Raw genomic sequence first — 914277 nt, forward strand, 5'->3', positions numbered from 1 at the left:
CTCTACTACGCTGCGTCGAATAGCCATAAAGATGCCACTGAGCTTCTCATAGCAAGGGGAGCAAATGTGGAAACACGCAACAACCGGGGACAAACTGTGCTCTACTAATAAGCAAGTGCTGGAGACGAGAATGCGGTTCTTTTGTTATTGAACCAGACCAAGAAGCCGGACATCGATGCCCAGGATTATAATTATAATAACCGTTATACGCTGCTGCCAAGCAGGGCCGCACCTCAATGGCTTGCTTACTCGTCAAACACGAAGCAAATCAGAATACAAGAGACAAAGCTGGACAGACCATGTTGCATAAGGCTGCAGGGGCCGGGGATGCCAAAGCCATCCAACCATTGCTCGCAGTCGGCCTGGACCCGTTGGCGACGACCCAAAAAGGCGATACCCCATTCAATATTGCAGCACGATCCAAGCAGAGGGAAGCTATGAAGGAATTGCTTGCAGTTGATGGCAGCTCTCAACTGCATGCATGCACAAAGGAAAGACACCAAGGGTTGGGTCCCCCTTCACTACGCGGCTGCTCAAGGATGCCTTGATACCATCGAAATCCTCGTATCAGTCGCCACGGAAGCCAAAATTGCGTTGAATATTAACCAACTCGACCACCAGGGCCGGCCTCCTTTGTATGTTGCGGCTGAGTCTGGGCAAGTGGAAACTGTCAAAGTTTTGAAGAAAACTTACAAGGCAGATATTGAGATGCGTGACTCCCAGACCAGACTCTACTCCGCCGTGCTATACATGAAGGCAACTCGGCTGCTACGGAAGCACTTGCAATAGGCGAGGCCCGTCCAAGCTTAAAAGACAATAACGGGAACACGCCTCTGCATATGTGAAACACCGTGGCGCCAGAACTCATTGAAGAGATATACCTGGTGAAACCTTTGGTTGTTGACATCCCATAAGGGAGTTGACCTTCGCTGCCAGTGTGCTCCGAGAACCCGACTATGGCCATGACATGATGATTCTGATTAGCGCTAGCCATTCCCTCTGGCACCATAAAAGGTAACAGGGGGTTTTCGCTGTCGTATCCATAAAAGGATACTTTTGAGAGAGGAGAGCTTCTTAGAACTGAACGGGAAAGAGAAGAAAAAGAAGAAAAGACTTCTCTGAGATCAAATAAGGATTCCCTCAACCGGATTTATGGATCAATTTCGATATATATTCAATTATTTTGACATTGAGTAAATCCGGGAAAAACGATTGGCAGTCTTCAGCAAAACAGAACGTATTGTTGCCTGCTAATCGTTGAGGTTTTAATATCCCAACATTTATGCACGTTGTGTTAATCGATCATATGTGGGTAATTAAACAACTATGTAACTCGGTCTCTATAATACAAAATGGGTATGGTCACCATTGTCGACCATGGGTTAATCCGGTGTAAGACCGGTATCTCAATGTTCGTCTGAAATATCGTTTGGCGTGTGCGGGGTCTACTGCATTGACATTTTTTTACAGATATGACAATTTCACAAATAGGTGAGATGGAAGGATAATTTTCATTCTATTTCATACATTGTAGCATGAATATCAGGACGGTGGGCATTCCAGTCTACAGTACCTTCGCTCGCGGTTCTCTGAGGCAAAGGGTTTGGAGATACTAGCGTATATTTGTAATAGATATCTAATAATCCTTACTAACCTAGTTGAAGAAAAGGAGTAATAAGTTTCGAGTTGAGGGTATGTAAGTACGTATACACAGGTTGTGGTTTGCTGGTAACCTTGTTCTTAAACCCAAGAGCCCACACTATTAACAGAGAGTGGGAGAGAGCGCATACTAAGGGGCCATATACAAGTTTGCAATTGAAATGAGATATCTATGATATCCTAGTCTATTAATTATTATAGCGCAAAAAAAAAAAAAACTGAGCAGGAGTAGTAAAATAGTTAGTGGTTAGCGTATATTTTCATAAATTTCAGTCAGAATACCACATTTACCTAACTCCCTCCACGATTCAAAGCACTTGGTCCTATCTTACATGAGCAAGTAAATGTATTGCACACAGTGGGGGAAAGAAAAACAAAAAGAAAAAGGAAGAAAAAGAAACAGAGCAGTGTAGTAAAGCAGAACGCCAATGAGCACCTCCAGACATGTTTTGAACAAAGTAGAAGAATGTGCAAAGATGCAGGAAAGCTGAACAAAAAAAATAAACGCAAAACAGGATGGTATACTTTGTATCCATCTGGTTTTACAAAATACGGTGATAAACAAGCATGCTTCTGGCTTAGCTATACTTCACATAGGGAAGAAATGGAGGGTAAGGGAAACGTCTCTAAATGCTTCGTTTTCGTAAATCGGGGTTGGAGATTGGGGACCAGAAGATCCAATGTAATAGTGTAAGTACGGCTACCGTGACTTTTTGGTCGCGGCGTCGTTCACCAATGTTTTCCAGTCGATTATTGCACACTAAAGGATTTGGAAATTAGCATCTACATGTTATCTAAGGTTTACGTTTTCTGCTCACCTTCTGATCCCTGACCGCAACGGCCAATCTACCCCCCTCCTTATCCCAGCTCAAATCTTCCATGGTGCTTTGTGCCGATAATACATCCTCCCCGGGTTTTGCATCATACATTCCAACTAATCGCCCGGTTTCCGTGAGCCAGACCATAACTATAAGATTTTGAGCTCCCGCGGCCAAGTATTTGCCATCGGCTGTGAAAGAAAGAACGTCGACCGGGGATTGCATGTTAAGAACATGCAAACATATTCTGCTCTCGATGTTCCAGATTCTAACGCTCCCATCTGCAGACGATGACGCAAGAAGCGAATCCGGGGAGCTGCTACCGTGGGACAGTTGAAGGAAACTTATTTCATCTTGGTGACCCTCGAGAACGCCTACTGGTTTGAATTGAGAAGGCTTCCATAGCTAAGCGAGGCATAAAAATTAGTTATCGGACAAGGATCTGGGAGTTGCCGTCCGGTGATACATACCATGATCTTCCCGTCTTCGCCTCCTGTAGCGAAGATATCATGGCCGCCGCTCCAAATGACTGAGCTGACATTCTTGTGCGCATCGTGTCCCTCATACCTCACAATCGAATCCAAATGTGGCCCATTTTCCAAGGGTCGGGATAAGTCGAACTTTTCGACTGCGCCGTTACCCCCAACAGCGACGATAGTATTGTCATTGACCCAATCTGCATCATGGGGCGTATTTTTTTCGTTTGCGCCGTTTTCAATTGAGAGTTCGCATTGCTTCTTCAGTTTTCCTGTTGTGACGTCCCATACATTCACTTTGCTATGTCCATCAACGCTGAGCAGTAGGGTGTGCTTTACCGGGTGGAATTTGAGGCACAGTATCGGTGCACGGTGCATTTTAAGCGATTGCCGCAGGCGACCCTTATCGTCCCAAATTTTAATCAAACCGTCCCAGGATGCCGTTGCTAAGTGTTCGCCATTATCACTCCATGCGATGGTCGACATTTCCTCCCCAAACTGTTGAAATAGTACGAGGTCTTGTATATTCCGATTAGGCGTGAATAGATCATCGCCGAGGTTGAACATATGACATGTATCTAGCGATACAGCTAGACTGTTCTTATTGGTTGGACTGAATTTGCAATTCCTCGCAGCGGAGTCCAAGGATGCGTCCAATGGCGAAAGATGATAGACACCCGTCGATTCGCGGTCTAACTGAATGTACTCGTCTGCCTGAACGCCTATACTACTCCCAATAGTTGCCCTAACCTCTTCGGATGTGGTGTCAGGTAGGCCGATTCCATCAATAATCATGGCGTCCTCACCAACAGCAGCAGCAGTCTTCGCCCTCTTGGTTCGTTGACTGTGTGTGCCATTCACCTCGGGAGGCATTGTCGTGACGAGGTCGTGGTGGCTACGTTTTATGGGGGTGATGGTTCCATTCGTTTGCGGTGGCTCGCGTAGCAGCTCTGCTTTTTGTGCTTCCACTTCGATGGATATGCCGTTTGATTCCTCACGCGGCTGTGCGGACGGGGGCGGCGGGTTCGACATTTCTACATCGCCGGCCGCATCCTCCATTGATACATCCGCCGGCGGTGGCGCGGCTGTCGGCTCCTCTTGAACATTTGGTGGTCCGAAGTAAGAAAAGACTTTTGTCGTCCCTATAGTACCATTCTAAATCAACGTCAGCAGGAAGTTCATCTCGGTATAAGGGGTGGGGTATGAAACTACTTCGTATATAGATGCCTCCAAAGCCAAATACTGGAGGCCTTTCTGAATTATGTTTATTAAAGCACCAGGCTTGACCCAATTTTTGAATTTTCCTTCGAGGTGATGTGCCCTGCAATCATCTTGGAAGGAGAATGTTGATTTTTCAAAACCTGTTCAAACAAAGAATGTCCAGTCAGCGCACAAATACGTCAACGCACAGATCGAATATACCATCAGATCTACGAGCCGCGAAATAATGTCCGATGTATCTAATCGGACATGGGCAAGTTGGATCTGCAGGTAATAATAGATCGGATCCATACCTGATTCCTGCAGATAGCTATGGAACACATGACATTAGCGTGGTTCTGGGTTGTGGTGTCGGGTAGCATGGCAAACGGGAACAAGGTTTCGCCTCAATAACAGAGACAGCGGAGCACGTCCAACCGATTCTTCAAACAAGGGCCAAGGAAATTTCATGCATGCGGACAAACAGAATAAATTTCAAGAAAAATAAGCAAATATACGCAAGGGTCTCGCCAGATTGAAAAATTGGCGCCAGTGCAGCAAGTCACAAAGGAAACCAAGTCGTTCTGTTTTGCCCGGGGTTTGGCAGCAAGAAGAGACCTGTCGTTCTGCAAATCGGGGAGTTGCGGGTTCTCGGTGCACTTTTTCAATGCTCAAAAGCCCCAAATGAGGCTCACCGATCATGCGGAAATTCGGGATTTGGCGATACGTTTGCCGTCAAAGCCTCCGGGCTCAATGTAGATTTGACTGCATGCGAGATCCCCAGTGTGGAGGGCTTTCTGTGCACCCGTTTCGCCTCCAACCGCCCGCATAAAACAGTCCCACAGGTTGATAGGATTGTTCGTGAAAGCAATAGGGCATTTGAAAGGAGTTGCGAAACATCGAGGTTGATGACTTACCGCCATACTAAGTAGTTGACCTGCTCAGAGGTCAGCGGAGCCGACATTTTGAAAGTCGTGAGAAAGGAATGATGAAGGGATATCTGAAACCGCCCCGTCCAGAGGCCGCTTCCGAGACACGCGATCTTGGTTAATTGTTGATATTCGTGTCGCAGTCCTTGTCGGTCGTACCAAAATTACACGAGATGCCGCAGCCGTTCGATATGTGGTGAGCGTTCGTGTTTAATTCTTGAGGCGTCGAGACGGGGAAATGCAAAAGGTGGATGTTAATTTGGTCGCAAGGAATATGCAAAGCAGAAAGGTTTGTCGGGCTGTCCGGATTTGTTAGGGTGCCACCAGGAACGCAATTTCTCCTAAAGGTCGCTTCGCACACCCCACCCTTTCCCTTAAAGCTGTCGAGTATTAGAAAATATGATCTTTAAACCGTTGTTTCCGTGAGGATTGTTCAGATATGGATCCCAGGAAAACAAAGTCGCGATCAGATGATGGGAATGCCCTTTCCAGAAGATTTCTCGCTTCGAGAACGGGGCCTGCTGTCACTATTCCCTGCACGGCGGTCGTAATTATGCAGGTATTGTCGGGTCGTATCTTTGTTAAGAATTGGATAGGATGAAGGCGAAGGGGAAAAAAGAAGGATTGGTGTTTCGATGCTGAAGATGGTTTAGGGAAGAAAGGAAAGGATGTGTGAAATGTGAGGTGGAAAGAGTGCTAAGTAAAGGTGCAGGGGATGGGCGGAAGGGAATTTGAAGAAACGACACAGATTACATGTATCTGTTGGTATACCCCGGCTTGAGACTGTTCGGTGGACCTTAGCGGAAACCGTTGGAGGGCCAGCTAAGGAAACAGGAAGTATCCGCCTAGACTGGAGGCCAGCATGAAACGCTATGTATAAACTGTGGTGAAGAGAAAGTACCCTCTTTTAGTGTGGGTTTTAGCTCACAAAGCAAACCCGTCGATTTCGAGATTTGGAAGGAAAAAGTAAACAAAAGTTACCCCGAGGGTTCTTCCAAGTTTTTTCTTCCTGCTCCTTGGAAGATTCGATTTTCCTTCGGCCGGCTTTATTCGACGACAGTTCTTTTGCTGGCTGTCAAGAACGGACCTGGCCTGGGGGTTTGAAGGACATGCACACAGCAAAAATGGCTGGCCACTTCTTGCGGTGCTGATGACCAGTCCTGACTAGCGCAAGGCACCCCTCCCGAATCTCAGAATCTCGAATCGATGAACGACACGCGAAAAAAGCAAAACCCTGGCCACACAGATAGAGGTGGTTGGCAGATTCGATATGCCCTTTCCCGTGAACCGAATGAGCGTGTTCGAGCGGTGAACAAGTCAAGTCGACACGAAAAGGTAGAGCCTCAAAGCTTCTCTATCGGTAACTTTTGATGATAACAATGACGAGCCGTCAGTCCTCGTCTATATATTGCGGCTCGTCCTCCTGAGGCTGAGAACGGAGGAATTTGATTGATGACAATTTAAATGCCTGGCTTGTGCTCAACACAGCAAACAGGGTTTGGTGGACCAACGGACATCAAAGCGTACAGCACAACTCGAAGGAAAATACTAGGATGGCCAAAAAGGGAAAGGCGAATTCGTCGATGCTACGATTAAGATAGGCCTTGCTTCGCGAAGAAAAGAAGGGGAGGGTAATGATGACTTGGGGGGAAGATTGGAGATGGAGCCGATGATGAATCGATGATGGTGCGTGCGTGCGTTGGAAATGGTTGATGAAAGGTGGAAGAAGGATGGATTTTGCGTGTTGACAATATTGAAATCGGATTAATATCTCTAATTGGTACTGGCACCAATACTACATAATACTAAAGGCCATCAGGACCAGCATTATTGCAATTAAGGCTTCGGCCCACCCGACGACGCTGTGCAGCCACAAAACAGTCCAAACCACTTCTGGCTGTCACGCTGATACGCCACAGACCCGAAAATGTGCGGCCGTGTTCGTGGGCAAGTTCTTACTAAGGCTTCATCATAACCATGGTCAAACGGCTGGTTACATGCATGTACATGTCCAACTTCTAATTCGATGTTATATTACGGACTAAATTATATCGGCAACCGACCTGTCAGCCGTCAGTTGAATCTCATTCTTATCACAATCGATCAACCAACTGGCTCCCGTTGCACCTATATATGCTGAATTAACTAGCATGTTGTGCGTCCGTTCCCGCGATTGCGTAAGGCAGGGTGCCTCATTTCGGTTTGCCGAAAACCCCGACTTTTATCTGCTTCATCTGGCCGCTTGGGGCCGACGAGGCCCCGGTTGTTTTTTCTTCAAAGCCTGCTCGTCTGGAGGTCTATCGAAAGATGATCTCTAAATTTTCAAAGTCAAGATGGAGGAACGACTTCTATGAAACCGAACATCCGGGTATCTTCGACTTGATATCATGATATGTCACATAGTGATGCACATAATATTTCGAAATCTGTATTAGAACAGAGCATTTTCGAATTCGTATTCTGGACAGATTTCAAGACCCAAAGGACTTGACCCAGAGACAAGGTGTCTCGACAGTTGCCAACATCATGCGAAGCGAGTTCGAAGCGACTAGATTTAGTCCAACAAACCGACAAAGGGTTTTCCGGATTCCTTGTCGGATGATTCATTGCGTTCAAAGGAGAAGAAAAAATATATCTGTGCTCGGGAGTTTCAAATGTCATGCTCCTCCAAGCCAGATTTTACAATTATCAGCTTTCTACCGAATGAAATAGCTTTGCCATGACGTTCGGTTCACAGAAAACTGCACGAACACCGATGCCGGCGACCACCCCGCCAAATCGTGAGACAGGCTTCAGAACTATCTGGCCTGTCAAGCGAGCTCCAGTTCGGCTGTGATTCTTAAAAACAAAATTTTTTTTGACCCGTTCATCACTTTCCCATCTGCATGTGAGAAATGCCCCCCGGCTACAGGTACCCAGCAGGCTAATAGCCTTCCGATTGTTAAGCAGGCTCTGGCTCGACTCTCCATGTGGGAACTCCTCGAGCAGCAAGCCCGGCGGGTAAGGTTCCACCGCATAGGGCCTCACCGCTGGACCTCCGGTACTGGAGCCCGAGGAAATATATTGAACTATGAGTCAAGCAGCCCATTTGAGTTGAACAGGCCCCTTCAATGGATTTCCCCAGATCTTCTTTAGCTAGTTGCATGCATACATGCAAAACCTGAGAGGCAAGAAAGAAAAAAAAAAAAATTTCAACGGTTTGGATTGGAGCATTTTGCTTGTCGGGTAGATTCTTAGGATACTTGTATAAATTGACCAACAAAGCCATAATTTTTCTCTCTCTGCTCCTGCGATTTGAAAAATATTTTCACCCTCAGCTCCAGAATTTGTGTATTCATATTCATTTCCTTTACCTCAAGATACCCATATTTTATTTGCAGTATAATTGGCGTTAAAGAACTGTTAGAGTATGCCTCTCCGATTGGGAACTTCTCTTTGTAATTGCTGTGCGCCACTAACAACTCTCAACCGGCAGAAAAACTTTTATCCCAACGTTAACTCCCATTGACATTTGCACCTTCTTTATTCGACATCACCAAATCACCACCCGCAGCAGATTCCCATACTAGAAAGACCCCAGTCGGACTTTTAATTCATAACTTCCAAAATGTCCAGCAGTAACGGTACTTATCTACGCTCTCCCATCCGATTCATCTTTTCCGCAACACATAGCTTCTTCTGTTACTATGGGGCAGCCCCGCTAACAAAGGCCCCTCCCCCTCCGATGCTCGGAACTTACTAGATATCAAGAAAGACTTCAAACCTCTGGGTGAACGCCCACCACTCCGAAGCCCATACGTCGGAGTTCCGGATTTCCTATCGAATGTTTCCAACTTCAAGATCATTGAAAGCACACTAAGAGAGGGAGAGCAATTCGCAAATGCTTTCTTCGATACGGCCAAGAAGATTGAGATTGCCAAGGCGCTGGATGACTTTGGTGTTGACTATGTAGGTTCTTACTATTCATTCCGGTCCAGGAAAACTGTCGTGTGACAATATTGATATGGTATGATAATAGATCGAACTCACCAGCCCGGCAGCTTCGGAACAGAGTCGCAAGGACTGCGAGGCGATATGCAAGCTCGGATTGAAGGCCAAGATCCTCACACACATCAGATGTCACATGGATGATGCCCGAATCGCCGTCGAGACAGGCGTTGACGGTGTAGACGTCGTCATTGGCACATCTTCTTTCCTCAGAGAACACTCTCACGGCAAGGACATGGACTACATCCACAAGTCCGCCATCGAAGTCATCGAATTCGTCAAGTCCAAGGGCATCGAAATCAGATTCTCCTCCGAAGACTCCTTCAGATCAGACCTCGTCGACCTCCTCAGCATCTACAGAGCTGTCGACAAGATCGGCGTTAACAGAGTCGGAATTGCTGACACCGTCGGCTGTGCCGGCCCAAGACAGGTCTATGACCTCGTCCGAACTCTTCGTGGTGTCGTCCACTGCGATATCGAAACTCACTTCCACAATGACACAGGTTGTGCCATCGCCAATGCCTACACCGCTCTTGAAGCCGGCGCAACCCATATCGACACCTCAGTCTTAGGTATCGGTGAGCGTAACGGCATCACCCCACTCGGTGGCCTCATGGCGCGCATGATCGTCGCCGATCGTGACTACGTCCGCAGCAAGTACAAGCTCGAGAAGCTCAGAGACCTCGAGAACCTCGTCGCCGAGGCCGTCGAAGTCAACATTCCATTCAACAACTACATCACTGGTTTCTGTGCCTTCACACACAAGGCCGGTATCCACGCCAAGGCTATTCTGGCGAACCCAAGCACATACGAGATCGTAAACCCAGCAGACTTCGGTCTTACAAGATATGTGCACTTCGCATCGAGATTGACGGGATGGAATGCGATTAAGAGCAGAGTAGACCAGTTGGATTTGAGCTTGACGGATGCTCAGGTTAAGGAGTGCACTGCTAAGATTAAGCAGTTGGCTGATGTCAGGAGTTTGAACGTTGATGATGTGTAAGTTTCCCCAGCAACCACAACGACGGAGGCAGAGACACTAATCATACCTTTTATGAAATATACAGTGACAGCATCATCCGTCAATACCACTTCAACGTCAAGACAGGGAGCAACACCCCTCTTCTGGACGCCGTAGGCAGATCCGATATCGATGCGGATACCTTGGCCAAGAAGGCCGTCCAGAACGGCACCAACCCAGACGCCGCTAAGTGCTGCTAAACTCGATTATGTGCCCCTAAAATAAAAAAGTAAAAGCGCAAAAAGAAGGAATTGGCTTGGGGGTATCTTGAGATACTCTCTATAGATTCGGCCAGAGTATCTGTCTTGGAAGCAACATTTCGTTAAATGTACATCTACTAAGCTGTTGAAACATATAAATCAAAAGTTTTTGATCAAATACTTCTAAGAATTATTTTCTGATGTTTCCGAGAAAGCGAAAGTGACTGTAGAGGTATCAACGTAGCTGGTTAGTGGCCGAGGCCTAGATGGACTCTCGAATAGAGATTGGCATATCAAAAATACAACAAACACAACATAAAAACAGGTAATTAAACAACGAAATCCAAAAACTATAGCAATCGTTAGGTTGGGATCGGAGGAACCTCCGTAGGTAATACGCCAGTAAAAGTTGTACGACTAGTGACAGTCGGTTGGTAACTAGACACCAGCTCTGCGAACCCAGTCAATCGATACGGATAGACGAAGGCACGTGGGATTGGTATCCGTGCAAAACCAAAACGTATCCCCACCCTCATATCCGTCAAGGCTCACAATCTATTTCATTGGATATAAGTATCCGCACCGGAATCCAGCAGTAACTCCTTGCCTTCGAAATAAAATCGTTCGGTGACCCCCAATGTGGCTGCAATTTCAGGAAGTGCGCCCAGCAATTCGTCCCAATCCATCACATCATCTTGCCTTCTAAACCTTTGGAATTTTTTAGCAGTCTCATTTTTATGATAAAGTAGAGTTAAAACTTGTCCGAATCCATCGATGGAAAATCCTGTGCCGCTCGCTGAATTTTCATTCGAGCTTCCAGAGTCCCCGGTGATCGTCGAATTGTTCTGAGATAGTGGGAGCCACCTGACATTCTCACGCATTGGCAGGCGGTTGGCACTGCAATAATCGGTAATTGTCGACGTGAGCCATGTAGTATGGTAAACAGTATATATAGATTGTGGATATGTCGGCCTGGCCCAAAATAGTCAGAAGGCCCGGGTTACCAGAAATAATTTCTGAGATAGAGACATCATCGTCAGACTTGGCTGGCACTTATGTCGAAAATGAATGTTTGTGCCTAATCCTGACGAGGATTCTGAGATTGGTTAATCGATTGTGTTCTACATAGTCAAGTTCTTCATTGGATCATCTGCTTCCGATAGCGAATTTCTAATATTGTAGTTGATGTTACATTACAGTGCGCGCAGAACGGATGAGGTAGAGGTTGCGACGTTGCAAAAGAAGCGATTCGGAGGAACAAGTTGAGCGTTTCTATCCACAATTAGGAACTAGATGGGAAGACCCTGCGAGTTATTGCCGTAAATATACCACTTGAGAGTAACGACAAAATAGTTTAGGCTATGAGGCAATAAAATATAAATGTGTTGCGAATTGTTGTATATTTTGCTAGAGCCAATTGTCTCGAGACCGGACTGGCGCGATAAAGCTTGAGCATATAATTAGCATGGTCAATCTATTATGCCAGTAGAGTAGCGTTTTGTCAAGTTTATCGAGGTTCCCGCTTCTAGAATTAAGTTCATCATTGGCTTCAAAATTTCTAGGTACCTTCGATCCCGCACTATCGCTGTGATATATGAGAGAATTAAAATCATCTGGTTGCGTATATTGTCAAAGTTCGTTCTCTGGCATGAAAGTAATGTTGAATATTCTAAACCGTATGTCTAGTGTCATACGATTGGGAGAAGAAGTAGGTTGCGAATCTCCAGCTGGTCTCCCAAAATATGGCAGTTCCCCATATATCAGATGGGCTTCGTCTATAATATATAACCACGGAAGGGAGAACTCTTTGCAATGATCAAATGCTCTCAAATATATAAGCTCGGACGTAACTGGTAATCCAAAAATATCATGCACTGCAGTTATAGAGTCTCTTCAAAGGGATATATAGTACCACACACTATAAAGATCTAGACTGCACATGAAACGCAGTGAAATAATACATTCCGTTAAAGCCAACCAGTCCGCTGATATGATCGGTGGAAACAAGACAACTTCACAAAAACGAGCACGGGTAGCTTCATACAATCCACGAATAAATTGTCATGTAAAAGTAAATATATCTTGTCGAATTCTGGTATAAAGAAAGCCATGGTCCATGATGGCGTTGAATGGGTCTGATAACTATCATATCATAAACTTTTGGTTGCATACGATGTATTGCTTTCAGATGTTATTGCAATGTCTGTAGATAAGTAGAGTGGTGACATTACCGATTTATAACCACAAAAATTATATATAATTAGTATATGGGTTAGTGAAAAACTGTAGTTATATATCTTTCTCTGGCGTAGTTGTCAAAAAGTATTCGTACTTTTTTCCATAATATATAGGGTCATCAGTCTAGGGCTAATCGTGATAAGTAATGTGAGGTAGTAATATGGCCTCTAGGAGACTACCAGCTATCTAGCTGGCCCATCAGCTGTACATAGGTAAAATAGACGGTATGGAGCGGTGGGCTGTAAGCCCGCCTATAAGCCGGGAGGAACGCAGGTGTTTATTGAATGAAAGGCCTAAATAACAAGAACTCGCGCTATGGGTATAACATAAGATGCTCGTATGTGTATGGATAAATCGTGAATATTAAAAATAGGATGTCCCTCTGGCAGAACCCAGCATAGCGGATTACAATTTATAGACAAAACGAATGGGTTCGCTGGACGCCGAGTTGCGTTGAACAATAAAAATGCAACAAATCAAGTTCCACCACTTCTATGAGTAGGTATAGCCTGTACTACTACCTACGTACCTACCACAGATAAACCGTAGATTACATATAGGGTAAGTAGTAAATTATATATAAAATATACTATAAGTTATATACAAGGTAAGCGGTAGGTTACATAAAGGGTAAGTCATAGGCCACATAGAGGGTAAGTCGTAAGTCACATACAGGGTAACTAAGTCACATACAGGGTAGGTCGTCACATACAGGGTAAATGAGAATAGTCCTTCAGCACATGCGCTTCGTTGATGCCATCTTTCGTTTTGAACTTTGTAGCTTTTGGGGACATGAGCCATGTGGGTCTTAGTTCTGGAGCGAGATTTTGATAGCTGGAGGGATGATAAGAAGGTAGTGATAGATCCATAGACCTAGGTGGGAGCTCGATATCCAAGACCGAGTAGGAGCTTCGTCAATATTATAATAGATTACGCTATCTTTGACACTTGGTGCATGAAGCTTTTGTGGCAAATTTGTCGACGTTGAGAATAAAAGTCGTATCAGTTCGCTGGTAATTGATGCACTTTTAGAATGCGAGAGTTGCTAGGTACGAGATTACGAGAGTTGTAAAGATCGTCTTTTGTAAATTGAAAAGAAGGAGGAAAGAACAAAAGAAAGAGAATTTTAGGAGCAAGAACATCCATCCTGTTCATGACATCAGCTCCCAACACCTCGACCTCATAGAAAGGATTATATCGGTAAACATCTTTTTTCCTCGCCCCTTTTTTTCCCCTACCAAAGACAAGTGGTATACATGTGCTACCCATTTTGCTTCGATTTAGACGCTGTAGGGGACGCCACATGCTAGGGTCTCGCATTCCCGTAAGAAGTATGTTTGGCCTATCTTGCGCTCTGAGAGCATCGTATGCATATTTCCTGGATAGGATGCTTATTATATAGAGGCAAATAATGTGTAGGTGATACGGGTTTATATATGGGATGTGAAGTTTGTTTGATTCCGACGAAGACTGTGGAGTGGAGGTTGTTATTGAGATGGTGAAAGGGAAGAAGGAAGGTTGTTGTAGACAAGTTGCTGGCCTTCTGTTAAGATTTTAATAGACGCCAGGGAAACATGCAGATAGATCTCATATCTTCTCTCCATTCATCAAATCATCCATTCCTCTCCACTATCATCTAGATCTTTCCAACCCATTCTCTCTAGGTCTTTCTACCACCTCCCCTCCGTTGGCGGGGTCACTACACTATTAACCACCATATGATTCCATAAAAAAGGTATAAAATCGTACAAAGAAAAGTAAAAAGGCTAAACCGCAAATGCAAGTCCATAAAAAAGCGAGAGAGAAAGGTATAAAGGGTTCCCAAAAGAAGATGAAAAAGTAAAACTCAAAACACCATAGAAGATGCTTCCTCCACTTTCCCCGTCAATCATAATAAACTACGACTGTCCAGCACCCCTCCCACCACCTTCCCCTTCTTCCGGCGTAAAGCTCGTACCTCCTAATACTTCCCCACCACTCCTACCCCCAACCGTAGTGGCAGCCTGTAACCTCTGATCCAAAACCTTCAAAGCCAATGCCCTCCTCCTCTCCGCTTCCTGTCTAGCGGCCGACAACCTTCCACCAGGGGGGCCCAAAATCCCCGCAAATCCCCCAACACCAGCAGTACTCTGCGCCACAACCCTATGATTCCCAGCTTGTACATCTTCATCCGAGAAGGGAGTACAAAGCTTCATTGCCACACAAGCCGTATAAACCGTGTTTGTAATGGGTGAAATAAACGGGTACATTCTATCCGGGAAGAAATGAGCGAATGCGAATGTTTCTGAGGCGTCACCGCGGAGGGAGGTTGGCTGGGAGGCCGAGAGGTCGACGTATTGTTTCTTGAAGAAGCGGAGGTAGATCCATGAGGCGAAGAAGCCGTTTATTGCGAGGATGGCGGCGACGTCGGTGCCGATTATTAGGCCGGAGATGAAGGTGAAGAGGAGGAAGAGGGCCGGGAAGTGCTGGAGCTAGTAGTTAGTAGGTGTGCTTTGGAGGGTATCTCGATGAGATAGCTTACCTTGACTCGCATCTTGATGAGACCTTTGAAGAGTGTGACGGTATGCTCTGGAACCAACTGCTTGAACGCTACCAAGAATCCAGCTTGGAAAGCGACACCACCACAGATAGATGTGAAGCTATAGACCCGTTAGCATTTGATTCCTTCCTTTCTTCACAACCAATTGATAATCCCATCGACTTACTTCCTTTCGATATTGCCTGTCACAGCATACCAGATCACATAGATCCCCAGCGCGACCACATTGCTAACGACACACACGACACCCAAGAACTTCGCAAATTCCCTTCCTCCCCACGCTCTCTCCAGGTACTTCCCTCCATAAAAGAAAGTAGCAAGGGTAATAACTAGGGTAAAGATATTCGCCTCCACAAACGATGCCGTCACAAGAGTCCACGGGTATATTATGCTGAGCGCCGGAACGACAGTGAGATACTGAATCCGCGTCGAAGCCAGGAATTCCGGCGGAGGGGAACCGAGCGGTGCAGCATTGTTGTTTGCAGCGGCACGGGAGACCCAAGCGCTGTAGCGGAGGGCGCCGGCGATGAGCGACAGGCAGAGCTCGACGACGATGATAGCCCGGGTTAGGGGCGGAAGGTTGATCCGGGTTGCCATTTACGGCGGGAAGTTCTGGTTCCCCTCGTTCAAGGTTTCCGAGGCGGATTTTGCGGGGACTTTTCTGGGGAACTTGACTTCTCAACGGCAGCCGTTGAGCCTGTGGCGTGGCTTTTCGGGAGAATTTTCTTCTTCCCCTTTCTTGGGATTTTCTTGGGTTGAAGCCACGGAATGGAAGAAAGGATTATGCGAGACGGGAGGCTGCGTGAATTAGCGCATTGGAGGACGAGGATTGTGATGATGGTGTAGGACGAAGACGCGGAGATGATTTGAATTGGACAGCAGTCGCACATGTATAGCGTGGGAACCAAAGAAGAAGTCTCGTCTGACCGTTTCAGCCACAATTCAGGGTGCCACATTTCCCCTGCTACCGACCTTCCCGATGGATTCTATAAGAAACATCACGAAGCTAAGAAAAAGAGAAATCGGGTATGTGAAGGCGTATATGCATTAGACGGTTATTACAGTGCATCCCAAGATGTCGAAAATATAGAACAGTTCGCCAAATTCAAACTGAGAAAAAACAAAAACAAGAAAAAACAGAGGACTCCAAACGTTATCAATATGTACCTGCTCCAAAAACCACTATTAGTAATATCATATGATATGGTATGATATGATATGATATGGTAAGCGTGAACTCATGTCACAGGCTTCCCTTTGTCCTTGCCGGCCTTTTTCTCCGGCCTTTTATATTTCTCCGTCATCTTCCAATACCGCTCAAATTCCTTCATACAAGCCTTATTCTTCTCCACATCTCCGCACTTCTCAAAGTGCACCACAAAGTCTCCAGATTCGAACCCTGTGCCGGCATATTTGGCTCTAACCTCTTCGCCCTCATTCTTTGGTTTCGCGTCCTTATCGCCTTTCTTCTTATTGGCGGGACTGTTTCCACCGGCGGCGACGGGGTAAGAAAGCATAACCCTTTGCGGAATGATAGCTAATTTAGCCAGAACCGTCGGATGCCATTGAATCAGATGTTCCTATCCATCTATTAGCCCAGCTCCCGACGTCAAATAGACTATTCTCAAAACGTAAACATAAGCCTACCAGAGCACTCGTCTCGCCTTCCTTGAAGTGGTAAAACCTATACAATGGATCAAACCACAAATCCAGCAAGTAATACCCAAACATAGTCGCCCCCTTCTTTCCACCTCTGTGCTTCTTCTTTCCCCATCCCATCTCATCCTTTCGTCGCCTGATAATAAAGCTATCGCTCTTAACACTCTTCGTGTCCTGCGTGATAATAAGCTGGATATCATCTGCATTTTGGCTTTTGAACGTCTTTATAATCGATTCCGGTGGGATAACAGCGTGGTCGCGCAGCATGAGGTTACCCAGGCGATTCTTGGATAGAATATGTGTCTCGAGATCCAGGCCCATGTTGATGATTAACGAGTCGGATGAGAGAAACCAGAAGGTCTTGGTGTAGGGGTAATTACTCATCGCCTCTCGGATGATTGGCAATTTATTATAACTCTACGATGCCATTATTGAACAATTAGCACATGCTACCATTATCGACAGATAGCCACTGTAAAGTCAGTGAATAGAGGAGAAGAAAATTACCTTAGAATAATGTCTTATCTTCCCAGCTCCATCTTTAAACTGATACTCATTCCCCGCCTCATAATCTCCCAAATCCCGTGCGAAAACCTCATATCCCCACTTCTCAGCATACCGTTTTCGATTCTCCAATATCCTTTTCGAGTACGCCGGCGACAGCGTATTCTTATCCAAAGCCACAACTAACACTACCGACGGTGTAGCACCCTTCGTCATAGCTGCCTGATGAGATGCGTAATCATTTTCGTTCCATCGGAGGTAGGCGAGTGTGAAGAACACACCTACGATGAGGAGGTATAGAACTCGCCTACGGCGTTTAAGTACGTGGGTGAAATATCCTGTCCGGGAGGAAGCCGGAGATGTAGATTTGGGGGCCCATTTTTCGGAGAGCTGGGGAGAGGACGATGTCGTTGAGACGGTGGATGGGAGTGAGAAGTGCATTGTTTGTCGGGAAACCCCCTCGTGGGGTGGTTACACTAGGTCAACTCGCTACGAAATGTCGGACGCCTCAGTGAGAGGAAGCTGAATAAGTATTGTTAATCGGGAGAAAGACTGTGGTAATTTTTGTAATTTGTATTAGAGATCTTTGAAGCCCAAGGAATGCTCCTTCGTGTTTAACCAGCCTGTTGTATTGCCGCCGTTCGCGGAATCCTCTCTTTCCTTCTGTTTTGTCGTGTCTTGTCTTATTCTGTTCTCAGCTTGAAACACCGCCAAACAACTACTATCGTCAATACCATAAACACGAGAGACTAAAAAAAATACAAATGTAACGAACGTTGAAATTCTAGAGAGAGAAAAAGAAGGAGAAGGGGGCAGGATGCTAATAATATATAACAGAATCGGCACACAATCAGGCAAGTAAAGGCGGCCGAAGCCAAAGAACTGAATGCTACTCTGCATGCGCCAAAAGCATCAGCACCCCCGGTCTGGACTGGTTTCAACCAGGCTACAGGTGCCCCCAGCAAGCCCTCGTCCTTGCCGAAGGAAGAAATTCCATTCGCAGCCGTTCCAGAATGAGATCCCGAATCCATGATCCAAAAAAGCTTGGTATTCTCAGATGGTGTCAGAACCGGTATGCGTTTTGATATTGCATATCTTTCAGGCTCGAGACTATTGGTATCAATCGGTAGAGATTAACCCTCCAAAAGAAACCGCCAACCATCTTCATTCTAATGATTTCGCAGTTGGTCGTAAAGATATAAATGCTCACGTAGGCAAAATCCTGGAGATATCCGATCTGACGTGAGAAATGGTAGCTACTTCGCTGGGTAATATTCGTATTTTGCTCGGTCGACTTCGCGGTGCCAAATATAGGCCTGGCGAAGGACGGAAATGGGTCCATGCAGGCTCGGATCCAAGCTTTTTTTGAGAGGTAGCGGGAGACTAGTTAATGAACCAGGTTAGGGATAATTATAAGGTGACATTCATATGGGTCAGCCGCATGCGACGGACGTCCACGGCGGGTAAACCATTAATATTTCGTGTTTCTCTTGCCCTCATTCTTCGCGCGCAGGATGTACTTCTAAACACTGTGTTGGAGATTGTTCCGGTGGTGATTTACAGAAGCTACCTAGGTCATTTTAGGGCTCGTGAAACCCCAATTTAAAATGTATTTTCTCCTTCTTAAAAATATTATTGACTTGTTGTAACAAAATATTAGATTTTTTTGCCTTGGTGGTTATATAATGCTATCTATTCTCCTATTCATAATGGTTCTATCTCTCATTTGCGTTGTGCAGTAGGTGCCTTATAATGTATGCACAAGCGCGTAGGTGCTGCACCTACAATCTTATCACAGGGTCTCAACCGTCTCAACCACGCTTATGCATTCGGAGATGCATGGAGATGTTTATAGTTTTTTTTATAGTACTATCTGAACACTATAAATATTTGATAGTGTAGTAACGTGATAAATATCATGCAACCGCACAACTCAGAACCTTCTAGGGCAAGATTATGCCACGAGATTATTTAAGACAATATCTATTTTATTCCCTCGGGGACTTCCTAAGCATGCTGGCACCTATGTAAGAAATAAGAAAATATGGGAGGGTCGTCATCAATTAATTATACAAGATATACAACAGAAGCCTCAATACGAGTCCAAGTTGCGACTTCGACGGAGGGTCCCAATAGTGATATAGTGTGACATAGTAACAATAGATAATGTTAGTGAAACACCCAAATCTGTCAACTGCAAATGATATAAGTAATAATATATTAATAATAATGTTATACCGCTAATATATTGTAGATTGGATCTAATCGGATGATCTGATCTGATCACATTAGGTCATACGCAGATCTCTTCAATCTTCGAGGCAGATATCCGCTGAGAACACTGAGAACCGTTTTGCGAAATGACTCTTTGCCCGACTGAAAGGAGGGATGTAACTCTTCTTCGCGAGCCTCGAGCCAGCTGAATTGGCGACATTCCCGTTTACAACACCGGTAGGTGTAGAGTTATTGGTCGCTAATATTAGATATGATATCAAAAATGCCCGAATATGCAAATGTGCATATGTGAACAAGTAAATAGATTGTAGAGACATCGTGATTTAGGCTCTAACCTGTCAGTTCCAAGTTCTTCGAATCAGATCCAACTTGATTGCAGTAGTAGCTGGTAGGAGCAACAGCTTGGCTAGTCTAATGTACATTAGTTCTTAATACCAATCCCACTCGCTGGTGCTAGCTTGTTAGTTAGTAGGTGTGCTGTAGACAGGCTTGTGGCCTTTGGTCATAGTTTTGAATACGAGCTATTTTGTTGGGCTGGTCTCCGAGACCAATGCGAGCTCCGTATCTCACACCACAACGGCAGTATTGATTGAAATTGATCCTTTTTTTCAATATCCAATTGAGTGTTCAGTCCTGCCATAGAGTCTATTCTTTTTTTCCTCCTCGAGGGTAGTGTCCACTGTCTGAAAGGACGAGGTCTCGCAATCAAATAATACGGCAGCTTAGGAAATAGCGTATATCTCTATACGGCACCCTCCAGGGCTCTCATTATTTCCCCATGATGGATTGAGGAAGACAACACGCCTGCTCAAGTCCTTGAGCCCCCTCTATAGCTCTGGAGACCATATCGATATCACCGCTATTCATCCAATGACTTCCATTCTTCGCCATCTGCATTGTTGACTTCGTGTTCAGGATGGAACAGCCAATACGCCCGAAGCATAAGAAGAACAGACGCCAGAGGCAAAATGCCAGATATGTCCAGCAATACGGTCAGCCTCCACCGAGGGAGGTATCAATAAGGGCTTGTCGAGGTACTAGAGCTCCCGCCCGACCTCCTACGCTCAATAACCCCCCTCTTTTTCCCACAGTCACAATCACAGACAACGAATTCGCCCAGCAGGTCAATATCCAACCCGAGCACTACAATGACGAAGTCGCTATGGAACCTGATTATTATCCCCACAAACATCTCCCAGCTATGATGGGCGCTATCGAACACCACCACCGCCACTACCATTACCTCATGCCATCTGAGGAAGAGAGAGAGGCGATGGAATACGTTATCGATACGATCGATAGCGAGCAGGTCGAGAGCGTTAAAAATCAACAAGATGATAACCCAGACGATGTTGGCGACCGTGCGGAGTTAGGAATCGAAACAGAAAACCAAGCGAAGGATATAGTTGGGAAACGATTGGACATACTCGAACAGCGACTTAACATAAGGCTGGAACATGAAAGGATGGTCAATCAGTTGATTGGCCTTCAGAATACTAGGATCGAACGCAACCAAAACGTACTGCTAGCGCGGCTAGCGGATCTAGAAGGCCGAAGAGATGGAAATATTTTGGAGGAAACTGGCGACGACGAGCCAGAAAAGAAGGAAGAAGCGCCAGACAAAAAGGAGGAGGCCGAGTCAGATCCTAACGACCGGGGAGGTGGGAAGCAGAAAGGTGGTATTAAAGAGAAGTTTAGGAAAATCTTCAAAGCATAAAGGGTGTTTCCCCCCAATCTGTGGCTGGCTTATGCAAATTTAGTTTATGCATAATTCTATACGGCTGGCTTTTGCCAGTTGACTCCTTCTATACGCTAGCTTTTGCTAGCTGACCCATACTATACGGCTGGCTTTTGCCAGTTGATTTCCCGGCTGAGTTTCCTAATTGCTTGCATACGTGTTAAGATATCCTGTAGTACTTTAATACTAGATATTTCAGGAAGGTGGATACTGCATCCCACGGCTGTATGAGTGGTGCTCGAAGATTTGAAAACAATTCCGGCGAGGGGATTTAGTGTTCCGCAATTAATGGTTGCGGTTGTCACAGTCGAGGGCCCAGAGACAATAGTTTCAGTGATTGGTCTAAATTGAACTGCGTGTACATACAACCAACCACCGAATCAACTGGCTTAAACCAGCCCTGAAAAAAAAATTCAACTGACAAAAATCAGCCGTATAAAACCAATCAACTGGTAAAAGGCCAGCCGTATAAAACCAATCAACTAATAAAAGGCCAGTTGTATAAAACTAGTCAACTGGCAAGAAGCCAGCCGTATAGAGCAACGTGAAAATCCAGCCAGTGAAAGTCATTAAAAGCAAGCATAATCGAGGCTAGCTTTGATTCATCCAATGGAGGTCTCTATGGCCTTGAGCAGGGAAATTCTGAGGTCTCGTCGCGAAAGCGGGAGTTCTTGTTTCTCGTCATATCCTGTTGGTACAGAACGTCCTCCCCAAAGGTCACCAAGAGTAATTACTGGATCCCCCTCATCTAGAAGCTCCGGGAACACGACCTACGCCAGTGTATTAGTAAGACCTTGATTCAATTGCATAGAACATGAAAAGGTTTAAAATACGTACTACTTTCTGGCAATCGGTTGTCCTCCAAACCTCGAGGGAGGCCTCGTATCCGTGGTCGGTATTCGGACGACGCATTATATTTATTAGAATGACCACTTTCGTGGCCCCACCGCTTCCCTGAATCCACAGATCTTTATCTCTGATCAAATTTTCACCTAATTCCGAAAACCCAGTCTCAAAAGCAATAGAGGGAAAAGGTGCTCCGAGTGGGGCTAAAAAGAAGTCAGGTTCTTTTGAGGATTCCGTGTATCTGCCCACAAAACCGCGGATCGCTAAACAATACTCCGTCAGCAATTGAGCCCCCCCTGATCTCGTAACCCGCCAATAGCTTATGCGAAGCCATGTAGCGGTGGGCGCTTAGTAAGGTACTTACTTGGACTGGGGTGCCGACAAAACAAGTCTGCTACATCTGGAGATAGAATTTGCGTATTTTCCCAGTTCCTCCAAAGATACATTACGAAATCGCCGGTGCATTCGTGTATGTGGTCAGGCATTTGGATGCTAAGTTGTCGGAGATAACTATTATATGATATTCTATAAGCTCAATTTCATTAGTTTCATTTTCAAATTGGAGCATGAGATGAGATTGATTCAGAGAAAATACCGTAGACGCCTCCTTTCCCACTTCCCGGTAGAAAAGAAGCTGATGAATTTGTTGGCTAATGACTTGTCTATCTCATCGAACTGGAGGAATAGAGGTTGCCCCGATGAGATAGTCTTCTGAACTGTCTTCTTCGAGGATACAAATGACGATGGCTTTGACATTGTGTCTAAGTTTGTGGGATTTCTGATGGCTTGGTTGGTGGTTGCGATTGTCTGTGGTTCTCGGTAAGATATATATAGAGATATATCTCAAAATGTCGCGTCAACCGGGCGATCAGGGACTGATCCGTTGTCATGTGACTAGAACAATGGATTACACTTCGTAGATCAGGCGGGTATAGTCTTGCACGCCCCCCTACTGGTCCTTTTCGCATGTTTACATACAAAATCGAGATTTGTGGCTTTCTTTGCGCAAGTCGATTGGGGAAGCCACACACGGGTAGCAGGGTGTGTGTGCAAGACTTTTCGAACTAACTGCATATATATATTCTCGTATCCGTATCCAAGCTCTTAACGTCAAGCACCAGCCTAAAAGACAAGCCTACATAATATATATAATACGATAACTACACAATCAGCCAGCCGCAGAAAAAAATGCCCCCGAAAGATCGACGAATAGGTCTTGCTGCGTGCAGTTAACCCAGTGAGACCTCTGAATAGTCACGCGGACTTAAGGAGAACAGTATCCAATATAGGACTTCTGGACTCACGAGCTCAGGGTAAAGACATGGTTGGCGATATTTCGCATTACCATAGCACCAGTCAAAAAAGGGTCAGATTTTTATTAAGTGTATTTTCTTTGTTGTGCGGCAATTTAAGCCCATCTATATTTTTGATCAATATGAATGATAAGTCGGTAATTATAGGTTGTTTGTACAGGATAGCCACTAATATAGGTCTGCTCTACAGAGCCCTAGGTATGACCCAGGTGGACTGTCTAAGATAGCCTATTGCAACCTATCTTGCCCTGCCTTGGCATTCTCGAGTACCAGATATACAGTTGATAGTAGGGCCAACTGTTATCCTATTACTTCTTTGCTATACTCTAACTGCCGATGCTAGATAGAAGGCCTTGAAAAGCTAGAAGTATAATTTAGTTAGGGAAGGAAACCTTTTTAAGTTGGAAGTTGAATTGGGACTGCAGTATAAAATACGCCGTTCATACGCTTCTATTATCTCACAGAAAGACGCACACATCAAATACAGCAACCCCCACTGTCACCACCGCATTGCTACACCTGTATTTCCACTCTTTTTCACGCCCATGCACCTATAAAATAATTGTGCAAACCATCCAACAAGCATACTTAGTAGATTTGGAGATATTAGAATGATAATAGGTGACAAACGGCTTGTCGGGAAAACTAGGATCTCCTGTGAACGGAAAAAGCGAAAGGACATACAATAGGAACCAACAAACAGGGCTCTTGCTCCGGAAGAATTTCCAGTCATGAATAAAGAAGAATATATGGCAGTAAAGGAATATCAAGCAAAGGGAGCAGCTAAACAGCCCACCAGCACTCGACTTCACACCGTTCGATTATACACTCCCACCCAGTATAAAAAGCCTTGATGAAAATTCTAATCTCATCGCCTCCCTTTAGTTCCCTCACAAATTGGCCATTCTTCTCGTGTCTCCCGACCTCATCAACATTGGCAGTATCATCCTGGGGTTTATCTTCATCCCACCTCCAAGAGATCTCATACTCCAACACATCTGTCACAGCCACTTTATTCCTCTGCAACAAACTCGCACACACTCTATACATCCCTCCTTTTCCATCATAATCATCATCTAGGCCTACCCCCTCATGCTTTCTCCAAACCTCAACATCAATCCGACTTCTACCCCATTGATAAGTCCCATCGATTTCCGGATGATTACTCCATCCTTGATCCCTACACCTCAATCTAAACACAATTTTCCTAACCCTCCCAGGTCTTCCACCTCCCAGACCACCTTTCCCAGCTGTATCTTTCCTCAATGCCATGAAATCCGGTATTTGGGCGACTAAGTGGAGCTTTATATCCTTGCATCCATGTCCTTCTTCTGATTCGGCACGAGCACTTGTCCATCGTGATCTAACGAATCCTCTTCGTTCGCTAATACCGATGACTTCATGTCCAAAGTACTCGGCGTAGTCTAGTATATCAGATACCAGCTCTGCGGGTAGCTTGTTAGCTAGCAATTCGGTGACGGTTTGTGCATCTTTTTCGGGAGTCGGGGTCATGATGACTGGGGAGCTTTTACGACCGAAAAGGCCTTGTCCCGGTTTGTAGTCTGGTATTTTTCTGGAAGGCTTTTTGAGGATTATATTAGAGCTTGGGAAGTCCTATAATCTGTTCCCGACTCGAAAACTAGGGGCGGGAGAGGGGGATTTTTGCTTAAGCATAGATGACCGAGGTCCTTTTTGTGATGTTTTTGGTATCGACTAGTGTCAGAACTATGGTCACATGACGTTGTTATTAGCGTTATTAGTGTTGTTGCAGTTATGGCTCCATCGCATGTAATCTAACAAGAGCAATCAACAGAACACACAAGATTCTGACAACATGGGGCAGTTTGGTTCGGTTAGATACCACCCGTATCTGGTGCAAGAATGTCTGAATAGTGTTAGGTTTCCCTTCGAACATGTCGGGTGCTCCACACAGGTACTACCTTATATAAAATACCAACTCGTAAATTATTATGCGTTGAGTATTCTCGAATCTATCTTCTGCCAGAGTTCTGAGAACTATGTTCAGACTTCGTTCTAATTCATCTATCCAGTCATTTACTTACTCAAAGCCCGTTGCGGCTCGTATCTTATCGACGTGGGTTCCGGCGGGATCGTTACGGGACTCTGCGGTTGAGGCTGCTGTATGGGGGTTGGGGCGTGGTAAGCCGAAAGTTCGTGAGAGGTATCAAGGTAGGAGAGGGCGCTGCAGGAAGGCTGGCGACGTGGTTGCGCAATTCTAAAGCCCATTCCTGTTTGGTTTCTGCATCTGCTGCTAGGAACCGTTCTCTTTTTGCTTGGTTTAAGTGCTGTACTTCGTTCTCTGTTAGAGGGTGGAAGTTAGGAGGGTCCATGTCGATAGATGTTGATAAGATACGAGCCGCTACGAGCTTTGAGCAAGTAAATAACTAAATAAAAGAATTAGAATGAAGTTTGAACACAGTTTTAAAATTTTGATAGAGGTTAGATTCGAGAACACTCAACGCACGGCAATTTACGAGTTGGTATTTTATGTGGGGTAGTAGACTGTAGCTCGACATTTTATCTAGTGCTGATCCAAGTCATCACTGGAGGGTAGCTATATAGAACACATCTAATATACATGAAGTCGGGCGGAGGACGTCCTACCGTGAAAACTCGGCAGTCGTGTTCTCAGGCCTTCCTTTCTAGGAAGTTTGTTGTCGTGTGGTATTTTGGATAACTCACTCCACGGGTCTAGGTGTCAGAAAGTGCAAAATACTAGTGGCCAACTAGGCCACGGTACCAAACTTGTACTTCATCAGTATTATAGCTTCATATACTTCTGATAGTAGGAGAGCGTCTCCTAACAAAGTTCTAAAAAATAAGTTTTCAAAAAGGAAACAACAACAATAATAATAATAATCCCATAAATGTGGTGTTTCAATATAAATTTATACATCCGATAGTCTTTACCAGTAATTAATTTAGGAAAAGAATGACAACGAATACAGATGCCGCGAGGGTTGGGTAGGGCTTGTGAGTCAACTGATAAATTTATAGGAAACAAAATTTTTTTTTTTCTCATCAATGTACTCACTCAAGAACCACGAAAAGAATTCGACCCGATTATGGCTTTAACCGTGATCTATCAAGCTGGATCCAATCTAGCATGTTGGGTTTTGAATTTTGTACCTAGCATACCTAGCAGGCGACGCTTCAGTCTCGAGACTGACGACGCCTGGCCTGGAGACTTAACTATAAGTCCAGTTACCTACTTAGGTAGCTGACAATTGCATTCATCGATGGCTCCGGTACAGGATATATAAAGTATAGTATTCGACCGACATTCTCACATCGTATTGTTCGCAGCATCAATAAGGCCTCTAATAATACAATCTTCAACAAAAGAAAGGAAAAGGAAATTAAATAGTACATGGCCATATACACGGCTTGTCATAGCCCCAAATCTACGTATATACAATTATAAAAAAGAAAAGATACCAAGGAAAGAAAAGAAAAGAAAAGAGAAAGTCAGCCATCCCAAGACAGCATCTCCAGGGTCGCGATATCAATATCTATACTATCTATACTGTCTAATACAGTACCTAATTCCTTACCCTTCCCGTCCCCTTCTCCTTCACACTCTCCTCTCCAACAACCCCTCCAAAACCCCATCTATTAACCTTCTTCTTCCTACCCTTCCGATCTCCATACTTCTCATCAAACTTCCTAATCATCCCAAGAGTTCCCATATCATCTGAGATACTGGCACTGATCTCGCCGAGTGCTTGTTCAAAGTGCTTAGCTTTCAGTATTCGTTTCTCGGGATATGCGCCGGTTTCTTTGAACACAATGTCCTCCTCTTTAACTGCTGCGAGGGCGGCGGCAACAGCGACGTTTTTAAGGTCTGAGCCGGAGTAGAGGTTTGTTCGTTCATCCGAGGCGATGGATTTCAAGTCGACATCAGCATCCAGGGTTTCTCCGTTCAAGTGAATGTTCAAAATCGCAAGACGGTCTTTCATGGTTGGCAAGTCAATCAAGATTCTCCGAGGTAGACGCTATAGAATCCATTAGCATATTGTATTGTAAGAAAACCAGTATAAATTGTTTGCAAACCTACCCTCAAAACCGCATCGTCGAGGTCAAACGGCCGATTCGTCGCCACCATGATAAATGCCGACATCTTGGCCATCCCGTCCCACTCTTTCAGAAACTGATTTATAAGCTCCCGGTGTGAGGTCCGCTGATGGTGTGCCGTTCGAGCTCCAAAGATTGCGTCTGCCTCATCGATAAATACCACGCATGGGCTCAACTTCTTTGCCAAACTGAAGATTGCCTGCGCCCGACCAGTTAGTCATATGCCTCTTCTATCTCAGTCAGGAAATAAAAATACCTTGACGTTCTTCTCGCCCTCGCCGACATACATATCGTAAACCTCACTACCACTGACCTCCAACACCGCCGCTCCGCTCTCTTTCGCTACCGCCTTCGCTAACAACGTTTTCCCTGTTCCCGGTGGCCCATAAAGAAGCACACCTGGAATCTTATCTTGCGCGAGAACGCCATACGAAAATGCCTCCGGTCTCAAAAGACTCAAGCTCGTCAGCGTCTTCAATGCATCCACCGTCTCTACTGCAGCGCGAACTTGATCAAATCCGGTCGAAATACTAGTCGGATCAATCACCCCGCCCAACAGCCTCTTCTCATGCTTATTGCACTTCCCCTTCAACTTCCTAAGCTTTGCAGCTCTTTCTTCCTCCGGTGACGGCTCTTCTTCCTCAGCGGCTTCCCTTTCTTCAGCATACTTCACCTCAGCGGTCGACCATGCAACTTTAGCTTTATCACTCCTCCTGATAACTTGAATTGCACTAGCCACATCCCCAGGTCCGATGACCCTCGGTCCAACCTCCTTCTCCCCGGGTCCGGGCACACTCCCCAAAATCGTCAGGGTCAACCGATGTACCGCGTCCAAATCCCATATCCAATCACTGGTGTTCTCTACTTTAGGTAGATTCTCAAAATGCCAATCCTTCGGAACCTCCAACATGACGGCCTGACCTTCGTCTCCACTTCTACGTGTGATCATAGCTTTAAGATGTCGCATATTGATCTCACGTATCCGTGCCTTTCGATCTCGTTCTAAGAGATATCGTGTGGCGTCCCACGGTTGCGGAGGAACCACAATCGTACGTTCTAGTATTCCTATCGAAGCGGCAGAATTGGGGGATCCCTGAAGTACCGTCAAATACGAAGAATTCAAGTCCAATCCGTGACTCACGGTCGCGCTGTTACCCAAAATCATGATCTCCCGGCCTTCTAGACGCCGTTCGTAGACTAATTTCCGTAGGATCTTGAGGAAGGTTTTCCCCTCGGGCACCGACTGCAATTCCTTGAAATCTCTAACCTGTACGATCGTCCGATTTGGCGGTGCCGTTTGAGTTTCTGAATCTGACGTAGTAGAAGTTTTCGGTGTCTTCTCTATCCCCTCCCGTTTCTTAATCCCCGAGTCGAGCATTAGCTCCAATACCGCCTGTAACCTCGGATGAACATCTATGGCTCCACCACTTGGCGGTGACCCAATCGGAAATCCAAAGGACTGCGCAGGCATCGCATCCTCTGGTTCCCTACTAGAAATGCCAGCTGTAAGACTGATAGTTCCGCCGGGAATTGTGATTTTGCGAAAGAACGATATCGGGATACCCATGAAGTTCGGGGTGTCGCTCCTGAACGACCGGGACGAGTCATCAAAGTCGGCAGGAGAGTTCTCGTCGCCTTCGGCCGCTTCAGTTTCCTCTACTTCCTCTACCTCTTCCTCTACCTCTTCCTCCTCCTCTGTTCGGGGACGATTGTTGGGATGGATGAATTGAGCATCATAACCAAGGGTGCGAAGTTCAGCCGATGGCAGAGGCGTGGGCACTGAAAATTATATTTATTAGTTTATCTATAGATTTCAATGGCGCCTTAGTGATGGAGTAAAAGTTACCAGTGATAGGAGCCTTTCCGATGGCCGAAGTCTCAACATAATCTCCAGCTATCTCGGCGACATCTTCAGCGTCAATCCGTATCAACGTAGCCCCTAACTGCCGTGCCAAATCTTCCGATATGGCATCCAGAAAGTATGTACCATTGGTCTCAGGTGTTTGGGGAAATAGCAAGATACAATCAACTGTTCTTGCGACCTTTGCTTGGTTGAAGACCGGCTTTGGAAGGGTAAGTGTAGCCTTAACAGTCGACCATATTTCAGACCACACGGCAGGCGAGAGACCGTATTTGGTGTCAAGGATAAGGGATGGCGTGAAGAAAGCAATTTCAGGTCTAGGGATGTCAGATGTTGGTGGAGTTTCGGAACTAGCGTTTGGAGGGGTAGTTGCGGGGTCTGAAGCGGGGTCAGATGGCGGGGTAGAGGACGAGGATGGCGATTCAGGTTCTGGAGTTTCAGGAGACTTCGATTCAGTATCTGCATTGTCGACTATTTTGTCTGCCTCTGCGGTTTCCTCTTCCGTCAGTAGAGGAGCTTCGTGACTTGCAGCAGCTTCAGCTTTTCGTCCTGCTTCCAACAGCTCTATCTCCACATCTGTTTCTTTACCCGGCCCACCACTAGATCCCTCTCCACTACCACCACTACTCTTTCCGTCTCTACTGGCACTACTCCCATCTTCATCCAAATGCACCTCGCTTCCATACCGATCTGCCACATCCAACTTCGACTCCCTAACCGCCAATTCCTCGGGTAGGAAAACCGCCCGTTCCAGAAACCACTCCGGCAAGTCGATTTTAGGTAACGGCTCCTCCTTCGGACGTGTAGATTTCCTCGTAGACTTTAACTTTGTGGTCGAAGACCGCGTCGAAGGTCGCTTATCGGGTTGTTCAGGATCTGACGGTTCGCCACCCGTAGTTGTTGTAGGTCTTATAGTTGATAGGACTTCAGAAGGGATCGAAACTTCAGCATCGGATACGGACTGTGTGTCGTCTGCAGCTGTAGACTCGTCATTCGCTCGCGACGGTGGTGTAGACGCTTGCGAGCCTGTTTCAACGTCCTTCGACGATGTTCTCGACTCAGCAGTCGCGGCGGTCTCCGAACCAGCCGAAGGCACCTGCGTCCGTAGCCTAGCAGATAAATGTAGATAACTGCATCGATAACAAACATATGCCGAACTATTCGGTACTCGAGAAGTTGCAGAGCGACGAAGTAAGCTTGTTGAAGTCCTTGAGTTTCGTAGCACCGTATTCAGCGCCCGTTTAGTTGCAACTTGCATCCGGGCGACTTTTTTTTTCTATTTGCGGCGAGAAGGGAATTCGATTTGCCTGAGACGTTGGCGCTTTCACCCCAGAAGCTGGTAAAGAAAAGAAGATGTTATCTGGGGTCTCGGCGCTAGAGGTCGGAGTCAACGATGGAAGAGCGATGAGGCATGTGTCCTTGCCTCAAGTATTCCGCGTGAGCTAAGATATTGGGAACTTTGTGAGGTTGCTGATTGCCGTCTATAAAATTTCTGATTCGCAAACTTTGGAGGTCCGTCGTCACACAACGCTTCAACCATGCGGCAGCTTAGTCAGCATCTTCTCACTGTGTGGCGCTAATATTGGTGACTTCGAGCAAGAAATACCCATAGGCCTAACAAAGAGCTCCGATAATATACACGTTATGGAAAGAAATATTCATAGAAGACTTAATGTTAAATTAAATTTCGCGAAGTCAGATATTTGAATTCAATTATTTTCCAGCGCAGAAAATACTACAAATTAGCATTGAAGGGTATACGTATGCATAAGTATGAGTATTGAATTCAGTGCCGGTAGCTAGATATCGCAGGTATTACCTGGAGGAATGCATTCTTCATTCTTTGACAGGAGTCCTTCAGAAGAACCCGAGAGTACCCTTGATTCCTGTAATTAGGATCAACACAGTGATCGAATGGATACAGGTAGTCTCTCCGTGTTCAACGTGATCTTCTACAGCTTGTGTAGCTTCCTTAACAACTTGCTTACGAGCGTGCGCTAGAAGACTATATTGTGGAAGTAGGCGCCTTTAATAGTTCACCTCCTCTTTCATCGGGCGATTTCACCAGCTAGTGTTGGTGGTAATATGTGTCAGGTCGAATCATGCCGGGAAGCCAGACGTATGTACGACGTGTCGTATGCTTGTTTCTATAGTTCGTATGTAGTCTCATATCACTTTGCTGTAGGATTGGACGTCATCACTCACCCGATTCGTGTACGACGTGTAATGTATATCTGAAAGTATTTCCAACATGGGAAAGTCGTAGCCTCGAATCCAAGAGATTCGTATAATTACCGGATTCATTGCAAAAACCTTTGAAACTTTGATGTGTAGGTGCTCGCTGTCATAGAGGCATCCTCGACCAGCTCCAGTCGTAAGTGGTGGTTTGATGTTTCTGATGGCAAGATATACGTAGCCGAAGGAGAATGATGATGTACGACACGCCGAGTATAGTGGGCGTAAGCTCTAAATGGATCTAGTCTCGGGGACCCTTCTTGTGCAAGGGGGGTCGAGACTAAGACGGATTCTGATTTTGGTTAAAGAGAGTTACGCGTCTTGAGACTCGGGATGAAGGTATGCCGATATGTATATTCTGTTGTATTCCCCGTCGCCGAAGGCGATATGACATCATAGGCTGCTGATACAGTCTTTTCATATAGCTGAAATGAGAATAGACGGTGGTAGAAGGAGATGAAAGAAGGAGATGAAGGAGATGAAATCAAGAAGGAGAAGGGACCTGGGGGTTCCAGGAGGCCTTGTGTAAATGCGGCCGAGCAGATTCTGGGATCAACCTTCAACTCACTATAATTTTCATTTCTGTCCACACCGATGAAGGTTACTCTGGGGCCAGAACCAAGCACAGCTCGTTATGTGTAATTGTAAGATAGCCTAGCTTAAAACACTAGACTGGCCTCGAGACTACCCATTAGATCGGTTCCCAGGCTCGAGACTCAAGCGTGCAGTGGACCTGTTGTATTTTGGATCTAGATGCGTTGTTCAAAGAAGACCAACCGTACAGAGCACCGGTCTCGAAAACGGGGGTACCTAGGTAGTCTTGTAATCAGACTATTTCCAAAGAGTCGACTTTGAAGACCAAAGACGTATGGAAGAAGAAGCCCAATCCCTCAGTCTCTACTCAGGAACCAATATCCCAATCCATATCAACCCACCCGTGCATCGTAGTGGCGATATTTGTTTCTCTCACACCCGAGCATCAAATGCATAACGTTTCATTCCACAAGCTCCAGACCCCACGCCAGTTGGGAAGCAAGCAAGCATAAAGACACAGCCACTCGGACCGTCTACCTAACACAAAAATTCCCTCTACGAAAAACTAATCCACGAGAAGACGAGATACCAAAGGAGGCAGGTCGATGCTTTCTTGGTCTCGGCTTGGACAGATTGTCGATTGAGCGCTTTCGGAGCTAGGCAGAAAGGGTTAAAAAAATTTTATGGCCCGGAGTTTGGAGCCGCTGTTGAGCTCTAGTAACATCTTTCTTGTCGGAACTTGGTGGCTGATACTATACCTCCGCAATCTATGGTCTATCCGATTTCACGCAAGGGTACTAGTTTAGATTGAAGTAGATTGATAGATCTCAACTTCTCATATAGTATTGTGGTCTCGAGGCCAGATGGTATTGTATATACAATCGGAAATATAATACAGCTTTTTATTTCGCATCGGAGTATAAAAGAAAGTCGAAACAAATCATCGGTAGCCAGCATAGAAAAAAATCTCAGCCAACCGAATCGGCTTGAAGAAGGATTATTGCCAAGCAAAGAAACAGAGTGTTAAACCAAAACACTAGAGCAATCTAGGAAATAATATTCGTCACCGCTGCAGCCCATTACACCAGCCGAATAATATAGAGCTTCAAGAGAAGTAAAAAAAAGACATGCCAGTAAAATCGAAAGAAAAAAAAAAACCGGATAGCCCACCATTTGACTCCTAAGGATAGTAAAACGCCGGTGAAACATAAAACAATCAGATATTCGCCATTATATCAGTGTGAAATATTTCCATTTTAAGCGTCGTGAATAGTTTCAATTGGTGGCCTGGCGGTATGTGTGACTCCAATTGAAGATTTATCGACTGGACTGGCAGCTCCTTCGTCGTCTGAGAAGTCGTCAATAGTAACACCGGGAACTGTCATTCCATCCTTATTGCTAGGCTCGAACAGGACCGTGGAGCTACCAGATCTCTGTCGGCGGATAGCTGGTTCTGTAGCAGAAGACCCATCTTGTCCATCAACTGGTGAAGCAGTGCCTTGAGCTGCAGTATTCCAGCTAAGTTTCGATAGCGCAGAAGCTAAATCTTCTGGCATAACGAGGGTATTTGGTGGCTCTTCATTTCGCAATTCCCAACCAACTGGTGGACTTGGAGGTGGGGAGATAAAGAACAACTTTTGTGATTCCGGAGCTTGGAGATGTTGGTCTGTTGGGGGTGTAACGGGTGTGTGGGTCCCGAAATATATTTTCATTCGGTGCCCCATCAGGAATTCGCCGTCCAGCTCGCCACGAACTTTGATAGCATCTTCTTCGGAGTAGAATGAGCAGACGATACGAGCAAAGGACTTTAGAGGAGCCCAGGAGGCGAGAGTAGCTGAGGAGGCGATAACATCTCGGAGGCCCTGGAGATGGTCCGCACGGAAGATATCGGCATCTTTAAGGTTTGTAATTAGGAGGGTGTTCGTGGGAGGAGATGGAGTCATGAGAGGTGGAATGGAGGAGAGATCGATCGAGAGGTTCGAGCGAGAAGACCGCTTGGAGGATGGTTTCGAGGATGGTTTCGAGGTGGCTGGATCGTATAATCTGAAGGTACCGGCCATACAAGTTGGCGATGTTGGGCTGGCGGGCTCTGGAACAGATGTGTTGGAAGCCATGGTGAAGATTGTATGTCACTACTCAAGTAAGTATGAGGATATCGAAGAGGAAGATATTATCTTTGAAGACTTTGAGGTTTAGTATCCGGTGATAATGATAGTAGTATTGATTGTTTGTTTCGAGGAAAGTTCTGGGAGGATGGATTTATTATATACATTACGGTCTCAAGGTGGATGTCTGCCCACAGCGGCTATGCAAAGGCAAATTCCCCATTACAAACCACACAAACCAACCCGGCACCTCCACCCATGGCCCCTCTGCTGCGGCCACTCCCAGGCAAGCTAGGTACCGTACTGTACACCAGCAATCGCTCGGTCTGAACTGGTCAATTTGAATCAGGACAAAAGCAGAATTTTCGCTTGCTGCGGCCTCGAGCTTCATCGTTAATTCCCTCGAGGAATCAAGCTGCTTGTTTTGAAAAGGTGTAGTGGCCACACAGCCTCCCCATTCGTTTCCGTTCAACAGCGCGGTCGCTTCCCGTGCGATCCAACCACCATTCTCAATTTCCCGTTCCAAACCCCAGCCAAGCTTGCTTTCGGTCAGCATGAGACCTCTCTCTCTCATTTTTTTTTTTTTTGTTTGTCTGCAGCAGCGTGCCACCAAAGAATCTTGCTCTGATGGAAGTTATCGGCGAGTCAGCGCCTGACTGTCTACCAAGTGCCTGACTTTTTAGCACGGTTAACACCTGAACATGACCTCGCGCTGGCACGAGACGTGGTTGCAGGCAGCCGGCGGCGATTGTCTTTCAAGGCTTTAGACGTTGTAGCTGTGCCTGCATCCAAACCGCTTGCTTGCTTCGGCTGGCACCGAACTTCACCCTCTTAACTCCCTTTGACCCGTCACTGACTTATTGCCGCACCGCCTCCTCTTCGGATCCCTCACCTCCCGGTGCTCCTTTTGATGTGGCGAGCTTAGCCGCTACCTTCGGAAATGAGGTTCAAACCAAAGCAGAGTCGACAACGAAACTGCGGACAGCCCAGCCTACGCAACATTAATTCCTGCGCCTGGCGATGCTCGCCCATCTTTACGCGTATAGAATCGTTACTGTGCCTGAAAACTACGTGGAGCCCGTGGCGCCCGGGCATGCCGGACAGGCGTATAGTAATACGAGCCCACTCTTTTGCATATAAGAGCGGAGATTTGACCATAGCTGTAACTAACAACTCAGCTTGCGTTATGTTAGGAGGCTTTCGACCAGGGAATGAAATATTGATGAAGAAATTGAAATTAAGAAGTTTGTGGTTAACCATATCCAGCTGAAAACCCCAACACATGATACTATAAGCCTCCCTCGAAGGCTTAGTAGAATATCATTCCACTACAGCGCAAACAGGACTTTGATGAATCACGGGGGTGTATTATTCAGACTAACTACTAAACTTCCTGGTACGAGATTGTTAACATATTATGCGATTTATGCAATTGGTCAACAAGGAAAAGTTTGAGTTTCGGTGGCCAAGAGGTTCAGCAACAATTGTTTTCTGCGGTGGAATGTGCACCTTACGAGTTCACGAGCTTGTATGTGGACTGTGCTGTCCTGTCGTCCGACAATCGATCGCTGATGCAATTTCAAGGAGGAATAATCCGCCCTGCCACGTTGGATTGGTGATTTTGAAAATAAATAAAAAAGATTACAAACGGTCGTGGGGCTCGCAAGCAGGGCACAAGCCGAGAACCATGATCCTTGAGAACAGGCCCAACATATCCCAGGATTTGAATTCAAATCCATTGCCCGAAACGTTCTGTATAACGTTAGTAATCTAATACCTGCCGCAGTCGACTCGATCGCGATAGCACTTGATTGCTTGTGATTGTCCCTAACGCAATTATGGCTCGTCATATTTTTGTCATCTAGAACTTTGTTGGATATTCGGAAGAAGGCGACCACGGGCTAGCAGTCGTTCTGGTTATGTTATCAGTCTTCCTAACAAACAAGACCCCCTTACTTTTGAAGAGAGGGAAACAAGACCGGTCCCTAAGCTTTAAAGCCAAGGTCATGTTGCCATATGCATGCTAACAACTGCCATTTCTATCCATGAAAAGGAAATCAGAAAGATAAGAACACGCGAATATCCAGAATTCCACCACAAGCCCACAAAACACTAGACCAGTTCCTATAGACAAAAAGATACGTATTGTATAGTGTTCGAGCGTCGAATTATAATCATTCCGATCCTCAGATAGATTTCGCTTTGCTCGAAACAAAATCAATTCAAAACGGTTGGCTCCCAAATCTCCTTCCTAGACCACTAGTTAACAGAAACATCCCTGGACGGGGTCCACAATAACAGAAAGACCTACTGAATAACCGCCTTCAAAATTTTAATAACGGTTTCGAGCTTCCACTCTTTATCCCACATGATCGCGGCGATAGTTTCCTTGAGTTCCCCTCGATTGATTCCTCGGACGACTCCCAAAGCTACAGCTTCATCGTAGTCCGGACCGAGGACTTTGAGGATATCTCTTGCGTTCGAGATGTATTTCGTCACCCCATTCCAACCACGGTCCTCGTTGGACCCTGCCTTTTTGGAATTATATGATAGCTCTGAGAGCTTTTTGATAGCGGCGAGCTTTTTATCGGCGTCTGGAAGTGGCATGGTTTCGTCTTCTGCCATAAGATAGAAACTGGATGTACTATCGTATTCGTTATATTTGTTGAGTTCTGGGAAAATTATCTTGGTCTCTTCGTAAATTGAATGTAGGTGGGTTGGAGATGATTCCATAATGCATTTCGGCTCTGCTTAGTCTCCTACCAACTTCGCTCGGGAATCGTAAATATTGCTATCTACTTAAATAATTTTGCTAAAGCGACACCTCAAGGTCCTAATTCGATGTCATGATTCACTAATTTTTGACCCCGCAAGATCCCGTCTTCTCAGACATTAATCCTACAGCGTTAACCGGTATACTGCATGTTGTTAGTATCGGAACTTGCCGAGTCCCAGACTACAATATATTGAGCAAAACATATATCTGTAAGTACCTAGTTCGATGCCTAGAGGCAGCTTCGTTCCTGCAGGCTTCCAATATCGAAGTCACTCCTCGATTGAGGCACATGGGATCCATTGGGTACATGAAGAAATAGTGACCGACAAATTATACATAGAAACCAAGAAGCTTAGGCCGATAGGCGGTATGTACTATGAATCTACCGTCCCTTCTGATGTCCGCCCTGGAAAGGAACATTTTTCAAGAGAGTGTACAGCAATATACTTAATTATCTTGTTCATTGTTCTCGTACGGTTCTTTCGAAGTTTCGAAATCAACGTTTTAGAGATGCATGGAATTATCCTGAGTCCAAAATTTCCTTTTTATTGATCAAACAGTTCAGACCGTTGTGCAATTATCCATCACATGCCCAGAGAATATATTCCTATATTCTCCTTCTGTAAAATATGGAAAAAGTGTCTGTATGGGTAAAGTCCTCCACAAAAAGAAGAATTAAGACTTTATAAGTCCTTCGCTCAGACTCAATAAAGAAACCCTCCAATCCTTCAGGTTAGACCTTATTGATCCGTCAAAATCAATGAGGCAAGACTCAAAGCTCCCATACCACTTTACTAGCCTCGCAACGATCGATAGTTAGCCAGTGTCAAGGCCCTCGGATAATCAAAGCCTGCAAAGAGGAGTCATAAACTAGGAATTCAAATTGCACATACTCAACACTAGCCCTCAAGATGGTCGCAACCTCATGGAGCCTCCACTCCTTATCCCACATCAGAGCCGCAACGGTCTCCTTCAGAGACTTACTTTCAATCCCTCTCATAACCTTCAACGCGATGACGGCTTCAAACTCAGGTCCCAGGACTTCAAAAACGTCCAAAGCTTCACCAAGGTACCGATTCATCGCCTTACGGGCTTTTTTCGTTTCAGGGATTTCGGCGTCCAAGGATAACTCAGCAAGTTTTTGAACGGCCCCGAGTTTTTTAGTAGCGGCCTTTTGAAGACATTCGCGTTTTTTGGCGGCTTCTGCAGCCTCGGCTTCAGTAGCTTTGGGGTGTTTCTCGAGACGTCCTCCTTGAGGAATCCCGGTACTGGTGCCGGATTTTGAGTCGGGAAGAGTTAGGGTAGTACACGTAGCACCCCTTTCTGGTCGGGGAGAGGTCGACATGTTGGAATGACTTGATGGATCAAAATGGGCGTCTTGGAGGTAGATTGGTAGGAAGTCTTAGATTAGAAAGTTGTTGATGAGATCAGTTCTATGGATCTAGAGGTTGCTAGATGTTTTGAGGTCGGGGCAATTGGGTCTGTAGCTATGGGGCTCGAGCTTTCTACAGATCTCGCCGTATACCAGGTAACGACACTTGCTTCTATAGAATAGGCTCCGTGCAACCTTTTGCTTATATACATGAACATTGGAAACTTTCAATTTACCATTACTAGACCGGTCTCGTTAGGATTACTTTTGTCCAAAAGAAACGGAGCCCTGGTCCTCCGAATCGTTCTTATATTCACTAGAACGGAATCCGTATGGGCCCCTGTGAGTTAACAATGGCTCCAAGTTGTCGATAACCCTATCTAAAAACAAAAGTAAGAAAAATGTGTGAGGCTCTACCTCTCCATTGTTTTGTATGTGACCTTAAGCCCCCAGATATTCCAAGGTAAGCAAGTGGTTTATTTGCGCACGAGTACATCTTCTAACACAGCCTCCAGGTTATCGACTCTGTCTGCCAAATAAATATAAGGAGCCAATTTTGTTGTAGACTGGAGTTCCATTGGCTCTTCCTGCATCGGTCGTATTTGATAATCCGTCTTATCAATTTTCGATGTTTCATAGCTGGACTTCCAATTCTCTTCCGCAGGTGACTTCATAGAGAAAGATCCGTATACCAGCAGCTTTGGTATCAACTGTTTAACATTATAGATAAGTTAGTATATATCTGGACATAGAGCTAAGATTTGTTATGATTTGAAAGGGATAACTTACCATCTACCACCTGTACAAGGGAAAGGGTTACAAGGACTGTTTCCTAATGTACCTTTTACTTCTAGTAATAAAGGGAAACAAAGTTAACTTGAAATGAAGGGACCGAATGTGAGGTCATTATAGGATACCTACCAACTCTTCGAACAATGAGGTATAATTAAACGTTGAACGTCTTTGGAGAGCTCGGTTAGGATGGAAGGCCAAGGGACGACCAGGAATTCGAGCTCGGGCTCGGGGGAGTAATGTTGTCCTAGATACCTTTGTATATTTTTTTAATCGTTAGGTGAATTGAACGCGGTGAGAAGGATTTGGAACACTTACTCGAAACATTTTTAGCATCGGCGTCACGTTTTCGTGAACAAGGTAATCACAAGCTGGGTTAAATGTTATCTTGGAGTTGGGTTGAAAAGGTGATTGAGACAAGTTGGCGAGAGTGTTCGGGGTAAAACTATAATGTTCCAGTTACAGTTAGGTCCATTTATCAATAATTTTGTATTTACGTTGTATTTTTGAGTAGTGCGCACCTATGTCGGCGTCGTCGTTCTAGATAATTTTGTCGTGCAATTTAAAGGCTCTAGAATTCTACGACGGCTACCTACCTAATACTTAGGTATATACCTAGGTATGCTAAGGGTTATATATGGTCCTGTCTCTTGGCTAGAAACCTAGTAATAGCTCAATTGTCCAACGACCTAAATGATATGGTCAATCCGAAAGTCTCTAATACTGTCGAGCTGTCAATGGCTGACCGTCAGGGGCTGTTCTTCTAACGCGGTATTATATACAGAATCTCTAAAATCAAGACTGCTTTATCATGCAGTCTATATATTATAATACACCATTAATTGATTCTGAAAGGACTCTCGCGGGGCGTCGCCAACGGCCCATCCTCAACTTTCGAGTTTAATACCTTTGACAGCGTCGCCGTTCACTTACCTAAATTCATATCAGAATTCGGGATGCGGCATTTCTTCACAGCATTCACTTCAAGAAACTGCCTGATATTTATGTTTTTCCCAACAAAGATCCGATTCCTGTACACTTAGCCCAATTATGCCTAGCACCAACGGGTCCAGCTCAGCCCAGAAATATCCAGCCATTGCAACACTATCGACTCAAGCCCTGATAACCTACGAGGATATCGGAATGGGTGATCACCCACTCGCAATCGACTGTTGGGAGATTCTGTTGAGTAGCACGGATAAATTCGACGATAGAATAGCGAAAAAATCTTGATCATTCAGTTCCATTTCTACCGGGTACCGAGCAGCGATGGCAGCATATCGTTCGCGGGAACATGTTTGACATCCTTCGGACGTTCGAAAATACTGGAGACTTCGAGGGAGCCATAAAACTCCCGGAAAGAATGAAGAAGTGGAAGAATACGCAATCCGGCTGGCCATAGAACAAGATGGATTCTAAATACATCTCACCCTTGGACGTATATATGGTAAAATGGGAAAGTATCAGATCTCGTTGCAGACTCTGTTCGATCTAGCTGAGAAAACAAATCGCCCCAGAAGGTCGAGATTGGACTTTGGATGCAGTTCGTGAAATTGTGATGGTGCAAATCAAAGAGGACCTGTCTTGTACAAATGTCTTCAATCGTTCTTACAACGGCTTCTTAGCAGCTGGAAGCGGTTAAGTAGGCATCGCAACTACTGTTATTCTATATTAGTAGAGATCCTTTCTCTCAACCGAAAATACTATCCGCCTGCCAGCCGCCAGCATGCCGGGTTGAAAATAGTATAGAGATGTACGTTTAAGCATGGAATATGGATTACAGATATCTGTGCATAGTATAGTCGTTTTTGAAAGTAACCTTTATCAGCTGTATGTCTAGTCATACAGATGGATGAATTAGCTCGACGGGGACCTCGAAAAACGAAACATTATTAATATATGCATGCTTTTATCTATATTAATGATCTAGATACATAGGGTTTATGATTTCTTTCTCAAGGCAGGTACTAGGCGCTATCTACGCATATACTCTAAAGCACCACGCAGACTTGGTTTCTTTTCTTTCTCCAACCTATTTCTTTCTCTCAGCCTCTATCCTCCACTTGGCTCCAAATCTCCATTGTACAACGAGACCTAGTAATCCCACTACTTGTACCGCAGCACAAACAGAAAACGTAGGTCCAACCCCAATACCATTAATCATAGGCATAACAAAACTCGTGCCCCCAGCAGCGAACAAGCACCTGGCAAGATTAAGGCTCGCACTGGCAGCCGCGCTACGGTCATGAAAGATATCAACCAGGTAGGTTGTAACAACGGATTGGGTAGAAATTGCAGTCCAACCGGTAATAAACGTAGATATAATAGGTACAGCGATGTGTAATTGGTGCGGGTAATGTATCGTCCAGCCGAAGAGAATGATAGATAAACCTTGTAATCCGGAAAATATCGGGACGAGACGAAGACGTGCTTTTTCCAGGGGGAAATCCGATTCTCGGGCAGTACGGGAACTGTCGCCTTGTTCAGAATCCGTGGTTGTCTGAGCCTCATATTGAGTTTTAACGCGGTGATAGTCGATATCGAGGATTTTACCAGTGACTAAAGTACCAACCATGGAGCCTACACCATTGGCGATAAAGGTAAGGCCAATTTCCATCTCATTGAGGCCGTATTTTTCTTCGAAAAGACTTGACATCGCTGTAATGCTCATCTGCCATACAGCGTAGTAAAGGGCGAGATAAACAATGATCGGTGCAGCCTGTTTGCTGACGAGAATACGGAAGGGACCTATGATATCAACTCGCTTTTTCGTGGTACCAATGTCAAAGTCTGTAGGCTCGAATTCCCGCTTAGTTTTGCTGGACCTTTGGTACAGATTTAGCGGGTACTTGGCCAACAGGCTCGACGGCTTCAGACTGCCATTCCCAACAATTGACCTCAGCGTCTCTGGCAACAGGAGAGTCAACCCTATTAGGAATATACCGCTATAAATGGCCAAAAACCAAAATATAGATCTCCATCCCAGAGATCCTGCCAATGCGCCTCCAATTACCGGTCCTATGGCAACGGGTACCAATAAACCCGCTTGGAAGATACCCATAAACCCACCGCGGTTGTCGCGTGTAGTAATGTCACCGATTACTCCGGAACCAATCGCAATGGTACTCGCGCTGCCTGTACTCTGTAGGCATCTAAGGACTATGAAGGTAGCATAATTCTTTGATTCGGCGAGACCAATGCAAGCGCCGAGAAAGACAAGGAATGTGAAGCAATATGCGACACGGCGTCCCTTTACATCAGATATCGGGCCCCAAAGACTGGGAGCAAGCCCCTGGAAAACGAGATATGAAGTAACAGTGAGATTGATGAGTTCTATCGAAATACTGAAGTCATGCGCGATTGTTGGTAGGGCTGGGAAATATATGTTTGATGCGAAGCCCGAAACTGTATGTGTATTATATTAGATTAGTGAAATGCGTTGATTGTACCAATTGTGCAACAATGTACATTGAAATCTAGGAGCCTCACATGTCGCGGCTATAGAAATTATTAAGACAATTAATGCCCTTTGTTGATGGTCAAATACACTGTAAGGAGGCTCTGCAGAGGTTGACTCTGTATTTGACATCGGTGTCGACCTCGAGTCATTTGGTGAAGTAGAATCTGTTGCATTTTTGCTCATACTTTATGTCGCGAGTAAATGGAGAAAAGTTAATTAATGTGATAAGAATTGTTTTGTATTAATCGGTATCTAGCAAATATTATAGAAGAGATTTGAGTATCTTAAGAAAGGTCTTCGGTTCATAATATAGATATTTAGATATTTCTTGTTTAATTCGGCCGGCGGCCGACATGACTCAAGATCGAGACTTTAGGGCGGGTCCGGACCTGACATTTGTCTGTTAAAGTTAGGCCCGGAGTTGAAGGAGCTGAGATTCTGAAGTCCGGGCCGCCTAGTCTCATACCCACTGCAGACGTCATAAAGGGAGGTGCGCCGCCTCCGGGAAGTTAAAACAAATTGAGCTTTGGTCGCATATGTTACTGTCCAATCCAATCCGTTACGAAAAAGATACCAAAGCATTGAGCTGAATATAAATATAGCAAAATTACCATTCGCCCTCTGCTATGGTGTCTTTCAAAATTTATGATCGGTTTGAATATTCACGTTCATTCAGAAATATTTGAAATGGCGCCCGCCGGTCCAACAAGCTTCAATAAAATTACACAGTCCTCAATTTGGACTGGATGACAATTCTTATAGATGCCGTCAAAGATACACCCGAAGAACAAGTTTTCATTGCTAATTGTTCTCGCTGGAACGATGCCCTGCACGCAAAGCCCCACGACTCAAGCATATTTATAACTCTTTTCTTTTTGAATAAATCCCAACCCGAACTCCACAGAAGCGACAGAGCACCCTTCACGAAACAAGTCAAAGGATACGGTTTATTCGAAGCTGAGTCTGTGGATGTGCAAATCGGCCCTCGTTTTGTGGTTGATGAGAATAATATCGTGCTTCAGAAGACGAGATGGTACGCTGGCGCGGGAAATGCATTGGAGCAAACTTTAAGAGCAAAAAATGTGGATACAGTGATTGTCGTACGTCTTCTTATCTGAGAGATCCTAGATATCATACACGCCAATATAACGGCATTCAAAAGTCTGAGTTAAGTCTCTCGAGCGTGTGATGAGTATTATCTATCACCTGGTCGATCTGGATTATGATCTATGTTATTTACGACAATGTCTTAGAGTTACCGGTAAAAGGAACGACAGGATACTCGAAGTTTTTGCTGAGAGGTCTATTGGGAAAGATGCATGTTGAGATTATTTCGCTTGAGGAAGCTCCGAGGGCATTAGATAAACCATAGTTTCAGTCATGCCATTGTTCCTGTAATATAAAGAATAGACAAATATTTAAAAAGTCAATCGCCATGCGTAGAACTTGTGACCGCATATATCATGGTTCCAAACTCATCGAGATTTTCCAACCAGCGGTCCGTTCTGTTACGCTTTTTAACAACCTCAGCATCATCAGAAGCCGCAAAAACGGGCCAGAGCATATCGATCCGAAATGTTTCCCCTCCCCAGTCCGCTAGATGTAGGTCGTAAATAGTCTCCCAATCGTGTCGAGCTTGTGCTTGCCATAGTGTTTTGCTCCCCGGTGCGGGAAGCCCCTTCAATTCAGTACCGAGATAGACTGGAAGGCCGTCTTGCGCCGAAAGCACACTGTCGAAAAGATACATCGTGTATAACGTTCGCCGTTTAGCCTCTGTAACAATCCAAGCCTCCCATTTAGGTCGAGCGGGAATCTGTTCAGCCAAGCATAGAAGCCCGTGCCGGGAACTCGAGCATGCAAGCTCTTGGAGAGCTATTACGGCTTGTCGTAAGAAGGAGTCAGTCGCTCTACCAAGTTGAAAGAACAAAACCATTGAGTAAATTAAATATGCTTGAAAGGCGCTGAGTAACGTCATATCGTCGTAGGTTGTACGTTGCATATAGATATACTGCATCTCCCGCATCAGCACCCCCGCAACAGCTTCATCGCTCCCGGGTAATAAGTTGTCGCAAATTCGAACTAGACTTAGACAGGTGGCGAGTGGTGAAGTTGATTTTACTGTCATTTGCAGCGGGTGGATAAATGGAGGTACCCCACGGCTGCGGACCGTAATAGCCGAGTATGATTTGAGAATCCTGCGGATGAAAGTCATGGTGGCGGGGGAGTAAACTTTGGGAATTTGTTCGGGCAAGGGAATATAAGTGCGCATCCAGCGCATGTTAATGTCGTCTGCATTTATAGGGCATATGAGTTCGAGATTTGAAAAGTCGAGAGTTGGAATGTTGGGGTTTGGATTGCCTGGAGGGAGTGAGGAAACACTAGCAGTGCCTGTCACAAATTAATTTAGAAAAAAAAAGTAATTTACTGTGCACTGTGAAGAAAACTGACTGCTCAAATCTAGGAATATATTGTCGATAGGAATAGTTTTAGAATCCGAGGTCTGAAGATTGATCTCTGCTTCGCTGGTGGCATTTGTTATATTTTGTGTTACCGCCGGAGTTGAGGATGGATAGACGCAGGAGAGGCCGCGTGTGGCACATCGGCTACATATTTCAGCTTTGCGGTCGCATTTTGCTTTAGCATTAGAACATGACTGGCAAGCCCTCTGTCGGGAAACTGAATATCGAGTTGTCTTCATTCTAAGACATATATAGCTATAGACCCCTTCAATAAAATGTGCTGGTCGTCATGTTAATAATGTTGTTGCGTTTACATAGTCGATTAGGTTGTTTAAAACGTGTTTACGATGAAGAAAGAAGTAGGTAATGGTTCTTACTTTATAGTTAGTGACGGCTTGGCTAAAGCTTAAATCCTTAACGGTCAGGGTATGAGGCAAGAACTCTCTCGATAATGAGGCTACGGAGCATCTCTATGAGTTTAAAGAATGTTTGGAAAACTAAATTGAACTGTATGAAGAAGTTTGGGATTGTTAAAGTCGTAGTATTAATAGCCAATCTCATAAATTCCATGAATTCAAAACCGAGCATTGAGCCCTCTCCCCCTTCTAGGATTCTAACGTCCAAAGCCCCACGCATATCGGACAACAGAAATCAAAAGCACTATGTACCTTACAATTCAATCTTAAGCCGGACTAACATCAAATAACCTAAGATATAGATTCTCTAGAATGAAAAATTCGTTCACCAAATCAATTCGCAACTCCATTGTAAAAGCCGTCGCTCTAAATGGAATAGAACCCACCCGAGTCCACGTAAAAGGTCCGTTATTAATATCGGTAACCCTCAATAAATGTGACCAGGTAGCTTCCAGGACCAGCTCTACCCTCAAATCTGTAGGAAAAGGAAAGAGTATAATCAACACCAGGGCAGGTCTTTACATCCTGCGCAATGTTGGCTTTGGAGTACTGGGAAATCAGTGTTTTTGAAAGCTGAAGTATTGAAAACTCGATATGGTCATGATTTGAAAGAGTTGGATCTTCCACTATGCTATAGCCTCCAACTTCGCTATCTACACCGACTAGAACAAGATACCAGGGGGGCGAGTTGGCCGGACTGGAAAGCTTCGTTGGCAACTGAATTCCCGGTTGGAGAACATGTCTCTGTGACTGTGAGGGCACCGGTTGCGGTGGCCGTACTAGCCACTATGCTGACGACATCGCCGATTGTGATATGAACGGTTGTTCTGGTTGGAGCAAGCGTAGATATATTAAAAACTCCGACACCGATCAAGCAATTACATGCGCCACTAAAGTCGGAGGGGTATCGCCGCACGCTGTTTCAATTTCTTCATTGCTACGCTTAGCCCGGCATAGCCGACCTCCCCCGTTCGATGAAAGAACTGTAAGGGTGATGGTCGCATCATATACCATCTCGATATCAGTCTGGGTTTGCTGCGAAATCGCATTGCGTTATGGCTACCGTTGGGGGTATTCTAGCGAGGATCTCAGAACAGGTACTGGTAGCGATGGCGGGATCATTTGTAAGCGCCTGATAGCAGTTGTTTGGAACGCAAAGTGCTTGACGTGGTATATATACATTATTGATAGGGGTAGCAAGAGTAGCCGGGATGACTAGAGGAACCAAGCCTTGAAGAACTTGTGATATCTTCATTTTCGCTTGGTGAATATATATATACGAAGATTCGCTTAGATATCGGTAGATATTAATATTTGTATCTAGCAAGATGCAAGATGCTTTTGGTTTTCGGACTGGTAGGTTGAGATTGAAGACTTAAGTAAGATCGAAGCGAGTTAGGTCGCTTTATAAACTTGTAAATCATTCCCCCCTATCAGTGCAGTTCACACAGCTCTCCCAAGCAACAGATTGAGATATCCATATTTACAGATGTAAGGGTTTCTCTTAAGCCGTGGTTACCAGTGTGAATTCAAAGCTCCCAATTGCATTGTCACATAATCGCGGGTTTTTTCGAGTGTGAGAGGTTTAGTTCAATTGATCAATTCGTTTATCCCCAAGACAGCCTGGTAGTATAGTGGGGGTTAGGACGGCCAGCTTACAAGCTTAACTCCGCACTCGCGCATACAAACCATACACCTCATCCATAGAATTTACCCTCTTTCGCTGCATTGAAAAGATACATATGTCTAAGCATATACCCAGGCATCAACTAATTATGCAGGGTCTAAATGCCTTTCGAAACTTTCTATGTACTTTTTTGTTGTTACACAAGGTTAAGCTTCACTCAATCCAGAAGGAAAAAGTTGAGAGACTAGGGTATTGGCCAGAGGATGAGCTATCTGGAAGAACGTACACTATCTGTTGGAAAGCTCAGGATCTCCTACGGTAAGTAATCTCATTCCTTATAAAATGGCCACTTAGCTTTTGACTTAAGTGCCAGATTCAATATCACAACATTTTAATTGAAAGAGTGGGTATACTCATCCATGGTCTTGGTCAATTGGTCCCAATCCCGGACGCTTCGGTGCCGGTAAACTCGTTAGTTTCTTGATCAATTGACCCCTAATGACCCTTAACGATCCCAATGACATATACTTCCCTACATAGGTTCTACACAAACAATGCTCTCGATCCCACTCAAGTTTGATCGACCTGACAGAATTCCCAAGTGGCAACAGGATATTATTCGAAGAATATATAGGTTAATCGTTTATGATATTATGCATGCGATAACAACATAGATTGTTCTGTACCTTGTGCTACGTTCTGGAACGATTCGGGATAATCAAATGTGGTGTTGTTGACGTTGTAAATTTGGGGCGCTTCTTAAGTATGGTCACATGATGTTGTATCACTCCATCGCAATGTAATCTAAGAACAATCAACAGAACACACAAGATTCTGACACGGGCGATCGTGATCAATCAAAGCTTTCGATTTCTAACTCTTAAGGAAATTTTCTTAGAATATTGATTTATCTTTGATATATTGTATAAAGGAAATCAACTACATGGGTACCATGTAGCGAATATAAAGTTGACTAAATAAAGAATGGTTCAAACAGATATAATAGCAAGAAACGACACTTCCAAAAGGACGCCGAAATGTCAAAACGCCAACATTGCAGAGAGAAAATCCAAACAAATTGAAAAGAAAAAATATATATATCCAAGAAGAATATACGATATAAACCATGTAAAACCATATTCAAATCCGACACATCACTTCTTCATATCTATAGCTACATCTAAACCATAGGTCTTGAACTCTGGGGTTGAAATTTCGACTGGTCATGCTCATCCACGCTTTCCCTATGTCCTAACAGCATCCCTTCTCCTGCACTAATTGGCCCTCTAGGTTCGCGGTCGTAATCTCCATCTGCCACGCCTCTTCGTCCCCTTCTGAAGTCTTCTCTGTAACCAGACCTAATTCGACCCTTTGCAACGCCACCTGCGGCGGGCATAGCATACCACCACGTTCCGCAAATCGCAGAGAAGAATCCCAAGAGCGAACCAGAGAAGATATCGATTCCGGCATGTTTGAAGTCGAGATATCGGGTAGCCGCGATCCACATTGCGAGGCAGAAGGCGGCAATTACGACTACGAAGGTGATTAATGGGAGCGATGGTGGGTGGAGTTTTGAAGCACGTTCGGAGCTGTGGGAGTCCTTTTCATTAGACTCATCGGACCGTTTGGCGTCGGCGTTGGTGTAAGGAAGTTTAGCAGTCGAAGTGCTACGGAGTGTTAGTACGAGAGTAGAATAGAGAAAGAGCGACAAGAATGTTAGGCCGGAGAAGGACACTAGTGGATATCGGGTTAGTTATCTCGGTACGGAGAAGACTCCGAATTGCGGAGCATAAGAACATGGGAACTCACTAGTTGAATGCCCAGAAGGAAAGCTTCGGAAGGCCTCGGAGAGTTTGTCATGATCGGTCGTGGTGCAAATCTCAGAGGTGACCAGTGGGTTCCAGGCAAGGATACCCTGAGGTCCAGTTCTAGTAGTCTTTATGATCTCTGCGACTTTGTCCCAGTCCGGTTTGCAGACAGAAATCATATGCGGTCTGGGCTTTCCGAAGACGTTCTTTAGACAGTTTGAAATGAAAAAAGCGAGGGCATCGGTAAGACCGAGGGCAAGCCATGCTCGATTCCAGTTGAGTAACTTGTGCTTCCAGACCAAAGACGATGGAGCGTTTGGATAGTTTGCGAGAGCGGGGAGAGCAGATCGAGGAGCGAGGAGACAGCAGAGCATTGTAATAACAGCCGGTCCTAATATGGCGACTATTCCGAGTACAATCACGGACACAGTATCTAAAGATTGCATTGCTAGTGTTAGAAAAATATATAGATCCAAGAAATATCAATCGTACAGAGGTACGATAGAATATGGTGTATCTTACCATCATGGTACGGGAAGCTAAACGCTGGATCATAAGGATTGAATGGTCTTCGTGCACCATCGATATTCCCCAGAAATCCGGCCGCCAGAGTGAAACCGATAACCAGCACCCAATCTAACGCATACCGCAGCGTTACCAGCACAAAATCTAGTGTACTGGGAGACACCATCTTGACTTGTCTAGTCCGACAACTTTGTCTATAACCAATACCCCTCTATGACTGTACTCGATATTTCGACAATGAAAGAATGAAACGTCGCTGATATTAATAGTGAGGGAAGAGCAAACGAGGGGGTTTGGAAGTAGAAGGTGGTCGCGTGCCCTCAAAATAGCAGCAGAAGCAGCGTGGTGGGCAACGCAGACACGCAAACGGTGTGGAAGAGAGAGAGGGAAAGGGATAAAAGATAAAGATAAAGGGATGAGGTTAGGGGAAATAAATTGTAAGATTCTTCAGGAAGGAAAGGGAAATATTCCTCTCTCAGAGACGAGTTCCAAAGTAGTAGGCAAAGGTCTCGGCTGAAACAAATGTCAGCATCGAAGCCAGGGCAGATAATTGTTCACAGTGGGAGCAGACGCCGGTCACTTTATAACCCTGAATAAACAGTCTGCACTACTACACTGGCTCAATATAAACTTATGCAGAGAAAAAATGTAAATCAGAAGAGGTAACCTAAGCTTTTCTTTGTCAGACTATCGTAGCTGGCTAACTTCAAATAGAACCAATCCTACGAAGCACTGCTGTCCCAAGCTGACACAGCCTTCGCCTTGAGTAAGGGGATTTTGAATCTCTTTCTGCTTCAAGCGCGCACGAGACTCGGTCCAATCTTCCCATTTCCCCTAGTCTTAGCTGTGAAGCTTCGTAGGCTTGGCTATCATATGTCACCCTATCAGGGCACTAGAATGTTCTGACCCAAGTTCGATGCAATCTCGAATACTCGCGATTACTTGCTGGGAAGGGCGGCGCCCAGGCCTTAGCAGCGTTTCCGACCGGACATACAATAGTCCGCATAAGAATGCTGCCATTTTTAATCGGTTTGCCAGCTTGGCTTACGACGATTTCGCTTCCTATCTTGACGAGTAGGCGCATTCGACACCTTTTTCTTTTCGGACGTGAGCCTCGTAGGGTCCAAGACAAGCCCTGGCTAGTTATGCGGAACCGTGATAGGTTTCTAGAACAAGGATAGTTTACTGTTCGATCGAAAAAAAAAAATTTCTTCGATGTGAGATGCGCTGGCTGGTCGTCGAGGCAAAGAATGGTAAGGGTTCAAAGGGGCAGCCGCTTACGTCTGGAGACTGCGCCCCCAGTGGCTTTAGTGCCCGCATCGTGAGACATTTTTGGACAATTGACGGCCAAGATCCACAAAAATCCTAAGATCCCTTCGCTGAAATTGAGTAATCATGCAACGAAGATGAGCAATTGATGGAATTCCAATAATCCGACCTCAAAATGCATCAAATTCGAGTGTTCGGGGTGGTCGCGTGGACATGTGGTACGGTTTGTATCTGGAGCCGCTCGGTTTGAGCTGTGCTCGTGTGCCTCGTGATATTCAGTTAAAACCGACTTTTTGCAATTTGAATAGACGGAGGCTCTCGGCCGCAAACACTGCATCATAAATTCTCGAGATATCGACCAAGCTCGATTCCCTTTAGGTAGGCCGTAGGTCATGCTTACACAATGCAAGCGTTCGACAGGTCGGCAATTGCATTCGAAGTATCCGAGCCGATTGGGTAAATTTTCCAACGTGGTCAACACAGACATGACATCCCTGCACCCGCATGAGTTAAATGCCGCCATACTTCGTCAGCCCTACCTTGGCGCTAAGTAGGCAGCATGATTCTGTTCCGAGATCCGAGGAGTTCATGCTATTTTATCTTGTATCAAACGGATAGACTATCTCAATTGCGTATATACGTATGTAAGTATGTTGGCTAGAGGCCGAACGAAATCGTCGCATATCAGGTTGTGCCAAACTCTTCTAGTCAGAAACCATTAATGCATTGTTCAGTTAAGTAATAGCGCGAAAGGTATAGCGATGCCCCACTGTATGAGAGGCATTCCGAAGGCAAGTTCTAATAATTTCACCTTTCGGAATCGATAATGCAGATGCCGCTAAGGTTTGGCTAATGTGGATCGAGCTCACGGGTTCGAGTCTTACCAGAAATAAGCGGACATGTGCGTCGGCGTTTTGAGCCAGGGTATCGTGAACTCAGACTTTAAATTTGTGCTTAAGCAGCCTGGTAGATGCAATGTAACATTGACCATGAACAGATCTCTACAGAACCATCTATCGTTGACGTATATGTGGAGGCGGTGTCAAAGATGACCAAGTCGGCGGGCTTAAAGTTTGTACCGTCGTTTTTCTCGGCCCCAAATCCAGTTTAATCATGGTTCATTAAGCTATTGGATGAGTTTGGAACCCTTCGACCGGTCTTGTTGTTACCAAATACACAGAAACACCTTGGCAAAATCGCGTCATAAGAAACCCTCAATTGATCAAACCGACCCCGCACCCGTTTCATCAATACTCCACTAAATATTATAAAAATTGAATAGTTGAAATCTCATCCTTAAGAGCTTTGACTTCACATCCTGCTCAGTAAGATTATTGATCGGAACGACAAGTACCTCCGGATCTTTTTTCTCCTTCTTCTTCCTTTGGTGTCTATGTATCAACCATATAGGAAAGCACGTTACTAGGCAAAAGGATACCGGTGCACCCACAAGGAAAATCGCCAACCATCGCCCTAAGCTAAGCCCTAGATAGCTTGGGGTATTTGTGAGAGCGGACGCGGGAGGAATCTTAATATGGATCTCGACCTTACTTTGAAGATGAGATATTCGAAATATAAGTAGGAAGGTTTTGCGTAATGAAACTGGTAATTGATGATAAGATTGCTTTAAGATTTCTAGATCCAGCAACGGAAGAATGGTCAAATTACAGTTCATGCATACCTAGGAATTTGTCCGCCTGAAATCGAGGCTATAAAGTTTCCTCAGAATTCTAAATTTACAAGATTGTATTAGTCTTGAGGCCAGCGTCAGCATGGATCGTATGTGTAAATTTAAGCAAATTTTTGGAGAGGATGTCGACTTTCAGAATGCTCGTGGGGTAGTCTCGAGGCCGGACGGTGTGCTTCACCAACAGTAGTTTTACGTTATGGGGTAACAGCATCGACGGAAGCCCACTACGGTAAAAACCATATTTAGATATCTACACGGATGATATTCACATCTACGGCATGCCAATATTTCACGGTCTTCATGGCTTCTTCAAGCTGTACCCCAATGCATGGTCGATTTGATAATTGAACATAAAAGCTGGGGATTTACATGGGCGAGAGGTATCCGTGATATATACGATGTTGTTTTTGCGCTGTGGAGGTAACACGTGCGATATATATATGTAGTGATACTTGAATTATAATTAACCTAAATTCTAGATATGGAGGTGCATTTCGAACCCACATTCAATCTAGCTCGTGGGTTAGCTAGCGTTATAGCCGTGCGGTAGCTTCGAAATTTTAGAATATCGCCCATTTCTAGCCAGTCATCCGAAGGCATTCTGTAGTTTCAATTGGATAAGTCAAGGAAACCTTAAATTCAATTCCTAAGGGTATAGTTCGGGGACATAAAATATGCCTAATTGCAGCCAATACCGCGGCTCCAATTCCAGGAGAAAACTCTACTCAAGGTTAACAAATCGATACTATCCGGAGCTCCTGCAACTGCTCGGAGCTCCTGTCGCTCGTGGGAAACCTATGATGGTACTCAGCACTTATAAACTTAAATCCCGAGCTAGTGAGGATCGGGTACTAGCTTACTTGGGTATATATACTTCAAGTCTCGAAACTCGATTCCGAACTTTCAGCCATCTTGATATCAACATCTTGATATATTATCGCCTCGACCTCGAGAGATAAGCATTCCAATTTTTCAGTCGGGTATCGTTGAATAAAAATTCTCTCAAGATCCAAAAGTAAAAGTGTAATGGTGAGGAGCAACCCATGACAGTTCCATTAACGCATTCCACAAAAGTGCATTCCAAGTCGAAGTTATTGGTATGTTGAGTGGCCATAGAATATCGGCTCAGAGCTATGTAGGTATACAGCTCGAGAGTTTCATGGATCGAATATAATAAATCTTTAACTATAGCTTAGCTATAAGGTGTAGCCCGCGAAGTTGAGGCCTGTCTTACCTTACCAATATACTCAAGTGAGTAGGCAAGAAGTTATCAGTTGATATATAATTTAAACACTAGTTTTACTTTGTTTTATATAGCTGCGGTCTAAACGTATAGAGTTATAGACGGTGAACGACTCGTCTGATCATGATCATGAGTTGCGCCACCTACTACCTAACCCCAGCGTGGTCACAACCACAACCCAAGTTCTAGTTCACACCTAGCCCAATATAATATCGAAGCTGAAATGCGGCTGTAACCTCACATGCATGCGCATCACATTAGAAACAGTGGAACCTAAGATATTCCTCTGCGGTCAGATATGGCATTTCCATGATCTATGTGGCTACAGGCCGGTAGTTACGGCGTCTTTTGTCGCTGTTCAATATTCCCAAGCTCCGTTCCTTCTAGAAGCCGTATAGCTGCTCCCTACCAAGCCCGCTAAGCTTGTACCCCAGCTACTCGGCTCCGGTTCTGGCTTGCAAGCCCTATGAAAATCATCGATGTATGTTCCAGGATCAAATTGCACAATCAGCGCGGAGCTAAGCTGGAGGGAATGAAGTAGGTCGAGCACGCCTTCCAGGTAAGCTACCAACCGAAAAGGCACCCATGATCGAAACCCGGTTTCCTGTTTACATGAAACAGACGGTTACACACCGGCCTAGTCAGGCGGGCAGCCTTCGGAGTACAGATCAGAATTCGGTTGCACCCGCTTGTCTTTTTGCGAATGCAAGCCACTGCCGAAACTCATTTTAAAAAAAAAAAAAATTTGCGAATCCCTGGCCGTTTTCTGGAGGAGATGTCTTTGTTGGCCAACATCTAACAATATACAGCAAAATGCGCATTTTTGAAAGTCAAATCAATAAGATTCGGATTCTATCGCAGTTTCTGCCTGATTAGCTCTTCTGGTCCTGAGATTGCACCATCAGCGAAGAAATCCGGTTTGGGGTCGCGCAAATGTGGTCATTTATGCATTGGAAGTGGTAATCAGTCCCCCACATGCGCAGTTCCTGTATGATACCCAAGCAAAAGAGGAAACTCCATATGTAATATAATCATCCTTTCGCAAAAGCGAGGCTAAGACAAGGTGGTTGCACATGGCATAGTTACCTTGTTGCAGGGGTTAACAAGGGCGATGGCGAGCTTCCCGTCCTTCTACCCATCACGTTCGCCGTTTATAACTTTAAAGAGATAAGAAGCAAGCAAAGTCTGGACGATTTTCCAGTCCAAGACTCTCTTTTTTTTCTTAATTTTTTTCTAATTGTTACGTGGAATTCGGAAGGTACGTTTGCATGGACTGTGAATTCTTGTCCGCCGCATTGCATTTCCATTACTAAGATAACCACAGCTGTCTGCTCTCTTTACAGCTCATATAGTACCCACCTCTTCGCTCCAACATCTCCACTTCCCCGGAAATACTTTCACCTTTAGTATTATCCACAGGAAAACCTACATCGCCAAGTCCACCACTACCGCCGACGTCATTCGCAGGGATCCTCCCAAGCCTGTCTCAAAATGGCAACCAACTCAACACAGAATAACCGTGAAGCCTCGCCAGACCCGGACGTCAAACTCGGTGCGGACGAAACTGCGCGATCAATCGTTGCGACGAACTTTGAAAATGTACAAGATGATGGAGTACTCGAGGAAGGATCGTTGGATCCGAGGTATCGAGCTAAGGCGACGATTTTGAATGCCGCAATGCAGGTACGGATTCATCCTTTTATGTAACTTTATTCTTTTTTCTTCCAAGTTCGCGGTACTGATGCTAGGACTTGTAGGATATGGGTTTCGGAGCTTACCAGAAGTATGTACTTGAGTAATTGGCGCCTTTGAGGCGGTGGGTTAGCTAACATCTGGGTTTCCAGATTTCTGTTTTGTGTTTGTGGTATGTTAATCTTGCATAAAGTCTTATATTAGGAAAGTCATGCGAGCTTATACTAATTGTGCCTAGGATTCGGATGGTTCATCGACAATGTAAGCGACCACGATTCGAGGTATTTTTATATATTATGGGTGAAGACTGACTTATATTTTTAGATGTGGCCACAAGTCACCGCGATGTGTGTTCTCCAGATCCCTTTATAATCCTACTGCCGACTAACTTTTTTTCTAGTATATTGTCATCCGTCCAAAGAGAATTCAAATTCAAACCGCCATCGCTTCTGGCTTTATCACAGAATATCGGGTTGCTAGTCGGGGCTGGTACGTTGGTGGACGCCGGCCTATCTTGAGGGTGTAGAAACTAAGGATTTATAGCTGTCTGGGGTCTTGCATCCGATATCATTGGTCGACGAGTAAGACTCCATCTATATTTGTTATTTCCCAAACTATGCTAATAATAGTAATATAGTGGGCGTTCAACTTGACATTACTAGTTGTTGGGGTCTTTGGTTTAATCGCCGGAGCCTCCCCTAGCTTTGAGGCTCTTGGTGTCTTTGCTGCTCTCTGGTCTTTTGGTGTTGGTGGTTCACTCCCAGTTGGTAAGTTTATAGGTTTGAATTTAACTAGCATCGTGTCGAGACTAATTAATAATACAGATTCCGCCATCTTCCTCGAGTTCATCAATGGCAAGTCGCAGTGGACATTGACACTCCTTAGCGTATGTCGGCCTCTTCTTCATACCCAAATGAGCAAGACTAAGTTCGAATGTTTAGATCTGGTGGGCCGGTGGTCAAATCGTTGCCAGCCTCATCGCTTGGCCTCGTAAGTCTTCGGACGTACATCGCGGAGAATATTAAACTTTTCTAACATCTATGCTGTAGTAATTGGAAACTACGGATGCCCCGACGCTGATACTTGCACCAAGGACAATAACTGGGGATGGCGATACTTCGTCTTCACGTAAGCGACATTTTCTGAAAATCAACTAGTGCTATCTAACTTGACTTGAAACAGCATGGGCGGCCTTACGCTGCTCCTCTTCGTCATCCGGTTTTTCATCTTTAATATGTATGAATCACCCAAGTACCTCATGGGCAAAGCCCGCGATGCCGATGCCGTCGAAGTGGTCCACAAAGTCGCCGAATACAACAAATTCGAATCATCCCTCTCACTCGACCACCTTGAAGCCGTTGACCGTCGTTACCGCTCATCAGAGTCCGACAGTAGTGAACGCCCGCAACTCGAAGACTATACCACTACATCTGCAGCTCTTCGACGAACCCTTGAGAAATTTAAATTTGATCATATTAAAGCATTGTTTAAAACTAGACAGCTGGCATATTCTACTAGTTTGATTATCTTGCTGTGGGGAATTATTGGACTGGCTTTCCCTCTTTATAACGCCTTCCTGCCGTTTTTGTTGACGAACCGGGGTGCAGAGCTGGGTGACGAGTCGTTGAGTACTACTTATCGAAACTATGTTATCATTGGGTGAGTGTTTATATTCTATTCACACAACTTGGTTGGATTGCGCTAATGGTGCTTAGTGTTTGTGGTATTCCTGGCTCTTTGCTTGCCACGGCGGCTGTTGAGCTTCCAAGACTTGGAAGAAAAGGCGCCATGTGCATCTCCACTGTTTTGACAGGTGTATTCTTGTTCTTGAGTACAACCGCAAAGACAAGTAGCGCCCTCCTTGGCTGGAACTGTGCCTACAGCGTTACTTCGAATGCGATGTACGGGATGTAAGTATCCCTCCGATTCAAACCATCATAAAAGAGCTATGCTGATGAATATCCTAGTCTATACGCCTATACACCTGAAATCTTCCCCACTTCTTCTCGTGGCACTGGAAACGCATTGGCTGCTTGCGCTAACCGTGTATTCGGAATTATGGCGCCTGTCATCGCTGGATACGCGGATCTAACAACGAGTGTGCCCGTGTATGTTTCCGGAGCACTATTTGTTGCAGCGGGAGGAGTGATGTTGCTTTTGCCTTATGAACCGAGGGGGAAAGCTAGTATGTAATTGTAATGGTTCTCGGGGACTCTTTTGGGGTGGTTTAGTAGAGTAGATTGGGGGGTGTAATTGTAGAGGATTTCTGAGGGCTTTAGACCCCTCGTAGTGCACTGTCGCTACCATTCTAGGTTTTTTTTACATCCTAAAATATTTAACAAGGGGCCTTGATTCATCAAAGTAGGGTGTTTAACCTCCGGGCCATTTTTTATTTTATTTTCTTGGGAGGATGTTTTCTTAATATTTGGTACTTATGTTCACGAATTCATGCCAGATTTTTTTAAGGTGCTGCAGCGCTGTTTGAGGAGGTGAAGAATTGTAATCGTGAAACGTCATTTTAGATCTATCTATCGTACAATATAATATCAAGTATCCGACTTGATTTATAACCCAGATGCTGCCAAAAGTCCAATTACATACTATCAAAAAAAAAAACGTATATCTACAACCGCACCTCCTACTCCTTCAAAGAAATTGTAGAACACCAGATATATGCGAGCCGAAAAGAAACCAAAGAGAGCGATAAATCACCGCTTCTTCGGGGGGCGCATCTCCGGTCCGAAATGCCCGGTCCTATTATCAGCAGACTTTCTACTCCCGTCCATACTTCTGACCCATCCGAATACCCTGCCGGCATAAGTAGTCGTTCCGAATCTATCTTCAGCACCGGCCAAGGCCGCTTCTTCCGCTTCCGCTCTTTCTCTTGCAAGCCTAGCGTTCTCTTTACGTCTTTTGTAGATATCTTGTAATGTCGGAAGATCATCCGTCTCGAGTGATAGATCCGGATCGGTAAGGTCTGAGAATGGGTAGTAGCCTAGTAATCTAGGTTTATAGAGTCTTTGACCTCTTTCGAGGGATGCTATTTTGTCGAGGTCTTCTTGTTCGAGGGTTAAAGAGTTGACGCGGAGGTTTTCGTAGGGGTGGATAGCGTCGTCGAGGTATGGGATTGAGATTATGGAGTTGGAGTTGTTCCAGGCCACTAGGAGTTGGCGGACGTTTATTTCGTATTTTTCGGCGATGGAGGTTAGGACTGGGTCTTGGAGGAGGGCGGAGTAGGCTTCGCTTTTTTCGGCGGAGCTGGTGCCGATGGGCATTGTGGCTGCTGGGGCTGTAGGTTGTGGGTTTGTTAGTTTTATTTTAAATTGGTGGGAGAGGGTATGGGAAAGACGGACTTATTCCTAAGCTTTTGTTATATTCTACGAATTCGGTTTGTTGGAGGTAAGGTGTGATTTCCATTTGGTGGACCACTGGCTTATGTTTTGCATGTTGAAGCAGAAGGTCTAATTCTGCTTTCGAGAAGCCTGATATACCCAAGGATTTTACCTTCCCAGCTTCCAATTGTTCTTCCATTCCCTTCCAGGCCTGGATAAAATCTATTTCCTTGCCGTTTTTATCTCTCGGTGGGACCGAACGGTCTGTTTTCGAGGCCCAAGAGACGGGCCACCGCATTATCCATAGATCAATGTATCCGGTTCTCAACCCTAATAAAGTATGATATAACGAAGCTTTCGGATTATGATGCCACCAACTATCCAACTTCGCGGAAACGAAAAGGTCCGAACGAGTAATATCATTCGCAAGCGACCAGAACGAGTTCTGTAGGTACATCTCCGGCCGATTGAACGCAGAGTTCATATCAATATGTCGATATCCCTTCCATATCAAATTCTTCCATGGTCTAGGCTTCTGATCACGATGTGTATATGCTTGGTAACCTAACGAAGGGACCGAAAGGCCGTTCGAAAGAGTAAAGGTGGGTATAGGCCGGCTGACGAGGTTTCGGATGCGTAATTGCCGTTTTGAGGCTACGGAGGGGCGTGGACGGACTGGGGCGACGGGAGTATAGGTTGGGTATTTGGCGTCGAGGGCGGCGCGGATGGCTTCGTAGTCGAGGGGGTCGTCTTCTTTGCCTACCGGTATGGGGAATGTGGTGCCGAGGTGTCTGAGGTGGGGGTGGAGGAGGAGGGGACGGGATGCGACCCGGGAGCGGGGGAGGGAGCGGAGCATGATGCGGGGCGACGGTTATTGAAGCATAGGGTTTTGGGTGGGATGAAGTGTGGTTATGGAGCTGATGGTGGTTTGGGGCGGGTGAAAATTTGGTGTTGTGTTGGATTGGCGGTTCGGGATGTTCCGAGAAGCGCACCACGCAAGGCAATTGATATTAGTACTTTAACGGACTGTCGACTGCGCTTTCAGTAAAAATATAAATTGGTAGATAGTTAACTAGTCCCAACGAGGGATTTATGATTCCAGATAAGAGGACACAGGTTTAGGAATCTCAGTGATAAACTTGCATGGTACGTATACTGATACCGGTTGTCTTGTAAAACCAGCCAGATATACCACTCTGATATGCTCGACGTTCCTTTATTTGACAGATTAAGTCGATATATATTGGCTCGGACTAGTACGGTTAAAGGCAAGAAATATACCAATCGATAGATCTGTTATTAGTCTGCAGGTTAGTCTTTTAATTAATGATTTGTTCTACAGCATTCATCTTAAATCCCAATGTTAGTGAAAGTCGAGGTTCAAGATCTTGAGAGAATTCGAACGTACAAATATTACATGTCAGCCACTCAACTATAGTCTGAAGGAGCTATAGTACTTGGTTAAATTATATTCCTTCCGGCTCATAAGTTAGAGTTATACGCTGAAGCCACCTAGTGGGCCAATGACCTTCGAATTCCAGAATTCTCTCCCAGGAGATGTATCCATAAGAACACGCGTGAACAGTCAATTTATGGCCATATTCATATGGCATAGTATGTAATTACAAGAAGTAGTATATATATATTGAGGATCATTCGATCCATCAAACCTCTAGATCTATAGATCAGCCGGGGAAAATTCGAATAGAATTACTTGGATTCAATGGGATCATTTGCATTTTGCCTGTAAATAAACGGAATCCGAGGATTAGCTGCTGTAGTAACAAAAATCTATCTCCAAACACATTGTGAGGAAGTGAGCATGTAGGCTCTGGGAGCCAAGCAGCAATCTAGCTGTCCCATCAGCTATACGCAGGAAGTATGCAGAGAATAGGCGTGTAGGCAGAGAAAGACCTGAGAGACTGAGAATAACAATAATATATATATGACAAGACAAAGATGCGATCTTGGAATAACAAAGGAAAATCGTTGGACAAAAGGAAAGCTATTTAGAAAGAACGTCGGTAACATAATTTATAGAACAAGAATGCCAAGATACGTTAAGAACAAAAATGCAACGGAACACTGCGACCACCTATTTCCACCACAAAATGTAAGCCTTATGACCGGCAAATATGATAAATCAGCCACTCAGGTGCATGTGTATCTCCTTCGACAGTGAAGAACGTTGGAGAATGTGCGTTGTGGGGGTTGTTCTTTCTCACTTACCCGATTCGGTTTAACGTGGTTGGCATCTCAAATCCGAACTTTTTTACTCGTGTCGACTGATTCAATGACCTAATCCTTGACTAACTCAGTTTACGGCTCGCAGTTAGCTGTAATGCCCGTGAAAATGTTCCAGAAAATTTAATTAATTCCGCGCCGTGCGTGCTGTGCAGGGCTCAATGGAGGCTTTTAGTTTTTTCCTTCGAGTCATTTTTGTGTATTTTATGGGAGCCGGGAAATTTGTAATCTCATGCCATTCAATTGATTTTATTTTTTTTATTTCTTCTTCTTACCCTTGATAGCTTCAAGGCTCTGGCTATTTCTGTCTTGTCCTCCAATTCTTTTCGTTCTTTCGTGCACTTTGCATTCCAAATTTTTTCGGCACCAAGACCTCATCAAGCGCTCCGCTATCATCGGTCCTTGATTGGCCTTCAGCCTTAACCGCTCCTTCCGGTCTTCTCTTTGGAAGATACACCTTTCCTTGGCATAAATGGAATAAAACCCGTCAAGATGGGGGAAAAGAAGCAACGAGGGATTAAATATCCCTTCTGGTAAGCTTTCTTCTTTCCTTCGATACTCGAGGCTGTTTGATGTCCAATTGCAATGGGTTAACGCCGACACCGGCCACGTTATAGGTTTGGAGGCGCTAGTTCTATGTGTAAGCCACACAACTCCTAATTCGATATTCGCGACAACTTATTGTCGATACGTAATTTATTTTTATTTGTTTGGCGGTTGTCTGGAGGTGGTTATGGCGATGCTGGTTTCTTGGAGCGTAACTAGCGAAAAAGTTGTCTGACAAGAAGTCTGGTTGGAACTTGGATGCAGGGGCTGCCGTATTCACACACCCACTTGACTTGAACAAAGTACGATTGCAGACGGCAAAGAAGGTTGGAAATGGACCCAAGCCGGGGATGATCGATACGTTCCGGACGATATTCAGAAATGAAGGTTAGACTGCTGGTATTCTTGGAGTGGAGAAGAGAAGAGAAATGCTGATGGAGATATTGGTTCTACTAGGATTCCTTGGACTGTACAGCGGGGTATGACTTCGGATGTCTCGGAATAGCTTGAGGAGTGAAGGCTGATGATAGAATTGCGGTTAGTTGACGGCTTCGCTGTTACGACAAGGTCCGTACCGTTACACGAGCATGGTTATTCGAGGGCTGCTAACAATTGGATAGCTACTTACTCGACGGCCCGATTTGGAATCTACGAGGAATTGAAGGGAAGGGTCAAGAAGCCGAACAAGGAGCTACCCCTGCCAACGTTGATAGCACTGTCGAGTACTAGTGGATTGTATGGCTCTCCTATCTATTTAGGTACTTGGGCATAACAAGATGAATGGCTAACACCGCCATAGCCTAGGCTCCATAGCTGGTAACCCCGCCGACATAATTAACGTCCGTATGCAACAAGACGGCGCCCTCGACCCCTCCAAACGTCGAAACTACAAAAATGCCATCGACGGACTCATTAAAATGGTCAAAAACGAGGGGTTCGCATCACTTTTTCGGGGTGTAGGACCAAACAGTGGGCGTGGCGCCTTGATGACTGCGAGTCAACTTGCCAGTTATGATGAATTTAAGATGTTATTGCTGGGTACTGGTGTGTTTGAGGATAATTTGACGACACATTTTGCTGCGAGTACGATGGCCGGAGGGGTTGCGACTTTGATATGCTCGCCGGTTGATGTGGTTAAGACGAAGATTATGAGTTCGCATGATCCCGATGTACGATCTTCCTTCATAACGGATTTCTAGGGGCTAGACTGATGGAGTAATAACAGGGTATTCTTCATCTGCTGAAAGAGACGACTAAGAGGGAAGGCATGGCATGGGCTTTTAAGGGGCTTTTGCCATCTTTTATTCGATTGGGTGGGTTCCCAAATCCAAATATGAGAGAAGAATTCTCAAAACCAAAGCTAATCGCACTGGTTAATAGGTCCTCACACAATTTTAACATTTGTTTTCTTGGAACAACATAAGAACCTTTGGAAGGCAATCTATACCCCTCAGGAAGAAAGGCTCTCTTAACTTTATATACCCGAGATTCGCAGAAGAGGGCACGAGTACATATGTGCATATTACATACTTACCATAGATATTTCGATCCTACGCGCATGCGGTGCTTTCGGTTTACATTCTTGCCCATCTTTTGTTTTACATCTCGGCAATTTTTGCATCAGATCACGAGATTGATTCCCCTGCTTGTTTTTGTTTTTATGTCCTTTTGGCGTTAATGAGGATAAAGATAAAGATAGAGATAGAAGGAGGAGATTTGAATGCGAATAGATTTGAGATTTAGGCCAGGCGAGCGAGATATCTAAATTCCGAATGCATGATATATCGATAGATGTATTGATAGTGAAGGAAGTTTAAAAGTGTACACCCATACGATTTACCCTTCGTAAGAACTTTGTCGTTGACCTTGCATGCTCCTAAATTTATTCATGAAAAGACTTAAATTAAAAAAAAAAAGGAATAAGGTAGGGAAATGACGCAGTTAGTGTATACCTAGATACAACTAGCATTGCAATTTACAGAGATATAGGTATAAACCAGAGACTATACATATAAAGTTTAACTCTACTATATTTTATACTCCGATAATAGTCGTTCGGTCATTTATGTCCCAACCACAAGTCCCAAACGTTGAATGCCATGATAACTTACAGGGTGAAAGGTTCACGACTGGGCTTATTGGCTTGGTGCAGGTGTTATTGTTGAACTGGGTGTCCGGGTACCACTCGGCCCTGTGGTTAACGTTTTGGTATCCTCGATAGAGCTAGAGGTCGACATGGCCGTACTACTAGTACCAACGGGGCCGGTCGTACTCTGACTTGAGGATACATCAACGGTCGATGGCGACACTTCATGGGAGGCTGGTGTACGTGACCAGGTTGATGTACTAAGTGTGGACTCTACGCTTACAGCCGTCGTCAAAGGAATAGTCGTACCAGTCCCCGCTGGTTTTGCAGAAGTATAAACCGTCTTCCAAACCACGAAAACCTCACCAGTCCTTCCAAATTTATCCGTCGTCATCATCGGGGCCACCGTTTCAGTCCGATCATATCTAACACCTGGCTTTGCACCCGCCGGCCCTGGGGGTTTTCCACTCCTTAACATGTCTTTGTACTTTTCATAGTCAGAGCTATATCGGGCGACTCCGACGCTCGTAGTGCTTGTGATTGTGACAGCGAAGGAAGGACGGTATATAGTTGGTTTTGGGATACGTGGGATCTTGTGGGTATACCCTGGACCGTCGGCGGCGTGGAAGTAGTTCATTTTGGGAAACTCGGTGACGGAGCCGTTGATCGAGGTTCTTACGGTAGTAACTTCGGCGCGGAAGGGGTTTAGGGCGCATTTTACGGGGGTGCCTTCGTTGTAGTCAAGCCTTGGGTCAGCGCGTTTGGCCTTTGGGGGTTTCTTCTCGTCGCCTTTGTCATTTTCACCGTCTTTGCTGTTTTTGGAGGTATCGAAGCCGCAGCTGGGGGTTCGGAGACCATTCCAGGCTACCGAGTATCCGAATTTAATGCGAGGGTAGGCGTTTGCTTCGAGACGGTTCTTTGCGGCTCGACCGTCTTCGCTGTATTTTGACATGAAGAAGGCTAGGAGGCCGGAGACGGAGCCGACACCTTTTATTTCCCGTTAGTGTCGATGAACAATCTTTTAGAGAGCATATTACAATTGGGGTAATACTTAGACGGATGGAATAAGGAATCGTGGTATAGGCGTTCAAGTTCGTATGATGCAAGATGGGGACACGGATATCTTGAGCTGGAGCATATACCAAGACGCTGCTCGGTGCTTGCATTATTTTTACGCCGTTGCTGTTCACGCCACCGACTACTACGAGGTTTGTGACATTGCCGGTGTTGGCGCGGCGGGCGGGCCAGCTGAGGAGTGGGTCTGGGCTTTTGTCCTGATATTATGTTAGTATCTATATTGCTTGGGTATGATCGCATGGGGCAGTTAAGAGGGGGGTCAATACAAGTAGCAATCCAGTAGCTCTTGTGACCATAACCACATTCTTCATTATTCCAAAGTCTTCTAAAATCCCATCAAGGATACCAGTAGCGGTATTCATAAACTCTTTCTTACTCTGCGTCATATTCTTATACTGCGGCCAACGAATAAACTCCTGAGATCTAGCGACATGAACAACCGGATGTGAAAAGCAGATTACAACTTTCTTGTTTGGATTTGCACCGCTGGTGGTTTTTATGTGATCGTGCATTTTTACGAGAGCGTCGAGGTAGGTTAGGATGTTTAGACCACCGTCGGCGTCGTAGAGGATTACCATGTATGTACTTGCCAGACGAGCGAGACCTGATACTGCACCGATTACTTTTGCGGCGACATGGCTGCCTCGGACGGAGGTGTCGGTGGGGTTGGGGGAGTGGTCTTCTTGTCGGTCCGAGGGTCTAGGACCGCCCCAGATCCAGCCGATATTCTTGGGGTCTTTTTGTTGTTTCCAAGCGAATGCCTGAGGGTGATATATTAATATTCGGATAGGAAGACTATAAGTGGATACGGTGGCTTACGCTGTGGTTCGCATTTATACCGCCATCAATAATGTAGACAGTTGAATTTCTTCCGTCGTTTTCGTCAAAGATATACTCATCTTCCAAGTCCAACCCTGGCGGCTCAGTTGAGAATACAGCGGTATCTTGGGTAAAGTCTACACTTCGTCGAAGTGATGATATTGAATCATCGGGCTTATTATTATCCTGGCGCTTAAAGAGGAAAGCATGATCACCATCCGGACTTCGCTTTGCGAAAATTTTAAAACCTTGGAACTTTGATACACTACGGGTTAGGAGGTCGCTTGTTCTCTGGCGGAGTGATCTCACGGGTGTTTCTCGGAGAGATAGGAGGGTCCGTTTATGACGACTTCGGAGGGTTTTTTGGTTGGAGTTCTTTCCGCCGGAGGGGTTGGGTGCTGGGTATTGGTCGTTATCCTGGGGTTTGGGGAATTTATGATTGTAGATTTTGGAGTAGTCGATGTAGGCTTGGATCTATATTCATATTCATTAACATTAATCTAGTCCGTATTGGACACCCACGATAATAAGACAGCACTTACACCATCCCCATGCGTCCGAATAAGGTCCAAAAAATTTCCGTAGTAAGCTTGAAAACAGACAAACACAAGACCTAAAGCTCTACTCTCCGATCTATAGCCGATTGGGGCCTTTGAGTCTTTGCTATATCGTAATCCATCGATCCGTTTCGTCAAGTTTTCTTGCCATTCGGAGTCTTTGCGGTATTTGGGGCTGAGGAATATACAGGCGAGAGCGAGGGTTTTGGCATCGTAGTTCCAACCCACTTTCTTGTCGACGATGTTGTCGAAGGGTACGCCGTCTTTGCTGGATTTTGGGGAGGTTTCGGGGGAGGGTTCTAGGAAAGAGGATGGTTTCGGTGACGGTTTGGGGGATGGGGAAGAAGGGGGAGAAGGGTCTTGGGATGGCTTTTGGGAGAAGGAGTCTTGAGCGGATGTAAGCCCGAGGGAGAGGAGAAGGTAGAAGGTTAAGAGGAGTAGGCGCTTCATCTTTTAGTATTTGCATATGACCCTAATTCAGACTTCTAGGTTTAAGGAGTATAAGGTATTTAGCATCGAAATCGTGATACAAATCAGTATTTTTGATATTTTTTCTTCTTGTGAAGAATCCTTAACCACGACAAGGGGGAAAGGGCGACAGAAGAGAGTGTGAGGATGAATTCGAACAATCGATACATATTTTGTGGGAGATACTCCCGTTAAGCCAGCTACCATGGGCGAAACTTCGAGGCGGTATTAATTTGTCCTCATGCGAAGATATTGGTATATAACTTTCACATATAATGCGGAACTTGGGCGGCTGTGTAAGTTATAAAAAATCTAGGGTATATTACATCAGAGGAATAAAATGGGTTACTAAGTTTGCATTGAAACCCAGTTTAGAGGCCTAAAAGCTGCGGGTGGTCGCAACAGTACTACGGTGAGCCTGACGTGCAAGATGGATACTTTATACTCGAGCTAAACAGCGTAGTTAGTGGCATGGTTGATAACATTTTAGAGCAGTAATGTTGCTGTTGTGTGGCGGACTTCATTCGTTTCAGAAATAGTTAAATTCGTGGCACGAGGAATTTATAGTTCTTCCACTGGTCTCAATGTATATAAAAGTCAAAAGGAGAGTGATTTGGAAGCCCAACATATCCAAATATAATTATAACGCCAACATTGATATCATGACGCAGCAATCTACAGCATAGCGGTGCTCATAACGCTTGGCTTGAGACCCTGTTGTATTTTAAGCAGCCATGTGTTGCATGGCGCTATTCCTAATTTAGCCGATTCCCCCAAATTTTTGGGTCGCACAGCTTTCAGAAATTTTTCAACCTTCGATTTGAAAACTACCCAAAACTTCCACCCCTCCATCGTCACCAGCACTGCGACAACGGCACAGCTATAAAGCTACCATTAGATCGCAATCATGGCCTCTCTAGAGGAGAAGTTGGATCGCATTCGAACTCCAAATCTACAAAATCAGGCACAGGTATATTCCAACCGTTTCTTTTTTTTTCGTTTCTTTTTTTTTTTTTTTTTCACTGCCTCAGTTGGTAGTTTCATGATGTTAGCTAACAGTTGTTTATAGACTGCAGTAGTGCTAAACGCCCTCGAAACATCGCTACGGGAAGAAAATCCCAATGAGCCCCTTACATCCACAGCCTACTTTTCTGCCTTACTCTCCGTATTGAACCAATACATCTCCGCCGACGGAATACTCAACCAATCCCTCGCCGCAGCTGTTGTATACCTCCTCGACATTGTCACACCGTTCACACCAGAAGCACTCCTCCGTGCCAAGTTTTCACAGATCCTGTCGTACCTTGCTCCGGCGATTACACATCCCGACGCTGAAGCTCCATTACTGAAGTCTAGCATTGGATGTCTTGAAACACTGTTAATCGCTCAGGATGCCAATGCTTGGGCTGTGCCGCAGATCCAAGTCGGGCCGAAGAGAGCGATTTCGGGCCTGTTGAATTTAGGACTAGATCCTAGGCCGAAAGTTCGGAAGCGCGCTTTGGATGCTATCAAGTTGGTTCTTCAGAATCCGCCACCTACGCCTTCACTGGATCATCCGGCTACGGAACTGTGCGCCGAAAAATCGTTGACTACACTTGTGGAGTTTGCGAAGCAGGCACCGCGACATGGGCAGCATGATCCAAAGACCATACATGCGCTACAGTTGGTACGAGCTGTTGCTACGGCTTCTGGATGGCCATCGAAGCGGATTGAACCTCTTGTTGAGGTTTTGCTTACAATTGCAAAGTCTACGAATGAGCTTATGACGATATCGTCGCTTGATGTGTTTGAAGTTATCTTTTCGAGTCTTAAGGACTCTATGGTTTCTGCGAAGCTTCCACAGTTGCTTACGGCGATATCTGAGCTACGGCCTTCGGCGAATGATAGTCAATTGTTGCCACCTTGGCTTACGGTTATTGCACAGGGTTATGGGGTTTCGGCTGAAGTCTCGCCATCGGAGACATTCGCACAGTTACCGGAGTTGTTTGTGACTATTTCTTCGTTTTTGGAGAGTTCGGCGTTGAATATTAGGTCTTCGGCTTCACAATGTTTGATTGCGTTGACGGCGACTTGTATTCCTTCGGATATCTTGAGGAAGATTGGGAAGAAGGAGGATAAGATATTAAGAGCGATCGCGGGTACTGTTACGGGCCTGCTGAGTTTGAGGTATCAGGGGGCTTGGAAGGAGGTTTTTGATGTTTACAAAGCACTATTTGAGAAGTTGAGGTGGAAGGCTTCGTTATACCTTACGGACGTTGTTAAGGCTATCGGGGAGCTACGAGCGAATGATGGTTTCAACGGGAAGAAAGAGGCAGATGAAGTGCTCGTTGCTGCGGTTAGGGCGATGGGACCGGAAGATGTTTTGGGGGCTCTGCCGCTAAACCTACTCAACTCTTCGCCCACCAACCCGGGTCGAGCGTGGATGCTCCCCATCCTTCGCGATGGAGTTCAGAATACGAATCTCTCACACTTCAAATCCGAGTTTATTCCACTTTTCAAGGCACTCTTTGAAAGGGCACAAAGCTTGTCTGCGTCGCAAAAGGAAAAAACCATGCAGACCAAGATTTTTGAAACGGTTATCTCACAGATCTGGGGTATCTGGCCTGGATATTGTGATTTGCCGTTAGATCTTGAGGAGAGCTTTGATATGGGACTTGCGGAGGTTCTTGCGAATGTGCTTTATTCGCACGTAGAGTTGAGAGTTAGTATTTGTCAGGGATTACAGGCGATTGTAGAGTCGAATTTGGCGATTTTGCATCTTGCTAAAGATCCTGAAGGAGATGATGACGACGAGGAAGATAGCGAGGAAGACGATGCGATTGAGGAGATACTCTTGCAATCGAGGGTTACGAAGGCTGATGCGAAGAGAAATTTGGAACACCTCGGAGGATTTGCGACAAATATGCTGTTGGTATTGTTCAACATCTACAATGAGACTTTGCCGCAGTATAGAGGGTATATACTGAATTGCGCGGACGCGTGGTTGAGTATTACGAAGGAGGAGGAGATCGCAGGGACTTTTGATAAGGTTACTGGGGCTTTGCATCAAGCTTTGGTGGAGGAAGGGGCGAAAGAGAAGGCGCAAGGAGCGAACCAGCCAAAGAAAACGGGGCAGGAGTTACCAGCTATGAGCCATAATCTTATGGATTTGATAGTGACTATTGCGCCGTATCTACAAGTTGGGAGCTTACCGGTGCTCTTCAGGGTGGTTAGCTCTTGCGTGGGGAGGAAAGAGGATGCGCAGATCCAGAAGAAGGCCTACAAAGTTATTCCAAGGATCTGCGAGAGTGAAGTTGGAAAGAAGGTTTTGGAACAGCAGATTGCAGAGTTACAGGAGTTGTTGAGGGGGTGTAAAGATTCCACGGGGAGTTCGGCGAGGAGGGATAGGTTGGTTGCTATTGGGAAGGTTGTGGAGATGTTACCAAGGGAGGATATGACTTTCATCTTTGAGAGTTTGGATGAAGTTATTCAGTGTGCGAAGGAGGTTAATGAGAAGGCTAGAGCGACGGCTTTTGAACTGTTGGTTGTGATGGGGGAGAAGATGAAGGGTGGCGGTGTTATCAAACGTGGGAAGTTGGGGGTTGAGGGTGAAGGGGATGTAGAGGCTAGTTTGGAGGATTTCGTGCTGATGGTTTGCGCTGGACTTGCGAGTCCTGAGGCGCATATGATTAGCGCGACGGTGACGGCGGTTACAAGGGTTTTGTACCAATTTAAAGGTAACGTATATATGAGAGATTATTTTCAATGGTTCGATGCTAACTCTGTAAACAGATGACTTGAAGCCAGAAACGGTTTCTGAGCTGGTTACGACTATGGACGCTTTCTTGACAAGTAACAATCGCGAGATCGTTAGATCTGTTCTTGGATTCGTTAAGGTGTCAGTTATTTCGCTACCAAAGGAGCTTATGCTCCCTCGACTGGCAACGTTGATACCCAATCTTATGACATGGTCACACGAGCATAAGGCGCATTTTAAGGCGAAGGTCAAGCATATCATCGAACGGATGATAAGGAGGTTTGGGTACGATACCGTGGAGAAATACGTCCCTGAAGAGGATAAGAAGTTGGTAATCAATATCAGGAAAACGAGGGATAGGAAGAAGAGGAGAAAGGCGGAGGCTGGGGAGGCTGGGGAGGAGGAGCAAGAGGAACGCAGGACGAAGAGGAAGGGGAAGTTTGAGAGCGAGTTTGAGGAAGCTATTTACGGAAGTGAGAGTGAAGATAGCGAAGGGGATGAGGAGGGGGATGTTGATATGGAGCGGGGAGCAGGAGGAAGAGGAGGGGAGGGGAGAAGAAAGAAGGGACATCAGCAATTCATTGTGGAGGATGAAGAAGAGCCTTTGGATTTGTTGAACAAGAATGCGCTGGCGAGTATCAGTTCGACAAGGCCGCAGGCGAAGGGGAAGAAGGTCATCAAGTCGGATATCAGGACGAATCGGTCTGGAAAGTTTGTCATTGGGAAGAAGGATGGCGACGATGGTGATGATGACTTGGAGGAACCGGAGTTAAATATTAATGATAAGACCATTGCGAGTGGGGAAGTGAGGGATGGAATCAGTGCCTACATCCAAGCATTGAAGGGGAAGGATGCGGTTCAAAGGGGACAGAAGGGACGACTGAAGTTCAGCAATCGACGAAGGAAGGATGAAGTTGATGATGATGACGATCTGGATATGGATGATGCGGACACAACAACATCAACATCGAGCAAAAAACAGAATCATAATAACGACCGCCATCACCAGAAGAAAGGAAATAAGCACGAGCGAAAGGCGTCATTTGGCAGGAAAGGTGATAACGGACGGGTGCAGAAGCCGCCCAAGAGCCCGTCATCATCGTCGTCAACTTTCAAGCAGCGAGGGGGCGGGACAGCAAGCATTGGCAGGAAGAAGTTCTAGTTAGTTAGTTCAAAGAAGAAGAGAGTGTTTTACCATCCCGTGATGATAAACCAAGTGAAGCCTCCTTTGCTTCATTTATCATGGGTCTGGGTTTACCCTGGACGGGCGGAAGCGAGATTAAAACGAAGAACTGGTGGGCCCTCTTGCTTGAACATCCGCTGGCAGTGATTGGATACAAATGTTTAAACATCCCATCCCCAAATCATAGAGAAAAAGTTATCTCCTTTTGTTTTTTTTTGTTTTTATTTTGCTATCGCGGTGTACAATATGTAGAACAAAAAGTTGAGGTTGAGGTTTTGTGTGTTTATGTTTCCTGTATGATAGATAGAGGCGAGACTAATGCGGAACATATGCAGCGAAGCCGTCGTGATCCTTCTCGCAGCTGTCGTTCTGGCACAGTCACAATTATAATCAAAACACCATCCAGAGTATGCATGCATCCCAATTTTGTATTCCATCACGACCAGAGATATCACCATCACCGTCACTATCATCACGAACCACGAACCACGCGCAATGCATGCATAGTCTAACCTCTTCAGTGACTACTTAGTAACTTATATATGCTACTTCTTCGGTAAGCATTTCCGACTCCGAACTCCGAATCTCGTAACATAATATCGGGCTAAGTAAGGTCTAGATAACGCCTGAAACGTTTAAACGTACCGCTAGCTCCCCTGAAAAGACCAAAAAAACAAAACCGGGGGTTCAAATCCAAGTTCATTCAAGTTCGAGCCGAGTCGAGTTCGAATTCAAGTTCGAAAGTGGGCCCATCTTAGCTGTTGTCCATTGCCTCCATCGCCAGGCGCACCCTTTCGAATTCCTTCCCGTTCCCTCCACTCATTTCCCATCATCATCATCATCATCACCACCATTACAGATCACCATTATCTCGATCTCGGCTTCGTCTCTCCGGTTTCTTCGACTGTTCATCTCATCGGGTGCATTCTATACCCCATAGCAGAGTAGCATTAGCAGCCAGTTCAGTTGGCATTGCATGCATTTGGTTGTCCGGTGGCGCCAAACCTGTTATACATAATTAAACCTGTTGGCTGGGGAAAACTGCCTGGCCATTCCAACCTCACCGCTACCATTGGCTGGTCGTCATTTCAGCCACCGTTTCCTGCTTCTCACACCGTTTTTTCGCCTTTAATTCCCTCTTCATGTCGTCGTCTCCGAAGGCTGTTCCTGCGACATAGAAAGAAAGACAGAAAGATCGAAAAGGACCGAAAGCGAAAGGACAGGGTGCAGCCGACCTCGAAACAGAAGGTGTCTTTTCAAGCTGGACCCTGGGACGACCAATATACTCTCCATTCGGACGACCAGATTAGATAATTATCTATATCTAAATCCACATCGACATCAGCCTCGCACTGTACCGGTACCTATACCCATATTCACTTCAATGGGTGGGCTTCTGCTGGCTTATTAGTTTCCGAACCTTGACAGTGAGCTAATATAGCTCTTTCATCCTCGTCACCTCGGAAAAACCGACCATCTATATCGATCCCAATCCACTTTATATCTTTCTCTCGGACGAGATCGAGGACACCCATCATCCGGATCAATTGGAGGAATAGACACATACAATGGCGACAACCTCCACGCCAAACTCCAAGGCTCCCCCCGCTCGTCTCAAACTTACACCTAACAACCCAATCAACGCCTCCACAACCTCCCTTGCTCGCTCCATCCATGTTCCCAAATCACCTCTCAGGCGGTCTCTCACCGACACTCGAGAAGCCTTGGGTCTCAACCTCAAGCGCATGATAGGAACCACAACTTCGTCTCCCTTTGGTCTTGCTTCTCACGCTCCTTCCGGCTCAATCGCCTTCTGCACTGGTGCCGCTGTATGTGTCGTAAAAGTCGACGAAAACCTCCATATCAAATCACGCCACTTCCTTCGCGCTCGCCCCTCCGCCAGCGCACACCCCTCCACGTCTGCCGGTCCCTCATCCTCGGTACCTAGCACACCCGAAGCCCCCTCCTCCAGCCGCATCCGCTCCTCCATTACCGCTCGCGACTCAGGGATCGGGTTCAGCCCCATTCGCGAATTCGATTCTCCAGGCAAAGGCGAAGAAGGAAAATGGTCAGTTCGCGATCGCGTAAAAGCTGCTTCAACCGTCAGCTTCTCTCCGGACGGACGGTACATTGCTGTCGGCGAAACGGGTCACAATCCTCGAGTTTTAATCTACAATATTTCGTCAGGGCTTGAAAATGCAGGGAACGATCTGGTGCCCTTCGCGATATTAACGGAACATACCTTTGGGGTTAAGAGTGTGGCGTTTAGTCCTTGCTCGCAGTTTCTAGCAAGTATTGGAACGATCAATGATGGATGCCTGCACATCTGGAGTATGCCAGGAGCCAAGGGAGGGCCGGTGAAGTTGCATTCGAGTAATCGATGTACCAATATAGTGCACGATATGGCTTGGATAGGGAAAGGGCTTATTACGTATGCTTCCTAGTTTGTTGTAAAAAGGAGGAAGGAGAAATGCTAACAGAGCGATTGGACGATAGAGTAGGACTTCGTCACGTCAAGATCTGGAAGATGGAGGAGGAACCCGCAGTACCGTCACCGCAGGCTAATTCGAAATCACTACACATGATATTTGAGAAGTTCTCACATGGGAAATCGAAACAACCAATACGATCACAGGGACCGAATGTACTCAATGGACGGAATGCACTTCTGGGCCCGTTATTGGACGAAACGTTTATTTCTGTTACAGCGATCTCGGACGGCCGTGCGATTATTGCGACCGAGAAGGGCGATATTTGTGTTATCGATGACGGATTACAACGAGTGTCAAAGGTCGCGAGCGCGGATTCTGGAGTTACTTGTCTAGCAGTGGATACGCAAAGGAAATTTGCGTGGGTAGCTTGCAAGCAGGGGACTATAAGGTGAATAGCCATCCTATTCTATGCGTGAAACTGATGCTTATGGAGGTCATACAGGACACTCAAGTTACAGGATATTGCGAACCCGTTAACACCGCCAGAATCACCATCGTCACGATCTGGATCTCCGATTCTACCTCTAGGGTGCAAACCTGCGAATGTGATCGCTATGGCTGCTATGGGGCAGAACTTGTTTCTCATCGATACCAACCGCTCGATCAAGGTTGTTAGTCTGAAATACCACGAGGGCCTACCGACACCGGACAGCGTGGCGTATGAATTTCCGGCACACAAAAGCGCAGTCAACGGTGTACGCTTAATGCCGCCATCAGCACACATTCAGGCGGATTTCTTCACATGGTCGGCTTGTGGGACTGTGCTATTTTGGGACAACCACGGCAACAGTCAAAACGAGCTTGTGGTTGAGCTGGAACAACCGAAAGATGCCGAAGAAGACGGGAAGAATGAGTTGAAGGTTGTGGAATTCTCGGGTACCGGGGAGCTGATTGTTACCGGTGATAAAGTTGGGGTTTTAAGGTATGGAATTCGCATATTATAAAAAGTATTATGAGGAATGTGAAGAAGATATATGATGGCTAACTTGGGCGACTTTCCACCGGAAACAGAGTAATCCACGCATCTGATCGAAGCTCCAATTATGTTGTCAAGGCGCACTCCGGGGAGATTATGTCAATATCGATTCACGAAGGCCAGAAATTCACAATCATCAGCAGTTGCGCGAGGGACCGAACGGTACAGCTGTTTACAAAGAAGAAGCGGCCGGGTTCGGTTTGGACGCTAACGCAGACATTGGACGAACACACGGCAAGCGTTACAGGTGTTATGTTTATGGACGATGGAACGAAGTTACTCTCCGCGAGCGCGGATCGGACAATTGTGGTGCGGGAGCTCGCGGTTAAGGAGAAGGATAATGGAGAAATCGACATGTTGGCATACCTTGCTGCGAGGACAATTACGTTAAAGGCTACGCCGTTGCATATGGCAATGTTTAATGAAAATTCACCGCTGTTGTTGACGAGTACGACTGGGAGACAAGTTTTCCGATTCGACATTACAACTGGCAGGGAGCTGCATTGCTTTAAGTGTACGGATGAGAATGGCGAGTCGGTTATTTTGGATACGGTTACTCCTGGGAGGGATGTGACATTCGGGAAGGGCAAGCTGATGGCCGGGATTTCGAGTACTGATAAAAGTGTCAGGATCTATGATATGGCTGGGAATCTGGTGGAGAGGGAATGGGGTCATACGGAAGGAGTTACAGATGTTGCAATGTTTGAGACTTCTAGAAGCGGGGAGGATGGGACGCGGTTGACGTTGATTAGCACGGGAACCGATGGGACGGTGATGATTTGGAGTTATAATTCGAAGCTTATTGGGGACGGGGATAGTGCCGATGGGATCTCAATCTCGGATACGACAGCATCAAAAGCGCCGATTCGGAAGGTTTTGTCGAAGGCGGAGATTATGGAGCTGACTACGGGCAAGGGATCTGATGCTGCGAGTATCGCTTCTGGGAAGACGAATTATAAGGAGAATAGGAAGGATTCGTTGCTCGGGGCGGATTGGGCCAGTTCGTCGGAAGTCGAGACGATAAGCCCTACGCCCACGCCATCAACACTGCGAAAAGTGGAGAATAGTCCCGTGGCAAGTAATCCTGAGCCAACCAATATACCGGCGACTGCTGTTCCGACCACCGCTACAACGAATAATACAGTTCCTGCGGCTAGGTCGAGGCTTACTGAACGGCCTAAGAGTGCGATAATATCGACAAGCCCGCCCAAGCCACCGCCAAAGGGATCGCATCGGAATTCGGTGGCGGGTATTCCGAAATCTGGGACCACCTCTACGACAAATCTTGCTACGCCGACGAAAGGAGATAATGCATCGAGAGCACCTTCGAGGGGTTCCAGAACGACGTCGCGGACCGATACGACAAGAAGTAGCCATACGGATACGGAAACTAGCAGTTCAACGGGGACGGTGAAGCGGAAATTGAGACTCCCGACGCGGCCGCGGGACCCTTCACCTTCAACAATGGCTTCAAGTAAGAATTCGAAGTCGGCGTCATCAGGTGCTGGGGGCTTGTTGGCTTCTAGACGAGGGTCGAATTCTAATTCCTCACGGACGTCTTCGATAAGGACTTCCGGGGCATCCGGGGCGGCTGCGCATAGCAACAGCAGCCGAGAGACTAGCAGCGAGATTGCGAATGCCAATGCCCTGTCCGAGCAGATGACAAGGAGTTTGGGTGTGTTCAGGCGGCGGGTGGAAAGTACTCAATACGCGATTAAGCCTGAGGTACGCAAGGAACTAGAGAAGGAGTTACTGGCTACGCTAAAGTGTATTGGATGCCCTGTGCCGTCAGCAGTAACGCCTATCGTAAGCATTAGTGGGGACGAAGGGGCCTTGAGCCCTAGGAGTTTGGCGAACGGGGGACCAGCATATACGTATGGCAGCGGCCCGGCTGATGGGCTGGGGCTTAGGATGGACGACCAAATGATGGCGCTTGTTACGACATACTCGGAGAGATTACTGAGTGTGGTTCAGAATAGTCTGCCAGAGTTGGCGAGTCCACGACCGAATTTGAGCGGTCCAAGGCCAGGGCGATGAAAGAAGTTTTGTTTTTTCTTTGGATGTTTTCGATTTCATATTCTTTGCTATCTCTTTTTCGCAAAGGTATAAAAGTCTTTTTTATTGCTGGCGGAATGCATGGCGCAGGAAGGAAGCTGCAATTCATTTGGGATTGCGAAGTTGCTTTGATTCCTTAAGCTCACCTTTTTTCCTTTCTCCTCTCTTTTTTTTTTGGATTATATCTTTTTATGGGTCTTTACTTACTCTTTTTTTATGGGAAGGCTTTATGGGACTTTTACTTCTTTTTTTTTCGTTGTTCTTTGGTTTCTTTCTGCTCATGGATTCCCTTATGTCTTTGCTTCTAAGCCTTTCTTTTGTGCATGGCGTTCTTTCTTTTTTCTTTTTACTGTTTTTCCTTCCCTGATCCTCATCTTTTTTTCTTTGCTCCACCTCCGTTCTTATATATATCCATCCATGGCCTGCGGCTTCTTCAGTTTCCTTTCCCCTTTCATTCCCCGTTTGTTAATACCAACCATTGCCCTCTCCATCCCACTCTCTTCGACTAAGATATTCGAGTCGAAGGAGAAGGTGGATCGGAAGGAGTTCAGATTTCTATATCTTTTGGATTCTATCATACATACTTTACAACTTATATGCACACGCTAGAGTCGGTGCGGGAGGGATCTTTGAACTTTGAATCTTGCTTTATATACTTTTTTTTAAAAAAACTGTTGTTTTGGACAGAGCGTCTAGACATCTTTCTGCGGCATATATATCAAGAGGGAGGAGGTTAGTTAAATTATCATTTAGCTATGTAGTTCATAGCGGGATTTGGAAACATTATTTTTACCTATCATATTATACGGGGCATATGCATTTCGAGTATACAAGATTTTGCGTGTTCATTAGGAGGACTTGTGTTCATGAGTTCGATTCCGAGGCTCGCAGTTGTCGTCTCGATGTTTGATTTGGTACCGTTGGTTATATTACTTTCAAGCAATTAAAACTCGGTATCCTGTTCTTTCTTTGTTTTTGCTTTTTTTTTTAAACAAGGAGCGATCTTCCGCTACTATACTCTAGCTACGGGACTGTACTATACTTACTCTTCTTTCGGGGTTTATGTCATCACTTCAAGACTACCACTATTTTCATTCAAGTGTCTGTTTATCGCAAGGATGTATGTGCATGCATGCCACCAAGGCTTTTTGCGCATTAATGAGTTATATTGATTTTTTTTTTATGTCATTAACATTCTTTAGGATTAAATCAAAGCTGGCTGTGGTTGAAAGTCAAAGGAAGAAAAGAAACCAAAGCAGATGGTGAAAAATCAAAAAATCCAAAACGTCGTATCTATTACTCCTGATATTCCAACTCTTAAAAGAAAAATGGCTCTTGCCGATAACCATTTCGATCCTGCGGAAAAACGAAGAAGAAATCTACCGACTTCCGGCCGGGAAATTCTTACTAAATAACCATTAGCACTCCTATTGCCCCATGAAAGAATATTAGAGGGGAAAAGAAACTTACATATTCAACAATACCCCCTTGACACTCCTAATCTCCGCCTTGACCTTTCCAAACTCATCTTCATCACCTTTCCCCTGCGCCCCAGCACCACCGGAAATACTAACGTAAGGCGGTAAATAACTATTCGCGCTGCTACTGCCGCCGTACGTCGCCTTATAAGTGATATTATTTAAATACTCCGTCAGATCTTTTACATTGCCACCTAATTCCCCGCCATCGGATTGAACTACATCGTCCGCTTCATCCTTCAGTGACTTCAAAAGTCGTTGGATGCGATCTAGCTTTTCATCCGGTGGTAAAGACGTTGGGTCGGAAGCCGAGGCGATTGAGTGGTGTGGAGAGGTCTGGGTTTGTGCGTCTACGTGAAAAGTACGGGTTGGTAAAGTCGATGAAGCGTAGGAGTAAACACTTTCCCTGTCGGCTTCATCATCCAGCAGATCCGCTTCAGAGAAAGTATCCGACGTTGTACGGGTGGTATACTTCGCCAGAGGGTATTTATGTTGTAAAACCCCAAATGGAGGGTTTGGATGCGTTTCCGATGGTAAAGGGCGATGTGCTAGGTCTGAGAGCTTTTGGTTCATTTCGTCGAGTTTGGAGAGGGTGTGGGAGGAGAATTCGAGGCGGGAGTCGGTTAAATTGTCGAGAAGGGGTTGGAAGTAGTATTTTGTGGCGGCGTAGATGGTGGCGGAGACGCCAGCGAAGAGGTATGCTCCTGCGGTTAGGGTTGCGGTGTTGAAGATTGGTGGAGGGGGTGGGGGTGGGGGGAGGTATTCGGGGAAAGTGACGATCGGAGCTGAGCCGTTTGGTCGAGGGGGTGGGGGGGTTTGGGGGTGCTTGGTTGTGTTAGCAGTTTGTGAAATGTAGAATCTTATGTAGATTATGGGAAATAACGGGGTATTCAACGTACTGTGGATGTACCGGTTGATACCGTAGACGAAACCTGAACGTTCCGCTGAGCTCTATTGCTACTCCCGGCGCTAACAGAGCTCTCACTCGGCATCGGCGGCATAGGAGGTTCAGCCTGTACCATCGACTTCTTCATCCCTGACTTTGCGAATTGCCAGCTCGGGACGCCCTTTTCGACGGGGAGGAGGCCATCGATTTCATCGCGGGTCAACCCCTTACTTTCTAGAAACGCGATTTTTTTTGTTCGCGTGGAGTTTTGGACTTCGGATTCTTGGAGGAAGCGGAGGGCTTGTTCGATTAATTGGGAGCGAGTGAGAGGTTTTGTTTCTTGTTCTTCCGGTTCGTCTTCCGGTTCCGGAGCGATACCTTCGACGGGGGTTGGAGTCGGTGCGGCGGGTGATTCCTTCTCGGGCGACGGGGAAGCTGTGGGTTCAGCTGGGGTGGATTGTGGCTCCGACGGCTGGTCTTTCGGGTCGGTATCGTTGGCCATGATGTATTATATCTGTAGATGGTAGAAGGCCCTTACGCGACGCGCTGACGGGGAAGTTGGAGATGCTCTGGTTCGCAGTCGGGGAGGTTGGAGATTGGAGGTTGCTGAAGTTGATGTTGATTTGATGTTGACATGCGACAACACGCGCTGGCATGGCATCCAATGCCTCGGCTCAAAATGCTGGGGCCGAAGCCTGATAAACTGCACAGCTACTATACGGAACCAACATGCTATTATAATATCTACTTGAAGTTAGTTCTAGAATATGAATAGCTTGTAATTGATAAATAGAACGGAATATAAAATTCAAAACGATCATAATTGGTCAATCCCAAAGGCTTCAGCATCGTCGTCGTCGAGGACAGTATATTTGCATTTGGCAATGTCCCGTTTGGGAATCCCGGCCCAATTTTCGGTGGTACAAACAGAATCCAACATCCTCAACACCAAATATTTTGTGTTGACAGCATCACGAGAATATCATCTTTTTGTCCTCGACGAGATAAGAGTTTACAGGCTACACAAATAATACGAAGTTATAGGGCATCTACGGTACTACGATGATTACCGCAGGGGCCAGTTACGAAGTGAACAGAACAGCAAAGCAAAACTACGGATTTGGACGTGGAAGTGTTAAAGTTAACGTGATCAAAACATTATCATATTGGTTTTTGGGGGTCCCACCCCCGACATTAAGAAGAAGAAGAAAAAGAAGAATACGACGGCACCGTTTAGGGGCCATTGGGGTCCCAGACCCATCGCCTTGGCGGCCACCCAAACCAAGGGAGCGCGCGTGGCCACATTGCCCAGACGGGCAAAGGGTCCACGCGCCGGGGCCCCCCTGGGATGAAGTACCCGCCAGGGGCGACGGGGTACCGGTATCGTATGGGGTTCCACATGGGAACCCCCAAAGCAAACGTTGCCCCACTGGGCTCCATCCCGACAGCACTGCCGGGCATTCGCGGCACAGCCGCTAGTCGTGAAGCTCGGGGGGCAGCAATTCGTTGCTGCCCCCCCGACAGAATCCTGGCGGCCTCCTCGGTCGCCACCACCTTGTACTTGGAGCCTTCGTGGACTCCCGAAGCCAACTCAATCTCACGGGGCCGTGGATCAACCGGGAGAGTGACAATGCCAGAGTCAACACCCTTAGGATCATTGACTGTGGCATCGTCGCCTCCTTCGGCGACCGCACGGCCCTCATGAATGATCGAAGGCTCGGGAGCCCCCGCGTCCGTGGGCGTGAGTATTGGGTCGCCTGGATGCGCAATGCCAGCACTTTGGGTGGTTGAAGCTGTCTTGCCAGCGGACATTGGAGATTTCTTGCTCTCCAATGAAGGCCGGAGCTCTGCTCGCTCCTTAATCGACAACTCCTGAGTCTTTTGTTCCTCTGCAGCCTTTCTGGCCAGTGCACATCTTTCTTTCTTAGCGAGGGCCCTTGTGGGGGTCACAGGAGCGGTGCCTTGGTGTGACGTTTCGGCCAAAGGTGAAATAGAACTTGGCAAGACTAGGGTTTCCTTGGATTCCTTGATGGACGCTTTAGCCTTGGTGTCCTGAACTTGGCTTTTAACAGCGAGAGGTTCAACAACGAACTCGATAGCGGCTTTTGAAGCTGCAGTGGTGTCCTTCTTTGGCTCGACAGCTTGAGCGACGACAGAAAGTTCGCCCTTCTGAGACTTGGTTGGGCCAACAGGGCGAGAAGGTGAGGCAGCGGAGACGCTTTGGGTCTTTTTCTTGACAGAACCCCCACCACTGGCTTTAGCTTCGTCGACGGTAGATGCAGTGGCTGTATGTGTGGGAGCGGCCAACTTAATCTCATCCGATGCGAGCTCAACAGTCATATCCATAAACCATTCCCCGGTAGATCGACCATCTTTCTGATGTGATAGAAGTATGGTACTAGTGGCCAATGTTGGGAATTCCTTCATAGAATCAATTACAGGAATACGGGCCTCGCGCTTCTGACGAGGGGGTTTACCAGATGGCTTTTGGTTCCTCTTGGGCAATGGCTTCTTGCTTGGTGTTGAAGTCTTTGCAACATCCGGTTTTGGGAGAACTTGGTTCCGAACAGCTTTCATTTGGCTCTGAGGCGGGGTAGTCTTCATTTGACTCTGAAGGGGGGCAACTTTCATTCGATCCTGAGGGGAAACAACCTTCATTCGACCCTGAGGGGGGGTAGCCTTTCCTTGGCTTTGAGCATGCCCGGACTTAGCTTGGCTCTGAACAGGAAGAGGCTTTCCTTGAACCGCCGGAGCCTTGGTGTTTGGCTTGCGATGTGGAGAGGGAGGTCGAGAAGGAACGTTTTTCGTCGGGAAGACGGCAATGTGACCATGGCCGGCGCTTCGCAGACCCCTCATTTCCATGAACTTGTGGGTTTGGGGGATGTCATGCCTCTTCGCTCCAACTTTAGTCCAAGATGAATCTTCTTCCTCGGAGGCCTTGATCGCAGCGGCAATGGCTTCAGGATCGTCATACAAGTCAGTGTCCGGTTCGGAGGGAGTCGAAGCCCGACTCTTCGAAGCGGTTGACTTGTCATCAGAGTTCTTTGCAGCGGCCGGCTTGTCCTGTTGAACAGCAGGTTCGGCAACAGCTGCGCCAGGGACCGTGCACGGGGCAACCTGGGCGATTGTCTTGCGACGACGCGGCATTTTTATCTCTGCAATGAAATGTTAGACGATTTTGACGAAACAGAAGCCTTCTGGAGTAATCTACCTCGTTTTTGAGGAACTGGTTTAGTGAGTTCTTCAACGGACTGTGACGGAAGGTCTATGTGTAAATGTTAGGTTTTACTCTGTTAGGAATGAAAGGCATCCGAGGCAAGAAGAAGATGAAAGAAAGGAGTCTTGTTCATCTCGAATCCTCATCGAAATCTGTACCCCAACGAGATGCATCTGAATGACGATCGAGAGAAGGAAAGGGTAGTCAAGGGATGAGAGCTTGTAGCGGGAAGAGGGAAAAGTTTAGATGAGGGGACGTTTAGAGGGAGAGGTGTAGATGGCTTGACAAACGGAGGTGTAATGGGAAGGACAGGTTTAAGGATGAGACTGAGAGGTGATAGGAGAAATAGGGCACCACGGCTGCAATGATGATTGATGCAGAGGGAGATAGAACCCTCGAACAGAAGCTTCAGATAATACATAATGGGGTAGGTTGAATGGTTGGAGGAAAGGGGGATAGAGGAAAGTTCGCGTTCCAGAAGAGGGGGACGTGTTGGTGAAGAGGAGGAGGGGGGAGGGAGAAAGAAAATTATATTTACCAAGGACGATATTTTTCCTTGGTGGAGGATTGACAACAGCGTCTTGCTCCACTACCGGGGAAGGTTGTTCGGTCTGTTGAAGTGCAGCGACGTTCACGGCTCTTGCTCTGCGTCTGTCTTTCTTGGCTGAAGTTATAAACAGCGTTAGGATGGGTTTCTAATGTTAGGAACGAGCTGACGAAAGTGATGGTGAAGAAGGGGGGGGTCAAGAACAGAAGGGGAAAGGGAGGAAAGATTTGGTTATGGGTGGAGAGAAGGGGGGGTCATAGTGGACGTTCTGCGTCGAGGGTTTCAGACCCAATACTGCACGACCACATCGTCTACGGTGCAATGGCAAAGAAGGAAACAAACAAAACATGAAGACATACCTCTGTTCTTGATGTGATTTTGACCTCCAACAGACACCTCAGGCAAGGGCAATTTCTCTGCTTCTTCAGAAACCTCCATCCCACTCTTGGATGCATCAATAATTGGCTCCAACTGATTCGATCTAACTTCTGCCCTCCCGATAATGAGGTCGTCAATAATAGACCGTGTCTGCCAATTCGCAACATCTTTAGGTGTTACGACTTCTGCTGATGGCGTCTCGTTCGCCATCTGGGACAGAGCCGAAGAGGCATCTATGACTTTATTATCAACTGGAGCTTTAGAGGGAATCTCGGGTCTCTCGATACGTGTGATTTGCGGTCCTTTTGCATTTGGAGTACCTTGGATTGGTTCTTCACACAAAGTTCGTATGTTTACACGGTGGGTATCGAAGCAAAGTCGGCTCCTGTGCTTACTCCGTTCGATGGTGATCAAAGTAGCTCTCCTGGTCTGCTTCCTCTTCTCTCGTCTCTTTCTCCTTTTGTCTTCTCGCTTGCTGACAACGGCGGCTTCGGTAGGACGTGATTTTTCCTGTTGGATAACAGTGTCTGAGGAATTATCGCTCAACGGACCGGCATCGACCATCTCGACATCCTCTGATACAGAGGCTTGAACGATCAAAATTCGGGAACCCCTCGAGTGAACGATGCGGGAGATACTTTCGTCCTCGCCTTGGGTTAATTTCTTCGTAGAATTTCTGAATCCGAGATGGCTTTCACGCGGGCAACTCCCATGTGCCATGCGGTCTCGGAGACGATCAATGATCTTCGGGTACACAGGAGCAAGGCCCCTCAAGCCCTGCAAGTGCCCATTGAGAATACATTCATCCCAGACAGTGATGAAAGATTGGAAAAAATAGGTAGTCAAAAGGGAACGACAGAAAACAGCACGGGTGTAAAGGGTTTCACCGCTTTGATAGGTATTGGTGAGCTTACGGAAGAACTTCTCACCGAGTTCGTCAAGTCGTTGCATTGGATGCTTGCGAGAGGTCATGAAGGGAGAGTTGATACGGAAGGAATCACCGGTGATAACATCGATGGGACACATCCAAGCGTCGAGCGATGTGAGTAATGTTTCACCGACTTTACCGTGAACGAAGTGGTCGATGCTGACATCGTAGACAACCATATGGTAATCGCGAAGGATAGGAGACTTCCTGACGGTTTCTACCATTGCAGTAATAACCAGGCACTCCCATTGAGCGGCAGTTATCATGTTGCTGCTCAAGAAGTGTTGGAGGAGAGCCCAGCCGCCGTAGATCTCTTTGATCATGTCCTGGAGGACTTGATGCTCCTCGAGTAGGAGCTCCTTAGCACGCTCTTCCCAGACGGGGGAGGCTCGTCCAAGATTCTGCAAGTAGGCAAGGACTCTCGATCTGTCGGTGGAAGTATCGGAGCTGACGTATTTGAGAAGACCGGTGATGATGACCTCATGAATACGGCTCATGACATGACGATACTGAGATGCCTGAGCTTCCTCTTCCTTATCGAGAAAATCGCCGATGTACTTAATATTTCCGGGATGTTCGTTATGAGGAGGGAGGGGCGTCTCTCGTCTCTTGGGAGGGATAGAATTGACCAGTGGAGACGCTGCACGGAGACGGACGAGCTCGATGAGCTCGGTGGCATGCCTGGGATCATCAATGTACAAGACACTGAGCTCACCAAAACCAGGAAGCAGGGAGCTATTGAGCTTGAGCTTATTGTTCATTTCGTAGCCAGGAGGGAGATGCATGAGTACCACGTTGTTGGCAATTCTTCTCGTCTTAGGGCGAGTGCCACCTTCGGCCCTAGCGATGATCAATTGTTGGAGACCGTTGGGCATCGTTGCAGGGATGATTTTATCGCGGGGTAAGAGACTCAGGTGAAAGAGCAGGGAGATTGCTGCAAGAGAACGATTAGTATTATCCGAGAAGGGATTCTACGACTTCAAACCGAGCCGAATCGCGAGAGGGACCACACCTTTTGAAGCTGGAAGGATATCGGGAGATGAGGATGGAGATGAAGTTGAAGCTGGAGGTTTTTCGTTGCCAGACTTTGCAAAAAGAATATTTGTGGGGGATGGAGAAGAATAGTTGCTTGGGGTAGCCGTGAGCGAAAAGATATAATAGAGTGAAGGGAAAGCAGCCATGAATGGCCTTGAAGAGCGTGCTCCGTAGGGCTCGAGAGGGCCGGCTATCTCAAGATCACTCCGCAAGGCTAGCCAAAGTCGCTCTGATACAAGATTTATGTCACGGATTGTTCACGAGGTTCAGAAAGAGCATCGACAAGGAAGGGGCGGTGGGGAATTCAAATTTACAAAGGGTACCGGAACGAGGACAAGGATCCGGGGGCACCAGGCAAGAGACTGGGAATGGTAGACTTCGGCAATGGTGCATCTCTTTCGATTTTATACGGGCGAGGTTAGTACGGACGGACGGTTGAATATGAAGATGATACGATCGAGAGGGTCCGAGACTTGTTAGCATTACAGTTGAGGTTGTAGAAACAACACGTTCTATAGAAGGCACCAGCAGATACTCGATAAAGCCACTATCGATACATCTCGCAATTGTATATTCACCGCCTAGTATACGATGTCTTTAGGGATCTGATATTGACAGTACAGATACTATACTAGTACCGGTAGATATTGGAACTCACAACTATCCGTCTGGTTGTGTATCTAACATTAACGTATTTGAATTCGAGGCCTAGGGTTCAAGCCTATCTCGATACTTCGCTAACTCTCTAGCGATTTTCACTACCAATGGGCTCCTATAGCCTTCCAGAAGATACTCTCAGAGCTCAATAGCATATATCATTCTGATTGATATTGTAGAATAGATCGTTATATGCGATTGTAGCATGTAGAACCCGAATCCCCCCAATATAATAGATATTCCATCGAGACAACCGAGTCTAGCTCCCATCCCCTCCTTTATTCTCCTTTAACCTCTTTTCTCATCAGTATCATCCAAACCTATTCTATTAACCTACTTCTTGCTCATCCTTATATCGGACGATATATACACGTCGTTGAGAGAGGAAGATGTGTTGCCGTGTTGGTGGTTTGTTGCAACGGTCCCAAAATAGACAAGCGTACGTGCAGTATTTCACGCAGGCTTCGTCTGAGGCAGCCAATCAACTGCCGCGCGCCGAGTTGCAGGTGGCAGCCAACCAGCCATCTCGGTCTCTCTTCCACTCAGAAGCACTGTTCCCCCTTCGATTCTTTCCCCGAATATCACCATCCTGTCATCATCCTACATACATTTACATATCATCAACCTTCGTCTGGCCATTCTACTTCCTCGGGGACGCGATTCTGAGAGTTTTCTTCGAATTCTCGTTCACCGTACCCTCTCCCCCTGATTCCACTCGTTCTTCCCGAATAGCCTGCGTAAGCGGTGCTAAGACGCCTGAACGATGGCTGACCCAAACAACGTTGCCGCTCTCCTCGCTGCCCTCAGTACGTTCTATCTATAACCTCACCAAGGCTTCCAATTTCTCGCCATCTGGCACTAACAAAGACCCTTCCTAAACTAAATAGCGAACCAGCAACAGCAGCAACGTGGAGCCGGTGTCCAGACTCCTCAAACCCTTCTTGCGAATCTACAACAGCAACAACAGCAACCATCTGCTCAACAGGCTGCGAATCCAAATGCCCTTGCTGCTCTGCAGTCCCTTCTAGCCAATGTTCAGCAGCCAGGTGCCCCTGGAGGGGTCGCTGTTCCTCCACAGGGCAATTTCCCTCTCCCTCAGCCGACCGGATCGGGTGCCTTGGACCTCTCCAACATTCGCCCGTCAAATACTGGGTCCGTATCACTCCAAGATGCAATCGCGAAAGCTAGAAACTTCGCGTCTGAACGTGGTATTCAACCTGGTTCCTACCAACGTATGTCCTGTTATCATGACATCCTTCCCGCTTACTAAGGAACCAACTAACCTCTTTTAGAACCTGGTGGCCCTCGGGATTTCGATCGAGGTAACGGTGGTGGTAACAACCGACCATACAACCAGGATGCAAGGTCTCGCTCAAGATCCCCCGGCCGTGGTAGTAATTACGGTGGAGGTGGTGGTGGTGGTGGTGGCGGTCCCCGTGACGGCAACTTTAACCCTAATCCATACCGGGACGAACGACGAGGTCGTAACCAATACAGCTCTCCCCGTCCTCGAGACCGGTCGTTTAGTCCTCCCAATCGCAACCGTCGAAACTCCCCACGGGGATACCGAGAGCGCTCTCCTCAAGGCGAAGGCAATATCACCGATCATATGATGATCGACGCGTCCCTAGTTGGTTTGATCATTGGCCGTCGTGGTGAAACTCTCAAGAGAGTAGAGGAGATGAGCGGTGCCAGGGTGCAATTCGTTGCCGACAGCAGGGGAGAACCGGAACGTGTCTGCAACATCACCGGTCCAAGAGCCGCTGTACAGTCCGCTCGGCAACAGATTCAAACGATAATATCTGAGAATAGTGCCAGCAGTATTCGCGACGATCACAGGCGGAACAACTATCATGGACATGGACACGGTCACGGTAAACACGGTGGTGGCCATGGCGGCGGCGGTGGAGGTGGCGGAGGTGGCAGCGGGGGCAGCCATAGCGGAGGAGGTGGTGGTGGACCTGGCGGTGGTGGCGGTGGTGGTGGTGGTGGCGGCGGCGGCGGCGGCTCTGGGAAACAGGACCCGGCACACCACCCCGTCCTGAAGGAGGGTGGTAAGTACACCAAATTCCCCAATTGGTGCTTCAAAATCTAATGATTTTATAGAGAACAGCATGCAAATAATGGTACCTGACAAGACTGTTGGTCTCATCATCGGCCGTCGCGGGGAGACCATCCAAGATCTTCAAGATAGGTCGGGATGCCACATCAACATTGTCGGTGAAAGCAAATCGGTAAACGGATTCAGGCCCGTCAATTTAATCGGAACGACGGAAGCAGCAATGCGTGCTAAAGCTTTGATTATGGAAATCGTTGAGTCTGACGTACGCCCCGGTCCCGGCGGCCCCGGGCCTCAAGGAGGTGGGAGTAGCGGAGGCGGAAGCGGAGGTGGAGGCGGAGGCGGAGGCGGAGGCGGCGGTCGCCAACAAGGAGGTGGGTACGGTAATCAAGGTGGGGATAAGAATGGTGAGACTATTCGTGTTCCGATCGATGCCGTTGGAATGATTATAGGAAAAGGTGAACGAATCTCAACCCTGTCGATTCGGCTCAAGCTAACTTGTTACCGTAGGCGGTGAAACGATCAAAGAGATGCAGAATACGACAGGCTGCCGTATCAATGTTCTGAGCCAACAGACCTCGGACGGTGAGCGTGAGATTTCGTTATCTGGTCCTCCAGATGCTATCGCTCGTGCCAAAGCAGCCATCGACGAAAAAGTTGAGACAGCAGTAAGTGTTTATCGTTCGTTACCTCCAAACGAAGGCAAAACTAATGTAACCCTTCTACAGCGTCGACAAGGCCAATTGAAAGGGTCTGATATGAATTCTTCCGGTGGGCAAGCCTCCCCTGCCGGCATTGACCCGCAAGCCTATCAGCAAGCGCTCAGCGCTTATGCTCAGGCGGCGGCAGCTGCCGGCGGTGGCGGTGGCGGACCACCACAATCCGGATCTACTGACCCTGCGAATGACCCCTACCAGGCTTACGGTGGGTACCAGGCGTATGCTCAAACATATGCACAAATGTACTATGCCGCCATCGCAGCCCAACAGCAGCAACAGAACCAGCAACCAGGTGGGCCCGGTGCCCCCGGCACATGACCTTCGCCCTTGTCGAGCCGTATGCTACAATGACCATGCTCGCCATGATGAACATCGCATGATAAGACGCGTGAATCGCCATAAATTGAGAAGACAGTAACCGACAGTCCTTGTATGCTGGATATTCGCCATTATGACGACGCCTTTGCCATTCTTACATGACCTGGTGCTGGATGACTATACGCAGCCTACTGCTACCTTTAACAATGACCGGTGCATTCAGAACATGCTTTTTGCTGGTGACTACTTTCTCTCTCTCTTCTTTTCGATAACGACAACATGCTACTGGTTTGAGACGATAAACCCGACCATGATCAATCATTAGTCGCTTGAGCACGAAACAGGCGACTAACAAGCATTCTCGCCCCTCCCCTTTTCGCTTTTTTACTTCGATATTCTTTTTCATCTTTTTTTCGGTATTACGGCGTGATCTAAAGTGGATTTGACGGCTTTCTTACTTTTTTTTATTCAATTATTTGGTTTCCCGACTAGCTTGGTTCTGAGTGCGGATTCGTATGCGAACCTTTCGTGATACGTCGTTCCTCTGAGCCAACTCTGGAGTGGTCAAGCACATATGATGCTCTGGAATCATGACTGGGCGACTAGATCTTGCGTGTGCAGACGCTCGGGCGAGGGTCATTCGGTGATATGTGGTGAAGAAAAGCATGAAAAAACAAACCTCTTAAAATCAACTGTGCCCCTCCTGACTAACCGGCATAACCATAACATAACATCACATCACACATGCATGTCCATCATCGTCATCGTTTATATATAGCTTATCGCCATCACACCGCATACACTTTTTAGCTGATTTTATTGCTTCTTCCGTATTGTTTACTCCCCACTCGCCCGTTTTATATCCTTCCGTCCTAGGTTCTTTTTGTTAGGGATCTTTTTTTTCCCTGCCTTGCAGCAGTATGCCTTTTCGCTTGTAACTGTATTATAGTGTGACATTGAGTATTCGTAAAAGTATTTGGGCTTGCTTGACTGTAGTTTTATACATAGACATGGATATATATGCCAATAGATTAGTAGGATTTAACCATTTTTATTTTCATTCGATCTCCGTTATCTGGTAGCGGGGCCCTGTACCTTTTTGTTATCGCCCCGCCCAACACGTCTTCCCGCGATATCGGTCAAGCCTTTTACAAATTCGATATAGAATCCGAAAAACTTCAATCGAACGTTCAAACGAACCGACACATCGTGATGCAGGCATCGCGCATCTTCACCCCCCTCACCCGTCGGCTTGTTGCCCGGCCGGCTTCAAAACCATCACGACTGGCACGTATCTACACCCCGCGCGGCTTCCACAGCAGTGCCACCTCCAGGTCCCCCCCTTCGCAACGTACGTGAGTACCTTCCCCATAACCACAGCCTGCACACCCCTCCCCCCGATTGCCATCTACCATCTCCGTGCTGATATATCATATAAACCAGCTCTACCTGACCTCCCAAACACCATCACCCTCGCCAACATTACCCACAACACCGACTCGCACACCAACATCCCCTCCACCCTCCTCCCCTACCTGACCCGTAACCTCCACCTCACCCCTCACCATCCGATCTCCAACACCCGTCAAATAATCGAATCCCTCTTCCCCCCTTCCACCTTCGCAAGGTACAACACCCTCCCCCCCGTCGTCACCGTGGCCCAAAACTTCGATTGCCTTGGTTTTCCCTCGGATCATGTGGGCCGTAGTAAATCCGATACGTACTATGTCAACAGATACACCGTATTGCGAACGCATACGTCCGCTCATCAAGCCGAGAAGTTTAGAACGCTCGAAGGGGAAGGGAAAAGCGGGTATTTGATCTCGGCGGACGTTTACAGAAGGGATGCGATCGATAGGTCGCACTATCCGGTTTTTCATCAGATGGAGGGGGCGAGGTTGTTCGACAGGGAAGGGAAGAGCGGTGGGGAATTGGTGGATGAGGTGTTGAGGGATTTGGAGGGGATGGAGGTGCCGAACGTGGAGGTCGCGGAGAGTTGTGCGCTTTTTGAGGAGGAGGGGAATCCCGTGCAAGTCAACAAGGGGCATTCGGTTGAAGAGGCCGAGGCGGTGGGCAGGCATTTGAGACGGCAGCTGGAGTTGGTGGTGTCGAAGGTATTCAGCGAAGCTGCGTTAGCGGCTGGCGATACCGCTGCTGCGAAGGAGAAGGTTAAAGTCCGATGGGTCTCCGCGTATTTCCCGTTCACATCCCCTTCCTACGAATTGGAAGTCCTGTGGAACGGCGAATGGTTGGAAATATTGGGGTGTGGGGTCATCCGTCAAGATCTGCTGGATTACGCGGGGAGGAAAGGGAGTATCGGATGGGCTTTCGGACTGGGGATCGAAAGGATCGCGATGTTGATGTATGGGATTCCGGATATCAGGTTGTTTTGGAGTCAGGATGAGAGGTTTAAGGGACAGTTCAGGGAAGGGGTTGTTAAGAGGTTCGAGGCTTTTAGCAAGTATCCGTTGTGTTTTAAGGATGTGGCGTTTTGGGTCGGGGAGGGGAGGGGGGCTGCGGCGGCGGGAGGTGCCGGTGGGGAGGAGTTTCACGAAAACGATTTTATGGAGTTGGTTAGAGGTGTGGGCGGGGATTTGGTGGAGGATGTCAAGTTGGTATGTATTCATTTTTGATATGGCAATGACGATGTTAATCGGGAGATATACAGATCGATGAGTTTACACATCCGAAGACGGGGAGGAAGTCACTGTGCTACCGCATAAACTACCGTTCTCTCGAACGAACTCTCACGAACGAAGAAGTCGATGGGTTGCAAGCTAAAGTCCGATCTCAGCTTGAAGAAAAGATGGATGTTCAGCTACGGTGAAAGCGAAATACCGAGAATCTCCGATAACTATCGAAAAGAGCAAAGCCGCTCTTTCTTGGGGGGGTTTGATAGCATTATATGGTACAAATAAGGTTGAGTGAGAAAAAAAAAGGACTTTTGGGGTGAAAACGCCATTTAGGAAACCTGTGGCCGCAGAGAGGAGGTGGTTGATGTGTAGGGTGAAGGTGGTCAAGGGAACTTCTTTGTGCCCTTCTCCTGTGGGATATATCTTTTTCTTCATACTCCGAAGAAGGGGGTTTGGTTAGAAGATAGGGGAATATGTAAATAATATGTACAGTATAAAGAGAATAAAAATTGTATATACGGAATATTGCTTATTCCAAGCAGCAAATGCCTTGTGCTAGGTGGTGCGAGGTTCCATCTACTCTGACCAAGAGGGAGAAAGGGGTTCCTTTGGAGCCCTCGTTATGAAGGTGGCAAGAGAGTTGTCCGGTCGTTTCATATATCGAACAATCTCGGTGGTTTCGATCGATGATACTCGTCCGGGAAGACGATATTTAAGCCTTGACGACACCGACTTGTGCTGCCTATAAAACGCAGTAACATTAGCATCTACTCGTGGTAGGTGGTAAAAATAAAGAAAAGGAACAACATACCCTCAAAACTCTCCCGTTCAACGAAAATCCCTTGCTCTGAACATGGAAAACAGTACCAGGTTCCTTCCCTTCCATGGGCGCCTCAAAAGTCGCCTCGTGCATATTAGGATTAAACTTCTCCCCAATAGGATCGAACCTCTCCAACCCATGTCTCTTAAGAGTCCCCATCAAGACGGTTTCGGTCATCTTTAACCCATCATGGAGGTTCTTAAAGTCCTTTGCTGGATCGGTAGAAGTATTCGTGGGTTGGGCGGTCAACGCTCGGTCCAGGTTATCGATCGATTCGAGTAAATCCTTGGCGAACTTTTGGATGGCGAAGTCTTTGGCGGATTTCACTTCGCGGGCGGTACGGTCTTGGAGGTTCCGGAAGTCGGCTACCGAGCGGAGATATTTATCCTGTTTGGGACAATTACTACGTTAGATTTCATTATACCGACAAGAGATATTAGCTAAACGGGAGAGAACGTACCTTCAAATCAGCAACCTCCTTGGTCTTAGCCTCCAACTCCTTACCAACATCCGCACCCACCGCCGACGCCTCAGCCTTCGCACCATCCGCAGCAGCAGTATCAGCCGACTTCTCGGCAGCAGGAGCCTCGGTCGACGACCACCGTGACAGGACAGTGGCGTTTCGCCACTGTAACGGAGTCGCCTGCGATCTTTGTAATAGTTTTGTGGAAGGTTGGACGAGTAACGACAGAGAAGGAGTACGAGTCGCTGCCGATGTTGTCAAGGAAGAGAACGGACGTATCCGGGCGGGAGAGAGGAGGGTTCGGCGGAGCATGGTGGCAGTGTTTTGGTTCTTGGGAGAAGCGGTGGAGGAGTTTGGATAGAGTGGTGAAAGAGAGAAGGTTTGGTCCTCGAAGAGAATGACAGTCAAGTAGTCCCTTGAGTATCCAGAATGGTGATGCTGGTAATGATGATCCGGATGGATGGATGAATGTCTGGGAGGTCTCTCTTTCTCTTCTCTTTTTTTTTTTTTTTTTCAAGGAAAAAATCGGCTATGAGCTCTTCTTAGCTTCTTGGAGACATCGCCGGCGCTTGGCGCGTTTACTGACCGGCGCGCTAGCAGATTACAACAGAAGCAACGCAATCATATCTTTATCAGTTCCTGTGAGAAAAGGATAAAAGTATCATGTATTCCGCGGTTTGCAGCTAAAATTCCACAGCGTTCAGATGGCTGAAATAGTCATGTAAGTACATGTAAGAAATATTAACAATACCAAGAGAGTTGCTGTTGTGAGTAAAGTAGAATCTTAGAAAATGCTAGAAAAAAGCACTATAACTCTCAGACAAAAAAGAAAGAAGAAGAAATATTCAATCGAGCTCAATTGCCCGATTCCAGCTTTGGCCATATGTATCATTGAACTCTGCCATGTCTAGAACCCATGACGTTCCATAGTACTCACACAATAGATCGTAGTAGCGCTTTTCATTAATACCCAGAGCCTCGCATGTTTCGATTGTAAGACGGAGGACGGGCTGTGAATACCGAACGAGTCCCCTCTTCGCCATGTACCGCGTGATCCTTTCTATGCTCCTAAGGTACCATATATCTTGCACCCCGTAATATTCCTTTCGGAAATCCAGATGGCTCTTTTCTTTCTCTATAGCGAGCTTGAAATCACCCATCAAAGAACTAATCCAGCCTAATTTAGAAAAGTACTCAACACTGGCATCCCTGTCCTCTCCGGTTATCCCGTCGATCTTTCGGTTTGCCGCATGTGCTGACTCAAAACATGACTTCGCCTCCGAAAGGCGGTTGAGTATCCCAACGGTGAGACCCATGCAATACCAGAGATGAGAGACCCCACGCCAGTCTCTAAAACCGGAAAGACTTTTCGATAGCATCAGTTGGTTTTTTACAAAATTGACAATGCCAATAGTCTTTTTCTTCTCTCCGTTGAGCGCATACGCATAGCCTAAGCTAACCAGGATCGTATATTGCTGGTAAACACAGCCGTCATTTTTAGACTGCGATATATGATACAGGAGCTCTGATACTTGGACGAGGTGCTTCAAATTCTGGTAATCTTTATTTCTGATTTGTTCGAGAACCAAGCTGTGGATGCAGCCTAAGATCCTGATGGTTTCAGAATGTTCATGCATCCCTAGATCTCGCAAAATTTGAAGAATTTTGTGCAGTATCCGTATAGAGGGGTGCATTGCCATGCGCATCGAAGCTATCTCTATGAAAGCTGTAAGTGCCGCTACGGAGAGATAATGGCCCGGTCCAAAACGGCTGGAGAGTGTGAAGAAATGGGCGGCTTGGTATCGAAAACTCAAGTAGAGTATATCGGCCCTAGCTGCAGAGTGACGGAGATAGCAGTTTGCAATCACATCCAAGTGCTCTGCATAAAAGATATTGATTTCTTTCCAAAAGGTATCCTCTGGTTGATTTATATCCTCCTTTCCTTTATTCGGGTCAAGTTGATGTAATTGCTGGTATACCGAGAGGGGTAACGGATCCTTGATATCACTCCGAAATAAAGAATTTAACTCCGCGTTCAACCCCCCGCGATCGTGACACCAACGCTCTCGAACAAGTGAATAACACTCTTCTACACCCAGGGTGCCTCCAGAGCGTACTCTCTCTTCTTCCATCTGTTGCAGGAAAAATGATGCTCTTCGCTTTTCATTCAGAATTCGCTCCTCGAGATCGGCAGCGAAACGGGCAGAGTAGTCCTTCGACTGCTTTTGCATTTCCGGGTGATCACCTTTGGATATTGCCATGTGAGCACTCTGGGCGGAATTTAATATTTCTTCACAGACAGCTTGAATGTTTTCGGAATGCTCTTCCATTCTTTCGTTCACTGGCTGGGTGATTTCAACTTGGCGTGGCATGTCGATATTTTCGGGAAGTTTTTCGTCTGATGATAGTGACTATGCAAATTAAGGCCAAAGAATTAAATGATTGGTCATTCTCTCGGAATCCATATAATCTCGGGTTTGAGGCTGGTGGGATCTAAGACTGAGATTATACATACGTGTTCACCGACCGAATCAATTCCATCTGCCCCTAATCTTTCTCGGACGGCGGAAGAAGTCGCATCATCAACGTTTTTACCCGACCAGGTCTGGGTACGAGACAAGTTTTTATCTCCATTCTCGTCTGTGTGAACATGATTTTCTGCCAACGGAAGGGTCCCCGAGACTAGGTTTTCCGCAGCCAAATCGATCGCGTCGTTGCTTATCGTCATCGGTGTGAAATACGTCAACCCAGGCGTCTGGTGGTCATTATTTTCATCGTCTATAAGATATGCCCTTGTCAGCTGTCATTCCGCTGCCTTCACGCTAACGTGATACCCTTCAAGGTGAACCTACGTAGAAGCAGTTCACTCTCACCGCCCTTGAGAGCTGCATTAACTTGCTTGTCCGGAATCACTCTTTTATCCTTTTTGAATTGAAAAGTGGTGCCAGGCTTTCCCTCATCCCTCCGCCGCCGATAAATGGTCCGGATATAGTTACGTTGTCGACGGTTGAGATTCCGTTTGCTGGTCCCCCACTTCGCCATTAATCTTTTCAATTGGGGCAATCTGTTCAGTATTGGATATGCATGAGTACTTGTATGTTTTCATCGCCAAATCATTAAGATTTTTTTGTGAGAAGCCTACTTGATGTCGACGCCTTTCTCACGCTTGAGTGCGTCGATGATGGCTTTTTGAGAACTTTTCTCTGCTGCTTTGCGTAGAATGAATTCCTTGTAGTCGTCCCATTGGATTGATGGGACATAGTCCCTCTTTTCCGTTGTAAACTCTTTAAATTTGAGTCCAGTTGACATTCTGGAGATCTCTCGAGGTAATATGGTATCGTTTACTTTAAGCTTTAGATAAACGATGGTAGAGTCTAGTCTGTCTATTGCCTGGACTTCGCTTCAGTATAGATCGGATTATAGGAGCGACTTTCTATATCGATGGCTCTGAAGAAAAAACCTCCTGAGCAGGACCGGAACCCACCCCGTTATATAACTGAAAAGTGGTAGCCTTCCGATCATGCATAGCGCCAAACAGGTCTCCAATTACCAGTGCACAAAGACCCATTACTTCCTTGCGCTGGGTTTGAAAAAGCTGGCAATCTTCCTTCAGCTTCGAAACCCCTCCCACCCGGGAAATGCAATCTGCAAGGACCATGCAGGTTTGCAAGTGCAAGTAACCCGTCTGTGGCGGCAGCTTCGAATCTGACACTGCTTGAACCAACGATATCGCACTTTAGAAAGTACAATTGCCTAATACGGTTAGTCCATGCGGTGGCCTGCAACTCTAGAAAGTACAAACACCGAATATGGTTAGTCCGAATCTGCATATCCATGTTGTCCTGCGGAGATGTTGTGTGACCGTGCTCATGCTACAGATTTATTTTCGATCACGAATATTTTCACCTTAATATTTCGTCATTTACATGATCATATGAAAGCGAAAGGGTCGAATGCCATTTTGCTTCTCAGCTCGCATCATCCAACGATATCCCCGGCCGCCACTGAGCTTCGATACCGAGAACGCGATAGCAAGGTCCTCACCTTTCCGTCTAGGTTCGATCGTCGAGGCTATACCAAAGCTCTCAATAAAATAGTAAAATTAGATTGTTCAACTCACGAGCGCATGCGTATTTCGGAGCGGTCAAGCCGGTGGTTGGCCCCGAGACTATCGATCCTTCTCCTCCGTATTTCCGCTAGGGTATTGTACGACTGTGTGCTATAATTCCATGATTTCCATCGGACGCGAGGCTAGGTTTCCATAATCATGCATTAGATGGTAAATGTATGTACAAATCAATGTTAACGTCCGACCGAAAACCCACCGTACCTAATACCGGAGGTCAACCAATGCCTCCTTCGCAATCTTTCCTTCCTGCTCCTCCGTCAACTGCGAATGCGACGAATCGAGCGTAATCCTCGGACCCGTAAACCACTTCCTCGCATCGATATAATAATACAACAATGCGCCACCCCACACTGCAAAATTGACCACGACCGCATAATTCATATTTTGAGGGGTGACATTCGGCCCATCGATGGGCATCCATGCCGTCAAGATGCTGAAAATCAAAAAAATACATGCGACGACGGCGATCGGTACGCTGAGCCCTCCGGTGTAAAAGGGTCCGGGGATGAATTTATCCCGTCCCCAGACGACTCTTGCGAATATCGGCATAAACCAGGCGAGATGGTTCCCGACTACTCCGATGGAGAAAAGGGCGGATGCGGCTGCCGGGGCGATAAGAGAAAAGAGACCCAAGATTCCGGAACAGGCCGAGCAACCCCATATCGTCCTAACGGGTACGTAACCGAATTCTTTCGAGATCTTGTTGAAAAATGATGCAAACGGTAGAGCACCGTCTCGTGAGAAGGCCCACGATTGTCGACTCGCCGCCACCAAAACGCTAGCTCCCATCAACCATTGATTGATAAATAACAATATCATCATGGCTATCGCCCCGTTCTTTCCCAGAGCGTCGAGATATATTTGCGCCACCGGTTGACCCAACGGGGAGTTTAGCAGGCTCTCGAGATCTGTCGTCATGCTCGAAGCAAAAACAATCATGATAACCGTTCCTAATATCCAACTTAATCCGCAAGATCCCATGATACCCCATGGCACCGCCGTTGTTGCATTCTGCGCTTCCTCGGAAAGGTGAATACACGCCTCAAACCCTCCGACACTCCAAATCGGACACATCCACGCCAGGAAAAAGGTCCATATGGCAGGCCAGCCACTTAAATTCTCCGAGTGAGTGAAAATCCACTCCGCGCTATTCGTATTTTTCTTCCCAACAGGAAGCACGATGAGTGTTACGGCAATTAACAGCACGTTTGCGACCATAAACATCACCTGTAACTTCGCCATAATCTTCGATGCGAAAGTAACAACAGTCGCGTGGGAGAGAACGCAGACGATAAAAACCAGATAAATCGTCCCACCTGTCGGAGCAAAGTCCTCGCCGTCACCGACCGCCAGGTGTACCACCGAAAGAAACATTAACGCAAACCCATAGTCTGTCGAACAAAGACCGCTGATAACTCCCAATGTATTCGAGTATCCAACCAGAAAAGCGAGTGGGTTTTTCCACCCCGGTGCGCTGAAATAATGTGTCCACCAGTAAAGTCCTCCCGCTGTCGGCATCGCAGAACCTAAGTCTGCCATCGCAACGCTGACAAGAAACGTGAACCCGCTGGCGATGAACCAACCCCATACCATACCGACAGGACCGGCCGGGATAGCGAATACTAATGACGAGGCTATCGAAGGGAGGAGACCGAGGATTGAGAATGCGACACTAAGGATTTCGAGTTTTGAGAAGTTGCGTTTGAGTTCTTGTTGGTATCCGAGCTTCGCGAGAGCGAAGGCATCGTCCGGCTTCGCCAGAATCTCGGGACTGGGTATCATTTTGAGGTCGTATCGGGAGAATCAAGCCTTTCCCAAGGTATTCTCGAAATTCTTTCTATATTGAATACACCATAGTTGAAGTTTATGTCGACGGTTTTAAGTCGAAGATCGAAGACCTTGTGGTGAGAGGGCAAGACTTTTGGAGGCGCAACTTGACGATGCATCATGATTTAGTGGGATTCCACGGTATTTAAAGGTGGAGAAGATATTTTGCTGGCCTATTCGGTTTTCTCTATGATAATATACCGTAAGGATGCCCAGAACGGATATCGCAAAAATATATCGATGGAAGAGGGTAGGAAATCGGCAAGTGTGGCTAAGAACAGGATCGGACTAACGGTTCGGTTATTCCTGCCGAAGTGAACAGGCGCTATAGCCCGCAACTCATAGAACAGCCGATGTCACATCACCGCTCTCGTACACTATGGCCTGAACGACTGTTGGCCATTTGAGTCCGATACCATGATGGTAGACCTTTTCTTTTTTGTTAATTTACGGTACTTGTCGAACCATAACTCTGCCGGCGTATGAACTACATTTGGGTTGCGTCGTGCTGTGTTGCAATTGTTGTAAAGCATATCCTCGGGTTACACAGAGCATGTGTTGAAAAACTAGGAGTTCTCTTATTGGGTTAAGAAATCTCCTCTAGAATCACCGAAGCCTGTAGACGGTGAAATAGGCCGGATGACTGCCAAGAGTAGACTAGTTACATAATCAGAAAACACATGATGTGCTAAAAGCATGACTTCCAACAGCATGCTGGTAGGCGTGGATGAGATTCCTTAGGAAGACTTTTGTATATCATGCCCTCTAAAATGTTCCGAGTGTTTGCAGCTGTCAAATTTGAAGCATTAAATAACTGCGTAAGTTCCGTGGCCGCCAAAATTGCAATTTGCTCTAGCTCTGTAACCTCCAAGTGATACTCTGCCATCGATTTTACCTGTAGCTGGAAAAATGGGGAAGAAAAAATAGGATTCTAGATAGGCTGATACCCGTTAGTCTCTAGGATCTCGAACCATTCGCTCCGAAAGCGCAATGGCCGCCTCCAAATCCTATCCAGCTACACAAACTCAACACTCCCAGGGACGTTACTCCCAAAATTTGAACATTTGTAAGCCATTTCAGAATATATCTTCTCGTGACGTCATTTGCATCCAGAAGGTCGAACTTAGGGTACGCCTCGGTCCGGCGGTAAGCCATTCCGGGAAATATACAAGATCGAGATCTAAAACGACCAGGGTCTCGTTTTTTAAAACGTGATAGGACCCAGGCACAAAATCCGATTAGGCTATACCCGGAGCATTTTCTCGGATTGAATCTCTGGGCACCTGACTATTAAAAAGCTTATATCGGCGGCGGCATGTCGGTTCATCCAAACATCTCAGAGCAACCCCAGATGGGTGTGTCGACAGCGTTTGAAATTGACAAGGATAATTACGCTCGGCTTAGTTGGGGCGTGGTTCCGGAAATGAAATTTCTAAGAACATATTTCCAGGATCCTTGGTTTACGATCTGATGGCTGTGGTTTTGAGGTAGTTACCACTGGGTTGAAAAGGTATAAATACCTGGTTCGAAATACCAAGAAAATGACAAGACTGGACAAGCTTTCGAGAGTTCTTGGTGAAGCTTGGTGCAGTCTATAGTACCACACACCACCGCAATCCTAACTTGTAGTTCGAGAAGACTTGGATATATCGATACCAATATACATACCTAGATATAAGGTATCACTTGGACAAAATGTACGTTAAATCTACTCTAGCAGGCGCATTGCTATTGAGAATTGCGGCCGCGCAGCAGTCGGTTTGGGGACAGGTAGGCATAACCGGTTTTGAATCGTTTCATGCATATGTAAACTGTTCACTAACAAGGATCTAGTGTGGAGGTATCGGTTATACAGGTCCCACGAACTGTGCTGCAGGCTCGTATTGCAGCGTGTACGAATATGATCCTCTTATCAGAAGTATCATGTGGAGCGGAGCTGATCATATACATCTAGTTTGAACCCTTACTATTCTCAATGTCTCCCCGGAGGGGCTTCTACGACGACAACATCTCTTACCACAACCCGCTCCACTACGCTCTCGACAACTGTGTCGAAAACAAGCGCTAGCACTGCAGGTACTACTGCGACGGCAATCAGCTGTGCCTCCAACACTCCACCTGCAAGCGCGGGGAGTGTCCAGTATGCTGGTATTAACATCGCAGGCTTTGACTTCGGATGCACCACCGATGTAACAATCCTCCCCCTTTCTTCAAATTTACCTCAATTGATATCTAACGAATAAAAATTGTAGGGAACCTGCAATGGAAGAGTTAGCGCTCCACCTACTCAACAATTCCAGCACTTTAAGAGCGATGGGTTCAATACCTTCCGTATTCCTATCGGCTGGCAAAGCCTTACACCACAACTCGGTGGCACACTTTCCGGCCTGATCAGTCAATATGATTCCACCCTTCAACAATGTTTGCAAACTGGTGCCTATTGTATTATCGATATCCATAACTAGTAAGCCTGGTAGCTTGTACTACGCCCCCTCGTATACTTGATCAAACGATAGCTTACAATTCAAATTTAGTGCCCGCTGGAACGGTGGCATTGTTGGACAAGGTGGCCCGACTGATGACCAGCTCGTCAGCCTGTGGACCCAGCTCGCCCAGAAGTATGCGAGCCAGCAAAAGGTCTGGTTCGGCATCATGAACGAACCGCACGATGTGAATATCCAAACTTGGGCCGCAACTGTCCAAAAGGTGGTCACTGCTATCCGTAATGCGGGTGCGAAGACTCAACCCATCCTTCTTCCTGGAAACAACTACGTATGTGATGTACCTCCTACAATATATCTGCCTATCCAAAACTAACCATTGTATTTAAACAGGCCTCAGCGGGAGCCTTTATTTCATCGGGCTCCGCGGACGCTCTTATCCAAGTCAAAAACCCAGACGGCAGCACCACCGGCCTAATTTTCGACGTCCACAAATATCTCGACTCTGACAACTCGGGTACACATGTCGAATGTGTTACTGATAACATCGACTCTGCGTTCCGTCCCCTCTCTTACTGGCTCAGATGCAAAGGCCGCCAAGCAATCCTGTCAGAAACCGGAGGTGGTAATGTACAGAGTTGCGTGACGTATATGAACCAACAATTGTCATTTTTGAACCAGAATAGTGATGTTTATTTGGGGTATATTGGCTGGGGTGCGGGAAGCTTCGGGCCGACTTATGAATTGACCGAGACACCAAATGGGGATGGGACCGATACTCTACTTGTGGAGCAAGCGTTGGTTCCGCAATTTCACCCGTAGATACATCAAGTTATACTAGAGTGAACACGATTTTTGTACATAGAGTGCGACAGTGTATATAAATTCCAAGTCAATGTCAAGGGAAACGTAACGACTTCGAGGCTTTTAAAAACTCCAACGTCCAATCCTGCGTTGTGACATCTCGAACACCTAAACGTAACCTCCGACTTCACAAACGTCTATAGGCGTTTCTCAAACCCCAAATCTCCAACCTTCGATTAACACTCATACCGACCAAAATGGCGCCACCAACTCCGTTCCCTCTCCCCGGAACAACAGCGACTACAACTGCAAATAATGGCACCGCCACGCAGAACCACCCTACTACGGCAGTCCAAACAGTTCTCTCATCTCTCGAGAACCTCATTGAAGCCGATAGTTCTGCAATATTGGGCGACCTTGATCTTCTATATAAGATCAACGAAGCTGCGCGAGAGCGCTATAAAGCTATGACCGAGGCTGCGGTGGGACTAGAGACTGATAGCGAGTATTTACGCGGGCGGTGTAAGTAGCAAAAATGGATCCAGTATTCTTTTGAGGATGCATGTTTTTTTGTATGAAATCGTCGAGAATTGAGCTGATTTAGCTGGGGCATATTTTCCCGAGACAAACAGATGCCGAACTGAAGAAATATACAAAGCAAGTCGACGATATCGATGAAAGGGTGGGTGATCTTGAGAAACTTGTCAAGGAACTAGATGAGTGGTGTTCAGAACTTGGTAAGTGTTCCACCAATTTACATATCGGACTTCGCTAGCTAACAAAGTTCAATTCAGAGGTTAAAATAAAGAGACTTGGGAATAAGAAAAGATGAGTGCACAGTAGAGGGGCTAATATCGTAACATCCCACTTTTGAAGCCCGGCTCCGGTAGCCGAGTCATTTCTTGTAGTTTAGCACAGCGTCTTTGAGGATATATCGCATAATACCCAATTTTTCATACATTAGTCGCCATTCTCAATAGCAATGTAATCCTTGGTTGAATGTATAGGTATAGTGTCGTTACGGTGAGAAATACTTTTGATTGCTTCGAGGGATTTAAGAAAGAAAAAGGAGAAATTAAAAGATGAAGGTAAAATTCCGCCAAAAAGAGCACTAATTGGTAATTAATAGACCACACTTCAGACTCTCTATTTCTTCGGCCTTCCCCTGCTCTTTGCCGGCGCTTTACCTTTTCCTTTACCGAAATCCTCATCTCCATCTTCATCGTTGTCGTCATCTGCCGCCTTCTTGGCCTTGCCTTTCCCTTTAGCAGGAGCCTTACCTTTCCCTTTTGCCTTTGCTTGCTTGACATACTTGTCTTTGCTCAAATCAGCATCTTCTTCTTCGACCGCATCTTCGGCATCCTCGACCATCTCCAGTTCATCTTCATCTTCCTCGATCGCTTCCTCAAAATCTGGCTGCTCTTTCTTAGCAGCTTTGCCCTTTGGCGCAATGACATTGCTTGCCTTCATGAAAGGCATTGGATGAGAAGCTGCGTTATAGCTATAATAAAAAGTTAGCATTGCACCGATTGCAAAGGTTCGAATTACTTACGCCTTCGTAAACGCCGCCTTCGCTGCTGATGGGACCTTCAAGGTTTCTTCATTTAGTGGCCCAACTCCAAGCTCAATAATGGCATCGTAATCCTCCTTTGTTAGGAAGTAATCATCCATGAGCTCGATCATTCCATCGACGGCGTCCTTTCCTTCGCGCTCCAGCTGTCGACAAAGCATTTGCCAGAACATGGGCACATAGAATTGCCGGACTTCATGTCGATCCGCAGAGCACCTCAATCTCATATGACTCTGAATCTCCTTCACGTATCGGTTAAGTTTCTGCTGTTTTGAATTTTGTCCGAACCATGCCGAGAACTGCATATGCCCGCCTCCGTAACTTCCAGACATAAAGCTCGACGGCGCAACAGTTGAAAATACTGCGTGGACTGGCATCATGCTCCAATGTTGCTGCGGTCCGTGGATCATCGCATCGACTAGATCTCCATCCGATATCGATTCAGCAGCTTTGTCAGCCAACTCTAGTAACTTCAAGCGCCTTTCGGCACCTTGGCAATTATTTGCCCGTTGCGGGTTCGGCTTGAGGTAATTGTCTTGAATCATCAAGTACGAAAACTCGTGATCGTTGAAGTACAACTCAATCTTGTCGTTCAAAGTCTTCTTGCTGGTTGGTGCAAACATATGGCCTTGAAGAAGCTGCTGTGCGATATCCCATGGCTTCAAGACGACATGTTTTTGCCAAGCCGATGCCATGTTTTTGCTTTCGTCGAAGCTCATTTCCTTGCCACTGACGCCGAAGGTCGAAAGCATATTGATGATTTGACGAATGTCGGAATGGGAACCTTCTGTTAACGAGTCGATAGCTTGAGGGGTGAGCTTGAGGCCCTCGCGGTAACAGATAGTCATCATTCGAGTTCTGATTTCAGTGGCAGTTGGACGTCGGAATTGAAGATCGTAGGTGACGTGGTCGAAAGGTTTCATCTTCGGCAGCCGGCGGTCGTTACAGATGCAAATAACGGGTATCTGTGTTTTCCGACAGATTGCGGCCATCTGCCCGACACCGCCTCGATCACCTCCAGACATACCGTCGACCTCATCCATAATTAATACAATCTTCTGTTTCGCCGCCTCAACCTTCTTATCTCCGGTATTAAAGTAGCCCATAAGACTCTTGTTGTCCAAAACACCCTTCAACGATGTATCCAACAGCTTTTTGCTTCGAGTATCACTGGCGTTCGACTCGAGAACATCATATCCTTCTAGTTTCGCGACTAGATGCGCCGCCGTCGTCTTGCCCACACCTGGCGGCCCATGAATCATCACGGCTCTATAAAGACCACTTCCGTCTGGCCCCGGCATTTTGAAATTCTTTTTTAGATTCTTCGGCCAGTTCTGTAGCCATTTCTGTAGCTTATCAACCTGCCCTTTATTGCCACAAATCTCCTTCATGGTTGACGGTGAGTATTTCACAGTCCATAGCTGTGAGTTTGCATCCTTTGCCTCTTTGCCAGGCGCAACGGTAGTATTTGGCTTCATCTCCTTAGCGATTTCCTGAATCTTCTTCTCCTCCTCCTTGGCCTTCTTTACAGCAGCCTGAGCAGCCGTGCTGTCGCCACCATGTGCGGGGAGTTTGGAGATGAGCGCAAACAGTCCATCCTCATCGATAGTTTTCAGTTTTAATTCTCGGATGGTTTCGAGTTTCTTCGGCCCAGCTTCGCTCCCCACCACAACATAACTGGTTTTTCGAGATGGACCACCAGTGACCTTTCCTCCGTAGCGTTTAACTAGCTCGATCGCATCTTCTCGACTGATGGATTGCTGGTTACCCGTAAACACGAATGTCAGGCCGGCAAGGCAGTTCTCCGCTCCAGTGGGTATATCTTTCGTCCCAGTTGGTGGCGGTGGGGCCGCCTTTTGTTTGTATGCATGGTAATTGAATCTATATTAATTGTTAGCGAGCTACTTGCGATCCTTTTTTGGAGGAAGAATTTCAACATACTTCTTGGTATCGTCTCGCGGGGGTGGGGTTGGCGGTCGAACAGTAGGGACAGAACTCAAGATCTCTTTGATCGACTCTGACTCCTCGACCTCCTCGACCTCCTTTCTCTTCACCGGCGTCTTCCTCTTAGCCGCAGCAGTTGCCTTCTTTTTTGGTTTCGGCTGTTCATCCTCTTCTTCGTCGTCATCTTCGGGTGTTATTGACTTCCTCTTCCTTCCTTTAGGCGCAGCGGCAGCAGCAGTTGTTTTCTTTGGGGTGACCTTCACGGCACTAGCCTTCGCCGGTTTGCCTCTTGCCTTAGGCTTAAAGTCTTCCTCTTCATCGTCTATGAAGTCATCCATGTCTTCGTCCTCATCGTCCTCGTCATCTTTATAATCATCCATATCCATATCATCATTCTTTTTCTTTTTCTTCACAGGTTCATCCTCCGCAACCTTCCCGTACTCGCTCTTAAATATATCGTCGCCGTATTCATCGTCATCGTCGTCAAGATACTTGGCATCGTCGTCATTCAAATGAAGTTTCTTCATGGTAATATTCTTTTTGACAGGTGGAGCTGTGCGAACGGGGCTAGTACGGGTGATTTTGTTCTTCCCAGATGAGGCGAAATAGGCGGACGCATCTTCGATAGGCTCTTCCTGTTTGCTATTCGATTATTTGTCAATACCACTATGGCTTTCCTCATCGTATATTCGGATATAGGGAATGTACGTTTTCGGTGCCTGCTTAGGGATCGGCTTCTTAGCCCTATCATGGTAAATTTCATTAGACATTATACCATACCAAAACATAGATAAAGGATAGCTTACGGGGCTGGCTTTACTTCCTCTTCTTCATCATCAGACTCGACTAATATTTCAGGTGATACCGTCAGTCCTATGATCTGAGCTTCGAGTTTCCAGAAAGTCCAAACTAACCAACTTTGCGTCCTCGTTTAACGGGCTTCTAAACAGCAGGACCCTCATCGTCAGCATAAGGAGCAACTAAATCGCGCGACTGTAACGTACGGCAGGCGGCGGTGCCGGCTTTTTTGGAGCTGGAGCGGCTCCGCCCTTTGGAGCGAAGAAGGACCGGATATCTGCCGGCATAGCTGGAAATTCGTTGAACCGATAGCTTGAGGTTGTGAATTGACTTGCCGAGTGAGGACGACTTGAATTGCGGGAGGATAGGGGACCGGAGATATCTCGACCCAAGGTGTGCTGAGTAATAAACCGGAATTTTAGAACTACGGCGCGTCACAAATGAGGTCGGAATTGGAGCTCAATGGTCGCGTCGCAGAATCCCTGTCGACGGCTGACCACGAGACTGCCGAAAACGGAAATGCAACTTTTGCAACACGTGCAACTTGCATCTATCCAAAACATGAACCTGTTTCTCTAGACCCCGACATTTGCATTGCCGTTATTCAATTCAATTCATAGAATATCTCTATAGCCTATATAAAAGGTTTCGTCACAATATAATATTTTTCTAGGCCATAACCTGCGACCAAACCGTCTAACAAATAGTCATCAACGGCTACTCAGACTCCCTAAATATTACTACCATCTCAGACTGCTCAACCGCATCTTGCAAAATAGTTTGACAACTTATGGGCCTCCGGTTATTGCGCCTTGTAGGCCTCCCATGGAAATATTTTGAGATTGCCGGTTACGCATCGTGGAGATGTTATTATGCAGCGGCAGAATATTACTTGCCAGCAGGATCCGGGCACGGGGTTGTATTGTGCCAGTGAAAGGGAAAGTTTTATAACTTCTAGATCGTCTTGCATTCGAAGCTAGCAGATAGAATTGTGTTCGAAGATCGTAGATTTTATCAATGAATACCTATACCGGACCAACGGATATCGATTATAGCGATTTACCAATGTCAGTTTTATGTATCTCATATCCCGAGGTGGAGGACACTTCAAGCGTCTTCAATATTAGGATATAATGGAGGCCAACGCGGGTTGCCTAGCGTCGAGACCGATAATAAAGAGAAACAAGTAGAAATCCAACAAAGCCAGCCTTCCCTTTTGTGATATACCTCTCAAAGTCGAAGTAAATCACACCCAAGCAAACCTCATTCGGTTTATGGTACTACGCACAACTAACTGAAGATTAGAGGAGCGATGGCAGTGTGACTACGAGAGCGACCTGCTGGAACAGGCTTATCGCGTATCAGGAGGATTCGTAGAAATTAGTACTATTGGCGGTACTACATCCTCTACTACATCTACCAGGCCCCCAGCCACTACATCGTCTATACCGACTACAACGTCCGTAAAGTCCTCAACAACCACAAAACCCCCAACTACGACCCCACCGACGACGACGACTCGTTCATTCATTAACAACTGCAAGCACGAGCCAGCGTCCTCCAGTCCAGCTTATAACCCCCCGCCGTCAAAATCCCACAGAAAATAAGCAAAGCACTGTAACCCTCGCGCGCTGCCGAATATGCCCCACTCCTTAAGCCCCTTTAAATTTGCAAATATACCTTTGTACCGTATGCATGCATGCAGGTTTCGGATGCGCGAGCATTCAACATGATCTCGTTTATTCCGTAAATATTAAGATAGAACCCTTCCCACATACCCGTCACGTTGGGGTAGATGTAGAAATTGTTGGGAAACGAAGGAAATTTTAATTAACTCCTTGGATTCCCAGCTTCAACCAGGGTTAGAACACCCATGCCTGTGTAACCTGTTGGATTTTACAGGGAAACAACACAAGATCTTGAGTTCATGAAGCGATAGGTCGGAGATCAAGGTTTACCGTAATCTCATGAATTAGGTATAATACCTCCTCCAACAACTGTAAGGCTTCAAAATATACACATCATTATTTCGGTCAAGAGATTGCATTCCAATCGTCCAAGCCGGCCGGGGGAACGAAAGTTAATGTTCAAATTCATCTTCGTGTTCATATTATTAATTAAGCTATGGCTACTCCCGGTCTGGCGGGCAACTACCCCCTACTCAGCTATACATACAAAGTAGACATGTAATAGCAGCTCAAGCCTCAATCCTAACGCCGTAACCCTAAAACCCTCCTTATCATACCCCCTAGACTATCTACCCAAGTAGTTCAGGGTGATTCCTACCAGCTGTGCCCACGCAAATCTCAATCCAAATATTAAGAACATTTTGGTAACCCTTCACAGAAGCATAAACATTTAAAAAAAAAAAAAGTATGTACCAGAAAGTGAAGTTCAAAGAGAGGGACAGCAGAAAAGAAATGGTATTTTAGCTATACAAAAAGCAAGTCCCATTTCAAACCTTCTATGTGCTAATTTCCCAAATCAAAAGGACAAAAATCTACCAAATAGCCATAATCCAACAGGTGGTCGAGTATACCTCTACACCACAAACCCCCCATGCACACCACCACCGCCGCCTCCTGGTCCTCCGACATCATTAGCATAAACCCTCACCGGAATGCTACAATCAAACCCATCACACCATACATCCCTCACCGCCGCAAACAGCTGTCCCCTCTCATCTTTCTGTGTCCTCTCCATCAAAACACCCTCTCTATACCCATAATACGGAAAATACCCATCTTGTTGCCCGGGCGTCGCCGGCACAACTTCTCCCATTTCATTAACGTGTGCTGCCGGTGAGGTCGCTCCGGCAGCGGTACTATGCTGCCTACTGTGCGTTGAATTACTAAAACTGTGCGCGGCGATGAATTCCACCCTCAAACTCCATTTGAGTGATACACCTGAAGTTGAGAATTCCGGTGTGCCTGATTGGGGGATTGTCGGGGAGAAGGTTATGCGTTTGGAGAAGAGACAGGTTTCGGTGTGTTGGGCGTGGACTTTGCGGGTTACGCGGTAGAGTGAAGAGCTGGATCTTAAGGCGAGAGATTGGGTAACAGTTTCATGAGTTTCGAGGGTGGCGTTGACCTAGTTTCGAAGAATGTTAGGGTGATGAAAGTAAAATTGGTGTAAATCAAGACATACATGATAGCAAGGGATCTGGGCGTTTGAGAAGTCGATCACTGCAATTATCGCTTCGCCAAGTTTATATGCTGGTCGCGCAAGCGATAGGTTTGCGACTTGCTTTCCATTTCTCGTGATTCCAAAAATCTGTGATGCTCCTTGCTGCCCCTGTAGCTTTGTAACTGCAAAATCTATCGCTTCTTTTGCCGTAGGTTGTTCGGGGATCGCAAACGAGTTTCGACGGGATATCGTAATTGAAGGAGATAGTATGCCGGTTTGGCCGCCCGGCGAATAAGCACCATTGGTTTGAGTCTCGGTATGCAACAACTTTTCGGCATATTGAAGAAAGTCATCGAGCGAAGATTCAGGCTTATTGGATTTCCTGAGTTTCTTGGGTGTCGCCGTGGCTGTGTTTGGTTTGTTCTCATCGATAGCCTTGACTTTCGCCTCGTCCTTGAGCAAGATGATTGGGTTGAGAAGGTCGTATGTGTGGAGGCCACCGCCGGCTAAAATATATTAGATCAGGCTCATCGATATCAACAAGAGGGAACTCACCATTAACATGTGGGAACACCCGGAAGGGCACCTCGATCACTTTTGGATGCTGGACACCCTTCCCAGGTCTCTGCGTCCCGATCACAATGTTGTAGACCACCTTAATAGCCTTACCCTTGTGCGTCGGCGGCAACTGCTTCGGTAATGTGAAAGTGTAAGTGTAAGACTTGCTTTCGCCGGGGGCAAGCTTCAAGTCCACGAATAGAATCGATTGTGGTGTGGAAAGTATCGGTATTGATCTCGAATCTACCCAATCATTAGCATCCTAATCCTCAACCATCCAGAAAAACCAGACATACTCGCAATATTCTTCATCTCGGCGATAGAGCTGACATTCCCTCCAGTAATTAAACTCCCCAGCCCGCTTGTAATTCCACTAGTGATGCCGTTTGTGATACCATTTTGAAACCCATTCGATAGATTCCCCCATCCGAGACCTCCAAACAATCCGCTTTGGTTTTTCCTAGTCTCGATTCCCACCACCCCACCGCCCATCTGCCCTCCCACTATTCCTTTCCGTTTGACTTCTTCGAACGACCCCGTCTGCACTAGCGATCCGTCCAACATGAAACTACCCTGCACTTGCGCATATCCCATCATCAGCACCTCAGGCGCCCGTGTCGTGGTATTCCCGGAGAGCAAACTAGATCTCCGACTATGGCTGCCCTGACGCATTAGTAACCGCTGGTTGAGCTGAGTATCAAAATCCGATAGTAGGGTATCCGTGGTGCTATTCGGTAACGAGTAGAAATCGATACTGGAGCGGGGTGTGTTATTGTCACTCATAATTTGAGAGTTGATAACCTTGCTGGGTGGAACGTGCTCGAATTCTGAGGTGGAATTGTTGGACTCCTCAGCCGGACTGACGAGTTCAATGTTGGCCACGCCAGGAAGGAGGAGGTCCGATGCGTAGGGCGAGTCCGATTTTGTCGCACCCGGTCTCGGAGGGTCATTCGCAGACAACGGAGGCGTCTTCGCGGCGTTCGCGCTGGGAGGAAACTTGAAGGACCGGTTTAAAGACCCGTTGGCGACGTGTCTGGGACTCGGATTTCGGCGGGGAGATGTAACGGAGAACGATGTGAGAGATTCTTCAATATGGTGGGTCGGTGTCTGGGTTCTATCGTGCCTCCTGGGCAGGGTAGCTACGCTCTATCAGTATTCACAGATCTACCGGCAGGCAAATGGCAATCAAAGCCTTTAAAGGACCTACCCGACTGCGGTGCAGCTCCAAAACCGCCAACCATTGGACTCCTTTTCGGATTGTAACTTAAACTCGTACTCCTCGAATGAGGTGTCGACCTTCTCCCGGGAGTCCTGGCTTGTACATCACCACCAGCATCCGACCCAATCGACACAATCGATATCGACCGTTTATGCTTATGCCCAGCACTCCCCAACGCTGACTCTATAGCACCACTACCCTGCGTCGTCGCTGTCATCGGACGAACCGTACTAGCCGCTGGCGATCCTAACGGTGTACCCTGCGCCACCCGTCGTGCACTCGCCGGGGTAGACAACGACAAGCTGGGCCGGTGCTTCCTCGCATTGGCAGTAGAAATACTCCCAGGCCTTTGTTTCCGCGAAGACGACCCGGAGGACTTCTCGGCAGCAGCGAGAGACAAGGGTGGTTGTTTACTACGTCGTTCATTGTACGGGTTTTTAGAGTCAGGATGCTCCGCTATGCTGCCGTTTACAGCACGAGAAGAGGTGGTACGGTGTGAACCCGGGGCGGGAGCGATGTTTCGGAAGGTGATGGTGCATTCGATGTCCTCGCCGGCAAAGACGGCGGCTTTGTCGCCGAACGAGACGAAGACTCGGATATTCGAGGACATCGGTGGCGGGGGGTATATAGCCGTATAGATGGCGGATTGAAGGCGTTCGAACGGGAGGATACTGTCGAAAGATGGACGGAATACGGCGATGGCACGGTTCGGACTGGAATCAGGCGTCCGGACGGAGGTTATGAGAAGTCCGAGAGCGGGAAGGGGTCCATTGTGGTGCAGATGTTATGTTCTGGTGAATGTCTGCGGGCTGAAACGGGCGGGCTGGTTTGGTGTTCGGTTTGGTCTGGTTTGGTTGCGTTGGGGAGCTCAAGCGGTGCAGTTCCTGGCGACCCATTCGAGACGAGATTCCGCTTCCATTCCGATCCTGACACGCCCCATGGCAATTACTAATTACTTCACAGACGGATGGGCATGTTGGGATATTGCCACCGAATGTTCTATCAGGTCCTTTTTCGAGGTAAGCAAAATGATAGTACCGCTGACGGACATGAGCTTGGAAATGTATGTAGAAATAGCCACGAATGGAGGAAATTGAGGAAATTTCACGATAGAGGATGCTTCCGGATCCGTACGCAGAGAATTATGAACAGTCAAATGCGATACAGGCATGCTCTATATAAATGATTTCAACATTCAGCCCTGTCTATCGAGCCATCGATATTCCAAAATCGAAGCAGATATAGAACCAGCCACAGCGCGTGACAGCGGCAACCAACGAATCAAAATCCAACAGTTCCCCGCGTTGGCCGTGCCATTCTATAATCCCGCGATTTATATCCACGACAGGGCTGCTGGATTTTCCACCGTCTGTGAGGCTGAACGGCGTTCTAACTTGCATGCATTCAGGAATAATTCAAGGATATGGAAGGAAAGCTTTTTTCTTCTATAAGAGCCTTGGTTTGTTTCGTATCGTTTCGAGATTCGTTTCTCTTTTTAAATTTTTGTCAGATTAATATTCAGCATTCTTTCATTTGAAATCCAGCTGGGTTTCTGTTCACTCCTTTTTTTATATCTACGCCAGCTTCGATAGCTAGATTGAAAGCAATATTAATATACTCTATTATAACAGTAGACTATGATATTTATGGTGTACTAGTCGGTATCGATATCCACAGTATATTAATAATGATACCACAAACCCTCCTATCCTCCTCCTCCTCTTCCTAAGCCCCCCTAACTAACCGACGCCCCCCCAAACAATCGGCCCTCCTGGTTAGCCCTCCGCTCCTGCGCCCAACTCTGCTTCTGGCAACCCTACTCAGGCAACTTCCGTTCCGACGCCATAGCCTCCTGCACCCAACCGAACATCTACTCAGGCGCCTTCGAATCCTGCTGGTGTCATAAACTACATCAGCAGCTGCGTTGGCTCAAAATTTAAAGATTCACCGGGAGATTATAGAGTCGGTGTTAGTAAAGCTACAGGTGCTTATGAAGGATATTGTGCTAGTGTTGTTTCTAGAGGGGAAGGGGGGGCGAAGGAGACAGGTGGGTTTTTTCTGTTAGTACTGTTGAGAGGACGGTTACTGTCACGGTTGTGCCTCAGACGGGTGTTTCGTCTGGATCAGGAAGAGGAGGGGGGAAGGGGTGGTTGTGACGGTGGTGGTACTTGCGGTGGCGGTTACGGTTTTGATGGTGCTTGGATTGTAATTAATATTGGCATCTACGTTAACGTTATTTATTATATTCGTTAAGTGCTCTATCTGTCTTTACGGAAGCTCGGAGTACGATCGATGGTGCTAAGATTTCATCGGTTGAGTCTGTGCCAGCAAATACCAGTCCACCCTCGCCACCGCCGCTGCAGCTTCAATAAGTACGGGGTCTACAAACACAAATCCGCCAGAAGCATCCACGGGAACACCAGGTCAAGGACTGCCGACGAAGGCAATCGCAGGGATAGTGGTTGGTGCTATAGCAGGGGTTGTTTTAGTTCTTCTGGGGGGTTGGAGCGAGTAGTAAACGAGTACGGAAACGACTTGGATGGACACGTGCACGCTCGACACAGGAACAGTCGCAGGGGCATAACACAACAGATGGACTACCAGTGAAAGATGGAGTGGTGTATGGAGATGGAAGGCAGAAACGGAATATTTACCCGCAACGAGAGAGGGGGTATAACGCTATGCTCTAGAGCTAGTATTCCGTAGATATTTGCGGAAGCTTGAACCTTTTGATGTTTTGTATAGACATGAATCATTGTAAATCGTACCTTAATGATCCAACCCCACACGGACGCACATGGGCACTCGATCTCGAAGACCAACCCGTTCGTCTTGTCGCATTTGTATATGAAGTCTTGGGAATGAATCAATCTCGGGACCTTAAGCTTCCCGTGTTCATTTGGTCTTCCAAAATCTATAGTCAATATACTGAAAAGAAAAAAGAATTATACTCCATCTAATTAAAAATACATCTACCCCCAAAATATTATACAATCGAATGTAACACCCCATCCAACCGCTCTCACGCAGCAGCAGCAGGCGCACCCACAGTATGAATCCGATTCCACTTCCCAAAAAGCGATACAATCAACCCAATACCCGCCGCTCCAATCGGAATAGCCAACGACACTTTAATCCCCGCCATATACGCCGCCACAATATCCGGAACATACTGTGCAGGAAAAGCATGTCGAATCTCAGTCGCACCCGTGGCAACCACAAGCATAGGATCGATATCAGGTGTCTGTGGCAGATTTGCCAGAAGCCTGTTGACGAAAGCGGATTGACCAGCTGCTACGAAGAAGCTGCCACCGACACATTGGAATACTGTGGTTGTATAAAATATTAGCATTTTTATACATAGATCCAAACGGGATATCAAAAACTTACGCAGCACCATAGCAGTCACCGATGATACATCCGTGGGATCAGAATATGCTTGACCAACGATAATTGGCAACTGGAAGGCGATGCCCCAGCCGACCCCACCGAGTATCTGATACCCGATCCATTTCCCAGCCGAAGTATCAATATCAAGGGTATATAGCAGACCGGATGCAACGATCGCAATCACAGCACCGACTGCCTTGATCGGATTCGCTATTCCAGTCTTACTAACGAAGATACCGGAAAGAATCATAGATACCGTGACCGCAATAATCAGGGGTAGGTTCCGCACACCTGACACGGTCGGACTCGCATCGTGAACACTCTGGAAATAAATCGGTAGGTAATAGATGACCAAATAGTAAGACCCGACGAAGGAGAATGTGAAAAGACAGCTGACTAGGATCGCACGCTGCTTGATCAACCGAGGGACAACCATCGCTCGTTCATCCTGATAGAACTCCCAGATGCCGAAAGCCACAAATATCAGGACGAATCCCACAAGCAGCCCGATAACGACACTACTGTTCCATGGTTTGGTTTGCCCTCCGTATTGTAGCGCCAGCATGTAAGCCGTAATCGCCCCCATGATCATGAAAGCCCCAACGAAGTCCATTTGCAAAATCTTCTCTTTCAGCGTAGCCGGAACTGGCTTCGCACCGCTAGGCGCACGGAAGAAAAAGAGAACCATCAAAGCAGACAGCCCACCAATCGGCAAGTTGATATAAAAGCACCACCTCCACGAGACATGATCCGTAAACGCACCACCTATTAAAGGACCGATAACCGACGCAAACCCGAAAGACATCCCCACAAACCCCGTATACATAGCCCTCTTCGCAGGTTCGGCGATAAAAGCAATGATAGTATATGCTCCGGTACCGATACCCGCGGCACCGAGTCCGGTAACCGCACGGCCTACAATGAGCGTTGTGGAATTCTGTGCAACAGCGCAAACGAGGCTTCCGATTTCGAAGACGATGATACAAGCGAGGAAAATGGTTTTGAGAGGGAAGTATTTGTAGGCTTTACCCCATGATGATTGGAATCCACCGTTTGTCATGAAGAAGGCAGAGCCGTACCAGGATACTTTGTCGAGACCGTGGAATTCGTCGGTGATTCTAGGGATGGCGGTGGCGACGATTGTCTAGTGGAAAGAGTGTCAGCTACAATTGCATATGAAATCGGCCCGAAAGGGATAATTTTATAAATACCATATCCAAAGACGCAAGAAAGATCGCAAGGATAAGAGCCAGAACGATAATGAACCGCTTCATCCCCTGGGGATATTCATCATCACCATCATGAATCGACAACTCTGCCGGCTTTTGATCCAGATTAACTTCATCGTTAACGTCTTCATCAGTTGTAATTTTATTTGTTTTAGGACCCTTTTCGTCCATTGGAAAGTTCGATTCCGGTCTGGAATTCGCAACGTCGGATTGTAATGAATCGGTCGTCATGTTCTTGGTATAACGAAAGAAAATCGATCCGACAAAAATAATTTTTGTTATTAAAGAAAGAGAGAAGAATACCAATCAGACAAAAGTGAAAAATCGTGCATGAGAACGTGCATAATATATCCATCTCTATCAGATCTGAAACATTTTGTAAATTTATGGGCAGGCTCTTTTGAAGCCGCGAACCAAGCCAGGCCAGGGCAGACATGTATGCCATTCTACAAAGAGTTAGTGCCAAGCTTATGAATCATACGAATTCATGATATCGACACAACTATAAATACTATTAGCATCGAAATTTGATGAAAGTTGGCCGGAAATTAGAATATTGGAGATCTATTTTGCTTAAATTCCAAGTGGTAAAAACGCCCGAAATCGTATTCGGTTTTGACAATAGATGAATTTAAAAATAAAATAAAATGAAGAAAAAATGATTAAATTAATTAATAAAATAAAAGAGCAGCCAGGCAGCATTGGAAATTTCGATATTTCGAATCCGAAAGCAACGTGTTGTTCCTGGAAGGGAACAAGTTGTCAAAGCGAAAGAGGCAAATTGGGAGGTCGATAGTTGAAGCTATCGTGAATCCCTTTTTGAAGTTGTGAAGTGTCGATGTCGATCATTGTCGATGCAGAATTATTTACATGAGGGCGGCTTGTTTAAATAGCAGGAAGCAGGATCACGGGATGTTATGAAGCCTGTTGGGGCGCAACACAACGAAGCCGAAATCCAACACGGTCAACTCAAACTTATAACTCCCAACTCAAACTTATAACTCCCAACTTCAAATATCCATATATCTTGGTATCGTAAATTTCGATAAATCTATCATAGTTACATGTATGTGTTTCTGGGTACGAGACTATATGCGTTTATAGAATACCAAGCTTGAAACGCTACAAGAGAAAATATGGTAACGCCGTAACCTCGTTGCGGTTGGGCGATTGGGCTTAGTTTTCCAATTCCTACTTACCCGTCCTCTTCGCACCAGCTTCCTTAACCAGGTAATCCATATCGGCCTGTTTAATATTATAGTTACCAGCCAAAAACCGAATAAACTTGTCAGAGTATGGAGACCCCGGCCAAAACCCATTCTTGCAAAAGTTCTGTTTCCCCAACGGTGGGAACTTCGCTCCAGGACCATCCACTTGCTGAAACGGTATGCAACCTCCAAAGGGACCATTTCTATAGGTACGCCAAATCAGTCTACTATAATGCGACGAGAATGAAGAAATGGATAACTTACGGGGCGTCATTCTTGCATCTTAATATACAAATTCTCCTCAATACATCTGTCTTCTTCTCTCCAATTGTTGTTCCCTTGCAGTCCAAATCTTTTGGTAATATGGCGCCAACGTACCAGTCTTGGTTCTTACAGAGATTGGCACCGTACCGTCCGGCACAATCCTGGCCGACTATTTCCAATGGTGTAAAACTTTCCCCGGTGCCAGATTCATCAAGTTCACACATGTACGGCCCGCCTCCGTCCGTGTTCTGTTGCGACATAGTCACGTTGAGCCAACCACCTGCCGTAGCTTTCGCAACGAGATTCCGATCAACCATCCACTCGATCCATGAAGTAGTGTTAAGCCTCGCGGTATTATAATTTGGAAAGCGTGAATCCGTGCCTTTCAACTCAGGACTATCCTTGATATAATACTTCGCCGAACCAACATAATACGTTCTCCCGCAACCGGGAAGATTTCTCTTCCTACATGCAGAGCAATTCGGATCGTATGCGAGGAAGCATTTTTTACAATCTGCTACGCCTTTACATTTTGCGCATTCTTGATCGTAAATTGGACATTTTTTGCAATACCATTTGTTGCCTGCTTTTTTGGCCTGGCCTGATCCGTTCGGTGCCATCGTTGGGTCGCTGAAGACGGTGACGTCTCGTTGGTTATTGATACGGGCACCATTTGCGCGGTTTGTGCCTTCGAGGAGACCGATGCCGTAGGTTTTGGCTGAGCGGTCAGCGTTTCCGAAAGCATTCGTGACGAGGACGTGGGACAGTGCTACTGGGATTTGGAAGGCCGCGAGGGCGTATGCGATTGGTAAACGCATTCTGATAGATGATTCAAAGGCTTCAACGAAATATAAAGGAGTGACTAAGTTGAAAAAGATAGCCTGAGGCAATGGGAGAAAATAGTGAGAGACTATTGCTTCCTAGAAGTGGCTTGAGTGCATAACTGAATCTATAAAATAAATGTGGGTTTTCTAGAGTTTATATAGACATTGCTCAAACGATAGAGTAGCAAATTTGCATACATTCATTGCTAATATCATATCCCAAGCAAAATTATACTGACTCCATTACAACAATATTGACCTTGAAGACTTCGATAATTACCTGTTCTGTCTCCCGCCGAGGAGGCCGATATCCGATCGATACACCCGCCTGCGCGAAGACTCTCCATTCTAGGCGGGATTAGGCGAACGACAACCTGAACAAAGCCGAAATATTGTTTTTTCGGTTATCGGTTGCGAGGGAGACTAGCAAATTTTAAACGAGAAAATACTCGGATACTCGGTGGCTAAATACTGATACGTTACAGTTGTAAACATATAAAATGGCATGTTTTGCGGGGTGGAGCCTGCAGGTACTTTGGTGTTCTTGGGAATGACTGATATTCCAGATTGGCGTAGAATACTGGTTTTTGCAGCATATATTACCCGACTGGATTTCGCTTGCCCTTGTGTCTATCGCATCGAAGGGCTCTTGAGGTTAATGTCTATGTGCCACCATGTGTATTGTGACAGTTTAAACTTGATGATATCATGGTCTAGCTATTTTATAACCGTAAGGCGGCGTCTGAAGTTACGTAAAGAACACCTTGTCTGTGGTTTGAAATTAACTTGGCTCCGGACCTGATTTGCAACCGGCCAACCTCGAATTCTCAGCGCACAACTTTAAATTCTAAACTCACATGGAGCTCGCCAATTGTGATCCCTGAAGTATTTAAACCAGTAGATCTCAGTATCAAACCAAGAATGGGTAGTTCGCCACAATACTGACCCCCACTCTGATATTAAATGCGGCTTCAAACACCAAGAAATATATCTTAAAAACGTTATCGGCACTCCGAAATGTAATCTTCCCCCGCCGGTGTCAGTATCACCGATGTTAAATACCATACTAAGTCAAATGTAAATTTACCAGTCACAAAAACGTGCGCCATGGCACACCCGCCGCAGACCTCGATCAGGTGCATGCATATGATCGGCGTTACACTCTCGATCAAACCCCCTTTCTAGAATAAAAGGACAGCTACTAGCTGGAGCTGTCTTACAGCTGCTGCATATCCAGATGCAACTGGTCGAAAGATATGAGTTTTTTTTTTCTCATTAAACACGAAATGCCCCTGCATGCCCACCTCATCCGCGAACTAATCGCGTCGCTGCAAGATATTAAAAGCAATTTGACTACCGTTTCGGGTAAAATTGCATGCAGACTTCCTGCACTCCTCCACCTGAACCCGAACTAAACCACCTTCTCTGTCGGCTGGAATCAGAAGAAACCAGGATGCGAAAAAAAAGGATCATGCGCCCACCTCGAGAAGACTGTTAATTTCGGCGCGTCGTTCCAGAAGAGCAAGCAAGAAACAAAGCAAGCAGCAGGCAAGCCATAGTTAAGCAGCAGGCAAGCGGGCGGACAAGCAACCATGGCTGCTATCTGGCGAGTGAATAACCACCAAGGCCTCCCGCAGAAGTACTCCCACTCCCGCTCCCTATCCTCTCCCGCTGCCGTCGCTGGTACAGGTACTTCTGCCCCCGCCTCTCCTCCTGCCTCTACTCCTACCTCTGCTCCTGCGGAAGGTCACGAGAATCCCGACCTCATCGACCTCATCCCGCCATCGACTCCTCCTCAGCAGTCGCTTGTGCTGTTGCATTCGCCATCAAAGCGTCGCATCCCTCATCGCCAGTCCCCCCTGCGTATCACCACAAATAACAACAACAATAATAACCCCAGTCCTGGCAATATTAACGCTAACACCACCACAACCACATCTAACAATCCGGACGAATCCCCAACATCGCAGCACACTACAACCTCTTACGCCACTCTTTCCCTTTTATCAGCTGTCGGATCGGGCTCAGGTCGTCGAAAACTCAAAGAATTCCCTGGCTTAATCCCTCTCTCGCGCTACTTTATCCCACCATCTAGCACCTCTACTACTCCTGTCGCAGGAAATACACCTACCACGCCGACTCGTCCTTCGTCGGCCTTGGACGGTGGCGCAAAAGTGGATACCTACAACGTAAAACCCATTGGGGGCGCTTTCACCACACCCAACATCTCGCCTACAAATACCACCTTCAAACAAAGAGACGAAGAACTTGGTGCGCAGTCCGAGGGAGTACAAACTGATGATACAAACATGGAGCAACAACCGCCGGTAGCGATAGTTGGCGATCCGGAGCCATTGATGACACAGGATTTGCTCAATTTTTACAAGGTATGGTACCGTGAGAAAATTTCTCTCGCTATCGCCACGCTAATATACGCTAATTGTCCTATAGAATCGTCTTCACGAGCTCGAAAAATCGTCCCAGCAAGAACTTCTAGAGCGAATCTCCGTCCTCCGTGGCTTCCTCCTCGAACATCATGACGCTACAAACCGTCTCGAGCGCCAGCTGCATGAGCTCCAGGAAGAGAATTTATCCCTCTCCCAGGAATTACAGGAAACCGTTAAACACAAGGTGGAGATAATTGCCCTGCAGAAAGAAAACGAGGTTCTCAAAGGTATTACGTTACGTATAACCGCAGGCTACGAAGTATTACAACTATCTAACATGATTTATAGAGAAAATCGACCAGCTTTCTAAAAACCAAGACCTATCACCATACCACCCCGCCCCAATCCCTAGCCCGGACCCCTCTGTGACCTCTTCAGCAAAAGAAGAACCCCACGAAATAGGCTACGAAAAAATACAAACACACTACGAAGACCTTATCTCCCAGCTACTCACCAAATTCACAGAACAATCCGCCGCCCGCGAATCCGAACGTTCCCTTGCTAACCAAAACATCGACCAACTCAACGACCGCTGCAGACGTCTCGAAACCGCCGTATCGGATTCTCTCAAGGACACCATTCTCGAAAGAGGAAAGCGAGTTGGGTTGGAAGAGAAATTGAAGGAAACGGAAGAAGAACTCAACGTCAGCGTCTGGGAGATGCAAAGCCAACTCGAGATTTTCGAAAGACAAATAAATGAAAGCAGGATGAGTCCCGAAGGGTTACAAACCGTTCTCGAGGAAGGGGCGTTTGGACTTGACGGGGTCGATGATGAGGAATTCGGAGATATGATTCCTCCGGAGATGTTCGACGATCTACCGGACGCCGGGGTACGCAGGGCTTCGACCGTCGGATCTATCTCGCCGAAAAGAATACCTGGACCCATGTCGCCGAGGAAGACTCCATCTCCGACGAAGCAGAGGCGAACTCCGAGTCCTACATCTAATATTCGAGATTCCGGGGTTCAGACGGAGGAGGAGTCGGCAGATGCGAGGGATATAGCTGAATTACGACAGGAATTATCGGATATGATCGCGGATAGGCGGGCGGAGGAAGAAGACCTCAAGACGAAACGAGCGGATCTTGAAGCCACCTACGAGAAGTTCATTGGTATCATCGAGCAGGCCAAGTCCCGTGAAGAGGAATACAATCATCTCAAGGCTGAGGCCGCAGAGTTGAGACACCAAGTTGAGGATCTACTTGAACAACATGAACTGGACCAGGAAGAGCTTTTGACGAGGCAGCATGATTTGGATGCGATGTTTGAGCAGTTGGAGGGGGCTTTGAAGCAAGGTGTTGCGGATAAGCAGGAAATAACGAGGATTAATAAGGGGATTGAAGATTTGAAGAAGCAGCTGGAAGAGGTTGACTCTGTCTCTATCATTAAAGATGATTCGGAGATAAAGGATCTGAAGGTCCAGCTGGAGGAATTGAAGAAGGAAAAGGAGGTGCTTCGGGAGAAGTTGGAGAAGGCAGATATGGAAGTACATGCATTGAAGCTCCTAATCGAAAACCCGGATAAGGAGAAGGACGAGGAGAAAGGAAGGGAGAAGGACAAGGAGGATGGGCAGAAGGAAGAGGAAGAACCGCAGATTCCGACCGAAGATGTGGATGAACTCCGAAAGAAACTCGAAACTGCAGACCAGGAAATCGCCACCCTTCGCACCCAAATATTAGACCTCGAACTCTCGAAACTTACCGTCGAAAAAGAGAAATCTAAAAAAGAAGGCGAATTAAAACTTCTTCGTGAACAGTTGCGCACCCTCCTCAAAACTGACAAAACTCCGGAGTTGACTCGGGCTCGAGAAGAAGCCGATATCCTTCGCAAACGGTACGAACAGTTAGTTTCCGATAAGAAGAAAGATGACGATTCCCGGCAGGAGAGGCGTCTTGAGCTCGAGAGCACGAAGCAGAGATTGGAGGATGTATTGAGGATAAAGGAGCAAGAAGCTTTATTGCATCAAAAGGAGGCGGACGCGTGGAAGAGGAAAGATGAGGAGAGCCAAGCGGAACTGAAGAAGGTTTCCGGACGGCTGGCAGAGATGGTGGTGGAGGTTGAGGGGCGTAACGAGGTTATGAAAGCATTAAATGAAACTATAGAAAAGATGAAGGAGGCTGATGAAGTTAGTGGGTTGGCCATCGAGGGGGCGAAGAAGAAGATCGGGGATTTGGAGAAGGAGTTAGAGAAGCTCACCGACCTGGAGTCTAAGAAAGAATCTGCAGAAAAGGAACTAGATACGCTGAAAGCTCTAACAAAAAATATGGAGGAGAAGATGAAGAACCACGAGGCGGCTGTCGCTGGAGAGGAAGAAGCGGAGAAGGTTGAGGAACTAGAACGCCAGCTCGCCGAAGTGAACGCACACTTGGAAAAAGTTATCGAAGAAGCGGACCTCGAAATTGAAGCCTTGTCAAAAGACCTCGAGGAAGCCAAAGTTCATACTGTGGACATCGCGACCGAAGCCGAAGACAGAATCTCCTCGCTTGAGCAAGAAATCGAGGAGCTGAATCGAATCCCAGAGGCACTGAAACAGGCAGCTGAGTCAAGGATAAACGAATTGACGAACGCGCTGGATGTCGTTAAGACCGCTGCCGAAGAGAAGATTGAACATCTCGAAGGCATGTTGGTCGAGACAAAGGACTATGCGGAGAAACAGGTTAACGCGGCGGAGAATGAGTTGAAGAAGTTGGAAATGCAGATGAAGGTCGAGGAGGCGCGGGCTGCTGCCACAGTTGCAGCCGCTAGCGAGAGGGTTGCTGTGTTAGAGAAGCAGCTCAAGGCTTTTGAGGCTTTGTATGTTCCCTCTCTCACCTTTCTCACTATTTTCAGGGATAACTTGCTAATTTGAATGATAGGAAACGACACAAGGCGCAGGATGAGTCCGATTTACAACTGCTCAAGTCACATGTGGTCAAGATTGAACGTATTGCGTTGCAATATCTCCCACTCGAGGATTCAGGCATGTTAATTGCGATTGACGAGCTGAAGAAGAGTCATTTGGAGACTCAGCAGAAGCACAAGAAACGCAGGAAGAAGGAGATGATTCTAGCGGAGAAGAGCGGAGTGCAGTTGTAATGATTGACCCCGATGAATGGGCTATGAGTGCAATGTCTGAGTTCTAATGCTGCCCCTTTGATTATTAACGAGGCTATGATGCATGAGTTTTGCACTTGTATAGAAACAAAAAGGTTAGATATGGCATGGCGTTTTTTTCCTTCATTATTTTTCCCTCGTTTTTTTTTTTCCACATATCATTTCATTGGAGGGTCAGGGTCATCATGATATTCTTTTGGACGCCACGCTAGCGGATTTTGTGACGCTGGAGTTTGAAATTCTTTTTCGGGATTTTAATTTCGGATGATAATTATCTATTTTCATGTATATACTACTTCATCTTGGCCATTTTCTCTTGGGGGATAGTTTTGTGGGTATTTCATATTCCTGTATACACAGCAGCTCTTGGATCGTTGCCTGTTCTCGAAATTTTCGAGATTAATATCCTTAATACGAAACCCTTTATTACGAAAACATGTCTAGGTATCTTGCCCGGTCATCTTCGTTCGACGGCTATATTAAGAAAATATCAATTAGCTACCACAAGGTAAACTTAAAGAAAACCAAAGGTTCCTTGTAAAAAGCAGCCATAAACTTACAGAGGTATCCCACCGATACGCCTTCATCTCTTCCCTCAATTTTTCAACATCCAAAACAAATGTCATATCCTCCTGAATCCCCGACTCCTCAAACCTAAAATCACAGGATCTACCGAATATTTCTTCCAATGAGAAGGTTATTTGTTCTTCGTGGAGGGTTGTAGTCGAGGGCGGTGGGAATAATACAATTTCGTCGGTTAGACGTCCAGTTTTCCAGTGTTTATCGTAGCGCCAGACGTCCATTCTTCCGTGGATTCGGATTCTGTTGTTATTATTATTGACCATATTTTGGTTGGGTTCTTCTTCGTTGTCGTCGGCGGCGGCAGGGTGGAATACGGCGAGGATTACGACTTGGGTTTTTGCTTTGCTGTGGGAGAACCAGAGGTCACGGGAACGGTAGAGGTCGTGCCAGTGACGGAAGAGTTCGGAAGATGAGTCTGTTGGTGAGAAAGTGTAGTCTATTATGATAGGTGGGAAGTCGATATCATAGGCTTCGTGGTCAGGGTGGACAGCAAGTACCGGGGTTAGAAAAGGTATTTTGGGGGGTACTGGGGACATGGTTGGGGAGGCTGCGGATGAAGTATTGAAGAGTATTAACGGAGATTGTTCATTTTAATTAAATATGTAGTCTTTATTTTAGACATCGACAATCAAGGAAAAGGGTGTGCCCTCTAAGGATGGTGCTCGAGAGCCTAGCCAATTCCATATGTACGGTAGATTTCCATTTTACCAAAGTGGGAAGAGATTAAGAGTGGAGACTTACGGCAGTAGGGTAATATTCGAAACTTCTTGCTGAGGAACCTGGAAATCTCGCCGATGTCCCTAAAGTAGTTCCAAAACCAGGACATGAGACCAGATGTGAAAGCTTTAGTTAGGGCTTCACCTGCTGGGTGAGATGCTTTGAATTGGATGACATAGTGTTTGGGATTGTATGTCAGTCTATATATATGTGCACAATGGGTCTCCGTAAGCATAGTTATATGGATTTAGTACATAATATGGAGGTGGAGTACCTCAAACGATATAGTTGAAAACAATAGAGTTTACGCTTATACCAGTTGACTACTTGCTGAGCTGTTTGTGGGGTAACGTGGAGGAAGTCGATGACCTGGCCGTCCGGGTATCTGGCACCGTGGAATAGGCGATTCAGTTGATCTCCAATGGAACTGTGGATTTTGTGGAAGCCAGGGTCTTTATGTTCTGCTTCAACCGGTTTATCGTCTATCTCCTCAAATGGGATATCGCCTAACGGTGGGGACGACATTAATTATATGATGGATTGGTCTAGAGATGCTGAGTGTATGGGGGTGGCGGGCGTGTGTTGAGCAAGTCGACAGAAGACGTTAAAGATTTCCTCTTTAGGATTGGAGAGTTCCGTGAAAAGGTAAAGCCCTCCCCTAACTAGCTCTTCTCATTCCCAACGCGGATACTTCGTATAATGTATTTATATCTCGGAAGTCATCCACAACTTCAATCCCCAAACCCCGCCTCCATAACGTGAAATTTCGCCCCCAAGACCCAGAACATCAAGGGTTCAGGATTCGTAAACCGTGTTGGGAACTGTGATATCTTGCTAGCTCCTGCAGCCAACGGTAGCCAAGCCCGGCTAAGACATCGGAACGGCATCTCCTTTCCACATCTCATTCGCGCGTTCCTTCCCACGCACACAGGACACTGCACTGCTTGGTATAGCTACACCGCTGTCGAAGAACTCTTCTCGTCATTATCGCCCATTCGCCTAGTTGGGTTTTTTGGCCAACCTTTTTTGCCCACGCCGGTTCTCGTCTGGGTCGGTATAATTGGCACACACGGCTGCACAGACCCTTGTGATACCCGCTCTGCTCTTTTCTTTTTTAATCTCTCTTCTCTTTTTTTCCTCTTCAATATGACAAGCTTGCTGGTCTTTCCCGTCGCCTCCACTCCTAGCTTCGTCGACGAGGGTATTCATCGCGATCGCGTGGGTCGGCGTGATAATTCGGAATACTTCCTACCCTTGGACAAGGATCAAGCGTATGATTGGGTCTTGAAGAGGTGCTTGGAGCGAGGTAAGCTATTTCTATTTCTATTTCTTTTTTTTCTTTTCTTTATTCATGTTAAATCCTCTATATTTGCCAATGGTCATGGCATAATACCCTTCGGATGTCATACCGGTTCTTGTCGTTAGGTTATAGGCCGCTAGCTCCATTCATGGTTGATGACACCAAGGAATTCATGCCTTGCATTGTGTGCCAGTTTGCCTTGGGGGACGTAACCTCTAACGTAGAGCAACTTTATTTTTTGCCCATTGCGACGGTGGTGGGTGCTTTATGAAACCATTCTTTTGCGGCTAACTGTTACATCACCATCTGCTTTCACGGATATTAGTCTCCGACACGCGCGCGTATAAACCTCAAGTTTACCCCTCGGTACCTCCCTCAGAACCCGTTGCTCGGCCTCGCGTACCATCAAAAAGGCACTTCGAAGAGTAAGCCCCCAACACCCTCTCCCTTTCATCAACCACCCTTGCCTGGGAACCTTCCAAATCTTACCGCTGCTAACTCCAAATTGAACAGCTTCAGCATCGATTACCCACTAGCTATGGCAGACCGTCGCTCCTCGCGTCGCATTGCAGCGGCTTCATCTCAACCTTCTGCTGCTCCGACCCTTCAAACCCAGCATTCGCGGGGTACGAGGTCCAGCGTCAGGAAGGAAGATAGAGACGATAGCGCCGTCTCTCAGCCTCCTACCCGTTCCCATACCAGGACCGCTTCAGTGGAGAATCTCAAACCAGGCTGTAAGTTCGCTTTACCACTCTCTCGAATTCCGCAGAGCCTATGCTGATCGCGAACTTTATCGAGATAGTGGCCAAAACTTCATCGAATGTTAGGAGCATCCCAGCCGGTCGAAGTACCCGTACATCTGCAGCAACGAATACAAGATCACAACCATCTCGCACATCTGGCCGTTCACAACCTACCCGAAATGCTGCGACGGCTTCTTCCACGAATACCAGGAGTAGGCGACGATTGCCATCTAGCGACAGCGAGGACGATGATTCGAATATCGATATAGCTGACGACGATGACGTAGAAGCTAGCCAAGAGTCCGAGGAAGAAGAAGAAGAAGAAGAGGAGGAGGAGGAGGAGGAGGAAGAATCCGAGCCTGCACCTAAGCGACCTTCTCGTGGGGCAGGAACACGACAGATGCCGGCTAGGCGAGCTGCTAAAGCGGTATTTTCGGATGAAGATGCACCTGGCGAGACAGATGATGGCATGGACATTGATGAAGAGGTGCCATTGGTTGTTCCTGGTACAGTTCGTGGGAAATTAGCAGTTGCTAGTGAAGACGAGGATGCAGAGGGAGAACTGGATGAAGACACCATTGTTGTTCGAGCCCCGACTGCGAAAGCCATCCCTAGATCTGTGCCAGTTCCAAAAATCGTAGAACCGGAGAGTGATGATGAAGAGGACGACGATGAAGATGAGGAGGATGAGGAGGATGAGGATGCGGAAGGGGATGCCATTGATGACGAAGAAGACGAAGAAATGGATGACTCGATGATGGCTACGCCAGATATTAGCCGACCTGATACACCTAATCTCAAAGGATTAACGAGAAGACAATTAGGGAAATTCGATTCGGTTTACGCAGCCGATTTGATGGAGCTTCCAGATGACTTTGGGACTACAAAGAAGGCGGCCCCTTTGACTGCTGCCGAGCAGGCTAGCCGCCGTGCTGAGATGGCGAGAAGGAGGAAGAATCAAAGCGAGCAGCGCAGGGAGGAAGAGAAGGTAAGAATATGATTTTGCTACTACCCAGGTACTTCCTACATATCATCTTCCCATGATTAACAATGCTTTTCGGATTTAGATGGAAACAATCAACAAACTTCTTAAACGTCAGGCTACAAAGGTTAACCGTCGCAGTCAGAAGCAGTTAGAAGATGAGAACGCGGCAGATGAGGTCGCCGAAGCAGGAACACCGGAGCCTACCGAGCCTCCAAAGATGATTAGATGGGTCAGCAATAAAAATGGAAGCTTCGTTGGCGTCCCACAGAGTTGGCTGGATGCACCAGTCGGGGACGTTTTCAAGAAGCAAGATGTAGCTTGGAGGAGAGGTATTAAGGTTGGACTTGTAGAGGAGCTTCCGGATGAGGCTATGACCGGGGTTTAGACGATCGATCGTGCTCTATGCTATTATTGTATCTTATGGTTGCGAAAGGCAAAGGAATCAACTAATAGAACTTAATATTCATGATGTCGACCTATCCGTAGTGTAGATATCTAGGATTGATGTACTGAGGGATTATGACGGATCAGAGAGATGACGGGGCCATCCTTGCTCATTAGCTTTATCGGCCAACAGGTCTTAGGAACCATGGTTCTGGATTAATGCAATGGCCCGCTTCCCTAGATACAGTCTACGCGCGTCATGAATCCTTCCACTGCATCGTGATTCCCTTTGTTTGCCAATCATTCTCGCTGCTCCCTGGCTTTATTCCCCAACCTAAACATCATCTATTCTATCCGGGTCCCGTGGGACCTCGGTGCTTTGACTTCCACCATTATCGAAGTAAGCCAAGCAGTCGACGGTTGTTCAAAATCCAACAATTCCCAACCACCTACAACGCATCGGTAGCCCGAACAACAGAATGGCCTTCGATTAACCAAATCTTGAATATACCACCGCCATCTAGCATCATATCTTGTTTGAACTAAAAGACCCATGCCAGTAAGAATGCCACCGGCAATAACCACCCTCCCCTCCGAACTAGTTTCCCTAATCCTCATCCAACTTTCCCTCCGTGACACCCTCTCCCTCCTCCAAACCTGCAAATCCCTCTACCCGCCTTCTCTCCACCATCTCTATTCAACCCTTCATCTCTGCGACCGAATACCCGGGAAATATCGCGGCCCGCCATGCCCGCCGTTCACCCACAACCCACTCCGAGCGGTTGGAAACGATGGGTGTAGGGCGTTAGCTCGTACTATTAATGAGTTCGAGAAGCGAGGGGAGGTGATGCCGGGGGTTGGGTTTATTAGAGGATTGGTTTTGGAGCCTGAAGTTTTTGCAAGAAGTACAGCTTGTATGAGGGATGGGCTGTTGAGGGTGCTTGGGGATAGGATTGAGGAGGGTGGGGTTGCGGTTCGGTGGGTTAAAGTTAGCGTTTGGGGGAGTTGTGAGTACTTCCTGGTTCCCTTTAATTTTCATCTTAAAAAAAGCCTTAGGGCTAATATATTCACGACTGGCAATAGATCTAGAAACCTTGGATGATCCACCTACCGGGATCGAAAGGTTCCTAGGCATTTTGAAAAGATATTCCGAGGGAAAGAAAGCGGATGAGTTTAGCATCATCCTAGACACGAACTTCATAAGTTCGATTTCGCAATGGTTTAAGCCAAAGTGTTCAATATTCGACTTAATAGACCTAGAAAAGGTTACAAGTCTGGATCTACAGATATTCCTTCATGATGACGAATATGAAGACGATTTTCGAATGTCCAGCAGTGAAGACGAAGGGGACATTAAAGAAGATGCAGATGATGAAGAAGTATACGAGGACAGGATACTCGAAACTATCGCTGGAAAGCAAGCAACAGATCTTACCGCACTTTTAACGAGGACGGTGAACCTACGATCACTAAAACTAGCTACAGACAACGAAGATCGACAATATAACCCCCCTCCGATAGAACGAATGGCTTCGGTTTTGAATAACCTCCAAACCGCATTTCTGGGCTTAAAACAACTAGAATGGCTATACCTCCGCGGCGAAATGTTTCACCCATCATGGTTCATCACTCCGCCACAAAACGTCAAAACCTTGAAGATAAAGTGCGTGGTAAGCGTCGCCTGGTGGAGGCGCTTTGCAAACGCGGAGTTGAAAGGGGTGAAGGATTTGATTATTTATAATTCCAAAGCGGAAATGGACAGCTGGATGAGTGAAACGGATAAGGACGATTATTATATGGAACCAGATGATGATGAATTTGGAATGGCGTATGCCACGACGCCTAAGGAGTTTGATTTGGGGAGCGTGAAGGTTGAAGGGCTGAGAGAGTTTTGGTTGCAAGGAGGGTTTAGGCCACAGGATTTAGGGGAGTGTATTGCAAAAGCGGCAAAGGGGGATATTACGATTTTAGGAGATCTTTTCGCGGTACCTGTGGGGGAGGTTTTGAGGGGTCAACAGGAGGGGTGACAGTAAGACTTTTCCTTTTCTTCTTTGGAATCTTCGACCCCGCCATTTGATCCTGCGCTCGTTTTGATTTATAAGTATTTTATCCCGCGGGGCAGGTTTATGCATTTCGATCGAATAGATGTCTAGACCTCGTTGTAGTTACGAGAGCAATGTTATATATGAGAATTGTCATTGTTGGTTTTGTGGTTGCACAAGCAAGTTTACATATAGAGCCAGTGGCTAAAAAGGGATATTAGATACCTAGCTCTAGATCTTTTCCCCACCAACCAGATAAACATCGTTGGCATCATTAAGTGTATTTGCACCTGCGAGTGAATATACTTCTACAGCGGTGTTTTATGCAAACTTAAAACAAGGGGCTACGTCAAGTGATCGGGTATCTCTATTCTATATGGTAAATAGCGTCTGGTAAATAACCCGAGTGTCCTTTTGTCAGTGTGTAACAGTCTATGGATCGTATACATCATACGTAAAATAATAACAGAGGTCAGACTGTGTTTGGCGTTTATATATACCATATTAAGTAGCCATGAGATGGCTTGGTTGGTAACAACTAGGATTTGATTCGATCTGGGCGAACAATTCGAACCCAAAAACGTTTCGTGGTCACCTTTTTTGCATTTTTTTGCAGTTTTTTTTATTTGAAGAGAACTTAACTCAAGGCGATTACCTACCAGTCGTTTCTCCTCCCTCCTTTGTCTACCTGTCGCCACTCATCTTACGATAGCCTACCTCGTCCCGTCTCCTACCTACCCCATGCCCTCTCCTTAGCACCGAAAGTTACGCTACCATCATCAAACATAAAAGACCAAGTATACATAACCTTTCACTACTGCGCTACCTAGTATGCAAGTGAGGACTATCAAGCAAGAAAGGCCACTTGTCTATTTCTTTCCATGTATTTAAAATCGGCCAAATAAACTACAACGAAGCTATTCACTTTGGCAAGCGCAATCACTGCCAGCTTCGCCTTACTCGTAAATATGCAACCCTCCTACTCTCTTAGTATTCCGGTCGCAGATCATGCGAAGCGATTTGTCACGATCGAGGTAAGATTTAAGTCTATATTATATATAGATATGCTAGCTCGTTAGCTATAACCTGAGCCCTCCAGCTATTGCGGGCTTAGGTTTGGTATCTCTTTTCGTAGATTAGTGCTTATATTGAGTCGATATACAATCTATTTGTCCTCACTCGAAGCTTAACTCTTGGAGGCCATGCGGATTAAATAACATGTTTGCTGATATATCATGTCTGTTTTATCTTACAAATTTGAGAGACATTCTTTCTCACGTTATCTTGGATCATATCGCCTCGTCGGGTTGATTTAGCCCTTTTCGATGCTACTGTTTTAAGCCTCGTTTATGGGTCAACAAATGGTACTTTAGAATACTACTGGCCTGGCAATGCATGAAGCACATACATACATACATACATACATACATACATACATACATACATACATACATACATACATACATACATACATACATATACAATTTTTTTTTTGGGCGGCCTCGACTTGCAGCTCGATCGTAATAGCTTGGTTCGATACATGCTGCATGTACCCGCTTGGAGATCTTTCGTATCCGATATCTGTTTTTGTTATTGCATGGTCCCGCCCTTATCTCAGGGCCAAGGGCTAAAACACTCAGCCCAACTTACAACGCCGGACAGGGTTGTAAGCACCAAAATATGATCGATCGTATTCGCAGGAGGCACCAACATTGACTCGTAGATGTTATAATTGTGATCCAGCCATCTAGCACAGGAGCGAATCAAAGGAATCTGTCTAACATTGACACCGAGAAGAGGCCTCCTGCCTGCCGCTGTTGCATGAAACGCAGGCCCCAGACCGGGTTCCTCCGAGGTATCTTCCCTGCTAATTTCCGAGTTGCGCGATCCCGCGACGTCGAAGCTTACAAACCAGAATGTCATGGACCCGGGTCAAAGATCTGACCGTCGGCCGTTACACCAGAATTTAAGGTTGACTGGACGTATACTACGCCTCAACCTCTTGTTATTAATTATTATTATTGCTTGCCCTAATCGCGAGTCATTCAGCCTCTAAGTGTACATCTATCGGGAACCCATTTCTGAATACCCAATGAACAAGGCCCGCAGTCGCTACTATTCGCACTCGAAGGACTGGTCGATAACATGTCAGCTAGGCGTGAGGTTTGTGGACGTTTCCCGGTACCAAGCAAACCCGAGCAGAGGCTCTCGTAAAACGACTACCCGAACAGGCAATCCAACATGTCAGCAGGATGCACCTGGGTTTGCAGGGGTACGGAAAGGTAACATTTTCGACATTTCAATGAGTTCAAAGCTTGACATGTCTCATATTTTACTGTTGCTTCAGTCAAGGACCAATCTCTCTTTGTGATCGAGGAAAATTCCTGTGTGATCAGGAGACGGATTCGCAAGCCATGTACGCACACCGATACATCGGGACTGCCTATAGGCTCCCAAAACAGCCTCGAGCAATTGATATCATGATATTCGGGTTATTTCCCATGCAAGAATAAGCTACAGTGTAGCAGCCCAAGGATAATCAACCGCCTAGGCCGGTCAGTGCCCACCATTTCGCTTCCTGCGGTGAATGTCTGTGTAATAAACATTGGCGTGCGCAGGTGTTCGGATCAGTCCAATTCCGTGAATACGAAAAAAAAAGCAAACTACGATGCCGCTGGTGGCTCCTTAAAGGCCACCGGGGACCGAGTTGTCATGGGGAATATTTTCTTCGTCAGCGGGTTGAAAATTTACTTCCCTTTTGACGTCTGTAGACGGTTTTTTATCCTCATCGAATATTTTTCGTCTGTATAGCAGACAAGCTCAGATTCAAGGTGAGTTGATTGGAAGGAACGGTCGGATATAGCCTTCAGGGTCCCGATTAACGTGCATTCTTCCGCAGAATGGGTTTAGAGGGCAGCGAGAAACCGGCAAGTTCCGTTCCGGAGACAACGGAAGTTAAGCATACCGATACCACGACCACCACTCCAAAGCAAGAGCCTCTTGATAGCAAGGATGAAAGTGGATTAAATGTACCTGCGGAACGAGCCGCTCCCGCAAGCAGGACGGATTCTGAAAAAACGGAGGCTATCGAGAAAAGAGGGGATGAAACACCAATTACGACTGATGAAAAAGCTGGAGATTCTACGGAGGAAGATGACGAGTCAAAATATCCCGGCGGGCTCACATTGGCTATATTGACTCTTGGTCTTTGTCTTTCTACCTTTGTCATTGCGCTAGGTACGTGTTTAAACGTCTGGGTTTGGATTTCAGCTTTGAACAAAGCATTCTGACAACCTGATGAATTTTAGATAACTCTATCATTGCTACTGCCATTCCTCGGATCACGACGCAATTCAACTCTATTGGCGATGTCGGTTGGTACGGATCGTCCTATCTTCTCACCCAAACTTCTCTCCAACCAAGTTTCGGCAAGATTTATACCTACTTCAGCGTAAAATGGACTTTCTTGCTTTCTCTCTTCATCTTCGAAGTCGGCTCTGTCGTCTGCGCCGCGGCTCCGAGCTCTACTTCTTTTATTGTTGGCCGTGCTGTTGCTGGTATTGGCGCTGCTGCCCTATTTTCCGGCGGTATGACGATTATCGGATTTACGGTGCCACTACGAAAGAGACCGATGTATATCGCAGCTCTCAGTTCTATGTTTGGTATCTCTAGTGTTATCGGACCACTTCTTGGTGGAGCTTTCACGGATGCTCCAAAGCTTACCTGGAGATGGTGCTTCTGGATCAACCTTCCAATCGGTGGCGTCGCCTTCGCAGTCGTCTTGTTCTTCTTCAAGCCGCCAGAGAGAAAGATCACGAACCTTACCGTCAGGGAAAGAATTGCCAAAATCGACATTCTCGGCGCCTTCTTCCTTATCTCTGCCATTGTGTGTCTTCTTCTCGCACTTCAATGGGGTGGTTTTACGTATCCCTGGAGCAACTCCAAGGTTTGGGGATGCATCATTGGATTCGGTCTTATCATTGCTATCTTCATCTACATTCAATACCGAGAACAGGATCTTGCGACCATCCCTCCGAGAATCTTCCTGCGAAACCGAACCGTCCTGTCGGCTTGCACTTTCAACTGCTTCCTTTCTATGGCTCTCTACGCGCATATTTACTTCCTGCCGTTCTATTTCCAGGCCGTTCGAGGCACCAGTGCCGTTCAATCCGGTATTAGGTGTATCCCATATTTGATATCTGTCACTGTCGCCTCTCTTATCGTCGGAGCGTCCGTAACCGTCCTTGGTTACTACACCCCGTTTATGTGGGCTAGCGCTGTTATTTTCACTATCGGTGCTGGTCTTTTGCATACCCTTGAGGTGGACGCCCCGTCGAGCAAATGGATTGGATACCAGGTCCTAGCGGGTTTCGGCGCAGGAATGGGTATTCAAATTCCCTTTGTCGCCGTCCAGGTTGTATTGAGCCCTGATGATATGCCTGTTGGAAGTGAGTATCCCATCGTCCTAATATTCTTACGGAGCCTTTACTGATCATATTCTTTTAATTCAGACGCCCTTGCCATTTTCTTCAACTCTCTTGGAGGCGCCATCTCGATCTCTATCGCTCAGAACATCTTCTCGAATACTTTGCTTCAACAGCTTCCAAAACTTGCACCGAGGGTCAACCCACAGCTTGTTATCCATGCAGGTGCCACTGCTATTCGGATGATTATCTCCGCCGAGAACCTCCCCGGTGTCATCCTTGCTTATAATAAGGCCATCACCACCTGCTTCATTCTTCCTATTGCCGTTGGTGGTATCGCTTGGCTCTGTTCGTTAGGAGTAAGTCTTCCAGTTTCTTTTGATTTTATCGAGTCGACGTTGAATAAAATGCTAATGGATATACTCGAACAGATGGAAATGAAGTCTGTTAAGGGCAAGAAGATCGAATTAGGCGGTGGTGCTTAGTATCGTCGCCCGCGCCCCTATCAATCAAAATTTCCTCCTTCAATCCCTACATTGTTTAATGTCTTTCTACTCAACCTTTTCAGTACATCTTTAACTTCAGCGAACAAAGTCCTTTTCAGAACTTCCTCTTTGTATCGCTTCTTAAAAAGACGGTTTTCTTTCTTTATTTCCTTTTTCTTTTTCTTTTCTTTTCTTTTTTTTTGAAAACTTTTTCGCGCATAGAAAAAAAGGACGCCATGCTTGGTCATGTCTATGGAGCATGGCAAATTACGAACCAGCAGATACCCAAACTGACGATAGATTCTAATATTCTTCGCTCATATCATCATCAACGCTCTTGAGCAATCATACTTCCTCTAACTTCCTTTCTTTGTCTCGTACCAGATCCGGGTCCTGCACTTGTTTCTTCCCGCGTGGCGGCAATTCTGCGCTTCCGAGACGTTTATGCATCATCGTGTACATTACCTTTTTTAATCCAAAAGTTGAAGGCGAGAAAGAGCTCGGATTTACGTGTTCCCGCGCGTAGTCCCGAAGCCGTGGGAAGATTTAAGCTCACGCCACGGACATGTCACGCGGTGGAGCATCTACGTATACATCATGAAAAGTCACGCCATGAGCTACCACCCAGGACAAGAGCACATCCGCCCCTAAGCCTCAGCGCCCCATCGCCATCTCCTGCGTAGCCTACATCGCACACGTAGCCAAGTACTATCTAAAAGGTATGTTCGCGTCATGGTTATTCCCCGCACTCATCAGACATAGTCCTGTGCGACGATTTTGGAATATGACCCGCCGACCACCTCCCCACCCAGGAATTCCATCAACGAACAGACGAATCCGTCCGGAGAAATAACTAAGCTCTACATTAAAGTAAGAGGCTGTGGCCGATTCTTCTCGTCTCCCAACCGACAGAGCTATACAAGTATGTAATGATTTGAAATAAAACATCGAACCATCGAAAGGGCAGTGTCGTCCGATCTCGTAGGGTGATGTCGTAAAGAGCGTTAACTATCGACTGGCTCCAAAGAGTCAGGACCGTTGACGTCTTGGATTGGGGACTTGGTGTTTGAAGAGAGAAGAGAAGAAGAGAAAGAATTTTTCTGTTGATCAGAAGATTTTATGTGTCGCGCGCCAAGACATTTTTTTTGTTTACCCAAACAAGAAAAGCAAATGTGCGATGGCAACGCAAAACCCGGGTAAAATCCAACAGCACCAACCCATTTTCGGTGTCACGAACAGCTCGCGAGCCTCGAACCCCACATCTGCAAGAAATGTTCCGTGACAAGACGCACAATCATTCAGCCAACGGGCTGCTGGCAATTTTGGGCGATGATCTAGCTTCCATTGCACCCCAACCTTCTATTAAAAAACAGCAGAATGAGATTTAGCTCCGCGGCGCAGAGGTAGTTCGACACCTTCAAGCCATCAAATCTTCGTGCAATTTTGCCCTGATTTGAACTTTCGAGATGCGCCGCTGCCCGCATATATTTAATTAATCGGTGGGTTACCCGCACTCAATGGCTCCGCCGCATGAAGCCATGGAAGCTTATATATGGAAGCCTATATATGGAAGCCCGTGGGACCAAAGGGGATTTATGTCAGGAACGGGGCACGTACTTCTTGAAAAAAAAAAATATCGGACATCTTCGACATCGAACCAAGGTATCTCTTAGGCAGAAGGAATAGATGGTAATAGAGAGTTGGTAGTCATAAATGACGACGAAAATGGCAGCTGACGCGCTTGTCGTCACAAATAGCAATACCGGCACCGTTGATAGTAAGCCCAAACTCCCGATCTGACGCGTGCCGCATCCCTGATATCTAATCTGTAACACATCGTGGACCCTAAAGATAGCCTAAACGATGAATTCCTCAGAACCGTATTTCCGATAACATCTCTTACCAATTCCGACGAAGGGGCCAATCTGTCAAGATGGTATCTCGCCTGGTTCAAACGACAAATCGATGCCCTCCCCAGCCTCGTCACCGACAGATGTCCCGATATAGGAGAACTACTCATACCCGTTGCGTTTTTCTTCAAAGCCGGCAAATCCCTCGATGATGTCGCCGAATTCGTCCTCGGCCACTTTACCGACGAACAGGACGATGCTTCCAGGGACCTGGCGAAAACAATTTCCTTCGCTATACTAGGCTGGCAAACAATGTTATACCTTCCATCGGTAAACACATGTCCGCTGGGAAATTTTGCGGTAGCGGATGTATTCGATGGCCACACGATTCCGGCATTCTGGGCAATACGACAGGATAGCAGTCTTACGCATCTACCGATACCGGACTTTCTGCTAGGATTTGGGTTAATGCTTCCGCAGGGCAATGTGTTTATTAGCGAGGACACCGAGGATTGTCAGAATTTTGATAGAATGACTATGGTACGGCCGGAGGAGTTCAATATCGCACTCATGGTTAAATATGGCGGCGTCCGAGTATCGTGGACGGATGTGCTACCGGCGCATATGGAGTTCGATCCGGATGCGAGAGTGTTATTTTTATACAAGTACCCGACGTTCTGTTACCTGAATCTCCCTGAGAGCAGCGATAGCATTGGGGTGATTCATAGGTAAATATCCCCTTTCCATGTGATATAACGGTACTAACCCCAATTCCAGTTGCTCATCGGTAACCCTCGAAAAGTGGGGATCAATAGAGGACGTTACGCAATACCTCCGAGAAATCCTCCTCAGCTATCGCCTGATATTTGGACAATCGCACGAATCTCGGAAACTATTCCGAACAGCCAACCCATTTGGAGAAAAGACTCCAAACGAACTCCGAGACCCTCTACTCGAAAAACTATGTACGACAGAACAGTACGAATCTCTCGACTTTCTGCAAAAAATGAATATCATACAAAGGGAATCATACCGACATAAACGGGACTTTCCAATATTGAGAGCGAGGATAGCGATAATGCAGAAGAACATAAGAGAGTGGAAGTCGAAAGGGTGGCCGAGTATCTGGAACTACGGAGTGGATCCGGCAGCTTCTTGGTATACATTCTGGGCGGTGCTGGTGATTGGCATGCTGTTATTGATCATGGTGGTTGGGCTGTTCGTCCTGCAAGTTCTGCAGTTCGTAGGGTTGGGGCAAGTGCGCTTGAGTTCATCGAGTACATAGGCTGGAGAATTCTCTTTCTAGCTATCCTCATAACGTAATTTCTTGGGTTAGTTTGTTTGATACTTTGTTTTGATGGTTTCGGCAATATGGCAATATGGATTTTGGGCAAGCTGGGTAGGGAGGGGGGAAAGTGGCAGGACTCCTAGCTTTTTGTTTTATTGGTCACTTCCTATATTTTGTACATCATAGCATTTGTAATTTTCTAATTAGTATACCCTTTCTGCTGGAAAGCGATTGCATTTTGATCTTTCACTAGATTTTTATAGACCTTATGTTAGCAATTAGCATAATTTTCGCCCATCAGCCGGCCTCGACACTCTCCAACCAAAAATCGCTGGCACAGAATGCAACAGTTACATTGTGTTATACATCGGCGAAAACTGTTATCTCCGACCGCTCCAATATTTTCACCAACCTCAACCTTACCGACTTCAGCGGCATACGTACATGATCGCGATCGCACCCTTCGCCAATTGACGTCCAAAAGAGGGTACCCGACCCCACGAACGCATCCCTAGGCCCCGGCGGCCCCCTCCGCAACCATAACCATCCGCAATGCCACCTCGAATACCCTCCTCTCTGGTCTCCAGACCCACCGCGACCGCCCCACCATCCGCCCTCCTCCTAGCCGCCTGCCGTGCCTTCACCACGACGACCCCCCTCGAAGGCAAACACTCCTCCAAACAAAAGCTCGACCAACTTCTCGCAAAGGCTCCTCTGTACCCATACCCCATCAAGACTACCTTCAAACAATCCTGGTTCGGTCTGTATGCTTCCAAACATGTTCAGTTCGGTAATAACATCCCGGATAAGAAGTACACCATAACCCGACGTCGATGGTACCCTAACATCAAGCACAAGAAGCTATGGAGCTTTGGACTCGGTCAGTGGGTTACTTGTAAACTCGCCACCAGCGTGCTGCGAACAATCGATAAAGTCGGTGGGTTGGACAACTATCTGTTATCGGAGAAGCCGGCAAGGTTAAAGGAACTGGGGCCGTGGGGGTGGGAATTGAGGTACAGACTACAGACTTCGAAGACCGTGCAGAGGAAGTATAACGAGGAGCGATTAAAGATGGGCTTGATCACGAAGGAGAAGATGATAGCGGAGAATGTGAAGTTAGGTGTCGCACAAGGTGTACAGGAAGCCCTGCCAACGTATAAACAAAGGCGATTGAAGAGGCAGGATATACCCAAGGGCTTCGCGGAACGATGGAAAAAGTCCGCACAGGTGAAGAAGGTGCTGTTCGGGGAGCCATGGAGGGCGAGGAGGTATGTGGGTAGAGAGACGGGGAGCGAACGGAGGGCGAAGACGGAGGCGGAAAATGCAAGGGTACGAAGAGCAGAGGCAGTGATGGCAAGACGAAAGCAAGAGAACCAAGAGAGGAAGAAGATCGAGAAGGAGGAAAAGAAGAGGGAGGAAGAAGAACGTCTATTGAAACTAGCGGAGGCTCAGGCGGCTCGACGAGGAGGCCCTTCAGCCCCTGCCACAACCGCCACCGAATCTTCCAATCCTACGGTATCCGCGTAAGCGGCTGCTTGGTCTCAGCTATTGAGCGCTGAATTTGATTGGTATCATTCTGTAAGATATCTCTGTACATACATATCAGCTATCATCTATTCCCAGTATCTTTCTCAATAGGAACACCAGGGATATGTAGCAGGCCTTTTTCGACGCAAGCCCATGAATTAACTCCTAAGAATCATACTTGGATGTTGCTATCTCATAGAGGTTGAACAGCCAGAAGAACAGTAGAGTATAGCAATCAGAGCACAGTCAGACCAACGACCAGAGTAACGGTCAGAGGTCTGCGAACGGCTCACAAACGGTTTGCAGACACGGTTTTGCGATGGTAGCCAAAAAGTGTCATGTGACCTTTGGTATACAATGTCCTGCCTAGAAGGTCTCACGTATCTACATGCCCTCCAAATCCTGTGCCGGGAATGGGGTGTACAAAGTTTGTCCCGTCGCCAGGCCCCTCGGCTTCTTTAAGTGCAGGACCGTGTGGGGCAGGCCTCCAGGTTAGTGTGGTTTATAGGTAGCAAATGGGGGTGACAGGTGGAATTTGTCATGAATTCATTAGTTAAAGATAGTCATGAAGAGAATGCACCATGATCCGTACGACCACATGTAGATACTGCATCTAAGCATATATATATACGAAACAGCTTGAGGTGTAAGAGCAAGCAAGTTATGAAACGATTCACCGCGACTAGACAGGTAGGTATTGGAGCCCTGAAACGTTGCAAAACATGAAGAGAAACGCTTCGCGGACATTGGAAGGCTTTTTGTTAAAAAAAATTAGTTCGATTTTTGGTATACCACAGGAAGGGTATGTTGGACAAAACGAAATTAAAATATTAGAATCACTCTCAGGACAGGTATAATCTTAATTCCTTGTTGAGGGGAGGGTTGTACACCACACAAGCTTTTAGATGTAGAAAAGGAGACTCGGATCGATCCGAACAAAGGAAATAGTACACAGTAGTCGGTTAAACTCGTGCATGCAGCAGAGCAACTTGGAATGAACCATCGCTTCTCAGGGTATTTTGTAAATGCAGAATTAAGAAACAAAGGAAACAAATAAAAAAAAACTCGAAACACGCCATGAGAATATGCTAATTAGAAACGAATATGTATGAAGTGAAAATGGCAAGATTCGCCATCTAGGCTACTCGGAGCCATGCTGCTCGAAGAAAGAAATACAACCTACTCTCGCATACCGCCTAGCCTTTGATATCACCATGCTGACTCCACACGGGTGGCCGCTCCTTGGTTACTATCCTCCGAGTTGGGCTCCCAATCGCGGCAGGGGCACCCCCGTCTTCGGAGCTACCTCTCATCCTCAAATCGGGATCCGATTTTTCCGAAAACTGTGGGAATATCGGTGCGATCCTATCCTCGTTCTGGTTGGTAAAGTTCTGGTGGTTACCCCCCATTGGCGCCTTGGAACCGCCCTCAGCCCTGGTCTTGTCACTCCCTGCCATCATGATAGCCACACGGATCGCACCAATGATACAGATGAGCAGCCAAATTCCGATCAAACCGGAAGAGATGTAAACTTCGATGAGTAGTGAGCTTTCATACTTCTCGGCGAGCTTCACAACGACGTTGGTGATCTTGTCAGCGGCCTGGGATCCCGTATCAGCCAGGAAGCTATCGGATCCTTCCTTCGCGTCCGGACCAACGCTGGTTTCCGCACCGAGGGAGAATGTATCGTTGGGGAAGTATGGGAACGAGACTTGAGAGTTTTCGTGAGCCCAAGTCAGACCCTTCTGGATACCCTTGACTTTGAGTTCGACCAAACAGAAGAAGATACCCTTGACGGGCTCCTCGAGAGGGGTGCCTCCAAAGATATCATCGATTCCGTCTTGCATCGTATCGACGAAGCCGGTGAGTGTGTTGTTAAGAGCGACGCTGCCATTGTGAACCCAGCCGAGGACGTTGCCATTGATATTGCTCGCGGTCTGGTCGATCACGCCGTTGGCATCATTAGCCCAGGCGAGGGAGGAATCGGTAAGTTGGTTGACAACGACATCAGCGAACTCCCCGACTTCGTTAGCTAGTGCGGGTGTAGCGTTGACGATCTGCTTGAGAACGATCCATTGCCCAAGGACGGAGACGAGGCCGGCGATACCAAGAGAGAGGACGAAAAGGGCGGCGGGTGAAGAGATGTAAGCGAACCACCATCTCATGGCGACTTGGCGTCGATTGGTCTTGAACCAAGCGGCAGCCTTCAACCCGAGAGTCGAGGAGTACGGATAAGTGGCAATATGGACGATGTCGACAGGGTCAAACTGCTGGTCATTGCCGCTGAGCATGTATGCGCGTTGACGCATGCTTCTGTAGCGCCACCATTCACGGTATGCCATCGGGATCATGACCAAAACGGCACAAGCGATCAGAACACCCAAGAAGATATTCTTGGCTTCCTTGATCTTATCGTGGATCATTTGGAAGAAATTTCTGATCGTAGGATTGTCAGAACAGAATGTCAATGTCGTTTTCTCGGGAATCGGGAGAACCTCGCGGTTGAATTGATAGACGGTGAGAGTGTTGTTCATCTCGTTTCTGATGAACTCAAATGGTATTTTAAGGGCCGAAGTGTACATGGTGTTAACCTGATCGAAGGTTGGGATGGTTCTGTTCAGGTCCTCGAGGCCCTGAGCGACGCTATCGGGAATCTTAATTTGGCCAAGTCGGTCGAGCGAGGGGAGGGAGAGCTTGGGGACCTCGGTACCGGAGCCGAAGAAGTTGCCGATGGAATTCAGGGAGTCCACAAAGCGGTTGAAGGCATTTTCGAAGTTCTCCGCGTCACCCTTAATGTCGTCGACGATTCCGGTAAGGGTCTTGTTTACGAACTGTGTAATCTCACTAGCGGCGTTGAGAACTGTTCCCAAGCTGCTCCTGATGGCAAAAGTGAGAAGGCAGATGTAAGTCTGCAGAAGGACGTTGATGGCGAAAATGACAATAGCTTCTATGGCCGTGATACCCAAGAAGAGAGTCTTCTGCAAGCCACGAACGGCGGCTTCGATGCCCTTCGCTGCCGCCTCATTGACACCGGAGGCCATGTAGTGTGGCATAGACGCCATAGCACTACCCATGCTTTCGACACCGGTACATGCGGACTGAGCTTGGACCTGAGCCGAATCAAGATCCTTGTTCATGCCGGCGACCAAGATGATCATCCGTACAACGATCAACAAGAGCAAGATTGTCCATCGGTTGAACCATACTTGCGATAGCCTAGCTCTCAAGCCAAGATACGGTGTATGGTATGTCTGTGCGACCGGTTGTGGGTGTTGTTGGTCGTTGGTGTGTCTGTGCGGTGTTAGCGATGGTGGAAGGTCAGGGTATGGATACGGCTCATCCCGTTGCTGGTATATGCTCCGATGCATCCTATCTCTCAGAGACATAGATGCCATTGTTTTAGGGAATGAAATGCACCCAGAACGGTAGTTTGAGGAGAGGGGTGTTTAATCTATATTCGTAGGAAATTGATCGTTAGCTCGCGTGCTTGCATGGGGCTCGAGCTCGAGTCTTCGAGTCAATTACCTTGCAACGGTGTACTTTGACACTGAGATGTTAGACTTTTGAGGGTATGTATTTCTTCTTCTCTATCCGAAGGCGCTGGAACAATAGAGAACCGGGGTATCCGATGATCCGAGAGTATCTGTTGAATGAAAGGAAGGCGAGCTTGTTTGGAGTGATGGTGAAGTTGATGGAAAGTGATGAAAAAAAAAATCGTTTTGTGCTGAGCAGAGCAGAGGACCGTATGAGATATCGAATAACGTTGAGAAAAAGCAAAAAGAAAGATATTCCAGCAGCGCAAAAACTCTTCCTGAGAGAAATCCACTACTAAACAAACAAAACGCTCTTCAAATGCTATGCAAATGCTTCAACTAAGGAAACTCGTTTTCGTGAACAGTCGCGGCGAAGAAGAAGAAGATGGTGATGCGCAATAGAGTGTCGAAGGTCCGTCAATTAGATATACTACGGGATGTGTTGATGTGTTGCAATTGTCGTCCCTCGAGGTTGATCTGCTTTGGGATACTTGCCGAAAAGGATATTAAAGAAAAGAACCCGCGAAAGTGAGTGAACGCTTCACGAATGCTTTTATCTGATACCTCTTCGAATAAAAATTGGAGATGCAGATGATCTCGTCGTTATATATGCGATGCGATTTGGTACGTGTTTGAAGAGGCGCTAACAATATATTGGTTCGAAGTCGGGTTCTGCAAGGTGAAACACAGTTTCACACAAGTAGCGAGTCGAAGAGAGGGGAAGACGAGGCAGAAGATCTAACTTGAAATAGAGGGGATACGATGTAGATATATAAAATAGTGAATTGACAGGAGGAAGCCTGAGCATAAAGCAACCTAAGGGGAAAAAAGAGCAGGAAAAAAAAAAAAGAGAGGGTGTGAAAACTGTGGGTGATTTCAACGTTTATCAACGGTGAACACGAGGCGTTCGCTACTTGATCGCTCTAGCTGCAAGGGTACTAAGCAGGAACATGACTTGAACGAAAGAAGGTACAGGAACCGACAGGCGACTCCACAAACCTGCATTTGCCAGTTCATGAGTCTATTGGCGTCGCCTTAACGCTTTGATGGGAAGAGATAAAAAAAAAAGGGATTTGGAAGGCGATTGGGTTTATTCAGAATTCACAAAACCGGATGCTGTGTTCGAGATGCTGGTGACCGCAATAGCATCATATCGCATAACAGGCTCTTTTGGCGAGGGTGGGAACAGGGATCACACAGCCAATTGCGTCGTGCCGATGCTAAATACAGGGAGTCAGCTCGCACAACCCTGGCGGGCGCTGGCAGATCGAGGACCAGTAGGGTGACTTGTGCGCTCACTTATTTTTGCCTTGAAGTCTGAGTAACCGCCTGCAACTGTCCACTGGCGAACATGGGATTACAGGCCCTGAATGACAGCACGACCATATATATGCAGTTCCGCAAGTGCAATCCGATATCCAAGGAACGTTTGAATGTTTTGCCACCGCTTCGACAATCTCGCTTTCTGCCATGATGACATCAGCCACACCAGAGGCTGTTTTCAAAGATATGATCACCACTTAAGAGCGACTTCTTTCCCTTCTTCAAGGTAACGTTGGACGGTTCTCCGTTGAATGACACCTTGTCCCAGATGTACCTGTACTTGCGACCATGACGAAGGCTAGTTTTGTCCCTGGCTAGCATCGATCGCCACATGGCTAGGCTCCTGCTAGCTAAATATTAGATTTGAGGCTCTCGAAACTGGAGCGATAATGCCAGCGCTGTTCAGCCCGAAAGCGTCGTCAGCACCGCGCATCGGACCGCATTATCTAGGCGCACATGTAATCTTGAATCCGATCTTTCATCCTTCGTCGCCAGAAAGCGTTGTCTTGGTCGATATTAAGCTTAAGCTGGTAGCCGCTGGGCCCTTGCTGTCTCCCACACAGAATCCCAGCACGCAGCGCTGTCAGCCAATCAACACCTACGCCCGATGCAACACCATTTTATTCGAGAAACACCAAAAATAACACTCCCTTTGCCCGGCATGATTCTCCAAACGCTCTCATATTACTCGGGCGGTCTGAAACTTGACAGCGAAAGACCTTCTGCAGCCCTACGCATAATTTACCTGCCCGTTCGGGGGCAATTCCGATGGAAATTCAATTTTCCGCACCGACGGCTTATAGTTGGAGGATCTGGTGCATCAATAAGCGCCCCTGATCCACGAGCTCTGCGGGTGTCATGACTTGGCTAGAAACCACGACTGGATAGTATTTATATGCACGATCTAGGGGATAATTTCGCTTGTAACGAAATAAAATGCTATTTTTAATGGAAATAATATCGATATCTGATCCCGCCTGGGGGTCGCGTGACTGGCTGATATCTTGAATTATACTAGGGCTGACCAGCAAAATTATGGTGTAGCTGGAACCAAGCCTAGACCATTGACGCGTAACAGGTTCAGGTTTGATATCCATACCTGCATAATTCTTGCATCTATTGTCTAGTATTAAGCGTTCCGACCGCGCGATTTATTGAAATCTTCAGCTTCGCCTTCTCCATACCCTTCCTTCTTGTCCAATTGCTTTCTTATTTGCTCTTCCTCTGTGAAAGGCGCTTTGTTCTTTTCTGCTTCGTGTGCACGATCTAATATCTTTTCATCGCTTGACTTCGGAGACCGTGCCGTTCGTTCTTTATCGCTCGGTAGCCCGGGCCGTTTCTGGTCGCCTGCAGGGAAATTGTTGTAGAGCAAGTTGCTTGTTGATAGTTGGCTCTGTTGGATGATTTGTGTAACCCCGAATTTTGAGAGTGAAGTTCGAGATTGTGCCTGGGTGAAATTAGGGTGTGAGACCCGAGACGAACGGCAGATTTGAGCAGCAAGACGGCTCATTTTGAATGAAGTATTAAAATTTTTATGGCGATTTCCGAATCGAGACCCGGAGAAGTTTGAAATCTGGGAGCGGACGAGAGGTGTGTTCAATCGATCTTTTGAATCGAATCCAAACCCTCGCTGTATGTCTTTGAACTCGAATTCGAACCTAATATTGAATTTTGAGTGTTCGATGGTACATGAAAGATTTATATTGTACCACGCAACTGTTAAAGTACAGCTTTCTCCCACATGGACGTCATTATTGTGATGTCATGGGGATATTACAATGGGACATGTTTGACAGCGTGGGTGTTTTGCCGAGACTAGGCTTTTTGCAACAATTTCAACACATAACACCTAAATGCATTACCTAAACCCACGCCGATAGGCTGGAGAGCGAGACGATAGAGCCACCGTCGCACAGGCTGCTTGAAACGGTCGTCCCGAATGGCTCGAGTTATCTAAAATGCAAATTATTTTAATTTTGAACTTCGATACTGTGCGTTCAATGTGATCGTTATCGATACAGGTGTGGATCCTGCTCGTACCGGTGAATGCACTCAAGGTAAGAGAGAGGCGTGATAGATATCAAAAATTACGAGTGGTACGAGGGAATAGCCGTTACCGACACCGTCGAAAGCTATATATACAGCGGCCTATAGCCATCCCAAACTTCCGGACCTCTGCCGTCCAAAATCCCAGCAAGAAACTTTGTTTACATGTGAAAATATAGCAAATTCCGTGTGAAAGATGGCCCACTTTTTAAATTTCGGCCAAAGTCAATACGGAGTATGTTGGTGGACCCCCGCACCGCTACTCCGAAATTTCAACAAAATCTCTTATCCGAATTTTTCTGCCGTCAGTCGGTAAGAGGCAGCTGACATGAGAGATTCTGGTTAGGCGATGACTGCATGCAGGGTAAGCGTGAGCCGTTCTTGCAGATCTGGTTATGCATATCCTTGATGTTACGGAGCCAGTGGTCTGTGCGAAAAGGAGTGTCGTGTTCCGAGTATCGTTGAAGTTTTCCAGGAGCAGTTCAAAATATTTATTCGACAAGCCAGGTGGACAAAAAAACGAAGGGAGTCTGAAATTTAAAATAAAACCCCAAAGTCTGCCCGTATGAACGAAAAGAAGAGTTTTTAAAACCTACCGGCCGCATTTAGGGACAGTGGGAAAATAAGCTCGAGCATTCTCCCATTGGCCCGGCATACCGAAAAGTGTGGGGACCAAAATGTCTAACCGCCAATTCGGTTGTGCCGGCCCAAGATTCTAGATGCATCCCGAAAATTTTCAGCCAATCGGGTAAAAGTTCGGCATGCCGAACCTGAGCTCTCATCGATGCCGGCCGAGCAAGCCGACTTTTAGTGCATGCCGACATATCCGTGTTCGAGGACATCACGTCAGGTACATGAAATCTTAGTGAGAAGAACGGAGTATAAAAAGCCATTGGGTATGCTGCCAATATTTTAAGAAAATGCCAATATCGTCGTCAATATTCGTTGCCTTTCTTTCGGGCTTCTTGTTTTCTTTCTTTATTGCATTCTAATATTTCCTTTTACAATGGTTGTTGCGAATAACCTTGATGCCAGGATGGAGGAATCTATTCCTGAGGAAAGCCATCACTTTGACAATGCAACACTCACACATGTCCCAACACATCGTGAACTTCCTGATCCCGTATACACTCCTTACAGAACCTTCAGCGAACAAGCCAACCTCGAAGAATTTACGGAAGAAACACCGGCCGGTGAAATCATCAAAACCGTAAAATCTAATGTTACCGGAAAACTTGAAGACCACATCCTCGTCACGTTCACCCTCAATGATCCGGAAAACCCTAAGAATTGGTCGAAGGGTTTCAAGTGGTACATCACCATGGTCGTGGCATTGACATGTTTCGTCGTTGCGTTTGCTTCTGCTGTCATCACTAGTGATATTATCGGTGTGGCCGAGGAGTTCGATGTTTCGGAGGAAGTTGCCCTTCTCACCATCACGGTCTTTGTTGTTGGTTTTGGTATCGGTCCTTTGGTATTTGCTCCTTGGAGTGAATTATCGGGAAGAAGAATTGTCTACGCGGTTACACTCGGAGTCGCTGTTGTCTTTATAATACCCGGAGCGGTAGCGAAAAATATCGAAACGTTGATTGTTACGAGAGCAATCGATGGTATCGCCTTCTCCGCCCCGATGTCTTTGGTCGGCGGAACTTTGGCAGATCTTTGGAGGAATGAAGAAAGAGGCGTTCCGATGGCCGCCTTCAGCGCTGCTCCGTTCATCGGTCCCGCTATCGGTCCTCTCGTCGGTGGATTTCTCTCGGATGCTAAGGGCTGGAGATGGTTATATTGGATTCAGCTCATCTTGGCTGGGTTCGTTTGGATCCTCATCACCTTCACCGTCCCGGAAACCCAAGCTTCCACCATCCTCGCCAGAAGGGCCAAAAAGTTACAAAAGGAAACCGGAGACAACCGATACACTACCGAACAATCTCTCGATAAACGTCCCCTCGGTGAAAGGATGAAGCTCTTCTTCCTCCGTCCTTTGCAACTCCTTTTCCTCGAACCCATCGTTCTTTTCATCTCCCTTTACATGTCCGTTCTTTACGGTCTCCTGTACATGTTCTTCGTCGCGTACCCGATCGTTTATCAAGAAGGAAAGGGCTATAGCGCCGGAATAACCGGGTTGATGTTTATCCCTATCGCCGTCGGTGTCGTAATCAGTGCTGTCTGTTCACCATGGGTCAACAATCATTACCTCACACTCGTCGAGAAGCACGGTGGCAAGCCTCCAGCGGAAGCCAGACTCATTCCCATGATGATCTCCTGTTGGGCCATTCCGATCGGATTGTTCATCTTTGCGTGGACTTCCTACCCTCGTCTGTCGTGGGTTGGTCCTTGCCTCGGCGGCTTCCCGGTCGGGTTCGGATTCATCTTCCTTTACAATTCTGCCAATAACTATCTTGTCGATACGTATCAACATCAAGCCGCATCGGCGCTTGCCGCGAAGACGTTCATCCGTTCGATTTGGGGTGCTTCTACCGTTTTGTTTACCACTCAGATGTGAGTTTTCCGTATTTGCAGTGAACAAAACTTCTGAAACATTTTTACTGATAATAATCCTAACCAGGTATCATCGTCTCGGGTACCAATGGGCGAGCACTTTGCTAGCTTTCATCGGCCTCGCATGTTGCGCAATTCCTTATGTGTTTTACTTTAAGGGTGAAGCCATTCGAAAACATTCCAAATACGCCTACGTGGAACCGGACGAACTTCCCAAAACCAATCCGGTAGAAAAGGCGTAAGGGGGCTCGCAGCCGGCCGATGGCAACCGGTTGAAGTTCAAAATTTAGAAAATAGATATATAAAAGAGCTTCCACCCGATAGAGGAGACAGGCTCTCTCGATTTTTGTAATTAAAACACCGGCATAGCGATACGGTTTGATTTCTTTATTAATGTAATAATACCCCCTCGAATGCAGTTTTGGATGGTTTTATTTTACATGCGCCAAAATGTAAATGCGATGCAATCAGAATATTGTTTTCCGATATACGTGAAATATTAAAAGGAATATGTGCTGAAGCAACCGAAGGCAGGCGATTGAGCAAAACGCCCGAGAAAGTGAACTCGCAAAGTTGCCACCTTTAGATCGGGGCAATGCTGATACTATCGATGCGGACAAGACCACCGCCGGTGCTTCCACCCTGGCAGATGATTCTGAAAGTCACAGTACTACGGCCGTTAGCACCGTCCGGAGCAACGATACTTTGCCAGAACATGGGTTCAGGGACAACGCCCTGGTCGGAAGTGAAGTCGACTACAATGTCAGTATACTCTTGTTTATCGATGTTCTGTTGGAGTGAGTGCATGTTAGCCAAGTGCTTTGAGATGATGGTAAAATGAGGGAGTGGTGGTTTAGCACTTACGATTGCCTGTACTACGAATGCTTGACCCGGTACGAGAACGGCAGCCTCGCAACCTCCTCTGTACGAATTGGGCCTCTCGACTCGGACGCTATATCTGATGCGGTACCTTTGATTGACGCAAATATCAATCGCCTGACCAATATCCGCGAATTGGTAATACTGGGCCGCGCTTGCCGGAAGGGTGATCTGCAAGCTGTTGGGAGAATCTGGAGGGGATCTCGGGTCTGTTATGATTGTGCCAGAGGTAATGCCTGTGCTGCTAGGTCCGGTCCACGGAGCCATGCCGGCATCGAAACCACCGTTGACGATGATTTCCTTGGGTTGGCAGGTAGGAGTGTCGACGGGAGGGTCCCAACAGGCTCCACCCATGCAGAATCCGCTTGCGCAAACGTTTCCACAGCTTCCGCAGTTGTTGGGGTTGTACTTGAGGTTCAGGCAAGTATTTCTACAGTCGCGGGTATTAGGAATTGACGTTCGTCAAGTGATATGCAACCGGAAGTGGCAACTTACCCGCATCGATCTTCGTTACAAACGCACTGGCCACCGTTGCAATGCGTTCCGGTTGGGCAGATGTTCCCGCAGGCACCGCAGTTATTCCTATCGGTCTGGGTATTGAAAGGGCAGATGCATTCGCCATTTGAACAGATAATGCCCTTCTCGGTTGCACATCGTCGACCGCAGACACTGCAGTATGTTAGCATAAGTATCAGGTAAACCTATGGAACGTTGTATGCATACCCGCAGTTATCTGGACTGTTCCTGCCGAGAGCGCCCCAATTGCAGTCGCACTGTCGAGAGCTATTGCAGACCAAATCGCCTTCACAGCGTCTGCCACATGCTCCGCAGTTATCCTTGCTGGCGAAGAAGTTTGAGTCGGCGCATTGGCCATTGCAAATACTTCCACCATTGTCGCAATTGCAAGTGCACCTAACGTTTCAATCAATAACTGAAGTTTTCCACGAAATGGATCTAACACACACCTTTCTGAATTGGTTCGGTTGAAATTATTCCGGCCCACACCGCCCTTTAGGCGTTCATACATATCTTGGACAACCTCTGCGAAATCGGATTAGTCTCCCGCTAATTTATTTTAGAGCTCGACTTTACTCACTGAAACATTTGCCCTGAGACCCGTTCTTCCAATTCAAGCTTCTGCATCGGAAATCGCCGGATACACCGTGTCCGCGGGTATTGAAGTCATCGTTACATTCTTCCCAGGTCCTGCTACAATCACCTGTTATAACATGTTAGCAAGGGAAGCACGAGGTAGGAAAAAGGTGAGGAGCGGCCTTACTGTAACATCTGTGAAGATCTTGGCAGGTGATTCTAACATAATAGAAGCCACCATCCTCGATCCCTTGAGTATAACCTTCACCACAGTTGTTGATATTATAGGCACCCGGTGCACCATTTCGTGTAGAGGCCCAGGAATTTGCCAAGTTGGGACAGCGAGGGTTTGCTCCCCAGTTGCCCTTACCACGACGTCGCAGTTCGGAACCCGTAGACTTGGGTGTGGCTTTGAGGGTCAAGTCTCCTCCAGCGGTACCGTAACCATATAGATTTAGGTTGCTAGTTCTATAGCCCCAACGGGATCGCACGCCCGAAACAATCACCTCTATTTCGCCATCACACCCGATAATGAATGCGGTTGTTCTGATCGGTGCCACATCGCCTATCGATGGGACCGTGGTTGCCGGTCCCGAACTTCGGTCCGCAAGGAGTATGTTCCCGTTTTCTGGGTCATAACCGAGATAACGGTCACCTTGGGTGGTTTCGATGATGATATCGTAAAAGCTAGAGCGACCGTGAGCGAATGTTGACCAACAACGTAGGCTCATGTCAACTTACTTCGAATTTTGTGGTTGAGAGAAGCGGAACAGAGGCGCCGTCCACGCGTTGGCTTCCTCTTCCGTTGCGAAATCCGGGTCCCCGAGTAGCGCAAACAGCACATCTTTGGCTACGACGAAGTCATTGCTAGCCTCGTCCGGGCCGTACATAAAGAGTTCCTGGAACATGATTGTTAATACTTGTTACCGAGGGGTCGGGTCGCTTCCGGCTGGACTTACATATTTGGTATCCGGAGCCGCAAGAGGATCGAAGATACAATCATTAACTGGCGTGTAGGCTGGAGGCAAAGCATCAACCTGTGTAGTCGATGGGAAAGGAGGTTGTGCAACTGGGGTGTCTTCGTAAGGTGGGAAAGATGTGAAGACCGGGAGGACGGCCTCGGTCCATGTGTAGGTTGACGTCCAGCCAGGATCCTCAGGAATCACAGGAACGTCGGGGGTAGATGTGGTCGTAGGAGTGGTAGAAGTGGTAAGAGGGGAAACACTCAAGCAGGTGCAGGCGCTGGAGATGCGCTCAGATGTCGTCGACCATGATGTGAGATACGAAGGATACACCTGTCCGGCCGTAGCGATGGCCATTGTGTAAGTGCTGCAGAACGAACTAGCAGCATCGCCCTTCCCGTATAATGCTCGAAGAACGTTATCGCGATTGCAAACGATAGGTTTGGCGCTTGTCGTCGGAACAATTGGGTTATCGCACGTTGTCGGAACGGTCCAACAGCCGCGATCCCACCAAGTTATTCCGGTGCTTCCCGCCGTGAACTGCTGCTCGGTCACCGTCTTGAGCATAAGACGACATTCTGTCTTCGATGCGTTCGAGTCGTATGAAAAACTCAAACATGTAGCATCCTTAAGACATTCTGTCAGACAATCGTCCCCCGATGGAGTCGACTTGCTCTTGAATGTGCGGATCGACTTTCGCTTCGCACCATTGACATCACCCGTCTTTGCGCAAACGAGAGCGGCGGCAGGGGACGTGGCGGCCACCGGTGGGCATGCCAGAGTAGCGGTTGAAGTCAATGCAACGGCATTGACTGCTGGCAGAACTGCTGCCGCAAGGCAAGCTAGCACGTTGAATCGATCGAGGACCTTCATAGCTATGGGGAGGCTATAAGGAAGAAATGCGGATGATGGCCGTTACATTTCGAAGAAAACGGGCCCTTCTTATACTTTTCGTCCCATCCGTCACGGCTTCGGCGTCTCCAGTTCATCGCGCTTTGACCGAGTCAACCATCGTGAACGAGAATTCCTTCCAGACCGCTGGTGGCGTTTGCGTATACAAGCTCAATCGGCAATTTTAGGTTAGTATGGGGAAATTCAGCTATCGGAACGTCACCTTGTTGGAAAGAAGGTTTTCAGGTGGAGACCGTGGCGGCCTCTTGCTGTCCCTTTTCGCACATGAAGAGATGCAGGGCGAATATATCTCATGACAAAGCATTATAGACTCCGGCTTTCTGCGAGGCAATAACTCTATAACCCCTTACATCTGCAGAGCTGCAGAGGCAAGGGCTCGACGTTCGACGAAGCTCATATCGTGAACGCCCTCGACTCCAATTGAAAATTTCAAGCCGCAAGCGAATCTTTGGATGAATCGATTTAAAAAAAAAAACTTATGCAACAGCTGAGAGCCATTTTGCCAACAGGCCAACCCCTAAACGATCGGGGAATTCGCCAAAGAGAACATACCATGTGGAAATGAAGGTACTCGCGCGAGGTTAGCGTGTTCCGAAGCGCGCACCAATCAGAGCCGCAGTCGGTCCGTGCTGGGACCCAGTTCAGGCATAGACCGACGCCAAGTCTCCGATTTCCGAAATGTTTCTTTGAAACGTAGAGTTCAGCCGCACGACATGTCTGTTGAATCAACTTTGTTGGCAGGAACGCTCCAGGGCTGAGGCAAACCGACTCTCACTAGGATAAGTCGAGTAGTCGGAAGCGGATATTCGATAGAGGCTGTCCAGCTGAGGGCTTTGGCCTCAAAAGTCCAGGCGCAGAAATAAAAAGATTTAGTAATGAAATTTATAAACTTATGCACGCAGCCCTCAGCTGCATCTCCACCGCTAGCCGCCACGGCCACATTGGAAATTTACATTCTTCGCAACGAACTTGTCTCCCGTAGCTTTCGAATGTTTTGTGCCCTCGAATTCATTCTCCTCTTCTCTGGCTATGTATACATCTATGTCTTCGGATCGGCACCATCATCGTGGATGGTTTCGAAGTATCTTTGATATTCGCTGTTCTGTTGGTGCGATTTCGGGCTTCTCTGGCATCTCATCGCATGCCAAGACTGGCAGTTTATCATCAGATGGTGGTATATAGTTTGGTACGAACGTACGCAGCAAGATATATATGATCGAGTGGATCGTTTTCGGCAATACCCTACTGTATCTTTCGGTGCGTATCCAAGGTAACCGAGTTTTGCGGGCCGGGATGGCTACTTGAGCAGTAAACGCACGTCGCATATTGGTCGTGGTATCGCGTGCGTTCTCGAGGAAATACTACGGAGACGGCGAAATTTTGATGGGAATACCTTCCCGTAGAGCGGTCAGGTCGAAGACGTAACCTGCGGAGTAGCGTCGAGGGGAAGAGGAAAGATCTCAATAAAGAGGTTTTGATTTTGTGGGTTTGGTCTAGAACATAAACTACGGTCCTCGGGAACCTTCAACACGAATCTACAAGATAATCGTATAGAACCTTCCATTAATGTCCTACTCGGTATCTACAAAAGAAAGCCGAAGGGAGAAAAGAAAGGAAAAGAGAAGAGAAGATGACTAAATCCTCCTCAAACTCCTCCCCATCTCCTCCCTCAAAACCTCCGCCCTCGTCAAATCGCCCTCCCCGATATCCCCCACCGCCTTCAACTCCCACTTCCCGCCGAAAACCCCCTGTAGAGCACCGCCATGACCACGCTCTTCTTCCCCCCACCTCGCCCCCCTGGTGCTCCCGAAATTATACGTGGCCATCTCGACCCTCGAAACTTTATCCACCAACGCCACCTCGGGACTCTTGAAATCCCTCAGGTGGGCACCTCTCCAAGCGCTCATACAAAACACCAAACTCTTCACTTCTTTCACCTTTCCGATCTTTTCGAGGTCGATTTCTATCGTGTGTTCTCCGCGGGAGATGGTGCGGTCTATCTGATCGCCCGAGTGGCGTAATGCCGCGGTTTTGTTCCTATTGCTCTCGTCGGTACAGAACGCCAGACGGGAGCAGTACGAGACTTCATCCAGCATTTGGTCGTTAAAGCCAAAGACGGTGCAGGTGGCGTCCAAATAGTTGGAACCGGAATTCGAATCCCAGCGCCAACTTTCCTTCATCTCCAACTTCTTCAAGTTGGGAGGGACGGAATAACTCTGTCCCTTCAACAGGATCCTAGACACCCCGCTAGCCTGGATTTTTGAAAAATCCATGCCGGCGCGGTGATACCGTTTCCTCAACGAGTTCCTGACGGACTGCTGCAACACCGCCGTCAGCTCCGCCCGGGTCGGTCGTTTCACGAACATCCCGTCGAAGAAATCCGGCCAGGTTTCCAGCGTCATGATCTTCTGTACCGTCTTTTGAAATTTCTCGACGACTCGCCGCGGAGGGCGTCCGTATAACAAATCGTTCGCCGTGGAAATCTCGTCCATCATGTAGTTTCCCCCGGACTTTTGTTGGATCATATAAAGAAGTCTTACGTGAAACACCAAAAGTCTCCTGGAAACCTGTCCGCACCCCAACCAAAGACTCAAGTACTTATCGTTAGCCTCCACCTTCCTCGGCGCAAACTTTGGTACGTTAACGACCTTCGGATGTTCCCTTGCGGTCCAGATCACCTGTCTGTCGAAGAATTCACCGATGATGGCACGGCTCAGGCCCGGTGTCGTCCACGTATACTTCTCGCTGACGGAAAGCAACGGTAAGAAGTTTCCAAAGTTCGGAAGAACGGACTTTGTACGGGATTCCTCGCTTTCTTTGACCCTTCGGATCCTTTCGTCGATTTCCTTCTGCAACTGTGGGAATTCGACGAGGAGGGCGCGGAAGAGCCGGTGGAGGAGGAAGTACCCCTCGATGGCTTTGCTGGAGATTTTCTCCCCGTTGTCCATGAGCAAGACGACAAGCGTATTCATCATCTTCGGAATGACGTCCAACACCATCCTGGGTTGAAACAATCGAGTCCCGTATTCGGGACACATCTCCACCATGAACTCCTCGATATCCGGTAACGCCCGTTGGAAATGTTCCTCGGTAAGAAACATGGGACACCAGGATTTGAACTCCTTATTCCACGTCGTCTTCCTGACCTTATCGTCGTGGAACGCACTCCTGCTCAAAAAATCCGAGGAGTCGACGATGTAGATATAATCCACACATTTGGTCTTGGGGTTTACCGTCCAATCCACCGGAACTCCGAGGACATCCTCATCCATGCCTACTTTTGAAGCAAAACACTTCATTTCGGAACCGGCAAAGTTGCTTTCTTGGGCGAAGGCGAGCAGCCAGTCGTCGAGGTTCGAGGCGACGAGGTCGGAGCGGGGGTAGACGCGGTGGAAGAAGGATTTCCAGAAGTAGCCGTCCGTGCAGAAGGATTTTATGTGTTTGCAGGTCATGCTGAGGGAGAGGATATCTTTTGCGGTCAGGCCGCCGGAGAGGAGGATTTGGAGCATCATCTCGTAGGGGAGGGTGGAGAACAGACCGGCGTTATCGCGTTCGATGCGTTTGAAGTGGAGTTCCCGGGGACCATCCGAGATGGCATCGAGGGGTGCGGGACGGGATTCGGATGGTTTTGCGATTTCGATGGATTCGAGGTCCTTCAGGGCTACGAGCTTCGGGGCCCGTTTGATCCGATGGCCCGGTTTTATGACGAGGACCTTTCCGGCGGCTTTTGAGAAGTCGGGACCGGTCGGTTTCTCCTTCGTCGCCGGGACTTCTTCAACGTGCGGTTTTTTAGAAACGGAAGTCCACCCGTCTTCACCATCTCCGCCGGCCCTCCTCTTCCCTTCGGAAGAAGTCTTCTCCTTCGAGCTCCTCACGATCTTCGGCCTCCTGACCTCCCTCGCAACCTTCCTCTTCACCTCCTCCTCGCTCGGAAACCCCGGCCACGGTTTCCCCCCACGGCTCCCACACTTCCCACACTTGAAAACCCCAGCGTCACGCCTCGCATCATCCAAGGTCCCGAGCCTGACGTTAACCAGCTCCTTCTCATCCGTCAAAAACGCCTCGAGCTGCATCAGAATGCTTCGTACGGAATAACTCTGCGACCATCCCTTGTACTCCCCGTCGATGCTTTCGTCCAACATGTCGAGGCAGACTTTGTAGCCTCCGACGGCGGTCAGGACGTTTTCATGGGGGAGACGGGTGAAGAGGAGGAGGGATGGCGGGTGGGTCGGGTAGCTCGAAGGGAAGAGCATGGAGAAGTGGAGGGTGAAGGCGTGGGAGGGGAGGGAGAGGTGGAGGTTGCCGTGCCATTGGTAGATGTCGGAGTCGAGGGGGTGGGCGGTGACGGTGGTCGAGACGGGGGAGGAGCGGAGTTCGGAGAGGTCGCGGAGGAGGCGACGGGTGGCGGTCGGGAGGGTTATTGCCATTTTATACCTTCAAGTAGGTAGATATCGGGATCGAAACCGGCGACTAGCGAAAGTGTGGTTTCGACCGTCCTCTGGAAATAAGCTCAGAGGGTTGTATATATAGATGTAGATGTATAGAATATCGGTGATGGATGCTGATGCCGAAAGAAAGTCCCCAAGCCGGGGAAACAATGCAATATTTATACCCAATCGATTTACATTTCTCCTCAGCTCGATTGACCGTAACACCTCGAAGGACACCTTCAGGACTCCTGAGCGCCGGAGTCACGGCTTGACACGAAAAAAAAGCACTCAGGCATGCCTGGGGAAAGGATCGTGAGCTTCAGGACTGTGGTGTTTTCGGTTCAGGTGTTGTTGAGTCACCTAATCGGAGGCCGCTAGTCCGCATTCGGTTTAGATGCCTGAACGGGAGTTCACCCTCGACTGACCAATCAGAGCCTGTCGCATCCGCATCGTACAAAAATGCAAATTCGATAGGGATGTCTATTCGAGATGGATATCTCGATGGATATATTATAAAGCTAAGTATTACGCGGTGTACCGTTTGCTCCTCCCCAACCCCTCTTTCCCATAAAAATCCATCGGATAACTCCCATCCCCCTCCCTCGTCCACTCCTCCCTCTTCCCCAACGCCACCCACGCCTCGTAAGGACTCAACAGCGGCCTGGGAAAAGCATACCCCCAGTCGATACTCAACCTGGGACAGGCGACCTGCACCCAAGCCTCCACGTCCCCAAACATCGCCAGCTTGCCCGGAAATATCTCCGACAGCAGTAACAAAACATATTCGATCCCGAGTTCCTTGAGCCTATCCTCCAGGTTCGATAGCGTATTGGGGTTTCCCTGTCTCCCCAGGGTTCCCAGTATCAACCCCCATTTCCTGGCAGATTTGGCTTGCGTTATGGCGGAGAGGCGGAGGGATTGCATTTCCTCGTGGTCGTATTCTTCGCGTGTGAATTTTCGGGAGTAGGGGTCGTATCTGTATGCCGGCAAACCGGGGTTTTGAATCATCACGCTCTCCAAATGAAATCTTCCATCTCCGAGGTAAACCACCGCATCGACTCCTTCGATCGTACTCCCGTCCCTGTTCTTCTGACTCGAAAGTTTCGGAGCGGTACAACCCAACACTTCCCCCTTCGACAGAGGTAATATCTGCGGTACGGATATTTTGATACCGGCCGTTTCCTCCAATTCGGCTTTCACGCCGTGAATGGTAGCGTTGAACTGTATCGTCCCCACGATCGCCACGTGCTTCCCAGCCGTAAAATTCCTCGCCATGGTGGCAACGAAATGCTTCGCATCGATATCAATGCTAACGAACACGTACAGCGTCTTGATCCTGTTGACATCCGAAGGGATGAGACAGCTGTGCGCGTAATGTACCAAAAAATCACAACCCAGCGCTCTGGCGGTATAATCGTCGATGCAGCAGGCACCGTAGGTTACATCTCCCATGATCAGGACTTCCGCAGAGGTGAATTGCGTGATGATGTCGGATAAGGTGCAGGCGAACATTTGGAGACCTTCGGGGAGTTGGAGGGCTACGCGGGTGGCAAGTGATTTTTGGATGTTGTGGATCGTTTTGGGGAGTTCAAAGTTGTAGTTCGAGGGGAGAAGGGATATGGCGGAGGTCAGGAGGGGGTCACGGAGGATGGAGTCCGGGATTTGGTTGCGGGTACCGGCAGCGGCGCGGCGGGGTTTTACTATTATCGTCAACACGACTTCTAATATATATAATGATATGAATATGGTGTTAGATACCTTGAACGGTAATGGAATCTTCGACTTGAACATCATCGGTTGACGATTTGGCCTTGTGCAGTTCGGCCGCAGCCCGTTTTCCGATGAAGCGGCGGCGGGGTTGCTTCTGGACCGGCGCACCTTCCGGCTGCAGTCCCGATGGCTCCCCGATATCCATTTTGTCCCTTAAATACCGTCCCTTCCGGACTTGCAGACGGCGATGGTGGTTGTATAAAACGGTTGGTTGTCGGAGAAGCGTTCGTGTAAAACTTTTTACCGGAAGCAGCGGTGCCCCTCCAGGAACTACCCCACGTTTCACCGACCAATCGGACTGTTAACTTCGGCCGGCTACCTTCGGACTGAACATTTAAAAGTCAGGTCGAGACAAAGGCTGAGTTAACTAGCTGGTTTCAGCTGCTGTGTCGTTTTCCGTGCTAATATGTCATTCTCATCGATTCGATTTCAGGATTCGGTTTGTGCGATTTAATCAGCCTCTGCCCTTCCTCTCTCCTCCTTCTCTCTCCCCCGTACGCTGCGCTCTAGACTACCACGGTACGTACGCTGTACCGTTAATCGCAAGACTTCCACTCCTTTTCGGTCTTATCCTCTGTACTTTGTTTTACTTTTTCCCTTTTTTTTATTTTTTTTTGTTGAAAGGAAAGGAAAGGAGAGCGAGAAGAATGTTCTGCGCCTCGAAACACATCTTCGGTCGGCTGGCCCCCCTGCGCGGCGCCACAACATCTCCGACGTATTCGACTTCCTTACGGCCCTCCTTCTTCCCCTCCAGATCCCTCGCCCAATCCCGTCTCTTCGCTTCGGTGAAAGACCTCTACTACTACAATACCCCCTCTCCTTCTTCCGAAACCTCATCGTCGGACGGCGATGGCAAAGACTTTGTCAAAATCGTCGAAGTGGGTCCCCGCGATGGCCTCCAGAACGAAAAGACCATCGTCCCGCTGGACACGAAAATCTCACTGATAGAGCGGCTCAGCGCCACCGGTTTGAGAGTCATCGAAGCCGGTAGCTTCGTGGCCCCGAAGTGGGTCCCTCAGGTATTCACTCCCTTGCCGTCTTCTTTTCATTATGATATATGATTGATATGAAACATAGATGGCAGACTCGACCTCGATCCTCACCCACCTGCTCCGATCCCCACCCCCAGCCCCGCAACCCGTGACCTACCCTTTCCTCGTCCCCAACCTCAAGGGCCTCGAATCCGCCCTCCCGCGCGCGACCCCACCGCCCCACCCGGGTGCCTCCGAAATCTCCATCTTCGCTTCGGCATCCGAAGGCTTCTCCCTCAAAAATTTAAACTGCAGCATCTCGACCTCCTTCGACCGTTTCGCCCCCGTCGTCGCCAAGGCCCTGGAAAACGGAATAAAAGTCCGTGGGTACGTATCCATGGTGATCTCCTGTCCCTACTCCGGTGACACCCCTCCCGAAAAAGTCGTGGAGGTTACGAAGAGACTGTTGGAGATGGGGTGTTATGAGGTTTCGTTGGGGGATACGACGGGAGTGGGGAATCCGTATAGCATCGATGTGCTCATGAAGGCGTTGATCGAGGGAGGGGTGCCGGTCGAGAAGCTGGCGTGTCATTTTCACGATACTTACGGTCAGGCTATCGTCAATTGCATGGTGGGGTTGGCGAACGGGGTCAGGGTTTTCGATAGTAGCGTTGCGGGGTTGGGGGGGTGTCCGTACGCCAAAGGGGCGACGGGGAACGTGGCGACGGAGGATTTGGTGTATTTGTGAGTTCCCTCTTTTTGCTCTCGTGTTATATGATTGCTGATTGTTTTGGCAGCCTGCACAGCGTGGGCATGAAGACCGGAGTGGACTTGGAAAAGGTCTCCGAGGTCGGAGCGTGGATTTCGGAGGCCATCGGGAGGAAGAATAATAGCAAAGTCGGACCGGCGTTGCTGGCGAAGAGGCCGGAGACCGCTGCTTCCGGCTAGTACATTTCACGACCGTCATGCATCGCATTGCATTTTTTTCTTTTAATCGCAAATTCGACCGGCGTTTCTTTTAGATTTATTTTACATGGCAAATGGCGTCTTTGTTTTTCAAGCCCTTAACTTACACTCTCGGTGACGTAGCTATAGCGATCATAAATCATCCCTTTAACCCCCCCCCCCGGACGCTCAACATGCGCTCGTGAAAAAACGTAAAAAAGATTAAAAATCCGTAACCCGCCCGTTGAAACTCCAATCCCCGTACTTCGTCGGCTCGGTCTTCGGCCCCCCCACCTCACCGGTAACCGGATTCCTATCCCCCTCGAACAACGGTTTTTCGCCGCCCGTCAACAGATCTTTGTGTTTCAATTCCGCGAGGAGGTCTTCGGCTTCCGTATCGACCCTGGGATCCGTCGATGGAGCGGGAGGTTGGACGTGAGAGGTGGAGAACGCACCCATCGAGGCTTTCGTGAGGGATTCGAAGGTTTCCTGGTCGGCTTTCGGGAGGCGCGGGGGGGAGGGGGAGGGTTTGAAGGTGGTATTCGGGGAGGGGGAGGTGGTGAGGTGGCGGATTTGGCGGAGGAAGGGGAGGCGGCGGCGGAGCATTTTTGTAGCTTTCGGTGTAGAGATTCGAGGTTGGAGAGGTTGAGGATGGAAGGTTTACATGGAGTTGTGGCGATTCGGAGAGGCTCTGCTTGTGATATTTGTTTCGGTTAAGAGCCTCAATATCAACCGCTTGTAAATAGATGGACGAAATGAATGATTTCTTTTATTACGAACTAACTACATGTATACCAGGAAACGAACGAAAAATCACCGAAGGACTTTGTAATGCAAATTCCGATCAAAGCCAAAGAAGGGATCAATTCTTCTTCTTCACCGCCTGCTGAGCCGTCGCCGCGGCCTGCTGTTCCCTCTTCGCGTACACCCGTCCCGTAAACCGTCCTCTGCATCCCACGTCAGCACGCACGATCTCGATCAAGCAGACACCCAAGGTATCTATATATATATATTGGGGGGGGGGAAGAGAAATACTCACGTAATAAACCTCGAAAACAACCCGATCCCGACCATCATGGCCATCGGCGGCACCTTCGCGAAAAGCCCCACGACCCACCACCACTGATAAAGCGGAATCTGCAAACTCCCATCGAACGGATGCGTCCACCCCGTCCACTCGTCGAACCCCCTCCACTTCTCATCGTTAATCACCTCCGCTATCCACCTTGCGTCCGGTGGGGGCGGTGGAGGTTTTGCGTCCTTGATGGGCTGGCCGTCCGAGTCGACCGGAGGTGGGGATTCGGTACCCGGACGGTGGAAGGGGACTGGGTGGAGGTGGGTATTGTGGCCGTTGAGGCCCGGGAAGGATTTGGAGGGGGGGTTGGTGTGGGTTATGTGGTAGACGCGGGAGCCCCAGGCGCCGAAGATGGAGCAGATTACTTTGTACGCTATATCAGTAGTTGCGGTCGAGGTTTACGAAGGGAGAGGACGTACCTGTTTCGGCATCGCAATCCACACGGCCGAAGTGTATCTTGTTGTTCTCTTGAAGCAGAGCGACGGTTTCCTATTCCCTCTCAACATCTTCACCACCCACGTGCCATATCTTGTATCGCAAACTTACATTAAACGTCTGTCCTTCCACGCAAACATCAGCACCCGTACGATAAAATCATCCGAAAGGATGGAAAGTACCAACCGTCTCGTAAAGCACACACCCCGGACAGCTATCGGGTCCGGTGGTAAACAACACCAACCAATCTAAATCATTGTGCTGCAACAAATCTCTATAATTCTCCCGGTCGATCGGGTATACCACGTTTGGTACCGGGTCGATCTTTTCTCCGGCGGATTTGGAACCGCTCCCGGGGTTCAGGAGCTGTTGGAGTTGGTCCCATTGCGCGTTCGCGGCGGTGGCGGCGAGGGAGAGCGTGAGGGGGAGGAGGGTGGAGAGCTTCATCGTGAATTAATTACGATAGGTAGCGTGGACGGCGGAGGAGGATGGAGGAGAAGGACAGTTCTCGAGAAAAAGATGGGAAAAGGAAGGGTTCGAGAAAAATCGTTCCAGCGTATTCTATTTCCTTTTTCCTTTTCTTCTGTTTCGCTGCGCGTTAACTTTACCGGTGACCATCGTAGCTCTCGGATCTTTTCTTGCGAGCAGCAGCTCCGGGTCTTTGGAGTCGACAGGGTTCTCGTCGTTGAATACGAACCGGGCCAATTGGCTGGGTTGGACAGTCGGCTAAATAAGGCGGTCTTCTGATTGGCTGTTTCGACTATCATATACAGTAGCTTTTACCAGTCTGCTGGAAGGCGGTGTGAATATAAAATACAGATTATTAAAACAAAATATATATAATTCAAGAATCAAATCCCGCTCATGACTTCGCTACCTTTGAAAGATTATAAAATCCTATTCTTCAGATTCAACCCCCTGCTGACCACGAACCCCTTCTGCTTCTTCTCTTCCTCCCTCTCCACCTCCCTCTTCTCCTCCCTCTCCTTCTTTCCCCCTTTCCTATGCACCAACCCTTCCTCCTCCCACTTCTGCCAGATGGATTTCCCCCTCCTCTTCCACCTCTCGTTCCTATCCGATTCCTGCTCCGGCGTCGGCATCCATTTACTCTTCAATATCCTCCTCAACGCATCCGGCGAAATCTTAAATATGGGCGCATACTCCTCCACCGTCATCCCCGGGTTTTCCTGCTTCAATTGCTTCAACGTCGCGACGGCGGCGGGGGAAAGCCTGCTGAACGGATTCCATCTCTCGTTTTTAAGTTTCGCTTTAACTTTTTCCATGTGGATTTTCCACAACGGCGTGTCTTTGTCGTAGATTTTTTTGGAGTGATTGATGGGCACTCCCGCCAGTTCTTTGTATTTATCCAAGGACGAAGAAGGATTCGAGGCGTTCCAGCTTAGTTGCCCGGTGCTTGTGGTCAATGCGGCGTGTTTGGTGATCCGGATGCCGTTGCTTAGCGTTCGGGGTTTGTAGAGTTCTTGCATGCGGGCGTGGGACCAGAGGGCGGGCGTGGACCATTCTTTCCAGGCGTTCGCGGTGGGGTTGTGGGGGGTTGATATCTTTTTGGAAATATTATCTGGGTTTTCCCAAGGGATTTCGTCGGGCGGTTGCGTAGCATCCGAGGGCTTTGGGGAGCGGGTCGGGAATTGGGATTTTAGGGAGTGGGGGATACGGTCGTCGTCGTCACGAGGTCTTCGACGGTTTGAAGCGAATGATAACGGTGGATTATCAGACGCAAAAGAATTCGAGGATGGTTTCGCATCTTTCGACCCCTTAGCGGGTAAGGACTTGAAATCATCGAGATAGCTGAACCCCTCCATCCCCTCCGTCTTCTCAACCCCTCCCCCCCCGCTACTTTCGGGCATCCGTATCTCATGATCCCTCATAGAACTCAAATCCGTTTCCGTCTTCCAAGAACTACCCCATCTCGCCAATGCTTCTTGATTTGCACTCTTCTTGGCGGAAGAGTACATTCCTAGAAAGTCGGTTGCCGATTCCGCGGCATTGGTGTCGAGGTTTACGCTGTTTAAGTCGACGCTTTGGTGACGGGGGGCTGAGGAGGAGGTGTGCCGGATTGTGGTTTTGGGGAGACGGGCGAGGCGCCCGGGGGCTTTGTAGGTGGTCGTGGAGGGGATGTCTGTGATGAGGGAGCGGAGGATGCGGGTTGTGCAGGATGTGCAGGTCATCGTGACCTATCTTTTTGTAATTTATTCGATTTGAAGTAGCTATAGGTGAATGAATGTGAATGTTTGAACCGAGAATTGTGATATCAGTTGGGATGGCGAATTGAAACGGTAAAGTTTTTTATAGACGGTTGAGGTGAAGTCTGCCGAAGCTTATCGGTTTCTCGGAAAAAAAATTTGTAAGTTTCGCAACGCAGGAAAAAAAAAAGTTTACCACGCACCTGATTCGACCCCGCCGATTGCAAAACGGTTTAGCTCCCCTGTCACGGCTAATTATACCACGGGTTTGGCATGCGACAGAGCTAGAAAAATAAGTCGTGACGATTTTTCATTAAAAAGACGATATATAAGTACTGAAGCGATTAGAAAAGCACGCAGGGGGGCAGAAGGAACACGGGTATTTCGACGGGGGGGAACGTATAGTACACATTAGAATGAAAAGGAAAAGAAGAATAACAATGCAATCGCATGAATAGACGCCGGCAGTAATGTCATGTGTTATTGGAAAGAAACCCGGGTTTCCATTCGAGTAATATTTGAGTCTCAATCTCGATCCTATATCAGGCTCATGGTCGAATCCGTATGAAAAACCTGCAGCAGAATGACCTTGCAATACCAAACCAGCTCCGACAAAGAGATCGAAATAAGAAAAATGTGGAGAACACATGTCCCGGAGCAGTCTAGAAACAAGTCCCATAGGATAAGTCGGGACAAACAGACCACGGTAAAGAGAATCAAACCCGATCCGAAGAAACGGGCATTATTGAGAGTATTTGAGCGCTAGGATGAAGCTGTCAAACGGTGAGTTTCAAGGTAGGGGGATAATAATAAGGGGTTTGAAGCGTTACGCACGTTGCTCATACTCCGAAAGGATGTACTTCTCATGATTCCGCGAGATAAACAGCATTATGTTATCCAGGTGCTCACGGAGGGAGTTGACAGCCTGAGTATCCATGTTGGTGTGGGCGATGAGCTCCGGCATGGTGACTGCGCTCCGGTTAGCCTCCCTTACCGCATATACCAATATACGTTGGAATCAAACATACCGAAGAGCCTGAGAAGGTGCTCGGTCCCGTACAAGTCGCACATATTCTTCTCCGGCCACTGCTTCTTGATCTCGTTGTACTGGTCGCGCTCGAAGCGGTAGAGCAACATGGTTCCGAGGCATTTGTCAAAGTACGCTCTAAGACCTTGGATGATCTCCTCGTACGATTGTCGTTGCTGACTCCCAACAGGGTAGTTGGATTCGGTGGCGTCGAAGTAATCGTTCAAGAACATGGTCACGGTGATATCCCGAGGAAGCTTGACGAGAGTACCGTTCTTGGTAACGTTCTCCCAGTCATCGACAAGGAGCGACTTGATGATCTCGGGGACGTTGAGTTTGATTTCGTGACGTTTGATAAAGTCCTCCTCCTGGTAGGCTGTCAGGTGTATTCCTTTATCGGAAGAAACAGGGTGACGTACCTTATCCATGTCCATTTCTCGAGCACGCTTCTGGCCTCGAACGGTCGGAACAACTGGTTCTTCAGCATGAGCTGGCCTCTTGTCCTTCTCGACCTTCTTCTTCGGGTTATGCTCCTCTCGTAGCTCCTTTTGCTTCTGGAGGTTCTCATCGTTCCACCCAAGAACACGGTCCTGAGGAACACATTCGTCCCAGGTGGCCTTCCATCCTTTGTAGTGAACTTTGTAGCTGTAGCTGGCACCCGGTTCGCCGGGATTCTTAATCTCGAGAACCTTGGCTTCGTAGAGAAGAGGACCGTGGAAGCAGAGGACCCGTTCGTTGACCTCGTAGAGAGGAGGAGCTTGTTTGGCAGCTTTTGGAGGCATTTTCGGATTTTTGTAGGGGTGGTCGATCAAGTATCGATACGACGGATGGTCGCAGGGGGAGGTGGTTGATTCGAGTATTGATGGTTTGGTCGCAGTTCGGTTGGAGGTGGAGTCGTGTCGATGGCTGAGGGCGGCTGGTTGTGTTGATGCGAGTTGGAGATGGGAAAACGAACGAACGCGTTTCGTGCGACCGATCGAGGATCTCGGTCTTGGCGCCACTTTTTGTGCAGAGGACGGGTCTCGAGCTGGCCACCCAATTACAACCCCGGATTGTCATCTGGACTTGCGTGCGTGCGGAATGTCCCGTCAAGTGTCCAAGCTTTGATATATCATTCTACGATGGCTTCAAAATCTCGTATCGATTAGGTACTTGGTATCTAGTATATATTTATCAGGCACCGCAGCACCGGGATTACGACATAGTGTGCCTAACCAAACTCCCGTCGAAGGGTCCTTGTGCTCCGTAGAATGGACTAATTATGCAGGTCCGGACTCGATAGCAGCCGTTCGCAAGCCGCTTGCAGACACTAAGGGCCGTATAGCACTAATACGTAATGTTGTTCCTGTTTGTGCGACATCGACAATGCCTCTCCGGATTTTCTAGGATCCTTCATGGCCAACTCGGAGACAAGATATAATATAGACCGAGATGCACAGACCAAATATTGATCGATTCTTTGACCCGACCGCTATCTTACACATTGCCTTTGCATCTGATATCGGTTGAAAATACTCGGCGTTTCGAAGGAACCCTGCGGCTAGCTATATCAAGCTGCAATGCCATGCCATGCTGAAATTTGACATCGCTTTATTACGGCATGCATATCCCGCTTCGCATCCTCACGATAACGGTAACGGGCACTACTACTAGGTAGGCAAAAGGCATGCATATAAGATCTCCGACCTAATAACCCATTTAGCCATCGACGGCGATTGGCTTCCATCATTCTGCCAGCCGATCAGTAAAAACATGTCAAGCACGTTGAAGGTACATGTACGCATGATCGTACCCGTCCGCCAGCCGTAGCCGTGGAGCTGTTGGAATAATTTCGGTTCGCCGCCGAAAATTTTAAATCCTATGAAGAATTCGTGCGAAACAGCTGTACGGCTCGCGACGGGGCCATGTGGAACGGACGGCGGTCAAGTGCGACGATGGCAATGATATCGTCCAAGTCCGCGGCTTCCCAACCGTTGAAATGGATCTATGCAACGGCACGAAGCATGGCGTCAGACCACGATGACGGCTTTCTACAGCAAAGAGGGTCTGATCGTTCCTGTATTCCTCCGGATAAGGTTACCGATGCCATGCCCGTTCCTTCTAACCTATCTATTGTCACATATCCCTGGCTGCTACGAAGCATAGCGTGCTCAACCTGGGGCATTTTCAATAACCTCGCGGGTCGGTTTCATCATGATATAAAATCCTACGGTATTTGCGTTCGGACAAACGGAGACGCCTTTCACCCGTGACATAGCACTGACCTTGGTTAAAACCTGACCCCAGATCCCCACAACCCGGCCACTGCCCCGAAATACGTTATTTCTTTATTTTATTTGGCTTTTGGCGGAGTCTGGCACATGCCTTTGGCGGAAAAAAAGAGACTTCCTCCTGGTGATCCAATTGCTTTGCCGGGGATATCAGCGCAATTCAAGCTATCAAATCAAAGTTCCAATTGCATTTGCAGACTGTGACAGCTTCCTGCCACACAACCCTACAGACCTCCCACCCTACACCCTAGCTGGAATCTGAACATGCATCTCATTAATTCTGCCAGAAATATATGCAAAATTGATTCGAGGGAAAGGAGGGGTAAGGTTAAGTTTTTTTTCTTGTAATCTATCTAGTGAAAACGATTAAAAATTGTGAACTGTGTGACGAGGTTCAGTAGGAAGAGCGGTATATAAGGACCGCCAGGCATCCCTCCAGCTTCGTGGGATCCTGAATCCGAATCCGAATCCCTCGAACCTCGAACATCCCCCACTGCATTCTCCAAATCGCCGGTTGGAACTGGGGATTCGAGAGACTTCGGACTTCGGATATATCAATCGACCAGAACGACGAAAACAGCGCGCCCGGCAGCAACTCTAATATCTCGAAGGACCCATTTTGCAGTGCCTTCAAAAAATAAAATACAAAGGACAGGGAATATATTATTGTGACACCGCAGAAGGGGAAAAACCGCTGGAAGCAAAGAGCCATTTAATTTGTTCTCATCCTGATACTTACCTGCGCATCAACGGTCCTCCACATCTCTTCCAGACTGCTGACCGCTTTTCTTGGCCCGTTTACACGGTTTACACGCACGTCGGTCATCCATACATCCGTCGTGCCCACCAAGTCGCTGCATCATTGCCGACAAGCTTCCTTTTTTCCTTGGGCAAGCAAGCGACAAGCCAAGGGATTTTAGCCTAGGGTCTTATACCTTTGCCCCCCTGCAACCACCCCGCACTTTTCCGTGCATTGCATTGCCCACCCTTTTTTCGGCCCCTCTGTGCGGTAACATACGCTCGGGGATATTTCGCCCTCTGCGCGCCCGTCCAACAGGTTTCGTTCGGTTGCAAATCGGCCCCAGAACAAGCAGCTGCCCAGCCCGAACCAGCTAGTGGCAAGGCAATCTTGAGCTCCGGATCCATTGTGGTTATACAGTCGGCAGGCCACAATTGATTCCATGTGGGTACATATAGCCCTCTCCTCCCCGTCCCTTCGATCCTTCTGTTCTTCCTCCTCGCCTTCCTTCCTTTCCTCTCCATCCTCATCCAATATCAAGTCGTGATAGTTGTCTGCAAGCTTGTGGTGTCAAGTACTCCCGTGTTGCTGCAGTTCTTACGTATTTGCATTGCCAATTCCAAACCACCCACTTCTTACCGTTCGCCCCACTAAGCCCGAATCGTTTGAATTCACTCGCGGTTGAACGCACAAAAACCTAAGCTTACTCCCCGCAATTTTCTCTTTGACTAGAAAAAATTCAAGAGCAAGGTCGGCAGCAAGTCGGCACGCAAGTCGCCAGTGAAGACACAGGCAAACGGTGTTTCGAAAACTACCAACGGTGTTACGAACGGCGCTACCAACGGTGTCTCTAAAGAGAAAGCTATAGCTACCGACGTTCCGACGGTTACCACTACTGAAAACATGGCTGCTACTACTAATGGAAATGGGGTGGCCCCGGTGGTCATCGAGGCCCACAATGTTCAGACCTACCAGGTCCCAGCTGCTTTCCACGAGTAAGTTTCCTATGATATCAAAATTCAGCGGCGAACTCGATACCAATTGAACTCGTTGCAATCTATAGGAAGCACAGAGGAACACCAAATCTGAAGAATATCGAGGAGTACCATGCTATGTACAAGGAGTCCATTGAAGACCCAGGAAAGTTCTGGGGCAAGCTCGCCAATGAGCTCCTCGATTGGGACCAGGAATTCAAGACCACTCTCCACGGCAGCCTCGAATTCGGCGATGTCAGCTGGTTCCCAGAAGGTCGTTTGAACGCCTCCGTCAACGCTGTTGACCGATGGGCCTTCAAGTACCCGAACAGGCCAGCTATCTACTATGAAGCTGACGAACCCAACCAAGGCCGTGTCATCACCTACGGCGAACTCCTCCGTGAAGTCTGCAAGTGCGCCTATGTGCTTAAGCAGATGGGTGTCCGCAAGGGCGACACCGTTGCCGTCTATCTTCCCATGATTCCAGAGGCTATCGTCGCTCTCCTCGCTATCGTCCGTATCGGTGCTGTCCACTCCGTCGTCTTCGCTGGTTTCTCCTCGGAATCCCTCCGAGACCGTATCTTGGACGCCGAGTCCAGGGTCGTCATCACAACTGATGAGGGAAAGCGTGGTGGCAAGGTCATTGGTACCAAGAAGATCGTTGACGATGCCCTCAAGTCCTGCCCGGATGTCAAGAACGTCCTTGTCTTCAAGCGAACTGGCAATGAGGACGTCCCATTCACCCCGGGCCGTGATTTCTGGTGGCACGAGGAAACCGCCAAATACCCATCATACTGCGCTCCGGAGTCCATGAACTCTGAAGATCCCCTCTTCCTCCTCTACACATCCGGCTCTACTGGAAAACCAAAGGGCGTCATGCACACCACTGCCGGATATCTCCTTGGTGCTGCTGCAACTGGTAAGTACGTCTTCGATCTCCAGGAAGGCGACATCATGGGTACCGCTGGTGACGTCGGCTGGATTACCGGTCACACATATGTCGTCTACGCCCCATTGTTGCTCGGTGTCAGTACGTTGGTGTTCGAGAGTACACCAGCTTATCCAAACTTCTCGAGATACTGGGATTGCGTTGAGAAGCACAAGGTTACACAGTTCTACGTTGCTCCAACTGCTTTGAGATTGTTGAAGAAGGCTGGTGATAAGTATATCAACCACGATCTGTCGAGTTTGAGAGTTCTTGGATCTGTCGGTGAACCGATCGCCGAGGAGGTCTGGAAGTGGTATAACGAGAAGGTCGGAAAGGGAAATTGCCACATTGTTGACGTGAGTATCTCCGATCCGAATCCGTAGCTCTTAACTATAAACCAATTCTGACAAAAAAAAAAAATGATATTAGACATACTGGCAAACCGAAACCGGATCCAACGTTATCACCCCTCTCGCCGGTATCACCCCAACCAAGCCCGGTTCCGCCACCCTCCCATTCTTCGGTATCAAGCCCGAGATCTTGGACCCCATCAACGGCAAAGTCTTGGAAGGAAACGACGTCGAAGGTGTTCTCGCCATCTCCCAACCATGGCCATCCATGGCTCGTACCGTCTGGGGTTCGCACACCCGATACATGGATACCTACCTAAACGTCTACAAGGGCTACTACTTCACCGGTGACGGTGCCGGCCGTGACCACGACGGTTACTACTGGATCCGAGGACGTGTCGACGACGTCGTCAACGTCTCCGGCCACAGATTGTCCACTGCTGAAATCGAAGCTGCCCTTCTTACCCACCGAGCTGTTGCCGAGGCTGCCGCCGTTGGTGTTGCCGAAGAACTTACCGGCCAGGCTGTTAACGCTTTCGTTTCCCTCAAGGATGGGTATGATAATACACTTGAATTAAGAAAGGAACTTGTCCTTCAGGTTAGAAAGTCTATTGGCCCATTCGCTGCTCCTAAGGCTATCTACATTGTTGTCGATCTGCCAAAGACACGGTCCGGAAAGATTATGAGACGTATCTTGAGAAAGATTGTAGCTGGTGAGGAAGATCAGTTGGGTGATATTAGCACCGTAAGTTTTTTTTATCTCCATCTCGTGATATTTGTAGTTCCGATAAAAGAGGATATAAGGCTAACAATATTAAACCTTTTCTAGCTCGCTGATCCTTCCGTTGTTGCTGGTATCATTGATACCGTCAAGGCAATTAAGGCTGGTAAATAAGTTTTCCGTTTTTTAGAGAAGAAAAGGGCGGTGTAATGTCTAGTTGGTTTGGTTGGTTGGCCGGTTGGGTGCGGTTTGGTTTCAGTATGTTATACGCTTGATCTCGAGATCTTCTTTTTCAACTTGATCTTAAGGTTTTTTTGCTTGGAGTAGTTTTAAATTCCTTTTTTTAAGCTCCTTGGCTATGTCTATAACTTCAATTGTTCCTTGCTGTTCAAGCGTTTTCAGATATCAATTCAGATGTTATATAACTTAAATGAATTCTTAGCCATTGCTACGACTTACTTCTTGAGTGTTAAGATTGCAGAAAGTTCTAAAGAGAAGTAGACTAGTTCCTCGACCACCGGGCGACAAAATATTCGGCTTATTGAATAGACAAATTTGTTTGGTACATCTGAATGCACAAACTAACCTGTGGTATTTTTCCCAGACAAAGGCGCGGTAGACGAAGCTTATATTCCAAACGTAGAGTTACAATACTAGGCAAAAAGAAGCCTTCACGACGACAGATATAGACTAGATCTGGCAACTACCACCGTAGCGTTAGTGTCATAGGTAAGGATGGAGTTTTAGAGGCGGAGGGTACTGGTTGTTAATAGGTTGACTTGACTTCATTGCAAATTATAGTTGGTCGCACACATCCAAGACAGAAAATCCAACACCCAACACCAAAATACCAGTCTTGAGGTCACGAGCAAACTACCGAATTGATCAATGGATAGGTAGCCTGGTTTAAAGCTCTCAGAAGGGTACCAAAAACATTTAAACTTTGCTCGTTGTTTAAAATATTTTCTTATATACCTATAATCGTGATAAATTTCCGCGGATCTGGAGCTCTCGAGGCTGCGCCGTTTATGACGTTTACCCCCCTGTTCTCAATCGACTGTGGTCAATGCATGTTTGAGAATTCGAGGGCTCAAGTTAGTAGCTTCGTTACCAGCTATATGCTAGTTGGCCACTGTGTTGGTGCTAGGTGTCCCGGAGCTTTACAGTCTTGTGAAATATCTTGTTGCACGCAGTATATTCGAGAAGGAGCACTAGGTAAGAGGCCAGGTTTGATTTCTTTCGCAGTTTCACGGGGCTGCTGGGTCCGAAACGAGGCCTTGCTCTGCGTAATTAGATAGCCAGCTCCGCTACGCCCACCTTAAGATATGAAATGGTCCCAGATATCCCTCAAATTCAAAAGTATATATGGTACGAGACCAAGTATATATATAACTGACCTCTGTCCAAAGCCCAAGTTGAGACTAAAATATACTGGTGATCCTAGATATTATATCCTCTACAATCACATGTATCCACCTAGACACCTCGATCTTTTTCTATCACAGGCCTCGAACCCCGTCAAGATCGATAGGATTCATAGCAAGCACCATGTCTCGGCTCCCTTGCCCCATCTTGTTATGCATTCTCCAATTATTGTTCTTGGCTACCGTCTTTAGCCTTCCTGAAAAGGGTTCCGGAAAACATCGAGGTAAGCCCATCTTGATGTACCATTTTTGGTTAGAGAATGGATACCAGGCTTCAAAAATAGAAAGAAGGAAAGAGACAGCCGTACAAGTTCAAAATTTCTAACACGAAAAGCATATATAGATTTTTCAAAACAAAAAGGCCCAGCTACATCCCTTGACCCTAGGCCGACCCTCCTTCCACACCATTCAAAAGTCTCGGGGCCCAGAGCCGATAAAGGAGACTTGGGGCAACAGCGGTATCGTAGGTTCGGCGTTTATTCAAACGCTCTGCGCCTCCATAAACGGACAAACACGAATAAGGATAAACGCCCAGTGAGCAGCGATGATGAAACGGAGAAACCTCCCTCGAAACAACCTAAAAATCAAGATGACCCTCCATCTAGGCTATATAAAGCTGCGATGCTCCAGGGGCAGTATTCTGCCCAAAATTTTTTGTCTTTTCGCATGCAGATACAGGGTGGCTGGCCTCTTGATAAAGAATCACTTCCCGAAGGTATCAAACGAGTTGCTCAAAAAGAAAGGAATCCTGAACAAGCCTTCGATTGCCCAGGGCAAGAGGTTCTTAGAGTTTTTGGAATGCTCCAAAAGGTCATCCGAGATCCTCAAAAGAAGTGTCGACCAGCCGATTACGTATTCTCGTCTGCGGGCCCCAACAGGCGCGCAATATTCGAAATGGATGTATCCCTGCATAATGGGTATATCGGCGTAAATTACGAGAAGATGGGGACGCGAGAATATAATCCTTGGAAGCATAACCAGCTTCAGGTCAGCGTGAATGCACCAATTATCTTATACGAAGGGTATAATTACTGGGCTTTGGCTACTAAACTCGACACGAAAACCAACCCCTTACGATACATCGCCCTGTACAACATCCACAACCCGGACACTATAAATATTGTATCAGAAGCCCATAGTCGAGCGAAACTAATCGGCGGCCAACGTTATCTACGTGTTACATCACCAATTAACGAAAATACCCTGGAAGCTGAGATATGGGACGCTGTCAGAGGCACTGATGAAATTGAAGTATGTGTCAAGTTGCTATATTCTCGTATGGAGGAGTTGAACTTTGCGGACGTAGAAGAGATCTATACGTACTTATCTCCCCCGTCAGATCAAGGCCAATATGTATTCATTCTTTTGGGAGTGAAAGGTCTCTCAGGATCACCAAAAAGCCTGGGACCCGGTGGCCTTGGAGATGTATCGCAGGTTATCCAGGAATTGGAAGGGAATGGGGAACACCCTAATCTATTGAGGCCCATATATGATAACGCGGTAAAAAAAGGCGCGAAGGCAAAACATGACCTTGAGGCCACCGAAATAAATGTTTTAAGCATGGTATTAACGGGCCACGATTTCCGCCCACTCGAGCATTCCTCGCCATTTCCCGAAAACTATGAGATAGATTATTCCTGGAGCGGATTGCAGACGTATCCCTTCGAAGACTTGTTACGAAGTCTTACAATGCAAGAAAGTTCATTGGGTGCTTTTGAATCAACATTTGGTAACGCTGAATCTCAACGTGGACCGATCGTATACAACAGACACAGCTATCGAAAGGTGAACCTGAACGAGATAATCCAATCTCACAAGCCTCCTGCAACGCTGAGGCTTATTACAAGCTCATCTGCCGAAAACCAGCACTTCTCGTTTCGTTGGCCATGGGAAAGAAGTGTATACCAAGAGGAGAAGCTAGAGGATCTTCTATATCACTGTTGGCGAATCGGTTCTAATGACCATGACGAACCTAGTCCTTTAGGATTATCCGAGAATATGAAATACTACCAAGCCATACCGGCAGTACCGTTAAAATATATAACGATATGGGGAATCGAAGAACCAAAGACCCTAATAGTCCTAAGGCTAATTTATATCTCATGGGCGAAGTCTCAAGGTTCTACGCCAGAGAAATTCTCTTTGACTTACTCTCAGCTAGAAGACGATCGCCAGAAAGAGCATTGGAACGCGATAATCGGAACCCCGGCCATTTTGCCGATAGCTGAGATGTGTCTATCCTACGTGACCGGTCTAAGATCATGCAACATAGCTGCTATTCACTTCTCATTCCACCAGCCCTTATCCATATCGGAGAAAGTTATTACATGGTCTTCGAATAGCGTTTCGGTAGTGGTGGAACTTACGACCAACATTAAGGAAGAGGATCTGCATCTTAATGTAGATAAAAATACTTTCCGTATACAGAAAGCATGGGACAGGGTGAAGAAGTTCGGTATTCTCCCGGGACCGGGAGATGATCTTGAGTTTGGTGGAGCTGGCCTTTCGGACGAAGATCAAAATATGCTAGATCTCTTTGCGGACTACGCCCCCAACGGACTACACGACTTCCCCATGCCTATTTCCGAGGCCCAGGTTGAGCTTGAACGCACCAAGCTTGACTTATCTTATTCAGCCGTCGGCTACCCGTCTCTATCTATCATTGAAAATCCTTTTCTACCAACACTCAGAGAACGTGTTCATTATATACCTTCTGGCGGTCCTTCTTATACTCGGATCAAGACTACCCAAAACCTTGTCGGGGCCGAGTCATACAGAGTATTGTACTACACTGCTATGTCGTCTCAAGAAAAGAATCTTCTCTTCATCGACTATCAGGTGCAGAAGAGGGAGGGTGAAAAGGGGAAAGGCAAAGCTAAGGCCGCAGAGGATGGTATTCCTGTAGATGAAGAGGACTTTGTTCCAAGTGTTCTCGACCCAGATACTGAAGGGCAATTCAAAATAAATTTTGGAACCGTTCTCTTCGCAACATGGTTTTCGCAAGAAGGGTGGTCTCAAATTTCCCGAATAACTTTCCAGACAATACATCCGGAGACCGTATCAGCCTTGGAGGTTTTCCTAGACGAGGCAAACCCGATTATAACCTGGAAAAGGGACACTCCTGCGATTTGGAATCAAAATGTGGAATTGTTTTACACAACGATGGAAGGTGGCGCGGTCAAGTATTTTCTTGAGGAAAAAGACGAATTTCTCACGAGTCCTACGATAAAGGCCATCCACATCGGTATTCATATTGATGATAGAGACAAACATTTCATCCATGTTGATTTTGGCGACGACAAATCTGACGCTAAATCAGAAGGTCAGCTGATGTTCAAGCCTACGTCGTTGCTTGAGAATTTATTCTTGAGAGGAGCCAAGGGCCAAGCTACTGAAAGAATTTTGGGTGCTCAGTTTGACGATCCAGAATGGAATGGGCGTAACTATGTATATGACGATAAAAAAGATCGCGATCATCTCTCGAAGTATGTTATCGTACGACAGGGTCCTTTTGATAACCGCAGATGGAATAAAATAACCTATTACCTCGAAGACAATGATTTGCTGAAGGGCCTATCATCTACTTTTGTTCAACGATTCGCTAAAGAAAAAGTCAGGACAGGGTATCAAACCTGGTCTCTGCACGAACGGAGTCAAGGGAATCTGGGATATGATTTTGCAACATCTCCATCCGTTGCTGGTAACTTAGTCCTTATAAACACGCCTTTCTCAGGGGAGGGAAACCGCGCTGACATTGGTACTATCGTAAACCATTTATCCGATGCTATGTATGCAGCATGGATTAATGCGGACTTTGTTGAGAAACATCAATACGCCCGAGATGCCGTCCGTCGAGGTATAGTAGGAATGCGTGTCTTCACTGCGCTGCAGGTATTGCCTGAATCAAGAATGGCTCTAGAACAAATTTATAGAAAATACAACGACTTAGTTAATGATGGACTACTCTCCCTTGAGCGTAATGCGAGATACCTACGGTTGCCGCAGTTAGCGTTGCACAGGACAGCAGCTAGGGCACAGAGCAGGAGAATGGAAAGACTTTGGGTATCTCTTTCGGGGTTAGCGGAAACATCGGCTCTCATTTCTATGCTCTCCAGCTTCCAGGAGCAAATGAACCAAGCAAGGTGGGGCCAAAAGCTGCTTATTTTTCGCATCGCAATACGACGAACGGAGGGCGATGACGAAAATATCCGTAATAATGCCGCAGATTTCCAAATGATCTTTATAATCGAGAAATCTAGGACCCCTCTCACGATGACCAGCCGTAATGCTGAGGCCCAGGGAAAGGATCCACAAGACAGGAAACTAGAACTTATGCTGGCTGATGGAGACGAGGCCTTAACGGTCGGATTACTTAGCGAGGTAGAGGACAAGATAGATGAAGAATTTAACAGAGAATCCTTTGATATTCAGGCGTCAGAATTACAAGTAACCAAAGATTCAGGGGTATTAGCTATTGATACTCAGGAATGGATTCAAGCTATCAGGCTCGAATTAGACAAAATCAGCGGATCAACCAATCGAAAGTCGCGCAACATGCGATGGCGCGACATGAAGGTCGCATTGCCACCTTTAGATGGTAAAACTTTCTATGAAATGCATGTCCGCCCTCAAGCTGAGGACACAGCCTGCCAGATTGTCGCGGGAACCGGTAGCTCACAATTAGAGGAGGTGGGGGTGCCGGTTGGTCGCATTGCGGGAACCATAATCTTGAGAGGGGTATCTGGTTTTGGCTCAGGATATGGGGATAGTGCTTTTTACCGGCAAACAGACATCTTATCGGGTGTGTTCCTTATAGCTTGGCAGAGAATCAAGCCTTTGTGCTGGAATTTGGAGTATATCCTACTTGATACTGTGTCAGAAAATACAGCCGAGGCAGTTAGAAGAGCAAGAAGAAACTTCCCCCTCTCATCCTCAGTCATCAGGACTAATGTGGGATCTGAATTCTTTATACTGGAAGAGAGACGACACCGTTTCCGGGAAAATACACATTTGAGTTGGGGTGTAAATAATCAAAAAATGTGGAGCATTCTACTGGCTTCATTGGAGATAATGGCAATTCAGAAAATGATCCTCAGATTCCCTCAGGAAACGGGACGACTACATATTAATAGCATCCTCGTGGATGATAATCCAACAACAAACCGGATGAGAATCAGTGTAATGCTGGAACATAATTACTATGTATCGGAACGTTACGGTGATAAAGAAGATCCAGAAGGACAAAACGAAGAGGGGGAGCCAGAGGGCGGAGGGGATGGAGAGGGCGGAGAGGACGGAGAAAGGGGGAATAAGAAGACGAATAAGAAGACGAATAAGAAGACCGAGAAGAAGACCGAGAAGAAGGGGTCGAAAAGAAGGAGTAGACAGGGAATGAGTGAGCCGAATGAAGTGGAATTAGTGTAGAAGGCGATATTAATATTATACTCCTTCAAATAATTAAAGCGGCCGGAATTCGAAGCCAAGCGTATAGGGCAATGAAACTTAGAAATCTTCTTGTATACACCTCTAGCTGTCAATATCACTACCGTTGAGAAATCTATATGTTAACATTGTATTTGCTAGAGATTCCTATTCTGCAATATAATAGTAGAGTGTTCATAAATTCTAAGCAGTATAAACCTCAGAATCAATCGGATTTAAGCCCACGGATTAAAGAAAAGCCCCTTGGCTTTGTTGCCGCCAGTTCTCTAGCTCTAGACACGATTGCGAAGCATGAAGATCATTGTGCTCGGCGGATTACCTAAGCAGTCAGAAGCTGTTTAACGTTAAAACGTCATAGAGCCGAGACGAGAGCCGAGAGGCAGTATACTAGCATCTGAATTTAGCTACTTTGATTTTAATTAGAACCAATGAACGCCACGGATGCACGGGACGGTTGGTGCCAATCTGACTTCGAACCTTATTACAGGAGGAGCCCGACGTGAGACCAGAGGAGCCTAGACTTTTTGCCTTATTTTCGGTAGGATTCAATCAATTAAAACTTTAAACGTGTATGCATAAACTAGCCGAATTGAAGCTCAATAAACTTGATATATATGAAGTGCATATCATCTGGCTTGCGAGACCGGAAATAAAAAGCCCTCGAGTTCTGGGCTAGGTCACTTTGTCTGCTTTATAAATTTATCCTCGGCCCAGTCTGGTAATAATATATAAGCAAGCTGGCAGTCCGCAGTTTCGTAGTCGACAGTCTAGTTTAAGTGCTGCGCGCATGCGTAGCCTCGAGCACTTCATATTCAGTGATTCTGGTCGAGATTGTTGCGTTGTGGAAGCCAGCCATTATTTGGATTCGGGATCGTGCACCGTGTTGCGTGGTATTTTGTCACGGACTTGACTCCAAAAACTCGCTGAACACAACATCGATGAAACCTCAAACCTTTCTTGGGATGTTTGTACCTGAATATTTCATTTATCCTGTGCTACATAGTTTAGGACACCTTTCCCTCGATCTTTTGCAATACCGCTGCCCAAATGTTTCGTCTTAATAACGTTACTGTTGGACTTACCGCTCCGTTATATCCTTGTTCCTTTAAATGATTGAATACCCTGATCCATCGGTATTTCGTAATCAAGCTGGTCCCTTCGTACTTTTCTTTCGGAATTCAGAAGCGGTTCGGTTGACTGAGAACAACTTTGCAGCTCGGTACTATGAGCGGCTTTTCTTCCAAGACGAAGGCATCACGCCGCAAGATGGACATATTCGATTAGGCGGACCAATGCAGAATGGAAGCTGCGCATACATGAATTACGCGTTCACTTCGACACGACTTCTTTAAGCCCCACTCTCGGAGTTATTAACACACCACAGGGAAGTTACCATGGGGGAGGTTCGGTCGTTGTGGGTTTCACAGCTTCCTTTGAGGAAGTTCGGTTGGCTCGGAGTCGCAATTCGCAAAGTGCCCAGCCTTTATTTTCGCTCATGCATCTCAAATACCTAACTGAAAACACGGAAAGGGCGCCTCGGCAAAAAGAATTCATGGGCGAGGGTGTGAATTCGGAAACGGCCGTGAAACAGCCAATAGGAATGAAGGCTAGTGGGTTCACTGTCGACACGAGGTGCGCCCAAATGTTGGCTTGGAGGCGTCTACAGGATTGCACAGCCCGCTTGGTCAACAGCGGTTTTAAAAGATCTTGAAGAGAGATCGGGGCGAGGCTACGGGATGATAGACTGTTGGCTTGCCACGATGAAGCATGTAGGACACCCTTAAGCATCGAGGCACACAGCAGGTCGCAAGTTGAATGGGATTTTCTGTTAATTTCGCCTCCTCTGCATGGGGTAGCACCTGGCTGGGCCTTTCTTGTCAAGTAGAATTTTGGATGGAAATTCAAATCATGGAACAGAGCTTGGAACTTACGTCGCCTTTCCATCTTAGCCCGGCTTGGCCATCCGCCATCGTCGAAAGGTCCTCTTTGATAACTACATACTTTCTTTTGAAAGACGGGTAGATATCCCTATGGATTGATAAGCAAGTACTTAGTAAGTAACATCATCAGGAAGTAAGTATCCACGAGACTCAACCGATCTTGATCTCGAGAGAAGAAAGGAAAGAGCTGTCGGGCGGTTGTCCCTGCTGTTTCGTGTCTAGCTGCATCTTGCCGTCAGCTCGCAACCAGGAATATTAATATCGCCAGGGACAGGTTCCTACATACGCAGTACAAACCTGCTAGCTCATGCTCAATACATACATACATAGCACAGGCTGCAGGTTTGTGCAGGGCCAAAGGACTTTCAAATAGCATCCTCTATTCTTAGTTTCCGTCTCCCTGCTGACCAAAGTGCCGTTGGTTCCTTGGATCTTGGCTCTTTCCCATTCCACCATTCCTCCCCTCAGCCTCTTTGCCAACCGATGACCACTACAAATACTTCCTGACTTTTCGACACCAACAACGGTCGCTATAACTTTTTTTTCCCTTATATAATAAAACCCGACCGTTACATATATTTTATTTTAACTGGCCAGGAGAGTATTCGTCAGCGAGGGTTTGGAGTAACTATATAACGGGAAAGGGATCAGTCGAAAGGGGTGACATATCCGGCGTTTAGCGTTTTGATGTTTGCCATCCTCCAGGTTTCCTGCCTCGCTGTGTTTCAACCACGTTTTTTTTCTGCCCTAGAGATTCAGCCCAGCTTAATTCATTCTATTATGGTCTTTTGTTTTAAGAGAGAAAGATAGAGAGATAGCGGGAACATACTTAGTTATATCCCTCTGGTCCTTCCACTTTTTTTAAAACGCTCTCACAGGATCATATTTTATAAAGCCGAAAAATTAACGACCTTGCTCGATCATCGCCCTCGTTCTTCCTCGTCATCGTTGAGCAAAGCAACTGAACAACTAAATGAACCGATCTTTTCGGTCATTCAAGTGGTAAATCTAGAGGGGTATTCCGGGCATTCCGGTCGGCATCAATATTTCGTTCATTTTGGTCGGAAATTAGTATAGACGGTAGAATCCATCTTGATCTCATCGGATTGGGATGGTGTTCCTTCACAGAATAAGTGCCCTGCTTACAGGACTATCTCTGCTTCTCACGTTCTCACATGGTATGATCGCCTCTCCACCAAAGATTGGGAAAGAAAAGCACATGCTGATTGACCCCCGTCGACGTTTTTAGCACACTCGGTAGCACGACGTTCTCCGATCCCATCCATCGGACTCATCAAAGATGTCAAGATCCACGCCGACGGAACATCGCAGCGTATCCACGCCTTCTCCGATTTCTCGATTACTTTCTCCATAGACAGACCGTATCAACAAGTCAAGCTTTCGCTGGAGCCGAATCATGATGTCGTCGATCATAATGTCAAAATTGAGTATATGGGCGCCGATGGCAAGATTGTGCAGTCTGAGAGTGTGGATAGGAGTCAGGAGAAGGTGTTCAAGGGAACCAGTTGGGTGATGGGTGAACACGGATGGGAATATGCCGGACACGCCAGGATATACGTTTACAAGGATGGAGAGTCCCCGCTATTCGGTGGTGCGTTTACAATTCACGGGAATGACCATCACGTTCAACTGAGGTCAGGCTATATGCAAACTAAGCATGACGAGGACCCTCATCTTGATGGTGAAGAGGAATTCATGGTTGTTGTGAGGGACTCGGATATCAACGAGGGCATCAGATCTCAGCACAAGAGAGGAATCGAAATCGAAAGGAGCTGCGGTTCCGATGATTTGGCTTTCAATACGGACCCGAATCACAAAATTAGGAGACAGATCGTGGAGAGCGCCGGGATGAAGAGAGATGTTAGCTGGAATCCTCTCGGTGCCAACAATATCTTCGGTCGGATGAAAAAAAGACAGGTTGACAACAGCTGTAAGGCTCCTCCTATTTAATCTGAGAAGCAATATGTGCGGGAAATCCTAATGTTTTATCTAGCTGGCGGTTTCGGTAGTGGCATCAACCTGAGGAGCGTTATTGGGAGCACCGTGGGATGTCCGTCAACTAGAAAGGTCGCTCTTATGGGTATCGTAGCGGACTGCGAGTACGTCGCTAGCTTCGGAAACAACGGAGAGCGAGTACGACAAAATATCATCAGCGTCGTCAACGAAGCATCGACTCTTTTCGAGTCAACTTTCAACATCACTCTCGGCCTTGCCAACCTAATTGTCAGCAATCCAAACGAAACCTGCCCGGTTACCCCGCCTCAGACTGCTCCGTGGAACTTACAGTGTACCAGCAATGCCACAATTGAGGACCGTTTGAATATCTTCTCTGAGTGGCGAGGAACGAAATCTGGCGACGGTTTGGCTTTTTGGACCCAACTCACCAACTGTCCTACTGGGGCATCCGTTGGACTTGCATGGCTAGGTCTTCTCTGCCAATCCGAAGCCAACCGCCAGAACACCAACTTTGTCAGCGGAGCCAACGTTGTTGCCCGAACCAACCAGGAGTATAAAGTCCTAGCGTAAGCCTAATCGGAAATAAAAAGTGGTAAAAGTATTGTTTGCTAATAACCTTTTAGTCACGAAGTCGGTCATACCTTTGGAGCAGTACACGATTGTACAGCAGCCGCTTGTCAGGATGAAGCATATGTTGCAACTTCGCAATGCTGTCCTTTGTCATCGAACAGCTGTGATGCTGGTGGTCGATTCATCATGAACCCTTCTACCGGAGATTCGATCACTCAGTTCAGCGCTTGCACTGTTGGCAATATCTGCACAGGTCTCAGTAGGGGCACTGTGAATATGAGCTGCCTGTCTGCCAATCGTAACATTCCTACCATTGTGGAGGGTGTCTGCGGTAACGGAATTGTCGAAGAAGGCGAGGAGTGCGACAGCGGCGGCGACTCTACTTGCTGCGACCCTCAGACCTGCCGCTTCCGTTCCGGAGCTGTTTGCGAGTAAGTATACACCAACAAATTATTCTACGACATGCAGCTAATAATCCGTCTTCAGCCCCACGAACGAAGAGTGCTGTACCGGTACTTGCCAATTCGCCCCGAACACTCAAGTCTGCCGTCCTAGCAACGGACCATGCGATCCCGCGGAAACATGCAGTGGCATCGGTTCTTCTTGCCCAGAAGACGTTACGAGTCCGGACGGTCAGTCGTGCGGTGACGCGAGCGCTGGAACTTATTGTGCTAGTGGACATTGTACCAGTCGTGACGCCCAGTGCCGCAGTCTTGTTGGCGTTCTCCAGGGTGTTAATAACGATACCAGGAGTTGCGATGATGTTAGCTGCCAGCTTACTTGTACATCCCCACAACTTGGCCAGGGTGTTTGTTACGGGATGCAACAGTGGTTCGTCGATGGCACGAAGTGCGGGTCTGGAGTCTGTAGATCTGGATCTTGTGTTGGTAATAGCGTGTTCAATGATGTCAGGAGTTGGGTCCAGAGGGTGAGTTTTTCGGGTCATATCGTAGATGATGAGAACAACAATTCTAACAAACCTTTTTACAGAATCTCCCACTAGTCATCGGTCTCTCCGCTGGTATCGGCGGTCTCATCGTCCTATCAATCCTTTGGTGCTGCATCCGCAGCTGTATCAACAGGTTCAAGCGCAGAAAGCTCCGCTCACAACCACCAATTTTCATTCCACCGCAAAATATGGGTTATGTTGCCCCCCCGTATGCCCCCAGTAATGCTGGAAGAAGGCTTAGTCGACGGGACGGCAGCCAGACTCGCAGTGCTGGAGGCAACATGCCACCTCCTCAGCAAATGCCGCCAAATCAATATGGATACGATCAACAGTATTATATGGAACAAGCAGCAGCACTGGATTATTATAATAATATGAGAAACATTGGCGGTAATCCACAGCAACCAGGCAGTGCCCCACCATACGCACCGCCTTACGGGCAGCAGGAACCGCAGAGGGGACAGAGTGTTCGGTATGCTTAATTAAGAGGCATTTTCTTTACTCTCCCTTCACCCTGTGAATAGCTAGTATTTTTATTCGCTCATTTTCTTTGTTCTTTCTTCGGAGGTGGAAGAAAATAGTTGATACCTCTTTTTTTTTTTTTTGCGCTTTTTATAGTTTCTTATTTGAAAAGCTAACGACAAAGGTTACGATCATCACCATCATCTGGGGCATTTTCCGGAATTTTCTTTATTCATCTTCTTCTCCAGTTTATCAAACCCTTTTGCATTCCGTTCGTTTGGTTCTCCGCGGTAGGGATTATTTGCATCTGGAACAGGCGTTTATAGGAGTTTCTTCTTCTCTGTCTTTTCCTTTGTTATACAACTTTTTTTTTTGTCATTTTTCTTTTATTTTGAGATATCCCATACTGTTTTGGATGATCTCGTTTGTGTGGTATGTACATATGATGCACCTCTGTGTTTTGGGGCAGAAGGTCTGAGAGAGGTCTTTTGTTTGAAATTAAAATTTAGGAGTGGAATCAGAAAAAATACCATTTTTCCATTTCATCGAGTTGCCTTAGGTACATTATCGTTGGCGGGGTGGTTGATTAGTAGAATCCAGAAGTAGAAATTATCCATATGTTCCTAAATTCTCATCCTTGTGAACAAGAAATTGAGAGGACTTTCGCCGTCCGTCCCCGACGGCCAACACAGTTTCAATCTGAACCAATCTCACTCAGCTTAGATCTCAAATCCCCATTTGACCAATACTTCTTGGTTAGTTATAAACCCAAGTTGGTATTTTTTTTTTTTTTTAAAAAAAAAAAGGAAGGAAACTGTCTCCAAGCCCTTATGCGAAGAGGTATCCGGGCAAGGCAGTTTCCCAGATGGCTGAAATGCATAAGCCTCCGGACGAGTCCTAGTTTTCCGTTAGGTTTTCCGTTTTCCGTTATGCAAGGATCTGTAATCTTGAAGCTAGGTGGTTTTTGGGGTTTCCGTGCACTACGGGTTGCTACATTGGGATAGATACTTCTTTGGGAACCGGAAGGATTTCTTTTTTTTGAGGAGTGGACATATGCATTTGCATATGTGTTAGCCACGGCTGAGAAAAGGTGGGATCTTTGTGGCGGACATAGCCTCGAAACTATTTGACATCACGATCATTCGAATTGGTTTCTCAGGCACGGACTTACTGTGGAGTTGGGTCTATGGCAGTTAATTACATCAAGTTCGTCGAGCGCGAAAAACGTCGGACGTGGCACAGGTCCAGCACTTATATATCACACCAGCACGATACCATCTAAGTCAAATTAATCCAAAAACCCCCGCGGGCCCACTTAAACCTCACGTGAGAAGAGCTACAGTTTTTTGGGGGAACGCCTTGGTAGTGGAGACGGTCCGATCCGAACATTGGCGTGCCTCGCAAGAGCCGTGGCATAAGCTAATATCCTCCCGTTCTAGCTCTTCGAACCGATGGCACACGGATTATATTATAAAACCGGCTTTTAGGAAATACAATCGTACAATATAAGTATATTATATAGACCACAATACCCTAGGTTTTTGAACCTAAATCTACCTATAATCGAAAAACCCTCGATTAAACCCACCATACTCGACCAAATAAAATATTCCATATTCATTTCTAATAACCGCCATCCGCACCAGCTCTCTGGAACAAGACCAATCCATCCTCTCGTCAAATAGCCACTCGCATCACCTTACTGCCGGAAAACAAAACCGGACTCCACTCCACTTTGCCGCATATTCCGAAAACCTTCCCATATTAAACCTCCTCTTTGCATCACCCCCTCTCAACTCGGATATCACGGCTACAGAAACCAAAGACGGGTTTACGCCGTTACATAAAGCTGTCGAAAAGGGTTGGATAGATAGTATAAAATTATTATTGGAACGCGGAGCCGAGATTGAAGCTAAGACGAAGAAATCGGGGTCTACGCCGTTGATTTTGGCGGTTAGGTTTGGACATTTGGATGCTGTGAGGGTGCTACTCGATTCTAAGGCGAAGCTAAAATGTCATAATTATAACGGAATGAGCCCGGTGCTCATGGCAGCCGAGAGGGGACATTTCGATATCCTAAAACTACCATGGGATCGACTAGGACCCAACGGAGTCGAAGAGATCAAAGACGACAGAAATAGCGTTGGAAAGACGGCATTATTCTTGGCACTAAAGGGCGGCCATACGGATATAGCAAAATTTCTGATCGAAAAAAAAAGTCGACGTCTGTATCACCGGTGACGACGGATGGAGGCCCATCCACGCCGCAGTACACTACGGAAACGGCGAGGAAGGACTAGAGGTTCTAAGATTATTACTCAAGGAAGGACCACACTTGGATACAAAGATCGTGAAAACGGGGTATACGCCGCTATATACGGCGGTAAGGTTTGGGAAAGAGGAGGAAGAAGTTGAGGAGATAGTTGAGCTATTGATGAGGGAGGGAGTGAGCGGATTTGGGGCTAGAGATTGTTTTGGGATGGGAATTAGAAGAAGCAGAGGGATGGAAGACTTTGGAGGCGCGAGCGGAGTTTTATCGATCAGTTGGCTTTTTTGCATTTAATATTTGTAACAGTAACGGTGTTTGGGGTTCTTTATTCTCGGGTGGTCTATGGTTAACTAGTGCGATTAGAATGTCCTTGGAAGATGGATAATTGGTGTCTTTGGTGGTTCGAGTTGAACTTATCATGAGTACAAGTAGTGCCCTATGATAGCTAGTTTATCGAGTAATTCGAATACTTTGATATCTCTGTTATACATTATGATACGGGAATGGACGTCAATATACCTACATGAAATCAATGTTACTGCCCGATCATGATCCCAATTTTAACAGGTATACAAAGTGTTAATGTGGAATGCCGTCATGTATCAAACTAGTTTATGCCTTCCAACCTCCGAATTTTATCTTGCAGGCCACTAACAGAAAACCCGAATTTGATAAACTATCGGGCGCTAGTCTAGACACGTTGTCTAATCAGGCGCGTGACCAACCTCTGGGAACGAGGCCGGCTAATCAGGCGCCCACAAATGCGAAACATGCAAAAGCGTTGCACGATGTTGGATTTTGGAAGCAATTAATTAAATCATCGTGAAACGGAATTTCAAATTGCCGTGAGCTTTATTTAGCTGGGTGACGTTGACATCCGAATCCGCTAGCGATATTTGACTTTTTTTTTTTTGCAGTTCCGCAATTTCGGGCTGTTAAAAGGTAAGCCGATACAGCAGGCGCCCAATCATCCGGTTTCTAATGCCTTTAAAGGGAATCTTGACAAGCCGCACCCGATTGGACCCGATGTTGGCGCGGACCAAGCCGTCTTCAGCCCCGCGATGGACATCACGGGAGATGAGGGGCAATCTTAAGTAAGGGTCACGAGCGCAGGACGGCAGGCCCGTACGAGCTGCGGCATTCGCATCGCAAGCTTGATCGCAAGTTTCCAAGCTTCTCGTACCTAAAGTGCAAGGGGGGTGGAGGGTGCGATTCCGATGCGACGGAAATGAGAAAGCTGAAAGAGCTGATTGGGCTGGTCATCAGCTTAATGATTTAAGGTTGCTGGCATCCCCAGGTCTTGATCTAGATGTCGCAGCTGTTCCCTTTTTTTTCTCTATCGCTCGATAAATATTTTTTCCTTTCATATCTTTGTTCCTTTTTTTTTTTTTTTTGTTAATTCTTCTTCCATCTCATTTCCTACAAGCTATCTTGTCGTTAAAGATAGAGACTGGTAGATAAATTGTGGTTTCGTTTCATTGTATTATATTTATATTCCCTCCTTTCTTTCCTTCTGCATTTGTTAATTGCCTATCTCGCTCCCTGTCCGACTGGCCCGTCTGCGACTCACCAAATCTGTTATCCTCCGAGGGATAGACACATAGTAACATACCCTCCGGAATTGCGACATTTGTTCCAGTCCGGATTGGGCGCCTTCTGACCGTACCGGCGCCGCGACGGTGGTATCGAGAGACCGTTGTTGTTGTACATATTTTTCCTTCTCTGGCTTCTGGCTTCTGCTTCTCGTAAATACTTTAAAATCTCCCCTTCGACACTCTCTCCTCTGTTTCTTTTTAGTTTTCTCTCTCTTTCCCTTTCTCTTCTTTTCCGCAATGCGGCCTTTCATTCCAATTTTCCCTCTGAACCCTATTTATCGTAGTGTGTTCTTACGTCAGTCGCCATCTCCAATCGTAGCAAACGCTGCCGCGGCAAACCTCGCTAGACAGTCCGCTGCATCTGCTGCAACAAACAATATCCCAACCTTTGGAAGAAACGTTGGAATCTCCGTCTTTCAGGCTGCTCAAATGGCTACTCAGATTCGACCTGCCAGGCGGGTTGCGAACCAGAATCAGGATGTATGTGGTTGTTTCATTTATTTCACTTCCCCCCCTCGAACTTCCAGGATCGAGTGTTTGTGAAACCTCAACTCCGAGTCCAGTCCATTGGCGGTGTTTGCGGGGTTCAGCCGGTCTCGAGTGTCTTGCTAATTTTTGAGTCTCGCGCAGGTCTGGACAATTGTCAACGAAGCTGCAAAGACCAGCAAGGTCTCTCCCGTCATCAATCTTGGGTAAATACATTCTTCGATAACATTCCCCGAAATCGCTCCATTAATTCCTCGCCTCAGACAAGGATTTTTCGGCTATAACCCACCAAAATTTGTGCTCGATGCTGCGAAAGAAGCTTTGAACCGCGTCGATTGCAACCAATACTCCCCCACTAAAGGCCGTCCTCGTCTGAAGAAAGCTCTCGCGGATGCCTACTCTCCGTATTTTGGTCGTGAACTCGATCCTGAGACTGAGATTACCATAACTACGGGTGCAAATGAGGGCATGTTGTCTGCTTTCATGGCCTTTGTGGAACATGGGGATGAGGTTATTGTTTTCGAGCCGTATTTCGATCAGTACATCTCAAATATCGAGATGGCTGGCGGGAGGGTCGTTTATGTGAACTTGATTCCACCGGCAAGAGGGCATATTGAGACTACGCCCAGTAGCGAATGGGCTGTAAACTTTGATATGCTCAAGGAAAAGATTTCTCCGAGGACTAGGATGTTGGTGAGTCTATATTCCGTTATACTGCGTGTAAGTTTTGGGGATTCTCAACTAATTGGTGAATCCCATAGGTTTTGAACACGCCGTACGTATGGCTATATAGCATGATTTGAAAGGGAAAACGACTAATTGAAACAAAACAGGCATAATCCCATCGGCAAGATCTTTTCCCGCGAAGAACTCCAGCAAATCGGTGACCTTTGCGTGGAAAACAATGTCATAATCCTCTCCGATGAAGTCTACGACCGGTTATACTACACTCCATTCACTAGAATCGCTACCCTAAGCCCAGAGATTGATAACCTGACTTTGACTGTTGGATCTGCTGGTAAATGCTTTTACGCAACTGGATGGCGCGTAGGCTGGCTGATCGGTCGTCCTCACCTTATCCAATACGTATCTGCTGCTCACACCCGAATCTGTTACTCCACTGTCTCACCTCTTCAGGAAGCCGTCGCTATTGGTCTCGAGCAAGCTGAAAAGCAAGGGTTTTGGGAAGAATCCAAACGCGAGATGAAGGCAAAACAAGTTCGGTTCAATGCTATCTGGGATGAACTAGGGCTTCCGTATACCGATCCGGAGGGCGGCTACTTCGTTCTGGTTAACATGGCTAAGGTTAAGATTCCCGAGGATTACCCATTCCCCGACTTTGTTCAATCCCGGCCTCGTGATTTCAAGTAAGCCCATTCATTCTCGTACCCCATGTAGAGCATATTTTGACCCAGATATCATTCATAGGCTCTCATGGTTCCTGATCAAAGAACTCGGTGTTGCTGCAATTCCACCGACAGAGTTCGTTCAGCCTGGATCAGTAATGGAGAAACTCACGGAGAACTACCTACGCTTCGCGGTTTGCAAAGACGACGATGTCCTAGATGCCGCAAAGGAGAGACTTAGAGGGCTGAAACAGTATATGTCCGAGTAAACCAACTCGGACATCGTTCTATCCCTACCCTCTCGAAAATCACTATTTGGAACGATCTCAGAAACCGATTGTGCAATCTCAAAATTTACTTCGCATATTTTTTACTATGCGAACCGGTCCTCTAGCAGGACCGGTTCTCAAGGTATCATCTTGATACCACCCTTCACCCTTTGGAACTCCTTTATTTTCCACTCCATAGGGTCTTTTAAACCTCTGTCGAGGTTTTCTATTCGCTTTTATACCATGTACAGCTTCCCTTCGTGCTCACGCACACCCCCCCAAAAAAAACCCCCCACATTGCCTCGCGGCACAACTCTCCTTATTGTATCCACCTCTACCCTCTTTCACCGTATTGTCATTTCTTTCCCTACTTTCACCCATCACCTCATCCACTACATACATTACACATCTCCCACTTTTTTATGACGCTACGAAAAAAAAACTACTTAGACATGATACCTGACTTCCCCTTCGGTGGGGAAGAGCTTCTTTTTATTAGGGAAAAAAAAAAGGAGCGAAGGAGAGAATATAAGATGTGGTGGTGAGATACCACTACTTTCTTCAACCGATATATATCGATACTCTTTATCCTTTTGTGGTTGTGACTTGGTCGTAGATTGTACGGGTTTCAAAGGCTGGCTGTCAATACCGCAAGTCAACGGCATTCAATCCTGAGAAATATATAATGTTCCGCTTGATGAAATAGTCTGATTACGAGGGAATAGTATTCGTGATCCAGTCTCGTAACCTTCTTGTGTTGTGAATTGAAACATCACACGGTCTCCGAAATCGAATCACAACCTGATCCTGATGCCTAGTAGCTAGCTGTGCCCACTAGTCCAAGATATATGTGTGTGAGGAGAACAACATGATCTCCAAATGGTGACCGACCATTATTCAGTCACAATCTTTGTGGATAGCTAGCTGGATGCCAAAGCAACAGCCAACCGAGTGGGATTTTAAATTTGATTTTCGTATACCCGTATACATGTATTGCAGCAGCTATAGTTTAATATATAATACTTCAGCATGGTTTTGGTGAAATTAAATGTGACAGAGCTACCAACTTGTCACGCTCAAATGTTAAATACGTTGAATTTATAGACGCCATCCAATCAATATTACAGATTGACATATCAGCAACATGCACAATAATATCCCTCTTTAACGTTATAACCTCGTGAATGAATTAATATAGAGGGAACAATGCATACCTCGTTGGTTAGGCGGATACGAAACAGTCAGTTCTTAGTAATGATTGATCGACTCACGTAAGCCGAGCGTTAGTTTGATTTTAATGAACTCAAAGACTTCAGTCCCACGATCTTCACCGTACAGACTGACATATAGGTATATAATAGAGCCCGAAAAGGAAGATCATAAGTTATGCGCGGGGCATTATGGAGTATTGATTGTAGAGGTTAGTCCGAAAACGGTCTTTAAATTCGTATCTATAGGTCTACGGGGCATCATCTATGCATATAGATTTCCCCTGTAGTACCGCTCCACACGCCGAATCACTCATTAATGCATTATAATATCTTACTGCCACAGAGAAATAAAATTTGGTATCCACTACTAATACTAACGACAATTTTCAGGTGGCAACTTTGCGGGGCGAACGAAAATTGTTATCTACCCGGCGCCTCGACCTGCTTGCTCTAAATACGAAATCCAACCATCTTCAATAACGAGATCTCTAAATCATTAATAGTAATATTCAGCGCCTAAACCGAAAAAAGAGCCCTCGTAAGCTTGTTCTCAAAAGAAGAATGGTTAGTTAAAGGGGAAAGGAAAACAAAAATTCTTTTAAGAGTGGAGAGTGATATAATATATATAACACAACATCACTATAACCATAAAACCCACGGCCGGTCAACTTAAGGGGCCCCGCCGCAGCCGGCTAGAAGCTCTTGGAACAACAAAAATTGCGTTGCTCACCGTTGGAAAATCGCGAAACGAAACACTCTAAGAAAACGGGACTGCGGCGCATTTTTTTTTCTTTCGTTGATTCAGGGACGATTATCTACCACGTTTTCTTAGGCTTTTTGTCTAATCTGGGGCATTGAAGCAGGGGAAACGTGATCGGAAAGCCGGGTAGTAGATATAGTTATCGTATTCCGAAACATATCCGGGCTGCTGCTATGGTGTGAATGCCGCACCCGTCAAATCTTATTGATGTGTGCGCCCACCCGCTGAGATGATGAAGTTTAGTGATTTGCTATATAATATTTGATACGGGGTACTTCATCCCGTTCTTCACGGTTACAATTGCATCTCTAGACGAACATTAAGAGTCTTCATGTTCACATGCGTAGCGCTGGTTCGTCTCCAGAAAAACACGGCCGGCCATATTAACCATACCAATGGAAAAGCAAGCGCCCGTTTTGCCCAGAATGGTACCTTCACCGAAGCCTCTTTCAGGGAAGTTCCTTGCTCCTTTTCCAAATACTTTCATAAGATCTTGTTAGATATTGCAATTGCAGGCTTAACAGGTATTGTTTTTCAGGTTTTGTAAGACGCTGACGTCTGCATGCATCTTTGGTAATACTACCTATAGGACTCCTCCACTTTTTGTTTTCGAATCCTTTGGATATCTATTTGGTAAAACTTGTGGATATTGAAGATTTCTGATCGACTCACTAATTCGTCCAGTTCAGCCACCTGTAGGATAGCGGTGGACCTAGTATCAAAATCCCAGATCGAGGCGTTCAACGTGGGGTATCCTCATTCCTCAAGACAGCTAGCGTTCGCCACTAGCACAAACCCACCAATATAAATCCAATCTACCTGGTTCACGCTATTCCAGCAACATCATTGAATTTGTGGAAGAGGACTAGCCAGTGGTCGCTCACCTGCGACTTAGCACTAGAAGAAACTTTGCTTCAAGCAGGCAAGAGAACATTCGAACTCGGGGGGAACGACTTAAATTCGAAAGGAGGAACCGAGACGGCAACCCGTAAACGGGGCAAAGGGAAGTTATCAGCTTTGAGGAACTCTGGAGGAAAGAAACCTGGAACTCTCGCGGGATGCTATTGTTCCGGGGTATAACATCCCCTGACTATAAGTTTTTCCTAGGTTTGCATTGGCTCGCTTGAAAGGCAAGCACTCAACTGAGCGACAAGAAATAGATTTCAAAGCTTTACAGATCGAATAATACGTAAGAACAAGTTCCGGAAGAAAAAAAAGAGGGGTTTCAAAGGAGAAAACACCTCCGATTTCCTCGAGGTGGCGTGCGCCCAACTGATAGGGAAGAGATCACAGGCTTCAAAGTTCGTCTTCTTGGCGTTGGAGTGGATGCTGTATCAGATCCGGCCGTTTTTGATGTTCAGGGCCAAAGCTCAGGCTAGTCAACGGTGAAAGTGGGTCCCCAACGTCGATTGACAGGCGGGAAACAACTGCACTTCATAGGATACCCGGCAGCGGTTAACGTAACACTGCAGGAATACCAGTCAGCAAAACCTAGAGAATTTGATAAAGCCGGGGTATCGATGCAAATACGTACCACCTCCAAAGACGGTTGATGATATCGATGGCCAACTTCTGGGGACAAGGCTGCAGGTAGAAAGACTATTCATTCCCAAGTTTGAAGCGCCCTGGGCCGTGTCAACGAGGCATATTATAGCTGTTATGGGCATATGAAATGCAGGACTTGTCACAATTGTTTCTGCGATTCCCGATCGCTGGTTTAAATAATTCCGCCGTCCGGTTTCGCTACAAGCGTTATTTACTGGGCCTTAAGCGTAGATAGTAGATATGGAGCTTGGGGTCTTTGCAGATGTAGTTATGCAAATTTATCGCGACATTTCGATATAAAATTACCAACACTTCGTTGATTAACGGATCGATATCTTTGAAAATCGTCCGTGAATAGAAGAGGTAGCCAACAGCAGGCACATGTACATGCGGAAGCTACATGTAAAGTCGCATCTGTAACCACCGCATGTGGCCTGGCTTGGGAGCTAGCAAATCGTCCAATCGAACTTACAGAAAAACCATTCTGAGAGGAAGATCTTTGTCATGAATCCGCGAAAAGGTTTCTAACAGTTGTACTCCTGAAAATGAGCTGCCCTTTCGATGCAAGTTGCTCCTGCTGAAGCCGGCGCCTTGCGAAGCTTGGAGTCCTAAATTTACGAATCGCTCGACAACCCTTGCCTCGTCGACCCATACACTTTGCAAACTCTGGCGCTCGCTCAAAGTGTCGGTCCCGAAAACCGGCAATTAGCTTTTTAGCTAGTATTTTCATGCTACCACGAGACCCTGAAATCCACAAGAATGGTCTTACGAGTTTCTAGGGCATCGATTGCCGAATATACGAGGCGCGAAGCTCCGTTGGAAAGCCAGAGCGATACTAGTGGAATTGAGGAAGGTGTCGTTTAGAGAAATATAACCAAGAACGACAATGGCAACACAAGACGTCGATTTCTCACGACTCGCAGGCCTGTCTCTTTTGCAGGGTCATGTCTGCTGGTTGGCTTTTCTACCATGTCTACCGTACTAGCAAACCCCTCGCAAAGCTGTGCAATATGCTCGGAAAATAACTCGTCCCGCGAGTCCAGGCCTGTCGTGAACCCCCCCCAAAAGCTTTACACCCATGCCGAAGTTAGAATCCCTCTCAGTAATCCGCGGAAGGAACCCGAACCTATATACTTGCCGGGGAATAATGATTAATTGAGCTTAGCAAAGTCTTATCTTAACAAACTTCAAGGCTCCGATATCATGGTGTAGCTACCAAAGCTGCAGGTACAAGGGCCTAACCTAGACAAAAAGATAGTCTCATGAACATGGAGCGGTATCGTTCAAACCGCAAGAGACGAAGTGAGCTCTAGCGCCTTATCCTCTTGATATTCCATTCTACTCATCGGTTCAATTGACCAAGGCAGACGCTTTTCATTTACATTAAATACTGGGCCGGCTAGTCGGACCCCATGTTGGAGGATCATATGTCCTAGCTAGGTTATGATGCATCTACAGTCAATCAAATTCCCCACGATTCGGGTCGACTCTGTCACAGTGGGGTTTTAAAACCATCTCACGGAACAAAATGGCCAATAGGTTGTCTCAACCGTCGAAAGATATGTAAAACCTTTTTTCCTGCTTATGTTGAACCCATTCGTACGGTTAAACCGGCAGAATAATTCCGCTTCCCCTTCAAGTATCCCCTTGTACGAATGACACAGTAGGCGGGGTAACAAAGGGCTAAAAAAAAAGACAAAGAGCTGACGATTGCGATGAGCAAAAAGCTGAGGACGGATTGTCCCCACTTCTCTGTCCCCCCCAATTTTTATCTTCGCTCTCTTTATTTTTTTCGCGCAAAACTCAGAGGGAGGGATATTGGTTTGGGAATATAGGGTTACGTACCAAGCGTTGTGATAGCGGGAATTTCTAGGAGGATGTACCCGATTGTATGGTGTTGGGCGTGCCGCTTTACTCAAAAGTATAACCTGATACAGTACCAATTTTCGCAATTGAAGGCCCAGTGATACTTATGACCAAGCCTAATATAGACGCCGGAGGCAAGGAGGCGAGGTGCATGAGCATTATATTAAACGTTGGAGTTATGCAGAAGCGACAAAGCGACGTGTTTCAAGATCTTACAAGAGAAGCCCGACTGAACGGTTGCGAGGTGTAAGGTACAAATCTGGAAGGCAATAACGTATTTTTATTTTTTTATTATTATTGTTTAATCTGAAGATTTTTTGTGATTGGGCTAGAGTACTTAGAAGTGATAGTGCTACAGTAATAATAACAAGGAAAGAGACACTTCGTGAGAAAAGTATGGCCAACTTATATGGCAATTTTAAATATACAGTAAGGAGGAGAAAAGTATAATCGGAAAAGGGGACTCAGACAAGAAGAGAAATATGGCAGAAGTCGCTGAGAGAGCAAATAAAACAAGAGCGGTCTAAAGGAGTGGACGTTTCCTCGTCGAGAAGACACAATTAATAAAACAAAAAAGACTCGAGACCATAAACGCCAAAGCTAGAGTCCTCGGAAAGGAACGGGAAAGAATAACAAAGCTAAGAAAAGGAGCGAAGGCGTTATATACTTGGCTTTACTCCCATGAAGCAGAAAGAGAAATCAATAGAAAAGAGAGAAAATGATCAGTTGCGCCGTTCGGTTTTCGGAAGAACACCTGGAGAGAATTATTAAATAGAAAGACAATAGTCGTCATCATAAGTCGCATGATGCGGGAAAAAAGTTATTGTAATACAAGTGTAAATATCGTGTAATAATAAGGGAAATGAATGTGAATATTTGGCGTGTAGAATCATTATGATCGGGCTTCAGTAAACATCCTGATGAAAATGTATGTTAGGGTCGTGTCCAAAAATAATGATAGAAGGATTGGTTGGTGGCACTCACTTTCCATACTCCTGCTCAACATCAGCAAGCAGAGCATACACTTTAATCGATTGTGTCCGTTCAAGTAGACTGTCTCGATTTTCAGGAGTGGAGGGAGGGGTGTCGGATCTCGCCGCCTCTGGGGCTGGGCCAACACTAAGAGCAGCCGCCACATGTTCCAATAGTTTCCTATGAACCTGGGCCCTTCGGGTTTCAGCTCTTTCCATTTTGGATTCCCAGTCATCGATAGAACTATCGAGGTCCGCCAAAGCCTCTTGCTGCTTGAGCAATGTCTCCCTGGAAAAGCTTCCGGATCGGTCAGAGCGCAAATGCTGAAGCATCTTCATGTGAAGAGCCTTCTTTCCGGATCGCAGAGACTGATGTGTTCTTCGGAGATATTCACATCGTTCCTCAAGCGATGCGAGTTCGGCTGTAAGAGTATCAACTTCTGCAGGTGAAAGAACTGCGAACTTCTCGCAAGTCTTACGAGCTGCGGTTTGAAGAGAAGCGATCACAGGAGGTTGAAGTGTCTTGACAACGTCAACAGGACGCATACCCCTTGGCATCGTCCGGTTCGCTGTGCTTCTCCGCTTGCTGGCAGTAGGGGTTGATGCAACAGGCTTTGCCTTTTGCTGTTCTCGTGGCTCCTGGGCAGAGGTCTGTCTCTTATGTGCTTGAGTATTTGTTCGAGAGGGTCTCTCAGCGGCAGATTCTGAGCCACCACGAACTCTTTGGGTCACGGTCCTAGCAATGCTAAGTGGAGCAGGATCCTTTGGCGGGACAGTAGGTGGTAAGTCATTTCTAGGTGACCGAATGGTCTGAAGAGTTGTGGTCGGTAAATTTGGTGAACGGGCAGGGATGGCAGCCGCAGGTGGAAACTTTGGTGTTTGCACAGATTTAGGGGTCTCAGCAAGTTTAAGAGTAGACTCTGAGCGCTTATGAAGTAGAACCTTTGGCTTATCAGTCTCCTTAGCTGTAGAAGCCGAGCGCTTATGCTCTCTCCTCTCGGAAGTTTTGAACATTGTGTCGCCAAAGGGAGGAGCCGAGAAGGCTGACGCTGGAAGACTGGCCTGTCTATCATGCGTTGGAGGACGTCCCGGTATTGTTGCTAGATAGATGTAAGCAGTAGCCCACGATATATGACTCCGAACAACTTACGAGAATCCATAGGTATATCTTGCTCAACTGCGAGTGGAGCACCCGTCTTGATCTCGGGCATACTACCCTTGCGACGCATAAATGTCTCCTTTGCCTTCATTCTAGCACCAGCTAGATAGGAGCCCTTGGAAATTGTGTGAGCTTTTGTAATATTTGGGCTGAGGGGACGGCCGTTTTTTGAGAGGATTGGTGCGTCGGCACCTGCTGGCAGAGGTGGCAAAGACATCGTTGGCGGCGGTGTCAAGTTTTGGGCAGCTCTTGTTGGTGAGTTTTGTCGGCTGTTGGAGTTCGACCGTTGCGGGCCTGGAGAAGCGGACCTAGACTCTATCCTTGCAAAAGTTGGCAGTGGAGGAACGATGCTCTATTCATATATTTGAAATATGGTAAGTCGCTGGGATCTTAAACGATATAAAACATCCAATACAAGCAAACAATGTAAAGCATGTGTATTCTTTATATCCGGGACTGAAGCATAATCCCAAGCGGCGTCATCCAACTGTAAATTCAGTTCAATCATGCATTTATTCCTACTTACTATTCTATTATTATCTGAGGGCTCTTCTTCGATCATGGGAGTCTTTGGAGTGGGAGGCGCAGGGCTAACTTTTTGCTCTTGTGCCTGTCTCTGTTTATCCTCCTGCGACGTATTGTTTGTAGTAGCATGTGATTCCGCTTGCCTCGAGGGTGCACGAGGAGGGAACAAGGTTAAAGCCATGGCGGCTGAAGTTGAATCTGGTGATGTTGATGTTGGTGTTGCAGCTGTTGCGAAACGTCAAATTGTGTTGAAATTGTGGTCCTTGTCGGTAGGCCTGCCTAAAAGTTTCGCCTCTTCGACTTGATTCCGGATATACCCCAGACTTATCTCCAATGTTGGAAAATAAAGAAACAAAAAGATGTAACGAAGAAACGGTAAGGATTCCAGTGCTCCTATATTCGTGTCCTAACGGCTATGCAAAAGACTCGTCGATTAACTGTATGGAACTAGCACAGTTGAGTCCTTCACGGAAGGATTGATTGTTTTTAGTCGTTAAACCGTCCACCGGTGCTATTCAAGCGTGTTTGCAAAGGCAAATGAGAAGTCGAAACAAACTGTCACCTCGCAATTCGTGGGGAGGGAGTAGTGGATATATGTCCGCTCAGATTATAGTACGATGGCTATGGGTGCTACTACTTTTCCCCTTCCCACGTTTTGATACTGGCCTGGCCCTCCTCAGCAAGCCGACCTTCTGCAGGCCATATCGAGTAAGGAACCAGAAAAATAAAAAGGGAACGAAAAAGCAATGTCTCCTATGGCTGGGGCTGTCAACATGCAGGACAGGCCAGAGGCGTTCTTCCTAGGGCCTCGTGTCAGGAGCAGCTTTTGTTCCGGGAGAGTCAAGGTCGTCTGGAGTTGAAGCTAAGCGGACAAACGGGACAATGCTCTTCTACCACTACTCATAGGTTGTGTATTTTTCCTTTTTGCTAGTTCCAAAAAAGCAAATTTCGGTGACCGTTTGGGTGGCTCCTCACTGCCTGCTGTTCTGGGAGAAGGGGTTTCAAGATGGGCAGACGCACGGTTGAGACGTGTGAAGGCCAGGTGTGGGAGCAGGGAGCTAGGGTCAATGGTTAATCTACGACACCATGAAGATTAAGGACAAGAACGATATCCAGGCCCAGAGCAGCGCAAGATGCTGCATTATTACTCCATCCAAACTCCCCTCAATATTACTGAGGGTCGAATTTATGAAAAATAAAAATAAATAAAAATATGGTTACTCCGGCTCTGGACCGAGTACCTTCTCTATGAAAAATTCTCGGGTTATGAGCATGGACCGAGAAGTTCCCGTTTCCTTCCGTGGTCTTACAAGAGACTTAACTTGAAGATCAATTGGGCAAAGGTGCATGCTCTGCCTCGTTTAGTAAGTTTGGCCGCCACTATGCAAACCTGCAGCTAACAGGCTTGAAACAATCCAGGAGGTGGTCTACCAGAAAAATTGGAGGTTTTGGCTCACTACACTTTGTATTATCTTTCCTTCAACCGATGCTTAGATTGGTGCGAGCTGCCTGCTACGTACGAGACTGAGCAGGCTCATACAGCATAACAGCAGGATGCTGAGACTGGTGATCTCTTATTTCTTTCGGAGCAACTGTAGACGAGATTTGAGACTCATCGTGGATAGCATGTCTGCTAGCTGTCCCGAATCCTTGAAACAATGTTTCCTCGCCTCAATGACAGACAGTCGATAGATTGATAACATTCGAAAGAATTGTTTGCAATAAAATCCTGGCTTTCACAGGCGCTTAAGCAGGAACCAACGGACAGATACGACCGTAAAAGCCACATCATATTGAGTCGACTGTCGCATACCTGAAGATGGTAATTAGCCTTCAACCTCAACTTGTTCGCCTTTCGCCTTTGCTTCTACCGAATTCGTTAATTTGGCGTTGTGCAGATAACCGTCAATGAAGGAGAGACAAGCACAAATACTCCACATCGATACTCCAAAAATAATCAGGTACAGTAAGTTCGAAACATTGAATGTATCGATCGGTATTTGGTTCAGTGGTTAATCGAACTTCATGCACTATCCAATTTATCGCTTTCTACAAATATGAACATGCCTTCTCGGATAGGTACCCACATAGCCGGTGAGAACCGTCAACCTTCTAATCTGTAAGAAGATGTGAATGACTTACATATGACGCATTTAATATTAGAACAAATGGTCATCATCGGGTGATACTAGTTAGACACTTGGTTGTATTATTACTAAAGATCTCTTCGAATAATATAATAATAAGGGCCAGTGTTGACTTAGAACTGAAATGCGACATGCTCAAGAGGACTAAAAGCCCTCCGATAAATCGAGGGCGTTTAAGAGCTAAATCTGGCAATGTTCCACATTCAGAATCGCTCCCGTGAGCTCTGAAAATCATTTCTGTTTTCACCTGACCAGACTTCCCCAGATAACTTTTAAAATTGCTGGACTGGACGAGGGGCCCTGTGATGACAGAGCTACCAATTGTTAACAAGTTGTTGATGGTGATCCAATTGTCCCGGACTATCAAAAATGGCTTTGTCATTAACTTTTTCAAAAGTTCGTATCTTGAGCGCGGAACACTCTGCTACTGCAGATATGGGAAGCAAATCCGATATTCCGGACCAGCTGAGCGGGCTGTGCTAAACCGCACCAAAAGTTGCAACAATTGGTTACGGTCGTAGAAAACTCTGGCTTGGGGCGAAGGCAGCACCTAGGAGTTTTTTTTTTTCGTTTCGTTTCGGTTTGAGCATCTGACTTCCTGCTTGATGCATGCTAAAGGCGGGCGCAATTAACGAGACCCCAGTTTGCAGACCCGGCCTTTGAGGTCACTGGGAATATCGTGGTAGAACCGGCCTCGCTTCCACTAGCCATCAACAACACCGATGAATTGGAAGGTAGATTAAAAACGTGAAGTTGATATTTAGGCCGAACGGCACAATAGAATCGACAAGGTTTAAAACTAGGGTAGCAGTAATTTATTTGAGGATGAAACACGAATAAAATTTTTGATGATGAATGTATGGGGGCATTTTTACTAAACGTATCTTCATGAATTCGTTAAGTGTAGAGTGGGGTTTAACGTTTATGATACATACCATGCATGTCGACACATGCAACTCAAATGACTAGTACTAGTGACACTCCCTCTTCCCCAGATCCAAGTTCACTACTTAAAGCTAGCTATATGCGCCATTTCAGGAGGTTCAAGATAGGCTGAACGGTGATATGAGTCCTATAGAAACTCTTCAAACCAATCGTGTCCTCAATGGAGAGCTCTCCGGCTAATTTTATAAAATGGTCGGCCAATTGGCCACCAGAATGTATAACATTTAGATAATTGTAGTGGCTTCACTTAGATTTAAAATCTTGGGAACTATGGTGTGGTATCATGATATTAAAGACTATTCCTATAGCGGAATAACATCCGAAAGACATAATGGAATGCAGGTACAGTATTACCCTAGCTTAGAGCTAAGGGGTGGGTTTTAAAGAGATATACATATATACCTCATCATCCACGTGCACGATAAACGCACTATCGATAGGAATCGTTGCGGTGGCGTAAATTAGAGACTCAGAGACGTCGACCCGAATTAAGATCCGTAGTTCGATCTCTCGGTGTTTTAGTGAATTAGCGTCTGGATAATATAAAACATTTCCGCACAGGTCTCATGCGCACCTGGTTTATAAGTGTTCGGAGATCCATTGTGTCAATTCTTCTTTGTAACTGATCACTTAAGCAATAGACCTAGTCTATCGTATATCTGCCACGAGTACATGCCGCCAACATGATATATATCACACAAGTATCGTGTAATATACGGTGTATACGTAATTGATCTGAGTCCAATAGTACAATTCAAACAGCTGAAGACAAAGATAGAAAATTTTGGGTGTGCCCTCCCGACACCCTATGGGTGGTCAGGCTGGATATACTTTGTCATAGCGTTGAGGGTCTGGGCGTGGGAACTGCAGGAAGACTCCTGTACTTTTCCCGCACTTAGGATGGACATTTTCCAATTCAGCCTTTATGCGACATCGACACCTATTTCATGCATAGTTTAGCAATACTGAAATTGTAACCATAGATAAATCTTAAAATTAAAAGGCGAACCAAAGTTGGGGTTAGTAGGCAGAATCATGGGTATCAAGCATAATCCTAGATACTCATGAGGGTATAATTACATGGTATTCACATGTAGCTACCGTGGGACGCTTGACAAACCATCACGGCTTCAGTTTTGTTTTCGAGGTAGTCAATTACTAGATTAGAATTTTATTTTAACTTCCATGCCGACGATCAAGCCTTCGCCTCTAAAATTAGCTCTGAGATCCGATAACGGGTTACCAACCGTCAAGATTTATAAAAGTGAATGGCAGCCTTCGCCAGACGTGGGGCACCAGTTTGTTGCAACTCAAGGTGTTTCGTTTCAGATTTTCAACTTGTAAATTTTACGAGTGCGGTATGCATATGCGTCCCGCAGTCACTGGGAGAAGGTATTTCTCCCGTTATGCATATCACATTGTGGATTTACTGCTGTGTTAAACCGTATTCGTCGCTGCATCTCGTGCCCTGAATCAACTGGGCTGGTCTTAGTACACCAAGCCTTAGTGCATGGTGTCTGTAAAAAACGTGGTCTCGCTTGTAGCTAGGCCCCTCAATTTCATGCTCCCGAGCTCGATGGTTTCAAGAAATTGACATTCCAGCGAAATAACAGCTCTTGACCGTCATAGGAAGTAACTTGTGTTTGATCAAAAAATATTCGCTGAAGCCTTCCCAGCGCTGCTGGCTCGGATCTATTCCGTGTGCGCCCTAATTTAACTCCCTTTGGGCTGGCGGGATGTGTCGATGCTATGACCTCTAGGTCTCCGTGCGCTCGCTAAACATGCGTTTTAACGGAGCCCATGCTTTTTCGTTTTGGTTCGAGACCTTGTAAGTGCCGACGACATGCAATTATGAAATTTAGAAGTCTCGTTTCCCCTCTTTTTCGATACAGATACTTTTCTATGCCCCGGGTAAAAGATTTAATGGTATCATACGATGAGACCGGATCATCCCGTCCGCCTTTTATGCTTGCAAAATAGCCCAGCCCGCTGACATTGCATTGTAAATTATAATCACAAGCTGGGGATCTCGAGTGGATTTGATCAGGTGAACCGTCTCAACTGCAACTTCTATTGGCTTCCGTCTCGCAATACTTGTAAATTCGTCTCCACAGATTTTTACTATGTATTATCTAGGCTTGAAATTATATATCAGCCAGTAATTTTTATGTGAGTGCACCCCACAGAAAGTCTGTTCGATATTTATGTAGGTGGTGGTCTACCCGCTTCGTTAATGTGAGAAACGCACCGCACGGACAATTGTGACAACCGCCAGTATTGTATGTATGCTGTATACGTGTACCTATGGAGCCACCACAAAACAATCCCTAAAACCTTACTGTTCCTCTGGCACGCTGGCGCAAAGTTTATCAAAAATCTGCGTCTTTTTCGTGAAATTCTCAAGAGCCGAGAAGAATTCATCGGAAATTTTGATGCCTGTGATATGATATAAACCTTATCTAATACTCGTATGCGGATAGAACTCCTGCACGACAAATTAGTTTTACATTTCGAATTAATATTCGTCTAGTGAAATAGAGCGGTCGGCATAAATTCCTCGCTAGACGTCTAAACCTATCTCAGCTCTGGGATTCGAGGCTGGGCCGACAGGCCTTGAGGTTGTCATTCGTATCACTTCCCGTTGTCTGAGAATTCACGAACCTGGGCCTCGTCGTAGCTGAGGGTAATTACACTTTACCTTGTTCAGAATTCAAAAGGAGCTCTAGGTAAGTCTTCAAATTATGAGACAACCGTGGCATACACTCCGGAGAAACCAATATACGATACGATTAACTTTACTTCAGACAATTCGGCTACGATCTGACCAAGTTCGGTGACACTGATAAATATTCATTGCACTTTATCGAAAAGTTTGTCAATAGTTTGTAAAAATTTGGTTGGTTGGTAAGTCCCCGATATACACGGACAGAAACAATTCTCAGACGTCACAATCCTCAAGAATGAAAAATGGAACTCCCATCGAAGCTTCTTTACGAATACCTACATTAGTTAGCCTCCGTTATTATTTTATTCGAGACCTTTATATAGATTCGCTGAATTCCGTATGGGGATGAAACTGACGGAGTGTTAGAATCCGAGTCATAGCGCTGTTGTCGAAGCAATTAGTTAAGGTCGTCTTAGCATAAAATTTGGTGGAAAAATCCTTTTCTAAGGCAAGGTTAATTAATAGCCGCTTATAAGTTTCGAGATATAAATGTTTCAAACTTTTTTGTTCTAGACCATTCTCATCTCCGTGGACAGACGGAACAGATGATGATGAAGCTAGAAGGATTTCAGGAGCCAGACAAAAATTCGAATATGTTGCGTATATGCGAAATTGAAATAGCCGTATTAGTCAGAAATACAATGGTAAAATACAACTCGATCTATGCGGAAACTACATCGATATCGAGGCAACCCCGATTTCAGTGGGCCTGGTCATCAATCATCATGATATGGACAAATACTTCGGTACTCTAGCTGTAAAATCCCACAAATATTTGTGTTGCAGGATCAAGTTCAGCTGCTGACAGGGGTCTAGGCTCACTAGCTCACCGCTGGCTCGACGCGACGACGTGGTCATGACTCTTCGATTCACGACATTTGATTGCCTTTGAAAGAACATAAAAGGTGAATGCTTCGATATCAACATCACTTGCTGATTAAACGCCCACCTCTCTACCTCAATCTGATTCCCTCAATATTTGGTAAAATCCAGGCATTTGGCAAGATGGCTGCATCATCATCAAGCACAAACAACGCACAAATTGACACAGACAATGGAATATACTTTTGGAAACCGGATCAAAGGTTCGGCTACCTTGGTCAGTGGTATGCGTCGCCTTTCACGGTCGACTCAGAAGACGGAACATGTATTCAATATGAGAATTGCGAGCAGTGAGTTTCTCCATTTACTGTCCGTTCTTTGCTCTTATCGGATCAGACTCGCGGAGTTAGTGCGGATTGCCCCCGCTTCTATCTTCTCATTTTATATCGCAAATCCGGAAATAATCTCGAACAATTTGTTGGAGTTGGCGAGATCGATAAGATTAAAGGTTACATATGGAAGCTAATCTGTCAAATGATCACTATTACCCGGACGATTTAATAGGTATATGATGCACCGGAAAGGTAATGATCCCTTTCTATATCGCCGATGGTCATTCTGATGACTTGTCGAACATGCTATGCATCTACAAGGAGGATCAGTAGTAGATTGTTTCGTTTGCCTCCCCACGCGCTTCTACCCTAGCTATTCTCTAGCTACAAAGAGAAGCCCCGGGATCGTCTTTCTCAATGATGTTTTATATGCAAGAAATCCGGGACAACCCTCGTTTCTGACGATTAAGCTTTTTCGGCATGCCCATAGGAGTTCTCTTCGCCCCCGATAGCGATGCTACCAGGGATATTCTCGCGAAAGGTCTCCACCCCGCCCAAATAAAGGCTCTGGGACGTGCGATTCCAAACTTTGACGAGGATACCTGGGAAAGCAATCGATACAATATTGTCAAGCAGGGGAACTATCACAAGTTCACACAAAACAAGAAGCTGAAGGAGATGTTGTTAGAAACTGGGAACAAAGAGCTGGTAGGTCCACGGCTTTTGTGACAATATTCGGTCTTCGACATGGTCCTTAAGTTTGAAGTAATACGAATTGAGGATTAACGATATCGGGCAGGTCGAAGCGTCTCCTCGAGATCGAATCTGGGGGGTTGGATATGGAGCAGTGAATGCACCAAAGAATCGACGAAAATGGGGCATGAATCTTCTTGGGAAGGCACTAATGGAAATTAGAGAAACAATTCGAGAAGAGGAGAAGGGAAAAGAAGAAAAGAAAGCGGAGGAAGTTCATTAATGGAGCATTACCCGAAGGCACTGTTTAGCCATTCGTCTTACCTCGATTCATAAACTCCCGTCCTTTATCTTGAAATTTGTGCTTCTGCCTGATTCATCCTTATGCTCAAGTGAGGATGTGATAGATTCCTGATATTGCTTATTATGAAGATAAATACAATGATCCGTTAGTATATTGGGATTGAATTGGCGGGAGGTTCATGAAGCCATTTCTTTTTTTCGAAACTTGCTAGTAGAAAATGTATATGCATCGCACAGATCGTGAACCTCCTGATATATGTATGTTTCGAGTACTGTTTACTGATGTGGTGAGGGAGCATGCGGGTGGATTCCTCTCGCTAAGCTAGGCACCCGTTCCTTACCTAAGGAGACTTCGTAGCGACACCACGCCTCAAGTTTCTGCGACGTATGGCAGCCTTGCAAGACGGCAGCTTTGTAAACGTTCACATGCTTTTGGCGGCTTGTTTGATAGGGAGGCTAGTATATCGATATATCTCGGTTCGAAAAGGACAAGGTGCATACCTAGGTCGAAATCGAGATCATGGCGCACGATAAATTCTCGTTTACCTCCAAGTTATACACAAGGCTTAAGGGGACCACCGGCTAACTTTAAGTTAGACATTGAAGAACCAGTATTGTCTAGTTTACAAATTTGCATGGACAATTGTAGCAAATTACCAGCCGTTAGCCGTCTGTTAATATGATTCGTTCAGGGGTCTGCCAATGGTACTAGATTTAGCTGCAGTAAACAATATAATTTTCTATTTGATGTTAATTAAACTTTAGTATAGTAGTACTATCTATATATGTGAATGTAACGGCTGTAAAGAAAACCTAGATACGTCTAAAGCCTTAGACATATACGGATATTGATGCGACATGTGGGATCCTGGAGCCAACCGAAGACGTAAATATTGGAGCTCCATGCATGCAGTTTAAGAGGACAAATCTCCGAACTTCGGAAACTTGTAATTTAGAGCTAGTTCAAAGAGAATTTAAGGTTGAATCTTGAGATATATAAATAAACATATATCGAGATCTAGTAGGAATTTGGTAGCTTGTAGGCTCGAGAAGCTCTGTTTGGAGCAGCCACGCGCGAGACTAAGTTGGTGTTGTGCCCAACCAATCACTCTCGCTATCAACCTCAACTTCGAGGATGCCTGCTCATCGCTCAGTTCTAGCGTGATCTAACTCCGTCTCCCACGCGATTCACTAAAATAGCGGGCGCACCCGACCTTTACGATGCCACCTGTGGCCCCTCATAGGAGGACCCATCAGCGGACTCCAGCTCTAACCCGTTCACCGTCCGCCGACTCCTCCTCCGACTCTTCAACATCAACCACAAATACTATCGTTTCAACCGCGCATGGGCTAGTTCGTCAAAGTCGGCATCATGATCAAGGTGCTGGGTATTTCGAACCGTCGTTGACTACAACATCTCAGGTAGCAGCAGCTGCTGCTGTTGCGAGAGAATCCGCAAGAAAGCATTCACAGTCAGACCCGTCTCCACCGACAACAGGGATGGCTACCTCGTCATCAATGCCTATGAGTGCTGCTGGGGCGGCGGCTCTAGCTGCCATGCCAAAGATGGATAAGAATCAGCCTACTGGCCATGAAAAAGAGAAGAAGGAGTCGAAAATGAAGATATTCTCAAAACCTTTGAGGGCGGCACAGTCAGCCCAGGCTATGAAAATAGCGGACGTGAAGCCACTTCCATCCCCTTCAAAGCTAGCTGCGCCGATGCCCAGGATACCGTCCGTATCAAGTGCTGACGGAAGCCGAAGGCCTTCCTTTACCTCTACAATTTCGGATACTCTTTATTCAAGCTCACCACCCACCTCATCACACAGTCACAAGCATCATCTACTTCTGAGAGGAAGGAAGGAACAACCTCTATCTAGTGCAAATTCTAATTCAAAACTCGTCTCGGAAGGTTCAAGCATCTATAATTTCAACCCGAATAGCCCATCTGCTGCCAGTTTTCCCGTTTCCGGGAGTGTAAACCCTAGCCAGAAAACACTCGTCACAAACGCCGATATCAAACATGTAGTAGGGGTGGTTTCGGGGAAGGACAAAGATGCTGTTGGTGAACAAGTACTCGAGGAAGTATGGCCGCTATTAAGATCCAGGGTCCTTCCTTTGTTTAATGGGGAAGGGCTGCGAACGCCGGTTGAAGATCTGAACAAGCTTGTTATGTAAGTTTGGGGATTGTGGTATTCTGGGAACTTATTATCTAACGAACTATGCAGTGTCCATATCAAACACCAGGTCGACAAGAAAGCAGCGATTCTCTTGATAGACGACGTTCAATCCTTGTTAGAGCATGGAATGGCGCTCCTTGATAATGCGTTATCTAAACTCACTGATGTTCGACTAATTCCTCGGCTGGTTGAGCTTTGGAACTTTGTTTTTAGCACTGTCCTTCCTTACTTTGAAGCCGTCTTTTTACCCCTTCAACAAGAGTTCAAGGGTAACGGAACTATCTTGAGTTCGAGAGAGGCTCGAGAAGTCTGGGGAACGCCGGACCAGAGGCTTGACCTGCGGCGCATGGCTCTTATAGCTTATAGGGATAGCATTATACTACCACTTTATACCCGACTCCATGGTGAGTGCTTCTGGAAAATCAATGTTCCCTGACACATTACCTAATCTTTTTCACAGCCATCTTTTCCAAACTCCAACTCGACTTTGACGCTTTGCCAAATGTTACGGAAACTGTTGGCCGAGTATTACAATGCGTTAGTGTTCTCGCATCGATTCTGTCGAACGATGATAAGCAAGCGAAGATGGACGAGCTAGCGAAAACAATGAAACACAACTGGCTCGGTCGCGGGCGAACCGGGCGTAATAGGCGTGGCTTCGTCGGAACAAAAACGCGTGCTCTTGGGAGTGCAAATTCACTCGGCTCGAACCATGGTTTTGGAGATTTGACAGTGACGGTGACTGATTAACACCATATTAAACGACACCTCAGTCCCCCAGCACTAGTCTCTCAATCGGATGACATGCACAGAGAATTCTTATTTCTAACCCACGGTTTAATCAGATCCTTGATGTTATCGGCCATCCAAGTCAATTTTTGGCTTTGGAGATGTGTCAAATCATGAACTCTTTGAAGTTGAGACGACATACTTTCCCAAAGACAAGACCACTCCTCCTACCAGCGTTGCGAAGAAACACTAACGCACCTCTATCCGGAGCAATTACTTGCGAAATGGGCCTTTACTACTGCTTACAAGGCTAGCTACTTATCGCTAATGACGTTGCACGCCATGGGTGCCTCACGATGGCCCAATTACCACTGCATGATTAGGCACAAGTCTATCAAGTGGTCAAAAATTACAAAATAGTCGAGAACTCCGGCCGAGTACTCAAGCATCCGAAATGTTGCATCACGATCGTTTGCCGGGTCTTGTGTTTGTGCTATGTTACAACTGTCGGCGAAGAGAGTTTCCATGCGTGGATCTATGCTGGGGCAGATGTTGCCCTCTTACTTCGTTTTATGGATAGGGAGGCCTCAGGGAAACGCCCTTGGCATCGGCGTACATTAATCGTGGATCCGTTTTTGTGCGATATCTTGTAATGAAAGAGGCGATGGTTGTTTCTCCAAGTTCTCGGTTTCTTAGGATCGAGATTACCCATTCTGTACTCCGCGAAATAATAGTATTGACTAACCATCGCATTCTATCGCCTTCACCGCCGTCCCACTAGAGTAACCACTCGGGTGACTACCACTGTCGCTACTAGCTGCCTGAATGTCCCCTGCTGCTGGAGTAACCCCTTGTACCCGTAGCCGCCATTCCTATCGGCACTGCCAAACACCTACCATTCGCTCACTTGCAGTTATACGTTAAACAACCAAACTACGAATGCCTACTTATTAAAAATAGGAAACCATGACCGAATTTTTTTTGCTTGTATGCACGGCAAGACGGAAAGGTCTCGGGAAACCCTCTTGTTTATCGACTGTGGTTGTATTTCTAGTCTAAAGCTCTAGGAGCTGATCCGTTAAAAAATAGAAATATGCCACGCGAGCTTTACCATGCATTCCCATTACCACTGAACTTGGTCTTAAATACTTCCAATCAACATCTATCAGCATCATGCGCGAGGTATTCACCTAGAGCCCACTGTTAATATAGCAAGGGGATCGATTAAGACGGCTTACGAGCATCTTCAGCAACTGGACCTTGTATCGTCATGGATTCCATTCTACTCCTTGGACATCCTGACATCACTACGATTACTCAGTTAGCCAACCCTAGGTCCTGCTCGCGAGAACCACTCTGCTTGAATATCCTCTACAATTCTCTTACTAGTCTGCCCGCCCTCACTCTCTAGATGTATTCCGGATTTCTTCTCCTCGAAACTACCCGCAGAACATCAGCAAAGGCTACCTAGGCACCCTTGATACCACAGTAACACCAATTTTATCGGCTGCTGTGGCAGTCATCTACCTCCCATGGGCCATCCCAGGACTTTGTGTATCAGAATCAGATCTACGTGGTACCTTGCTAAACGTGCTACGGATATGCGAGAGAAAACATAAACTTGCGAAACCCAGTTAAAATCAAATCTGAAGACCTCTCATCCCTAGATGAAGGTGGTGCTATTAATGTAAGCTTCTATTCTTTCTAGGGGTGATTGTGGCCAGAATTACTAATATATAAGGTATCTTGAATTCGAAAAGAATATAATGGAAAGGTTGGATGATGCGAATATAGATCTTTCTACTAGAATTTACTATTTTAATGGACCATCGTCAAATATAACGAAAATGTCCTCGGACTCGGCATGAAAAGAGTCGAATAACGATATGAAAGTAAATATGAATATGAACATGAAGATCATCTAATCTAAAGATCTCGGTGTATAGAGGGTTTATACGCGACTTGCGGATACATTTACCTTTAGTATTCCCGAACCCGGCTTGGATAAACCGATGGTTAATTTGAATCTCGGCTAGGAAAGGTTCCAAAATTGCATTTCCAATACTACTTTCCGGTGGGAGGGTACCTAGGCCTAGGTGTTAGCTTTATTCAAGACTACCGAGGAATAATACATGTATTTGTTTGAATACATGTATGCACTATGGAGTAATAGATCGCCATCGTAAATACGATGAATACCATTGCAAACCAAGTGTCAATATATGTAGACGAGTTCAGGAACTATTGGGAAGATCTAAACTCTCCTATTAGCGAGTATGAAAGCGAAGAAATTGCTAAAGCTTATAAGCTGGTATGGTCATTATCTATCTTCCGCTTCTGTTGCAGATGCCATAAGAAAGAGTTTGAAGAAATGGTAACTAACAGTATTAGTGCACGCAAATTCGCGATTAATTTAGTACTGCGAGAAACAGTGTCAATTCTTTGGTAAACTAGTATCTCTTCAAAAGTGTACCAGGCAAAGAAAATTGCAAATTAATTATAATTCAAACTTCTTTACAGGAGCTCCACGTGAGCATCGAGGATGCTATTACTGCAGACAATACACGAGACAATAAAATAATTTTATTAAACTTGAGCAGTGCGTACGATACATTCACAGCCTCGATTGCTCCGGCTATTTCTGCTTGGAGAGATAGACCAGAACCAGGTACCTGCAGTCGAGCTGTATGAATGGCGTCCATGCTATATCATGTGATACAAATTAAATGTAGCCTGAAGATATTTGCATATATAGACTGAATTCATTAACGACCGCTTCCGTGATACTGTGACCGATGCATTCAAACAGCCTTTGACCTGTTATTTAAATAGACCTGCCAGTCCCTGTGACAGGAAAATTCTCAGTCTCAGTCTGGCCTAGGTGCTAGCATTATAGAATTTAATTTTTAAACCATGCCAAAATATACCCAGAGCTACAGAGTGCCTAATATATTTTCCTGTCAGAGACACTTCACCGCGTTGTTTCCCATCAATCAACCCAAAATCCAACAGACCTCACAAAAAACCACCATTCCCTCTCTCCAAACAAAAGCACACCCATTCCACGAATGACACCCGGCGGCTGCGCATGATTCTAAAGGGCTCCAGCACCGCCTCCACACCCTTCTCTTTTCTTTTCTCCCTCCTTCTTCTCTAAATCCACTCTCTCGGCTTCCGAAAGGGCCTCGGGGAGTCCCGATTTCCGCCGGCAATGGACGTCCCCGGCGTCTTCCCGGAACCGCTGCCTCCACAGGTCTTCACGACTGGAGCGCAGCTGCTGGATCTTACTGATAGTACGTTACATCGGGCATATAGTTTGCGACGTGGCGTCGCCTGGAGCTATGCAAGCTAACCGACCACCTTTTTTCCCTTTCTTCCCGTATTAATAGAGAAGCTTGTCATCGTGCTTCGAGATGGACGGAAGCTTATTGGGACATTAAGAAGTTATGATCAATACGGTAAATAAAACCCCGCCCACCACTCCTACCCCTCTTTAGAAGCTTGACCCAAGCTCTATAAGGTCTCTTTGATATAGGTCTGACGCCTTATTTCTCCTTTTAGCGAACCTTGTGCTCCAGGATACTATCGAACGCCTATACTCCAAAAATCTCTATGCCGATGTCCCACGAGGATGCTATATAGTTCGTGGCGAGAACGTCTTATTATTAGGGGAGATTGTAAGCAATCCTATAAATCATATATAAACCCCCTCTAGCATTCGTTCAATGCATTAATCTCCCATTGTCCCCTCTAGGATCTCGATAAGGAAGACGATACTCCCTTAAAACAAGCAACCGTCGACGAAATATACGACGCTCAACGTGCGGAAAATGCCTATAAAAAGCAGAGAGAAAAGAAGAAGGCTAAAAAGCTCCACAGTCTCGGGTTTGAAGCGGAGAATGAGTTGATTCTATAGAATAGAACCGACTGCTTTGTGCCCTTAGTGGTTTATAAGAACCAAGTGAATCCGAGATTGTCGGTTAGGAAGGTAGAGTTTGAAACAGGAGAGGTTTATTATGAAATTGGAGGGGAAATATATGAGTACGTGCAGGAGAATGATGATGATTCAGAAAATTCAATAACGCCGATGCTCTCGACTGTATTGGAAGACCCTGGGGGTGAGGAGAGAGCTGGTGATGCTGGGGACAACGTCAATCAATATGGGAGTTCAACGATAGAGGAGGTATCCAGCTAGGGGGCAACTTTAACTGGTGGACGAAGCGCCGGAACTGATGGTTATTGTATAACCTCGAATATTAGAAGCAAACGGAACGGCATTGGATGGTTTTATCGATACCAACCTATCCTTGCCTCGGACGGATTTTAGCAACCTTAGAAAATACTAATAAAAGCATTGATATTGCTGGCATAATGGAAACCTGGCTATTGTAATTCTTCCTGCCAGGGATTGCAAGACCTAAATGCAATTCATTAGTTCATTCTAAGGTCTTCTAATCCACGTTCTCTACTGCTATATTACCCATCTAACCCTACGCCTCTGAAGTCTCCTTGCTGCCGAGTTTCATATGCTCTAGCGTTTCTACAGCCCATTCTAATGTCTGCATCAATGTCAAATCCGTCCCCGCAGGTGTCCTAAGCCCGCTACTCAATGCCTCCTCCGTCAGAAAACCCGTATTCATGTCGCCATTGTTAAATAGATAACTATGCTGTTTAACATAAGCCGGCCACACCAACAGTTCAAAATATCCTGGTGGGTCGTGCCAAAACCCTTCCACGGTTGTATATCCCGCTCGATCCTCTCTTCTTTGTTTTGCCTGTAGAATGAATAAGAAGAAGAGAGTATTAGCACGAGAAATTATAGCAAATTTGAGTAAAAACCTCCAACCTTTTCATAAGGCGTCCGTATCATAAGTTTAATATCAAACTCCTTCTTCAATTCCTCGGGCACACCTTTCCCAAAGATCAAAAACCCATCTACAATAACCACCCTCTCCACTTTCGTCCCCAAATCCCTTTCAACACCCCTCAGCCACTCAACCACCTTCCTCTCAAGTCCCAAAATCATCTCCTTCCCATTCCCACCAGCTTCATTCGCAAGCTTTAAAATACTTTCATCGACCCCAACCGCATGCGTAACCTCAAAGCTCTGGTGCGAATCCGGCAAGGCTCCGGTTCGCTTTGCATGTCGAAGCGAGGAGAGGAATAGTGGGAAGTTTAGTGCTTCGGGACAATCCCAGTCTTGTACTTGTTGACCTGTGCTGCCGAGTTCTACGATTGGTAGTTCGGAGTCTGTGATGTAAAAATCATCGGCGTGGATGATGGTGCATGTTGGTGGGGTTGTGGTTAGAGTCGTGGAAGTGAAGGCATCGCGGAGGAGTCGAGAAATGGAGGTTTTTCCTGAGGAGGAAGGGCCTGAGGGGAAAGACTGGATTAGTTTGAACAAATTACATGGTTTCGAATGAGATCATGGCAATATCTCGTGATTGTGGAATGCGGTCGCAAATTAACGTCGTATTATGGAAGGCTACGAAATTGAATCCAACAATATAACATATGCTTTGGCGATACCGGCATATTGCGGCTCAAGTAAGAAGCAAATTTAGATCACTACCACTATTTTGGGGTAACACAAACCTGAAATCGCGATGCAAATTGATGAAGATGACATTATGGGTGTAAAACAGGCTTTGTTCTCGGCTTCAGGTAGCTAGTGCGGTGGGTTGTTCACGGATGTGGAGGGTAAGGAATGCAATGACCCATTTTTGTTGGATTGTGACTTGCGATGCATATGCAGTCTTTGCCTCAACCCAAGGGCGGTGCTACCCTCGACTAACCACAAATATCAACCAGCACCAAATTCTGGGCACGAATTTTCTATGGTGGGAGTTTTGGTCTTGAGGCACTGGGATTCGAGGGCCTAGATTTTGTGTATGTTTCACGTGATAATCTAATCATCTATTCAAGCTAGTGCGATGACCGCGAGTGGAAAGAAGATACAGAAGAAAAAGCCAATATACCGGCTTGAGGTGTTCGATTCGTGAGAGAGTGTCGTTGACTGTCGCCCCAACGACAAGGCGCCGTAAAAAATATACAAGGGAATAAGAGATGCATGAAAACTCCCTGAGCATGAACATACCGAAGGAAAACGAGACTACAGACGATGATATATAAAGGGGGTAAACGTGAAGTAAGGCATTAAGAAGTGGTAGGCAAACAACAGGAGGAAGATTAAGCAGCAGCATCCTTCTTGAGGGTACCAAGGAACTTGGACTTTTCCTCGCTTGTCTGGAAGCCACCACGACCGAATTTAGAGGAGGTATCGATCCATTCTGAGGGTCTCTGTTAGTATTCTGTTTTTCATTTGGTATGAGAGTTTGATTGAAATAGAAAACTTACTGATGTCGACCTTCTCGAGAGCCTTCCTGCTGGTGTGGGTGACGAGAGATTTTCTTAGGGTGAGGACTCTCTTCTTGACACCAGGGCACGATCCCTTGATCAAGACGAAGTCGTTCTTGACTGGACCGTATCTGACGAAACCACCCATTGGGGTGATGGTCTTGTTGGAAACGTCGTACTCGGTGGAGGCGTTGTTGGGGTCCGAGCCCAAACCGACACGGTAAATCTTGTGGTTTACCGAAGTTCTGTGATGGTAACCATATTGACCAGCACGGGCAACAGTCCATTGAACTAAAATGGATATTAGTTTCCGATTCATTCTCCAGATCTTGAAAATATGCTAAACATACCGTGGGCAGGATGCCATGCACCAATACAAGCGACCTTTCGGAGACCCTTGTGAGTCTTTCTCGGCAGCTTCTTGGTTCCCCAACGGGAGGTAACACCGTTGAAACCGTGACCCTTGGTAACACCAATGATATCGATAACCTCGTCTTTCTCGAAGATGGATGGGATTTCAATTGGCTTCTCGAAGAGGTTCTTGGCGAAGTCAACCTTCTCAGCGATGCTGCCACCGTTGATCTGGATTTCCATCATGTGGGCCTTCTTCTGCTTGAGTGGGGTCTTGCGGATCTGAGTGTGGGCAATGAGACGGACAACAGTGCAGTACTTCTTGATGCGCTCGAGGTCACGTTCGATGGCAGAGCCGTTGTTCTCGGAGTGCTTCTTGGCGTACTTGGTGAAAGCCTTCTTCTTCGACTTGTACCAGTTCTTGTAGAATCTTCGTCGGATTTCGTCGCTCAAGTGGGCGGCCCAGACGGTGGTAAGGGATCGGAGACCACGGGGAGTCTCAATGTAGCCGACAACACCGACAGCGATCATCTATACGAGCAACAATGAGCTTCCAAACTCCTATATAAAACCACAGAAAAAAACTTCATGTCGGAAAAAAGTTACTGACTGGTGGAGTCTCAATGACGGTGACGGCCTCAACAATCTCCTTCTTGTGCATCTTGGCGCCAGGTCTGTCCAAATCTCTGACGATGGTGGTCATACCAGCCTTGTAACCAAGAGCAGCGGTGAGGTGGACTGGCTTCTTAGCATTGTCCTTGGGGAAAGCCTTGCATCGTCCCCTATGTCGGGCAGCACGCTTCCTTGGAAGGAAGCCAAGGGAACCGTGGCGAGGAGCTTCCTATATATCCAAAAATCATCGTTCAGCTTGTCGGTTCGGTGAAAGATCGAAGTTATCGTCGGTACGAATATTTGTGGGCACATACGTATTTTCTCTAAAAAAGACCATCACCATCAATGTTAGCTCTAGCTCTTTAAAACAAATCCAATCCCAACTCGACTATCCGTAGATGGTTTCGAAGGGAGGAATATTTAGACGTACGTGAGACATCTTGACTGCTGTCGGGCGTCGATTCCTGTGATGTTAGTATCGGTGGTTGATTTGATGAAGTTCTTGAAATCCAAGTCGACGCTATATCCACACACCCATACAAAAATTTCGTTGTTGTCGTCAAACCTAGGCTGTTTTTCGAGGGCTTGCTCGAAAGGCCATTTAAAGTGCACTATCCCTCTTTCAGAAAGACAGTCCCATAAATCAAACGAGATGGCCCTCACGTGCTGAGGCTGACCGGCAACACGGCAACACATGCTGGGTGTGGGGTAGGTCCGACTACCTAGATCCAGGGTCAGATTATCTCCCGTGATAAGATCGATTAGATAATTTTGAGACTCGGAGCCAATGTTGGAGTAGAGACTCTCCAAAGCTTAATATGACGCGGCACCTGAGTATATGACTTACGTACATACATTGCGGATTATATCGACATTACTTTTGCCAAGAGAGCGGGCATTCAGCTGATTTCGCCTCGATTGAAGACCATAAAAATCCGCTTCCATGCGAATCATGATGGAAGACGTAGGTGCGACTCGAGCCCAACCACGCGGTCCTAGGGAGAGCTCCGTGATCGGGTAGACGTTAGGTTGACAGCCAACAAAACAAAAAAGAAAAGGACCCAGCAGCAATTGTTTTCTGCATCTACCTCATCGGCCAGTATTTCATGCAGCTGGGGTTTATCATAACAAAAAACCAGTAGATCACTTGACAGGATCTCGATTACGTCTCGCAAGGTGGACTGGGGGAGGCAGCGAGAGATCAAAGAGACACACCACACCTACATACGCAAATAACCTAAACGCCAATGTTTCGACTTCCCAGCGCCCCCCAGCCGAATAGGAACGACAGGAAGGGAAATCATGGGGAAATGCCTTTCTATGGGGTGTGCTGTGTGTAATTTTAGCAGCGACACATGCTGCAAAGTGAGAGCATTGCTGCTCCACCAGCCAACCAGGAAGCCCAGACCCGGGTGGGTCCTTCTTTCCATGGGGCCCATAATTCCCATACCAAAAGCAAAAAGCCAAAAAAGAAGGTCACGCAGAAAGCAGCTCTTGGTTAGGAAAAAGAAAAGAAAGTGCACAAAAGCAAACAAACGCCTTGTTTCATGATTTGGCCTTCAAGCGAAGTTAGAGAAAAAGAGCTGGTGCATTTCCAACCTTTGCTTCTTTTTTACTTGGCGCAGATACGGGTAAGGGACTTGCTAGCCGGGGATGGCATGGGAGATCCACTGTCTCTCGACGGTTACATACGTAATACTGCAAAAGTGTCTTTTGCAGAGTAAGGCTTATCTTTCGGATTTACTGCCCTTCGGATAATAAATTGGTTTTATATAAAAGTGTCCAGAGTTGGTCGCGACATTAAGTCTTATTATATCGCAGGAGGCTACTGATACCGACGTTTTTACATTGGATTCACACACACATCGACTGCGATGATATGGCTCACGGATGCCATTTCTTTACAGCGTTGGAGGCGGCCCACCCACACTATAACATAGGATCTCGACTGCCTCTTATTTTCCTATCAGAATCGGATGGTGGCCCAAGTCAAAAATATAAAAGCTTATAACATAACTAACAATCCCGGAAGTTGTTCAGAAAACGCTGCTGGAGGCAAGGAGATTAGAGTTGGCTAACTAGTTGCTGTTCCGCTGCAGTACTGACACCCTATCCTTGATGTATAAAATAGAACCCGCCAACAAAAGTGAATAGACGCTTTGTAAATCTGTCGGCCTCAAACGCCAAGGTAGCCTGGAAAAGTCTACCGATATGGGATCCTCGCAAAAGAGAGAACAATGTGAGGAAGAGATCGAATCGTTCCCATTCGTCGTCCTAAGGTGGCTCGGAAGGCAGCGGAGGCATCTCACCGCCAGGAACGGTTATTCGCATGCAGCCTGCAACAGACGCTCGTCGGTGACCCCCTCGTCTTTTCCAACAAATGACTTTTCGAGAGTTCTTTTCCGAAAAGCAAATGAGAAAGGCTGACTCTGTATGCAACAATCGCCAAACGACAAAATGTTATATAACCAGAAAAACCTAGTATCTATTCCTTTCTGTTATTTTCTTTTTTTTTTTTTTTTTGCTTCTGTCTCTAGCCTTTTGTGCAACTGACATGACGACGTTATTTTTCCCGTTTCCTTTCTTACCCTGAAGTTCGTTACAAGTTGGAGATTCCATAAAACTTAAGATTTTGGCATACTTCTGTCAACTTGAGTCGATGGTGCCAGCCTACTGTTTTCCTCCGTATATGTTGCGGACCTTTTTTTTCGATCTCTCTTTCAGAGTGGAACAAACGGGAGCCTGGCTGACGCCGGCTGGCCCCAGCCTAAAACCTAATGCCATCCTAAAGACACTGGTAAAATGTAACTTCTCGATAGGACTGAAATCTGATCTTAAACTTTTTTTTGGCTGGCGTTTGGTCACGAGTTTTATGCAAGCCCTCCTTTCTGGCTTTTGCCTTCCTCCATCTCTAGTTAAGTTTCAACAAGCACCTCACGGTAGTTCGCTTGTGCACACAAACCTCAACTTAATTAAGAAGGGATGATGGATTGATGGGGTAAGTAAGGGCGCGCATGCCGCCCTTTTCCATTTTAACCTTTTCTTCTCCAAGCGAAAAACCGTACCGGAGATGCGAAAAACCAATTGATCAAAAGGCATTTCGGATGACAAGGGATGTCTTCCTTTTTTTTTTATTTCTATCATGTTTAGATTTTGTGTGATGAACAATAGTGGTTTGGAATGGAGAGGTGAGGCGGCGGCGGGTGAGGAAAAAAAGGAAGCTAAACATTCCGACAGCGGTTTCCCCTTACACATTTGACCAAGAATTAGGCCGCCCACACCAGCATCCACAGAAGCCGACATAATGTAGATTCCCCCTTCGAGTGTAGTATATTATATGTAAACGAGGGATAAGGCTTTCTGGCTTAATCTATATTATAGAGCGCTGCAACCCATAAATACAAACTTATATATGTACCGACAAGCGGAGTTAGAGGGAGAGGCGGAAAACGGACTAGAGACGAAGCGTTACAGAGTAAAGTGTGACTAAGGTTATGGCACCCTCATCCATTATCTGCGAGGCGCTCGTCGCCGGGATCGCGAGGGATGAAAAGAGGGTTCAAGGAAATTATTCTGAGATTTCACCTGCTAATTTTCGGATCTTGCCATCGATTATATCCATTGCTTTTCCATTTCACATACTTTGGGGCCAAAGATTACACCCGGAGCCGGGAAAGGATCCTTGGCAAGGATCTTGGAGATCTTGCTTCGCCAAATTATGGTCGTCCCCTTATTTCCCTTCCACCCCCAAGTTCACACTAAGGAAAGGATAAAAGGGAAGAAGGAATTTTGGAACGCAGAAGAATTGTGATATATTACCTAGGTGAGAAAACTCGGGAGATGACGTTTAAATACCTCGGCAGGGTGTGCGGAATCTGGGTGTGGTTGTCGATGCATGTCAAGTACGACGGAGTACAGCAGGACCTTTTATCGACTTTTTCGGATCTTGATAAAATCGTGTACCTAGCGGCGATGGTACATAGGTACCTCAATATCTCAGCAACAAAAGATGATCCATTTGTCATCGGTGCATGCGCATGCGGGAGGGTTGTAAAAACAAAAATAACCAGAAGAGAAGCTGCATAAGGATAAGAAACAAACGAAGGGGGCAAAAAAAGCATGACAGAGTTACCAGCGCTGGGTTTCGCGTATGCTCTTACTGCACTAACGTGATCTAGGATGCATAGGCTTTACCCACCCGGCAGCGGACACGAGAGGAAGAAGCAATGTGCTAGCTTCTTCTCCAAATGTTGGCACCGTATCCACATTTTGAACTTGCTTTTTGCTGTACTTAACCCTGAGACGTTTGAATGTTGCTTTTTTGAGGGGAGGATTGTGCGGTGGCCAAGGTAGGTAAGGTTGCGGGAGCAGTCCCCCTCGCCATCTGCTGGTGTGGAGGGCACACCAGGAGGCTTAAAAACTGGAGTCACGTAAATGAAAGAAAAAAGTTAAAGGGAAATATCCACCGTGCCAAGTCAGACTTCTGGTGGATTATCAGTTGACTTTGCTCCTAGTAAACCGATCCGAAGTAAGATCATTTCGGACTATGATCTGTTGAAAGTTTTCCAGCGGGCCGTCAGCATAAGGAACGATTGTACATACATACTTGTGTGGACATGGTTTGATAGTATTGTAGAATATAATGCACTGTTAAGACCGGATTTTCGGTTCTGAGATTGTGGAAAGATCGAGGCTTGAAGTGGAGGGTACCGGCGTGGTATTATGTACGAATTGTCCAGGTCGCCCCTCTCTTGAGACAATTGGGGAAGGAGGACCCCCAAGTCATGCGAAAGAAATAAAACGAACAAGAAGCAAAAACGGGGACGAGTGAAGGAAGAAGCAAGAAAGACAGAAACTGTGCCCCTTCTGTCAAGCAGTCAAACTGAACCAATTGGCTGGCGAAGAACCGAACGCAACAGAAAAAAGCAAGGAGAAAGGTCGGTCCATTTAATCTGGGTGGGCCATCCCTTCAGCCTGGGGACATTCCATCATGCCCACTTTTGGTCTGAAGGGCGAGGGAGCCGATGTTCGAACAAGGGCAGAGGAAGAAAAGAAACTCCACAAGAAAATGGTACAAAAAGAAAACAACAATTGTTAATTGTATGGTCTGCATGTGCGTAATAGCGAGGGTTATTCCACACCCTAAGCCATAACATGCAGGAAAGATCCTTGGCTGAACGTCGAAGATTATTCTTCCCTTTTTTTGCTTCTGTGACCTGACGAAGCACCCGGGAGTGGATTAGCCATCCCCATGTTCTGGGTATGGTTTCTTCGACTGGAACGGCCGTTTGCTTTTTACATATTTACATATATAGCGCAGGTTTTTGGGAATGGGATGTTTTGCTTTGGCTCATGTAATCCGCTCAGACAGACATCGCGGAGCCGACAGCCGGCCGACTGGACTCGAAGCTAGTACTTATATACTGACATACCTCTTACATACGTATACCCCAATTCCAATGTATGCCGACGTGACGTGCCTCGAGTCGGGCAAGTATCTAGAAGCGGGGGGACACTCGAAGTCAGATCAAGCATACTTCATACACAGAAGAAAAAGAAGAGAAAGGACCCCTTGCCTTTCTGCCAAGCGTAGGTTCAACCTTCTGAGCAGATGCACCCAGGCAATTGTTACACCCTTAACCTTTTCCTCCGGAACATCCTTCTCCACCTTCAGCCATGTTAGGATCTTTGCTTTTTCCGCACTGGACACCCGCGTGCGCCATATTGCTTCTTTTGCTCTTTTCCATACATACATAAATAAGAGCTTCCCGCCAGGAAGGAAAAAAGTTAAAAAAGAAAAGAAAAGTCAAAAAAGAATGGAAAGAAGAAAAAGAATATAAAATACCGAAGAAGCAAGCATGGTGTATCTTGGAAAAGAAAACAGTCTACTAAACTTCTGGGTCTGGGGTCAAATAAACTACTGCAGGCTCTCTCTGCCATCTTTTTTTTGCCCTTTGCCCTTTTTTTCTCTCCTCCCCAAGTTTAAACTGGAATCTGACTCGCTGATATCCAAGTCGAGGGCAACGGGCATGGCCGTGGGGTCCTTGATACCATAGTGTACATATTTCCTACTACAATATCGTCAATGTCTGTTTTAGTGCCTTGTGGACGTAACCAGTGTACTATGTAAATAAGTAATATGGAATAAGAAATATTAGTTATAGTTTCTCCCACAGCACTAAACGCTAGGCTGTGATTATTACCCGTTCATTCATGTGTGCTTTTTCCAAGTCTTCTTCTCTCGGGATCTAACTACTCTGCTACTGACTTACATCGTCCTGCTAGCTAACAAGTAACAAGCAGTAACTAACGGTCTTTTTCTTCTTTTTTCCCTCACTCCTCTTTCTTTCTCGCTTCCTTTCTTTCTCTTCCTCCTTTCCATCTCTCCACCATCATCACCACATCACCACCATCACGATCTTCCCCACTCCCTTCTCTTCACTCGAGGCCTAAGCTTCTGCATGCGAGCCATTTACCTCGCCAGAAGTTATCCGCACTCGTGTCTGTAGATCGTTCGCCTGTCTGCCCTGTGCACCGATTTAAAGTTAACTTGCTGCTTCATTGCTTGTCTACTTTACTTGACTTTACTTACATTACTTGTCTCGCCTTGCTTGCCTACTATACTTGCCTCCTGCTTGCTTCCAGCCACCCCCCGTTCCTCCCAAACCCATTCCTTCCTCTCTTCCTTATCTACTACTGCAGACTATCATCGCCATAGACTGTGTCCTTGTTCTTCTCATCGTCTAGTCGCGATATCATCTTGATACATACAACAGGAAATCATTGACACTTACAGCCAACTCAAACTCAAACTCAGCCCTACTGCACCTTCCCTCCTGACATAACACTCGACATCATCACCACATCTAAGAATATCTCTTCCGCCAACATCATCCTCAACTATAACTAACCCAACTTTTTATCTCCAACCTTTCCGACCATCCGAACACTTCTTCTTTTTTTTTTTTTTTGCTGTTTGAGATTTTCTTTTCTTTTCTCCCTCTGGTACCTACCAAATTTATTCCGTCATTATATTGCAGCGGGTCCTTGCGCTGGTGTTGTTTGAGCCGAGTCGGTTCCCTGTCCACTCAATTCCTTGCCGCCATCCAAAACCTCGCCTTTTCCCTCTCCTCCCTTGTTAGCTTTCTTCTTCTCTTCCTTCCCTCGCGAAGTCTTTTTCTTTGCGTCACCATCATCGCAATTCGACTCGTCACGTTTACCGTCTTATCGAGTAGGATACCCTTTTTTCTCTCCCTTTAGCCACAGCCGTACCACGATCTTGGATCTTCTGTCCGTATACTCGCTCCCAACCATCGATCCTCTAAACTGTTTCCACTTTTTCGTCGCGTTTTGAGAAGAAGTATTTTGTTCTCTGATCGTGATCTCGGTCGTCTTTGCACACGATCATCTTCTGGCGGACGGATCATTATTACGGAGAATACTTTATCATTCCCCTTTCTATATCCTTTGGACGTCTAAACCGTGCTAGCCTCTCCTCTTACCACGCGCGTGACTCGCGCCGCAGTCGCAATGTCGGGTCCTCCTCAAACTTCTCCTCATCACCCCCATAACGCACCTCCTGGGCCTATGCCCAACGGTCACGGACCTCCAATGGGTGGTCCTGGTGGAAAGCCTAGCGCTTCTCACCAACTTAGTGCCCTTAACGAGGCTGTTTGGCTGAAAATTGGTAAGTTTTTTTTCTCTCGCCTTTTACCGACCTTAACCATAAACATCTCAATTGGCGCGATGCCGTACTTGATGAATCTCGCCACATATCATTGAAAATCTGTCCACAGGGCTAACTATTTGTTCTCGACCTTTTCAGGCAGTATTGCGGAGATGATGGGAAATTTGGATGGTGCAATGGATGCATATGAAGCTGCTATCCGACAGAACAGTTATTCGATACCAGCCATGGAAAGCATTTCTCATATATTACGAACACGGGAACAGTTTCCCAAGGCCGTCGAGTACCTTCAGGCTATCTTGAATATTGACGCCAATAACGGTGAAGTTTGGGGTTCGCTTGGTATGCATATCGCCGTACACAGGATCCGCAAATGAATGATTACTAATATATTTCTTTCAAGGTCACTGCTATCTCATGATGGACGATCTACAGAAGGCTTATCAAGCCTACCAGCAAGCTTTATATCACCTCCGAGATCCTAAGGAGCCGAAGTTGTGGTACGGTATTGGTATCTTGTATGACCGATACGGGTCCCTCGAACATGCAGAGGAAGCCTTCTCCCAGGTCATGCGAATGGATGGGAACTTTGATAAAGCAAACGAAATATACTTCCGCCTTGGCATAATTTATAAGCAGCAGCAGAAGTTTTCCCAGAGCTTAGATTGCTTCAAGTACATCGTTCAGGACCCCCCGCGCCCCCTCACAGAGGAGGATATCTGGTTCCAGATTGGACATGTTCACGAACAACAGAAGGATGTAAGTTTGTCCTCGAGTTTTATATGCTTCAAAGGCAAAAATAATTAACCTCATCACGTGCAGTTTGAAAACGCTAAAAAGGCGTACCAAAGAGTTCTCGAACGTGATCCTAATCACGCCAAGGTCCTTCAGCAATTGGGCTGGCTCTATCATCAGCGAAGTGCCAGCTATGAGAGCCAGGAGATTGCTATTGAGCATCTAGAAAAGTCGGTTAGGGCTGGTGAGTTACTCGCATCATTTCCTCCACTGAGCAGTGTTACTGATATTATCTAGACAACACTGATGCCCAGAGCTGGTATCTTTTGGGACGCTGTTATATGTCACAGCAGAAATATCCCAAAGCATACGAAGCTTATCAGCAAGCTGTGTATAGAGATGGCAGGAACCCAACCTTTTGGTGTTCCATTGGTGTCTTGTACTACCAGATCAACCAATATAGAGATGCCTTAGATGCGTATAGCAGAGCTATTAGGCTCAATCCATACATTTCTGAGGTTTGGTATGATCTCGGTACCCTCGTAAGTCGATTTTTTTCTTTTTCTTCTCCTTCGGAAAGGTTGATGACTAATGAGACCAGTACGAATCGTGTAACAACCAAATCAATGATGCCCTAGACGCCTACCAGAGGGCGGCTGATCTTGACCCAACCAATGTTCATATCAAAGCCAGACTCAACTTGCTTAGAAGTGGACAAGCGTCTGGTGTGCCGCATACTAGCCAACCACCCCCAGCCCCCCTTCCGCAAGATGTCCAGCAGTATCAGCCCGCCGCCCCACCCAGTCATACATGGCCTCCTCAAGGTCCTCAACGTAGCCAACCACCATCACAACATCCCGGGCCACCACCACCCCCTGGGCCACCAGGTCCGGTCCTGGCTCAGCTGCCGCCTGGAGGTCCCGGACCAGCACCTTCGCCTTACCGGGGTCCCGATCCAATGGGACCTCGACCAAGTTTGCGTAGTCCTGACATTGGTGCTACAGATCAATCTCGCCCGCCTCCACCTCCGCCATTGCATCGGTACTCTCCTTCACCTAAGATCAACCATTCTTCGATGTATGGACCACCGCAGCCATCCGGGCCGAGCCAAGCGCCGCCGCCGCCGATGCACCACCCACAAATGCCACCCCAGTCGATGAACGGCCCGCAACCACCACCAAACCGCATTCTCAACCCTCAACATCACAACGGGCCGGTGCCGCCGCCACCATCTTCGCACAACCTGAACCCACCATCTAATGGGAATGGTGCAATGGGGATGACGTTTCATGGGACGCGCGGAAGTCCTATCCCTGAAATAATAAAACCAGTGGGCGACCGTATGCCATCTCCAAGCTCCTCCGGATTTCATTCACATAGTGTGCATGGTCAAGCTCATCTTCAACATCCACAGTCAGGAATCGTTAATGGCCAACCGGTCCCGTCTGCAGCGCATCAAGCCGCTGAAAATGCTGCGCGTGAGAGAGAACAGCGAGAACCGATCAAACGACCAAGAGAGTGGGAGGATGTCGACGACCCACACCCGAAGAAGCAAGCATCAGACCTTACACGCGAGAGACTGGAGAGCCACATGCAACACCGCTCTTCCCCACCTAGGAGAAATACAACGATTTCTCCGGACGTTCAGGGAAGACGAAGCTCCTCGGAGCGTCCTAGGGAAGACTTTAGAGGCCCACCACCTCCATCTCATCATAGCACCCCTGGCCCGAGACCGATGCACCAGTTTCCTCCTATGAGCGAATCTCCGGCTATGCAACAGCCGCCACAGCCGCAGCCACAACCGCCACAGCAACCCAAGGTGGAAGAGAGAAGGGAAATCATTGAGCCACCAGCTCGACAAATGGATGTTGACGAGGACTACGACAACGAGCCTGAGGGGGATGACAGGCGTCCATCTTCAGCTTCGGCTGCCGTCAAGCCTGACGCCCCCAAAGTAACCGTCAATGGCGACAAATGATTTCCCTTTCCTCTCTGCAAGGATGAATAATGGATAGGCTACTTTTTCTCTTTTCTATCTTCTTCAATAATGTCTGATGCTGACGATTTTTCTTCTTCTGGGTCATCATCCTCTTTATCCTGGTCGCGTGTTTCGGTCTTTACCGTTTTTTTCCTTTTATACCCGGCGATCCCGCCTTTTCCTTTCGACTCTATAGTACCTTCCCTCGCGTTTTTTTTGTCGCGCACGGTATTTACGGTAACAAAAGCCCGAACATTCGTTCTTGATACCAAATTTTATACTTTTTAAACTTCATTTATATTTTGACCTACTACTTTAACTTTATGGTGGTTGTATTCTCGCTATGCTTTTTTTTTTTTTTGATTTGACGTCCAATTGGATGGAATGTGTATTATCCTTTTTCCTCTTGATGCTTTCTCCCATTTGGATTGCTTTTGATACTCGTATTTGAGATCTTTTTTTACATTTACTTTCTGCACTTCGCTTCTTGTTCGATCAAGAAGTTCCAGCCTTGGCAAAACCCTCCCGCAGGGCTTAGTAAAGTCATTATACTACTGTCATCACCCATTTTTCGCCCTTAAGGCGTTTTAGTAGACCAACTGAATCACAATTACTCTTATCAATAAATACTGGCGTCCTTGGATTTTACTACTATAAAATGTTTAGAATCTCAGTAGCTTGGCGCTTCAAAGATTTAGTATTTACTAGAATCATGGTCATATTAGAAAGGAATGGCGAACAAGGAATAACATTACCAGCTGTTCAGAGATGTTCTGGATCGATCTCGAACTGTAAGTATCGTATTGTATTAGTCTCGTATCCAAGCCTACTATCTACCCGGCTCTCAACTTATATTGTCAGTGTTTCACGGGTTAGGACTTGTTAGGTACTTGATTGTGTTGACATGTTGGAAAAGTCACAAAGGCAGGACCGAACTTTGGTGTGATGCACGTGTGGGTAGTAGGTATAAAACGCAATAGTAACGTGTGGCACAGTGTTATAAGAATTTAAGGGCAGGATTTTTCCAAGACTAGGTTTCTAGAATTTAATTCTTTTTTTAAGACCATTCTGGGTTCTACTTTTGCCGTGCATTTCAGCTTAGTCGGTTGTTTTAAAATGCTTCGTAACGACGTTAACGTTGTAACTATTGTATTCTTCTCTGTTGGGAAACCGAAACTGATATTGAATCCATAGCCATGGATCATAGCGCTGCCAGCCTTCGGGGTGATGAGCTCTGTGGCGGGGTTATGGGTTTACGACTAACTGGCTTCTGAACTCGGTATGTTATTCGTATTCTAGAACTTCTTGTTTCCGGTGCCGAAAAGCTCGAGGATGGTATACAAAATAACAAAATGTGGCCAATTTTGACAGTTTTTTACGTGCGGGCTTGAGAATAGTGCTTAAGGCCTCTGAAGGGTGCAGTACTACGGTGTAACTCGTGGTTTTAGGAATAGTAAGTTATTTTGGTTTCTTGATGATCCTCGGAGACCAAATCAATGAATAGGTAGTATGTATACAAGATATAGATATCGATATCTCCCCTCTATAAAACAAAACAAAACCTTTGGTAGTAACAAAGTAGTAAAGGGGGGGGTTTTAGAGAAAAAAATGAAAAAGAAAAGCTGAAAATCGCTAATATAAAACTCCAAAATGATGCACCCTGAAATATACAATCCCACTACTACCCGAGCAGGGATAATTAACGACCTTGGCGTCATAGATGCATATGTACAATAAACACCAGTGGGGGGGGGATGTACAAGCATTAGTGAATAAAGTATTAAAGTGAGGTGAAAGGTACTATAACAAGGGACTAAGTCTTGCTTAAACCCCAGGCGTAGAAGATATATAAATAGGACACGCAAATGCCCTTTGATGCGAGAAATGCTGTTCTATCTGAAGTTGTAAATGCCGAATTTAGGAATTGAATGGAAGTAAGTATATACTGATACCTTGAGGCTATGAAAACTGTTGCTGCTGGTGGTAAAAACGGGTGGTCTATGTGGGAATCGAAAGGAGATCGCTGGCGATGATTGGGAAAAAAAAGAAAAGAAAAGAAAAGAAAAAAGAAAGAAACTCTGGAAGGAAGAAGAAAAATCGGTTAAATGTGTGAAAGGAGTTCGTAAATACTCGGGTATAGATGAGATCCAAGACAAAGGGAATACGTTAAAATGTGAAATCAATGGAAAGTATTCGTTAGGATATCTGTTTGGTTTAGGGCATCGGAAGGGTATTTAGCAGGTATTTTCGGAGCTATTCTTAGGCCGTGCATAATTTGCAGCCTCCCAAGTTGTAACATTCGGGTTCATGAAGGCTATCGGGTGGTCTTTGATGTATTGAGTAGTTTCGTAGCCCGGGGGATCGCAGGTTATTGATTCTTTGCCTAGGGGTTGGTAGATCCGGAGCCAGTCGACACGCATTTTAGCCGGTAGGAGTTCTAGTTTTAACTCAGTTAGTTATTTGGTCGGCGGTTGAAAGTAGGAGTATCTAGGTCACTTACTGGCTATTTCTAACCACTCCACGTACGCGAAACTTGTACCCATGCCAACGTTGAGAATGACGGTCGTAGGCTCCTTGGGGATTACACGTTGTCCAATATTTCCGTTAGGCCTTACAGGCGGCCCTTCCATTCTCCATGTAGGCTGGCGGCCAATTTCCCATTCGATATACCCGTCTGCGCCTCGTACACGTAGGTTTGGTGTTTCTTTCCATCGTACCGGTCATTATTCAAACTAGTAAGTCCGGAGATAGCTTGCTGGAAGATACCACCGCGGTATTCGTTCATACTCGTAATTGATGTATTGTATACGGCCATGTATTCGTAATCCGGCTAGTACCAGACATCGAATGGTGCGAACTGGGAAACTGAGCCGACTTGGTACCCTGCTGGTTGATGACGCTGACACTGGCTTCAAAGATATCGATTTCTGGGCTGAACGTGATTTTCCTGGAGTTGGATGATCCGCACCCTGTAGAAATACATTGACATTTTGAACTCGAGAAACTGTACTTCTTGACGTTTTGAATTAGTGCTTACCTTGCAGGTACAGGCAACCTCATCCCCGGCAATCCACTGATGCCATTGGTTGACGACTAATTCGCGGTAATTCCCGCATCGCAGACGTCATCATGGCCCTTCCGTAGACGCTAGATATCCATGTCTTCCTAGATTTCCCATGGTCCAAAAACCTAGCCAAAGGCCCGAAACGTCACCCCGCCCGGCAAAGATACGCTAACTTCGATTATTCCACCCGTGAAACATAGCTTGTTCCAGCTTTGCAGCATTCCAGAACGATAAGGAAGCCCATGAGTAGGGAAAGCGTCAAATGTGATTTCAAGAACGCCATCTTTCGTGGTTATCTGGTTTGGGTGGTACCACTATTGTTTGTTTTCATTCTTTGGTCAGTCTGGAACAAGCCCTTGTGCAAAGAGGGGAAAAAAAGCTTGTGTTCGGGATGACGTAAAAGAATTCTCCGAGAGGTATCGGAGTTTCTGGTTTCGGAATTTTCATGATATTTTAGCTTCAGAGTCCTGTGTTGCTCCGTACCAGATATCAACCGCTTCCCAGAACGGTCTTCACCAGGGTAGAATGTTCGACCGTCAACGTTGAATTCGTCGGAGAAAACAAGGTTCCATTCTTCCCCATCGGACGGGTCATGGCGCTTTTTGGTGTATCCAGATCGATTAGTCCAGTTCTTGTATTTTTCAATGGTGGTTGATTCTAGTTATTTGGCGGAGGACATTCCGAACCACGACAGAAAGCTGTCGAAGTAGGCCGATCTGATTCGAGGACGTAGTTTTGAACGAAGAATCTGGAATACGTAACCAGAGTTAACTCTTGTCTTACTCTCTTGAAATGGCTGTCTAGCCGGAAAACTTTTTGGCGTACATCACTGGATATCCAATAAACAGGAACAAAATACCACCAACCAGTAAAGCCAACCCACCAAGGTTCACAAGTCCTCTCTTGGTCCAAAAGTTGAAATCTCTGTCAATCTTTTTGCCATCCGGAGCATGTAATTCATCGTCTGCCTCGATATCCTTCGGGTATACTATCAAGTGGTCCGCATGTGCAAAAACATCGAACTTTTCTCCCATGGGATAAATGCTAACATCATCGTCGGAATCTTCCGTCTGCGGCCGTAAACCATCATGCATATCCCATGACATAGGGCTATGCAGAGGTGCAGAAAAGGGATCTCGGGGTGCGTGACGGTTATCGAAAGAATCGAAGTAATCACGGCTACTTTCATAGCGGATATAATATCCTGGAATGAAGTTTGAGTCTATCGAAGGATTTTGAAACCTATGACTAGAAAATCCTTTACTTGGAGGTAGAAGATTCTCCGGGGAGTATGCAGGGCTGCCAGAGGAGTAGAAAGGTCGTTCGTTTGCGGGAAGGATCGGAGAGCTTGGGGCAGTCGATGTGGGTGTTAAGTTTCGAATTGGTCCCGTGTATTGTGCTCGTTTGGATTGGAGTATATCCTCAGAACTACGGTTTAATGTAATACGAGGAGATGCTAGTGGTGATGTTTGATTTTGCTGTAAAGTAGGAAATGGTGGTGGGATGTTAAGAGTATTTGCGGCCGATAGTGACCGTCTCGCTGAAGGGAGAGGTGGTGGCACCCTTTTTTGCGACATTGTGGTGTCGTTATATCGATCTCATGCGGTTTAAATATATACTCGTGAGCTTCAACGATAGTAGACGAGAGACTCCCTGAGTAAATGTCTTTCTTGTGTAAATATTCTAATTTTTTACTCGATTTTTTGTGTGTACTTGGACAACTATGCTTCGAGAAAATGTTGGAATATAAACGAGAGTTGTGAATCGAAAAGTTTCCCAGGTCAGTTGTTTAAACGAAAGAATATGTAGGATACGATAGTAAAGAATGTGAGGATCCGACTAGAGTCTAGTATTTAGCATAGGAAAGAGAGTAAGGAAAACCGTTTGTGTCAAAAATAAAACTCCGACGATACGATTGCGAGCGAAGCGAGGGAAAGAAGATATTGCCAAGAGGGCGTTTTGGGTTGTACCAACATATATCAGAGCAAGAAAGGGCAAGAGGGTTCTTGCTGCATGGGTTCCAGACGTTTTAGGCTGGGAAGGGGCCTTTCGAGGGGCCTTTCGACCAGTAAACAGCTTGAAATTGACGTTCCGTTTTTCTTCGTCGATTTCATCCTAGCTCAGGGATCCTGTACACAGCATGATGTGCTATGCGGGTACCCCCTGGCGCGATTCCCATGATGTCCATGGCGCCCAGCGGATTGGCGGGAGGGATCTGTGCATGCAATTTTTACCATTGAGGAAGAAATCGGTCTCAGATTGTGGTTGTCCTGATGCTCGTCGAGGTTGCTTGTACGGCCTTCCTTCTAGGCTTCGGTTGCAACACTGCAATTAAGTAAAGCGGCGAGTTTCAAATTTTGCTATCACCACATAGCAAACAATTTCCCCTGGTGTGGTGTGTGGGTTTTGGTCTGGAGCAAGTTTTAAAGAACTTCGCGGGTGAACAGGAAAAAAAAAAAAAAAAAAAAACTCTATTCTGGTTGTGTGATTCCATGGGGGGTTTTGCATACGCTGGACTGATGTCTTGAGCTGGACGGGGGCCAACAAAACAGCCGCTATTTCCCCCCATTTGTAGATGGATTATTCGATAGAGTACAGGTTTTGCAAGCTGGTTGGTGGAAGCTGGCGCATAATTATGGCTCAGCAGCAAAAAACGTGATGGGAACGGGTTAGTTATTCAACATTAGCGGTCTACTTCAGCTTTCAATCGCCAATGCCTTCAATCCAACGAGCTGCCTCTTTGCTTTATCCAAAGCAAGAACATAGTACCATTTCTTCGTGTAGTTTTCCTCGACTCTGTAAACCTCAGGTGTAGACCCACCCGCGGCTTTTTGTACAGCCTCAGTAACGTCTTCGTAGGACCCTGTTACATCCCATTCTTCATATGGCATCTTCTCGGATACCTTCAGTCCCACAAGTTCTCCGAATTCCGCTGCAATTCGACACGATTATGGTAAGAAACTTTGTTAGTAATTTATTACTATACGGAATACGCAAAAAAAAAAGGTGGTCCAAATATATCCCGCCTACCTTCATCGGGCAGGGCGTCTCCTTCCCAGCCGAATGTAACATCAGTGAACGGCTCATCCGAGTCCGAGGTGTACCACCTCTCCCCTATAGCTTGAAGGGCATCGTGTGCAGTAGCTGAGATAAATACTTCTTTCTGAGTAGCTGGGTTTGCAGACGGATCAGAATAATCCTTATTGGCCTTATTCAAAAAGGCTTCGTAATCTTGGTTGGACATTTTAATTGACCGTGATTTGGAGAAATGATGTGCAATTAAAGTTGGCTGGAATGCGAGGTTTGTATCGTGCCTGACAGGAATCTTCCGCCCTGGTAGGCAATACAAGTGATTTGTGTGGGTCTGAGCGCTGGTAAGGGGGGATGGCGAGACCCGTTGCTTGGCTCCTTGGTGGGCTTGCGTGATTGAACGTCGACAAGAGTATCTGAAAGAAGAAGAGGAGGAGGAGATGTGAATTGAAGGCGAGAGTGAGATGGTTCTACGGAATGCGAGGGACGTCATTTGTAACGCAGTCGTATATCATGTAACGGCCGAGAGTCGTCGTACAAGGAGGTCGCCTGCATGGCAAAAACCTCAGGTCAACAACGTGCCAACATCGTGACAACACCTTGACAACACAAATCGATTTTTCATCGACAGCCTCGGCCCCCCGTCGTTGCGTCAAAACATACTTCGAATCGCAGCGCCAATATGCCTCCACGGCCCTCTTTAACTTCTGCATCTAGTGTGTCTAAGCAGACCAGTAGCAGTGCCTCTTCTACTCTGGAATCTCCGACTGATGATCCAAAAACTCTGGAGCTTCGCGAGTTCGCCGTTACAGCCTTGGAATCGTTCGAGATGCAGGCTATCCTCTCATTCACCAAAGACCAGTCGCTCGCTAGGACACGGCATCAACTGCTCAAACGTCTTGTTGGCATACCGTTAGATGAGAGCCCAACAAGCCCCAAGCGAATCCCAAGCGAAGAGCAAGGAAGCACGAGCGCTGCAGGAGGCTTCGAGGGCGCCGATGATGACGGGTTTGGAGATAGCAGTTTCAGGAGCTCAAGAGGATCTCGAAGATGAAGTCCTTTCAATGCTTCGGCCTACATCTATGACCGATTTCCCTTTGGTGGAAAGAGCATGTTCATCGCCGGGGAGCAAGCGGCCTTTCAGCCTTCTATACTAGCAGGTCTAATTAGGCGCATATGTTGCTAGAGGGTATATCGCAGAAACAAAGGCGGATTTGCAACATGGACACCTAAAATCATTCCTTCTCGGTCCCATTGTTGGAAGGGCCGCTCTTATAGAGCCTTGGTTCTACTATAGATAGATCAAGGTTACTTAATGGCCGACTATCTATCATCCGTCTGCTTATGAAATCTTTCATGGGCCCCAATCGCGAATATCGGCAGCCTTGCATGACACTTCTTGCACACTACTTCTTGACTTCCTTCGTCTGACGCCGCCCCGTCTGAGAACCCGTCGTCAGACAAGAATCCATCCTCCCGGTCGTCTTCCTCTTCAGCCTCGTTAGCTCTAGCCTCAGAGTATTCCTCCACCGTCTGTTTTAATAACTCGGTTCCCTCTTGTGTCTCTTCAAATGCTCTCTTTCTTTCTTGATCACCTCCCGGAAAAATTTCACTATAGCGTTTGAACATCGCCGCGACGTCCCCACCTTCCACGCCCGTTTCACCACTACCCATATTTATGGCTGCCACGTTGATTAATGCAAGGTCGTATCTTGCCCCGCTGCCTGTGTCCGAACTATGCAACCTCTTAAAGAGTGGCACTAATGCCTCTTTCGCTAGCCTCCGTGCAGTCTCCTCGATTCTTACGGTCAGCGAAAACACGAAATTTGGCATTGGCGCGGACTTCGAGTTTCTGCTTGGGTACTTTGTTGTATGTCTATCTCTCGTTGATATTCTCAGCGTCTTTGGGAAGGCTTGCCATTTCTTAGAGGAAGGTTGCCCTAGTTGGCTAATGTCAACTTGGGAGTGGTCGTCTGGGATCGAGATGGTGGTGGTGGCTAGGAGGTCAGCTTTGAGTCTGCGAATCAGGGTTAATGAGAGACGGGCTAGTATGGATTCTAGTTGGTCGATAGGAGTGTCCTGGGTCACCGTCCCGGAGCTATATTATGTACATTAGTTTCTTACTTATGCTCAAAGCGTTGATTCCATAGTGCATACCGAAATGTATCCTCTATTGAGACTTGTGTAGGTACTAGAGTGGCCTTGGCGACTTCGGTATTGTCGATCCCGTGTAGCAACTCCCATACCTTCCCAGCGCCCGGCGGTATGTTCCCAATACGCTCGTCGAGTTTCTGCCTTGAGAGCATCGTCCGGGCTTCTATAACTTTGGTTTTCACATCGGAATCGTTATAATATGCCTCCATAAACCCGTCCTTTCCAGCCTGCTGAAGGTGTTCGATTTCATCTTCTGCGAGTTCTAGCTCTTCGACATCGGGATCAAGGTCGAATGTCTCCGTACTATGGCTTTGCGCGCCATTGTCTACCTCGAGATCTTCTCCCGTCACTTGACTTTTTTCCTCTTGGATTTTCTTTTGAGACCTTACAAGATCTCGGATAATCCTTCCTGTCTTGCTCCCGATACCCGGGATGTTTAGTACCGCAAGATCGTCTAGAAACTCTTGTGTATGATCAGGCAGGAGTAAAGTCTGCGCGGAGGGTTTATTTATTGTGCCTGCTAGCTTTGCTGTAAGTTTTGAGGTACAAACACCGGCTGAACATGTAAACCCTTGTAGGTTCAGTAATAATAGTCGTAGATATTGTGCTAAATGCGTGGCTAATAAGAGTCGTTTGGGGATTTTTTCTAGTATTTCTTGGGATGGCCTGCTGTTTGGTTTCGTGAGTGGAGGGTATAGATGACCTGGAATAGTGCCCCATTCGAATTTGAAGCCGAAGTTTGGTTGGTCGGGCTTTAATTGATAGAAACCCGTTTTGAAAGACTCTTTTTGGGCAAGGTCGAGGTTGTAGTCGATCTGTGCTTACCAACAATGTGACTTAGAGCCTGGAGCTACTTTCGACGAACGGTATCGATAGGAGAGGAGGGGTACTTGGTCTGTAACATCCATAAATACTTCATCGAACCCCAACCTTTCGATTTTCCCGCTCCAAATGTACTCTTTAAGAAAGAGAAAGTTTTCTTTAGAGCAATCTCTAAAAAGATCCCTAAAATTATGAGACTTTGTTAGATTTCGGGTGCTACGGGTTATAGAAGCCCAACGGGACAGAGGAATTCTTACAAATTCTCTCCATTTACAACGACAAGGTCTGGACAAGCCCGTTTGGCCTCGCTAAGAAGCTGTAGCTTGTGCAAGCCCCGTTTCCGGGCTACATAATTACATGTTACAATAATCTGTTTTTGCTGTATGGCCACTGTAGAGGGACATGTATAAGCAGATTGACTCATCATTCACATGGAAGGCTGGAGTCGATAAACGAACATGGCAGATTCTTCAACGCCGGGTTGAGCCTCTCATGGCATGACGCGTAGAAGCAGTCTTCAAGTCAAGAAAAAGATTAGATAGGCTTATCGCATCTATTAATGCGCATCAGGGTACCTGTTTCGAGTATTCCGTACCGTAGTCCTATGTATCCCAACCTAGTTAGTAGAGCCCAAAACCAAACTACACATGCACAAAGCCGATCCTTTCTCACAAAATGAAGTATTACGCGTTGTCGGGACTTTGTATCAGCCGTTTTCGCCATCTATATCTCCTATCGAGCCGATGTTGCGATTCAATATGGTGGATGAAATATGACGGGATTTGTTTCGGGAAGTATGACGGTGGCGCTTTTGGTGCAGCGGATGTTGCATTTTGTCTATCCAACGCATTTGGGGATATAGTAGAATGCTTGGGTTCCAAGACAAAAAAGCTTGGTACACCACGGTACTTCATGTGGGGATGGCGTATCATGCAGACAGTTCTTAGGACGGGAACGGGTTAATCCGAGCAAAAGGGTAGCTAGAGACGAACAAGATTGAAGTTAGGTAGGCGAGATCTATGGTATCTCCATTGCATGAGACTAGCCCTGGCTGGTTCACGCTGTGGTTTAACGGGAACGTTATCTAGATCTTATTCTACTGACCATATATCAAATATTACCAAGCCCTATACCCAAAGGCTTGTGCGGTCTGCCAATCTGTCTAATTCTAAAAGTTTGGTGTTGCTACTTCCCACGCTTAGATTATATCCGGCTTGCCCAGCGAGAAGACCATATTTCCGCCTAAATCCATAGGAGGGTCTGAAGAGCTCGGTCAGCTGACCATCCCAATCAAGCTCTATTAATATTACTTCTCCCTAGCTGAGTTAAGTTAAGCTACTGTTCGTGCATATCAGATACATAATAAATATCAAATTTACCAATAGGAATTCTAAGTGGTGCCATTACTCGCCGTACAGTGCATAATGCTGCGACCGTAAATGCCGAATGAGGTGGGGGAAAACGATGCACGTCATTTTATGAGATAACAACTTCCTTAACAGCCACTACTGCCGGGACTTTGGAGGATATTTATCAGGCGGCTGGTCGAACATATGCATGCAAATGTGTTTTTATGAGGCGAGATAAGCTCTTGGAGGCCAGGCGGACCAACAGGGAGTGCCAGACACTTCCGTCTGCAAAGTTGAGATCAGGTACATCTGTCAATATCTCGTCTCGACGAGCTTAATCTCCCTCCCCTCCATCAGCTGAAAGGGTTGCATAGACGTGGCAATACTAAAAAAAAAAATAGAAAGATGTTGTAGGGGTGTAGGATTCTTGTGATATTATGGCTTTCGAGTCCGAAATGTGACAGGAGTTGTGTTGTGTGTTGGTGGTTTTAGTCAAGCTCATGACAACAAATTACGAGGACTGGATACCTAAACACCAAGACTTGAACATCGCCGAATACTTTCTACAAAGAAGGAAAGCCCGCTAGTCGGATTCAAAAACGTTCTCATTTCTCTGCATTCTTGGAGGAATGAAATTGAGCACCGGAAACACATACCCGGCTTTCGCGGAACTATCCGACAGAGGAATCCACATTTCCAAGAACTCTTCCCATTTTACGCGGTATGTTACAAATGCTGCAAATGCGTGTCGGTACTTAAAGTACTTAGACGCTGAATATTAATAAAATTCGTGAAAGTATTGAGAGATATTATGGAGAAAGGGAAGCTAAGAGCGGTGACCTGGGGCTCCAAGCTCAGCCTTAGGAATCACCGTCATGTAATCTAGTATCAGAAACGTTGGTTGACATCATTGGGTTCATCCTGTGCCGTTCAAGCCGCCTGATTCGGTGTTAGCCCCTCCGCATCTGAAAAACGGGCCAAGCTTTTTGTGAGCGGGGGCAAGGGCAGGCTACCTGGGGTGCGGTTTAAGCTTCTTTTCTGCTCACAGCCCTTAACTGGGTCTCTCGAGGCGAGGACATGTCCATCTTGTCAAACCGTGCATATTCCAGTGAAGGGCGTGCGGGGCAAGGCTTGTAAGGGATGGTGTGGTTCACAGGTACAAAGCTCGAAGACGCAAGTTGGCATTGGCGGCGCTAACCGATGTATCACATTTTGCAAAAAGGGTATCGCGACCTGGTGCATGCCATCATCGATGTTTTACTCGGGGTACCAAGAGATTCAGAACGAGTCAAAGATGGTATTTCTAGATCGATGATGTTATCCCGATATCCCTTTCCCGTTTACCGGCGCAATATCTCAGAGTCGCGGAGAAACGAACACTCGGGAAAAGCTACCCATGTCGAGCTCCATGGGTTAATCTAGACGGGCGGGTTTCTGGAAACACAGAGGGTAATTGTGGAGCCGGATGAAGGGACTTTAGTCTCGCAACCTCGGATGACATATTTGCCTGTAGACGTTTCAGGCGAGTACAAAATGGGCCGGAAAGATCGACCGCCCAGACAAGCATTCAGCTTGACAGCTCTTACCATTTCATGCTTAGACGTTTGTTGGATACACAGAGATTGGCCTTTATCCATATGACCTTTCTGCAGACGACTGCATGCAGTACTGCAGTGGGGTGACTTCAACACCACCCATTTGGCGACTTTTTCTCGAGTTATCGGTGTTCCCTTAAAATTAAACCTCAATCCCCGGCCAAGGGATAGATTTCAGATCTGTCGTCCGTCGGGGTATGTGCTAACATCCTTGGCTTTCCTTGCATACGTATGCCATTGTTCCCCGAGTTTCAGAGCGCAAACGATCTTCACAAGCTTGGAGCACCGCATACCGGCTTAAAGTTGATTGTGAATTGGATTTAGGTGGTGGGTGCGGCGCTACTGAGCTCTTGATCAGAACTCCGCCTTTTCCTTTCGAGAATTGAAAGGCTAGTCCTTCCAATCCAAAACGCCCCTTAACCTTCTTGTTATTGTTATCCCCCAAACCCCCACAGATATCATCCAGTGGAAGGGGCCTTATGTGCGGTTCTGCAGTACATACCTTACCTATACGGTGGAAACGCACGCCCCTTCATTCCCAATCGTCGATTCACAAAGGTCAAGCTAGTCAGGCCCTGGTAAAGTTACGCCGAACATGCTTAAACTCCCCTGCCAGAAATCCCCAGACTCGAAACCTTCCACCACACCTTGAAATGAGGGGCACGTGAAATGCTACTGGCCTTTACCCCTCGGAACGAATCATTTTCAGACCACCCAGGGAAGAGGGAGGAACTGGAGGAACTTAACCTCGATAAACTCCACAGTGCCTAGCCTCTTCTATTGTTCCAAAAGGATATATCTAGCCTCCATCCCACCCCGTTCCTACTGAACCTTCAATCTTAATCTCACAGACATATGACAGATATACTTTATTTTTTTGAATATTTTGGATTTGAGATACGAAAGTACCTTTTCGAGTTGGCACCAGTTGAAATAGTTTCCGACCTTATCACCACCGTATCATCGTCGCCTATCTTGTTCGAATTATCAGCATACCGCCCACGATGTCTTCGTGGAAGATGTCGCGGTCACTTCTCGACCAAATCACACACTACAGCACTTTCCCAGCCACGCCGGTGAGCCTACGGCAAATGGTACAGTTTGGGCAAAATCCATCGCCAGGTATTTTTTGATATTCAATGGGGAAACCCAAGGGTTTCATATGCTTATCAACTATGGGATAGGGACGTTGTTTAGAGCATCTCAGTTCTTGAGCGAGGAACTGCCAATCAGACTGGCACACCGCGTGAGAGAACTGAACAATTTACCGGATGGGTTAAGTGATATGCCTTCTATCCAAAAAGTTGCAAACTGGTATGCTCAGTCGTTCGAGGTAAGCAAGAAATTCTCCCGCCATAGTCACCTATCACCATCGCTTTCCGTCCTCTGCCATCACCCTACTCCATGTGCCGGCCATGTGAAAGTGGTCTGCTTTGTGAGTCAAGTTCGGCTGGCCGGCAATTGCCTGTGTTGCGTTGCCGGCGTCGGGCGATTTGTAGAGACGTCACCGCAACACATCCGCACCATCGGAACCTTTTCTCGCTTAGTCCCTACCAAAAACCATGATCCCGAGCTAACTTTATCGGCGTGACATGGGTCGGGCGAAATTGCCTCGGCCTAACGGCTGCTCTCCGCATTTTTAATAGGAAATCACAAATCTTCCGAGGCCTTCACTGTCGGCAGACATCAAGAATGCCCTGACAAGAGGGACCCGAGGGGCCCCGCTTCAATTGTCCATGGCAACCGAGAACCCTTCGATCACGAAGGGCATGTATACGAGTTCTCCCGTGTACGGGAGTGGGAACAACGGCGCTAGGAAGGTCGCCGCTGCTGGCCGGTATGTACCCGATACCACAAGTAAACTGCAGGGGCCGCAAGCAGGAAGCAGTGGTAGCCAGCGTCCGCAGGATGTTGACGATGAGAACAGCCGCTATTATGCCACCATCGACGAAGGCGTGAGATGGCCGCCCGAGATCCTTGACTACAACAAAAGATTCACCCAAACCCTCAAAACGATCAAAAAGAGGCACGACCCGGTTTTGACTACCGTTGGTATGTTTCACACCTTGCATTACCCCGCAATTCCAAGATTAGTAACAAGACACGTGCTAACAATTGATTGTTTTCAAGCGCTGGGTATCAATGAATATAAGAGGCGACGCCAGAGAACTGGTATTGATGAATCTATTCAGGCATTTTTGGATAGGTTCTACATGTCCCGTATCGGCATCCGTATGCTGATCGGTCAACATGTCGCCCTTAACGAACAGCCTCGCGAGCTGGACCACGTTGGCATTATTTGCACTAAAACTAACGTTAAGGAGTTGGCGGAAGAAGCAATTAGCAATGCCAGGTTCACCTGCGAGAGCTTCTATGGTCTCTACTCGGCCCCACAAGTTCAGCTCGTATGCAAGGATGACCTGAACTTCATGTATGTTCCAGGTCATCTGTCCCACATGCTGTTCGAGACCTTGAAGAATAGTCTTCGTGCCGTTGTGGAGACGCACGGCCAAGACAGTGATGACTTCCCTCCCGTTAAGCTTATTGTTGCTGAAGGCAAGGAAGATATTACCATCAAGATCTCTGATGAGGGTGGCGGCATCCCAAGAAGCGCCATCCCCTTGGTGTGGACTTATATGTACACCACCGTGGACAAGACCCCGGATATTGATCCGGACTTTGACAAGACCGACTTCCAAGCTCCACTTGCGGGTTTCGGCTATGGGTTGCCAATTTCGAGACTCTATGCGAGGTACTTCGGTGGTGACCTTAAGTTGATCAGTATGGAAGGGTGAGTATCTATCACAACAACCCTAGGTCTTGCATATTTGCTAACTTGCCCGCTCTAGTTATGGTACTGATGTCTATCTCCACTTGAACCGCCTGAGCACCTCGTCTGAGCCACTTAACTAAACCTTGCTACCTACCATCCCTCCCTACCTTCGACTTCTTACAACAACCCGTTTCTATTCTACAATATGACAGAGCTTCTATATTCTTTACTCGTACCGCATTTTTATTTTATCTTCCCGCAGCGGCAAACAAAGCCGACTTGCACACCTTTCCCTTCTCGAAGCTCACAACCACCACCCTTACTCTTCGACTTTCCTAATCTCATCAACATATCTCTGGGCGGAACCTTGTCCTTTACGATTTCGATATCATATATTACTATCTAACTACCATCAATCTAAATGTATACTAGCTGACGATACCTACCGTGCATTGCTTTTATTGTTCTGTTTTCATGGCGGATACTGGGAGATTTTCCTTTCTTACTATGCTTTGGGGATTTTATGGGCACACTGTTAGTTTTACGGACTTTCTTTCTTTGCCTTTTCTTTTATGATTTGGGGGTTATTTTTTTTGTTTGGCGGGATTAACGCATTGTTTCATGCGTATGTGAAGTACGATCGACTACCAAAAGTGGAGTTTTATAAGCTAGCTTATGCATTGTACTTAAGTAGCTATTAGGAATATGAATTTCCTCTTTGATCAAAATCTGAGATTGCATCGTTACTTCGTAATTCGTGATGGTTCGTAAATATTTAACACTGGCTCTCGTGCGTATCGACATCTTACAACTTACCACAGAATAATAACATGAGGTATCTTACGAGATGTTCATCTCAACATCACCACCATCCAACCTTCGAATTTCCGCTTTCACCCTTTCCACTTCATCAAGAACCTTCGCATACCGCACAACATCCCTCCTAACCCCTTCTCCAAACCCTTCATACTCCTCCAACTCCCCCTCCGCCTTCCTCCCCTGTTTCTTCAACCTAACTTTCACATCCTCCAAATGCTCTTTATAAAATGCCAAAGCTCCCGTCGTATCGTCATCATACATCCTATCCAGTTGTTCAAAATACATAATCTTGACTTTCCCTTCCAAGGATTCTGAGACTAATGCTAAATGTCTGGCTTGAGACTTTTGGGCGCGGGAGGAGAGGCCGTGTTTTGTTTGTTCGATTAGTTTAATTGTGGTGGAGATTTGAGTGCGGAGGAGGGTTGTTAGGTGGAGGGTCTTTTTGAGGGTTTGGGTTCTGAGGTTGTAGAGGTAGGTGCGTCGGGATTGGAGGGATTGGAGGCGGTGGGTTAGGTGGGTTGGGAGGGTATAGGGGGTTACGTCTGGAGGTAGATTGGTGAGTGGTTGTTCTGCTTGTTTCTCTGTTTTAAGATATAGGTTATGAATAATTAAAAAAGAGGGGTATTACCATTCCCACCACACATGTTGGCTAGGTCTGTGGCATCTTCGAGGATGGTTCTGTTCAGAGCTTTACAGATTAGAGGAAGACCCTCCTGCACATTTCGGTCAGCGTTTCGGTATGGAATTGACGCATATCATAGTAATAGTAATACCAGAAAGAACGCTTCGTCATCCTTTCTAAGGACGGCGCCGGAATTCTGAGAGCAAAGGTAGAGGTCTATGACCTCTTTTAACTATAGTTTGTAGAAGAGTTAGTCTATATATGTACACCTGGTCATGAGTATACTGGAACGGGGTACGAACATCTGCGGGCAGTTCATTTAATATATGGACCAATTTCTGTCGAATAATTTTAGTTTTTACGAGGTCTTCTCGGAGAGTAGTAAGTCTCTATTCACAAGATGTTAAAACATTATTAGAAGTTGTTTTCGTGAATTTTATTATATGGAATCGTATCAGGGATGCCGATATAGGTATATCGAGGAGCAATGCATACTTTATCGACATCCTGGCTTTCCTTTACACCCTCATTGGAGAGTTTCGTCGACGCGTCCGAGTTGAGTTTATTGACCGTAAGATCCTGGAAGACGGTTTTGAACTGTGGATTCCTTTCTAGGACTTCGTCTGGGCATATGGGTATCATGGCTGGCCCATTCGACCGAGTAGAAAGTATCAATGCAATGGATGTTGACTTCAAACAGGGTGGAGGTCGCTCTTAACAGTGGTGCTTGGGTGTGTTGTGCGCCTTGCCAAGCCCCGACTGTTTTAAGGTCGCCTTCACCAACATCCTCGTTACTCATCGCGCGCCCTCTCTCCGATTTCACGACATTTGTAAATACCACCCTCTAATTACACCCGTCTATCAGTTCAAGATGGCGAACGACAACGTCGAGGAGATCTCCATCGAGGAGACGAACGCTCTTCGAATAAAACTCGGTCTCAAACCCCTTCGAGCGACCGTTCCGCCTCCACCGCCACCACCTACAGAACCGACAGCGAAGCCTGCTGCCAAAATGGACTCAGGCGATGGAGAAAGCATTTCCATCGAGGAAACGAATCAGCTGCGCATTGCTATGGGGTTGAAGCCGTTGAAGGTTGAGGGTACAACTTCAAAGGTGGATGAAGATGACGATAGCTTTGATGCACAGGAACGACGTGCTGCTGAGAATTGGAAGAAACATCAGGCTGAGGAAGAAAGGAAGAAGAGACGGCTGGAGATTAAAGAGCAGCTGAGGAAAGGACAGGAGAGAGCCGAGAGGGAGAGGAAGTTGGAAGGCAAGGGACTAGCAGATGATAGCGATGATGACGATGCAAAAGCTTGGATTAAGGGTGCGAAGAAGAGACAGAAGAAGGCGCTTGCACAGATTGAAAAGGAATTGAGAGAAAGAGAAGAGGAAGAAGCAAGATTGAGGAAAGATTATACATCAAAGGATCTGGCAGGGTTGAGAGTTGGACACGATCTTAGTGAGTTAGGAGAGAATGTCGATGGAACTATCCTTACACTGAAGGACTCAGAGATTCTGGGAGGAGATAATGAAGGTATGACTACAACAATTTCGCTGCACCGACCCTATACTGAAATTACTAACGAATTATTAGGCGACGAACTCGAGAATGCCAGCTTAGTCGAAAGTGCAAAGTTAAAAGAACGCCTAGACCTGAAGAAACGTAAACCAGACTACAATCCCTACGGCGACGATGAAGACGGCGACGGAGACATCCTTTCCAAATACGACGACGAAATCGACCCCAACAAGAAGCGGAAGTTCTTCGTTCTCGATGATACTGGCTCCACAGCCGCCCCACCCCCAAAATCTATCCAGCGCCAGCAAGCTATATCCGAAAAGTTGAAAAAGATCCCAATCAGTCTAGATATCCTAAAACCCGCGGGGGAAGAGCAGTCGGATTACATTGATCCGTCCACAATCAAGGTAAAGAAGCCAAAGAAGAAGAAAGCCCGTACTCAAAGACGTGTTGCTGAAGAGGATGATGATATATTCATACCTGAAGATGTCGCTATCAATGGAAGTTCCAACGCTGGTGGTGCAATGGACATAGATTCTACGACGGAAACTAAATCCAAGAGAGTTTTCGAGCAATCCTTTGTCGATGATGAGGATCTATCGGCCGCATTGACCATTCAGCGACGGGCAGCGCTGAAGAAGCAGAAAGCTTTGAAACCCGAAGAATTGGCTAAGAAGCTGAGGGAAGAAGCTGCAGAAGAGATGAAAGTCGACGACGAAGAGGCGCCCGGGTTGGTTATCGACGAAACTACAGAATTCGTTGGAAGCCTTCAGTTACCTGTCCATACGGAACGTCGACCGCGAGCTGCACTAGCTAAGGCTGAAGTTAAATCAGAGCCTAGCTCGCCTGGCGCTGGTGGTGATGGCGATGTTGCCATGGGTAATACCGATTTCGGCAGAAGTGTATCGCCTCAAGCGGAAGTCAAGAAGGAAGCGCCTGCCGAAATTACATCCACTGGATTGGAAGAGGAGACAACAATTGGAGTGGGTGTTGGCACTATGTTGGCTATGCTGCGACAGAGGCAATTGGTTGATGCTGCTATGGATCCGGAGGCCCACCGGAAGATGCAAGAGAAGGAAGCATTCCTAGCTAAACAGCGTGTCGCAAAATCTGAGGCTGATGTAAAGGCCAAGACCGCGAGGGAACGGGATCGTAAGAGCGGAAAGTTTGAGAAGATGTCAGCCCGTGAGAAGGAGGAGTATGCTCGTTACGAAAACAAGCTCAGAGATACGCAGGAAGCTAGGGAAGCAGCAGCTCGGTTTAAGGACTACAAGCCAGATGTTAAGATCGAACATAAGGATGAATACGGCCGAACTATGAGCCAGAAGGAAGCGTTCAAGTATCTGTCGCATCAGTTCCACGGGAAAGGTTCTGGTAAGCAGAAGACCGAGAAGAAGCTGAAGAAGATTGAAGATGACAAGAAGAGAATGGCAGCTAGCAGTTTGAATCCAGAGGGGTTAGTCGGCACAATCGCTGATACGGCGAAGAAGTCGAGAACAGCAGGTGTTAGACTTATGTAAATTACACTTTCTATATAATATATTGGGCCTCGATAGGCCTATAGGAGATTGGAGTTTGATAGTGGCTCTATAGTATATGCTTGAACTAATGCGTACTATGCATCCTTTCAGTGTCTACTTATAGTACAGTCTATGCTACACAGCTCCGCTGTATTATCAAATCACGCCTTAGAATGCTGTTATGGTGCTTTCTTCACAATAACTTTAGATGCCCTGTGATTTGGTTAACCACACTCTTGGGAGCCGGTCCAATCCCCAGAACTGTTGCAGAACCAGATGCGATTTGGGTCCTGCCTGCATCTCTGACCACCTTTGCAACCAACCCCAAGCTCATGGCTTGCGCCTGTAATGTTAATAAATCGTCCTCTGAATCCACTTTCAAGGCTATCTTGGCTTGGCCAAGGTATTCCCAACGTTTGAGGAGAAGTGGAGCATGACGGCTAACGGCTTTGTAGCAGGCGAGAGTAGCGTGGCCGCACTGAGCGGCGATTTTTCCTTTAGTCATTCCGAGATCGGTACGTACGCATAGAACCTAGAGAGAAGTAGTCGATATAAGGTTAGCGATGCTTATTTTGGCTTGCATAATGCATGATGCATTGGAAGAATACGTGGTAGGTTTAAATCCCCCTTGATAGGGCGACTGTATGGATCGCTATTATCCAATAGTTTTGCCATGAAGATACGTCGGAACTAGGGGCAATCTAGGGGTGATATAAACGGCACGAACCGCGCGACTGCAAGGGTATATATCGTGCTTTTTTTGGTGACAGTGGCAAGTACGGAGTACTTTCGCAAAATTAATGCGATAAGCATTGCTGGATGGGGAATTGGGCATACCATCTTGCACTCTTCGGTCAAGGCACTGGTGCCGAAATGGCTGTAATCGGACTTGATCATGGCATCGCTATCGCTGTCCTCATCGTCATCATCACCGTCCTCATCGGCCTCGGTAGCACTGATGCTCTCGAAGGAGTCCTTTAATGGAGAAGATGTAATTGGCGACTTTGATTTCGAGGAGGCCGACTTTTTCGACTGATCTGGACCAGACGACTCAGCCGGGAGGTCCCGTATCTTGTTGGAAGAAGAACCGATATAGTATCCACCCAGGCCGCTGGCGAGGGCCGTGGCGAGGAGTATGATGAGGAGGGAGGGAGGGAGGTCCATCCGGGCCGTTGCAGTGGATGATGAGAAAGGCATTGGTGGAGGAGGTTTTTAGCTAGTCTCGTGGGTGGGTTAATTGTTAGTGTGGGTATCCCAATATATTATCGATATAGATAGGTCGGCGCATAGCATAGTAGCTAGCAACTGCACCGTAAAAATTAAATTTATTTCATTTATTCACTAATACTGTAGCTACGTGTATACACCGATGCAATGACTCAACTGACGCGAGGATGCAATGGATCTGGATCTCAATTATCGTCCAGAACTCGGGTGAAGGGAATAAACCGGGTCGTGCTTGGCTGTCGGCGACCTTCGAATCGAATCATTCTCAGCTCCCCCACGTGAGGCTGCATGCACCTATTGCTGTTATACATAGCGCGCCAGGAAACTCAAACGCCCGTCCGTGCCGATTGGTCTTCTTTGCTTCTTTGCGCGAAAGCAGGTCACCGTGGTCCGAACGCTAACGGCATCTCTGAAAAATTGAGCTGCTGGGGGGTCAAGGACGAAAAAAAACAAACGAGCTCCGGTTCTCGCTCAGCAGCTTGCCTTCAATCTCTCTCTAATATAAGACCTCTAGACTTCCTCCTTTTGTGTCTCATCGCTCCTTCTCATCAAAATTGCCTTGATTAAACTGTTGCCCTGCAGTCTTTATAGCATAGTCACAATGCAGACCGCTGTTCGTTCCGTAGTCCGCGCTTCGGCCCGCCAGAACCTCCTCTCGTCCCGAGCCGGAGCTCAGGCTGTTCGGTCCGTGTCCACTTGGTCCAATGTCGTCGAAGGCCCCCCAGTAAGTATCACACTGAAAATTCCTGTTGGGCTTTTTCTTTTCTTCTCCTGAGATTTCCCTCGGCTAGGTGGTTCCCGCCCGGTTTCACGGGAAATTATTTCTCCACATGCTCTCTGATAACGACGTGGCTAACCTATCATATGGCGTATTTCTAGGATGTAAGCATAACTCATTGCATTATCGGATCAATTGATAAGAGGTCAGGTCCGGGAATTCGATAGCTAACCTTATTTTCGTCGCGGTTCGGAATGTAGGCTATTCTAGGTAGGTTGCCATGAAGTTTTATCTGATGGTGGAGGGGTGGGGAAGATAAAGGTGCATGACGGCTAACACCCGCTTATAGGTATCACCGAAGCTTTCAAGGCCGACAAGAACCCCAAGAAGGTCAACGTCGGTAAGTTATATATCATCCATTGGCGTTCTATAACTATGAGCTAACCGGGTATCAAGGTGTCGGCGCATACCGTGATGACAGCGGCAAGCCCTATGTCCTCCCATCCGTCCGAGCAGCCGAGAAGAATATCTTCGCGCGTGGAGCGGACAAGGAGTACGCTGGCATTACCGGTGTCCCAGCCTTCACCAAGGCTGCTGCCACCCTTGCCTACGGCCCGGAGTCTGCTCCCTTGAAGGACGGTCGTGTTTGCATCACCCAATCCATCTCCGGCACTGGTGCCCTCAGGATTGGTGGTGATTTCTTCGCCAAGTTCTACCCAGGCGAGAAGACTATCTATATTCCTGCCCCATCGTGGCCCAACCACAAGGTCTTGTTCACCAACTCTGGACTGAAGGTCAAGGAGTACAGGTACTATGACAAGACCGGTATCAAGCTCGATTCTGCTGGTATGCTCGAGGATATCAAGAACGCCCCACAGGGTTCCATCATCCTCCTCCACGCTTGCGCCCACAACCCCACTGGTATCGACCCTACCACCGAGCAATGGGCAGACATCTCCAAGTTGATCAAGGAGAAGAGCCACTTCGCCTTCTTCGATATGGCTTACCAGGGTTTCGCTTCTGGTGATATCAACAAGGATGCCGCAGCCATGAGACAATTCGTCGCTGACGGACACAACGTCGCTGTCGCTCAGTCTTTCGCGAAGAATATGGGTCTCTACGGTGAGAGAGTTGGTTCCTTCTCTTTGGTCACTGATTCGCCAGCCGAGAAGAAGGCTCTTGATTCTCAGTTGAAGATTCTTATCAGACCGATGTACAGGTAAGGGTTGCCATCTAATTATCTTATTATACTCGTGGATACCTGCTAATCCCTGTAATCTTTTATAGCAACCCACCCATCAACGGTGCTCTCATTGCCAGCGAAATCCTCAACAGCCCCGAGTTGACCACACAGTGGCTCGGTGAGGTTAAGGGAATGGCTGACCGTATCATCGTCATGCGAGAGTCTCTCAAGAGCAACCTTGAGAAGCTTGGTTCCCAGAAGGATTGGTCTCACATCACTTCCCAGGTAAGATTAAATTCTCGACTCTTAGTATCTATCTTTTTCTAGGAACTTGGCTAACTCGGTTCAATAGATCGGCATGTTCACCTACACCGGCCTCACCCCAGAACAAGTCGGTCGTCTCGCCCAAGAATTCTCCATCTACGGAACCAAGGACGGACGTATGTCCGTCTCTGGCTTCAACTCCGGAAACGTCGAATACGTCGCTGAGGCTATCCACAAGGTCACCTCTTCCTAGATACCCCCTTCCTCCTCATCCTCCTTAAATATACAGACCTAGAAGCCACTTTTACCATACTCAATCTTATTGTCTGTATAAATTACAAAATAAGGACACCTTTTTTCTTACCTCACACGCGCCATTCGTAAAGTTTGCAGAGATTATTTTCGATTGTCTCACCCCCGAAAAGTCTTTGTACCCATTAAGCTTCTTCTCCTCCTTTTTTTCATTTTCCAGATATTCCTCATTTACACTAGATCTTACATTCGTGTAGTTATATTTATGGGGGAGAAAAAACGAAGAAAAGGGATTTTACCTCTCTGTTTTCGATTTTGTGAGAATATGAGGCATTGTAGCATCTCGTAGACCGATATATCGTCTTGTACGTTCAAATAAAAATTCGAAAGAAGAGTCCCACAGTAAACGTAAAAAATAAAATAAATCTTAAGAGCAACTTTGAGATATTGAAATAGCTTCGAACACCGTGCAAAAGGATAGCGCCTCCCCTGTCGGATATCAATTGCATGGGTATGGCAATAAAAATTCAAAAAGAACTGACCTCGACGAGGATCGAACTCGCAATCTTCAGTGGATGACATCCAACCGTAGTTGAATACCGAAAACTGACGCCTTGCCATTAGGCCACGGGGCCGGGGAATATCGTTGTAGTGTCGCTGCGGTGTCACTGCAGTGTCGAAACAGCAGTAGACAACGCATTTTGACTTAAATTATCCAACGTGCATATGGCTGCATGGAAGATATTGCTGTTGGGCAACGAGGAGGCTGGCAGTTTTGCCGTATTATGTCTAGTCGATAGGCCCCAAATTCACCCTTGATTTAACTCCCGGAACCCTGAATAGTATATGTCTTATCTTTTTGGATGAACTCGAATTACATATCCTTAGTATAACGAATTGCTATACTCCCCTGGGAACGAATTTCTATGGCGGCAGCCGTTCGAGTGTTGGACGGCAGGGATCCAAACTATGAGTTTGTTGGAACGCTAGGACAGGGCGTGTCTGGATCCATCGCAAGGGTCCGCCGGGTCAGTGATGGAAAGGTAAGATACCGTTCGCATATTTTTATATGCATATTGGTTATAGCGTCGGGTTACTGAGGTCGGTTTATCCGTAACTACCCTTCCAGATAATGGCCTGCAAAGTAATCGACTGCTCAGACAACCCCCTTCTTGTAGCCCTCGCGACTCGCGAAATACATACTTGGTCTTCCTTCGCTACCTCAGAAAAGTATATTGCCAACTTTGGCCACGATGTGACATGGACTGAAAGGACGAAGACGATGAGGCTATACATGAAACTTTACGCAGACAGTGACCTACAGAGAGTTATCACGGGACTTAGACATCAGGATTCGATTATTCATCCGTTTATGGCGACTTATTGGGCTATGGAGATTGCGACGGGGTTGAAGGCTTGTCATGATCATGGGATTATTCATAGAGATTTGAAGCCGGTGAATGGCGAGTTATACCGTACGACGACATTCTGTCATATATTTATTAGAAGGGTATAGTAGATAGAGAGATGGCGACATAGCATTGCTAACTTGCTTATATATAGTGCTTTTGGATATGCCGTATATATTTAACGAAATGCTTTGGGAGTCACCAACCGTCGGGTATTGACAGGTAAATATTAATATTTTCTGGTCTGTTAAATGTTGGTTTGATCGCCAGGACCTTGGGGCAAAAGTTATACATTATGTATGTAGCTTACAAGATTATGTACTGTGAAATAGACGCTGAGAAAGAACTCGGAAAGCAATTCTCGGCCTGGTTCGAATCCCGTCCGCCCTGGTGCCATATCTCGGACTTTGGGTTCGGAAAATTCACAGCCGCAGCACATCTGTCAGGCCACCATACCAAAGGCTCCCTGGGCACTGTTGGAACCACTGGATATCTGGCGCCTGAAGTAACGCACCACGAACCAAAGTTCTCTGTTAAATCGGATGTCTATAGTTTTGGGTGCTTAGTCTATAGCCTATGTACCTGCAAGCCACCGCCACCTATCGCAACGGAAGGAGGACGACCCCCAGAAATACTCCAGATATATCCTAAGATTTTCAGAGAAATCATTGCACAATGTATGGAATTCCACCCGGATAATCGGCCGAACAGCAGAGAGTTAGCCAATAGGATGGCCGATGCATTCATAGGCATTCAGAATGACCGCGGTCTGGGGGATCTGGCTAAGTCGCTGGCATATTCGAATTTGGCGTCAGTTTTAATACCAGAAGCTTTTGAAGGCGATTTCCCTCTCCATAACATCTTCAGGATGGCCAGGGCTCCCCCAGATGATGTTGAGGAATGCGCAAGGATGATTTATAATGCTGCGCCGTACGTACTCGGTTTTAAGGTTAAGATGGGACGCACGCCTCTTTATTGGGCTGTTAGAGGGGCCGGTATTTTTGGATCTCGGTTTGTGGAACTCCTTATGGATTTCGGCGCTGATCCGTACACTAAAGATTCGTATGGGTATGATGCATACCATATTGTAAGTCCTGACAATAACTTTGTTATAGCAAATTTGTACCCCAAAGTCAGGGAAGCGTTGAACCGTTACACGCTCCCGCCTAGAGCAGTTAAACAATATTCTCATACCCAGACGTCGCAGAGAGAGGAGTGTTAACACTGAGATCCATCTATCTTAAATTTGATGTAATATAAATTAAGGCCTATCAAAACAATCGAATAGTATAGAATATAGCTCCCTTAAAAATCACATAACTGTCCACGAAGGCGCCCATCTTCACAATAGAGAGGCTTTATATATACCTAAAAAACGACTCTTCGCCTTCCCTTGGTGCAACAAAAGCCCTCTTAATAATCGGATCCGCTGCCGAGATCCTAATCCTCTCAGGTGTAGCCGGGGATACTAAACTTAATACATCTTCAACTCCGTGATCCTTCCGTGCAGCCTTCAATGCGTCTCTAATCGCAAAGAAAACCGAACTGCCCAAGAACAATGGTGGTCTGTTACGAAAAATCACCAGTTAGCAATGGTATACATAAGGGTGATAGGGCAAAGTGATATGAGGGAGGGAGGGAGGGAGGGAGGGCTTACTCTCCAACTCCTCTGCTTCTCTGGATCGTTTGAAGATTCTTCCATTCGACATCTTTGAGCATGCTGACGTTGAAGACTTGGGGGATATCACGGAAACCTGGGATTTTGTATGCTCCGGGGCCTCTGGTGAACATTTGGCCGTTTCGTAGCCATAATGACTCTTCGGTCGTGAACAACCCTTGGCCTTGAACGAAGGCTCCTTCAACCTGGCCGCTATATGGTGAATATATTATTAGCGTCGTAACACAAACTCAAGTGATATCGGGGAACAAGTACAGTTGGGGAGTCTGACGATGAGACAAGGGAGCAAGGGGGCTTACTAATCAATGGCCGGGTTAATCGATCTTCCCACATCCATCTTCAAATCCACCTGATGAACCGTCCAGTCTCCAGTCAAAGTATCAATCTCAACCTCTGCCGCCGCAACTCCCTGTGTGAAATAAAAGAACATCATTCCAGAGTTATCTCCCCATTTGTATCCGATCCTCGGTGTCTTGTAGAACCCGTTGGCGGATAGGTTGATACGATCAAAATATGCAGCGTGTGCTAGCTCCTTCATTGTGGCGTTCTCTCCCAACTTTTCCCTATATGGTTGTAACCGTTCGTTAAGTTGTTGACAAGCATTCCAGACGGCATAACCGTTTAGATCGCTAGAGGCGGAGGCGGCAGTACTCGATGTGTTTGCAACGGTATTTGTGGCTGTTTCACTGATCAAGACGCTTTCCAAGGGTACGCCTAACGCTTGGGCGGCCACCATTGTCATCTTCGTGTGCAGACCTTGGCCCATCTCTGTCCCACCATGGGCAACAAGGACTGAACCATCGTGGTAGATATGTACCAGGGCACCCGCTTGATTTAGGAACAGTGCTGTGAAACTGATACCAAACTTCGTTGGAATTAGTGCAAGTCCCTTCTTCCTCCACTTGTGTTCAGCATTAAATTTGTCGATTGCCTCTCGTCGAGCTTCATAACTAGACTCTTGTTTAACTTGATCTACCATCATTGGAATATGGTAGTCTTCCAAAGTTTGGTTGAAGTGTGTCTCATCACCTTCCTTGTAGAAGTTGATTTCTCGGAGTTTGTCGACGTCCATATCTAGGGCATCAGCCACCTCGGATATGTATGTTTCGGCGATGAACATTCCCTGAGGTCCTCCAAATCCTCTGAAGGCAGAGTTTGAGACAGTGTTCGTCCTGCAAATCCTGCCTCTTACGTGGACATTAGGAATATTATAGCACCCGTCGATATGGGATAACGATCTTTCCAGCACCGCACCGCTAAGATCTTGGGTCCAACCACCGTTATTAAAGACATCAGCTTCAAGAGCTACGATCTTGCCATCATTGTTGACACCAACTTTCCATTTCGCGAGGAAAGGATGTCTCTGTCCAGAAGTCATCATGTCCTCATCTCGGTTCAACATATATCGAACCGTCCGTCTCGACTTTTGCGCTGCAAGCGCACAAATCGAAGACAATTGAATTGATCTTGTTTCTTTCCCACCAAAACCACCACCCAATCTCTTGACCTTCGCAACAATCCTATTCGCTGACACGCCAGTAATCTGAGCAACATACGCTTGTGTCTCAGTAGGATTCTGTGTCGACGACCATACCTCCATTTCACCGTCTTCCAATTTGGGAATTGCAACACAGGCTTGCGTTTCGAGGTAAAAATGCTCTTGACCACCCATTCGTGCAATGCCTTCAATCACACGGTCGGCTGATGCAAGGGCATCTTTGATGGGGATTCCGCGCTTGATGTAACGGTAATGTTCGTAGAAGCTCTCCTTTTCGATGGCTTCCTCAATAGAGTAAACTGCTGGGAGTTCTTCGTATTCGACTTTGACGGCTCTAGCACCCGCCGCAGCTTGGTTCGCACTCTCTGCGAGGATCATACCGATTGGCTGACCAGCAGTGAATACTTCATCAACAGCGAAAAATACTTCGTCGCAGACTGGGGCACCCCACCAGTTTGCTTCCGGGCTGGGGAGGTCGCGGTGGTCGACATACATGACTACTCCGGGAAGGTCTAGAGCTGGGGATTCGTCGACACTAAGGATCTTCGCATGTGCCTTCGTAGACAGCACGAAGCATCCAAATAGTTCGTTCTTTCGGTGTGGGAGATCGTCGGTGTACTGTGCTTCCCCGACGGTTTGCCTCATAGCTGCAACGTGTGGAACACCCTTTCCAAGGACTCTTTGTTCATAAGCGACTGCTGCGTCTTGATCTCGAGTTCCTGTCGATATATTTCTAACAATTTCCTCGGTAGCTTCGGTATCAACTTCTGCTGTTCCGATTTCTAGCTTATGCAGCGACTCGTGCCAGAATTTATAGAAGAATCCGAATGCTAATGCTCGTCGATAGGTGGCCATACCACCGGGCACTCCGAACTTCAGGTCGAAATCCTCCTCCAGAGACCCCATGGCGCCTTCCAAGACTTCCAGATCGCCCCATGTCTTGCCGTTCAGATACTCCATTGTCTTCTTCGCGGCAATAGTAATAGCCGCCATACCGCCATAAACCAAGCTAATGTCTTCAACAACGTTGTCCTCACCAACTTTGACCCTCATTGCAGCATTGACAATAGCAATATCATCATCTTTTCTCTTGGCTTGCTTGAACGCTTGGAATACTTCTCCTGTTTCTTGTGCGATAGGCACCTTCAATCCGGCAATGATTGCATTCTGGGGCAATGCCGTTGTTCGATATCCCTTGAAGAACTGGGTCATCGGAATCTCGATTTCTCCTTCTTTCAATGACATGGCGACCAATGTGGTATTGCTTGCAACAAAACATGGGTTCAAATCGGAAATCGGACTGGCAGTGGCCAAGTTCCCTGCAGGAGTACCGACATTTCTAATCTGTCTTCCTGCGAAATAGTGCAATTGCTTGAGCATAGCGGCGAATGGTTGCGCTTTCGCGGTACCATAGTGTTCACCGGCGAGTTTGCAGACCATTTCGAGATCTGTAAGAGTGATGTTTGCGCCGATATATACGTGGTCGTCTTCAAATCTGTACTGGCGTAGCTCTTGGATATCTCCGACAAATACTGAAGCGCTGTACTGCACCGCCTTGAACTTGATTTCAATCTGGGTCTCAGTGCTTCCTCCAATAATCTTTGCGGAGGGTAGAGCATTCTTAATCTCAAGGAGTTGTTGGATTGTAGCGGGTCTGTACCACTTCTTCCGCTTGTTTCCAAACGCTAGCGGTTGGAACTTATGCTTTGTTAGCGAGGGCGGGAAAATCAATTCTTGATCTGGTCTGAACTCCTTGAAACCCGGCGGTGTGAATTTCTTGATCGGTTCTCCGTTTTCAATCCCATTTGTCTCTTTGTTCATACAACATCCAGCAGGACGTTCTCCGGATCCATTTTGCATACAACAGCCGCCGCCACTATTAGATGTAGACTTTGCGCAACCGTCTACACTGAAAGTTTGCGCAGCGTCAAGGATAGGTCTGTATCCAGTACATCTGCAAAGATTACCGTCAAAAGCTTCTTCAACGTCATGGTGGGATGGTTCAGGGTTGTTTCGTAAGAGTGCGTATAGACTCTATAATTACACAATTTCTTATCAGCAGATGTTCGATATTGTTGGTATAGACTGATACAAATTCGCATACCATAACAATGCCCGGTGTACAAAACCCACACTGTGAACCGTGCCATTTGGCAATACGTTCTTGTACCGGATGCGGGTTTTTCGAGTTTCCGATTCCCTCGACAGTAATGACATGCTTGCCATCGACACTAACAACAGGTGCTAGACATGCATTTACAGAAGCATGATATATCTTCTTCGTTGTGGGGTTATATTGGGATACGACCTGTCATATAGCAAGCTTAGTGAGCTTCGGGTTCGCCATAAGAAAGGCGGTGACGTAGTGAATTAAGGGGGAAACATACAACTGTACAGGCACCGCATCCTCCCTCGGCGCATCCCAGCTTTGTCCCCGTCAATCCGATTCCTCGTAGGTATTCTAATAATGTTATTTCTGGGTCTACAGACTCCAAAGTGACTTTAGACCCATTGAGGAAGAATACTATGGTATCGTCGTATGAACTCGTGACCTCTGCGAGAGACGTTGATACTTTGCGTTCCTCCGCAACCGTTGTACCGGGTTCGACAGTGATGCCTGGTGCCATAATGCTAAGTTTTTTTTTGGTTCTTTACCCTGGCGAGGCTGAAAGATATACGACCCGAGAGATTCGGGGGTCTCAACCGGGGGTTATTGGGACTGAAGACCGGGTATCTACGTTTATATGCACGCGAATTCAAGATCGATCGATCTTAGATCTGGACACTGATAAGCTCCGAAGATGTGTTGTGGGTCGTCGAAAAACAACAGTTAATGTTAGCAGTGGTAGTAGATAAGCTCAGTAACGTAAGAGAAAGGAATGAAGCTACAATATGAAAAGAGAAGACGGAGACTGATATAAGTATTCGAATCTGAAGAGGTGGACAGAAAGAAGAATAGCAGAGGCCAGTACTAGTCCAGTAGCTTCAAAATTTCAAACCACCCCGAGTTTAAATTTGCGGAGAATGCGAAACACCCAGACTTGGTACCTGCTCTGCAAATGCAAATGCAAATGTAATGGCTACGAGGGAGCTTGTACCAGTTAGTGTCCATTGAATCTAATATCAATCGGGAAGGAAGGCAAATTAATGGCGATGTCCGATGATAGCAAGCTGACCCCCAAGGTCTGACATGGCTAGCTCCAGCTCGAAATTGGCCGCTCGGTGATTGGTTTATCGGCTGCTCCCGCCCACTTCAGCGTTTGGGTAAGTTTGAACTTCACAAACCTGGAACCAGTTCAGGATGGCAGGTCAGAAGCCGGCGAATTTCTAGTCGCCAGACTAGCGAATTTCCCCGTCTTTGTCATAGATAACATGGGTGTAGAGAAACTCCAACAACTTCAACAAGCACTAACGACCCAATCGTCTAGAAACTTCACGGTGGAGGCTAGTATACGAGGGTAAGCTGGGTACATATCTGAGTACTTAGATATAAACTACATACTTCTAAACACGGGTTAGGAAGTTATTCCGGAGCAAAGAGGGTTGTTTTGGGACTCCCAAACCTCCAAACTAGAATACACTAGTTCACTCAAAAAACCACAACATAAAATTTAACTAATGCAAAATCTACTGCGTTGTTATGCTATTTTGAGGAAATCCACCAGATATTCGTACCTTTAACACCCAGGTGTCAATTTAAATTCGCAAGCAGGCTATTCTGGGTCATACATATCAGTTTCAATCAAATCTTGACTGGTACTTGTTGACCAGTCTCGACACCGGACAGCCTGTGTTGTTTGTTGACGACTCCTGTAAGGCAATGACCGGCTTTGCACGCCTCGCACAATTCTTCATCGTGCGGCAACATTTTCCGACGATACCACTTAATGGGTGCGTACTCCCCTTTCCACATCTTTAGTCGGCGGACTACTCTTTCAACATAAGTGTCTACATCCAGTTTCATAGATGCTAGTTGTTTGCAGCTTCTACACCGCTGATTATATACCTGCGCACTGTAACCGAGCTTACCGTCGTCCTGATAGTATGCTCGAATAACTGTCGCAACTGTTCCATTAGACCACCCCATGGCCCTGCATTCCAGGGCGATACACTTAAATGTCCCTACTAGATTCGTCTCTGCCTTAAGATTACCGTCTTCGATTTTCGAGATGAAGATCACGTCCTTCATCTTCTCGCTGACCTTCTCGTGGTAGTTCTCAAATAAATACCAAGGCTCCGGCTCTGTGTTCTCTCTCCTGGGCGAAATGCCACTTAAGTTATCGGATTTTGGAGATTTTTTAGCTCTAAAACGGCGAGATCCAGCAGCACCAGGATCATTCGGCTGATGTCGAGGAATAATGCTATCGTTGACAGTTTCATCGCTTTCCAGAGTTCGAGCATCGGCCGTGGCTGTGGGATCGGTGTAGGTAACGTTTGCCTCCGCTTTCTCTCGTCGGGCTCTCTCTTTGTTAATGAGTCGCCCCTGGCCTGGTGGGTAATCTTGAATATCGAGGTTATTCAATTGTGATATATCCATCGCCGCGAGCTTTTCGCGAATTGTTTCGTTGGAATTCGACATGCTGGTAGGTTTTGACTGAGTTGGTTACTTTCACCGAGAGCTCTTTAGTGGTGGCGATATCAAACCAGATATCTAGGGTGTATATTGCAGTCTTAGCCCTATTGAAGCAGAATGATATTCTTAATGTCTATCCATATATCTACTTGCTCGTGTCCAAATCTTGCCCAACAAAACGAGCTGGTTTGGGGCCAGGCTCTGCATAGATGCCTACCTTAAATCCTGTGTCGTTTTATTTGCTGGAGCAAATTGCGAGGTAGACTGGCCAGCTTGCAAGTTGTACAGAACAGAAGTCGCTGTAGCGCAAGGCTAGATCATGAACATTCTCTGCTGATTCGCGGTCATCAACCGATATAAAGAAATGACTGGAGATGATGGCGCTGATGAGAAAGTGAAGTTTTCGGACAGCTTGTAATCGTACTATAGGCCCATGATGTCACGGCAGTAATGTTGCCTGAAGTTTCGGTGTTTTGTGCTACCTTCCAGATATGTACATGTATGTACGCTCGACAACTCACAATCTCTTCTACCGCATGCTCCTAAGACAGTGTTCCAGAGCAGCAAATACCGGTTTTCCCTAGACTATAATTTTGAACGGGATTTTTTTTTTTTAAGTGGCAGGTATGTCCCGCGCAACAGGCTGGGATGAGTTTTGAGACGGTCATGAAACCCAGGTTCTGATATATCGATACACAAGGCATATCTAAGTACTTTTAGGATACGGTTTTTTATGGTCGATACACCCAGTAATCTTAAGTGTCAAGGAAAAGCCTTTATATTTAATAAACACGCCGAAGAATTTAAATGGCGATTTCGTAAGGTTGGAAATGCGCGTGTTCACACAGAATATACCCAGATCCGATTAGATATTAATTGCTTTGTATAATTTCATGAAGAACCGATATCGATGACCGATGGTGAAGTATCTAGATATGAAACCTTTGTTTGATCTCAACAGAATTTTCACACTATGAGATCGTTTTTAGAAGCTTAAGCCGTTTGCGCGATACTCCCGCCTGAGCAATACCCTTTGATTTGGTTCCACTAATGGGAATACCTAGGTTAAAATCGATCTTGGTGTTCTGAAGAGTCCCCGTTCGGTGCAATAGGGACTTGTGTTGCTATACCTAGAGTTACTAAGTACTAAAGTAGGTAGTAACTAAGGTAGCCTGGGTTTAACATATCCATCGGGAAAAACTAAGGGCTTCCATAAATGGAAAAAAAAGCTGGGATGCAATTGCTCCCTCGAAAACCTACAGCGATTCATTCATGAGACTCGACGCTGTTCACTGTAGGGCGCAAAGGTGTACATGTTAAATCCAATCAACTGGCCAACGTCAGAAGCCGCAAATTTAGAAGCTTCTGGACTCAGGATAAAAAAGTGATCGGCATTTGGCACTAACCATAAAAGAGCCGCACTTTTTTAGGCTTTCTTTTTTCTTTTTTGTTATGCGGCAACCTAAGCCCACCGCAGGATGAACGATAATTTAGGAGCCATAAGCGCCTGCATATGACAGCCCTTGGTATTGGCCGCAGAGCTTTGATGCTACACAAAATTCATATATTTATAGTCCACAGTTCTTTGAAGGCAGAAATACTGTACAGGCTGAGCTGCCACATAGGTTCAAGCATTTTTAGTCTGCCTTGGCAGATCTAGTTATCATTTCTGAGTAGACTAGAAGTCTACAAAAACAGCAATCCCACGAAAACCTGGCGTCTGCGCAAAAATGGGCACAAACACAGACTATCCTCCTTTTCATTATCACTGCCCATACCGGATACGCTGATGCGGAATACTTTTTTTTTTTCAGGGCTTTCACGTTATGTAGAATGGGTTCCCGTGCAGGTTAGGAATTCTTAATACCGGCGAGCACACAACGTTAGACATAGATATTTACTCAAGGAATCAAGAAAATAAATATATTATATTTAATTGAGCGAGGGCGAAACATTGCCAAACCTCTCAGAGCTACGTTTTTTCCTTGATTGTCGATATATCGAGTTAAGCTTTGGGGATACTCAAGCATGACTCCTCCATTTGTGACCTCTAGATACGAGACCATATGCATGCGTATTTGAGAAGAAAGGGGATTTAAATTGTTAGTCATCTTTTGTTTTACTGTAGCATGACTTGGAGGTGTGTTAACCTTAAAATACTCTCTGTCGTGTATCCTATAGTGCCATGTGTGACAGAACGGGGGGACATGGACGGTCTAAACTAAGATAGCCGATTGCAATTTATCTTGCCCCTGCTTTGGTATTCTTGGGTGGTAGATATACAGTTGATAGTAGGGCTGGCTGTTATCCACTACTTTTTAGTCAACACTAAATATCAGTGCTGGATAGAAGGCCTTAAAAAGCCTGAAGTAGTAGTTTAATGAAGGAAGGAACCCTTTTCGAGTTGGAAAATTGAACTTGGACTACAGTATCATACGCGGTTCATACATGTACATAATTTTGACGAAGGGGTTGTTAATGAATTTCTTTGAGGCCACGATCTGCTATTTTCGACTCCTTATGATTGGCTTTCCTTATTTTGAAAAAGAGGCTCCAATCGTTTGACGCCGGACAGGTGGAGGTATAAAATGCCGCATAGCCACTTTGCTCTGAATTATGCCTGAAAACTCAGGGGTGAGAGACCAAGCAACCGATCCCAAAAATAGCAGCTATAGCCGCCCCAAAGAAAGGATGGGTCGTTTGATTCATGGTGCATGTTTAAACCTATATAGCTGAACTTACGTTCGCCTTTTTCCCTTTTCCTTTTTGTACATGCACATACATAATCTCCCAAGACGCAATCCCCTGCATTGATTAACCCTAGTAGAGTGCTTTACTCGATAGTCCTGAATCCTCATATCTATACCGCAGTAAACTCCCGATTTGTTTTCCAGCATATATTATATTACCACCTAACCTGCGACCCCACCGGCACCATTTTAGGCCTTCCGTTTGCCTTGAGCCACCCACCGTCGATATATCCTGAACCCCGCCCCGGTCAGCTCTGCTGTGGAACCCGAGATGGCCGATCCCATAAGCCTCGCATCTGGAATTCTCTCGTTCGCTGTCTTTGCGCTCCATGCCTCCCGACGGCTTTACGAGACCATCGACAGTTTCAAGAGTAATAAGAGAGTCGTGCGCGAACTGGGTGAAGAATTGGTAGCACTTCAGGGTGTTCTAGTATCCCTTCAGGATACTATAAAGACCAGTAACACAGACCTAAAGGCTCTTGAGCTGCCCTTGCATCGGTGCGGCAAGGCGTGTGAAGAGTTCGAGGCGATAATTGCAAAATGTTCATCCAATTCCGGCGGAGTGCGGGCCATTCGCGACTGGGCTAAAGTTCAGTATATGGGAAACGATATTACTGGATTCCGGGTCCTGCTAGCAGGCTACAAATCGACCATAACGATTGCCATCTGTGATGTGAATATGTGAGTAACACACTGCTTAATCGACAAGATATTAGAAAAATATTCATTTTCTAACTGCCTCCTTTTAATTTCAGGCGCACCACGAATGTTACGGCCGGTTTGCTCAGCGAATACAAGACGATGATTGAGAAAACTACTTCCGAGCTTGAAGACCAACTGGAGGAGATCAATATGAAGCTAGAACGCCTAGCTGATCGCCGTATGCAAAACTTACCTGATGCTGGATCCCATGGACAACTCGTCGAGAAGGACAAGGGTACAATCGAAGAAGACAAGAAAAGCATCGAACAGTGCCTTGGAATCTGCGTTCAAGTTCTGGATCACATCGACCAACTTCAAGTAGTACCATCCTTAAGAATATCATCAGATTCATCTGCTGTCAATACTTCATCAACCACATATTTGGCAAGGCAGGTGACCACGGATGCACTCAATGGGTGTAAAACTGAGCTTGTCAATACGGCCAGTGTATTACAGAAGCAACTAAATGACATACAACGTCGACTTACCGCCGTCTCAAACAACCCGGAATCTCTTGGAAGCACAGGAGCAGAAGAAATTGAAAGTATTAAGCAGTGTCTAGCTATATGTTCTCAGGCATCTGAGCAAGTGAAACAAAACAGAGTTAATGTTTTTGAGGATATCAAGACGTCGGATGATGGGGAGCAGATAGTTGTTGCAACGCTGGGAGATCTGATCTCGGCAAAACGTGTCACATCAGGATCGCGTTCGATACAGTGGCTGGGGCAAATGTCTGATGCATCGTTACAGCACCTTGCTGACAAAAGGGTTTCAGTCTCTCCTCCGCAAGCCCAACGACAACAGGACGAGAAGAAAACCCTTAAATTTGAAGGCCGCCATGGGACTGGCCATAAGCTTATTCAGTAGAGTTTTTTTGTTTGTTTCATTTGCATTGTGTTAATTATAAATACCTCTGATGTCAATTAACTCAATCCCCCCATAGACACCATGCTAAGTCACTCTTGTAAACCAATTGTGTTGATCTTTGGTATCTCAGCAAAGGATATACAAATCGGACATTTATTTGTAGTATGTAGTGACAGTGTCAAATATGAATTTTCTGGGTGTTGCCAGCCATTGTGATATTGATAGAGTTCTATATCGCATAGTGGGTTAATTAGGAATAAGCTAGTTAGAGCTAGGCGGGGTTTGCACGGACCAAGACGGTTTCCAGATTAAGCTTTCGTGAACACGATAGTTATCTAGGTACAAGCAAGCTAGCGGATCTGGCCTGGTTTTTATCGCAGCAGTAGCCCCAAAACTTCCCATACACCAAAGTCCATAATTGCGCACTTGATATCAAAAGGCAAAATAAAACGAGAGAAATTAATTATCGCAGCGAACCTTAAAAGAGTCTATTCTAGTGCGTGTTCTGAATTCTAACTTCACGGACCGGAGACAGAGCAGGTATATATTACATCCTAACACACCTTAGTTTTCTTTTTTCAACTTAAGCATGCAAGTTTTGGAGTGGAAGTCGTGTATCGCAAGGGAAGGGAATAAACTGCGTAAGTAGAAAGTGTAATAGTAGGCTTAATTAAAGGATAACTAAATATGCCTTGTATACCAACCAATAAAACAATACAGAGAATTATCATTGCCTCAAGGTGTTTTATATACAAAAAGGCCCTTTATATACGTTATTCGGGCTCTGCCACGAAGATATGTCATTCTCTTTCATTTCATACCTTGGGCTAGTGTATGTAGCCTCGGACCCGGATGCTTCCAACACATCAGAAAAACCAGGATCCTCCATAAACAGAAAATGCGAAATGACAAGCTACGAGAAATCATGGCTTCGGAAGAATGAACGGCCATGAATACTTAAGAAGTAATTATGTAAAATTCTATGCATTCGGGCGATCCCTCCTTTGAACCTCGGATCCAGGCGTCCTTCTATACTCTGTGATAGCAATACAGAAAAATATGTCCTCTGATATATTCAAATCACTCAATTGCTTCGTGAACAACCTCCTACGTGTACGAGAACACTTAACCGCATATATTTGCTTATATATCTCTATACTTAATACTACGGGTTAATTAGTGAAACAAAAATCTTCTAGGTATCTACTAACCTATCTAAGTACTACCTACTTAGGTAAGTACTTGGTACTAATCTATCGATATTTACCTACTCACCTAATTATAATATCAATGTCAAAAAACTGCCACGCGCACATGTCTGCCTTCTAATTATCGAGTTGCAGCTCTGCATCTATTAATACCTATTGCATATACCTGCTAAGTACTTAAGTACTTGATTACTGAACCAGACCCGTCCCCACCTACCTTTCCCTATTGATACCACCACCATCACCGTAGCGTCTCGGGTTTTCTGTTCATAGATTCTACAATATGGGTTCAATTAACCCGACAACCCGTTCGTTGATGTGGAACATCTACCTACACATCTTTCGGCAAACCGACATAGAGCCAACAAGAGTCGATGCCTAGCTGGTTTCATATGTTCCGATGGCCTCAGAATCTCTACCAGCATTATCTTCGAAAACTTGAGGATTGTGTATCCGAGTTTACACGATTATCCTAATTTAACTCTGTGGCAAAGACGTGATGACGGTATCTGTCGAATTTATAAGCTCCACAGACGAGGATAAGGAATTTATGTCGACGGATAATTCAGAACTCCGTCTGGGGCTTATAATCCATGATACCAACAATTCTGTATACCAGAATTTAATATCCAAGGGAACAGGAATCGCTGAACACTTCGATGGTAGCTCTGCCTAAAGGATAAACTACATCATTGAAGAATATGCTGACTATAGATTCGCTCTCTTAGCCGGATGCGCCGAAATACCAACTCTCGAATTTGATCCTGAAAAGAATGGATACCTACCCAATGACCCGAGATATTAAATCCAATATATCGACACAAAAGTATTCGAGGAGGTAGCTAAACGAGTTTCTAGCCGACGCCTAATTACTGAAACGAATAGTAGATGCGGTGGACTTATATGCGGTCCTGGCTACGTTGCCACCCATATCATCCCGCATAAGTTCTGGTTCGCCTACCTGGATAAACGCTCTATTGAGGAATTCCTGAAGTATCCCTTTAATGCCCCTTCATGGAATACCTGCGAATATGGCTTGCGAAATAGATTGTTATCAACCGAGAGACCAGTCAACGGGTTGCTTCTACGATCCAACGTTCATGAAATGTTTGAACAACGAATGATTGCGATTCACCCAGTAAGCTAGGTAGCTGGTTACGAAAAATTTATAAAAAAGGTGACACTGATCTCTTTCTCCTAGGAAATCTATCGAATCCAATTGTTTGGGCCAATGCCTGTCGTTCTGGAATATCATGGACAAGTGGTTCAATGGGAGGCAGGGTGGGGGATGTACAGAGCAGCGTTGGCCCACCATTACGCCCAATGTGTGATCGAGAATATCGGTGCGAATTCGACTGACTCCTATGCATCCCCCCGGGTTCCAGAAACTTGGGGGGGCAAATTAATACCATCTTGCAATCAAGTCGGTTTTGATATTTCCTCCACGGAATTTACGTCGCTATTACTCGGATCCTTTTAGCCAGGAGAAGCGACGACGCCGGCAAGACCTACTACGGTCGAGAGGAGGGAAAGTTGACAGATGAGCAAGAGGAAGGATCAGTTGGGTCATGGGTTGAGACACATAATAATTGAGCAGTCTCGTAGCCTAGAATTGAGATCCATCCGTAGTTGATAATAGTATATTGTTATATCGCCTATGCTCAAAGCAATGATATAATGAACAGCCTCAACATTTAGCAGACTCTTGACAATACTGTAAAAGAGGATAGCGAAACCGTGGAATAATATTGGTGAGCTCCAGATCATAGTGAGGCACCAAGTTATGAGCTTCGGTACTGTTACGAATTTTGAAACGAAAAACCTCCCACATGCAATAAAAGTAAGATGGATTTTCGTATATATCCTTAAGTACATACTAGATCCGCTTTGGATATTTCGGTGGATATTAACATTAGGAGATAAATACTAGGTCAGCAGCTGGGAGTTCTTTCGCCTTGGCAAAGACGCCCTCGGTGAACTAAATATCCATCCTTGCCAAACACTTGTCGCTTTGCTTTCATCATTCAATCACAGTTACATAGTTTTAGTTCTAGTCAAAATAAATTTATACAAGAACATTTGGTTCCCTTAATGAGCTGCACAAAGATGTCAACTTCTTCTATCACCCTTGAGTCTCGAATCAAAGGCGCTATCGTCGGCGTCGCAGTTGCGGATGCACTCGGTGGACCGTATGTTTCCCCTCCCCGAATTTGCACTTTTGTTACAGTGTCTTTATACAACATCTAGAGATATTGAAAACTGAAATGAGCTTCTGTATATGTACAGTGTCGAATTCCAAAGACGAGGGTCATTTCTCAAAGTGACGGATTACCAGGCAAATCTTAACTTTGGATTACCGCCCGGGTAGGTGCATGCCCTGATACCCATCCCAGCCCGGCCGGTGCAGCTCACCGGCTGCAACCACACGCAACGCATTTCCAATAGCTTTTCTGAAGTTATAGAATTCTTCAGACTAATCGTGGATGGCTTCATGGATACGATTAATTAATTCTTGAACAATATTAGAGCATGGACCGATGACACTTCCATGACCCTTTGCCTCGCCCAATCTCTCATAGACACAAAAACCTTCTCCTCAGCCTCCCAACTCCAAAACTACATCGCCTGGTTCCACTCCGGCTACCTCTCATCTACAGGTCGTTGCTTCGATATCGGAAACCTCACTCGTATCACACTGTCCTTTTGGAGCAAACATGTCCCTGATAAACCCGTCTCCTCAAGATCATCCCAGGACACTAGTAACCTTCCATCAGACGAAGTAATCGAAAATCTACAGAAGGACCTTAATAAATCCCATGCTAGGGAGGTCTACTGCGGCAACGGCAGCTTGATGCGTAGCGTTCCAATCGGATTGTTTTATTACTCATCTTCCGAAGAAGATATTAGCAAATACTCACATTTGGCGAGTCAACTTACACATCCTTACCGTACTAACGGTGAGGCATGTGCGATATATAGTATCCTCGTGGCATATATCCTTTCTACGGGCGAAGCTAGTACAACACCGAGCAAACAGGCGGTATTTGAGAAATTCAAGACGTTTGAATTTGAGAGTAAAATCTTGAAGAATAGGTTTGCGGTTTATAATACACTAGATGACTTTGTGGACCGTGATGAACAGTTGATTTCGAGTTCTGGGTTTGTGGTGCACTCGCTTGAGGCGGCTTTGTGGGCTTTCTTTTCGACGGAAAAGTGGGAGGAAGGTGCGCTTAAGGTGGTGAATTTGGGTAAGTTATTACTTGTTACTGCTGGGTTCTTATCTTTTGTGGATTGCGGTCGTTCTCGAAGTGTTATACTGATCAATGGTGTACATACAGGCGATGATGCGGATACGGTTGGTGCTATATATGGTGGTTTGGCTGGTGCATACTATGGACTTGAAGCCATTCCTGAGACATGGAGGGATAGACTGATGGAGAAGAACGTAGTCAACGATATCGCGAAGGGGTTGTGGAAGGTCATTGTTGAGCAGAGTGGCAATTGAGTTCCAACTGGGTGGCGGGGTCCCTTTTGTCGAAATAAGAAGAAGCGTAGAGAGAATAGACAGGGTTACATGCCGTCGTAAAACTTGACAAGGGTTTAAGAAATATAGTAACACGAGAAGACAGCGTTTCCAGATTCTAGTTATAGAGATACCTTATACCTAAGTACTTACCCTAGTACCAAAGTAACGTCCGTGCCACTGTTGAAGTTTACCGGCTCGAAAGCCGAGAGCAAATACTTATGTAAAACCGTTGGCGTGATTATTATTGTCTCGGAAAGGTAGTCTAGTGGCCTAGCAGAAAGGCAACCATTCATTATTGGATATTATAACCCTCGCTAGCCTCGGCAATAAAGCATTTCTACATCCATAGTCTGGAGACCCCGTAGGCTCGGCATGAGAGCATAGGAAGGGTAGAGCGGCGAAACCGAGATATTAAGGAAGGGATAGTAGGAGTAGTAGTAAACAAGTATCGGGGATCTCATGGTAGGGAGTAACAGCAGTAAAGAAAAGGCCGGGCGAAAAATAAAAGGCAGGATAAGTCAAGAAGAGGGAAGGGATAAAGAGGGAAGTAGAAAGGAGACATAGAAGAAGAAGAAGAAAAAGTCGCTGATACCGAATAAGAGTTTTAAAAACAAGAAAAGAAACCCCAATTGCCCTGCCTGCCCTCTATCCGTATAATTCAAATGCTAGAGCATAGCAAAACATAGGCTACCCTCTCTAAACAATCGTAGTCCCTACCAAAATACGTTTGGCTGCTTTTAAAAAGAAAATCCAGTGTAGTCTCGAATTTATTAATTTTCCTACGGTTTGACTTATATGGATCTCGGCTGATCTTCTTCTCCTTCATCATCATCGACAGCGAAATATTTCTTTAACCACGATTCCGCAGCAGCATAATCTTCCTTCATCTTCGGCAGAAGTTTTGTGATTTGCCTTAATGCTTCATCTTCCTTAATGTCCGCAGTACCCTTTTCATCCTTGAGGGCACCCAAATGCTGGATCTTTTCGCAGATATCTCTGACCTTGAAGAGCCCTAAGGTTGCTGAAGACCCCTTCAAAAAGTGGCCTAGTGATGAGAGCTGTTGGAGATCCTTTTTTTTTCTAATTATCGTAATCGAAGCATTAGTAGGCGAATTATCGAATAACAAATAGAAGCCGGTAATCGTTGTGGAAGACCCAACAACTTCGAGTAGTAGAAAGGGGAAGGCGCTCTACGCACATCGACTCATTCATTTCTTCGAAAGTTGTGTCTGCCTGTTCAAAAAAACCTAGTACAAGTCCCCGGCTGAATTCTCGGTCTATATCGCCGTCGTCCATTTCTAGTATTTGCTCGAAAGTCTCAACGTCGACATAGTCCACAGCATCTTCTGGAAGATCAAAACCGCCCTGTCGGTTGCGAGTTAAATGATGTTCGAATCTGGGATAGTTGGATGGAATCTGGAAGCTTACCTCGTCCGACATCTCGGGCGTGTATTTGAACCGTGTAGAGAGGTAGGGATCAAGGGTGAATGGATGGAGGGGTAACGAGTTGATTTAAAGAATGGGAGGTTCTGGTTTATGGGAGATTAGATTGTGGGGTTTTCGGGTTGAATAGTTGTTTTTGGAACGTCGTCAAGCTGACAAGTCGGAAAACCGTCTGTTCTCGCGAATCCTGGTGTTAATGGAGCCGAAACGCAAAAAGATTAAAAAAAAGTTTCTATCGAGCGGGATATCGGAATCTTGACGTGTGAAAAAAAATCTTCGCAGGGTGGAAGTGATATTGTTAGCTTAGCTTCTGATGCATATTTAAGTGATTCCCATGGTTTGGTTTGGTTGCCCGTGTGGGGTCGAGAGGGGATGGCAGGCCATGTAGGGTAGGGTCCCCGCTGAACGGTGCATCTAGAATATGGCCGTTATGACATAACATAGCCCGAGAATCACACCAAACGACACACCGGCTAAACCACAACCTCGATGGGCCAGCGATGAGGCGAAAAAGTAATGGAGAGCGTGAGCGATGGCCGGTGACTTACGAGGAAGCGGAAGCTCGAAACTCAGGTAGTTGAGCAAGAGACGGGAGAGCCTGAGTTTGCCGGTGGAGAGAGCAAGTAACGGTAGTGGTATGACTTTTCCGGTTGACCAAAGGGATGGGCGGCGGGAAGTAAGGTCAGGCAAGGTGGTGTGCCCCTCTCGGTCTGAAGTGCGCATGAAACAAACGAGTTAGCTTCGGCACCAAACTAGATGATGACGTTACAAAGGCAAGGCAAAGGCGGCCACGCCTGAATACAGAGTTATGAACGACTGATTAGGCAAGCAGGTAAGAAACAATCTACAAAACTCGTGGGTTTAGTACGGGGGAGCGGGTATGTATGCAGTATGTACTAACACCCAAGGAATAATCGCAATAAGAACATGTACAAAAGAAAAGGGACCCGAAGAATTAAACACCAACAATAGAAGTCAGGAACTCGCCCAGAAGCTCCAAAAGAAGGACAGATCGGGATATAATATGGGAACTGATCAGATCAGAGAGAGGAAAAAGAGGGGCCCTCCACGGCTCAGCTAGGCCTAGTCAAGCTAAGGAACCTGGCAACCGTTCGAGCAAATGCGGAAGAATCATCACAAAAAGTTGGCAGTAGCCCCGTAGCCCATGCAAGGGAAGACAAAGGTAAGCAGGAAACGGCACAGACCTAACTAACGAATAACCTCTCTGGCCTCTTGTGCTTGTACTCTTCGAAGCAAGCAGATCGTTCCTCTTTTTGCTTTTATCTCCACCCTTTACCCTGCGGCTGGGTTTTTATACTATATTTTCGATGGAAAGTGTTGGTAGGGTGGAAGAAAGTGGGGCCGAATCGGTATAGTGAAAACAGTGAAAACGATCTTAAAAAAGCTGGTCCCGGTAGTTATCAGGCACCAGTATTGTACCGTATCTTATCCTTTCTAATGTTGGATCGAGCGAGACCAAGTGCAGGCGGCTAAATCACGCATACTCTCCAGAGTATATAGGTATTATTGACTCAGAATCAGACGATGAAAAAAAAATGCGAAGCTCAGAAAGCACAGACCTCAATTGCAAGATCGAAAGCCTGCTTACAATTATATATTCCTACAGTGTTATTATAATCACTAATAGTATAGATCAGATATCGAGACATGCGATTGTTACGCCCTCATTCCGAAATTCTAATTTCTTCGCCAGCCGACGCCGTCATCTAACACCCACAATATAAACCTTACCTCTTCCCAAACTTTTGACGAGGAGAGTTTGTTCTAGAATTCTATTTAAAAGTCCACCCAACCCGGCTTTATCTGCCTCAAACGGTGCAACCAGACCCTGAGCTGGTATTATATACTCTTTTCCACCTTTCCTAAAGTCCCAAAGGTTATCGTAGCCGACGAGCGGCGCCACTAGCGGTGACAGAGTCTTGCTCGAAAAGCTGTGAAGGTGACCTGGAATGGGTGTGTGACACGAATATGGCACATGGATGTTGAGATATTTCGAGTTTCTGATTCAATACGCGAATCTAGAATCGTGCCCCACAGGCGGCCGGCCTATCCCTAACCTGTAGTATCGATGGATTAGGGGCCCCGGTAATATATCTTCCTCTCTGTTGAAATCTCACAGGTCACGCACGGATATGAAGCAGCTACGAGACTAAAACTGAGAGAAAACGAACGGGTAGCGGATTTATGTCCCATCGAATCATGTATCATATTTGCTATAGCCGTATCGGGAACAACCGGCAGAGCTAAGCTACAGTTGTAGAGTAGACAGGTATCCGTTCTGTCAACGGTATTACTGTTTGTGTATCTCTTGTCACTTTTTAATGGGCGCTTATAGCGAAAAGAAAAATGTCCGTCTGGAAGTCGTTCTCAAATGCAGCAAGCATCCCGCCTTGCGATCTACGCTTGGTACTCCAATTAAGATAAAAAATATCTCTGTATCAAATTGAGCGCTTCTAAATGCACGCTTCGTATATTTGTAGACCCATGCTTTTGCTCATTCAAACTTTTTTTTTTTTTTTTTCGCACTTTCTCCAATCGGGCTGTGGAGGGTAGCTCCATGATGTTCTGGGCCCTGCCAGAGCTGTGCCGTCCCGAATTCTGACCTGTGCGGTGACATCATCGGCGTTAGGACAGATGTGGAGCTCGCCCTTTCCTTCGGGCCCAACCCTGTCCACAAATCCACAAGGAAATCCCCCAACAGCTCGCAACGCAAAAACCCAATAGCTAGCATGGAGGTCGATTAAGTACTTTGACACACTAGGAATGATTTGGGATTGCCATTTGTAAGTAGTCCCGCTAACTATATCAACGTTTTTGGGGAAGAATTGGCTTATGGAGTTTGACAACTCGCATGACCTTTTGGGGTTGTTCGGCCTTTGAGAATGGCCAGGGTCCAGGATTACGTTAGCTAGGGATTAAGCTTAAGCTTGTATCACAACTTTAGAAATCACATATGTTGCATGTTGTGCGATATAACAAATAAAGTAGTAGTAAACGTATATGCAAATGAGGCATTCGATTCGGTAAGTCCTGCATGTGGGCAATTTTTCAGGTTTTATACTAATGAATTTAGTACCAAGTAGGCTCTAGTCAATGAATCTAAATGACTTATTTGCTTGTATAGTTGCTTATACAAATGAGCTAACAGGGCCATATATCGTACTTGAGCTAATATTTCGAGAGTCATAATCAAGTGAGTGCTTAAGCCGCGATGAATATGAAATATTTCGAAACTGCAGAGGAGTTTTATGTTTTTGATTTCAGGATATAGATCATCCAAATCTCTGGCATCGGCTAGCTATAGCTGAGTTGGATGTGAATTCATGCTTCTCTGAAACGTTCGAAACGTTTGTCCCGTTTCGATGGTTCTTTCCAGCCATCTTTCCTAGGGGCGACTAGGGCAGGCGTGGTAGGGGGCATCGCTCTTGGAGACAGGAGGTCAGCCCAGCTGGTTGGTTTAGCTGGTTCTCTTTCATCGTATCGCCTTGTCTCGTACACAGGCCCGTTCAGGTATTGCCGAGATAGTCCATTATCCCTTGGGGCGACAGGCTGGGTGGCTCCTGGAGAATTTGAGGAGGTAGGGGGCATCGCCCTTGGAGACAGAAGATCAGCCCAGCTGGTTGGTTTAGCTGGCTTTGGTGGTTCTGGTGGGAACACATCATTTGAAAAACGGGTAGGTTGTGGCCCACGATGGCCTTCCGCGATACTCAATATCTTTGTTTTAGACCGATCCTGCTTCGAAGAGGAGGTTTCCATAGTTGCGAAGTTGAGTTTAAGTTTCTGGGGTGCATAAGGGCTCGGAGCTGCAAGTCTAGGGTACAGAGGCGCCTTGATCTCTGTATTGTCTTGCTCCATCCCTAATGATATAGAAACCTTTTGATTCTTCTTATCGCGAGATTTATGATTCTTTTGGGGCCGCTCCTTCTTAACAATCTCGTGACTAGCCTCCTGAAATATATTGTCTCGCGCCTCGCGATCGTCGTCACTAGTGCTTTCGCCCTTGAGCATGTCGTTTTCACATTGTAGGCGATATACTGTTTCCGATAGTTCGGTAATTTCCACATCTTTGGTCGCAACCTTTTTCTTGAGTTTACTTATGTCGTTCTGTAATTTTACTTTCTCCGTTATGAGCCTTTCGCTTCGAAGTTTGAGATCTTCTGAAGTGTTCTCATTGGATTTTGTGCTTTCAATACATCCATCTTGGATGACTGGTTCTCCGGTAGAAATGATTCTTCGCAGCTCCTCGACGCCTCCTTGCAGTCCTTTCAGCTCCCTCTTAATCCATTCCGCTCTCTGGCCGTGGGCTATAGTTCTCTGATCCACAGATTTGATCGAACTGCTTGCTTTTTGGAATCTTTCAATTACAAGCTTCCGTTTTGCACTTTCAGCATTTAATTCGGTGTAGATGTAGATTGTGCTTTCCAATTCTTGGATGAGGTCTGACCATGTTTGTGAGCCTGAATTACTCCCGGAATTTGTATCACTAGGCTATTCGGATACATTAGTCTTGAACCTATCAACATTTTCTTAGAAGGTATTGACTTACACTATCGTTAACTTTCTCAACCCCAAACCAAAAACATATATCGAGTGTAATTCTTGGAATCGGTTGTTCCCAAGGCGGGTCAACTAAATCAAATTCTACCGCCTCTTCCATACCATTCGAGGCCATTTTGCGGGTCGCTACCGCTCCATAGTCTTAGTCGGTATTTTGATCTTTTTGGCTTTGAGTTTTGGAAATTATTCGACGGGGTCCAGGTGGCATAAACTAGGCTATTGGTTATATCATATTGGAAAGCCCAAACCCCCTCTGGTACTGATAAAACCGCCTCGACGGTGGTTTTGACTGGTTCTTGAGGGAGAGCGAGGCTGATGAATGTTCCGAGTGTGACAGCCTTTTGAATCGTTAGTTGCTCGAACTTATAATTGATGGTCTCATGAACTAAATACTTGGGAAGGATGTTTGTCTTACGCCCGGCATCGCTACAGGTTGCATTTACATGTACATGTGCATGTACATTTATATACTTAAGTACCTAGATAGCTATATATGGCCTTTTCAAGCCTTGGCGCTTAACGATAGATATGAAAATAGAAGTACTTAGGAGGTCTATAGGTATTTGAAGCAGCTCGGAATTACGACCACAATACTAGTGAAGCAGTCCCTAACCGAATATCAGGAGAAACTCTAGGAAAAGTTCGAAAGGTTTAGGAAAAGATCGTGATTGCACGATGGCATGGCCACGGGCGAGAACTTTGAAGAGTAGGAAATGTCAAATTCGCGAAGCTTTGTGCAATTGTGGAGAAGGGGCAACCCAGATACCCGACTTTTTAGTTTTCGGCCTATCATAGTACCTTACGGCTACTATGTTTGTATAAGTACATGTAACCCGGCATTAACAGTATGGAAAATGAAGTATCTAGACATATCTCTGTTTAGCAAAATGTGTTGGCTTTTTATTATGAGGCTGATATAATTTAAGATTAAGACGGATCCTGATTCGAGACCCGGGTGGGGCGTATGGAAGCTAGCCTTGGTCGAGTTGTGTAAACGAATGCCTGCGTATACTCTATACTTTGTGCTAAATCCTTTTGGAAAGTGAATAAGATCTAGCTATAGCCAACTGGGATTATAGACAAAGTTGCCAGCTTGCCCAATGCATACGGCGAGCATTAAGAAAGGCTTAGAACTACAGTGGACGCTGGCGTAATTCTCGAACGTCTAGCTATCGGGTCATACGAAGCTAGCCTAGCTATAAATCCCAGCTTAGACATCTCAGGTATCGTATCGAGGAACATGTCTCCATACACACCCATATCTTAAAGGCCTTCAGATAAAACAACCACCACAGACTCTCCCACTCTTCGGTTATGGACCGGCCGGCCTGTTTTACTTTGACCATGAGATAGCTCTTTACCACGATCCCGATCTCTTGCCGCCTATTGTGGATTCTGGCCTAGAACCAACGACTAACGCAAACAATAACGAACTTCGACCTCAAGATGAAACTCCTAAAATCATTGACGTTTGCGCAAATTTATCTAGAACCTGGGGAAGAACCTGGAGCCATTGAGTGAAAGGGAATTCGGGGATAACAAAATTCCTTTCTTGAACCGTGTGGCTCGGATATGTAGCGAAGCTCGGATTCTCAGATGTGAGAATACAGATTGCCTGCGGAACCGCGAAAGTTTAGATAAAGTGGTTCCAATGTCTCCGTGGAAGAATTTCCGTGGCTGGATTATGACGGTTATTTCTTGCCAGATGTCTATCTCGCGCGAGGAGAGAGATAGCCTACCTCCCGACTCAAAGTTCTTTCATCTGGCAGCTTCAATCGCGGTTCTCAACGGAATATAAACGGGGGGGGCACCTTCTATGATGGTGTTTTCTTGAGAGATAATAAAGGTGGACTTCGACAAACCGATCCATTCGCAATTTGTGAAATCATTTATTGGGCAATCCGAGTACAAAGAGACTTTGGCACTTCAGACTATTCAGAAGGAATATGGTCTCCGCACTTCTTACCTCTGAATGTCTATGGCAGAGCTGTCAAAATCGCCACATCTGAAGCGAGCAAGTTAGGGATATGTCCGAACCGTCTATGGAATTTGCGAAATGCAACTGAACGAGGAGAAGTGGATTTCCCCGCTCTTATGGAACTTGTAAAAGCCAATCTACTTCTTTCACACAAAGGACACGAGGACTGTTTAACGAACTCCTGTACCCTGACCACACTCGATTCTACAAGGGTCCACCAGTTGCATAAATGTCAAGCTGTGGGTACCTCAAGATAATTCTACAAACCCAACCAGGGACGAGTGCAGATGGTCCAATTTGCCAGACTGGGATGCTCTTTGACCCTATGATCCTCAACAAAGCTGCCGAAAACCCAATATTTTGGACTGTTTGGTCGATAAATTAGCCTCCACAGCTTCTCGAAACGGGGAGAAAATATGCAGCAATATCACACGTATGGTCTGATGGCACGGGTATCGGACTCGGTACGGTTGGAGAGGTGAATTCCTGCCTTTTCGACTATTTTGCGGGTTGCATTCGAGATGTTAATCCAGAGATCGGGGGCATACGGTGGGATACTATATCTATCCCAACGGAGCCCATCGCGAGGAGGAAGGCTATACGCAAATGTGGAGTGTACGATTCTTCACGACTCATATTTGGCCGATTTCGAATGGAAGGATGGGAGATGGTATTGCCGTCGCGTCGACCGCGAGGATATTTTCAATGGGATAATAATCCCTGCGTCTTCCCATCCTCAAAAGATGGGCATACATGGCATAAACACTGCGGAGGAAGGTCAGCCGATATTCCATAAGTCTGCGGATGGCAACATATTATGGCATAAGAAAAGGCCCGGAGAACCTACATCGGAGACTGCGCTACTAGATATTGCAAGATCTGAGTGTGGTTACATAGGTACAGTTCATGTATATGAACTTGGCCGTTTGCCAAATGGAAAGTCCGCCAATCCAAACCGCTCCAGTTATGTCGCAGGAATGTACAGAATTTTCCACGGCGGCTCCTACTATCATCCCGATGAGCCCGGGAGAGTTGGAAATAGTGGCCTACAAGGTTCTAATGACGGTTTTGCATGGCTACACAGAAAAGTTTGGATCGGAAACCAAACGGATGCCGGAACTCTCCTAGTCCCTCGGTATGATCGAGTAGCCGGGAAAACAGCCCTACAAATCGTCAAATCAGTCAAAAAGGTTCAGAATTTCTCGAACTACACTTCACCGTTTACGTTACCAGGTGAAATTTCCCCTCCTAGATGGCAACTAGAAACGGAATCGTTCATGACAGCTAGTGACAAAGATCACGGGGTTTTCAGATACAAGGCGAAGGAAATGATATTTCGTCGCATTAAACCTGACCCGCTATGCTCCAATAGAAATACCTTCGAAAGATAGAACAATAGTTGATTGGCGACATACGATTGGGCCTGATGATGGTGGAGACTATAGCAAAGATCTGTTCTAGGTTTTTGACGAAGAAAAGTTATATACATATTCCGCATTGGATAAAGGGCTACTTGTCCCAACGGAAGATAAACCATATCAAGGGATATGGATTTCTCAGGGTAGCGCTGGGCCGCGTAAGTACCGATATTCTTGGTCCTTTGTTTTACCACCCAATCCTGGAACAAAAATGGTATTGACTATTAATTTTTGGATGAAACCTGATAGTGTTCGGAATGGGGAACGTACATTTCCATTTTGTGCTCTTCATTCAACAAGATAAAACCCATCTCTCCGTCCTATCTCTTAGCGGGGACCAGTTCATACGTAGAGGCGAGGTTATATTCCAAACGAATAATCTTCCTCGACGCGGGCAGTCTGAGCTTGGTGATAAACCCCAGACAATTGATGCACACCCTCCACGATGTACAAGTATCTAATTACAATCTAGATTCTTCCAGCTATCCCTATTTATCATCCCGGGTCTAACGAATTTGTTATCAAATATATTATAGATCACCAACAGGACGGCCGTTACCTCGTAAAACTACATCTTCGTGACAAAGACGAAATTGTAGCAGAAAATCTGCAAAAGATGGAAATCTACAGGACTCTACACGTTTACCTTTAAATTTGCTTTTTGAGCTGATGGGAAAGGATACCTCTGAGGAGTCTGCCGTGGCTCGAAGGGGACTGGGTGCCCTTTATAAGATGTTGAACCAACGATAGATCTCAATGGAGTACGAGACAAGCTCAAGCATTCTAGTTCGGATTTTGCGTTTACCCTGTTGTATTTTACGACCAGTGTTCAAGCACGAGATCGAGAACCAAAAATACGGACTTATGTAATTACGTAATCTCCTGAACCGTTATATGTCAATCTTTTGCTAGATATCGAGTTCCTGAATAATGCACGTGGGAAGTTGATTCAAGATTTCGATTCCCGTCCAACTTTTTTATCGTGCAGGTGTGGTTCGCTGGGAGAGGTTCCAACGACGTAATTTTCCAGAAGTTCGGCTCCACAAGAAGTACCCCTGGTGGTTCTGATATCAAGGATCTTCAACGGGGAAACCTTGGAAATAGGTTCGAAAATTGGCTAAAGAGCTGTGACGATGTCATCCACTGGGATTCTATGTGAGTGTCACATACGCTGACAATATAAATAACGAGTACTATATAATCATCTATCTTCCACAAGGACCCAACGAGTGATGCCACTGACTAAGCCTTTCCGTAGAGTGATCTTTAGGTACTCTTCCAACTAAGTACTTTGGTTGCAATTGATAATTCACACCGACGAATATTTGCAATAGTTTCTCTCTTTTAGCCTTTATAAACTTTTTTTTGTATTATTCAGTGCTGTGTGCTGGGATCGATATCTCCTCGTTTGCTATTATATATCTCGAGTACTTCAAAAAATCTGCAGGCAACACCGACCTCAAATTCTATACACTATTATACAAGAACTGGAAAATAAAATAAAATAAAAATGCAAACCCTCTGCTTACTGGCAATATTTTTATCCCTTATACCTTTTGTCCATGCGCAAGACGCAGATAAGTCTTATACCTCTGACAAGGCCTTTAAAGAGGCAGTCTTGGATGTCACGAACAGTAAGGTCCAACACATATATCCCGACAAGTCGATGTGCGCCATACTGACACCCAATACTATGAACAGCATACAGAGATTGGTATAATGCTACGGCATTAACCTGGAATGATACCCTTGCGGAGGCTGCAGAGGACGCTGTGGAAGATTGTATCTTTGAACATTCGGTGCATCGAATACTCGTAGCCATATCTTGTTTTACCGGAACTTTGCTGACGGATATTGAGATATAGGGTCAACCCTATGGTGAAAACTTAGCTGCAGGATACCCTAATGTTTCTGCGGCAATTACGGCGTGGAAGGATGAAGTGGATAAGTACGATTACGGGGACCCGGATTTCAGCATCGAGGTATGTTCTCGATATATATCAGTTATATGTCTAGAGGTTTAGGAGATTGTATTAATTTTATGGATTATCTATTAGACTGGACACTTCACTCAACTGGTATGGACAAATACGACTCAAATTGGATGTGCCAGGAAAGAATGTGGAGGTGAAGGAAAGGCAATTGGGTGGTTTCTTGCTTGTGGTAAGTCTTTGTATCAAGCCATATATTTACATTGCATTGAACACATGAGCGACTAATAAATATTCCTAGAGTACTCTCCACACGGAAATGTCATTGGACAGTTTCAAGGTAATGTCGAAGAACAAGTTCGAGGACCTGGATCTGGTGCGGGAAAGAATGAGACATGGATTCGTCTTCTTGTGGCTTGGTTTATGGTGCAGGCTCTTGCGTAGTTAGTATGAGGATTGGGAGTATTACCTTATGAGGTTTCTTTTTGTACATTTGAATACCTTTCCTGGAATTGGAGATTGGATTAGCCATATTAGCAAGTTAGTTCTTGATCTTATATATATATATATATATTAAACAGCTGGACTGTTCCTCGACGAAGTATATAGTATAACAAATCTACATTTTACTATGATCATGACAGGACAAATATTGCGATTGAGGCCCGATATCGATCACATGCTTCCCTAATTTAATTAACAATATTCAGCCTTCTTTTAGCCTTGGCTGGGAAAAAAACAATCAGAATAGAATACCACTAAGGATTTAAGTATTATATCTACCCAGGTAAGAAGCACCAATGCGACTGCACGTGTAGTCCGTGCCATGCACGGCAAGTACAGGGTCATGGGCATCGGGATTTTGTGTTGTCAGGTTATCAATACAGCACCAGCCAAAGTTGACGTAGTGCAGTCCCGCATCCCAGCAAGCTTGAAAACTACAGCACCTCCACGACACCAGCCCGCAGCTAATCTCCCAAAGCACCCCCGAACCCATCTTCTTCTTACGCGACGACCATTTAGACCGGCGGACACATCATGGCCGAAGCCAGATTATCCGCCCAAGAGGCGTTCGCCATCAACGCTGCCGCCGTTACTCGTAACTACAATGTCAACCCTCGTATAAGTTACAACACTGTCGCTGGTGTGAACGGTCCCCTCGTCATCCTCGATAACATCAAGTTTCCCCGCTACAATGAAATTGTCGAGCTCACTTTACCTGATCAGACGAAACGTGCTGGTCAGGTTCTTGAAGTCCGAGGAAATAGGGCTATCGTCCAGGTTTTTGAGGGAACTACTGGTATCGATGTCAAGAAGACAAAGGTGGAGTTCACGGGATCGAGTTTAAAGATTCCAGTTTCGGAGGACATGTTGGGACGTATCTTTGATGGGTCAGGAAAGCCGATTGATAAGGGTCCTAAGGTGTTTGCAGAGGATTATTTGGATATCAACGGATCTCCGATTAACCCCTACACCCGAGTGTACCCCGAAGAAATGATTTCGACTGGTATCTCTGCTATCGATGGAATGAACTCTATTGCTCGTGGCCAGAAGATTCCGATTTTCTCTGCCGCCGGTCTTCCGCATAACGAAATCGCTGCGCAGATTTGTCGTCAGGCCGGTTTAGTCAAGGCACCGACGAAGGGTGTTCATGACGGTCATGAGGACAACTTCTCCATTGTTTTCGCAGCTATGGGTGTCAATATGGAAACCAGTCGTTTCTTCACCAGAGATTTCGAGGAGAACGGATCTTTGGAGCGCGTTACCCTATTCTTGAACTTGGCAAATGATCCTACAATCGAACGTATCATTACTCCTCGTTTGGCGTTGACAACCGCCGAATATTATGCCTACCAGCTTGAGAAGCACGTCTTGGTTATCATGACAGATCTTACTGCTTACTGCGATGCCTTGCGTGAGGTGAGATTGAATATTGCCTATAGGGAACCTCAAACTCCCAGTCTAACGCTGGAATATAGGTTTCTGCTGCTAGAGAAGAAGTACCCGGTCGTCGTGGTTATCCAGGTTACATGTACACAGATTTGTCCACCATCTACGAGCGAGCCGGTCGTGTTGAAGGCCGAAACGGTTCCATTACTCAGATCCCAATTTTGACCATGCCTAACGACGATATTACACATCCAATTCCGGATCTTACTGGATACATTACCGAGGGACAGATTTTCGTCGACCGTGGTCTTTGGAACCGAAATATCTATCCTCCAATCAACGTCTTGCCATCGCTGTCCCGTCTCATGAAGTCGGCTATTGGTGAAGTGTGTACTTACGCTAATACGGCATTGCACTCTCTCGATTGGTTTGCTAAAATGAGTTAATAGGGTATGACAAGAAAGGATCACGGTGACGTCTCGAACCAGCTTTACGCCAAGTACGCCATCGGTAGAGATGCTGCTTCCATGAAAGCAGTCGTCGGCGAGGAGGCATTGTCTGCCGAAGACAAACTTTCTTTGGAGTTCCTCGAAAAGTTCGAAAGAAACTTTATTTCCCAAGGAGCATACGAGTCGAGAACCATTTTCGAATCTCTTGATATCGCTTGGTCGTTACTCCGAATCTACCCTAAGGAATTGTTGAATCGTAAGTTATCTAGAAGAAAAAAAACTAGAATGCGGATTGGAATAGAGATTTGACTGATATCGTGTGATATAGGTATTCCGGAAAAAGTTATCAACGAGTTCTATCAGCGATCCGCCGGCGACAGGAAAGGAAAGAAGCCCGCGACAAAGGATACCAGGGATACGGCGCCAAAGGATGATAACAAACCCCAAGAGGAGAACTTAGTCGATCTTTAAACACCCCCATTCAATTTATTTACGGATGCTTGGGGTATTTCGGTTTGCTTTTTTGGTTTTTTGAGACCCTGTTTTTGCGGTGAGGCGGTATTCGAAAGAAACATGTCTACAGCATTTTTTTCTTTTACCTGTTTATTGGATTGAAGCGATAATGCAAGATGCTAGATTTCTGGCACCCTATGAAGAAGTAACTGCGTGGCTTAGTAGATATATCAGCCTTGTGGCATTTTGAAGATGAACACGGTATATATGGCATCGCATTGCCGGCTTATCCGCAATCATTCCGACGTCGGCTCCAGGCAATACTAGCGCTGTCGCGGCAGGAACCCTGTCCCTGCACCCAAGGCTCGGGGCGGCATTACACCTGGTTTGTTCCGTCAAAAAGATTTTACCGGGGCGCCGATAGTGGGGCGACAGGCTTGTGCGGGGCAATTAATTTGCCTGCAGATATTCGCCCTCGGCCCTGGGATGTATCGAAGATTTATCCAACAGATGAGCCACCGTGACCTTAGCAATGTTTAGAAAACTTAGCCGCTGTTCTTTGTTCTACACAAAAAGGGAGCGCCATCGCTTTTCTGGAGAATTTCTATGAGTCATTGAGGTTTCTGTTAATTCTACGCGGTTGTCGGGAATAAAAGGCTTCTCATCGTTTTTTAGGTGGTTGAGACATCGTAGACGAATTTAAACCTCCATCCAACACACTTCGGTCTAAACGGTCTCTCTGCATTGTCCTGCTCTATCGACGGTTTACCCACTGCTTCACTCAATTGGTTCTTACCCCGGAAAGTACACACACATCTATAACAATATGGAAGGCCTTAAAGCTGCATTCGCAAAGTGCAAGGCCGAAGGCAGAGTTCGTTCTTCCTGGGAAGGTCGCAATCAATATCCATGACTAACGCCAACTGTTAGAATGCCTTGGTCGCCTACGTTACCGCTGGATACCCTACCGTCGAGCTTTCGGTTCCTATCCTTCAGGCTTTACAGGCCGGTGGTGCCGGTATGATATTTGAATATTCAATTGTTAATCTATGCGTGGTGGCTTACATGTTATCGCACAGATGTTATTGAACTCGGTTTGCCTTTTACCGACCCAATTGGCGATGGTCCAACCATCCAAGGCTCGAATACCGTACGTTCTTTACCCCGATATTGTTCACAAGAGCCGTTGTGCTGACTTTCTGGTGTAATGGTAGATTGCCCTTCAAAACAATGTCAACGTTCCTACCGTCCTCAGTATCACGAAACAAGCCCGAGCCTCTGGAGTCACGGTGCCAATCGTCATGATGGGGTACTATAACCCAATGCTGATCTACGGAGAAGAGAGGTTAATAAAGGACTGCGCCGAGGCGGGTATCAATGGTTTCATTGTGGTCGACCTACCGCCAGAAACGGAGGCTCTGCAGTTCAGGGATCACTGCGTTAAGGGAGGGTATGTTCCATGGCTCGCTATTGCAGTAGGAAGCCGTTTATTGATTTATTATGGATATATAGTTTAAGTTATGTTCCGCTTGTGGCGCCCTCGACCTCGGAGGCTAGGCTGAAGAAACTGTGCAGCATTGCGGACAGTTTTATTTACCTAGTTTCTCGTATGGGTGTTACTGGTGCAACTGGCAAGCTGAATGCCGACCTACCAGAGCTAATCAAGAAGGTCAAGCAAGCTTCCGGAAATAAGCCAGTCGCTGTCGGTTTCGGTGTCAGCACCCGGGCACACTTCCAGCTTGTCGGTGCCGCCGCAGAAGGTGTAGTCATTGGCAGTCAGATCGTGAATGTCATTCGCGAAAATCCAGGAAACGAGACTTTGGCTCTTAGGAAGTACCTATATGAAGTTCTTGGCAGATCGGATTTGGGAGATCTTTCGAAGCCAACTGGAGAGGATGTTACCTTTGCGAACGGAGAGAATAGAGCTGTTGATGGGTCGAAGGTTACGGTCGACGGTGTCATTAGGGAAGGCCCGTATGGTACCGAACCCGGCCTTGCGGACCAGATCGAGGCGCTCAATATGGAGCATCCACCCCATCCCGAGGCAAGATATTCCGTTATCCAATCTTCTTTTTTCACCTGAGTCTAATATATAACGAATTTTAGATTCTCCCCTCGAGAATCGGTGAATTCGGTGGCCAGTATGTTCCAGAAAGCTTGATGGACTGTCTTATCGAGCTTGAAAGGGGGTTTGATGAAGCCGTCAAGGATCCCGAATTCTGGAAAGAATTCGAATCCTACTACCCTTATATGGGTAGGCCAGGGCATTTGCATCTTGCACCAAGACTCACTGAGTTCGCTGGTGGTGCTGATATCTATCTCAAACGTGAGGATCTGAACCACACTGGATCCCATAAGATCAACAATGCTCTTGGTCAAATGCTCCTTGCCAAACGCTTGGGAAAGACGAGAGTCATTGCCGAAACAGGAGCTGGTCAGCACGGTGTTGCTACTGCTACTGTGGCTGCCAAGTTTGGAATGAAGTGCACTGTGTACATGGGTGCTGAGGACTGCAGAAGACAGGCTTTGAATGTCTTCAGGATGAAGCTGCTCGGCGCTGAAGTCATTGCCGTTGAAGCCGGTACAAGAACCTTGAGAGATGCTGTCAACGAGGCTTTAAGAGCCTGGGTTGTGGATCTTGATACTACACATTACATTATCGGATCTGCAATTGGACCGCATCCTTTCCCCACTATTGTCAGAACCGTAAGTTGTACTCCTCGTCCAAAAATCAGGGAAGGTTCAAACTAATAGAAAGAAATAGTTCCAAAGTGTCATCGGTCGTGAGACTAGAGAGGGAATACTGAAGCTTACTGGCAGGCTCCCGGACGCGGTCGTCGCATGTGTTGGTGGTGGTAGCAACTGCGTCGGCATGTTTTATCCATTCCAAGATGATAAAGATGTCAAACTTTTGGGGGTTGAAGCAGGTGGCCATGGTGTAGATACCTTGATGCACAGCGCTACTTTGGTAGCTGGGCACAAGGGTGTTTTGCACGGTGTTCGAACTTATATCTTGCAAGATGAGCACGGACAGGTTCTCGACACACACTCCGTAAGCAAACGATTTCACTTTTGTGTTTTTCATGAAATGATAATGCTGATTTTATATAGGTTTCTGCTGGATTGGATTACCCTGGAGTAGGCCCGCAACTCTCGCAATGGAAAGATGAGGGAAGGGCAGAGTTCATTGCTGCAAATGATGAACATGCATTCGAGGGCTTTAGGAGATTGTCACAGACTGAGGGCATTATCCCAGCCCTTGAATCTTCCCACGCTGTCTGGGGGGCTATGGAATTGGCAAAGAAGCTAGGCAAGGGAAAGAATATCGTCATCTGCTTGTCAGGAAGAGGTGATAAGGTACGTTATAACTCCTATCGATCCAAATACAAGGTCCGTTACTAATATTATTTTTGCAGGATGTCCAAAGCGTGGCTGAAGAATTACCAAACCTTGGTCCTAAGATTGGATGGGATCTCAGGTTCTAATAGGTGAAAATTGTCAATTGAGGCTTCACCTATGCACCTTGAGTGTATATATATACCATGCATGTGATACTGACATATCTATTCGATCAAATGTGTCACCATTTAGCTATAGCTCCTATGCCAAATAGACATTTTCTGTGGGAATCTTAAACAATTGAATTGAAACTTTCTGGGGGTACCCCGAATCCAGGAATTTGGTCAATGCACAAGCAGTTCGTGGAATTATGAGTCATTCAAACCTGCCCGAGCATGCTGCAACGGTCCGATATTGACATCTTGATGCCTTTTTTCGGTGTTGTAATTATAATTTTCCTCACCAATGCATACAGGGAGCCGATGCTCCAGGGCCATAGGAAAAATCTGCAGGGGATCTCATAGTTTTACCCGGTCTAGCGCATCGGCGCCGCGGCCGGAGTAGCTTGGTTTTCCTTTGCGGGTTTTTCAGGGCGCAACAAACATTCACCGCCTCGCCTCTAGGTTCGATAAGCAACCAACGACCGGCTTCTTAACATGAGAGTATTAGTCACAGTGGATTCTTCGTCATCAATTCTGTTTCGTCGATTGCTGTTCTTTAGGGTTGCGGAAGTTACTTGAATCTCATAGCATTTTCAATTGACTTTTAACTACTATTTTTGTTCATCTCATTTGATTTGGTTCTAAGCTTGGGGCCTCTCAACAAAATACTCAACAATGACGGCTCTCCGATTATCGATATCTACGAAGCGCGCCCTCGGAAGATTGGCCACAACTGCTGCCCCTCGTGGTCAATTGACTAGGGCCGTCGCCAGACCTGCGAGTACAGTTTCACAGGCGGCTCAATCGGCAGAATTTGAAGCTGTAGGTCATACTTGTGGCATTTTATCCTGACGCAACAAACACTAATGTCGAGAATTTTATAACAGACTTCAGCTCAGTTCGATGCCAAAGATGTTATTGCCAAAGAGGCAAACTACATGGTTGCAACATACTCCCGGCCGAATATAATGTTCGAAAGGGGAGAAGGCTCTTATTTGTATGAAATTCAATATTGTAAAAAATAGTTACCAAGTCTTATGCTAACTTATCACTTATCACTAGATGGGACGCCAACCATAAGAAATATCTCGACTTCACCGCCGGTATCGCCGTCAACTCACTCGGCCATGCAGATAAAGGCGTCACCAGCGTCCTCACAGAGCAAGCCCAGAAGCTCATCCACGTTTGCAACCTCTACCATAATCCCTGGACCGGCGAGCTTTCCCGTCTTATCATTGATACCACCCGAGCTTCCGGTGCTATGACTGATGCATCCCGGGTATTCATCTGCAATTCCGGCAGCGAGGCGAACGAAGCCGCTATCAAGTTTGCCCGAAAAGTTGGAAAGTCTAGTGGAAACGAAAAGAAGATTGGATTCGTATCGTTCCACAACTCTTTCCATGGACGTACTATGGGATCTTTGAGTGCTACGCCGAATGTTAAGTACCAGAAGCCATTCGGGCCTATGGTTCCGGGCTTTACCTACGGAAATCTTAACGACGTAGCTGCAATTCCAGAGTTGGTTACCGAGGAGACTTGTGGTGTGATTGTGGAGCCGATTCAAGGCGAGGGAGGCATTAATGTTGCTACTGAAGAGTTTTTGGTGGCGTTGAAGAAGAGGTGTCGGGAAGTTGGGGCGGTGTTGATATATGATGAAATTCAGTGTGGATTAGGAAGGACCGGGGAGTTGTGGGCTCATGGTGCTTTGCCAAAGGAGGCACATCCCGATATTATGACTACAGCGAAGGCACTGGGGAATGGAGTTCCCATCGGAGCTACAATTGTGACGGAGCAAGTTGCTGAGAAGATTGTCATTGGAGACCACGGGACAACATTTGGTGGAAACCCGTTGGCGGCGAGGGTAGCACATCATGTATTTGGACGACTATCGTCGGAGGAGATGTTGAAGGAAGTTCAAAGGAAAGGAGATGTTTTCAAGAGACAGTTGGAGAAGACAAAGGAGAAGTATCCTGGGTTGATATCAGAGATTAGAGGAAGGGGGTTGATTATTGGAGTACAGTTGACGAAGGACCCGGCGGAGATTGTGACGGAATGTAGGGATAAGGGATTGTTGATATTGACAGCGGGGAAGAATACGTTGAGGATTGTGCCGCCGTTTGTTATTACTGATGAGCAGATTCATCAAGGTTTGGAGATTTTGGAGGGTGTTTTGGCGAAGGCTGCGAAGGAAACTTAGAGGGAAATTAACTAGAGTATATTCGTGGCGTTGTAATTTAGACTAGCGGCATTGAAGAGGGTATTCGTCCTTGTTATTTAATTGTTCGAGTATATATATCATTCAGGTTGAAAACGATCTCCTAATTTTAGAGAGCATGTTTTGAACAAGGGATGAGAAAGGTGGCGACGAGACTGAGACAATGCCCTGATAAGTTATAATGAACACCATCTAGTACGATAGCTTCAACTTGCTAAATGTAACCATTTCTAAATACTACCCCTACGTTCCCTAAGGTTATCGTTGATAATATAATCCGAAGATCTACAATCGGCATGTTAACGCAAACTGTGATAGCAGGATATTTGCAGCTTGCAATTGTATATCCAATATTCGAATTCCGTGTATTTAGTAGCAAAGATTATATATGCACTAATAAGTCTACAGAATTGCAAACCTCGATCGTTTCATAGCATAACTTCATTTTAGAATCACAATTCCCAGTGCTAAAGTATCATATAATGGCTATGGTAGTGGCCGTGGACGAGCAGCTGTCTTGATATTTTGTGTTGCGGCTCTGTCTCCAACGTCACACAAGAAAAGAAAAGAAAAAGGTTGATGCAAACGCTCTCGACGCGTCCTTTGCAACTTCGTCTTCCATCCTTTCACCAAAACTTTCTACACATTCCCATCGCAATCACCAACTACCGCAGCTACCCACAATCTACATAAAATGGTCAACATCAGCGAGGTCCGGGGTAGCTCCCGTGAGACCAGAACCGCGGCGCACACTCATATCAAGGGCCTTGGTCTCCGTCCCGATGGAACACCTGAAAAGGTCGCAGGAGGGTTTGTAGGGCAAGAAAAGGCTCGAGAGGTATAATTGCTGGTCTATCTTTTGTCACCGTGTGGCTCTGACCCGTTTTGCGATTGGTTATAGGCACTGGGCATCGTTGTCGACCTCATCAAAACCAAAAGCATGGCCGGAAACGCTGTTCTTCTCGCCGGTGGACCTGGTACCGGAAAAACTGCGCTCGCGTTAGCAGTCTCGCAAGAACTTGGGACGAAGGTTCCTTTCAGACCGATAGTTGGCAGCGAAATCTTTTCTACAGAAATCAAGAAGACGGAAGCTTTGATGGAGAACTTTAGACGAGCGATTGGATTACGAGTTAGAGAGACGAAAGAGGTTTACGAGGGAGAAGTCACAGAATTGACACCAGAGGAAGCTGACAATCCGTTGGGAGGATACGGTAAGACGATTTCGAGCGTGATCGTGGGATTGAAGTCCGCGAGGGGAACAAAGAGGTTGAGGCTAGACCCCTCGGTCTTCGAGAGCGTCCAAAAGGAAAGAGTCGCCGTAGGAGATGTCGTTTACATCGAAGCAAACACCGGGGCGGTGAAGAGAGTCGGGAGGTCCGATGCATACGCCACTGAATACGATCTGGAGGCCGAAGAATATGTTCCGATCCCCAAAGGAGAGGTTCACAAGAAAAAGGAAATCGTACAGGATGTTACTCTGCACGATCTCGATGTTGCAAATGCGAGACCACAAGGCGGACAGGATATCATGAGCATGATGGGTCAATTGATGAAGCCAAAGAAGACGGAAATCACAGACAAGTTACGGCAGGAAATCAACAAGGTAGTTAACAAATACATCGACCAAGGCATTGCGGAGCTTGTTCCCGGCGTTCTCTTCATTGATGAGGTAAGCGTTTCCAAATAAATCATTTTCTGCACGACCGAAGCGCCGGGTTCTAATATGCGGTGTGCTGCTATTTCTAGGTTCACATGCTTGATATTGAATGCTTCACGTATCTCAACCGTGCCCTCGAATCGTCGATTTCGCCTATCGTCATCCTCGCTTCCAATAGAGGCATGACCAATATTCGCGGCACGGAAGACATCGTATCCGCACACGGCGTACCACCAGATCTCCTAGATCGTTTGCTCATTATTCAAACTTTGCCCTACAACGCCGAGGAAATCAAGACGATCATCAAATTGAGGGCAAAGACCGAAGGAATCAACGTCTCCGACGGGGCTCTTGAGAGCATCGCACAGCATGGCGTCAACTCCAGCTTGAGATATGCTCTACAGCTGCTCACACCGGCTTGGATTTTGGCCAAGGTCGCCAGCAAGCAAGAAGTCACGGAACTCGAAGTGCAGGAATGCGAAGATCTCTTCATCGACGTGAAACGCAGCGCTAAAATCGTTGCTGGTGCCGAACCGAATAGCTTTATCTCTTGAGGAAGCGGGACGGGCAGCAAGCTGAAGGAATTTTGCATATCGAATGCATGTTATTTTTATCGTGATGCGGGGTAATGCTGACGAATTAATGCTTCGGTATTTTCCTATACTTCACACAACATTCTGCACGGGTTGGAGTTTTTTGTGTACTGTGGAGGAACATGTTTATGCGAATCGATGTGGAGGAGGCCCTGTAAGCGCCGCGGGCGTTCCTTACCGGCCGTTTGCAGGGGAAGAGCACTGTTGCGGCTGTACATAGTCGGAATTTTCCTTTCCGTTTCGCCATTTAGACCGAGGCATTCTAATAGAAAGAAATCGTCCAGTGTTCCTTTGTTGTTTCAGTATTACTTAGAATGAGGGGCTGTGGGGTGCGGACTGCCATTCCATTGACATCTAGAAGCGAATCTGACAGGAAGCAAAAGCTTGGCCTCCAGACCGTGAGGCCAGAGCCATATCTGCGATGGAGGGTGGAGATCCAAGAGAAAGAAAGCGGCAAGTGAGAAAGAGGCGAAGTGGTTTCTCGTGGGAAGACACCAACACCATGGTCCAGGGACCAGTCTGATATCACGGCTTGCTGAAGCGAGAATCTGGGGGCACACCAGATATACGAGGTTGAATCCGAATGTTCTCATTTGCCTGTAGGCTGCAAGGTGTCGAACATGTCCCCAATGTCGGAACGCACCCACCACTATGCCAAAACCCCCTCAAGAGGACCCAGTAGATATATGTAGGCGTTGGAAGTTGCATATAGAGGCAGCTGGGGTCGGAGCTGGCTTCCTTGGCTAATCAACAGAGGCGTGATCTTTTTGGGATTGGTACCTACCATGATCTAAAGTTAGTAACTTTGTCGGCGGCAAAGAAGCTGCGAAACCAACACTAAAAGTCAGTGTCGTCTGTGCCGCATCGATACAGCGCGCGGGATTCACCGCCTCAGCACCGCTCACTGTAACATGTGCAAAAGCTGGGGAATTGGAGTTAGGATACCACGAAAAAAATAACAACGTGCAAGCTTTCTGTTGATGGGCAAACAAAAGGAATGGAGATCAAGAAAAATCACTCATTCGAACCCGAAATTGCAGGAACTCGGACAAGACAAGTTGAGTCCCAGAAACTCGGGACCTGAGGTGGTTGTATGCCAGTTTGAAATGTTTCCAAGGCCCAGGATCGATCTGGATTCCTGACCGGCAACGCAAAATCCATCACCACCACCAACATCGGTTGCAGCTAGTTAGCAGCTATGCGGGTATGGAGTACGTTCTATAACAGCTATTGGCCGCGGTTTCTGCATATCGATATCACACCGTCACAATCGGATAAAAGATGTGGGTTTCGATAGCCCTGTGGCGGAGTTAACACCAGCGGCTCTGTTTTTTTGTTTTATTGTCGTCTTCGTCGTCGTCTGCCGTCCCTGCCGTCCCATTCGTCTTACAAACTTAGCTTGTTCGATAACAAATGTTAGATTCGAATTCGCAATTGATATCGGAACGTTCCCACGTGGTTCGCTATATGTTGCAATACGAACGGCGATTCTTGAAACATGTGTATTTTGCTGCATCTTCTTTCCACAACATTGTCAAAAATCGAAAGAAAAGGTCGTCGATCTGAGAAGCAAAAAGGGCTTGCTTGCATTCCAGGGTCCCCCCTGACCTCGGGCTTGCATTTGAGAGCTAACAGATCCAAACTAGTTGAGAAGAGCTTGCAGCGAGTCCTGCGGGATGACCTGGAGTGGACCATCTTCCCACTCGCGCAGGGGGTATGTATGTCCTATCTACATACACAACTTGATTCCGAAAAATCCTGATCATAATCGACCCATGTCTACAAAAGGCAAGCTCAAACATGAACGGGGGAGCTCGATGCGCAGTTTGGGAGCCCTTCTTCGTATCCAACTTCCTGCAATCCAATGGTGAAGGGCACCGTTAGCCCTACCGATATGCAACTGTGCGGCACATCAACTGGTGCTAACGTTCTAACAGTCAGTTTAAAGTTTCTAGAAAATAATATGATATATTGTGCTGCAATGCACACTCGAATAACTATTGGCCAACTGTCTACGAGTATCACATAACTCGTCTGTCATTTCGAATTTCTGAAATTGGGGGGTGTTTGGAAGAGTTTCTCGGTCTATATCTCCCTCTTTAGTGTGCGTCTCGATCCACTTTTTGGTTAATTTACCGACAGTTTGGTACCGACTGGCCTAGCGCGAGACCGCGAGTACTATATATAACAAGTAACCGTTTTCAGGTTGGTCCGAATCAATTTTACTGCCAGTTGGAATATCTTCCCAATTGCCTAGTTGTCTTGAGAAATATACGGGGTTTTAGCCTAGGAATAAACCTAGTGCTCCGCCTACGAGACATCCATCTCGGATCAGGCATCGCCTCCCCCAAAACTCACTAAACTTTTAATCGCCCTTTCATTAAGCACTTACCGCGTCTTAATCCGTCTATTCGAGTGCTAACCATCCGAATCTTGGGAGGAAAAAAGCAAGAAATCCTGACAATCCGTTTCTGCCCAGAAATTGTTTTTCGATTGGGGTTCTCGTGACCGCCATACACACCCACACCCACACACCTTTAACCAACTGGACATTGTTATTTCGGCCAAACGTCCTAAATTCGAATGTAATTGTGAGCGGAGCAAAAGATCTTATCAGCCGCGCAGGACCGGTTCAAGACGTTTATAGCGTTAAAGATAGTGGACAAAACGTTAGGGTCATGCCGCCTTGCACCAGTGTGGAGATACATACATGTATGCACAAGACCCGAACCGTTATAGCTACTTGTACTATTTGCCGTCCGATGGCCCGTCTGTTTCGAATCCAACCCAGCTTGGTTTCTCCGGAATACAAGCTACAGGCTATTCTGTCTAACGCAACCCTACCAAGGTGCACCTCGATCGACCAGACCAGGATACTGGTAGCTGCAGCTATAGCTTCCAAGTTCGTCCGTTTTGAGGCGGTTATAGCCAGTCTAGCCTAGGGACTGTCTTGAACACTCAGTGAGTTCACTCGCCTACTTCTTCGTTTTAGATCTCCCCCTGTCCCCTTCAGTCAAGTGGATAGAAGACGTGGCGTCACCGTGCCTTTACGCGGCACAGCACTTGCCCTATCCCTGTACTGTGTACCACCGTAGAAAATAGAAGAGAACAGTTACCTTGCTGTCTTGGGATGACAATTATTGGAATCCTTACTGACCCGGGAAGGCTTAACATCCAGACGTCTCGAGCTCGCACTTACTTTGTGGTGTCTCGCAAAAACAAAGGTACATGGCACAAGTCGTTGAGAATACAATCGTATTGTTCTATATACGAAGGCTGCGGCTTGCCTTCTCCTGTTGCCCGTTTGTGACTGAGAAAGCAAAGAAAAGGCCCAATTTATCCACTTTCTAGACCTCTGCTAGAGCCAGGTTTTCTTTCTCTCTTTTGCCTCGATATTCCTAGATATACTTCCCTTTGCCATATTGAAAACCCTCTCGATATCAGATTACTTTCCTTCGTGTTAGATACACTGCCCCAGTTTCTGCTTTTCCCCGTTCTACTTCGTTCCCCCTAGATGCGAGTTCTATTATTATTACTCTCAGATGGGGTATATATTCACTCAGTTGTTCGATAATTCTCACAAGAATTCCACTATACCCCCTTCAGAATATATCGGTCACAATCAATCGCACGGCATTCGACTCCAGGAATACTATAAATTCCCAAAACCCTATCGACCACCGCCATTCGCGAATGGAATGCCACCTAGAAGCATACAACCGAAAGGGGTATCAGAATCTCAGATGTCTTCGTCTCACTCGAGTACACCTCCGGCACACATATGTCTATGTCAGCCAACGCCGAAGATTCCACGGCCTAGAAATGGTAAACTGCGAGCTCCTCTATCCCGAACTTCAGTTCGAATACACAACCCCTGCATATTGCCTGATACTTTTTTTACCATCTGGGGAGACCCGGTCGAACTAATGAAGGAGCGAGCGCTAACCCGGGTTTCAATGTTGGATTTTTGTTTCCAACAGCATTCATCTTGTTCCGCCAACATCATCATTCCGCTGTCATGGCTCAGAACCCTGGAAAATCGAATCCTGCCATCTCGAAGATCATCGGCGACATGTGGAAAAATGCGACTGAGGATACCCGGAAGGAATGGCAGAACCATGCTGACGTAAGTGTATCCATTTCCTCAGTGGAGCTCGTCGTTTTATAACATTCTTCCCGTCTTCTTGTACATGCGGGCTCGAACCTATTCATGAGCTGACGAGATTTGCTGCTGTCATACTAGGAAGAAAAACGGCAACATATGGCTAGGTATCCGGACTATCGGTACCAGCCTCGACGGTCGAACAAAAAGGGAAGCAGCGGTTCCACCCGAAGTCCCAATGACCCGTCCGGCGAACCTTCTCGGTGTTCGAGATGCGGGGGCAGAACTGGTGCCTATTCGGTAACTGATTCGTATCCTATTTTGCCCATTCCAACAGTTACGGCACCTTCCATGCCTGGGGGACCATCGAGAAGTGGCTCTATACACGGTTTACTTGGCCCATCGTCGTCACCATTTGGTCGACAGCCTAGTCCAGGGGAACACAAACGGAAACGAAGCGATGAGGTGGGTTACCACCATGGAGCAGAAGCTCTATTGCAACTTGGCTCGCATGAACGAGACTATCCATCTAGAAGTATGGCTCCTCCCACCTCCACTACTATCACCACCACCACAAAACCTCCAGCTCCACCAGAAAGAGACAAAATGATGGACACAAGCCCACCGCGGTCATTGAAAAGGAGACGGATAAGTAAAACAATTACTGTAAAAGAAGAAAAAGATGCACAAAACGAAATACCTCCTACAAGTTCTAGCAACCTTAAAGTTAACACAATTACATCTCGGGCAGCTACTTCTCCAGCTATGAGCTACCAAAGTGACCTCCCGCTTGCAGGGGACCGGCGTGCCTCCGACCCGGCGAACTACCGCCAATTCCAACAACGACACGAAATGTCATCGTTCGCTACAGATTATCTGGAGCCTCACCACTACTCTAGTCCACAGATGCATATGCAGCAAAGAAATCCAACAGCGACAGACCGTCAGCAGCCAACAACCTCAACACCAACATTGCCGGGTGTCGAAAAAATCCAACAAATACAACGAATCACAAGACCTTTATCGAATCGACCCTTCGCCTCTACCGGTGGCCCCAGCCAATCACCATTGCTATCTTCAGCATTGGGAAGAACATTCTTAATATCGGTCGAAGTAGGAGATGGTAGGCTAGCCGCCGAGCTCTCGTTCATCCTACATTCCGAACTTTTGGAACGGTTCAGAACTGTTGGAGTCCACCAACTCATGGATACTACCGAATGGCGACAATTCTTACAACATTCTAGTGGTGCAAGTCCCGAGGACCTGGCGTCAGATTACCTTCGCGCCGTTGCTGCGGCCAGACGACAGTTTGAAGCCATAGTTACGAATGCTGCGGCTACATATGATTATGGTGGCAGCGGACTGCCTTCGGGTTCTTCCGCGTCTTCGGCCGTTTCGCCGTGGGATCAACGGGACCACAGGCAACCTTTAGGCCCTCCAGGAGCGCAGTTTAGGACACCGCAGCCTATCATATCGATTTTGCAACAGTATATACTTACGCATTCGGCGACCGCTAGAAGGCGGCTCTCTCCAAATGGAAATGTAAGCCCTGTCTATACTTCGGAATGGTGCATTGATGTTTGGAGGGGAAGTCCTCGGCCTAATGTTACCATAGCCGTAAGGTCCGATGACCCGATGGGCGCGGTTCATGTTGAGGATCCAGCCCTTGGGTTAATCAGTATGCCATCCCCAACCGAGAATACTAGCTTGGGCGGGAAGTCATGGAAGTCACCAATCATTAGAAGGTTAGCATTTGAAATTACTGAGCTTATTACAAGTCGATATGGGAGCATTTGAGTCGAGTTTATTTTGATGTTTCAACTAATTACAAGCTTTATTTCTGTGTTTCAATTTTTGTTATTCATTTTAGTCATAATATTTATTCATTCTTGACGGCTTATAGAGGGGGGTTTGGATGTATATATTTAGTTCAGTTTCTATACGGCATCTGCGAACGCCATGCGCTCAATTATTCTAAATCGGGCCGATTAATCGATTGATACTTCCCGCGTTCCTTGCCTTGAGACCTCGTAAACTTCATCTTTTATCCAAAATATCATATATCCTGCTCAAACTCCCCTTCATCCTCATAAGCCTCCTCATCAATCTCAGTTCCTAGATCTATATCTTCCAAGAACTTCTTCCCAATAAGCTTCTCAGGCAAATACTCCTGTTTCACAATCCCATCCACATAGTTTGGCGGATACTTGTATTCTTTCCCATAGCCCAATGTTTTCATTAACGTAGTTGGAGCGTTGCGTAGGTGGCTGAGTGTAAGTTCGAGGCAAAGCAAAAGTCAAAATTATCATGTTAGTAATTGCAACCGATAACAAATGAACAGGGGTTGTTAAAACGAAAGGATGCCACATGAATGGGGTGAATCGATTCGAGATAATAAGACGTCGGGTTAAGGCGCCGAGGCTATTCTTTTTTTTCTTTTCCTTTTTCCTTTTTTTTTCTTTTTTTTCTTTTCGTCTTGTCTCTCATAAGCTTGCAAGGGAAGGGGTTGGGTAAGCAACTTGCGAGTATGTTGCGCAACTGCCTAAGCTAATCCATAGACGCTAAGTGGATCTAACTATGGTTCTTTTTGCTGTGCCATATTGTCGCAAATTTTTTTCCCGTGGAAAAAATACAGACCCGCATATGAGATGAGAAACAAAACATATTTAGGCAGCAGGGCCGAGGAGGTTGGGTTTTGAACAATGCAAGAGAAAAAGAGAAAAAGGGTATGATTTAGTACGTACAGAGGGATTGAGGCACTAGCAGCCTCTGGATCGGACTGCAGGAGCGCCAACACATTGTTGAGACCGCGGTATGCTCGGGTCGACTTCTTTGCGAGACAGAGCGCCACGGTACCTAAGTAAGTGTGTAATACAGGCTCTGTTAGGACTGCCTCACTCAGACGCCATGTATTGTTCTTGTGGAGGGATTGGTGGTATTACAATGGGCGAGGTTGATTCTGTTATGAGAAGGTCAGCCCAGTGGGTTTTTTTTTAGAGACATCGCGTGGTTGCACAAGCTTGTCGTAAGGCGGTAAATTACCTCGCTTCGGGCATTCCAACGTTCTGAACAGCAAAATGCGTTGCCGTAGCTAAAGGCAATAAAGTGTCTTGAAAACGTTAAACCCGGTCAATCGTTGATCCATGGTAGCCAAATCGAAATCTGGCTGGTATCAATTTGCGAAATGAAACTTACTATCTGCTAATCCGATATCTTCACTAGCCATAACCATCATCCGGCGGGATATGAATAACGGGTCTTCGCCACTTGATTCAGAACGTTAAGCCAAGGCTTCATATGGGGATCATATGCAAGTTCTCGCGACAGCGAAGGTGACTTACCTCTCGATCATTCGGCCAAGGTAATATAATGCTGCATCTGGGCTATGAGGGTGGGTTAGCATCGTATGGTTCGCAATTTGTGGGTCTAAATTAAGAATTATAGTTCATACTCGTTACCCCGCACGCTCTTGTGAAAGGCAGAGATCGTATCATAATGACCATCCCCTTGCCTGTCATAAACTAGTGTCCTCGTTAGCGCTTTCTTGAGATCCTCTTGCGTAAACCCCTGATTCGATCCGGTTTGGTGTTGGGAGGCAAGCTGGATCGATATTTCCAAAAGGTTTAACGCCGTTCTAGCATCGCCAGAAGCGAACTCGGCAAGGTAGGTTAACAGCTTGTCGTCCAATAGCGGCGGGATGTCACTTCGTTCCGGGAACTCCGATGCCAAAGCGCGGTCTAGGACTTTGAGCGTGGACTCCGTGGTTAGAGGTTTCAATGTGAAAACCCGGCAGCGGGAAAGGAGTGCGGATTGAACTTTGAATGATGGGTTTTCTTTGAACGATTATGTGTCAATTACGACCGCTTATTGTAGAATAGTAGTGGTCTAGCCTTACCAGTTGTAGCTCCAATCCTGAAATCGGGCCACCAGATTGTCAGAACCCACATTCAAAGCTTGATCAATCGGAGATCAATCTAGGTACTCACAAAATAATTTGACCACTTTCAACCGGCGCTACTAGAAGGGCGGACCAAAGTTAGTTAGCCCTGCAATCGACAAAAGCATGGTCCGACAGTAAACTTACAGAATACATCTTGTTGTGTCTAACTTCAATCTCTATTAGTTCCGAATATTCGCTTTGGCCATTGGTAGCTGGATAACAAGGTATGGATGCAACATTACCTTCGTAAACCTATGAATCTCATCAATGAACAAAATAGTCTTCCTTCCTAACAAGCCTAGCTCGCTTTTCGCCTGCTCAAAAATCTTCTTGCAGTCCGCAACATTATTCGTCGTCCCGGACAGTTCCACAAACCGAGCCTTCGTGCTCGCCGCTATCGTTCTAGCAATAGTAGTCTTACCGCATCCCGGACCACCCCAGAGGATCATACTTTTAACAGAGTCAGACTCTATCATTCGACGGAGGATACCATTAGGACCAACAAGATCTTGACCAAAGATGTTGTCAAGAGTATTCGGGCGAACACGTTCAGCAAGTGGCATCGCTGAGCGTGCTGAAGTAGTTTTTTGACGCTTAGCTGCTGGTGTGTCCGGATCTGCTACCCCATCATCTCCGAATGATTTACTGAGATTGGTGTTCCCACCACCCTGATCCGATTTTCTTGCATCGTGGCTTGATCCTTGAAACGGTAAAGAGAATGTCCTCTTTTGTTGAGACTGTTGTGGCTCTTTGGAAGCTGGCGACGACCCTAGCCAATCTTTGCCTCCCGCTGGACTTGAGTTTATTGTGGAACGTCCAGTAGTCGCGGAAGAAGACGGTGCAGGCGGCTTATTCTTAGCCAAAGCAAAGAACCCGGAAGCAGAAGTTTCAGACACATTTAGTTCCTCAGGACACCCTTCATCCAGATGTCGGTTTATGGATGAAAGAGCAATATCACGGTTGCAGACTGGACAGCTTATGCGTTGGGACATGGTTAGATTTGATGTTTGCCAGGAATATCTAACATTTGGGAAGCTCGTTAAAATCTCAACTCGAAGCTTGTTAGAAATCCGCGATCGAGTGTTTTTTCTTTGCAGTTTTGAACGTGGTAACGTAAATGGGTGGAAATTGAAGACGCGTTCAGGAGAAGGTTGGATTTTATGGGAAAATGTGTTGCATGTGGTGGCGGAATATTAGTCATCAAAAATTTGCCTATCGATGCAGTTCTGTCTGGCAATTATTATCATCTCATCCCATATCTCTAGCACTATCAATATTATTGTTATTTTACGACTATAGAGAATTGTTTGGTTCAGGTGTCCCCCGGCATCCGCCTGCTTAGGGAACCATGATTGAGATTCTTTTCATTAAGAAACAGAAGTGATCTCAACAAATTATACGCCGTTTGGAATCCGTATAGACACATAAAAGGAAGCGACATGAGATATAGTAATAAAAAAAAGGGAACACACAGAGAAAGGAGGATGAAAAATCGTGGGTGTTCTTATGGAATGCTGCATATGTATAGACGTAGGAGCATGTGAGTGTGAGAGAGACCAGCAATGTGATATTGCAGAGTCATAGTATAAGGCGGTAAGGAGTTTGAGAGAAACGGTCAAGAGAGAAATAAGAAGTGGCATTAAATAATTTACTGAGTAGCTGCCGGAGGAGCACCACCACGTCCACGGCCGAATCCGCCACGGCTATAAGGCGTGTTAGTCGCTATATCTTCAAATTATGGATAAATGGATCTGGGAAACCTACAATTCTGGCTTGAATTCACCTGGAGCACCACCTTCCTTGTCCCTTCTTCGGTAGCCGTCACGGTCACCACGGTCACCCCTCCTCTCTCGTCGGTCCTCACCCATCATTCCACGTGGTGGAGCGGTGCTTCGCTGCTGCTTGACGTGGGTAGCTGGGACAATCTCGCTTGGGAGGTGTAGCCATTCACGGAGGTAGTCGAGGCCAGCTGGGGTGAGGGTGTAGTAATAATATTGCCAGGAGAACTGAGTCTTGAGGTAGCCGCGGGAGGTGAGCGACTGGCAAGCCTTGATGACCTATTTATCGAATCAGGTTAGACTTTGGATATCCTTGGTGGATTCAAGTCGGATTTGCGAGCGGGTTACTAACGTAGAGGTTCTTGACGTCGAGCTCAGAGTGCTTAGGGAGGTTGTAGTCCTTCTTAGCAACCATGACACCCTCTGCATATCGAAGATTGCAGTCAGCATTTTCCCTTCAAATTATTCTCCAATTCCCGCTGAATCCTAGCTCCTTCATCCCATCATATATTCCAACATGTCGTGAATCGTTACTGTAATTATCGTTCAAACAGTGTCGTTGATAGGTTGCCACCAATCCCAAGATTCCAATCTTCATATACAATTCTTCTTCCAGCAATATATCGACAGAATGGGTATTTCTCACCTCGGAAGAGGTACTCGTGAATCTTCTTGCGATCCGACTTTGGGATAAGCCTGCATTGACCACCATCATCAGCACTTCCACCTTCAACTATCTCCAAAAATTCGCAACCGTCGACGATGCTTCGAAGTCGGAAAAAACGTACATCTTGAATGGCTTGGTATGGAACCGCGTCGACTATGAGTTCGGAAAGGTCGGAGAGGAACAGGTGTCGTTTCGACGATTGGCGGGATTTGATGATGTCGATGTTGAAGTTGCTGCTGCTTGCTTTCGACTATCCTCGTTTGCACACACAACTCTGCTGCCAAGACACTTCCAATTTTCGATTTGGCGGAAGGGGTTTGTGCCCTCAACGCGAGCTAGCCTGTTTAGGAAATATTATTAAATCAAACAAAAAACTGCCTCTTCGGGAATAGTATATATTTCAGCCTCCTTTTGGCAAGATCGAACATCAAGTCATCACCACCTCGTCCGAGCCCCGGTTCTCCACCTAACATCAACCTTTAAACCGTATCAGCCACGCGCATTAACACAAGCTATCACAAATTACGCAGCTAAATAGCCATGGCGACTACAAATATCCTCATCGAAACCTTCTCCGGCCTCGGCCTCCCTTCCACTCTATCCCTGCCTCTCCCGTCAGCCTCCTCGATATCCAACGTATTCTCCTCCCTCGATGCCTACCTCCCACCTGTTACGACACCCCTTCGCCTTACCACTACGAAGGGAGTAATCATCTCTCCTATATCTAGATCTCCGCTTTCATCTCTCCTCGATGACCTTACAAATGACTTCCTCACTCTCCGCCTTACCGCGCCACTCCCCGGCGGTAAGGGCGGTTTCGGGTCCCAGCTTCGTGCTGCCGGTGGACGTATGTCCTCACGGAAACGCAAGGGCCAAGAAAATAGCGACAGTTGCAGAAACTTGGACGGGAGAAGATTAAGGACCGTTAAGGAGGCAAAGGCACTTGCGCAATATCTCGAGACAAAACCAGATATGGATAAGAAGGAACGCGAGAAAAGAAAAGAGAGGTGGGAGAAGGTCATTGAGGCTGCAGATGAGAAGATCAGAGGTGGTGGAAATGTTAACCAGAGATTCGACGACGCGAGGTGGTTGGAGGAGAAGGACGAAGGGAGAGATAAAGCTAGAGAGGCGGTTCTGAGAGCTATGAAGGCGAATTCCAGCGCCGCGAGGGTACCAAGCCCATCCGGCCAGAGTTCTACAAGCGAAGATTTGGAGGATAACGACGACGAGCGAAACAATAGCTCCGAGGAATCCTCGAAGTCAAGTGAAGATGAGAAAGTCATGCCGGTTACCAAGAAGGCTAAGGTACAACCAAAGAAAATCTTCGGGTTCGATGAAGATGACGACTTTCTGTCAAGCGATGAAGAGGAGGAGGAGGTTTCTGGTAAAGGAAAGGCCAGGGCTTGAAATCTGTCGTTCAAATTTCCCTTTGTGCCATGCGACTTATATAATTTCTCTATCTTTTTGAGGTGTTGATGCGAACGAAGGAATAGGTTTTTTTTTTTTGGAAAGCGGGCGTTTCTAGAATTCATGTATTTTTAGACTGACGAACACCTATCGGATTGTAAAGCAAAAATCAATCGCTATTGTCTTCCTAGTATGTATGTACCATTTTTACCTGCTCGCTACCAGTACCGTACAGAGCACCATAATAATCATTATGCTATTTTTATCAAGGCACCCAATCCAAATTATATCCTAATTGAACACCAATGGCTGCCATACTCCGTATTTCAGCGCTCATTTAACCAAATTGCGGTCAGCTCCCTTTGTCCACTCCCGGAGGATGTTCTTCTTGACTTTGCCGGTGCTGGTCTTCGGCAACTCATCTACGATTTCGACCTCTCTAGGTACCATGAATTTGCTAATATCACTTTTATGTTTTGCCCACTCGATGATCTCATCTCCGGTAATAGGCCTGCCCGGTTGGATGGTCACAAATGCCTTTGGCCGTTCACCCCAGTGGGAATCCGAAACAGCTACAACAGCTGCCTCTAAGATATCCGGGTGATTTGCAAGCATCGATTCTAATGCTACCGATGATATATTCTCACCACCTAAAACTTAGTTAGCGAAGTATTCTCTTTCTTATCCACTAGACCGCGAATCTACTCACCACTGATAATGATGTCCTTTGCTCTATCCATAATCTGAATAGCGCCATCCTCATGCCAGACCGCCAAATCCCCACTGTGCAGAACCCCACCGGCAAACAGCTTCTTCGTCGCCTCGGGATTTTTGTAGTACCCCTTAGCACAGATATTCCCAACAAATACAATCTCTCCAATCTCCTTGCCATCTTTCTTAACATCGATAACCGTTCCCTCTAGCACATTCTCCCCGGTTCTAATCACTCTGAGTGGCAAACTGGTGATAAAGCCATGCCCTTGCCTAGCCATCTTCGCAAACCGTTCGGAGTCTGGTAAGTCGTCCCAAGATGGCATGTAATAACCCTTGCTGATTGGGCCATAGGTCTCCGTCATGCCATAGACGTGTACGGGATGGAGATTCAAGCTCGTCATCTGCTGGAATAGATGCGCAGTTGGTGGACTTGCGGCCACAGTGATTCTAACGGGATGTTCCAGCTTAACCGCCTCCTTTGCATTGCATAGCAATGTATTTACCGTCGGCGCGGCGGCGAAATGGGTGATTCCCTCCTCCTTCATCAGCTTCCAGATCAGACTATAATCGATCTTCCTCAGACAATAGTGTGTTCCTCGGACCATTGTCACAGACCAAGGGAAGGTCCATCCGGTTGCATGGAACAGCGGTAGGGTCCAGAGGTACTTGCATCGCCCGCGGTGGTAATTTAAGCCGCTTTCTACAACGTTTCCCAGAGCAGCGAGATATACACCCCTATGGGTGTACTCAACGCCCTTCGGGCGAGCGGTGGTGCCGGATGTGTAGGCGAGCGAGAACAGGGCATCCTCGTCTTGCGCTTGGGCCTCGAGACCGTCCCACCCCTTCGAACCAGAATGAATATCGATTTTCAGACCCTCGAGAACGGCTCCGTCAAATGGGCCACAAAGTTCTCCTTCTACGGCATCAGTGTCCGTGTCCTCGATGATAACAGTGTCAGGGTGTAATTCCCGATATTTGTCCAGCAGTCCTAGGAATTCCGTATCGACAATGATGGCCTCGACCTCGGCGTGATCAAAGATGTAGGATATATCATCCTTCTTTAATCGATAATTTATTGCAACGGATACACCACCTGCAGCAGCGATTCCAAAGTAGGCTTCAAGGAAGGCAGGGGTATTTGGTGCGAGAATCCCGACACGTTTGAAATTGTGGGCTTTAAGGTAGTAGGCGAGACCCCTAGCACGGTCTGCAAGTTCTTGGTATGTTCGACGAAGTGTTTTGTTATTGGCCGTTATATGAACGACAGCCGTAGCATCCGGTTCGATCGCAGCTGCACGTGGTAGGAAGTAGGTTGGAGAGAGTGTATGAAGGTGGGTTTTCTGGCCCTGGAATGGATTGAATGAATTCCCGGCGGCCAGGAGCTGGGATGCGAGCTGAGAAAGACGAGAAACCGCGCCAGACATTGCGACTGATATCGATATTGGTCTCGATGTTGATATCGACGGATTGCAGCGAATTTGAGAATTAAGACCTGATGGTTCCCGTAAGCCTAACTATCCCCCTCTCGGGCTGGGTGGCTACCCTTTAAATACATCCTGCCCAAAGCAGAACAGAGAGGAATGTAACAGCTGCAGGTGAACCTCGGCGCGGACATTGAATGTGGAGGAGCCAATTGGCGAGCATGCAAGTGTGTTGCGCCCATTCGCCCGGCGTGTCGTTGGTTGGGATGGCCTGACAAAAGAAAAACCTCCGATTGAACTTCAACGTCACTGTCACCGTCACCGCCAAAACCTCATCGGATTCCAGCCACTGCTGTACATAGAACCAGACCCATCTCCACTCTTCGACCATCGTCCAACGATATACCGTCAAAATGAGAGCAACCCAGGCTTTGAGAATGCGCCCAACTGCTATGTTGAGGATGCAGCAGACCAGGACTGTCGCTATGAGGCAGAGCCCGATCCTCAGGATGGCTGTCCCGGTAGGATCCTCGGTCTTCCATCATCTTCTACCGACCTTGCTAACGATAGTTTGAACGTATACAGAAAGAGGAACAAAGCGGTACATACCCCTCTTTTCTCTCCGAGACTGAATTCACTTTATATGACAGACCGAATTCCTCATCTCGAATTCCCGCTCCGAGACATCCATGCCGAATTGGATGCCGTCATACCCCTCCACCGATATATATTCCTGCCGGGTACTATTGGAAGTCCATATACTAACAGCCCGACGGTTTTTTTGGATAGGGCACACCATCACTCAACGTCTTCGTCGTATCAAAGATGTTCCAGTCGAATTGATCCCTCTTGCCGTCGTCATCGGGTGAGTCCCAGAATCGATATAAACCATGGCAGATCCGGAATCAGAAGTGCTAACACGACCATTGCTTTATAGTGCCGCTATTGTTGGTATGTAAACATTCGTGGACATCTTTCATCGACCCCAAATTCGAACTTTCTAACTTTTTTATTTTCAGCCGCCGGCTACTCCATGGTCAACAAACTCACGACCGACAAGACTCTACGCCTTTCCCGCCAGGCTAACAAGCACTAAATTTGATACGTGTTTTCATTTTTGTATTTTTGGAAGCCTGCGGATGCGGTGTTCATGGTAGATTGTGGGTGGAGGATGGGAAACTGTACAAATGATTAAGTCTTATTCTGTTGAAAATATTCGTTCAGTCGCTTGTCCATCAGTGCAAAGCATGGAATGCGAAAAGAAATTGATAAGACGTGGGTGGTTCATCTTCTTTTCATCATTATTGCGATCCGTCGTGTCTATTTTCTGGAAAATTTGTGTCGCGATGTCGGGAACGGTCAAATTTTCAAAGTCTCGTCAGATCTAAATATTCCATCAAATCATTTACGTACTCGAAACCGTGCACCTAAATGCATAGGATACTGATTTTAGAGTACCCGAGCCCGAATTCAATCAGAGAATTAGATTACATATCATTTCTTGCATGATCTCGACACTACAACGAGGGCCCCCAATACATACACTGCCCTATACAATTATCCCTAACCACCAATTCACCAAGCATACTTCTTATTCTATCGTTTTCAGGCACTGTAGCCCTTTGCCCTCAGCGAAAACATAAGCATAGCCTCGAATCCAGGCGACATAAACACTAGTCTTCGTTGCATCTCCACGACTAATTACCCTGGCCGTCCACTGCTCATCGAATCTATAAGCTTCAGTGGTTTCGAGTGTATCAAAGTGTGCTAAAGTGTTTCCCCTCAGACCAGTCAGTATGCTAGCGGCTAGCCTCCAGACTATAGCTAAAGTAGCTATTTCTGTGTCATTTTAATATTAAATGTATTTCTTTCTTCGGCTGATACCATCGATATCTTAAATTTGATTTTTTGTCAACCAGCAACCTTATAAGCCTTAGAATGTCATTGCAAACGTCCGGGTTTCGAATAGCTATTGTGGATCCATGGGATATTGCCATTCCGTTTGCATATCACGAATGATCGGCATTCGGACCTGGAACATAAGAACAACCAAATAACACGAAGAAGCGAGGACCCTGAGAGATTTTGAAAGTTTAGATTGACGCATGTTAGAAGAACGTTACGGTTGCACGGTATTTTGATGCGAGTTTAATCATGCATATATGGCAAAGGTGCATCTGACGTAAACTTCGAACGCAAATAGTGGATCTGATATCATGATGTCATGATAGGATTTTGACCAATTGATAGCCGTTTAAAATTTGCATTTACTCCATAGATCTATATATAAAAGCCGAAAATGCATCTACATCTAGATGGACATTGAATTTAAGACGTACTGGCGCGCAATTTAAGATGAACGTTTAAAGATATATGAAGTCATATTATATTAGAGCATTAGATGATATTAGGAAGGAGATAATATATTCGTGACTAATTGCAAGTGCACGTATGGGCCGGTGACTAGCTGTACGGCCATAGTTAGAGCTCATGAATTATATTTCCAAGCTATAGCCCAGCTCTTAGCTTCTGGTAGTGCGTAGTCCAGGCCGACAATTTTCAGGCCAAACTGCAACCGTAACATCCGGCAATCCAATTAGACTCGAGCTCGGAACATAAACTATGTCTGCAAGCCTAATGTTCTTGTCCTTGAAGCAACCGCATAAATATCTTGGGGTGCGGGGAAATCTGGCTTATTAAGTAGTTACAAATGTTTATTCATAGAACATTGGCATAATGCCTGTTCTGCGGTATGTACGTGGGATGGCTGTAATCATCGGGCAATTAACACGTACTAAGGCTGAAGTAGGCAAGGAAATAGGTGGCTAGTTAGCATGGTAGTATTAAAGCTGGCGACTAAAGAAAATATGATATGATTTTCAAAGATCGAACGAGCACCTCCCACTAAAAGCTGTTAAGAGAGCTCATAGGTCCCCAAAGCAGGCGCGAAGAATAGTGGCTTACTCTAGCCCCGGTTGTACGCCTTCCCAAACGGGTCTTCGTCGATGTTAGCTTGCATTTATTCCCCGTTGATCTAAAAAGGATCATACACGTAGTACACGCCGGTGCACCAGGTGGGGTCCCAATGTAAACTAGACGACCCTTGCATACGATTGCATGATAATACCCGCGAATAAGGTATAGATACCAATCCAACCACCAACTTTATCACTCTGGAAAGGTACAGTACGTACCCCAACCCCTTCCGCAATTTAAACGTTTTAGTGTCTTTCGTAACGATCTCCTCCGGGAAAGTTCCAGACCACCCTTATGGGTTTGATTTCTCTTTTTAGGCCTGCTAGGTAGGAGACTAGGCCCCGTTTATGTAGCTATCACCTCGATGACCGAAAAGCAAATAAACAACGCTATCAATCGAGGAACGACGGAGGACACGAGGCCACGCTCCTGGGTATAGTTGTGGCATAAAACTGTTTTGGGTGGGTTCTATGCGTGGCAGAGGGAGATGTGATAAGTGGAGAGTTAGAGGGCTGTTTCTAGTATTGCATAGAACAGGTTTACTATACATGGCCCTACATATATCGATATGCAGGTGCTCATTGAGTGAATTTTTAATTGAATGTGGTTGGGTCCGAAGTTGTCGGAGAAATTGTATGGGGAGAAAATCTTTAATTACAAGTCCCTTCTTCCCCAATGGAGTTTTAAGGGGACACATAGACCTTTGAGATTCGCCACAGCGCAAAGGGGCGAAATGTTTGAAGATATAGTTTAATTTGCGAATCTGAAAATATCTTTCGTATTGCATATTGGGCAGTAGATCTATAGATCTAGATCGTAAAAATGACACAGAGAGAAATGCGTTGGTATCATTTGTGCTATGTACTTTGCAAATGAAACGAATTTTCCGTCAAAAATACACCCGCTGGTACCGTATGCAAGCCAAAGAAAAGCGAAGAGACGACGCTTCCAAGATTATACAATATATAAAATACACATCTAGTGAGATATGCAAGCATGCTTAATGCCAAAGAGAAGTAACATTAAGGATAGATAAAGGACATTAAAATGTAAAGCAAAAACTCCAGTCATTAGATTATACAATATCAGAGATAAAGGTTTTAAACCTTGTTCTTCATCCTAGCCAACTTCCACGATAGATCGAACTCCGGAACTAGTATTCTTCGTTTGCTGATGACACCGCTTGGGATTGGCTCGCGCTTGAAGATTCTCTTGACGTGCTGGCCGTTAGGACAGCCGCTTGGTGCTCTCATGCAAACTGGTTCGTCGCCGCAGCAGGTTCCAGGAACGCATGTCCAGCCGCTTGGGCAATCGGAAGACTTTGAGCAGATGTCACCCTCGCAGTTGGAGGAGACAGTGCAAGTGCGCTGACCTTCGATATTCAAGGTACAGATACAGGTAGACTCGTCATCGCAGAGATGACCGCCACCTTCCTCGCAAAGAGAAGTGGTTGCGATACAGCCGGCACAGGCGCCAGCTTGGCAGTAAGTGCTGCAGACATTGCCGCACTTTCCGCAGTGGTTGTTATTGGTGAGAGGGTTGAAGCACTTGCCCTCGCAGAAGATGTATCCAGTTGGGCAGGAGATTACAGTTGCAGTAGAGGCAGGGATAGTGCTGGTCTTGCTTACGACGGTAACCCTGGTTGATATCGAAGTGATTGTCTTGGTGGAAGTTGAAGTCACGGTCACAGCACCTGTCGTAGACTTGGTCTTGGTAGAGGTCGATGTCTTTGTGCAGGTCGAGGTCGAGGTCTTGGTGGTGGTCTTGGTGGTGGTCTTGCCGCCGATGGTCTTGGTGCCCGGCTTGATACCCCAGCATGAGCATGCGGATGTGTACCGGGGGGCATCACAAGCGCTAATGTATGATGGCATGTTATCAATGCGAACGCAGACATAGTATCCCTTCTTGAGTCCGGATCCGCCCTTCAAAGCTGGATTCCACTTGAGCAGATTGGCTTTGGTAAGGGCAGTTGGTGCCTTGGAAAACCTCTTGACGATGTTGTCGCAATTGTCGTTTCCTTGGACGTATCTCCAGCCGACGCAGTTCTTGACCACTCCGGGCTGAATTGGGCTAGGGTAGGAACTAGCGCGAGGCTCAAGGATGTCCGCATGCTCTTGCTCGAGATAGAGATCTCGCTTGAAAGCTGTAACTGCTGTAGCTACTGGGGGTGAGATAGTAGTGGTAACGTCACCGACTGTGACTTTAACCGTCGTAGTTGTGCACGATGTCACAACCTTTGGAATAGTCGTTTTTATAACCTTTACAATAGTCTCTGTCTTGACTTTCCCAGCAGTTATTGTAACGGTCCTCTTGACGGTCGTTGTGATGACCTTCTTGGTTGTCGTGGTCTTCCACTTGGTCGAAGTGCCTTTGTAGGTGGTCTTCACTAGGTACTTGGTGCAATCGGCTCTACGTTGACTCTGTAGGTAATCACCATACCTATCACCTGTGACTTGTCTGGCGCAGTTGTCGGCATTGCAGCATCCACTAACGAAGGATAACGCCTGCGAGAGCAGGACGAGGGCGAAGGTTACCTTCATCGTTGTGAGGAGAGATTATCGAGGGCAGAGATTAAAGATTAGATATTATACAATACACTTGCGCGTATGAATATCCTCCCGATTTGGCAGTGCAAGGTAGCTTCGAACCTTAGCTGTGAAGACTTGATCCACTCTCTTTCAAGTTGAACCTCTGGGTTGAACTCCGAAGAACTTGCAACAGAAGGGACGCAAAGACCTTTTATACACCCCTATACGGTAAGATGATGGAGAGCTGATCTTTCCGGTGGGCCAGCCGCAGAATTATGCAGATTTGACAAAAAATACTAACATGCACACCGGCTAGATTGCTCTCCATCCACCTTCTTGCGGAGCAAAACTCGAATGAGGGCCCGAGGCGCGCTGGCTCCGAACGTCTTGGACTGTCTAAGTTTAGGTTGGATCGTGGGCACATCAAGGTCAGCCCGTCCAGGGTAGCTTCTCCACACACACGTGCGTTTCGCTGAGGCTAACGCCTCTATTGTGGATTCAGACTAGCCTTGGTCCTGGATAGACATCGTTCGTACTGACCGGCGACCATATCGGCCATCGCCACTTTGACATATCTTTCCGTCCCTTTCTCTCACGAACAATGTTTGAAGTAAGATTAGAACTGGATAGAATTTCCATTGTGATGATCGTGGTGACCCAAATAGCATGAGGAAAGGACATCTTAGGTTCGTAAAACCAATCCAGGCCCCGAATAATTTCCTTCCTAACGGCCATTTGATTATGGGAGGTTGAACGAAGTGGAGACGTTGGAAACACAATTTCGGCTGGACGAACTCTATGCAGGGCGATTGGGAGTAAAGCGCCGCGCTGTGACGGAGCAAGACTCTGGCGGGCATCGTCGCCTGTGTCTTGGCGCTGCAAGTGCTGGACCTGCTCCTGGCATCATTCCTCTTTAGGACGAGGAAATGAGAAAAATTCCGTGCGGCTACCAAGCTAGCAGCTTCGCGTTCCTGGTATCGACAAGAATATCGGCATATATGTACATATAGCTGCGACGAAGTATAGGAGGTCACCCCGTATCATATTCATGGGTGAAACGTCGATGGTGTGTATATTTTTGTATCGATGGCTGGTTTCAAGCGGAGGTACCTAGGTGTAGGCAGAGGCAGATGCAGTCTCATATGCACGACCAGATCTTTGCCTCCGGTTCCTTTGCTGCCTTGTTCTCTCTGCATTTCGCCCAAGTTTGTTCCTACTAGAGAAGAATAAAATGTGTCTTTTAAGAACTCTTGTTTGGTCAGCCATAATCGCCAGCCAAAGGAATTCGTAATGGAGTGTGCGAGAAGATAGAAACATTCCCCGTGCTAGCGGACCAATCCACCCTATCAGATGGGGCCCAAGCCTTCACAGGGTTTCATACGACAAGCCACCACACACCCAAGAACATTTTTGACAACTACATTTTGTGTTCAACTTTCAGCTTCCTTTGTTTTCCTTGTGGAACAGAAGCGTAAAATAGTTTCGGCTATGATAGGTACCCGGTGTACCCGGTCGCTCATGTCAAAATCTTGCACAATACATGTACACATAGGTAGGTGACAAAGCGACAAGGTGACATTCAGGTCAAAAGCCGAATCGAAGATGCAGTACACAATTATCCTTGACAATCGGAGAAACGTCTATTGGAGGAAATGGCCATAGGTAACATTGACGTGCCATAGAAAGCTCCCTCCATTGGGCGGATAACCAGAAGGCGGAATGCTTGTGACTCTGTAAGAATCGAGTCGAGTCGAGTTTTCCGATGCAATGCAATGGGAGGGGTCGTCGGACGCACTTATGATATGGATCAGCCCATCTGAGTGTATCACAATATCACCAGCCTCGCGTGAAGTCCATCTTTGTGGCACGTTGTGGCTCACGGGCCCAAACCCGATAGACGAGATGTGCCATTCAATCATGCATATGTATACGCTGTTATCGCAGAAATTGCCTCGAAGCACCTAGATGTCAGTAACATTAGCATTGCATTACATAAATGCCCACCCACCACTACACCAGCATCCGTCCGCAAGTCGTTGGTGTGCCGTAGCTGGCTGTAGTTAGCATGGTTTGCCGCTCCCAACAAACAATTAGTAACATAGCCCTCCCATTTGATTGGCCGGTCGAAGTCTTCCCACCCAAGTTCGACTGCCCAACTCGGACAGGTCTCGAAAGTGACGTCGGTTGGTACCTATCACGACATTTAATTTCTGCGCCGTTACAAGGTACAGACACCACCGTAGCTCAGGACGGCTATCGATATTGATAATGGCGTTTTCTAGCTCAGTCCAGCTTATCTCGATCACAGATTGTTTATATTGAAAATATTATATAAAATTTTGGCTAGTCGATTAGGTGAACTGGCGCCCCGCTCTAGCCAACAGTCCCTGGCGGGGTCTGGCTTGTAAAGTAATCTTTCTAACGGAATCGACGGGTACTTCCCATTCCTCCCATCTGGATTTCTTCTGCTGCAAGGCAAGAGAAAAAAAACTTAAGCTCGATTGCCCTAAACTCGTCTACAAGCATTCCTTCTTTCGTTAGAATACCAGTCCACGTTTAACAGCTCAGCAACTCGCCTGCATTGAATAGAACCAACCGACCAGCATACATTCCCTCAACGTTTATAAAAGCCTAGGCCACAAGCCGACACCGGTGAAAGAAACTCTTGCGACTTGAGCAAGAAGGTTAACGGTTTCCTCCCACTAGAAGTCCTTAGCTTTCAAACTAAGGATTCGCGTGCTTGTTACCCATTCAAGTTAGCATATCTAACGGTAGCTTGCCAAGTCTCGCGAGTCTATCGACCATTTTGCCTTCGGTCGACCGTCTTCCAAAACTGCTTGTCCAGTTTGATATCAAGCCGAACTTCCAACCGTGACAATGGTTGTTCACGGCAATTACGAGTATTTAACCGAGGAGGAGAAACGTCTCAAGGAAGATAAAGAGAAAACCAAGTATTGGAAGAAATGGGGACCTTACGTTAGCGAGCGTCAGTGGGCTACCGGTAAGGGCTATCTCTAAATACACACAAAAGACTCATGATGCTAATATTATTTTAATTTTCAGTGCGAGAGGATTACTCGTGAGTATATTTGTTGCCTATGGTGTCAGTGGATTGGGGCTAATATTAGTTCCTGAGGAATTCAGGCCGGATGGTGATGCATGGAGCAGTAAGTGGCCGCTTACAGCACTCATTGGTCTCAAATCATGTCTAACACATCGGATTTGAATAGATTTCCCACACAAGCACGCACGCCTACGTACCTTCCGATGGGGTGAAGACGGAATTGCAGGCGTTTCGGACAATCATGGTTTCCTTAACATCGGGTTTTCTTTCTGGAACGAAAAAGAGTGCGTCCAAAGCCTGATACATATTTTATATTGGTGCATATTATTGATTGAATTATAGCCCATACCTCAAGGAACGTTTGTTCGGGTTATCTAACCCTCAGGGAAACCATGGCGAAAGTATCAAGGAAGTTCACTTCCATCTTGACAATACGCCAACGGTATGGATGCTTTCTAGAAAACACTTATTGATATTTGCTAACTTTTTTACAGCATTCGTACATGAAATTCCTCTACAAATACCCGCAAGGACAGTTCCCTTACGAGAAATTGGTAGAGGAGAACAAGAAACGGGACCGAAACATGCCCGAGTATACAATCTTTGACGCCGGTGCCTTCGAGTATGTAGCTAATGACTTCCTTCGAACAAAAGAGATGTACTGACAATACATTAGTGACAACCGCTACTGGGATATCTTCATCGAGACTGCCAAGGATGGGGAAGATGAAGAGGAGCTACTCTTCAGAGTTACAGCTTACAACCGTGGGCCCGAACCCGCTCCTCTCCATATTGTTCCTCAGATATGGTTCCGGAATACCTGGGCATGGGGCCGCGAGCCACCAGAAAAGAAGCCATACATCACGAAGCAGGCTGCAACTATTGCACAAGCCGAGCATTGGAGACTTGGGACTCGATATGTCCAGCTCTCTCCATCACCCGGCGTTTCTGCCGACGCTGCCGACGTCAGCCCTGAGCTGATATTCACCGAAAACGACACGAACTTCGCCAAGCTCTACGGTGGAAACAATCCTACACCTTATGTCAAAGATGGGTTCCATCGTTATATCGTAAACCAAGAGCTCGGAGCCGTCAACCCTGGAAACGTTGGTACAAAGGCCGCTGCTTGGTACGCCTTTGACGAAGCCGACGGTGTCCCACCTGGCGGGTGCGCTGTCGTTCGGTTCAAGTTTAGCAGAGTCACCGAGCCTGGGGCTATCGATGAAGAACTCTTTGACGAAATTGTTGAAGCTCGACGGTGCGAAGCTGACGAATTTTATTGGAGACTGAGCCCTCTCCCCATGGCTGACGACCTCCGAAATATCCAGCGATTGGCGTGGAGTGGCATGCTGTGGACGAAGCAGTTTTACCATTTCGTTTGGGATCACTGGGCTAATGGCGACCCGTCCCAGCCGCCTCCGCCAGAAGGCAGGAAATACATTCGAAATCACGCCTGGAAACATCTCTATATTGACGATGTTCTCTCCATGCCAGAGTCTTGGGAATATCCATTCTTCGCTGCTTGGGATACCGCCTTTCACTGTATTCCGTTGGCTATGATCGACCCTGAATTTGCCAAAAAGCAGCTTGATATTTTGACAAGGGAGTGGTACATGCATCCAAATGGGCAGCTTCCTGCTTACGAATGGAATTTTAGCGATGTCAACCCACCTGTCCACGCATGGGCTACATTCCGTACGTTCAAAATCGAACGAAAGATATATGGAAGAGAGGACCTCGACTTTTTGGAGCGAGTCTTCCAGAAGCTTTTGCTCAACTTCACGTGGTGGGCTAACCGAAAGGACCCGGAGGGAAAGAACGTCTTCGAAGGAGGCTTCTTGGGTCTTGACAATATTGGTCTTTTCAACCGCTCAGAGCCTCTCCCAACAGGAGGTGTTCTTGAACAAGCAGACAGCACCGGTTGGATGGCTTTCTACTGCCTGAACATGTTGAATATTTCCCTTGAGCTGGCGAAGCATCGTCGAACATACGAAGATATTGCGTCAAAGTTCTTTGAACACTTTATCTTGATTTCCGATGCTTTGAGTTACAAACGCGGAGACCGAGAAACATCCCTGTGGAACGAGGAAGACGGTTTCTACTACGATGCTATTTCTTGGGGAGGTCCGTGGGCTCAGCAATTGCCTGTCAGGTCTCTTGTTGGCTTAATTCCATTGTATGCTTGCTTGACGCTTGAGCCGGAAGTTATGAAGCGTCTGCCATCGTTCAAGAAACGATTTCAGTGGTTTGTGGAGAATCGTTCGGAGGTTGCTGAACGTAACATCCATAGCATCAGGCAACGTGGTAAAGGCCAAAGAATTTTGTTAGCTCTGGTTAACAAAGACCGCTTGATCCGTATTCTACAAAAGATGCTGGATGAAAACGAGTTTTTCTCAGAGTATGGCATTCGATCGTAAGTTAAACCCCCTACATCTAAATGTATTGCACACAAACTCATTTTATCCGACAGACTTTCGAAGTATCACAAGGAAAACCCGTACTACATGGACGTCAATGGGCAACAATTCAAGGTCGACTACGTTCCAGGAGACTCCAACAGCGGAATGTTCGGAGGAAACAGCAACTGGCGTGGTGTACGTATTCTCGACCCAAGAAACACAAGTGATATAGCTGACTTTAGTATTAATTGTAGCCCATTTGGCTCTGTGTCAATTTCTTGCTTGTTGAATCGTTGCTTCGATTCTACATGTACTATGGAGATACCCTTAAAGTAGAATGCCCTACCGGATCCGGAGAGTATGTTCATCTCGGTCATGTTGCGGAGGAGATTCAACACCGTATGCAGCACATCTTTACTAGGGATGAGCGAGGCAACCGCGCCTGCAATGCGGGAAATAAGTTGATGAACCAAGATCCACACTGGCGAGATTATATGTTCTTCCATGAGTTCTTCCACGCTGATACCGGCGCTGGCCTCGGAGCATTGCACCAAACCGGGTGGACTGGGCTTATCGCTAAACTCATCCACGACACGGGTATCAATTGTCGCCTCCCGCGCACTCCTCGCACACCTTCAACAGCCGCCTCACATTACTTTGACGAGTCTTTCTCAAGGGTCATACGTCCAAAGATGTCAAATGTACGTCGTGCTTCAACCCGTAGTATCGGAGCCCGCAGCGACATTGCCCGCAGCGACGTTCTGAGCGACGACGCTAGTGACGATTGGACCGGCCTTGGTGAGGATGAAGCGCAGGAACGAGCCCGTGAGCAAGACGACCAGCACGTGCTTGACTACGTTACTAGCCAGCTCAAGCGGGTGCAGACTCACGGGTCTGTCTTTGACGATGAGGATGAGTTTGAGAGTCAGCTTGACTAAGCTCTGTCAACGACTATGTGTTACCCGGGCAAAATACGCTTCGATTGGTTTGTTTCATTTGGTTATTCTGGATTCACACTCGTGGGTTCATTGGCATTCGACTAGAAAACGCAAAGGGCACTTCAAGAGGTTAAAGCATGCACGGAGAAGCAGCGTTTGGGTTGTGACTTTTATTTTTTTAACATTGGCGGATCAATTGGGATTTGCAATCGGCGGCTATTTTTTTAATCGCTATGGTTTGGTAGTTTGCTTTGTACTGCATTAGACTGGTTTCGTTCTGCTTCATAGTTTACAGTCACCACCTTGATTTGATTTCGGGTTTATATCTAGTTATTTATTGTCAAGTTGGCAAGCGTATTAGAAAATTTTCGGCCTATTCCACCCCGATTGTATTTTGATTGACAAAGAAAAAAATGCCCATATTGATAATTACATGGAAGATGACGATTCACCCCAACTCTCTTCTATTCTACAAACCCCCATATTTTTTTGGACCACGGTCTCTCTGAACCACCTGCGAGGAAGGTATATTTATAGAGCATCGGTCAATAGCTTGTTGAGCTTGGCAATCTTGGAAGAGACGCTGAGGTCAATTGTCCTGCCACCAATTTCAACAACGAGACCTCCGAGGACTTCCGGGTTGACCTGTGTGTGTAAGAATATATTGTTAGTAAGCCCGGTTATATAGAAAGAATTTATATATATGAATAGCGTCATAGATGCCATATGCCTACCTTGTTGACAACCTTCAACTTCTGACCCTGCTGGATATACTTGCTCTTTCCGATAGCGGCCTCCAGACGTCCAATGGACTTCGGGTCCAAAGCCTGGGCAGAGGTAATGGTCGCCTCAACCTCACCCCTATGCGCACCCATCAAGACGCCGAACTTCTCAGCGATACCGCCCAACAATCCCAATCTGTTGTTCTCGGCCAAAACCTCGAGCAAGTTCTTGAAGTTCTTGTCACCGCTAGCACCCGGGACGACCTTTTGGATCTCGGCAATAAGAGTGGACTTGTCGGATGCGGAAAGAGTAGGCGAAGAGATGACGCCGGTGAGTTTTGGGTCCTTATCCAAAATGTTTTTTAGGGATTTGAGGGATTTGTCGACGGTGTCGAGAGTGGAGTTTTTGGCGGAGGCGATGTACTAGAGATATTTTTTTGATAGTTAGTGATTGGATGGTAGAAGGGCATATAATTATTGATATAAAGAAGGACAATTGATAACATACAAGGGAGGAAGCGTAGGTGCCATCGATGCCGTAAAGGGCTACCGGGGGTTTGGCGTCGGCTGCTGCTGCTGTGGCGTACGTCCGAAGAGAAGAGATGACAGCAGCGCGAGGGGCAATTGGGTTTGCCGCGCGGGCTATCGAAGTAACGGTGCGAGAGAGCATTGTGGGAGGAGTGATGAGTAGAGAGTTTTGAGAAGGGGGTTACCGGAAGGTCGTAGTGGGGGGACGTATATAGAGGGGGGATATACGAGTAGTTTTGACGCTAGGTTTTCGTTCTTTTCGGGTTGACGTTGTGCTTTGCTTTCCGAGGCGGTGATAAAATTTTGTCACGTGACCGACGGGTTTAACAACGCAGGCCAACGCAGGCTGCCAAAATTGACTGTTGGAATTGAAGCAGGCTCCCGTCTGCCCGGCCTCGCATTGCATTGCATTGAGACTCCATGGATCCCATAAGGCCTATAAGGCCAAAGACGTTGGATCCGATGCCCTCTTCTAGCTTCTTGCATAGTTGTCTCCTTGTTTCTTTCGAACTATTAAAACCCTGCCAAACCATCGGCCATGATATCATAATATGATTATTTCATCCCATAGAAATTTCACTAGACAGATGAAATTGTACACATGGTTCCGTTCTTTAAAGCTAATTTTTTGATATAATTCTGTATATAAGATATAAAATTGTACACGTAGCGCCTCTAACTAGCTGGATAGGTCATCGTCTATCATTTTTACAGATATAATACATATTATGACAAAATCGTCGTAAACTTAAACGTAGGGATGGTTTGGATCCAAAGCGCATCTATTAGCTTGAGACACTACCGCCCGAACCAACCTGACTCTTTAGTCTCCTTAGTTCGTTCTTCTGCGCTTTCTTGGCACCCCTCATTGACTTCTTCGGCCGACTTCCTGGCGCGACCTTTGACCCGGGTTTCAAACTTTCCTGGTATGCCTTCATGGTCTCCCTTTGGAGTATACTCTCCCCATTCGGTGACAAAACCTCAATCTCTGGATGAGGGTCATCTTTCCCGACTTGCGCCGATATCTCTAACCATCCAAAGCCCTCTACCACGATATCTGTGGCATATATTCTGAAAGACACATTCTTAAACTTATCTTCTCCCATCCCTTCTACCAATGGTCCACTTCTTCTCTTCGTAATGTCGTCTGTGAGTTTGAAGGTCCCAGCGGACTTAAAGCTCTCTACGGCTGCCTTTTTCGCCCATAAAAAATCTCTCTTGGCACTCTCGGATTCAGATTCGGGGTTTAGGAAACCCTCAATCTTCTCTTCTTTGGCGACATGGCCGGGGACATTCGAAAACACTGCTACTTCGAGTGTAACAGGTCGACCTTTTGTTGGTTGTAACGGTCGTACCGTCACCAGGCCGCCGAGTAAAAACGTTTTTCCTGGTGGTACAATATATCTCTCGGGGTTAACTCTGTCAACCATAACTGTCTGTTTGACATAGTCTTGTTTCAGATATTTCATCAAGCCGCCTCTCGAAAACCCAGGTAGATCGATTAATTGTCCTCTCCCTGCCGCGAAATCAATAACAATAGGGCCGACTGTTGTTCCGGGAACTTTACTCGCTAACGGCATCTCCGGGTATCTTACCCTCTTTCCGTTTTGAACGTAAAAATCAAAGTCGTCTTCAATCCCGTCCGCCTGTTCCTCAAGATCTCCTCTTCCAAAACCTTTCTTCATTGCCAAATCTTTCTTTCCTCTCTTTGGAAAGACTGCTTCATACAACCGGCTCTTTCCTACATTCGTCTTCCCTAAAAATACCACACCTCCTTTCCTTCCTCGGATTTCGTCTTTCAGTCTCTCTGTGGTCCAGCCATTCTTCGCGCTGACAATTCTTAAATCCTTCAGTGTCTTTTCTTTGTCCGCGTCATCCAGATAGCTACTCAATACTCTTCGGATATAAGTCATCAGGCTTGTAACCTTCTGCTCCGTCGGCATCAACAGATCTGCTCTGGTAATAACAAAGGATAGCGAAACGTCTTTCTTCTTGCCGTCTTTCAGATCGTTCAACCCGGCCAATATCGCCTTCCTAGCATTGGGGAGTACGCTCATCGGGAAATCCGCGGCGTCGATGATGTGATAGACATGGATTCTCTTAAATGGAGACTTGGCGATTACCTCTGCTGCCTGCGCAAAAGTTGCATCGGGTCCCTGCACTGTTGTGTTTTGGTAGTGAAGTAGGCTCCGGCATCTGTTGCAAAGGATTGTATGTCGTGCCCTCCTTCGGATTTCCAATTCCTTGCACTGAGGATCTTCAGGTATTAATGCCTCGAACCAAGATTCTGACTCCGCAGAATTTGGACCGGGAAGATCTTCATACGGGATAAAGTCATCGAGCACCTCTTCATCCTTAACGAGGTTATTAGGATGCTGTCGTCTAATCTTTTTGTAAATCTTCGGCTCATCTTCTTCATCGACTGGTGGTTTCATATTCGCTTCTCGTAGTATTTCTTTAACTTCTTCTGACATCTGTGATAAAGCTGCTTTGTAAATTGTTTCTAGATTCTGCTTGGGGGAAGCGTGGAATGGTGATTTTGGATCCCAAGGGAATTTAGGAGTCGGCATGTTGGTTTCGGGCCCGTAGAAGCCTGGTTCACGAAAATTGCCTGTGTGGGATTTCGCACCACAGCCGGGACAGGTTTCGGGCATTGAGTATGGAAATGACTTTTTGGTTTCTGCGCCTGGGAGAGGTAGGTTGTCGAGTATTGGAGTCGTTGGGATTGGAGAACTTGGGTCGCGGTAGGAGAGGATCTCTGAGACTTCGGCTGGGAATTCAGTAGGCCCTGATCCAAGGGGGTCACCTTCTGCTTCAGCATGCGATAGCTCCAATGCATCGTTTTCAATCCTTTTTTCGACTGCTGATGATAATGGTTCCGTGCTTTCTTCCGCCGCAGCTGTAGTTGCTATTGTTTCAGTTTCCGTTTCCGTCTCTGGTTTTGTTATCTCCTCCGATGCAGCTTCTGATTCATTTCTAGACGTCGATATCGAATCCGTTTCATCTGGTGTCTTTCCAGTATCTATATTCTCGACCTGAACTTCCCCATCCTGTCCCGCAACCGAAGAGTATCCAACTTTCCCTGGTGTAAGACCCCGTCTCCATAATTGACACTTGTGCACACTCAATGGCTTCACCAAGGAGGCCCCAATCCTCCTCTCCAATAAACCTCTACATGCCACCGACGAATGCAACCATCTCGATCTGAGATTGTTGTCCCCCACACGAACCTGCCATCGTGCATATACGACAGCCCTCCGTCCCAACATTCAAATGTCGTTACAGTGATTCGGAAGCCCAGAGCTTGGGCCTCTTTTCTTTTCTTTAGGATTGGATTAGGTGGTGAAGCACCCTGGTTGTAAAATCTTAAAAATAAAAGAGAGGTTTGTTGCATTTGGAGAGGATGGTTGTTGTTTTTAGACCATTGTCACACAAATTTTTTTCTGGCGTGCAACACAACTTGCGGTGGATTTCCTCGTGGTGGACCAACTCGGAGTGTGAGAGGGTTCATGATCCTTGAAGCATGCGGTTTGCGATTGATGAATGGCAATCGATAGGCAGCTACTTGGGTATAATAAATACGAATCTTGGTGATAATACTATTGCTACGAGTTCACAAGAGAAAGATCACGAGCCTGTACAATCATAATTGAGTTTAAAGGCCAAAATTCTTTTGTTAAATTAGAAAATTGCAGCATGCCTTCCTTGGATCTAGTAATGCCTCAGCAAATGCGCATATGCGTAAAACCGACCGAAAGAAATACAATAAGAAAGAAGAAGATACGGCAAGAACATATCGTACACCGGAAGAAGAAGAAAAGAAAAAAAGACAAAGGTGTGAAGCAATCCCCCCTTCGAAATATACAACGGAATACGGACCATCTAACTCATGGCAAATCAAAGGAAACTAGAACGACAGTAAAAGTACTCTCAAAAGCAAACGCTAAGCTTCAGATACTTTTGACTATCTTCTCGAAAGCTTTGATCCCTTCGTTACCTTCCCTTTACCCTTTTTGACCACCTTCGGAGCCTCCTCTTCACTCTCATCTAGGAGTCCGTCATCTTGGCTATCATAGTCTACTTCGTCATCGTCAACCACAAACCCATCAAGATTTCCACTCTCGTCCGAATCTTCGTCGTCGCCTGTCTCCTCGGCTTCCCGATCCAGATAAATACCCGGTCCATCCATATTGTCGTCGCTTTCTTCCTCATCTTCTTCGCCCTCGCTAGCGGAATCCAAAACTCCATTAACTCCGTCATCACTGTCATCCTCGTCTTCGCTCTCCTCAACATTCCCTATAGCATCATCTTCACCTTCCTCGGAGCTACTCTCATCGTCTCTATTCACGCCCTCGACATAAATCACCGCTGAGTCGCCACTCGCCCCCAACCTGTCCCTTGCCATGCTGCGTAGCTTCATCTGCGCCACCAACATGCTGAGTCTGCCCCGCAACGCCAACATCTTTGGCAGTGCTTCCGCCCTCTTTCCAAGCACCCTCTGCAGGGATGCCATCGTCCTAACCAGATCTGGTAGCGTAAGCAGGTGGCCACCATGATTTACTAACGTTTTCTGAATCCAGATCATCAAACTTCCCGCCCGTCCCGGTTTCCTCGCAATAATTTCTGACAATTTCATCACGAGGTCGGCAGCGAGCAGAGAGTCTAATCTTTGGATGGTCGATTCGATCATGTCGACCTTTGTAACTTGCAAACAGGTCTCCAGTAACGCACGATCGTCGGTTTTGAGCGCCTGTGTGAGGACGGTAGTGAGGGATGTGGCGTTGGGGAACTTGACGGCTTGGTAGTTGTTGGCGATGATTGCTGCCCCGTCGATAGATGGAACAGTAATGTTGGTCATAGGGGATACGTCCGACCTTTGAGATTTCTCGGTGCTACCAGCTGATCCTCCAGCAGAAAGATTGAGAGCCTTTATCCGGTCTTCGAAAGTCTGTTCTTCCGGATCATCTGTATTATCTTCCTGGTCGTCTTCGCTATCTTTAGCGGGTTCTTCGTCTTCATCGCCTTCTGGGTTTTCAGGAGCATCGACCATGCCAATATCTTGCGTATCGGCGCCTTCAATAACCACCGTATGGCTCTGTTTGAGATTGACGTTGCTGACATCTTTGATATCGCTCGCATCCGATCTTCCAGACACAGCACCGCCAATACCAACTGTTTTCGCCCTTGTGATCACAACATCACCGTTAATGCTCAATGTACCGTCAGCGCCTAGACACTTGACCTTTTCGAAGAGCACGCTAGTGGCATTTTCCACCCAGGCGACGACCACATGGTCGCCCGCAAAGCACGCATCAATAACCTTCACCGCCTGGTTACTGTCGGGCCTAACAATTTTTATCCTCGCTTCCGAAGTCTTCGTCGTGGCTTTTCTTCGCTTGAGAGATGATTCCTCGTCTATCTCGGAGGCGGATGAAAACGACCACGGCTGCTGGAAGACCTCGACTACACCGTCGGCGGTGACTGCAACAAGGGCTGTATCCTGGGCAGCGGTGTCGAGTTTGGTAACGTCGCTTTTAGCAACCAGGGAGCCGAGAGACTTCTCCTTCTTGATATCAGAGACGTAGATGAAGCGGTCTCCGTCTGCTGCAGATAGGAACTTATTCTGCTTGGAGGTTTTGCGAAGGCTGTGAACTTGGGATGTGTGGGATGTGAAAGTTGAAGTTAAATCGGAGGGTGGGGAGTTGATGTTGACAATGTAAGTAGAGTAAGAAGCACAAACGATGCTATCAGGGAGAGGGAGAGCCTTGAAGAAGTTTATTGTTTCACCGAATGAGATGTTTCTGGCAAAAACAATCAGCATGTGACCTTTAAAAAGTCAAGTTAAGAACCGACTATATAACCAACATACCTGATCGATGAACCCTTCTTAACATCCCACTCAACAAGCCTGTTCCCACCGCAGCTCCAAGCTCTAACATATTTTGAACTTTCAACAAACTGGAAGTCTGTCACAGGCCCAACATGGCCTCCGTCTAGCGTCTTAACAACTTCGGCCTGTACTGGAGAGTACAGGTAAACCTTTCCATTACTTCCTGTTGCCGCGATGACAACCTCGCCAGCATTCTGCTGCACATCCTCATCATCGTCGACAACCGCATCGGCATCGGACACCCTCTTTCTCTTCTTCTTTTTCCTATCGCTCTCAGCTTCCACGAGCGAGCCCCAAGAGAGAGAATTGATCTCGACAGATTTCTCGAAGATATGTTCGCATTGGAGACGACCTGAGGTTATATCGTGGCAGCGTAACCTATGGGCGTCTAACCCGCGTAGGACAGACGAGAAGAGCGAGAGCTTAGACCAAGATGGAGAGAAGGCAGATTTAAGGATTGGAGAAGCTGTAGATATGGAGGTGGATTGCGCAAGGGTACGCTTGGTCGAGGGAGCGGCGAGCTTCTGTTTTTTGGATTTTCCGGCCATCGTGGATAGTTGAAAGATGTCGCGAGAGTGGCAGGATCTTCTTGGTATGTATTTGTTTGGCAAGGGTCGGTATTAAAATACCTACAGAGGATAGAAAAACAGCGAAAAGGGATGCGACTGCGTGAAATCGAGACCCGTCGTTCCAAAGTGTTTGGAAGACTATCGAGCAGGCAATGGTGGATGATGGTAAACTGTCGCTGCGATAGATGGATGTTGAAGAAACTTTTTTTCCATAAACTTTTTTTTGCAGGGTGTTGAAAAAATGATAAACTCCTGATACTATATCTGGATTAGGAATGTTTGTCGGCGACAGACTTCAGGGTTCAACACAAAAAATGCAACAATCTTTGGGCTATGACAGACATTAATATTACATTCTAGCATGGAAAGATATTTTAGTCTCGAGGGAGCTAAGATATTTATAATTTAGTCCCGAAGCTGGGTAAACCCAAAAATCTAGGTGCGTCGATTTGCGTTCAAAAAAATGCTTGTTCAATTACATTTAAACTTCTAAATCTATAGTTTCCTGTCATCTTGATCAGGGAATATACATGCGGTATAGGGAATCATATGAATATGAAAATCCAAAGGAAAACTATTGCTGGAATCGCTTATGGAAATTCTCAAGGCTTTCTATCAGTTTATGCGAAGTACTAGGACCAGTGCGACAGAGTGCCAACTCAAAGTTCTTCATATTCAACGTTATCTTCTGTCCTTCGAGAGCTTCTTCGGTAGATACTTCAAGCTCAGTCGCCCAAGCAAGTGCGGCCTGACCACACAAAGTTCTCAAATCCGATCCCGAATAGCCTCCTGCACGCTTTGCTATATCCGCAAAATTAACATCTTCTGCCAGATTCTCAGCTGGTACCATCTTCTCAAGAATTTGTCGACGTTCTTCGCAAGTTGGCATATTCAAAAATACTCGGTACGGCAATCGACGTAAGAAGGCTTCGTCGAGATCTCCCGGTCTGTTCGTGGCTACAATGACTAGTGGTGTTTTATTGCCGCTATTTTCCGCAGCAATTCCATCCATTTCTTGGAGATACCGAGCTAGAGCATTGCGCTCCCACGACTTGTCATTGCTAGCTCGCCTGTAGAATAACGAGTCTACCTCATCAAGAAATAGAATGCAAGGATGAAGTTTTCGTGCGAGACTGAACATTGCACTAATTGCCTTTTCCGTTTCGCCAACGTAGCATCCATTAAGTTCTGCAGCGGAGAGGGCGATAAATGTGTGACCAGAGTCGTTTGCGATAGCACGGCAGAGGTGGGTCTTTCCAGTACCTGGTGGGCCGAACAACAAGATCCCGGGCATCTTGAAGCAGGAGAACAAGGAAGAACGATCATTGTTGACTTTCAGTCTTGAAAGGGCCACAGATTGCTTGACAGTAGCTTTGGTGACAGGGTCCATCATCATACGTGATAGGAGATTCACCTTTACACAGTGTTAGTCTATTGTCATTTCAGCAGAGGGGATTATACGAACCTAGTTTTATCACATATTTGTTCAGAGCTTTCTCCGCGCTAGTTAGGGACGGCGTCCCTTTTTCGTCAACTTCTTCCTCGGCTGCATCACCTGCCTCTTTTTCAAGTCGTTCCGATTCTAGACTTCCGAGATATCCTTGAGATCGATTTTCGGCTTTCCCCAAGTGCGAGTCGCAATCGATTTAGCGATGCGGTCGAGCTCATCTGAATCCATCTGTTTCCGGCTTATGATCGAGCTAACCTTCTCCATTCCTTCTAGCTTCCACTCCACCTCTCCGCCAACTACAGTTTCATCAACCAAATAGGAGTAATGCTTCTGCAAAGTTTCCTTTAGGGCCTTCATATTAAGTCCACGGTTTAATGAACCCTCCTTCTCTTTCCACTCCTGGCTATTGGTGATACTTTCCGGCAGATAATTTATTTGAGTAGTGCCAGTCTTCTTTTTAGCCTTGCTGTCAGAGCATGAATTTTCCCCCATCCAAAAGAAAATCCCAAAAATCGGAACGCCAGATCTACGGCGTTTTCGGCGTCTGGCTCGCCGTCGTCGTCGTCCTTTATTTTCGGGGACCCATCGTCATTAGCTTCATTGTCCTTGTTTTTGATATTATCGTCGCTTCCCTCATCAACTTTGTCGCCCTCGGTAGCCTCAGCCTTCCCGTTATCTCCTTCGTCTTTGGTCTCTTCTAGCTCTCTAGCAGCCTTCTCGGCTTTCTCAGCCTCCCTTGCAGCTTCCCCTTCAGCCTTTCTTCTCTTCTTCAATTCTCTTTTTCTCTTCCTCCCTCCTCTCCCTTTCTACTTTATGTTGACGATAAAACTCAAGCCCAAGTTTATCAAGATCTTCAAAGTTGAACTCCATATAGTTTGCCCCGAGATCTTTGCACAACTGCTGCACCAAATTTTGACCGTATGTATTTGCCATATTTGTTTTAACGTCGAAGAGGAGGCCTGGGTGCTCGTGATCGAACTTTCCTTGGGAGTCGACTAAAAGCCCGCTAATTACTTGCTCCCTTATTTTAAGGTAGTTAGAGGAGGTAATTGACCAAGGGGCACTATTAGGTGGTTTTGGTGACGGGGATCGTGAGGCTTCATCGGTCTGTCTATTGGTAGCCTCGCCGTATCACTTTTGTCGAGGTCCGCTAGAAGTTTTACATTATTGCTAAGGAAACTCTCTGGAAGCTTATAGCCGGCGACTATTTTCGCGGCAGGGATGGTTTCTTCGGTGGGAATAAATTGGATAGGATTGAATTTATAAAAAAGATTCAGAGGTCGATAGAATAAGAAGAGCTCTAGACGGCTACTACACTTATATAATTACTATAGGATAGAGCCTGTTGTATTGCATATTAGCTAATATGGAACCAACTAATTGACTGTGGGATATTGACATTAATACATAAGAATCTTGGGCATTTAGTCTCAATATTTATATCAAATTTGAGCTCTCAAGTTTGAATATCTAGAGCTCGTGTTCGCGAGCCTGCTGTCACTCATTACTCATCCACAGCTCGCTTCAAGGTCAAGCTGGATACCTGCAGATATATTCATCTATGACTGTTACATTCATACGATGTCCGGTACGTATGAGTCTCTAGATCCTTTGTTAGCACAGTATCTTAGCTGCTTTCGACACAATGCCCCGCCGTGGCACAGTGCTGCTCCGAGACAACTCATTTCTTCGTTGGTTTTTCCCAGCCATTAAAACGACGTTCTCGATTAGGCAAGCGCAGGGGTCGAGAACGCATCCGATTGGTCGGCCGAAAGCTTACGACCAAGCTTATCCTGGGCGTAGTTCCCGCGATAACTCGACTCATATACTCACACGTATTCACCAGGTATACAATCCGATACTTGGCGGCTTGGAATCTTCTGTGAACTGAGCAGCCACGCATCGGAGCTACAGCTACAATTTTACGGGAGTAAACTCTCTCCCTGTTGAGATTCAACTCAAAATATTTTCCTACCTGCCATGGGATTCACGATGTCTCTGCTCCCGAGAATCACGGGTTTGGAGGGAGATCCTTCTTCTGCACGGCCAGGACATCATCTTCGACGACACCAGCTTCGACAAACTGGAGGGTGTAACTTCATATGTCGACACCACTAATTCCGATTTTCCGGGGTACCCACGTTTCGGCATCCACAGCCTCTTCGGAAAAAGTGTTACTCTAGAACTCGACGCGGATGATAAAATAACGGCCTTTTCGTTCACGGTAGCTGGGAAAGTCCAATGGATTACCAACTTCATAAATTGCTACCTGTTAAATGATCTTCTGTTCGAGAAGACAGATATGACCCCCGATGTCCGATGTCTTAATCTCGACATCATGACTTGGCATAAAAGAGTAGTTAAGGAAAAACTGCCGTTTGTGGATGAACCCCGGATTGGTGAAATGACAGTAAAATGGTTTCCGGAGTTTGTAGTAGATTCTGTACTGCAGCAATTTGCGCGCAGACAATTAGGAAGATTACGCTGGATTATGCCATGCAGGCAACATATTTTATAGGCATGAGTGCCCGAATCGTTGAAGCGTTCGCTCATTGATATCGGTCACAAAATATGTGGATGTGCTCATCTTCGAAGGATTTGTTGCTCTCTTATGAAAATGCATCTAATAAGTTGAAAGACAATATATCCCCTAGCCTCGAGTCTAGGCGCTATATATCCCATTCCATGTTGCCTTGATATTGGTTCCGGCATACAAACATTCCGTGTTGACGTTTTGAGTTTTGTTAATGGTCCAAATCAAAGTCCCAATCATCATCGTCGCCATAACCGCCTTCGGAGACAACACTCTCACGCATAGTTCGCTCTTCTCTCTCCTCGTTTGAGTCGTATCTAAGAAATCAAGGAGGTCCGTGGGCGAGGGAGTGCTTATGGCATACAACACCTGGAACTATGAATTATTTTCGTAACATTAATTAAGATTGCTGCGTTCAAATTTCATGAATTCGAAATAAAGATCAATATCCAACGCGGAGATTTGAAAAACCTGAGCGCTCATCGAAAAACTCTTCCTCGAAGATAGTAGCGACTAAGCCCGATATTGTCGGTGGCAAGTATTCGAGAATCATGGCGGTAAGTTCACGGGGAAGCCGCCGGGATAGAACGTCGTCAATCTCTTGCCTCACATCAGGTTGTTGTGGGCTTATTTCCCTGGTGGTCGGAATCTGTTGATATACACCTATCAGCACACCTAAAAAGACAGAGAACACCAACTGGTTTAAAAGATGATCCTTGGTAGACCGGTTAATGGAAAAACACTTTCCTGGCTGCTGGGGTCGCAAATATAGAATATTAAGAGTTTACAATGGCCTGGTCTATCAGTCTCTTGGATAGTTATTCCCATATCCATATTGTGCGCTAGCCTCCAGTCCTTGCCGTTGGAGGTTTCTTTGACCTGCAGACTGAAGATAATCTCAGGATCCTCGATATTCTGTTACGGATAACAATAAATCCCTGTCGCGACAATTCGTTCGTTCTAGCAAAACGTCGGTTAGTAAGTAGTTAGCGGAGAGAGGTCCCTAGCTCAAGATATATATTGCTGATAAGAATCCATATAGACGGATCAATGCAATCATGGACACCGCAGGGCAGATTTAATTCGGATAACAAATCTTACCAGAGCTCCTTCCGTCATCCAACCTCCTCTCGTAACGAATTTTGAATTCCGCGGGCAAAGGGTTATATTCATCAGCCTGACGATAACTTTCACTGTCCGGCCTTGCAAACTTGTACCCTGGTCCAACCGTGGCGGCTCCCACCGACGGTCCCGTTTCCTTCGATAGAGCGCCAATTCCCTGACTTTGATCCTACGTTGACGTGGTGACGGTTTAGGACAGCAGTTCCCCCTAACTGGATCATCATCCCTCACTTTCATCCTCCATCTCTCCCTCTGAGCTCTTACTATTAAAATCTTCCTGGAGCCTTTTATCTTTCTGGAATTGGTCCAAAAGCCGTTCCCACCGTCTCTTGTGCGTTTTCACTGGGAGCTTCCAGATCTCTGGCTCGGGTGGCGGACTTCTAACCCTCCTGCACATATACTTTCCTTCTTTGATATCTGCAAGGGTTCGGTCGAACATTGGAACAAAATATGTTTTCAAGTACCAGATAAAGCAATTGCATTAAAGCCAGGTTATTGATATACGATGCGATTTTAGTACTCTTTCCGTCAGGCGAAACCTCGAATTCAGAGGGGAGCCAGCAGAACCTCCAAGAGTATAGATTGCTTCCAAGAAACCCGTGGTTAGGCGATCAGACCGTAGTACCATCATCTAAAACGGTGCAGCCGTAAACTATGGGCCAGCAATAAGGGTTTACTAAATCGGCGACTTGGTCTTCATCAACCAAGCGCCATTTGTCTTTTATATATAAGGAAGATATTTTCAAGAGTATCCATCGCTAGAGACATCAGTTTAAATTTACTTGAAGAAGAAGGTATTACCCACCATCTTTAAGCTTGAGTTTCAGCCCATCATTGTCTAAGAAGTCATCTTCTCGCCAGACACAATCTATATCCGACTCTATGAAGCTCCCCTGTCCTCTCAATGCTCTCACATAAGGCTCATATCCTTTTACCAAGTCGTCATAAACCATGTTTATATATATCTTCTTTTCGCCATACCAACACTTTTTCTTCACGTAAATACCGGTCTTTTCTTTGTGCATCTCGTAGTAATTCGACAAAATAAGCACGATCTTTTAGTTTATTCGTCCAATTCTAGTGATCGCGGAAGGAAGACGAGAACCGACGTTGGTATTGTTCGACATATGTGAGCGCTTTGGGTCTTTCGTCGTCATGGAGGTCTAGTGGATGGGGAAGATAGTCTATAGCTGAATATTTCTTCGAGTTTTTGGCTTGACGGGCCTTCATTATGTCCATTATGATAGAATCTGCAATGTGATCAAGGGTGCATAGCTTCCTTTTTTATATTTGAGTGAAATGTGAAAGTGAGGAAATCACACACGGTGAATGCAAAGGAAGCATTCTACCAATGACACAACCCAACGAGAAACTCGAAGCTACTGCCCTTGCCAACATGCAACATGTCAAGGTGCGTTTTTTGATGTTCCCGCTTGCAAGGTCCAGTGATAGCCTGACGCCCGACGTTAAGCTCTCTTATAATTTGTTATCATTCTTTTCTGTCCAAATTTCGAGTTTGCCGCAGGTGTGGTTATTTTCAAGCCCTTAAACCGAGATACCGCAATAGATGCGTTTTGGAGCAGAAGAAATCTATTGGATGTTTGCTGGTCGCTAAATTTGGTGCCGAGTCACTCTGTTTTCTGGATGATCCAAGTCCTGTTTTTTGCCCACCGAATGACTTCCATACCTACAACCTTCTAAACCCCCCGGAACTCTTACAAACCAGAGATATCTCTATAGATCTATTCCTTTTATAAAATCTTAAGAGTTGGTCCTAACCCAGATATACTTGAGGTTTGATACGTCCTACTGGCCTGATATCACCTAAGTTATGGATTCTGTCGAGAAACCGTTCTCCGGGGATCGATGCATCCCGGTACCCCATTTCTCAGGATCTGGAGGCCACCTCAAGTCGAATCCTTCGGAGCTCTTGAAGCATGAGTCGCACTGATGTCGAAAACGCACGCCTTCATCACATTCCTACAAGATCTAACCACGATTTCGATATGCAGCGAACCGTCTACGCATACCAATGTGTAACGATCACTCCATGATCCTTCTCTAGCTTTCACCAGAAGAGAAATACCCCCTCCCACTGCCAACAAACCCGGCGTGCGTATCCCTACTCTGTCTTTTCCTGCATCTTGCCCCTCCTTTAACGAGAATGCAGACCCCAGAAAAAAAAAATTAAATAAAATGTGGCTAACAAGAAAAAAGAACTGGCGGCAGCCGTCTCCATCCTAGCTACATCGAAGTTTGCGGCCTCAACGTCGTTTTTGTGATGTTTTCGTCTCCCCCGCCAAGTTTAAACATGGTCCACGCAACATTTCGTGGCGGATGCTCACCTTTGCTTTTACGAAATTAGTGGGAAAGGCACTTTTTTTCCTTTTCCCCGCCTTTTTCGCGAGGTAACCACAGAATACGGGATACGGATGGAAATGAAAGGTCCCCTCTCTCTTCTCTTACGACAACAGAAGAATCCCACGATGAGGAACGGAAATCATCCTGCAAAGTTAGCTATCGGCTATCTATCCTTCCCGCTTCTATAATAAGAGGCGTTTCGTCGAATATTCTGGGCAGCGAAATTATAGGGGTTCTTTTGAGCAGATCTTACGCGTTTGTCTCACGCTGCTGACCCGAAATGGAGAAAAAAGGAACACAACGGTCGGAAGGTCACGGGATGTGCAGATATTTTTGGTGGCATTTTTAGGAGGGGTTTTTTTTTTCCAACTGATTGGGTCGAGTTTGAAAATCTCCCATTGTTCCCGTCAGCATGGAAAAAGTCACAGAACGAATCCTTCAGGACTGAAGCTTCAAAAAAAATATGAAGCTCATGATATTGTTATGCGAAACTGGCACGATAATGATGGTGTTATCAAGGTGAGGGGAACGACAGCTGTCAGATGGAAGCGAAAGGGACACCAGACTAACCAAGATTCGGGATAAAGGGTCCGTTCCTCGACAGCCAGCAGCGCGATTATTTTCACGGGAGGACGCCTGGATGGCCTGCAAACACCCCTTGTTGGAATGAAAGCACGCCAACCCAGGTGCGGAAAAAGAAACGAACGGAGGAGAAGATTGAGAAGGTTGCTTTGGTGGGCCACTCTCTCGGTTGCCCTTATCCTGCCTGTGGTCTTGCCAGCTAACAGGCCCAAATTGGCCGCTCAGTCTCACCACCAAGACAGCCCAAAAATCAAAACAAAGAGGAGAGAGAGGGGCAAGGGTTTTTCCTTCGCACACGGTCTCTTGCATGGCCTACGCAGAAACTAGGCTTGTTTCGGTAAGGAAGCATTGATTCATCGTCCATTTAAAACCACCCGCAGCAGTCTGCTTCCCCCCCAATTTTCAAGTCCCGTAAATTTCTCTTGATATACATACCCCAGTGGCACCCATTTAATCTTTATTTTATTTTATTTTTTTATTTTTTATTTTTTATATTTTTTATTCCTTTTTCGATTTCGGGATTTCGCAGCAACCAAAAAAAAAAACACCCTTGAGACTGGCTAACCGCATTTCTTGGACTGGCGGAACAGAACCAACCGGACGAACCACCCCTTCTCTTAAATACGATCAGTCGCCACTGGCTAGATCCGTGTTTATTGGGCGATTTCTCTCTGCCTTTGGACTCCAACTCACGAGACCGCACTCCACCACACAACACATACTTTTCCCTCCATAAATTCTGTTACGAACTGACGACCAAAAGCAAAAGTTATTTTATACCCTTTTGCTTTTCTAATATTATTTTCGTGTCTATATTCAAAAAAGTAAGTTGTATCCACTCTTTTTTTTTTTTTTTTTTTTTTTTTGCCTTTTTCTTTTCCTTTGGTTCATTGGGTTATGCTTTTCGTCTTTTTGTGCCTGCTTTTATTATCACGGCACTGGTGGTGGATTTCATTGTTGGAGTTGGAATGCCATCTTTTTGGTGTGGTGTTTGCCCATGAATATCCCGGCCATCCTTCCCACTAGTCTGTACGCTTTGGGCCGAATATCAAAGCAACAGCAGCATAAAAGAGACAATTGATGGCGATGATAGAACCGCGCGTTGGTATCAAGAAAGATATCAAGACCCACGGGTGGTGGTAGACATGCATCTTGTGCACGGGTCCGGGGTATTCTTGGAGTGCTGTGCGAACTGATGTAGATACCCTTCTTTCGCACGTTGCAACGATTTTCCGCCGGCCCACTGGATGTGGATGTTGACTCTGGGTCTGTCAATATGGTCTTCTTAGTCAGCATATAAATTTTCCACCGCCGGCGTTTGGCCGGGTTTGATTTCAATCCTCAAATTATTCCCCTTTTTGCTTTTTTCCGCCGGCCCACTTCGTCTCGAGCTCCACAGCAACACTTTCACGATTGCATCGCTGTCGTCGCATCGCATCGCCGTCGACGCAGTTGGGCTGTGAAGCTTCTGGTCTGCTCTGGTCTGTCTACCACTGTTTGAACGAGTGCTTTTTTTTTTGTAATGGGATGGGTGCTAGGATATGATTTGTTATGATATGATGTGTTTTGCTTTGCTTTGTTAGATATGGTTAGGTTATTGGATGCATGAATGGATGTTGTTGAAGTTGAAGTTGAATTGGAGTTATTAAAGATCACAGCTGCTAACTGGAGCATAATATTGCTTGTTGTCTCGCCCGCAGGTGTATTACTTAATCTCCCAACGCACCTCTCTTTCCGTCTCCCTCCCATCCCATTCTCACCCCATCGCTACTCCCTCCTCCCACCAACCATCGCCGTCAACATAATCAACACCATCACCATCAACGTCGCACCGACATCATCAACATCACCAACGGCTATTGGTGGCACGCCTATTTCCCTAATAGTCGCTCTATAGCTGCTGATACAAACCTCCTCCTTCTCCTCCCAATATGGCAAACCTTCCTTCTTCCTCGCCCATTCCATCCTCGGATGCCGGTGCATCCAATACCTCCAAACCAGCTCCCCCAGCTACGACCACATCCACAGCCAACACCTCTGAGGGCGTTTCAACGTCAGATATCAAGAAGACGGAGAGTAACATTGAGCCTGATACTGCAGTTGCCACATCAGACCCCAACGGCAGCGGCAAAAGCAACACCCCACTAAACCCTATCACCGCGCCCTTATCCCCGCCTATCCCAACCCCTCCATTCAACGAGTCGTTTGATACCTCAGCTACCGGCCAACGGGCTATGAGCAACCTTACCCTGGAGTCCCCGGAAACCACATCGAAACCCGTCGAAATTCCCGGCACCGTCCCTGCCGTCGCCGGCGACTCCAGCATTTCCAACCAACCAATCACAGCTACTCCCGCAGATGTCCAACAACCCACTTCCGATCTTAAAGAAGCCCCCAAGACCTCCGAATCTCCAGAGGTACACATGAAGGACGCCGTTCCAACCCCGACTACGGAAGCTCCACCAAAATCGGAAGGGGGGCCAAAGGCAACACCAGCTGGCCAAGACGCCGAGATGCCAGATGCGCCAGCTCACACGTCCTCCCCGCCTTCCATGATGAGTTCCTCTTTGGTCCGTGCGCGATCGGAGTCCGCTGAACCTGAGCGTCCTAACAAGCGCCAGAAGACAGCTGAACCTGAATCGCTGCCAGATGCTGCTGCCCCCGAACACGCTGCTAAGGCCAATGGTTCTCCGCTATCGAAGGCAGAGGTTGCGAGTCCTGCTGCGATGGATACGAGCGCTGATCAACCTGGCACAGCCTCAGCTAGCGGTCCCGCTAAAGCTCCAGCCTTCACAGGAGACCCAATGCCAATCCATCAAGCGAAATTCGCCCTCTCCAACCTCAAAAATATCAAGCGACTTAAAGATGCTCAGGCTTTCCTGAACCCTGTCGACCCTGTCAAACTTCATCTTCCTACATACTTCGAAATCGTCAAGAACCCAATGTCGCTATTTGATATCGAGAAGAAGCTGACCGCGAATGAATACCATAACCCGGAAGAGTTAAAGGGTGATGTTCACCTGATGGTTCAGAATTCGATTTTGTTCAATGGAATTGAGCATGCTGTTACCCAGTCTGGGATTCATATTCGTGACAAATACCTCCATGCTCTCGAAAAAATGCCACCAGCAGAGATCATCTCGAAGTCGAAGCCTCAACCAAAGCGACCTGTCGTCTCCACGGCCGCGGCCGCGGCCGCGGCTGCTAGTATCCCATCCCCCGCCGTTAACACGCCAGACTCTAGGGTTCGTCGCGAATCGATTCGAGCCTCGGTCCCTACCTCAGCTATGTCGCCAACCGCTGCATCGCCCACCTTCTCATTGACTCCTGGAGGGGTTCCGCAAATCCGTCGAGACAGCATAGTAACTGCCGATGGCCGTCCGAAGCGCCCCATCCATGCTCCACCCCCAAAGGACTTGCCTTATTCCGACCTCAAACCCCGTCGTAAGAAGTCAGTTGCCGAATTCAAGTTTTGCGACAATATCATGAAGGAATTGTGGAAGAAACAGCACAATTCAATCGCCTATCCATTCTATAATCCAGTGGATCCCGTTGCACTTGAAATCCCTGACTATTTTAAGATAATCAAGAAGCCGATGGATATGTCGGAGATCCAACGAAAGCTCAACCACAACGAATACAATAACTCGAACGAGTTCGAGGCTGACATCCGTTTGATGTTCAACAACTGCTACAAGTTCAACCCTCCCAGTTCTCCGGTTTACGAGTGTGGCAAACAATTGGAAGCCGTGTTTGACGAGAAGTGGTCGCAGAAGCCAAGCTTCAAGGAAGAGACTCCAACTCCACCTGTTGTTGCTGAAGAGGAAGAGGGAGAAAACTCAGATGATGAAGAGAGTGACGAAGATGCGGCCCCGGCTCTTGAGATGCTTAAGGCTCAACTCAGCACCATCCACTCCCAAATCGAAACCATTGAGAAGAAGAAGAAATCTAAGAAGTCTCCTCCAGCTACCTCCAAGAAACACAAGAAATCAGGTAGCGCTGGAGCCGCTGTCGGGAAGGCTACCCCCAAGATGACACCATTGAATAAGAAGAAAGGGTCAAGCTCCAAAAAGAAGGAACCCCCCGTTCCATATATGACCTTCGCGCAAAAGACTGAGTTGAGCGAGCGTATTAATCAACTCTCGCCCCACAAGATGCAACAAGTGCTTTCGCTTATCAAAACGTACCACCCAGATCTCGCTGTAAGTTTCTATATACTTCCGGTATAATTCACAAATACTAATGATTCACAGGAGGGCGACGAAATTGAACTTGATATCGACGAGTTGGCTCCGGCTACTGTCCACAAGCTATACATCTTCGTTACCGAGAACACGCTGCCAACAGCCGAGTCTGCTGCCCCGGTCGCCCCCGCGCCTAAGATGCCGAAGGCCGTCCCGACAAAGCAACGGAAGAAGAACAAACCGATGTCTGCAACTGAGCAAGAGCGCAAGATTCGCGAAATTCAGAGTCAGATTGAAGGCTTCGAAGGAGGTTCTCCAACCGATGACGGACCAAGGTCTTTGGCCTCGATGGGAGCTAAGCGTATGTTTATAGCCGATGCAACACGTGATTACTTTCCTGATTGCTAATTTTTCTTTTTTTCAAAATTTCTAGAAGTTGAGAGTTCGAGCGATGATGATCCATCTTCCGGATCCGAGAGTGAGGAGGAATAAACCATTCCCGTTCTATTCGCTATGTTCTCTTAATACTTGCTACTTCTTTTATGCTTTTCTCCTACGGGTTTTCTGTTTTTTTCGTTCCGGATACCTCTTTCGTATTTCTTATTCCTGCTGATTTCCCCTTGCATACTTCTGGGCCTTCTCTGTTTTTCTTTCCCCCCCTCTTTTTTCTTTTACACTTTTAGTCTACTAGACAACACGCCTCTATTACGACCATCATATCCCCACGACTACTTTGGACTCAAACGCCGCCAAGCCTTTTTCCTAATATCTCACGAACTCTGCGAAGGACGTTTATGAAATCATGTGACACGTCATGAGCAAAGAACGATCGTGTATTTGTCGTTTCCATCATGAAACCATGAACAACTATCTGTCCTTTCCCCTCCGCCCCCTCTTCTCAACTACCGCTGTTGCTTTTTTTCCTAAACGAAATTCTATGTATTCAAACCCTAACCCGGCGTATTTATTGAGCCGAAGAAGAAAGAATAGGAGGAGGAGGAGGAAAGAATTATAGCAAAAAATGGCCCTGATGAAGGCTGGCTTATAAGCAATCGCCTTTCATAAATGAAAAAAAAAAAACTATTGTTTTTTTTTCAAGGTGGTTTTTGCTGTTGTTTCTTAAGTGAATTGTAGTAGACATTTGTAAACTTACGAGGTTCAAGTTGACTGGAAATGTTGAACCAAATTTGTATTGTGTGACGCGGACGCGTTAGATTTTGTTCAAGTTCTGTGTTGTCTCTGAGCTTCGGGTCGGGTACTGCATATATCCGGTACTCCTTGTTTGGACCCTTTACTATATTATGCAAGGCTGGATATATCTTCACCGGTCCCTGGAGCATTATGCATGGGAGTTTGACTGAAATTTTTAGTCCACGTGAATAACTAAATACAAAATTATGACTATGGGATCGAGTAAATTAGACTCTTCTCCTACAGGTATCAAATAACAAAGGACTATTCCACCGGGAAGAGGACCAACAAACTTTGGATTTCAAAAAATTATTATAAATTTATTTCTAATTAGAAAAAAATTCCAAAAAAATATAATTAGAAAGAAACTATTCGCAACATCACCTAATGGGTGGACAGACAGAGACTTGGGCGTTCAATGGCTAGAACGAATATTCGACCTAGAAACCAAAACTTCCAACGACCGCACATGCTGCTATTAAATGGTCATATCAGTACAAACTTCAGAAAGATATCATTACTTTGTATTTACTAATCTATAATACATATCATTTACAACCATTAGATGTTGGATTTAATGTAGTATATAGTAGACAATATTATAATGTCATGGCGGAATCGTCCGTTCTCAAGGTCGTTTACGAAAGAATAGAGGGGTAGTAAGCGAAATGGCCCACAAAATAGCCCGCAGGGTAGCCCACATTTTGAGTTCTTAACGCATCTTGGCATTCTTGTTCTATAAATCGTTTTCCTACCGACATTCTTTTGGATCGTCAACCAAGTTTCCTTTGAATAACGAATTTCCTTTGTTCAACTATTATACACTTATTGTATTTCTAAGTACGCATCGTTATCTTGTCATATATATATATATTATTCTCGGTCTTTTAGTTTCCTCCTCCTACACGTTCTATTCCAGATATCCTCTCTACGTATAGCTGATGGGGCAGTTGGTATAGAAATTTTTGTAGCGTTTGACTTTTTCCTTCAAACGTTCCCGGTGGACGGCACAAGCTTGCATATCGTCCCGCGAAGGGTGGCAACTCGTGGCTATCCGTGACCGGTGGGTTCTCTACTAGCAGTGGCAGTGGTGCAGGTAGAGACGTTTCTTCTACCGTTGGAGGCTGAGGTGTGACCACACGAAAGAGAGATGCTGGGATGCTAGCTGAGGAAGAGCCAGCAACGTTTCTATTTCTGTATCTGGCTGTTACTTGCTCTCTTTCTTCCAATCCTAGCTGCACGAATTGTTCCTGGTCGACAGTCGATTGTGCCTGGAACTCTTCCAGCGTCAAGGGGGCGTAAGATGAGGGGTCCATGGTCGATAAGGGTAGGTAAGATACGACTCGCAACGGGCGACGAGTCAATGTAAATGACTGGATAAACTGTCACCCTCGTTCTGGGTCGACTAGGATTGCTCACAGTAGAAGGGGGTCGAGCCGAATCGACATCTGCACCACTGCCACGGCCAGTAGAGAACCCACCGGTCACGGATAGCCACGAGTTGCCACCCTTCGCGGGACGATATGCAAGCTTGTGCCGTCCACCAGGAACGTTTGAAGGAAAAAGTCAAACGCTAAAAAACTTTCTATACCACTTAAGATACGCCGCATCACGCCTCGAGCACCCACGACAAGCTTAGACACACATAGTAGCTTGACATTTTATCCAGTGCCGATTCAAGTCGTCACTGGAGGGTAGCTATATATACACATTCTATATGCATGAGGCTGGACGTCCGGAGGACGTCCCTCCGTGAAAACTCTGCAGTTCGTGAAGGCTCTGTAAAAACTCTGCAGTTGTCTTTGCCGCCCAATTCGAGGCCTGCCGAAGGCAGCCGTATTTCCTATTTAGGAAATGTTGTGTGTTGTCGTGTGGTATTTCGGATACCGCCGTAGGTCTAGGACGAACGTCTAGGAGAGCGTCTCCTGACAAGGATAGTGCGGAAGATAGCAGTTATATAGAAGAAGAATAAATAAATTAATAGTAATAGTTAAAGATAGTAGGAGGGTTTACAATGTTGTTCCTGGAAGGGAACAAGTTGTCAAAGTGGAAGAGGCAAATTGGGAGGTCGATAGTTGAAGCTATCGTGAATCCCTTTTTATTGCTATTGAAGTTGTGAAGTGTCGATGTCGATGATTGTTGATGAAGAATTTTTTCTATGTGAGGGTTGCTTGGTTTAAATATTTAAATAGCAGGAAGCAGGACCACGTGACGACGTCACATGACGTTATAAAGCCTGTTGGGGCGCAACATACAATACAACACTAAGCTTTAATTTAGTATCCAACGCAACACAAAAAACACAAAAACTTTATCTTTAAAACCTCAGATTAACATAAACGCAATAATTTCTTTCTAATCATATCGTTTTAATTCTTTCTAATTAGAAATAAATTTATAATAATTTTTTGAAATCCAAAATTTATTGGTCCTCTTCCCAGTGTAGTAGTCTCTTCCCGGTGGAATACGTTAACAGATACATAAATACAAAACTGATGGTTATTAATACTCGGAGAGGAGACTTGCGATATTGTACCTTCATGAAGTCACATACACAAAGTCCCGAATTTTGATTTCCACTGGCTATAACCTTCGCATGGCGTTGACCTGAGGCACTTGTAGCTCGCCAAGCAGCTCCCTCGCATATGCCGCCGCGGTAAGAGCGGCATAGTTATGCCAATCGTCATTTTTGTGTGAGTCCGAATAATCACAGATTCCCCGAATGACAAGGCATGGAACAGCATTCATCACGCCAGCAGCTTCCATTTCAAAACACAGAACTTCCAACTCGGGATCGTTTGCGTATCGGTCTCTTTCAATCGGATTCTTCATAACAGTATTTGAGGATGCGATTGTTCCGTGATGGACCATAATCTCCCGGTCCTTATTACGGGTCCTGCGTACTTTCAGTTTCTCAGAACGACAATTCTGACAGTTTGGGCCACCTTGATGGGAGTAATCGGGTTGGTATAATCGATCCTCGGCGGGACGTTTAAAATCGGTCCATCTCTCCATCCGTTTGATGCTAGCGGCAATTTTGTCGGGTCCATCATGGTTTTCTTGAAGCTGTTGCATGGAACTGACGGCTGCGAGAAGGAGCGGTGGAGGCCTATTTAGATGGCCAGTCAATCGGAAAGAACCGTCATGCAGTTTCTTTCCAAGGTCAAGCTGTACTACTCCCCCAAGCTGTTCGTGCGGTGTACTAACAACCACATCGCCCAGTCGAATATCGTGTTTATTGCTGGGAGCACCTCCTCCAATGCCGACCATCAAGGCAAACCTCAAGTTGGGAAAGGACCGAACCATACCTCCAGCGACAAGAGCACCTTCAACTGTCGCATACATGCCCTCTGGTAAGCTGGCGATAACTACTCCGTGGCCTTTAATGGTACCAAAGATGTAGGAATTATTATCATCACGGGAATCCAAATCGACTGGACGGCCAGGCTCATGTTCATCGAGCATCGAACGGGCGGCGAAGTATTCCTCTTTTAGAGCACATATCCAGCCGACTGTATATTTCTCGACAGAAAATCTTGACATTTTGTTTGAATCTGTGATAGATTTTGAGGGGTGTTTGCGTCGCTGATATCGTATAAATTTTTTAAGTGTAGAGTATAGTGTATAGAGTGAGTTTATGAAGCTTAAGGGATCTAGTTTTCATACAACATTCGAGGCAGGCAACTACTTATTAAATAACAATGAAGAATTTTATCATCCTTGAAGTCCGACATCGCTTAACAGGCAACATTGTAGCGTCGTTGGGACCGGCGACGTCTACTGTGTTGGAAAGGCCGCCATGCGTGCCGTGCCGTACACGCACAGTACACATGAAACCCTTGACTTTAATTAAACCCACCGTTCGTCCAATAATCAAGCATAGAGAGAGAAAAGTTTAAATTTTTATGAGATGGCGAAGCCGGCGCGCGGCTAAGGTTGGGCCGCGCGCGAACACAGCGGGGAGAGCGCCTGAGCTGGGTCGTTTACGGGCGAAGATTCATGTCAAAAACGCAGCTTCAATGCATCGACGATGGCCAACGGGAATATTTTACATGTCCATTATTAGAAATGGCACACCATACACTGTAGAATTAGGTTAGTGGGTATATCTATTTATATAACTTTACGGCGAGGTTATAACGCACCTTTGCAGAAAGAAGTCTCGCGGCCTAACCGCCATTTCGAATTCGGGGCACTCTTTCAAAAAATCATGAATAAAAAGGGAAACATGTAACCTGCGAAATTATGCAATTGGGGCTTCGGTCTTCTCGGCCTTCTCGGCAGCGTCCTGCGCCTGCTCGGCCCATGTACCGCGAGGAGTCTCCGGTTCAACTGGAGTCTCGGGTGCCTTCTCTGCTTTTGGTTTCGACCCAGGGAGCGCCGGGAACTCGGCTTCATTGCTAACATCAGCCGGTGCGGTCTGTCGTCCCCGATTGTTGCTGTTGGCAGGTTGATGCCCCCCACGCCCAAAACTTCCCCCTCTATCACCTCTACCGAGGCCCCCTCTACCTCTTCCACCTCTTCCACGACCGCGAGGCGAGTGAAACGACCGATCTGCATCGCCTCCCGCGACGCCCCCTTCGCTCTCTCTCGAGTAACTAGCGTCAGGGTTGGAAACGAACCCAGAAACACCACCATGTGCTCCTCGGCGAGATCTGTTCGTGTAACCTGATGGGTTATAATCCTCCTCGTTTTTGCTAACATCCCATTCCCGATTTGATACTGCCTTTAGCTTCCGTTGACGGTTTTGCTCCCGCTCGGCACTTGTATAATAGTTAATTTCAGTATATCAAACCCGAGGGCGATTTTGAAAGCTACTCACTCGAGTTCCTTTTTCTTTTTCCCATCTTCGATTTGTTTCTTCCTCTCATCAGCTCTTCGTTTCACTTCCTCCGCCTTCCTGACCTGCTCTGCTTCATTAAATTTCTGTTCGTCTTCAGCGGCACGCTGGAGTTTCTCAATTCGAGCTTGGTTCTTGAGTCGCACGGCTTCCATGCGACTCGCTAATTCCTCCTCGGTAAGTTTCTGACGACTCGGTCCGCCAGTCACAATACGATTTCGGGATGGGAATTCTTTGCGTGGTATCCCCGCGGCGGGGCCAGCTGGTGGAGCAGCTGTGGGGTTCTCCGCTTCGCCCTCCGGACTTGGCACCGACTCTGTTGCTTCTGTTACTTCTGGAGTCTGATCTGTTTCCGGCGGTGTCTCCTTCGCGCCTTCTTCTGCTGGGGCATTGCTTTCCGTGGGAGGAGTTGAAACAGGAGCAGAGGCAGCAGGGGTGGGTGCAGTAGGAGCTGGTGCGAACCTGCTCACGATACTACTTCCTGCGCCATCTGCTCCTTTCCACTCGTTCGTCGGCGGTGGACCATTATGACCGCCTCTACCACCTCGACCTCTAGGTACACCTCTACCTCTTCCCCTTCCACGCCCATTGCCGCGACCACGCCCGTTATTGCCGTGCGCCTTGGGACCCGTTGGAATCACGACGTTCTCCTTTGGAGGGTTGGGCACTATCTCGTCATCGAAAAGGTCTTCGGCCGGCCGCCCAGTGTTCGAAAAGTCGTCCTCAAGTGAGGGAATGGTTTGCATATCTTCCGCCTATTCATTTTTCATGAGCGTGTGTCAATATCGTTCAATGAAATTTTCTGTCGCAAAAGTTGCCTGAAAACCTTAAACCGCAAACGCCCCATTTTGAGGAGCCGATGAATTATGTATATTATTACAATCTCAAGTACGAGAGTTCTGAGGAGAATATTATGGTCTTACCATCTTGATGTTTATATATAGTTAATGAAGGCGAGGACCAGAAATTGTGAACAGGATTCGTGCGTGCGTGGATATGATCAAGTGGAACAAAAATTTGATAGACGGATAGCGGTAGGCCCACAGCTGGTATTTAGGAGGGGAATGAGACCTTGCCCCGCTGCGAACTAGTCTCAATATTTAACCTACGCCTGGCCTGTTCCCCGCGCCATACTAATCCTGCCTCTTCGCGCTAGTTCCTAGCGACGGATGGCGAGCAAACAGCCAAACAAGTTTTTTTTTTTTTTTTTTTTTTCGGCTCGGCGCGGCGACATAGTAAATCATGAAAAAAAAAAAAAAAAAAAAAAAAAAAAAAAAAAAAAAAAAAATTTGTATCTGGTGATGACATAGTAGTAAATATATTGTACAGGTTCGCTGCATTTCGTCTATGTATAAAGCGCATTTCAAGCCGTACAGTAATATTCTTTTGAGGGTATCCTTGAACGCCGAAAAAAACCACAGATATGGTACAAATGTCTGGTGTGGAGCCGCACAAAACTATTCCCTGAAAAATTAGTACGTGACGAGGTTCTATCACCTTGCAGGAGGCCTGTAGAATCTTGCGACTGCAGGGCCCAATTCCTCTCGCTTCGATTCTGCAAGGCCCTGGGCTGCCCTCTTCCGCTTTTCCTTCATCTCCTCGAGTTTGAGACGCTTTAGGTCGATAATGTTTTTCTTGCCTGACTTGCGAAGGTGCCGCCTGAGTGCAGAGTTCTTGCCTCTCTGGCGGTTCTTTATTTGTATTTTCTCTTCGGCCTGTAATAGAATTTGTTAGTTACTTGCAATGAGAATTGACGTTATATCAAACAGCGACACATACCTTTTTTTTCTCGGCGTCTTGCCACGTCTCCCCATCCTTCTCTGAAGCCTTTCTCCGATCCAACGTGCCAATGAAGTCTGGATCTAATGATATCATCTCCGGCTTCAATTTATTTAACAACAATTTAACCTCGGCTTCTTGTCTTTGTTTCTTGCTCTCAAACGGATTCAACTCCAAGGCATCAAAGTTGGCTTCTCCGGCCCCGGGGACGATAATGGATTCAAATCCTTCTGCATGTCCAACACCGAGGACATCCTCGAATGGGCAGAATCTAACATCTTCGACAAAATTTGCGGGTGTGTGGTGCTGAAGATATGGCGAATTTGCCTTTGTCCGCAAAGCATCCTTCCATACTTGTGTATGGGATCCCCACCCAACCGCTAGCATGCCCCGATCAGATATGTGGAGTGACTTCGCTGGTATGGGTGTCGAATAACTATGCACTTTCTTGTACATTCGAATATCCCAGATACTAACGAGTGATTCTTGACCCGCTGTCGCCATGTAATACCCTTCTCTATCTACCGCAACTGCCCTGACTGGGCCTTTGTGACAAAGCATCTTGACTAATGGTGTCGTCATATTCGGTGACCATAGTGTGACTAGTCCTTTCGCATGCCCAACGTGTATGATCGCATTCCGCTGGTTTTGTGTCATCGACATCGGGCTTCCAAGCTTCGTATTGATCTCACAGAGGTGTTGACCAGTTGACGTGTCTTGGTATTTCAGCCAGCCCGCATTTCCGATTGTAGCGAGAAGAAAGTGGTATGGCAGGAACTCCATGTTTGTAACTTCGATGTGGCTCTTCAGGCAGTGAATTTCAATTCCCTTTAGATCATAGATGTAAACGTATTTCTTTTGGGAGACGGCGAAGAACTGAGAGTTATGAAGCCACCTAATACCAATATTAGCAATTCATTTGTTTCCGATGAAAAATTTGCCTTACTTGACGTCACGAATCGTTTCGTTCAACTGTAACTCGGTATGCAAGGAAGATGACCGCCAGTCGAACGCTGCGACATGGCCTTTCCTTCCTCCAAGCAACAAATCTGTACCGTTCCGATTGTAGTCGATACAATATGGTCCAAAAGTCGGCAACTTCAACTCAAACCCCTTCTTCGCTGTTCCGACATCCAATTCCTTCTGGAGATCCTTCTGCGAAAAGTGGTATGTCTTCTCAAGGCCCTCAGCCTCCAAGTAACCAGGGGTCTCCTCCAGTAATAACTCAGCAGCCTTAGCTTGTACAGCTCCTTCCTTGAATTTATGTTCCATGCGCTTCATGTTCTCCCGTAGTCTCTTCGTTTTGATGCTCTTAACGGGTACCTGCGCACCCCTGCCATACTGTTCGACGGCATTTTTTCTGAATGTCTGGATCGCCTTTTCTTCGGCTTCGGTATCGGTATCGTGTCGGTGCTTTTGCAGTGAAGTTTTAGCAGAAACTTTTGTAAGCCGGGTCGAGGCGACCACCGTCGGGCCTTCGTCGTCTGAAGCCATGATGGTTGGAATGCTGGTTCGGTAAGGTGAGGATTGAAGGTGGTCTGAACTTTTTTTTTTTTTTTGTTCGCGACGATTTTTGGTTTTAGCTGCAGCTCACGTGCTGATAAGTCGCACACAAAAAAAAACACAAGCAACAAATTTTCTGCATCATTTTTTTAAATTTTTTTATCGGAGCTTCCATACCACAATAGCCTGCGATCTTGCAGCAGCTTACAATTCGGCCTTAAACCCTCCGAACATTGCATGTTTATACTCCAATACGGCTGAAAATACCTCAAACGTACCTATCGAAGACCGTTCATCATGGTATCCGGCGGTCATCACCACCGCTCCGCCACAAAATCCGGCCATAAGGCCTTCAAGTCTCGCCATGCCACCAAAGGCCAATTAGCCAAGCAGAGCAAGGGGAAAATCGAAAAAACCAAAGGATTGCGCCAATCGCCAGCTCAAGCACTTAAATCGAAACTCGACCGCCGAAACCAAGCTCGACAAAAGCAAATTCAAAAGGCAATCGAGAGAGCAAAGGAAGACAGGATATTTGATGGCAGGAATGGAGCTCCAAGGATTGTTGCTGTGGTGCCATTATGTGCAGATACATATTCTGAGACAGTTCTAAATCATTTGAATGTGGCTTTGGACATGGAGACACAGAAATATCCGAACGGAGTGCATACTGTTACGTAGGTGGATCGGTTCTGGTAGTGACGGCGGAATTTAAGCTGACTTCAGTTCTATTATAGTGTCGACAGATTCAAGCAGAAAATCCAATACGTTATCCCCGAGCGAAAACTCCTTCCTGTCTTAGACGCCTGCAAATATGCCGACTTTATCTTCTTTATCCTTTCTGCGACACAAGAGGTTGACGATATCGGTGAATCGCTGCTACGAGCTATTGAATGGCAAGGAGTATCTACCGTATTTAGCTTGGTACAGAATCTGAACTCGGTTGAGCCTGCAAAAAGAAGACCCGACATCAAGAAATCGCTATTAAGCTACATGAATCACTTTTTCGCAGAGCAAGATAAAATCTATGCAGTAGACGCCCCAACAGAAGCGTTGAATGCGATTAGGTCGGTTTGCACCCAACATCCGAAGGGTATCTTATGGAGAGACGCAAGGTCCTACATGTTGGCATCGGAGATCTCCTGGGATGAGTCTGAGGGTAAAGCATATGTTACCGGCACAGTTCGTGGGAAAGCCCTGAAGGCAGATAGATTAGTACAGCTACAAGATGGTGGCATTTATCAAGTGGACAAGGTGGTCTCGTTGCCAAATGAATCGCATAGGAGCGATGCAATGGATACATCAGCGGTAATCGATGCACCGACACAAGACCAAGACGCCTTGGAACAGATTACGGACGAAGTTTCGATGGAAGAGGAAGTCATGTCACTACCAGATACTCGAAGAGGTGTTCTGCTAGATGACCATCACTATTTCGACGATGATGAAATTGATGGGATTGAACCTGAGCCAGCGAGGAAGCGAAAATTACCACCGGGTACCTCTGAAATGCAAGCAAGATGGATTGTGGACAGCGATACAGACGATTCCGACACCGAAGAGACAGATGAAGTAGAGGAATTGATGGAGACTGAGTTGGAGACCGAGGAGGACGATTGGATGGATGCTGAGGAGGATATGGATGATGCTACAACAACCTTTGGGACGACTAAGAGCGAGATGTTCTTGGATTTGTCACCAGAGGAAGAAGCAAAGGCGTAAGTCCTCGTTCCTCGACGTATATTAATTACTTCTGACTAACACATTTAATCTAGGATTGCTGAATTCCGACAAAGGAAAAAAGAGGCAGAAGATGACCTCGAATTTCCGGATGAGTTTGAGTTGCGGCCTGAGGAAACTGCTAGGGAACGACTACATCGCTATCGAGGTCTTAAGGACTTCAGAACATCGCCCTGGGAAACTAGCGAGGATGTTCCTTTCCAACCCAAGAAATGGGATTCTCTCGCTAGAATCGACAATTACAAAGCCACAAAATTAAAGGTACAGCGAGAAGCTTTGGTTGGTGGTGTACCGACAGGGTCCAAAGTCAAAGTTTACCTTCGGGACGTACCGAAGCAGCTGGCAGTGGGGCCATACGATGAGTATAACACCCGAATTACAGGTCTTTTCGGCTTATTACGGCATGAACATAAGAAGGCTGTTGTGAATTATAGTATCTCATTAAGCAATGACTACGAGGGACCACCAATCAAGTCGAAGGACACATTAATCCTGCAATGCGGGTCGAGGAGGTGGAAGGTTCGACCGTTGTTCAGCCAAGGCGGTGCAACCAAGAACAACGTCCACAAGTACGAGCGATTCCTACAACCCGGAAGAACATGCGTCGCAACTCTAATTGGAGAGGTCGCGTTTGGGAATGTTCCGGTATTGTGGTGGAAGCAGCATCCAAATGGTAAGAACTCGCTAGCATGCCTAATAAATAATGAGAGAGAAATACTAAAGTCGGTTTTAGGCAATCTTGAGCTAGTTGGTACCGGCTCATTCCTTAATACCGACCATGAGAGGGTTATCGCCAAACGCCGCATCCTGACGGGCCACCCCTACAAGATTCACAAAAAGGTTGTAACCGTCCGGTACATGTTCTTCAATGCAGAAGATGTTAGTTGGTTCAAAGCCCTGCCATTGCACACAAAACGTGGGCGTAGCGGGTTTATCAAGGAAAGTCTCGGAACACACGGATACTTCAAAGCTACATTCGATGCCAAACTCAACCCGCAAGATACTATTTGCGTGTACCTCTACAAGAGATGTTTCCCATTCGAGTCTGAGGAGTTTTTTGGACAGTAGAAGCATTTCTGCTCAAAAAAATTAAATCGAATGGCTGGCGCAAACTAGCAACGGCAACCATTGCACATTTCTAGCGATTACGTTCTAGAACTAGGAGTTTTTGTGTAGCTACTTCAAGTACCTGTCTGGAAGGGATAAAAGCAAGTTTGAATTTTGGATGCTAGGAGGGTGGCAACCGTTTACGGGATGTGAAGGGTTTTAGTGCGGCACGAACCCCGATCCGGTATTACATCTACGTTCCAACACCGCAATTAGTCTCGTGACATGATGTAATGAACAGGACGCGGTGCGATAAGTAGCTTCTTGGAATTTACCTTGTACTTTGTTACGTTCGCAATCATGATGTACAAAGATGTCCAGGGCTTTTGGTATCATTACTTCTTGGAATAAAATTAAGATTTGCTGGATCCAGAGTTCCCTTTCTGGTACCATGACGTTAGTGTTTTGTCTCGGGCTCATATGTATAAATATTTCAATTGCAGCTCAATTTTGCGGGGCAAATCATCAAGCCTCGGAAGTTTGAACAATAGCATCAATATCAATCGACATCTCCAATTTTTTTTTTTTGTTCCCCTCTCGTTTTGTAAGTTTTCCAAGCATCGTCTCCAATCATTGAAATAGCAAGACCTCCACCTATTCTCGACTCTTCACCTTGTTGATCTTGGCTGATTTAATCATGTGTAACAGTCTAATTTAGGAAGTCAACACAGAATAATCACATTTCCAACACCGCCGAAATGAAGTCCAATCCCAATGACAAGTCCACAAGCATGAGCGGCATGAAAGAAGTACGCATTCCCCAGTAAATATTGATATATACCGCTACACCCGGTATTTATGAAGTTAGCCAAAAACTAATGTCATTCATCAATAGGGCATGCGAGGCGTTGACCACGAAGACAACCCAATGCCAATTCCAGAGCGCAGGAAGAGCTGGGTATGAACTTATTCATGCATCAATAATATACAGACGGCCAAGCAATTGACATGTTAATCCGGTGGGTATATAGACCGAGCGAATGCGCGAGACAATGGGGTTTAATACCGCCCCAGCCGCCCAACACTCCTCAGATAAACCAATTGCTCAACAAACACAGATGAAGGTCGACTCTGCCATCGAAGACATGAAGCAAACCATGGATTCAACCGAAACCGGGGCAAAGGCCCATCGCCGTGGAAGCGAAATTTTGGAAGAGGTTAAAAAGGAGGCGATCAGAAGAGAAATCGGGGGTAGTCAACTGTTCGGATCGCCGAAGTGTGCAAAGAGAGAGGCAACAGCAGCAAATTCGTTCTTGACGAAGTATGCGAATGAGAGTGCCCCTGGAGAGAATACTGCTTAACCGAATAGTTTGAGGGGCTGAGAGTATGAATAAATGGCTGCTGTGTTTGTAAAAAAACTATTTCTTTACACACCAAAAAAGCGGTTTTTGTTTGGGAGTTCAGAATGAATACAGATGTCATTCAGTGCGTCCACTTTTATGTGGTTACCATGGCCCGAGTAGAAGTCTATTAATAATTAGCCTCGAATTCGAAATTATTTTGCAGGCTATTTGCATTGATATGCTTTACATTAGGCGTTATCAGCTCGTAAATGCGGCGTTGTGGGTGTCCTCCCTTGAGATGGAGAATTGAGAGTTTAGTATTTTCTATCGGTGGGCTTTCTCGCATGTACAAGGCATCAAATACTCGGATTTAAACCCGGACCCCCCCATACCATTTTATTACAAATGATGCTCCTAAATGTGCATTCGAATCATGGCGGCGTTGAGAAAGTGGTGGTTCGAGGCGACTTCATACTACACGTGAGGTTCGTGAGATAACTTCCTTGCTGTGGAATTTAAATCTTTTAAGTCGAAATAACACGGAAAAAAAAAAATTCAGAAAAAGACGAGAAAAAAGAAAGGAAAGAAACTGGATCAGATGAGAATTTTATAAACCTTTAAGTGCCTGAGCCGTCTAATTTTCTTTTTCAGCTTATTAAATTTCAGGTCCTCGTATCTGTATAATTGTACTTGGGTGGTGGTCAATCCTGACTACTAGATTTCGCAAGCGAGAGAAAAACTTAAAAAAGTGATTGCTTGCAGCTGGCTATAATCAACTCCCATAGAGTGACAGCACGTCGTAATACCAGCCCCTCATTTGCGATATTTAAACTCGAGTTTTTCTATTCGCTGTTCATCTCACTCTCCAGCACATCAGTATGCATCTATTCATGCAAACCTATCAAATGCAGCCTTGAAATGATGTACAGCTATAAAAAGTGTTGCTTCGGTGTAATTTTGTTATTGGTTAGTCTAACTCGGCCCCGAAGCTAGTGCAGTGACACAAAGGCGACCAGGTGTACCGTGCATTATGGCCGCAGCTCTCCATATATCAAGCCTTATTTCGAAAAGATCCGCCCCCAAAAACATAGTTTTAGCTTCCAGATTGGAATCGATAACGTTCAGACTATTGGCAGAATACAATTACCTTCCAGCAAAAAACAAAAAAAAAAAAAACAGGATATTAGAAAAGTTTCCAAATGCAATAATGCCATATTATGGATGAAGAAACGCCAATACCGCTCTTGAACTTAGTCAACATTCATTCTAGCCGCAACGCGCTCGTTCGTTACCTCAAGCGCTATGGAACTGTAGTACATGGGGATGGACTAAAAGGGTTGACACCTGGCGAAGTACAGGCTGAAATAGGCATTACCTCATTCCTACCTCTTGTTTTATTTTTCTTCATATGTACTCGACTTCTAATTCGAAGTTATATAAGGCCGGCCAGAGGAAAGAGAAAGCAGGATTCGGGTGATACAGAAGAATATATATGCCGAAATACAGAGAATATTGTCGGAAATTGAGGAGGTGAAGTTTCATGAGCACTCTGTACGGGCGAGGCTCATCGGGATCTTTGGGTTCTTCTTGTAAGATATATCTGCTTCACGACTTCAAGTCGATATACCCTAGCAAATGCCTTTCACTAACTTCTGCCATCTTTTTTTAACAAAGTGCCGGTGCTGCTTTCTTCCAAGCTCGATATTCTTCGGTAATCGCAGCGACGACGAGGTCCGTGATACGAAAGTTCCGCACGAAGTCGATACGCGCCGTGATCCGGAGATATCTCCTCAAATTCTTTTCCCAGGCTCCCATTTTTTGGCTCGTTAACGGGCTGGCCCTATTCGCGGCATTCATTATCAACGTAATCATACAAGATACCCGAGTGCTCGTTGGGATCCGTTCTATCAAAACTACCTTGAACAAGATCCTTCAAAATATCAGGCGATTGGAAAACGTATCCAGATCAGATATGGGTAAACTGACCAGCTGGAGGTGGGAGGTCATTCCTTGGCAGGATCGTATATTGGACCCGAAGTCTGCCATCATTGCAGATAGCGCGGGTTTCGAGACCTCAACTACAGACGGGACTGCGCAGTAGTTTTTTTCTCTTCGAATTCTTTTATTTTCTAGTTTATAATTTAGAGAACAGTAGCCCGAGGCTATAATTAAATATAGACTTTCCCATATGCATGTTTCATGTTAAATCACCGTCACTTGACCAATCGGGAACGAATTCCAAAAATTCCTATGCGGGGCCGTAATACTCCTTCGCCGCCTCAACCCTCTCCTCATAATACTCATCTTCCCCAGAAATCAACTCTCGAAGGCGGCGATGTAAAGGTAATTATATTTCATCGTAAAGTGTTAGATTTTCGATAGATGGAATCTTTCCGTCGATATATCGATAAGCAACCCTGAAGGTTGAGGTGGTCGGACAGATTAGGGGCCGGCCCGGGGTATAGACTAGGCAAAGTTGCAGATTTTCAAAATTAAATTATCCAGAGTACTAAGACAGAGAGGCACGAAGCCGTAACTTAGGAAGTAGCTAGAACCACGACGCGCGGAGGCCAGAGTTGGTCTCGCGTGGAAGGACGAAGTTGTGCCACTTTCCTGCGTTGCTGTTGCAAAAGAGTTCTTGTCCAGTTGTAAAAAAATTGCCAAGTCATATTCACAAACACCAGCAATACCAACTCCACACCTCAAATCATCACGAAAACTGCCGTTTCAACCCAGATTCCCCAGCACCGACACACCGACACATCTAGAAATTGCCAAAAAGTATGCAAAAGATGCAAAAAGATAATTACCTACGTTAGGCACGATTCGCATATGGTCACCCACTATACTACTGAGTGCCCGCTTGGGGGCTTGAGTAAGGCAGAGCGGACGGGATACCCTGTGGTCCACCAGCTGTGAACGTAGATATCATACCTTTTCAACTGAGAAAATATATACTAAAAATATTTACCAACGGATACTGGAAATCTCCGCTTCGAATGGTCATTCAATTGACCACATAACAGCCTTTAATACCTTCTAATTCCGCCCGTAGACAACGAATCGGCGGTATGTATCCCTTCCTAAATATGGTTGGCTGCGCTTTGGGCACTCGTAATAACTGTACACTTATGGTTAAACTTCTCTCTCGATCTGGGCAAATATGTCAACTTCAGATCGAAGAAATTTGTGGTGCCATGGTCATTCAAACTTCCCGCCTGTGGAGTCCAGGCTAGGACTTGGCATCAAGGTTCCGACAGGCTAGCCATTTATAACAAATCCGACAATCACTGAGCATACTATAATAATGATCAATCTGTCGTTTTAAGCCAAGAGGCGGCATGGATCATTTTCCCGTTTACCGACGGCACCAAAATGTCAAGGTTGTGGGAGGCCGCTTGCAAGATGGAAATTAGAACCTTTCTTATAGTATTCTATAGTGAAGCTTTTTGGGGGAAATGGGGTACATGCAGAACTGCATATATATATCCGGTATGACCAGCCGGCTCTAGCTCCTTCAACCCTTTCTTCTGTTGACTTTTGGAACTAGACTATACTTCCCCTTGCATTCTCTCTTTCATGCTGTGTCGGTTCATGATACAATTTCTATGATATTATCCGACGTGCCTTCAATACTGTATATCCATAAGTGCGGTTGATAATATAATGAATCTGCTACCCATATGCATTCGCAGATAGCAGATATGCATGCGCTTCGATCTTCTGCGAGCCAAGATATACTAATAAAAGATATTATTGAACAAGTAGCCCTAGAAGTCCATGTAAAATCCCAAATATGCTCCTAAAACTTTAATTTTATTTCTTCAACTTGATAATTTTTAGGTAATACCAGTGAGGGTCGGTAGCTGATTTCAGGATTTCGTTAGGCGATCTGCGATGCAGGATGCATAGCTCAAAATTGCCGGCCTACCGACCTTTTAATCCCCGCATTAACTTCGTGGCGAGTTTTTCGGTGGTGGCGCTGACTAGTACTTTTGATTGGGTGGCCATACTCTAAAGCAGCTTTGAGTGAGAGGCTTCTGGGTACGGTTAACAGTGCTTGTGTAGCGGAATTATGGGCCGATATGACGGTGGTTTGCATGAGGGACACTATTCGTATTCGTAATTGCATTTGGATGCATAAGGTTGTACTCGACGTACGCGCACATGGATAAAGGAGCTTTCGGCTGAATGAAAGCTCTCCTTCGATCTGCCGAGTTTGAGACGAGCCTGAGATCAAAGCTGCATTGCTGCTTAAGCTTGCTACCAGCTTTGAAAAACCAAATTTCCATGTTGAAAACTGTCCATGATTATTACTGGCAAGCAATATGAGTAGCTATCTCCGTGAAAATGTATAAATAGAGGGATCCAACTCCCAGGATTCCGTGATTCTTCGACAAGATATCGCAATCCTTGAACTTCAATTAATAACTATTTACTCGCTACCAAACATCATACCTTTAAAACTTAATATAAAATGAAGGTCACCCTCTGCCTCCTCGCCCTCCTCGGTGCTGTCAGCGCCGCACCAAACCCAGCTCCGAACGCAGACCCAAATCCATTACTCCGTACGTATACCCACCACAACGTGAAACCATCCCTCGCATTCCCTCGGATCCTACCCTACAAGCCTACTGACATCGACATTCTCTTCCTATTTAGAAAAACGTTGCACCGCCGGTACCGAATTAAACGCCTGGTGCGTAAGCGCCTGCGGATACAACTGCCGTGTCGTATACGGCTCTTGCAGAAACAAGCCGCCGAATGAAGGCGGGTGCTCCGAAGCCTACTCGCGCATGGTCTCGTATTGTACCCTCTGCTGTAATACCGGCGACTGCACCTCTTGCCAGAACTGCGGCAACTATTATCCTCTCCCTCCGCCTGCTGCATAAAGAAACACACCAACGAATAATATACGTTTGGAAGGGTTATTTTTGGGGGCCTTGCTGTAGATAGGTGTTTGATGTTCTTACGGTTGTTATTTTGGAGGGGAATGTGTGGAGGATTTAATATTACCACAAGCACATAGGTCTTGTACATTTATGAAATCAATAGTACAGTTTGCAAATACCGAGGCAGACGAGGGCCAAATTGTATGATTGGCATACGAATCCCACATATATATAGTACGTACTAGTACCGTAGTTCAACATTTGGAGCTGGGACCGCACGAATCAATTTTATCAGAGGGCAAGATGGAATACAAAAATGGCATTTTCCTGGCCTCGAGACCAGTATTGTTGTAAATAATCGAACCTAAATCCTAGCCCCTGCGATTAAGAAATACTTCGAGCTCAGGGATAGGAGCTTAAGAAGGTGGCCTCAATCTCGCGGGAAAAAATATCGTTTCCGGGATCGCATCCGGATATGTCGATATCCGGCTTCCAGTCGAGAGGCGTTTAATGTTGTAAAATGGGCATCTCCCAAAAGGGATAACCTAAAACGAGCCATATCCTAATAGGCAATATGGAAATTCATCGATCACGGCTTGCAAAAATAGCCCCAACAACCACACCTTTCTCCCTCTTCACCACCCATCATCAAAGAGCCTCGTGCGACAAGAACCCCCAAAATGCCACCACCAACCCCCCTCTCACCGCCCGAACTCTCCTACCTCTACGCCTCCCTCTCCCTCTCCCCTCCGATCCGTCTAGACCTACGAACACCGACCCAATTCCGCCCACTGGTCGCCGAATGCTCCTTCCTCCCACACTGTAACGGATCCGCCCGCGTGTGCATGTCCGAAGCCGGGGAATGTATCGTCGGTATCAAAGCGGAAGTAGAAAAAGACGCAACAACAAAATATGCAACAGTAATCGAGCGTGAGAAGTGGATCGAAGTATCTGTTGAAGTTGCCGGTGGGGTTTCGGGTCCGGGGAGTGGAGTCGGTATTGGTGGTATATCGGGCGCCGGTGGAGCTACAGGACGGGATGAAGGAGATGGCGGGGCGGCGGTTTGGTTGAAGGAGGGGTTGTTGGCCGGTGGAGCTGGTGGGTGGAGTATTTTGGATCGGTTGGCGATCAGTAGTGGGTGGCATTGGAAGCTCTATATTGATGTAGGTGGACCCCAAGGTCGGGGTTATTTCAGGATGGATGGCTGACATGATAGGATAGGTACTGCTTCTAACACCGACATCGCATCCTTCACCGTTGTTACTCTCGACGGCTGTCAATATGGCGCTTGACTCGACATATCTACCAAAACTCACATCGCCCCACGATGTCGATGATATTCCCACATTCTCAGACGATTGGGCGATCTCGGTGCCCTTGTACGAACCTACAACATTCCCACGACCGCCAATGTCTCTACCCGTTGTCGCAGTTGGCGATAACGTCTTTTTAGATCCGAGTGTCGCTGAAGTCGCAGCTGCCGAGGCAGGATTGGTTGTTACACTCTCATTATCGGATTCACAAGGAAATTGCGATATTGTCGGGGTAAGAAGCATGGAAGTCGGCCGGGGAGGTGGTAAAGAAGGCGATCGAAAGGGTATCAACAGAAAACTATTGCGACAGATGGTTAATGCATGTGTTAAGGAAGCTGGCGAGGTAATTAAAGGTCTAGGCGAAACGACACACAAGCAAATGTTCCGAGCCTGATGTCGCTCTCATCTATTGTTCTTTTTTACTTGGTATTGTTTTTTCTTCATCGTGGGCATCTAGCATGGCGTTCTTTTTATACAAGGGGGGGTATTATCAAAAGTATATGTACAATAGAATAATTACACGACTCTGATATAGTAGAGTTCCTCGCCCTCTCAATCTAGCAAATTGCTTGATCTCGTATACTAGCCTCTACGAAGGGCGAAATGGCCAGCCGATTACCACCAAGTCTTCTTCTGATCTCCGGTCGGACTAGGAATCGGCTTCTCATCAAGTTTGATAACCGGTGTCTTCCCATCTTCCTCCTCACCAGCCTTCCCTTCCTCGCTCAACCGCTTCTTCTCCGCCTTTTCCCTCTCCTTCTCACCAATATACTGATCAATCGTCTTCCCATCGATAATAATCCCCCACCCAAAATCCTGATCTTTCTGCGTCCTCCTCACACCCCAACTCCCAAGCCCCTCACCGGGTCCGCCAACCTTCCCTTCAACCACGTATCTATAATGCGCCTTCCTCTCCATATCCTCCGAAATCTGACGTCTCTTCTCCATAATCCTAGCCGTATTGATCCGATCACTCTCCCGATACGCATCGACAAAGCTTTGAGCAGACATGATCGGATGTTTCCAGTCGAAATACGCAAGTTTGGCAGCTTCGTCGTGTTCCATGAAGTTTCGGTACATAACGTAAAGCGCCAGGGAGACTAGGACGGAGACGGCGACTAGACCGTGCAGTTTTGGGGAGTGCAGGATCCAGTGGGTTATTGTGCCCGGTGGGGGCATCATGCCCGGGTAGCGTTTTCGTTCGTCGACATGTGGTTTTTGAGGAAATGGTTTATGGGCTGATTCACGGGCGGCTGTGGTTCGAGGGCCGGTGGGGTGGGAAGGAGGGGTGTATTTGGTGGGTTGCTCGAGGACTGGTTGGGCGGGTTTGGGGAATTTAGGTGGGATGCGGAGGAATCGTTTCGTGGGGGCTATTATCGGTGGGGGTTGGAGGATCGTGCCCCGGGTTTGTAGTCTGAGGAGGCCGTTGGGCCACCGCGGCAGGATTGACCGCGAGATGGCGGCGGTTGTCGACATTGGTGAGGGTCGGTGGGGGTTGAAGTTTGGAGATATCGAAGCGGTCTGAGGTTCGGCGAGAATTTATATAGGCGAAATCTCCAACAGGCAACGCAGACTGATAGCCTTCCAACGTCCCGAGACTACCCTTCTACAAGGTTTTCGGATCAAGATAATGCGACAATCGAAAGTGGGAGGAAGAAGTGGAGTGTTTGTTTCCGTAAATATATCCATATGTTCAATGATCGTATTGACATTTTCTGAATAAGAGGGACATGATACATTCATATTAGGTAGAAAGGAAAAGAACCGAGGTACGGGCATTCGGAAGTATTATAAACGCTATTCGAACGATGGATAAAACAAGAATGGAAAGAAGCAATTGCCGAAGAATAAACGCCCGATCCCCAAACTCCAGTACGATTCTAATAATCAGGGAGGGTCAGTATCGATCCCTAGCCGGGAGAGTTCAAGCTAGGACTCTGTCTGCTCTGTTGTGAAGCCCTTCCTTTTGACGGGTCCATCTTCAGGGACCTCCTCCTTAACTTCCTTTTCATCGATGACTTCTTCTTTCACATCTGTTTCTTTAACCTCCTCCTGTTTAACCTCCTCCTTGGCGTCTTTTTTTGGAACTTTTCCCTCTGCAGCACCCTCTTCCTCTTCCTCCTCATCATCCTCTTCGGACCCGATATCCGCTACTCCAACCGCAATCTTATCTAGAATATGCTTCGTCTAAACATTTGTTAGCATCGAAACTCTCCCTCAGCCAATAGACCCCGATCTACTTACCCAATTCTTCACATACCCCCACACAAATATCAAAAAGTTAACAACCCCCCATATGATAATAATCCAACTCAACTGCCCCATCCGATCCCTTCCATCCCCTCGCCTGACACCCGGTCCCCCAAAGATATACCGAATCCAATGGTGCGAGAAGATCAAGACCTTTCCAAATCCAATAAGTCCGAGAGCACTAAACCCACGTACCATGTGTTCTACAATCCCTACTCCGACTGCCGAACGAGGGATTGGAGGATTGCGAGGGGTATTGTGGAGAGCGGGACCGTAGACTGTGAAACCATTGATTGTGAAGGAGAAGTTACCACCTTCGACGGCGTACCAGGGGTTTATGTAGAGGTTTATGATCGGGTCGGCAACGAAGCCCCTGGTTAAATAGCGGTTAGCATTCAATACCACTTCGGCCATTGATGTCGCAATGATGGAAAAGAAAAGGGGGGGTAAACCATACAAAATATAAACCGTAATCAACAGAATCAATGCCGTGATCGAACCGACTAGGGCCGTACTAGCCATCGCCTGTGCGATCCTAAGTCGCAAGAACCGATACTCGAAATGACATGTCGGGCATTTATAAAAGCTCTGTGAATTGGCAGAATGTAACCTCCAGGCTCGAAGACATTCCTCGTGGACATAACGTGCCGAGCCTTTACATTTGCACGGAGAGATAAGACGACCGAGTTCTGGATCGACGTCTTCCGTGGTTTGGTCGAGACAGATTCGGCATTGTTTGAGTACCGGACGACGTCGCCGAGGTTGTTCTTGTGTAGGTTGTGATGTTGACGATGGACCTGCTCCGGCCGAAGAGGAAGCAAAAGAATGTTGGTTTGCGCCGGATGTTGTCGGATCTGGATTGGTGACGTCCGGAAGCGCTGGCTCTGCGTCCCAACCGCCTGGGGTGTTCGAACTGACCCAGATGTACTCGGGGTCGGCTTCCGAACTGGACATCTTTGACGGACGTTGATGTAGAAAGGAAAGAGTACCAGTGGTAGAGTATCGGCGATACTAGATTCGGGGTATTAGTAGTAGCAGTGGCAGCGACGGTGGCAGTTAGGAGGGGTAAGTCCTCAGGAGAAGGCAGGATGCTTGGGGCATTATATGACAGCCAGAGGGATTAAATGCGGGCGACGAGGCTCCCCGTAATATGATATTATTCCATCCGGACGCCGCACTGCAAACTGTCCAGGCTGTCCAATTCACGCAGACCAAGGCTTAGTTTTAAACGTTTTGATCAACAGCCCCGGCCCAAATAAACCTTCGAGATGCCCGAGCTATTTAATAGCTAAACGTGGTTCGAAACGTCAATCTTAAGAACGGTGGCGGCTGACTAAGCGGCTCTGCGTTGGGCTGTTAGTAGACCGGCGACCTCACCTCAAACACGCTCCTCTGCTGCTGCCGCGTAACCTCCACTATCCTCTCCACTCCCACTACTCCTAACCATCTCCACTTCTACCGCCTCCTCATCTACGACGTCGGAGCTTCATCTCCAATTACGACAGCTTGGATTGATACCCTCCCACTGTCTTCATCTTTCCTCTTTTCAGCTGTCCTTTGTAGCTCTCTTGGAGCTTGGATAGATAGATAGATACCCACCATGGCAGACCGATACTCCTTCTCGTTAACCACCTTCTCCCCAAGGTACGTAATCTCCATTATATTACCATCTCAAGCTTCAGGATCGCTAATACGATGGTGATCGTACAGTGGAAAGCTCGTTCAGATAGGTTCGCGAACACACCCTACCAAGCTATTCCATACCATCCCACTTTTCAAATTCCATCTATCTAACGTCCTATCCCTTGCGGCCTACAGAATACGCTCTAAATGCTGTCAACCAAGGAATAACAGCCCTCGGGATCAAAGGTACACCTCCGGTCTTTCTCTTCTATATCATCATCATCACTTTGTTATATCCCACCTGCCAATAGCCAAACCATGTCACTGACACTATCCCCGATCCGGCTCGGTTCGAACCACCAGCAACAAACGGTGTCGTCCTCGCTACTGAAAAAAAATCCTCCTCATCCCTAATAACTCCCAACTCTCTCGAAAAAATCTCCCTCATAACCCCAAACATCGGCATGGTCTACGCCGGCATGGGACCGGATTTCCGCGTCCTAGTCGACAAAGCCAGAAAAGTTTCACACACCTCTTACAAACGTATCTACAACGAATACCCTCCAACTCGTATTCTCGTTCAAGAGGTCGCCAGGGTTGTACAGGAGGCTACGCAGAGCGGTGGTGTTAGACCTTACGGGGTGAGTATTTTGGTGGCTGGGTGGGATGAACATACGAATCAACCGAGTTTGTATCAGGTTGATCCTTCCGGGAGCTATTTCCCTTGGAAGGCGACGGCGATAGGGAAGAGTGCGACCAGTGCGAAGACTTTCTTGGAGAAGAGGTATGCGGAGGGTTTGGAGTTGGAGGATGCTATCCATGTTGCGTTGTTGACACTGAAGGAGACGATTGAGGGAGAGATGAACGGTGATACCGTGGAGATTGGTATGTCTCTATCCTCCATCTCAGAAACAAAGTATGGAACGACGGTCTGCTAACACCATCTGCAGGCATTGTCGGCCCTCCAGCAGACCACCTGTTAGGCTATGACGGCGTCGAAGGCGCCCAAGGTCCTAGATTTAGAAAGCTAACACCACAGGAAATCGAAGACTATCTTACGAACTTATAAGTTACTAATACCTTACCCCCCCTTGCAACTAGTCACCTTCGTCAGTGGGGAGGGCAGATTTGGTCAGAGCATACTTTCGTCTTGCCCTTAGACTACTAGCTTAGATCAAAGAATATAACAAAAAAGAAGTTGGACAAATCCACGTTTCCTCAAAGGTATCCACTACTGCATCTCCCCTTCTTCCCATCCATACCTGCGCACCATTAAGTTGCCACAAAGCCAGTAAACCCCCACGGTTTCCTTTCCTCTATGGCGTGTCAATTAGTCTGTGCTGCAAATATCCAACATTCATATCCTTCCCTTTCTTTTATCTTCGTACCATATCTTTTGGTACGAAATAAAGTGGGAGGGGATATCACCCATTCCCCTTTTGAAATCGCACTCGTTGTGGTTTGTATATCACCTGAATTTTTACCCCTCATCACGCCTGGCCTTGCCACCGTTATAGTGAACACGTCTTGTGGCCATTGGTGTGCAAGGTTTTGGAATCAGTGATGAGGTCGTCCTTTGGAAACGGAGGATGTAATGTAGGTATCGGTACGGAAGGGTTCCCGCTTTTTTAGGGACCGAATTTGGCTTCGTATCTTGGTGAGGGAGTGGGAAATACCCTTTTTCGGATTTTTTTGTAAATGGTATCATGATGGTTTATTTTTTCCTTATGGCTGCATTGTATATCCGGTGGAATCTATATCTTGAAAGCATCCTTCGAGCTCTTCGAGACGGATCGCAATCCGCTACAGCCGTTCACGTTTTAAACGATCCGTCTTGTAGAGTCGCACGAAAGGTATACATACAAATGCGTATTTGTTCCTTTTTTAAATTTTTTTCCCTCTAATTCACATATATATAAAAAAAAAAGAGGGCAGCGGCGGTAAAGCGAAGAGTGAGGCAAGGGTGTGACGCTGTCGTATAAAGAAATCGCAGGGAGCAAAAAGCATAGTAATTTGCTTCGAGGCACAAACTACAAGCCATAATCGATAGGAGAGCTTTTTTTTTGAGAAAGGGAAAAGGGGATAGCAACAATGAAGTTAAACGGAAAGCATCACTTCTTCACAAACCGGCCGATCCTTTAAAAAAACACAGAGAAAGCGATTAATGAAGAAGGGAGAGCGGAGAGTGCAGAGCATGGTATAGGGATCGAAAACGGACGGACGCTGAATTGCCAGAGCTATGGAGAGAGAGAGAGAAAGGACAAGCGGGAGGTATAGGTATTAGTGAGCCGGGGGAAGCAGGAACGGGAGAAAAAAGCTGATGGGATATATCATTTCAACAGAGGGAAAAAACAATCAGGCAAGCACGGGGGAATAATTTTCGCAGGAAAAACAACATAAGGCCATTCATGAACAGAGTAATAGTAAAAAAATAAAGGAAATCATTGTTGCGCCGACCAGAGTAAAACTCCCTTCCCTTCATATTTTGATGAAAATAAAAGACACACAGAAAAAATTCATATCGAAGAGGAAAGAAAAGAGAAAAAGGTAATAGTTGGAAAGTTAGAAGCAAGTTGTATGAGAAGGGAACAGATGTGAAGTCGACCGCCGATTGTTGGGTTCGGGGAATCCGGTATCGATCGTTCCGACGTCTGTGTCCTAAAATACGTTTTCAAAGCAGCCAATGCAGTTTCGAGAAAGTCGGGATTGTAGCACGAGAGCCGGGAGAGTAGAATGATTTGTGCTAGAGGGTCAATTGTTCAAGGTCGCAGAGATATGGCGACTTTACTGAGGCAATGGAGGAGGTGGCGGGGGAGGCAATGCAGGGCCAGCATTCTCCCATACTATTCTCAAGGTCTTGCCGTTGATAAGATGGATGGAGACGATGTTTGCAGATTCGCTAGCACTCTGTAAACCCAGAAGCATCAATTCCGGTTGGTTAACAAATCTGGTTCTCGAACAAACGATACTGATCTTGTAAAGAGCAGGGTTGGGTGCGAAAATGGAGGGGTGTAAAGGACAAGGCGAAGAAGTTAGGCATGCAAGCAAGAGATGCAGGTTGTCGTGTCGTGCGGTCAATTGGGTCACGAAACATGATGCAGACCAAGGACAAGACCCCTGCGACCAAAAGGAACAAAAAAAAAAAGGAACGAGAAAATTCTGATTTCAGAGGAATGCAAAGGAATATGGCACTTACGATCAAGATATCACTGCCGTTTCCAGGCTGGGTGTTAACCAAGGTTACGGTTCCTCCGTTAGGGGTCGTCGTCGTAGTCTGCTGTAGAGTTGTATCTTCGGGTGGATATTGAGGATGCTGCGACGAACCGGACCCTGGAGGTGGCGGTGGAGGCAGATTTGGGAGAACTCGTCTAGCAGCGATGACAGGAACTGGGCCTTCGGACGCGACCGAGGTTTTGGGAGCCCCGAGGAGAGGCAGACCGCGACGAACCGGCATAGTTAAGAGAGTCTCTCTTTCTCTTTTTCTTTCTTTTCGGGACAAAAAACGAAATCTATGTAGGGAGGAAAAGATGCAAAAGCAATCAGAGTCCCGAAGATGTTCGAATGATGCCAGGTGAGAATTTTATCCTTGGGCGGGTCTGATCGGCGGCAGCAGATAATTGAATTGTGTCGCCTCGACTGCCCGTTCCTTCGAATTCCAGGGTGGATGATTGGTTAGTTGGGAAGCGGTCAGATGTCGAAGTGGGATTTGATGTTGTGGGACGAGGTGGTGGTGGTGGCGGTGATGGTGGTGATTAAATGAAATGGAAGAGATTCGGTGGGAACTCTGTTACATACGGGGAAGGGCTATTCTGTGGCAATTAACAGCAGTCGATGGAATGCAATGGAGTGCAGTGTCGGTTTCTTTCTTTGGGGCCGGGACAGGGCAACACAGGTCTTGGTTGGCGATGAGGTTGCTGGTTGGGGGCGGTGGCACAGAAAGGAGATTCGTTACCGCAGCAGCATCAGCAGTGCCGAGTACGTTGGACGAAGCAGTGCGGCCTGCGTTGTTAGTGAGGTTGTAGATGGCGATGGCGATGTCGGCGGTCGGAATAGAAGAGAAGGAGAGGAGAGAGATAGAAAGAAAGAAGGTCAGAAATTAAATTGAAGCTGACGATGAACAGGATCAAGCCAATGCAATCAAAGCCAATCTACCTCTTAGCGACATCCAACCTTCTCTCTCACCACACCTACTTCTACCTCAATATCTACCACTAACGGAAACAGGGATAATAAACACAAGAACGAGAAGAACAAGACCGGGTCCGAGTGCAAGTGCGAGTGCGGGCGGACGGCGAGCTCGAGCAATGAGCCAAAGTACCACTGCTGTGCAACAGAGCAGATTTCTAAAGAGCCTCGATTCGGTTGGGTTTTTCGGAGGGTATCTCGAACAAAAACCACCTAGGTATCGGGAAAATAAGGAACCTCGATTGAAAAGATTCGAAGAAAGGAAGAAAAACGTCAAGTGCGCCTGCAACTGCACCTAAAAAAGCCCAGATCGATGCAGCCAGAGAAGAAAGGCCTGGCGTTGGCCCGAAACGAACTGGTGGAATGCAAGATGGTCCGCCTCACAAAAACCAGAAACTTCTGGTTCATCTGCAAACTTCAAACTGAGATCCTATGTTTCTTCTGCCGGCGAGTTATTCCAACTAGCTTTGGGTGACTGCTCTTGGTGCCTACTAACTTCTTTGCATGTTCGAGCACACGTTCGACCCTCTTTCGTGCAGGAGCTGCCGTTTCCCACATCGATATTCCGACGGTTTCCCATCGATGCAATACCATTTAAATAGAAGCGATGCACCCCGGGGTTTTCTTCTTTTTCTTATTCTTTTTCTCCCCGATAATTACTTAATAACAGGCGTGCACTTTTTATAACCTCGTGCTGTGACAATCGGCCACCATGCCTGCATAATATCTTCTCGACCTCTTCGTCGGAACGCCGACATTCCGTGGACACGTCCGGTAAGCAAGGCCAAGGCAGAAGCATTTGATCCGGCCCCGTACGCAGCTCGATTGTCGCACGTAAAACCAACGATACGATTAAAACTCGAAACCGCATGCGAGGTACCAAAACCAAACTATGCAAAGGACAGGGAACCAGCCTGTTCTCCAAAATCCTCACTAAACCGAAAAGCCCTCCTTTTTCTAATTAACATTCCTTTTCGGCCACTTTCCACAGAGGAAAAGAAAGAATTGCCCATGTTCGTTCGACAAAAAACCTTCAATGGTTTGCATGCTGCCCTTGTCCCTCGCCCCCAGCTTCCTTTCGCTAAAAGTCCCAACCAAAGTGTCCGCCCTGTTTTGCTTTTCGCTTACGTTCGAAGCTGGGACCAAGGCCAAGGGCCTATTCGTCTTCGCTTGGCTCGTTCGCGTTCGTTTCGACTGTTGCACGACTCTAATTTAGCCGGGCTATCTCTACTCGACTTTATTATTATTATTATTACGACACAGTATCATTGTTATGAAGACGAAATCCATGCAAGATCCCCTTTCTCCGACGGCTAACCGTCATCGCTCCGTCGACAGCTGTTGTTTAAATGTAACCCTGGAACCGACCCAATTGACGAATTGGCATTTTTCGATATAAAAAAACGTAACTTGCATGCATATCTGCACGACATGAGCACTTGAGATGATCTTCGACTTCCATCACAGCTTCCAGACCTGTATTATATTAACCCCCTTGCTTCAATATCAAGCATCCGCACAAACCAACCTAACCCCCAACAACCTACAAAGCACCCACAAATAATCCCCCTGCGAATACGCCAGCCTCTCCAACCATCCCGGTCCGCTATACGTACTCCTATGTAACTTCAAATCCGTCTGTATCTCCCTCAGCTGCACCGTCCCTTTATTCCTTTCGAACTCCAGCGTATCCGGCATATCAGGATACTCGTATACATCCTCCATTCGACTCATAACCCTCGCTATCTCCCCTCTAACCCCATCTCTCAATTCGTTCAATCTATACAGTCCATCCCTCACTTCTTTCGTATGAATATGCGTCAGTCGTGATAACATTGCATGTCTTTCGCCATTCTTCCCCTCGGTATTGTTGTTAGTACTACTAACAACCCTCGTCCTTCCCATAACCTCAGCCACAAGACTAACCCCCCCTCCTCCATCCCCTCCCGTCTTAATAACCCTCAAAACCCTCTTCTCGACGCCGTATAATCCAACCACGATATCCGCAACCCTAACCTTCGGACAATCCTCAAGTTTCAAATACCTCAACCCGGAACAGTTATCAACCAAATCCCTTAATAGATATTTATCCGCCAGCGTCCTGCTCAAATCTATCGACGTGTACATCGATAACGGCAGCAGTCTTGCGAGCACCGTAAGCGTGGTATCGATCGATAAATGTTTCATCCCCCCTCCGCCACTCTTTCCTAAAACATACCTATCACCGTGTTCGGTATCGTCATCAACAGGTGATAAAGTCCTAGGGCTGACGTGATGACTCCTAACCGCAATCGTACTCGCAAATACGCTGGTGACGTTTCCTCGACGTTCGAGCGGGCGGGACGGAGTATAAAAGGATATTGCGCGCCAGGCGGCGTGGGAGGAGAGGAGGTGGGTACGGATTGTGAGAGATGTCGAAGACCAGTTCAGGAGGTCGAGGGTGTGGAGGTAGGTTACGATGCAGTCGAGGATTGGGGGGATCAGGACCAGGGAGGTTATCGTGGGTGGTGGCGGGGTGGGGGTCGTTGTCATTTTTATTTTTATTTTATATATATATATATAACTATATATTTTTAAATTTAAATTTGTATTTTTATCTATATCGAAGATTGGATACGGATGAAGGTTTTCGGGTGAAGGTCGATATCGGCGCTGGTAAATATCGCGGACGTCGGAAGGGAAGAAACGGGTCCGTTGCGTTGCCGCCGGCGCTGGGGTTTACGGAAGCCTCATACCTTTCGAAGCCATACCGATGCCTTCGTTGATCCGTGGGTAAGGTAAGAAAAAGTAGCCTCGAGGGAGACATTTCGTCATGAGACGAAACGGCCGACTCTTTATGCAAAAGCTCCATGCCGGTTCCCTACTGCGGTATCGGTTTAAGATACGGGACCGCCGCGCTAAAACAGAAAGGATCACGGGAATGCCGGCCGCTTTGCGTCCGGTGTTGGCTTTGGTTCGACCTTGACCTCGAGGCCATGCAGGTCCGTTATCGTGCATGAACCGAGCTGATCTGATGGTAACGCCAGTCGGACCGATAGCGGTTCTAATTTGAAATCGAAACCGAAATCGAAATCGAGAAAGAAGAAAAAGAAACCTGGTACGAACGACAGGGAAGGAAAACAAGAAGAAACATCAAAATCGCTCGAAAGTAAAGAGCATGTATGGTACACCAATCCGATCAAGCAGCAATCACCCAGGGCGGGAGCGGTCGGTATAAGAAAATCCAGGCGACAGCAAAAAGAGTTATCATAATAACCCACAGGTTAATCTTCAAACACACGCATCGATCGAGAAAAAAAATATCCTCCCCTACGGCGACCGGAAGTATCCCTCCCTCCCAAAAGGCCGAAACCATGGGAAAGATGGGACTCGTCTTTTCTCTATAATATCCGGTCGCCCTTACAAGCCTTCTCCATCACTTCAATTACAACTGTATATAGAACCCGAATTTTCCTATTTGATCCGTAAACTCCAGCCGGCCCTTCACCTAAACTTGTTGAAAATAACCGCAATGATAAGCAGAACTAGCACGGTAATGATCGCAATAGTAATCATGCGATTCGTCGCCATCCTGATAATTTTCAAAATCTTCATCTTAGCCTGAAATATCGGGGTGGAAAAAAGGAAGATGAACCTACCGCCTCGCCATCCCCCTCAACGTCTGCACGCTCTTGTTAACATGCCCCTCCCCCTCCAACAGATTCTCCCTCGCGTGCAAAAGCGTGCTCCGCTGACCGTACAAATCTCCCAAAATCCCCGCCCCGATATTCTCCGTCTCGGCCGCCAACCTCTGACTGTTCTGCAATCTCTGGTTACTCCTCTCCAATCTCTCGGTTCCGGACAATAACTGCTGTCGCTGTTCGTATACCGAATCTTGACCTTGCGGACCCTTCCCGCCGTAGATGTTTTGACGGTCGGCTTCGGCGGCAGCGCGCTTGAGGGATTGTTTGGATTTGTCGAGGTCGTGGTCGTAGTTTCGAACCCGAGGGGAGAATTTGGAACGGATGTTCGTGGGGATGTTTTGGACTTCTATGCGCATTTGGGAGATCTATCGCACGATCAAACGTTTGGAGGTTAGCAATCTAGCTAGAACGCAACAGGGAAAGATGGGAAGCCCAGAAAGCGTAAAAAAAAAAAAAAACCTGTCGGAACGGTGGTGAGGACATACGATCTCATCGGCCTCCTCTGCTGCTCTCTGCGCCGCCCTGATGGCGGCCTTTTTCGGCTCTCCGGCAAGTTCGGCGATTTGCTCGAGCTTCTGGTTGATGTCGGCCTGAACGAGCTTGAAGTCCGCTTCGTAGGAAGCGAAGAGCTCGGAGCCGGGTTCGGAGTCCAGTACGCTGGCCATCTTGGAGGAAGGCTCTAGGGGGTATGTAGTTGGTAACGATATGATGTGGTGGGTACTAAAGAGGAGAAGTGGGTTTGAAGGGGTCGAAGGTTGGTGATAAAGGGCAGCTGACGCAAGCTGGGAGTCTGGGCGACAGTCAGGCAAGCAGCAAGCGATGTACCGTTTCGGCTTGGGTTCCAAGAGGCAAAAAATTGCAATCGCTTCGGACGAGTCGGCGATAGCTATACGGAAAGGATTCGGAGGCCGTCTGACGTCGATGGGATGGAATAAAAATAGGTAGAAGCGGCGGCGAGGGTGATCGAGAAGTTTGGTTGGGGCCAAAGGAAGCAGGGAAAGAAGGATGGGAGGCAAAGAAGGGAGGCTGATGCGGCTGGGCGGCTGTTACCAGCCGAACATGTCATCTTTGCATTCAATTCTTCACAAGAAACAGGTCAAAACGTTAACGCCTTCCCTCGCTATTCCAAATGCATGTCCGAAACGCTCGCAGTTAAACCGTTATACAAAGCATCAATACCCAAGCAATCGCAGTCACGAATCGTATTACACAGGTGAGGTAAGCTCGGGTAATTCTATTGATCCGCCGTCGCCATCATCGAATTAACCAGCTCGTTCAATGGACCCCAGTAATCCCTCCCCTGATCCAACTTGAACTCCTTGACGAAAAGCACGAAATGCTTGAACGATGTGTTCATGTGCTTGTCCAACGCCAGCGCCCCAACAACCGGGAAGTGGTGACAGTAGATGTGGGCGTAGACGCGGGCAAGACGTTTGAAGAATTGCATGATCAGGTTACGGAAATCGGGACCGAAGTCGATGCCTTTGAAATATTATTTGATCAGCATGGGCATTCTCCGAATACCCTATAAGAAGAAGAAGGTATATAGGACATGGGATGTATTCTTACCATTGCGTGATGGGAATACTTGATCATCATCGACATTCTTCTGAATGGACGACATCAAGTGTTCGACGTACTGACAAGCCGGCATCTTGGTCGGCTTTCGGTACTTCTCGTTGTCCTGCCATAGATACTCGAACTCATCCGTCGCTTTCATCACCGGACATGTGACGGGAGTGCAAAACTCGGAGACAGCGCCAAACTATATCTCTCATCAGTCCTTCGATCCAACCGTCAAAGGCCAGATTCACATACCAGCAAGTTGATCTGATTGTAGAAATCCACGACTATAAAAATCATTATCCGTATTTAGCAACCGTAGCAATGCACCAGCAAGGTAACGTACTGTTGAATGCCAACCATTCGTTCTCGTCCTATCCGATCTCCTGCATCAGCACACCACATTCTATATAATATACGTAGGTAGATATCGTACCTCTCCCTCGGGGAGCATGACGACCTTTCGCAAACTACCGCTGCCGAGTGTCGCCTGTGCATACTGTCGCAGATGGAAGCTGGTGACGCCCTGTCGCGCCTTGCTAGGTCGGAAGCCTGGTTTTCTGCAACGCTGTTAGCGGCCGAACGACTCGTTGCTCGGGAATGGAAACCTACGTCGCCATTGCGGTTTGTTTATTTGGCTGTGATGAAGTACCGGTGGGGTTTGTCGGTAAAGACGATTGGTGGATACGAGGAGTAACAGTCGTGTGAAGTTGAAGGTGGGATGCTGGTCGGTCGCCGTGGCGGTTGGTGTTTCGGCAAGTTGCTGTGCTGCAGTAGCCCGAAACAGTCGCACCACCAGCCATGGATCCATAGAGCTACATTATGGTGGGAAATCGAAGATGAAGATGAGGATAACAATGAAAATGTGCCAATTATCACACCGAAGGGGTATCTCGGTAGAAGAGGAATATATGGTACATGCATGTTCGTGATAACTGATTTTAATACATATCGTACATATTATACAATCGATCGAAGGTTCATAACGTCGTTACTGCTGCTCCCGCTACTACTATCAAGTCTCCGCCCTCGACCCTTTCATCTTCTTCCGTCTCTCCTTCTTCAGACGGTTTATTCTTGCCTTCTTCTCTCGATCCTCCTCTTCTGTTCTCTTACGTACAACAGCCTGAACGGCAGCTGTTGTCTCATCCCTCTTCTTCTTTTTCTTCTTTTTGATAGCATTTTTCGACATCTTGGCCTCCTCCTCCTCTTTAGCTACCCGCCTTTTCCTCAATATTATCCGTCGTTTCTTGTTCGGCCTGTGTCGTTTCTTTCCTTCCTTTATCGAAGGCATAACAGCCGTCGACACCGATGCGGATACCATCGCACTCTTCGAATCCGATCCAGCATCTCTCCCACTAACCAGACTCAACTTTGTGATCCTCCATGACAACTCGCACCCCGGCCACGACTTTTGACTTTCTTCCAAAACCTGTTCACCGGAAACAGCAACATCACGAATCCTCGTGGCACGAAGGTCGTCTTCTTCCAACGGCGGGGTAAGGTAGTAAGTAGTGGGTCTGTGTGCTGCGTGAGCATTTTGGACGTCTTGTTCGGAGAAATGCGAGACCGGAGGGATATCTGCTGTTAAGGATGCCGCTAGCAAAGCCTGTTGTTCTGGCGGCGGTGAGGCTGGGAGGATGTAGCTTTGTACATCTGTGGTGGTATTGTCGTTCTTTGCGGGAGCGAAGAGTCGGAAGGAAACTTCGGTTGGGTGTGGGTTGGATGCTATCGAGATATCATCGTCGCCGTCGTCCTGTGCAGGTGAAGAGTCCTTGAGACTATATCCGAGGATCGAAGACCAGTCTACGGCTTGAGCAGGTCGTTCTGGGGATTTCGGTGGAATGAGGTCCTCTCTCGATACGCTGGTACATCGACGAACCAGAAAAATTAGAATTTTTTAGTATGGTTTCAAGAACGACCAACGGAATATAGCGGCACCAGCCCGGGTATCAGCCAGCATCAGCCCCCCCGCGAGTACAACGGCAAGTGAAGCACGAGGATAGAGGAGGTAAAAGAGTCGTGTGATGCGGAGTATGACTTACATCTGGGTCTGGTTGATATCGAGCATCGTTGCACCCTTTAACAAACACGGTCAGCGTGTGATAAAACAAAGAAAGAGATGCGATGGAAAATAATAAAATACCGAAAACGTGGGCTCGGAGGGTTCTCCGATTCGTCTGGATTGCAGCTGCAGTCCTTAAGTATTCCTGGAGTCAAGCACGTCCTTCAAACGAGATTTGGGCGCATGATCGAATCTCGAATCGGGTACTTTTTAGTTGTCGTAAACTAAACTCGACTCCCTGGCTTCCCGCGTGTGCAGTAACCCCCACTCCCACTCCAATCCTTTATACCGTACAGGGTATCTTTTCGAGATGCTTCATATGCAATCGTGTCTATCAAGTGAATTTGTTAGCGAATGCGGGTCCCGTGCTACGATGAACCGGACAGGGTAGGGTTTGGAGACCCAGTTAGGCCGACCCAGGAACCACATCGTCAGATTTGATCCCATCCATCCATCCATCCCATCCACGTCATGAGCCTCTCCCTCTTCCTCAATCCAGCTTCCCCCCGTGTCAGTTCCCACCGCCGCCACCAAATGTACCCAGTACCGCTACTATTATTATATTTACTCTAGCAGGAATAAGAAACATCTTACCTCCAAGCACACCAACAATTGCAATTCACCCGCCCGATGATTCGTCCGTCGTCGGCAAGACAGCCCCGTTCCTTCGACGTCCTGAGCCTAGCTAGCTAGAAGTACCAGTCCCCACGCTCGCTATCAGAAAATTTTTTGCATTCCCCGGCCGATCTCCTCGTTCTCGTTCTCGTCTTCCTGTCTTGCTCGTGTGGCCGTTTCTGGTTTCTAGATCGAATCTTGACTTGGAAGCTCGTTGGTCGTTGGTTGATTAAAATATTTAAACAAGCTCTCAGGATCCCTTAAAAGATCCTCTCCTCGTAAGGCTTCCTTTTTCCTTGCCGATTCCTTGCCGATTCCAAACAACTAACTCTCGCAAACACCAAAAAATAGGTCGGCAAACGTGTCCGGCCTCATTCCTTTCAGGACTTCTTCACACGCCGACGGCGACGACCCTGGTCGCTCCGAACCCACCGAGTCCTTCCAGCTTCGGGAACTACCCAGGCCTGCCGAGGCCAACTCTTCCGCCACCGCTGACACCCCCTTCGACTCTGACCGCGAGAAACGGCGGGAAGCCAAGTGGCTTCGGTTTCTCGATATGAAGTTCAGTCACAGCATTCAGTTCAATGCCGTTCCGGAATGGAGCTCCAATTACATTGCCTATTCCAACCTAAAGAAGCTGTGCGTTTTTCATATCCCTATACATGCTTCGATCTTTCGTTTCAAGGGGATTGGTACGGTGGCTAACCGAAGGTAATACAGCATATACACCCTCGAAAAGAAAGTCAACGAAGCCGCCCAACAAGCCGACGACGAAGAACATACCGCCCTCATCCGTGGCGACGCCAATCCAGATCCGATCTTCAAACGTGCCCTCGACAATGAACTCGAAAAGATCGCTTCCTTCTACCAATTAAAAGAACTCGAGCTCTACGCCGACCTCGACGAACTCATCCGCGATAAGGACGCTTATGTGAAAAACCAACTCGCCGAACTAAGCGGTTCGACCGAAATCGACGGCGGTTACCTGAGCAAGCGTCGTTCCAACGCTTCAGCCTCCAGTCCAACAGCACTCAGCCCCATCCATGGCAGGCACAAGGGCTTCCAATCCGACTCCGACTCCGAGAACTCCGAAGATGAGCTTATTGGTACCAGCACTGCGGACGTGAAACGGCGCAAACGGGGTTCAACGGTGGGAACGATCGGTAGCAATGATCTTCTCTCTGCCACCCAAGCAAAAGCAAAACGTCGCGCCTCCCTCGTATACGATGAATTTAACGAAGGCATCCTCACGGATCTTTACGATGAACGTATCACTCTCAAAAAACGGACGATCAACCTTTATGTATCCATGGTCGAGCTCAAGTCATTCGTTCAGCTCAATAGAACAGGTTTTTCAAAGGCCCTGAAGAAGTACGACAAGATTCTCAATCGGAACCTGAGAGATAAGTACATCTCGACGTCCGTGGAATCGGCGTACGTATTCAGAAATAAAACGGCGAAAGACTTGGGAAATGGCATCGCAAAGCTTGAATCCGTGTACGCTGAACTCGTCACTAATGACGATCTGGATACAGCGAAGAAAGAGCTGAGATTATACTTGAGAGAACACGTTGTTTGGGAGAGAAATACGGTCTGGAGGGAGATGATTGGTATCGAAAGAAAGGCGCAAGCTGCCAATTTGGGTATAAGACGGACCCTCCTCGGCGCCGATGTCCCAGAAGAACGTACCAGACGCCAAGGAGACGAAGCACCATCGGAAAAGACCGAAATCCGAACACCGTTGGGAAAGATCACGTGCCCTCGATGGCTCATTAGTTCGAACTTCTTTACATTGGTCTTAGCGACGGCGATATTTATCGCATTGCTATTTGCACCGATGTTTCATTCGGCGGAGCAAAGGGGCTGTTTTGCGATCTTGGTGTTTGCATCCGTACTATGGGCAACAGAGGTCATCCCGCTGTTCGTAACATCGCTGATGATACCATTCCTTGTGGTTATCTTGAGAGTATGCCGAGAAGATGAGAAACCGCATGCCCGGCTGGACGCTAAAGATACGGCGAAATACATCTTTGCAGCCATGTGGACGCCGGTTATCATGCTGCTGCTCGGTGGGTTTACAATCGCAGCAGCCTTGAGCAAGTACCATATTGCAAAATTGATGGCTACGAAGGTGGTCAGCATGGCAGGAACGAGGCCTAGAACCGTGCTATTGACAAATATGTTCGTGGCAATGGTTGCCAGCATGTGGATCAGCAATGTTGCGGCGCCGGTGCTCTGCTATTCTCTCATCCAGGTACCGAACCCCCTCCCCGGTTAATCCACACGTCCCCATTGCTAACGATGACCGTAGCCGATGCTACGAAACCTCCCCGCGGAATCAAACATGAGCAAAGCTCTAATCCTCGGCATCGCCCTCGCTTCCAACGTCGGCGGCATGGCCTCCCCGATCGCCAGCCCTCAAAACATCATCGCCCTGAAAAACATGAAACCCGAACCCAGTTGGGGCGAATGGTTCGTCATCGCTATACCGGTCTCCATCCTCTCCATCTTCGCCATCTGGGCTATCCTCCTCGTCACCTTCAAGCCAGGCCGCGGCACAAACATCGTGCCCATCAGGCCTATAAAGGACAAATTCACAGGTGTTCAATACTTCATCTCCTTCGTCACCGTCGCCACCATCATCCTCTGGTGCTTCGCGGGAAGTTTAGAAGCCGAATTCGGCGATATGGGCGTCATAGCCATCATCCCCATCGTAATGTTCTTCGGCAGCGGCATCCTAACCAAAGAAGATTTCAACAATTTCCTCTGGACAATCATCATCCTCGCAGCCGGTGGGTTATCGCTGGGGAAAGCTGTAAACTCATCGGGTCTTTTGCGTACCATCGCTCGTAATATCGAGCATGTAACGAATAGCATGAGCCTTTACGGTGTAGCCGTTACCTTTGCAGGGTTGATTCTTGTTATTGCGACGTTTATCAGTCATACCGTTGCTGCTTTGATTATTTTGCCCATTGTGAGTCAGGTTGGTGCGCAGATGGAGGATCCGCATCCGAGGGTTTTGGTGATGGTTAGCGCTTTGATGTGTTCGGCGGCGATGGGTCTGCCGACTTCTGGGTTTCCGAACATGAGTACGTTCTCTCTTTTTGACCTTTGCCTCCTTGGGTGCTTGTTTGCTAACGTATATAACCCGATAGCCGCAATCATGATGGAAGACAACCAAACCGGTCAAAGATATCTAAGGGTCACCCATTTCATCACCAGAGGTGTTCCCAGCAGTATTGCGGCTTTCGTAATAGTCATCACAGTTGGCTACGGCTTGATGAGATTGATAGGCTTTTAAGCCAAAAAGGTGACTACTTGAGTGCTTGCCTATGTGGTAACCACCTTTTATGGGTAAAAAAGGCAGCAGCAAAAGGACAAAGTATCAGTTCGGTTTCCTTTCCTTTCATTTTTTCTTTCCAACCCTCGATTGTCATTGCCTTTCGTTTTTTTTTAACCCCATGTATCATCATACCACGCGGGGAAATTTTTTTTTTTTGGTGCTTTTCTTTCTTTCTCTTCCTTAGACAGCATAACCATTATCGGTAGGGGAGTATCATAAGCATACGAGTTGCATTTTCTTCATTTATTTTACGAAACAAAAAAAACCTTTTGTATGAATCGGTAAGGGTAAGATGGAAAGCTAGAGAGGAAGAAGAAGAAGAAGAAGAAGGGGAAGGGGAAGGAGCGCGAGCGAATAACATCAGGCAGCAGCTAGGAGCGAGCAGCATATCAATAGCTAATACTTATTTCCTAATACCCCCAATGCATATCCACCGTATCCACAATTTCAAATGAAAACCGTCGGCAGAAGCTTAAGGGAAAGGATAATCTATCTGATATCCAATATTATATTTTTGTTTCCGTTTCCATTCCCTCCGCGCTAGTAGCAAACATAAAGGCTCAAGATTTCAAGCCTCCAAAAGTATGCTCGAAGCCCCAAGCAGGTCGATAACTACCCGGCCAACCCGTCTAAGAATCAACCTGCTAGTTATGTAAAGTAATGTATAGTCAATGCTTTCGCCGCAGTATATCATGCATCGATCAATGCCTATTCTATTACCAAAAGAAAGAAAGAAAGAAAGAAATCTTGATAAAAGTTGATCGCAAACCCCATCCTCTCCACTGATTATCCCCGAGATAACTGGTGACGGGTCCGAATGTGGAAACACTTCACCTCCCCGAATTCGAAATCAAAACTTCAATCTCAGCCGCAACATCCACAATCCTCTTCTCCTTCTCCCCATCAATCTTCTTCACGACCTCCTCGACCACCCTCTTAGTCCCAAACTTCTCCACAGCACCATAAAAACTCCTCTTCCCAGTCGCCAATAACGTCCCAAGTGCCATGATCGCCCTGTACAAGGCCTCTGTATCGGTATAGTTCTGCACTCGCCTTATCAGAACCTGTAATAAGCTGATCGCTTTTTCTTCCTCAGTTTTGTTGGTCGATTTCGAAATTTTTACGGCGTAACTGAATATTGAGAAGCCTCGGGTTAGTAAAAGGGACGATGAAACCTCTCAGTCGAGAAGAAGAAGAAACGAAGAAACGAAGGAAGAAAGGCAAGTCTTACTTGAGAAACAACGTATCTGCCGAAATAAGCAACAACCGATTCGCACTCCCTTCCACCACCGATCCGACCTTTTCTAGAATCTCATACACCTTCTCTCCAGTAACATACTCCAACCCCTCAGCATGATGGAACGAGTTCAACAAAACTCGCACCCCAAAGATCGCATGACTGGCATTCGCAGGTTGAAAACACCCAACCGTATCCAAAATCTCAACTATATCAACCCCATAAGTAACAACAGCGGGACTGTATCTCGCCAAGGCTCGGAGAAGATCTAGTGCTGCAAGATTCCGGACACCCTCCCATTCCGTAATAATCTTGATCAAAAGCGCGAGCCCGTCCGTAACTGCAGCAGAGCTCTTAGCTGAAGCCGATGTTGGTGCTGAGGGTTTCGCCAAAAATCCAGTCAATGCCTTCAAGGCTTGTAAATCCTCGTCATTCAAAGACTTTTCCTTCTGTCCGATAGAAAGGAAATATGCATTATGGTCGAGAATCTTCTTCGCTGCCGCATCAAGATTCACATTGGCGATATCGAGGTATGTCTTCCACGGAAGCACCTTTGGGGGTGGTGGTGGAGCAGATGACTGGGTCCCCGTGTTAAGCTCATCACCGGGGCGGTATCGATTCTCAATACCAAACGGATCTGCGCTAGCAGGTAGCTGTGGCTGTTGCGAGGCACCTATCTGAGTCCCTCTCGTATTCTGAACGATGAAATTGGCCGTCTACGCGGGGTCCCTATTAGTTACTAGGTCCTCTAATAATATGATAACCAAAACTTACTGTGTCCAAATACGACATTGGCAATTCATTCCTCTCTAGAAAGAGCCTTGCCGCATCCCATGGGTTCTGTGAGGCGTTGAATGGTAACTTCTTCGGTGGCTTCCCTTCCTCGAAATCGACGTCGAAGACATAATCGTAAAATTGTCCGTCGTATTCAACCTTCCTGCCGCTACTAACGGCAGACGCGATGACACCAACTTGTTCCCATGTCGTCTCAGTCGATGACCATTGGTATGCCTCGACATTTCCCTCGTTATTGATATGGATTTTCTATCACCATAGGACAACCTATTAGCGCAGAATACACTGCAAGGATTCGTAGTGTTAGCATACCTCTCCATTATACTTTCCGGGACGACCCAGGGCAGACATTCCCGGCAACGATGCTTTATCAATATCTGTAGTTTCCTCAGCAATTGTAGTGTTTGCAATAGCCTCAGAGTATGCCTAAAACCCACCAATTAGCCCCCGACTTTGAGTTTGGTCATCTTAGAAGGCTCAATCGTACCTTTAACGTCTCTTCGTCTGCCTGTCTCGTAGGCTCCCTCGACCAAATTCTCAAAACTCCATCGCTGGCTCCTGTAATTAGGTCCCCGTTGGGGCTGGCCGAAACACACCAGACGCTTATACAAGGGTGAGAAATCGACTGTAAACATTGTGCCTCTATAGTCATCACCACAATTGTAAGCAACCGATTCGCGTATTCAAGTGTAAGATAGAAAGGGCCCACATACTTCTCCAAACCTTCAAAGTCCTATCCTCACCACAGGACGCCCATTCTCCATTCGGCAGAACCGTGATCGAGTATATATACGCATTGTGCGCATAGACCGTTTCGATCTCTCTCCCTTCCTTCGTCCAAGACTTAATAACCCTAAAAACCACATGTTGTTAGCAGACATACTCTCCAACGATCCACGTGGCGACCCCCCGAAAAAAAAAAAAGGCAAAGACATACCCATCATTCCCACAGGTAATAAACGCCCCGTCCTTCTCATCATGCAGCCTGTGAATCCCTCTAACCGGCTGAGTATGCCCCTGCACCGATCTATAAAGCTGATTCTCATGATACCATCTAATCTTCCCATCCGCACATCCCGTAATAAACTCCGTATCCGAAACCGCCAGAACAGCCCACACCGCAGCCGTATGTCCCTCAAGCACATACTTCTTCTCCCAATTTTTCCACACAATGGCCGTTTTATCCCAACTACCACTGATAATAGTAGCACCGTGTACATCGAGAGAGCAAACATTTCCAGAATGTCCGATTAGGAGATATGCAGCGTCGGGACCAAGGTACCCCGGTGGCCGAACGTCGATTAGGGATTCTTGACCAGCACTGATGACCAGACCTTCTGGATGTTCGGCATCGGGTTTCATGTAGGCGATGCAGTTGACAAATCCCTGGGCATTGGAGTTTATGGTGTCGGTGAAAACTGACACGGTTGTAGCTAGAGAAGTGGCAGGGTCTGTAACTGGTGGGTTAGGCGTAGATTCAGTTCCGGCTGTAGCTCCAGACGTTTGTGGAGGATCGGTGTCCATGGCGTTAGAATCCTGCGCTGAGGAATCCAGAGAATGGTCTTTATCTTCCCCTGAGGCTAAGGGACGCCATATTCGAACAGTCGCATCGCGAGAACAGGAGATGATGGTGGTAGGATCGACGAAGAGGACGTCTTTGACCTTCATATCGAGTTAAGAGGTATGGTTAGCTCGGCTTTGCTATAAAAGTAAAGATACGAATAGATTTGCGAGCTTCCTACATCTTCACCATGCCCAACGAGCGTCTGGGAGAGTTTGAAAGGTAGGTCTTTGGCCATGGTTATGGTGGGATGTTGGAGCTAGGGTGAACGTGGGGTTATCGATAAAGGCGCCAGGGACAAATGGAATACGGTTGTTGTTGAGAGAAGAGATGTATTATCGAGGAATAAGGTGATGAAGAAGCTGAAGTATTGACGCGTGAATCTCGAGAAGGCGATGCCCGTGGCAAGAGGAGATGATTATAGTAGCAGGGGTGAGTGATGTTGGAGCAAGCTATAGCGCTGCGTACCAACCGAATCCGTATTTACGAAGCTACCGAGTACTTAGCGGGCTGCTGCGTGACAAAGCAGGTCGCACGCAACAACCCAGAACACCCTGTGTTTCTACCGCATTCCATTTACAAAGGGACGTCAACAAACACAATTCACATTTCTCTCTTTCTCTCTTCGTTACAAGAAGAATTACAAAAGCTATATAATACTAGAAGTAGTAGGAGCAGTAACGGCGATGTATCGTCTTCAGCACGACTGGACGGTAGGGGAATACTAAGATGAAGAAATGTGGTAGAAGAAACATAAAAAAAAAGGGAAGAAGAGGGTCTGGTATAAAAATGATATAAAGAAAAAGAAAAGACGAGGGTAGAGGAACAAAGAAGGGCCGAATGTACAGAGCCAAGGAGCAAGCGCTTTATATTCCAGCTCGCACATGCTCTTTGATCCAAAAACGTAGGTTGATATCAGGATCTTACCACTAAAAAGCAGTCTTTACAGATAGAGACCTTTGCTAGTGTTCGATCATGTATTAACGCCGTTTCTCTGTTTCAACAGTAATCGCCATTCGTGTTCGTCTTGAGATGGATGGTCAATAGCGCTAAAAGATAGTAAAAGGGGACCAAAAGAAACGACCTAGTGACCATTCGCCTCATCTGGAATTCCCTCCTCCATCTCCTTTTGTTCGCGGGCCAATCTCGCCTCGCTACGCCAAAAAGTTAGCATTCAACTTCCAACAACCAGATTCGGGGGATTAGGGTATGCATACATTTCCTTGAGCTGAGATTCACGCGCAAGCAACTCCTGCCTCCTCTCATTGATCTCACGTTGAACCTTAAGCTCAATCTCCCTCAACTTCTCTTCCTCACGACGCAACTGCTCCTCCTTCAACCTCACAGACTGGCTAGCAAGATCCTCAGGATTCATTGTACTATCATCCGCAGCACCGCCATCGACAGACTTGGAAAGTTTCTCCGTTCTGTAGTTTTCGTAGAGGAAGTCGTGGGTGATTTCCTTGAGATCAGCAAGATGCGAGTGTAGCAGGGCGGACCTGATGGCCAAGAAATCCGAGTGTCGTGGGTTCTCGACTTCGACGATACCCCATGGGTATTGTCTGGCACGGACTCTACGGCCACCGACTTCGACGATATCCTCGCTACCGACGATAGCGAATGGCATGAGCCCACGCAATTCGGCGTTCTCCTCAACAGTGTCTTCGTCATCCTCTTCGACGTCATATGGGAAGTTGTAGACCGGGATGCGGTAGTGCTCAATGTCCTCCATGATGAGCTTCTTCGACTCTGCGAGCTCAGAGGGGGTCAACGAGTCGGCCTTGCCAATGACTGGGATGACATTGACGCGTGGAGAGAGCCTCTTCATCAGTTCGATATCGAGTTCACGGAGGCTATATACTAGTCAATATCAAATCCGTCTTCCCCTAAAATCGGAGAATGATCATACCCATGTCCGGTAGGAGTGATAAAGTAGAGAAGGGCGTGCACACGGTTATCGCGGAACCTTGGGTTACGCTTAATACGAGACTCTTCAGCGAGAATGTGGTCGTATTGTCGTTCGAGGTACCCCACGATTTCGGAGAAGCTGCGAAAATAGAAAAACTCAACCATCAGTCTATTTTATTCAATGGAAGAGCACCGATATGATAGAAGCGTACCTAGCCTCATTATCGATCAGGTCGCCGAACCCGGGGGTGTCGACGATGGTAAGGGAAATACGGGTTCCCTCCTCGTCCAACTCTGGTATTTCAATTGGGGGGTTAGTTTAAGCTCGAATCTGAATCGCAACCCTGTGCAATAAAATAAAATGAAAAGCCTATGAGGGGAGGAGGAGAAAAGGCACAAAAGGGTATGAATAAACGCGTCCAAATAACGAGAGAGAACGCACCAACAGTAATAGGCTTGATACGAACGCCTTCTTCTTGATGAGCTGAGGTTGGGTCATCGCACTCCTTGCTCGATAAGACCTTTTGGCCACAGAGGGTGTTGACGAAGGTAGTCCGGCCTAGATAAACGGGACAACAAAAGGCGGATCAGCTATCGTTTCATCCATTGAAATCATGCAGGCGATGGCTTAGGATGCTAACCTGTCCCTGAGGCACCGCATACCATCAGGCAGAACTGGATTCCCTTCTTGATGTTCTTCTTCTTTCGGGTCTGTGGAGAACGACGCGCAATTAGTCGATGAGCTTATTTCACGTGAATTCACACCGTGGATTCGGTTATTGGGGCAGAACTTGAGAACATACGGCGCTGAGACCAGACATTTTGACGGTTGATATGGATGAAGATGACTATGGAATGAAGTTAAACTGCTGGTTAATCGCTGGGTGTCCCCTGAAATTATAGTGGGTTTCCCCGAATAGTAAACCGTAGCTTGGTTTCGCTTACAATTGGGGGATAAAGGATCGTTTAAGTATCAATATCGGAAAGGAGGACGTGAATTGAAGCGGTCCAGACAGCGACGATGGAACACGGAGCGTATCGGTCACAATTGTCGATGGGTGATGGGTGGTGATGAGGAGAAGGAAGGTGGTGTTGATGGAGGATTTGGTGGTTGAGAGGCTTTGAGATTGGAGCTGCCCCGTTGTCGCCAATTAAGGGGAAAATCGAGCAGCGAGTAGTCCAAACCACACCAAATTCGACACAGCCGAAAACATTAAACACCAGACGAGCGAACCCTGGCATTGCCAGCCGAATTCAGGGGCCAGAGTGCCAGCCAATTACTGAGGTCCATGCACTTGGACCTGACTCCATACATTACACAAGTACCTATGTATGGGTGTATGCAATAGTATGATGCTTCACGCTTTTTGAGGGAGTGGTTATGGTAGATCTCGCATGTTTCCTCGCCCCCCGGAACCCATGGCATGTATTGTATTGTATTGTCCGGTTCACGAACGACCTATGATATATCTAAAGTACCTTTGCATTCGCTACGGGGGTGGCCCAGAGACACGCTAAGCATACCGCTCCAAAAGACTACTGCCAAAGACCATACGGTTGAGCTGTGTATTTCCACTATATCAAATTGTCAGTATTGTTTTATCTCCAAGAGATATAGATCAAGATAAGATAAAAAAGATAAAATAAAATAAAATAAAAAACTCACCAGCTTAATTGTTCCGTCTTCAGACCCAGTGGCATACAAATTCCCGTCTGGCGAGAAGCTGGCAGACCAAATATGCCCATGGTGGCCCTTGTTGACCTCTATAGATCGGATCGTTAGCCTCATCTTCCTTCCCGTTGAATCTCATTAAAAATGCCCCAAGACTCACCTAATTCCTTCCCAGAATCAAAATCATACACTCTGACCCACGTATCCTGACTGCCTCCCGTCACAAACTTCCTAGTCGGCGCATCCAGTGTCACGGTTGCACAATCGTACTCTGTTTTGACACTCTTCAACAACCCTCCGGAAACACCATCAAAGAAATATACCGACTTTCCAGCCGAAACATTCAATATCTTCCCATCGGTTGAGAATTCGCAGCTAGCGAGAGGCTCGTCAACCATATAAGCAGACACGATATCCTTCTTTCGCACATCCCACCATCGGATATACTTGTCCTCGGAGCCGGAGACGACAATGTTCGGGTTCGCCCCGGACCATGACACAGTTCTGATGGTTCCATTGTGTGCTCCAGGGCCAATTTCTATCGCGTCCGGTTTATTCAAATCATATATCCTCAACTTCTTCTCCGGTCCTCCGGTGGATATCTGGGTGTCGTCCGGAGAGAAAGTCACACATCTCACGATATGATTGTGCTGTAGGGTTTGCAACGTCTCGCCAGTGAATGCATCCCAGATTTTCCTACGCCGAACGCTCAGTATGTCTTCCAAAAACCATGACAGGGAATATCATGGCACCTTACGCCGAAAAATCTGCAGATGCCGTAGCTGCCAGATGAGCATTGCGAGAAAGCCTAGCCTGCCACACAGCACCTTTGTGGCCAATGAAAGTCCCAATCCTAAAGACGGCGATTCCACATTAACTCCTCGGAGCATAAAACCCAAGGCCCCTAGGGAAACTAACCAATCTCCGGTGATACCGTCACGTAGCATTGGGTTGCCATCTATCAACTAAATTAGCTGCCGTTCGTGTTAAAAAGTCTCTGGTGATATAGATAGTGAATACCTTTGCAGGCAGAAATAAGAAAGTAGTTATCGTCGACAAATTGAGAAAAGGATAGATGTGTAACGGGTCGTGAATGCCCGTGACAAGTCAAAGGAACGATACGTGCAGTAGCTAGATATAAGAATCATCAGTTCGCGGTGTCATATCGGTATATCCGGAGCTTGAAACCTACATGTCGCCTGCACCGGACTCGGCGACTTTTGCGGCGTAGGATACTGATCCGCAGACATGATGAAATATCAAAGCGGAAAAAAAAAAAAAAAAAAGAGAGTATAGAGGAAAAAAAGATGAAACTTCAATTCCAGTGGGAAGTGAAGATAGCCAGCTATATCAAGACTGTATGAAGTTTGATTATAACGTTCGTGAAATGTGATTATAGGCGCGAATGGTAGAAGACAGCGAATGCGTAGAAGTGAGTAGGATTGGTTTTTTGAAGCAGATATAGGAAAGGATCGGTCCGTTATGCGAAGGGCGGGTTGTAGGAGATTTGACAATCGGTAGTGTGGAGACAGCGCCACGCCAGATGGAGGGGTTGCGGGGTCCGCAAGCTATCGGCCAGAGTTTCGAGATCGATATTAAGAAAAGGGGCCTTCAATCTAAGAGATTCGTGACGTCGTGAAATATATTCGTGAGAAGTTATAGTAGGTAGGAGATATGGAAATTCGAGAGCTCTGATGTTCGATATACGAAGAAATAAGTATGTATGTTTGAGAAACCGTACAACCTACAGCTTTCTCGCTGTTAGAACAATGCACCCTGCGGTACCGAGTCAAACCGAAAAGGGAAAACACTCTCACGCGAGAGGAAAGAAAAGATTAGGAACAACAGAGAAGAAAGGTTGAGAAAATTCAGGATTGAAAGTCGCAGACCGGAAGTGAGGGGTTTCAAATGCTGTCAAGTTATGGAAATGTAACCCGTTACTCACCCTGAGAACTGGATTTAGGCAGACGGGTGCGCTAGCTTCAGCTATTCAGTCACCTTGCAGCAGTCGATGGCCCACAATTGCAGGACTTGGTCGGACGAGATCCCTGGAGCAGCTTTTTGTTTTAAAAAGAGAGAGAAGATCCAGAGATATTCGAAACGACGGCTGCGGTATGACGGAAAGAGTTGGAAGACGAATAATTGAACTGAAATGTGATCGAATACGAAGAGATGGGAGTATATTATAGCACCAGTATGCTATAATATACTGCACTATATGATACGTATACTAATATACTAGTAGGTAGTCTTGGAGGCAGATGGCAAGAGATGGTGGCGAGATAGTTGGAGAGAAAGGGAAGAAACCTTCGACGAAAAGCGAGCTATCGAAATTCGAAAGAAATACCCGGACCAATTATGACAATGATAGAATCGATATAAGTTGTACCGCAAAAAGACTGGGATAGCACTAAAACTATTATACTCAGGTAAGTGGTGGTAAGCAGGAAGAACTATTGTTTCTAAACAAAATTACAGCAGCAACGGATTAACGGGGGACGGCGGGGGCGGGATATCCGTCGATGGAATTCGATTAAATAGAAGAGAGAGAGCTCAAGCTTAAGGCGGGGCAGAAAAAACGTCGCTGTCCAGCAACCTGGCGCCAAGCATCGTGACAAGTGCCAACTTTTAAAAGACAAATGCAAAGAATGACAAGGGCCTTGATTCCACAGCGCTGCGGTCACACCAGATCTCGTGACCGCCGGTTTCGTGAACATCCGTGCGGCCTGGGTTTTCATACACCTCGAAGACCATACATTGGTAGATACGACGATCCAAACGCCTCCAACGCTCTATCTGTGCTATGCATGTGTATGCCACTGGGGGAAAAAATACACAAAATACTATGGTAAAACCGCACTTCTCCTTCTACTTCCCCGCCAGCCGCTTCATCCTCTCCTCCGCTGCCCTAGCTCTCCGCTCCCGCTCCAGTCTTCGCTTCGCCTCCTCGCTCAATCCTTTTGTCTGTTCCTCTCTCGCGCTCGTAGCAGCATTGGTTCCCAATACCTCAGCTAAACTCTTCCCGCCTTTACCCGCTGCCGAAGAACTACTGCTAGTATCAGGCATGCTCCTCAGCCTTGCGGTTTCCTTATCCCTCCTTTCCTTCTCCTCGGCATCCTTCGCCGTTTTATCACGCTCCGTAGCTTCATCGTACTCTTTCCGAGAAATCGGAGATCCCACTCCAAGTAATTCCCAATCGAACTTATCTTCTCCAAGCTCCTGCCGAGCCACCCGGAATATCTCACGGGTAGCTCTATCACCGGCCAGATCATACGCTGTCTTCCCCGCTGAATTCTTGACCGTAGGATCCGCGGGCTCCTTGTTACCGTCGGGTCCCTTTGTAAGCAATGCCAAAACAATTGTTGGATGCGATTGTGACGCCGCTAGGTGCAGCAGTGTGGGTGTATGGTGGTTGGTAGGTGTTAAATGGTACGTGAATGGTAACTTGTTTGAATTCAAGTATGTAATTATCGCCGGCGCCTTTGAGCGACGGAGTAATGTGTTTAATGTCGTCGTATGTTGTAATTTCAATGTCTCTTCCTTCGAAGGCTTCGGCTTCGCAACGGGTGCCTTGGGCGTAGGTGCCGACGATGGAGTCGCCGCAGGCGCAGCAATAGCCGTCTCATCAATTTTCGATACCTTTAACCTCGTAACCTCCACAAAGCATCTCATGAGCTCACTCTGCGTCGCCCGCCTCGTTGTAAACGGAAACCCTCGTATCCTCTTATCCGTAGACCTAACAACCGGATTATCGCCGCCAAATAACGTTTTCCGATTACTTGTCCCCGTAGCACGAACAAACAGCAGACTTGAAGAATCAAGCATCTCTCTCCAGTTTTCCAACAGTTCTCTAATGTCTGCTGTCAAAGCAACCTCGTTGTACCGACGGAGCGAGCTACCAGCGCTGTGGGCCGTGCCTTTGGAGTTATCGTTCGCAGATTGCGAGCCACCCTGCTTTCGACGGGTCGTGTAACGATGGAATGTCTTATGAGCAAGGACCACAGCTTCTCGTTCAACTATCCCAGAGCGTTTTACCACTTTAGGTATAAGTGATACTACCATGGCCGCAAAATGACCACCACCGATCATACAGAGGAAAATATGGGGATCCGAAGCCGTAGGGAGAGCTGTTGTCGTCTGTGTCTGCAAAGTAGGTAGGATCTGTGTGACTTCGCTTTCTTCTGTGGAAACCGGTAGGAGGGCTCGATATACTCCAACATACGTGGACTCGGGAAGCATGGGTGATGACATCCATATTATCGGCGTTCTCGGCTTTCTGGGCGAATCTTCCGTTACTTCCTCAGCGGCTTTTATAACAGCCTTCTTTCGCAACAAAGTCGCCAATGGATCCGAAGACTGTTCGTCCTCCGTCGACGAACTTTCAGAGCCTGATATCGATTCATCCAGTGCTGCGAATACCATTAATAGCCAACCAAGCCATTAACATAAATACGGTCAAATACCTTCAATCATCTTCTCAAATTCCACCTCAGAAACCGGTGGCTCCTTCCTAATCTTTCGCTTCATATTGAATCTATGAACATCCGACCTGGCATGCGACCTCTGCTCCTGTACTGTCTTGCTCTTAACTCCACACAACGTACAAGACATCCCAGAAGTCGGATCCGGCTCTTTCAAAAATTCTTTGAGCTTCTCATCTTCCGTAGGTTCCAAAGGTTCTGATATAGGCGCAATATCCTGTCCAGAGCCCTTCACCACAAGCGATTTCAACAGCTCTCTCGGTATATCAAATGCTATAATTCCCCCAAATCAGCTCCACCCTTTCCCCTAGCATATTAGCAAGTACACACCATATAACGGCCGCTTCAACAAGTCGTCTGCTTGCGCAGCAGCGGTAGACGGCGGAGGTGGGGCGGCCATCTCGAGATTCGTAGGTATTCTTCGGCTGTAGGACTAGCGATGATGAAGATGATGAGGGCGATGAAGATGGAGGTGAAGAGGAAAGGGACAAAGGAAAAGGGTTTTATGGCGGCTTGGAGCGTTTGGTGGGAATCGTTATGGGTCATATCATTGTGCGAGACATTGAAGCGAAGAGCGTGGGAACAAGGATTCTGTGACGCATAGAAGTTTAGTTTCAACACCAAGACCATTTTAAATGATTCGATTCAAGATCATGATTTAGGAATGCCTGAAATAAAATCGGGTCACGGATAAGGGACAATAAAATCTCGAATTTCATCCTCGGTTCTACTTGGCGGTATATCCACTTCTAACAATAGACCCACTGCTTCTATTATTGCTAGCTCTGGCTAGAATCAGAACACGAGGTTATATCCGTCCAGCTGCACTCATGGTTCTACGAAACAGGGATTTCTAAATACAACATCTACAACGCGCGAGTATCGGTCATTCAATCTACGTGGATCTAGATTATCGACATGTTGTTATATCTACTTGAGTATCTTCAAAATTTCCTCACCAATGATTTTACTAACCTGGATCCAAGGAAATCAGCCTCCTTCTGCGCTTCTCAGAACAAACCAACATACGATCTTGCTCTAGTATTGAGATCTTGTCCCATATAATCCAACATTGCAGCGTGCACATTACGTAACAACAGCTAAGCCTAACGTCAGATCTTATTTCTCCACAAATACCATCTCCTTTGAAAGCCAAAAAATTGTAGTATAAGGAAGTATTACTCGCATCGATGCACTCGGACATTCGAATACCCACCATATAATGCGCTTCGCTATTAACCTTGTTTGTATGCGGGGTCAACTAACCTGAAATCGGCATCTACCGGTATCACGATATCGCTAACAGGTTCCACCCCAGAAAAAAAACAGATTTTCGATGATAGGAAACCCACAAAAACCCCATGATTTCGTCGATCAGTGGAGTTCGTCTGTTAGAATCCTGGTATGCTCTTACTAAGGTGCTCGCGCCTGGGATGTAGGTGACTTTCAGTTTAAAGAAATTTAATGAAAGATACGATGCAATGGTTTTACTCTTTGCCCGATCGCACGATCGTGGGGTCCTAAATTGTGGTTCAGGCTGTAGGATTTAGGTGGAATTGTTACAAGTGCACGATGGTAACCCCTCACGTACGTTCTATGCCTAGCGCTGCGGTCAGCATCCCGCAATCCCGATTCACTTGCATCAATGAATCATCTATCGATTTACAATCATACCTAAGATTCAACTACGATATCTATTTTGAAGCATGAATTTATTCAATCCCAAGCCGGCTTCCTCGCTACCTCTTCCCAGAAATTGTAGACACCAGCAGCGGTACCATCGAGGAATTCCCCATTCAGGTTACAGACAAAATCACGGTCCCAAAATACGCATTCTAGCGACCAAAGTATTCATTAAGCCGCAGAATATCATATCATCTACCGGCGGGTCAGAATAGGACTCCAGACGAGGAGATAGTTTCCGAAGCATTGAGAGCGATCGAGGAATCTGCACGTCCCGGGGTCACTGATGAGGAATTAAGCGAATACCCTACCCCTCGGAAGGCATACTGATACGTCGACTCCGTCAATTTTAAGATTAAAAGCCTTGAGGCTCGCCGGCTTTGACGGAGAGGAGCAACCGCATCTGAAAGCGAGACTCAAATTGCGTTGCGTCCTTCCCGGTTCCAACATCGCACAACACCATCACCAACACGACCCAAATCCTCAATCAGAACCTCTTACGCGACACTCCCTCCTCCAAATCCCTTTCCTTAGCTATGAACCAAATCCGCTCAACCCTCGCCCTAACCCGACAAGAAATCGACAATGGCATCCCCGACTCCGCCTCCTGGCATCAGGACTACCGTCACAGCGCCTACGTCTTCATCGGCGGCCTCCCTTACGAACTCTCAGAAGGTGATATAATCGCCATCTTCTCACAATACGGTGAACCCGTACACCTCCACCTCGCGCGCGACAAGGATACGGGTAAAAGTAGAGGGTTTGGATGGCTGAAGTACGAAGATCAGAGGAGTACGAATTTGGCGGTGGATAACTTGACCGGAGCTGTCGTTCTGGGGAGAACGATTAGGGTTGATCATGCCGAGTATAAGCATAAGGAAGGCGATGGGGCGGAGGAGGCGTTTCAGGGGTTGAAGATCGGAAAGGAAGGGAGAAGTGGTGGAAATGAGGATGAAGAGGAGAGAAGGAGCAAACGAAGGCGGAGAGATGAGAGCGATGACGAGGATGAAAATGGTGGATTGGACCCCGAGGAAGTCGCGGAGAGAAGACGGGAGGATCGTGAACTTGCAAAGTTGGAAAGGGACCATGACGATGACGACCCGATGAAGGATTATCTAATACGAGAGAAGAAAAGGGAAATCGAAGAAGCAAGAGCCGAACGGGAAAAGCGGAAGCCCTCGAGAAAAAGGGACAAGGAGAGTTCATCAGATCATCGCTCAAGGCGGCACCATAGAGATGATAGGGACGGAAGTAGCGATGAGAAAGATAAACGTAGACATCGGTCACACCGCAGCCATCGGGATCGGGATGATGAAGGCGACGATAGACGCAGACGCCGTCGAGACAGAGATCATGATAAACCCCGAGCCAGGGATGATAAAGATAGAGATACTCGGGACTCACGGGGAGATCGTGAGCGAGAGGATAGTCCGAGTGATGATGACAGGCAAAGGCGACGCCGCGACGATGAAGACGAAGATAGACGCCGTCGCCGTCGAGATGATGACCTACATCGAGAGAGGGAACGTAGACATCGAGACGACGGCTCTCGTGATCACAGGAAACGTCGTGACTCACGGGAACGATCTTAATCCACATTCTCTACCTTCCTTTCCCACGTATACCCCATATGTGCCTGTACTATATTCCAGAACCTAGCCTATTGTTGCTAGTGCATACCTATACCGAATCAGTTTGAAATGCAACAAAAGCCTATATTGACGGGTCACATTTGATTAACCAAGGATATAAAAGCTCAATTCTCAAAGATTATCGCAAAAACATTTTTTAATAACCATCCCCAAACCATACGAGCAAAAAAAGAAAGATAAAGCAACCTCCGAAACGGCCCGAGCTATGCCAATCAAAAACGAAAAAAAGGAGTGATAAAGAATCGAATCTCAGATAAATGAGCGTACAGAAACCCCGTCAAACGATGCTGGTAAAAACTATTATAAGCAAAGAAAAAGTGTATAAATGCGGGTTCTGAAATAGGTCGCGAGAATCGAAGAGATAAAAAGGTATTTAGTTTTCAGCGAAGTAAAAAAGAGGTCATAAGAGTTTGAAAAGCATGGTTTTAGGAACGTTGGATAGTAGAGATATCAAGAATCAAGAGTCAAAAAAGGAAATAGAACGCCTCCCAGTCGTTATTTCAAAGGGAATCACAAACGCAACATCACAGGACCCTAAACATGCTAGACGAAAATAAACAGATTAACAAAAAAGTAAAACAAGGGAGCTGTGGTATTGAGGCTTGAGCCTCTTAAAATGATTCGTAAGGGGGAGAACAAGAGGTTTGGTTAGAAGTAGAATGTTAATGATTCAATTCCAAATGCGGGAGCAAAAATCAAAGAACACTAAGTCTAAATGTGTGTATAAAGTCTTGAGTTCCGTATAAAATAAGATGATCGTGAAGTTCAAGAACAAAAACGAAAAAATCCCTAGGGGCCGTGGAGAAGAAAAATAAGATTAAAAAAAAAAAAAAAAAAAAGAAAACCCTTATGTATGCACACATATACTCAAGACAAACGGGGTTATGTTTTGTATCCGTTTAAACGTATATATTGTTCCGAAACCCCGAATGGATGGCAATAAAAACGTTCCCGGTATTCTAGGCTCTCCATGTCGTTAATGCTATTTGCCAACTAGAAAACCAGGTATGTTGGGAGGTGCAATCGGTGTTGCGAATACATTTGCTGATGAGCTAGAAGTCACAGGTGTGAAACCCAGTGCCGACTGTGTCGTAGCGGGATAGCTAACCGGTGACGCCAACATTGACTCTCGGTATGCGAGACCTCCAGGCGTAGCAGCCGCATAGGCGGGATCCCTTGGTGGGATCGCGGTTGCAAGTGGGGCGAGGGGTGGAGGGATTGCATCCATAGGGTTTGATCGCACTACTGCAGCTGGGGTTACACCGGGATGTGGAAGCCCCGGTGGCGCATGCATGGCCGTTGAGAACAAGCCGTTAGTGCCGGCTCCGCCTCCGGCCGCGGGTGTCGTCGGAGACTGTAGATTCGCCGGGTTCTGGTTTGATCGGACACCAAGTGGGTTCTTTGAGAAACTTAATCTGATGCCGCCTTTGACACTATTGGATAGACCACGACCATACAATTCCGTAAGTGCACGAGTAGCGTAAGCAACGTCTTCAAACTCGACGAAACACATAGGGCCATTCGCTTTCGTTCGGAAACAGAGCCTCTTGTAACCACGTTGACGGGAGAATAATGCCTTGAGTTCGTCCTCTGATGTGTTCGCTGGCAAATTTCCAACGTAGAGCGTATTGCAGGGCGGATTTTGGTCTGCAGGGTTGGCAGCAGGGAGAACTCTCTGATATGGCTGCATGGGTGTAGCCGTTGTCGCAGACATTGGTATCGAAATCGGCGAAGTAAGAGCGCTAGCATTCCCGGGAGCCATAGCTGCAGGAGACCCCATCATGGGTCCAGCAAGAGGAGGCAAGTTGTTTGTATTGAGTGATAGCTGGGAGAATCGACTCGCCATCGAGGCAGGATTTGTCGACCTCCTTGGCTTCTGCATTGCCGCGAGGCCTGGTTCGGCAGCTAGCGCTGAAGGATTGTTGTAGAGATAACGAGAATGGTCGCTCAAGAGAGTATCGTACTCTTCATTTGCGTCCGGTTCGCTTTCCATGAGCAAAGCTTTGCCACTGGATGTTCCCACGGAGCCGGGTGTTCGCACGGGAAGAGTTGGGAAAGCATCTGTAATGTACTCTGGACTAGGTCCCAAGCTATAATCGCTCGAACTGCTGCCGAACGATTTGGAACTTGGTAGAGAACCTAGACCGCCAAGGCCGCCGAGGGAAGCATTCGCAAGACTTGGAGGGATTGTTCCAATCAAGCCTGCGGGAGGGATGATGGCTTCCGCAGCCGAGAACGGCGGCTGCAGACCCTGTGCCTTCCCCAGACTCCTTCCAGCTGACGAGGCGATAGAAGATGCAGCAGACGCGGAAAGCAACGCGGGCCGGGAAGCACTGTCCGTTGTATTACGCCGGCTAATCAGGATGGCCTGTGGCTGATTGATCGGAATCGTCGCCTGCAAAATCTCCCCCTCGAATATTTCCCCTCTCTTGGAATTGATATGATCTCTCGCTTCCTGCGCAGACTGGTAACTGCGGAAACGTGCTAATGCAGAACGCTTAAGAGGTGGTAATCCGCCATCGAGAGGGCTGTCCGGAATGAGCTCAACATTTACGAATTCCTTGGCGAAGATGAAGATACTACGGAGTTCCCTATCCGTGATTTGTCGGGGAAGTCCAAGAATGATAACGATGGATTCCGTCATGCCATTGCTTAAGGGCTCGCCTTGAGCTTCTGCGGCGACTGGTAATCCGCCTTCTTCAGGTACTGGGGAAATGCCTCTGGATGAAAAGATGCTGTTTTCGAATGGGAAAGGCGAAATCATGCTGTGGCCCGTGGCAGGTGGGGAAGCTTGCGACGATCCCGAGCTGATAGATTCCCTACCCCTCGAGGAATGAAACTCATACGAGGGAGTAGTCGTGCCACTCAAACTTCCAGACATTCCTGAGAGTGGCAGCACTGCAGCCATTGATTAGTGTGTAAAATGTTATATATTCTGCTCAATTGCTTCCTCACACCAATTGGGCTCTACCACGTTTGATCTCGTTATCAACGGGAAAGAGGTGTTTATTCTCTTGGTTTTTACGTTGAATTGAACACTCGAGCCTCAAAAGGATACCTTAAAACCTACTAAGAGCTATGCATGCAATATGCAATAACAAACTGTTAGTTACTAATTACGAAACCGCCACTTTTTTCGCGCCGTGTAGGAGCCTCGAGAATCTTGCATGCAGAAAGTTGCTCACCGACTGAATGCAGAAGAAACGGTCAATTCGTTTTGCCGAAATGACAGTAGACCTCTGTTCTATAAATGATACGCTCGCCTTGTCGGGCGGGATCAAAACCAAAAGGGAAACGCCAAGGAACACCCAATGTCGGAAACTTATGCAATAGCTCGATGGAGCGCTTAATAGGCTCCGCTTTTTCAAAGTGCGTGGGGGGAGCGAGTCAAAAATAACTGCAGTTGAAAGCTCTCACAATTGGGAATGTGATGATATGCTTATCGTTGCGTTGTCGGTGTGCTATAATATTTCGAAAAAAGTTGCGTAGAATGTCCTGATTGATGAATGATACATAAAAATCGGTTTAAAAAACGAAGGAATACCGGTGATATGGCTGGACTAGGAACTTTGCAGTTGTAGGAAAACAAGTATCTCAGAATTTGGGATCGAGATCTCCACGGATTTCTAAGGCTCGGGAGCAAGAGAAATGTTGGAGCTCGTGAAAGTTGAACCGAGGCGAACGATATTGGTTGATATAAGTCCAAAGGCGGAACCCTGAAGCTCTTGCTCTTGTCGAATGAAAAAGAAAACCAGCGCTATGCACCACAGTCCGTTCCCAAACAAAAGTCGTTATATAAGCTTCAGCAGATGTGTGCGAAGCAATCAAGTAAAACAGAATGTGGCGTTGATATTTTGAGTTTTTAGGGAGATCCTTTGCTTGTCCGGATTACTATATAGAGTGCTATTCTTTCCAAGATTTCCTGTGAGAAAGGCAGTCCGAGTCGAGGTCGTATTCCCAACAGAGTTTCCGTTTGATCTTGCGGGCCTCGGAAACCAACTTGTGCCCGAGATGGAGGGGTACGAGGTTGGCAAGTTTCTTGTTTGGGACGGGCTGTTTTTGGACAAGAAGACTCCTGGCGAAAGCTAGAGAAATAACCAGATATTGGCAAGGAATGTTGGTTGTATAATGCGAAGGAATAGCGATATGGAGGCTGTAAAGGTTGTCGTATCGATGAAGAGGGGTGGGATCCAAGTAGAATATAAAAAAGAAACGCTCTAGATATGCAACTAGTATGAGACCTAAAAACCGAGTATGCTGTGCAACCTTTGCTTGCTGTGCCTGTGAATATGCTATGCTGGTCGAAAAGCCCAAAAAGAAACCCCGTGGAAATAGAAAATTAAAAAAAAGAGCGCAAAGAGGCAATGCACCCGTCGGCTATGCTGGATGTGAATAGAACAAAGCGCAAGGTCATGAAGGCCAAAAAATGCTTGAGGTCGATAGAGTTTTGGTCGTCTTCGGAGACGACCTGGGGGTATGGGATGCTTGATGCTTTGATTAGAAAACGTCGCGCGCGTTATACGGTTTTGACAAAATGGAAATGATAACCGAAGTTATTGGAAGATGGCCACCCAGAAATAACGGTCCTAGTTTAAAAAGGAAGGGTCTGGAATAGACGGGTTCCCATAAACTACGTTTTTGAAGTTCTGTGGGCAGCTAGGGTTTTGGGAGGGAGGCAATGGGGGAGAGAAAGAAAGAGAGGGAGAGTCTGTGGGAAGACTGAATGTGTGAGAGCGGAGTGCGTTGGGATGTGTGAGGTAGTCGAGTCAAAGAAGAAGGGGAAGCTGGCTGATCAGTTTAACAGAAGCCAGAAGCGAGAAAACCCGCAGGACGGACGACCTTAATGCTCTGGTCCACACGCGCGCCAATCAAGAGTGGTGAACAAGCAGAAGGAGAAAAACAGTTCAGGGAACCCCCCTTTCCCCTCATTCAATCGCTGCTTGATATATCGTGACAGAGGGGTTGAAGATTTGACAAGAGAATGAACGACCTCAGGGAAACCAACTGCAAAGAGGAGGGAAAGATGTCAGAGGGAAGGACCGAGAGAAAGAGGGAGAGGAACGAAGGGAAAGAGCAGAGCAGAGCAACGGGGTGGATGTCGAGAACGGCCTGGTCCCTAGTACGTTCAGACTAGTGCTATGGGCAAGGTTATGGTTGTGGTGGTGCAGTTAATCAAGTGGGTGTGCTGGCTGGGAAGGGAATCTAAGATGGGGGAATATGGTTTCCCTCTTCCATCTTTCGGGTCCTTTTTTTTTTTTCTTTTCTTTTCTTTTCTTTTGTTCTCTTCTCTCTTTCTTGGTCATCCCCTTCGATATCTCACCTCACCTCTCGTTGTGCTTGAGGACGGCAGCTTGGGCATCAGGCAAGCAGTCAGGCAGTCAGGCAGGCCATTATTGGTTCAAGCGGGCGCGGGATGTTTTGAGGTCTTGAGATAATAAGCGGACACCCATCCATATATTCATATATTGATTACGGAGCAAGATGCAAAATTCAATGGCGAAAAAGATGGAACGATCCTATCGCACCAATTTACTCAGCATCCCCAGCCCAAAACCAAACTATCTCATGGTGCGTGCGGTTTAAACTAGATATACCAAGTCCAGCGTCAGCCAGGGCAGTTTTGCATCGGGAGACTATAAAATAAAAAAAGGAAACATACCTGCAGGCCGTTCGTTCATTTAGACGGGACCCGCCTAGTGAAGGCTGCTGCTGTGCAGCTAACCATCCCGGGTTGGTACGTACATCGATAGTCTGGAAGCTTACAGATATGTATCCACTGCCGGGCCCATGTTCACTGGTTAACCTATGAAGAAGGGTTCCAGGAGTGTCGCCAACGGCTAATGGTCGTCCGTGATACGTTCGAGTGCTGCGCGGGTGTGTACCAATGAGCATGGCAATCACCAGCATGGACGGACACATACTTCTTAAGCACGTACACAGTACATACAGATATGTTTCACGATGCTTCGACATTGACCAGGTTTCCTTCTTTCCTCATCGCGGCCATGCTTCTGTCCCGTTGGCCTCGATGGTCTCGTTGGTCTCGTTGGTCTCGTTGGGTTCGGTTATTCGCTGAGGTTTCAGTTTCGTCCGTCTTGTCACACAAGAGAAAGGGGGCCTCAGATCGGCGGCCCTTTCGCAACATAATCCAACAGCATCTAGTCCATCTCCAGGCTGTTAGCTCTGTATAGACATCTCCAGTCCTTATCGACATCAAAGTCGCTGTGGCCGAGTGGTTAAGGCGATTGACTAGAAAGACACTTCGTTCTCTCTTGATATCAATTCCGTTCGCGGGCATAGGTTCGAGTCCTATCGGCGACGCCATATTTCCTTTTTGCCAAAATTTTTTATATCTGTCTCCGTACAAGACCAGCCTAGATCGTCTTTTAGCTTTTCGCTTCCAGGTGGCATTACTTTTTTTAGCTCGACATCGACATCGATATATCCCAGTCAAAGATTGAAGTCTTGTCCCATCCCTTTAGCCGCAAGCCGCTGTCAAAAACGACGGACGGGAGTGGACGCTATTGCGAAGACATAATGATGTCGAGCCGGCCTCCTCATTCGCGATATGTGCGTGGAGGTACACACAGTGCGTATTGCACGGTGACGGATAAATATGCAAATTTCCAGGGAAGAACCCACCCAGGAGTAAGATCCCGACAGAGACTCTCTGTCTCGACCTAATCTCGAACAGGGTGTTATTCCGCCGCGAAATTAAGTGTCCAATAGGTAATTTGTGCTAGTGGGATACCTGACTGATAACGAATCTCCATATCAGATATCGAAGTTGTCTCTGCTCTAATACAAGGAAAGCGTCACATGAGCAAAAGCTCTCACTTCTTATCAAAGACTTTTTCTTCAGAAGCTGTTTTTACTCGATGTCGCACTAGCGCGAGCCAACCTATTCCGAGCGATGTATACATGTGTTTTAATTCACTTCCGGTCTCGAACCCACTTCGACGAGTTAAGTTGGGGCAGACAGAAATCATGCATCTGCGGGCAGGAAAATTCCCCATGCCCTTCCCACTACCATCGTCAAATCTCCAACCCCAGTCTCAAACAGTTCGAACCTCGAACCCTACATCGAGGCTACATAACGGCTTCATGCTGCGCATCGGATTCTTTCAAAAATCCTTGGCGGAAGGGGAGCAATGTATGTCGACAGGTATAATAGGCAATTTTATTGCTTTATCAGGGCCCAAACAAGGCTGCTGTCCTTCATTTCCTGATGCCCCGACTACGAATAACCGATCGATTTTTTAGTCTGCGACCCCTCGAAATCCATTCTTGTCATATGCGCGAGTCACGGAGCCGCCGGGTGACCTTTTTTTCTCTTTCTCTCTCATTCATGTTTACGTAGGGGTCAAGGAGAAAGAGAAAATGCAAATCTCAAGCACGATTCTGCACGAATCATCGTTGGCCCAAATAACCGAACCCACTCCTTCATCGATAAATACGTTAATAATTCACATGAGATAAATGCCGTCGAGCAGAAGCTTTTCGACGAGGTGCCCCCACCATGAGCATTTTCCCCAATGCACAGGTCCCCACCTTCCTTTTCGCAGTCCACCCTTGTGCGTGGTAAATTCCATCCAATAAAACCAACCGTCGGCCGTGCCAGCTCCCAGCAATCTATTCGAGAAATTGGCGTCTAGTGGTGTTCCCAGAGACCAATCAAATGGACTCGCTTGAGGTATCCCAGCGACTGGCTCCCCAGCTTCGTTGCAGGGTTTTTCCTTTCCCCCTCCCACTTGGTCGTCTTGTCTTTCTCACCTTAACTTCCCCCCTGTCCATTGGACCATAAAGCAGCTTAGGGTCTCTTCGAAGAAAACGAGTTGCATTTGGAGCCACATGTCTTTTCTTCGAGGGAATTAAATCGATAGGTTTGCCGATAACGTGCTTATTCCGTCAGTTCGGCTTGCAAAGGCAACATCCTCTAAAACGTAACACCTCCTGGGGTTAATGCTGCGGCTCAAGCTTCCTGTTAGCTGCTGGCAAGCTCCATGTCGTCTCGGACCAGCTCTGCACCCAAATCGGTACGGAATACAATCTCCAGTTGAGAACGTCTTCTTGATGATCATTCCTCTCCAACATGCAACGGGATGCATGGTTGCAAGGTTCAGCGCTCGATTCGAGAGCAAAGCAATGTGCAATTGGTTGTATTTTTCGCCTAACTGAGATATGTGCCAGACTAAACCCCAAACCCCAGGGTTGCCGACTGTTTTCGTCCCTTCCTGCTCACCATATGCACCAACAAGGTCCTCAGAACTACTTCCTCAACAGATGCAAGCTGCAGCTGGTACACGGTGACAATCACGTGAGGTATACGTAGATGAAGCTGCAAGAATGTTCCCTAAACTACATCCGGGTGAATATCAGGAACAGCTCGTCTGGACTATTGCAGTGTTGGCGCATGACTTCAATGCAATGATGCATAAACCAGCTTAGCAAATGGCTAATATTCCATCCCAGAACCGTTTAGTCAGCGACTATTCTATACCAAAGACGGTGTTTCTCGACCCTGAGTCTCCCCAGTGTAACTACGGACGAATTGGCTATGACATCCAACGTCCAACAAAACAAGCATTCCCAATCAGCAATTTCTAGCTTCGCAACATTCTACGATCACATTTTAGCGGTTGGTCCGAAGTTTGCTCCGTCCGAACTAACATTTTAGCTCCTGCGCATGTAATGTAACACGGACGAAACTGGGGAACATAGAGTATGGCCAACGACGGTAATGATCTCCTCCTTTGAGGATATGGAGCACTGCGAATGGCTAGAATTCTTCTGTTGTGGTTCCACAAAAATTCCTGTGCCCTGCATGAGGACGAGCCCTAGATGCTTCAACTGAACATGTCTGCATGGTTTACTTGTTTAGTCTCTCATGGCCTTGGATCAATGCCCAAAAAATCCGGTATTCAGAATTGACACATCGGATTTTAAATATATACATCCCCCCATGTACCTTTGAATATTGAAGATGAGAAAGTTCGTTTTCAGAAGAAGAAAAATCGTTCTTATGATCAGTTCTTCGAAGGTCTCTGGAACGAGGACGCATAATTCGACCGCTCTCCCTCACTATATCCCGGCAGAACATCACCCCCTCCTCTCGCCACCCGTAACGCTAACTCCTCCACTTCACTCTTCTCATACCCCTTCCCAACCGACTCCTGAAATAGATCATACATATTCGCCAGTTTAAGCAACATCCAAGCCCTCGCTTTCTCATGTCCCAGCTCTGTGTTTTCCCAGAACCCGCTTATAATATTGATTTTTATAGGATAATATTTACACCCCGTTCCGGCCAGAGATGGGTGTAAATTGACTTCATCGATGATTTTGGTGATGTTTTCCTGTAGTTCGATGCAATATCTTGGAATGTATTGGAGGGAACCTTCTCCCATTGGGTCGTTTATACAGTCGAATATATGTTGGGAGAAGGTGGAGGCCCAGGATACGGTTGAGTGGTTCCATGTTACGAGTTTATAGGGCGATGGTGGGAGTCTTCTTTCCATGATATCTTAAGCTTGGACCCGTTTGTCGATCCCTTGCAGAGCCTTCTGGGACTTTTGGTGCGACGATAGTGTAGGTCTAATTGGTTTTCTCGGAATAGATCTAGATGCTTGTGAGCTATGAATATGATATCAATATCCACCCCGGTTGTATGTTCTCATTCGTATGTACTCACCCGCGTGTGGGTATTTTGTTTTAACGTTCCGCGAACCTGGATATCCGTGCTCTTAGTACAAGGTGCCTCCTGACCTCTAGAAACTCTCCCAAATGTAAATCACAAAGTGAATCTCTTGTTCAATGCCCTGCCATTTCTTCAACATCAAGAGAGGGGTAGCTGCTTAAGTACTTGTGCGACCAGGCGACCAACTACGCAGAGTCAAGATATACCCACATATATATTTTTAGATTAAGTACTGCTTCGTAGAGAGAGAAGCTTAACTGCGCGTATACGGCCAAAAACACCTTCCGAAGTGTTATACGAGAGGCAGGCTTTGGCAGTGGAGGGATCGTGACCGGTTTGCATATAACTATGATAAGCCCAAAAATATCGCATTGGGAAATGTAATCGGGATATAAAATCGCCTGTTATAAATCCCCGCAAAAACGTGGTTGAAAGGTGAAAGTTATACATTTCACATGTGCGGCCGAATGTATCTATGATATCTATCAGAACGGGCTATGTTTAAGTCGTTATCATTCGGGCTCGAAATCATCTAGTTCTAGCCCCGAGTCTAGACACGCCTTGAATCACCACATCCCACCAAGCTTACGTCTGCGCCCACGCTATTTGGTCGATCCCTGAAACCAGTTGCATTCACGAATCTTGTGACAGACGATATCTGATTCGACGACACCGGCATTCCCAACATGTTTCAGAATCTTTAACAACAAAAAGGAAGCACCCGAACAAGTGGGTTTCCACATGGGTGGCAAGGGAGTTAAGCAAGGGGAGGCGAGGTTGCAAAATAAAGTGTTGATTGGATGTGGCAAATGAGTCGTCTAAATGACTGGATGTCTCGCTGACGAGTAAATCTGCAAGCTGAAGATCAGGACGGAGGGCCTAATGGGGATGGTGCAGTACATACCCGATTCGGGTGAGACTTCGTCCGGCCGAGGTTTTTGTATTCCTTGCATGCGCCACAGGACAGGACAGGACATTACAAGACTGGACAGTACGTTACTAACATCTGCTCAGACTTGGTGTTTATAGTCAATGCGGCCAATTCTGGTGTGTTTGGTGTGCTGGTAGTGATGGTTATCTGTACTCCGTAGTACGCGATATAAACATCACCATGGGATTCAAAGTTATATGAACCCGCCTCACATAAGCCGTCTCGCCCTGTTTACATATTGGCATCGACCAACGCACGGCAGGAAGTGTGGCTCTTTCAGCTCAGACCGAAACTTCCAAGGCAGCAACGGTAATTTGACCTGGTCCTTTGAAATTTCGATGCAGAAAAGCCCATGCCGACAGCACACGGTAACATGTATGTACTTCCACCCAGCAAGATATCGTATTCCTCAGGCGAGGAGACCGGGGAAAATTAATTAATATATCGCTTATTCGCACCCGCAGTGCAGCCGGGGCAATTGAAATCTATTTCTGAGCTCTGTCATTATTTTGATATTTTCCTTGTCCAATTTTGAAACGTATCTAAATTTCATATTTCATATTTTTTATATCAACGACGTCGATATCATACAATACCGTGCCTTTCTGCACTATCGAGATCTTTTGTTATTCTATTCTCCCCTCCCTACGTTACATACTAAGTACATATACAGGACAGTCGATAGCAGCATAGTACTTACTTACCAATTGCATGCTGTTCGGCTTCGTCGTCTTCTTCCCTGCCCTCGTCTAACTATATGAAGAAAGGTAGTACAGCCACCGCCCCCCGTAGCCGGACAAGGTAAGGGAAACACAAGGCTAAAAAAATAAATAATAATAATAATAATTCTGGGGGCCCAGCATTCAGATGGTCGTGCCTGCCAGCCTGCCAGCCCTTTCAAACGCGGCACCCATCTTTTTCTGTTCCCGCGAATGCTCCTATGGAAGTCAGCGGCCACGAAACTGAGAGGTGTCAAAGGAATGCGCGGGTTCAGGGACAAGATCAAAGGCACGAAGACGAAGCTGCTGCGGAGGGATAGCAAGGATTCGACCGAAGAGGCCTCGGCCGTGCGACCGTCCAAGACAGCTAAGGGGGAAGCCGGAACTGGGACGGAGACGGGTAGCGGTGGTAGCGGTGAGGGCAGCTGGGGCAGGAAGTCGAAACGACACAGTCTCATTGGAAGGGACCCATCGAGATCCGACCAGAGCTTAGTGGCTCCCAGCGACAAGACCTTTGATACCACCGACCTCGACACGACCTCAGTCAGTGCGAACGGGAATGCAAATGCAAGTGCGAGTGCAAATGGCGATATCGTGATCGAGGGCGGAACAGCGTCCAAGCGTCGGAGCGCCAGCAAGGAATTCGAAAACGGAGAGAATTCCAACAACTTCGAGGAGGGTGTTCAGCCACAGCTTCCGAATACCACTGCGAAGCCACTCGAACTCTCTCCGACACCGCCAGTAACCGACACGACCAGCTCCATCGAACCTCCATCGACAGCTGCTCCCGACAAGAATGCCGTCAATTGTGAGCTTCCCGTCGTTCTTTCCCAGAAAGACAGCTTGGATTCGAAGAAGAACGGCATCCTGGTGGGCGTTGAAGGCCGGCCTCCATCCCAAATCCCGCTAGCTGAAACTGAAAACCTCCAACCGCAACCACAACCACAACCACCACAATCCAACGCTGTTGCTGCTGCCTCTGCTGCTGCTTCTGCTCCAGTTTCATCCGAAGAGATTCTAATAAAAGCTTCAACTACCGGACAGTCTTCGATATCTTCCTTACCTTCAGATAAAACTGTGGTACCGGGATCCACCACGGCTGCTCCTACTTCTACTAATACTACGACTACGACGACGACTGCTACTACAACTACTGTTCCTGCTCCCACTACTACTATCAGTCGTACGCCTTCTAGGAAACTTAGCGAACGGTCGTCTGACTTGAGCATCAACACAACCAACCTCCCACCGCCCTTCACTCGTCCTTATCGTTTATCTCAGTTCCCTACCGACACCGATTTAAGTACATTAAATCAATTGCAGCGGTCTAGCAGCCGAACATCTCTTAGTGTCCACGAACCGATTGCGCCAGAGACTGTCGAACCCCCTGCACGAGATAAACGTGAACCCTCATTCTCGCATGGCCCCGAAACTTTAGTGTATACCGGTCCGCTTCTCCATAATCCTCCAGAGCCCGCGTCGGTGGCCCCTGTTGCTGCAGAAGTAGCACAGACCCTGCACACTGTCTCAGAAACGGGAACATTCCAGCCTACCGAGCTAGCTCGAAATGAATCCGTGGTCTCGAGAAACGAATCCGTGAAATCCAACAGAATTCTTTCATCTTCAGGATCGCGACGGAAACATCCTATTGCGTTTTCTCGGAGGCAGTCGTTAATACACCCTTCTGACACGGGACTCTTACGGTACCTGCTTGAGCAGGAGTCGGCCTCTCCTACTACGTACGGAAGGGACGGTGGCTCAAATATTCACTCGGTCGCTGGTCCCATGCCTCATAGCGAGAATCAACTACGGACCCGTAAGGTATGGGTCAAACGGCCGGGTGGGTCACCAACCCAGGTCATCGTTACCGAGGATGATTTTGTAGATACGGTCCGAGATTTATGCCTACGGAAATACGCCAATGCCCTGGGAAGGCAGTATGACTCTCCGGATCTAATGATCAGGATATCTCCGCCTGTAAAACCACAATCAGCCAGGGCAAGACAGATGGGTGGTATGCAGGCCAATGCAGATCGGCTACTAAACCCCGACGAGGTACTGTGTCAGCTTTTGGATGATTATTATCCGAATGGACAGACCTCAGAGGACGCCCTGATTGTGGAGGTGCCCCAGCCGCAGAGATCGCGGACACCACGACCGTCTCCAGGCCCCCACTCAATGTCCTACGCCTATGGCCAAACGGTGCACGATCTTCAACTTCCTGGAGAAGATTACTTCACGCCGGTTGGTACTATAGTTCCTTCAATACCACAGAGCGGATCAGTAAGGTCGACACATAATTTACCTGCCAATCCAAGTTCGCTTTCCAATTACATTGCCAATTCGCCACCTCCTTCGTCGCCAGGGCATCGAGGTCTTAAAAGACCCGGGCCTGTGCGGATGACGACTGGATCTCCAGTAGGGAGTACGACCAGTTCAGCTCCAGGAGGTGCGGGCGGAGGGGTAATGTTGATGCCGAGATCAGGAGGCGGTGGACCCGAGAGGATCAGGGCTACCAATGTGGAGGCACCAACATCGCCGTCTGTACCGCCTCAGATGGTGGCCTTACCGTCATCTCCAGGAATCATTAAACCAATACCACAAAAGCCAGCAAGCCCTGGAGTGTTACCAGCTGTATCTTCGCCGCCTGCAATCACTAGGCCGCCTACTAAATCCAAAGAGGTTACCGCATCAATCGGTACCCTTGATGGACAAGTCCCTTCAATTAATGTGTTGATTGTCGAGGATAATATTATCAACTTGAGGCTTTTAGAAGCCTTTATGAAGAGATTAAAAGTTCGGTGGGCGACAGCTATGAACGGTCGAGAGGCAGTTACGAAGTGGAGAACTGGCGGGTTTCAACTCGTTCTGATGGACATTCAGTTGCCAATCATGAATGGACTTGACGCGACCAAGGAGATCAGAAGATTAGAACGGCTGAATGGTATCGGCTCGTTTTCGTCCAGTCCTTCGGGTCCGGAGGACGAATTGTCGAGTGCAGATAAACTCGACAAATCGCTGGTGTTCAAGGGTTCTGTCATCATTGTGGCTTTGACGGCATCGTCCTTGAGAAGTGATAGGGATGAAGCACTTGCCGTTGGCTGCAATGATTTCTTGACAAAGGTAGGATTGGCTACGCATCACACAATCCTAAAGGGGAGAATTTACTAATGGACATCTTCTTTAGCCCGTGAACTTCACCTTCCTTGAACGAAAAGTCATGGAATGGGGCTGTATGCAAGCCCTAATCGACTTTGAAGGTTGGCGGAAATGGAAAGATCTTGCCAGTAAGCCCGGTGCCTCTGGCGGTAAAACCTCTAAGGGGGGTAGGGGCAAAGCAAGCGCTAGTGCATCATCGTCGGCAGCAGCAAAGAGGAAGGGATCCTCGAACCCTGCCCCGGATAACGCTTCTTCTTCTTCTTCGTCCACACCACAACCTACACAAACGGCTCCCACCGCGGGACAATCTTAGGCAGAGTGTACCCGTGATGATCCTGAATCTGATGTTTGTGTTTGTGACAAGTGTATGAAAGATGAGGCGTATGGGAACGGTGATACAGGGTCAGGAACTACGCCAGAGGGCGAGGGAGAAGACGGGGGAGAACTAGATATCGATAGGACATCCTCACCGTTCTCTAGCCTAATTGGTTTTCGGTGCAAATCCGCCGACGATCCCCTTTTTCCTCGCCCAAAAAAAGTTTCGATACCAGCAATATCCTATCTACTTTTGCGACATATACAGAGCTTGATTCTACCGGATTCTACCAAATGCGAACCGTCCACGAGCGATTCCAGCATGACCACTACTCATACCTTCACCATGCAGGCAAAATTGGGCTAGTATTTTAGTGTCTATCCTTTTACCCTTCTTTGCCCCGCTTACCGCTTGTACATACAGAGAGACATAGAGAAAGACTATATTCTTTGCCTTTTCTTCTTTGTCTACACTACCCTTATCATTTTTTTTCCTTTTATTGCATATTCGATACCGAAAAATCAATGTATCCAACCCCCCCTCTCCCGTTTGTTTTTCTCTACTTGAGGACATCTCCTTTCCCCGTTGTACCATTCAGGTGGGTGTTTATTGGAAGGGCATAGTATGTTAATTTGGTTGTGTCTTTTTTTTGCGTTCTTTCCCTTCGGTTTGCTTTAATAATTACCAAAGGCTTTATCAGGGAATACAATATCATTAATAGTAATTATCACGATACGTTGGGAATAAGATTTGGTACATCTCATGTGAGCTTGGGTACACCTGTCGAATGACTTTGAGATATGTGTCTTCGGATTCACGCATTATAAACATCGCTACAAGTACCCGTGTAGGTACCGTGCATCCACATTTGGATTTCGTGGTAACCCTTCACAGAACAACTTCGAGAAGTGGTCTATCAAAACCCAAGACACGTTCCATGGCCCAAGCTTCGACACCGTATCGACCAAATACTCCCCTCCTCTCTATAAACCGGTGCCCCGGATTGTATTTACGAAAGGGTTTTATCGAATCCACTGGCGAAACGCTTGCTTGTATTTATCCCGCTTGATGTTTTGTTTCGTATCTTGTAATACTTTCGAACGCTGTATATGTACACCGGTATTCCCCAGGCCTCCAAAAAAAATAACCCATATAAACAGCAAAAGTCCTCAAAAGGGGGGCCTTTCAAACCCCATCAGGTTCTCTCCATGGCAGTCGGTATTAGACGTTTATTCTGGATCGTCGTATCCTTGTGGAATAACCCGCTTCCCCGGTGGAACTATTAAATCCGACGGGTTAGTCAACTGTTCTTTTTATCCCATTACGCTAGATCGATTCTTATGGGAACGTGGGAGCGAGCATACTAGGATAAGTCCCAGGCACCTCCGGGGCGCGTTTATGATACTGTCCGGCGAAGAGGAAGAAAGGCGACCAGCTGCCGACGAAGATTGACCAGAAGATGGCGGGGTTGTTATGGGCGTGGTAACGGGCCCATTGGAGGGGATTGCGGTAGAAGCGGGGGTAGATGAGCGGCATTGTGAGTTCGTGGTTGGTGGGGAGGGAGAGGAGAGGGAAGGAGAGGAAGGGACGTCCTTTGGGGATGGGTGGTTTGAGGTTTGGCGTAGATGCGAGAGATTAGATTAGATTTTACCGAGTTTGGGTGTGCAAGTGTGAAACCTTTCAAGCTCTTCGGATTCCGACTTTCAACTCCACGGTATTTGGTTGAACGACCGATTGTTCATCTCCCGCCTTCCTTGCTCGAAGATCTCAAAATGGTCGTCCGTCTTCGTCTCGCCCGCTTCGGCGCCCGTAATCGACCGCTTTACAATATCGTCGTCTCTCAGGCCCGTACAGCACGAAACTCGAAGCCAATGGAAGTTATTGGCACCTACGATCCGATTCCCAACCCTGCGCCTGACGGTGAAGGAAAGCCGTTTAAGGATATCCAGTTGGATATCACGAGAGCAAAGTACTGGCTCGGCGTCGGAGCTCAACCTAGTGATCCGGTTTGGAGGTTGTTTGCTATGGTAGGTTTTTACGACCCGATACGGTGATATGGAACGTACGGATGGGATCTAATATGGGATGCTTTTTGTCGATATAGTTCGGATTGATTGAACCGCAGTGGAAGGTTGTGAGGATACCGGCACAGCAGGAGGATAAGGTATTATACGAGAAGGTGCAGAAGGTCAAGATAATACCGGACGGGGGACCAAAGACGACATCGACTGCGAAACCGACACCGACATCATAAAAAACCGAATGCAGGTTTCAATGTCGTCGAATGGCTTTCGGGCATTCAAATCAACCACCAGGTTGCTACACCCGACCTACTCTTTCCTGTTATTGGCGTTTCGGAGTGCAGATATCAAAGGTCGCTATTTTTGAGGGTTGTAAATACAATGTAGGATAGATATTGATATCGAAAACATATTCTTCTCTGATGAGGATGGGTATAGAGGATCCCCCCCTCTTATTTTTTGTATATGGTACACCTAGTTGGAGGAATATATCTGATACCCGAAAATCGCTTGGACAAATTCTATAGATGTTTTCAAGAATCAAAACTTAACGCCTGCTATGCATCAGCCACGAATACCACCACCCCTTCCAATTTAGTAGCATGTCAATTCATTCCTCCATCATCTCCCCTTCTTCCCCCTCTTCATCGCTATCAACATCGCTAACCAACGGTTCCCTCGGTTCCAGCTCATCCATATCTTCCAATTGAGCCCTGGTCGGGATCCTAGGTAATGCGATATCACACACTCGCTCTTTCGTTAACAAATCGTCTATGAATTCGTCGACGAACGTCAGTTTATATCCTGACTGTGTACGCAGTCTGATTTTGCGATAATCCGCCATCAGCGGCTCGAGAGTTTTGTAAACTTCGGCGGCAGGCCAGGCCAGGCGGATGTAGAACGCCGCCAGGACACGGAGGTATCTGATCATTATATTAGCACTTAAATTTCACAATTCAATCCCCCAAAAAGATAATTTTGCTTACTTGAAATCCTCATCTTGCAAATATTCCAACAGTATCTCCCTCTCAGGGTTTAGCTGTAACATTTTAAGAATAAGACATATAAACGGTGTTGGTTTCTGGTTTGCGTATTGCCCGCCGATGAACTGCAGTTCCACCGCTCTGTCTAATAAAGTCGCAGCTATAAATACGTAAGGAAGAGAGGTCAGTTCGTTAGATTTGTAATCCTTGGAGCACCGATATAGGCGAACGGACAGGAATATGGTTTCTTATGTACCGTTTAGACCCCATGCTTGTTCTTTCCAGTACATTGAATCGATTATTCGCTCTCTACGGGAGAATAAATATTAGAATAATGCTATTTGGGAAGTTTGTGTAATAAACAGACCTTATGATCTTTTCCACGAGTAATAATGGATTCATTGAGTGGATTGTGGGGCCATCGTAGAGGCCTCTGCTATCCAGCATCGCCTTCGCGTCTGGGAGGTCGGTTTTCGACATTATGGCCGGAGATAGAGGTGATCCGATGGGATATGCGAGTTGTATACGCTCCGGCGACTCGGTTTATGTTATATATGAGGTTTCTCCAGCTCTGCGGTTGTAATTGTGAGCTTAGGTAGGTGGATGGTTATGCTGGTGGATGTCGAGTTCAAGGATGACTTTCCACGCGACAGAAAAAGTCCCCAAGAACATTCAAAGCTTAACATCAACCACGACTCAAACTCACCTCCACCCCACATCACGAAATACCGCCGTACGAACCCTAGCCTACGATCAGGATACGCACACCCACCGAAAGAATCGTCTAATTTCAAAACACCACAACCATGGCACGTAACTCCGAAAAGGCCCAATCGATGCTCTTCCGCTTTCGCGAGCAACAAGCCGCAGACCTAGGAATCATCGACGCAGGACGTACCCGTCGCCCCAAGGGCATCACAGAAATAACCTCCATCCCATCCTGCGAAAAATGGCGCGGCCAAGTCCTCAAAGAGATATCTCGCAAAGTGACAAAGATCCAAGACCCCAGTTTATCGAACTACCAGATTCGTGATTTAAACGATGAAATCAATAAATTGATGAGGGAGAAGCACATGTGGGAGGTTCAACTGAAGAATCTAGGTGGGCCGAATTATATGCGGTTTGCTGGGAAGACGACGGATGAGAATGGGAGGGAGATTCCGGGGCATAAAGGGTACAGGTACTTTGGGAGGGCGAGGGAGCTACCAGGTGTCAAAGAGCTATTTGAAGAGTTGAAGCCGAAGAAGGATACGGAGGTTGATGAGGCCAAGAAGAGGAGTTTGGCAGAGATTCGTAAGAATGTGGATGCGAATTATTACGGGTTTAACAGGGATGAGGAGGACGGGACATTATTGGCTTATGAGAAGAAGAAAGAAGAGGAGAGTCTGAAAGCCGTCGGGAAGACTGGTGAAGGAGAGCCGCCGGCTGGGTGGGAAGCCTTGCCGGCAAATTCAAGCGTACCGACGAAGGGAGAGGTTATGGAATTTTTACTAGAACGACGGAAGAAGAAGCTGTTGGATGGGATTTTATAATACTGAATCGGCACGATTTTGTCCGCTGTTTTTAGATATTATGATAGATGAGATTGATACCCTTTAGCGACATGTACCGATATTTCTTATGAGATTTAATCTTTTACACGTACATATGGTGCCAGTTGGGTCTGTGTGAAAGGGATATTGATTAATCTACACTCGAAGCTTTCGAGGCTTTATGTGCTGCTCTTTCGGCTTTCATCTCTTTCCGCAGCTGGTTCGCGCTCTGTCCTTCACTCGCTTCCTCCTGTATTCTTCTCTCGAAAGCTTTATGATCCACGTCATCGAGTATAAACCTCCCGAGATCTCCAGATCGATATCTTTGAATAAGCCATATCGCAGTTGCCGTTAGATCCGGCACGCCGCCCTTTCCCAATCTCCCCGTTTGCAAAGCCGTCGCAGTCAACAGCTGCGTAATATCATTCGTTGGAGTGTGATACGCTGAATACAACCCCGGATCCACGAGGTTGACTCTGAACAACAGATAGTCACAAAGAGTAACAGGGTCTATTAATGTATCTTTTACACAACCCACCAAAGCGAGTTTCAACATTGTTTCTGCGTTTGGGACGTATGGTATGAATACGCCCGGTGTATCGAGGAGCATTATGTCCGGATCGGAGCAGATACGGACGGTAGTGCCGATACTCCTGGTTACACCTGGCTGACCGCCAGTTATTGCGGCTTTACCTTTACCCATTCCTACACGTCGGAGAGCGTTTAGGAGAGATGATTTACCGACGTTAGGCATGCCGGCAAGCATCATACGGGTTCCCAGGATGTTATCGACGGACTTGGCGATATCTATATTATCAAAATGTTAGGTATCCAAGTATATTTCGAAGGATTTGATTTTGGGAATACCTTTTGCATAGCTTATGACTTTCTTGATATCATTATCTGACTTGCAATCTGTGAATAATACTTTCTGAGGTCTGTGCCAACGTCTTATTGTCTCCCGTGTCTATATCAACCAGCGAAATAAACCTAATCCTCGAGGGAGGATTTTAATAATATTAGCGACGATGACCCCAGATTCTATCAAGAAAACAATTGTGAATATCAGATTCACTAAACAATCGCATGCCTTCTCATCTAAACTTTCAGCGCCTAGATCACGTTTGGTATAAACAATCATCCTTTCCCGGCCCACGAGGTTCTTTTCGAACATCGGGTTGCGGGAAGATAACGGGACTCTGTAATCCCTACATTCAATAATGAGCTCAACGGATCCCAGAAGTTGGCGCATTTTAGTTAATCCGGATTTATGGTGGCCAAGGAAGTATGATTTGACGATGGACTCGATGGGTGGGAACGTCGCCCGTGGGATGAAAGCGACGGGTGGAGCCATCGTGGGGTTTCGTGGCCGTCAAGGCAGACTGGACTAGATGCGAGATCCTTGGTTACATGCAGTGTTTTGTTCTTCGATCGATTGATTTGGTCAGTCACGCCGACGTTGAACTGGCCGAAACACGGATGAGTGCAGCCGGATGTATGCAAGCCAATATCGTGTGGTAGTTTTTGCGTTGGGTTGAATTTTCACATATTTCGTTCGCCACCTTCATAGCCCTGCAGGTGCATACACAATGCAATGGATAACCCGAGTCTGTGATATTGGGATTCTACGAAATACCTAGATGAAAATACGGGAAGCTACTGGGGCCGAGGTCAATCCAATAGAAAGAAAAAATCCCATTGCAAACTGAAGTAACAAATTTTCAATTTTCGAGCATGTCAAAATATACCGGTGCTGTATATAGCAATGTCCGCCAATAGGCGTTTAGATGATCATGAACGGGAAGAAGTAGCAGATGCAGAGACCTCACTATCTAATAACTTCCTCAATCGATGTTGTAGTAAAAACAGGATCCCGGGTTCAATTACTTCCGTTCATTCGACAATAGTCCACAACGTCGCCACGATTGCCAAAGCCATCGATAATGTGCATGTGCATGTATGTACATATTAAGTAGCTATGTGTAGTACGGCGCTGTAGCTTTGCAGCACGCACAGTCGGACCCTGAGCTTTACTCTGTATAAGGTTCTAGGATAATGTCACACTAAGGTCTACCGTACGAACTACCAGTCTGCCTTGCGACTTGGCCGGCTTTCGATTGGTTGGATTTCCCTCCCAGCCCTGGTTTTGGACTAGTTTCACGACGACGACACTTCTCAACATATCTCGAATATTCGTTTCAATGAAACATATATTTCGCTGTCAGGTTTTCTGGCGAGTTCGAAAGCATTTTTTTAAAATGCTTTCACTGTTTTCGAAAGAGTTTGGCTTGCCATACCACGTTCCAAAACCGAAGCTAAGTATTGGCTAGCACGGTAAATTCCGTTAACCGTTTTGCAGAATGCATGTTTGCTTTCAAAACACATAAAAAAAAACTTCTACCGGCACGGTAATCGATTAAACAAGATCTCGTCCTGCATATATGCCTTATCGCATGCATATATGCCATCTTCCTATTTGCTCACACGCTCGCTTGAATTTATCCGAATCCTTATCCATTTCGGTCCTTCACCCGTCAACGTTGCGCATGCCAACCCCTCTGATATAACATCTTATTTCCAGGCATAGAATTATTAGTATTGCTGGGGCTTTGGCATTATACTATACATGTGGACCTTGGATCTCGTCTTGGCTCCTTCCCATGTCAGGTTTCTGACTAACATCACCAGACAATGGGTTTGGGCCCTCCTGTAGACAGGATCACGTCAATATTTTTATTCCACTTGGCGTCTAAGGGAGTCAACAAGGTTCGATTCAATTGAGGGTTTGTTTCATATAAACTAGAACAACCTCTCAAGCTCGAGGAAGCGTTGCCCCATCTCTCCATATTCATTACCTCTTTGATATACCATCACCTCTTTCTGATACTAATGTTGCTTATCTATGCAAGTATCATTATTTTATGTTTTTAATACCCAGGTATCCAGGGCGTTTAAAGGAACTATTTCCTCGAGTCCCGACTATTGAACGGCAATATCAACGAGAAGCCTCGGTGTTGTGATAATACCATAATTTCTCAATATAAATGTCCCACAGCACCAACAGACAAAGTCTTACAGTCCCGAGAATCGAGAACGATTCTTCACGGTCATCCTCCAGGACCGCAATCAATTCACCACGCAATCTATCTAGGTCACGTGATCACATTAGTTCATCTTTTCCAAAGGAAGAACTCCCCATGCCATCGTCTCAATGGGGAGATGATGTGCCTACATCTCCTCCAAGCATGGACGAGGAGATGCAGACATTATCCCCAACGCCACGAAAACTTACAATCTCATCTCTTTTCAAGCCTTCCGGGGTGCTTCGACCATTTAGGCTTCTGAAGAAAGAGTTTCGAGCTAGGGTGGCGATTTATCACACCGATTGGCATTTCAATCAGTTAATCCTTGCTAGTGCCGTGTTTCTATTTTTCACAAATCTCCTACCTGGCATCACATTCGCGAGTGATTTGAATGCATTAACGGGTTCGAATTATGGAACGATCGAAGTGGTGTTCTCAACGGGACTGTGTGGTGTTATATTTTCACTGTAGGTGGCATTATATACTCGCCCTCCTCGGTACCCTACCAAATCCATGTGGCTAACATTGGATGATATAGGTTCTCGGCACAACCTCTCACAATATTAGGAGTTACGGGACCTTTTAGTATTCTAGCAGAGCGGATTTACGACCTCTGTATTCATGAACTGCATGTCAGTACCATGGCTCCAGATTGACTTTTAGAACAGACAATCTAACAGTCGCAAACATATAGATCCCATACCTCCCGTTCATGGCATGGACTTGCCTCCATTCGATGTGGATGTTGATTCTGCTTGCTATTTTCAATGCACATGACTACACCATGAAATATGTCACGAATTTCTCGACTGAGATTTTTGCATTACTGAACTCGGTCATCTACTTCCATAAAGCGTATGTAGATTTACAATACTTAAAGGTGCTCCGAGCTAACTAGATTATTCACAGGGTCCAAGAACTTCAGCGTAACCACGAGAAAGTGTCATTTGCATCGTTTCTGTACTCCGTGATTGGATGTATTGGGACATTTCTCGTCGCAGTGTTCCTCGCGAGTGCGAATAACTGGGCACCGCTGTTCCATCGATACATCCGGATGGCAATATCGGAGTATGCTGCTGCGATCAGTATTATTGTATTTATTGCTATGCCCCAAATAGGCGAGCTCAAGGGCCTTGATAAGCAGACGCTTCATGTCTCGAGTAAGTATTTATCCAGACAATAAATGTAGGTTATACAGATACTGACGAAAGCTGTGTCCAGCATCCTTTAGGCCAAGCCACCCGGAGAGAAGTGTCTTCTTCGTTGAATTTTGGAAACTTGACATAGCCTATATCTTCGCAGCCATGATCCCTGCATTGATTGTCACTGCCCTTTACTTCTTCGATGTCGAAGTCTCAACTATATGTGCCACCCTCCCACGTTACAACATTAAGAAACCACGGGCTTACGCCTGGGATGTGATGTTGCTTGGGATTACCACTGGTCTATGTGGGATTCTAGGAATTCCACCGGCAAATGGATTACTCCCACAAGCGCCCTTACACTCAGAGAGCTTGCTCCACGACGAAGTGGATGAGAAAGGAAACAAAACTCGGACGGTACACGAACAGAGATGGAGCCATTTGCTACACGCTTTGGGTATCATGGCCTTTGTAAGCCCACCGTTTATGCGTGTGCTCGGCTTGACGCCCACGAGTGTGCTGGCGGGACTGTTCTTGCTCATGGGACAGCAGTCGTTATCTGTCAAGTAAGTGAAATGAGGGCACCTCTCAAGGGAAAACAACCACTAATTATCCTATAGCCCGATACTGCATCGGATATTCGACATCTTGACGTATGTACTTAGCTTGTCCCTACCCCCCCACGGTTCAACAATATCTGACGATAGGTTAATCAGGCCGCCGAGCGAACTACCCGACCTTTCGAAAGAGGGAATCAAGAACTACTGGGGGATCCACATGTACACTGTCGCACAGTTGGCGATTACCGGAATCGTCTTTGGTGTTACTTTTACCCCAGCTGCGCCGTCCTTTCCTATCATAATTATCCTATTTGTTCCAGTCCATTTAAGACTTTCACCAAAGATTTGGTCAAAACACGTCCTCAGTAGTAAGTGCAGTACCCATTTATCGTTCTAGTTGCGATAATACTAATAAGCGGCAATTCATTAGAGGTGGACTCTTGGGCATGCCGCGAGGGTGACCTTCGGCTCTATCCGGAACTTGAGATGCCGGCAATAGAAGGGAACGGTGACAACAGAGATGACGAAGTCAAAGATGCGGCGACACTTGGAGGACGAGCGAAGGGCGAGAGCGAAGAGGTTCAAGAGCCAAAGAAGCGGTCATCTGGTGGCGAAGAGAAGCAGGCTTGAAGGACTGTGGCATTTCCATGCATTTTAGGGTCGGTATACATACCTGGATAAAAGCTTAAGGAGTTGGGTTTGTTGATTAGACAGCGGGAAGGATACTATATAGAGGTAACCAGCAGGTGCCGTTGGCGTTTCGATAATATATAATTGACTTGGGCTGCACAAAATAGCCAGCGCCCCAGACCAGTGTCGTATTCCGTTTGTCGTATCTGTGTTGCTGTTGCAGTTTTACCCAAAAAAAAGACCCGGCTGAGGACGCAAGATGGCATCACTGTTTCGGCTGGAGCATTCTTCTTTAGACAGATCCTATGCATCTTTTTCTACTAATTTTTTACATTCCAAAGTCACCTGGTCTTTGCCTTTTAAAGCTTTAGCTCCCCTTTCCTTCTGATCTTTTTTTGAACTGGCACTTGCAATATTTAAGCTTCACAGCTTTGAGGGTTGAACTTAGCCTCAACGAGCTCACCACGACATACAATTTTCACCTTTCAAATAACTTTGAGCGCAAGCCGCTCCGGCCGGGCCAGGGGCGCAGCGCAGCAAAAGCGAGGGACACGCACCGCGTATGACGACAAAGATCGTTCGATCAAATAATTCTCGACGGACCATCAAATTTCAAAACCCTCTCCTTGCCAAAATTCGGACCTTATTTCTTTCCCAGGCCTTCTCTGTTCAACTTTAAATATAGCGACGAAGTAGTTTCCCGAACTAGAGAGTTGCTCGACCGTCGATGGGAAGGGAACCGCTGGAACGACACATGCACCCCTATCCTTGGCAACCCTTCTTTTTTCAATAGGGCGGCGCGATGAAGTACGAAAAGATACCTACAGAAGACTACGACGATGACGCACAAGAGCTGTCTGTCGAGCTCGCAACAAACGTCGATTCCGACGAAGAGCGTAATCTTGATGTAGATGAAGAAGGCAGCAGTAGCGGCGCTAGTCCCGGGCTTTTGTTGAGCGAAAGCAACAACTCCGACGATGAGTTGCCAACTACAAGTACCTCGAAAAAAGGGAAATTCTCTCCGCGAAGACACGACTCTCGGAGTCCCTTGGACGCTAAAAAGAAACGGGGTAGATGGGTTCGGCATTTGCATATATTCTTGTTCTTGTTATTTACTGCTGTTGTAGTATTTACATTTTTACCCTCAGCGGTGAAGAAGTTGATCGTTTGGCGGCATAATAAACTATACGGAGGAAGCTGTCATGATGAAGACAAATCGCTGGGCCCAGAGGATACGGACAAAATCTCAAATTCGGATAAAAAAGGCGTCAACCTACTAACGACACCCTCGGTCTCATACAATCCACTAAAGCCATATATCCAACTATCAAATCTCCCATCAGAATATATCCCTACACCGGTGGAACAAAAGCCACGACGACATCTCATCTTCATCGGAGACATCCACGGCATGCTAGACGAGTTTCAAGAGCTAATGCAGAAGCTAGAGAGCAAAGGGTTCCTAGAGCGGGCGCATATTGTGGTTACGGGCGATTTCATTTCGAAGGGACCGGATAGTGTGCCATTATTGGATACGTTGATTTCGATGAACGTCAGTTGCGTAAGAGGAAACCATGAGGATGAGCTTATGAGGGTTTATTGGAAGTTGCAAACCAAGTCAGACAGTAGTGAGAATGGGGAGGGCGAGGATCTTGAAGTCAATGAGGTCGAAGGGGTTGTTAAAGGGTCCGAGGGCAAAGGTGAGAAGGAAAAGACGCTCGGAAAGAGGGATGATAATGACGGCGACAAGAACAAAGACGACGATGAGAGCAAGGTGCACGAACAAAAGCACAAGAAACACGAGAACAAGGATAAGAAGAAGAAGAAGCACAAGCACAAGCACAAAAACAAGCATAAGAAGAAGTACAAGCACTCTGACCTCGTCCTCGCCAAATCCCTCAAGCCTCATCATGCCAATTTCATCGATTCCTGCCCCCTCATTCTAAAACTCAACAACGTCTCCAACCTCGGCGATGTCGCTGTTGTACACGCTGGGATGATGCCCGGTGTCGAACTAGAGCATCAACGGCCAAGCGTTGTGATGAATGTTAGGACTTTTGTGAAGAAGCATCCTACGTCTGGAAGAAAGGGTTTGCACTGGAGTAAAATGTGGAACGAGTTTATGGCCGGCAGACCAAAGGGCCAGAAACCGCTGACTGTTGTCTACGGACACGATGCGAGAAGAGGGTTGGACATAAAGAAGTACACCAAGGGGTTGGATACCAACTGTGTAAGAGGAGGAAGGTTGACGGCGTTGGTGGTCGAGGGTGGCAAGCATGAGAAGACGAGTATTGTCAATGTAAAGTGCAGGAAGTACCTTGATTAAGAAGATTATAGATTCGACTGTGGATTACAGCGGACTGGAATAAAGTGAGCGATATACGGCGGCTTGGGTGGGTTAGAGTTTCGATGCCCGTTTGATGGGGGCCGTTTCAGCGTTTATTTCTGATGCCTTTACGAGCGTGGAGTTTTGCTGGATTATCATAGAATCCAGACTTTCATTTAACGTTACATGTACAGGGAAGGAAGGGGATATCATAATATGTTAATGGCTATACTGCAAGCGCTCTCCAGATGGCTTTTTGGATTTCAAAATTTGTATTACATCTGCTTTTTCAATCGAACAATCGATATCAGGTTGCTAAATTTGTAAATCAAATATCTACACCCTCGGTCTGAGCCTTGGAGCAGCCAGCACCCACGCACTCATATGATCACGTCTCGAATAGCGGCCCTTGATATCTATATTGATAGAAAACACCAAATAGAAGACAAAACATTACAAAGAATCCACATAGGTCCGTAGACCGTATGATTTCCAATGCTGTAATTTCAAATCTAATATATTGATTCAATACTAACCGTCCTTGACGTTTGCAATGCCTGGAATTTCGACGGCGAGGATATTTGGTCAACCTTGGAATGCTACACATCAGAATTGGTTTAGAATGCCATAAAATAAGGCCTAGGTAGGCATGGATATCGATACCTTATCTACACTATTTTTTACGTAGTTACTAGAATTTGTATTTACATAATTGATATTATGGTGTTACCGGCTTCGATACGACCGCTGATACGTCGATACTTCTGATGTCGATTTAAACAACTTGCTGTATATCGTCTCTTATTGCTTCCAAAATAATACAGCTCTTTGTTATTGATGTATAAATGAAAACTACAAGTACGAATATTTTAAAAGCAAAGATAAGACCATCAATTTAATTGAACTTTTAAGATGGTCGAATCTTGGTCTTCCTGGCCAACCTGCTTCACATCAATACCGTTACACAAGCTCGTGTGACAAGGGAACAACGACTACCACAACACAAAATTTAACCAAATACAACATTGTAGTCTCAAAACTCGCAACCTCGAGTGTATGAAAATCCACGGGAACATTCCTTCTTTACTCTAGACATATCATTCTGCATCAGTGGGTCCGCAATTGAGGCAGGGCATGGTTTTAATTTGCTTATAGATTCGATCTGTGGGGTATTTGCCGAAGTATTCAACATTTACTTCTTCTGGAAAGCCGATCTCAGAAATCTTAGGTTACCAAACTTTGTGGATATACGCCTCCTCCGTCACGGCAGCCGAACAATCCGATGTCTCCACAATTTCTCCGCAAGATTTGATATCTATAGGAGGTGCTATTTTCTGCGTGGGGGACAATTCAGGTACTGTATTACTTCAGCTTTGGGGATCTAGACGTCTACAGATCTCTCCAAGCATATTTGGGAAATTTGAGCAGTTTAGATTGTTAAAAATTATTAAGAATGCAACCTAAAGAACTCAAATACCCATGGCCGCCAAGTGGGCAATGGCACGGAGCTACATCCGCCAAATACGTTCCTTTTGCGCGCGTGTGAATGTGGAATGCACCTGTCTTTCCTGAATTCAAACTTCCAACAAGGGAACGGAAAGAAAGGACCCTCGAATCGAAACCAACCGGATCGAAGGATGATCGAAGCCGAAATACCAAAACCTTCGTTAATCCTATCCCGTGCCAAGCGAAGCGGGATATATCTCCATCCCCTGTAGGATGGTAATAACATGGATCATCATATTATTGACTCTCCAAATTCAGGGTCGGATGATGCACGTCATGGATTCTTGACACGCATGCGGATTCCATCTTCGAAAAAAAGGTTCTTTATTTCTATAACGCACGTGCGGTCTTTCAAGCCGAAATAATGGATCGGGATAGGAATATTTATATCACCCTCTGACATGTTGGCAATTTTTTTTATCAGCAGAAGGATAATAGAACCTTGTTTGTTTGTGTGATAATGGCAGGACGTTATTTTCACAAGACTCTGGGCGTCGCCAACTTGACGATTCTAGAAGGTGATAACGTCTATAATCCCAACCGAGCTTTTTGAATGATCGACGAACACATCCTATAGAAAAACGGGTCAGGCACCCCATATATATGTACATTAAAAAATTTATTTGACCCTTGAGAGTTTTTTTTTTGTTCGTCGATTCTCGCCGAGTTTCTCCTTGATCCTTGAGGGTTGCTATGCAAGTACGGACGGACAGACATGGCCTGACAATGTCAAGGTTTCCCCATATTCGTAACAGGATAATCTTTTTGATCTGATAAATCAGATGGAAGATAACACATACCATAGATCAACTGTGTCTAGGTATAGATTTATACGAAGTATGAGGATATTTTGTTCACGAGAGCAATTTATATACTAGGATACCCAGTTGGATACAAGGGCATCTATGTGCCAATACAACTTGGCGATAACTGGGGCGGAAATGAACTCATGTAACAGCCATTTGTATTAAAAATTCCTCCGCTTTCTTTGGATGAATAGATCCGATTAAGAAAAGTGCGAATTAACCGCGGGGTATTCGAACTATTACCCCCGCGGACTCCTCGCACCGTGGAAAAAAACATTGATTGTGATCCCGACGCATTTCCCGTCCTTTACGAACTTATATTACCACCCGCATATGAAAATGTTTGGGGAGTTCTCTGTGTAACTTGCTCAGCGGACGGGTGAATATGAATCGCTGAAGCACTATACTATGAGATATTTTGTGCCGCTGTGGTGATGATGTTCATACACATGCAACTTTCCGGCATATATTTTGATATTTTGATAGCGCAATGTATAGATCAGAGGTACAAAAGGGTACCTTTGGGTGACAGGCGTGGAGCACCTGAGGCATCCTACTCGTCTCGATCTTCGTTCATATGATGAGGCATTAAACCTAATCCATCAAAATTTTTTTTGAAATTTCCTCAAATATTTCATATCAAGAGATTTCGAGAGGAGGATCATGCGAACTTGTCGATGGAGGAGTTCTCATCGTTTGGTTTTTTTTTTTTTCCTTGAGGTCGTTACAGATCTAATGGTTTTAGATGAGCATCGCATTCCTGCAAGGCAGACGGCTATCACCTAGCTAGCTAGGTCCAACGAGCTCGAGCTCCCCTTGTTTGAGATTTATGTTACGTATACATCGACTGTTGTTATTTTCAGTTTATGTGCAAGAGCGATCGAATGATCCAACTGGCCGCGGGATAGACATTCCTAACTGTCTTAACCCGCAATATTTCGCATATTATGCACACTGACGTTAACTAAACCTCACGTTTACTAGTATTTTCTAGATAGTTGGGAACTAAAATTTATGTATCAATGTTGATATTTTGGACGAAACCCGTTTTCGACCAGTTACACAGTTGTAGTTTATTCGATAATTGTTCCCGATGACCCGGTGGTAGCTGTTCGCACCTAACCTTGTAGTAGCCTAGGTATTCGATTAATTTGTCACGGAATATTTTACTTTCAGGCTGAACTCGCTTCTGTCAGAGATTGATCCGAAAACTTGAAGAATGATATCATGGGGTCTGAAGCTAGAAAAGATAGGGCTCCCCGAGCTGAAATCCGTAAGCTAAGCTACTAAGCCTCACCGCACCCAAACTTCGGATTTTTTTTGGGGGGGGACCCAAGCTTTCCCCAGAACTACATAGGCATGCACCGACGCTAACTGGAAAAAGCTTGGAGCTCCAGCTTTTTTCTCTCTATCCAACAACTGACTGATCAGACTCGCACAGCATAACGCATAGAAACGTACATACGGGTCTGTCGATCCGCTTTGAGGAATTCGTTACCTGCTAGCTTCAAATTCTTCGGCAGAGATTGTTGTGGGCTCGGACCAATGGGGTTTCAGCTTAGTGTTGCACAGGCTTGGAATAGGGTCTTTGAACTTCTCCGGATCTACCCATGCGCAAGTCGATGCTTCCGTGCCCTTTTTGCATCTGAACGATCAAATGTACATTCATCGATATATCGCACGACCGACTTCCCGAAGCTCATGTGTGAACGTGCTCAAGTCGGCGTTGAGAACCCTCAATTGGTGATATTATGCGTGAAGCAAGCGCATCTCTTTGTCCCTCAGCCGGCCTGCAGCTGATGATCAAAGCTTACGACGAAACACCTTCGCATATGCAACCGGCAGCCTTCGACATTAGCGAACGGAGCCCTTTTTTGCATTTTGGGAGGCTGTCCTCCACGCGCTCACTCACCGCCCTTTTTAATTTTTCTGGCTATCTCGAAAAAATTTTCTTTTCCTGCAGGCTACATAATATGTAAGTCAAACAACCCCCCATGGAAAGTAGATGCCGAGACATGTCGAGAAAAGCTTGTTTCTAAGAAATTTACTCTGGGCATCCTTCTGCTGCATTGAGGATCGTGGAACCTCCAAGCGGGAGATTATGGAAGAATAGTAGTTTCGCGGCGTCCCTGAGGATTGATACCGTTTGGAAGTTTGGCCGATATGGAATTTTGAAGACGGATCATTTCCTGAGCGCCGACTGTTCCGAGACGCGGAGTTTGACGTAGCAAATGAACACGTCCCTGGTAAACGGGCCGGCACTCAAGCCCACCTATCACGGGCGTGCCTTATCCGATGACAATAACGGGAAACGCACATTACATAGAATTTCGTAGCGCCCAATCAAGCGGGTGAAGCGAAGTCTCGGTCAAATCTCGGTGTACCGTTTTCTGATCTGGGGAAGCAAATCACCTTACGAGATTGGATTTAAGCCAATTTGGATCTTAGATCTGCTGTCGCCACCTGGGATAACAGAAAAAGTGGGGAGGGTAGGAACGGCTTTCGGATCTCAAAAAAGTATCGGCTGTTGTAAGGTCCAGTTTCTCCGACTTCCACCGATGGCCGAATGTTACTTAAATTGATCCCCAACGGTTACCACACGATTAGGTTATATGTATAAATTATCCCCGGGGCGAGATTTCAGTTTGTCACGATATTAGTGAAGGTAAAGAAATCACGCTAGATAAGATGGAACTGCCACTAGGAGAAAGCCAGTAGCGCGATTAGCTTCGCGATCGGGCTGGATATATAGGCCGCCCGGTATCGTGACGGAGGGGAGCTCGTCTTGGGTCCCACACCATGGCCATGCCATGCAGCTTAGCTTCAAACAGAGTGAGCTCTTCTCGCCAAACCGATAACCACCTGCGTGAATATGTGTAGATGTCAGAGTGGGGTTGCATTATCCGAGGAGGTGAGAGCCAGCATTTTGGTTTCCCTTCTCTGTTCGATTTCCTCTTCCCCGGTTGGCGTGCTTAAGCGCATATTCTCATTGTGGATTTTATTCGACAGGACCCTTTTATCCTTGACTTCCCCCCGCACTTTTATATACGAGAAACGAATGGGTATGCCCCTCGGAACCCTGTTGGTCGTTTTTGACGTGCTGGCCCTACATGTACCTTATCAATTTATATGCATAGGGGTGACTATTATAGCAACTGTTTTCAACAGAAATTACACGTATGTACGGGATAGACTTCTCTCGACAGTTAGTACCTCCACAGTTTTAGGCTCATGGTAACATATTATGTGCCGTGTTCCAAGGCTCCAAGGCTCAAAGCCTCAAAATCGAGGGGTTTTGCAGCCGGCGATACAGGCCGTTTCGTGGCCATTGAGGTTGGAGGTTAACCCACTTTGTTCTCCTGTACCTATGGTGTGATGGATCGATTTCTAGATCTACGTTATTCGCCAAAAACGGTAAACGAAAATGCAGGTGGTTTGATTTCGCGCCTGTCCATGTGGTCAACTTCTTTTTCTATTGCGGGGAGAAAATAATAAAAATTCAACTGCTTGAGCTGAGGGTGTTCTTATTCCCATTAGCCCTTGAGCTAACAGAAGCTTGGAATGTGTGTGCATGTGAAGGAGGAACCTCAGCCAATCGATCGATGATTCCTTAACATGAGGGGCTTTTCTCTTGGGAGAAATGAGATGGAGATAGCATTGTTCCATCTGGCTTTTTTCAAAATGCATTGATTCACTTTTTTTTCTCAAGCGTCTGCTGAGAGTTGAAGCATTGATTGGACATTTTCTTTTGATATCACTGGGTCTTTGCCACACCTGGCACCGTTGCGAGCAACCTATTTCGTGCATGTCGTTAAGCCCTTGTCAGAGCTAGAAGCATGAACGGGGTGTAGTGTTTGGTCCAGGTAGCGCCATTCGCAATAAAGGTTACTTGGTTACCTGCCATTTTCACCAATATTCCAGAATGGATCGGTTTGCTTGGCCTAGCTTGGCCGGTAGGCACGCAATCGAAAGCCACATGATGGGTGGTGGTATTCGAAGATCGCTCTCAGAGTTTTTGAGGCCCCAAGAGATTCCTAAACTCTGAGAACGAACAGAAAGAAAAAATTTTCTTTAAAAGATGGAGCTATTGCATTTTGCCTTCACACCCATACGGTCCGGGGATCTTATTTGATAACTATTACCCTCTGCTGATGCGAGAAGAAATTGTAAAAATAAAAAATAAAAAAAAGGAAAATGGGTTCAAGATTCTGTATTGTTCCATTGTCTGCGTTTGACATGCGCCCAGCTCGGGTTGGTATCTAATCTGTGCAGAAAGGAAAAAAGCAGCAGAGCCGAGGCGACCAGTCGGCGACTCTTTGGCTTGGACGCAGGCGAAAATCGGAGCAATTTATGACAGGCTTGCATCACCCGGAGAAGAGATCTGGTGTTACTGTTGAAGGCTATTCAATTCAATCTTGTAAAATACCTCGAATACAAAGGAGATTCAACTGGAGCGCTTTTCGACCATGGCATACTTGTTGCATGAAGAAGTCCCCGAGGTTGGCGCCGGCTGGTAATACCCTGTATATTCAGAACCGAGCCGGCATGGGGATATTTCTTCGTGTGAATGTGAGCGAAAAACCTCAACTGTTTCTCTTTTGTGTTACCGAAATGCTAGTAACCTGGAAGCTAATTCTCAACCTGGAAAGGGTATTTACCCCAAGCTTAAGTTCTGCCTGAAGCATTGAACTAACATTTTGCACCAGCCCGGTCTGCTAGGACTTCATTCGGCAGCAAATTAGACATAAGGCTCTTCGCTTTGAGAAGGTGCAAATCCCTAGTACCCAAACGAATGTAGATGCGACGGCGGATTCCTTCTGTAGAAAGTACAGTATGGTATCTTCCCTTGCTTGTGGAATACCAAGATACCGAGGCGTCCAGATGACAGGCGTTCTCGCTTTCGGATGGAGGCAAATGTAAAATGTTGATAGACAAACGCGTTACCATGTTCTTGAGATTGGTAGCCTTTTTCTAGAAGCTGTTTTTAGCAGGCAAAAGGAACCACAGGAACAGTTTGTATGTTATAACTGTGCGATTTGAGATGAAGCAAAGCGCCGTTTGAAGATCATTCCCGTTGGCTTTCAGGCTATCGTGGGTGCTTTGTCGCTGACCACTGCTTATGTTTCACATACTTTGGATTGTGTATCTGGAGATGTATAATTTGCGATTGCGAACTCGAATTGCTATATTTGTCAAGCGAAGGATGCTATCATGACTGATATAATACTCCCTTCTGGAAAGCGGGAATATCGAAAAGGCTGAAGGGCTGATGACTGTGCTTAGCATCAAATCCCGAAACGAAGATCCGAAGACGCAGCTTCTCGCAGAAAAAAAAATTAAAAAGAAAAGGTTCCAGATATTGAACCAACATTTTACCTGGAGCAGCCGATGAAATCATAAGGCCTCAGTGTGATATGTTCCTGTCTCACTAATAAAATTCTGGAGCTCTCGGGCGAGGTCGTTTCGGATACGGCACCTTGGGGCGTTTAAGCTTTACAAGCCGGTATTTTTTCGTTTTTGACAATAAACCGAAGAAACTGATTTATTTTTTTCCCCCGCGGCACGGGGAGCTTCAGGGTGACTACGTATTTGTCGAACCTGCGTTGTAGACGATGGTATAATGTTATTACTGAAGAGGTCCCATTATGACGCCGACGATCATCTCGCAGGTTCAAGATCTTGGAAAAAGTCCAACAAAGGTTATTGATAGGCAGGCACAAAGGAAATTTTCTTTCCTCGGGGAAACTTGGAATTGGTCTTGTAGTTGAGGGCATTTTTGCCTGTAGCTCCGGCTTGAAGCCCGTACCTGAACATAGTTGGATATGCTGGAGGAATTCGCTGGTTTTTGTGGTTTGGCTATGTCAATATGGAGTAGGTAGAAACAGGCGCCAGCGACTTGGCTCAATTTCAATCGGTAGGAACCGCGACAATACACAAGGTCGGTTCTGAAGACAACGGAGCCACGTATCGAGCTCGGGATATCCTACGGACCCGCTTGAACAGGTTGGCAGGATGATGATGATATTCGGGTTTGGAAGTTCATGATGCCTTTGTCGGAATAGAGAACCAGCGCATAACGTATAATAATACCCCGTGACTAAATCAATGGATCTCAATGCTGTAGGCATTGTTGGCCGTGACCCTGTCCACTCAGAAATTAATTACCATTTTGTGTCTGTACAGACGCATATGCAAGCACAGGACCGGCCTCCTCGTGCATTTCTCCAGGGAAATCCATCGAAAAGCCGGGGCAGACGAGAGCTTTTTTTGGCAATCGAAGAGGACAGTGCCCCTCCGACAAGATGCCCCCACTCTCGTCTATTCTCGAGGCGTTTGGTCTTGTCGACGCGAGGGTTTTCTCGATTCCTGCTTGGACATATGCCTTTGGGTGTAACACATGTAAGCTATAGCTGCGTGCACATGTGCTCAAGGTTCGTCGCCATCTGCACCTCAAACGAAATGACATTTTTCGATGATGTGCATTTCGGATTCGAATCTGCGGAGAAAATGAAGATATAGATCTCCAAAAAGTAGTGCGATGCGGCCCTTGCACGGCAGATATTGCGGTAAAGTTACAATATATATATAGTATCTGCTCTTTCTGGCACGCCCCGTTGAGAGAAATCGGTCAAGCTGGTCGTGGAAGGCTGCTGCGCTGAATTAACTGAATTTTGTCATTTGTGTATTAGACGCCACGGAACCCCGGCGCCTCTCATTTCGTGAATTGACGTCTGGGGACTTTGAAGTTACAACCTCGAGACATGCTGTAACGGCTGTAACTTTGAAATGGATGATCAAGGTCATGCTGCGATTGCTTTCCTCAGGGCTCCTGTCAAATTATGGTGTCTTCGACCCACCCATCCTTCTTTTTAGCAAGATTGGTTGACGTCGTTGGAACCCGACGAGAAAGGGAACTGAAACCTGTCGGGCAGCCTGGTGCCAATGGATCTGGGAGCCCTGCGTCTGGCAGCGGTTGAAGGGTGGAGGAGAGCTAGGGGGGCCAGAGCACCATCGGGTACCCAGAGGTACCTTTCGTCCCTGCTGCCTTTCTCGTTCGCACGAGTCGCTGCCGCCCATTTGGAATATCCGTCCGACACCGTTCGCTGTGCTGGTGGTTGCCCCCAAACGAGGGCACCCCAAATTGTCGTCGAAGGGGGGACTTTTGTTTTTTCAGCTGCGCTCTTTGGGGTTCTGGTGCTCGAAGCTAGCGAGCAGGTCAACCTTGGTGTTATGCTTCCTCCCCATTAATAATGATTGTCAGCCTGCCCTCAACTTGTATAGTGAAGCCATCGAGAAATAATCGCCAAAGCTTTACAAAATTAAATTAAATTAAATTAAATTTTTTTTTTTTTTTTCTGGAACCTCCTCGGAGAATGCCAATACATTAGTGCTCTTGCTTCCCAGTGCTTGTTATTGACAGGCACTAGCTGGGAAATTTTTTTTTATTCTATCATATAATAATCTCAAGACAGGTTGCTGCCCTTGTCTGTCTCTCAAGACTTTCTCCGAAAAGAAGGGAACTCTCTCCCCACGAAACAAAAACAGATTCAAGTCGATTGTTTCAACTACGACATCCCATAGAAAAACGATAAAAGTAAAAATCAAAAATCGAAAAAGCCCTCCATCGCTCGCTCCGGCTGCCCATTTACTTGCCTTACATACTGTCTATTTTTGTTCCCTGCCGGTTGGTTGCTTGATTTAGTTGCTTGTTGGGTGCAGCTGCTTCGCCTTGCTTTTGTGCTTTTGTGCTGCTCAGACTAAAGCTCAGGCTCAGGGCCATTCTGTCATACTTAATACAGGCAGAACTCCCTCCCACCCCCACAAACTGGACCCATTCTAGTGGAAATATCGCAGCCAGTACTTATAGTCGAACCTGGCCCCTTCCCTGGACGCCCTTTCGTCACGTACAGTAATACCTAGCTCTCTTCTCTGCCTTTTTTTTTTTTTTTTTTTTTGACCTGTCTGGCCTGGGATTTTTTCTTTCTTTGTAGGCGACCTGTTTATTATAAAGTCGCCCTCGACCCAGCCGACTTCACAACAACACACTTTGGGGATCCCCTCTGGCAGCACAATAGAACAATCGACTCTTATCAACATCAACATCAACCATCACCAACGTCATCAACATTACCATCATCACCAATCACCATTGTCCTAATTAATCAATACTACTACTCCCTTATCACTTCGACTGTTCCGACCCGGCATTGCTACTATCTCGACTAGAGTTGTTGCCGTTCCCAGCCAAATCTAATTGTTCGAACCCAAACATTTGACTTCCTCGACAAAAAGTGTATATGGAAAATTGCCAGTTACGACGACAAGAAAGCTTTCTTGCTATCCTTTTCTTACCTATAGCCCGTCCGCCTCCTCTTTCTTCATAGCCCTTCGGCCATCTTAATCTTTTTCTCCTTCGGACGAACCCATTTTTTCTTCTTTTTTTGCACTCCTGCTTGGAACCTTTTCTTCTTCTTGCTCATTTGACGTAAACAGTGTCTTGTGAACCTGATATTATTCTTCTTTACTTATATATTATTTTATTTTATTTTTCCGCGGGGAAAATAATTGTGGTTGTTGTCGAGTATAACAGCAGCCACTATTTGCCTTCTGGTATGTATACCTGCTTCCTCAAATCAAATTGATTGTCGCCCACTTCTCTTCCCTTCCCTTCCCCCAACTTAACCCTCACCTCTTTCTTTTCTTCTTCTTGCCCCAGGAGACAAAAGAAATAAAATAAAACCAAGAACCAAGAATCAATCAATCAATTCCTCTCTTCCTTCCCCTTCTACCAAGAAAAATCTCAACCTTCAAAAAATCCATCTTCAGCGTCCCTCCTCTTCTTCCTCGTTTCATCTCCCCGCCCCCTCGCCAAGTCCCATCTCGCCCTGCAGGTGCTGCAGTGTCTGATCAATGTCGCTTTAATTCGCTGTACATTTCTCAGAGCCTTGGCCCCGGTTGGCAGCTGTGTTGCCTAGTTAATCGCCAGACGCTTACTTGCTGCTTGAATCAGATCCGATCTATTAGGTCTATATAAACCACGGCTTCGGATTCGCTTTTGAAGAACTATTATTTTGCAACCAGATCAGCAATGCCAATCGCCCAGTCATCCCGCCCAGTCGGCTCCCTCCCTTCGACCTGCTCTAGTTCTTTCTCGTCGATATCTGACGCCATGGTTCCACCCACCCCAGAGATCAAGATCTTGAACTCTCACGTGAGGATACATGGTTCGGATCACGACGATTTCTCGCCTTTAGGCGGCTCATTAGACGATTACCATACTCAGGGTCGCTCGTCTCCCAAGTTTATCCTCGGTTCTTCCGACGAAGGTCATGAATGCAACACAGTCCTCGAGGAGGAGGAAGATATTGAAACATCCAGCGAAGCCCAGGAACCATTGACTCCAACATCTTTTGAAGGTCATGCCGTTTTCACATTAGAACAGCACGAACCAACTCAGCCCATCACACAAAAGCAGACCGTCAGGTCAATGCTCGACATGTCGGATGTCAAAGTCCGTCCTCGCAGTGTTTCCAAGCCACCTTCTCCACCACCCTTGACAACCCAATCTCCATCACCTCAACCTCGAATCGAAGCACCGACACCCGTCAAGAGGTCAAATACTTTTTCTCGCATCTTTCACAGGAGCGGAAGTGGTAACGATCTGATGAATAGACTTGGGGGTCATCGTGACGACGACTTGACACCTCGACATTACCCTCAACCAAAGGCTCGAGCTGGTTTGTTCTCTCTTAAGAGCAGCCCTTCTCCATCGAAGGCCGGCTCCCCATCCAAGTCTTTGTCTCCGACAAATAGCTTGACCGAAACCAGAAAGAATGCCGGCTCTCCACCTAAGTCGTTGTCGTCCGTTGGACGTCTGGGTAGAAACCGAAGGTCCAGCAGCATGAATGGCATCGCTGATATGCAAACCGAATGTGCTATCACACATCCGGCGGAAACTGGTGTCGGTCTCAAGGCTAGGAAGTTGAGCACCGCCGCCGTTCCCGTCGCTCCCGCTTTTAAGATCCACAACCTTAGCGAGAAATATTCCAACAAGAGCCATATCCCAATGAAGACAAAACAGATCGGTGAGGGCGCGAGTGCCATTGTCAAACTGATGAGTAAGGTTCACGGTAACCCCAATGAACTCTTCGCCGTTAAGGAGTTCCGAAAGAAGTCAAATAACGAGAGTGAGGAAGAGTACACCCAGAAGTTGAACTCTGAATGGTGCCTTTCCAAGTCGCTGATTCATCCGAACGTCGTCTTGACTGAGGACCTCTGCCGTAACAATGGCCGATGGTGTCATGTTATGGAATATTGCAGTGGGGGTGATCTTTTCTCTCTCATCAAGAAGAATTTCATGGGGCCAGATGAGAAGCTTTGCATTTTTAAGCAGCTTTTGCGTGGCGTTGCCTACCTTCACAGTCATGGCGTCGCTCACCGTGACATCAAGCCTGAGAACCTTTTACTCTGCGCTGATGGACGCTTAAAGATCTCCGATTTTGGAATCTCCGAGGTTGTCAGTGGTGATCACCCAGCCTTCAGCCAAAAGATGGAGTGTGGTGCCAATATGAACGAAGTCCGCCTTAGTCGTCCAGGGATCTGTGGCAGCAAGCCTTACCTCTCTCCTGAGGTTATTGCCCAAAAGGGTATGTGTTGCAATTTGATAACGTCCTTTCATGGTTTCACAACATGCTAACTTGTCTTCGATAGATGCCTATGATGCTCGCAAGCTTGATGTCTGGTCCTGTGCAATCGTCTATGTGACACTCCATTATGGTGGATTCCCATGGGCTGAAGCCAGCTCCAACGACAGAATGTATGCTGCATACAAGTGCACTTTCGACAAATGGCTTGACGCTAACCCATCCGGACTTATCACCACTGATTCGACGATGCCATCCGCCCGCATATTCTCCGACATGAAGCCACCACTGAAGCGTCTCCTCTACAGGATGGCTCACCCTGATCCAGAAAAGCGCATCACTATCGAAGAGGCTCTTAACGACCGATGGATGAACAACGTCGACTGCTGTATTCAAGATAAGGATTACGACAAGGCTCCAGCCCTCGTTGACTGCAGCGAGTTGAAGGGCTGTAAGTTGGCTGGCAAAATGGGGGTCAAGAAGTTGCATCAGCATCTCCCTCCAAAGGCTCCCAAGAAGACATTGCACCATGAAGTCTAGGCCGCTTTTGTGCAATTATTTGGCTTAAAGAATCTGTTCTGCCGCCATCGACACCATCCAAGACTTTGACATTCGTTTCACGTCTTATTTTTCTTTTCTTTTAACTTCCCTTTCCTTCGACTTTCATACACCTGGGGTCTGTTGAAACGATATAGGAGAGTTTGTATATGACTTCATTTCGCTTCCTTCGTTTTTACTCTGTAACAACAGCTTTGCATCCAGTAACCTGGTAATGTTTTAATGATCCTTTTTCTTTCCTTTTCTATCCATTATTACAGTATTGCTTTTCCTTCTGCGTTTATATATGGGATGGATTCGAATGGGGTTTATTGATTTTCGCATTTTTATTATTTTCTGTTTGCGGGCGTTCTGGTCTACACCGTGCTTTTGTTTAAACAAGCTTCTAGTGGAGAAAACAGGATATGTTCTATGCTCCGTATAATGTTTCTTTTTCATTTTATCTTTCTTCCTTTTTACCCAGTATTCTTTCTGAATTACTTGCAAAAAGCCCATGGATCGCAGAGCTCGCGTTTCCTTGTATCATCAGACTCTTTTTTTCTGTTTTACCTACTGAGTTCCTTGCGCCAGGGGTCCTTTGTTCTAGGGACGGCATACTCGATTAGCTGAGTATCTTGATCCTCCTCCTGTCCGCTCGTCTTGTCCTACATAGATAGACTCGAATCAAGAAATGGAACCTTTCAATGAACCTAAATTTGATCATAACCGCCTGCTCATTCATGAATATTCACCCATCATACCTCGCGTGCGCAAAATGCCGAAAACGACTCTTGCTGTTGACGTGGTTCAATCGAAATACTCTAGCTTGACCTCGTCGTATTCCGTACATACATGGGGCCGTTCATTTCATCCGTCTCCTGAAGGTCATGGTCATTTTGACAATAATGAGGAAATGAGCGAGCATATTCAGAAGCCCCGTTCATGCAACACAAACCTCTCTCTGAACGAAAGGAGCAACCAGACTGGGTCCACCCTTGACCTGTCATGCATGCTATGGCAAGCTTCTTCTTTCCTCCCTTGAATTCCCCGCATTTCCAAACATTGAACAACCATCAGCTTGGGAAACAATAGCCCAATGATTCGTCGTCATTTTCCAGGTTTTTGCTTTTCACCGTACTCAGCGTGGGGGGCAAACAGCTTTTCAGATGACTTCCCTTGCTGTGGGAGACCCGACCACGCATAGGTGAGCGAAAATGCCTCAAAACCCCAATACGTCGGTGGGCCGGCGCTGAACCTTCTGGCCCATGATATGGGTCCTAGAACTTGTTCCAGGTCATCCAACTCATCGTCATTGAAGGCATTGCCCGGATCACACGTTTCATCGATTCAGGATCGAGTCCTTTTCTGGCTCTAGCTTGCCGGCATCTTCGTCCGAAGCTATTTGCACCTTCGTTTTTAGGATGTCAGCCCCATCGTCGACATCCGAGCCATATGCCACTGCAGAATGTCATCATGATAAACGTGATCCCTGGTTCCTTATGGAATTTGGTGGACAGGAAAAAAGAGACTTATGTGCCGTCAGCTGGGCTGAATCACTAACGCCTCAAAAGAACATTACATACATGCAAACCTGCGCCTAGCAGATCGTATCAAATATAATTGGGATACCTAACGCCGAGGCTTCTTAGCCGGATCGATCGACCCTTTAGATTTTTTGGCAAAGGGTTATCAGGAGCTCGTGAAACCTGCAAAAAAGTCAGGCCGCGGAGAGATCCTCGTCGCGAATTTCCCCGATACGTGCTAATTTCTGGGGGTATGTTTGTTCCCGCGTCACGGAGCTATTTGGCATACAAATTCGCGAGATCCGTTGCTCCGTGAAGGCAAAAGATTAAAGAGTCGGGTTTTCAGGTGTTCCTTTTTGACTTTGAGATCTAAAAATACTACCCTGACTGATACCCATGGCCATGATTGCATCGATGGCGGCGAAATAAGGATGATCTTATTGTCCACAGCGTACATTACATTTTGCGTGTCTGAAGAGCGCAGTTATTTCTCTGACTAAACACAGTTAATATCAACCCCACGTATAACCTTTGAAGCTGCCGTCCTTTTTTTCTATTGAAGTTTCTATCACGAAAAAGAAACGCAAGGAAATGTCTCTTTTCTGCAAATTCTCTTGCGAGGATTCTCCTTATTGAGAAGATATGTCTCGCTCGTTTTCGGATACCCGCATTGGAAGCAGCACGGCCTCGATCGCGATCGTGGAACCCCGTATTTTGCGGTTTGTGATGAGACATCTCAATTTAACGGCCCAAGCTTCGCTTTGAAGCTCCAACTCCCCAATAACTGTTTCGAATATTGAATAACGGAGCACGGAAGGGAAGTAACGAAGCTGTCCAGCCAGCCACCGGATGGCACATCAGCCTTGAAAACCTTGCCAGACGGCATGTCTCGCCTGCCACGGACCACAGCAAGCTTGCCGTCTTAGTATGTTATGTTGTGCTGTGCTCCGTGCAACCGTGGCCCTTGATTTCGAAAGGGAAAAGAAGCTTCGCTGGAAAAGCTTCAGCTCTAAACCGAGCCAAGGAAAGTCCATCATCTCCCAACGAAGTTTGTACCTGATATTACCCTGTAGTGCACTAGCTCTCCTGGATCTCTGATTCAATTGGGAACCACGTAGCACAGAAGAAAGCTTGGGCCAAAAAGCGCATCAAGACAGCCGAACTGTCCTTCTCCTTAACAATCATATGCACTCAAGAGCTTTCTCTATCACATACCCGATCCAGCCATCGCGCTGGCCAGCGGCCCAAGCAGTTGCGACAGAGGGATTTCACGCGCAAGAGCCACACTCCTAAGGAGATGAGAGAGTAGAGCGGGGAGAGGCTGGAATCATCCTGCATCATCATTCGTTCGTGTCCGTATGAAACGGGTCACCGGACTCCCCTTCATGCCTTCGCTTAACGACGCTCAAATCTGATATCTCTCGAGCACAAACCGGCCCTAAATTCGAAGGAATATCCCCTCGCTCAATTGGAGCTTATGGAAATATCCGTTAGCCCAAGAACATGGTCCCTGATATTAGGGACGACACGAAGTGAGCTCCAACAACCAAAATCCCGCTCGACATACATGCCTCGTCGCTCGGGTGCAGATGCTGGGCCGGCATCTCTAGTTCCCGTTTTCGTGGGGGATTAAGAATACCACAACTTAAGCCGGTCTCCTCGGATTTCGCAGGACATTGATTGAAGTTCTAAATACGGCTCGTATCGAGAGATATATAGCTGCCGGTCGGTTGAAGCGGCATGCGCGCGCATGAGCGTGGATCTCTCGAGGGAGCCTGTTCAGAACCACCTGACCTCATCTGTTTTCGTGTTCAAGCATCTTCAGGCAATGAAGCACCCTATATGCTCTCTCCACGGAGGATTACATATATTTGCAGCTACACAACGGGAGTAAGTTGGAGAACTGTAGCTCTGGTATGCGGTGCGCTTTACGAACTCTGGTCCTGTTGAAGCGAAGATCCCTTGTTTCCTACTGTTTTATATCGCGACCCGTTAACCGGCTTTGTTCTTGTTATGCAGGCCAATTGATACACGTCCATTTCCCCCGTATGATACTTGCAGGCGAGAAAAGCCTCATGATATATTGCAAACCCTTGTGCCTACCGCATCATATCTTGATATTGCGAAATATGAGTGTTCGAAGTAATGCTTGAGGGTTGCAAGAGCTTCTCCCATGTCCACAATTGGATACAAATCACAAGCTGCTCATTGTCCCTAATAAAATTTCCCCACATTTTCGGGGTTTCCAACTGAAATGTCAGAAAACAGCCAGGACCCATCCATTTTCGTATTCCATTTACCCCAGAATTCCTTTGCTTCTCGTGGGGAAGAATAATACGAAACGGTTTTTCTTTAACAGGTTTTGTGATCGATGATCCCGAAGACATGGGCCCTGTAATGTGAGTGACAAGAGGGAAATCGTCAGCTTATTTTCTCAGGTTCTGTCGGGCCATGTCACAAGGCACACGGTCTCTTTTTTGGGAACTTTGTCGCCTCACATTTTTATATGAGGGATATTCGATCACCAAATCGCTCCGGTTCATACTTTTTCTTTTTTTTTCTCCCCCTCGCAATGCAAACAAGAACGGAAACAGGCAGGGATCGTGGGAGGAAGAGCAGCCACTCACGCGTGGTTTTCGTTTCTCCACATTCTCGCAATCGGGGTTTAGTCGAGACATCTGCATGCTGGCAGATGGGCATAACCGTGGGGGTTTTTGCCAATCATAGTCTTCCCTTTGCAAGCGCCTGGAAGAGCCCTTTTTTGTGTGTGTTGGTGCTCGTGCTGTGCTGTGTGGGTGTGTTAGTCAGCAACGCAGTTTTGCTTGTTGGGAGAATGAATCGGCTTGTCGTCGACAACCTCTTTGATTTCGGGTTCATATGATTTTCAGGATTGTATGTCAATTGACTATTTGCAGTTATCGCGGGTAACTCTACGAAGACGTGTAAAAGCGGACCTTATTTTCCCATAACCTAGCGCATACGGCATATCACCCTAATCTACATAGGCTATCCAGGTTTGTTTTTCTTTCCCTCCCAAGTCCACGGCCGTTAGTGGCACGTTGGACAACAGTGTCTTTGTATTCCCATAAATCGCTCGTCGCCTTAGCTATAGGTAGGTGATACTACATGAAATATGTACCCTATTTAACTTTTATTCCCCCCTTTGGGCCGTCGTGGATCATGGATTTTGGAGAACCCCCCCTCATGCGGAGGGTAGTGTGTACAAACCGGCAATAATTAGGACAGTGATGAGTGCTTTTAGTTCCATGGATCCAGGCATTCACTACTGGGACGGGGTCTAGTGCCACAATATCACAGAGAATCTCATGGTCGAAATCCCTTGTGATACAATTGTTTAGCAAGGTTATTCGATGATCGACTTCACCAAGATATCCTGTCCACGTTTCAAAAATGCGTCGAGTATATTGAAGCGAAGATCTTAACATGGAAACTTGTCTAGGACATGATATTTGAGGTCACGGGATGTTTTTACAGATAAGTGTAACGGAAGCTTCCATTCCTATGCAACCGAGGGAGATATGTATTCGACCGCGTGTCGTTAAACGGCGATTCTCGGGGTTGATGTCACAGAGCTCGATCAAGATGATCTGATTCGATCGAATTGAGTATCCTATAGCGGTCACCACGCAAAAGCGCATATTGACAACAAATACTACTTGAGCGTTTGATCATGATCATATGAGGGTTTCGTTATTCAGGATAGCGTCTCAACTTCAACAACCTGCGTATGCGAACGGAGCGGCTTGATTTATGTACAAAAACCCTCGAAACTTACGAATAGGAATCCCGTTTTCCATTCCAGGATGATGCCGCGGTCGACCGAAGCTATCTGATACGTCCGAGGTTGAAAAGACCTACTAAAAAGGGCTACAGATTCGGTGAACATCAACCGCATGGTGCATAATATACTATGCTCTCCGCATTTACCAACCCGTTCGAAACTTGCATTTTGTCAGGAAAAACCCGCGATCCATCCCACGCCAAGTGGCATCTTTGGGTCGATCGGTTATTCGAAGTTTTGGAGTTCTTCATGCGGCCCGTATATGGAATCCCATTAGTGATGAATGAATGTACCCCAAGTCTTGGGATTGATGCGGTGCAATAATCAAGCTTTAGCTATCGTTCCGGGGGGTGAGGGTCGGCATACGGAATGGAACCTTGGAAAATCAAAAAATAAAAAATAAAAAATAATAAATAATAAAAATAAAAACCAAGTGATTCACTATGTCGCGCGACCATCGAACTAGTTTATTCGTACCATAGGTCATAGCTATCTTCATTACCTAAAAACTTGTATTTTTTTCAAACTCCATCCCCACGAAAACTAGAGCTCATCGTTGCACGGTTGATTGACGGTAACAGGACATCAAATCTGGCATATGTGGGGTTGCAAATTGTCTTTGAAATTATAAATTCCCGTAGTAAAACATGCCTTTTGATCCGTACGGATCATCTTCCGCATCTGCGGGTTCGGGACGTGTACGGAGGCTCTGCGGTCTCACCGAGCCGGAACAATCACCTACGACGGTTAAGTTAAACAGCTTAAAGCACGAACGGGAACGAGCTTAGCTACGGTATGGAATGTAGGTGTATGTTTCTCGGACGTAGACGAAAGGAAAAACTTTCCTCAATTAAATTAATTAACGTCGGCCCTTTCCTACTTTCGATTTTGCATCGGCTTTTTAAGCTCATTGGGGACTCGAGCGGTGGAAAGCGACGAAGGTGCATACACACAAGTCGTAGGCACCGATGCAAGACGTTTTCTTGTGTGGCGAATTCCATCTTAGTCGGCCTAATTAACTTATTATCCCCCACTTTTGGCTGTATCATATTTCGGAGTTCAGCTACAGTTCGAAATTTTTTATGCAGGTTTGTTCGGTTTGTCCTGGGATTAATGGGGGAAGAGTCTGTACTGTTGGATTATTTGACTGTGCAAAGGCGCGCTGGCCGGGTCTTGGGTTTCGGGCTTTTTTCTGGGGAATGCGAGCAAACGTGCATGAGGACGCTTTTGAATTCCTGTACAGTTAATTGCTGAAAATTCGTGAAGACTTTTTTTTTTCCACCCCGACTTCGACCGAATGGCATGGTCTGTAACCGTAATTGATCGTATTGCTGCTTAATGCCTTAGCAATAACATCCGTGGTGGCGGTTTTTGGAAATTTCGGGCTCCTACAGCCCAGTTCCTTCAGCTGTTGCGTACCACCCCGGCCGAATGAGGCAGTCCATTGCAGTCCTCTAGGATGACAGCACCCCGAAAGAAATTTTTTGCGTCCCGTGCATGAATACCGAACCGACTGTTTTTTGTGATCTACTATGCAGGCAGCACAAGAAACGGGGTTCCGGTAAAAGTAAATTAAATCTAGAAACCACGTATCCCCATCACTAACATCTAAAACATTACTAGATATAGGTCGATCGTGGGATGGGATGTGAATTAAACGACTAATAGATTAGCTAAAACGATCCAAATTGAAGAGCGCGGCTTCGAATTCGGCCCTGGGATGGGAAGCTGACATCGCGAGTTCCGGGTTTCCCGGCCGGCCCAGGGGAGACCCGAGTGGTACTTTTGGGTACTTCGCCCATACCTTCCCATGGATTTGGGGTTTGTCATGTCGGGTTTTGCAGATGCCGTATGTATGAATCGAACCACGGGATTAACTTCACCCAGGCATGAAAATGAATCAGGATGAGGGTTTTAATTTTTTTTTTTAATGCGAGGGCGACGAAATGTGGCTTTCTAGATCAGGTCTAAATCTCCGCATATCATGTCATACCCGCTGAGTTGATATCCAAACCCAACTAAAACTAACAAACCATCTTCCTTTCTCTTATCTTCGGGGAACTAGAGCTCGTCTCTGAGAGAATTTCGGACCTTGGGGGGAGGAATCATGGACGGTTAGCTTCACGCTACAGTGGTATGCTAGGGGGATATATGGGCGAGATTCGGCCCGATTGGATTCTTTGACTCCTGGGCATTAGTTAACAGAAAAAAGCGATCGGTTCAGGATGTATTTTTGATAAGAAAGAGAAGGAATCGTTGGAGATTCCATCTCGGGTTCCGACGAGCTCTCTCCGTATCCCTTCTGCCTCGTTTTGCTCGTCGATCCGGGAGCAAGTCCTATAGGTCAGTTTTCCCAGAACAGCTGGCGCCAAACAAGGCCTAGCGATTCCAAGTCCGATAGAACCTTTCGTCGGGATTACGGCAGGTTAATCAGACGGACGAGAAAGAACGCCTTCCTCAACATTTACCATGCAAGCCCAGGCTTGGTTATTCTCGGGATTGGAGCTCAACCGACACATTTCGGGAAGTTCGAAGTGCTCCAGTTCTTGGAAAAACTTGTCTATGACATGAGGATTCAAGGGTTTTGATGGGAGACGAAGGAAACCAAGAGACTCGGCCAAAGCTTAGCTTTCTGGGTCTACATAGGCCGTGTTTATAGACGCTATGCCGCATCTGCGAACCGTGCACGGATGGTTGTTGGGGATTCCATACCTATGCATTAATTCTCGTGCTCGCATCGGGATTTTCTAACAATTTGCGAGAGCGCTAGAGCTCACTGCTGAGCTATAGCTAGATATAGATCTATAGATATCTACTAGCCAGCATCTAACCATATCTATCTAGCCCTGCCTCATCAATTTCAAATCTGTGTTCGGGTGTTTATGCATTTATGTATGCCTGCACGTGAGGGTGAGGGGTGATTGTGTGATGTAATGAAATCGACGGTTTGGAGAGGATTGAGGGGTAAAGAGGGGGGGGTATCGGCTGAACCCCGTCGACACTAGTCTGGAGATGGATGTCGGATGAAATGGGACGAATTGGCGTCTATCGCGGATATAGACGACCGCTTGAGGGAACTCCCCGACGTCGGACATTTGCAACATACAACACGGGGACGACTTCATGATATCCTCCTTGTGACCATTCATTCCGAAGGAGGTATTTGGTAGGGATGCCGTTAAAAAAGTCACTGATGTCTTTGGAAAGGCTTACTTGGTTTTAATGATGCATTCCAATGCATTCACGATCTTTCCCTGCTCATAGACAAACGATTACAAATCCCGCTTACATCTTGACCGACCGGAGATCGTGACTCGCCACAGAAGGTATCAGGTTATATCGAGGGTTAACCGCCGTGATCAGAACGAAAAGTCATTTTCTTCTTCTCCTCCTGTATATGCATCTTCCCCGCAAAAGGAACCCCGACCCAGCTTTTGCATAATCCCAAAAGTTCCCGCTCCGGAGCTCTGAAAGCCTAGGCGCCTACGAGTCCGGCCCGGTTATCTCCCGGATCATCTCCAAGTCACCATACACCCTGAAATCATACCACCCTGCACGCCGGGGAGCCCGGTAGCATCCGAGATAAGCCCAAATATCCCACCACATCGAATATCCATGGCTATCGCAGCGTACGAAGAAGTAAACCCAAGCCCGCCACCTCTTCCTCCGGCCGAGCGTGCGCATGAGCCAGACCTCAAGCGTCTCAGGTTGTCACCGACGCCTCCGAACCCTGAGATTGCCACCCGGAACCGGCGGTTGATATATCTTCAGACTCATGATGAGTATTTTACAAAAACGGAGCACGCGTTTTCGCTACCCACGTTGTATAGTCAATTGGTCAGCCGGTTTATGAGTGGGAGGGATAGGAGGGAACATGCGGCGGACCCGGCGAGTCAGACGAAGTTTAGTGAGATATTGGCTAGGGATTTAGAGCGCGGAGAGGATCGGATGGAGGATTTACGACGACGACAGAAAGTGGAGGAAGAGGAGGACGAGGATGAGATGGAAGAAGTGGAGGACGAAGAAGGGAATATTGTCATGAAATCCGAACGACAAGTATCGAATACCGACCTTGACGGAGAGGAAGCAGAAGATGGCCCCATAGACGCTGAAAAACTCGATGCCGACATTCTGATACGAGCGGATTCCAATGGGGAGTTTATGAACGTACAAGATAGGGAAGAGGCTTGGGAGATATGGAGGGATATTCTTTCAAGGAGGTTCTTAAGGGGCCATGATGAAGATTTTGATTATGATAGTGTCGATAGACCCGGAGGAGCTGGAGACCCGAATCATTTAATTGAGGTTGAGATTGAGAGAGATGGATGGGAGGAATATTTTGATGAAGAGGAGGCCGATGCTTATATTGAACGGGACGGGAAGAAGTATTCAGGCGGAAAGGTCGTGGAAGGGGAGACCGGAATTCAGGATTTCTGAATCTCCCTGTATATCATAAGTATTTGATATTAGTGAATGAGCGGTTATTCCCCCAAACCCACCACCTGTAAATACAATTTTGAGTTCCAAGACCGCGGAGAGTCGGTTTAATTTTACAATACATCATAGTACATCTATCAAAACAATCTTTAATTGCAAATTAACAGTTGCCTACTCGGCGTGGTAAATATCAATGAAACAAACAAATCGAGTGGGCAAAGGGAGCAGATATCATGACATTCTAAACGGCTAAAGCAAGCTCGCTAAGTATCAATAAAAATGGATTGTAAAACGCCGCATATCTGTGAAGGGTATCTTGAACTCGAAGGGGATGAGGGGAAGGAAAGAGAGAAAATAGGAAGGGGAACTTTAGAAAATGTGCAGGTGGACAAGTCTTGACGAATATGACTGCATAATGCGGAGTAGGGTTCAACCAGATCGGAGAATATCCTCAACGACTGAAGGGAATATCGACACCCTCCACGAAGTTTCGCCATGCCTCCCTCTCGCAGGCCTTTCCAGACTCCGTATTTGGTGCGTTCAAAATGACAAACTTCTCCCACTTGCAGTCATCAGTGCTAGTAACGATAACGGTATCTTCATCCGTCCATCCGATAGAGTTTCTTCCAACTCCCTCAACCTTTGCTTGTGTAAAACTCCATTCGGAATTGAAGTACTTTGGCAACAAAGGTAACTTTCCAAGCAATGAAAACCGCTTGTTGGATTCCATAGGACCCGTGCTGGTTGTTTCCGCGCTCCTAGAGGACGGCCTTTGCTGTTCCGTTGTCGAATTAGAAGATGAGGCGGCCGGGGTTTGCGACAATACATCAAAAATGTGAAGGGTCCCTTTGTCAGAGGTAACTGCTATCCGATTAGACGATGGCGAAAAGGCCATCGAATAGACCATAGCTTTGTCGATTCCACGTCGCAGTTCCGTCACTATCGCGGAACTAGCTGTTGAAAATATCCTGATCAAGGTCCCATTTTCGGAAGCCGTAGCCAGAAGGTCGCCGTTGGGGCTCAACGCCAATGCCATAATCGCGGATGTATGTGCAGGGACGATGGTATTATTCCCCGTTTGTAGATCAAAGAGATTGACTTGTCCAATCGTTCGACCGGGAAAGGCGACGTGCTTGCTTCCGAGACAAGTGAGTCCAAAATCATTATATACGGTCTCAAAAGCTTGGAGTCGCTGGGGTGGTGATGAGAAAGTGTATATTGAAATGTGGCTCCTGAGCACGACAACAATTCTGGATCGTGATAAACGGACTCCCAGTACATCTGATTTGAACTCCAAGGTGATGACCACTCTTTGTTTGGCATCATCCCAAATGACGACTTTGTTGGGAGGAAACTTGGGATCCCTACCACCCCCTACCAGGGCGAGAAAGTTGGATCTTCCAAGCATGATTGCAATGGCAACACCGCCATTAAATCCTGATAAACACACAAGAAAATTAGCACTTTAGTCATTCCAGCTACCAAAAAGATTTCTAGTCATTTTATACATACTTCTGTGAATCCGAAGTTCGCAGGGATCGGAATTCATGACTTTTATAGACCATCCGAGTTATGTTAGCTCCTTGATGTCAACACACAATCTTGTCTAGGGAAGACCCACCTGCGAATCCATCTTCCAGGCCGACTGCAAAACAGGAGTGATCCTGATTGTAATTGGCGGAGAGGGCAGTAGTGCGCCCGGGGATGGTGAGAGCCTTCCTAGTGTTCATCTTGGCCACCGAAAATCTCAATAGAGATGCTAATGCTCTGATAACTGATGCAGAATGAGTTGGTGGTTATTGTCGAATACAGCCGAAAGTCGGGTTCGAGGCGATAAAGAACGAACCTAACCGGGGTAGATGCTGACGCTGAAGAGGCGTTACAAGCTACGATGGTAATGAAGAGTTCAAGATGAAAGCTCGAAATCGGAGATTTGAATGCGATATCTTAAAGGCTGGATCCTCAACGCCGCGTCCTGATATTCTATTGGCTGAGAGCCACTTTACAAGAAGAGGTTATGCAATTATGCTGCTGTGGCCGAGCAAACGCCACCTACGTTTGGACCCGGTTTGATTCGAATGGATTCGATGTTCAAGAACTTGAGAGAAAGGAGCTTCCAGAAGCCACAAGTAGGATTGGTGATGCTTTGTTATAACAGAACTACCATATTCGTTTCAGAAATTCGATTTGAGGAGACTATGAAGTTCGAAATACCGTACCCTCTGGTTATCCTGATGGTGCATCGTGGTTCCAAAAGTCTGTAGTCATCTAATTTGGCCGCGCTAGCCACCCAAATCGCAGAGTGACATGCAGTCGAACCACGGCTTCGGATTGGTAGATTTCCACTAAGCTTAGCCACTTACCGAGCCATAACGTTCGGTGGATGGCAAATTTGAGTCGCAGGTATTTGTACAGGTGACGCCTTCGCTGTCATAGGCTGATTATATGATATAGAAGGAATCTTACTGGGCCTCGTGATAGTTTGATAAACTATACTTTTCACACTTGAGTCGGCAAGTGGGGATATCGAATTATCACGAATCTGTAACATATGATGATATATGGGTGTATATGGAAGTTCGATGTTCTGAAATGTGCGCATATGCGGTATTATTCAGTCCGACCACATCGACTGCGCCACACGAGAGAGGGTGGTAGTGTGGCTGGTGGAGGGTACCAAGCTTCAGCCACAAAACACCACGACCAAGCCGTCCAGCAGCTGTCCCTGATTGCTGCTGGGAGCGGGCCAACTTGCAGAAGCTGTATCCGGAACAGCGACCGCTACATGCAAGACCATCGAACCTGCAATTGCATCCTAGACAACCGAATCCTATCATCGTCATCACCATCTCCTTCAATGTCATAGGTAACATCTCTATATCTACCTAATCCCCGGGGTGCCTGTGCCGATATCAATAGCCCTAACCACTTTGGCCTCATTTCCCTAGCTTAGGTACTCACTTCACTTATCTCCACAAACCCTCAAAAAGCGCGTCGATAGCCCGTTCCCCGGATATCCAATCTGATACTAGCCGAAACTCCACACCGACTTCTTGCGTGAACATTCCGCTATTGGAATCGGCGGTGGATCCCCTTCCTCTCGATTTACTCTTTTAAATAAAAAGAGGACTTTGGGCACGGTTATCCTAGTTCCTATCAAACACTGAACAAATGGCAACAACGTCACCGACGGCCGCAGAGGATGACCTCTGGTCTTCCATGCTGTCGAATGTCGCTTCGTCGAAACGATTACCTCAGAAATCAATCCTCGTACTTGGTACATATCACCTTCTTTTCGTCCACGGAAAAAATTAGTTTATTCGAACTAGACTGGGAGATGGAAGTTCCGTTCGCTAACCTAGGATGGATACTGTCGTACAGGGGGGGGTGCGGACGAGCAGAAGGAATTCGTGGATGCCTTGGGTGGCTACACATCGGATAGTCGCAAGCAAGGACGAAGGCCGCCGGTTGCCAATGAATTCGCTCTTGGTTATACATATCTAGATGTTCTAGATGCTGAGCAAGAAGGTCTGGGCTCGAAGGAATATCTTATCAGGCTACATATTTACTGTTACTAACGGGATATCGCTACAGACGTCCTCGCCCGCCTCGGTCTATACCTCGTTTCATCCCCGACACCGGCTTTCTCACCGCTTCTAAAACCGCTATTCACACCCGAACTGCTCCCCGATACTCTTGTCATCCTACTTCTCGACTGGCGGACACCCTGGACATGGCTCAGACAAACGAGGCGCTGGATACGGTTACTCCGAAACATATTCTCGCAATTGGATGATGATGCCAAGGAGGCATTGGAGGAGGTTATGAAGGCTTGTAGGTTCCTTTCCTCGTCCTTTACCTGATTTTTTTTGGAAGTTTTTCCTTTTCTGTGGGGAATAAAGCAACCTGAACGGAGGATCTTACGAAGGTTAGGGGAGGCAAGACCGAGGAATTTTGGTGAGACTGGAGCGATTCAAGTCCCCGGGGCGGCTCCGGAGGTACAGATTCCACTGGGGCCTGGGGAGTTTGATGAACCGTTAGGATTACCGTTTCTGGTGGTTTGTCAGAATGTGAGTTTCTTTTTTATATATCTAATCAAAACGGGGTCGGATGGTTACTAAACTCGAGTACGAGACGTAGGCCGACAAGATTGAAACCTTAGAACGGGAAAGAGGGTGGAAGGAAGAAGAATTTGATTTTGTCCTGCAGTTTATGAGGACGATACTGCTAAAACGTACGATTCAAGTATCTCCGAGTCTGGTTTATACGCAGCTAACACTATTCTACAGACGGAGCATCGCTCATCTATACAAGCCCCTCGATACCTTCCTCTCTTCAATCGCTAGTCTACACATGTCTCTCCCTCCCCGTCTCATCAAAGGTATGTACCATTCTTTTCTCTCCACGTGAACTCACACCCGGATTGCCTGCCGGACCATACCGTTTCTACAAAAAGCTAACTAAGATACCACAAGCAAACCCTCCGCCACAATGTCATCGAGCGCGAAAGAGTGCTCGTCCCCCCATCCTGGGACTCCTGGGGCAAAATCCGTGTTCTCCGCGACTTCGACGTCGAAGGCGTTGGTTCCGGCTGGTCCGTCGACATTGACTTTTCCCCCGCCGCCGCCTCAACCACAACATTAGACCTAGACGCTCCGGTCGAAGGCGGTGCAGTGGAATTATTCGAAGAAGTCATCCGCGACAGTAGAAGCGACGATTCACTTGCAGCGTTGAGGCCCAAGGGAGCGATAGAAATGCCACCAGTCGATTTACAAGAGTTTTTAGCGACGCAACTTGAAGTTTTGGAAAGTAAGAGGGAGGATGAGAGGGGGCCTGGTGGAGGTGGGAGTGGGATTGGAGTTGGGGGGAATAGGAATGCTATGGGGACCGTGGGGATGGGAGAGACGGATAGTAGGGTTAGGGATCATGTTGGGCCGGTGCAGTTTAACGTTGGAGGGATACAAGTTGATGCGGATGATATGTTAAGGAGGATAAAGGTGGGAATCTTCATTCGTCTAATTCTGTTGAAGTTGAATAAACTGCTAATATGGTTTGGAATAGGACCGAGATGCAGCCGCAAGTCTTGACCCGACGGCCGCAAACGCTGCAGGCGGGCCAACATCACCTGGCGGTGATGGTAAGAGTCAGAACGAAGTACTGGCTCAGTTCTTCAGCAGCTTGATGAACAAGAAAGGTGCTGGAGGAAAAGGCGGATCGGGTGGTGTAGGTTCCGGAAAATAACGACACCTCTCTCTCCAAGTTATCGTCTCGTCGTCAGATTCCTCAACTTGTGTCTCCAAGATGTATTCCATATTTCATCTACCGATTGTTTCCCGTCTGAGCGTTACGTCAATGTTTTATTTTATTCCCCCCTTATAGGAAATCGGATGGAATCTGTAATTACCATTTCTTTCTTTCTTCCCCATTCGCCTTATTTCCTGCAGTTTTCCCCTTTTAACTTACGGCGGCCGGTTGTACATAGCGGGGGTACAAAAAGACGAAAAGAAGGATGCTGTTGGATATCGAATCGATCCGAATTGTTATTCTCCAAATCGTGCAGATGCAAAATTTAAAAGAAAGAACATTACCCCCTGCCCGGGGAAATCTTCGGGGCGAAACTGCTGGAGAACATCCGAGGGAGAGATTCAGTATCGATATCCGTGATTACGCATAGTTGACATCTTTCTAAACGGAGCTGCTGTAGCTATGATACAATGGGGAAACCTGACATCTCGGCCTTCTGATGGGAACTGGACTATCTTCTGGCATCATCCACGGTATAATCATGCCTTTGAAAGCCATATGAAAAACCTCATCGCCCAAGGAAAACGATAAAATAAGCGACCAGGTACGAGATCAATAAATCGTAAAGAAACACCGTTATCCACCGATTGAAAAACTAAAAGAGGATTTCGAAAAAAAGAGAACGGAACAAGCACTTTCAATGATTAAGCTGATACATCCTTCCTCCTACCTATGTGCTCCAGCAAACGCCAAAAGCTTGAAAAGAAATGGAAAAAGAAGAGAGAAAAGAAACAATAGGCTTGTGAGAGTAACCATATTTCCGAAATATAAGGAAAGGGTAGGAAACAACCAGTAGTAGTAAAAAAAAAAAGACATCAAACAACGCTTAGATGTTGGGAGTTTGTAGCTTATTTATCCATCTCAAACTCGACCCTGGTCGGCATGGGAGTTGTAGGAGTCCGTAGTTCTTCCCCAACATGCGTAGTTGCCAATGAGGATGTAGGGCTACCCAGTAGTGTTCCCGAGGCCTCACCATCCTCTGGCAGTCCGGTTTTAATCGCCAACTTTGCAGCTTCATCCACTACACTGGCTTCGGCGCCCTTCAATAGATCTCTATCTCCCTCCATAATGCTCTTTGCATCTCCTTCCTCTTCCTCGTCTTCTTTGTACTTCCCAGGTACCGCATTCCTCTCCAACTCTTTCTGGGCTTCATCCATTCTTCTTCTAACCTCTTGTGCAACACGCATGCCATCGTTCACAATGTTATCGAGCACGCCTCTCAATCCCTTTGCACCGGCAATGCCTCCACCGCCGAGGTTTCCGAAGGCACTGGCACCCGCGGAAATGTTCCTGCCGCTAGGAGTCTTGGATCCATCCGTCGAAAGCACGATTGAATCCGCAAAACCCGTCTCGAAGAAGTACTCTAGAACTTCATCTGCAAGTACGATCATTCTGAATGTCGGTAGCGTGATATGCAGCGGGTTCGCCGGGTCCAAAGCAATATTCGCCGACATTGCCGAAGGTCTGGTATTTGGGTCGATATCCAACGAGTTCTTCTCTTCGGTGTCTTCGTCTTTCTCCTTCTCTTTGCCCTTGATGGCCCCCTTCTCCTTAACCGGGCTCTTTACACTTTCCCCATCCTCATCATCGGATGCCAAATCCAGTAGATCTACCAACTCGTCCATTCCCTCAACTCCGGTGCTAACTTCTTCCTGCTTCCCCTGCTGGTCCGGATCCGCATATTCAAAGCATCGTCTGATGAAACCACTGACGCTTCCCAAGAAAGGATCCGTGCCACCCTTTCCTTCACCGTTTCTATTCTGATCTCCAATATTCGGCGGTGTCTCCCATCCTCTCCTCGTGATGAACAGTAACGCCTCACTGATCCTCAAAATGCCCTCCCGATCAACCCTCCCGTCTCCATCGTCATCATATAGCTCGAAGAAGTAACTTATACTCTCCATGATATCTTTCTTTCCCTTGATCCCCGCCAGTCCTGCAACCACATCTTGCAACGAAAGTCCGGACCTGTAGTCCGTATCCCACCGTCTGAACAGTCTCTGCATGAATTCATGGTCTGCCGGTTCCGCGTTGTCACCCCATGGGCTCAAGTTGATACTCTTCTTCCTTCCGTTGCCGCCCCACTGCGGGTCTAACGACCCACCGAGGCCCGGTGAGAACAACTGTGAAGGAGAATCCGCTATCGCCCATTTTGCCACACCAGCCAAGAATTCTCTAAAGTAGTCATAATCCATAAGTTGCGACGAAGGACCGAGACCTATACGTCCCTTCTCATTGATACTCTTTTCGCCAATGCTCCTAGCCGAACTCATTATTTTCTTTTCATTCAATCGTTCCTTTTCTAGTTCGATCGCTACGAGGCGTTCTTGCCGTTCGTAAAGGACCTTGTAGAATCTATCGTAAATATATCCGAGGTCATTGGTAGATAGTCGTTTACTTTCCGGTCCGAGATTTCGGAGCGTTGTACGCTTGGCGAAGGATTCGATGGATGAGAGAACGGAGTCTTTGTGTTTGGTTCTTTGGTCGGTGATGGTTTGTTCTGTTATGCCGGAGAACTCACGGAAGGCGACAACCATAAGCTCTTGAAAACGCGTGACCGCCCGTAGCTTCTCGTTGTCGCTTCTGGGGTGGGCGCTTTCGTCCAAGCGGAGGAAGTAGTTCTTCAGACAGCTGATGAACGCCCCGTCGTCCGTAACATCGAGAAGTTCTTCGCCGTTGATGCGAAGGATTGCGAGACCGACTTGGAAGAGTACCTTCGGACCCTCGAGGAAGAAGACGTCGAGAACTCTGAAGGCGAAGACGAGTGGCATGGAGTTGATGAAGAGGGAGAGGAACCATGGGAGCGAGACGACGGAAAGTTGGACGTCGGATTTGACGAGATGCTCCCAAAGGATCGGCATGGTCTTCTCGACGAGTGATTCGAAGACCCTTTGGTCGAGAAGGGTGCCGTACATGGTTTGGGAGTAGTAGCCTGGGACCAGGCGATCGCAGAGCGTAGATAGGAGGAAGAAAGCTTGGGTTTCGGACATGTAGCTACCCAATCGTTAGTATCGCAGTCATTTTATTTTAAAAAAAAATAAAAAAAATAGGTGAGTACTGACATGAGCAGGGCAGCCACGACGATATTCATCGCCTGGCAGTAGCCAACATCCGGGTTCTTCCAGCTGTACGCGCTAAGTACTCGACGGAGTCTGCCTATTCCTTCCTCGCTTTGGAAACCCGGATATTCGGGTAAACTACGATTCAGGTCCTTTTCGATTTCGTCAATGGATAACGAATGTCGGCCTGAAAACTCGGTGAGGGTATCCGTGTATAGCGTCGGGTTGAATAGCCGTCTGTACAGCGACCCGGAGGTCAATTCCCAAACTTCTCCACGTAACCTCTGTACGTTATAGTTAGCCATCTTTATTCGAGTTGGTAAAGAATCGGGCGAGCCTACATTAGGTAACCCGACCCGGATAAGCTTGTGAAACGTTGGCTGTCGTATCAGAGTGATATTCCGGCCGTTTTCTATTATCCAGTCAGCAAGTTGAAAGATTTCATAAGAAGTCGCCACCGCTATCACGAACCCCGCAGGTATTCTGCCCATAATCTCATCTTGCTCCTATCGCGTAGCTTTTTGGCATCACCGGGATACCTCCAAACCATACCCAGCCCCGCATCGGGTTCCTCCTTCGCTCCATCCTTCGATTTCCCGCCAGTAACCAGCCATTCACTGTAACAGCTGCCGACGAGCATTCTTAGATTCTTCATCTCGCTCATCTGGCTTCTCAGATTCTTCTTCAAGGCCTCGCAGAACTTCTCGCATGTTGACCGTAGTGAATTGAATTGTAACGTGAGCTTCTGATCGTTGTGCCATGTTGTTACCGCTAAGGCGAATAGATAGCTTCGGGAATGAAGCCGTTCCACCCGTCGGATTGCGACTAATGGTAATGTGAAACCGCAACTTGGAGGTCCAGCTGCACTCGATGATGATGAGCTGGTCCCCGAGACGGAAGACGGTGCGGATGAGGAGAAGCAGAGGAATGATTCGGAAAGATGGAGACGACCAAAGTAATGTTCTCCCGTCGGTAGACTTAACTCGCAGGGTATGACGGCGAGTGGACTTTCAGAGTCCGGGAGACGGAAGTTGGAGCGGAAAAGGACGGCAGGAGTTTGGCCATCGTTGGTAGAACCGTTGACCTGATTAAGCAGGGAAGGTGGGAGGATGTTCGGATCTATCAAGGACGAAGCCTTGGAGATCAGGGAGGATAGAGAGAGCATGGCCCGATGATTGTGTACCGATGCAGCTGAAGTCGTATGTGACCGTGACCGTGACGGTGGATCTTCAAATGTGCAAACGGGTCAATTCGGATAGAGAAAATGTCGGGGAAGTTTGAAGTCGGAGATGATATCAGGTGCGGTAGTATGGAAGTGTGTGGTATGTGTGTGAGTTGGTGTTCGAGCAGGGTGTTTAGTAATGTGGTTGGTCGGTTTGGTGTTGCAGAGCTGAGGTTCGACGTTCGAGGTCAGAGCTTCCCGCAAGCAGCAGCACAATCCCCCGCCAAACACCAAACGGAACAGATCGATAGGCCCGAAGGAACCGTTACTACTTCGGATCACACTAACGTACGATATCACTTGGATGATGGACGGATGATAACATGGATTTGGGGGATAGACGACGGGGAGAGGAAAAGGAGTTTTATCGGTTGGAACGACAGAGCTATAATACAACATCCAGGCAGGGGCACAGACTCTGCTCCAGCTCTGGTATAGGATGGTCAACTATCTCCATCGAGCCTCGTCAGCGTCGCAATCACACTGCACCGCACCGCACTAGCCACATTTCGAACGATACTACATTATATCCCATACGGAGTACTCTGTACTGTAGTTAATAGTTAAAGAGTGGATTGGATTCGAATGAACATCTACCAAGAAGTAGTTACTCGGTATATATTGAGGTGGCATCTAGAATCGACAGAAGAGATGATTTGACAGGTAACAGCTTCCGGATTGCAGCGGTCGGCTGCATGGCATCCAATCTGTCTTGTCGCGGCTCGGATAGCTGTAGCTTGACTGGCCCTGCCGGCATCCACCTCACTCGCTCACACCTCCGCTGGAACCCAACTCCTCTCTATACCATTTATTATCTCGTGTTATTTATAAAGCCGTGCCTCTATAGGTGTATATAGCCTGTATTGGTATTTAACGTTAATTATAAACGTCGACGCGTGCTGTACTGTCATTGACCGGACCAGGATGGCCATGGTGGTTTACATGGTCATTTTTCCTGTTTGGACGAAAATGCGTTGTCTCAGCCAAACAACAACAAACAACGACACAACAACGACAACACGAGATGCGCTGCGCTCAATCAATCGAAATTCATGATTGAGTGGACCTGCGAACCCCCCTCCCCTCCCTTCCCCATCCTTATTACTACTTACCATCTTTATCCTTCATTCATCGCGACTCTTCGACATCTTTCCCTTTTCTCTCAACTTTCCTCGACAAACCAAAGCTTCCATTGAAGTATCCGGAACAATCTCTCCATCGGTTGCCGATTCCATCTTCGCTACGCCTGCATTCCAACCCGCCCGTTAGTCTCATTTGCCGTCACGTTTCCTCCAATCCTGCGTTATCACGCCCACCCATACGGAACTCCCCTGTCGCAAATAACCAGAAACCCCATACCGTCCACCCTCCAATAATACAGCTGCACGACACAGCTGGCCAAATTGTTGTTGTCGTTCGAGATGGCAGACCCACTTGGTTTTTCCCACGACAATTCCATCGACAGCGTCCTCTCCGAGGGTTCTTCAGTAGGCGGTACCCCTCGTCGCGTTCATCCTGCTCGTTTTCCTAAACCTACCACGGCATCAGAGGCTCAAGGCACCCTCAAAGTCTCTCGTCTCGCATCTCCACAAGGTCGCACGCCTACTCGCACAAACTCTGGCGGTAACGATTCTATTGTGTCCGAGGAATCACCGCTTGCCAACCGTACCACCGCTTCGCGCAAAAATTCCAGTGAAAACCAAGGTGGCGGTCTTCCTCCCACGACGCCTTCTAACGTGAACGCTGGGAAGAACACCAAGGGTAGAACGTCCACGGCGCGACGTTCAAAGATGAACCGTCGCAAGTCAGTCGCCGGTATGTCAGAAGACGAGTCCTCCGCCAGCGAAGCCGAGGGGCCTGCTGGATCGGAGAAAATATTCGAAAAGGCTTTCCGGCGATACGACAAAAATGATGACGGACAGGTGAGACCCTTTTTTACTTACTTCCCATGTTATCTCTTATTGTGTGACCTCGAGACTATTATTATTATACCAGTCCGTACTAACAATCTGTATAGATTCCCATGTCTGACTTTCTACACTTCTTTGATACCCTGCAAACACAGTTGCCACCTCTATCAGAACCTCTTCTCCAACCCGATGTCAGAGAGCAGATGCTCAACATGATGTCAGGCGTCATGGCACAGTCTGACAGCCCGATATACATTAGTAAAACCGAAACGAAGGATTTCTACAGGTCGGTTGCCGGGAAAGACATCACTCAAGAACTGAACGACCGAAGACAGGGAACATTCCCGAAGGCGGGAGAGGTTTCAAGCTTTAGAGGAAGATTGGAGGCGGCACGAAGACCCGAAGACATCGACACGACCATGATGGAAACACCACGCCGGGGCTCGGCCATAAGCCCCGAGAGACGGGCACCATTCGGCGGATCCTTCGCCCGGCCTACCGGACCTCGAAGGCAACAGTCCATTGGCATCAGTCCGTTCGGTGAAATTCCCGATGATGAGCTTAGCGATCTCGGATCGGGCGAACCGAGCGCTGAACTTACTGGAAACTTTCTTGCTGCATCGACACCCGCCCAAATCTCCAAACGGCCGGGGCATGGATATTTCAGCCCTCCCGTCGCAAGCCCGACTAATTCCACCTTATCTTTTGGCGACATCTCCGCCGCTCAAGGGCTAAGGGCTGCAATGGGATCCCCTGGGTTTAATGCATCCGCGATCCTCGAACAAGACCTCGCAAACGTTCACCGAGAACTCAAGCAGAAACAAGCAGACTACGATGAGAAGGAACAAGAGCTCAACGAGCTTAAGCTCCGAGTCGATAGGAACAGAGAAGAGTTCGAAGACGAAATCATGGGCCTAAATGAAGAAGGAAACCGTCTACGAAAGGAGCTGGGAGAGAAACGAGCAGAGATTGCTCAGCTCAACAGGGACAAGGACGAACTCCGAGCCGAAGCAGCCGTCTATCTTGACCAAATTTCCGAGGCTAAAAAAGACATCGACCAGTTCCATCATCAACATGCTGTGGATCGAGAAAAGATCCTGACTCTATCCCAAGACAATCAGAAATACGCCAAGCAAGCCGCCGACGCCCTTCATCGCGTTGAAGCCCTTACAACGGATCTCCAGACAGTTATGGAACAGAAGGGAGAGATCGAGGCCCAAAGAACATCTCTCCAGAGAAAAGCCGATCTTATGACCGGGCTACACAAGCAGATCAAAGACTTACGGGAAGAACAGAAAGAGCGCGAGTTTGAGATCGATAGGCTCAGGTCTGAACTCCACAGCCGACAAATGGATATCGAAATGCTCATGACCGGCAATCCCACAAGTACCGGCGGTAGATCGAGGCTGAGTACCGGCCCGGGTACTTTGGGTTTGTTGAGCGATGAGCTGGGCGACAACGGACTCGATGATGAGGACGAAGAAGAAGAAGAGGACGAAGAAGAGGAGGTTGTAACTACCACGAAAACGATCAAACGAAAAAAGAAGCCAGCACCTCAAAAGAGAGGAGATACCTCCCTTTCCGACATTGCTTCCCCGGAACCTTTCGAAATCATCGAAAGGGTCGCAGAAACTTCAGAACGTGGTGTCCAGTGTGATCCACTCCCATGGACCGCCGAGTCGGGTACCAGTATGGAAGACGACTCGCCGATCCGGATGTTCATGACCGAAACCCAGACGGATGTCACCGTCCCCAACGGTACTTCCCTCCGAGACCACTACGAGGCTCTTGCGCCTCTTCCTCCCCTACCGGTTATCGAATTCTCGATGGACGAGGAAGGGCTCCAAAAAATCAGCGACTACGAAGAGCTCGCAAAGGAGGCGGAACTATCACGCAAGCAGCTCCGTGAACTCAGCCAAGCTATTGGGGTACAGGCCGAAGTCATCGAGCGACTCAAGATGCTCGGTGAAGCCAATGCCACCCACAAAGTTCGCAAGGTTGTTACCGTCGTTGAGAAAGTCATGCCGGGCGAAAACCCAATCGCCTATCTCAACTACGCCACCTTTTGGCTCCGAAACTGGCTCTACTACACCTTCAGACGCCAGTTTTATAAGTCAGAGAAAGGGGACGAGTGGGCAGATTTCCTGGCTTCTCACCCCCAGCCAAATATGAACGCCGTCGCCACATTGCTCGTTCTCTTCATTTTGATCTTCTTGATGGCCTACATGTCCTTCAGCCTTCATTTGCAGAAGAATCGCCAGGACGCTGCGTGGAAACAGCTGAACACTTTGAAAGGGTATCCGAGGAATCCTGGGACGTCTGGGCCACTCTTCGGGAGTAGAGCTTGGAGAGTTTTCAAGTACGATCTCCAGAGGGCGTTGTACGGACAAGTCAGGTTCCCCGTTTGATAGAAAGACTTTTTTTTACCGTGGAGGCTTATCCGAAAAAATAAGGAACCCATGCCTCCAAACTATATTTTTAATATTCGGTTTGTTTGCATATCCGGGAGGTTATAAACTTTCGTTTCGGGGCGACTTTATGAGGAATGATATTATGGAAACCGGCCTTTATTCCTGTTTCATTTTTTTCACCTGCTGTAATAAAACCCCCTGTTCCCTTTTCTTGGTCGATCGTTGTGGGAGTTAAAGGAGGATCGGTTTTCGAGGCTTTTTGTTTTGTACCTTGCGTGCGTGTTAAAAGGCAGCTTTTCCGGCGGCGTTTCATTGCGAGCCTTCCTTCTGTTGCTTAGGCTCCCCCCTTTCGTATATCCGTTCCATTAGCGACTTCCCCGGTAGAAAGTTATGAGATACATTCTGTTGCAACCAAGCTTCTCCTGTTGAATTCAGTGGAGACTTCGTGCACAATTTTGTGAACTAATGTCATTGCATAAATCTAAATATCATCCGCGGATTCATGAATCCATCCAACAATACGGACGTATATTCCGTACCTATGCCGACTGCAGAATCACAACCGAAAGACTCACAAAATTAAAAATAACAGTAACGGTAATATCTACGTGTGTATACGCTAATCCCAAACACCCATTCCGAACTCCCCTTTCCCCCCTTGGCGCCACAGAAACCATGTATACATATACCAGTATCTACCTCCCCGCAACCCCCCACCACAACACCCCGGCTCCCAAAACCACACATCCCAAAAATGTAAGCCCATTCGCCGTCGTAGCCATTAATATCGCATACCCCGCTATCCACTCCTTAACCTCAGCGTTATACCTCTTCGCCTTCCAGTCTTTATCTAACGGGAACGGCGGGTTCAGTCTAAAATCAGTTTCATCGCCACTGCTTACCGTTTTTGGAGATTTTATCCCCGGCAGGGAAATATGGAGTCCTACGGGTTTGTGGTCTGAAAATCTGATCGCTGGGATCGAGGTGTATTTATGGACTTTTATGGAGCCTTGTTGTTCTTCCGAGCCGGGGTTCGAGGGGAGCCAGAGGATGCGGTCACACCATGATGGCCAGCGGTTTGGAGACCAGTCGTAGATATCTTCGTGGGATTTTTGGCGCCTGTCACCGCTGCTACCACCGGCTTCCGCGTCTTCTAGGAGGGATAGGATATCTTCGAGGTATTTATACGTTGGAGGGAAATCAATCGGTGCTTCTGTTAACCCGTGAAGTGTATTCCCCGCAATTCGTTCACGGGTTAACTGATCCCGTTTGAAAAACTCTGCGAAGTGCTCTGTTCTTCTGGGGAAATGTTTGAAATCCTCGGGCGTAGGGGATGTATGTGAAGTTCTGTAGTTCAGGTCACCCATGACCAGGAGGTGGGTGTTTGGGTGGTATATCCCCGATATCGAAGGTGAAGAAGATGAATCCGTCGTGTTTTCGGAAAGCAGTGGGGTTTCTTCTGACGATGTGATATTGATAACCGGTGCCGTTCGAACAGTTGTTTCAAAGACTGTACCCCTCGAAAGGGTTTCCCAATCCCTATTCCGATCTGTACAGCAATGTTCATGCGCTGAGAGATGGGTAGCTACGATCGTAACATTGATATCATCATCCCCCTCCTCACCACCAGAATACCCAAACCTAGCCGCCACGGCCCCCTTGTTCGCCATACCCCAAACTCCAAACCCGACAGCTCCAAACCGTAAATTCTTAACCCTTTCACTCCTTCTCCCGAAGATGAATAACGCCGTCATACCAACCGTATAGCGTCCTAACTCTACATACTCGGACGGGAAATTTGGATTCGTAGAGTGGAAGTACTGAGCCGCCAGATGGGGGACGGAACTCCATTGGTCTAGGTAGGGGGAGAGATAGTCTCCACCAAGGAAGCTATAGGATATTGGAGCGAATTCTTGGAGACCTATGGCGATTATTTCGGGTGGTGGGGAGGATGGGTCGAGAGCGGAGAAGAGGTGGGTTGCGAGGATGGAGGGGGTGATTAGGAGGCGGGCGCAGTTGAAAGTGAAGAGGTAGATTGGGAGGGAAGGTGGGGATGACATGGTTGGAGGTTGTTGCGGTGGAGAAGGAGGAAGGAAGGTGTAGATGTTGGAATCGATGACGTCTGAGGGAGAAGTAGAATGTGTTGATTTTGTGGTAAGGACGACTGTGCAACACAAATCCCTGATCCAACTGAATACCTTAAGCTTCGAAAGAGAGTCGACTCAGCCTTGCTGGCATGCACGCCAGATGCGAGGCCAGAGCTAACTAGGGGAGTATTCTCACTTTTCTGAGTTCTAACCTCTTTCCAGACCTATGGGTTTTATTTTACGTTCCAAACCGGGCAATTTACCATTTAAAGCATCGGATTCACGTTACAAGATTTATTGCTTAGTACTATAGCAGCATATAGTGTTCATCTTGAAACACCCTATACAAGAAACACAGAGGTGTACCGGATCGCCCGAAGCTGAAGAATTTCTATCAGCCGTATTTTGAGTTTGCCGTTCGCTCATGGTTCTAAAATGTTCTGAAGATTTGAGTCATGTATATCGTTGTGAGGCATAATAGGCTAATTTTTATATACTTACTCCTGGCTGTTAATTGTATATTAGATATAAAAAGACTTTAGGTCAGAATCCGATATTATATTAGTTTGGCTACTGCACCCCGTCCAAGACCGCAAGGCTTTAGATTTTGGTTCTTATATTAAGCAATCGGGTAATTCTTTACTTTTCGATCTGCGAGATTCATTTCTTCATTTCCTTTTCTTTTTATTTCCCAAGCGGGTTCCTTTTTTTATATCTTGCAATTTGTCGAGTCGCATTTTGAATATTCCATTACCTTTCTCCTCAACCTTGTGGATTCGAGGCTGCCGAATTATCTCATACCTTTGATCAACCGGTCTAGCATTCACATATTACCATAAAAAATGACAACCGCAACAATCACAATGCACCCCCAAACCACCGCCACTACCGCCACCACCACAAACTGCCAAAGCACAAGCGGACGCGCAATCATCCGCTCAACCTCAGAACGTCAGACCCTAAACTCCCTCGTCCGCGCATCCGCACTTTTCAAAACTGCGTATGAAGACGGAATCCTCTTCGAAGATGCATCAAAATATAAAGAAGAAGCATACTTTATCGCATACTTTGCCGATAGTTTTAGAAAGAGAGCTAGAACGCTGTCGGATCTTGATGTGGTTTTGTTGAGTTATCCGAGTGCTAAGGTTGCCGGTGGGTCTCCTTATTCGAATGGTGGTGCTGCAAGTTCCGGAGGGAGGCCTGGTTCTTCTTCTTCTTCCGTGGGTAGCGGTGGACAGCAGCCTCAGGTTACGGCTACACAAGCTTCGACACCATGGTATCATGCTAGGATCCTAAACGGACCGGCGGAATTCTCAGAAAGGGTAGTAGCAAATCATAAAGCCATCGTTGAAATCAGCGAACAATTCATCAATAAGATGAAATATCCAACTCTACTCTTCAATACCACCACCACCACCACCACAACCGCCACCGACGACAAGGAAGCAAAAGCGGAAAAGGAAAAGGAAGCCGCAGGTCTAAAACAAAAATACCTAAAAGAAGGAACACCGGCAACAGACACCGAGAAACAAACTATAATCCGTGGGTTATATAGATTGTGGCTAATTTCTCTAGTATATGGCGCAAATACTATCCCAGAGCCTGGGGAGAGAAATGTAGATTCGGATTTTGGACGGATGATGGCGTGCTATCGATGCCTCGGCGGGTTGAAGTATTGGGATGTGAAAGTGATACAGGTATTAATGGCTTTTCTGTTGAAAGAGTTGAAACCGGTGTTTTGGTATTATAAGAGGATAGAGAAGGTGGTGAACGATGGGGTTTTGAAAGGTGATTTTCCGGAGGCGGTTGCGGAGGGTATGTATTCTTCGATTTCCATTGGATTTGAAGTTGAATTCATCATGAGAATAGGAAACTAACATGTATCCTTTCATTATCAGAAATATACACAGATCGTTACTTCAACACCTTCATGACGACAGAATTCCCACATAACGCCGCATCATGGCTTAACCACTCCCCAAAACCCCTCCTCCTGAGCGAAAGATTCTCCACCCTTTCCTCCGTCATCAAATCCACAACCCCAAAACGTCCAAACGAAGAATCCCTCCGCTTCTTCCTCGCCAAGGACGTCCTTAAATGGCACGCCCGCGAACTCCAAAACCCCTGGTCCGTAATCTCAGGGAATGAATTCTCAGAGAACGTCCCGTTGAGACCCCTGTGCAGATTAGCTGGCGACGGGTTAGGCCACAAGCTCCCTGATACGGCTACTCCAGCGGTTAAAAAGTCTGCTTGGTTGGTGGTTGAATTGGGGAGACAGGAGTCTACGGAGACGGACTTTTGGGGAGCGGTTTGGGATGACGAGAGGTTACGGGGATGGGGTTATTGTCTTCCAAAGTTTGAGGAAGAAGGTTCGGGGAAGAAGGCTTGGAAGGGGCATTTGAGGAGGTTGTCCAGTAGGTTGAAGTTGCACTGATGGAGTCCGGGGGAGGGATATATCCTGGTCATGTATATATGGAATACTACGCAAATCTTGGGTCAAGGAGTTTTATAGGATGCATTTTTTGTTATTTATCTGGGATGTTTGTTATTCTTCCCGTGGCTTTCATATACATTTTTTTCATTTAAGCGTATAGCCAAAATATCAACTATATCGTATTTTGTTTAAATATAAAAATCGTGTTGTAGATGTTGCATATTTCCGTAGTCTTTAAGCTTCCCACCGAGAAATCCAATCCCTGGAGGGCACATTTTACCCGCAGGATAACTCTGGCCTACCGTTTGGGTTTAAGTTGGATAAAACCGCTTAAACGGGAGGCTAAAATGAAGATGTCTGTTGATCTTATGGTTATCGCTATATCGTGAATTTCCCCAATCAACACCGCCCCAGTCGTATAGCTATATTGGATACGGTAATAACGACATTAGCGGGGAATTTAAAGAACAGCGGCCCAAACTTTCCTTCGCGACGCATGCAACCTTATTGGCGGTGATGATCGGAGGGATTAAGACCCAGGAAGAATGGCTTAAGGGTGGTAACACAGAGCCCTATAAGATCTTTTGCTTTTCGATATTGTGGTGGCTTGACATGTAGTTAATTTTTGCTCAAGAGCCTAGGAATGTGCATCATGAATTCTTGGTCGACGATCATAAAGCCTGCTAGTCCGGTTTCATCAGTCGTTCCCGCATCGAAACTTGTCTGTCAAAGTGGCGAGAAAATGGCGCAAGGACGCTTTCCACCCCTTCGAAATTCTATCATTCCGTGCCGTCGCGATGGAGGAACCAAGCAGGGGACGTTAATCAAGTTGGAAGGTGCGAGCAAATTGGGGTACAAGTCAACCCATGGCGTCGACGGCATCCATCTTGTCCAAACCTTGAGGGTTTTGCGGGAGAGGTCATTGCCTGGCGGGGTCCCCTCGAGCGCAAGATAACTTACTTAAGGGACTTTTGGGGTTCTCCATCGATGTGCCCCGGGGAGAAACCATCAGTTGAAACTCTATCGGCGGTCTCGCTTCTCGGAATAATTCAGCTGTGCAAGAGCTGAATGATGTGCATTGAACCTGGCTCGACTTAATATTCCTACCGTGTGTTGCATGCTGGTCGCCATGAAAGCTCTTAACAGGGTGCCGAGGAAAAGGAGTGTGAACAACAACAAGATTTCTGAAATAACAAATGATCGCAGGCTGCTAAATGTTTTTCTTTGGTGGTATGTGGGATTCTGATAATGCCAATATTGGATGATTTATAATTCGCTCAGCAGGAAAATGGAGCCGTGCAATCGGATTTCGAAGTCGTCGCCGCCATCGCTTGACGGTGATATGGTACCTTCGACGCCTCCCACGCAAGTTACCCTGCTAGTTTCTGCTGCACTGCTGCAGCTAGTATCCCCACAGATGTGACGATTGTCGAAGAGCTCAGGATAATTAAGCCCACGCCTTTGGGTTTAAGCAGGTTCCCCCTTGTTTGCTTCTGGTGTCTGTGGTCTTTTTTTTTTTTTTTTTTTTTTTCCTGTCGCCCTTTCTCTTCGGACATCGGGATGTCGTTGTCGTCGCAGAGCGCAGGCAGTCAGGCATCGCATTTGCAGGTTTTGATAGTTTCACTTGCACTTTGCAGCGTTGTCCTCTGCTGGACAATTCGCCAACACTCAGTCACGATGATCGCTGGTGAGAAAGTCAAGCCATCCCAGCGACTTGTGCGAGAACGCCCAGGGCCAAGGCGATGAGATATGCCTCTTCTTCTGTTCCGAATACTAGTTTGAGCGTCTTTGTGCCGATGGTAACCCAAAGTTTCTCGTACAGGTCCGTCAGAGTAGGGTTTTCGAGCTCATATGCCCTGTGGCCTCTGGGTGGAGTGGGAAGTGTCTTTGGGATAACTTTTTGGTGCCTTAGCTTATCCCATCGAGACCGGCCGGGTCCACTTGTCAGTTTCGCGAGACTCCACAGTGCATGGGACAGTTCATCAAGACAAGTTTTGGAGGACTATTTTATAGAAATCCCGCCAGTCCCTGAAAAACAAAAGAACCACAAAAGGCGACGATCCCTGGTGCTGTTTTGCGACCCGTTTCCCCACGCCTGTCCACGCAGTTTTCATGCATGCATGTTTTTCTGCATAAGTCCCATGTTTGGATGGATGAACCTGATCAGAACGAGAAGTAGCGGAGGTACTTCCATAAGTACCATTAGAGAAGGGGTACCTGGGAGTTAGCTTGGGTGCTTCATGTATTTCAGTCGATAATTCGAAAGAAGGCTGGTGGGGACTTTCGTCATATGCAGGACATGAGGAATGCTTACAGGTGGCATTTCAATGTCAGCTTCTGTACAAATAATTGTATCACAAAATTTTTGATAGCTGAGAGGAAATGCAACAATTCTGTTGGAATCGAGGCCGAGCCTTTCCTGCAGGTATCAAACAGCTTGAAATACTTGTGGTTGGATGATTGCTACAGGGAGCTGATTGGGACGCATCTCGTTACCCCAATCCATCTTTACTCATGCAGACTTATGCATCTCCCCCCATACTTTTGGGTCAATCCATTCGATCAGCTGGAGTCTTTACAGCTTTCCCATTAGTTTGGCGGTGGTGTGTAGCTGTGTTTAGTAGCTGAAACTGATGGTGCAGTGGGGTGAAGCTTGATTAAAACTGACATAAGAGTTTTGATATCTTGATGGCTGACACCCATCCGTAGACTCGGCCTTCTAGACTTGCCGACTCGGAGATATCGTTTTGGTGTTTAAATCTGGTAGTCTAGAATATGAACCACAGAACCGGCGAGCTTCCAGAACAAAAGAACGTAATGTAATGTATGTAAGAGCATGCACACGTTAGTAAGTATCATGTAATGAGATTCGAAGTGTGGTGTTGTACGAAGCCGGATCGATCAGTGTCCGCGCTTATCGGGAGACGTTTGCCATCCCTGCGTGCACGTTCCTCGATGAAGCTTTCCATCCCACATCGGCTGGAATAATTGTCGTCATTCTTGACTAATGTGTATCTAAATTTCTTTTCGCCCCTCACTGTTTCCTCAATTCTACGCAAGATACCCTTGCTGGCTAGCCTGTGTCGGAGGCTGCCTCGGTTGTCGATGACAAAGTCGCGCCAGCACTTACTCTTCATTATATCCGGAACCACTATAGCAGCCCACGCACCGAGCCCTTTGGCGTAGATAAGACACATATTGCATTTGTCGAGTCTGTATGCCCGGAAGACCAGACCCGACACGAAAGCAAACATAGGTTAGGGGAATATCTGTCCCCTAGTACTGCACATGCATCCCAGGCTGACTAACCTGTTCTCACTTCCCCAAAATTACAGAGTTTGGATCCCGAACGTTTCAATATGTCCAACGTTCGGAAGCGCCAAAATGCGAAGATCTCCAAAGCCGAGGAGCCTATTGGTGCTTCCGAAAATAACAGCGTTGGCTCCACCGAACCGGTGAGTCCCGAGGTTGACCCGGGCACACCGAACGGCAATGATGAAGAATACGAAGCCGCGGAGTTGAGCGACGTTGTCAAGTATGGCAAGGACAAGATCAAGAAATCAATCAGTAAACATCGCAAACACAGTCACCACACGCTCGTTTTTATTATAGGTGGTCTCGTGGGAGTGCTGGTAGCGATATTCTTCCTGAAACAACAAGACATCGTCCAACTTCCAGATTTTAATCTTGAAGCTTTCACAGACGTCCTGCCAATTGCAATTCTAAATGAAGCTAGAGATATATCAAACCGCCAGAAAAATGCCGTCAACTATGATTCCTTCGCCATTGGACTCCGGATGAAGGAAGAAGGCCTTGAGTCGCACTTCCCGGTAGTGATGGTCCCCGGTGTCATCTCCACGGGCCTCGAAAGCTGGGGAACAAGCGCCAAGTCGCTCCCGTATTTTAGGAAGCGTCTCTGGGGATCCTTCACCATGATGAGGGCCCTTATGCTTGATAAGGCGCTGTGGAAGGAGCACATTATGCTGAATAAAACGACGGGCTTGGACCCTGATGGTATCAAATTGCGTGCCGCTCAAGGGTTCGATGCAACGGACTTCTTTGTCACCGGATATTGGATCTGGAGTAAAATACTCGAGAATCTGGCAACTCTAGGCTATGATCCGACGACTTCATACACCGCATCGTACGATTGGAGGTTATCGTACATCAACCTAGAAAAGCGGGACCAATATTTCACTAGGCTAAAGACCCATATAGAAATCGCGAAGAAGGTGCACGGGCGTAAGTGCATATTGATCTCGCATTCGATGGGTTCCCAAGTCGTCTTTTTCTTCCTAAAATGGGTCGAAGCAATGGGCGAAGGCTATGGGAACGGTGGCAAAAGCTGGGTCGAGGAGCATATAGACTCTTTTATCAATATTTCAGGCAGCATGCTAGGTGCTGTGAAGGGGATCACGGCAGTAATCTCCGGGGAAATGAGAGATACGGTTCAGCTAAATCAGTTCGCTGTATACGGACTGGAGAAATTCTTTTCCAAAGAAGAAAGAGCCGAGATTTTAAGATCAATGCCTGGGATATCCAGTATGATCCCCAAAGGAGGAGATGTAGTCTGGGGAAATCTCACTTGGGCACCGGATGACCGGGAAAACCAGACAACGAGCTATGGGAACTTTCTCAAGTTTAAGCGCGTCAATGAAACGGATGAGTTTACCAGAAACATGACAATAACGGGAGCAATCAACCACCTACTTGAATTCTCAGAACCATGGTTCCGAGATCAACTTTTGGGCAGCTATTCCCACGGGGTTGCTTGGTCGGTTCCTGAAGCGAGGGAGAACGAAGCAGACCCCAGGAAATGGATCAATCCTCTTGAAGTTCCTCTACCATACGCACCTAGCATGAAGATATACTGCTTTTACGGTGTTGGCAAAGGTACCGAAAGGAGCTACTATTATGCACAAAACCCGATAAACGATAGCTTTATACAATCCGTCATCGATCATACGGTAAATATACCGGAGGAGGAAACCGATCATGGTGTGATGACGGGTGAAGGAGATGGAACTGTGCCCTTGCTAAGCATGGGATTCATGTGCTCGAAGGGATGGAAGATGAAACGATTTAACCCAGCAAAAATCCCCATCAAGACGTTCGAAATGCTTCACGAGCCGCAGACTTTCGACATGCGAGGTGGTCCCAATACGGCGGATCACGTCGACATTTTGGGAAGACAGCAGTTGAACGAATTGATATTACGGGTCGCCGCGGGGAAAGGCGACTCTATACCCGAAAAGAAAATATCGAAGATTGACTTGTATTCTTCTCGAGTCGATCTTGGAGGGATGGAAGAGTAAAGCATGTATTTTTGTTGAATTTTCCTTGTTTTCCTCCTTGGGGTATATGCGCTATTTCTGAGAAACACCTGCTCTACTGAGCATGGTAGGGTTGAATCATGGATGGAGATTTTTTTGTTAATCGGGATGTTAAAACTTGGGCGGCGGAAACTTTGTCTATGTATATACGACCTGCTTTTTCCTGAATTGGTTGAGATTAGAATGGAGCATTAGCATCGAAGGCACGGGTTTGAATTGATTTGCAATTTGTGGTATTTGTTGGGTTTTATCTCGGATAGACGAAGGCTGCAGGAAAACAACCAAGATCATGCTTGCACGTGTCTGTCTGTCGGCGCCGGCCTAGATGTTGGAAGGCTAAGAAATTTCTTTTAGTCCTCGAGTCGCCAGTAAAACAGTCCTCGGCCGTAGATTGTAGAAATACGGGAGGATATAAAAAATACGTAAGGGGAATGTTTAACTTGAATTAAAAACTGTCAGTGTAAAATGAGCTTAAGGGGGAGCTCCATAGATGAAATATTTTAGCTTGGTCGAGCCAGCCAGCCGGCATACGCGGTACATACATATACGGACTAAAGCAGGCTTCTCCCGCGGCAAATGCTTGAATATATTATAGTATACTTCCTTCTTTCTGGGACGGTATAGGTATAATAATACACAATCAGCTGACTGGTTGGAGCAGAGGTGCATTTATGCTGGATCGAATCAGATATATACCCAGAAAGCCCTCTCCGCTCACTCGACAGCGAGACTATACACCTACTCCTTCCCACGCTTCCTATTGGCATATTATATAGAACATCAGTTTTAGCTTTCGGATTCCCCACTTGGCCTTGTTATATGCGGCATTATTGATATCGCTCCGGCCAGGGCACTGTCAAAGGAGGTATCATCATTTTCTGGTCCAAAAGAAGGATCAGACGAATTTTGGTTTATTTTTTTTTCTAGAGGAAAAAAAAAAGACCAGATAGATATCCCAGAAGCAGCTTTACCAGGCCTCAAACGTCGTCATCACAGGGCCCATTTTTCTTTTTTTCTTTTCTTCTTTCTTCCTCAAAGTCCAACAGTTAGGAATTGCGATATAGCAATTTTCTCTGTCTTGGAAAGGCTTCCTGCAAGAGATCCGGAAACCAGCGTCATTCCAACGATCCAGCTCGTTTTCGACTAACGGCTGACCAGCACATGGTATCGGAAACGGAGTAGTCAGCCTTCGAAAGACAATCTAGGTTGAAGCTATACTGCATATTACGATACCCGATCCCTCCAACACATTATAATATTTGGGCCAACAGCTGGTACTTCGAGTACATTCAGACCTTGAAGAGACACCATCAGCTTTGACATACATTGTCACCTACCTGACGCTGATTAAAAAAATATTCGATCGAATCGGGAAATCGGAGGGAACTTTTGGAACGACGCCCGCCGACCTATTAGCTTCGTTTTCCCATCGCCTCTAACGGCCTTCTTCTAATTTCTGCTCGACGACGTTGTATTCGATTCCCCTCATTGTGCCCAGCTAGCAAAACAAACCAATAGCATAGCACTTAGCACTTGCCCATTTCTATCGCAAGATCCCGTGCACCCCATCATTGCTCTGATCCAACTTCCTAGCCTGAGCGAAGAAATCAAAAGGCAGCTGCTACTACCAAGTGCTATACTGTCACATCTATTATAGCAGAGGATCAAGCGGGAGTTACATACCAAGCAAACATCATCACCACCATCATCATTTAGCAGCCGTTCGAACTTGCAGTCGGAGCCGATCCGATCCAGTCCAATCCGGTCACTGCCTTGCACTGCACTGTACTATACTGCACTATACTGCACCATTACTGCGTGCGTGTGTGTGTGTGTCTCTGTTTGTTTGTGTGTGTGTGTATGTGTATGTGCTCATTGCTTGCTTTCGTCCATCCATCCATTGACGAAGACAGACCATATTGTCTCATACAATACAAACTAAAAACCAGCATCAGCACCGAGCGAGTACCACTCTCTGCCTGACTAGGGCCGCTTGTCTCGTTGGAGTTTGTGCTAGCACCGACCACACCTTTCCCCTTCGCCTGTTTGGTGCAAATCAAAAGCAGGGCCAGCTGTCTTGCCGCCGTCAATTTTTTCCCCCAAGCGTCACTGCACTTTCCATTCGCCTTCGATAAATTGTCTTCGCTGGGCTCCGACCTTCTTCTCCCCTCCTCCAACCTCCGTCTCCGTTGGACGTGACATTTCTTTCTTTTCTCCTTCACAAAAAATTCAAGAGCCTCCAAATCTGGTCGGTTGCCCAGCTCCACTTCCCACTGGATCCGAAAAATATCTGGGCGGATGCTTTGAAGGGCAGATGAGATATCCAAAACGACCGGACTGGAAGGTTTTGCCGCTTTTCGCCACTCTCCTTTGAGGACCCTTTCACCTGGACCGCTTGATATATTCCAACCACTCTTAGCTGATCAACCCTTTGGGCTCTTCTGGACTCGGACTCGGACTCGGAACTTGGACTTGGGCTTGGACTTTACTCGCAGCTCTCTGGATTTCTGACAGCAACACACAGCCGCACCTCCTTCAATTGGAACATCATCTTTACTGGAATTCGACGACAATTCGACGACTTTTTGTTTTTTTCCGGACCTGGGTTTTGCTGGATCTCAACCTCGACTTACCCTTCTTTGTGCGTCTAGATATAACGAGTCTATATAGCTTGCTGTGTTTTTGTGTGCCTGGCCAAATACCACAACCTTTTCCTTTCTATCTAGGGGCCGGTGGTATCCTATAGCCTGGTACGCTAAATAGCCTTCGTCGTCAGCAGGTGAGACTACTAAGCAGGATGGGCGACCCGTATCGTTCGTACCGCCCACCTCGCGGCGAACCACGATATGAATATCCTGATGAGTACGAATATCCACCTTATCCTGGACGAAGCGGTGCTCCAGAACCCGTTTATGAACGATCATATGGGGATCCATACACTCGAGAACCCGGCTATGACCCCATGCCACCAGCTCCCAGATCCGGTGCTCCTCGTGGCGACTATCGTGCTCCTCGTGGTGATTACAGACCGCCTCCAATAAGGGCCGAACCGGATTATACTCGACGGGGTGGTCGGGATTACGTTCCACCGCCCCCTGCTCCTCGCGGACCTGTCGGGGACCCGTATGCAAACCCAGCTTACTACCCGCCCGAGGATCGTGGTCATAGGGCTCCGCCACCTAGGGAGACCTATGAGAGAGGATATCCACCAGAGCCTGCCTATCGGGACGAAGGTAGATACGGGAGAAGACGGCCGCGGGAGGATGACTATGAAATGCCAGCACATGGTCGAGAGTACGATTATAACTACGAGTCGGAAATTCAAGCTTCCCAAAGGAGGCCTCCGCCCCCGATCGAATACAGGAGCAACGCCGGTGCCTCCTACGAGGTCGAGCCGGTGCGGAGACGTCCAAGGGACATTCGGGAGCCCGCTTCCAAAACGTCGATGCCTTCGCAGCCGTCCCCCGAAAGCGTAGACGATGAATTTACACTTCCTGCGGATGGTATTAGAAAGGAGGTCTTGCAGAAATATATCACACGGTTCCTCGGCAACGATGCTGTCTCGAGGGGACCGATGAAAGAAGGCGATGTATGTGTGCCATCGATGTCGAATATTTCTAACGATTCTATCGACTAATTCAGTAATTTTCATGGCAGACGCTCGTCTACAAATATTCTGCATATCGCCAGTTCACAACAGTACGTATTCACTCCGCAGCCATCTGTCGGTCAGCTGCTAACACGGTACCGCTGCAAAGGAGCAAATTCGGGACTTAAAACGAGCGTCGGACTTATCTGAACCTGGCTGTAAGTATACGTTTTTATCCTGAGCAAACCATAGAAGAGGAGGACCTCAATTTTCCGTCTTACTATCTTGAAATGCTTTCCTTCCCTTTCATATTCCCTCCGAAACCAACCTACCCAAAAACAAAATATATTCAACATCTTGACCCCCCTTCGAATTCGATATAGATGCCCGAGGTATCGACACGCGAGCAAGAGATGCTCCAGGACAAGTCGTCGCTGCGTCAACAAGACCAACCGGTCGCAGGAATACGGATGAGGATTCCATGATGCCCGAACCGGTAATGCCCAGGGATGAATACGTCTATACCGCTGGCAACCAAGGAACTCGAGCTCCAGCTCGTGAAATCCGTGCTGGACGATCGCCGCACGACCCACCGTATGGTTCTTCCTATCAAGATCCTGGCCGACACGGACGCCAGCCGATAGAGGCCTCTTCAATGCGACCTGGACAGGACGACGACGATGAAATGGAAGACTAGATCTCACCAAATCTGCCGACAATGCCATAAATCCGGTTAGCGTCAACGTTCCGGAGGACGTCCGACTCTCTTCATGGACCTTGACTTGACCAATATGGCTCACCTCCTGCTCGCTCTTCTTGTATGTTCAACTTCCTACAACACATCCTCTCCGACCTCCTTTGGACCACTTCTTTACTACCCTGGACCCTCCCATGTCTCTCGACACTACTATTATTTCCGAATCTCCCATGGCTCTTTACGACATTTATGTACATATGAAACACGTATTGGATCAGGCGCCTATACATAGTATTCCTGCTTTCGAACATTATAGGATAATATCTCCTTTGCCTGGATACGATTTATTGGATTCGACACCTGGAGCGACCTGAAAAAAAAGTTTTCCCTGGATTCTGTATTTCTAGACACTTGGAGATTTCGATGAGCACTCATTTTTAACATGTGGATCTTGTCGACTTTACTCTGGAAGACTTTCGGTCTGATCATCTTCCCTGGACATCTGCTGGTTCTCTTAAGGCCATTATCTATACCGCCAAAATTTTTTGTTTAAGGACCCTGCCGACACTTGGGATTTTTTTCCGCCTGGATTTCTGGAACTATATCCAATATCTAAAAAAAAAGTCCTGTAATCCCCTCTTGACTTTGGACCTGTTTCATCAAACTAAAGCCGCGCATCTTTGTCAACCCCTCCCTTCTGCAGCCATTTCCCAAAATCCGCACCTTTGTAGCATTGAACTGGTTTCCTATCACCATCTTCCTCCACTTTTCCTGGCATATACATAAACCTCCCTTTTCTCTTCTTGGACATATTGAAGTGCGCACAGACACCCTCTTACACGAAACAAAAAATTTGGACCACCTCTAGCTCTTTTTCAAATCTCCGGATACGATCATGCGTATGATGTAACGAGATCTTTTTCTTCTTCACTGTTTCTTTTCATGTTTCCTACCGGGTCTTCAGGGGATTTTTCTTTTACGGGGTAAAAAAAAAATTCAAAGAGAGAGAGAGAAAGGAGAACTGAGGCCTCTTCCATCTTATCTGGTATTTCACATGGGCTTTTATTCTCTTCTCCTTTCCCCCTTCTCCTTTCTTCTTCCTTCCTTCATTTCTTTCCTTTCCTTTCCTTTCCTTTCCTTTCTTTCTAACAACAAACACGAAGAGCGTAATCTCTAATCCTACGACCACTTGTTCCCGTCCCTTCATCCCTTCTTATAAGCTTCTTTTTATGTCAAAGTGTTATATCTGTCTGTTGCTTTGCACACATATTGAGTTTAGATATATTACGGCTGAAGGCGTTCACAAGTGCTCTGCTGCTGCTGCTGCTGCTGCTGTGTTAAAGTATTCGTTTTTATTCATCCGTCCTGCTTTTCTTCTCGAACCATTTTTTTCCATTTTCATTTTCATATCGTCTGTTTGATCAAATCTCCTCTTGTCACGTTAGCAGTACCTCATTGCGAAATCTATGAATCGAATATCTCGTTTTACTGAATCCCCGTTTTGCTTCGTCCGAGCCTTCCGTCGTAACCATTTTTGAAATTCGAGCTTTTGCTGTGATATCACCCACTCTCCCTTTTTTTCCCGATCGAGTGTCTTCCTCACCTTGAGGAAATTTAAACAGGCAAGGAACTTTCTCTCTCTCCGGCTGCTCCCTCTCAAGCTATTTTCGAATTCACCGTAAGCACATGCATCCAAATGAGAACCAATAATTCGCAAAACGTGATAAGAAAAAAAAGGGTAAGTCCTGGTCTCGATTCCCGAGCTGTCGAAAAATAAAGACAATTCTTCAAAAAACAAAAAAAAAGTCAAGTGTGAGGTGATACGTCACACCACACCACGAAAAGAATGTCCTCAAGGATGGTTTGCAAGAAAATCGCATACAGCCTACAGCTTAACTATGCACGTCCGATATCACAAAGGTACCACGCCACTAGCTCTGCGCTGCTTATTTAGAAATAGACTCGGGAAGTTCAAATCCGATCCAATCTTTCCATTCATTCTGTGGAGGAAGGGGAAAAAGTAGCTATGATGTAGTCCAAAAACAAGGTACAAAAGGAAGATACCAAATTCTTTCCCAGCCGATAAACACAAGTAAAACAAAACAAAAAAAAAAAAAGTTCATGACACCGAGTACAAAAAAAAAAAGCTCCACCTGTTATTGTCAATTGTTGAAGCTTTGTGATTTCTCTAGAGAAATCAAGATGTGGAGGCTTTCCTGTAACCGTTAACGAGAGACATCAGGATTTTTTTTCGGCCCTTTTGCACGTTATGGTTATAAACAAAATCCTGTTGGTGATGTGTTTTTCCCGATTGACTCCCGCTAGACAAAGAACCCTATCTGCATTCCGATTTTTCTCCAATACCCTTTGCAGGTACTTTCCACCTGTTTTACAATATCAAATATCAATAAAAGGCGAATAAATTTACTTTTGTTGATTCTCAGAGTAGATTGGCAAGTCATCCTTGTACTCTTCAACACCAAGTTGAGCCTCTTCCTCCTTGGTCATAAGGCCTTGTTCTTCCTCATCGGCAGTCTGCTTACGTCTGCAAGCGTATCCCTTGATGAACAACCAGGAGACAACGGCGACGTGAACAGCGGTGCCAACGATGAGAGTGAAGAACAAGCCGATGGTGATGGTGATGGCAGCGATGACAAGGCAGGCAAGGATGAGTCGGATGACGAGACCAACCCAGTTGAACCATCTCCACTGTGGACGTTCCTTACCCTCGGTCTCCTCGACCTTCTGGTGCTGCTTGTGGGTCTTGTGGGTCTTGTGGGTCTTGTGGGTCTTGTGGGTCTTGTGGTGGCCGTGTGGTGGCCGCTCGGTGGCGACGGAGTGAGCTGGACGCACAACCTGCTTGCCCTTGCCGCATTTCCTGCGTGGAGCACCCTTTATTCGCTGGGCGATGCTGTTGAGGGTATCATAAATGTATGCCTTCCATCGGCAGAAGGCGTTGTCCTTGCACAGAACAGCGCTGGCTTCAGCGGAAGTTGGAGGACGGATGGCAGCTTGACCGATGAAGACCTCGCCTTGCTCGTTTTGGAAAACGGGGAATTCGAGGATTTCCATGGTAGCGATGGTCTTGAAGCCGGAGACGGCAAGGACATGGAGACGAAGACGGGAGAGGCCGGATGGGTCGGTTTCGATGAAGAGGTCAATATCGATTGGGACCTTGGCTTCGCGGCCATCCTTTAGGGATTTCTGGATAACCTGGAATGGCATCTTGTTCTGGGCAGCGTAGATGGCCGGGAACATGGGAGCATCGTTGAGCTTGATGATATCCCGTCGAACGGTATCCAGAGAAAGTGTGAGGCGAAGGTTGTTGGGAGTGTTATCGAAAGCATCCTTCTGGCCTTTCTTTGGGAATGGGCAGGACTCGCATGGGATTTCGAGGGTCTGCTTGATCTGGCTGATGGCATATTGCTCCGGTGTGAGGCCGTGAGTGTCGACCTTTGGTTTCTGGGCCTTAGCTGGAATTGGCTTGACCTTGTAGACATTGTCATTAAGCGAGTCTGATGGCGGGATAAGGATGGCCAGGGAGCCGGCTCCCAGGGTAAGAAGTGTGGTTGTGAGCTGCAGGAAACGCATGGTTGCTTTGCAGCGGGAAGCTGGTCCTCGATGCTAACTACTTGAATTAGAACGGAAGCGACGGCGATGGTGGTGATGATGCTGTCGAAGCGGAATCAGTGGTGGTGAGGTTGAAGGATGAAGAAGAAAGAGAGCCGGGGAATGGGAATGTGGATGTTAAAAGGGCTCTGGGCTGGAGATGGCGAGCGATTACGTTGACAGATTTCCCGCCTATTTTAAGCATGCCCCTCCGACAACACATTTCACTCTGTCGCATGCAGCACCCCAAAATGCTTGCCGCTAACATAGCCCGCAAAGACATTCCTTCGCCTCCCAACCAAACCCATCGATGCTCCAGTTGCGGCCTTGTTGGATGGGGGGCGGCCAGACTGTACTTCCCGTCTACAGGAAGTGCTTGCCATGCTGGGTTCCCAGTTAACAGGAGGATACTAGTTATCTGAAAAGTTGGACGATCGAGTTATACAGTTGCATGGCAAGGACTACGTATTCTCATAACGATATTCTCGTAAGCCTATGGAGTAGCTGCATCTACCAATTGGCGGAAAATTGGTAGAGAATAACCGGCCAGTCCCGTCTCCGTTTCATACCGGTATACCATTACATCTATGGCCCTGGCCAACGTTGCCATCTCGAGTAAGAAGCCCATTCGAGGGGCCGCTGCCCGAAGGATGCATGAGATTTTCTAGAGTTCTACGACTCAATATCCATGTTGGAAAAAAAAACCCAAGCAATATCACTTTCGAATTTTCAACTATGATAGTATGGGTAGACTTGTAAATAGTACACCCAGCATAACTCATGACCAATGAAAGGCGTATAGCAAACCATGCTACTGTATTTGAATGGGCTTCCTGGTTGATTAGACACTCTGTAACATCCTGAAACCAGCCTAACTGTTATACATGCATCTTCAGTTGCAACTCTAGAGTTTCTTGTCTCGCGTACCATTCAGAAAGATGTCACTAATGCGCTAGCCCTCTCCAAAGTACACGCATACAGCGATTCCCAAGGGAAGAGGGAGAAGAAAAAACCGACGCACGTATTGAGTGGTGAAGTAGATTTTGAACAGATCTATGTATGCCTCAGCAAAGGTGTTCGAGGGCTTGTTGGAATTTATGCGTTGTTTCTGGGTTAGGAAATCGAGCTAGCAAGATCGAAAACTGTTTCAACCTTGAAACCAGCCTCCGACCTCCCTGTGAAACGTCGTAGGCTTCTCTAGAACGGTGGCCCGAAGTCCGGAGTAGATACGTAAGGTACGGAACATACGGAACATGTCGCCGCTACTTTGCGCAATTTAAGAGGGCTAGAGTTTGAATGATTGATACAATTGTTTCTATTCCTATTATCCACCATTACTAACAAGCGCTGCCGCTGAAACCAAAGTTGCAAGCATATGCATAGTAAAAAAAAGTTAAAGTATATAATGGATTATTATTTTCTTCCTCTTCGATGCACAAGAAGTCGCTAGCTTATTTTGATCTTTCTGATTTTATGTCGCTCCGATCCTCTCAGACCTGGATAAAAGACATCTTACTCTGGTCGATCGCTAATCACCATCATTGTCGCCATGGAGGAGCCCTAAAGGATGCTCTGCCGATGACCACAAAGCCCCACCTCTTTCCGCTGATGGACCATTTCATCATATCCATATCGCCAGTGTTACGAGGGTGCCTCCATTCGTGCAAGAAGGTCCCAATGGTGTTGCACAGCTTTCATGCAGTATTAAAGCCCTGACCCGATGGGATCAAGAGATTATCGTTAAAAGGGCAGTTCGAAAGTCGAAAACAAAAAAAAAAAGATCGCCGATTGTTGTCGTTGGATTAAATGCCGATACGCCAGAAGAAAGGTAATAAGTAAAAAAAAAGGAAGAAGAAGAAAACGAAACGAAAAAGGGTATCCAAACGAGAATCAAAATGCGTAGAAGCAGAACGTGACGCGCCTTGCTGAATGAAGCTCGCGTCGACGGATTTTAAGAATGTAGTCGAAGATTGGAATGGAATACTTAGCCCACGCACGAAGTGAATGCGTCGTAAATGTAATTAAAGGTCTTTAATGACCCTTGTAGGGTCACCAAGCGTTTGGCGGCGATATTCGACGACCTCTCCGGCAATCTTGTCAAAATCACCGGGATCGCCGCTGTCAAGCCGAGATAGTATCTTATCAAGGGCACCCTTATACTCTTCTTTGTCGTCTTGGTTGGCATCGGGTTCGGCAAGCTCTAAAAGAATATTGTTCTCTATGCAAAGTATATTGCGAAGGGAGAGGTTGAATAGTTAGAAGCAGGATCACAAGTGGGGTTGTTATTTTCACTATGGAAAACATTTATTAATAGCATCGTCGAGCAGAATCCCAAGAAAGGGTAACTGCAAATGCAGAAAGGGGGGGGGGTGGTGTTATAGTAAAAAGACCGACGTAGACCCCAGCCTCGACTAGCGAGCTAGATTGAGAATCGGGGCGATATGATATCGTAGTAGTAGTAATTTCTTCGCACACTTTGATAAAACGCACCTGGTAAGGCCATTTGACGGAAGTGTTGCCATCTGCATTGAGGGTCGTTGCAAGTGCCCCCTCTTGTCTCAAAGTCACAGACCGGTAGCTCAGAATCGATATGATGGCTATAGGTTAGCGACTTATATCCCTGTGAGACAAGTTTATTGTAGTTGGGATGGTATCGAAATGATTTGAAACCGGAAAGCTGTGACTGGTATTCAGTGAACCCTATTTCCGGCTTCTTAGGCTGGCCGTTTGTCGATGTAGCCGGTTGCTGCCTCGGTTCGGAGACCCCGATGATCAAAGGTGGCGACTGATTTGGGGAGATTTCAGTAGCGGCTGCTAGGATAGATACTTCACCTATTGTAGATTTGCGGGCTTCCGGGTCATAGCCGTCATCATCTGGCGTCTCTTGCACAGGACTAGAGGCTGAATCGGATGCTGGGCTCTCGTCCCCAGAAGTGCTGTGCATTTCAACATCTGCAGAGTCATTGCTGCTGACTTGCTCTGATGTATCATTCGGCTCGGAGTCTGGAAACAAATCAGTCTAATAAATTTTTTACGTATCAATCGGGAGGCGGTGGGGGAAATAAACGGTACCTTCGGCGCCTAGATCACTCTCGGAGTCGCTTGAATCCTGATCGGACTCATCAGACGTAGTATCGAGATCAGAAAGATCCATCGGAGACCCGGGGCCATCGGCATCCCCGTCTCTAGAGTTCAGACCTACTGGAGAAGCTTCAAACGACTTATCATCCGTTTGCAAATCCGAAGAATCTGTCATGGTCACATTGTCTTTGACCTCAGAATCATCTGCAGAAAGAGTTGGAGGCTTCTCTGGTGAACTGATGCTAGGAGGGGTGTTGATGACAACATTAACGTCGAAACCATCAACCTTGGCTTCTACATCTATCAACTCAGCTGTCACGAGCTCAGCAGCCGCTTCAACAGCCGCTGGTTGCGCAGTGCCGGTGTTAATTTGATCCAAAGTTTGATGAAGAAATTCTTCAACTCTCTCGAGACTAGCCTCCTTTGCACTCAACGAATCCGTCGACGACGCTGCTGGGAGGGGAGTGGTGGAATTGCTGGGAGGATCGGATCTCATCTCGCCGTTGGAAGCTGGCTTAGGCTTCCGGCTCATGGCAAAGGCGATCTTTTGTCTCATCTTTTCTATTGCTAACTCCGTAAGGCGAATACTTTCCCCAAGTTGTTCATTCTTCTCGGGATTGGCACTATCTGGTCTCGAGGGTCCAACGCTTTGTGGGGTTACAAGCAGTGTCTTTTGTTTTTGTTCTTTGCCTTCTTCTTCATTGTCGCTAACATTGAAGATCAACTGGCTGGATTCCAGACGCTGCCTGTTACCAAACCTTGGCTGTTTGGAGTTCAAAGTGGCTGGCTTGATCTCTATATCGAAATCAGCAGCGACAGGCCGCTTCCGGCTGCGAAGAGTTGGTGGCTGAGAAGGTGGGGAGGTCTCTCGAAGCACATTGGATTGAGGTGTTGGAAGAGGGGGTGAGACGATTCTGTTCAGAGAGGGCTGGGCAATATTCAAACTAGGAAGAGATTGATTGAATCGGGAAACAACACTAAGGTTATTGCTCGTGGCGACGGAAGTGGGAGGCTTTGGAGGGAGAGAAGTGGGGAGGGTTGGTGGGGCTGCATTAATCTCCGGTTTGGGAACTGTTGGAGTTGGAACAGTTGCTTTGAGCCCGTTTGGAATCTCATTCAGAGCAGTATTCTTTGGAAGAACGGTGGTTGGAACATTCTTCGACGAATCGGGTATTGAAAGCTTTAGCTGGTTGTATATACCAGCTAGAACCGTACGTTCGACCCCTTCTTCCACTATTTGCTCGAAAGACATTTTGGCCGAACAAGACAGATACATGACGGCCGATTGGGCGGCCTTACGAAGCTCTGGCATGGTCATTTGTGTCGGATCCGTTTCCTGATTAGGACGTGATGCTGCTATCGATGGTGTTAGGCGTTAGAAATACGGATTTGAGAAAGCATTTAGCGAAATAGTGAGAACTATACTGTTCGGATTAAGCTGCTCCTTCCTTATCGACGACTGATCATTCGGATTGTTGATAGGAAAGGGGTTTATCAACGGTGCTTGCATGCTTGCAGCTATTGCCGCCTGGAAGGGGTCTGCCAGAGGCAACGCCTGATGAATCTGGATGGGAGTGGTGGCCTCTCGGGGCGAGTAATGGTCATCTTCGTCGTCCGATATCTCGCCTTCTTCAGGACCTTCATCTCGCTGTGATGATGCAGATACGGGAGGTACGGAGATAGTGAGGTTGGGTTTCGAGTTGTCCTCTCCAGGGGTGACCGGTGTGACTGGCGTCTTTGGAACTGTGCTCGCAGTGGAGGTTGATGGCTGCCGAGGCTTTGGCATGGACCTGCGAGCTGGCATTGCGCGTTTCCCAGCAACAGGACCATGGCGAATGCCTGCAAAGGAGGGGACCTCCGGGCAGGTAGATGACATGGCGGCGAAGTTGGAGATGCTATTACGGGGTTGGGTGATGAATAGGATGTACAGGGGTTGAGTGAGGTTGACGATGTTGATAGTCGAGGGGAGATGAAGGAGGTGTTTGTTGGTGGAACGTTGGTGCGCTGCGCTGTGAAATTAAATGCCGACTGTTGTCTTGTATTACATAATCAAACGATCAAACAAACATCCAAACAACAATTCACGACTCCATCCAGATTCATCATCTTCATCATCACCATCACCTTCAACCTCCAACCTCCAACCTCAAACATCGACATCAAGAACCCGGATATGGCATCTCCTACCCTCCCCGTCGAGGCTCTCGATCGCATGCGCATTCAGCTAGGTCTGCTGTCCCAATCAATCAGCTCCCTGCTGCAGGAACTACGTACTTCAGACCCGCTGCCACCCTGGTAGGTGCATGAACCACATCCTGGCACATCACATCAGGCACCTTTTATTATCACCACCATAGTTCCGACAAGGCTAAATAACTTCATGATGGACAAGGTGGGAAATATAGCATCATAGAGCTTAGCTAACTTAGTATCTATCTACAGGACGACTCTCACTGCCCAGCTAGCAATCCTAAACTCCCAGCTCTCAACCATCTCCAGATCCCTCCACCAGCACTCTGCATCCCTCTCCACAACCGTTGTCTACCCTCTCCCGACCTTCCCCGGCCGCACCCAAGATGGTCAACTTCACCGGCTCCTTGGCAAGAAACTCACACCAGAAGTCCAAGATTGGATCCAAATAGGTCGTAAAGCTGGTTTAGCTTTAACCTCCAAACCAAAGAATGACGATGACGACTCAGATGATGACTCAGAACCCGAAGCAGAAGATGAACAAGAAGTAGAGGATGACGATGACGATGATATGGATGAAGATGACGGTGACGACCCAGAGTCTAAAAGGCGGAAGCGCCACTGGGCCCTCAAAGTCGTCCTGAAGGACCAACGTTCCCGGGACTGGGATTCCGACTTCACGAAAGAAGAAATAGAAGCTGTAGGCGGAGACCTCGCAAGGATCCAAACCGGGCTGAAAACTCATCCGGATGGGTCAATTATAAAACGTTCTATCGATTCGTCCGTGTTATCCACCTCTGCTCTCAACAAACGTGATGAGAAAGGATGGACATTGGACATGATGTTCCGATTCATGAGTACAGGAATGCGGCCTGTGGAAGGCCATCCTAGTGTCTAGTACCACCCAGAAAAGAGTTTTCCACAGGAACCCGCCGGAGTCTGGCGCTCAAATACCCACAGGAATGGCTGGATCGACCCGAACATTGTTATCGCAACGAATACTAGTGCTGGAACAAACACTGTACCTGAAACGACCTGTGCTGGAACGAACGCTGGCTCTAAGATAATCATTTTTACAGCAGCAGACGTTGACGCTGGAAAGGACAATGGTACTGGAACGAAAATTACTACTGGCATTAACATTGTTCCCGAAACGATCACTCCTGCTGGATCGCCTACGCCACCACCCGGCCCAGATATCCCAAAGCCACCACCTATTGAACAAGCCATTCAGATTCCTCCTATCAAGACCTGGAGACCACAGCCACAGCCACAGATGTTCAAGAAGACGGAGTACAGATGCTAGAAGATCTTGTTTCTTCTTCCTCCTACTTTTCAGACTCGGACTTCAGCCCAAACACCTTCAACCCCTCACCCTTCAAATTCATTATAAAATCCAAAAAGATTGCAACCCCAGATACCTCAACTCCGGAAATTTCGATCGCAGCTACTTCAATCCCAAATACTTCAATCCAAAAAATTTCAACCCCAGATATTTCGACCCCCAATTTTTCAACCCCAGATGTTTCTACGACTCTTGATTCAGTATCAAACATTAATCTACTTTCAGGTCTATCAAATGGCTCCACGAGAGTAACAAGATCCGAAGCAAGAATTCTGGCAGCCGCACAAGCAGCCGCCGGTTTAACCAGCCAAGAAACTCCTGAACCACCCTCCATAGTCGACCAACTTGACAAACTACTGACAAATTCCCCAATCCGAACACCAGCTGCACAAAGTATCTTGAATATTCCAAGCACCAAGCAACTTACTATCAGTCCACCGACACCATCCAGAGCAAAGGCTGCCGAACCACCCACACCGCCCAAATCGTCTAGATCGTCTAGATCCCCTAAAGAACCAAAACTTCCTAAAGGAAGGGCTCCTAAAGTTCCTAAAGCTCCAAGGGAACCCAGGTCTCCAAAGGCTCCCAAAGAACCAAAATCTCCTAAGACTCCTAAAGCTCTAAAGGAGCCCGGTTCTCCAAAGACCTCCAAAGAACGGAAGGCCCCCAAAGCCCCAAAGGAACCAAAGGAGTCAGCGGAGCTAGTGGAACCAAAACAGCCAAAGCAACCAAAGCAACCAGAGGAACCAAAGCAACTAGAATCTCCAATGCCTCCAAGCGAAACTCCAAGTGAAGGTCCCCTCCCCGCCACCCTCAGTGACCTACTAAAAGACATAAAAGCCATGGAAGACCTCTTCGGCATTTCGTAAACCTCCCACGTTTAAGGACTTATATTTATGTACACAAATCGACCGGGCCTAGCACATTAGTTCAATTCTCTCATCACAATACCCTTCCTCGAAAGAGTGCACTACTTATAGTCTAGATACGGGGCGGGTGCTAGACTACACTGTTTGATAATGCCATAAGTCTAGGCATGCCATGTATTTAATTCTTCATCTCACGAATTCATCCCATTCCATTTACATAACCTATCTTAAAACCATGCATCATGATAAGATCTTTATAAGAACCATTAAAACCCTCATCCCAAAGCACAGCTTTGCAGTGAACGTCCAAAGAGTCCAAACGAAAAAAACAAAACCAATACTAACGCCAAAGACACATGCATCCCAGTCCAGAAATGCAATCCTCAACCAATGCACGCGCCCTTCAATATACCATCCAAAACCGAAGAAACTGAAGAAAACCAAAAACAGGTATAAAAAATAGAGGTAACGGGGAGCACAAAAAGACGCCAGTCATCGGAATCCAAGTAACCAATTCCACCATTCAAGCCATGAGACGTTAACCTAAGAACCTCACAAAAAGTTCTTAACCCCATCCCCATCCTTCGAAAAGATCCTACGCTTGGCCGCAAATCCAGCTGCCCCACCACCTGCTCCACTAGTAGCCGTCTCCGGCTTCTCTCCGACAGTTTGCAAAGTATTACTCCTCGTCATACTAACACCACCATGGACACTAGCCCTATCTCCTCCAATCCTACTATTCAAATTCTTCAAACCCTCCAACTCTCTTTCAATCCTCAAACTCTTCTCCCTCTCTTCTCTCAACTCCCTCTCTGCTCGTCGAGCAGCAAGCTGATTCTGACTATCCGATGACTGTAATTCCTCAATAGTCTTCAACAACCTCTCAACTTTGTCCTTGTTTCGCTGCATATCCTCCTGCAACTGCGCATTTGCCTTCTCCTTCCTCTCAATCTGTAATTGAAGGTCTTTGACCGTTCTATCAACATTCTTCGTCGATCGTTCAAACTTGCTTCTTTGCCTCTCGTTCTCCTCAATTTGGTTTTCAAGCTATAGCAAGTCATTAGTCCCACCACCCCATAACATAAGAGCACGAAATGAAAACTTACCTCCTGAATCCTGCTATGCAACATCTTAACATCCTTAGACCCAGTAGTATAGCTCTTGGTCTCCATATCCATAACCTTAAGCTGAAGATCCCTAACAGACCTCTCAAGCAACGACTTCTCTTTATGCAGGTCTGCATTTGAATCCCTCTGCTGTGCAAGATCCCTCTGTAACTCGGACGCAAGAGCCTCAGATCGTCTCATCTTATCCACAGCAGCAGCAGCAACATCTTCTTGCTGCGCAAGCGAAGTCTTCAAATCCAAGATCTCACGATCCATACCGGCAGCAACTCTAACCGAGGAAGAGTCACCATTAGCGAGCTCCTCAAGACGTCGAGATGCATCCGAAAGTCGTTGTTCGATAGCCTTCTTGTCCTTCTGCAGTTGATCACGTTCCATATGTGCCGCCTCGACAGACTCCCTAAGGGTTCTGTTCTGGCTGAGAAGCGAAACCATACGAGCTTGGATTTCATTATGTGCTGAAACAGCTTGCTCGTGAGAAGTAGTCATGTCTGCAAGTTTCACCTCAAGTCGAGCACGTTCCTTCGCAGCAGTGTTGCTGTTCAAAAGCTCGTCCTCCCACTTGACGCGTAGCTCATCAACTTCTTCACGTAGTCGCCTAGACGGGTTGTTAGCCTCACTCCATAACCATTTGTAAAAGTAAGAGATAATAAGCATACTGAGTCTCGCTCCTAGCAGCAACCAAAGCCTCACGTTCGGCCTCAACATCCTTCAAATATTGTGCGGCCTCGGTCTGGAACTTCTTCCTCATTTGCTCGATTGACCCTTCCTTATCCTCAAGCTCGATCTCCCGTCTATTTCTATAGTCTTCAATCTCATGTTGAAGTCTCTTCTTAGCCTGAAGTGCATCTGCCAAATCTGCTTGAAGATCCTCAATCTGCCAAAATCATTAGTCCGTAGCTCTAAAACCCCAACTTGAATGGAAAAATATACCTTCTCCTCATATCTCTGATTCTCCCTCTGCATATCCTCAAACATCGCCTCGGTCTGCTGCCTCTCCACAACAACAGAAGCACATGTATCCTCCGCCTCTCTGGCCTGCGTCTTCGCGAATGCTGCCGCTCTCGTCGCCTGCATAACTGCAATTTCCGCCTGCTCGAGCTTACTATAATACTCTTCAGCACGAGCCTTATACAGCGCAGCACTGGAAGCAAGATCATGATTCCTCGCCCCCTCAGCATCCAAACGAATCTGCAAGTCCGCATTCTCGGAAAGAAGGCCACTGCGCTCAAACTGCTCCTGCTCCCGCTGTGCGATAAGATCCTCAAGTTCACCGCGAACATCCCGAAGTTCAATCTCCAAAGACATCTTAGACCCCTTAGATTTCTCATTCGCCTTCTTAGCCTCAGCAAGATCCGATCTTGTTGCATTATAGTACTCCAAAAGTGACTTGCGTGACTTCTCCTGTGCGCAGATGAGATCAAACAGCTCCTGATGGGACTTGTTCTGCAAATCCATCGCGGTGAGCTCTCCAGACCTCATGGCGGACTCAAGGGCCGACAACTTCTCCGTCTCTTGATCAAGTTGCTGGTGAAGTCGATTATTCTCCCTCTCCAAGCGCTGCAAAATCCTATTTGAGCCATCGCCGTTCCCACTTTGTGGTCCCTCTTGAATATTCAATTGAGACCTCAAGTGTCGGTTCTCCATCTCGGCCATTTGCAACTTATTCTGCGCTTCCTCCAAATCGGCCGCCAAATCCATTTTGGCCTGGAACGTAATAGTATCCACGGTCCGATCCGTCTTTCCGGAGTCAAACACCGTAGAATCAAGCTGCTGACCCACACGCTTAGTAGGCGTGCGCGGCGAGCCATGTCCTGCAGGATTGAATATAGGTCGCTTAGTCGGCGTCCCAAAAGTCTTCGTAGGAGACCCGAATGGGGCCATATTCTCATTCATTCCCTCCATAAGTGTAGCCCTGGAAGCAGAATGGCGATTCTCCATATCCATAATCTCATCTTGATGTCTTCGACGCATGTCCGCAAGCTGAGATTCGGCACGATTCCTCCGTTCCTCCGCAACTCTCAACTTCTGCTTGATTTCATCAAACGTCTGCGCCATATCAGTCGTTGTACCTGACCGCTTCCTCGTCCGATCCGGTATCTTGACAGGTGTAGCATCATCATCGAGTTCAACCACCCTCTGCAACTCTAGCAAATATCGATGGCAGTCCTCAAGCTCTGAATTCGCCGCGTCTAACGAACTTTGCAGTTTTCGATTATTCGCATGAGCTTGTGCTGTAAGTTGTTTCTCGGCGTCCAAATTACGATTCGCTTCCGAAAGCTGTGTCTGAAGGCCACCAACTGTCTTCTCCGTAGCTCTCGTATTTTTATGCTCCCTCGTAACTTCATGGTTGAGATCCTCAAGATCAAGTGCAAGCTTCTCCTTCTGCTTCTCCAGAGACATAATCTTAAGTTGAGCCTCACTCAGTTGTCCGTGGAGTTTCTTTTCTTCCTCAACAGCCTTCGCCTTGTCTGCAGTCAATTGCACAATCTTGTCGCGATACTGTTCGCTAGCTTTCGAGGTTGACTTTGCGAGTTCAAGGTTCTTCTGTTGGATCTTGTTCTGAAGGGCGCGGTTGTCGTGTTCCGAAGACAAAAGACGAGCTTTAAGTGTACTCATCTCTTGATCCAATCTCTTCTTAGCCTGCTCGTTCGCTCTCTTCGAGGCTTCGCTATCCTCAATCTCCTTGGTCAATCTTCGAATCTCAAGGTTGAGACTCTCCCGATCAGCCTCGGCTTGGGAAAGCAACTTGTCCTTCTGATCGATTTCCTTTCTAAGCGAATTTCGAAGCTCTTCAGCCTGTCGAGAAAGCTGGCGTTCATTGGCGGCCTCTGCTTGTGCCCTGGTGGATTCGTTGTTCTCAACTCGCTGGCGCAGACGTTGAAGGTCAAGTTGAATATCCCGCTTCTCCCTCTCGGCTTGTGACCTAGCTTCAAGGGCCTTTCGAAGCGTATCCTGTTGGCCATACAATTCCTTCTCAATAGTAACTTTTGCAATAGAGAGCGCATCGTAGTCTCTCCTCATGGTAGCAAGTTGAGTCTCACTCTCCGCGAGAATGTCAGCCCGAGATTTCCGTTCGGCATCCAACTCGCCTTGGACACCTTCAAGCTGGATCTTAAGCGCCTTGATTTGTTCATCGAGAAGCCTTCTCCCTTGCCCAAGTTTCGCATCTTCCGAGATTTTGGTCTCCAAAAGCCTACGAGCCTCGTTCGCATCTCGTTCACATTGCGCCTTCAACATCTGGGCGTTTTCCGCAGCTGACTCCGCAGCACGAAGCTTCCTCTGCAGTTCTTCTTGTTTAGAAACGAGTAAATGTCTTTCATCCTCGAATGTCTTGCGATCAATCTGCTGCTTTTTAAGATCCGCAAGCGCCAGAGACAATTCACTCTCTTTCCTCCGAATCAACTCTTCAAAGTCGGCAGAAGTCTTCGAAAGATCCTGCAGCTGCTGTCGAGCAATGTTCGCTTCGGAGCGAAGTTCCTGATTTTGCTTCCGGGTCGTCTCAAGGCTCTTAGACTATAGGATTGTTAGTAACTACCCATCCCATTTCAAACAGAATATCAACTTACGGCCGCATTATACTTCTCCTCCAGATCTTTATCAGTCTTGAGCAACAACTGCTCAAACTCCTGAACCTTCCGCTCCTTAAGCGAAAGATGGCTCTTAAGAAGATGTATCTCTTTCGACAACTTGCTCTCGTTGCTGCTAACGTTATCTAATTGATCCGTCGCAGTCTTGAGTTTGGCCTCGTTCTCCTCGAGTTTAGCCACCAAGTTCCTCTTTTCCTCCTCCAGAGATCCAATAAGCGTAACAGCCTGCTCAAGCTCCTTTCGTCGAACATCAAGCTGATCAGAAACCTTCTTCTTCGCTGCAATCAATTCATCAAGTTGATCTTCCAACTGCTCTTGATCCTCCAAAGCACCTTTAAGCTTCTCAGAAAGGTCAGCCTCACGCTGTTGCAGCCGCTGGAAAATCTCATCTTTATCAAGAGCGAGCGCACGTTCTGCTTCAAGAGTTTGCTGAACCCTCGAAAGCTCGGTCTCGGTCCTTCTCTTCTCATCCTCAACTTTAGCTCGATCTTCAGCCTGCTGCGTCATCTGCGCCTGCATATGTTGAATCATCTCATCTTTCTTCTTTACCTCCCGGCTAGTAACCGTGTTCCCAAGTAGCGGCTTCGTCTTCACAAATAACTTCCACCATGGGTTCTGGCTAAGCTCGAGATACACCTTGAGATTCTGATGAATAATCCTGGTAGCCTCGGCGCGATACAACTTCTTGTGCGCAATCTTCCGCTGAATGTATCCACGCGCAATACTCTGGAACCGGGTGATTATGCTGCGAACCAAAGCATCGCGCTGCTCTTCGAGCTCAGCAAGAACACCAGCACGGAAAAAGACCTTGCTAAGACCAATTCGGTACTGATAGTCGTCAAGATTAAGCTGCTCGAGCATGAACCGGGCAATCTGTTGTCCCTCTAGGTAACCCTTCGGAAGGCCGGGCGTAAGAACTTCATAACGTTGACGGAACTCGTTGAACGGCAGTCGATTGGGGAAACCAGTTCTCGCAATCCTAATACCTTCCAACACACCATTGCATCGAAGCTGGTCCAGAACCAGCTGAGTAACCAACCTCTTCGGTTTCTTTTGGTGATTGGGGATAATACAACGGACGAAGTGGGGGTGGGTAGCATGAAGTTGGGCCATAAGGCTAGACAGCTGCTCCTTGTGACGTTGGGCAACAGTCCGGAACAGTCCCTTCTTGACGCGGGACCTCGAGGTAAGCGAATGTTCCGCATCTTCAGCACAGTCAGCAAAAAGCTGAGCGACGCTAAGGTGTGTAGAGTTTGCGAGCAGACGTGTAACATTGTCGTTAAGGGGATCCTTGTTCTTCTCCAACCAACCCTGGGTATCGTACTCGACCTCAGCTGCGTAATGGGTGAGAATGAAACCTTGGCTCAACATTGAGCTACGGTACTTGTTCGACTTCTTATCCCACAAGGAGTGGAGCTTCTCGGTAAAAGTTTTATCCGTCGTCTTAGGCATAACGCAGTCTTCATCCAAGCAAGAGAAGATACCGATAGGGTTGGAAAGTTCGATCAAATCAATCGTAGGCTGGAGATCGTGCCCAAAATCGATGAACTTCCACTCGATTCGTTCGCGAGCATACTCCTCCTGCTCAAGCACGAACATGTGGTGATTGAAGAACTGCTGCAGCTTTTCGTTGGTATAGTTGATGCAAAGCTGCTCAAAGGAGTTGGACTCGAAGATTTCGAAACCAGCGATATCAAGGACACCGATGAATCCCGACTCTTCCCCTCTACGCTCGAGGGACTGATTGATCCTCGACACCAAGCTACCAAAAGCACGTTCGTAGATACCCTTGCTAAGAGCATCGATAGACTGCTTGACTTGGTCCGCATTACGGTTTTGATTAACCCATTCCTTGCCAGCTTTAACTCTAGGGTTCAGGAGACCTTTGGTGAAACTATCCGCTGGTATTCCAAGAACATGACAGATAAGATCGACCTGGCGCTTGTCCGGAAGTCTCGCACCATCTGCATTCCCAACAACAGAAAGATTTCCGAGGTGGAGAACCGCGGCAATATTCCTGAAGTAAGCGAGTTGCTCATCCTTCGAGAACCCCATAACCTGGAAGGCTCGAAGCAGGATGTCGAATTCATCTTTATCATTAACACCGACGATATGCTTATTTGCACTCTTGGTATATCCATAGTCGTCAACGTCTCCAGTGAGCACCAACTGATCACGAAGTTCCCGAGTCGCGCCTCTAAGCAACTGGTAGAAGATGTGGTAGTTTCGCTCACCGCCACTCTGTTTTACAACTCTGGATTTCTCAAGCAGGTACCAATCAATGTAGGCACCAGCAATCTGACCTTTCCCGGTAAACTCGATTCTGATAAACTTGCCAAATCTGGACGAATTGTTATTCCGTACAGTTTGGGCGTTTCCAAAGGCTTCGAGGACAGGATTAGCCTGTAGGATTTGTTGTTCAAGAGTGCCGAACTGCCTGGAGGAGTTGTTTCCGGCAGCCACGGAAGCAAGGTATTGGATGACTTTCTTCGTATTCTCGGTCTTTCCGGCACCGGATTCACCACTATTGTCCGTCAGAGACCTTCGAAGTTATATATATTAGTAGAGGGACATACGTAACCAAGATACTCTGGTTCTCTTTCTCATCCAGCAAATTACGAAAAGCAGCATCAGAGATAGCGAAAATATGCGGTTGGGTCTCATCCCGAGACCTATCTCTGTACATTTCGATGTATTCATTCGTGTATATCGGCAGAGGGCAGTACGGATTGACCGTGACCAAGAACAATCCGGAGTATGTCTACCAAAATTAGCAAGTTGCCTTCATATCATTTCTCAAGAAGACACACTCACATAGATAAGATCCGACTGATATCTCATATGCAAGTTATGAACCACCGACGCTTCATTCAAATGCGTCAACTCGGCCATATCTGCCGCCTTATCAAACTTTGCAGGATTGACTTTATCCACCTGATCAGCCGGGACATGTCGTTGGCTGCCATCGTCGCAAATAACGAGAAGAACATTATCCTCCTCGCTTTCGACGTAACCTTTCACAAACGCCTGTTCGGGGTCCTTAACCCAAACCCAACGTTTGCCAGAAAAGTCTGTGCCTTCGAGGCCGTGGGAAGTGATCTTGGGGGATGTTGGGTCGTTCCTTTTGATGAAGCTTGGAGCAAAGGTAGTATTTGATTTCGTAGCATTAGAAGTAGTGGTAGTTGTGGTGGGGTTGTTTGCTGGCGTGGGAGTGTGTGGAACTACGCTGCTAGCTCCGGACATGGTCCTATTATGAGCTCGTCCGAAGATTGAAGAGGTTCCGAAGGGAGTAGAGTTGCCGCCGAATGGCGTCGAGTTATTGCTACCGCCGAAGGGTGTGGTGTTTCTAGCGGTACTGGAGGCGTTATTTTGAGGAGAGTTAAGCGGAGAAGATTGATTATTCTGTCGAGGGGTAAAAGGTCTCTGAGAGGCGCCGAAGCGCGGAGGGGTATTGAAGCCAGCCATGTCGATTGAAGAATCTCAAGGCATTTGTATAAAATAGCAATCGAAGAGTTACTCGAAGAGATTAGCTGTCGCTGAAGCTATGGTCTGGCAGATTGCACAACCAGGGGACCAAAACAACAATATCAATAACGGCGCACTGTGATTGTCCAGGCAATAGTCAGTATCGCCAGCGCGCAGGAATGCGCCGGATTGGGGTCGGACTTACAGCGGTAATTAGAGTAATGAAGCTGCAGGGATGTTGCGCTGAAGCTCAAGCTCAAGAGTATGACAAGATGCAGTAGGAGTAAAGGTAGAGGGTAAAGAAGATGGTGATTGTAGATGATATATGGTGGAGTAGTTGCAGCTGCAGCAACCGGGCGGGTTTATCGATTAATATCGGCAGGGCGCATGACGACTGATAAGCTACTGCGGACTGTCAGGCAACCGGGTACCGTTGTCGAGGCGCTGTTTGTTGTCCGTGTTGGTCGAACAGGTATGGATGTTGACACAGCAACCCTGGGTGTCACAACACATTTGCATTGGCCGGTGCCTGATTGGTCCGAGCTTTGGATCTTATCACCGACCGTGACATCAGATCTGGGGCTTATCTCCGAAACCACCAAGCGACTGTCGCATTAATCCAATTTCCACACGTCAAGTTCTCCACAACTTCAACTTCGGCTTCAACCTCATCTCCATCTTCAACATCAGTGTTATATACCCGGCGTCTCCAACATCTCCGGCTTCAATTCTCTCAATCCATTGCATTCTCGGCCTCCACCAATTGGCTTTCCGGTCGCTGGTTCGATCGTATCCGCCTTCCAACCGGTCTATCCGACACCACGGCACACCCTCATCATTATCGTTACGCAATCCCAAATGGCTTCTGTGGCCCCCCGAATCGCCTCGCAACTGCTTCCCGCGAGTAGAAATACCCTAGCAAGATCCAATTCTCGATTCACAGCTCTCAGATCTCTAAGTACACCATACCGCTCCAAACGCTTCCTCGCAACAGCATCATCCGACCCTTCCCTTCCGTCTACCGCGAATAATGGAACGGCAATCGTAATGCTAAACATGGGCGGGCCCCAAACCGTCGACGAAGTCGGCGACTTCCTCTCCCGTCTCTTCGTACGTTTCCATTCAAAACTTACCCCGAACTCAGACTACCGTTGCTAACAATTATATTAAAAACAGGCGGACAAAGACCTCATCCCCCTCGGCCCCCTCCAAAACTACCTAGGCCCCTTCATCTCCCGTCGTCGTACCCCCAAAATCCAAGAACAATACGCCGCAATAGGCGGCGGTTCTCCAATCCTAAAATGGACCGAACTGCAAGCCCGCGAGGCATGCAACATCCTCGACCGCATCCACCCCACCACAGCCCCTCACCACCCTTACGTCGCCTTCCGCTACACAAACCCTCTCACCGAAACGACTTTTCAAAAAATGCTCTCCGACGGCATAACCAGAGCCGTAGCCTTCACCCAATACCCACAATACAGCTGTTCGACCACCGGCAGCAGTTTAAACGAACTGTGGCGTCTATCAAAAAAACTCGATAAAGAAGAACAGATAAAGTGGTCGGTAATAGACCGCTGGCCCACCCATCCGGGTTTGATCGAAACATTCGCCCGTCATATCGAGGAAACTCTACATGCATACCCGGAATCCGAAAGATCAGACGTAACCATCCTCTTCACCGCCCATTCCCTACCCATGTCTGTTGTAAACCGCGGCGACCCGTATCCAGCAGAAGTAGCAGCGACAGTATGGGCTGTCATGGAGCGGTTAAGATTCAAAAATCCATACCGTCTGGTATGGCAAAGTAAAGTCGGGCCGTCACCGTGGTTGGGCGCAGCAACCGCGGATACCGTAGCGGAATATGTGAAGAAGGGACGGACGAATCTGCTATTAGTCCCCATCGCATTTACTTGTAAGCATCCGAAATCATTTTCCTTTCATAATACTCCGATAACTAACCTCCCCTTCCTTTTCCAGCCGACCACATCGAAACCCTCTACGAACTGGACCAAGAAGTCATCGCCCACGCAAAGGAACCGGGCATAAAACGTGCCGAATCTCTAAATGGCGACCCAATATTCATCAAAGCGTTAGCGGATCTTGTGAAATCTCACTTTGAAGGTTCATCCCAGAGCACAAAGCAGTTATACCTGCGATGTCCAATGTGTACGAACGCAAAATGTAGAGAACAAAAGGCCTTTTTCAAGCGACACCAATCTGCACTCGAAGCTGCGTCTTAAAACCGGCTTGTATTTTTATTATTTACCATCCGTATCACGGAATACGATTTTGTACATATCTCAGCACATAGCGCACAAAAGACCATCTTTTTCATCGTATAAATTCAAAAACAACAACATCTGGTATCGATTAACCTATCATACACCCATTTTTGAGGTCACCCGGCCTACCACCCATCCGGACGTCTACCTCTGCGCATACTCCTTATTAAAGGCCCTCCCGATAACCATCCTCCTAACCTCACTAGTCCCCGCCCCGATCTCATAAAGCTTCGCATCCCTCACCAACCTCCCCGCGCTAATCTCGTTGATATACCCGTTTCCCCCCAAACACTGCACGGCATCCAACGCCACCTCCGTCGCTCTCTCGGCCGCGTACAAAATCGCCCCGGCACAATCCCTCGTCTCGATAATCCCCTCATCCACCGTTTTAGCGGTAGCGTAAGTATAAGCCCTCGAAGCCGCGAGTTTAGTATACATATCCGCCAGTTTACCCTGCATCAATTGAAATTCGGCTATAGGAGTACCGAATTGTTTCCTAGTATGGGTGTACGGGAGGACCAGATCCATCGCGGCCTGCATGATACCTATCGGACCTGCGGAGAGGACAAGTCTTTCCAGGTCGAGACCGGACATGAGGACTTTCACACCACCGTTTGTGGGGCCGAGTTGGTTCTCTCGGGGGATGAATACGTCTTCAAAGATGAGTTCTCCGGTGTTGGAACCTCGCATGCCGAATTTATCTAGTTTTCGAGCGCAGGAGAAGCCTTCGAAAGTTTTTTCGACAACCATGGCCGTGATGCCTTTGCTCCCAGCGCCAGGTTCGGTCTTCGCATAAACAACCACAAAGTCCGCATCAGGGCCGTTGGTAATCCACATCTTCGTGCCATTGAGTAACCACCCGCCATCGGATTTCGTAGCGGTGGTTTTCATAGAAACTACATCGGATCCAGCGGAATGTTCGGACATGGCCAGAGCACCGATTTTGGTGCCGGATATCAGACCCGGTAGGAAACGGGATTTTTGGTCGGGTGTCCCGTGGAGGGAGAGTTGGTTGACGCAGAGTTGGGAGTGGGCGGCGTAGGAGAGGCCGATGGAACCGGATGCCCGCGAGAGTTCTTCGAGGACTATGCAGTGCGCTTGGTAGCCGAGTTCCAGGCCGCCATATTCTTCTTCCGCGGTTATCCCCAGCAGTCTTTTATACGAATCAGTAAATTATTTTCGGACAATCGGGAGCGTAAAGGGAAACATACCCAGCGTCTCCCAACTTTGGCCACATATCATTAGGGAATTCGTTCTCCCTATCCGTTCTTGCGGCTACCTCTTCGGGGATCTCTCGTCCTGTGATATTCCTCGATTAACATCACCGATCGAACCCATCGAGGAGAAAAGAAAATACGCACTAGCAAACTCCTGTACCCTCTCCCTCAACTCGGCCAGATCTTCAGGAGTAGGCATCTTGAAATTGGGAGTATGTTTCGTCGATGCGTGACGAGCAGTGCACGCCGGAAGCACCGTTCTTGCAAACGAAGGAGCGCATGTCCGCTGGAGGGAGCGGAATGCCGGACGGGCGAGACGGGCGGATTTCATTGTAAAATATTAATATTCCCGTCGAGCAGAACGTGTGAGTTTACAATGCGAATCGAAGCGTGGTAATGCGATGCAGTCGACACAAGTTATATGTAAACCGGCACCGTCGACAGCACGATAACTCTGGGAATGAAGCTGGAAAAGAAGGGAAAGAAAGAAGAGATGCCCCAATTGCAACCAAGGTAAGAAATATTGGAATCCGGCATCGAGCCGCAAAATCGAGCTGAGCTACGGGGTTTGGCTGTGGGGTAACCCTGTCGCGATGACGGCTACACTCGGCACACTCCACATCCCATATGCAGCATTCCATTGGCCGTTCTCTCGAGGACTTCGACCGAAGAGCGCCTCCCAAAGAAGATGGATACATAGATCGGATCGTTCCCTCTCCTTTCTTCTCCCCATCTCATCGCCATAATATCTCTCAACCGTCGTAAGTCCAGGCGCCTCCATAAAATCGTAAGATGTACGAATGCTAAAAAGAACGAGACAATGTCCCTCCGCACGACATTCCACACCCTCTCCCGCCTCCCACGGCGCCCAATAATCCCAACCCTCCTAAAAAGAACCATATCGACCCACTCCTTCACCCATTTCGAAACCGCCGTCTCAACAATCCCATCGACAATAGACACAACTTCCCAAACCTTCAAGTCCAATGCCTCGGACATGTCAAAGCTCGTTTCCGAGCTGGATCTCCTAACCCGAAAGATCTCGGTAGGCGGTGAAGAACGGCATAGGAAGAAACATGTCGAGAGGGGGAAGATGTTGGTTAGGGAGTATGACTTCGCTTTCCTTTTTTTTTTTTTTAAAAAAAAAAATTATGGAGATAGGCTGACTGGGAATCATATTAGCACAGCCGGATATCAGCGTTACTAGACCCTGGATCTTCGTTTTTGGAGCTATCGCAGCTGGCGGGGTATAATCTATACGGAAAAGATGAAGTTCCAGCTGGAGGTATAGTAACGGGTATCGGACGAGTATCCGGGGTGGAATGCATGATCGTTGCCAATGACGCCACGTAAGACTACCTTCTTCCTCAAAAAAAAAAAAAAAAAAGAAGAAGGAGCTGAAATATATATTACAGAGTAAAGGGCGGGACATACTACCCAATCACAGTCAAAAAGCACTTGAGAGCACAAGCCATCGCTCAGGAAAACAGTACGTCAAATGAACATATCAACTGTACGGAATAAAGGTTAATATCGTCAGAACTACCATGCATCTACCTCGTCGACTCCGGCGGCGCAAACCTACCGCACCAAAAGGACGTCTTCCCGGACAAAGACCATTTCGGCCGCATCTTCTACAATCAAGCCCGAAGTACGCTCCCTTTCCAAGCCGAAGGTCTTCGTCAACTGATGCAAAATACGCAGTGTCTTCCGAGGGCATTCCCCAACTCGCCGTCGTGATGGGCCCCTGCACGGCCGGCGGGGCCTACGTCCCCGCCATGTCCGACGAATCCATCATCGTCGACAAACAAGGCCACATCTTCCTCGCCGGTCCTCCGCTCGTAAAAGCCGCGACAGGAGAAGAAGTCACACACGAAGATCTGGGCGGAGGGGTATTGCACTCCACGGTCAGCGGAGTGACAGACTACCTCGCCGTCGATGACGCACATGCGATCGTCCTCGCCAGGAGGAGTATTTCGAATCTAAACTGGCCGGTGAAGGAGAGAAGGGTCAGGGAAGTCAAAGAACCCATTTACGATCCCAAGGAGCTAGATGGGATCATGGGTACGAATCTAAGGGTACAAGTCGACGTCCGAGAAGTCATCGCACGGATAGTAGACGGCAGCGAATTTTCAGAATTCAAAGCGGGTTACGGGACAACGATGGTGACCGGGTTCGCGCACATTCACGGTTACAAAGTGGGTATCGTGGCGAACAACGGTATCATCTTTTCCGAAGCTGCGTTGAAAGGGGCGCATTTTATAGAATTATGCGCGCAGAGGAATATTCCGTTGGTTTTCTTGCAGAACGTGACGGGGTTCATGGTTGGGAGGGACGCGGAAGCCGGAGGGATTGCGAAGAACGGAGCAAAGTTGGTGACAGCTGTCAGTTGCGCGGAGGTGCCGAAGTTTACGGTGGTGATCGGGGCGAGTTACGGAGCTGGGAATTATGGAATGAACGGGAGGGCGTACGGCGCGAGGGTACCTTATTCCCCAACTTTCTTGAAAAAGAAAAGAAAAAGAAGCTAACCGAACACTAGTTTTTGTGGATGTGGCCGAATGCCAAGATAGCAGTTATGGGGGCAGAGCAATTGAGCAGCGTGATGAAGATGGTTGGGAAGGAGGACCCTGAGCTTAGGGATAGGATCGAAGCAGAGTCCGATGCCAAGTTTGCATCTGCGAGGATATGGGATGATGGGGTTATCAAGCCGGAAGATACCCGGAAAACGCTGGCGATGGGACTTCAGGCGGCGCTGGGAGGACGGGTGGACGAGAACCGGACGCGGTTCGGGGTGTTTAGGATGTAATACTATTGTACTTTATACCATATAATCTATCTATCATCCATCTCTATCTGTTCCAGTGCGAGACAGCTCGAGCAAGCTCCAAGATAGCTCCAAGCTAGTTGCCACCCCAGCTGTACAGCTACTGGCCCGAGGCTATACAGCTGGCTGTTGCCCCCTATTAGCACGGAGTAGGTAAGAGAAGCCGAATTCGAAGCAAGGAGCTGATGGGTACCCCTGATCCTCGAGACGTTTATAGTATAGCATACACGTGACCACACCATTGCCACATCGTATCGGAATCCGGTTTCCATTGCTCATGTGAAACCCTTTGCCATCTGGCATTACCTTTCTTTCAAAGCCCTCGACGGAAGAAGGATGGGGTGTTGAGCGGTCAGCCTTCCCCTGTCCTTCACGAGAGGCGGTCTCCGAAACAGACAGCAACGGCAAAGTAGGTACGAAATAGGACAGGTCGTGTGAGGCATATGTTTATGTGAATGCGAGAGGATCAGATGGATAGACCGCATGTGGATCTCCAAGCCATGTATTATATCTCACTCTATCCGTATAACAAGAGTGCCTGCGAGAGTATGCGGTGATGCAAGGGTACCATCGGAAGAGACGAACATGCAAGGCGAGCGTTGGAGTCATTCGGCCATGATTGGCAGAGATAACAACACACTAGTCCCTGTTCGGCCGGCCAGATGCAGGACAGCCTTTGGCCAAAGAGACAATCCGCCGGCCGATGCACGTAATCGAGACGACCGGTCACGCTGCCTTTCTTCTTGCTATTATGGGAAGAAGAAACACCAAGGGATAACTCGAGATGATACATAATGGTTACTCTCCCGGGGTAGTCTGGGAATGGTTGGCAAGGTCGCTGTTTGTCCGCCTTCATTCCGCCCGTTTGGTTGCTTAGCTCGTTCGTCATCCAGGCCATCCTTCCCAACCGCTTTAAATAAACCCCATCTCTCTCTCTTTTCCCCCAAAACCTCTCTTCCTCCTCTTCCTCCTTCCAAACCCTCACAAAGGCTCCCTTTAGAGAAGAAGATCATACCGAGTAACATTTGTAAAAGAAAGAAATCAAAATGAAGTTGACACAGTCCCTGATGGCCGTCCTGGCCGTGGCCACTGGCCCAGTCCTCGTCGTCGCTTCCCCAGTCGGCACGACCGTCGTTTCTCGTGCTCCTCTCCTCTCAACCCTCTCCGCCTCCGATCACGAGATCCCTGATTCCTACATCGTCGTCTTCAAGAAGGGAGTCGACTCCGAAGCCGTCGATGCCCATCAGTCCTGGATCCAGAAGACTCACGCTTCGTCCCTCAAGAAGAGAAGCCAGGTTCCTTTGGGCGGTAAACCTTCTTCCTCTTTCCTAAACACCGTCGTTGATGACGTTGAGACCGTCGTCGGCGGCTTCAAGCACTCTTTCGATATCGCCGGTGCCTTCAAGGGCTACTCCGGCTCCTTCGACGAGGACACCCTCGATCTCATCCGATCGCACCCTGACGTAAGTTAATATCATCCTCTCCCCGTCCCTTTCCTTATCTCTCTGCGATGCTCGCTCGCTGGCGACCCCCGAAAACGCCGCTAGCTTCTCCGGGATTAGCCGCGTCAAGGGGTGTGTCTCGTGAGCCCGAGCCACACCACACCACACTTCCAACGAACTCGGCTTGAAACCGCTCTTTCCAACAAAGATGAATTAACGACGCGTCTGCAGGTCGAGTACGTCGAGAAGGACTCCAAGGTCTGGATCAACAGCGACGAGCCATCCGTCGAAAAGGGCTCCCCGTGGGGTCTCGCCCGTATCTCCCACCGTGAATCCCTCAACTTTGGTAACTTCAACAAGTACCTCTACTCCACCGATGGAGGTGAAGGTGTCAACGTCTACGTCATCGACACCGGTACCAACGTCAAGCACGTTGACTTCGAGGGTCGTGCCAACTGGGGCAAGACCATCCCGGCCAATGACGAGGATCTCGACGGTAACGGCCACGGCACCCACTGCTCCGGTACCATCGCCGGAAGGAAGTACGGTGTCGCCAAGAAGGCCAGTGTCTACGCCGTCAAGGTCCTGAAGTCCAACGGATCCGGTACTATGTCCGATGTCGTCAAGGGTGTCGAATGGGCCGTCACCGACCATCTCAAGAGATCCAAGACCCAGAAGGGCTTCAAGGGCTCCGTCGCCAACATGTCCCTCGGCGGTGGCAAGTCCACAACCTTGGATTTGGCCGTCAACGCTGCCGTTGACAACGGTATCCACTTCGCCGTCGCCGCCGGTAACGACAACGCCGATGCTTGCAACTACTCCCCGGCCGCCGCCAGGAACGCCGTCACCGTCGGTGCCTCCACCCTCGCTGACGCCCGTGCCTACTTTTCCAACCACGGCAAGTGTGTCGACATCTTCGCCCCGGGTTTGAACATCCAGTCCACCTGGATCGGTTCCGAGCATGCCGTCAACACCATCTCCGGTACCTCCATGGCTTCCCCGCACATTGCCGGCCTCCTGGCCTACTTTGTATCCCTCCAACCCGCCACGGACTCTGCCTTCGCTGTTGGTGAGCTCACCCCGGCCGCCCTCAAGAAGAGCATGATCTCCATCGCCTCCCCCGGCAAGCTCCGAGACCTCCCCAAGGAGACCGTCAACGTAAGTTATCACTCTCCCTCGATGGAACGATGAAATTCGTCTAACGCTCTGTTTAGCTCCTTGCCTTCAACGGCGGTGGAAGTTCCAACCTCACCGACATCTTCGGTGACCACAACAAGCACAGAACCGACCTCTATTCCGAGGAGCCCTCCAGCAAGGTCGATATCCTCGACCGCATCGAGGAGTTCGTCGAGGAAGAAGTCAAGGCCATCTTCGACAAGGCTCGCAAGCTCCAGGCTTAAACCAACCGAGCCTCGAAACTTTTTCCTTATCTGTTTAAATTTCTCATAAAGGGAATAGCGTTAGACGGATCATCCTCTCGCTGAAACATTGGACAAAGGGTTGTTTGAATAGGAACGGCTTTCTCTTATCGGTTTTTTGTTACTCTATTATCAATGGTGTTTTATGCCCGGTTTGCACGGTAAATAATGGTGGAACGGGTTCCTTTCATGGGGTGTTTGTTCTCTTTTTCAATGCATGCATCGTTCGGTTATATCTCAAATTGTCTCTTTTTTTTGCACTTCTTGATAATGTATTATTGATACTTAGTTTATGGTAACTACTACCTCTCGGGATTGGGTGTTTGATATTTATTATTCGATACCAGGGTTAGTTTTATATCATTTATACGAGGACGTTCAGAATGGAAATAGATTTTGTTCCGTCATCCGCTTTGAAGAAATTTCGTTCGGTGGGAATTGGATTCGAGGGTAAAACACGCTACGGTTCTCTCGAAACGTGCTCCGCTCGAGGTCAACATCTTACGACATGGTGTAAATCACTCCTTCAGAAACTCCCCAACGACCCCCCCAACGTTAATCGTATCCAACAGGAAAGTATCGTGTCCGAACAAACTCACGTCCTCTCCCAACTCCACGTGAGTCACCCCTTCGTTCCCACCTTCCCTTAAAGCGTCCACGACCTCCCTCTGCTGCCACGCCGGGAACAGGATGTCCGATGCCACGCCGATGACGAGGACTTTATGGTTTTTCAGAGGTGACAGACCGGCTATCAAGTCCCGTGGCGGTCGACGGGGCGTTCCCGTCGTTGTTATTTCCGGGGATTGGGGCCCTTCTTGTTCTTCGTACGCTTCATCCGGCAAGGTGAGCGTGCAACTCCCCCCCCTCCCGCCCGCGTACCCCTCCCTCCTCGCCCTCGCCTCCCTCTGTACGTCTTCGCTCAAATCGAACAAATCCATGGCCTTGGAGATGTACAGCAGGCTGTTGGCATCGTATTCCAGACACCATTTCTCGCCCGCGTGGTCCAAATACGTTTCTATCTTGAAGTCGGGGCACAACGCCGGTGGTTTCGCGGGGTCGGCGCGGAGGCGGGAGAAGCGTTGTTCCCATTCGGGACCGGAGCGGTAGGTCACGGTGGCGATTTCGCGAGCGAGTTTCATGCCGACGTGCGGGGGGATGGAGGAGTAGTAGTGGCCGCGGGACCAGTTCGGGTCGGACATTAGGACTTTCCCTCCCCGTTAGCAAAAAGGTCGTCGGATGGGTTGCATGTAAGGAAAGTACCTTGGCGTTGAACGAATCTCATGGCGATGCTATAGGGATGACTTCTCGCGCATCCGCTGATGGAGACCACCCTTCCCACCCTTTCGGGGTACAGCACACCCGCCGCGAGGCTTTGCATGCCTCCCATGCTGCTACCTACGCTGGCGAATAACTTTTGAATCCCAAGGTGGTCGAGAAGTGCGAATTGCGCACGAACCATATCTTCCAACGTCACGATCGGGAACTTTGTAGCATACGGCACCCCCTTCCCACTGCTACCATCGGTAACGGTGGAAGGGTCGACCGAACTAGGTCCCGTGCTCCCGTAACACCCTCCGATGACATTGGTGCATATTACAAAATACTTGCTGGTGTCCAACGCCTTCCCCTCTCCGATAAACTTCTCCCACCACCCGACCGAGGGGTTCGAAGGTGTAGAATGCGCATGCGAAGATGCCGAGAGACCGGTGTGGAGGAGGATGGCGTTCGAAGCGGTGGGGTTCAGGGAGCCCCAGGTTTCGTAGGCGATCGTGTAGGTCGGGAGGGTGCCGCCCCAGTCCAGACGGAGAGGGGTGGGGGAGTGGAAGGTCTGGTGGGGGCCGGAGGTGTAGCTGGTTTGTTTTATTCATATCAGAGATCGTTGTAAGGTAAAAAGGGGGGTTGCGAGGAGATATTAGGTACCTGGGTTCCGGACCGCCGCCGCTGCTGAATTTCTTGACGGGGGTGGAGTTGTTCAGCAGGTTTGAGGTACGGGTTTCGAGGGCGTCGAGGCAGGGGAATGCCATTTGCGGGTTTGAGGATAAGGAACCGGCGGCATCTTGGGGTTTCGAGGTTGCGGTCGCGGTCGCGGTTGCGTTATGGGGGTTGGAGGAGGTGTGGAGGTTGCGAGTTACTGGTATCGTCCTCGGATGGTTTGTGAGAGGTCGTAAACTGTCAAAGGTCCGACGCCGTGAGAAGGTATTAACGGTGGTGAGGATTCGCTTCATCGTGCACGCTGGGGCATAAGTTACAACATGGGAGAAAGCGAAGACTGAGGTTTCCGGGGTTGTATAAAATAATTTACGCTGGCGGGCTTTTAGTAATCGAATTGGAATCTTGAGAAGCCGCACCGGCGAATAGCTCGACAAATTTCCCGATGCGGTTTTAGCGTCGCCGAAGGATGCAGGCTCGGGGGCGATGGCGTGATGGCTCTGAGATTTGTTTGGCGGGGTTTCGAGTCAGGTTACTTAATCGTGCATGGGTCTGGACTTCTTTCTACTTGTTTGGGGGGTATATGATATCTAATTGATACCCTACGGAGAGGAAAGTCAAGGAGGTATCCCACCGTCAATTAACGCCTTCAGATGCTCAAAAGACAATCGGGAAAACGCAAGCAAAGGGAATATCAATACAAGGTAGAAAAACAGGGGAAAGAGAAAAAGTATATATAACAAATTTCCAAAACGAGTAGACACTCCTGCCGCAAACCATAGCAGCGTAGCTTATCTTTTGCTCTCTCTATCTTGGATGAAAACCAAGTACCAAAAAGTAAGTAATAATAGTGTACTTTAAACGATCGGAGAGCTGCGTATCGACTCTCTTCCTCTTCAAGACTTTTATGCCCCTCTCCCGGTTCGTTGCCGGTGTGCGGTAGATAGCCTCTCCGAGAAGGCTGATGAGAGGGGTGGAACAAGGAAATTCGTGTAATATCTTCGTTTAAAAAAAAAAAAAGGGTCGCCGTCATGAGCAAGGACATAATGCCGACTATACTTCGTGGATTCCCATCTTCTTGAGCCTCTCCCTCTGCTTCCTCTCTTGATCCTCTCGGTAAGCCCTCATATTATCCGGCTCGCCGATATGTCGCTCCTCTTCCGGCTTCCAGGTACCTATCGCGATAACCAAATTAGCATTTCCAAGCACCCGAAAGGAGAGTTCGTGTCGGAAACGGGACGTACCCTCGAACATATGCTTCACGAAAGCCTGCGGATCATCGTCCTCACCCGCCCCGAATTGTCCAACGCCGGGACTGAAACTCGTAACGGGCAGCACGACCACATCTCCGATCTTCTTCGGATCCTTCATCCCCGTGAAATTCCTGAAATCGACCGGATTATCCTTCTGAACTGTAAAATAATTCTCGTCGTTCAGGTAATCGAATATCGTATCCGTCCAGATGGCCGGGCCGGTAAATTCGATAACCCCCTTTTGGTCCTTCTTTAGTTTCCCCTGCCTTTTCATCTCCAGCGTGTTCTCGGTTATACGCGCCACGACTTCACGGAGGACCGGATGGCCGGGTTTCGATTGAATGGTCCATTGGCAGAATTGCAGTCTTCGAGAGTAATTGTCCGCCCAGTTCTTTCCGGTAGGGTCGGCTTCGATGCCGATGACCAATCCGATCGATGCCATCCTGAAATTCGGGGGAATCCATCTCGTAGCCGGCTTCAACGCCGCAGTATCAATGTCGCTATAGATCCCCCCTCTCGCGAGCAATATCAAATATCGGAAGAAGTCGGCTTTGAGGATCGGCGACGGTAACGATGTAAACGCCTCCAGAACGTTGGGTACGGATCCGTAAAGGTGTTTGATCAAGTGTAACGCGACTTGGTCGGTTATGACCTCGTGGATGAAGTCAGGGTGGTGTTGTGTCCAACTGGCTTCCAACGGACGGTAGCCATCGCTGAATCGAGGGTTTGCGACGGTGTATTTCCATGTTTGCCAGATGAAAGCTGGGAATTTGTTCGAGACGTCGTAGGGGAATTGGTAGGCGAGCTGGTCGCGGAGGGGTTGGCCTCTGATGTTTGATGGGCGGGGCGCCGGTTTTCCGAGATGTGGGGGGTTGATTTGGGTGATTAGTTTGTCCGAGTGGTCCGATGGATCTGTCAGGATATTTAAATGTCAATGTGAATTATTCTACCGCGTGGTACCTTGGTGGTGGTGGTGGTTTGTACCTGTTGGAACGGCATCGTCGTCAACCTTCGGCCGTGGACCGCCTCTTATATGCGACCTGAACTCCTCGGACCGCTGGCTCGATGTGAAAAAGAAGACTATCAGCACAATGGCTGACAATATTATCGCCCGTTTCACGCTCAACATTTTCGACGACGCAGCTGCTGTCGCTCCCGGAGAGCCGACGGACTTTGTGGAGAAATCCAGCTTGGGGGTAATTAGAAGGCGAAGTAATCGAACAAAAGATGGAAACCGGATTGCGTGTCGTTGGGAGGGAGCAAGTGGTGGCTGAGAGTCGTGGTCGTTCTTCGTCGATTATGTAGGTTGAGGGAGCACGAGCGGATTTTATTACGGGATAGCCAGCTATCGATCAATCGAAGACCTCGAGGAAAGATGTCCTATAGCGGCGACATGAGATAACAAAGGACGGTTTAGAATTGAATTCGAAGGGTCGTCTGGACGTAATCTCTGGGATTATTCGTGCCACAGGAATTAGGAGAGAACTGCTTGGAAAAGCGAGATGCAAGTCAGAATTCTGAAGCAACAGTAAAATGCAACTGCAACTGCAACCGCAACTGCAAATGCAGCTAGGGATCGCGGAGGATTTTAAGGAGAGAAAGCAAATGAGAGGCTGGCTGGCTGCTGATTATAAGAACAGCAAAAGGCAACGTTGGCGTCACACTCACCGACAGTACTATATAAGTCGAAGTATACGAGGAAAGAAGTATATGTACAGGGAAGAGAAGAGGAGAGAAGAGAAAGAAAGATGGCGATGCAGGCAAGATGCAGGTGCCGCTGGGGGTAGCACAGGTCGGCAGCTCGAATCCGAACAGAACGCTCCTTTTCCTATTCCTGGGGCTGGCCGGCCGCTTGCTCTGTCCAAAACCAGTCGGGTGCACCGCAAATTCGCCGTGTCCAAAGGTCCCAATCCGTCGACGGTCGATCTATAGGAAGAAGAGCATCGAGGTGTTATTAATTGGAATATCTGATAGAATGGCGGTCGTGGTGGTTTTGTAAATTAAACTTCGCGGTGGTGTTTCGTTGACACCACGTTTGACGTTTGTTTTGTGAGGGCCGCCCAATATAATATAATGTATTAATCCTTCTTCCAGTGGTGACGACGCAAACGCTTAAAGTTGAGGACCCGCCGGGAGTATATTATATTACAATAAACTCAATATAAGTTGGAATAAGATACCATCATGATCGTTCGATTCTGGAAGAAAAAAAGTCCGGGCGGGTCTTAAGGGGCGAGCGCAGCCAACAATCTTCAAATCCGTGGCTCTTTTCGCGTTATACACCACCAACTCGTAAGTACTTTGTCGATACTTGTATAAGTACAGGACGTCTAATGGACAGGGGGAAGAATGTCTCAAAAACCCCAACAGGAACACCAGTCTGTACGAAAAGATATGAAGGAACGAGAATCGAATCCCCCCCCTTTCCAATCCCTTCCGTTCCAACGTGGCCTATGATGCAAGTTATCCCGAGATCTTCAATTGCTCCTTCTAGCATTACAACGATATAATGTACGATGGGAAGGAGAGGTATACAGAAAAAGAATGCTCCGTTACCAGACTTTGACAGCCCGTCCTAGCGCCTGGCAGAGCCGTTTCAGATCTTTATGGGCTAACGCCAATCATCGGCTTGTCGCCTGTGATGGGACAATAAACCTCAAACTTCGGGCTTCAGGGGCGCTGCGGTTCCACATCCCTGTCCAACTATTTTTCCACGCTCGCATGTGTCTCAAGTTCCGTCTCCGTAAATCGAGTCCAACTACCTATTACTTTGGCAGAGGACGTCATTATAATGTTGGGGATTCGATATTAAGCAAAATGCACATTTGGTCAATCGTCTTTCTACAAGCGTTAGCGGTTGATTCCGTGGAACTTGCAATGAATTGTGCAGCGTCGAACGGAAAACCGAAGCAAAACTCCAAACGCCGGGGTCCCGTGGAAGGTATCGATGCAAGTATTCACAATTGTCGATAGATATTCGCTAGATCCCGATCTATACTGCAGATATTTATCCGTGGTAGACACTGCAGACGATAATATCAGGAATCGGTATCGGATAAAATTTAAAACGCCATGAGACCAACACTCATGCTTTATTCATGCACGATTCTCGGCAGGCGCTGGGTCCTTATCTTCCACAGTGTCATGAAGTTGTTGGAATTTACCTGAAAGCAACACAACGAACCCGCGTACGATCTGGCATACGATCATGTCCCAACGTGCTGACTTTTGTTTTTTACGGTTGGGATTTACACTATTAATTACCCTTAGGTACCCGTATACTACGTAAGGTCGCCATCCCCTTTCATCTACAGACAGGAACGGCATAAACCCTGTTGGCGACTGACAACTCTGAAACGCGCCGAGTCCCCAGACCCGTACGTGGGTCCTTTTTCGGTGCCTGTGAGAGGGCGTATGGTGTTGTACGCCCGGATGGATATACAGACGTTAAGGTACCGCCGGTTGGAGTAGTTGTCGGTGGGAATCAATGTAGATACTATTCGTTTTTGGTGCGCAGCTTGTCCTGTAGAAGACATGTGAGATTAATCGGAGGGGTGAAGAGATCGCTGACTGGATATAAGAGCTGCACTTTCTGTAATGTACGATCGTCTTTTTCATGAGATTAAAGAGCAAAGGGGTGCTCAATTTTCATATCCTGAGATATCTGGAGACACATATGAATATTTGAAGCTTACGGAATCACCAATATCTAATTTCTATCAAACCCTTCCATGCTGAAGGAACCCTTGTAGCTAACACTATAGCTAAATCAAACGTCTACAAAACGTGCTAAAACGGCCAAACCTTCGTCACCAATGTCACGGTTGAACACAATTCAATCGTTGTAAAATCCTCGTCCATCGCAATTGTACGCTCCGGCATCGGTTTTTCCTTCGACAACATGATACGAAAGACCCCAATATCCGCCTTGGTGAAATCATTTCCCCCTCTTTATACCCGAGTGCGGCACAATCTATGTATTCTCATCGTCAAATTTGCGTTCGAAAGGCCTTGGTACGTTGTGCCCACCAACGAAAGTAAGTTCGCCCCGTCGGGCGCTCCCTTGCGATCGGGTTACTGTCACGCAGCTGTGTATGAGTTTAGTATCACCTCATCCGTCAAGCCTTTCTGGCGATATATGTAAAAAAGTAAAGAAACCACCCACCGTGAAAACTTTAAATTCTCAAAATACTTCATATTCAACATATTAATGTCCCGGTCCCCAAACTCACCAACTCCCATCCCATACTTCGTACACGTCAGAACCCCCATACCGTCCATAGCCACCGGTTTCTCCGACCAAGAGAGATAATCATTAACAACAAAATACTGTTTCTCACGAGGGTATTCCGTTTTAAAAGTCGTGCCCGGAGTGTTTGGTGGAGTTTTGTGATGGGGATGGACCGCCAGCCCGCGAAGACTGGGTAGGCTTTCTTTTCGCCAATGTTGTATTCGGTCACGAACCGGTAGATCCAGTCTTGGGCATTTACGAGGCGCTGATGGAGTAGGCTTTTGAAGTTGGGCCGGTGTTCCAGGCGACTATGATTTTTAAACCTTTGGAGTCTATATGTGCAGATCGGATTTTGTATTCGAGCTCAGGCCCGGTGGGAGATATATATTAATGAGACATACCAATCGACCCCTTTTCTCCCCATCCAGGGCGAACCCTACAAACTCGAAAAATGTCAACCCAGACTTCGGCGATGCAGAAGACGGAACGAGAACCAATAGAGCACAATGGATAGACCAAAAGATCTTTGCAACACTGGACGAACCCGATCTATTCAACACGACTGATATGATTCGATCACAGTAAGTGGAGGCGGTGAATCTGAGGAAGACGAGAAGTGATAGATAAGTCGAAGGGCTACATTTTTTTTCACATTTATAAATTATATTTACTAGAAAGGGGACATGCGCCACGGTGTGTGTTTAAGAAAAACCCATCTCGTGCGCTTCATCGATTCCGGTCATTTCCCATATTTCCTGCTGATGAGCCATGGGATATGGAGAAAGCGCCCCGCGACCTAGACTTTACCATTTTGATGTACAATATTAAATTTAAGAAGAAATATTTTTAATGTTTAGTATTAAATATTTGTTTTTATAAATAAATAAATATTTATATTTCTAAAAATGGACATCATGTTGATTATACAGTAGTAAAATTTTCGGATATAATTGAAAAAATAATACCCTTTTTTGATAAATATCCTATTTTAGGAACTGATGTTCAAAGGCGGCTTGTAATAAGAATAGACACAGATAAACTAGGCATGTATCTCCAAAAACAATAGCAATACGGATATCGAATACGGCTTGCGTTCCCGCCCCCGATTAAGGACCTCGGTACTTGAATAGTGTAGCAAACCCGGGTACGGGATGAACAGATGATATGCCTCTTTCTTTGTCTTGGAATCGACCGGTCTGGATATTCGAAGATCACTAAATAACCTGTAAGGCAGAATTTATATGTCACTCAGTCGGCGACGGACTCGGTCTATAAATTTACCTTCTGGAAATTCTCACTGCTTTGCAACATTTCTGACATACCGTTCAGGCTAGCCGCACTGCGGCACACCAGATCCCGCCCAACCATGACGGCATAAGGCGAACCGGACCGCCACTTCACTGCCTCCAGTCACAGCGACCAATTCTACCCGGAATAGCATCTCCACTAGCCCAATAAGCTTATGTGAGTACTCAAGAAGAAGATGAGCCCCAACGCAACATCCAGGCCAACCTTTGTTGCAAAACACAGCCTTGGCACTATTTTGCAGGAGGTTCCGCAAGCAGCTGTGATGCAGGGCCATTGCCGCTGTCTTTCGACCCCCAAGCGAGGAAGCTAAACAAACATGATATATGCCCGGAGGTTTCCCTATGCAGAGGCGTGCTTGGCTTCCATTTTGGCATCTTTCGCAGAGTTGAGGCTGTGGTCGTTTGCGTCCGGTTCGTCCTGAGACCAGTTCAGCCGGGCCTGCGTGCCAGGATAGCTTATTTTGGGGTGCAACCAAGCCCGCGTGGGTCTCGTCTGTGCTTGCAGCTGGGAAACCTGAGCGGTTTGCAATTGCGGGAAGACCACATCTTTCTTCACCGAAGAATCGAATCTCCATCCTTCCATAGATTAAGCACCTCTTGCCGATACACTAGCTGACCTCCCTGCGAGCCTGCACGGTCAACCCTATTTGTCGGTGAGTTTCATTCCAGGCCAGCCTTTTTATTACGTGTTTGCTCTAATCGTACCGTCATGGTAGTTAGGAAACTGTTGCTCGGAATCGCTATCATAAGCGGACCGGTGGGGCTCCGTCCGCGAACGCTACCCTTGACCTCACGACCGCTTATCGTGAATATCATGTGGTGATAGTGACGAAACCGAAAACCCCAATTCGTACCTTTCCTCTCGAGAAAATACACTCCTCTTCCGGATAATTCCCCTGATCCAACATCGAAGACACACAGGCCCTGGTTTCCTGCTCTTTGGTCAGGTCTCCATGAGCTTCGGCACGAGCAACTCGTCCCCAGATCCTTAGTTAGGTAGAAACGGCCACCACAACCAAGATAGCAATCGGTCTGCAGACGAGTCCAGCCGGCCATCCCTCATGTTGCCCGCCAATGGACCGCCACATCGAGCTCGTGGCGTGTCCACCTCCTTTGCGCCGGAGCAGCAGCATCTAGCTGCCGAAATCGACCCGGTCCTCCAGAAGATATCAGAACCGTTACAATCCGTCGCCGCCGTCCCCGATAAACTTCCACAGCTGCTTCAGCTCCGGAGTAGCCTGAAGCAACTGCCTGATGGATCGTGGCAGGAAGTTTTCCGGGTCCTGGGGGGATTCGACTCTCTTCTGCAGGCGTTAACGAATGTCGCTGGCTTCTATAGTCTAGAAGATTCGGAAGACGTTAGATTGTGCCTTTTTGATTACCTGAAATGCGTTTTCAACTTACTGTCCGAGAGTATGGTGGGTCATGTGGGGAACAAGAGGTTCTTTGGCAAGAAGGTTGGATTCGACGCTTTGCAGCGTGGATTGGCAGCTACTGGGGTTCCTGTTATCGCTCCCGATCTCCTCTTCGGCCTGTTGTTCGCCTTTGGCATGAATGACGAGACCTTCGCGACTTTCATCATCCGAGCCCGCCGAGATTTGCCAGAATCGGATATCGAAACGGCCAACCACGTCCGCGAGAAGACAAAATCTGCCTTCAGTGGAGGAGATCTTCTGCGCCATGCTTCTATATTACCGGTTATTGTCAACTTCTTCAATATACTGGAGCTGGACAAAGTTACCTCGATTGCCATCTTGCAGGCGATATTGTCGCTATCCCAATCCAACCAGTACAATCTGAACGAGGTCCACAGGAGCGGGATCTTGTCGACGTTCATCCTACCCAAACTATGGCTTGTCGATACTGATGACGAGCTCCAGCCGATATATTCCGAGATTGCCTATTCATTAATCGTGCTCGGCGTCAACATCCCCGACGACGCAAAGGTCATATTCAGAGAGGCCATTGATAATCCGAGTGCTGCCGATTTTCTTCTATTCGGACTGAAGCAATCTCGCACTGCACCGCTTATCCAATTCGATTTATCACTCCATGGCTACGCCTCTGTTGAAATTGCAACTCTTGGCCGCTCCTTCCCGCCCTCGAGTGGCGGTTACACTTTTGCGTTATGGGTGTACATTGATAAATTCGACGACACTGTTCATACAACACTCTTCGGAGTATTCGATGGCTCGCAAAAGTGCTTTGTGCTAGCATATTTAGAACAGGAGTCCCACAAACTCATCCTCCAGACTTCGGTCTCTTCGGCTAAGGCGTCGATTCGGTTTAGGAACTTTGTGTTTGAGGAGAAGACCTGGTATCATATTGCTGTGGCACACCGACGTGGTAAAGCTACGAGCGCGGCCAAGGCATTATTATACGTTAACGGAGACTTCATCGAACAGGCTAAATGCTCGTATCCTTCAAGTCCGCCGACGAATAATGTTCCAGTTCAAGCGTTCTTGGGAACACCCGCAGATTTGTCCCCTAGGATCGGACACGGGGTCCTCTCATCGAAATGGAGTGTTGCGAACGCTTTCCTATTCGAAGAAATCATTTCCGACGACTTGATCGCGGTTCATTACAATCTTGGACCCCGTTATTACGGAAACTTCCAAGACTGTTTGGGTAGTTTCCAGACGTATGAGGCCAGCGCTTCTCTTAACATGCGCAACGAAGTGATGCATCCCGGAAAGGAGGAGAAGTCGGATATCATATCTGCTATTCGACAGAAAGCCTCGACTGTTATGGGAGAAAACAAAGTTCTGCTGAATATTTCTGCAACTGCAGTGCTTGATGATACTCATGACATCCCGAACGATACCAAGATCTTATCGGAGAAGATTAGTCGCCAGGCATCGAAGAATCTTCAAAGCTTCGTGCGTAAGGGCCCGATTGCTTTGAATGGCGCTGTACCGTTTATCAGCGATGCACTCACTTTACCGCAAGGCACTGCTGTAATGACTGGCGAGCCTATCATTCTTTATCCAGGCAGTCTTGATAATGCTGCCTGGAAGATTGGTGGCGCTGCCGCTGTGACTTTGAAGCTTGTTGAAGCTGCAAAGACACCGGAAGAAGTTTGCAAAGCGGTGGAGATTCTTTTCGAAACCATCAAGAACAACTGGCGGAATTCGGAGGCCATGGAGAAGGAAAATGGATTCGGAATTCTTGCATACTTGCTCCGAACTAAAGAAATCAATGGAGTCGTCTGTAGGCAACTCTTAGATCTCATTCTCAACTTCGTTGGTTACAACGGTGAACGCCCAGAGGAATCGATTTTGGTAAACCCGTTGGCTTATCGTGTGCTCCTCGTGGACTTTGAGCTCTGGAGGAAGGCCGATATCCCGACGCAAAAGGCCTACTTTGCACAATTCATCGTTTTCGGATCTGGTAGCATTAACCATCGTTTTAATGCAAAGCGTCTTCTCAGGATGAGAATTGTCAAGAAATTGATACATGCTTTGAAAAGCGATGCATTTTCGATGGAAGTCATTCCTGACTTCCTGGCGGCTTTTAAGTCTCTTATCAGTACCAACTTCTCGGCGGAGACTCTACGGTCTTTGTCTCTCTTCATTACGTACTCGCTCTACTCTGGTAGCCAGATTAAGAGTTTGCGACATAAGAAGAGCACCTTCGTAATGAAGAGGACGGATTCGGATGGGTACTCGCCGATATCGTCGTCAAAACGGATTAATGACTTCGGGTTGAAGCGACAGGTTGGGTTGATGATGTTAGAAATGTATTCAGAGCTGCTCTGCGAATCTTCAAGCACAACTAATATTATGAAGTTCGCCCGGACGGTTACTAATAGAGTGAGTTTGATCCTCCTGACGTTGACTCAAGTTCTTTCTAATATGGAGCAGTGGCTGTTATACCTCTTGGACGACGGGAACTCGAACGTCATTGTATGTGCCATGAAGATTCTCGCTCGCATACTTGTTGTTCATGGACAGAGTTACATTTCAAAATTCGCTGGCAAAACGTCCGGATTCCTGGTCCTCAAACGCCGCCTTAGAAAGTGGTGGCGAGTCCCGGAGGTCTGGATGTCTGCCTTCTCTATTTTCCTTGGAGTCGATATCGCAAAGGTGGATCTTACACAGCCGCTTGTGCTGTACCACCTTATAAACACGTTCAAATTCGACGATAAGGATGGAAGGTTCATCTGTTCCGATATGTGGGCCGTCATTGCGACAATGTTGAAAACTGCTGTGAATGATATTACGAAGAGTCAGCAGGAGGCAGTACGCATTCAGGCTCCGAAGAATAGGCTTCTCAACCCAGAGGATGCAGAGAAGAAGCATAACCGAAGGAGATCTCTGTCTTTGGATACGCAACTTACTCTGATGACTCTCGGCGAAGGTGTGTATTTCAAACCTTCGATTGTAGGCGATTTGGCTAATTTAACGATAGTTCGTGAGCCGGCTGACCGCCCACCTGCTGATGCGGAGAAGATGGTTAATGCCATTGTCCACTTCTTAGCTGATTTGCAGCAAAATTGTGTGCCATTCAAGGAATTCTGCTCTGGAACTGTATTCTTGAAAGAGATCCTCGACATCCTCTTCCCTATCATCTGTGATACTGATCAACTTAGTGCTGAAACCGAGCTCGATCTCACTCTTGCCGATGATGCTGAGGATAAACTTCGCCACGGGCATTCTGCTAGCCAGACCAACATACTGCAAGCTACTGGCTCTGCTGTATGGTCGACTGTTACGGATAACAGTGCAGCCAGGGCAATCCCATTCAGAAGGGGATCATCGTTTATCATAATCGATTCCGATGGAGCCTCTGCAACGACGCCGTCAGGCTCTCGTCTTGTGCCTGCGGTGAACGCGACGTCCATTGAAATTGCGAAGGTTAAGAGCGGTGCAACAAGTAATCAGTTGGTTTCGAGTTTGGTGGATATTGTGGTGGCCGTGTTCAAGACGATGTTGCTGGAGAGAAGAGAGTTTGCTGGGTTTGGATTGGCTACTAAGGTATGGATTTTTGTGTCAATAGTCATGAGGTCTCGAGATCTAATGGTTCTGACTTTGAGTAGATACCGCCAGGCACGCTCGACCAACGCATCTATTTCGAGTCCTACATTGTGCGGAACACCCTTTCGTTAATGAAGAATGATATTGCGCTTGATTTGAAGCTACTGACCGAGCCTCGCATCTTGACAAACTTGGGGAGAATGGCGTATCATCTCTCCCAGTCGATAGCTGAAGGTACATGATTACAAACTAAAATTGATCTATGCGGTAACAAAACTGACAAAATATGTAGGATGGTTCGCTACTGGTGGCCCACAGCTCCTCGAGTTTATCGGCGTGATTTTAGAGTACATAGAACGTCCAGACGTCTCGAGTATCAAGAGCGTGAGACTCTGCAACCAGACAATTTTAAGCCTTCGCACGACTTTCATCAAGCTACTATGGCGCCAGTTTTCGGCACTCGTGAGCATGGAGGATGGGGAAGCTGCTATTGTCGAGTTCTTGCAGCAGCTTCTCATCTGGAACCAGGCTATACTTACCACTGAACTTCAGGATCTGGATACCATTCGTATATTCTCATATTTCCTTTATGTTTTCCTTACGGATGAAAAGAATAGCATTCGTACTATTAGTCTGCAGCTGCTTCGGCTCGTCCTTACGAGGAAGTCTTTGGAAATTGCACAGATCTTGATTGGACCGAAGACGCCCCCAGAGCTCAAGCCGACATTGAATGATATGTTGAAAATTTCTGATCTTGTGAGTAACATTTTTTATATATACACAGCATGGTTATATGCGTACGAATTTACAAGGCTAACAATTAATCTAGGATGATGTCCAATCCTTGGAATGGATCGAGAAGCATCAGAACGAACTCGACACCTTTTTCTTCGGAGGTTTGGCCCAGACATGGGACGCTTATGTGTCAGATGAAAACAAACGTGTCAAGGAAGCAGCTCGTGCTAGAATTGCCCAACGTAAAGACAAACTAAAGGGATGGGCTCTTGAGAACATCAACAACGAGGATGCGTATAATAAGCATAGGACGGCATCATCGGTGTGGACGTCGAATATTTACGCTGGAGAACATCTCAAGTATCAGCGAGCATATCAGGATCATCAGGATAACGTTGCGTTTATGATCCAGGTGCACACTAAACTCAACAGGGATTTGACAAGGCCTTGTGGCTTGCTTGATACTGGAGAACCTCAGAAATGGCAATTGGATATTTCTGAGGGCCGAAATCGTATGCGCAAGAGACTACTCCCAGATCTTCGAACGCAGGAACGAGAATATGGACCAAAGCAGAGGGGAACGGAACTGGCGATAGGAACGCCAGGTTCCAATAATGGTCCTATTTCAAATACGCCGCCGCCACCTCTCATAGACGACGATCGCCTGTCTCTTCGACCCGCTACCTCCGATGCTAGAGACAACGGAAGCATGATTAACGGGGGCGATAACATGGAAGACGATTTTGAGCTGGTCGACGACCCGAAAATTGACGACGAAGAGTATGAAGATAAGAATCGAAAAGTCTTACGCAGTCTTCAACACGGGGAGGTCGTGCAATTCGTTAGTAACGTGTCTCGGGTACTAGGTCTTAGTATTTGCGAGGGCTTGTTAATCCTTGGACGGGAAAATTTGTATATGATTGATAATTTTTTCCAAAAGTCCGATGGGGAGATTATTAATGTCTGGCAAGCGCCTCCGTCAGAGCGAGATCAGTATCTACAGACTATTGCCGGGCTCGATGCCGAGAAGTCTAGGTCGACTAGTGCGGAACACGATACGAGGCAATGGGCTTGGAAGGAGTTGCTTTCGGTTTCGAAGCGGAAGTTTTTGTTCAGAGATGTGGCCTTGGAATTGTTCTTCTCTGACGGGAGGAATTACTTGTTGACCACTATGACGCAAAAGGACCGAGATGTTCTTCATTCGAAACTAGCCGCCCGTATACCCGCGAATCAGCAACCGCAAATCGGCGGCAGGCACAATGAAGAAGCTTGGTTAGTTGAGACTATGGGTCAACCTGGTACTGGGCTCAGCCCTATCTCCTTCGGCGGGAAGCTTGCAAATGTCTTCCTGGCTGCTTCTGCAAACCCGGCCACGAAGAGATGGCTTAAGCATGAGATCTCAAACTTCCACTACTTGATCTTGGTGAATGCTATGGCCGGCAGGACTTTCAACGATCTCACTCAATATCCTGTCTTCCCATGGGTGTTGGCAGACTATACCAGCGAAGAACTTGATCTGACCAATCCAAAGACTTTCCGCGACTTTTCGAAACCCATGGGTGCACAAACACCCGAGCGTGCCCGTGAGTTTCAAGAGAGATATCGTGCATTTCAAGATCTTGGTGATAGTAAAGCACCACCGTTCCACTACGGAACGCATTACTCATCTGCCATGATTGTATGCTCGTATCTTATCCGGATGCATCCATTTGTGGATTCATATCTACTGCTCCAAGGTGGGAACTTCGATCACGCAGATCGGTTGTTCTACTCCATGGAAAAGGCGTGGCTATCTGCTTCTAGGGATACAACAACAGATGTTAGGGAACTGATTCCCGAGTTCTTCTTCCTTCCGGAGCTTTTGATAAACAGCAATTCCTTCAACTTTGGTATTCGACAGGCGACCGGGCAAGCGGTTGATGATGTTATTCTCCCGCCCTGGGCTAAAGGTGACCCCAAGATCTTCATCGCCAAGCACCGCGAAGCTCTGGAGAGTCCCTATGTCAGCGAACACCTACACGATTGGATTGATCTTATCTTCGGATATAAACAGAAGGGCGATGCAGCAGTTGAAGCCACAAATGTCTTCCACCATTTGTCATACTCTGGGGCTATTGACCTCGGCAGTATTATTGACCCTATTGAGAGGACTGCCGCCATCGGCATCATCCACAACTTTGGTCAAACACCGCACCAGATATTTACACGCCCGCACCCACAGAGAGAGAATTCTGTGAGAAATACTACCCGGTTAGACGGCAGCGTGGAAAGTTTGATAAGGTTACCATTTCCTCTGCTGGATACCCGGGAGAAGGTGCAACAAATTGATTGGTCGCACCGTACCTCAAAGGTAGTCCCATCCTCTGAGTTCAGGATTTATATCAGCCCTGTCTTCGACAAGTACCTTGAGTGGGGTTATAGCGACGGTGGTGTCAGATTTTACGATGCTGAGAGCCGAAGGATGATTGCTATGTTTGAGCATCTTCACCAGGATCAAGTATCTGCTGTCCTGGTTGTTGATGAACAAGTCTTTGTTACTGGCGGCTGCGACTGTACTGTGACGATCTGGAAGATGGAACATAGCAAGACATTTGATATCCATCCGACCGCGTGCTTACAAGGACATTGTGCCGCTATCACCCACCTGGCTGTCTCACGTTCGTTCGGATTGCTCGTTACTGGCGACGCATCCGGAGTAATCATCGTGTGGGATCTTAGCCGGAAAACTTACATCCGGAAGTTAGGCGAACACGCTTCGATCCATTGTATCACTCTAAACGATGTGACGGGAGATATCCTCGTCAGCAGGCCTACAGACATGACGTTGTATACGCTAAACGGCGAATTGGTGCTCCGCAAGTCAATTGAAGAAGTTTGCCCGGATCAAGTTATCATGTCCACGGCCTTTTATGAAGGCGTTAGTAACGAATGGTTGGAGCGAGAATTGATCTTTACTGGGCATCGACGTGGGATTGTTAATGTGAGCCCCAATGATTACCATCTTATTGGAGTTGAGGTGTGCTGATCCAAAATTTAGATCTGGAGCAAGCAGATTGTGAATGGGAAATTTGACCTGACATTGGTGAAATCCCTACAACATATCAATCCTTATCAATCGCAAGCCACAGTTTCGGCATCGATCACGGCTATTCTACCGATGCCTCGTAACGTCTTTACCGCAGACGAATGGGGTAGAGTTGTAAGTTTCTTCCCTTCGAATTGAAGCCTTTATATCGAGATACTGACAGGATATGATATGAATAGTACCAATGGGACTGTGTCTCGAAGACGTCGTAAGACCTCTTCTTGTGAATAATATGTGAGGACTTAGACTTCCGAAAATTGCTTCAACTTGATCGTTATTGGGCGTGTTTCTTGTACTTTTTCTTTTCGTAGTGTATGCATTTTGAAGTGTGAATAGAAGCGGCAATTCTTTTTGCTTTCAATTGTCTGTACTCATATATGACTCTGTACCTGACGAGGAGATGTCGAAGGCGTTTTGGATGGGGTTTAGCCTTGCAAGTGTGTGTGAAAAATGTATTTGTTCCGTTTCAAAGCTTTCGTATATTGAATTGCAGTTGGACGCTGGGTTTGTGCCCAGACCTAGAGATTGAAATTGAGGCCTGTCTAGTTCGAGGATGTGCAAGACAGTGTGTACATAGATCTTCACGGTGAGAAACAGATGTTCAACTTTGTGAAAATTACTTATATGTATTTAAATTTACAAATTCATTCATGATAGTGATATTGTTCACTGATATCCTTCCCCTCGGGGAGGTTAATAGAAACTTTGGTCTCTCCCCTCTAAACTAACATCTCATCACCATTGATATCCTCTTTTTGCGTCTTATAATACTTATTTCCGTTTAAAGTACTCTGTCGGATTTTACCTTATGCACCGAATATACAGATCTTGAATGTCTAGTCCCGAAACGAGAGGTAGCACTGCCGCGGCCGCCGCGGCGATTCGAGGGCAGAGCTCGGACTATTATGGCCATGGCCATTCTAGCTTTGGGCCGATGGATTCCCGCAGATTGTCGTTATTCCCAGCAACCCCTAGGTAAGTTTTCTTTTCGACTGACAGCTTGCGAGCAGATGCTAAATTTCAGATTATAGTCGAAGCAGTAGTTGTGCGTCTAGTATTCGATGTGGCGTTCCTACTAGAGCTTCGGAGTTACATTCAATTCATCAAGATGACCCAATTTCAAACCGCGGCCGATATTCTCGTTCAGGAGTATCCAGAAGCCACTCGGCTGCTTCTACATTCACGCTCCGACGACCTACCTTTGGCGTTGCCAGATCCGCGTCTATCAACCTCAAACGACAGGGTTTGCAGAGTTACTTAAGACGAACTCAGTCTTTGCATGCACGGGGAGAACTTGTTTATGTTGAGCAACCGTTCCGGATGGAGGAGACACCAGGCTTTCTTCCAGCTAGTTCTCGACCTGGGCGTAGCCCGACTTTGCCTATGCCTCGAACTTTGTGTGATCCGGACGCCTTAGGAACAAAGAGGGCTCCAGGGCATGGAAGATGGTTTCCTGTTTCTTTGGAAATCAATCGATATCTTTTTGAGAAGGCTCGTTGGCTGGGACGACGGGTTTCTCAGTCTTTCCGCCGATCCAAAGTACCACTTCAGAATGTGCCAACTCAGCAGGTTCATTTTGAGACGAAGCACTACGAGTCGACGCCATACCGGATGTCTTCTGGTTATTCTGACACCGAGGGCTCTCAGTATGCGGATACTGTTGTTCATAATCGACTTTGGGAGAATCAAAGCTACGTTACTAGTCTTGACAACCAGGAAGATTATTTCACCCGTGCTCCGCTATCAAAAGTTGATGGTGTTGCCCCGAGTGCACCCATTCGCATGACGGTTGTAGAGCCGATTCCCGAGGATGAGGAACTAGAACCAACTCGAGAGGGCCAGAGAGGGTTTACACCATTCACGCATCCTACGGATCTTAACGGCGTTGATTCACGACGAGTTTACAGTGCGCTCATGAAGAGCCTTACCCAGAAATTTAGCAATCGAGGCCCCGCAAATGAAACAATTGTGGAAGAAACCGAGCCTCAGGATGAGGAAGAACCTCGACTGAGTCGACTCTCAAACGAAAATGCTCGACCACCTAGTCCTAGAGTTTTAATGGAAAAGAGTCCGGAGAATCGCAAGCCACTTTCTGAGATTGTGCTTCGTACGAATAATACTATTGCTGTTGTTGAAGAGGAGGAAGAGACTGCGGTGCCACCTACGCCGATTATTAGTGTTGGGGTTAAGTGGATCAGATCTGATGATGCACCTTTTAATCAGATTGCTCAGCAGCATGAAGTTTGGCAGGAAGAGGCTGCAGTAGGGAGCCGTGACGAAGCTGTGGTAGTCGCGGCGTTGAGACAGTTAAACATTTCGAATGTTGAGAAAAAAAAAGGAAGATATGGCGGGACAGGCGAGGTATCGTACTGCTGGTGGGAAGTTGCAGGAGAATAAACTAAAGGATGAGGAAGGGAGCGAAACCGATGAGCACGAAAAAGTGAAAGATGGTGGTATGGAACCGGTTTTTATTTGATATTTTACAGTTTGTCTTTCCCTTGGATTTGAACTTGGAGTTTGAGAATGGTATACCCTACAAGGTTGTTTGGGGGTAGGTTTTCGTTTATGGATTTCTTCTCTGTCGATTCGAGGCTTTTTACATTTGAGCTTTGGATACAAACGTGGCAAGCTAATAGCAACAACGGTTTTGTATTTGCTGCATGCGAACGACGTATCTTGAGGCCCGGAGCCATAACATTAGAGGCTTATGCTTCTTGTTGGTTCCTTACGTTTTGTTGTTCTGATTTTGTATTTTCTTTGTCTATGGGCCCCGTCATGTATTGGCGTCTGTTTACTGGTACAACTTCGTGCCTTCTTTTGTAGTAGACAATTGTAGAAGCTAAGTACGCTCGATCCTAATTGATTGGACAGTGGGCATTAATATAACTCGAGGAGGGCATCAGGGCGAAGTTGCGTTGTTTTTCCAAATTACAACGTGGCTTCGAACCAGCAGCTTGATATAATACCGTCTATTGATGAGAATTTTCCAATCTATAGCTTCTGTTTCTAGCGAGTGGTTACTTGGGTTGTGAAGAAGATGCTAACGTGGTTTAAGAGCCTTAGGGTTAGAACTCTTCGAATGACTCTTTCCTGCCGCTTTCGTCTGTATCCGGCGCGATAGTGATCGGAAACTATCAAATATCTTTTCGTCAGAAGCGTGCAGAAGTAAGCAATTGCCCATAGCCATGGGGTTGGGGAGGTCAATCAAACATACCATTCTATCTTCGGCATCTGAGAGCGTAACCGGTAATTATCGCTGCCCTAAACACTCTTTGTTCTTTAGAATTTCGATCGGCACCCTGCCCTCGAATCGCAGATGTACTGGGTAATGTCCGTAACTGCTGAGACATATACATCTGACTAAGCCCATCATTTGGGGTAGGTAGCCACTAAGTGGTTCCCCTCGAAGTAGAGGACTTGCCATTGCTGAAACTCTCATGATGAGCCTTTTGGATTTTCCCCAGGGGAGGTACTGCAGAATTCCCAACCTTTTGCCGTGCCAGTCACAGCCATATAGGAGAGTTATTATTCTCAAGCTTTTAGCGTTCAGCAATCTCATCTTAGACGCTACCATTTCTTTCATACCATCGACTGTGGTGTGAGCGGAGAGCGGAAATTTGTGGATACAGAAATCCGAGTACTTAATCTACACGACAATAAGGGACTCTTGTCTAATATTTAGTTTTGAGGCAGCCTGAGACAGGGCTTTTCGCGGGGTCGAATTCCCAAGCATTCTAGGGGAGAGGAAGGCGAAGACCGGATAATTAGGCGGGTCCGCAAGTTCGAATTTTTGAATTTCGGGGTGAAATAAGTAGAACCCGTACTGAATACAAGATAAGTATGTATCAGCACGTGCTTCGAACCTAGGTAGTTTCTGCCCTGCGAATAAATTTAATTGCAATTGAACATTTTTACATGATGATCGTGTATGTATGTATGTATGTATGTATGTATGTATGTATGTATGTATGTATGTATGTATGTATGTATGTATGTATGTATGTAGTGGGGGCGTTTGATGGGTATATCCCGAAAAGGGCAGGTCTTGGAGTAAAATACAAAAAAAGAAATACAAAAATTCCTTATTCGAACAAACTTTATTTATTAGCGAACAGGGAATATAATATAGCCTGATGAAACTTTTTCAACTTATAGTTTCCCTCGTTAGCTTTACTGATATCTGCGTTCATAGCTGGTGGACTAAAGGGTATCCCGTCCGCTCTGCCTTACTCAAGCCCCCAAGCGGGCGCTCAGTAGTATAGTGGGTGACCATATGCGAATCGCGCCTAACGCAGGTAAAATACTTTTTTGCTTCTCAACCTTTTTTGCATTTTTTTCTTCTTTCTCTCCAAGGCCTTGCATCGGCAGATGTTTTGATCCCTGGCAACTACTTCTGTCGACATACTTTTTTGTTGCTTTAGTGAGAAATAAATAATTTTGACTTCTTTACTCAGTTGCTCGACCAAGTCCCACCGTCGCACGTCCTACATAAACACTTATAATAAGCTACGATGGCTATAGCTAGCGCGCTATATAAACAATGAGCACGGATCTTTACTAAGATACCCAAGATCCTGCCGTCTAAATCTCTATTCGTTAGTATCGACTTCTATCTTGATTTTTGGTGGCATCAGGGCTGCTAGTTTGGGTAGCCGTTGGGTCGATAATATCCATACGCAGTATAGTTGGGTACACAGCCATTCGTATGGAGCCGTCTGACATGCGGCGGCTCTTAGGGACAGGGGTATTAGCAATGAGGGGTTCGTTACAAAGAAGAATCCTGCGGCTCGATTTTCTATAAAAAGGATGGTATCCCACAAAAAAAAAAGAACTGATTAGATTGTAAATACTAGTAAGATATCGTTGTGGCCTTCATCTCTAATACACATAGATTATATCGCTTGCTATCATGGAACATCTTCTCTTAGTTGATACCACCCTTTTCCCTCCATCTACTTTCCCTCTCATAGGAGAACAATGGGACGGCGGATCCTTCGAGGGGTATCCAGAACGCCGTCAGTTCGATACTACCACACATAAGTTTTACGCTGAGGACGTAGAAAACAGTCCTGGGGCGTCGTATGCATTTTACCAAACATGGCTATACCTTGGGCTTGTTTCCGATGCCTTCTTTTGCGAAGACCCGAATGAAGTGTTTCTACGACATGATGATGATATTGGTGGTTTGGTGTTGACGACGGAAAGGCTTGGGGAGGTGGTTAATAATTGGAAGGCGACTTTGAACTCGATGGATTTACCTGATAAAGTGGGAGAGATTATTAGGTCTATCCAAGCGATTCGGAAAGTACACAATGAACTTAGGGAGATCGATGTTCCGAATCCATCCGATTTTATTTTTTGGTTGGAAAATATCACTCCGGTGGGTGAAACAGTCAGGTTTGCGATCGCCCTTCTCTGCGACGCTTTGGGGTATTCTATCGCTAGCATGTGTAGTCCGGATTTGGATACTCAGATCGAGAAGTACAATTCGAAATGGAGTCGAGAGGACGAGCTGCCTTACCCTGAGTACCCTTATTTCCGATGGGTAACTGGGAGTATACTCGATGAAGCTATGGATCGAGCGCTGCTTTGTCCTGTGGAGAAGGCACAGCTAGCGGACTCTTCGCCTGCGTTTCTTTGTTATTTGCTATCGCTTCCAGAGACGAATCGATATGAGGGGCAACATAGCAACTGTACCGCGACTAATTGTGTGGGAAATAACATTGACGAGGAGACGTATGTTACAAGGCATGTTGACGAGAGCTGTGATTGTGAGCACGACGGGCCTGACATCGAAGATGTCAAGAAATGTCTGAGGGATGGCCGCATTCCTTCTTTAACAATTTCCATCGTGGATGGGGAGTACAAAGGCATGAAGGTAAAACCTCAAAAAGTTGAGCAAGCAAGCATCTGGAGATATCATCATGGAAAATCAGGAATTGCAAAGTCACAGGATTACATTGCCTTATCTCACGTCTGGTCTGATGGACTGGGAAATCCGAAGGCGAATACCCTGCCCCGATGTCAGTTGAAGAGACTGGCTTATTATGCGAATTATACGATGAAGGACGGGAGGGCACGAGGTATGAAGGGGAATTTTGAGAAGGCGTTTTCAAAGCAACATTCTTATGCGAAAAGAGCGGGGACTGTTTGGGAGCAAAGCGGAGATATTGAGTGTGCGATTTGGACGGATACTCTTTGTGTGCCGTTGGAGAATGAGTATAGAAAGTTGGCTATTAAGACTATGAATCAAGTTTATCGCCAGGGTATGATAATCCCCCCATAACCTTTCAGCAGGACCGTCAATTCTAACAGCATTATGACAGCTCGATATGTGATGATTCTGGATGCGTCGATAGCCCGCCACGACTTTTCCACAGACGAGGAGCTTATGGGCCGTATTGTTCTGTCGACTTGGATGCGGCGTGTGTGGACATTGCAAGAAGCTGTCATCGGACTGGAGAAACTCTCGATTTGCACTCGAGATCAGGTCATTGACCATATAGACGCAGTAGAGCGACTACGTGTAACAGTCAGTGAAGGAAGTCGGTCTCTTATCAACAGCGTCCTTGTAAGCGTCGCAATCCTTGGAGACGATGGATTCGTCGGACTAAATGGCGCCGTCGCAATAATGAAGTTTAACTCCCTCGGATCAAAAATCCTCAATGGAAGTCAATCATACAAGGAGAAGGAACTCGAGCAAGAGAAGTTTGTGCTCTTTATGGAGCACTTGTGGACGTTGATCAGTCGTCGCGCTACGACGAAAGAGGAGGATCGGGTCTTGGTGGCTTGTAATATTATGTTGAAGGACGTTGGTAAGGTTCTCAAGGGGGAGGGGCATACGGGACGCATGACGGCGTTGCTAGATCAGTTTGACGAGGTTCCTGCTGGTACTATCTTCAGAACGGGCGAGAGAGTTCCGATTGATGGGTATCGCTGGGCATGCCATAATTTCAAGCTTTCAGCTTGGGGAAGGTTTGATCTCGAGAACCCAGGGAAAGTTACGCCCCGAGGGTTGCTAGTCAGGTTTCCGGGTTATATCTTACCTGAAAAGCCCACTCAACCGGACTTTCCTCTGAGGGTAGAATCCGCCGAAGGGGAGGAGTTCTATTTGATAACTTGCAGCTACCAACAAAATACAGGCCAGTACCTAACACCTGAAGACTGGAGTGAGGTTATAGAAAGAAATTCTAATAACCTTGCTATCATACGGTCTGATGGGGCATCGTTTACACACTCGATGTTTTTGAAGGATGGAGGAATGGTTCCTTGCGAACAGAGGAGGGCAATTTTGGTATCTATTACAGAGGAAGAGGGTGGGACTATTTATTGTCGGTATGAATCCTTTGTGTGGTTGAGTAAGGCTCCTGGGCCTGAATATGAGCCGCTCTTATACACAACTTATCCGACGGTGGTGACGAATGACCTTCAGTCGACTAGTCAACAGTGGTGTGTGGGTTGAAGATTTGGATATGGTCTTGGATACGGTACATGCGTTTGAGTTCTATATCGCTATATAGGGATATGTTTGGAAATTAATGTAAGCGAAGTTGCCTTGTTAGGGCGGATCTCTGCATGTATACAAGCTCTATGTAATTAACAATACACCTCTACATATTATGTAAAATTTCATTCGATATGCTTAATTTTTGGGTAAACTATGGGAAGAAATTTAAGGTTAACCGGCTTCGGGAGGGCTGTGTACGAGGCAAAACTTAGCCGTCAATTACTGGATCCTAAACTTGCACTTGTACATACATTGTGCAATTGTGATCAGCTATAATTGTGGAACTGCAGGGGGCGGCAGAACATACATCCATGCACAGCTTACTTACCCCGCATCACCACGGGTGCTTGGAATGGATCCTGCCACACAAGCTCCTCAGGCCTCGCATCCCTGGATATAATTCAGACTCACCACCCTCAAATATCAAAGGTATCATCTTGTTCAAGCAAGCTAATTGTGTTGTTTTTGTTGCAATTCTTTCCATCAAAATGGTCCATATTCCGCCAGCGACCTTCAGACCATTTCTTCATGAGACAGATGTTCCTTGTCTCTGTGACTATGATTACGATGGCGGCGACTTTGCTACCTATCCGGAACGCAGGGGCTTCGACAAAGAGCTCCTTCTTTCAGGAAACTTCACTGAACATCCTGAGGATGAGACCGTCGCCTTCCTCCAATGCTGGCTCTGCTTTGGCTTGCTTTCTGAGGTTACAAAACAGACATTTGGCATATCTGATCTTACGATTACCAATTCCGATGGCCAACTAATCATCGATTCTGAAAAACTCCCCGAGATCGTCGAAAAATGGGTGCGATCGAGCTCTGCCCGTCATGGAGATACATACGACGCAATTCTCTCTGAGGTAGCCATTATCGTCGAATACTTTTCCCCACCATTGATTACCTGGCAAACCAAGTACGGTGCAGAATTAGAGACAGCAAGTGCCATTGTCAATACTCAAGTTAGCATCGTACCGCCACCGATTGCTTGTTCACTCGCTCTTCTTGCGGCATCAATACAGACCGCATACCGACAGCAGCATCAAGAACAACCCTATGTTCGGTTCAGTCGACCTGCATCAGACGCATTCGGAATTCCGTCTTTGATTTTTCAAAGGTTCATCGCGGCGGGGTGGTGTATTAGCGACGTCGCGAGGTTGTCAAGGACGTATAGTGTTACGACGCTGTACTTTGCTTCGAGCTTTCATAGGGATGTTCCGTCCCCTGATTTTCACGAGCATTGCGATTTAGTCGCTTGTTCGGCTTCTCAGGTTGATGACACGACTTATGTGACTAAACATGTGGATGGAAGCTGTGGGTGCGACCATATGGAGTCGGCGCTTGATGGTGTTAAGGAGATTTTGGATGATGGTGGGATTCCGGCCACGATTGTTAAGGGCGATATTGCAAGCGGTGGGGAGAAGGGATGGTTGGAAGCCGTTTCGTTTGAAGATTGCAAGGCGGTTGCGCTGTCGCATGTTTGGTCTGATGGGCTTGGGAATGTGAGCGCGAATTCGATACCGGAGTGTCAAGTACGGCGGCTCAAGGGGTTGATTGATAGGCTTTATGAGAGTTCACCTTCGAAAAACTCATTCTCCGGATTCTTTAAGAAGAAGAAAAACAAGGAGATCGGATTGTGGTTGGATACGTTGTGTATTCCATTAGAAAAGGAATATCGAAAACTTGCGATCAAGAGAATGGTGGATACGTACGGGAAATGCGACCGGGTGCTCATGATTGATGCGGAACTTACGCAGATATCTATGGATCAAATTCCAAAACGGGAATTGTTGATTCGGATTGCAGGATCGAATTGGATGAGGAGGATGTGGACCTTACAGGAAGCGGCGTTGAATATCGAGCAGTTGTTTGTTCAATTCGCAGATGGAGTTCTGGAGTACCATGACGAAGCTGTGGCTCTTACACGCTCGTGGGAGAGGCGAAAGTGGGCATATGAAGCCATCGATACTGATGTGGGGATTCATGATTATGAATTCGCTGCAATGCACGGTGCATATACGAAGGATAGTTGGCGTTCCGCGGGCCAGTCTGCTGGTTTGGCATTATCGGGTTTCGCTGGGAGGAATACCACGAAACCGGGCGATGTTTACTTGTGTCTAGGAGGTATGATGGATTTGGATGTTATGGAGATTATCAAAACGCCGGAAGACGAGAGGACGCAGAAGATTTTAACGATGATGAAGTATTATCCTAAGAGTATCATCTTCTCGCCGGGCCCCAAGGTGGATACGACCGGATACGGATGGGCTTGTCAGACTTTTTGGAAGTCAAAGGTTCTGAGTTCAGCTTTCTCGGACGCTATGAAGCCAGCGGAGATGACGGAGAAGGGTTTGAGGTTGGAGTATCAGGGTTATGTGATTAAACCGGTGAAGTTATCGGAGGGATACTTCATCATGAACTCGAAGAAACAGGGTTTGTGGTTCAAAGTTACCTACGATCCCACGGACCCGGTTGGGATAGCAGACAAGGTAGCAAAGGCCGAACATGACGAAGGAACGATGGAGCTCGGGCTTATCGTCCCCGAGCGGGATGTGGCGAGAAAGGGCCCTGGTGCGGGTAGCCCTGCGCTCTTGGTATCGATCTATAAACGGGCTGGGTGGAAGGATTCGTTCAAAGATTCAGAAAATTCTACGGCGATCTATACGAAAGCGCTTTGTACGGTGTTCCTCGCAACGGCTGGTAGTGCGGATATCCAAGAATATACTGAGGCAGGATATGAGGTTGCGGATGGCAAGAAGCCCAATGAAAGTGCTAATACGAGTAGCGTGATATACCAAACCCAGATATGGTTCATTGCATGATCGGCTAGCTTATGGATAATCTTAGGGTTAGAGCTAGAAGGTTAACAGCATTGAATGTTCGAAAGTCACCGTTAGACCCGAGTTCGATATGATTGTACATACATAAACGACGGCGGGCTTCTATGTTGGAAATTCACCATGTATTCTCCTCTCTATAAATCTCGCAATAACGCATAAAAATTTTGAATTTTTCTCACCCCTTTCTCTTCGAGTCTCTAGATACAAACTCCGAGCTTATGATATCATGTCTGAGCTAGGATACAGTACCAATATGTACTAACATTTCGTCAGAATGCAAGCTAAAGGTCTGAATAGAAATTTTCCGTATGAGCGTTCAAGCATGTATTTTTAGAACCCCTTGCCCATTCTCGTAGCTTTCCGAAATACTAGAATCCAATTAGCTCTCAAATTTGTAGATTCTTTTGCCTAAGTTTCTCGAATTCTCAATGTGGCACCCTAATCCGTAGGCTCGAGTTTCCTACTTGGGATTTTGCGTTAACGTTGTAAATTTGCTAGCCTAAAATACCACAAAGCGGCTCCAACACAGGTTGCCTAGTGTCGAGACTGAAAGCTGTTCGAGATATCGAGATACAATGCAATGTTGTACCATGTCTTTCGATTCCAAGCTTCCAGAAAGATAACGCGAACTCTGAAAAGACGATCCAAACTCTTTCAAACCAATCTCGAGTTGCTATTTATAACATTTTTCAAGAATCTTATACTCCCAATTAAAATCTTTGCTCACAAAATATCTAACGTTATGGAAACCCACGAAAGGAACCGGATCAACGTTCCATGACGCCCGCCAACACGTTAACACCACACCATATGGTCAAGTGAGCATTCCATAGGCGTAACGGAACACTGACTGCAACCTCATCTATATGCATATCGCTTTTTTTCACGGAAGAAAGCGCAGATGTAGCCGAATCGGGTTGTTTTCTCATATCCTTGCATTGAAGAATATTTTTCTTCCGATTAAGCTTTTTTTGGTGCGAGACCCTGTTCAAGACTCGACTCTGTTGGAAAAGTTTCTTTCTAGGGAAGGAAGCACAGTGATGTTTCATTTATGACGATTGCGTATGCACGAAGCTATAGCTGGTTTGGCCGGGTTTAGCTAGGGTCTTATAACGTTGGCTTACAAGGGGGTATGGGCGAAGATTTGGTACATATAGAGCGGGAAGGCGCCCTTGAGCATCGTAATTCTAGAAGTTCTCATCTCACCATCATCACACATTCGTTTACGACAGCAATAGCCCATAGAAACATCTAATATCATATCTATTCTAATATCCATTCTAATTCCTTCAAAAATGCAACTGAAATATTTCCTCTTCACCACCCTCCTCGCAGGTGCGGCTTCCGCCCTCCCAACGGTCAATCCAGATCTCGCTCCTCGTGCTCTCTGCACCCCACGAGACCATACGGGCTTCCTCGTCCGCATCAACTCTACTGACGATCTAAACGACAAGGTCGTCTCCATCGCCAACGGTGTCGTTGGTGTTGACCTCCTCAACCCTGACTCCGTTATCTGGCCCTACTCCGACGGCAATAAAATTTATATGCCCGGCCCAGGCTATAAATACCTTATCCCTGGGTATCTCTACTCCACCGGCGATGGTACCAGCTCCTGTGGGAAGCAGTTGAAGTTCAGCAAGGACTTGCCAAAGAAAGGGCTCGTCCAAGCCGATGTTTTCTCGACTAGCTGTGATATTCGAGGAACGTTTTATTTGACTGCTGAGGCCGATTGGCACTGGCAAGCGTGCCCGAATCCTGCGGGACAAGGATGGACTATTCACCACGGAGCTAAGAAGGCGGCGTGTAGGGATGTTAAGTTGAAAATGGTTTATGGACCACCACTTTAGAGGGCTAATGTTCTGAATTGGTGTGATGATGATGATGATGATGGTGATGATGATGGAACGGTTTGGAATTGGGCCTATAGCATTGTAGCATTTGTATTAATTTTTTCTTCTTGTAAATATATAGAAAAGGTAATGTTGGTGGACTATCGCGGTGAAAAAAATATAATACGAAGTTAGCATCTACATTCGCCTGTTTCTTCATAAGCATTTCAACTAAGAATGAAAACCCGGTTGCTATACTAACAACCCTGTTTTTGCAAAGTTGGTGTGCTGCAGTTTGAATACCCAAAAAGTTAAATGGATCTAAAATGTCCGCCTCCGCAGGAAATCGAGCTCGATTTTCTGCACCTGCTTTTGAAATTGAAAATGGTCATGTGCCCGTTGAGGTGGTTGTAAACCACGGTACCGCACTAGCTATCCCGCCCAGAAATCGCACTACATAGCTAATTCATATCTATTCCCTGATGAACTACAAAGCCACCTAATTAAAATTTAGAAACCCCTACTACGCAGTTGTATAGTTTCATGTAGTCTAGGCTGGTGGGAGCTTAGTCAAAACTTCAGAAGCCTTTGATACTATGATTGTTGATATTTGGTATTGTTATTGGTATTTGGTAAGCTGCAGACCAGATATGACCATTCCATACAAATCCTAAGTTGCTAGCTACCTAGACTACTCTCTTCCCCTTTGCTCCTCAAGCTGACGCCAAAAATACTAAGAATCTAATAAGGTAGTTATCCCAAACAAATTTACTGGGAGATACCAATAACACCGCAAGCTGGACGACCGCCAGCATTTCCAGTAGTCAAAGAATCAGCGTGACCACCCTTTCCAAGATCATCAGTACCAGCGTGGACAACGACAGTTCGCTGTAATCAGTTGTGTTAGTGGATTAGACCTTTACTATGGAGGACGAGACTTGAAACTCACTCCGAGGATGCTGTTAGGTCCAATCAGAGAAACTTGGCTGTCGGTAATAGTACCCTTGGCGACACCGGAGCCGTCAGTGGTGACGTTTCCGAGGTCACCGACATGGCGGTTCTCGTCCGCTGGGGCACCGTGGGTCTTTCCGAAGGGGTTGACTGGTTTATTGCGTTAGAATGTATCGACAAAGCGTAAAGAGTGTACAACTTACAATGAGGACCAGCAGATGTGCAGCCGTTGGTGTTGTCACCGAAAGTATGGATATGGAAGCCACGTTGGGCATTTGCATCGTTTCCAGAGATCTCATACTCAATGGTGGTTGGGGAGGACTCAGACTCCTGGGTGAAGGTGACAACTCCTGCGACGTTGGAGTCTCCACGGAGGACGGCAACTAGCAGATGTCAGTTCCATGCCATTGGGTACCAATCGCGTCGGAGAATTAATTCTTCATCTGAACCCGTACCTGCTTTGACCATTTTGATTTTTTTGGATTAGATTACTGGGGAATTGCTGGACGATTCCGGGGTCAACGGTTAGCTCAAACTGATAGAAACTGGCGAAGAGTATGGCACCTGGAAGACTAGTTCCGGGAAGGACAGGTTCATATGCAGGTGAGGGGGTTTTTTCCTACCGACAATTCAAGTTTGGTATCTCGAAGGTGGACTGATGAGAGAGTTTCTGCAGGTTCGAATTCTGGTGGATGTGGTGGTGGGAAGGTGTGGGATGGGAAGTGACGACATGGTATAAATATGCCCCTCCCTCGCACAATCACTTTTTTTTTTCTCATGCGGGGCAGCTCTATCGTCATTATTATTAAGCTTGGCCCAGACCCTTTTTGACATGGCTGATTACAATTACAGGACAGGATAGATCTAGGGGAGAACGGCTCCAATTGGATACCCTGGCCGAGGCAAAGAAGCAATGGCAGACAAAGTACCGACCCACTTTATTTACAGCTATGCCGTTGAACTGCACTGCAATTGGCGCCAAATTCGGTTATGTGCAGGTTTGGAGCTGCAGCTGACTCGCACAGAGTTCGGCCCGGAAATCTCGAGGGCGATTTGGCTTATAATTCGGCTCATAAGCAGTTTTACTTGGGCCTATATGCACCCAAACGGCTAATGGTAACAATATGACGCTGATGTCTAACGACATCGATATCGATATTAGTCTAGCTCTGATTATAATATAATCGTGGCCGTTGACATCATGGCCACGTTTATCGCGGTTATACACAATCGAGCTATCGAAATTTGCGTTGGCGTGTTGATTGCTGCAAGCACCTCCAAAACTTCAACACAAGTCGCTCCGATGAATTCCGCCGACGTCCTCGGAGACCTACGTATCCTCCGCATGCGCCTAGGCCGTGCCTACTAGTTAATCTACGTAGTGGGAAGGGTTAGAAGACCGGAGTTCGGCATTTGAGACCGAAAGCGCGGCTCTGAGGATGCCTTGGTGGCGGATTCTCACCTTTTACAGAGCGTGCTTACCTGGATGGTGCTAGGCATATCGCCGGATTGAACATGCGCAGGCCTGAGGCACGAACGTCAGATATCGATATTTTCCTACCTAATAAAAAGGAAATATTGAATGCAAGTGCAAAATGCAAGTGAAAGCTCATAAGCTTAGCTAAGTGTTTGAGTAGCGTGCTGCGCCAGAATTTGTGCGTAGACTCCGCTACTTCCTTAGAAGGAATTGTGACAGGCACCTACAACCAATCATGGGGACTTTCGGACGCCCCAGGCCACAAGTGACCCTGGAGGGGGTTATTTGGACTCGGATCCACGGAGGGCAGCTGGCAGGTACATCACCAGATTGTTATTTTTCCACAAGGTAGCATCGACAGAAATATTGTAGGTGTGCATCGAGTTCAAATACCAATGTTTGATATCATGATATATCACCAATGCACACTAGCTTCTGAGACGACCAGGAGAAGCAAATTGCGGCTACTCCGTGTCCGTCCTGAACAACGGTAGACGCTTGTCCGTCCGGATGCAGGGTGGGGCGCCTGTTAATTGATTGAAGGGTGCAGCACATGTGCTTATGTATGGAATGTCTTAGCGTAGGCTGGCCTCGGGATCGTGCTCGATAAGGACGACAAATCCAAATCCAAAATCTAATATCCCAAAATACAAATCCGAAAGACAAGCTCCGTCAGATATAGAATAGCTGGAATATGTTTTGGTCCTTTAATCCGTAGCACCGGTTCGTATAAGTATCTATGATAATTAGAGTATTAGTTAAGATGTCAAGAAACGTATGATATGTAACTTCAGGGACCGCCCAAAACAACAAATGTACAGGGCCGGCACATTCGCTCCCTTAGTTGGCCCGAATCATGCGGTAAATTATAGGCAGGCGGACCAGTCTCATCCAGATTAAATCTGATACAGCAGCAGCTTTGACAGCCTCAGCTCCGTACGCAGTCCACACAGAGTACATATATCGTACAGACTGTGTACCAATTAGGCCGTTAGTTGAAGAATCGAATCCCACTTGCCGTTAGCTGTAATTGTGCACCTGCTGGGCGGCTGTGGTTGGTTCGTCTGTGCAATAGTTAACTGGTGGTGCATGGTCATGGTTATGGTTCTGATTCTGGTCATACAGCAGAAGGAGTAGTGGTTAGTGTTCTCCTCCCCAGACAGCTCATCCATCCACAAAGGTCCATCGATTTTTATCCCGCCTAATCATCGACTCCTCAAACCTCACCCTTAGAGGTCTCCTCCTTACCCTCCTCTCCCTCATCATCCTTCCAGCTTCACTCGGCTTCGTGTCGCCCGTTCGTTTCGCCTAGATACATTTTGCAGTATCATTTGTTAACGTTCTCGGAGGATTTCGACTAAACCTGTTCGGTCACCTAGGAGCCTGATTTTTAAGGTAGACCTTTTAATTTATATCGTCTTACACCGCAGACCGTTTTTGTTGGGCGACTCGCTCGACCATCCAGCCCAGCCCAGATGGCGAACCTTCAACCTCAGGGCGGAGGTGCCGACCCAAGATTCCGTGCAAGGTCACCCAGCTTTGGAAGTGGAGATGATAGATATTTCGACAGTTCGGGGGGACTCCAGCAGCGGAACGGCGAAGATTTCTACAATCCCAATTTCTACGATCGCAGAAATGAGGGCGCGGCTTCACCCCCGGCTGCTTCGGCCTATGGAGCGCCGCCGTCCAATATGGCTCTTTCGCAGCAGTCCCAATACGTTCCCACTCCTCCGGCGCACTCGAGCGGCTACCAGCCGATGTACTACCCCCAGAACTCGACCACTCTTCCCACCCAGCCGAACATTCCACCCCCTCCTCCTCGTCAGCCTTATGGCGCCACTGGTCTTCCGGGTACCCTTCAGGCAGGAAGCTCGAGGCCGCTACCCGGTCTCCCTACTGGATTGCCATCCCATCCAAAGGTCGGATACAATCCAGGCAATCATCTTGGCCGTACGATGTCCATTGTGACTACGACATCGCCAACTCAATATCAACAATATGTCCCACAGTCACCCACTGTAAATGCTCCGTCGTATGCATCGGCATTTGGTATAGCTTCTCTGTTCCTTGCCTCTGTGATCGAAAGCGCATCTATTAACTCGTTCTTGTAGCCAATTCTCAGTATGGTGCATCTGGAGCAAACCGGCCATATAATCCCGCTTTATACGGCTCGAATGTCCCCCCCCCACCCCCACCTCCCCCGCAGCGTCATAGCACTCTATCAGGAGGTTATTACCAACAACAGCACCAATTACCCCAGCCTCCACCTCCACCTCCACTTCTGCAACACCAGCAGACATATTCGGTAGGTTTCTATTCTTTTATGACATTTGCCATGATCTGCTCGCATGTCTCCTTCCATGTGCTTTTACTAACAATCTTCTCAATAGACATATTCTAATTCAACCTCGGGAGCTCCTGCATATCAACAACTCCATTATCACCAAGCCACACAGCAGCAACAGCCTGCTGATCCGTACCCTAACGGAGAGCAAGGACAATGGGACTATGAAGATAAGGACCAGGGTGATTACAGAGCTAGTTCCGGGCAGCGTTATGGGTCAACTTCCTCTCAAGGCCCTCAGTCCCCAAACTACTACGACAATCAGAGTACTCCACCTTCACATCACTACCAAAGCTATCACAATGAAGGAGGAGACTACAGCAACCCACTTCCAACTCCGCCCCCGCCCCCAAAATCCCACTCACCTCACGTTGACTCCCAGTATGGCAGTTCAAATGGGCAACGTCTGAACCGGCCCCAACTCAATACCGGCAATGAAGACCTGCCGCCGAGTCTCCCTCCTCACGGGCCTACAGACACAGCCGATCGTCAGAAGATGGAGGAAGACGCGAGAGAAGCTTTGTATGCTGATATTGAGAATCTCGTCTCTGGAACTGGACCACCATCCGGAAGCGGCCAGGCTCCACCCTCGGCTTCGCAGTTCTCACCTGATGTTGATCTCCTCTTCCAGAGAGGAGACGCTTCGCAGCCTGGCGCTACAGGATTGCCTTATCCTACACATGCGCCTGGCGCCAATAGCAGCGATGAAGCAGCGGCAGCCTGGGAAGCAATGCGCGCAGACGAATACCGGGAAGCACAAGACAAGTTAACCAATGGCCATGTCGCAACTTTGCCACCAGATGAAGACCAAGAGCCACTCTCCGAGGTCCTTGATATGCCCATGGATCTGAGCGGCTTCTCAGGTATGGGATTTTATGATCGCTATGATGACGAGCCTTCGTTCCCGAGTTTCAAACCTGCCGGTCAGGACAACGTCGCACCCGTGCTCCCTGGTCATAAAGGGTCTGCGGATCTTGGTAGAAGTAATACCATGAACACGGTGAACACGGCGACGACAATGAATACCGTAACCACGAGTGGTGATTTGAACAGGAGAGATACGACGAGTACCACTGCCACTGGTGACTCAACTCTCTATGGCGACTATGTTTACCCCAACCCCGAGTTCGATGATGGCCTTCATCCATTCGCCCCATTCTCATCCGCCGCTGCCCGGGTTGACACCTTTGGTACTGGTGGATTGGCAAATCCAGAGAGACGGAACAGCTATCAAGAAGGTGATGAATACGAAGGCTTCGCCACGGGTCCCGTTAAGACCGTTATCACTGCTGATGAGAGCGACGATGACGAGATGTATGCCAGTTTCATGGAACCGTCATTCTACCCCACCCCAAGTGAGTTTTCGCCTAGGACTCTTTCAAGTGACGGTATATTTATGAAATATATGACAAACTAACCCCCTTAATCTAGGTTATGAGTTGAACCGAACCAAGTCCGATAGCAATGCTACAGGAGAGAGTTATCTCCCAGTCAATCCAGACGCCCGCCTAAAAAGTAGTTTGAGTCTTAACTATCCACACACAAGCACAAGTTCACTTGGTCCTGCCCGATCAAAGACAGATGCTTCTGCCCTGAAACCAGCTGGGGCACGGCCTCCGGTTTCGAGACCTGCAGCTAACCGTGCCTCAGTTGCACAATCCCAGATCTTCGATGATACCGCACTCGGTGCAATCGACCTTCCTTCCATCAAGACTCGCAAATTCGACCCAGAGAAGCTGTCGAGCAAGGATTTCAAGAAATGTGAAGAGCCATGGGCTATCAGTCAGATTTTTGCTTGGTTGCAGATGATAACTGAGGGCGAGGAGTTCTTAAAGGAAAAAGGGATCGCGGAGGCTATCGTTGCGTTATTCACACACAAAGTCCCCACAATGAATGTTGCCGACGCAGAGACACTGGCCACCCGGGTGCTAAAGACCCTTTGGGAGAACGATTGCCTGGTCAGGGACGAAGAATGGGTCAAGTGGACCGCCGACGCGGAGGTCTCTGGTGTTGTCTTCCAAATTTCCGGCCGTGGATGCTATGCACCGAGACTCCATACCGACGATAACGAGGAACTCCAAGATATTCCCGGAAGATGCTACTCTCACCTCTGCGCCCGTACCCTCAAGAAAATATCCCTATCCGCTCACCCCGAAGATAGGGAGAAGAAGAAGGAAGATTGGGCTACCTTCTGGCAACTCAAGGCTACGGATGTCGAAGGTGTTAACAAAAAGGAAATCGAGAGACAGAACAATCTCCATGAGGTTGTTCAAACCGAGCAAGAATATCTCGAGCATATGCGAGTCCTTCGGGTTGTCTACCACGATCAGCTCCAAATTGTGCAGAAGCAAAGCCATATTATCAAACCAAAGAACTTTGATCAATTTATGAAGGATGTTTTTGGCAAGGCCGAGGCTGTTCGAAAAGCCAATGAGGACCACCTCCTACCCCAGCTTAAGTTCCGCCAGCGAGAGCAAGGCCCGTGGATTGTCGGGTTCAGTGATATCTTCCGCGAGTGGATCCGAAGAGCCAAGCCAGCGTATATCGAGTACGCTGCCGCTTTCCCGTGGGCGGATGCAGTCGTTCGTCACGAAGCCGAGAAGAACATATTGTTCCGACGATTCCTCGAAGAGTGTCGACAAGATCCACGAGCTAGCCGTCTTGAATGGCAGCATTTCTTAAAGAATCCAATCACAAGATTGCAGAGATATGGCTTGTTGCTACAGACCATTCTGAAGCATTCGCTCAAGGAAGGTGACGAGAAGGTTTCTCTCCAAGCAGCAATCGACGAGATCAAGGCCGTCACACTCGAGTGTGATGCAAGGGTCGACGAAATGACAAAGAGAGTCACACTTGCTGACCTTGGAAGGAAACTCGTTATGAGGCCGGGAATGGTTGTTGATCTCCGTCTCGAAGAAAAGGGCAGAGAAGTCATCTACCAAGGTGACCTTCAAAGAACCGGAAACCGGTTCACATGGCTTGAGACTCACGCCATTCTCTTCGACCATTACCTAGTCTTAGCGAAGACCGTGACAAGGAAGGATGTGGCTGCTGGTCCTGGAAAGAACAAGCACGAAAAATATGATGTATCCCGAATGGTAAGTTGGGCCTATGTATCCCAGTAATCATATAATCTCTAACACAAAATCATTTCCAGCCGATACCTATGGATCTTCTTGTCATCGAAGACTCCATAAACGATGCGCCGGTTGTCAAGAGCAGTGTAAAGATTATAGGTCCTGCCACGAAGCAAGTTCAAGCTGGACCTGGTCAACGCCCCAGTATACCAAACTCTTCCACTCCTGGGCCTAATAACCTTACTCACACCCAAACCTCCTCATCGCTTGGCTCTGCGAACTCGCCCGCATGGGATGCGAAGGACAAAGATAACGTGATGTATCCCTTCCGAATCAGGCATCTTGGAAAGGCGTACAAGGGCGAGGATAATACATATACATTGTATGCTCCATCGGCAGCTGCTCGGGCTGATTGGGTAGAGAAGATTATTTTGGCGAAGGAGCGCCACGCCGCGTCACTGTTCCGACAAAATGCCGAGCCATTCAGGATCAGGATCATGTCTGATTCCGCTTTTGGCTATGAAGCTGCCTCGAGTGCCACCAGTCCTAAGGACGTTAATATCCGCGGTACACCGTTAGATAGAGCTATCAAGGAGGCTGAGTCGCTCTACTCTGGTCCAAAACCTGCTGTCCTAACGAGAGCTCAGGTTAACTGCGCCACTACTTTCCACACCGGTATGGGATATGGAAAACAGATGGTGGCTATTGGGACGGACGCTGGTGTTTATATTTCTGATTATGAGAATCCACGCGGGTGGACAAAGGTACAGCAATTCTAGAAGAAAGACTTTCACCACACGAACTCTGCTAACTTTGAATCACTAGGCTATCAATTCCATCGCCCGTGTCACTCAGATTGCAGTCCTAGAAGACTTCAGCCTCTTCCTTGTCCTCGCCGATAGGACACTGATCGCATATCACTTAGACGTGGTTGTTCCGCCTGCTGGAGGTGTTCCAGTTAGCGAATCCGCCAAACGAGCGCCACAGAAGCTGTCGGGAGGCAAAGACGTTGGTTTCTTCGCCACAAGTCGGATGAAAGATCGAATGCTCGTTTTCTACAAGCGCAAAGACGGCTTGCATTCGACATTCAAGGTTCTAGAGCCCGTATTCCATAAGGCTACAGAGCGCAAGAGTCGGTTCTCAAGAAGAGGGACCACGGAGTTCTTCCGTGAGTTCGACGAGTTTTACATTCCGACTGAGTGCTATGGAATCAGCTTGTTCCACTCGTCGCTTTCGATTCACTCTTCTAAAGGTATTCCACTACCCTTACGTCATTCTCCATAAAGAAAGTTTGCTAACTATTCGGACAGGTTTCGAAGTTATGACACTAGACAAGAAGCAACCATGGTCTATTCCAGAGCTGAAGGCGCCTCATGTGCAAGCTATCGCTCTAAGAGTAGGCGGTCAAAGGCCACTTGGCATGTTCAGACTATCAGATATCGAGTTCTTGCTTTGCTACGAAGGTAAATATTCTCTATTCACGCGTTTCTTTGGGATTCTCGATTAACAATATCGTTTAGAATGTGGTGTCTACGTCAACAAGCACGGTGATGTTTCCCGTAGTGTCATCATGGAATTCGTCGGCAAGGCCAAAGCTAGCGCACATTATCCACCCTATGTACTTCTCTTCGACCAAGATTTCGTGGAAATCAGAAATGCGGATAACGGTCGATTGCGCCAAGTCATTGCCGGACGTGATGCAAGGTGTCTCGATGACGGCCAAGGCGGTGGAAGCGCTGGCCAACGTACTATCAAGTTGGCCATGGTTCATCCCGAGATTGATACTCGACAGGTCGTTGTCGAACTGCAATTGAACGAGGGACAAAAAGATTAAAAAGTCACGGGTTTCAAGGGGTTTATTGTTTGATGTCGTTTTCACCGGCTGTTTGCTGTATATTTCCGTACAGTTTTTTTCCAACCGCATTCTCATTTCTTTTCAACCTTTCTCATGAAGTCCCCTTTGCTCTCCCTTTTCTTCTTATTTACAGGCGATACAGTGGCATGGATATGATTTATGGCTTTTTTTATTGGCTGTTTCTTTTGTCGACAAAGTTTTTTTGTGGTATTTTAGGCGGTTCCATTTCTTCTAACCCCCTTCTTTTTAATCTTCTTATATCTTGGCCTAGCACTTCTTCACCGTAACGGCGACATTTAAATCGCATGGGGACTATGGATTCTGATCGAATTGTATTTTTTTTGGACCAAAAAATTTGCAACATATCGGTTTTGGCGAGCGGGGCATTTTATCATTCTATATGGAAAGAGAGGGTTTTTTTTCTTTCTTCTTCCTTGATTTTTCAAATCTGAACCTTCGTTTGGTCGGGCTCTCTATCCAATTTACACCCGCCAAAACTTTTATGGTTATTCTCTTTGGGCTCCATATTTGCTACTACCTAGGTATGATATTTTCATGTACACCGGTAGTATTGTGTCATGACGAGGGAATTAATGGTGAATTTATTCTTATGCTTCGTTATTGTAATGTCCCATCCTTTCTAGGACATAACTGCTCCTCCCAAACCAAAAGCCAGGGAAAGTAGAATCACGATACCAATATACAAGTTGTAACCAACCGGTCCAGCATCGAAACTAGCCAGCTAGATAAACCCCTCCGAATGTAACCACCCTTCTTCACTCAACCCTGGGCAACTCAGCAATCTGATCAACCCCCTTATACACACCCTTCAAATCCAATCCATACTTCTCTTCCAAATACGGAGGACAAAACCTTCCTCCCAAAAAGTGTCTCCCCTTGAAATACTTCACCAAATGCTTTGGAGCCGTTAGGGAGATTAGATTATCTGGTGCGAAATCCTTTCCCGGACCTTCGGATGGCGGACCGTGTTCTATGTCCCATGAGGAGGGGACGTCGATGGAGGTTTTTGGGAGAGGGGAGGATTTCATGGCGGTTATTACTGCGTCAAAGGGGGGGCGGATTGTGGTGCCGGTGAAGGAGAAGCCTGCGTTTTTATGGGTTAGGGGTGTGGATTGGGGGGTGTTCGGGGGGTAGGGAGTAAGTACCGAAGATTGCGTCGACGATGTGGTCGGTTTCTTTTAACGCTCTTTCATAGTCTTCTGTGAATGGAATTCCTAGTTTTTGTAGTTGGGTTGAGAGACGCTGGTTTTATGCATATTGATATTAATCGATATACTCCCTCTTGCAAAGCTGTGCCGGGGAGACGTCCGTATACCTCGAATATCTCATTCTTCCCCTTCTTTGGGAAATATATAGTGGGTTTGTAGCCAAAATACCATACTAAGTCAGGCAAGAGAGTCAGTCTAGCTCTTTCTTATAAACCAATTCATGTGTATTTTATGATCTATCTGATACTCACAATGGCGAGCCGCGACCAGCCCGTCTCCTCCTGTAAGAATCAAAATCGTAAGTACAGTACTCGGCCTCAATTCAGTGGGCAGTACAGTAAAACCGTACCATTGTTTCCACTATATATCAATCCTAGGAGTTAATTGCTGTTCTTTCTCTCTTGTCTAAGCACAAATGATCTACGTACGGCCCACAGAGAACTAGTATACACTCTCCATTGCTGGGAGGGTGTACTTTGTAAACTATTCATTTCACACGCGGACAATTAGTATTTCAGCGTCGGTATCTCCACCGAGACGTCAGTCTTGCTAGCCATACTTGCATTAGCAGCTGATAAACTACACCCCACAGAACGATGTTAGTATCCGAACAAACGATAGATGTAGTGTACGAAACGCAACTACATACCCCGCCAACTCCATCAACTGATCCAACGAATACCCTCCGGACCCCATAAGCTCCTTATCAAGCTCAATAGCTTCTTGAGCACCAAGCGTCTTAATCCCCGGCGACGACGACATATTCCTATCGGATATCGAAAGTACCGGCACAAATGGTTTTTGGGAGCCGGCGCCGGTCTGGAATACTAAAGATCGTTTAGAAAGGGTGTTTAAGATGTTGGATAGTCTTGCCGCTGCTGTTCTTTGCATTTGGGTACGTGTTTTAAATTTTTTTAATTTTTATATATATATTATATCGGAGCTGCCCGCAAGCAGTGGTTTACAGTGAGCTACGTAATTGCACCGTAATAATCTAATGGGAATTTCGGAGGTTGGGCAACGCGGGTTGCGGGGTAAAATACAACATTCCATTGGAGATCTTGAAACAGAGGCAGTATGAATCAAGATCTGTCAGATCTTTACCTAACTTGCTGTGTATAACGTTAATATAATTTACGCGAAGTTTGGAAAATTGCTATTAATCTCGAGATCTCGTGATTGAGCTTATCGTTATAGGTGAAGTATTAAATCGGTGTTATTTCGGTTTCGAGTTAATTGGAATGCAATGCAATACCCATGAACGCCTTAGGAAAGGGAGACAAAAAGAGAGAAAAGATATTATGGGAACGAAGAAAGGACTATAATACAGTAGAATATAAAGATAGAAAGAAAAACTTCTGACATAAACACAAAAAGCAGAACACCCGATTTCTAATTTTGAGAAAAAGAGCCGAGTGGGAAAAATATACAAAAAAAAAAAAGAGCATTATAGACTGAAACGGGGGGTTATTATTCCCAGCCATTATTCCATCCAAAAATACGCTATCAACTTTAAAGAGTCAAGGTGCAAAATGCTGTTGTTCACTTAACTCTAAATGCTTTGCTGTTTAATCAAATTCGTCCATATCTACTTCCGGTTCGGCATCCGGATCGGTCACCGGGTCTAACTCGGTGCAGTTTCTGTCCCTTTTGTAAAACATTTTGTATTTCTCGACTTCGGTGCGTGGCTCCCAAGATTTGAACCAGGATCCTTTGATAACGACGGGGATCATGTCTATAGCAATGGTAACGTTAATACGGAACTACCCGGAGAGAGCAGGGGTGGAAAACTCACGTCCGACGGGTATAGGAAACTGACGATGTCCAATAGCTGTTTAATGCCAAAAGTGCAAATTGTCAGCTTATGCACTTCGATACGAGAGGATGGCTGTTTAAAAAAAAAGTTGATTGAAGCAACGAACCTTCCAGTATAGCTTTTATAACGCTCTCATGCGTCGCAACGGCTATGAACATTTCACTTCTTCTTAAAAATAGGTTCTCGAGAAATATTTTAGCACGATGCAGAACGCTCTCGTCTGTTTCATCTCGGTAACTCGTCCATAGCGGGTCGAATTCGCTAAACTCCTCCTCGAACTCGAAGAGAGGGTACTTTTTCTTTAGGGTGGTGTAGGAGCGCCGGCTGCTATGCGTGTCGACGCCGAAGGATTCGCGGAGGAATTCGACGAATACCGGAGATGGCGGTCGTGGATTGCGGAAGGTGAGGTTGAAGGAATGGATGAGGGTATCTGCGGCACGGCTGGAGGGGCGATCCTCGTTAGCATAGAATGCGGGGAGGCACTACGAGAAGGATTCGAACATACCTGAGCGGGGAAGAGAGGAAAAGCTCGGGCATCGCCAGGTCCGTGTTACCAAGGTGTTTATTCCATGTTTTGTGAAGGTACTTGGCTCCTTCGATTCCGGTTGGGGTTAACTCTGCGTCGATCTAAGAAACATGATATCAACATGCCGTGTCCGATATGTCGAATCTTCAGCCGCACAAAGCTCAAAACCTACCCACTGGGCCGTTCCGTTCCCATCCTGCCGTGTCCAGAGACAATCCCATGATTCTTTGCCATAGAACGATTCTGTAGATGTTTGTTAACTTTTTTATTGGCCTGCGATATATTTGGGCTATTGTAGTGATCCGGACACCAACCTCCCGTGTGATGCCAGCTCTCAGATGGCCGAAATAGATATAGAACTTTATATCCCAGTACGCCCAGTCTTTTCGTCAGCCTTTCCCGGTTTAACTGTAAGATCTCGGCTTGGAAATGGTCCCATTGTGTCGCATTCGGTGAAAGTTTATTCGTAATCTCGATCGAGTATTCTTGTTGTATCAATCCGAAATCCCTGATTTGGAACTACACGAACAGGCCAGCCCACAAGTTAGCCCACAAAGTTCGCACTACAAGACTTCCCGGCTTTCAAGACAAAAAGTCGCCCAAACAGAAGGTCACTACCGACGACGTTGAAATTGTCCTCCCTTGTCTCCGCCAAATCCTGTGAAAAGAATCCTTTCACATTTTCCAACTTTAGGTTTTTCCGTCGACCGGGGGCTAGGTATTTTGTTGGCGGTAGGCCGGAGAATACTAGCGGTGATATCTCGGCCTGCTTCTCAGGGAACAGTAAGGTCATAAGATAGAAGAGGGTCACGGTAGCGGCGACGAAGCTATACAATCGACGGAAGAGACAGGTATACGCGTCAGCTTGGAACTACTCTCAGACATGGCACCGGATTCAAGGTTGATTGTGGAACGTATGCACGTATGTAGATTGGAGCAGGGCTTACAAGAGTAGTCGCTGTACCCTTCTTGACCCTAAGATATTGATCATTCCGGTAGCAGCCGATGGGACAAGATCATCATCGTTTCGTGGTATGCAAGTATATGGACAGCGGAGCTAGGAGAGTTTCATCTGGAGCAGAGCTTCCGAGATCGAGAATCACGCACGCCCAGATTCCGGAGGATGCTGAGGAGGGAGTGAAGACAGGACGTGATTTGCAGCGATCGATATATCAAAATGTGGGAAAGCAAGGGGTCAGTGGCTAGTGATGTGTTGCTGGCACCAAAAAGCGGACTCAATTAGGTTCAATTGTCCACCATAGGCCGGCGCCTTAATTCGATGTATGAACGTTATGATGCTATCCGAGTTCGACGGAAGGTATGCGAATGAGGTCGGTATTTACAAGGACAAGAGCCAGTCAGGAGAGAGAGGCTGGGCAGAAATGTGTGCGTATGTTATGTATGTGAATGATTCCAGCTTCGAATTCAGGAGTCAAGGTAAGTACTTGGTAAGTAGCACGATGCACATCTCTCATAAAACCAACATAAAAAACGCATTTGAAGACAGGAGGACTCTTTTTGTTCCTTCTGGTTAATCTGTAAGACGGCTATGGCTATGCACAAGGTCAAGAACGGGGATGCTGTTGGCATTTTCCGGGGTAAAGCCGCACCCACAGGACGGGCAGCTCGACTGCGAGGAATTTAATGGCAAAATTTAAGACTAATTGACCGAGCTGTGGAGAGAGGAAGGAGCGGGAGAGATGGGAAGTTCGGGATCTTTTCAATAGCTTCTTTTCCTCGTCCATAGCTGGCTATTATTAGTGAATGGGAATTAATATTAGTGCCTAAAAATAACATGTCTCCAGCGTCTGGGGAGATTGCGGTGCCAATTGAATCTCGAAGAGCCTAGCCCATGGGCCAGTCCGGTTGATTGAGCTCAAATCTGCTTGCAATTGTTTTTCAACCGAACGGACGGACCAGTGATATCATGCAGTGTTATATCGTATCGTACCGATAGCCAGATATTAAGGGAGACGACAGGAAACGGATCTTATCAGCGGTCGGGTTTCGGATTGAGTCGTCGCCCCACGACTTTGTACTGGTACTCGCACATGCACTACATTGCCGATATCATACTGGTTCGGAAAATCCACGCCGGCTCTGTTCTCTTCGAATTCTCGATTTCATCATAGCTCGAGACAATTGTCCGCAGCAAGTCAAGCTAGTTCGCATAGTAGTAGGTAATGGAGATCGAGGCGGACCTATATCGATTCCAAGATTTCAAACATCAGTACAGAAGATCTTCTTCGTGGTATCCGGGGTTGACCGATGCTATCCAAGATTCCATGCTTCAAAAAATGGCGCCTTTGTGTCCTCGAAATGTCTGGGTGAACAGCTGGCAGGTGGCCAAAGTTAGCTGTAGCTCCAATGCCGTGGGAATAGCTTGCTCGATCTGTGGCTGGATGGAGCTTTATATCAACAGTTTGGAGTTCGGCCTGTATGCAAAATGTTCACGATATCACTCGCAGTAAGCGCGTCGGGAAATGCTTCTCCGCGCGTACATATCGTACATATCTCCAGCCATACATACAGCCCTCGCCATTTCATCATCCCGGTTGAAATGAGTGTTTAGTAAAACCCCGGGACTTCGTCAGCATCTTCTTCTTATGTTTCGTCTTTACTAGCCATCGTCAAATGTGGCCTCTCCGCCTTCGCGCTGTCCGAAGCCTCGGATCAAGAAAACTTTTTTTCTCTCTCGGTGACGTTCCCTGGATGGCCTTGGTGAGCACACCAACATCCTTGATGGGCGAGGTTTAATTTCCTCAATCGCTTGGTGGAGATAGCGAACCAAAAGAACAACAGGGGTATCTCAGCTGAGGGCGGTCGGAGATCGAGAGCAAGCCCCTGAAGCCCAATTTCCCGCCATAGGGAACCGGCTGGAAAGGTCTTCGACGAAAATAAACGGATAGACTGGGCGATGGCAACCAATGGGGTTCCCGGATGGGCAGATAGAGACCGATTTTTGACGGCGATAATGTGATACAATTGGCACAGCAAGAAGCCTTGTTGACGACATGGAAGAAATACAATTCCAATCTTTCCAATCTTTCGGACGGCACGTCCAAATTTGTTTTGATGGGTCGGATGTAAACAGTTGACAGCTTTGTGTGATATTGCATCATATCTTCAGGGTTTTGAGGATTGTATGCAATATGCAAAAGGTCCCCAAGGACCTATCGAGGCGGCCTGGCTGAGGAGATCGTGATCGCATTCTTGATCGAATATCTCCGGACGAACCAGCCCACGCGTTACGTGTTTTGCAGTGACAGGATTGTGAGACTTCTGTCAGGCATTTTGCGTTAGGCAGGATCCACCGACGCATGCATTTGCTCCGTCGAGCGTTCGTCTGCTCCAACCCCAGCCGTTGCAGTCGCAGGCGAGACAAAACCAGATACCGCCCGATACAAAAGGCAGTTTATTTGTTTACATCTACGCGGATAGATAGCAGTGGTTAGTCTCGTACTGCAGCCGTTATTTGCCATCGAGATGGCACAATGCGTGCGTGTGCGTGTGCGTACGAGTTGCATTCATCTGTACTCGTACGGATAGAAAGGGTGCATTTTTTGATGAGGGTCAGCAGCAGGAGCATGTAAGCTGTCGCAGTAGGAGGTCCGATCTGGCACTCGGCTGGACCAATCGACAAAAGTCTCTCGCCTCGAGAAACCACCACTCAAGAACCCAGTCCAAGAAGAAGCAAAAGGTCTTCCGTGAGTGGAGCAAATGCGAGCTAGTGGAGCCCAATCGAAAGTCCCTGCCAGAAGGAGCGATTCACCGTGACAACCAGCCCCAGCAAAGGAAGGGGCCCAGCCTGGAGCAAAAAATGGGAAATGGTGCTGCTGCCCACGGCGCTTTTGGATGGTGGTTGGCCGGAACCTGGGCAGGCTGGTTGCAGGTTTCTTTCTTTTCCAGCCATCTTTTAGTGGATGCTGTTAGTGCTGTTGTCCATGTCATGCATGAGCATGGTGTTTGTGGTGGTGGTTTGTGGTTGTTCGCTGAATTCGAGGTGGTTGATGGGAGTAAATAGACGGTCCGCCAGCCTCCTGCATTTCAGCATTTAAACCCAGTCCGCCCGCCGTCAACTGCACTTTCTTTCCTCTTCCCTTTTCATTCACACAACCATCACGAACCCAATTGACCACCCGCTTTTTAACGACCCTCTTCAAGACTGAATAAGAGAAGTAGACGCTCAGAAGTCACTTCTTTTTTCACGACTCCTCTTTGTAACGATCTTTCCGTCACGAAGGATCCTTCATACGGGGTTTCAGTCTTCGAATTCCTCATCTTTTCTACTTCTTTCGACTAGTACACGTGTTTACCGTGTACTTTTTGGAAGATTTAGAAATAACAGGACTTCGAGTCTAAAATCCGCAAGGACCGCCCTGGAAATCAGTCAATCTGGACTTTGACGCGAGAGTACCCATCCCCCCCAGTCTCTTTCCTTCGGCTTATAAGACGAAGGACGCAAAAGACAAGGACGAGAAGAAAGTAGACGAAAAGGAAACCAAACTCAGGAAGAGAGACAAGTTCTTTGCCGGTGTTGCTACAGTTGCTGCTCTCGGAAAAGGCTCAGACTCTTCCTCTAGCTCCTCTAGCTCCTCATCCTCTTCATCCTCTTCGGATTCCAGCTCCAGCTCCGGCTCCTCATCTTCTTGCACGGACGAATCTTCTTCAGCCACTGGAGAGGAAACCGCCTCGGAAGTCACTTCTGAAAACACCTACTCCCACGCACCTTCCCACCACGGTCGTCGTGCTTTCGCCGCTGGTGCTGCCGCTGGTCTAGCCGCTGGTCACGCCCATCACCACCACGCTCAATCAACCCACACCACTGCCCAGTCTACCGCTGGTTCTCTGCCAATCCGCGCTCACCCAAGTGAGAAGCAATTCCACACCGTCAACCACCACTCGGACGACTTCCACGTGAAGAACGTTCACATCAAGGTTCCTGAGGTCGAGACCGAAGTCGAGACCGAATCCTCTTCCTACGACTCCAAGTCCACCGCCACTTCGGAGGACTTCTCTAGCTACAAGAACGCCCCTCGCGTCTACGTCTCCAACCCAACTTACGTTGAGCAAGTAGACGTCACTTTCCCTCAACAAGTTACCGTCAAGTCTCCTTGCAAGTCCGGTAAAGCCCCAGAAGACTGCGACTGTCCACCCGTCGTCGTCGTCAAGGAAAAGAAGGAAAAGAAAGAGCCCAAGGAAAAGAAAGCCAAGAAATCTTGCCCCAAGCCCTCCAAGATGTCTGAACACTCCACCCGCCACCACCACCACGCTGAATACTTCGGCCGCAAGGTCGATGAATTCTTCCACCCCGTCGAGACAGCCAAGGCCAACATCGCCAAGTCCTACTACGCGAAGTCCAAGAAGGCCTACTCCCTCCCTGACGTTGACATCACCGTCTCCAAGAAGGTCGTTGCCCCCAAGCCAAAGGCCGCTGTCGCTTCCGGCACCACCAGCACCGACTTCACCATCCCATGCCACCACATCCGTGTCGGTGACTTGGTCATCCTCCAGAAGCGCCCGTGCCAGATCATCCGCATCACCACCTCCTCTGCCACTGGCCAGCACCGATATCTCGGTGTTGACCTCTTCACCCACAAGTTGGTCGAGGAGAACTGTGTTGTCACCCACCCATCCCCATCCGTTGTCCTCCACAACATGGTGACCCCATCCTTCAAGCAATACAAGGTCATCAACGCTGGTGAGGACAGCACCTTGGTCACTGTCACCGACAGCGGTGAGATCAAGTCTGGAATCGCCGTTGTTGCCCAGGGTGGTCTTGCCAAGAAGATCAACGAGGCCTACGTCGCTTCCCCTGGTGCCGTCCGTGTCCTTGTCATCAGCGATGGTGACAAGGAGCTCATTGTTGACTTCAAGAAGGCCCACGGTGACTTCAAGCTTTAAATGCATCGTTTCTCTTGCATTTACTTGGGGGTTGTCGTCTTTGTTTTTTTTAAAAAACTTTTAACTCATGTCGTCTTGTTTCAATTACGGTGTAATATTTAATGTCCTTTTTTCATGTCGGTAGTCAAGAATCAAACTTGGATGCACGTGTGAACCTTTTTTCTTTTCAATAGTAAATATTCGTAGAAATACTTAGACCTGAGATGAGATCCAATCTGTTGCTTGAAGTTAAGATGTGTTGGCATGTCGTTAATGTTGCACAAAGGTTTCGGATGATCGTAGACACAGCCAACTTGGGAAATGGTTGCCTGTTTGGTCGCATGGCAACTAACCTATTACCAACGCAATAAAGATGGATTTCCACAGACCTAACGGCGATTTTTGAAACTGGGATCTGGAGATCGATCATCTATGTATACTTTCCCGTCGAATCGAAATACGAAAGTACTCTACGGGAAATTCAGGCCTTGTATTTAATTGTGGCAATGCACACCTTCATGATAACAATCGTCTGCCTGATACGTCTACATTTCTTTGGCAACAGTATTTATAGAAACAGAATACAGAGCAGCGATGTGCCAAAAGAGGGGAGAACCGGTAGACATCATCGTACTCTCCCCTAAAGGATACCGATCATTCACGGATCCCTGTTGTGTACCTGCGGTCCTCCCAGTCTATTCCCATCCTTCGCCTGTGGAACTCACCAATCCTACGCCTTTGCATCTATACATTGCTTTAACCTCTTCCTCATCGCCTTCCTCTAGCACAGTCTGCCACTTCACATCCGCGACTTCACTCCCTACCCACCTCACCGTCTGCGTGTGCAAGCTACCCTCTCCCAAAGCTCCACCGTTGACCAAACTCTCGCCCTCCGCAAGAACTTGATAAATCACCAGCTGATCCTGCAAGTAATGATCTACACATCCACCGTGCTCTATCTCCTCCTGAACCCATCCCCAGACTTTCCTCGTCATCTCATGAGCCACTTTGTGCACTTCCCCTTTCTTCCGATCCCAAATCCAATCCCTTGCGATTCTATATCCGTTGCTTGTCTTTGCTACTATTAACAAGTAAAATCGGGCATTATGTCCTGAATCCTCATCCTTTACGATGTCCATGTCCACCCCCGGAGCACGGTCTTCAAACCAGACGTTTAGGGTTTCTCGAAAACTTCGTCTTGCATCTTCGGGTACGATGAAAGTTATGTCGTATCCAACAATTTCACCGGGTTCCTTCATTGTAAATCCGGGTATTGTAGTTCCTGCGGGTATGGATGGGATTACCACCTCGATTTCACCGGGTATCGTAGGACCCGTTGACCACCCCTTTTTCGATTCCGTAACCGTAATCTCGGGGTATCCGAGATTCTTTAAAGTAGGTACGAAAACCTGGGTAAAGTAATCCAACGTCGGTGCTTTCGAAACGTGCGTTCCACCCATGACAGTCAAGTGTAGCGGTGTTGGCTCTTCGCCCTTTTTGGGTCCGTTGTAGAGGATATACGGTAATACGGCTTGGAGGAGAAGCATTATACTACCTACACCGCCAATTTCGATCGTAGCTGTACGTTTTGGAGATGAGTTTCCGGGGATATCACGCTCGGTCCAGTATCTGTAGGATACTTGGGAGGCCTTGCGTTTACGGGGGAGGAAGGAGAGTTCGGTGGATTCGTTTCTTAGGTGGCCGGTGTTGGAGGAGGACCATTTTGCTCTATGGGGTTTTTATATGTTACTTTTTTTTGTGGTGGTGGAGGTTAGAACGGTGGTTTGCAAAGTGCTTACAATGTGGATAGGCAGGCGATATGTTGGGCTCGCAGACCGCCTTTCTTGCCTTTCTTGCCTTCGCGGTTTCCACGGACGTCGTGGATTTCGATAGGTTGTTCGAGGAGGGAGGAGAGGCCTGCCGCCGTGCGGAGAAGTTGACCGCCGCTGGAGAGTACATCTATCAATTCGTGCTCTGCACATTTACAAAATGATAATTTATATATACCCCTTGAAGAAAGTGGGTTAGCGGCCCGGCTCCCCAAGTGATACATCATTGCATTAGGGATATAGTACCTCTAATGTTCTCCCATCGAGACTAACGGGATCTCGCGCTGCCGCAAAATTTGTTGTGGTTTGTGGCATTTTGAACGTCCTCGGAATTCGGTGAATGAAACGGTTAAAGTCGGAGTACTTGAAGTAGAGCGGATGCTGGAAACTCCCAATGGAAGGTCTTGGTGGTAATATGGTGTGAATTCTATGCCTTGAGGCTCAGGGTAAAAACATGGGAGGTTATGCCAATTTATATCGGAGAGATCGATGCCGCACTCTGCGACGGCTACCGGAGTTAGGTTGCTTGCGCTTGCATTGGCATTGGAGTTTCGTTTGAGTCACCCACACGGCTCGCAAGGCTGAAACTAACCGTCGGAGTCATCACGATTAATCATTTGGATTCAGCGGTATCAAAATATATCCAAGTCTATTACTACATATATCTAGTAACCCAAATGGTATCGTCTACTCCACTTTACCTTTCGCAAAAGTCGCCGCCACAATCAACGGAAACACTATCGTAGCCTCTGCATAAACCTTAACCGCCTCACCTCCAATCTTAATTTTCCCCCAACTAACCGCTTCATCCGGTCGAGCGCCGGCATCACTGCCATCAAACTCATTCGCCGTATTCACAAACACTGCATAATCAGCTCCATTCCTCATCAGATTCGCATTTGCGATATGATGCTTCACCACACCTCCGCCCAATACTATGATACCCGTGCATGCCGCATTCATCGCTAGCGTGTTGATCCTCCTGATATCTTCGACTATATCTATCCGTAGCATTTGTGGTGAGGCTTTGAAGGTATGGAAGAAGAGCATATCGCCGAGTGAGCCGTCTGTCAATGCGGGACAAAAGACCGGAATGTCGTTTTTGTATGCCCAATAGTACACGCTGTCTTCGTGGTTTATTTCCTTTCCGAGTCTATGGATCACTTTCGAGGGTGTCCAATGTATTCTTTCGTCTGCCGGTAAAGAACTCGAAGCTTCCTGCTCTTCAAGCATTTTGTCTAGGATGGGTACCACCCAGTCCTCGAATTTACAGTAGTTATCGTTGGGGACGACGAGGTTCCCTATTCTGTTCATGCCTGATTTACGGAGAGTGGCGCCGTCCAGGTGGAAGGCTCCCATGTATGTCGGTGCCAGGCATTTTATGAAGTCTTCTTCTACGCCACCGGCTGTAGTAACGATTGCAGAGACATGACGGTGTTGGACTAGGTAGCGGATTGTTTCACGGAGGCCGGAGGAGATGAGGTTGGAAGTGTAGCCAAGGAAGATGGTGGGGCGCTTGGAGGGGTCGGCGGGGTCTTTCCAGGATCTCTGTGAAGACGAATCGTTAATATGTTGTTTAAAAGGTGGTAAAGAGATAGTTGTACCATTCTATCTACAACTTCAATAGCCTTCCCTAGATTACTAGCTTGGAAGCCCATGTTGCTCATGTTACGGACTATATCGTCTATAGTGATTGGACGGCCACTGTATTCGTTGAAGTCGATGCCCTTGACTTGGACGGAGCCCTCTGGCATCGGGGCCGACTGTACGAGGACAGCATCGACGGCTTTAGCTGGACCGGTTGCGCCCTTGTCTTCCATCTCGAATGTTTATATTCGACGACGTTGGGGTATATTCTTAAGTATGTTTGGAAGTAAATCGATATTATATCGCTGGGATATGTGACTACTTGATAATGAAGAGGTCGACTATCGATACGGAAGAGCAATCAAAATCAGCTGCGACTCGGAAGCTGTGCATAGCGGTGTTGATAGCGACTGACTGGGTAAGGTAGTTTGAATATAATTATCGAAGCCGGTAGATATATCGATATCTGTCGAGAAACAGATTAAATCCTTGAGACCGGCAGAAGAAAAAAAAGGAAGAGAAGATTTCGAAGTCAAAAGTCATCTCCAACGTTGTCATGTGTTGAGCATCAGGACTCGTGTTGTTTATGCCATCCCGCCGCGTCTTCCCGACTAAATCGATAGACTCTTCCCGTACGCGATCACGACGACGAACAAGAACGTCACCAATTAAGTACCTATCTCATTATGAGGATATCGGCAGCCTTGGCTTCAACAGTAGGAGACAGCTTGGTTTCTGTTCGTACTGCGAGAACTCGAGATACGACGAGTTGATACTGCGCCTAGTCGGGAACCTTGCCCTCATAATTACCGGATCATCACCAGCATCATGTCAGGCAAAGGACGGGCTCCCGTCATAAGCCTGCTATCTTCTGATGACGAAGTAGAGCTCCCAGGTATGCCCCTACCCGGTATATTTCTCCTCGCACAAGTTAATTGTATATCGATAGCTCCTCGAAGACGAGACTCCAGTTCGGAGTTGAAGGAAAATGTCGAACCAAGGCGAAGCACCTCAAGGGAACCGATCAAGGGTAAAACCTCAAAGCCGACACCGACTACGTCTACAAAAGCTACATCAGCTATTGAAAAGCCGAAACCCTTGAAAACCTCTTCCTCCTCGTCCTCCAATGTTAAACCGGCGAGGAAAGCTGCGGACCCGATTACTATCAGTTCCTCGCCTCCAGCTTCACCACCACGACAGCCCCAGTATGCTACGCACACATCGCCATATCCCAAGATATTTGGAGGCTTATCCTCAGATCCGATACTTTCACAATCCTCGCCGGTCGCACGACCGGCCCAATCGATAGATAAACCTCCAGAACCTATTGTTAAACCAAAAACTCTGCTCGAGGAGCTACTCGGAAGCAGTAGTGAAGATGGCCTCAGTGACGGCGGTCGAGTCTCGCCCAAGCGGGTTCGCGGGGCTGATACAAAGGGGAAAGGGGGAACCACCAGTCCCGTGTCTAACAGAGACGCTCTAGAACGGCTTCGAAAACTATACCCTGAGAATGAACCAGGGACGAAGAGACGGAAAGTCGGTCGAGTAGACCTTCAGATATCATCCTCCACGTCGCCCGAACCCATACCTGCATCCACCGCCCCAGGTCGAAAGTCCAAACTCACAGACGCCGAAAAGGCCGCCCGAGCAGCCGAAAGAGATACAGCTCGTGCTGCTAAAGCCGCCGAAAAGGAGGCACAAAAGGAGCAAAAGAAAGCCGAACGAGAAGCAAAGGTTCTCCAGCGTAGTGAGAGTCAGGCAATGTCTTCGGCCAATAAACTCAAGGGGTCACATGTCCAAACTACCAGCGAGATGATTGTCAACATCTCATCCGATTTCTATACATCGCCGACGGGAATACAGCTACGAGCTCTCCTAAAAGAGATAAAAGTCGAATCTCACGCACCATTCGACTCGCCGGTTCCGAATATTATCAAATGGCGAAGGGTAGTAACCGCAGAATGGGATCCGGACGGAGACATCTTCATCCCAGTTCCACGAAAGATTCAAAACGAAAACCACGTTTTAACAGTAATCCAAGCCAAGGAATTTGTCGCTCTCACAAACGCCCCGGAAGAACTTGATCTATTTGTTGCCAAAATAAAAACAGCATATCCCACTTGCAAGCCCATTGTTCTAATCGAGGGTCTTACAAAACTTATCAGCAAAAGCAAGAGTAACCAAGCTCGAGCTTATGCGGCACAAGTTAGGAACCGTATGCGAGAAGATGGCGGGAGGGAGACAGCGAGGATGGATAAAGCAGCGCAGGCTGTAGATGAAGATAATGTTGAAGATGCGCTGCTAAAGCTGCAGGTTGTACATGGGTGTTTATTGTGTCATACGCAAGATGGGATGTATACTGCGGAATCGATAGGGTATTATACCCAACATATATCGCAGATTCCATACAAGTATGGCTCTTCCGTTCCCCGGTTTTTTTTTTTTTTTTTTTTCTGAGATAGTTACTAACATGCTTGGATGTAGGCATGCAAAATCCGTGCTAAACAACGCCGCGAACTTCTGCATGGATGTCGGACAAGTTCCATCCGGGAAGAATGTAGAGGATACGTACAACAAGATGTTGCAGACCGTGCATATGAGTACTGCGGGTGTGGCGAGTGCGATCCAAAGCGAGTACCCGAGTATTCAGAAGCTTTTTAGGGCATTAATGGATGGCGGGGAGGATATACTCAAGGATATTAGGGTTGTAGGGAAAGGAAATGGGAGGGCTATAGGGCCGGCGATGTCGAGGAAGATCGCGAGGGTCCTAACGGGGACGAATGAATGGGAATTGGAGTCTTGATTTGTGTTTTTATTTTGGGACGGTGTTTACGGCTGTTGGCGATATTTTGGCGGTTTGGTAGCATGTACATGTGTGCATATTTGTATTGGACGAAACGGGTATTGGATAGTACCAGGTGGCTTATTCAGCCGGATAGGTAACCAGCTTGTTATTGTGTCAGTGAACGGGTCTACATATGAAATCTCATATTGCATCCGTTGGGAACCATAGCTCAGCTTTTGGATAGGTAAAGTACAATCAAAATAGCATATGAGATCAAGAGGTAATGAAAAACACTATATACCAGCTACGCTTTTTGTCAAATCAGTATAGAGTCCAAACTTCCAACGGCACCACCGTGTTCATGATCCCCCAGTGCAACACTGCGCTCTCCCTCTGCCACTCTCTTAACTTGTCCACCGTTGCTACCGACACAATCTCCAACTCTCCCTTCTTTCCTACCTTTTGGATGCCCCTCAGATCAACTTCGTGCTCCGGCACCATTCTCTGCTCTCTAACCCAAGTTCCCAGGAAGTCCCATGGCTCTGGCTGATGGAAATATGGTGCTACAATTTCGCTGACGTCAATGCCTTCCCTATGCCCTGGATTCTTTGGATCCCGACGAGGCTTGTGGAAAGGCGTGCAGAAGATCACCATGTTTGTAAAGTCGCCCTTTTCGGCCTCTTCTCCCTTCGGTGCTTCGAATTCGCGGAAGGCACGGCAGGTGCCGAAGACCTTGAGGATTGTCAGGATTACAGACTGGGCGGATTGGAGTTTGACGTCGCCGGCGTAGTTCTAGTTGTGCTTTTGTTAGGTTATAAATGTTATTTGAGTATTTAAAATAGGGGAAACTTACGATAGCGATAACCCCATTGGGCTTGAGGAATGTCTTCAGGCCTTCCAAGAACTCCCAGGTAAACAGATCCGCTGGTACTGCACCACCGGTAAAGACGTCGTGGAGGATATAGTCGTATTTCTCGACTTCTTCACCTTTCAAAGTAGCTTTGAGGTATTCGTTGCTTATGTAACTAACCGCATCGCCAATATGAACAGTATGATTTGACGGCAACCCGAAGTGTTCCTTTGCGAATTTGTAGACGCCAGGGTCGATTTCGACGATATGGGTCTTTACACCATGCTGAATTAGTCCTGATGCTGAAGTTCCGATTCCGAGACCAACGACCAGGGCATTCGTATCAGTTCTTTCCCGTGCTGGGGGGTCGATGAGACGAACTGCTTCAAGCATGACAAAGACGGCATAGATTGGTTCCCGGAGATGCATTGGGTTGTCAGCAAATCTTTGAAGATTAGGATGGGATGTGAGCCAGATTCCACCGAGGATGCTGTGGTCACATCTAAGGAATCTGTAATGTTGCTGGGTGTTCTCAATAACAGATAGGTATCCCGTATTTGACTCCATTCTTGCAACGACAGTGTGATTCAATGGTGCGAGGTGTTCTTTGAGCTTCTGTACACCCTTATCACCCATTACACAGCGAGGGTCGAGGTAGAACACTGGGAAGAAAGATGGAACAGCAGCGGCTAAGAACATAGACCTGTGCAGCGAAGCAGCGAATACTGCGATTGTAGCTTCCATTCCACATCGTGTCATTGGCCATCCCTTGCCGACGTACGGGCCCAAGTAACTGATTGCTGACCTTTCGGTGAAGTTGAAGAGAACCCATGATAATGCTAGTAGTGTGATATCTGCAACTGCGACCGATGCTACGGGTACACCGACGGGTCTGATCATACCGGTTAGACTGAAGACGGTGAAAGCTAGGAGGGGGCCGATGGTTGCGGCTTCAGTGACAATTGGACCATTTGTGGCGCCGAGGTCTCCGGCGTGCTGCCAGATTGCGCCTTGGATTAATGGAATATTTATGGCGACCAATGGGATTAATAAACGACTTAATCGTAAAAGAATCCGCGATCTTGGGAATGTGTACTTCAAAGCGAGCGCAAATGTAGCTGCTGCTGCGAAAGCGGTGTTCTTGGTTTTCTCATGATTTAGACCAGAAGGTATTTCGCCGAAGACTGGGGAAAGCGAGAGTTGTGAAGCCCATGAGGCGAAGCCGCAGATTACAATTGTGGCGAGAGCTGTGTAGGTATCGGATTTAGAAGGGAGGAGCTCGAGTGGTGAAGCCGGGGATCTGGTGGTTTGGGCCTTTTTTGCGGCGGCGCGCAGGTCCTTTGATGTTGGAGAGGCGGAGCTAGAGGTCGACATAGCGGTAAGTCGGATCTAGAAGTTGGATATCTCAATGGGGTAGGTTATGTGGTTTGGACCGCAGGAGGTCCTTTTTATTTATTGCGCCGTCGCCCCAGACTTTGAAGTTCGAGATAGTTTTTATCAAGGCAAGGACCTTTTAACTACAGTTATATTTGCGGGACGGGAGTGTCCTGGGCCCTCATCGGCCACTTTGTCGTTTCGAAAGATACTTACTTTGGCTTCCACGCGAGGCTTCGGATGTCTCTTAAGAGGAGGTTAGACGATATTATTCAAAGGTCGTGTTCACATTTCACATATGTGTTTGCGGACGTCGAAAGCTACAGACTGCCATATTAGGATTCCAACATATGTGGTCTCATGTATGGGTTCGTTCCAAATCGATTCGGCCCGACGGTTGAATTGGACACTGCCTCAAGTTTCGAAAATCCTTTTCAACATGGCCTGGGGTTTAACAAGACGCCATTTACGTCTTTGCATTGCTAAAGACTTTTGTCGACATCTAGCTAGGCTAATCGATAAGGCCATGATATAATATATCTTGGCTCTATGACAAGGCTAGCTGGCTGGTAAGCCACTCTCGCTCTGTCATTTCGAGATGCAGATGTAATTCCGCACTGTTGATTTGTGGATTAACAACCTTGTGCCGAAATGTTAAACGCTGCATCCTTGGAATTCGTGCCGCACTTTCGAGTCCCAACGGAGAGTTATGGTGTCAACAAGAATATGCGTGAAAGGCATCGAAGCTGATATATGAAGGCTGGAGACATGTGTACAAGCTTTATCCAGTAACCATGTACTCGGAGCCAATGACAGCGTCGACGGGGCAATTGGGGAAATCTTTCCTTATGAGGCAAAAACGCATTTCCGTGGTAACGAGGTTTGTTCGAATCGTTTGTTTCGCTCTTGGCCTAAGAATAGCAGCATTTGGGCGGTCAGTTCATTGCGACGTTGTATCGCTGAGCAGTTAATTACCACTTACGCCATCTCAACTCCCTAGTTCCTCACAAGAAGAAGAGGGGCATGACATCGGTAAACAAGCAAGGGGCGGTGAGAGACTTAAAGGTATCATACATAAGCATCGATCTTTGGTCAAATAGAATTGGCAAGGTTGATGCATTGCAGCCTTCATAGTCACACTTCTCGAAACCCCATCGAACACACATCCAGCAGTTGTACCAAGACCTTCAAGCCCGGAGGCTCTGGAATCACCTTCTCTCAAAGGCAGATCATCAGTCACAGTGCGCCATTGTGTCGCTTGAAGCTTGGTATTCGTGGAGGCTGAGTGTCTCCACCACGAGACAGGAATAGGGCTGCCCTGTCACCACACTCATTCAATTCACACACTCTCCGCAATTTCACACCAAAAGCGAATGTCACTTCCTTGCTGCAGGTTTATATTGAACGGCTGAAACTAGCCCTGCCTGCAGGTACGTTTTTGGGCGAAGTGAGGAGCTTTAGATTCTAAAAGATCATCACCATCCCTCTCCTCTTAATATAACCAACCTCGCTGCCTTTGCGTACATTCATATATACTTTGAGTACGATTTTGCTCTCGACATTCACTCGGATTTTTTTATTGTTTTTTTTTGCTCCGACCGTTTGCTTATATATTACAGTCACTGAACCCGGAACGGGCGCTTGGGTTGGATGTTGGTTTTGCGTCTTTCTCTCTGACAGAAGCCGGCCCACCAGCCAAATAAGAAGTGATCTATTACAAGGGGCCAGAAGAAGAAATCCAGGAGATCTTACGGCCGCAGAAAAAGGGCGTCAGGGAAGATAAGGATAGGCTTGGGAGTCCAAATTCGAATTCACCATTCACAAATTATATTTCGACATTTTCCCCTAACATCTCCCTTGGAATTCTAGATTTCTGGGCAAAATATCTTGACAGGTACTTTGGTTCCCATATGACCCTTTCCGGGTTTTGTCGTCATCCGAGTAAATGTCTCTACGTTTGTTTGGTTACTGGGCGAACGAACGACTTGTAAATCCGGCCGGATGCTGACTATTTTGGTTCGAGGAATTAATTAGGAAACTCCATATTCACCTGTGCCGCTAGAACCGCACATCTAATTTACCTACCATCGTTTATTCCTATCCTTTTCATTACATTCGTTCATAGATATCGTGCGCACACTCATTTAGACTGTCGGAAAGAGCTATAGCGCTCGTTACACAATCGCTGCTTCACGACCATGTCTGGATACCCTCCATCTCCACCTCATCATGGCGGCGAGCCATATACAAACCCCGCCTTTGCGCAGCAGCAGCAGGGCATGAACTACGATTCTCCTCAAAATCAAGGGTCGCAATATGATGCGCCATATCAGTCCCCACCAGAAATGTACGGCCGAACACCATTACGGCACCAACAAAGCTATGGACAAGCTGGTTTTGAATCGCAACCACAAAGTAGAGCGCTGCCTGGACCGCCCGTTATCCAGGAGCAATGGGAGTCGGAATACCCGCCACAAAATAGGAACGACATGTCGCCCTCAAGGAGTAGAGGAATGCCAGAGGATGATACAATTTCTCATACGAGTTATGGAAACCACCAACAGCATCACCCTCAGAGTAGAGGGCTTCTACCAGGCGATAATGGGGGGTATCACGACCAACCGCCTCAGATGATGCAAATACATCGCAACTACTCTAGTCAGGATACATTACAACCTAATCGACTGCCGCCAGTCGCACACGGCGGCGAAAGGGCCCCAAGTGCGCCTCCATCTACGGCAGGGGAGAGACAACAGGGCGTTCATTCGAGCAATAGCAATCGGGCATCATCAGTAAACTTAGGGTTTTATTCGGATAGTCCATATCAGAGGTACAGTACTCATTGGAACCCGGAGACATCCGGGTTGTCGAGCGGGGATCTATCTTTGCAGGATATGCGAAGAAGTAGTCAGGATTCTGACGATGAAGAATTGAATAGGGGGAAACGTTCGGGTCCATTGGCAGGTGGCATTGGTGGAGTCTTTGGGAAGAAGGTAGAAACCAGTTCGACGGCTAGTGGTGTGGGGGCGAACAGTGGGTTGTTAGCATCGGGGGTACAGAATCGTAATAGCAGTGTGCCTGCAGGAGAATCGGATTGGCTCCAAGATCAGAAGAAACAGTCCAAGAAGACGAAGTGGATCATTGGCATTGTTATACTTATAGTCGTCATACTTGCAGCTGGAGGAACTGCCGCAGGGGTTATTCTATCGAGAAAGAATAACAACAGCAGCGGAGGCTCAGCCAGCTCATCTGTGGATCCAAAGGAAGATGAACCGGATGCTCCTCTAGTCAATAGCGGCTCCGACTCTGTCAAGAACCTGCTGAACAATCCTAACCTACACAAGTCGTTTTACGGAATGGTAAGAATCTCCAAAATATTTACACATGCTTATTGCATGGAGGGCCAACTAACCATTGGCACAGGACTATACCCCTTTGAATGCCATCTACCCTGAATGTTTGATTGTGCCGGCAACTCAGAACAATATTACTAAGGACATTGCGGTCATCAGCCAGTTGACCACAAGGCTACGTACGTACGGTAACGACTGCAACCAGACCGAGATGGTTCTGGAGGCGATCAAGCTATTGGACGTCGATCTCAAAGTCTGGCTCGGTGTCTACATTGATAACAATGCCACCACGAATGAACGACAATTGAACCAAATGTATAACATTCTGGATAAATACGGACAGGACCCTTTCCTGGGCGTGGTCATCGGAAATGAAGCATTGTTCAGACAAGAAATCACTGAGATGGCTCTCGTTCAACTGCTGGGGCAGGTCAGACAGAATTTCACGACTCTAGGGTACGACAAAATCAATGTAACAACATCCGATCTTGGGTCAGCTTGGACATATAATCTCGCCGCAGCTGTTGATACAGTCATGGCTAATGTTCATCCGTAAGTTCACTGACAGCAGGTTCCCAAAGCCTCTTTGATTTACAGGACCATGAACTGCCCGACATAGACTAACCCATTTCTAGATTCTTTGCTGGTGTTACCGTCGATGATGCGCCTGATTGGACTTGGTTGTTCACGGACAATAACGACGTCGCGATCGCACGGCAAACCACCAACAATCCAAATGTCATTGTTTCTGAAGTCGGGTGGCCATCTGCGGGAGGAACAAATATGGGCAGTGTCGCTGGTATCAGCGAACTAAACCAGTTTGTTGAAGATTACGTCTGCGCGGCGAATGCGAACGGAACGGAATACTACTGGTAAGTATCTAGTTTCTCCGATTGGCCGTCGTCTACAGCTGCGGTATGTATCGTTACTGACATAGGTATGCCTATAGGTTCGTACCGTTCGATGAGCCTTGGAAGGAGAAGTTCAACGAGCCTGGCAAGGTCAGTAGATTCAATCGCCCCTAGCGAATGTCCGTTCCATCGCATAGCTAACTTACATCATGATTGTAGGAGTGGGAAACTCGTTGGGGCCTCATGGACGTCGACCGCAACCTCAAGCCAGGCGTAACTATTCCTGACTGCCCGTCAAAATAAGGTGATTTTTCGCTCAAATCAAAGTACAGTTAGTGTCAAAGCGCTTTGGTCATATGGTAAGAAATCAGTCCCCTTTGCCGGCTCCCTTCCGTTAATACGAAGCACAAGATCAATCTATCCAAACGAGAACGATTTCGGACTGACACATCTCATAGGCATAGAATTCCTATTTTGATATTTCCGTACAATACACAACAAAATGCTGCATCATACGCGCATCAAGTTTCATTCTAGGCACCCAAGTTTTGCCCCTCTCTAACGGGACTTAGAAACAAGCTGGGGAACAACCTTAACCCCCCTTCTTTTCGGTTTTCGGGGATCCCATACTCATCTAGACGGGGTAACCGAGGGAGGAGCGAAGAAAATACCTATCATCATCTCCCTTTCTTTTTTGCACGGCATCTTCAAACACTTTAACGGCGTCTACGGGTGGGAATACCGCATTTTTTCGTCCCTGTCCTTGTCTTGGGTGTACCTCTACCTGATCACCATCAGTCATTTGATATTCTATTTGTTTGCATTTTCATAACCGGCAGGAGCATATCACAGGAAAAACCGAGCATTTTTCACAATTCTCATATCATATGCATGGTAGAGCAGTGACCTGAAATTTTTCTACCATTTGTTATTTCCTTTTCTTTCCTTTTTTTCCTACATCTTGGTTCTTTTCTTTTCCTCTGATGTTACCACTGCTGTTCAACTTCTAGTTGTTGGATGTAACGATTTATTTGGCCTGGTTCTGGTGTCACACCCCTATACTACTATGCAATGCTAATGGGGAGGAGGGCAGGGCTATTACCACCTACCACGAGCCGGCTAACTCTTACCGCTTTTCTCTTGTATTTGGATTTCACATTTGTCTCGTGCCCAGCCTTTCCTCCAGAAATCTCCTTTCGTGTAAATTTTTTTCCCTCCACTGTTTTTTTTTTTTTTTTTGATTATCTGAACCTCACATAGCCAAGGGAAGATATTTCATGTAATTAGCGAAATAAAAGTAAGAAGGTCATATCGTTTTGGATATATGTATCTTATCGGTATGTAAGGACGGGTAGTTCAAGGGATTAGGACAAGACTGGTTAATGTTAGCTATACGAAATTATTAGCTAGCGCATCTACCCTTGGGGGAGGTTGGGTCTAGGCTGGGATAACGTTCGATGAATTTCATCTTGTCTCTAAACTCGAGTACTCGAGACTCGACATTACCGATGCTTAGATTCTGTCTAAACCCTTTCACTATCCCAATAGTTTCCAACAATGGCTAACATGTAATCACTAATGTATCGCTACGTTAACCCAATAAGTTATCGCCATCTCTAACAACTTACAAGGCCCCCTTCCTTTCCTCCTGTAACTCACTGCTGTAGGGGGTCCCCTCCTGCCCTACCCCTTCTATAATCGGACAAAACTATTCCGTATAATAACACCTGACCAACATCGGATACCTACAGGAACCGGCCACACCTATCCCATTCTTATTCCCAAAACGCGAACCGGAACGAACGAACACAATATTTATCAAAACATAATGGTTCCCAGTATTAATTAGCTAAAATATTAAAAACCAATATCACATTACAATACAAAACTCGCTCAAAGGGCATATTAGCAAATAAGCAATATACTTAATGGTAAAATAAGGCACACAAGAAAATGCTTACAGTTTTCTTACAACTTCTAACGAACTCCACACATATAACGATACCCGTATACCCACCCACCCCCTTACCCCGGAGGCAGGCTCCATCCCTAGTAAGCAATTAATACCGAAAGGCCGAGCGAGGGCTTGTGTGTGGAGTCAATAAAACGAGCGGAGTAATGAAGAGGAGAAAGAAGAGGCTCCAGGCTGCAATAAATTTAACATCCATCCGTCAGTGTTAAAGTGCAATATGTGTGTGTGCGTGATCAAAGCTGTGATACGGATGGCGGCCGGCCGGTTGGTCTTCATACGGAATAGACAAGAAACTGGACCTTCTCATGTTTAACGGCTTGCGTTAAATTTCATGCATGAAAAAACAAAAAATTGATATAAAAGATTTGTGCTTTCCAAGACTTAAAAACAAAGCGGTGTTTAATTCGTGTCGAGAGCTAGTTTTGAGAACTTTGGCAAAATATATGTCGGTGCCGTGCTATGACATGTAGGTTTTATGCAGGATATCGGAGAAGTTTTTTGGGGGTACACCCTCGTGCTTTCCTCTTCCTTTTTTCTTTTTGGCTGAATATTCTTCTTTCTTCGGATCCGGAAAGCTTTCACTTCTATATTCCAGTGATCATAGGAACAGATCGTATCATTCTCGTTCGAAAGGAAAAGTTTGGAGAGTTAGAGACGAGACAAGACGATGGCAGAACCAAAGAAGGGGAAAATTACTGTCTAGTTATCACATAACTCCAATCTACCATGCATATCCTTCTTTTTTGGCAATTTATTCAAAACTTGGCTCGTGCGCAGCTTGTCCGGTTCTTTTCTTGAAATAGGTTGGGCTTGGTTTTTTTTTCGGCATCTTGTTGGGTGTGTTTTTTATAGTTTATACGGACACGGCGGCGAATTCTTCCAATTTAGCCCCATCCCCGGCTACATTAGAAAATACCCACAACAGACCTTCGTACTTAGGTGATCCCTATAGCGGGATGTGAACTATTGGGACGAGACGATTTTGACAGGTTGTGAAGACATGGGGGTGTTCTTTTTTGCAGGTTTGGTGTTGGACACGAATGAAATCAGAGTTTCCGGAGTATCTTGGATATCGGTGGGTTGGCGCGGGGTTGGGGTTGGGTTGGTGGTAGAAGAAAGTGGCGATAGTTCCAACCGGTTCGCTGCAATGCAAGTGTTACTAGATGTCATATTTTCTTTGACTTACAGCGGATGCACTCCGGACATACATCGACGTCCATATCCACTTATTTGCTCCGCATACTAACGTATATATCAACAGTTTAACGGAGTAGCTAAGCAAGTAGCTATTCGACTCGACTAGAACTAAACATCACTTCCTTTCGAAAAGCAAAAGAAACCAATGAATGCCTGTCGACTTTTGCCTTGCTGCACTGCAAGTAAACAGGTGGTTGCCCACACCGACATCCTCGCCCGCGTCACACTAACAAATCCCTACGCTAAGCAAGGAGTCTAAACTCATAACATCCTTTCATATGACATCGGGTGAGGCTTTTTTTTTTCTTCCCCCTTCTGATTTCTTCTCGCACGGAATTTTCTTCTTTTTTTCTTCTTAGAGACCTGTCTAAAGGTTTCTTTTTTTGGATTTTATTTCGTCTCGGGGAGCGGGATTCGTCTTTCTACTTGCTCGAGTTGGAATGTTCGGCCGGGGCGATCGGTGCGTCGGGTAGGCCCACCTGGCAAGTTCAAACGGTAGGGAATGTGAAAAGGGCGTGCTGTTGATTTTTTGAACGTGTCCTTCATGTGAATAACCGATGATAGAAAGCGGCGGCATGAACGAAAGAAAATATTGATGTAATTTTGCTCAATATGTTTGCATATCTCCAACTATGATTAAAAATTAAAAAATAAAAAAAAGGCAAGCCGAAGCAGAAGTGGAGGTTTCGACGTAAGTTTTCCATTGTCTTGCTCGGTTCGTCGGGCTACTAGCCACCATCTTACTTCTTTTTGCTTGCGGATTTCTCAGAAAAGATTGGATTTCGATTCGATGTACATGTAAATGTGGGTTCGGATCTGTCATTACATGCATGTCAAATGGACGGTTTTTGTGAGCCACTTCTTGGAGGTTGAAGAAGATGTGGCAAAAGAATATCAAGCTTGCAAGTATGAGAAGCAGCAAGTGGGTCCCTGAAGCTGCCCAACATCTACAGAGTACATCTACATCACCCATCGAATAGGTCCGAGAAATGGGTCCTTCCTCTGTTATGCAGCATGCCATGCACGACGTTTAAAGGTGTGAAGGGAAAGGAAACCGACGTGGTTCTCCACATACTGCAGGATGCTCTTGCGTCCTCGACGAATCGCAACCCACAGGACTCTTCACAGCAGATTTTTTTTTGCTGCAATATTTAGACAAGGCCGACTCGGCGGAAGGAATAAGGAACCCTCTTTTTACTTTTTCCCCCTCTTATCCTCTCCGAGGTCAAGCATGTTGGTTGTGGTTGCGCAATCGCGACCCAAAGGGAGAAAATAAAACAGCGCTTGGCACCATTCGTCCGTGTCGAAGGAAAGACAATAGGCCATCACTCTCGTGTGGGGACAACGTCCAAAGTGCGCCAGAATGGTTAAATTTCAGGATGTGTGCTTGCTGCGTCGCTTTTGCTTTCACACACACCATTCTACATATGTCGAAGCAAAAGATGCTTTCTAGCTTGCATCTTGGTGACAAGGATCCCTTGAACCATGCCTTGGACCGTTAAACGGCTTCCCGTGACTAGGGTTGGATCATAGAATGTCTGAACACTGTCACAAAAAGATGCATGTCCCGGTGAAAATTTCCCCGGTGATGGGAATCCCCGAGGCCCGACCAGCTTCTTTCGCTTATTGTGGCTTTAAAATTTGTGATGGAGTCTCCAACTTAAGTTATAGTGTTCGAGCAGAAGCCAAAGAGACGATTGTTGAGAAATTGGGGAAATATCTGTGACTGTTAATGTTTAAAACCAGCTTACTAGTTGCAGTTGTCCCACTAAAACAGTCTTAAGGGAGCGAGTCAAACGTTTATATCGCCATCATCTTCAATTAACGGCATATCGTTGAGCGGTTGATGAAGCAGTACCCGAGGTTCCGTGGGGCTTGGACTTTCGCAACGAAGGGAATGTCTTGATGGTTAGCTTTTTGCGGAAAAGCACTCACGTCAAAAAAAGTGGCTGCCTAGTCCACTTTCTCTTTCCATCCCAAAAGCAAAAAAACCACACGAGGAAAAATTACGAGCATGGTGAATCTGCAAGCTAAACTGACTGCCCGTCCTTACATGAGCACGTGCCAGAGCATGATGGAAACTCATGGGCGGTTCCTACATGTGTACCCAAAGCATGCAGAATGCCCATACCAAAAGGTCATCTCGTTGTCGGGTTCGTGTAGAGCAATGAGCCGGAATATCTGGATACAGACAAGTATGATGAAGATCCTCTGGTTATCCCTGACGGATGGACGATAGACCGATAAGAGGTTTCAATGCAATACCCAGCCTTATCAGGTCGGAAAATCCGGCCCGTCAATAACTTGTTCATGCTAATGCGACTTGAAGGCTTCACCCTTGCGCCAATTTTCCTTAGCAAGTAAAACGAGAGCACGAAACAAACTAAAATGTCACTTGATGGTGATGTGGCTTTCGTTCAATTCTTGATTGGAAGCTTTGGGGGATTTGATTGTGGCTTGCAATTGGTGGTGCTGGGGAGAAGGGTATGTCAGTTCGTAGATGTTCCTGAAAAACATAGGGCACAGCATGGATAATCGGCCTTAGCTTGGTTCTCGAAACCATCTCGATTTCGAGAAGATCTCATTGACATCCTGATATCCTTCGGGTAAGGGAAGAGTGAAGCGAAAGCAAGGTCCTGCCACTCGGAGGATTTTCTTCTGACCCTGTTGCAGATGACCTTGTTCGCGATACTTGGCTGGATGCTGGCTTATGATCAGACCCGGATAGACAACTCGGGTCTGTGTCATCCTGGGCCCCGGACGTGCTAGACACGAAGGGGCAGCTCCCCAAGGCCTTATTAGCAAGGACGTCCCTAGTATCTGGCCCGTCAATTAGAATAGAAACTGTGCTCAGAAAAGCCGAACCACCCAAAAAATTTTGACATCGGCATCACATCTACAATCGATTTGCGGGATGCAGAATAAAACATAATTCATGACGTTCACAGAGGCATTATACCGAAATGAAATGCACCGCGCCAATTTGCTGGGTTTTCAGAGGAGCTCGAGCCATTATAGAACTTCCCGATCTGGAAACTTGGTGTTGCAAATTTTTGTGTCCGTTGGTTCTTTCGGAGAGCTATGAGTTGCGAGCTGGAAAAGAAAATTTATGATATCCGCCGCATCTCACAAGCGGCTCTCTATCGGGATGAAGGAGGGTTATTGCTGGTAGATGCGGTAGAAGTCTCAGGGAGGAATCAGCCTTGAGGGTGTAGAAGCTTAAGCTTCAATGAATGATTACAAAATTGCGCAAATCGCATTATCCAGTTCCTCGGTCCTCTTCATAGTTCGACATGGCAGTGCTAGTAGGTATCGCAGGCATCATAGAAGCGTAAATAAACTGCGACCTGTGCTTTTCAATCAGTAGGGATCCTTGACCTAGATGCACCTTCCCTCGTACAAGTGGAACCTTGTCGAAATCAAGGATCACGCGGGAACCAGAAAAAAAGACCTATGGGGATGAGAACATGTGTTCGTTGTAACGTTACCTTGCACAAAATACTTCCTTCTGAATATCCGGGTGAGATCATAGGTATACGGAACTAGTGTCGGCTTATGCCCTGCTCGCTCTGTTCCCTTCCTGGGCTTATCGGATTCTGGTGGGTGATGAAACCCGGCCTGGACTGACCGAGTTGGCTTCGCCTCTGATGATCGTGGCCTGGATAGACAACATGGATTCTATTTTCAAGGAAGCCGCGGGTCGACTTTGGACCTCAGCTGATGTATCTGTTATCTGTTTGGATCTCGAGCAGCTAGCTAGCGCCTACCCATCGCCGTGCTATCTAAGCCGTCGGACGGAAGAGCTAGCAAGGCAGGAGTCGGCTGAGGCAGTAGTTGGAATTCGAAACGGCTTGTAGGCTCCAGTCCGTTGCAGGCGGATCCCCAAATAGAAATCTATGAGCGGCTTCCAACATATGTACTGTTACTTGTGATAGACCATAGTGGAATGCATGCAACGACTCGAAGAGTTGTTGGATACAGATTCTGGTGGTGGTGCAGGTGTAGAGCTGGATATAGAGAATTGGCGGGGTTCAGGCTGCTCCATCTCTAAAGGAGGCGTAACGATGCCGGAGAGATGATTCGCTTTCGGGACGCCGGTCAATGGGGCTTGATGAGCTGTACTATGCGAGTTATAGGCGTCGTGTAGGGATAGACCCTGGCGAGCAGTCGAATCGAATCAACCTCACACAAAAGATAGGTCCGATGGCTTTGGCTTTGAGCATCAAGATATTCGAATTTAAAATGTTTAGATGCAAGATTTGCTGGAGCATAAGATTTTAGTCCGTCTAGGCGCTATGATTTGATATCATTTTGCAAAAAATTTTTTGCCATCTAGCCGTTGAAAACGAGTATCTTGTGATAATGATAAGTTACTTACCTAACTTGCGTATACGTATATCGGGTTGGTACTGCTAATTTCAAATCGAGTTTACGGAAAACTCCTTACGTTTCAGAACAAGCACGTCGTCTGCCTCCGCGTATACCCTTCCCACTCGACTCGATCTTGATGGCGCAAGGGCAACCGAGGCATTGTGCAATATATTGCTACGATATTTGATATTTGAGATCGATTATAGGCTAAGAGCTATAGGTCTGTGGTTTGCGGACAGGCCTTCTCCTTTAAAACGGAAAATTAATACGATAGACGATACAATTATAAGGAGTACAAGTCTCCCATTATGCAATCGTACCCGCCCAGAGGTTCTGCCTATCGATCCCACCGTTGGAGGGACGAGCTACGGAAAATAATTTCGCGTCACTAGCTCGCTCAAACGGATACCTGCTCGTGAAGCCGGCCCATGATTGCTGATTGTTAAACTGGGTCGGCATCCACGGCTTCAGAACAACATGGACATGGTAAGCAGTATGCTGCGGTTCTAGTAAAGGCAATTGGAAAACCACCGCAATGGGCACTGCTCGTGTGGTTCCACCGACCGTTACAAAACTTCCACAAGTCGCTCAGATGCCCATGCTTTCATGCTCCATTGCAGCGACGCTGCCTCTAGTGGACCATGCTACCGCTGTGTCACGTTGTACAGTATTCATTGTCCAGGGTAATTCGATGCGAGGGATACCTTCGCGTTTGAAGTTCTTGTGGTTGAGCAAATGACTAGCTTCAGAGCGGTGGGATTTAGCTTGGTTTCAGCGCCCTGCAACGTGTTGCAGTATCACCATTGTTATGGAAGTGTATCTGTCCTCCACCTTGGTCTTTGGGTTTGAGGAGAGGCTTCGCTGTTGCTCTTTTTTTTTTTTTTGCGGGGAAGCCTTACGGATTATGGGATTTGGAAATTGCTGAGTATCAAGAGATTTTTATTCGTGACAACTTCGCGATATCGTACGAATGAGATATTGGTTATCTCGAGAATGCGTGGTCCCGGGAAGCCGCCGGAATCCCAAACCCGGTGTTTTCCCGGTTACACGACCAGAATTCCATCTGCCCACTTGAACGTATTGTAAGTACGACTGCCATATACAAAGCCGACACTCAACAGTCTTTTCCACATTTGCGAACAAAGCTCGTCTTTTCTAAGACGGGGTACTTCTATGCGTTCGAGGTGGGTTTTTCCTGATCGATGGGCACCTGTACCTCATCGGTCATATCCACACTTTGCAAACCAGCCACCACCGTTGCCTCATCCTCCATTTTCCTGCAGGAAGGTCTCCACACACGGGAATACAAGGACCAGGAATGGTGGGCCCTGTCACCACCTTCACGAAATACCCTTGAATTGTGGACTAGGGGCTGCAGCTGTCAACTTTTTGTGGTCGCTTTGGCTAGGAGAACGTTGAGCCTGTTCCTCGCGTCGAAGGAGATTCCATATAAACTCAGAAGCTTGATTTCACTACTCGACGCATGATACGAGATATAGAGATCTCGATGTCAATGATTCTCTAGTATGCAACAACACGAAAAGATTTTCCTTCGCTGTCTTAGGCTCGACATTAATTATTTCAAATAGAGGGATTTAGGTTCCACATAGACAGCAGAGCTAGGCGGAACAAGGTCGGCCATTCGAAAATGAGGCGCTCGGTCGCTGCACTTCTAAGAATAGAATCGAGTGCATTTTTTTTTTTCATTGATATCTCCAGTTGCTCAACATTGACCACGTCTGGCCTAAGCGCGAGACCCTTTACGATAAGATGTTAAGCTCTTGTGAATAGACAGGGAAACGACAAGGGAATCACGCGTCTAAGAGTTTATGCCATCACGAAAGAGATCTGGATCACCCACCCTGTTTGCTCGTCTATTTTAATTCTTCCACTCGGACGCTTGGGATATCTTTAGCTCTCCCTAGAGCATATCATCCTGTCGCCCAGTAGAATTCCAGAAGGTTCACCAGCCAATAGCACGTTGGCAGGAAGCCGACTTCTGTTGAGAAGTAGGTTCGGGAGGTTCCTTTTCTTCTTTTACCTACGGCGGCCAGAGTCAACACTAGGCCAACCGCTCAGTACGTTTCAGACACGGAACATGCAGAACATCTCTTGCCTTTTCCTGAAAGCGCCTTCGGATGTTGGTTCATCTTACCGCAAACCCCGAAAAGGTTTACGGTACAGAGTAGTGCAGATGCCAACCCATCCATCATCTGTCTTGGATGATCATGACTTGCTGAGGTCGGCATGCATTACTCGAGTTTTCCCGATCGATGCTGCCATTGGTGCGTTCATATTGCTCGCTCAGAGACCGCTTGGAGTTCACACAGTATTGCATCCCCTTTTTAACCAAGATAACAAGTTGACCTGTTCCAGCTTATGCAATCACTCATCCCGTTACAATCACAAATATAATTATAAATAAATGAATGGGGAGGGCCGAAAAAGGCCGCAATGGCGTTGGAAGGCAGGAAAAAAAAAAAAAAAAAAAAAAAAAAATCCCTACTTGTAAATTGGGGTAAAAGTCAGAAAAGACCCGAGGGAAAAGTCGTTCATAGCAAAGGCTCTTTCTGAAGGCTTTCGAGTTTCATCTAACTGGCGAACGAGGATACCCCCTACTTTTGTTGCCCCAGAGGACTCGAACGATTGACTCTGGCGCACGGGAAGAAGCATCCCGTGTCCGCTCACAACAAGCCTGGCCGCTGCCAGCAAAAATGCTTTATCTAAACCAGCTCGTTCAGAAGCCACTGCTTTTCTTTTCTTACAAAATACAGGCAAGGGATGGGTCCTCCGTCAATTTCCCTCCCCCTTCCACATTTCCGAATATGAAAGAAGCAAACAACGGCCGGCAGGAACAGGCCCAAGGTCCACTATGGCAAAGCGACATAATTGCCTGTAAATCAGCATATCGACATCAACGGTAATCGGCCATTCAGGATATTTAGAGCTACAGAAACATAGGTATCTTGATGGTGATAATAGTCGCTTAGAATCTGGAAAAATAAGGAAACCGTATGCGTGCCTAAAATATTCGCTCGTAGACTTCGTCGGAGAAACCTCTGGCTTGCCCTAAAATGAACCCGAGTACCCGTACTAACCCATCTGACAGCCAGACTAGATCTTAGAAGATCGTATCATATCATGTACCGACTGTTAGATCCGTGGCAGCAGGCGTTGTTTTCCTCTCGCGACGAGCAACACATTTGGAGTACCGCTATTTTCTGAGATCGAACGTCTAATTTGTGCTATAACAGCAGGCTATTATACACCTACCAACATGCTATTGGCCTAATCTTCGAAATCAGAGCAGTCAATCAATTGCAATCAATCGCTGGTTGATATTGATATTTTTTTGCTCTGCTTTTCGAACTCGAGCTGCTGAGCTTTTCTGACTCTCTTCTTTCCTCCTTTCTCAGAATCGGTTCTCAAATCACAGCTTTCTGCTGTCTCTTCAGAAACTCTCTTTTCGAGTAATTGTAGTCGCGGCGGGAAAGTTGTCTTATCGGATCCCAAATTGGAGATTTTAATCACATACGAGCAGACTATCCTGAAAAGAAGCCGCGCCGACAAGTCTGAAGCTTAAGATCCCCAAAGTTCCTTCTGGCAGACAAAAGACATCATCTCAGACCATTCTTTCCTCTCGCGCCGGTCCCTTTTTTTTGGACTCCAAAACGACGATTTCAAATCCAAGAACTAGGAAGCTTTCGGGTTCGTCCAGTCCCATTTTATTTTTGTTTTTCGTTACCACCTTCTCGATTCTTTTGACGTTTAACGACGAGGTAATTTTGTCTTCCTGTCTTGCATTCTTTTGCCCACGGTCGGTTTTCTCCCACCAAAAACCTTCGAGCTTCCTAGACTTTTCTTTTCCTTCGGGTTTATTCTGAGGCTGCCCCGGGAGCACTTTCCCGTGCGAGCATTCTTGGCGTCCCGGGAGGTATCACGCTCCTTCCATCTCGGGCCCCACACCGCCCGTACTCACGCTCAGAGTCCTCTTTGCCCTTAATCTTACTCACACCACCTTGATCGCTCTTATTGGAACGGCCGTCTGCCATTTCTTCCTAGTCCTTCTTTTTTTGCTTTTCGTTCCTTCGGTGGGAATAGGCTGTTGTAGTTTTGGCTTCTTTTCTTTTTCTTTTGTCAAGTTAGCGGGAGACAAGAGTGCCCACACCTGTTAACACCCTGCTTCACATTCTTCTGGAATTATTTTTTTATATTTTAGCCCTCCCACACCCCCATACATAACCTGGCCCTCGTACCTGTCGACATTCCCGCTTTACATCTGTCAAGGTGAAGGGGCTTTATTAGCACGAAAGTAAGGAAGGAACACAAATAAGCAGACAAGAGACTGGACCAGGTCTAAAAGTGGAGGCTACGATTCAATATTTTTTCAAGCGACCATCTCTATCTTGTATTCCTCCCTCTGCCCTGTCGCATCTTCTGGTTTTATTCAGTATCCAAACAACCTTTTGAATATTCCTTCGACAATCATATAAGCTTACAACGTCTTGCATCTAATCCTGTCTCCCGCTACTACTGTCCCGACTCGAGTTTGCTTGATATCGCCGTTTTTTTTTTTTTCCTGGTTGGATTTTTTTTATACAAACTTGGGACCTTTCTTTCTAACATTTAACTGTGGCTGAAGAGCTTGTCATAAAACAGGGGCCAATCCTTCCACCAGCATCATCAAGCAGCGGTTGGCTTTCTTTTTTTTTTTTTCGCAAACACCAACAATTTGCCCGCTCCAGAATTTTTCCCACCAGGACGCGAACGACGTTGACATCGCGAAGAATATTATTTTTCCCTTTTAAACATAAAAGTTTGGGACTTTGAGAGTTATTTAGAAAAAACCCGGCTGGTTTATTCTTCGACCTACTGTATCTTTTTTTTTATTTCTTTCATCGTCGAAAAAAAAGATTTCCGGAAACGAACTCTCTTCGATATTTGATATCACGCATCGACTCGACCTCGTACGACTGTCACTATCCTAATCCTTTGTATTCTTCAACAATTGGGATACCCTTCTAACCTCATATCGAATACTGATGTAAGTTGGAGGGAAAAAAATATTTTCCTCCCCTTTTAGGAGAAGGGGAAGTGAGGAAATTTTGATACTAACTGCATATTCACAGAAATGACAATACGTATCGACACTCTTTAAACAACCTAATTCTTATTCCGTAATCTTCAAACGTGGAGCGAACTCAAGATCAAAGTGGTGGTCGCACCGGATCCGCAGGTGTGGGAGATACTTCAAATCTTCACGTGCAATCTCTTAACCAGGGACAAGGACGATACCAGCCCAGCGCCATCAACCTGCCTCAGCAGCTCTATCAGAGACAGCAGCAGGAATCTCTGAATTACTATAACCACCCTTCTCCAATAAGTGTCACGAGCGTACCAGAAAGCCCTTACATCAACCAAGGTAGGAACTCCCGCTCTCCTTTTGTCTTGTTTTCCCGTTTTTGGTTTACGCAGGAGGACCTGTCGATCTGGAAAGGGGTGGGTGGACTGTGCGTGCCACGGGAAATCCCATGTTCCCCAGATTCTCAGGACTTGTCGGAATCGTTATTTAGGAGGGGTGTATTTGAATCCAGGAGCCGACTGGTTCCTATTTCGTTATTTCCTCCCAAAGGGAGAACTGAAAAATCATGAAATAGAAATTTAAGAAAATGGCCTGCTAACAGTCGAATGAATTATTTTACTGTATAGACTCCGAGGCTTCAGAGCTTATGGCAACTCACATGAACCGGCCTCACCAAAATTACCCACCAATGTATCACACACCGCAAAGCAACTCGCCGACGTCGGTCGCCTCCCCGGGAGGCGCTGATCACCGGTCTGTTTACTCTGCTCAGCACATCCCGCAAAATCTCTATGGATACCCACAAACATACTCGCTCCCTCCGTCGCAGCAGAGCCCGTATCCATCGGCTCAGCATATGACCAGCCAACCCTTATTGATGTCCCAGTCAGGGGCCACGGCCATGACCCACCACGCCGGTATTCCTCAGCACCAATCTCCGACTACAAAGTTCTCACAGGCGCCTGTTCACAGACCTCAGCAGGCTCCCCAACAACCTCCTCACAATGCAGGCTTGACACAGCCGCCAGCAAACCACTCAAATCCGATTAACAATACCCACGCTGGTCCGGGTGCCAACAGCGTCAACCCCAGCGCTGCTCCAGGCCCTATTCCTGCCACAACCCCCTTAGTCGTAAGACAGGATAACAATGGTGTCCAATGGATTGCTTTCGAGTACTCGCGAGATCGTATCAAGATGGAATATACCATCAGGTGCGATGTTGAGTCTGTAAATGTAGACAATCTTACACCTGAGTTCAAGCAAGAAAACTGCGTTTACCCGAGGGCATGCTGCCCAAAGGACCAGTACAGAGGGAACCGTTTGGTCTATGAAACTGAGTGCAACACCGTGGGATGGGCTTTGGCCGAGCTCAACCCTCCACTTCGTGGAAAGCGTGGGTTGATTCAGCGGGCCGTTGATAGCTGGCGAAACTCGAACCAAGATCCTAGACTACGAAGCCGAAGGGTTCGCAGAATGGCTAAGCTTAACAATAGAAAAGCAGTCCATGCAGCTTCTCAGCAGTTGACTGCCGGTTCCCCAGTTCATGCGGGTCAAATGCCACTCGGCGTTAAAACGCCGGGCGGTATGGGACAACCAGGACAAGGTATGCACGATGGCAATTCAGTTGCCGGTAACGGTGATATGAATGGCATGCTCCGCCCCCAACATTATCAAGCTAACTCTCCTTACGTTGGAGTCCATCCTCATGCCCACATGGGTGCTGCAGCCGGACCAAATTCCAGAACCCCTACCGGGCACATTTCTCCTGCTGGAGGTGAATACACCAACGGCCATCATCACCCCCACCAAACAGCACAGTCCCCTGCCGATAACATGCACGCTCGACATGTTTACCAACCATACCCCCCTGCTTATCCAAGCGAGCCCACAAATGGTGCATCCATGCCCCCTTCCCTGCACGATGTGATGGATGGTAGCCTTGGAAACCCACAAATGGGACCTACTGCAACAACTCAATCCACAACCGTTTCGACGGCTGCCCCAGCAGCTTCTCTCTCTGCTCCTAAATCATCGGAGCAAGCTCTGTTTGCTGATATCCCAGAACACAAGAGACGCAAGTTCATCTTGGTCGATGACCCGCACCGTGGGTCGCGAGTCCGTGTCCGTGTCATGTTGGATAACGTCGATATGGATGAGATTCCGGATTCTTATAGAAAGAGCAACAGCGTTTACCCAAGGAGCTACTACGCCAGACAAATGCCATCACCCGAGGAGAGTTCTGGCACCATTGTTGGCGATTCTATCCACATTCAGATGATGGATGGTAGCAATCTTGATGTCTCAACCCCGCCACCAACAAAGTCGCGCAAGGATAAGGAGTCCGCATTGAACGACCTTGGCTACCGCATGAGCTGGAGCCAAAGCCGTGTCTTCGCCGGCCGAACAATGTTCCTGCAGAGAGCTCGTAAGTCCGTCCCCTATTCTCAATCTGAAACGGTATTTTTAGACCTATCGGCTGACTCGATCTGATACACAGTGGACGCATACCGCAATAAGATGCGATGCGCATTGCTCGCCAACGGCCAGGATGCGACAGCTGTTGCTCCACACTTGGAAACTCGTGTGGGCAAGAGAAAGTGGATGGAGAGGTACCGACGATCCAAGGCTGGCTCTGACCGAGATTAAATCTTGAGTAGTCAGTCACTTTGGTTTCCCTCCCAACCTCTTCAAATCTCAACACTCCTAGGCCGTGATCGTTAATAGACGGACCGATATTTTGCTTTCTACCTTTTGACTTTTCTTGTTGGTATTTCCTTGATTCTCAAAAAATGGGTATCCCTGTGGCGGATAAAATTGGCTTTGTTTAGAATGTTCTATGTTATGGCTCGAGACGTGAACCCTTTCCTATACCTATCCTGAAGCATTACGTTCTCGTGGCATCTTGTTTATCTGCATTAACGCATCTGTATCTGCTTTTGCCTTTGCATATTCATTCCTGCATCCGACGAGCAGAATGAACTTTTTCTTTTTGTATCATCAGAGTTGTGTTCTTTTCATGACCAAGGAACGGCTCCTACTTTTCCCTTGAATCTCTGCTTCTGTTTTTTCCAATATCCTTTCCCGATTTCTTTTTTCTGGGTATTTATCCTATCTGGGTGTTCACTTACGGTATATATCCTTCTACCTTTTCCTCTTTTTCTCCACCCTCACTGCATGTTTCTATCTAATCCACCTCCACCCGCTTCCCGAACGCTACCACATTTTATAACAGCGTCCCCTAACGGTTTAGCACGCAAACAGCAGCAGCACAAAAAAAGCATTCCTGTGGTCTTCGACGGCTCGGATCAAAGCTGGTTTTTTATTCGAGACAAATCTTTGTTAAGAGGTGTAATTCTATAACGGGAGGGTATTGATAGACTTTTTTTCCTCTACTCTTTCTGGTTTTTCTCTTTTTTTCTATGCGGCGGAAATCTGTACTCTATGGGAGGGGAAAATTTGTTAAACCCCACCTCGTTTTCCCGCGTCTTCGTCTTTTTTTATATTTTTTATCTCCCTCTTTTTCGTGTAAAAATTAATTATAAAACTTCTTTGTACTTCTCTAGTGGAAAAAGTTCTTTTAAACCTCTGGCTACAACTCTGACAACATCTCTCTCACTCTGACTTTGTCTCTAAATGGAGAGACTTATTCTTCGTATTTCTTTTCCTTTTCCTTTTCTTTCTTTCCTCTTTATTTATTTATTATTTTTTTTTTTTTCATTTTTTTTCGATCTGCTACTTCGCTTTTTTCCTTAACTCTTCATTTATAGGATGTTCAGGCTGTGATTTGCTTTTTTTTTGCTTTTGGAAAAGAAAAAACAACTATGAGAAAAAGAGAAGGGAATTTATTTGACAAAGATGGATGGATATAAGATGATTAGGATATATGAGAAGAATTCATGTAGGTAGATATAATAACAATCGAATTGAATCAATACAATGGCTTTGAATACTTTGCAGAATATGAAGGGAGACTGGGGCACTGGAAGATCGGTTCTGCCATATATCCTTCTTCGGACTCCAGGGCGAGGCCTTCTTTTAGGACGTTCCGTAATCAATCGATACCTGCCCTTCTCGAAAATTCTAGCTGCACTTTTATTGTTGGTGACACAGTTTTTTGTGGTATTTTTCTTTCACAACCCAACATTGCTGATACCGCTCTCGAAACTATATATATACCATACCATATCGCTCCAAATCGTGGTAGTTTGTAGGCTGAATCACAACACCAATATTAGGTTACGAGATTAACCAATGTTAGTAAATTGAGGGCAAAGGCTGTCTCATGTGGCTAGGAATGCGATTGCACGCGGGGCAGTGGTCCACCGGCCAGACTAGACATACGATACCTCAACCATGGGCAAAGGCGGGCAGTTCGATATAATACACATCGCAGACAAAAGAAAGTTGTCTCGTACCCAGACTAGGTCGCCATCCAAGCCAGCGCTGCAACAAATACCGTTAAATATAGCGTGTCCCGACGATAGTGCGTGCCGATGAAGTCTCTTACAGCCCGTCTTAAAAACACATTCTTCTCGAACTCGAAGCTTCGTCGTGACGCCGTGAGAACAAGACGATAAGGTTCGGTTTCTAGATCTCCCAGAGCCGACTTTTCTTATTATCGATGAACTAAACCCCGGTGATAACCACGGTCTTGGGGTAACTTGCCGATGGTTGTCCCATCTTGCACTACTCGAGATCTATTCAATATTCCGCATCGAATTTTGCCAATATGCCAAAACTTACGCTCATATGGGGGGTGAACGCCTTTTCGACAAACCAAATTGTCCCGGATTCGTGAAGTTTGGGTGCTACACTAAGTAGGTAGACGCGATACCTCCGGTAGTATCCCTATTTTAGAGGCTTTACTGACTAGTGATATGACCGGCATTATAAGGGAGTTCTATGTCAACACCTAGCCTCCGCTTCGAACGAAACTGACAGCCAAATGTCCGTACTGCAGTGAGGAGGCCCCGGGAGATAGGTGGCTTGAAGCGAAACGGACGCATGAGTTTAGAATCGCTGCTGCGAAAAGATCCCGTTCTAGACTCGCCAATCAGCTAAAGCTTGTGATCCCAGGATTTACAGCCGTGGCCAATATTTATTTTCAGTCCAGCACCCCGGGTCCTAAAGCTGGTGCTGGCCCTGCGCTGGACATCCGAATGATCTGAATGATTGTAGCAAACTATCTATCGATGAAGGAACTCTCGCTCGAGGATGAGCTCAATGGCGAAAGAAGCGGCGACTCAAGAGCTCCCTCTCGATTTCGTTTGACGGACCTCTCTATCAAGTTGAGCGACAAGGATTATAGAATAAACCTGGAACCAACTTACTGTATATTGCGCATACTCTGCGATATCTTGCATGGCCCTGCTAAGGCTGCTACCCGGTTCACTTTTGGGTTTTGCGCGAGTGCACAAGGTAGATTTTGGAATGGAGCGACCAGATATTACTACCAGGATTTTTCCCATTTTGACAAAGCCGAGGTTAAGATGCAAGACATGGGATATGAAGGATTGCATATATTACATGTACGCGAAAGATCCGTTCTCAGTTCGAAAACCTTCGTCCTCCTTATTTTTATCTAATTATATCTTCAACTGGTCGGTGAGTTCTTGCTGATTACTTGGATTCTTAATTTCATAGGGCGCCAATTTGATCCCCACATTCTCGAACTTAGAAACAATTATCCTGCCGTACCCAGTAGAGGCATGGTGGCAATGGGTGGATGCGGTTTTGGATGCCTGGAAGGAGGAGAAATTTAGAGCATTGAGGGAACCGGATTTCATTATTCGGGGAGCCAAGTGATGAGGATATGTTGGAGGATCTAATATATCTTCTTGGCTCCCAGTCCAACTGCCAAGTGCAGACAATCGATGGTAGTAGTCCTTTATACGATGGCCCTAGCTCGTTGCAGGAGTACTGCGGGATTTGTCCTTGTGACGAGGACTATCTGGGAAATAGAAGCGGAGATACTGTGGCCTTCCTTCATTTTGTTTTTGATGTTCAAGCCAATAAGTGTAGTCTTTCTATGTATAGTAAACTAGACACAACGCTAATCCTCTAGATAACCCCCCCTGTGTAGTTGTGTATCTATTTAATGAGTTCTTAGTTTGGCTTCGTGGAAACCTTGGACCAAGTCTACACGTTGGCTATAGGAGATGCGTATCGCGAATATTAGGAGGTTCACACGTTCAATCCAAATTCTCGCTCTAAACAACTAAGTTATCTTAAGATCTTCTTCTAGGTATATGAACACCTCTTGAAATTAATTACCTCGGTCTTTCTCAATTGGCATATAGCAAAGTTAAAATATTTTGAAATATCTCGGCCCGCTAAGGCTGTTCTTATGAGTACAGACTTAAATTCAGCGCCACACTGAATCGATATCCCGATCGAGATTTAAAATTTTGGACTTAATATTCTTCGTTCTAGGGGGAAATGAAGCGATATCGGTCATTAATTTGTGTGTGCAAGGGAAGATGACTCGAGCACTCTTTGAGTGTTTTGAAGCCTGTTGGTTTGGCACAGATTTAGACTTTTGGGTGTTGCACATCCTTTGGGCGATATGCTTCTCTTTATATGACGCGAAGTGATATCGAACAAAGACGAAGGGGAAATGATGCAAATGTATAATGTCTACACCAAAATGCTCCTCGTTTATACGAGACTGGTCAATCCCCAACCCTCCTAGAATCTCTTTACTACCTACATACTACATTCTAGTATCTGGACCTAAACGGGGAGGATCTAGGAAATTGCAACTTGTATACGACTTTAATATCATGATATCAATCTCTATTCAGAAACATCAAAATGATCGGACTCCTAGATCTTCCTGTAGAGATATTATATCTCATTCTCGACGAATTGCCTCGACAAGGCAGATATAGGATGGGTTTAACTTGCAAGGATATTAGTCTTCTTGCTATCCCTGGATTATATTCACTCTGCTACTTTGATTTTTGCTTGAAGCAAGAGACATACATTCTTTCCGGGCCCGTCGAGAACACAACGGCGAACTATCTCGCATATACGAAATACCATAGGGCTATAAGGTACGCTGTTAATTTTTCAAACTAGATCGTGACGTGTTTAAATCAAACAATTGCCTAGTCATTCTAACAAGGACTTGATTTCTTTTCTTACTAGGCATCTTTACATTAATAACCGGACCTGTTTTCGCGATAAAGCTAGAATCCGCCCTTCCAGAGAGTTGGAAAACCCGTATCTAGATGCTACACGGGCGCCCTCAGATCCTATGACCTTTAACTCAGCTTCAATATCTAGCCAATTCGACCTTCTGCTCCCTAAATTCACGGCCTTAAAGACAATAGACCTGAGAAATCACGAATATACCTCGGATGCTGCTTTACGACAGATCAGAACAATCCAGACGATCTTGGTTTCGTGCCTATCATTGAAAGATCTTTCTATCCAGATTAATTGCGATAGTCAAGTAAGACTACTAGCATTGAAGGCACTAGAGATTGGATATCAGCCGGGTCAAGACTACCCTCGTTTGACGGACTTAACTATCCAGCTTACAGAGACATGCTATGACAACAACCTAGAACCGGCTCAGCACCTAATAGATTCGCTCTGTAAACTATTACACCCTTCGGCTAGAACTGTTCAGCGACTGGGGTTCGGATTCGAAGTTAAACGATTAGCTGATGACTGGGATTATAATTCTTGGTATTGGCCACCTAGAGAAGGTCGAAGCTGGCCTAGATTGGATTTACCGTGCGTCGAGGCCGCCTGTATAGACGTTTGCCAGAGTGGATTATCTATATCAATGTTTTTAGAATACGTCTATTTTGATCCAACGAAGGTGAAAGAGCTCAGATTGACTAATGCTACTGGTGAGAAAGTATCGGACCCCACCGACGAAGGATCTGTAAGTATAGTATTCCATTGTTTCCTAACAAAAGATATAGCAGTTATGCCTGGTTAATTAACAAAGTCTGGCTTCCAAAAGGTACTTAATGCAAGTAGACTTCTGTTGAAGTTCCCAAATGCGGAGGTTATACAACTTTGGCCTGCACTAGACGCTACGTGGGTGCATGCCGTATTCGCCGCAAGAAGTGGTCTTGGGGCTTTAAGGGAACTCCGAATTCTGATAGACGGTTTATGCCTTTTGCCAGGGTCGTTCAGATTTGGTCTCCTTTTAGAAGTGATCAACATCTACGGTTCAGAACATAAGGCCCAAGTCTCAAATACTCCAAACCCTTGCGGATTATTCCAGGATGTCCTGGTAATCTTTCGATTTTGAGATTGGGGCAGTATCAATTGACGTTAATTAAACGTAACGTGTATTTGCCATTCGAATTTTTTTGTATGTGTATTCATGTTATATAAGTACTTAGATATTCACGTTCCTGCGCCTGAGCTCCCAGTGCTTCGAACACTGTGGGGTGGCGATACAGCACCAGCTAGCTGCGCACCCGGATGGCAGTTTCGATGTCGTCTACATGCTGCTAGCGACTTAGCAGACTATTGCATCATGTAATCTAGGATTTGTTGCATTTTTGATGGCAACACGACCTTGAGAAAGTATATATCGGTGTAACGTTATATTACAAGACTGAGGAGGTATTTATTTAGTTTCAAACCCATAACCCTATAGAGTATCGACATAATTGGTCCGTGTATAGGCCACCTCGGAATCGTTAAAAGGTAGAAGCAAGAGATTTTGGGAGTTCCGAACTTCTTTTGGTAAAATACGAGACTAGGTAAAGTCCCTATAAGCCATATTTTGCGATTCATACCATTCGATATGCGGATAACAACTGTTGTCAGGAAATTTTTATCGCGCCTATCGAAAACTCGAGGCCATCCAGCAAGTGGGTGGAAGAAGGGACAGAAAATATTTCTCCTGAACCTTCCAAATGAACTAATATACATGATCGTTGAGTATTTGAGTGAGGGGATAAGTATCACCTTGGGCTAACTGGCAGAGACTTTCGCACACTTGCGATCCCTACCATTTACGATTACTGTACATTTGACTTTGTGAAAATTTCGGGCACTAACGAATGGGTCCCTCAAATTCCCTTTATTCCTGGTATGCCAAAACTCCAGCCGTATATGAAGTATGGGAACTCTGTGAGGTAAGTTAGCTGTAAGTCCTTTGGCTGACCTGTCGACCATTTACATCCACATCATAGACAATAACGCCTCATGAGCTCACTAACGAGGTGTGTGATACACAGACACCTCGGTCTTAGTAACTTTCGCGGGCCCTCACTTATGGCATACGTGTGTGCTCTCCGACAGGTCTTGAGGACCTGTTTGTCACTAACCGATGTTTCCATTGAGCTCCGCTACGGTATTGAGAACTTGACCGACATGTCGGTCCTTGAAGATCGGTTCGCGCTGGAACCCCCAGTTCCCCAATCTCGTTTGCTCGACCTGAGCATTCGGCTTGGACAGATGGCGTATAGCGATGACCTCGCACCAACCTACAGCATGCTCAACCTTATTTGCAAACTAATCGGTAGTTCTTCTCAGAGGGTCCGAAGTTTCAGGTTTGAGGTCGGTGTTCATGATCTACACAAAGATTTTGATAAGGTTCTTTATCTACAATCTGATTGGGCTATAATAGAACGGGATCAGGACAAACCAGTGTCAAAGGTAGAGAAGATACAGCTGGATTTTACTGAAACCACGCTGAGCAGAAGCTTGTTTTTAGATTTCTGTCACGTGGATACAGACAAAATACGGGAGCTAGAGTTGTGGAATATGATCGGTACGGAGCTCTGTCCGATAGAAGAGGTATGTATTATTTTCTTTCTCAAGCCTAGTCCCCGTCCCATCATTTCGGAGATCCAGGAGACACTCTTGAATGCTTCGAAAGTAAGATATTGACACTCCATGGGACTTTTAAACTAACCGGATACAATTCTCTGAACCTGTTCTAGGGAGTGAGCTTTCTCTCGATATTTACGGACGCGCAGCTAATTCAACTGATTGATACAATGAATCTACAATGGATTGACATGGTTTTTGAGGCTAGAGACATGGGGAAGCTAAAGTGGCTGAAAGAACTTAGAATTTCTTTCTTGAGTAACGAACCTCCAAGCGACGGATCGCATTATCGGATTGCAGACTCCTATAGTTCTAAATGTAAGCAGCACGATATCGTAAAATGCATAGATCAGACTATCGACGATGAGAAAGTATCCTGGATGATGATATTTAAGTTCTAGGCCACAGCTGAGTAATGATCTCTGGAGGCTCACTCTGGATTCAAATGTAACTAGGCCATGCCTCTAGATTGGGCCGAAAATTTTAAGACGGTTATAGTTCCTAGCTGCACCTAAGGGAAGGTTAAATAATCACGACATCTAATTCATTGCATGCGCGGAAGACTGTCCTTCAGTTGGTGCTAAAAACATGTCCAATAAATACATAGATTAAAGTCATGTTCGTACCCTTTCTTGTCAGCTCACCAATATTGGTATATCGAACTGTAGTTGAAGCTTCGAAATATATTTAAATAATCATGATATCATACCCATTGTATGCACATGCGCCTTTTTATGTGTTGTTCACAGTTTGATTCAAGGACAAGGGCGAGCACAGACATGGGCATATGACTAGTTACCCAATAAATTCTACAATCTTGACGCCTTCATTAGGAATTCAGTGGAAAATTTATCCGCGGCTACCAGCCTACCATTATACCCTGTTCCGAGCACGAGCGGAGTATAGGGTAAGGTCTGACAGCCACCTGAACTGCCGTTGTTACACTGAGATAGTATAATTCCCCCGACACCCTCTAGGTTTAGATTGTCCCATCGAGCTGGTGGATAGTACGGCAGAAACCCGCAAGATCTAGATCAACCAAAATGCCCGAAATTCTTGACTGTCCACCTGAAATCCTGGATCTTATCATAGACGAGCTAGCTCTTAGCCCCGCACTTGCTAGCGAGCTTGTCGATTCTGTGCACCAACGTTTATCTCGAAGGATACTCCCACTCGGACAGACATGCCGCTTTCTCTACCAATTCATTTTACTACGGTTCTACTCGAGTTGCTTCCTTGAATTCCGCGAATTATTCGATGAGGGACCGCAATACCGCTTGTATGACTCATCAGCTGTAGGCACCGTACAGAAATATAATGGTTTTCTCAAACACGGAACTCTGGTCAAGTATGCTTCGAAATTAGAGTGTGAAGCTATACCAAGAAGTAAACGCATCTACTAATTCAGGGGTAAACTAGGGACCTCAACGTCAGGTTCGGTGGGCGTGCAGGTTGGGTACCGCCTGCTCAAGGATGGACAACTGAGAAATGGTCTGAGTTTCAAGAAGTGTCACAGTCAGCTCCCAATGTCCTCGTGAAACTGATCCCGAGATTTAACCATCTTAGGAGAGTTGAGTTTCAACGGGACATAGGGCCTCAAGGCTCTCTGGGAGACTTTGTACAAGGGCTTGGCTTAGTGTTATCCCAAGTTGCATCCCTGACAGCGCTGGATCTATCTATCCAGTACAATGCTGATGATGAAAGCGACTGGGCTGATGACGGGATCGAGATTGACTACTCTAGTTCTGCGGCACGACTGCAAGACTTGAGCATCTCGATTGAGCCGAAGCTACGGGAGCGTAGTTGGGAAGAGGTGCCAACGGATAGCGACGTATTAGGTGCTTTATGGTTTATGGATATCCTTGTCGATTTACTTAGCGTACCTTCTCAGACTGTGAGGAGTTTGAATTTTGAGTTCATTCTTGAAGAATTCGGGAAGTGTCCTCTTGGTAACCGATGGTTGAACAATAGGGAATATGGAACGGATGTAATGACCGTTGAAAAACGCTTGGAGCTTCCTCTCCTCGGGAAGTTGTATCTTACTCTTGGGAACGGATGCCAATTCGCCTACGAGAAATATTTCAACGTTGCTCATGGAGAAGTCAGGGATTTAAGTTTGCAATTGGTTACCATCCCCGGGGCATATGGTTGAAGGTATGTACCACCGACGCCTCTTATATATTATTTATTTAAAACATGTGAATTCTCTAGATTTACTTGTCTCACACCCGGACCTAGTCTAAATTTACTGGAATGAAATTCTTTAGCTAACCTCAGGATCTTTACTATACTAGGAAATACCTTTCATCAAAAGTTTCCCAAGACTCACAGCCCTTACTCTATATCATCCACGTGATATAAAACTGGTAGAAGCAGTCGTTGCTTCTTTGTCAAATTTTACTCGTTTGGAGGAACTCACGGTTCTTTTATTTACACCCTCTTCTCAGGTAACGGCAATAATGGATAAATTCGAGAAAGACCCTCAGATCAAGGTCGAGAAATTCGATTCTTCTCCCGGGTCTGCGACTGTTCGCCTTCACTTTTGAGCAGCAATCTGGGTTTCCTGGCCCTAGCTATAGCAAATTATATTAATATTAATGGTTCATTGTCTCTTTGATAGACCATTTCTTTTATATTCGAATTTCTATCCATAGCTTATAAAGTATCGCTCGAGGTCGCGGATTTCCGCGCTTAGACGTACTAGTAGCCCTAGATCTGAGCCTAACCTATTGATATAGTAGACTTCCGGCGGAGCGAAAATACAAAATTGTGACACAATTGTAACCTCCGACGTTACGCCGTCATGTCAAGGCCATGTCTATGATCGGTAGTCGCATTCATGCATAGTGCGCCAGCGACCATCTAAATTGCTCGTTATCGCGTATGATATAAAATTACCTACGCGAGCAGTCGACTGACGGCGCAGCTAGGCAGCTAAGAGTCACTCGAAATTACCTACAGCCGTGAGCGCAAACCGGACACGTTCTCGCGCGCCCAATGCCACATATTCTCGGGCTTCCAAACGAGGCCACCGATCTCATTTTAGATGAGCTCGGCAAGTCCACTACGTGAGATCCGGAAATCAATCTCATATCAACTTGCCGACACTTCCGTCAACTTCTTCTGCGGATTTACTCAAGTTGCCTGCTCAATTTTTGGGGCAAGCCAGGGGATGCTCTGTGTGACAAATCGACTGGTCATATTTGGCGTCTACATTGGAACTACTCGGAGCACGAGAGGCTAGTCAAGTAGGTTTTACAAATATGATTTTTCAGATATTGTATTACGCTAAAACGAGCCCAACTGGCCCCCTCGTGACGTCTGGGCACGAGACCAAGCTCAACTAATCCGGCCACTATAAACTCCTTAGGATCCTTAATATCTCACTTGAGACGCGGTTTTCTGTAAACGGCCTGGAATGGATGAAACAAGTGATTTCGAAACGATTAGATCTGCCCAACCTGTTCTCAGATAGCTACTGCTGCGTTTCGACTCTCTTAAGAGGGTCAAGTTGCATCATTCCACTATCAGTAGTTCTAAGGGTGCGAACGTCTGGGACTTTTACAATTCTATCTGCATGGTTCTGTCGTGCAGTTCTCTAAAAGAACCTTCAATACGTCTACTGCTTGATACTTGTGACCGGGATATGTGGGAAAGTGAGGAACAAGCCGGCGAAGCCGGTCATAGCTGCCCTCGCATCGACCACGGTGGCTTTCTGGCAAATTTGGACAAGTTAGAAATCTGGTTGTATGATAACAGCTGGGCACCACGGGGATTTTCTGAGTCCGCATTTGCCTGGTTTAAGGGAATACTTGTGAGTATGCTTGATGTTTCGTGTTGGAGCCTGAAATCTTTGAATTTCGAATGTAATGTCAGCTGATTTGGCTTTTCTGATACCAGGCCTAATCTCGTGCCGAACAAATAACAAATACAAATGGGAGGCGGCTGAAGCTACCAAACTACAGAAACTGATAGTTGGTTTGTCTGATGCGGGGAGATGGGTGTTTGAGCAATGTTTCGATTTCGATTCTAGAAATATCAAGTCGCTATCGCTGACTTGCCTTGACGAAAGCCCTTTACAAGATGTCTACCTAACCCGATACACCGACTACCCGAATTCCGTAATTACTAACCTTCAAATTCGAATTCTCTTCCTAGGATCTGACCTTTCTCATGAAGTTCACGGGTCTATCTGTCTTCCACCTCTGCTACCCCGAGACTGATGTCTCTGCGAATTGGATGACGGGCGTAATTTTACTACAAGAGGCCTGTCCGAGTTTGAAAAAAGTGGTCGTATTTGGTCATTACGCTCCCTCGGATGTTGCTGTGAAGGATTTTATAGCAACCTATGGTGAAATGTATACGGCGAGCCTCGAGTGATGCTCCGGATGATCCTGCAGCTATGGATACACGGCTTGAAGACTTCACGCTTTATCAGAGCTTGAAGCTAAGTATACAGTATCTTGGGATTAATTGGTCTTCTGGACTAACCTCCTACGATGTATCGCAGATAAATTTCAAAATGGGCATACCATAACAGCCGTGGAGATGGAAGGCCACGCTTTTCCTTTATTTCCTCATGGCCGCAGTGGGAAAAGGGAAAAAAGCCAAGACGTTAGACACGTTAATTTCTAATGTAAAATAACGTGTGGTTCATTAATTTTCATCATGGCGAAATTCGAGCCATCTGTAGTCTCTTTCCTTTCTCGTATACTAGCCTTCTTTTGCAATTATACGTACGACCCATCGAGTTTTATAGATATTTCAGAAACTAAGTTTGTTAGCAATACTCGAGTATTGATTCCTAAACTCAAACCTTTGATTTATTTAATTATTTCACATTCTTCCCGACATATATACACCGTGCCTTACGAACAAACCACCCTTATGATGACCGCACCCCCCGAAAGATTCGAACTACCACCCCCAGAACCCTTCAAACTACCATATATCTTCAACCTCACAACAGAACTTCTCGACTTCATCTTCCAAAAGCAGTAGAACCTCTACAATGCACCGAACATTCCGAAGTACTTCCCCGGCAAACTAATTTTGCTCAAATCCTAGACATTTGTTTAACATGCAAACGATTCTATCAAGTCGCTGGAAGTCATCTTTATCAAATCTGTGTGGTTAAATTATCTTAGAAATAAAGAGGTTCCTAGGGATTCACATCCATGGGAAGATGCGGGGTATTCGATGTATGTGTCTCCGCAGGATGTGAGGCCTGAGCATCGGAATAGGGATTTTTCTGCGAATTTTTTAAAGTCGGGGAATTGTGTTCCGTGAAATTTTGCACCGAAATAAATCACGATAGTGGAATACTAACAACCGGCCTATCTGCATATATATAGAGCCCTCCAAATCTCCTCCGCAGAATCCCTCTTCCTCTACCCCTGCGGCATCCCCCGCCGCCTCCACCAAACCACCTCCCTCCCCACCATCCTCTCCCGGCTCTCCCCAAAATTCACCTGTCTAACTTCCCTAACTCTCGGCCGCTCCCCACTCGACTATGGCCCCCCTCTCGACGACTCCCTCCACCTCCTTCTCAAAAAATGCGCAACCCTCGAATCCCTCACCCTCTCAATCTCCTGCGAACACGAATCCCCCATCTCCACATCCCTTTTCCAAAGCACCCTAACCTGTGGTCAAAACCCCTGCTTCCCCTTATTCAATACTAAAACACCTCTCCCTCACTCCATTCCAAACAATCCGTCTCTGGCCCCTCGAACCCCTCTCGATAATGCTAAACTTCTCTTCAAAATCAATTACCAAACTAAAATTTGCTTGCAACACAAGCCGTCCGCATGATTTATATTTAGGCAAGGATGAAAGGGTACCGTGGGGTTATATGATTTAGTATCGGATTATGCGGGGTTTAAGGTCGAGACAACGGGTAGGGAGCGGGAGCTGCCCGGGGTTAGACATGTGGTGTTGGATGTGGATATGGATGGTTTGATAGGTATTTGGGGGTTACGTTGGAGAATGTACTGACGTCGAGGGTTTCTCTAATGTTCCTTATATTGCCGATTGTGGCAATTCTATGGGTAATATTAAGAGAGGGTATGGACCTTGTAGCCCTTCTATTTCGAAGAGTTTGTAGACCGCACGATCCGAGATGGAAGGTGATGTTTTAGAGGTTGGATTTCGGAGAAGGCGCTAAGCTTGTTTGGGAGACTCGACATATTTGGCTATTTAAATAATCTTCAAGGTTTGGAATGATCTTATCGAAATCGAATCGAGGCTACTTCCAGGCCATATAAGATCTTCAATCAATTCTTGCGGAATAGGCCTCAAATTTCAGTGATGCTTTAGGGTATTTATAATGTACACCCAAGGAATAAAAGCCACTCTTACCCTCCTCGAGCGGCCAGATGTATTAATTTGAAAAAAAATCCTATCGTAATATAACAACTGAGAAAAAAGTAAGACGGATCTCTTGCAAAGTACAAGAGCAAAATAACCAAAAGAAAGATAGTGGTAGTAATAGCAGTTGTAGAAGAAGAAAAGGGACATCTCAGTCATATACGCAATTTTAAATCGAAGAAAAAGTATCAAAAAAAAAAAAATTTTGGTTCGAAGGAAGATCTTGAGAAAAAAATGAGGGGATATCCAATGTGCTAAAAGTAAAATTTAGGAAACGAGTATTCAAACAACAGACAACCCCGGATCAAGGAGAGCACAGCATGGCCTAGAATTGTACTTCAAAAGAAAGAAAGAAAAGACTGATAATAGCGTTCAAAGGAGGAAAGGCTAAAATGGACTCGACTGGAGGTAATAAAGTATTCGTACAAACGAAAAGAAAGGAAAAGAGAGATAAGAAAGCCCACAAAGCAAAGTAAAAAATCAAGTTGTTTTTGATGTATACAGTGCTTTTTCCATACGTAAACAAAAGAAAAAATCAATGATAAAACAAGAGAACCGAAATTAAAAGAACCGTATCAAGTAATGGAAAGGACACAGAAGAAATGAAAGTTGTTGGGATCTTCGTCTTAATCGTCAATCCCGAATATCTTCCTCAATCCTCTAAACTTCTTCTTCTTGGCTACCTTGGGGGCTCCGTAAACCCCACCATTAGGCTCCACAACCTGCGCTTTCCCATTAACAGTACCGTTATCAATAGGATCACTGTTCAAGACATGTTCCTCCTCATCCTCCTCTTGTAGCTCCGCCAACCGTCCGTGCGTCAAGTTTCGGTTACCGCTGCTAACCCCGCTGGGACTACCAACTAGGGTCGAAGTTCCCAAACTCGGCGTCCACGTTTTCGCACTGCCAATACTGTTGACACTTCCGTTGCTAAGCCTTCTATACTTCCTGAGCTGCTGGTTCCTCTGCTGTGCAGCGGAGGTACTCATTGGCGATGAAAAGTGATCGGGGTCGGAGATGCGTCTGTCAAGCGGCGGCGGCGGTGGTAAGTTTGTAATGAGCGGGGCGGGAGCGGCGGACATCATCGAGTTAGCCCTACTAACAGGTCTCGAACTGGTTCCCGACTTTCGCTTCGACCCAAAACTCCACCATTTCTTCTTTGGCGCGATATCCGCGGAGATGTCAGTGGCAAAGGCGTAGTTTTCTCCATTTGCAGTTGCGGGGGCCCACGTCGAGTCCTGTAGTCCATTTTGCTGAGTTTTGTTTCCGTTTGCCTGCACGACAGGTAGTTCGTCGTCCGAAGAATCCGGTGTCAAAGGCCTGTAAGTTGTGGCGGGTCTTTTTCGGGGAGCTGCGGCGGGTCGGAGGTCTTCCTCATCAGAGGAATCTTCGAATCGACTTCTAAACCCTTTGAATCCACTTCGCCCGGTGTTCGAGCTCCCCTTTGTTGCGAAACCCAAGCTTGAGTGCGGTCTTCCAGGGGGCGGTCCCGAACTTCCATTCCTCAACGTCGAGTTGCCTAAAAACCTACTCTTCTTTTCTGCCTTTGCTGGTGCCCGGAGGGACTTGACTCGGTCGTCATCCGAGCTATCAGGAGAGTACTCTCGCCTCCGTGGCCCACCAGTTCCGATTGTCCTTCCGGCTCTGAATCCACTTTCGAATCGCGACGAGGCACTAGTGTCGGCGAATCTGCTCGCCGCGAGGCCGGATTCGTGTTGTGAAGTGGCGGAGGATGGAGGTACACGCCCAGTAGAATCACGCATTGATGTTCGCATGGAAAATCCTTGTGAGCGACGAGCCGCTTTTCGGTGAGGGTTTTCTCGTTGGAAGGAAGATTCGGAATCATCGGATGAAACTGAGAGGCGTCTTTGGGGAGCTGCTACTGGAGCCGGTGCAGGCTTGGATTTCGAGAGTCTCCTGCTAGCGGTAGGGACTGGAGCCGGAACCGGTACTGGTACGGACGCCGGAGCTGCGGTTGCTTTGGTTTTCTTTGGCTTCGGCGCATGCTTAGACTTGGAAAGATCACCCTTCGGTTTGGCGGCCTTGGTAGCTTTGGTAGTCTTAGTACCCGCTGGCTTCGAAACACCGTTTGTAGCCTTAGCCTTAACGACAGGTGGTGCTGGCGCTGCCACTGGCGGTGTATACACGATAGGAGGCGATGGGGACGACGTAAGCCCGGCACTGATTACCTTCGGTGATACTGGCTTAATTGGTTTCGGCGATAGGATCGTGTGGGCATGCTCGTTTTCATCAGTAATGATCTCCTCCGGTAACAATCCGCCGACGATCTGCGGTGGCAGGCTCCCAGGTGGTGTAGCGACCTCCACTGGCTGGTCAGCAACTTCAGAGATACTCGGGAGGACCATAGTATCCACTACCGCCGACTGGCCTTCGGTCGTAATTGCAATACCCGGGCAGCCGTGAGCATGGGCAGCTGTAACCCCGATGACCGCTCCAGACCCGGTTGCCGAAAGCACAACATGGTCTAGATCCTCGTACGCATCCGAGAAGTGGTCTTCATCCTCTCCGGAGTCATCCTTAAAGACTACCGGGCGGCCATGCGCGATGTTCTCGGATAGCGTAGTCGCTGTATCCGATGTCGGTGGTGGGAATATTGGCTTGACTTCGACGACGGGGGGTGCATGGCCAGCAGAAATTTGGGCCTCCTTGGGCTGCTCTGGCGTGGGCGGCTTCGCGATGACCGGCACGGGAGAAGCGGCTGTGGGAGGAGGGGTAGACATGGCCAACGGAGGTGTAGCGACGGCAGCGACAATTGGTATCGCCTTGGCGAACTCCACCGCCGCTGGGGCCTCATTCTCACTCTCCAAGCCGTCATCACTGATTGATGGCGCAGGGCTCATGCTGCTAACTTCCGGGGCAAGTGGGTCGTGGCTTCCCCTCTTCTGGGGCACTGGCGAGTGTCTTCCAGCTTCTTTCTTGCCGTTCCCCTTGGTAAATTTCCCAAGCAAGCCAGCACCGATCAATCCTCCCAATCTATGGTCCGCCGAATGCTCGATTGGTACTGCGGCTTGAGCAGCAGCCGAAGAACTCGGTTCAGGCGATGGCGTCCTCTCCACTCTCGTCCGGCTCACACTGCTGAACGATACCGCTCCAACAGACTTAGTCACAGCCTTCTTCTCCGTGACTTGGTCTAACGCGCTGTGGATGGGTTTGTAATGATAGGAATCATCGTCCATCTCCACAACACTCGGGTCTTCCGAAAAGCTGACTCTGGCAGCCTTCCGTCTCCCATGTCCTCCGACGGAACCATCTTCGGCGGACAAGATCGACGATCGGTCGCTACCCTCGTGATGTTGCGTATGCTTCATAGCCGACTTGGCGGGACTGACGCTCCGTGGCGGTGGGGAGTGTCGTTTCATGGGTCGTGGGGAGTGTGTTTCCCGTGGTGGAGGAGATGCTTTCGTCTTGGGCTTCAACGCTGCTCCATTGGCCTTCGCCGCGGGTTTGACATCTTCGTCACTGGATCCGGCGTCAAAGAGGCGGGGTGGTGGGTGTAGCTTATCAACGGTGTACGGGGGCGTCGGCGGAATCGTATGGATCACAACGGGTTGCGTAACTTCTTCGGTTAAGGTGGTCGAGGATGGAGGCGATCCCTTCAGGTCTTCCACAGGGATATCATCCGTCGTGATTGCTACTGGCGTCGCTGCTGTCCCCGTGAGCTTCTCTAATGTCCTCTTCCTTTCAATTGAATGGTTTTTGGGTGGCTCGGGCGAAGCGACTTGAGCTATTCGCATCCGCTCCTGCTCCAATATCGGGCTGCTGGGTAATGCAGGAACACCATCCCTGCCCGGAATGATCACACTCTCAGGGGCCGGCCTCTTCTTCTTCTTCTTCTTTCCGTCTCTTGGGCCTTGATCTCCAGCTTCTTCGGGTATACTTTCCAGGTCACTCATAAAGCTAGTAACTGAGCTCACCGAACCGTTATACTGATGTCGCTTGTAAATCTGACTGTCCTCTTCTTCTTGCCGACGCGATTCCTCTTCCTGTTCTGCAGCGAATGCCTCATCTTCGTCGATGTGGGTGTCGGGTTCCTGCTCCGGCTCTAGATCCAAATCAGAATCCGAGTCTTGTGCAGCAGCTGCGGCCGCTCGTTTCTTCGCTCTGGAGCTCTCGAGTAGGACCGGCTTTCCAGCAGCTTTGGCCTGTTGCTCTCGCATAATCTGTAGTGCCAATGCTTTCACTGCATCCGAGGGCCCTGTAGCAGTGCGTGGTTGCTCCTCTTGCCGTCTCGGTGCATGAGCAGGGTCCTGCAACGCAGAGGCTTTAGCGGCGTTCGAAGCCAGACGTCGTCGTTCTTTCGCTTCATCGATAATCGGCTCCATATCTTCCCGGACCGTAGTTCTCATCGTGCCTCTTGATAGCATACCGCCTTGAGTATCGGAGTGTGTTTGGGCGTGGGCGTTCTTCTTCTTGACCGGCGCCTTCGCAGCGGATTCAACGGGGGTACTCCGTAGCGACTTCTTGAGGTGTACCGTGCCGTCGTCAACGGGTCCGGCTTTTTTGTTTCGGAGCGATTTCTTGAGGTTGGTGGACGGAGGTGGCCCTTCGAATTCTTCCTCTTCACCGTCGGATTCCGAGCCTGGGTACGTTTGAACGGGAGGTTCTTCTTCGGATTCGGATTCGGATTCGGATTCGCTCAAGTATACCGGTTCGACTGGTTTCGGCTTCGGTTTCGGTTTCGCCTTTGGTTGTGATTTCTTAGATCCAGCCGAGGCGACTGCTACCGCTGCGACTACAGCGGCTGCGTGTGTCGGCTCGAGAGAGGGTTTTGGCTTCGAGTTCGCCTTACGGGGTTTTGAAGCTGTAGCGTGTTAGCATGTCTCAACCCTGCCGGAAAGGGTTCCTTGCAGATAGATAAATGGATCTTTTACTCACTCTTCTTGACTTCTCTCACCGGCTCCTCTTCCACCACTTCCCTCGTAGCCTTAGGTTTAGCCCCACCCTTAATTGCAGACTTTGGTGCCGCCACCTTCCCAGTTTTCGGTGTATGCTTTGATTCCAATTGCCCTAGCGTCTTGACTGCTGTCGCAGATGTTCTATGGTCTTCAATCGATACTCGTTTCCCTACTCCCTTTGTCGGCGACGCCACTGCCTCCCTACCAATCGGCCTCTGCCTGCTACCAGGCCGACTACTACTGCTAGTTCCATGTTCGTCGGTACCTCTTAACCATCCTATCCTCTCCGTCATACTCGCATCGCTACCTCTTCTTCTGATACCGCTTATCGGCGAAGCGAAACCCGGAGGGGCACTTGTTATGCTGCTGATGCTCCCTCGTCGCTCCATTCGACGGGTGACGAGGGATGCAGGGGATGTGACTTGTTTCGGAGAGGCATGGAGGGCGGCGGCGGCGGCGGCGGCAGATAAAGTGGGAGTTTGGGATCGAGGAGGGACGATCGCACGGGCAGCAGCGAGGGCGAATTGGTTTGTCGGTTGTGAGGGAGATTGCTGGTAAAGAGCGTAGTGCATGGTTAGTTATTCGTTATTAGGATTAGATACCAGGCTCGCTAACTGGCCTGGAAGGCTCGTGGTGTGAGGTTGTGGTGATGTTTAGAGGGTAATAAGGCAGGGCATGTGGGATGACTGCATGGTTGATTTAATTAATGGCAGGTGCGAATATGAGTGAGTGAGTGAGAGTGATGTGGATGGGAAGTTTAACGACAAGATGCGGATTCCGGATGCGATTTGATTTGATTCGATTGCAAAACTCGAGTCACGTCGACACTTCCAAAAGCCGAACAAAAATATCGAAAATGCTAAAAGGGAATCAAAGGAAATGAATCACAGAAAATAAAATAGTTAAATACCTGCTGCCGTTTAGACTTCTTATGGCCAAACATCATGGCGCCCTTTTTGACGACTTGGTGTCGTGGAGGAAGGAAACGCCCACGGCGCTCCCCCTTCTCTCTCTTCCTCTCACACTCTCGCTCTCTCTTTCTACAAGAGAAAAGATAGTGTCGGCACCATGCAAGCCCCTACTGACTAACCTAACCTAAATCGAAATTTACCGTGACGTAAAGGGATCTTTTAAAACACAACAGGTTGTTCAGGCGACGCAAGAAGTGTAACTATTGTGAGGAATGTGTGCAGGATGCAGCGGAGATTGACTTTGAAGGTTACGCTGGCTGGCTGCACTGGCTGCGAGGGATGACGAGTAAAACATGTCAGTCAAGTCAACTTTGGATCGCTCCGAGCGCCATCAAAGGGTGGGAAGACAAACCTGTTCTCGAAGGATCCCTGATTGTCTTTGTGTGTACTGTATACTCCTGTCTACCTTTTCTTTTCTTTTAAATTTTATAAATAACAAACGAGTGAAAGAGAGGGGGATTAGCGCTATATCGTGAAATAAGAGATTAAAAGGTTATACGGAAAGAAGAGACGGTAATTATTATGATTGACAAGAAGGGAAGAAAGAGAACAAGAGAGAAGAGATATCCAGGAACAGATCTGACAAGAGGCAATAACAGGAAACCCAGCCGAACAGCCCCCGGTAAACGACCCACCCGAGTACTATATTCTACCCGCATGAACACAGGTAATTTATCTGTCTTTGTCCTTTTATCCTCTGGTGATTCGATTCGGAATTAATATCGTAATAATTACGATTCACTTGAGCATTCAATTGAGGCTGGCCTGGGAAATTTCATTTGAAACCTCAGTCCCTCCTAACTTTTACTTAACTTACCTCATCATCAACCAAATAGATTTCCAAATCCAAGTTCTTCTTGGTCAAAACATTAAATTTAGTCAAGGGTTCATCTTCTCCCAAAACCAAACCAGGCTGTCGCAAGCGTGGGTTCTATGACGCAAAGAGGCTAGTCCTTTGCTGCACCACAGTCCAATAATCGGAATTCTTTAACTTTGGCCCAGGTCCCCGGCCAAGTCGGAGATTATTATTTTTGAGATCACAGATGGCTGGAAACCCTCCCAGCCCGTTCCAAAAAAAAAACAAAAAAAAAACAAAGAAAGTTTTCCAGCGATTATGGCGACGTTTTGAAAAAGCCGATAGAGAATACCGTATTAAATATAATCACTAAGATCGGGCGAAGGTGGAAATGTAAGAAGGGGGGGGGGTTCTTTTTCCCTTCCGTATGACCTCTAACCACGATATCACATCATGAAATGATTTTATTTACTGATGGTGTGCAAAAACCATCATCGATGTTCCGCAAAACTTGTGATCCACCCGAGTATCGTCTCGTCGGTAAGACAAGACAGACCAACAGGTTCAGAATCCAGCAAGGGAAGTTTTCCGGCCGACCACAAACCATGCTAGCTTTGCACCTCGCTTCCCGGTACTATCAGGCACACGCTGTCCGGAAAAACCACATAAGTTGTAACTCAAACTCGCATCTACAAAACCTATCATTGGCCCCCATGAAACCACTTATGATCTCCGACGACTCGGCTTTTGAAAAAAATATCTCATCATTCATCCGGTTCAGCGAACGAATGGAAATGTCTGCCAGTTCACGAGGTTTCAGTCATCGTGTATAAATACCCACGCCACGACAGACTTGCATGACCGATACTATTTTTCTTATCTGCGGCCTCCCTCTCTCGCGCGCACACTCCACGATTTTCTTGGAAAAAATAAAAATAAAAATAAAAATAAAAATCTGGGATGCAGCGAAGAACATGCATACAACGGGAGCATAAGATATAGTGGAATCTTACTCTTTCAACTGTTTTGTCAGATACGCCGTGAACGAAAGAAAATCAAAGGAATAAACCGAAGGAATCGTATTATCATGGTGTGCTATAGAAGATGTTCAAATCAATCGAGAAAAAAAAAAAAAAAAAAAAAGACAGAATCTTTTGGTCATAACGGGTCATCAGTTTAGTATCTGGTGTCGATCTGTAAAAGGAAATTCGTTAAAATATGCAACATGGTCCAGGTAGACATCAGAAATATGACTGAAACGAACTCAACAGTTCAACCGTACAAACCAAAAAAGCACGGACAAAAAAGCTCATGGAAACATCAAACCAAAACATTTTTGCGACATAGTGCCTCCCAAGCCGTCATCGCCTGCATAACCCCATCAAAGAATCATTCCCATCCCATCACCTGTAATATGCAGCCCCTTCTCTCCTCCCGAATCTCGATCCGGCCGGTTGCTGCGTCGGTGGTGGCTGTGGTGGCCCACCGAGGTTACCCGGACCGGGCCGCTGGAATCTCGTATGATCCGGCATGGGGATATTATTCCTCCTATCCGGTGGTAGCTGTGGCCAAGCACCAGGCATTGGTGGCCCGGCGGATGGTGGCTCCCGATACTGGAATGGCTTTTCCTCTTGGTTGACCACTGGCCTCAACGGCTTCTGTGGGCCTTTCCTGGAACCGTACTCATCGAGTCCGAACTCGGCGAACTGTCGCTCGCCACGTGAACGAGCACGACGGCGGTCATGTCTTGCAGCTATCATTTCAACCATGTTAGTGTCGTCGCTATCGTTAAAAAATAGGTACGGATAGGTACGGATAGCTACCTCGAATCCTTGCTGTCATGTCCATTAGCTCATCGATCTCAGGAGGTTGTAGGATCTCATATACTGTGAAAGTGTCTCCGGTATCCTCGTACCGGTACCCAAGTTCCTCGAGAGCCTGTCTCGTCACGATCTTCCTCGAAATCCGCGTATGTCGCGGCTCACCACCTCCCGGCGTTTGCGGTGCTAGTGCCGCCGCGCCACCAACCGGAGGAGGTGCGGCAATTTGCAATGGAATCTTCGCTCGTGATCTAGGAAGTGCAGTCCCCACACTCGCACTCCTGGGTCTCTGGCCCATGTTGAATTTCCGTTCCATTTTTGAGAATTCCATATCCAGCTCTGGCGAAGTTGGAGGTGACGAAGAGATATCAGCACGGAACCGCCTCATCTTTTCTTCATACTCTCTTTCTTTTTCCGTCAGCGCTCCGGTGGTCCTCGTCCGTGCGCTTTCGGAGGACGCTCCGAGCACTCGCTCCCCACTATCCCCATCACGGTCCCTCTCTCTACTCTTATGAGACCGACCGTGCTGGTTGATAGTGATCGACCCGATGGTCGGTCCTCGTCTCCTATCTCTGTTATTAACCGAGATATCGACATCCTGACCACCACCAAGATCCAGTCTCAAAGCCGTGCTTGCACCGGGATCTTCCAAATTCCGTTCAATACGAGCAACAGGACCCAGTGATCGCCGACGTCTGTAAGCTTCACGCGGCCCAACAGACTTCGAACGTCGAACCAAAGCACCAACCGGCGGTGTCGGAACATCCGTCTTATCCCCCTGACTCAACGACTCAAACCTTCCGATCGATGAAGATCGTCGAATCAATTCGCCAGGCAGAGCTCTAGACTCACGACGTCCTTGCCGTGGTACCTCCTGTGCCACTCTATCTCGAGCCATTCTTTCCTGGGCCATTCTTTCCTGCATCATACGTTCGTGCGCCATCCTCTTTTGCGCCTGCGTGATACGTTCTTGTTCCAATCGCTCCTGCGCAGCAATGCGTTCTTGTGCAGCAATACGTTCCTGCGCCGTACGATCTTGCGACATCGAACGTTTGTACGCTGCGGCCTTTTCCGAATGGGAATAGTACTCCGGTCCTCTGCGTTCGCGTTCACGTTCACGTTGATGTCTTCCCATGAAATCTTCACGTCCACGCTCACTCGTATCAGGTGGTGACACCCTCCGAAGAGACTTAGTGCGTGGCATAGAACGAGCCGGGACCATGACACCACGAGAGCGATCATCTTCTTGAAACCTCGGATCCATATTTTCCTCGTCACCGCCATAGGGACCAGCAAGTCTATACCCACGAGGGAGATAGTGTGACAGCCTATCCAACGATTTTGACGGGGCCCGATGATTAGCATGGAAGGCAGCAGCGTTTTGAACGTGTTGGCGGTGGGTGGTGTATGTGGATGCGGATGCTGTCGTCTGAGAATATGAACTATCGGTTGGAGAAGGTGCTCGTTGGCTACGTGCGTGTCCGCGATGGGAAGGTGGTGGTGCTCCGCCGCCGCCGTTTCTGCCCGCTGCTATGTTTGCAACATAGGAGTTATACCGTGCCTGCGGGTGTTGTTGTTGTTGTTGTTGCGGAGGTGGTTGGTGATGCCCTCCCCGGCCGCCATGATGACGCCGGGGGTCAGCGAGTGAAATGCGCTGGAAGTCTTCGGAGACACTGTCGTCGGTAAAGGAATCGTCGCCGTAGTATGTCGATGACCAGTCATCGGAAGCATCACGGTAGTGGTTCGGGACCGGAGCTGCAGAGGCTCCTGCACCGGCGCCCCCGCCACCGTATGCGCCGTAGAGTCCAGCGGTGTTACCTGTCGATGCGCGGTATGGGTTTCGGCTGGCTGGTTGGCGTTGAGAGCGGTGGTCAGCGCCGTAGTAAACGTGTGGAGGGCGGCCGGACATGATTTTTTTGGGTGGTGTTTGCCCCGCCTGGGGAGGTTTGCGGCTTTTTTTAGGGAAGATGCTGTGACACCCTTATGACGATGCTTAGAGAAAACGGCGGATCGTCCTAAGGTAGTCTTTTTATTTTCAATTAATATTAGACGGGAGTTCTGGGGAAAGAATACCCAGAGGATCCGGAGGGTGGAGAAACGGCAGAAATACGGGACTCGTATCAGAAAAGAAACCCCGTAGATACAATACAAACGTCTCAAGCCTGCCGGGCCGGGTGAAGAGCGGAGGAAAGGTTTAAAGAGGGGGGGATGTCGACTCTTGCGGGAGAGATATTAAAAACTACAGGAAGAAGTGTATCATATGTCCTCTTGGGAGGCTTTTTGTATACAAAGCTAGCGCCAGGCTTTCCCTGGGCGTCTTATCGAGGGCTTTAGCCTTTTGGTCGACTCTCTTTTTCCCTCCTATGACGAACGAAGAAAGATGAAACGTGAACGGGCTGGGAATGGAAGCAGGGGAGGACAAGGGATCGGATAGACGTCGCCTCCTGAAGTCGCTAGTCGTCCTGTACGTTCGTGGGAAGTTTATATATTGTATACTAAGAAGTACTCGGATACCTATTTTATATCCTCGAGAAGATTCGATTTTGTTGGGCCGGAAAGCATATGATTCAGGGAATTCAGACTCATGAAAATAAGTGCCGTATATGCAGGCATCCTATAGCTTCTTCTCTATGACGAAGGATTTGCTCACAGTTAGCTGCAAGATCCGGATGCTGACGACGGCCCCACCCTCACAGGCTAGTGCAATGCGATGTTCTCTGCGTGCAGTACATACAGTACTTCTACATATCCTTACATGCGCTGTCCTTCCACCGAACATTCTACTCCATCCGCCTCTTACATCTTCCTTCACCAAAAACAAGCTATGCGAATTTTTTTTTTTCAGGCGCTCGTGATCATTTCGAGAAATTAGTCCAAGCTTTTTTCTCAGCTATTGGTCAATAGTGGGGCTGTGAGATGCAGCTGTGAGGCAAATGGGAAGGCGCCTTTCGCCGGATAGAAGCTGCTGTGCCATTATGTCATATGCCCATGCGTACTAACCTTCTTTTGGGAGGCTGGCAATTATACAACAAGGGGCAACGCTTGATGTCGTTTTTGTAAGTGAGTTAGCAATTTTAGGGGTGAGATAGCATGAGGGATGATATAAAAACGAAATAAAGGGAATGTGTGAGAGAAAGAAAAGTTTATTCAACTCCATAGTTAGTCCTTATGCTACGTGCCGTTCGGATCGCAAAGTTATGTATACTAAATGAATCGCTTGAGAAGAAAAAAAAGACGGATGCAACAAATTGAGGTGCCGAGTTTGTATAAAATGTATGATCGGTCGTCATTCTCACAACCATGGAAAGCCGGCGAAGAAGCGGAAGAAACGGACGGATTGGGGTCAGTTGGGTGCTTTTCGAGATCGCGAAGGAGGGATAAGTACGATTACTGGATCGGCGTAGGTAAGAATCGAATCGTGCATGGTGACCATAGAACTGATATGATATCGGTAGAGGGCAAAGAATGAAAGCGATGGGAAGTCGACACCGATGTCGATACTATGGTGTTAGCATAAGGACAAGGACTTCTCCTACATCCCCAGAACTGAAACTGATACTGTATTCGTCCCCGTACTTTTCTTCTATTTCTTCCTGCCACCTTCCGAAAACGACCGGGGCCGCAATCTTCGTATTCGATTCTTTTCGGTTGGGAAACTGTGTTTGATTTTCGATTAGAAAATCAAGATGCCGAATATCCCCAGATGTTGATTAGGCGAAACGATCGAATTGCATGAGATTTTTGGAAATATTCCAAGTACTGTATCAAAGTCCCATTAAATATTCCTTCGTTGAAAACTGTATTCGCGGTAGGTCGAGATGGCGTTTGGATTGGAGATGGTTGATGAGAAAAAACCAGAGCATCGAGTTTGTATTCAAGCTAGGTTATCAGATATACGGGGCCAATTTTTATCACATATGATCTTGCAGGTTAATTGCCATATCGCAGTTTTGATGATCTTTTTAAAAAATGGACGAAATATTTCAGGTTCGATTAAGAGAATACAGGAGGTTATATATATCGTGTAATCGTCAAACCTAGAGAGATTGTACAGAATTATGAAGAAAATAAAAGGAAGAGAAAAGAACTCCAGATATCCCAAGAAACAACCACCCGTAACGCCGTCAAAAATTTCGAAAACTCCATCCCTATAAACCGAATGCAAGATTGAACATGCGACGATAAGAGAAAGATAATATACAAGAAATGAAGTGGGACTTTTATGTTATGAAAAGATTTCATGGCTCGCTCTCATTACCCTCAGGCGGGTCGTCGAAAATGAAGTCGCAATTTCCGTTTTGGTCTCTCCAATCCTCGGGATTCTGGATAACGGGTGCATTTCGAGGCTTTCGAACAAACCCACAAGCTTAGCCGCTTCTGATTAATTTACTGGTATCAATTGGAGTGGAGAGCCTGTATGACTCAGTGGAGCTAGATATTGGACGTCTTTCAAGTCCAAGGTCAAGATCTGAGATATCATACTCGTGATGGGAAATAGTTTCCGGATTCGAGTCATCGTCGACGACCACGATCATCCAGACACCAACGGTGCCATTGGCGTCGAAGAGAGGAGTGCAGTGAAGCCACCGTTCACGGCCGAGGAATTCGCTTTTCTATAGAAATACATGTGAGCCAATGCTATGAAAAATGGTATGGGGAATATCTGGCTTACATTTGGATTTTGCTCCTCAAGCTTACTCAGCCATCGAACTTTGATGGTTATACCCCGGGAATCGGAAAGTGCACTCTCAAGCTCTTCGCGAACATGGTCTGAGCCACCAATTTTGGACATGAGTGGAGATTGGAGGATGCCCGGTGTACGCATCGAAGGAGATGCGAAGAGGATGCGAAGAGATGGATATGGTCGGACGAGAATATACTGTTGAGTGAATTAGTCTTACTATCTCGCAAAATAGATAGAAGCGAGGTCACATGCATTTCTGTAGACACCTTTTAAGGTGCTGCTCCAAAAGTTGACAGTTTTTGTTGCCTTTGGCTTCTTCTTGGGAACCTCTTGTTCCGAAGCTGCATCGAACGAACCTGGCGGGAAGAAAGGCTCGATAGTCGAATCCCGTTCCACACTTTGGTCCTCCGCAAAAAGCTCATCCAAGGGATCTTGGATTTTATGATCTTTATGTAGTTGGCCACCAGTTTCCTTAACTTTCTCCATTTCTTCAGCACTGAACAAGTCTGCGAGTTGTTTAAACTCTTCATGCTTTGGTCTGACCAGATTTAAATCCAAGTCCGCATCGAGCACCTCACTCTGTCTCTTTTGTTTTGTCATCAACCGCCCGAGGCCTTCGAGGCCGACGAAATTCTTTGCAAGTGTCGTGACATCGATCTGAGCGCCGATGAAATACCGGACTTGACCCTTGGAGTCGAGTAAAGGAGCCACCATGACAAGGTTCAGGAACGGGGTCCCGTCACGTTTATAGTTCAGAAAACACTCCGTAATTTCACGCCCCTGGCGAATTGCATCACGGAGACGGGCTATAGAATGGCGTTGTGTTTTGGGGCCCTGGAGGAAACGACAGTTGCGGCCAGAGACGTAGGAAATTGGATATTGAGTTCTGTTACGGGAGTTGTTAGAGGCTTATATGTTAAGGCCATAAAATGGCACATTGCATAAGCTTGGCTCGTAATTACTTACGTTCGATGGAATTCTTCGCTGGCAAACACAATTCTAAAGATGAAAGTTAGCTTACTGCGCCACGGCTTGAGAAAGTTTTGAGATAAGAGGATTGATAACTTACGGATTGCCATGTCGCTGTGGATCAGTCAAGCAAAAGACTTCGCCCAATTCGTTTGCACTTTCTTCCAGATACCGAATCCCACCTCCAGTAATCTTTTTCTGGATATTGTACGTCACAATCTCAGTGTAAACCCAAGAAACGTAGCGCGGGAGCTCCTGTTCCGTTAGGATTTTGAACGCATCTGCGGCTTTTCTTTCAAGCACCTTGTTGACTGGTGTAATGCCTTCGTCTTCAATGTGGATCCATGATCGATCAGGAGAAGGACTTGGACCCAACGATTCAGCCAGAGCATTTGCGTAGTTAATAGCTTTAATGGCCTTCTTCGCATCAAGATAGTATGTTAACAAGTCCATGGATGCAGATGGTCTATAGGAGGCCAAGAACTGCGAGAAGCTATGAAGCAACCTTGGGTCGGACGTAATAATTCGTAAATGATCCTTGGAGTAGATTTTTTGCGATAGCTCCTCTATTTGCTCTACCGCTAGTTTCTCTTGCCTTGTTGGCAAATTCGGGGTAGGCGGAAGAAGGTCGTACGAGTAAGATTCGTCGTCTGGGATATACGGGAGAATCTTCCTCTTCGACATACTAGATGTGGGATTGTTTGTAGGCGAGGGGGCAGAAGAATTGGTAGTGGCAAACGAAACGACAGATCCCCGGGCCTCAAAGTTGCGGGCACTGTAGGAGCTGCTCGCCGACTGAATCTCGGGAACATCTGGTAGTACTGAGACATGAGGGACGGTTTTGTCAAATCTCTCATCTCGTTTTGGCTCTTCCTTTTGAACGACACCCCCATTTTCCACCACCACCACCACCACCTCCTCCTCCTCCTCCTCCTCTTCCATATCATCGAAATAGCTTACGGCCTCTGATTTTCGCCGAGATCGAGTCATCGACCTTGGAATAGAAGCTGAGTTTGCCAAACTCATTGTGCTCATAGAACCGATCGCATTCATACAGCCAACACCCAAATGCATGGGGTCGATATGCTCTGATATCCGTCTATCCTTAGTCAACCTTGGTAGTGTAAATGGAATCGAAAGCGTAGACTCTCTTCTTGGGCTTAGTCCAGCAAATACAACCCCTAATGGTAAATCGTTTTCGTCAGAATGATTCGAGGTTGAATGATTCGCATGTGAATACATCCGCTCGTTGGGAGGTCGAATTGGCCGAGGGGCGGACGGAATATCCTCCCCCTCCAGCTCTGGCAATTCTGGGAAGCTCCCTGTCCTAGATTTAACAAGGGGGCTCTGAGGAGCAGAGGTGTATGTTAGATGTTGGTGGTCTTTTAAAGCCTTTCTGATCTTTATAGCCTTGCTGCTGTCTTTAGATGATTTCCGTCGGAGGGGCCCGAGGGACAAGCTCCGCCTAAACGGGTTATCGCCCGAAGAATTTGTCGAAGAGCCCGAAATACGCCTTAGGAGGTCCATGTATACTTTGGGAAACACCGATCCTCGAACCGTTCGATTAGCCTTGTTGGAAATAGTGTGTTGTCCCCACGACCAAAAGTATTGGTGCCCAATGCAGACGTCGAAAGGTGATCTATGCTAGAACCCGAAACCAATGCAAGCTGATCTTAACGAAACCGAACAACCTCCTGCTTCTAGAAAAGAAAGACGACGTTTGGATTTTTCCAGACCGGCGGAGACAAGAGTATTTAACGATCTCCTCACTTGTTATACCCGGAGCACTTTACCCAAATCATATATATTGGCTAGCAATCAGGCACTTTGTGCTTGAAACCTTGACCGCAATCCGGGCCACTGCTGGAAAGTGTATTGAACTCGGAAAATCTTTAGTGCCGATAAAGTTTCGAACGTTTCTCGTGTTCTCCCCTGCAGGAACCGATTGCCTCCCTGGTTGGGGATCTTGCTCCACAGTTCACAAGGTTTCCTATCACTCGTGGAAACCTCATGGCCAATGGAAAGCATCGCTCATTGGGCGAAACCTAGATTTGGGTCGTTTGGTGAGGTGTATGAATTAAAAGCAGGGTAAACATGACCAGGGTCATTAACCTTCCCGGGTTCCCGCGATATCACCACTGACTGGGTGAAGAGAATTCGTTCGAAAAGTTCTCGTTTCGAAAATTTCTCCTTGTTAAGAAGCTTGGTTCGATAATGGAAGCAGTAAATTCTAGCGAGTACCCTGTTTAAGTGGAGATGCAGGTACGGCGGCATCGTTAGATTGAGATTTCGCAGCGTGCTGTGGTGCTATAATCACGCAAAACGGGGGCGGGTTAAGTAAAAAGGCGTTCCTGAGCCCACCGTTTGATTCACCCACTGTGATATTGTCAGGCAATGACATCGCCCTGCGCAGACACCACATGGAGCTACTTCTCTGCAATCTTAAACTCTACCGACCCGTTTCTCTCCATCGGTGCGCTCCCTTCGGTTACTGCATGCTGCAGGTTACAGAGCAATCACATTATTTGCAGTCTGTTGCGACATTGATCCGATGGCGAAAAACCGTCAGTCGGTACTATTCCGTTCTCGCAGAAACGAAGGGGGAGTTCCCTAGGTCGGGTTCTCCCAGGAATCCGGTCAATGAGCGGGCAGACTTCAATTCTCGTGGTATATTCCACGTTCAGGTTGAAACGTAACCCACTTGCTATCAAATATATTAATATATTGTCGATTGATATGTGTTGAGGTGGGTTACAAATGGTTTCTACGGTCTGAAACTTGAGAACGTGCTTTGCAGCGTCCGGCATGCTAAGAATCCTTGAATCTACTCCGTATAGGTCTATGGGACCGTCCAATCGAACCATTTCCTTTAATACAAATGCTATCGAAATCAGGGTCTAGAACTAGCCAGCCTTGGAGATCTGCCAGTATTACTAGGATTCGAATATGCTTCTGCCAATGGAATATATACTAAATATCAATCCATGCATATTGCTAGCCCACATTCATATCGCTGTCACATATTACATTGCATAGTTCCTTAAGCCTCGTTCCACGATCCCAAGTGTCGACATCCTGTCAAGCTCAAGCCATCGAGCTGGAAGTGGAGGGTTGAAACCGAAGGCCATTGGCTGCGAAACTTTGTCGCCAAGGCTAGTTTCTTGTACGACCGCGTAGGTCCCAGCAGCAAGTGAAGCCGGCCGAGGGGCGAGGCTCACTATCGATATCGATATCTGTGCTAGATTCGCCGTTAAGTCGACCATCCTTCGAATGAGCTATCAACCCGGAGATCTAGAGCACTTAAACGGATATTATGGCTCTGAAACCGATTACATTGGGGCACTAAATGTGCTTTTGGCGCAGGAGCTTGACCTTAACTTCAAACTCGATTCACTAATCTCACTTGTATCCTATGTGATATGGCTATGCAGTCTCGCCGCAAATTGCACAGAATACGTCGAGTTTTAGTCCGAGGTATTGGATTTGCTGACCAAAGCGGGTGTAGACATGAATGTTCCGTTTCCGGATTGCCCATTAAGAGGTTCAGAACCCCTTCCGTGCTATCAACGTGCTCGGGATATAGATATCTCATATCCCGGGACGTCAAAGAGTATTTTTACTACCGACGTATTCGGGCTATAGATATCGCATTTTGGGGGGAATCAAACAACTTTTTTGCTACCTTCTCTCCCTAGACGTATGTCTAGAAGGGTTTCCTATGGAACCAATGGAATCAAAGATAGAGTGGGCCCCTTGCCCGCTGTTTGTTCAAGCTGTCTATCGTCGCGATCTTCAAGATGCGTCCGAACATTGGGGTACACGAATGCGAAGGGAACATGGTGGTAGTTCAGGGTTAGAAGAAACACCGGACAATTGCGTTGAACCATTCGAGTACGTGATGAAGGTTGCCTATGACTTAGAGGCTGCGAAAGAGCTTCTCGCTCTTAAAGATTATATACCAACTTCCCGGGATCTCTTCAACTTGACTGCGGTGCTTGCGGTGGTAGAGGGACTCAACGAAACAGAGATCGAAGGCGGGTTTGCATTGATAACCACCGCAATCTAGAGAAATTGGATATATATTAACGTTAAAATGCCCTATCGTTCTACTTTAAGCTCGCGCTCCCCTTTATCTCTCAGTATTATTTATGATAATGTCACGTCAGGCTCACGGAACAACTTCTAGACCTTGGGGCTGACTCATTGATATATATCAACGATACATTCCACTAGCATTATCGGCAGTTCAACTGGCGGCAGGGGTGAGTTTTAATTGACTGAAGGCACTCGTTGCTCGAAATGTTGACGTTAATTATCATCCTGTACCCTTTCGCGGCCGGACCGCCTTGCACGAAGCAATTCAAAGAGGCAAGCTCCCCTATTTGTCTTATTTGCTGCAGGAAGGAGCAGACATCTATGCCCTTGACGATATATTGTGGCCTGAAATCTTTCCACCAAAACCAACCGTGCGCATGTCAGCGCTTGAATACGCAATTAGTGAAGGGAGACTTGATGTGGTATCGTTAATTCTACAAGCTGAACCTGCTTGTCAACCTATCGCCTTAGAGTTGGCCCAAAAGCACCACAAATCTACTCTGGCGATGTATATTGACGCCTGGGAACCGGGATAGCACGAAGGCACAACGGCAGCGGATGTTGAAATGTTTTCTGGGATATGACCAAGACAGCTGGGACTGTCTCGAATCTCTAAAACGTGGTATTTTCCAACTAGGAAATTCGGCCGATACGGATATTTATCTGACCATTCGGAGCTTTGAGTTTTTCGATTTAATTTAGAAATTACCTCATTCGGAAATTATATTTTATTTTAGCTTCGAGAACAGTCCGATGAAGTCGACTAGCTTTACACATTGAACAAGCAAGAATATACTTTAATTCTATACTGTCGAGCCATTATATCTGTCATATATCCCCTTGTTGAGATTTAAGTTTCATGAATTCAAAAAACTTCTTTTTTCGCCTCACTATAACGTTTCTATTCACGATTGTACAATCGTTCAATTAATCATGTAAATCCACGTGGGCTCGTTCATTTGATTAAAAACATACATGCTATAACTTTTATCTAGTCCCGTATATAGAATGACGCTCTATGCTGGACGCTAGCTTTTTCATCTTCCACCCATCCGTATCTTACAAACCTAAAAAAAATTGATCCTACGAGTCATTCCCTTCTATATTAGCCTCAGATCCGTCATCAAGAGTAAGCAGGTCATCGGTGTTCTTGAAAGCCCATAGATTTCCTGTTGAATCACGTTGCAATGATTTCTAATCGTCGAATTTGATCTTAGTAGCAGCCTTGGCATCGCTGGTGTCTTTGTAGAAGGCGCCGTAGCTGGCGTGTTCCTTCTTCTTGACTGTTGTTCCGAACTTCATTAAGTCATCGGGAACTTGTTGATTTGCAGCTTTTAGGACGTTGATCAAGCTATAAGAAAGCAAAATATTAGTATTTTGAACATCCTGTTATCGAATATCAAGAATTTGAACATACCTTCCACTGTGAGCCTTATCATGCTCAGTAAAGAATGTGACAGCCTTACCCAACTCCCCAGCTCTACCCGTTCGACCAATTCGGTGCACGTAATCCTCAATGGTCAATGGGAAAGTCACATTGATCACCAACTTGACGTTCGGGATATCCAATCCTCTAGCTGCAACATCAGTGGCAACAAGAACAGGCGTTCTACCTGCCTTGAACTCTGCCAAAGTATTTGTTCTAGTTGTTTGGTTCAAATCACCGTGGATGCCACCGACTTTGATACCCTTCCCTCGGAGGAAGTTTTCGAGTCTTGCAGCTTCCTTCTTGTACAATGCAAAAACGAGGATTCTGTCGTTCTTGGCGCCAGGGGATGAGCGTTGGTGGGCATGGATGATGTTGAGGAGACGTGGTTCCTTGATTCTTCCGTCTGCAAGAACTTCTACGATCTGTGTAATTCTGGTGTTTGCACGGAGGTCACCATCGTCGGGGCTGTTGATTCCGATCCTGACAGGCTTGGTCATGAATGTAGACGCTAGCTGTCTGACACTTTGTGGCCAAGTGGCGGTAAACATGAGAGTCTGACGTTTTGGTGTAGCTGGTGTAGCGCCAAGGATCGTCTTAATGGCGTCCTCGAAACCCTTATCAAGCATCCTGTCGGCTTCGTCAAGGACGACGTATCCCGCCTGGGAGATGTTGGCAGCTCCTTCTTCCAAGAAGTCATTGAGACGACCGGGTGTCGCAACAATGACAAGAGCCTTCTTCAAGGACTCTCGCTGAGGATCTTTGGGCACACCACCGTAAATACATGTGGCGGCATCTTTCAATCCGGCGGCTATAGTTAGTTTCTCGACTTGCTCGAAAATTTGCATGGCCAACTCTCTTGTCGGTGACACAATAACGACTCTAGCTCCAGATTTCCTGGGGTTCCTGTCAGACTTTGGTAGCTTAGTGAGGTACTGTACTGCCGGATAGGCGAAAGCCATTGTCTTTCCAGAACCAGTTTCCGCTACACCGATAAGATCCTTTCCATCGAGAAGGTAGCTCCATGATGCGGCCTGGATTGGCGTTGGCGATTTGTAGGCTGAGAAAGGAGCAAGGTGGGATTTATCGACAGCAGGAAGATCGGAGAAGTTGAGAATTAGGTCACACGACTCGCTATTGGGCTTTGCTGGGTCTGTGATCTTGATCGAATGTGTCTTCATGTAAGAGCTGATCGCGGCGGCATCGGCCGGAGCAGGCGATTCGGTCCCGGTGGCGGTCGTCGGTGCTGTGCTTCCATTGGACTTGGGCGTGGCTTTAGCTTTCGCATCTTCTGAGTCGCTGCTATTGCTCGATGAATTCGAATCCGAGTCCACGTCCATCTTATCCTCGACAGCGGGCTCTGCAGTGACGCTCTCCGCTGCATCTTCCATGACCACATCCTTGACTTCCTCCTCTGCCTTAGCCTTGGTCTTTTCTGCCTTCTTTGCTTCCTTCCTCGCCTTCTTCTTCTTCTCCTTCCTCTCTTCTGCCGATTGTCCCTTCTCCGCGAGCTTCTTGTCCTTCTTTTTTTTGTCCTTCTTGCTTTCAGTTGAAACAGCTTCTTCACCCTCAACTTCGGCCTTCTCATCCGCAGCCTTCTCCTTCTCCTCCTTCTTTCGTTTCTTCAACTCGGCCTTTCTCGCGACCTTATCGCTCTTACTCTCACCCTCAGGCTTTTGTTTAAGCTCATCGATAGTCATCTTCGTATAATCCAGCTGTTCGCTTGGAGTCCCCGTAGAAGTTTTTGTGGTTTCGCTCTTCTTCTGCTTCTTCTTATCCTTGCGCTCCTTGCGCTCCTTGCGTTCGTCAATTTCAGTTGGTGTATCGGCTTGGGCGATGACATTTGGCTGCTCATCTGCCGTTTCGGTTTCGGATGCCTTTCTCTTTTTACCCATTGTGGCGGTATTTTATGAAGGATGATTCGTTAGATACGGTTGGTAATGATTGTGGATGGAGGGGGTGTTTTCATCGAGTGTAGAGGGAAGAGATTTTTGTATGGGCGAGAAGGCGTTTTTTTGCGACAGAGCAGAAAAAAAAAGTTCTTGGCGCGCATATGGGGACTTGTCTGGCAGACGGGGATCCTTGTCTACAGAATTTACGTACGCTTACAATCAACATTTTAGCTTAGGTAGCTCCCCGATATTATAACAGAGATTATGGGATCTAGAGATTGGACAAGCTAGTACCTTTGAGAGCTAAAGGCTAGATTTCATATTACAGGATATTTTTAATATATATATATATTTTCCCCCGCGCATGTGTTCTACAGGTGGCTGTATTAGATCAATATTCGACAGTTGACGTGCACATGGGGGCCTCGGGCTATGATATCGTGGAGCCTCAATAAGACCTTGGGAAGACCTCGCCCCCAGACTATACGTGGAGGTAATTAATTTTACCTACCTACCTAGGTAACTAGATTTTACAATCAAGTACATATGTGTACAAACTACGGTTGCTCTCGGGATGGGAAGTTATCGTAAACCAGTTGGTTTTTATTGCAGTCGTTTTATCTCATCGCAATTTTCTATTGTACATTATCATAGTAATCGTACCCCTTGTACTTCTTGCGAACGATATCACGGTTGCGAAACTGCGATATCACCTGTCTGAGGCGATCGAGAATCAATCGACAGTAGCGGCGAGATAGTCGAAAGGTCAGAACAAGCTCTCCATACACGAACACAGGGGGGAACAAATCGTAAGGTGGAAACATAGAAAAACGAGAAAGAAAAACAGTGGATGCGGCATGTGTAAGGACTTGGGAGTGCATAATCGGAAGAAAGTAAGAAGACCTCGCAGAGATGAGAGAGAGAAACGCCACAAAACGCCGCCGTGTGCAATGCCTATATCAGAAATGAGAACGTGGACGAGGAAACGAGGTATCATGAAAACTGGATGCGATGCAACCGCTGAGAAAGAGGGAAAACAAGATATACCTAGCGGCGTTGAGGAGGAGGAGGAGGAAGAGGAATAGTGTTATGAGATGCATTGAACGTAGCTCGATGAGCAGGGTACGGAGAATATAGAGAAGCAGGGAAACGCCTAGCGGGTCTATGGACCATTGTGCCGTTGTAGAGCGTGGTTGTACCAGAAGACTTGACATTGCCACCTACAGCAGACCCATTCGGGAAATTATAGACTCCGACATTCGGATAGAGGGTAGTACGGAACGGAACAGGTGGTGGGCCCATGAGCGATGGTGGGGCCATAGAAGCAGCAGAAATTGGCTGTGAAGGTGGAGAAAATTTGGGGATTGGATAGGCCTGAGCTGCATCGATAAGTTTGATTATAGCAGGATTTGTTTCCTAAATACCTCCTGCCATAATTTGCTGTCTTAGCTGCATGATGGCAGCTTGTTGTTCTGGTGGGAGCATGGCAATTTGCTCTGCCGTGAGAGACATAACTTGTTGCACGAGCGCTGCTTTGTTGGGATCCATCGCCGGTTGTGCTGGCTGTGGAGGTGGAGGTGGTTGGTATTGCTGCTGCTGAGGTGGTGGAGCCGTATTCGTAGCAGCACTAGAGCTCTCGATGACCTGGCTGAGAATGGACGGATCCACCAGATTCATCAACAGCAACGCCTGAAAGATGGCGTAGCAGAGCTGTGGCGCTTTGCGAAGGAGTTCCATACACTTTGCGGGGTCAGAGAGAGCGAGTTGCTTCATCTGAGAGATAACGTCCAGTAGTTGAGCAGGCGGGAGGGTCTCAAGAGTCTTAGAGATCATGTCGGGGGCTTCGAGATTAGGTGGGACCTCGGCGCCAGGTGGTAGCTGTGGGAGGAGGGAGGCTCCGGACGAGGATCCAGCATTTGCAGCAGAACCACCAGCAACGTTGCCACGAGTGTTTCCAGCAGCCGGAGGCTCGTAACCATCCTGTGCATCTTTGTCACCCTCGTGCGAAAAGTCTACACGTAGTTTGCGACCCATTATCTCGAAGTTGTCGAGGTTGCGAACGGCGGAGGCGGCAATTTCAGCATCGGCGTACTCGGCGAAACCAAATCCTTTAGGTTTTCCGGTATCGCGATCGTAGACGAGTCGGAAGGACAGGACTTGTCCGACCTTGGAAAAGATATCAACGATCTGTTCTTCACTGAGACCTACAGATATGTTGCGATCACGCGACACAATGGCGCGTAGGAGTGGTTAGCTGACTGCCTGCAACGGGTTTTCGCGACTGGGGTCTACAGGGAACACCCACCATACGGAATGTTGCCAATAAAGGCGATTCGAGAAGGGACCTTTTCGTCAGGCATGTTGACAAGAGTTTTGAGACGATCGAGACGGTTTATTTGAAGGTGAGGTGTTTTGGAAAGTTACAATTGAGCTTGGTGATGAGAGAGGAAGAGAGATGAGGTTAGTTAGAGGAGATGGATGGAAGATTGGGAGGTGGAAAGAAATGTCGGGAAGCGGCTTAAACGCCCAGACTTTTTGTGCAACGTAAAAAAAATGTTTAACAATCACAACACAGAAGTTCGACAGCGTAAATGACGTCAACTCCTCACCCGAGACAAGTTGAACCGGTATTAAAGGTGAAATTTTACTAGCTATTCGGATTGGGGCGGTATTCGAGAACATCACTTTCCTAGCACAATAGGTAATAGTACACACCGAAGGACAATAATCTAATATTTGTGACTCCTCCCTAAAATACAGATCCCTTGGGGGAGCTTCTAGCTGTTGATGGACATTACATAAATCCTACTTAGCTCGCTGGTACTAAGTACCTAGGTACTTACTTAATCGACCAGTCGACATTCTCGGAGCTGATGTTTAAAGCATCTCTCCTTCCCCATCCCCATTATCCTCTTCACTCCAATCCAGCTCATCATCTACTGCTGCTGCTGCCCTCTGAACCTCGGCGAGTCCGCTGACCTCTTCGATAAACCCTGGCTCATTCATTGCCTTCTTGACAAACTCCCAGCCACCGTCGTCAAAAGCACTAAGCATCTTACTTGAGCATGCACTGCAGTATATATAACCGGGAGCATGGATAAGCTTGTTTTGGAAATTAAATAAGAAGCCTCTGATTTGGTGAGGAACCGTTCCAAGTGGGTGAGACCCACGGTCTTCGTCGAGGCTAGCTGGTGCTGGCGCAGAAGCACTATATATAGACCTCAGTCAGCACACAAAACACAAATAGGCGATTATAAGGTACGGCTTACACTTGAGGATGCTGGAGAATTGAAACAAAAAGCTCAACAAGCAGAGCGGACGCAATAGCAGCAATTCCGGGTCTCGTGACAGTGCACATCTGGTCCAGCGTTTGGTCTTTGATTGACTGTACGAAATCCACTTGTTAGCATTGTCCCGACTTTAGCTATGTATGTTCTAGGGAGCCAAAACTTACGTCTGCTGGTGCAACGACATCATTGCAGAAGTAGCACCCAAGCTCGGATACTGGCTCCGAAACCTGAGGTTTCTTGTCGTCTACGCTCTCACCTTCGTCCTCAGTCTCCAACTCGGGGCGAACGCCATGTCTCATCACGACAAAAGTATCAAATCCAAGAGCTGCGTTGAGAACGATTTTCCCGTAAAATTTCCCCAATAGGGTTGGCAACCATCTACTCTCTCTTGTGTCCATGAGCAAGAAAATCGCATCGTGTTCTTGAATCAATGAGACAAGTTTGTCATAGTCTGCCTTCATTTGTTGACCGTGAGCTTCATCGCGGATGGGATGACCTGCCATTGGAACCATCATCTTGAAACCTTGAGCGTCAACATTCGGATAGATCTCTTTTAGAGCCTCGGCCGCTCTAATAGCCTTAGGTTGGCCCCCATTTAAACAATCTTCAAACTTAAACAATGGTTGTCGCACCGGATTCGAGTAAGAAACTGTGGCGTTATCGATAAGGGTGATCTTGTGAACCCCCCAACCGAGCAGAATACGTGAAACATAAGCTCCGAGTGTCCCGGCTCCCAGTAAAAGACATTTGGTCCCTTTGATCTTGTCAAGATCCAGGTTGGGCGCAATTCTCCACTTCATCAAGCGGTTGTTAAGATCAACAGCTGAATCGGCAAGTCTCGCTGGGTCCATTATTTGAGAAAGATCCGCATTTCTAGGCGCTAGCTTCTTTTCTCGATTCCTTTCCCACCCAGTTATCTTTGGAAAGGGTGCATCTTTAATGGACAACTCCGAAAGATCTGGGGGGCTGTCATCCCTCATAGTCCAAATAACGCTTCTCGGTTGGTGTCTTAGAGCATGGATATCCCTGTAGCCAATAATGTTCACTTCCTGGAGCTTCCATCGTTTCCTAATCAGATAAAGCAGGTTGCGCAAGGGCCATCCGGGATGCTCATCAAAGTTACTTGGATCTGCGAAGGCAACAAAAGCATCTTTCTTCTTGTCTTCAACATCATTGAAGAATCCTTGTTCGTAGTCTCCCAGCGGAGCGAGCTTCCAAACAGTATCCTCATCCTCCGTGGAAGCCTTAACCCTTTTGACCAAGAAGAAACCACGCTGTCTGCTATCGATACTATATCGCCACGTGGTAACGACATCGCATAAGGACGAAGTTTCCTCAACACTGAATTGTTGACGCTGGCCGACGACGGACCAAGGTGGAGCAGAATGGAGAGCCGGAAAACCACACCAGTATTGGAAATGGTACTTCTTTAGGTTGGCAAAGGAGAGTATTGTGAAGGACGAGAGAAGAGAAGGGATCGAATAGATAGACCCATCATTAATTGCCTCCCAGATCTGTCCCGAAAGTCAGTTACAACCAGATGCCAACAAAGGCCATAGGGTATCTACCGTTCGACCCGACTTTTGAATAATTTCAGAGTAGTTAGTTTTCTTGAACTCCTCAACGGTATTGAAGTTTCGTATTATGCCCTCTGCTCGAAATTGCCCCACCGCTGGCCTAAACCGAAATTCTGATAAGCTTCATTCCGATCATCCCGGATGACTCAACGCTTAGCTTACTCATCCGCTGTCAAGGCAGTACCCCCGATTTGCATGCGACACGAATTCCCGGGTGCATCGTTCGGCTGAATTTCATAGATACCCAGAACTCGGCGGGCAGGCGAGTCTAGTTTATCATAATTGATTTTATGGTACGCGAGGGAGGAAAAGAATGCGACGTCGATGTCGGACGCGAACGGTGCGAACTGCATCGCGGCGGTTCGGAGCTCTTGGAGCTTGGTAAATATAGTGGTGTTTCGATGTGCTTACAAGCCCTCGGGTTTCTTCAAAATGCGTTTTAACTTCAGGTATCGAAGCTGCCTAGTTGGTGGATGGCGGGGTTAAGCGAAAGGTTACAGTTGTCGGTCGACGAGGGAGTTGGATAATGCAAGTGACTCGGTGCGCGGGTTCCAGGTGAGTGAGTTTCTTGAAGTCCAAAATCACAGTTTTGAGATATGAAGGGAGAAAGAGAGAAGATGTCGGGCCTTCGACTATGACGGTATTCATGGAATTTATTTGAAAGTCGCCATGCGATCATTTGCCTTGGCCTGTCATACCCCATCGATCACCTGCCCCGCTATGCTCCACTATGTACCACTTCGGCAGCTCTGCATCAGTAGCGCAACGCACGAAATACAACGTTCTAATCCCTTTTCAATCTTAGGAAAGGACGGGAAGTGCCTTTGGCATATTCCGAAAAACATAAAATTCGAGTATTTATCTTATATATACAGTAAAAGGGTTTGATGCTAAGAAAAATCGCTAAAAAGGATATATAGATACCAAAATGCCAAGTAAGGAAACTCCAAATCGAAAGAAACAAACCGGCTAACCAAAGTACTCCTAAATAATATGTATCCATAATCAGAAACAACGTAAGTATCATAGAGAGCTGGATCCGCCAGTCTGAATGCAGCTATTGCTTCAGCAATCATTACTATACGGCTTAAGAGGTATATCGCTGGCGAAATAATACTCAGCAAAGTCAGCGGACCACTCCGCCTCAAGACCACCCGTGGATAATGCATAAAGACTAGCAGGGAAACGATAGGGGCGATAGCCGATGCCCTCCATAGCCATAATTCCGTGAAAGTAGGGAAATGAGTTTCCCATGATATCAAATGTAACGCACCAAACGAAGCACCATCGGAATATACGGTTTGGGCTTGCTTTTCTACTCTTTCTGCTTTCTTGGCATCATTATACTCTTTCTCAAACACTCTCTGTGTCAAGGCCCATACGTTACCCCACGAATTATGCCTATCCAAACCCTCATCATCAAAATCGGAACTTATCGCAAGATCTTCGAACGCTTCTCTTTGGGTGCTAGCCATGTTCGGTAGATCGATAACTGTCGGCGACATAATATCTTTTGGTTTGAACCACCAGGAATAGTATGTCACAGCAAATAGCGGGATATAACTGATCGTCATCGACTCCAAGGGTGCAAGTGGGAGGTCATGTGCGGTTCTCATGATACACTGTGCTACGAACCAGAAAACTTGGACTAACGCTGTAGCCTTTGCGAAACCATCGGTGTTACTTTTGTCTTCGATATCCCGTTTCAACAACCCCCATTCCGCATGATTCTTCCACTCGATAAACCCGTGTTGGAGGAGCCATATATATCGATTTGGCCATATTACTCGTGATGTTGTTCTCCCAACTCGATAGCGTAATGCGAGCATACTGATATAGAAAGCATGGACAAGCTCCATACTTTTCCCTTCCTCATCTTTATATTCAGCGCACCAGGATCCAGGTCATTGGGAGGTTGAAAGATCAATTTCTGACACTAGCTTGGTTATATTTGAGCCTTGATTCCGTTAGCTTCGATCATAATGGCATTTGGGTCTAACTACACTCGATCTAACCGCCTCCGTGGTATCATGGTCTATGACCGGTTGATGCCGGTATACTTTCTATAACCATGACTACGAGTGCTGCTGGCACAGCCTCCGCAACTTCTCTTGCCTCCACGGCATTCACAAATTCCGCGAATTCGACGGAATCCCTCGCCCAAAATGCGACGATGGTTGGTTGGATGCGTGAGTCCGGCGGTCGAGGAACGCTGACATTAATCACCACCTTACGATGTTTATTTGTACCTGGGTCGTTATCCACCGCCGAGTTTATAGTTCAAATTCCATGAGCCAGTGGCACAAAACTGCGATATTTCTTAAGGCGATTGTTGCGCCTGAATTTACCGCTGTCGAGGGCCTACAGGAATGGAGTCAAGCCAAAAAGATGGTTGCGCAGCCCCTCGTGGGGATCTCTACCACACTATGACGATTTAGGAGATGCCTTACCTCTTTTTGGCGATTTTCTTTTCTATTGATAGAACATCAGTCGGATTTGTTCTAATGGGGCTGCAAGTACCATCAAAGAAGAGTATTTTACTGCAGATGCCTAGTCTATGGTACGTTTGCCATATCATAATTCTGATACCAAAAACAGTTTCGTCAACCTGACCCTTTTCTGCAAAATGCCTATAGCCAGGCGAATGTTCAAGCTTCCCCTCACTTGAATTCTGGGCTGAAGGGCTCGCCGCGAGACCCTTTGTATTTCTTACCCCATTCTTGGGAACAATCGCAATTATGATACAAAATCGATGTGCTCATGAGGCACAGCTACCTGTAATCTGTGACTAACGGTCAATTAGAATACGATAACTCTTTTCATCATAGTTTGCCGTCCGCATAGGGACTAAGTTGGGTGGGCTACACGGGATGGTCCTTTAGTGCCCGCACGCCAAGGGCGTTAGCTGGTGTTTGTGTCTGGTCGCACAGAAATCGAGCCTCGCGGGCATGTTAGTTCAGTTGCACGATTGGAGGACTCCGATTTACCTTGTTGGATGTTAACATATTGTACATATTCGAGATATTCGAATATTCGGTCCGCGAACGTTAAGCAATGTGTCTTTGAGACTAAAACTAAGATCTAGATTCTTTCCTCGTAGATTTAACAGAATATTAGTCTAAAAATTTCAAGAATATATCTAACATCGATTCTGACGCTCCTCATTCTACTACCCTAGTCTCATCATTTCGAATCCAATATCCGCATGACTGCCAGTGTTACAATAGGATTTCCCATAGTAACATCGTGAAGACCATATTTCAAAATCTCCTCACGAAGAACCCCATTCGCTGTCTTCCATTCAACCACCGTCCCTGCCTCCCCTAAATTTCTCTTAATAGTATTCTTTTCAACCTCTAAATTCTCAAAAGTGATACCTCTAGCAACCGTAGCATTCACCGCACGATGAAACATAGTTGGCGTGTGCGTCCACGGAATATCTTAATCATCTTGAGCGTGGATAAAAGTGAGCCGGTACTTTCTCCCAGTGGCCTCATTTACCCCCACGTATTCCGCAAGACGGTCGCCCGTTAACCATTTATCCCGAATAAACGTGCTGAGGCACCGAAAGACGGCAGGAAATCTTGCGAGCGGCCCTAAAATAGGGATAGTACCAGCGATTCGATAAGTAGCCACTAATGTCGGAACGTCGACAAAGGCTGCTACGAGAACTGTTCCCGCAAAAACTGTAGGTGGCGACTCGAGTGCGGAATGGTTTATGATTGCAGAAGTCACCGCCGTCCCCATGGATTGGCAGAATATGAGAATTCGGGAGGGAGGGATGCCAGCTACTCTTGTAGCCCAATCGACGTCCGCAATGCCATCTAGTAGAACACCCCGTTCGGATGGCGAGCCCGTGTTACACCCAAATCCACGGTAGTCGAATGTCAAAACGTGAATTTTGTCGGGCCTTCCAGCAGATAAGGCTCGATAGTTTGGCGTCCTGTGACCAGATCCTACTGTGCCACCAGCTCCGTGAAAATATAGAACTAATATCGCATCCGGGTCATCTCGAAGAAGTTTGAAAGCCAGCCGCGATGTAATATCTTGGACGAATCCAGCCGGTTCTGCGAGTAAATCTTCTTCATGTTTACGGTATAATTCGGGTGGTAAAATGTGCCATGCGTAGAGGGATTTGCCGTCCGACGATTTAATCGAAAAAGGTATTACTTGGTTATGAAGGAAACCAAATACTTCGGGAACATTTAAGTCTTTAATCCCATGTCATCTGAATCGCGTGTAGATAGACAGCATGTGCCTGGAAGAAATTGTTGGCTATGAGACCGAGGAAGCATGCGTAGATACCGACGACTGCTGCAGTAGATATCGAGCCATACTTTAGTGCCGTGCTGAGAATACTCCCCATCGCTTCAAAGTAAAGGTATAAGCTATAGCCGATGATTTTTGGTTAAAAGAAACTTCTTAGATGAAAAGAAAGGTAAAAATTGAGGCCTTATAGGCCTGCTCGATAGCTTATTGCGCTTAGAGCTTGCACATTTCAGTTTGAGCGATAGCTATAGAGTCGAACCTCGGCGCTAAATAGCACATCGATTTCAATCTCCTAGTTGCTGTTCATTTCGTAGAGTGATTGACCGAGTTAGAAAATTAAATGAACATAAGCAAATGCAGGCTTTAGAGTCGGCCCTTCTGAAGCTAAGCTAAGCGCTGAAATTTACCAGTATTGACATCTCGAAATCGCGAGATCGATTCGATTCAGGATAATATAGATTGCGGCCTAGGTTGCCCCAATTCTCGGGTGATCCAGTTGGCCTGATAACTAGAGAGTTGACTACCGGACCAGACCAAGTGCAACTCACCCATGTGAAAGATTCGAGGCAGACCCTGAGTTATGCATTTGAATGCCGCCGTGCCTCACGCATACTTAAGCGCTCGTGGGGGCTAATCATTAACTATAGCAGCAATATACCATTTGTGGTATTTTTGTAAGAGCAACATGTCGAACATGCATAGGACACTCTATTGGGGTAAAGAGATTGTGTATCAACGTCGTTCTTGCAATTAAGACCGATTAATGTTATAACTCTATGACAATTCTGCTGGCCTAGCAGAATATCCTAGTTTACGAGACGAGCCACGAGTGTGGTTTATGTGACTATAGACAACTCCCAAGTACTTCGGTGTAATACTCTGTGGGTGTGGAGGCTAGAGAGTGTAATGCGAACTGAAAATATTACCTACTCTAGCGGGGAAACCGTACATTTTTCTTTCACAAATTGTACAATATCATCCAGTCCCTCGGGTTCTTTAAACCAATGCCCCTCTTGTTCTGCACCCTTATATTCACGCCAATCTACCTTGTATCCAAGGTTTTGCAGAATGTCGCGGGCTTGCGACCCGAGTGTAAAATCAACATATGCGTCATCTCTACCATGGCCTATGAGAACTGGTGTATCATGATTCAGATGACCATCGCCTTTCCAGGACGTTCGTAGCAAGTAATTCAGATCTTGAGGAAGTTGAAATGAATTTGTCAGAGACTTGTCCTGAACACGACGAGCAAATGGCATCCACCCACTAAACCCCATAAAACCACCAAGTGAATAATCTCTCGTCAACAATAAGACCAACGCCGTCGCCTCGCCCTGGCTAATCCCACCCAGAATGACACGCTTTGAGTCCTTAAGCATCACAATTTCTTTGTCCAACAAATCCCGAAGAAACAGAACCGCTTCTCTCAATCCTTCGATTTGTAGCTCACCCCTTTCCGAGGGATCACTTAAAGAATAGATATCAAACCATTCTGTTACTTCCTGTTGGAATATCGTTGAAAACCTAGGTTTTGCGGTAGGAAATACCCATTTTACGTGTGGTAGTTGCGAAAATATGTTAGCTTCAGGCGGACCCGAGATCTTGGAGCTGCTAAGTTCGTCTGCTAGTTCTAGGCCACTACTTCCGCGGCCATGGAGGAAGACTACGGTGCAGGTATGGGGCCTGGGTGCAGTAGGGTGTATGGTATGAGGGGTTGGGTATTCATGAGGATGAGCACTGTTCATAGTGCATATTAAAACGAGCCATAGAAGTGAGATTAAGTGCAAGTTGGCAGATGAGTGCCCACGGGACTATAGCATGGTAAAGCAGATGCGGATAGAACAGGTCTTAGATTAGCCGATCCTGTAGGAAGGTGGGCAGAATTGAGGCTGAAAGATGCAAGCTTGTGTTGTTTGTTTGATAATGTGTTGCGCTGAGGTCCGCTCACATTTGGGGTTGAAGCCCTCACGCTATCCCAAAGCGGAATAGTCACTGTCGAACAAGCGATTCAATTTTCATACACCAAAATTTCGTTACCAAAGAAGACCTCAAGCAGCGACATTTCGACATCAACGACCTTTCGACACCCCGATCACCGACACGACACCATTCATAATCCTTCACAATGGGGTATGTTACTGCCCTCAATTGACATCTCATGTGTTTCTGGAACTGACGATACTGACCTTCTGCTTCCTGTAGTATCGGTATGTTACTTATCGCGAATTCTATCAGACGACACATTTTGGGAGATATCATGGGACTAAGACGACGATTCTATAGATTTGAAGACACACCACCAACGGGCTAGCCACCGAAAGGCACCCAAGAGCGACAACCCGTACCTTGCCCTCTTGGTAAAGCTCTACAGATTCTTAGCTCGTAAGTTGCACCATTCGACATGTTGGATCGGGTACCACAGATTCCGGGGAGGCGAGATGGAGGGGATGTCATACGGATGAAGGAAGGAACAGAAGCTGTAATTTTGGGATTGAGATGCGAGAATTGGAGCCATGGATCTCGAATATAAAAGGGAATAGTGTGCTGATGGGATATTTTGCGACAACATTCAGGCCGAACCGACTCCAACTTCAACAAGGTCATCCTCCGACGTCTTTTCATGTCCAAGATCAACCGCCCACCAGTCTCCCTCTCCCGCATCAACAGACTCGTTGGACAGGAACAAACCAAGACTGAGGGAAAGACCGTTGTTGTTGTTGGCACTGTCACCGATGACAACCGTCTATTGCAAGCCCCAAAGATCACCGTCGCCGCTCTCCGATTCACTGCTACTGCTCGTGCCCGTATCGTTGCTGCCGGCGGTGAGGCTCTTACTCTCGACCAGCTCGCCCTGAGAGCCCCAACTGGTGCCAACACCCTCCTCCTCAGGGGTCCAAAGAACTCCCGAGAGGCTGTCAAGCACTTCGGTTTCGGCCCACACAAGCACAAGAAGCCATACGTTCAGTCGAAGGGCAGGAAATTCGAGCGTGCCCGTGGTCGCAGAAGGTCGAAGGGTTTCAAGGTATGATGGAGCGGATGTTTTAGAGCGGAATCCTATTGGATCATCGTGCTAATGGTTATTATAGGTCTAAATATCTTAATACAATACAATTTTTCTTTCTCCGAACCTTCCAATATTCCATTAAACTCATTACCACCAAAACACCTTTCAATACCACTACTCTCATCAACCACCTCCTCCTCTGTGTATTCCACCAGATTCCACGACTCACCCTATATACTACTTCCTTTACTTTTGTTCGCGAGCTGCATATATTCCCTTTTTTTTGAGTCCTGTTCACGCAAGGTGTTTTATTATCGGGATTTTTACTTTATTCTCTGAACGAACGAACAACTTGCCGTATTCCTTCGTATGAACCCATGTTGTCTAGGAACACCCATTCTGTTCACGAAAAGAAAAGCAGTAATTAATGACCTACCATAGAGAAAAAAATGGAAGAGATTTACGGCAGGGAAACGATTGAGGACTAAATTTCCGTGAGATAAATTCGTATTGGTGCCAGTGATATCCGAACAGCATTACAAAGTGCAAAGGAATTACCACCAACTATACCGCCTACAAATTTGACTTTGGCAGCTCAGTCGCAGCTGGAAACTTCAGTTTCATACCTGCATCCCACCTCATGACTGCCCCCCAAACCCCATCTACTTTATCTGGCCACGTCCCATCTCCATTCCCATTCTTCATATCCACACACTTGACAAACCTCGCCTTCCCTCCCATCCACGGACGGAAACTTTGCCATGTTTTCGTCCCAGTCTCTCCATTGGCTTTCCCCTGTGGAGTATCAACTGCCTTAATATTTGGCTGGTGGAACTCTAAATTCATTGGAAACAAACTAGTGCTCAAGGGAACCCCGATACTGCTGATAATAGGAATGTCCTTGACTATAGCTACAAAGAAGGGATTATCTGGGGTTTCCGGGTGAGCAACTGTGATTTTGGTATGCCCCGTAGTCTCGGATTTATCGAAGTTGAACACCGCAAGGTGCTTTGGGATATTCCAATTGCGACGGCCATTGTATGTTGTTTCTTTGGAGGAAACATAGATGTTTGTGATTCGATAACGGGAGCTTGACGCATGTGGTGTATCATAGTAACCCGGAATGTAGAGAAGTTCGTCATAGGGTCCCACGGGAGTTGAGGTATATCGAACTACCATTATCATTCCCTATGATGTTACCCAGAGTTAGCAATGACGATATAACTATGAAATACATACGGCCTTGTTAAAGCTTACGATGCCGCCATAAAAATTATCATTTACGCCTGGGTGAAAATCGAGTGGGTTGGCGGCTCCAGCAACGTTATTCTTGTTACCCCCCATGGGATAACATGTGAACCACCAAGCTTCCCCAGTGCATTCCCATGGCCCTGGGGCGTGTTCGATGCCGTATTCGTTCGCCATAATTTAATAATATCGATATCCAATTTTTACTGAGATGGTCGTGAGGATTCGGAGTTCTGAACTTCTTCCACGGATTTGATGGTATGTAACCACAAATCCGCCAAAATAACTTGGAAGGGCAAAGGACGGGTTAGATGTTACATAGTTCATTGCAATATGCATGCCAGAAACCTAGCGGGTGGTCAACTTTAAGCCGTCGGCCGAACGATCGGGAAACCCGTATGGCTGGCTGTGAACTAGCTGAGCCTGGAATGCAGTTGTATTCCTTGATAACACAGATGCATCAACTTCCGCAAGAATATGCTTTCACAAGTCACAAGTTTTGGGGGGAGTGTCGCATGCTTAAGCATTTCATGATTTTGTTTGTTAATTACGCACGTGCCAGCCTCTTGCTCACGAACTAGATCACGTGGTATTGGCCATGGGTTCTACAGGCGGCTCCGCACCTTAAATAAAAATTACCACAACATATGCATAAAAGTTCTCTGACCCAGCAAATATAGGGTTGTGCTGAGGGCTTCCTGTACGGCAAATCAGATCGCACAATGCACTCTGTTAGGACATGTTTGCAACATCGAACATCAGAAGCCGGAAAAAGGGTGTTAATGTTTTTGTTCTCAAGCTACAACTCGACCGGCCGCTGTCGCTGACCTTATAATATTGCAATACCCCAGCGCTATGCCTCGCTCTGATCTCAATGATCCAACGGTTCAAAGAATGAAGACGATTCCTTGGAGTGCATGCCGTTGGATTGGCGTCTCAGCAGTTCTCGAAAACACATACTTGTCAGAGGAATTGAAACCTACTAAGCTGTTAACATAGCAATCACCCTATCGGTTATTTCTATTGTTCCTATGCATATCAGGATCCTGCAAGTCGCTCGAGGTTGACGAGAGGAGGACGCCGGATTCGGAAATGCAACGGAGAATACCTCCACAACATGTATCTGAAAGAACCATTTTGCTTTGCGGAAGAGCTCAGGTAATTAGACTCGACTTCTAGAACATGCTTACACTACAAATTTTGTTTATCTTATCAGTAACGGGTTAACCGCCATAGTACCACAGACTACCTAGCTAGTGTCACATAGTAAACTTAGGGTTTACTCTAGAGTCGAGCATCATGGTTCATTCCAAGTTACAGAAGTACGTATATTATAATATAGAAAATATTATTTGATATATAATTATAACCCTACATCCACCTTTGCATCAAATGTGGTTCGGCGCTCAGTCCTTTGCCCAATTGCATCGCCTGAGCCCGTTGTAGTGCCAAACTTATTAAATATCTCAACAGCATATATATGCATAACGCATATCATCTGGATGTTGGTCCAACCGAATTGCTAAGCCGATCAATACACACTTCGCGAAGCTCTGGATATGAGTGACGGTATCTCCTCATTCTAACTCAGATCGCGGTCCGGCTTGGCCTCGTAAACCATCTCCAAGTTCGGCCCTAACTGGAGATACTGCAGCAACCCCTCCTGAACCAGCCGCCTCTGGCTCTACGTCTTCAAAAGCTTTATTAATATTCACTCTTCCCCTCATTTTTCGTCTTCTCAATACAAACCATATGCCCCATGCGATAAGTCCCAGAGCTAGCACGCCGATTCCAACTCCTAAGCCAATACTAGCATTCTTACTTAGGCCACCTGAGGCCGGTGGAGTCGTTATAATAGCTGGCGTTTCCGTTGACGTACTCGTCGGTATCGTATTCGTAGTCTGTCTGCTCGTTTGTACCGTTGTTCTGTCCCCTCCACCACCACCACCACCACCACTTGTCGTCCGTGCCAGATTCGAAGCCGGACTTTCCGTCGTCTGCAACTGACCGAGGTATTCGTTGCAGTAGCTCGTATACACCGAGGTTAAGGCCATCCCATCGACTTCATAATCACCATTACATCCCGCTTTAGCGCAGTCGAAAAGTGAGGCACGGCCAATACTTGTAAGACCTCGTCGGCAGAAACACCCGTCCATGAGAGGTGTGCGACATCTAAGCCATTCGGCTATGGATGTTTCGTCCATACATGTCGAAGCACACGGGCGGAGGTTCTCTAGTGCGGAGTCGGAAAATATGCTGACGGTGTTATCCTGGGCGAGTACAGTGCTAGGAATAATAAGGAGGAGAGAGAGCGGGATGGTTGGATTTCGGAACCACATTCCAAAGTCGTACATTTTATAGATGTGTATACGTCGGCTTATTGACCTTGATGTCGGAATTTAACCTCCCGTTCAAAAACCACAGGATATCGTAGCCTCGTACCCGGACGCCAGTTGGCCAGGGGTATCTAATTGTTCAACGTGGATAATTGGTATTCGAAGACTTTTTCGTGGCTGGTTTCCTCTTGCGTACCAAACTTACTTGTCTAGCGCGCTAGATAGAAGATATATCGATACTAGCGTCACAGTCAAAACCAGATCGTTGTGATAGATTGATCGCACATCCATGCACGCGGTCGAACTCGAAAGACATCCGCCCACTCAGGGATGCAGCAAAATTATGAGAAAAGATGCTTACGGGTCGGACAAAACAAAAACCAAAGTAGGAAGAATGGCCCACCGCTTTTATATGGTATCCAGTTTTTACTTTTTGCTCATTCTTGCCAATGCATTAACGGGAAATCTCACTCGCGCCGGGGCTCTAAATTTTTCGGTGTTAATTTGGAACTCAGATATCAGAAGCGTATAAGCGAAGCGGCTGCTTTATCTGTGCTAGTTTCTAAGTTAAGGGTCTTATCGACGATCAAAAGTGTACTTGGCATGCACGCATGAACCCCTGAGCTGAGCATTGGTAATTGGGCAGCCCGAAGATTTGATCCAACCCAATACGTTTATAGGGTCCCGATTACGTATGATGATATTATTACTCTGGCGCCGGGCTTGCAGGTCCTTGTCGCGTCCGTCACTGCGGGACGAATCTGGTGGGGCCGACGGCTGCATGAAAACCTGTCGAACTCCGGCCTAGATCACAACCAAGCGCCCACCATTCGAGGCCAGATCACAGCGAGCCTGGTTTTGTAAAGCAGCTTCAACAATGCAAGCAAACCCGAAAGCTTTCAGCGCGCCTGTAAATTCAATCCAATTCGCTTCTTACTATTCTCACGAAGTTACAACACGGTCTTGATTGAACGTCTTCGCGACCACGTTTAGATAGCGAAAGGCGGGTAAACACGCATCTTGTATAAACAAAATATGATATGAATCTCAAGCAAGTTCAAGGCTGCATCTCAAGAAGAAAATAACATCATGAATTATGCATGTGGCTGTGTTTTTCACAAACAATGGATCAGCTGCTCATGCACGGCTGAATATAGAACGAGCAAGGTGTTTTCAGGAGAATTCCGGACCAATACATACCCCTCCGGTTACACAGTCTCGAACCCGAGCTACAACTATCCTGACACAGATATAAATATGTGAAAAAGCAACAATCAGGAATCAATTCGATATTATATTTGCCTTGGGACCACTGCACTTTTTGCAAGAGAAAATGTTTCGCCACCAGGATAATAGGTGAATATTTATATTAATATATTGGTGCGGTTGATTTGAAACATTCATGGATAGAACCCCGGATCCCGTCTAACTAAACCTAGTATTAGATATGCCTAGATTCTAGTTAGATCTATTATCGGTTTTTTATTTTTTATTTATCCCCCAGTTATATTTTAGCGTTCGTTGTCGAATAGCTTAGTATGGTGCGCAATAGCTTAGCGTCCTTCGTCAAATCGATTGCTTTCAAGCGGAATGAGAGACTATTAAAACACGAAGAGTGAGACGGTTGACGAGTGAAGCCCCACATGAAGGCGGTTTTCTCAGAAGCCCACCCTCTGTCTCAGGATCTTTGAGAGACACTTTTCGGACGTTACCCTTGCTATAAGAACCCTTCCAGCTTGGTCGAGACAAAACCTAACACAATGGAAAACAACAACAAGAACAAAAAAAAAAAAAAAAAAAAAAAAGGTTGTCGTTCTACCTGATCTTCGTAACACGAGACTAGTTCTACCCGCTCCGACGCACCTACTCCACTTGGGGAACGACCACCATCTGCAAGCCCCTTACGCGATACTCTTCGTGCCCCACCAAACTCGCCTCAATAATCGTTATTCCATCATGCGCCCATTCATCAAAATCAAATTAGCACAGACTCTCGTTATTTTCATCGCGGCGGCCATCCAGCGATAGAGACTGCGCTTTCGTTCGTACCGCGCCTGCAATTTGATTCTATCAAAGCACCTGGTCGAGAAGCAGTGAAAGCCATAATCATTAGGATTAGTGGCAGTTGTATTCGATAGCGCTCGTGGCGCAGGATGGACGTATCCAAGGCCCAATGATAGATCAGAAGCACAAATAAGTCTGTAGCTTTAGCAAGAGATTTTCCCCTGCCAAGTAAAGTAAGCTCTTGCTCAATTTGAAGGCTATTATGTAGATACTGTTTGATTCTGTTAGCGAAGGGTCTGGCAATGAATTAAAGGGATTATACTGATCTAATTTCATTTCCAACTTTTTTCGTAATTCGGCTTTGTGTCTTTTCTGTGTATATGAGACGCAGATATATACATTGAACTTTTATCGTTGTATAACTTTTGATAGTGGAGTTTACAACAAATTATTCAAAATACCCCTTGAAGTATTGCCAAATATCGCAAGAAAGGCTCAAAGCGGCTTCAAGAGACATTGACATTAATGTGCAATATCTATGAATTGTTGTTATTATTACATATATCCAGCAAAATTGTAATAATGCTGGTATGATGTCGACTTTTTAATAAAGTCTCTGGTAGCTTTGGCATGGCAGCTGGGCGGTGCTCTATGCCTGGCAAGAATTGTTAACCTTTCGGTAGTATTATAGGACTCCGTTTTTGGAGCTTTCCGGGACTGTCTGGTTGAACGCTTTGTTGGTATGGTGGGAAATTACGTTTAAATGGGTAGGACAACGAGATTAGGTAGAATGAATTAGTTGCTGTGGTGGTATCTGTGTTGACTGTTGTAATTAGAAAGATTGCGGATGTGATTTGTGGTAGATACACTTTTCGAAAATGAGTGGGAAATATAAATATTTATAGATGTTATGGTAAATCTTTTGTAGCTAGCTGTTATAGAGCGAAGAAGCAATTAAGAAATGGTTGTATGGTGGTACTTATAGGTTGGTTTGGTTAGGCTAACTAGTGATATCAAAACTGACATTATATGCTTGCATCTTCTAACTCACTTTCACCGGCTTATGAAATAACTTAAGTAGTTATATTACAATATCATTGGATCGAGTCCTGAAGCGATACTACGCATGTAATATTGTGGAGCCGGTGGGGCGATATCGATAGCTTCGAGCTCCACAAAGATGCAATCTCATGTTTGCAGCCTCAACACATTCACAGGGGTGCATACGAAGTTCGAAGCTGCAGCCGGAATGTGTCACAGCATAAGCCACCAGCCGCGGTAGCTTACGTTTAACTGTCCCAGCCTATATATCTATATGATACCAAGCTCTTATGGTTTTAAGATTTTATTGGGAGGCTACCGATAGTTTGTAGATTTCGGTTAGGTCTATACATTTATGACTTGTTCTAGCAATATGGTAATTCATCAGCTTATGTAGCTTATGTCCTACAGTCAGCTTGCTACTAACTCACATTAACCTGTCTAGTCGGAAATAAATTGTCGATATCTTCAATTATACTTGTAAAACGAAGGCTAACTGAAATATAAGAGCTTTGCATTGAATTTTGGCGACGAGATTTGTCTGGGCTAGTCTCTGTTTTGAATGGGAGATACCTTTTGCGCATTTGCACCTGACTTCGTGAAATATGGCTTGCGAGGCCTCGAGATCACACATACCTAGGTACTATATAAGTATTTGACTCTATCCAATTTTAGAAGAACATCATGCTGTACTAAAATCTAGATCATAACATACATAGTCTCGAAGCTATGACGGGTAAACATCTATCGATTTAAATTGATCCTTTGTCATGCAAGGTCAGAGACCCGTGCTCTAAATCAAGCATTCGAATTAATATACTCCTGCTTCTGAAAGTATAATATACACCATCAAGCAAATCGCTCAAAAGAATAAAGCGTTACATAGACCTCAGAACCTGCTACCGGCGACCTCCAAGCCCATTGCCGATGCTTATCAATCAACTTCCACCCGGCAGGTGGAGTATCGCAAAACATCTTCTCCATAATCGACAAGTGGTTATGCCCGAGCATAGACGAGTGAGGTGGACCCATCTCAATAAGTTTATTGGTATAAGAATCTGGAATCTCGTCGAGGCCTACCACAAGTGATTTACGAGCGAGTTGGAATGCCCGTACCATTGTCAAGGTGAACTCTTCGGGTGTTAAAAAATACAGCACTGAGAAGCTGACGATATGGTCGAAGGGTCCGATGGTGGGGATGATAGATTGCACAGGGCCGATGTGGACCTTGCTGTAAACACCAGTTTTCTGGCATATTCCGGCCATTCCTTTGGAGAGTTCGATGCCAGTGATAGTGTAGTTATGAGACGGCTTTGGTTTTGATTCTAGCAATTGTAACTGCGCTTCATTATCGGTGCTAGAACCCGACTCCGACTCTGGGGGCGTTATCGGTTGCGTTTTTTGCGCCAATGCACGGCCGAATAGTCCGGTACCTGAGCCCAAATCGAGAACCGTACCTTCAAATTGACATATACGATCAATCGCTATATCGAAGAAGCTACTGAATTGCGACTTCGCCACCGAGTTAACGATATCATCGTATCTGGGACTCAGGTTGTCGTAAACTTCTCCAACCGACTTTGACACAGACTCGCGTGCTCGCCGCCTCACCATATGGCTGGCAATTAGGGCATTTATAAAAGCTGGGTGTCCTCCCGGGAAGGATTCACGGACGGAGAGATCCTCCCAATCATGTGGAGGGGGGAGAAATACTGCTGGCATTGGATTAACTTCAAGGGCGATAGGGTCTCCATGCCCGGGCTGTGGAACACGGATGTCAACATTGCCCCAGCTCTGGCCAGCCATCCTGTTGGCATTCCATGCCTGAACGGCAACCTCTTGGAGTTTTTTGAAAAGTATGGGGTCATCTTCGTACTTGAGGAGCTCAACTTTTGTCTCGTCGTGGAATTTGATCTCGAAGGTGAGAAAATCTTCATATGGTTTGAATCCTGGAGGATAGATATATCGTTCGGGATTCAAGGCGACGGGGCAGTCGCCAACCTCGATGACAACGACAGAATGATCCCAGCCGGAAACATATTCCTGCACTACTAAATCGGCAGGAATGGGAATTCCATCGACTATTGTCGCGGAAGCAGTGGCTTCTGTATTCTTCGAAAGCGCAGCCTCAGCTCGTCCAGGGGCTAACTCTTTATCGAGGTAGGCCAGACACTCAACCAGCTCTTCGCGATTGCAGCACCGTGACTTCGGTGAAATGAACATGCTACCGCAACTACTAGCCGGTTTGACGAAGAGAGGGTATTTAGGAGCACTGGTATCAGAAGTAAGACTGGGACCAGGGACCCGAGGGTAACCCAACCGACGGGCATCCTCGTAGAAGTCGTTTTTGGTACGTTCAAGAACAGTACTTCGTTGGCCAATAGATGGAAGGTCGAAGCTTTCGAAATACTTGCATGCTTCAATGCCGGCCACACTGTCTTCATGTTGACCCCACATGAAGTTAAAATAGAAGTCGTAGCCTTTGGCAATGGCTTCGTCTATCTGCTCTTTTGCTGTGTTCTTGTGAACCCAGACATGATCGAATGTATGTTGATCAGTGAAATTGCCTGGGTCTTGATGAGGGCTATACTCTGCAATCTGATTGGGCTGCGAGAAAGCCGATTGGAAGACACAGATTCGCATCTTGCACGATCAAGGGGTTCGACGTTTGTGTATGATTATAATAAGAAAAACCTTGGATCAATTGATCCCAGTTAAGTGGTGGAGTAGTGTAGTGAATAAGATCTGGTGAGTACAGCTCTATAAACCAGAACTACCATCATCTTCCTTCCGTGGGAATCTACCCTTTTTATACACCATTGAACTTGTCGGAGTTCACAGTTAATTTTCGAAAAAAGGAAAGAAAAAAAAAAAAAAAGAAAAAAATCATTTCCATGTACTGGCGGAAAGAGCATGCTAACAGCAGATTAGCCCCATAGACCCTCCAGCTAAATAAATCCCCGATCGCGACACTAGATATATCTATCCAATCGATCGCAGGCCACGCAAAGAACATGCCAACTCAAGAAAATAAATCACAGTGCAGGTTGGTTTAGCCAGTAGCACCAAAGTTTTCACAGAGATCTACAGAATATGTGCATCTCAGAATATAACATGCATAGCTCCAGCTAGTATCGAGGCTATAGCTAGCTGCCGCATTGGCCGTATGCAGATCTTGTCTAATTATCACCATGACCCTCACTGCAGATGCGGATCTGTATTGAGGACTTACCCCGCCAGGGCAAATTCCGTAATATCGTCAGCTATATATCCAACCACCTAGTTTTAAAGATCTCACAGATCAATAACCAAATGATGGATTGTTGAACTTGCTGATGGAGGTCGACTTGTCCAAGCCCGTGTTACTTTAATATACATAATGGCCACATATATACAAATGTCAATGCATCACAATGACCAAAGAGCAGGTCGTAACATCTGTCCCCAAGGTCGATATATCTTAAATCGACCCCTCTCGCCCTCGCTTCAAAATGCCCCCACGCAAAGTAAGGAGAAGAAGGCAATTTGGTTGGTGTCCTAGCAATTGCACAAGCACCAACCCTCCCAGTCCTAAATCTCCCAATTGGTATTCCCGCCTGCTTAGGCGGTGTCGGGATCAGCATTAATGCCACTGAATATCTCAACCGCTAGCTTTCCACTAACTTCGACTTGAAGTTTTAACTTGAACTGAGCTCTTTATATCGTCCAATCTCAAGCCCTTTGATAATTAACTATATGTAATGTATTAATATTTTAAAATACCGCACCACCTATGTGCAAATCTTAAACGAAGCAAGTCGAAGCGAGCCAAACCTCAAGAAACACGAAACCACCCCACCCCGCGATAAAACCCTCTACAACAGACACGAAAAGCTGCAGCGATCGAATATCGGTACCAGATCAGTATTCGTGAATACAATACGTTAGATAGCCCCTCAAAGAAAGCATCAAAATGCCACCCCCGTCCCCACTCAAGATCAAGACCTCGAGCGTTACCCGCTTGATCAAGGAGGAGCAGAGCTACCACAAGGAACTCGCGTCACAGAAGGCCAGGCTCCAGAGGATGGAGGACAACGACGAGGATGAATATGAAATCAAGCAACAAGTACGTTAGAATTATGTTCTTGGGGTGCCATCGAAGTACTTGGGGAATATTAATTATTCTAATTTTATATTCGCGTCTACTAGAAAAAAGTTGTTGTCGATACAGAGCAGATGATCCCAGCAGTCCAGCAGAAATTGGAACAGGCGGTTGAGGCGCTGGAGTTGCAGCTGGTAGGATTTCAGCTCTATATTTTCTTACTACAAGACTTTATAGAGCATGATGCTAATTACTACACTTATAGGAGTTGGTCGAGGAGGACACCGACGAAAAGAAGGCCGCCCTCCTGGCCATCGAGGAGGCCAAGAAGATCTACGAAGGACAGCCGTCGTCGATCGGTAATAGTTTATTCACAGATGCTTCATAAAAAGCGAACGTACACTATCCTAGTTACGATATCTTTTCCAAATGTTCATAACATGGCGTCACCGGTTCTCTCCAGCAATGAATTATATTGCACCATCATCTTAAACAACACCTACAAAATCTTCATCTTCATGCTGCCGACAGTAGGTATTTAGGTTTAATTACGAGACTAACCTGTTTTACTGACGATATCTAGATACCCATCAAACACCGTTTCATTATTTTTTAGACCAAGTATATAAAACTAAACGACTACCTGCTAGTGCTATGTATGTATGTATGCGAACCACCCAGAAAATGCTGAACGAAGAAGAATAAAGGGGACGTCGAAAAGGAAATATTCATTATTATTAGGCATCATTATCTACTTCTAATACCAAAAAAACCTTTCAACCCCTCATTATCTCCTTACAAAGCGAAAGCAACAGCAATAGCACCGATCAATCCGGCAACACCGACGTTCTTCTTGTTGGCGGCACCAGTGTAAGTTGGACGGACGGTGGGCTGAACAGTGGCAGTTCCGTTTCCACCATAGGTTGGGATGAGAGTGGGTGGGACGGTAGAAGTTCCATTCCCACCGTAGGTTGGGGAACCAGATGGCTTCAAACCATTGCAGAGACCGTTGTTGCAGGTATTGAAGGCGCACTGGGCGTCGGACTCGCACTCAGCATTGAAATTACCGCAGGCTCGGATCAACATGGCATTGCTAGCCCAGCATTGAGCACCACCGGCACACTGTTCTGAGGTAGCGCATTGGGCACCGAGTGGGAGAGTTCCAGGAGCGGCGGTAACAGTTGGCTCGGGGGCACCGCTTGGACCAGGGGCGTCAGTTGGGGCGACAGTCGCGCTAGACGAAAGGAATCCATTGCAAAGGCCATTGTTGCAAGAGTTGAAGGCGCACTGAGAATCAGACGTGCATCCAGCGTTGAAGTTGCCGCATCGTCGAATGAGCATGACATTGCTAGCCCAACATTCAGCGCCTCCAGCACATTGTTCTGAGGTAGCGCATTCGGCACCGAGTGGGAGAGTTCCAGGGGCAGCGGTAACAGTTGGCTCGGGGGCGCTTGGACCAGGGGCGTCAGTTGGGGCAACAGTCGTGCTAGACGAAAGGAGTCCATTGCAAAGGCCATTGTTGCAAGAGTTGAAGGCGCACTGAGAATCAGATTGGCACTCGGCATTGAAATTACCGCAGGCTCGGATCAACATGGCATTGCTAGCCCAGCATTGAGCACCACCGGCACATTGTTCTGAGGTAGCGCATTGGGCACCGAGTGGAAGAGTTCCAGGAGCAGCGGTAACAGTTGGCTCAGGAGCACCACTAGCTCCCTGAGCAGAGACGTAGGCGAGGGCTGTCGCGAGAACGAAGATGGAGGAACGCATATTAATTCGATTTTATATATTAAAAAGTTCTAATTATTAAAAATGTTGTATTGTCGTCTGAAATGAAAAGTTGAGAACGATGGAAAGCAGCTGGAATTAACGAATGCTATCCAGTTTGTATTTCTTTCGAAATTGTAACGATTGTTGATATTGATATTGAAGAATAAGAACAAGATCCATCTCATGATGGCGACATGGTTTCAACTTATACTAAATCTCTTCGAAGGCGAAAAAGAAAACCTTGGACAAGCAGACCAGGCCATGATGTTACGCTTTGCTGGTTTGGAATGGGCGGGTTCTTCACCTCGTCCGCTAATAATAGACTCCACCCTGCACCCATGGCTCAACGTTAAGATCCAGTGTGACTACCAGCAGACACTAACTGATTTGGTAAAAAAGGTATGGAACTTCCGTAAAAAGACCAAAAGGAAAAAAAGGGCCCAGCCGTTTTCCTTGCCAGCTATTCTAGCGTTGTGAGCGGCTGAATGCAACATCTGGACGGAAGCGGACCTTCGTTCATTCCTACAGCTGATTGGGCATGTGCTATTTTTTCTAGGGATCTTCGAACCTCTTATGCATGATCGTTCTTGGGCTTCTTGGGGATATCTTGGGTGGCTACGTAATTACGGATGTTCCTGTGTCATAGCATATGACCTTGCTGTTCCTTTAGTTAGAACATCGAATATCTTCGGGTTGAAAACTGCAACGTTAAGCAGGGTCAGAAGCATAAAATGAAATCTTGCAAATCGAAATCCCATTCGATCGAAAGTCAAGTCAGCCCTGACAAACGGATGAATTCAATACAGAACTCCTCAACAGGTTCCGCTTAGCTAACATGCCTTTTTTTCCTTTTGAATATAAACTGCATATACTGCATATAAGATTGAGTGGCTTTCAGCCCGTCACCACCGTGTTACGATCAGCCTTATAGCTAGACAAGCTGGCAGTCGGACCTGGTATGGACTAGAATACGTGCAGCATAGGCGATTAATGGGTGGCCCTCAAAGACCCAGGCACAAGGCGACCCCGCATATGCACTCAAAAGAAGCTTAACACAGGTCTAGCCCTACCGAGACTTGGATAACAGCAGGTTCCACAGCCGGCGAGCGCGAACTCACCCTCGCCCCCAGATCTTTCCTTGAGGTCGAAGCAAGGTGCGCGAAAAGTCGAAGAAAACCGAATACCGGTTGGTATGTAACTGACTTTTTCAGTCAGCATCCGTGAAGACCCTTCTTCATGCGCATTAGGAGATGCGAAAAAGAGAGAAAAAACAGGTCGTACAGAGAACTCTTCAATTTTCCCCATCAAGCGCGGATGTAACGCCAACCTCTATGATACCTGTTTTGTACTATAGAACCTTAAGCGTATAGCATCGTCACCTGTCCTAGTCCTTGAGTCCAAGGCCATTTTGTCGGACGTAAATTGAATTTCGGAAGGGATATGCTCAGCTAATTTAGCTATTCGGTCGACCTCCGATGTCATATGTAACCTTTGCCCCTGTTATCTGTCGGTATTCTCCGTCTTCGTTTTCCTAAAACCAAAATGACACAACAACACGACAGAGACAACAAAGGAATGGGAATTTCCTTTCGTCATGCCTTTTCGGAGTCCATAGGATCGAGAAATCCGTTATCTTCGATTTTCATGTCCTTTCAGATGCGTTACCTGGCTTTATCGTCGTATGATATGTGCATAATATTACGCATAGCTATAGCGCATATACGCATGCATCTAAAATATAGTCCCTCCGTCAGTGTAGATTACCCTTCTCAGCCACAGTTATATCGACAAAATAAGCACTGTCTAGGTATTCTAGGCTCTCGAACCAACACACGGCTGTCTGAGACTAGCCCCTTTCTCACACTTAGAGCTTAGGTCAGCGGTTGATAAACATGTTAGCATCAGCGAGAGTTTACGATGAAGCGGAGGGACTCCACCCGGAGTAACTGCATTAGCACATACCTAATATTCTCTAGGGCTGGAGAGATAATTTTAGAGCCCTTCGGACAAACATGCAACCATGCGGGATTCAAAGACCAAAGTTGCACGTTGGCAGCCTGCAGCTCGTTTATGTAAGAACCTGTTGATAAGTTGAATAAAAGACAAGAAACAAAGGATTAAAGAGTTAAAAGGTAGCCGCAGGTATCTGATTCGAACAGGTACCTTGTAAATTTTTGAAAGGGGATTTGATTGCCTCTGGACGTCTCCGATCTCAGTTGCCCGTTATACTTTGTCAACTACCCCCCCCGGGATCTTCAGGATTGATTGATACCTCCTACTTATCACCTCTAGGCCCTCATAAATACAAAAAAATAAAAATAAAAGTCAAAGAAATGGCCGTTGAATGAGCCGAACAGTCATCTCAAGTCACTCTTGAGAAAGATATGGTTTGCTCAACTCCGAAGAGCTTTCAGGGACTGCACCTTCCCCAAGAGCGGTTGCGCCCTACCTCTTAAGCTAAAAGGCCTATATTGGTTACTATGTCAGGCAAAAAAGAGTAATATATCTTGGAAATATAATTACCTGCACATGTTAGATGTGTCAATATGTAAAAGTATATCCTGTGAGATAAACCGAATCGTGGGATTCTAGAGCTAAATATATGACTAGAAGCCCTAGATCAAATACCCAGAGATCTCAAGGGTTACGGATGCAAATTAAACGCCCTTAAATGCAGCTATTGTCTGGGGCCAGGTTAATTGCTAGAACTTAAGCTTAATGATCAGAGCTACCATCTATTAAACCTAATTATCAAGGGGGGTTCGGGTATATAATCGAATAGATACAAATTTCCACAATTTATGAACCTATTAGTACACCCGATCACCCTCATGAGAACGTGTGGATTCGAGAAACACATTACAAAAAAGCTAAAGACGAAGGATCAACGTGTGCCCCAATCGAATTGTAGAATTATCCTTGGTCCCTACATTTTAATGAAAAATTAAGTCTGTACCTCTTAATCCATACATTGAAGGCGTCCCAACTGTTAAACTACCTGACGAGGGCCATTTTCCAATTTTTTCTATACAGAGATATATATTACTCGTATACTACGTTCAAGTTTTAAACTAGCCTCGAGAGTAAAGCACAAATTCGCAAGGTGAAATTGATTGCATTTAATTCCCAGTATAGATACCGTTGGTAACTATTGCTGCATGTATATGTATACAGCCACAAAATATATTCTGTCCCTTGCGTCTAGGTCTAGAAACCTCGAAGCTATCAAGAATCCGTGACGATCTACGAGATGTGGCTTAGTTTTAAGGCGAAATGGGACCAGGCGGGATATAACGATATCTTTTCATATGCGTATTCAGAAGTACTATGCATACATGACGGTCGGTATCATTTTAAATCAGGCCAATGTCTATTTTTTCGTACACCTTATGGTCGGTATTTGTAAACCTTTACAATTGTTCGAAAAGTCTGCAGTCTCCCCGCAATGTTATTTTGTGGTATATATCAGGTATTGTGCGACTCCAACCTCGCCCATACATTTAAATCATGACATCGTTCAGCTCACTCATAAATCTTGTTAGGATTCCAACATGCATGTTCACAGCAGATGATACCGATGTGAAATATAAATAAACTCCGAGAGAGACTGATACCGGTTATCAGATCCATCTTATCGACCCTATTAGAGATCTCGTTAGCGGATCTAACACCGATAAGCATTCCGAATATTCGACCGCTAATCGAGGTGGTGTTGGGCCTTGCGTCGATATCTGGGCGTGGGGAAAGTATCACGCCACTATCACGTCTATGAGCTGACTACACATGAAGAGAGTATTAAGAAAGTGATTGATCACTAAACACGCTAACTAAAAGATTTAACTACAAGAGAAAGAAAACAAGTAACGACCGTAGCGGAGTAATAACGGTCATATACACAGGGAAAAAAAAAAAAAAAGAAAAAAAAAATGTACAAAAAAATGTACAAAAAAAAAGTGTACTTCCTGATCCATCCTTTCTCTTCATTTTAAAAACCCATGGCCAGAAATACGCCATGGCGAAGTCAATCAATCAGATAAGAACCCGAAGAACGGAAAAAATGAGCTAAACAGACCCGTTGAGTTTTATCCATCCAATTTAGTGAATACTCAGATGGGTGTCTCAATTTGTGTACCTAACAATGCTTTTCTCCCAGCAGCCGATCGCGATACTACGTCATCTACGCCGTCACACCTAATGTTGGCTTTCCGACTCGTTTCGACTTATAGTCCTTAATCGCGGACTTGATAGCGTCCTCAGCAAGCATGCTGCAGTGCAATTTGACGGGCGGCAGACATAGTTCCTTCGCGATCTCGGTGTTCTTGATTCTTCCGGCATCTTCGAGCGACATGCCACGGACGAGTTCGGTGAGATATGACGAGGACGCGATGGCGGAACCGCAACCGAAGGTCTTGAACTTAACGTCGCTGATCTTGCCGGTGACTTCGTCGACACGGATTTGGAGCTTCATAACGTCGCCGCCTAGTGGGAGATATGGTTAGCCGCCGGACATCAACGGAGGGGTAGCGATGGGCATCAGCCCGATGACATACAAGCTGGAGCACCGACGAGGCCGGTACCGACATCAAGATCGGCTTTGTTCATTGAGCCAACATTTCGCGGCCGGGAATAATGATCTAGCAGTAAATATCGCTGTTAGCTTTCACTTCGACCCAATTTTTCACGGCTCGGATATGCACATCTGAGCAGCGACAGCAGTGGAGCAGTCCTGGGAGACATATCTTTTTCATGGTATTCTCTCTTCGAAACGATTCTGACAGCCGGTAGAGGGGTAATATGTGGGCGAGGGGTAGCGGCGATGAGATTCGGTCGGAGGGCACCTCGCGAGAGGGCTCTTGTTGTTGTCTGGAGTGTTCTTGAGAGCATTATGGATGATATATGGGCTTGGAATAGATTCGTAGCGTATCGATGAAGAAGCGGTGAGTATTTGAGTCTTCGGCGGTTATTGATGATGGGTGACGATGGTAGATTAAATTTGCCTTCGGCTTTTGGGGTAGTTAATTTTGGGGGTTGCTTAATAAACTTGCTTGAGGTACGTCAATGGCGAACAAAATTCTGAGGCCTGGACGCTCCTTCAAAACGGGCCGATCTTTGTTTGCTGCCGAGGTCGGCGATTACTGCAACACATTAGCAACACATTCCGTCTTATCGCCGGTTACAGCCGACTGGCAACAAACGAGCCGTGTGGTATTTTTGATTACATCATTCCCTATGCAATCCGCATTTTCTTTGGTTATTCTGTAGCCCGTCCGAGAGATCAAATGCTCCCCCCGTGGCCAAGAATGTGGCCTCAAAACCCATCTGTTCCTTCTCCGTCCTTTTCGCTATGTCTTAAATTTGAAAATACCTTCAAGTACGTTAGGCACATTTTTACGTTGTGCCAGAAACTTTTTATCCCCGTTATCAAATGGTTACATAAAAACACATACGAGTTACGTTTAATTAATGGTAGCGAGTCATGCATTTTCGAACAATTTGAAAATATCTTTAAAACGAGGTAGCTCCGGAATTGTAGGCGCGGATAATGTACATCTCGGACCCCACAACGTTATAATGGGCATAGGTTTTGAATTTCAGAACAACCTTACGTCTTCGATTCGATGTGCGTGGTTTTCCGAGCATAGGTGATTGTTTGCCTCGTATTCAGACCTCCAGCAATCGCTCTTACGTGGTTTATCAAAATTTGCCAAAACTGCTTCTTGACCCTAGTAGGCTGCGTAGGGAACACTGATCCTGTATCAAGTTGAATATTAACTATAGTGTATAGAAATGTATGAGCTTGAATGTTGAAGAATCAGTATCTCCAGGGCCAAGTTCCTGTTAGGTGATAAGCAGGTTCTATTTCGTAACTGATTTCTCTTTTTTCAAGTAGTTTAATTCATAATTATTATTGCAGTTCGTGCATTTCTGATATGACCTGGTAATTACTTCAGAAGCCTATAAACAAATATATATACATATAAAACAACAGCGCTATAAGCGCCAGTACTTACGTATACTCGTGTCTCTTATAATTCCAAGTTGAGGTCCCGATCCTTTCCAATATTTGGCGTTATTTTTTCTTCCTAGTTGCACTTTGCGTTCTCTAGCTTATGCTGCGGCGAGTGCTTGCTCGAAGCAGCGGTGATTTCTCTTTGTTGATATCACAGTTCTCCCCGATCATATATAAATTGAGTCCGACTGTGAGGGCATACAACTCGGCACTGACCTCGTCCCACCTGTTCTTACCGTACTCGTAAACACCAATATAATCGACCAAGAGCACATTCGGCCATCTCTCGGGACTCATGCCATTGACACCGGCAAAGTACATTGCAGGTTTGGCTTCTTCGAGAGCCCTAGTCTCGATATTCAATAACGAGCCCACAATCCACTGACTGATAAGAAACTGGTCATTGCTAAAATCACCGCTCCTGTTGATGCTACGCCAACCTGCTATCTGGTCGCGGGCCATGACCTCGACATCGTTTTCATCAGACCAGTTATCCCAAATTTCCATGCGATCCTTGTGGTAGATGCCGTCACCAACCGCCTCCTGGGAAACTTCCGGTCTTAGGTGGCCGGCGAGCAGGGGTATCACACAACCTGCGCGGCCATTCCGGTCCATGAAGTAAGACGCTTTTTGTTCGGAGAATTGGGTCCCGACTTCTAGATTAGGACAAAGGTTGTTGATTCGTTTGAGCTCGGAGAAGAAGTGATCAACGATCCGTTGGTCCCAGTATCTCGGTCCCGTTGTTTTCGGTTCGGGAGGTAATTCCTGATCATTTACGTATTCATCACGACCGATTAGATACCGGAAGCGAAGGAAGATGATTTCGCCAGGATTCTCGCTGGTGAACCGGTTAATCTCTTCGATAACTTCATCGAACGACTCACCCGTATTGCCGAGCGTCGAGCCACCCTCCTCGTCGCTAAGATGCAATACCCAAAACTTATATCTATCCGGGTTACGTGGATTGTACACATCTCCGACCCGTAGGTCGAACCATCGAGCACCCGCCCGGAGCTGGTAGTAGATATCAAGGCCTTGGTTCAGTGTGTTTCCTGGCGTGGCGAGATTGAAAAGCTGCCCAGTCCATCTGGTCATACCTGCGTCGTGCGTGCCTGGCATGACGATGTGCTTTAACTTGCGGTCTTTGATAACGTCATACATGTTCCGCATCCAGTTCCCCGGTCCGTGGGCTAGGCTGGTGGTGAAGCCATAACTGTCACTGCCGGATATAACCAGCGATAACGACGCCTGTCGACCAGGATAATTGAATCGACGTTCTCCCAGACCCATCCCTGTGAGGTCGAAAACTGCATGATCAAGCCTTGCTCGAAATTCGAACCGTTTATTTGTACCTGCGATCGTATAATATGCCTCACCGGCACTGTCATCTATGTTGCCGAACGGCCAGACGGTCCACTCAATATGTGCAACATTTTGGCGCGAACGACCCTGTGGAATATCTCCCCAGTTGAACTCTTTCATTTGGTAGGAATGGATTCTGTCGGTATCCAGGACGAACCGGTGGGGGGTCATGTTCACGATTGTAATGTAGTGCCTAGTACCGTTGGACTTTTCCGGTGTAGTCGCGTGGACAATCGGTTTAAACATGTTATATTGAGGAACCCGCATAACCTCTTCGCTGTATGTTCGATCCTCTGCCCGACATGAATTAGGGTTGTGGTTTTCGTCAATAAATTCCATAAGGTCAACGGCCCAGTCGACGGAGCCTCCAAAATTCAGGCTTCTAAACCACTGTGCGCGGTTGGTTTTGGTCGTCTGGCTCATATAAGCCACCCAGTCTGCTGCATTTGCATCTCCGTACACAAGAATGTCCGAGTCCGATTCTGGGTCGTGATAGCTGTCCACGATGTCGAAGCTCCCAGGGTTTGCAATAATTTCATCCATCTCAGCGTTTGATATATATCCTGATGTTCGAGTGCAACGGCCCGGCCTTGTATTGGATGAGACCGAAGTTCCCGTAAATGTGCACATTGGACCACGGCAGTTGGGATTCGACATTCGAAAACCACGTCCGTAGCTTGAGATGCCAACTATGACCTTATTCGAAGGTACCCCGGCCTTGGTGATCAGAGCTAATGCAGTCTGAGTCTCGGTTTTGTTGACGTGGGATCGGAGGCAGTTCCCAGCCGGGCATCCGGGTATGGAAAACTGATTGCCGATGTCTATCGATATTGGAAAATACATGTTAGCACAGCCGTACAGGGTGTTTTTGATCAAGGTGAAAGCATCAAGGGCTAAGAAAATATAACTACTTACCCCACTGGCCGTGGAAATCATAGGTCATGTAGACCATGTAGTCCAAAACTGTCGCCATTTCCTTAACAGGGTATGGCTTCAGGTACCAAAACGATGCAGGTATTGCAATAGAAAGTGATGCGGAAGCTACCATCTTGTTACGAACAAGTACAAGGAACTCATAATAGTTCCACGCCTCATCCCCAGTCCCTGGGGGGACTCCTGGAATATCTGGTGCTCCAGGGTACTCCCAATCAAAGTCGAGACCATCTAATCGATGTTCGTTGAGGAAATCCACGCAATTTGTGGCAAATACTTCTCGATTCCCCGGCAGGGTGGCATCACGGAAACGCTGGAAGGTTGCTGGCTCTGTTGAGAAAGCCCAGCCACCGAAGGAAAGAATTTTGGCGACACCAGTGAGAGCTTTAAACTTGTCGAATTGTTCCTGCACACTGGAAACATCAACTCGCCAATCTGCGGTTACCGTTGCAAAGGCAAAGTGAATATGGGAGATCTTTGATTTGTCGATTTGCGTGACATCCATGGTCAGACATGGACGCTCTTTGTTCCATGCTTCGAAATACCCTACTTTGATAAACTGGGCTGGAGGGGCGTCATTGTTGACAATATCGGTACCGCAGTTTGAGATGCATCCGTTGGTTCCAGGCTGCGCCGTGCCCGGAGCACCCGTGTCCGCTGGCGTCGGGGTACAGAACTCCTGTGTGATACCGCAGAAGCCCCATACATCGCAGCATGCGTTAAGAGGGCACGGGTTCAGCTCAGCTATGGGGGTTCCGTCCGTTGGCCTTTGAGTTCCAGGGACCTGAGGTCCGCACACAGCGCCCTCAACTGGAGGTGGGAATGGGGGACCACCTTGACTTAGACAGATAACTTGGCCAACCTGCAGGCGTTCGCAGCCCGCCCAACCCCAGGTATTGCTGTTATATTCGCCAATCTTCGACTGATCGATTCCAAAGGAATCAGCGATGGCCCAGCATCCATCCCCTGGCTGGACGGTATGTGTAAAACAAGATCCATTAGGATTTGGCTGTGGGAGGTGGTCTGGCAGCTCACCTGCAGAACAGCAGACCCATTGTTTTGGCCTGAGTGCCGCACAGAGGTCCGAGGCAGGATTGAATTTCGTGAAATCGGAACCTGAGATGCCGCAGCGGGTGGCTAGAGAACCACAACTGTCACCGGGAACCACTTGAATATCTCTACAGGGTGCTCTCTTTCGAAAAATTCGAGATACGGGCACGCTAGAATCCTTGGCAACGGAAGATACAAGAAGGGTCATGCTGATGTCCTTCTGAGTCGATGTCCCATCTAGACATCCGCCGTTCGTCCAAGACTTGACAGCATTCTGGATAATCGCAAGTTCTGACATTTCCCCGATGAATAACCCCAATGTCTCCGCGGATGTCTGTTCTTTATTACAGATTTGGAGCATTCGGCTTCCAACATTGTCCTGCGCATGGTCTTGAAACTTCTTGACGAGGGCGGCAGCGCTAGCTTTCTGGATTCCGGCACCCGAATACAGACCGACGACAGCATCTCCGGATTTTGCAAACATAATAGTTACGCCGCATGACGCTTCATTGTTCAGATATTCAACAATCTGGGTGATGGCCCGAGAGACGTTTCCGTGGCTGACTATAGACGGAGGGAGACTAATAGGGGATCCTATCCGGGCCGGTACTTTGACATCTTTTGCAGTGGCGCCGCAGTTATTGTCAACTGCAATTTCACCAGAGACATCATCTCGAGGTCTTTTTACGGATGGAGAGGTTGGATTGTTGCCATCCCGAGAGCACGTTCGGATTGTGAGCTGGGTTTGGGGGTTATCAACCAGATTCTGCACATTAAGGTCGAATAATAGAGTTTGGTCCCTGCAGCGCTGCAGGTCGTTCAGGCTGTGGACCTGCATCCACTCGGACGGGTTGGGGCCAAGCCGGCTGCATTTTCCAGGGCAAGGGTCTGGGTATTGCCCGAAAGAGGTATGAAGGAGGGCGTAGCAGAAGGAGGAGTTGGCGAGTAGCGCCAGGTAGGCGTAGGTTCTCATCTGGAGTAAAGAGCGACACGGACTAGAATATCGAATGATATCAACATGTTCTTTTCTTCTCTTCTCGATAGCGGCATCGGTTGGCATATTTAAACTCCATCGTGAAAATATGGCGCACACGGCGTGGCCGAATTTCAAAATAAAACAATATCAAATAAAAGTGAAAAAAAGGCCTTACTACCAAAAATCTTCAGAACGAACCTTCCCTAAACTTCATTGCTGACAACACTCAATCAGCGCCGTAACACCGCAGTCGGGCCTCATCCATGGCGGTTTGTGTGTCCTTCAAGGGCCTTGGCTGCCGCCTTTGAAGCGAATTTGCGAACGCCGTTGTTTGTGTTACGTTTATTGTCAGCATCCAGCCTAGAACTTCCAATTCAGTCACTATTACGTTTTGAGGCATGTAGTCACCTACATGGAAATTTCGGGAAAGAAAACCTCAATTCTAAGCTGACGGTCGAGTTGGGTGAGACCTGGTCCCTGATATAATTTCGTAGTACCTTGCGAACTCTGAAAACCCCTACACATGAGCGCTCAAGCAAGGCGTATTACCGATTTCATGATCTGTTTAGCCGATTCGAATATATAAAATGTGTCCGTCGGAAAACGGTCGAAAGTGATTTGGCACAGAATGTTCCTAATGTATGATGCTGTAGTGCCAGCATATTGCTATGATTAGTAGTCCTTGTCGAACTTGAATTGGGCGGCACCCGTTCGATTTCAGTATATTTCGCCTTAGGTTGTTGGCCATGACCGGCGTAGCGCTAGAATTGGCGGTATCTCGTCGGAGTTTCCTGTGTTTATCTCATGAGCTTCGGAAGTTTATAACCCAACACAAAGGTCCCCGAGATCCAGACTAATCATAGCCGTCTCTTAGGTTGGTATTAATTTAGCCTCGAGATTAACATTAATTGTATACAATGCAAGCTTTTTGAGAAGCCGTCGGGACGTTAGTTTCCGCCAACTCATTTAGTGCGGATGACTTGGATTCCATAGAAACGATGCGCAGGTGGCTTCATTTTTCTGATATTAATGGCGAGTTTGAGACAGACGCTGTTATGATTATAATCTTTCGCATTATCTCCTAGTATAGTGGCTTTCAGAGGTCGTAATAGTATAGTATAACGTAGGGGAAATATTAAATTTAGTGGGACATGACTGGCGCCCACAACTGGTGAAATTTCGACAATTGTAGCCAACCGGCATCTAGGTGCGAGGCCAAGGTATTCCGACACCGGACCATGAAGATAGCAGGGAGATATCAGTAGCTACATACCTACCTAGGTAGTTATCAAAATATTCCACTCTATGGGTAAATTTTAGACTGAGTATATGCCTTTGACAGTGTATGCGATTTCCTAGACATCAACGCTAAAGTGGTAATTTGGCTAGCATAGCTGGTAATTCCTATGCCAATACGCACCTATATCCGCCCAGAATCTGGCATGCCCGGCTATGTGCTAGTTTGTATTAACGGTTTGATGCTGCCGATGGTATATATAAAAGTTCGTGCAACATGAGAAGGTAATAAAGCGTGCCAGGATAGGTAAATCGTACAGACGCCGGTATTGAAGGTGAGGGTGTAGGTAAGCGAGAACACATGTCAGGTATCCAGAGAGGGAGAGCGTAAGAAAGAAGAATCGAAACACCTGTGAACCAAGCTGGATGTGTAGTGGGGACAACTATTGACGATGCAGGGCTGCGCAAGATATGTGTTGGCGCAGCAAAAATCCAACAGCCCAGGCCGAATTAGGTAACATTCCCATTTCACTACTCTGACATGATTCCAGTGGCCACAGATGCCAGACCTGCCAGGCCCTCGTATGGCGTGTCGAATTTCTCGCCCTGAGATCCACAGTCGAATCCAGGCTCGAGATTGAAATGCCTGGGCACAGGACGATCCGAACCGCACTAGATCTGATCTCTGCCCTATAACAAATCCGAAATCCTGACTTCGGCGCGATCCGAGAGATGGGATGAGCATGGCATGGATCTTCCCGAGCCCTGCCCGCCAAACAAACCCTCCGAACTCCGGCCGCCGCATGCATGCATCCATATAATATCGCCATTACTAATGTCGTTATTGCGGAAAAAGAGATGCTTAGGCATGGTCGCACACACCCGCTCTTTTACCCTATTTTCCGCCTGTTATCGAGCCATTTTTCTCTACTAATATTACGACATGTATGCATAACTATAGGTAGTACGAATATCTTAACGGAGAGTGCGATCTGGTTATTAACTTTAGGGCGACCGAGAAAGGGGGTGGTGTTTCAAGAAGCAGGCTGACATCATGCACAGTTCCGGCCGCCCAAAATAAGGCTTGAGACCAGTCCTAAGGCATCCCTTGTCGTTGCGGGGCTGCGTCTTGTTCCTGATTTAGCTTCCCAAATCTGCCATCGACCGTACCATGGGCCAAGCCGACCTGTCGGATCATATTTTCTATTGTTTGTATTCGAGTTTGCAGCCTCAGCCCCTCCATTCCCTTCCCCCACGAATACTAAGATGCTGTCGGGAATTTTTGTCGGTTTGTATACAAGTAATTACCAAATAGTATTTATCCCAGGATCGAACCACGGTTTCTTTCTTAACAATTTATTTATTCCTATTATCTAAGTTGTTATTGAATTTCGCATACGAATGCCGCGTTTTCCATCCAGATATTGACGGCCAAATCCAACCGCCGTCCGTTCAGTTTGCCTCCCTAGCGCCCGCTTTCAACTACTCATATGAGGCACGGAATATACCCCGAATGCGAATTCGATTTATTCGGCCAGTCTCCTTGGATATATTTTCTCTAACATCATTTCCTATCCTGACCGAACCCACCTGAGCATGATCTACCAGTTTAAGTCGTCGCATCTAGCACCTTAGCGGAAATTCCTAGGGCCGCCAAAAGGTCATACGGACGAATCGCTCAGGACCCCATTCTTGTCGTTTTCGGGTTCTAACAAGCGTCCAAGGAAACAAAGCGGGAAAAGGGTCACACTTCCCCCCAGTCTAATAGCATCGAATAATAAGAAATATCAAATAAATATCATGGACTAAAGGAGGAGGATGAGACTCTGCGACAAAAGCAAAAGCTCGGGCCAATCAGATCTACCTTAAGATTATTATATAAAAACAACCTCAGGTCCCTGAACTTCCTAACCCTGAAAATAAATTTTTCGTTTCTATTCTTTTCCATCTTTCCTCGTCATCTTTACTAATATCAGTCACCTCTGGATCTAAGATTTAAAGGTCGACGGGGACATATATCGCGCTACACATACGTATAATTCGATTCTCTATCTAATCGCCACCCCTGTCGACAGGAACCTCGAAATCGCTCACCCACAGAAACTCGTATACGGCTCTTCCATTTGATAGACGGGCGGAGGAACGAAGACCCGGTTGCTGCTGTCCCGAACGTGCAGCAAAACAAAACTTGGGGGTTTTCTTGACAAAGATTAAATTACCAAAAAACGTGTCGAGAAGAGCTCACCCGAGCGAAATCCGACACAGCAGAATCCACTTTCCCCGGCATTCGATTAAATTCGCAGCTTCGAATTTCAACCTATCAACATCCTCCATCTCTCATCGTCCCCGCAAAACCTATCTGGATCGTATCATTCTGGAACGACAAACGAGCGTCTGGTCTAGTCTGGTCGACTCTCGCCCCCATCCCATCCCGGCTGCATAATGGCGATATCCAAAGAAGAAACGGTAACAATGGCGAAAGACGACAAACCCGTAAGTTTCAAGCCGCACATCCCCTCTGCAAACCGACCGAAACAAATAAAAAAGATCCCGAAACTCGAGCAAACAAGGCAGACCATCCTTGTCGCCGTCCAGTACAAGCTGGCAAGCTACCCGGCCTTCAAATCCCGAAAATTTTCTTGTTCGGGATTGTTGGCCTCCCCTGGCAAACGAGATTTAGCTTCCTTTTTTTTTTTTTTTTTTTTTTTCCCTAGTAACTTCTAAGTTTAATTTTTATTTAATTTTTATTATTAATTTTCTTGGAAGGAAAATTGCTAACCTCCGTCAATTTCCATAACAAAATCAGACCGCTCTCCAGACCCCAATCACGGCTTCGGCCAACCTCACCGCTTCAATGACGACAAGCGCCACCGCAGACCCGGATTTTGTCCTTCGAGCTCGCAAATATGTCGCCAGTCAAACCGTCGCCGCGTTCATTGCCGGTGGTGTCGCCGGCGCCGTTTCCAGAACTGTTGTCTCCCCGTTAGAGCGGTTAAAAATCCTTTACCAAGTTCAGGGAACAGGGGGAGCTTCGTATACAAGCATTGGAGCTTCACTATCAAAGATGTGGCGTGAAGAAGGTTGGAGAGGATTTCTACGGTACGATTTATCCGCTTTCCCCAAGATATACTTATGTTTTTGTTTTTTTACCCCGCGTTATGGGAGCATCTACCAAGAGATGAGGGTGGGGAGCTTTTGTGGGGAAAAGCAAGATCGCAAAAAAGCTAATGCGATATATCGTTTGACAGTGGAAACGGAACCAATTGCGTTCGAATCGTTCCTTATTCTGCGGTGCAGTTTTCGTCATATACTGTCTATAAAGGAGTACGATACCTCGAGATGTTTTTTTTTTTTTTTTGGTTGCTCTGATTGGCGGGGTTCGGTCTAACGGAAGCTCTCACTTTTAGATGTTCATGGAGGCTGGCAGGACGGAGCTTGATACGCCAAGAAGATTAGCAGCTGGTGGATTGGCGGGTATCACATCGGTTGGTATGTCGGACTGCCGTCGTCGATAATTGATTGTTTCTTACGATGCTAATATGGGGTAACTCCGACAGTCGCAACATATCCCCTCGACATCTGTCGAACACGTTTATCGATACACACAGCATCGCTAGAAGCTCTCGGGAAAACGGGCGAGCATATCAAAATCCCAGGCATGTGGGAAACGATGGTTCACATGTACAGGAACGAAGGTGGTGTGCTGGCGCTATATCGTGGGATGATACCTACGTTAGCTGGTGTAGCTCCATATGTCGGCCTGAACTTTGCATGTTACGAGCAAATCAGAGAGTGGATGACCCCTGAAGGAGAAAAGAACCCAGGTCCACTCAGAAAGCTAGCTTGTGGTGCTCTCAGCGGTGCGATTGCTCAGACCTTCACCTATCCTTTCGGTATGTAGCCGCCCCTCCCTGATCTTCAGTCTTGTGGGTGAATTCTAAGCTAACTATCGCCAAGACCTCCTTCGTCGCCGATTCCAAGTGAATACCATGTCCGGTCTTGGGTTCAAGTACAACTCCATTTTTCACGCAATCACTTCCATCATCAGGCAGGAGGGCCTACGGGGGATGTACAAGGGTGTAGTCCCTAACCTCCTTAAAGTCGCACCATCGATGGCCAGCTCCTGGTTCAGCTACGAGCTCGTCAAAGACTTCCTCGTCACATTCGATCCGGATAACGAGCCGATATAGGCCTTGAGCTTATCTTTTGCTTCTCTTTTCGTCCTTTTTTTGCACTACCTACAAACCTCCTCAACTGCAACTAGTTTTGCGCACATGATTGATATACTAACTGAGGAGACGGCCGTTTATCTGGGTTTTTTTTGTCGGGATTCCTTTTTTATTGCATTGTAATCATATCATCAGGGGTGTTCTTTTCGTTCTTGTTCAGGTCTGTATATTGCTGTTCCCTTTTATATTATATCTTTTTCCCTCAAAAAAATAGTTCCTTCGATACCTTCCTTCCCAAGGTAGCTTTCTTTTATAAGACAGCTAGCTGGCTTTTTTTTTTTTTGTTTCAACTTGTAACAAATTCCAAATGGGGGATATTTTGTTTCTTCTTGTTTTCTATTACCTTTTAGATGTTTGGGATCTTCTTTCTCTCGAGGTTATTCTTTTTTCTACGGGTTCTTCTTTTTCGTTCAGTATATAATAAACTTATCCACCCGGATGCTACAGCCAGGGCAGAGAGGTGGCATATTGAGACGGCCTTTGAGATATCTGACGTTCCTATATTTAGAGGATGGAACCGGATTCGAGCCGGACGGTGTATTTTTATTCGGTCTGGCCCGGTAGTTGTTTCCTTTTGTTGGAGATTTCGGCAGCTTCGAGGCAATAGAGATAGAGAGATAATTGAATCGAGATTGTAATGATGCGAAATATCTATCGACGGCTATCCTTTCCTACCGATACTTCAAGATCGTGATATGATATCGAATATACATCGATCCAGCTATCCTAATCATAACGCTAAACGCCATGGTAAAAATCATCCGAACCCAATACCCAGACATTCCGATATAAAATACGTACAAAAAGAAGTAACGTTCTTCCCATGGTTATTCTGCCGTCTCCCAAATAACAGAAACCTTCCTCCTGAACCCCCTACAGTTCTTCTTCTTCCCAACTTTCTCGATATCCCCGACCGCCTTCTTAACCATCACAGCAGCCGTATTAGGGTCATCTTTGACGACTCTAACCTTCAGCACCAGATCTAAATTCCCTTTCCTAGCCGTATCCCTCGCGAAGAAACTAATCCTATCATCTATCAAACTTGCGCGTCTCCTCCTCCCACTGCTCCCACTTTCACTCCCACTGCTATCCCTCCTCCCTAATGGCTCAATCTCATCCGTATCATCACCTTTCTCTTCCTCCTTAATCCCAACGGGAAACACCATCCCCACAGCCTGCGCAACAGCACCAACATATCTAGCCCACCACGCCATCTCCTCCCCAACCACCCTCTCGAGTCTTTCCCTGAACCCTCCCTCCGCAACCTCCCCACCCCATCTGGCACAAAGCGCCAACCCAAGTAAAGCCCGTTCTTTATGCGCCAACCCATGAACCCCACCGAGTAACCCCGTGGTCGTAAAATGTAACCCCGCAGCCGCCCTCCCTTCCTTCGGCATCCCCTGATGGAAATACAATAAATTCGCCAGAGCAGGTACAATCTCCATCCAAAGCACATCAGGCGTACTCTTCGGTAGCGCATCGTTTATAACCCTCGCCAACTTTCCAGCTCCGTGACTCCTGTAAACCTCGGTAGAAACCACCAACGGATTCGCCTTCCTAACCTCCTTACTCAACGTATCATACAAACACCCCTCTCTAACCCCACCCTGGCAGAACACCACGTCCTTAATCTGCGGTAAACACTTCAGTAAATTCCTAATCAGGAACGCAACAGCGGGGACCTGTAACGCTCTTCTTTCCGATATCCTAAACTTCCCTTCCAATTCCTCCCGCTGTTCCGTAGAAAGCTCGACCCCAATCCTCTCCGCCAATTCCACAAAATGCTCCCTTTTCTCCGAAAACCCATTAATGATAGGAACGGGATACGGCTGAACCTCATGTTCCGCCAACAATAAATATCCAAATCCACGGAACCCTCCACCGGAGAGGTATAGCGTATACCCACCTTCATTCTCCGCTTTTGTCGAAAGTTCCGGATGAATATCCAAAGACTCCACGGCCTTCGTAAGTTCCTCTCTAATATGTGCCGCAGTAGCTTCGACGGCAGTTGCATTAATAGCCGTCTGTAACTTCTTCGTCAACGCTGCGGCTCCGAATGGTAAAGAAACAGCCTCCTTCGCACTTTCCAATTCTCCACGTTTTGATACCATCCATGTTAATTGAGTCGATCCGCCGCCGAGATCCATCACTAGCCCCTCCACCGTTGCAAAACTACTGGCGATACCCAAGCCACCGATCCGTCCTTCCTCGGACTTCGGAAGCATGGAGACAGGCCAGCCGACGGCATCTTGGATCGCTTGACGGAATTCAAGACTATTCGGGGCGGTACGGGTGGCTTCGGTTGCTATTAGTTTTATTTGGGAGTCTGGGACTTTGTAGGCGGTGCAGATTGTGCGGAAGCGGAGGAGGGTGGTGGTTATGGCCGTTATGGTGGAGCCGGGGATTGGGGATTTTACGTGAGCCGAGGAAAGGGTGGAGTATTGATATTGGGCGTCGTAGAGGGAGATGGAGGCTCGGTCGGTGTAGAGGGTCGGTAGGATACGAGCGGTCAGAGGGTGGAGAGTGGTAATTGAGAAACGAACACCATTACTATTTCAATTTTTATTTTATTTTCAAGCCGTTAGTCAGGATGTTTTGTTGTTCGGTGAGGCCGTATATATCATGATGGGTAAAATATCCGAAGTCGTAGTTCGGACTAATTAATATATCGAACCTTACCTGCCGATATCGACGATTGCGTGGAGGTGTTCCGAAGAAGTGCATTCGGAAGCGTAGGACGGGGATGAAAGCAGCGGGGCGGCCATAATATTGTCAATTGGGTTTCTCTCGATGATTGTTATCTCAAATGTCTTGGGAAGTTTTATGAATTCAGGCCGGTCACAAGTTGCAAATCAGAATTGACCCGACAATAAACTCTCCGGGTGCCTGCCTATATAACATTCGCTACGAGAGCAGGCACCTGCTATTCTACCAGGGGATGCATATGCAGGGAAAAAAAAAAAAAAAAAAAAAAAAAAAAAAAAAAAAATCCGTCCTGCCCTGCATACCGATCGATCAAATGATACTCGAAACTGCGCGTCCCGGCGTCACAAGCTGCCTGCGAAAGGGCTGTTGTATCCGTTTTTGCCACCCCCGATTTAATTAAATCTTAACAAAAGATCTTCGGGCCACCGAGCGCTCGGAGAGTCATCGAGGCATATTTTTCTATTGTATTGTACATAGAACAGCGATCCCGGACTGGAGCATGGGTTCTGCCGTTTTCTTTCTATTGTTGGTTAGGATTTTGCTCCTGTCCGTGAAGGTTCTAGGCGGAGACATAACAGGCATTTGACAGCTGGACAAGGGTAATTTCGGGTGGGTGGGGTTCTTAGTACTTGGGATCCCAAGTCCAGTTGTGGTAGTATAATGCATTGGTTGAATATAGTATTCGACTTCGTTATTTAAGATGCACGACGCTGGGCCTATAGATTAGGCCTAAAGTGGGTTGAACATATTGATGAATGAAAAGAGCAATCGCCCACCCTTCATCCCAATCCTCTAACCGACCGGAAGGTAATTCACAAAAATCACGCCTTGTACCCCCCACCCCACCATATGCCGTACGATATCATGCAAGAATCTCTTAATATACCACACACGCCTCACATACGCCGTCTCGATCAAATCCTCTCAAAGAAATAGACATACGCAAACTTCTTCAGCTCTTCCACATCCGCACCTTCAACAACCTTCTCGTCATTGAACAAAACCCAGGCTTCCTTCAACCCGGCCTCCCCTTGATCAACCAACTTCCTAATAAACGCCACATAGTGTCTATAAAAGATGGCGTATTCATCAGTACCGTGAAATCTTATATGAATATGGAATAGTAACTCACCCAGCATGAATACTCGACCCCTTATGACAAACAATGCTATGCAGCTGGAAATTGGCCGGCGTTTCCGCACTCCCCGGAACTACTTTTTCCTTTGGTTCCCCACCAGTCGCCGCCGGGGCAGCAGTACCATCATCTCCCGTATCGTCCAGATGACTAAATACCCACTCGACGGCCCGCTCTACATCTCCACCAGTCTCCCTCAATGCCTTCTTCGCTTGCGCCTCCGTAAATCCCATAGAAGTCAACGTGACAATCTGCTCGGGATCGGCCGATGAAGCAGCTACACCGCTACCACCAGAGCTTCCAGGAAGCTCCAAAGGATCATCGATGTCCGGATCATCCATATGCTGGAATAGCCAGTTCATCGCGTCTTCAGCACTAGAGTTGCCAGTGTGGTAAAGTGCCTTTTGACAACGGATGCCCGGAAAACCCATGGATTCAAGTTGTTCCATTGCTGCCGCATTTGGCTCGAAAGATGGCGCCGAACCTTCAGCCGCATCTTCTGGAAGAAGTTCTTCAGTATCTAGTAGACCGGTGGAAAGGTATGGATCCAACGGGAAAGGAGCAGTGCCCACAACAACCGGAATATCTAAACCCCATTATTAGCTGCCTTCCCGTAACCTTTAGTTTCGACACAATACATACCCAGCTTGGTAGGGACCCAATTTATAAGTGCAAACCTCCTTGCATTCACAGCCAGCACCTTAGGGAAGGTCTTGAACCCAATTTTCCTATTCCCAAGGTTAGTTAGACCATCTCCTATCTAATCAATCCTTCAAGACAGAAACTCACTTGACCGCCCCTTCTTTGCTCCCACACGCCTTGCAAGTATACTCAATAGCCTCTGACGCGGTGAAAATATCCAAACATTCCTTCAAAGTCACCGCCTCATACTCTTCACCTTTCTTCCCGTCCTCACCCATGACAACATCCTTAAGTTGTCTGGCCGGGACGGGAACCGTAATATTATCCTGCTCATCAGTTCTATACCTCACTTTCTTACATCCCAAGCACTGAAGTCGTTGCTCTACGGCAAATTTAAAATCGGAGACTGGATCCTTCCGTGGCTCGGGATGAGGAGATCGGGTGATGAGCTTGAAGAGATGGAGAAGAAGTTCGAAGGCGTCCTGTTGTCGCATAGTCGAAAATTCCTCATGTCCCTTGCCAACCAGCGCCTTTAACATCGCAGGCGCGATGCCCTTTTGATACTGGACGTATGTATGCTCCGTAATTGATGGCTGCGGATCATCAGGCTTCGAGTAACGTCCGGACAACAATCCATCACCCACTTTCTTCAACTGCGTATCCAAATCCTCGGCAGGTCGATCGGCGACAGGAACATCGTCAACTTCACCATATCGCTTCTTGAACCCTTCCAGAGAGAAAAGACACTGTAGGATCGATGCCAAATAGCATGAATTCCCGAGATTCTTCAAACCGGTCAACCCAGGTCCAAACAACGGACTCAATTCTTTCCCATCTTCACCCGTCATCCTAAACTCCCATCGAAGATTCTGCTCAATATTCATTTCCGTCAACGACTTCTCAGTCTTTTGTCGTTCTGCAATCGCAACACCCCAGTGGTGAAGATGCTCCGTAAGGTGAGGATCAAGACGCTCATCGTTGCAAATGTAGCAGTAGATGTCAGCAGTGCCTTCTGGGGATATGCTGCCGAGTTTGACAGAGGCGGGGTGATTCGTAGCGTTAAAGTGGGCGACACCGTGGGAGTTTCCGCCGACGCCACCGAATTGAGCACGACCGCAGCCGAGGTTTCCGCATTGGAGGCACATCCAGAGGTTTTCTTTGAGGTCACAGTCGGCGCATTTGGTTAGATCTATGCAGATGTCGTAGTTAGCGAGTGTCGTGATCGTGATAGGCAGTTGGAGTAAAGGTATACCGATGTTCTTCCCCTCCTTACTATCTTGAACCAAAAAAGAAACATGCTCGCAATGTTCAAGCTCCAGGTTCCAAGCATGAACCTCATCAGCTCGAGCAGCCGTCAGAGCGTTAAGAACACCTTCAACGACTTGTGGTAGCTGTCAAACCCCCATAATCAGCTTCCTAAACCCCAACCTAAAACAAGGCGACATTGTAATATCTCACATTTCCAACCTGCTCCACATCATCCGCCTCACAAGTATAACACCTGACAAAAGTTTTGGTATCGTAGATATCGGCTTCCGTTTCAGCTGCAATAGCCAGCTTTGTAAGTTTTGTTGGCGGTTCATCCCTCTAGAATCCCAAAGCGTTAACATGGGGGAAAAAAAAGTCCATCTCACAGATTTTATTTCGACCAAGAGTGTTTTAATACATACCTCGACCTTCGGTTTCTTCGTTCTTCGAATGTTCAGAGCCAGAGGGTGGTCTCGTTGTGCAGAGTGTAGACGACCGTGCATACGGTCACCGGCACAACCGCCGTTGAAACAGCTAAGGCAGACATCGAGACCTTGTTCATCGTCCTGTAACTCGCCATTTAAATTCCAATTCACAAGATTCTATTCGAGAATAAGAAGCAAACGTACGATAGAATCGAAGCAGATAGTACAGTCCTCCCGATAAACCGGCTGGGTGGCAGTCGGCGGCCGCAAGGCTATAAACACAAGCACCCTTCATTAGTCTCCACCACCAAACACATCACAATACAAACGAAGATAACTTACACAGCTCGGAGATATGAGGACAAGCAGTCATTTTAATAAAGTAGTGGTGATATTTAAAGTTGAAAAGAGGTATTGTAGAGTAAACGCGTGAAAATACGGCAGTACGAGAGAAGTAGGAGTGGGAAGACGCGAAGTGGCGGAGAGGGAAGGATTCATTTGTCAGGTTTTGGCGGGGTGGCCGCGGGGCAGGTCGTCGTACGTTAGGCAGCAGGGGAAGCTTGGCCGAAACCGACGTGGGGTGAGCTCGACAGCTACCCGATGACGTTGGTTCCCATTCCATCCCAATTCCGACATCTCCAGATTCAGGCCAGCTGTATTGTTCGAATTCATCGCATCGACAAATTCCATCTTGTAAACGCTTCCACGATACAGACTTCGTAAAGACGCAGTTTCGATATGGCATCAGAGCAGAATACACCCCTGGCAGAAGGTGGCCATGTCATTGGTGAACATTGCACTACAGACTCGCCATTACCAACAGATGCCGGTACACCATATGGAGTATGTAACTCTCCTCTCATGATCACCCACCAACAATCCCAAAATATCTGGCCAGAATACTAATATTCCAAGCTTCATAGGAAATAATCAAGCTAGGAAACGTAGACGTAATGTCCATAATACCGCGGTTTCAACACGGATACTTTACTCCGAGATTCTAAAAAGCCCATAATCATAGTGCTACGTTACCAAACCCGCCGATTATCCACATGTCAACTCCAAGCTTCTATTGTTCCTCACAAATGGCGTCGGACTTCACTCGAAGAATAACCAACTGCAGGCAGACTATTATTCGAAGGAAGGTGGCTTCTTAGTCGTTATGCCAGATCTGTATGTCCAAAAGCTCCCTCGATTTCAACATAGTAAACACCAGTAATATCAAATAATTAATACAATATTTATCTAAACAGCTTCAACGGCGACCCAGCCCCCACCGCCGGCGCCATCAAAACCGAAGAAATAACCGGCCACGAATCCGTAATCGAACAACTGAAAACCAAAGCCGCCGAAGGTGTAAAACTCCTTATGATAGACCTCTGGCTCGCCCGTCACACCCCCGAAAGGACATATCCAATAATCCTCTCCGTCCTCGAATCCGCAAAGGAAGAATTCGCAGATGCGGCAAGTCAGGTATTCTGCGTCGGATATTGTTTCGGAGGGAAATACGTCTTAAAGTTGGCGAGTACGGCGGAGATTACGGCGGGAGCTGTGGCTCATGGGACGGCGGTTACGTTGGAGGATATTAAAGCTGTGGTTAAGCCGGTTAGTTTTGTTTGTGTGGAGGGTGATGCTTTGTTTCCAGACGAGATTAGAGAAGATGGGAGGAAGTATCTCCAAGACAATAATTTGGAGCATGAAATGAAGGTCTATGGCGGTGTACCGCACGGTAAGTTCCTTTCCATCGAGGGTACCCGAACACTATGAAGCTGTACAGAATCAAGCTAATATTATATAATAGGGTTTGCGGTCATGGGCAGCTATGACGATGATTTGATCCAGCAGGCACAGAAGGAAGCGAATGCACAAATGCTTGACTGGCTTATTAGCCATGAAACATGAGTGTTTGATTGTATCACTAGAGTCTTTGCTTTTGGTCGTCATCCTTTTTTTTTTTTTTTGAGAAAGCAATAATACCCTATATTAATATCTATACTTCATAAAACGTGAATTCAAGTCATCCGCTCCATTAACACCTGTCGGTAAACAGTTCGAATAATGCATTATCATGAACAAAAAAAATATAAATCAAGAGAAAAGTCAATATGGAAAGAAACACCCCATACAATGCGTCCCATATCTCAAAAGGAAATCCATCCCTCTAACCAATTATCTCAATCAACATTACGCAGCCTATTCAAGGATTTTCTGTTAACCAACCCCTTATATCATGGCATGTAATCAATCAACCAGATCACTCCACTTTACTAATCCCCGCCAAAATCCCATCCTTAATTCTCTGGTTTGTTAGAGCAGCAATCAAGGCCGCACCGACACCACTCCCATCTTCAGCTGGTTTAACAATGACATCGTCGTGTCCCAAGATCTCTCTCAACGCAGCTGCATTTCTCTCTTTAAAGTGTGGGTATTTGTTGAAGACGCTACCATCGGCACCGACGCTGCAAGGAGCAAGATCTCGCTTTCGAACGATAGCGGCGATACCACAGGCGGAGAGACGAGCCGCACGGGTACCGATAAGTTCGGCGAGACGGCGGATGAGTTTTCGTTCTGGCTCTGTGGTTTGGATGCCCAGTCGTTTCTCGAACAGGATTTCGGTCTCGCCCAGGTTCTCCCAGGGGTCGCTGTGGTATCGTTGATTAGCTTCCCGCAGAAACAATAGAGTTGACAGACGATAAAGACTTACGACTCGATCTCAGCTAAAAACGAGGCATCAAGGCTGTATGGCTTCTGAAGCGCAGTCAATTTCTGGTTCTCAAATATCTCAACGCCACTCTTTTCAGCAAGGTCAAGAAGAGTAAGTCGTAGAATCTCTCCAAGGTAGTATCCAGCAATCATCTTTTCAAAGGCTTGTTGCCCAGGACGTGGAGATTGCTCATCAATCTCGGCATCGTAGACAGTACGTGGGAGAACATAATGTTCGTTATCGAAGGCGCCCCATTCGCAATTGATGGCAATTGGCATATCTGGTGGAAGATTCATATGCTCGAGTTTAGGGATATTGCCGGCGAGCTCGAAATAGGCCGCTATATCAAATATGTTACCAATAGCCCCAAGTTAAATCCGCTCAAGTCTCTCGAGGCTTACCATTGCACCCTGTGCCGAAGATGCAACCGACCTTTGTCGTTTGATCGGTGTAATTGCTGGCGACGAGCGTTCCAGTGGTATCGTTAATAAGCGCGGTCACCTTGATTGGAACACCCTATAAATCTTCCATCAGCTCTGCCTCTCCATTTCCAGCTTCCATCAGACTCTTCCTCACCTTCTTAGCCAAAGCAGCTTCAAACAATGGAACAACATCCTTCCCTTCAACACCTTGGACATCAAATCCCTTTGTCCACCTTTGCAAGACGCCATGATCAATGAACTCCTGCGTGCAAGGATACGAAAATGTAAACCCAAGGCTCATCTCCTTCATATTTTGATCTTCGTGATTCGAAATCAAGAATTGCTTGAGACAATCGGCAATATAGTCGAATAGATCTTCAGCAGAACCGGTCTTGATGGCACTGGGCAAGCGGTACTTGCTTTGCATGATATCGAACTTGCCAGGTTCCTCGGGGAGCTCGATTTCGCAGACTCGAAGGTTTGTGCCTCCCATGTCGAGAGCGAGGTAGGTACCCGTTTCATGGCCGGTGGGGTTGCTGAGGACCCATGTTGGGTTCATAGGCTGATTAAGAGAGTTTAGTAAGTCAATTGGTCCTCCTGGAGATTCGGTCAAACCTTACAATGCTCCCTCCTTCTTTCGATAGACCTAAATACGAAAAAGATTAACAAATTATATAAGATGTCTTCCCAGCAAGCTACCCACCTTTCGCCAATTCTTTAATGAACATTTCGGTGATGAAGTTGAGCTTCTGCGTATCGACAGAAAAAAGGTCCTCCAGAATCTTGATCTGGTCCATCAAATCCTTAGGGACATCGTGCATAGAACCTACGGCCCCCACCGTCCCCCTTGTCAATATCAACCATTTCGTTTCCCATCCGGATTTCTCACTGCTCATGCGACCAAAAAGGCACTGAAGCGATAGATGTTGAGGTCGAAGGCCAAAGAAAGAAATTACAGATTAAAAAATCGGAACGTACCCTTCCTGCTAGGAGGATCTTTCGGCCCTAATCCGACCATTGTGCAGACCTGATCAAACACGATGCCTGGGGTTAGCAACTTGTCGACCTTATCTTCGGAAAATAACTTGAGAGAATGCATTTTTGCGGTTGTTTGGTTTCTTATCGCCGTCTATAAAAATAGAAAATGGCCGCAGAGAAACAAAAATCCGGGGTTTGGGAAACAAAAAAACAAAAAACAAAAAAACGTGGGAATTATATATCTCGGATATCTAATCTCCTCACAAGGTAAAGGATAAAATCATGTTTAGCTACTACTAACCCAGGGATCTTATAGATAATAAACGTGGGGATCGGGAATCGAGAAATGGGTGCCAATCCGGGGTAAATTTAGGCGGAAGTGGTAACGACAACGGTACCAACGAGCGAAATGGTGGTGAGCAAAAGGGCGATTGACCACTCGGGTCAGTTGCAGGAGAATGGTAATGCAATTGCAATGATGCAGCTTTCGTCCTCAATAACGTTCGCGGGGCCGCGCGACGGGGTGGATGGACAAATAGGCAAGCGAGAGCCTATGGCAGGGCTGGGTAAGTGAGCTGATTATGGAATGATGTAAGGCTGGTTGGTTGGTTAGTTGGTATCTCAAAAGGTACGTCAATGTCGTGAGTTCGACGGTAGTTGCAGGTGTGGGAGGTCTGTGATTACGTAGAAACAGGTAATCCAGTGATGTCTTATGTAGCATAGCAGACTGAATTGAATTCACGGACGGCACCATCCTTTTAACTGAAACAGCTTACCCTAACCAAACCAGCTTTTTATTTCCAAGCTTTCCCAGTTTGCAAGTATTCTATCATTTTACTTGTATTGTTTTTTTCTATCTTGAGCTCACCTGATTGAAGTGATGAGGATCACATCCTAAGTTCGGAGCCAGTCTCGGGGACCTCAGGACACTGGGCCTATGGCATCCGGTCTAGATGAGGGGCTCGGTCTGCTACCTGCATAACCCACCCACGCTAGCTCTCTAACCCCTTGCTCGCCGACTTCAATCGGCCTGTCACCGCACTGTCCTTATCGATAACCAAGTGCTTAACAAGCCTAGAAGGCTATAGCACCGAATCGGCCGGGTTTGGCATCCGAGCTAGTTAGGCTCTTGAACTCGGGAGCTTTATCCATGTCTGGCGTAGCTAGCATGTGGACTCTCGGTCTAGACTAAGACTTCCGAGTAAAGATCCGCGACCCAGATGTTAAACATAAGCGACTGTTTTTGTTTTTAGAAAACTCCGGGATAGACTCCGTTAATGAAAAGGATTTCAACTCCTTATCTCAAAGCGACAGAGCGGTTCGAGCGTCGAGTGATTTTCTCGAGCTCAATTGCTGCCTGTGAAAGAAGATTTCCTAAAGCCCCCGGTCTGGTCACTGTGGGATGCAAACGGCGTTCAGATCCCAATCTGGAGATCTGAGCTCTCGAAGTCTGCAACCTCGAAGATGTTCTGCTAGTTCTAAATTCGAATATACCACACCAACAACGCGGTTCCGGGAAAACATTTTTTAAAGGGTGGAGTTTTTCGGAATATTTACCGGACCCACATTTATGTATGCCGGAATATCCTCCATCTCGCCCCCGTTGATTGTCACGTCGTTTAACCAGCGTCTAGAAGGCCATGCGGTCAAGAATAATCCAATGAAAAACAATGGAGTAAAAGATGCTAGGCCTGTCGTCATTGGCCCCACGCACCCGAAAACCCAAATTCAACATTTGTTGGAGCGTTATGCCATGGCTCTTTACTTCTGTAGAAGAAAACAATCCTCTATAGAATATGACAGGTGGGATATCCGGTGTAAACTGACATATTCTGATTCTAAAGAACCATGCACAACATACTCCTCGGGGGTCGCACATATATGCAACCCATAAATCTATTTAGACGTGGCTTAACAAACCGACTATAAGCCTATAAGCAGAAAAGAATGAAACGTCCACAACCGGATTATAAAAGTACACGAGTCACGCTAGCTAAAAGATCAGCAACTTAAATACGGACGGTTATTCCCGTACCGTAAGCCGTAGCCGAACTGTCGCATAGCTAGATGACCCCCAACATCCAGTCACACGATATTATATAAAAGCTATAAGCCACGATATATATTTGTAGATTCCTTTACGCTATCGCAATAGCATCTTATGTTACCCCAGAATCCAAGCGAAACACGAAGAATAAATAATAAAAAATGAAGATGAAAATAAGAAAACATAAAGTTCAGCTGGGGAAGCATAAGCTGCAGTGCCGTAGTATTGATATCTGAAAAAAAGTAATTGCGAAGGTACCAAATCCACCATCATGTGCGTCACATACGGTGCAATGTAGGGTATTTATACGTAGTCTCGCCTCATATTTTCCGCAGGTACGTATTCAACTATCCCTCCAGTCTGACAGGTTGAAAATCCCAGGTCATAATGCTGTGTAACCTGAGATAGCGACAAACGAAATGAAGGATTCGAAGCGAAAAACAGTGCAGTGCAGTGTCTGCAAAAGCTTCAAGGGTACCGTATATTATACGCACGAGCTATCAACAATATCACTACCGGAATCCCATTGCCGAGCTCATGAGGAGGAAGTGGAGGACGGGGTAGCCAAGTTGGGCCACTAGGATACTTCGATAGCGACATAAATCGGAGCTCTTAGCTCCAATCCGTTGGATCCATCGATTAAATTTATAAAAAATTCCCGAATCCTCAACAGTTGAAGGACAGTTATACCATCGCCACGATATCTCAATCCAATATCCTCTATGCGAACATGTTAACATACTCCAAATCCCCTTCTCCCTCAAGAACTCCCGGGCTCCCTCCCAGCATGCATACTCCGTACCATAATAGGCACATATCTTATGCATACACACAGACCTAGCTCTCGCATCCGAAACGAGACCGTAAAACTCAAAATATCGCTCCGAGTGCCTCCGGACAATTAACTAAAAAAAAAACCTGGGAAAGAACAAGGAAAAGGCCCGAAGATCGAAGCCCTCGGTCAGGGGGTTCATTGCTTCTTCAATGTAAATAAAATATCGAAGAAAAGGTACTAGTACCAGCATACAAAGCGCTTGCTGCGAGTGAGAACCACTTACATTGCATCAACCTCAACTGCACGAACAACACAGCAAACGCACCGGTTTTAAGCTTCGCTGTACTCCAGTACGACATACTCGTACATGATATACTCGCCTCACATCGAATATATCGACTCATCAATACATCGATGTCTTGCGGACATCTCCTGTTCACGATGAAACCCTTCAGGCGCGGAATCTTTTCTAGAATTATCCCTCCATTGCAGGTACGCCACGACAGCTTGCTTTACGAGGCAGAAGTTATCAAGCGTTTTTAATTTATTGATAACACCATAGTTATTAGATATTCAAGCGAGACGAAGGCTCTTACACAGCAGAAACCCACCGGCCCTCGTATCTCTGACCCCATCGATTCGTAATTAATATATTCTGGCTGTTTTTGCGTGATTAATTTAGATTAAACCCCACCAAGAAGCTTCAATAGCGTAGCACAACTTTGACGCAATTGATGACGGTGGATACTCGGTGACTACAGTCGCAGGGCTGCAGAGTGGGAGGGTGGTGCATTTACCCTAAGGCATCAAGGGTGATCGATCTCAAAATGCAGATAGCGTACTGTGGTAAATAGGAAGTATAAAATATTCGCGATATCAAAAACCAACCCCCCAAATCTTTCTAGCAAAAACACCTCCACGAGGGAAGAGCTCCGGATGAACTCCAAACTGTTCTGGACACTTGTTGCAAGTTGATTGCGCTACAGCGAATGAAAGAGTTTTTTTTTTTTAAGAAAAAATCATTTCCATTTGAACATCATCGCCATCGGCAAGTTCTTACATGAGCTTGGCCAAAATATTTCTTTCCGTGGGCAGCAGCTAGTAAGCAATGGCGCAAGCTTGCTATTTTTCCCCAGGGATAACCCCCATCCTTCCCTTGGATCCGAAAGCCACTGTTTGAGCATCCAGCAAAAAAATAAAAAATAAAAAATAACGCTTCTCACTCCCCATCGGCAGGAACCATCAACCGTCTTCCTGATATCCGCATGTGCCTTCCGGGAGGTCCTGACACGTGTCGAACATATAACGAAATCGATAGAAGGACTCTGGAATAAACGTGGAAGGTTCGCTGCTGTGTCGCCCTAGTCAGTATTCTCACATCCTGGTTCAACTTTCAAACAGCTACCCTACCTTTCCATCATAGTCGCACAAAATACGCCTTACAGCGAATTCAGCACAACCTGCTGTTCAATTGTTCAACCCCCATATCGCTAAATTTGGCAATCCTAACCTGTGGAAGCTTTCCCGTAAGCTCTTCGTTAGGGGTCTTATATTTATTTTTTTGTATTCTCTGCAGAAACCCATATGTATTTCTAAAATCGGAATATTTCACGGATGATCCGCTGCATAAGGGTGGGGTGTACTAGGAAGAAGTCCATGAAAGCATAAAAGCAAAATGGTATCGGAACGGCCACTGTGCGGGTGGTGTTTCGATTTGCTAACTGAATATTCCGGACGGTAGGAAGTTTGAGTATTTATTTTTATAGTTTTGGTTGCTCTGATCCCGATTCCTTTGCCTATGGGGTTAACGGGAACATGGGATGAAATCGTACAACATTGTACAATTCATCTTGCCTCACAAGCATGTCGGCATGTCGACATTTTGATATCAAACCGGAACTGGTGGATAGGAAGGACCCTTACTTTCTTGTTACTAATATAAGTGATTCATCGAGCCACCAATTTCAAGCGACCTATCTATTTCGTGCATCAGAAAGGGTCCGCCGGTTTAGTTAAGACCGAGGTTACGAAAAAGGTACCCGGATTGTTACCCGGTGTGATAATTAGCCGCCGTCTTTCTGGAAGCTCACAGGTTCAAGACCACAAGGGTTTTTTTCTTTTCTGCCTCGTTTCTGTCCAAGCTGTGACAATTACAGCTTAGATCCGAGATGTCGGACAGCAACGTCAACCCTGCAGCATCCGGAAATTGGAAGGGAACGGTCAGAGAAAAACCACTCTTGCATACGCGAGTTTTTCTGGAAGACTGGACAGAAGGTTTCAACCCTCGGTCCTCCTCAGGAAATGCGATGTTGGATGTGTAACTCAAGGTCAACATAAAGGGCACGGTTGCAGAAAAGCGGGGCCTAACGGGAACCAAAGTTGGAAGGCACACAGGAATACCTGGGGTTCCCCACTCCGGCGCTCAAAACACTCAAAACAACTGCTTCATCTTGATAAAAATTTTCGCCAATAATGATTTAAAATAGACAGGGTTAGCAGGAGCGCAAAGGCAGGAACACATAATATATAGAAGGTCAGACCACGAAGGAGCATGTGGAGGTCTTTTTTTTTTTTTTTGGTGCAAGGACAAGCTCACCCATGTTCGGGAAGGGAAAAAGCAGATGAGGCACGAGAAAAAAAGATGGGATGGAACATTTCCAGAACAATTCCCTTCCCAGCCATTAAACGATCGCTGCTGGTGTTTCAGAAAGCCTTCGCATTCGTCCATCCGGCTGTTCCTGAGTGGATTGGGGAACCGTTTGCGAAAATCCAGGAGCAACCTGGGGGTGGTTGGATGGCACACATCGTCCTCCACGGCTAGGAACAGCTAACGGAAGGGGTCGCAGAGCTGCTGGCTGCCGAGCGCAAACGGGTACGCGCGACGGCAAGCTGGAGTGTCGATTCGATCATCTCTAGGTAAATAGGACGAACCGAACGTTTCCGTCTGGCGATGGCGGATAAACTTCATATCATCTGTTGAAGATAATACGCCAGACCTCGTATCACATCTGTATCGCCTGTGCTTAATCTGGAACGGGAGGCATCTCGCATGTTAATCAATCTGGCAGCGAATTCGAAATTCGGAGTGTATGTAGCTGTAACAGGAAAATATGGGGGTGCTTCAGTCGCCCTTCGAGAAAAACAAAAGAATGGAGATCGTTGTCGATGGCTGACATCGAAACTTCCCAACCTAAAATCGTGGTACTGTTTCGGGCTCAGAAAACTTGACAACCGGAGAATGCAAGCCGAAGAAAGAGGCTTTTGAGATGCTCGCCAATGAGAGGGAGGAACAGTTATCAATGTGAGTACGCAGTATGTGGACCTGAGATTGTGGAGAGAAACTAGAAGCCGGAAAAGGTATCGAGACGATTTAGTAACTACGGATTAGTATCCAGTGCATAGGCTCTCTCTTCGCTTGGTATCAATAGAACGGTTTCAAAAGGAAACAATATCAAGACCAGAAACGTAATATTTAAGTGCTAAAGCGACGCAGACGAGAATGGAGAGACAGTCTATGTGGCCTGCAAGGTTTATCCTTTATCAAGGCAGCATCTATCGACGGAGGGTAAAAAAAAACAGGATGTTGCTTCCCCCCAGCTTCCTGTTCCTCGATGGCGACTGGTTAGCCAACGCGTGCGGCCAAGTTTCTGAAGAGGTGACCCCCATGCATGTTCGGTTTCTTATTATTCAGCTGTCCAATCCGCCTGTTGTTCTCCTGCGATATCCCCATGGCGGCCGGCCGACTCACTTTCAAATAACTGCCCCACGGATGAATGCTTGAATTCTATGGGAAAAGAAACAAATATAATGGAATCCCCATATGAGGTGCTCCAAGGCTGCTGAGCCGTACGAATGTGAAGTAGATTGCCGGCCGAGGCGTCGCTTTGAATGCTGGGCCTCTCAATTATCAATAACGGACTGCAGCTATCACCATCAAGCACGAAAAAGACCATTTGAATCGCGAGCATGCAAATGTTGGAAAGCTGCAGCTGTTTTTACTTTTTCCAACGATGGGCTTTTGCATGGTTGAATCCACAGCGTCGCGGTTAAGGACATGTACATGTACATCTACCTCGTACAGTGGATACAGTAATATACTTAGTACTGTGCTAAGAATATTATTTTGGTCGACACTGGCTTCGTCCGGCTCACAACCTGGTGGGCCGAAGTTGACTAGTTCCTAGCCATGGGGCTAACGGCAACTGCGGTTTTCCTAGCACGGACGGTTGGTTAACAGTGCCCCGGTTGCTTCCAACTCCGTTGGCTTTCTCAAGTTTCTCCATTTGTGTGCGATGCAAGGGCAAGCACAGGGAGGTCGGGCTTTCTTGCTCACAGATTGCTTCCTCTTCCTTTTCCTTTTTCTCAGAGAAAAAAAAGGCGAAAAAGAAAAGAGAGGCAGATTGGAAAGCTAGCAAGTTTAGTTGGAAAAGCAAAAGGAAAAAATGCCCCAGCTTCAAATCCGCCGGGTATTGTTGGACTCTGAACAAAGGAGGTGGTGGTTGTGCATGTTCAATTCAAGTTCATGTCTTGATACGCACTCTTAGTACCCTTGCAATTGCTTTTGCGACACCTCTCACTCGAGGCCTCTCTTCCCATCCCCCACATTGCATCTCAATCCTATGGTAAGAAGCTAAGCATATATAAAGAACCCGGTGGCTGCTCGACCTCGCGGCAGTTTCATTCAGACCTTCCCTTCCTTCTCTAACAATCAACAGACTTCGACCTTCGATTTGAATCCTTCTCTTTTCAGCAGTCGCTCGTTGACTCACTCAGACTTGCATCTCAGCTGCATATACAAGCTGCATATACAAGCTGCATCGCCATATACAGACGTCCATAGCCTTTTCTATCCGAACAAACAATACATATCTATCTCCACTGATACTTGATATCTATCTCATCCCTCTGGATTGGCTGTGCCAGGAAAAATATCTTGTTGATCGTCTCTATTAACATTGGGCCCGCCACACATTCTCTTCCAAGCAATTACTATTTGCAAAGAATTATATTATAGACATCTTAAAGACATATCATTTCTGGATTCCGCGGAATAGAATTGTTATATCTCTTGCAATAATTCTTTAATTCAAAAGAAGTATTCCGTTTGCGACAACGCGCAAGATCCCACAATGCCTCAGGTCCAGACCAACTTCCTCATCCCATCCGACCTCGTCCTCAAGGACTCGGAGTACCGCCTTACCAAACCACGAAGCACGGTTCCAAAGGCCCCACCACCATCTCCTGCTGAATCTCGGGCCTCGTCTCCAGATCGCAAGCCACGCACCAACTAGAGTTTGCCGAACTATCAATTCTTGAGTACGCACGTACGTAGTATCCCTCCCAATCTAACATGTGAAAACTGAAACCTAGGGCTAACAATACCATTCGGAATAGTCAGCACAATCGTCCCCCACGACTCCATTTACGGCTTTCTAAGCAATATGATATCCCTCACGCATTCCTTATTTCTCACAGCTGCTTTCGATATACCCCCCCTTTTTTTTTTTCCGTTACGGATCAACTCTCCTAAAACTACCCGCTGGATCCGGCTTTAATACTTTTTTTTTGGTTTCTTTAACGATATATTGATGCTTTATTTTCCTTTGCAAGCGTTGGCTATTCTGTCCTTTTTGTTTCCTTAAATGCATATATATATAGACTTGGGGGATATCGTATTTGGTCTTTTGTTTTACTTTCCGCGGGTTTTCCGCGAATATCTTTTTACTGCGATTTCTGGCGAAAGCAAGCGGGGTGGTTCATATTTTCATTTCTTCTCATCGGATACGCTATGCTTTCTTCTGAATTGAAACCCTTCTTAGCGAACACGTTCTTCAAGCTATTCTTTCGGTTTTTTCTCTTGGATCTTGGACAGGCTCGCAAATGTAGTGAATTAATCAAGTTTGCCTTGCTTTCCTAATAACTGTTTGCAATACTTTTTTGTTTACCAGTATTACTATACCTTGGGCCCTCGGTGTACTTTTCGGGGTGCATGGGCTGGAGGTTTCTCGTCATTGGTTTTTGGAATTTTATGCGCAGATATTCCTCTTCTCGGCTTTGTCTCCATAAGATATTCAATCAAAACATCATGTTACTTTACCAATTCAAATCGCATTTCGAACCTCTAAACATTGAAAAAAAAAAAAAAAAAAAAACCCCTCATCCACTTATAATATATCCCGATCCTTTAACCTCAATGCGTAGACACCGCAAGTACCAAGCCCTGTGTTGATCGCCTAAGAGGGCTCACAGCAACCGCTTAAGCGCCTTCAGCCATTCCGCAACCCCTTCTGGTTTTTAAGATCCATCGATCTAGGCCCTCCAAGCATATCAAACCCAATCCCGCAACGGCACATCCGTCCCGTTGCCTTGTGTACATTTTTTTTTTTGCCTTGGTAAATGGCACCACCACCACCACTACAGCTTGTGTGTGCTCCACATTCCAAAGATCTAGACCGCATGAAAATCATCAACCTGGTTTTCTCAAACATCGCATCTTGGTCTGCCCAGATTTCGACAATATGATATGGGGGAAGGGCGAGGGAAAGAAAATTGCTACAGGCAGGGATGCGGAATTAGGAAACCATTGAACCAAGAAAGAAAAAATATGATATCGTTTTTTCTAAATCGAGCTGGCATCGGTTCAAGGAAGTCACGATCGTCGATGGGGGTTATGTGATATCGAACCGGATCACTCCGCCTATTTCCCGGCCGGCCTTTTTTTAACTGGGACCGCGTACATATGATCTGATCGGTAGTTCCCCCCTGGAAGCTGGAAGCTATGTAACCTAGGTCTTCTCTACTCCCAATAACTGTACGCCCTTTTTTCCTTTGAGGTATTTCCTCGATGTGAAAGATTGAGCTTCTAGCTTCTCCACAAATCCTAGCGACTCGCTTGATAGCTCTTTGCAATTTTGCAAGCGGAACTAGTTAGCATGTGCATCGTGCATCAATCAATGCACGAACGATTTTGTGGCTCAAGCATACTCAACGGAAGGGAAACACCTGCTCATATCATATCATACCTATCGTATTATTTGTTTCGAAACTTTACCCCATATGCCCATGGTGCAGTGCACGCATTCATTCGCGGCTCTTACAAGCCTTTTCAGCAATCGATACTAGAACACCAAAAGCGATATTAATAGTTTTCTGCAAGCTCATTCCAGGCGAGCTCGAAGTTCACTTTCGATCGATGATCGAAGACAATTTTTGAACTGCAACCCACCACACATAAACCTGAAATTTTTTGTGATTTCAAGGTTAACTATCCCGAGTAGGCAAATATATGATTGGATTTGATTTTATTCTCACGATTGTGATATATGTGTCTACACTTTAATGGGCGCATAAACCTCAATTAATCCTATTAGAATAATGGTAAGGTAAGAAATAGCGACGACGGGCGCGCGAGCTCGAACGAGCACGAACAGGCTTGGAGAAGCTAGAACTCTTCCCACCATGGACATGACACCATCGAATTACATCTACCAAACCCCAATTCTCCAATATGCAATGCATACGCATGCAGGACCTCTGGAGCTAAGTTTAAACGTCGGATTGGATCGATTCCGATCAAGACGAATACCTCACTGATAATTGATAATTGATAATTGATAACTATCCCAAACACAGTTTCACGGCATACGGCATATTCCTTTTCGGTTTTTTTTTCTATTTCGATTTCCCCAACCTTTCTGCTGTTTCTGTTTGGCTCGGATGGAAAGTCCTAACTTGATGTTTGCAAAGGAAAAACTAGAAAACAGATAAAAAAAGCTGACTGGCATTGTATATTGAGACAAAATCAAGAGATTTCCAGCCGTAAAACAGGATCCGGATTCCCCGATTCCCCATGGGGTTTTGATGCCCCCCGTATGTCGTGACACCTCATTTCATGTAAGTTCCAATGCCCAGCTGAACATCAGGTGTTTTTGAATAATCGTAAAAAAGATCTTGAAATGGTACGATACGATCCCAGTTTCTTGTAGCTGTGTCGATGTACATACATACGTGCAGGCCAGCAAAATGCCAGGCTAGTTCGGGATTCGAGTTCATATGGGGTAATAACTGCTAGCTGGCTATGAATGATTGGCTCTAATCTATCATATACGTATTGTAACATTCTTCATCTGTTATTATCGTACAGCTTCCTGATATAGCTTTTCTGCATCTCCCATTCTCTTCCCGATTCTTTCCATTTTAGATTCCGCATAGTGCTCTCCTCCTCTTTTCCTTTCAGCCGAGAGTCTCGGGTATCAGGAGGTTTTTCTTGGGGAAGCAAAGAGAAAAAAAGTGATCGTGATAACCACGTGAAATGAAGCCCTGCGCACAAAGAAACGTGATAATAGAATAAAAGTAAGAAATAAAAAAAGCAAACCCCAATGGCTTCCCCGAAAGTCAAATATGCTCTCAAAAAAACAAATATTTTATCTGCAAGGAACATCGGTCTATATCGATAAATGACGTCGGTTTCCGATTTTTCGGGATTTTTGTTCGTGAAAATTCCGTACCGAGGATAAGGTATCGTGACGAAAAAAGAACGGGGTGGACTTCGGTGCCTCTGATGTCGCGACTAAGTATTCCGGGGGGCTTATTCAATCCCATGCTGTTTCTTCAGCTTCTCGAGCTCTTCCTGTCGCTGCGCCAGATCCTTCTCCGACCTTGCCATCTTCTCCGGCTGATGGTATAGCACTGTGTATCACATGCATTGTCGTCAGCAAAACTCTTCCGATAGATGATGACTACCCCCTTCCCTCTCTCGACCCAGCTTCCCTTTGAACGTACCGACTAAATATCTATTCTGGAAGTTGAAACCGTTCAACTTATCACACGCAGTTTTTGCATCGCCGACTTCTTCGTATACCACGAACGCCGTGCCTTTGGTGTTATTCGCTATGCCTTGACGGATTTGCCTGGAAAAGAAAAACCCCAACGTCATCAGTCGCCGTTCTGGCCCTTCACGAGGGGCGAGAAGGAAGGAGCATATACCGTATCGGTCCAAATTTACCGAATAGATCGAATAATTCTTCCGATGAGACCTGGTAACTATATTTTTCGAGATGGGAAGTTAGTCGTCCGATCAACTGCGAATGCTGGGGGAGTGCGACGAACCTGAGATTCTTGACGAATAGGATCCTATTTACCTCCGGCGCGAGTTTATTCTGTGATCTGCTCATCTTTGCTGAACTGCGCGACTCGGCGGTGTGATGACGGATGAACGTTGGAGCTGTCGCCAGTTGAAGGTTTGTGAGATGGGAAGACGCGATGTTCGGTGTCGCTTATGAATTTCCAGTTCGAGTTCGGCCTGTATTTGCTCCCCGAGCCCCGATGGCCTTCCCAGGCACCCGTGACCCCACGACGCATATCAACACTTCCCCGAGGGACTCTTAGGATATAGTCTCGGGGGGCCGCTTATAATAGGAACAAAGGGAACATAGTGGATTTTTAAAATCAAATGATTACAACGGCTAGCTAAGAACTTTTCATACACAATAGATGCTTAGACACTACGATTATAGCTATGCTCCAAACCCCCCCTACCTATTCCAACTTTATATAGTCCTTATTTCCCAATAGAAAGATCTATCCTCCCCAATATCGCCGTTACAATGTACAATGAGAAAACAGACGCCAAAACCATCAATGGTTTTCGTAGCGCCGCAATTGTGCTGTAGTTGTAGGTGACCTAACGGGATCGAATCAGTAAGAAAGGCTAAGTGCGCGGATCTGAGGGTAAAGGGTGCATACAATGATGTCCCTATTCTTCAATTCATCAACGACATTATCGATCGTTAGCTTAATCGATGTCCTGCCAATGGTATCCATGAATGTTTTGTGCAAGAATCGCTCCTCCTTGTGGATGGCGATTGGGCTGACATATTTAACATTGCTGTGTGCGAGTTAGCCTATGCAACCGGAGAATCTATAATTCTAGAGATATAACTTACGTAGCACCTTCTGGTAGGATAATCCTAACCTCGACCTTTCCATACGAAGTGCTCTGGGATGGACCTTGCAACAATGGCACCTTCAAGATATACCCATCTCCCTCTCCGTGCCTGAGATATGCTGGTAAATCATTGTTCCACCCAACAACGAAGCTGTAGTTCCATCCACCAAAGATGGGGAACCTTGGCTTGATATCAAGAATAGCTTCACGAGAGTCGCTTCTAAACTTAGAAGTAGAAACGTTTCCAACCTCATCGGTGTAATAGGCGTCCTTGCTGCCAACACGAAGAGGGAAGAGGAGCGACTTGATAGCAGCGGTTGGAGGATTGTAGTAAGAAGTCGTAGCCCAAGACAAACGGGAGAATTGTTCCTTCAACTTGGCACCATTGTTGGTCATCCAGTACCTCTCCTCGATGGCCAAATTGTTACCCCAGTGTGAAACTTCAATATCTCGCTCCAACTTTTCCATATAAACGATTGGGTTTGTAAACTCGAATCGGACGGTGAATTCATCAACCTGCTTGTCGGTTCCCCAGGGCTCAACATTGTCGTAAGGTCCATAGGTGACGATATACCCGCTCTTCTCGGTATGCTCATAAACGGTGTAGTCCGGGATCTCGCCATTGGCGGCTCGGAACTTCGTCTTCTGCTTCTCAGTAAAGTAAGGGTTGGGGACGAATTTGGCACCGGTATACGAGAGGTACTGCTTGTCGCTCTGGGCAATAATAGCTGGAACAGGCTTCAGAGCACCCGTGATACCCGCCGTGACGACCAAAGTGATTTGAGCCGCCGGTTGGAGGGTTTTCGGTAATGTTATCTTGTAGTATCGTAGAGGACTATATGTGTCAATTGATTAGAAAACCCCCACACAACATTTATATAACATCTAACCATGGAAGCATACTAATCTGTCGTATCGTCTACAGCTTCAGCTGTACACGGCGTGCCATCCTTCTTATCCTTACACTCCACATAACTAACCGCGGAGGACCCCGGTACCGATAGCGGTAAATAGTACTCTGTCTGTGGCTGGTGGGATGTATTCTCGATAATCACAGCAATTGTCTCCTTGACATAGGCCTTAGACGCATCAATCGTCCGTAACAGGTTGGTATTCTTATAGACCGGGGGTATGTTCAACGAAAGGCCAAGGTGGGATGCCGCTAGCAGCAAGGTCGCGAGGAGGGACACGCGAGAATTCGATGACCGCATTGTGGTATATGGTAGACGGAACTGGGGATTCGGATGATTGGGGTGGAAAGGAATCTAGATGCCAAGATGGGCCTCAGTTCCTCATCATCTAGAGAGGAATTTAGCGGGGACGGTGGATTGATTGGTGAAGTCGTTCGAGGCCGAAGATAGTGTCGAGGTTCCCAACCTTAACATCCACAGCAGCAAGCCAAAAGGACACGGAATTGCTTATGACGACGACCTTGCAACACGCGGCGCCCGCAACCCAACGCCTTGTTGCAGTCCGAACCTGCCAACTACTTTTTCTTAGCGAACCTTTTAACGTTTAACCCAACTCCTTCGACCTAAAAAACTTTTCCTGACATTGTGAAGACATCGAACTATACAACGTGCCAATCGAACTATTCAGGACCGTAGGTTAACAGTGCCCTCAGGTATTGACCTTGGATTCGGTTCATTATTGGAAGTATTGTACTGCATTTGCTCTCCCCAAAATGTCGCTCCTTCGAGCATCTGGCCTTCGGTGCCATATCCGGTCACTACGATTAGCTCAGAGAGGCGGTCTCGCCTCACGAGCAAGGCATTATAGCGACGATGCGGATTCTTCGAGCTGGGATCCAGAAAAGGTCGTCTGCAGTCCCATAAATTGGTCCGCCATGAGAAGCGGAAGTCATTCGTTCGCCGCCAGAAGACCGGGCCTGATTACAATATCCCAAGAAGTCTTGACCGCTATGCAAACACGCAAGCCAATTCTTGGACTGGAGACTGCTATATACACCCATGGATTCCCCAAACCGAATAACTACCATCTCGCCTTGGAGATGGAAGCAGTGGTTAGAGAGAATGGGGTCACGCCAGCAACAATAGGGATCCTGAACGGCAAAATCATGATCGGGATGACATCCGAACAATTGAAAGAACTGACGGAGTCAGCGGGCTCGGAGAACACGCATAAGATTTCTCGTAGAGATCTTGCATATCATATTGCGGCATCTGGTCAACCGCTCAACGGAGGTACAACTATCGCCGGAACCATCCTCCTCTCACGAATGGCTGGGATTCAAATAATCGCCACTGGCGGGCTAGGTGGAGTACACAAAGGAGGCGAAAACAGCCTGGATATCTCGGCCGATCTTACGGAACTGTCAAGAGGCACCATTGCGGTTGTCACCTCTGGAATGAAAAGTTTCCTTGATACACCGCGGACACTGGAATACTTGGAGACTCAAGGTGTATTCGTCTCCACTTTCGGAAAGAAGACGGAAAAAGTCGACATTCCCGGCTTTTTTAGTCGCGAGTCTGGATACCAGTCTCCATATGTTGTCGAAAGCCCGGAGGAAGCCGCGCGTATCTTTTGTATGCACACTCTCCCTCTCTTTCGTACCATTTATATGCGGGAAACTAACTGTTCTATTTGAATTAGTCGCAAATCACCGACTCGGCCTGGGATCTGGAAATCTTTACTTCAATCCAATCCCAGAAGAATATGAGATCCCAAAGAGTGAAATGGACCCAATCATTGCCGCTGCGGGTATGTTGCCACGACACTGCGGTGTCAGTTAGAAGTAGGGGTACTTTTTCTAATGCTTCGTCCTCGCATCTATAGTCGAAAAATCAAGTTCAGTAACCGGCAAGGATAACACACCAGCAGTCCTCGCTGAGATCGTCAAGCAGACCGAAGGACGCTCCATCGAAGCCAATAGACAGTAAGTTGTTAAACCCCCTTGCTATATACATGCCAATACCATAAATATAAGAGTTCCTAACTTATGGCGTCATAGATTGGTATTGGACAATGCCAAAATTGGAGCCCAGATGGCAGTCGAATTATCAAGGCTTTCGAAGGAATACAAAAATGCGAAAAACGAGCACGATAGTACTCATCGCTCGAAAAACAAGAAGAAGCCCAATAAGACGTCCAAGCCGAAGACCAACAACCCCTCTACTGAAGAATCAAACCCTCCAGTCCAAGAACCCCCCAAGCCCGCGACTGATTCAACGTAGGTGCGCACCTATTACTGTACCATAACTTCTCCGTCCTGCTATTTTGAACAAACAAACAAAAAAAAAAAAAAAAGAAGAAAAGAAAAGAAAAGAAAAAAACCATCTCACCAGTGTACATACTATACTCACTTCTACATGAAACAAAACGCTTTTGTGTACCACTTTTGAGGTTCTATTAAAGTCAATACGTTCTAAGTCTTTATCAAATGTAGTATTAAAGGAACGAATGGAATTCTAAGAACGGGGACTTTGAACCCGCGGACCTCCCCCAACCCCTTGTCAGATCGAAGAAGCTTCTCGACATTGAATAAACCAGAACCAGATGTCAGGGCACTTGATGAAGAATCCAAACCCGAACCCGAACCCACCAAAGATACTACCCAAGTCGGTGAAATCCTCGTCGTCGGAGGCGTAGGCGTCGATGTAGTCGCAAAGGCCGACACGAAGGAACTTCAACTTCGTGCCTCAAACCCCGGGGTAGTCACATCCTCCGTCGGAGGAGTAGCAAAGAACATCGCAGCTACTCTCAGCCAACTCAACCCCGCTGTCCCCGTCGGATTCCTTTCCGCTGTGGGCAAAGATATCAATGGTATTAGAGTACTCCAGGAGCTTCAGAGGTTAGACATCAGTACCGAAGACGTTGCAAGAAAAGAGGGGGCCAGAACCGCATGTTATGCAGCTATGAATAGTGATGATGTCGAAGGGGGTCTCTCTGCCGCCGTGGCGGATATGGATGTCATAAAAAACATTCCAAAAGAAGATATCGTTGCTGCCGTTGAGAAGTATAAACCTCGGATCGTGTGCTTCGATGGTAATCTAAGTACGGATGCAATGAGGGAGCTATGCACTGCCGCCAAAGCACAGGGAGCATTAGGTATACCATCTTTTTTGATTCTTTCGTATAGAGTACGCTGTTGACTGTCCGTTTTCTCCCCTTCCGCTCGAAAAAGTCGTCTGCGAACCTACTTCAAAACCAAAATCCCAGTATATTGCAGATATGCTCGCGGATCTTGGGAACGAACTAGAGTACCCCGTCGACATTATCTCACCGAATTTTGACGAACTCAATGCAATCGCGGACACGGTAATCCCGAAACCGCCAACTAGCAAAAATAACTCGGAGAAGGCAAATCCCAAGGTGCAGGCGAATTTTCAAAACTACCAAACCATTGTCAACTCGGAATCTATGAAAACCAGTAGGCTTCCTCCATCCCTTCCCCTCCCTCGCGGATAATATACCCACGCACCTTGTGCTTTGGGAAAAAAAGACGCCCATTTGCTAACCTCTACCAACTCCAGCAATTGCCCGCTTAAAAGGCCTGCTGAAATCTACCAGAAAGGGACGTTTTGCGAGGTATCGATTTGAATATCCAAACGAAACCACAATCGCAAACTGCATCACCAAATCTATCAAACTTCTTCACTTGGTCCCCACGATCATCACAAAACTCGGCAAACACGGTGTAATGATCGTAAGGACCGTAAAGCACCCGAGACCGGCTGAAGCTACTATCAGAGCCGGTTATGCGTTCCTTCAGGATATCCGTGACGAAAAGTCGGAGGACAATAGAAATTCCAAAGACATGAGGGTCGTTTTGGATTTATTCCTTCCGGTGGAGTCATATAATCCGGAAGACCAGATCATAGGGATTCATGTCTTTTGGGCACCTGCGGTGAAGCTGCTGGAGGCCAGCGAGGTGGTCAGTTCCAACGGAGCCGGTGATACCTTCCTAGGTGCCTTTTTGCATAGCTTGTTGAATAAGAATACCTGGGTCCCCGGGAATCTGGTTGCCAGTCCGTGGGTTTATTTTGAGGGCGAACAGCTGGCGATTTTGGTACACAAGGCGCAACAGGCGGCAGTGAAAACATTAAAGCGTCATGAGAGTCATCCTATTAGGAAGATCACTTCATACGAGCACCTGAGGAAGCAGCAAGAAGAGAAAATGTGGGGTCAATTTGCCAAAGCCACGAAGAAGATCTTCGGAAAACCCAAAGAGAGAGGTAGAAATAAAAAAAAGGATAGCAAAGTGAAAATAGCCAAGGAGAGGCCTGAAGAGATAACCGAGGGGTCCGAGGAAGCATTCGAAGGCTCCGAGGGGGTAGTCGAGGACCTTGATGAAATGGGATCCAAAAACAGAGGATCCGTCGGCCCTTAAACCTTTTGTCAGAGAGGCTCGCGGAAGGAGACTTTTTTCTCGACAGAAACTCCAATAGGTATCGGAGAAGGGGTGCCGTGCCCAAGGGGCCTGAGAGTCGACGTCGGAGACAGACTACCAGTAAGGTCTTCTGATTTATCGGGACCGACTCGGGAAAGGGAGCATCCTTTCTATTTGTCTATAGTATTCTATTGGAAGTTGTATAATAATTTGGTCGTTCTGCACTTACATACCACATCTATCTATCGAATCTCGAGACTAGATATATTCTCTTTACTTCATTAAAAGTTTGCACGTACTAAGCAAACATCACGATTATATTAGGGCGGCCTTTTTGGTATAATCAAGCTAATGATAGCCTCCAGTTTACCCATATAAACAATCTTACTACCGATTACAAAAACAAGCTGCGAGGAATACGAACAGTGTATTGAAAACGATAGCCACCCAAACACCAAACGGGAGAAGCCGACTCGACTTCGCAAACATACACAAACTGATGAGGAAAACAAGAATACCTACGTGATCTTCAACGAGAAATGGGTTTCGAAGGAAACGGGTGTGTGTAAAGGGTAAATGTATAGCATGGGGGAACGATTAATAAAGAATCCTTTGTGTCAACTCTTCACGAGACTTAACCAGCTCCTTCTTATCATCCTCACCTCCCATGATAGCCCTCAACTCCGCCTCATCCCTCTGGCTAGCGGTACCTTCTTCATCTCCAGCATCCATATCTAAAAGCGCAGAGCTTCCAATCCATGTCCAACACCTCATAACCTCCCCCATATGTTCGATATTGTTTGACCTAACATTGCTATTCATCTCCACAACCTTGGCGACACCGGTCCAGAGAGTCTGCCTCTTCTCAGGATCGAATTCCCGTGACAGGATTTGATCTCGTAGTTGGTTTACGGGAACATAAGCAATATCGGCGGTTCTTTCATTATAATACGCGCGCTGTTGCTGGGCAAGACGTTTAAGAGCGATGCCGACGAGGCGTTGTACTTGGCGGGCATATACTTGGCGTCTAAGCATTGAAGATCGAATCTTCAAGCTGGATAGGATAAGAGCAATAACACCAAAAATCTCGAGCTTCCAGCGGAAGAGAAGGGCGAGCAGGTTCTTCCTGATGGCGCAAGTCCAGTTTACGTTAGAGAGATCGGTGGATTTGAAATATCGATCGCCGCCGCTAAATAGCAACCTATGGTTAGTAACCTTGGTTCCAGTCGCTTCGAAAGAGCAGGGTATACAAACCTGGTCATGGTGGTGACGATTTCGTCCTTATTTTCCAAGTCTTGGACCGCATTATTCCAAAGTTCGGTGAACTGATAGTCGGATAGGGTCGGGGACTTCATCTCGTAAAGCGCGTCCTTGATGTCTTCCGTGGAAATACCCTCTTCTTCTTCTGACGCAGGCTTGATATAGCCGCACTCGATAGCAGCGGCTCGGTCTCTCAGCTTGGCAATAACAGCATCCGAAAGGACCGAGACCCGTCGAATTTTTTCAGAGTCTGGCAGGCAAGTAGGCGCCAATGGAATCAGGCCGCCTAGGGAGAAGGGGTGTGGTACGAGAACGTAGTCGGTGTAGCAGTCGGTCTTCAGTCGATCGCGACAGACTGCATAAGCAGGGCAAGTTTCGCACTGGGGGACGAGTTTATCCGCCCACTCCAGGTATCCCGTGTTTTTGATGGCTGGCTTTCCGATACCACAGTACCCGACTTTGATCTTCTCCTCCCTCCACCAGGCAACATATGCAACGATTGCGATGCTGAAGAGGGTAGTAAAGATACTCATCAATGTCGTGCCGAGTTCCGATTTTCCTTTCCTGCGAGCCAGCTTCGTGACGGCATTGGCATTTTCATCTTCAAGTTCGACTTCCAGCTGCTCCTCTGGGGTGAATTCTTCGCCGGGTTCCAGCATATCAAGGCTCTGGTCCTCCTCCTTAATGTAGACGTCATTACCGCCAAAGATTTTTCGCTCGATCTCGTTGTTATTGCTGTCGATTTCGGCCTGCATGCTGGCGATCTTACGGTCAGGGGTGAGCGACTTGAATTTCGATACCGGGATCATTTTGACCGGAGTGGGCGAGATATTTGGCAGAGGAGAGACTCTATCTAACTCAGGAGTCTGCGGTGATCTGCGAACAGAGGGTAATCCTTCCGTCCTCCGACGAGAGCCGTCGACTTGTCGAGGGGTTGCTTTATCAAGCATCGTTCGGCGTCTGTTGGTATCAGCCGGCTGCTGATATCGAGGTGAGGAGCCCATTTGGAAAGGGTTCTCGTTTGAGAAAACCGGTTCATCATTCACAAGTTCAACGGGCTCCGGTGATGGTGATGGCGAAGGTTGCTTGACCGGTTCCGGGGTCTTAGGGGCAAGACTCCTCCTTCCTCTTCTCGCCCTCGGAGTCTCCTCCACGGGTACGGTCTGATGTTCGTCGTCCGTAGTCTCCTGTTGCACCATGGCCGATGACTTCCTGCCCCGCTTTACTGGCGACGCGGTCCTCTTCCTCGGAGTAGCCACCTTTCGGGTGGCTTTTCTCACAGTAGCAACGATATCCTCATCACCGGTGGTTTCATCATAATCCGTAGTAGTCGTGGCGACGGAGCTAGCTTTTCGCCGAGGGGCCCTCTTCTTGGGCGTACGACCAACTTCCGGTTCCCCAATGGTGCCATAGTCCTCGGCGTTGACGATACCCCGCGCCGATGCTCTAACCCTACCGGCCTCTGCCAGGAGTCGAGGAGCCTGCGGTGTAAGCTCGGTTTCGAAGATCTCAACTAGCTTCGCTTTCTTTACATTGCTAGGAAAGTCGATTTCGTGCTTAATCAGAAGGTTGCGGATGACCGGCATGGTTAGAGAGCTGGCGTCGAAGCCCGGCTGTAGGTAGTAAGTTTCGTCGTCCATGGCGTCTGTAAAAATATGTTTGATATCGTCGTGGATGAGATGTCGTGAAGGAAGAAGCTTATAATGAGGTAAACGTGTCCCGTGGAACCGTTAGGTTGGATGAGATCGCGCGACAGAAGTTTCGTAGCCTGACAACGGTTTGTTTTGACGTATCGACAGACCAGGTGGAGTCGATGTAAACAAATCCGAGTCCTAGTTCGCGTAGACCAGCTACAACTAGGTACCGGGATGGGAGAAAAGGTTCGCGATGAGCCAGAAAGACACAGTCCCTTGAAGACGAATCGAGAATAATGACGATGGTGGCAGATGGCAATAAAAATTTTTTAGTCTAATGGTGTCGAGCCAATGGCAATGTTATGTTGTGGATGGGGGAAGTGGTGTTAGCGTTGCCCGCTGCCCAAACAAGAAAAAAAACGAAAAGAGCATTCAAAACAAGAAAAATCAAAACAAAACGTCCTGACAGGATCAGGCCGAGGAATAATACACGCTTGCGGAGAAATGCCCAGGTATATTAAAAAGTCCTCGGAATACAAATCCCGTTTGTGGTCGGTGATATCATGCATTTCTTCAACTTCAGGCTCTTTTTCAGGTTCGAGACTCACGGCCAAACCCTGCATACGTAATTCGCCATTCCGTCGAACGGGACGCGGAATCCTCATTCGGCGCTAGACCCACAGCAGATCATACTGTACTCTGTAGAGAACGGACAGTTTGTATCACTTGCTTAGTATTTCCTAAAATTACTTTTGCTATGAGCTGCTCTTTGTCAAAGGTATATATATTCAAATCCCAATCCGGTTCCGACTCATATTAATTCCCAGATGTCACGAATCCAAGAATATTAGAATCGATGGGTCCATGTATACACTTAGGAAGTATCAAAGATGATCCTCCAAGCCCCACAGTTACTCGGTGTTTTTTTGGCTCCAGAAAATCCATTCACTGGAGTTTTTACCTGGGTGTGATGCATTTGCAACATGTACCTCTTGGAGTTAACGAGGTCTTATAAGCTTATAATTTCAATATTCAGATATTTCATTTGAACCATGCCGACGGGTGATCTTCTACAAGTGTCCCGAGACAAATTTAACTTTGGATCCAATTCGAATTCGAATATTAATATTCATCGAATCCGACGAAATACCACAGCTGAGGAGTCTGGCGACGAGACCATGCGGTATTGTAATCTCGTCGCTGGACTCCCTAACTTGTAATACATATATCACTAGCATGATGTTAACATTGATACCTCCATCCCATCATCTTGGAATCCAGTCTTGCACATGATAGAGATACTTTACACCGGATGAATATCCCTTCCGCAAAATTATCGTCTTCGAACCGATGGCAGTATACCCCCATCGGTTTCTAACCCCAAAATCTCAAATATCTCCAACATCCTCGAACCTTCCACCCTTATATCATTTGTGTCATTTTCCCACCCGCGTTGCCACCGTCCTCACCGAAAACCCGTTTTCCTCACACATATTTCCCAATCCGTCGTCCCGAACCGTCACAAGCCATCCCAAAACGGCAATTTATGCTGTGGAACCTGATCGAACGTTCCAGCGACATCCGGGCAACACATAACAGTAACATCTCGAAATCACTCCACCATTCCGGTGCTATCACGATGTCTCTGCTATATGACATAATTCGTAGCATCATCGATGGCTTGCGGGGGAAACTATGGAGGAGGAGGTCTATATAAACACCTCGTTTCAGCCTTTCGAATTTTTCGTCTTCATCCTTCAGATTAAATCTACAGTCCTCAGAGCATTCTAATACAGAACATCAAAAACCAAGCATTCGAACGAAGAACCTTTACAATAACAATTCCACATCAAAAAACAAAAAACCAAACCTTCTAATATCTCACAAATAACCAAAATGCTTTCCTTCCCCCGTCTCATCAGCCGCGAAATGCGTCCCTGGCTCCGTCTCTTCGAAGAACTCGAAGGCTCAACCCCCCAACACAACAGCCCCCTCCGCTCCCAACTCTCCTCTTTCACTCCATCCTTCGACGTCAAAGAAACCAAAGACTCGTACGTCCTGGACGGTGAACTCCCCGGTGTGACCGACAAGTCCGCTTTAGACCTCAACTTTGTCGACGAGAATACTCTTGTCGTTAAGGGAAGAGTCGAACGGAACACCGAGACCGGAAGTCCCTCTACGAAATCTCACGCACCATCTGTTGAAGAGGAAGGTGGAACTTCGGCATCTGTGACGAAGGCTCCGGGAACTTCGACGGAAGTTGAGAAGAAACAGGAGAATGGGGATAAATACTGGATTCGGGAACGATACGTCGGTGAATTCCAACGGGCTTTCAGTTTCCCACATTCGGTCGACCATGAAGCCGTCAAGGCTTCGCTCAAAGACGGAATCTTGAGCATCGTGGTCCCCAAGAAGACCAAGGCAGAGGGATTCAGGAAGATCAATATCGAGTAAATTTAGGGGATGAAAAGTGGTGGATGAAGTGATACGATTAGTTGGTTGCTTTGCTTTGCTTTGCTTTGCTTTGCTTTGCTTTGCTTTGCTTTGCTTTGCTTTGCTTTGCTTGATTGAATATTCAATTCAAAAGAAAACTGACCGACTCTGTCCTTCCTTTTGATTGCAATTGCCTTGCAAAGTTTTTTTTTTAATTTTTTGCATCCTACACATTCCTTTTCGACAATCATTGCGCCGGAGTTTCTGCTTTTTTATGCAATCATGTAATTAATACCAAAGATATCCAGATTGCAAAGGAATATATTTTACATTTCGAAAAATTAAAATGTGCTAAAGTTAAATCTATCCGTGTGCCAATACTAGCTCTGAAACGATAATGATAATGTATGATCTATCTAACTCGGGTCCCCGAGACTAACCCCTTCTTGCACGTCTGAACAATCGATAGCATTCCAGGAAGAAATACCTCTCCGAATATAAACTAAAATATCACAAACCAATTAGCTATCCGACTTCAAATATATCAGATGGGAGAAAAAAGGGGCTTACCAAACCACTCCGACCACCCCGGCCAACCCCGCTCCCTTCGCATAATCCATCAATACCCCCTTCTCACCGACCACCCTCCTCGCCACCGCTCCAACTCCGACAGCAACGGTAACCAACAACCCCCCCGGCACAATCCTCCCAACTTCAACCCCCCGTTTCCCATCCCCCACCCTTTCAAAATACCGTCTGATAAACCCCACGCTCCACAAAATCCTCATCCCCATATTCACGCAATTCGCCCAAACCAACCCATCAGCCCCAAGACCGAGGTACTTCACAAACCCCCAACTGGCGGCTCCGAATACCCCCGAAAAACATAACATCCACATGCTCTGCCGTTTTAGATCTTGAGTTGTGGCGACGCTTTGGACGAACGCTTCGGTGATTCCGTTGACGGCGAGGAGGGGGATGTAGTAACAGTAGTTTGATAGTGTAACTGCGGCGGGGGAATCTGCCCAGCGGGCGCCGGCTACTTTGCGAAGCGCCAGGGGGGCGAGGGTGGGGCCTAATGTGGCGATTAGGGTCGAGAGGATGGTGTAGAATCGAAGGATCAGATGGAGGATTGTAAGTGCCTCCGTGATGCTCTCCGGTGTGAGAGGTTTTGTTCCACCATCACCCTGCTTTTCTTTCTTATCCTTCCCCTTGTCGCCGGAACTGCTGCCGTCGGTACCATCGGTATTCAACAACTTGGACAGTAAATTCCGACTTGTCTCTTCGATCGGCCTGAACAATAATCTCGCAATCAAAGACCCGTAGTTCGCCGCCAAGGCATATATACCCTGTTCATACGTCGTAGCAAGCCTGGTAACGAGTATCGAATCACCCTGGGTTAACAGATGCTTTACGACGGATTGTAACCACATCGTTCGAGCGACGGAGATGGTCGGTGAGCGTAAATAGTATGCGTGTCCTGTTCTGATGCCAAAACCTCGATTAGCATCATCACCACCCCGAACCCGGAAGATGAAGATGGCCTGTACCTCGAATATATCTTCTTGGGCAGCAAACTCCACCCATCCTGCTTCGCAATCTTCCATAGTCGAAGCGGATACCCAAATACCAGGCATAACGCAAACACGGCCTGTCCAATCGCAAACGGTAGAGTTTCGAGGCCCCCTCCCGCCTCCACTCCGGTAGACTTGATATACTTTGAAGCCGAAACCGTAACCGCTAGCGTAACCGCACAATTCGAGATAACTGCTACAGATTCACACCCCGCTCGAAGACTATACAACAGCCTCTGCTGCGCAACCGCAAATCCCGGCTCGGAGAGCAACTCGAGGAGTGAAGCGATAGCATATATCCCCATCGAAAGTCGGAAGTACCCCGTGGTAACTTGACCGGACTCCGATGGCCAGACGTAGGTATACCCGATTTGCAAAAGATACAAACCAGCGACGACAGCGATTCCTATAGGGACGGCGAGGTAACTCGAGTTAACAACAGTCTGAGCTTGGCCCCTCGTCGTCCCTTCGATTGTTTTATCGTCATCATCACCCTTAACCTTAGCCTTGTCTACGACATCCTCACTAGCCTCCGCCTGCCGCTGTAACGCCATCCGTAAGCTCTCCCGTGAGAAGAATAGAATAGTCATCATGTATAGTTCCAACTGCGCGGCTTCTCCGAGCGTGGCAGGCGATAGGTATCGTATGAGCAATTGGTTCATAACGAACGTGAGCAGACGCGAGAGAACCTGCACGAGGACCAGGAACGCGGCACCGGCTGCGGAGGCATTGAGTAGCGATTTCCGGGGCGCGGCGGGGGGGGTCGATGGCCCCGGTGGGCCTTCATCGGTGGACGCGGATCCCGTCGGTTCCATCGCAATTCGAGAGACCTACGTTTGATAAGAGACGATGCAGGCAGACGTCTATCGAAGGATGGTGGGTGGGTGGCTTACACCCATGTCACAGATCGCGGTTGGCGAAGCTACCACAAAGCTTGGGTTGACGAAGCGAAGTTTTTCCGTTCTCCGAGGTAGCTCCGACGGTGCGGCCGACGACCGAACGCGAATCAGCATCAAAACTGGAGAGCTCCAGTTGCAATTGGTCGGATCGAGACCCACGGAGGGCGTTCGAGGAATGTGATTTGCCTCCTGTGATTGTGCATGTTGATGTTCACGATGGGGCGATATAAACCCTCGAACTTTCGCGGTCCCCGAGTCGGTCCAAGCTACTTTATTACCCCCTTCCAACCACCTCGTACGCTTTCACGATATTACAAGATTCGGAGAGAAGGATACTTCGTACACCGTTAGACAGCATCGTATTTTAGAACCACAGCTTCATCGGCAATAACAGCAGCAATGGGTTCCCTCGCAGAAACAATCGCGACCGAACACTTCACCGCCATTCTCTCCGACATGGACGGGTACACACCCCCTATCACCACAACTTGGAAGATAGCAATTCTGACTTGAAAAAAAAAAAAAACATAGCACAATCTTCGACTCCACCGCCGCCGTAGTCCTCCACTGGACCCGCATAGCCAACGAACTCAACATCCCACCCTCCTCGATCCTCTCAACCTCCCACGGCCGCCGCTCGATCGACATTCTAAAACTCCACGCCCCCCACCTAGCAACGGAAGAATACGTCCACCACGTCGAAGGTCTAATCCCCGAACTCTACGCCTCGGACGCAAAAATCCTCCCAGGTTCGGAAGCATTGATATCAAAACTCACGGAATACGGTACCCCGTGGGCCATAGTTACAAGTGGTACGTACGTATTAGTTGGAAGCTGGATGAAAGTCATGGGTTTGCCGTTGCCGGAGAGTTCGGTTACGGCAGATAATGTGAAGAATGGGAAACCGGATCCGGAGTGTTACAATTTGGGGTTGTCGAAGGTTTTCGGGGTACCCGTGGGGTCCGAGGAGTTTGAGAAGATAGATAAGAAGAAGGTTGTGGTGCTGGAGGATGCTCCGGCCGGAATCAGAGCCGGCAAGGCGGCTGGGTGTACGGTCATCGCTTTGTTAACGACCCATAGCCATGCCGAGGCCGTGGAGGCAGGTGCCGATTGGATCGTAAAGGACTTGAGCGCTGTGAGGGCGGTCAAGGGCGATGCAGGGGGTATCGACCTAGAGATTACCGGCGAAAGAGTTTCGAGGTAATCGGGTCGTAGACATGGATGCGGTTAAATCTTATCTGGATTAGATAAGTTGATAGATACTTCTCGGATACTTGGATAGACGTACAGGGTTCACGGTGTACGGTAGCGATACATAGATGCTTAAATAATAGACTTGGATACGATTCTAGAGATCAATGTTTCCGTTACAATAAGCGTATCTGGGTACTTAGCTACGCTAAATTTATAAAGAAGCTCATGATGTACTTGTAGTCGATAGGAGAATGGGAACGGAAGCTAGGAAACAATTATATACACTCGAAAGTTGTAAGTACAGGAAATAAAGCGGAAGGTTTAGCCTTGGGTGTCATAGACATTATCGATCTCATGTTATGATTCAGAATAAAAAGAAGAATCAAAAGGTAAGAAAACAAGAAGAAGAAAAGAAACAGACAATTGTCCATGGAGTCTCTGTCCTTGATTCGAAGAGAAAAGGATCCAGCTCAGGTAAGAAAGTACATAATTTCAGAAAGAAAAAAAAAAAACAATAAGCACAACTGCCTTCTCCTTGGTAACGCTCGCCAACCTAAAAATGACATTTCACTTTTGGTGTGCTACTTTTTCTGTCAAATAGCGCCACTGAACATCTATAATAATCGCACAAAGAAATCCAAGGTAAAAAAAGATGGAAGAGGAAAAGAAAGAAGGGATAATAAAAGGGTTTGGGAGAAAATTTCGCAAATGCTTTCGTTCTTCTAATGGCCCGTTAAACGTTTGTGTTTTTTTTCAAAAAGGCATCGTAAGTCGGAAGTGAAAGGTTTTATAGCGGCGCGAAAGAAAAATAAAGACATTGAAGTAAAAAAAAAAGATTGTTCGATCTTAGGACCTCTTTCTCTCACGAGTAGGTTCGGACGCCAACCTTCTTAAAAGCCTCCAAAGTCCACTTCCTGGCCAAGTTGATGTTCTCGTCGATAATCTGTTGTCGGAGTTCCCTGACCTTTGCGGACTTGGCCTTCCTGTCCTCATTGCTCATCCGAAGAACTCGTCCGATGACATCGAAATCGGTTTCGGACTCGTCCTGCAACCAGACGGCTTCTTCGGTGAGGTAGGCGTAGGCGTTGATAATAGCTTTGGTGGCAACCAATGGGGTACCGGCGATCAAACTGGCAGGGACGGTCGATGAGGCTTTTCGGTCAAGATATTCAGGGGTAGCGAAAGCTGGCAAGAGAGCGAAGCATCGAGACAAGATGGTGTAGAAGTCGATGTAGTTGAGACCTTCGTCGAAGACGACGTTGTTAACGACCTCATCTGGGACGGGTGGGTGCCTTCCGTGACCGACGAGATGAAGAGTAATGTTCCTCGGCTGTGTTTCAATCTTAGTCTGAGATTCCTCATCTTCAGAGTCATCGCGCTTAGCAAGTTCTGCTGGAGTCGGTGGTTGCTTAGCAGAGGCAGGCTTCAAGAACTCTCCAAGTCTTCGGAAGACCATCTTGTAGTCCCTTCGCTCCTGTCCAAAGTCTCCTTGCAGGCCGAAGCTAAGGTTGTTATCATCGGTGGGAATTGGTGGCAACTGGACGGGGAAGACCGGGACGAAGTGCCTGACGAGCGGTTGGTGACCTTCCTCCTTAACGACCTTCCACTTCTTCAAGCTCTGCTCGAGCAAGAATTCGGCGGTATGAGGGCTCAAAGCCAAAAACTCAGCTCGGTTAGCTCTAACCCACGGGGTAAGCGCCTCCTCCAAATGATGCTTCTCATAACCCCATCGATCAGCGTGATGGATGACACAGAAGAGATAAGTCTTGTGGTTCTCAAGAAGAACGGTCATGTTATCTTGATACTTCCTCATATCGAACTCGCAGGTGGTAGCGATGACGATATCCGGAACGGGTTGGTCCTCATCAGCTCGTCGGAAATCATCCATACCACGATGATCGGGGATCGGATTCGAGAGATCAAAGGTCCTCATGATATCGTGGGATCCGTAACGGGACAAACGTTGAAAGAAGGAGAGTTCGGCACCGGGGAGTTTACCCCAAGAGTTGACAAGAGCAGCAAGGACTTCATCGTGTGAACCACCGGTTTCGACGACGGCTATCCTCAAGGGACGCTTCTCAGCTAGTATTCGCTCCCCTGTCGCAGATTGGATGTTTGAGTCGGTGCCGAACGTTGTGGAAGGCCTGCTGGGGGCCTGGTAGATGAAAGTGCCGGCCAGGAAAAGGGAGGCGACGGCGAAGACGAGAAGGATGCTGACGCGACGAGCCATGGTGAAGGAAAGAAGGGAGAAATCTCGCAGGGAGACTCTACAGAGCTCAATTGGCCAGTGGAACGAACGATGTCGAGAGCAATGTCGGAATTTGTGGAGTTTAAACCAACGTGGCAGGCTTGCGTTCGCGTGGGTTTGGCGAGGTCGGATGATCAAAGCAAAGGGAAGGAGGTTCGAAGGAAAGGCGACGTCGTCGAGTTCGGTTGATTTTGTGGTTCGAGAGCGAACACGCAAACAATTGAAACAGAGAACAACAACAACAGACCCGTCAGCTGCAGGAAAGGGCCCGGTTTAACATTCAGGAGACTTCAAGCGCTAGGGAATGGTCGAGAATGGAAATGGATAAGGCGGTGCCAAAGGACGCCCCCGAAAGCTAGCTAAATTGCGTATACAAGGAGGGAAATGAGTGACTTGAAAAGCAAAGCCGCGAAATATTCCGGTGCTAGACGCGGAAAGGGAAAGAGCTTCGAAGTTGTCGAGTGAGAGATAGATCTGAATAGAAATAGAGCATAGAAATATATAAAAACGATAGGAGGACAGCAGCTGCAGCCTTTTCGGCACCTGTAAAAAGGGGTGGGGGGGAAACTATAAGAATAGAAATATAGCAGCAGGTCAAGCAAGGCGTCGATGGAAGACCCAGCTGGGCTTGTTCGTTTGCCCCGAAGCTAAATCCAAAGGGGGTATCCGTCAACTTGCAATTGGACTGCAACTTGTAACTGTCAGAGCGACCCGATGCAACTGGAAATGAAAATATTATCCCGGAATGAAATGAGAGACCGGTGCTACAGCTTAGTGCACAAGAAAAGAAAACCTGTCGACGGGAGGATAACTGATAGATGTACGTACGAGTGAAGCAGGCGGAAGAGATTTTTCAAGGGAGGACAAAGGTTGATACTTAATTACCTGGGTACTATAACGACATCGAATGGGGGTAATTTCATCAATACGGTAGGCACAGCAGTCGGTTGCAGCCAAAATAGGGGAGCTGGGAATAAATTAGATCTACAAACAGTCCGTCCCATAATTTATCGACCAAAGGACATCGCATCGAAAGGATCTGGGCGGGAGGGTCGGAACGTCCAGGATATAGATATCGCCAGATCTCAAGATCTCGAGTTAACGAAGTAACACCCGAGCCACCAAAGATACGCCATTTCCGAGATGCACCCTGATTGCACCCATTAGATTGTCATCAAGACATCACAGGGTACGTATGACGCTGAACGGTGCGAAAATCACGAACACTCACTCGTCAACTCCGAACGAACTCGCCTAAACCTTCATTGGACCGATCTCCACCGGTGGAAGGGTTCAGGGGACTAAATTCAGAATCTCGCTGAACCCCTTTAATATCCTCCAATCGTTTTTGATATGAAAATTTATTTAACGTTATAATGAGAAAGCTTGGTTGCCAAGGATTCAATCTTAAGCCCTGTCTGCTAATGCCGCGTGCTGCATATCCGAGCAAGGGTAAATATCCCAACATTCGACAATATCTCTTTTGAATCGGAGAAACACCACACACACACAACTGCAGGTACTTCGCTTAAATTCTGCACCCAGATTCATTCGACCACTTTACGATTCAAAGAAGCGCAAGCAGGCGTGATACCTAGGTATTTTGAACTGATACAAATCAAATACAGGCACTTGGACCTCTCCTTCACATTTAATAGTCTTCGATAGCAGGGTCAAGGAAATATACAAGGAGCCCTCCGTATTCCTCTCCGTCGTAGGAATAGAAGGCCACGAGGGTGAATACACGCTCGAAACTCACAGGGACGGGCACCCATAGTTGAACGGCTGCCTCAAAGCATTTTGCTGCGTACTCGCCAGCCTCGATGGTTGCGAACGTGTGGAGCTTGAAGTAGTAACGAACGGTAGTACCCGCGCCGAAAAGGGTGATGGAGTCTACAAGACCATACCCTCCCTGCCACCAAATGTGGCTCCGGTCTCAGTTCGCGACCCGTTCGGCGAAGATGAAGATATTTATATAGAGGGGAGTTCTCAGATGAACCTTGCTGCATGCCTCCGGCAGAGCCTGCGGCCCAAGCAGTCGCAGGCGAGGAAACTTGCCGCAACAGCTGCCGCTGCCGCCAACTAAACTGTTTTCATACCGACTTTGCCTTCGTCGCCGTCGAGCACTATGACTCAAAAAAGGTCCTTGTTCTAGACCACCACCTCCAGGAAACAATAATCGACGTTATCGGCAAGGGTTCTCAGCATGTCCGGCTCGTGCTGGTTCCTTGACGATCTGACTGCCGGATAAAATGACCTGAGGCGTCATCTACGATCCACCATCCATGCTCTGCGGGTGTCCTTCGAGGCGGCGTGCTTCCCCTCTCCGAGGCCGCTAGTCGACGGGTTTCTACAGTACTACGTCCAAGTTCCGCCCTGGACTCTCGGTATACATCCCGGGTATGTGACAGCTTCGGATGGGAAGTTGAGTTTAAACGCGCACCCTATGAACGAAAGTTCGGAATTGAGTCAGACAAGTCATCAGAAGCCTCTATGGACCACCAATTCATTTCTCTGCAGCAAATGCTTCCAAAAATACCCGCGGAAAGACAATGCGAAGTGACATTACGAGAGTAGTCATGGACCGCGGAAGCTTTGTGACAATTGCGGCAAGGGGTACCGCCTTAGATCTTTTGATGGACACATATGCAACCGGCATGGACCTTTCGAGTGTCGGGGCTCACGGCGGCGCCATGTGTGTAAGTATGTTTGTAAGTGCTTCACCCGCTGGTGGAACGGCCTCCCATTTCGATCCCGACATGTGACCAGTGTGTCAGTTTCGGTTTGTATGAAGGACCTTCATTTATATAAGATAAGACACGGGTCTATCTCTTGGAAGAAACATTGGTCAACTTAGAAGACAACAGTACCCTAGATAGGATCGCCGATCTACTATCATTGTTACACACCCTATTCACACGGTTATTGATCACTCGACATTCATCTACTCCCTTTCCTAAGAACCCCAGTGCTCGCCAGCTGAGATACAGGCACTCGAATTAAGGTACATTCTACCAGTCCCTTTGTGACGTCTGGGTACGAAACCAATTCTGCCCAACACAAAGGGTAGAAATGCAGACCCACTCTAATTTGATAACAATGTATTCAAGTTGAATACATACGCTTGTATCACAACCTCCTGGAACTTACCCGCGGCTGTATATAAAATACGTCCTTCGGAATATTAATGTGGTAAAACCAAGCCCTTGTGATCTCAACAATGAGGAGAAGGACAAAAAACCTGTGAGGACAATGGTGAAATTCAACTCCAGACCATGCACTTCCCATTCCACGAAACTCCCAACAACGTACAAAACCCAACATCAACACATCGTCGCAACACCAACCCCACAAGCCATAAACTCACCCTCGACCTCAATTTCACGAAGTCCAACGCAGACCAGTCATGCTGAGTGCTAACCCCTCCGTCACACTCTATTTTAAGACCTTCAAAGAAATGTAGCCGGTATACCACTAATTCCCAAATAAAAATCACCGACCACGTGCTCGCTCCTCTCCTCAAACTACACTAGTCTGGGATAACCCTGCCAGCTCCCCACAAATCATATTGGTATCTTCAACCGAACCGTAGATATCATATAACCACTACATATAACATACTTGCTAAAACCCTACCCTCTCGATCACTGCATTGATACCACGCAACAACAATACATCACTCGCACGAAAACCACGTATGGATACGTACCGATACGTATCCCATGCAAACCTGCAAACTAGTCTTGGAAAAGTAATCTCCCAACTTGCCGGCCTGCGCGCCACAATTCTTCGCATGTTCCAACGTATCGTACATTTACTCACCGAAAAGTATGGTATCATAACGTCAAAGCACGAATGAATGCCCACCAGCACATCGTGACATCGATTGGTAGAGTAACCATCTGAACAGCCGGCCTTGCATAAAGCGATCTTAGGTGGCCGAATATCCAGCGGCAGCGGGTACGGAGAGACGTACGGAAGCATCAACCAATCGACAAAACTTCAGATTTCTGTGGAACTTTGTACAATCACCCGGAGTATCTACGAAGATCCAGATTTTTTCCTCGAAAAAGATGATTTTTTCCATTGTTATACTATTTTTTTGTCAAAAACGGTTTCCCTCCTCCCGTCAATCGCTCCCCTAAAAAATGCCACCTAAAAAGGCAGCAAAGTCTATAGATACTATGCTTTACGCTGTCGGTGTTAGTCCAAAAAAAAAAAACCGGTCTATAGATACAAGAATGTAAACAAAAAAAGTCAAAGGCTGGGCTGAGTGCAACTATGCTAATGCAAAATGATTTCTCATCAAATGCACCTCAAGGATATCATGATATCGTAAATTTTGAAACGGACAAAAGTCAAAAACTAAACAAAAAAGAAAACAATTGCAACCACAAACGTGTACTTTCCCTTCCCCCCCAAAAAAAGACAATAGTGTTAATGTTCCGATCAGTCTGGGATCGGATGCGTCGGTCGAAATGAAATGTGGAAATGTTAGAAAGAAAATGAAAAAGAGACCGCAGCTTCTCTTTGAGCCGGTTTGGTGATATGTGGAACAGGAAAGTACGAGAAAAGATCAGAGAAGAAGGAAAGACAAATGGAACAAGATATCAAGAAATGCGCAAAAGGGAAACAAAAAAAAGATCGCAACCCCGCTTTCCCTCCAACGCCAGAAGTTTTTGTTATTTCAGAAAGAAAAGGAAAAAGACGAAACAAATGAAATGGCTGGTGTCGACGTCGATGTCGAATAATGGATACAGATATGGAAGGGGAAAAAAAGATCAAACAACCCCCGTAAAACCTTTGTTAAAGTAAGAAAAGATACGGTATCTCGCACCCAGGTCGCCTTAGTTTGACCGACAAGCGCACGCTATATTGCCAATAAAGTTATTGACCATATCCGTGATGAACATCCAAGTCCACATGCCCATCACAGAGATCAGGAAGATCCAAAACCGCGCCCCAACGAACTCATTCCTCCTAACGTCCATGATCACCTCATTAAGGTAATCTCCTAGGAGATAATCAAGACTAAGTTCCTGTTGGCCATCTGAATCTCCAAATATTTCAGCCACGATATCTCTCTTGACTTCTCCGTCGACTGGTTCTTGGAATGATTCGTCAAAATCGGTTGTTGTGATGATTACCTCGGGTTTCGGAGTATGGCAAATCGGTATAATCGTCTCTGCTGAAGATGTAAGAGATGATACGGAAAGTTGATCTGGCGATGGCAACAATTCTCCTCTGAAACCTTCTTCTACCGGTGGAGGTGTAGGCGGTGCAGTAGGCGGATCCTGTAACATAGGCCTGATAGTCTCCTGACTCACCAAACTCGGCATCTCATACATCGACACCTTCCGACTAGGTGCCGCAGATCTCAAACCGGGCTGATGTTCTTCAACAACAAGCGTAGAAGCCGAAGTCGACAATCTGGATGAACAACGCGTGGTGACTTCTCCACGTTCGGAACGTATTTCGCTGACTTCCTCTTCTTGTTCGGCTAGAGCTTCTTCTTCTGGATCTTCGCGGATGATTTCATAGTCCTTTATTGCGTCGTTCGCTTCTTTTAGAACGCTGGAAAGGAGGAAGGAGAGACGTTCGAGACGCTCATCTTGGTCTTGATCGTCTTCATCTCCATCTTCGTCCAGGCCGGGTAGGCCGACCCTAGCCAACAGGAGTTCTTCATCTTCGTCCAGAAGTCGCCCACGATGGTTGATGTCGTCGTCGTAGTCAGAGATGAGGGTTGTTGGTGAGGAGAGTTGTGTTAGGTGTGATTCGTGGGATTCATACGACTGTTCGGATGAGGAGTTGGAGGCATCTGTGGATGTTGAAAGGGGACGTGTTACAGATGGGGAGAAGTATTCTATTGACGACGGATTTGTGAATTTGTCCGTTATGACGGCCGAAAGGCGGTCGATGGCCCGGCGTGTTCTACATCCCAACGGAATATCGTATCAGTAAGGAATATCCAGAAATACATGATATCGATATGAAATTATCATAATCATGACAAAGGGAAACAGGAAAATCATACCCATCAAGATTATCCAACAAATCAAACGTCCCTAATAGCCCCTCTTCGTGGTTCTGTAATTCGGTGAGGAGGTTGGAGAGCTGGTCCAGCAACTCGTCCCGTGGTGTCTCCCAATCGATATGCTCCGTCATCTCCATTTTGTCGGCTGAACTGTCTCCTAACAGCTCCCAAACCCACACGGTAAGATATAGCTATTTCTAAGCTATCAAAGTCGGATCTGCGAAAGATGTGAAATCTTTTTTCCGTCGGGTCTGGTTCTAAAAGCGGAAGCGATATCAAGTAATTGAAGTGTATCCGTGCAGCAGTGTCGTTGGGTTTGTTGAAAAATAATGCGAGAGAGGAGGAGGAGCTGAAAGTGCACGGCCGTAAATTAAACCAAAGGAAAAATATGGAAAACTGATTGACCTTTAACTACCCCTCTTTTTGACGAAAATAGGAAAGAAAGGGAAGTAAAAAAAATTCCGAAAGGTCCAATATTGATGGCCACGAGGGGTTTGAGGGTATAAAAGGCAGGGAGGGGGAAAAGCAAGAAGAGAGAGGAGAAGCAAGGCAATTATGAGTATTAGAGAGGTGGGTGAGGAGAAGAAGCACAACCGCAGGGTAAATGAATAGGCGAGCCGGGATGAACAAGAATTGCTGATGGAATGCTGCAGCTATAACTGACTGTGCTGCAGCTGGTTAGATAGACTAGGGCCTTCAATTCGCTGTCTTTGATCTTGTGCTTCGGCTCTTTTCACCGCCGCATGGTTTTGAAACGGATATCGAGGCTGGCTCTGGCTCTGGCTTGGCTGGGGGTGGATTGGTATGAGGTTTATGCTAATTCGAGAATATCGGGTTAATGCCTAACCAGACCACAGCAATAGCATGGCAATAGCATTGTAGTCTACTAACGGATAACTCCACTTTTCCTGTCTATGTATGTACGCCTGGTTACCAGCTTCTCCGTTCTTGTAGCGGGCTAGGTCCGCGAGAGAATGGGAAATTCGGTTCAAAAACGAGGAGATAAAGAAAAAAATGAAAAAAAAGAGAAAGAGAGAAAGGAAGGTAGCCTGACGTGGAGGTGCCAACGCACGATGTAGTCAGGGTTTTCCCGAAGAGGATAGTCTCTGCCCGTTACTATAAACTGGTGCAGTAGTCTGGAGGAAGTAAAATAAAATAACGGAGGATGTGAAGAGGAGATGCAGGTAGGCTGCGGCACCTGGTGGATAACCTCGACTGCCAGTTGGCCGACTCCTACGCCTGCAGGTTGGCTAACTAGCTTTGCTTTTATTGTAGTACGAAACCGCAAGCCTAAGACAAGCCCGGTAGCATCGGAATATGTAATATAATGTTCAGGGGGGAAGGTTTCGGGTTCTGATCAAGGCGCGCATATAGATGGAGAAGGAGCAAATGTCACCACTGATAATATACTTACTACGAAGACGTATGCATCGACGTAGATGTGGTTATAGATTAGACGAAAGGATGGCGACGAAGAAGGATCGAGAGGATACTAAAAAGACTGTGGCGACGGAATTAATCTAGTCAGGTTGACTGGAAACGGGCGGTTGTCGTCATGCTCCTCAGGCCTGGAACCTCCCGCTATATTTGGCGGCCTTGATTAATATAATTCGTCCGTGCGAATAGCATCTATAGATCGATTTTTAGACTGGGCACACGACGTCTCGTCTTGTACAGGTATAAGCTTGTCTGGATTTATTCCGGAAGATGGAATATTAATATCGCTCAATTGCAACCCCCCCTTTAACTCGGAATATCCCTTCATGTCGCAAGCCAGCAAACTGACATCCCCTGCAATCACCAAAAACCCCATTCCAAAGATCGCAAAAAGCTAAAAATTCAAACAGGAAGGCCCATTTGAATTTCCTTCATAAAATCCACAGGTACTTTGAAGGCATTACTCTGTAAACGCATGTGTGTTAGTCTATCATATCATGCAAGATTCAAGTTTTTTTCTTCCCTTCCTTCCTCCAAAAAAAATTTGCCTTTCGCGCCGCATGATGGACTTTGCGCAGCAACCTTGCATAAAAGGCACCAATCACCGGACCCAGCTTCAAAAACCCATGAGAAAAAACGTGATCCGGGTCCCACATGTCCAGCTATCGAAGCTCATTGGGTGGGATCACCTGTTACGTACTCGGGTAAAGCTCTTTAGCTCGATCCCAACCTAAACGACCGGCCGGCCGACGATGCCATGACATTCCATCGACAAGCAAGCTATCACTCCACATGAAAGGGAACTCATCTGCGCGATGTCTTCAAACTACTTCTGGTACCTAACGAATAAACCCCCCTATCATTCCATCTCATCCATATAGCTTTCTGGCTCCCTTCAGAAGTTCGATTCGAATATACCCCATCGGTTGGATATCGACCTCTCTGGTAAACCATCCGATGAGCTTGACAACCCCGCAGTATGAGGAATTCGTTCGTAGATCCATTTGCATTTCCTGCATACCTGCCGATGCGCTGTGAAAATTTCCACCCCAAACTCTCTTTTCTTAGTTCCAATGACCATAGCTTCTTCGAACCTTGATTTTGGCACTTCCAACTTCCCCGGGTACCCTTCAATTTTCTATCTGATCACAAGCATCGAAATCCTCGTCTCTAAAGCTTCATGGCAAAAGAGGAGTAAATGACTTGTCATGCGTCAAACCATAAAGGCTAATGCATGGTTCGGTCCGCGTCGATTTTAGCTAGCTAGCTCTGGATTACTTTTCATAATCACGAGCCAGAATCTTCAATTGTTAAGACATCCTTTCGGCTGTCCTGAAGCTCGCTAGTCAATAGCTAGATAGCTAGCCAGGGGACCTGTCAAACATGGAATATATCGATAAACCATCCTTCCCTCCCTGCATCTCGAAAATATTCTTGACGAAACATACATTGCAGATCAATACACCACTTCTGATTCGACGACGGCATCTTCTATAAGAATTTTGTGAAACTTTCGGATTCAGTGGTTGTGCCCTTACTAAATGTACATTTGCAGGAAAAAATATACATGATCTATAACTATTGAACACAAAAAAAGGGAAGCATAAGGCGAATGGAAGGAAACGGAAAGAATGAGACAAAAAATGTAGATGCAAGTTGTAAGATGCAATCTTTATCACTATAATATCGTACATGAGGGCGCCGAGTTCCACAAAAAAGACGAGCTCTACAGCAAGGGAGCGGCAAGAATCGAAAGAACAGTCCTGACATGTGATGATGATGATGACGAAGAAAAAAGATATAAAGTGCGGAAAGCGTAGTAGCCAGTCAGAGATTGTAAAAGAACAAGGGTAGTAGAATAAAAAGTAAAATTGGTAGACGCCAGAAACCCCTCTTATGTACAAATAACAGGGCTAGCTTTCCACCGACGATGTCCTATTAAGTCGTAGATGAAGCTATGGAGGTATGAGCTATAAAAAAAACAACAAAAAGAGCATTCTATCATGGAAAAAAAATCATGCAAGGAGTTTCGCTTCTCTGGCGCAAAATACAATCGGTATGCAAATGAAGTTGCTCGATTCTCAATATCGTTCCCCGGTCGTTATCTTCGTTAATATGTAATCCTTTCTAGACTTCAAGTCTAGTCAAAGAGACGCGGTGCGGACTATTTACTCGACGCTGCTGGTCGATGCTGCTGGAGTCAACGACTTTGCTGGGTCCTCTCCACCTGCACCTGCCGGAGCCTTGCTGAACCATCCGCCCATCCTGTTGATTTTCCGTTAGCAACAGCTCTACAGATTTGCCATTCTTTCGGTTAGGAAACTTACCAGCTTGTACGGTTCTCGGAAATCTTCCTTGGGGTCGACTTTGGCGGCGCCGGGCCCTCAACGAGCCTCAAGGGCCTCAAAGTCTTACCGGTCATCTGTCCGCTCAAAGTGTGATGGTTAGGGTCGTTAGGATCCCTGGGAGTAGCCTCTCCACTCTCCGAGGAGTTCGACGATGAAGCCGGTCCCCTAGCACCGGGCGACAACGGGCCGTTTCCAAATCTCGGACCGGTATAGAAAGTCGTCTGTTTGGTAGGTGGGCTGCTGTCTCCATCCATTCGGTACATGGGGTTAACCAGACTGTAATTCGCAGCCGGCGACGTAGGGCTCTTTGTGTCGGACTGTGACCTCCTATGTCCGGGCGAGAAAGTAGCGCTGGTAATGTGCATCGTCTGTCTCCTAGTAATCGGGCTGATCATGTCGTCCTCCTCGACGCCGGTGCTTCTTGGTGGCGGTGGCATGCTGGCGCGGATTGGTGGGCGCTTGACAAAGATGGACTTGGATCGTTGTGGGAGGACCGGCGGTGGGTTCTCCTGTGGGACTGGTGGAAGTGCCTTATCAGTGGCTGGAGTTCGGTCAAGAATGTTCTCTTGGTTGGAGTCCAGCAGGCGTTCAATCATAGTATTAATGTATAATGTCATCGCCTTGTTCTGATCCTTCATCGTCTTGTTCTGATCCTTCAACGCCTTGTTTTCATTCTCAAGCTTCTTGTTCTCGTTCTCAAGCTTCTTGTTCTCATTCTCAAGCTTCTTGTAGTCGTCGTCCTGTTCTTCCTTCTGGCTCGCCTCTTCGATTTCTTCCGCAAGAGTAGAGCCGAGGCTTTCCTGCTTGGTTTGCGACGATGCATCGGAGTCCTCGATGTGTTGTCCGAGGAATCCATTCCTAATGTCTCCGTTCATGGTCGCCTGGCCAAGCAAGAGCTGGAAGCTCTCGTTTTCGTCCTGCAGCTTCGCGTTGCTCTTACGCAACTCGGCAAGCTGGTCGGCAGCATCTTGGAACTTGCATTCTTCGAGCTTTAAAGCTTCCGCAAATCGGGTCTCGGCTTCAGCGAGCTTGATTCGTAGGGATTCAATGGTCTTGTCTTTTTGTCCTGTGCCTGTGGATCGTGGGGAAACGATGGGAACAACTTCTTCTTTAGCTACGGGGTTGAATTAGGCACGTGATCTACCAGCAGTCGGGTTTCGGCGGAAAAAAAAAAAAGGATTACAAAAAAGAAGGTTTGAAAATTTAGATGGGAAGAAAAAAGAAAGAACTCACCTTCGACGGTATCCGGAACGTCGGAGGAAGGTTTATCTCTCGAGTTCAATGCTTGCTTGAGTCGTTGGATAATCTGAGTCTGCGCTTCCTCTTTCTCGGTCATTTCGTCCTTTTCGGTCATGAAGGCAATTCGCTAGGGTAGGAGGTTCCGTTAGAACAGCGCATCACGGCACAGCAAGGCAAAGCGCCAATGATAACGATTGGATGGGAACACACCTCAGCTTCGAAAAGCTTCTCCTGATCTCTCTTCGCACGTTGTAGTTCCTTGAGGTCGTTTTCGAGGGTCTCGGCAGCATCGGTCTTGCCAGCGAGCTGATCCTCGAGTTTGCTCTGTTCGGCTGAAGCTTCATCAATCCTTGCCTGCAAAGCCTTGATTTTTTTCGCAAAGTCTTCCTCCATGGCCGAGTTCCTCGCTTCGGCCTCTGCGACCTTCTTCTTAAGGTCTTCCATCGCCACGGCGTTCTCTAGTTGTGATTCAGTAAGGTCGGATGTCGGAGAGGTAATGATGGTTGATCGTCGAGCAACTGCTTTGGCGCTGAAGGGACTACCAGTCCTGGTGAGAGGTGAAGTGGTAGCAGTAGTGGTAGTGGGAGTTCCGGGTTTCTTATCGGTAGGATGGTGGATATCTCTCTCCTTGGAAGGGGTATTTGATCTGGCGGAAGGAATGGAGGAACGGGCAGCACCCGGAGGTTTATAAGATCGGGCAGGGCCAGACGTTGTGGGGGTGGGTGGCTGTTTCTTGACGTTCGCGGTAGCCATGTTTGGAAGAAGCAAGAGCTGAGATGGAGGCTATCGTGCAGGAAGGTCTAGCTCATATACGTAAAGGGGTGTGTGTGTGTACAGAGCACAAGCCTGAGTGAGGGAAGCACAGGGAATAAGAAAATTAGCGGGTTTGGAAAAGAAGGGGATAAAAGGGTGTGTGGGTGATGGTGTGGTAGATACTTTGAAGGGAGAAGAGTAGGGGATGGTTGTAATGTACGGGATGGGATGAGTAGAGAAGAGAAGGAAGACAACAAGGGCCGAATTATGCGACAGCAAAAAAGGCAGAATCGAATCAATGTGAATTGGATCGGGGACTGAATGCGTGCCTGCTATTGTTGCTATGCAGGAAGAAGAAGAAGAAGAAGAAGAAGAAGTATCCCCGGCTCCGATCCCTCACTTTAATCTTTAACCACCAGGGACTTCCCCGGGAAAATCAATTCTAAACCTACTATTGCTCCTCAAAGGTACCCAATTAGCTCGGAGGTATGAAGCACTGGCCGTCAGGATGTACACAGTAAAGTACCAGTGGGAAAGCAGTAAAGTGGTGATGATGCTATGTTTGTATCTCTCTCTCTCTGTCACCCAAAAAAAGCTGAGCCACGGGAATGCAGCTTCCAAGCAACGAATGGATGATTAAAGAATCGAATGAGAATGAATCGAATACCTCGTCCTCGTTCCTAGTAGATTAATTTAAAAACAAAAAAAAAGGGAGACACTGATCGTGAAATCAGTGACTACGACATGACCCAGCTTCATTTTGGGTATTCTACCAGAAGCAAGCACCGGGTCTCTTTATTCGGGACAGCCTAACCAAGTCGTACACTAGTAACCCGCATGCTAATTAACTGGCATCGGCAAAATGGGGCAGTTGCAGCCAGCCCGGTCACCTTCCATACATCCATCATGTCACCGCCTACCTAACCGAAATATCGCCAGTTCACTTCAATTCCGGAATTCCTTTTTCTGAAAAATTCAGGAGAAACCGGCAGGTCTACTTCCCAAAGTACCTACCCATAACTAAAATGGTTAGTAGTATACATGTCCGGTACAAAGCCACAAGCTACCCCGAGGACGTCTTGAGCTTTTCATCAGAGTGAGACCGCCTCGAATTAGAATCAAAAGGTAACTATGGTTCGAGTTCACTGTTCCAACAAGATTTCAAACAGAAGGAAAGAAAAAGTAGCTTTTCATGCCAGGCACCCGTTGTCAATGCCAAACATGTCATGTTGGACAACCTGAACTATAACCAACGGGTAACCTAAAAAGAACCCCCCTGAATTAAAACTGACAGGACTTGTGGTACAAAACAAACTGACAGAACCGCTTGCGTCGAGTCAGCAAACTGTTGGTACCCGATCGTCTGCTCATGTTGCCACCCACGTTGCGAACTACTTCGTACCACCGTTTGCTTCGTTTCTACACTATTAGGTACCCACCGATAGGTGCCGCACTAAAGAGGTTCTGTGTAGGAAATGGGCGGTGAAAAGAACAAGCCACATCCATCCAACGTCATGTCCAACGCATAAGCCCCAGCTGAGTGTGGTGCAGCATACGGTGATTGACTATCGATTAGCCTGCCGCTAGATGATGTGCCGAACGAAAATAGAACGTTCCGATTCTTTCTTCCTTTCCCATCCGTCCAATCCGTCCATCCATTTGAAACTGCCGTCGCAGCTGCTGATGCACCACATTTTTCGACGTGTGCCTGCAGATGGTTTAAATTCGGTCCCATTTCCGCGGTACGGCGGCCGCGTTGATCCAACCACGTTTCGTGCTACGACCTAACCTAAACCCAGAACATTCTTAGGAACACAACCTGACACATCGACCTTTCTAACATAGGAGCAAATCGAGATCGTTCTTTGAAAAACTATTCCATTAACGGTCGGCCGGCGACGGTTTCATAAATTTATTAATAGGAAGAAAACAAATGCAAAAACAGGAGCAGCTATAACCGGTATCGATGTGCATGTTTCGAGTTTCCAACACGGCTTTGTATGTGAGCTGGTTACAAATTTACACTTCATGCCTTCACGTGTAGGCCACAACCTGATCGAATATTAAATCCTCCATCTAAAACCTTGCCCCTTTCGGCTTTCATAACTTCAAGTCGGTGGCATAATTGGTTTCTATGAGATTTGCCCTTTTTCTAAAATGCATATCTTTCGTGCTAAGAACCGTTGATCATTTGGCGTTAACTACGGTCATTGTTGAAATATATAGAAAGAAACGGTAATTTTATAACTTTCTAGAAATCACCAAATATAGAAATATGATTTGGCTCGCGGCGCCACCGTCCGAAACTTTGATGGTTGTATGGGTACATGCAGTCTTGGTAAATTTGGCAGGGAGAGAATACATATAACTGATATGGATGTTAGACACAGTCCGAACTCTCGCCCTTCGATTAGACATAGGAAAGAGGAGTTTTCGACGATTTGCAAAAGCTTGCAATACTAATATCTTCATCATCAGAATGCGTATATTAGGCTTATCCATTTCTCTGTACCGGTCGATGTCAGAAGGCTCGTCCCCGCCAATATATATATAGAACTGATATCCAAATCTCCAAAAGCTTGCGACTTATATTTTGGGCTTCTAATCCCTTTTCGCCGAACTCCTTGATCATAGCTTAAATATCCGTACATTTGCCGTAGCATAATATGTTTGCTTTGGTGATGTCAGCATATAAGCTCGTTGTACCCTGGTAATTTTTTTTTTATGATATTTGGAATATATATAAACTTCTTGCATTCTAAAGTATGTTAAACATGGTCGGTATGGAAGAGGGGTCCGTCCCCGGATTTAGGTGTTTTTTCAGTATAACGATATAGTGGTATTAAATGATCGTATCGTAGGATCTTCGGTAGAATGGGAACTCATCGGTTGGCGACGGCTTCGGTTTACTGACAATATAAGCTTGGCCTTCCTTTGGCTCTTCGAATCGACAGGGGGCATATATAAATGTAAAGCCGATACAAAAGCCCCCCCTGATGCATCGATATGTATCAGTTGCTGTATGCGCAATCGTATCAACTTGTATATATTTGTAGAAGAAATGAACCCGATCACGAAGGCACGGGGATGAGTTTGGGTCGATAGGTGGGGATAATGGTTATGGTTGTTCGTGGGTTTGGGGTGAAGAACGGCGAAAAAGTACATATCCATTCGGGGAACTTTTGAGGCGCTTTTGTTCTAACTCTACCGTGGTCACTGATACCGAGACCGGAGGTTAGAAAAATTTAGGGTATATATTGAAAGTTTGCATGCAGTTCGCTAGCGCTTCGTTGAAGAATTATAGATGTAATCTGCCCATGCGGCCGACAAATCATCAGCCCGGTGCTCTGATTGTTCTGCTCTTAAGAGTATATCTCGACGTCGAGTATCGCCTTGAACAGTTCCTCCTGTTCGTCCTTGGATAGTACTTTAACGGTCACCTAAAAAGAGCCACTCGATATACAAACTCCCGAAGGTTAATATCCCATAGGTATGTTGGATATAATGCATGTAATTCTTCCCTAATCCCCTGTCCGGAACTTAAAAGTAATATATCATCGGTCCGAGTCGAGTTTTCGTACGGCCCTCGCAGACTAGCGAAATGAATAATATAATAGATAGTTTGTCATAATCAGTTCGAGGACATACAAAAGCCGTGGCGATACTTTTATTCTCGGTCTGTGGATTTCTTCTGAAAATTCCGGTGTGTAAGAGCCATAACGAACGGTTCAGGCCAAGGTAGACCGCCTCCCACTCATGTGGCAAACTCCTCCAATTCTTTGCTCCACTGAACGCCGGAATATATAGGGCCTTGATGAAGGGGCAGTTGGTTCGTGAGTCCAGGAAAGCTCGTCGGCCAGCTGCGCCAGCGGGCCCCTTTTCTTTCCGCTAGAAATTAAATATTCAATCATGGCCGGAATATATCAACAGACCTTTTGTATTCTGTGTCCTTGGTCGTAGTGTGGATGCATGAAACGTACCCAGATTTAGTGGTATCGTAGTTCTGACGTTGACCATCTCTTGAAGTTAATGAAGTGTGACCCTTAGATCGGATTCTAACATCGGTGCAGAGGTATCCGACGAGCGGCGAGATTCGAAAGAGACATCACTGCGATTTGGTCTGCCGTTTTATCATCGGCCGATGATGACTTCCTGACGCTCAAGAGAACCGTTGTGTCAAAAGCGTTATCATACCAAGGTCTGAGCGAAGTATACTTTGCATTTTTCTCTATATCAATATCGTAGGGTCTAATATTTCCTCCTTTTCTGAAGTGTATATGTGTATTCTTACTTAGGAGCGATTGCCGTTCTACCAATTCGAAGCCATATTTTAGAACTTCGTCACACGCCGAAGCCCATTACTAGGTGTCTTTTGGTAATAAGGTTTCATGGAATATTCGGATCTCCACACATGTGCAACGACTAGTTCGAATATTCCCATTTTTGCTCCCTTTCAGGGGGTTCAGGACATTTTTCGAGATAGGCTGCGATATATATCGCATAGAGTCCCTTGTGTATGTATGATATTCATATATCGAATAGATAAGTTGGATTTCTTAGTCATGGAAAGCCGACGGCCCGCGACGGATATATAATAGGGGGGGAGCTTTGAGCTGCGGAAAGTGCAAAGGTTTGCCCTGGAAGGTTCGTGAAACTGCGATCTAATGGTATGGGCACACTATATAAGAGGGTATCACGGGGCGGTTACCGTAAAACCTTGGGATATGAGCGTGCGAAGGGCAGGTCTATTCCTAACACCGAAACGCCTAGGCATTGTATGATCCTATACTACGAAGGGAAAATTCTAATATACATGGCTTAATTGAAGTGAATACCTTCCTTATTGAAGGAGTAAAGTAGACTAAAAGATCATGGCAATGTTAGCATATCTGCAGACCCGTTGAAACTGGTGTTGTTTGTGTGGTATTTTTTGGGGTTTACTCACTTTAGGAAATCGCCCTGGTCGCATTTTGCGGCTCTGCGATTCGCAAGGTCGGTTTCTTCGAGGACCTTCTTAATTTTCGACCTCACCAATTCTACAACTTTGCCTCTATACTTCTTCTTTCCTTGCTTCTTTGCGCTCCGGCTTTCATTCACGATCTCATGGTAGCCCCTTGGTAAGTCATCATCATCTACTCCTTCCAACCCTTCCATAGCATCGTTATCCGCCGCAACCTCCTCAGCCTCTCCACCCATTTCAACATCCCCGTCCCCTTCTTCCGTCTCTAGAGGAATATCATTCTGCGCACACCAAGTCTTATAATTTCTTTCAATAAGCGCCTGCACAGTCGACAACCCAAACACCGCTGAAATCGTCTTGTTCTTCCTGATAAACAATATCCTCAACATTCCATCCCACTCTTCATACGACACCGTCGGCCTCGGAACCTTAGGTTCAATCTTTACAACTGCGGATTCAACCTGCGGTGGCGGCTTAAAGTTCCCCTTCCCGACCTTCATCACATGCGTAACCTTCGACCACATCTGCACATTCGCAGACAATCTCGAGTAAAAAGCATCACCAGGTTGGGCCGTCAATCTATCCGCGAACTCCTTTTGAAACATGAGTACGCACATCCTGGGCGGTGTGGGTAATGCTAATAGCTTGAACACCAATGGCGATGAGATCTGGTAGGGGGTGTTACTGATGCAGACGTCGAAGTATGGAAGCTCGGTTTTGATGACATCTCCGAGCAATAGTTCGAGTTTTCGTTCGACCGGTTTGCCTTGTACTCGTTTTGTGAGCTCGGCAGTCATACGAGGGTCCATTTCTACGGCGACGACTTTGCGGGCGTTTTCAAGGATTTTCATGGTTAGGTTGCCGGTTCCGGGACCGACTTCGAGGACGACCTGGATGTATTATCATTAGCCATTTGTATTCTACTTTTTTTTTTTTTTTTTTTGAACTATTGTGAAATGCACACATCACTCTGCTTCAAAGCCGCTTTATCAATGATTCTATCCACAATACCCGGATTAATAAGAATATGCTGACCGAAATCCTTATTCATCTTGAAGATATTATGTGCTGTTCTCGCAGCGGCAGCGGCAGCAGGTGTGCCGGAGTATGGTTTCCCACCGCGACCGTTGGGTGCACCGGTACCGCTGAAATTTCGCTTTTTGGTCTTATCTTTCGGCATGGTTGTGAGTATTATTATTCGGCGGGAGAGGAGGAGTGAAGTAAGGATTCTATCCTGTGTCGTGGTACGTAACAGTGATGCGGAGGCTGTGGAGACGAATGTCATGCATTGGCGCTGGGGACTGGAATCGGTTTGCGGAGAGAAAGCTTTAAAATTCTGTGGTGGAGCTGGTTCGCTGGAAATAATTTTTTTTATGCGGCAGCTTAGCGATGGAGCAGGATCCTTGCACTGGCTGGGTTAAATCCAGTGTCTGGCTAGGGAATTGGAAGATGAAGATGAAATATGTTGAGTTATAAATAACTTGCTTAAAGATACTTGGGGCCCTTCGAGGCTACGCAAACGTACAGAGGGTTCTCCTCTATTATACTAAATCTGAGAGGACTCAAGCATTTAAATATCATGCGCCTCACGTGACGCCGCATATGTGGCTGGTGCACGGTGTGGCTAATTCAAGGTCTGCATTGAGACTAATTCGCGACCCATCTTCCATCTCAACCTTCACCACCCCATGACAACCACATCTCACCACCAAAACCGCGCCCAGTATGATGAACAAAAAGTCCTTCCTCCAAATGGAGGCGCCGGCCAACTACGTTGCAGGTCTCGGTCGTGGTGCTACTGGCTTCACGACTCGCAGCGACATCGGTCCGGCACGCGAAGGTCCCTCCGAAGAAGCCATCAAAGCAGTGCTTGCAAAGCGCGCTCAAGCGCTAGGACAAGATGCGCCATCTTCGTTCTCGAAGGATAAGAAGGAAGACGAAGATGATAATGATACGGAACGATATCAGGATCCTGAGAATGAAGTTGGGTTGTTCGCTGGCGGCACATACGATGAAGATGACGATGAGGCGGATAGGATATATGCTGCTGTAGACGCCAAAATGGACAAACGGCGGAAGATTCAAAGGTTAGCATCCCCCTCCTCTATATTACCCGGTTCTGTTTTTTCTTTCTATTATCGTCAATTGCTCCCCATTTGGAAAAACGTTATTCATCCGTAAATAATTTTCCTCTCTCAAAGAAACAGCCTTGCCGACGTATGATTTTTCTACTCTAAACAGGGAAGCCCGCGAAATCGCCGAACGAGACGAATACGAACGTAAAAACCCAAAGATACAACAACAGTTCGCAGACCTAAAACGTGGATTGGAAACCGTGTCGGATGAAGACTGGGCAAGTCTTCCTGAGGTCGGAGATCTTACAGGTCGAAATCGAAGAGCAAAGCAAAATCAGATTAAACGGTTCTATGCTGTTCCAGATTCGGTACTGGCCGGCGCACGAGATCAGGGTGCGATGGATACTACAGTTCAAGAAGACAATGCGGACGGAACGATGACCAATTTCGCGTCCATCGGTGCAGCTCAAAAGAAAGTCTTCGGCTCGAGATTAGATCAAGTCGCCGCTTCAAGTAACGACTCGGCGGGAGGATCTACGAATGTCGACCCGAAGGGATATCTTACCAGCTTAAACAACAGTGTCATCCAATCGATCACAGAGCAGGAGGTCGGCGACATCAAACGTGTACGGTCACTCCTCGACAGTGTTGTCAAGACCAATCCAAAGCACGCGCCAGGTTGGATCGCAGCCGCAAGAGTTGAAGAATACGGTAACAGAATCGTTCAAGCCAGAGTCATAATAGCCAAAGGCTGCGAGCACTGCCCAACAAGCGAAGACGTCTGGTTAGAGGCCATCCGCCTAAACGAATCTCAAAACGCCAAAATTATCGTTGCAACAGCGGTCAAGAATCTTCCTAAATCGATCAGACTATGGATCGAAGCTGCACGGCTGGAATCGGATACTCGTGCTAAAAAGAGGGTTATCAGAAAGGGCCTCGACGTCATTCCACAGTCTGTCCAGCTATGGAAGGAGGCCGTGAACTTGGAGGACGATCCAAACGACGCCAAAATCCTTCTAGCGCGTGCGGTAGAGTTAATACCCATGTCCGTGGAACTCTGGCTCGCCCTCGCCCGCCTGGAAAGTTACTCAAACGCCCAAGCAGTTCTCAACAAAGCTCGTAAAGCTGTACCCTCGTCTCACGAAATTTGGCTTGCAGCCGCAAGACTACAGGAACAAGAAGGGAAAGGCGACGCAATAGTATCCCAGGTCATGAAGCGTGCTATCAAGCAACTTTCCGACATTTCTGCCATGTTGAAGCGTGAAGAATGGATTGCCGAGGCGGAGAAATGCGAAGAGGAAGGTGCGATTTTAACTTGCCAAGCTATTATTCGAGAAACTCTCGGATGGGAGCTCGACGAGGACGACGATAGAAAGAAAACCTGGATGGAAGACGCTCAAAACTCCATCGGGCGAGGAAAATATGAAACCGCCCGGGCAATCTATGCCTACGCCCTTCGGGTGTTCTACAACAAGAAGTCGATCTGGCGGGCAGCCGCAGACCTCGAAAAGAACCACGGTACCAAAGAAGCATTGTGGGCTCTCCTCGAGAAAGCCACAGAGTCTTGTCCAACTTCCGAGGTTCTATGGATGATGCTTGCCAAGGAGAAATGGCAATCGAAGGATGTCGACGGTGCTCGCCGAGTTCTCGGATTAGCGTTCAAACAAAACCCCAACAATGAGGATATTTGGTTGGCAGCCGTGAAGCTTGAGGCGGAGAACAAACAATTCGATGCCGCTAGGTCGTTGTTGAAGACTGCTAGGAATGAAGCTGGTACCGCTAGAGTATGGATAAAATCCGTTGCTTATGAGCGGCAGCTAGGGGATATCGATGCTGCGCTGGAGCTTGTAAACGAAGGATTGGAGAAGTATCCAAAGGTAGATAAGTTATGGATGATGAAGGGACAGATCTACCAAGGAGAGAATAAACTACCGCAGGCGAGGGAAGCGTATGCTAGCGGGACCAAGGCATGTCCTCTTTCGGTTCCGCTTTGGATACTAGCTTCGAGGCTAGAGGAAGCCGCCGGCGTAGTTATCAAAGCCAGATCAATAATGGATAGAGCAAGGCTAGCGGTTCCGAAGAACCCGCAGTTGTGGTGCGAGTCTGTCCGAGTAGAACGGAGGGCAGGGAATCTCCAGCAAGCGAAGACCTTAATGGCGAACGCACTTCAACAATGCCCTAGCTCCGGACTACTATGGACGGAGCAGATCATGCACCTTGAGGGCAGATCGCAGAGGAAGTCTAGAATGGTGGAAGCGATACGAAAGGCAGAGAGCGATCCGGTGCTCATAGTTACCATTGCAAGAAACTTTTGGGCAGAAAGAAAGTTGGACAAAGCCGCTGCATGGTTCGAGAAGGCCATCGTGGCGGACGCAGATCAGGGAGATACGTGGGCGTGGTATTGGAAGTATTTGCTAGAACATGGAACAGAGGTATGTTGGCCAGTTTTTCGGGATAATGATAGAAATTGCGAGATTACTAACGAAGTTTCCTTGATGCAGGTGAAACGAGCGGATGTACTTTCGAAATTGTCGGTTACGGAGCCAAGACATGGTGAAATCTGGCAGGCGATCGCAAAGGCGCCGCAGAATGCGACGAAGACACCGGAGGAGATATTATACATGGTGGTGGAGAAGTTGGAATAGGAGCGGCGGAGGGGGGATAGTGTATAACTATGGGCGGTATTCATCTGATATTTTGCCATGATTTCTGGATATATTGATCTTTCTTTGACCAATCTTCTATTATCATGTACCATATATATAGGTTATAAGATTTAGCTATCACCGAGGATGGTTTCTCAGGAACCATTCAAAAAAATTTCCCATTGATATCCGAGCCTCGGGACTCTTGAGTCTGCGTCCTACCTAACCATATGCATTAATCAAACTCACAATCATAGTTATCGAGCGTATCTATCACCGGTCGAAGAAGTGAGAAGTTAATATATAAATTTAATATGTGCAAGTACTCGCGGAGCAAGCACGAGCCCAGCATCCCATACCTCCGAATATATATCTAATGAAAAGCCGATTTATGAAAAATAAAAAGAGTCTATGTTGTGATAATGTAATGTTCCTCCATCACATTTTTTTTGATTCCCATCCCAAGTGGCGGCATTTATCAAAACGCCGCTCAAACCAAACCCAGTGTAAAAAAAACATTATGGATGCAGTTGAGAAGTCAAAAATGAAGACTCGCTCAAAGGCACAAAAAAGGACAAAGTAAAGAATATGGAGGACAGAGAAAATAACTATTAAAAAAAGAAACCATGCCGCTGAAAAATCGCTTTTGTGGATCGCTTTGTTGCGCACCTTATCAGTCATTAAAAAAAAGTCTCCAAATCGTTTTTACCTCTTCAAATTCATAAAGGGGATAATTCGAAGTCGACATAGAAAAAGATGCAAATGAAGAGGTAGATTAAGCGTATGTGCCAGGACACTTTGCTCGCCATTCGCTGATTTTCTTTTCCACACGTTCGGGAAGCCAGCCGCTAACCCCAAGTTTCTTCCATTCGTCGTAGGTTCCGTCATTACGGAGCCGGCGGCCGTAGTTGAATTTTGGGGATAAACCACAGATACCGTCGCGGTAGTACCATTGGATACAGTTCTTTTCGTGGACCTCGCATGCAATTCGGCCTATGGCGGCAATTCTGTTAGTATCTGATTCGAAACGGGCTCTCAATGGTGACTTGATGAAGGGGTGCTTACAATTCCTTTCGCTGAGAATGGAATTCTTTTGCCAGTCCAGTGCTCCATCTTGTTTGACCTTGTCTTTATTCCACTCGGTCTCCTTCCAACTCCGGTTGTCCCAGCCAACCCTCCTCGCTGACTGCGTCATCGTCCCATCGTCGTCTTTCTCAGGCACCCGGGGTAGCTTCCTAGCGATAAAGTAGTCGTACATATCCCTGAACAGTATATTCTTATACTGTTTCAAATCTTGGCTTCTAGCCTCCCTGGGCATATTCGAGAAATCCCATTCTTTGAATCCGCCTTCATGCTCTTCTGTCCACCCTTCAGGTCGCCACTGATCCATTCCAGTCTTTTTCAACATGTACTGTTCGAAATCCCAGATCTCCTGCATATCCTCGGTTAAAACGTGGTGTAGCGTGCCGATTGCCGAACAAAAGTTAGACTCGTGGTATGGGATCGACCACCACGTTTCACCCTGATACCATGGCCACTTATGCTTAACCGTTACACCCGCGCGATCGGTCATTGCCTGCCCGAGGACTAGATCTCCACAGCAAGACGAAGATGCGAGCTTTGTGTAATTACGTTCGAGGTCGAGGAGGAAGGTTTCATCGAAGAGTTTATCTTGGGGGATGAGCTTGCGTAGGGCGGCTTGGTTGATGAGGTATCCGGATCCGCCGTGGCCAAAGGGTACGTTGTTGAGTAGCGCCATTGAACCCCAGTAGATAGGAGAGTGGATGGGATCATGTTTACGGGAGAGGTCCATAAGGTAGGGGAACCAGTTGCTGGAGATTAAGCTTGTGTCGCCATCGATGAAAAGGTAGTAGGAAGCACCGGGGAACTTTTGGTAAGTTTCGATAAGAATTGGAACCTATCGAGTATATTCATGTTAGCCTTCATACGGTCCTGCGGTGATATTATATTATATCATGGACGACAGTCGCCGTTGAGACTATCCAAGCGATGCTTGGTTTAAGAATCTACGATTCGATATATGGGAAATCGAGCATTTCGTACATTCTTGAACTTATCTAACGCCCAGCCTTCCTTCAAATCTCCCATACTGCCATCCGTATCCGAAAGTCCATCATTTTGAGCTTGTAGCTCCTGGAGCTTCCTCCAGTACTTCAAACTGCTCCCGGCCTCATCCGCAGAAACGCGTGCCAACGCATCTGCAACCTTGATGTCGCCAATTTTTGACTTGAGGTCGGAGTAGACGAGTGTATTCGGAAAATTCGGTACAAAAGTCAAAAGCTGAATCGGAACTCTAGAATGAATAACCGTAGCACCGGTTTTTATCGAAAGGACGATATCATGCATCGGAGGACCTCGAACTGGGATGTTTGTATTTTTCTGAAGCAGTGCATTTGTCCCAGAAGGTCCGACAAGGGCGGTTCTAGTGACAATGACGGTCTCTGTCGCAACTAGAGGACCAGGACCAAATCTATCCGGAGGAGGTCCATCATGGAAATGACGAGGGGCGGCCTGCGAGCCGTATCCGAACAGATAGTAGGACTGGATGCACAGCACGACCAGGATGCAGACGAGCAACGGAGACCGTCGCAGAGGGTTCGATGCTGGACTGGCCAACATAATGCGTCAACGCCTTGCCGCTGGCTTGGCTTGGCTTTCTATTTTTTTCGGGTAGGACTGGGGACTAGTGGGTAAAATCGGCCTGGGATATCAGCATCGGATTATTTGGTGTCGCGAATAAGTCATGCGGTGAACAAGCTGATGGATATTATTTTAAATCCGTGTCAAGCAAAGAAGAAAAAGGTGGAGAGAAGAAGAAGAAGAGTAAGAACCAGGGGATCGAAAGGGATATAATATCAAGCAGAGCTTGCTGGAATTGAACTAACTGGGGATCTGTCAGTTAATAATGCGGTTGGAGTGATAATGTTACTTCCTTGGTCCTGTTATGTTGCATTCATGTCGACAGGACAGGAGGTGGTGGTGGGCCCTGCTGGGAATTGCCTATAACACCAAGCCAAGCTAAGATACCGATTCGATGTCAAGAACGAGAGTTAGAAATGAAGAATGAATAACAGATCCTCAAGTATCCAACCAACTTGAAAGTCAAGAAGAGGAATGCTGGGTTTAAAGAGAGAATGAAGAGACTTCCATGGGGAAACCACCGTCCCAAAGACGCACTCTATTATGTCGTCCCATAACTTTCTGGGACTGCTAGCCCTACAGTAAGTACAGCCTCATAGCCTCATCCTATGCTCCGTAGCGCCCCTCTCGAACCTTCCGTTCGATGGGATTCCCCTGCCCAGACACTCGATTCCGAGTTTGCAGTTCGCCATGCAATCCCACGCTTGCATGTCTATTTCTGGCGAGACAAAACACTGGGACAAGTGCAAGTACCAATAGGCACATGGATTTAAAAAAAAAAAAAAAAAGGGGGGTTACGCGGGTGGGTGGCCGGGCTCGATACAAACTGCCCGATATCACGCTTTCTTGTCACCCGCGTCGACGGGTAACGAAATTCTGCTGTTTCGTTCTTTTTTTTTTTTTTGCTTTATATCCCTCCTTATACCCGACTGTTAAGGAAAGATTTTCGTATTAGATTTATAAATTTAATTGACGTCAAAGTCAACCACATCATGCAAGAAGCGTAGGATCAAACTTAGATCTTCAAATTCGAGATCGGCTTTGTTAATATAATGCTGATTGTCGGTTGGGCCAAGGGTATCAGACCTTGTCAGTCCTGATGAATCTTCCCCCGAGAAAAAAATTGGTTCTTAAAAAACGAAGAAAAAGGAAAAAGATAAACGGGAAGGGCCGATTCTGATGCGCTCCCAAGAGAAACTTGCATATGCCCTGTAACATGCCTTCCCGAATAGTAATTAGAGAAACATGCGAAATATAAACCCCTCAAAAGCTTGGAAATTCGTCAGTCGATCAGAAATTTCAAAGAATCGATAGGTTCTTTGGATTTGGTAAGATCTCTTTGCTAACGACGCTCAGACCGAAGACGAATATCCCTTTTAGCTAGATTAAAGACAGGGCAACCAATCAAGGCAAATCCGAATAGGAATTTGAAGCGTGCCGAGTCAGAGGATATGCACCTGTTCGTACGTTGGAACGAAGCCGTAGTCGGCGAGAGGCGTGCGGACCGAACGCCTAGCAAGGCTACGGTGAGATATAAAAATATGGGATCAAAATGCTCAAAAGACAACTTCAACGAGACGAATAAATCCAACAATTAGAACAACATTTTAGAAGTATAACAGTTAGTATCTTGGATATCACCAAAGGTTTCTTTTTATACTATCCCATTTGGGGATATGGTTCATAGTGCTCCGAAGACTAGTGATATCTGGTATTGGGAGGAGGCCAACATCGAATTCTGAATTCCTATATATCTTGTCGCTAGTTTCAGTAGTGGGGTTCGTTAATCCGGACACTTGCGTATTCATGCGCAGGGGTAGGGTTCGGACCCGAGACCTTGAAAGGTTCGTTCTCTTCACATTTGTCCTACATTTAACAACCTTAATTGTTCGATAGTCAAGGATTCGAAAGGAAAATTTTTATCGGAAAGAGTCCAGGGGTTGATAATATAAACTTTGGGGTTTTAGCTGGTTATATCGACATGCACATAAAACTGCGTCCCGGCATATGTGTCACTGCTCTGACCATGCAGGACGATACCCTCACGAGGCTATCGAATCATCGGTTAGTTAACTGGCTGTTCGCCTTTTGTGTTAAAATGCTGGTAGAACTTACTGGTGAAAATTGTCTGAGCTTCACGCCACCTTCCGATAAAACGTCTGCCGTCTATAGTCACACGTTAGTAGACACACTTTTGAGCAGCTGATAATGATAGACAAACAATACCTTATTATCCATGCTATAAGCTTGGCTATATACCACCTCCGATATCCCGACTTGTGCAATCTTGACACTGCACGTCAAGCATGGGCAGCTAATGCGATATCAGCATTTTTATATCAAATAGCCTTGTTAGAAATTCAAAACTCACGTATCACAATATAATATCGACCCCTTCCCGATCCTTTCCCTTCCTGCCTCCAACAATGCATTCTCTTCTGCGTGTAGACACAGACATGTCGATAACCCCGAGCCACCCGCTGACGCACTATTGCACCTCGCACCTACCAAAAACCACCAATTATTAGCCAAAAATCCACCTTATGATACTCCACCAAGCCAGCTAGATGATGCATACACCCCCCATCGTTGCAATTCGTCAGTCCCCTGGGTGTACCATTATACCCAGTACTGATAACCCTTTTCTCCCTAACCAAAACACACCCAACCCGTCGTTTCATACAATTACTCCTCTGGGCAGCCAAGTTTGCCAATTGCATAAAATACGCATCCCAAGTAGGTCGTAACCGTGTTTCATCGACTAAATCTATCGATTTCAGGTTTTTGTGAAATGTGTCTATGGATGTGGATGGGTTTAGAAGGTGTAAGGTGGCGCGGACGAATAGTGGGATTAGACCGGTTTCTGGGTCGAACATGTGCTTATCCGCCTTTTCGACAAAGGTCTCGAGGGTTGGGGTGGGTAGAGGAGGGTTATACGTTTTGCACCTATATAAAAAATGAGAATACGTTAGAATTTCACGATCATGGTACAACTATGCTATAAATGAAGATCGATATCATACTTTTCGATATACCGCTTCCACCGCACCACGATAGGTGCATCCACACTAACAAGGATAAAGAACGGTCTCTTCAATAGAATATCGAGCATCTCTTCATTTGATATATCCGTCGTAACAAACCTTTGCTGCCATCTTGCTGTCACATACTCGAGTAACTCCTCCATCGTCGAAAATGTAAGGTTTCCATTATCTGGGAAGTTTGTGACTACGGTATCAGTGGCAGAACTACCGTCTTCTTTCGGTATCGGGGTAGTCGTAGGTGCGGCCAGCCGCAGTATTTGGAACCCATATGTCTCAACGAGGAACTTCGCGACAGTATGCTTGCCAGCACAAATGGCTTGTACCAACCGGTTTAATCAGCTGGACGTCTTTATTCCTGCGAGGAAAATCAACTTACTTCCACACAATCCAATGAACATTGTTACCAAAATTACTCAAATACCGAAATCTACAAGACCCCCTCTCTATCGACACCGAAATGAAAGAATAAAATTCGTGAAAGTCAAAAATGCGGAGAACCCGTGCATGAATGGAATGCAATGCAGAACCGAGAACGAGTTTGGTGTTGGGTCGCCTGTCCCGCCACGTTTTTTCGGCCGACAAACCAAGAACTCTACATATCTTTGTCGCAAATTTTCCTCAAGCTTCCAAAACCACATCTCCAAATTACATCTACCTCACCCCACGCCATCGTGGACCTCAACCACCCACCATGGTCCGAAAACTCAAGCATCATGAGCAGCGGTATGCTGGCATATTTTCCTTTACGCCATAAATCCTATACTAATTAAAGAAATCTAGGCTCCTCCGCAAAGTCGATTTCTTAACATGGAACTCCGACGACAATCATCGCGAGCATGATATCATGCGCCGCTACCACATCCAAGACTCAGCGACATACCACAAGTACAACAAACTATGCGGCTCGATCCGACAACTAGCACATAAACTGGCACAACTCCCACCCGAGGACGAGTTCAGGAGGAAACACGAGGATATGCTACTAGAAAAGCTCTTCATAATGGGAGTGCTGAATAGTAAAAGCAAGATGAGCGATGTGGAGAATAAAGTCAGTGTGGCGGCATTCTGTAGAAGGAGGTTACCGATTGTTATGACGAGGTTAAGAATGGCGGAGAACGTACCGGCGGTGAGTCGCCTCCGAAGATTGGGTTTACTAAAAGGTTGAGAGCTAACGGGGATATAGGCTGTCAAATTCATCGAACAGGGCCACGTTAGAGTCGGTCCGGAGGTTGTAACCGATCCGGCGTTCTTGGTCACGAGAAACTTGGAGGACTTCGTTACATGGGTCGATTCATCGAAGATCAAGCGCAGCATCATGAAGTACCGCGACAAGGTCGACGACTTCGATCTTTTGTAGGAAACTACCTCGATGTTATGCTATATATCACGACTGGCAGCGGGCGTTGGCGTTCCAGGGACTGTATAATATGCACCATGTACAAAAGCGAATTTCAAGTTCATTTAACACTCAAAAACACGTCACTATATCTTCCCCGAGAAGACACCATATTAATTGATAACACACTCGCTCACAAAAGAATACCCAGAAGAGAAACATCAGACAACCTCACTTGCCGTGATAACATTGGCCACTTCAAAAAAGGGAAGGACGCAAAGAAAGAGGCAGGCTAGACGTCCAACAGCCCCCACAGATTCTGGAATTTGGGTTTCTTCGCCGCCTTTTGATGGGTGTCCAACTTCTCGAGAATCATCATCATCAACCCTTTCTCACGGTCTCGGACCTGTGCCTCGTCTAAAAACCCACGGTTCCCATCCGGGGCGGTGTCCAAGTCCTCTGCTGGGATGTATGTCTTGTCAGTGATAACACCGGAAAGAATACACATAGCCTCCACCTTTTGCAGCAACCAGTCGTTGTATCTAAGTCCATCTCGCCATTCTGGCGCAATAGCCTTGTGGCCGACATAGCCACCGACGAGTGCGCCCGCGACAGCACCATTGGTATCTGCGAGTATAGGTTAGAAAACCCGAAGTTTTAACAATATTCAAAATAGTTAGAAGACTTACCAGCATCACCACCCATCATAATCAACTTCGTAATAACACTCTTAAAATCATCCTTCCCCGACATTACCCTCCTCAAACACCACACCGCTGACCCCAGCGCAATATATGTATATCCCAATCGCCTATCATCAACTATCATCCCATCTTTCTTATCATTATACATCTTCTTCGGGCTAACCTTGCAATAAGCATCGTACTCCTCCCTATCAAACTTATAGTCAAGTTCATTCCCATCCTCATCTTTCAAAATATGCTCCTTGGCATACGCATCCGTCCACGCCCATGCATGATCAAGATACCCATCAATCATTTCTTCGGATGTCAATTCCCCTTTCAGCAACGCACGTAAAATACCAACAACGGCTACACAAGAAACCAAACACCTTGGATCCGCGTGAGTGACTATGGCGATATCAACGGCGGCTTGGTATGTTTCCTCGAGAGTTTTGTTGATAAACATAGGTGCAATGATAGATGTACGCATCACTGCGCCGTTTGCTGCATTGACACACTTTGTATTCACCCAACGACCCTTTGAGACTCCCGCGGGATCGGAGAGGAAGTCCGTGTGTGTTACTACCATGCCAACTGTATTTCCGATTCCAAGGGGTAGTCGGTCAAGTGCGCGGAGCCCCATTGCGATCCAGGTGTGGAGACGGGAGGCAAAGTCCTTTTGTGTGAGGGTTCCGTTGTTGTGAAGGTATGAGAGGAGGATTAGAAGCATTTGGTCGGTGTCGTCGGTCCAGGCTCTGTTATGATTTTTCCGTTAACATAATACATTTTACTCACCGAGAACCTCATTTACATGACAATCTTACCTTTCTTCGAATCTTGCTCTATGCCTATCGACATATAGAGGAGTAGCTGGTTCGGTGAGTCGGAAACTGGCTTTTGGGTATACCATCTGCGCCTGGGTTCCACTCAGAAATTCTAGATTGTCAATCGTCAGATGTCGACGATCCCTAAAACACGAAAACCTAAAAAATATTATTACCTGTATAGAGCCCAATTGTGTCACCTAGGGCATTTCCAATGGCAATTCCCTGGATCTTATCGACCAAGACATCTTTTGACAAACTGGCTGGAGCAGCGGCTGTAGACGATGGTGCAGCCATTGTTGTTCTAGATTACACCAAGAGAAATTGAGTAAGGCGGAAGGCAAAGTCGATTCGAAGCACCCTTGAATTAAGAATATAATTACAAAGCAATATATTGGAGCGAGCTGATCCTGGGATCTCCCTCGTGGTATTCTAGCGAACTCGTGGTGATCTTGTGATTGTGTAGACGAGATTTTGTGTTGTCGCAGTTAAGATCCAACAAACTAGGGAAATCGAAATCGAAATCGTGAATCCGCCGCGCGAATGAGAAAAATTATTCTAGGACTTTGGTAGAGGCGGATGATGTTCTTTTTAACTACTTCCGTAGTTATCCGTATCCGGAACTAAGGGAGGGGAAGAGGAATAGGAACAAGGTCTACGAAGGAACCTAACGTTGGGGACACGCGGAGGACAGTCATATACTTTTTCGAGGTCGTGTAACAAAGAGCATTGATCGGATCGAATCATACACGATCGAAGGATCCAAACTGAAGCCTTGTAGCGGCGGGATTTTAGAGCTATCGATAGTCAAGCACTCAAGCCGCCTTATGCCCGATGTGCAGCCTTGATTGTGTGTTTTTTAGTCAATGTTGGCACGTTGTGGAGGCGGGGTTGCGATACCGTTTCCCTGTTGGGGATTCGAATATTCAATTGTGCGTTTTGGTAGCCTCACGTTAGCGTTAGGATCTATGGATTCGATCTAGTATGCATTTATTCACAGCCTAACCAGCGATAGCTATTTCATGTCCGCCCAGATTATATAGCTGGATCTGACCGAGGCTCTCGCTTTTGGGATTTCCATTTTTCCCCAGCTCTGTTATGAAATCCAGGCGCTTTCATGTTTACGGGACGCCGCACCAACGGGAACGGAACGAGGCAGATCTGGAGCAGTCTGTGATACCGATACATGCAGACACACAAACCAACAATCTACATATACATGCCGATACCCGTCTTGCAGGCATGTTGGGTCTGAGCAATGGAGCAGGAAAAAAGCTTGACTCATGCCACCAAGTCTCAGAACATTTTGACTTTGCCTTTGCCGTGGGAACGACACGACCGTTACCGCTTATGCAGGCGCCCATGGCGGATCGTAGAACAATCAGTTAGCACCGCTTTGTCGAAAGTAGAATCTCCTGCAGACGGCCCTTTCGCCAACGGATGGTTAATATCTTTGACAGTTGCGTGGACATACCCGCCGACGTCGAACGTTGTTTTTCTTCTAGGTGCGAATCTGGACGTTGAATCAGGAGAGGATAAGAAAACTTAAAATGTTTGAGATTTGGTAGGAAGGGGTTTCAGAACGAGCAACCGCTCACTCTGATTAGTCGACTGCCCCTTTGGCCCTTCCCGAGCAGGAGGCGAGATTTTTCTTCGCTCAGGGGATGAGGAACAAACAACATTTTTCGGGAAAAGAAAAAGTTGTGAGCTCACAGGAGGATTCCGAATGATTGTGATCAGATCATATGCGGCCATAGCCGTTCTGTTGGAGATACGGAGGAAGAAATTGCTTCGATATTTCGGTTCGCGATGTGATCGGTCTTAATAAGTGTTACCAAAATTAACCCTTCCACTTGGCACGAGATTCCTTTCGCTGCAGGTACAAGTTCGTTGTACCAGGCTCAAGCCTTTTTGCACTGCCGAAAGAATTTTGGCTCGGAGACTTCTTGGGTGGTGGCTATGGGTGTGGTGCAAGCTGAGAAAATCTGGCGGGTGACGACAAATGGGGAATGTCTGGTGCAAGGGTCCAGCTATTTTTTGCATCAAAATCGACCAGGTTCCCAGATATGATGGAGGACCCAAGCAAAGTGACTTCAGACATGCGAGGGAAATTGACTACGATGTGACTTGACATTTTGGTTCGGGCAGGGATGTAGGATGTTTGAATAGATTGATACCGTAGATGTGCATGTCATCGGGGGAGGCCACGCATACCTGTTCATGATGATGCATGTATGATATCGTGAGGAGGGCCCACAAGGACGTTTTTGAACGGTCGATTATCCCGTCTACACAGTACAAGCTTTCCCACAAGGTGGTATTCGAAGGAAGGTTCGAAGCAAGCTGCATCTCGTGCAGACGGCTAGAGAGCCGGAGACGCCTAATGATTGGATTGCGCCAGATGGAACCCACTAGGATTGTCAAGTACTAGATTCGTTCCCCGGTAGGGAAAAGGTCGCTAAATCGAGGACCAGACAGCCCTAAGCCAGAGAGTGATGGGTCAGGTCCAAGAGAGGCCCCGGGATATGATATTGCTTCTTCTTATTCCCCTTTGTACGCAGCTTCACATTTTTCTGGCCAAACCCATTTTCTCTTTCTTGTTCATTCGTTCCCTTGTTTTTTTCCACTTCCCAATCAACCAAAATACTTTTTTCCTTTCAATTCTCGTTCATTTTGTGTATAGAAACATTCGTTTTCCTTTTCTCTCTCGTTATTTCCTAGTCATTTCCTTATTATAGCCTCTTTGCATTTGGTGTTTCAATCTGCACATATTTTCTCCCTTCATTCGCCTGTATCTTGACTTCTCATCGACGGCAGGCTCCTGGATTGTTGGAATTGTCAGAGTAGAACTTGGGACTCGGAGACAGCTTGGACTTCTCTTGGGCCACCTTCTCCTGAATCCTCTCTTACATCAGTAAAGTAATTGCACCCAGAGCTGGATTCGTAGAAACTTACCATCTCAAATATCACTCGCCCCCCAAATCCCAATCAGCAGGTTGCGAGCCATCGACGCATCAAAATAGAAGTCACCGCCTCACAAAGAATCGGGTAACTGCAAGCCCACCTGCCCGATCCATTCATTTGCATAGGGCTGCCCTGTGAAGAAGAACGAGAAGCAACAGAGCAAAGACAGTTGCTGGTGTCGCACACCCGTCCCAGGACACGGCCACACCGCTTGCCCACTTGGACCTGTCGGCTATAAAAATCGCCTGCCAAGGTTTACGGCTGAGAACAGCTTTAGCGTTTTTTTCCAGGTGTTTGGCTCTGTCCTTCTTTTATATATTAAAGAAAGTTGAAAGATCTTTCTGCTTGTCCAGGGCCCTGTTGTGCTTTATGATCGTTTAGATCTCTTGAGCTTTTCTTGTGGGTTGTGACATTCGACGTTACGAATCTCGATAGTTGGGTTTCCTCGACAGTAGTTCTTCCCCTGTGGAAGTCTCCTCAAACCAACCTCATTCCGACATATATCCACCCTCGACATCACCGCATATATACGAGGAGCTTGTTGGTGGATCTAGGCCCCTTCATCCCTCTTTTTTCCTTTTCTATTTCTTTCCTTTTCAACTACATGCGACAAAAAATAAAAATCAACAACGATGTTACGATTATCTAGAGTATCGCTGTTTTCAGCACTTGCACTCTTCGGTGCCCTGCGGGTCCAGGCTGCCAACGATGTTCTCTCAACAAGTGGATTCGCGTCATGCGGTTCCCAGGATTCCGATATCGTCGTCCGAAACTTTATGGTCGAATACGACAGATCAAATATGACTGTCAAGTTCAATGTTGCTGGAGAATCGAAAGTACGACAGGAGGTTACTGCGGATTTAGTGGTTACAGCTTATGGCAAGGAGGTTTACCGAAGATCTTTTGATCCTTGTGAAAATGATATTGCCCTTCTATGTCCAGGTATGGAATTAAAGATGACATTCTAGATTTTAGATGGATACTAACATGATGATATAGTACCCGCTGGGAACTTCTCTGCTACTGGAAACCTTCCCATTCCTCAGGAGTTCGCCGACCAGATTCCTGCCATTGCATTCACCATCCCGGATCTCGACGGTTTGGCTAAACTAGAACTAAAATCAAAGACCAATGGAACCGATGGTGGTACAACCCTCGCTTGTCTCCAGTCCAGTGTTAGAAACGGAAAGACTGCTGAACAACCTGCTGTCACTTGGGTCACCGCTGGTATTGCCGGAGCAGCAGCTATTCTCGGATCTATCTCGCTCATTTCTTCGGCTGCCGGTCTTGGAGCCGGTGGTTCCAGCGGCGGTTCCAGCGGCCCTTCGCCAAACGTTGTCGATGTTGTCCTCTGGTTCCAGTTTGTCTCCACCAATGGCATGTTGAGTGTCAACTATCCTCCAGTTTACAGAGCTTTCACAAAGAACTTTGCTTGGTCGACCGGTTTGATACCATGGAATGATATGCAGCGTAGCATCGATCAGTTCAGATCCAAGACCGGAGGAAATGTTACCAGGTCTTCCTTCGACCTTTTGAGGAATACGACTTTGGTTTATACCTCTGACGTTTCGAGCTCGAGCCTGAAGAAGCGTGCTGTCGACCTTTGGGACACTCTTCTCAAGAGAGCGCCACTTGATTTGGAAACCAGCGTCAATGGAACCACTCTTGGTTCATCCTCCGCTAGCAACGACGATCAAGAAAGCGGTATTATGAAGCAGGTTCACGGTATTGAAGCCTACGTCGAGACTTTGTCTATTCCAAACACCAATACCTTCATGACCGTCCTCCTCATCTTCTTGATTGTGCTTGCTGGTGTCGCCGTCCTCATCTTACTCTTCAAGGTCATTTTGGAACTTTACTGTCTCTGCGGAAAGTTAAACAAGCCACTTACCAGCTTCCGAAAGAGATACTGGACATTCCTTTTGGGAACCATGGTCCGAATCGTAAGTTGTATTTTTCCATGAAACAAAATAAAATCTCAAGTTACTAACTTTGTTTACAGATCCTCCTCATGTATGGTATCTGGGTCATCTACTGCCTCTACCAATTCAAGCGGGGGGATTCCTGGGCTGCCAATCTTCTTGCAGGTGTCACTCTCGCCATCTTCACTGGTGTCTTGGGCTTCTTCGTTTTCCGAGTTACCAAGCTCGCCAAAAAGGCCAAGAAGCTTGAAGCCGAGGGTGGTGAAAAGCTTCTCGAAGACAAGGGTAACCTTCGCAAGTACGGTCTCTTCTATGACCAGTACAAATCTACATTCTGGTGGATGTTTATCCCATTCATCGTCTACCTCTTCGCCAAGGGTGCAATCATTGCTCTCGGCAGTGGAAACGGTCTCGTTCAGTCCAGCGGCCAACTCGCCTGTGAACTCATTCTCTTCGCTTTCCTCGTTATCGGCCGTCCTTTCAACAGCAAGGCCGGAAATGTCATCAACATTTTCATTGCTGTCGTCCGTATCATCTCTGTCGGTTGCGTCTTAATCTTCACCGAACAGCTCAGAATCTCCCAAACTACCACCACGGTCACCGGTGTCGTTCTCATCGTCGTCCAGTCCCTTCTTACCGGCCTCCTCGCCATTCTCATCGCAGTCAACGCCATAGTAATCTGCTGCAAGACCAATTACTACACCAAGAGCCGTCACAACCGTGAGAAACTCGCCGAGGAAGCTAAGATCAGGGAAGCATTCAACCCTCACGACCGACGAGTCTCTATCATAGGCTCCAACACTTTCGGAAACTATAATGACGGCAAAGGAAAATACCAGCCAACTCCCACTCGTGACGAGTTCCATTTGGATGAGATGTACCCACCACCACGCGGTGCATATATGCCACCACCACATGATCGTGATGGCTCGCCAGTCCCACACCCCCCACACCCATATGGTAGGGAAAGTCACGAACGATCATTCAGCAGTGAGCGTCAAATGGACTACGTCAACAACAGCCGACAGAGTCTGATAGGAAGTGCAGCTCCAATGAGCCAACAACCGACGCTCGACAACCGGTTTCCGCCAACATCCTACGATGAATACCGCGGGAACCAAAGGTGGTAAATCGCAGTATGTATACCCCTGAAAAGAAAACCAGAGTTACAGATTGAGTCCCAATTATATCCCTCGGCGTTCTTGGTTTACTCTTCCTTATACCACTACTACCTGTTCTCCAAAAAATCATTTTTTTTGCATATTATTCTCCAGTAGCAGAATACATTACATCCCATACAAGGAACAAAAGGAGGGAACAGTTATTTTTTTTTTCTTTGCTGCTTACACTTCATACATTTTTGTCTTTAGCATTTTTAGCGGAGTTTATTTTTTTGATTATATTTTTTTCTCTTCATAACCATCATTGGAATTCATAATTTCTAAGCCTGACTCTCCCATCCTTTCGTCCTCACCCAATGCCTGAGAAAACATAGCCTCATCCTGTACCACCCTCCATCCGTAACCCCCTTTCTTTCATTTGTACATCGTCACCATTTTTTTTTTAGATAAACCAAAAAAGATTTAATACAATCCTATAAAAAATCCCGAAAAAAAAAAACAAAAAAAACAAAAAAAAAACCCCCTCATCCATCTAGACCCTAAAAAATTGAAGAAAAATAAGAAACTCAACAAGCCACACCCGTCTGTACAGCCTCAAGGCCAGCCGACGCATGTAAACGTCACGTGTTTCATGAATATACCGTTGCAAGATGGATGTAGCCCCTGCGTTAGGAATCGATTAGCGCACTGCCCTTATATAATACGTCATATTCCCCAAGGTTTTGTTCAAAACAACCGAGAGGTTTAAGACGGCGTTTTTTTCCTCGTGGCGGGTGGGCTTTCCCGATACGAAAGTTGTTGGGGTATCCATGGTCGTGATAGATTGCTTGATTATACTATGCAGGGTCTTAAGCTATCTAAGCGATTTAGATATGTTTTCCCTTCTATTTTTTAGACACTCGTACCCAATTAGGCCTGTAGACATCTTTGGGTTTGGAATACGTTCGACCTTCCTAAGTTAATGCTGCACAAACCAACAAGAAATATTAATACAATATGCTACATCGTCAATGCATTAGGAAAAAGGTATCACAGAATCTCCGCCTCGAGCGTTTGGATTCGAGGCTTTAGCCGCATGTCAAAGCAACGGAACAAACTACCGTAAACCCCAAAACCTTCCTCGATAACACCTTAGGAGATGCATCGATAAGCTTTGATCTAACGGGATTAGACCGTGATGAGACTGGACTTGCATCTGAGGTATACCGATGCTATATTATACTAAATTTAAACTCAATTCACCCCGCACCATCTCAGAAGAAGGGTTCCTACAGAGTAAGCTATAAGACACTGTCTCAGTCCTAGGGCCCTACGGGCCTCGTACCTAGACATTTCAAAGTGAGGATGACTCTGCCACAAACAAAAAACTTAAACGCCCTCAGTGTTACCTCTAGGCCAGTTTACTTCATGTGAATTCATCTTAGGAAAGAATTGCCCTCGATACGTTTTAATATCTTGAAATACGAACGAAATGGTATTGATATATATGGGCAGATAGAAGCCCCTAATTTATGTCCCGAATCGTGCGAGACTATCCCGAAATAACGTAGATACATACTCAAGTGTGTTACATGATAGAAACGAAAGCAGTGTCAAGGAATTCAACAAGGCCGCAATAGTAAGCATAACTTTGTACCTTCGAATTTCCAAACCCGCAGTTTTCTCATGCATCAGCTGTAGCTTATGCACTGTCATCCTCAGGAGCGGCCTCACGTTTAACCTTTTCGCTTTCGCTGTCGTCGGTATCTCACTTGGCCTTGTAGTAGCCGTCTTCTGGAGTGTTGTCTTCAACGTTGATTCCAGAGTCTCCCTTTTCAGGTGTAGGCTCCGGTTTCCCAACGGTAACGGTAACAGTAACGGGGTCGGGTGCGGGAAGAACTTCAGGTTCAGGATAGATGACCTGGAAGGGAACACAGCCACCGAAGGGACCGTTCCTGAAATCAAGGATTAGCGAATATAGCACCACAGCTATGTGAGCATTAGGGATGTATACTTACGTGGCAAAGTTCTCGCAACGGAGGGTGCAAACGTTCTTTACGTTACCGTATTGCGCTTTGCATTTAACATCTCCCGGTATTCGGACTCTCAGAGTGTGACGCTTGTTGTTTCCAGAGGCCCAGACGGACTTCCATTTCTCCTTGCCGGCGCCTGGGCCTGGTTGCATGTCAGTTTCAAGCCAAGAGCCGAACTCTTTGCCGGTACCAGATTCATCCAATCGACATCTGTGGTAAAAAAAAAACAATCAAACCTAAGAAACTATCATCGATTACAAAGGGGATTATAGGGGAGCTTACCTGAATGGACCAGCTCCGTCGGCATTCACTTGCCAGGTTGTGATCTGAACCCATCCACCAGGAGTGGCCTGAGCGATTTGTTCTATTGATGCGAATTTATAATTAAATTTTAACACCTAGAAATTGGGGTTATATGTAATATAACATACTTCTTGCTGCAAACTTAAGCGTCTCCGCACCAGTCTGAATATAAGCCCCTGCAGGAACCGGGCCCTGAAAGAAGTTATAGTTTACGAAGTTTCCGTGGTTATAACCTTTGGGGGGTCTGACGGGTCGCGCGATGGTTTTACCGTTGATGACCCCATTCGATGCAAGATAGTAGTCTTCAATCAACTTAAGACTGGAGCCGCAGCCCTGTTCCATCCACATACGCTTTCTCTTCTGCTTGTGCCACTAGCTCTTACAGCAAGCCGGGACAACCGGATCACTAAAGGTGATGACATCGTATTGTCCAGGGTTTTGGCGACCTCCGTGGTTTTTCACCGCAAGACCCTCCCAGTGACCAAGTTTCACACCTCTCACGAGACTGTAGTCTCCAAAAGCTTCGATGAAACGAACGTGGGCGGATACTACGTCGAGTTCCGAGATGGTAGCCAAGACGGCAAAAGCGACTGCTGGAGAGAATTTGAAAAGCATTGTGAGAGATAGACTCAAGTCAGAGTATAAGGATCGTAAGCGAAAGTTTGATAAACTTTCTTGCAACGCCGTTGAGGCTAAGAAGTTGGATTGATGTCGACTGGGGCAGCGGGTGCTGATGAGGAAAGAGAGGTGTGCGGTAGAAGGCAGGATGAGGGCTTATATAGGGTTTGTGACATGCCGATTCATGAAGAGATGGTTGACGACACCCAGTGTATGTAGATGCAGCGTCAATAGCATGGTCCGTATCGTAGCATGGCAGTTCGCGGCGCCCGCAGCCAACGGGCTGTACAAGCCTGCATAATCGATCCCGGTTCTTTCTTGACTGTATGAAATGAGATACTCCCATCCTTGCAGCTAGGTTGAGCCGAGATAATTAAGTTTTCCAAATCATCTATACTTCTCCAAGAAGACCAGTTAGTCTGTACGAACGGGATGTACCGAAATATCGGGTCCGCATGGTATTTTCGAGTTAGTTTAGGCGCTGTTCTATTTAGCTCTCACTCAGAATTGTGTTGTGGAAGTGTTATTTTCATCCTAGAAGCTAGAAGGACTAGTTCATCATCTGATGGGTTGGAACATTCGAGACAATGTTTTGTATATGTAGGGTCTATCACTTAAGTATGTGGATTGCACTAGCATTAACTACAAGCGACTGGACACTTCGAGTCTAGAAAATATTGATATCTTTTCTATAATAGTGTGAGGCTGCAAGGCATTGATGGCAAGCCATGGCTGCACAATCTGAGCAGGTGGATAATATAATCTTTAAGCAGTTCCTGGCGTAGCCGGGGTCGTTCTCATGTTCGCGAAGCCATGTGCAGAATGTGGCAGATTTAAATCTACCAGCACGATTGAACAGGTCCGGATATACAGATGTCTGGAGGACACTATAGGCCAGCAAAAGGATGCTAAACTCCCTGCAGGCCTGTTAACAACGGTCAGTATTTCTACCGCTATCTTCCTGTCAACTATCGACTTGGGCCTCGTGAGCCAACCTCCAGTAGGCTAGTCATGAGGCAGCTAGTTACATGATCAAAGTTCTAGTCATGGCGATACAAAGCCGAAGAAGATAGTGATATAGTATAATCTTACCGCGGAGTATTATATCATATTGATATATGCTTGACTGTTTTTTGGCGAGTTATCCGAAGCACATACACAAGTCGGTTATATAGGCTTATTTCTTTGGCTAACCTTTCTTGCTATACCCAAGCCGAACCGAGGTGTCTATGGCCAGTCTCGAAACCTTAAACTAGTTCTCCCGTAGCGGGACGAGGGTCGACAGCTGGATCGCTCTACTACAAAAGCTGCACACTGGCAGGAATAAGACTACTCTAGAATCAAGTTTAAACACGTACATGGATTTAGTGGTTTCTGAGGTATCAACACATAAATAATCGTAACGCCTCACATATAAATTTAGCAACATGGCGTCTTATATTTCCTTCTGTAGGGGTGTGGTACGCGTAGCAATCACTCATACCTAATATACACATGACCTTTTTTCAGGTTCGACTTGACGATTTTATTCAAAAAAGGAGGGAGGGAAGGAAAAAAAGGAAAGGAAGAAGAAAGGAACACACTGCACTTTGAGTTTAGTTCTACGCCGACGTCGCGCTCTGAGCGAGCTCCCTTCCCACGTATAAAATATCCTAGGAGTATTTCGTTACACTTCTGCCCATAAAATATTGATGAGAGATGTATCGCACCCTCTTTAAACCATGCCGAGGATCAAGCTATCGCTAAAGCGAGCCAACAAACCATAATTCTTTGGTACCAGGGGAAGGAGAATTATCATTTCATTTCATAAATAATAATATTATAATAAGTAATGGGTGATACTAGTCTTGGAGACTAACTAACGTGGTACAAAGTTTTTGAGACCAGGGCCATTATGTTCGTAAGTGTAAGTATTTTAGTGTTAATGATAAGACTCTCCCCCCCACTTGAAAACACTCAAACCAGAGAGATTATCTAGAGGCTCCGTAAATCGCGATATCTTGCATATCATTTCGGAACCCGGGCTTTCTTCGTTTGGCTCTCATGTTCCTCGTGTTCCTGCCTGTTTCTCTTCTCTATTTGAACTCTGAGGGTGAGCTGATCTCGGGTTTTCCTTGGTTTCAAATCTGGAACATCCTCCGGAGCTCTGGACTTTTTGTTGGTTTTTGGCTCCCCCATCCTTTTCTCGGAATACCCTCTCGGCATTTCTCCTTTGGCAACCTGCCTCCTTTCGGCATATCGATCCTTCGCGGCTTGTTCTTTGGCAACCTTATCTTTCCCAGCTTGATCTCGGGAAGTTTTATCCCGTGCTGTTTGCATTTTGGCAAATCTTTCACCTGTGCTTCGACCGATGGCTTCAATATCACAGCCAACAATGCCCATGCTAACCCTTCCATTCTTCTTAGTTCTTGACTCGGGAATACCCAAGAGCCTAGGCGGCTCGGAGAATCGCCCAATACCTCCAGAAATCTTGCGATGTTGATCTCGATGAATTTCCCTCCTGATTTCCTCATCACGAGCCTTCGCGTACTCTTCTTGGGTAACACATGTCCTGAGTGACTCCGTCACATGGATCTTTGCCAAAGACCCGGCGCCATAGCGAAGTTCATCGACTCGTCTTTTAGCTTTGGCAGTGTTTTCATCCGTATCGTCGAGTAATTGGGTAAGATGACGAATTCTCTCTTCGAGTGAGACGACATCGTCTTTTTTGAGACGGATATGCCAGGGTTTGCGTAGTGGTGGAGGCGTAACAGGCCGAGCTAGCTGTGAAAGGTGGGTCCCCGTGATCGGACGAGGGTCTACGGTGGCGTTACATTCCGACTTAAAATCCTGGAGTATAAGAGAGCTGATAGGATACAATGCTTACTAGATAAGCGTGGACGCTTGTGATTGCGCCCAACCGGTAGTGGCGGAACTGATTGGGATGCAGCTTCTTTATTCATGTTAGAGACAATCGTCAATCCGCGTCAAATAGCTGTTACGAGAGATAATCCTAGTGAATATGCTCCAGAGAAAGCATTAGCTCTGCAACGGGCTGTTTTGGGGTCATGGTAGGCAATAGCATGTTCAAAGATATTCGTCGGTATACTTGAAGGTGCTCCTGATGGTGGAGAAGACGCAACAAGCCAACACGCTGAAAGGAAGAACAAGAGCAAATAATAACGAACATAGGTACTTGCGAGTCTGATAATGGTTATCCGTAAATGTATTAAAGGTCTATTGTCGATTCCTCGCGTTCGAATAGGTGATAGGCGTTTGAGATGAAGACGTGGATGGTTGCTGGTCGAGACAATCTACAACCGGCTGCTTAACGTTTTTTCAAGATACTTTCGAGTCTAATACGGCTTATAGCAACCAGCGCACTTAGTGCTAGGTATAGTACAAGGTATGTGGGTATTTACACAGACGTTTTATAAGACGTTTAAACGTTTAGGACGTACGTCTTGTACAATTGATTGCTTCGAAGTCTGCTTTAAGGCGGATTTCCCGTCTCCACTACCGTATCTCTTAGGCCTTGTATCATCATCTGAGACCAAGCAAACACCCCATTCTAGGAATAGATAACATCAAAGCCTTCAACCCTCATCAAATATCAGCCTTGATATCACCAGCCTCGTCCTGAAATACAACACAATTTCATAACAAAATACAACAAGGTTGGTCCTGGTTGCGTCTGGGCAAGCCCGGTTGATGTACGACGATATTCCTTTAGGTTACTTCGGCCTAGTGATGCGGTCGTGGTATCGGGCTAGTCTCGAGACTAGCGTCAGGCCACGGGTCGTCATTTACACATTTACGATACATACTAATTCACGTTAGATTTTCATAGAAGCCCAACTATATATTTTGTAATATAAAATCCATTAATTGCTATACCAAAACAAACGAACACGACCAATACGAAAAAGTCGGTTTTTTTTGTAAAGAATTTCTCATTTGTAGTAGTTATTAACCCCAATTGGCCCAGCAAGACCAAATAACATGAGCACAGTTTGAATTCTATTGAAGTAAAAGGAAAAGAAGAAAAAAAGGAAGAAGTAGAGATCTCGTTCCTTTCACACGATGTATCCATTCCTCCCACTGTGGGAGTAGACAAGGAAGCTCATAAAAACGTAAGAATGCGGGGAAGATATATTCCGCATAAAGAAGAGGAGAAAAAAACAGGGTAACGAACAGGAATCGCTGCAGTAACGTTAAGGGGAAGAAGTGCCGTTAGAAAAAGAAGATGCCCGAAACGCAGCTGATAGATTAATAGAGTATCAAAAGAGTTTGAAGGTGGGGCGAAAAGGAGAAAAAGGAAGAACGAAAAAAGAACGCCACCAAACTCCGTCATGTCCCATCGAAGGGCCGTTGTCTTTGAAGCTTTGTATGCGAATAGATATAATCTCCTCCTCTTCTCGCTTCGTGAAGGAAAGGTGATCGAAAAAAATAAGTTCGTGGTAAAAAAAGAAAAAACACCGGGTCCCATATGTACTATGTTACAAATCCTCCACAAAAAAAAATGCTGCTCCACTGCGTCGCCTCTTGAATCTTCAAGGGACTAGTGAAGGTGCTTAATCCGTTACTCCGCCGCCGACTGCTGTATAGTCGGAGGGACGAGCCCTCTTCGGCCTCATATGTCGATACGGATTGACTGGTTTCCTCATATACGGACTGTCCTCATCAGTAGGGAAAGGCTCACTGAAGATTTTTCGTGACTGATATCCGCCAGCACCGGCGTTGCCAGCATTCGCCATGCCAACATTGTTGTTCCACCCCTGGTTCTGCTGGGCTATCATGCCGTTGCCCATATTCATATTCTGGCCCATCCCCATATTCATATTCCGCTGCTGCTGCTGCTGCATGCCCCATTGCTGGTTGTTATTGAACTGTTGTTGGTTATTGTTATAACCACCGCCGCCGCCGGCGTTATTATAGTAGCCGTTGTTCATCATGTTGTTCATGCCGTAGCCTCCGCCGCCGTTGTTGTTCATGTTGCCGTAGCCAGACATCATGTTGTTATTATAACCTCCGCCGCCGTTCATCCCCATGTTGTTGCCCATATTATTCCCCATGTTGTTGCCCATCATTCCCATATTCATATTATTATTATACCCACCACCCATATTGTTATTCATCATCCCGTTGTTCATACCCACGCCCATGCCCATATTCATGCCCATGTTATTCATGTTCATGCCGGATATATTGCCCATGCTGTTGTTAAAGCCCATGCCATTGTTGTTGTTGTTCATCACGTTACCCACGTTGTTGTTGAAGTCAAAACCGCCCATGTTACCCATGAAACCGTTCTGAGGGAATCCCACGGGCTGTTGTTGATTCTGATTCTGAGTTTGCACGACACCGTTGGTGGCGAGGCCAACATTTTGCAGGGCAGGAGAGTTTCCAGTGTTCGGAACGACCTTCTGTTGGGTTGGGCTCGGCTTTAGACGTTTTGATCCAGAGTCGTTGGAGGTGGAACTGGTAGCCCGCTTCATGCTCGTTCCGTCATCTTCAGCAGATCGTTTCTTCGGGTTGGGTGGTGCTGGGGCGGCGTCAATTGGTTTCGCTGCTTCAAGTTTCGGAGTACCTGACTCTTTCTTGACGCCAGGTTCGGTCTTTACGATGGCAGCCTTAGCAGGGGTAGGCGACTTTGATTTCTCCTTTTCCTTCTCCTCCGATGTAGCCCTCTTACTATTTAAATATTCCTTCACTCTCTCTCTTGTTTCAGTATCTGGAATTAAGCGGTCCAAGAGTACTTCTTTCGTATCACAATTTGGACAGACAAGATCACTCTCTACCAAAGCGTTTTGTATACAATCATCGCAATAAGTTTTCTTGCAACAAGGTGTCTTGACTGCGTCCTTGAACGGTTTGCTGTCAATCGGACAAGCTAGACCTCTCTCCTCCAGTATCTTTGCTTCAGCGGCGGCTTCACCGGTTAGACCAGCTGCCTTGGTTTTCTGTTGGAACAGTTCCCACGAGGCACGATCTGGCTCCGCTACGACGTATTCACCATCGGCGTTAACCATGACAGAAACAGGCTTGCCATCATCTTCATCCGTGATGACGGGTTTCTCAACTGTCTTTAAGAAACTCTTCGGAATTCCGGTCGTCCGTTTGACCCTAGGCCGGCCGTCGAAGTTTGGGTCTGCATTTGTAGGGCATTGTTGGATCCAGTGACCTGGTCATTTGTTAGCGAATGTATTCGACCACTTTAGGTTACGCTTGTGGAATATAACACAAGGACAACATGCAATGGGTCGATAAGCTTACCTTTTTCTCCGCACCTATAGCAAACATAGCCAGTCGGAGGTGGGTGGCTTGGTGCAGGAATGTTCTTCTTCTTGTTGAATCCTCCTTGTCCATGAATAGGCCGAGCACTGTGCAACGCTGTTAGCATCTGTTTTGAAAAGTAGTAGATAGGAACAATACTTACGCGGCCATCTGCTCTTGGGTTTGGTTCCATTGTTCGCTGGACGCTTGGAACATAGCTGCAATTCGCTCCTCTTCCGTCTGTCCCTCACCGCCTAGGCCAGGCACTGCCGAGGGGGCGGAGGCAGTAGTAGGTTTTGATGAACTACCTGCGTGGATAGTGTGTACTTTCTTCTCCACTCTACCAGCACTAAGGGCAGCAGTAGGCATCTTTCCGGTAACATATCTCTGGGCGGTTCCTCGACCGGGCTTTGCAGGCGGCAATCTACGAGCGATAATTGCAGTACCTCGTGGGATCATTACCGTATCATCGACGTATTCTGTTTTGCAACAAAAGGTCACGGGTTAGTTTATATATTGCTTTTCTATTATACATAAAGGAATGAAATGGTCCAGTCTCGATATAGGCCTCGTTCGTAACCCTCCAGTGGTGAGTTCCGATCGAGTAGACTTGGAATGAGAACTCACCTTCATTATTTTCCTCATTGTAGATGGCAAGATCGAAGTCGGTTCCATCACCGAGCTTATGGATGGCGATGATGTCTCTCTTCGCGTCAAACACCGAGATCGTGGTTCCGTCGAAAGGCAGCCTAGTAGGCTCCTTCTGGGATTTGAATTTGAAGAATATTGACGAAGACATCGTGGGTTATGTTGGTGAACGTGCTGCCTAAACGGGTTAGATGGAGGGGGTGAAGATTTAAATCCCTTTCAGAATGATTTCTACAAGGAAATAGAAGCGGGGAAAAGGGCAGATTGGCTCTTTTCGTCGGGTCGCTGTCGTCGCCGCTGTCGTTTTCAAAGGAAGGGCTCCCCGACAGGACTAAGATGAAGTATCGGCAATGTTCTGGCCGAATCGGAGGACAAGCCGACCGTTGTCTCGACGGGGTTTCTTATAACAGACAACACGATTCGAGGGCACCGAGCAATGGATTGCCGAGATGATGATGCTAAGGATCCGAGATGGCAATCAAGTTTGATATTGGAAAGAAATAAAGTGGCGATGGCGAGCTCTGAAGGACGAATGAATTGTGGAGCCTTTCTTTGGTGCGGAACTTCCTTTGTGGTCGGATTTCTTGTTCAAAAGTGAATCAGTGATTTCACTACTCTCGCAGTTGGCTGGTTGTCTAGGGAATAACAGATTCTTGATCGAAGGACTCTCTTAGATTGAAAAAAGGGTAATGTTCGACAGCAGAAGACTGATGATGACACTGATCTTGTTCTTCTTCTTCTTCTTGAAACGAAAACAGGACACACTGATGCGAGAATACAGATTAGGTTATCGAGATAACAAGGTCTCGTCTACAGGTTGCTTTCGATACAAGATCTGGTAATTGGCACAGGAAGCGGATACAGAGAATGGAAAGGCTCGAGTTTCGCAGTAGCAGTTAGAAACACTAATGTTCTTCTCTTTCTCTCCTTTTGTTTTTCTGTTCAGGCAAAAAGGGCAACAGAGAATCGCGTTATTCAAACAGCCGACCGAAATCCCCGAACGGTGCAAAATGTCGTTGTGACTGAGAGATCGACTGCTTCGGAAATCTTCCCGGAACCAAAGTTGTATTCGGTAGGTGAAGAATTTTCCAAGAGGATTGGAAATACGTTGCTGGACGATGGGTCGTCTAGGCAAGTGGTTATTTCCTTTGATGGTTCTGCTGAAACGACTTCTCGGAGGTCCTAGAGTGAGTTTATTTCCGCGCGGGAATTTTTGAATTAGGAGGCAAAAAGGGATATTATTAATAGGTGGCGAGATACAGGTCCAGCCGGTTTGCTAAGGTCGTTAAAGAACAAGAAAAACGAAGAAGCCAAAGAGCAAAAGGAATCTATTCGCAGGATCTGTCGTGAGGAATCTGACGATGTGATGGTTTTGGAGCCTTGTTGTCGCGTGAGCTGTTTTTGATGGAAGTGTGGAGGTTGATGTAAAGGAGATGGTTTGAAGAAGAGGGAAGAGAGACTCAGAAATAATTTGAGCAAAGCAAGGCCTGATTTGGCAGACGTTCTGTTTGGCCGTATGACTAAGCCAACGTCCCACAACGTCGGTTCAACACATAACACAGACACGCACACAGCCAGTCTGAACTCGAGGCGCCGGTATCACAAGGTTCAGTCTCACCCGCTTCAGGGGACACAGATAGTCCCGAGGCTATTGGACACGACGACAGGCGAACGACATTTACTACATACAGAGAGCAAACAAGATTCGCATTCTCTGGTTGATTTACCAAGTTCCTTCCGCTCGAAAAAGTTCTTGTTACTTGCCCCTTCCAACGCTTAGGCTCCAATCCAAGCTCAAATCCACAGAAGAGAATGTAGCAGATACCGTATCGGATCGGTCCCATTCCTCCGCTTATGGAATGTTCTACAGGTGTACGGGTAGTGCCTCTTTCGTTCGTGATCGTTCCATCCGAATAATGCACCGAATTTGTGATGATTGGTACCACGTAAATAAAAACACTTTTTGTTTATAATTCCAAAGGGTCGATTAATAGTACTACATGCTAGCGGGCTGACTGATACGATATCTGTGATACGGCAGCATAATATTATGCTACAGAAGACGATGGAAAGCACATACAATAATATAACTTGGAAAAGACAAATCAAAAACCAAACGATATCAAATCCCAAACAGAGAATAATAGTATGGAATCAATTGAAAAAAAACGCCGCGGCTGTGTGGAAAAATAGCGAACCCGACGATAGAAATAAATGGAATAAAGCGGAAAGTAAAAGCAAAAAATAAATGGAAATAATCGCTCTCATGAAATAAAACATTATCGTTCGAATGGCAAATGAGCGTAGCGTAGCAGCTTTCTCGAAAAGCGGTCTGGTGGGTCATCCGAAGATAAAGAAATTTTGATCGTAAGATCCGAAAAAATCGCAGCAGGTGATTAAATGCGTAACCATATGTTGAAAGGGAATAAGCCAGCCATATCCTCAGTCAGTCCTTTGACTTATTATATCCGTCGGTATCGTTTCCACCTTTTTCGGGTCCATAAATTCATTGATATCCGAGCCCTGAATCCGAAGGGCAAACCTGAAAAAATATTAAACCACCGTATGGTCTTAATTCCTATTCGTGAATCTCGAGAACTTGAATGTCTCCTTGATCCTGTCCATCGTGCTTCCGTTTTTGAAGAACGGTATCTTTTCCCGTATCGATGTCGTCCTAATGTCGATTTTCTGCTTCATCCTATGTGTCTTTTCGGACATCTTTTCGAGAGGCTGTTTTCGCCACGATGGTTTTACAAGCGCCCTATCTGCGCCAGCAGGCAATAGGTCGTCGGTTCTGGGCTGTGCCACGTCCGGGTGGGTAACTGATTTATACGGAACTAGAGATTTACCGAAAATTAGCACAAACTCCATAGTTTCGAAAATCATCGTTTCAAGATTATTCCAACTTACCGTTTGGAATTCTATTCTCTACGTTCTCCGTATATTCCCCAACATGCACCACATCCGTAGGCGCGGGCGCTCGACTCCTCTCACCCTTCATCTCCTTCTCCAATTCATTTAGCACAATACTTAAAGTCGCCGAATTCTTATCCCTCGCTGCCTGTTCGCCCTCCTCTTCCTCCTCATCAAGGTCAATATTAACAGTCCCAGGCAATGGACCACCAATCTCTTTCTTCAGCTCATCCATCCCGACTTCATGAACAACTTCTCCACCATGAATAGTCGTAGCATTGCTAACCCTCTCCTTCCTCCTCCCCCGTTCCCTTTCCGCCTCTTCCTTCTCAGCAGCTTCCCTGGCTTCTCTAGCCTCCCTCTCAATCCTTTCCTTTTCTTCAGCAAATGCAGCTGCAGCTACGATTTTTGAAGTAGCATTCACCGGCATCGGCGCATGAGTTTGCGAAGCATGTCTTCGTTTCAGATTAACACTCGACCCGCTGCTGCTGCTTCGACTGCTTCCCCGACTCGTCGACCGGCCAACAAATGATGGACGTGCTTCCCTGGGGGATCTCAGGCCCGCGGAACCACCGAACGGGGTACTGAATTGTCGAGGGGTTTCATAAAGGAGTTCGAAAGTAAGGTTTGTGAAACGGCGCCCGCCGAGGTTTTGGTGATACATATTTGTGTGTGTATATTATTCGTCGAATAAATGAAACAAAATAAGAGATAGAGGGATAGAAAGATATTCTTTGTGGGTGATTCCTTTATCGTTCGTAAAGGTATTCTGTGTAATAAAGACGGTTTGATATAAAATAAATTCTGTGGGCGTGTGTTTCTCGTGGGAATTTTTTATTATTATTAAAATTCCGCCAGTTCAAGTAGTTTGAGTTTCTTGCGCTTCTTGTTCTGTCTGGGGATAGAATAATCCAGTCGTAGCTGTGGGTCGACGTGTTTCAAGGCTGTTTCTCGCGGGGAAGTGTCGCAGGATGCGCCCACCAAACACAAAAAAAGCTGGCCGAGTCGAACGAGCAAATCAAAGCAAGAGATAGCTTAATACGCTAAGAAAAGTATCAAAGACAGTTGCAATTGGTCTATACTGCGTTAAAACAAAAAAATAAATAATAAATAAATAAATAAAACAATGGGAATATGAATGAATGAATGACGTCTAGAAAGTCGTGCGTTAGCTGCTCAGAGAGAAAAAAAAAAAAAAAAAAAAAAAAGGACGTAAAAGGACGTAATGTTAGTGACTAGTAGTGGTGAGGAGGGGGAAAAGGAAATCGCAGTGGTGTCGCGAGGAAGGAAAAGGAAAAAAGAATGCCAAATGTTAAGAAGCAAAATGTAATCTTCAGCCACAGCAGAAACAGGCTGGAAAGGACTTTTAAAGAGAGAAGTAGGAAGGAAGGAATAAAAGGAAAGGAAGGTAAGGGTGCGTCGAGCACTAATATTAACAGCTGCTAACTCCTCTCTTTGAGATAGGTAACAGTATGGCAGTGAGCGACGCGAAACAAAAGAGACATCCATGCACAGAAGAGAAGTGAGTGTCTATGCACAAGGTGGCAGGTGGGTGGAAAGGAATGAATGAATTAAACAGAACAGACGGCCATGTGCTTCTCTGCATCCGAAAGTATTTTTTTTTGTTTACATCAGAGAAGACCAGGGTTCTAAGTCTGGGTTTCACTAATATTAAACACCAGAGAACCGGGAGGATCAGGCTCAGGATATACCCTTGCAACTGCGCTGCCTCGCAGACTTTTCATACGCTACGATCGGAGGCAGCAGCGATTGCTGAGGACTTCTTCCAGAGCTAGCCGTTGATACTAAAGCTCCGCATACTACGTACGAAGTTACTGTCGATTGTAGTTATTTATTTACAAACCATCCCCCGATTGCAATCGCAATTGATGGGTAGGACTCACTTACCATCATCGTATCTAAAACTACAATGTCGCATGCGCATCGGCCTAGCTCAAGCGAAATGGCAATTCTCCCCATCATGATCGGATTCCACAAAAGCCCTCAAAGAGTCCAGGTGTAAAAAAAAAAAAAAAAAAGCTCGGGCCTTGAGATTGAGGCTAGATCTCGATCCAACCTCTCATCCGTTTATTATTTCAATTTAATTACTCGACTCGTAAAACATCAAAACTCATACGTACCGGTCATATTAAACTACTAAAAAAGACTCCACAGAATTCCCCAAGAATCCTCACCGAAAAAATCCCTTTCCTTTCCAGAAACAGCAAACAAATTAAACGTCAAAAAAGAAGGGAAGGGAAAGTGGAGCCCCGAAAGAGTTTCTTCCCCTCCAATTCCACGATCGTAATTCTCGCCTCGGATTTCTCTTTTGAGCCGAAATTGCCAAATTGACAGATCTTGTGGGATCCACTTTGGCGTTCGGGTGATGATGCATCATCACCAACTCTTTTTTTTGTCTGGCATTTTATCAGTATTTTATTTTTCTTTCAATCAAAGCATCAAATTGGGAAGAGATGAGAGAAACCGTTCCTTGGCGATAATTTCGCGAATGACCACGAAAACAACACATCGTGCATGAAATTGTATGCATGTCGCGCCTGCAGATGCATTTGCCCCCATCACCCCAGGTTCAGGTGCAGATCAGGCGGATGCAATGATATGATATCCATCGTATGTCAAATCCAAAACAAAGTGACAGCTTGCCGATATAGAGCTTAAGCTACCCAGGAGCTCGATGCGAGCTCCAGAGAAAGCGGAGCCGTGGTCCCCAAAACTCAACAAAAAAAAAAAAAAAACCTACAATTTGTAAACACCATTGGCGACGAGTAGATGATTGGTGTAGTTGAAAACCTGAAACGTCGAGTGCAGTTGGGAAACGTGGACCGATAGAAAGCGATGGATTTCGGAAAGAAGCGAATCCGATACTGATAACCCAACTTCAAACAATAAACTAATCGCCAATGACATCCAGTGTCGACGGATGGCATCTTAAATTTTAAAAGTATAGAATGGCATGGTACATGATCCCAAATATATTTCCGGTATTAATATACAGAAAAAATGACCCAATAGAGGGGAAATCAATTCCAATAAAGCAAAATAGCAGGCTCAAGCTCAGTGCATAAATCCAATAACTTTTTTGTCATACTCCAACAATACTCCCACTAACCAACCAATCAACACACCAAAGCTTACTAATATTTCGAGGTCTTCAAAGGCCGTGCGCATAAGCTAGAGCGGGTTAGCACTCCAATAATTCTCGTAAAGTGTTTCTCATCAGTCGTAAAGCTTTTTTTTTTTTTTGTTTCTGTCGTTATAAAGCGTGAATCGTCATACAGGGAACGTTCAACATGAAGGGGGAGTTATATGGGTATATGTTTTATATAGGCAGACAAGGTAAAGGGATGCAGCTTGGTAGCTTTTTAACTTTTGTGAGACAGAAACCCTCTCGGGAAGACCCGCGGGAGGCTGGTGTACAAAGGTTATACAGTTTTATGTTCTTTTCTTTGTTCCCAACCAAATGATGAGGCTGGTAGACAAGGTGGACAGCAAAAAGGTGTACGTTTTGTATTTCTGTTTCTGCCAGTCGTCATGAACACTTTCAAGGCAGGGCTACTTCCCAGCACGCAAGTATTAGTCTTAGCAGCCGACATTCCCCCTTTGAAGTTTATGATTAGTTGTTTTTCCGGTCTAAGCGGAAGAAAAAAAACACAGATAATCAGCAAAGAAATAAAGGAGAGTATAGCATAGAGAATGAATAGTACGATCTGTGTATCCAAAGAATAAAAAAGGAAAGCCCTTGATGTCAATCATGAAAGATAAAAGAAGCCAAGCAGAGAAACAATCGAAGAGGTTTGGGGAATATCGCGACGCTATTCTAGAATATAAATGGGCAAAAAGAAAACAGAGGAGACGACCGGTGCATACTATCGCTGCAACCAAGTGGTATAAAAGAATCAAAACATCTAAGTGGTGGGCGATTGGGGGGAATCAACATCAATAAACAAAAATCAACCGACTCCAAGAGCAACTAAGAATATCGAAGGAAAAGAAAAAGCCAAGCCTGATAACACCATTTTGTGGAAGCCCATGCGGGGGCGGGGTAACCGATGTGATGATACAAAATGCAAGTGTTTTGTTATGAGAACCAAAAAAAGAAAGGAAGGAAGGCCAAAGGAATGATGAAACAAGGGTAGGCCTAGCTTGGCTTGAAGGTTTGAAAGTGATTAGTAGTGTTAGTTGCACATTACAATTAGAATACTGGTATTCCAAAAGTGAGATGGTACAAGTAGGAAGTCCCCAAGTTGGAGGTTGTTCCTAAAGAGAAAAGGAAAGGATCGTAACTTGATGGAAACCGAAAGTCGTTTTTTTATTTTATTTCGGTGCATCGTCATCATGGAATTCTAGGCCGGAGCCGACGTGTTCTCGGAATCCATCCGCCGCGTCCTCGTTCGGACGAACTGTGACCGTTCCTTGGATGGTAGCAGTTCTAACGCGGCCACTCAATGGAAGTTGGTAACGAAGGAAACCGCGGATCGTAAGATCGAATGTATGAACCATAGCACGCTCCCACCGCTCGCTCCCGCCCACCTCGGTTTTGTTTCCGGGTTTCGATAGCCGGACTTCTCCGATGGCGTGAGTCGGCTCTTGTCGGAACGGCGAGCCATCGAAAGTCAGAGCGGAGTCGAAGTTGAAGATACGCCCAAGCAACATGGTTTCTTCCTCTTCAGCAGGATCGCTGATAGGGTCAGTCCCCTTGTCGACGCCATCGAGAGCGTGCACACCCTGATTGTCGAGAAGGTTATGTTGAGGCTTCTCTACGTTTCGCCGTCGTTCGATTTTGGCGCCGATGTTGCCTTTCAAAACGTTCTTCCACCAAGCTTCTTCATTGTCTCCACCATCTAGACCGTCCTTCGATTTGTCTTTCTTTGGTTTGTCTTTGACATAGGGGCTTTTGATGAAGACGTTGACATCCATAGTTGCAATTGAGACTGGGAGGATGTTAGGGTTCAATGCGAATATATCCATATTGAACATCATTTCCTGTTTCGTCGCAATAACGTCTGTGATATTAATAAGCTTGACGTCCTGGAGCGGCTTCGTGGTGAGGAAAACGAAGCCGAGAGAGCAAGCAACAAGCGAAACCATGGCGAAAACGGCAAAGATGCAACAGGCAAGTCGAGTATACCAATTTCGCTGCCCATAGTCGCGATCACGGCGGCGTGAGTTAACACTGCCGGGGTGTGACTTGGTAACTCCATTCCTGTTCAAGGGCCAAAGCGGCGTTCGCTCATCTGCATCACCTTCAACGTCACCCTCGTACATCGAGAGGTGGCTGCCTTCTCGTCGTGCTTTAGGCGCTATGGATCCATTTCCACCGGTGTGCTTATTACTGTACGTCCTTGGGGATCCTGGCCTGGAGGAAGCTCGAGAGCTGCTTATATGATGAGGCGTTCTGAGAGATTGATGCGAGTTCTTATGCTGCGCATACCTTGTAAGTTGAGGGCCACTTGAATCATCAAGGTTCGGGTTAGTGTAGCCACGCCCTATATGGCTTCTAAGGCCAGATTGGCCTCCAGCTCCACGTATAGAACTAGAGCCTACACCGTCTGAAGTATAATAGTCGTCAGGAGGCTGGCTCTTATACGCATGGCCCGTCCCGAATTTCATATTCCTTCGAGTTCTACCTTGGGTATTGAGAGCTTGGCTACGAGGATCCGAAAGCGAAGTCACGCTAGAAGTTCGCGAATGCCTTGGTCTCGTCTTCTCGGCAGGGTTGGACTCATAGACAAATGTTTCCTCGCTGTCAGACGATTCGGCGTCATCCAAAGTATCATTAATTCTTTGTTCGAAAATATCCGCCTTGGTGGTCTCTGTGTGTTGAGGAAGTGTTAAGAATGTCCCATATGTAGGTATTTATATATATAAGGAATAATGTACTTACGGGCCCCAGGTCCGGAAATTCGTTTTGTTTTCTTTCGCTTTTCCTTCTTCGCTGGACGTATTGTCTCTTGACTAGCTTTTCTAGATAGTCTAACGGTAGCCGGTGGATTCATCTGCTGAGGAATCGAAGTCACAGTTTCGATTTCAGGGGTCAATCCACCGCTTACGTCCTGAGTCAGCGCAGCGCTTGTGACCGTCGGCCGCCGGGAAACCGCCCTTGAGGGAGCTCGACTAGAAGGTTTTCGATCACTGAGATTGCCTGTATCTGATTCAGACTCATGAGTTGTCGTTCTGCTACTCGCAATGCTGGACTCTGACGGACGAGTGCTCATGCTAGAAGTCTCCCGGCGTCGTTGTTCCGCCTCCAAAAGTCGAGCGTCGATACTTCTTTCCCCCATCCCGATGGCAGGAGTACTCGGTAAGCTGCTTTCGGTCACAGTTTCAAGTAACGCTGGGCTGGCTATAGGTCGTGGCGGTCGCTGTCCATGACTGTGAAAGTATGACGACGAGCCTTCGTGTGACTCGTCACCAGAGGGTCCTCGACCCGGGCTTTCTCTTCCTCTAACAGCCATAGAAGGTGGTGGAAGCGTAAGTGTCGAATCCAGCAATCTCCGTGGAGAGGTTAGAGAGGAAGAACGGTTCATGGGAGGCGGGGAACGCGAGAGACTTAAACGTGGGGATGTCGGCCAATGGGGGACATTTGGGTTAATTGGCCGCTGCGGACGAGGAGAGAGGGGTTGTGGAGGTTCCGTAGCCATGGCTGGTTGTTGATTCGTAGTCGTACCGCTAGTAGGTGCTTGCGCAACTGCAGGAGATGATTGGGATGCTGCGGAGTTCGCTAATCTCGCAATTGATGTGGAGGATATTGACCTAACCGGTGACGGGGAGGCTTCCCTGCGAGTCTCTCTTGCAACTGAGACCCTGCGATGCTTCGGAGGAGTCGGCTGCGATGTGGGTGGAATTACAGGAGATGAGTTTCGAGATGGGGCGCCAGGTGTAGAGGAAGAAGAGATTTGAGCTATCAGGTTCGCATTTGGACCTCTGTCTCCTGGTTGAGGAAGCTCCACTAGGCTGTTCGGGGTGGATGTGTCCTTCCGAAGATTCGTGGCACCACTATTCCTCGACATGGTGATTGTATTACTGAAGCCCTGGTTGGAGGCACCCAGTATAGACTAGGATTCGGTTCCCTCCACGTTAGATTGTGGGGGAATGGCACAGATCCAAGCGGATACCGGGGAGCACTGGACACGATCGTCTTTGGAGGCGAGAAGAAGAATGCTGGTCCCCGGATGCATCAAAGGGGGGGTTGTTTTTCTGGAACGAAGATGGACGCCCAAAATCGGGAAAGAGAAAAGCACAGAAGGAGAACAGAGAAAGAAGCGTTCTAGCAGCCAAGTGGACAGCACACGGGGCTTGGTGGTTGCGGCAAGCACGTCTATTTCGTCAACAAATTCCGACCCTCTTTGTGCGATTCGTTTCCTTTTTGGTGGGTCCAGTTGGTGACCCGAAAGGGCGATGTGATTCGTTTTCACCGGCAAGAAAAGAGTGACCCGGAGAGAATCACATTGGACGATTGATGTTATAGTGCATGCAGATAGGCTATGCCTTCTTCGCTGGATGGTCCGTTGAATGTACTGTAGAGTTGTATGCACGATTGTCGAGCGTTGGAATGCCGAGCTCAGTTGACAGAGATTTTCTTTTGCCGTCCCAGATAATATTCGCAGAGACTCGTGGGGAGACAGTCGAAAGAGCCAGAGTTCCAGCGGGAGGATGTGATGAAGATGTAAAGACCCTTCTTTTGCCCTGCAAGCCTATGGCGGGTGGCAGACGATCTAACGGGGGTTGATTCTGCAGGTGTACCTGAACCTGACCGAGATGTGACAGTGAAGCAGACGAGCAGCCAGCTGGTTGGTCCCGTCCGGTATAAGCGTGGGTGAGAGTGGATCGTGGGACGGGTAAGTCGAGGGGAGTGATGGAATGGATGGGATGATGTTGAGGTTGACGTTGTGGTTTTGGTGGTTGAGCTGGAAGAGAAGCGATGTGATGTGTCTCTGTCTCAGGGGTCCCGTCTAGGGAATAATGACGACGGCTGCAGCTGCAACTTGAACTTCCAACAATGCAACCGGCAACCACCACCACTGTCAGAAAATATATATTATATTATCAGGTATCAATCAATAACTACTGACATGCACATTACAGTGCGGTCGTTTGGCTTCATAATCCGCCATATGCGAGAATGTACATGCCCCGGTCTGGCTAAAACCACTGGAGCCATATGCCCATGGAGTAGCTGCTGGTACATGCCTCACAAGGGCACGCAGTCGATGTGTCCTAACCACAGACTCTCTCAGATTGGTGATAAGAAGCGGGCTCAGTTCACAGCTGTCCAACGGTCTCTAAACCAGAATGGAAGACTGCATGTCACCAGCAGCCGTAATTGGTCCAGCCCGACCAAAAGCCACCATCCAGAGATGGGAATATTCACACACCAGTCATGGGAATGAACGCACGATCGTTCACGATGGAGCCTTTGCGGGTACTTTCATCTGTTGCATGGACCATCACAAGTACCCTTTCGCGCAGGAGATGGCATCGAAAAAAGTTGCAGCCTACTAGTTGCAGTCGCATTTAATATTCGTTTCTTTCACTCTTACAAACAATCAATCGTGGGAAAATTAACGGCTCTCCGCGCTACACCAACCCGCAAACAGGCTCTCGAAATTCTCACATTGTTTGTCCCACAATTTCGCACAGGTCCATGCCCATGTCGATGTCCATTTCTCACCAACAAGATGCCTTCTCGGCATCCGAAAGGTGGTGTGGGAGCAGGTCGTCTGTGGAGATGGCCTTCGATGAGTTGTTCAACGTTGACAATTCCTGTCCCGCTGGGCGGCACCCCTGGCCTTTCTCGCCTTTCTTCCGCCCTCTTTTCTGCAGCTTCGACTTCCTTTTTTCTTGGTGGTTGATGACGCAGGAGTAGGAATTTTTTTCGACCAGGGCAGTCCCCGACTAGCTTGTTTCGAGAAAGCCGCTGCAGCTGGAAAAAGCGGTTTGAAGTGCTTCCCTCGTGCTCTTCTATCTGAAATTTCCCCGGCAAGGCCAAAACGACCGTTTGAACGGGAGAAACGAGGGGAAAACAAGGTTAAAGGTGCACAAGTGGACATCATTTTCGACTTGATTCGATAAGGCGGCACGAGAGGTGGCTGGGTTACGAAAAGAAAAAGCGTCTACGAGTCGACTCCAGCCGTCTATTTACAACTCAGTCATTATCGCGGCTGCTTTTTTCTTCGACCCCATGCGTCTTTTTCTTGACAATCTAAAGGAAACATCTGCCTCGGGGCCTCACAAAGAGTCGGGAACTTCAGGTCCCCATCTCCTTCTCCCCTTCCTCCCGCCCGGAGAAATTTTCTTACGAGGGAAGAGGATAGACCAGCCGGGTCGGGGCGGCAGAGGTTCGTACCCTCGGATACACATGCCACTACGAACTCGGAACCTCATGTCCCATATTTTCTCTTTAACAAAAAAAAAAGAACGAAAACAGATATCGGCTGAACTCTCTCTCTATTCTGATTTATAAGAGTGGAAGAAAATTTTTCAATAGGAAGTACACAAAGGGAAAAAACAAAAAGTTTTGTCTCCCTTTCTTTCTGCTTCTTAGAAGTCGTATACACGTGTCACTCCGTGGGGTTGCAAAAAGGTAGAAGAAAGTTCATCGAAAGGGAAGAGAAGCCGTTGGGGAAAAACGACATTCTCGACGCTGTGATGAGCTGGCAAGTGTGGAGGTTGCTTGAGAGTGATAGGGAAAGCGAGGGAAGTAGCCGACAGGTTTAATAGACCTATAGGCATGGATTACGGATATATTCAACTTCACCCCGCTGCCGAGAAGCCTAGACCAACTGGAAGGGTCCCCAATGAACCATAGATAACGGATGTATAAAAACCGTTGGAAATAAACTCTGCCGTTTCTCGGAGTTCGAGATTGTAGATGTTGGAAAAGTGTCGTATATCAAGATAGAAAAAAAAAAACCTCTGTATTCCTATACTAATCATCAGAAGGGACGGCTAACCCACATCCGTCGGCACCACTAGCCTATTTGAAGCCATTTTCAACCACTAGCTTGGAATATCATATCCCATCGAGCTTAGGTTGTATGTGCATATGTGACCTTGAAAAAAAAAAGTACGAAGCAATGACATTAGAACCGGGAACAGGCGATGAGCGATGCTGACCAATAACATGCTTTGCATTTTCCCATCTGCGATGTTCGTCTCCAGAGCTGAATTACTGGAACCCCTCTGCATTGTTACATGGTAAGGTAAGATGGAACTCCTCAGCTCCGCCGCTGTACACATCATCGCAGAAAGAATCGAATTTGAATGATCAGCTTTCTCCCGGCTGCAAACTGCAAGGGATGATGACTGCATCTGCTGCAGGGCGTGCGGCCGGCGGGATGGAAAGCTATGGGCAATCTTCGGCGGGGTGCGGGACGATCGTACAAAGCAGCATTGGACAAGAGCAAGAACAAGGCAACCCTCTTTTCCAAAACATGCCATACCAACATGATGATGCATCGATGGTGGAGGGGGCGCAGGTCGATGGCATGATTGGAATGAGTGTTTTGGGAGTTTCGCTCGCCGAATCTTCGAATGAGCATTTTAAAAGATCCTGTGGAACATTCATTTTATGGCAGATGAAGCGAAAAAGATCTCGATCATAACGTATTAAAATTGTGGGTTTGCGGTTTATTACTATATTCGTATATTCGTTTAGTAGGTAGCCATTACCGGCTCGTGACCCGATATAGCGTGAGCAGTCACGCCAATGTGGTCTGGCTGTCGGGTTGAATCGTAACCATTAGCGCTGTCACGGGTTCCAAATGGGTCTGGAACTTCAAGCTTATTTTGGAGAAAAGCCTTAGCCAAGTTCAACTATAGCCCACGTGCATGAAGGGATCGTGCGATCGTGAATGGAACCGAAAAGGACGGTGGCGTCCTGTAGAATACTTTGGATTTGAAGAGTATGATATCATACTTTTCGCAAAAATGATTTTATGCGACAATCGTGAAAAGAATTATAATATGCGCACCCGATTTGATTTAGAATTCCAAAGAAAGCTGCGATTTGATTTGAAATTCCAGAAAGCTGCGATATAGGAAATGAGGCCTCGAAAACTGTGAAGACCTTGCCGGAAAGAAAGGATATATTTACAGAAACAAGAGTATGGTAGTGAACCATGATAGAATATGAAACCCAGAATGTCTCCAATTAAACGTCCGAAACATACCAATGAAAACATGGCAAGCAGTATGAAGTATAGAAAATAAGGAAATGATATCTGAAGCCATTCGATCCGTGTACCCCCGTATTAATATTCCCTTCCAGCTTCATGTAAAAACCATCCCCAAAAACGCCTGTCGAAATGTAAAGTCTGACCAGAAATAATAAAAATACACCTAACTTTTAATGGACCCCGTATCTATGTATCTATATCTTTTTTTCATCACTAGCTGCTGCGTCCGAAAATGGATTAGGATCTAAATTTTGCTTCAAAACCGTCCGGCCGTTGACCAGCTTCAGCCTCGGTGTACCCGGAATGTGGTACTCACTGAGTCCATTCCCGCTCGTATTGACCACTGCAGGTCGGGAGGGCACCGCCCTCTGTCTTTCGAGATGCGCAGGATCAGGCCGCGCCATCCCACTGAATGGACACCTCCCCATATTCATTCCATCCATGAGATGCGTGGCCTCTTCGATCGGACGACCTAAGATAGTCTTTCCGCTTTCAGAGCTACGTCTACTAGCGTCTGTGCCATTGCTACGTACTGAAACATCATCATCCCCCAACATCTGTTTGCCGTGTAGATACCCCTCCTTCAGGGCATCCTCCTCATCAAGAGGTTCTTCCTCGAGGAACTCGAGGGCATCGGCGTTGTGCCAGCGCTCCATAAGGTCGTTTTGGATCCAGATCACCTTGCCGAGAGCTTTGATAAGGGCGATCTTTCTGTAAAGTTCGAGGCGTGGGTGAGAAAGGATGGCCTCGAACATGGCGTCCTGAATGAAACCGAGGCAGACGCCGAGGAATACGTATTCGACGTGAAGTGGGTTCTTGCGACCTTTGCCGACATGCATGAGGCTAGAGAACGCATATTAGGATATGATTTCCAAAAAAGAATTAAGTGAAGGATTGCAACATACCCGACTTTGTCGAGGTACTCCCAGTATTCCATTCTTGTGCAATCGGAGTTGAGTTTTGTAAGATACCATCGAAGGAACTAATAAATTTCGACCGTTAGTATATCTTGAGCTAGGAAGGACAAGAAAGAGTATGCACAGTGCTCACCATCTTTCTGTGCATAATCTGAGCGCTGTCCTCAGTCGCCCAAGTGCTAACTGGACCCTCATCCCTGCTGTTTCTAGTGGTGAAAACACGAGCTGTGATATCGTATTTCAGGAGTTTCTTGTAGACGATGTTGACGATAGCCGGAATGAGCGCCTTTACGTATTTCTGTCCTGCGATAAGAGCTGCGACATCCTCTGTTAAAAGTCGGTTGTTAGTTTATATTCTATAATTTTTCAAATAAAATATAAAAAATTTTAACCAAACTTACCAGGTCCGAACTCGAGGAAGGAGTGCAAGAACTGAATTCTGACTGGGAGCGAGGTATAGAGCTCGGTACGGTCGATGTGCTCCATGGAAGGTGGTGCCTCCGCATGGTGTTCTTGGTCTTGCTCGGCCATCTTCATTTTGAACGGCGTGAGTGTTTGAGACCTTAAAGATCCTAACAATAACTTCGAATGATATAGATTGAAGATAAAGAAAAATTCTAGAGATTCTAGAAAATGTTTCCGCTTACTCCGTACTTAAGATAAGTAGTGAAGAGAGAGGCTTCTTCGTATTCGAATCGAGAAATATTAGTGCTGGTGATATTCCACGCGGAGAAAACGTTGTGGACATGATTCAGCTTGCGCCGTCCTCCCACTCTTTATACCTCTCTTCCACGACGAAGCTTAAAAGGATGAGCAGTTCGAAAATAAATTTCACAAATTTCATCATCGGATTAATTAGGGACGGCGGTCCCCGGTGTGTCGCATGATTCGAAGCTCTTGTGGAAATATCGCAGGTGGTCTCACTTAAAGGTTGTGAGGTGGCCTGCACCTCACCTGATATTATTTTGTGTTGCGAACACTTTGGGAGGGACCAGGCCTCGCAGTGGAGTTCCGAAGCACGCCACACGGCGTTTTACCATGATGGCCCGGCCGGACCTTGGTATTTGGGGAGCTGTCATTGGCTGGTAGGGCTGGAATCGCTGGAACGGCGGATGGAACGAGTAAGTGCCTGAGGAACCTACTTCGCACGTTTTGTGGCTTGCCAATTTATGAGGCAAATGTCCTCGTGTGATGTCGGCGTATGCAATTTTTGCATTCGAGAACAAATGAGAGCTCAGATGATGTATCATGTCATGGATTTAATCTATTTGGCCAAATGAAACCCTGAGGAAGCGAGGAAGATGCTTCCGAGTGGGGGGAAATGTCTCCTTGAAGCCTTTTTCCGATCCGAGATTTGGCGATACACAGGATACATGGGCATCATGTGACGTTCCTTCTGCGATAATTCGAGAAACGAGAAATGGTTCCTTTGGATATAAACCGCCTTTCGGGTCGAGCTAATAGAGAGACAGATAACAGAGATAGGTATTAACGGAATGCCGAAGTATTGCGGACAATAGCTTGTTTCCACGTACCACACTTGCATATACGCCGTCGAATATCAGCTCATACCAGTGTCATTTTCCAAACGTCATTTGCATATTACACCAAGACGGAGTATCTCCAAAAGGTGGAATATTGAGAGATTCGATGCGTGGTCTAGCACGAAAATGACGATGAAACTTTTGAAAATGATGATGATGATAAAGAAGAGGAAATTTGCAAGTGGGACCTCTCAGCTTCTGGAGCCCTGATTCCTGCCATTCTGCTGGCCTGATGCATCCCGTTTAATCTCACCGTTTTGGCAATTTGAAGCCGATACAAGAATAGTACTCAGGCCCATCCGTCCGTGAAGCTTGAACGTAAGCTCATTCATCCTTCTCATATTCCAAGGCACCAAGCTCACATAAACTGACAAAGTGTCAGTCTTTTTCTTCCTTAAATCGACGCTATTCCGAGCTCATCAATCTCGGATAAAGACCTTGTTTGCATTAACATTGACGGCAACGATATCAACATTCTTTCTCAACCATCCAATAACCTCGATAACAGACCGAGAGAGAGAGAGCATTATTATTATTCCCCACCCGGCGAACTTTGCATTTTTAGCATTATCGTGGGTTTCATCCCCTCGGTCAAACAGCAGCAGACGCCCAGAATGCTGGTAAGTTGGAAGAAATTTTGCTGAAAAAATGGAGGGTGGTATTTCACTGGACCGAGGTTTTCGGGGAAGAGGGAAGGGGAGCTAACGGGGATCAACGACGGCACCAAAGCAAGCCCAGACGGCACACGACGGCGGGTCCCATTTGCTTGGTCTCTGGATTTTTTTCTATAGCCGGTGGTTGTGGACGGGCTCCTGATCCCGCGACGGCTACCGTTTTGCTGGCGGAAAGTCCTAAACCAAATTCATTTCCTGTGCATTTGACCAGAGGATGTTAATTTAGCTGGAGCGAACGGAGACAAACAAAACATCAAGCGATCGATCCATCGAGTGGAGACACAAATGGATCATGAAGACGAAGATAGACCTGCCGTTGTTCTTTGCACAATGCATCTGCAGGAACCATTTTCCTAAAAAAAGATTTGTACGCGTCCTCAGTTGAGAAAATGAGAGAGGGATGTGGGGCGGTTGGATATCAAGCAGGGGATGCACTTTCCTGTGCCTGCATTTTGCATTTTGCATTTTTCCGAAAGCACGTTGTTAGCGGTTTCCTGTTTAGGTAATATGTTTACTTTTCGGGGGGAAAACGAGAAAAATACAAATCAAAACAACAAAACATCAACATCAACATCAACACCACCAACACACCACCATCAACGTCAATGTCAACAAACAACCAGAGCCTGATCAAATCAACAAATCAGGGGCAAAAGCAATTACCCTCATCCATCATCCCACATACCCGCCACCATCCAACCAACTAAACTACTAGGAACTCTCTCACTTTCTCTGTCTTGTCTTGTTTCGCATCTTTCTCGTTCCATCCATCCTCCGAGAACAGACCGAGGCATCGAGTCCATCGATAGCCTGGTTTTTTCCTAGGTGAGTGAAGAAAACAAAGTCTTGGTGGCAATTGCCTGGTTCTTTCATTGCAATGTCTGTGTCAATCCATTGCCTACATACATCTATCCATGCCCACCTGTGAGAGACTTGATGATATATGTCCATCGTGATGTGGAAGATGATTCGATATTCAGGGTCTTCGCATGCTTCTTAATATGTATCATGTGTGTGACCTGAGGATCGATGGCTTGAATGCATCGCCACTGGCTTAGTCGAGAAAGGCAAATAACAGGCAAAGAATAGTATGAACCATACTCTGTCCCGCCTGTGAGATGCCGCTCCCCACTCGCTGGTTCTGGTCCATCGATGCAAGGCTTAGTTTAGCGGCTGCGAGTTCTGTTGTCTTTCTGCACCGTTCCGTCCTAGACCCATCTCCCTTCTCGCCCCTTTTCTCCCCTTATCCCTCCCTCTAAACTCGTCTACGTGCAGGTGCCCTGCTAGTCTTGGTGATTGAGAGCCTCGATCCTCGACATTGCGCCCGTCGAAGCGTTTGTTGTTATTTTTGTATCTTGATTTTTGCCGTATTCCGCTAGTCTCTCCCCATTCCATCGCGCTTTCTTCCAACTCAACTCAACTCAACTCAAACTCTTCTTCCAACATCAACAACCTCACTAACCTGCCTCAACAGCCGCTGCCACCCTTCCCTTCCAGAAACACCAACCACGAGAGCATCCACCAACAATCACCCGACTTTAACTCAAATACTTCTCCCGGCCTTGACGGGCCATCTCCGCAAAAACTCCATTTTTTACGATACGACCCCGAGAATTCTCTATCATCTGAAATCTGTACCTGAGGTAAAAAGCAAGAGGAGGAGTCCACGACCACCTGGTTACTAGGGCAGCTCGCTTTTTCGATAAACGCATTCCTGCCAACATTTTGTCGCGCGTTCTTTTCTCCGTCATACCGATCGGGTCGACCGTATCACAACTGAGCCAAGGGGGGAAAATCATAGTCAGCAGCGACATCTACAGTGTGATTCGTCGTTACTAACGTCGACTGGTAACCGCGAATTATAACGAAATCGCACTCAGATTTGAAATATCAGCTGTCGCCTCTTCTCATCTAGGCCCTTCAAGGGTTTTCGATTACACGGGTTTCAATCGCTGTCGTGACTCATTAGGGTCAGGTCGTATACGATTATATCATCAAGTCACTTGGACTAAAGCCCGACTTGCGATTGGTGGGCGCATTTGACCTGTCAAATCCATCAAGTCAGTCTCGCAGACATCCCACAAAAAAAAATAAAAATCATTAAAAAAACAAAATAATAAAATGGTTGTTTCGTATTCGCCACATCGACAAGGAGGCCCAACTCCCGTGGAAAATACCCCGCCATTTACCCCGTTCAAACGCTCCAACAGTGGTTTAACTTTGCTCGAAGTGCCACGTCATACTCCTTCTCCCATCCCTCAAAGCCGTATTTCGACCAGGCGACAGGGAACTCTGACTCGGACTAGAAGCTCGCCGATATCAACAAGAGGTGCATTGGAAGTCTCTTCAACCAACAACCTCAACTGTACACCTCCATCCCAATCACCCCACAACACTGGATCAAAGATCACCATGACGACAGAGCCGTTTAAGGCCAAACAATTGCGAGGCAGAGGGATTGAGAACACGCCAGCCATCAGCAGCCCGCTTAAGAGACGGGAGATTTCGGCTGGTGATGTTGCTCCACCTAGAGTCAAGCGTCGCTCCCAGGACGGTATCGGGCGTTCCTCATCCCGTTCCTCGTCGCCAGCCGGTTCATCATCGGATTCATCGAGCAGCGGAAGAAGTAAGACTAGCCGAAGCTCCATCTTCTCGGGTACTGGGAGGCCAATCTCCCACACACCTAGGAAGCCGACTAGCTTGAAGAAGGTTGTCAATACACACCACTTCGAGAAGCCAAAGATAGCAAGATCTCGTCTGCAGCCAGCCAAACCCCCAGTGTTTGGTGTGTCGACACCACTTGCACCCGGCAAGGTCAAACGCATTGGTTCATTCGACAATTTCGTTTCGCCAGCTCCGAAGGCGAAGGAACCAATGCTCCCTCAAGTTACAGTTTCTCGAATTGAGCAGACTCCCAAAGATGTATCCGCAACCCCAGCTGTCTCAAAGATTTCCGATACGCCTTTCAAGAAGCCATTCCCTGCTCCGTTCCCGAAGCTGGCATTCACTCCTATGCCGCAACGAAGTACCTTTGCCACCCCGCAAATCACGAAACCTTTCCAACCTCAGCCTGCAGTTTTTATGTCCACTGGTCTTCTCACCAAGAAAAACCGACCAGCCAATGGAAACAACATTCTGCCTCCAGAAACACCATGCAAGAAGCCCACATTCATGACAAGAAATCCGATCATGGTCAACAATGCTCCACCTGATACCCCATTCACTCACAAGGGTAGGGGGAAGTTGAACTTTAACCGTACAGAAAGCTTTGCCAGCCTTGCTGACACTGGGTCGCCTGACGCAAGTCAACAGAGCACCCAGCAGAGCACTCAGCAAGAATTCCTCCAAACCCCAACTAAACGCCTGCACACCTCAGACAGCGCTGGCAGTTTACGAGGATTGAATAAGAGATGGAAAACTGATGTCCCATGTAGGTTACCCTATAGCAGCAATGGTATTGTTATTTCCGGACTAACCGCTCTATAGTATCGCAAGAGTCTGCGTCCCCTCAAACCCCTCAGGGGAGTGCCAGCATTATTGATCTCGATGCGAGCCGACTTTCAATTTCGGGCAAGCCTTCGCAACCCCTTCTTCTTAGCGATCCTTACCCTTCGACCCCCCGCTCCGCTAGGGATTTGTTTGGGAACCTAGTCCATACGCCGTCGCATAGCGGCAGCTCTCCTGAGAAACTTTTCAGCGCTACCAAGCTTGAGCAAACTATGACGCCCGTCATGGATCGTACCTCGAAGACTTTTTCGAAAGACTGGGATCCAAATTTGGAAGCCAAGTTCGCGAAAGTTACTCAAGTTGGTGCAGGGGAGTTCTCCGTAGTTTTCGAAGTTGAAGCACACCTCCCTTTGCTATCATCCCAGGCCTCTTCCCAACTCATGACTCCTGAAAACTCTTCCGAGAATGGATCGCCACCTAATCCAACCTTAATTCTGCCTCGCCACTATGCTGTCAAGCGAGTTCAGTTCCATGGACAGCGGGATCGTGATCACCGTATTGAAGAAGTCGAAATCCTGAAGTCAATTGGCAAGCACAAGAATGTCATTGAATACCTAGACAGCTGGGAGACTTCTATTAACTACAGAGTTTATATTCAAACCGAGTTCTGTGAACTCGGTGCCCTGGATAGCTTCCTATCTGATTACGGCAACCACGGGCGCTTGGACCCCTTTAGAATTTGGAAAATATTCACAGAAATCTCTGAGGTAAGAGAAGCACTAATGTCTCCCTTAAAGTCGAACCTTTAACTAACTGAAACAGGGCCTGGATCATATCCATGGAAGGTCTGTTCTGCATCTTGACATCAAACCTTCCAACATTCTGGTTTCATATAATGGATCCTTGAAGATAGCAGACTTCGGGATGGCAACAAAGTATCCAGCCAGCCGTAGTCTCGAACGGGAAGGAGACCGAGAGTATCTGGCACCAGAAGTGCTCCAGAAACACCAATATGCCCGACCTGCAGACGTTTTCTCTCTTGGTCTTACCCTTTTGGAAATCGCTGCCAATGTTCAACTTCCTGACAATGGCCCATCCTGGCAAAGACTTCGTGCTGGCGACCTCAGCGAAATTCCCGACCTCACGCCTGAGAGCTTGATGCATAGTTGCATACGTGACGATCGTGGTTTCCCAGTTATTATGAATGATGACTCCCTCGGCGATATTGGAGAAGACTCATCATTTTGCGCCGACAGCAGTTTCACGGTCCCTGCATCTAATCCTGATGGAATGTTCGCAAAATATATGAGTAATCCCCACTTCAGGGCCCGCGAAACTGAAGATCTCCTCAAACCTCCAAGATACCTCGAAGGAGATAGCCTGAAGTTTATGGTCAACTGGCTTATCTCTCCCGATCCGGCTCTCCGTCCTAGCACTACAGAAATTCTTGCTTCAGCGGAAGTTCGTTGGATCAAGGGGCACCGAACAACCGGGGCACTGGTGTATGAGGGAGAATGGGGACCTGCAGAGGCCACAGGCGAAATTTTGGACGATATGGACATTGGAAATCTATCCGTCGAAAAATTGGAAGAAGACGATTGGCTCATGATGGAATGAGCGTATGTTCTACGCAACGAAGCTACGATGAGATAAGATTCTGGGTTTTTTTTTTTTTTCCTCGGCTTATGATCTTGTTTTTCTTGACCTTATGATATATTTACTGTACGAAAGATTTTGTTTTTTGCTATACCCCGCTCTGTTCTTATGTGGCGTGCTCTTTTCTTCACTTCTTTCCAGTTCGACTGGTTCATCTTAACACCGACTCTCATTCTGGTTTTGGATCTTGTCTACCAAGCTGGGCCTGTAATATTTGTACCACTCAGGAATCCTGGCGGAACGGAATCGCGCACTTGTATATTCTTTTTTCTGCTGCTCTCTGCCTTTCTTTAACTTCTCTGCTGATTCCGTTCTGATTCTCTTCGATGCCTCACGGCTTATAACTTTATTTCTTTTTTTGTTCGTTTCGACCAATGACGACTACGGTCTGCATTTAATTCTGGCGTAATAAAGGTCCTCTCGTTTTTTTTCCCTTTTACTTTCTCTGGGTTCTTTTTGCTGTGTGTTTTTTTTTTTTCTTAACGACGTATTATTACTCTTCTCTTTCTATCTTCGTTTCTTTATCGCTCTTTTCGCACGCCTTTGAATCAAATTGAATACTGCATATGCATATGCCTATGGTGTTATATGCTTTTCTATGACCTCTTATTCAATACTTCTAGAATACATTGCTAGTAGTCTTGTGTTTATCGCTAGTAGAGTAATATTCTGGTCGAGCGCTAGGCAAAGAGTAAACGAACCCAAAGTACTTTTTGCGGTTCAAGGTTCATTACTTTTTTCTATCTGCTTTCTAGAAGGATTTCGTCCCTGGTAAAAGGATAAAGTTTGTAAGATGGCCCGGATCAGCCAGGTCTCCCTAGCACCTTCGTCTCCGAATATGCGGGTCCGGGTGTCGTGAGGGACGGGCGGTTGGTGATTCGTGCGAGTTTTTAAATTGGACGGCTGTATGGGCGGTTCGCTTGTGGGGTTCCGAGTGCGATCGTCCAATGCCTTGGTCTTCTAGCCTGAGGCTCAGAGTACATGTCTAGTGTGAGATATCGAGTGTTTATTAGAAATATAGATATGGACTTTGGATTCGCTGTAGTAACTAGGCCCTATCTATAGCTTTAAGCCGTGAAACTCCAATTTGGGCGATGAAGGTGGACTGGCGCATGAAGTCGAGTTTTAGTTTTCTTGCAACCTTTATTTATCCCTGTAGGTCTCTACGAGCTTAGCTACTCATGTTGATATCTTGGTACTAACTGGAAATCTATCGGAACGGTGTTTTTCTGTCTGTAAAAAGGAAGGAGTGTGATTTCGAATATTTGTAAGAGTTTGTGCTAGTTAGCATAGTCGCCCAAGTTTATATATAGCGATGACTTGATTATGCTCTCCAGCACGATTGAAGATACTATGGCGGTTAAATGAGTTTATTAATTGTTCCGTTGGCGCCATTACTATACTTATGTAGCCTGGATCCCACCTCGTAAATAGATATTCAACTGTCCTCGCTCTCCTCGCGCTTAATGATGCGTTCATTCATCCATCCATCTGAGTTGTTCACAACACATATTAGCAAATTTGTTGGATTTTGCAATCGGGTAATTCGCCCAATTGAGGCAGGAAGTTTGTAACATTGCCCGCATGCTGTTGACCCGTCAAGAGTAGGGTCGTTCCCGGACTCCAGTTGGCCACATGGGCGTTAGAACTTCAAGTCACCGGAGTCTGTTAGTTCTATTGCTTGATTGCTGAAGTTGACAGGGGGGCGAATCTTATCAGCTTGTTCATCGGCGTATTTCGGGCCGTCGCGATATCTTCATGTCGATGACATTAATATTTTCGGGTTTTAAACCGTGAAAGGATTCGTGTATATCTTTATCTAGGCTTCGTCCTTCGTAATCGTATCATATGGTCTTTAATAACTTTGTTGACTTCATGGCCCTAAAGCAACGCTGGGTAAGTCAGCACATCGAATCTCTAACAGCCCTATAGAAATTTCTAGTGAATGTTGTAGAACTTACGAGAAATTGGGTAGTCATCGATATATGACATTGTTTTTGACGTTTTCGTCTTGTATAATTATAACTGTTGTGGCCTTCATGAATTCTGCTAACAGCGAGCGTCGATTTGGAAATGACACACGCAGCTAACGGCGTTCATACGCAGAGATATCGATCTTCTTGAACGATAGGTCCAACTGCTGAGTGATCAGTAGGTCGATATAGGAGCGTGTGACGGATATAATACTACAGCTCTCGTAATTATAATATTGCAATGTAAAATTATGTTTATATCTTCTTTCCCCTCGCTTTCTATTATAGTGCGTGGTCAGTACTATATTGTATCCGAAACAAAAGCAGGAAGTGGACGGAACTTACCATCTTTTGTTTAGTAACTCGAAAATCAAATATTTTCAAAGACGAAGAACCACGGCGCGTTTCCTGTGTGTCATAAGGTAGTTCTTAGCGATTGCTTGTATGCAGCTGGTATATATATATAGTGTTCACCCCCTCGGCGATATTATCGGTAGGAAAACTTCTATTGTCCCATATCGTAGTAGGCTGTTGTTTTTTGAACAGAATTGTTGTAAACCTATATATATATATTCGACAGCTGATTTGCGAACTGATCCTGCCAATATGATAATTGACCAGCCGAGATAGACAATTCACCTTACCGATTAACAAGTCGAGGGAACGTATCCAATAGCCGGACAAAATTACCATGTTCTCTTCAATATCCTTGGTGTCAGATATATAAAGCCTGGCGAGAAGGGGTTTGTTTATTTGTTTTACCTTTTCCACGTTTTTGAAGATTAAACAGCTAGGAATTGTCATCGGTCGTGGTGGCAGAATTCTCTGACGTTTAAAATCCAACAATCAAGATAAGATCTTAAGGAAGAAACGAAAACAACGGAAAAAACTGTGGGAAAAGTTACCATATCTTCTTTGAATGTTGCTATGGGATATACGATACCCACGATAAATATCCCCCTCGCTGTTGTCCCTCATATCCTGGAAACTATAGAAGAGATCGGCTCCCCGAGGCCTTTATATTGTTATACCCAGTCATTGGTGAATTATACAATATATGCTCTGCTCCAGCTCTTCATCTAGCTGTTGGTAGATTAATTGGGTATGGATATAAGTGGTTGTTTTTATTTGATAGTATCATGAATTGTTCTGTTCATCTAGGATGATAAATATTGTTTTTATAACAAAGGTATGCGATATGTAAAGAGGGAATCGTGTTGCTTATCGTATGGTTTCTGTTGTCATATATTGAATATTAATATGCGGTATGCTGACCTCGAACGAAGCTTTCGAGTTCTTCATGGCATCCGGGCTGGCCCTGAGATTGATATTGGGGTTTTGTATATATGTATACGTGTGTAAGTTGTCGTTAGACGGTGGGAGCAGTGAACAATCCAGGGAAAGAAAATTTGAGAAACAACTGGGAGAAGAGAGTTTTTAAATAGACAGCTGATGGGGCATTGTGGGAATGATTAATGAACCCTGGGTCGTAATGAAAAGCGGGCAGGAGCACGAGACTAGACAGGAGCGGGCAGATCAAGAATCTTTGCGGATATTGGTTCTTAGATAGTACCAGCGCCCTTCATTCTAGGGTAGTGGGTTGTTACCCTCGCAGTTTTGATACCGGGTCAAAGAACTAGTAACTTCGGAGATTTACGAAGGAGTGGGGTGTAGACTTGTTAGGAAGACATTATATTAAGGACCAACCAAATATTAATTCCTACTGAGGTAGTATTAATATTAAGAACTGCCTATCTCTTCGGTGAATCGGTGTGCTAGCGTCTGCAGTCTGGCTTTGAGACCAATTGCAAGTTTCAAAAATCCTAATCTTGTAATAGGGTGGAATCGTGTATAACCTGCGGTGCGGTCTGCATGACGTCTTACCTAACCGATTCTCGGAAGCCCTAAGACATAAATATCTCGACCAAAGAGCTCGACGTATGCGTTGCCATTGCAGATGGATCAACGCAAGGCTAGCCATGAAGAATCGACAACATCACAATTGCAAGCCCTTGGCATCACGAAAACCTCCAGCTTCGGCCTCAGATATCTCAATAGCGACGCATTGAAAAATAGCAAAAAAGTATGTAAAGGATGCAAAAAGAGAATTACCTACGTTAGGCACGATTCGCATATGGTCACCCACTATACTACTGAGTGCCCGCTTGGGGGCTTGAGTAAGGCAGAGCGGACGGGATACCCTGTGGTCCACCAGCTGTGAACGTAGATATCAGAATGGTTAAACTTAATATTCATCAACACATGAGCAAGTTAGTAGAGCAACACAAAAGGATACTGGACTGGTATAGCTCTACTCAAGGCGCTCACCCGCGCACAAGTTAGATTGCCACTGCTAAGTGTCAAGATTGGGTTTATGTAAGCCTGTACAATTATATATAAAGGGTCAACTACCCAATATTATGAATTCTAAATATACAACCAGAGTAAGAGTAAAACTGAATCGCTAGAGACAACAACATCCTACTCAATCACCGAAAATCGGAAGGGACCCCAAGATAGATATTCTCTTATCATCGATAGTCCCAGAACTCTACACGCAGCATCGCATTCTCCAGCAATAAATATTCGTGCCAACAATCATTGGCACTGATATTATGACCACACAAAAACCAATTAAACCAGAAGTCCACAAATAATATTGAGGCATTCTCACCATCAAAATTTCTCAATTTTTCCGCCGTAGCCGGTAAATGCTGACGTTCACCTGGAGAAATTGGGATTGGTGGGAAGTGAAGCTGTTGTGTTGCTAGCCCCAGGCGGCTATTGTATAATTTGGTTGGGAGAAGCATGTTGCTATGAACCATGCGAACGGTAATTGGTGAGCATTGGCCACAATTCATTTATTTGAAGTAATTGGTATCAATAAAAGGCATAAGGGCGAAAAGGGGAGGGGGAAAAAATTGAATTCCCCCTGAAATTCTTACAGTTCTCTGATTTGAGCTTGTAGATTCTCAATTAAATCGTGTATTAGACATGCAGTTTTAGAATAGGGACTTGGGCATTTATATAAATACTTAGGAAATCGTTATACTCTTGTCTACGTGCATGTCGTGATATCGATCTTAATAGATATATAATAGAACTGAATATTAATAGAGCCAATGCCCTATACTAGGAATTGAGGACGATAGACGAAAATAATTCCTATGGATGCCTACGTATACATCAATAGAGAACATCCCTTCTTCTAGTAGTGCAGTGATTGCTGGCGATAGGTCAATGGGGATGCCTTAACAAATTCGGCTTAAATTCTGCGTTCGACATAAGCAGGCCTCGTATAGGCATACGCAAAGGACGGCACATCGGTATCAATAAACCACAATGTTGTCGTCAACTGGCATGATAGAATGTATCTGCATCCTTTGGATTCATGGAGTACAGGCTGGTCAATTCCAGGTACAGGGTTCTTTGATACGTTGTTGTTGGAGGGATTTCGGATTCTATGTTCACGGAATTCACCCTTCCGGTGAGCTGCGCGGGAGACAACGTATACACAGCTTCAAGAGAAATCTTGATATCAAAATAACTTATTTGGTTCAGGAAATAACCCGCTACACCAGTAAAAGCAATAATTCAAATCCATGAAGGTAACAACGAATGCAATTCGCTGACAAAAGCCCCACAACATACCTGGCGGCAAGGTCGGCCTTTTAGGGTGCAACAACAGCCCAAACCTTCAGGCAACCATCAGTTCCAGCACTTATGATTGTAGAGTCATCTACCCATTCTACGCCATTGCAGCCTTCCTTATGCGCCCCTAGAGCCTTCACATTCTTCGCATAATTCTCTGCGCTGTAGATGATAACATTTGTATCCAAGCTTCCGCTGGCGATGTGTGTTCCAGCTTTATTCCATGCAATGGACTTAATGCGTCCCGTGTGGAACGCCCATCTAGTAGTCTTGACTTCGCCGGTACTAGCATCGTAAAGAACGATTTTACCGGAGCTGTCACCAGCTGCTAGGAGCGCAGAGTTCGGAGCAAATGACAGCGTAGAGATGGAGGCCCTGCTAGATTTTAGAATCGAAGACGGTGATGCCGGAACGCTGTCGTCGGACTTGGAGAGTTGATAGATATAAATGTTGTTGTTTTCAGCACCAATAGCGAGAATATTAGTGGAAGGGGAGTAGGAAATGCTAGTAGGTATGTAATCCTTGATAGGCGTGGACGCGACCTTCTTGCCATCTCTGAAAACGCCAATCTCAGCTAGGGTGACGACGAAAACGGCAGATTTGTCGTCCGCATAGATGATCCCGCGGGGCTGGCCGTCTGTGCCAATGATGGAACCACTAGTGGAGGTTTGTTAGTATTATACATGATCGTTGATGGGGAAATAATTCTTACGTGAAATCTTTGACATTAGTGTCAATAGTACGAAGGGTATCATCCATGGCGATAGAATACATTCTACCTTCGGAGGCGGCGAAGTTGGTCACTTGATTGGTGTGGGTTTGGCTCTCTGGAACCTCTGCTGTGCCGGATGCAATGTCCCAGGAGCAAACTCTTCCCTCATAACTTCCGGTCCAGATCGTCTTTCCACTTGGCTCGACACCAAGACCAGTAATGCTCTTCTGGTGGCCAGCTACGACCTTCACCGGCTTATCCGTCCTCTCGTCAAGATAGTTGAGGTCGCCGCTGTTTGAGATGGAAATGAGGAGACCATCCGACCTGTTTGGCCATACAACTCCTGTTTGCTGATCAAGGATGGAGCCGGTGTCTCCGAATGACCATGACTTGAGGACCTTCTGTGCTTCGAGATCCCAGATCTTGACAGTTCGGTCTGCACTTGCGGTAGCAAATCGTTTAGCGTCAGCGTTCCAAGAAATCCCGTAGACACCGCCTTTGTGTCCATTATCTGAATCTTTGATTTCAGAAACCGGCTCGCCAGTCTTTCCATCCCAAAGGAAGACCTTCCAGTCTGAGGCAACGCTAACGAGATGGTTTCCATCAGGAGAGAACGCAAGTCCTTGGACGAAGTTGGTGTGTTGTCCTCGCTGAACGTTGTTGAATTTGAACGGAGGGCCGTGGTAGAAGACTATGCTGTTATCATCACCACCGGTAGCAGCTCTGTATGGGCGAGTGGGTTTGATGGAGACAGTATTAACAACATTCGAATGTCCAGAGATTTCACCAATTGAGTTTCCTGTGCTGTTTCATATGATCAACATCCAAACGTTTAACGGTTTACGGCAAAGGAGACATACTCCCATGTCATGCAGTGCCCGTATCTCTCTTTTCCGTCTCCGACCGAAATAATACGTTTTGACTCGCTGTCCCACGCAATATCGTTGATTCTTCCGTTGATAATGGGAAACTCGCCCTTCGTGATCAACTCTTCGCCGACACAATCCCAGACTCGCACCACACCGGATGCATCACCAGAAGCGACATAGTATCCCGACGGCGCAAACCTGGCAACTGTGGTATTGGCCGTGTGGCCTGTGTACTGGATCGAATCGGCTGGTGTATCTATCTCGCGCAGGAATATGGATTTGTTGGACTGTCACAGCAACGTAGCTTAGTTTGCGCTTTTGATACTAGCAAAATTGTATTTTAAGCAAATAAAGGCATCGTACAGCATAGGCAATTTTTGTTCCTGCTGGGTTGGAGCTAAGGTGAGTTGGCTGCCCTCGAGCAGTGGTGGGGTTTGGAGCCCATATAGATTCTATTTGCATGACGAAACATAAGCTTTGGTTTGGCCAACTTCTGTGCCAACGCGGGGAAACGCTACGAGGCTTAGAAATTACATACGGCGTTTGATAGACATATCACAGAATGTCGCTGATTTGTAGGTTGGTTTTAATTGGGGCCGAGTGTCGAGAGCCGGTGGTGGGGTTTGAGGGGTAAAGATCTAGACTTTGTCCGCGTTTAACGTTTGAGGCGGTGCTAGCAGTTGGGAAGCTGTCAGCCTCGAGCTTAATTGTCATACTCTAGCCAGGTACTGGGGCGCTGTGCTATTTGTTGCATTTTCGCGCCGCAACACGTTTTAGCTGGCGAAGCTTGAATGTTGGTTTTGACGTTGTCTAGAATTTGTTTGGATACCAGACCAGTCTAGGAATGGCTTGCTATCTTTCTGGTAGACTAACTAAGTAATATTTTGTTACATGTTATTCGGGCCTTTGGTCTTTCTTATTGTACTTAGCCTCGAAGTCCAGCTATTGTTGTAGAAAAGTCTGACCTATGTTTTTATATGGGCATATGGGGAACCTGTGCATGAGCAACAATAAACAATAAAATCTTCTCACGACCACTGCTGAAACTGGCTGCGCTGATTATAGCCCCTAACATGTTTTATAAACTTTGGGCTTGTGAGGCTCCAGAACTCAAGGTAAAGGGTTATAGTCAGCAGTGCATAGGATCAGTTCAATAAATGGGGTGTTCTAAAATTCCCATAGTCGTGTTCATAGACACAGAGCTCTATAATTTGTCTATATAAGGCTGCCCCCTGGCCTGGACTAAGAAGCTGAAGGAAATGCTTAGGTCCTTCCTGTGCATTCAGGGACCATCGCCCGTCCAACGCTTAAGAAAACTGGGCAACATTTGCCACAACCTATCCTCGTTACATATATTCTTTCGTAGTATATCTCTTATTTTTAGTATCTAGCCTTTTCATATCGCGGCGGAGCTTCGGGCGGAAGCTAGTGTTAATTTTAAAATGCGGGGCCTTATTTTCCTTCTTTCTGCCTCTCAGCTACTGAGCCAAGGGCAAGCTCTCGCTATATCTTCGCCGGAGGAACTCCTCGACCGTGAACACTATGGTATTAGGATCCGTGACATTATTGACCATGTCTACGGAAAATCTCCTCTCCAGCGACGCTCAGAAGGGGAGTTCGTACCTGAATGCCGGCCGGGGAGTACACCACATTATCAGAATGAAACCCTAACGGCATGTAGCTTCGAAACGTCGATCGAGAGCTACAACAAAGCCGTCAGGGACATTTATACCAAATGCACCCGACGATCTCTTGATCAGGGAACTCCGGTCTACCACTTCAAACGAGGCGGCGGCTTGAAGTTTAAGAAGGCCGGCGACGGCGGGTACAACGGCAAGTACAAAATCAATGGAGGCGGCCATCCTGTTATATCGGACGATGACGCCCCTGTTGCAATACCTTCAATTATTCCTGGAGATGAGTTTGGACCTGAGGACGATATGAGCCTCGGCAGAGTCGATATCCAGGGTAACGTCGATCTTCCTACCAACTGGACCATCAACCGCGACGATGGTGGTTGCTATAACTCTGGAACTTGGGCTAAACTAGAGGAAGTGGGCAAGATTCGAGTACCCTGGTGCCAATTTTTGCATAAAACTCGCAATATAGTTGCCGTCAGACATCTAACTTTCTTTAAAGCTAGTTTAGACCCTGCTAAGCCAGGTAAACTACTTAGAAATTCTGATAACCAAATCATGGCTATTCATACAGAGTATGTGACCCGGGCATTTTTGCCTGGGGATAATAACGTATTTGCGCTTTGTCTTAATGGCACGAAGACGTTGCTCGAAGGGCCGTGTCACGGGGAAAATGACGATACCCGAGGCGGGTGGCAGGTTGTTCGAAGGGAGGCCCACGCTGACGAGGAAAAGAATGAAGATGAGCGGTCTGTGTCCTTTGGGTGGGACCCTACAACAGGGCTGGAGTGCTGCTAGGTGTTGCTGTTTCGTTTGAGATGTGCTACTGTGCTATTGCTGGCTCTGCATATGCACACCTACTTAAATACTCAAGTACTTAGCACCTAGGTAAATACTCAACCACTTAAGTACTAACCTAAGTACACCTACATATATATCGGCAGGGATTCATCGCACTAAGGCTCGAATAAGAAACTTTGTTTGCAGCAACGGCGGGATCCGTTCTGTGCCTAGATCGTGAGGCGACATGAATTTGTTTTTTTAGAGGGATCGCACCGGGTTATGTATTTGTGGTTTCATAATATCATGGTCATCTGATTTTATCGCGCCCTGGTTTTGTCGTATTTTACGTTTGTAGTATTTTGATTATCATAGTACTTTGTGATGCATGATGTTCCAGCCTTGTACGTACCAGTGTTTTAATTAATTTTATAGCCGCGTAACTATAAGATTGTATTCAGGCTCGGCACTTGATTGGATTCAGATGGCTGCCTCGGGTCCAGGCGAAACAAGCTATACTATCGGCTTATCAGTATGACATAATCTTGCAAGCTTGATAATATTATCATTTAGTTTATAGACAATTAAGCAATTACATGAATATCATGTATACCTACTTACTTATACCAAAATAGAAATGTTTCGGTAACAGGGAATTACCCATGAGCGGGATTGAGAAGATTAACTCACAAAAAGGGGAAATAAACAAAGAAAGAGTAAAAGCAATGAGGAAAATATATTATTAGCTATCGAACTTCTGCTTCTTCAATCCAACAAGAGATTTCATATTGACAGTTTATGATATTCACAGGACTCACACCCGTCTTACTTGCGAGGCCGCCTAGGCAGATGTTGAGTAATGTTGCTAAGACGACGAGGTTCTAAAATCTAAACCACAGGTTTCAAATACATTTTAGTTAATATCTTGCTTCTGGCTCCTTAAGTAGGTATCACAGTTAGGTACAAAGGATAGATCATAGCGTTTTGGCCAATCGGTTTATATAAGAGGGTTATTAAGTATAGATTATTCATCTTCCCACCCGTTTCCGAAAGATTGATACTATGGCTTTGTCGTATACCCAGACCTGGTCAACTAAGCTATGCCCGACTGCTTTAGCAAGGAGGGACTATTAGAGCTGCGACACCCCCCAGTTTTGTGTAACGTTAACGTTGTCCGGTGCCTAATATCCCGTAAACGTTTTGGCCAACACGGTGGCAGTCGGGATCATGGTGCGGCGCAAGACTCCTGGGCTCTCCAGTGGGCGGCGTGTTATTGTTCTGGGATATATGGCCTCGTGGCTTTAGTGAGTCTTGCCTCAAGAGCGTCTGGGCTCGAGGATCGAGGCCAGTCCGACTTCGTACAAGATCTATGCTAGTACTCCTCGACTGCTCATGCTCAATATCAGAACTTAAGTCGACAGCTGATAGGAACATTTCCCAAACAAGGCGCACTAAACATTTCGAAATCCAAAGAAATTTTCGAATTTTGAAATGAAAATAATGTTGAAAGCGCCCTATTAAGTTTATTATGCAATGCAAAGTAGCCCCATGCGTTATTTTGCACACCCACTGCTAGTCAACATTTGAGACGACAACCGGCCGACCTATTAGCCTGCCCACTTAGTTGTCCACCTGCATTCACATCTACCAACCTGTAACACAAGACCACAAGCCAGCAGGCACCTCGATTGCTTCGAAGGCTGTTTTAAGGCGGATTTGCCGCCCCAAAACGCCCTCGGCTTCTCCTAAGCTACGGAGCTTACGTTAACTTGTGATTTGTTAAGCCATTTATTGGACATTGAGTGAGTTGATATATTCAAACTTACGCAATGTTAATGAATGAGCGCACGTTACACTATATCTGGCTATGGTCAACTGAGCGAATTTCTCGTTCGATCTACGTCAATAGATCTACGTAGATCGTATCGAGATGAATAGATCGACGGGGCACTTGTATCTAAAACCAGTCAAGTATTATCCCATCTGCTTACATCCCCGCTACTACTCTATCCCAAAAGCCACGGTACTCTGTATCTTTACGCACCACATGCCGTTTTCCTAGCGACGCTCTCCAAAATAGTTTCCTAGTTAGCCCTAGTCTAGCCAACTGCATACTATAATATACCATAAAATCAAATCCTCCGCAAGAAGCCGAGGAACCGAGACCTCCTACAAACTTTCACCTTTTTCTTTGTGGTGTAAGCAACCCGGGAAAGGATTCATGAGTTTTCGGCGATTTTGTGGACCTTTGCAGCATTTTGAAGGAGAAGGACATTGGCGGTGATTTTATATCATGCTTTCCCTTAGACAAATACTCTCAAAACCCGAACAAGCCGGACTCTATAAAATTTGGGACCTTCGCCGGGACGGCCACCATGGTCGCTTATACTAAAAACCAATACCCCCTTTTTTTTTTTTTTTTTTTTTTTTTCCCTTTTTTTCCTGTTTTAACAATTACTTAGACAAGTCAACTAGATTCGGGGTTAGTCTGGTCAACCGATTAATTTTGTTTCAGCAGCAATGCGAACGTTCAAGGTTTCCAATAATCATGGTTAATTGCATTGGCCTCGAGACTATATTTCCATATCCTGAAACCGAGGCTATTACAATGCAATGTCATGTCATACTCCGTAGGCTCAAATTCGGCTGGCTGGACTGGTCCAAACGCTCTAGATCTTCTCGACATCCTAATCATGAAATACAATATCTTCCCGTGTAAAGTATTTAGATATTTATTTAGCTCGATAGTACCATCCGGCGGGGATAGTGCTTTGTCTGTCTGAAATATATTCGAAATTGGGTGGTACCGCGGTAGAATGACAGATCGCTCGCCAGGCAGCCGGCAGTTGACTTGCGAGTTGGCTTGAAGGTAGGTTTGGCCTGGTCTGCCTGTGTGTAATAAGAAAGAGGGCTCCTAACGTAGAATCAAGATACATACCTCAATAAAGATATAGTTTCTGAACAAGATAGTATAGAAATCTTGCGTTTTAGATGGACAGTTGTGGAATATTGTAGTTACGAGACTGGGTATTGTTTGTTGGTAAAACAAATTTGCGTTGTTTTTGCTTGAACTTCGACGCGAGACCACATCTTCCTAGGTACGCACTAGTCTGGGCTCTCGTAGATACATACACCTTAGTCTCCACGAATTTAGCTGCTATTAACAACCTGAAAGTGTGTCGGAGTGTCGTAAGCAGAGGGGATTCAATACAGAATATGTTTACGTTTATTATCACAAAACAAAAATAATTGCAAATATTTGAATATGTATATATATATATATAGGGAGAGAGAGAGAGACAAAGAAATATACCAATTTTAATAAAAATTATACAGTCAAAATCACCCGCACGCTTTGCCAAGAACCCGCAGCCTAAAGGTAAACAAGCCTACGTAAGTACTTGCTTTTGAAGGATATATAATGGACTTTGCCTACATGTATCCACAGCCTACATGTCAAGCATCGCAACCTCCGACCTTTTCAGACGTCATCATTGACATTAATGAAGAGAAAGAGTTAAATCAATATCAAAACTTGTCAACTTTTTTATCAGTTTGAGCAAACGTTATATTTAAATACAACCACGACATCGTCCATTCTTCGGGGGTTCATCCAGAACCACTACGGTGCGCGATGGCATTACGATCCCTCCAGATCCTACGGCGAGCTAGAGCGGCCACGGACGGGCCAATGCAATTATATCGAATTGATATCCCATACCGTAAGTACTGCACAATCCAGATTTGCCATTACAATGGATTTTAAAAATATAATTTAATTCTAACAACTTCACTATTTAGGTCCTACCGTAACCTTCCAACATCGTCGCAACTGTTCAACCCGCAGCACACATTTTACCAACCCTCCAAGCCAAAAACTAGATATGAGCAACCCGCTCTACCGTGACCTTATCAAAAGCATCAAAAACCCCTTCATAAGGGATTCAATCCACAAACTCGCCCAAGGCGAAACTACATTTTCCGAATCCATGTCTCAAGACATTCATGGCACTGGGAATTCAATATATTTCCGTGTTCCGGAGTTACCACCAGCGATGAAGGGCCATTCTCATGATCCGGATGGTATTCCGTTGCCTCCTAATACTTTTCGTGTCTCTTCAACTGAAGAGTTGAGGAGTATTTTGGGACGGATTTTGGAGTATAGGGAGAACGAATATAATGCAGGCTATACCAGGCACTGGGGGGAAAACGATTTGCATAAGGATTCAAGTGTATCGGCAACAGCAACAGAAGGTACGAAGGAGAAGAAGAAGGAAGATATTCCCTCTACTGAATCTAGAAAATCACAATCACCCATATCGGAATCTAAGATATCAAAAATGCCTGATTGGAAATCATTGGAAGGTTTTGACGCCTTCAAAGAAAAATGCAATCAATACCTCAAAACAGGCAGCCGGCTTGTCAAAGACCGAGCACCAGTGTCCTCTGTTCTCGAAGCATGGGAACAACAAACCAGGAAGTCAACGGAATCGCCGGGGAAGGGAAACCCTAGTCCAGACAGGGGAAAAACTTTGAATATAGATTACGAGGCCGGCAAAAACCCTCCAGAAAGACAGTCTTATGGTCTTGGAGCTCCGGCGCCTTCCAAGACGGACCCTACTGTTTCGGTTTCGGATTCAAATGGACTCCTTGGGCATGAAGAAATTCGAGTTCTGCCCAAGGTCTACACCCCCGGCGCAAATTCGACAAACATGGAACTAAGGGCTCCGCAAACTGAAGATCCATTCTTGCCATATAAAGAGGATATTCGTGAGGTTAAGGAGACCCTCGTGAAATTGATAGCTATGATGCCGAAAGCCCCGGCTGCTAAATCCACGAGTCCATCCGATAACGAAGATAAAACGCCGGAGAAGAGCCGAAGCCAAGATACTGATACTGTTGAACAAGCCTCGGAGCGTATTACTCTTATGGATATTCTCAACGGAACTGCGACTGCTTCTGTCTCTCCATCCGAGAAACCCAAGTCTTCAGAAACGTTCGTTGATAGTCTTAACTCCACACTCAACACGGGTACCTCATCAGATTCAACCGCCGGACTGCTAGAGGTCATTTCAACTCTATCTGAGAAACTGGGCCAAGCAAATAAACGCATCTCAGAGTTAGAAACTCCCTCGGCTGGTGTGCCTGTGCCTGATTTTCAGAAGTTCACAGATCATATGGATCAAGCTCTAGCAACACAGTATAGCGATTTAAGGGACTACTTCGAAGAAAGGGTGCTCTCCGAAACTAGAGATGTTGTAGCAAGGGTCGGGTCGTTGGAAAAGACGATGCAAAAGATTTTGGAGAACCAAGAGGCCGCTGCTGCCGCCGCTCAATCCAAAGATGGAGCTTGCATCTACTCCACTGAGGGTGGCGGGCCAGGCGAGGAACCGGAAGTTCCGGTTACCGTCAAACTCGACGAAATCGACAAAGCAGGTGTCCAACAAGTCGTGGATACTGCCGTTAAAACCGTCGTGGAAAAGGTCTTGGATGGGATTGAGGAGAATAAAGAAAAGGACAAAGAGGATATGGTAGACTCTGTAGTTGATGGCCTCAATGATTTTAGAAATTATGGTATGGTGAATGCGATTTTAGGCGAGGTCCTTGATTCGGATGAGATTTCTAGGCGTTTAGACCTCCATGTTAAGGTATTCGTGGGCCAAGTATTGGAGGAGTTGGGCAGAGACGAAAATGGAGATTTGCAAAAAATTGTGAAGGCGGCGGTGAAGGCAGGGACAAAGGATCTTGAAGAAGGCGTCAAATCGAGATTCGGGGATGTTCAGCTGAAACTGTTTGGAATGGAGAGGGTCTTAAGAGGTATGTAGGTTCGCTTAATTTTTCGGGAGTTCTTATACAGTATCTACTTCTTTTTTTTTTTTTTAGGGGAAATTCCTAGAAGGGGTGTCAGTATGTCTTTAGGTTCATGGCTATAGCTCTGAAGGCTAATTTTGAGATCTGGATTGACGGTTACTCTTAGGGTCACGCCGTAAACGCAAGGATCATAATGAAGGATGGTTTTGGTGAATTTGGAATCTCCACTTTATCGTACATAATTCACTGTACTCTGCTCACTCTGTGGATCTCCTTTATTCATACTCTGACACAACTTGTTTTCTGTTTCGGAGGCGGGACAAATTGGCTAGTGTTTAATAGGATCAATAGCTGGAAATGGCGTTATTTTGTCCGGATGTTAAGTAAACTCACACAAAATGTGGACACTTTGTGGAAGCTATAACACTGCGATACGAGACCAAAGTGGGCCGATCTTATCTTAAGATTCTAGGCCTTCAAACTGGGGGCTCCGATAACTTCCCTCGTGACCCCGTTCCTTTTCTTTGTCGCCACAAAATAACACTCCTTGGAGTCCTACATTATACAAATAACGTTAAAAAAATAAGAAAAAAAAAAAAAAAACCCCCCCGACTACCACCAAAAATCTTGAATATAGAGTAAACATACCGATCTCGAAGTTTCTGGCTTCATCCTGACAACTTTAAAAAACACCTTGTCAAGCATCGCCTCTAACTTACCGTCATCCTCACCTTGATAAAACTTGCACACAAAGCTTCCTCCGGGCTTTAGAACGTCGATGCAGAATGTTAATGCGGCTGTGCATAGTTCCTACAATATTAATTACCACTGATAGGTTAACGGCTTTGATCCACTAATTTCTTTTCGGTAGTAAAGAGAAGAAGGAAAAAACATACCATACTCCCGGCATGATCCCTAACCGCAACCCCACTAGTATTCATCAACCTTTTCGAAAACATCCACGGCGTTAACACGGTATTCATATGAAAACCCGATGTTAGGGGCCAGGGTTCCCACATATCTGATAACACCACATCCACCGTATTCATCTCCTTCTCCTTCTGTGTCATTTTACTCCTATCCTTCACCTTTAAATTATTCGCCGTTGTCGTCGCCGCAGTAGCCTCGGCGGCAGCTTGTGCCTCCTCTTCCTCATCATGTAAACTATCCCGTCTTTCTTGCGCAATATACCCGGACGACGCAGTATCGTCTAGTTGTAAAATCGGCGGGTCTATCTTTTCTTCGAGTAGTTCCGCCGCTTCGGTTGCACCTTCAGTAGATTTGGGGTACTCCCGTAAATATGGAGTATCTGTTTTTTCTGAAAAACTTTGGGGTAGACGTGCACGACCACGGTCTGGGTCAGATAGATATCTACGGATTGAAGCTTGGACCCCCAGGCTCAGGAAGTTGCCTTGGATTGATGAGACACCCTTTGGGGGTTGGGCGGGGAGAAGGTCGATACCGATTACTCGTCCGTTTGGGTGGGTTAGGGAAACCGCCACTTGGGACCAGGAACCTGGTGCGAAGCCCTGTGGTTGTTAATAGTTAGTGGATCGTGTACTTACTTTTTTTTTGCATGTATCTTTGGGACTTGGGAATTATATATATCAATCATAGGGCGGTGGTATGAGGCTTACGAGGTCGACGACGGTCATTCCTGGGCGGAATATTTTGTGATCTCGATCAATCTAAACAATTTTTTTAATTTTTTAGAAAGATTCCACCAAGAAATAAAAATACAACAAACGATGGGAAAAGTCGTAGATATTCCCCTTTTTACTTCTTATCTCTCGGAAATAATTAAAAGGATTGAGCATTGCCAAAAGAAACCCAAATGCATCATGCATCATCTCAAAAAACAACACCATCCTGTGTTGCAATCCCTCTAAACAGCCTTTACTAACCTCCGTTAGTTTAAACGCCGCCCGACTTCTATACTGCAAAACTTTTGCTTCTCGAGAAGCATAATCGATAGTCTGTCGCTTTACCCATCTACTACTCTTCGCCGGGGCAAACGGCGTGGTCGAGAAGCTTCTCGATGACGAGGAGGCAGATGGTGTTAATCTACGAAATATGCATAAAGTCGATAGTGCTACCTTCCCCCGTCGTGAGGTATTATGGACAGTGGATGGCGATTCAAGCGCAAGTCCTGCTAGACTGCGGAAGTAACCGCGCGGTATTGCCATTGTGGTTCAAATGTTGAAATTCTGTCGGAGTTCGAAACTTTGAGATGTTGAAAATTTCAGGTGTTGGATTTTGGAGTCAAGGCCGGATTTGGTCGGTCCTGTGCTCTTGATTTAGCACGTTTTATGGCCACTGGCCACAATTCAAACAGCAGCCGCTCCTGCACTCATCGAATGAAAAAAGAATTGGGAGAAATAAATATTTAAGATCGTCTTCAACGACGGCCATCAATGCCTCAAATACTAATACAGAAAAGCCGCTCCAAAAACGCCAACCCCGAGCAAATGCGCCGCTCCAATAACCCTGCTCACAAGAAATACGAGAAGAAATAATCGGACCTAGACTACACTCCCGAAAACACCACGCATCGCAAAGACGAGGTCATGATATATACAAACAATGTCATACAGAAAAAAAATCCATGCATATGACAAACGTTGGGCAAAAAGAAGAGGCTTTACATACTTAACAGACTCTTCTTCTTGATACCTAGCTTATTCTTGATGCCTTCATAGCCAGCCCCTCGCTGCTTTAACGGGCTAAAGTCCTTACTAAATCCCGTAACGCTCGGTGCTCGGAACTTGTTAAACGTGCTGTCCTCTCCATCGTCATCGAATAACGTGTTTCCGAGCGTATTGCCCATTAGTTTTCTCATCTTCACTTTCTTTGGCTTAGCAGCTGCTGAGACGATAGATGCGGTTGTAGTGCTATCTGCTTCAAAGCTGTCCTCAGGCTCTTCGGTGATAGTGTCAGGAACGACGTTTTCCTTGTTCACAGCGCCCTTCTTAGTCTTCTTGGCGGCTTCAGGCATGTACTCGACTTCATCATCTCCGAGGAGGGATGTTTCAGGGGCGATGGAAGAGGTACGCTTGGAGTGCTTGAGGGCTGTGGTGGAGAGGAAGATCTTGGGTTTGGGGCCTGGTTTGGCTTTGGCTTTGGCGGGCTTGGAGGCCGGTTTTGGTGGTGGTGGTGGTGGCATCAGTTTCTGGGATTCGGTAGATTCAACGGGCTTTGGCAAGATGCTGCTTGCTTCAACTTCTGTCTCTGCTTCTGCTTCAGTTTCCGTGGCCTCGGTGGTTTGTCCTGGGAGGACTGGGGCAGGCGAGTCGAAGGTTGTATCAGCTACATTAGCATCTGTCTTGGATGGGGTAGCTGTCTCCGATGACGCAACGCTGATGTGCCTTGTAAGAAAGGGTGTAGTTGAGAAGGTAGACTTTGCGACGGTGGATTTCTTCACCTTCTTAGCCGGTGGAGAATCAGCATCGTCATCAAAAGTCGTTGCTCCTCTCTTCTTTGTCTTCGGTGCGGCGGCAGCGTTAGCCTTCGCCTTGTTCTTCCAGGTTTCAAGCTTCTTTTCTAGAACGCCCTTTTGGGTCTCCCATGCTTCACGGTCCTTTTCTCTGTCCTTAGTTGCTCGCTCTGCAACCTTTGTCTGTTTGCTAAGTTGCTCTTTGAGCTCCGTAAGCTGCTTCTTGAAGTCATCAGCGTCCGACTTGGATTTGGTGGCGCGTTTGGCAGCCTTCTTTTCGTTCTCCAGTTCAACCTGCAGTTGCTCGACTTGATGGGCAAGTTGCAGTTTCTCGGAGAGGATCTGTCGGTGATTTTCAGTGGCAGCCTTGAAAGCGTCATTCTCCGCTTCTAGAGTGGTGACCTGGCGAGAAAGGGCGAGTTTTTCCTTTGTCAATGTGGCAATTGCATCCGCATCGTTGTTGGATGATTCAAGTTCGGTCTGTCTCTTTTGTCAGCTAATATTCTTATCTGGTTGGTTTCGAGGGTGTACATACGTTAAGCGACTTGTTCGTCTTGTTCGCCTCCTTCAATTCAGTTTTGAGGTCCTTGATGGACTTCTCGAGCTCAGAGATCTTGGAAGAGCTTTCATCGTCCGCCTTCTTTTTCCTCGAATTGAGTTGAGACTTTGTGGATTTCAGTTCTTCCGATACTGTCTCCATTTGAGTCTTCATCTCATCAACTTCAGAAGCTTTAGCATCGAGTGCCTTCTGTAGCTTTTCGAGATCCTTTTTCAAAGACTCTCCGGCTTTAGACTCGGTTGTAGACTCCTTCTTTGCAGCCGTCAGATCTTTCTCGAGGGCCTTGACCTCGGCAGACCTTTCCTCGAGTTTCTGCCGTAAGTCGGTCACCTCTTCTTTCAACCCTTCGATAGCCTTTCCTTCAGTTGTAGCCTCCTTTTGAGCAGACGTAAGATCCTTCTTCAACCTCTTAGCCTCATTCTTAGCTTCTTTGGCCTCCTCAGATGCAGCGTTCAGTTTGGACTGCAATCCTTCCAACTTTTCCTCCAAGTTTGTAATTTTTGCATCTTTCTCCTTCAACTGCTTTTCCATGGTTGCTATATCTGATGACTTGGACTTCTCCTGAGATTCCAACTCGGCAACTTTACTCCTTAACCGAGTTTCCCTCTTCTTTGATTCCTCAACTTTTGCCATTTCGACCGATAACCTTCTTGACTGTTGGTCAAAGTCTACTTCAAGGATTGTATGTTCGATCGATAACTTTCTGTTCTCGTCTTTATGTTTGACGAGGATTGATTTGGTGGTTGCTAGGGAGTATTCGAGTTCCGCGTTGGAGAGTTTGAGTGACAATACTTCCTGAGAAAACGACGCGAACACAAACAAACAAAGTATTAGACCGATAGAAACACTTCTACAATACTAGTATAATATAATAGGGAATAGAAGAAGAAGTTTAGAAAAAGGTAGGGTTGTTTACCTGCTGTAATTGGTAGCAGCGTAACTCGGGACTGATGTTGTTTGTGGGAGGGGAAGAGGAGGAGGAAGCGGATTTGGACGAGGCGTTGTTGATGTTTTGGTTGTTTTGGGCAGCACTTCGTTTTGTGCCTTTGACTGCAACGCTTGTCATCGCGGCTTGGGATTGGAAACAAATAAATTCGTTCGAATTGGTAACAATGTATTTTGTTGTTAGGTAGGAGAGGGGGAAATTAATAGGAAAGAGCTTGCCACAGCTGCCGTCGACGGCTCTTATTCAGAGCCCGGGCGATGTAAATGAAGATGATGATGACGATGATATGATGGAAGGAGAAGAAGAGATTGGATGTATGACCCGCCATCCTTGGAGACAGACCTTCGCTTCATCCTCTGTTGACAATTTCCCCAATCGAGCAGCCGACCGTAAACAAAAATCCAACCGCCTCAACACCACAACACACCCTCGGTATCAAGCTGACTAATCCGCCAAGGCGGAGATGATGCTTGTGTGGCATCTACCCACCCCGGTCTGATACGTCGGGTACGTAACTGCTATCATAGACTGGAACGGCGACGACACGCCCTCCCTCGATCCTCCTTCCTCCCTCCTCCGACATCAATCAATCACCACATCCTCACGACCCAGGCCAATTGATTTGGTCTTCCAAAAATCCCCCACAATGCGTCTCCTACCTCTCCTAACGGCGTTCACCTCCCTCCTCTCCCTCACCGTCGCCCAAAAGGCCGCCAATAAATACCAAACCTTCGCAGACCTCGCCAGTTCCTCGAAGGGTGCTAAGGGCGTTGTTCTCCTTAACGATCAGCTCTTCGGAGACCTTACGGGTCCTCATAGGAATTTTACATCAGTCGTACTATTCACGGCGTTGGATAATCGGTTTGGATGCGTACTATGTCGCGATTTCCAGCCAGAGTTTGATGTACTTGGGAATAGTTGGCATAAAGAGCATCCTAAGAGTGACGGATTGTTCTTTGGAGTTTTGGATTTCAGCGTTGGGAAGCAGACGTTTCAGAGGGTATGTTTGGAACTTTTAACCCTCAATTGATCGATCAATTGGACGCTGCTGACGAAATGGTGATGATAATGAGCTATAGCTCGGCATGTCGACTGCTCCAATCTTAATGCTCTTCCCTTCCTCAACCCCGGGCTCAGGCTCCGAACACCACCCCCTCAAATTCGACTTCAACCCAAGGTAAACCATCCTTCGACCCTTAGTCTTTAAAAACATTTCTAACAATCTTTTCAAATAAAAAACAGCAACCTCACCCCCGCCGAAGCCGTAGCCCGCTGGATCACCGCCTCCTCGAAGCACAAAGTAACGGTCCACCGTCCCTTCAACTACGTCAAACTCTTCACATTCATCGGCGGCATAATCGGTACCGCTACTCTCTCCAAACTCGCGTACCCTTACCTCGCTCCAGCATTATATAGCCGAAACCTTTGGGCTGCTGTATCATTGGTCGCCGTGTTGTTGTTTACCAGCGGCCATATGTTTAATCATATTAGAAAAGTGCCGTATGTGGTTCAGGGACGTGGAGGTGGCGTGTCGTATATTGCTGGTGGATTTTCGAATCAATTGGGTTTGGAGACGCAGATTATCGCTGTTGTCTGTATGTTTCTCCCCCTTCCCCAAAGAAACTACTATGGAGGATAGCTAACTAACGCGTACTTATTCCTGACAGATGCTGTCCTAGCCTTCTCCGCCATCGCCCTCTGCGTCAAAATGCCACGCATGGAATCCTCAGGCAAGCAAAAGATCGCAGTGATGGCCTGGAATCTAGTTCTCCTCGTCCTCTTCAGCTTCCTCATGAGTATCTTCAAAATGAAGAATGGAGCCTACCCATTCTTCTTGCCACCTTTGATCGCTTAGTTTGCGAGTATGGGGTTGGCGTATATCCTCGTGCGATGGATTAAGCTGCTGTGGAATGAAGAGGGAGAAGAGGATGCTTCTTACATCGTTAAAACGGCGACGAGTAAGGGAATGAAGCGGAGAAGGTTGAAATAATAGGTAGCTAGAGTGGTAATCGTTTTTTAGTTTTTGTTAATTTGGTTAGCGGTGAGGTATTTGATCTGGCAGGGCGAGGGAAGGGGGGTTACGGCCTGGTATTGGTAATTTTTGATCGTAGTTTCCGATCATAAGAGCCTTTTTCTTTGGTTTTATATACAGGGCTGTAATCTACAAGGCCAATAACTAGCATTTGATTAATACAAAAGTTATTATTGTGTTAGCATTCCCAAGGTTCGGGAAGGTATCACTATGGATCTTGAAGGTTATAATTCTGATTTTATTCGATCAAATGCAGTGGTATCTAAATACTAGCTAGATCTCCGAACAAGTAACAGGTAAAAAAAGGTAGAAGAAAGAGATACGGGAAAGCTCCTAAATCGCTAAAGAGATCAGTTTTATCAATGGTAAGTCAAAAAGCATGCATTCCAACCCAAGGGTTCCCGAGCACCGCATAGCCTCGAAGTCCAAGCATCGCAGGAAATATAGATAGAAGATAAAAATAAAACGCCGTGAACACCTTGCGAATGATGTGAAGAAAGTGCAAAAGAAAGTCAGTAATGGACTCAAGGAATAGACCCAAGAAGTATTTCAAAAAAGGGATCTTTGGAGAAATAAGAGAGTAGATGCGAAGGCCATGGAAGAAAAAAAAAAAGCGGTACCAGGAACACGCCTAGTGGCCCGACAAACATTCCATGATAAATCTGCTGGCTGGGTTTTCCCACTTAACGGCAGTATCCGGTACCCCTCCGTCGATGTCCATATGATCGGAAGCCCCATTATCCAGCTTGACTCTCTTCCCAGCCCTTCCATCAGTGCTCTCCTCTTCCTCTTCTTCTCTATCATACTGATTCACACCCGACATGATCGAGTACACACTCAATGGCATCTGTCGTATCAGGTTATCGCTAAGGCTTACTGATAGTTTCAAATGTTCCATGGATATCGTGCCTCCGATCTTCTCCACCGTCTTCGCTCTGCTTTTTGTTGCTGCCTCGTCTTCCTTTATTACCTTCCTACTATCGTCAAGCCGTACTCGATCAATGAGTGTCGTTAAGACGTCTTTTACGAAAAAGTCCGTCGCGAGACCGATAAATCGAGCTGTTTCTTCGGATACCCCACTGCTTATTCCTTCTTCGTAGCAGATGGGGATACACCTCGCTTGTATTGTTTCGACATCGATATACTCTCCGCTTTCGACGGCTAGTGAAGATTGATATGCATTCGAGACTTCGTTTTGCCAGTTTTTGTTGGGGCCAGCGGAGACGGGTGGTGCAGAGGTGTCGAAGTTACGGATTTGCTTGGCGGTATAATGCCGGGTTAGGGTTGAAGGGATGTCATCGGGAACCTACAGCTGGGTTAGTGCATGGATGTCGTTTAAAGTTTCTGGGGGTGGAGAGGTGATGGGAAGGTGCAGGCGCATGGACGAGATTAATTTGTGCGAGGTAAAATCGGGCTTTTGAAGAAAATGGTATAAAAGGGCGATAAAAGGAGGGATGGATCGAGAAAGAAAAAAAAGGGGAAGATCAACTATCGTACCTCTGGTATTTCCTTCATTCGCCGTCGGTCTCTGGCGGGTATAGCCATGATTTCCTTCTTGAGACGTCGTTCGTAGGCATCTCCTGTGGTTGTTTTGGGGACCGATGAGGTCTTGCCTTGATGCGACACCCATGTTGCGACATCGCCTTCGGGGGGTTCACGGGTGGCATTGACGTGGACGGAGAGGAAGAATTGGTTATGGAGACGTTGTGTTTCGGGTTTTTGGAGGAGAGGGTCGATGATACGTGAAAGCTCAGTGCGGTTTGTTAAACCTGATAAGAACGATATATATTAGAATTGAAGTTGATATTAAAATCGAAAAAGGTGGCTGGTAATTATGAAATAGGTGGCAAACTGCGAGGGGTAATTTCATACCGCGAAAGAAGGATCGGACGGCATCGCTATACGTTCCCCAGTCGTCACCTAGGGACTCTCGAAGCGAGATGTAGATATTCTCGACGTCGACGCGGGCAGGGAGCTTTACGCCAGGTTTTAAAGGCGTGCCGCCGGGGCCAGTCGCAGTAGTAGGAGTTGAAGATGTAGCATTGCCATTTGGCAGTGATTTTGAGACAGTCTTCTTTGATGTGGCGGTGTCCAGTTCGGAGGGATCGATGGGTGAGTCCGGCGACATGGCTGTTGGCATAACTGAGGGGTATGTTCTGGTGATGGTGCGTGATCAGAAATGGGAAGTTGTTTTATGGGTGCCATATATGGCCCGGTTAAAATTGCCAGTGGAGTGGAACGTGGGCGAAGACAATAGATAATTGGAACCTGAAGGCTACAGAGCGCGAGAAAAGGCGAGCGTCATGGTACTGAGCCGGGGATCCGATGCGACGATAACAGTGACACGTTCAGGTTTGGACGAAGCTGTTCGAGGTTGAGGTTTGAGGTTTGGTGGTTCTGTGGTTGTGGTTGTTGCAGGCTGATGGATTGGTCGTCACGAGAGATCTCTATTAGAGCCACGGCAGTCGGCCAGCTGCAGGTAATCCCGGGGTATCGGGAAACTCCCCTGATATAGTCCCCGGGGCACTAGAAGGATCCCCGATATGCCCTCCGAGGAACAGCCATATCCGAGGTCTTGGCTGGCAGAGTATGACTAATCTGATGAGCTGCTTAACGACTACAACGTAACCCCGTGAGAGCCCGTCAGGCAGACTCATTTTCTTCGCGCGAGGCGGCGCAATTTCTTTTTTTTCTTCTTCTCTTCTCGTCACTCGTTCTTCTTTCGATATAAACCAGCTTACTCCGGTATCTAGATATCGTTTACTGTCTACGATAGACTCTTTGAGGTCCGGTCGAAGACATCGCGGTTTGCCTCTTAAGGTTTGTTTCGAACTCACGGGATTTTATACATCTCGAGATTCACGCTTTCCAAATAGCTTCGGAGGGAGGGTTTCAAAGATATACACCAATAGAAGGATGTCCGTGCGAAAATAAAATACATTTCAAGACTCTCATCCAGTCCCCTTTCTATAGACTTTGTTATGTTACGCTATAATCTGTGTTGTATTTTGTGCTGCCAACCCAAAATTATTGTGGACCTTTCCATTACAAAGAATCAACCTACTTCCTCTCCTCTTCTTCTTACTTTATCTTCAATCCGTTATCGGCGTCACCTGCTACCATTACCTGATATATTCATCACCTGTTACCTCTTCCCGAACGTTCTAATTCTATACCTTTACCACTTTTCATTATATAACCCTACTAGCTCCCATCCCTAGCCATGGATGAAGCTTTGAATATCGAAGAGGAGCTTGGTCTCCAAGCCTTCACTCATGAATCACTAGAGGAGAAACTCGCTGAGAAGGCCGAGGCCGAGATGCTCGAGAAAGAAGCCAAGGAAAGCGAGAAGATGAAGGGAAAGGAGGCAGCCATCCTCAAGAAGCTAGACGATGAAATCCGAGCTATTCGCAGCTTGATAAAGTCGACATTTGGTCCCAAAAAGGCCAAGTACCAGGAGAAGCTTGACGAGTTGCTCGCGAAGGTCGAATTACATTCCGCTAACATCGTTGATATCGACCGACGACTCCAACAACGAGCTATCAAAGCTGCCACCACCTCTAGTAGTTCTCGAGACCAAAGGGCTGGAGAGTCCCGTCGGGACTATCTCATCCGCAAGGGGATTTTAAATCCCTTCTCGGAAGAGAGTCCTAGCGGTGATGACCCCTCTCTAGTTGCCACGGCAACAACAGAAACAACGGCGCCGACATCGACGACGACATTATCCTTTCAGGACTTACGGGCCCCGGGCTTCGCTCAAGAACAACCAACCAAGATTACCAAAAGAGCTAAGGTAAACGCCACGACATCAACACCAACAGCCGTCGATGATCCGCTTCCGTCCTCCCGGACTTCGAAGCCAAGTCCCCAGAAAATCTACGTCACTGGAAGAGCTGCAGGATTTGAGGACGATTACGAAGAAGAAGTGATAAGAACTCCAAGACCTCGACGTGCTGCTAAGAAAGCTGTCGTACGTGCCGAGACCCAGCTTTCTGACTCCAACGAGGAATCCGATGAATACAAAGAAGAGGGGGAGTGGGAGGAGGAAGACGACGAAGAGGACGAAGCGGAGGTTATGCCGACCTCTAAAAAAGGCAAGGGCCGAGCATCGCGCTCTCGTGGGAAGAAGAGGAGGGGTGAGGAAGAAGAAGCAACGGAGGAGGAAGACCTACGAGGGTACGATGATGGTTACGAGCATGTCTACCAGGAGCGACTCAAGTCTTGGTGTGCCAAACGTGCCGCCGCAAGAGTTGTCAAGATCGAGGAGGGAGAGGGTGAGGAAATCCCTGAGTGGTTCAAGCCGTCTCCCTCCGCCCCGGATCTCATTGTCGATGATGGCTTCAAGCTCCCTGGTGACATTGCACAATCGCTCTTCGACTATCAGAAGACGGCTGTTAATTGGTTGTGGAACCTCCACGCTAAACAGCATACCGGCGGAATCCTCGGAGACGAGATGGGACTCGGAAAGACCATTCAGACTATCGCGTTCATAGCGGGTCTGCATTATAGCCAACAGCTAACAAAACCAGTTCTCGTCGTCGCACCAGCAACCGTCCTAAAGCAGTGGTGCAATGAGTTTCACAAGTGGTGGCCATGTTTGCGAGTCTCGATTCTGCACTCATCCGGGAGTGGAATGCTTTCAATTGCCGCGGATAAGAAAGCCGAAGAGACCATCGATAACGAGGAGGACTTCTTGGAAGCTCTGGAGAGTACGACACCCTCTAAGGCGCAGAAAGCGGCGAAGAACATTGTCGACAAGGTCAAGGCCAAGGGCCATATCCTTATCTCAACATATACCGGGCTCAGCACATACCATAAGCTACTCCTCGACGCAGACTGGGAATGTGTAGTACTCGACGAAGGTCACAAAATCCGAAACCCAGATGCGAAGATCACAATTGCAGCAAAACAGCTTCGTAGCTCGACCAGGTTCATCCTTTCAGGGACCCCAATCCAGAACAACCTTCGCGAGCTTTGGAGCTTGTTCGATTTCGTTTATCCCGGGAAGCTTGGTATATATCAGGTATTCAATGAGCATATCGCAATACCGATCAAACTTGGTGGCTATGCCGGTGCCAGCAATACCCAGATCCACACGGCTTTCAAGTGCGCGGTCGTCCTCAGGGAGATGATTAGTCCTTATATTCTCCGTCGCCTAAAAGCGGACGTCGCAGTCTTGCCACCCAAGCAGGATCAAGTCTTGTTCTGCAACCTTGTATTGCAGCAGAAGGAAGCCTATGAGACGTATATCAAATCTCCCGAAGCCTCCGACATCTTTGCCGGGAAGAGAGACGTACTCGCCGGTATTGATGTTCTCAGAAAGATTTGCAACCATCCCGACCTTTGCAATCGTACCAAGTTGTCTGCCGATCCTAAATATGATTACGGGAATCCTATCAGATCCGGAAAGATGCAAATAGTCAAGGGACTTCTCAAAGCATGGGAGAAAGACAACTTGAAGTGCTTGATTTTTTCGCAAGGCACACAGATGTTGGATATTTTGGAGAAGTTTGTGAAGAAATCAAAGTACTGCTACTTGCGTTTGGACGGCACGACGGATATTAAGTCCAGACAATCCATGGTTGATCAATTTAACAACAACCCTACCCTCCAAGTCTTCTTGCTCACTACCAAAGTTGGCGGCTATGGTTTGAACCTGACTGGCGCAACAAGAATTATCATCTTCGACCCGGACTGGAATCCTTCTAATGATATGCAAGCTAGAGAGCGATCTTGGAGACTAGGACAGAAACACGAAGTCCGGATTTATCGACTTCTCAGCAGAGGTACCATCGAAGAGAAGATCTACCAACGACAACTCTACAAGCAATTCCTTACAAAAAAGATTCTGGAAGACCCCGAACAACGTCGTGTCTTCAGAATGGACGATATGAAAGATCTGTTTACTCTGGGATCGATGGAACATGGAACGGAGACCGGCAGTTTGTTTGAAGGAGTCGAGAAGACTTTGACGGAGGCGAAGCGGATATCTGAAGATGAGCAGTCGGAAAAGGTGCAGAAGATTGCGGGGGTGCATAAGCTTGAGAATTTGTAAGTGATTATTACCGGTTCTAGCTAGGGCCTATATTCCTGATATTCTTTGCGATACTAACATTTTTGAACATAGCGTTGGAGGCGCAAGTAATATGCTAAGCGGCTCAATGACCGGCGAAGCTTCAAAATCCGATGGCAAATCTGCGGAAAGTCCTAGCAAAGCGAACAAAAAGCGTAAGCGCAATGAACCCGACAAGAACGACCACATTCTCGAGACGATTTTGGCACAAGCTGGAGTTCATAGCATAGTAGAACACGACGCCATCATGACTACATCGAAATCAAGCTCAGAGATAGTCGAACGAGAAGCGAATCGTATCGCCAACGGTGCGCGAGAAGCTCTCACTCGTTCATTCGAGGCGATAAAGAAACATAACGTCTCCGGACAAGTTGTTTGGACCGGCCGTGTAGCCAAGAATCCCCGTGGAATGAAAGAACAATCTATACTCCCCGACCGATTTTTAACACAAGCGGAAATTCCGTCGAGATTAAAGAATTGGTTTTTGGAGTATCAGGCGAGAGGGAAGAGGGTTACGACTACGATGATTATGGATGCGTTTAATCCGATTATTCATAAGAATGATCAGACGTGCTTCAAAAAGACCTTGTGGAAGACGGCGGAGATGAATAAGCAGACTAAGTTTTGGAAGTTGAAGACCACCGCTGCGAAATCCTCCTAGGATGAGGATGGCAGTGGGGGATCGAAAAGAGTCAATGTATGGTTTCAAGGGGTTTAACATATGTATTTTTTTATAGCCGAGGGTGTGGCGTTTTATATACGGTAGAGGGTGTACGGATTCAATAGAGATGGGTGTCTTTTGTTCTCTCTTGTTAGCATAACGTGGCTGTTTGAATATTAGTGCGATACTGTGTACCTATATAGAAATGGGTTTCTCGGTTTACTTTGTTTTATATCAATCGAACTAGTGGCCATGTCTCATTTCGTGCATTAAGAATCGCTTTATAGAAAAATGCTAAAAACAAAACCAGTGCAAAGCATTACCTTACCACGTCCCAACTTTTGTCCCTGTCATGATACCCTATTTAATATACACATCAAGAAAGAAAAAGTCAAAAGGGGAAACCGTTTATGCATGATCATATGAAGTTCGTTCTCAGAATCCGATAGAGAGGCAGGGACCTTTTTTTTTATGAAATCTCCAACATTTCCTCGTCGATAACACCGTGTAGAATCTTGATGCTTCTTGCACACTTCTCCAAACCTTCCGAAACCCTCCCTGTCAATAACACTAATACGAGAAACCACAAGGTCAGTATACCGCCTCCAAAAAGTCTGAATTGATAAAAGAGAAGAAATGAAAAAAATAAAAAAATAACATACCATAAGCATAAATCAACGCAAAGTCCTCTTCACTCTCCCCCCTCCCCTCTCTCACCCCTCTATCCCTCTCTCTAAATTTATGAATCTTCATCAATAACCTATCTCTACTCCTCACAATACTCGGCAGCGTCTCCGGTAACGGAAACCCACTCCTCATACTACTACTCAAAACATAAAACAACTGAAAAATCCTCGAACATAATTCCGCACGTTCATTCTTCGTGAATGCCAATATCTCCATTTCTCTCGTAGAAGACTGTGGCTCCTTCGCTATGATGACGGACATACCGTGAAAGGCGTCCAGCATTGATTGTGTATTCGTTAGGATTTCCGAAAAGTCTTCGATGGGGAAGGGGCCCTTTAGACGGAATTCGAAGGGGATTTGGGCGAGTAATGATCGAAGACGGAGTAATGCCTGTTGGAGGTGTATTTCTTCCATGATGTTCATGTATGCTGCTACATCTGTTGGTGCAGCTTCAACAAGGTAATTTAACGGATCACGTTTCCAGATTAATGCCATTCGTAACCAAAGGACCGAAAGCCCATCTTTAAGCTTCTTGCGTGCTGATATCGGCCAGACGTAACGGGAGATTATGAGACCCCATGTTACACCCGCTAAAACGGATAGAACACGGTGTAAAGCGATTTCGGTGATTATAGGATCTTTCCCACCTTCGTCGCTATCGTCTTCGTCTTCGTCTTTGATGCTGATGGTGTAGGCGTATAGTGCGGTGATGTTGTAGGTTAAGAGGATGAAACGGCTGAAACTGGCTTTTGCGGGGTAGTTTAGGGTTAATGTGAAGCAGAGGAAGGATAGAACGAAACCGTAGAGGGATAGGATTATGGGTAGTTCTGGGAAAGTCCACCATGAGAATACGGCAGCTGAGGCGCCGATTATGGTACCGATGAAACGGTAGAGACCTGATGTATTTGTGGCGCCTAGAGTCATGGACATCACGATCATGTAGGATACTAGACCCCATTCGCCTCTGTAGTGGGAGTAGATGGGACGGGTGAATGGGATGTGTGATGGGAGTGCGTAAATAGCGGCGCCTACACCGACTTTGAAAGCGAATTTTACGTCATCGCGGCGGAACATGCGCAGGGCTTTCCAGATACGGTAGCCGAGGGCATTGTGGGTTTTATTTTCTCGACGGGCAATTTCTTCTTGCAGGACTTTGACGTCTGAGAGGCCGCCTGGGAGTTGTTGGGGGAGGACACGGTCGATGTGGCGGTCACCGTCTTCAATTTCTTCGTTCGGTTTCCTGAAGATGTGGCGGAGGGGGTTGAGCCAGTGCCATGTTCTGGGGAGGGGTAGTTCCTGGATCCCCTCGAGCTGGTCGAGGATGTCAAGGAGGTCGAATAGTTCTTTTGCAAAGTCTTCGAGGGAGTAAGCGAAGTGACCGCAACTGGCAGCGACTTCTTCTTGGTCCGCGGCTAAATCGGCGGATTTTCGACCAGAGATGTCTTGTTGGTTGTAGAGTTGATCGAGGGCAAGTTTACGCTTTTCGGTGTAGAGGTCTAGTGCATCGCGAAGGCTGGAGCGGAAATGAGGGTTCACGCTGACGGTGTAGTCTGTGCCTTCTCCGAAGGGAAGTTCATCCAGCATGAGCTTGAGGGTGACGGCTAGGGACCGCTAGATTATTTGTTAGTATGAGGAAGGATTTAAAAGGATATCTATGATTGAGATATAAAACATACCATAGAAGGTCCAAGATGGTGTATAAATTGGTCAAATAGGGTCCGGCCTGTAACAACTACAAGAGCTCCATCCGCCGAGGCTGCAGTGCCTGCAGTGCCTATAGTGCCTGTAGTACGCGTGGTACCCGATGTGCCAGGCCTTACGTCCACAGGGGAATCAAAATAGTCTCGAGAGACATCTTCGGACGGAGTCTGGACTGGATAGGAGCTTGTAAAGGAGGACTGTAATTCCGGATAGTCGGACAAATACGGGTCCGTCTGATCACTCTGCTCGAGAAGGGAGAGCTGGGTACTAGCGGCATTTTGCAAACCACCAATGGCCTGTGCGAGTCTCTATAATTGATAGGATATATATTAGAAACATAATAGTACATAGATATAGGTTTACGAGTCAAGAGACATACCTGAAGACATTCGACAAGACGTAACTCAAGTCCGTATGTAACTTCAGTTCCCTTCATATAATGTTCAAACTTCGCCTCGTGCAAGTGTTTAGCCAGGTCCGTGAAAGTCTTTCTATGATCCGCAGAGGCCTTCTTAAACGATGCTTGTTTCAAATGCTCTTCAGACCCGTCGATGAATCCTTTAGTAATCCCTTCCAACAACTCAGCAAAGGCACGGGTCGAGTTAACCATAGACTTTCGCAACTCTGTTACAGCAAAACTCGGCCACATGATATTGGACAGAGTAGCCGAGATGACAATCGCGCAAACAGCCATTGTGATGGTTTGCATAATTTTGGTCATGTTGAAGATCCCTTCCTGCGTCGCAACATCCTTGGTCAGGGTGGTAATGATTATGATAGACGCAAGACTGCAGGATACGTTGACAGTTGGACTAGCCATTTTTAACTTTGTCCATCCGATGAGCCCCAGGCCTCCTATACAGAAGATCAACAATATGAGGATATGCCCGAGTGCAGGATGCCCTAGATGACCGAAGAGAGTTGCAGTCCCGAGCGTTCCGGCTGAAATGAAGCAGGAGTATAACACGGCGATTGTAGCGAACATGGTCGCCTCAGCCATGCTTCCTCGAGTCCGAGCAGGGTGAAAGTATACAGCAACAGTAGCTACCATATGTTTCCCATCATTCCTGCCAAATAGTGCTGCGAAAAGCGGTACGTAGGTTCCCATCGATCCGAGGAAGTATGCCAAGGCACATTTCAGCACGTCCTTCAGCTTCCAGTTATCAATGAACCTTTTGAGAAAAGGCGGAAGCCGTAGGTTTTGCCTCCACGCGGGGGCTTTGCCGTTTGCATAGCCGTTTGCACGTCCGTTAGCATGCCCGTTCCGGTTGGGAAGCAGGCCGTCATCTTCATGATGTCCGTCATCATCGTGTGGAGAGTCCGTGCTGCTATCGTTGTCGTCAACACCTCTCGGGTGCGCAAAAGTTACATGCTGGTTGACGCGACGGCCGCTAGACGGCAAAATGACGGTCCCGTGCCTCTAACAGCGATATTAGCATCAAAAGAATCGGGGAAATGAAGCGGAAGTGAAGCCTACAATGATTCTGTTCCTGTGAAGCATCGCCGGTTGTCGGACATTTAACGATGATGTTGTTCCCAATAGTGGAATATGGACTTACGAATTTCCAAGATGATGCGGCCCCCCACGATTAGCCAAGATATTCCAGCGGCTGCCAAGAGCGTCGGTTCACGAGGCTTGATGGCGAAACCAGGTCATCCGCAGACAAGCCTTTTTCTTTTGTCGATTCGATTCGAACCTGACAGCTAGGTGGAGAACTAGAATTCGATCTGGCTAGGGGGGAGGATATCGATATCGGTAGGCCGGCAAGACATTTTTTAGACGAATACCATTGTGGAACTGGAGCACGCACCCCAGGCACATGACCATAGATCGTAGCTGAGCATGCGATATAAAAATTTCACATACGACTACGGAGATAGAGAGATATCATGATCATGCAGGACTTCGAGTTCAGATCATAGATTTGGTTTGCATGCATGTACCTATGCATGTTACAGACTCTGTCCTTTCATACTAAGCACTTCCACGCTGTGATGCTGGTTACGAGATACGAGATTTCAGGATACTGTCTACCGTAGCTTGCACGGTGCAGAATGACGAAAAAAAGATGGACAAGTCATTAGCTATCAGCCACCTCGTGCTGCCTGCCCAATCCGTCCATTGCTAGCGATGGCGCATGAAAGCTTGCATGCCCGTCGTGTGTACCTTTTCCTTTCAAGCCAAGACCCGATGGCAGGGTAAACTTGGGCGAGGAAGCCCGTCCCGAGCCGGCAGGGGTTGATAGTGGTGCCCTGCGGGTCGACTCGGCCGCACCAGATTAATTAACGGGTATTATAAGGGCCAGCTCGAGAGATATAAAAGCCAACCCTAGCGAAAGCTGCAAATGCAAACTCTTTTGGAAGCTAAAGTTTTACGTGATGAGATCTGGACGGACAGCCAATCCGGAGCGCAGGAAAAGAGAAGCCATCGTGCAAACCGTGCATGATCGTTGAGATACACATCGATGTTAATATATGTTGAGGGCCTTGAGTACGTACGCAGTGATTCCCGATGCCGTAGGGCCAAGCGCAGAAGGTAGCATACAGGCGATGAACCTGAGGGGCCAGCAACCCCACTCCGGTCGTCTTTGGGAAGCTAACTGTGCCGACGTCCGTTTGTTTCTCCTTTTGCTTTCTAGCTGCTCTTCTGCCGTGCTAAGCTTTTTGCTCCAATTAAAAGTACTCGCGCTGTAACTGACCTCAGTCGTCCCAATTCAACCTGACGATTAGGCTAGGTAGCTAGCTACCTACTTTGGCACCGTAGCTACCTCCTGCGAGCAATTAATTATTTCCACCCAAGCTTTCCCTTTTTTTTTTTTTTTTTTTTTGTTTTTCCCTCGCTCGTCCACTGCATGAAAGGGACATACCCAAAGCCAAAAACAAAAAAAAGCTGGACAGACGTGCATACTTGTTCGTCCGCGGCCCCTCGCTCGACAAATGCTTATTGATTTACGTTCTATAACGTAAAAGTATATCCCAAAGTAAGTGTCTGCCCGTCTCCCTGTTTTAGCTCTCCCCCGCCGTATATAAAAGAGGGGCGACAGTCTCTTCCCTTGGCCCCCCGCTCTCCCTTTTCTTGGCCCCTCCAGACTCGCGAATCACCGCTGATACGCTACCTGCTCATCTTTCTCTATATCTCGTTGCTTGCCTCTTCCGTCCTTCGAGAATTGACATTGACCTTCTTTGATTCTTTATAGAAAAAATCTATTAAATAATATCAAAAAAATCTCACTACACAATGTCATTCTCCGGACGCAAGGTGAGCTTCGCTGTACCGGTATCATATCTATTTTATTTATTTCTCAACGATATCATGAACTAAGATACTGACGTTCGAGTAGTTCTCCATTAACAGAAACACCGGCGTTCCGCGTGAACGACGTTTTTCGACTGCTAAGGGTCCTTCGGAGAGCGGTTAGTCCATCGACAGTGCTTCCTCGATATCAAGGGTTGTTCCATTGCTAACTTACCTCTACTAGAACTCAATTCCGCAGCTCATCGTCAATTCAGAAATGCCCATGATGGCCACAAGCCGCATGCAGGACTAGGTGCGTACCGGATTCATAATATCCAACCAACATTTAATATCCAGAGAAACATCTCCTAACTTTTGCTAATTCTTTAGACCCATCTCGTGCCTCGACGTATGTTTAATTTCCTCTCCTCTTCCTCTACTGCCGGTGGAAAAATAGCTTTAGTGTTCTCGGGAATAATTCGCTCACTCGGACTCGATCGATACAGTGGTGTCGTCTGGTGTACGGAAAGGGCCTATGAGGTAACCCTCGGCTCCCATCCAACGTCATCCTATCCCTGTAGCTGATCCTATCGTTACACAGCAAGGATACCTCGAGGCTCCTCATAAGTGGTACGTCGTTACATGGACACGAATCTAAAGCTTTGTTGCATTTTTGACATACTAAATCCGGCTGTTTCATGCTGCAGGGCGAACGTAAGCTAGCTTCAATACCAATGGTCTAGTCTATCAGCACGCTAACAAGCAGTTAGTTCGGACAAGGAGCTCCTGAGTGCGAAGATGAGATCGAGGGTTGCTTCCCAAGACCAACGGAAATCCCTCTCAGTTTGACTGCTCGCGAATATGGTATGTACCGTCCTATTGCCAACGTCACTTCGATACCAATCTGACGAAATCGAAACATTTAGGCCCCACCGCTGGTATTAAACCTCTCCGTGAGGCTGTTGCCAAACTCTACAATGAACACCACAGACGCAATCGTCGTAGCCAGTATAGTTGGGAGAATGTCGCCATTGTCCCAGTATGTCATCCTAAAATCAATTCCCAACTTAAATTTGCTACTAGTTCTGATGACCATTAAATTAGGGTGGACGTGCTGGTCTAATCCGTATCGCCGCGGTTCTTAATAATGCGTATCTCGGCTTCTTCATCCCGGATTACACAGCCTACAATGAAATGCTTTCGTTGTTCAAGAATGTGAGACTTTCTTCAAAAAAAACACCTTGGTTTGTGGTTTACAGTATAGTTTAATTTAACTAACATCGGGCCCTCATAGTTCGCTGCTATTCCATCTCCGCTCTCTGTTCACGATGAATATCAGATTCATCCAGACAAGATCGCAGAAGAGATCGCCAGAGGTGTCAGTGTCATTATGTAAGGACGAGTACCCCCCCGGTATTTGACTACAAACAATACCTAAGCTAACTTGTTTTCACCAGCACCTCCAACCCTCGTAACCCTACCGGAGGTGTCGTGAAGAATCCTGATCTCGCCGAGATCCAAGGAATTTGCCGAGATCGCGCTACATTGATCATGGACGAGTTTTAGTACGTACTTCTATATTTCCTCGCCTTCTATCCCTTTTGCTAACACATATAACAGCGGAGGTTATAATTATAGCACTAATTGTGATGGAACCGTTATCTCGGCCGCCGACAATATTGATGACGTCGACGAAGATGATGTTCTGATCATTGATGGTCTTACCAAGCGTTTCAGACTCCCTGGCCTCCGTGTCGCTTGGATCGTTGGCCCCAAGGAATTCATTAAAGCTATCGGATCCTGCGGTAGCTACCTCGATGGTGGCGCCAATGTTGCGTTCCAAGAGGCTGCCGTCCCAATGCTTGAACCCGCCAAAGTTAAGGAAGAAATGAAGGCTTTGCAGGCACATTTTAAGATGAAGAGAGACTACGTTATTGAACGATTGAGGGAGATTGGTTTCAAGGACGTCGTATGTCTCCTTCCCGCTATGTTTGAAGTACCCTGGATACCGCTAACAAATGAAACAGAAAGTCCCAGAGGCCACCTTTTACATTTGGCTTGACGTCGAATGCCTCCCCAAGAAGATCAACGACGGATTGAATTTCTTCCAGGCTTGCCTTAAGGAGAAGGTCATTGTTGTCCCTGGCATCTTCTTCGACTTGAACCCTGCCATGAGAAGAGACTTGTTCGACAGCCCTTGTCATCATTGTAAGCCCTTTTTATCGAAAATATATAATTTACGAACGAAAATCTTACATATATTCTAGTCGTTCGTCTCTCATTTGGCCCCAGGATGGACGTCTTGAAGAAGGGTCTTGATGGTATCGAGCGTGTTGTCAAGAAGTATGATGCTCCCTCAATCCCGAAAATCACCCTTAAGAAAGAAATAAAAAATGCTAACGCACACATTTTCTCAGGCACATTGCTGAAGAACAAGCTATTGAGGACGATGATTGAACAAACGACGTTTTTGCTTTAGAGAATCCACAAATTTCGGGAATGCATGGGGCGCAGGACTATAGAATGTGGGGCTGTTAGCATCATGTTTCTTCTTTTTTCTATTTTTTTATGTCAGTGGCCTTATCATTATTACCGTTCTTATTATTATGAAATGAGAATGAAGGCATTTTTTCGAGCTACAAATTAATACTTCCTCTTCGTAAGAACATGAGGGAACTTTTTTTAGAGACCCTTCACAGCTGGCTGGGAAGGTGCCTGGGTGAAAACCAAGCCGTAGGCAGCTTCAATTGCCACCCAGAACACATGATAATTCTTAGCTTGAAATTAGAGACTGGGATACCTGGGTATCGTGACGTCAAGCCCTGGATACGAGACTAATCCACCCAGCTGCACCGGCGCTGGTTAGAATTACTGCTGCTTCTACTACGACGTTGTAATTTTTGTGTTGACAACAGCCTTATCAAAGGTCCGCGAAAGACCTCACTCATCCCATCCTGCATTGATTCCAATTCCCCAGCCCCGAAAAAGAACCGTATCCGGCCGACCAGCTCACAGAACGATGGAGGTAGTCCCGCCCCCGATTCCTACGTTCGCAGAGGATACAAACCAGCTCAGTCAAGAATACGAATCCTTCCTTCATCGTGTCACAGCTGATGATTCCGACGCGAACCGACTTTATATTGAAACTAAGGAACATGTTGCTCTTACCGTGGAATTCTCTTCTAAAGGCTGGAAAGTCTGTAAAGTAGAGCCTGATAATGCACCGCTGTACGTAGAACTATTTTCTTTCCTTTATAACAATACTTTTGTTAAAAAAATTTGTTGGAGGAGATGAGCTAAATATCTCTTTTATATAGCCAAGTTAAAGCCCTCGAAGATGAGATATATGAAATGCCGGAAGGCTTCCTTATGGCCGCTAGTGACGAATTTAAACGGCTATGGCACGAATCACTAGTCAAGAAGCTCTCTAATCTTACTAGATTTGGTAGTGACGACGAGGAGGAGGAATTCAAATAAAAAATAAAAATAAGAAAAAGGGATTTGGGTTGGGTTTCGTCCATTTGTAGACGGATTTGTTTAAACGGCCTCAACATAGAATAAAATACACATGGCAAGAATCCACATACCCGCCACGTTTTTTGAGTTCGTCCTACATCCCCTGTTAATCTACATATTGCATATACGTACGGGGGAGTGCCCCCAGCTGCTTCGATAGACTCTACTATCCCTGAATGAGATTCGAAAGTGTCTTTTGTCGATTTTTTTTTTTTAAAAAAAAAAGAAGCATGCGTTACAGCCTTAACATCCTCCCGGCCTGTGTAGTCCTCTCACATCTCGGGGGGACCACTCTAACCCTCCCAGTTCTCGATGGTTGTCCTTCCGATGATTCCCCGAGCTTGGTTAAACGAGATGCAAAAGTTCATGTTTCTATTCCTCATGTCGTTGCAAATTTTGAACCTCAACCCTCAGGATGTCCTTCTCCATCACCATCATCAGAGAGGGGAGAAACACATCGTCTCGAAAAACGCGCTGATCGTTGGAAAAACGTTAAAAGGACGTTTAGCAGATTGACTAATAAGCTCTGCGGCACGAGGGAAGCTAGGCAGGAGGCTCTCCAGAATTCGATGCTTAGGCAGTTTAATGCCGGTGTCAGTCAGCAAGATGTTATTCTTCCTGAAAGTTTAGATGATGTTAATCCACCTGTAGTCGACCTGGGCGGGAATAACCAGGCCCCGAATAACCAGGGCCAGAATATCGAAGTTGTTATAGCTGAAGAAGAAAACGAAGAAGACTACATTGACATTGATTCTCCGCCGGTCAGATACGACAAAACGTATTAGGCCAGCCTCAAGTTATCTCCAATCCCTCGAACCAGCAGGCAGTTGAGGTCACAATGAACTAGGCACAAGCGATTCAAGGGCAAATGAATCAAGCACAGATTCAATACCTAGAAGGTGGTATCGACATCCAACTTGGATGCTCGGTTCAGTCCAACTTTGCGGAGCAAGATAACGGAGAGCAATATGTCAGCTTCGGAGAGGGTAACGAGCAACTATTTTCGGAGAGGGCACTGCAGATCTTGCAGAGAATCTAAAGGAGAGCGCCCAAAACCAAGGATGGAATCTAGGAGTCAGTCGAATTTCAGGATTCCCTCAAATGCAAGCCGCCGGTGTGGGTGGGGGAGTCGAGTATCCGCCATATGTTGAAGGCGAGAGCAGAGATGAGGAGGAACATTCCGATCTGGCTGCATCAGGATTTGCTCCGGAGCAAATCCAGACAGAGATTGTGAATGAGCAGATATCGGAAATCCAGCCGGATGGTTCGGATAGTGTTCAGACTCTTCAAAGCAGCGTTGCAACTATCCCGGACCCGAGCTTTTCGTTCGCAAATCCAAATCTTGGCGGTTCAGCAAGTTCTGGAGGACCACAAGGGATCTGCTTTATTTATATGAGTCCCTTCATTCTACAGTACTCCATTAATAAATATCATTACTGTTCACTGCCCTATTGAATTTACAAATGTGGTGCCCCCAAACTCCGTCGTTCGACATGGTGCCATCTATTTTGATGTTCTTACCACAAGTCCTTCGCCAGCCAAATAATCCTTCACTTGGGCGACCGTGTACTCTCCTCTGTGAAACTATAATGGAATTAGCATATTGGAGCCTAATCACGGGATGTAATGAACAAAGAACCGTAAAACTCACCATTCCAGCTCCCAAAGCTGCGTCCGTAGTCGTCTTCTCGAAAACCTCCAAGAAATGTCCCGGATTCCCGGCACCACTTGATGCGATAACCGGGATCTTCACCGACCGCTTCACCTCACTGATCAACTCCAGGTCAAACCCGGAGTTTGTGCCATCTTTGTCTATGCAATTCAACAAAATCTCACCGCATCCCATAGCTTCTACAGCAGTAACCAGCTCTTGAACATCGACATCCCTGCCTTCGCGTCCTCCCTTTATTGTGCATTGATACCAACAGTATCGCTCTCCATTTGGTCCCGGGAAGGCCGTTTCTATGGCATGACGTTTCGTATCTTGCGGCGAGGCCACATATATTCTCCTCGGGTCCACTGATACAACAACCGCCTGGTTTCCGTATGCTTTTGATATCGTTTCGATAGCCGTCTTCCCGCTCAATTGTTTCCCACTTGCAAAATACTCCTCAGCTGCAATAACTGCATCACTTCCAATGGAAACCTTGTCAGCACCAGACTTGAAGTACATCGTCGCAACCTCAAGTGCCGATACTTTTGTTCCATCTGTGTCAACCACGTCTCTGATGCCTCCTCCTATTGTTAATGGTACGAAAACCTCTTCGGATGTAAGCCTTAACACATCCAACATTGGCGTATCAGCTACCGGACAATTTCTGAAAGAAGTTATATTCAAGAATGTAACTTCGTCGGCTCCAGATTCGTAATAACGTTTCGCCAAGTCCACCGGCTTGCCTAGATTCCTGACTTGGCCGCCTGAAGAACTCGTTGTGCCTTTCTCTCGTACATCGTATTGATCTCCCTTCGTAACGACTAAATCCCCATCATCGTTTGTTCTAACATCCAGACAGGCAATGACTCTTCTTGTTAAGCCATCTCCCATCTCTTTCGCCTGAACATCTTGAGGAAGCTCCGATAACCGTTTCCCATCCAAGAAAGCTTTGATAACCGCCAAGCCGGCCTCGCCGCTCTTTTCCGGATGAAACTGTGTGGCGAAGATGTTTCCCTTAGCAATAGCGCCGACGAACTTCTCGTCTCCGTATGTGGCGGTTGCTACATCCCACCCTTGTGATTCGAGTTTTCCGGGGGTATATGGCACAGCATATGAGTGCACATAGTAGTATTTTCTCCCGGGTACCAGTCCGTACAGCGATTTACCCTGTGTTTCCTCTGATTGGATTGCGATAGCACTATTCCAGCCAATATGTGGCACTGATTTTGTTGTAGAGTCGAATTGAGTGAGCGCTCCCGGTATGACCCCAAGGCCAGGGACCTCGGGGTCTTCGGAGGAGGATTCGAAGAGGCCTTGAAGACCGACGCAGATGCCCATAAACGGTTTCCCGGAGGCGATATAGGCCTTCAGCGGCTCTGTAAATGACGCCTTGGAGAGCGAGGACAGGCAATGGCCGAAGTGACCAACACCAGGAAGAATTACTCTCTATACGATTTTTTTAAGATCACAGTTAGATTAGATATTACCAAAGTATAGTATGGACTTTTATAAAATATTAATCAAGAATTAAAAGATCGGTATATATGCATATAAACTCTGGATCTGGAATTATGAAACGTTACCTCTGCGCCTGCAAGGTCCGCAGGGTCTTTAATCCAGACGACCTTGTATCCGACTTTCTCGATCGCATTGACCAAGCTTCGGACGTTGCCGGCGACATAGTCGAGGAGGTGAACGGTGTTTGACATTATTTTGCGTATTCGGTCGGGGCACGACAGCCTGGAAGCCCAAGTAATTTCTTTCAGATATTGATATTGAAGGTTTGCCGCCGTCAATATCATGCAATGTTTGAGTCACCTTTTCTTCTAAGACTTCCGAGGGGAGAAAGAAGCTAGAACTATGACAGGGCCTTTGCGTTGGGCGTGTCGTCCGATGTCGCTGGGCTCCCAATCGGGCAACGACAGTGTGTTCGGCTTCAAAGCTCCGCAGCCCGCCGCTGTCATTGCTTTCGCCTCAGAAATAGCACCTATCGGTTTCTTCGATTATTCATTAATCATCAAGATGCATGCATATAGCAGTTCCCTGTCCACATATGGTAATGCACGTTTCAACTGCCTAGATTCCCTTTTGTTCCCTCCTAAAGAAAGGGAATCGAATCTGAGGCCTGTTGAATCTGACGAATACAATGCTGCTATTGACCTGGCCGCGCAATCTTGTTCATGCTGTTTTGCTAACCGCAACAACCCTGCCGCCATGGCCGCATTCGTATAAGCACAACTTCCCCCAACATCGAATCAGCGTTCAGCAGGCGTACTTGTCCAACAACACCTGGCGCGCGCCGTGAAATGGTACCTGCTAAAAAAATGTGGTAAGATCTCAAGATAGAACTGGATCTCTGCGAGGAAAAGTCCTATTTGCTAGTCGGATTATGAACCGGGAGGGCAAGCTAGCATGCCCAGGGAAGGGGTCGAAGCACGGGATTTTACTACAGGAGCCCGCAAATTTAGACAAGGAGACTCTATTTTGCTGACTGTGTTTATTGCTGCGAGTGTAGTTCAATGTCAGACTTGCAGGTTTATAAACACTACCATGCCCCTCTTCCGTAGGTGGGACCAGCTGCAGGTACCTTTCTCTTCCGTTTTATCACCACAGCCTCACCGGTATCTAAGCGGGAATTCCACAGGTTGGAGGACTTGCATCACTCTCTTTTTTTTTTCATTTGGTTTTCATCCCCCTTTTTTTGGTTTCAATACTTTCTTTCTAGGTACAATTGATCATTAATTCGAAAAGGTTCGACGGTGCAGGGCCACCATATATATATTCACCACATTGTAGTCAAGGCCAGGTCTGCTTCTTTTGGTGATTTCTTGAAGAGCGTTCAAGTCTTACTTGATTTCGACCGGCTTTTCGATATATTTTATATACCGATTTACAGTCTTTTTTTTATTTTTATTTTATTCAATCTTTCAAACATCTACTTTCATTTATAGCTACTTGGTTTAGCATTTTATCGACGAAAAGTCCTTCCTTCCTACCTAACAAAATTGCAACAAAACCAACGCACTTTTGCTGGAAACCTTTCACGATATATTACATTCTGTCGGTACCCCCAAATCGTCATAGATTTTGAGACGAGATATTAATACACAGCGTCTTCGATTCAGCTATATATATTCTTGCTCTTTTCGCATAGTACTATATACCCATATTCTCATTTAATATTTCTAAAAATTTCAAAAGATACCCCCGCCATTTTCAAAATGCGATTCTTCACAATCTTTTCCACTTTCCTTCTCACAGCTTCCGCGCTGCCTGCCCCTCACAATGGTGAACACCCTCCTACGAATACCCTACCGGGAAGCGATACGCCAACAGTTCCATCCGGGCATCCTACAAAGTTCACACCCTATATTTTCCGTTTCCCGCGCCCCCAAGATGGTTCAGCCGTCGTCAACACCGAGGATATTCTCACATCTCTCGAACCCCATGGCTTCAACAAATCCCATCTCCACCACAAGTACTCAGCCGCTATGAACGGTTTCGCCGCAGACATGTCCGACCACTGCGTTAAAATCCTCAAAGACATGCTTCCACCTTCGGGCGTCATCATCGAACCCGTCGTAACCTACAGGGTCCAAGCTCCACTTGCCACATACACTCCTCAACTCGCTGATAGCGAGAGATTCGCCGCTGAGCACCCGGTGAAGAAACCAAGGCAAGCTCCTGCACCTGGTATTACGAGTTTGCAGACTCAAACGAATGCACCATGGGGTCTTCAAAGGATCAGCCAGAGGGAAAAGATCGCTGGAACCTTTGATGAGTTTTCAGAGGAGCCCGAAGAACCGATTTTTAGTTATACATTCGATGAGAGTGCTGGAGAGGGTGTGGATATTTACGTTATTGACACTGGGATAAATATAGAGCACAAGTCGTTCGGCGGACGTGCGGATAGACAATTCACGGCCTCCGGCTTGGAGACTACGGAAGGAGTAAACGACAAAGCCGGTCATGGGTAAGCATTTCTTTAACAAAAAAAAAAAACCAGAACCGCTTTGATATGTATACTAATGATAATCTGCAGTACCCACTGCGCCGGCACGACCGGTTCTCGCGGGTTCGGCGTCGCCAAAAAGGCTAACATCCACGCTATCAAAGTCATGGGCAAGGGAGGCGCTGGTTCTTCTTCTGATATCATAGCCGGAATCGAGTTCATGATCGAACGCCATCAAAATCGTGCCGATGACCCAAACTTCAGGGGTTCAGTCGCATCTATGTCTTTCGGAATCGACGTTGACACAACCGACCCCAATTCAACCAGCAGCGGAGAAAGCTCGGCTCTTCTTGAAAGAATTATCATGAAAGCTGGTGCCGTGGGTATTCATCTCGTCATCGCCGCCGGAAACCAGGCTGTCGACGCTTGTAGAGTTTCCCCGGCGCTTTTGAGCAACCAACTTCATAACGAGACGGAGTTCCAATACCTTGCCAGCGCCATTACCGTTGGAGCCACCGATATTAATGATAAGAGGGCGGACTTCTCGAACTACGGACCGTGTATTACAACTTATGCACCAGGTAGCGATATCTTAAGCACCTATATCGGTGGCGATGAAGCGACAAAAGTAAGCTCCGGGACTAGTATGGCTGCCCCTCATGTAGCAGGATTAGTAGCGTACTTTTTAGGACAAGATCAGAGTCTAAAAACTGATGTCGTGGGGATGAAGAGGAAGGTTATGAATACGGCTGGGAAAGGGCTGTTGCAAAACATTGATGATGCGAAGGATACCAAGATTCTGGCATTTAATGGAGTGTAATCTAGATGCTGGAGATATAGCATTTTCCCTTTTTAACGAATATATGCATTCTTATCTTTCATCCCGTGGCATACACCCCTTTCATACATGCATATGGGATATTTATGATGCTACCTGCATAATCATGACTGGGCTACTTGTATATATGCATATATAGCAATTTGAAATGCATAGTTAAACTATCATTATCGATATAATCTTGAGATTAGTCACTGCACTATCCATTTATCAAAATTTAATATCGGATTCGGCGGTCATATTATATTCTGCGGCTACTACCTAGCTTACACCGTCAAAAAAAAAAAAAAGAGTACGAGAGTACTAGACCAGGGCATAGAAAATAAAGAAGAAAAGGAAACCACGGGTATGTAGTACAAAATTAATAATATCAGATAAGGCAGAAAGGCACCATCGGTCTGTGCACGAAGACCTGAGAAAAGGGAAGAGGGTTGCCTATGAAAGGAAGAGCATGTGCATATCACGTGAAATAAGAAACGATCAACGAAAAAAGTACCGAAAAGGGTTCTCGAGAGAAACGAGGGGTTCTAAAATATCAAACTGCCTTTCCTAAGAAGAGGCTGACCAAAAACTAATGAAAGTAGATAGCTATACATAGAAGGCCCAAGTAAAAGGAGCATTAATGCGATGACACAGGGGTGCTGGCAACAGCACGATTCAAAACCAGAATAAAGAAAGGACCAAGAAGAAAAAAAGACCGCCGCCGGAAATTTTTGTCGGACAAAGTAAAAAACAGTGCACGCACACGCGGAACAAAAGAACGCAGGATAGAGCCGCAAGAAAAGTAGCGAATGAATGACGTTGAGGAAAAGAGAAGAAAGGATAGACAAATAACTAGACTTTTAGGTCGCTGCCACCGTCTATCCTCTTTTTTGTCGCTTTTGATCAAAGAGTCATCAAAACTTTTGTTGTCGTGTTGCATCATCCGTCGTGTCTATGTTCGTTGAGGGGAGTGATATTTACAATTCCATTCCGAGGAACAACCATTTGTCGGAGGTGAAGTATTCTCTGTCGAGCTTGTGAGTGGTGGTTACTTCATCTCGAAGGTCCGGAGAAGCCCAATTTTTGAGTGTAGCAAGCTCAAGACCAACCCATCCGAGGTTGTGAACAAGCGAGTCTGACAAGATTCAATGTTAGCATGATACTACGTCTGAATGATTTGTAAAGAGAGATGGGAGACATACCAAGTCCGTCGGTTTCCCGATCAAGACAAATGACGAGATCCTGACAATCAAAGCATTCCGTTGCGAGATCGATCAAAGCAACGAGTCCGGACTTGAGTTCGGTGCCATTAACACCTTTGTCAAAGAACAAAAAGAGAGACCTCTCAGGCTTGTTCAAAGGACCTTTTTCGGATACGAATCCTCGGAATGCACTCCCGCCAACGTAGTCGAAAACCTCCAAGTAAGCCGCAACTCTGGTTTGCAACTCAGACGACCGCCTCATCATTCTCCTGACAGGGGTTTTCGCCCCTTTGGGAGATGATGGAGGAGTGGTCGGAGGAGTATGTGGTTTGTTGAAGGCACCGACATGATTGCCGACGCTGGGAATGATGCTGTTGCCGTTCCCTCCTGCGATAGTTTGTAACGACACGTCCATAGTAGATGTCTGCGCAGATTTTCTCCCATAACCGAAGAAAACCTGACGCATAACACCGTCGCACAGTCTCTCACACTCTGCGATAATGGTACGGGCCGCCCACCTTCCATGGCGACTCGGAGAGGTCTGCCGCCGGGAATTGGTGGTAGGTGAGTTAGGGACCTCAGGGATACCACTAAAATATCACATCATAAGTTAGTATATGTTCTTGATACAATGATTACGACACTAAAGTCGGATCTAGGAGAATTTAGTTACCTCTACCCCGCCCGCCCGGGTCGAAGAGTAATGGAACGAGCGAACAACCGTAGCGGAGACGTCGGTGGTGAAGCAAGAGGCAAGAACTGGGCTCCTGGCCTCAGCGAGAGGAGCGACGTCGTGCATGAGATGTTGATTATTACTACTCGTATTACTAGATAAATTTGACATGGTCGCCATGACGTTCCAGCTTGACTGATTGCCGGGGGTACTCGTGGGATCGGTTTTCTTGGGTGGAGGGACTGGGACGGTGTCGCTGACAGACGACAATAGGCTGGGCAGTTTGAACTGAGTCCTTTTTTTTTTTTCTACACTAGCTTCGCGGGAGCGATGGATGTGAGTATTCTACGGTCGATGGAACAACGGTGATGGCGATAACAGGCAGCAACTGTGTCCTTGAGAGGATGATGTTGGAGATGAGGTTGTTGTTTGCGATGGATTGAGGTTGGAAGTCTAATTCGGTGGATGAATGAATAATGAATTCAAGTTTTGGTTGGGCCGGAGAGGGTGTTTAAGTAATTAACGTCCAGACATGCATCCAGCCCAAGAACTAGCAAATCGGTCAACGGCATCCAAGCAACCGAATCACATGGCCAGTCTTCTTTCTTCTTTTTTCTCCTTCAAATTGGCGTGAAAATTTTTAGCCAAAACGGTTTCATGCTTAGCAACAGGACAGTTATGACAGCCACTCCGGCTAATGCTCCAGAGCTCTGCTTCGGGCTCTTCGTCCCCCACAAGCAGGAGGGAACGAACGCTCTTGCCACTTCTCGAACCCTCTGGGCTGGATGGTTGATCCAGCTGTCGGATGGATATCACGGATCCATATCACTAATGGGCACTGGTGCGGAGACGATGACATACTCACTCACACAAGGGTCTCATATCGATATTATATTGTCACTTTCGAACAGGGACTTCAATTCAACTTTGAAGCAAATTTTCGGACGAAAGCAAATTCCTGCAGCCTTTGCTTCTGCATCCCAATTCCCGGAAACCGTTTCCTGTGGACCCCAGGAATGTAGCACAGACAGTTATATGTTAACGTCTGTATCGGCAGAGACTTTGCCGGTACTTTCTGCCGGATCGTAGACTGTGGGGAATGCAAGGTAGCATATCTGTACCCAACTAGCTGAGATGCATGTCAATGCATGATACACACAGTACATCATCCACCTCTAAGGGATCTTTCGCTCTGTAGACAGGGTGATAGGGAAGGAACTTGCCATCCTCTTTCGAAGTTTCGCAATCCTCATCCGCGGAATTGGCCTCCTCCTGCCGTTCTCGCCTCAACTTTCCTTATTCAGAAGCACGTGGATTTGAATCGGTTTGTCAGAGCGTCATCATCTGTGTTGCCACTTCCAACATTTTACAACGCGGAAACCTAGTCATAAGCATGAATCACTATGAACGTATGAGACGGATTAATAAGAGAATTTAGACCCAGATTCATTATTAGTAAGAGAATACCGCTGTCTACAAACGACTCCGTAAATAATAATAAAAATAATAATAATAATAATAATAATAATAATAAATAAAATAAAAATAAACTGTCTCGCAAACCAGACTCCAAGCCGCTAAAGCCTCTTCACTAACCGCCTACTCGTCAACAAAGGTGATCTCCATGATCCACAGTAACGAGTTGCCTGGCCTTGTTATGCTGTCAACCCTAAGTCTCGTATCGACTTCTGCAAATAACCTTCTCCAGTCTCCTTCCTCCCGCTCATTTGAGTTATATGCCTTGAGTATGATGAGGTCCAATGCTCTGGCAAATAGCAATACGGCTGTTAGCTATCTGTTGTGTAAAACTATTATCTTTTACAAGACAAGTGGACATGTGCTTACCTAACTCTTCGCTCCTCCGTAGGAAGCAGAACGTTTGCTGGGGGCAGAATAAAGTCGCTCACGATAAGCTTCGTTCCGTTTCTGAAAGCTGGTACCAGGCTCTTCAAGATTTGACGGACGTATTTATCTGGCCAGTCATGTAGAACAAATCGAACCAAGTATGCCTCAGCACCTTTGACTGTCTGCTCGGTCAAGAAATCATGCTGGCGAAATTCGATTCTTTCTACAAGCTCGGGGTGGTCTCGGGCTAGATTCGTTTTACCTTCTTCTAGGGAAAGAGGGGCGATATCTTCAACGATGAATTTTAAGGAAGGGTTCGCCTTTGCAATCTCGAGAGAGACAAATCCAGTAGCGCCGCCGACCTGAACGTGACAAAATATTAGCACGCTGATAGACATATCAAGAGCAGTACACGGCTCAAGAGCGGTACACCGTGGTATGATGTTTTATCCTATGCATAGACCAAAAGAGCGGTCACTTACATCAACGACCGTAGCGCCCTCAGGCAGCTTCCCCCAATCATAGCCTGTAACCAAAGGTGCAACCCTCAAGCCATCCCCAGAGCTCCATAGGGACATGGATACACCAAATCGCTTGGCACTCTCAGGATTCTTATCCATATATTCAAAGAACCCTTGATCATCGAATGCCATCGACCAGGGAGCCTCCTTAAGCTCTTCGCTAGTTGGGTACTTCTCGAGATTCGGTACAAGAGTTCTTGCGGTGTGGCAAAGCTCTTGAGTGTTATAACCTATCCATGCCCACTCCGGCGAGCTTTCATTGCGGAGGAGTAGAGACAAGGCGGTATGGGCAATGTATCCCTGGCGAGGTTCGCAGAAGACACGGTTTGTCATTGCATAGCGTAGGACTTGGCGGAGTTTGAGAGATGAGATCTTGACTTGCTTGCTCAGGTCGGCGAACGAAATGTCACCGGTTTCTGGAACAAGCTGGGCAATTTTGAAGTGATGGATAACATGGAGGGTAGAGGTGTCATTGAACTGTTATTTCACGAATATTAATATTTGTTAGCCATGTGTTCCAATTTACAAATTAAATATCGCCTAAGAATTCTGAATGTTCATATACGGAACAAAACCATTACTATTAAGATGAAAAATGCTTGCTACCCAAACATTCGGGGAAATGGCCCATCCAATAGCAGCTCCCGTTAAGGACCTCGTATACGCATCCGTATACCCAAGGGTCGAACAGCAACGCCTAATTAGTCGCCTGCTGAACGAGGCTTGAGCTCGCGGCTAGAGTCCCGAGAATCTGGTTCGGTCCTGCAATTGGTGTCGTACAGCCATCTATGACAAACCCAACACAGAAATAAATGCCAAAAACGAAGAGAAGAACTTACACCCCAGACAAGCCATTGGATCATTTCACTTGGGCCTGCAGTGAGATCATACATGGATTTAGAAGCAGCTAGGACTTGGAGCCTTGCAGCATGTAGCTTTTCAAGCTCTGGTGTCGATGCTGGTGGTAGAGGGAATTTTGCTGGTCCGTCTGCAGCGAATGATGGATATGGAAGACCCTGGGATTCAATGTAATCCTCGAGAAGTTTTGCATTTTCAGCAATCTGGGCAGCTAACTCAGAAAGTTTCGGGCGAAGGATGGGTGCTGGGCCCGTAGGCAAATCTTCGGCTGTGTGAACCATGGCTGACAAATTAGTTTCTTATTGATAAGAGGGATATGGAAGATAGTGGTCAACTAGAAGCTACAGAAGAGGATGGGAAATGAAGCTTTTATATTCAGTCCTTTTTTTTAAAAAAGAGATAACTGCCACGATATCAGTTGATACTTATATTACTGCGAAAAAGCTACGTTCGTCTGATCCCAAAGTAACCTAGGGCAGCCTGATGAAGTCGCACTTCCGGCCAATGGTCCCAACTACTTGGATTCTGGGACCGGGAAAGAACCTCGGACGAAACATAGTCACTAAAAGAGGGGTAAGCTCACGCCCTCCGTGAATCAAGACCGACTGCCGCGCTATTAAGACAGAGGCGTCGGACCACTGGGATCCGAAGTGGAGACATTTTGGACGCCGTCGAACACGCGGCCGTTAGGGAGTGGTTAAATGTGATAGAAACATATAGGATCGGAAAATGCCGTAAGTCGAAATAAAGCTAAAATAATGAAGAAACAGCTCCGTAGTCGTAGGCACTGATAAATACACCTTAGTAGGGCGTATCTTTGGAACTTTGGGCTCGTACTAGGCTTAGCATGTGTGCGGCAAGGTATTACCCCAACTCCCTGGACAAGATATCACATTTTGACTGGCTGGATCGGTAACCAAATGTTTCGGGTCTTACGGCTTGCAGCCGGTGAATAGCATCGCGTGGATTTTGGACTTGCATCCATCGAATGAGAATCCAGCAGTGAAATGGTGCATGCAGTTGAGCAGGTTTTCCAGTTTTGCATTCGGAACAACCATTTCGCGGCTGGCTGGTCCCCAGTACCAGTCTTTTGTTAACGGTTTGATGCACGCCATGCGTGGCTATATTAGCAGTTACAATTTAAGCGATACTAGCGCTAGGAAAAGTTGGTCCCCACGTGCACGGCGGAAAATGCCCAAAACTTGGTTTTGTGCGTTTCAGAGATAATGTACATGTACGTATGTATGTCCATATGTACCTCTGTATCACTGTCGCGCACGATATGTGGAGCTCGAGTGATAAAATTGCGTAGCTGTACCAGCTAAACTACTAGATCGAAGCCCAAGGTTTGCTTTACTTCGAAAGGGGCAAGGTCCACAAATTGCTGGGGCTAATTAATTGGGCGGGGTCGAAATATTGTGGGCCTGCTGCAATCTGTCCTTCGAGTATGCAATGAGAACCTGGGTCTGAGGGTTAGAGACTCCCATGGATGATACCATATGATACTTCAAAGTCCCATCCGAATCAGTATATTTAAGTAGACACTTTGCATCGATGCTGTAATTTGATTCCACCGCATATTCTTCATGATACAATGATGATTAAGGCTGTGATGAGTTAAGGCGAGAGTGTGTAGCACATGTACCAACTTAAATCTCAAACTCGAAAGTTCTTTTGCCATTAGGCCCGAAACCACCCAGTTATAGTATCGCTGTGCTATAGACACCACAATGATTGTACATGGCATGGGAAGCATCGACCTGGCTCAAAGCTAATATTTTAGGGGCAAGTTGCCGACAAACTCCTAGATTTGATATCACATGATGCAAACCTGGTTTGCTAGATTGATGTGGTGCTTTGTTGCATTGTGTTGTGGAGCTGCAATGTTTGTCGTTGCGGCTCTTCAATGTGGCATGTTAGGGTTTGGTCGCACTGCAAAAATTCAGTAGATTGCCTTCAAATTCTCAAAAAGTTGTCGAGATTTGCTGCTTCATCCATCCATCATCAACTTCAACGAACCTCATCACCACCACCCTCATCAAATTCTCCCTAATACAGACCGGAGTGCTTATATTCCACAAGCGCAGCGATGGGTATGTTCGACTATCGACATTATCTTCACAAACAATTGCTAACACAGGTCATCTATAGCCCCAACCAAGAAGTCCAAGAAAGCTGAGAACAGCATCAACTCCAGGCTCGCCCTGGTTATGAAGAGTGGAAAGGTCGTCTTGGGATACAAGTCTACCCTCAAGACCCTCCGATCTGGCAAGGCCAAGCTCGTCCTCATCGCCGGAAACACCCCTCCTCTTCGCAAGTCCGAATTGGAGTACTACGCCATGTTGGCCAAGACCAATGTTCATCACTTCTCTGGGAACAACGTATGTTGAACACTCCCAGAATCCTCGTCTTTAGGTTTATACCTGTCGTATTATTGGATGTCCAAAGCTGCTCTCCTCCCAATATCACGATGGATGTATTGGTGGTAGTTGGTTTAGGAACCAGATAAATGGGCATGGTATTCCCTGAGAAGAAGCCTCAATAGGCTTTGGAGGGATTAAATAGATGCTAATTGTTTCTTTACACAATACACAGATTGAACTTGGAACTGCCTGTGGTAAACTCTTCCGATGCTCCACCATGGCCATCCTCGACCAAGGTGACTCCGACATCCTGTCCACCAGCACTTAAGCGGACAAGTAATTAGACCGTCCTGCTCCTCGACCTTTTTTCCGTTCCTTAATTCTCATGAATATTCTACGATTTAATGATAAAATCGGTGGGAAACCGACAGGAGAACGAGGGGTATTGATCGGACTATCGGTGGTTACGTTTGGCCGACTCATGCTCGCTTCGTTTCTTTTTTACTCAGGCTATTAATATGGTCACCTTGCTGTACATATTGTTCTGTCTCGTTCTGTGCCCAATTCCTTGTCGAGTTTAGAAGGTCTATCTAAATCGGAAAACTAACCGTTCAGTCTGAAACGACGTCTATTGCTATGACTCTTTTGCCCTCGTAAAGTTCCAACTCTTTGCCTGCTTGCAACTGCAATGCAACGGCAGTTCCGTAGTCTGTAAAATCCGTATTTCTAAGCAGCATCTTTGGGATCTTGGCCGCGAAAAAACATATAAATTGAGCGGGTTTTCCTGGTTTCGAGTTGCGTTGAAAACTGTGACTGCTTTTTGCATTAGTGCCAAGACTTTCCCTGTTTGGCCGGCGGCTGCGGAAAAGTGTGAAAAGTTGATTATCAATCAAACATTCAACGCCAAAGTACTACCTCATCGACAGGAAGCCCCTTCCCTTACCCCCATCATCAACCTTCTATACCCCCCAGTACACCGTTGTAATACCGGAATCTTCAACAAACCGTCAAAATGGGTCGTCGTCCAGCTCGTTGCTACCGTTATTGCAGTATGTTCATTCTCGATATCTACGGATGAAGGGACAGATTGCTAATTTTTGTGAATTTTCATTACAGAGAACAAGCCATACCCAAGTGCGTATACACATCTTCGCTAGATCGATCGATACATAATTGCTGCTGGAATACGACTTCTAACGATATATTTTTTCGAAATAATTAGAGTCCCGATTCAACCGTGGTGTCCCAGATCCTAAGATCCGTATCTTCGATCTTGGAAGAAAGCGTGCTGGTGTCGACGAGTTCCCTCTCTGCATCCATCTCGTACGTCTCTACCTACTCCAACATTTAGAAGAAGATATTGGGAAACGGAAGGACTAAGTGAAGGGGTGTATTATAGGTTTCCAATGAGTACGAACAGTTGAGCTCGGAGGCTCTCGAAGCCGCCCGTATTTGCGCCAACAAGTACCTCGTCAAGATTGCCGGAAAGGACGGTATGTATCCATATCATACTTGAAAATGATGACTTGTTGGGGTGGTACTAACGATGACGGAATAGGTTTCCACATGCGTGTCCGATGCCACCCATTCCACGTCATCCGTATCAACAAGATGTTGTCCTGTGCCGGTGCCGATAGACTGCAAACTGGTATGCGTGGTGCCTGGGGAAAGCCCAACGGTACCGTCGCCCGTGTCAATATTGGTCAGATCATCTTGTCCGTCCGTACCCGTGACTCGCACCGTGCTACCGCCATCGAAGCCCTCCGAAGATCTCAGTACAAGTTCCCCGGCCGACAGAAGATTATTGTCTCCAAGAACTGGGGTTTCACACCTTTGAGGAGAGAGGAGTACGCCGAGGCCAGGGCTGCTGGTAAGGTCAAGACTGACGGTGCTTACGTCCAGTTCTTGACCAACCACGGTAGCTTGAAGGATAACATCAGACGTTTCCCAGATGCTTTCGAAGCTTAAATTGAAATAGCATCTTTGTTTTTTAACGTCTAGTATTATTAATTCGAGCTCTTTTTTTCTGACTCTCTGGGTGTCTCTTTATGGTTTATGTGCATGGGCATTTTCATTGAACGCTTTTCTTTTATATACGCCTTGTATACCACATTCCCAATTCACCTTCCTCATGTCTCTTCCTCTTCTTCTGTAGAAGATAGACCTGATGGAAATGTACCCTGTGTCCTTCACGGACGATATGACAACCACTTTTTTTTTTGACGATTAGATGCATGATATCGTTTCTATGATACATTCGTGATCTCAATTCTTCCCTATCCTGTAGATCAGATAATCCTTTGTAAACGCCATGAATACCCGCTAAATCCAGAAAATGCTTTCGAAGACTTTGACTCTATTTGAAATGAGCCTCAACGTGATGCGATACCGCCGTTTCATCCCCTTCGAAGTCGCCGCATACCGGGCACCGTACTACGGGATTGTTACTTGGACTATTCTCCAAGAACTCTTCCGAACCTAATGGTGATAGTTGTACTTCCTCTCCATACCCACCGGACCCCCCAACATCGATACCCCCAAATCCTCGCCCTCCCTGTCGATATCCGTTTCTTCTACCTCTTTTCCCACCCTGTATAAATGCCGTTAAATCGTATGTAGCCTCGCTTCTTTCATTTCCATCTTCACCTCTAGGCGATGCTGTACTGTATGGTCTAAACCCGCCTCTACCTTTACCCCTCCTACCTCTATAATTGCCTCTATTCCCTCCACGTCCTCCTCTACCACCCCAATTCGTATCCTGAAAACCACCCGAGCTTTCCCCTCCGGTAGCCCCATCAAGTTGTCCGCCGCCGCCACCTCCAACATCCTGACTTGCAGAACCTTCCGGAACCCCCACCAAAACCTTTTGTACCCTCCCCACCCTCCCATCCTTCAACCGTACTTTAACCCCCCGATGATGATCTCCACGTGTTAATACATCAGCTACAAGCCCTGTAACTTGTCGGCCGGTAGGTTGGTCTTCTTTTAGAATTATGGAAACGTGAGTGTTTGTGTGGATTGCCGAGTGGCGGGGTACGGTATTTGGTCCGTTTGTTGCTGCGAAGGCTGATGGGCCTCCTTCACCACGACCGCGGCCTCGACCTCGACCGCGACTTTGTCCGCCGTGGCCGCCGCGGCTGCCGCGATTGCCGTGGGGCCGTGGGGCCGTGGGAGGTGGGTGTGGATGTGAACTCATGAGTGAGTGTTTGTCCCAGGCGTGGGATTGTATTAATGATTGTGGTGTGGGGTATTGATGGGTTTGACGGTTGGGTTAGAGGATGGCGGGATGTTTAAAGATTTAAGCCTCGTCTATAAAAAAATTTATTCAAAAATCGACCAGTGCCTTCCACGACATTAAAACATGCCGCGTCCAAGCACCAAAACTTGGAGCTCTATTTTTGGGGACCTCTTTCTATTCCCCAATCTTAAGCTCAATATATCGTACATGGATTAAATATACAAAATATAGGAAGTCGTCCGAATTCTACACCTCTGTACTAAATAGCGGATTCACTATGACTTCTGCTGCTGTTGCTGCTGTGCTTGTTGTTTCGGCATCTTCTTGTCAATACCTAGGGTATCCAAATCCTTCTTCTTATGGTAGTGCGGTGCAACCTATAGAGCCATTCATATTAGTATATCTATTAAAAATCCATAGTGAAAGAACTGCAAGTACTCACCTCAACCAACCACTCCGGCTGCAAAGGCAGCACATTCCTCATAAACTCCTTACTCGTCAACACTAGCTCGTAGTAAATCACCCACTTCGGATTGACCTCAAATAACGTCGAACTAGGATGAATATACACTGTTTGTGCATTTTTCACTGTTCGGTAACTATCTCCACCACGTTGTAGCCGTGCTGCATTGGGGAAGAACCCAGCGGTTATAGCCTTTTGAATAGGTACTACATCAGAACTACCGCAGGATGAGAGCGTAACTTCGACTCGGTCGCATAGTCTGGAGAGTTGGTCTCGAACATCGCGTGCACGGGTTAGTGAGCGGTGCTGCAGGTAATTTTCTCGAGCCCAGACGTATGAGAAATCGGTATCGACCCATTGATTCCAAATGTTCAGAAGGGTTAGGTGGTCGCCTCCTTGTTTGTTCGTGAATCGGTTCCTTGCTTGGTCGGCATACAATTTCTTGTCCTTCGGTCGATAGAAGAGAGCAGAGGCTTCGCCTAGCATGGATATAATCGATAAGACCTCTTCAACGCAGCCGTACTTGTCTGCCGCTAAGATTGCTTTGGCAAGCATCGGGTCAGTAGGGAATTCTGCCATCTGTCGACCGATCTTCGTAAGCTCTCCCTTGTCGTTCAGCGCGCCTAGAGCATATAATTGTTCTAGTGCACGAATAAGCGTCTCTGCAGGTGGTGGATCCATGAAATCGAACCCAATCAAATCGTTAATCCCCAAGCTTTTCAGCAATAATACAACGCTGTTGAGATTTGTCCGCTGTATTTCTGGCGTAGTATTCTCCTCTAGCTCGTTGTAGTACGCCCACTTGGTGTATAATCTAAAACATTTGCCCGGCCCGACACGACCCGCACGACCACTTCGTTGGTTTGCAGAGGCGCGAGAACAGGGTGTGACAACGAGAGACTCCATGCCACTTTTCGGATTATACACGTTTTCTTTGACGAAGCCGGGATCTATGACATAGACTATACCATCAATTGTGATCGAGGTTTCAGCGATATTAGTGGCTAAAACGACCTTCCGGGCATTCTCTGGAGTCGGCTCGAAGATTTTGGATTGAAGTTCTGAGGGAAGGTTGGCGTATATAGGCGCCACTATCAGTTCTCTGATTTTACTACCCAATTTCCGGGCTGTTTCTTCGAGGTTTTGTTGGGCCGCTTCGATTTCGTCCTGGCCGGTTAGGAATACGAGGATATCACCCTTAGGTGCGGAAATGTGGATTTGGAAAATGGTGGTGATTGCTGCGTGAAGGTAGTTGGCTTCTGGTTGGGAGGTATAGTGAATGTCAACAGGGTATCTTCTTCCCGGGATGTTGAAGATTGGTGCATCATCAAAGTATGCTGCAAACTTCTGGGCATCCATGGTGGCGCTGGAAATCAACAACTTCAGTTCCGGTCGAAATCTGGCGATATCTTTTACCAGGCCAAACAGGATGTCGGTGTGGAGGGTACGTTCGTGGGCCTCGTCAATCATCAGAGCCGAGTACCCACCCAGGTCAGGTTCCGTCAGGAATTCTCGAAGTAACATGCCATCAGTCATGTATTTCAAGACCGTCTTATCACTAGTCTGGTCTTCGAAACGAATCGAGTATCCGACTTCCTTGCCGATCTTGACGCCCATCTCGTCCGCTACACGGGCAGCAACAGACATGGCAGCGACACGACGGGGTTGGGTACACCCAACCTTTTGGCCGTTCTTGGTATACCCGGCTTCGTGGAGGTATTGTGGGATCTGTGTGGTCTTTCCAGAACCAGTTTCTCCTACAATAATGAGCACCTGATACTGCTCAACTGCAGCTAACAGATCGTCCCTAAAGGCATATATTGGTAACGACTTTCTCGTTTCTTCCATACTAAGCGCCTTCTTCTCGGCAGCTTTAAGCTGCTCCTCGATAAACCGCTGCTCTTTCGAGGCAGGAGTGCCAGCCTGTGTATTCTCCATGAGGAAATTGATTTTTTGAGTATCATCGAAAACATATTCGTAATTCCCGTCGTCCTCTCGCTCACTCCTATTAACCTGTGCTTTGGCCTTCGCTGTCTGTTCCCGCTCCCATTCTTCATGTTCGGTAACGAATCGTTCGTGCCCGGTTTCATCTCGGTCCACGTAACGTTTGTAAAGGGCCTCTTCTTTCCGCTTTCTATCAATTTTGCCTTTCTCTGTGATATAGTCTTCGGGTAATGCGTATCCGTCCCGGTGGTCGTCTATCCGCGCCCGAGCTTCATGGGCTTCCAAAAGCTTCCTATTCTTCTCGAACTCGGCCTTTTCTCTCTGGGATAGGTTGGGGTTTTCGCGCAGTTCCTGCTGCTCTTCAGCGACTCGTTTTCGCAAAAGGGCAACTTGCTCGATTTCACGTTTTTGGAGGTAGCTTTGTCGCGATCGTAATCGGAGGTCGCTGACAGCAGCTTCTCTCGCAGCAGGATTGTCTGCTAGACGCCGTCTTTCAGTAGCTTCCCTACCTTCCTTCGTTGAAGACCGATCCTCGACTAGTTTGTTCGTCCTATCCTTGTCCTTCTTCTTCAATCGTTCCGCAAACTCGTCGCGCTCTTCCAGGTCCCGGAGTCGTTGGAGTTCTGCCTTCTCTTCTTCATTTAGTTCCTCTTCTTGTATTCCAGGTTCCCCCTCGTCGCCATCTTCTATCCGTGGTCGTTTCGATGGAGGCATCTCGTATTCTTCCTCAGGATAATCCTCGGGTTCAACCTCTACATCCCCCCAGACATCCTCACCTTCGTCTCTCCGTCGGGATTTTCGTGTCCTCCTATCCTTATCCTTGCCCCTATCCCTATCCTGATCTCTTTCCTTGTCGCGATCTCGTTCCCGCTCTCGTTCCTTCTCGTTCCTACTCTGCTTCTCATCGCTATCCCTTTTCTTCCTATCTTTATCCCGACTCCTATCACCCTTCTCCCTCGGTACCGGAGGCGGTGGCATACTCATCAATTCATCATCATCCTCCATCGCCACGAACCCGTACTTCTTCTTCTCTACCTTTTTCACAGCTGTTGAACCTCCATTACTAGCCACCAGGGCACCATTACTCTTCTTCCCTGTCCGTCGGTACAATTCCTCCGCGAAATCGCGCGTCGATGATGTATCGCCATCGATAAAGCTAGATAGTTTGTCCGCGAGGGCGCTTGAAGATTTAGAGGATGAAGCGGTGGCGAGAACGAAGTCGATGATAGTGGAGTCAGCGGCACCGGAGAGTTTGAGGAGGTTATCAGAGATCCAGCCACGAAGGTCCGACATCTTTTTTCTTCTCGAATGCCTCTTTCCTTTAAAGAGACGAGTTCGGTGGTGTCGACGGGATTTGGAGGTGTGAGAACATGCGACGTGAATTCGAGAATATGTACAAGGATCAGTCTCATAACCAAACTGTGTACAAGGATATGGCGTGTGACATTTTTGATAAACAACACAAAATGTCGCCAAACAGAGATCTTTGGGCAATATCATTGATTGCTCCACCCCAGTCATTGGATTGGCTATCTGTATAAAGCTGGCCAATACTATTCGTGTATTTTGATTTGGTTCATCAAAATTAAAAGAAAGCACCTCTTTATATAAACCTCTTTTTTTTTACTCAAATCTTAAAATTCAATTCATATGGGACTGTCTTAAAATCACAATTTTGAATATCCCCTTTGTATATTGAGCTTCAGAGTCTAGATTAAACTATAATAGTACTTTATATAGAAGTAGTACTAGAGGTAGTGGCAGAAGGGGTATGTATTATTTGTAAGAAATGTTCTGTAATAATCCCACCTGTGGCCAAATACCGGATTAGTGGTCTTTGTACTCCTATTGAAACCTCAGAAATTAATCTTCTCCACCGACCATCGGGCGCTGGCCCAAGCAGTTTGGATGCCCATTGCCAGCATCACAGCATCCACAGTCACAGATGCAAGTTCGTAAATACGAGAGCAAATCGCTCGCCAACCCGACTTTCTCATCCTCGTTCCACCCATATTGGATCACTGACTCGAGATAATCCTGCAAATATTGTATTGCTTTGGTTATGTCAAATGACCAAGGAGTAAGATCACGAGCTTTGAGATCCTCGAGCAATATAGTACCTCGGCTCATCTCTTTAACTGCAAGATCTAGAGATATTTTGGCCAAGCACAAGTCAGTGGGCGATTTTGTAATACGAAAAGTAGAAGCCGCGCAAAAAGCTCGCAGGGAATAAATTCGGACCCGGAGATAATTCTTTTCCGATCTCGTTGCGGATGCTGCTTTCACACAATATTCTTGCGCCATTTCAAAAAATTCATGTCTGTGGAGTATGCTAGCGGCACTAAGATACCAAATGGCGTTCTTCTCCAAAGGCAAAAACTCTAGCACAACTCTGATGTCGACGCAGTGGCCTACACAAGGGTTATGAGATTTGACCAATCCAGGCGAAAACTGTAATCGCAAAACTATATTAGCGTTCGCGCCTCAGGAAATCGCGGAGCGAGGCATGACGAAGTCGAACAATGGAAGTGCACTTTTGCTCTAGAGAAAGCCCTGTTCTAGGGTTTCTAGGTCTCGGATAGTAAGGAGAGCTTGACACAGTTATAGTGAAGGATGAGGCGTATTTCTTCGTTAGCTCGTCATGGAGTTCTAATCCTCCCTCCCTCCCTCCGTTCTTGTATCTTAATTCTAAGATAATTTCCAGTTCCGCTATACTTAGCGGTCGACTCGCAAACCTAACCTACAGAAGAAGTCCTTTAAGATCTTCTATTTGATCTGGCTCATTCATAAAGGTCTCTGGAAATGCGTGAAACATCCTTTCATAGGTCTCCGGCAACCCCCTCGGTAAAATTTTCAGTGATGTTCGAATTAATGCCTCTCGGTTTTTCGACGAAATTTCTTTGAGCTTCGGACGCCGAAACGCTAAAGATTTCCGCCTGAAGTGCCGAGCTAATCTTTCTAAGATTCCTGCTTTTTGCTAGAGTGTAAGAGGCATACTATTCTTTCCAGGTAAGACGTCAACACATGGAACTGGGCTCTCGAAAACCTCCTCCACACACCAGTCAATATCCCATCGCCCTACCATAAGAAAGCTGACCCGTCCATGCCCCTGGTTTTCCTTTGCGCATATTTCTTCAAGATACGTCAAAAAGGGTACCAACTGTTTTCTTCGAGCCTCGTCAACGCTATCCAGTACTATAAATACCCTAGATTGAAACTTCGCCGTAAAAAAAACCTTGAATAGATGCTTCCGTACACTAGCTAATGTTTTAAGGCCTTCAATGCCTTGAAATGTGTTTTCAACCAACTGCCGGTATATGGGGTTTGATAAAGCTAATTGATAAGCTACCGTTCGGAGAGCAATGGCGAAGCAATTTCTTAGAGGATCATTATCCTTGAAGAAAAAATAGCCAACAGAAATATCTTCGGGCATCTTTTTTTGCATGTCGACTAGGTGGTGGATCAGAAATGACGAAAGGTGGGATTTTCCCGCCCCGGGCCCTCCAGATAGCCTCAGCAAAGGGATGTTTCCCTCTATCCATTTTTGAACCGACGACTCCGTGAGCACCCAATTTCCTGTACTAGCCAAACATTTAAGTTTAAGGAGATCATCCTCAAGGTTTAGCTGCGGGATTAACTTGTCTCTGATCTCCTTCAGAGTCTCATTCTTACTGGGGTATTTGGATTCCGCGATTGTTTCTCCTTCACCAGCTTGGAAATTTCCTCGAATCCGCGATATCTTCGATCTTCGAATCGATTTTAGTCATCATTTCCCCTGTCAATATAGTTGTCTCGAGAATAGTTCCAGTGGCCTTAAGATTTAACGCTCCCACCAGCGTTGATTCTTGTTCCACGAGCGCCTGGAGCTTATTCTTCAGCTCTGAAGCACCACTTTTATTGGGTTTCCAGATCCGTTTGAGAAACAGTTCTTCATTTTGAAGAATTAGTATTTTTATCGTAACTAAGGCAGTCGCGATTAGATATGTACTTATTAATACTCCCAGCTCTAACATACTTCGTCGAAGCCCCAATAATCTCTAGCACACAAGCCAAAACAACGGTGGCACCCTATGAAGCGACCCCTCCAAGCATTTCTATCGGTACTAGAATTTTCTTAGTGGTTCCCATAGTGAACCTCGGATCCTGCGATATTCTGCAAAATCCGACTGGCTACTTTCGAAATTTTGTTCGAACGCTTCTAGGTTGGCTGGGTCTGATAGTTGTATGGCGCTCAAGTCTTTTCCACTGACTGCTTTTTTTTATAATTTTTCAACGCTTCATCCCTGATTTCTAGAAACCGAGCTTGTTAAGCGGCGTCCGAACAGGTTTATGTACGAGACAAAGCAGGTCCTTGTTGTAAATAATAAATTGTCGTCATTAATTTTAAATTATCAGAATTTCTTTCTTTCTTTCAAGGTTTATGATCATAGCTAGATGAATGATATTTTGTAATCTTGTACATCGGTGTACCTGCGGCTCGTACCCATGGAGATATCATATAATCCAGTGCCTGGGCTCGAATCGACAAAAAACGAAGCTCAAAAGATTCGAAATGTAAACATACAACAAGGCAATCTACAGGGCAGAGCCGATGGAAGGATTTATGGCTTGACTATAGGCAAATATTTCCCAAACGTAATCGCCAAGGTCCTGTTTTATTAATTCATATGCACGCTTGACGTGTTCGCGTTCGCGGCGCTTCTTTGCGAGTTTCCTATAGCTACGAGGGGTTGGCCTCAAGGTCAAGCTCACGGCTTGACTTTTAGGTTGTGTGACCGTAACACCAGCCATAACGGGGTCGCACGTGGCTAGTGAATATCCAAAACGAGTGTATCTTCACACAATGCAACAAGACTCGAACGATAACCAGCGCTTCATATAGTCATGGACTTCCTTGAAACGGCTAAATTTCCGGTAGAGTCCTAATTTATACTATCCCTATTGCTGGAGGTAGTCTCGAGACCAGACGGTGTGATTGCTGCTGGAGGGTCATGCGTTCAAGTAGATGAATAATCTACAATTAACGCCCAAATAGACAACATTGATAACTATTTCCAAATTATGCCACGGACTCCTTTGTCTCGTCGCCAGGCTCCCCACCTGTCCGTTCATATTTTAGAAATTTCGAGATGTGTATAAATTCTACAGAGTGTTTTGAACCTCGAATCCATGAGGTTAAGAAATCCATGAATACAATATACTTGCGGTCTAATAACTTGTTCCAAAACTGACGAATATCCTTATTGACCTATTGTGTCACCATGTCCACGCCTTCCTCTCCCAAAATTGATAACTGAATCCACGATCTTCATGGTCGATTTTATATATTTTGCTCTCTTCTTTTCTTCTTTTTTTATGAATGACTCTGGATCACAGGCGGCCCCAATACCTAATCAGGAATATCGTTATTCGCAGGTTGAAAGAATTATACGCTGAACTTAAGACCCAACCTTGGTGTACATATATTTTCATTTTCCCACGCCTAACATAAACTATTATGGGAATCGGTCAAGATTTCGGTATCCCACTCTCCATATTCATTTTCCAGATTCGCGTCTTCTCAAGGAATGTCTATATCATATGGTGTGAGTTTTTCTAGGTAAGTGAGTAATAATTGATATAATATATAAGATAACCAACAGAATTCCAGATGGCCGCTCCAAAGGGTATCTCATGCGCCGGTGTATGTGTTTACATCTGCAGTATATACAAATAATAAACCAAAAAAAAAAAACTTGCTGAAAAGGATTGATGATGAAGGGAAAGGGAGAGAGAGAGAGAGAGAGAGCAGGTAATGCTGCCGTATTAATGGTATAAAAATGTCGTCGTAGTCGAAAAAATATCAGCCTCGCAGGATAGCGGAATGCAAAGTTTGTTACCCGTCGAATACATATGCCCCAGTTCCAAATCGGTATAAAGAGTGAAACCACATTTATAAAATATCCTCGCTCTCCGCGAATCCAACTTCCCCACCAGGTAACCGTATCTCCAATATCTGCCCGGGCCTGACCAAACCCCTCGCATCAGCAATCTTAATCCCCCCATCGAGTACCACCATCTCACTCTTCTTCACCACTATTCCCGCCTTTTCCAACGCCATATCCGGATTATCCACCGCCCTCAACCTCTTCGGTGGAACCACCGATCCATCTGTAATCCCAACCCACCCACCTTTCGCTCTAAACGCCAACACCAAACAATCCGCCACTTTCCTCCCCTCCACGTTTTCCAACAACGGAATATCCCCAACCCTGACCGCACAATCCTCCAACGTCCTTTTCCTATCACCAATCGCTCCACCAGGATGAAACCCATGGAAAACATCCTGCGTCTTCCTCCCTTCAATCATATGCATCGTATCCGCCACCGCCAAAGCCAATGCATCACCTAATGCGACAGTAACGGTTGTAGAAGTCGTGGGCGCCGGAACTCCAAACGTCACTTCCTCCTTCTCATGAACCGGCGTCGGCAATAATATCGCATTTTCCCTTCCCGCCGTCAACGGACAGCTGTTCCTACAATCATGCGCCGTCATAGCAATAACCACCGTCTGTGCCGAAACATGACTTAAGATCTTTACTAATTCCGTAGTAGTACCAGAGTACGTAACCAATACTAGAATATCCTGAGCTCGGATTATTCCCATATCACCGTGGAGTGCTTCTGTAGGGTGAAGGAAGAAGGACATGAGTCCCAGGGAGTTCATCGTCGCTACCATCTTTTGGGCGATTTTACCGGATTTTCCCATCCCGCTGAAGATTACTTTCCCATGGTTGATGGAGAGGGAGTGGGTTATGCATTGGACTGCGTGGACGAAAGCGGTTCGGGCGGTGGGGTTTGTGGTGTAGATTCTTGTTAGGTGGGATAACGAAGCTGCTTCGGTTGCTAGGACGTGGACTGCTAGGTCTAAGATTGATTCGCTGTTTGAAGGACCGGTTTCTAAAGGTGGTGTTGAAGGAGGGGAGGCCAGACAGGTTGTGGGTTTTGGAGCGGTGGTGAAGTTTGTGGGGAGGGTTTGGAAGATGCGGGAGGCTGTCGACATTTTTTTATTTTATTTTATTTGTTAATTTTTTTGTTATAAAAATAAAATAAAATAAAAATGCGAAACCTTTTTCGGATAGCTAGCTGGGTTGCGTGATTATAACAAAAGTCGAATGGCGACTGGACCAAATGGCGACGAACTGTCGAGCTCTTTAAGCTGGTATTATTTGATTAGTCCGGGGAGCTATGCCACTGTGTATAGAGAACGAGGGAAGGAATTGATGCGAGACTTGATCGGGATGGCGCAATGATAAAGTGGTGGTACCGGATATTCGGCTAGAGCGCTGATTTTTTTCGGCGTGTGGAGATATCTATAGACGCTATAATTGCGGGTCAAACGGCGGCGTCTACGAACAATGCTAGATTATATTAAAGGTGGAATTGTAAGATCATCGAGGGTTGAGAGATAATGTAATATAGTTAATGTGCGCATCCGAGTAAACGCGGGTAGGAAAGAGGTATAGTGTATGTAAAAGACCCCGATTAAACCCTGAATTCAATATGAAAAAAAAAAAATGGGACCTTAAGGGAAGGCGAAGGGTGCATTGCATTTTCTAGACTCGAGTCAAAGTTTGTTTTCTGCAATTGGGCCTTGCCGAACTTGTATTTAAATTCCGTGTCTCCAAATACGAAGTAGTTTGCTGAATAATTAGATGTTTGGTATTTTAAAAAATAGACTTTGATATAAGCAGGCTGCATGTTTAGCAGGCCGCTAATGATCGATTTGAATAGTTTCAATCACACATGGTTAACATTTTGCTGAATAATTTTTGAAGATGTTGTACGCATGACTTCAATATAAGCAGGCTGCATGTTTAACAGGCCGCTAATGATCGATTTGGATGGTTTCAATCACACATGGTTAACGGTTTGCTGAATAAATTTTTGAAGATGTTGTCAATCGGGAGAACACATGCATGGGTGTCGATGCCATGGTCTGCGCGGGGCATGGCTGATGCAGGGTGAAAATGATGACGAACCACGAATTGATGATCCATCGATATCGGGCGTTTCCAGATCTTTTCTCGAAAAGCCTCCTAAATGGTTAGTATCGGGTGGCAAATGCCGAGGAGATTCATATGCTTACGTTTTAGGTGTGGTGGTCTCGACTCGGGCTGTCGCAGAGACAGAGTTCATAATTGGGACCGTTTAGATCCGATTGATAAGATTTATTAATTCTTGATTAATCATCTCTTTGAGAAAGGGGAAAGTGTCGGTGGTCCATGGTTGGTCCATAGCCCATTATGCATAAGTCTATGATGCTATGAATGTGACCCCCCTTCTACATATATACTATAGAGAAGACTTGATTCACCGCCGGACCCGCCAGATTGTTCAGCTGGGGTGGGCTCCACACCCGAGCCCCTCCATGGATGCAAGCAGCTCCTCTCTTGAGATGAATGAGGGGCATCAAGCGGCCCTTTGGACGTTGGACGTTAGTTGTTGAATATATCGATACTTGGGTCATTTATACTCCTTGGAACCCGCGAACCTGATTACTCGCGGGTTATTTTCTCTACTTCCTTCCTTTGGTCTTGAGGCCAAGGGCGAAGTCGGATTCTTGTTTCCACGCTAAGGTTTCCAAGTCTGCGAGTACAGCATAGGCTCCCGCAAGATCAGATGATGGATGATAGTCTGTGTGAGGGACAAGGACTGCTCTATTTGAGACAAAAGGAAAACGGAAATTGTTGGGGAATCTAAGCCAATCATGGAGGGAATTGCAATGACCTGGACAATGTGATTGTGCCACGAAGTTCTTTTGACAGTTATTCCGGAGTATCATATTACTCCGAAGCATGAGAGAGATGGAATAGAAATTAAATGGGAAAGTGTCAACTAGGAACTGGCGATGCGAATTCCATGGCCCAGAACCACATCCCTGGACGATGCATCTGTGCTAAGAATATAGCCTGCATACATTAGGTCCGGGAGAATTGGCAAAGCAAAGGTTTGGAGCCAATTTATAGGTAAATGAAGGAAGCTTGACCGGCTGTGTCCGATAAATTATCGCGATGACGGCGAATCCATACCTGCCCCAAGATACTAGGATGAGAAGAGCAGCCTGCAGTGAAGCGAGAAGGTGAGCTCAGAGCCTTTATTGGTTGTTCACTCCTCAAAACCTGTCCAAACCTGGCCCAAGCTGCCTCTTCTTCTTCCTCAAAACTCAACCAGCAAACGTGCAATGTCGAGGCCATCGCCACAGCGGCTGTATCAGAATTGAATATTGATTGATGATTCCAGGCTGACCGTCAGTGCTTAATGCCTTATACCAATACTTGTATATCAGAGAAAGTATAAACGGAGCAATATAGGATCATAGTAAGGAGTATCGGTCTACCGATCGATCATAATTAAATTTAGATGCTATATTAGCTATTATATGTCGTCTGGATGTCATCATAAACTTGGTACCTAGCGCTTGTCCCCATCCTTCTTATCCTCCTTCTCGATCGAATCAGTCAGTCGAGATACACCGAACTAACAGGCCACTGCCAACAAACTGATACGTTTACATTTGCTCTTGAATTCGAATTCAGTCGGTCAGTCTCGACTCTCCGCGAATAATACGGCATAGGACTATCAGCTATATCCATCTATCTGAAGTCGACAGCACTCGTCGTTTGACCCCATCCTGGCAGTCAGTTGGTGCTCTCGTGATACAACTGTTGGGGGTCCCCTTCCCAGCTGGTTCATTTGGTCGGTCTGTTGGCCATAGCCTTAATAAAAAGCGCTTTCGGAGCAGCCTTCCCGCAAACAGGAAATAGGAAACAGGAGAGCACAGCGAACATCCAAGCCTCAGCAAAGAAACAACGCCAAGTTGCCCTGTTTATCCCCAGAACAGCTTCTTCCAACTGAGAACTCCCAACCTCCAGTTCCAAAATCATCATCATTTCAGCTTCAACTTCCTCCTTTCCTCCGTCTGGACTCACGCGGACTCAGGCAGTATAGTATATCAGCGAGGGAGTTGGTATATTCATCCGTTCATCCTAGTTCCGGCCGTCTTTAAATACACAATCCACTCGCATCGAAAACCCCCGTTTCTCCACTCTGCATACCGGCCTTACCCCGTTTTACCCTCTCCCTTGTAACATACCTACTCTTTGATCCATCTACCTTCTACAAAGAGCCCCGAATCAACCTGCGCCGGACGCGAAAAAAACAAGAAGGAACATTTCTTATCCGGCCTATCTAGCTATTCCAAGAAATACCTGTCGACCGAGCAGTCCCAATCTGTCTTTTATTTCAGAATGGCATATCGAGTTCCCCAACACAGATTGACCTCAACCCCCCAAACACAACAACCCAAGGATCGATCATCCCTCTCAAGCAGTGCCTTTGGCCAATCTGCCACCGCCGACTCTGAAGAATGGGTTGTCTTCTCACCAACCTCTGATGCTCAAACTGTTAAGACTCCAACATCTGGTAGAGTCAGTCGGATCAGCGATCTACGCTCGTTACAATACGATAGCTATGACGATGAATTGGAGGAGGAAGAAGAATCGCAGGCCGATGGCATGTACGATGAAAAAGAAGAGGACGACGAAGAAGAGGATGACGAGGACTATGACGAAGATATAGACTTGCACGGCTTTCAGAATCCGTACCATCAGGGGCCGGTTATGCTACCGCAACATGATGGATTAGGGACTTTTCCATCGGCCGTGAGCAGGCAGGGTTCGCTCGAAAAATATGAACCAGACCCGGCTATACTACCGTCGCGTAATTCATTCACCAATGCCAGAATACAGGCATGGAGAATAGAGCAATCAAGGATCCTACTGGACGAAATTGAACGAGCGACGAAAGGCAGGCTAGGTCTGAGACAGACCGAAGCCCAACGGTTGGAAGAGGATATGGTTACATTGAGCGACGTTGGTTTGGAAGAAGCAACCGAGAGGGCGTTGGCGGATGATGCTGTGGATAACGAGACCTTCTGGGAGAGAATCAGACGAAAATTAGTCCAAGACATAATGGGATTGGATGATATGGTCCTTCAGATAATCTTCGGAGAGGCTCTCCCGGCGGAGTTCGAGAAGAGCATATCGGGTGCATCCACCCCGACTGCAACCGAGGGAACTGGGTTGAAGCGGATGGATACTATGTGGGAAGAGAGGCTTTTCGAGAGATTGGCACGCGAGCTAGGCGTTTTGGCGCAATATTATACTCCAGACGTCGCGAAGGCTGCGTTCTCAACGTATGTCACCGGGAGCGCTCAGGATTCCACGGGAGTACTCGCTACAGCTGCCAAACCCAGGAGCATTGGCCCCGGGACACCACTCTATACCCTCTATCCTTCTCTCAGGTCGTCGACTTCCTTCTCGACGCTTGACCCTCTGTCATCAACCCGTCAATTCCGTCCCACGATTGATGGCGAAGATGACACCGATAGCCATGCCGCTAACTGGGGCATTGAAGACCGGCCGCTAACTTCGTCTCTGCATTCGGCATCGTCCGAGGCTCGTGTTGACGCTGAAATTGTCCGAGAGTACTGGGAGAAGGAACTTAATGTACGCATGCTCTTCTCCTACCTCAAATCCAAGCTTGCCACCACACCAACGGCCACCCAAGAATCTCCTGCTACTGCCCCTACAACCCGTCGCCCTTCGGCTTCGTCCACTACCACCGCTAGGACGGTACCTGCCATCAGCAATAGGTACTCCTCCGCCAGCTTGAATCAACCTTTACACCAACAGCATCCACTGATTTCGCATGCCCAGACCGTGAATAATACTACGAAGGCGAAGAGAATATCGCCGATCGCATCGTTGACTTCGGTTTGGGGTGTCGGTATGGGAGGATTCCGATCGGGGAGTAGCTGTGCGTCGCAGTCAACGACTAAGAAGTCTGGACCGAAAGTGGCGTCCAAGGGATCCGTTTCGTCCAAGCACTTCTGGGACGTCGGCTCTACTGTTGGAAGCAGCAGGAGTTCGTGCGTGGGCGGGCCTGTTTGGGCAGACGTATAGGATGCGTTTATTGGTACGCTTGTTTGATAAAGATGAGAGATAGGTACGGGGCGACCCTCCCTTTTTTCAATGGTATGCTACCTAAGTATGGGATTATGGAGGGTTTTTATTCTTTTCCGGATGGTTCTCATGGGGGCATGCAAGACGGATCGTTGGTTGTTGAATTGGCCCGTTTTTGTTCTCTTTTTTCCCTTTTAATCATTCCATTAATTTTGTTTGTATTGATGAGCAGCACCAGCATCACTTTCACTCGCAAACGGAGCATTGACGTCCTACTAGTATTATTTGTTCATTCATGGTGTTTTTTCTCTGAAATTAATAACGGGGCTTTCGTTTTTTTCCTTCTGGTTTTTGCAACTCTTCTCTTCCATAACTGTATATTTATTTTTATCTTATTCACGGCGATGGTGGCAAAGGTGTGACAGAACGATTACTACGACATTATTATCTATTTTTTCTTACCTTGCATGAGGATTTTATTTACTACGAGCATCTATCATTATCATGACCATACTATAGATTTTTTTAATGGGGTACAGACAATATAGATTGCTTCTTAGATCCAGAAAAGCACGGCCCAATCGAGCCTCTACCTGGGTATAAGAAGGTTGCTCAGGTACCAGTACCTCTTTCAAACCTTCATCCATAAGCGTTTCCAAAAAGTTCGTCTTTTATACCCGACGTACTCATAGCGAGCGAGCTCCACAATTCCCAAGTCCAAATGACCACACGATATCGATAGGGAAACCGGTAGACTAGACTAGATTAGACTAAGACCCTAGATTCGAATTCAGCTTATCGGACACCATATAACGCTACACAAGATCCGCTTGCCCCCGGTTAACGTTGGTTGGGGCTCGAGCTCGACAACCGTTAGAGACCCCTCACGAAAAAAGGGTGTGGCAGCTAAGTTTTCGCTAGATAACCTAGTTTCCATTCCCCCGCAGATCATATGACCTCTTTTTCCCCTTCGTAGGTAGTATATGCAGCAGATCATAATGGATGGATAAACCGGATTAGCCTGTGCTTTTGCAGTAAGCCAGGAGGAAGAAAAAAAAAAAACACATGGCAGCCGCCCTGCAGCATTCATGTATACTATGTATTTTATATTCCGCAACACACTAGGTACTTGTATGCAAGTGTTCTTTGACATGTACATGTTACAGCTTGGCCCGCTCTTCGCAACCGGGTGCCCCTCCTACCGGCTGTTTTTTTTAAATTATGATCCGGGTGGGTTCCATGTCAAGGTATTATAAGCTCTGGAATAACTATGGCCGAATGTCCCGGATGGATGGAAGCAGAGGGTGTTTATATACTGCGTGACCTTTCTCTGCCTTCGGTGCTGACCGGTATATTTTTTCCCTCTCTGGCTACTGTGATTTTCTTTCTCTTTTACGGAGAAGTATTTCTTGTCTGCGACTTAGCTTTGATGTGAAGCTCGAGTTGTAGCTGGGAAAGTTGCGCCATCTCATCACGATAGCACATTAATCCGGACTATAAATAATTAAGCCCCAACGGCCAACACCACCATCCGAGCGGCGTCACCGAAAGTTTTCCCCGGACCATCGCAAATCGCCAATATTCCTATAATCCCCGGTTTTACATCCCCAGCTCTCTGGCCATAGCTTCTGCAAGCTCCACCGCGTAGAGCTCACATTTACCCATCTTAGCTAAACCATCGTAGACGATTCCCAAAGAGGGACACAAAATCCCTCCCCTTGTTCCAAAAAAACAAAAGAAGCTAGAAGTTAAAGGAACGATGACTAACTCCCTCAACTTCCCACGTTTCTTACTCCCCGCGTTTCCACGATGGGAATCTTCGCTGTTGAAACGACATAGACCTGTTGAAGATGTTACTGCGTCGCCGACGACCTCGGGGTCGCTCGGACGGCGGCGGTCGAGTAATACCCCAACGACGTCCGATAATAATATATCTGATAATTTATCTTCATCAGAAGATGAAGGACGAGACATGCCGGCTCGACGGTCGAGGAATTTATCGCATGATTCGGGGTGTATGGTTTCTGATGAAGATTGTGAGGAAGATGAAGTCGAAGGGGAAGAGGAAAGTAGCGATGAGAATGATAGAGCGTATACTTATGCTCCATCGAAAGGGAGATATTCATCTTCAGTCGATTCTTTAGAGATATACCTAGACACTGAAAGCGGGTACGGCGGTAGTTCCGACGAACTTACGGTTCCGCCTCTATCCACCGCATCCTCCTCTTCACCTACCCCCAATTCCACAATCAACAGAATACCACTTCTGCTACAGAAAAGAAATTCGCCTTCTGGCCCTCCAAACCCCGCCAAAACCCCTCCCTCCCACCTCCTCCAAAACCAACCCTCTCAACAACAACTACGTACCTAAACTGCTCAACCTGCCGTACGAACCTCTGCTTCAGTTCCTCCGTCATATCCAAGGGCTTCACAGGCCGTCACGGAAGAGCATACCTTGTCTCCTCGCTCCTCCCATCAAATATCATCCACGGAAAACCAACGAGTAGAGCATTACAAACAGGTGCTCATACGGTCAGTGACATCAGCTGTAAAATCTGTGGGAGTAATTTGGGATGGAAGTATATTCATGCTGAGGAAAGAGGGCAAAGGTATAAAATTGGCAAATATATATTGGAAACTGGAAGGGTAGGGAAGGTGAATTATTGGGATGGGAAGGTGGATGATGGGTTGGATGAGGATGGGAGGAGGGAGAGTGAAAAGGGACATGGGGATGGGAAGGTGGGGTGGGAACCTGGGTGGGAGGATTTGGGGGATGATGAGGCAGAGGTTGATTTAGCGGATGAAGAGGAGTTGGAGGCTATGTTTGCGGGGAGTTGGAATAAAGAGAAGGCGTTGAGGAGGAGGGAGAGGAGGAGGGTGGCGGAGGAGGCGAGGAGGAAGGTTGATTCTAATGTTTAGGTGGGTTATAACGTTGCTCGGATATATTTGATGAGGGATACAACAGCCAAAGGATTGGATTATAAGGGTGTGGGATGTATTGTTTTGGGTCTTTTGATACCTGGCGCATTGGCGAGTTTTGTTTGAAAGTCGATGGAAATACCGGAATATGATACCTACGGTTTGGGGATTGTGAGAACGTCAAACGGGTCTGCTCTTTTGTTTTTGAGTTTTTCTCTCTTTTTAGTCCACGATGATGATATTACCCCTACGTCAGAGCAGGCTCTATGATGTTGGCTACAGGCTGCGATAAGAATGCTGTTTTTATTCTTGAATCAAGCTGGTTACTTAAGGAACAACTAAACTAATGCGTGCTGTCCGTCCATTTCATTATATATCGCGTTCCGACGTAGCCTCGTACTAAGTATGTATCGTACAACCGAATGAAAACCCCTATACCGCCCCCATTAAACCATTATACCGGCACGAATTCGAATTCGAATGAAAAAGTTGGACGTTGAAGAAAAATATAATCCAAAATCAAAAACTTTTTTGTCCCTATCGAGCTGTTGTGTCTGCTCAAGGGATAGGAGTTCCTTCTTCGGCTGCTTTCTCTTCCTCTTCGGTGGTAACTCTTGGCTTCTTGCTATTGCTAGATGCTGCGACGACCGGTTTCTCTTCAGCAGCGGGAGTATCGTCTTCTGCCTTTCGCTTTGCGCCACCGCCGTTCGAGGTGCCCGAACCCGAAGCTGCAGACGAAGGTCCTGCTTCCGGTGCCTTCGGCTTCTTTCGCACGGACCCGGAGATATCATTCGCTCCACTGATAATATTCTCAAACATCTTCTTCGCATCTGCCGAGCTACCAGACATGATACTGCTCAGGATGCCTGCCATCTGTTCCTCCCCTAGATTTGCCGGCTTGGTGGGCTGCGACGGTGTCATAAGATCCCTTAACCTCATTTCAAGTTCCTTCACTAAATCCTTGCCTTCTTCGACTGATTTCTCGGCTTCGTCCTTTGGTTTGTCGCCGACTTTATCGCCTTCTGCTTCCTTAATCGCGGTTTCTTCGGCCTCCACCCTCTTCTTACAACTTGCGATGGCGGACTTCATGTGCTTCACCGCTTCATCCCTGCCTTTCTTCTGCTCCTCCGGTGAAACCTCATTATCCGCATCCCCTTCCCCACCACCTTGCGATGCGAACTCCAGTGCTAAAGAAAGCTTGTAATGCGCCTCTGTGATTAACGTAGACTCCGTTGGGTATAATTCGAGCTTTATCTTCAACGACTCCTCTAAATCCACACACGCTTGTTTAAACGACTCTGATTCCAGCGATACCTCTCCGAGGATATCGTGCACATCCGCCAATCGTTCTTTAATCTTTTTCAAAGTCTCCGAATCTTCGGTTGCAGCTTCGAGGCGTTTGTTGAAGAATACACGCGCGAGGTCGAGGATGTTCCAAGCTAAGGTGAAATCATCGTCGTCTTCTCCGTCGCCTTCGCCGTCGGCATTTTCGTCATCGACGTCTTCGTAGTCTTCATCGTCGTCTACGTCGTAATTCTCATCGCCTTGGAAGGAAAATACACCACCCTTCTTAAGTTTATCGCTCTCCTTGAGTTCTTCATCACCTCCAGCCTTTCTTTTAGCCTTTCCTTTGCCCTTTCCGCTCTTTTCTTCTTGTTGTGCACGCTTCTTTTCACGCGCTGCTTCGCTGCTACCGACACCTGTTCCTAAAACATCGGATTTTTCGAGACCGCAGTGGTATAATGAACGGCCGTAGAGGTATAGAAGATCGGCGTTGTGGGGATTCTCTTCGCCGTTGGCGAGGGCTTGGAGCTCCGCGGCTGTGGCGTAGAGTTCCGCGGCTTTGGAGTAGTTTTTGTGGGCGTATTCTTTGGCAGCTTCGGCGGAGAGGGTGGCCAGCTTTTGAGGGTTTGGGGGGTCGGTTGTTGAGGTTGACATTTTGCTAAAAAAAAAAATACTTTGTGATCTTGGGATTGTGATGGTGATTGGTGATTGTAGTTGTGGTTTGAGGTTAGTGACGCGAGGGGAGAGATGGCACCGTTTGTTGGTGGCGTCGATATTACTGCACGCGTTTTCGACCTCACGAGTAAGCAAGCGCGTTTAAGCTGACCTCAAGAGCTCTGGACCACGGACGGCAAGAGGTAGAGAAGGTTTCTATTATGATATAAACCACATTCCCTCTAGATCCTATCAAAGGCGGAGTCGAAAACCTGGTTATGAATAGCTACTCCGGGGACTCAAGCCAAAGTATGTAGCCGTCTGCCCTCGGGATAGTAGTCGATGAACTGAAGACATCTACAAAGCTTCTGGCACTTCGCGAGCACCATGGCAGGTTATACACCCCCGATCTCCCGCTGCTACATCTGCCACTCCACCATAAATCTCATCACCTGTCCCCACTGCTCCGCAATCGAATACTGCAGTCCATCCCACTCCTCCCAAGACTCAACACGCCATTCCCCAGAATGCAACAACATCCAAAAGTCCCACCGACGGTTCCAATCCATCCACAACCAAATCAAAGCCACCTACGATGTAACCGAAGAAACCATGCCCCCACTCTTCAACTTCTACGCTGCCGGCAAGGCTGAAACCAACGGTATCCTCTTCAAAGACCCGTTAGCATTCGGATACGTCACCTCATCAGATGAATATTCCATTTCACTATTTCAAATCGAGGGTTCTTTTGCAGCGTTAAAACTGGCTTATGATCATGAGGTTTGGATGCATAACATTGCGAGTCGGTATAATGAACCTGGCATGTTTGTTACAAATTCTTTGTTGTTGAGAGGGGAGGATAGGTTGTGTTTTAGGTATGCTAGGCTTCGTGAAGAAGATGCTGTTGTGCGATCTTTTGGTGCTCCTGCTGTCGAGCTTAGGGAGGCGTTGGTGGAGGGGTTTGTGGACCAGCCGGGGATTTTGGAGATGCTTTGGGGGGAGGTAGATATTATGGAGTATTTAACTAGGGAATCGGGGCTTGCTATCGTTCTTATACTCTTTTGGTGGGTTAGGGATTTGAAGGATTTGGAAAGTTTTAGGGAGGTGGAGGGGTGGTTTGTGAAGAAGCTTAATAGGGATGTTGTTCATATGATTGTTGAAGTGATACCGCAGAGTGGATTTGTTTTGAAGGAAAGATTATATCAGGACGATAACCTCGAACTGATAAAAAGGTTGGAAGTGTGGATGGAATATTACTTCCTAAAGTTATATTATCAACACAACGACTTTTGGACAACGTTATTAGAACCTATTGAGCACGACGGGAAATTCTTGTCACAATCCGGGTCGGCAAGGGGGGCGGTGGAGTTATGCTGGCGTGCTTGGAGGGACACGCCTGGTGCGGTTGACCATGTGAGGGGAATGATCCCGAAGGTGGAGAAGTGGGTTAAAGACAGGAAAGATCTAGTGGCAGAGGAGGAGCGAAGGCTTGGGCCGGCGAGCGTAGGTTGGGAAGAGGAGCAGATGATAATTTTTGGTGGGTTTTTGTCCGTCGTATGATGCATCCGCCTGATTCATCATATTGAAGTGCCATAGTTTGTGATCCTGAAGTACGGTGGAACCCATGGCGGTATTAATATATTGATTACTGTCTTAAACCCCGATGTCACCTTCTTCAGGCATATTACATCGACCCACCATACTACACCAGGCGATACCTCGGTAAGGGATCGTAGTTAATACATTATCTCATCGCCAGACCCCCCAGCCTGTGAGACTGCATGTATACCCGATCTATCAATGCGCTCTTTCTAAATACTAAATTGTTCCACCAATTTGTTTGTTCCTTGCCCTGTAGTTGGATCTAGACTACTGGAATTTCTCGGGACGATATATCAGCATTACCACTTTTACCGTATTCGATATATTCTTTGTCCAAAGATCGTATCGGTTATCTCACCTTGTTCAGGATTGGGCATACGAGTACGGTATGACTTGAGCAGCTTATAAATCTCTGGCACTAGGGTCCTGCTATGAGAGAGAGCCCATAATAGCAATATATTTCCACGATTATCTTTCAAGTCGGGCTGGGCGCCATTTTCGAGAAGCAGTTTCACGATTTCAATATGGCCATCCCATACCGCTTGTGCCAGGGGCAACTATCGATTCTTTTAAGTAGAAACTCCGTATGTATGCTAGACTTGGAAGAAGACTTACTCTATCCAAACCTAAGCTCTGCAATAGTAAAGTACGACAGAAATCAGCATACGATTGGTCTCGTTTAAACAATCTAGCACGGGTCTATTTTGACCCAGACAGTTTTACTTACCACAGGATTCATCTCTAAATTTGGGTCTGCTCCTACGTCAAGCAAAACCTGCACCGCAGCCGCGTGATTTCCTCGTACAGCGTATGATAGCGGCGTTCTCCCTTCGCTACTACTTGAATTCACATCAACTTTTCCTGTCTTGGACAGTGCCCTAATAACAGCTCCTCGACCATATTTTGCCGCGTAAAACAGCGATGTCATATTATAGTTATCTGCCCGATTAACATCGACTTTTCCCGTCTCAAGCAATAGTTCAACAATAGCTTTGTGACCGTGCATAGTTGCGTTTATTAGCGGTGTCCTTCCGTCGTCAGTCATAGAGTCAAGGTCGACTTTCTTTGTTTCAAGCAGGAGCTTGACGATGGCTTCATAACCATTTTCTGCAGCGTATGATAGCGGTGTTCGCCCGGTATGATCTTTTGAATTAGGATTAACCTTGCCTGTTTCAAGCAGCATCCTAACATTACCTTCGTGGCAGTTTTTTGCCGCATGTGATAATGGTGTTTGTTCCTTTTCATCTTTGGAATCAGGATCGACTTTGCCTGCCTTCAGGACTAAACTCACGGCGGTTTCGTGGCCCATTGATGTAGCAGAAAAAAGCAGTGCTGTAAGTTTATCCTCTTCCAAGTACAAGTTGAGTTTGATTCCTTTTTTGGAAACTAGCTCTGTTATCCCATGGTGCCCACTACAGAATCCATAAACTAGCGGCGTTCCTCCAAGACTATCTTCCAAGTCGATGCGGGCTCCTACCTTAAGCAGTAGATCGACGACTGCTACATGCCTGTCCAAATAGCATACACCAGAGGTGTTCGACGGTCTTTATCTATAGAATCAGCTTCTGCCCCCCTCCTGAATGGTAGTGAGAGACCCTTCCAACGGCCGCCGATGCCCCCCAATAATAGCTCGACAACATAATCGAACCCGTTTCCCGCAGCCCAAGATACTGCCGACCGCTCGTATACGTCATCCTTGGAATCTAGGTCAATGTCTTGGTCGATATCTATTTCGAGCAAACGTATTACTGTTGCCGTAAGTCCGAAATATGATGCGATCATCATAGTAGTGAATGTTCCCGGGAAGTCTTTGGTCATAGTAGTCCAATAAATCCGGAACCAAGTCAAGCAACGTTTCGAGTTTGCATCGCATAATCTTAAGATAGATTGTGTCTCTGGTTCATTAGCCCTGAACTCAGGCGCTGTTTGATCAAGACCAGTCTTTGATTCGTGGAAGTGAGTCGTCCAATGCTTAGCAGAGTAGTCAAGAAATTCGTTCTTCCTAAGATATTCGTCCAGCATTGTATTTCCCTCAAGGGGGCGATCTTCGAATTCTTTGAAGAGAAGGTACTGAATACAGATCTTCGCAAGTATTTGATGAGAGTTTTGCAGCTGGAACGAGCATTTCCGTCCGTATCCAGGATCGCCTTTGGTGGAATTCGATATGTTACTGTTCACCGGACTCCTCAGGCTAGCTTGCACGGAGAGAGGCACCTCTTGATTTTGCACTAGAAATTCCTTTACGGTTTGGTGGAGCAGGTATATCCTCGAATCTTTGATTATTATCAAAAATCCACAGAGATCTCGAATATGTTCCCGAAAGCGGGCCCCCGGTTCAAGGCGAAGGTCGCTGTAAGACTGGTGATTATCTTTGAGGGCCAAGGCTAGACACATCTCTTTCGGGGATGAGGGTCGATTGCTGCAACCACTATTTGTAACAGCTTCTTAGCCTTTTCGAAATCGCGGCTTTTCGACAGCATTCTCTCGTATGCTTCGTTGACTGTTCTCGAGACCTGGGTGATGGCTTCAGATATTCCGATTTTGTCGGTGTAAATGTCGGTCTCAATTAAGTCAAGAGTGAGGTAGACCCATAGATATGTTCTGTTAGGAATGCCCATAAGCTTTTGCAATAATAGATCCTCATCTTCAGGCTCGAGGTAATGTCTCGCTCCGATATCCTCAACTCTGGCTTTGATAAAAACATCGATTTCTCGAGAAATCTTTTCCGCCTCCTCTTCACTCTCTCCGCTGAGACGAATAACCTGCGGCTGAGGAATCCCTATAAGGCCATGTCGAATCTCGTTATAAGGCCGACTGATTAAGAGAAACTTCAAATTGAGGGCGCTGCTAGCACCATCTAGTTTGCGTAATGCTTTGAGAAGCTGGGCCCTTCCCTTACTTTCGCATTCGTCGATCGCGTCGAGGACACAGACAATTTCGTTACCCCTGGTCTCGGTTTCGCTGGATGTAAAACTCGAATCGTTATCCTTTGCAACGATAAGAAGAGTCCCCCAGAGTTCGGTAAACGAGTTGATGAAGCTTTCTCCGCCGGCTTCAAATCGTTCAAGAATTATTTCGGAAAGGAGCTCCTTTTTTTCACTGAATAGTTGGTGCAAAATACAACATAGTGCATTGATGACACTCTTCTGGTCCTCAACGTCGTCCTTGAAGAAAAAGTAACATCTTGTTCGACATTTGGTGTTCGTAAGAATGGAGTCAATCAGATATTTGGCAAGAACCGACTTTCCGCACCCAGGGTCCGCGGACACCCAGAGCGATTTTGACTTGCTCTCTTGCCATTCCTAAAAGCGCTTATGAGTTACAAACCACTCACATGTCCCGGGAACTCGGTCCGGATTTCGGTCTTTTTGGTCTTGGTATGATGTCTTGTAGAGCTTCTGAAGGACCGAGTTTTTCCTCGTTTTGAGCTTTTCCGACACATATCGGCCGTCGGTAGTGTTTATTTGTCTTGCCGAGAGTTTAGTAGGGTGACAATATGTGGTTACTGCGAGTGAACTTGCCCATGATTAATTATGGTTCCTTGGAATCCGATGCGGCACCCTGTATTGTTGATCACGCTCTCTTTCATAGGATCCAATATACTAGTTATTTCCGCCATGGCTCTAGCCACCTCTAAATTAGCTTCACACCTCTGGTGTCCTAAATACCTGATAGTAGTACGTATGTCAAGGTTCCAAAAACGGGAACAGGGACAATCCGGTTATAAGTTCTCGAAACCTTGGATATGTAAGCCTCTGGTCTGTTGCTAGCTACGAAGGGACTACGGTCAAGTAAATCGAGATAGCAAGCTCGTATGCGTATGAGGTTGGTAGGAGAGCTGGTTTGGTCGACTGTACAATGCGTCCCCAATCTTCGGTGTTCTTCTCCCTTAAGCTAGTCAAGGCTTTGCGGCCGTGGTTGGCGCTGGAGTTGCTTAGTATGTACATGTGTACGTACATACATGCGCATGCCGAGACAAGGCTGTAGTCTTTATTTTTTACCCCGCTTTCGCTCTTCGAGGGTTGAACATTGCAGCCCCTCGTTTTACGAGTTCGTCTGTTTTTTTTTGTATTATCGAAACGTATAAAGTCGCCTTGTCCCTGCGAGGCTAAGTCGTCTAAAATATTATCTTGAGAGAATATTCAGCGGTGGCGAAGCATTTGATTTCGGGCTAAAACTTATAATTTAATTACTGGTTTATAATGTTAAGGAAACCCTGTATGAATGTTAAGAAAACCCAGTATGGGTGTATAATGGTCTTACGACTCACTAGCGAAATACTAGCCCTCCAAGTAGCTTAATAGGTAGTCTTACTAGCGCAGTGGTCTGCGCATATAGTCTAGGTACATGATTACGGCTAATAAGGCCCGGTTTTGCTGGTTAGTGGCCGTTGATATTGTCCCAGGTCGTCCCCTTTATGTTGCGTCTGTGGTTTTTCTTTCAACTGTAGATTGAGGTTACACTCGTATGTGGTCGTCAGTCTTGGGGATTTTTGCAAATGGGAGCGTGAAAGGGCGAATACTGCTGATAGGCTCAATACTTAGCGTGTTAGCGCCGCTAACTATACTGGGCTACACATCCCTAACTAGCTCTGCAAATTATCCCATCACGTAGTCTCGTGACCACACCTTTTGTTGGCGTCTACGAACAACTCCAATTGTTCCCAACTTGAAACATCATAAAGATGGCAGACAGCCCACCTATCCCCCCGTCCTCTCCTACAACCCGAGAACGTCTCGGTGGGATGACAATTGACGATGAAGACCAAATCCCCGAACAAAGAGAAGAGGAGGAAGAAGACCTCTACAGCTCCCACCCTCTCCCTCCACCCCGAAAACCAGCTCCCAAAACAGCGCCTATATTCGCAAACTGGAAACGAAAACAACTCTCCCCTCCTCCACCATCTTCTTCAGCTGTAGATCTATCATCAGACCCGTTTCATCCGTTAAATTCCTCACAATTCCCGGCTCCTAGACCTCGAGAAGCCCCTCCTCGCGGTCAACCTACCCGACCTGCTGCGCCACCGAGGATATTAGCGGTCGATATTCCACCATCTTCGTTACGGCCTTTAGCTTTCAGGATTTTTACAAAGAAGCATAATCTTACGTTAAAATCCGAAGCACTCGCCTTGCTTTGTAGCTTCATCGGTCGAAAATGCGGCGCGGACTGGAAAACTAGTGGTTCGGCGGAAAAGCTCCTCGAAGAGGTAGCTCGCACGTGGAAAAGAAACGAGGGCGCAGCTGCAATCCTCGTAGACGGGAATGAAGCTCTCAAAGCTGTGATTAGAGACCTGGAAGTCGAGGGACCCAACGCGAATAAAGCTAGTTTACTTACCAGAGGTGAAAGCTTTGATTTCGCTGGAGCGAGTGGTATGAACACCGCTTCTCCTGGTGGAGATGGCGAAGAAGGATCCTCGCAACAGCTGCAATCGGCGCAGATGGTGATTACTTCCAAGGCTGGTCCGAATCTTGAAGATATCAATCCGAGGGATTACATACATGTAATCGACGCCTTTTCACAGCCGAAATATAAATACAACCACTCGAGAAAACAGTTTGAACGGTTCGTCAGCGCCCACCTTAGCATCCTCCTCTCTTCTTTCAACCTGATGGATCCGGGCATAAGTTGACTCTAAGGAACCTCCTCCATGGGAATCGTGTTTATATTATTCAGCGCACAAAAGCCGTCGTTGCTTCCTGATGCTACATCGAAAGCTCAAATATTTTTGGCAAGATACTACCTAATCCACCACCGCCTCCTTCGTAACCCTTCGTTCCAACCTCCAACATTTGCGCCCTCGAACAGCATGACATCACGGGGTACAAAATCCTACTTCAAAATCACACCGATAGCCCACCTCCTCGGCCGTAGCGGCAAGCCATTCTTCATATTCGGTCTATTATCAACCTCCCCGGATACAGGACAACTGATGCTAGAAGACCCAACGGGGTCGATACAACTGGATATCGCACATGCAAGGCCAATACCCGAAGACGGTGTATGGTTTTGCCCCGGGAGTTTTGTGGTTGTAGATGGAACCTTTGAGGCGGATGGACGATTTACGGCTTATACGATTGGACAACCACCAAGCGAAAGGAGGGAAACTTCGTCTGAGGTATTTGGCCATATGGACTTTCTAGGGATTAATATGCCCTTAGAATTTTCGGCCGGTGGCGGGGGTGGAAGAGGATTACGGCTTGCGGAGAAGCGACTTGCGAATGAAGGGAAGGGGAAGGTGGTGGTTCTGAGTGAGGTACATTTGGATTTACCGAAGACGCACGAAGCACTTACGAAGTTGTTTGAGAAATGGGAGGGTGAAGCGAATGGAGAGGACGAGGTGGAGGTGCCGGCTGTGGTAGTCATGTGTGGAGGATTTGTGAGCGATGGGTTTGGAGTTGGGAATGGGAGTTTGGAGTATAAAGAGGCACTGGATACTTTCGCGGTCACGATAAGTGCGTTTAATACGCTACTTACGAAGACGACATTCGTACTTGTTCCATCAGATGGGGATCCTTGGGGCGCAGCGTTCACAGGAGGAGCGAGTGGAGTGTTACCCCGAAAAGGCGTACCGGATGTATTTTCGGGGAAGCTGAAGAGGGTGTTTACGCTTGCCAATTCTGCGACTAAGAAGGACGGTGGAAGCGGGAGGGTAGTACTCGGGAGCAATCCATGCAGAGTCGGGTATTTTACACGGGAGATTGTAGTTTTTAGGGACGATTTAGGAGCAAGGTTTGCTAGGAATTCGGTGAGATTTAAGGTTCTGAGTGCCGATGATGATGATAGTGATGATGCCAGCGAACCTACTAGCAAAGGGAAGGAAGGGGGAGGACATGAAATGGATGTTGATAAACTTACCGGAGCCAATGATGAGCCCAGTACGCAAGAGGAAGAAGAGGAAAATACGCCGGTGCGGAATGGGGTACCGGACAGTGTCAAGATGGCGAGAAAGGTATGTATTCCCCATGCCATAACCATATATCGTGCAAAGCTAACACGGCCTTCCTACAGTTGGTAAAAACAATCCTCGATCAATCGTACCTCTCACCTTATCCCGTCAATATAAGGCCGGTTCTATGGGATTACACCCACGCTTTAACACTATTTCCTTTACCCAATTATTTGATACTGGCAGATTCTTCGACACCGCCGTTTACGGTTACGTACGAAGGATGTCATGTTGTTAATCCTGGATCGTTCTTGGTGGCAGATGAGAGGAGGAAAGGGAGGTTTGTCGAGTTCGTGGTCGGCGCGCAGGTCGGAGCTGGAGGGAAGGTGGTGGATTTTGTTTATTAGATTCATTGTAGGGTGTCGGGTACGGCATACATATAATACGCTCAAATTATGGGAGACCGTCTTCTAGGATACATGCAAGTTTATTTATCATCTATAGACGTCCGTATCAGGACGAGTTTCTCTCTGGACTTTCTTTCCCTCTGTAGTATTTTGAAATTCAATTGCGTTGTATCTACAAACCCTCAAAATGATGAATTCGCATCTACCACAAAATTTAAATGATATCCAGAGCCGCATCATAATACAACAAATCACATTGATCGCTCATCTCATTTATTCCCGCTTTACCACCGACATTTCGCTATTCATTAATACAAAGGCTTAAGCTATGAGAACAAACCCGTCACAATAACAAAGGCCCGCCAACCAAAAGAGTCCATCGAAAAGAAACAAAAAAAGTCTTTTATAGATTTAACTCCTCATTATGCACTGTCGTTCCATCATCTCTTAGGTGTGCCGATGAATTTCTGTATAGGCTTTGCCACATAAACCTGATCAGATAAGATAAATGTTAGTTGTCATTACAACTTTGGCAGATTTGGGGTGTTGTAAGGAGGAACTAACGCTTCGCTCAATAACAGTCCGATATCTTTCTCTCCCCATTCTTTTGTGGGTAACGACTGCAGGAACATCATGACTTCTTGGAAGTCCATCTTTTTCAGCTCTGCGGACCATTTTACTAGGAAGGCCGCACAGACGTAAAGGTGGAATTCCGAGAAACCGGAGTTGCCTTCTGACTACACAAGTTGTTAGCTGATGCTCTTACCAAGACCGTATGTTGGATGATCTTACCATATATGTATCCCACATTCGTATCACATTCTTCACGCTAAACTCTCTCATCAACATACAATTCATCCATCGAAAACTGAACTGAATGAACTGGACTTGGACATCGTTTAGATGCTTCGCTAATCCGCTGTCTATCCTTCTTACCAGATCTCGGAGTTGCGAGACCTGTCGCTGTATCCCAGGTTGGGAATGTATATAATTATCCTGGATCCCGTCTAAAAGCTTTGTTAGGCACCAAAAACAGTCCGCGCTAACAACGTCTAGAACTTCGGGCGGTAATGAACCCGGGTCAAATGTTTCGACATCCCCTTCTAATATTCATGATATTTTGGGTTAGAAATGGCGTCTGGTTGTATTAAGAACCGATTAGATCTTACCTATATACGCGCTCAAAAACACCTGCCAGAAGGGCGTCACAAGATCGTTTATACCTTGTACGTACCCGCTCGCCGGATGCCGTATCGCCCAAACGTATAGGATCTTCTCCAGGCACCGCTGCGTTGTTTTGTGACCGTATAGCGGTATATGGGGATTCGTCCTTGGAATATCAATCGATATCTGATGCCAAATCGTCTGATCCATGCCTGCTTCACCTCTGCTGAATGCCTGTTTCGCACTATCCAGATACTCCTTCCGTTTTCGCTCTAGGGTGGTCACTCGTCGGTCAGAGTTGGCGGGAAGATAGCCTAGGAGGAGTTGCCAGGCCATCGGTCGAAGTTCGTCGGGAATACCACCCCATGCTAGTGACCGTAATTTGGTTAGGTCGACTGTTGAAGACTGAAGGACTGTCTTGAATCTGTTTATGCGTGATATACGGGCGTTCATAGCCTCGATTTCAGCGGAGGAGTGGACGTCGGTGTTTATGGGAGGGTGATATATCATATGTAATGAGTTTCCGGGGTCTAACATCAAGTCCTTTCTTTAGCGATATCCTCTTTTGATGTTTGTAATATCGCGTAGGTTGATTCATACCCCTCACTAAGCCTTCAAACTGTGCCTTGAGACCTTTTGTCCGTTTTTTGGCGAGTGGATACTCGTATCCCCCGCCAGCTCCCTTCGAACCCTTGGCTCCTAATGGCCGACCTTCGATACTTGTTACACCGGCCATACTTGCTATGCTTCCCAGTCCACCGGTGACCGTTGTTTCCTTTGGGATAGAGGTATCGTTGAGATCCAAACCCCAATCGTCGTCCGTCTGAGACATGAAAGCATTGTAACTGGCGGCAGCTGTGGTAGGAGAATGAGATCCACCTGAAGGAGTAGATTTGTGCTTCGAGTGGGTGGGTGTTCTGGGTCGGGATGGACTTGGCATTGGAAGGTCAGCCTCGTATTTCTGGGATTAGTTTTCATGAAATATTGGGATTATGCCGTACGTGTTCTCAAAGTTCAACATGTCGGTGTAGGAGTAGGAAGCTCCAACGACCTTGGTCTGCGAATCCGCCGGAGGCCTGCCAGAAGGGTATTAGCAGCATGTTTTGACGGGATAACGGTACGACAAGGCATGGTTACCTGTAAGCGCCATCTCGATGGGGTGTGGAAACATTGGACTGAGGAGAACGACTTCGCCAGAAAGAACTTCTACATAGTACCAGCAATATTAGCAAAAAAAACCCGGATTCTACATAAGATAATAGATGGAGAAAGTGATGACGTACTCGGACCGGTCTGTATTCGTATCCTTGTCGAGAGTAGTAGTTTTGGGATTAGCAATCGGGTTCCTGGTTTTTTTGGTCACAGTACAGTCCCTCGGGAGAGCAGAGGAGGATGAAGCCAAAATACGTGCCAACTTGTACCATCTCCTGCAGCGGCTGTTAGCATAGAATCGCGGGATTAAGACTCGAGCTAGCTAGGAATATCATGAAGTACCTGTGCAGGACCCGACTGTGGTTTCTTGCTTCCTCCTCCCCACATTGTGACTGTATGCCCGTGCTCTGGCTGTTATCGAGAGCCGGCCCTTCGCTCAATTGCAGACTTAAAAATTGAATTGTTGAATGTGAAAAGGTTGAGCCGGACTGCCGTTTTGGAAACAAGTAAAAGGATGTAGGTAGATTACGGGCAGTAGACGGTACGGATATGTGAATCGGGCATCGTTGAAGTCGTTAACGTTAATGAAGAGTTCATGTTCAACCCATGGCTTGGATCCATGGAGGGGCCTTCCGACTGGTCACGCAGCACTGTTCTTCCAGGTCCATTCCAAGGGCCTTTTTGGGGTACAAAACGGCGGGCAGCCGGCGCTGAACCGACCGAGCAAAACCGACGCGCTAAGCCAGCCTGCCGGTTTTTACTGCTGGCTGCTGGGCAAATTTATTTTCTTCCTCGTCATCAACATCAAGCAAACTACCAGACCTCCTTCCTTCCTCACTTCACCTCACCTCACCTTACAACCTCACCAACTAATCCCTCACCTCTCCTCACATCATCATCGCCCGTCCTCTCGACACTCCTTCCGTTTCGGTCTTGTCCTCGAATAGAACACTAAAAAGTCACGACTTGCCGGTCTCGTTTAACCCGACGCTGTTCCGTTCGAAAATTTGCGTGACGGGTTTGACTCCATGAAACAACTTTCCCCCTAAACTCTTTCGTTCACCGTTAAACTTCCGATTTATCCTTCGATCAATCAACCTCCGTTCGGCATCGTCATTGCTTTTAACTCTACGATTCGGTCGATTCTATCACCGAACCTCCGATATTTTATCTTTTCCGTGACCGACGTTGACGATCTGACACCTGTCAACCGCTATCTCTGACTAGACGCGACTACGATCATTCACTATGGATCACGACGAATACGCCGATGAGGCTATCTTTGATGACCTGTATGCAATTCAATTATTTCCGCGATGCAATGCAATGTTTTCTTTCTTTCTTCTATTCTAACACGTTTTCTATAGTTATGACGAAGAGCCTCCAAATGCTACGACAACATCAAAGCCAGCAGCAGCAGCAGCTGTAGCAGCACCGGCAGCAGCTACAACCTCGGCTTCACAACCCGACCAGAAGAAAGCAGCACCGGCTGCTGTCCAATCGGTAGACACTTACAACGAGCATAACCTTGATGAGTATACTCCTGCCGACCCTCAGCAACCAGGCCAAGGCGGCAACGTGGACTACTCGGGATACGGCAACATGAACCAAGACTATAACGGCTACAATCAAGGTCAAGGCTACGGAAATGATGGAAATGGCTGGAATGAAGATCAACACGGCATGAATTCAAATGGGCAAGGCCCGTACGGAGACGGGTCAAATATGGGTGGCATGCAGAATCAGGGGCCTTCCGCTGATGGAGGTAGCACCGCCATTAAGGAAGATGGGTAGGTCACTTACATTTTTCTTTTTTAAAAAAAAATTCTACTTCATATCGTGACAATTTTTCTTGGAGCCATGGCAAGAAAACTGCTACTAGATTAAGCACAACTTGCGATTCGCTGGGGTTTCCACGACACGCAGGCTTCTGGGACGGGGTGTTGCAACAGGGGAAGATGATAGCTAGCGTGATTCGATCATGCGATGGTGCTTATGATCATGTCATCGAGCCGACCGGCTTCGAGACGTTTTTGTCAAACGGTTCGCAAAAACTGGATCGCCTTGTCAACCCGAGAATCACAACTCTGGGGTATGGCGGGTTGGTGTGGAAGGCGAGGACGTCTTCTCGCGGTCGGTATTGGACAGGCCATTCGGTGCCACCCAACAGCTACTGGCGAGCCCAAGTGCCTCGTTCAACATCGAGGCACATACCGAACTCGCGAAAGAGCAAGAGAAGATAGCGGCAAAAACCGTGGGAAGGCTGAGCAACGCGGAAGTCGCTTCGAGGCGAAGCAAGGGAAAAAAAGAAAGAAAGAAAGATATCGGACCATCGGAAGACACTTAGTTCTATAGAACTACCTAGCGCTAGTATCAGCAGCTGTACTCGAGTCATTCTATCACTACCTACCTACTACAACTATCGAGATAGACGAGTAGAACTATCAGGAGTCATGGGAAGATAGAATCAAGAAAATCGAAGAAATATTCAATTACACCGAGTCCACTATGAGGATATCATATCACCCCCTCGACAACCTCCTTGAGCAAGAGCGAGATGCAAGAGATGGGAACGATAAACCCTTTTATATCGGAGGTCTACGTTATGGTGCCGCTGTCGATAGAAATGGGATGGGACATACCGATGCTGTGCCGCATTTTAGTTGGCTTGGCAGGGGACCTCATTGCTAAAGTTGCAACCGCCGCTAGCTATTTTGATGCGGCCGCCCACAAATCATCCAAGTTGGGCAGTCCCAGATGCCATGATACAAACCACGCATGATATCCACGACTTCTTCTTCTACCTATTTTTTATCGGCCCTTGTTCTTTTGCTCTCTATGCTGCTATCAAGGGACCGTAATTCTCTATTGCTACCGCGCTATCAATGGAGCGGGTACCCGGCCGTTAGCTGCTATCTCTTCTCAGTAGACGAGCTCATTCTCTTGCTGTTACAAGCAGCACTCTTGCCATGGCTCTCCAACATGCCACACAACAGCCTTTTATTTATTATAATGATTGCTCGAAATGCTCCCCGACATGATCACGAGACTAATATGCCATTCTTTCCAGGAAAATGTTTATTGGAGGTTTGAATTGGGAAACTACCGATGGTATGATAAGACTTTGGATGTCAGGTGGTTGTATAACGTATCTAATTAATATCACCGTATTATAGAATCACTACGTGACTACTTCAGTCAGTTTGGTGAGGTCAGCGAGTGTACAGTTATGAGAGATGGACCCAGCGGACGGTCGCGTGGTTTCGGATTTCTCACTTTTAAGGATCCCAAGACGGTCAACATCGTCATGGTCAAGGAGCACTATCTGGATGGAAAGATAGTACGTATAACCGTCTTTTCGTTTATCGATAACCGATACGTACATGTTGGCTAACGTATAACCCCGTTAGATTGACCCTAAGCGAGCTATTCCAAGGGACGAACAGGAGCGAACGAGCAAGATCTTTGTCGGCGGGGTCTCCCAAGAAGCCTCAGAAGAAGAATTTAAGAATTTCTTCATGCAATTTGGGAGAGTTATCGACTCTACGTTGATGATCGACAAGGAGACCGGGCGACCCCGTGGCTTCGGATTCGTTACTTTTGATAACGAGGCTGCGGTTGATTTGGCACTTGCGCACCCGGACTTGCGCATCCGTGACAAGCCAGTAAGCGCTCTCTATGTGATTCTATGTTTCGAATATAATTAACCAACGTCAACAACTAGATTGAAGTTAAGAAGGCTCAACCGCGTGGCAATGCCAGAGAACGCAACTTCGATGAAGAAGGTGGTAACAACCGCCACCACGGAAATTTCCGTGATCGCGGACACAATAACAATCGTTTCAGTCAAAACCGTGATCACAATCAGGGCGGCAATTCCCAGGACCACTCGAACTTCAACCCCCAGAGCAACCCTCAAAACATGCAAAATGCCATGAACCCTGCCGGTGGAAACCCAGCAGCCGGATACACGAACGGAATGACCCCTGCCATGCTTGCTCAATACTGGCAGCGAATGCAACAGTATATGATGGTCATGATGCAACAACAGGCTCAGATGCAAATGCGTGGCGGCAACGCAGGTGGACAACAGCCTAATATGATGCAGCAGCCTAATATGGCGAACTTCAATCCGCAGATGATGGCTCAGATGCAACAGATGCAAGGGATGCAGGGTATGCCTGGCGGTATGAACCCGATGGGTATGAATGGTATGCCGCCACAGATGGGAGGTGGGAACCAAGGACAGAATCCAGGCTTTCCCAACATGAACCAACAGGGTGGCTTTCAACCTAAGAGTCCCAACATGTCGATGCAACAACCGTACAATGGAGGCGATGGATCGGCACAAGGCGGGCAACAAGAGAAGTCACCGGACTCGAACCAGCAACAGATGGGACAAGGTGGTATGTGGAACAATGGCATGTACGAGGATCCTAATGGCGGTGGCGATAGCGGTCAAGGAAACCGTGGAATGCACGGTGGTGGATTCAAAAACCAGAATTTCAATGCGCCTACTGGGCCTAAATCGGCAGCTGCAGGGCCTCCACCCAATGCGCCAACGGGGCCTCGAAACGCCCGTAACCCACCATCCGGTCCTTCCGGTGGCGGTGGTGGCGGTGGACCAGGTCCGTTCAGGAACAACAGCAGGAGGGGTGGTGGATATGGTGGTGGATTCCACCCTTATCAGAGGAACTAAAGCATATTCGTCCGGTTTCGTTGGACATACATTGCATTCCCTCTTCATGGTCCGCTTTTTTCCTTTTCCTTATTGCTTTGACAACGCTCCGCTCGATTATAAAGATTGTAATGCCCTCATCCACTCCGGCGTTCTGCTAATGTCTATTTTTCTACTACTATCACATCTACTTTTTGCTTTTCTGTTATACAGGCTTTTTTTTTCTCAGTGATGCCGTGCTTTCAAATATTCTGATCCCGTCTCTCTACTCTTTTCATTGCATGACGGCCGATATGGTCACGCTTTCCCCATTTTTACGCTCAACGTTTCCAAAAGAAAAATATCGGTGGCTCGACTTGTTGTCTTCAGTTTTTATGCATTATATTAGTACCCAAGGACAAAAGAAATTAATCAATTCTTATATCGCTGCTCATGACATTAAGATCAGATCTAGAATTAGCACCGCGGTAGGCATCTATTTCATAAGATGGATCGACCAGTAGTCTTGAGGTTGATAGGCACCGGTTATAGCTTCTGAAGTGTCGTTCAACTACTTTATCGCCAATCCATATTTGTCCAGAACCGGTCAACCCGTATACGATATATCGATATACACACATTCATTCTAGTAGCCCAGCCCCAACTTTAAACTACACTATACAGACCCTAGATTTCCTTAAAATATATGTATATATATATATTCTTTGGTATGTATGAATATAATATAAATTCCCAAAAATATCTACAGTACAAAAGCATCAAATTATCGAGTCTGGATTAAGCGCCCAGCCTCATATCAATCGGTTCCCGCCTAGGACGATCGCGTTCATCCCTGTTACTATTTCCTGCGCGGTCGTGTTTAAACCCTTCCTGCGACATCCTTTGTTCGTGTAGTAGGAGTGAAGGGTGGCGATACACGGATGGCATCAGGCCAATTCCAATTGCTCTCCTGATTGCCTTTGATACCTTTCGCTGATTGGTATTGCTAAGGCCGGTTATAGAGCGGTGTTTTATACGCCCGGCGGAGGTCATAAAGTCCTTTAAAAGATTGAAGTTCTGGAAGTTTCCGTTAGAATTGATGCATGCACAGAGTTAAGATGAGTATGAACGCCTACTTTATAAAAGGACATCGGATTCTCCTGCAATGTATTGAATACATCGTCCTTAACCCGTAATTTTCTGTTTTGGTTGAATTTCTGGTGTTCTTCGTAGCTTAAATCTTTAGGACTAAGGAATGATCGATCAAGTACGGGGGCCGAGTGACGGAATATCTCTGGATCCACACGTTCCATGGAATCTTTGAGGGCGTGACGAAGATGAACCAAATCCTGTAGCTTCTTCACGACCTTGCTGGTGCCTACATTGAGAGCAGCCATATCCTGGAAAGCACGTTTACGCTGTTGCATAGTGGCGAAATTGGTGGGAGGCCTCTGCGAGCGGGAAGCGGGTGCTTCATCGGGAAGGGAAGGAAGGGCTGCAGGCGTCGCCGATCGAAGGTTATCCATAATCCCGATGAACTTGTCATTCGAATTCTCATCTCCAGCTCTAGTAGGAGGAGTAGAGCTCAGCAGGCGTCGGGAGGCTGCTGGGTAGAGGAACGGGAGGATTGGACCGTTCCCGAAGAAGGTCTTGACGACTGCAGTCGACGGTCGTGGAGGCATTGTAGGCGAGATATAATGTGCGTATGGATATGGATATGATATTAAGACCGGTTAATTATCGACCAACTGCCGGTGACATGACCCTCCCAAATAGCCTACGCGCGCCGGGTCCGAGTCGACGATGTCGGGGAGGGGATCAAGTCGTGATGGGTTGTTTGTTGGAGGTCGTTAATAGTTGTGGTTGGTTGTTTAGGTCATCGGCAGGAAACAAAAATCTTTATCGATATGACAGCCGATTGGTTGGCGAGGACGCAGCTAAAACCTCCAACCCACGCCGAAGTGCTACTGGAAAACACCCAAAGATTTCACCCCTCCAATTGCTTCCCCTACCCCTCCTCGGGTGCCATTGATGCCCCACTAGCCGGTCGCTATGAGTGTGACCCCGCGGCTACTCCGTCGAGCATCACAAAGGGTACTTTCGACATCAATCTCTACGGGGAGAGAAACCGTCTGTCCGAAATGTCGCCTGCCCGTTACAGGCCAAAACCTTCATACCTACCGACGGCGGCCGACGGTTGTTCCCGGCCTTGGATCTGGTGTTCAGCTTATCCAAAAGCGCGGCTTTCTGGATTTATTCAAAGCAGAATGGAAAACGACGTTTGAGAAAAAAGTCGAAAATAAACCACAGAATCCCGGTATCGCTGTGTTATCAGCACTTACCTTATATGTCGACGAAAAGGCTGGTATAGCACCGACAACTTCGGAATTGGTTAAAGCGTTCAAAATCATTGTCTTTGACGAAGAGTTGCCCATTATACTGAAGGACGACGGTGTTTGTTATGGTCTATTACGGTGTCTAGAAACTCTCAGCAAGAGAGGCGATATCGATTTAATCAAAGCCAATGCCCTCATACGGCTTCTGGAGAGTTTACACCATCTCGAACACACTGTAGCAGTCAGCCTGGCAGGCGCGCTGTTGGGCTACATCCGGAGGGCACGGGAAAACGAGATACCGCTTCTAAGGGCCGGGTTCGAGGCCGTAATTGCGACATTGGCGAATACCTACGACTTTGGCAAGGCAATGGGATTTTTAACAGTTGGAGCAGATACTTATGGGCCAGAACTAATAACAGTGAAGGCCTGGTGGCATGTTCTGAGGAAAATTATTGATAAAGATGATGAGGAAGCTTTGTTGAAGCTTACTGAGCTGGAAGGAGCGAGAGATCCGAACAACCTGGGCGACGTAGGAGTTCTGACGGGCGCAATGCGGTTCTACATGGACCGAGACGATACATCGAGTGCGAGGAAATGGTGGGACCGGCTGAAGGATTCGGCGACTAGCGATACTTTCAAGATGATATTTGGGTATGCAGTCGGGCATCCTGAAGATCTGGCTGCGAAGCAGTGGATTGAGGAGCTGTTCGAGCATACAGAGCTCGTCGAACCCGAAACTCCTCCGAAGGACGAAACTCGGTTAACAGCTAGGGAAGAACTCGAGGTCATGAAGTTGAAGTGGAAATGGAGCCAAGGCGAAACAATACATACAATCGCCGGCTTAATACCCTCTATTTCGCCGAAAACGAAGATAGAGCTTATTAACGAGCTGGTGGACTTTGCGATATGGAAGAAAGATGCGACGGCAGCGCAAGTACTACTTGTACTAGCCGAGAGGTGGCGTGTCGAGCCTAACAGACGAACGCAAGTTCTACATATTCGAGTACGTTTAATGCTGGAGGATACGGAGGGTGCTTTCGAAGCATGGGAAAGCTTAAAATATTATCGACATGCCCCGGACTCGGATGATGAAACATTGGAGCTACTGCGGTATATGACCAGCAACATCAAGACCAAAGCGGACGTCATCGACAGCTTATACAACGAAACCTTGAAGCGAAAGATTCCTTTAGATGTGGAAACCTTGTGCGGCCTCAGCAGGTGGCAGATATTCAACAAACCCTTCAACGTCATCATTGCAACACTGAGTAGAGAAATCAACAACTATCACCCAGGGGACCGTATGAAGGTCATTGTGCATCTCGGGGAATTGATGGGAATGAAAGACCCAGAGCTCGGAATCGGCGAAATGTGGAATGTATACCTTGCAATGCGAGGACTGTTCCCAGAACTTCCATTGTCAGCGCGGAAGCAAATAATGGAGCTCTTCTTTTCGAGGGGAGCATCTGATGTTGCTAATGTGATATTCCTACACATGCGTCAGACAAAACATGCGAAACCAGATGCTGATGCCTATGCGTCCGCATTCCGCCATTGTGCAAGACTACAAGACGCTCAAACATTATGGTCAATTCATATACAATTCAAAGTAGACCCGGAAGTCACACCGACCACCGAACTGTACAATTCCCTAATGTACGCCTATAATTCAGTCAACCAACCCAAAAATGCCTTGGATATCTTCAGGACGATCACAAATAGCAAAGAGGGGCCGAACAGCGATACCTTGAGCTTGGTAATGATCAGTTGTGGGTTGGCCAAGGAAATGATGGCAAGTAGGTCTCCGTTGATATGGAAAAACTTTTTGAAATTGGGGTTCAAACCGACTAGTCATAATCATGCGATGAGATTATCCGCGTGGTGTTTGGCGGATAAGTATGATATGGCGTTCAAACTTTTGAGGGAGCTCGAGTCAAAGGATGGGTTTAGGCCCAATCGAGAAATGTAAGTCTTGTATCATTTTGAAATCTTATACATGACTTTCCATTGCTAAAAAAAAAAATCATTTGTAGATTTATGGCATTGTATGCCGAATATCAACCCTCAAGACGCCCAGAGATCGAAAAATGGGCACAAGAGAACATCCCAGAGGTATGGAGGGAGATCATAACTGATCCTGAGGAACCTTTGAAAAAGTACGAAGGTCAACAAGATGTCTGGGTCAAGAATGCCCCGGATATCTTCCTAGGCTAAGCTTAAGCCGCCTCCGTCCTACTCTTTTTGTATTGTTTGTGGTAGTAGTTCAAGCGATTTTGCTGTCAAGAACTTGAAGAGATGTTGGCAAGCTGACTAAGAGGATTTGGAAGGGCACATTGGGGCATATCAGCTGGTGGATGCCTAATATTGTTTGTATATATTTGATGTTCGATGAGTGAGCAGCCTCAGGTGTGTACATATTTATTTTTCATAAAATACCCGTCCAAAGTTTTTCTTCTTCATCTGTATCGTTTATACAGGCCTTTTCTCGTGCATTGTCACCTTCTACTCTCTTCAAACTTTTTTCCGCGAGGCCCAGTCTTGGGACGATGCTGGAATCGTAGGACCTAATACAGCAGTAAGTCGATCCTATCGATGCATGAGCCATCGACGATGTCTACCGTACGGGGCTAGGGACTTTGATATATCATGCCGACTGAGAAACTAACTGAAAAAACAAAAGATGTCTAGTGAACGGCCTAGGTGCCGAACCTCCAAGACTTCAGGAAAGCCTACCAATCCCTTCCACCAGAACTCGTTGAGAAAATTGTGAGAGATTTGTCAAACGAGGACATTACTTCCTTAAGATGTTCTTGCCGAAAGCTTAGCGATATGACCAAAAAAAGTCCTTTTGCTAAGGCTTGTCTTGAGGGGACATGTGTACATGCCATTTCCGTTCCGCAAAACACTGGCAATTAACTGCGGCAACCCGACTATTATTGACACCCCACCTGCACCGCACTCTCTTCGAAATATATCCCATGGTGCATGGTACGTATATTGCAGCGGTTTCTCATGGCCATACCCAATAGAGAAATTTCACTTGCCCCGTCACAGGAATCGAATATCCAACATTGAACCCGTCTTTTCCGCAGTTAAGTTAGAAGGCATAGTCATATTAACGAAATCCGTAGGTTCTCGAGGCCTCGTCCATTTCTGATACCATGTGGCTTGCATTATGCTTTTTTCCACTATGTGTAGCTTCAGCTTCGGCTGATTCAAAGGTAAAAGATACCGATGTTGCAGTGATAGTCATTCCAGACCACCTTGGGCAAGTTATATGTTAATTGACCGGTTTTTTTTTTTTCGGACATCACCCCATAATCCTTTCATCCCCGCTTGGGCCCATGAGCTTGAAAATTGGATATAAAGGCCCGGATCCTCTCTCGAGTCTGTATAAATCCAGCAAATCCTCAGACCCATCTCACAATCCATACACTTTCGTCGTATTCATATTACCATACCTCAAAGCTTTGTTATAATATACGGTGATCTAGATAGTCCTCTACTGTCTATACCATAGCTTTTCTTCTACAAACAATATTGTTTTGCAGAATTAAATCTCTCTGCAAACACGATGTCGTCTGTGTAAAGCTTTCTATCGGCTCCCCTGTCCCTCATCGGGCCCAACCCTTAACCTTCACAAACATGTCCATGAGATTGAGGTTAGTTTTAAAGAAGGCATCAGTAATTCCTTCACGTCACCGGAACTCGAATTCGGTACTGTCCATATCGACAGCCGCCGAAAGGTCCTTGGGGCTTTGACTTTTCGCTACTCCTACGACGCAAAACACGAGATCGTTACGGTCTGCGGGACAGACTTCCCCTCGGCTGATGGCATGGCCCTTGTTACTAGACCAGAGGGTACGGAACAATTCGCTTATGAGCACGCCGCAGACGCTGGCTTTGCGCCAGATGAAGTCCATCATAATCGAAATTGGAACTACAATTCTCCTTTAATGCCAGGTGCAGCAAAGGTACTTAAAGATATAGCCCGCAGCGCCAACGAAGCCCTCATTGCAGCTCTTACGCGACAAACAAAGTTGCTGTACGAATTCGCGAGACCCTCCCTGCCGGATTCCCATTAGAACATTACATGAAGCTTTCTACGGTACACCATCCTGATGGCAAATTACTTGGAAATTTTGATCCTGCTCATAAATACGACGAAGGGGTTCAAATAAGAGAGCTCGGTTCTTATTATGACGGGAGGTGGAATTCTCCCGTAAACTGGCAGTTCGCCAACGTTATTGGAAGCACTCCAGACCCAAATCATGAAGCTGACTCATGGATTGCGCTATGGAAAGCGGCTTATAACAATGTCGATCCAGTCGGCTGCACATCACTTGATTTTCCTTCTACGGTAACTTGTGGGAATTCAATTGTTGGTGGCCATGTTATTGCGGGACAGGTGCCTGGTGAAATAGACCCTAGGTCTAATAGCGTATTAATATTTCCGATTTGCCGTACTCATAACGGCAATAATATGGTATACATGGAAGCCATCATTCGGCAAAATGCCATCTACCTAAGTAACTATATGAACTAACCGGTATATGGCATATATATTAAGATTATTTAACTAAGAAAGGATATTTGTGGGGTTGAAAGTTTGGGACTCTGCGAAGCTTGTTGGATTTTAAGTGTTGTTCGTGTTTCCTTTTGTTGTTCCTGGAAGGGAACAGGTTGTCAAAGTGAAAGAGGTAAACTGGGAGATCGATAGTTGAAGCTATCGTGAATCCCTTTTGTATTGCTATTGAGGTTGTCGATGATCGATGATTCTTGTCGATGAAGGGTTATTTACATGAGGGTTGCTTGTTTTTAATAGTGGGAAGCAGGATCACGTGACGTCATAAGGCCTGTTGGGGCGCAACACCTTTTTCCAAGTATCCGTTGTGTTAGTGCTAGAAATTAGTATAAAAAATATATAAAAAATATATTTGCTTTTAATACACTTTGCTTGCTTTTAGTAGACCCCAAGGGACCATACCCGACTTCCTGATAGAAATTCTGGTTCGAAATGTCTAAGACCGAGGCAGTCCGGTTTCCAATACCCGGGTTTCTATTGGGCAAGTACTGTGTTGACAGAGTCACCCCTGTATGACCTGTCCCAAGACTTTCAACCTCGGTAACTTTCCCAGCGCCGAACCACAAAAAGATTCTTGCACCTACAAAAACCCTTCTCCGGACCTCGTGCCAGGAACGATGTCTTCCCACCACCACCGCATTCTCTCCACATCCTCAATAACGAGCTCAACCTTTCCTCCATAGTTTGTATTATATTTCCGCGAAAGCAGATCTCTCCAAAAATGGCCGACAAGGAGTTCACCACCGCCGAGGTTGCTAAGCACAAGGATGCTGATGCTGGTTTGTACATCATCATTGACAGTGGTGTCTACGATGTCACAAGTAAGTTACGATCCTTAGTACCGGCTGCTATGGAATCGCCGTATTCGACTGAATGATCGAATTCTAACTGGTTGTCCTGACAGGCTTCGCCGATGAGCATCCCGGCGGAAAGAAAATTCTTCAGCGCGTCGCTGGAAAGGACGCCTCGAAGCAGTTTTGGAAGGTACAAAACACAAAACCGGTGCGGTTCTCTCTCCTGACCATGCTAACATGAATCTATTCAGTACCACAATGAGGGAGTCCTCAAGAAGTACACCCCAAAGCTCAAGGTTGGAACTGTCAAGGAAGCCGCCAAGATATAAATTTCTTCTGACTTCTTAACATCACCGGCAATTTTCTTTACGTCTTTTAATACCCACCACCACAACTAATTCTTAGAGGACCCTTTCTGTCGTTATCACCTCCCCATTGCGGGCGTTGATATTATATCCGTGCGACTTTTTTTCTTTGATATTGTTCCGAGCGAGCGATTTTACCAACCTATACATCTAGAAGGGACGGGATCTAGATTAAATAATTTGCGACTTTAGAGACCGTGAAAGCGACTAGAAGGCAATCAATTCAACTGCCCTGAGCTAGATACAGGGTATTTTACACCGTCAATCATTTCCCTCCCTAACACCACAGCAACTATTTGTGCTGCACAGTTCGGCCACCATCTAACAAGCATATACATTCCTTTCTTTAAGTCAGTGAAGGTGAATGTCTACATCGGATGGAAGATTAAACCCGCTTTTGTGGGAGTACTATGTTTGCTTCTTGCTTTACTCTCCTTAAAAAGAGAATATGGCTTTACGGAGGTGATGGGTACGTGGGCTCTGTATCTGGAAGTTTACCTCGTTTGAAAATGGTATCCGGCCTCGAGTGATTCCGACATACTTTTTTTTTGATGATTATGTTACTTTGTGATCTGTAGGATGTACGTCCTGTCCAATACATGAAGCATCTAAATCGATGCTATCTCTTTCACCAATCGTGTACTCCAGGTGTACTCTAAAGCCACGGTGCCAAAGAAATATAAATCCCGGTATTGCTTCCTGCAGGCTTGGTTATATATGGCGCTTGTTACTCCCAGAGTACGGCCATTTCAGTCATTTCATCCGTAGTCACTACCTTCTCAATGACATATCTACCAAACAAGTCTTGGCACCTCTCTGCGAGAACCGCGGCAAGAAGATGCTTGCATATCGGCACCACAGATTTTTTTGTTTTATTCTTGCTGGGAGATTCGGAATCCAGGGTATAGATGCCACCGTACCAACTGTTCTTATCAAAGACCGCATCCGATGTCATTCCACTATCCTCATATCCTTCTCTCTCTTCATCTTCAGGGTTGTTGCCACCGCTGTTTTCTACACCTTCGTCTTTGTCGTCGTTGATCTTCTCTTGCTCTTCGCCGGAACTATTTCCCCCCTGGAACCCATCTTCATCCTCAGGATCGAACCCGTACCCTTTATTCTGCGTATGAAGCAAAGTATGCCGCTGATAAGCCGCCAATGTGAACGCTATACAAGTGCAATTCCACACCGCAGGCCGGACCTCATAAATATATGATTTTCCAGATTTTGGAAACCCCGGTTTTTGAGAAGGCGATGACGTGAAATTTGGTCCCGGGATGACGAGTGATTGTGGAGGTGGCAGATTAGAGCGTATGTAATAAACACCCGGAGCTGAAGTTGGAGTATCAGCGGTCGTATACCGCTCCACTAATGACTTCTCGAGTAAATCGAGAGCTGCGAGGAATGTTGTGGGGAGAAGACAATGGGCTGTGAGAAAAATGTTTCTGGACGCAGCGGGGAGGAAGCGGATAGGATTTGCCGTGGGTATTGGAAGATTTGAGAATGTAGATGTAGATGCTGGAGGCAATGTGGCCGAAGGCTCTGAAGTTGGTATTTGAATTGTGGCGAGAGAGTCGAAGAGAGATATGAGTAGAACTCGTGACGGGAGGTCTACTCTCCCCTTTGACATGATGTATGAAGGGTTTGTGAATTGTTACTCGGATTTGGTGATATTTTGATATTCGTTCATACTCGTCCCTTATAACTTTCAAATCGGATTTGTCGAAAGCGTAAAGTTGGTTTTGGGGATCATAGTCACCAAAGACAAAAAGAGAACAAGGAAATTGCTCTCGAACATGGTACACCGGGTCGAGGAGACTAGATACGAGATAAAATTAAGCGACCAGAATCTACATGTCGGCGAGAATAACGAGCCAGATATTAGCTGCGCGTGCGCGGACCTGTAAGTACCCGACCGAAAGGAGGTATTTGCTTTCCTTCTTCTTGACTCGCGAAATTTAAACGTCACATGGCTTTTGGGTCAGCTTACAACAAATTCAACACGGCTCGGTCGGTGAAATAAATGTTACATATCGGCCTCGTCGGTGAGTGAGTCAGTCAGTCAGTCAATTTGATATAAATAATTTAATAATTAATTAATAATTAATAATTGAGCTCCTTTCAGGCAAGGCCCTCGCCGGAAGAGGGTTTATAGTGATCCCCTCTTGTCGAGGAGGGAACACACCGCGTAGGCTTAAGTTCTAAAAGAGGTACAAGGCTTGTGCAACCGTAAATCATTTTCCAACATCAACCAACGCATATCCTACTACATATAAGGCCAAGAGCTGGCCAAAGGAGGTACGAGCACACTAGTGCTAGGAAATTATCGTTCATGTATTCAGATTTGGATATTTTTCGACTAGATAAAAGAAAGATTATATCTCCTCTAAAATGATAGGTACCCGTTAGATCCTAAGGTGATCGTTCCGCGGCCGTTACAAGGTAAACATAAGCGCCGTACTGCGTAAAAAACAGAAAAACATAAAAGATAGTGAAATCCCAATGCACATGCATGTCGCTTGCCAAAATCTCAAACATTATGATGTATAAATATGAAGAAATCCTCCGATAAAATGCCATGAAAAATAAATAAACGACCGAGTTTTTGTTATAACGCTGTATGCGGGGGAGATAAATAGGGAAGATACGGAGCAGGTGGAAACTGGCATCAGGTAAAGAGGCTAAGAATCAAGGGCTACAGAACGACGTTTAAACGCATGTTAAAGCAGATAACGCAGATATTAAGGATAGTGTCTACCAAGAGGCGGAGTTGGCGGGTGGGAAGAGACAGCCGATTAACAGACTAGTCCTTTGAGCGACCCCTGCGCTTCCCAGGCAGAGGAACACTAGCGCTGAGAGGCGCCGGCGGCTCAATATACTTGCTGAATGACGCATGGTCATGCCCGTACTTGAGTTTCAATTCCGCGTTCATTTCCTCTGAGTTGTGAGGATTCGTTAGCAAAGATGCCGGCGGGTGGTCTTCAACCGTTGATGCTCTGGAAAGTCGTGCTGGTGCGTCTACCCATTGCTCGACTGTGCTTCCTTTGCTGCTTTCCCGGTGAAGCGGGGGTGTTTGTGAAGGGATACGACCTCCAACCATCGAATCGGTAGGAGTCTTCTCATCGCTGGTATCTTTTGGTTCTTTCTTCACTTGTGATTCTTGAACACGTCGGGAGCTTCGCAAAACCCTAGTCGTAGGAGGGACGGCAGAAGCCACATTTTTCGTTGTGTATGCCGGCTGGGTTGGAGGGCAGATCGTATTCTGGAATGAGGAGTTCTGAGTATTTATGAAGCTTCGAGCCTTTGGTGTGCTATCAGAGTCATGACTAAACATGCCTAAGGATGCACTCGCAGGATCGCCATCTCCGAGATTTCGGGAACTGTTCCTCGAGAGGCTAGGGGCAGGACGCCCGCTAAGGGACGTTTGAGAAACAAGTAATGGGGGCTGCTGCGTGAGCGACACGCTAATTCCTGTCTCATAGATTGTCGGCTGTGTGACCATCCTTTGTGACCGGTGTGTGTCTTTCCGGCGGCTGGATGAAGAGGAAGATGAAGAAGAAGAGCGTTGGGTAGATCTCAGCGGTTTCTGATCTTGGCCATCTTCTTTACCGCTGAGAGGAGCCGCTTCTGACCCACTAGCCTCCCCCGAGGAACTGCTGTCATCCCGAGGACCATCGAGAAGGGCATCGTAATACCAAAATGCTTCGTCCTCTACCAGTCTCGGTTTCACGCTGGAGGTCTCGTGACTACTGTCCTGAATATATACACTTGATGGTGGGAGGTTGCGAATTTCAGACCATACGCTTCGGTAGTTGTGCTCTCCGATCTTAGGGCTGAGTGAGCCTCGGATGTCAAGCTTGGACTTCCTTCGGACACCACGAGTACCAACTAAAGATAGCTGGGTACTTACTACTGAACCGGCACGTTGTTTCGAGTTGACGGACGATGGCTGAGTATTGTCTCCAGCGGTATCCCAAGAGGCGCCCATGCCCGCAGTCCAGCAATTGGTGATATACAGTCGGTGGGTAGGCCTGTTTATTTGGGTTTTCTGTGGTGAACATTTATTTGCTTGGCTGCTCCTTGTCAGGGTGTCTGAAGATGGTACGTTTGGAGATCGTGGGCCTTGAGCAGTATTTGAACCAAGGTCCTCAGCACAAGTGCCACGGAGAAAATCGATTTTCCAAAATTGTTTGCTCATCTCTTCTGTGGATAACGCTCGAAGTGCAAGTTGGTCCGGAACCTTACGCAGGGGTGACCAATCATATGGAGACTGTTGCTGAGTAGAAATCTCGCAGGTTTCGAAGAGAGCGTTTAGTACCGCCCCGAAGGCTTTCCGGATCGCTCTCTCAATATCCCTATATTCGCCTCCAGTGACTTCAAGGCATTTGATGAGTCCTCGAGAGTTCAAGCGTTTCCACGCTCTACCGGAAGGTTGTAAAGCTCTTGGGCCTCTTTGCTGCTCGAGCAAGTCGCCCTCCTTAGTACCCCTCCAAGTTGTCCAAGTACATTGCGGGAGAACTATGACTTGAACAATCCAAGGGCGTTCGATAGATGGTGCAGATACAGCTTCCACCTGCTGAAGACGCTGTTGGAGCACTCCTATTTGGTTAGAGAGGGTTTTGATCAAGGCGGTCTGGTTGAACTTGGTGGAAGTAGAACAGGAAGAAGTCGAGGTGAAGGAGGTGGAAGTTGAGTGAGTTCGTGTGAAGGAGGTTGTGGTGGTCAGCGTTTGCTTAAAAGTGCCGTCAATGAGCTGATTGACTTCAGGCCCACGGGCAACTTTCTTCGAGATGTAATTCTTTTCGCCTTGCCCAACAGATGAGGGGGTTCGAAGGTCAACGGTTGTAGCATCTCGCTCCCGTTCACGTTCACGTCTACGTCGCTTCCTCTTCTTCTTCTCTATACCGGAGCCTTCATCGTCTTCATCACGAGCTCGCTTCGAATTCCGGAAACTTTGCTCACGATCCTCGATGTATCTCTGGAACTGGTTTTCCATATTGTTGAGCCTTTCTTCGAGGGTGAAGACGTTCGCACCAATTTCGGCGATCTCTTCTTCGGTGTCGTTCTTGAATTTGATAACATCATTACACATTTCTTCTTGCAAGTCCACCTTTTCGCTAATATCGTGTAGCTTCCGGTTGACGAACGACTCTGTCACGCCTTGAGGAACGGATACCGGACCACTAGTCGAGACAGCAGCTTCTTCCCCTTCCTCATCCTCCTCTTCTTCTTCTTGAATGACTGCGATCTCTGTAGATTGTTGTGGAGCGTGTTCCGGCCTGACGACGGGTGTAGGAACTACATTATCAGCGGGCGACACGACAGGCAATGAAGGTGACTTGAGTGTCTTCGGTGGGTCCTGAAGTTGAGTTCCTGTCGGGACGCTCTGTGGGAGCTCCTCAATTCGATTTCGAGGTTCGTCATTCACGGCGAGGCCAGGATTCAAACGTCCCGCAACCGTTTTCGCGAGGTTTATCAGCTGGGCTTCAATCGCCAATGTTTGCCTCTGCAGTTCATCGTTCGAAGGCTCTCGTTCTTCAAATGCAATGAATGGCGATGTATCTTTAACACCAGTGGGCGCCCCCAGTCGCATCCTTTCTTGCAGATTAAGCGGGAGAAATGCCTGCGACAAACCATGGACTATATGTAGAGCACCGTTGACTCTTCGATCAAATTCGAGATACCGGTCTTGCCCCGTAATGACCTGGGAATCTGCCACAGTCGAAGCAACCGTTGCATCATCCGCAGGCCCCTTGTACGAGCCCATATGCTGCAAAGGAGCTTGGTGAGCCGCCTTTGGTGGCGAGCGTGTGGATTGTAAAAGAGGCCCGCCACGCTGGTCCCGCCGCATATCAGCAAGCACTTGGGCACGACTATTGTTACGACTATGGGTAAAATTGAGATGTGGAGCTATCTCAGTAACAGCCGACGAGTCGCCTGACTGCACGCCGTTAGATCCACCCACGTCCCGGGTGGTCCGCAAGCTAATCCCAAGTCCATTATCGCCACCAAAGCTTCCTGGGAATACTCGAGTTTGAACATTCGGTTGGTATCGCGGAGGATCTTCGAACGTCTTCGAAAGGTTATATCGGTCCGAAGAGTCCTGCGGCTGCGTCGTCATCGGTGTCGGCCTGCCATGTGTCAAGGCTACGATTGACGTCGGACTGGTTGCACCAGACCTCAACCTTGCGGACCGAAAACTATCTCCATACTGTTGCTGCTTCTTCGACTCGCGAGGCTCCTCGGTGTGTTTCGAGTGGAAATTTACAAAGTGGCCGCAAAGACACGTCTACATAAAACGACATTTCTTGTAAGTTTACAATTGGTTCCACGATGTGAGTTTTAGGTTACGCAATAACGCACCTTCCGTGCACGCCCCCCAGATGACGATAGGGACCCTGTTGAAACACCGTCTTCCTCTTCACGCATGAATTCCTGGCACCCACAAACCGTGTTGAACTCCAGATTCCGAAAGTTACAATTGCCATGTCGAATAGCCATTGTTATGCTCATCGGGATGTTATCCCAACCGCGGTAGACAAGAAGTAATTGTATCGGCCGTCACAGATCCACTAAAATCGGATCTAGATAGTTCCAGAGGTAAAATGCTCCTGACTAAGAGCTAGAGAAAGACAAGCATAGCATTCACGTTCTCCCTTTACAACTAAATGAAAAGGAGCACGTAGAATTCGAACCTGCTAATGAAAAAGAAAGGGATACGAAGACGAATTCAAAAGATGCAAAGAATCAAAAAAGAAAGACACGACGGGAAAGACTGGGAGTGAAGAGAAAAATAAACAATGCCATGCATCGAACACGAGCTGCAGGAAGAATCGATGAGGAAAAAATTCAGGACTCGAGAAGGGAGACGGCACCCGATTGCTTGGGACCATCCCACCCTTGGCTAGCGAGCAAAACAGCAAATTGGTGTGTTTAGAACAATACTCCCAGGCGATATGATATGGCCAGGGTCATTATCAGCCACCAAAACATAACTTAGTTAACGCAGGAGCAATGCAGCGCGGCCGGTTTTGTGAACCTGTGAGGCAGTCTGGGCTCATTTTGACCTAGTCGTTCAGGATTTGTGGTGAGTCGTTTTCCTGGTTCCACCCCGAATCTACAGAGGTCTTTCGACCGAGGGTTACAGTCATATGCAAGGTCCGACGCCAGTGTGTTTATTGGCTGAAGAGCTGCAGAGAAAACCCCACCTCTCCCACGCTCTGCATGCAAGATCTCAGAAGAAATGAGCAAGCAGTTTTGTGACAGAAGGTTTCGGGGAAACGGACGGGAAGCGGGCACGGTAATCCAGACATGGGTCAGAAGGCTGCGAGCTAGCATATCCACACGCGGCAGAGCTTTACACCACCTCCACATGCGAACATCAATCCAAATTAGTTTGATGCGCGCAATCGATATCCAGATCATCACACTACGGAGTGGTCTGGCAAGCATAGCGCTGTAGAGCCTCAACTTCTACCTCTACTAACGTGAGATTAATTGCCTATGGGGCAAGATTTAGCTTAATGGAATCGAGGACTGGTATGGGTATACAACAGTGCAAGCAGCCCTTCTCAACTTTCCAACTAATTTCAACCCCGTCCCCTCCACATCTTCTGCATCGATCTACACCTACACCAAAATTATATGATATAGACAACTAGAGAATACCTATGTACCGCAGAGTACTGGTCCTGGAGAACTATACCCCCATTTCAATGCCGTCTTTAGCCAGCTCCATCCTGCTCTATCTTAAGGGACATCCTATCCCTGCTCCGGACATGCATTCCGTCTGTCTGCCACATATATGGTATAAATCAAGACTTTACGACGACGGTATCCTAGAGGGTGAGCTCGAATTTATCACCTACGATTCCCGGGCCAAACTCCGTTTTGTGGCAGCTCGCGGAGGCCAACAAATTTGGCGTAGATGCGCTAGGATACAGATTTATCAAGGAAATTCAAATCATTGCACCTAGGGCTACTTTCTCGAAGCAGGTTCGTACTGCACAAAATTGATTTCAAAGGCTTTTGGGAAATTTTATTGAATCTGGAAAGATTAATCTTCGAAAGGTGTGCCTCCAAGACAACATAAGTGTGTGCGATTCTTCGGGATATCTACTACTTAGGTGCCTGGTTATAAATTCTACATGATTCAAAGACCGATAAAGTCTATAGTATTCGTAGCTAGGCAATCTCATCTCATCAGATGTTGTCAGCTTTGACCTCCTGCGCCAAATGAAGAAATACTCCGAATCAAAATCCCCCAGCGAGTTTTCAATGTGTATAAAGACTGAATACCTACCACCCCCCGTTCGTGCGGACGTTCTGAACCCATCAGTTCCTACAAAATTGCGAATGACCCAATACCTGAGAGGTAAATCATTTTTCGACTTGTGGATGCGACATAGGGGATTCAACCACAGGGAAAATTATAGTAGAGAAATATCACCGACGAAATTGTGGCATTGACGCCTAAAGAGTCTACAAGATTTGACGATTGGAACCAATATCTATTCAGATGACAGTACCGTATTTTTCCACCCATCGTTCCTCATAATGCCACCTGAAAATTGTAAACGCCTGCAGTACGGCTGCACGGTATCAATGGGTTGGTGGAGGCAATTCGCTACTTACCCCTCACTGGAGTTGAAGACTTGACGATTTGTGTTTCCGCAATGTCGGCACTAAGCCGCCGATGGATCAGTGATAAGGAAGATAAAGAGGTTGGCTTGACCATATATGGGCGGCAGGGCAGGAGAACGAAATTCAATATAGGTGATGCGGCAGTCCGAGGGTTGAAGAAATGTACCATTAATACCGACTACCACGAAAACCTAGTTGGTGATCTTGAAGTCTGCGTCTGCCGGAGAAACAAGGGACTCAATGAAGCTCATGAATGGCAGCTAAGGGATGAGGTGATATCCAGGTTTCATTCTTAAATAACGGAAGGGTTTAGCCTTGGAATGGCACGCTGTGCTAGGCATGTTGCAATCCGACATTTCGAAGATTGGATCGGACGAAATGCAATTGAGGATGCTACAGCCGAAAAATGTCTTGAGAAGGGCAAACATATCACCGAATTCGCAAGACTGCTTTCAAGTTGGGTTGAAAGAAATACTGACAAGTTTAACTTCCAAGGCGCGCAAACCGACGAGTCCTTTGACGCTTTCATTGAAGGCGAAGCCGTTGACGATTACAACAGTATCTTCGAAGGCTAGTCTTAGCGATCCTTCTTGTGTCGGTGCGAAGACGATGATTAAATACATCAGGGTTTCTAATATAATAGCTAATGTCTAACTGCCGTCCAACCCTACGATGGGGTCTCCCATAGCCACCATATACCAGTATCCTTCACCCAACCACTGCTGATCCAAAACGCTATAAATGGGTATCTTAAGTATCCTATTCTTCTATAAAAGAAAATCCGTTAAATCCTTTTGCGATTAGAAAATAAAAAAGCAACATCAGTAATGCGCTAAAAATAGAAACCCGTCTTCGAACACATGACGCTCACTCCCCCATCAACTTTATTAGGGTAGGGTTTCTATGCACGGTTGTGAATTATCATACTGTTATGTTATCATATCTTCGGTCTCTTTTTATCATTCTTTTTCTCAGTTCAACGAAACGAGAAAAGAAGTGAACGAGCCTGTTTCTCAGTAAAAATTATATCGAATGGTCAACGTCCGCTCCAGACAAAGTCGTTAGGACGAATACCGGTAACGCCACTACCTCGATGAGCCATATGAACCGGTGTACTTCTGCCCGACGGTGAAGCCGAGCGAGTAGCACTGTCCGGTAGCGACGCCTGTGGCCTCTTTGTAACTTTCGCTGCCTGTGTATAACACATTAATATACGGTATAATAGATGGTAGGTTAGAGAATATAAATACCTTTTTCACACTCTCCACAATAATCGCCCTATCAACCTCTACCACCCCACCACCCTGAATCATCTCCGCCAGAACCTGATGTAACGTCTCAAAGTTGAATATCAAATCCAACTCACAAACGTTTTCAAATATCCTATCCAGGCATTCTACGAACACCTGGATGAGATCCAACAGGCCCAGTTCGCTTTCTAGATCATCCGCAATGATGATAAAGTACAGCGTCGCATAATGACGGTAGATGATTCGGGTAGGTTGGTCGGTATCGGAGAGAGCTTCTGAAGAAGTCTTCTGTAGAAGAGGCGGAAGAGGTAGGAAGTTACAAGCTGAGGCCGGCCGGTTGGCAACCAAGGTGAAGATTTCGGATATCAGGCGCTGTTGCAAGTTGACATCCTGGAATAAGCAATTTCTCTTTATTAGATTTCTATATAAAACCCGAGCCAAGAATATAGGATGCATATCGATAAGGTGTAACCCACGATCTGGGAATAGAACTTGGTCAACCGCGGTTGACCGGTGTTATTGAACACCAGCACGGCATTTATCATCTTGAAATACCGCTTTTTGTCGACAGTATACGGGTTGAAGAGAGGAAAGGAGAAAAGAGGCCCTGGAACGACGGGCCTCTTGAGGGACGCTATAAGCAAGTAGATTCGAGCCAAGCGGCTTTGGGTGTATCTGGAGAGTGAGGTGCGGCGGGTATCGGGGCAGTAATGGCTGTGAGGTACCTCCTAATGGGGCATTGGAGTCTGCTGCCCGATTGCGTGATCGCTTGGAGGTTGCTTGGAGGTTTCCATTTGTTGTTGGCGACAGGAAAGCATGTCTTGTTACCACGACAGGTGACGAAACAACGCCGCATTTCGAAGCTCTCTTATCATCACGTGAGAGCTGATGCCTCTTGTGGCTGGTGAGATTTATCACGTGAATTGCTGAGAGGGTTTCCAAACCCTCATTGTGGCGGGACAGCCAACGCCTGTGCTACTAAGCGATGTGTGGCGCTCTCGCACAACACCGCACCCAGAAAGAAAGATTGTATTGTATTGGCAGCATCTCCATCTTCAAACATCCTCAATCGACAAACCACTTCCGACATCATCTACCTCTTTCCCGACCTGTCAACCCGAATCCGTCAAAATGGTATGCCCGGCCCTCGATATTCGTTCTTCAATCTGTCGCTCCGGTTCTTGAGTCCTGGTATCTCCAAAATATTCGTCGTTTCCGTTGTTCTCCGACACTATTCGACTTTTGGGGACATTTATTCAGAAGGAAAAAATTCTGAGGGGCGGAGTGGAAGTAGACGACAGTATTTCCGACGACGCTTTTTTCCGACAATTACGACATATTTCCGCCGACATGGACCCCATACCGACCATTTGGAGATACTGGGACTCTGGATGTTGATGGAATAATTTTACAAGAGGAGACTGACGGTATCATCACCTTCTCAGGTCAACGTTCCAAAGACTCGCAAGACCTACTGCAAGGGCAAGGACTGCCGCAAGCACACCCAGCACAAAGTCACCCAGTACAAGGCCGGCAAGGTACGACTTGTCTCGACTTTCCCAAACTTCGACCGAGAAATCCCATATATCTAACGAAAGAAAAATACAGGCCTCGTTATTCGCTCAGGGAAAGAGACGTTATGACCGAAAACAATCCGGTTACGGTGGTCAGACAAAGCCTGTGTTCCACAAGAAGGCAAAGACAACAAAGAAGATCGTCTTGAGATTGGAATGCGTTAGCTGCAAGACAAAGCTTCAACTGGCGTTGAAGCGATGTAAGCACTTCGAATTGGGGTATGTTTTTATCACACTCTTGCCTACCTATTTTCAATTGCGACGAAGATACTAATACCCTTGGTTCCCATACAGTGGCGACAAGAAGACAAAGGGTGCCGCTCTTGTTTTCTAGATTATTTAATTTACGCCGTTTTCCCTTTAATTCGCCTTTTTGTTCCATCATCCGTTTACTTTGGGCATATCCGGGGTGTTCCTACTTCCGCTGTTTATATACTTCTACTTTCCTATCCTACCAGCCATGCCTTTGTGTCATGATATCCTACACACTACCACCGTTACACAGAATCCCTCATAGCGGGCTTGGATGCTATACCGTACGGTCCTCATCCTTGGTCTAATAATGCAGATACGAGATATAAACACGTTCGTGCGAATGTATTCTAGGTTGTGGAATCGAGCCAGCACATGTGCTCGAAAAGCACAGGGAGGTTCTTACAATATCACTCATGCAATGATAGAAGCTTGGGGAGAGGGGTTCTTTCTTATTCTGTTAATGAAGAGGCATCCGCTGCCTTGATTCCATTATCGTCTCTGTTCAAAGGACAGAGGCGTCCACTGGGATGATAGCTCCGGCTCTATTCTACATGCCAGATAAGCAGAACGCGACGACGCTATACCAAATGTACAAATCACATATTATCATGCCATCATTAAATCCTCCAATTCTTTACCGTAGCGTAGTATCGAAACGCGTATCAAAGCAACAAGAGGTCTTAAATACCCTTACCAAGGACAACGGTCTCACCGCCGCCATACCACAACCTACCAACTCTACAATCCAATCCCTTCTCCTCACCGACAATCCACTCCGCCCCGTCTCCTCCGTACCCCGCCAACCACTGGTTGATCTCATCCAACGCCTCAACCCACTTCTCCATCTTGCTCTTCTCGATCTTGACGGCGGGGATCGTAGCTCTCAGATCCGCCTGTGAGGAGTCAGCCAAGATGCTGGTGGTTGAAACGATAGCCTCGGGCTCGGCTGTTTCGCTGACAGAGAGATTAGAGGGGACATGGTCTTCCGTGGTTATGAAACGGGCAATGGTGATGTGGGCGGAAGGAACGGTGTAACGACTATCGATCTCGACTCCGGATTCCTTGGATAGGTCGTATATATCACGACGAAGGTGATGGTATGTGTAATTGTAATCATGGGAATCCTTCTCGTTGCCTTTTCCTTCGCCGGCCGGAGCAGCTGGGACGAAGGAGATGGCACAAGCAGAGCCATCGAATGAAAGCATAGGCTTGATTAACTTGGCACGGTGGGTATAGGTATGGTCAACGATCGTTTGGAGGGATGGACGCATAGTCTTGACGAGGTCGGCAATATACTCCGGTGTACGAGAGTGTGTGATCTCGAGGACGGTGGTATGAAGGTTCGGAGGAGGCATCAGCCAGAGGTCTATCGTTAATCAATCGGATCGGTTAGTCCACGAAGCTCTTGGGTGTATTGAGGGTATGGTGCGGGCACGTACTGGGCGCGACAGCTCTCAACTTGTCTTGCACGGTGGCGATGAAGTTACGCACTCTAAGCGGCGGACGGGCCCAGAACACAAGGCAATTGCGATGGTCGACCGTCCCATCTCGGAGGACATGGGATTTGAGGAGGATGTAGTCGAGCTTGATCGGAGTCGAGTCCGTGAGAAGCTTGTGGCGCGACAGCGAGTTGCGAGTGGTTCGATGTGTGTTGTATGCCTCTTGGATCTTAGACTGCAGCGAACGAGACGATACAAATTAGCTCCGAGCGAAGAGAAACAACGTCGTGATGATGAGACGAGAGAATTTCGAAATATCGACGAAGGAGCGGAACCGAAGCTAGCTTACGGGATTGTGGTTGCAGTTGTAAATCATGACATTGTAAGGGTTGTCGAAGGTGGGCGCCTCTTCGTCCGCTTTGCCTGCGGTGGAACCTCGCCTGACAGGCGTAGCCGTGCCGGATAAATCGACAAACGAATTGAGCGAATCAGGGAGAGGGAAGACATCGGTCTTCCGGGCGAGCGCCTTCAGGTGGGGACTGATATTGGGCTGAGTGGTTGCCATTGTAGCCATCTTTCGAATGGGTTTTTGCTGTTTTATTCGGAGCAGAGAGGGGTGAAGTTGTGATTTGAATTGAATTGGGATGAGATGAGATGGGACCAGGCGAAGTGAAGTGGGTTGTGTTCTCCTTTAACTAAATTACTTAATTTTAAGTCGGCGGGACGCTGAGAGCAAACGACCGCTCGTACTCGCCGGCACGAGTACACCATCCGATCTCTTACTTGGCCAGCTGGTAAGTTTTCTTGAAGTGGGATGGATTGTCGAGATCGAGCTTGCCTGCTTCAACGTTAACGTGCCCCCGGCCGCCAAGCCCTTGCAGCTGTGGAGCCCGGCCTTGCAGGTAAGGTATGACGACCAGCTGCTATTAATATAAATTGTTAGATGTTGGACATTTTGTCTTTTGCGGCAATCGAATCCAGAGTCTCGGAGTAGCATTTATGATGGCATTCGTCGTTCGTATTCATATCTATCGTGATCATGACACCGAATTGCAATTTCAAGGTAACATTTGAGAGAAAATGGCAGGGACCAGATCGCTAGATGCATCTCCATGGATCGGTTCCTGGGCAAGGACGTATTTGGTAATTTGTTCCAGCACCGCACCCGATATTCATGCAATACACCGTTGCTTCGCAAATGTACATGTACATCCCCCTCGGGTTTATAATTAATTAAAAGTGCAGCTGCAGCACGGATAATTCGAGCCGTCTTGAGCTTAAAAGCTTGTTGGAGCTCGGGACCCATACGAACCGTCAGAATGCAACATATCAAGTTTACAAAAATATGTATTTGCCCCCCCATGGCTTGGCCTCGGGCGGTATTTTTCTAGCACATGATTCGAAGCTGGGGTTTACTTTTGCTCTCAATCCTCATATTAAACCGAGTAAAAAGAAATTATTCAAAGCCAAATTCATGATCAAGATCGAGACCTGAAACTTGTGTTGGATTTTGTTGGATGTGCGAATCGGTGCTACGAGGTCCCCTAAGGCATACGGTCAGGTCGGTTTCAACTTCGGTGCCTAAGCCTTCTCGGCTTCATCATAGTTTGCCTTATAGGGTGCTGAACATATGAGGCTGAGGCCCATGAGGCTGTTTTTCCGGAGCTCCGTGCTAGCTTTGAGTGCCTTTTTTAAGCTCGGAAGTGCAACTGGTTGAATTCAAAGTTAGCAGCTGGCCGGCTGATCCAGTGGAACTTCCCGATCGAAGATGCTCAGTCTACAGTACTGAGGATACATCGTGTGCTTACAAAACATAAGCCACCAACTAACGGTCATTCTAAATTACGAGACAAAACCACACCGTTACACTGGATATCCAAGTAATTACTTACGGGGCTTAAAGGGCAAGGCAGTCTTGATGGCGTTCTATCACCATGGTCAATTCTCCGTAACTACATACTCGGAAAGTAAACAGAAGGTCTTGAGGTGTTAGCCAGCCAAGTGAGTCGAATCCTAGTCGAAGTCGCGTGGGTTCCCATCATAAATACTTATATAGCTTGAGCAGCAATGAAACGAAAAAAGCCTAGCAAATCCCAATACGTGTACCAGAAGTTAAACATGGCTCGATCGATCCGCCCCGATCACGGGCTTGGAAGCCGAATATTAACTGTGTAGGTCGATAGAGGCGTATTGCTGAGCAAAACTTGGGATTCTTGGGTATGTTGTATACTATTATGGTTCGATAGAAACAGCAGCCTCACAAGTAGCAGAATAATAACTCTTCGAATCGAAACTGTCAAAGATCGATTTGTGCAATCAAATGTTGGAATTTGTGTGTTGTCTCTTCGACTGCGGCATGCTGTTGGACCCCAGTATGAGATTTTGCATCGATGATTACCTCGTAATTAATTTTAATTTTAATTCCTCTGTTTATGATATTACCAAACCGAAGACTATTAGCCCTGTATTCTACATTTATAACTATAGTGTGATATTTCCATGGAAGCTTTCTCATCGACCATACCCGGTTCGCTTCATGAGTTTGGTCGAGCCCTTCGAAGCAAAGCTTCTGCGGAGTGACGTCGATTCCTCACGGAATTCCTCGAGTATTGCGAAATCAATCACTAAGCACGCACGTGAGCAAATTTAACCTTCTGGTGCCCAACTGTGGTGCCGTATCCGCGGACTTTGCGGGGCTCACACCCGCAGTCGTCACGAATACAAGCTCTGCAAGGCAGACCCTCCATAACGCAATCCCAACTTTCCCCATCTAAAATACGATCCGCTTCCCGAAATCTCCGGTACAAAGAACCGGAAACAAGCTTCGGAAACGCGATCCAAGCGGACGTTCCCTGGTCTCAATCTAAAAGTAACATGAATTTTAAAGGCCGTCCGAACAAGCAAGGGTCCGGGTAAAATGGTAAAATGGAAAGCCCAAACATGGAGCAACGAATGGACTCCCATGCGATTCAAATAGAGAAATGGTTTCGTAGATCAATATTGGGGTTTGGGAGATGGGATGGAATATAAAGCCCCCAAGGAAGAACGCCTCTCGCGAGGATAAAAGTCCGCATAGCTTGGCAGACGAACCGCCGTGGATATATTGTTTTAAGTGGGTTATATTATTTTTGTATTTTCTTCGGGCTATCTGATAGATACTCCATACGATGAAGTTTTCGACGAAAATTGCGGCCGCAGTGCTTGCATATATTCCTCAAGCACTGGGCGTCACGCTATTCGTCGGTACTACATCGGGCCCGCTTATTACGATCGATTTCGACGGCGCCAGCGTCAGTCAGATCTCGACGGATTCGAATGCATCGCCCGCACCGACATGGCAGACTCTTGTCGGTTCTTCACTACTAATCTCGACAAATGAAGGGCCGTGGAACGGTCAAGGATCCGTCGTATCCTATACCATTGGAAGCACGGGACAGTTGACGAAAATTAGCAGCCAGAATGGATTGAATGGGTTGTTGCACGCTGCCGTATCTCCCGCAAGAAATTTCGTTGCCGCGGCTGCATAGTATGTCCGATTGAAGATATCAGCCTTATGCTACGAAAAATCGACTGACTTCAAGTCTTCAAGTAACGGGCACGGGGTCGTCGTATACCCACTCAGCAGTGGCGGCGTCCTATCCGGCGTCTCCCAGCAGTTCACGTATAACACTCCCACGGGGCCCGTTCCGAACAGGCAAGACGGTTCTCATCCTCATCAGGTCATTTTCGACCCAACCGGCAAATTCTTGTTTGCAAATGACCTCGGTGCGGATTTGATCCGCATCTACTCCGTTGGTGGCAGCGGCCTTACCGAGTATACCACTGTTACCGCACCTGCCGGTTCCGGTCCACGACATGGTATCTTCGTAGAAACCGATGTTGGCACCCTCTATTACCTTGTCGGCGAGGTCGGGAATATAATCACCACGTACAAGGTTTCTTATCCCTCGGGTGGAATAAGCTTGACTGCGGTCCAGCAAGTCAGCAGCTATGGGACTTCCACCGCCCCGGCAAGGAACCCGCAGCCAACCGCGGCTGGAATCCAAGTTTCGGTGAGTTTTCGATTCCATCGATATCATTTCGAAGACGAAATAATTAACATTTTACTTTTCCACCCCTAGCCTGATAAGAAATTCGTCTATGTTTCCAACCGTGGTGACGTTTCCTTCCCTGGAAATCCAGGCCAAGATTCCATCTCCGCCTGGGAAATCAACCCGGACGGTACTCTCCAGTTCCTTCAGCTCCTGAAAGCCGGTGGATCCACCCCTCGCCACTTCTCCATCGACCCGTCGGGCCAATACGTCGCCGTTGCACTCCAATACACAAACCGAGTCGCCTTCTTCCGCCGCGATGCCACCACAGGTCTTTGGCCGGACACCCCGGTTGCAACGTGGTCTTCGCCAAACGGACCTGTTTGCGTACAATGGCTGAGCGGTTTGGATACTCCGGCTACCACGACAACGGCTGCTCGAACGACGACTACTTTGGTGAGAACTACGACTTCGAGTACGACCACAACCACGACTACGACTTCTTCCGCAATACCGACTACTACTGCGGCCCAGCCGGCACAGAGCCAATGGGGACAGGTTCGTATACATGTTTTAGAATATATCGGCGATACGATGGACTGATGATATTTTCTTTCTACAGTGCGGAGGTGTTGGCTGGACCGGACCCACGGCCTGCGTAGCCGGAACGACATGCACCGCCCTAAATCCGTAAGTTCATCTTTGTGGAATTCCACCGGAATGGATACTAACGTACCTTGTGATAGATACTATTCCCAATGTCTGTAAAATACAAAGAGCTTCCGGAGACCAGGGAAATTCGGCAACATGGTGATATGCCTCTTTGAACATAGCCACATATGTATATATCTTTTATACCATGCACATACTATGAATTAACGCCAGACGTTGAATGTACCATCTCAATTTAAAAACTTGGAATTGTCGGAGGGACAATATGCTCCTGGCCACTTTCTACGATCAAAGAAGGCTAGCAATCCAATAGCAATCATCCCCGCCGCAGTAACACAGCCTTCTTGACCTCATCCTCCTTTCCGTTCGTCATATCAGCACTGTAAAGCGCATTTCCACTCCCTCATCCCCCAGCAACCAAATTTATCCCGATGCTCCAAATCCAAATCCAACCCCTCCTGTTTCGCTTCATCATCCTTCTTATCCGCCTCCGGATGTTCGGGTTGTGAGAATGTTGCATTTTTCGCGTTGTTTTCTGGAAGGTCGTACCACACAAAAATCAAGCGATTGCATCGCATTGAAGCTCGAAGATGGTATAGAAAGATGAACTCCGTTAATTACATTATACTCATAGCCCGAATGTACAGACAAGCATATCATACGTATCCGCTAATATCAATACCGCTCCGGATGCTCCAACTTGTCCTTAACTCCCAGGGCTCCTCGAATTCAAATCCGTGCTCCCATATCCTACATGCTTCCTTGAAGGGGATCACTCCTCCCAAAAGCCTCCGGGCACTCCCAAACACCAAGCCCTGGGCCACTCCTCCATCCCCCACTTCCCCATGATTTCCCTCAACTCCTCCTCCCTCCCGGGAACGATATTCACAAAAACCCTCTCCCCGCCATCCATCCTAGGCTCCGAATGAACCGCTCCGACCCCATCCCCGACCTTGAAAAAACAGCACTCCCCGTCCTTCGATTGCACGACTCCCACGTGCTTCAACTCATCGGCCAAAGCCTTTCGAACGCACTCGGCCAAATTGGCACAGCCGAGGCAGATGACGGACGTGCAAGTATGCGACGGTGAGGAGTTTTTAACCGCCGTTTTTACAGCTTTGAGGGTTTGCCGGGCGGATGTGGTGTTGGTCGCGAACATGGTCCCGGGACCCAGAAGCGTGGTTGCCAGTTTCCATTGCGTGCGGGTTACGTTTCCTTCGGTGGTGCTCGCGTGGTGGTGATTACTGTTACTGTTGTTCAAATTTGCGGCGCTGCCGCGGTCGAAAAAGTCGTCGTCGACATGCCATCGCGGGGTATTGAAATCGTTCGTGGGGAGCGAAGCGCGGATGGTAACCCAGTAGTGTTTCAAACCGGTGGATTTTATAAACTCGTGCGCGAAGAGGAGGAAGGGTTTCAGGAGTGTCATCAGCGGTTCGCCGCGAATGGTCGCGCGGTGCCAGGTGTGATACGAAGGTGGGAGGGAACTATCGTCGGCCTCGCCCTTCGATAGGGGGATGTCGAGGAGAGGACCGCAGTAAGTCCATGATGAAGTTCTGAGGATTTTAATCGGCGGTGCAGACGAAGAGGGCGGGGTTTCCGTGGCGGTTTGGGGTAGTTTGTAAGGGAGGAGTTTAAAGTCGGGGAGGTGGGGTATGCTTGTGATTGTCATTGTTATTATATCGATCGATCGGAAATAATGTATATACGGGGGGACAGGATGGTTACAAGTGCGAGAGGTACTAAATTTACGAAGAACCCACCCTTCTTTTTTCCTCTCTTTCTCCCTTGTCAGGACTTCTTCCCTCGGCATCATTGAAGCTTGGTTGTCGCTTGAAATGTGGATCTGCGTACCCTTCAGGGTTGTGACTTTAGCCGTATCATCCTTGCTAGCGAGCGAGCGATATCATCCGATCGCAAACCAGACGTGGAGACGATGTTTATTACGAGTCAGTATGCATCCATCGAGTCCCCTCTCGACGGAAAGCAGCATTTGTTCCGAATCTAAATTCTTAGGACGGTACCAGCAAACGTAGCGGTTATCTCTCAAATCTTTGGCTGGAGAAACAACCGTTTCCTACGAAGGTGCCCTCAACCAGCTGAGGAATCAAACCCAGAGACCTCTTCACGGCGAAACCTTGCGCACCGATGTCTTAAGTATCGTATAACCGCCTGAGGACCGAAAATTTTTAACCGAAAAAAGGTTTAATATCCAACGGCTCGAGCTCCAACGGAAATTAATCTTCCTCGACGGTTCTTCAGAGCGCGTAGACCGACTTTTAATTCTCAGACATGGACTCCTTTGATTTTTCGAAATTTCTAAATATACGATCTCAAGTTTTCGTGAGCTCAGGACGGATGGAATATACCGAATTCAAGATGACCTTTTTTAATCAAGCGGTATCCTCGCAGAAACCTCCAAAGTAGAAGTTCATGCAAAGGAAAGGTCACGGTATACTATCATACGATATACTTTCCCTCAAGTTACAGATTCACCTGCTCTGACAACCCCTGCGTTTCTTTCGACGCCCAGGGAAAAAATGCCACACGCCAACACCAAACCGTTCCTTCCTTCCAACCCGGTATACCGAACGCCACAGGGCTTTTCCCAGCCTCGCCGCGAGTTTGAGAAGAAAGTACCCTGGAACGCTTGAAGGAGTATGGCAGAATTTTTTCTTTACTAGGGTGCGGTCGCATATGTAACGTTGAAATGATGATGAGAACTTGGCAGTTCAATGCACAAGACCAAAGAGCCGCTTCTATGCGGACACCATGTGCTTCCGGAACCTCGATTGATGAAAAGGAATGGTTGAATTTGGTCACCACGTTAAACCGCGGTCAAATTTTTGAGCTTTGAAAGCTCGAGTCCGTTCGATCACCATCACCGTGTCTTCGGCATAACGATGGTTACCGACGATAGGATTTCTACCGGACGACGATCGATACCGAACAGATCTCGTAGATGGTATCGATACCCGATACCAAATCGCCAGCTTTCCCCGTAAGCGGGTTGTTGCATATCACTTAATATGCACCTGAGGGTGAAATCTCGCGCTCGGGGAGGCTATGCTTCGCCCATCTGCAAAATGCACCCCAGGATCGAACCACGCACGCACGCCGCCGCCGACTACTCCGGAATGGGCCGTAAACATCCGCCAAGAGAGCTTCCCACATACCCGAAAGGGAACGACCGAACTGAGTCCGGTCTCCCACGAGGCTAGGTTTTGTTTTTATCGGTGTCATATCTTGTGTAACCTATCCGATCCAGAAGTTACACGCCGTCAACGGCATGTGGAGACGTTTGTCTCAACCCCGCATCATGCGCTTCTTCGATTGAAAGTACACGCATGAAGCTTGCGAGCTTCTGAAGCGGACTGGAACATTTTTCCATTCGAGTGAGACCTCTGTGGGAAAAAGGACGTGCGTACGCTTGCAGCTGTCAGGGACGGAAGCCGTGTGACGGAAAAAAAGTAAAGATCTACATACCCAAAGGGAAATTCTTCACGGCCATTTCGAAATATAAAAAGACCAAGATTCCTGACCGATCATCTCGAATCCATATCATTCGATACATCAACAATCTTACAGCATTTCACAGCAAACCACTTTCGATTCTTTAAAGCCTACGCTTTCTTCTTCATTTCTTACCATCCACTTTTAAACGGCCGGGTCGAACGAATATACAACCTACCGACCTCTCTTACAAAACAACTTTTTATATCAAAACCACCCCGATCGCAAAAATGAAGGCCGCTCTCATCCTCGCCATCTTCGCCGCCGCCGCCGCCGCCGCCCCACAGGGTGCCATTGCCAAGCGCGTAAGTTCTCCCGTATGATGCCCGATAGGAACGATCATCTCACGCCCTCCCAGCAAGCCGAAGAACGCTGCGGCGCCGACTCCGGCCTCGGCTGCGCCGCCGGCGAAACCTGCGTCGGCGAGTTCGGCTTCAAAGACGACCCGAAGGGCGTCTGCGTCAAGGACGCCATCGAATGCGGTTCCACCATGGCCGATCCGAACACCACCTGCCCCGGGGACAAATCCTACAAATGCATCCCTCGCGCCAACCGCCTGCAGTGTCCGATGGACGTGGCCTACTGCGGTTTCTGCGTCGAAAAGGCGGTCACCGATATCGTCGGGGTCCGCAGCGAGGGGGTCAACAGATGCGGCGGGGCTTCCGGAAAGAAGTGTTTCGAGAACCCATCGAGTTTGGAGATCTGCGCGGGTGAGGATGCGCTCAACGATGGGATGGGGGTTTGCTTGATCTGGGGACTTTCGAGGAATTGTAACACCGACGGGGACTGCAATTTCCCCGGATCGTCCAGCCGGGCTTTCTGCGTCACCAACACTTGCCCTCCGGGATTGGGACCCGAGGAGTGCACCGGAAAGGTCTGCTTGGATGAGAAGTATATCAGGCAATTCGGTCTGACCAAGTTCTAAGCATTTGATATGAGAGAAGTTATAACACACGGGGGAGTGTACGATTATAGAATGCCCTTTTAGAATACTTTTTCGTTCGAGCGCTATACGTGTACCAATATATCGATTTAGGTTTTATAATTTGCATTCCGGGGAACTCGGATCTAAAAAACATTACGACTTACCGTAGTAAAAGAACAAGTGTTCCGTTATATATACAAGCAACGTTGACCTTCAAACGAGAACCTAGGGGTCTTGGCATGCATCCCCGAAATATGATATGAACGGTTTCATCATAGTAGTATTAAGCATCCCTAGCTATCTAACAAAAAGGACAAAAATTTTTCAAACCAATTGAAGCCGCCAACCCATTGCCATGTCATGCCGTCACATTTTTGAGCTTTTATAAAAGAATACATCCGACGACCACGAATTCGAATCAATGAAAGTCGACGTAGAACAGGTACCTCAATTTGATCTGCGCGGTCGAGTAGCAGATGTACTGGTGAAAAAAAGCTCGGTTAGTTACCATTCTCTCAACCGTGCATTCAAATGGGAAAAGGTGGAACAAACCTCGTTGTACTGCAAATAAGCACCCGCGACGTTCGAATCTCCGGTCCTACTCTCCGGATTCGGCATCTGAACACCCTTCAAATCCTCGTGCACCTCACCGGCATCCATCCACCCCTTCGGCGCCGTCTTACCCATACCGAAAGTCGACATGCATCCCGCCCTCTTCGAGTTTTCGGCAGCATAATAATCCGAATTTGTCAATTCGTACATCGGATTACCCAATTGCGCCTCGCAGAGCAACATGAGGCCCATGTGACCGGAAATCGAAGGAACGCAGTATCCCGCCGATTTGGTGGAGATGTCGGCGAGGTAGACACCCTTTCCGAACATGTAACCGTTGACCGGAGCTTCCGGAGGAGCGATACGGAGACCTTGGGATAAGATACCGGCGAAGTTCGTGGCGCGGGAACCGTGCCACAGGAGACGACGGTTGTCGGATTTGAAGTTATCGTAGCTTTCCTTCGCGTAGGTATTCCTTTCGTCTTTACGTTCGATACGGAGGATGTGGACGACCTTGGCGCGGATGTGAGAGTGGGTTTGACCGTGGGTTTTGTGAAAGTAGTCGCGGAGGTATCGGTATTCTTTGGTGTCTTCTTCCAACGGAGTCGTTTCGAGGAGGCCGAGGGAGGCGAATTGTTTGTCGAGCGGGTGGATGCGGTTGCCTTGCTCGTCTTCGGCGTATTCGACGTCTTTCATGATCTTTTCGGCGATGGCCATGTCGCCGAGGGATTGGACGAGGTCGATTTCGGCCTTGAGGAGGCGGTCGCTGTTGATGACGGTCGGACGGTCACGGCCGAAGGAGTGGGGGATGGTGGAGTAGTAAGCGTTCGTGAGCTGTTCGAAGACCGATCGGTTGGAAGTGCCGGCGTTGAGGGCTTCGCCGATAGCCTTCAGTTGAGCGTAACCTCGGGCGATGGTGTTCTTGTTGAGACGGCCGAGCGGGAGTTTTTTGGCGTCGTAGTTGAGATCCGCCATGCTCTGCTGGATGAAATCTTTGTTGAAGATCAGATTCGCGACGGCTTGAGTCTGCAACGGAAGTTTGGACTCGACGACTTCGGTGTCATCCTCCTTCTTGACCTTCTTCGTCTCGTCTTCCGGAGGTGCGTAGTCCTTTTCGAGGTATGTGTACTTGTTGGGCTTATTCGCCTTGAGGCGGTCATCCCAGACGACGCCGGTCTTGTCCTTGAACTTCTTGTTGAACTCCTTGATGGCGCCGTCGAGGCCGAGACCCGATATGAGCTTGTTCTGACCACCCTCTCCGACACGGCCCCAGCGGGTCCAGACGGCGTGCGATTTCCCCTTGTAGAGCAATTGAAGGATGTAGAATTTATTGTTGTTGTTGCCGATGTTGGTCTGGTTGAGGGAAGCGTCGTACTTGACGTGGTCCGAATCCTCGTAAACTTTGTATCCCGAGTATCTCAAACCACCTGTATCGAATGTTGGTTAGAACGCATGCAGCATCGGCTACAAATGGCGAATACTCACACATTTCGTCAACAGGAGCCTTGTACCCCTTCTGACGCTCACGCTCGGCTGCCTCTTCGTCATCCACAACCGGATCCGCATCTTCTTCTTCCTCCTCCTCCTCCTCTTCTTCTTCATCCATGTCTTCATCCTCCGATTCCTCCTTCTTTGCCTTTCTCTTCTTGGCGGCGGGAGCTTTGGCCTTGGTTTTGGTATCGGCGGCTATAGCTTTACCCTTACCCTTAGCCGGCTTTGCATCTTCTTCATCATCCTCTTCATCATCATCAACGGCTTTACGACCGCGCTTCTTCCCGGTGATAGTAGCGGTCTGCGAAGCCGGCTGAGAAGCCTGCGAAGCGGCAGCGGCCCGGGCAGAGGGGGCTCTGGTCCCAGCGGCCTTGGGAGCTGCGGCTGCCTTGGATGCGGAAGCCTTGGATGTAGACGCCTTGGATGTAGACGCCTTTGCCGGTTTCGAAGGGTCGTACTTGCTTTCGGCTTGCTTCTTTCCCTTCTTGACCGAATCTTCCAGCCTGTTGTTATCTGTTAATAACAATTTGACATCATTGACCTGTTGGAGTTGAAAGACATACCAAGAGATGGTGACGATTGGAATTCCGTTTGCGGATGCATTGCCAACTAGAATAATAATAATAATAAGCGTGAGCAATTCGTCCTGTCCGCACGATAGGTGTGGCAAGTACCCTTTGTAGTATTCTTCAGGTAGTCCTCCGTGGTCGTGATGAGGTGGGTAACAGCTTTGGTAACCGAAGATTTAACAACACCGCCATTGTTGGCAATGAGGCTTTCAATGTCCTCTAGAGGGTACGATCGGTAGTTAGAATTCGGTAGAACCGGTAGATTTTAGGATCAATCGGATCGCATACTCTTGGTGTATCCGTCGAAACTGCCACTGATGGCGAAGATGAGATTATCCAGGGGAGCCATGGTGATATGGTGGGATGTATGAGGGTGCGTTGGAAGTGTGGTAATTTATCCCAAGTCGCAACGCGCTGCAGCAACTCGCAGCTTGGAGAAAGAAAAGGAGATTCCCGAGCCCGAAAATTAGACAATTGATCTAATTCTAAAACCTAATTCCAGAGAGAGAGAAGAGATAAAGATTGTGTCCGCTGAAGAGCAAAGTAAAAAGTAGAAAAATTGCGACGGGCAGAGATGGGGATTTAAGCTCGTTGGAATAATCCGATCCAGCAAAGTGAGCCAAAGCGCAGTTTTCCAGAACCATGACAGCCCCAAAACGCGAACGGTTCGAGCCAGGGTTTGATTGCGTAGTGACTCAACGCCAACGAGACATTCCACGATGACTCGACGGGGACATTAACACGAGTTCACCTGATTCGAACGCTTTCGTGTTTCTTCTTTCCGGCCATTTGCTGGCCTGGCGCCTTTGCGACTCATCGATGAGTGGCCTGAATCATTTCAGGCCTATTCGCGAGGCCGTCTCGATACACCCTGGTCCGCAACCTTATCCCAACCGACTCGACCGAGCCTCGCCCGGCTGAGTTTGGAGAAGGTTGGTCTTATGTGTAAAAATGGAGGGTTTGTCAACAGCCGGCCGAGGTGACAAGGCCCGCAACACATCACGCAACACAACAGCTGTCCCGGTGTTACTGTCAACGTGTTATCAAGTTTGGTCCAAAGTCTTGCGGCTCTCGCGATATCAAAGGATGATTTCTGGACACGCTGCATGTTCCTTCCCATCTCATCTCGCTCTTCCATCTTCCTATCCACTGTCGCTCGGGGACTGATACCAAGGTGCCCTCCCTCCCTCCGTTTGCGCTTTTGTCCGCAAAGGCTCTTTTGTTTTAATTCTATTCTCTATTCTATAATTTTCTTTTTCTTTTGCGGCCGACGACGGTATTCCGGCGCAATCGACTTTGTTTTATCGAAACTGTCGGTATCGGGTTCGCATAATTTTTTAAAGCTTCTCGGAGTCCGAGCTACTGCATCCCAAGTCGCACGCCCCCTGTCGGGCTTTACTTTTCTTTCTTTTTCTCTTCTTCCAAAATGCTGTTCTTGCAGCTGCTTCTTTTCTTACTGCCGCTGCTGGCTCTTGCCGCGCCGGACTTCTACAAGGTTGTTTCACCGCATTATTTCGCAACGACCTCGATGCTAACTTTTACGACGATAGATCCTGGGAGTCGACAGGAAAGCTTCGGATCGAGAGCTCAAAAAGGCCTACAAGCAGCTATCCAAGAAATACCATCCGGACAAGAACCCGTATGCCTGTGCTCCCGCTCCCAAGCTTGCAACTCGACACTAATGTGAAGGAAACCAGTGAGAACGAAGAAGCCCACCAAAAATTCATCGACGTGGCCGAAGCCTACGAGGCCCTTTCCAACGAAGAATCCCGCCGCGTCTACGACAAATACGGCTACGACGGCTACAAGCAACACCAACAGGGCGGCGGCCAAGGCGGCGGACACCACGACCCCTTCGATCTCTTCTCCCGTTTCTTCGGCGGCGGTGGTCACGCAGGTCACGGACATGGCCAACGTCGCGGTCACAACATGGAAGTCAAGGTCTCCATCCCTCTGAAGGACTTTTACAACGGAAATCGGGTCGAATTCGCGGTTACGAAACAACAGATTTGCGAAGAATGCGAGGGTTCCGGATCCAGCGACGGGCATACCGAGAGGTGCGATCAGTGTAACGGACGCGGGGTGAGGATTATCAAACAAATGCTCGCTCCGGGGATATTCCAACAGATGCAGGCGGTTTGTGATAAATGTCAGGGTAAAGGTAGCAAGATCACGAATCCTTGTCCCGTCTGCCACGGCGCTCGGGTGGTCAAGAAGCCCGTCACGCATTGGTTGGAAGTCGACAAGGGCGTACCGAACGGTATGAGGGTTAACTTTGAAAACGAAGCCGACGAATCTCCCGATTGGGTTGCCGGGGATCTTATCATCCAACTTGACGAACGGAATCCGGCCGAATCGCCGAATGACGAGCATCTCGACGGATGGTGGTTCAGACGGCGTGGGAGGGATTTGGTTCACAAGGAGGTGTTGAGTCTGAGGGAAGCCCTTTTGGGCGATTGGAGCAGGAACCTTACGCACTTGGACGGTCATGAGGTCAAACTTGGGAGGAAGAAGGGACAGGTTGTTCAACCGGGTCACGTGGATGTCATCAAGGGTGAAGGTATGCCCGTTTGGCAAGAAGACGGACACGGTGATCTGCTGGTGGAGTATACCGTTGTTCTACCCGACCAGATGCAGAGCGGGATGAGGAAGGATATCGAGGCCATATTCGAGAAGTGGAGGCAGAAGGTTGGGGTTAATCCGAAGGATGAGCTATGATACACACCTACGCGCACACCGGTTTCGAGATTTTCATGTCCGCCTATCGATTAGGTTGTTCTTTGTTCGATCCGGAGCAGATTGCTTTGTATTATTAGTTTTTGTATAAAGCGTCCTCTTTTGTTCGTCGGTCCGGTGAGAAAATACGGCGTTAGAATAGAACGTTGAGAGTTTTGATATATAAAAGAAGAAGACCGTTGCGTAAATGACACCCCGGGCATGGGTGCATCAGACCCTCCACCCCGCCGGCGCGTGCTGCCCCTCGCTGAACTTTTTCATCGTCACCCCCGACACGTCCTCTTCGTTCTTCGCCGCCTCCTTCAACCTGTGCTCCAAAACGGCATCCAGCCTCTCCGCGAACATCCTAGCCTTCGTCGAAACCTCCTGTTTATCCCTCCCCCGAGGTTTCAATTTCCCCGGCCAACCCTCCAACCTATGAACGGTGGTTGCGAACAACCTTGACTCCCGGTTCTGCTTCAACTTCCTCCCTTCTTCTTCCGCGCTCGAGGGGTCGATCGCGGGCGGTGGTTCGAATATCATCTCCGTACCGTTCGAAACCTTCCAACTGCAGGAATATATCTTCCCCTCGTAGCTTACCAACGGTGTCCTGCTATCCAAATCCAGGATTTGTAAAGATAACTCCCTCGGACCGTCCGGTACGTTCGATGGATCCGAGGACCTAGATCCGTCGCTCTCGTTGCCGCCATCGTCTCCTTCATCATCATTATCGGCTTCCGGGTCTGTATTTTCATCGTCTCGGTTTGCGGTACCGGGCTCGTTGCCCTCAGAATCCGAGGCACCGGCGTTCTCGGAACCCGAGGCGTCGTCTTCGTAGTAACGGTCGCCGATGCGAGGACGGAATTTACGGCCGTCGCGGTATTTACCGTATGCTGCAAAGTCGTCGCCGGAGACGTCGAGGATCACGTAGAACGACTGGAGGTGAGTTGGTATTTTCCTTCGTACGGAGGTGGGGGTACGATACGTACCTCCGTCTCTTCGTTCTCATCGAATACCGGTTCCTTCGGTTGAGAATCCCGGTTCGAAAACGGTGAACGAGAGGCGATGGTGACACGTTCAGCCGTCTGGCAATTCGAAGTCGACATTATTTTCGATTATAGGTAAATCGTGATTCGAGGGCATGGTATCGGAGATCAAAGATATCTTGAGAATGTGGATTGAGGTTTTCGGGCGGAGAAGAAGTTTGAAGGAAACCGAATCTGGCCAATCAGGGCTCGCTTATTCGGCGCACGGATGGGAATTTTCGAAGCCACTTTGACGACGGTTCGAAGGAGTCAATCGAGATATTCCATCATCACGGACCGTCGGATGAAACATATCGTGTAAACTACGAGCTCACCGTTTTCTCCGTTCGAATCGGTGCGTTCTGCGGTCGGTATATCGATCCCGGTGTACGTCCACGACCGCATGGAAAATTAAACAAGCCCAAACCTCGCAACGACCTCGACACCCACTTCCACACCCCACCCCGTACCATCCTCCGCTGGGTCTTCCGCATCCGCTTCCCTCGACCCCTTCGCACTTTCGATATAATACTTTACAATGGCCGCTCGATCGGTATCGCTACGGCTGGCGGCCGCCTGCGGAGCCGCCGCTCGGACCGTCCGACCTCGTACCGCCACTCCGGTCGTGAGGGCTGCGGCATCGTCCCCGCCGTCGTCGTCACGGGGTAGCCACGCATTGGCCGTCGTACGTTCCTCCTACTCACGAACCCTGAACGGTAGCTACGGTTGGACACGAAATGGCTAACATGGTACGCATCATGGTGGGAACTTTGACAGCACCGCGACACACCCGACAACCATGCCAACATTCCGTTCAAATTCAGCCCGGAGAACGAAAAACTCATCGCCGAGATCCTGAAGCGGTACCCTCCGCAGTACAAGAAGGCGGCCGTCATGCCCGTCCTCGACCTGGGACAGCGGCAGCATGGGTTTTCGAGTTTGAGCGTTATGAACGAGGTCGCCAGGATACTCGAGATGCCACCGATGAGGGTTTACGGTATGATACCCATCCGCGTGTACGGAAAGGGAACGAAGCTGATTGTAAAACAGAGGTCGCGAGTTTCTATACGATGTACAACCGCAACCCGGTGGGCAAGTTCCATCTGCAGGTTTGCACGACCACGCCGTGCCAGCTGTGCAATTCCGACTCGATCATGAAGGCCATCGGAGACCATCTGGGGATCAAACCGGGACATACTACCGAAGATGGAATCTTTACTTTCAGCGAGGTGGAATGCCTCGGCGCTTGTGTTAACGGTTCGTATTTCCTTCTCTCTTAATATATATATGGGTCCCGAGGAGGGTATTGATCTGCGAATTACAGCACCGATGGTCCAAATCAACGACGACTATTACGAAGACCTGACCCCGGAGACAACGGTCAAGCTGCTGGATGCTCTGAAGAGCTACGCACAATCTACTAAGGATCTGCCGATAAACACCACCGTTATTACCGGTGACGTTCCCCCGGAGGTAAACGGGGTGCCGAAGCCGGGACCGTTGAGCGGAAGGGCGACGTGCGAGAACAGCGAGAAACTGACGAGCTTGACGGGCCCGATGTGGGGACCCGAGACGACGAGACCCGATTTGTAGATCATTATTATAATTATTCGGGTGGGGGGGGAGAGTGTATATAGCGGTGTTTTTTTATTCTCGATCGTAGGTATCATCGAAAGATGAAATAGATGGTCTTCAAAAAGTGGGTTTATCATGTGTACCCCGGATTCTCGCTTCACGGTGACCATTGTCAAATGGGAGGTCATGTTGGGGTGGTCCGGTGATACCGATGGGCCGTGTCTAAGATTCCCGAACGGAGCGTGTGTGGGTGGCATCGCATCGAATGAGAATTCCCTTGGTGGACATCATGTCTTTCTCAAGCAAACCCAGACGGCGGAGATGGTACCGCCAGCTGAGGTCCGCTCTTCGACGGAAGATAAAACCGCAATCCGACCTTCCCTTTTTTTTTTTGATATAACGGATACACCTTTGCCCTACAGCTTCTCGTGCACCTTTCGATCCAGGCTTCCTTTCCGGTCGTACGTTGGTACTCGGTACCTACGTACCGCAAAGGTCACCTTGAGATGGTGGTGTCCAGATGTATCACCGGATCGAAGCCAGGGCCCGACAGCGTGACCAACAAACACCCATTTCCCTTTTGACGAAGAAAAAAAAAGTAAAAAAATTAATAATAATAAGCCGGTGAGAAACGGAGGGAGCCAAGGCTACTAGTTCTGCGATTTATAATAAGACAGTTTCTTCAAGTGCCATAGCCCGCTGGTGAAAAGGTTTGATACCGACTCCGGCGGGAGTTCATGCTGAATTCGAGTAAACGGGTCCGTCGAAGCTTTTGCGGACTCTCGCCAATGATCCGAACACGAGGACCTACCGTTGCTCCCCGCTTCGCTGTCAGCATATATTTCAGCTGGACATTTAGATTAAATTAAATTAAATTAAAATCACCATCCACCTTCCATCGTCTGTTGCCTCGGTTCGAAGTAGAGTGCGATCAGATTGCCCCGAAGACGATTATTATAAGGCTGGCTTCTCTCGCACAGGGGTGTTTTAAAAGGAAGAGCTGTCCCCCAACGCAAACCCTTGCGTTCCTCGACAGCCACTCCCGCCGCCTGTACTTTACAAGTCCGTTCATCTGCTATACTTCTCCTCCTCCTCCTTTATTCGATTTTATATCGAAAGGAAGTGGGGATACTGGGTTGGGATTGCATAGGAATCGAATCGACTCGAGTTTCAACGGATTGTTGGAACACCCCCACCGCCTATATTTGGAACTCCGTCATCTTCGACAAGGAACATTATCACAAGAAAGAGCGAACGAGGACGTCCTTTGATTCCCATACGACGCTCTCTGAAATCTCGGACCCCGACATAGAATCCTCATCCATTCTCAACCGTGGGGAGGCAGAGTTTGCGTGGCAGCTCGACCGGACAGGGCGGCGTTTTTTAGCTTACCCCGGCGCACAACGTTTTCCCGGTCTAGTTAGGCCTTTCGTCTTTCCGTCCAGGGTGGAAGCACTTTGCTTGCAGCGGCACTTCCGGAACAACCGCGCACGCTTCGCTGGCTCTCGTAGCGGAAAACTCGACGGATGGAACGGAAGGTGATGGGATCTTTATAAAACCTCGAGGGCGTCCCTAGTTTTTCAGGTCTTTTTTTATTTTTTATTTTCATATTATATATATAGATATATATAGATATATATCTATATATATCTCTCTCTTTCGTTTGTTCGACCCGCTCTTTCTCTCGATCGATCTTTGTGCCAGGGTGTTTGCCCGGCTGACTGCTGCCGAAGAGTAAGCCGGCCCTATCGATTCCACAGTCACCATTTGCATATCTAACGATCGTATTCACAGTGCCTCCGTCCGCTCCCGACCCACTGATACCTTCTCACAACACCACCGGCGTCTCGAATTTCACCCTAGCCGCCGCAGCCGCCGGCACGATCCTTTACGAAAACCCCTCCGTACTCACCACCCTCTTCGCCTACGTCGTCGGCGGGATCTTTGCGGGTTTCGGAACAGCATACCACGATATCCTCTGGGCTGCCCGATCGCCCGCAAAACGAAAAGCGGAATCCAAAAGATGGCACGGTGCTATAAGCCCCGAAGGTCATCGGTTCGTCCGAGTCAGGGAGAAAGCGTTAAAGTCGAATTGGGAAAAGCGGAGATCGGAATCGGATGGGACGTTGGACAACAGCCTCGGATTGGTACGGCAGAGTACCGGAACCGGCGATGGGAAGCCCGATCCGAGGTTCGAAGGACAGGACGAAAAATGGGGGGATTGGGGTGACTACGAGGAAGAAAAAAGACGGTTGGATGGGAGGGAACGGCTGAGGAAAGAGGCGGGAGGGCACGGTGGTGATGTGCCGAAATACGTGCTGGAGTACGCACCTTTGATACATTTGTATTCGAAGGAGGAGTACTGGCCGGGCGATATCGATTTGCAGTACGTTTCCCCGATCGTTTTTCCCGGGAGGATGCTAACGATCGAAACAGTCTCCGACGGACCACCCCTCAATTGAACTTCACCGACGTCCACGAAGAAGTAACGCTCGACAACCTCTCCCTTTTCAATCAATACGCACCCTACATCTACCTCACCAGCAAAGACGACCCGGAAGCCCACCCCGGCTGGCTCTCCGCCCGCTTCAACATCCCCGATCTGAAAACCGGCAAATGCGATGCTCCTGGTACGTTGATCTGGGTCGACAAGGGCAACGGCGTCGTCGACGCGTTCTGGTTCTACTTTTACAGCTACAATCTCGGAAACGTGGTTTTCAACGTGCGGTTCGGAAATCATGTGGGTGATTGGGAGCACAGCATGGTACGGTTCGTGAACGGGGAGCCGAAGTATATGTTTCTGAGCCAGCATACCGGCGGTGATGCGTATGTCTGGGAGGCCCTCGAGAAGAAGGGGAAGAGGGTATGTGATAACACCGTTCCTGAACAATCGAAAGTCATGCTGAAGATACCGCACAGCCGGTAATCTACTCCGCGGTCGGCACGCACGCCAACTACGCCACCGCCGGAAAACAAGAATACATCGTCCCCTTCGGCCTCCTTGCCGACAACACCGACACCGGCCCCCTCTGGGATCTGACGCTCAACAGCAGAATGTACAATTACAACCTCTCGAACCACCTCCTCCTCCCATCGGCGAACAACCCGGAAGCGCCCATATCGTGGTTCTACTTTGACGGCCACTGGGGTGATAAATTCTATCCGTTTAACGATACCCGACAGTACGGATTGCTCGGCGAGGCGCATTACGTCAGCGGACCGTTGGGGCCGAGGTGGAAGAATTTGGGAAGGAAAGGGGTATGCCAGAGGGACGACGAGGAGTGTATCATCATGACGCAGTTGAGATATGGAAGGAAACGGTGGGAATGGGAGGCCGATCCGTTGGACGGGGGGTTGGATGTGCCGTGGTGGGCTTTGGGAGGGTTGGATTGGTATCTGGTGTGCTGGTTTATGGTGGAGTGGGTTGTTGCTATTTTTGTGATTCATAATTTTAGGTGAATACGGTAGAGGGTTATAGATGATGCTGCATGGTTGGTGAGAGTATGGCGTCCTTCTTTTTCCGTCTTTTTTTTTTTGGGGGGGGGGTCACACGCTCTCTTTCACCCCGGTTTTTTGCATTTCTAGCGCGATGACCCGAGTTTCGCGATTATCTATAAGATGCGGGATGGGTAGCCTTGTGTTTTTTTGCGGGGAGCACGGCGTCTTTTCTTCCAGCGCTCTTGTTTTTCGTTCGATTGGTGCTTATCCTTCGCGAGTATGGTAGACCTGTCGGATTGTACGTGCTTACGGGGCCGGTCGGTTATACAGGACTCGGTAGCTATAGAGCGGTAATGACTAATGGTATATGATGGCTACGTACTTTTTATATGCAAACCGTTGGGTCCGAGTCTTCACACGTACATGTTGTAATCGCTACGAATGGAGACGTCGATACGCACGGAATATAAAATCGATAGAAGGGTATCTTCGACCGCGGTACGATCGGACCCAGTCCCGTGCAGACGAAATGGAAACCGGAAACGCCTTTGAACATTAAACATGCATGAAAAAAAAAAAAAAAAAAATACATCCCAGAAACACCAACGCCGTGCGAGGAGTGGCTACGATACGAAACAACGTTTTAAACCCTCTCACCAACAACCTGACCCCTCTTGTTCGCCTCCAAAGTATCAACGCTATAAGCCTCCGGCGCACCCCCGTTCCTGTTGAGGGGTCTGAAGCTCTTGCTTTTAATGTTGATGAACCCGGCCGCGATCAACAGTATCAAGGCGACCGTCTCGGGGACCAGCGTGCACCCGACGAGATACTTTACGTTCGAATCTTTAAACCTGATCATCGAGACCTCGCGGTGGAAGGTAGAGTAGACGCCGAAGATGATACGGACGTAGAGCGCCAGCATCGTCACGGAGAGGATCGCTAGGGTCTTTTCTCTCCGTTGGCATCCGTGATTCAAAAAAAAGTTTGAAGGATGGGGGTTGGGAGACTTACGTTGCTCATCCTCCTGCGCATCGCCCACCCGAACGCCACATAAGCCGACTGGATCACTGTCAGGACCAAAAATATAATGGTGCCGGCTTGGATGCACGCCAACGCCGTCCCGTCCACGTTCCCGCCGCTGTCGTAACTGCTGCTCCCGTAAACCACGAGCACCAACCCCGCAATGTTCAACAACCTGACCTTCCCATGAAACTGCTGCTGGGTGGGATTGAATTCGATGTGCGTTTCGGCCCAGCTGACGAACAATGCCGATTCCGTTTCCAGCAAGCCGATGTACCCGATGGAGAGGGTGACGATGTAGGCTATCGCGGCGGAGGTGTTGGTGTAGCCGGTCGAATAGAAGACCAGTTCGGAGATGAAGCAGGCGAGACGGGCGGAGCAGAGGATGAAGGCGCCCCAGAAGCCGTAGCGCCAGTGGTAGCCGGCGCGCATGTAGGTGGCCCAGATGTAGATCGAGGGGACGAAGAGGATCGTGAAGATTACGAGGAAGATGACGGAGGTTATTTCTACGGAGGAGAAGTGGGTTGCTGCCATTTTTTTGTGTTGTTTTTGTTGGACTTTTGTTTTGGGAAGTGGGTTGTTTTCCCGATTCTGCGGGAGGATAGTAGATAGGTTCCCTTTAGCAGGTCTGTTTTTTATGGAATTCAAGAGGAAGAGAAAGAGATGTGACTTTTGACTACACAGGGGAAGAAAGTCTTGGGAGTTCTTGGAAGAGCGGTTTATATAATACAAATTCCGTTCGGGAATTGATCGCAAGAAACGGTAAATTTCCTTGGTGTTTCTGAGCGCTGGCGACTGGAAAGGTTGCCTGCGAGGGTCGATACGACCGAATCCGGAAATGCACGTACAGGCGCACCCTGAGGCCGCTGCGGACTACGAGTTGAACTTTATTACGATGATGAGGAAGCAACCACATATTTCGCCAGCAATTGGGGCTGAGAAAAAAGCTTGTCTTCTGTTTTCTACGGGGTCCCTGGAAGGGGAAGCCTGAGGGCCGCGCGAGGTTGACAGGAAGATGGATGAAGATGCGGTGAGACGTAATCAACGGAAACAAGCGGTACAGGGGTTATCATTCGGTCAAGCTTTTCCGGCGCCGTCATCCGAAGCAGAGGGTCTGCCGAGCCACAGAATTTACGACCGAAAGGGGTAATTTTGTCTACGAGTCCCGCAACAGCGATTCGGAAGGCCCGGAGGGGTTAAGCGAGCGGATTGGGGATAGCGGGATGGTCGACGAGTACTTTGGGTATTTGTGGGCCACCGGCCAGGCTGACGGGTAATGAGAATTCTGAAGAGAGAATTTTTTGTTTATTAAATTTGGGAGCTCCAAAGCTCGAATTGGAGTCGAGGCGGCCTCGAAGCCAGAGTTGGAGATGAGAACTACAATATCCGGTGCACGCTCGTTTTTTCGGCGAGAAATTCTTCTACGCAGAAATAGTACATAGCACACGACAGGATCCAAGAGAGTTCCCGTGCAAGATGGATAGAACCTCACAATTTAATTGCACGCTAACGACCCTCCGACAAAAATCTGCCGACGGTCGAAACATCTTATAAAGATCAACATGTCCTTTTAATTAGGAAGTCCAGAATCTAGAAAAGTAGGAAGTTTCAGGGTTTCGCGTGCCGAACATCACAAATGTCCAGTTACAAGTCGTCGTTGAGCCTACAAGGTGTGCAGCTCATGCAACAATGAGCGAACAAAGTGTATCACAGGCTAGCAGGCAAAAGATCCCGAGCCTAAATTTATAAATCCATCGGGTAACCTGTTTCGCCACTTCCGACCAAATACGTGGAGACCGTCTATATGCAAAATTAGCAGAATTTTATGTACATATTGAGTTCGTGAAAAGATGCAGCTCCAACAACTGCAAGATATCAGACATGAAGCCAAGCATGAAGCCCCCCGCCCGAACCCCTGCCCCGCCCGACCCAAATGGGAAGTGTAACAAGGCTCGTAACGCACAATGCCTGTTAAACCACAACACGCCCCTTAGCCGACTTGCGCCCTAATGGCGACTTGCGCTCCCCAGAGTTGCTATGTCATGATATCTCCAAAACCCTAACTGCGCGCGCCCCTCATCGTGAAGGGTAGCGTAGAACCGTACGATTCTCGAGGGAGAAAAAAAATTTAACAAACAATGTTCCAACCCTCGTTGCCGTGTATTCCTATTATTCAAACGTCGTCGCGACGCGTCTTCGCCTTCCTTTCCTTTTATCTTCACCTTCATCAAAACAGAGCAAGCTTTGGAGTCTGAACAAGATTTCTGGTTAGCTCATCGGCAATTCTTTCGAATATCTTTCATCTCACCTCTCTCCTTTATTCAAGCTCCTCTCTTTCTTTCCAAACGGGCAGGTCCCAAGTTCTGAATCGCAGGAAGCGTCATGCCTCGAAAGGGAGTAAGTGCGAAACGGCGGTTGAGTAATGAACTCGATGAACAAGAGCCTGTCCAAGAACTAGCTCCAGAGCTCGTAGCTCAAAACGAGCAGCTGAGACGGACCCGGAGTCGAATGTCTCTAGGCTCCGTCCGAGAACAAACCGGCAACCCAATTGCGGGAAAACCTGGTAAGTGAATCCCTGTGTAACCTCGTTCTCTTTCGACGCCAGATTTGGCGATCGAAGTCGGACATGTGCTGATCGGACGGTTGCATTGGCGATGCAGTCGATGCAACAACGTCTATCCCAGCCGGAGCTGCGTCTCAAGTATTTTCCAGCGCTGGGCTCTTGCAAGCTCTCCCAAATGCTTCCAACGTAGGCAGTTCGACAACTCGGCCTGGGAGACTTACTAGAAGTAGGTCCTCAGCTGACCACCTCTCAAGCGAGAACATCCCTCCTCCCCTTGGGAAACGCAAGAGAGCCGCTGCTCCATCTCGAGCTGCAGCCTTCGATGATGCAGAGTTCGGCACCCCTGACTTCGATGATGGCGACGACGAAGGGTCCGAATTTGAAGATGAACCTGCCAGAGCGGCGCCGGCCAGGTCAAGGCGAAAGAGGTCCGAGAATGATGTCGACGAGGCCCCCAAGAAGCCCGCGAGAGCCAATCCCGGAGCCACCCTTCTCAAGAGCACCCCGGTCAACAAATGGACCGAGTCAAGCATGAACGACCTTCCACCTCTCTCGGACATCGATGAAATCTTCGCGGATCTCACCGAGAACCATTCCGGACTTGTTGACGTCGCCAAACATCTTAACGGGAGGCCTTTGAGAGTTGCGACCATGTGCTCTGGTACGGAGAGTCCTCTCCTCGCCCTCGGCTTGATAATTAAGCACTTGGGTAAAATCTTCGGTGCCCGGATGTCCTTTGAGCATTTGTTTTCCTGCGAGATTGAGCCGTTCAAGCAGGCATATATCGAAAGGAACTTCCACCCGAAGATCCTATTCCGAGATGTGTGTGAGCTCAATAAAGAATATGCTACAACGGCATATGGCTCTAAAGTCAAAGTCCCGGGGGACTGCGACATGCTGGTTGCTGGGACGTCATGTGTTGACTACAGCAACCTGAACAACCATGGGAAAGGCCTAGAAGATGATGGTGAGTCGGGTCGGACCTTTTATGGGATGTTGGGTTGGGTTATAAAGCACAAACCGAAGATCGTTATCATCGAGAACGTTTGCCAAGCACCCTGGGGTGACATCGTTGCGAAGTTTGGACGGATCGGCTATGTCGCGGGGCATAGTCGTTTCGACACCAAGAACTTTTACATACCCCATACCCGCCAGCGCGGGTACCTTGTAGCGTTCCTCGGTGGCCCTGACAGCGATGGCAGTCTTCCGGAAAGTTGGGTGGGGATGGTGAACGCCAAAACCAGGCCTGCATCGGTCTCCTTCGAGGAATTTTGCTTGGAGGACGACCACCCGAAAGTTGTCGAGGTTCGTGTGAAATCAAAACTACAGGACGACAGCAACCCGAGGGCCAAGGGTGTCGAATGGATCGCCTGTGAACACAGGCATGATGTTGTACGCGTCGGTGAAAGGCTCGGCCGCCAACGCCCCTATACGGGGTGGGAGGAAAGCGGGAAAACGTCCTGCTTCGATAATGCGTGGAGGTCATGGATTAACAAACAAGTCGACAGGGTAAAGGACTTGATGGACATTAACTACCTCCGAAGTGCGAGCAGGGGAATTGACCTTGGATTCGTCGCGAGGGTGCACAACCTCAGCCAGAACGCCGACAGGAACACGGAGGGGAGAGGCAACGGCCTGACTCAATGCTTAACTCCATCCATGATTCCTTATTCGACCTATCGAGGTGGTCCGCTGATAGGCACCGAGCTCCTGTCTTTGCAAGGACTGCCCGCCGACGAACTCCTTTTCACAAGGGAGACCGAGGCTAACCTCAAGGATTTGGCCGGGAACGCTATGAGTAGCACTGTCGTCGGGACTGCTATGGCGGCAGCGCTCGTTGTCGGGATGAAGCTACTTGGTCGTGGTGACGGCACACACCTATTAGCTTCCAAGTCCTCCATTCTCGATGTCTCGCCCATCACGTTGCCTCGATTGCAGTCAGTAATGTCCACGGACCCTGGGGTCTGCAACAACTTTGAGCTTAAGCACCTCAAGAACGCAGCGACCAAGAGTGCAAGGAAGTGTGTCTGTGAAGCTCAAACATTAACAGCGGACAGGATACAAGTTTGCAAAGCTTGTGGACATACCTCTTGCCAGCAATGCGGAATCAAGCCGCGTCATGAGTATGAAGTCCTTCGGATTAGCAGACGTGAGCCGTATCAATTCGAAAGCCTTCTCAAGGACGTCTTACCCCTGGTTGTCAGGTTTAAAGGCGTTAAGAATGCAATCAGCCATGCAATCTTGCATTGCGAGAACCTTCCGATCAAGGATAAAAAGTGGGATATTTTTGAGCGACGCATCCTTGGAGCCTTGTCATCGACGTTCACCTTCAGCACGATGAGGAGGAAGGAGATATGGGTCGTCAAATATGATAGCCCGCTGGGACGTCTCGATCTCCTCATGGGACCACAACAGTTTGAATGGAGACTCTTCGTCAAGGTGGACAACTCGGCAGATGACTTCAAAGAGATGCGCCGTCTGTTTACCCCTCCTGTTGCGCAGATGTTCGTGGACAACACCAAAAACTCTCTCTTTGAGGGGACTTGGAGGATTGGGGTGCCGGGGACTGCTTCTGTTGATGTGGTCGTCGAAGGAGTCGGTGCCGAGCTCGACTCCTGGCAGAAGTCGCTCGGACTACAGGATCCGGCTTTCACCAACAAAATGGTTTACCCGCAGCTGAATATTCTGCTGGCCGATCCAGCAAATGCATATCTTTTCGATGCTGGTATCGTTGGTGAATGGAAACTGCTTCCGAACTGTGGAACGGCTTGTAGGGCTTTGCATAGCAAAGTCGACGAGAATGGAAACCGACTCTTCTTATTCATCGATCCACACCGAATCGGAGATGGTTCCAATGATGGCTTCGTCATCGCCCGAGATTCCAAACGTCTCGAGTTTGGTGAATACCGCCTAATAATCGCCAAATTCGATAACGTGTTCGACCCGTGCACGAAAGCGCCACGGGTGGGAACTCAGGTCACCATCAACCAGTTTTGGGCACCTGTTGAAACCCTGAGGCTTAGGCCGTCCGGGGATATTCAAACGGAGTATTCATTCAGCCCCCCAGGAGATATTACATCTCACAACACCTGTTCCTCTCCGGCTGCTTTCCTAGCGTCCAGGACACGATTGACTCCCGCTCTTTCAGCTGGCTTCCCGAGGGAATGGAACATAATTGATGAGTCTAATTCCAAAAAGACCTTTGGATCCATCAATTGGATTATTGAGGGCCTCAAGCATACTCCATCCACGGATAACTGGGTTGACTTTGATGTCAGGAATTTGAGTCTTGACTGTGGGATCTGTGCACCCTCGAAACCAAGTCTTTCTTGGGGGGTAATCAGAGATAAGGTGGCACTTGTCGAAGATCCTGAACAGGCTGCCGTTTGGGAACGAGCTATGAAGGCGCGTCCACAACCCTGGGTAACCGCGTTGAAGGTCGATCATGTTAACGGCCAGGATGTCCTCCTTCTCAATATTGGCTTGAACATCGTTTCGCTCTGCCATCGAGCTGCTGATTTACTTCCTGCTGGTACCGGGCTTGGGGAACTCTCGATCAGTTGGAGGCTGAAATCAGACTACGTCAGTCCTCCCAGGTTGTCTCTGCCACCATTCACGGTGAAGAGCAACCGAGAGGATCGACAAAGTTCGCAACCACCTGGCTTCCTGCTTCAGCTCCGTCCAGAACAGCTGAGGTCACTAACTTGGATGCGGTCGCAAGAGTCCTTAGAGGCTCCAGCTTTCGTCGAACAAGAGGTGGTGGAAGCCACCCACCAGAGACTTCCATGGAAAGCTGATTTCAAGGCCACAAGGCCTAACCGGACTCGCGGGGGGATTCTGGCCGACGCAGTCGGCTACGGAAAGACCGCCATCATTCTGGGCCTCCTAGCTTTCATGAAAGGCTCGTACTCCCCGCCAGAGGAGTGTAATGGGAGGATTCCGGTCAAAGGGACTCTTATCATCGTTCCAGGCCATCTAATGGAACAATGGGCATCAGAAATCGCCAAATTCACTAGCAAGCTGTTCGACGTTCTGGTCATCAAGACAATGGGGAACATGAAAGCGCTTACCATCAAGGCTATCATGAAGGCGGACATCATCCTGATTCCCGCGACATTGGTCAAAAGCCAGATTTATCTCGAGCGATTGGCGGAGTTCTCAGGTGGTGGTGACGCTCCAAAGAAAGAAGGCCGAAAATTTCAGCAATGGCTCGACGACTGCACAAAAAAGATGGGCCCGCAGATTGAAAGGCTGCAGTTTGGGAATACAGATGAGGTCCTTTCTGAGATCAACCAGGGCTACGCGAGACGTAAGGAAGCAAGAGATTCGGAGCAGCTTCTCGGAAGAAAGGCTCACAATAAAGCTGCTACGAAGGGCAAGTCTGCTGCGAACACCCCTCAGACTAGTGATACCGAGGACGGGTCCGAGTTTGAGGACGCAGAACCCAAGAAGAAAGCGAATGTGATTCCAAAGCCCTCCGTCTACGAGGACCACAATTGGAGACTCAAGAACCTTAAAGGGGATTGGAAAGGTCTGCATACACCACTCTTCGAGCTCTTCCAGTTCAACCGACTCGTTGTGGATGAATTCACGTATTGTACTGGAATTCCCTTGCACATGATTCCCGGGCTTCTCGCAACATTCCGATGGATACTCTCGGGCACTCCGGCTTTGGGGGACTTTGACGACGTCAAAAAGATCGCGGTCTTCCTAGGAATTAGACTCGGTGTTGACGACGATATTGCGAATAGTGATATCAACAACAAAAGGATCGCAAGGGATCGAAGTGGTAAGTGCCTACTGAACACCATATATACTCCTTCTCGTTCATATTAACAACGCTAACTTCTGGCTTGTTAGCTGTTGAGGCATTTCACGCCTTCCAGGAAGCCCATACACCGGCATGGCATGAGGATCGTCATACTCACGCCCAAGCCTTTTTGGACCTCTTCATGAGACAGGTAAGATGCACCGTTATACAATAACTACATACATATACCAGATTCTGATGACTTTAACGTAGAACATCGCCGAAATCGATGAAATTCCATCAAGCGAACACTGGCACACGATAATGCAGCCGGCCGGCGAAAAGGCTATATACGTCGAGCTTGACCATCATGTCAAAGCGATGGATATGAATGTCACAAGAAAAGGGAATTCCAAAAACGGTGGCGATCGAGACAGTCGCCTTCGTTCGGCTCTTGGAGACAGTTCAAGCGCTGAGGAAGCCCTCTTGAAGTCATTGTGTCATTTTTCTTTAAACATGGGGGAGTTGGATTCAAAAGCTACCGCCCGTACAGCTTGTGACCACATTGTCAAACAGCGCGAGGAGCAACTAGAGAACAATAAAGAGGAGCTTCTCAAGGTCCTACGGTCTGCCTTGCTTAAAGTGCACCAATCCTCAAACCCCGCGATTCCCAAAGCCGAGAATCCTTTCCTGAAGTTTGTAGAACAGAAGAGGAGAGCAAGTCTCGAGGATGCCGACGCTACTTCTACCTTCCGAGAAATTCTGCAAGATGCTAAGAACTGGGCAGTCCGTAACAGGAAGAACAAGAAGGCTTTGGATGACGATAATATCAAAAGGGATGCCGATGCCAATGAATCCGACGACGATGGCAACGCCGTCCAACGAGCCAGCAGTCGCGACAACGATATAGTTATGTATCGTGAGGAAAAGATCCAAGTCAACAGGCTTCTCAAGGAATTGGTCGGCAGATTCCGTTCTCTGCGATTTTTCAAGGTTGTCCGCCAGGTGCAAGCTAAGGACCCAAATCACCGATGGATCTGTGCATGTGAGCCACAACGGAACTTCCCGCTCGAGGGCATCAGCGTCTCGAGCATTTGCGGGCACTCGGCTTGTTTTGAGTGCATGGCTCGGTCCGTGGAACGCAAACAGTGCCCCAGGAAGGACAGTGGATGTGAAAGTCTCGTCCCACAGGCGAGCATTGTCCCAGTAGCTTCCCTGGGAGCTGACTACGATTCCACCACGCCACACGGGGTAAAGCTAGATAGCCTGGTTCGGCTTCTTCAGAACGTCATTCCTGCAAACGAGAAGGTACTTTTGTTCATTCAGTTCCCTGATCTACTGAAGAAGGTTTTCTCGGTCCTTCAGGAAGCAGGTGTGGGCGTCGCACAGCTAGCGGGTACAACGAAAGCCAGATCCAACGAGCTTACACTGTTCCAAAACGAAAATGGTAGCCGTGTCCTCCTTTTAGAAGCCATGTCCGAAACAGCTGCTGGCGCGAACTTGACGGTAGCTAACCATGTCATCTTCCTCTCGCCTCTGGCCACCGTCAACTATCAGCAGTATTCTGCTGCTGAAACACAAGCGATTGGCCGGGTCAGACGCTACGGGCAGAAACGGCATGTCCACATATGGCGATTCGCTGTCCTCGACACGATTGACGTCGAGATTTATGAGGAGCGAAAAAACCCAGTTCGAGGATCGGATTAACATCTTTAACTACTAGTAACGATTTATGCTCGCTTGTGGCACAGACAATGATCTGATCTGTGCTTGACTTAATTTTGTTTTTATTCTTCCCTCTCCACCGCTTCATCTTTTTTCTTCTCCACTTTGGTGCATATACATATGGAAATATTTTGGAGGCATGGTTAGCGTCCAAAGGCGAATAACAGGTTTTGGTACTGGTTCCATTCGGTTTTAGCTATCGTTCATATATTCTGTTTTGTCATGATCTTTCTTTCCCAACTGAGCGTTCCCTGTTCCTTTGGAGTATTCCTTTTCGCATGCACACATGATACCCTCTGCGTTTAGCCTTCCAACTTCATAAGTTTACATGTTAATATTATAAGATGGGGTCTGAGTATCTAGAACGGATAGACAAATTCATATCCGCCAGCATTAACTTAACGCGGTCTTAGCCTAGAGTTGAGGGTATCTACTGTTGCATCAGAAATGTGTTGGTCAAGAATTAACGATTACCGGATGCCATGCTGTAAACTTTGTGATCGTGGGCAGCTTCCTGAACGTGGGCCGTGGTAGGCATATCACATTTTTTTCAAGAAAGTACCCAGCTAAGAAATGCCGACGGCGATAAAAAAAAAACTCAATGTCGGCAGACGGCACAGCTTTCAGGTGGGTTTTTTGTCAGAGCTACCCAATAGCCGCGTAGGAATGGCGAAGAGATATCTATTTTTTTTCAGCTAGTTAACCGTTACCTTCCGCGATATCCCTCCTATCAAATTCTATGCATCCAAGAGCATCCAAGCCCGGTTGTCGGATTTGCACAAATGGCCAAGCTGCATTCTTTTTGGCTGTTGACGCATCTAATAGTCGAGCAAACAATAGGATATATGAGCTGAGCTGAGGGATTTAGGTAATAATTGGATGGAGAAAAATCCGAAAGCTTAATATCGTGCTGCAGGGTGGGTTTACAATAGCCTTTATAGCAGCTCTGGCAGCTTAGGTGGAACTTGGCATCATTCATCCTTAGCTATTAGAGAGCTATCAGAGCTATCAGAGCTCGAGCGGGGGGGTTTAACTACAATTACGCCATAAGTTTCACGAGTAAAGGGAAATATTCCAAGTGAGACGCCTCCCAGCTCATCGATTGCATAAATTTCGGATGCAAGTTTGCCAGCTCCGGGGACTTGGAAGATGCAGGTTTGAAAGAGAGCAAAAAACCAAGGCACCTGCAGCATTATAACAGGTTGATATATCAGAACCGAACCTGAGGGATCCCATTTACCCACAAGACCACCATTTACCGAGCGCCCGCACCAGCAAGTCGGTAATTGGACTAACTGCCTCAGCCAATAACCGTACCTCTGTCTCGTTCTGAAACTTGGTTGAGTTCGGGGTGGAAAGTATGATAGGAGGTAAGGTAAATCCGGATGTCCGTTCCCAGCGGTTTGGCCTTGGGACTCGAGCTTGGAAGCCTTGGGAATTGGGAGAAGTACCCGCCTGTAGCTCGCAAGCAGTTTTTTTTTTCGTGCAGGGGCCATTTAGAAGCGGGGAGCTGGATATACATATACGTTGTTTGCCGATGCACCATACACATACATTGCAGCGAGATGAGCAAGGGCAGGTAACATCTCATCAGGGCTATCTCGAATGCTGCGTGTTCCTTTGGAATTTTTAGGGCATTGATGCCGAAGTAAAGCCAATTGTAAGTTCTTACTTGCATATAATCCTAGATAAAGATTCCACCAGAGGCGTACTTGGGCGCCATGGTGCTTGCCTAACTGTGGGAAAAAAAAGACCAGATTTCTTAAAGTTCAAGCAATCAGATGCATAGAATTCGATGAACCATGTCATCGGCACCCGATTCAATCCTATATCCATGCGCGTGCTCCATTGCCCTTGCTGTAACCATTGGTAATAATGGTAGCTTTGGAGCTATCGGAGATGCGACTTAGGAGGGCGATATAAAGTTGCGGGGAAGAAGAGGAGAAAGAGAAATAAGTTCTATATCAACTTCGGCGCGTCTCCTGGAACTCGATTGAGCAACGATTGCACAAATAACTACACTTCATCCCTGATAGATTTACGCCCTCTCTGTCATCCCATTCATTTCAACTTTACCAACCAGTTATCATACCTGGCCACCTCCAAGGCCTCCGGTGTTCGAGTGTTCTATTCAGAAACAGCTCCTTACGTCGCCTTGTCTTGGGATCTTAGCTCCAATCACGGCGGAATTGCATACTCGTGTATCATTACCCGCATCCAGCTTGAATATTCACCGCACAATCTTCAAAATCATCTATCAAAATGATTGACGAAGCTACCGCAAAGGCCAAATACTGGGTCGAGGAGCCACCTATCCATGCCCATCCGGATGCCGTCTCTCTCATCCAACATCACCGCCCTGAACTTCAAGATGCCGAAGCCATTATTCCCATCCTAAAGGACATCCGACTCAAAGCTTGGAAGATCAAATACTACCCATGCGTTGGACTGTGGCATTTCTTCAAATTTGGGATGACAGAGATGTCAATCTACCCGGAAATTATCGAGAGGCTGAAGCAAGGACAGCAAATTCTTGATATGGGATGTTTCATGGGATTCGACGGAAGGAAGCTGGTTGTCGATGGTGCCCCAAGCGAAGGGATCACGAATATGGACCTGGAGGATAGATGGTTTCCGTTATCTTATGAATTATTCAAAGATGAGGATCGGTTTAAAGGAGAGTTCTTTGGAGGATGTGACATCAATGACGAAGACCTTTTTGGAGAAGGATCGATCCATCGACATAGATATGACATGATCTATATCGGATACTTTATCCACCTCTTCCCGCCGAACAAACAGGCACATATTATCAACAGCTTGGTGCAGATGCTCAAACCGGTTCCCGGATCGATGATTTTTGGAAACACGGCCGGAACTGCAAAGGAAAATGGCTATAGAATGAAGGCAGATTTCGCGCCACCTGTCCGAAACGAAAAAGGAGAAATGGAGAGGCCGGATTTCGTCTTTCATTCAACAAAGACCATTGTGGATTTGATGTCTGAGGCAGTCAAAGAAGAGAAGGATGAAGAATGGGAATTCGTGGCTAACAAAGCTGTTTTTGACACAGATACTTCTCCAACAAAGACCTTTGCGCTGCATTTCAAGGATGCAGAGATTGTGGAGGTTAATTTTTACATGAAGAGGAAGTGATTGGTCCATTCGGCTTTGCCGAAACCTACGACAGGACCACCCGACACCCGAGCAAAATCTACTTTCGGAGCTCTTATCTCATGAATACTGTGATTGCGCTAGCAATCTCGACGATGGACACGATAGAAACGATAGACTACAAAGAAACAATGCATCCTGGCTAGAACCATAGAGCACGATCCAAGAGGACTAGTAAGAATAGTGGTCAAGACAGATTCCTGTACATAAGTACTATGCCGTATAAAGTCCAATAAACACGCACAAAATAAGGATTACTCAACTTTGTCTACACTCATTCGAGGTCAAGGTGTGCAATTACGTTAACTTGACGCGGTTTGTCAGCGTCGACTCCCTGAGCTGCATGCATAATATCGCTCATTAAGATCCAAGCAGGGTGCTGACACCTTCGAGCACAGCAACTTTATGCGGGTCGGAAAATCCGCGAGTCCACGAGCGAAGGAAGCTAAGTCCAGAAAAGGCTTTATCGGAGGGTTCTTGTCTCCGGGTGCTCCGCGAACAGCCCTGCTGGAAAGTAGTGCCGGGTCGGTAGCTTCAAAGCCCGGCCACCGTTTGCTTGCTTGCCTCGAGCTCGCACCAAAACTAAAAAGCACCGCTGCGGTTCCAGAACACACCGCTCCACCCTTTTTTTTCGTCCGACAAACTCCACCAAGCCAATGAAGTAATGATGCTCCGGAGGTATCAAGTAAAACCGTCCCCGAAGGTTCGAGCTTGTGATCGTGATGGTGGTTTAGTCCATAGATATAAGATCACAATGAATCCATTCCTGTGTCCAAATTAATCATCATTCCTCACACAGCTGAATAAGCGTAAGCTCAACGGTATCGAGATATCAGTTACAGAGTTCTTAAAAAAGGTTTCCGTCCAAGCTTCTGATGCCAGGATTCGGCTTCCAAGTGCAGACATTTGCATACATACTCCCGGAAGTGGAAAACAATAAATTCTTAAACGTGGGTCATCACGGATCCAATACCTGGGAAAGGGCTATGAATAGTCAAGCTAACGCTGCTTTTTTTTTTTTTTGATCTTGCAGTGAACTCCGAAATTTTTTGTGCGTGTGACTCGTTCCGCGATAATTTTCCGGTCGGTCGGCTATTCAAGGTCCCGGTCGCAGTCTTCACGATCCCCGAATTTACGTATACCAAGGCTCACGATCACGGCCTCAATACAATATATTATTCTTGACGATTCCCTCGGTCGCGCTTGACCTCAATAAGTTCCTTACGCATAAAACTTCATCATAAAAATCGTCACCAATATATCATCTATATCAAAGAAAAAATATGGATATCTCAGAGAAGAAGGACCCAAAGTCCATCCTTCCCGTGGATGACAGCTTCACGCCACCACGAATACTTATCTTGTGTCCAGACAAGACGCTAGCGCCAATGGCTGCTGCGGAACCCTGGTACATCTTCAAAGAAGCTGGTAAGTAATTCGGATAGGTACCCAGTACCCACTTTTTAGGTAGACGTCGATGCTAATACACTCGACCCGCAGGTTGCGTCATTGAATTCGCTACCGAAAATGGCGATGTCCCCAAAGCCGACCAGCGCATGCTGGAACGGTCCGCCTTTCGCGACATTATGGTGAGCCTAGACCGATATAATTTTGGGTTATATATATTTAGACTAGTGTCTAATCAAAGCCTGTGTTTATAGGGCGCGACATTAGATAATATCGAAACATTTTACACGATGGCTGGATCGGACGAATACCTGAACCCTCGAGCTTGGTCCGATGCCAGCTTCTCATTACTGCCATACGATGCCATCTACCTGACAACAGGATTCGACACAAGGATGCGACAGTTTGTTGAGTCCGAGTCACTTCACAAACTCTTAGCCGCCTACTTCCCTTTGACAAAGCGAAGACGGACGGTTCAGCGGGCACAGACACTATCTGACAAGCTGAAGAGAAGGTCAGCAGTGATCCAAGACGACGGCTGTATGCCAAAGACCATCAGTGAGAAGCATGAGGATGAGCTCATTCACCTTGAGGGCCCTAGGAAGGTTGTGGGTGCTATGGGGAAGGGTGTTCTAGCTCTGTCGATGTCCATGGTTGTCGACAACTTGACACCCGAAGAAAGGAAGAGCGCCGAGGAGGAATGTGCAGTCCGAGTCGGCGCCTACCAAGAGAAGAAGAAGAGAGATGCTGAAGAGGCACAAAGGATGAAGCTACACCGACGCTCCTCGTCGCTAGCTAGAATGACTAAAGCCTTGCCACTCCAGCGATCGGCGACGACCGGTTCACTTTTCAAGTCGTCGCGAAAAGAAAAGGACAACCGCCCTACACCGCCCACCCTCCGCTCCGTCATCCACGATGTTGAAACCACTACCACCCCGTCGTGGATGGAAAACCTGGGCACAACGGTTTCCGCCATGAGCGGTTTCAAGAATATGTTCAAAACATATACGAAGAGCACACAAGAGCAAGTCGTCTCCGCTCTCGGAAGCCCGACACTCTATCACGCGGGACCCCCAAATAAGAAGCCATTCACCCACTCCGCATCCACCCACCACTACGTTTCTGCAAGGTACCCACCCGAGAGCACGTTGGCCGCCCTACACGTGCTTGAGGAGATTTCCATCGCGAGGGTAGAGTGGGGCAAGTCGCGGGTGTAAGTGGTGTGATAAGCGACAGGGTGAGCGCAAGCGATACGATTTACGATACGAAATACATATAATATGCTAGGCAAGGTTATCCAGGCAAAAGGCTGAGCTCCTTTCTTTTCACTTGCGAACAATAGTAATAATCTTTTATTTACGATGGAGTTTTTGTTTTCCCTCTCTTCTCAACGAAGTTGATGGATGCCATTTGGAATGGCAATTTAGAGCAGTATAGGGTGGGTCGGAGTTCTTGTAGATTGTCAAAATTTTATTGGAGTTGGGCGATAATATTCTTTGTACATATTTTACCAAAGTACCGGTGGCCAAGCCTGGATATATTCATTCTCACCGTTATAATAATCCGTTATGTGAAGATCACGAGCATATACGAATACAAGACCTTCGTCCCGGTTTCAGAGCATCGTAGGAATCCGAATTTATTCAATTTATCATCTGCACAGTGGGGCAAACGGATAATCCGAAAGTTGAGTAATTGCGGCACGGTATTTCGTCAAAAAAAACGTGGTGTGGATGGGGGTTGAAAATGCGTGCGTGGTGCGTGGTATCTGCGTGTTAATATCAAGCCACATCGTATCAGGGATCCACTTTAAGGCAAATGCATAGTTCGACGGCATTAATCACCTTTTAGGCGATATTCTGTCGACACAATTCGCTGGATATTATTTTGATGGGGAGGGGAAGAAACAGTCGCAAGGATTCCTGGGCGGTTCTTAGAGCTTATTCTGAGGAGGCTTGGTTTCAAATGTCGAGCCCGTTGAGGTGGTATTTAGGATGACATGGCGTGATAAGTAGATGTTTTGATTGACTGAGCGTCTGCGCCGCCTAGGAAGACGGGCAATGTTGCTTGGTCGCAGCAAGCTGTTAGTATTGCGGTCCCGCGCGAGCAGCTGCGCAGGCGTTGGCGATTGGATATGTATGTAAGGGGATGATATGGCAAAGCGAACTGTGTGATACAGTGGCACAGCCAGGGCGTTTCGAAAACGTGGGTTTCAAGCGTTTATCCGGTTTGTACCCTGATATTCTGTCCCTACACACTTTGCCAGAGTAAACCACCATATTGCTATGAGTGGGGGGTTTCTGCCTCGGAAAAGGCGGTTCCGAGAAAAAGGTGACACCCGCGCGCGGTTTGAGTTTTGTGGTGAAGGTCTGGTGGTGTCAGCTTTGCATAGTTGGGATGGAATCTTTCCCTAGACGTGGTCAATGTTAACTTCTGCATGTGCCAGGCTCTGGGACGGACTTGCAATTCGTATCAGATCTGTGCAGCTATGGGATTTTTTTTTAGTAATCGGAAATCGCAACAAAGTATCGAATTGAAAAGAGTCAGCTGATAGAAATGTCTCCGATCCAAACTGGTTTTGAATGCAAATGGCTCGTTGGCGTCTGTAGGTGAAATCGATATCATGGATCCTTGATGCACAACAATGTATGTCTTACAAGGCGCGAGGTTTGAGCGCGGGCTGGGTAACTACGTGTGTGGATGCTCTCGGGGAGTATTGTGCATTTAGGCATTTTGATTACGGACGGATCGACCGGAGAATGATGCACTATACACCATATCACTCTAAGATTCGACGCTGGCTTGGCCATACTGCATATCCGAGGAAATATTAGAAATCGATATCGCCATGAAAACATCAACATCCTCGAACTGCTGATATCTCGATGCTATCCTGGTGACGGAAGACTTCGGTCCTCCATTTAGATGAAGACTCATGCTCACAGCCTGTACCGTGCATCAAAGCGGATTACTTGCATGACCGTATGCATTTAATATATTTAGATACCGGAAAGGCAAGGATAGCCGGACTACCAAGCCCAGACGGCTATACTCGGTGCGCCTGGGTTGATGTATTATATACATAACGTATGTTGGAATAAATTAGGGTCTGACAGTTAAATTTCATACTATTGCATATAGATTTATAAATCGCATTTTTATATTTGAAGTGCATAAACCGATACGAGGATCAGGCATCATTCAGCCCGTGGTGTTCGGGCCGGCAATTGATTGAAGTTGTGAGAACGCCATAGGCGCACATAGCGATAGGAAATTTCCAGTGTGAGGTCATCTGCGCCCCGGTTCTGTCTTTCCGGTTCGTAATTACCGTCAAAAGCGAATGCGATAGTTGAGAAACCGGTTCCCGAATCGTATTGCACCCGAATGTCGATGGTACTCGCTCTTTCGTATTTCTCATTTCGCTTCGCGTGTCAGTCATCTGGAAAGCAACGGGATATATATCCGGGGTATGCATAAATCCGTAAATTTGTGTTAATTTTCCGAGTCAATATTACATAGCGGTGGTTTGCCGCTCCTTCCCGTACAATTGTACCAACGGGAACCACATTCCTTGGAAACCGGGGCCTGAGCCCATGATTGGGTATCATTTTCCAGGCCAGGCACTTGCGATATGATCGGGTTTGAATGCATCGCGAATATGTCTTACTCTTCAGTTCTTTGACTAATACTTTTTTCTTATAGGTTTATTTCTCAATATTCCCTCAACTGAAATGCCACTTTAGTGCGGCAGCCCAACTTCACATGATGTTCGGAAGTCTATGTCAATGCCACCGCGTGAACGCTTGCATGATGCAATGCATCGGAAAGCTTACGGGTTCTGTAACACCCTCTCTTGGATTTTTTAAGGCGGTGTTCGAGGTACTAAGCATACTCTATAGAATAAACTTCGATTCTTTAGTGGACGAAAGTGATGCAAGTTGCATGACGGTGACAGGGGTGTGAATTAAGAAACAAGGTTTGTGAAGCATAAAAGATGATCCGCTCTGCATTCCAACTAAGGAACAAGGTGTCTGTGTGATGTTTAATTCCGCGGGTATAGTTATTTGTAGAAGCAAATTTGGGATATGACAAAAACTCTGTTTTTTGTGTCACCGTGGCAGTGTGCGTACGTATGACCTTATACCGTGCATGGCCGCCGGGAAGGAATTATATTGTGAGAGTATTCAACTGGAGGTTGTGGATTCCAGAAACCCGCGTATCTAGCAGTGATTGGGAGAGAGGCAAATATAGTTCCCGTGTAACAAGCGGAACTGGAATGCACGTGGACGGAATGTTACTATACCTCGTGGATTCAGGTAATGGCATAGATATTCTAGCGTTTGTGTTTACGAAAACGGCCATGTGCTAAACACGACGCTAACTGTCTGCGTTGAGGCTGTTGGAATTCGAACACATGAGGTTGACGGTTTTGATACAAGCCTGCCGATCTGGGGTACCTAATGCCCCATTCAGTCTAACACTTCAATTGCATTGACACACAACGTTCCTGGCGCTAAGTAAGACCTAAAGCGCCATTCACGAGGAATACATAAACTTCGAAATGCACCATCGCAGATAGGACGTCCCGTTCCGAAATATCCCTGAGGGGACAGCGTCATGAGTAATGGCTCAGTCATCTAGCATTTTATCTTTAACTTTCTCTGAAAAGTCAATGAGTTTTAATGGAGATACTCTAACTTTCGACGGGATCTCCGTCGTAATTCCCGTTAATGTAGATTGTGTCGAAGGTTCGCACAGACACTAACGTAGGAACTAGTGAATTCATATGGGCTAGTGGAAAGTATAATTTAAGTAGCGGGGCACGGTCAACTACCGCTAGGAGCTCAAGGTTCTAAGAGATGGAGAGACTGCGTAAAAGCTTGGAAAGTTACGGATGTTTGGGGCGACGAGATTGAGAGTATAGATCATAGCGTCGAGAAATTCGGGGCGACGTCGGTACGACCGAGACAAGTGGGACATTGTTGTATTTTCAGGAGGCTTGTGTTGGTAGAAGTGCCGACGGCCCTGGTCCTTCCTGCACACAAAACCCGGTGCGTCCGAGTTTTGCGCACTCCCAAGACATGATTTCCCAGGAGGTGTATCAGTGGTTTTGGTGATAAAGGGGCCATCGAATCAATGCTTTGTCTGTCTCCATAACTAATACCTGGTGGCTTGTTTAAAAACAAAAAAAAAAATTCTATAGTGTTCTCTTACTATAACTCTGTCTCATAGAAAACAGCGTGATAATCTGGAGAGGCAGTGGAGCCACTTCTGTATCCGTCTCACGTATACGATCCCGAGGGTGAGGTCCTGGGACCGACGAGTCGACCAAAGTGCATCTTGGCCAAGGAGCCCAGGGCCCACGATTGGCCCTTGGTCAACCTAGCTTGCAAACACAGAATTCGGCCTAGGCCGTGCCGGGTTAGCGTAGTCGATATAAAAGGCTTGGCTTGGCGATCTTAAGGGCTGCGAGTCTATCTAGATCGGAGTCAAAGCTAACCGCGAGATATTTCGTCCTGGTCACATTTTTGTGGGTATTTCGACTGTATTAGGTCCTATCAAATGTCGAGAAAAACAATAAAAGAGAGGTCAGGAAGCGGAAAATGTGATGGCGGTTGAAAGAAACTCGAATTTCGCCCAGACCAATCTCCACGCATGACGCACTATTAGGAAAGAACGTCTCATGGTATTGGGATCTAATTTGTTGCCGAGTTACTCCTCAAAACGTAAATGATTGGCAGTAATTAAAGCTAGCGGGGGCTAATCCTTGCACACTTGAAGTATTTCTAGCACATTATGATAATCGACCGTTCGGGACCTTTGAAAGAGAGAACTTTATTGAGCCCAGCGAAGAGGTTCATGATACTCGAGCGAGATCTTGGGAAATTTAGCCGTCTAAGCTCCTTCTTTCAAATGGTAGCCTGATACATGCTATGTCATGAGTGGGGGAAGATGTGGATAAATTGTGCAGAAATTTGTTTCTTGGACGAAAGTATCGATGGCATGATTAATACCTATCTATATGTATAGCTGGGCTAAGGCGAGGCCAAGGGCGAGAGTAGAGGACCTCGAGCCCCACCATCGGTAATGAAAATTGTACGATTGTTTTGGTGTGGCTCTTCAAAGTTGTGCACGAGCCGTTGCACATGAGATCAGAACTGAGACCTTGTATTGGAATTTCGCGCTAGAGGAATGGATAGATCTTGGCTCTCTAAGACGAATAGAGTTTTGTCAACTCATTAGCGGCCGGCGGCATCGGTCCTTCTCGACGGAAAGCTTCCTTTCCTTTTGCCGCCCACGTGGAATCTAATGCAGCCATCGATGGGCTGTTCTTGATTTCAAAACTTGTGGGAAGACGTCTCAAACATCTATCACGACCCGAGAGCCGTATCTCAGGCTGATAAGTGCGAGTGTGAACTTTTAGTTTGAAGAGTTTCCAACCGCTATCATTGATAAACCTGGCTTATAAGATTATTATAATTATTGAATGCCATTAAGCGTTTATCGCAGCCGATTTCCCTTCGAGTAGGCCAAGAGCTGACAAGTTTCAGGAGGCGACGCCCACCGCCTTTAACTTCTCATCTGAGATTCCATCTGCAGCTTGCATTTCGAGGCATGTGGAGATCAGTGACAAAGGTCGGTTTTCTGTGTTCCAAGTGTGATATGATCCACCGATGTCGCATTCAGCGAAGTGGTAGTTTCCCGTGCTGGCGGGTTGGTGTCCAGTGGACTGGTTCGTGGATTCACGAGGCTTGCTATTGGACCCGTTCCAGACATGACACAGAGCGGAATTGTTACCGACATATTATTATGTATGCGTATTATCGTCGTCGAGTCTTCGTTCGAGACAGGAAAGTGGAGAGACCAGAGACAGCTGGTGATTTGAATTCACGACGGTCTTGGCATTATTGAGAGGTCTGTTCTTTTTGCGTTGACGAGATCAGACTCCCCTGATCCAAACAACAACCACCAAGCAAGCCATCGAGGCAGGGAAATAACGCCTTCGAACGCACCACAGTTGTCTCCGCAAAAAGAATCGTCTTATGCCGAAATTTTTTCAAGCACGGACAAGATTCCTGATACCGAGAGAACCATCTTTTTATGTATGTATGATGGTCAGGGCGCATCGAACATCATGCGGAGATTTAAGCCACTGACATCAGAATTAGACTGCCATTCGCCCTCTTTTAGCCTTTGGCAAAACAGCTTCTCGTTGACGGAGATAGTGCCATGATGATTATTCATGCAGCCTACCCTTGAGGATTCAAAGAACAATGGAGAGGAGGAGATTTCAGCTACCGACGGCTCTTGAGTAACCAGGATACTGAAACTTGGCAGGAACATTTGGGTTAAGCCTTCTGCAATTAAACCTGCCATTTTTGGAAACTTGGAGCAGTGGCGGACCAAACTGTCGGGACCCACCGGCCGTCTTGCTGGGATTATACCAGATGCTGGGATCTAAGGCATTCATTTCGCGGCCCTTTATTACCGTCCATACAAATTCGGGACCTCGACAGCGCCTCGAACGCCATGCTTATCACAACGAGACAAACATTGTAGCGTCGAAGGCGCATGTATCAATATAGTGTCATTCGCCAAAGATCGTGCAATTTCCAGGAGTTTGAAGTTACCAGGGAACTTCGCTCCTTATGTACCATTGTATCGGATACTGGCTGCTTTCAAACACCGGCAGAAATCCTTGGACATGGCCCTGCATGCGAGTCGTGAGATTGGGAATAGTGCCCTACTTTCGTACTGTCCCACTGTTTTGGGACTGTCCTCTTGGGGTTGAGTTTGGTCCTCCAAGCGGGGCTTCGGGATATTCGATAGTCGACGGACGCTATCTAGGTTTTTTTTTTTTTTTTTTTTTTTTTTTTTCAACATAGGTCAGAAGGAAAACGGCGTTGCTACCGTTGAAGCCCAACTGCCAGTAACGGCTCGTCCTCATCTAACGAGGTTTTACAAAAAAGAGATACCGTTAGACAGACCAGCGATCGAAACGCAATCATTGAGACCACCCCACTTGCTCTTGAGAGATGGAAGAACAACCCCTCAGCCAAGAATATCCCGTTCCCAACTACTAATCCCCCAGGATCGTCTGAGCCAACGCCTTGGCCAACCTGAAGTTAATGGGTGCCATTATTGACGCATCAGCTAGGGCAAATGTCATGAGAGGATGTGCATCACGCTGTTCCTTCTGCTCATGGTTAGTTTTAAATATGCTGACGAAGATGTTGCTAACCTATTTTGACCAGAGGGATTTCATAGATAGACAACGGCACGATCAATAATGAGCTCTCGATGCAATTCCAACAATTTGCGAGTGGGTAGAGCTAGCGCCGCTTGGCATAGAAACGAAGGCTCGGGGCCATTTACCGAGGAGTTCCCCTCGGCACAGAAGAGGTCCTGCCAGAAGCACGATGACCACACACAGAAAAAAAAAAACTGTCGTCGAGGTCGCAACGCATCAGGCATTCTAGACTTTCAAACTGCAGGAAAACAGCTGGAAGATACTAGCTGTCTGGGAGTGAGGAAGGAGTGCATGTACCCACTAGGTACAGTGCAAATAATTTATGTACCAGGATTCCGAGGGAGAGCATGGTCACCTGAACTGTTTCCATTGGGTACTTCCTTCTATATGCAAAAAGAAACAAATCTCCCGTCGCGAGTAGTGCTTGCATGAGGGAAACGGGAAATGTCCACCACTGCATGATTTCTGATGCCTTTTGTAGCCATCAGGAAGCTCACCTTTCGCGAATTCGGGGTCTTCAAAATCATCGTTTGTCGCCCAGATCAACGGCTGAGCAAAACTCTTTTGCAGTTTCGTTTGGTTTCGTGGAACAAGCATTAGAAGCCAAGCAGGAGCCTCCGTGATACAGGAAGACTCCGCCAGAGCAGGCTACTGTCCTCGTACGGGACCCAAGAGAGCGCAAAATAGTGGTGGATCTGCTAGGTCCTTGGCACACTAGCCTTCTGGTCTGAGAGAGAAACAACAGCATTCAGCCTGGATGCATGGTGTGAGCGAACAGGGGTGCTTTTTCCACCCATCGAACGGGCCAGCGCTCGAGGTTATGCTCGAGGGGCTTGGGGGAAAAGGGAAAAAAAAAAAAAAAAAAAAAAGGACTTTCTCGTGCTCTCTTGCAGGTGGGCCTCAATATCTCGTTACAGCGAATTCTTCCCCACTAACAAACGAGCAGGGAACATGGAGTGGCCTTCAATCTAAACGAGGAGCCCAAAAGAAATCGTAAAAGCGCGGTTGGAGGAGGCAGTTCAGAAGAAGAAAAAGAAGAAAAGAACGGAAGTGCTTCTTTGAGTGGGAGAAATTGAAGAAAGCCTCTTCCCTGTGTGTGTTTAGACATCATTCTGCTGATTCACCTGCTCACCTCTCGCCAGTCAAGGTCGGACCTTGAGTTTTATTCCTCTTGCTTCCGATAACTTACGACGAACACCAGTTTTTTAATCGCATCGTCTACAGGAACAAGAATAAGAAAAGAAAAGAAAAGAAAAGAAAAGAAAAAAAAGAAGAAGAAGAAGAAGAAGAAGAAGACAGGAAAAACTACCTGGGAAGGACCCGAGGTACCCCTAGATACCCATTGGACCCATCGATACCAGCCAAGGAACTGGATACCTCTTCTCTGTACCGTAAATCAC

At 46.9% G+C, this 914277-nt stretch overlaps 268 protein-coding genes and 1 further gene across 277 annotated transcripts; 122 read left to right on the plus strand and 147 right to left on the minus strand.

The window, feature by feature from the left end:
* Window positions 1-459: 459 nt before the first annotated feature.
* DFL_006719 (uncharacterized protein) lies at window positions 460-789 on the plus strand (the record flags this gene model as incomplete). Its single annotated transcript, XM_067636191.1, has 1 exon — window positions 460-789. One exon carries the CDS (start codon window positions 460-462, stop codon window positions 787-789), a length of 330 nt encoding a protein of 109 aa, XP_067487833.1.
* Window positions 790-2359: 1570 nt separating this feature from the next.
* DFL_006720 (uncharacterized protein) lies at window positions 2360-5117 on the minus strand (the record flags this gene model as incomplete). The annotated part of the gene is made up of 6 exons (XM_067636193.1): window positions 2360-2419; window positions 2478-2882; window positions 2948-4108; window positions 4166-4314; window positions 4468-4484; window positions 5071-5117. 6 exons carry the CDS (start codon window positions 5115-5117, stop codon window positions 2360-2362), a joined length of 1839 nt encoding a protein of 612 aa, XP_067487834.1.
* A 3572-nt stretch (window positions 5118-8689) lies between these two features.
* DFL_006721 (uncharacterized protein) lies at window positions 8690-10290 on the plus strand (the record flags this gene model as incomplete). Its single annotated transcript, XM_067636194.1, has 4 exons — window positions 8690-8705; window positions 8825-9030; window positions 9101-10068; window positions 10137-10290. 4 exons carry the CDS (start codon window positions 8690-8692, stop codon window positions 10288-10290), a joined length of 1344 nt encoding a protein of 447 aa, XP_067487835.1.
* A 4136-nt stretch (window positions 10291-14426) lies between these two features.
* DFL_006722 (uncharacterized protein) lies at window positions 14427-15664 on the minus strand (the record flags this gene model as incomplete). Its single annotated transcript, XM_067636195.1, has 3 exons — window positions 14427-14993; window positions 15050-15167; window positions 15234-15664. The coding sequence occupies 3 exons, from the start codon at window positions 15662-15664 to the stop codon at window positions 14427-14429; spliced, it is 1116 nt and encodes a 371-aa protein (XP_067487836.1).
* A 641-nt stretch (window positions 15665-16305) lies between these two features.
* DFL_006723 (uncharacterized protein) lies at window positions 16306-17671 on the minus strand (the record flags this gene model as incomplete). The annotated part of the gene is made up of 3 exons (XM_067636196.1): window positions 16306-16647; window positions 16715-17143; window positions 17234-17671. The coding sequence occupies 3 exons, from the start codon at window positions 17669-17671 to the stop codon at window positions 16306-16308; spliced, it is 1209 nt and encodes a 402-aa protein (XP_067487837.1).
* A 2710-nt stretch (window positions 17672-20381) lies between these two features.
* DFL_006724 (uncharacterized protein) lies at window positions 20382-21182 on the plus strand (the record flags this gene model as incomplete). The annotated part of the gene is made up of 1 exon (XM_067636197.1): window positions 20382-21182. The coding sequence occupies one exon, from the start codon at window positions 20382-20384 to the stop codon at window positions 21180-21182; it is 801 nt and encodes a 266-aa protein (XP_067487838.1).
* A 623-nt stretch (window positions 21183-21805) lies between these two features.
* DFL_006725 (uncharacterized protein) lies at window positions 21806-22805 on the minus strand (the record flags this gene model as incomplete). The annotated part of the gene is made up of 4 exons (XM_067636198.1): window positions 21806-21973; window positions 22041-22312; window positions 22414-22574; window positions 22645-22805. 4 exons carry the CDS (start codon window positions 22803-22805, stop codon window positions 21806-21808), a joined length of 762 nt encoding a protein of 253 aa, XP_067487839.1.
* Window positions 22806-24145: 1340 nt separating this feature from the next.
* On the minus strand, window positions 24146-24874 carry DFL_006726 (uncharacterized protein; the record flags this gene model as incomplete). The annotated part of the gene is made up of 1 exon (XM_067636199.1): window positions 24146-24874. One exon carries the CDS (start codon window positions 24872-24874, stop codon window positions 24146-24148), a length of 729 nt encoding a protein of 242 aa, XP_067487840.1.
* A 2051-nt stretch (window positions 24875-26925) lies between these two features.
* On the minus strand, window positions 26926-30576 carry DFL_006727 (uncharacterized protein; the record flags this gene model as incomplete). The annotated part of the gene is made up of 4 exons (XM_067636200.1): window positions 26926-27378; window positions 27441-27656; window positions 27714-29236; window positions 29304-30576. The coding sequence occupies 4 exons, from the start codon at window positions 30574-30576 to the stop codon at window positions 26926-26928; spliced, it is 3465 nt and encodes a 1154-aa protein (XP_067487841.1).
* A 2767-nt stretch (window positions 30577-33343) lies between these two features.
* On the minus strand, window positions 33344-34201 carry DFL_006728 (uncharacterized protein; the record flags this gene model as incomplete). Its single annotated transcript, XM_067636201.1, has 1 exon — window positions 33344-34201. One exon carries the CDS (start codon window positions 34199-34201, stop codon window positions 33344-33346), a length of 858 nt encoding a protein of 285 aa, XP_067487842.1.
* Window positions 34202-36409: 2208 nt separating this feature from the next.
* On the minus strand, window positions 36410-36799 carry DFL_006729 (uncharacterized protein; the record flags this gene model as incomplete). The annotated part of the gene is made up of 2 exons (XM_067636202.1): window positions 36410-36443; window positions 36504-36799. The coding sequence occupies 2 exons, from the start codon at window positions 36797-36799 to the stop codon at window positions 36410-36412; spliced, it is 330 nt and encodes a 109-aa protein (XP_067487843.1).
* A 995-nt stretch (window positions 36800-37794) lies between these two features.
* Window positions 37795-38313, minus strand: DFL_006730 (uncharacterized protein; the record flags this gene model as incomplete). Its single annotated transcript, XM_067636204.1, has 1 exon — window positions 37795-38313. The coding sequence occupies one exon, from the start codon at window positions 38311-38313 to the stop codon at window positions 37795-37797; it is 519 nt and encodes a 172-aa protein (XP_067487844.1).
* Window positions 38314-38973: 660 nt separating this feature from the next.
* DFL_006731 (uncharacterized protein) lies at window positions 38974-40075 on the minus strand (the record flags this gene model as incomplete). The annotated part of the gene is made up of 6 exons (XM_067636205.1): window positions 38974-39050; window positions 39130-39139; window positions 39262-39387; window positions 39451-39577; window positions 39654-39672; window positions 40066-40075. 6 exons carry the CDS (start codon window positions 40073-40075, stop codon window positions 38974-38976), a joined length of 369 nt encoding a protein of 122 aa, XP_067487845.1.
* Window positions 40076-41164: 1089 nt separating this feature from the next.
* On the minus strand, window positions 41165-42775 carry DFL_006732 (uncharacterized protein; the record flags this gene model as incomplete). The annotated part of the gene is made up of 2 exons (XM_067636206.1): window positions 41165-42537; window positions 42601-42775. The coding sequence occupies 2 exons, from the start codon at window positions 42773-42775 to the stop codon at window positions 41165-41167; spliced, it is 1548 nt and encodes a 515-aa protein (XP_067487846.1).
* A 1243-nt stretch (window positions 42776-44018) lies between these two features.
* Window positions 44019-45290, minus strand: DFL_006733 (uncharacterized protein; the record flags this gene model as incomplete). The annotated part of the gene is made up of 2 exons (XM_067636207.1): window positions 44019-44980; window positions 45041-45290. 2 exons carry the CDS (start codon window positions 45288-45290, stop codon window positions 44019-44021), a joined length of 1212 nt encoding a protein of 403 aa, XP_067487847.1.
* Window positions 45291-48274: 2984 nt separating this feature from the next.
* DFL_006734 (uncharacterized protein) lies at window positions 48275-49593 on the minus strand (the record flags this gene model as incomplete). The annotated part of the gene is made up of 3 exons (XM_067636208.1): window positions 48275-48828; window positions 48904-49335; window positions 49425-49593. The coding sequence occupies 3 exons, from the start codon at window positions 49591-49593 to the stop codon at window positions 48275-48277; spliced, it is 1155 nt and encodes a 384-aa protein (XP_067487848.1).
* A 5527-nt stretch (window positions 49594-55120) lies between these two features.
* DFL_006735 (uncharacterized protein) lies at window positions 55121-57514 on the plus strand (the record flags this gene model as incomplete). Its single annotated transcript, XM_067636209.1, has 14 exons — window positions 55121-55312; window positions 55387-55412; window positions 55474-55493; window positions 55560-55582; window positions 55646-55668; window positions 55722-55810; window positions 55865-55902; window positions 55959-56088; window positions 56146-56207; window positions 56263-56311; window positions 56371-56449; window positions 56504-56980; window positions 57037-57231; window positions 57289-57514. The coding sequence occupies 14 exons, from the start codon at window positions 55121-55123 to the stop codon at window positions 57512-57514; spliced, it is 1629 nt and encodes a 542-aa protein (XP_067487849.1).
* Window positions 57515-58029: 515 nt separating this feature from the next.
* On the minus strand, window positions 58030-59509 carry DFL_006736 (uncharacterized protein; the record flags this gene model as incomplete). Its single annotated transcript, XM_067636210.1, has 2 exons — window positions 58030-58610; window positions 58675-59509. 2 exons carry the CDS (start codon window positions 59507-59509, stop codon window positions 58030-58032), a joined length of 1416 nt encoding a protein of 471 aa, XP_067487850.1.
* A 1880-nt stretch (window positions 59510-61389) lies between these two features.
* DFL_006737 (uncharacterized protein) lies at window positions 61390-62915 on the plus strand (the record flags this gene model as incomplete). The annotated part of the gene is made up of 9 exons (XM_067636211.1): window positions 61390-61430; window positions 61515-61537; window positions 61708-61830; window positions 61900-61922; window positions 61986-62010; window positions 62064-62178; window positions 62243-62612; window positions 62669-62756; window positions 62824-62915. The coding sequence occupies 9 exons, from the start codon at window positions 61390-61392 to the stop codon at window positions 62913-62915; spliced, it is 900 nt and encodes a 299-aa protein (XP_067487851.1).
* A 663-nt stretch (window positions 62916-63578) lies between these two features.
* DFL_006738 (uncharacterized protein) lies at window positions 63579-66432 on the minus strand (the record flags this gene model as incomplete). Its single annotated transcript, XM_067636212.1, has 5 exons — window positions 63579-64516; window positions 64581-64803; window positions 64873-65367; window positions 65426-65899; window positions 65968-66432. The coding sequence occupies 5 exons, from the start codon at window positions 66430-66432 to the stop codon at window positions 63579-63581; spliced, it is 2595 nt and encodes an 864-aa protein (XP_067487852.1).
* Window positions 66433-67357: 925 nt separating this feature from the next.
* Window positions 67358-71348, plus strand: DFL_006739 (uncharacterized protein; the record flags this gene model as incomplete). Its single annotated transcript, XM_067636213.1, has 3 exons — window positions 67358-67420; window positions 67520-70166; window positions 70222-71348. The coding sequence occupies 3 exons, from the start codon at window positions 67358-67360 to the stop codon at window positions 71346-71348; spliced, it is 3837 nt and encodes a 1278-aa protein (XP_067487853.1).
* Window positions 71349-72937: 1589 nt separating this feature from the next.
* On the plus strand, window positions 72938-76874 carry DFL_006740 (uncharacterized protein; the record flags this gene model as incomplete). The annotated part of the gene is made up of 4 exons (XM_067636215.1): window positions 72938-73800; window positions 73866-74249; window positions 74304-74783; window positions 74873-76874. The coding sequence occupies 4 exons, from the start codon at window positions 72938-72940 to the stop codon at window positions 76872-76874; spliced, it is 3729 nt and encodes a 1242-aa protein (XP_067487854.1).
* A 1397-nt stretch (window positions 76875-78271) lies between these two features.
* On the minus strand, window positions 78272-79758 carry DFL_006741 (uncharacterized protein; the record flags this gene model as incomplete). The annotated part of the gene is made up of 3 exons (XM_067636216.1): window positions 78272-78299; window positions 78363-79195; window positions 79270-79758. The coding sequence occupies 3 exons, from the start codon at window positions 79756-79758 to the stop codon at window positions 78272-78274; spliced, it is 1350 nt and encodes a 449-aa protein (XP_067487855.1).
* A 731-nt stretch (window positions 79759-80489) lies between these two features.
* DFL_006742 (uncharacterized protein) lies at window positions 80490-85201 on the minus strand (the record flags this gene model as incomplete). Of its 2 annotated transcripts, XM_067636218.1 has the most annotated exons (4): window positions 80490-82411; window positions 82468-82521; window positions 83012-83137; window positions 83380-85201. In XM_067636218.1, 4 exons carry the CDS (start codon window positions 85199-85201, stop codon window positions 80490-80492), a joined length of 3924 nt encoding a protein of 1307 aa, XP_067487857.1. The 2 variants fall into 2 exon arrangements, with proteins under 2 accessions (XP_067487857.1, XP_067487856.1); XM_067636217.1 differs by lacking the exons at window positions 80490-82411; window positions 82468-82521; window positions 83012-83137 and having other exon boundaries at window positions 84135-84175; window positions 84313-85201.
* Window positions 85202-86781: 1580 nt separating this feature from the next.
* Window positions 86782-89114, plus strand: DFL_006743 (uncharacterized protein; the record flags this gene model as incomplete). Its single annotated transcript, XM_067636219.1, has 6 exons — window positions 86782-86824; window positions 86906-87250; window positions 87311-88072; window positions 88125-88535; window positions 88588-88745; window positions 88806-89114. 6 exons carry the CDS (start codon window positions 86782-86784, stop codon window positions 89112-89114), a joined length of 2028 nt encoding a protein of 675 aa, XP_067487858.1.
* A 1212-nt stretch (window positions 89115-90326) lies between these two features.
* On the plus strand, window positions 90327-91941 carry DFL_006744 (uncharacterized protein; the record flags this gene model as incomplete). Its single annotated transcript, XM_067636220.1, has 3 exons — window positions 90327-90465; window positions 90558-91729; window positions 91783-91941. The coding sequence occupies 3 exons, from the start codon at window positions 90327-90329 to the stop codon at window positions 91939-91941; spliced, it is 1470 nt and encodes a 489-aa protein (XP_067487859.1).
* Window positions 91942-92459: 518 nt separating this feature from the next.
* DFL_006745 (uncharacterized protein) lies at window positions 92460-93342 on the minus strand (the record flags this gene model as incomplete). Its single annotated transcript, XM_067636221.1, has 3 exons — window positions 92460-92489; window positions 92559-92954; window positions 93028-93342. 3 exons carry the CDS (start codon window positions 93340-93342, stop codon window positions 92460-92462), a joined length of 741 nt encoding a protein of 246 aa, XP_067487860.1.
* A 533-nt stretch (window positions 93343-93875) lies between these two features.
* On the minus strand, window positions 93876-96556 carry DFL_006746 (uncharacterized protein; the record flags this gene model as incomplete). The annotated part of the gene is made up of 5 exons (XM_067636222.1): window positions 93876-95441; window positions 95546-95808; window positions 95883-96094; window positions 96173-96420; window positions 96515-96556. The coding sequence occupies 5 exons, from the start codon at window positions 96554-96556 to the stop codon at window positions 93876-93878; spliced, it is 2331 nt and encodes a 776-aa protein (XP_067487861.1).
* An 804-nt stretch (window positions 96557-97360) lies between these two features.
* On the minus strand, window positions 97361-98941 carry DFL_006747 (uncharacterized protein; the record flags this gene model as incomplete). 2 transcript variants are annotated; one of them, XM_067636223.1, is made up of 1 exon in its annotated part: window positions 97361-98941. In XM_067636223.1, one exon carries the CDS (start codon window positions 98939-98941, stop codon window positions 97361-97363), a length of 1581 nt encoding a protein of 526 aa, XP_067487862.1. The 2 variants fall into 2 exon arrangements, with proteins under 2 accessions (XP_067487862.1, XP_067487863.1); XM_067636224.1 differs by having other exon boundaries at window positions 97361-98098.
* Window positions 98942-100681: 1740 nt separating this feature from the next.
* On the plus strand, window positions 100682-102249 carry DFL_006748 (uncharacterized protein; the record flags this gene model as incomplete). Its single annotated transcript, XM_067636225.1, has 6 exons — window positions 100682-100756; window positions 100820-100878; window positions 100941-101175; window positions 101239-101450; window positions 101521-101758; window positions 101821-102249. 6 exons carry the CDS (start codon window positions 100682-100684, stop codon window positions 102247-102249), a joined length of 1248 nt encoding a protein of 415 aa, XP_067487864.1.
* Window positions 102250-102488: 239 nt separating this feature from the next.
* DFL_006749 (uncharacterized protein) lies at window positions 102489-103063 on the plus strand (the record flags this gene model as incomplete). Its single annotated transcript, XM_067636226.1, has 3 exons — window positions 102489-102753; window positions 102864-102968; window positions 103026-103063. 3 exons carry the CDS (start codon window positions 102489-102491, stop codon window positions 103061-103063), a joined length of 408 nt encoding a protein of 135 aa, XP_067487865.1.
* A 314-nt stretch (window positions 103064-103377) lies between these two features.
* DFL_006750 (uncharacterized protein) lies at window positions 103378-106830 on the minus strand (the record flags this gene model as incomplete). The annotated part of the gene is made up of 7 exons (XM_067636228.1): window positions 103378-103732; window positions 103784-105682; window positions 105743-106387; window positions 106454-106489; window positions 106552-106591; window positions 106660-106687; window positions 106750-106830. The coding sequence occupies 7 exons, from the start codon at window positions 106828-106830 to the stop codon at window positions 103378-103380; spliced, it is 3084 nt and encodes a 1027-aa protein (XP_067487866.1).
* A 2254-nt stretch (window positions 106831-109084) lies between these two features.
* On the minus strand, window positions 109085-112056 carry DFL_006751 (uncharacterized protein; the record flags this gene model as incomplete). The annotated part of the gene is made up of 5 exons (XM_067636229.1): window positions 109085-109633; window positions 109691-110175; window positions 110225-110470; window positions 110524-111366; window positions 111435-112056. 5 exons carry the CDS (start codon window positions 112054-112056, stop codon window positions 109085-109087), a joined length of 2745 nt encoding a protein of 914 aa, XP_067487867.1.
* Window positions 112057-114468: 2412 nt separating this feature from the next.
* On the minus strand, window positions 114469-116296 carry DFL_006752 (uncharacterized protein; the record flags this gene model as incomplete). Its single annotated transcript, XM_067636230.1, has 3 exons — window positions 114469-114773; window positions 114837-115980; window positions 116048-116296. 3 exons carry the CDS (start codon window positions 116294-116296, stop codon window positions 114469-114471), a joined length of 1698 nt encoding a protein of 565 aa, XP_067487868.1.
* A 960-nt stretch (window positions 116297-117256) lies between these two features.
* DFL_006753 (uncharacterized protein) lies at window positions 117257-118355 on the minus strand (the record flags this gene model as incomplete). Its single annotated transcript, XM_067636231.1, has 3 exons — window positions 117257-117476; window positions 117538-118002; window positions 118111-118355. The coding sequence occupies 3 exons, from the start codon at window positions 118353-118355 to the stop codon at window positions 117257-117259; spliced, it is 930 nt and encodes a 309-aa protein (XP_067487869.1).
* A 1598-nt stretch (window positions 118356-119953) lies between these two features.
* On the plus strand, window positions 119954-123881 carry DFL_006754 (uncharacterized protein; the record flags this gene model as incomplete). The annotated part of the gene is made up of 4 exons (XM_067636232.1): window positions 119954-120748; window positions 120813-121035; window positions 121097-123599; window positions 123662-123881. The coding sequence occupies 4 exons, from the start codon at window positions 119954-119956 to the stop codon at window positions 123879-123881; spliced, it is 3741 nt and encodes a 1246-aa protein (XP_067487870.1).
* Window positions 123882-124325: 444 nt separating this feature from the next.
* On the minus strand, window positions 124326-125723 carry DFL_006755 (uncharacterized protein; the record flags this gene model as incomplete). The annotated part of the gene is made up of 4 exons (XM_067636233.1): window positions 124326-124373; window positions 124460-125028; window positions 125223-125398; window positions 125473-125723. The coding sequence occupies 4 exons, from the start codon at window positions 125721-125723 to the stop codon at window positions 124326-124328; spliced, it is 1044 nt and encodes a 347-aa protein (XP_067487871.1).
* A 621-nt stretch (window positions 125724-126344) lies between these two features.
* On the plus strand, window positions 126345-128611 carry DFL_006756 (uncharacterized protein; the record flags this gene model as incomplete). The annotated part of the gene is made up of 5 exons (XM_067636234.1): window positions 126345-126504; window positions 126824-126923; window positions 127012-127232; window positions 127301-128229; window positions 128309-128611. The coding sequence occupies 5 exons, from the start codon at window positions 126345-126347 to the stop codon at window positions 128609-128611; spliced, it is 1713 nt and encodes a 570-aa protein (XP_067487872.1).
* Window positions 128612-129175: 564 nt separating this feature from the next.
* On the plus strand, window positions 129176-130637 carry DFL_006757 (uncharacterized protein; the record flags this gene model as incomplete). The annotated part of the gene is made up of 2 exons (XM_067636235.1): window positions 129176-129617; window positions 129694-130637. 2 exons carry the CDS (start codon window positions 129176-129178, stop codon window positions 130635-130637), a joined length of 1386 nt encoding a protein of 461 aa, XP_067487873.1.
* Window positions 130638-133320: 2683 nt separating this feature from the next.
* Window positions 133321-135561, plus strand: DFL_006758 (uncharacterized protein; the record flags this gene model as incomplete). Its single annotated transcript, XM_067636236.1, has 6 exons — window positions 133321-133329; window positions 133464-133483; window positions 133552-133889; window positions 133961-135100; window positions 135164-135435; window positions 135508-135561. The coding sequence occupies 6 exons, from the start codon at window positions 133321-133323 to the stop codon at window positions 135559-135561; spliced, it is 1833 nt and encodes a 610-aa protein (XP_067487874.1).
* A 1725-nt stretch (window positions 135562-137286) lies between these two features.
* On the plus strand, window positions 137287-138734 carry DFL_006759 (uncharacterized protein; the record flags this gene model as incomplete). The annotated part of the gene is made up of 4 exons (XM_067636237.1): window positions 137287-137338; window positions 137413-138139; window positions 138189-138389; window positions 138485-138734. The coding sequence occupies 4 exons, from the start codon at window positions 137287-137289 to the stop codon at window positions 138732-138734; spliced, it is 1230 nt and encodes a 409-aa protein (XP_067487875.1).
* Window positions 138735-139251: 517 nt separating this feature from the next.
* DFL_006760 (mitochondrial 54S ribosomal protein bL28m) lies at window positions 139252-140226 on the plus strand (the record flags this gene model as incomplete). Its single annotated transcript, XM_067636239.1, has 1 exon — window positions 139252-140226. One exon carries the CDS (start codon window positions 139252-139254, stop codon window positions 140224-140226), a length of 975 nt encoding a protein of 324 aa, XP_067487876.1.
* Window positions 140227-141422: 1196 nt separating this feature from the next.
* On the minus strand, window positions 141423-143621 carry DFL_006761 (uncharacterized protein; the record flags this gene model as incomplete). The annotated part of the gene is made up of 1 exon (XM_067636240.1): window positions 141423-143621. One exon carries the CDS (start codon window positions 143619-143621, stop codon window positions 141423-141425), a length of 2199 nt encoding a protein of 732 aa, XP_067487877.1.
* A 2590-nt stretch (window positions 143622-146211) lies between these two features.
* Window positions 146212-146592, minus strand: DFL_006762 (uncharacterized protein; the record flags this gene model as incomplete). The annotated part of the gene is made up of 1 exon (XM_067636241.1): window positions 146212-146592. The coding sequence occupies one exon, from the start codon at window positions 146590-146592 to the stop codon at window positions 146212-146214; it is 381 nt and encodes a 126-aa protein (XP_067487878.1).
* A 1542-nt stretch (window positions 146593-148134) lies between these two features.
* On the plus strand, window positions 148135-149869 carry DFL_006763 (uncharacterized protein; the record flags this gene model as incomplete). Its single annotated transcript, XM_067636242.1, has 2 exons — window positions 148135-149627; window positions 149695-149869. 2 exons carry the CDS (start codon window positions 148135-148137, stop codon window positions 149867-149869), a joined length of 1668 nt encoding a protein of 555 aa, XP_067487879.1.
* Window positions 149870-150209: 340 nt separating this feature from the next.
* Window positions 150210-153433, minus strand: DFL_006764 (uncharacterized protein; the record flags this gene model as incomplete). The annotated part of the gene is made up of 9 exons (XM_067636243.1): window positions 150210-150416; window positions 150492-150936; window positions 151002-151175; window positions 151230-151418; window positions 151472-151547; window positions 151603-151725; window positions 151786-152285; window positions 152340-152497; window positions 152558-153433. 9 exons carry the CDS (start codon window positions 153431-153433, stop codon window positions 150210-150212), a joined length of 2748 nt encoding a protein of 915 aa, XP_067487880.1.
* A 1673-nt stretch (window positions 153434-155106) lies between these two features.
* Window positions 155107-157899, minus strand: DFL_006765 (uncharacterized protein; the record flags this gene model as incomplete). Its single annotated transcript, XM_067636244.1, has 1 exon — window positions 155107-157899. The coding sequence occupies one exon, from the start codon at window positions 157897-157899 to the stop codon at window positions 155107-155109; it is 2793 nt and encodes a 930-aa protein (XP_067487881.1).
* A 528-nt stretch (window positions 157900-158427) lies between these two features.
* On the minus strand, window positions 158428-159817 carry DFL_006766 (uncharacterized protein; the record flags this gene model as incomplete). Its single annotated transcript, XM_067636245.1, has 2 exons — window positions 158428-159602; window positions 159661-159817. The coding sequence occupies 2 exons, from the start codon at window positions 159815-159817 to the stop codon at window positions 158428-158430; spliced, it is 1332 nt and encodes a 443-aa protein (XP_067487882.1).
* Window positions 159818-160319: 502 nt separating this feature from the next.
* On the plus strand, window positions 160320-161591 carry DFL_006767 (uncharacterized protein; the record flags this gene model as incomplete). The annotated part of the gene is made up of 3 exons (XM_067636246.1): window positions 160320-160691; window positions 160750-161387; window positions 161441-161591. 3 exons carry the CDS (start codon window positions 160320-160322, stop codon window positions 161589-161591), a joined length of 1161 nt encoding a protein of 386 aa, XP_067487883.1.
* A 219-nt stretch (window positions 161592-161810) lies between these two features.
* DFL_006768 (uncharacterized protein) lies at window positions 161811-162194 on the minus strand (the record flags this gene model as incomplete). The annotated part of the gene is made up of 1 exon (XM_067636247.1): window positions 161811-162194. The coding sequence occupies one exon, from the start codon at window positions 162192-162194 to the stop codon at window positions 161811-161813; it is 384 nt and encodes a 127-aa protein (XP_067487884.1).
* Window positions 162195-162450: 256 nt separating this feature from the next.
* On the minus strand, window positions 162451-163545 carry DFL_006769 (uncharacterized protein; the record flags this gene model as incomplete). The annotated part of the gene is made up of 5 exons (XM_067636248.1): window positions 162451-162535; window positions 162628-163027; window positions 163083-163152; window positions 163210-163218; window positions 163285-163545. 5 exons carry the CDS (start codon window positions 163543-163545, stop codon window positions 162451-162453), a joined length of 825 nt encoding a protein of 274 aa, XP_067487885.1.
* A 440-nt stretch (window positions 163546-163985) lies between these two features.
* On the minus strand, window positions 163986-165287 carry DFL_006770 (uncharacterized protein; the record flags this gene model as incomplete). Its single annotated transcript, XM_067636250.1, has 1 exon — window positions 163986-165287. One exon carries the CDS (start codon window positions 165285-165287, stop codon window positions 163986-163988), a length of 1302 nt encoding a protein of 433 aa, XP_067487886.1.
* A 757-nt stretch (window positions 165288-166044) lies between these two features.
* On the minus strand, window positions 166045-167111 carry DFL_006771 (uncharacterized protein; the record flags this gene model as incomplete). 2 transcript variants are annotated; one of them, XM_067636251.1, is made up of 4 exons in its annotated part: window positions 166045-166064; window positions 166137-166271; window positions 166331-166697; window positions 166749-167111. In XM_067636251.1, 4 exons carry the CDS (start codon window positions 167109-167111, stop codon window positions 166045-166047), a joined length of 885 nt encoding a protein of 294 aa, XP_067487887.1. The 2 variants fall into 2 exon arrangements, with proteins under 2 accessions (XP_067487887.1, XP_067487888.1); XM_067636252.1 differs by lacking the exon at window positions 166045-166064 and adding an exon at window positions 166065-166075.
* A 2669-nt stretch (window positions 167112-169780) lies between these two features.
* Window positions 169781-172644, plus strand: DFL_006772 (uncharacterized protein; the record flags this gene model as incomplete). Its single annotated transcript, XM_067636253.1, has 7 exons — window positions 169781-169786; window positions 170071-170333; window positions 170402-171596; window positions 171670-172335; window positions 172420-172477; window positions 172529-172569; window positions 172639-172644. 7 exons carry the CDS (start codon window positions 169781-169783, stop codon window positions 172642-172644), a joined length of 2235 nt encoding a protein of 744 aa, XP_067487889.1.
* A 1215-nt stretch (window positions 172645-173859) lies between these two features.
* On the plus strand, window positions 173860-179159 carry DFL_006773 (uncharacterized protein; the record flags this gene model as incomplete). Of its 2 annotated transcripts, XM_067636255.1 has the most annotated exons (3): window positions 173860-173959; window positions 174079-178436; window positions 178505-178603. In XM_067636255.1, the coding sequence occupies 3 exons, from the start codon at window positions 173860-173862 to the stop codon at window positions 178601-178603; spliced, it is 4557 nt and encodes a 1518-aa protein (XP_067487891.1). The 2 variants fall into 2 exon arrangements, with proteins under 2 accessions (XP_067487891.1, XP_067487890.1); XM_067636254.1 differs by lacking the exon at window positions 173860-173959 and having other exon boundaries at window positions 174630-179159.
* A 3069-nt stretch (window positions 179160-182228) lies between these two features.
* Window positions 182229-185095, plus strand: DFL_006774 (uncharacterized protein; the record flags this gene model as incomplete). The annotated part of the gene is made up of 6 exons (XM_067636256.1): window positions 182229-182295; window positions 182367-183068; window positions 183132-183660; window positions 183718-184095; window positions 184151-184592; window positions 184655-185095. 6 exons carry the CDS (start codon window positions 182229-182231, stop codon window positions 185093-185095), a joined length of 2559 nt encoding a protein of 852 aa, XP_067487892.1.
* A 4081-nt stretch (window positions 185096-189176) lies between these two features.
* Window positions 189177-191040, plus strand: DFL_006775 (uncharacterized protein; the record flags this gene model as incomplete). The annotated part of the gene is made up of 6 exons (XM_067636257.1): window positions 189177-189419; window positions 189570-189631; window positions 189689-190118; window positions 190187-190200; window positions 190259-190792; window positions 190854-191040. 6 exons carry the CDS (start codon window positions 189177-189179, stop codon window positions 191038-191040), a joined length of 1470 nt encoding a protein of 489 aa, XP_067487893.1.
* Window positions 191041-197314: 6274 nt separating this feature from the next.
* DFL_006776 (uncharacterized protein) lies at window positions 197315-199258 on the minus strand (the record flags this gene model as incomplete). Its single annotated transcript, XM_067636258.1, has 4 exons — window positions 197315-197339; window positions 197407-198493; window positions 198544-198904; window positions 199079-199258. 4 exons carry the CDS (start codon window positions 199256-199258, stop codon window positions 197315-197317), a joined length of 1653 nt encoding a protein of 550 aa, XP_067487894.1.
* A 6641-nt stretch (window positions 199259-205899) lies between these two features.
* On the plus strand, window positions 205900-207024 carry DFL_006777 (uncharacterized protein; the record flags this gene model as incomplete). The annotated part of the gene is made up of 4 exons (XM_067636259.1): window positions 205900-206066; window positions 206281-206300; window positions 206539-206756; window positions 206848-207024. The coding sequence occupies 4 exons, from the start codon at window positions 205900-205902 to the stop codon at window positions 207022-207024; spliced, it is 582 nt and encodes a 193-aa protein (XP_067487895.1).
* A 1241-nt stretch (window positions 207025-208265) lies between these two features.
* DFL_006778 (uncharacterized protein) lies at window positions 208266-209974 on the plus strand (the record flags this gene model as incomplete). Its single annotated transcript, XM_067636260.1, has 3 exons — window positions 208266-209218; window positions 209273-209628; window positions 209685-209974. 3 exons carry the CDS (start codon window positions 208266-208268, stop codon window positions 209972-209974), a joined length of 1599 nt encoding a protein of 532 aa, XP_067487896.1.
* A 3190-nt stretch (window positions 209975-213164) lies between these two features.
* DFL_006779 (uncharacterized protein) lies at window positions 213165-213869 on the plus strand (the record flags this gene model as incomplete). The annotated part of the gene is made up of 4 exons (XM_067636261.1): window positions 213165-213246; window positions 213343-213411; window positions 213515-213630; window positions 213708-213869. 4 exons carry the CDS (start codon window positions 213165-213167, stop codon window positions 213867-213869), a joined length of 429 nt encoding a protein of 142 aa, XP_067487897.1.
* A 574-nt stretch (window positions 213870-214443) lies between these two features.
* DFL_006780 (uncharacterized protein) lies at window positions 214444-215582 on the minus strand (the record flags this gene model as incomplete). The annotated part of the gene is made up of 3 exons (XM_067636263.1): window positions 214444-214728; window positions 214800-215326; window positions 215549-215582. The coding sequence occupies 3 exons, from the start codon at window positions 215580-215582 to the stop codon at window positions 214444-214446; spliced, it is 846 nt and encodes a 281-aa protein (XP_067487898.1).
* A 560-nt stretch (window positions 215583-216142) lies between these two features.
* Window positions 216143-217712, minus strand: DFL_006781 (60S ribosomal protein uL3; the record flags this gene model as incomplete). Its single annotated transcript, XM_067636264.1, has 6 exons — window positions 216143-216243; window positions 216311-216601; window positions 216661-217192; window positions 217272-217502; window positions 217588-217596; window positions 217704-217712. 6 exons carry the CDS (start codon window positions 217710-217712, stop codon window positions 216143-216145), a joined length of 1173 nt encoding a protein of 390 aa, XP_067487899.1.
* A 7091-nt stretch (window positions 217713-224803) lies between these two features.
* DFL_006782 (uncharacterized protein) lies at window positions 224804-227673 on the plus strand (the record flags this gene model as incomplete). Its single annotated transcript, XM_067636265.1, has 6 exons — window positions 224804-224960; window positions 225099-225302; window positions 225364-225719; window positions 225783-225939; window positions 225993-226237; window positions 226297-227673. The coding sequence occupies 6 exons, from the start codon at window positions 224804-224806 to the stop codon at window positions 227671-227673; spliced, it is 2496 nt and encodes an 831-aa protein (XP_067487900.1).
* Window positions 227674-229907: 2234 nt separating this feature from the next.
* On the minus strand, window positions 229908-230303 carry DFL_006783 (uncharacterized protein; the record flags this gene model as incomplete). The annotated part of the gene is made up of 2 exons (XM_067636266.1): window positions 229908-230110; window positions 230174-230303. The coding sequence occupies 2 exons, from the start codon at window positions 230301-230303 to the stop codon at window positions 229908-229910; spliced, it is 333 nt and encodes a 110-aa protein (XP_067487901.1).
* A 1091-nt stretch (window positions 230304-231394) lies between these two features.
* On the minus strand, window positions 231395-232314 carry DFL_006784 (uncharacterized protein; the record flags this gene model as incomplete). The annotated part of the gene is made up of 2 exons (XM_067636267.1): window positions 231395-231485; window positions 231563-232314. The coding sequence occupies 2 exons, from the start codon at window positions 232312-232314 to the stop codon at window positions 231395-231397; spliced, it is 843 nt and encodes a 280-aa protein (XP_067487902.1).
* A 1119-nt stretch (window positions 232315-233433) lies between these two features.
* DFL_006785 (uncharacterized protein) lies at window positions 233434-233981 on the minus strand (the record flags this gene model as incomplete). Its single annotated transcript, XM_067636268.1, has 2 exons — window positions 233434-233669; window positions 233768-233981. The coding sequence occupies 2 exons, from the start codon at window positions 233979-233981 to the stop codon at window positions 233434-233436; spliced, it is 450 nt and encodes a 149-aa protein (XP_067487903.1).
* Window positions 233982-234449: 468 nt separating this feature from the next.
* On the plus strand, window positions 234450-234821 carry DFL_006786 (uncharacterized protein; the record flags this gene model as incomplete). Its single annotated transcript, XM_067636269.1, has 1 exon — window positions 234450-234821. One exon carries the CDS (start codon window positions 234450-234452, stop codon window positions 234819-234821), a length of 372 nt encoding a protein of 123 aa, XP_067487904.1.
* Window positions 234822-235090: 269 nt separating this feature from the next.
* Window positions 235091-237466, minus strand: DFL_006787 (uncharacterized protein; the record flags this gene model as incomplete). The annotated part of the gene is made up of 7 exons (XM_067636270.1): window positions 235091-235865; window positions 235925-236736; window positions 236812-236926; window positions 237001-237133; window positions 237202-237258; window positions 237339-237345; window positions 237416-237466. 7 exons carry the CDS (start codon window positions 237464-237466, stop codon window positions 235091-235093), a joined length of 1950 nt encoding a protein of 649 aa, XP_067487905.1.
* A 3225-nt stretch (window positions 237467-240691) lies between these two features.
* On the plus strand, window positions 240692-242600 carry DFL_006788 (uncharacterized protein; the record flags this gene model as incomplete). The annotated part of the gene is made up of 6 exons (XM_067636271.1): window positions 240692-240809; window positions 240872-241020; window positions 241334-241524; window positions 241615-241739; window positions 241818-242478; window positions 242537-242600. 6 exons carry the CDS (start codon window positions 240692-240694, stop codon window positions 242598-242600), a joined length of 1308 nt encoding a protein of 435 aa, XP_067487906.1.
* Window positions 242601-243300: 700 nt separating this feature from the next.
* Window positions 243301-244543, minus strand: DFL_006789 (uncharacterized protein; the record flags this gene model as incomplete). The annotated part of the gene is made up of 5 exons (XM_067636272.1): window positions 243301-243821; window positions 243908-243992; window positions 244053-244133; window positions 244204-244290; window positions 244397-244543. The coding sequence occupies 5 exons, from the start codon at window positions 244541-244543 to the stop codon at window positions 243301-243303; spliced, it is 921 nt and encodes a 306-aa protein (XP_067487907.1).
* Window positions 244544-244772: 229 nt separating this feature from the next.
* On the plus strand, window positions 244773-246944 carry DFL_006790 (uncharacterized protein; the record flags this gene model as incomplete). The annotated part of the gene is made up of 2 exons (XM_067636274.1): window positions 244773-245439; window positions 245500-246944. 2 exons carry the CDS (start codon window positions 244773-244775, stop codon window positions 246942-246944), a joined length of 2112 nt encoding a protein of 703 aa, XP_067487908.1.
* A 193-nt stretch (window positions 246945-247137) lies between these two features.
* On the minus strand, window positions 247138-248141 carry DFL_006791 (uncharacterized protein; the record flags this gene model as incomplete). The annotated part of the gene is made up of 2 exons (XM_067636275.1): window positions 247138-247476; window positions 247782-248141. The coding sequence occupies 2 exons, from the start codon at window positions 248139-248141 to the stop codon at window positions 247138-247140; spliced, it is 699 nt and encodes a 232-aa protein (XP_067487909.1).
* Window positions 248142-248772: 631 nt separating this feature from the next.
* On the plus strand, window positions 248773-250589 carry DFL_006792 (uncharacterized protein; the record flags this gene model as incomplete). The annotated part of the gene is made up of 6 exons (XM_067636276.1): window positions 248773-248895; window positions 249150-249159; window positions 249239-249289; window positions 249346-250108; window positions 250177-250357; window positions 250425-250589. 6 exons carry the CDS (start codon window positions 248773-248775, stop codon window positions 250587-250589), a joined length of 1293 nt encoding a protein of 430 aa, XP_067487910.1.
* Window positions 250590-251514: 925 nt separating this feature from the next.
* On the plus strand, window positions 251515-253219 carry DFL_006793 (uncharacterized protein; the record flags this gene model as incomplete). Its single annotated transcript, XM_067636277.1, has 4 exons — window positions 251515-251631; window positions 251718-252063; window positions 252152-252209; window positions 252268-253219. 4 exons carry the CDS (start codon window positions 251515-251517, stop codon window positions 253217-253219), a joined length of 1473 nt encoding a protein of 490 aa, XP_067487911.1.
* A 136-nt stretch (window positions 253220-253355) lies between these two features.
* On the minus strand, window positions 253356-257800 carry DFL_006794 (uncharacterized protein; the record flags this gene model as incomplete). Its single annotated transcript, XM_067636278.1, has 5 exons — window positions 253356-253563; window positions 253655-253867; window positions 253975-257207; window positions 257278-257481; window positions 257561-257800. The coding sequence occupies 5 exons, from the start codon at window positions 257798-257800 to the stop codon at window positions 253356-253358; spliced, it is 4098 nt and encodes a 1365-aa protein (XP_067487912.1).
* A 1115-nt stretch (window positions 257801-258915) lies between these two features.
* DFL_006795 (uncharacterized protein) lies at window positions 258916-259752 on the minus strand (the record flags this gene model as incomplete). The annotated part of the gene is made up of 1 exon (XM_067636279.1): window positions 258916-259752. One exon carries the CDS (start codon window positions 259750-259752, stop codon window positions 258916-258918), a length of 837 nt encoding a protein of 278 aa, XP_067487913.1.
* Window positions 259753-262767: 3015 nt separating this feature from the next.
* DFL_006796 (uncharacterized protein) lies at window positions 262768-264065 on the plus strand (the record flags this gene model as incomplete). Its single annotated transcript, XM_067636280.1, has 2 exons — window positions 262768-263177; window positions 263252-264065. 2 exons carry the CDS (start codon window positions 262768-262770, stop codon window positions 264063-264065), a joined length of 1224 nt encoding a protein of 407 aa, XP_067487914.1.
* Window positions 264066-267379: 3314 nt separating this feature from the next.
* DFL_006797 (uncharacterized protein) lies at window positions 267380-268778 on the plus strand (the record flags this gene model as incomplete). Its single annotated transcript, XM_067636281.1, has 4 exons — window positions 267380-267462; window positions 267560-267637; window positions 267800-268521; window positions 268612-268778. The coding sequence occupies 4 exons, from the start codon at window positions 267380-267382 to the stop codon at window positions 268776-268778; spliced, it is 1050 nt and encodes a 349-aa protein (XP_067487915.1).
* An 812-nt stretch (window positions 268779-269590) lies between these two features.
* DFL_006798 (uncharacterized protein) lies at window positions 269591-270239 on the minus strand (the record flags this gene model as incomplete). The annotated part of the gene is made up of 3 exons (XM_067636282.1): window positions 269591-269879; window positions 269998-270164; window positions 270228-270239. 3 exons carry the CDS (start codon window positions 270237-270239, stop codon window positions 269591-269593), a joined length of 468 nt encoding a protein of 155 aa, XP_067487916.1.
* Window positions 270240-270460: 221 nt separating this feature from the next.
* Window positions 270461-271171, minus strand: DFL_006799 (uncharacterized protein; the record flags this gene model as incomplete). The annotated part of the gene is made up of 3 exons (XM_067636283.1): window positions 270461-270516; window positions 270791-270952; window positions 271144-271171. 3 exons carry the CDS (start codon window positions 271169-271171, stop codon window positions 270461-270463), a joined length of 246 nt encoding a protein of 81 aa, XP_067487917.1.
* A 2413-nt stretch (window positions 271172-273584) lies between these two features.
* On the minus strand, window positions 273585-275244 carry DFL_006800 (uncharacterized protein; the record flags this gene model as incomplete). The annotated part of the gene is made up of 3 exons (XM_067636286.1): window positions 273585-274746; window positions 274923-275158; window positions 275236-275244. The coding sequence occupies 3 exons, from the start codon at window positions 275242-275244 to the stop codon at window positions 273585-273587; spliced, it is 1407 nt and encodes a 468-aa protein (XP_067487918.1).
* Window positions 275245-277541: 2297 nt separating this feature from the next.
* DFL_006801 (uncharacterized protein) lies at window positions 277542-278189 on the plus strand (the record flags this gene model as incomplete). Its single annotated transcript, XM_067636287.1, has 1 exon — window positions 277542-278189. The coding sequence occupies one exon, from the start codon at window positions 277542-277544 to the stop codon at window positions 278187-278189; it is 648 nt and encodes a 215-aa protein (XP_067487919.1).
* Window positions 278190-279726: 1537 nt separating this feature from the next.
* On the plus strand, window positions 279727-280591 carry DFL_006802 (uncharacterized protein; the record flags this gene model as incomplete). Its single annotated transcript, XM_067636288.1, has 5 exons — window positions 279727-279850; window positions 279918-280015; window positions 280082-280198; window positions 280274-280379; window positions 280449-280591. 5 exons carry the CDS (start codon window positions 279727-279729, stop codon window positions 280589-280591), a joined length of 588 nt encoding a protein of 195 aa, XP_067487920.1.
* Window positions 280592-281185: 594 nt separating this feature from the next.
* DFL_006803 (uncharacterized protein) lies at window positions 281186-282957 on the plus strand (the record flags this gene model as incomplete). Its single annotated transcript, XM_067636289.1, has 4 exons — window positions 281186-282067; window positions 282127-282423; window positions 282487-282742; window positions 282815-282957. The coding sequence occupies 4 exons, from the start codon at window positions 281186-281188 to the stop codon at window positions 282955-282957; spliced, it is 1578 nt and encodes a 525-aa protein (XP_067487921.1).
* Window positions 282958-283765: 808 nt separating this feature from the next.
* Window positions 283766-286424, plus strand: DFL_006804 (uncharacterized protein; the record flags this gene model as incomplete). Its single annotated transcript, XM_067636290.1, has 9 exons — window positions 283766-283813; window positions 283870-283957; window positions 284019-284089; window positions 284154-284389; window positions 284452-284983; window positions 285046-285645; window positions 285704-285991; window positions 286051-286296; window positions 286356-286424. 9 exons carry the CDS (start codon window positions 283766-283768, stop codon window positions 286422-286424), a joined length of 2178 nt encoding a protein of 725 aa, XP_067487922.1.
* A 690-nt stretch (window positions 286425-287114) lies between these two features.
* Window positions 287115-288636, plus strand: DFL_006805 (uncharacterized protein; the record flags this gene model as incomplete). Its single annotated transcript, XM_067636291.1, has 3 exons — window positions 287115-287261; window positions 287327-287436; window positions 287502-288636. The coding sequence occupies 3 exons, from the start codon at window positions 287115-287117 to the stop codon at window positions 288634-288636; spliced, it is 1392 nt and encodes a 463-aa protein (XP_067487923.1).
* Window positions 288637-289348: 712 nt separating this feature from the next.
* On the plus strand, window positions 289349-290865 carry DFL_006806 (uncharacterized protein; the record flags this gene model as incomplete). The annotated part of the gene is made up of 3 exons (XM_067636292.1): window positions 289349-289492; window positions 289556-290323; window positions 290401-290865. The coding sequence occupies 3 exons, from the start codon at window positions 289349-289351 to the stop codon at window positions 290863-290865; spliced, it is 1377 nt and encodes a 458-aa protein (XP_067487924.1).
* A 3737-nt stretch (window positions 290866-294602) lies between these two features.
* DFL_006807 (uncharacterized protein) lies at window positions 294603-296627 on the plus strand (the record flags this gene model as incomplete). Its single annotated transcript, XM_067636293.1, has 5 exons — window positions 294603-294729; window positions 294885-295030; window positions 295148-295541; window positions 295758-296548; window positions 296622-296627. The coding sequence occupies 5 exons, from the start codon at window positions 294603-294605 to the stop codon at window positions 296625-296627; spliced, it is 1464 nt and encodes a 487-aa protein (XP_067487925.1).
* Window positions 296628-297062: 435 nt separating this feature from the next.
* DFL_006808 (uncharacterized protein) lies at window positions 297063-299938 on the minus strand (the record flags this gene model as incomplete). The annotated part of the gene is made up of 11 exons (XM_067636294.1): window positions 297063-297273; window positions 297751-297862; window positions 297949-297965; window positions 298049-298115; window positions 298202-298272; window positions 298348-298389; window positions 298458-298839; window positions 298902-298918; window positions 298993-299023; window positions 299091-299109; window positions 299189-299938. 11 exons carry the CDS (start codon window positions 299936-299938, stop codon window positions 297063-297065), a joined length of 1719 nt encoding a protein of 572 aa, XP_067487926.1.
* A 656-nt stretch (window positions 299939-300594) lies between these two features.
* Window positions 300595-301864, minus strand: DFL_006809 (40S ribosomal protein eS10; the record flags this gene model as incomplete). The annotated part of the gene is made up of 6 exons (XM_067636295.1): window positions 300595-300649; window positions 300711-301003; window positions 301077-301147; window positions 301371-301420; window positions 301513-301544; window positions 301760-301864. 6 exons carry the CDS (start codon window positions 301862-301864, stop codon window positions 300595-300597), a joined length of 606 nt encoding a protein of 201 aa, XP_067487927.1.
* Window positions 301865-301931: 67 nt separating this feature from the next.
* DFL_006810 (uncharacterized protein) lies at window positions 301932-302798 on the plus strand (the record flags this gene model as incomplete). Its single annotated transcript, XM_067636297.1, has 1 exon — window positions 301932-302798. The coding sequence occupies one exon, from the start codon at window positions 301932-301934 to the stop codon at window positions 302796-302798; it is 867 nt and encodes a 288-aa protein (XP_067487928.1).
* A 333-nt stretch (window positions 302799-303131) lies between these two features.
* On the minus strand, window positions 303132-304936 carry DFL_006811 (uncharacterized protein; the record flags this gene model as incomplete). The annotated part of the gene is made up of 2 exons (XM_067636298.1): window positions 303132-303448; window positions 303508-304936. The coding sequence occupies 2 exons, from the start codon at window positions 304934-304936 to the stop codon at window positions 303132-303134; spliced, it is 1746 nt and encodes a 581-aa protein (XP_067487929.1).
* Window positions 304937-305346: 410 nt separating this feature from the next.
* DFL_006812 (uncharacterized protein) lies at window positions 305347-306029 on the plus strand (the record flags this gene model as incomplete). Its single annotated transcript, XM_067636299.1, has 5 exons — window positions 305347-305454; window positions 305519-305534; window positions 305723-305798; window positions 305871-305884; window positions 305953-306029. 5 exons carry the CDS (start codon window positions 305347-305349, stop codon window positions 306027-306029), a joined length of 291 nt encoding a protein of 96 aa, XP_067487930.1.
* A 2980-nt stretch (window positions 306030-309009) lies between these two features.
* DFL_006813 (uncharacterized protein) lies at window positions 309010-310449 on the minus strand (the record flags this gene model as incomplete). The annotated part of the gene is made up of 1 exon (XM_067636300.1): window positions 309010-310449. The coding sequence occupies one exon, from the start codon at window positions 310447-310449 to the stop codon at window positions 309010-309012; it is 1440 nt and encodes a 479-aa protein (XP_067487931.1).
* A 2865-nt stretch (window positions 310450-313314) lies between these two features.
* Window positions 313315-316838, plus strand: DFL_006814 (uncharacterized protein; the record flags this gene model as incomplete). The annotated part of the gene is made up of 9 exons (XM_067636301.1): window positions 313315-313438; window positions 313501-313516; window positions 313582-313604; window positions 313668-313785; window positions 313844-313943; window positions 313996-314123; window positions 314178-315914; window positions 315972-316095; window positions 316155-316838. The coding sequence occupies 9 exons, from the start codon at window positions 313315-313317 to the stop codon at window positions 316836-316838; spliced, it is 3054 nt and encodes a 1017-aa protein (XP_067487932.1).
* Window positions 316839-317369: 531 nt separating this feature from the next.
* DFL_006815 (uncharacterized protein) lies at window positions 317370-318230 on the minus strand (the record flags this gene model as incomplete). Its single annotated transcript, XM_067636302.1, has 3 exons — window positions 317370-317483; window positions 317573-317983; window positions 318069-318230. 3 exons carry the CDS (start codon window positions 318228-318230, stop codon window positions 317370-317372), a joined length of 687 nt encoding a protein of 228 aa, XP_067487933.1.
* A 643-nt stretch (window positions 318231-318873) lies between these two features.
* Window positions 318874-321482, minus strand: DFL_006816 (uncharacterized protein; the record flags this gene model as incomplete). The annotated part of the gene is made up of 2 exons (XM_067636303.1): window positions 318874-321259; window positions 321319-321482. The coding sequence occupies 2 exons, from the start codon at window positions 321480-321482 to the stop codon at window positions 318874-318876; spliced, it is 2550 nt and encodes an 849-aa protein (XP_067487934.1).
* Window positions 321483-322052: 570 nt separating this feature from the next.
* DFL_006817 (uncharacterized protein) lies at window positions 322053-324526 on the minus strand (the record flags this gene model as incomplete). Its single annotated transcript, XM_067636304.1, has 2 exons — window positions 322053-323889; window positions 323958-324526. The coding sequence occupies 2 exons, from the start codon at window positions 324524-324526 to the stop codon at window positions 322053-322055; spliced, it is 2406 nt and encodes an 801-aa protein (XP_067487935.1).
* Window positions 324527-325121: 595 nt separating this feature from the next.
* DFL_006818 (uncharacterized protein) lies at window positions 325122-325841 on the minus strand (the record flags this gene model as incomplete). Its single annotated transcript, XM_067636305.1, has 1 exon — window positions 325122-325841. The coding sequence occupies one exon, from the start codon at window positions 325839-325841 to the stop codon at window positions 325122-325124; it is 720 nt and encodes a 239-aa protein (XP_067487936.1).
* Window positions 325842-326129: 288 nt separating this feature from the next.
* Window positions 326130-326930, minus strand: DFL_006819 (uncharacterized protein; the record flags this gene model as incomplete). The annotated part of the gene is made up of 3 exons (XM_067636306.1): window positions 326130-326463; window positions 326517-326752; window positions 326808-326930. The coding sequence occupies 3 exons, from the start codon at window positions 326928-326930 to the stop codon at window positions 326130-326132; spliced, it is 693 nt and encodes a 230-aa protein (XP_067487937.1).
* A 5566-nt stretch (window positions 326931-332496) lies between these two features.
* DFL_006820 (uncharacterized protein) lies at window positions 332497-333216 on the plus strand (the record flags this gene model as incomplete). Its single annotated transcript, XM_067636308.1, has 5 exons — window positions 332497-332532; window positions 332601-332747; window positions 332821-332875; window positions 332923-332932; window positions 333186-333216. The coding sequence occupies 5 exons, from the start codon at window positions 332497-332499 to the stop codon at window positions 333214-333216; spliced, it is 279 nt and encodes a 92-aa protein (XP_067487938.1).
* A 1310-nt stretch (window positions 333217-334526) lies between these two features.
* DFL_006821 (uncharacterized protein) lies at window positions 334527-337271 on the plus strand (the record flags this gene model as incomplete). The annotated part of the gene is made up of 3 exons (XM_067636309.1): window positions 334527-336797; window positions 336849-337140; window positions 337213-337271. The coding sequence occupies 3 exons, from the start codon at window positions 334527-334529 to the stop codon at window positions 337269-337271; spliced, it is 2622 nt and encodes an 873-aa protein (XP_067487939.1).
* A 3282-nt stretch (window positions 337272-340553) lies between these two features.
* DFL_006822 (uncharacterized protein) lies at window positions 340554-341513 on the minus strand (the record flags this gene model as incomplete). Its single annotated transcript, XM_067636310.1, has 1 exon — window positions 340554-341513. The coding sequence occupies one exon, from the start codon at window positions 341511-341513 to the stop codon at window positions 340554-340556; it is 960 nt and encodes a 319-aa protein (XP_067487940.1).
* A 700-nt stretch (window positions 341514-342213) lies between these two features.
* DFL_006823 (uncharacterized protein) lies at window positions 342214-343736 on the minus strand (the record flags this gene model as incomplete). Its single annotated transcript, XM_067636311.1, has 3 exons — window positions 342214-342733; window positions 342793-343565; window positions 343734-343736. 3 exons carry the CDS (start codon window positions 343734-343736, stop codon window positions 342214-342216), a joined length of 1296 nt encoding a protein of 431 aa, XP_067487941.1.
* Window positions 343737-344303: 567 nt separating this feature from the next.
* On the minus strand, window positions 344304-346083 carry DFL_006824 (uncharacterized protein; the record flags this gene model as incomplete). Its single annotated transcript, XM_067636312.1, has 3 exons — window positions 344304-344525; window positions 344590-345484; window positions 345536-346083. 3 exons carry the CDS (start codon window positions 346081-346083, stop codon window positions 344304-344306), a joined length of 1665 nt encoding a protein of 554 aa, XP_067487942.1.
* A 306-nt stretch (window positions 346084-346389) lies between these two features.
* Window positions 346390-348897, plus strand: DFL_006825 (uncharacterized protein; the record flags this gene model as incomplete). The annotated part of the gene is made up of 4 exons (XM_067636313.1): window positions 346390-346766; window positions 346827-347807; window positions 347865-348502; window positions 348563-348897. 4 exons carry the CDS (start codon window positions 346390-346392, stop codon window positions 348895-348897), a joined length of 2331 nt encoding a protein of 776 aa, XP_067487943.1.
* Window positions 348898-349634: 737 nt separating this feature from the next.
* On the plus strand, window positions 349635-350237 carry DFL_006826 (uncharacterized protein; the record flags this gene model as incomplete). The annotated part of the gene is made up of 3 exons (XM_067636314.1): window positions 349635-349685; window positions 349772-349834; window positions 349908-350237. 3 exons carry the CDS (start codon window positions 349635-349637, stop codon window positions 350235-350237), a joined length of 444 nt encoding a protein of 147 aa, XP_067487944.1.
* Window positions 350238-354696: 4459 nt separating this feature from the next.
* Window positions 354697-355111, plus strand: DFL_006827 (uncharacterized protein; the record flags this gene model as incomplete). The annotated part of the gene is made up of 2 exons (XM_067636315.1): window positions 354697-354787; window positions 354882-355111. 2 exons carry the CDS (start codon window positions 354697-354699, stop codon window positions 355109-355111), a joined length of 321 nt encoding a protein of 106 aa, XP_067487945.1.
* Window positions 355112-355791: 680 nt separating this feature from the next.
* Window positions 355792-356818, plus strand: DFL_006828 (uncharacterized protein; the record flags this gene model as incomplete). Its single annotated transcript, XM_067636316.1, has 2 exons — window positions 355792-356274; window positions 356333-356818. 2 exons carry the CDS (start codon window positions 355792-355794, stop codon window positions 356816-356818), a joined length of 969 nt encoding a protein of 322 aa, XP_067487946.1.
* A 221-nt stretch (window positions 356819-357039) lies between these two features.
* DFL_006829 (uncharacterized protein) lies at window positions 357040-357900 on the minus strand (the record flags this gene model as incomplete). The annotated part of the gene is made up of 1 exon (XM_067636317.1): window positions 357040-357900. The coding sequence occupies one exon, from the start codon at window positions 357898-357900 to the stop codon at window positions 357040-357042; it is 861 nt and encodes a 286-aa protein (XP_067487947.1).
* A 453-nt stretch (window positions 357901-358353) lies between these two features.
* DFL_006830 (uncharacterized protein) lies at window positions 358354-359628 on the minus strand (the record flags this gene model as incomplete). Its single annotated transcript, XM_067636319.1, has 3 exons — window positions 358354-358611; window positions 358669-359047; window positions 359132-359628. The coding sequence occupies 3 exons, from the start codon at window positions 359626-359628 to the stop codon at window positions 358354-358356; spliced, it is 1134 nt and encodes a 377-aa protein (XP_067487948.1).
* Window positions 359629-360274: 646 nt separating this feature from the next.
* On the plus strand, window positions 360275-361366 carry DFL_006831 (uncharacterized protein; the record flags this gene model as incomplete). The annotated part of the gene is made up of 6 exons (XM_067636320.1): window positions 360275-360318; window positions 360385-360404; window positions 360493-360543; window positions 360661-360938; window positions 360996-361182; window positions 361248-361366. The coding sequence occupies 6 exons, from the start codon at window positions 360275-360277 to the stop codon at window positions 361364-361366; spliced, it is 699 nt and encodes a 232-aa protein (XP_067487949.1).
* A 1715-nt stretch (window positions 361367-363081) lies between these two features.
* Window positions 363082-363751, minus strand: DFL_006832 (uncharacterized protein; the record flags this gene model as incomplete). The annotated part of the gene is made up of 2 exons (XM_067636321.1): window positions 363082-363204; window positions 363494-363751. 2 exons carry the CDS (start codon window positions 363749-363751, stop codon window positions 363082-363084), a joined length of 381 nt encoding a protein of 126 aa, XP_067487950.1.
* Window positions 363752-365988: 2237 nt separating this feature from the next.
* Window positions 365989-367014, minus strand: DFL_006833 (uncharacterized protein; the record flags this gene model as incomplete). The annotated part of the gene is made up of 1 exon (XM_067636322.1): window positions 365989-367014. The coding sequence occupies one exon, from the start codon at window positions 367012-367014 to the stop codon at window positions 365989-365991; it is 1026 nt and encodes a 341-aa protein (XP_067487951.1).
* Window positions 367015-367965: 951 nt separating this feature from the next.
* DFL_006834 (uncharacterized protein) lies at window positions 367966-368830 on the minus strand (the record flags this gene model as incomplete). Its single annotated transcript, XM_067636323.1, has 3 exons — window positions 367966-368053; window positions 368121-368530; window positions 368651-368830. The coding sequence occupies 3 exons, from the start codon at window positions 368828-368830 to the stop codon at window positions 367966-367968; spliced, it is 678 nt and encodes a 225-aa protein (XP_067487952.1).
* A 569-nt stretch (window positions 368831-369399) lies between these two features.
* On the minus strand, window positions 369400-370348 carry DFL_006835 (uncharacterized protein; the record flags this gene model as incomplete). The annotated part of the gene is made up of 6 exons (XM_067636324.1): window positions 369400-369647; window positions 369735-369930; window positions 369984-370015; window positions 370075-370102; window positions 370165-370288; window positions 370341-370348. 6 exons carry the CDS (start codon window positions 370346-370348, stop codon window positions 369400-369402), a joined length of 636 nt encoding a protein of 211 aa, XP_067487953.1.
* A 395-nt stretch (window positions 370349-370743) lies between these two features.
* DFL_006836 lies at window positions 370744-372222 on the minus strand.
* Window positions 372223-372264: 42 nt separating this feature from the next.
* On the plus strand, window positions 372265-375709 carry DFL_006837 (uncharacterized protein; the record flags this gene model as incomplete). The annotated part of the gene is made up of 6 exons (XM_067636325.1): window positions 372265-372303; window positions 372676-372686; window positions 372760-373047; window positions 373129-374662; window positions 374720-375497; window positions 375564-375709. The coding sequence occupies 6 exons, from the start codon at window positions 372265-372267 to the stop codon at window positions 375707-375709; spliced, it is 2796 nt and encodes a 931-aa protein (XP_067487954.1).
* An 872-nt stretch (window positions 375710-376581) lies between these two features.
* On the minus strand, window positions 376582-379582 carry DFL_006838 (uncharacterized protein; the record flags this gene model as incomplete). The annotated part of the gene is made up of 8 exons (XM_067636326.1): window positions 376582-376882; window positions 376983-377704; window positions 377763-378032; window positions 378096-378209; window positions 378271-378425; window positions 378497-378636; window positions 378721-379445; window positions 379526-379582. 8 exons carry the CDS (start codon window positions 379580-379582, stop codon window positions 376582-376584), a joined length of 2484 nt encoding a protein of 827 aa, XP_067487955.1.
* An 846-nt stretch (window positions 379583-380428) lies between these two features.
* DFL_006839 (uncharacterized protein) lies at window positions 380429-382073 on the minus strand (the record flags this gene model as incomplete). The annotated part of the gene is made up of 7 exons (XM_067636327.1): window positions 380429-380498; window positions 380562-381197; window positions 381254-381391; window positions 381465-381546; window positions 381695-381811; window positions 381894-381963; window positions 382056-382073. The coding sequence occupies 7 exons, from the start codon at window positions 382071-382073 to the stop codon at window positions 380429-380431; spliced, it is 1131 nt and encodes a 376-aa protein (XP_067487956.1).
* Window positions 382074-382788: 715 nt separating this feature from the next.
* DFL_006840 (uncharacterized protein) lies at window positions 382789-384174 on the minus strand (the record flags this gene model as incomplete). The annotated part of the gene is made up of 7 exons (XM_067636329.1): window positions 382789-382827; window positions 382919-383016; window positions 383085-383620; window positions 383682-383777; window positions 383843-383882; window positions 383945-384055; window positions 384117-384174. The coding sequence occupies 7 exons, from the start codon at window positions 384172-384174 to the stop codon at window positions 382789-382791; spliced, it is 978 nt and encodes a 325-aa protein (XP_067487957.1).
* A 1618-nt stretch (window positions 384175-385792) lies between these two features.
* On the minus strand, window positions 385793-387805 carry DFL_006841 (uncharacterized protein; the record flags this gene model as incomplete). Its single annotated transcript, XM_067636330.1, has 3 exons — window positions 385793-387333; window positions 387388-387678; window positions 387736-387805. The coding sequence occupies 3 exons, from the start codon at window positions 387803-387805 to the stop codon at window positions 385793-385795; spliced, it is 1902 nt and encodes a 633-aa protein (XP_067487958.1).
* Window positions 387806-389624: 1819 nt separating this feature from the next.
* Window positions 389625-390680, plus strand: DFL_006842 (uncharacterized protein; the record flags this gene model as incomplete). The annotated part of the gene is made up of 1 exon (XM_067636331.1): window positions 389625-390680. One exon carries the CDS (start codon window positions 389625-389627, stop codon window positions 390678-390680), a length of 1056 nt encoding a protein of 351 aa, XP_067487959.1.
* A 1042-nt stretch (window positions 390681-391722) lies between these two features.
* Window positions 391723-393504, minus strand: DFL_006843 (uncharacterized protein; the record flags this gene model as incomplete). Its single annotated transcript, XM_067636332.1, has 1 exon — window positions 391723-393504. One exon carries the CDS (start codon window positions 393502-393504, stop codon window positions 391723-391725), a length of 1782 nt encoding a protein of 593 aa, XP_067487960.1.
* Window positions 393505-402300: 8796 nt separating this feature from the next.
* Window positions 402301-405559, plus strand: DFL_006844 (uncharacterized protein; the record flags this gene model as incomplete). The annotated part of the gene is made up of 2 exons (XM_067636333.1): window positions 402301-405210; window positions 405275-405559. 2 exons carry the CDS (start codon window positions 402301-402303, stop codon window positions 405557-405559), a joined length of 3195 nt encoding a protein of 1064 aa, XP_067487961.1.
* A 1232-nt stretch (window positions 405560-406791) lies between these two features.
* DFL_006845 (uncharacterized protein) lies at window positions 406792-407098 on the minus strand (the record flags this gene model as incomplete). Its single annotated transcript, XM_067636334.1, has 2 exons — window positions 406792-406841; window positions 406927-407098. The coding sequence occupies 2 exons, from the start codon at window positions 407096-407098 to the stop codon at window positions 406792-406794; spliced, it is 222 nt and encodes a 73-aa protein (XP_067487962.1).
* Window positions 407099-407334: 236 nt separating this feature from the next.
* DFL_006846 (uncharacterized protein) lies at window positions 407335-407816 on the plus strand (the record flags this gene model as incomplete). The annotated part of the gene is made up of 2 exons (XM_067636335.1): window positions 407335-407589; window positions 407667-407816. 2 exons carry the CDS (start codon window positions 407335-407337, stop codon window positions 407814-407816), a joined length of 405 nt encoding a protein of 134 aa, XP_067487963.1.
* Window positions 407817-408193: 377 nt separating this feature from the next.
* On the minus strand, window positions 408194-409046 carry DFL_006847 (uncharacterized protein; the record flags this gene model as incomplete). The annotated part of the gene is made up of 4 exons (XM_067636336.1): window positions 408194-408506; window positions 408570-408726; window positions 408823-408875; window positions 408934-409046. 4 exons carry the CDS (start codon window positions 409044-409046, stop codon window positions 408194-408196), a joined length of 636 nt encoding a protein of 211 aa, XP_067487964.1.
* Window positions 409047-409372: 326 nt separating this feature from the next.
* DFL_006848 (uncharacterized protein) lies at window positions 409373-410098 on the plus strand (the record flags this gene model as incomplete). Its single annotated transcript, XM_067636337.1, has 1 exon — window positions 409373-410098. The coding sequence occupies one exon, from the start codon at window positions 409373-409375 to the stop codon at window positions 410096-410098; it is 726 nt and encodes a 241-aa protein (XP_067487965.1).
* Window positions 410099-410249: 151 nt separating this feature from the next.
* DFL_006849 (uncharacterized protein) lies at window positions 410250-411452 on the minus strand (the record flags this gene model as incomplete). Its single annotated transcript, XM_067636338.1, has 3 exons — window positions 410250-410905; window positions 410966-411065; window positions 411174-411452. 3 exons carry the CDS (start codon window positions 411450-411452, stop codon window positions 410250-410252), a joined length of 1035 nt encoding a protein of 344 aa, XP_067487966.1.
* A 1843-nt stretch (window positions 411453-413295) lies between these two features.
* On the plus strand, window positions 413296-415513 carry DFL_006850 (uncharacterized protein; the record flags this gene model as incomplete). Its single annotated transcript, XM_067636340.1, has 8 exons — window positions 413296-413648; window positions 413720-413813; window positions 413876-414036; window positions 414091-414341; window positions 414403-414889; window positions 414944-414976; window positions 415040-415251; window positions 415314-415513. The coding sequence occupies 8 exons, from the start codon at window positions 413296-413298 to the stop codon at window positions 415511-415513; spliced, it is 1791 nt and encodes a 596-aa protein (XP_067487967.1).
* Window positions 415514-416315: 802 nt separating this feature from the next.
* Window positions 416316-417839, plus strand: DFL_006851 (uncharacterized protein; the record flags this gene model as incomplete). The annotated part of the gene is made up of 1 exon (XM_067636341.1): window positions 416316-417839. One exon carries the CDS (start codon window positions 416316-416318, stop codon window positions 417837-417839), a length of 1524 nt encoding a protein of 507 aa, XP_067487968.1.
* Window positions 417840-429239: 11400 nt separating this feature from the next.
* On the plus strand, window positions 429240-431334 carry DFL_006852 (uncharacterized protein; the record flags this gene model as incomplete). The annotated part of the gene is made up of 2 exons (XM_067636342.1): window positions 429240-430797; window positions 430862-431334. The coding sequence occupies 2 exons, from the start codon at window positions 429240-429242 to the stop codon at window positions 431332-431334; spliced, it is 2031 nt and encodes a 676-aa protein (XP_067487969.1).
* An 8937-nt stretch (window positions 431335-440271) lies between these two features.
* Window positions 440272-441093, plus strand: DFL_006853 (uncharacterized protein; the record flags this gene model as incomplete). Its single annotated transcript, XM_067636343.1, has 1 exon — window positions 440272-441093. The coding sequence occupies one exon, from the start codon at window positions 440272-440274 to the stop codon at window positions 441091-441093; it is 822 nt and encodes a 273-aa protein (XP_067487970.1).
* A 451-nt stretch (window positions 441094-441544) lies between these two features.
* On the minus strand, window positions 441545-443336 carry DFL_006854 (uncharacterized protein; the record flags this gene model as incomplete). The annotated part of the gene is made up of 6 exons (XM_067636344.1): window positions 441545-442530; window positions 442606-442644; window positions 442715-442867; window positions 442940-442961; window positions 443150-443237; window positions 443308-443336. 6 exons carry the CDS (start codon window positions 443334-443336, stop codon window positions 441545-441547), a joined length of 1317 nt encoding a protein of 438 aa, XP_067487971.1.
* A 928-nt stretch (window positions 443337-444264) lies between these two features.
* Window positions 444265-446334, plus strand: DFL_006855 (uncharacterized protein; the record flags this gene model as incomplete). The annotated part of the gene is made up of 8 exons (XM_067636345.1): window positions 444265-444370; window positions 444475-444621; window positions 444688-444927; window positions 445027-445163; window positions 445234-445327; window positions 445383-445474; window positions 445569-446090; window positions 446155-446334. 8 exons carry the CDS (start codon window positions 444265-444267, stop codon window positions 446332-446334), a joined length of 1518 nt encoding a protein of 505 aa, XP_067487972.1.
* A 911-nt stretch (window positions 446335-447245) lies between these two features.
* DFL_006856 (uncharacterized protein) lies at window positions 447246-450621 on the minus strand (the record flags this gene model as incomplete). The annotated part of the gene is made up of 4 exons (XM_067636346.1): window positions 447246-449391; window positions 449460-449740; window positions 449798-449868; window positions 449928-450621. The coding sequence occupies 4 exons, from the start codon at window positions 450619-450621 to the stop codon at window positions 447246-447248; spliced, it is 3192 nt and encodes a 1063-aa protein (XP_067487973.1).
* Window positions 450622-452099: 1478 nt separating this feature from the next.
* DFL_006857 (uncharacterized protein) lies at window positions 452100-454996 on the plus strand (the record flags this gene model as incomplete). The annotated part of the gene is made up of 2 exons (XM_067636347.1): window positions 452100-452600; window positions 452696-454996. 2 exons carry the CDS (start codon window positions 452100-452102, stop codon window positions 454994-454996), a joined length of 2802 nt encoding a protein of 933 aa, XP_067487974.1.
* A 698-nt stretch (window positions 454997-455694) lies between these two features.
* DFL_006858 (uncharacterized protein) lies at window positions 455695-457059 on the minus strand (the record flags this gene model as incomplete). The annotated part of the gene is made up of 1 exon (XM_067636348.1): window positions 455695-457059. One exon carries the CDS (start codon window positions 457057-457059, stop codon window positions 455695-455697), a length of 1365 nt encoding a protein of 454 aa, XP_067487975.1.
* Window positions 457060-457949: 890 nt separating this feature from the next.
* Window positions 457950-459520, plus strand: DFL_006859 (uncharacterized protein; the record flags this gene model as incomplete). The annotated part of the gene is made up of 2 exons (XM_067636349.1): window positions 457950-458901; window positions 458985-459520. The coding sequence occupies 2 exons, from the start codon at window positions 457950-457952 to the stop codon at window positions 459518-459520; spliced, it is 1488 nt and encodes a 495-aa protein (XP_067487976.1).
* Window positions 459521-462879: 3359 nt separating this feature from the next.
* Window positions 462880-464835, plus strand: DFL_006860 (uncharacterized protein; the record flags this gene model as incomplete). Its single annotated transcript, XM_067636351.1, has 1 exon — window positions 462880-464835. The coding sequence occupies one exon, from the start codon at window positions 462880-462882 to the stop codon at window positions 464833-464835; it is 1956 nt and encodes a 651-aa protein (XP_067487977.1).
* Window positions 464836-467650: 2815 nt separating this feature from the next.
* Window positions 467651-469139, plus strand: DFL_006861 (uncharacterized protein; the record flags this gene model as incomplete). Its single annotated transcript, XM_067636352.1, has 4 exons — window positions 467651-468442; window positions 468511-468552; window positions 468612-468660; window positions 468826-469139. The coding sequence occupies 4 exons, from the start codon at window positions 467651-467653 to the stop codon at window positions 469137-469139; spliced, it is 1197 nt and encodes a 398-aa protein (XP_067487978.1).
* Window positions 469140-471563: 2424 nt separating this feature from the next.
* On the minus strand, window positions 471564-472730 carry DFL_006862 (uncharacterized protein; the record flags this gene model as incomplete). Its single annotated transcript, XM_067636353.1, has 1 exon — window positions 471564-472730. The coding sequence occupies one exon, from the start codon at window positions 472728-472730 to the stop codon at window positions 471564-471566; it is 1167 nt and encodes a 388-aa protein (XP_067487979.1).
* A 2039-nt stretch (window positions 472731-474769) lies between these two features.
* Window positions 474770-477615, minus strand: DFL_006863 (uncharacterized protein; the record flags this gene model as incomplete). The annotated part of the gene is made up of 4 exons (XM_067636354.1): window positions 474770-474966; window positions 475239-475751; window positions 475821-477185; window positions 477255-477615. The coding sequence occupies 4 exons, from the start codon at window positions 477613-477615 to the stop codon at window positions 474770-474772; spliced, it is 2436 nt and encodes an 811-aa protein (XP_067487980.1).
* Window positions 477616-477664: 49 nt separating this feature from the next.
* DFL_006864 (uncharacterized protein) lies at window positions 477665-480233 on the plus strand (the record flags this gene model as incomplete). The annotated part of the gene is made up of 5 exons (XM_067636355.1): window positions 477665-477694; window positions 477751-478124; window positions 478272-478916; window positions 479025-479312; window positions 479372-480233. 5 exons carry the CDS (start codon window positions 477665-477667, stop codon window positions 480231-480233), a joined length of 2199 nt encoding a protein of 732 aa, XP_067487981.1.
* A 552-nt stretch (window positions 480234-480785) lies between these two features.
* On the minus strand, window positions 480786-488412 carry DFL_006865 (uncharacterized protein; the record flags this gene model as incomplete). The annotated part of the gene is made up of 7 exons (XM_067636356.1): window positions 480786-481280; window positions 481340-481955; window positions 482017-482234; window positions 482291-484873; window positions 484927-487471; window positions 487524-487708; window positions 487762-488412. The coding sequence occupies 7 exons, from the start codon at window positions 488410-488412 to the stop codon at window positions 480786-480788; spliced, it is 7293 nt and encodes a 2430-aa protein (XP_067487982.1).
* An 858-nt stretch (window positions 488413-489270) lies between these two features.
* On the plus strand, window positions 489271-490655 carry DFL_006866 (uncharacterized protein; the record flags this gene model as incomplete). The annotated part of the gene is made up of 3 exons (XM_067636357.1): window positions 489271-489522; window positions 489589-490327; window positions 490393-490655. 3 exons carry the CDS (start codon window positions 489271-489273, stop codon window positions 490653-490655), a joined length of 1254 nt encoding a protein of 417 aa, XP_067487983.1.
* A 186-nt stretch (window positions 490656-490841) lies between these two features.
* On the minus strand, window positions 490842-492245 carry DFL_006867 (uncharacterized protein; the record flags this gene model as incomplete). Its single annotated transcript, XM_067636358.1, has 3 exons — window positions 490842-491850; window positions 491909-491996; window positions 492059-492245. 3 exons carry the CDS (start codon window positions 492243-492245, stop codon window positions 490842-490844), a joined length of 1284 nt encoding a protein of 427 aa, XP_067487984.1.
* A 666-nt stretch (window positions 492246-492911) lies between these two features.
* Window positions 492912-494720, plus strand: DFL_006868 (uncharacterized protein; the record flags this gene model as incomplete). Its single annotated transcript, XM_067636359.1, has 6 exons — window positions 492912-493021; window positions 493102-493263; window positions 493330-493403; window positions 493455-493565; window positions 493619-494394; window positions 494454-494720. The coding sequence occupies 6 exons, from the start codon at window positions 492912-492914 to the stop codon at window positions 494718-494720; spliced, it is 1500 nt and encodes a 499-aa protein (XP_067487985.1).
* Window positions 494721-495784: 1064 nt separating this feature from the next.
* DFL_006869 (uncharacterized protein) lies at window positions 495785-497580 on the plus strand (the record flags this gene model as incomplete). Its single annotated transcript, XM_067636360.1, has 3 exons — window positions 495785-496201; window positions 496412-497338; window positions 497395-497580. 3 exons carry the CDS (start codon window positions 495785-495787, stop codon window positions 497578-497580), a joined length of 1530 nt encoding a protein of 509 aa, XP_067487986.1.
* Window positions 497581-498116: 536 nt separating this feature from the next.
* On the minus strand, window positions 498117-499823 carry DFL_006870 (uncharacterized protein; the record flags this gene model as incomplete). Its single annotated transcript, XM_067636362.1, has 3 exons — window positions 498117-498802; window positions 498859-499448; window positions 499519-499823. 3 exons carry the CDS (start codon window positions 499821-499823, stop codon window positions 498117-498119), a joined length of 1581 nt encoding a protein of 526 aa, XP_067487987.1.
* A 757-nt stretch (window positions 499824-500580) lies between these two features.
* On the minus strand, window positions 500581-501909 carry DFL_006871 (uncharacterized protein; the record flags this gene model as incomplete). Its single annotated transcript, XM_067636363.1, has 3 exons — window positions 500581-500702; window positions 500772-501692; window positions 501765-501909. The coding sequence occupies 3 exons, from the start codon at window positions 501907-501909 to the stop codon at window positions 500581-500583; spliced, it is 1188 nt and encodes a 395-aa protein (XP_067487988.1).
* Window positions 501910-507379: 5470 nt separating this feature from the next.
* Window positions 507380-515326, plus strand: DFL_006872 (uncharacterized protein; the record flags this gene model as incomplete). The annotated part of the gene is made up of 8 exons (XM_067636364.1): window positions 507380-510130; window positions 510182-510677; window positions 510729-511294; window positions 511357-511528; window positions 511587-512050; window positions 512124-515009; window positions 515067-515228; window positions 515294-515326. 8 exons carry the CDS (start codon window positions 507380-507382, stop codon window positions 515324-515326), a joined length of 7530 nt encoding a protein of 2509 aa, XP_067487989.1.
* Window positions 515327-516725: 1399 nt separating this feature from the next.
* On the plus strand, window positions 516726-517511 carry DFL_006873 (uncharacterized protein; the record flags this gene model as incomplete). Its single annotated transcript, XM_067636365.1, has 1 exon — window positions 516726-517511. The coding sequence occupies one exon, from the start codon at window positions 516726-516728 to the stop codon at window positions 517509-517511; it is 786 nt and encodes a 261-aa protein (XP_067487990.1).
* Window positions 517512-520023: 2512 nt separating this feature from the next.
* On the plus strand, window positions 520024-522576 carry DFL_006874 (uncharacterized protein; the record flags this gene model as incomplete). The annotated part of the gene is made up of 2 exons (XM_067636366.1): window positions 520024-521380; window positions 521441-522576. 2 exons carry the CDS (start codon window positions 520024-520026, stop codon window positions 522574-522576), a joined length of 2493 nt encoding a protein of 830 aa, XP_067487991.1.
* A 533-nt stretch (window positions 522577-523109) lies between these two features.
* DFL_006875 (uncharacterized protein) lies at window positions 523110-525443 on the plus strand (the record flags this gene model as incomplete). 2 transcript variants are annotated; one of them, XM_067636367.1, is made up of 1 exon in its annotated part: window positions 523110-525443. In XM_067636367.1, the coding sequence occupies one exon, from the start codon at window positions 523110-523112 to the stop codon at window positions 525441-525443; it is 2334 nt and encodes a 777-aa protein (XP_067487992.1). The 2 variants fall into 2 exon arrangements, with proteins under 2 accessions (XP_067487992.1, XP_067487993.1); XM_067636368.1 differs by having other exon boundaries at window positions 524943-525443.
* Window positions 525444-526756: 1313 nt separating this feature from the next.
* DFL_006876 (uncharacterized protein) lies at window positions 526757-527308 on the plus strand (the record flags this gene model as incomplete). The annotated part of the gene is made up of 1 exon (XM_067636369.1): window positions 526757-527308. The coding sequence occupies one exon, from the start codon at window positions 526757-526759 to the stop codon at window positions 527306-527308; it is 552 nt and encodes a 183-aa protein (XP_067487994.1).
* A 750-nt stretch (window positions 527309-528058) lies between these two features.
* On the minus strand, window positions 528059-528709 carry DFL_006877 (uncharacterized protein; the record flags this gene model as incomplete). Its single annotated transcript, XM_067636370.1, has 4 exons — window positions 528059-528178; window positions 528240-528391; window positions 528445-528624; window positions 528697-528709. The coding sequence occupies 4 exons, from the start codon at window positions 528707-528709 to the stop codon at window positions 528059-528061; spliced, it is 465 nt and encodes a 154-aa protein (XP_067487995.1).
* Window positions 528710-531193: 2484 nt separating this feature from the next.
* DFL_006878 (uncharacterized protein) lies at window positions 531194-536973 on the plus strand (the record flags this gene model as incomplete). Its single annotated transcript, XM_067636371.1, has 8 exons — window positions 531194-531767; window positions 531830-532023; window positions 532109-533417; window positions 533494-535160; window positions 535220-535903; window positions 535965-536391; window positions 536450-536602; window positions 536660-536973. 8 exons carry the CDS (start codon window positions 531194-531196, stop codon window positions 536971-536973), a joined length of 5322 nt encoding a protein of 1773 aa, XP_067487996.1.
* Window positions 536974-537770: 797 nt separating this feature from the next.
* Window positions 537771-539114, minus strand: DFL_006879 (uncharacterized protein; the record flags this gene model as incomplete). The annotated part of the gene is made up of 8 exons (XM_067636372.1): window positions 537771-538099; window positions 538161-538257; window positions 538331-538395; window positions 538475-538504; window positions 538573-538583; window positions 538652-538706; window positions 538783-538802; window positions 538873-539114. The coding sequence occupies 8 exons, from the start codon at window positions 539112-539114 to the stop codon at window positions 537771-537773; spliced, it is 849 nt and encodes a 282-aa protein (XP_067487997.1).
* A 677-nt stretch (window positions 539115-539791) lies between these two features.
* DFL_006880 (uncharacterized protein) lies at window positions 539792-541358 on the minus strand (the record flags this gene model as incomplete). Its single annotated transcript, XM_067636374.1, has 7 exons — window positions 539792-539958; window positions 540019-540054; window positions 540146-540480; window positions 540545-540666; window positions 540738-540808; window positions 540880-541084; window positions 541188-541358. 7 exons carry the CDS (start codon window positions 541356-541358, stop codon window positions 539792-539794), a joined length of 1107 nt encoding a protein of 368 aa, XP_067487998.1.
* A 3027-nt stretch (window positions 541359-544385) lies between these two features.
* On the plus strand, window positions 544386-546469 carry DFL_006881 (uncharacterized protein; the record flags this gene model as incomplete). Its single annotated transcript, XM_067636375.1, has 2 exons — window positions 544386-544581; window positions 544938-546469. 2 exons carry the CDS (start codon window positions 544386-544388, stop codon window positions 546467-546469), a joined length of 1728 nt encoding a protein of 575 aa, XP_067487999.1.
* A 674-nt stretch (window positions 546470-547143) lies between these two features.
* DFL_006882 (uncharacterized protein) lies at window positions 547144-550097 on the minus strand (the record flags this gene model as incomplete). The annotated part of the gene is made up of 4 exons (XM_067636376.1): window positions 547144-548176; window positions 548248-548422; window positions 548979-549825; window positions 549882-550097. 4 exons carry the CDS (start codon window positions 550095-550097, stop codon window positions 547144-547146), a joined length of 2271 nt encoding a protein of 756 aa, XP_067488000.1.
* A 595-nt stretch (window positions 550098-550692) lies between these two features.
* Window positions 550693-552667, plus strand: DFL_006883 (uncharacterized protein; the record flags this gene model as incomplete). Its single annotated transcript, XM_067636377.1, has 3 exons — window positions 550693-550759; window positions 550814-552275; window positions 552349-552667. The coding sequence occupies 3 exons, from the start codon at window positions 550693-550695 to the stop codon at window positions 552665-552667; spliced, it is 1848 nt and encodes a 615-aa protein (XP_067488001.1).
* Window positions 552668-552970: 303 nt separating this feature from the next.
* DFL_006884 (uncharacterized protein) lies at window positions 552971-554873 on the minus strand (the record flags this gene model as incomplete). Its single annotated transcript, XM_067636378.1, has 2 exons — window positions 552971-553441; window positions 553503-554873. 2 exons carry the CDS (start codon window positions 554871-554873, stop codon window positions 552971-552973), a joined length of 1842 nt encoding a protein of 613 aa, XP_067488002.1.
* Window positions 554874-557071: 2198 nt separating this feature from the next.
* DFL_006885 (uncharacterized protein) lies at window positions 557072-559541 on the plus strand (the record flags this gene model as incomplete). Its single annotated transcript, XM_067636379.1, has 7 exons — window positions 557072-558232; window positions 558297-558778; window positions 558862-559098; window positions 559176-559227; window positions 559297-559350; window positions 559410-559436; window positions 559536-559541. The coding sequence occupies 7 exons, from the start codon at window positions 557072-557074 to the stop codon at window positions 559539-559541; spliced, it is 2019 nt and encodes a 672-aa protein (XP_067488003.1).
* A 12207-nt stretch (window positions 559542-571748) lies between these two features.
* On the plus strand, window positions 571749-574347 carry DFL_006886 (uncharacterized protein; the record flags this gene model as incomplete). Its single annotated transcript, XM_067636380.1, has 5 exons — window positions 571749-571758; window positions 571824-572039; window positions 572327-573304; window positions 573398-574126; window positions 574199-574347. The coding sequence occupies 5 exons, from the start codon at window positions 571749-571751 to the stop codon at window positions 574345-574347; spliced, it is 2082 nt and encodes a 693-aa protein (XP_067488004.1).
* Window positions 574348-580767: 6420 nt separating this feature from the next.
* DFL_006887 (uncharacterized protein) lies at window positions 580768-581568 on the plus strand (the record flags this gene model as incomplete). The annotated part of the gene is made up of 2 exons (XM_067636381.1): window positions 580768-580811; window positions 580914-581568. 2 exons carry the CDS (start codon window positions 580768-580770, stop codon window positions 581566-581568), a joined length of 699 nt encoding a protein of 232 aa, XP_067488005.1.
* Window positions 581569-582551: 983 nt separating this feature from the next.
* DFL_006888 (uncharacterized protein) lies at window positions 582552-583660 on the plus strand (the record flags this gene model as incomplete). Its single annotated transcript, XM_067636382.1, has 2 exons — window positions 582552-582856; window positions 582928-583660. The coding sequence occupies 2 exons, from the start codon at window positions 582552-582554 to the stop codon at window positions 583658-583660; spliced, it is 1038 nt and encodes a 345-aa protein (XP_067488006.1).
* A 4840-nt stretch (window positions 583661-588500) lies between these two features.
* On the minus strand, window positions 588501-593733 carry DFL_006889 (uncharacterized protein; the record flags this gene model as incomplete). Its single annotated transcript, XM_067636383.1, has 3 exons — window positions 588501-592696; window positions 592771-593341; window positions 593701-593733. 3 exons carry the CDS (start codon window positions 593731-593733, stop codon window positions 588501-588503), a joined length of 4800 nt encoding a protein of 1599 aa, XP_067488007.1.
* A 2227-nt stretch (window positions 593734-595960) lies between these two features.
* DFL_006890 (uncharacterized protein) lies at window positions 595961-598286 on the minus strand (the record flags this gene model as incomplete). Its single annotated transcript, XM_067636385.1, has 2 exons — window positions 595961-596310; window positions 596381-598286. The coding sequence occupies 2 exons, from the start codon at window positions 598284-598286 to the stop codon at window positions 595961-595963; spliced, it is 2256 nt and encodes a 751-aa protein (XP_067488008.1).
* Window positions 598287-600744: 2458 nt separating this feature from the next.
* On the minus strand, window positions 600745-603557 carry DFL_006891 (uncharacterized protein; the record flags this gene model as incomplete). Its single annotated transcript, XM_067636386.1, has 5 exons — window positions 600745-600990; window positions 601050-601256; window positions 601314-601947; window positions 602028-602060; window positions 602131-603557. 5 exons carry the CDS (start codon window positions 603555-603557, stop codon window positions 600745-600747), a joined length of 2547 nt encoding a protein of 848 aa, XP_067488009.1.
* A 2200-nt stretch (window positions 603558-605757) lies between these two features.
* On the plus strand, window positions 605758-606096 carry DFL_006892 (uncharacterized protein; the record flags this gene model as incomplete). Its single annotated transcript, XM_067636387.1, has 1 exon — window positions 605758-606096. One exon carries the CDS (start codon window positions 605758-605760, stop codon window positions 606094-606096), a length of 339 nt encoding a protein of 112 aa, XP_067488010.1.
* Window positions 606097-607319: 1223 nt separating this feature from the next.
* DFL_006893 (uncharacterized protein) lies at window positions 607320-609446 on the minus strand (the record flags this gene model as incomplete). The annotated part of the gene is made up of 2 exons (XM_067636388.1): window positions 607320-607476; window positions 607543-609446. 2 exons carry the CDS (start codon window positions 609444-609446, stop codon window positions 607320-607322), a joined length of 2061 nt encoding a protein of 686 aa, XP_067488011.1.
* A 1044-nt stretch (window positions 609447-610490) lies between these two features.
* On the minus strand, window positions 610491-611803 carry DFL_006894 (uncharacterized protein; the record flags this gene model as incomplete). The annotated part of the gene is made up of 3 exons (XM_067636389.1): window positions 610491-610822; window positions 610868-611647; window positions 611749-611803. The coding sequence occupies 3 exons, from the start codon at window positions 611801-611803 to the stop codon at window positions 610491-610493; spliced, it is 1167 nt and encodes a 388-aa protein (XP_067488012.1).
* A 517-nt stretch (window positions 611804-612320) lies between these two features.
* On the minus strand, window positions 612321-614663 carry DFL_006895 (uncharacterized protein; the record flags this gene model as incomplete). The annotated part of the gene is made up of 5 exons (XM_067636390.1): window positions 612321-612651; window positions 612713-612828; window positions 612898-614247; window positions 614302-614410; window positions 614473-614663. 5 exons carry the CDS (start codon window positions 614661-614663, stop codon window positions 612321-612323), a joined length of 2097 nt encoding a protein of 698 aa, XP_067488013.1.
* Window positions 614664-619505: 4842 nt separating this feature from the next.
* Window positions 619506-620324, minus strand: DFL_006896 (uncharacterized protein; the record flags this gene model as incomplete). The annotated part of the gene is made up of 1 exon (XM_067636391.1): window positions 619506-620324. One exon carries the CDS (start codon window positions 620322-620324, stop codon window positions 619506-619508), a length of 819 nt encoding a protein of 272 aa, XP_067488014.1.
* A 380-nt stretch (window positions 620325-620704) lies between these two features.
* Window positions 620705-621671, plus strand: DFL_006897 (60S ribosomal protein eL18; the record flags this gene model as incomplete). Its single annotated transcript, XM_067636392.1, has 5 exons — window positions 620705-620709; window positions 620782-620786; window positions 620863-620961; window positions 621153-621601; window positions 621666-621671. The coding sequence occupies 5 exons, from the start codon at window positions 620705-620707 to the stop codon at window positions 621669-621671; spliced, it is 564 nt and encodes a 187-aa protein (XP_067488015.1).
* A 485-nt stretch (window positions 621672-622156) lies between these two features.
* Window positions 622157-623008, minus strand: DFL_006898 (uncharacterized protein; the record flags this gene model as incomplete). Its single annotated transcript, XM_067636393.1, has 2 exons — window positions 622157-622771; window positions 622841-623008. The coding sequence occupies 2 exons, from the start codon at window positions 623006-623008 to the stop codon at window positions 622157-622159; spliced, it is 783 nt and encodes a 260-aa protein (XP_067488016.1).
* A 1400-nt stretch (window positions 623009-624408) lies between these two features.
* DFL_006899 (uncharacterized protein) lies at window positions 624409-625458 on the minus strand (the record flags this gene model as incomplete). The annotated part of the gene is made up of 4 exons (XM_067636394.1): window positions 624409-625117; window positions 625203-625216; window positions 625274-625298; window positions 625373-625458. The coding sequence occupies 4 exons, from the start codon at window positions 625456-625458 to the stop codon at window positions 624409-624411; spliced, it is 834 nt and encodes a 277-aa protein (XP_067488017.1).
* Window positions 625459-629061: 3603 nt separating this feature from the next.
* DFL_006900 (uncharacterized protein) lies at window positions 629062-630855 on the minus strand (the record flags this gene model as incomplete). The annotated part of the gene is made up of 1 exon (XM_067636397.1): window positions 629062-630855. The coding sequence occupies one exon, from the start codon at window positions 630853-630855 to the stop codon at window positions 629062-629064; it is 1794 nt and encodes a 597-aa protein (XP_067488018.1).
* Window positions 630856-632164: 1309 nt separating this feature from the next.
* Window positions 632165-632681, plus strand: DFL_006901 (uncharacterized protein; the record flags this gene model as incomplete). The annotated part of the gene is made up of 3 exons (XM_067636398.1): window positions 632165-632317; window positions 632401-632487; window positions 632559-632681. 3 exons carry the CDS (start codon window positions 632165-632167, stop codon window positions 632679-632681), a joined length of 363 nt encoding a protein of 120 aa, XP_067488019.1.
* Window positions 632682-633088: 407 nt separating this feature from the next.
* DFL_006902 (uncharacterized protein) lies at window positions 633089-634060 on the minus strand (the record flags this gene model as incomplete). The annotated part of the gene is made up of 1 exon (XM_067636399.1): window positions 633089-634060. The coding sequence occupies one exon, from the start codon at window positions 634058-634060 to the stop codon at window positions 633089-633091; it is 972 nt and encodes a 323-aa protein (XP_067488020.1).
* A 4177-nt stretch (window positions 634061-638237) lies between these two features.
* On the minus strand, window positions 638238-638944 carry DFL_006903 (uncharacterized protein; the record flags this gene model as incomplete). The annotated part of the gene is made up of 3 exons (XM_067636400.1): window positions 638238-638539; window positions 638611-638700; window positions 638800-638944. The coding sequence occupies 3 exons, from the start codon at window positions 638942-638944 to the stop codon at window positions 638238-638240; spliced, it is 537 nt and encodes a 178-aa protein (XP_067488021.1).
* A 1219-nt stretch (window positions 638945-640163) lies between these two features.
* DFL_006904 (uncharacterized protein) lies at window positions 640164-644475 on the minus strand (the record flags this gene model as incomplete). Its single annotated transcript, XM_067636401.1, has 2 exons — window positions 640164-642253; window positions 642348-644475. The coding sequence occupies 2 exons, from the start codon at window positions 644473-644475 to the stop codon at window positions 640164-640166; spliced, it is 4218 nt and encodes a 1405-aa protein (XP_067488022.1).
* A 3624-nt stretch (window positions 644476-648099) lies between these two features.
* Window positions 648100-649817, plus strand: DFL_006905 (uncharacterized protein; the record flags this gene model as incomplete). Its single annotated transcript, XM_067636402.1, has 6 exons — window positions 648100-648120; window positions 648434-648726; window positions 648876-648951; window positions 649035-649116; window positions 649185-649520; window positions 649585-649817. 6 exons carry the CDS (start codon window positions 648100-648102, stop codon window positions 649815-649817), a joined length of 1041 nt encoding a protein of 346 aa, XP_067488023.1.
* An 866-nt stretch (window positions 649818-650683) lies between these two features.
* DFL_006906 (uncharacterized protein) lies at window positions 650684-652621 on the minus strand (the record flags this gene model as incomplete). Its single annotated transcript, XM_067636403.1, has 2 exons — window positions 650684-652406; window positions 652536-652621. 2 exons carry the CDS (start codon window positions 652619-652621, stop codon window positions 650684-650686), a joined length of 1809 nt encoding a protein of 602 aa, XP_067488024.1.
* An 855-nt stretch (window positions 652622-653476) lies between these two features.
* On the minus strand, window positions 653477-656385 carry DFL_006907 (uncharacterized protein; the record flags this gene model as incomplete). Its single annotated transcript, XM_067636404.1, has 9 exons — window positions 653477-653630; window positions 653695-654283; window positions 654340-654425; window positions 654487-655528; window positions 655592-655730; window positions 655798-655926; window positions 656010-656153; window positions 656217-656284; window positions 656355-656385. The coding sequence occupies 9 exons, from the start codon at window positions 656383-656385 to the stop codon at window positions 653477-653479; spliced, it is 2382 nt and encodes a 793-aa protein (XP_067488025.1).
* A 365-nt stretch (window positions 656386-656750) lies between these two features.
* Window positions 656751-657914, plus strand: DFL_006908 (uncharacterized protein; the record flags this gene model as incomplete). Its single annotated transcript, XM_067636405.1, has 5 exons — window positions 656751-656855; window positions 656936-656962; window positions 657034-657185; window positions 657266-657741; window positions 657814-657914. The coding sequence occupies 5 exons, from the start codon at window positions 656751-656753 to the stop codon at window positions 657912-657914; spliced, it is 861 nt and encodes a 286-aa protein (XP_067488026.1).
* A 352-nt stretch (window positions 657915-658266) lies between these two features.
* Window positions 658267-660837, minus strand: DFL_006909 (uncharacterized protein; the record flags this gene model as incomplete). The annotated part of the gene is made up of 9 exons (XM_067636406.1): window positions 658267-658654; window positions 658717-659056; window positions 659118-659232; window positions 659293-659700; window positions 659759-659784; window positions 659842-659964; window positions 660117-660165; window positions 660418-660425; window positions 660801-660837. 9 exons carry the CDS (start codon window positions 660835-660837, stop codon window positions 658267-658269), a joined length of 1494 nt encoding a protein of 497 aa, XP_067488027.1.
* A 10688-nt stretch (window positions 660838-671525) lies between these two features.
* On the minus strand, window positions 671526-672111 carry DFL_006910 (uncharacterized protein; the record flags this gene model as incomplete). Its single annotated transcript, XM_067636408.1, has 4 exons — window positions 671526-671626; window positions 671720-671847; window positions 671924-671980; window positions 672047-672111. The coding sequence occupies 4 exons, from the start codon at window positions 672109-672111 to the stop codon at window positions 671526-671528; spliced, it is 351 nt and encodes a 116-aa protein (XP_067488028.1).
* Window positions 672112-672497: 386 nt separating this feature from the next.
* On the minus strand, window positions 672498-674095 carry DFL_006911 (uncharacterized protein; the record flags this gene model as incomplete). The annotated part of the gene is made up of 4 exons (XM_067636409.1): window positions 672498-672620; window positions 672683-672824; window positions 672883-673719; window positions 673788-674095. The coding sequence occupies 4 exons, from the start codon at window positions 674093-674095 to the stop codon at window positions 672498-672500; spliced, it is 1410 nt and encodes a 469-aa protein (XP_067488029.1).
* A 473-nt stretch (window positions 674096-674568) lies between these two features.
* On the plus strand, window positions 674569-678234 carry DFL_006912 (uncharacterized protein; the record flags this gene model as incomplete). Its single annotated transcript, XM_067636410.1, has 7 exons — window positions 674569-675430; window positions 675498-675605; window positions 675681-675780; window positions 675856-676074; window positions 676291-676952; window positions 677029-677274; window positions 677378-678234. The coding sequence occupies 7 exons, from the start codon at window positions 674569-674571 to the stop codon at window positions 678232-678234; spliced, it is 3054 nt and encodes a 1017-aa protein (XP_067488030.1).
* Window positions 678235-678831: 597 nt separating this feature from the next.
* On the minus strand, window positions 678832-681134 carry DFL_006913 (uncharacterized protein; the record flags this gene model as incomplete). Its single annotated transcript, XM_067636411.1, has 2 exons — window positions 678832-679423; window positions 679489-681134. The coding sequence occupies 2 exons, from the start codon at window positions 681132-681134 to the stop codon at window positions 678832-678834; spliced, it is 2238 nt and encodes a 745-aa protein (XP_067488031.1).
* A 1890-nt stretch (window positions 681135-683024) lies between these two features.
* Window positions 683025-683582, plus strand: DFL_006914 (uncharacterized protein; the record flags this gene model as incomplete). Its single annotated transcript, XM_067636412.1, has 1 exon — window positions 683025-683582. One exon carries the CDS (start codon window positions 683025-683027, stop codon window positions 683580-683582), a length of 558 nt encoding a protein of 185 aa, XP_067488032.1.
* A 414-nt stretch (window positions 683583-683996) lies between these two features.
* Window positions 683997-685950, minus strand: DFL_006915 (uncharacterized protein; the record flags this gene model as incomplete). Its single annotated transcript, XM_067636413.1, has 3 exons — window positions 683997-684063; window positions 684132-685046; window positions 685112-685950. 3 exons carry the CDS (start codon window positions 685948-685950, stop codon window positions 683997-683999), a joined length of 1821 nt encoding a protein of 606 aa, XP_067488033.1.
* A 483-nt stretch (window positions 685951-686433) lies between these two features.
* DFL_006916 (uncharacterized protein) lies at window positions 686434-687238 on the plus strand (the record flags this gene model as incomplete). The annotated part of the gene is made up of 2 exons (XM_067636414.1): window positions 686434-686498; window positions 686566-687238. 2 exons carry the CDS (start codon window positions 686434-686436, stop codon window positions 687236-687238), a joined length of 738 nt encoding a protein of 245 aa, XP_067488034.1.
* An 852-nt stretch (window positions 687239-688090) lies between these two features.
* Window positions 688091-689458, minus strand: DFL_006917 (uncharacterized protein; the record flags this gene model as incomplete). Its single annotated transcript, XM_067636415.1, has 1 exon — window positions 688091-689458. The coding sequence occupies one exon, from the start codon at window positions 689456-689458 to the stop codon at window positions 688091-688093; it is 1368 nt and encodes a 455-aa protein (XP_067488035.1).
* Window positions 689459-694323: 4865 nt separating this feature from the next.
* Window positions 694324-695647, minus strand: DFL_006918 (uncharacterized protein; the record flags this gene model as incomplete). Its single annotated transcript, XM_067636416.1, has 2 exons — window positions 694324-695407; window positions 695511-695647. 2 exons carry the CDS (start codon window positions 695645-695647, stop codon window positions 694324-694326), a joined length of 1221 nt encoding a protein of 406 aa, XP_067488036.1.
* Window positions 695648-699115: 3468 nt separating this feature from the next.
* On the minus strand, window positions 699116-701287 carry DFL_006919 (uncharacterized protein; the record flags this gene model as incomplete). 2 transcript variants are annotated; one of them, XM_067636418.1, is made up of 4 exons in its annotated part: window positions 699116-699212; window positions 699275-700367; window positions 700529-700661; window positions 700745-701287. In XM_067636418.1, 4 exons carry the CDS (start codon window positions 701285-701287, stop codon window positions 699116-699118), a joined length of 1866 nt encoding a protein of 621 aa, XP_067488038.1. The 2 variants fall into 2 exon arrangements, with proteins under 2 accessions (XP_067488038.1, XP_067488037.1); XM_067636417.1 differs by having other exon boundaries at window positions 699275-700409.
* A 4818-nt stretch (window positions 701288-706105) lies between these two features.
* On the minus strand, window positions 706106-707427 carry DFL_006920 (uncharacterized protein; the record flags this gene model as incomplete). The annotated part of the gene is made up of 3 exons (XM_067636420.1): window positions 706106-706148; window positions 706233-707137; window positions 707212-707427. The coding sequence occupies 3 exons, from the start codon at window positions 707425-707427 to the stop codon at window positions 706106-706108; spliced, it is 1164 nt and encodes a 387-aa protein (XP_067488039.1).
* A 545-nt stretch (window positions 707428-707972) lies between these two features.
* DFL_006921 (uncharacterized protein) lies at window positions 707973-710967 on the plus strand (the record flags this gene model as incomplete). The annotated part of the gene is made up of 3 exons (XM_067636421.1): window positions 707973-708334; window positions 708489-710754; window positions 710824-710967. 3 exons carry the CDS (start codon window positions 707973-707975, stop codon window positions 710965-710967), a joined length of 2772 nt encoding a protein of 923 aa, XP_067488040.1.
* A 775-nt stretch (window positions 710968-711742) lies between these two features.
* DFL_006922 (uncharacterized protein) lies at window positions 711743-713607 on the minus strand (the record flags this gene model as incomplete). The annotated part of the gene is made up of 3 exons (XM_067636422.1): window positions 711743-711960; window positions 712033-712885; window positions 713032-713607. 3 exons carry the CDS (start codon window positions 713605-713607, stop codon window positions 711743-711745), a joined length of 1647 nt encoding a protein of 548 aa, XP_067488041.1.
* Window positions 713608-715591: 1984 nt separating this feature from the next.
* Window positions 715592-717070, minus strand: DFL_006923 (uncharacterized protein; the record flags this gene model as incomplete). Its single annotated transcript, XM_067636423.1, has 7 exons — window positions 715592-715678; window positions 715744-715794; window positions 715855-715942; window positions 716000-716132; window positions 716207-716574; window positions 716652-716988; window positions 717049-717070. The coding sequence occupies 7 exons, from the start codon at window positions 717068-717070 to the stop codon at window positions 715592-715594; spliced, it is 1086 nt and encodes a 361-aa protein (XP_067488042.1).
* Window positions 717071-717363: 293 nt separating this feature from the next.
* Window positions 717364-718029, plus strand: DFL_006924 (uncharacterized protein; the record flags this gene model as incomplete). Its single annotated transcript, XM_067636424.1, has 3 exons — window positions 717364-717395; window positions 717453-717798; window positions 717856-718029. The coding sequence occupies 3 exons, from the start codon at window positions 717364-717366 to the stop codon at window positions 718027-718029; spliced, it is 552 nt and encodes a 183-aa protein (XP_067488043.1).
* Window positions 718030-718300: 271 nt separating this feature from the next.
* On the minus strand, window positions 718301-720213 carry DFL_006925 (uncharacterized protein; the record flags this gene model as incomplete). The annotated part of the gene is made up of 6 exons (XM_067636425.1): window positions 718301-718635; window positions 718698-719446; window positions 719516-719627; window positions 719692-719819; window positions 719899-720018; window positions 720188-720213. The coding sequence occupies 6 exons, from the start codon at window positions 720211-720213 to the stop codon at window positions 718301-718303; spliced, it is 1470 nt and encodes a 489-aa protein (XP_067488044.1).
* A 2898-nt stretch (window positions 720214-723111) lies between these two features.
* On the plus strand, window positions 723112-725531 carry DFL_006926 (uncharacterized protein; the record flags this gene model as incomplete). Its single annotated transcript, XM_067636426.1, has 3 exons — window positions 723112-723421; window positions 723479-724422; window positions 724482-725531. 3 exons carry the CDS (start codon window positions 723112-723114, stop codon window positions 725529-725531), a joined length of 2304 nt encoding a protein of 767 aa, XP_067488045.1.
* Window positions 725532-727269: 1738 nt separating this feature from the next.
* DFL_006927 (uncharacterized protein) lies at window positions 727270-728452 on the minus strand (the record flags this gene model as incomplete). Its single annotated transcript, XM_067636427.1, has 5 exons — window positions 727270-727456; window positions 727520-727744; window positions 727817-727898; window positions 727966-728139; window positions 728221-728452. 5 exons carry the CDS (start codon window positions 728450-728452, stop codon window positions 727270-727272), a joined length of 900 nt encoding a protein of 299 aa, XP_067488046.1.
* A 2010-nt stretch (window positions 728453-730462) lies between these two features.
* Window positions 730463-731397, minus strand: DFL_006928 (uncharacterized protein; the record flags this gene model as incomplete). Its single annotated transcript, XM_067636428.1, has 2 exons — window positions 730463-731253; window positions 731322-731397. The coding sequence occupies 2 exons, from the start codon at window positions 731395-731397 to the stop codon at window positions 730463-730465; spliced, it is 867 nt and encodes a 288-aa protein (XP_067488047.1).
* Window positions 731398-733008: 1611 nt separating this feature from the next.
* Window positions 733009-735509, minus strand: DFL_006929 (uncharacterized protein; the record flags this gene model as incomplete). The annotated part of the gene is made up of 4 exons (XM_067636429.1): window positions 733009-734618; window positions 734711-734817; window positions 734874-735189; window positions 735338-735509. The coding sequence occupies 4 exons, from the start codon at window positions 735507-735509 to the stop codon at window positions 733009-733011; spliced, it is 2205 nt and encodes a 734-aa protein (XP_067488048.1).
* Window positions 735510-737929: 2420 nt separating this feature from the next.
* On the minus strand, window positions 737930-738935 carry DFL_006930 (uncharacterized protein; the record flags this gene model as incomplete). Its single annotated transcript, XM_067636432.1, has 2 exons — window positions 737930-738195; window positions 738269-738935. 2 exons carry the CDS (start codon window positions 738933-738935, stop codon window positions 737930-737932), a joined length of 933 nt encoding a protein of 310 aa, XP_067488049.1.
* A 3671-nt stretch (window positions 738936-742606) lies between these two features.
* DFL_006931 (uncharacterized protein) lies at window positions 742607-745302 on the minus strand (the record flags this gene model as incomplete). The annotated part of the gene is made up of 2 exons (XM_067636433.1): window positions 742607-744105; window positions 744177-745302. 2 exons carry the CDS (start codon window positions 745300-745302, stop codon window positions 742607-742609), a joined length of 2625 nt encoding a protein of 874 aa, XP_067488050.1.
* Window positions 745303-749663: 4361 nt separating this feature from the next.
* On the minus strand, window positions 749664-750923 carry DFL_006932 (uncharacterized protein; the record flags this gene model as incomplete). 2 transcript variants are annotated; one of them, XM_067636435.1, is made up of 6 exons in its annotated part: window positions 749664-749686; window positions 749786-749951; window positions 750003-750312; window positions 750375-750451; window positions 750520-750713; window positions 750788-750923. In XM_067636435.1, the coding sequence occupies 6 exons, from the start codon at window positions 750921-750923 to the stop codon at window positions 749664-749666; spliced, it is 906 nt and encodes a 301-aa protein (XP_067488052.1). The 2 variants fall into 2 exon arrangements, with proteins under 2 accessions (XP_067488052.1, XP_067488051.1); XM_067636434.1 differs by having other exon boundaries at window positions 749664-749689.
* Window positions 750924-754725: 3802 nt separating this feature from the next.
* On the plus strand, window positions 754726-757668 carry DFL_006933 (uncharacterized protein; the record flags this gene model as incomplete). Its single annotated transcript, XM_067636436.1, has 3 exons — window positions 754726-756034; window positions 756091-756818; window positions 756874-757668. The coding sequence occupies 3 exons, from the start codon at window positions 754726-754728 to the stop codon at window positions 757666-757668; spliced, it is 2832 nt and encodes a 943-aa protein (XP_067488053.1).
* DFL_006934 (uncharacterized protein) lies at window positions 754863-755429 on the minus strand (the record flags this gene model as incomplete). Its single annotated transcript, XM_067636437.1, has 1 exon — window positions 754863-755429. The coding sequence occupies one exon, from the start codon at window positions 755427-755429 to the stop codon at window positions 754863-754865; it is 567 nt and encodes a 188-aa protein (XP_067488054.1).
* A 5683-nt stretch (window positions 757669-763351) lies between the features above and the next one.
* On the minus strand, window positions 763352-765466 carry DFL_006935 (uncharacterized protein; the record flags this gene model as incomplete). The annotated part of the gene is made up of 5 exons (XM_067636438.1): window positions 763352-763988; window positions 764044-764847; window positions 764904-765199; window positions 765276-765364; window positions 765451-765466. The coding sequence occupies 5 exons, from the start codon at window positions 765464-765466 to the stop codon at window positions 763352-763354; spliced, it is 1842 nt and encodes a 613-aa protein (XP_067488055.1).
* Window positions 765467-766354: 888 nt separating this feature from the next.
* DFL_006936 (uncharacterized protein) lies at window positions 766355-767347 on the plus strand (the record flags this gene model as incomplete). Its single annotated transcript, XM_067636439.1, has 1 exon — window positions 766355-767347. One exon carries the CDS (start codon window positions 766355-766357, stop codon window positions 767345-767347), a length of 993 nt encoding a protein of 330 aa, XP_067488056.1.
* A 3616-nt stretch (window positions 767348-770963) lies between these two features.
* DFL_006937 (uncharacterized protein) lies at window positions 770964-773353 on the plus strand (the record flags this gene model as incomplete). Its single annotated transcript, XM_067636440.1, has 3 exons — window positions 770964-771051; window positions 771131-773146; window positions 773307-773353. The coding sequence occupies 3 exons, from the start codon at window positions 770964-770966 to the stop codon at window positions 773351-773353; spliced, it is 2151 nt and encodes a 716-aa protein (XP_067488057.1).
* Window positions 773354-773608: 255 nt separating this feature from the next.
* DFL_006938 (uncharacterized protein) lies at window positions 773609-774795 on the minus strand (the record flags this gene model as incomplete). Its single annotated transcript, XM_067636441.1, has 5 exons — window positions 773609-773695; window positions 773789-773950; window positions 774037-774085; window positions 774158-774669; window positions 774778-774795. 5 exons carry the CDS (start codon window positions 774793-774795, stop codon window positions 773609-773611), a joined length of 828 nt encoding a protein of 275 aa, XP_067488058.1.
* A 986-nt stretch (window positions 774796-775781) lies between these two features.
* DFL_006939 (uncharacterized protein) lies at window positions 775782-778198 on the minus strand (the record flags this gene model as incomplete). The annotated part of the gene is made up of 3 exons (XM_067636442.1): window positions 775782-777053; window positions 777109-777927; window positions 778049-778198. 3 exons carry the CDS (start codon window positions 778196-778198, stop codon window positions 775782-775784), a joined length of 2241 nt encoding a protein of 746 aa, XP_067488059.1.
* Window positions 778199-778724: 526 nt separating this feature from the next.
* On the plus strand, window positions 778725-779933 carry DFL_006940 (uncharacterized protein; the record flags this gene model as incomplete). Its single annotated transcript, XM_067636445.1, has 4 exons — window positions 778725-779078; window positions 779158-779255; window positions 779321-779673; window positions 779746-779933. The coding sequence occupies 4 exons, from the start codon at window positions 778725-778727 to the stop codon at window positions 779931-779933; spliced, it is 993 nt and encodes a 330-aa protein (XP_067488060.1).
* An 808-nt stretch (window positions 779934-780741) lies between these two features.
* DFL_006941 (uncharacterized protein) lies at window positions 780742-782238 on the minus strand (the record flags this gene model as incomplete). The annotated part of the gene is made up of 3 exons (XM_067636446.1): window positions 780742-781416; window positions 781608-781879; window positions 781983-782238. The coding sequence occupies 3 exons, from the start codon at window positions 782236-782238 to the stop codon at window positions 780742-780744; spliced, it is 1203 nt and encodes a 400-aa protein (XP_067488061.1).
* A 1095-nt stretch (window positions 782239-783333) lies between these two features.
* DFL_006942 (uncharacterized protein) lies at window positions 783334-786844 on the plus strand (the record flags this gene model as incomplete). Its single annotated transcript, XM_067636447.1, has 2 exons — window positions 783334-786161; window positions 786238-786844. 2 exons carry the CDS (start codon window positions 783334-783336, stop codon window positions 786842-786844), a joined length of 3435 nt encoding a protein of 1144 aa, XP_067488062.1.
* Window positions 786845-787313: 469 nt separating this feature from the next.
* On the minus strand, window positions 787314-790733 carry DFL_006943 (uncharacterized protein; the record flags this gene model as incomplete). The annotated part of the gene is made up of 5 exons (XM_067636448.1): window positions 787314-787414; window positions 787507-789142; window positions 789208-789540; window positions 789612-790652; window positions 790710-790733. The coding sequence occupies 5 exons, from the start codon at window positions 790731-790733 to the stop codon at window positions 787314-787316; spliced, it is 3135 nt and encodes a 1044-aa protein (XP_067488063.1).
* A 1737-nt stretch (window positions 790734-792470) lies between these two features.
* DFL_006944 (uncharacterized protein) lies at window positions 792471-794924 on the plus strand (the record flags this gene model as incomplete). Of its 2 annotated transcripts, none has more annotated exons than XM_067636449.1 (16): window positions 792471-792509; window positions 792574-792646; window positions 792712-792780; window positions 792858-792876; window positions 792974-793007; window positions 793069-793097; window positions 793175-793181; window positions 793238-793331; window positions 793394-793506; window positions 793572-793682; window positions 793762-793859; window positions 793925-794032; window positions 794088-794436; window positions 794495-794675; window positions 794735-794810; window positions 794885-794924. In XM_067636449.1, the coding sequence occupies 16 exons, from the start codon at window positions 792471-792473 to the stop codon at window positions 794922-794924; spliced, it is 1440 nt and encodes a 479-aa protein (XP_067488064.1). The 2 variants fall into 2 exon arrangements, with proteins under 2 accessions (XP_067488064.1, XP_067488065.1); XM_067636450.1 differs by having other exon boundaries at window positions 792471-792491.
* A 562-nt stretch (window positions 794925-795486) lies between these two features.
* DFL_006945 (uncharacterized protein) lies at window positions 795487-795944 on the plus strand (the record flags this gene model as incomplete). The annotated part of the gene is made up of 2 exons (XM_067636451.1): window positions 795487-795695; window positions 795785-795944. 2 exons carry the CDS (start codon window positions 795487-795489, stop codon window positions 795942-795944), a joined length of 369 nt encoding a protein of 122 aa, XP_067488066.1.
* Window positions 795945-796213: 269 nt separating this feature from the next.
* On the plus strand, window positions 796214-797438 carry DFL_006946 (uncharacterized protein; the record flags this gene model as incomplete). Its single annotated transcript, XM_067636452.1, has 3 exons — window positions 796214-796744; window positions 796831-796969; window positions 797056-797438. The coding sequence occupies 3 exons, from the start codon at window positions 796214-796216 to the stop codon at window positions 797436-797438; spliced, it is 1053 nt and encodes a 350-aa protein (XP_067488067.1).
* A 48-nt stretch (window positions 797439-797486) lies between these two features.
* DFL_006947 (uncharacterized protein) lies at window positions 797487-799346 on the minus strand (the record flags this gene model as incomplete). The annotated part of the gene is made up of 3 exons (XM_067636453.1): window positions 797487-797567; window positions 797635-799083; window positions 799221-799346. 3 exons carry the CDS (start codon window positions 799344-799346, stop codon window positions 797487-797489), a joined length of 1656 nt encoding a protein of 551 aa, XP_067488068.1.
* A 1512-nt stretch (window positions 799347-800858) lies between these two features.
* On the plus strand, window positions 800859-802409 carry DFL_006948 (uncharacterized protein; the record flags this gene model as incomplete). The annotated part of the gene is made up of 2 exons (XM_067636454.1): window positions 800859-801610; window positions 801680-802409. 2 exons carry the CDS (start codon window positions 800859-800861, stop codon window positions 802407-802409), a joined length of 1482 nt encoding a protein of 493 aa, XP_067488069.1.
* A 977-nt stretch (window positions 802410-803386) lies between these two features.
* On the minus strand, window positions 803387-804077 carry DFL_006949 (uncharacterized protein; the record flags this gene model as incomplete). The annotated part of the gene is made up of 2 exons (XM_067636455.1): window positions 803387-803544; window positions 803612-804077. The coding sequence occupies 2 exons, from the start codon at window positions 804075-804077 to the stop codon at window positions 803387-803389; spliced, it is 624 nt and encodes a 207-aa protein (XP_067488070.1).
* A 1806-nt stretch (window positions 804078-805883) lies between these two features.
* DFL_006950 (uncharacterized protein) lies at window positions 805884-807789 on the minus strand (the record flags this gene model as incomplete). The annotated part of the gene is made up of 4 exons (XM_067636457.1): window positions 805884-806049; window positions 806130-806491; window positions 806612-807127; window positions 807490-807789. 4 exons carry the CDS (start codon window positions 807787-807789, stop codon window positions 805884-805886), a joined length of 1344 nt encoding a protein of 447 aa, XP_067488071.1.
* A 1808-nt stretch (window positions 807790-809597) lies between these two features.
* DFL_006951 (60S ribosomal protein eL30) lies at window positions 809598-810199 on the plus strand (the record flags this gene model as incomplete). Its single annotated transcript, XM_067636458.1, has 3 exons — window positions 809598-809601; window positions 809660-809889; window positions 810104-810199. The coding sequence occupies 3 exons, from the start codon at window positions 809598-809600 to the stop codon at window positions 810197-810199; spliced, it is 330 nt and encodes a 109-aa protein (XP_067488072.1).
* Window positions 810200-810883: 684 nt separating this feature from the next.
* On the plus strand, window positions 810884-811839 carry DFL_006952 (60S ribosomal protein uL16; the record flags this gene model as incomplete). The annotated part of the gene is made up of 5 exons (XM_067636459.1): window positions 810884-810920; window positions 810988-811005; window positions 811094-811194; window positions 811271-811364; window positions 811430-811839. 5 exons carry the CDS (start codon window positions 810884-810886, stop codon window positions 811837-811839), a joined length of 660 nt encoding a protein of 219 aa, XP_067488073.1.
* A 388-nt stretch (window positions 811840-812227) lies between these two features.
* On the minus strand, window positions 812228-813067 carry DFL_006953 (uncharacterized protein; the record flags this gene model as incomplete). The annotated part of the gene is made up of 1 exon (XM_067636460.1): window positions 812228-813067. The coding sequence occupies one exon, from the start codon at window positions 813065-813067 to the stop codon at window positions 812228-812230; it is 840 nt and encodes a 279-aa protein (XP_067488074.1).
* Window positions 813068-813384: 317 nt separating this feature from the next.
* Window positions 813385-816809, minus strand: DFL_006954 (uncharacterized protein; the record flags this gene model as incomplete). The annotated part of the gene is made up of 2 exons (XM_067636461.1): window positions 813385-813486; window positions 813552-816809. The coding sequence occupies 2 exons, from the start codon at window positions 816807-816809 to the stop codon at window positions 813385-813387; spliced, it is 3360 nt and encodes a 1119-aa protein (XP_067488075.1).
* Window positions 816810-821448: 4639 nt separating this feature from the next.
* Window positions 821449-822558, minus strand: DFL_006955 (uncharacterized protein; the record flags this gene model as incomplete). Its single annotated transcript, XM_067636462.1, has 1 exon — window positions 821449-822558. The coding sequence occupies one exon, from the start codon at window positions 822556-822558 to the stop codon at window positions 821449-821451; it is 1110 nt and encodes a 369-aa protein (XP_067488076.1).
* Window positions 822559-825805: 3247 nt separating this feature from the next.
* DFL_006956 (uncharacterized protein) lies at window positions 825806-827282 on the plus strand (the record flags this gene model as incomplete). The annotated part of the gene is made up of 2 exons (XM_067636463.1): window positions 825806-827211; window positions 827276-827282. 2 exons carry the CDS (start codon window positions 825806-825808, stop codon window positions 827280-827282), a joined length of 1413 nt encoding a protein of 470 aa, XP_067488077.1.
* A 1998-nt stretch (window positions 827283-829280) lies between these two features.
* Window positions 829281-830440, plus strand: DFL_006957 (uncharacterized protein; the record flags this gene model as incomplete). Its single annotated transcript, XM_067636464.1, has 2 exons — window positions 829281-829718; window positions 829778-830440. The coding sequence occupies 2 exons, from the start codon at window positions 829281-829283 to the stop codon at window positions 830438-830440; spliced, it is 1101 nt and encodes a 366-aa protein (XP_067488078.1).
* Window positions 830441-830998: 558 nt separating this feature from the next.
* On the minus strand, window positions 830999-832378 carry DFL_006958 (uncharacterized protein; the record flags this gene model as incomplete). The annotated part of the gene is made up of 1 exon (XM_067636465.1): window positions 830999-832378. One exon carries the CDS (start codon window positions 832376-832378, stop codon window positions 830999-831001), a length of 1380 nt encoding a protein of 459 aa, XP_067488079.1.
* Window positions 832379-832765: 387 nt separating this feature from the next.
* On the plus strand, window positions 832766-834015 carry DFL_006959 (uncharacterized protein; the record flags this gene model as incomplete). Its single annotated transcript, XM_067636466.1, has 2 exons — window positions 832766-833915; window positions 833975-834015. The coding sequence occupies 2 exons, from the start codon at window positions 832766-832768 to the stop codon at window positions 834013-834015; spliced, it is 1191 nt and encodes a 396-aa protein (XP_067488080.1).
* A 227-nt stretch (window positions 834016-834242) lies between these two features.
* On the minus strand, window positions 834243-836002 carry DFL_006960 (uncharacterized protein; the record flags this gene model as incomplete). Of its 2 annotated transcripts, none has more annotated exons than XM_067636469.1 (7): window positions 834243-834247; window positions 834339-834537; window positions 834596-834613; window positions 834708-835123; window positions 835175-835392; window positions 835458-835480; window positions 835652-836002. In XM_067636469.1, 7 exons carry the CDS (start codon window positions 836000-836002, stop codon window positions 834243-834245), a joined length of 1230 nt encoding a protein of 409 aa, XP_067488082.1. The 2 variants fall into 2 exon arrangements, with proteins under 2 accessions (XP_067488082.1, XP_067488081.1); XM_067636468.1 differs by having other exon boundaries at window positions 834243-834250.
* Window positions 836003-836364: 362 nt separating this feature from the next.
* DFL_006961 (uncharacterized protein) lies at window positions 836365-837599 on the minus strand (the record flags this gene model as incomplete). Its single annotated transcript, XM_067636470.1, has 3 exons — window positions 836365-837144; window positions 837304-837448; window positions 837502-837599. 3 exons carry the CDS (start codon window positions 837597-837599, stop codon window positions 836365-836367), a joined length of 1023 nt encoding a protein of 340 aa, XP_067488083.1.
* A 1065-nt stretch (window positions 837600-838664) lies between these two features.
* On the plus strand, window positions 838665-841273 carry DFL_006962 (uncharacterized protein; the record flags this gene model as incomplete). The annotated part of the gene is made up of 3 exons (XM_067636471.1): window positions 838665-839542; window positions 839654-840929; window positions 840989-841273. 3 exons carry the CDS (start codon window positions 838665-838667, stop codon window positions 841271-841273), a joined length of 2439 nt encoding a protein of 812 aa, XP_067488084.1.
* Window positions 841274-841676: 403 nt separating this feature from the next.
* On the minus strand, window positions 841677-843976 carry DFL_006963 (uncharacterized protein; the record flags this gene model as incomplete). Its single annotated transcript, XM_067636472.1, has 10 exons — window positions 841677-841764; window positions 841838-842010; window positions 842066-842376; window positions 842443-842967; window positions 843038-843369; window positions 843439-843513; window positions 843575-843643; window positions 843721-843783; window positions 843845-843864; window positions 843932-843976. The coding sequence occupies 10 exons, from the start codon at window positions 843974-843976 to the stop codon at window positions 841677-841679; spliced, it is 1701 nt and encodes a 566-aa protein (XP_067488085.1).
* An 861-nt stretch (window positions 843977-844837) lies between these two features.
* DFL_006964 (uncharacterized protein) lies at window positions 844838-848288 on the plus strand (the record flags this gene model as incomplete). Its single annotated transcript, XM_067636473.1, has 6 exons — window positions 844838-844881; window positions 844957-845379; window positions 846660-846700; window positions 846766-846929; window positions 847000-847254; window positions 847314-848288. The coding sequence occupies 6 exons, from the start codon at window positions 844838-844840 to the stop codon at window positions 848286-848288; spliced, it is 1902 nt and encodes a 633-aa protein (XP_067488086.1).
* A 756-nt stretch (window positions 848289-849044) lies between these two features.
* Window positions 849045-849928, minus strand: DFL_006965 (mitochondrial 37S ribosomal protein bS18m; the record flags this gene model as incomplete). Its single annotated transcript, XM_067636474.1, has 2 exons — window positions 849045-849323; window positions 849383-849928. The coding sequence occupies 2 exons, from the start codon at window positions 849926-849928 to the stop codon at window positions 849045-849047; spliced, it is 825 nt and encodes a 274-aa protein (XP_067488087.1).
* Window positions 849929-850153: 225 nt separating this feature from the next.
* Window positions 850154-852796, plus strand: DFL_006966 (uncharacterized protein; the record flags this gene model as incomplete). Its single annotated transcript, XM_067636475.1, has 3 exons — window positions 850154-850340; window positions 850408-852547; window positions 852616-852796. 3 exons carry the CDS (start codon window positions 850154-850156, stop codon window positions 852794-852796), a joined length of 2508 nt encoding a protein of 835 aa, XP_067488088.1.
* A 1431-nt stretch (window positions 852797-854227) lies between these two features.
* DFL_006967 (uncharacterized protein) lies at window positions 854228-855128 on the plus strand (the record flags this gene model as incomplete). The annotated part of the gene is made up of 3 exons (XM_067636476.1): window positions 854228-854244; window positions 854319-854556; window positions 854643-855128. The coding sequence occupies 3 exons, from the start codon at window positions 854228-854230 to the stop codon at window positions 855126-855128; spliced, it is 741 nt and encodes a 246-aa protein (XP_067488089.1).
* Window positions 855129-855888: 760 nt separating this feature from the next.
* DFL_006968 (uncharacterized protein) lies at window positions 855889-856290 on the plus strand (the record flags this gene model as incomplete). Its single annotated transcript, XM_067636477.1, has 3 exons — window positions 855889-855988; window positions 856072-856151; window positions 856213-856290. The coding sequence occupies 3 exons, from the start codon at window positions 855889-855891 to the stop codon at window positions 856288-856290; spliced, it is 258 nt and encodes an 85-aa protein (XP_067488090.1).
* A 763-nt stretch (window positions 856291-857053) lies between these two features.
* Window positions 857054-857956, minus strand: DFL_006969 (uncharacterized protein; the record flags this gene model as incomplete). The annotated part of the gene is made up of 1 exon (XM_067636478.1): window positions 857054-857956. The coding sequence occupies one exon, from the start codon at window positions 857954-857956 to the stop codon at window positions 857054-857056; it is 903 nt and encodes a 300-aa protein (XP_067488091.1).
* A 1173-nt stretch (window positions 857957-859129) lies between these two features.
* Window positions 859130-862827, minus strand: DFL_006970 (uncharacterized protein; the record flags this gene model as incomplete). Its single annotated transcript, XM_067636480.1, has 2 exons — window positions 859130-862615; window positions 862690-862827. The coding sequence occupies 2 exons, from the start codon at window positions 862825-862827 to the stop codon at window positions 859130-859132; spliced, it is 3624 nt and encodes a 1207-aa protein (XP_067488092.1).
* Window positions 862828-865001: 2174 nt separating this feature from the next.
* DFL_006971 (uncharacterized protein) lies at window positions 865002-865544 on the plus strand (the record flags this gene model as incomplete). Its single annotated transcript, XM_067636481.1, has 2 exons — window positions 865002-865252; window positions 865307-865544. 2 exons carry the CDS (start codon window positions 865002-865004, stop codon window positions 865542-865544), a joined length of 489 nt encoding a protein of 162 aa, XP_067488093.1.
* Window positions 865545-865940: 396 nt separating this feature from the next.
* On the minus strand, window positions 865941-866764 carry DFL_006972 (uncharacterized protein; the record flags this gene model as incomplete). The annotated part of the gene is made up of 4 exons (XM_067636482.1): window positions 865941-865975; window positions 866059-866161; window positions 866220-866609; window positions 866696-866764. The coding sequence occupies 4 exons, from the start codon at window positions 866762-866764 to the stop codon at window positions 865941-865943; spliced, it is 597 nt and encodes a 198-aa protein (XP_067488094.1).
* Window positions 866765-867350: 586 nt separating this feature from the next.
* Window positions 867351-868127, plus strand: DFL_006973 (60S ribosomal protein eL42; the record flags this gene model as incomplete). The annotated part of the gene is made up of 4 exons (XM_067636483.1): window positions 867351-867353; window positions 867665-867757; window positions 867828-868012; window positions 868088-868127. 4 exons carry the CDS (start codon window positions 867351-867353, stop codon window positions 868125-868127), a joined length of 321 nt encoding a protein of 106 aa, XP_067488095.1.
* A 529-nt stretch (window positions 868128-868656) lies between these two features.
* Window positions 868657-869118, plus strand: DFL_006974 (uncharacterized protein; the record flags this gene model as incomplete). Its single annotated transcript, XM_067636484.1, has 2 exons — window positions 868657-868943; window positions 869019-869118. The coding sequence occupies 2 exons, from the start codon at window positions 868657-868659 to the stop codon at window positions 869116-869118; spliced, it is 387 nt and encodes a 128-aa protein (XP_067488096.1).
* On the minus strand, window positions 868729-870052 carry DFL_006975 (uncharacterized protein; the record flags this gene model as incomplete). The annotated part of the gene is made up of 3 exons (XM_067636485.1): window positions 868729-869414; window positions 869488-869722; window positions 869837-870052. 3 exons carry the CDS (start codon window positions 870050-870052, stop codon window positions 868729-868731), a joined length of 1137 nt encoding a protein of 378 aa, XP_067488097.1.
* Window positions 870053-872654: 2602 nt separating this feature from the next.
* On the plus strand, window positions 872655-874286 carry DFL_006976 (uncharacterized protein; the record flags this gene model as incomplete). Its single annotated transcript, XM_067636486.1, has 5 exons — window positions 872655-873013; window positions 873077-873539; window positions 873609-874076; window positions 874141-874208; window positions 874265-874286. The coding sequence occupies 5 exons, from the start codon at window positions 872655-872657 to the stop codon at window positions 874284-874286; spliced, it is 1380 nt and encodes a 459-aa protein (XP_067488098.1).
* A 676-nt stretch (window positions 874287-874962) lies between these two features.
* On the minus strand, window positions 874963-875859 carry DFL_006977 (uncharacterized protein; the record flags this gene model as incomplete). Its single annotated transcript, XM_067636487.1, has 1 exon — window positions 874963-875859. One exon carries the CDS (start codon window positions 875857-875859, stop codon window positions 874963-874965), a length of 897 nt encoding a protein of 298 aa, XP_067488099.1.
* A 2071-nt stretch (window positions 875860-877930) lies between these two features.
* DFL_006978 (uncharacterized protein) lies at window positions 877931-878625 on the plus strand (the record flags this gene model as incomplete). The annotated part of the gene is made up of 2 exons (XM_067636488.1): window positions 877931-878005; window positions 878059-878625. 2 exons carry the CDS (start codon window positions 877931-877933, stop codon window positions 878623-878625), a joined length of 642 nt encoding a protein of 213 aa, XP_067488100.1.
* A 418-nt stretch (window positions 878626-879043) lies between these two features.
* On the minus strand, window positions 879044-881586 carry DFL_006979 (uncharacterized protein; the record flags this gene model as incomplete). Its single annotated transcript, XM_067636489.1, has 6 exons — window positions 879044-879106; window positions 879178-880604; window positions 880663-881171; window positions 881232-881277; window positions 881343-881456; window positions 881526-881586. The coding sequence occupies 6 exons, from the start codon at window positions 881584-881586 to the stop codon at window positions 879044-879046; spliced, it is 2220 nt and encodes a 739-aa protein (XP_067488101.1).
* A 1077-nt stretch (window positions 881587-882663) lies between these two features.
* Window positions 882664-883955, plus strand: DFL_006980 (uncharacterized protein; the record flags this gene model as incomplete). Its single annotated transcript, XM_067636491.1, has 3 exons — window positions 882664-882732; window positions 882788-882876; window positions 882935-883955. The coding sequence occupies 3 exons, from the start codon at window positions 882664-882666 to the stop codon at window positions 883953-883955; spliced, it is 1179 nt and encodes a 392-aa protein (XP_067488102.1).
* A 228-nt stretch (window positions 883956-884183) lies between these two features.
* Window positions 884184-885058, minus strand: DFL_006981 (uncharacterized protein; the record flags this gene model as incomplete). Its single annotated transcript, XM_067636492.1, has 2 exons — window positions 884184-884888; window positions 884942-885058. The coding sequence occupies 2 exons, from the start codon at window positions 885056-885058 to the stop codon at window positions 884184-884186; spliced, it is 822 nt and encodes a 273-aa protein (XP_067488103.1).
* Window positions 885059-885515: 457 nt separating this feature from the next.
* Window positions 885516-886570, plus strand: DFL_006982 (uncharacterized protein; the record flags this gene model as incomplete). Its single annotated transcript, XM_067636493.1, has 4 exons — window positions 885516-885662; window positions 885755-885974; window positions 886028-886234; window positions 886302-886570. 4 exons carry the CDS (start codon window positions 885516-885518, stop codon window positions 886568-886570), a joined length of 843 nt encoding a protein of 280 aa, XP_067488104.1.
* A 1508-nt stretch (window positions 886571-888078) lies between these two features.
* On the plus strand, window positions 888079-890011 carry DFL_006983 (uncharacterized protein; the record flags this gene model as incomplete). The annotated part of the gene is made up of 6 exons (XM_067636494.1): window positions 888079-888090; window positions 888257-888286; window positions 888347-888353; window positions 888416-888938; window positions 888989-889415; window positions 889472-890011. The coding sequence occupies 6 exons, from the start codon at window positions 888079-888081 to the stop codon at window positions 890009-890011; spliced, it is 1539 nt and encodes a 512-aa protein (XP_067488105.1).
* A 622-nt stretch (window positions 890012-890633) lies between these two features.
* DFL_006984 (uncharacterized protein) lies at window positions 890634-891544 on the minus strand (the record flags this gene model as incomplete). Its single annotated transcript, XM_067636495.1, has 2 exons — window positions 890634-890936; window positions 891002-891544. The coding sequence occupies 2 exons, from the start codon at window positions 891542-891544 to the stop codon at window positions 890634-890636; spliced, it is 846 nt and encodes a 281-aa protein (XP_067488106.1).
* Window positions 891545-893392: 1848 nt separating this feature from the next.
* On the plus strand, window positions 893393-900030 carry DFL_006985 (uncharacterized protein; the record flags this gene model as incomplete). The annotated part of the gene is made up of 4 exons (XM_067636496.1): window positions 893393-893573; window positions 893671-898362; window positions 898434-898534; window positions 898597-900030. 4 exons carry the CDS (start codon window positions 893393-893395, stop codon window positions 900028-900030), a joined length of 6408 nt encoding a protein of 2135 aa, XP_067488107.1.
* A 2280-nt stretch (window positions 900031-902310) lies between these two features.
* On the plus strand, window positions 902311-903201 carry DFL_006986 (uncharacterized protein; the record flags this gene model as incomplete). The annotated part of the gene is made up of 1 exon (XM_067636497.1): window positions 902311-903201. One exon carries the CDS (start codon window positions 902311-902313, stop codon window positions 903199-903201), a length of 891 nt encoding a protein of 296 aa, XP_067488108.1.
* Window positions 903202-904502: 1301 nt separating this feature from the next.
* Window positions 904503-905843, plus strand: DFL_006987 (uncharacterized protein; the record flags this gene model as incomplete). Its single annotated transcript, XM_067636498.1, has 3 exons — window positions 904503-904647; window positions 904720-904808; window positions 904881-905843. 3 exons carry the CDS (start codon window positions 904503-904505, stop codon window positions 905841-905843), a joined length of 1197 nt encoding a protein of 398 aa, XP_067488109.1.
* Window positions 905844-914277: the final 8434 nt, after the last annotated feature.

This window comes from Arthrobotrys flagrans (genome assembly GCF_004000055.1).
Source record: "Arthrobotrys flagrans strain CBS H-5679 chromosome Unknown unitig_8, whole genome shotgun sequence".
In the NCBI taxonomy this organism is placed as follows: domain Eukaryota; kingdom Fungi; phylum Ascomycota; class Orbiliomycetes; order Orbiliales; family Orbiliaceae; genus Arthrobotrys; species Arthrobotrys flagrans.